The sequence below is a fragment of the Bos grunniens genome, chromosome 4 (genome assembly GCF_055505025.1).
Source record: "Bos grunniens cultivar Pamir isolate PY7600 chromosome 4, Bosgru_T2T1.0, whole genome shotgun sequence".
NCBI classification, from domain to species: domain Eukaryota; kingdom Metazoa; phylum Chordata; class Mammalia; order Artiodactyla; family Bovidae; genus Bos; species Bos grunniens.
The window spans coordinates 96,216,241-97,369,673 of record NC_141168.1 but is presented as its reverse complement, the minus strand read 5'-3'; the positions used below and the strand labels follow the sequence as shown (position 1 = coordinate 97,369,673).

At 37.8% G+C, this 1,153,433-nt stretch overlaps 3 protein-coding genes, 2 long non-coding RNA genes and 1 other non-coding gene across 22 annotated transcripts in view; 2 read left to right on the top strand and 4 right to left on the bottom strand.

The window, feature by feature from the left end:
• The window catches only part of DGKB (diacylglycerol kinase beta), a 1,123,143-nt gene extending 549,179 nt beyond the window's left edge, over positions 1–573,964 (bottom strand). Inside the window, exons 1-16 of one of the 9 annotated variants that reach the window (XM_086397581.1) lie at positions 573,263–573,964; positions 570,318–570,412; positions 408,626–408,784; positions 242,368–242,626; positions 128,528–128,604; positions 124,952–124,972; positions 108,144–108,297; positions 88,289–88,429; positions 69,767–69,816; positions 65,239–65,313; positions 60,449–60,568; positions 48,970–49,087; positions 45,802–45,890; positions 45,603–45,719; positions 31,852–31,950; positions 2,123–2,158 (exon numbers count right to left, since the gene is read on the bottom strand). In XM_086397581.1, coding sequence (XP_086253707.1) covers positions 2,123–2,158; positions 31,852–31,950; positions 45,603–45,719; positions 45,802–45,890; positions 48,970–49,087; positions 60,449–60,568; positions 65,239–65,313; positions 69,767–69,816; positions 88,289–88,429; positions 108,144–108,297; positions 124,952–124,972; positions 128,528–128,604; positions 242,368–242,437 — 1,167 coding nt within the window. In that variant the 5' untranslated portion in view covers positions 242,438–242,626; positions 408,626–408,784; positions 570,318–570,412; positions 573,263–573,964. Of the gene's footprint in view, positions 1–2,122; positions 2,159–31,851; positions 31,951–45,602; positions 45,720–45,801; positions 45,891–48,969; positions 49,088–60,448; positions 60,569–65,238; positions 65,314–69,766; positions 69,817–88,288; positions 88,430–108,143; positions 108,298–124,951; positions 124,973–128,527; positions 128,605–242,367; positions 242,627–318,944; positions 319,333–319,480; positions 319,683–408,625; positions 408,785–570,317; positions 570,413–573,262 lie in introns of those variants that run through there. The other 8 variants (XM_086397582.1, XM_086397583.1, XM_086397580.1 and 5 more) reach the window with 8 other exon arrangements.
• Positions 363,221–363,327, bottom strand: LOC147374568 (U6 spliceosomal RNA). The gene has a single exon (XR_015163341.1). It is a non-coding gene; the product is annotated as a U6 spliceosomal RNA (small nuclear RNA).
• A 41,982-nt stretch (positions 573,965–615,946) lies between the features above and the next one.
• AGMO (alkylglycerol monooxygenase) lies at positions 615,947–1,054,192 on the bottom strand. 5 transcript variants are annotated; one of them, XM_086397592.1, is made up of 13 exons: positions 1,053,454–1,054,192; positions 1,005,199–1,005,329; positions 990,818–990,969; positions 875,904–876,007; positions 846,891–846,986; positions 825,426–825,492; positions 824,972–825,037; positions 824,802–824,881; positions 820,370–820,504; positions 818,778–818,894; positions 804,713–804,795; positions 799,004–799,109; positions 615,947–616,692 (listed from the first exon to the last, which is right to left on the bottom strand). In XM_086397592.1, the coding sequence occupies exons 2-13, from the start codon at positions 1,005,303–1,005,305 to the stop codon at positions 616,618–616,620; spliced, it is 1,188 nt and encodes a 395-aa protein (XP_086253718.1). In that variant the 5' UTR covers positions 1,005,306–1,005,329; positions 1,053,454–1,054,192; the 3' UTR covers positions 615,947–616,617. The 5 variants fall into 5 exon arrangements, with proteins under 5 accessions (XP_086253718.1, XP_086253716.1, XP_086253719.1 ...); XM_086397590.1 differs by lacking the exon at positions 1,053,454–1,054,192 and adding an exon at positions 1,007,623–1,007,876; XM_086397593.1 differs by lacking the exons at positions 1,005,199–1,005,329; positions 1,053,454–1,054,192 and adding an exon at positions 991,068–991,134.
• Positions 1,053,501–1,059,248, top strand: LOC147374565 (uncharacterized). Of its 3 annotated transcripts, none has more exons than XR_015162913.1 (4): positions 1,053,501–1,053,653; positions 1,055,729–1,055,867; positions 1,056,682–1,056,762; positions 1,057,272–1,057,527. It is a non-coding gene; the product is annotated as an uncharacterized LOC147374565 (long non-coding RNA). The 3 variants fall into 3 exon arrangements; XR_015162915.1 differs by lacking the exon at positions 1,057,272–1,057,527 and adding an exon at positions 1,058,854–1,059,248 and having other exon boundaries at positions 1,053,516–1,053,653; XR_015162914.1 differs by lacking the exon at positions 1,053,501–1,053,653 and adding an exon at positions 1,053,719–1,053,847.
• Positions 1,059,249–1,060,952: 1,704 nt separating this feature from the next.
• On the bottom strand, positions 1,060,953–1,136,538 carry MEOX2 (mesenchyme homeobox 2). The gene is made up of 3 exons (XM_086397595.1): positions 1,135,797–1,136,538; positions 1,081,907–1,082,079; positions 1,060,953–1,062,356 (listed from the first exon to the last, which is right to left on the bottom strand). The coding sequence occupies exons 1-3, from the start codon at positions 1,136,308–1,136,310 to the stop codon at positions 1,062,132–1,062,134; spliced, it is 912 nt and encodes a 303-aa protein (XP_086253721.1). The 5' UTR covers positions 1,136,311–1,136,538; the 3' UTR covers positions 1,060,953–1,062,131.
• Positions 1,136,539–1,136,689: 151 nt separating this feature from the next.
• On the top strand, positions 1,136,690–1,150,058 carry LOC147374563 (uncharacterized). 3 transcript variants are annotated; one of them, XR_015162912.1, is made up of 3 exons: positions 1,136,690–1,138,386; positions 1,145,140–1,145,496; positions 1,146,157–1,150,058. It is a non-coding gene; the product is annotated as an uncharacterized LOC147374563 (long non-coding RNA). The 3 variants fall into 3 exon arrangements; XR_015162910.1 differs by having other exon boundaries at positions 1,146,152–1,150,058; XR_015162911.1 differs by having other exon boundaries at positions 1,138,319–1,138,386; positions 1,145,255–1,145,496; positions 1,146,152–1,150,058.
• Positions 1,150,059–1,153,433: the final 3,375 nt, after the last annotated feature.

Here is a 1,153,433-nt window from a genome sequence, read left to right as displayed (position 1 = left end):
GGTGGGTGGGTATGTGTGGGTGGGTGTAGGAAGGTCAGTCAAGTTGGCCTGGATGCAATGTCTATAAAAGATTTGAGAATTAGTAATAAAAAGTGAGAGGTTTTTACACTGAAATTGATTTGTAGATGTCTGTGAGTTTTTCTTATACTTTTAAACAATTGAAAGTATTTTCTTAATAAACAGATATCTTTTCACAAAATAAGGTATGCTTTTGTTATACTTTGAAACAATTGATAATTGAAACTTATTGTGGGCAATAAGGCTATGATGTATGCAAGAAAGGGTCTATGCCACTTCTAAATAATAGATGTATCCACAAAGAAAAGCTCTTGCTCCCAAGTGAAAAGTTTAGCCAATAAATATACATTTACATATATGCACACACAAAACCAATATAGCTTCATATATATATATATATATATATATATACATATTCAGTATAGGAAGACTTTTTAAAACTTCATAGCAGAAAACAATGACAAATAAAAAAAATCATGTTTTGGAAACAGCAATTTTGGTCTATTAATTTTATTTATAGTGTACAAATCACATGACTAAATATGGGAGAGCTTTTGAGATTAACAAGTCTAAAGAAAAAAATTTTTAATTTGCAGTTAATTATCTAATAAGCTATGATGGGGCAAAAATAAACTCAATTATCTTAACCATAAAGTTAATTCTCTGACATTAAAAAAATTAGCCTAAATAATAAACTTTTCTAATACCTATGTTACCTGAGTGTAATTTAACATGTCTACTTTAGAATAATTATAATAATAATGGTATCAGCTGACTTAAAGAATACCAAAATAGTTTAATATCTCTCAGAGTAGAAACATTATATATGAATCATAGCTACTAGTATATTTTAGGTATGTCTGTAGTTATAAAAGGAAATTTTTAAAAATGTAATGAGGCAGTCTACACTGATTAGAAAATACTTTAGAGCAGAAGAGAGAGAGATTATTACTATTTGTGCAATTATCTATCTTGTAAGTGGTGTTGGAGAAGACTATTGAAAGTCCCTTGGACTGCAAGGAGATCCAACCAGTCCATCCTAAAGGAGATCAGTCCTGAATATTCATTGGAAGGACTGATGTTGAAGCTGAAACTCTAATACTTTGGCCACCTGATGCAAAGAGCTGACTCATTTGAAAAGACCCTGATGCTGGGAAAGATTGAGGGCAGGAGGAGAAGGGGATGAGAGAGGATGAGATGGCTAGATGGCATCACCAACTCAATAGACATGAGTTTGGGTGGACTCTGGGAGTTGGTGATGGACAGGGAGGCCTTGTTTGCTGTGGTCTGTGGGGTTGCAAAGAGTCGGACACGACTAAGCGACTGAACTGAACTGAACTGAAAATAAATCAGACTCATATAGTATTTAGATATCATGAGTAATATATTCTAAGCAAGCAGATTCAAATTATAATTTTAAGTGAAAAAATACCATCTGAGCATATGCTTTAGAGATAATAGCAACTGAATGGGGTATCATCAGAGAAAAATGTAGAGGCTTTACTTCATTAATTTGAAGGTAAAGTTAACACTTTACTGAAAATAAATGCTGTGGCAATGCTTACATTTATTTTCAAAATCAAAGTCATTTATTTAATGACTTATGGTATTCCTATGACTTCCTATGCAATGTTTTATGCTAAGTGATTAATGTAGATGTACTCTTTTAAAAGTGATAGGCACTTCAATGTGAACAAGAGTTTCTCGATTTACCATCACTGCAAGCTACATTTTAAGGGCTTACACTAGTGAACTGTTTGGGTTTTCTGCAAAGTTTAAATGTGACAAATAGGAATAACGCTATTCTTACACACGGGTCAAAACTCTGCAAAGTCACTGTTATTTTATCCTGCTTATTCTGTGCCACATAACTTCTTGTTTCCCTAATGCCTGTCACGAAGGTAGATGGTACAGGCTTCAAGTCTATCCCAACATGAAAATATTAATACAAAGATCCCAATTCCAAATATAAGAATATGAGACAAAATAAAACATACAAATTAACATTAGTATGTCACTCTCACAGCCCAAAATGGTCTTTATAACAATACGGATGGATAATGACCTATAATTGTAAGTGTGAAAACCTTTTTTGCTTACGCACCTCAGGGGCTGAAACTCCTGAAGTGGGCAGAGTCTGCTGAAAAAGAGAAGTTCATATTAAAACTGAAAAAAAGTCATACTGAAAGCAAATACCAATGAAAATTATATCACTACACACCTATGAAATAATTGAGTACATTACAAGTGCATTTCTTTGTCATAATTTTTCTTCTTACTTTCTTTAATAAGCAAAGATCTCTTCATGAAATAAAGATCGTTCTAAAGCAGAAGAGATCATGTTATAGAGTTACTCATTCAAAATACAATTTCATATGTTTAAAGTAGACTAACATTTGGTCAATTTCACAGACCTCTCTATAATAACAGTGATATATTACACTCATATTTTGGAATGAGACCTCATCTCCAAGTTCCATTATCATTCATAAACCATTCTTACTAACTTTTTCACTTGCCCATTTACCAGCCCACTATTTCACTTTCCAGTCCAACTCTCAATCCTATCTCAAAAACACTCATCTTCTTTTTGATGTAGATAAAGCTTATGGAGTTGAATTAACGTGATATTCTGGAAATAAAAAGTACATATTCCATTAATAGCAGTAAGAATTCAAAATATAATGAAATAAGTAGAAAAATTTTCCTTGAGAATAATTATTAAAAGATTAAGTTAAATACACTGAAACCAGTCTTTGTGACAGTATATCTTCAATTACCCACTACCTGTTCTTTTCTGAGTCACATGGGGAATGTTTTTTTGTTTGTTTGTTTGTTTTGTTTTATTTTTTCTGGCAAGAAACAGAGATTCATTTACCAAATTCCAAAAAGCTGTGGCCTATGGGACTTTATACCATAAAACAAAAATCTGGATGAACAGGTGATAAATTACACTCATCATACTAGATAAATATTTTCTTTGGTTCAAGCAGGAGTAGGAAAGGTTGATAGGAAGCTAGTTCTTAGACACTGTATCTCTAGAAAGAAGAGAACACTCAAAATATTTGAGTTTCCTCTCCTGTACCAAGCCATGTGAGGAGAACTCCCAAAATGAGAACAAAAGAGCTGAGAGTTCAGATACTAGTTTATTCCCTTACCCAGCTGAACACCAGAAAGGAAGTAAAACCCAGAAGAATAAATAGCTACATGAGAGGTTTGTGGCTACTGGATCCTTCTAGAAGGATCCAACACATCCAAGAGCAGAACAAAACAAGTGTAAGACAGCCCTAGAGGAAATTAGTGTTCAGGAATAAAACTTTTTGCCATTTTATACTGTGAAGGAGGAGAGTGAAAAAGCTGGCATAAATTCAACATTTTAAAAAAATAAGATCATGGGGCATCATTTCATGGCAAATAGAAGGGGAAAAGTTGGAAGCAGTGACAGATTTTCTCTTCTTGGGCTCCAAAATCACTGTGGACACTGACGGCATCCATGAAATTAGAAGATGCTTGCTTCTTGGAAGGAAGGCCATGACAAACCTACACAGTGTATTAAAAAGCAAAGACCACTTTGCCAACAAATGTCCATACGGTCAAAGCTATGGTCTTTCCAGTAGTCATGTATGGAGGGAAGAGTTGGACCATAAAGAAGGTTGAGCACCAAAGAATGGATGCTTTCAAATTGTGGTGCTGGAGAAGACTTTTGAGAGTCCCTTGGAAAGCAAGGCAGTCAAATCAGTCAATCCCAAAAGAAATCAACCCTGAATATTTACTGGAAAGACTGATGCTGAAGCTGAAGCTCCAATGATTTGGACACCTAATCTGGAGAGCCGACTCACTGGAAAAGACCCTGATTCTGGGAAAGATTGAAGGCAAAAGGAGACGAGGACTTTTTTGGATAGCATCACCAATTCAATGGACATGAACTTGGGAGAACTCCAGGAGGGACAGGGAGGCCTGTTGTGCTGCAGTCCATGGGTTGCAAACAGTTGGACATGACTTAGCGACTGAACAACAATAACAACAACAATACAACACTGGAATATATTTCCAGACTGTAAGTATAAATTACTATAGCAACAGATTTTCATCAAAAAAAGTTATGGAGTCTGGGAAGATGAACTTGGGACAACTATCCCATTAACAGGAGAAGCCTCTGGGGGCCACTGATGCTGTTTCTCAGATTGACAACAGGTTTGATAGAACTTTCATTGAAAGCTTCTGGTGTTGGTAATACGCTTGACTTCTGAGTCCAAGTCACTCAATATAACAACCCAGGGCAATTGGAGGTAGGGAAATTGTGTGTGTTAGCTTCTGTTTGGGCCAGTTCAGAGCATTTTGTCAGCCCTCTACCTTTCTTACTTCTTGGTTGAAGTTTAGATCTAAATAAACATTTAAAGACACAGATGTAGCTCTTCTATCTTTATTACAATATACAAATGTGTGATCTCCTTAAATCCAGATTAAGTGGCTTATCTTATGGCATTGACCTGAGAGAGTCTCCAGAGACTCTCAAGAAATCAAATAAAGATGCTCAACCAGCAGTCACTACACATGGACATCATCAGATGGTCAATACCAAAATCAGACTGATGATATTCTTTGCAGCCAAGATGGACAAGCAAAAACTGGACTGGGAGCTGACTGTGGCTCAGATCATGAACTCCTTATTGCAAAATTCAGACTTAAATTGAAGAAGTTAGGGAAGACCACTAGGCCATTCAGTTATGACCTAAATCAAATCCTTACTATTAAATAGTGGAAGTGACAAATAGATTCACGGGATTAGATGTGATAGACAGAGTGCCTGAAGAAGTATGGATGGAGGTTTGTAACACTGCAAAGGAAGTAGTAATCAAAACCATCCTCAAGAAAAGTAAATGCAAAAGGCAAAATGTTGTCTGAGGAGGCCTTGCAAATAGCTGAGTAAAGAAGAGAAGTGAAAGGCAAATGAGAAAAGGAAAGATACACCCATATGAATGCGGAGTTCCAAAGAATAGCAAGGAGAGGTAAGAAAGTGTTCCTAAGTGAACAATGCAAAGAAATGGAGAAAAAAATAGAATGGGAAAGACTAGAGATCTCTCCTCCAAGTCAGGCTTCAGCAATATGTGAACCATGAACTTCCTGATGTTCAAGCTGGTTTTAGAAAAGGCCGAGGAACCAGAGATCAAATTGCCAACATCTGCTGGATCATCGAAAAAGCAAGAGAGTTCCAGAAAAAGCATCTATTTCTGCTTTATTGACTATGCCAAAGCCTTTGACTGTGTGGATCACAATAAACTGTGGAAAATTCTGAAAGAGATGGGAATACCAGACCACCTGATCTGCCTCTTGAGAAATTTGTATGCAGGTCAGGAAGCAACAGTTAGAACTGGACATGGAACAACAGACCGGTTTCAAATAGGAAAAGGAGTACGTCAAGGCTGTATATTGTCACCCTGTTTATTTAACTTATATGCAGAGTACATCATGAGAAATGCTGGACTGGAAGAAACACAAGCTGGAATCAAGATTGCTGGGAGAAATATCAATAACCTCAGATATGCAGATGACACCACCCTTATGGCAGAAAGTGAAGAGGAACTCAAAAGCCTTTTGATGAAAGTGAAAGTGGAGAGTGAAAAAGTTGGCTTATAGCTCAACATTCAGAAAACGAAGATCATGGCATCTGGTCCCCATCAGTTCATGGGAAATAGATGGGGAAACAGTGGAAACAGTGTTAGACTTTATTTTTTGGGCTCCAAAATCACTGCAGATGGTGACTGCAGCCATGAAATTAAAAGACGCTTACTCCTTGGAAGGAAAGTTATGACCAACCTAGATAGCATATTCAAAAGCAGAGACATTACTTTGCCAACAAAGGTTTGTCTAGTCAAGGCTATGGTTTTTCCTGTGCTCTTGTATGGATGTGAGAGTTGGACTGTGAAGAAGGCTGAGCGCCGAAGAATTGATGCTTTTGAACTGTGGTGTTGGAGAAGACTCTTGAGAATCCCTTGGTCTGCAAGGAGATCCAGCCAGTCCATTCTGAAGGAGATCAACCCTGGGATTTCTTTGGAAGGACTGATGCTAAAGCTGAAACTCCAGTACTTTGGCCACCTCATGCGAAGAGTTGACTCATTGGAAAAGACTCTGATGCTGGGAGGGATTGGGGGCAGGAGGAGAAGGGGACAACAGAGGATGAGATGGCTGGATGGCATCACTGACTCGATGGACGTGAGTCTGGTTGAACTCTGGGAGTTGGTGATGGACAGGGAGGCCTGGCGTGCTGTGATTCATGGGGTCGCAAAAAGTCAGACACGACTGAGCGACTGAACTGAACTGAGAGATCTCTTCAAGAAAATTAGGGATACCAAGAGAACACTTCATGCAAAGATGGTCACAATAATGGACAGAAACAGTATGGGCCTAACAGAAGCGATTAAGAAGAGGTGGCAAGTTACACAGAAGAAATGTACAAAAAAGATCTTAATGACCCAGATAACAACAATTGTGTGATCACTCACCTAGAGCCAGAAATCCTACAGTGTGATGTCAATTGGGCCTTAGGGAGCATCACTATGAACAAAGCTAGTGGAGGTGATGGAATTCCAGCTGAACTATTTCAAATCCTAAAAGATGATGCTGTTAAAGTGTAGCACTCAATATGCCAGCAAGTATGGAAAACTCAGCAGTGGCCACAGGATTAGAAAAGTTGTTTTCATCCCAATCCCAAAGGACAATACCAAAGAATATTCAAACTACTGCATAACTGTACGCATTTCACATGCTAGCAAAGTAATGCTCAAAATCCTTAAGCTAGGCTTCAACAGTATGTGAACTGAGAACTTCCAGATGTACAATGTAGATTTAGAAAAGGCAGAAGAACCAGAGATCCAATTGCCAACATCCATTGGATCATAAAAACGGCTAGAGAATTCCAGAAAAAATGTCTACTTCTGCTTCATTGACCATGTTAAAATCTCTGACTGTGTAGACTACAAGAAACTGTGGAAAATTCTTCAAGAGATGGTAATACCAGACCATCATACCTGCCTCCTCAGAAACCTCTATGCAGGTCAAAATCAAAAGTTAGAACCAGACATGGAACAACAGACTGGTTCCAAATTGGGAAAGGAGTACATCAAGGCTGTATACTGTCATCCTGCTTATTTAACGTATGTGCAGAGTACATCATGTGAAATGCCAGGCAGCATGAAGCACAAGCTGGAAATAAGAGCAGGGAGAATATCAATAAATTCAGATATGCAGATGACACCACCCTTACAGCAGAAAGCAAAGAGGAATTAAAGAGGCTCTTCATGAAGGTGAGATAGGTGAGTGAAAAAAAGCTGGCCTAAAACTCAACATTCATAAAACAAAGATCATGGCATCTGGTCCCATCACTTCATGGCAAATAGATGGGGAGACAATGGAAACTGTGACAGACTTTTATTTTCTTGGGATCCAGAATCACCGTGGATGGTGACTGCAGCCATGAAATTAAAAAATTCGTGCTCCTTGGAAGAAAAGCAATGACAAACCTAGGCAGGGTATTACAAAGCTCAGATATTACTTTGCCTGCAAAGATCCATATAGTCAAAGCTATGGCTTTTCCAGTAATCATGTATTGATGTGAGAGCTGGACAGGAAAAAAGACTGAGCACTGAAGAACTGATGCCTTCAAACTGTGGTGCTGGAGAAGACTCTTGAGAGTCCCTTGGAAAGCAAGGCAATCAAACCAGTCAATCCCAAAAGAAATCAACCCTGAATATTCATTGGAAGGACTGATGCTGAAGCTGAAGCTCCAATACTTTGGCCACCTGACGAGAAGAACTGACTCATTGGAAAAGATCCTGATGCTTGAAAAGCCTGAATGCAGGAGGATGAGATGGTTGGATGGCATCACCAACTCAAAGGACATGAGTTTCAGCAAACTCTGGGAGATGGTGAAGGACAGGGAAGCCTGGCATGCTGCAGTCCATGGGATCACAAAGAGTCAGACATGACTGAGAGATTGAACAACACTAAGGGCATGAATCTCATATGCCTTCTATTCCAAGTGAAAAAACTATAGTTATCAAGTGGTTCAGAATAATAGCCAAGTGTGCAGTGCAAGAACTTCAAATAGCTCCTGTCCACCCCAGCACTACCAACAAAGAGATAAAACAATCTACAAAAGTCATTTTTAGATAATTATTGGCATAGAAATATAGAAAGAATTATTACTGATTTTATGGAATAGCTAATATTTTCATAATAATATTATAAATGTTGTTCTTATCTTAGAACTTACCTGCTGAAATATTTAGATATGATGTCATACTAGTTGCAATTTACTTTCAAAAGGTCCAACTTAATAAATTATATATTAGTGTGTGTATTTTTATAAAATATATACACATGCATACATATAGCCATATATACATATATAAGAATGATTGAAAATTCAATTATTATTTTATGTATTACATATATATATCATAAGAATTACTGATAATTCATACAAGCTTGGGGATATATACTGGATTCATATGTATTGTGTTTGAGAATACTTGTAATAAAATTTGTGGGAAAAATTGATCTCTCTTTTTACCTTCTAACCACATCCTCTAATTCCTAAAACAGTGCAAAAATCTATAGTGAAATAAAATACATGTATGTGTGTGTGTATATATATATATATGTATATACACATTCTCCATGAAAACATGGCAATACTAAAAGTTTAGGTGGAGACAGCATGATGTGCATGGGAGGCAGTAATGAACACTATTTTCATGGAGACTCAAGAGTCCTCTTTTCAAAATTAAAAAAAATAGGTATTCATCTAGGAGAAAGAAGCTGGGAGAAAGAAGCAAAGAGACACACAGAGAGACCATTTGAAAATAAAAAATAAAAGGAGGTACTTCAAAAACTTTTTTCAGATGAGGCAGAAGCTTATACAAAAGCTATTAGTCTTCCAAATCTATTCATTTTGAAAGTGAAAAGAAAGAAAGTGAAAGTCTCTCAGTTGTGTCCAACTCTTTGCGACCTCAAGGACTATACAGTCAATGGAATTCTCCAGGCCAGAATAATGGAGTGGGTAGCTGTTGTCTTCTCCAGGGGATCTTCCCCATCCATGGATCCAACCCAGGGCCCCCACACTGCATGCAGATTCTTTACCAACTGAGCCATCAGGAAAGCCTAAGAATACTGGAGTGGGTAGCCTATCCCTTCTCCAGAGGATCTTCTAGACCCAGGAACTGAACTGAGGTCTCCTGCATTGCAGGCAGATTCTTTACCAGATCGCTTTTGGAGGGGGTGTTGCGAGGGGAGGAGGGGCACAGCACAGGCTTCTCTGGTGGCTCAGCCGGTAAAGAATCTGCCTGCCATGCGGGAGACCTGGGTTGGATCCCTGGGTTGGGAAAATCCCCTGGAGAAGGGAACGGCTACCCACTGCAGTGTTCTGGCCTGGAGAATTCTCTAAGCCACTATTCATTTTGAGGGAGTGTCAAATGGTGAAAAAAAGAGCTCTGAGATTGTACTCACAGGGATTTGGAATACAAAAGTCTATAGGGACCAAGAAGATAATATAAATGGGCCCAGTGCCACAAAAGGCAAAGACTGTGCCAAGTTGAATAATAAAAATCCCATTTTAAGGTATCCCCCATGAAAACACTATGGGATGAAATGGAAGCCTGGCTGCCATTTTGCTACCACTTTCGTAGAGAATCTGTTAGTTACAGATACTCATGTTTGTAAGCTTCATCTTTCTCAAGAGTAGGGGGGATGTGAGTTATCTACAGAGGGCGAGTAAAGTTGGCAGAGAGGTGGTAGAGAGGAAGAAATTAAGGAAATAGTACAGATTTTGTCACTATTTCGCAGAAAATGGGAAAGCAGCTGATGAATAACAGGATCAAGAGAAATTAAGAGCTCAGTGGGAACTAGAAGTAATAAATACATAAGAGAGAAAGCAACCAGCTCTGAGAATTTCACCATCAATGCTCAGCCATCTGACAGCAACACTAGAAATTCACTCCAAGAATAAAAGTGATGGAAACAACATATACATGAGCTCATTTTCAATCAAGATATGCAGGCAAAGAGTATACATTAAATTAACTTGCTTATCAGTAGCCTAATCTTGAGTTACAATAAGAAAACATGGCATCTGGGAAAAATAAAAAGAAGCAACTTGACAGAAAACAAAGTCAGAAGTTGCATACTTCTTTTTTTTTTCATTTCTGTATACAATTTTTAAATATCAAGGGTGAGCAGAGTAAATGTTTCAGTTTTTTTGAAATTATCATGAATGTGTAACTCTATAAGTAATGTATTTTTAATCAGAATTAATACAAGAGCTGTGTATTGTTTTATTTAAGCAAATGTGAGGTGTGACTACAGAGGAATGTGATTGATTTTTTTTAATCAGTACCATTTTAATATTAAACAGAATACAAAGAACAGATAATTAGTTTAAAAGATACATTTGCCTTCAGGGCACTTATTAAGTTTAACTTAATATTAAGAGTTTTTAAAAATCCTATTATTCTTAAGTATTGAGATATCTCGTCTTCATATTTTCTAACATGTAATCATTTTAAATTGACAATTTAATTCAAATTGTCATAAGACAAAGAAAAAAACCTTTGGTGGAGAGATTAGAAGTTTAACAATGTTTAAAACACAATCATAGTATAGTGCTAACATTAAAAGGGTCATAGTTATTTCAAGAGAATGCCAAATTAACAGAATTATATCATTAAATGTATTTACTGATTAACAATGTCTAATTAGTTATAAATCATTATTAATTATATTAACACCTTATACCGATATAAGAATATTCATACATTTTTGAAAATGCTTATGGTATCATTTAATCCTCCCAGTAAAACAAGATATCCCATTTTCCAGATTGGAAAATAGAATCAAAAAGTTTAGATGACTAGCCAAGAAATAAGGTTAGTGACAGAATTCAAACCTATTGCTTCTCTCTGCAGGCGTCATTTATTAAAACAAAAGCAGACTTAACAAAAACTTTTTTTCAAAGCTTTTGTTCTTTAGCCATGTCTCTATTTTTTAAGTGATTTTGAAACAAAATTAGTTTAAATGTTGACAAACACAGCCAAACAGAAACCACAATGTTTCCCTGTTCTGACTGAGAGAACAGGCTTGGATAGCAGCATGGATTAGTTTAACACAAAAACTTTCAGTGCCATGATAAACCTAAAGTGGCCAAATAAAACTAGCTTAAAAAGCTCGTTTCCCTTATATATAATGGATATTTCTGGCATTAAAAAAGGAAAGCAGTTTTGGGTAAAGAAAAATGGTGTTTGTAAAATGATGCACTGCTTATCCCTAAGAGGGTAAATGATTCCTTCCTCACATGTGATATATATATATATATATATCCATCCCGAGGACATCTCTAGGTATAGAAACCAAATATGTTTCTAGGAATTTTATGTTTTACATTGAAGTGTCATAATTTTTTTAACCTTTATGATTTTGCACATTCTTAAGTACGTACACTCACAAATCTGAACACAACACAAATTTTTAAAAAGGAAATGGATCAAAAATGATTTGTATACTTCTGTTGTTTATTAACATCTTTAACCAAAGGTTATTTCAATGTATGGCAAGTGTATCAGAAGAAACATGAATTGTTTCTCTTTTCCCCTGGCCCTTGACATATCTGATTAATATGTGAGAAGGAGGGATGGATTAGCAGGTGCAAACTATTATATATATAGAACAGATAAACAATAAGATCCTGTTGTATCCTATAATAAATGATAATGGAAAAGTATATGAAAAAGAATATGTATATTCATCATATATAATGAACATATATATGACTGAATATATATGCTGCTGCTGCTAAGTCACTTCAGTTGTGTCCAACTATTCGTGACCCCATGGACTGCAGCCCACCAGCCTCCTCCGTCCATGGGATTTTCCAGGCAAGAGTACTGGCGTGGGGTGCCATTGCCTTTTCCACTGAATATATATATTCATTACAAATAATGAATATGTATATACATGATTGAATATATATATATATATATATATATCTGAATCACCTTGTTATATACCACAAACTGAAATACCATTGTAAACTGACTATACTTCAATATTTTTTTTTTAAGAAAATACACATACTGTAATCTTATCCAGTGTTCTTAGTCTAACCACTTCTCACTGGAGCAAAATTTTGAAGCTTGCACAAACATAACTTTAAAGATTAACATATTTTTCACTGAGATGATTTCACTCTTCTTACAATCACTCACAAAGATGTTCTATTCTTACTTTGGTTGATGTGATTGTTTCTGTGTATTTGCAGACTATGTTCAGGAGATACTGAAGATAAGGGCTCCCTCCTAAACAGCTCACTCAATATTCGTATCTGTGTCCAGAAAGAAAGCACACACATCTGGGAATGCATACACCTGGTAAAATGGACAACTGGAAACAAAAGTGGTGCCAAATGTTTTCAATATAAATATTAAAAATATGTTTAATGGTGATATCAAAATCATTTCAAACATCACTATCTATATATAAAGACAATCAACAAGAAAAATGTTATTGTCTTGCCTCCCTGATTACCTAATGAAATAAAGCCACTAGAAATATTATCCTATTTGGTTAGGCCTCATAAAATTATCAGAAGCCAGTATAGTGAAGGGGGTGTTTTTGATTTCTTTCTGGCTGTGATTCACAATAAATATAACTTCACAAAGACGGCTTACACTGCTCGCCTACTCTCCGATCTATTATTCTCTTTTCATTTCTACTCCCCTCTACTTTACTTCAGTACTTTTCTTCAGCATTTTTCTTCTCATTCCTTTTTTGAAGGTCTAGATGCCCCAAATTTACTTCATACCTCACCAGTTTTGGAGGATGGTAGCAAAAACATAAAAGATAAGTTTACAACATGGGATTCAGGGTAAGGCAGGTATTGCTTCTAACACTTGCATGTTGTGTGAGCTTAGTATATTCCTTCTCCTCTCTAAGCTTCACTTTCCTCAGATGTAGAGGGGATATCATCATTATATCACCTTCAGAATTAAAAGGATGTCTGGCAAATAAGTTCCCAATTAATGTTAACTGCTTTATGAACCGTAGAACCCAAACGTTTCCACTGCCTGCTCAGGGCTCAGCAAGAAAGGACTGACTGTATTTTCCTCAGCAGAAAACACTTTTGTTGCTAATAAGGAGATGGGACCAGGCAGATTTATCTTTTAATGAAAATGTCTATGTGAGGATTATTAGAAGAGAGAAAGAAAGAAAGGGGGTGGGGGTGAGGAGAAGTGATCAAAGCAGAAAGCAATGAACAAAAAGGAGATGATAAGCGAAGAGTTTTAGAAGACAAGAGGGTTGGGAGAAGCTAGCCTCCTTAATCTTGGAGACTGTCTCTTCCAAAATCTGAGCAAAGGAAACAATGAAATTGAGTAAAGAAAGGATGAGAACCAATATTTAGACCATGTCCTTAGACTTTTGCTTGAAATATTACAAAATTCTAAGTATCAGATTTAAACCGCCAAAATGCATTCCAAAATGAAATATATATGACTTATTAGTTATTTTTTCAGAGTATTCTTTACAACTCTTACTTTATAAATAGATAATTAAAAGTTACCTATTTATGGGCATGTATATATAATTATCCTTTGAAAGTGGGGGGCAAGAGTCTGAATGAAATATGTTGGTTTGAAATAATAAAGCACCCTAATACAGTAGACTAATATCTACTGAATTTACATCCATAAAATGAGTAATTCTTCGGGCTATGCCTATTTTTTCTCTCAACAAATATATGAACCTGTTCTAGAAATGTACCATTCATTGCATCTTTAGTGACTTGCTTTCTAAAATACAGAAAAATCTCTCAAGGTAATGAAATAATATTGATAATAATATTTAGAATTAAAGCATTAGGCTGCTAAGTTTTCCTTTTCATCAATCTTGGAAAAGACCTTGAATTAAGAAATGAATAAGTTATAATGAAATTTCCTTTCATCCTTTGCTCCTCTAAATATCCACTGATCTCACACCAAAGCATCTTCTAACCAGGTTAAAGTCCAATTCTGTATTCACATTTGGCTTAGATTCAGTTGAGCTAGAATTTTACACTGCCTGCCAGTCAACCTTATCATGAACTTTCATTATGTGCATGTAATTAATTGGGTCCAATGAACAATATCAGTACTGAGTTATAGACTCTTTTCCCCCGACCATATAATTAGAATATAATTACCCACAGGATATCAGAATGATGCAAAACCTTTCCTCTAAATGCGCCCTCATTAGGAAACAAGTCTCAATGTACATTTATTCAATCAGTGTGAATTAATTAAAATGTTACTGAAATAAAAGAGGGCAGCGATAAAAAGTATCTGATATCTATTAAGAGACTATTAGTTGAGCTCTGCATGCACTTTATATTTAATCCCATTTAGCTCATGTAGGAACTTTGCTGTGATGTTACATACATCCAGCATGTTAGGAAATCTGAGTAAATGAGTCATGTGTGCCATTATTTCTGAAAAGAGCATAATACAAAATGCATATACACATCTTAAAGAATCTGGATAAAACGCCAGAGGCCCATTATTCCCTGATGAATCCATAAATTTGTTATCATCACATGGAACATATTGGGCGGAAAAAAAATTATTTTTAACTTGAGTATTCAGGCAATTAGGTGTTCATCTCATACCTTTTTATTTAAGTCTCATCTATTTATTCTAATCTGGCTTAGGAGATAATGGTTGGAAAAGCACTATTTTCTTTTAATAGAGAAGATATCCTCAATTACTCATGCTAGATCAAGTTCCTTCAAATGTATATTTCCTTTAAGCAGAAGATTCCTGTGTACCTAAGGATATATTCCTTGTAAGAGTACATATAATATCACATCACATATTCTGATTATACAAAATATGGAAAAAATAGCAAATGCATAAAGAAGCCATAGGACATAAGATGCATATCCCACAAGAAGCTGCGGATTCACATAAAGTCATTCTTTCTAAAAGCTATTTATCTTAGTTAAATACCTGGCATAATGTCATATACAATAAAATTTTACTGAATAAATTAAAAGATAAATAACCATCACACAAAGGAATACTCAGGATTGTTCGAGAGCAATATCATAAACAGCAGCAAAAAATTTTAAAGCTATGTCGCATCTCTGTATATTTAAGATAAACAGAAAATGTTAAACCTTCTATGCTACATAATTCCTCAGACATTTTTAGCTTTAGAAGTAGGTTTAATAAAAGTTTATCCTGGTAATCAAAATTCAGTATTCATACTTACAAATAAAATTTGTAAGGAAATTTGTAATGGAAATTCTGAATGAGCTCTAAGATAAACTAACCCATCTACAAATTGCTCTTTTTCATACATGCTTTAGAATTAAACTCCAACCAATCTGTCAATATTGATAATTACAGCTTACTTTTTACAAGATATTTTAACTTCATAAATTATATATTGGTAAATGTTCTGAATGCATGTTATATTTTCAAAATGATATAATGCTTCATTCAGATATTAGATTGGCCTCAGGAAAATCCAAAACTGAAAGAAATAATGGACTCATTCTTGCTAAGCAAGGAGATTATCGCATACTAGTTTGCTTTATTTTGAATATAAAAGTTTCTTTAGAACTTCAGTTAACAGATATGCAACAATGGTTGCTTACTGAAAATGCTGCGATTTGAGTAGCATTAACTGAAATAGCACAGGTACTAATAGTAATCACCACAAAAAGAACAAAAAAAAAATCTAATATAATATGAATAATTTAAAAATTGCATCTTGTAGTATACATGAATTTTGAGAATTAAGAAAATATTTATAATATTTCACATGAACTACTGTGCTACTTAAGCTATATTCTTAAAATCCAATTTTAAATATATTAATATCCAGGGGAAAACATCCTAATTCTCCCAGAATTTTTAACTGTTTGCTTAAACTCTCTACCTGCAATACCGCTTTAAACATTAGGCATTTTACAGTACCATCTATTGGATACTTTATATAACTACAACAACATAACAATCACAAGTTTTTCAAAGTATAGTAATAATTATAAAATACCTCAAATGCCACTCCAGAAATACCATGCTAATTTGACATTCACTAATATTATCATGACACACTTCAAACTCAGTTTTATTAGCTTATAACAATACAATTCAATTATCATTGGTTAACTACAATTTTTTAAAATATAAGCTTCATTATTGCATATTGATTTGTATTTAATATTTCTATCGTTGTGTGATATATTTTATTCCTGACTCAGGAAAGAGAGTGACGACTGTTTGGAATAAAAGAGCTGACTGTTATTCGTTAACTCAGTAAATATTCGTTGAGCACCTACTATATGTCAAATTGAATTAGGTGCTAGACATAAAGAGATACACCATTCCTGGTATATTGGCTTTGAGGCCTCTCAAAGGAAATTTAAAATGTGACATTGAGTATTCAGATCTAAAGGGTATAAGGGAGAACAGATATATTCAAATGCGGTAGTTGTGCTCATGAAATTGGATGAGGTAATTTATAGACAGCATAATGACATGAGAATATAACTTAAAATGGGCATCTACACATATTTAAGAATAGAAAGAGGACTAGGAATTTAGCGATGTGGATGTGTGGCTAGAGAAGCAGAAGCTAGTAGAAATGCCATACTTGAGTTTGACAGAATATGACAACAGAGCATTTCAAATACTGTCAAATACTGTCGAGGATTCAAAACACACCCTCCTTGAAAAGGGTGTCTCGTAGATGCTGCTAGCAGCCCAAAGCAGATCCACCTGAACAGGGCATCGATCCCCAACTGCTCTGAGTATTGACTGCTGAGAACTCCCAGCTATCCCATTTTCTGCAGAATTATCCTTTGCTCATTGGAGCAGGCTCTCCAGGGAGCACCTCCTATTCTGCAGGAGGCCACAGCTAATAAATGACTGATACAGGTTACAAAGGGGCTTCTCAGGTGGCACTGGTGGTAAAGAACCTGCCTGCCAGTGCAGGTAGACATAAGAGATATGAACTCAATTCCTGGGTTGGGAAGATCCCCTAGAGGAGGAAACGGCAACCCACTCCAGTATTCTTGCCTGGAAAATCCCATGGGCAGAGGAGCCTGGTGGGCTACAGTCCACAGGGTCACAAAGAATCAGACACGACTAAAGCCACTTAGCACGCACACGTGGGTTACAGAGTGCCACCCCCTTGTTTTAAGAAAAATCCTATGATATGATTTTGTCCGAGAACCTTCAAGATTTAGGCCAAGGTTTAAACTCTCTCTGTGACCACCTCCTTGCTCAAAGCCTGCCTCTTTCTTCTTCTGCTTTCTCCTCCCTTAAAGATTATTTTTGCTGAGTCATTCAGTCATTTCCAACTCTTTGTGACCTCATGGACTGTCGCCTCCCTGGCTCCTCTGTCCATGGGATTTTTCAGGCAAGGATAATAGGGTGGGTTGCCAGTTCCTTCTACAAAAGATTATTTTTAATAAAGAAATATTCCTCTCTATCACACACAACTAAACCGAGTTCATGTCCTACTCCTTGGGAATCCAACTAAAAAGAGTGCCATTGGATTTAGGAAGGCCAGGGTAGTTTTAGACCCATTTTACAGTCAGAAATTAGAATAATGTAGGTTGAGGAGGAAGGAGGAAATTTGATACACTGAATGTATCTTTACACCTGCAGATATCTATACACTGAATGTACACCTGCATATACCTGTGGCTACATTAAGAGGCAGGAAAAGACAACAACCATACATAAATATGGAAAACAGTATTGCACATGAGAAAAAACAGCCCCTTCAGCTGGTATGGGCTCTTTGACAAATACACAACTAAGTGTATAAACAGCGAAGTTCAAGTGCTGGGCTCGAATTATAGTGCTGTCAAATGCTACCTATCATAAGCATGTCAAACTGCACCTTGTTTGAGATTTTTTCAATTGGAGGCTTGCAAATCAGTATAGTATTCGATTGTGACTAATACCATAAGGGGAAAAAATTGGGGAGTTCTAGGAAAGAGAGAGCAGACAATGCTTGAATGAAAGTAACTGGAGGACTATAGGCCTTGGATAACTCAAAGATGTTGGAGAACTGGTAACCACATGACATAATTTGAGAATATTAGCGGTAGGGATGAAATAAGAGTAATGTCACAGGAATAAAACAAGAGGTGATGAGCTGTATTCCTCTAGAACTTGGGTTTCCTTGGGTAAATGAGAAGGAATTGGTGAAAGTTGCTGTTAGTGTTAGGAACAGAATTTAGAATGATAGATTTTATCATCTAGACTGAAAAGCAAAGAGTAGGCATGGAGGTCTCCGGCAGAACTAAACTATCCTTATTCCATATTTAGAGAAAACATAGGTTGAACTAAGACTGAGTTAAAAAAAAATCACTGCAGTATGCATTAAATTGATGTATGGACCAAAAGTTATATATAAATCAATTCTGGCTCAGGTTTCAAGTGAAAGTTGAGAATAGACAAGTTATATTTAACAGTAAAACAGAAGAAAGCATGTGTATAAATACTTCATGAGTGCCACCATTTCACCTAGAATCATTAAAACCACAAAAACTTAACCAACAAAGGTTACCTTTGCAAGGTGGATTTATTCTTAAATGTCTAGTGGTGAAGGGAATCATTTTTACTGAACTCAAAATTTAAAATGTAGAAGAAAGGAATGATATAAAGCATGTATTTCTACTGTAATGAAATCAGATCTGTATATTTGTCCTGTAAAGAGTCAGACACGACTGAGAGAATGATCTGATCTGATCTGAACCTCAATCTTTCTTTGGGGTAGGGGTGGGATTGGGGCAACAAGCAGAAATATCAACACTAAGATGTTTTGGGGAGCTTTTAGGACAGTTGGGGGCAATTTGATCTTACCAATGTTTAAAGAGAATAGACAATTTTCTAATCCTTTTCAGCAATGAGCAATATCATTTCAAAAAAGCTTATTTCATTTTTCAGTGTGATAGTCCTATTTATAAGCTTTAAGTCTTAAAACTATTTTTTAGTTATTTGCATTATTTTTACAAAACAGGGCTTTTTGTTATAATGCTTATGTTTATCTTGATTTGTAAGTTTTAGCCTTTACCATTTTCTAAAGAAAATTTTGACTGGCCAAGGCTGTCAACTTTTATTTTTCACTTTAGGAAAAGAAATCAAAAGGCTTTCAAAAGGCAACAATTAAATCCTCAATCCATGTTTGATTCTGGAAAAGGTGGAAAGTGGAATTTATCTTAATTTAGCTTACTATATGGCTATAGAGTAATCTCAACATGCATAAATTCCAGTAGCCCCTACCAGATTGGATATGCAACATTCATCATATTCCACACGATTACATATAGTTCAGTATGTTTTATACCTTCTTCCAGTTCTTTGTAACTCCTAGAGCTACTATTCCATCATTTTGATCACTGTAGCTTAAGTAAATATAATCTTAAGATTTGTTAATACAGGTCTTTCCTTACTTTCCTTCCTCAGAATTTATAATATGTTTGTGCACATTTATTCTTTTTGGCAAACTTTGGAATCATTTTGTCAAGCAAAAACTATTACATGGAAATTGCATTAGGTAGATGAGTAAATTTGAAGAAATGTAGGTTTTTTCAAGATGGCACAGCGGTAAAGAATCCACCTGCCAGTGCAAGAAATGTGAGAGACACGGGTTCATTCCTTGGGTTGGGAAGATCCTTTGGAGAAAGAAATGGCAATCCACTCCAGTGTTCTTGCCTGGGAAATCCCATGGACAGAAGAGCCTGGTGGGCTACAGTACATAAGGCCTCAAAGAGTTGGACCAGACTGAGCACTCACTTTTTATTCAACTTGATTTTCTTCAATATATTTAGACATAATAGTTTTAATTTTTTGTTTAGGGGGTAGTTCAAACACACACACAAGGTCTCTTCCTGTCTTCTCATTCTCTTTTCATTGTAGGAGTTTCTTAACCTTTTCCTCCAAATTACTGATTCAGTTGTTCTCAGTGCTGATTTTCCCTGTGTAGATACTGATACATTTTAGTTTCTGCTAAGGCATTACTTTTTTTCTCCACATATTTTCTTGACCTTCTAGATATCCCTTTCAAATCAGTATGCTGTGAAAGAGATGTTTTATTTAGTATTCTTGGTCATGTAACTTTATCAGCATTTTCATCTGTCTGATTGCTCCAATCTTTATTTATTACATCCATCTACCTTTTAACTGCTATGCTTGTTTATTTACTTATTGCAGAATTATTACTATTTTATTTTGGCAATAGGTAGACTCATTTACACTAAAGTACACTTTGGCCGCAAGCCATCAGTCTGCATTGACAGTTGTTATAAAAAGTGAAACCAAAGGAAACAAACACTATCAGACTGATTACAGTAATATTACTACAGCGTAGTCCCATACCAATACGATCGCATATGGAAGAAACTAATTTGGAGTCCCAGTAATAACACTAACAAAAAGAAGAGTTTCCTCTAAGAGAATCATTAGTGTTTAAGGTGTGAATGCTGTCAAATCGATATTTTCCCCCTTTTCTGAAGGCTACTAAGTAACTCAGGTACAAATTTTTGAATTATCTTTGTCAACTTTTTAGGATACTTTGACATAAATTTCTAAATCTAACAATTTGGCACAAACATTACGTTTTATATTACTGCTCACTGTATATTCATATAAGTTGCCTATAATATTGTTGGTAATAAGTTGTCAAATAATAATTCACTACTAGATAATCTCACATCCTCACATTAGAGTCAGGCATACACATGATATTCTTTATTTTGAGTCTATTTCATAGATTTTAGGTTTTGAATATTTTTAATGCTTCATTTTTGTCTACAGGTTTTAGATTTCAATCAGATGTTCAAGTAACTGAACTTCCAGTATATCCCATATTAGTCATTTGTTTTTTTGTGGGGTCGCTTGTTTGTTTTTAATTTTGGCTGTGCTGGGTTTTTGTTGCTTTGCACGAGCTTTCTCTAGTTGCAGCAAGTGGGGGCAAGTCTCTGGCTGCAGTGCATGTGTTTCTCATGTGATGGCTTCTCTTGTTGCAGGGCATAGGCTCTCGGCATGCACACTTCAGCAGTCGCAGCACATGGGCTCAGTAGTTGCAGTATGTGGGCTCTAAGGTGCACGAGCTTTAGTAGCTGCAACACACAGGCTCAGCAGTTGTGGTCTGTGGCCTCTAGAGCCTGGGCTCAGTGGCTGTGGTGCACAGCTTAGCCACTCCGAGGCATGTGGAATCTTCCCAGAGCAAGGACTGAACCCATCTCCCCTGCACTGGCAGGCAGATTCTTATCCATTGTGCCACCAGAGAAGTACCAGTGTTTTATTTTTGACAAAACCAAAAAGGTATACATTTGTCTCTTTAAAAAAAATGTTATAACTTGCTCTGGATACTGCAATATTTTAGACATAAAATATCATGGAAACTTGTAGGACTATTTCTGCAGTCCTATTAAAAATAAACTAAAAACATTTAGTCTCAGAAATAGAATTCTACCATAATCACTAGGTAAGAATATAATTAACTATGATATATTAACTTTTCTTCTGTATTAGACCTTGCCTATGGGTATACATATTCTGTATAATATAGCCTAAGTTAGCATAAAGATGGGTTCTTCAGGAACCAATAGAACTAACTAAGACAAAGTAATATATAAATGGTTAACCTTACAAGTACAGATGATGGAATCATTACTAAAAGATGCTGGGTCCTTTTCAGCCTTCTTGTACTATATGGCCCTTTAAATGAAGACTATGCACAAACAAAATGGATCTACAGATATCTTATAAACATTATAGCTCTCTCCAATAATATATCCTTCATTGGATTTTGAAGCAAAAAACCACAGGCAAAAAATATAGAACATTCAGAATTTAATTTTATGTATGTAAAAAATAAATTTAAAAAAGCTGCTCTCCTTTATGAATAATATCCTGAAATTGAATCTGAGTTAGATTTTCAAAATATGGGGAAAAATGAGATTCCTTCTTGCCTATCATTACTCTGATGACAATTATGAATTGATCTATAATGAATATTAATTAAATGAATATTAAGTAATGACATTGATGAAACATTTATTGAGCACTGACAGTGTGCTTTGTTCCACTCTTTAGACAAAAAGTGAAAATTACATAGGCACAAACCTATGGTACCTTACATAAAGAATTTTCAAGGAAATGGATGACTTTAGTAACTGTGGTTAAGGTTAAAGAGGTAAATGGAAAATGAAGCAGCTGAAATGATGTTAAATAAAACGTGCAGCAAGTCACATCCTTAGCCAACTGTTCACACCTCTCTCCCAGACTCTCTACACTTCTGTGCACTCTCTGACTAGTTCAGGAAATAAGGTTAATGAGAATTCAATAGCTAACATTCGGAATCACAGAGAATTCAAATATCTCCCTCCTTGTTTTAATGAGCTGATGTTTGGTATTGAGGTTGTTGCTATTAACAGTCATTGGTTAGGGTTAAGTGAAAGACGGGACAGGAAGAACTCAGAATCCTGGGACTGTGACAAAGAAAGCGTATGTGATACTTCCACTCCCTAACAGGCCTCTGACATCACTGGGGAGTAAACACATGCTCGAAGGAAAGATTTAACATACTCTCTGCTATTTAAGACTTCCCATATCTACAATGCATAATTTAGTAGAATCCTTATAATAGTGTCAGAGTAAGGAAGATCGGAATAAGAAGAAAAGTTAATAGAGACGTATGGTTCTCTGAGGCTGTTATACCCAGAGATACACAGATTGCCGCCTCAGCAATACCATGACTTGGCCACACTGCAAAGTCACAATAAAGAAGAGAAAGCTAGAATTAGAATCATATGACTCAAGGCTAAAGACTATGTTTAAAACCTATATTCTCTCAGTAGTTTTGCTTTCCTTTCTCTGAGCTAACAAGTTTTATTATTTATTTTGTTGGCATTCATAAAGGTGAATTTAAATAGGATATTTAAAGGTGATATTAAACAGGATTCATAAAGGTGAATTTAAATCGGATATTACAATAAGAGAAAATGTTCCAGGAAGAACACACCCCAATTGGTCCAAAGAAGCATGTTGCTGAACCTATTCTTTGTTTTATATCACTTCCCGTCAATGAATACTATCTTTACAGTATATTCTGATGATATTATGTTTGTTGAAAAGTAAGATAAAATAGTCCCACCAAATTAATCTTTTAAATGTTTAAATAAGGAATCAGTTCAGTTCAGTTCAGTCACTCAGTCGTGTCCGACTCTTTGTGACTGTAAAACTAGTGTTTGACTTTAGGATGCATCTCTGTTCTGTATTCCTGATTTGGAGGTGTGTTCATAGTACAGAAAAAAACAAAACAACTGTGAAATCTGATTCATTTGCAGAAAAAAATAAATTTGTTTGGGGAAAAAGTAATACTTTGTAGTTCTGATTAAAGAGCAACTTGGAAAAGACACTCTTCATAAAGATGTTCACTAAAGTGTTATTTATAAGATCAAAGTAAGAATTGCAAATATGCTAAATATAAAGATTGTTTCAACTGAACCATATCTTCAATTAATGACATATTATACAACCATTAATAGTGATGTTACACAGTATGTAGAAATACATAGACACTTAATGATGTCAGTTTATATGTTAAAATAGGATGGTACATGATATGTCAAGGCTAATTATAAAAATGCCAAAATAAACATTTAAACATCAACAGGTAAACTTAAGTAGTGGTCCTGCTGCTGCTGCTAAGTTGCTTCAGTCGTGTCCAACTCTGTGCAACCCCATAGACAGCAGCCCACCAGGCTCCCCTGTCCCTGGGATTCTCCAGGCAAGAACACTGGAGTGGGTTGCCATTTCCTTCTCCAATGCATGAAAGTGAAAAGTGAAAGTAAAGTCGCTCAGTTGTGTCTGACTCTTAGCGACCCCATGGACCACACACAGCCTACCAGGCTCCTCCATCCATGGGACTTTCCAGGCAAGAGTACTGGAGTGGGGTGCCATCGCCTTCTCCGAAGTAGTGGTTCTATTGATATGTTAATAATTGTTCTTATATAACTGTTTTAGAGACTTTTAAATGTTTTTCTAGTCATTTCATATTATTTTAATAAGTTATGTACAATAAATGCATACTTCTCATATAATAAAGGGTTAACACTCATTTTCTGGTTCAACATAATGGACTTTACCATCCTCTGAAATTAATTTATCTTGAAATAAAATCAAGCCCTAATATTCTGTTCTCTGCTACGATCTTCTATCCTCTTTCCCTCATTTTCTTCCTCTGTTGGTGTTTTGTGATTTTTTTTCCCCTCACAACCTAGTCATTGTACTCTCATACCTCCTCTGCTCTCTGCTTTAAATTTACTGTAATTGAATTATCTTTCTAAAACACAAATCTGATCATGTAGTGCTTTATTTATATTGGATAAAACCCACTTCTTTGACAAGAAAGGTCAAGCTTTTCAGCTTCTCAGACTTTGTCTTGTCTGTCTCTCCACACCTTGCATTTATTCATAAAACTTAATAAACATTTTGCTGTTTCAAGATCTCACCCTGTGCTCTCTTATTTCTGAGACTATCCATATAAAGCTCACTTTGCATTTGCTGGCCAAATCCTTGTTTTTTTCAAGATTCAGCTCAAGCATCTTACATTCAAGAAAATTTTCATTTACTCTTTGAATTACCCTCAGAATAGATGAAGATTCTGTTCACTGAAAAGCCCAATAAGCCAAGATTTACACACTGGAAATGTAATCTCCTTGCCCGTCTTACCCAACAGAGTCAAAATTACAGTAAATAAGAGAACAGTTCTTATCTGAATTTTTAACTTTGGTGACTTCCATAAAAGTCAGTGGAATAAAGGAAGAAAGAAAGAAGCAAAGAGAAGGAAAAACAAGAGGAATCTGGTGCTACAGCTATTATAAATAAAAATAATATACATTGTTCATCAACAATGATCTGAAAAACAATTTAAAGGCATAGTCTTAACAGTTACATGAAGAATGGATACTTATATGTAATATAAATCCAGATTTAAAGTAATCAACATTACATAGTCCCCATATTTTATCAACTTTACTAATATATGTTGATATAGAAAATTACTAATTAGCCCCTTGTTAGAGAATAGAAGCTTGCTTTTATTTTTTTTTTAATTTTATTTTATTTTTAAACTTTACATAATTGTATTAGTTTTGCCAAATATCAAAATGCTTGCTTTTAAATTCTAATGTAAAGTAATTATTTTATAAAGAGAAAATTAAATCACAGAGCTAAATATAATAGAAATGATTTTTATGGTGATCTGCTTTTGCTGTTCAAATAAAAAGTTAAAAAAGCTACTTCCTCAGGAGACATCGCAAGTATGCATTTGTTGACAGGAGCAGAATTAATTGAATAAAACCCTAACACAAACTGAAAATTATTATAAAAACACATGTAATCATAGACACTCAGCCTATCATTAGAAAAAAATACATAAAATTTATAATTAATGTAAGACTAGCAGTACTCTTGCCTGGAAAATCCCATGGACGGAAGAGCCTGGTGGGCTGCAGTCCATGGGGTCGCTGAGTTGGACACGACTGAGCGACTTCACTTTCACTTTTCACTTGTATACGTTGGAGAGGGAAATGGCAACCCACTCCAGTGTTCTTGCCTGGAGAATCCCAGGGACGGGGGAGGCTGGTGGGCTGCCATCTATGGGGTCGCACAGAGTTGGACACGACTGAAGCGACTTAGCAGCAGCAGACCATAGTTCTAGGGAAGTATCAAATTTAAAGCTTCCACTGTAAAATTATTCTGAAAATCAGATGGACTCTATTTGGCCTATTCCATTGATTTCTGGGACCTAAAAAAATTTTGTACTATCAAAAATAATTTGAGAAGTACTGAATGAGACCATTATAGTGAACAAAATTTGTGAAATGGATAACAACAGACACAGATCAGCACACTGAAATAAATAACATACAACTGAGCATCACAGTCAAACGTCAGTATAAATTTAACTCTATTCTTCTTAAGGATAGAAGATGAAACATGATAATAATACTAACCTTCAGAGGTTATTAAACGATGATAAACAGAGCGGAAAGGGACTTCTGTTAGGAAATGAAGGACTCTCTAAAAACATACCTTTTTCATTACAGTGGAGCAGCTTCATAGTATTTTTTTAAAGCCTTTCAGTGTAGGTTGATGACATAGGGGTACAAAATAATTAAAGCAAATAATTTAGTCCCTCTGAGGGACTAAAACATGGGCCAAATCTGCCTGGGTTAGGAGTAAAACTCATGAAAGAGTGGGCAATTTTCATGCTCCTCAGGTCATGATTTATATGAAATCAATTGACATTTGAGTGGGATTGGGAATCTGAGATTTCTGAGAATCACCTGAAATAAGAATCAGGAATGCATTTTCTATGGAGTCCATTAAAGGAAGAACATCTGTTTTGACTATCATTTGGTAAGGGTTAATGGCTTTTTCTAGAAATTAAGCTGCTGATCAAGAGCCCTGACTAACTGGATTGGATTGGATTCACTTTCCAGTTGTTTGGAAGTGAGATGAGGATAGACCTTCAAGAAATCTACTTTGTAAACAGTTCTGAATTATCTTCAGTATGGAAGTAGAGACAGAATAGTTCTAATCATTTTAATTTTTTTTTTTTTTTTGCTGGGAAATCCTCAGAGAAAGCATTATAGGTTCATAAACACAGTCACAAAGAACGTAGATAACTTTTACACGATGAAGCTTCTTTTGATCGTATACTTAAAATATGCTAGAAATCAATTGCAATTCCAGAAATCCATGATTATATTTGATATATGGAATCATTGATTACATTTCTATTTCAATTTCAGAATAGTTGGCTTTATTTTATGGAAAGAGACACTATCAAGACAAATTAACTGTGGAAGTAATTTTTAGTGTATGCTTATAAAAGCATGTCATCAGTGCAAAGAACATGCTGACTTGGCTAATCTTCATAACAGGTGAGCACGTATCTATTGAATCATTAAAGCTAATAAGTATCTGGGAGAGTTTGGGGCCTGAGAAGAGAGGTATAGAAATTTTAAAGAATAAATGAATAAAATTAATACCTGAAGGGATGCTCTAAAATATAAAACTGTTGTTACTGACCTTGACCTAGAAGTATGCCATTAAAATGCTTCAACCAGAGATAAGATATCTAATCTGTAGTAAGTTTACATTGCTCATTCAATAACCGATTCCTGACAACAGAGTCAAAGGGATTAAAAACTTCAATAAAATGTTAGGTTTTAATTCTTCATTCCATATTTTCTAGAATGAGCTATAAATAATGTTATTGACCACATTGCTACTGAGTTTGAAACTCACATGATCATGAGAAACTGAGAACTTATATTTTTTAAGAAGAAAGTTGTCATTAGAGAATAAAAAATATTGTATTATGTGTGAGGACTAAGGATTTTCTTTCAATGAAAGTTTAAAAATTCCAGTAGCAGATACAGTGTGAAATCATTCCTGGGAAGTTATTGAAAGTTCACAAATTAAAAAGCCTCAGAGTCTATCACTTGAAGCATATTAAGCAATTTTGTGTGCAGAACAACTTTATTAATTTGTTTAAAGTTTTAGTATTTAAATAGGCAATGGGTTTAAGAATCAGGTACTAATTTCATGATCAGAAAGCAAACTTTAATTTCTACTTAGCAAGGCAACAAGGCAAAGTGATTCAGGCCAATTTATTGACTTGTACAAAACCACAAAGGCTTTGGAGAGCAGGTATACTTAGAGAATTTCAAGTTTGATTTCTAGCATGTAAGATGGTGTGTAAGCGATTACGTAGAGTGATTCAGTTAAAGAACCTTGTTTTCCTTGCTAGTTTGTAATTCAAAAAGGAATCATTAAAAATATTTTAAGTATTTTAAAATATTTGAGTAGGAAAATATTTTATTGTGTTTTTGAAAGTGGATCCCGGAAGCAGTGTGGAGAATGCAAAGAAGAGGCAATTCTATAATAATTCTACTAATATTAGGAAAATTCTGGAAAACAATCTGCGAGTAACATATGAGACAGTTACAGTTGGGTTGAAGGCAAAAGAGAGAAGTAAGAACATCAATATAGGCTGCCTAGTGATAAATTTGATATTCAAGATGAAGCACCAATGATAATTCTTAGGCTTCTGGCTTGGGAAGGTTGGAAAATGAAGGTTCTAGAAAAGGCCAATAGGAGAAGATCTATCTTGGGACTTGGAGAAAGGCTAGAAATGATGAGCTCACTGTACAAGCTCTGGAATGATTGTTCTTGGGTTCTAATCTTGGATTGCTACTTCATAGCCATCTGACACCGAAAATTTACTTAATCTCTCTGTTTCTCACTTTTCTCATAGGTAAAATCGAGAAAGTTACAATATTTACTTTTTGGCATCACTGTGATATTTAAATTAATTCATACCTATCATCATCAATAACTGCAACCCCTCCATAACCTCAATTGTTATCTCACTCATTCTGGTAACTTGACATTAATAAGGTTGATTTCAACAATCTTTGATCCCACTGTAATCCACAAATGTATTTTTTTAACATCCCTTAGTGTACTGTACTCTCCATGTCTTTAACTTCCCTTGTTTCCCAGCTTAAAATCCATAGCCAATCCCTACAATTACTTGCTTGCACACACTCTCAACTCCTTTGATTCCCTCTCCTTTGATCATATTGGGTAAAACACATTCTCATTAAAGCTGACCCATGGCTATTCTACTCCTGGAATTAGAATATAACTGGAGAAATAAGACTGAATATCACCAGAGAAATGTACCTATTCAAGTTTACTTATCTTGTTCTAAATTCACTATTATTAATCCGAGACTGTTCCTTATTCCCTGGCAATCATCTGTTATTTCCTTGATCCACATAGCTCCCATTTTCCAAGTGACTGTTGTGTAATTTCTTCCTGATCCGCAAAACTCTCAAACTATCCTTTTTCTCAGCAATAAGCCAGCTTCCTACTTTTCTAAAGAAAATCTAAGTGCCATTTCGGGTGTTAGCCCGTAAGCACACGTTAGACTGATGTTCTTTTAAATATATAAGTCAGATCATTCTCTCATCTGGTCTGACTTCCAATGTCTTTCACAGTAAACGCTAACGACCTTAGAATAGCCTAAATTGTCCCTACGTATGCATATGAAAATCTTAAGACATATTTGAAATTCTCTGCTATTATTCGCCCTGCAAAACAGACTCAGGCACTAATGTCTTCAGATAATGTCAGGCTTCTCCTGCCTGAGTCTGTGCTTCTCCTCCTGGGTGACTCCTCTGTCTACAGAGTTCTGTTCCCAGAGAGCCACAATAGCAACTCTCTCACATTCCTCAACTCTTCACTCTACTATTTCCTTGAACTCTATTTTCCTTGAACTCTTAACTTGCTTTCTTACAATTGCAGTTCCAACATTCCTTCTTTTCTTTTCCCACTTTAATTTTGTCCTTTAAACTTTAAATGCCACCAGTAAGTTAATATAAAATTGAAAGTGTGTGTTGCTCAGTCGTGCCCAACTCTTTGTGACCCCATGGACTGTAGCTCTCCAGGCTCCTCTGTCCACGGAATTTTCCAGGCAAGAATACTGGAGTGGGTTGCCATTCCCTTCTTCAGGGGATCTTTCCCACCCAGGGATTGAACTTGGGTCTCCCACATGGCAGGCAGATTCTTTACCATCTGAGGCATAAACAGCTACTAAATAACTTACTTATTGCTTTGCTTATTGCCTATTTCCCACCACTGGAATGAAAACTTTATGAAGACAAAGATTTTATTTGGGCTTCTTTCCACTGTTAATACTAAAAAAAAAAAAAACACTTTTTGAATGGACTAAGATATTTAGCATAGTAGCTGGTATAATATATGTGCTTAATAAGTAGAAGTTACTGTTACTACTTATAATAATATATCATGCACGTGAACAACATGGAACCTCCAGGTTGAGCGCTTGAGACTCATAAGCAGAGGCTGAACTTAGTACAAATTAACACAATAATGAAATAAATGACTAAGCAAGATCTCACTGGGAAGAATGTTAAGAGCAGAAAACCATGACATGCGAGTGAGGGTAGGGCATATGGATGGCAGCCAACATGGGGCAGGCTGAACTCTTGAAAACCAGGAAAGATATGAAAAGCAAATATCCAGAGAAACACAAGAAGAATCAGGAGAGGGTGGGATAATGGGAGTCAAGGAAGGTAGACATTCATGAAGGATGAGGTGATTAACAGTGCCTAATACTTCAGTTAGTACCAAGAAAATGATAATACAGCAAATGCTGAGATACAAATCATGATAAAAAGCCTTAGGAAGATTTAATGAGAAAATAAATCTTCAGAATCAAAAGTGTCTACAAAAGCAACGAAAGAGTCTGCAAGATTGTTCAAGACAAAACCATTTATTCAACACATGTTCTTTACCTTTGATTCTTTCAAAGAAAGGAAGGATGGGATAATAAAAGATTCTATCTCATTTTTGAGCTTATAAGACTAGAGGCTGACATAAGTAGGTCAAAGAAATAGTCCCCTGGCTCACTGAATTTAGTAGGGTTTTACACAGATAGTTGGATAATAGAATGACATAATAGATTTTTTCCTTAGAGTTAAAATCTGAGATTAAGAATGCGTCTAAACCAGTAAAAATTACTATGTATTTTTTCAAATGCAAATAGATAAAAATTCTACAAGTTCTTTCTCTTTAAGAAAATACTACAAAAGAATAAAAAAATTAATATGGCTCTCATTAATTTTAATTAATCTTATTTACTACAGGATGTCTTATAATTCTTACATGATAAAGGGAAATTTAGAATTGGTTATTGCTATCCTCAGCAATATGGAGGTATTTTCTTCTTCTTTTTCTTTGCAGTTTGAGAAAATAAAGAGTTTTTAATTTTTTTAAATAAAGGCATTTAAATACATCCAGTATTTTACAGATAATTACAAAATGAATCATAAGTGGGTGCAAATTGAGTAATTTGATTAATTTCTAAGTTGACCTTTACAAAAGTATTTGTCTAACATTTCTTAGTTGTTGTTATTTTTTTACATCAAACTGAAGTTCCAGCTAGTTAATTTCCATGTTGTTAAAAAAAAAAAATGAGAACTGCATTATGGATATAAAATGGTTTGTTTTGTAAAATAACTGTTTCACTTTAGAAACAATTTGGATTTTGAAAGGTAATGTGAATATTATCTTTGAATAGCTGCTTCTCTTTCTATCAGGATTTGCTCTTATCAAGGTAACTTTACTTATGCATTTTTTTCGCTTGTATATTTATTGAATCAAGTAACTGTTTTGCAGGTAGTTAAATTTATTGTTCACTAATAAAACATAAAATACACCTCGTGGCAGTGCACAGCTCTCTTCCAGGTGGGTGTCCTCATTCTAAGTAGCCTCTGGCTTAGGTGAGAGACTTCCCAATTGAAGATACATAATGTGCATCTCCAGCAAAACTGTCCATAAGAATAACTTCATTATTCTGGGAAGCTCGATCTATAAAACACGTAAAATGTGGAAGTGTTCTGCCTATACAATTTCTGGTAAGTACAACATGACTGAGTGATAAAACCTGAGTCAGCTTCAGTTAGAGCATACCTTACTGATAAGTTAATTGTGCCATGAAGGCAAAAGGAAATATAGTGGGCAAAGAGGTCTTCTCTGAAGTAAGGAGGTATTTTAGGTCTACTGAGCTCTGCCTTGATCAATGGAAAATGACCTCTGAAAGCATCAAGTGGTATGGTGCACCAGTTAGTTACAGAAATCCCAAGTCATAGCAGAATAATGAGAAGGAAAAACTCACCAGTACCACTGGACAGATTGTGGTGGGTGGTAAAATATGGTCCTTCAAAGGTCCGCAGTCACATTCAGGTTTCAGATGAGAAGCACATTTATTATGCAGCTAGGGAAGGAGAAAGAGGAAACTATCATTTTGCATAACAACAGCAAACATGAAGCAGATTCTACTTCACCTGAGATGCAGCAAATACATTCAAAGAATTACAAGAACAAACAAATGGGATCATAAAGGGACTCCTACGACATCTGTTCTTATACAGTCTGCCTTAAATAAACTGAGCAGCAACCTCCGTGACCCAGCCTATATATTTTCTAATTCTCAGAAATGTTTATATTAGAAATGTCCTTTAGATTTTTCCCCTGAAAAGCCTGATTCCTTTGACAAACACACATTATCATCCATTACAATCCTTCCTATGCTTATCTGTTAGCATAATCTTGAAACCACTGTGCACTGTGGCTGCTTTTTTTTTTTTGACCCTCCTGTTTTCTCAAAGTCATTCCAAAGTGCACAGCTCAGTATGGGGCATAATTGATCCCATCATTAGTTTTAACTTTCTAATTCAATATGTAAATGTAACCAGAGATTCATCTCAGTGGGAGCAGGATATAAATATAAGAAGATGATTATGATTATAAAAATTTATCTTTATATTGTATTTATCAGCTCTACATTAAGTAAGTGTATAATCATAAGTGTAATTTACTTCTCAACATGTATGAATTTAAACTGATATTTTTATCAAACCTGGCCACAAGTTGAAATTAAGGTATTATATTATGGTATATTAAATAAGTGATTTTTTTTTAATTGAGGTGATAATTCTTATTGGAGCCATATAGAATTGTTAAGGTAATAGTTGTTTAAAGGACCTATGGATGCCTTTATCCCCTACTCCCTATCAATGGAATATGAAATAGTCATGCTTTTAAAAAAATTACAGATGTTAATAAAATAACATGTTTTGTTCAGAACCAAAAAGGAGTGGACTTATTTTTCAGTTCTGAACCAAAAGCTACCCATTTAAATCTTGGTTATATTAATTTCCCACACAAGCCTACCTTTGTAACAGTTCATTAACAACCAAGCACAGGATCTAATGAGAGTAGATGTGCTGCTGGCGATAAGAGCTCACCTGAGTAGTTCACTACCGAAGGGGTATTTCTGTTGTCCTTGGATCTAAAACATCTATCATGGTAACGTCCTTCCTTGGAATTAAGGCTACTTGTACTATAATTAACTCACACTAGGCCACAGTACATGAAATAAAAATACCTTTACACATTCAACCATAATTAGCAGTTTTGCTTCTCAGTGACATGTAAACTCCTTATTAAAAAAGTGGTTTCATCTTACCAGGCATTGCTTTGTCAAGAGGCAAGGGGAATTCAAGATAAAGAAGCACTTGGAGCCATATGCAAAATAGAACTAAATTAACAGGCAATCATCTGGCAAATGGAAATGCATAGTTTCCACAAAATAAAATTAGTGACTGGTTTAAATATATTATTAATATATTAGACTTCATCAATTTTCTCAGAATAAATCATGACCCTGAAATTTGGGATTCAGACCAAACAGATTATCAAGTGTTGCAGGTTAAATTGAGTCTTTCCCCAATTAATGTCCTGAATTCTAGTATCTGTACAACATGAACTCATTGAGAACTAAAATCTTTGTAGGCATATTCAAGTTCAATTGAAGTTATACTGAAATAGCTTGGAGTTTAATCCAATGACCGGCTTTCTTATGAGAAGAGAGACATCTGGATATAAAGAGACAGACGTGGAGGCAAGAGGTCATTGACAACAGAAGCAGGGATTTGGTGATGAAGCCAAAGGCCAGGGACCACCGATGATTGGGGCCCACTCTCAGAATCAGCAAAAGCTGAGGGTGGATTCTTCACTACAGCCTTCAGAGGGAGCATGGCCCGCTAACATCTTGATCTTGGGTTTCTAGCCTCTAGAACTATGAAAAGATAACTTTCTGCTCTCATTTTGTAGTGTTTCATTATGGTGGCCCTTGAAAAGGAATGTACCAATCGCTACGAAAACTGAACCAAAAATCAAAGTCAGGCTGTGTGTCTTGAAGGCTCTTTTGTACTGTGGTGTCACAGAGAAAAAGCTTCTGCTTTTCCATCCTGCACTACCTATTTAAAACTGACAATGCAAGACTCTAAGATAAAATTTCTGTATGCACAGAGTGAGAAAAAACTGAATTTTCATGCTTGCAGTGACTGAAGTTTTACATGCAACTCTGAAGGACAGAGAGACAGGATACTGAGATCTTGCCAGCACTGACCACCTACACAAGCTCAGCAGCTCAGCCTCCACCCTGCCTCCATCCCTTGCATTTCTAACAATCTGCAACTGATATGGGAAGGGATGACTAACCTCTCTATACAGTTATTTGAGGGTTACCAGATGTAATAAAAGACAACAAAAATAAAATGAATTTAATGACAGCTTTTTGGTATTTAAACTAGTTTTCCAGGAAAACAAACAAGGAACTGAGCACTCAGAAAGAATTACAAAGTTGTTAAGCCAAACAGAATATATGGAGTACCTCTTCATATTGAGGTTTGAGGGTTTCAGAGCATAGGTACTGGAACGGGTCCTATGAAACACTGCTCCCGGCATGTGTGCTGCGTGCTAAGTCACTTCAGTCATGTCTGACTCTTGCAACCCATGGACTGTAGCCCACCAGGCTCTTCTGTCCATGGGGATTCTGTCCAGGCAAGAATACTGCAGTGGGTTGCCATGCCCTCCTCCATGGGATCTTCCCAATCCAGAGATCAAACCCACATCTCTTATGTCTCCTGCACTGCCAAGTGGGTTCTTTACCACTACCATCACCTGGGAAGCCCTGGCTTCCCTGCAGAGCTACATGAAATCAGCACGGCACTACCCGTTTGATTGCCATGTGGTCCCAGGTGGCTATGAGACAGAGTCTTGCAGGAACAGAAGCATGTAGCAGGATCCACAAGGACGTCAGTAACCATATCATCGTCAGTGAAACAGGAAGACACACTGCAAGAAAATTCTCCTCCTTAAGAAGTCTGTATTAACTAATAACGTATAAGGTACCTTACACTTCGCTTAAGACTGGAATCTGGCAGCTGCTAAATATGTGTGGGTGTCCATCAACATCATGACATTATTTGTAGCTGGAAGTATCAAAGCTGAGGACACCACATTGGAAAATCCTGATTTTTCCACAGTGTGTATAGCAGGGCTACCGCACTGAACATATTGTTCATAAACATACTTGAAGACGAACTATAAAATATGAAGGACAATGAGAAAATGCTTATGGTTCCCAAGACTATCAGGATTAAAAGTGTATTTCATTTTTGCTGTGAAGTTAAAACTTTGCAACAAATGAAGTCTATTTTAAAAAATAGGAAATACCAACAAAATAGAAACCATATAATAGAATTTAAAAGCCACTAGCCCAAAAGTATTTCAGGTTATTGGTAATGTTTTGTTTCTCCATCAGGTGTTAGCTACACATGGTGCTCATTTGTGCAAAATTCACTGAGCTCTCTCCCTGGGATATTTATAATTTTCTATATGTATGATATGTTTTAAATAAAAATGTAAAAAGGAATAAAGTGAGTATAATCAGTAATAATAACAAGTAGCTTAAACTCATCACCATGCCATTTTACAGAAAAAAAAAAAAAAGTCAAAGCTGAGTCCTTGTCAGTGACAGTAAGATACTGAAGTCTGACAATTCTCTTAAAGATAACCCAGATTGTAAATCAACAAAACAGAGAAAAAGACTCATCAAGAAGAGCAATAAACTAGACCATTAATGAGTGCTGCCTCTTAAATGGAATGGCCAATGGAGCCCCAGAGTAAAGAAACTGTTACCTTTTAAACAGTGTTTTTATTTTTGTTCACAGTTACCTTTGCATTTTTAGACTAAGGCATAGAAATCATCAGGTCATATTTTTTATTATATGTACAGAAACTTCCATTTCTGTGTAAGGGTATCGGTATCATAGCTAGAAAATTCATAAAATATAAACCAGCTATTTCTGGAAGTGAATTAAACACTTGGAAATAATTTCAGAGTTTACAACATTTCTAATAGCACTTAATTTAGAGCCAGATCTGTGTTTATTGAAAAAAGCTGTCTCAATTTAGGAAGAAAAAGAAAATGTGTGAATAAGCTTGTGTGTATGTGTGTATATGTATATGTGTTTATGGGATGGAGTTGAGAAAAGAGTGATGTGTTGTACTGAGAAGAAAACAGAATCTAAAAAGTTGAAAGGAAGAAAAATAGGAAATAAATTTCTATAAGAATTTGGAAGAAAAAGAAATAGTTTTTCTGCAGAAAAATGAAGTGACCAGATTAGAGAAATATTTGTTGATTTATATGTATTTTTGTCTCTAACATTTTTCCATTTCAGGTGCTGCGTTAACGCTGGCATTTGCTAAAGCATGAATCTTTATATTGTTAAGTCATTAGAAACCTTTAAATATTATTGCTAGGAGTTGACTATTTTAAAAGAAGTAGTAGTCCTACATGATACCAAAAGTCAATAATCTATAGCCACAATATAGGCTTGCTTTTGCCAAGCTCAAATGAAAAGTATCCACCGATACTGTGAGTCCTGCCTGACCATGAACATTTTACCACAACCAGGAGCAAATGACAACCTATTTTAATAGAATGTCCAGAAAATGCTTTCAGGGTAGAAATCAACAGGTATAAAGAGTGAGATCTTTTTTGTAAAAAAAATTATTTTTAATTGAAGAATGATTACAATATTGTGATGGTTTTTGCCATATATCAACAAAAGTCAGTCATATAGCTATACATATGCCCCCTCCCTCTTAACCTCCCTTCTATCTCCCTCCCCATCCCACCCATCTAGGCTGTCATAGAGCACGAGCTTTGGGTTTCCTGTGTCATACAGAAAATTCCCACTGGCTATCTATTTTACACACGGTAATATATACATTTCAATGCTACTCTCTCAAATCATCCCACCTTCTCCCGCACCTACTGTGTTCTCTATGTCCTCCTCTCCACTGTTGCCCTGTAGATAGGTTCATCAGCACCATCTTTCTAGATTCCATGCTGCTAAGCTGCTGCTAAGTCACTTCAGTCGTGTCCGACTCTGTGCGACCCCATAGACAGCAGCCCACCAGGCTCTGCCGTCCCTGGGATTCTCCAGGCGAGAACACTGGAGTGGGTTGCCATTTCCCTCTCCAACGTATAAAAGTGAAAAGTGAAAGTGAAGTCCCTCAGTCGGGACCGACTCGTAGCGACCCCATGGACTGTAGCCTACCAGGTTCCTCCACCCATGGGATTTTCTAGGCAAGAGTACGGAAGTGGGGCGCCATTGCCTTCTCTGTCCTAGATTCCATATATATGCATTAATAAATGATATTTCTCTTTCTCTTTCTGATTTACTTCACCCTGTTTAATAGGCTCTAGGTCTGTCCATCTCATTACAACCAACTCAAAAGAATTCCTTTTTATTCAGATCAGTTCAGTCACTCAGTCATGTCTGACTCTTTGCGACCCCATAAATTGCAGCACGCCAGGCCTCCCTGTCCATCACCATCTCCCAGGGTTCACTCAAACTCATGTCCATCGAGTAGGTGATGCCATCCAGCCATCTAGTCCTCTGTCGTCCCCTTCTCCTCCTGCCCCCAATCCCTCCCAGCATCAGAGTCTTCTCCAATGAGTCAACTCTACGCATGAGGTGGCCAAAGTACTGGAGTTTCAGCTTTAGCATCATTCCTTCCAAAGAACACCCAGGGCTGATCTCCTTTAGGATGGACAGGTTAGATCTCCTCGCAGTCCAAGGGACTCTCAAGAATCTTCTCTAACACCACAGTTCAAAAGCATCAATTCTTCGGCGCTTGGCTTTCTTCAGAGTCCAACTCTCACATCCATACATGACCACTGGAAAAACCAAAGCCTTGACTAATGGACCTTTGTTGGCAAAGTAATGTCTCTGCTTTTCAATATGCTATCTAGGTTGGTCATAACTTTTCTTTCAAGGAGTAAGCGTCTTTTAATTTCATGGCTGCAGTCACCATCTGCAGTGATTTTGGAGCCCAAAAAAATAAAGTCTGACACTGTTTCCACTGTTTCCCCATCTATTTCCCATGAAGTGATGGGACCAGATGCCATGATCTTCATTTTCTGAATGTTGAGCTTTTAGCCAAATTTTCATTGTGTATATGTACCATAACTTCTTTATCCATTCATCTATCGGTTCACATCGAGATGGCTTCCATGTGTTAGCTATTCTGGTTTCCTCAGGGTATATGCCTAGTAGTAGAATTTCTGGGTCATATGGTAGTTTTATTCATAGATTTTGAAGGAATTTCCATACTGTTCTCCATAGTGGCTGTATCAATTTGCATTCCCATCAACAGGACAAGAAGGTTCCCTTTTCTCCATACCCTTTCCAAGATTTATTGTTTGTAGATTTTTGATCATGGCCATTCTGACCCATGTGAGGGGATGCCTCACTATAGTTTGGATTTGCATCTCTCTAATAATAGTGATTAAACAGTGATATCTTAAGGATCAGAGAATGTCAGCAAGAGGAGGAAAAAAGAAGCAATGAGGACATTCAGCCCAGCTGATTGAATTGCAAGCACAGGGAAGTGGCTGCCTAAATGTTAGAAGGCAGTTTATATTGTTCTTTCTTAGGATTTTCCTGTTTTCATTTTTAAGTGGTGAGACTTACAAAAGGAGATAAAACTCAGTTCTAAGCGCCTAACTTTCTTATCTAAATGATGGCAAAATTCTGTAACATCAAGAATCCACAGGTTCTGAATAAAAAGGTGGCTGGTGGCTCAGACTGTAAAAATCTGCCTGCAGTGTGGAAGACCTGGATTTGATCCTTGGGTTGGGAAGATCCCCTGAAGAAGAAAATGGCCACATACTCCAATTCATCCCTGGAGAATTCCATGGACAGAAGGGCCTCACAGAGTACAGTCCCTGGGGTTGCAAAGTGTCGGATGCTACTGAGCGACTAATACTTTTTTATATCTTTAAGTATTTGTATACACACACTTGTATACCTGATGTATATTTGAGGATTACAGGATTTAAAAAAAAAAAAACAATTTAAGTAATACATTTAAAATTCACTATTTAGCAGTAAGAAGAAAAGGATATCTGTCATGAAAGTGAAATTGTTGAGGATATCCTCTATATTCGGCACTGAATCAAGATTTAGGGTAATTAGGGTGATCCAAGGTATATATTGGATCTGGAGCTGGATAAGACTGTGATCGAGCAGTGTAGACAATGATAGCATGCAGACATGACAGTTCTAGACAGCATTTCAGTCTTCCTTTGGTATGGAATAAAAGTTTGGAAAGTATTCAGAAAAAATAAACATACAGTGTCAAGGAAAATCTCAAGGGATATACGGAACTTAATTTGGTTCTTGAAGTGTAGTTAGAATTTGAGTTGGGTGCATTCGGGACAATCGGAGTGAGCAAGGGACTGCCCTGGTGGTCCAGTGGTTAAAATCCACCGATGTAGGGGACACGGGTTCAGTCACTGGTTCGGGAGGACCCCACATGCCATGGGGCAACTAAGCTCATGTGCCGTAACTACTGAAGCCCACTCATCCTAGGGCCTGTGCTCTGCAACAAGAAAAGCCACGGCAGTGGGAAGCCCGAACATGGCAACTAGAGAGTGGCCTTTGCTTGTCGCAACTAGCGAAAGCCCACATGTGGCAATCAAGACCCAAAACACAGAAAAATAAACAAATACAATTTTTAACAATTCTAAAAGATAAAATAAAGCAAGGTGAGCTAAATAACAAGGGTGAAGCATGGCTTTCCCTGGGAACTGTCCACAGACAAACTCAACTTATAGCAGGGTCTGGGCATGGAGGGGAATATTACATACGTCATGTGCTTAGGCTTGGCTCTCATATTTAGGGAAATGAAAACCAGGTTGAGGTGGGAAGAGGTGAGGGCTGCATTTATTTTCACAGAACTATTATGGGTTGCCAAAGGTGGCATATGATAACAAAACAGTATTTTCAGAAGTTGATTCTGGAGGTGGTTTGCAGCCTGTGTTATAGGAAAAGTACCTTCTGTTAGGGAGGTAAGCCAAGATTTCTGACTCTAATCTAGTTAAGAGGTGCTAAGAGCTTGCACTTGGGCTGTGAATGGTGAAGACAAAAACCAAATCTGAGAGAGATATTTTAAGGAGGAAACTTAGAGGCTCAGTGATAGGTTGAATATATGAGACAGAGGTGAAAGACAAGGATAAGAGATTGACTTCCAGCTCTATTTCCAATCATTGCAAGCATGATGTTACTATGTTTCATAGAAGAGAGTTTGTGAATATAAATAAATCAGCTTAGTCTAGGCTTTAGTGATATTCAGGACCACATGTTTCTGAATGCTTTTAGAACATGCAGGTGTTATTCTTAGACTGGGAAATTAGAGTTCCTTCCAGAAGGGAGAGAGAAGGTTTGAGTAACATTCATGGAGTACCCTCTGTGAGCCAGAGGTTGGGCTTTGTGCCTCCACATGACAATTTACCTGGGCTTCCCAGGTGGTACTAGTGGTAAAGAATCTGCCTCCCAATGCAAGAGACGCAAGGCATGTGGGTTCAATCCCTGGATTGAGAAGATTCCCCTGGAAGAGGACATGGCAACCCACTCTAGTATTCTTGCCTGAAGAATTCCATCAACAGAGGAGTGTGGTAGGCTACAGTCCATGGGGTCTCAAAGAGTCAGACACAACTGAGCATGCACACACACACACACACACATGGCATTTTACCTAGCCTTCACTGTGAAAGTAATTGTCAATCACTAAGCACTAGGCACTTCCCTGGTGGCTCAGGCGGTAAAGTGTCTGCCTACAACACTGGAGACGCGGGTTCAATCCCTGGGTAGGGAAGATCTCCTGGAGAAGGAAATGGTAACCCACTCCAGTATTCTTGCCTGGAGAATCCCATGGACCAAGAAGCCTGGTAGGCTACAGGCCATGGGTTCGCTAAGAGTCAGACACGACTGAGTGACTTCACTTTGAAGCACTAGTATGGGCTTCCCAAGTGGAGTTAGAAGTAAAGAACATGCCTGCCAATGCAGGAGACTTAAGAGACTCGGGTTTGATCCCTGGGTCAGGAATATCCTCTGGGGAAGGAAATGGCAACCCACTGTGGTACTGTTGCCTGAAGAATCCCATGGACAGAGGATTCTGATGGGCTACCATCCATGGGATCGCAAAGAGTCAGACACAACTGAATCGACTTAGCACACATGCAAGCATTATTATGTATGAGATTCTGCACTAAACATATTTATACAGATTTTTTAAAATTCATTTAATTTTTATAAAAAACGTCTTACAAGATAGGTATCATTATATCCATTTTGACAATTCAGAAACTGGCCAAAGCTTGTATATACTTTGTCCAAGATTATACAACTACTGCCTTAGTTGTTGAACAGAAACACTTACAGAATATGGTTGGTCTAACTTATGACTAAATTAAGACACAAGCAATTGCCAAAGCCCTAGGTTTAAAGGAAGTGATAGCATTTGTAAAACCACTGAAATGAAAGCAGGTTTCATTCTCTTTGTTTCTCTCTACAATCTATTCCATGCAGACTCCATTCAGACAGGCCTCCCTAACACTCAGCTCTGATGGTGCATATCCCATCACTTTCACAGCTTCTGCTAGCTCTTTACTATATTTATAGCACTTTCTGGGAAGCATAAAGACGTAAGAAAGTACATTCAGTTTGTTTAAAGGCAAGCAGGGGACTTCCCTGGTGGTCCAGTGGCTAAGACTCTATGTTCCCAAGGCAGGAGGCCCCCGGTTCAACCCCTGGTCAGAGAAGTAGAGCACACGTGCTGCAACTAAAGGACCCATGTGCCCCAACTAAGAGTCGGCGCAGCCAAATACATAAATAAATATTTTTTAAAAATAAAGGTTATCAGGAGTGTGTCAGTCAAGACCAGATCAACTTTAAACTGAAATCTTCATACAATAGTTCAAGAACGAAGTATAGATCATACTAAATATAGAAATGGTCAGAGGTAGATATCTTCTATTTAACCTAGGCAGATAATCAATAAATTAATAAATATATTCATATAATTGCTTAACGTTAAAATGCCAAAAGAGTACAGAAGCTGAAGCTACGTATAAGAAGCTTATATATATGTGTGTGTGTGTGTGTGTGTGTGTGTGTATATGTATTCTTCTGGAAACATGAGAACTTTTTTTTTTTTAATTTTGAGTTTTGTTTCATGAACCAAACACTCACAGAACCCTGGAGATCATGGTTTATAGCAAATAAAGCTGAAGTTAGCCAGAAGCCTCAGGTCTTGGGAAAGTTTAGTAAGCTAAGAAGCACCCTGAGAAGCTCCATTTCTCTCTGACTCTGCATTAAACCCTTCCGTGCTCGTGCTCTGAGTAGAAGGTGGGGTTTGAAGACATTTATAGCTTATAAAGTGCTTTGTTGTAGTGACAAAAGAGTCATCTTCAGGTTCACATTGACCTTAAGAGGAAGATGCTAGGGTCATGTTGTCTGAACTGAACTGCACCTGAAATCCTCAGATTATACAAGCAGAATTTATTCAGACACAGTGTCTTCTTTCCTATAAAAAGAAAGGCCTAATTTCTTATAAGACTAGGATCAGGATCAAGACCAAAAATAAGTGTATAACTGGAGATTTATGGGGCTAGAAATGTAAATTTTCAGTGTCAGACCCAAGAAACAAAAGAAAACAAGAAAAGCAAAATGGAATATAAAACAAGAAAAACATTTCAAGATGCTTTGATTATCACTAAGACACTATTAGCAATGGTAACTCTGAGGAGAGTCATTCCCATAGAATGAAAAAGGCAGAAGATATTAAATAGGGGAAAGAGAAGAGGAGTCAAATAAAGAAACTTAAAATCTCTAAAAGCTTTTATATCAGGAAAGGAGGCAGTGCATAATTTTATAGTGTTCACATTTTAAATACACAATTTAAAAAATCCTGCAATGTTCACTGCAGCACTGTTTGCAACAGCCAGGACATGGAAGCAACCTAAGTGTCTATCAACATGGGAATGTGTAAAGAAGATGTGGGCCATGTAGACAATGGAATACTACTCAGCCATAAAAAGGAGCGAAATTGTGCCATTTGCCAAGACGTGGATGGACCTAGAGACTGTCATACAGACTAAAATGAGTCAGAAAGAGAAAACCAAACGTTGTATATTAACACAAATACATGGTGGGGCAGATGGACTTATGAGCAAAGAAGGAATAGAGACACAGACGTAGAGAACAAATGTACGGATACCAAGAAGGGAGGGATGGGGAACACGTGTATACCTGTGGCAGATTCATGTTGATATATGGCAAAACCAATACAATATTGTAAAGCTAAAAAATAAAATAAAAAAAGAAGGGAAGGGTAGGTGGAATGGATTGGGAGATAGGAACTGACATATATACACTGCTGCTGCTGCTAAGTTGCTTCAGTCGTGTCCGACTCTGTGCGACCCCATAGATGGCAGACCACCAGGCTCCCCCGCCCCTGGGATTCTCCAGGCAAGAACACTGGAGTGGGTTGCCATTTCCTTCTCCAATGCATGAAAGTGAAAAGTGAAAGATATATTGCTGCTGCTGCTGCTGCTAAGTTGCTTCAGTCGTGTCCGACTCTGTGCAACCCCATAGATGGCAGCCCACCAGGCTCCCCCGTCCCTGGGATTCTCCAGGCAAGAACACTGGAGTGGGTTGCCATTTCCTTCTCCAATGCATGAAATGGAAAAGTGAAAGTGAAGTTGCTCAGTCGTGTCCGACTCTTAGCGACCCCATGGACTGCAGCCCACCAGGCTCCTCCATCCATGGGATTTTCCAGGCAAGAGTACTGGAGTGGGGTGCCATTGCCTTCTCCGATATATGCACTACCATGTATAAAATAGACAACTAATGATAACCAACTACACAGAACAGGGAACTCTACTCAGTGCTCTGTGGTAACCTAAATGAAAAAGAAATCCAAAAAAGAGGGACCATATATATACATAGAGCTGATTCACTTTGCTGTACAGCAGAGACTACTAACACAGCATTTTAATGCAACTATACTCCAATAAAAAAAAAAGAAACTGAAAATGGGAAAAAAAAAAACACATTTGAAATGTATTAATGATGGGAAATAACTTGAAATACAAGGAAGAAACAAATTCTGACATTCTCCAAATTCAGTTTGCAGTAAAATAAAGATATAACTAACAAAAATGTACTCCGTGGGGAAAATAAGAGGAATAGAGTTATATAAGATCTGAAACAAAAATTAAATTTTGTATAGACGCTTAGAAAAGAAAACTAATATTTTAATGAGCACAAGGTTTTTAATAAATAAAATAGGTATGGTCTTCTTAAAACTGAGAAATCAATGTGTTTAAGTAATTCACATGTATAGTTTAAATCATTGTTAGACGTTTTATTATAATACCCAATCACTTCGAAAAAATAAAACTGTCTTTCAAAATTGAGGAAATTTCAAATGTAAATATAATTTAACTGAGTAATAGCTGAAAATGATTGAAGAAAATGTGTTCATTAAAAAAAAAGTACTTAATTGTACTTTTGAAATACAAGTCACAGTTTGTTTTTCTCATTATCCCGTGTGTATGTGTGTGTGTATGTGTACTTACGAAAAATTTTAAATGGTGTGTGTGTTGGGGAAGACTGCTCAGGGGCACTACACAGAAACTTATTTGCTTAAGTGATACACTGCTCTCTACTGTTTAATTCCCACAATGCAAGAACAATTTGTCCTATAAATAAGATGACCCATACACTAGGTGTAAAGAGAAAACGAAGTCAATGGGGGGAAACTTCAGCCCCATAAATGTTTTTGTACTAAACGGTAAAAAAATGGTTATTCTTAAAAATGTGCATTCTAATTAGTTTCCAGAAATACAACATGAAATACTAGAGGTACCACCTAATAAATATGTTTATCCCAGAAGTTATTTGAAGCAGCTTTTTCAATTATGCAAGCCAGGGAGAGTGCAAAGATTTCCCAGGAAAGACCAAGTGACCTTTCTTCATTGTCAATGCCATTCATGGTTAGCATTTACATCCACACCTGTATCCCTCAATCTATGACTTAATGAAAGAGCAAGACAACAACACATTGTAAATAAGGGTTAAGTGAGTTCTTAGAATCATCAAGAACTAAAATATGGACACGCCTGCATCTCTACTTAGCTGTGTGGTCATTAATGATTTGCTTAAATTTTCTTGGTCTTAGTATCTTCACTATAAAATTAAGTCTTTGAATCACATTATTCATGGTTCTATCCTTTTTAAGCCTAATAGATTCTACACTCAAAATAAATACAGAATATGTCGAATAATAAATTCTACCAAAATAGAGTTTCAGGGCAGAGAGCTAGCTGAGCTCTACCCAGTCAATCTTCCAAGCTCACTGCCCATTCACAGCCACGGTGCCTTGTTACCTTTCTAGAACTCCACAGAGCACAGTTTGAAAGCCTCATGACAGTACTATCTCTAAGGTTAGCTCTAAAATTCTGGACCCTCTGAGGTCAAATTCGACTCTGACCTTTATCCCTTTGGGAGCCACACATGAGATGAGTGGCTCCCATGATGCTATGCTAACTTGGACTTAGTCTAAAAGTCAAGATGGCCTTCTAAGACTCATCAGAGAGCATGGGACACGGCGTGTTCATCAAGAGTGAGTGGAAGAGATACATTCTCTGATGTTACTCACTGTGATCTGACACCAAACACAATGCAGTCCCGTCAAGCCCTGGTAACATTTGACCGTTTTGTGGCACTTATCACACTTGGTTGGGCAGTTGCCTTCAACCCAGTAATGATGCATCACCTAGAACAGAACGAGAGCACTGCAGTGAGAAGAAGCATCCATTAACAACACACTCCCAAAGCCAGCATGGCCATGCACTCACATCAGTGTTCTTCTTGGACTTCACGTAAGTCTTGATACATGAAGGAGGCGCTCTAGCCACGCAGCGCTCATGGACTGTGTACTTGCAAACTGTAAGAAAACACATACACAAATTCAGAGCTCATCCTGGCCCAGACTGCAATTTTACAGAGAAAGAGTGACATTAACAGAACCTTGTTTCATAGCCGCTGCTCCCTAATCAATCCAATCAGCGGCATCAAGAAAAAGTCCAAGTCTACTGTTTTGACCATGGAATACAAAAGGCCAATTAGTACAGGAAATATTACGCATGTGAAAAACCAAGACTCTTCTATCATGGCATAGCAGGAAATGCTTAATTAAATCAGGCCTCACTCAAATTTTTCACAATAATTCCCAGATGACAAAAATATTAAAGACAAATTGATGACTGCCAAATGGCTTGGTGTCATTTGTTAGAAGGAAAAGATCTATATTTTACAGAGTATAGGCATGAGAGCAGCTGGCAGGCATGGGAGTAAAAGCCCATGAGTTTCTGCTGTTTTGTCTATTGATTTATCTAAATCTTAAATAGCTGGTTAGTCTATTTCCAGAGAATAGATTTCCTCATACATGCCAGGCCTTCAGTTAAACTTCATCCTTCATAGCCATCATGGCAATCTGTCTCCAAAAGGAAAAACCTTTGCTAGACAGCATATGGTGTGTGTGTGTGTGTGTGTGTGTGTGTGCGAGCATGCATGTGTGCATGTGTATGTATGTATTTTATGATATATAGATGCAAAAATTAATATATATGTACAAATGTGTATATATACACATATACAAAGATATACATGTGTATATATATTTATATTTTGTGTATATATATACACAAAATTAATATGTATATGCGAATATGTATGGGTTTCCTTGGTGGCTCAGATGGTAAAGAATCCATCTGCAATGCTGGAGACCTGGGTTCAATCCCTGGGTTGGGAAGATTCCCTGGAGGAGGGCAGGGCAACGCATTCCAATACTCTTGGCTGAAGAATCCCCATGGACAGAGGAGCCTGGCAGGCTATAGTCCATGGATTTCCAAAGAGTCAGACACGACTGAGCGACTAAACACAAATATGCATATATTCACAAATACAAATATATATATGGGTGTGTGTGTGTAAAATGTGACATAAAGCCAACATATACAGTTTATTGGCATCTGTAAATCACTACATGGCTTGATTTTGAGTATAACTCAGGGTCTTATAAAGATATTCTTTAATAAAATACTGGTTTCTAATTAAGAGTAACAAATGCATAAATACAGGGAATAAAAATTAAGTAAAAAAGCAACCAGGTAGCTCTCTCAACAAAACAAAAAGAAATTAACCACTGCATGGAATTAGAATGAAAAAAATACTAAGTTCACATAATACTTATATAGTAAAACTCTTCCCCAATAGCCACATCTGTGACTCCCTTTGGCAACAGTGAGGAAGAAAATATAGTTTCTCTTCCCTTCCCTAATGGTAATAATGTTGTATATTACATTTGCTACACTTACCAGTTAGAATTTGTGAGTAAGATTCTCACTCTTACATGACACTGCCCACATTATTTGAGAATTACCATTTTGTTTCATAAGCTCCCATCAATAGAAAATACTCTGAAAAATTATTTTCCTTAAAAATAATAAATCCTTGAAAATAAATTACTTCCTTTGTACATGGAGAATGTTATGGGGTAACCAGCCTCTTAAGTGTGGCCACCAGAAACAGCCCTCTGAAGTGGTATGACATAATTTTATGTTACTTTATCAAAATCTGTAAACATTTAAAAGCATCCTAAAATATGGTTTTTAATGTCAAATAAAACATCTGAAAGTCTTCTCCCAATTATGCTACCAAAGAAGCCATTAGCTAGAATTAATATCTGAAAAGTACGTATTATATGGAAACCAGGTAAGAAATTAGATTTATTATAAATGCACAAAAATGGGATGTGTCCAATAAACCTGACAGGTTTTGTGAACATACACTGCAGACAAGGGTTTGGTTGGACAACGTGCTGGACTGAGACAAAGTCACCCTTAGTGAGGAGGACTCAGTATTCCCCCTGTTTTAGCAGAAGTATCACAGAATGCAAAAGTTCCTCAGGAGTACATGCTGTTGGTTTAAAAATTCTTAAGTGCCTTTTATAAATTGATGCAAGCATTATCTGAAAATTCTAGTGGGCAGTATTTCGTAGAAGAAAATAAATATTGCAAAGTTAAGTGTGCTGAAATAAAAATAATGGCTGCAATTCATGAACGGGCAAAACTTTGCATTCTAATACCTGTTGACCATATATGAAGAACTTCTCCATGATAGAATTAAAACTCATGTGTCTGAGGTACAAGGTTAGTTTTTATTCCTTGTGATTTCTTAATCTGAGTGCAAACTGATCATGTAATTATTTTTATTTATTTATTTTTTTAATTTTACTTTATTTAACTTTACAATATTGTATTGGTTTTGCCATATATCAAAATGAATCTGCCACAGGTATACATGTGTTCCCCATCCCAAACCCTCCTCCCTCCTCCCTCCCCATACCATCCCTCTGGGTCGTCCCAGTGCACCAGCCCCAAGCATCCAGTATCGTGCATCAAACCTGGACTGGCGACTCGTTTCATATATGATATTATACATATTTTAATGCCATTCTCCCAAATCATCCCACCCTCTCCCTCTCCCACAGAGTCCAAAAGACTGTTCTATACATCAGACACACACGATCATGTAATTATTTTTAAAAGACTGAAAGGAATAAGCTCATTATAGGAAAACAATGTGAATAAAGCAACTAACTTGGGGAAAAAAGGACAAATATGCGTAAATGTAAGATATAAGTATGAGAGGCCAGTGGAAATTTTCCTAATACTCGCAGAAGCAATGAGAATCATGAATAAACTAAATTACAGTGGAAAGAAAATGGCTTGTGAGTTGGAAAATGTCCTTATTCCTTTCCCAAGGAGAGGGCTTTCCAAAACTGAAGGAAGTTAAAACTAGAATGACCTAAGCCTTCAGAAACATATTACAGGGAGATATAAATCATAGGTACAGGAAGGGTCAGGTTAATTTCTTGACTCTGTCTGCAAACAGGACTGTGCCATGAAATCAACCTTTCCTCACCGGAGGTGATGATGTCCAGGCAAAGGAAACATACTCACAGGAGCAGCAGAGGCCCTGCTTCCCTACTCCGATCAGCATGTTCAGGCAAAGATTGCAGTACGCAGGTTTGTTAAAGTGCTTGAGTCGCCACACATGCTGTCCGTCATCCTTCACATTCTGCACAGGACATAAGAGAAACAGATTTCACTTAATGAAATAAACAGTGGAATAAGAAAATGCCAATAAAATTCAGAGCTGGACGGCAGCATTTGAAGACAATCTGTTATTTCATCCCTGACTTTCTGCAGGATCGCCACAGAGTCTAGAAAAACACATGTGCTCTAGTGGAATGAGATCCTGCTAACAAATCTCAGATGCTACAGCAACCCACAGATTCTCACCTAATGTCAACAGTTCAACAGGAGGTCCCGAACCAGCATCACGGTCAGCCCAACTGAGCACTGCTGAGAACAGAGGCGTGTCTGCCTCACCTGGATATCTTATTTTTAGGACAATTCCATAAACAAATACGTGAATAAAAAAAGACAAAATATTCTTGAGTGGAAGATTCTGAGAGGTGAAAGCCTAGACAGAATATATTAACATTTGATCTTCCAGACCAAAGGATCAAACCTGGGTCTCCTGCACTGCAGGCAGATGCTTTTTTTTTTTTTTTTAACTTTACATAATTGTATTAGTTTTGCCAAATATCAAAATGAATCCGCCACAGGCATACATGTGTTCCCCGTCCTGAACCCTCCTCCCTCCTCCCTCCCCATACCATCTGTCTGGGTCGTCCCAGTGCACTAGCCCCAAGCATCCAGTATCATGCATCGAACCTGGACTGGCATCTACTGAATTGAGCTACCAGGGTAGCTCCAAAGCCTTGCTTAATAGTAGGAATATACAAATTTCATGATGGTGATTAGGTCTTTCTTATAAGGAAGTAGAGGGGTAGGATGGGATGAAAACATAAGACTTAAAAGTAAGTTACTGATGGTATTCTAAGGCTTAAGTTGGGGGATTCCTTACATGTTATAATTTACATTTATATATTTTTGTATGCCTCCAATAGTTAAATTTTAAAAAATAAGTATTTGTAAGGCTCTAATTAATTTTTCTTTACTTCTCTTTTGCAAAACATGAATGATTATAAGAAAATAAAAAAATGTGAATGAATTTAATTTCATGGAAAAAATGGCAAAATATTAACACTGTTATTGTCTTTATTCATAACAATCTCTATCATTTTTTACCACAATAAAATCCTGAGTTTAATTAATCCAAAATCTTGGCAAAACTGTAATTATCATTTATTCTTCTAAAATTCTATATAATATTACAATAGCTATCCTCTATCAGATACCTAATTACATCTGCATCATCCAAAACTGAAGTGAAACAAAATAATAGGATGCTTACAAATCTCTTGAATTCCTTACAAGGAGGTCAAGATACTAAATGAAGTTACTATACATTTATCACTTTTTTCACCATCATTTTCTGTATTAACATGTACTCCTTGTACATCATTCACCAAATTGTATCCAACTCAGATTAATTTTAGACATCATTTATTGGGATTCTATAGAAACCACTGCAGGTCTCGATTCTTCAGGTCAGTCAAGTTGCCATATTTCTTGGAACACACAGACCTAATAATTTTTTGAGCACCTATTATGCACTGAGTCACTAATACAAATTCTGTGGGAGTGAAATAATATAAACATGTCCTGATCATCTTGTTTCTCTAAATAATACAATATTAATAGTAATGCTTCCTGACCACTTTTTCCTATTCCTAGTCAAGACATAAACCACCAGATTTGAAGCACTCAATTAAATTCATAGTAACTAATTCTTACATTAGAACCAGAAATGTCAAATTTGCATCATAATATGAAGCATTAATGGAAATGCTTCCTGGGAGATAGTTCTCCATGGGTCTCTTGATCATCTGCACATTTTGTAAGCAGAAGAACTGTCCTCTTTCAACAATGTACAGCCTTGCATTGTAGAGACATATCTCCCTCCAGAGCAGAGGGCAGGTTTACTTACAGTCTGATATAATGAAAATAATTTCTCTTTTATAGACAAAGGTTAAGCAAGCTTGTTTACTGCATATGATAATAGCTTCCCCGGTGGCTCAGACCGAAAAGAATCTGCCTGCAACATGGGAGACCTGGGTTTGATGCATGGGTGAAGAAGATCCCTTGGAGAAATTAAATGGCTACTCACTCCAGTATTCTTGCCTGGAGAATCCCATGGTCAGAGGAATCTGGTGGGCTACAGTCCATGGGGTTGCCGAGTCAAACATGACTGAGTGACTAACACTTTTCATTTCACTTTAGTTACCCCAAGCCAGAGAGTTCTCGGCTTTGATGTTGTTACTTGGGCCTCTGCATCACCCCAAGAGACTTTGCAGGCCTGGAGAGCTAGATCAGCTCTGAGACTCTTACTGCTTCTTTGCGGTGAGGCAGCAATCTTGGTTTCTGACCCAGACACTCACGTCCTCTGCCAGCACCCACAGAACTGTGGCAAGTTCATTTGTTCACATACAAGTAGGTAACTCTTAGAACCTTCACAGTTCTTGATAATACTCAGCTTCATTTTCCCAACAAAAGACTCACAAGCTCTCCACAAAAACACTTCTGCAGAAGGTGTCATGGAGAGGACATCTCAAGACAATGGGGTTTCATTGTTTTCCCCAAAACTTAATAAGTAGCTTTTATAGTAATTTCTGAATCCAATTCTGGTTTGCTTGAGTCATAAGATTTCTAGTATCTTCGTTATATGAATGGAATGCTTTACGCAAGCATGTACTTAGTCGTGTCGGATTCCTTGTGACCCCCATGTAGCCTGCCAGGCTCCTCTCCTTGGCATTTCCCCAGTAAAAATACTGGAGTGGGTTGCCATTTCCTTCTCCAGGGGATCTTCCCAACCTGGGGATCAAACCTGTTACTCTTGCATCTTCTTCATTGACAGGAGGATTCTTTACAGAGTCACCTGGGAAGGCCAGGTGGGAAAGCTTTATATATTTGCTTAATTCTGCTATAGTTTATAATAAACTGTCTATATTTAAAATTTTTCTATTCTTTCAAATAAGAATAAGGTAGCCTGATACTAAAAGATTAAGAGATAAATTTTTTAAAATATATATTGATAAATTTAGCATTAAATGTTCATAGGATCAATGCTTAAAAAACATTTTTAAGTGAAAAAGAGAAAGGAAAATTTAGTTCTCATATGTATGACTGTTCTCATAATCCCTGTCATTTTATTTTTAAATGAGTGTCCATTCCATGTGAATAAGCCTCCTCCCGTGGAAGAACACATATGGACTAAGTTAGCTGGCATTTTCCTTATCAAAAAATAAACAAGTCTGAACGTGGGTGTTCTGTCAATCAGAACACTTAGCCATGTTACAGGCTGTCACTGATGTACAAATCCATTATCCAGACATAAAACGCTTTACCAAAAACAAATTAAATAGCTTTATAGCTCTTAGCCGGATACATTGCCAAACTATGCAAAGGATGAAATATGTATGTGACTTCAAGAGAAGAAATTGAAACCAGGAGCCAACTACTTCTCAGCAGTGCAAATTACACTCCAACGCTCTGTATTTTCATGTCTTGTCTTGTTTGTCTTATTTAGATGGTAAACTTGGTGGGGGCGGGGGAGGATGGGCCCCTTACTATATTCCATCAGCGGGGACAGCATATGCCTATTAGTACTTCTATTGCAAATAAATATTTATTGTCATAGAAAGGAATTCATTTTTCTAAAAAAGCAATGAAGAGCCAATCTGGAAGGCTTCATTCCTGGCCTCTGATGAAAATGTGGATAAGCCATTTCACCTTTATTTTCCTCTCTAATAAAATGACAGTAACCACTTTCCTCACCCAGACCGTGCTGTGAGGTTTCATTATACAATACCTGTGAAGTCAATTTAGCTCCTCAGAAGATTGGTGTTACATAAACAGCAAATATTATTACCATCATTGGGTTGAGTTGTGTAACATCCCAGCATTTCAGCTAAAAGATTTGAGAAGGATGTTTGTAGATTTAAAATGGCTTATTTCATAAAAATTGTGTTCTATTTTTTTCCATCATTAGACATTACTCTTAACAAAAATGTATTCCTGATATTTAGTAAACACTGTATTTTATAATGAAGTAGTTCAGTTCTGTGCTGACGTCAGAGAAATGTTTAATGAAATCCAGGAAAATTCAGAGCGGCATCAGGGTCTTCCTCACCTTTTAATTCCTTTTGACCTTTTAAGTCAAAAGGAAGTTTCAAAGAGAAGAATGCTCTTTGGAAAATATTGAAAACTATTTCTTTATCTAGTGATTTGTAAAGTTTTAGCTTTTTCCCCTTAAATACCTCCAGGATTGTACATAGTGCTCAAGTGAACTAGGAATGTTATAAATATCATTATGTTCTAAAGATGGAGAAGGAAACGGCAACCCACTCCAGTGTTCTTGCCTGGAGAATCCCATGGGTGGAGGGGCCTGGTGGGCTACAGTCTATGGGGTTGCAAAGAGTCGGACACAACTAAGCAACCTACACACACACACACACACACACACACACACACACACACACCTTTTCTAAAAATGTCATGGAGAAATTTCACTGATGTCAAAGCCAGAATGCTCCCATTCCCCTGCTAAGCTCATTTCAACTGCCTTCAATTACAACACATAGAGAGCTAAGGTTGCAAATGGATTCCAACTCAATCAACAATAAGCACCATTAAATTATCTTACTTTTCTGTTCAAGGTCTCAAAAAAATATAACAATACAAAAGAAACTTCCCTTTAGACAAAAAGAAAATGTAGAGAGAAGTTTTAAAATTCTGAGCAGAGCTACAACCAACTATCCTTCTCCAGATCGCACATTCTGAAATCAGGCTCAGACCCTGATAATCTTATGGTTCAAATGCCAATTCAACAGACTGTAACATCACATGGTTATTTTCCTTGAATGACCTGATGTGGAATCTCAAGAATGGTTGCATTTATCCAGCTTCATAACTCCTTTCCTGATTGAGCAATGTATAAACAGCAGAGCAACACTGCAACCAAATTAAAAAAATAGAGTGTGAAACATTACTTTTCCAAATACAGCTTAGAATACATCATCTTCTGCTCTCCATTCATATTCACCAGGGGACAATCTTCATCAGAAATCAAACCAAACAATACTTTTACTTTATTGAATCAGGCACAAAAATACATATACCAAAACATTAAAAACAATGGCAAAGTTTACACTGTAAACTGCCTATAGGGTTTAAAAACCAGGACTCTGAACAAAAATAAAGAAGTCAAAATAAATAACCATTCAAAAATCACACAGGCCAGATTTGGCACCAACAATCCAAGACTAAGAATTTAAGGTATCCTTATTTTAAGCCAGGCTTCTATTTAAATCTGTATTCCAGTTTTTATGATAGTGTGAATTTAGAAACTTTCTTTGAAAAATCTAACAATGATCCCAGATCAAAGATTTCAGGAATTGGAGCATCATTAATTGGGGCTTCCCAGGTGGCACGAGTGGTAAAGAACCTGCCTGCCAATGCAGGAGACATAAGAGACGTGGAATCAATCCCTGGGTTGGGAAGATCCTCTAGAGGAGGAAACAGCAACCCACTCCAGTATTCTTGCCTGGAGAATCCCATGGACAGAGGAGCCTGGCAGGCTACAGAACAAAGGTTCGCAGAGAGTCAGACACGACTGAGCAACTTAGGACACGCTCACAGCATCATTAATTATCTTGTTCATCTAGTACAACAAACCTTTGAACTGAAAGAACATTAGAAAAGGAAAGGGATATTCCTGACTAACTTCTTTGAACACGTCCAGAGAAGATGACTGTCTAGCAACAAAATCACCTGGTCAGTTCATAACCAAGCTGGTTATTGTTGTTGTTTAATCGCCAAGTCATGTCCAACTCTTTGTGACCCCATGAACTGTAGCCCACCAGGCTCCTCTGTCCACAGGATCTCCCAGGCAAGAATACTGGAGGTGGGTTGCTATTTTCTTCTCCAAACCAAGTCAGGGTGAAGGCCAATTTGATAATGTTAACTGCCATTCTATCATCTCTTCATTGGTCCTTACTGGAATGATCTAATTGATCTATTTTTTTTTAATCAGACTTTTCTTTCCAAAATGATTTAAAACCAGTTAAAACTCATTGTATTTTATGACAGAATATATAATATGTAATTTGTGATATGGCATAATAACAATAGAATAAATCAGGGGTCAGCAAACTATGGCCCTTGGGTCAAACATAGCCAACAAGCTATTTTTGTAAATAAAGTTTTATTAGAACACAGCCCTGCTCTCTCAGTTAGGTGCTGTCTGTAGTTGCTTTTGCACCTCAGGGGCACAGTCTGGCAGTTGCAACAGAGACTTTATGACCCACAAACTTTAAACTATTTGCTATCTGTCCTTTAATAGGCGAAGTTTGTCATCATTCTGAGTTTATTGTTAGACACAGTTATTTTAATAAATTTTATCCATTCAAAGTAAGATTAAAAAAAAACATATTCTTAATTGAGATGAATGCTGAAGGAAGAATGACTCAGTGTCATACATAATTTTTTTATTGTAATCAAATGCCCCCCCCCCAAATGACAGACTATATCATTTTATACTGGGTCTCATGAAGTTTGAAGGACTCCTTCTAAGGGAAGGAAAATGACTCTTACCCTCTAGCATTTGATAAAGAACAAGGTTTTGATAAACTACGATTCTGCTTTTGGCACCAAAATAGGTATAATGTAAAACAGTGTAGTTTTAAAGATCCTGTTGGTGGAGAAAACTGAACTCCAGTAAAATCACAGCTGCTCTGCGTAACATTACAAATGAGGACTGTTCTCCCAGGACAATTTTCTATCTGTGTAATTGGGGACATACACCATGGTCATTTTCAAATACACTGTGGTATTTAACAGGCACTATCAATTAGCATCTACTCCCTGAGCTCATAATAGACAATAGACAAGAGTATATAGGACAACAATAAGACAGGCCTCATATTAAGTGGCTGAATTCAACTTAAAACTTCTAGATTTCTAATCTGAAAAGTAAAAGTAGGGGGTAGGATACCGGGGAAATGGCTCCATGAATTAAATTCTCTACAGGTAATAATATAACATATTAATTGCCTACAGAAAAGGAAATAAATCTCAATTACTAAAAAGAAAAGGCCCTCATCACTCAGTTGTCATTCCTGGTTTGTAAAACACTTACCATGTCTGGGAATTAAAAAGCTCTTTTTAACAAATAGATGCTCTGATTTGTGAATATAATTAATGGCTTATCTATTTTACAAAAGACAATATTAAAAACATTATCAGCTTTTTTTTTTTTTTTTTAAGAAGTGAAGAAAACACTCTCAGAATTGTTCTTCAAAGGGAAAACATCCAATCTCATAGGCCATCTACAAATGTTAAACAATGTAGCCCTGCCATCTAGTGGCCATCACTGGGAACGCAGCTCAGGTTTCTTTGAACCCTGAATTTCTCCCATTAAGCACTTGCTTGGAAAATCCCATGGACGAAGGAGCCTGTTAGGCTGCAATCCATGGGGTCGCGAAGAGTCGGACACGACTGAGCGACTTCACTTTCACTTTTCACTTTCATGCATTGGAGAAGGAAATGGCAGCCCACTCCAGTGTTCTTGCCTGGAGAATCCCAGGGACGGGGGAGCCTGGTGGGCTGCAGTCTATGGGGTCGCACAGAGTCGGAAACGACTGAAGTGACTTAGCATAGCATAGAATTGGAAAAGACGGAGAAAGCAATGGCACCCCACTCCAGTACTCTTGCTTGGAAAATCCCATGGACGGAGGAGCCTGGTAGGCTGCAGTCCATGGGGTCGCTAAGAGTCAGACACGACTGAGCGACTTCACTTTCACTTTTCACTTTCATGTATTGGAGAAGGAAATGGCAACCCACTCCAGTGTTCTTGCCTGGAGAATCCCAGGGACGGGGGAGCCTGGTGAGCTGCCGTCTATGGGGTCGCACAGAGTCGGACACGACTGAAGCAGCAGCAGCATTGGAAAAGACTCTGATGCTGGGAGGGATTGGGGGCAGGAGGAGAAGGGGACGACAGAGGATGAGATGGCTGGATGGCATCACTGACTCGATGGACGTGAGTCTGAGCGAACTCCGGGAGTTGGTGATGGACAGGGAGGTCTGGCGTGCTGCAGTTCATGGGGTCACAGAGTTGGACACGACTAAGTTACTGAACTGAACTGAAGCATCCCCCCCAAAAAATCTTTTAAAGAAACACATACACTATAAATCTAAGAATATCAATATAAAGTAAATTATGTAACATTAGCATGATGGAAATTAATGGCAAAGAACTTTCATTCCGCTGAATTAAAGAAGTTGCTGCTAGAAACTGGAAGGAAAGGAAAGAGAAGTCGCTCAGTCATGTCCGACTCTGCGACCCCATGGACTGTAGCCTACCAGGCTCCTCCGTCCATGTGATTTTCCGGGCAAGAGTACTGGAGTGGGTTGCCATTGCCTTCTCCAGGGGATCTTCCCGACCCAGGTATGGAACCGGGGTCTCCCTCATTGCAGCAGACTCTTTACCCTCTAAGCCACCAGGGAAGCCCTCTAGTATCTGGGGTATACCATATTGGTTTAAAATATTTTTAATTAACATGCATACAGATTTGTGGACTATATTTACCCAGGCAATGTTCATAATTTCACAAATATCTGTACTTATTAGTAAAGCTGTAAAAAATTTGTAAGCAATGTCTTCCAAAGAAAAATATTATTTCAAATTTTTTCTGGGATATTAGAAATATAGATGTTTCCAATTCCCCAGGTTCCTGTCAAACCAGCTATTATCAAATAATTTACTTGCTGATTCCTAAATCTTCTCTCATACTAGAATTTCCATAAATGTTTTAAAAATATTTAGTTTTAAAAACATAAAATTCCATTCTCAGGAACCACTATCATTGGAACATCTTGAATAGTCATACCAACTATTTTTCAGTACAGGACATATACCAAACCTTCTGAAGTTAAGATTTTGTCAGTTTATTTTCTGTTTTCACCCAATATTCTGATTTACATATGCCTTTGTCAAAGGTATATTAAAAAATGAAACAAACATTTTTGATGCAGAGATACATAGTAAGTTATTACAAGAAGATACTAGGTTATGTATAGTATAAGAACATCAGACACAAGAAGTATTGCTTCATTAATTCTCAAAATGTGGAACTATGTATCTATTAATAAGGCTGATATTATCTTTGTTTTAATAAATTATTTACCTTAAGATTAATTTCCTATTTATCATTTATTAGTAATTCTACTTTTCCCTACTCTGACCATTGCTAAAATCCAATGGGCCCCATAAGATTAACCTGAATGTAAAAGAATTTGAAGATCCAGATGAAACAGATGAATTCCACCATCCCAAAGCCCATTTATATATTCCCAAAATAATATGTAAAAATGTGCAACATATTTTTACACACTATCACATATTTCACACAGACTGCAAGAGCTCTTGGGAACTGACTTAAAAATCGGGGATCTTGAGTTAACTATAGCATAGTCTTGAATTTGAAAAACTGTTATTGCTGGTAACAAGAAGTGTAACAGGGGCTTCCCTGGTGGTTCAGTGGATAACAATCTGTCTTGCAGTGCAGGGGGTACCAGTTCAATTCCTGGTCCAGGAAGTCCCCCGTGCTGCAGGGCAACTAAGCTCAGCTGCCACAACTACAGAAGCTGTGCTCTACAGCATGCGAGCTGCAACAAGGAAACCACTGCAGTGAGAAGCCCATGCACCGCAACTAGAGAGCAGCCCTCTCTGCAGCTAAAGAACGTCCACACACAGCAACACAGACCCAGGGCAGCCAGTAAATAAATACTTGAAAAAGCAGAGAAGCAATGAACACTACGATCTTGCATCTCAAAACTCCAACTATTCTATGTGCCATGCTGCTTTCCATAAGTAACAGTCTTTGAATCTAATTATACATTATACTATCTGAATGTGGTAGTTAATTCCTGTTTATTAAAGCTAAGTGTAAAAATCCAGTGTTGAATTTTTAAATTAACTATTACCGAAATTCAACCAAACTGGGGTAGTAAGCTCTAGATTCAAAGTCACTATCATATCACATTCTGATCTGAGGTTGGTATGTTATTCCCCAAACCACCAGTTTTAATTACCACTGGAGGCAGTGATATGAGAAAACATTGACAGGATTAGAAGGAAAAACTGTGACAAACTACTGCTACGTAAGGAAAACAAAAAGATGCTTGCTCCTTGGAAGAAAAGCTATGACAAACCTAGACAGCGTATTAAAATGCAGACACATCACTTTGCCAACAAAGGTCCATATAGTCAAAGCTACTGTTTTTCCAGGAGTCATGTACAGATGTGAGAATTGGACCATAAAGAAGGCTGAGCATTGAAGAATTGATGCTTTCTAATTGTGCTGCTGGAGAAGACTCCAAGAGTCCCTTGGATAGCAAGGAGATCAAACCAGTCAATCCTAAAGGAAACCAACCCTGAATATTCACTGGAAGGACTGATGCTGAAGTTGAAGCTCCAATACTTTGGCCACCTGAGGCAAAAAGCCGACTCATTGGAAAACACCCTGATGCTAGGAAAAATTGAGGACAGGAGGAGAAGAAGGTGACAGAGAATCAGACGGCTAGGTGGCGTCACTGCATCAATGGACTTGAATTTGAGCAAACTCTGGGAGATAGTGAAGGGCAGGGGAGCCTGGTGTGCTGCATGCAGTCCATGGGGTCGCAGAGTCGGACACGACTGAGCGACTGAACGACAACATATATGGAGTGCTGTGGAGTGTTAGTCGCTCAGTTGCGTCCGACTCTTTGTGACCCACAGACTATAGCCTACCAGGCTCCTCTGTCCATGGGATTCTCCAGACAAGAATAATGGAGTGGACTGCCATTTCCTTCAACAGAGAATCTTCCCGATAGGGGGATCAAACCCGGGTCTACTGAATTGCAGGCAGATTCTTTAACGTCTGAGCCAACAGGGAAGCCCATGTCCAAAATATGCTTACACTTACGTGTATATAGAGTCAACCACCTTGATTATAATTGGCTCCTCCACTTACGGGTTTGTTTACCAATAAACTAGATCATCTTCATGAGGAGAAGTATAGAAATGGATGGAGTATGATAAGAACCACAACATGCAATCATGCTGGGGTGTTTCTTCCATTAGATAAAAAGAGATCAATAATTTTTAAACTAGATTACACTTTAAATGGTGGGGAAAAGAGAGCAATTATATATTAAATAATAAGGTAATACCTAAAATGAACTAGTATATTCATGGCAAGTATTATTATACAAGGAGCTACTGTTAAATTGCACAGAGTCATACATATTAGAAGGATCAGGCACTCAATAAATACTTAATTGTAGAAAATAGATGAATTTATAATCAAAATGTATAAAAGAGACCTCCACTGACTTACCACCATGTTACCCCATCTATGTAAATACTTACATTTTCTAAGCCCAGGAGCACAAGGAGTGGAATTGTTGTCATGCCTCCTTGAATCCATTCCTCCAGAGAGACTGTTCCATCATGATCATAGTCAATTTCTTCCATCATTTCATGGAGGATCTAGAATAGAGAAGATGAGGAAAAATTTGAAAATGAATCAATAAAATAAGTTTCATATGATACAACCAAGTATTACAATGAATTGATTATAATAAACTCTGTGTGTGTGTGCATGTGTGTAAGTTGCTTCAGGAGTGTGTGTGTAAGTTGCTTTGCGACCCTATGGACTATATAGCTCTGCAGGCTCCCGTGTCCACGGGATTCTCCAGGAAACAATACTGGAGTGGGTAGTGATGAAACCCGGGTCTCCTGCCTTGCAGGCAGATTCTTTACCATCTGAGCCAGCAGGGAAGCCCAATAAACCGTGACTAGCAGCGAACTGCTTCCCAGGTGGTGCTACTCGTAAAGAACCCACCCGCCAATGCAGGAGACACGGGTTCAATCCTGGGTTGGGAAGATCCTGAAGAAAATGGCAACCCACTCCAGTATTCTTGCCTGGAAAATTCCAAGTACAGAGAAGCCTGGCAGGTTAAAAGTCCAGGGGGTTGCAAAGAGTTGGACATGACTCAGTATGCACACCCACATGTGCACGGGTACACGCGCACACACACACACACACACACACACACACAACAGCAGCTAACTGGGAAGTTGAGGTAACTATCTAGATAATTTGTTACAATGTTAATCCTGTCATTGAGAATAATAGTAGTTTTGCTATGATTTCTAGAACATGACTACTTATACTGACTAGCTTTTAGACATAATTGCTTAACTTTTTAATATTTTCTCACTGAATGGCAGAGCTTAAACAAAAAGGTACCTTTAATTTATGGATGAAAGTGATCTTTAATTGCTGTCTCTAGATTATTTTTTTATTCAAATATATGCCAGATAATGACTGAACAAATTAACTTCATGGCAAAGAGCTGAAATAATTCTTTGCTAAGTGGTATGGGGCAGGGGAATTAAGTCGCTTTTAATTGCCTATCAGAACTTAATAGAGCCAAGAAGTTAAACAATCAGACCATTTGGATTAGATTTCTTTTCTAAAGATGACTTGCATACAGTATCCCGAGGTGTTCTCCACAGTATGCAGAATACATTTACCTCTTGGCTGCATAGTGCTAATATGTGTTGTTAACTCCAAGGGTTGGTGTGAGAGTTAGATGTGCTAATATAGTCTAAGTATCCTTGAAGAGTATCTAGCATACATAGTAAGTTTAATATAGCTGTTGTTAGGGTTATATTATATGTTCAGTGGGTCAGTCATGTCCAACTTTGTGGCCTCATAGACTGTAGCCTACCAGGCTCTTCTGCCCATGAGACTCTCCAGGTAAGAATACTAGAGCATGTTTCCCTGTGTTTCTCCAGGGAATCTTCCCGATCCAGGGATCAAACCTACGTCTCTTGTGTCTCCTGCACTGGCAGGCAGAGCCTTTACCCTAGTGCCATCTGGGAAGCCCCAAGTTACATGAGCAGAAATTATATTACTGCTGCTGGAAAGGCGTAGTACCTCCTACCTAATGGCACCAAAGAGGAAAATGTGGAAGACTCCAGGGAAGGAAGTAACTCACCACCTTTATCTAATATGGAAGTTTTAATCCATTAAAAAAAAAAAAAAGAAAGAAACACAGAGCGCATTAGAAGAAAAATTTGAAAAGGTGCAATGAATGGAATACTTGATATGTTTGTTGATAGAAGGATCATTTGCCTCAACATCGCTGAACCTGGTTGATTGGTGTTTTTCCTCAAGAAGTATTTTAAAATCAGATAATTTTCCTTCTTAGAAACAAATGTATCTATAGGTACTGGAGAGTCTTCTTGGGAAAAAATGATGCTGTAATAGTTTCATTACTCTCAAAATGAAGGACAAGGGAATTCATTTAAAATTGGGCATAAGGTCTGATTAAAAGGCCCTGCCTCTTGAAGGCACTCTCATGAACCAACAGAAATGAACAAACGGGACGAGAACTAAAACACAGAGCATTTGTTTCAGAGAACTGATCCATTCATTTCGTACTTAGTAAATCTAATGGGAGAGCCTGGATTAGTTTTTAAGAACTCTGTTCAAGGACATCTCATCTCCCCTACTAACTGCCATCAACATCAAATGTATCCTTCTTGTTATTTATCATGCCAACTTAAGAGTCAAACAATGTATATAAAAGCACACACACACTTGAAACGGGGAGAGCTGCTGAATCATCAGGCAGGATGAGGCAGTTATTATGACAGCAGCTACAGACATAGGCAAGGCTTTTATCTTGACACTCCATACTGCCCACAGAAAGGACAGACTTATTAGTATATGCCACAAATGACTAATACTGCTATTTAGCTTATTAATCACATTTTCCAGTATGTATTTGTTCTAATTAGACCACACAGCCACCACTATCCCTTCCACAGAGCATCCAGATCCCCATTTTCTCAAACCCCACCACCACCAAATACTTTTCTTGTGATGTAGTGGTGCTTCCGTCTGCTTAGAAAGCTGACTAAAAAAATGGTTCTCTTCCCTTTATTACTCCAGTGAGCACAAGAGCCTTGATTAATAGATAAATTATATTCACAGGTATTAAGTATGATAGAGAAAGCTGTTTTACATAAACACAACCAACAAAGGCGGCAGAACTTACAAGAAGTCCTTTGATTTCAGTGCAAACAGTATCACAGTGAATCAAGAAATATTCTTCTAATTAAATATGTTACCATCCACTTTATTATTCCATATGCAAACTGAAATTTTGTTAATGATATCTGCCACTCATTATGTGTACAACATATGCATTTCCACTTTCAAAAAGGAAAAAGAAAAACCAGCTGAGTTAAAACTTGGAAAACCCTGATCCCAGTAAGAATGGTGCTGGCCCTGTACACAGCATTGCACTGATTTGGTTGCACTTTAACTGCACTAGTTTGCAATGCAAGGAAAATGTGATTTGAGCTCTCCTATCACATTATCATGCCATTACCATGGAGCTGACTGCATAAATGGGAATTTATGTGGTTAAATGGGCTCTTTGAATTCATATAAAATGTAAAACATTTAAATTAAATTGATTTGTATTTACTTAACTAATGTACAATTTGCTAAATTGAGTTGGTTTCAAGAGAAACTAAAATCAATAACATTCATTAACTCTCCCCCAAATATTACCTGTGACTGAAGTAAAAATTTCAAACCACTTTTGTTTTAATACACATTTGAGTAATATTGGTAACTTGGATATAAATCTATGGAAACAAGAGGTTTTTATGCTCTTATAGGCACTGTTCGATACTGTTTCTTTAAACAACATGATTAATGTTTCCTAGCTCCATCTTTCACTAGCTAGAGAGTGTGGGAGCAAGTCACTAATACCATCCCTGGTGGCTCAGATGATAAAGCATCTGCCTACAATGCCGGAGACCTGGGTTCAATCCCTGGGTCAGGAAGATCTCCTGGAGAAGGAAACGGTAACCCACTCCAGTATTCTTGCCTGGAAAATCCCATGAACCGAGAAGCCTGGTAGGCTACACGCCATGTGGTCTCCAAAGAGTTGGACACGACTGAGCAACTTCACTTTCACTAACATTTTGGAGTCTCCCTGCAATCCTGAGCATGTATCTGGAAGAAACTATGATTCAAAAAGATACATACACCCCAATATTTATTGCAGCACTTTTTACAACAGCCAAGACATGGAAGCAACCTAAATGTCCATTGAAGGAAAAGTGGATAAAATAAGACCTGTTACATAGACACAATGGATTGTTACTTAGCCACAAAAAATGATGTAATAATGTCATTTGCAGCAACAAGGATGGACCTAGATATTATCATGTAAAGCAAGTCAACCAGACAAAGACAAACACCATATGATGCCACTTACATGTGGAATCCAGAATATGATGCAAATGCACTTACCAACAAAACAGAAACAGACTCAGCCACAGGGAACAGACTTGTGCTTATAGGAAGGGGGTGGATGGGAAGGATGGACTGGGAGTTTGGGATTACCAAATAAAAACTATTATACACAGGATAGATAAACTACAAGGTCTTACTGGATAGCACAGGGAACTCTACTCAATCCTGTGATAAACCATAATGGAAAAGAATGTGTATATACTGAATCATTTTGCGGTACAGTAGAATGTAACACAACATTGTAAATCAACTACACTGCAATAAAATAAATTAAAACAGAAACCTTTGGGGTCTCAATTTCCTCATGTGTAAAATGAGTCAAACAGTAGTATCTACCTCTTAGGGTTGCGAGCCTTAAATAACACAGATGGAAAGATAACAGTGCCCCGTGCACAGACAACCATCATTATCATCTTCATAATCACCTTCTTCTTCTTTCAGATTGACTACTCCAGCTATTCCCAAATAAGGGAAAACATGCAGATCCTAAAATACGTATCTATTTGACTTTTTCATGGCATGGTATGACCTTGGTAGTGTCATCAACAGCTTGTTTACTTACACTTATTTAAGACCATCAATTCAGATTAATTTCCATGAGAAAGAAAAGCAAGATATCACTGCTAAGAACCTCAGAAAACCACATACATTACTTTATACTCAGAATCCACTTTGACTACTGATTATAAATAGTAACTTAAGAGTTATGAAAATATAAAATTAAATGCCAGTTACATACTAGGATGGCAAAAAAGATGAAAGAAGCAAGTGCCTTCTAGAAAGTAGCCAAGAGTTAAATCATCCCTATACCTACTGGATTCAGTTCAGTGACGTCCCATTCGAGGTACTCGGCCACGTGCATCATCTGACTGATGATATTTTCTAGTTCCTGGAGGAGGAGAGGAGAGGGAGAGAGACAGGATGAATACAAGGTCTTAGCAAGTTCTTCAACTTTGACTTACAGGAATTGATTTGTTCAGCGTGTAGCTCAAACACTAAAAGAGTGCAATGATTACTTTTATATAAAAAGTAAACATATGCATGCATGCTCAGTCATGTCCAACTCTTTGAGACCCCATGAACTACAGTCCTCCAGGCTCCTCTGTCCATGGGATTTCCCAGGCAAGAATACTAGAATGGGCTGCCATTCCTCCTCGAGGGTATCTTCCCGACCCAGGAAGCTAACCAGCATCTCCTGTGTCTCCTGCATGGGCAGCAGGATTCTTTACCACTGTGCCAACTGTGAAGTCAACTATACTAAATATCTGCTCCTTCTGGACTTTGTCTAGAAAGCTTCACCAGGAGAGGGCACAATTATACAAAGAAAGATTTCCTTCCAGCAGAAGATTTTTAGGAAAAGTTTTGTTTGGAAAGCAGTATCTGATGAAAGTAGGAGCATGCATAATTTCACAAGCTTATCATTTTTTTTATTTGTTCTTTAACTGAAGGTTAATTGCTTTACAGAATTTTGTTGTTTTCTGTCAAACTTCGATAAGAATCAGCCACAGGTACACACACCCTTGTTCCCTCTGTTCCAAACTTCCCTCCAAGTATCCTTACTCCACAGCTTGAAAACAGGTGTGGAAGGGTGGGAGGAAGCGTTTGAGGGTAACTCTGAGGTTTATTTTTATTCTGATATAATGAGAATGTATATTGACTATTTTAGCCATTTATTGGTATAATTTGCTCTGCTAGAGGTGTGTTCAGGTCAAGGTTTGGAGGCTAAGGCATGTAGAATTTATTTTATGAGGAGACAGAATTTTAGGTTGAATTTTCACATTCTTTTGCTCAATAACAACTTTGTGAAGAACTGATGGTTAATATAGATGCCTTGGCTAAATAACTTAAAATATATTTTCATACCGATTTATTTAATGTTTTAATTCTTCTGTATCTTTAGAACAGACTAAATGTAGTTTGTGAATGTTAATAACTTAAAGTCAGTAAGTGATATAATTAGAAGTAGTGTTTTATAGTATGATAATTTAAAGTATAAGAAGTATAAAAGAAGAAAGCTGAAAAGCATATTAATAAAATATACTCAAATCTCTAATCTAATATATATGGTTAATAAAAATGAAGAAGAAAATATGGTTAAAGAGGTTCTCTTGATAGAAGGATTTGTGCATCCCTCTGAGAAACTGAAAAATATAACTCTAATCATAAAAGTATTATTTTTATAACATAGGCTGTTTCAGAAACAACGCAAATACAAATGTGTTTATTTACTACAGATAAGAAAAAATTTCAAACACATTTGACCAGGATCAAGTGTAGTATCAGGACTTTGCTGTAGCTCAGATGGTAAAGAATCTGCCTGCAACACAGGGGACCCAGGTTCGATCCCTGGGTTGGGAAGATCCTCTGGAGAAGGGAATGGTAACCCACTCCAGTATTCTTGCCTGGAGAAACCATGGACAGCGGAGCCTGGCAGGCTACAGTCGGTGGGGTGGCAAAGAATGAGACATGACTGAGCAATTAACATTACTATTTTGGAATTAGAGGCTAGAATTTATGTATGTGTGTGAATCCATGGGGTCGTAGAGTCGGACACGACTGAGCAACTTCTGTGTGTGTGTGTGTGTGTGTGTGTGTGTGTGTAACTAATCTTCCAGGTACTTTATCTTGGCATATATACACCTTCCTACTTCTGACAATCCCCTCATTGGGCTTCCCTGGTGGCTCAGTGGTTAAGAATCCGCCTGCCAATGAAAGAGATGCAGGAGACGCAGGTTCCATTCCTGGGTCAGGAAGATCCCCTGGAAAAGGGAATGACAACCCACTCCAGTATTCTTGCTTGGGAAATCCCATGCTCAGAGGAGCCTGGTGGGCTACACTCTTTGAGGTTGCAAAAGAAGTGTGCACGATTTAGTGACTAAACAACAATGATTTGGGACCACTGAAGTCTCTGGATATGTTTTGAGAAATTGAAACTATTTTGGGTGTGCTATTGTATGGGCATGTGATATCAGATAAGTCATTTAACCCCTCAAAGATTCAGTAAAAATGGATATGCTAATAGTACCTAGTTAATAGAGTTGCTACAAAGATTAAATACATTATATAAAATACATTGATCTTATCTGAGACAAGTAATCAATAACATTAACTAGTATTATTAGACATACTGGTCATTTCTCAAAGTATTAATTTTATTCTGCTGTATTTCCAATATATGAACAGCTAAGCCTTTAAATTTCTAAGAAAATGACATTGGAATTGCAGTTCCAACCTGGTGGTGAAGAAAATCTCCTGGGGCAGAAAATTGTGTGGCCAAAAACCATAGAGCTTTATTTACAAAAAAAGACTAATTCAGTCATAAGCAAACATTTATCCTCAGCTTGTTGTATAATATTCAGAATATAATTATAAATATTGTTAGTAATTTACTATATGTTAACCAAAAAATGTCCAGAGACCAAAAGAAGCATTTGACTGGATTTTCAAATTAGTTGCCAACCCATGGCTAAAAGTCTAGTAAAGACACATTCTTTAATTAAAAAGAAAATTATTTAAATAAATTAATTTTTTAAAATAAAGTAATAGAACTATTAAAAAAGAAAAAAGAAAACAAATCTGATTTTAAAATAAATTTACATTGGTATAATCAGAAGTGTTACAATAAGCATATTGACATATATAGAAGAAATCTAAATGACTAGCCATGAAATGCCCCCAGAAAATGAGCGAATGTATCATGCAGCTTAATATTCCTAAGTGGAAAACTGAACACTACTAGGCACTAAAGATAACAGTATTTGAAAAATTAGAAATACCCTAGCATAAGAAATCCCACAATCACAGCATCAACTCAGATTTCTAAATGAGCAATTGTATATTTTTATCTCTCTGTGGAGAAGCTAATGTACCATTATCCTACTCAGTGTTACATTAATGTATGTCCAACTTCATTGCTCTGCTTGTAAAAATCTGTTTGAGTTCTGCCATTGGGAAGTACATCAGATGATGAGAAAAACTCGTTGTCAGAAGTGTTTATGTTAATCAGTATTCAGTATATTGAAACATTTGTTTTTATAGGTACCTATGTACTTCAAAATTTCCATAATCTGACACTTATTCTTTCAGTAATATTCTTATATTTTCTTCATACAATAGGACATGATATAATATACAAAATGTTAGGCAGAAAATATATCTGAAATACATATATACATTCATCTGTTAAACAGATATATTTATAAGGTTCTGATTTGAGAACTAAGAAGCTAACTACTCCTTGAAAGCTGTGAATGATATGCCTATATTATGAATAAAATAAATATTTATTGCTTTCTATGAGATTATATTTTCTTCTATTTCTTTTTATAACTAAAACTATAGATAGAGTGTAAAATGGGATAAGGTGTTTTTCAAAGGGAAGTTTACCAAAGCAATTTTAAAGATAATGGCCTATTTTATCAACATATGAGACTAAGCACCCCACTCCAGTACTCTTGCCTGGAAAATCCCATGGATGGAGGGGCCTGGTGGGCTGCAGTCCATGGGGTCACTAGGAGTCAGACACGACTGAGCGACTTCATTTTCACTTTTCACTTTCATGCATTGGAGAAGGAAATGGCAACCCACTCCAGTGTTCTTGCCTGGAGAATCCCAGGGACGGGGGAGCCTGGTGGGCTGCCGTCTATGGGGTCCCAAAGAGTCGGACACGACTGAAGTGACTTAGCAGCAGCATGAGACTAAGAGTACTTTTAAAATGTGTGTGGGTGCTATGCATTGTCATGTCTAACTCTCTGCGACCCCGTGGACTGTAGCCCGCCAGGCTCCTATGTTCATGGGGTTCTCCAGGCAAGAATACTGGAGTGGGTTGTCATGCTTTCCTCCGGGGATCTTCCCCACCCAGGGATCAAACCTGTGTCTCCTTCTTTGGCAGAAAGATTCATTACCACTGCACCACCTGAGAAGCCTCTTTAAAAAGTGGGAAAATAATAAAATGACTGAATTGACTTTATAACTCTTTTAAATTCTACCTGTGTTCTTGACATTTTCCTAAGTGTCAAATCTCATTGATATATATAGAGATATCTTTTTAAAGCATTGCCCTCATCTTTCTCTTACACTTTATTCAGACAGGGCTGGGGTCTTTTTTATCTTTCTTTGTATAAAAAGTCACTTTTCTGTAGTAAACTTATTTAATAGAACAACTATAATCCTAATAGTTTCCTCTGATCACTTGCTTTCAAAAAGTCAGATGATAAAAATGTTGTATCAGTGCATGGAAATTATATTGTGTCTTCTGTGGTAATAGCTATAAATTTATTCATTGCACTTTTCAGAACAAACTACTCTTAAATTTTCACAGAAAATTTGAAGAAAAAAATTACCGAGCTGTCCAGGAAGCCATTTCCATCTGTGTCATAGAGGCGAAACATAACTAGAAATAAAAGAGGTGTTGAAAAGAAGATTAGAGGTGAGTAAGATCAATGCTGGAATAAGGCATACTCTTGAAAATTTATTTTCTGTCAGAAATAAATACTACTAAATCCCTCCCCACCTTCAAGTAACTAATTTATGGGATCATTTAAGCTTTCAACGTGAATTAATTATTAATCATTAATAAAAGTACTGGATATCAGATATAAGTTCTACTGATTTTTGTTATTTAGCTAGAAATCATGACAAACTGCTATTGTTTGCTCAATTTTTTTTACAAGATCATTAAATGGAAATTCAAAAATAACAGAAGAGAAGGAGTTTAGACATTCAGAGTCTGGATATTAAAGAACAGTGTGGATAAGAAGAAATAACTGATTTAGAGGTTTGGAGATCAATTATAATCTGAAAACTGCCATCCACCGTTATGTGAGCTCAAACACTGCTTTCTTATCTATACTATGAGAATCCTCACCATGTCCTAAGACACATATTTGTTGTAAAAGTTAAGCAAGATGACACACACAAACATGTATCAAAAGCTATAGGTCATGGCACACAGATAAGCCATTGATCTGACTGATCATTAGACAGCATGTGAAAGGAAAACTTAGTGTAAAATAAGGGAATTTTTCTGATAGAAGATGCAGAAACAAAACTATGTTATTGTCATGGGTATAATGATATATTTGTTTAAATCTGAGGGTTAGTTTCATGGGGTAACCAATTTTTGAACTAATCAAACATGAAAATGATGCTGTTAGCTCCACCGCAGAGAGCTCAGGAAAGCAGCATGGCAGAGGTCCATGGCTGGCCTAAGGACCCCTTGAAGAGCTCACACACCATGAGGAGACTACAGAAAAGGCTGCAGGTGCTGGGCTGAGATAAACAGAGAAGAATGCCACAGCTGTAAAAATAGAGGAATGGAAATGAGGGTTGTGTTGGGTTTGTATAATTTCCTGAAGAGTCTTGATGTCTGAGGCTTATAACATGAACTAAAGACAGTGACAACTAGGAGACATAGTTATGAAATGACTTTAATCTGTAACTCATTATTTTTCATGTTTAAAAATGAGTATTATATTTAAAAAATTCTAAGATATTTATAAGATGCAAAACTAGCCTGCTGTTGTTCAGTTGTTAAATCATGTCCGACTCTTTGTGACAGCAGGAACTACAAGACTTTAGACTTACCTGTCCTTCACTATCTGCTGGAGTTTACTCAAACTCATGTCCATTGAGTCAGTGATGAAAACTAGCCTGCATATCATTAAAAGGAAAAAAAAAATGCTACCAACCTAGCTATGATGTCCTATTTATTATAAAATGGAAACAGACTTTAAAGATGTTGAAAAGTAAGGGGAAAATGTATACCTATTGAATTAAAGGATACAATGTTAGGGCTTGCTTAATGACATAAATATCTTGCAAACCATGATAATTGTTCTTATGTACTAAATAATAAAATTCAGGAAGAAAAAAAGAACTTATCACAACAAAGATACCATGCATTTCAAGATTTTCTAGTATACTACAAAGCTACAGTCATCCAGATAGTATGGTACTGACACAAAGACAGAAATAGAGATCAATGGAACAAAACAGAAAGCCCAGAGATAAATCCATGCACCTATGGACACCTTATCTTTGACAAAGGAGGCAAGAATATACAATGGAGAAAAGACAATCTCTTTAACAAGTGCTGCTGGGAAAACTGGTCAACCACTTGTAAAGAATGAAACTAGAACATTTTCTAACACCATACACAAAAATAAACTCAAAATGGATTAAAGATCTAAATGTAAGACCAGAAACTGTCATATTCCTAGAGGAAAACATAGGCGAAACACACTCTGATGTAAATCATAGCAGGATCCTTTATTGACCCACCTCCCAGAGTAATGGAAATAAAAACAAAAATAAACAAATGGGACCTAATTAAGCTTTTGCACAATGAAGGAAACTATAAGCAAAGTGAAAAGACAGCCTTCAGAATGGGAGAAAATAATAGTAAATGAAGCAACTGACAAAGAATTAATCTCAAAAATATACAAGCAACTCCTGTAGCTCAATTCCAGAAAAATAAATGACCCAATCAAAAAATGGGCCAAAGAACTAAACAGACATTTCTCCAAAGAAGACATACAGGTGGTTAACAAACATATGAAAAGATGCTCAACATCACTGTCAGAGAAATACAAATCAAAACCACAATGCCATTAAAAAGAATACATTTGAATCAGTTCTAATGAGGTGGATGAAACTGGAGCCTATTATACAGAGTGAAGTAAGCCAGAAGGAAAAACACCAATACAGTATACTAACGCATATATATGGAATTTAGAAAGATGGTAACGATAACCCTGTATACGAGACAGCAAAAGAGACACTGACGTATAGAACAGTCTTATGGACTTTGTGGGAGAGGGAGAGGGTGGGAAGATTTGGGAGAATGGCATTGAAACATGTAAAATATCATGTATGAAACGAGATGCCAGTCCAGGTTCAATGCACGATACTGGATGCTTGGGGCTAGTGCACTGGGACGACCCAGAGGGATGGTATGGGGAGGGAGGAGGGAGGAGGGTTCAGGATGGGGAACACATGTATACCTGTGGTGGATTCATTTTGATATTTGGCAAAACTAATACAATTATGTAAAGTTTAAAAATAAAATAAAATTAATTAAAAAAAATAGAAAAAAGAAAAACCACAATGAGGTACTATCTCACCCCAGTCAGAATGGCTGCGATCCAAAAGTCTACAAGCAATAAATGCTGGAGAGGGTGTGGAGAAAAGGGAATCCTCTTACACTGTTGGTGGGATTGCAAACTAGTACAGCCCCTATGGAGAACAGTGTGGAGATTCCTTAAAAAACTGGAAATAGAACTGCCTTATGACCCAGCAATCCCACTGCTGGGTATACACACCGAGGAAACCAGAATTGAAAGAGATACCCATACCCCAATGTTCATCGCAGCACTGTTTATAATAGCCAGGACATGGAAGCAATCTGGATGTCCATCGGCAGACAAATGGATAAGAAAGCTGTGGTACATATACACAATGGAATATTACTCAGCTATTAAAAGAGTGTATTTGAATCAGTTCTAATGAGTTGGATGAAACTGGAGCCTATTATACAGAGTGAAGTAAGTCAGAAAGAAAAACACCAGTACAGTATGAACGTGAAAGTGAAGTCGCTCAGTCGTGTCCAACGCTTTTTGACCCCGTGGGCTATAGCCTACCAGGCTCCTCTGTCCATGGGATTTTCCAGGCAATAGTACTGGAGTGGGGTGCCATTTCCTTCTCCAGGTGATCTTCCCAACCCAGGGATTGAACCTGGGTCTCCCGCATTGTAGACAGATGCTTTACCATCTGAGCCACCAGGAAGTCCCTAGTACAGTATATTAATGCATATATATGGAATCTAGAAAGATGGTAACAATGACCCTATATGCAAGACAGCAATAGAGACACAGATGTAAAGAACAAACTTTTGGACTCTGTGGGAGAAGGCGAGGGTGGGATGATTTGAGAGAATAGCATTGAAACATGTATATTATATGTGAAATATATATATTATATGTGAGCCAGTCCAGGTTTGATGCATGAGACAGGGTGCTCAGGGCTGGTGCACTGGGATGACCCTGAGGGATGGGATGGGGAAGGAGGTGGGAGGGGGGTTCAGAATGGGGAACACATGTACACCCATGGCTGATTCATGTGAATGTATGGCAAAACCCACCACAATATTGTAAAGTAATTAGCCTCCAATTAAAATAAATTTTATAAAAAACAAACAAAACAAAAAAGATTTTCTAGTATAGCATAAAATGATAAAAATATCTTTTTAAGTGGCAAGAATTCTTGCACCACTCAAAGAAGGGGTTAAATGCCAGGAACAAGGCAAGGACTTCCCAAAAGCCTAACTATATTTTAGAATGAGGGACAGTTGTGACTCTGTTAATCTTTATTGGCATAAGGATTAATTAATGCCAAACAATTTCATACTGCTCTGCTAGGTGGAAAACCTATGCCTACTGGTAAGTTTTCATGGAAATATGAACTCAAAGACACACACACACGTGGTGTGAATTTGTGGGTATCTGCCATTCATTTTGGGCAGCATCTGAAAGTTCTTCCTAGATTCTAAAAGCCAGACTTATAAAGCACCATAACAGATGAAAAGTTAGATACCTTTTCTTCACTAGCCTGACTTGAAAATAGAGTTTGCACAAGAGGTAGCCTCTACCTATCCGAAGTACAAGCCTAGAAGATTAATCAGATGGTAGTGACCCAAGAAAAAAAGGACCTTTTCATAATCCATGGTGATGACAGGCAGCAGCAGTAATCATTGAAGAGAAGGGTGTGTGGCAGGGGGGCTAACACTGAAAGGTGCTGTCACAGAGAAGCAGCAAGCAGTTGGCGTACATATAAGAAAATAATTATTAAAACTATCTTTAATTACAAATAATGCATTTGTATGTTTATAAAATGCTATTGAATCATCAAAAAGAATTGGAACTTATATATAAAAATACATATTTCATATATATAAGAACTTACATATGTATTAGAACTTACATAACAAATATGTTATATACATATATATGAAAGTGAAAGTGTTAGTTGCTCAGTCATGTCTGACTCTGCAAACCCATGGATTGTAGCCCACCAGGCTCCTCTGTCCATGGAATTCTCCAGGCAAGAATACTGGATTGGGTTGCCATTCCCTTCTCCAGAGGATCTTCCCAGGGATCTAACCTGGGTCTCCTGCTCTTACCATCTGAGCTACTAGGGAAACTCCATCATATATATATATATAGAGAGAGAGCGATGTCTTACATTAAAACATATATATCATATTTATTACACCTATATTAGAACTTATATAACTAATATAACTATGTTAAGTATTACATCTTATATAACATAGGTTATATATTATATTAGAAATTATAATGTATAAATACTGATATATACGTTTACATATAAATATATATATGTATACATATTCAGTGATGTGGTAAGATAAAAAGGCAATTGCAGTTTTATTACTTACAAAGAACAATTAGAAATTGAAACATAAAATATACCTTTTACAATAATATCCAAAAACCTAAATACATAAGAAAAATTTATCGCATTGGACAAGACCTTTGTGCAAAACGTATAAAACCACCAAGAAAAACTATATAAAACCTATAAAGATATACTATGTTAATGAATTGAAACATTTAATATTAAAATGTAAATTCTTCACAGATTGTTCCATATAAGGGAGACAATCTCAACAAAAATAACAGCAGCTTTGTTTTAAATAATCACATGACTGATGACTCAGCAGATAAGTATCTTCTGGCAATGCAGAAGACACAGGAGACTTGGGTTCAATCCCTGGGCCTGGAAGATCCCATCAAGGAGGAAATGGCAATGCCTGGGAAAGCCCATGGATAGAGGAGCCTGGTGAGCTACAGTCCAAAGGGTTTCAAAAAGTTGGACATGACTGAGCGACTAAGCACACAAATATAAAAATTAAAAAAATAAACTTGGAATATCCAAACTTTGAAAAGAAAAAAACAAATCTGAAGGATTTACATTACCTAACTTCAAGAGTTGATAAAAATCCAAGGAATCAACATAAGCTAATATGAACCATCAAAGACTGTATTTTTCAGTAGATAAATTAAAATTCATCAAAATTAGAACTTCCGTTCATCAAAAAAAAAGACTATTAATAAAATAAGTCAGCTGCAGATTTGAAAAAATATTTTCAGAACACACATCTATATAGCAAAGGACTTGTTTCTAGAATATTATGAACAGATCATATAACTCAGTAATAAAAAAACAATGCTTTTAAGAAAGAGGCAAAAAAGTCAAGCAGATACTTCAGAAAAGGAAGATGTATGAGTAGTTGATCATAACAAAGTACTCAAAGTTATCCATTATAAAGAAACTGGAAATTTACACCACACTTAGAAGCATAATACACTTGCTAGAAAGAGTCCAGAATTCAAGTTTTTCCCCCAAGATCTGCCCACCAAAGCTCCTTACCTTTTCAGCCTCTCAGCCACCTAAGAAACTATAGTTTAAAAATATTGGCAAAAACCTGGCTCCCCACTCCCACGAAATTTACCCACAAGTTGGGCAATGTTGTCTTGATGAGTTTCCTAAAATTTACAAACAATTTTTTTTATATATATAGAGTTTAAATGTTCTAGTTGTTTTGAGCAGGAAAGTTGATCTGAAAACACTTTGTTGCAGAAAAGAAGCCAATTCTGACTCCATGTTGGCACTGTTTCTTTGACTTGCTTTTAGTTGCTTTTGTTATTATTATCATACGGAATGGGCTGCCTCAGAGAATCCTGTCCCTCTACCTGACTGTTGAACCACCTTTGTTCAGAACTAGATCCACCTGTAATTGGCAGGAAGGAAGAAATTAACACATCCCCTGCCAGAGGCTTGCCATTCTAGAAGATGTTTGCAAGATTAATAGCCGTTTTACTCTGCTTCCTCACCTCCTCTCCATTTCTGATCTATAAAAGAACCTGGCCTCCAGACCCTGATAAGATAGTTTATTTTGAGGCAGTAGCCTGCCATCTTCTCAGTCACCTGGCTTTCCAAATAAAGTCGTTTTCCTTGCCTCAACACCTCCTCTCTCAGATCCACAGAAACAATTTTACTACTGAATGAAATAGAAGCCCTAGTATATTTTTAGTGTTGATTTCTAAACACATTAACAGCAGTTAACGGCTGTCTACAAATTCAAATTCATCAGGGAAGAAAGCTGGATAATTTCAAGTTTTAATTATTATAGCAATAATAAAAGTAACATACATGTATTGAGCACTAAGTATCCAATAGTCCAAATCTCATCAAGTATAAATCAAAGACAAACATTTTCTTTGATCCTGGATTAGACATAGGAATTCTAAAACTTCTATTTTCAAAAGTAAGTCTACTTTCCTAATTTAAAATTGTAGTGGTGTTGCACAAAATACGAAATATTAAACATGTGTATTTATGCTATCTTTCTATTGAAAGTCCACCAGCAACAGTTAGGGATGAAACGGGCATAAACCCACAAGTACAAAGGAAATGTGAGGGGAAATAAGAATCATAAAATTTTAGAAGCTGGAAAACACATGGGGACTGACTGAGAAACCTAAGGAATATAAACTTAAGCTGGCGGTGAAGAGGAGGCACAGATTCACACAGAAAGGGAAACTAACTTTTTCATGAAGATAAATTAGTCCTTTAAGTTCAACCCATAACACCTTGGACCTGAGGGTATGCCAACCCCCTAATTTATAGGATACTGGATCTCTGACCTTTACAGCAGTCAAACCACAGGGGCTCTGAGCTCCGGGTAGTCAGGTATTCTGATGGTAGGTGTATCATACCAAACAGACTGTAATCACATGAAGGTGTATACACTGAACACTGAGAAAAGTGAACTCCCTCTTCCTCACCTCTCATGAGTCAGGCTTAAACCTCACCCACCCACTCACCTACCCACAAGCACCAAGCAGTTGTTTCAAATCAAGGCAAAGTATTTTGGAAGAAACCAGAAAGCAGGAAAGGAGGAAGGGGAATCTTATAACTAAGAGGAAAGTTTCAAGCTATGAAATAATAATAAAGGTAAATAAGGATGGTGTTGAGAACAAAATGGAGTCTCTGTGAAGTGCAAACTATGCTAGAAAGAGTAAAAAAAAAAAGTCATCATAGATGTAGAAGATGTGCTCAGTCATGTCCAACTCTTTGGGACCCAGTGGACTGTAGATGGCCAGGCTCCTCTGTCCAAGGGATTTCCCAGTAAGAATATAGAGTGGGTTGTTGTTTCCTCCTGCAGGGGGTCTTTCCAACCCAGGGATCAAACCCCTGTCTCTTGTGTCTCATCTCCTGCACTGGTAGGCTGATTCTTTACCACTGTGCCACCTTGGAAGCCTGTAGTAGATGTCTCAGATGTCAAATAAAAGACAAAAGAGAACAAGTTGTAAAATTTAACAATATTATAATTCAAAGTTCTGTCTTGGAACTCTAATGTCTAAAAATAGTGATTTCAAAGACTGAGCAATTAAGATAAAAGGGGAAGGTAACTAACAATGAAAAGATGAGGGAATGGATGAAGAGCACAAGTTTCTAAACCAGAATTTAGGGTGGAAGATTTGAAAATTAATTAGTTATATAGGAATAGAGAAACTAATCAAATAAAGAAAATAGGACAGTTATTAACATCATGGAAGATAAAAATTATTTGGCGTGGTAAGCCTATAGAAACTTTCTGTTCTAAAATATGTCTGAATAATATTGATAAAATTAATATCTATCCTCAAACATTATAATAAGCCTATTTTTGTTAGAATTTAAAAATATAATTAGACTCCAAGGTCAAGTGAATTATTGAACCAATAGATTTTATTTTTAAAGCCAATAGGACATAGATTTTTAGGTGCAAAATTAATTTAAGCTCAATATTAAAATTATTCTGTCAACATGATAGCTTCCAAAGATGGGTACCTGTTACAAAATCACAAACTCATTTAAACCACTTTTTTTCTATTTTTATCCTCATGCAGTTACACTTTATATAGAAACAATTATGTGCCCACACATGAATTTGGTTAAAAGATCAAAGGAAAGGCACATTATGTAATATGAGAATAATTTTATCTAGAATTAATCTGTTTTCCAAAAGATTTGCAGGTTTTAAATTTATCTTTGCATTGAATATGTCTTTGTTTTTTGCATAATGTTATTGATATGAAAATATTATTATGGAAATTGTTTTTAAAGATTACAGTCTATATTTTAAAAGATGTTTAAGCCGGAATTTCTTTAACTCATAATTTTTTATTGTTTTATATATTTCAAGACCTACTTAATAAACCATAAGGGCAGTGGCAAAAATAATACTTAGAGCTTTGGTATCTAAGGTAATGGTATTATACTTTTTCCTATTTTCTACAATAGAAACAATAATCTAAAAAAGGAAAGGCAGCTTTGCAAAATAAAAAGAGCATCAAGTCAGAGGGGCTTCCTTGATGGCTCACAGTAAAAAATCTGCCTGCAATGCAGGACACTTGGGTTGTTCCCCTGGAGAAGGAAATGGCAACCCAATCCAGTATTCTTGACGGGGAAATCCCATGGACTGAGGAGATGGGTGGACTACAGTCCATGGCGTTTCAGAGTTGGACATGAAAATGACTAACAGACACACAGCAGGTCAGAAATCATGCATTTTAGTCACAGCCAGCTAAACTCGTGGCATAAATAATAATCAACCTCTCTGGGTTTTAGATTTTTCATCAACAATACAAGGAAGGTTAACTAGATGATATCTAAAGTCTTTTCAATGTTAATTTTCAGTAGTCCTTAAATTGATACTAGACATAGCAATAACTTTAACGTACAGGGTAGTTCTCATTATCTGTTTGTCAATTACTTATTTTCTGGATATTTTTGTATTGATTTCTTTTCAGTAACTGTAAGTTAACTTAGAACTTATTCTAGCTAAGTCATCAATAACTTGAAAAACACTAATTCAAAAGTGAATGGCAAGTATTTAAAATAAAAAGTGTAAAATTAATATTATTTGATAACTTCAAACAGTTCAGTTCTGTTGCACAGTCGAGTCCGGCTCTTTGCAACCCCAGGGACTGCAGCACACCAGGCTTCCCTGTCCATCACCAACTCCCGGAGCTTGCTAAAACTCATGGCCATTAAGTTGGTGATGCCATTCAACCATCTCATCCTCTGTCGTCCCCTTCTCCCCCACCTTTGATCTTTCCCAGCATCAGGGTCTTTTCCAGTGAGTCAGTTCTTTGCATCAGGTGGTAAAATATGGGAGTTTCAACTTCATCAGCAGTCCTTCCAATGAATATTCAGGCTGATTTTCTTTAGGATGGACTGGTTTGATCTCCTTGCAGTCCAAGTGACTCTCAAGAGTCTTCTCCAACACCACAGTTCAAAACCACCAATTCTTCGGTACTCAGCTTTCTTTATGGTCCAACACTCACATCAATACATGAGTACTGGAAAAACCGTAGCTTTGACTAGACAGACTTTTGTTGGCAAAGCAATGTCTCTGCTTTTTAATATGCTGTCTAGGTCGGTCATAGCTTTTCTAAGAAGGAGCAAGCATCTTTTAATTTTATGGCTGCAGTCACCATCTACAGTGATTTTGGAGCCCCCAAAAATAAAGTGTCACTGTTTCCATTGTTTCCCCATTAATTTGACATGAAGTGATGGGACCAGATACCATGATCTTAGTTTTCTGAATGTTGAGTTTTAAGCCAACTTTTTCACTCTCCTCTTTCACATTCATCAAGAGGCTCTTCAGTTCTTCTTCGCTTTCTGCCATAAGGGTGGTGTCATCTGCATATCTGAGGTTATTGATATTTCTCCCGGCAATCTTGATTCCAGCTTGTGCTTCCTCCAGCCCAGCGTTTCTCATGATGTACTTTGCATATAAGTTAAATAAGCAGGGTGACAATATACAGACTTGATGTACTCCTTTCCTGATTTGGAACCAGTCTGTTGTTCCATGTACAGTTCTAACTATTGCTTCTTGACCTGCATACAGATTTCTCAAGAGGCAGATCAGGTGGTCTGGCATTCCCATCTCTTTAAGAATTTTTCACAGCTTGTTGTTATCCAAAAAGTCAGAGGCTTTGGAGTAGTCAGTAAAGCAGAAGTAGATGTTTTTCTGGAACTCTCTTTCTTTTTCAATGATACAACGGATGTTGGCAATTTGATCTCTGGTTCCTCTGCCTTTTCTAAATCCAGCATGAACATCTGGAAGTTCATGGTTCATATACTGTTGAAGCCTGGCTTGGAGAATTCTGAGCATTACTTCACTACCGTGTGAGATGAGTGCAATTGTGTGGTAGTTTGAACATTCTTTGACATTGCCTTTCTTTGTGATTGGAATGAAAACTGACTTTTTCCAGTCCTGTGGCCACTGCTGAGTTTTCCAAATTTGCTGGCATATTGAGTGTAGCACTTTCACAGCATCATCTTTTAGGAATTGAAATAGATCAACTGGAATTCCATCACCTCCACTAGCTTTGTTCATAGTGATGCTTCCTAAGGCCCACAAGACTTCTGACTCCAGGATGTCTGGCTCAAGGTGAGTGATCACACTATCTTGGTTATCTGGGTCATGAAGATCTTTTTTGTACAGTTCTTCTGTGTATTCTTGCTACCTCTTCTTAATATCTTCTGCTTCTGTTAGGTCCATACAATTTCTGTCCTTTATTGTGCCCATCTGTGAATGAAATATTCCCTTGGTATCTCTAATTTTCTTGAAGAGATCTCTAGTCTTTCTCATTTTATTGTTTTCCTGTATTTATTTGCCTTGATCGCTGAGGAAGGCTTTCTTATCTCTCCTTGCTATTCTTTGGAACTGTGCATTCAAATGGGTATATCTTTCCTTTTCTCCTTGACTTTAGATTCTCTTCCTTTCCCAGCTATTTATAAGGCCTCCTCGGACAGCCATTTTGCCTTTTTGCATTTCTTTTTCTTGGGGATGGTCTTGATCACTGCCTCTTATACAATGTCACAAACCTCCATCCATCCATCCATCCAAACACCCTCTGTCCACAAACCTCCAAGCACTCTATCAGATCTAATCCCTTGAATCTATCTGTCACTTCCACTGTATAATTGTAAGGTATTTGATTTAGTCATACTTGAATGGTCTAGTGGTTTTCCCTACTTTCTTCAATTTAAGTCTAAATTTGGCAATAAGCAGTTCATGATCTGAGTCACAGTCAACTCCCAGTCTTGTATTTGCTGACTGTATAGAGCTTCTCCATCTTCAGCTGAAAAGAATATAATCAATCTGATTTTGGTATTGACCATCTGGTGATGTCCATGTGTAGAGTCTTCTCTTGTGTTGTTGGTAGAGGGTGTTTGCTATGACCAGTGCATTCTCTTGGCGAAACTCTATTAGTCTTTGACCTACTTTGTTTTGTACACCAAGGCCAAATCTGCCTGTTACTCCAGGTATTTCTTGATTTCCTACTTTTGCATCCTGTTCCCTATAATGAAAAGGACATCTTTTTTGGATATTAGTTCTAGAAGGTCTTGTAGGTCTTCATAGAACCATTCAACTTCAGCTTCTTCAGCATTACTGGTCGGGGCATAGACTTGAATTACTGTGATATTGAATGGTTTGCCTTGGAAACAAACAGAGATCATTCTGTCATTTTTGAGATTGCATCCAAGTACCGCATTTAGGACTCTTCTGTTTACTATGATGGCTACTCCATTGCTTCTAAGGATTTTTGCCCACAGCAGTAGATATAATGGTCATCTGAGATACCTTCAATAATTTCCATTATTTTTCTCTTGTCAAGCACCCATAGTCTGCAGTTCCATATAACTATCCTTAATCGAGCACCTATCTTTTGAAAAGTACACAGACACAAGTGGTAGGTACTACAGTGGGAAGTTATACCCAGCATAAGGGTACAAGGAAGGAGAGTGAAATACTTCAATTAGAGATGGCAACACGATTCATGATGTGAGCAGGGCTTTAAGTGCAGACTATACCAGATGGAGATAGTGGTAAAGAACCCATCTGCCAATGCAGGTGACATTAGAGACGCAATCAATCCCTGGGTTGGGAAGATTCCCTGGTGGGAGAATCCCATGGACAGAGGAGCCTGGCGGGCTACAGTCCATGGAGTTGCAAAGAGTCGGACACAACTGAAGCAACTTATCATGTACGCACAGACTGGATCTAATATACCATGGGAAACATATACATATCTAGCAAAAGCACATTTTAAGCAAAGGCATGAAGCTGGAAAAGCTCTGGGTTTGTCCAGTGATTAAAAAGTAGATTCATGAGCCTGGGACTTTTTATGCAAAACAAAGCCAAATGCAAGATGGGCCAAGTAGGTTGGGGTCAAATTGTGGAGCTAGATTTGTATACGGATGCTAAGTTAAGGGCTCACTTTTGTGTGTTACTCAGTAGGGAATGATCAAAGACACACATTCATCCTGAGTCAGAAGAGAAAGAGGAAAGTACAGGTGTAGAAGCTGACAAGTTTTAGGAAGTTACAAGAATTCACAGCTCAGGGAAATGATGATTACATAGTAGGTGTTTGAAGTTACAAAACACCTAAATGAACTTCTAACTAGAGTAAAATAAATGATTAGAGAAACACTAAAGGCACTGAAGGCCAGCTGAGGTTTGTGAGTAGAGTTATAATCCATTGAATTGTATTTTTATTTCACAATATCTCTGGCAGCTTAGTATATTAGCAAATAAACTGTATTGTCCAAACCTAAGTGAGAAGGAATGGTTGACCTCACAGATTATGAATCAGTCTTTACATCATGGGGTGGGAGATGCAAAAAATGCAGGCAAGCTCAAGAGGAAGTGGTCAGGGGGTGAGAATTCTCATTTTTATTTCACTTAACATTCACATAAATGTAAAGGAATTTAAGTAAGCAAATAATGGTTCATTTAATTCCTGTAGGAAACATACAAGATAGACATTACTATTATATCAGTTTTACAACTGAGGAAACTAAGGCCTGAGAGGTTTTACACATGTGCCCAGATTACTTAGATAGTAAGGGTCAAAGCTAAGATTCATTCAATTAGTGAAATGAAGGGTTCAAGTTCTTGAGAATTGTGCTATAAATATTTAAATCAAAAGTTGGAAAGTAAGTTAAGTGAACACAGGCTGTGGTACGAGTAAAATCCCAGAATTTAAATTTTTCGAATAAGAGTAGTCTTTGGAAATTACAAGGCTTGCACATGTGTGCTAATTCGTCTCCGTCATGTCTGACCCTTTTCGACCCTATGACTGTAGACCACTAGGCTTCCTCTGTCCATGGGATCTCCAGGCAAGAATACTGGAATGGGTTGCCATGCCCTCCTCCAGGGGAATCTTCCCCGACCCAGGGATTGAACCTGCGTCTCTTCTGTCCCCTGTATTGGCAGGCGGGTTCCTTACCACTAGCACCCCCTGGGAAGCCTTACAGGTTTTAGGGTATAGCAACAAAAGTGAGCAGCTGAAATAAAATGGAGGTGAGGTCATAGAACTGGAGGAATGTAAGGAGACCCTAAAAGGGATGTACTGAATGACTCTCCATAAAGCACTGTTGTGGGCTTAAGGGGAAGAGGGCAAGTCGGCCCTGGCACAATGTTCTCATCTATGTGTCTGGATGGTTGGTAACTTGTGCCAACGAGGAGACATAAAAATAGAATTCCTCCACAACTTCAGGACACGCACACACATGTGTGCACACATACTTTCCAAGGGTGCATGGGAGCAGGTGAATAAATATCTTGTATTGATCAGGGGTGAGGGTGGTCTCAGTACCTGCAAAGTCCACATTTGGGCACTAGGACTGAGTTAAAGATCAGTGATGGAAAGCAAGTTGAAGATGATGTAATCAGGGGAAAGTTCAAGAGCTTTGGTTTGTTAGTTTCCTTTCAATGGAAAAAAAAAAAAATGCTTTCTTCTAAACGTTTTGTAAATGCCTGGCAGAGAAGAGAGATGGAGAGATTAGAAGTGGCAGCAATCACTGAATAGATTTATAAAACATTGTTTTGTGGGGGGAAGAAATTTAAAACAGTGCCATTCATTTATGTAATAACCCAGGCAAGTGAAGTGAAAGTCACCCAGTCGTGTCCGACTCCCCGTGGACTGTAGCCTGCCAAGCTCCTTTGTCCATGCGATTCTCCAGGCAAGAATACTGGAGTGGGTTGCCATTTCCTTCTCTAATAATCCAGGGAAAAGTATATCGAATGCTGTCACCGACAACTCCAAGAAACAATTGTAGTTTCAGGTGAATTGTGTGTCTGTGTATGTGTGTGTGTGTGTTATGTATTTTCATTAGACAAAAAGAATTGCATAAACCAATGCTTCTCAAAGTGTGGTCCCTGCCACATAAGCATGACCTGAAAATTCTAAAATCCCATTCCAAGCCTGATGAATGACATATACTGGAGTTGGGGCCCAGTAAGTGTGTTCATAAGTCCTACAGATGATTCTACATGTGATAAAGTTCAAGAATCTCTGACCTAAGGCAATGTGTCTCTACTCCTTTATTACTTACCTACTTGAAAACAGATTCCAAAATAACACTCAGCTGCAAAAGTTAATTATATCAGGTGCTTCATCATATCCACTTTGTGGTAATTTTAATTTTCTTAGTTTCTTCTCTCTAGTATATATTGTGTTTAATGAGTCATAACCATTTTGGAAATAAGTATGTATTAAATTAACTACCAGGGGTTTCCTTGATGGCTCAATGATAAAGAATCCTCCTGCAATGCAGGAGCTGCAGGAGATGCTGTTTCGATTCCTGGGTTGGGAAGATTCCTTGGAGAAGGAAATGGCAATTCACTTCAGTGTTATTGCCTGAGAAATCCCATGGACAGAGGAGCCTGAGGGGGTACAGTCCGTGGGGTCACAAAGAGTCAGACACAACTAAGTGACTAAGTACACAGGCACACCAATTAACAACCATTAAATTTTTTTTAAAAACTTATTGAAAACCTTTTCAAAATCTGTAACTGTAATACAACATATGAATGTTCAGTTCAGTTCAGTTCAGTCGCTCAGTCGTGTCTAACTCTTTGCGACCCCATGAATCGCAGCACGCCAGGCCTCCCTGTCTATCACCAACTCCTGGAGTTTACTCAAACTCATGTCCATCGAGTCATCCAGCCATCTCATCCTCTGTCGTCCCCTTCTCCTCCTGCTTCCAATCCTTCCCAGCATCAGAGTCTTTTCCAATGAGTCAACTCTTCGCATGAGGTGGCCAAAGTATTGGAGTTTCAGCTTTAGCATCAGTCCTTCCCATGAACACCCAGGACTGATCTCCTTTAGGATGGACTGGATGGACCTCCTTGCAGTCCAAGGGACGCTCAAGAGTCTTCTCCAACACCACAGTTCAAAAGCATCAACTCTCCAGCACTCAGCTTTCTTCACAGTCCAACTCTCACATCCATACATGGCCACTGGAAAAACCATAGCCTTGACTAGATGGACCTTTGTTGGCAAAGTAATGCTTCTGTTTTTGAATATGCTGTCTAGGTTGGTCATAACCTTCCTTCCAAGGAGTAAGCATCTTTTAATTTCATGGCTGCAATCACCATCTGCAGTGATTTTGGAGCCTAGAAAAATAAAGTCTGCCACTGTTTCCCCATCTATTTCCCAAGAAATGATGGGACCAGATGCCATGATCTTAGTTTTCTGAATGTTTAGCTTTAAGCCAACTTTTTCACTCTCCTCTTTCACTTTCATCAAGAGGCTTTTTAGTTCCTCTTCACTTTCTGCCATAAGGGTGGTGTCATCTGCATATCTGAGGTTATTGATATTTCCCCCAGCAATCTTGATTCCAGCCTGTGTTTCTTCCAGCCCAGTGTTTCTCATGATGTACTCTGCATAGAAGTTAAATAAGCAGGGTGACAATATCCAGTCTTGACGAACTCCTTTTCCTATTTGGAACCATTTTGTTGTTCCATGTGCAGTTCTAACTTTTGTTTCCTGACCTGCATATAGGAATTTGTAAATGTGCAATTGTAAAAGGGAAAATGTATAAGTACATGGCTAGGGAAGTACATGAAAGAAATGTTTCTGATTTAATTGGTAGAGCAAGGAGCCAAGCACTGGCATTTAAAAAACAGACACAAACACAAGCTCCAGATGAGTAAGAACCAGGTTAAAGTCCTCCAAACTTAAGGATGGTAGAGAAGAAAACCACAACATAGCTGGTACCTTCATGTGCTTCTGAAATTGAAATGCATTTACTTTGCAGACCTGGTAAAAACCACAGCAGTAATGTCAGGAGCTAACAGGTCTGTCTATGAGGAAAATCTAAAGATATGGTTAAGGCAAAAAGAAAATGCAACTGAATGTTATAAGTTCAAAAAATTGCTGGAAAACTCAAAGAACAGACAGAAGGGGATTGATAACACTGAAGAAAGGTGAGCAACAGGTCAGGTTTGACTTGATTTTTCCAATGTTTTTGAATCATTCCTGGGTTAACATTCTGCCTTTCAATAGTGGACAAAGACTATGGATTCAAAGATTTAAACAGAGAACTTAAAACATACCAAAACATACCTCTTAGGAATTCTACCTTAAAAACAAAATACTTCCAGTTGGCCTAAAAATAATTAAACTGGAACACAAAGACCGTGTTAGGAGAAGTGATGTTGTCTTTATTCATTCTCAGACCTGGAATAGAATATTTGTCTTTGGATTTTTAAAATCATCCCAAACCTGGCCCTGATAACACCTGAGAAAACTTTCTTGCTGGCCTTTACTTCAATAGAAATTCACTAAACATTAATATTTATTTTGGAATGAGAGAGATTTCTACAGGTTCTTAGGAATACAAATAAATCTTGAAATGCAAATATTCAACATTTAGAACTAATAAATATGTATTTAAAGAATGATGTTAATATGGTTTATTCATAACCTAAGCAGGTGTGACTTAAATAATCATATATTAAATTTTTTATTAGTAACAGAAATATTTTTAAAAAGTTATCATTAAATTTAACCAAGCATGCTACCTAACCATAATTCTGAGCTCTCGTAATATTCTACATTTGATTTAGAAATATCAAATTTAGGATTCATTGTCTTTACTATCATCCCAGTAGCAAGAATATTTAATTCATTTTAATGCTATCTATTATAACCAGGCTAATCAGATTACCGAGCAAACCACCAGCTCTCTATTTAGCAAGGACTTTAGAGACAGAATAGATTATTAAATGATTGGGCTTACAGTAAAGGTTTAAAAAAAGTATTTTCCTGCCTTGTAATGAGTACAGTCCGCCACCAGAGAGAGCTCAGTAACTGTATTTTCTTAAAGAGATCACATTTCCTTTCAACTAGATTGAAATTCTCTATCAGAAGTGCCTGCTACATGCTAGAAGGAAAATAGCTATTCTTTAATTATAATATTCAGAGTCAGTTTCTAGAAATGAAACTCTCATATTTGGCATTTAAGAAATTATTTGTTCCTAGCAGAGAAACTTAGTGCAGAAGGTTTCAAGGAAGATTTCCAAAAAGAAAGGCTCAGGTTAACTGTGTATAATGAACTGAACCCTCTTTCTGACTAATGAGAAGATCTTTTATATATTAGAAGTAAGTATTTTTTCAAAAGAACACAAAAGATACTTTTCAACATAACCTGGTTAACAAACTGAGTAAATTAAAAAAATAGGTCAATTGATAAACATACTCAAATACTCAGTAATAAATGGATTTGATCAATAATAACCTAAAATTGCTAGATTCTTAATATCTTTTAACTGTCTGATTTTCAGTTGGAGGATTTTTTATTATTAATAACCAAGGTCACTTCATTGAATAAGAATGTAGGCAACCATAGTAGAAACAATTTTAAGTTTGTCAATATCCAGCCCCTTCCACCACCCCAATCATGATAAGTAAATTAAATGAAGAAGTACATACACTCCAGTTTATCCTCAGGTCTTCCTCTTTCAAGGAGAGACAGGTAACAGACTATATCCTTCAGATGGATTACTTCTGGGGAACACGTGTTTGCTGGAGAAGTACGAGGAGGGGTGATGGCACCTTTGTTCATTTTCAGACCTGGAAAAAAAAATATTTGTCTTTACATACTTAAAGAAATTCACAGTGCTCTCAAACAAACAAACAAAAAAGGGAAATGGAGAGATAACGATTGCATAGACCATATAAAGAACTGTATGTTTCTAAGGCATCAAACAACCCAAACCTCTGGTACTAGTATAACAGAGACAGACATTCCATGACTCTTTTAAGTAATATAGAGTTCTTTGGCATTCAGGGACACGGGGGCTGCTCTGCAGACTCACTGGAGGGTATGTGGGTCAGAATTCTGTGGCCCAGGGTTGGTTGGTGGACAGAATCCAAAGCACGAAGCACTACTTCCCTATTCCACCTTTCTCCACTTTAGGCAGTGACAGCTGTAAATCATTTGGAAGACTGAAAAATGGTCTTTCATAAAAAAAAAAAAGCTGAGGAAATGTGAATCCGTCACAATATGATTTATATACTGACAACCAGGTATCATTCATACATAAAAACATGCATTTATGTCCAATCATGCAAAACACATCCTTTTCGCCATCAAGGAATCTTCCCATGGGCAAGAGAAAAAGAACATACAAAAAAACCTGGATAAACATGACAGATTTAATTAGCGAGGTAAGACTACACAACTGCAGTTTAAATACGGTCCATACTTTATTTCCGACACCTATTCTTTGTGCCTATTCCAAGACAAGGGTGAAGAAGTGGGTGAAATGAAGTCGCTCAGTCGTGTCCGACTCTTTGTGACCCCGTGGACAGTAGCCTACCAGGCTCCGCCGTCCATGGGATTTTCCAGGCAAGAATACTGGATTGGGCTGCCATTTCCTTCTCCAGGGAATCTTCCCAACCCAGGGATCGAACCTGTATCTCCTGCATTGCAGACAGACACTTTACCGTCTGAGCCACCAGGGAAACCCCCAATACAAGGGTAGTGAACGTGAATGCCTAGTCATAAGAGCTGATGACTGCAGGTTATCTGGATGATGATAAATAAGCTGAGACCTTTTCACAATAAATAGTTCCATCTTATGAGAGAAGCCTCTGAAACAAGACCATATGCATCTGACAAGGTACAACCCGATCATCCTTTGAGGTCTGTTTGGTCATATGAAAAGTATGAGGGTGAAATGGCTAATGGGGCGAATGGCTACATGGTTCCTAATCAACCAGGAGTTACTGGAACAGAAGGAATAACCTTAACCAAATACAGTCTAAACGCCAGTCATTCATCTGTCATTCACCAGCACACCTCAACCTAACGACATCTGTTGCTCTAGTTTATTTCCTTCCATGTGTAACTTTGATAAAATACCTGTCATTTCCTTCAGCCATTTCAAGATATCCAGGAATACAGTTTCATGTATTACGAAAAGTCAGAAGTTAGTTTAGTAGTCACAAGGTTACTACTAAGAAAATGTGTCATTTACTGAGTGTATGATATGTGGCAGGAACCATGCTGGGCACTTGAACACAAAACATCATCTTACTTAACTCTCCCATTACCCCTGTGAAGGAGACTGCATTATTACCACTTTACAGATGAGAAACAACCTTAGTGAAATTAATTGCTAGAGTTTCATAAGTAGCAAATTTGTCCTCTTTAGTCTACATTAATAGCTTACAGACTATTTTTGTTCAAGGCCAATAGGAAGAAAAAGTAAGAAAAACAATTTACATCTTCAGTTCAATTCAGTCGCTCAGTTGTGTCCAACTCTTTGCGACCCCATGAATCACAGCACACCAGGCCTCCCTGTCCATCACCAACTCCCAGAGTTCACTCAGACTCACATCCATCGAGTCAGTGATGCCATCCAGCCATCTCATCCTCTGTCGTCCCCTTCTCCTCCTGCCCCCAATCCTTCCCAGAATCAGAGTCTTTTCCAATGAGTCAACTCTTTGCATAAGGTGGCCAAAGTACTGGAGTTTCAGCTTTAGCATCATTCCTTCCAAAGAAATCCCAGGGCTGATCTCCTTCAGAATGGACTGGTTGGATCTCCTTGCAGTCCAAGGGACTCTCAAGAGTCTTCTCCAACACCACAGTTCAAAAGCATCAAATCTTAATCCAGCACAAATACAAACACACACATATACTAGTAGGTTTCCTACATGTGCCATTATTTTCTTTCCTTTGTTAACCTATTCTCTTCTATTTCATTCTTAAAATTCTTTTGTCAAAGATCCCTTAAGTTGAATTCATTATGAGCCACAGTTTTCAAATCCACAGTTTGAAAAACAGTGCTTTATATCTTTCATTTTTACCAAAGCCTTATTTCAAATATACCTTTATGCTTCACATTAATGCTACTTCTGTTCACCGTTATTGAAAAAGATACACACACACACATATATATACATACATATGTTATAAGTTGATTTCTCCCCTTGACAAAAGTGTCACTGTATATCTAATGCAAAGTAATACGGTCACTTTTATAAACCAAGGGCAGAGAATAGAAGACAATTCTGAGCTTTAAAAAGAAAATACCTGACTACTTCTAACTAACCATCTAAAGCCTCACCAGCTGTAGGAATAAGCAGTCTCAGTCTATGATAAAAGACATTTTGGCACTGATCCTTCACATGGCCATAACTTTCAGACTTGGAGAACACAGCACTTGAATTATGGTTGGATAAACTATGACCTAACTCATCCTGTATGATGAGCTAATCCTCTCTTCCATGCCCCCCCTTTATGGCAGTGAAATGCTTTAATAAGTTACATTTAATTATTTTACACTACAACTCAGCACAAAATAAGAAAGAATAAAAAGCATGTGTCATCACATTCATCTGGAAGAAAGACAAAAAGTATCCATTTTTACTTACATCTTTTCATTTATGATTATCTGTATTTATAAAATTAAGGTTATGGTATCTCAGTATCAGTTTTCATAATACTGAACAAAAAAATTTGGAGAACATGAGTATCACAGTTTTCTGCTTGCCTTTCTTGTATGTCATGTACATACTGAACATGAACATAAATGTATAATTTAAATTTAATACTACTTTTGGTCAAGAAACATGCTACTCTACTAAGATTGCTTCTGCTTGACAAAATGACCATCTGCCATTTGCAATTCATGATATGTTGTAAACTAAAAGTTTTATGATGCCTTGAATTGCATCATAATTTCACATATAAAAGAACTGAAAAGTTATTAAAAAAGAAATTATGGGCATATATGACAACACACAATGAAGAACTAATTCTAATTTTCCTTAAGCCCTATTTCAGCTAAACTTGAGAGGTAAAATGTATACTTTTTGCAAAGATTTATAGGGTGCATCAGAGAAAACAAATAAAATGTCAAAGGCCTTTTTCACAATTACTTTACAACAACAACAAAAAAATATAGAGAGCTGGAGTACTAAACCTTAAGGTATTGCATTAAAAAGCTTGGGATGGTTCCTGCCCCAACCTTCTCCCTTAGATCAGCCCACTTTTTCTTATGTGATGAAAATGTTTATTTTTTTATTTAATATTTTGAAAACAGGTCATAGGGCCTCAATCTGTCTTCACAGAGGTTATTTTTACATCCGTACTCCACCCTGTAAAAAATTTTTTCCTGTCCCTAAATTTGGCTGTAGGTCTTACCCAGTACTTACTCATCTCTCAGAAAGTACACTTCCCTGAAGAAAAGTCTTTTTCCTTTTAAGCCGTCTGTGCTACGGGTTCTACAGAAAACACAGGAGACTGTGCAAATGGCAAATGAACATGGCAAGCCTGGTTTCCTGCCTACAGCATCTCATGAAGTGAGATGGTAAATGGAAACCTACACTTCTCTTTAGCAGTAATAGCCTCTGAAGAAGAGGCTCAAAAGCCTACTTTCCTTTAACAAAGCCCATTTGAACCCATCCAGTCACTGGTGAAACTTTCTGTTCACAACTGGAACTGTATGTGAAGCTAGGTATAAAAGCAAGGTGTGTTTGTTTTGCCTTAAGTGGTCAATATTTAGTCCTGAAGATCATGTGATTGCCATCCAAATGCACACATTCTCTGACTTGCCCAAGATTATGCTTCTTTAAATATTTCCCCACAAAATTGAAGTATATACACCTGCACACGTGCCATTTATGTCTGCAGACCCATATATAGCTATACACATATAACATATATTACAAGGTACAACCAAGTACAAAATAAGTAGAAAATAAGCATGGCAATTAGAGTCTATTAGTTTTATTGGGAATAATTAAATTGTACTCTGATGGCATTTTTCTGCTTTTATGATGATTTTATATATATGTATATATACATATATATATATATAAACATTCTTCTCTGCAAAGTTTTAAGTACAAAAACAATTAGCATTAGTCAAATTGAATATTGTTAATAACCAACAAATTCTTCAAACACCTTATTTTCATTGTATTCTGATATGGATACTCTATTTCTTGAAAAAATGACTTTAATGGTTCTGTTCTAATAGATACATTTAATTCCAGTCTCAAGGTTCAATTATTAGCAAATCTGTCTTGGTACATGTTCAATTACCGTCTCTGCTCCAGTTTAATTTATCTTCAAACACTAGCATTACAGAAAATGAAAACAGTAGTGTTATCTCCATTATTTCCCTTCCTCTATTAAAATGAAATATTCAAAACTAATAACACAAATTAAAATTCTAAAGTTATCACGCAAGAAAACACTCTGGTAACTTGGTTTTTCCAGTTTTTATACTGGTTCAATTTGCAGAAATTTATCGGGCTTCTCAAGCAATTTATCACATAGTATAATCACATATCGAGGCTTCTCATGTGGCTCAGTGGTAAAGAATCTTCCGGCCAATGCAGAAGACACAGGAGATGTGAGTTCAGTCCCTGAGTCAGGAAGACCACCTGGAGAAGGAAACGGCCATCCACTCCGGTATTTCTGCCTACAAAAATCCCATGGACAGAGGGGCCTGGTGGGCTACAATCCCAGGGGTCACAAAGAGTCGGACACGACTCAGTGACTGAGCATACAAGCACATCTTATTTCAAACTTCAGGCTCTTTTCAAAAAGCAGTAAAAACAATACTTTTCTATCAGTCCTGACCAGTATAATATTCTGCAATGATAGAAATGTTCTATACATTGCACTGTTTAATACAGTGCTATTAACCACACACAGCTGTTTAGGGCATGAGACGTGGCTGGTATTTGAGTAAAGAACTGAATTGTTTTAATTGATTGCTAAATTTTGAGCTTGAGCTCGTGGCAACCACAGTGCAGGCGACACATTGTCCACGGGCAGCGTATTGAGAGTTGGTTGAATTAATCTCAGTTCCCTAAATATACTCTAAGTGTGGGAATTAAACCATCACATGTGAAAAGTCATGTTACCAAAATTCCTGTATTTGTCACATCAAAATGAAATCTCCATAATACTTTTTATTTTTAATTAAATCATTAACTAATTTGGCTGTGCTGGCTCTTCATTGCTGCATGCAGGCTTCTCTCTAGCTGAAGAGAGTGGGGGCTACTCTCTGGCTGCAGTGTACAGGCTTCTCATGTGGCACTTCTTTTTTGGCGAAGCATGGGCTCTAGGGCCCACAAGGCTTCAGCAGTTGTGGCTCTCAGGCTCCAGAGCTCTGGCTCAGTATTTGGGGCCCATGGGTTTAGTCACTCCACGGCATAAGGGACCCTCCTGGACCAGGAATCGAACCCATGTCTCCTGCACTGCCAGGCAGATTCTTATCCACTGTAACACCAGGGAAGTCCCTAATAATACTCTTTAAATTTTAATATATTCTTTCTGGGTGTATGATATTGTAAGGGGGAAAAAACTGCACTGAATTTGATCTTTATTCTGTATTTGCAAACTGAAATATAGAAAAATGACCTGTTTGTGAATAACAGTAATAGCTGGCACTGTTAATGTAAATTACATTTTTGAGTCTCACACGACCCAGTAAGTCAGACATTATTTCCATTTTGCATTCAAGAAAACAAAGACTAGTTGTGCACCGACAATTTAAAAGGCAACCTGATGCAGGATTATTTTAAGCTTTAAGTATACTTTTGCGGCGCTAGAGAGCAAAAACCAAATCAGTGAAATCTGTCTCCTGCCTCTCAATAAATGACCTTTTAAGACTCTGGTTTTCAAGACTCTTGAGAGTAACTACATTGATTATTTCATAAACTTCTGGAAGGAAATTAGAGATCCTAGCCATAGCTGAGAGCTCTTAAATGTTCACCTTCCATTCAGATCAGTCCTTGGGCCATCCACTTAATACAGGTTTGTGAGAAGACTTTGTATACACTGGCTTGCATGTATAAGCATGCACACATAAAAATACATATTTACCAAATCTTTACCTGCATTCTCATAGGGAAATGGATTATGAATGATTTTTCTTTTCGTTTAATAGATATGCAACTAGCATATTCTTTATAAGCATGTTGTTGTTAGCTAGCCACTTAGTCATGTTTGACTCTTTTACAACCCCATGGACTGTAGCCCAGCAAGGTCTCTGGATTTCCCAGGCAAGAATACGGGAGTGGGTTGCCATTTCCTTCTTCAGGGGATCTTCCCAACAGAGGGATCAAAAAAAAAAAAAAAAACTGTCTCTTGCATTGGTAAGTGGATTCATTACTGCTGAGCCACCAGGGAGTCCCAAAACTAAATAAATATTAAAGACCTTTAGTGTTATTCATGTAAAATTAGGTTCTAGGCACTGAAGATCAAATATTGAACGACACAGATGAAAATCCCATTTTCATAGGGCTTCTGGTCTAGCGCATAAAAACAAATACCTAATATCATGGCATATTTTCTAGCTTGCTACTAAATATTTTTAGAACACATCACAAAGTAAACCATACCTATGATTGATTTGAGGCTCTGTAAATTAATCAAGCTGGTTTTAGAAAAGGCAGAGGAACTAGAGATCAAATTGTCAACATCCGATGGATCGTGGAAAAAGCAACAGAGTTCCAGAAAAACATCTACTTCTGCTTTATCGACTATGCCAAAGCCTTTGCCTGTGTGGATGACAATAAACTGTGGAAAATTCTGAAAGAGATGGGAATACCGGATCACCTGACCTGCCTCTTGAGAAACCTATATGCAGGTCAGGAAGCAACAGTTAGAACTGGACATGGAAAAACAGACTGGTTCCAAATAGGGAAAGGAGTACGTCAAGGCTGTCTATTGTCACCCTGCTTATTTAACTTATATGCAGAGTCCATCATGAGAAACACGGGACTGGAAGAAACACAAGCTGGAATCAAGATTGCCAGGAGAAATATCAATAACCTCAGATAGGCAGACGACACCACCTTTATGGCAGAAAGAGGAACTAAAAAGCCTCTCGATGAAAGTAAAAGAGGAGAGTGAAAAAGCTGGCTTAAAGCTCAACATTCAGAAAACGAAGATCATGGCATCTGGTCCCATCACTTCATGGGAAATAGATGGGGAAACAGTGGAAATAGTGTCAGACTTTATTTTGGGGGGCTCCAAAATCACTGCAGATGATGATTGCAACCATGAAATTAAAAGATGCTTACTCTGTGGAAGGAAAGTCATGACCAACCTAGATAGCATATTAAAAAGCAGAGACATTACTTTGCCAACAAAGGTCCGTCTAGTCAAGGCTATGGTTTTTCCAGTGACCATGTATGGATGTGAGAGTTGGACTGTGAAGAAAGCTGAGCGCTGAAGAATTGATGCTTTTGAACTGTGGTGTTGGAGAAGACTCTTGAAAGTCCCTTGGACTGCAAGGAGATCCAATCAGTCCATTCCAAAGGAGATCAGTCCTGGGTGTTCATTGGAAGGACTGATGTTGAAGCTGAAACTCCAATACTTTGGCCACCTGATGCAAAGAGCTGACTCATTTGAAAAACCCCTGATGTTGGGAACGCTTGAGGGTAGGAGGAGAAGGGGACGACAGAGGATGAGATAGTTGGATGGTATCACCAACTTAATGGGCATGAGTTTGAGTAAACTCCAGGAGTTGGTGATGGACAGGGAGGCCTGGCGTGCTGCAGTCCATAGGTTCACAAAGAGTCGGACACAACTGAGCAACTAAACTGAACTGATGGCTAATAAAGAACCTTTACTGTTATAAGGGAGATTCCCTGGTGGCTCAGATGGTAAAGCATCTGCTTGCAATGTGGGAGACCCAGGTTCAATCTCTGGGTCAGGAAGATCCCCTGGAGAAGGAAATGGCAATCCACTTCAGTACTCATTCCTGGAAAATTCCATGGATGGAGAAGCCTGGTGAGCTATAGTCCATGGCATCGCAAAGAGTCAGAGACGACTAAGCGACTTCACTTCACTTCACTTTACTGTTATAAAGTTAATATTTTGGGCCCTGGGAACCCAACAGGAATATACAGAATGAGTGTTTGAAGCATCTAATGAACCATACAACCTCCTCTTCTAATTAGCCTACTCTTAGAGAAAGAAATGTTACAAATGTCACAAATGTCACAAATATTACAGTGAATTGCTATCTCAATTTAGCTGAAATGGGTTATTCCTAGGAATGCATGTGCTACAACAGTCACAGGTGGGAGCCGGAGATAGGCAGGGATATGCCAGCTATCCTGCAGGTGGCAGATGGTGGGACTTTTACAAGGGTGCCCACGGTGCTTCCCAGCTGCATTCTCTAGGGACCCCATCTCTCCCATCACTGCATCCCTAATACGGAACACAGCATACCCTTTTGAATTAGAATGAAGCCCTCTCTGAGACATGAAGGAACTGTGTTTGCTGTGAAATAAGGGCAGAGGAAACAGCATGCAGAAAAGTTCAGAGTCCTGAGTAAGCAAAGCACATGTTAAGTCACAGCTAACAGTTGGATATGAAAAGGATCTGGGTGCATAGGGCAAGGAGACAGAGAATGAGGGCTGGAGGCAGCCTATGCAAGCTGCATGTGCCTGCATGCGTGTGTGCTCAGTCATGCCCAACTCTTTGCAACTCCATGGACTTTCGCCCACCAGGCTCCTCTGTCCATGCAATTCTCCAGGCAAAAATACCGAGTGCCTTGCCACGCCCTCCTCCAGGGGATCTTCCTAGCCCAGGGATAGCACATGTATCTCTTAGGTCTCCTGCATTGGCAGATGGTTCTTTACCACTAGTGCCATCTGGGAAACCTCCTGCAAGCTGCATGGCATGGGCTTGAAGTGAAGTGGAGTGAAAGTCATTCAATTGTGTTCACTTTGCGAACCCATGGACTATACAATCCACGGAATCCTCCAGGCCAGAATATTGGAGTGGGTAGCCTTTCCCTTCTCCAGGGGATCTTCCGAACCCAGGGATTGAACCCAGGTCTCCTGCATTGCAGGTAGATTCTTTATCAGCTGAGCCCTTGGGAAGCCCATGGCATGGACTTAATGCTATGAAACTCAGACTTTGTCACCTTCTTAACTGTCCTGCCCAGGCCCTGGAGGCTCAGCTAGGGCACTTCAGGATGGGGTGTATCCAGCCTGGGGAAGCGGGGGGTGATGAGGGGGTAGGAGGGAGGCAGAAAGATTAGGACTTCCCTGTACTTAGACCTCTCCTGTACCATCCCCAAACAAAAGAACTCAGCTTTGCTGCTAAGTCACTACAGTCGTGTCCGACTCTGTGCGACCCCATAGACAGAAGCCCACCAGGCTCCCCCGTCCCTGGGATTCTCCAGTCGAGAACACGGGAGTGGGTTGCCATTTCCTTATCCAATGCGTGAAAGTGAAAAGTGAAAGGGAAGTCGCTCAGTCGTGTCCGACTCTCAGCGACCCCATGGACTGCAGCCTACCAGGCTCCTCCATCCATGGGATTTTCCAGGCAAGAGTACTGGAGTGGGGTGCCATTGCCTTCTCCAGGAACTCAGCTTTAATTGACTTTAAATAACTAGGATTTACGTTTACTTGGAAAATAAAGGTTTAAAAAACATTCCACCAGGTGACAGTGAAAGCCAGAACCCCAAAATAATATTATCAGGCTGCTGTGTTAGAAAAACCATTTTGCACACAGAAGGGTAGGGCCTGGCTGGGAGTCATGCTAACTAAAAGTCTATGACACAATGATGAGTCAAATGACACTGGCAGAACGTTTGAGAAGAAGTTACGACGAGTAACAGAGAGCACTTTTCGATTAATTAAACGTGAGGAGAAAAGCAATGAAGGGTAGGGAGAGTCCAAGATTTTCAGGTAGGGAAATTGATAAATATGCAGGTTCCATTCACCAAGAAAGATGATAGGCATAGAAGCAGATTTCAGATACAATTAGTTTGATTCCTTATGGAACACTCAGACAAAGGGCTCCAACTGGAATATAGTAATATATATTCTCCAAAAGGGTAATAAAGAGTTTTGGATCGTGTGAGAAATAACTGAGGCATTTTATGTTAGACAATGCCTGTTGTGTATGTGTGTGTGTGTGTGTGTGTGTGTGTGATGTTAATAAAAAATGTCATCTGTTGAGAGAGAGGGGAAAGATACGAATAAACTAAAAGAGGTTTCAAAAGTTTAACTGATCTAGGAGACGGGAACAAGAATAAATACTTTTCAGGGGATTTTTTTTTTTTTTTTAAGCTGAAGAGGTGTTAAGACCATGTTAATACTGGGTGTTAGCCTGTTGTTCTTTAGTTGCTAAGCTGTATCCATTATCTTTGAGACGCAATGGATTGTAGCCCATCAGGCTCCCCTGTCCAGGGCATTTCCCAGGCAAGAATACTGGAGTGAGTTGCCATTTCCTTCTCCAGGGATCTTCCCCAACCAGGGATCGAACAACCATCTCACACTGGCAGGCAGATTCTTTATCACTGAGCAACCAGGGAAGCCCGTGGGTGTTCAGTCACCATGAGTAAATTAGATAGCTAGCAGGAAGCTGTGGAGAACCGCAATGGCAACCCACTCCAGTACTCTTGCCTGGAAAATCCCAGGGACGGGGGAGCCTGGTGGTCTGCCGTCTATGCGGTTGCACAGAGTAGGACACGACTGAAGCGACTTAGCAGCAGCAGCAGGAAGCTGTGGTACAGCACAGGGAGCTCAGCTCTGTGCTCTGTGATGACCTGGAGGGAGGGAGGGATGCAGACTGGGAGGGAGGCTCAGAAGAGAAGGGATACATGTATACTAATGACTGATACATGTCGTTGTACAGCAGAAACCAACACAACCTTGTAAAGCAATTATATGCCAATCAAAAAATAAAAGAAAAAAAATATCTGGTGTTAGGAATTTATAGTGGCAAAAATTTGTGTATTTATGAGATTTCTCTCTGGTTATGCTGTGCTCAAATCATAGGGACTGAAATATGGGATCATAATAGTGATCCATGACTGAGAGTTTGTGAGCCTCTTGAAAGGAAGAAAAAAAAAAGGGATTCCAAATGAGAAAACCATTTTGTAAAGGCAATAGTTCAAGTGATAGATTCTAGAGAGGGTAAAATGAGAAATGTGTCACTGGAATAGTAAAGAGATTTGGAATTAAGGACTTGGCATTTACAATTAAGCAGAGAGGTTATGGGAAAGGTGGAAAGATGGTACATAGATACATTCAAAAACTAAGAGCACAACATGGGAATAATAGAATTAATAATCATCATATATTTAAATAGGTGATAAGAGGCACTTAAGGGCAACAAAATGTTCCAAAGCAATATATCATCTGCTACATGAAACGCCAGGTGGATCATTCAGTTCAGTTCAGTTCAGTCACTCAGTCATGTCCAACTCTTTGCAACCCCATGAATCGCAGCATGCCAGGCCTCCCAGTCCATCACCAACTCCCGGAGTTCATTCAAACTCATGTCCATCGAGTCGGTGATGCCATCCAGCCATCTCATCCTCTGTCATCCCCTTTTCCTCCTGTCCCCAATCCCTCCCAGCATCACAGTCTTTTCCAATGAGTCAACTCTTCTCATGAGGTGGCCAAAGTATTTGAGTTTCAGCCTCATCTTCATTCCTTCCAAAGAACACACAGGGCTGATCTCCTTTAGGATGGACTGGTTGCATCTCTTTGCAGTCCAAGGGACTCTCAAGAGTCTTCTCCAATACCACAGTTCAAAAGCATCAATTCTTCGGCGCTCAGCTTTCTTTACAGTCCAACTCTCACATCCATACATGACCACAGGAAAAACCATAGCCTTGACTAGATGGACCTTTGTTGGCAAAGTAATGCCTCTGCTTTTGAATATGCTGTCTAGGTTGCTCATAACTTTCCTTCCACGGAGTAAGCATCTTTTAATATCATGGCTGCAGTCATCATCTGCAGTGATTTTGGAGCCAAAAAAAAATAAAGTCTGACACTGTTTCCACTGTTTCCCCATCTATTTCCCATGAAGTGATGGGACCAGATGCCATGATCTTAGTTTTCTGAATGTTGAGCTTTAAGGTGGATCATTAGGCTTTACAAGTTCAACAAACACAACTACCTACACACTCATAACACTTAAACCTATTTATGTTTATCTTAAAATATTTTATTCTATAAAAACTAAGTATTTTACTTTTACCAAATACATGATCATTGTTCATTAACAAGAATAATAGTTTTTCCTTTTAAAATGTATGTCTTCTAGTTAAGAAGCCCTTATTATCCAGTCTATATATAATCAAGAACGGCTATCATAGTCCTGCTGGTAATCTGGTGATGAAATAGATGAACTCTCAGAGCGATCAACAAAGCAGATTATAGCACCTCATTATTCAATAATAATTTGTGATTTTTTTCAAACATGAATACATCTTATGTAGATAACTTAGATTATTTTAAGTCTCAAGGAATTTTATATATATATATATATATATATATATATATGTTTCTGAGTCAAGGTTACACCAGATCTTGAAAATTTTATTATTATCCAGTGTTCTTTATTTCCCAGAAAAAAAAGACTATTGAAGGTAATCCTGAAAAGTACATAGGATGAGAAAGAGTACTACCAAGGACACTATGCACCTATGTTTTAAAATTGGAGGCCATGCTTTGAAAAGGCATCATGGTTTAATTCATTCTTGTGCTATGAAAGTTACATAGCCTACCTTATAATTCCTTTCAAGTAGGTCTTTGCAGAATGTGTGATTATCTCAAATGAAGTACAAGCTGTTAGTCCTTATTTTTTCCCTATTTTGAAACCCCATTTGATCTCTACTCCTTGTAAATTTGGCATCTTACATGTAGCACTTACTATATCTATCTAAAGAAAAGAGGGTTTGAGACTTGAATTTCTTATGAAATTACCAAAATAATTCAACTTGTCTCTTTCTTCCAAGTCTGACACAATTAGTCTGAATCTGTTGACTCAGAGAGAGAACATATCAAAAAATGTTCCCGCTTCTTTTTCAAAACCCAAGGACAGTATTGCTTGCTCATGTAAATTTAAATAAGGGACAACTTTGCTATGTCTGAATGTGCAAACCATTTATAGAAGGAAACAGAGAATACAGAAGTTTTAATCTCTAGATCCAAGTAAGAATCTGTACCATTTAAAAATATGCAGCACAGAACACTGGTAAGCTGAAACCATACATCAGAATAAACTAAATGAATTTCACTCAGAGAATCAGCAAGTGTGGGGAGTCCTCTCAATTCATGAGATATGGGGAATATTTGAGGAACTAAAATATTTGATGGGTAAAGGCTATAAGCATATTAATTGTTTAATATTTTGAAGGGATCAAAATATCACATATGAAAGGTATACATCTATTTTAAAAAGCAGGGAACAACAAAATTACCCAAGGAAAAATATATGACTTCTTTAACAGAAAGGGAAGGAGTACAGCATAAGACTTAACAGTGTGGACTCTTCATCAGATTGCTCAATTTTGGTTTATGACTCAATCACCTATTTCTTAATTACATGCTTTAAACTTTTTATTTATTAGAGTGCTAGCTAGTAAAATTCCCCTCACTTCTTTACTCACACTTTGATATTCTACATTGTAATGTCAGGGCAGGAAGTCTCTAGACCTGTGGCTCCCATGGGATAGATGAGTCTCTCTCAGGGGATTTGTAAGGTCAAAATGGTATAAGTGTGGTTTCTGAGCTATCATTTGTTTTTTTCACTCTCATTTTCTCATGAGGGTACAGTGGATTTTTCAAGGGGTTACATGACATATATGTCGACACAGAAGCAAATGTGGTTACTCAGCTGTCTTCTATGTAGCTGGACATTAGTCATTTGTAACAATGTAATATAATGTACACCTTTTCATTTTTAGTTTGAAAATAATCATTTTTCATAAAGATAATATTGTTGTCAACATCTAAGGGGTTTATCCAAGGGAATATTTCATTCAAAAATGGACACAATAAACACAGAAATGATATGGACTTAACAGAAGCAGAAGCTATACAAAAGAGATCTTAATGACCCTGATACCCAAGATGGCGTGATCACTCACCTAAAACCAGACAGCCTGGAGTGCAAAGTGAAGTATGCCTTAGGAAGCATCACTACAAACAAAGCAAGTAGAGGGGATGGAATTCGAGCCGAGCTGTTTCAAAGTCTAGAAGATGATGCTGTGAAAGTGCTGCACTCAATATGCCAACAAATTAGGAAAACTCAGCAGTGGCCACAGGTCTGGAAAAGGTTGGTTTTCATTCCAATTCCAAAGAAAGGCAATGCCAAAAAATGTCAAACTACTACACAATTGCACTCATCTCATACACCAGCAAAGTAATACTCAAAATTCTTCAAGCTAGGCTTCAACAGTACATTAACTGAGAACTCCAAGATGTTCAAGCTGGATTTAGAAAAGGCAGAAGAACCAGAGATCAAGTTGCCAACATCCGTGGACCCTAGAAAAAGCAAGAGAATTCCAGAAAAAAAGCCTATTTCTGCATCGTTGACTATGCTAAAGCCTTTGACTGTGTGGATCACAACAAACTGTAGAAAATTCTTGAAGAGATAGAAATACTAGATGACCTTACTGGCCTTCTGAGAAACCTGTATGCAGGTAAAGAAGCAACAATTAGAACCAAACATGGAACTACAGACAGGTTCCAAATTGGGGACATCAAGGCTGTGTATTGTCATCGTGCTTATTTAACTTATATGCAGAGTACATCATGAAAAATGCTTGGATGGATGAAGCACAAGCTGGAATCAAGATTGCTGGGAGAAATATCAATAACCTAAGATACACAGATGACACCACCCTTACGGCAGAAAGCAAAGAGGAATAAAGACTCTCTTGGTGAAGATCAAAGAGGAGAGTGAAAAATCTGGCTTAAAACTCAACATTCAAAAAACTAAGATCATGACCTCTGGTCCCATCACTACATGGCAAGTCTATGGGGAAACAGTGCAAACAGTGAAAGACTCTATTTTGGGGCTATAAAATCACTTAGAAAATGACTGTAGCCATGAAATTAAAACACACTTGCTCCTTGGAAGAAAAGCTATGACAAACCTAGACAGCATGTTAAAAGCAGCGACATTACTTCGCCAACAAAGGTCCATCTCGTCAAAACTATAGTTTTTCCAGTAGTCATGTATGGATGTGAGAGGTGGACCATAAAGGAGGCTGAGCACTGAAGAACTGATGCTTTTGAACTGTGGTATTGGAGAAGACTCTTGAGAGTCCCTTGGACTGCAAGGAGATCAAACTAGTCAATCCTAAAGGAAATCAGTCCTGAATGTTCATTGGAAGGACTGATGCTGAAACTGAAACTCCAGTAGTTTAGCCATCTGATGCGAAGAACTGACTCACTGGAAAAAAACCTGATGCTGGGAAACATTGAAGGCAGGAAGAGAAGGGTACAATAGATGATCAAATGGTTGGATGGCCTCACCACTGCAATGGATATGAGTTTGAGCAATCTCCAGGAGATGGTGAAGGTCAGGGAAGCCTGGCGTGCTGCAATCCATGGGGTCACAAAGAGTCGAACACGACTCAGTGACTGAACAACAGGGGGTTGATCATTATCATTTATAGAATGTGTCATCTTTAATATGACAAACAGAAATAAATATCACACGTATAAACAAAACTGTTTCGGGGTCTGTAAGGATTTATGGTGTGATCACTGACCTACAGCCAAACATTCTGGAATGTGAAGTCAAGTGGGCCTTAGAAAGCATCACTACGAACAGAGCTAGTGGAGGTTATGGAATTCCCGTTGAGCTATTTCAAATCCTGAAAGATGATGCTGTGAAAGTGCTGCACTCAATAGGCCAGCAAATTTGGAAAACTCAGCAGTGGCCACAGGACTGGAAAAGGTCAATTTTCATTCCAATCCCAAAGAAAGGCAATGCCAAAGAATGCTCAGACTACCACACAATTGCACTCATCTCACACTCTAGTAAAGTAATGCTCAAAATTCTCCAAGCCAGGCTTCAGCAATATGTGAACCATGAACTTCCTGATGTTCAAGCTGGTTTTAGAAAAGGCAGAGGAACCAGAGATCAAATTGCCAACATCCGCTGGATCATAGAAAAAGCAAGAGAGTTCCAGAAAAACATCTATTTCTGCTTTATTGACTATGCCAAAGCCTTTGACTGTGTGGATGACAATAAACTGTGGAAAATTCTGAAAGAGATGGGCACACCAGACCACCTGACCTGCCTCTTGAGAAACCTATATGCAGGTCAGGAAGCAACAGTTAGAACTGGACATGGAACAACAGACTGGTTCCAAATAGGAAAAGGAGTACGTCAAGGCTGGATATTGTTACCCTGCTCATTTAACTTATATGCAGAGTACATCATGAGAAATGCTGGGCTGGAAGAAACACAAGCTGGAATCAAGATTGCCAGGAGAAATATCAATAACCTCAGATATGCAGATGACACCACCCTTATGGCAGAAAGTGAAGAGGAACTAGAAAGCCTCTTGATGAAAGTGAAAGAGGAGAGTGAAAAAGTTGGCTTAAAGCTCAACATTCAGAAAACTAAGATCATAGCATCTGGTCCCATCACTTCATGGGAAATAGATAGGGAAACAGTGTCAGAATTTATTTTTGGGGGGCTCCAAAATCACTGCAGATGGTGACTGCAGCCATGAAATTAAAAGACACTCCTTGGAAGGAAAGTTATGATCAACCTAGATAGCATATTCAAAAGCAGAGACTTTACTTTGCCAACAAAGGTCCGTCTAATCAAGGCTATGGTTTTTCCAGTGGTCATGTATGGATATGAGAGTTGGACTGTGAAGAAAGCTGAGCGCCAAAGAATTGATGCTTTTGAACTGTGGTGTTGGAGAAGACTCTTGAGAGTCCCTTGGACTGCAAGGAGATCCAATCCATCCACCCTCAAGGAGACCAGTCCTGTGTGCTCATTGGAAGGACTGATGCTGAAGCTGAAACTCTAATACTTTGGCCACCTCATGCAAAGAGTTGACTAATTGGAAAAGACTGTGATGCTGGGAGAGATTGTGGGGAGGAGGAAAAGGGAACGACAGAGGATGAGATGGCTGGATGGCATCACTGACTCGATGCACATAAGTTTGGGTAAACTCCGGGAGTTGGTGATTGATAGGGAGGCCTGGCCAGAGAAGGCAATGGCACCCCACTTCAGTACTCTTGCCTGGAAAATCCCATGGGTGGAGGAGCCTGGTAGGCTGCAGTCTATGTGGTCGCTAAGAGTCGGAGGTGACTGAGCGACTTCACTTTCACTTTTCACTTTCATGCATTGGAGAAGGAAATGGCAACCCACTCCAGTGTTCTTGCCTGGAGAATCCCAGGGATGGGGGACCCTGGTTGGCTGCCATCTATGGGATCGCACAGAGTCAGACACGACTATAGTGACTTAGCAGCAGTAGCAGCAGCAGGGAGGCCTGGTGTGCTGTGATTCACGGGGTTACAAAGAGTCGGACACGACTGAGTGATTGAACTGAACTGAAGGATTTTTCAGAAGCCTTAAAGAGTCCTAGATAAGAGTTTGAGACATACTGCTGAAGATTACATTTCTCCATTGACTGATGGAAACTGGCTGGGTTCAGAGAGGGCATGAAAGAGACCTGAGAAGGGAGGAGAGAGAAGGGCTTGGTTCCTGCCATTCTACCTCCACTTCCTCTTAGATCTCTCCAACATGTCACTCTCACAGAACCTGGTTCCAGCAGCAACTGGCCTCTAGTCTACAGCTTACAGCCTGCCATTCAGTCCTGCAGAGACCATGGTGATGTTGAAAGAGGTCTGACTTCCAGGGCTGTGGGCTCCTCCCTGAGTTCCTGAGCTACCAGAGCCTGTCAGATAGGATCCTCTGCACAGGAGTCTGATGGTTCACATCTGCCAGGCAAAATCCCCCACCTTCAAACTCTGCCTTCCAGCTCCAAGAGGTTCTCCTTCCTAGCTTCTAGGTTTTGATGACTCCAACCTGGGGGAGGAATATGCTTCCTGTGGTTGTACTGCCGCATGCCTCAGTGTTCATCTTTGCTTTTCAAACTCTCCAGTGCTGTTTTACCTGTTTCCTATTTCATATTCCCTAAAGTAACATAGTGAGATTTCTGTTTTCCTGACTTTGTGGAGAGTGACACATTTATTGACAAGTAGTAATGGATTAAAACCTACACCTAATAAGAAAACTAAAATCTCTGTGGTGACAAAATTGAATTAAGTATCTAAGAGGAAAAGTAATACTCTGAGGTTACAAATCTAAAAATGTGAAAGAATACCGGTAATTTGAACAAGTAATATTAAATACTATGTTTTCAGACATAACTGCCTTGTGACTACTGATACATGATACATGGTGTATGATATATATTATATATTTTCCAGTCATTTAAAAGAGCACTTTCACGCCAGTCAGAATGGCTGCGATCCAAAAATCTACAAACAATAAATGCTGGAAAGGCTGTGGAGAAAAGGGAACCCTCTTACACTGTTGGTGGGAATGCGAACTACTACAGCCACTATGGAGAACAGTGTGGAGATTTCTTAAAAAACTGCCTTATGCCTTATGATCCAGCAATCCCACTGCTGGGCATACACACTGAGGAAACCAGAATTGAAAGAGACACGTGTTCATCGCAGCACTGTTTATAATAGCCAGGACACAGAAGCAACCTAGATGTCCATCAGCAGATGAATGGATAAGAAAGCTGTGGTACATATACACAATGGAGTATTACTCAGCCATTAAAAGGAATACATTTGAATCAGTTCTAATGAGGTGGATGAAACTGGAGCCTATTATACAGAGTGAGTTAAGCCAGAAAGAAAAACACCAATACAGTATACTAACGCATATATATGGAATTTAGAAAGATGGTAACAATAACCCTGTTTACGAGATAGCAAAAGAGACACTGATGTATAGAACAGTCTTTTGGACTCTGTGGGAGAGGGAGAGGGTGGGATGATTTGGGAGAATGGCATTAAAATATGTATAATATCATATATGAAACGAGTCACCAGTCCAGGTTCGATGCATGATACTGGATGCTTGGGGCTGGTGCACTGGGATGACCCAGAGGGATGGTATGGGGAGGGAGGAGGGAGGAGGATTCAGGATGGGGAACACATGTATACCTGTGGCAGATTCATTTTGATATATGGCAAAACCAATACAATATTGTAAAGTTAAATTAAATAAAATTTAAAAAAAAGAGCACTTTGTTAAATTTTATGGAAGTATCTCTTAAAATTATTACCTAAAACATAGACTTCTAAGACACTGTAATGACAAGTGATGTATAGTGATAAAGTATATTTTCTCTAATGTTTAGTTACACAATCTTAGTTTGAAAAGATAAATCCTGCAACAAAGGTAATTTCTAAGCAAATCATCTCATCTTATAGAGAACTTATACTGACATTTCCCTTTGAGGTTTTTGCATTATATAGATTTTTAGTAAATACTTAGACTTACCACTTGAGAGGAGAGCAGGCTTACTTTTTACCATTGGACTAGAATGAGGAAACTTGTTGCTAAATGACATGAAAAGGTGTGTTGTGAAATCATCAGGAAGCTCGGCTTCCAGGAATGTCTTCATAAATAGCTTGAAACCTTCAAAATCTATTGTCTGAAAAGAAAAAAATTTAAGTATATATTTTAAGACTCAGCCAATGTTAAGATTGTTTGCAATGTTCAAGAGCATTAGCAGGAGAAATGATCTCAAACATTCTTACATCCAAGTCTACAAAAGGAAGGTAACTCTTTGAGAAACAAACCAGGCAGCCCTACGCTGACACAGGTGATTAGATTTCGATATCTTACCTGCAGCAACGGAGCAAGAAAAACAGGAGCTTTCCAGTCGGGCATCCCTATTTCCACAGTGTCTGTATGGCCTTAAAAACTTTACTCTTAGAAAGTTAATTTCCTCCTCTGTAAACTGGGGAGAATATTCACAATTCCATGGAGTTATGATGATTAAATCAGACAACTACCTGAAGGTGCTGATGCAGAATCAAGAACACAGCATGAATACACAAAGTTATCCCTCTTGCCTCCTTTCTTTGTCTCTAATAATAAACACTGTTTTGAACCACTGGAGAAAGTGGTTAACGTGAAAGTTTTACCTTAACACCAAGACCAATGGATATAAAATCTTAAAGTGAAATTCTAAATCTTCCTAGGCAATTGTCAAAGAAATCTACTTCAAGATCTCCGCCCACTCTTAGTGCAGAGCTATAAAAGAGCTGACATTTGCACACAAAGATCCATTGCTACACTGAGAATCTCCATGTCCACTTGGGGAAATGGTGATGGGAGCTACCTTCTATTCTCAAGTTCACAGGAGAATTTCACAGGACTGACTGAGAGAGCTTGCTTTCTCCAAGCAGATGTGAACAGTGGGCCAAGATCTGACTCCTGCCTGGGAAACTGAGAACAAGGCTGTAGGTACTTTAGGGCCAAGACAGGACAATGGTATTCCCTGGGCTTGCCACTGCCCGGACACTAGTGCATAAATGTTGCCTGGGAAACAGATGTAGACTTCATGGAAGAGAAGACTCCTGGAGTTGTGTAGGGTACTACCTACTAGGCCACTTGAAGGGACTAGGAGACCCACAGATAAGAAACTGAGATGAAGCCACATCTGTCCAGATCAAAGGACTGCAAGTGCTATAGGCCTCATAGGAAGCCCTGGAAAGGTACTTTTTTTTTTTTTCCCCCTTACCAATTAGTTCAATATAATGGAAATGAAACTAAAAATAAGGCAAAAACAAAACTTGGCAGATTAATGCTCCCAATTTTTTTCAAACTCCTGGCAGATGAGAATAAACTTAATTCAATAAACTGCAAATTTTGGATACAAAAAGCTTATTTTTTCTTACATAAAAATATTGGGGTATGGTGGTAGAGAATGACCAATTTTATCAGTGTACTATTTTGAATAAACCAAAAATGGAATAAGACATATAAGGATATCAATATGAGAAAGTAAATTTTTGCAGATTAGATCGTATAACATTTAACTACATATACTGTGTATGCTTTTGTACCTAATATTATCTCAAGCCAATATAAAAAAAATGTATTTTATTAATGATTCTAAGATCCTGTCTGCAACTTAATCTGACATTTTTAATTAAGTCTTGTTTTGCTTATCCATTCTCAGTAGGGCACTTCAAATATTTATACATATATATGTGTCTAAGTATATATATATATATGGCAGTGGTGGTTTAGTTGCTAAGTCGTGTCTGACTTGTGCAATCCCATGGACTGTAGCCTGCCAGCCTCCTCTGCTCATGCAATTCTCCAGGCAACAACACTGGAGTGGGTTGCCATTTCCTTCTTTTATATATATATATAGTTGGTTCTATATTGGTGGTGGTAAAAAGACTTCATTTCTTTCCATGTTCAATGAATCATCACCACCACAGAATATTACAAATTCAACTAGTAGTTCAGTTCAGTCTCTCAGTTGTGTCCGACTCTTGGTGACCCATGGACTGCAGACTACAAGCAGACTGAACCACAAAACTAAAATCTATGAATAACATGAATATATAAAGAATAGCATCAATCAGCTGAAGTACTTTCAGAAAGCATTTGCTACAATGAGTGAAGAAGGGAACCAGGAGTTAATTCAAAAAGTTATAGGAAATTTGTGTGATAAACATATTCACAAGTATCATGATTAAAATCAAAGTTACTTATAGTATTTCTTCACTCTGTACCCCTTGGTAAGTCAGCATTATGTTTGAAAACAGATGATAGAAGTATGGTCTTGAAGTCAGACTCCTTGGATCAACTCTTGACCCAACACTATCCAGCTGTGTGACAGTGGGCAATTTATTCATCTCTCTCTGTGACTCAAGCTCTTCATCTATATTAACAATCTCTTAGTTTGTTAGGAAAAATTCCCAACAATACTGGAAGAATGAACCTTAAACCACATCAACATAAATGTTTCCATTTGCATTTAATAGATCATTACATGGTCCACTTTTCTTTGTTGTTGGGCATTTTTGTTTGTTTGTTATTGGCTTTTCCCTTGTTTTTGCTTTTGAGAAATCTGGTAATTAAATCTGAACAAAGGACTATAATTACTGAATTTTTTCCTCTGGGTCTTCCTTTACAGTAAGATTCTATTTTAAAACAGAAGTCTTTCAAGTCAAGGGTTTAACACAGGAAAACAACAACAGCCAACCAACAAAAACAACAACCAGGACTTCAGAACAAAACAGTTTTGTTTCATATTCCAATACCTCCACTCACCACCTGAGTGATTTGGGGCAAGACATGCATCTGCTCTTTTAAGGAAAACTCTGCCTCATCCCAAGTGTGTTTATGCCCTTTATAGAGCCCTATATCACCCACATAGAACAACCTTGAAATCGGTGCTTGTGATTTAATGATGAAAACCAGGAAAATAGCCAGTCCAAAAGAAAAAAAAAAAAAGTGAACTTAATGTATGACATCTCTCTTAATAAGGAATACATTTCTCCTTGATGCTTTTTTTTTCAGGTCTCAGGAAAACTTTTTTGAACTTGCTCCAGGGTTGTAGCTCTCCCATGCTCAGCAAGCAAAAAAATAGCTTGTTTTTATTATCTGACACCTCGAAACCTTGATTTCCTCCATATAAGATGAACCATTCAGCAGTGCTGCCTCAACATAATAATAAATTGATGTAAAGCACTTAATGTACCTTTGAGCATAAAGGATGTAAAAGAAATAAAATAGTTTAAAAAAGGAAAGGGAATAAATAAAAAGAAGCACTGATTTGAAGTTAGACTTTTATAACCTTAATTTGCCCTAGTCTATTGATTCAGAAAATTAGAAAATTCATTGCATTTTTCCAAATTTAACCCAGAGTTTTTGTGTCTTAGATACTGTGCTGTAATTGTTCTGGGTCAGGCAACATTGGCAAATGACTGCCTTCAGAAAGCAAGCCTTTAAAAAGAGATTAACTTACTTTAAAATAACTAAAAGCCTTTCATAGACATAAGAATAGAATAAAAATTTCCTTAGCTCTTAAATGATTTCCACAAGATGATGTCATCCTATTTATGACTGAAGTTTTAGTGATGATGTCAGCTTCTTCCTCTAGCTTCTTTACAGTGTTGGTAGGAGCAAACTTCCTTTCTCTTACATTTCCTGTCATTACACACAGCTTGCTCCTGCTGCTGCTGCTGCTGCTACTGCTAAGTCGCTTCAGTCGTATCCTACTCTGCGCGACCCCATAGACGGCAGCCCACCAGGCTCCCCCGTTCCTGGGATTCTCCAGTCAAGAACACTGGAGTGGGCTGCCATTTCCTTCTCCAATGCATGAAAGTGAAAAGTGAAAGTGAAGTCGCTCAGTCGTGTCCGACGCTTCGAGACCCCACGGACTGCAGCCCACCAGGCTCCTCCATCCGTGGGATTCTCCAGGCAAGAGTACTGGAGTGGGATGCCATCGCCTTCTCCATACACACAGCTTACAATGTTGTAAAACCCAAACTTCTTCAAAGCCAAAAGGCAGCTGCTTCAGTGTTTCATGTTCATTAAGGAATTAATCTTCAATGCCTTTCCTGGTTAAGTCATTTACTTCTCATTAGCAAAAGATCTTCCAATCTTCTCTAAAATTTTGTGTTTTCCAGAATATTAACACTTCCATACATTGATACTATCCTCAATCTGTACATTTTTATCTCACGATTTAGCAGAATATTTCCAAATTTACATCTCTTATTTTCTACTGCTGTCATGTAGCAGCATTAGCATTGGTTTCTGAAGATCGTGACCTTTAAATAGAATGAAATCATTTATATGCATAGCAATAGAAATGAAACACTCACGCAAAAAGTAGGATCAAACAACTAAATGAGTTCTCAAAAATCAAATTGGCTGGAAGTTCAGAGACACACAATCCAAATTATATTTAAGATTTTGAAAACTGTTTTTTTTTTTTTTCATTATTTTTTTTTTAACTTGACGGAGCGGCCACAGACTATTTAGGGAGGTAGAATCTCTAAAGAACACAAACTCGGGAAGCTGCTCAGAGCTTGCTGCCAAGTTGGCACAAATTCAAAACACATTTCTATGTGCCTTTCATTATTCTATCTGACCATCTGGATTCTTGATGTTTAAATTCCTGCTAATACTAAAGAAATAACTCTAGTATTCATCCAAGTAGATTCAAAGTGAATGAAAATAAATGTCGTCACTCTATCATTAATTTATTTTGGCAGATTCAGGATGAAGATTTTCTCATATTCAGCAAATGTACATTATGCATATATCCACTTTGTACTGGGCTCTGTTCTAGGTCATGGGGTAAAAATGTTACTGATAAATGCAAAATCCTTCCATCAGGGGGCTTATCTTCTAATAAAAGGAATAAGAAAAAAAATAATAGCTTAAATGTATAGTGTTTGAAGGTATTAAGTAGTGTGTACATATGTGCTAAGTCATATCTAACTCTTTGTGATCCTATGGATTGTAGCTCACCGTGCTTCTCTGTCTGTGGGATTCTCTAGGTAAGAATATTGGAGTGGGTTGCCACTGCCCTCTCTCCTGGGGATCTTCCCATCCATGGATCAAACCCACATCTCCCGCTTTTCCTGCATTGCAGGTGGATTCTTCACCACTAGTGCTACCACCAGGTAGCCCAATTAAATGTTGTATAAGAAATAAAGAAGGAAGATATTTGTATATTGGGGGTGGTGCTTGTAGTTTTAAACCTGATGATTAGGAAATGAGAATCTGTTCTTTGAATAAAGACTGAAATGAGATGAGGGAGCAAGCTTCACACATATTTGGAGAAAGAACATTCCAGAGAGATAAAAACCGGTGGTGCAAATGTCCTGAGGCATTAAGATGTTCTTGTTTTAGAGGATTTTCTATAAGAGGTACTGAAGAAAAGCAAGAGACTAGAGCAGGATTGAGGACGGACTAGAATTACAGACAGGAGGTAAAGGACAGGATCTTTGGTGGTGTGTATATGGGGGCAGACTCTGTAAAAAACATTTTAGACCATCAATACAGTGCTATGGTGAGACTTTCCTGGTGTCCAGTGGTTAGGACTCTACACTCCCAATGAGAGGGCCCATGTTCAAACCCTGGTCAGGGAACTAAGATTACACAAGCCACAACTAAGCTTGGCACAGCCAAATAAATAAGTAAATAAAAATAAATAAATTTTAAAAATAAACCATTATGGCTTTAAAGTCGAGTGAGAGCAACAGTTATTGGAGGGTTGCAGCAGGAAATCATGTGATCTAACATATTTTAACAGGATCATATCATCATAATAGGGCTTCCCTGGTGGCTCAGATGGTAAAGAATCTGCCTGCAATGCAGGAGACCCAGGTTCCATCCCTGGGTCCAGAAAAGCCTCTGGAGAAGGTAATGGCTACCTATTCCAGTATTCTTGCCTGGAGAATTCTATGGACAGAGGAGCTTGGTGGGTTACAGTCCATGGGGTCACAGAGAGTTGGACATGACTGAGTAACTAACACTTTCATGATCACAATAGGATAGTAAGACTAATAATAATAGGATCATTTTATATAACAGGATCTTATAACATTTATATCAGACAAAAAGTCCAATTTTCACAATTGCTAATGAGCTTGCATACACAGCTGATTAATAGGTGATCTTTAAAAGACAAAAATGAATCACTGAAGTATCAAAGATTAAGTAGCTAAAACTATTAAGAAAGAAATTACTTCAATTCATTTATCATTAAGTGTTCACTGAATGCCTACTATGTATACAATACTGCTGGCTATCGAGCGAAAGAACTCAATGAGGTAGGCAGTAATTTAAGTTAGTCAGTAACTTAAGTTAGTCAGTAACTTAAATTAAATGGTGAAAGTAATTCTTTGACCATTTCCATGTCAATTTTCCTAGTTTGTATTATTATATGTAAATTTATAACATTTATATCATTAACTAATTATGTTAAATCAAACACTGATGTAAAGGTTACTGAACCAAAACATATACATTAATATGTAGTATGGCTAACTTTCTGAGATTCTAAATACATAATTTTGATATTAAAATATTTTCAGAAAAGAAAATCTACATTTTAAATGTCTCATTGCTTATGCTTGTCAGAAGGCAATGGCACCCCACTCCATTGCCTGGAAAATCCCATGGACAGAGGAGCCTGGTGGGCTGCAGTCCATGGGGTCATGAAGAGTCAAACACAACTGAGCGACTTCCCTTTCACTTTTCACTTTCATGCATTGGAGAAGGAAATGGCAAACCACTCCAGTGTTCTTGCCTGGAGAATCCCAGGGACGGGGGAGCCTGGTGGGCTGCCGTCTATAGGGTCACACAGATTCGGACACGACTGAAGCGACTTAGCAGCAGCAGCAGCAGTACTGAAGTTGATTCTGCAATAGACTGTACATTACTTCAGATTTCAGAGCACTCCTTGATAGTCTCCTACACTGCCATGGAGGAACTTCCATTAAAGAGAAACTTTAATGGAAAAGTGTGAATTTCACATTGGATATTTAAAACTTAGTTTTGGCAAATGGAATTATCTTCACTACCTCAGAAGTGCATAATTTATTAACTGCACCAGTCTTTACTTAAAACTAACATCTATTAAGTCTCACAGAGAAAAATAGACATGGGGTTTTCAGTAAGAGATGGCAAATGGCAAGAACAACCAACAATGATACTCCAAATTATTTTAGTAATTATGAAATGCACATAATAGATTAGAAAAATTTTAAGCGGGTTACTTTTACTGTGATTTTCAGTATATCTTGTGATCAAGAGTCTGTATCCAACTAAAGTTTGTACTTCGGCTGACATCTACTCTTTTATAAAATTTTTACTGGAGTATAGTTGATTTACAAAGTTGTGTTAGTTTCAGGTGTATAGCAAGGTGAATCAGTTATGCATATACATATAAACACTCTTTTTAGATTCTTTTCCCATATAGACCATTGCAGAGTATTGAGCAGAGTTCCCTGTGCTATACAGTAGCTTCTCATTAGTTATCGCTTTTATACATAGCATATATATATAAATACATGTCAATCCCAACGTTCCAACTTATCCCTCCTCCTCTAACCCCCTTAACCATGAATTTCTTTTCTACATCTGTGACTCTATTTCTGCTTTGTGGACAAGTTCATTTGTAGCATTTTTTAAAAATCGACTCCACCTTCATCTCGTAGGACGCTGTCCTGTCTATGCTTCAGTGTTGTCACTAGAACTGGTGTGAGTTATTACTGAACCACACGCCAAATGCTCTAAAAGGTATTTCTCCTCGAAAAATAAAACAGAATAAAGATTTTGCGAATAACCATGCATCTAAAGTTTTTAAGGATTGCATACTTGCATCTTCATGGAGGGAGATGGGAAGGAGGTTCAAGAGGGAACAGATATATGTACACCTATAGCTGATTCATGTTGATGTCTGAGATAAAATAACAAAATTTTGTAAAGCAATTATCCTTCAATGAAAAAAATAAATTAATTTTTAAAAATTCCCAAATGAGTCTCTTAACACAGGTATGTATACAGGCAGAATTACAAGTATCTCTTGTTCCCTGCTAGACTATAAGATCCAACACAGCTCTGCACCACAGAGTGCTTAACATAATTCTTTTACGTTGCAGGGTATCGTGATATATTTGAAGTATGGACACTGGAATAGCAAAAACAAAGAAGCACAATTTCACTTAATACCTCTTTGTATGACATCTAGTAAGAAAGAAAACTGATTCAGGTAGGATGGTAAGAATTTATGAAATAGAATAAATGCAAAAAGTTTTTGACCAGGAATATATTGTTTTAATAAATCTCAAATGAGATTAAAGTATGATAGCATATGGATATATATGTAATATTGTAGCAAATTAAAATAAAACTAAATCAACAAAACTATTGATAATATAACAAAAAATTTGAATAAATGATTTCAAATACACATTATCCTAAAAATTCTCTTTTTTCTAATCCATCAAGGCCCAAATATGTCTGGGTTATTATTGGGAGAAACATCAAGATGACAAGGTGTAGAAGACAGATCAGGAAACGCTCAGCTTGCATGTGAGAGTGAGGGATTGAGAGTCTACAGGGGGGTCAGGGAATTCATTGATTATTTTCAGGACTTAAGAATTCCTTAGTAGTTTAGCGTTAGTCTCTCAGTCATGTCCAACTCTGTGACCCTATGGACTGTGGCCCGCCAAGCTCCTCTGTTCATGGCATGCTCCAGGCAAGATTTCTGGAGTGGATTGCCATTCCCTTCTCCAGAAGATCTTCCCGACTCAGGGATCGAACCTGGGTCTCCTGCATTGCAGGCAGATTCTTTACCATCTGAGCCACAGGGAAGATTCTCTAGTTGAAGTAGTTTGCCAGCAATTTGTAAAATATATTTAATTACTTGATACTTCTTGGTAGCAAAGGTCATCTTGACCATTTCTATTTCTTCCACATGTCCAGATACAGTGAAGGTAAAAATGAAAGTGTTAGTCGCTCAGTAGTGTTCGACTCTGTGCAGCCCTATAGACCTCAGCCCACTAAGCTCCTCTGTCCGTGGGATTCTCCAGGCAAGAATACTGGAAAGGGTTGCCACTTCCTACTCCAGGGGGTTTTCCCAACCCAGGGATTGAACTAGTGTCTTCTGCACTGCAGGCCAATTCTTTATTGTCTGAGCCACCTTGGAGCAATATCTGATACATAACATACATGCATTATTTGGGATGCAACCCAATAATTTTTGTTCGAAGTGCTTTTCTCACTTTTTATATGTTTATCCTCACTTTTTTTGTGTGTGTGAACTACTTCTTAAAGACTTCAACCTCTCCTTTCAATCTTTATAGTCAGTAATATGCTCTATTATCCATAAATGGAAAAATAAAATTAGGATTTCCCTAAAGTGTTTGCTGTATATATGGAAACTTACCTAATGTTATTGTGTTCTAGGAACTGCACTAAGAATGTCCTGTATACGCTATACTTCGATAATCACAATAACTCCATGAGCAAATGTGACTATCACTCCTATTTTATAGACAGCAAAGCTGTAAACGAATTTTCTGAGCCTCAGAAAAATCAAGTAAAATGCCCAAAGTCAAAGGTTCCTATTTATTGCCAAGGAGCTGAATATTTCTGATTTCAAAAGCTTCTATATTATAGTTAAGTATAATTCTATAGGCAGATCTTGATTTTCCAATATCCGTATCTAGTACAACTGGTTTGTCACCATCAACTCTGTTGACTAGTCTATCAATAAGCTAATCATTAGACAAAAAAGGGAAACAAGTATAAAAATAAACAGTGATGGTATAATTATCTCAGTTTCACAATCTTGAAAACTCTGAGTTGACTATAATTCTTTTTGATATTCTAAGTGTAACCAATTCCTTTTGACCACATATCTGAAATATATTCTAAATCTGCCCTCAGGCTCTATTATAGTCCTCCTTGCCATTCCAGTTTTCATCATTTGATTGGATTTCTTCAATAACGTATACCTGGTCTTCTCTTGAATGCAAGCCTGTTATTCCCATTGGCTTTAGAAATAATTTAATAAATAGAAAATTTAACTTATTGATCCTCTGTTCAGTTCAGTTGCTCAGTCACGTCTGACTCTTTGAGACCCCGTGAACTGCAGCATACCAGGCCACCCTGTCCATCACCAACTCCCAGAGTTTACTCAAACTCAAACTCATGTCCGTTGAGTCAGTGATGCCATCCAACCATCTTGTTCTCTGTCGTCCCTTTCTCCTCCTGCCCTCAAGCTTTTCCAGCATCAGGGTCTTTTCAAATGAATGAACTCTTTGCACCAGGTGGCCAAAGTACCGGAGTTTCAGCTTCAACGTCAGTCCTTCCAATGAACACCCAGGACTGATCTCCTTTAGGATGGACTGGTTGGATCTCCTTGCAGTCCAAGGGACTCGCAAGAGTCTTCTCCAACACCACAGTTCAAAAGCATCAATTCTTCAGCACACAGCTTTCTTTATACTCCAACTCTCAAATCCATACATGACTACTGGAAAAACCATAGCCTTGATTAGATGGACCTTTTTGGCAAAGTAATGTCTCTGCTTTTGAATATGCTATCTAGGTTGGTCATAACTTTCCTTCCAAGGAGTAAGCGTCTTTTAATTACATGGCCGCAATCACTATCTCCAGTGATTTTGGAACCCAAAAAATTCAAGTCAGCCACTGTTTCACTGTTTCTCCTTCTATTTGCCATGAAGTGATGGGACCATATGCCATGATCTTCGTTTTCTGAATGTTGAGTTTTAAGCCAACATTTTCACTCTTCTCTTTCACTTTCATCAACAGGCTGTTTAGTTCTTCTTTGCTTTCTGCCATAAGGGTAGTGTCATCTGCATATCTGAGGTTATTGATATTTCCCCTGGCAATCTTGATTCCAGCTGGTACTTCTTCCAGTCCAGCGTTTCTCATGATGTACTCTGCATATAAGTTAAATAAGCAGGGTGACAATATACAGCCTTGATGTACTCCTTTTTCCTATTTGGAACCAGTCTGTTGTTCCATGTCCAGTTCTAACTGTTGCTTCCTGACCTGCATACAGGTTTCTCAAGAGGCAGGTCAGGTGGTTTGGTATTTGCATCTTTTCCAGAATTTTCCACAGTTTATTGTGATCCACACAAAGGCTTTGGCATAGTCAATAAAGCAGAAATAGATGTTTTTCTGGAACTCTCTTGCTTTTTCAATGATTGAACAGATGTTGGCAATTTGATCTCTGGTTCCTCTGCCTTTTCTAAATCCAGATTGAACATCTGGAAGTTCACAGTTCACATATTGCTGAAGCCTGTCTTGGAGAATTTTGAGCATTATTTTACTAGTGGGTGAGATGAGTGCAATTCTGAGGTAGTTTGAGCATTCTTTGGCATTGCCTTTCTTTGGGATTGGAATGAAAACTGACCTTTTCCAGTCCTGTTGCCACTGCTGAGTTTTCCAAATTTGACATATTGAGTGCAGCACTTTCACAGCATCATCTTTTAGCATTTGAAATAGCTCAAATGGAATTCCTTCACCTCCACTAGCTTTGTTCGTAGTAATGCTTTCTAAGGCCCACTTGACTTCACATTCCAGGATGTCTGGCTCTAGGTGAGTGATCACACCATCATATCTGGGTCAAGAAGATCTTTTTTGTACAGTTCTTTTATGTATTCTTGCCACCTCCCAGTCTTGTTTTTGCTGACTGCATAGAGCTTCTCCATGTTTGGATACAAAGAATATAATCAGTCTGATTTCGGTGTTGGCCATCTGGTGATGTCCATGTGTAAAGTCTTCTCTTGTGTTGTTGAAAGAGGGTGTTTGCTATGACCAATGCATTCTCTTGGCAAAACTCTATTAGCCTTTGCCCTGCTTCATTGTGTACTCCAAGGCCAAATTTGCCTGTTGCTCCAGGTGTTTCTTGACTTCCTACTTTTGCATTCCAGTCCCCTATGACAAAAAGGACATCTTTTGGGGGTGTTAGTTCTAGAAGGTCTTGTAGGTCTTCATAGAACCATTCAACTTCAGCTTCTTCAGCATTACTGGTTATTGATCTTAAGAATATCATTTATCATTTCCTTTAGCTATTAAAAAAAAAAAACTTAAAATCCTTAAACACTCTAAGTCCTTATACACAAATGTCCAGATTTTCCACTAATATCCTTAAATATATTCCTGCTGAAAAAATCTATTCCTATTGATGCAAGCATACAAACAAACACAACAGACAAACCTTCAGATAATCTTCAGATAGGTGTAGCAAGCATCTAAAGAATTTTCCCTATTTGTCTTTGTGCTTTGTCACTCAGTCATGCCTGATTCTTTGCAAACCCATGACTGTAGCCTACCAGGCTCCTCTGTCCACAGGGATTCTCCAGGCAAGAATACTGGTGTGGGTTGCCATGCCCTCCTCCAGGGGATCTTCCCAACCCAGGGTTCAAACCCAGTCTCCCACATTGCAGGTAGGTTCTTTACTGTCTGAGCCACCAGGGAAGCCCAAGAATACTAGAATGGGTAGCCTATCCCTCTCTAGTGGATCTTCCCAACCCAGGAATCAAATGGGGGTCTCTTACATTGCAGGTGGATTCTTTACCAGCTCAGCTACCAGGGAAGCCCCTATTTTTCCTTAAACAAGTAAAAAAGATCACCTGAAGTTCCCAACATCGCTTTTTCTCTGATTTTTAACTCTTATATGAATTATTTAATAAATGTTATTAAAAAAAATGAAAGACCATCTGCAAGTCTTCTTTGGAGAAATGTCTGCTTAGGTCTTCTGCTCACATTTTGATTGGGTTGTTTGTTTTCTGGTATTGTGTTGCATGAGCTGCTTGTATATTTTGGAGATTAATCCTTTCTCAGTTGTTCCATTTACTATTAATTTCTCTCATTCTGTCTTTTCAACCTGTTTGTAGTTTCCTTTGCTATGCAAAAGCTTTTCAGTTTAATTAGGTTTCACTTGTCTATTTTTGGTTTTATTTCCATTACCTTAGGAGGTGGGTCATAGAGGATCTTGCTGTGATTTATGTCATTGAGTATTCTGCCTATATTTTCCTCTAAGAGTTTTATAGTCTCTGGTTTTACATTTAGGTCTTTCATCCATTTTGAGTTTATCCTTATGTATGGTGTTAGGGGAAAAAAAAGAAATTAAAGAGTAACCTATACAGAATGTTTACTACATGTCAAAGTTAGCGCTTATCATCAAATTAAAGAGAGTTACCAGCCTATTTTTCAAATTATTTAAGCTTGTTTTAGCAGCTCATCTGTAGAAAAAGCAATTGGAAGCAATTAGTATAATTACATCTTATATATTCTAAATATTTACCTATTTTCAAATTTCTGTATATTTATTATAGAACATTAAGGGAGAAATGGATCATTTGTGACATGTTGACTGTGACAGATATCACCTAGTCACTTAAGCAGTTAAATCATTAAGCTTGCAATTTAGGATAAGATGTGGCAGATGGTCCATTCTCAAACTCTAAATATTTTCACAGATATAAAACAGTGTGTTTTTTTGGAAATGATGAGATTTGCTCCTCAGTGCAATTACTAGAAACCTGCAAGGAGTTATTCAAATTGATTTGTTTAATTATGACATAACTAATTAATCTCACAGGGAGCAATGCAAATATTTTCTCAAATTTTTGGACATGGTCCATTCCATGTGAGAGCAATTCTTGGAGTATCAAGGGCATAAAAACAGGCCACGTGTTGAAATAAAAGTTACAAAGTATTTCAACAATAAATAATGCATAATCAAAATTAGGTTAATGACAGGATGATAGTAGGCATTTTATTCTTCCATTTCATGGTATGTTTTTAAAACTGTGTTCTGGCTATAAGTTTGATAAGAGGAGGAAGATGACTGAAAGTGTGTTGATAGCAATAGGGTAGAGGTGAAGCAGAAATATTGGTAAACAGGTTACATCCATTCCTTGCTAACTAATTGTCCTGGCATTTATGCAGTTGTCGGGGGTGGGGGACAACAGACACCCTAATTCTACCACCAGGACAGCATTCTAGACCACAACGAGGCTTGGTGGAGGAAGCAAATCACATGACTTGTCCTCCACTCATACCTTAGAAGGAAATCAATTGAGCGATGGAGAAAGACATCAGAGTCACCATGTTACACCTCCTGACTTTTTGGATGAGAAACACTGAGGCTGTGAGAAAACTGAGGTTCTAGGATTGGTTGGGATATCTCAGATATTCTTGGTTTTATCGTTTATATGTTCTCCAGAACTTTCATTGAAAGCCTGTTGCTCCCTACAGTGTGACCAACAACCACTGCCTCGAAACATCGGTGGAACACCCGTCAGACACAAGGGTTAAATATTTTACATCTACTTTAGAATGTTACCCTTTCAACAATTAAGCAGAGGCAATACTCTCTTCATTTGATAGGTGAACAAACTGAGGCCAAGAGAGATGAAGTAACTAGTCTAAGACCTGCTTGTATGTGGCAGACGTGGAATTTGAACTCAGTTCAGTTGGATTCCTAAGATTGTATTTTCTCTATTACACTTTCAAGGTGGTTTCTTTAATGGCAAAGGTTGAATTTTATTCTGGAAGGACAATTATAGCTTAAAATAGAAGGTTGTTTATCTTTGCTACTAATTATAATAGCATCAATATCCTTTTTAAAGACATTTAAAATATACATTAGGTTCTGAATTCCCAGGTTTCTTCCTAAGGGATTGAGGCAACTCACTTCTCTGAATATAAAGGGTATGCACATTAGCATAAACCCAGTACAGAGTACTGAGTACAAAGATAAGGTATACCCAGGGAGCTATAAAAAGTTAACTCAGCCTTGGGCCAAGAATCATCTACTGACAGGAAATATAAAAAGACAATCTTACACTCACAGGACACGATAGACAAAAAACACACGGAGAACAATAAGTATGCATGGCTCATACTACTTTTTCCCTTGGGCTACCCTCAGCTTTCCACGTTGTTTATAGTCTGCAACTGAAATGGCTTCCCTGCTAAACTGCATCAAGAGCAAAGGCTGAACAAGGAATAGGAAGGAGGCAGCTCACTAGGCTGACGCCATACAGAGACAGGCTCATCTGCCACCAGTTTCAGACAGCCTGGAGGGGGAAGGCGGGTTGTGTGGGACGGTGTGTTTGTGAACCAAAGTACACAACAAATGCCCTTCAGAAGCTAGAACCTGCTTCATGAAAACGACTGCTTATTCTCAAGTGGTTGTTGTTTAGTCGCTAAATCATGTCAGACCCTTTTGCAACCCCGTGAAATGTTGCCCACCAGGCTCCTCTGTCCATGGGAGTTGCCGCCTAATAACATAGACCTCATGGAAACTGCCTTTGGGGGAGCTAGTAGGTTTCCTGAGAGGTCAGGTCTGAAAGGGGCTGGTAACAATTATCACCACCAATGAATTTCCATTTCAGCTGTGTTGCAACCTAGGAGAGTGTAATACATAGGATCAGCATCTAAGTCAGTCAAGTTCATTCTGATGTAATCAATCATACTGGGACATGTCAGGGACGAAACTACAGTGCATCCTGTCATTGAAACAACATGGAAACTAGAGAATAAGAAGCAGCTCGTACATTTTTCTCCAAAACTCTAGATAGCATTTCTAAGGAGTAGCCATATTTAAAAGCAACTGGACTACATGATGACCTTTTATCCAGCTTGTGTCACTTTTTCTATTTCATACTCAATGCTTCCATTTCATTTAGTTTATGTTTTCCAATGTCTCTATCTCTTCTTTTTTTGATGTTCTTTCTAAGCCTTTATCAAGCATAGAAAAAAGCCTTTTCTTTTGTGTATTATGTATAATATATATGTTTTAGAAAACTTGAATTTTTTCCTAGCTAAAATTTTTATTACATTTTGATCCCATTTGTTTGACTTAATATAAATAGAATGCTAGATTTCTAATTTAAAACAATAGATACACAACAAGCAAAAAAGGTTAAATGTATAGCATGGGGAACTATAGTCAAGATCTTGTAATAATCTATAATGGAAATCATCTGAAATGGAATATATGTGTATATGTATAACTGCATTGTGTACCTGACACATTATAAGTCAACTATACTTCAATAAAATATATATTTTAATTAAAAAATAAGCAGCTAATACATACCTAGTATGGCCCAAGGGACACAATATGGTTTTAGACAGCTCGTGCATTTTATTAATAGTAAAATTGCATGCACACACTCCTACTGGGATATAAACATCCATTCAGAGAACTCAACAATGTGTTGTAATTCTGTGCATCCAACTGAACTATGGACCTGAAACCTCCTTTACAAAATGGACATGACTAGGAGAGAGTTGTTGAAACCACAGAAGTGTTTACTCTTTTTCCCAGGAGGGTGAAAATCAAGAGCTTTTCACTCATATTTTCCTCACATATGCTAATAGCATTGTAGACCAGTCAAAAGTTCTTATCAATTCCATTTAAATCCTTTTGTTAAATCTCTCATCATAAATTAATAATTTAGGGCTTTTATTAAATAAATCTTTTTACCAAATCCTGATGCCATTTTGGTGAAATTAGAAAAACTAAGCTCAAGAGTATACAAAACTGAAGCCTGCACTCTGGACCCTTTTGGATTCTATTGAGGTATAGTTTCTCTGTCTGAAAAACTTGAACAAATATCAGTCACTTTTATCTTTATAAGCATTACAGTTAATCTTATATATGTATCTCACTGGTTCAGAAGTATAGCTCAGTGATATGGATGAGAAATTCATAGCTCACATCAGAATAAAGAAAGAAAAGACAGATTATAATACAAAAGAAAATGTCTTACTTGATTAAGAATGTCTTGTTTCTGTGCATGCAAGGAAAGAAAGAATACATGTGTTAATGTAAGATAATTTAAACTCATCATCTCATATTGCTGATAATGTAACTACAAAGCCAAGTTTACAGACTGATTTGAAAACACACTTTAGATGCATGGGTCTCAAAATGTGGTTCCGAAATAGCTTCAGCATCAACTGGGAAACTGATAAAGAGAAATTTTTGAACTCCATTCCAGAAACTAAAGTGGGGAGTCAGGGGACTATTTTAAGAAGACCCCAGGTGATTCTGATGCCAGCTAAAACTTGAGACTCATCGAACAGATCAATCTTAGAATGTAATAAGCAAACAGTTCTAATTGACATAGGCAAATATAATGAATAACACATACATTATAATGGAAACCTTCCAGAGAAGAATATGAAAATAGAATATATAAAGGTATATTCGATTATACTTATTCCCCACTTCTAATGATTCCTCCTGTTAGAATAACATGCCTAGCTTCTCTCCATCTCTTTAAAGGTAAATATTTAATTTCTCTCTATATATGCCACTACTTAATTTCTTCCCATTGTTTTAGATGCCAACAAAACAGTTTGATACGGAATTTGAAATCCAGGTGAAAATATTTATATTTTCAATAACAAACTGATGTTCATATTACAAAATTCTACTACTCTCATGAATCTATTATATCTGCGATGTTCTGACTGGTTTACTATGAACCTTCTCACCAAGAATGGATGGCCATTACGATCTACCTATAATGACAGGCTTTACATTGCTCACATACGATTAGGTGAAACTAGCAGGTATCTCTTACCTTGCTGGGTATGATTTAGTAATAATTGGGTGCAATGGAACATGCCATGCTCATACATAAGTAATGCCATTCAATGCATATGAAATGCGTTTTCCTTCCCCTCATCCTTCTCATATCCCCTGGTTTTCCCTTATTCTAATGGCCTCATTAATTAAGTAAACAGGAAATATCTTAAACTGGGATTACACACATCTAGGTTTTAATTATAGTTATTGTCACAAACCTAGATGGTACATCTTGGGAAAGGCATTTTACTTTTCCTAAAATGAGTTTCTTTATTTACCATCATATTTGGTTATCTCAAGACCTTCCTCAAGCTTTTATGCTTAAAACATCTTTAAAGCCATTGTTTAAATGTATATTTTATGATTCTGTCATTTATTTCCTCATAGGAACTAAAAATAAATGATTCATCCATATATTACACTTAATATTCTCTGTTCACACAGACTAAAACAGGCCACATTTTCATTGGATCAAGTCTGTGTACACAGCTTTTATAAGTCAGTAATTCAAGCAAGTGATAACAAAAATAATGCATCTACCCTTGAAGGAGCTTTACTTAGTAAAGGAGAAAATGATTTGAGAGATATTTAGGTTGCAGTCTCTTTGAAAATACATTTTCCATGGATGATACAGACTATGTCTATTTTAGAAAACAAAGTATTAGTCATTTACTATAAAGCATGACTAGATTAATTACTTTCCTAGTTTTTCTTGTATAGCTGAACATTAATTAGGTACCCAACTATATCTACTCTGAGCTCAACTTGACCAGTCAATAGAGAGTGATATTTTCACACATGTGAGCTGACAGTATGAATTATTTCCTACTATTAGAGTAAACTTTTATAAACCTGATGAAGGTATGTACCAAACAGAATCTTTAGACCTTGAAGTTTTAATTCTAAACATTGAATATTTCTAAATATTTCCTATTGATTTTTATAAAATACATACTAGTGTTTTTTAAGACTCATAAAAACATTAAATTTTCTTCTGAAGGGAAAATACCTATCAACTTTAAAATTTGAGAGAGGTTTTACTCAAATTAGAGATACTTTTGAGTCTTAAAAAGATCAAACTTTTTGTTTTTCGACTGTTCATTATTTTAATAATGCATTACAAGAGCAAGTCTGTGCATTTATGGAGAGGTATTACATTATTGAGAAGGCTGACATCATATGCGTCTAATAACGAATCTAGTAACTACCTCAATGAATCCAGTTATCAGTCAGATTAAGTCCTGAGAGTCCTTTAAATAAGAAATAATTGAAGCAAAAAGTCTATTTGCAAACAAGATCACATTCCAAATGAATTTCTAGATGACAACTATCTTTAGGGAGAAAAAAACTGGTTTTCTCTCTGTACATAAATAGGTACATGCAGGTTTTCAACTATGTTTGAGTATGTAAATAATTACTGAATTTTAGAGGTCTTATAACAATTCAGTAAAGCTGTCATTTTTACCTCTTCAACCCTGCTTTCTTGGTCTTCGAGATTTTCAGTTTTACAAATTTACCTGCCAAGATTTTTCTCTCTTTCTAAAGCATCTAGGAAAATAAAATCTGAGCAGAATGAGGGCAAATATGTGATTTTCCCCCATGATGTCGGCAAATGGAAGTGGCTTTAAGTTGTCTATTTTCTGCATCATTTGTAGGCACTAAACATTAACTTTATTTTTTAAAAAAAAAAAAACAAAATGAATCTCAGATTAAAAAGTTTTAAAAAGTATAGTAATGTACTGGAATGCAGACAGAATAAAAATATAACAGGAAAGAGAGTAATTATTATAATAAAAATAGTAAGTTTTGAAAATACTAAAAGGAGGTCAGAATTTAAAGACTGAGTTTTGACTAAAACATTAGTTCTATAAATCCCAGAGAAGCAAAATATTAAGGATAGCCAAAAACTGTCATTTTGTAAACATTCAAAACCACAATAACAATGATAACAAAAACCAAATCACATTTTAATCAGCAAACAAATCTGTCTAAATACCTAGATAATATATCCAGCTAAAAGAGTTCTGGGCAGTTTGTTTTAAGTCCCATACAACCCAACAATTTGGGCAGTTTAACTCCCATAAAACCCAACTATCACTTGGTAAAGTTGCAAAAGAACTTAGAGCAATGATGATCAAACATTTAATATGTAGCATTTCTCAGCTAACATAAAAGACAGGGTTATTAACAAATAATTAGGAAGGGAAAGGCATTCATTCAAGAAAGGGGTTTCAAAGAAATTGGACAGTACATCGTTTTTATAGGGAAAGAATTTCAGGGACTCAAAAGCTTACTGGTACCAGACAAAAACAAGATAAGAAGAATAAATTCCTCTCTTTGTATCAAAGCTTGCTCTTTAAAGTAATAGATCACTTATATCCATCATTTCTTCAGTCAAGGTACCACTTCCTGCCCCGATGCTTAGTTAACATTAAGTAACGTCTTAGAGAGAGTCAGAAACACTTTCTCTCTTTTTCTATCTAAAAGTATTTCCTGACTTTTAGGAAAAGAACCTAGCATATATTATAGATAAGCTATACACTTCCAAGTATACAATATAGAAATGCTATTTTCATTAGCAAAACATTTTTGGATGAAAATAAGCAGTACACCATTTAATGTGTCTTCCAGAATAGCATCTCATTATGAATTTCATTTTGGATATGAATATATATTTCCAAGAACTCTTCATTAAGAAATCCCTCCTCCAAACATCTATATGAAACTTAAATAAAGAAAAAAAAGGCTTTACCCCTTCAGGATTATACTTTGCAAGCACACCATTACCATGGAATTCTTCAAGAACATCTTTTAATTTCTTTGTAGAATCTATAAGAAATAGAAAACACATTGTTTATATCTGCTAGTACGCTGGCATAACCCAGTTCAGAAACAAAGACTTTTTAAAATATAAATAAATACCACCAGATACTAAATTTTAAGATAAATATGCAAAACATTCTTTATCATTTTTGAATGGATATATAATTGGAAAAGGCCATCACACACACACACACACACACACACACACACACAAGAAAGAAATGGGAATTTTCTGGTGGTCCAGAGGTTTGGGCTCAGCACCTTCACTGTTGGGCCCAGGTTCAATCCCCAGTCAGGGAACTAAGATTCAGTAAGTTGTGTGTGTGGCGAAAAAGAAAAAGAAAGAAAGAAATAGAAAAGAAACAGAAGAAAACATGTCCTGTCCAAGAATGGGGCCACTGTCTATTACTATACGAATTAGTATGCAAATAATGAATCAGTAGCATGTTTTTCCCCTTTCTTTTCTTTATAACATTTAAGTGAATGACACAGTTCTAAAAAAACAGAAAACCTAGCTATTCTTTGTTGAACTTTACCATACACAGTGCACCTTCCATATACCACTCCATTAACTAAAAATAGCCCTGCTGGATAAATAAAAAAAATAGTATCCGTTCAGAGGCAAACTATACATCTTAGTATTTTGCAGGAGAGAATTTTCTAAATATCTGTAAGGCTCAATTTACCTATGTCAATTAAGAAAAAAGTTTAGATATGTTACCAAAAGTATTTTAAATCATGATTTTCCAAAATTTTTATATTTTTAAGGAATTTCATCATATTAAGATGGTAAAAAAAGAATTGAATTAACACAGGAAATCATGTCATGAAAGATCACAATTATGAGCTTAAAAATTATATATAAATGTAATAAAAATGTATGTAGTCAATCTGGTAACATAATGTTATCATATCAAAATACAATTTTGACCAAGAAATCTAAGAATTACAATATATTTAAAGAAGAAAATTACACAAGTATCATTGTGTTTTAAATATTCAATCAAGTTTAAATAACAATGATAAAATGAGCTTGAAACTAAAATGTGGGAAATAAGCAGATTTTTAGTTTTCTATTAGGGGATAGGGAGTGGATACTATTTTCCAGCACTTGAATATAATCCTTCCTGCCTACCCTCAAAATTCAGTTATATCTGAATCACCATAAAACATTTTCCAGTTCCCAAAACAACTAATTTACAAATGAGCTTTTGAAAAACTCTTAGAAAATTCACTCTTAGATGCCCATTAAGTGCATGATGCCTATATTTTACAAATTATACTTTTATTTGGAATTTATAATTTTCTTTATATTGCAAATTGTGTTTAATTTTAAGTGTTTGTGACTGTACTTTTTTACCGTGATAAAATTCACAGAACATAAACCTCCCACTTTAACCATTTTAAAGTATACAAGTCACTGGTTTATTAGCATATTCACAACACTGTGTAGCCATCACCACCATCTACTTCCAGAATATTTTCTTCACATCAAAAAAGAAACCCATATCCTAGACATTTCATACAAAAGGGATTATATAAGGCATTGTCTTTGTGTTTGACTTCTTTCATTTAGCATAAAGTCTTCAAGGTTAATGTATGTTGTAGCACATGTCAGTACTTCATTCCTCTTTACAGCTAAAAACATGACATTTTACGAGTATACCACATTTTATTTTTTATTCATCAGCTCATACATAATTGAGTTTTTTCCATGAATAAAAATGCTACAAACATTCATGTATACATGTTTTTATTCAAATATATGCTTCAGTTCTTTGGGTATATGCCTAAAAGGAGAATTGCTGGGTCATATGGTAATTCTATGTTTAAAGTTTTGAGGAATTGCCAAACAGATTTTCACAGGGCTGTACTATTTTACACACCTACCAGAAACGTATTACGGTTCCAATTTTTCTGTATCTTTGTCAATACTTGCTATTTTTTTAGTTTTTGTCCCTTGGACTGCAAGGCGATCCAACCAGTCCATCCTAAAGGAGATCAGTCCTGGGTGTTCATTGGAAGGACTGATGCTAAAGCCACCTCATGCGAAGACTTGATTCATTGGAAAAGACTCTGATGCTGGGAGGGATTGAGGGCAGGAGGAGAAGGGGACGACAGAGGATGAGATGGCTGGATGGCACCACCGACTCGATGGACATGAGTTTGAGTAAACTCCGGGAGTTGGTGATGGACAGGGAGGCCTGGCGTGCTGCGATTCATGGGGTCGCAAAGAGTCGGACACAACTGAGCGACTGAACTGAACTGAACTGATGGATAAAATGATTACGATTTGTACTGGAGTAGTCATTTACTAAAGACTAATGATCTTCAACATCTTTTCAAGTGCTTATTGGCGATCTGAATATCTTCTTTGAAGAAATGTCTCTTCAAGACTTTTGACCATTTTTAAATGGACTGTTTTGTCTTTTGGCTGAGATTCTCTGGTGTGAGTGTTTGTGTGTGCATGCACCATAACATGCTTAAAGCCTGTGCAGCTTTCTATAAATAATTTTTTTCATTATATATTTTGCTAGCAATTTCCATACTGTGCTCCAGGTTAAATTGCTTTATTGTGTCCCTTGCTAGATTGTAGGTGACCCTAGAGAAGAAAATTAACATTTTTTTTTAATTTTTGAACAACATTCAATTTATTACAAAGCTGAAATAATAGAATTGCAATAAATATTTGGATTGAAATGATCAGAGCTATTCCTAAAATACAACAAATTACAGTAATTGCTTTGACATGCACCTTGGCAGAAACTTATACTATTTCAGAGACCAGGTGCTATGTTAAAAAGAATAAAAAGCTGATTCTTTATTCTCAAATCCTTCTCTGTAGATAATAAAGGCACTAGTCTAAGTTAGGACAAAACCTTTTACTTCCTCTTGCTTATAGATTTAGGTGTATAACCTTCTGTACGTACCTATAGAGACATACACATATATAGACATACATATATCCATATGTGTAAAAACTAGAATAATCCTAGTAGAATATATCCCAGTGGACAATTTTAACCACAGCTTGGCTCCATAATAAAACTGAAGGGAAAAAAGAAAAAGTTGGTTTCTGATACACAGGCCTTACAGAGAACTTTAGAGATACCACCTGAAGATGGGCTTTTCATTTTAAGCATGCACGGGAATGAAAAACACATTCAGTAATCATTTATAAATACCCCAAGAGAAGACAACAGCCTTCAAATTTATTCTTGTCACTTTTTAACAGTTTTCTGGTCATAGTTCACACTGGAATAGTTTTAGAGGGAGCACTAAGAATAAACTAATGAATTAAAAGCCAAAATCTCTATTTCGATGATTGCATTTTCCATGATCTGAGGCTCAGTGATGATCAGGGTCTGGGACAATTTAAGAAGCTCTGATTCATATTCAGATGAATCACCATCAACTCAACTTGTACTCCTCTTCCAATTCTCAAGTTCCATTTTTAACGTCTTGACATCTGAAGTTTACCTACAATCCAATCCCCACTCCATAATCTAGTTTAGAACCCAGAACCTTATCTTGCTCTTTTATTCATGTCCCAGGAACTCCTCTTGGGTCCAGTCTTTCAAAGACTGAGGTCTTGACTTTTCTAGCCAATCTTCTATAGATAGAGATTTTGGTACGGAACATCAAAGCATTCCAGATATCTTGTCTTAGCCTCATGCTTTTTAAACAGAATCCCCTTATGTAAATTGTTTACACATCTGCTTGGATTCCCAAATTGTGCTAGACTGTAAAATGTCTACTGCTGTGTGCTATGTGCCTTTATAGGAGAATTACATACTAACTTATTTTGTATATCAGTTGCTTTTCTGGATTTCACCCTATTACCTATAATCATAAATATTGCTAACTTTTTGCTTATGTCAACTCTGAATCATGTCTGTCTAAAACAATACTGGGCAGGAATTCCCTGGTGGTCTAGTGGTTTGAACACTAGCTTAAACCGCAGGGGGCATGAGTTCTCTAGCTGGCCAGAGAACTAAGATCCCACAAGCCACATGGCACCTCCAGAAAACAAAAACAAACAAACAAAAAATGGAGCAGCAAAAGAAGAAAGGATGGATAACTATATTCATCCTACCCTCTAGCAGAAGACATACCAAGGAAGTGACGCCTAGATGAACAGATAGTAGCTGAGTGAAAGACATAATTTCAGTCATAGTTCAGCTAATATTAGAGCTTCAAGTACAAGAGCACAGTGACAGATTCTGGGCTGAGAAATCCAGGCAGGAAGCCAAACAGGCAGGCAGCTGTGAACTGGGATATCAATTCACAGTTAATACGTATTTGTAATGGGACAAAGGTCCAGCTTCCAAAAAGATTGACAACTGAAATACTGGGCAGCCAGATTCAAACAGCTGGTTTAACCCTGGGAATAAGGAATCAGCATAGATGCTCAGCACAAAATACCGAGTCTCCTACAAAGCCAAGGAGGCTCGTGACTTGAGGCAACTCTGAAATAAAGGGCTAATTCCAGAGTCCTCAAAGCTGGCCCTGGCTACTAGGAAAGGAAACTTGGAGAAGAACACTGGATACCAATTGCTGCCTTTTGACTAGCATATCCATCCTAGGAGGAAGTAGTTTAACGTTAATAACCACAACAAAGAGAATGGATTCACTTTAGCTGGTCTTTTCCATCACTCTTGCCGCTAAGTCGCTTCAGTCGTGTCCAACTCTATGTGACCCCATAGACGGCAGCAAACAAGGCTCCCCCATCCCTGGGATTCTCCAGGCAAGAACACTGGAGTGGGTTGCCATTTCCTTCTCCAATGCGTGAAAGTGAGAAGGGAAAGTGAAGTCGCTCAGTCGTGTCTGACTCTTAGTGACCCCATGGACTGCAGCCCACCAGGCTCCTCTGTCCATGGGATTTTCCAGGCAAGAGTACTGGAGTGGGGTGCCATTGCCATCACTCTTAGCCTGATCTAAAAAGCAAGGTGGTACCGAGTGTAAAAGCAGGGGTAATTTTGTTCAGCAAATACCTTTGATGTATGCTTGAATGGAGGAAATCTACCTGGGAATTGATAGAGGAGATTTTGGCTTGTCTTTCTAACACCTGCTCTACTGCATGAGTTGTTCCAGAAGTCTTTTAAAGGGCTCAGTCTCTGAATCCTTTCAAGTTTGGCTGAGTCACAGAATATCTAATGCCATGAGAGCTAAACTAGTTACATTTTAGAAATGTACAGCTAGTAACATTCTGAATGTGTACATGATTTTCAAGGAAAGTTTAAATCCTTTTACATAATTCTGACATAAAAATAAAGTGATCAGTGTATTTGGCAATGTTAAGAAAATAAAAGAATCAAACTAAAAGGTCCTATAAAACACAGCTGAAAAATAGAATGTTTCATATCTCTTTAGGTATTTGTTGTATCTCAGGAGAGCTTCCTTTGTGATTTCACTGCCTCTTTGCTTCCTTATTCCAAAAAAACTCAACATGCATTTGTCAGATTAATTGCAAAGGTCCCATGGAGTCTTGGAAAGATTTAAAGGCAGATAAATTTGGATTTGAGTCTTGGCTCCAGAACTCTTGTCTGAATGTCCCTGGGTATATATTTAACCTCTGTGGCTCAGTTTTCTAATACTTAAAATTGTAATAATGACACAGACCTGGAAACACTGTGTATAGCAAAGGGTCAAGTATCCAATAAATGCCTCTTCCTTTCATGTTCCATCCTAAACAGACTTCAAACATATCACCATATTTCAATGCTTCCTGTTGCCTTTGAACTGAAATACAAGCTCCTCCTGTTGGCATCACAGATGTGTCCAAATATGATCTACAGCTACCTACAAATAATCATTTTCTGTGCCTTCCCTGTCAACAATATACAGACATCTAATTCCCAAGGTAACTCATGATTTCAGAGCCCCTCCTCTCTTCATGACGTTCTTTTTACCCAGAATCCCCTTCAATATCAAGTTCCAGGATAGTGTATCCCATATTTATCTGACACCTTGTCTGTAAAACTCTCAGGGTCACCTTGAACTGTAGCAGACAACAATTTGCCCTGTGTGGAGCTCATCATAATTCTCTTAAAATCTATACCTGCTTTATGCTCTGAATACTATGGACACTATGAATTAAAGTTTGTACGTGTAGAGTGCTTTGGAGACTGCAAAGTTCTTTATCTTAAATTATTTAAAACTCAAAATTACCTTATTACTTAATCAAACTTTCTCCCCACTTAACACATACAAAATCAAGGTTAAAGAAGCCATTATTATTCAAAGTCTCACAGATAAAAGAGAGTAACATAGTGATCCAAACTCTTTTATATAACATAAATCTGGTCTCTTTATGACAGAAAAAGAAGTAATAGAATTTTCCATTACAGCCAGGTCTTCTCCTTTGGAGTCCATGACTTTTGTGAGTTCAGAAAATTATATTACTTGTTTTTCTAGTACAAGAAAATAGTCTATATTTTTTTTACTGACTTAAATTAACAGATGAAGAATATGTCATCTATGTATACAACAAACAAAATAGGAGGGGCCAAGATAGTGGAGTAGAAGTTTATCTCCTCCCATGGCACACCAAAATTACAACTCTTTACAGAGCAAACAGCAATGTGAACAATCTAAAGACTAGCAGAAAAGATCTTATAAAACCAAGGATACAAAGAAGCCACAAGACTATAGATGGGATAGAAATGTGGTATGGTCAAGACCCACAAACTGGAAGGCACATCCTGGAAGCCTTGCACTAGAAAGACAAGTCCCCAGAACATCTGGTGTTGAAGAAGAGTGGGACTGGTATTCAAGAGAATGGAAAGATGGTGGGAAACAGACACTCTCCCCTTCAAGGGTACACACAAAGTCCTCACATGATCTGAGACCCAGAGCGAAGGAGTAATTTCAAAGGAGCCTGGGTTGGATCTATCTACTGATCTTGGCTCTACGACCCAAAGGCAACCTCTACTTGCCTTTTGGAAAGGCAAGTCCCCAGTGTCTCGCCTGGGGACACAGGACAGCCAATAGTTTTACCGTCCAAATAACAGTCATAGCTAATAAGAGAAGACAATCATATTCCACAGGTTAACAACATGACTTTTCAACTTGTCAAATTCATTTGCCATTTTTTAAAAATAACAAGTTTTAAAGAACTCATAATAAATTAATAATCTTGTCCTTTATTTGCCAAACTAAATAATGCCATGGGTCCCTACTTCAGTGAGGACATGGGGTTTTCAGGGAAAAATAACCTGAAGGAGGCTACCAATGCTTTTAATCTTCATGTTACATGGGACTATAGAAAAACCATCTTTTAGTTCTCTCAACTCAGTGTTTTCAAAAGTTTCCTTCAAAATCTAGACTTATCAGCAGAGGTTTTCCCTTTTATCACAAAGAAGATTTGTGGCTTAAAAATCTTTCCTGTGCCCAGTCAGAAGAATCTTGGCAGCGGCTGTTTTAACCCTGTAATAGTAGGGTTGCATAGCTGCAACTGTGTAAAGAGAGACACACTTTAGACATACTTTTCTAATACAGGTACTGAGTTAGCATTCATGTGTATAACATACTAGCACAGATATTTGCAATTTTGATGGGGTAATGTTCTAAGCCCAACATAAGCTACAAATACCATAACTTGAAAACACATTTAAGACACCTAATATCTCAGCAAATATCACAGCATAGCCTAGCCTAATGGAAATGTGTTCAGAACATGTACATTAATGTTTTTATGATTCAGCAAAATCATCCAACACAAAGCCAATTCTACAATAAAGTGTGGAATGTGCATTCAGATGCTAGTCATGTCCGACTCTTTGAGGCCCCATGAACTGCAGCCCACCAGGCTCCTCTGTCCACAGGATTTCCCAGACAAGAATACTGGAGTGGGTTGCCATTTCCTTCTCCAAGGAATCTTCATGACCCAGGGATGAAACCTGTGTCTCATGTGTCTCCTGCATAGGCAGGCAGATTTTTACCAATACCAACAGTGCCACCTGGGAAGCTAGGTGGATGTCATGTGGAATATCTCAAGCAATGTTCATTACTGTTGTTGTGGTTCAGTTGCTCAGTCATGTCTGGCTCTGCAACCCCATGGACTACAACACACCAGGCTTCCCTGTCCTTCACTGTCTCCCAGAGTTTGCTCAAACTCATAAACATTGAGTCCATGATGCCATCCAATCATCTCATCCTCTGTCGCCCCTTCTCCTCCTGCCCTCCATCTTTCCCAGTAACAGGGTCTTTTCCAATGAATCAGCTCTTCACATCAAGTGGCCAAAGCATTGGAGTTTTACCTTCAGCATCAGTCCTTCCAATGAACACTGTACTGAAAGTGAAAAACCGAATGATTGTATGGGTAGACACTGGTGGTAAGTATGTGGGTTGGTAACCCTCGCAATCCTGCGGCTGACTGGGAGTTGCAGCTCACTGTTACTGCCCAGCATCATGAGTGAGTAAGGCACTGCATGTGACTAGCCTGGGAATCCACTCCAGTGTTCTTGCCTGGAGAATCCCAGGGACGGGGGAGCCTAGTGGGCTGCCGTCTATGGGGTCGCACAGAGTCGGACACGACTGAAGCAACTTAGCAGCAGCAGCAGCCTGGGAAAAGATCAAAATCCAAAATTCAAAATAGAATTTCTATTAAATATATATTTCTTTTGAACCACCAAAAAATCAAAAAAGCAATAAGTTAATCCACCATAAATTGGGGACTATCTGTAAACGGCACAAAATTATATATGATAATTAACATTTCCCTTAGCAACATATGGTATTTAAAATTAGCAAAAGAGTCAGACATCCTGGAGTGTGAAGTCAAGTGGCCCTATGAAACATTACTATGAACAAACCTAGTGGAGATGATGGAATTCCAGCTGAACTATTTCAAATTGTCAAAGATGATGCTGTTAAAGTGCTGCATTCAATATGCCAACAAGTTTAGAAAATTCAGCCATGGTCACAGGACTGGAAAAGGTCAGTTTTCATTCCACTCACAAAGAAATGCAATGCCAAAGAATACTCAAACTACAATACACTTGTGTTCTTTTCATATGCTAGCAAAGTAATGCTCAAAATTCTTCAAACCAGGCTTCAACAGTACATGAACCAAGAACTTCCAGATGTACAAGCTGGATTTAGAAAAGGCAGAGGAACCAGAAATCAAATTGCCAATATCTGTTGGATCAGAGTAAAAGCAGGAGAATTTCAGAAACATCTACTTCAACTTCATTAACTATGCTAACCCTTTGATTGTGTGGATCATGACAAACTGGAAAATTCTTAAAGAGATGAGAATACCAGACTACTTTATCTGCCTCCTAAGAAAAATATATGCAGGTCAAGAAGTAAAAGTTACAACCCAACATAGAACAGACTGGTTCAAAACTGAGAAAGGAGTACATCAGTGCTGTATATTGTCCCTCTGCTTATTTAACTTATATGCAGAGTACATCATGCAAAATGCCAGGCTAGATGAAGCACAAGCTGGAATCAAGATAGCCGGGAGAAATATCAATAACCTCAGGTGTGCAGATGACACCACCCTTATGGCAGAAAGTCAAGTGGAACTAAAAAGCCTCTTGTTGAAGGTGAAAAAGGAGAGAGAAAAATCTGGCTTAAAATTCAACATTCAAAAAACTAAGATCATGGCATTCAGTCCCATCACTTCATGCTAAATAAATGGAGAAAAAAATGGAAAGAGTGGCAGATTTTATTTTTGGGGTCTCTGAAATCACTGCAGACAGTGACTACAGCCATGAAATTAAAAGACATTTGCTCCTTGAAAGAAAAGTTTTGACAAACCTAGATAGATCATTAAAAAGCAGAGACATCACTTTGCTGACAAAGGTCCATATAGTCAGAGTGATGGTTTTTCCAGTAGTCATGTACAGATTTGAGAGTTGGACCATAAAGAAGGTTCAGCAAGTAAGAATTGATGCTTTTGAGCTGTGGTGCTGGAAAAGCAAGATCAAACCAGTCAATCCTGAAGGAAATCAACCCTGAATATTCATTGAAAGGACTGATGCTGAAGCTGAAGCTCCAATCATTTGGCCACTTGATGTAAAGAGCCAGATCACTGGAGAAGATTCTGATGCTGGGAAAGATTGAGGGCAGGAGGGAAAGGGGGCAACAGAGGATAAGATTGTTGGATGGCACCACCAACTCAATGGATATGAGTTTGAGCCAACTTTGGGAGACAGAGAATCCTGGTGTGCTGCAGTCCCTGGGGTCTCAAAAAGTAGGACACAACTTAGCAACTGAACACCAACAAAAAGCTTTATCTTTGTCCAACAAAAACAGTTTTTTGTCTAATCCAGTGGTACTAAAACCTAGATCCATCTTACAATCACCTGTGTAACTTTTAAGTATACTGATGCCTGGGCCCAAAACATTGGTCTGGGATGGATCTCAAAGACCAGGAGTTTTTAAAAAGATTCTCACATGATTCTCATATTCAGATAAGGTTGAATTAACTATAGCTCTGATTCTCTAAAAGATATACAAATAAATTGAGAATTAATCAGCAATTAGTCCCTGCTGCATTTTCCTATGCGTGTGTGTGGTGTGTTTGTGTGTTTGTGTATAGTCTGGTTATTGCTCAGTTAGCTTCAATCCATGAAATAAAATCATACTAGAACATTTTATTTAAACATTTTTGAACTTTCACTCCAGTCACAATGGCCAAAAAATGGTATTTTGAAAATCCAGAAATTGATATTGCTATTAAAGCAATTCCTCAGGTGATATAGAAGATGCTCTACTTACACTCTATTCAGTAGCGGAAAAGGAACACCTACGGCAATATAAAATAAGATATTTGGAGAACTAGTCATCAGGAGACAGAAGTTCACATCTCCTTGTATGAAAATTACAGTAAAAGCACCAAGAGACTGAAAAAAAAAAAGTGTAACTTGTTAAAAGTGAAGAGTCACGGTGTAGCACCACTAGAAACCTGTACACTTGTATTTTAAAAGAACATCCTGAGAAGAATATTCTAATGATACAACTACATAGAGAAGAGATATAAAATAAACTCTTCACCTGTTCTCAGTGTATGTTTCCTCTCCACATATTCTTGCAAATTTCTCAGGATTACTATTAACTTATAAGGCGAAGGCCATAATATCATAGAGAAAAGGGTTACAGGCACGGTAGTAGCTATGGCCATTTTTCCAGAAAGACAAATATTTGATTTCAGAATTAACTGTTGGTTTGAGACTATGAAGAAAATTTCCTTTCTCCTTTTAATATTCATTATTTGCTGATAATGCTCTTAAACAACTAATCCTGAAAACACTTTTATGCATTTGCTCTTACTTCTTCCCTTCTTCATCTACCTGTACCCAACTTCTTGATGTGTGATTCTGCCACAATGTCTTGGACAGGATATTTGTAGGAGAGAATCTTGGGTAAATAAAATATCTGAGAATTTTGTTGACAAACTGAACGCATCTGGATACTGTCCTAAAAGCCTGTGAAATAATGTATATTGTATATACACTGTATTGAAAGGAAATGGAAAATATATACTTTTATTTGAGCCACTCATCTATACAATATCACAAAATTGATAAGGAAAACAATTCTAATTAAGAATTTTAATTGGTGGCTGAATTGACTGGCCAGATTCAGTGTTGTGCTTGCAAATATTTAACAATTACTGAGGATACAGGGTGCTGACTTGATGTGTTTGCTGATTTAGCTCTTATAAATATTCCCATCATGGCCACTTCAAGCCTTCGACGAGACACCATGAATGTGGAGTCGGGAAGAAATAATAACACTGGACTCATATGGGCAGTATTTAATTAACATAAAGACAAAATGTTTATATAAAATATACTTCAGGGAGAAAGAACAGGTCTTTCATAACAAACAGAGATAAAGACAAAAACAAAAGCCCCAGTTTTAAGTGTGCAATTATTCTTCCAAATATTTTTGTCTAGAACAGGTATGATTCTAAGTCCCTGGAATATATCATTGCACAAAACCAAAAATATTCCAGCTCATCAGGTTTATAGTCTAGTACAAGAAGATAGAAGATAAACATTATACACAAATATAGTATGTTAAGAGATTTCAACTACTATGGAGAAATATTATAAGGTAAGAAGGATTATCAGCTTGCAGAAAGTTTATGGTTTAAAATAACAAGATTAGAGCAGACTATTGTGAAAAAGCAAGATATGGGCAAAACCCTGTCTAATTTATATTTTAAAAGAAGCACTCTGTTCATGTAAAACTGATGAATAAGTTTTGTGGATAATACCAACATTTATTTTCTGGTTTTGAGAGAATTTTATAAACTGTAGTTACATAAGAAGTAACCATCTGCAACTGGTACATGGAGACTCCTGTATATATATTTTGGTAAGTTTCTGGGAGTCTATCACTATTTCAAAATATTTTTTAAAGAGCACTATATTGTATTAAAAACAGACTGTGGAAAGAAGGATAAAAGCAGGGAAAAAATTATGGAAGTATTATATCAATTCATTCAAGAGATATGATGACTTTGCATGAAAGTATTAGTGTTGGAGTAGTTGTTTTGAAAGCAGAGTCAAAAGGATTTTCTGATGGATTGGATATGGACTGTGAAGGTAAAGAGTCAACAAGGATCTCCAAATTTTGTTGATATGTTTAAAGAATTAGAAGGATAACGTTGCCATAAAGGGGAATGGGGAACACCACAGAAGGAGCACTGAGATGGAGAGTTCTCAAGTTTTGTTTAAGGCAGTTTATATTTGAGAAATCCACTAGACATCCAAATGTAGCCATCAAGGAAGCAATAGCTACTAAGCGTGGACTTCAGAAGATCTGAGCTAAAGAACTAACTTTGAGTGTGATTTGTATAAATGACATTTAAATGCAGAACTGGATGATACCACGTGGAGAGTGAATGTAGAAAAGATACCAAGGACTGAGACCAGAAACAGTCCCAGGTTCAGATGTCAGGAAAAAAGGGGGAACATGCAAGGAGATTAAGAATGAGTACTGAGTGAAATACCTCAGATATGCAGATGACACCATCCTTATGAAAGAGAGTGAGAAGGACCATCCTTATGACAGAAAGCGAGAAGGAACTGAAGAGCCTCTTGATGCAAGTGAAAGAGGAGAATGAAAAAGTTGGCTTAAAACTCAACATTCAGAAAACTAAGATCATGGCATCTGGTTCCCTCTCTTCATTGCAAATCGATGGGGAAAGAGTGGAAACAGTGAGAGACTTTATTTTGGGGGGTTCCAAAATCACTGCAGATGGTGACTGCAGCCATGAAATTAAAAGATACTTGCTCATTTGAAGAAAAGCTACGACCAACCTAGACAGCATATTAAAAAGCAGAGACATTACTTTGCTGACAAAGGTCCATGTAGTCAAAGCTATGTTTTTTCCAGGAGTCATGTATGGATGTGAGAACTGGACCATAAAGAATGCTGAGTGCTGAATAATTGATGCTTTTGAACTGTGGTGTTGGAGAAGACTCTTGAGAATCCCTTGGACTGCAAGGAGATCCAACCAGTCCATTCTGAAGGAAATCAGTCCTGAATATACATTGGAAGGACTGATACTGAAGCTGAAACTCCAATACTTTGGCCACCTGATGCAAAGAACTGACTCATTGGAAAAGACCCTGATGCTGGGAAGGATTGAGGGCAGGAGGAGAAGGGGACAACAGAGGATGAGATGGTTGGATGGCATCATCGATTCAATGGACATGAGTTTGAGCAAGCTCCGGGAGTTGGTAATGGACAGGGAAGCCTGGTGTGTTGTAGTCCATGTGGTCGCAAAGAGTCAGACATGACTGAGCTACTGAACTGAACTTAACTGAGTGAAATAACAAGAACACCAGGAGAAGCAAAGAGGCATGAAAGCAAAGTGTTATATAATGTAAAGTAAGATGAAGAGCAGACTGGATTTAGCAAGAAGAACGTCATTCGTGTTTTGTCAATAATCATTTCAGTTTAGAGAAAAAAGCCCAATCAGAGTGAATTAAGAGAAAGTAAGATGAGGAAGGGTGCAGCAAACAGAGGCAACTCATTAACAAGATTGCTCCAACTGGAAGCAAAGAATTTGGGCAGTAGCTAGACTGCAGGAAGTGGACTCAAGATGATTTTTTAAAAGGAGAAAAAAGAAAACAGCATGCTAATAGAAATGATCTAGTAGATGGGGAATTGTTGAAAATGAAGAGGAAACAAAAAAAAAAAACCACTAAAATAGTGGAAAAGAAATGATGCAACCTCATTCACAGCAGGAAGTCAGAAGGTCTGGGTTAGGTAGGGGTTTGGACAGTTTACCTAAAGAAGATGGGAGAATATACGAGTCCATGTGCTGGGGGAACTAGGTGTCCAGCTGGTATATGTAAAGCTCTCTTCCGATTAGAGTTAAGTCCTCTACACACAAACCTTCGAGTTGTGAACTTTCAAAAATGTGAATGTGCCCCTGTATGCCAGTTGTACTGTAGCACTGTACAAGGCACTGAATTGTGAAATTTAAAATATTTTCTTTGCTTTTTTATATATCATTTGTGTGAAAGGAATTATAAACCTATTACAGTACAATACTATACAGCCAATTGTGTTAGTTAGGTACCTAGGCTAACTCTGTTGCTTGATGTCCAATTGCTCAATCGTGTCCAACTCTTTGTGACTCCATGGACTGCAGCACACCAGACTTCCCTGTCCTTCACTATCTCCTTGGAGTTTGCTCAAACTCATGTCCATTGAATCACTGATGCCAACCACCCGTCTTATCCTCTGTTGCCCCTTCTCCTCCTGCCCTCAATCTTTCAGAGCATCAGGGTCTTTTCCAATAAGTCTGTCAAAACGTGGTCCACTGGAGAAGGGAATGGCAAACCACTTCAGCATTCTTGCCTTGGGAATCCCATGAACTTTGATGGACTTATGAACAAACTGGACTTACAAATGAGCTCTTGGGATGGAACTTGTTTGTATGTAGATGACTTACTGTACTTTACTCAGTGAAGAAGAAAGAAAGGGCATCAGCTGAGAAAAGAGAAGAGAGGAATTCATGGAGATTTGAAGAAAGATCTGGGGTTTTGAGGGTTTCCCAGGTGGCACTAGTGGTAAAGAACCCATCTACCAATGAGGAGACGTAAGAGATGTGGGTTCAATCTTTGGGTGTAAAGATCCCTTGGAGGAGGGCATGGCAACCCACTCCAGTATTCCTGCTTGGAAAATCCCATGGACAGAAGAGCCTGGAGGCTACAGTCCATAGAGTTGCAAAGAGCTGGACACGACCGAAGAGACTTAGCACATACACGCTGGGGTGTTGAAAAGTCATGCAGAAGACAGCAAAAGTGAACAGATAAGAGAAATGGGGCATGACTATCTCACTGGACCAGTGAGATATATTGCGGGGGAAGAGTTCAAGTTACCTAGGGTTATGGTTTGTCCATCCAAGTGCTACGGAGTGAGATAGGGGAAGAGAGCTGCAGGAGGAAACAAGCTGCTAAGTTGCTTCAGTCGTGTCCAACTCTGTGTGACCCCATAGACGGAAGCCCACCGGGCTCCCCAGTCCCTGGGATTCTCCAGGCAAGAACACTGGAGTGGGTTGCCATTTCCTTCTCCAATGCATGAAAGTGAAAAGTGAAAGGGAAGTCGCTTAGTCGTGTCCGACTCTTAGCGACCCCATGGACTATAGCCTACCAGGCTCCTCCATCCATGGGATTTTCCAGGCAAGAGTACTGGAGTGGGGTGGAGGAAACAAGGGTTCAATTTCAATTACTTCTCATGGGGGATGCCCTTGGGTTTTAGATCATTACTTCAACTTGGGAAGACTCCATTGTGATGTTGTAGATCATCCTCTTGAGTTTGAAAGAACAATTTTGAGCAGTCGCTATGCTTTTCAGAGCTTTATGCCCTCTACTTAGACACGAACCTCCTTTGTACCAAATATAATGGGATGTGGAAGACAGAAATTGGCACCTCGGGTTGCTTTCTATATGTGCTTCCCCAGAGCCAACAGTACCTCAGTGGTCCTCATCTTTCTTTGTGATCCTGTTCTTTCAATTTTCTCTCCATTCTGTTAAGCATCCAATTACACTTAGACACATAATGTTCTGTTCAATAATGGTCCTTTTCAGCCTTCTTCCTTGTTCAGAGGATGACAAAATAGAAAGCTCATGCAGTTCAGCTCTATGTCGAGTCATCACTATTCATAATGAAAAGGATTATTTCTCTAGAGAGGCAGGATAAGACTCTTGTCCCCTTTTCTACCACCCCTGCTCTGCCCTGCCTGTCTGATAATGCTCCACCCACGCCAGTACAGACTCACTCAATTCACTTTGGAGAGGGTGAAAAATAACAGTGAAATGATTCTTGATACTCTCCATTCCTTGATGACACTTTCTAACTTGTGTGTGGTTGAAGTTACTTACTTCTCTTCCCAGTCTTTGAACTTAAAGTCAAGCTCATTTATTCTCTATAATTTTTTCTTTCTTTTAAAACATCATTTTAAGTCATTTATCAGCTTCAGTGAAGGTAGGTTTTACATACTGAATACGTTGCATTAATATTTTTTTTTCCAGAAAGAGACTATACAGACAGATAGATAGGTAGATAGACACAGATGTATAGTGGCAAGAAACAATCATTCCATGCAGTATTGTTCAAGCAGCTCCTTCACACATATGATGTGACATCTTCAAATTAATGAGCTCCTTTTCAACTAAATATTGATTTTTAGATTGGCTAGTGCCAATTAAGGGGGTTCCCTGGTAGCTCAGCTGGTAAAGAATCTGCCTGCAATGCTGGAGACCCCAGATCAATTCCTGGGTTGGAAAAACCCTGGAGAAGGGATAGGTCACCTACTCCAGTATTCTTGGGCTTTCCTTGTGACTCAGATGGTAAAGAATCCACCTGCAAGGCAGAAGGTCTGGGTTGGATCCCTGGATTGGGAAAATTCCCTGGAGGAGGACATGGCAACCCACTCCAGTATTCTTCCCTCGAGAATCTCTATGGCCAGATGAGCCTGACGGGCTACAGTCCAAAGGGTCACAAAGAGTTGGACACGACTGAGCGACTAAGCACAGTGTTAAATAACTATCATTCACTATTTGTGATGACAAAACTGCTATTTGTAAATGGGATAATGATAATACCTTCCTTGTGCTTCTGCTGAGATTACTACCTGGTACACTTTAACTATGATTATATTATTAACTGTGAGCCATTATCATCTGTGCTGTCAGATTTACACTGAGCTCTGGGAGTGTTTTCCAAAATTGCTGGCATATTGAGTGCAGCACTTCCACAGCATCATCTTTCAGGATTTGAAATAGCTCAACTGGAATTTCATCACCTCCACTAGCTTTGTTCGTAGTGATGCTTTCTAAGGCCCACTTGACTTCACATTTCAGGATATCTGGCTCTAGGTGAGTGATCACATCATCGTGATTATCTGGGTCGTGAAGATCTTTTTTGTACAGTTCTTCTGTGTATTCTTGCCACCTCTTCCTAATATCTTCTGCTTCTGTTAGGTCCATACAATTTCTGTCCTTTATTGAGCCCATCTTTGCATGAAATGTTTCCTTGGTATCTCTAATTTTCTTGAAGAGATCTCTAATCTTTCCCATTCTGTTGTTTTCCTCTATTTCTTTGCATTGATCGCTGAGGAAGGCTTTCTTATCTTTTCATGCTATTCTTTGGAATTCTGTATTCAGATGCTTCTATCTTTCCTTTTCTCCTTTGCTTTTCACTTCTCTTCTTTTCACAGCTATTTGTAAGCCCTCCCCAGATAGCCATTTTGCTTTTTTGCATTTCTTTTCCATGGGGATGGTCTTGATCCCTGTCTCCTGTACAATGTCATGAACCTCCATCCATAGTTCATCAGGGACTCTATCTATCAGATCTAGTCCCTTAAATCTATTTCCACTTCCACTGTATAACCATAAGGGATTTGATTTAGGTCATACTTGAATGGTCTAGTGCTTTTCCCTACTTTCTTCAATTTAAGTCTGAATTTGGCAATAAGGAACTCATGATCTGAGCCACAGTCAACTCCCGGTCTTGTTTTTGCTGACTGTATATAGCTTCTCCATCTTTAGCTGCAAAAAATATAACTCAATATGCCAGGAAATTTGGAAAACTCAGCAGTGGCCACAGGACTAGAAAAGTCCAGTTTTCATTCCAATCCCAAAGAAAGGCAATGCCAAAGAATGCTCAAACTACTGCACAATTGCACTCATCTCACACACTAGTAAAGTAATGCTCAAAATTCTCCAAGCCAGGCTTCAGCAATTTGTGAACCGTGAACTTCCAGATGTTCAAGTTGGTTTTAGAAAAGGCAGAGGAACCAGAGATCAAATTGCCAACATCCACTGGATCATAGAAAAAGCAAGAGAGTTCCAGAAAAACATCTATTTCTGCTTTATTGACTATGACAAAGCCTTTGACTGTGTGGATCACAATAAACTGTGGAAAATTCTGAAAGAGATGGGAATACCAGACCACCTGATCTGCCTCTTGAGAAATTTGTATGCAGGTCAGGAAGCAACAGTTAGAACTGGACATGGAACAACAGATTGGTTCCAAATAGGAAAAGGAGTACATCAAAGCTGTATATTGTCACCCTACTTATTTAACTTATGTGCAGAGTACATCATGAGAAACGCTGGGCTGGAAGAGCACAAGCTGTAATCAAGATTGCTGGGAGAAATATCAATAACCTCAGATATGCAGATGACACCAACCTATGGCAGAAAGTGAAGAGGAACTCAAAAGCCTTTTGATGAAAGTGAAAGAGGAGAGTGAAAAAGTTGGCTTTAAGCTCATGATTCAGAAAACGAAGATCATGGCATCTGGTCCCATCACTTCATGGGAAATAGATGGGGAAACAGTAGAAACAGTGGCAGACTTTATTTTGGGGGGCTCCAAAATCACTGCAGATGGTGACTGCAGCCATGAAATTAAAAGACGCTTACTCCTTGGAAGAAAAGTTATGACCAACCTAGATAGCATATTGAAAAGCAGAGACATTACTTTGCCAACAAAGGTCCATCTAGTCAAGGCTATGGTTTTTCCAGTGGTCATGTAGAGTTGGACTGTGAAGAAAGCTGAGCACCGACGAATTGATGGTTTTGAACTGTGGTGTTGGAGAAGACTCTTGAGCGTCCCTTGGACTGCAAGGAGATCCAACCCGTCCATTCTAAAGGAGATCAGCCCTGGGTGTTCTTTGGAAGGACTGATGCTAAAGTTGAAACTCCAGTACTTTGGCCACCTCATGTGAAGAGTTGACTCATTGGAAAAGACTCTGATGCTGGGAGGGATTGGGGGCAAGAGGAGAAGGGGACGACAGAGGATGAGATGGCTGGATGGCATCACTGACTCGATGGACGTGAGTCTGAGTGAACTCCGGGAGTTGGTGATGGACAGGGAGGCCTGGCGTGCTGCGATTCATGGGGTCACAAAGTGTCAGACACGGCTGAGCGAGTGTATTGAACTGAATTGGGAGGGTTGTTTTTTGTCATAACCTTAATTTCAGATTATTAGTGATTTTCATTCTCTTTTGCATTTTTACTACATATTTTAAACTTCTTATTTACAACAATAACCAGGACATAATATAAAATGTTTTAAAGTTATATTTAAATTACTAATTTTAATCTTATGGGAAATTTACTCTTGTAGGCAACAGAATTAAATGGCCATGTATATGTGCTCCAGTCAAAATATTTAATGACATGCAACTATGAGTTATAATTTAAATCTATACATCATTAAAAATTCTGAAACCCATATAAGCTCATATATGTAAGTTTTATTTTACTCTTTAAGTTCTTTTGTGGGCTGCAAAACATGTACTGAGGAACCAGACATTCTGGAAACAATACTGTATTCTGTAGTTGCAATGCTAACACTACCCTGTTTTAAGACAATACAAAAATCATCAAAATTTCTAAATAGTTTCTGATCATAAAAATTTCCAGCACTCTGTACATTTACTAACAAACACAGTATTATGCAATCTGGAAAAATGGAAACTTATTTATTTTGCTGGTATACAGATTTCAAAGAACATAATTTGCTCACATACATATTTTAAAGAACATAAAACTCTAAAATACTGTCCCCATGTTTTAAATTCAAAACAGAACTCAGGGAAATGGGCCATATTTATCTTGCGGTTTTCTGCACCCACTCATCCTTACCATGCCTCCGGAGAAAGTGAAAGCTTTAATGTGAAAAGGAGAGCTGTCACCATACATGGAATTATTCTAGACCCCGGATCTCAGATGATCTACAGCAGCGGTCCTCAGCCTTCTTGGCACCAGGGACTGATTTCATAGAAGACAATTTCTCCACGGATGGAGGTGGGGGGGATGGTTTTCAGGATGACTCATGTACATTACATTATTGTGCACTTAATTTCTAATCTAATGCTGCTGCTGATCTGACAGCCCAGAGACTGGTCTGCAGCCCAGAGACTGGGGACCCCTGATTATAGTATAGCCCTCTCAAAAAACAGACCTTCATTTTCTTCCTCTAACACTGAGGAAATTAGAAGAAACAATATTTAAGGACTCTTCCAGCCACAACAGTCAATGACTCACAATTGAAAACATTACCAGATATGCTAGAAGGAACGCAGCTCCACATGCCATAAACATTCCCTTCCTAAGATGCTCATCTCTCTTAAATACAGCTCAAACTCCTCTTAAATATTATCCAATTTTTAAATAGAAATTTCAGATTGAGGCACTTGGAGATTTCTGATCCCACTACCAGATAAAGTGAGAAAAGGAGAGAGGAGCAAGAAATCCAATTTAAAAAGGAATATGCTTCTCTGGCATGTTAAATTCCTCAGGACATCAGAACCTCTAGTAACATTAGCACAGGTATCAGTATTTGAGAAATGTGTTTAGAATTATACCGACTACTCTGAAAAGTGATTGGCTTTGATTACATTCCCTTAAATTGACAATGTTAAACTGAAAATTTTACCTACCATGTGACAATCAATCTTTACATTTTTACAAGTTATTCATCAGAAAATAGACTGGAGATAAAACAGTGGGTTTGGATATTGTCACTTAGTGTTCTGAATATTACTATCGGTATTCAGAAGAGAAATTTATGGTGTTTTTTTTCATGGTTTCTCTCACATTCTACAACTTACATTGGAATATTTGCTATAACAACTTAAAACTGACTTTACCATAATCTGCAATCAAATAAAAAAAAAATCTTGCTAAAATGCTAATAAATGTGGTGGCTATTCTGAGTGAAAGGATTTATTTCTGATGCAGTTTAACTGTGTTTCAGCCATTCACCTATTACAGTAAAAGCTTGCCCCACACTATTTAAATATTTTTGAAGATCTATAGAAAAGAAGGGAATGATTAAGGGTGATGATTTTGTAAAGGAGTTTAGTTATAAAGCAGCCAGAAGTGTTTTAAGGACTGTGCACCACTGCACCAGTTAAGAATCAGAAATGAGAGAATGAATGGGGCTGTAGCAGCCTCCCCAGTGAATTACAGGAATCCATTGATCAATGTGTTCTACTACAGAGAACATTCTCAGTCATGTCTGAGAAGGGAAAAAAAAAAAAAACCTGCCACCAATAGCTGCCAAAGGTAAGCTAACTCAGTTTAGGTGTTTCTTGCTACTGCTAAGTCGCTTCAGTTGTGTCCGACTCTGTGCGACCCCATAGACGGTAGCCCACCAGGCTCCCCAGTCCCTGGGATTCTCCAGGCAAGAACACTGGAGTGGGTTGCCATTTCCTTCTCTAATGTGTGAAAGTGAGAAGTGAAAGTGAAGTCACTCAGTCGTGTCCGACTCTTAGCGACCCCATGGACTGCAGCCTTCCAGGCTCCTCCGTCCATGGGATTTTCCAGGCAAGAGTGCTGGAGTGGGGTGCCATTGCCTTCTCCGTTGGTGTTTCTTAAGCTGCTTTAAAAAAAAAATACCACAGACCAGGAGGTTTAAAATAACAGAAATTTATTTTCTCATGGTTCTGGAGGCCAGTAGTTTGATATTAAGGTATCATCAAGGACAGTTCCTTCTGCAGGCTCTGAAGGAGAATCCATCTTATGCCTGCTCCTTAGCTTCTGGTGCTGGAAATCCTTGGCAATCTTGGCCTTGTTGACCCATCACAATGATCTCTGTCCTTATTGGAACACGGCCTTCTCTGTTTCGCTGTATCTGCTCCTCTCCTGCCTTTTATAGAGGACACTGGCCTCTAGACTTAGAGCTTTCTATAAATCCAGGATGGGATCATATGGAGATTTTTAATGACATTGGCAAAGACCATTTTCCTCCAACAGTTTCCAGGGGGCACTGTTCTACCTACTGCACACTAGATTCAGCCAAAACTTTTATGGCAGCATTGCTTTGAAAAACCCAGGGATCTTAATGGAATCTTGTGAGGTTAATTTTTAAACAGTATGTTACCTCAGCTTCTCTGAGATGTTCATGCAAAAAAATGGAGAACACGTGTGAAAGATAAAAGGGAGAGGGAGCAGGCAGGGAGAAGCTTCATAGTCTAATGCTGGTCTAGCACTTGGGGAGGAGATGAGAAAGAAGAGAAAAGAGAAGCCAGGCCTATTAAGTGCAGCAGCTCTGAGAAAATCTCCACCAGGGCAGCGAGGAGCTCCTGAGCAAACACCATCCACTGGAAGCCTGTCCTATTGAAAACTGGATCTATTGCCAACACTATCATGCTTGGTCACTGACTAGGAGCAATCCAGGAAGAAGACTATGGTGAGTCCAAAGTGTAACACTTACAAGATGAAGAGGCAGTCACAGTTCAGTGAAAAGCTTTCCGTCACCATTCACCAGAAGTTTCAATGTTCATTGCAGTACTATTTACAATAGTTAGGACATGGAAGCAACCTAGATGTCATTAACAAACGAATAGATAAAGAAGATGTGATACATATATACAATGGAATACTGTGTGTGTGTGTGTGTGTGTGTGTGTGTGTGCTCAGCTCTGTCCGACTCTTTGGGACCCCATGGGCTGTAGCCTGCCAGGCTCCTCTGTCCATGAGATTCTCCAGGAAAGAATACTGGAATAGGTTGCCATGCCCTCCTCCAGGGGATCTTCCCAACCCAGGGACTGAATCCACATTTCTTGTACCTCCTGCATTGGCAGGTGGATTCTTTACTATTGAGCCACCTGGGAAGACCCGCATGCAATACTACTCAGCCATAAAAAGGAATGATATTGGACCATTTGTAGAGACAAGGATGGGCCTAGAGACTGTCATACACAGAGAAAGTATATCAGAAAAACAAATATTGTATATTAACCCATATATGTGGAATCTAGAAAAAAATGGGACAGATCATCTTGTTTATACAGCAGAAACAAAGACAAAGATTTAAAGAACAAATATATGGACAGCAAGGGGGAAATGGGGTGGGGGGAGTTTGGTGAATTGGGAGATTAGGACTGATACATATATACTATTGATACTATGCATAAAACAGATAACTAATGAGAACCTACTGTATAATTCAGGTAACTCTACTCATTACTCTGTGGTGACCTAAATGAAAAGGAAATCCAAAAAAGAGGGGATGTATGTATACATAGAGCTGATTCCCTTTGCTGTACACTAGAAACTAACAAAACATTGCAAAGCAATTAAACTGCAATAAAAATTAATTTAAAATAAGTTTCAAGAAGAAAGAAACCTCTACAAACAGCTCTTCTGCTATATCTAGGGCATGTCCTGCTCAAGGACATCCTTCTAGGATTGTTGATTATGAGACAATATACAAGCAACCTTTCTATCTCCCATTCAGTTCAGTTCAGTTCAGTTGCTCAGTCGTGTCCGACTCTTTGCAACCCCGTTGCAGCACGCCAGGCTTCCCTGTCCATCATCAACTCCTAGAGTTCACTCAAACTCACGTCCACCGAGTCATTGATGCCATCCAGCCATCTCATCCTCTGTTGTCGCCTTTCCCTCCTGCCCCCAATCCCTCCCAGCATCAGAGTCTTTTCCAATGAGTCAACTCTTCGCATGTGGTGGCCAAAGTACTGGAGTTTCAGCTTTAGCATCAGTCCTTCCAAAGAACACCCAGGGCTGATCTCCTTTAGAATGGACTGGTTGGTTCACCTCGCAGTCCAAGGGACTTTCAAGAGTCTTCTCCAACACCACAGTTCAAAAGCATCAAGTCTTTGGCGCTCAGCTTTCTTCACAGTCCAACTCTCACATCCATACATGACTACTGGAAAAACCCATTACCATTGTTATTATTACAGCCAGGGGTACTGACAATATTGGAGATATATGATATGATGTGAGTGATGCAGTATCTGTGGTGGGATGCTGATGCAGATGACTTTGCTCTGATGGAAGATTAATTATAATGGTCCTGATATCAAAAAGATACTCAAATAGATCAACTGGAATACAAAACAGATCTCATGCCTAACAATAAATAAAATATGAAAAAAGACCTTGTTTTATACTTTGCTGCTAAACTTTCAAAATTTTTATGAAGAGAAATAACCAAACACCCATCTTGGGTCTAATATAGAGGTCACATTTACTACTATGAACAGTGAAAATATTGCAGAATAAGATTGTATGCAACAGCAAGGAATTGCAGCAAGAAATTCCTTAAAGTAAAGTATTATTATAAATTGAGAGAAAATGTAAATATTTGATGCAAATCTTTAAATAAATATTAGGCCATACAGATAAAAACAATTTGGCAAAACGTGTTAAGAAACATAGTCTGTCAATTATTCTTTCAACTAAAACTGGTATCCTATGAGAAAAGAGAATAATTCACCTAGCACCTCTAATAATTATGCAAATGCTTTTCCTTGGGAAAACATATTTCTCTGTCCATCAGAATTAATAATGCCATGTTGGTATTGTTGTTTTAGTCACTAAGTCTTGAGACTCCATGGACTGTAGCCCTCCAGGCTTCTCTATCCATGGAATTCTCCAGGCAAGAATATTGGAGTTGGGTGCCATTTCCTTCTCCAGGGGATCTTCCCAACCCACCCAGGGATTGAACATACTTCTCCTGCATTGGCAGGTAGATTCTTTGCCACCGAGCCACCTGGGAACCCCCTTACTAATGCATATTTCTTATTCATCTTTTATTACATAGAATATTAAAAAGATACACTCAACTGCAAAAATTGAATTAAACTGATTATTTGTAATGCTTATTCAAAGACACTCTTAATTAACTAAATAAATTTTAAAATAAATACATGTTATCATGACAGGAATATGAATAGCTCAGATTGTCATATTATCACGTTTTATTGACACAAACAAAGGGAATGGAAATGGATATGGAGTTAAGAGTTTTAGCCTCCTGTTGTTATATATAGCATCAGTTGATAGTTTTACAATCATCCATTTCTAGAGTCAAAAGGGCCAAAAGGACAAAGCTGTCTACTAGTTGCATGTACTTGGACATGGCCTTGTACTGAGACATGGTCAAACCACAGGCATTTATTCCTGCCTCTCTCACACTTTCACCAGCCCCCTCCTGCTCCTCTTTCCACTTTAGCAAGCAGCAGCAGCTTTGACTATATCTTCCACTTCTTTTCTCACCACTAAACTTCAATCAAAAAATCTAAGTTTAATTTAAAATCTATCTTGTCACTTCATTGTTTCTATTTTCTAAAGGTTATTTTTATTTACTGCATCTTTAACACATTAATCATTCTTCAAGTTTGTGCTTAGGAGGAAAGGTAATTTGTATTTCTAATACTTTACATGTCAGTGTCATTATATACTGCACACATATACACTAATACACTCCAAAGTGCTAAATAATTAGGTGTTAAATGATTAAGTAACTGTTGCTTTAGTGCTTTACATTATGCAAAAGTCTGTGGAATTTTATCAATATATAGGTGCTTCAGTATTCATTACAACTTGGGAAAATTTGGGTGTTTTTATAGGCTGGGAATGCATTTTAACTTTCCTATTAAAAATAATGGCATAAGACTTCTATTTAAAAAATCAATAGTCAACACATTTTCAATAATAGATTTGATACAGATAATGAGGGATGCATACATTTCAATTACTATGTAGAAATAGAATGTATACACCCAGCGAATTCAAAGTAACTGAAGAATAACCAAGGTAATGAGGAAGAGACCACAAGAGTGAGAAAAGCCAAGAAAGGCACTGGAATTTAATGCAGTCTATCAGAGGATCCAGGCAAACCTGAACAGTATGATCCCCAATATCAGTTGTCCTAAATAAGGAGTAATATTCTCAGGTGTATTTTAAAAAAGCGTGAAGTCATCAATAGCGAAGAGCAGAGAATACATAATTAAACTATCTATACTGTAGAAAATGTCAGGAAATGAGTATCAGAGGACAAAATATGAGATCATCAGGAGACATAAATGAACCATAAGTAAAAATGACTATATTGGGCAATACCTTTGGGAAATTCTTTTGTGTTGTAACCTGTCAAACATCATGATAAAAGCACCTTTGTATCAGACAGTGATGTCTTCATAAACCCGTGAAAGTGAAAGCCGCTCAGTCGTGTCCGACTCTTTGTGACCCCATGGACCTATAGTCCATGGAATTCTCCAGGCCAGAATACTAGAGTGGGTAGCTGTTCCCTTCTCCAGGGGATCTTCCCAACCGAGGGACTGAACCCAGGTCTCCCGTATTGCAAGCGTATTCTTTACCAACTGAGTCACCACAGAGATCCTCGATAAACCCATACTGCCTCAAATTTTTGCAGTGTCTGCAGCAAACGGGAAAAAAATGACAATAAGCTCATTTTCCTGACAGTGTGACTTTTGTAAATTGGCTTGAGTTACTAGAATGTGTAACAGCCAGCTGCCTTGTTGGATTTTTGGCCCTTACTTGCATCAGAATCATTTGCTCTCACTTACAGAATTGAGAAGAGTATAAGGACAAGTTGGGCTTCCCTGGAGGCTCAGACTGTAAACGGTCTGTCTGCAATGTGGGAAACCCGGGTTTGATCCTTCAGTTGTGAAGATCCCCTGGAGGAGAGCATGGCAACCCACTCCAGTATTCTTGCCTGGAGAATCACATAGACAGAGCAGCCTGGCGGACTACAGTCCATGGGGTCTCACAGAATCAGACACGACCGAGAGACTAATACACACACATATAGACAAGTTACAAGCCTGAATGATTGGGCATGAGAGATTTACAGGCTATGCTGAAATCATCTTGATGTTGTTTTTGTGATAGGAGAGACCTGAGAAAACTGAGAAAGTATCGCCTCCATAGTTTAAGAGAATTCCAAGAAATTAAAATAAACTCAATTATTATCTAGCAAGGGCTTTATGTAACTCAGGCACATAATTCAAGTACATACACAACTATAAAGAAATTCTAAATAGTTTCGAAAGTTGTTTCAGTTGAAATCTGAAATTATGGAAAAGTTGAGAATAGTGTGAAATGGAAAGTGGTGAAAAGGTTTAGGTTTTCTCTTACTCATTTGTTATTATCATTGTCATTTTGCTGTGGCATACGGACTGGTTTTGCTTGAATGTTACTCTGAAGTTATCAGATTAAGTCTGTAACAACTGTCCCTTTGCCAATGCTGTTTAGAGCTTAATCAGATTACAATGGAATATCAATCATTCTTTTTTTAAGTTTAAGAAACTGTGTATCATATGCAACAATCTTTTCCAAATTATTAGATTTTCTAAGAAAGTCTGAGTTAACCAAGACAGATGGCCAATTGTATGAAACTGGCAGCCAATTTATCCAAACTTATGACATTATAAACAATAATTTGTTATTGTCTTAGTATTCTCCAATTCCTTTCCTCCCTTCTGTCACACATTACTTTACATGTCTCAGCTCTCAATGCCCAGAATGACATCATGTTAAGTGGCGTGTGCTCCTTTGCCATTAAAATTTTCATATATAAAGGCAAGATCATTGTATTTTTATGAATATATAGCTAATAATGCTCATTAAAAAAAACAGAATGCACTTAAATATAAAAAGATATAACCATTTATAATCTTTCTACCTGCAAATGACTACTACTATCATTGTGATACCCTTAGGGAATGCTTTCAATATGCATGTATAAATATATATTTAGAAAACTGTCATCAGAACTTATGAAAAATGTGATTACAGATTACATGAAATTTTCAAGTTGCTTTTTTTTTTCATTTTTTTTTAAGTTGCTTTTATATTTAATGTATTTTAAATCTTTTTTTAAGTTGATAGACATATATCAACACCATTAGTATCATTAGAACTGGCTGAAAATTATGTCCTTGTGTGGCTGTGTTTCATTTATGAATCTCTTATATTTGAGATCTATTTTTTAAAAATATTAAAAGCATCATAGACATGCATGCGTGCATGCTCAGTCATTCAGTCATAGCCAACTCTTTTGTGACCCCATGGACTGTAGCCCACCAGGCTCCTATGTCCATGGGATTTTCCAGGCAAGAATACTGGAGTTGGTTGCTATTTCCTCCTCCAGGGGATCATCCTGACCCAGGAACTGAACCCCCGTCTCTTGTGTCTCCTGCATTGGCAGGCAGTTTCTTTACCCCTGCCCCACCTGGGAAGCCCATAATGAGCATGACATATATATACATGTATCTTTACATCGTATTTGCTTCTGTCTTTGGATAAATTCCTGAAGGAAACATAGACGGGTCAAAGGTTTAACATATTTTAAGACTTTTTTTTACATCATGTTGATTTGCTCTTCACGAAGTTTGAACCAATTTAACTTGTCATTGCAGTGTATATGTGGTACTGTGTATAGAGTCTGGACATGATTCAAATGTGGTGCAAATCTACTTGCACTCTAACTACGGGGATCATGTGCTCAAGTAAAAATGCCACATTAATTTCAGATTCTATACTGCTATGAATATTAATAATTAAGTTGTGTCAGTTATATCCGACTCTTCGCAGCCCCATGGACTGTAGTCCACCAGGCTCCTCTATTCATGGGATTTCCCAGGCAAGAATATTCGAGTGGGTTGCCATGTTCTCCTCTAAGGGGTCTTCCCAACCCAGGAATGGAACCCACATCTCTTTCATCTCCTGCATTGGCAGGCAGGTTCTTTACCACTAGCACCACCCGGAAAGCCTTAAGTAGACATAGGTATTACTAGGAAATTATTTTTTCTTGCATTGTAGCACCGTGATTACTGAACATCATGCTCTTAAAGAATATCAAGATAAACGGATTGAAGAATAAAAGTCCTCTCAAGTGGATTGAGCACAAGATTCAGAGTTAGGAGAGCAGTACCACTAGGGCAAATATACTCCTTGAACCTAATTTTTGTTATCTGTAAATAGAGATGATAGATTGGGCAACTTCTAAGCCTTTTCCAGTTGTAAAACACTCTGTATATAATATATTGCAAACCTTATTAAGTAAATGACTATGACTTACTCCCAGTTTTTTTCCACAGCACCTGATATATAAACTACTTCCATAAAAGTCTTTTCTTTATGGTACACTGATTGCATTAAAATCTTTTCATAAATGAGTACACTAGCTGCTTATTAACCAAATCTCATTTCATAGGATTGTATCAAAATAAACTAAGAATTGATTTTCTAGTATTAATTACTCTATAACCCTTTGGAGATGGAATCATTTTTCCTAATTGCTTGATTTTTTCTAGAAAGTAAAGAGAAAAAGGTTGATGTCCTATGTAACATTTCTGATACAAAATATCCAGTCAACTAAGAAAGCATTATTTTCTTATTTCTTGCCTTCAGTTAAAAGAACTGAGGAATTGACCTTTACCTTTTATTCTTGTAATGGCACCCCACTCCAGTACTCTTGCCTGGAAAATCCCATGGATGGAGGAGCCTGGAAGGCTGCAGGGGTTGCTGAGGGTCGGACACGACCGAGCGACTTCACTTTCACTTTTCACTTTCATGCATTGGAGAAGGAAATGGCAACCCACTCCAGTGTTCTTGCCTGGAGAATCTCAGGGATGGGGGAGCCTGGTGGGCTGCTGTCTATGGGGTCGCACAGAGTCGGACACGACTGAAGTGACTTAGCAGCAGCAGAGATAGCACTGCAGTTTCAATATATGTATTACTTCATTTTTGTAACTTTTAAATACAATATGAATTACTTAGTAGAAAGAAGAAAACATCTGTTCTTATCTTTATGTCAAAGGCCTAAATTAACAAAGGGAACTTGAAAGGTTTAATTAAGAGACATAGCTATCATGTTTTAACATTATTCTATTTTTGATTACAGAAATACTATTATTGTAACCACCATTTAAGAGTAATATGGTTAAAGTATTTATTTTATACCGGATTAAAATATTCAATCGGTACCAAAGGGTATGAAAGCAAAAAGCTCACCCAAACCCCAGAATTAACCATTTGTATCTCTGTTCTGCTGTTCTGCTCGGCAATCTGTTTTTTGTCACAATATCTTTTATTATAAAGAAAAGAACTGTGTTGCACATAAACCTTTCCCAAAACACACAGATCTACACAAAATTTTACTGGTTCTATCACTAGTTTTATTTCTCTTGATTAGCATTTTATAACTGCAAACAATTCACTAAAACTCTATCTCTTGATCCTCCAATCTCAATATATCTGTTGTCTGTTCTCTGTGCAGTCTGGGAAAATTGTTTGGTCTACACTGAAACTCCAGTACTTTGGCCACCTCACGCGAAGAGTCGATTCATTGGAAAAGACCCTGATGCTGGGAGGGATTGGGGGCAGGAGGAGAAGGGGACGACAGAGGATGAGATGGCTGGATGGCATCACTGACTCGATGGACATGAGTCTCAGTGAACTCCGGGAGTTGGTGATAGACAGGGAGGCCTGGCGTGCTGCGATTCATGGGGGTTGCAAAGAGTCGGACACGACTGAGCGACTGATCTGATCTGATCTGATCTGATTTCACTACTACTTTTCCCAATTTTTCTTGACCATGTCTTTATGTTTACATTTTTATTCTGTGATGGAGATTCCTCTAATGTAGTAGCTGGGCATATGGCCAGCTTAGATGTAAAAATAGGGCATGGAATACCAGGAAGTTATCTGTGCTAATTCCAAACTGGGACACTTTGATAGTGATGCACCTTCTTCAGGCTTTCTCTTTCCTAGTTTTGCCAGCTGGAAAATGAACAGGACCTACTCGCAGCCTAGAGTGTGCTCTGGCAAGGCCACAGGATAAAAGGAAATGACTCTGTGATGTAGAACCACCCACAGCTCTGGAACATTCACTACCCGTTTTGTGCAGGAAGGGTATAAATTTGTTCCTTCTATAAATCGAAGAAAGTTTAGTTCTCTCTGTTTGAGCTTCTGAGTTCAATGTAACAAACACACTTCAGTATTTTCCCTGTTCTTTGATTCTAAAGTTTCAAAACCACTCAGCATTTATAAAAATAAGCACTTAATAGTAACATTTACTTCTTAACCAAATAATGTGATTTCTCCCTGAGGAAAGGAGCTGAAAAGCTAATCTTATGTTATTAGAAATGCATCAAGTAGATGCCCTTTTCTTACAGTCAACAGCTCAAACCATTCCACACATTTTAGTCTGCATAGCATTTTGAACATGATATTTTTATGTAGGCTTTTTTCCAAATTCCCTAACATCTTTACTATTTCTAAGATTTTTACTAAATGAACATTAGACTTTACAGCTCTCTGTTATTTGGCCCTTTGTACAAAATGGATACATTATTTACACTCACAGCATTAAAGTCTTCTTCACCTATATATTATTTTGTATTACTCAACATATTTTTAATAATGGCATCATGATTTTAATATTGGAGATGTCTTGCTAATTTTTGTTCCTCCTTCATCATAAAATTGCTGTTTTATTATATAGCAAAATTTCTTAAATCTCCCTAACAATTTAGTGAGAATTTCTTAAATAACAGTAACAATAATATTTACAAATGCATTTTTAAAATATTAATTAAATCTATGACTTAGTTAGTGGAAAACAGGTGATTTTTTATACAGCTTCCTAGACATGAATATGAAATATGACACCTTATATTTATATCAGCTTCAATAAATTTTCATAAAACTTTATGACTTTCTCCATTAGGCTGTTGTACATATTTTGTCAGAATTATTTTTAAGTACAGTATATATTTACTGCTATTTTGAATAACATCTTTTTTCTTTTTCTTAATTACATTTTCTTGCTGTTGTTTTTGGAATGTAGACATGTTTTCTGTATTTGTCTTACATCCTCAGTTCAGTTCAGTTCATTTCAGTCGCTCAGTTGTGTCTGACTCTCTGGGACCCCATGAATTGCAGCATGCCAGGCCTCCCTGTCCATCACCAACTCCCGGAGTTCACTCAAACTCACGTCCATCGAGTCAATGATGCCATCCAGCCATCTCATCCTCTGTTGTCCCCTTCTCCTCCTGCCCCCAATCCCTCCCAGCATCAGAATCTTTTCCAATGAGTCAACTCTTCACATGAGGTGGCCAAAGTACTGGACTTTCAGCTTCAGCATCATTCCTTCCAAAGAAATCCCAGGGCTGATCTCCTTCAGAATGGACTGGTTGGATCTCCTTGCAGTCCAAGGGACTCTCAAGAGTCTTCTCCAACACCACAGTTTAAAAGCATCAATTCTTCGGCACTCAGCTTTCTTCACAGTCCAACTCTCACATCCATACAAGACCACAGGAAAAACCATAGCCTTGACTAGACAGACCTTTGTTGGCAAAGTAACGTCTCTGCTTTTGATATGCTATCTAGGTTGGTCACAACTTTCCTTCCAAGGAGTAAGCGTCTTTTAATTTCATGGCTGCAATCACTATCTGCAGTGATTTTGGAGCCCAGAAAAATAAAGTCTGACACTGTTTCCACTGTTTCCCCATATATTTCCCATAAAGTGATGGGACCAGATGCCATGATCTTCGTTTTCTGAATGTTGAGCTTGAAGCTAACTTTTTCACTCTCTTCTTTCACTTTCATCAAGAGGCTTTTTAGTTCCTCTTCACTTTCTTACATCTTGCACCTATTCAATTATTAACCCTCAAAATGTGTTTATAAAGCATTGTTTTTTTTTTTTTTTTTTGCTTAATCACTAATTTTCAGTTAAGTTCAGTCACTCAATGTGTTCGACTCTTTGCTACCCCAAGGACTGCAGCCCACCATGTTTCCATGTCCATCACCAACTCCCGGCACTTACTCAAACTCATGTCCATCGAGTCGGTGATGCCATCCAAAAATCTCATCCTCTGTCATCCCCTTCTCCTCCCACCTTCAATCATTCCTAGCATTAGGGTCTTTTCAAATGAGTCAGTTCTTCGCATCAGCTGGCCAAAGTATTGGAGTTTCAGCTTCAGCATCAGTCCTTCCAATGAATATTCAGAATTTATTTCCTTTATGATGGATGGGTTGGATTTCCTTGCAGTCCAAGGGACTCTCAAGAGTGTTCTCCAACACCATAGTTCAAAAGCATCAATTCTCTGGTACTCAGCTTTATTTATAGTCCAACTCTCACATCCATACATGACTACTGGAAAAACCATAGCTTTCACTGGAGGGACTTTTGTTGGCAAAGTAAAGTCTCTGCTTTTTGATATGCTGTCTAGGTTTGTCATAGCTTTTCTTCCAAGGAGCAAACGTCTTTTAATTTCATGTCTGCTGTCAGTATCTGCAGTGATTTTGGAGCCCAATAAAATAAAGTCAGCCACTGTTTCCATTGTTTCCCCATCCATTTGACATGAAGTGATGGGACCAGATGCCATGATCTTAGTTTTCTAAATGTTGAGTTTTAAACCAACTTTTTCACTCTCCTCTTTCAGTTTCATCAAGACACTCTTTAGTTCTTCTTCACATTCTGCCAAAAGGGTGATGTCATCTATGTATCTGAGGTTATTGATATTTCTCTCACTAATCTTATTTTCAGTTTGTGCTTCATCCAGCCCAGCATTTTGCATGATGTACTCTCCATATACATTCTCTGGAGAAGGGAATGGCAATCCACTCCAGTATTCTTGCCTAGAGAATTCCATGATCAGAGAAGCCTGGTGGGCTACAGTCCATGGGATCGCAAAGAGTCGGACACGACTGAGTGACTAACACACACTCTCCATATAAGTTAAATAAGCAAGGTGACAATATACAGCCTTGACATAGTCTTTTCCTGATTTGGAACCAGTCTGTTGTTCCATGTCCAGTTCTAACTGTTTCTTCTTGATCTGCATATAGATTTCTCAGGAGGCAGGTCAGGTGGTTTGGTATTCCCATCTCTTAAAAATTTTCAAAGGTTTGTGGTGATCCACACAGTCAAAGGCTTTGGTATCATCAATAAAGCAGATGTAGGTGTTTTTCTGGAACTCTGTTGCTTTTTCTATGATCCAATCAATGTTGGTAATTTGATCTCTGGTTCCTCTGCCTTTTCTAAATCCAGCTTGAACATCTGGAAGTTCATGCTTCCCATACTGTTGAAGTCTGGCTTGGAGAATTTTGAGCATCACTTTGCTAGCATGTGAGATGAGTGCAATTGTATGGTTGTTTTAGCATTCTTTGGCATTGCTGTTCTTTGGGATTGGAATGAAAACTGACCTTTTCAAGTCCCGTGGCCACTGCTGAGTTTTCCAAATTTGCTGGCACATTGAGTGTTGTCTGGTGCTGGAGCAACTTTAAGGAGATATCCCATGTCCAAGGGCAAAGGAGAAGCCATAGTAAGATGGTAGGAGGGGTGAAATTTTGTTTAGAATCAAACCCCATATCCACCAGAGACTCTCAGAGGGCTCAAAAATACCTTGTGTGCACCAGAACCCAGAGACCCCACAGAGACTGAGACAGAACTGTGTTTGAGGGTTTCCTGAGGAGGTATGGATCAGCAGTGGACTGCTGCAGGGGCAGGGGCTTTAGGTTCAGTAGACCTGGGTATAGCATAATCCCACTTGGAGGAGGTCACCATTAACCCCACCATAGAGCCACCAGAACTTACACAGCACTGGGGAAACAGACTCTTGGAGGGCACAAACAGAACCTTGTGTGCACCAGGACACAGGAGAAAGGAGCAGTGACCCCACAAGAGACTGACCCAGACTTGCCCATGAGCATCCAGGAGTCTCTGGTGAGGCGTGGGTTGGTGGTGGCCTACTGCAGGGTTGGGGGCACTGAGTGCAGCAGTGCATGCATGGGACCTTCTGAAGGAGGTCTCCATTATCCTCATTACCTACACCATAGTTTGGCCTCAGGTCAAATAACAGGGAGGGAACATAACCCTGCCCTTCAACAGAAAATTGGATGAAAGATTTACTGAGCATGGCCCCGCCCATCAGAACAAGACCAAGTTTCCCCCTCAGTCAGTCTCTCCCATCAGGAAGCTTCTATAAACCTCTTATCCTTCTCCATCAGAGGGCAGACAGACTGAAAACTACAATCACAGAAAACTAACCAATCTGATCACATGGACCACAGCCTTGTCTAACTCAATAAAACTATAAGCCATGCCCTCTAGGGCCACCCAAGATGGACAGGTCATGGGGGAGAGTTCTGACAAAACATGGTCCACTGGAGAAGGGAATGGCAAACCACTACAGTATTCTTGCCTTGAGAATCCCATGAACAGTATGAAAAGGACAGTGAAAGATGTCTTCCCCAGGTCAGTCAGTAGATGCCCAATATATGCTACTGGAGATCAGTGGAGAAATAACTCCAGAAAAAATGAAGAGATGGAGCCAAAGCAAAAACAACACCCAGATGTGGATGTGACTGGTGATGGAAGTAAAATCCAATCCTGTAAAGAGCAATATTGCATAGTAACCTGGAATGTTAGGTCCATGAATCAAGGCAAATTGGAAGTGGTCAAACAGGAAATGGCAAGACGGAACATTGACATTTTAGGAATCAGCGATCTAAAATGGACTGGAATGGGTGAATTTAATTCAGATAACCATTATATTTACTACCGTGGGCAGGAATCCCTTAGAAGAAATGGAGTAGCCATCATGGTCAACAAAAGAGTCCAAAATGCAGTACTTGGATGCAATCTCAAAAATGACAGAATGATCTCTGTTCATTTCCAAGGCAAACCATTCAATATCACGGTAATCGAAGTCTCTGCCCCGACCAGTAATGCTGAAGAAGCTGAAGTTGAACAGTTCTATGAAGACCTACAAGACCTTCTAAATCTAACACCCTAAAAAGATGTCCTTTTCATTATAGGGGACTGGAATGCAAAAGGAGGAAGTCAAGAAACACCTCGAGTAACAGGCAAATTTGGCCTTGGAGTACAGAATGAAGCAGGGCAAAGGTTAATAGAGTTTTGCCAACAGAATGCACTGGTCATAGCAAACACCCTCTTCCAACAACACAAAAGAAGACTCTGCACATGGACATCACCAGATGGTCAATACTGAAATCAGACTGATTATATTATTTGCAGTCAAAGATGGAGAAACTCTATGCCATCAGCAAAAACAAGACCAGGAGCTGGCTATGGCTCAGATCATGAACTCCTTATTGTCAAATTCACTTAAATTGAAGAAATTAGGGAAAACCACTAGACCATTCAGGTATGACCTAAAACAAATCCCTTATGATTATATAGTGGAAGTGACAAACAGCTTTAAGGGATCAGATCTGATAGACAGTGCCTGAAGAACTATGGATAGAGGTTTGTGACATTGTACAGGAGACATTACCCACAGACTATACTAATTTGCTCCTCTTATTCCAACCCTGTATCTTTTGTTTCTTTTCTTATTTTACTGATAAGAACCTCCATTATAATGTTCAACAGAATTAGTGACAATGGGCATCCTTGTTCTAGATTTTAGAGGAAACACCTATACTGTCTTGCCATTACAAATAATACTTACTATACTTTTCTGCTAAATGCTTTTAATCAAGTTGAAGACTTTTTTTTTGTTTTTCTAGTTTATAAATAATTTTAATCAAAAATATCTATTGATTTTTATTAAATGTTTTTTAAGCTCCTTTTTCAAGAGTAATGTGATATTGTAAATTGCATTAATTGCACTTTGAGTGTCAAAAACTCTTTCATTCCTGGAGTAAATATAGTGAGATTAGGATATACTGTATTAATAATTTTTTCAACTATCACTACCTACTGACTTGCTGCCCTCAGCCCATGTTCTTTTTTGTACTCTTTTGCTTTGCATGTCCTATCCTGTAACATATTATTTGAATGGTTACACTTGAGAAAAGATTATACATACTTATATTAATAAAGTATAATTTTAATAAAAATCTGACCAACAAAAGAGCCATTGAAGACTTTAAACATATTCACCTACCTTCCAAATTATATGCAGGTTGATTAGAGTTCTAACTATGCATTTTTTAGTCTTCATAAGAAGTTATTATGATTATTTATATATTTAAGATATATATATATATATATATATATATAATTATATATATTAAGGGTAACCAGGTTTCTTTGTTCTCTTACCCATTCTGTTTGTTTTTTCCTTTGGAAATTTTTCATGTTTTTATTTTTTTGTGAGTTCAGCAACAATATATTTTAATGCATGCTTACTTTTACAAAACTTCTCAACATGGCTAGACTGCCACACTGCTGAAAGACTCTCTCCTTCCTTTACCAGAGCACAGCTGTCATAAACTAAGATGCTGGCTGTGTCACAGTAACATGTCCTACATCACTATGTACCATGAGATGAAGGTACCAATGTGCTTTCTATGATAAAGAGCAAGTAAGAGTCATCTAAATATTTTGAATGACTTTCATCTCTGTTTCCATTTTCCCTTGACAGTTTACATTTATTTTCTCATATGATTATTTCTCATATCAAAGTCTCAGAAAAATGCATGGTAAAAGTAATACGATATAAAAATATGATACTTCAAAGATTTAGAATCAGTAATCAGCTTTTTAAAATCATTTTCAGATATCTTATTCTCAGTATCTCAAGAAAACTATAGGAAATGACTGGCAAATTTACTAACTCTTAAGAAATGCCTTTGGCCACCTCATGCGAAAAGCTGACTCACTGGAAAAGATCCTAATGCTAGGAGGGATTGGGGGCAGGAGGAGAAGGGGACGACAGAGGATGAGATGGGTGGATGGCATCACCAACTCAATGGACGTGAGTCTGAGTGAACCCCGGGAGTTGGTGATGGACAGGGAGGCCTGGCTTGCTGCAATTCATGGGGTTGCAAAGAGTTGGACACGACTGAGCGACTGAACTGAACTGAACTGAATAAATGCCTTTGGTCATGCTTTTCTAACCTTGCCTTGTCATTTGATTTATTTTTAAGTAAAATATTTTGGCTCTAATATTGTTAGGTCATTAAAATCATACATGTATGTATGATTATACATATGTGTAAGCATATACCATACATATATGTAATAGAGAGCTAAATCATACATATATATAATAGAGAACTGAACTAGAAATCTAAGGGCTCCTGCATTAAAAAAAAAAAAAAAACCTATGAGAAAGAGCATGTAACAGGATGAGTGTGACACAAAGAAAGTCAAGTCTGATTTTCCAAGCTGAAAACACAAAATAGAAAATCAAATATTGAAACACAATCGCAAACTGTACAGACACTGTACATTCAAAAAGATCATAAATAATATCATTTCTGAAATACCAGATTAAGATAAATATTTATTTCATATACCAAAATTTGGGGTAACTCAAATTTATCTCAATAGTATTGAAAAGTGCAATATTCAGATATGAAAGGAAGAATTTTTCTTTTCTCACCACAGTTTTTATCTGTGGATAAAAGAAAGCTATATTATAATTTTCTGTCCCATAAGTTCAAATAATTATTTACAAATAGTTTTTGAACTCTTTAGCAGAAAGTCATTAGGAAGCATCACCTATCTCTCTCTCTTTTTTTTTTTTTTGCTTTTCATGTTCCTAAGCAATAACAGATATCTCCTGTTACAAACTTCATAGGAAGCAAAGGTTCGAAAAATTTTCAGGAATACACAAACATATACATTTACAGCATTACAGATTCTGCAAAAATTCATGGCTAAGACTAGGCTGGAACAGAAGACCAAAAACATGCCACGGGACCCCAGGGGACTGGACTGAGTAACAAGCAACACTAGGCCACCGCTGGGGAAGAGACAGACAGCCCTCTGAACTGATACCAAGCAAAAGCTTGCTGCTATTGAGAGAGGAGCAAGAAAATCCTAATGCCTTTTAGCACATGGCCCTGATACAGAGCAGTGGTATGTTGCCTCTGAGGGAAGGCCAGGAAAATTCGGAACCTCAGGAGCCCTGAGGAGAGTGTACAGAATCTTTCTGAGAACACAACAGATGATATGAAATTCTCCACTGTTGTTCCTGTTCCACCAAAAGCATATATATTGACCATGCCTTTTGGTTTCTGTACCATCATGCTTTGATGTCCTCGGGCCTTGCTGAACCTGAAGGGATGGTTCCTTGCAGGGTGAGCTAACTCTCAATCTTGCCTGTGGGCTTCCCTGATAGCTCAGTTGGTAAAGAGCCCACCTGCAATGCAGGAGATCCCAGTTCGATTCCTGGATCAGGAAGATCCCCTGGAGAAGGGATAGGCTACCCACTCCAATATTCTCGGGCTTCCCTTGTGGCTCAGCTGTTAAAAGAATCTGCCTGTAGTGCAGGAGACCTGGGTTCGATCTCTGAGTTAGGAAGATCCCCCGGAGAAGAGAACGGCTACCCACTCCAGTATTTTGGCCTGGAGAATTCCATGGACTGTGTAGTCCACGGGGTCACAAAGAGTCGGACATGACTGAGTGACTTTCACTTCAATCTTGCCTGTGGGGCTTCCCTGGTGGCTCAGTGATAAAGAATGTCCCTGCAATGCTGGAGACCCGGGTTTGATCCCTGGGTTGCGAAAATCCCTTGGAGAAGGGAATGGCAACCCACTCCAGTACTCTTGCCTGGAGAATTGCATGGACAGAGGAGCCTCAGGCAATAGTCCATGGAGTCACAGAGTCGAACATGACCGAGTGACTAACACTTTCACTTCTTGCCTGTGAGCAGATCTTTCCATCTCAATCCAGAACTTACAGTCCAACCTCTCCTTTATGAGGTTTTTACTGTGGACCACTATCTATTTGCTCTGTTTACCCCAGAGTCAAGCACCATGCAACCAGAGCCAGGTCCAACACCCCACAGCTTGCAGAAATTAATTATTCAAATTAACCAATTCTAAACTGACTTACCCTGCCTCACTCATTCTTTCCCTGCCTCAACTATTCTGTCTCACAGAAATCATAATAAAGGCTCTCCCTCAAGTTTTCTCCTCGCTTCCTTTGCCTCCTGATTGTCCCTGGTGCTTCCACATTTAGCCCCTCATCACAGAATGTTCCCCTTCTCTTAAGATCTGTGAATGCAACAAGCTATGTTCTCAATTGCAAGCATTCCCTGATCTGTTAGGCTTGCTACACCTAATAATAATACAACCTATTTTTTAAATTTTATTTCCTATTGGAGTGTAGCTGATTAACGATGTTGTGATAGTTTCAGGCGGACAGCAAAGGGACTTGTGTATACATGTATCCATTTTCCCCAAACTCCCCTCCCATCCAGGCGGCCACATCACACTGAGCAGAGTTCTCTATAGGACACCGTAGGTCCTTGTTGGTTATCCATTTTAAATATAGCAGTGTGTACCTATCCATCCAAAACTCTCTAATATAATGTATTTTTAAAACACATTACACCGAGCAACACGGGACTGCAGTCTACTACTGTAGCACGAGAGGCAACAACAAAGTTTCACCGTGCCATAGGCACTGGGGGTCTGCTGAAAGACCGCAATGGATGCAGCAAGGTCACAGAGGAAAACCCATCAGTACTCCCACCCTGAACCTCAGCAATATGCAGCTGCAGTTTACCACTGGGGGGTGGGGGTGGGGGTTAAGTCATTCATTTATATCTGAGATAACTGTAGATTTATATGTAGTTCTAAGAAATAAAAGAGAGATCTCATGTGTTCTTTTCCTAGCTTTCCTCAACAGTAATATCTTGCCATTTCCTAGTTTCCTCTAGCTGCCACCTCCTTCTTAGTCTGACAAACACACATCTCTTCTTTGTTTTTATAATTTTGTATTTCCGAAACATGATATATATGAAATCATACAGTACACAACATTTTTGGATGACTTCTTTCTATCAGCATAATCTCCCTTAATTTATCCAGGCTGTTGCATGTGTCAATAGTCAGTTCATTTGTATTTCTCGGTACCATCCATCTGTATGGAGCTCCCAATATTGGTTCAACCATTAATGAGGTGAAGAACAATTAGGTTGTTTCTAGTCTTTGGTATTCATCAGTTCAGTTCAGTTCTCAGTCGTGTCTGACTCTCTGCGACCCCATGAATCGCAGCAATCAAACCTCCCTGTCCATCACCAACTCCCAGAGTTCACTCAGACTCACGTCCATCAAGTCAGTGATGCCATCCAGCCATCTCATCCTCTGTCGTCCCCTTCTTCCCCTGCTCCCAATCCCTCCCAGCATCAGAGTCTTTTCCAAAGAGTCAAATCTTCGCATGAGGTGGCCAAAGTACTGGAGTTTCAGCTTCAGCATCATTCCCTCCAAAGAAATCCCAGGGCTGATCTCCTTCAGAATGCACTGGTTGGATTTCCTTGCAGTCCAAGGGACTCTCAAGAGTCTTCTCCAACACCACAGTTCAAAAGCATCAATTTTTCGGTACTCAGCCTTCTTCACAGTCCAACTCTCACATCCATACATGACCACAGGAAAAACCATAGCCTTGACTAGATAGACCTTTGTTGGCAAAGTAATGTCTCTGCTTTTGAATATGCTATCTAGGTTGGTCATAACTTTCCTTCCAAGGAGTAAGCGTCTTTTAATTTCATGGCTGCTGTCACCATCCACAGTGATTTTGGAGCCTAAAAAAATAAAGTCTGCCACTGTTTCCACTGTTTCCCCATATATTTCCCATGAAGTGATGGGACCAGATGACATGATCTTTGTTTTCTGAATGTTGAGCTTTAAGCCAACTTTTTCACTCTCCTCTTTCACTTTCATCAAGAGGCTTTTTAGTTCTTCTTCACTTTCTGCCATAATGGTGGTGTCATCTGCATATCTGAGGTTATTGATATTTCTCCCAGCAGTCTTGATTTCAGCTTGTGTTTCTTCCAGCCCAGCGTTTCTCATGATGTACTCTGCATTTATAAGTTAAATAAGCAGGGTGACAATTACAGCCTTGACGTACTCCTTTTCCTATTTGGAACCAGTCTGTTTTCCATGTCCAGTTCTAACTGTTGCTTCCTGACCTGCATATAGGTTTCTCAAGAGGCAGGTCAGGTGGTCTGGTATTCCCATCTCTTTCAGAATTTTCCAAAGTTTATTGTGACCACACAGTCAAAGGCTTTGGCATAGTCAATAAGGCAGAAATAGATGTTTTTCTGGAACTCTCTTGTTTTTTCCATGATCCAGCGGATGTTGGCAATTTGATCTCTGGTTCCTCTGCCTTTTCTAAAACCAGCTTGAACATCAGGAAGTTCACGGTTCACGTATTGCTGAAGCCTGGCTTGGAGAATTTTGAGCATTACTTTACTAGCGTGTGAGATGAGTGCAACTGTGTGGTAGTTTGAGCATTCTTTGGCATTGCCTTTCTTTGGGATTAGAATGAAAACTGACCTTTTCCAGTCCTGTGGCCACTGCTGAGTTTTCCAAAGTTGCTGGCACATTGAGTGCAGAACTTTCACAGCATCATCTTTCAGGATTTGAAAGAGCTCAACTGGAATTCCATCACCTCCACTACCTTTGTTCGTAGTGATGGTTTCTAAAGCCCACTTGACTTCACGTTCCAGGATGTCTGGCTCTAGGTGAGTGATCACAACATCGTGATTATCTGGGTCATGAAGATCTTTTTCGTACATTACTTCTGTGTATTCTTGCCACCTTTTCTTAATATCTTCTGCTTCTGTTAGCTCCATACCACTTCTGTCCTTTTTCGAGCCCATCTTTGAATGAAATGTTCCCTTGGTCTCTAATTTTCTTGAAGAGATCTCTAGTCTTTCCCATTCTGTTGTTTTCCTCTATTTCTTTGCATTGGTCACTGAGGAAGGCTTTCTTATCTCTCCTTGCTATTCTTTGGAACTCTGCATTCAGATGCTTATATCTTTCCTTTTCTCCTTTGCTTTTCACTTCTCTTCTTTTCAAAGCTATGTGTAAGGCCTCTGCAGACAGCCATTTTGGTTTTTTGCATTTCTTTTCCATGGGGATGGTCTTGATCTCTGTCTCCTGTACAATGTCACGAACCTCATTCCATAGTTCATCAGGCACTCTATCTATCAGATCTAGACCCTTAAATCTATTTCTCACTTCCACTGTATAATCATAGGGATTGGGTTTAGGTCATACCTGAATGGTCTAGTGGTTTTCCCTACCTTCTTCAATTTCAGTCTGAATTTGGCAATAAGGAGTTCATGATCAGAGCCACAGTCAGCTCCTGGTCTTGTTTTTGTTGTATGTATGGAGCTTCTCCATCTTTGGCTGCCAAGAATATAATCAATCTGATTTCGGTGTTGACCATCTGGTGATGTCCATGTGTAGAGTCTTCTCTTGTGTTGTTGGAAGAGGGTGTTTGCTATGACCAGTGCATTTTCTTGGCAAAACTCTATTAGTCTTTGCCCTGCTTCATTCTGTATTCCAAGGCCAAATTTGCCTGTTACTCTAGGTGTTTCTTGACTTCCTCCTTTTGCATTCCAGTCCCCTATAATGAAAAGGACATCTTTTTTGGGTGTTAGTTCTAAAAGGTCTTGTAGGTCTTCATAGAACTGTTCAACTTCAGCTTCTTCAGCATTACTGGTCGGGGCAGAGACTTGGATTACTGTGATATTGAATGGTTTGCCTTGGAAACGAATAGAGATCATTCTGTCACTTTTCAGACTGCATCCAAGTACTGCATTTTGGACTCTTTTGTTGACCATGATGGCTACTCCATTTCTTCTGAGGGATTCCTGCCCACAGTAGCAGATATAATGGTCATCTGAGTTAAATTCACCCATTCCAGTCCATTTGAGTTCGCTGATTCCTAGAATGTCTACATTCACTCTTGCCATCTCTTATTTGACCACTTCCAATTCGCCTTGATTCATGGACCTGACATTCCAGGTTCCTATGCAATATTGCACTTTACAGCATTGGACCTTGCTGCTATCACCAGTCACATCCACATCCACAGCTGGGTATTGTTTTTGCTTTGGCTCCATCCCTTCATTCTTTCTGGAGTTATTTCTCCACTGATCTCCAGTAGCATATTGGGGTCAGCATACTGCTGACCTGGGGAGTTCCTCTTTCAGTATCCTATCATTTTGCCTTTTCATACTGTTCATGGGGCTCTCAAGGCAAGAATACTGAAGTGGTTTGCCATTCCCTTCTCCAGTGGACCACATTCTGTAAGATCTCTCCACCATGACCTGCCCGTCTTGGGTTGCCCCATGGACATGGCTTAGTTTCATTGAGTTAGACAAGGCTGTGGTCCTAGTGTGATTAGACTGACTAGTTTTCTGCCCCCAATCCCTCCCAGCATCAGAGTCTTTTCCAATGAGTCAACTCTTTGCATGAGGTGGCCAAAGTATTGGAGTTTCAGCTTTGGCATCATTCCTTTCAAAAAAATCCCAGGGAGGGATCTCATTTAGGATGGACTGGTTGGATCTCCTTGCAGCCCAAGGGATTGTCAAGAGTCTTCTTCAGCACCACAGTTCAAAGGCATCAATTCTTCGGCGCTCAGCTTTCTTCACAGTCCAACTCTCACATCCATACATGACCACAAGAAAAACCATAGCCTTGACTGGACGGACCTTTGTTGGCAAAGTAATGTCTCTGCTTTTGAATATGCTATCTAGGTTGGTCATAACTTTCCTTCCAAGGAGTAAGCGTCTTTTAATTTCATGGCTTCAGTCACCATCTGCAGCCTAAAAAAATTTTGGAGCCTAAAAAAATAAAGTCTGACACTGTTTACACTGTTTCCCCATCTATTTCCCATGAAGTGATGGGACCAGATGACATGATCTTCGTTTTCTGAATGTTGAGTTTTAAGCCAGCTTTTTCACTCTCCACTTTCACCTTCATCAAGAGGCTTTTTAGTGCCTCTTCACTTTCTGCCATAAGGGTGGTGTCATCTGCATATCTGAGGTTATTGATATTTCTCCCTTCAATCTTGATTCCAGCTTGTGCTTCTTCCAGCCCAGCATTTCTCATGATGTACTCTGCACATAAGTTAAATAAGCAGGGTGACAATTACAGCCTTGATGTACTCCTTTTCCAATTTGGAACCAGTCTGTTGTTCCATGTCCAGTTCTAACTGTTGCTTCCTGACCTGCATACAGGTTTCTCAAGAGGCAGGTCAGGTGGTCTGGTATTCCCATCCCTTGAAGAATTTTCCACAGTTTATTGTGATCCACACAGTCAAAGGCTTTGGCATAGTCAATAAAGCAGAAATAGATGCTTTTCTGGAACTCTCTTGCTTCTTCCATGATCCAGCGGATGTTGGCAATTTGATCTCTGGTTCCTCTGCCTTTTCTAAAACCAGCTTGAACATCTGGAAGTTCACGGTTCACGTATTGCTGAAGCCTGGCTTGGAGAATTTTGAGCATTACTTTACTAGCGTGTGAGATGAGTGCAATTGTGTGGTAGTTTGAGCATTCTTTGGCATTGCCTTTCTTTAGTTTACTAAGAAACTGCCAAACTATTTGCTAGAGTAGCTGTAACATTCTAAATTCCTGCCAGCAAAGAATGAGCAGTTTCTCCACATTCTCTCCAGCATGTGGTGTTGCCACTATTTCTTTATTTAGCTCTTCTAATAGGTGAGTAGTGGTGTTTCATCAATGATATTGACAGCTTTCCACATGCTTATTTACCATCTGCATATCCTTTTCAGGGATGTAACTGTTCAGGTCTTCTGTCTATGCTCTAATTGGAATGTTTGTTCTTTTTTTTACTGTTGAGTTTTGAGAGTTCTTGGAATATTTTAGATAGTGATGCTTTTTCACACGCCTTTTGTAAATACTTTCTCCCAGTGAGTAGCCTGCTCTTTTTCCTTGTAACAGAGTCAACTGCACAATGTTTTGTTTTGATGAGGTCCATTTTATCAGGTTTCCCTTTTATGGACTGTGTTTATAGTATCAAGTCTAGCATTAAATCCCTAAGATTTTCTTCTATTTGGTTTTTCCTTAAATGTATTATATCTTTAAAACTAAGGTTGTGATTCATTTTGAGTTAATCTTTTAATAAATTTTAAGATTCAGGCTCATTTATTTGAAGCTTTGTTTAGGTAAAGCATGCCTAATCGCTTAAGCACTTCTTGTTTTAAAAGTTCTTTTCTCCATTAAGTTGTGCACTTTTGTCAAAAATTAGCTAGGCATATTGTTTGTGGGTTTATTTCAGTGTCCTCTGTCCACATTAATCATGTCTCTAACCTGAAAAAAAACCACACAGTCTTGGTGACTGTGGTTATACAATAAAGTTTTGAAAGTGAGTAATTAATTCCTCTCACTTTATTCTTTTTCTAAATTGTTCTGGCTATTCTAGTTCCTTCAGCTTTTTCACATACATTTTAGAAAAATACTGTCTGTATCTACTAAAAAAATCTCGCTGAGGTTTTGATAGTAATTGCATCAAATCTGTGTATTATATTAGGGATAATTTCCATCTTTGCTATGTTGAGGCTTCCAAACCATGAACATATCTGTCCATTTATTAAGATTTTATTAGATTTCCTTCATCTCAATTTTTAATTTTGAGCACACCAGTCTTATGCATATTTTGTTAGAATTACATCTAAGTATATTTTGAGTAATTATAAATAATAATGTTTTGAACTTCAGTGTCCATATGTTCTTTTCCAATTCACAGAAAAACAACACATACTGGAATCTTTATCTTTTATCTTGAAAACAGAAACTCTCTTAATAATTCTAAGTTTTAAAAAATTGATTTCTGAGGATTTCCAACAAAGACAACTATTTTATTGGCAGATAGTGATAGATTTATTTCTTATTTTTTGATTTTTATTTCCCTTTCCAATACTTTGGCCACCTGATGCAAAGAGCCCACTCAGTGGAAAAGCCCCTGAAGCTGGGAAAAATTGAAGGCAAAAGGGAAACGGGGTAGCAGAGAATTAGATGGTTAGTTAGCATCTCTGACTCAATAGACATAAATTTGAGCAAACTCCAGGAGATAGTAGAGGACAGAGGAGCCTGGTGTGCTGCAGTGTATAAGGTCACAAAGAGTCATACATGACTTAGTGACTAAACAACATTTCCTGTCCTTTCCTTATTGGGTTGGCTAGAAATTCAAACACTCTTTGAATTAGAAGAGGAAAATAAACATCTTTCCCTCGTTCCAGTCTTTAGGAGAGACATTTTGTCTTTCACCATTAAGCAGAATGTTGGCTGTGTCTTTTTTATAGATGCTCTTTATCAAGTTGAGTATATCCCTCTCTCTTTTTTTGACAGTTTTTCTTTATGACATATATTTAATTTTATCAAATGATTTTTCTGCATTGATTGAAAGAATTGTGTGATTTTCATTCTTTGGCCTGTTAACAAGGTATATTGAATTGTTTGATTTTCTGATATTGAATCACTCTGATATCCCTGGAATATAGCCAAACTCACTTATGCTGCATTGCTTTACACATTGTATTTGCCGAAATTTTACTAAGAATTTTTGTGCCATTTTTATGAGAGATGTCAGGCTATCATTTGTTGATATTCTACTGTCTTCATCTGGTTGTGGTATCAGGGTAATGCTAGCTTCATAAACGAACTGCTCAGTATTTCCTTCCTTTCTATTTAATAGACCAGTATGTGTAGAACCGGTGTTCCTTCTTTAAATGCTTGATAGAATTCTTCAGTGAAGTCATCTAGGCCTAGAGATTTTTTTCAGGGAATTTTATCAAACCACAAATTCAATTTATTTGATCATCATAGGGCTATTCAGATTATCCACTTCATAGTATGTGAGCTAAGACTGGCTCTGCTCCCTGCTTCATTTCTGATATTGGTAATTTGTGTCTTCTCTCTCTTTACTCTGTCACTGTTTCCAGAGATTTGTCAATTTCTATTGATTTTTTTTGAAAGAACCAGCTCTTTGTTTCATGTAATTTCTCTGTTGGTTTGTTGTTGTTTGTTCTCAATTTTATCGACTCCTGCTGTCTTTGTAATTTTCATCCTCCATTCTTGGTAGGATTTAGTTTGTTCTTACTCTTCTAGGTTCTTGAAGTGAGAGACTGGAATATTGATTTGAATTGTTCCTCTTTCTAATATATGCATTTAGTGCTGTCGATTTCCCTCTCAGTCTTCATTCACGTCCCACAAGTACTGATATGTTAAATTTGCATTTTCATTAAGTTCAGTCTTGTAAGGTGATGATCCATCTCATGGTCATGAGAGCAAGAGGTAAAGAATTACATTGAAGTACCTAGGAAAATGCAAACCAGTCCTTGAAGAGAGCTAACAGAAGCACAGGAAAGGTGGAAGAATCAGCTTTGTTTTGCTAATATCCATAAAAATATTAGAAACAAACAGGAAAATTATTTGGGGCATCTTAAAAACTGTCTTTAATCTGCTTTTCTGAATCAGTTCATAGAGGTTATTTTCAGCTATAACATAAAGCATCTTACAATCCCCATCAGGAATTAAATATGAACACATGTGTCTTCTTATTGGCTAGTCCTCTGTCAAATGTTCAAAAGCAATAAAAAGTGGACAATGAGATGAATCACAGATCAGGGGGCATCCTGCCAGTTCAAACGGTCTGAAGAATTTTCTGACATTTTCAGTACTGTATTACTTAAAATAGCCATCTAGCTGGGTGTGGTGGTTATTACTGTTCCAGGAATAGATTTGCTTACAAGTGGCAGGAAGCCTTGACAGAATTCAGACTGAGTTGTACGGTCATTCGCGTTGTTTCAGAGCTATAATCCGCTTTGCCTTCCCAGAGCAAAATGTTCCAACATCACCAAATATGAGAATGAAGAAGTGCAGAGCTTATTCATGCCACTCTAATCCCCAAATCCAATTAGCATTCAACCTTGTCATGTAGCTACCCTTCTCATGCTTTTTTAGCTCCATGAAGTTCTGCAGCTCTGATTAAAAACAGTGGGTGGCCTTGATCATTTAAGATGCTTCTTATAAAATCATCAGAAGCCTAGCATAGAAAGAGGCTAAATAGAAAGATAGAGACTATATAACAGTTCAAAAGAAAAACACATTGCTGTATACCAAGAAAGACATTTTCATCTTAAACCATTCATTGACAAGATTAGATGAGGAAGATGGAAAAGCAGACTCATATTTTTTACAATATTAACTTGAACAATAACATACAAAAAAGAAGATATAATTTTCTACTATATGCCTACTATATGGCTACAATATGCTGCATACTCTCTATATTCATATTAATTACCTCATTTATCCTCATCATGATCTTCTGAGGTATCTATTATTTTTCTCATTTTACAAAGGAGGTAAATGAAGATCAGAGATTCTAAAGAACTAATTTGTGTTCATGGATTCAGTAAGTAGCAAATAAGACTCCAAATCCAGGTCTCTCTGATCCTAATGACTATATTTTAGTGGGGGGGGAGGGAGCAGTTTGGTCTCCAAAATCTCTCATTATATAATTTCACTTTTTAATTTATCAGTTAACTTCCTGGCATCTCAATAACTACACTGTCTTTTATTCACACTACCATATCTCTGATATACCAATTTGAAATGACCTTATCTCTGTAATTACATATGAAATGAATTTGGTAACTGCGAGGGGTGAAAAAAAGATCCTTCCCAATTTCTAAAACAAATACATATATATATATATATATATATATATATATATATATGCTATGGGGATCACTGAAAAAGGACTGCTACAGCGAAAATTTCCTTAGATAATAAAGAATACAACGTAGCTATTAAGAAATAATGAGAAAGATCTTTATATACAGCTAGGGAAACAGTACCAGTTAAGTAAAAAAGCAAAGTGCAAGAAAAAATATATATCTCAGAAAAATTTTGCTTAAAAAGTAAGAAAGATAATGATGTATATTAGATGTTGCTTATATTTGCAAAAAGAGACACTGGGAAGATAAATAAGAAACCAATAAAATGAGTTACCAACAGGGAACCAGAGATGAGGAAAGGAATGAATAGGGACAGCCCTTCACTGTTACGGGAATGAGACTTCTTAGATTATTCTCTTTTTTACTGTCTACCTTTTAAACCACATACATATTCAACCTATTCAAAAATAATTTAAGAAGAAAACTAAGGACCCATTTCAGACAGTGAGAAGAGTGAGGACAGTAGTTGATAAGGACGACCTTAAGGGATGTTTAGCACAGGATCTCGGAGAAGGCAATGGCACCCACTTCAGTACTCTTGCCTGGGAAATCCCATGGATGGAGGAGCCTGGTGGGCTGCAGTCCATGAGGTCGCTAAGAGTCGGACACGACTGAGCGACTTCACTTTCACTTTTCACTTTCATGCATTGGAGAAGGAAATGGCAACCCACTCCCGTGTTCTTGCCTGGAGAGTCCCAGGGATGGGGAGCCTGGTGGGCTGCCGTCTATGGGGTCGCACAGAGTCGGACACGACTGAAGTGACTTAGCAGCAGCAGCACTGGATCATAATCATTTAGTGTTCCATTCAAGTAAAAGATCAAGAAACTTAGTTGTAATGTCAGTTGGGACAAGACTGGACATTGGGACGAACAGTCATGAGTTTAAATTCTAGCTTTCTTGTTTCCTAGCTATGTGATACTTGCCCGTTACTTAGTATCTCTGAGTTTCAGTTGTATTCGTAGTAATAATGGTATCGACATCAATAGGATATAATGAAAATTAAATGAAATAATGATTGTAAGGTACTTACACACCTTAAAGAACTGCCATCATTATAATCATCATTCTCATCATAGAAGTGGAAAGGAAATAGACAGCACTTCTTGGAAGCCATTCAAAGAAGGAGTAGAACAGTCTCAAGTAGCTGCGCAATGATAGACTTAACTGTTCTGTCTACTTTGAAACTTACTTTATGAATATATTAGAGCATTTTGGGTTTGTTTAATATAATGACCCCTCATCTTTTTGCAAAATGTCTTTAAGGAAAATGCATCAGATCTCCAAAATTATCATTAAGCCCTTCATACTTTTTCCATTCAAATACCTTTAAGTCAATCCACTAGAAAATTTTCCCACATGGAAACATAATATTAGTTTCATAAAAAGAAATTCTATAGGAAATTATCTCCATGTTAATTTCTCCATGTTAATTATCTCCATGTTAATAAATTTCTTGAATCTGACAATTAAATAAAAACAAAATACTTTCTTTCAGCAGAACACTAACATCCTCATTAAGGAGAAAAGGAAAGCACATGTCTATGAAAATATATACACGATATAAAAAAATCAGATGAGGCAAAATTACCAGTTGAGATGCTTAAAAAGGACTGCATTGCATTAACCATACTTGTGTATAGTATACATTATAATATACATCTTAGAGGAAGAGGAAATGAAAACATCAGAGACAACAGCTAGAGAAGCTTCTTAGAATTCCTAAAGGAAAAGATGCATTTGCTATTCTGCATTAATATTGGGGTGAATTTTAAGAAAAATAATGGCAGTCATTCTGGCAAAGGACTCACGGACTATAAGAAATAGTCCATCGAGCTTCTCAGATTCAGAAAAGACAAAACTCTTTGAATGGGATTCCTCTCTTCATCTTGACTTATCAAGATGTGTCAATCCACCACTAATGTCCCAAGAAAGCATTCCTGCCTCTTCTCCATCCATCCTTCACTTGTGATATTCCAATACTGTATTTCCTCTTTCAGCTTCCAGAACGCATTGACCCTGCATCTGCCTTCTCTGTCTGGGTATCTGAATCTTACAATACTCAGTTTTTAGAAATCAGGGAAGACTGTATGATTTTAAAGTATCACTCAAATATTTTGTATACTTTGTACTCAGAATTTTAAAGAAGACAATTAATAATGCTTGTATACTTTGGCCTCCTGATGCAAAGAGGTGATTCATTAGAAAAGAACCTGATGGTAGGAAAGATTGAAGGCAGGAGGAGAAGGGGATGACAGAGGATGAGATGGCATCACTGACTCAATGGACATGAGTCAGAGCAAGTTCTGGGAGATAGAATGACAGGGAAACCTGATGTGCTATAGTCCATGGGGTTGCAAAGAGTTGGACAGGACTGAATGACTGAACAACAACAATATTGCTTTCCAGAAGCAGAGAGATGTACACACATCTCAGGTTTTACAAAAACAAATGTATGTACAAGTTGACTTTAAAAGCAAACTTGTGATAAGATTAGCAATCTCCCTGAGAAATTTCTATCTAAAGTTACAACTATTGTCAACGTCAAGGATTTTGTCCCTAATTTATGGTCCTTTTAAACCAAGAGTTCACTATTATATTATAAATTAAAGCCTATTAAGTTGATTTTAGTCATTTTGTACTTGATTTAATTTCCAATTTACAAAATTGCCGCCACTACTGTAACTGCAATCTAATTTTAAAGGAGTACTCCTTTCTACAATTCTTTTTTGCCTCTCTTATTTCTCTGCTGTCATTAATTTTACAAATGCAATTATTTTTCTGCAAATGTTCATTACAACCAGTAGGAATGTGGGGGTTATAGCACTTAAGTTGGTAGATCCATTAAAATCTAGCCAGCCTGATATTAATAAGGCCAATAGTATGTATTTGGCCTCTCTCAGGCTATTTTGTGAAGATCACACAAAATATTATTTTTAATTTCTATGATCATCTCTGAATATTTTTTAAAATCCTTATTTGTTAACATTTATAATGTAATTAATTTATGAAACAAGGTTGAAGTGTTATCAAATTCTAATTGATGAAATTATTATTCTATTAGTAATATTTCAAAACTGCAGAGAAGCTTAGAGAATAAAATTATACTCATCAGTGTACCCACCACACATATTTAACAAATGCTGTGTTATATTTTTCTTCAGTTCACTTATAACAATTCAAAATAAAATCCATTCAAAATAAAAAGGTTCATTAAGCCTGTATACATATTCCTATAAATACTACCTACAAATAACCACATCATAAAACTGAAGAAGATCTTCACCATCCTGATTTCTTTTTACATTTGCTGCATAGTTATGAATTCATAAACAGAGAGAGTGTATATATTTAATATTTGCAGAAAATTTTTCATAAAATTTTTAGCAATTTATCTTTATTCATAAACTAAAAAACAAACTATAAACATAATGAAAAATCTCAGAAATGACAGTGCTGAAAAATAAAGCAAGAAAGGAGGGTTTGAAGTGTTTGAGTTGAGGGTAGTTTCAATATAAATAGAGGAATGAATTTTAAGTTTCTTGGAGAAGGTGTCATTTGAGCAAACATTTTAAGAGGAGAGAGCGGTTTATTTTCCTCCCCTATTATTACATTGGTTTGGATCTCTCAATACCAGGAGACAGCCTACTTATTTTTATTAATGCTTTTGCTTTTAATTCTTTTATCTAGCATTGTTATACCAGCTAATTGTGTGAGTGTGTTTGTGTGCAAGGAGTGATTACAACTTACCTAAATATCTCCTGCCATTATTTTAATTTCACCCTGTCTTGTTTGTTTCTCATGTCTTCATTTTTGGTTGATTTAAAAATATCAAATGGCTTTCTTTTTCTTCAAACCTGTTAGGCACCATCGCTTCATGATTGAGTTAATGTTGACGTAACGATGATTGCTTTTTAATTGAATTTATTTCTATCACATGGTATATGTGAGTGTCTATGTCTTTGTGTAGGTGGGTATGTGTGCTTTTTGTATCGTTTTATCTTTGTTTTATCTTTAGAAAACTAGACACAATGTTTTAAGTTGATTATGCTTATATGTATTATACGAATAGCCAATATTTCTAATATCTAAAATAGTTCTGTTTCTCTATTACAGTTTCAAAAGGATGTTAGCATATTTCAATAACAAGTGAACACTGCCCTCTTATCCTTGTAACTATTATTGGAATTTTAACACTTTCTTTTGAAACTTAAAAAATTCCTTATTATTAATTATTCTACTCAACAGTGCATTACACTTACCACATTGGTTTCTGTATTGTTTCTTTACATTGAGTTCACTCTCTGTTTTTGGTGTTTTTGTCAGTAGTTTTTAAATTCAGGTAGTTTGGGGGCTAAGCTTTGAGGTTGAGTATTTACTTGCCTCTACTCTTAAATCAGTTGGCATCACTTTGAAAAAGTATATTTTTTCCAGTTAATTTCCTTGAGCATTTTGAATTCTTTTTTCATTGTGTGGTGATTTCACTTATTGAAGAAGATGTCAGCCCCTAAGCATTTAAAAAATAAATCAGGTATTGTCTTCTTCATTGAATTTCTTTTAATATTTACTTCTTATATATTCTGCAGCTTCAACATTATAGTCTCAATACATTTTTTGTGTTTCTGTGCTTATCTACATATGCATGTATGTATCTCTTTATTTCTACTCAACCATCCATCCATCTATCCATCCCTCAACCTTTCTATCTTTCCTGGTCAACACTGGGCATTCACTTTCAAACAGAAGATTTGTGTCTTCCTTCAATTCTAGATAATTTATGGGAATCATTTTTCAAACATCAACTAACAACTTCCATTCTCTTTTTCTAGCACTCCCAACAGTCACATGTCACATATTTTCAATCTAATTTTTCGTGTCTCTGTAATGTTCCTTTCTTATTTTAACTTCACCTGTCCTACATTTGGGGAATCATCCTCTACTACCTTCCAATTTACTCATCTACTTATTTCCAACTTAGGCATTTTTCTACCTATTCAGTTTATTGCATCTCAGTAACTTCATGGGAAATAGATGGGGAAACAGTGGAAACAGTGGCAGACTTTATTTTTCTGGGCTCCCAAATCACTGCAGATGGTGACTGCAGCCATGAAATTAAAAGAAGCTTACTCCTTTGAAGAAAAGTTATGACCAACCTAGATAGCATATTCAAAAGCAGAGACATTACTTTGCCAACAAAGGTCCGTCTAGTCAAGGCTATGGTTTTTCCTGTGGTCATGTATGGATGTGAGATTTGGACTGTGAAGAAAGCTGAGCACCAAAGAATTGATGCTTTGAACTGTGGTATTGGAGAAGACTCTTGAGAGTCCCTTGGACTGCAAGGAGATCCAACCAGTCCATTCTGAAGGAGATCAGCCCTGGGATTTCTTTGGAAGGAATGATGCTAAAGCTGAAACTCCAGTATTTTGGCCACCTCATACGAAGAGTTGACTCATTGGAAAAGACTCTGATGCTGGGAGGGATTGGGGGCAGGGGGAGAAGGGGACGACAGAGGATGAGATGGCTGGATGGCATCACTGACTCGATGGACGTGAGTCTGAGTGAACTCCGGGAGTTGGTGATGGACAGGGAGGCCTGGCGTGCTGCGATTCATGGGGTCGCAAAGAGTTGGACATGACTGAGTGACTGAATTGAACTGACTGACTGAGTAATGATATTTTCTTTCCCAGAGATTTCTTTGCCTCTTTTCAAATGCACCTATTATTATTTCACTTCTATTTATTGTAATTCATTATGTCTTGTTCCTGCAGTTGTTTATAAATTCTAGTTCTTTGTGAAATTTTTCAGTCAAAAAATTATTAAAATTCTGTTAGAACTGATTTTTATTGGCTGCGTTTTGTTTGCTTGTTTTCTTTTTCTTATTGGTTATCATATTTACATTTTTAGGTCTATTGTGAGTAGATTTATTCCTTGTTTTATTCTTATCTCTTTCTTTATAGAAGTTATTTAATTGTCTTCATTCAGTCTTAAAGCCCACTGCCTAACCTTAAGATTTAGGTTGGTGAACTGTTATCCTAAGACCACACAACTCTAGTGGATCCATTTATTTGGGCTACAGTGCAAACCATAACCTTGAGAACTGCGCAGTATACCATCTAAACACTGCAAGCTGCTGCCCTGTGGAGTACTGCTCACGTGAAAATGGGACTGTCACAGAAGAAGTTATAAGCCAGTGGGTAGTCATTCTAAGATTCTAGCTGCTTTGTTCCCCTTTCTTGTTTCTGATGTTCTAAGCAACAAGGACATCATTTCCAAGCTTCTTCTCACTGGTTAGACTCACCAAAGAACCTGTTTCCTAACTTTGACCATATTTCTGGTATCTCCTCTTTCTTGGGGTTCTTTTACCTCTCAATGATACACAAGCACTGAAATCTCAGCCTCTTATATATGAGTCTACAAGCAAATTCCAGCATGCCTACATATTTAGTTACACATCTTATTTCACGTTTCTCTCCAGTTTCTAGTCCATGGAAGTGTATAGTGTTTTTTTAAGATAAACTATGATTTTGTTTTCAACTACTGAAATACCTAATTTATCAACACTAGTAAGATTTTTCAGAGAAGGCAATGGCACCCCACTCCAGTACTCTTGCCTGGAAAATCCCCATGGATGGAGGAGCCTTGTAGGCTACAGTCCATGGGGTCACTAAGAGTCGGACATGACTCAGCAACTTCACTTTCACTTTTCACTTTCATGCATTGGAGAAGAAAACGGCAACCCACTCCAGTGTTCTTGCCTGGAGAATCCCAGGGACGGGGTAGCCTAGTGGGCTGCTGTCTATGGGGTCGCACAGAGTCAGACACGACTGAAGCGACTTAGCAGCAGCAGCAGCAGTTAAGATTTTTAAACAAAAGGTGTGACCTTATAATTCCATCTTGTAAGTATTCCACAGAAATGATCTCTATGCTTCTTTCTGGTTCTCAAAAATATTAAGCCTATAACTTCTTTCCAAAGTAATTTTATTAAGAATTCATAGAATTTGAATCTCAAGTGTATTTATATATTTTTAATTAAAATATATCCTATATTTGTAATCATGTTTTAAAAAGATCTTTATACCAATTCAAATCATTTCTGCTTACTTGAATTTTCAGTTTTAAAATGTTCTGGTAATAACCACTATTATTTTACATATACACTAGGATGTTAATAGTTCTTCATATTTTATTCCAAAAATATTTGAATATTTTGTGCAAATTTATATGTCATGTTATTCTCTGATTTTTCCATCATAATTTTACACAGTAGTGTTTAGCTTCCATTTTTTTTATAACTCTATCTTAATTTACAATCTTCCTGAATAGCTAACTTTAATTCAAGGTGAAGTTCAGAAAGATTAAAAAAATGTTCTGTAACTAGTTTATATTTGAATGATTCTAATATTCTTTCACATATGTATATGGGATTACTGCCAAGCATTGTACTGTATTTACTGCTCATATGGCTATAGGTCTTATATAAAGTTCCTAATGAGCATCTGGATCTTACACATATATAAATTAAAATACAGTGAAAATCATGACACAATACCTAGTTCTTCATAACCAGTTCTGTAAATACATGATCCCAAATAAAGGAAAAAGTAAACACAAATAGGCAACTTATTCTCTGCTTTATAAAAGCCATGTGAATGCATGTATAGCTAGTATGAGGAAAAATTTTGAATATGAAATCATACTCTTGTCCTTAATTCACACGGAATCACCTTGGTTGATGTACAGTATCCCTTCTAAGCTTCCGCAAGTACCATGTAACATCTTATTTGTCACATCTCATTTTCTGTAATGAATAGCTGTCCTATTTGACTACTTACCAATCTCCTTTAAAATCAATCTCCTTTAAAATCCAGAGGCCCTCCCTGGATAGCACTATAATCGAGACTCAGATAGTCAAAGCCACAGCTCTTGTGACAATGAGCAAGTGAGTTGAGACGCTATTTAGCATCATCAGCTCTAGGATTTCCCTGAACAATCAGAAACAATGACAGCTCTTTCTGCCAGGTTTGTACACCAGTAAGGTATTCATGGATCACTGCTCAAGTCACCCTGCTGCCAGAAGGAAAGACAAGGAAGCTTGGGGGAGAGAAAAATCAGAGTTGAGAGATGGAGACAAATTCCTGAAAGCAGGAAGCTATGCCTAAAGCTAGAACAGTCTTGGAATTTTTCAGGTAATTAGGTAAATTCTCTCTCTCATTCTCTCATTTTTTCATAGACAATTAAAGCTTAGCTTCTCTGTAATTGCAGGAGCTTTACCTCCCAGATCATATAATTTCCCATTCTCTCCTTTGTATCACCCACTATATTATGTCTCTTGAGAACAGAGATGATGTCTTATTAATCCTTTTATGTTAAGTTTCTATCATAGTATCCAACTCAAATACTTAATAAAAAAAAAAGAACAAATGAATAAGCATCAATTTTCATAGCTATAAGACTAGATCTTAATAATTTAAAATAATTGATACTTTTGTCTATAAGTCTGAGTTAAGTATTTTGAACTGGCACCAAATAAATATTATTTTCCTTCTACACTGCCCCATGGGGGATTACCATGAAAAACTGGAACATTAGTTTAGAAAAACATGGCATCAAATCACACTGAACTTCATCTTGAATTAAAGTTGGCTATTCAGGAAGATTGTAAATTAAGATAGAGTTATAAGAAAAAGAGAAGCTAAACACTATGAAAAAGATTAATATTGATGTGTATCAGAAATTATATAAGTGGCATTGAAAGGGATAGTGTTACAAGTCCTAGAAATGCCTCCTAATACACATCTTCTCATCTCTGTCATAGAGTTCCTACATTCCAAAATTATATTATCCAACAAATAGGAGAGAAACATTTGGGTATTACTGCTTTAGAGCATCTACTTAGTATAATAGTCCTTTGTTTGGTTTCAGTTTTGTTTATAAAATTTTCACAGTATGAAAAATGTGCCCTCAAACCAGCTTCAGTAATTGTAGTATTTTGTCATATTTGTTTATCTGTCATTTATCTATGCAAATACATGTTTTGATGTTACTTTATGGTAAGTTATAGACATAATGACACCTCACCTATACTTTCTTCATCATGTAACTCCTAAGAATAAGAATCATGACAAAGTTAAAACACCATTATGACACCTATAATAACTGACAAAAATTCATATCTAGTCTTTAAACCTTATTCAAATATCCCCAGTTGTCACAAGAGAGTACATTAGTCTCCTTTTTTAAATTAGATTCATGCATTGCAAGTGGTCATTCAGTCTTTTTATTCTAAACTAACAGGATTTCTGTGAGTACTGTTTCTATGAACAAATAAATCAGATTTTCCTTACCTGAACATTCCCCGAAATACTACTGCTAAAAATGTTCATGTTTATCGTACATAAAATATTATTATGAAGCAAATAAGTTCTTCAGAAGGAAGAGTCCTATACAAAAGTAATAAATAATTCACAATATGAAGAGGACACATTTGTTAAAAAGTGGAGTAGCTGCACAAAAGATTTTGAAATATTCAAGTCAGGCATAAACACTAAGAGTTCATCACCCTCCATTAAAACTCTGAAGAGTTCAAAAGAAATGTAGTAAGGCTGAATTTGAAAAGAGAGAGAGAGAGAGAGAGATTGCAAATTAAAAAGATTTCAAAGACAGTTTAAGGGCACTGAGCTGGAATCAGTAGTCAGTGAAGGAGTATTGTGCAGGATAAAGACTTGATGAAGATAATAATTGGGGGAAGACATAAATGTAGCAAAATTTAAAATTTTTCATTTTTAATTTCAAAAATGAAATTCTTGATAGCCAGAGCAATTCAGTAATAAAAAATACAACCCTAGAGTTGCTTCTGCTCAATGCTCTGTGATGATCTAATTGGGAAGGAAATCTAAAAATGAGGGGATATATATACATGGGCTTCCCTGGTAGCTCAGCTGGTAAAGAATCTGCCTGCAATGAAGGAGACCCTGGTTCAATTCCTGGGTCTGGAAGATCCCATGGAGAAGGGATAGGCTACCCACTCCAGTATTCTTGGGCTTCCCTGGTGGCTCAGACAGTAAAGAATCTGCCTGCAATGTGGGAGACCTGGGTTTGACCCCTCAGTAGGGAAGAATTCTCCAGTATTCTGGCCTGGAGAATCCCCAAGGACAAAGAAGCCTGGCAGGCTATTTTGGGGTCGCAAAGGGTCGGACATGACTGAGCAACTAAGCACAGCACAGCCTGAATGTAGCACAAGAGATCACAAAAAGGAAATAAAGCATGGACTCGGGCTGTTATAGCAACCCAAGTGAAAACAGACAAGAGAAGAATGTTGCCTTTAATTCACAGGATTCATTTTGCCAGGAAAGGCCAAGAGCTTCTTCAGAAATAGTGGAAACAACTATACCAAGATACAGATATTCCAGGTCTTTACCCAGACGTGTCACTACTCAGCTATGTGAGCCTGTATAACTCACATACCTAGGCCTCCTGAAATCTGAGGGGCAAAACAGATGACAACTAAGGTAACAGTTCCAAGTGTCTCTTACTTCAGGAGTAGCTCAACCATATCAGACACCCTTCATACACACTTAAACTTTAAAGTTTTCAAATGATGTGGATATAGAAGCTCTTATTTTTTAACAGGAGAACTCTAGAAACAAAACTTGAGAAAGTGATAACTTAAATGTAGGCCAAGTTTTTGCATAGCATCCTCTTTCTAGCTCTTGTGGGAAAGTGTAACTAATTAAGAGGAAGACATAAATCAAAGTATCTCATTGTTGTTCAGTCCCTCAGCCATATCTGACTCTTTGCAACCTCGTGAACTGCAGCACACCAGGCTTCCCTGTTTTCCACTATTTCTCTGAGTTTGCTCAAACTCATAAGTAAGAAAGTCTGTTTATAAATTTAAGGATTCTCACTAAATTATTTCTAAGTAAGATAAGTGTTTATATTTAAATATTTATTTGCATGTGAAATTTGTGACTTAATTTACAACAGTATTAATTATTCACCCATAAGCACCAGGTTTCTAGCTGTAGGCCAAGGGTTAATATCTGATATTTCAGGTCAACTACTAATAGAGGTCACATTTTCAAGGTCATATCAAAAGGAGTGAGTGAAACATGAGGTTTAAGATTTCAAGTTCAACTGCAGCTAGGGTCAAGGAGTGTGTGAATTATACGAGAGGCGCCATCATTCCCAGAAACATGGAGGTCTTATTTTACCTTCCATTCAAGTAAGAAAAGCAGGATTTTTTTTTTTACAACAAATATTCTAACATATTTGGGATTCTCTAATAAATGTTCATTTTCATTAGTAAACAATGTGTAACAGTAGGCAATTTTTTTCCATGAAGATTTTTAGGTTTTAGGAAATGTTTTACAAAATCAGTTTGAATGCATGTCTGAACACAGGTATACCTGTGGCGGATTCATTTCGATATTTGGCAAAACTAATACAATATTGTAAAGTTTAAAAATAAAATAAAATTAAAAAAAATAAAACAAACAAACAAAAAAAAATTTAATAATTTAGAGCCAAAAATGCAGCAGAGTTTTAGGCAGTAAAAGGATATAGAGTGAAAATCATCATTCAAAACAGTAAATGCAGTTCTTTCCTCAAGAAAATTTTAACCTTGTTGCTTTAGATTACGTATTTGAAAGTGAACAACAGATCTTTTACTCAGGAGGCACATTTTAGTGATATCAGTATGCTGTATTAACAGGAAAAATATATCTATGTAGATTTCCAATATGAAACTTCTAGGATTGTGCTTACCTGCCTCTTTTCCACTAACTCTGGTGCACAAGCAAATTCCTGTTAAGCCTATTAGGATCTTCTGTTAACTCTTTCAGCTCACTGAATTCCACATTTTTAGTCTCCTATTTAAGTTTTTCCCAAAGACTTGAAAGAATGTACCATAGTGCAAACTTGAATGACTTATTAACTTAGAAATTGTCCTGAAACTAGGAAAAATAACTCTCAAAGGCTCTACTCAGAGATCAGTGGCAGAAGCATCCATGTTGCAACTTTCAAGAAAGACAGAGATTTGGGAACAAGGAAACTATGGTTTGGGGCTTCCCTGGGGGCTCAGATGTAAAGAATACTCCTGCAATGCAGGAGACGAGGGTTCGATGCCTGGGTTGGGAAGATCCCCTGCAGAAGGGAATGGCAACCCACTCCAGTATTCTTGGAGAACTCCATGGACAGAGGAGGCTGGCAGGCTTCAGTCTATGGGGTCACAAAGAGTCGGACACGGCTGAACAACTAACACTTTCACTTTCAAGCTATGGTCTTGTTTCTGGTAATCTAGCTGAAACCTAGTCACTCCTGACAATTAATCTCTATTCTAAGTGAAAGTATCTCATCCTGAAGTGGTTTTCTCATTATGAGGTTCAGCTATGTTTAGGTTATAACATTCTAGGACAGCACTTGCTGTCATTTAAATAGAATGCAAGCCACAAAAGTAGTTTGCCACAAAAGTGCCACAAAAGTTGGTTAAAATTTTGTAGTTGCCACATTAAACAAAGATAAAAAGAAATAGGCAAAATTCATTTAAATAATTTAATTCACAATACCTAAAATATTAACATCTCAACATGTATTGATATTTTAAAATATGAATGAATATATGTACTGATATTTTAAATTATGAATTAATACATTTATCTTACTAAGTCTTTGAAATGTAGTGTTCATTTCATGTTTGTCAAAAATTGGAGTAATACCAAGTCACACAGTCAGTAGCCACTCATGGCAGGAGCTTAGACCCTAGTAGTATTAGACCCTGCAGTTCTGCAATGTTCAGTTTTCAAAAGCTTTAAACAGTGCCAAGTAGAGTGCCATGAGCTGCTAGATTATTCAAATGCTCTTTGATTATCATGGTATAACTAAAAGCTGGGGCTTTGGAGGACTGGAAGAGACCTATTTGAAATATTCCATACTTCTCAATCTCTATTAATATAATACTTGTAAAGTTGTGTTGCTTTAAAACCAAATAGGGATAAATCAGGTGTTTGAGAATAACATATACACACTACTAAATATATATATAACCAACAAGAATCTACCATATAGCACAGGGAACTCTACTCAATATTTTGTCTCAACCTATAAGGGAAAAAAATCTGAAAAAAAAAAAGAGATATATATGTATGTATAACTGAATCACTTTGCTATACTTCTGAAACTAATACAATATTGCAAATCAGCTATACTTCAATAAAAAAAATAGCAAGGGCAATGTTAAATTGTTCTCAGTGTTTAATTATAAAGAATTATGGACTTCCCTGGTGTTAATAATTAACTGGAGATTAATAATTAATTGGAGATTAATAACAGTCTCCAATTATTATTGGAGAAGGAAATGGCAACCCACTGCAGTATTCTTGCCTGGGGAATCCCATGCACAGATGAGCTTGGCAGGCTACAGTCCAAAGGGTCACAAGAGTCAGACATGACTTAGCGACTAAACCACCACCACAGGTACTGCAGTAAGAATTCACTTGCCCGTGCAGGGGACACAGGTTCAATCTCTAGTCTGAGAATATTTCTCATGCTGCAGAGCAACTAAGCCCATGCATCACAACTACTGAGCCCACGTGCTGCAACTTCTGAAGCCCGCATGCCTAGAGCCTGTGCTCCAAGGCAACAAGGGAAGCCACGGCAGTGAGAAGCCCACCCCTGTCGCTGCAACTGGTGAAAGCCCATGCACAGCAATGAAGACCCAGCACTGACCAAAGTTAAAAAAAAAAGAATTATATCTAGGAGTTACACAAGAAGAGTACATACTTTTAAACACTGGCTCTTCTAAAACAAAATTCATAGTTTTCATTAAGTTTTTATTATTCAGAAATGAAGTCCTTTCAATATTTTTTCTTATTCATTCTATATTTATAAAAGTGGAAATGAGTACATTATCTACTTTGAATGAAAGAATATTCAAATTATGTAGGTAATTTGTTAAAACAGCCTAAGATCACAATTTCCTAAGTTGATTGTTTTCATCTCATCACTTAAAGTTTCTAAAACTGGAGAGGGGGAGGCATCACTATTTTTTTTTATTGTGGTAAAATACACATAACATAAAATTTACCGTTGTAACCATTTTCAAGTGTATAGTTCTGTGGCATTAAGTACATTTAGGTTGTTCTACAACCATCACCAGCATCCATCTCCAGAACTTTTTTATTCCTCCCCCAAGGACATGACATGTTCTACCCATATCAAACTTGAACTCTCCCTTTACCTCTTCCCCTAATGCCTGGAAATTAACATTCTGCTGTTTGCTCTGAGGACTTTGATTACTCTAAGTACTTCATACAAGTGGAATCATACAATAGTTATTTTTTGAGACTGAAATATCTCAGCATAATGTCCTCAAGGTTCATCTAATAAAGAGAATGTATCAGAACTTCCTTCTTTTTAAGGGTAATATTTCTTTCCACTGCATTTTGCTCATATATGCATCATTTGATGGACATGGGTTGCTTCCACCTTTTAGCTTTGTGAAAAATGCCACTATGAACTTGGAGTGTACAAATAACTGAGTTCTGGGCTTTTGCTTTTATTACCTACCTAAGTTTGTGAAGCACTTATCTTTCCTATTCTTCTTTCATTAAAATGGTGGCAGCATTTTTTCACTCTAAAATTTTTCCTCTTAGTGCTGGCAATACAATATATTTTCCTAATAGAATAGACAAATTTATTTTCTTGAAACTTCTCAGTTTTTTCCTGCCCCTTGCTCCCTAGTTCTTATTTCACTATATTCTTCTAAGATTATCATTCTTTTAGTCATTGTCCATGTAGAAATATTTGCATAATGAATTCAGAAAATTAAAAATATCTGTAGAATATTCCAACCTACAGCTCCCTGGGTCCCAGATAAATTATCCCAGTTTCACATTTGGGTTGGAAGCTATCTTGTCACAGACTTTTCAGGCTTCAATCTTTCAACCCTCTTCACTCTATTAGTTCTCTCAGCTCCCACATGTGAACTATTCTTGGTATTAAAAACTCATTTTTAAAGCAATACGATTTCAACAACTAAAATACCATGTGTTCTTGGTTAGGTTAAATTTAGCCTTGTGAAATTGCACCTTAGCAATTTTGCAGCATCAGTAAGTGTTTCTCCTATCTCCAGTTCCCTTTTATCCTCAATCCACAACTTGGATTCAATTGTAATTTCTTCCTCTCTAGTAAATATGGCTTTGAGGGCGCAAGATCCAAACCAAGGAGAAAAATAAACGAAATGATGTACTAAGTATGATCTAAAAATATGAAAACAAAGCTCATGAAATCTTGAGAACTGATGTGCAAAGCAAAAGCAGCCTGTTCTCTTACTTTTGCAATGCCATATTTAAAGTGTTCAAAGACTTGTGAGAAGCATAAGATCATTTTATTAATAACCAGCACTATGCCAAGGACCTTGACTGTCTGAATTTCTAACACATTCAGTGCTCCTAACTTGCATCTATTTTCTTTAGCAAACCTTAGTAGGAGAGGAAGAGAGATATAGATGAGCAGATGTAAATAATGCAGAATTCAATTTTTGCTTCAATTGCAACAGAAAAACTACTCTCATATTTAGTATACCTATCAGGCATATTTCCCCAGCTTTCCCAGCCAAGATTTCTCTTGGGAACATCAAGCTATCACAGAAATGAAAAGCAGTGAGAGAGAAAGAGAGATGACATGGAAAAAATATAGGCATACACATAAATGCTGGAGCACTGTGAGCCAGGATTTCCACTGCTGTGGCCCAAAATACTGTTGACAGTAAGAATTTCTTCAAGTAATACTATTTTGCTTAATAAAGAACCAACTGATTTCAAGATCACAAAATATCATATAAATATCTGGGTATTTGCCTCTATTGTGTTCATTTATGAATGGGTTAGGTTTCAAATTTTAAACCTGTTCTCCACTCAACTTTAACTAGAATAACTTCATTTTCTTCTGCAAACTGGCTCTGAAGAGGGAAACCTAAAATCTGATCAAATGTTCTTATTTAGAAATCACCTGCTTAAGTACATATAAATGTTTTCCTTATCCTTCAAAGTTAAAAGTATTATGAGCGTATTCTAGGTAAGCGTTTCTTTTTATTAGCTCTGTTCACCCTTGTGAACAGTAGACTTGTGTCCTTCAGCTCAGAAAGGCATATTCTAATATATAATTAACTACTGTTTATGATCAATTTCTTCCACTCTTTTGTTCTGGCATTTCAATTACAGTATTTTATAATTTCTCTAGTCTTCATATTTTCTGTTTTCCTGGTGATTCACATTATTTTAAATGAAACATTATGAATTATACATGAAATACAATGAATTATGAATAAATACAAAGGGTTATAACCAGGAAATGAAGGGATTAGGAAGGAGGGGCTACTTTTATGTTTTGTTTGTTTGTCTCTTTGGTGCTTCCTTGTTTTCAACTTGCCATTTTATCAAAAGTTTTTCTGAGCTCTTATCCATGTTAATGGTTGGAAATTATCATTGATCATTGTTTTTGGCCTCTACTTGTTGTAGGACAGAAGGAATTGTGACCATTCAACAGAATAGAAAATGAAAAAAGAACATAGACTATGTAATCAGACATACACATATTCCATTTCTGACTACATAGTAAAGCTGTGCCACCTCTTAAAACCTTAACCTGAGGCTTCTGGTTCAGGTTGGAGTAAGAGAAGGACATGTGCCCATCACCTCCTGTGAGAGCATCACAATTACAACTAGTTGTTGAACAACCATCAAAAGGAGGATGCTGGAACCCACCAAAAAAAGATACCCCACATCCAAAGACAAAGAAGCCATAGCAGGATGGTAGGAGGGAATCAATCATGATAAAATTAAATCCCATACCTGCCAGGTGAGTGACCCACAGACTAGAGAACAATAATACCAAAGAAGTTCTTGCACTATTGTGAAGATTTGGAATGCCATGTCAGACTTCCTAGCCTGGGAACCGGACAAAGGGACAGGGAATCCCCAGGGAATCTGGCCTTGATGCCCAGCAGGATTTGATTATAAGTCTTCCAGAGGACTAGGGTAAACAGAGACTCCAGTCCTGTAGGGCACAAACAAAATTTTGCATGCACCAAGACCCAGAGGAGAGGAGCAATGACTTCAGAGGAGACTGAACCAAAATTGCCTGCTAGTGTTGGAGGGTCTCCTGTGGAGGCCTAAGTTGGCAAGGGCTCGCCACAGGCTTGGGAGCACTGCAAGGTCCTCTTTGCCATTAACCCTACCAAAGAGCTCCTAGACCCCAGGGCCAAACAACTATGGGAGAGGGAGCACAACCCCACCCATCAGCAGATAATTGGATTAAAGCTTTCCAGATGTTCAAGCTGGATTTAGAAAAGGCAGAGGAACAAGAGATCAAATTGCCAACATCTATTGGATCATCAAAAAAGCAAGAGAGTTCCAGAAAAACATCTACTTCTGCTTTATTGACTCTGCCAAAGCCTTTGACTGTGTGGATCACAACAAACTGTGGAAAATTCTTAAAGAGACAGGAATACCAGACCACCTGACCTGCCTCTTGAGAAATCTGTATGCAGGTCAAGAAGCAATAGTTAGAACTGTACGTGGAACAACAGACTGGTTCCAAATCGGGAAGGCAGTACGGCAAGGCTGTATATTGTCACCCTGCTTATTTAACTTATATGCAGAGTACATCATGGGAAATGCTGGGCTGGATGAAGCACAAGCTAGAATCAAGATTGCCAGGAGAAATATCAATAACCTCAGATATGCAGATGACACTACCCTTATGGTAGAATGTGAAGAACTAAAGGGTCTCTTGATGATGAAAGTGAAAGAGGAGAGTGAAAAAGTTGGCTTAAAACTCATTAAAGGCAGGAGGGGAAGGGTATAATAGAGGATGAGATGCTTGGATGGCATCACCAACTTGATGGACCTGAGTTTGAATGAGCTCTGGGAGTTGGTGGTGGACAGGGAACCTGGTATGGTGCAGTCCATGGGGTCGCAAAGAGTCAAACATGACTGAGTGCCTGAACTGAATTGAACTGAGCAAGGCACTGCCCACCAGAGCAAGATCTAGTTTTTCCCATTGCCAGTCCCTCCCATCAAGAAGTTTACACAAGCCTCTTGGCCTCATCCATCAGAGGGCAGATAGTAGAAGCAAGAAGAATCAAAATCTCACATTTTGTTTTGTGGCTAAAACAAAAACCATATTACAGAAAGTTGATCACAATGAAAAATCAGAAAGTTATATCCCAGATAAAAGGACAAGATAAAACCCCAGAAAGATAAGTAAATGAAGTGGAGATAGGCAACATTCCAGAAAAAGAAATCAGAATAATGATAGTGAAGATGATTCAGGATCTCGGAAAAAGAATGGAGGCAAAGCTTGGGAAGATGCAAGAAATGTTTACCAAAGAACTAAAGAACAAACAAACAGAGATGAATAATACACTAGAAGGAATCCAAAGCAGAATAACAGGGGCAGAAGAATGAATAAATGACCTGGAAGACAGAATGGTGGAAATCACTGCCATATAATAGAACATAGAAAAAAGAATGAAAAAAAAATGAAGATAGTCTAAGAGACCTCTGGGACAACATTAAACACACAACATTCGCATTATAGGGATCCCAAAAGAAGAGAGAGAGAGAAAGGACCTGAGAAAATATTTGAAGAGATAATAGCTGAAAACTTCCCTAACATGGGAAAGGAACTAGTCAACCAAATACAGGAAGCACAGAGAGTCCCAGGCAGGATAAACCCAAGGAGAAATACACTGAGACACATAGTAATCAAACTGACAAAAAATAAAGACAGAGATAAAATAGTAAAACAACAAGGGAAAAACAACAAACAACATACAAGGGAATCCCATCAGGCTATCTCAACAGAAACTCCATTAGCCAGAAGGGAAGAACCTACAACCAAGATTACTCTACCCAGCAAAACTCTAGTTCAGATTTGATGGAGAAATCAAAAGCTTTCCAAACAAGCAAAAGTTAAGAGAATTCAGCACCACCAAACAGCCTAGGGAATTCTCTAGGCATGAAACACAAGATAAAGAGAAGACCTACAGAAAATAAATCAAACAATTAAGAAAACGGTAATAGGATCATACATATCAATAATGACCTTAAATATAAATGGACTAACTGAAGCGACTTAGCAGCAGCAGCAGCAAATGTACCAACCAAAGGACACAGACTGACTGGGTGGATGTATGTACTTCCACTTACCACATCACTCTGCTTGATGACCCCATCCCCACCCAAATTGTGTATAATCATTTTGGCTTGTAATTATCTTCATTTATTTATTTTTTTGCCTGGCTATTAATTGCAAAAACTAATAAATACCTTTTACTATTGCGATTATGTAACTATAACTCATTTAATACCATTGTTATCATGATTGGTAAACAGAAAAATAATAGAACTCTGTATCACCAAAACTAAGATCTAATAGAAAAACCTATAATCACTTTTTAAAATCCAGATGCATATCAGAATTATCTTGAAATTTTTTGAAAAATATTAATGCTCAGGTATTCCTTTTTTTTCTCCAGAGCTCCAGATACATCTCTAATGAGCAGTCATGTTTAAAAACAAATGGAAGATATGATGATCTTTACTTTTATCAAGTTTGTTTCACTTTTTGTATTTCATATCCAGTGCTCCCATTTCATTTAGTTTATGTTCTCCAATTTCTCCATCTCTTTTTTTTATGTTCTTTCTCAAGTCTTTATCAAGTGTAGTAGAAAAGCTTTTGTGTATATATATATATATTTTGAAAACATGAATTTTAGCTTTACTAAAAAATGTATGACATTTTGATTCCACTTGTTTGACTTCGTATGAATAGAATGCTAGATTTCTAATTAAAATATAGATATGCAACAAGCAACAAAGCTTTACTGTATAGCATAGGGAACTAGAGTCAATATTTTGTGATATGATGGAAAATAATTTCAAAAATAATATGTGTATCTGCATGATTGAATCACCTTGCTGTGTACCTGAAACACTGTAAGTCAACCATACTTCGATGATTTTATATATATATATATATATATATATATATATATATATATATACACATATATATATTAAGGGGCTTCCCTCATAGCTCAGTTGGTAAAGAACCTGCCTGCAATGTAGGAGACACGGGTTCGATTCCTGGGTTGGGAAGATCCCCTGGAGAAGGAAATGGCAACCCACTCCAGTATTCTTGCTTGGAGAATCCCATGGACAGAGGAGCCTGGCAGGCTATAGTCCACGGGGTTGCAAAGAGTCAGACATGACTTAACGATTAAACAATATGTATTAAAAAAACTACAGAGAACATATAAAGGAACAGTGATCTAAATACACATTGGAGGCAATGGAGTAATGACTGCAAAAGTCTGGAATAGAATTATTTCTAACACAGAATTCTATATTCAGCCAAGTGTTCCATCAGCTGCCAAGGTAAAACAAGGATATTTTTAGATATTCAAGATGCAAAACAAAGAAAAAACAAAACCAGGACACAAAAAACCGTGTACCCACCTTAATAAGAATGGAAAATGTCTGTTACCAAAATATGGAAATAAACCAAGAAATTAAAAAACAGAGAGAGAAAAAACCCAAAACTAGACAAAAAGGAAAGGTAGGTGTAGTGAAGAGAGAAGACCCGCAAAGCACTTATTCAGATTGAAGCAGTAGATTGAAGCAGTGCAATTCAGGAGACAGGATTTGGGCAGCAGTCACCATGTCTTTCGTCCTTTTCAACCTGACTAAATTACTGAATGATGCAGCCTTTTCAACAAGAGAGTAAAAGAAAGAAAGAAGGCATAAAATCCATGAAATGGGTAAACAAACTCAAAAGAAAGGTAAAGGGAATTCCAAGAATGAAAGAAAAAAGAAAACAAGGGAAGCTCAGATGAAAGAATTTCTCAAAGGATTTCTCTAAGAAAAAATATGTAACTACTCATGCTCTAATGTTATGAAAATGACGTTGATAGGTTAATAAAAAGTACGAGAAGAATAAGTGTGTATACATGAATCAGATACAATAATATATAATCAATGCATTAAAAAAATGGGGAAAAAAGACTAACTTCAATAACAATAAAAATAAGAAACAAAAAAACCCTTAAACTTTTTAGTCTAAAAATAGTATAAATAATACTGTGTCTTAAGTTCAAAGCAAAGAGTAGCAAAGGCCATAGCACACTGTTTTACATATGGACGCATGCTATTATAGGATGATACCTGTATTCCCTGTGAATGCTTTTACTGCAACAGCAAACACTCAAATTTCTGAACCAACATTGCTTATAATAATAATGTTCACAAAAAGAAACAAACCTGAATGAAAAATGCCCTGTAGTAAAGCCGACATATTTATGCACGTTATCATTCAGGGATGAACTCCTGATGCAAAGTATGACTTTATGTTCTACACCGCTGCTAGGACACACTTACCAAAGAGAAGCTCACAGACTACTGACAGCTTTCTGTCTGTAATATGCTCCATTTCATATTATGCATCAATACTCGTCTTTTGATTTTCCTCATTTCAAATCCCTTCTAAAGTTCAGAACTTTTTCCAGTTTTTGAGATTTCATGAAATACCTAAGGGCTAAGAGTATCGTGAAGTTCATCTCCAAGTTACTTTAATTTGACCATAATCTCACTCAGGGATTGTGACATTCTGTTTTGAGGATATTGGTTTACAACTGCAACTACCACACAAACACATATGTAAAACTAAATGTCATTGAGATACTTTAAGTCATTTGTACCACTAAGAATCCATCTCATAGTCTAGTAAATGCAAGTTTTAATTTGTTAACCATAATATTAATGTCTAGTTACACTTGAATAAGAATTTAACTATAAAAAAAGAAAAAAAAAAACAGGTATAATATTTTTTAGTTAAAAAAAAAAAAAAAGATGAAATAGAGCCAGACATCCTGGAATGCAAAGTCAAGTGGGCCTTAGAAAGCATCACTATGAACAAAGCTAGTGGAGGTGATGGAATTCCAGTTGAGCTATTTCAAACCCTGAAAGATGATGCTGTGAAAGTGCTGTACTCAATATGCCAGCAAATTTGGAAAACTCAACAGTGGCCAAAGGACTGGAAAACATCAGTTTTTATTCCAATCCCAAAGAAAGGCAATGCCAAAGAATGCTCAAACTACCGCACAATTGTAGTCATCTCACATGCTAGTAAAGTAATGTTCAAAATTCTCCAAGCCAGGCTTCAGCAATATGTGAACTGTGAACTTCCAGATGTTCAAGCTGGTTTAGAAAAGGCAGAGGAACCAGAGATCAAATTGCCAACATCCATTGGATCATGGAAAAAGCAAGAGAGTTCCAGAAAAACATCTATTTCTGCTTTATTGACTATGCCAAAGCCTTTGACTGTGTGGATCACAATCAACTGTGGAAAATTCTTCAAGGGATGGGAATACCAGACCACCTGACCTGCCTCTTGAGAAACCTATATGCAGGTCAGGAAGCAACAGTTAGAACTGGACATGGAACAACAGACTGGTTCCGAAAAGGAAAAGGAGTACGTCAAGGCTGTATATTGTCACCCTGCTTATTTAACTTATATGCAGAGTACATCATGAGAAACGCTGGACTGGAAGAAGCAGAAGCTAGAATCAAGATTGCCGGGAGAAATATCAATAACCTCAGATATGCAGATGACACCACCATTATGGCAGAAAGTGAAGAGGAACTAAAAAGCCTCTTGATGAAACTGAAAGAGGAGAGTGAAAAAGTTGGCTTACAGCTCAACATTCAGAAAACGAAAATCATGGCATCTGGTCCCATCACTTCATGGGAAATAGATGGGGAAACAGTGGAAACGGTGTCAGACTTTATTTTTGGGAGCTCGAAAATCACTGCAGATGGTGACTGCAGCCATGAAATTAAAAGGCGCTTACTCCTTGGAAGGAAAGTTATGACCAACCTAGATAGCATATTCAAAAGCAGAGACGTTACTTTGCCAACAAAGGTCCGTCTAATCAAGGCTATGCTTTTTCCCGTGGTCATGTATGGATGTGAGAGTTGGACTGTGAAGAAAGCTGAGCACCGAAGAATTGATGCTTTTGAACTGTGGTGTTGGAGAAGACTCTTGAGAGTCCCTTGGACTGCAAGGAGATCCAACCAGTCCATTCTGAAGGAGATCAGCCCTGGGATTTCTTTGGAAGGAATGATGCTAAAGCTGAAACTCCAGTACTTTGGCCACCTCATGCAAAGAGTTGACTCTTTGGAAAAGACTCTGATGCTGGGAGGGATTGGGGGCAGGAGGAAAAGGGGACGACAGAGGATGAGATGGTTGGATGGCATCACTGACTCGATGGACATGAGTCTGAGTGAACTCCTGAAGTTGGTGATGGACAGGGAAGCCTGGCGTGCTGAGATTCATGGGGTCGCAAAGAGTCAGACACGACTGAGAGACTGAACTGAACTGAACTGAGTCAAACATTATTACTATAATTTTAAAATCTCAAATAACCAACTATATAAGTAAAAACATAAAAGCTTCTAGGGATTAACTACAACAAAAATGATCAAGTAGAGATTAGTAATAAAACCAAGTAAATATTAGATAAGAGTTTGAAGAGTTTTAAAAAATATTCTTTTTTAAGGTATCTAACATGTATGCTTCTTTAGTAATATACTGATTTTAAAATTTGAATCAGAAGACGATATGTTAATAACATACATTTTTGCTTCTTACTAGGGAAATACATGTTTTCATCTAAAATAAGCACAACTGACACAATGTCTAGATTATACTGCCAAAACCAATTGTCTCAGTTCAGTTCAGTTCAGTTGCTCAGTCGTGTCCGACTCTTTGCAACCCCATGAATCGCAGCACGCCAGGCCTCCCTGTCCATCACCAACTCCCAGAGTTCACTCAAACTCATGTCCATCGTGTCGGTGATGCCATCCAGCCATCTCATCCTCTGTCGTCCCCTTCTCCTCCTGCCCCCAATCCCTCCCAGAATCAGAGTCTTCTCCAATGATTCAACTCTTCTCATGAGGTGGCCAAAGCACTGGAGCTTCAGCTTTAGCATCATTCCCTCCAATTGTCTACTTAGTGTCTATTCCCATATCCCTGTCACAGATGTTGACAATAATGATACAGTACAAAGTAAAGTCTATTTTTAATCACTTCCCCGTGAAATATAATAATACAAATGTCCATGTGCTTGCCGAAGCACAGAGATCATGGCCTGATGCTGAGAGCAAGAATCAATTCTTGAAACAACAACATTAAGTACCAGTAGGCGTCACATGTATCTGCCAAGCCTAATTCTGAATTGCTCTACTATGTGCTAATAGAAGAGAAAGCAACCCAGATACTAACTGGGAAAAACTCCAGGTTTTCCCTTGGGTATACAAATCGTGACTTCTGCTAGGAAACTTTGATAATATCAACGTTCCAGAAGATTAGAACATGAATTCTTAAGAGCCTGAAACTGCTATAGGCTCACTGAAGGGCAATCCTGAACAACTAAGCACATTCGTTTCAAAAATATCAGGAGAATTTGAGACATTGTCACAATCCTCCTACAAGGGGCTATTGAAAGTGGTTGAAAGGTATTTTCCAGAAATAAAAATAAAGTGACTGAAATCAGGGGTGGTCCAAATTCTGTTCCTTCTTAATTCAATCATTTAACTCTGCCCCCTCTAACACATGCAGTTCTAGAATCTTGAACCAGCAGGCTAAGATGAGAATGCCAACCCACCTACATCAAAGGAGAGCAGTAAAGAGCCAGGTGGGGTGGCCCCCTCTGCTCCCCAGCAGTGAGGAGAAACAGTCCATTAAACCCCTGCAGACACCCCTTTCCCTTCTCCCTCCTGCCACAGCACCGGAAAACTGAGTACAGCTGTCAGTAGAGGATCTGAACAAAGGAACAATAAAACAGCTGCAACATAAGGGAAACAGAAGCAGAGGCAATGGCTGTTTGGTAAAGAAAAAGACCTAAAAAACACAATTGCCTCCAGTCCAATTATTATATTAGTTAGGATTCTAAATCCAACTTCCAGCTGTTACATGAAGTTCCCACCTTGCAAGCAAGAAGAAGGGAGTGATGATAAAGACGATGGCGTGTTTATGTTGTTGAAACTATATTTGGATCACTGTATGCTCAGATTCCATGTATTAGGGATGGTACTATCTGAATGAGGGACAGAGAGAACAACTAGAGATGATGGGACTGTAAGAATGTGCAGAAACACAAAGTCAGGCATGAGTGCCTGCTGCGAAAACAGGTTTAGTTCTTATGCAGTTTAAAAATAAATATAAAGCAGCAAATATTTAATTATTCATTAAAAGAACTGATTGCACTTAATCATTAGGGCATTTGCTCTTGCCTTTATGCTACCCACTTTTCATTTTTGCTTCCATTATTCCATTCTCCATCATTTCCAGATGCAAAGGATACATTCACTTTCCAAACTTGCTTTCTTTTGACCAATATCTATCATTTTTCTAATACATACAGAGTGTATACGATACAAAGGGGGAATAAATGGGCATGGAGACATTGATGTCCAGTTATATGTATTCTATTTGGATAAACTAATTGGTTTATTGACCAATAATGACAAGAAGTAAAAATTATACTTACTGGCAGTATGTCCCCATGACATATATACTGTAATCACCTACATTTTACAGATGAGGAAGCTGAAGAACAGACATGAAGCAGTTTTTCCATAGTTGCTTAGCTTGTAAAGCAAAATTCAAACCTAAGCAGCTTAATTCTAAGACTACATTCTTAACCACTATATCATATGACTTAGTTTTTTTAAAAGTACCTAAACATTAGGTTAAGTCATTAAATGAAAAGTGAAATGAATGGTATATCCAATAAATGTAATAACTTCTGAAAAGACAGAGATTAGGATAGGTTGAAATATTCAGAAAGAAAACCCTCCTCCCTCACCCACTATGTGTGGGGTTCCTGTGGGTAAGAGAAAAAGCCAGAAAAAGAAGAAAGAGAAGGTGGGAAGAAGAGAGGGAGAAGTTACCCATGTTTTTCACCCTTTAAATACACTGCCGCATGCCAGTTCATTGGACACAGATCTAGTAGGCTTCAATCGTCATTCATCTAAAGATGCCCTGTGCCTTAAACCATGCTTGGTCACCTTCTACATAAGCAACAGAGATTCTAGACCAATTAAAAAAATTTTTTTTAAACTCAGTTTCAATAACCTCTTTTTTTAAACATCATCCAGAAAATCTTACCCTTTTAGGATAAATATGCAGGCAATCTTGTATTATATAGCATTGGCATATAGTAGGGTCTCATTGTTTTCCAAATTGCTCAGACCACACTCTATTTCAAGATAGCGTTGACTATCTCTATAATCTAGTTCTGTTAACTGCTAAAATCTTAAAACAAACAAACCCCAAAACCAAAAAAACTTGACACTGGCATTTTGCAGTGCCTGATGAGGTAACACATGGAGAAATGCCCTTGTGTTGAGCATTTCAAAACATTTTTTAAAAATTTTAACTGCACATATAAGCAGGAAATAGTGTTTATTTCCTGTATATGGTTTCCCATTAGCTAAAGTCATGTATTAAATTAGCTTGCTCAAAAAAATAATCTTGTTGAAAAATTCAAAGTATTTCAAGTCAAAGATAAATACAAAAAAGAAGTAAAATACTCTCAATGAACTTAGAGTTGATCATTGGGTAGACAGTTAGAAAATGTTTAATGTGAGTGGACTGTGTATGAAATGCTTTGGGGGAGATAGACCATGATATGTCTTTTTTTTTTATCGGGTTTAAGCCCAGAAACTCTAACAACGTTAATCTAAAACTATCAGAGAGATTTATCTCAGAACTAGAACTCTGAAAAGTACAGAACAAAGTGTGGCTCTGTTGTTAAAACAAACCCGGAAAACCTTAGTGAGCCCACTGAATACTTTTGGACCCAAATTTCATAGTTATAATCTCAGACTAAGCTTTTTAGAAAGACTTCATGTATCTGCAGTAAATATGCTAAGTTCTCTGTATACTCTGTGAACATCTTCAACCAGATTCCAAAGGGGTGTCCTACAGACACGTTATTACTTGGAGATTAAAATAGAAGAAGACAAATAAAGGTCCATTTACATTCTTCACATCTAAGTCAATAACATAACCCATGACTAGAAGAAGGGGCATCTTGAAATCAGAAAAGCTTATCTTTGTATCAAAAGTTTATTTTTGTTTATTTTTGAGTATCCTATCGTGTCCCGTTCTATATATACAGACTAGAGCAATTTTCTCTCTCTTAAGTTTCATTAATTCAGTAGTTTCATATTTACTCAATGCCCATTGTGTGTTAAATGCTATGCTTAAAGTTGGATATACACTTGTGAATTCCAAAGTTATGGAATAATAACAGCACAAATCCAAAATGCAGCAACCTAATAGAGTAACAGAATTGTATTTTAATTTTTGTTTTATTTTGATGGATCAGAAGGGAATTAAGAATTTAATTTTAGACCTGTTAAATGTGAAATGTCAAGGAGACTTCCCACTGAAGATGTCAACTAGACAGCTGCCTATTTAGAGCTGAAGTTGGGGGGAGAGGATTGGGTTAGAAATATACATCTGGAAGTCATTGTCCTATACACTTCATTTAAAGGAAATGAAAGCTGAGTTTTAGAAGGTAAGTGAATAGGAATAAAATACATGCTTCTTTGGCGTAGTGATTATTTAAGCTAGCTGTTTTTAAGAAATGGTCAACACAAAGTAAAGCTCTGAAAACTAAGTACAAGTTACATTTTTGTAACAACAACAAAAATCCATTCAGTTATTGCAGGTCCCAGATTCTAGAGCACAGGCTTAGTAGCTCTAAGGCAAGTGGGATCTTCCCAGACAAGGAATCAAATCCATGTCCCCTGCACTGGCAGGCTAATTCTTAACCACCAAACCACAAGGGAAGTCCAAGGTAAGAATTCTTATGATGTCAGTTTCATAAATCTCTGCCAATAGGGTCTGAGGAAGTGGGAATCCTTTCATTTTTCTAAATTTAGCTTAGCAGGAGAAAATACTTGTGAAAATAATTATGTGAATATAGCTAAAACCGGAGGGAAAGCAGCAGGACACAACTTTCGAAAGAATGACATAGCCAGAGAACACAGCAGAAATTGATTAGAATAAAATGGGTCCAAGATGGCAGAGAGTCAACTTCCACTGGCCCTTGATCCTCAATCAGCGAGCTAAATGGCACACCCAGAGGCACCTTGACAGTTCCAAAGCACTGTCAATTGACAAAAAGTAGGCAGTGGCCCAATTCTTCCACCCCTTCCCCAAAATAGTTAGAATAATTCTCCCATTCATTAGCCTATGAATACCCAGCCCATAAAAACTAATGACACCACATTTTGGAGCAACCGCACTCACCTTCTGCAATGGCCCACACTCTGTCTATGGGTTGTGTTTCCCTCTGAATAAATCTACTTCTTTTGTATCACTTTGTCTCTCACTGATTTCTTTCTGCAATGAGACATCAAGAACCTGAGCTTCATTAGGTCCTGAAACCACGTCTGTGATCTCAGTTGGAAGACTGTGCATTTTGGCTGGGTTCGAGTCTTGGCTGCATGGGTTCAAGTCCCAAACTAGGCTTTGGCTGTGTTTGAGTTCTGCCCTCATAGATTCAAGTCCCTACCTGAGGTAAAGGGTTTCAAAGCGACTTCGGTCATAATTTCTTTTAAGTACTCTCGCTTTATGATTCAGAGATAGTTATTGTTTTGTTCTGTGTGTCATTGGTATAAGGAGGAAAATCATAGTTTAATGAGGTTTTCCTTTCATCTTGTTCTATGTCCTGATAGACTGACTCTGTCACCAGTGAGAATATTCCCTCTGGTCTCCACTAATCGGAGGATATATGTACTGGGATGCATTTGGTGGACAGCTGATCCAATAAGCAGCATTCTCTTTGTTCAACCATGATAGCTCTCAGAAGAGTTTGTCAAAAATGGGTTGCTATTCATACAGGGTCTTCGTCATCACAACCTTCATTGTTTTGTTAGTTCTAGGAAAGTCCCATTCAGGTAGTACCTGTACAATAACAGAGATTAGTGGGTCTATTGCTGGGAGCATCTCACATTCTTGGAACCTGGAATGTTCTGTGACAAGGAAAGTTCTTGCTTTCTTAGGCTAACTTTGGGAGTGAACTTTCTGAATCTTCTTGTGTTTTGCCTCTGACACCCCAAGTCAAGCCACAAAATGGCATATTAGTTTAAATTACTACTGAGACTAATAGACCCTACTCATCAACAGACAGATAATGGATCTTTTGCTCTCATCCTGAACAACTGTATTATTGATACCTAAGGAAAGAGGACACAAAGAAGTATAACACCTGGCCATAGGAGTTCCGTAATAGAATGAAAGAACAGAAATTGACTTAAAATAAAAATTAAGGACCACATCCAGTATAAATTCTCTTCACAAAATCTCTCCCCATCTGCCTGTTTTAACTTCCCTTATCTTATAAGATTTAAGATCACTCTAGCCTGATCTCCAGGACCTTGGTATACAGGTTAGTCATGTAAATACTGAAAGCCAGGAGGTGAATTTAGCAAAAGAACCTAGAACAGGCAGTGGGGCTCTCTCTCAACGGATAGTGTTGCTGTCTCTCAACACTCCTCCTGAAATGGAGCAGGACTCTGTGGGACTGTCCCAGGCACAAATTATTTCCATGTCCCCTGTCTCTTCTTTGTAGGAAATAAGCTTGACTTTCCCTGAGTTCCAAAAGGCAGATTCAAACAGCTGCAAATCAGGGAAGGCTCACAGTTTCATTGAGTTAGACAAGGCTGTGATCCATGTGATCAGATTGGTTAGTTTTCTGTGATTGTGGTTGTCTGTCTGTCTGCCCTCTGATGGAGAAGGATAAGAGGCTTATGGAAGCTTCCTGATGGAGAGACTGAGGGGGAAACTGGGTCTTGTTCTGATGGCTGGGGCCATGCTCAGTAAATCTTTCATCCAATTTTCTGTTGATGGGTGGAGTTGTGTTCCCTCCCTGTTATTTACCTGGGACCAAACTATGATGGAGGTAGTGAAGATAATGGTGACCTCCTTCAAAAGGCCCCATGCATGCACAGCTACACTCAGTGCCCCCAACCCTGCCGCAGGCCACCGCCGACCCACGCCTCCGTGGGAGACTCCTGGACACTCACGGGCAAGTCTGGGTCAGTCTCTTGTGGGGTCACTGCTCCTTTCTCCTGGGTCATGGTGAACACAAGGTTCTGTTTGTGCCCTCCAAGAGTCTATTTCCCAGTCCTCTGTAAGTTCTGGTGGGGTTAATGGTGACATCCTCCAGGAGGGCTTATGCCATACCCAAGCCTGCTGCACCCAGAGCCCCTGCCCCTGCAGCAGGCCACTGCTGACCCGTGCTCCATAGGGGACACTCAAACACAGCTCTATCTCAGTTTCAGTGGGGTCTCTGGGTTCTGGTGCACACACGGTTTGTTTCAGCCCTCTGAGCGTCTCTGGTGGGTGTGGAGTTTGATTTTAAATGCCATTTTGCCCCTCATGCCATTTTGTTGGGGCTTTTTCTCTGCCCTTGGATGTGTGCTATCTCCTCAAAGTCGCTCCAGCACCACGCAGCCACCACTCCAGTGGCTTTTCATTGGATCATCAAAAAAGCAAGAGAGGTCCAGAAAAACATCTACTTCTGCTTTATTGACTATGCCAAAGCCTTTGACTGTGTGGATCACAACAAACTGTGGAAAATTCTGAAAGAGATGGGAATACCAGACCACCTGACCTGCTGCTTGAGAAATCTGTATACAAGTCAGGAAGCAACAGTTAGAACTGGATGTGGAACAACAGACTCATTCCAAATAGGAAAAGGAGTACGTCAAGGCTGTATATTGTCACCCTGCTTATTTAACTTATATGCAGAGTACATCATGAGAAATGCTGGGTTGGATGAAGCACAAGCTGGAATTAAGATTGCCAGGTGAAATGATCAGGTATGCAGATCATACCACCCTTATGACAGAAAGTGAAGAAGAACTAAAGAGCCTCTTGATGAAAGTGAAAGAGGAGAGTGAAAAAGTTGGCTTAAAACGTAACATTCAGAAAACTAAGATTATGGCATCTGGTCCCATCACTTCATGGCAAATAGATGGGGAAACAGTGACAAACTTTATTTTGGGGGGCTCCAAAATCACTGCAGATAGTGACTGCAGTCATGAAATTAAAAGACGCTTGCTCCTTGGAAGAAAAGTTATGACCAACCTAGACAGCATATTCAAAAGCAGAGACATTACTATGCCAACAAAGGTCTGTCTAGTCAAAGCTATGATTTTTCCAGTAGTCATGTATGGATGTGAGATTTGGACTATCAAGAAAGCTGAGAGACAAAGAATTGATGCTTTTGAACTGTGGTGTTGGAGAAGATTCTTGAGAGTCCCTTGGACTGCAAGGAGATCCAACCAGTCCATCGTAAAGGAAATCAGTCCTGCATATTCATTGGAAGGACTGATGCTGGAGCTGAAACTCCAATACCTTGGCCACCTGATGCGAAGAACTGACTCATTTGAAAAGACCCCGATACTGGGAAAGAACAAAGGCAGGAGGAGAAGGGGATGTCAGAGGATGAGAATGGTTGGATGGCATCACTGACTCAATGGAAATGAGTTTGAGTAAACTCCAGGAGCTGGTGATGGACAGGGAGGCCTGACGTGCTGCAGTCCATGGGGTCGCAAAGAGTCACACACAACTGAGCAACTGGGCTGGCTGAATGAGGGAAGGAAGGGGAAGGAGAAAAATGGAGGACCAGTCAAGAAACACTAGTGCAGCCTTGGGGCAGGGTCCTGGTTCTTCCTCAAGGAATGTACATAATATACAGAACAATACCTTTGATTTCTTCAGTAGGAACTAAGGCCCCCTTTCAGGTGGAGGATGGTAACTTTAAGCTGAACACAAGATTCCTGGAGCAACACCCTGTTACCTCAAAACCAACCATTCTGATGAAAGTGGTAGATAACATGCATTCTGACCCCTTCCCCAAATGATTCTCCCTTTAAATGTTTTCATTAGTTTTGGACATGAATATGCCTTCTCCGCAGGCTGCTGGCCTCTTAAATAAAGCCATTTTTCCTTTCAACCAACACTTGCCTCTAATGTATTGCCTTACAAGCTACAAGCAGCCAAAACTGAGTTCAGTAACACTGCTACTTCCCAGGCCTCTGTAGATGTATCCTGGATCCCCAACACAAAGAATTTAGTTCCCCTGGACAGCAGCAGATTTCAAAAAACTACTGAAATCAGAGGGTATAAGAAGTTGTTTCATTTTGTAGATCAATGTCACCAGCTTCCTAAGGAAACTACTGAAATGTGGTTGATCCTTGAACAGTGCAGGATTTAGGGACGCCAACCCCTCACACAGTTGAAAATCCATGTATAGTTTTCCTGTTATCTCTCAGTATTTGTCATTCTACATACATGATTTAAGTCTACTACAAATCTTGTAGTACTACAGTATATATTTATTGAAAAAATCCTGCAGTAAGTGGAACCATTAAGTTCAAACTTGCTGAACAAGGGTGAGTAGTTTGAAAGCCATGTCTTCAGTTTTGAAGACATGGCTCCCAGAGGACAAAAGCATGTTTCGGTTGATATAGAACCAAGAGCTCACTACCCAGGTCACATAGTAAATGCTATAATTAAGGGGTCCTTTGCATAGGAGCACCTCATATAATCTTATTGTTGCAAAACCTAAAAGCAGTTTGGGAAAGCCTATTAAATTTGTTGTCTGAGCTTCCCCTTAAGGGTCTTACAGATGCTAATAAAAACATTAAGTTAATTGAGAAGAGTAAGGAGATAAAGGCAGTGCCAAAGAACACTCAAACTACCACACAATTGCACTCATCTCACATGCTAGTAAAGTAATGCTTAAAATTCTCCAAGCCAGGCTTCAGCAATATTTGAACCGTGAACTTTCTGATGTTCAAGCTGCTTTTAGAAAAGGCAGAGGACCAAAGATCAAATTGCCAACATCCGCTGGATCATGGAAGAAGCAAGAGAGTTCCAGAAAAACATCTATTTCTGCTTTATTGACTATGCCAAAGCCTTTGACTGTGTGGATCACAATAAACTGTGGAAAATTCTTCAAGAGATGGGAATACCAGACCACCTGACCTGCCTCTTGAGAAACCTATATGCAGGTCAGGAAGCAACAGTTAGAACTGGACATGGAACAACAGACTGGTTCCAAATAGGAAAAGGAGTACATCAAGGCTGTATATTGTCACCCTGCTTATTTAACTTATATGCAGAGTTCATCATGAGAAATGCTGGGCTGGAGGAAGCACAAGCTGGAATCAAGATTGCTGGGAGAAATATCAATAACCTCAGATATGCAGATGACACCACCCTTATGGCAGAAAGTGAAGAGGAACTCAAAAGCCTCTTGATGAAAGTGAAAGTGGAGAGTGAAAAAGTTGGCTTAAAGCTCAACATTCAGAAAACGAAGATCATGGCATCCGGTCCCATCACTTCATGGGAAGTAGATGGAAAAACAGTGGAAACAGTGTCAGACTTTATTTTTGGGAGCTCGAAAATCACTGCAAATGGTAACTGCAGCCATGAAATTAAAAGACGCTTACTCCTTGGAAGAAAAGTTATGACCAACCTAAATAGCATATTCAAAAGCAGAGATATTACTTTGCCAACAAAGGTCCGTCTAGTCAAGGCTATGGTTTTTCCTGTGGTCATGTATGGATGTGAGAGTTGGACTGTGAAGAAGGCTGAGCGCCGAAGAATTGATGCTTTTGAACTGTGGTGTTGGAGAAGACTCTTGAGAGTCCCTTGGACTGCAAAGAGATCCAACCAGTCCATTCTGAAGGAGATCAGCCCTAGAATTTCTTTGGAAGGAATGATGCCAAAGCTGAAACTCCAGTCCTTTGGCCACCTCATGCGAAGAGTTGACTCATTGGAAAAGACTCTGGTGCTGGGAGAGATTGGGGGCAGGAGGAGAAGGGGACGACAGAGGATGAGATGGCTGGATGGCATCACTGACTCGATGGACATGAGTCTGGGTGAACTCTGGGAGTTGGTGATGGACAGGGAGGCCTGGCGTGCTGCGATTCATGGGGTCGCAAAGAGTTGGACACTACTGAGCAACTGAACTGAACTGAACTGAAGGAGATAAAGATTCAAAGTTATAGTTACTCTAGAAGTCATGTATGATGTGACAGATAGACCATAAAGAAGGCTGAGTGCTGAAGAATTGATGCTTTTGAACTGTGGTGTTGGAGAAGACTCTTGAGAGTCCCTTGGACTACAAGGAGACCACACCAGTTAATCCTAAAGGAAATCAATCCTGAATATTCAGTGGAAGGGCTGATGCTGAAGCTCCAACACTTGAGTCACCTGCGACAAAGACCAACTCATTAGAAAAGACCCTGATGCTGGGAAAGACTGAAGGTTAAAAGAGGAGGGAGAAGCAAAGAATAAGATGGTTAGGTAGCATTACCGACTCAGTGGACATGGATTTGAGCAAACTGTGGGAGATAGTGAAGGACAGAGAAGCCTGGTGTATTGCAGTTCATGGAGTTGCAAAGAGCTGGACAGGAGTTAGGGACTGAACAACAATAACAAAATAGATGGACTTAAAGCAAAGGTTTTGATACAACACAATCAAAGGTTTGTGTGACAAAAGGAACCTACTCTTGGTCCCCCAAAATTAAAGGTCCCAAACTAGTCCACTGTAGTTACCCTAGCTTGAAGAAATTTTAAAACTGGAAGGTAGAAATTACAATGAAATATCTGACCAGCCAACGTCCCTTGGCTCAGTTCCTCACTGAGCACCCACAGTGTTTTACACAAGAGTCGGCAAAACCATCATGAGGTGAAGGAAAGAAAGTTCCCAGGAGTATGCAGGAGACTCATACACTGTGGCCCAGAAGCCACTGATGAAGCTCTGGTGTGGGCAATGGTTCATCTGAAAGACTACAGGAATGTAAGGGATCATAGGATTCTAAGGACTATAACATTTAAACAGGCTTTATGTAAAGAACTTGTGTCAGTCTTACCTGAATACTTTATGGGAAAAGTTATTATGTCTGGCCAGGAGCACTTTTCCTATTTACTACGTAAAAGCAAAACTTGTTGATGAAGTTTTAACTATATTCTTATAGTTAGGCTATAAGAGTTGATGGAATTAAGTACAAAGTTTATAGTGTGAAGTAACAATCATGCATATGGCAAGACATTAAAAATTTAACTTAAAAAAAATGTTCTCTGCCTCTCCTCTCTCCCCATTACTGCATTATACATGGACCAAACCTCCCTGTGTACAACCGGCTCAACCACGAAGAGCAATGTTTTCCTAGCACCAACCAGACAACTCCTTAAAAGATAACATTTCCTCTTGATCTTATAAGGGGCTATGATGACCTACCACTTTGTACCTGCAGATCTGTATTGTGTAAACTGTCAATTATACATCATTTAATGCAGAGCTTTCTGTTTCAAAAACATATAACTGTTCTTTGAATTTTAACTGGTGGATTCTAACTATGCTGGGTTATAATCCACAATTTGGCTCTAAGAAAATTTCCCACTTTTTTCTTATACCAACTGATTAATTCTTCATGGACAGTAGGAAAAATGGTATACTTTAACAAGCTTTATGTAGAGTGATTGTGTCTCTTCTATTTGTATTTTGAGGATGAACACTGTAGCTCAATGGTGAATGTATACTTTATCCAATACTGTAAAAACAGAAGGCATATAGGGCTAAGCAGTATTATTTGTACATGTTAAAGGGACCAAGAAAACTGCCAGAAACCACACAGTGTGGCACAGACGCTGGAGGCTGATATTTAAGGCTTGATAGAAGCCACATTAGAGGTTTTTCCCCTTGGAGTGAATTGGTGTAAGATTGAATGATGCACTTAGAAAAAGAATATCCAAATGCCTTTGTTAGAAAGCTTTATCCAGCATTTACAAAGGTGTAAATCTTTTGGTTTCCATCTTAGCTGGAAATCTTCTACATGATATAATAAAGGAAATAGAAGATAATTTAGTTGATGAGTGAGTCAGTGCTTGATATTCAATACGCAATCCAATTCTCTGAGAATTTGGAAGTCACCATTCCCTCGAAGACTCTCGAGAGTCACTTGGACAGCAAGGAGATCAAAACAGTCAATACTAAAGGAAATCAATTCTGAATATTCACTGGAAGGACTGATGCAGAAGCTGAAGCTACAATATTTTGGCCACCTGATGCAAAGAGCTGACTAACTGGAAAAGACCCTGATGTTGGGAAAGACTGAGGCAGAAGGAGAAGGGGCCGGCAGCGGATAAGATGGTAGGATGGCATAAACCACTCAATGGACATGAGTCTGAACAAACTCCAGGAGATGGTGAAGGACAGGGAAGCCTGGCATGCTGCAGGCCATGAGGTCGCAAAGAGTAGGACATGATTTAGTGACTGAACCACATCCCATCAGAAAATCTCCACAAGGCCAGTGGTGTGGTTCCACAGCCAAGTCTAAGCCCTACCAAGACCCAAACCCCTATTCATCCCCAAAGGCCTGTAGGTACTGGGAGATTACAAACAGAATTGTTCTCCACCTAAGAAGAGAAATACATTAAATACTAAGTACTCTAGACCTGTGATAATAAGCAAATGTGCCCTAAAATTCCATCATGGAAAAAAAAAAAAAAAGCAAAAAACCAAAAATGTGGATACTTTCTCTGTGCTTTTGTGATTTGGATTCTCTACCACTCCTGTTTTCTAGGACCTAAGAGCCATTCTTTGAAATGCAAATTTTAGAGAGATGTTTCTAATCAACAAAAAGAAAAAAAATAAGAAGAAGGAGGGTATTTCGAAATTAGGCAAGAGAAAAATCCTCTCCACAAATATTAAAACGATACAAATTCTCTGTATCTGTTTTTACGCTTATTTGTATCTACACAGGTGCACTGTAGATACAGTAGTTCTCTACCACTGGATGATATTGCCAACATTAATTAGTAGAAGAGGGCTAATTAGTCAGGTGGAAGGCAAGGACATAAGAATTGCAAGTATGTAAGGCAAGCAACAGTTAGAACTGGACATGGAACAACAGACTGGTTCCAAATAGGAAAAGGAGTACGTCAAGGCTGTATATTGTCACCCTGCTTATTTAACTTATATGCAGAGTACATCATGAGAAACGCTGGGCTGGAAGAAGCACAAGCAGGAATCAAGATTGCCGGGAGAAATATCAATAACCTCAGATATGCAGATGACACCACCCTTATGGCAGAAAGTGAAGAGGAACTCAAAAGCCTCTTGATGAAAGTGAAAGAGGAGAGTGAACAAGTTGGCTTAAAGCTCAACATTCAGAAAACAAAGATCATGGCATCTGGTCCCATCACTTCGTGGGAAATAGATGGGGAAACAGTGGAAACAGTGTCAGACTTTATTTTTGGGGGCTCCAAAATCACTGCAGATGGTGACTGCAGCCATGAAATGAAAAGACACTTACTCCTTGGAAGAAAAGTTATGACCAACCTTCATAGCATATTGAAAAGCAGAGACATTACTTTGCCAACAAAGGTCCGTCTAATCAAGGCTATGGTTTTTCCCATGGTCATGTATGGATGTGAGATTTGGACTGTGAAGAAAGCTGAGCACCGAAGAATTGATGCTTTTGAACTGTGGTGTTGGAGAAGACTCTTGAGAGTCCCTTGGACTGCAAGGAGATCCAACCAGTCCATTCTGAAGGAGATCAGCCCTGGGATTTCTTTGGAAGGAATGATGCTAAAGCTGAAACTCCAATACTTTGGCCACCTCATGCGAAGAGTTGACTCATTGGAAAAGACTCTGATGCTGGGAGAGATTGGGGGCAGGAGGAGAAGGGGACGACAGAGGATGAGATGGCTGGAAGGCATCACTGACTCGATGGACGTGAGTCTGAGTGAACTCCGGGAGTTAGTGATGGACAGGGAGGCCTGGCGTGCTGCGATTCATGGGGTCACAAAGAGTCAGACACAACTGAGCGACTGAACTGAACTGAAGGCAAGCAATTCTCATATAAGGATTCAGTTCAGTCACTCCGTCATATCTGACTCCTTGCGACCCCATAGACTGCAGCACGCCAGGCTTCCCTGTCCATCACCAAGTCCTGGAATTGCTCAAATTCATGTCCTTCAAGTCAGTGATGCCATCCAACCATCTCATCCTCTGTCTTCCTCTTCTCCTCATGCCTTCAACCTTTCCCAGCACCAGGATCTTTTCAAATGTGTCAGTTCTTTGTATCAGGTAGCCAAAGTACTGGAGTTTCAGCTTCAGCATCAGTCCTTCCAATGAATATTCAGGACTGATTTCCTTTACGATGGACTGGTTGGATCTCCTTGCAGTCCAAGGGACTCTCAAGAGTCTTCTCCAACACCACAGTTCAAAAACATCAATTCTTCAGTGCTCAACTTTCTTTATAGTCCAACTCTCACATCCATACATGACTACTGGCAAAACCATAGCTTTGACTAGACAGACCTTTGTTGGCAAAAGTAATGTCTCTACTTTTTAACATGCTGTCTAAGTTGGTCAGAGTGAAAGGTTGTTGTTGAACGAAAAGACACCTGATTCTTGGCCCCTGCAGGAGAAGAATTCAATCTGGGGCCAGAGACAAGCCTTGATCTCTCAGAGCCTTTGTGTAATAAAGTTTTTTATTAAAGGATAAAGGAGATAGAGAAAGCTTCTGACATCGGCATCAGAAGGGGGCAGAAAGAGTACCCCACCCCACTGCTAGTCCTCAGCTGGATGTTATATAGTCACTAGCAGTCTGTTAATGAAAGAAAGGAATGTCTTAAAACTCAGAATGGCACCAGGCCCCTCACCCATACGATGCATTTTGGGGTAATCTTGGCACAAAATGGTTCATCTTGGGCCATAAAATGATTAACTTGAATCTTGTAGAAGGACAGATTATCATACAAATAGTTTCGTTTACATAGATTAGGGGAAAATATCTGAGTATAACATGCCGGTTTGTCAAGTGGGTTCTGAGCCATTAGGCAGAACCAACTTGAAGACAGAGTTTGGGGTAAATGCATATTACATTAGCATAGCTTAAGACAAACATTTCCATAAGAAAAATGCATTGGTTATCTCAAGGTTTGAGAATAGTTAACTTCAGGTGAAACCAGGTGTCATTATGGCAACACATTATTTTAAGAGAAAGAGAAGTGAAGTGAAGTCGCTCAGTCGTGCCCAACTCTTTGCGACCCCATGGACACCAGGCTCCTCTGTCCATGGGATTTTCTAGGCAACAGTACTGGAGTGGATTGCCATTTCCTTCTCCAGGGAATCTTCCCAATCCAGGGATCGAACCCAGGTCTCCCACATTGTAGACAGACGCTTTACCGTCTGAGCCACCAGGGAAGATTTTAAGAGAAACCTCCTTTTAAATTTGTATATAGAAGGGAAGAAAAACATATCACTAGTTTGTTTCCTCCTGCCACTTAAGAGAGATAAAAATGTCTGACACTTGCAGCCTATTTCCTCCTTTGGAGACCCCTGGCCTTCCTGCCTGATACCCTCTCAATAGCTTTCCTTCCAAGGAACAAGTGTCTTTTCATTTCATGGCTGAAATCACCATCTACAGTGATTCGGGAGCCCCCCAAAATAAAGTGTCTCACTGTTTCCATTGTTTCCCCATCTATTTGCATGAAGTGGTGGGACCAGATGCCCTGATGCTAGTTTTCTGAATGTTGAGTTTTAGGCCAACTTTTTCACTCTCCTCTTTCACTTTCATCAATAGGCTCTTTAGTTCTTCTTCACTTTCTGCATAAGGGTGGTGTTGGGGTATACTAAAATTCTCAGAAATATAGAAACTAACTCAATTTTTTTTCAAGTTCATATGATCTGGGGTAATCTTCCGTAAATAAAAGCTAGTTGAAGTTTGTTGGGTTAATTAAAATAGCATATCTTCAGAGCTACAAGGACTTCCCAGGTGGTTCAGTGGTAAAGAATCTGCCTGCTAGTGTATAAGTCATGGGTTCCATCCTTGACTCAGAAGATCCCCTGAGGGAGGAAATGGCAACCCACTCCAGTATTCTTGTCAGGATAATCCTACAGACAGAGAAGCCTGGTTGGCTACAGTACACAGGGTTGCAAAGAGTGAGACATGACTGAGCACAGTACAATTCAGAGTTATAAGTATTTTATACAATGCGGACATACAACTTTAATTCTGCCTGGGTTTACTAGTCAAATAAATTCATATTATATCTTTTACAAAATTTGTCAGCAAGAAAATTAGCTTGAGATAATGGCTGAGTTTGTCCAATGTCTCATGGGTTTTCATGAATAATCCAAACAAAATTGTTAGAAGCAAGTGACTTATTGTAGATAGATATAAGTAGGATAAGAGTTTTTAGGTAAACCTTTTGCAATAATTATGTTTTAGGGTGTGTGTGGGTGGGTGTGGGTGCATATGTGTGTGTGCTCAGTCACTCAGTCATGTCTGACTCTTTGCAACCCCATGGACTGTAACTTTCCAGGCTCCTCTCTCCATAAAATTTTCCAGGCAAGAATACTGGAATAGGTTGCCATTTCCTCTTCCAGTGACTCTTCCAGACTCAGGAACTGAACTCACGTCACTTGCATCTCCTGCATTGGCAGGCAGATTTTTTATCACTGAACCCCCTGGGAAGCCCCACGTTTTAGGGTGAAAGTGCAAAAGTATTAGTCTCTCAGTCATGTCCGACTCTTTGTGACCGCATGGACTGTAGCCCGCCACGCCTCTCTGTTCGTGGAATTCTCTGGGCAAGAATACTGGAGTGGGTAGCCATTCCCTTCTCCAGGGAATCTTCTCAGCTGAGGGACAGAACCCAGGTCTCTTGCATTGTAGGCAGATTCTTTTCTGAGCCACCATGGAAGCCCCCATGTTTTACAGTATATATACTTAAAAATAGCTTCATAATATTTTTGATAAGTTTGAAGTTCAGTCTTGCTAACTTAAATAAGTGTTGGAAATTTACTGAATTCCCAACAAAGAAATCAAAATTTTAATAATATGTATACATCCTACATAGGCTTCCCGTGTGGCACAAAGGTAAAAATTTGCCCTCCAATTCAGAAGATGCAAGAGACACAGGTTTGATACGTGGGTCCAAAAGATCTCCTGGAGAGGAAATGGCAACCCACTTCAGTATTCTTACCTGGAAAATTCCAGGGACAGAGGAGACTGGTGGGCTACAGTCCACGGCGTTGCAAAGAGCTGGACATGACTGAGTGACTGAGCATAGCATATATCCTATATACGTGAGAGAAACCCAGGAAAACTCAAAATACCCATTTTGAGTGTCCAAAATGGCCACAGCCACCAACTTAAATACCATTTCAAGCAAAAGACAAAAGAAAGATGTTGACCTAGGAAAGATCATTTAGGGGAGGTGATAGAGAAATTAAGTGGAAACAGTCTTGTTTAGGCTTTAGAGACAAGAAAGCAGAGCAGGCCTCTGACCTTGCTTCTGACCTGCCTGGACACTGTGCTGACTATGTATCTGCCAGTAGGTGCACAGACTGTTACCAGTAAGATGAGCAGGAATATAGATAAAATATGGAGCAAGTCTTGGAATTCTTGAGTCCCTGGAGGAGGTCTAGCCAACCGTATGAGGGCTTAACAAAAGCCTATAACTCGTAAGATAAATAACATTATAAAAAAGATTAACGTGACATTAGACCTGCAATCTGCTCACAAGCTGATGACTATATCAGTTTTTGGTCTGGGACTATAAGTGGGAACCCTCAAAACTGCAATTCTGAAGTCTCACCTGTCGGGTGTACGCACCACCTCGGTGAAAGTGTTAGTCACTCAGTCGTGTCCAACTCTTTGTGACCCCATGGACTGCAGCCCACCAGGCTCCTCTGTCCATGAAATACTTATGCCAAAGAGGTATATTGGGGGATGGCATATTCTGTTCCCCTTCATAGTGAAAGAATAATGAGGGACTACATAAAGGGACAAGGGAGCTTATGAAAGGATCAGCATAAACTACTAAACGACAGATGGAACTACTAGAGCGTTCTACAACTCTTCTTGCAAGCACAAAATCAAAATTTAAGACTTTGAAGTTCTGATTTTGATGGCTTATTTGTAGATTTTTATTTCATCTCAGAAATCATGTATATCTAAAACTATAATATTTTTCAATTCAATATTTTAAGTATAGTTGAATGATGTAATCTATTCTCAGCTAAATTCACTGAAGATTTAAACTAATTTATATATTTTTATTGTGTGAAATGAAATTCATATTTTATGGTGAAACATGAAACATTTAAACATAAAAAAAACTTTTCTCTGCCCTTTATCCTCCATTCTCCCTCCTACTGTGCATTGTATATCTACATTATGCATTGAACAAACCTCCCCATCGGCAGAAATACCTGCTCCACCCTAAAGTACAATATTCTCCTAACATCAACAAGACAACTCCTTAAAAGATACATTCCTTCTTGATCTTGTAAGGGGTCAGGATGACCCAACACTTTGTACTTGCAGGTCTACCTTGTGTAAACTCAATAATACATCATTGAATGGGCAGCCCTCTGTTTCAAAAAACTGATATAACTGTGCTTTGACTTCTAAAGGGTAGAACAGTTCTCAGAGCTTTCTGAGTTGCTGCTCCCAGGTTGTACGCTCAGTTTAGCCCAGACAAAATTTTCCATTTCTTTCTTAGATCAACTGATTCTTTTTTTTTCATGGACAATTGTGAATAATTCATTTGATAATTAAATTTATATCTACTTATGTCATTTCAACTCCAGTACTTTGGCCATCTCATGTGAAGAGTTGACTCATTGGAAAAGACTCTGATACTGGGAGGGATTGGGGGCAGGAGGAGAAGGGGACGACAGAGGCTGAGATGACTGGATGGCATCACTGACTCAATGGACGTGAGTCTGAGTGAACTCTGGGAGTTGGTGATGGACAGGGAGGCCTGGCGTGCTGTGATTCATGGGGTTGCAAAGAGTCGGACACGACTGAGTAACTGAACTGATGTCATTTCAGACAAGTTATGAGCCTAATATTTCTTTGTACATTAAAAGAAAACTAAGAAGGAAAAAATCTTTTCAAAAACTATAATTGAGGAAGCAGTGTGATCTCAGTGCAAACTAAAGTTAAATTAGGAAGGACAAAGAAATGACTAAATTAATGGATAGAATATTGAAATACGTAGATAAGAAGTAACATTTAATTTTTAATTGATTAACATTTCTTATATCCTCAATAACAACTTTTGATTCCTAAACCAGCAGATTTTTAAAGCAGTTTCTTAAAAACATTATGTTTGTATATACTGAATATAGGATATTTTTGTCAAATTAGAAATTAGTTTTTGGATGTAACACAAATGATACTCCAATAAAAATTACCTTAAAAAAGAAATCAGTCTTTAAAGGAAAACACATAACTATTATACCATCTTACTAAAGGTAAAAATATCACAAGGACATAGAAAGCTTTATAGTTTAGTTAATTTCAACTGAGAGAATGCAAAGAGTTTATAGTACTTTACAATATCAGAGATAAATTTTTAAATTTATGATTATTTTCTTACCTGAGAGAAAAATAAGCAATATTTAAAATCAATTACCTTCGAACAAACAACTCTTAGAAAAATAAATTAACAGTGAAGAAAGAAGTGAAACTAAAGGTATTACATTTTTTCCTCTTTCTCTATATTTTACAGATTACCTGAAAAGAAATACATGGCTTTTAAAGATAATTTTAATTCATTTCATTGTTCTCACTCCCCAGTCTATATTAGCATAACCTGTAACCCTATTAACTTTTCTTTTAGATGTGTTATGTTTTTCACGTCATTTATTTTCTCCCTAAATAAACAGCAAGTAATAAATGAGGCAAAATTCCATGTCAGAGAATAAAATAATTTTGTTTTTTCCAATGAGGATATTAATTTTTCCTAGGATGATAACTTTCTCTCTCAGAATTATGATTAAAAAATGGTATTTGAGGGAAGAAAAAAGGAATGAAATAGAATGAAGATAGAATACAGCCTGAGATGAAAAGAGGGTGAGAGATGGATCAAATTCAATTACTTAGGAGAGGAAAATTAGTAGCAAAATATTTTCATTACTGATTAGAATTCAGAATGCTACATTATATAGCTAAAAAAAATATATTAACATATTTGAAAGTTTCTTCATTATCCTAGATTTGGAGAAGTTTGTGTATATGGTTTGATGTACCACAACCAAGTTGGGTTATTCTGGAGATCAGAGGCACATTAAGTTTATTTACACCTACCATTTATTTAAATCACTGAATTGATGGTTTGATTAGTCTTTGTTACTTGAGATCACATTACAAAGTTATATAAAGCAACACTTAAGGGTCTATTTTTATCGATTGTAAAATAATAATTTTAGATGTTTCAATTCTCATGATAAAGGAGCCATTTCATATGGATTAGTCCAAACAGAAACAGCTTGCTTGATGGACATATAAATTGGAGCCAAACTAAGAAAATTATGTACCAGGTGAGCAGAACTATTACAAAGCATTCATTCAGCTATTGTTCTGCAAGTTTTCTAGGTGGGGGGAAATACATGGCACCCTACAGGCTTGAACTGAAGATCTCCTTTCTAGAGCCAGGTATCTTTTAGATGTACTAGGCTGGAAATGGCAACCCACTCCAGTATTCTTGCCTGGAGAATCCTAGGGACTGGGGAGCCTGGTGGGCTGCTGTCTATGGGGTCACACAGAGTCGGACACGACTGAAGCGACTTAGCAGTGTCCGACTCTGTGCGACCCCACAGAAGGCAGCCCACCAGGCTCCCCCATCCCTCAGATTCTCCAAGCAAGAACACTGGAGTGGGTTGCCATTTCCTTCTCCAATTCATGAAAGTGAAAAGTGAAAGTGAAGTCGTGTCTGACTCTTAGCAACCCCATGGATTGCAGCCCACCAGGCTCCTCTATCCATGGAATTTTACAGGCAAGAGTACTGGAGTGGGGTGCCATGGCCTTCTCCGTATATAGTCACTGCTGCTGCTGCTGCTAAGTCGCTTCAATCGTGTCCGACTCTGTGCGACCCCAGAGACGGCAGCCCACCAGGCTCTGATATCCCTGGGATTCTCCAGGCAAGAACACTGGAGTGGGTTGCCATTTCAGGCTGTTCATTGGCTACCGCCTTACAAGGCATTGCCCCAACTCTACAAAAATACTTTCCAAAACATTCACAATTTAAACAAGCTATCCAGGCTACTTCTCCTTTCCCTAAAATCAACTCTCTATTCAAAAGAAAAGGATAACTGAATTTCTACCCATTTAAAACAAAAACATAACTGAATTCTTACCTCTACATCCTAGCAACAAAGGATAGACTATGAGGTGGAGTGCAGAAGGAACACAAACACAGAGCTATCCTGGGCTTCCTGGCCGATTCATTTCGTTTTTGTCAATTGCATTAACCCTCCAATTGCAAACTTCCTTTGCCCACTTACTAGATTATACCTTCAGCACTTCTTGTTACTGCTGCTGCCTGAGGCAGCCTGTTTGATTTTGCCCACACTGCTCAGGGGCTTGCACAGAGCAGTAGGGTTAAACTTGCAATAAAAAGGAGCCAAGCCTTTAAATGCTTCCTCAAATAACTTGGCAGACCCCATCATGCTTCTTCCTACTAAAGTCCAGAAATAGATTCTGCCTGGGGGAAATATAGCTTCTTCATCGAAACTTCTGTCCATAATCGCTCATTTTTTTCATGAAACTCTTACTGTTTTCAAAGTGACTCCAACTCCCTGCCCATTGGAACTATCTTCAGGCTGCCTTAAAAGGTGTATTTTTAAACCTTTTCCAACAGTTGGAAAATGATTCATTTCACAGCCCAGCAGCCTTCAAGAAATATCATACTTTATATTTTGTCTTCTTGGTCATAGCAAATATGTGTGTCCTTTATGAATAATTTGAACTCCTTAGGACCTTCATTCATTTTTCTCCTTCCTATTCTCATTTGTGCTGGAGAGCAATTTTGTTTGTTTATACTTTGTTTTAAACTAATGATCAAACAAAGGATAACAGTATAGCATGGTGATTAAATGCATGGATCCAAGGCACAGCCCACCTGATTTGAACCATGTCTCTCTATACTTTAATACCTCTACGACCATAGGCAAATTATTTAATTTCTCCAGACTTTAATTTCCTCATCTGTAAAATGGAGATAATCCTAATAATTGCTGGCCTCATAGAGTTGCTAAGGGGATTAAATATGTCAGCATAGTTAAAGCACAGGTACTTAGGAGAATGTGACCAAAATGAACTCATGGTAAACTGTTTGTAAGTATTAGACAGTATATTATATTATTCATCCAAGATGTGTTCTGAGTAATAATAAATATCAGCATGCAAACATTTGGCTTTCTTTAAAAGCACACCACTCAGAATACTCTAAAATAGACCCAAGGTCTGCAATGAGCTATCTTTTGCCCTCATGGGATGAAGCTATGAATAATAGCTGATCATAACTACCCAGGACACCAAAATAGTGGTCTTGCCAGCTTTGATCCAGTGGGACTCAGGCAGGAGGGATCCAAGACATTGCAAAGAGCTATGGAAAAAAAAAAAAGAGAGAGAGAGAGAGACAGAAGGAAAACAGGAGAAGAAAGGGCAGAAGAGATGAACAAATGTTTCGTCTCATTTTTTGTATTCTAGGTTATGTTTTTGATCAGATATTCACGCTGTTACATTCTTTGTGAAACATGGACAGTTCCTGAACACCCCTTGAACTTCGTATGGAGTAATAGCACGGGACTAGTTGGAGAAGGCATTGCCCAGGATTTTTGACCTTCGGAATGGTTACACTTACATCCAAGCATACAATGCTGCTGCTGCTGCTGCTAAGTCGCTTCAGTCGTGTCCGACTCTTTGCGACCCCACAGACGGCGGCCCACCAGGCTCCACCGCCCCTGGGATTCTCCAGGCAAGAACACTGGAGTGGGTTGCCATTTCCTTCTCCAATGCACGGAAGTGAAAAGTGAAAGTGAAGTCGCTCATTCGTGTCTGACTCTTTGCTACCCCATGGACTGCAGCCCACCAGGCTCCTCCATCCATGGGATTTTCCAGGCAAGAGTACTGGAGTGGGGTGCTACTGCATACAATAGACAGTTTCAGAAACTTCCATTGTGGTATTTTACTTGACAGTAGGGTCATAGAGCATTTTAAGAGAAAAGGCACTGGCAACATGGAGATATCTTGGACTCTGAAGTGAACCTGAAGGAGAAATATAAGCTTTGAGAATAATGTCTCCACTCAAAAGTTACGAAAAAGCTGTATTGTGTGTGTGTGCATGTGTGTGTGTGGAGGAAAAACTAGAGAAAGTGGCAGTGTCTCTATACTGAGTTCTGTACTATTAGTGGTTTCAAAAGCAAATTTTTATTAGAGAAGGAAATGTCCAGATACCTATGCTAAGTTCTTGATCACCTGGGCAATGGAAGATAAACTAAATGCAATTCTGTGATACACTAGAAAGTTTTTACAAAATAATCTGGAGAGGAGGGCTAAGAAAAAGAAAGCCAGTTACGATTCAAACAAGACCTGGTAGGAGCAACTATATGGCCCAGTGTCATGCTCTGCCAGCCAGCCATCTCTCATAGATGTCTGGGTATCTCTGTGGTTGTTATTAATTCAAAGGAATCAAGAAAAGTCAGAGGTTATGGTAAATCAGAAAAAAAAAATAGTTGATAAAGCAAGGGCCATATCAACTTATAAGATACAGACAATCGAAAGCTGAGATGTTAGTAGACACTTTAGGTGGCTGAAATGAGAACTTCCCATCTTCACCTTATGAAGTGAGGTGACACAGTGGGCAAGCTACAGGATTCACTTCAAAAAAATCATCCCACCTACTACTGAGGAAGACATTCTGGAGAAATGCATAGTACAGGCTGGTAAATATGTTTCAAGTGGACTCTTCCCTAGAGCTGGACAAAAATGCCATACTATTGCATCTGACTGCACTTCCTGTAATAGTGCCTGCTGGAGCTCCTGACTTGCAAGACCCTGAGAAAAGTGTAACGATTCCAAGGTGTCTGCACTAACAGAGGAAGAATTCTGGACAGAATCTCAGGGGACTATTATTATTTAGTTCACCTCTGGGCATTACTGTTCACATTTCCCTAGAAAGAATATGGGCATATCTCTACGGTCTAAATGTAAAAAAATCTGTGCATCTGGGTTGACTACACTGAGAAGGCTCTGAAGTTGCCAGAGGAGAACAAGGCTTCAGAAAAATCGTTCGTGTGGACTCAGCACCTGTAAGTAGACTAAGGCTGCTACCGAAGGTCAATTTCAACTTCTTTTAGGTACTGACCTATTCTTTACCTCTCACAGGAAAGACTGAGTGCTAATCTTCACATGTTCTCCTTACGTGCCTTTGTGCCAACTTGTATGGTCGGTTAGAGGTCAAAATATCATCAGAACAAATCCACATGTCTCAGCCTATAGACTGCAGTGGAAAGGAGCCAACACAAAGTAGAAACTTTTTTGATATCGAAAGTTTTCAGATACCAAAGGACCTGCAAGAAGTAGATGAAAGGGAAACTACACAGCAGGAGAAAGAGCGCTTTCATTTTATATGGAATACGGACTCAGGAATACTGAAGCAACGTATAATTATAGGACACATGGAATTTTACCCGTGATCCATTTACAAATGTCTGCTTCTCCAAGATGGAGCCTTTGAAGGATTACATTAAGTAACTCTTAAGTTAACGGTGTTGTTTTTCATTTTTCAACTCTATGTTTTTTAGATGAGACTTGGAGATAATGTAATATAAGGAAAATGAGCAGAGAATTCAACATAATGCTGAAGGCAGCCAATAGTGGAAGAAGGAGGAAGAGGTCTGCAAGGCCCTTTTGCCAGAAAGCAGCTTGGGAGATGGCAGAAATCATCATTAAATGGACGTGTGCCACGTAACAGTGCCTCCTGAAAGGCCCGTGAAAGTAGTTACTGCTGCTTCAGAAATACTTCCCAGACACACTGAGAGAAACGCCTGATGTATTTGACACCCAAGAAGAGAAAAGAGGCTGGATATCGTGACAGCGCAAGTTTTCTGGTCCCAAAGACTCCAAAATGTTTAAGATGTCTAATTTTCTTTAAAACTCTGCCATTCGTGAAGTGAATATATAAGGGGAGTGGAAAGGAAAATATGCCCTCCCAGAAACGTTTATTATTTTTAAATAATTCTGGTTCATAAGCTTAAAAATGTTTACAATATTTTCCTATCATAAAGTTTATTTGATTTGGTAACAGGATATATCAGTAATCATATCAAATTATATCCCACCAATAATCAGAATATAACCTCTGTTCCGTGCTTTCCTTGGGATTCCTTTCATTACAGGCTACCTCCTTGAATATGTAACTAAAGCATATTTTTCATGAGTAAATTTCTAGATAAAGATCCTCATTTGAAAGAATTAAAAAATTACCACTACCAACCTCTGATATCCGTAGGGAAACTGTAAATGAGAAAGATTTGGCAGAATTTTGTAAACATCTGGGGGATGCTCATGTCCAAGTCGAAGTTATGGCTACCAGCATTTTACTCTTTTCCTGATTTTTTTTTTTTAATGTGAGAGTTCTGATTTTCCACTGTCTTCAGTTTGGGGGCATGTTTCAAGGGACAGTGGATTATCCTAATTTATCCTAAGTCTTAAAAAGATCTAGAAGTCATTTATCATTTGGCAGCTGTAGAAGCTCAAATGAGCTTCCCTGGTGGCTCAGCTGGTAAAGAACCTGCAATGGGGGAGACATGGGTTCCATCCCTGGGTTGGCAAGATCCCCTGGAGAAGGGAACGGGTACCCACTCCAGTATTCTGGCCTGGAGAATTCCGTGGACTATATAGTCCATGGAGTTGCAAAGAATCGGACATAACTGAGCAACTTTCACTTTCACTTTGAGAACTCCTTGCAATTGCATGAATGTTGAGGGGTCCTGCCTCATGTCATCAGTACTTCTGGAGCAGAACGTGTTACTAATTGAGCTTCTGAAAGTCAAAGTCCCTCAGTTCGACTCTTTGAGACCCCATGGACCATTCAGTCCATGGAATACTCAGGGCCAGAATACTGGAGTGGGTAGCTGTTGCCTTTTCCAGGGGATCTTCCCAATCCAGGGATCAAACCCAGGTCTCTCCCATTGCAGGTGGATTCTTTACCAGCTGAGCCACCAGGGAAGGGGCAACATATTCAACAACAGGGGAGAATTTGCCTGGAGTGGAGCTTTTGGTCTCCCTCTCCCAGATCCTTCCTTTCTGTGTTCATTCTATAAAGAAGCAATGAAAAATAAATTAATGATTGCTACTTTCCAGAAAAAGGTGTGTGTGTCTGTGTAACTGTATTTTAAAAGACTGACTTTTAAAAAATAAAATGTAAGATTTATGCCTATTTTTCACAGTAGGCTCTAAAATAGCTTTAACTAACTGTATTTCCCTCATCCTCTCTGGATGAATATAGAAAAGTAGGTGACTCTCCTATCTTGAAAAGTAGGGTGTAAAATGGATTTACCTGAAAATCTAGTGTTAGGGTGCAGGGAAAGAAGAGGAATCAGAGACCAAGACAAGGAGACATCTGGGCACAAATCTGAAGTTGTCTTTAAATGAACTGAAAGGCAATCTGATGGGAAAGTTTTCAACAATTTGTGGGAAAAGGAGTACGTCAAGGCTGTATATTGTTACCCTGATTATTTAACTTATATGCAGAGTACATCATGAAAAACACTAGACTGGAAGAAACACAAGCTGGAATCAAGATTGCTGGGAGAAATTATCAATAACCTCAGATATGCAGATGACACCACCCTTATGGCAGAAAGTGAAGAGGAACTAAAAAGCCTCTTGATGAAAGTGAAAGTGGAGAGTGAAAAAGTTGGCTTAAAGCTCAACATTCAGAAAATGAAGATCTTGGCATCCGGTCCTATCACTTCATGGCAAATAGATGGGGAAACAGTGGAAACAGTGTCAGACTTTATTTTTTGGGGCTCCAAAATCACTGCAGATGGTGACTGCAGCCATGAAATTGAAAGAAGCTTACTCCTCAGAAAGAAAGTTATGACCAACCTAGATAGCATATTCAAAAGCAGAGACATTACTTTGCCAACAAAGGTTCGTCTAGTCAAGGCTATGGTTTTTCCTGTGGTCATGTATGGATGTGAGAGTTGGACTGTGAAGAAGGCTGATCTCCGAAGAATTGATGCTTTTGAACTGTGGTGTTGGCGAAGACTCTTGAGAGTCCCTTGGACTGCAAGGAGATCCAACTAGTCCATTCTGAAGGAGATCAGCCCTGGGATTTCTTTGGAAGGAATGATGCTAAAGCTGAAACTCCAGTACTTTGGCCACCTCATGTGAAGAGTTGACTCATTGGAAAAGACTCTGATGCTGGGGAGGGATTGGGGGCAGGAGGAGAAGGGGACGACAGAGGATGAGATGTCTGGATGGTATCACTGACTAGATGGACGTGAGTCTGAGTGAACTCCGGGAGTTGGTGATGGACAGGGAGGCCTGGCGTGCTGCGATTCATGGGGTCACAAAGAGTCGGACACAACTGAGCAACTGAACTGAACTGAACTGATTATGGTGGTAAAGACCATCACAAGTTTATATTCATTGGGAAACAATTCTCAATGTTTCTTTCATGTTTCTGCCGGTTTTGCAAGCATAGGCACAGACTAATTTTTTCCCAAAACTATCATTTCAAGGATGCTTTTGGAGAGGAAAACCATGACCCCATTTTGGACAAAAAGACATATTTGTTTACTGTCTGTTATAAAATATTCAGGTTCCCCAAACTTGGGAGTTCCCCTTACTCAACTCACTGCTTGTAAAAAGGTCACCTGGCCCTTTTCCTGTTTCCCTGTGGAAACTAAAGTAGGGGAGCCAATAAAAACACAAGAAACATCATGTTTTCTGTGACATGATTAATAAACTCCTCTTTCTCTGACCCAGGAGTCTTGCATCTTCTAGCATCATGAAGCCACAGCAAGCTAACTTCTAAGGCTATAAGTAGGGTAAGATCTCAGACCCACTATAGTCTTGCCAATGTTCTTCCTTATAAAATACATTTTGGGAGTATGCAAAAATAATCCTTGTACTTGATGATGCCTAGGCAAGGCTTTGAAAGAGGCAACAGGATTTGAAGATAAATTGTGGAAAATTAGGCCACAAGAAACAGGATGGTATTTCTCACATAATCTCACAGAAACAAACTGTACAATTCAATAAATAATAAAATTATAAATGTGTATTTGGGAGAAACAGAGATACTAAACTACAAAAAGGAAAAGAAATAGCAGAATGATAACTCAGAACATTCTAATGATAGTAACAATAAAAACAATAATTAATTTACATATGGTAGTTTGCCATTTACAAAGCATTTCCACACGTATTATTTTATTTGAGACTTACAACATTCTTGTGAGTGGGTTTTTTATTTTCTTAATTACACAGTAGAGAAAATTAAACTTTAGAAAGGTTATGTAACTTGATAATGACCAAAACTAATACATTAAGAAAATAAACAGTAGAGAAGGACTTAAGAAAACTGAGTAAAACCAAAACATAATTCTAGATTTGGCCATAAGCTCAAAATCTTTCATCATCAAGTGTTTCTCTTTATATGCTTCCCAACTTGTTTCCTATAAACATGTCTTTCTTTCCTACATGAAAGAACAAAATCCCTCTTTTTATTTGATTAACTTTGAGTCTTTCTTTTTTCTCATGGCTAAGATTCTATAAAGAGCTTGTATATATTCTGCCTCTCTTCCACTCAATATCTTTAATTTCTCCCAATGATTATATGTTGATAGGCAATGTTTTATTAATGCCACTTACAGATTTGTATTATACGACTGGTGGTGAATTCTTTAGTATTGTCTTCATACACATGTCCGTGTACACACATACCTGCTGAGACACAAATATATACATACACCAACACACATTTCCAACTCTTCCCTACTTTCCCAACTTTCTTTCATGCCTCAACACGTGCTCTGATATCTATTTGGAGTTTCTCTGTTTTTTGAAAAACTCTATTCAATACTTTCAATTAAAATTCCTCTCCCTTTTCAACACCTATCCATGTGAAGAAGAGTTAAAAGCTCTCAGAGTCTTGCTAGATTTTGGTTCAAGATGGTGACACAGGAAGCTCCTGAACTCACTTCCTCTACAGCTACATGGAATAATTCCCTAAGTAAGAACTCTGTAAACAAGGAGGATGTGAATAACCCCTATGTACAGGGCAAACAAGAAAAAATCCACATCAAAATAGGTAGTAAAGGCTGAGGTACAATTCTGCCATGAGCCCCAGCCCCACTGTGGTGATCCACAACCAGGAGGGAACTCATAACTACCAGCTTTTCCCTGATGAGCCAGGGGTCTGAACACCACATATGGTGCCCCAGCTTTGAATCCTTTCACTTGAGAAAGGAGCCTCCAAAACATATATCTGTGAAAGCCAATGGGGCTTGTGTCTAGAAGGCCCACAAGGCTTTTGGGAACTGAGAAAATGTTTATTACAGCCCAAGCAGACTTACTGTAGCTAAGCCCCCAGGTCCAGTGCAGAAGCAGCAAATTAAATATGTAATGCTCAGATGTCCAGTCTTTTCATTAAAAAGGACTATTTTCTTAGCTTAAAAGCTGTGGCCTGAGGAGCAAGCATCTAATTTAATACCCATCTAGGGGCTGACTGTAATACTCTCCAGAGACAGGAGGCTGGCAGGCACCATCTTTGCTCTCTCTCTCTTTACCTGCCTTGCTCCAGGTGGCCTGATATTCCAGAAAGGATTTTGCACACAGGTCTGGTACCCCAGCTTTTGCAGCTGTGCCCAGAGGATATACCCCCGAATTATCTGGCTCTCCTGGCTAGCAGGGTTTATGTTCCAAAGTCTCACAAGTCTATAACAGAATATCAGATATCTATAACAGAATATCAGTCTGACCCACAGGGCACAGTGCAGAAGCTATGGACTGAAACACCCATTTGCTCAGAGAAAGACACTTATTTCAGATACCAACAGGGGTGCTCTACATCACTTATCATTAAGAAAATGCCAAATGAAATCACAATGAGATAACACTTCACACCTCTTAAAATGGCCATCATCAAAAAGAGGTAACAAGTATCAGCAAGGATGTGCACGAGAACCTTGTACACTGTTGATGGAAATAAAAATTGGTGAAGCCACTATGGAAAACAGTATGGAGATTCTTCAAAAATTTTAAAATAGAACTACCATATTTTCCAGCAATTCCACATCTGAGTATTTATCTGAAAGAAATAAAATCGATATCCTGAAGAGATCTCTGTACCTTCATTTTCATTGCAGCATTATTTGCAATAGCCAAGATATATAAACAATCTAACTGTCCAGAGACAAATAAATGGCAAATAAAATTATGTGTGTATGTATATATATATATATATCTAATTTATAATATAGCTATACATATGTTATCTATCCATTAGAAAGAAAGACATTTGTGACAACATGTGCGGTCGTTAAGGACATTATACTAAGTGACGTAAGTCAGAAGAGAGACAAATATTGTATAATCTCACTTACATGTGGAACTCAGAATCTTACAGGAACAAAATCGTGCTTCTCCAAAGGCAAGGGGCAGGGTGTGAGTGTAATGGGTAAGTGTGTTTAAAAGGTACAAACTCCCCCTATTAAGAACAGCATAGTGACAACAGTTAACAATGCTGTATTATGTATTTGTAAGTTGCTAAGAGAGTGCATCTTAAAAGTTCTCATCATAAGGAAAAAATCGTAATTGTGGTGATAGATGCTAATGAAATTTATTGTGGGCATCATTTTGCAATACATATCAAATCATTGTGTTGTACACCTAATACAATGTTATATCTCAACTGTATCTCATTTTAAAAGAATCTTGCATATATAATAGCAGGAGTTAAGTATTTTATTGCTTTATCATCATTTGCCATGGTATTTAGTCTCTCTGAATAGACTAAGCTCTTTGATTAAAAGAACCATGATATTCATTTCTGTATTATCTGAAACCAAGCATACTGCCTAAGAGTAAAAGGTACTAAATACTTCTGACTAAATGACAAGCAATGAGTAAAATTAAGTTCCTCTAAATAGATGGGGAAACAGTGGAAACAGTGTCAGACTTTAATTTTTTGGGCTACAAAATCACTGCAGATGGTGACTTCAGCCATGAAATTAAAAGATACTTACTCCTTGGAAGGAAAGTTATGACCAACCTAGATAGCATATTAAAAAGCAGAGACATTACTTTGCCAACAAAGGTCCATCTAGTCAGGGCCATGGTTTTTCCAGTGGTCATGTATGGATGTGAGAGTTGGACTGTGAAGAAAGCTTAGCACCGAAGAATTGATGTTTTTGAACTGTGGTGTTGGGGAAGACTCTTGAGAGTCCCTTGGACTGCAAGGAGATCCAACCAGTCCATCCTAAAGGAGATCAGTCCTGGGTGTTCATTGGAAGGACTGATGTTGAAGCTGAAACTCCAGTACTTTGGCCACCTCATGCGAAGAGTTGACTCATTGGAAATGACCCTGATGCTGGGAAAGACTGGGGGCAGGAGAAAGGGACAACAGGATGAGATGGCTGGATGGTATCAACGACTCAACGGACATGAGTTTGGGTGGACTCCAGGAGTTGGTGATAGACAGGGAGGCCTGGCATGCTGCGGTTCCCGGGGTCGCTAAGAGTTGGACAAGACTGAGTGACTGAACTGAATTATACATACTCATATTAGTGTGTGTGCGTGTGTGTGTGTGTGCGTGCGTGCATATGTGTGTGGGGGGCACTTCCTGCTAAAATGTAGATGGCAGCATCTATGGAAATTTCTAGAAAATAACAACCTTTAATTTACAACTCAGTTAAGGATGAAGTGCATTATTTAACCTGCATGAATTTTTGTGATAACGTTTGTTACAATTCATCATACTAATATTAGTAAAAACAACAAGACTAATTATTTATAAGTGGGGAGTACTAGCCTCATTTTATAAGGTGAAGAAACAGAACATTAAAGAGATTGCAATGACTTTCTTAATGTTCCATAGGAAATACTTGTGAGTTACTGTTCACATTTGTAGTTTTCACCAAATATTTCTATCTTTCCTGATGCTATACAGACAGAAGGAATGCACTTCTGTACTCCCTTCAAGTTAGATGTGATCATGTGGATTGCTTGGGCCAAAGAAACGTAAGCAATGACGTTATCAGGATGAAGTCTTAAGAGTCAGCCCCCAATGTACAAAGTCTAATTCTCTCTGTCACAGCATGTGCCAAGTTTTAAAGCTGAGGACTATTCCATCTGACTGGGACTTGATTAAGGACAATGTGAAATTAAACCATTTGCTGATTCAGATTTGGAAATGTAAATAGGAGCAAGAAATAAGCTTCTGTTTTGTTAAGCCACTGAGATTTTGTTAATTTTTCCAGTCATAGCCCAATTGGTCCACTCTGATCAAAATACTTCTCAGAAATACTAACTTCAATATTAAAGTTTGTTTGACCATAAATCTTAATTTACGGCTTTGGGGCAATTTTGAAAAGTTGAAAAAAATAGATGTTAAAAGTCATTGAAAACGATGTTTTTTCAGGATACTGAAATAATGGAAACTCAGACATTCATAGTTATTACTTTCTTTTACTACTACAAGATTCAGGTATTGAAAAACTTAAGCTACATGGACCCAGAGAAGCCACCAACAGGAAATTCGGCCTGAAGCAGTACAACAAATAGGAACCAAACCCAGAGATGAGGCAAAAGAGATTATGCAGCCAACATACATTCCAGAAATAAAATCTGGGTCAGAGCCAGGAACTGCTGAGTTAATCAATGTGAATAAGAAGAAACAGGGTCAGAAATGAAAGACATGGATTATCTAAAATAGAGTCACAGATTCCAACTTCAGACAAGTGTCAGGGCAAAGTCAAGACAGTCTGCGTGAGTACTAGAAGTGATTTTCATAGGAAATCACCTCCATCACCACCATTAGGATTCTCAACAAAAGAGTAATTTATTGAGTACTGAGCACGTCACAGCCCTCTTCACACTGAATCCTTATTGCAATCCTAGGGCATGGTAAGGAAAACAAGGTGTGCATCACAGCACTTGAACTCAAACCCTGTTTAACCTAACAAGGAGTTATATGCTTTCAGCCACTATGCTAATTGACTCTGAGCCATTTGTTCTTCTATCTGGGAAAAGAGAGTAATTAACATTAAGTGGCTTGGCCTCCCAAAATAGAGCCAATGTAACAAAGAGTCTAGGACAAACTGTAAGAGAGCTAATCCCACTGAGATGAATTAGAGGGCTAATATGTGATCTAAATTTGTTTACCAATAAGCTGAATATGCACAGGGGAGATCTAGTCTCTCCCTCCACCTCCTTAAACCTTCAGGTAGGGATCAAGCCCAAAAGATATCTCAAAGATACAGATCATCATGCTGGAGGGTGGGGTTTCTTGGGAGAGGAAAGCTACTTAAGACAGAAAAGGACTCTGACAATTGTTTTATTATTATTACAATTGTGTGCTGATTTTATTCTCCTCTCTTTTCCCTCCCATGTTTTTCATAAGGAAGAGTAAGGGAGGTTCCAGAAATAGGAGAAAGATGTGTGGGAGGGATGAAGAAAAATGACTCCACTTAAGACAGGGCATCATGGAAGTCCACACAGGATCCAGTGCAATGAAGCAGAGTAAGAGAGCAGAAAGGCACATTTGGGGGCAAAAGCCACAGGCACAGTTAGAAGCTCTGTCCTGTATACAAAAGCCCTTTGAGAGATGGTTGTGGCTGTTGGAGATAAGAGGACCTGATGAATCCTGGATTCCAGCTTCTCCTATTTGTGAAACATGATTAACAGCCTTTTTAATAACACAGTGATATTTGTAAGAAATATTAAATGAATTATTACTGTTTTGATCTTTGCCATCACTTATTGTGCCACAGCAATGGGCCAAGTAATCTTCCTAAGAGATCATCTGCCTAAAGAAAGGCTTACTGTATTAAATGAATCAATACTTGTATTTAGAACAGGGTACTAAAAACCTATTATTGATAATGATGGCTACTGTCTCATTAAATCCCACAACACTGTGAGGTGGAATTCCACTTTTCCAGGTGAGTAAGCTGAGCCCCAGATAGTATATATAACCTCCCTAAGGCCCTAGGGCTAATAAGTTGAAGATAGAGCAGGGGTTCAACGCTGTCAAATATTAGTTTGCCTGCAAAGCCTGTGTTCTTTCCACAAAGTCATACTGCACGCCTCTCTCCAATGGAAGAAATTGTACACTAGGTCCAAATATTAGGCACACTGGTCCTTATTGAAAAGAACAAGTTCATCATATAATTTTGCAACTCTCTACAATGCCAGCTGCTATAAACAATATGAAATTTATGAAAGTTCAGAAGTGTTCCCACTGTAATAACACAGTATTTCTCAAAAATAATTTACATGCTCTATAACACTCTATAAATAGCAAATAAAAAGCTAATCCTAAGTGACAATATGTGGGCAGATAATGAATCACTTGGAAATACTGTGTAGATTTTACATAGAAAATATTTTCGTCCATGAAAAGATTTGGAATTTCTTAACCCTTTGCTGTGTCTTGAAACCACAGCAGGAAGCACTGACAAACTAATAATCTGATAAGCTCAATTCTCTACACGGCAGGAGTGAGAGCTCTTCATCTTACAACAACAGTTTGGATGACTTTTTATAAAGAGTGGGGAAGAAAATTATACTCCTCTCCCACATATCAATGGAAATGCTTCCCATGGAGTGACTCAGTCTGAAAACCTAAACAGGAGCATGCGCTCAGCATGCTGTAGGCGGCCACAGCGGGCTTCGCATTAGCTGCCTTGAGCATTTGTGGGGACAACACACATCTGAGGCTGCCAACAGCACCAGAAGCTTCTACCTTGTGAGAAAAATTTGGTCCTGTAGCAGAAAAAAGACATTGGTTCTTCATGCTCCAAAATGTGGCACTTTTTAACTCGATCATCAACAATATGTTCAAACAGCCAACAAAACAGTCCCTCCTTCTCTAATAAAATAATGATTGTAAACAGTTACATTACTTGCAACTCACAAGGCACTGTTCTCATTCCTTGACATATATTAACTCATTCAATTGAATACTCACAACATTTGACATATTTATTATTTTTCCCATTTTAGAAGTATGAAAATTGGGACACAGAGATGTTATATAACTTTTGAAAGTCAGACAAAGTACTATGTACTTTGCTATACTATGATGGGACCAGGACTTGAACACAAACTGTTTGATGTGCTAGCTGCCTAACCAGGAATGCTATGCCAATATCATTTAATTTTTCCCCAATTAATTATGAGGAAAGCCTAGAAGTTGAAACATGTATAGTTGCAGGGTATAATGGACTAAAATTTGTGTCTCCCCAAATGCATAACATGTGTTGGAATCCTATTTTGCAATATGAGTTGGGGGGTGGGGGTGATTAGGAGGTAAATGGGCTTCCCTAATGGCTCAGCCATAAAGAATCTGCCTGCTCTGCCAGAGACGAAGGAAACCCCGGTACAATCCCTTAGTCAGGAAGTTCCCCTGGAGGAGGAAATGACAATTTCTCCTGAGGTCCTGAAGCTAGAACTCTGACTAGAGCCTTTATAAGAATCCCAGGAGAACTTTCTGCCCCTCTTGCTCTTTCAACCATGTGAGAATACAAGAAGCTGACAGTTTGCAGCTCAAAAGAAGACCTTTATCAGAATCCATGCAGGCACCCTGATCTCAGAATTCCAACCTCCAGAACAATGAGAAATAACTCTCTACTCTTTATAAGTTACCCAGTCTGTTGTATTTCATTTTAACAGACTAAACAAAGTAAGACACGATATATTATGGCAATTGTGGAGAGAACTCAAGATCAGATAACTTGAGGAAAAGATCTATATGGTATTATAGGACTAACACTGAGTGATTTAGTTTTGTGGGGGTAAGAGTTCCATGAATTCAATTCATCTCAACCAAGAAACTGACAACCACACCTTCATTCCCCAAAAGCATATAAAACACTTATTTGAAATATATCACATATAACCTTCAGTTCAGATCAGTTCAGTCGCTCAGTCGTGTCCAACTCTTTGTGACTCCATGAATCGCAGCTCACCAGGCTTCCATGTCCATCACCAACTCCTGAAGTTCACTCAGACTCATGTCCATCGAGTCAGTGATGCCATCCAGCCATCTCATCCTCTGTCGTCCCCTTCTCCTCCTGCTCCCAATCCCTCCCAGCATCAGGGTCTTTTCCAATGAGTCAACTCTTCACATGAGGTGGCCAAAGCATTGGAATTTCAGCTTCAGCATCAGTCCTTCCAATGAACACCCAGGACTGATTTCCCTTAGAATGGACTGGTTGGATCTCCTTGCAGTCCAAGGGACTTTCAAGAGTCTTTGCCAACACCACAGTTCAAAAGCATCAATTCTTCTGTTCTCAGCTTTCTTCACAGTCCAACTCTCACATCCATACATGACCATTGGAAAAACCAATACCCTGACTAGATGGACCTTTGTTGGCAAAGTAATGTCTTTGCTTTTCAATATGCTGTCTAGGTTGGTCATAACTTTCCTTCCAAGGAGTAAGTGTCTTTTAATTTCATGGCTCCAGTCACCATCTGCAGTGATTTTGGAGCCCAAAAAAAATAAAGTCTGACACTGTTTCCACTGTTTCCCCATCTATTTCCCATGAAGTGATGACCTTGGCATGCTACAAATATAGACTTAAGTTACTAACTTTTAAAAACTGAGTCATTAAGTATATACAAACAATTTCTTATTGAAAGTCACAAAACAATTACAATCAAGAAAGTAATTAAAATCTAATATAGCATTTTTCTAATAGACTATGGAAGAATGTCACCTTGGCAACATTGCATTGCAACATGAAAAATCTGATCCTTAAACGCTGCAAATAAACTGATGACATGTACTGAATAGCATGGAAAATATATCCCTTTTATAATCTTCAGGCTAATAAGTTTGTTTCCAGTTATGTTTTGACAATGGCAATTTATTACACAAAGATACATCCTAATTGTAATGGTCTTTGCATTTTAATTATACAGGAAACTTCAAGGATTAAATCTAGCACTTTTTATTGCTGTCGAGGTTATTTAAAAAAGAGAAGTTTAATGATCATGGAATCAGCACTATTTATTTCCTTTACAGTTAACTTGTCTTCTTAAAAAATCTGTTTTAATAATGTTCTTATACTCACTGTGTCATTGCTCACTATTTTATTGAATGCCCATTAGTCTTTGTCTCAATAGGTTACAACTTTTATATTTGACAATTTTTATTATACCTATCATAGGTATTTCTGTAAATTTATTACAAAATGAAGTATTTTAATGATGTAATTAAGTGTACTCCCATATTCCTTAGCCAATAAAATAAAAGTAGTAGTCAATAATATATTTAATACTTTAGCATTAAATTCTATTTATCTGTTCAAATGCAATTTTAATGTTTGAGCAAATGTTAATCTAAATAATAATTTAGCTGCTGTGGCAATAATTTATCTATTTTATATTAGTGCCTCCATAGGTATGTTTCCTATAGGTACCTGAGCACTGGAAAATATATTTTAAAAGTCCAGGTAAGTTCAATATAACCTAAACAAAACCATTATGTTTATTTTACTTGGGGAATTATGTCACCAAACTCCCCTGTCTTTCCAATCAAATTTTTAGAGCTGAAATCTGCTTCTCTCTCTCTCAATTCTCATATTTTATTGTTGCCTAAATTCTCTTCCATTAGTTTTAATGATATAATACTAAATCTATGTTTTTATTATCATCTTTCTCCATTCAAATTTTTAGTTTATTGCAGTAGCTCACTGCCATCATTTCAGTCTGTTTCAAATACTATTCTCATATTTGCAAATTCAGATTCTTGGGCTATAGTGCTGTTCATAACAACCAACCCTTAGCATCCTACAAATACTTTTCACTGTCTAACTCAAGTTGGGTATTGTGTTTTTTAATTCCATCTCAGTTTTACAGCCTTAATTCACTCACTTCTTTAATTTGTGGTGTAGCTAAATGTGGCTCATCTCACTTTCTCAAATATATGCTAAATTTTTCTTTTAAAATATATCATTTTTCTGCATGTACCTTGTCTTTTTTTTAATTCATTTCAAATTCCTCTTTCATGAAGATTTCACTTTCTCCCTATCTCAAGTGGCACACTGTAACCCTACAGATACTTAAACTTTGCTTGTAGCCCTTAGATTATATTTTATCTACATCTAGAGTCATTTATCCATCAGTTCCTAGCCTTCATTAAACTGTAAATTCCAAAAATGCACATCTGCATTTCCCACCATGCCAAGCAGAATACTCTCCATAAAGATGTTCAGAAATATTTACAGCAAAGAGCATATAAAAATTAGAAAACATAGGTAAACCAATTTTTCAGTTTCAGTTCAGTCACTCAGTCGTGTCCGACTCTTTGCGACCCCATGAATTGCAGCACACCAGGCCTCCCTGTCCATCACCAGCTCCCGGAGTTCACTCAGACTCATGTCCATCAAGTCGGTGATGCCATCCAGTCAACTTCAGAACTACTGAGTATAAACACGCTGACAAGAATTCAGCCATTCTGGACTAAACTGTCCTCATGAGATAAGTAGATGAACCATGCTTTCAGGGGCTCCAAACAGTTTTTGAAGCTGGGACCATATTTTGATATCAATTATTTGCCCTCCTCCCCCCGATTTGGTAGTTGCTGTTGGTTTGGTTTTGTTTATTTTTAATCATTATTGATGGAGAAAACTCATAGGTTCTTATAGGAATTTGCATCTTCCTTGCAAATACCCACCGGCACTCTCAAAACCTTACCCAGAACACTTCAGCCCTCCAGTTAGAAAGACTGGAATACCTATTTATTGGCCTTTTCATATAAACAGACATTCTAAGACAGTTCCTGTCTTATAATATGTACCCCATAAATGTGAGTCTTATTATCACTCACCTGTCTACTTATTATTATTCAAGATCCCTCATTTGAGTTTAATCATTTTTTCCACCTCTCCTTCAAAACATCATTCAATCCATTCTTGTCACTTCTCTCCTACACACCCCAACTCTTGGCATAAGCATCTCCAGCCAGCTGCTCCACCTTCTGCTTCCTTCACTACTGTGTGCTATTGGTTCTTTCTCACTGTCCATTTCTTGCATTTTCGTCACTCATAATCACATTCTTATGGCATTCTCTGCTTATTTTTTCTCTACTCATCATGCTCCCAGCAACCTTTTGCTGCTTTCTATTTCTTAGTTGCTTCATTTTCTCTAATACGTTGACACAGCTGCCCCCCATATTTACAGGTGAAACTCAATTTGTGAAATATATATATTTTCGAAAATCCATGGTAGAAACATAAATACGATCCTGCTGTTCATGTGTAAAGATAACCATATTTAAAAAGTGCACACTATAAAGCAAATCACCATGGCTTATCTTTGTATTAATACACACACCCAAATACCTTCTCTTTCTTTTACAATCTCTTATTTTATTCTTTATTTTTATTTTACAACCTCTTATTATACACGTGGGATTGGCCACAATGTACCTAAGACTCCTTATTCCCAGTCTTATAGAAATGTTATGCTAACAAACAAGGTAAAAAAAAATAATAATTCACTTTTGCTCTTCCTTCTGCTAATCCTTCTTCTTGGTTACAGACTCACCAATCTCTATTCTCCCAAACTGCTTTATCCTTTGCATCACACCTATTACAGCTGGAGGGTTTCCCAGTTCAGTTCTGCATCTAACATCCAGTTCTTTTTCTTCTAGATTTAGTGATTTTCCTTTTCCTCATGCCAAACAAGTAGTTTCAAGTCCGCTTACTTGCAAACACAAAAGACCTTTATCCTGATGCTGAACAGGACCCATAATCTGTTTTTGTAGGTATATAATATGTCACTTAAAATAAATACCAAGTAAAATCATATCAATATGAATACTTACACTCAGCATATTTCTGAAGCTGGGAAAATTCTGAAGGGCTGAGGTGGGCCCACTTTTCCTGGTTTGTCATGGTGGTGGTCAGGAGATCTCTTACATACCAGGTGAGGAATTCTTTATTCAGATTTTGGCAGAATTTAGGCTTCAAAGTTTCCACATGGCATGTTTCATTATAAAATATGTCATGCTTTCAAACTATGCAATCTGTCAACATGAGACCACTGTGGGTATGAGTTTGTAGTTTCAATAAGATATTAAATCACTGTAGAAAGAAAAACATAAAGATTGAAAGATTAGCATTATTAAATGAAGAAAAAAACTGACAAGTCTTAGAATGCTAAAGATTTTTAATTCCTAAATAATATATTTCAAAGGTATTCTATTTTGCATGATAATATTTCATTGCTCACTCTTTAATGGCATTTTATATACATTTTCTAATGCCAAATCATAGAAGAAATATGATTAAAAATACAAAGTGTGAAGAAAATTTTATAAGGTCTAGTTTCATACAAGTAGTTTTTTTATGTTGTTCAGCTTTATAAACTCCATATTCCAAGAGCAAAGAAAGGTGCCACTTTTACCACTCTGAACTTATCAGATTTTTAAATATCTAAATGAATGTTATGTTTAAAACAATTTTTAAAAATACTTTATTTATTTATCTGGTTGCATCGGGTTGTAGTTGCAGCATGCAGGATCTTTTTTTTCTTTGTTTTAGTTGCAGCACGTGGGATCTTACTTCCCCAACCAGGAATCGAACCCAGGCCCCTGAATGCAGGCCCCCTGCATTGGGAACACAGCATTTTAGCCACTGGACCAACAGGAGAGTCCCATAAAACAAAATTTTTAAAAGAAGCTAAGTAAGATCTAAGTTACCTAAACAAACAATCTGCTGGTCTGTCAAATTTCTAACAATGGTTTGGAATGGTCATCAGTGGTAGCACAGATGTCTGTGCTTGTGTGTATGTGTGTGTGTGTGTGTGTGTGTGTGTTCAGTCACTCTGCTATGTCTGATCCTTTGTGACCCCATAGACTGTACCCTGCCAGGCTCCTCTGTCCATGGGATTTTCCTGGCAAGAGTACCAGGGTGGGTTGTCATTTCCTCTTCCAGAGGATCATCCCAACTCAGGGACAGAACCTGCATCTCCTGCCCAACAAGCAGATTCTTTACCACTGAGCCACTGAGGAAGCCCCCAGCATATATATTTACAATTATGCATATCAGTATGGGAGGTGCATAAACTGAATGTTTTCCTAGCAGTAAAAGAAAAATTTAATTTTACCACGTGTAGAGCTCCCAATAAAATTTACCAAACTAAAGCAATTTCAAATGTCTGACAGACTTTCATAATGATAGTAGATAGAACTACTATGAATCATGCTTAAAAATAAACCCCTAGGTTGTCATGGCCCTGCATTCACTGCAACATCTATAAAAGCAAACAAAATGAAAAACCATCTGGCTTTAACTTTTTATCAGAGACAGTAATCAATCGCTCAGTGACCCACCGGACTGGCACTCTAATCATTATCGAAACTAAAATATTTAGAAACAATCACTTAGATATTTATGCAATTAAATCAATGGAAGGCTTAAGTACATAGACGTCATTACCTAAAGGCATGGAACCTGTATTTGGCATTAGTGCCTAATCTGTTTTCAGTATCTCTTTACTCTTCTCCACTATCAACCCTACAACCTTACTATCATATTCTGTCATCTTACCCTGAAAAAACAACAGCAAATCTCTTTGTGTTGGTCTCATATGTTTACGGTTCCAGCAATTCGTTTTACAAGGTGATAGTTTGCTTTTAAATGGAAAAAAAAAAAAAAAATGAAGATACCGATGCATTAACAGAGAACAAATTGCTAGATTTTTTTTTTCCTCCCAGGGTACGCTCTTATATCACAACCATAACATTGTGGAAGCAACACAAACTAAAAGGAATGAGACTATGTGATAGAAAATTTTGCGCTTTCCACCCAGTTTCTTTCTGCTGATTTCATCCTTCACATTGATTTCATCCTGACCCTTTGCTTCTCTCCAGTTAAATGCCATTTTGGTGGGACTGTAAAACAAGGTGCCCTGTCGTATCCAGAGGGAGACAGATGATTCAGTAACATTTTGATGATCAGACTCCATCTCATGGGGCTTTAACTGTTGAACAGAGTTGCGCAAGAACAGCATGAAAATAGCTCTGGTCTTAATGCTTATAGCAATAATGAGGATACCTGTCCCTGTTTGACCCTGATGTTCTAGGTATCCTGTCACTTCTAAAGGTATCATTATTTTAATAACAAATAAGCAGGCCAGAATCAGTTTCTGTTACCTACAACTTAAAAACCTAAACTGATGACAATGGCAGTTCATTAATTTATTCCAAAAGATGTTTACCAATCTCTTGTGTGCTTGAAAGCATTCCAGACACCAGAAATGTAACAGAGAAATACATAAAAGATGAAAATACAGCAATTTCAGCAATGTGTTAGTTTTACTAAGAGCTTACAGTATGCAGGACGTTCCCCTGATAGCATTTATGTGTTGGATTATTCATTCAGTTCAGTGACTCAGTCATGTCCAACTCTTTGCAACCCCATGAACAGCAGCACGCCAGGTCTCCCTGTCCATCACCAACTCCCGGAGTCCACCCAAACCCATGTCCATTGAGTCGGTGATGCCATCCAACCATCTCATCCTCTGTTGTCCCCTTTTCCTCCTGCCCTCAATCTTTCCCAGCATCAGGGTCTTTTCAAATGACTCAGCTCTTCTCATCAGGTGGCCATAGTATTGGAGTTTCAGCTTCAACATCAGTCCTTCCACTGAACACCCAGGACTGATCTCCTTTAGGATGGACTGGTTGGATCTCCTTGCAGTCCAAGGGACTCTCAAGAGTCTTCTCCAACACCACAGTTCAAAAGCATCAATTCTTCAGCACTCAGCTTTCCTTATATTCTAACTCTCACATCCATACGTGACCACTGGAAAAACCATAGCCTTGACTAGACAGACCTTTGTTGACAAAGTAATGACTCTGCTTTTTAATATACTGTCTAGGTTGGTTATAACTTTTCTTCCAAGGAGCAAGTGTCTTTTAATTTCATGGCTGCAATCACCATCTGCAGTGATTTTAGAGCTCAGAAAAATAAACTCAGCCACTGTTTCCACTGTTTGCCCATCTATTTGCCATGAAGTGATGGGACCAGATGCCATGATCTTAGTTTTCTGAATGTTGAGCTTTAAGCCAACTTTTTCACTCTCCTCTTTCACTTTCATGCTCAAACTACTCCACAACTGCACTCATCTCACACGCTAGTAAAGTAATGCTCAAAATTCTTCAAGCAAGGCTTCAGCAATACGTGAACCGTGAACTTCCTGATGTTCAAGCTGGTTTTAGAAAAGGCAGAGGAACCAGAGATCAAATTGCCAACATCTGCTGGATCATGGAAAAAGCAAGAGAGTTCCAGAAAAACATCTATTTCTGTTTTATTGACTATGCCAAAGCCTTTGCCTGTGTGGATCACAATAAACTGTGGAAAATTGTGAAAGAGATGGGAATACCAGACCACCTGACCTGCCTCTTGAGAAACCTGTATGCAGGTCAGGAAGCAACAGTTAGAACTGGACATGGAACAACAGACTGGTTCCAAAAAGGAAAAGGAGTGTGTCAAGGCTGTATATTTTAACTTCTATGCAGAGTACATCATGAGAAACGCTGGGCTGGAAGAAGCACAAGCTGGAATCAAGATTGCCAGGGGAAATATCAATAACCTCAGATATGCAGATGACACCACCCTTATGGCAGAAAGTTGGATTATTCAATCTTTACCAAACAACTCTGTGAGGCACTAAGTCTCCCATTTTGACAAATGAAGAAACTGACCCGCCTGTTATGAATCTGACAGGAAATCTGCTAGAAACCCACACAATACCCATTCTTTCTTATTTTCTTCGTAACAAGAAACCTAATTTTATTAAATGAAAATATATCCACCTAAACAGATTCCTTGGGTTCTTTGCATGAAGAAGTGGTCAGTGAGATGTGGCAGATGTTGGGCGAGATATACAGGAAGGTTCTATTTGAGGGAAGAGCTGGAACGTGCTCTTTTAATCTCTTCTCTCTGCCTCCAAACTTCCTACCTGGAATGTTGACACATTGGCTATAAATTCAGCAGTTTCTCATACTAGTGAGATAACTTCTAGAATGGAAGCCATAAACTAAGAATGGAAGTCTCATAAAGTAGACCAAGCTTGCCAAACCACTGATTACAGAAAATATTGGCTCACCAGCTACTTATGTAAATAAAGTTTCACTGGAATGCAGACAAGCCTATTAGAGAAACCAATAAGAGGCCAATTTTTTACAGAATTTCAATGCTAAATAAAGAGGTTGGGGCACTATTCGGAAGGAAACAAGGAACAAAAAGAAATACAGGAAAGGTGAGAATCCTGATCACATTGGGAAAATGTCATTTTGGAAAAATGTCGATGTCTTCATTTAGTTTCTCATTCACTTGGATTGTGATAGCTTCTTAACCTGCTCCCCGGGTCTCTCTCCTTTCCTTAACATGGCCTGTCCATGGGTATTCATGAGCTGACATGATTCCAGAGGTCTGTCTGATAAATTACCAACAAGCTAATTAAAATTACAATAGTAATTTATTAACTACAGGTTTCCACCTGGATACCTGCTCTGAAATTTACTAAAATCCCTCAGTTAATTTGGTATAAGAAACTCAAATTTAAAATGATGCATTAACATATATATGGAATTTAGAAAGATGGTAACAATAACCCTGTATACGAGACAGAAAAAGAGACACTGATGTATAGAACAGTATTTTGGACTCTGTGGGAGAGGGAGAGGGTGGGATGATTTGGAGAATGGCATTGAAACATGTATAATATCATGTATGAAACTAGTCGCCAGTCCAGGTTCGATGCACGATACTGGATGCTTGGGGCTGGTGCACTGGGACAACCCAGAGGGATGGTATGGGGAGGGAGGAGGGAGGAGGGTTCAGGATGGGGAACACATGTATACCTGTGGTGGATTCATTTTGATATATGGCCAAACCAATACAATATTGTAAAGTTAAAAAATAAAATTAAATTAAATTTAAAAATAAATAAAGTCTGTGGATTGGACTTGAAAAAAAAAATAAAATAAAATGATGCATTAAGACTGTCATACAGAATGAAATAAGTCAGAAAGAGAAATACAAATATCGTATATTAACACATGTATGTGGAATCTAGAAAAATGCTACAGATGATCTATGTGCAAAGCAGAAATAGATACACAGGTGTAGAAGATAAATGTATGGACACCAAGGGGGGAAGTGGGGTCGTGGGATGAATTGGGAGATTGGGATTGACATATATATATACACATTATTGATACTATGCATAAAATAAATCACCTACATATAAAATAGATCACTAATGAGAACCTACTGTACAGCTCAGGGAACTCTGTTTAATGCATGTGGTGACCTAAATAGGAAGGGACTCCAAAAATGGGGAACATATGTATACACATAGCTGATTCACTTTGCTATAACAGCAGAAAGTACTAACACAAATTGTAGAGCAACTATACTCCAATAAATATTTATTTTTAAAAAAGACTGATTAACGAACATTCTTCAAATCTTTACACAAATTATGTTTTTTCAGTAAAGTCTTACCTGGTCATTCAATTTACACTTGAACATTCATACGCACCATCCCTCCATTACACTTTTGTTAGGAATATAATATCTTATTATCAAATGTTCATATCAAATTTATTATCAAAAAGAGACATGTCCGACTCTTTGCAAACCCATGGACTGCACAGTCCATGGAATTCTCCAGGCCAGAATACTGGAGTGGGTAGCTGTTCCCTTCTCGAGGGGGATCTTCCCTACACAGAGATCAAACCCAGGTCTCCCACATTGCAGGCGATTCTTTACCAGCTTAGCCACCAGGGAAGCCAAAGAATAGTGGAGTGAGTAGCGTATTCTCCAGGGGATCTTCCAAACCCAGAAATCAAACCAGGGTCTCCTGTATTGCAGGTGGATTCTTTACCAGCTAAGCTACGAATTAAATAACTAAAAATACTTATTCAACTAGCCTTTCATCTGAACCATATTTATTCGATTTTGAGTCACCATCTTCTCCTGTGCTCTAAGATAGAAGTTCCATGAAGACATGGATTTTTATCTGTTCACTGCTGGTTCACAGGGCTTAGAAGGGTGCTTGGGATATGTAAATATTTATAGAATGAATTCACTTAAATGCTTTTTCCATAATGAAAAACAAGGATAGGGCAGTTAAAAGGAGACCCTGAAGTTGATAAAGACAAAATGGCTCATAAAGAAGGAGTCAGGAACAGAAGTCACCAAAGGTTTCACTTTCCCTAAAGCCACTTCCCCTCCCTTCAACTGACTGGATGTAAACAAAATAAGTTGTGCTTAGAGATACAAAGCTTTTACAATTAAAAAAAAAAAAAAAAAGCTTTACTTCACATAGCTTCTATGTTTGGTTTTTAAATATAACTGACTTTGTATAAATCAGCATTTTCAAGGGATGCCATAATCCAGCTGTCAGTTAAGCAATATATAATAACAACACTTACACATGAGCACCAGGACAATATATAAATTACATCTACATATTTAACAAAAATACTACATAGCTTTTCTTTAGCATTATCTTGTCACCTTAGGTCTGTACTTTATATATCAAGGACAGGATTTCTAAATTGATCTAATCCATTTGGATATCAGCAAGAGGTATTTAGAGGGTTATGACATCCCTGAAGGACTCAAAGTAAGTTCTCTGGTTCTTTGATCTGGTTAATTCCAACACCAATATGCTCTGAATAGAATTTCTCCTTCTGACTCTTCTCCTAATGGAAGCCTTTTGATTTTCACAATTATGGTTATTTCCAACTCTCACCATATGACATGCAGCCAAATAAGAAAAAAAGTAAGGGTGGGATAAAAATGAAGATGGTTTTCCTAATCAAATGTTTTAAACTAGATGAACTAACATATCATATTTCCTAAGCAAATATTTTAAACTAGCTGGAATAATGTATCCTAAGTCTGTAAAGAAAAATGTTGCATGTGTAATATTAAATCAAGAGGCATAGCTATGCCTCAGAAGGAGATGGGAATGATGGCAACATCTCCTTATAGTCTCTGCCTCTTTATAAATGTATACAAAGAAAATAACAGTATTCAGCTGAGATTTCTTATGATGCTTTCAACAGACTTCCTGTTTTCCTGCATGGGGTTTTCTCTGGGCACATAAAATGAAAGTCAGGAAGAATCCACTCTGCTGGCTGTTGGAGTGCATTCTCAACTAGTCAATGGACAGGCCACTTTGCTTAGTTGGTGGCAGGAAATGCTTACAGTGGAGGAGCTGGAGAAGGCTCTTTGGCCTGTTGTACCTGAATTAAAACATTTCTCCAGAACTAGGAAAAGAAATCAATCTCTTCAAGAAAATGTCTAGATAAGGGGCTTCCCTGGTGGCTCAGGGGTAAAGAATCCACTGAGCCATGAGGATTCAATTCCTGTGTCAGGAAGATCTCCTGGAGAAGGAAATGGCAACCCACCCCAGTATTCTTGCCTGGAAAATCCTATGGACAGAGGAACATAGCTGGCTACAGTCCATGGAATCACAAAAAGAATCAGACACAACTTAGTGACTAAACAACAATAACAACGTCTAGATAAATGGATCTGATTGGCTGGATGTATGTTACTCACATTAAATGTACATTTCTAAATAATTATTCAAAGTCAGTGTGTAATGAGTCCAATCACTGAATAATGTTAATACATGCTAAAGCACACTGAAGACTCCATGTACATGAATTCTGATGACTGAAAATATTTACTGGGATTCAAGTGTCATAAATCCCCAAAAATAAGGTAACCAATGGAAAAATCATAGGAGTGAAAAAGGAGAGCCAAAATATCAATCACAGAATTTCTGAAATAAAAATAGGATGAAATTAAATGGAACACTAAAGTTATCACTTGGTTTATAATTACTTGTTCATTTTTCTATGAAAAGAAGTGTAAATTGAGACCCAGTAACATGATAGACACTGAGCCAAATGCTGGTGATGCAGTTATAAGACAGTTCCTTTGATTTTGTTTGGTTGAAAGATCCACATTCAACAAAACCAACTACTCAAATAAATAATTATAAGCTGCAGTGTGTATGCTCAGCCACGGAGTATGTCTGACTCTTCACCAACCCATTGACTGTAGTCTGCCAGGCTCCTCTGTCCATGGGATTTCCCAGGCAAGAATACTGGAGTGGATTGCCATTTCCTCCTCTAGGGGATCTTCCCAACCCAGACATCAAACCCACATCTCCTGCGTCTCCTGCACTGGCAGGAGGATTCTTTACCACTACCCTAAACTGTGAGTAAGTTATATGAAATACAGGTCATGGAACTCTATGAAAGAGCCCTGATTTAGATTAAGAGTTCCAAAGTGGAATACATGTAGAAGTTTTATTTACATTATGATTTACATTAAATCATAAAAGTTGAGTAATAGTTATAAACTTGAGTGAGAAGAAAAACATTTTGAGCTGAACCTGGAAGTGAAGACACAAACATAAAACAAAAGAATATAAATATTAGAAGACCTCCAGAGAAGGTAAGTGTGACTGGAGCCTGGTGAGGAAGAGGGGAAGGGACACGTGATTAGATCACAGAAACAGGTAAAAGCCACACATGAACTTTCTTAGAGGCCGTGTTGAGGATTTAGCTCAAGTAAAATATGAAGCCACTGACATCTTTTGAGAAGGAGACAAACATATTCCCCATATATCTTACAAAGTTTTTTTTTCTTCAGTGGATTGGAAGATAACACGAATGGAAGTGGGAAGGCCAAAACAGAAGGCTATTCCAGTAACTGGATGAGAGCTGATAGTCGCTTTAAGTAGGAAAGTCATAGTAGAGATGACAGTAAAAAGCCAAATTCAAGATACATTTCTGGAGTCATATCTGATAATGAACAGGATACATTGTGTGCGTGATGAGGGGGTCAGGAATGATGCCTGTAGTTCTGGCTTGAGCACAGTGTACAGAGGGCTTCCCTGGTGACTCAGTGGTAAAGAACTGACCAAGCACTGCAGGAGACAAGGGTTCAACCCCTGGATCAGGAAGATGACATGGAGAAGGAAATAGCAACCCATTCCAGGTATTCTTGCCTGAGAAATCCCTTGGACAGAGGAGCCTGGCAGGCTACAGTCTATAGGGTCACAAGAGTCACACATGAGTTAGCACTAAACAACAGCAACAGAGGGTACATAAGGGTGGAGTTGAAAGTTTCTAAACACTAGAGCAGTATCAAGTATAAGAAGAAGAGAAAAATCAGTATATTTGTTTCGTGATGTGGTAAATTTGTGAAGAGAACTGGAGGTTTAAAGGATTAGTAGGTAGTGAGATAAGCCTAGAATTAATAAAAGAAATACAGAGGCATGATATTGTGAATTTTCTGATACAGACAATATGTGAAGATACAGAAGAACAGTTCCCCTGATATGGCAACCACACAGCTGTGCTACTAAGCTCTGCCTTCAAGAAAAAACTTGCATTCAGCTGCAAAGGGTTCAGTTAGCTGACAGTTTTGAGTTCTTTTTCCTTCAGAATACATGTAGCTTTTGAAGCAAGGTCACATTCTTCAGAGGTAGAGGTTGATGATGAAAGATGATGGATGTATGAAGGTCATGCCACCTTTGTCCAATGGGGGAATCCTTTAAAGACCCATATTTGCTCCAAAACTCCCCAGTGGACTCGCTGAGACTGGCCTGTCTGTATTATAATCTGATGCTATTCATAACCAAGGCTGCATCTTCCACCTTCCTTGTTTTCTCAGGTATTTGAGCTGCATTGTTGTCTGAAGGCTCTTTCTGCCTTATCTTCCTTTTCTTCTTTTTTATCTTTCACAGGAATAACTTGCAGATAAGCCTTTGTTTCTGTAGCTCCACCTCAGTCTTTGTTTCCTGGTGAAGGATCCTATGTGTAAGGATCCCAATAGGAAACAGAAAATAATACTATTAAAATGAATAAGTAGGGGTTTAATAAAAGGATTATTTAGGAAGTGTGGACAGAGATTAGAAAAGCCATTAGAGGTTGGTGCTGTATCCTGCTGTAGCAAAAGCTGGGAACTTACTGACCCTAAGCCCAAAGGGACTAGAGATGTTGCAGCCAAGAAACCTCAGAGTATAGAAGATCATCTGATAGGAACCACAGACTTGCATAGTAGGATACTAGAATGTGTCTCCCTTTCAGTGATTTAGCTGGGGAGGAGATGGGCAATAACTTCCCCTACCATGTTATCTTCCAACTCTCCAGTGTCCTCCCTTGCCTCACACTGACCAAACCTAATCATAAGCCATAGCACAAAGACAGCCATTGGTGCAGTCTATATGAAATCGCCCCATGAGTCACCAACCCAAGTGGGAGGAGGATAAGTAGGGAATCTGAAGGGACAAATATGAAATATCAAGCACATCAGCACAAAGTGTGTGGCATGAGGAAGTGGGCCCAGACAAACCTTTAGGGCATTTCCAAATTAGCGATTAAAAGTGGAAAAACACTGGGGGGAAAAAGACTATGGTGTTAAACCGACTACAGAAGGGAAAGAAAAGAATCTTTAAGGACAAGGAAGAAAGGCGCTTTTCAAAAGTTGCTAAGCAGTTAAATAAGAAGAGAACTGAAATATCCAATGGCAATATGCTGGTCTCTGATGACTTCAACAAAGCACTTTCTCTGAAGCTGAGTATGCCAGACTGAAATGGGTTGCACAGTAGAACTGAATTTGGGAAGACCGTGAATATCATCAACTCCTTGAGAACTGTGATTGTAGGGGTGAATGGAGAGTCAAAAGGAGTTATGGAGAGGAGAGAAGAATGTGCAGTGGATTTCATTTGTTTGTAGGACTCCCTGGGAAAAAACTTGTAAATTGAAGAGAATAATTTATAGTAAGAGTGATTCAAACTTCAGGAAAGAAAGCAACTGACTGGAGTTTCAAAGTCCTTTTATAAAGGATTTTAAAAGTCATTAATAGCAGGAGAAGATAAGTTCCATGCATTACATAAGGACCAAAATTAATCTTACCAATGTGAATAGATACAAGTGGTTTTATAGATTTGGTGCTGATAAAATGAAAGACTTCTGATTGACAATTTTGGTTTTCTCAACTTTTATATCTCTATATACCTATTATTACCTGAGAGATTAGTTAGGCAATGATAAGGGAAGAGGAAAGTAACAGTGTATAATTGAAAACAATTATACACCAGTGTGGTAAACTGAGCTCATTAAAGGCATGTAGTATAAACAACAGGCAGAGTTAAAAGCTAATGGGATATTGCTTTTCATTAATTTAAAATTATAACAGCCTGATTTTAATTGGTTAATTCTTAATATATTCTTAACCTACCACTTCTGAATCTGATAGCTCTGTATCCCCATTCAAGTTTGGAGTTGTCTTCCTGAGGTAAAGCAATTCAGTTAATCTATCTGAGCTTTAGTTCCTTTTTCATGAAAAGTAGATAATACCACGTACCTCCCACAGGTATTATTAATGAAATAACATGTGCTTGGTGCATAACAAATAAAAGATTCTCAATAGCGGTTCCTTTTTCCTTGCTTTTGTAAGTAAGGATCTAAGATATATCTATAGTATTTAATTTATACATATATACAGTATGCATATGCGGGAAACAGATTAGAAGTCTAGAAACCTTTTAGAAGATTGTGTGGGTGGCTTAATATAAGACTCATAATTGTATTATTTTTGAACTCTGCCAACACTTTCAAGGGAAATCTTTGATGATGTAAAACGGAAATAAATCAAGCCTTGAATTAATAGTCTGCATTTTGTAGTCCTGGTTTTTAACTTGACTATTTTATTCTTCTTAAGAAAATTACTTTATGTGAATTTTCTTTTTCTTTTCACATATAGTTTCAAGGAGGATACCTCTTAAGATAGAGAATAGACAGTAAGGGGAAATGATGATCACGCAGTGGGTACAAGCTTTCTCAATGTAAAATATTGAGTATAAATGCCCTTGTAGAACTCTGTATATATAGTACCTTTCCAACAGGTGCTGTCTGTTTCCTCCTTGTGTAATGGTGAGTACATTTGCAACTCTTTTTCAGCCAGCAGATTACAGTGGAAGTGATGCTCTATGATGCTCTAGAAGAAAGCCTGAGGTAGTCATGTGAAGGGACCACCTGGAGATACCATGTGTAGGCGTACCAGTCAACAGTCTAGGGAAGTCTCGGGCAATATCCAGGATCACTCTCAAGTATGTGAGTGAAGACGCCTTCGGATGATCCCACCCCAAGTTATCAAGCAGTCCCCTTCTCCAAGCTGGCAGTTTCCCCAGAAAAGGCACGACAGACAGTAGAAAAAAAAAAAAGTGAACCCATGAAGCCCATTCTAAAAGCATGACCCACTGAGTTCATGAGTGCAATAAATGGTTGTTTTAAAGCATAGAATATTGTGTGGTTTGTTATGGGACAGTGAAAAGACCAAGTGACTTGGAGCAATATTTGACACATACAAAAAATACAAAAAATATCATTTTACTATGGTGATGGTGATTACATTTTCATAGATGTTCAAATATGCAAAATGTATGTGAGTATATGAGTGTTTAACTGTTAATTTACTATTCTTACATTATACAGTCAAGTTCATATGGCCAAGTATTTTCTATCTCCCTCTGAAGGGAGGAATAGAGCCTTTGGGAGTGGAGTATAAATATTTAATGTGGGTTTTCTTCTAACTTTGGACTTTACAGTGATGGATTGCTCAAAGACTGAGCATCTTGGAACAAAAAATCAAAACCTAGCAGGATATATTACTCAAAGGCAAAGATCATGAACTCAGAAAAAGAAAAGATACATTTCATATGCCAGTTTTTTGTTTGTGTTATATTTTGACAGGAAACGAGGCTTGTTTGTCTTCTATAAAGATTTTCCAAGTATAAATTTAAGCCCAAATAAAGAGGAGAAAATGAAAAGGAAAAAGGATAACCCTTTCCTTCCACCTCCAGGATGGAACACGGATTAAGGAAGAATGCCATTAAATGGCTTTTTCAATCTATTTGACCTGGGACTTCTTCAACAGAAACAGTAGCTAGAGTGCTGACTATGGTAAACTGATAAAATGTTTCTTTACTGTTTTCCACATCTAGCTTAAGAAAGCAGAAATTCACTAAAAATAATTCTTCAAATATTAACTCCTTTCTTGAAGAGCCTCCAATATAATACATTCAGATTTTGTATTGAATTAAGAATGCAGGTGCTTATAATCTTCATCTATTAATTAAAAAAATAATAAATTCAGTCTCAGGCACTTCCTGTAAATTGATGATTGCTGGAAGAAATAGTATCTTTCAAACCTTTAATCCCTTGAAAATAATCAACTCTAAAGATGTTATTCAACTTCAAGTTACAATACACAACTGCCTAAGGAAAATCATTATTGAAGTACACCAGGGACCTTTTTACCAAATGAAATTTGATGGTTGCTCTGAGGAACAAGTAATGCTTGCAGTAAATCCACAGTATAAAAACACAGAGCTGTATTCAATTTACAGACACACAGGTAGATATCAGTAATAGAATATTAAACATCTTTTACCAACCAGTCCATTCTAAAGGAGGTCAGTCCTGGGTGTTCTTTGCAAGGATTGATGCTAAAACTGAAACTCCAATACTTTGGCCACCTCATGCGAAGAGTTGACTCATTGGAAAAGACCCTGATGCTGGGAAAGACTGAAGGCAGGAGGAGAAGGGGACGACAGAGGATGACATGATTGGATGGTCATGAGTTTGATGGACATGAGTTTGAGTGAACTCCGGGAGTTGGTGATGGACAGGGAGGCCTGGCGTGCTGCGATTCATGGGGTTGCAAAGAGTCGGACACGACTGAGCGACTGAACTGAACTGAACTGAACTGAAAATTACCAAGGGTTCAAGATTAGTGATTTTTTTTTTTTTTTACCATAAACTACAGAAACTTTTAGAAGTGAGCTTGGACATTTTTTGAATGTAACTATTTTCCCTAAAATTTATGTAAAAAAATGGTGGTTAGTTTAAATTTCACATGACATTCTATAAGCAAAACATACATTGTCTCCATCCCTCTCGTCACTGCATTACAAAATATCTATATGACATCTTCCCTCATTCATTTGACCTCAGCCCTCTTTATTCCATTATCAGCACCGCAATCAAGGTACCCTTTCTAAGAACCCATCAGCATTTGTAGCTCTGACTTCTGATCTGACCTCTGACATCCTTTAATGGTTCTTTATTACCTACAGAATAATGTCCAATTTGTATCATTAAGCATATAGAAGTCAACCGTAAACTCTAAAACTGACTAAGAGAACACAATTTTAGCATAGTAACCTCAAAGCCATATTTTTCCCTAAAACTGTTACTTGGAAAAATATTTAACTTCTTTATAACCTATCTTGGGCAAAATTATAATATAAATAATCTCAGGGGGTATTAAATATGTTGTGGAAGGCACCATATTTACTACACTGAATAACTGAATGGAAAGAAGGACTTTTTTCTTCTTTTTTTTACAAGTTAAGGTTTTACTCTTAGCCTGCAGAAGTTTGTCCTCAGAATTACCAAAGAACAAATCAACTAATGAAATCAGGCATATGTTAATTGTTCTGAAGGGGGGAAAAAAAAAGTGAACATTTCTATAACCAAAGAAACATACACAAAAAAATTGTTCTAATTCTGGAATTATTCTAAAATTCTGGAGTAATTCTTCAGGAGAAGCATGCTGTAGGGTAATGCATTCCAGACAGCCTGAAGGATGTCCTTCAGAAACCAGAAACACTGACAAACTGAACCATATGACAAAGGTTGTAATGTACAATAGGTTTCTTTAAAAAGGTACTGAAATTCAATTACTCTTTCTGAGAAGAATTCAAGGTGTGAAATGAGGTTGTAATATTTTAAATCAGGTCTATCTCAAAAAAGATTGAGGAACAGCAGCAGCTCTTTGGAGATCAGCAGAGAAATAGCACACCTCAGCCTCTCCTGGTTAGAATGGCCTAAATTTAGCAGCACTTGTAAATTCAAGGAGAGCCTAAATCACCCATGAGAACTCTTTCCAACTAACAGATTCTATCTTCAAAGTTCTTTTAGAGACAAGATGTATATCCCTTCCACTTAAGGCATATACTTTTAATCTTGAGATGTTTGTTACAATTGTTTCTACGACATACTGGACAAGGATGAAGGACTGAACATTTGATTCTATAAATGTGTATCTCCATTAATCAACAGACATAGCTGACTCTCATATACTCACACAAGCACACACACAAAACACATGTACCCATTTTGTCAGAGACAGACCGTGTTGCTTTCCTGAGTTAAAAGTGATTAAACTCTTTTAGTCTCAGATATTTAGCAAAAGCATTTTTGAATACATGTTTGTGGAAAGATCAGATTCTTTCTATACTCAATTCATTGTTCTCATTTTAATTTCTAAATATTAACACTCTATTCTGATTGCAAATGACTTTTGATAAAAGTCTATTCTTTTGAAGAATAGCTCATGTGTACTTTAAAAGATATTTGTTTACCCTGAGAATAGGGCAAAAGTAATAAAAACATAAAATATAATGTAAAACATGCAAAAGACAATATATAAAAATATCATTTTATATTTATACTATGGCATTTAGTGTCAATTTAGATGATGCAATAAATACTAGTAATTAAATTTTTCCTAAACCTATAGTACAACTGAATTTCTGGATTTCCATCCATTTTAATGATAGAAATAATACCATAGTCAAATATGAAATCTTATAATATTCAAGATACTTTTTATAAGGGAACTTATAACTGAACAACTTTCAAGGAATAAACTTTGCCTTATTAGCCTCCTGAGGCTTATTTCTAAGAACAGAAAAATTTCAGATTAAATTGTAAAAACTGTCTGCTTGGAATATAGCACATAGATCCCCAGGTGTCCTTTGAAAAAAGTTTCTCATTGAAATACAAATATAAAAGTTCTTAGTTACAACTGATATTTTTCCAACTGGTAAGCATACATTTTTTTCATGCATACAAACTCACTTACATCTTCTAAAGTTCAGATGTTAACACCACTATTTATCATTTCTGCTGCTGCTGCTGCTAAGTCGCTTCAGTCGTGCCCGATTCTGTGCGACCCCATAGACGGCAGCCTACCAGGCTCCCCTGTCCCTGGGATTCTCCAGGCAAGAACACTGGAGTGGGCTGCCATTTCTTTCTCCAGTGCATGAAAGTGAAAAGTGAAAGTGAAGTCGCTCAGTCGTGTCTGACTCCTAGCGACCCCATGGACTGCAGCCCACCAGGCTCTTCCATCCATGGGATTTTCCAGGCAAGAGTACTGGAGTGGGGTGCCATCGCCTTCTCCAATTTATCATTTCTAGCTTCTTTTTTTCTTTTACTGTGTCTTTAACATATAGATAGATAGATAGCTAGATGTGTGTAGGTATAAAGTAAACACTATATAGTATCATTTTATATGTTTTGTCACTTTATATACTTTGTATAATACTTTCTATAACTTGTATTTTTCACTCAATTCTTCTATAAATAAATATCTACATACATTCATTCATACATATATTTTATACATATATATATGTGAATGTATAGCTCTGATTCATTCATTTTTACTGCTCTGTGGAGCAAAAGTATTCATTGTATTAATACATTGTATCAAAAAAGAATAAAATAACTTGGAATAAATCTACCTAAGGAGGGAAAAGACCAGTACTCTGAAAACTATGAAAGAAATTGAAGCAAACTCAAACAGATAGAAAGATATACAATGTTCTTGGATTAAAGAATTAATACTTAAAATGACCAAATTACCCAAGACAATCTATAGATTCAATGCAATCCCAAATTACCAATGGTATTTTTCATAGAACTAGAAAAAAAATGTTTAAATGTATGTGGAAACACAAAAGACACTAACTAGCTAAAGCATTCTTGAGAAAGAATTACAGACCTAAGGGAATTAGGGTTTCTGACTTCAGCCTATACTACAAACCCAGTCACCAAAAGAGTATGGTAGTAGCACAAAAACAGACATATAGATCAACATAACAGGATAGAAAGCCCTGAAAAAAGTCCCACGCACTTATGGTAAATTAACCTATGACAAAGGAAGCAAGAAAACACAGCCGAGAAAAGAAAGTCTTTCAACAAGTGGTCCTGGGAAAACTGGACAGCTACACATAAAAGAGGGCTTCACTAGTGGCTCAGCAGTAAAGAATCTGCTTGCCAATGCAGGAGATGTGAGTTTAACCCCTGGGTCAGGAAGATCCCCTGGAGAAGAAAATGGCATCCCCTCCAGTATTCTTGCCTGGGAAATCCCATGGACAGAGAAGCCTGATGGGTTACAGTCCATAGGGTCACAAAAGAGTTAGACACGACTTAGTCACTAAACAACACCATGCAAAAGAATGAAATGAGAACACTCTCTAACACCATACACAAAAAATAAAGGCAAAATTAAATACCAAACTATATGGCTGGATACTCAGAGGAAAATATAGGCAGAACACTCTTTGACATAAATTGCAACAATATCTTTTTGAATGTGAATCCTAGAATAATGGAAATAAAAATAAACAAATGGGACCTAATCAAACTTACAAACTTTTGCACAGCAAAGGAAATGATAAAACAAAAAGACAACATACAGATTGCAAACTACACAATTAACAAGAGTATTGTTCAGTTATATGTAGATACATATTACACAAACAGTTCATATAGCTCAATATCAAAACAACAACCCAGTAAAAAAATAGGCAGAAGGTCTAAGTAAGACTTTTCTCCAAAGAAGACATACAGATGGCTAACAGGTACATGAAAAGATGCTCAATATCTCTAATTAGTAGAGAAACATAAGTCAAAACTACAACAAGGTATTTGTCTCACTCTGGTCAATACCAATCATCAAAAAATCTACAAATAATAAGTGCTGGACAGAGTGTGCAGAAAAAGGAACTGTCCTTTACTGTTGAGGGACTGTAAATTGGTACAGCCACTGTGGAGAACAGTATGGAGACTCCTTGCACAACTAAAATGGAGTTATCTGCAATTCCACTCCTGGGCATATATCTAGATAACATTATAATTCAAAACCATATATTAACCCCAATGTTAATACAGCAATATTAACAATAGCCAAGACATGTAAGCAACCTAAGTGTCCAGTGACAGATGAATGGATAAAGAAGATGTAGTATATACACACAATGGAATGTTATTCTGTCATAAAAACGAACAAAATATGCCATTTGCAGCAACATGGATGGATCTACAGATTATAATACTAAGTGAAGTAAGTCAGACAAAGAAATACCATATAATACTGCTTTTATGTGGAATCTAAAAAAAAAATACAATGAACTTATTTACAAGACAGAAATAGACTCATAAACATTAAAAAACAAATGTATGGTTACCAAAGGAGAAAGGGGGATAGGGAGAGATAAAGTACGAGGGATGAGCATATACCCACTACTACATACACAATAGATAACCAACAAGGACACACTGTATGGCACAGTGAAAAAGTGGAAAAAAATCTAAAAAAGAATACATGTGCAGAACAGTCTCTCCACATATAACTGACTCCCTGTGGTACAACTGAAACTAACACATCATAAATCAGTCATATTTCAATGAAATTATTATGAATATGTCAAATTTATCCATCTACTCTTCTATTTACAGAATTTATATTTTATGTCTTATTTTTCATTATTAAAAACAATAATGCAATTGGACATTTTTTCATACATCTATCAGGCACGTAAGCGTGCATGTGATTGCTGGCTTTTTACAGCACATTTTACTATATGCGGCCAAATTTCTCTTCACGATGAACTTATTTTAGCAAGCTTAAGTTTTTGCCCATAAGATGAGTGTGAGAGACACATTTGAGGGTGAATCCAGTGAGTTACCCCTTAAATAATCCCTTCCCCTTAACTGTGGATGACAACTGTGATTTATTTTTAACCAACTGAATATGGCAGTGGTCACTCCTTTGATGAAGTTTCATTATATGCCAATGAATTTGTAGGTAGTAAAAGTCCTATAAGACCTCTAAGAGCATTCTTTCAACAGAATCCAAATAAATATTCAAGATTGTGTTAAGAATTTGGAATGTGAGCTGAAGCTGTTTTCGAATATTGGCCTGTTGTTATTGTTTAGACACTAGGTTCTGTCCGACTCTTTTGCGACCCCATGAACTACAGCCCATCAGACTCTGTCCATGTGATTTCCCAAACAAGAATACTGAAGTGGGTTGCTATTTCCTTTTCCAGGGGATCTTCCCAACCCAAGGACTGAACCTGAGTCTCCCACACTAACAGGTGGATTCTTTACCACTGAGTCACCTGGAGAGCCAATACTGGCCTATCAGATCAGATCAGTTGCTCAGTTGTGTCCGACTCTTTGCAACCCCATGAATTGCAACACACCAGGCCTCCCCGTCCATTACCAACTCCCAGAGTTCACTCAAACTCATGTCCATCGAGTCGGTGATGCCATCCAGCCATCTCATCCTCTGTCATCCCCTTCTCCTCCTGCCCCCAATCCCTCCCAGCATCAGAGTCTTTTCCAATGAGTCAACTCTTCACATGGGTGGCCAAAGTACTGGAGTTTCAGCTTTAGCATCAGTGCTTCCAAAGAACACCCAGGACTGATCTCCTTTAGAATGGACTGGCTGGATCTCCTTGCAGTCCAAGGGACTCTCAAGAGTCTTCTCCAACACCAAAGTTCAAAGGCATCAATTCTTCGGCACTCAGCTTTCTTTACAGTCCAACTCTCACATCCATACATGACCACTGGAAAAACCATAGCCTTAACTAGACATACCTTTATTGGCATGAAAGTGAAAGTGAAAGTGAAGTCACTCAGTCATGTCCGACTCTTTGCGACCCCATGGACTATAGCCTACCAGGCTCCTCTGTCCATGGGATTTTCCAGGCAATAGTACTGGAGTGGATTGCCATTTCCTTCTCCAGGGGATCTTCCCAACCCAGGGACTGAACCCGGGTCTCCCGCATTATAGACAGATGCTTTACCATCTGAGCCACCAGGGAAGTCCCAAGAACCACACTTTAGGTTATTTGTTTACAATTGCCCCCATAAGATGATATTTCAGAGATTGTCCACTGCAGATCTTTAGGTTAAAAAATAACAATTAAAAGGATGTTGAAGACCAACAGTAATATACATCAAAGAACTAGCATGATTACATTCTTTTCATGTTTTTGTAGGGTATGAATGTATATATCCTGAGGAAAGTAAAAACAGAAAGTATGTGTATACAGAGATAGAAGTGCATGCAAAAGCAATGGAAGGCATATGTAAAAGGGCACAGTCAACTCTACATGAGATTAAGATCCTGCCCCATGGAACACAAACAAAATTTGTTTCGTGAAGTGGCACTCACTTTGAAGGCAGCACAATTTCTTGGCCTGCAAAATGTGTGTTAAAATTAGGTGGCAGAGCACCACGAGGGATATTAAGTTGTCACGGTGTCACATGGCAACAGATCAAGGAAGGAGAGGAAAGAGAAAGAACCACTGGACTAGCAGGAAGCCAAAGGATATGAATAGGAGCCTCCATTAATGACCAACAAAGCCACCAGGCAGATCATCAAGGGAGCTGATAAAAACTAGCCAGAGTAGACAAGGCACTGATATTCAGATCACACACTCATCAAGTGACAAGTCATGGGTTCTGGAGAAAATAAACATAATTAAGCAGTTCTGGAGAAAATAAACATAATTAAGCAGTGTTTTTGGATCTCGGTGAACTCATAGTCTATCTGGAAAGACAAACATTAAACACATTCACCTTCACATGAAGCAGCTTGGTGAACAAGTGCACTTTTGGAAGCACAGAGGTGAGAAAGTGATTCTGGCTGGAAAGATCAGGGTGAGCTACAAAGAGGAAGTGTACAATCCAAGTCTGACCTTGAATAACATGTTCACCAGGAGACAAGAGAACAGGACAGAGGGCTTTCCAGGCAGCGAAAACATTGTGGTCAGCAGTCAAGAGATAACCCAGGCAGAGAGTATGGATTGTAGGGTATGTCAGGAATGAAAACCAAAATCTGAGCAAAAGGGGATTGGCACCTGGACAAGAGATCTGAATATAACGAAAAGTTGGTGTTAGTTGCTCAAAAGTGTCTGACTCTTTGTGACCCCAAGGACTGTAGCCCACTCCTCTGTCCATGAATTCTCCAGGCAAGAATACTGGAGTGGGGTGCCATTCCCTTCTCAAGGGGATCTTCCCAAACCAGATTCAAACCTGCATCTCCTGTGTCTCCTACACTGCTGGCAGATTCTTTATCATCTGAGCCACCAGGGAAGCCTGAATATCAAGAAAAGAAGGTAGTAAAGGGATGTGGTATCAGAGTTGGGTCTCCTTATTAGTCTTGGTAATGACATTTGATTCTTCAGTCATATGTGACAATATTGGGTAAGGAGGAAATAAGTTCTGGAACCAATCCCCAGTGCATACCCACGGACAAGTGTGTACTGTCATTATCAAATATGCATTTTTTCAGAGTCAGAAACAGACTATATAAGTAAGCCCCACAAAAGATAGGAAAGCTTGACTCCAAAAACATGAACCGAGAGAACTGAAGTACAAAGATCACTGGGTTTTATATTCAGACAAACAAGAGTAGAGAAGGAGGTAACTAGTAGTCTAGTAGTATAGGATGTTGGAAAGACATTTTTTTTTCTCATTATTGTTCCAAGAGTTCACATATTTCCTTCTCCAGTCTCCTCCTACCAAACCACTGAAGATTACTGCTGCTTTAATTATGGAAAGTCCACGTTGTTTAATAAATACCTTTTTTTCTCACCTCCTTTCATGGCTAAATGCAAATATTAATACCTAAACTAGATTAAATGCATATCTCACAATAGTTATGTTAGATCCAAGAACTCTTTTATGTAATAATGTCACTTTCAATACACATTAAAGGCACCCAAAGAGATGCAACATATAGCCAAAGTTGTAACAGAAGGCCTAGAGGCAAAAATTAAGGTGATTTCAATAAACAGCCATATGGTCAGAAAATAGTAGCAAGAAATAAGAAACAATTTGATGGCATGTATTTATTTTCACTATAACAAAATGACAAGAAAAAATTTCATTAACTATACATATATGGGGAAAAGTGGCTTTATATTTTCATACTTTAATGATACAGTCTAACAACAATGTGCCAGGTATTTCCTTTGTTAAATAACTTCTTTGACTATAAATGACAGCATAATAAATACTTTAAATATAATCTATCATTTCTGTCATTTTAGAAACTGAAACATTCTAACTTCAAGCACCTGTTTTAAAATGCTTTATATTTTAGATCTATAAGGGGCTAAGTATTTTCTTACAAAACACAATTCATTTTGAATGACAAAAGTCATCCACTCTTGAAAATTCTTGGCCTCTTTCATAACATAAGTGCTTCTTGAACAAACTTTGAGCTCTGACAACAATCATTTACATCTATATTTATCTCCCATTATATATTTCTTTTATATGTGTACATAATGCCTAATAAACTGGAACTCAGGAAATAATTTTGTGAAGGGCAGACAGAAACTGAGATAAGACAGGAAGCAAAAGAAAATTATTTTAAAATGGCATTTTGGCATCATTTTCTAAAGACAGATACTTTATTCTCTTTTTATTACACTGTAAAATTGGATGATATGTAAATACTAAGAGATATTTCATTTCTCTAGTGATGCTAAAGCTGAAACTTAAATACTTTGGCCACCTCATGCAAAGAGTTGACCCATTGGAAAAGACCCTGATGCTGGGAGGGATTGGGGGCAAGGGGAGAAGGGGACGACAGAGGATGAGATGGCTGGATGGCATCACTGACTCGATGGACATGAGTCTGAGTGAACTCCGTGAGTTGGTGACGGACAGGGAGGCCTGGCGTGCTGCGATTCATGGGGTCACAAAGAGTCAAACACAACTGAGTGATTGAACTCAGTGTTAATCTGGGTTTCCCTGGTAGCTCATTGGTAAAGAATTGACCTGCAATGCAAGAGACATGGGTTTGATTCCTAGGTGGGGAAGATCCCCTGGAGAAAGAAATGGTAACCCACTCCAGTGTTCTTGCTTAGAAAATCTCATGGACAGATGAGCTTCATGGGCTACAGTCCATGGGGTCACAAAAGAGCCAGGCACGACTTAGCAACTAAACAGTGATAACAATCTATATTTATTTACTAATTTTATAGTTTCAAATGGCATAGTTAAATATTATTCACATTTAGAGGATCATGTATAACAATCTCCTTCCTTGAGTTTCTCCCCTCAGGATATTTAGTCATTCACGGACCGTGTCAGGGAATCTTTGAACACCCTATTAATATGTGCAAAATTGTGTGACTATGTGTATAAACAAGAGAGAAAATTCATAGATTTTGTGACATTCTAGAAAAGCTCTAAGATGCTAAATATTGACTTCCCCTGGGAATTTTGAATGATGCCAAATACTTCCTTCATAAACAGTGAATGATACATTATATCCCTGTATTACTATACTGGGGTAAGAAAACGACTCTTAGTAGTGATACAAGATATCACTGTAGGGAAAATTCAAACTCAGAATTCAAATTCAGGATGATTTTCCTACAATCTCATTTTATTTCAAGATAGCTGGCATATATATATAATACTAGGCCCCTGAAAATCTTTGGCCACTATATTTAGCTTATGAATCATATAAATCTATGGGTTTTTTTCACTATTTGTATTTTTATTTGTTATCTTTCTCATTCTAGTGTGTGCTCAGTTGTTCAGACATATCAGACTCTTTGTGATCCTATAGACTGTAGCCCACCAGGCTCCTCTGTTCATGAGATTTCCCAGGCAAGAATATTGGAGTAGGTTGCCATTTTCCCCTCTAGGGGATGTTCCCAACTCAGCGATCAAACTTGAGTCTTCTGCGTCTCTGCATTACAGATGGATTCTTTACTGCTGAGCCACTGGGGAAGCCCCTTCTCAGACTCTAAAACATCCAGTAAAATATACAAAAATATTTCTGCTCAGTTATACTGTCAAATATAAGTATATTAAATAGATTTTACAACAGAAGAAAATGTGTTTAAATGTTTAACTTTCAGCATAATCTAAGTAAACTGTGAAATGGTTAAAAATAGTAAATGATCAATAAATAGAAAAAATAAAAAGATAGGTAACATTTATTACGTGTTCTCTATAACCTAGATACATGTTTAACTCTTTATATTTATTTAATGGTTATAACAACTTTGCAGTGAGGTAATATTATTTACATATTTCATATAAGAAAACTCAGATGAACATTTATTTGCCTCAAGTTACACAGTTAAATAATGATGGAGTCAGAATTCAAACTCATGGGATCTATTGGAGGAACCTCCTCTCAGTGGATTGGAACCACTAAATTCTACTGTTACCTTATTTATAAACTAAATATTTTAAAGGGCCCTCATTACTTCTCTTTTCTTTTTTTCTTTTTAACATATAGTGTTCAGTTCAGTTCAGTTCAGTCGCTCAGTCATGTCCGACTCTTTGTGACCCCATGAATCGCAGCACGCCAGGCCTCCCTGTCCATCACCAACTCCCGGAGTTCACTCAGACTCACGTCCATCGAGTCAGTGATGCCATCCAGCCATCTCATCCTCTGTCATCCCCTTCTCCTCCTGCCCCCAATCCCTCCCAGCATCAGAGTCTTTTCCAATGAGTCAACTCTTCACATGAGGTGGCCAAAGTACTGGAGTTTCAGTTTCAGCATCATTCCTTCCAAAGAAATCCTAGGGCTGATCTCCTTCAGAATGGACTGGTTGGACTCCTTGCAGTCCAAGGGACTCTCAACAGTCTTCTCCAACACCACAGTTCAAAAGCATCAACTCTTCGGCCCTCAGCCTCCTTCACAGTCCAACTCTCACATCCATACATGACCACAGGAAAAACCACAGCCTTGACTAGACGGACCTTTGTTGGCAAAGTAATGTCTCTGCTTTTCAATATGCTATCTAGGTTGGATATAACTTTCCTTCCAAGGAGTAAGAGTCTTTTAATTTCATGGCTGCAGTCACCATCTGCAGTGATTTTGGAGCCCAAAAAAATAAAGTCTGAGCAACTTTGGATATTTATTGCTGCTGTTACTGCATTAGTTGCTTCAGTAGTGTCTGGCTCTGTGCGACCCCATAGATGGCAGCCCACCAGGCTCCCCCGTCCCTGGGATTCTCCAGGCAAGAACACTGGAGTGGGTTGCCATTTCCTTCTCCAATGCATGAAAGTGAAAAGTCAAAGTGAAGTCACTTGGTCGTGTCCGACTCTTTGCGTCCCCATGGACTGCAGCCTACCAGGCTCCTCCATCCATGGGATTTTCCGGGCAAGAGTACTGGAATGGGGTGCCATTGCCTTCTCCGTTTGATATTTATTAGACATTTGTAATTTTCTGTCTCTTTTTTTTCACTTTGTCCATTTTCCACTAGGACTCTGTTTTCTTGTACATGTAATTAATATTTTATATTAGGTATTAATCATTTGGTTCTCATATGTCATTAATATTTCTCATTTAAATTTAAAAAAATATTGGGTATAATCTGCAATTATAGCAAAAGAAAAAAATAAAAAACAAAACAAAACAGATCATTCTGTGGTAGGGTTCCAGGTGTGGGAACCTAAAGACCTAAGGGAGATACCTGACAGGTTTTCGGAGGCTTTGTTGGTTTTGGGGGCAGATAGCTGAGCAATGGGTGCTGAAAGGACAGCTCCTACCTGCCCCACTGCACTGGAACAGCACCTCTGTGTGTAGTCTTCCCCTCCAATGCCCACCCTGAGTGGACCACCTTCCAGGCCGAAGGGGATGCTAAAGGAGTCAAGGTGAAGGATGAATCACAGAGAAGATTTTTAAGGTTATCTGCTAAACCCACTCCTTCAAAGTCAGAGCCCAAACCTAAAAGGCAAAACGAAAACTAAAAAGATCTTGATTAAAGTTACATATTTTAGAATGAAATAAAAAAGTAAACTTCACAATATACCATTTAATATGAGAAAAATGGGAAAACCACTTCAAACCTAAAAGGAATGGATATTTACTACATATTTCTAGTTGTGTAAAGATTTAAGAATATTGTAAGATACCTTAAAATATAATTTTACAATTTTAGGTAGCATGTGTTAAAATTTAAAAGATACCAAATTAAAAGTAGGATACTGACTCTGCAAAATTATGAACTTTTAATTTAATTTCCCTATAGAAACTACTTTATAATCATCTTTATTTTACATAATAGATATACTTCTGTAGGTATCTCTACTTGTTCTTAAGTCAAATGACAGAGTGTATGTATTAAATTATTAAATACAAGGAGATAAATATGGCCTTTCACAGTGGTAAAGAATCTGCCTGCCAATGCAGGAGATGCAAGAGATGTGGGTTTGATCCCTGGGTCAGGAAGATCTGCTGAATAAGGAAATGGCAACCCACTCCAGTATTCTTGCTTGGGAAATCCAATGAAAAGAGGAGCCTGGTGGGCTACAGTCCATGGGGCCGCAGAAAGTCATACACAACTGAGCATAGTACAGCAAAAGAGAAGGCGATAAATACAAATAGAGTTACATATGACTGGGCATTAGAGAAAAGGTTTTGCGAAAAATGAGGCATTTGAGAAGAATCCTATAGAAGCACTAGGAGCTAGCTAGGCTGAAGGAAGAATACATATAAAGAAAGAAAAATAAATAGGTAACAGCTAAGGGTATTATAAATCATTTAAAAGCACTGAAGAGAGGCTATGGAGAAAGGGATGATAGATGATAACTGGAGAAAAAAAAAATGGAATCAGAGACCAGGCGAGGCCTCCAGACTATTCTTTGGACAATCGGTAATTATGGCAAAAATATAAGCAGGAGAATCTCATGGTTGTAATCATGTTTCAGCAAGAACTGTGCTGGCAGTGAAATCTAGAGGCAGGGCTCCTGTGAGGCAGCTCTCAATTCAGTTCATGCACTCAGTCATGTCTGACTCTTTGCCACCCTTGGGACTGCCCACACCAGGGTTCACGACTGTCCATCAACAACTCCTGGAGCCTGTTCAAACTCATGTCCATCGAATCAGTGATGCCACACAACCATCTCATCCTCTGTCATCCCCTTCCTCCTTGCCTTTAATCTTTCCCAGCATTAGGGTCTTTTCAAATGAGTCAGTTCTTCACATCAGGTGGCCAAAATATTGGAGCTTCAGCTTTAGCATCAGTCCTTCCAGTGAATATTCAGGGTTGGTTTCTCTCAGGATTGACTGGTTTGATCTCCTTGCTGTCCAAGAGACTCTCAAGATTCTTCTCCAGCACCACAGTTCAAAAGCATCAGTTCTTCAGTGATCAGCTTTCTTTATGGTCCAACTCATATCCATACATGACTACTGGAAAAGCCATAGCTTTCACTAAATGGACCTTTATTGGTAAAGTAATGTTTTTAGGTTTGTCTAGGCTTGTGATAGCTTTTCTTCCAAGGAGCAAGTGTCTTTTAATTTTATGGCTGCAGTCATCATCTGCAGTGATTCTGGAGGCAGCTCTGTAAGGGTGCAAATAGAGCCTTAATGGGCTTCCCTGGTGGCTCAGACGGTAAAAGAATCTGCCTGCAACGCAGGAAACATAAGAGGCTTGCATTTGATCCGTAGGTCAGGAAGATCCCCTGGAGAAGGAAATGGCAATCCAATCCATTCTTCTTGCCTGGGAAATCCAATGAACAGAAGAGCCTGGCAGGCTACAGTCCATGTAGTTGCAAAGAGTCAGACATAACTGAACGACTAACACTTTCACTTTCACGGTTACACACAAAAGTCACAGGGGTGGGGATGGAGAGGAAATGGCAAATTCTAGAGATATTCCAGAGCTAATTTTGTAAAGAATTGACCTATTGATGAACTAAAAGATGACCACAAACAACCCAGATCAGATCAGATCAGATCAGTCGCTCAGTCGTGTCCGACTCTTTGCAACTCCATGAATTGCAGCACACCAGGCCTCCCTGTCCATCACCAACTGCCGGAGTTCACTGAGACTCACATCCATCGAGTCAGTGATGCCATCCAGCCATCTCATCCTCTGTCGTCCCCTTCTCCTCCTGCCCCTGATACCTCCCAGCATCAGAGTCTTTTCCAATGAGTCAACTCTTCGCATGAGGTGGCCAAAGTACTGGAGTTTCAGCTTCAGCATCATTCCTTCCAAAGAAATCCCAAGGCTGATCTCCTTCAGAATGGACTGGTTGGATCTCCTTGCAGTCCAAGGGACTCTCAAGAGTCTTCTCCAACACCACAGTTCAAAAGCATCAGTTCTTCAGCACTCAGCCTTCTCCACAGTCCAACTCTCACAAACAACCCAGGTAAATGTTAATTCCATTAATAGGACTCTAGAATGGGATTCCCTGGTGGCTCAGATGGTAAAGAGTCTGCCTGGAATGCAGGAAACCCGGGTTCGATCCCTGGGTCAAGAAGATCCCTTGGAGAAGGAAATGGTAACCCACTCTAGTAATCTTGCCTGGGAAATTCCATGGACAGAGGAGCCTGGTGGGCTATCGTCCATTGGGTTGCACAGAGTTGGACACGACTGAGCAACTTCACTTTCACTTTCAGAAAAGGAATGGATTTGTTATCATCAAGGAAAAGGACTTCAATGAAATGATCTTTTGAGATATATGAGTTCCAGTCTGCTTATTTACAGTTCCTATTATTCCTACTATAACCTCAGCTCCTTTGCTATCTGAGGTTAGCAAACTGTGCCATAACCCCCATACAGAAACCAGCTCACAGGAGCGTCAGAAAAATTAATCTGGTTTTTAAAAGTTCCAACTAAGTTTAGAATTACAGATGGCACTTATTTTTTTTTAGTTGTATTTGAATTTATTGGGCTCTTCCTTAGGTATAAGAAGTCCATTTCTAAAAAGCAAAATGAGAGTAGTTGTCAAAGAAATTGACATTCATCAAAGAATGTCTAGTCACAGGCAGAATGTTCCACAGATATCATTTTATCTCTTTTGAAGAGCATCTTCAAATAAAATGACTTTAATTAATTCATTCATTAGTAACAAATAATCTTGGTTGGCCAAAATGGAGAGTGTCATAATACTAATTTTTTGAGCTACAGTATTATACAAAGCTTGTGAAAGTCAGCACAAATAGGAAATCTAAATTATTTTATGTTAATTATGAATAAAATGAAAGTGTGAAAGTGTTAATCACTAAGTCACGTTTGACTCTTGTGACCCCAGAGGAGCCCGCCAAGCTCCTCTGCCCATAGGATTCTCCAGGCAAGAATACTGGACTGGGCTGCCATTCCCTTCTCTAAGGATCTTCCTGACACAGGGATTGAACCAATGTCTCCTACATTACAGGCAGATTCTTAATCACCTGAGCCACCATGAATAATATAAGCAAGTACTAAGCCTTAGGATAATGTATGAAGGTAGCTCAGATGGAGTTAAAGATGACTTTGATGGAACACAAGCTCTCACGCTGTAACAATTTTTCCCCAGGAGACAGTTGGCAATGTCTGGAGAGACTTTTGATTGTTAGGACTGTGGGGTGGGTTTGAGGACACTATCAGCATCCAGAGGGTAAAGGTCAGGGATGTGGCTACATACCCAGTGATGCCCATGACAAGCCCCAAAGAATTCTCTGGCCCCAAATGTTAATAGTGGCAAAGTTGAGAAATTCTCTTATAAAGCACTGTAAACTGGTATCTTTAAGATATTGACATGCATAGTCTTAGGTATGGCAACCCACTCCAGTGTTCTTGCCTGGAGAATCCCATGGACGGAGAAGCCTGGTAGGCTGCAGTCCATGGGGTCGCACAGAGTCAGACATGACTGAAGCTACTTAGCAGCAGCAGGTAAATTACTATATTTATAATATAGTATATAGTAATATATTATATAATATTATAATATAGTAATATAGTATATAATATAATATAGTAATATAGTAATGGTGACTATTTTAGAGGCCACTTAATTATTTGAAGAGAGTGGTACTGTGTTCTAATCCAATCACATAAATTTATGAAATACTTTCAGAAAATACTCATTTTCTACTTACACTGTTCTTCTAAAATGTCATTTCTCTTGAGTTTCAAGCACTTCAAGAACTCATTTCCAGCAGCAGGCAAAATATATTAAAGCCAATATTTTTCTGCTTACATTTAAAAAAAATATACATTCTTGAACTGTGTTTCATCTTATGAGATGGTACTGCTAAATTACTCTTTAAAGCCTGACTTTGTGTTTTTTGAAACTGGAACACTGATTTTTCAAATTCACTTGCTTAGCAGTGTTTATGAAAAACAGTAATAAAGCTCTGCATATTTTTAAATTATTAAAAAGAAAAGGTAGTTAACCTATATAAATATCTGAAATGAATCATATTTTTTCCTTTACTTTTAATGGCATGTGAAACTAACTTAGGCTTCCATTTACTCCTTTGAGAATCATCCTTAATAATAGCAGCAGAGCTGAGAAGTACATTTTCTTAGGACATATTACTATATGCAAGAACCACTAGCACTGATTCTCTGACTGATGTCTAATTCTCAGATATCTGTCAAAACAATCAAATCAGCTATCCAGACATCGTTAACAGAATGATAACTAAGGTATCATCAACAAAGGATACAGCAGTGTCTCTGAGGTGTTTTCTCTTGGCTTTATAGCTGATCTCAAATGGCATGCTAATGGAGTAGCAACATATGAGATTTGGCATCAGATAGACCTGGACCGCACTGTCTTTAACATCTCTGCATCTCCATTTAATCATCAACCTGCAGTCTTCATCTAAGTGAACTTTGTTCTGGCTCTAATCTGACCAAGAAGCCTCCTGAGGTCAGTTTTTCTGTGACAACAATGTGGACTATATGTAAGGTTTTACAATACAATACATAAGAAGGAGCTATTACATACATTTTCCTTTAACCTCCCCTGGTCACTGCTCCTCTATAGCTCCCGTGCTCACCTGTCCTATTCCACGGATTCTCACTTAGAGAAGTTCTATGCACGGTGACTCTGGTTCTACCCCCAATCTCATGCCTTCCTCCCACCTTCACTTTAACTCTGCACTTACCTTCAGGAACAGTTTCTCTTCCATTCAACTTTTCTAATATTCCATTTGCCAGTTTCCCTCTTTAGAAGTGGAGAAGAGGGTAAATCCTCCCTAATATATGAAATGGGAAGACAGTACCTACCTCAAGGGGTTCTGATGGAATTAAAGCATAACCCTAAGAATCTACCAGAGTCTCTGTTGCATATTTCAGCACTCAGTCAATGTTAATAAGCTGTGTACTCCTTGCTTCCTGGCACAAAGGCAAATTTCAGATACCTCAAAAGGAAGATAAAGACATAAAGTAGTTCCAAGAAAATAGTGAAAAAAGAAATCTCTGTCACTGCATCTTCAACAAAGAATGTTTTTATCAAGCTGCAAGGACATGCCCTCTATATTTTATAATCTAAACACTGTAAGAATTCTTTATAACTAAATGTTATAAATCCTTGTGATGGCAATCACTAAAATTTAAACCTACAGAGATGAGCAATGACATCTTGCCAAAGGGAAGATGTCATGGCTCTTACATACAAAGAAAAAGAATTACATTGCTCATCAAAATGACTAATGAAAAGCCAAAAATATCCTATGTAATTCTTGGAAAATGCAATTAAGAATTCAGTCTATGTTTTTATTTTACATCATGGTCCACTCTAGAGACTTTGAAACTTAATCATGTTTTAAAAATTAAATACGTAGAGCTTACCTCAGTCCATAATTTCCTGTACATTTTATTTTTTTACTAATGCAGTTTATCATAGTTTTGTAATTGAGCATACGTTCCTCCAAAAATTAAATATTCATTCCACTTATAGGAAAATGTTTATGCTGCTATGTTGTATCATATGATTATCAATACCTATTCTTAATAAATCAATCAATCCATAGCAGTTGTGTTTTACTTTGAAAAATATATAATTAATCACCCCAATAAAAGTTTCTGGAAGTTTCTTCTCATTAAATTTTATAAAGGTAGTTCACTAATAGGAAAGTAAACATACATTTACTATACATGGGCATTTCTCTGTTCTATAACCAATTTTTCTTTGAAACTATAATATACACAAAATGTATTCAGATTTTTAAATTAATTATGCTGTGCATTTATAATAATGGCTGTCTGGGGGGGAGGGCTTACAAATAGCTGTGAAAAGAAGAGAAGCAAAAATTAAAGGAGAAAAGGAAAGATAGAAGCATCTGAATGCAGAGTTCCAAAGAATAGCAAGAAGAGATAAGAAAGCCTTCTTCAGCAATCAATGCAAAGAAATAGAGGAAAACAACAGAATGGGAAAGGCTAGAGATCTCTTCAAGAAAATTAGTGATACCAAGGGAACATTTCACGCAAAGATGGGCTTGATAAAGGACAGAAATGGTATGGACCTAACAGAAGCAGAAGATATTGAGAAGAGATGGCAAGAATACACAGAAGAACTGTACAAAAAAGATCTTCATGACCCAGATAAATACGATGGTGTGATCACTGACCTAGAGCCAGACATCCTGGAATGTGAAGTCAAGTGGGCCTTAGAAAGCATCACTATGAACAAAGCTAGTGGAGGTGATGGAATTCCAGTTGAGTTACTTCAAATCCTGAAAGATGATGCTGTGAAAGTGCTGCACTCAATATGCCAGCAAATTTGGAAAACTCAGCAGTGGCCACAGGACTGGAAAAGGTCAGTTTTCATTCCAATCCCAAAGAAAAGCAATGCCAAAGAATGCTCAAACTATTGCACAATTCCACTCATCTCATACGCTAGTAAAGTAATGCTCAAAATTCTCCAAGCCAGGCTTTAGCAATATGTGAACCGTGAACTTCCTGATGTTCAAGCTGGTTTTAGAAAAGGCAGAGGAACCAGAGATCAAATTGCCAACATCTGCTGGGTCATGGAAAAAGCAAGAGAGTTCCAGAAAAACATCTATTTCTGCTTTATTGACTATGCCAAAGCCTTTGACTGTGTGGATCACAATAAACTGTGGAAAATTCTGAAAGAGATGGGAATACCAGACCACCTGACCTGCCTCTTGAGAAATTTGTATGCAGGTCAGGAAGCCACAGTTAGAACTGGACATGGAACAACAGACTGGTTCCAAATAGGAAAAGGAGTACGTCAAGGCTGTATATTGTCACCCTGCTTATTTAACTTATATGCGGAGTACATCATGAGAAACGCTGGACTGGAAGAAACACAAGATTTCAAGATTGCCGGGAGAAATATCAATAACCTCGGATATGCAGATGACACCACCCTTATGGCAGAAAGTGAAGAGGAACTCAAAAGCCTCTTGATGAAAGTGAAAGTGGAGAGTGAAAAAGTTGGCTTAAAGCTCAACATTCAGAAAACGAAGATCATGGCATCCGGTCTCATCACTTCATGGGAAATAGATGGGGAAACAGTGGAAACAGTGTCAGACTTTATTTTTGGGGGCTCCAAAATCACTGCAGATGGTGACTGCAGCCATGAAATTAAAAGATGCTTACTCCTTGGAAGGAAAGTTATGACCAACCTAGATAGCATATTGAAAAGCAGAGACATTACTTTGCCAACAAAGGTCTATCTAGTCAAGGCTATGGTTTTCCCAGTGGTCATGTATGGATGTGAGAGTTGGACTGTGAAGAAAGCTGAGCACCGAAGAATTGATGCTTTTGAACTGCGGTGTTGGAGAAGACTCTTGAGCGTCCCTTGGACTGCAAGGAGATCCAACCAGTCCATTCTGAAGAAGATCAGCCCTGGGATTTCTTTGGAAGGAATGATGCTGAAGCTGAAACTCCAATACTTTGGCCACCTCATGCAAAGAGTTGACTCATTGGAAAAGACTCTGATGCTGCGAGGGATTGAGGGCAAGAGGCGAAGGGGACGACAGAGGATGAGATGGCTGGATGGCATCACTGACTCGATAGATGTGAGTCTGGGTGAACTTCGGGAGTTGGTGATGGACAGGGAGGCCTGGCGTGCTGTGATTAATGGGATCGCAAAGAGTCGGACATGACTGAGTGACTGAACTGAACTGAACTGAGTCACTATCAAGAAGGAAATGGCAACTCACTCCAGTATTCTTGCCTAGAGGATACATGGACGGGGGAGCCTGGTGGGCTGCCATCTTGGGGTCGCACAGAGTCGGACACTACTGAAGTGACATAGCAGCAGCAGCAGTCACTTCAATGACACAGCAGTAGACAAATAAGAGATAACTCATTAATGTTCATGCTATGTCAGATCTAGTTTATAATCTGGAAGACAATATTAAATTATGTTTTATAATCTGGCACTTACTTTTTATATTATGCTCTCTTTGACGATACTTCCACCTCTCTATTTTCTAATTTCTGTTATCAACTTTTCTTAATTTCTGCAACACATTGGCCCAGAGTTGTATCTTGTGGGTCTTGACTTTACGTACTTTTGCCTGAGTGACCTCACCATATCTATGGATACACTGACACAAATAAAAAGCCTTCTAAACTTATCTGAGTCCCTAATTCTCATGACATCCAAGCCCACAGAGTCATATATTAAATCAAGCTTTTTATCTAGGTATTCCATAAATACCCTAAATAAGTTATTGCTTCAATCCCCTGTTTATTCCATTTTGCAGCTTCCTATAATCTGCACTATAGGTGCACAAGCAATTTTTTGGTTTTTGAATAAATGAGTGAAATGAAATAAATACACACATGGAATAATGAGTTAATTCTTTAGAAAATACTTTGGCCTTCTACCAAGGCTATTTTCTCTAATGCCTTGGAAAAAAATCTTTTCTCATTTTCTCTAATTATGGAAATCCTGACAAAGACTAACTTAAGCCTGACCTTCTTGAGAAAATTTGTCTCTAGGTTTCAAGATTAACTTTATTCTGATTTACTATCCTTAAGGTCAGTCCTATACAGTTTATTATTTATTTATAACATGCTTACTGTTTATGCCTTTGATAATGTTAATACACCTAAACATTTGGTATGCTAATATTATCTAGAATTCAGACTCAGAAAGACTAGGTTTTTCGTTTCTTATAAAACATGCATAATATAGTGCTGAAAAAAAGTCTTAGGACACATAGACCTGCCATCTATCAAATAATAAGCATTCAGTGAGCCTTTACTAAGTACCCAGCACTGTTTAGATCTTGTAAAAACATAAACAAGTTTACTGTTAATTGCTACATATGGGGAGATATAAAGACAGATGGCACAGTGCAGACAATAGCCCATCATTATCAAAATGAACTGTAATGTTTACCCATTTAGTTTTTGTACTTTTATCCTAAATGATCTTTAGAAGCTTGAAATGTTAACATTCTCTAATGTTTTTTGCTAAAACTTCTATCATGGTTATGGCACTTGGCCAAAAACAAGCTATCATTGAGACAGGACTAAAATTCTCAACAACATTCACCTCTCTAAGTTCATTGTGAAGCAAAGGGCAAATGGTGATTCATTAGATCTAAAAATAAATATGAGTTTGTAAAGGATGAATACTTGAGCGTCGTAAGTCATTTCTGCAGTTTAATATAAGAACTATTATTTATTAACCTGCTCATATTATTCTTTACATAAATATGCTACCTATAAAGCACAACTACTCTTTTTCAGTGAAATGCCAATTCTGAAAAAGAAAATTGTAGAACAGGGATAGCAAATACATCACATACCTGCTACCACTAGACACTCAAACAGCCACAATAATAAATAAACAATTTAAATAGTTTACTGCTGAGCCAAGAGGCAGACTCAGACATTTCCTCTGTACAAAGCACTGGAGGCAAATACTACCAGTTGATTAATGCTGGCATATGTAATGAAACCTATTTCTATATCCAGGAAGTATCTAGACAAAGTATCTGTCATACATCTTATTATATTCCAAATGCCCAGCACAGTTACTGATTTACGGTAGGTACTAGATAAATGCTTGTTGAACGAGTAAGATAATTATTAGTGAATATTTCTATAGCAGTGACATCATCAGCATTGTTTCAAGAACCCAAGTGGCTCCAAAACTTCTGAAAATGAACTCTGCTTGTATTGCTGCCTTTAGTTATTTTCAGAATTGTGCCCTTTATAAGTGCCTTTTCTCTAACAGTCTTCCAGCCTCACGCTTAGCTCCCAGCAAAGAAAGTTGCTTATTAAAATATTTGCATGCTGTAAATAATACATATTTCTCTGAGAAGCTTCTTCAACTCTGAAATAGCCAATGTGAAAGGCATAAGGAATTTAACATTTTATTTGATAAACAACAGAGTAGGAATACAACTATTTAGTGATAATCACAACATACTCAAATGTAATCCATAATGTAAGTTCAAAAAAGTCATCAAAGAGTGGAGTCATCTACAAAAATTGACAGTGGAATGGAAAATTCTAATCACCGTCAAAAGTAAGAAAAGTATCCTGGCTCAAAAACAGAACTTTCCAAAAGCTCTGTTAAACTTCTTAGGAATAATATATATATAATATATATTATATATAATAATAATATATTATCTTTCAGTTCAGTTGCTCAGTTGTGTCCAACTCTTTGCGACCCCATGGACTGCAACACATCAGGGACAGGCTTCCCTGTCCATCACCAGCTCCCAGAGCCTACTCTAACTCATGTCCATCGAATCACTGATGCCACCCAACCATCTCATCCTCTGTTGTCCCCCTCTCCTCCTGCCTTCAATCTTTCCCAGCATCAGGGTCTTTTCAAATGAGTCAGTTCTTCACATCAGGTGGCCAAAGTATTGGAGTTTCAGCTTCAGTATCAGTCCTTCCAATGAATATTCAGGACTGATTTCCTTACAATGGACTGGTCGGATCTCCTTGCAGTCCAAGGGACTCTCAAGAGTCTTCTCCAACACCACAGTTCAAGAGCATCAATTCTTTGGTGCTCAGCTTTCTTTATAGTCCACTCTCACATCCATACATGACCACTGGAAAAACCATAGCCTTGACTAGATGGACCTTTACTGGCAAAGTAATGTCTCTGCTTTTTAATATGCTGTCTCGGTTGGTCATAACTTTCCTTCCAAGGAGTAAGCGTCTTTTAATTCATGGCTGCAGTTAATTTCTTGTTTAGAAAGTACAAGTTCAACACAGCCAGCATTCCTTTCTACTACCCCTCTGCAGTCTTCCATTCAAATATAAACTCACTTAACTTCATCTTTACTTGTGTTGGTATAAAGTACAAATAAACATTTTCACATTTTGTTCTTAATCATGAAAGTAGCCTGTTTAGTGGGCTTCCTAGGGGGTTCAGTGGTAGAAAAACCTCCTGCCTAAGCAGGAGATGCAGGTTTAATCCCTGGGGTCACAATGACCCCCAGGAGAAGAAAATGGCAACCCATTCCAGTATTCTCGCCTGGGAAATCCTATGGACAGAGGCACTTGGAGGGATACAGTCCATGGGGTCGCAAACAGCTGGTCACAACTTACTGACTAAACAACAACAGCCTGCTTAGGAGTACCATAATTAACACCTGAAAACATTTATTAATACCCTATACTCTGATCACAATGACAAAATAAAAACATAAGGAAAGAATATAATAAAACGGATATAAATTTAGAAAGTTACTCAAGTAAAAGTAACTCAAGAATAGCAAATAGTAAAAGTTCAAACCCATTACATTTTTTTGAAGACTATACCTATGATTTTGGTGTGAAACATTCCAAATGTAACAAAACAAAAATATCACCAAACTAGTATCAACTATCCCAATAACCTTTTTTTAATTAATTTACTTTTTAATTGAAGGATAACTGCTTTACAGAATTCTGTTGTTTTCTGTCAATTAACTTTTTATATGTTTTTATATATACACATGCACATGCTTATATATACATATATGCAAATATATGCAAACACACATTTATATATACATACATTTGCACATGTGCATGGTTTTTTATGACACATAGGTATACAATGATGTAGTTACTTCTGAGCTCCACTATTCCTGGGGAAAGTTACCAAAGTGCAAACTTACAAATTCATTATTACTGAAGATCTCTGAACTGAATGAAAATTACTTAAAATTGTTTCAGTTTCTCAAAGAAATAAAAGTGGCAGATTCGGTAATGGCAGCATTTATGTATTCTATTCGTAAATTAATTATAAAATATTACATAGGTGGTGAGTACACAGATATGGAAAAATAAGTTTTATTAGTCAAAATGTGAAAAACTAGAATGCTGAGTTACTAACAATGAATAAAAAATATACAGTTGTGATTTTTAAATATTTTTAGTAATAGCTTTTTGTCCTCTGAATAAAATTCTACTAGTCCGGTCAATGTATCAGAGGATGAATTTCTCTAGCTGAAGAGATGTATCCTCTTATCCTGCAGTACTACCTATGTAAGTGTGCATGTGCATACATGTGTGCACGTGCAAATTCATACACGCACACACACACAGATATACGCACACACACACACTTGTCCTTGAGAAATCTGTTTTGAAAAGGATGATAAAATAAGGACCTGAGTTCCTCTGCTCTGTAGCTTTAGTTGCCCCATTTACTTCCCTTTAATCAGGATTTATTTTATCATAATTGAACTCATGGATCATTTCAGTAGACATGCATTCACTATAATGCAATTTTTGTGGAGAAAAGTTAGTTGATACAGCTTAGCATTGGAAATAGAATATACTTTCCATATTTCAGATTCAATCCATTAAGGTTAATAATACAAACAAACTGTTTACATCCATTTGTCCTAATATATCAGATGGATTAATGAATGAGAATTTCAATTTTCTTATCTACAAAATCTCACCGTGAGTTTATAATTAGGAAAAATATTATATTACTTTAAAATACAGTAAATGATATGATATTACTAATAGATAATACTAAACATTTACATACAGTTAAATACTGTATATACATATATGATAAAAAAGGAGATTATCACTACAAAAGATTTAAGTCATCTGAAATAGGGCTTTTTTTCAGTAACAACTGGAAAAAAGTAACAATTTCAACAAAATTCATTATATCCTGAGCTTTGAGGCATTATTTGAAATCAATCCCCCTACATGGATTTATTATTAGATACAACAAAAAACTTAGATCACACCGTCCCCTGAATGTAAATTTTCAAGTTGTTCCTCTAAAATAAGAAGGAGGAAAAAATAGCTTTGCAATATCTTCCCTTCCCAAACTCTTTTTTCATCTTGCTAGCTTATGGGAAGAAAATTAAATGACTAGATATTTTGCATAAGTCCATGAGCATCTTTGCATGGTAAGGGATTTTTCTTCTGTGTGAGAAAATAATGCTCATTATCTACAGAGGAGTTCGATGTGTCATTAACAATTTCAGCGTGATGAATTTCCCTGAGTTAAAATGAATTTCCCTGAAATCCAGGACAGCATTCAAAGAATAAGAATTTAACCACAGTTTGATCAACAACACATTAACAGAAGTGACGATGAAGAAATGAAGCTGTCTCTACGAGCTGCAGACAAAATAAGTTCTGTTCCTCTAAAGTTATTTGCCATCTAGGACTTTCTATTCTTTTTCAGGCATCCTCACTAAATGCCAAAACCACTTCTTTTATTTTGGAAGGGAAATTCTGCCTCCTATATCTGCTTATAGCTTAAAAATCTAAGAATATTTTAATAGTCACCTTTTAGAAGTCATCATGCTTTTTCTCATTAAGCCACAGAGGTAAGTGAATGTTCTATATTTGCACTATACCAATTTGTCCCCTTCTGTAAAATAAAAATGCTTCTGGTAACTACTGATATAATGTCTTATGAATACCATTTAGAAATTAATGTGAATTAATATGTACATACATGCTAAATGTTAGATTTAGTACACACATACTATATCCTTCACTCACAATCATTCATATTGAGATAGAAAGAAATGATCTTTCCTAATACACTATTAAGCATCATTCAAGTAAATAATGTAACTGTTGTGACTACATTTTTGCCTTGAAAACTAAGAAGAGTCAAGCTAGAACCCAAATAATCTTCCTCAGCTGTTTTTCTTATATTTGTTAGGTTTTCATGCTTATCTCAGAGAAGGCAATGGCACCCCACTCCAGGAATCTTGCCTGGAAAATCCCACGGATGGAGGAGCCTGGTAGGCTGAAGTCCATGGGGTCGCTAAGAGTCGGACACAACCGAGAGACTTCCCTTTCACTTTTCACTTTCATGCTTTGGAGAAGGAAATGGCAACCCACTGCAGTGTTCTTGCCTGCAGAATCCCAGGGACAGGGGCGCCTGGTGGGCTTCCATCTATGGGGTCGCACAGAGTCGGACACGACTGAAGCAACTTAGCAGCAGCAGCAGTGGCATGCTTATTTATATCAGTGCTACTGTATCAGCTTTATACTGTTGTTTTTTTACATTGTAAGTTGCAACAAATTCAACTCAACATAACTCACCTGCATTTCTGGATTTGTCTTTCCTGTACTGCTGGTGCTCAAATTGAACTGCATGATGCTCTACAGTGTCATCTGATGACATGGGCAGGTCTCCTTAACAAACAGGCTACATCCATGTCTGTACTTCAAATCCACTGTGCCTAGCACTATCTATAGTACATTCAATGTAAATAATTGTCATCAATAGAATCAAATCATAAAAAAACTTTTAACTTTTATTTCAAACTGCTGTCCTCATATCCTGTGTATCCTTTAATGAAGATTAGTAACAGCCACCAAATTCTGTGTGTTTTTTTTTAATTTTTAACTTTATTTTATTTTTAAACTTTACATAATTGTATTAGTTTTGCCAAATATCAAAATGAATCTGCCACAGGTATACATGTGTTCCCCATCCTGAACCCTCCTCCCTCCCCATACCATCCCTCTGGGTCGTCCCAGTGCACTACCCCCAAGCATCCAGTATCGTGCATTGAACCTGGACTGGCATCTCGTTTCATACATGATATTTTACATGTTTCAATGCCATTCTCCCAAATCTTCCCACCCTCTCCCTCTCCCACAGAGTCCATAAGACTGTTCTATACATCAGTGTCTCTTTTGCTGTCTTGTACACAGGGTTATTGTTACCATCTTTCTAAATTCCATATATATGCGTTAGTATACTGTATTGGTGTTTTTCCTTCTGGCTTACTTCACTCTGTATAATAGGCTCCAGTTTCATCCACCTCATTAGAACTGTGTTTTAGAAATTAAAAATTTCTCAATGTTTGCTGTTTCAAGATCTCGAACTGTGCTTAGTGCTGAGAAGATAATAAAAGGACATTAATAGTTTTAGACATGCATGTGAAAAAATTAAGAAGACTTACACGACCACAGTTTTTTAAATTCATTCATTTATTGATTTTTGTCTGTGCTGGTATTTGTGCTGTGCAGGCTTTTCTCTAGTTGTGGCAAGCAGGGGCTACTCAATGGTGTGGCTTCTCTCATTGCAGAGCACAGGCTCTAGGCACACGGGCTTTAGTAGCTGCGGCACATGGGCTCTGTAGCTGTGGCTCGTGGGCTCTAGAGCACGGGCTCAGTAGCTGTGGCACACGGGCTTAGTTGCTCCATAGCATATGGAATCTTTCTGGACCAGGGATGGAGTACCTGTCCCCTGCATTGGCAGGCGGATTCCTATCCACTGTACCACCAGAGAAGTCTCGACTACAGTTTTAATTAAAGAGTTTTTCTCCTTGTGAAACAATGCTGGGGATGCTAAGGGGAGTTTCGTAACTACTGTCTATCATTACTGTTGTCTCTGAGAATTCACATATGTAGTTTAACCTCTACAGTATTACTGCTGACAATCAGCCAAAATTTTTGGTCTCATTCCTACTTATATATTCTTTTGAAAAATTCTGTTTTGGGTAATCACTTGGGCAATACATTTCCATCACCCTTGTGCACAGCTGGTGCTGGTTTGCATGTGTCAGTGGCTTATAACTTATACATACACCTTCTTTAGCTTTGGAATGTTCTCCAGAATATCAAGCTTGTGATCGACGCTCACTGTTTATTTACTAAGGAAACTTTTCCTAGGGGATAATGAAGTAACTCTCCACAGAGCAGAGTTCTACAAAAAAATAGTCCCTTGAAGCTTTTGAAAATATGCTGATTTGTCATGAGGAAAAATTATATATAGGATAATTAAACCAAAGCCCTAGCTGTGAGGGACTGATTGTCATTTTATGATTTTTTGTAACTCTAGTGCCTAATTTATATGTGTTCAAAAAAAGAATTCATATTTGTGCCAATTTTTACAGAAGGGGCAGAAATAGACTTTTCATTTTAACTTACAGTGACTTTGAAATTATCCAATTAATGGGGAAGCTGATAATATTTTATCAGTGAACTGCGTACATATACCAATAAAGTCTGTCAACAATTTTTTTTATGTCTGACTGTTATACATATGCATTTATAAATCAAGTGAACTAGAAAACTTTATGCCAATAATAATCCAGAATTTAACACTTCCACCTTTCCCTTTATTTCATCTGCATCCATAAATAATAATGGAGAGTAAAACTTGGACTAATGTTCCTGCATTGAAGCTTTAAGTGATGTCAGCAACTACAGTAATTATACAACTACCTATTTTACTACATAATTTGTAAGCTGGTGAAAAGTTGTAGTTTATATTTTTATTGAGTATAAAAAACTCAGATGTAAATATTTTTATATTATGTGATCTATTTAAATATCTTACATATTAATCTTGCTTCCCTCGTATTGAATTAATTTTATATCTTGCATATATTTTAGCTTAGGAGCATAGGTCATAAGATCTCCCCAGGCCATTCAACTTGTATCAAAAACCCAACAACTATTTAAACACCACCACCAAAATAAAACCTATAGTTCTATAAATCATTCTATTTTAGGACACAAAAATTCATGCCTTTCTCTGATAATGAATTGCATACTCACAGCCTCATGTAACCAGACAGAATAATCTATCATACAGATTTCTGATACATCTGTTTTATTAAGGATGTATTGTGTATCAAGGCTCACAGCTCAGGGTAATGTAACTCCTTCCAAACATAACAATAAAAAGATCTATACTGATGTGTTTCAAAACATTCATCACCTGGGCTTCCCTGGTGGCTCAGTGGTGAGAATCCACTGCCAATGCAGGAAACATGGGTTTGATCTCTGATGCGGGAAGATGCCACATGCCGCGGAGCAACTGCTACTGAGCCTGTGCTCTGGAGCCTGAGAGCCGGAACTACTGAGCCTGCGTGCTGCGGCTACTGAAGCCCACAGACCCTAGAGCCCACGCTCCGGCAGCAAGAGAAGCCACCACAATGAGAAGCCTGCACGCCACTAACAGGGGGTAGCCCCTGCTTGCCACAAATAAGAAAACCCTGTGCAGCAACAGAGACCCAGCACAGTCAGAAAGTAAATAAAAATAAAATTATTTTAAAAATATTCATGACCTGAGGTAAAGGATATCCTCTTAAGATATGATTTGTCTATGGTTAGCTGCTGCTGCTGCTAAGTCACTTCAGTCATGTCCGACTCTGTGCGACCGCATAGACGGCAGCCCACCAGGCTCCCCCATCCCCGGATTCTCCAGGCAAGAACACCGGAGTGGGTTGCCCTTTCCTTCTCCAATGCCTGAAAGTGAAAAGTGAAAGTGAAGTCGCTAGCCAGGCCTATCTAATGAGACAATTTAATATGATAAGCTTCCACTCTTTGATTCAGTACATGACTCTGGTCAGATAAATCATTTGAAAGAGACTGTTTCTATTACTTCAGTGGGAGTTTGCCCCCTAAATATAAAACACTTAACTCTTCTTCCAAGTTAGTTGGATAGTTTATACTTCATCTTGTCAGAACATCCAAAATAATGCTTCATTCTATCTAAATATTTGTCTTTAGAAGGTTCTAAACCAAATAGTCAAAACTCTTTTTTAAAATCTGAAACAACCTAAGTCTACAAAGTCCAAAAAATAGACCTATGATCTCAAATATTTAGGCTAGTAAACAAACTTATAAAACTCCCTTCTTTTACCCAATGAAAATGTTTCCAATAACCACCTTATAGTTGGGAATAAAGATCAAGCAAGGACAGTCATTCTTATCCAAGTCAAATAAATGCTATGTCGAAATAATCTTGCCACACGAGACTTTTGCATGATAAGTCGAAATTCTTTCTAAATGAAACAGTCCAGAATTGTACACCTGACCCTTGTTTTCTGTCATAGTAGGGTTCTACTTTTTAAAAATTACATTTAATGAATATTTATCTAGTTCATCTTGCAGAGCATGCTGAAAATCTTCATATTAGCAATTCTGAGCTTCATATGAGGTCGATTTGGTTTCTATTAAAAAACTACATTCTCCAGAATCCTTATGAGAATTCATGACTGAGGGACCTAATTTCTACTAGGGGATCAAAGTGACAATTACAGGCAAGTGACAAACTGAATCAGCCAAAAAAATTTCGGGAAATATGGTTCCAGCGAGACTGTATGGTAGTGAATAGAAAGTGTTTAAGTTAAGAAAGAATTACTCTTTTTCAAAATAAATTAAAAATTAGATATTATTCCTCAAGGCTGTTTTGGAGTACTAGAGTTGCTCAAGGTCAAGTTGGAGCAGAACTGAATCACAGAAGACTCACAGATGGGGAAAGAAGTTTAGATTGCATTCTTAATGCCATTAGAAGTCCCTTGAAAGATAAATTTACATGTAAACTCAAAAAATTAATGTTCTTTTAAACAAAATGCTAAATTATCAAATTTAAAAATGTATTTCGGAGCCTCATATCAGTCTCATAACTGCAATCTGACCACTGGTAAAACTTTGTGTAACTTTTCTCTGCTGATACAGCCTCATCATAAATAGGAAATACTTAACTCTCTTCTATTAGATGTTTTTTAGTTTTTAAGGATATGATCTTCATGTAAGTCAAATCACTATGCTGTACACCTCAAGCTTATACAATGCCATATGTCCATTATAATCTCAGAAAACTGGAAGAAAAAATATTTAATCATAAGCTACACATTCCATAGTTTACCATTATTGCTTTAAAACAGAAAAGACATACATGTGATGCTAACATTCTCTGTATCCACAGAATATTACATGTATGGAAGTATAATTTACTCAATAATATCTATTGATGCTTATTTGCTCTTATTTCCAGGTATATGCTATAATAGGTAATGCGACAATTAAAAAAAATCACTGCCATATTTTATGCTCAGATATCTTTACTGAATAAAAATTAGTGGAGCTGTTGGGCCAAAAAATGATGGGAAATTTGAATTTTAATAAGTTATGGCCAGATGCTTTTCAAATTTTCCACAGCATTTACAGATTTGCTGACAGTTCCTAAGAGCAATTTCTTTATATCCTTGTCAATACTGGATGCATTTAAGTGTTTTTAAATTTCTCCAATCTAATGGGTGAATTCTCAATTATATTATTGTTGGTGGTGCTGGTGGTATGGTCATCATTTTGTTTCTATGACAACAATTGAGACTGGCATCATTTCATAGGCTTAGCTATCAGAATAGCTTTTATAATTTGTTCTTTCTGTAGCTCCATCAACTTTTCTAAAATTGTTTTTTTACACATCATTGAACATGAGAGAATTTAGCACTTTGAGTATTATTTGAATAAAATGTAGTTCCTCCCAACAAATCATTTTTAAAATTTTAATTGATACCTTTTTCATAAAGGTGATTTAAATTTCCATCTAATAAAACTGTCAAAATATTTATACATTTTACAATTTCCTAGGGAAAATATTAGTTAAGAGTATACACAGAAAAATCAAGTCATGCACTTCTGTCTCTATTTGGAAACAGCCAAGGATTACCTGGTGTTATTTCAGTATAGTGGTTGGGTACTATATACCAGACACATCCAAAGGGGAAATTTTATGACTTTACAGGGCTGGGTACTTTTGTTCAACTGCCTATTTACTATTGATCAAAATATGCTCAGTTCAGTTCAATCAGTCGCTAAGTCGTGTCCGACTCTTTGCGACCCCATGAATCACAGCATGCCAGGCCTCCCTGTCCATCACCAACTCCCGGAGTTCACCCAGACTCACGTCCATCGAGTCAGTGATGCCATCCAGCCATCTCATCCTCTGTCGTCCCCTTCTCCTCCTGCCCCCAATCCCTCCCAGCATCAGAGTCTTTTCCAATGAGTCAACTCTTCACAAGAGGTGGCCAAAGTACTGGAGTTTCAGCTTTAGCATCATTCCTTCCAAAGAACACCCAGGGCTGATCTCCTTTAAAATGGACTGGTTGGATCTCCTTGCAGTCTAAGGGACTCTCAAGAGTCTTCTCCAACACCACAGTTCAAAAGCATCAATTCTTCGGTGCTCAGCATTCTTCACAGTCCAACTCTCACATCCATACATGACCACTGGAGAAACCATAGCCTTGACTAGACAGACCTTTGTTGGCAGAGTAATGTCTCTGCTTTTCAATATGCTATCTAGGTTGGTCATAACTTTCCTTCCAAGGAGTAAGCGTCTTTTAATTTCATGGCTGAAGTCACCATCTGCAGTGATTCTGGAGCCCCCCAGAATAAAGTCTGACACTGTTTCCATGGTTTCCCCACCTATTTCCCATGAAGTGATGGGACCAGATGCCATGATCTTCATTTTCTGAATGTTGAGCTTTAACCCAACTTGTTCACTCTCTTCTTTCACTTTCATCAAGAGGCTTTTGAGTTCCTCTTCACTTTGTGCCATAAGGGTGGTGTCATCTGCATATCCGAGGTTATTGATATTTGTCCCAGAAATCTTGATTCCAGCTTGTGCTTCTTCCAGCCCAGCATTTCTCATGATGGACTCTGCATATAAGTTAAATAAGCAGGGTGACAAGATACAGCCTTGACATATTCCTTTTCCTATTTGGAACCAGTCTGTTGTTCCATGTCCAGTTCTAACTGTTGCTTCCTGACCTGCACATAGGTTTCTCAAGAGGTAGGTCAGGTGATCTGGTATTCCCATCTCTTTCAGAATTTTCCAGTTTATTGTGATCCACACAGTCAAAGGCTTTGGCATAATCAGTAAAGCAGAAGCAGATGTTTTTCTGGAATTCTCTTGCTTTTTCCATGATCCAGCAGATGTTGGCCTTTTGATCTCTGGTTCCTCTGCCTTTTCTAAAACCAGCTCGAATATCTGGAAGTTCACGGCTAGCATATTGCTGAAGCCTGGCTTGGAGAATTTTGAGCATTACTTTACTAGCGTGTGAGATGAGCGCAATTGTGCAGTAGTTTGAGCATTCTTTGGCATTGCCTTTCTTTGGGATTGGAATGAAAACTAATTATATTCTTCGCAGCCAAAGATGGAGAAGCTCTATACAGTCAGCAAAAACAAGACCAGGAGCTGACTGTGGCTCAGATCATGAGCTCCTTATTGCCAAATTCAGACTGAAATTGAAGAAAGTAGGGGAAAGCACTAGACCATTCAGGTATGACCTAAATCAAATCCCTTATGATTATACAGTGGAAGTGAGAAATAGATTTAAGGGACTAGATTTGATAGATAGAGTGCCTGATGAACTATGGACTGAGGTTCGTGACATTGTACAGGAGACAGGGATCAAGACCATCCCCATGGAAAAGAAATGCAAAAAAGCAAAATGGCTGTTTGGGGAGGCCTTACAAATAGCTGTGAAAAGAAGAGAAGCGAAAAGCAAAGGAGAAAAGGAAAGATATAAGCATCTGAATGCAGAGTTCCAAAGAATAACAAGAAGAGATAAGAAAACCTTCCTCAGTGACCTTCCTCAGCGATCAATGCAAAGAAATAAGAGGAAAACAACAGAATGGGGAAGACTAGAGATCTCTTCAAGAAAATTAGAGATACCAAGGGAACATTTCATGCAAAGATGGGCTCGATAAAGGACAGAAAAGTATGGACCTAACAGAAGCAGGATATGCTGCAACCACCTAAAAGTAAAGGTTAACTGGTAGAACTGATTGAAATGCTGATGACCCTTCTTTGAGAAAATTTTAAATGATTTTTGTCTAAGAGAAATACAAAGGACTTCTATGACAAAACTCAACTGCTATTATTTATTGCCTTGTATGACTATAATACCCACTTTTGTATCTTTCATTTAGTTAATTTTTCATTGCTCCTACGTGACCAAGTCTGTAAATCTCAACACTGTCTAATTCTCTTTTGAATCATTCTGGGCATTTTACTAGGTCCTTCAGTAACTGATGAAGTGAATAAAATCTTTGGAATGAGCTCATATTGAGTCACTTCCATGAAACTCATATTTTTTGCTATTAATATTCTGCATTTATTATATACACATATACATGTATACACGCTTTTTGTTTTTATATATTTAATTGTACATATGGATATATACTGGAGAAGGCAATGGCACCCCACTCAAGTACTCTTGCCTGGAAAATCCCATGGACAGAGGAGCCTGGAAGGCTGCAGTCCATGGGGTCGCTGAGGGTCGGACACGACTTAGTGACTTCACTTTGACTTTTCACTCTCATGCATTGGAGAAGGAAATGGCAACCCACTCCAGTGTTCTTGCCTGGAGAATCCCAGGGACGGGGGAGCCTGGTGGGCTGCTGTCTATGGGGTCGCACAGAGTCGGACACGACTGAAGTGACTTAGCAGCACCAGCAGCAGCAGCATATATATACACATGCACAGACACATTTTTAAATTAGTACATACACATGGTTTAAATTTCAAGAAGTTAACTTTAGATACTAATGTTGTACAGCAGATCTCTAGAACTTATTTATCTTATATAATAGAAACTTTATTGTGCACTTTAAAATATTAAGAGGTTAGATCGCACGTCAAGCATTCTTCCCAAAAATACAAAGAAACCATACACACACACACACACATACCACAGAAGAACACAGGGAAATTTGGGGGAATTTGGAAGTAATAGATATTTCAGCTTTAACAGAAGTTTCCTAAGAAAGAGAATTTGGTGGTTTCAAATAGAATGATGAAAATAAACAGTAGGGGAGTTTGGAAGTAAGAAGACAGAAACTGTAAATATATTTGAGAGAATGAGGAAGAAAGAGGAGTAAAGGATAAGACAGAGAAAGAAAGAAGGAGAATTATTAAGGGAAACAAGGCAGTCCACAAAAGGGGAGAGAGTCTGGCAGAGTATATACTGAGACCCTGATGCTGGGAAAGATAGAGGGCAGGAGGAGAAGGGGGCGACAGAGGATGAGATGGTTGGATGCCATCCCTGAATCCATGGACATGAGTTTGAGCAAACTCTGGGAGACAGTGAAGGACAGGGAAGCCTTGCATGCTACAGCCCATGGGGTCCCAGAGTTGGACATGACAGTGACCAAACAACCACAAATACTGAAACTATTAGACTCTACGGGAGGACCAAATCTTCCTCTCATACTAGCAGAAAGAAGGAGGGGTGGGGATGGAATCATTCTGTAATTTGGTAGGCAGTGCTGTATTTCCTGTTTCAAATGTTTGCATTTCTGTTACATGTTTCTACATGAAATATGAGCCACAGTGATCTGAGAATTGCATGAAAAGTAACAGCTGAAAATTTAAGAAGGGAAAAGTTAAGTGTCATTTTAAGCATATAAAAGCCCTTGTGGCTCAGACGGTAAAGAGTCTGCCTGCAACACAGGAGACCCAGGTTCGATCCCTGGGTTGGGACTATCCCCTGGAGAAGGAAATGGCAACCCACTCCAGTAATCTTGCCTGGAAAATCCCATGGATGGAGGAGCCTGTCAGGTACAGTCCATTTGGTCACCAAGAGTCGAACAGAAAAAATTAATGGGATTAGTAAAGTGGAAAAAAAAAAAAAAGTGAAGTAAAAGTGTTAGTTGCTCAGTCATGCCCAACTCTTTGGGACCCCATGGCCAATAGCCCACCAGGCTCCTCTATCCATGGATTCTCCAGGCAAGACTAGTGGAGTGGGTTGTCATTCCCTTCTCCAGGAGATCTTCCTAACCAAGGGACTGAACCGGGGTCTCTTGCAATGTAGGCAGATTTTTCACTGTCAGGGAAGTCCCACATTGAAGTACTTAGTATAATTATGAATGTATAAAGCGACTTCTCTGGAATATACTTTCTCCTCTCATCTTGTTTTTTCCTTACTTCTCACTTTTTGCCTTAGCTAAATAATTACTCTATTAGAAAAAGGTTCTGTAACTCTTCTGTCCAAATGATGATGCCCTGTAACAAATTCTGTTTTTACCTTCTGTATATGGCACATGATAAATTTGTCATTTTACATATAATTTTTTTTTCCATTTTGATGTACTTATTTATCTCTAACATTACCTTGTTACACAAAAGACTCAAGGTGGTCAAATGTACCAAGACTTTGAAACTGCCATCAAAAGATGCAAAAAGACAAGTGTTGCAATCAGCAGGCCAGGCAGGTGGCCAAATAAGGTGGGTCAATCTGCTCCTGTTGCCTGGAGAAGGGAGTACACACACCCAGGACAGCTAAGATCTGTTTCTCAAAGGATGGCAGACATGCACATATCCTGATTTGTATGTATCAGAAACTCAGTGTTTCAAGAATTTCAGCTCTGAATCTCTGAGGTTAGAAGTCAGGCAGTGCTTTTCCCTGAAGGATAGGGATGACCAGGATGGGACATCTGGGGGAACACTGGGAATTTTCTGTTTCTTGATCTGGCTTGGCTACATGGGTGTGCACAGCTTGTATTTCAAGGAGTCATACACTTAAGATTTGCGCCTTTCCTCTCAGATAAAAGGTAAATGGGAGAAAAAAATATACATGCATGTGAAGGTATGAATTTGTTTGTGATGTATTGTCAGGGAATGTTTAACAGTAGGATTCCTATGTTTTCTCTCTCTCTTGAGCCCTCTGTTCCTTATCAGTTCTTGATAGGAGCTAGCAGAGTGGCAAGCCACTCCCAGGACTGAGATCAAAGAGATGGGATTCTTGCATAGAATTTCCTTCATTCAGTTCAGTTCAGTTCAGTTCAGTCCCTCAGTCCTGTCCAACTCTTAGCGACCCCATGAATCACAGCACGCCAGACCTCCCTGTCCATCACCAATTCCCACAGTTCACTCAAACTCACGTCCATCGAGTCAGTGATGCCATCCAACCATCTCATACTCTGTTGTCCCCTTCTCCTCCTGCCCCCAATCCTTCCCAGCATCAGGGTCTTTTCCAATGAGTCAGCTCTTCACATGAGGTGGACAAAGTATTGGAGTTTCAGCTTCAGCATCAGTCCCTCCAAAGAACACCCAGGACTGATCTTTAGAATGGACTGTTTGGATCTCCTTGCAGTCCAAGGGACTCTCAAGAGTCTTCTCCAACACCACAGTTCAAAAGCATCAATTCTTTGGTGCTCAGCTTTCTTCACAGTCCAACTCTCACATCCATACATGACCACAGGAAAAACCATAGCCTTGACTAGACGAACCTTTGTTGGCAAAGTAATGTCTCTGCTTTTGAATATGCTATCTAGGTTGGTCATAACTTTCCTTCCAAGGAGTAAGCGCCTTTTAATTTCATGGCTGCAGTCACCATCTGCAGTGATTTTGGAGCCCCAAAAAATAAAGTCTGACACTGTTTCCACTGTTTCCCCATCTATTTCCCATGAAGTGATAGGACCAGATGCCATGACTTAGTTTTCTGAATGTTGAGCTTTAAGCCAACTGTTTTTCCTCTTTCACTTTCATCACGAGGGTCTTTATTTCCTCTTCACTTTCTGCCATAAGGGTGGTGTCATCTGCATATCTGAGGTTATTGATATTTCTCCTGGAAACCTTGATTCCAGCTTGTGCTTCCTCCAGCCCAGCATTTCTCATGATGGACTCTGCATATAAGTTAAATAAGCAGGGTGACAAGATACAGCCTTGACATATTCCTTTTCCTATTTGGAACCAGTCTGTTGTCCCATGTCCAGTTCTAACTGTGGCTTCCTAACCTGCATATAGGTTTCTCAAGAGGCAGGTCAAGGGGTCTGGTATTCCCATCTCTTTCAGAATTTTCCACAGTTTATTGTGATCCACACAGTCAAAGGCTTTGGCATAGTCAATAAAGCAGAAATAGATGTTTTTCTGGAACTCTCTTGCTTTTTCCATGATCCAGCAGATGTTGGCAATTTGGTCTCTGGTTCCTGCGCCTTTTCTAAAACCAGCTTGAACATCTGGAAGTCCACGGTTCACATATTGCTAAAGCCTGGCTTGGAGAATTTTGAGCATTACTTTACTAGCGTATGAGATGAGTGCAATTGTGCGGTAGTTTGAGCATTGTTTGGCATTGCTTTTCTTTGGGATTGGAATGAAAACTGACCTTTTCCAGTCCTACGGCCACTGCTGAGTTTTCCAAATTTGCTGGCATATTGAGTGCAGCACTTTCACAGCATCATCTTTCAGGATTTGAAGTAACTCAACTGGAATTCCATCACCTCCACTAGCTTTGTTCATAGTGATGCTTTCTAAGGCCCACTTGACTTCACATTCCAGGATGTCTGGCTCTAGGTGAGTGATGATACCATCATGATTATCTTGGTCTTTTTTGTACAGTACTTCTGTGTATTCTTGCCACCTCTTCTTAATATCTTCTGCTTCTGTTAGGTTCATACCATTTCTGTCCTTTATGGAGCCCATCTTTGCATGAAATGTTCCTTTGGTATCTCTAATTTTCTTGAGGAGATCTCCTTCATTAGCTTTTCCTTATGGTGAAAAGGATTATCTAAGACCCTCTTTTGACATGGATTGTCTTTTGGCTTTATGGACTCTATTAGTCCTTGTTTCCTTGGTAACTTGTAAAGTCTGGTCTTTTGATCTTTATCTGAAGAAGCTACCTTGTAATATGGTGTATATATCCACACAGAATTCAATAAAGCATCCTTGTTCCACCAGAGACTTGGGTCCCCATGTCCTTCTTTCTCTCTCTCTCTCTATCTCTCTTTCTGGCTGATTCCATGGAGTGCAGAGTCCTGCCAAGCTCATTTTCCTGCCCGGGTTTTCAAGACCCCTCAAGACTTCTTGAGAGGGTACTCTACACCTACGTGAGTGGTACAAGCTCTGTCCAAGGGGTTTACTGGTTTTCTGCATAACCCAGGGAATATTAGACTCTTTCTTTCTTTCACTTTCTTATCATCGACTCCAGATCACCAAGTTCCGGCCCATTAAAGGACCCCAACAAAGTATTAAATATTTATCCTCTCCAATTATGAAGATTTGACAAATTTGGGAGTTGTGCCTTTTTGTTCCCTTTTAGTACCTATCACAGTGCTAATATTTGGTTAGACGATCATCAATGAGTGCTTGTAAACATTTAGTACATAACTAGAACACAAAATATGTAGATATATATAAAATATTAATACATTCAAATTTTCTAGTTTCTTGGAGTGACTATGTAAGATGGAAGAATACACACACAGAGATTGAGATGTTAGAGATGGAGAGACGGAGACAGAGGTAGAGTGTGAGACAGTCTATAGGGTGTTTGCTAGGAGTCTACACTTAAAGCTTTGTGGTTTTACATTAACCACTGTGACCATTTGTACTTTTGAACAAACTGGAGAATCTTGAACCTACAGGTTTAATTGGCAATTTGCTCACACCAGTAGACTGTCTAGCTCTACAACTAATGCCTAACTCTGTGATGTCTAATTAAGCCCCTCATCAATGCTTTAGTTGGATGAGGTTGATATAAATGTATTATCTTTTCACTGTTAGCCCTATTTTAAACCCAATTATATCTGACAAATGAATCAATCAGTAAAGTAGTATGCCAATAATTAATAGATGAGCTTCCCAGGTGGTCCAGTGGGTAAAGAATGTGCCTGCCAATGCAGGAGGCACCCTGAGTCAGGAAATCCCCTGGAGGAGGAAATGGCAATCCACTCCAGTAATCTTGCCTTGGAAATTCCATGGACAGAGGAGCTTGGCTGGCTAGTTCATGGGGTCACAAAGAGTCAGACACAGCTGAGTGACTGAACACACACACACACAATAAACAGAGCTACCATCACAATTCTGTCATTTATCACAACTAGAGCAAGCTTCTTATTCATGTCATTCTAGAAAACAGAATAGAAAAAAATGTCCTTCTTGGCCAGAAGTTAATGATCTTTTTCTTAAAGGATCACCAAGCAAGTACTTTAGGCTTTGCAGGACGAAAGGTCTCTGCTGTGACCACACAACTCTACTGTTTTGGTGCAAAAGCTGCCACAAACAATATCAACAAATGACTTCAGCCACATTCCCATATGTTCTGTTTACAAAAACAGGCCAATCTCTGCTTTAAGCAAACCCGGCACAGTACTTTATAATATAGTTATTTATTTCTCATGTCAGGATATCTATTCCTGAAACAGAACTTAACTTGCCAGTCTTTCTCAGTTCTGCATTACTGCAGGAGAAAGAAATATTCATCTTTGAATAGTCACAGATTTCAGATTATTCTTTATGCCTGGGCAGCCCATAAATTCTAAACAAAATGGACGGAAAGCCGTGTCAGACTGACCTTCTCCCTTACCTTAAAAAGTTCTCACACAGGTTTTTAAAAGGTCTGTGCTTATCCTGCCCCTGCTTCCCAAACGTGGAGATAAATATGTTCCCTGACAGCCTGACTTTCTCTAAGGCAGCACTCAATTTATCACTGCTCCTGGAGCACATTTTCCAAAACCTGACAAAAACATCCCTGAAACCTTCAGAGGGGAAAAATAAACCCTCATCTCAGGCTGTGTAAATTACCACCAAGTATAGCCATGAATAAAATAAGAATCAATCCTGATTCATGCCTTTGGAACACGCTAAAAACCGGCAGCTCATGCTCCAAAGGCCAGGACTCGGCAAAACTTCGACCACAGGAAATTAGGCAGGAAACAGAAAAGATATTAAATATTCTTCTTTTATGACACTTTTTTTTTAAAGAACCCAATTATTGGAGATCTCTGAGTGGAACAGCATTAAGCCAGCTATTTGGCTACCTCTGCTAAGACTGCTTCCTCCAAATTATGTATAACTGGGAGAAAAAGACACCAAAAAATCCCCCAACTAATGACTTGGAACACAAAGACAGGCCCATTGTTGCCAGAAGGGCTTAGTTAAATGTACTCAGAGTTCCTGAGAGCACAGGAAAACACATTAGCAATGATTGGTTTAGAAGCCTGCTGACTTAAAAGCTCCTATCCTTAAGGAAAAAGATCTGGGACAGGTAATTTGATGTTTCTGGACATGGAGTAGAGCCAAAATCAGTGTGTGAGAAGGAAAAGAGAGAATACGTACAGGTGATTGAAGGAATTGCCCACTTACACCATAGTCATTTCTTTACAAATACTGGAAACACTATGGATGCTACACAAATAAATTTCCAAAATGCAAGGAAGCAACAGACAAGGCTATAGACAAAGAGCTGATAAGATACTGGGTTGGGCAAGATGTTCACTTGAGTTTTTCTGTAAGATGTTACATGTTGATGTATATAAAAATGTGGGGGAACAGAACCTGAGACTGGGGAGGGGAAGGGCTGAATAAGGAACGTTTACAAGAGGGAGAGAGAAGTAAGGAGAGAGGAGAAGGGAGAGGAGAGAGAGAGTGAGAGAGAGAAAATGGACCTGTTCCTTCAAGATATGAAATAATCCAAACAGGAAGAAATTGTGCTGGGGAGAGAATCTGCCAAGAGGAGGAGAAAGCATTCTAGGCAGAAGTATGTGTGATATGCCATGTGCTCAATCACGTCCGACTCTTTGGTAGTCTACCTGGTAGTCCACCAGGCTCATCTGTCCATGGGATTCTCTGGGCAAGAATACGGGAGTGGGTTGCCATTTCCTCCTCCAGGGGATCTTCCTGATACGGGGATCAAAACTGTTGATTTTCTTTAACTTGCTACCCTGTCTAAGGCAATGCTTAGGTTCAAATCTTGACTTTAGCACTTACCAGTTGTGTGATTTGGGTTGCGTTGTTTAGTTACAATTTACATCTCCTCTGTCTCCTGTATTAGCAGGTGGATTTGTTACCCACTGAGCCATCAGGGAAGGAGTCTAATATGGCACCAAAGGGAACTGAAAGGTGTGCTCATGATGTGGTTAAATCTGTGTCTGCATACAGAGCAGGCACATAGTGCAAGACTCACAGAATTATCCCAGAATTTGTATTAAATGAGTGTCAGCTTTGTGCCAGGGGCTGTGCAAAGAGAATTTCATGTATTTTGACATTAAAACAACCATGTAAATGAGTTGCTTTTATTAACCCCATTTAAAAAACAGAAAATTGTAACTAACCAATGCAACCCAAATCACACAACTGGTAATTGCTGAAGTCAAGATTTAAACCTAAGCATTGCCTTAGACAGTGTAGCAAGTTAAAGAAAATCAACAATTTTATTTATTTTTTTTAGCTGAATGCAAACCCAAGGGGAACTTACAGCTTATTTCAAAGGAAATGGGGAGACACTGAATTATTTTGAGCACAGACATGAGAAAGTCAGAATCTTATACTGAAAATTTGATACAGAGGATTAAAAAAGAAGGACAAAGCAAGGAATGGCTTGAAAATGAAGACACTACATAGCAGGTTAAGAGTACAGATGAGTAAAATTCAAGAGTCTGAAATTGCCTGGTTGGGTGAAAAATGGAAAAGAAGGAAGAAAATGTGAGAGAGAACAGACAGGAAAGATCAAGAGGCTTGACCTTGAGTCAGCTAATATGGATGCTGAGAGGGTACCAGGAAGAGGGGACATTTCAGGTGACTGAGCCTGGGATCACAGAAAGGAGAAAGTTGGGAGGATAAAAATAAACTCAGTTTTAATAATACTCTTGAGAAGTCAATGTGATGATAGAAAATTCTAGTAGGCAGGTGAAGAGGGCTCAAAAGTCCCTCAAATGCAAATGAATTCATTAAGGCCCACAAAATTAACAGCAAACCCTTAGAATCCTGCTCCAATTTTCTCTCCATTTGGTACCAAGGTACTGCCTCTCTACACCAAATGTTAGAAGTTTAGAGGTCATTTAAACTTCTCTACTTCATTTCCTCATCATCTCATAACCAGATTGCTATAAGCACTATTCACAGTTCATAAATATCACTCAGATTTATCTTTATCTCCCTTGAACAGCAAAGGAGATCAAATCAGTCAATCCTAAAGAAAATCAACCCTGAATATGCACTGGAAGGACTGATGCTGAAGCTCCTTTGGCCACCTGATGCAAAGAACTGACTCACTGGGAAAGACCCTGATGCTGGGCAAATATAGAGGGTGGGAGGAGAAGGGGATAACAGAAGATGCAATGGTTAGATGGTATCACCAACTCAAAGGATGGAAGTATGAGCAAACTCTGGGATAGAGCAAAGGACAGGGAAGCCTGGCATGCTGCAGTTCACGAGGTCGCAAAGAGTCGGACACGAATTAGCAGCTGAATAACAACAACAACTTTCACTATTACAGCTATAAAGTAGACTGAAAAATCACTAACCTTTATCACCACAATGCCTTGCTAATGGGTTACTCAACTGCCATCAACCTGCTATTCATTTTATACACACTACAGATAGAGTAATCTAATCAAAATAGATAATATTGTTCCCTTAACAGCAGCTCCCTTAAATCATCAGACCTTAAAGCAGCTTTATACCATCTGACCCCTCTTTAAGCTCATACATACTTACTCCAAAATGAAAAGACTTCTCTTTCAGCCATCAAGTATGCCATGCAATTAAGTCTTCTTATATCATTTTCTATTTCTGCTTTATCATCTAGCTAATACTTTCAGACCTCGGTTTATTATCACTTCATAAAACACTTCAAGCCCTCTTGACTAGGTCAAGTAATACTGTTATATTTGGACAATTCATTTTGTGTGTGATTTCCCAACTTACTTGCACTGGTATTTAATTTGTTTTCTTTCTACATTAATACCAACCACTCACATTTCAGTCTGCTTCAGTCTGACTTTTGCCCCACCAGTCTCCTGAAACTGCCCTTTGCAAGGTCAACCAAGATCTCTGTCTTCCAATCCTGTGATCGACCTGTAGCTATCTTGCTGGTCTTCTCAGTGGCAATTGCACATTTCAGCAGACCTTACTGAAACCCTTTCTTATTTGGCATCCTGGGAAGTAGTGATACACTCTCCTGGCTAGCTCCTGCTGCTCCTTCTCAGTTGCTTTTGTAGATTCTTCTACCTCTTCTCTATCCCATGAAATGCTGGTTTACCCCAAGGCTCAGCACTGGACTTTCTTTATCTACATTCAGTCTCTACGTGACCTCCCTTGGTTCCAGGTCTGTACACATGTTCACTTTTTTAAATTGAGGTAACCCTGATTTATAACATTATATGAATTTCATGTACACAACACTGTATTTCTATTTCTGTATACCCTGCATAATGACCATGACCAAAAGTGTAGTTTCCACCCATCACCATATAATTGATCCCCTTTACCCACTTCTTCTTTCTTTCCAACCCTCCTCCTCTGGTAACCACTATTCCGTTCCTTGTATCTCTGTTTTTGTTTGGCTTGGTTTGTTCATTTGACTTGTTGATGCTCACATTTTTTGTCTCCAACAACTTCCCTTAATTTCAACTTTGTTGATCCAACTGTCTACTTAATACCACCTCTTGAATACATTAAAAACATCTTAAACTATTATATACAAAGTAGAAAAACAACAAGGTTCTACTGTCGAGTGCAGGGAACTTTATTCAATATCCTGTAATATATCATAATGGAAGAGACTATGAAAAAGACATACACACACCTATATATACATATGATGCTAAAGCTGAAACTCCAGTACTTTGGCCACCTCATGCGAAGAGTTGACTCACTGGAAAAGACCCTGATGCTGGGAGGGATTGGAGGCAGAAGGAGAAAGGGACAACAGAGGATGAGATGGCTGGATGGCACCATTGACTCAATGGACATGAGTCTCAGTGAACTCCAGGAGTTGGTGATGGACAGGGAGGCCTGGCGTGCTGCGATTCATCGGGTTGCAAAGAGTCGGACACGACTGAGCGACTGATCTGATCTGATCTGATAACTGAATCACTTTGCTATATACCTAAAACTCACCCAGCATTGTAAATCACCTTTACTTGAATAAAAAATTTCAAATGTAATATGTATACAGAGAATGAGACAAATTTTTAAATAAATATAAAATAGTACAGTATTTAAATTAAAACCTGTTCTCTATCACTTTCTTCTTGTCCTGACTTAGTTTTCTTCATGGCACTCATATATAAAATTATATATTTAATTGTTGAGCTTCCTAGGTGAGACAGTGAAAATCACATGGACAGAGGAGCCTGGCAGCCCACAGGGTCACAAAGAGTCCGACATAACTGACAACTCCTCTAAGAAGATTTAAGTTTTTCAATGTCCTGTTTTTTACACTCCATTTCTAATGCCTAGAATAGAACTTCACACCACATAGGTGGTCTGAAGTGAAGTGAAGTGAAGTTACTCAGTCATGTCTGACTCTTTGCGATCCCATGGACTACAGCTTACCAGGCTCCTCCCTCCATGGAATTTTCCAGGCAACAGTTCTGGAGTGGGTTACCATTTCCTTCTCCAGGGGATCTTCCTGACCCAGGGATTGATCCCACATCTCCCACAATGGTGGCCAGATATATTTATTAAATTAAATAATAAATGATTAATATCAATCCAGCTCCCTAAACTATAAGGTCAGTAGGGACAGAAACTATTTATGTGTTTGAATGGCATTGTTATCTGAGTGCCTGGCAAATAATGGTCATTAAATGCTTTTGACTGCTTGCATAAACAGAAATGATGCTATAGTAGTGCATTCTTAACACATGACAGAAGATCGAGATGTAACAGTGAGTGAAGCTATCAAAAATGGCTAATGCTGAAGAGGCTGAAGATGACAAGAAATGATAAAAGGTAAATGCACCTGATAATTCAGAAATTATTAATAAATGATAAGGTCAATTATAATCTAGGTGCATATTGACGGCAACTGTAATTGTTTAAAGAATTAGTGGGTGGCAAAATGGTAAAGAATCTGCCAGCCAATGCAGGAGAGCCAGGTTCAATCCCTGGGTTGGGAAGATCCATTTGGAATAGGAAATGGCAACCACTCCAGTATTCTTGCTTGGAAAATTTCATGGACAGAGGAGCCTGGTGGGATACAGTCCCTGGAGTCGCAAAGTGGCAGACACAACTGATCAATTGAAAACACACACACAGAGGCCACCAGAGTAAGAATTCTATAGTAGACATTATTCTTAACACCCAGGTCTCCTTCATTGTGCATGCCAGTGTTGGTATTTCTTGAATCATTTAATCAACTAAGACTCTAATACCTCTCTTCCCTGTGTTTAATGAGTCCTCTTTCCAATTGCTATCTTAAATCTGAAAGGAACAACCCTCTTCATTTTCATATTTTGTATGAAAAGAGAGCCATATATCTGAAAATTAGAAGGCAAGGCCATTGCTTAGAATGTTCAGTTCAGTTCAGTCACTCAGTCGTGTCCAACTCTTTGAAACCCCACGGACTGCAGCATGTCAGGCTTCCCTGTCCATCACCAACTCCTGGAGTTTACTCAAACTCATATCCATTGAGTCGGTGAGGCCATCCAACCTTCTCATCTTCTGTCGTCCCCTTCTCCTCCCACCTTCAATCTTTCCCAGCATCAGGGTCTTTTCAAATGAGTCAGTTCTTCACATCAGGTAGCCAAAGTATTGGAGTTTCAGCTTCAGCATCAGTCCTTCCAATGAATATTCAGGACTGATTTCCTTCAGAATGGACTGGTTGGATCTCCTTGCAGTCCAAGGGACTCTCAAGAGTCTTCTCCAACACCACAGTTCAAAAGCATCAATTCTTCAGCGCTCAGCTTTCTTTATAGTCCAACTCTCAAATCCATACATGACTACTGGAAAAACCATAGCTTTGACTAGATGGACCTTTGTTGGCAAAGTAATGTCTCTGCTTTTTAATATGCTGTCTAGGTTGGTCATACCTTTTCTTCCAAGGAGCAAGCGTCTTTTAATTTCATGGCTGCAGTTACCATCTGCAGTGATTTTGGAGCCCAAGAAAATAAAGTCTCACTGTTTCCATTGTTTCCTCATCTATGTGCCATGAAGTGATGGGACCGGATGCCATGATCTTAGTTTGTAGAGCAGAGAATGTAGAGCATTGCTATGAAGTTTCAAAGTTCGTAACATGTATGTACTGTTTGAGCTCTCTTATTTAAATACTGAAATTAGGAAGTGTAAGTAAACAAGCATTAGTAAGCGTAATATCTACTGGCCTGTCAGAATTTTTTTTTAACTTAATGATTTCTGTAATATTTATTAAAACTATACATCTTGCACTCCAGGGGGTATGATGGGGATAAAAAGGAACACCATGGAACCAGGTAGAGGCCGTGGCAAGGAATCTATGTCTAGCCCAGTAAAGATCTTTTCTACCACTGACTCTAATATGGTGAGAAGAAAAAAATCTGGTTCAGATTCTAGCATTGGCAAGAATTAGGACCATGACTCAGCTGTTTGGCTTTCACTTTGATTCACAATTACACTAGCAAATAATCCTTGCAGAGAATAAACATAGGATTAAGAATGTAAGTGAGTAGATGCTCCCTGAGGCTTTGTTTTATTCCACACAAGGGCATAGTCAAAGTTCAAAGTACCAGAATACCATGCAGAGGGCGGAATCCTCCCCGCCAACACAGTGTAGGACCTGGGATTTGGTTCTTTTAATCCCCATCTGGGTAGGAGGACCATATAAGTACTAAAGGGCCAGCCCTCTTCATGTCACTGGCATTCTTGCTGCACTAAAGAGCTACTTCTTTCTTCTCTTTCCTGCCCTTTATCAGGCCAACCAAACAAACTGCAGAGGGCCTAGCTCTAGCCTACCATAAAGCCCACTGGGAAAATCGTCCCGCTCCAAAACAGATGGGAGAGGAAGGTCATCTCCTAAATCAGTGCTCAGTTTAAGAAACAGAACTGCACATTACCTAACAGACAATGAACACTCCCGGGTTTGTAACAGGCCACCGACACGCTGCTCATTGTATGCTACTGCTGCTGTTTACTGGCTAAGTCTCGTCCCTCTCCTTGTACCCCATGGACTGTAGCCTGCCAGGCTCCTCTGTCCATGGGATTTCTCAGGCAAGAATACTGGAGTGGGTGGCCACATCCTTCTCCAGGGGATCTTCCCAACCCAGGGATCAAACCCTTGTTTCCTGCTTGGTAGGTGGATTCACTACCACAGAACCACCTGGGAAGCCCAGGTGCTCATCATCGTATAGGGAAGAACAAGTCTTCAGGTGAATCAACGAATAGTTTTTAATTAATCCCTTGGCAATATAAAGTGGAAAATGGAAAGGAAAGATGTCAAATAAGAAAATAAAATTCCACCCCCAACGGACAGAAACAAAAACGTGGAATAAACAGACTCGGGACAAGTAAGACAGGGGGAACCTTGGCTTCCACCACCTCCAATTCAGACCACTCAAGGAAGTCATTTTTCAAAACCGAAAGCTAGTTTTTCATTTTTTTTTTCCTGTTTAAAAAAGTGAAAGTCACTCAGTCGTGTCTGACTCTTGGCAATCCCATGGACTATACAGAATTCCATGGAATTCTCTAGGCCAGAATACTGAAGAGGGTAACCTTTCCCTTCTCCAGGGGATCTCCCCAACCCAGGAATCAAACTAGGGTCTCCTGTATTGCAGGCAGATTCTTTATCAACTGAGCTATTCCTGTTTTGCCTACAACAAATGTTATACAGAAATCCATTAACCTCTTTCAGTGATGTAGAAAACCAATAAAAGGAAAAAATCTAGCATATGCAGTTACATGTGTCAGCTTACCAGAATTTACCAAATGTAAAATCTAATAGCTTCCCAGTTTGAAAGCCTTCTCAAAAAAAAAAAAAAAAAAAAAAAGGGCTGCTTTTCCCACACAGTTTTAATTTCCTTGTGAAGTTATACTTTTTTCAAATCCCAGAAATAAAATTAATGAGGGCACATACTATACTGAGTTCTAGGCAAAATGACACTCTGGTATTCTTGCCTGGAGAATCCCATAGACAGAGGAGCCTGGTGGGCTACGGTCCATGGGGTCTCAAAAGTCAGACATGACTTAGCAACTCAACAACAAGTTTTTTATAGGTCTCAGTTAACCTTACTTATTTATATTGCTTAGGTAAAAGTACATAGGAAAAAAAAAAAACACTAGAAATTCAAAAGCTTTTTCAGGGACACCCTCAGTCTATGATTTCTGAGACTACATGTAAGTGAAAAGTCCAAATTGCAAAGTCCAATTGCAAAGTGTACAGCTATGAATAAATTCACTTGAAGTTAAAGTTGACAGGAATAATATTTCCTCCAGAAAATGCCCTCAGTTATCTCCTTAGTTGAGATCTGCTTCTATGGGAAGACTGGAGGGAGGATGGGGTTATGGGAAAGCAAGAATCTGAACAAGTGACCACCCACACACCAATTGTGCCTGGAAATCACAATGAAAGCTTTCTATAAGAATTTTTCCACATTTTTTCTAATATGTCTGAGAAAACTATTTTTTTTTCTGTCATTGGCACATCATCATTTAAATAAAGCTCTGAGAAAGTGTCCTAGCACCGGGGAAAATAGACTAGGTTATTTTCTATTCTCTCCACATCGGTGACCTCTTAGCTTTCTGTTTACTTCCTATAAGCCCTCAAAGTCTCCCTCCTTGTTCTTGTCAAATATTGAAAATAACCCTGATCCTTTTCCCTCCTTATATTCAGGTTCACAACTGAATGCCAATCATCAATCCGCAGATAAGTGTCACAAATAATACAAATGCCTAAATCTAATGTAAGCTGCCAATCTTGGAGAAATAAAGCTCTAATTCCTACCCTCATATAAAAAAAATAATCTCTTCCTGTATGGCAGAAACCAACACAACATTGTAAAGCAATTATCTTCCAATTAAAAATTTAAAATTTTTAAAAATTAAAAAAAGATTAATCTCATTCTCTCAAAACAGAATCACATGACTTATATCCAGTTGAGCAAATATATTTATTACTATTATGTTCCAAGGGGAAAACATATGCTAAAGCATAGACAGTTGTTCAGAATCAGTAAAAAATCATGCTGAAAAATGCACAGGGAGGACGTAAGAAATAATGTATTTCAGAGAATGAGGATAAAAACATTGCTGACCCAGGGAGATGCTCTACAAGATAACTCATCGTCCCTAGTCTAGAAAGAGACATTTTCAAAGTTCACTTACATATTCAGTGATTTTTTTTAGGTACCTGTTTTATACCAGCTACTGTTCTAAGCTCTGAGAAATAAAGAGCCTGAGACACAATGGAGAACAAGTACGATGAGAAAGGAGCTCTGACAGAAAGGGTATTTTAAGCAGCTTAATGTCAAAAGAATACTGGGCTGGAAGAGAACAGAGTGGCAACAGACATTCTTGAAGAGATAAAGAGGGGCAGTGTCATGGAGTTTTATCTCCATGTATGCTTAGCCACTCAGTCATATCTAACTCTCTGCAACCTCTAGGACCATAGCCCACCAGGTTCCTCTGTCCATGGGATTCTCCAGGCAAGAATACTGGAGTGGGTTGCCATTTCCTTCTCCATTGAGCAAGGTGGGTGGCAATGGGGAACAAAGTTGAAGTAACTGTGGATATTCATATTTTTTAAAATTAAAACCAAAGTTAATTAAAATATTTAAATGCCAGTACAAAAGAGTAAATGACACAGAGGAAAGGTTACAGATATTCAAGTGTTTCTTAAGGAAATATACATGTGTGGCAGGGTTATGAGAAGGCTGCTGTGGAGAATGGTAAGGAAAATAAAATAGGGAGACTTGAAGAATTAGCAAGATGAGACTAAGATGGGAGATCACAAATTTATTATGGTACTAGTTTTCATTTTTTTTTTAATTTTCACTAGCATTCAGTACCCCAAGTGAAAAAGCAAAGCCAGGGTGCTCAATAGAGAAATGGTAGATTTTGTCAGATATAAAAGAAAAGAAAAGAATACAAAGGAATAAAGATCTGGTTGAGCAAAGAGTTATTTATTTAAGTTGTATACTAGGCCTTGCCTGAATAGTATAGAAAAGGTGAATGAGAAAAAAATCATTGGAAGAAAAGAAGGTATGTCAAGGTACCAGAGACTGGTGGGAGGTAGAGAGAATTAGGTGATGACTGCTTCATGATTCATTATCTCAAACATGATAAATTTCAGGTAATATCAAGATCCAGACTGGAGTCATTGTCCAGTGGTTAACTTGCAATAGACTGGTATGTTAATGAAGGTAAGGTGGCCAAGGAATTTCTGTAGGGTACTGATTGACTTATCTACCTATATACTTTTATTAATCATTATCAGAATAGGAGATATAAAAAACTGTCATCCAGATTTCTAAATTTGAAAGAGTAATAAAGAAGATGACAGATGATAGCAAAGGCAGTAGGGGATGATAAAAAGCAAAGCAAAATGAAACAATGTATCTCAGATGAACTGTTTTTTATGCCATACCCTGAACTGCTGAAAGGAGTCACACATTGAGTGATAAACAGCAATTTACTACTATCATTATAAATTGATTACTTAAATGCCCCCCAATATAATCCAGATTCTAGATTTCTCTTATCATAAAGTCTCCAGCACTGTCAAAAAACTTTAAACGTTCTCCACTTTGTACAAATTCTACAAAATAAATTTAAATTCCAGAAATATCCTCAATTTAGCACTACAAAACATGCACACCTACTCAGATTGCTCTTCTCCTCCTTCCTTTCCTCTTTCTTTATAGAGAATGTTACTCGTGGTCCAAGTCACCAATTCAATGCCACATTCTGTGGTATCCATCAAACATCCCTTTAGCTTCTACATTTTAATTATTTCAACATCTCATAGTTATGTAAACATGCTCAAGAATCTCCCACATTAGAAAAGAAAAAGCTTCCTCAAATTTATATGATTCTTCAGAACCAGCCTATCTTTTCTCAAAAGCTTTGTAGACAGACATGTAGAATGAGTCACTCTATCTCCATTTCCTGAGCTCCTACTCAATCCTTAACACATTTTTTATGTGGGCTTCACCCCAATCACACGACTAGCTAAGTAAGATCAGCATTGAGCCCCCTGTGTTCAAATCCAAGGATTTTTTTCTCTTTCCACTCCTCATCTTAACCTATCAGCAACATCTGGCAGCTATGAATACTTCGTCTTTCTTGTGGGAGGTTTTTCTCTGGTCGTTGGAATACCACAAATCTCTCACTGTTTTCCTCCTCTGTGATGATTCATTTTCCTCTTCACAATCCCATCTACTCCAATACACTCAAAAATATTAGAATTCATCAAGATTTGTTCCCTAAATTATCTTCTTTCTCATTCTACATTATTTTCTCATGAATTGCTATCTATTTCAAAGGAATGAATTACCATCTGTACCACAAAATTTATATATCTCTTTCCCTGTTTGCTGCTCTCATCTCTTTATTCATGTAACCAACTGTTCACTCAAGAGTTGTGCTGGATGAAAGGAATACAGGTTTCCACATGAGGGTAAAAGAATAATGATCTCTTGTGAGTATATCCTTGTGAATACTTTCATTGCCCTTTTATTTGATAAATTCCAAATTTTCCTCAAGACCCAACTCAAACTCTAAATGACCTGTGATTAATTTCTTAGTGTCTTATTTCTTCATCTCCTATAGCAATCAGGTAATCCTCTGCATCTACTTTTATTGCTGCATGCAGACCACGATATTATAACTTCTACATCTATGTGTCTTCCTGCAACACCCAATTTAGAAGCTACTTAATGTTAGGGCCAGATTCTATTTATAATTTTCTTCCCAGAACTTACTAATCTGATGTATGGTAGACGCTTGAAAATTAGAACAACACATTGTGTTCTGGGGTTTTCAAGTATATATTAATAGATACTTCCATAAAGAGGGATTCCGTGATTAAATAAGGTCAGAGAAGTTTGTACTAAATCTCACTCCAAGAGAATCTAACACACACTTGCATCTGAAGAATTGTAAGACATCCTTAATATAGAAAACTATTTAACTTTGCTTAATGTGTAGATGGGCTTCTCAGGTGGCACAGTGGTTAAGAATCTGCCTGCCAATGCAGGAGATGCAGGTTCAATCCCTGGGTCAGGAAGATCCCCAGGAAAAGGAATGGCAATGCACTCCAGTGTTTTTGCCTGGAAAATCCCATGGACAGAGAAGCCTGGCAGGCTACTGTCCATGAGATTGCAAAAAGTCAGGCACAACTGAGCAACTAAACAACGTTTAGATAAGGAAAGCTTTCTTTCCCTTTTCTTCTCTTAAAACACATTGGTATTTCTCAAACAATTTTTCCTTATTTCTTGAGATAGGATTTTAACTTATTAGGATCAGCAAAACAGATGTCAAAGACCCAAGGGTGTGGCACGTCCTCTTCACCCACGATACTCATCAACGTATAACTCCTTCAAAAGAGCTCTGACACTCCTTAGCAGAAAAGAAATTTTGATCAACAAAGTACTACCTTTCTCCAATGGCACCCCACTCCAGTACTCTTGCCTGGAAAATCCCATGGACAGAGGAGCCTGGTAGGCTACAGTCCCTGGGGTCGCGAAGAGTCGGACACGACTAAGCGACTTCACTTTCACTTTTCACTTTTCACTTTCACGCATTGGAGAAGGAAATGGCAACCCACTCCAGTGTTCTTGCCTGGAGAATCCCAGGGACGGTGGAGGCTGGTGGGCTGCCGTCTGTGGGGTTGCACAGAGTCAGACACGGCTGAAGCAACTTAGTAGTAGTAGTATACATCAAGTCTAACAGATTCTTAGTGTTTCCTTTTTTTGCAAAGTTATTAATTTCAAGAATTCAACCAATAGAATAGGAAAATTATTACAGCCACATTGAAACCATTCTTTGGGGTTTTTTTTTGAAAGTGTGCTTATAAAGCTAATACGGGCTTCCCAGGTGGCGCTAAGTGGTAAGGAACCCAGCTGCCAATGGAGGAGATATAAGAGATACAGGTTCAATTCCTGGGTCAGGAAAATCCCCTGGAGGAGGGCATGGCAACCTACTCCAGTATTCTTGCCTGGAGAATCCCATGGACAGAGGAGCCTGGCAGGCTACAGTCCATAGGGTTGCAGAGAGTCTGACATGCCTGAAGTGACTTAGCACACAAAGATAATATAGTTACCTCAACACCAGCTGTGCCACCACGCAGTTATGCAGGTAGTTTGAATGATAGAAGCATTGGTAGCTCCAAAACAGAATCCCCATTTGAAGCTCAAAAATCTTACCACTTTACTCCCACAAAATGCTGTCTAGTACACTTTGGATAGAGCACATTTAAAACCAAGGACCCAAAACAAAACAGCAGCCCTCCGTGAAAAGCTTCTATGCTTTGCTTTCTTCCATGTGTTATAGGGAAGGAACCTCTACTTGCCAAACAGAAAGTTCTGACATATGGCGTGGCAAATAACATTATATAACAATAAAGGACCCATCCTGGTAATCAGAACTCTTATTAGAAACAACAGGATCACAAAGTGACTCATCAGCTCGTGTGCTCTCTCCCGATTCTAGTAATTTGGGACAAGTGTGGGGAAGTTACAAGTTGTTTATGTGCAGCCCAAAATGACAGGCAAGAGAAGTTACTAAGCAACATTAAGTACTTGCATTTTTCTCATCTTTAAAAGCTGCCACGAGCTGAATAATCCTGTAATATAAAGGTAAAGGGAAAAGCAATGTGGGAGTCATGTTTTTGCCTGAATGAAAATGTTTTGCTCAATAATTCTGAAATTCTGATTCACCATGAGTTCATCTGTCTTGGTTTTAAGGATTATCTCAGGTGTATAATCCCCTTCTATTCACTGTGAACACCAGAAATTTGTTCTATAATGAAAAAGAAAAAAAAGAAAAAAAAGGGAGTGTGAAGGGGAGTAGTTCTTATGGGTCTTGAAACCAGTTTGTCCTCCAGTAAATGGGATCTTTGTTCTCTAGCTTTTTTTTTTTTTCATAGCATGTATTACAACAATAACAACCACAACAATAAATCATGCCCTGGTGTCTTTGTTTAATGTATCTGCTTCCTGTTTCTCTCTCAATGAAATGAGTTCAGTACTGTAGGAACTTGTCTATTATTTTCCACTGCCTTCCCTGAGTCTGGCCCAGTGCCTGACAAGGACAGTAGCCCCTCCATGACTGAGAGATGAAACAGAATCCAGTGTCATGGTATTGGGAGTTGTGTTTCTTAAGAAGATGGTTTTAATAATTATGTCTACTGAACCTTACATTTCCCAGAAATAGCTGAGTGTTGCTGACAATCTCTACCACATATACTACAAAGAGCAGGCAAGTGAGAATTCCCCAGCTCTTATGTCTTTTGACAGCAGCAAAGGGATTCCTTGGTCAAAAGCCCAGGAAGAACTTTTCCTTATATTCTCTGTCTCAGCAAAACAACTTGCTGAATAAACTACAAACTCATCTTTTGTGCTTGAAGTCTGTTTTCAGGTCAAGGATCCTATAATGCTTTTGCACAGCACCTCTCTTTCTTCCTCTTTCCAGTTCATCTAATTCAAAAGGAGCTGATCTAGGGAGTAATCAGTCTCCTCACAGAAGAGGTCACATTTCCCAGCAGGCTTGGGTATAAACAGCAGAGTAGTCAATATCAATGAAAACAAAATATCATTCTGTGCCTTAAATGAATGATGTATGTGTGTTAGTCGCTCAGTTGTGTCCAACTCTTTGCAACCCCATGGACTGTAGCCTGTCAGGCCTCTCTGCCTGTGGAATCCTCCATGCATGATACTGGAGTGGGATAGCTGTGACTATATTTTTAAGAAGAATGAAATTGAAAGACCTCTTATTATGATTCTAGTTAAGAGGAGGTGAATTAAAATTTTGCCAGCCACTCTATGGGTGGTGTTTACATGTGTTATTTAAATGATCTGGGTTAACTGTTACCATTTTTAATAATTCAATAAAAGCCTTTTGGGAAAAATAAAAAGAAGACTCTCTATAGAGAATGTTGATTATAACGTTTAATAGATTTTATGAGTCATATTTTTAAGAATATAAAACTAAGATAAAAACTACTTTTAGATTTAGATTTTATTTCAAATATTTTCTCTGTTATTGATACTTCATTCTTTACCTGAGACAACATCCCCAAAATTAATAGGAAATAATAAATAACTAATACTTTAAATATTTATTATGCGCCTTCTGTTCTCAGACCCTTACATGATTAAATCATTTAATTCTATGAAGTGGGTATCATTTTCATTTATCCCTGCTTTTCAAAGAGAAATCTAAAGCATAGAATTTAACTAACTTGCTCAAGGTCATCCAAGTAGTAAAGGTTTGCAGCTAGGCAATTTGAATATAAAATGTAAGTTTTAACCCCTATATCGTAGTGGCTAAGAAGGGAATAATGAAATTCAAATGAGCATTGTTGCATGTTCAGAAATTATACATGGAGTCAACTTCTCCACATCTTCAAGATGAATCATCAAACTATGATATGAGCTAAGATTCTTTCAACTTAATTGTAATTATATTACAAAAGAAGGCCTAGCCACCTCAGTGGGGTAAGCTTATCCAGAGATTAGTCTGTTGACAGAATTTCAAAGAGATTTTAAATAGCTACTGCACTTCTCATTCAGTCTGTCCTTTTCCTGGTTATTATTTAATATTTCATAACTAATTCATGTGGATTAGAAAGAGACTGAAATAGAATCATTTGACCTAAGATGATATTTTTAATAAAAATATTGTATTTTGGAAAGCCTTATGTGATGTCCATCTAGTTCACATTGTTATAATATTTACATACTTACTGAAAGAAATTTTAAAAATCATTTAACAAGTAAAACCCAAATTATCCCATAAACAAAAAATGCTTCTTTTGGAGGAGGAGAAATGGGGATTGATTTTCCCCCCATTATCCAGCTTCCCTTGGGGCTCTGATAAAGAATCCACCCACAATGCAGGAGAACTGGGTTCTATCCCTGGGTTGGAAACATTTCCTGGAGAAGGGAAAGGCTATCCACTCCAGTATTCTTGCTTGGAGAATTCCATGAACTGTACAGTCCATGGGGTCACAAAGAGTTAGACACAACAGAGCAACTTTCACTTTCACTTTCATCCATTTCTTCATTTTTCTCTAGTGGTAGGCAAGTTTCTATCGTCTGGTCACAGATATGACTCAATATTTTTGAGCAATGACTGAATCAAAGCCTCAAGACTTTTCCTCAAAAGAAAAAAAGAGTTCAACAATTTATAAAAAGCACCATTTTGCAACTTTATTGTCCCACAGAGCAAAACATTTTTAATGGATAATTTATTCTAATATTTGTTTTCCCCCTTAAAAATACATTAGTACCATAAACTAGATATCATTAAAAATTTCAATATTATGATTTGGAAATAAGTATGACATCTATCATATCGGAAAACATTATCTCCTATGTTCTAGATATGCAGTTCCAGACAGGGTGAGAAATATCTTGTGAGTAATTTTATAATAATTATGAATTCAGTGTATTAAAATATACTACATGGCTCAGACCTTGCAACTTACAACTGAAAGACTATTCTCTAGCCTTTTTTTGCAAAGGGTAAAGCCTGTGAAGGGCCTCCCTTGTGGCTCACCGATGAAGAATCTGCCTGCCAATAAGATCCCCTGGAGAAGGAAATGGCAACCCACTCCAGTATTCCTGCCTGGAGAATACAGAGGAGCCTGGCAGGCTATAGTCCATAGGGTCGCAAAGAGGCAGACACGACTTAGTGACTGAACAACGACAAAGCCTGTGAAAGGGACTATCTATTTTTTTCATAGAACTGAATTAGAGCTTTGAATTCAGTGTACCAAAAGTGTAACTTATTATTGAACTCCAATAATGTATTAGACACTATCTGCAGCACTGAAGTCCCAGAGATGAAAAAGGCTTGGCTTCCTTAGATAAGATTATTTCAACCTTCTCTGGCATATTCAATTTTAAAGTCAAGCACACATTTCAGTGGAACCATTGAGAAGGACAGTGGGGCCAGTGGTAAAATACAAACAGAATTCAAGAAGGTCATGATACTAGAGCAGAAGATTAAGAGATACAGACGCATCATCACGTAAAACCTAACAGACTGACTGTATCCAGAAAGAAGTTATAGACAGAGATAGCCTTCTCCAGGGGATCTTCCCGACCCAGGGATCAACCCTGGGTCTCCTACACTGCATACAGATTCCTTACCATCTGAGCAACCAGGGAAGCCCAAAAATAGCCATAAGCAGAAACGAAAAAGATGAACAAGTAGCTTGTAACATGCAGGGTCATAACAAACCAGTGATAAGCTTTTGGTTAAAAGCATGGGCTCCAGAGCCAGACTGTCGGGTTCCCATCCCAGCTGGATCCTAATCTCTAACTGTGGCTGGTAAGTCAATTAACCCTCTTGTGCCTCAGTGTTCCCTTTATAAAATGGAAATGATGATGATAATAGGATTATCCCATATGAGTGTTTTCAAGATTTTATGCTCAAGATGCTTAAACAAGCAACTAGCATGTAGGAGGCACACAATAAAAGTTACTGCCACCATTTTTAAAATATGAGGGCAAGAAAGCCAAGGCACCACATTCAAAAATCAAGCCTTGAAACTAACTCTATTCCTAACCTCCACCAGCAGTATCACAAATGACAAAGAAAACAGAAAGAATCGGGGCTGACATCATGAATGTGTTTGCAAAGCCCCATCACCATACAGATCTATGACAACAGCTCAGTAACATCACCTTTCCTTACGGAGCATGTATATTTATACACTGATTTTGAAGATGACAGCTTTTGTGCTCCTTAATCTGTAGTGACTGGCATATTGCCAATAAGAAATAACTGAGTCAAGGACATTGTGTTTCAAATTTAAAATGCAATCCCTGTTACAAGGCAAATTCTTCATTTCCAATTGTTGACTCAGATAATACTTAAAAAAAAAGAATTTCAGCTGTTTAAATTTAGCATGCTGAGAAAGACCAATCTTAAAATATTGTTTGGCATTATGCCCATAACATTTTCATTTTATTCCTTGTTAGTATTTGTCTTCTGTGATGAGACGACAAATGACAGTAATCATGTTATTCTCCTTAACACTTCAAATTTTACCTAAATGAACCATTTTGCTTTTATCCTCACCAGTTAAAGATGGTCTTTCATTTCCTGGCAAATTTTCAGAAGGTGATTATGCAAGAGCCAGTGATATTTCCAAGTACTGTTTTACCTCTTCGGTCATCATCTGGTCTTTCTCCCTACTTTTCTTTGAATCATCATCTTTACTCTTAAACACACATACACGCACACACACGCAAAGGAGATTATCTGAACACAAGGCTACTCTAATTTTTATAATCAGACCTATTTAAGGAGACATTTTGATTCTCTGCTTTATCTGGGTCTTTAAACATCTCCACCCCACACACAGCCCGAAGAGGTTGTTTTTAAAAGTTCCTCAGAGCACAGAATCTAGACAAGGTCTCAGCCCAGCCTCCAACCATGTGATCTCCTTATTTTACTCCCACATTAACTCCATCATCTTTCTTCCCAGCAAAGATGCCCTCGGCTTCATTTTCATGATTCATGAAGCCAGAGCAGAACACTGAAATTGGAATTGTAAAGTACGCCAAATTTGGTTTGGGGGTCAATTTAGGTTCCAATTTAAGCAGATTCAATCTTGGGTATCAGTAAAGCTGAGAGTTCTCTCTTGACTGATATAATTTTTCAAGCACTCTGAGCCCATACCATCTGCAAAACAATAAGTTCATTCCACTTGATCCATGGTAGAGTACTGTTGTAATAAAACAAAGTGACAAAGTGATGAAGAGTTGGAGCTAGTCACACTTGAGGGCTAATCCAAGCCCACCATTTACTAAATATGTTCCTTTGGTAATTTACTTATTCCCTCTGGGGCTGAATTTCTTATAAATGGGAGAGAATGCCATCTCTTACCTGTAGCTCTTATCCCATAAGTGAGAAAACATATTCAAAGTGCTTAACCTTGGGAAGGGCATGACAGGAGAAGGTACAAACGACTTGGTTTAAAATAAATAAAATACAAAGATGTAATACACAGCTCGGGTTATACAGCCAACATTTTATAATTTTTCAACGGAATGCAATCATAACAATACTGAACCACTATGTTATACACTTGAAACGCATACTGTAAATTGACTACAATTATAAAGCAAACAAACAAAGTGCTTAACCTGAGTCCTGCCATTACCGCACTCACCGTAACCAGGAACTTCTGATGGGTTACACCGTGAGAAAACCACCATACATGCAAATAACTTAAGGAGCTATCAAGGAGTTGAACCTACTTCACAGTTAATACCTTAAGGATGAACAGGTGGGTGGGATGCTTACTGGAGGTCATATTTTGTGTTGGTGTTTTGCAAGAGAAAGAAAATGCCATGGATGCAAGAGGAACATTAGGAAGAGGCTTCTCCAACATCTTGTCTAGAGCTTTCTCCAGGCAGGTGCTTCTAAACTAAAGGCATTACTCTTGTAAAGAGAATAATGCTAGAGTACCAAGCACCCATAAGTACAGTTCTATTCCTGAGGCCAGCCAGGAAGAGAAGCACCCAGGAAAGGATATTCTTAAAATATCATTTCAAGCCTAGATATCAACATCACAGTCATGATTGGTAGGCAGAATTAGATTGAGGGACCAGATGATCTTCGTCTGGCTTGTCTGGCCACAACGCTTCCTTCTTTCACGTGTGCAAGGAAAAGCATGAGTCACAGGATACTTGTCTAGTTCAGACTCTGTTCCAAGAAACCTTACCAATGGTTTAAACTTTAAAATAATTATTTTATTCCAAAAATGGCTTTGAAAATCTTCTCGTCGGATATAACACGAGGTTTGTTTACCAATAGGACAACCAAAATACCAAGCAAAGGTATTCCCCAAACTCAATACCACCTGTCTAAGTTTTTTCTTTAAAGAAATCCTGAAGGCCTCCTATTCAATCTAAATTCTTATCAATTTCAACCAGGCTCTCAGGCTGATTTTTATTCTCTTTAGCTAAATTATTGAGGTTCGGGTAATGATTTATTCTAGAGTTATCTGGGAACTACTTATAAACTCACAACAAACATTATTTTAGTCTTTGTATAGATTGTTTTTTCTTTTTTGCTAAAAACTTTAAACACCATCATGCATGCACTATCATAACAAATATATCCCCTGGATTATATTTGACTTTGTGATGTAAGTTTTTTTGCACTGAGAAATTATGTATGTCTGGAATGGATTACCTCCAAAAAGCTGGATATAGCAATAAGAACACAAATATACCTGGAGATCCCTAAGATGCATAAAGTTATTAAATTATATTCAAAATATGTTTATAATAAAACATGATTAGGTGGTTAGAGAAATATTGATAAAACCGAAAACTAAAATATTTGGAGATATTAAAAGAGATATTTCTCTTTTAAAACTATAGTAACATAGTATTGTCTTCAAGGATCCTGTAGCTAAATCTAGTTTTTTTGTGACATATTCTTTCTGCTTGAGAGAGTCCCCTTTTTTTCTCCATTATAAAAATCTAGTCAGTGTAAAAGAGGACCTGGTTAGAAATACCCCAGTGTTCTTAGATTATTCCTGGTTTCCTTTTTGAAAAAGACCTTTCATGTTCTGCTTGTATTCGCATTCATTTGGTCATTTGCTTTACAATGAGCTGACCTGTTTCTACATCCTTTTAAAAGTTGGTTATCTGCAATTTGAGCAACCAGTAGAAGTCATTTTTTTTAAAAAAGTTTTTTAAGCCTCAATTTTTTTGGGTTTTTTTTGCCGTGAACACAATGTTGCTTGGATCTAAGTATAAATCCATGTACGTAATAAATCAACACTTAGAAATTTCAAAGAAGGCACCGTTTAGCAAGTGGAAGAGATTATTGCAGTAGTAAGAAAGTGGGGGAATCCTGTACCCACTAAAGAGTACTTGAATGTTTCTCACATCATCAGTGTTGCCTCAGGTTGTTGCCTAGCAATTATTTAAAGATCTACTTCACGTCTTAATAAAGTAAATCAAAGACTCTTGTTTTGTTTGATGGCTTTTGTACAGGTTAGGAATAAGTCTGGAATGAAACTTAATTAACTGGGCATTTGAAAATCTAAGCCAGCCTCCTCACAAATTTTCTGTAGAAAATGCAAGCTGTTATGCATTAGTAACTTTCAGAAGCCCACTCTTGTAAATAAATCTAGAAAACGCATTTACCAGTGTTGTTGCCGAAAATCACCATAAACAGGGTGCTTCCTGCAGACCTACCCGACAAGCAGTGTCCGTAGGTACCTAACTGAGAGTAACTCGGTTACAGCCTAACTAGGACAGAAGTCAAAGAGACAAACCGATTCAATATCTCGTGGAGAATCCAAAGCTCTGCTTTTCTAACTTTCCTCGCCATTTCTGGTCAGCTTCCCTTCCCCCCGCACCACATACCCAGAAGCCACTCAAATTACCAACCGTGTTGAGCTGAACTTACTGCAGTGTGATGCAGGCGAAGGCTGGGCACAGCTCTGAAGCCAGAGCGACTGCTTTTCCGGAGAGGAACCGGGACTCGCCAGCTAACAGGATCCCTTCCAATTCACACGCTCCGCTCAGTCAGAAGGCTCCCTCACAGCTCGGCTTCCCCAGAGGAGTGGAGCTTCAAGAACTCTGCTCACAGCATCTCCTCCTCTCGACTTCCACCCCCCTTCCAGAACACCCAGCCCAGTCTAACTAGTGTCTGAGAGATGGAAATCCACTTCCAGTCAACAACACGGGCTGCCGGCAGCCTCCCGGTTCCTGACAATTTGCAACTCAAAAACCGCGGAGGCTGAAAGCTGGAGGTTTCCGGATCCTCAAAGTCATCTTTGGCAGCCCCCCTCCCCACCCCTCACTCCTCCCACTTCCCTCCTCCTCTACCGCGGCCGCCTCCAGGCTCCCACTAGGTATCACGAATGATTATTTTATTATCCATACCAATAAGCATCAGGAGGAATTTGTCAGAGATGAAATACCTGTTGTCCATGACTAATGCTCTTCTCTCATGTCTTTGAGTCCTTGATTTATAGCGAGATGCGTTGATATTGAAGTGTGTGTGTGTGTGTGTGTGTGTGTGTGTGTGTAGCGAGGAGGAGGCGATCCACTCAGCGGCTGCAAGCAACAGCCTTGCCTATCTCTGGCTGCCGCTTCTACAGCTGCTGTTGTTACTACTGCTGTTGGACCTCAGGGAAAATGAGACAGGAGACGGTGCTCTACAGCTATTTAACTGCTGGACCAGTTATAAGACAAGGGAGGAGACTGGACAGGTATGAGTGGCTGTCGTTGAAGCACTGAGCTTGATTCACGGCAATTACTACCATTCAGAATACAATTCCCCTCCAACAGGAAAGCTGATACCTGTCTGTCTCTCCCTTCAGCCAACTAAAGTCCTTGATGGGTCATTGTTCATCAATGACCTGCCTAACCCACTTCTAGAAACTGTAGCAGCTGCACACTCTTTCTATATTCAGACTTGGTAACCTGGGAACAGGTGATTGGGGGATGGATGAGGATGAAGAAGGAAAGGATGGGAGAGAGTAGGCGAATATTAAAAGAGTTGTACATAATTGTAGGTAATTGTCTAACCAATTAGGGCACAGGTAAAAATGAAAGTTTTGTGTTATGTATATAAAATAATGAATTGGTGGGTAATAAAAATATAAGTCAGTCAAAAAAAAAAAAGCCTGTTTAACAAAATGTGTGCAAAGCCAGACAGCTATTAAAGAGTGTGTTTACAGCTTAAATGCAGAGAATGTTGATATACATGCCCCTGGATGTCTCTCAGCTCCGCTGTGATACATCTACTGTGATTTCAATGTGTTAATAACACTGTCGGCTACAAATTCTGGTGAAACCTACTGGTTACCGCTGTCTATGAATGTTCCCTTTCTCCTTATTGGCTGCTCGTTCCCTGCCCTGTTATATCTCGAGATTATTCTCACACAAGGTGATACGCAGCAGAATTTATAAATTAAAGAGGGTCTCCAAACCCCCCAAGACTAGAATACTTCTTAATGACTAAATTTATCTGCTATAGTCTGTCTTCATGTTCTTATTCTGTAATAGGATGGGAGACTATGAACACACACATGCACGAGTGTGCACGCATACATCTTAATTGAATATTACTTTTAATCCTCTTTCAGCATTCAATTTTCTGAACTAAAAATAAACTTAATTATTTTTTATTTTATTGGTAATGAACACCTTTAATTATCTCTACCTTGCTCTGAGCAATTTTCATATTTGCCATACATTTTCCCAGTTGTTAGGGATTGTAGAGTCAGGATTAAATTGAACAGATGTTAATGCAAAGAAAAGAAAAAGCCCCTGGAAATACAACAGGGAACCCAGAAGGAGGGAAGAAACCCAAAAGGATTAGACAGTATATCTTTTCCTGATCTGTTTACATTAGAAAAATCACTGCCTTTAGCAAAACAAAGGCCAGTTAATGTTCAAAGCATTTCTCAATTATCCAATAAATATCAATTTTACTAAACCAACACAACTACAATTGTAACAGAAAAAAAAAAAGTTTTCTTTTAAAAATCATGCAATACAGTAAATTCAGAGTATCTACAACTTTTCAAATGTCAAATTCTAATGAAAACTGATGCCAAACAGCCACATATTTTTGCCTCAATTTCTTCCGTGGTGTCTCAGATGGTAAAGTGTCCGCCCGCAGTGCAGGAGACCCGGGGTTTCATCCCTGGCTTTGGCAACCCACTCCAGTACTCTTGCCTGGAAAATCCCATGGACAGAAAAGCCTGGTAGGCTACAGTCCACAGGGTCACAAAGAGTTAGACACAACTGAGCAACTTCACTTTCACTTTCATTAAATAAGTATCAAACAACATGCAACTGATATTACATAGATAGATAGCCAATGAGAATTTGCTATATGACGCAGGGAACTCGAAGGACCCTGTGACAACCTAAGGGGTGAAATGGGGTGAGAGATGGGGTGGAGGTACAGGAGGGAGGGGAGATATGTATACCAGTGACTGATTCATGTTGATGAATGACAAAAACCAACACAATATTATAAACCAATTATCCTTCAATTAAAAATGAACAAATTAAAAACATAATAAAAAATGTGAAGAGTAACTCCTCATTTCATATACAGTGGAACCTAAGGAACTAGGCAAAAGTAGTGTACATCACTTAAAGACACATTTGATACAGAGGCTAACTTTATTCCAAAGTGATGTGATGTGAAAGTTATCCTGCCTTTCAAATCCCATAGTTTAGCAATACGACGGGGGTGGCAGGGGTTCAGCTTACTTCTACTCTCATTTTAAAAGTCAAATATATTTAGGAAGAGTAGTTACATTGTAAACATTCTAGAGAGAGAGAGAATTTCTTAGATATCTTTATTACAGACAAACAGGAAACTAAAGATCCAGCCTAGATAGAAAAGTAAGAACCAGGAAGAATTGAAATAATTGATCATGAGCACTTAGTTTGGCTGGCTTTTAAAAACTTGCTTACAACATTAGTGAGATTTAAAGAAGAAACCACTTTCTTAACAAGACTACCACACAATCCCCAAGGTTTGACAATGGAAGAAGAAAAGTTTAGGTTGGGGATTGATGGCTGATCCTTATCTCTGAGCCTTGCAACTCAGTATTTTCCATTTTGGAGGAAAACTTAAAAATAACTGCTTTATAAACTCATGCTCATTTCTCTAAGATGCCTCTTGGCCCCCAGTTCTAAATTTTCAGAAACTTCATAAGGATCATTGTATACTTAATCTAAAAAGATAGTGATAGAAAAATGAACTTGTCCTATAAATTTCCATTAGTCAAAAAAATCTACAATTTATGGGACTACCGAAAGAAATAATTTCTTAACTTTCAACTAAATCTCTTTTGCCATAGAAACATGTACTCTCAAACTAAATTCAGTGATTTAATAATACTCATTCACTGCAAAGAAAAGCCAAAGGTCAGTAAACCTACAATGGCAGAAGTCCTGTTTGTTTAGCTCGCTCATGTATCTCTGGAATCCATCAAAGTGCTTAAAATATGTGTATGCATAGTAAATAATTGTTTTTTTTTTTAATAAATGAGAAAATGAGTCAATGAATCAGCCTATGAATGCAAGGCATTGGAAAGATAAGTGGACAGGGAATAAAGATGTTTAAATTCACCCAGCCCTTACTCTGCTGGTAAATAACTGTGGCACTTTAGGGAAGTGACTCACTTCTTGTGGTTTCAAGCATCCTTTCAGGCGTATCACTCAGACCCCACAGAACTGTAATAAATGCCTGTCCCCAGTACTTCTCCAAAATGGTTTTTCTACTACACAAATTCAATCAATAAAATTCCCTAAAATCTCATTTCCTGAACGTTGTACAAACCAGTAACAACAGGACCCATATAATCTCTAAGAAACACATGGTTTTCTCCCACTTTTGACTCTTAAATCTGCAAATGGTCTGGTGAATACTGGGCCAGATGCTTAAAGAAAATAGGATGTTACACACTTAAATGTGTCTTTCTAAAATAATAGTCCTGAATCAGTGATTACAAGCAAGACCTTTGTTGACCTTCTACAAATAGAAATAAGATAAATCTTATACAAACAAAAAATTATGAGAAGCAGAGCTTGAATAATGTAATACCATAGATTACATACAGTAAATATAAGTCCATGTTCAATCACAGACTTTTATGTAAACTGGTATTTAAAAACACCTTGTCATGTTAATTTTATTCAACAAACATTTACTGAATATCCATTTACTGCAAAGCATTGGAAAGACAAACACAGTCCAATTGCATTTAAAGGACATATGGCCCCATAAAAAATGTATTCCTACTTTGTAATTAAACTTTTTTGACTTAAGTATATTATGATTTATAAAAATAAAATAGTTCAAACTTATATCAAACATGATCTAAAACCTAGCCAAATTTGACTTAGATGATGAAAGGAGAGCTACCTCTTAAATTGAGCAGACTGTCACATGGGGAATATTCCACTGGTTTCCAATCCGTGAATCAGTAGATGTAGGCTGGGAGGTTGGGGAAGATCCAGAAAAGATACAATCTTATGGAACTGACTTTAAAAAGTAATAATCACAACATGCTGGCTATGGGCAGGCCCTTTGACCTTATCTAGTTCAATTTTCATATTTTATAGGCTAGAAACTAACATCTTATTTCATCATGGTTTATTGCTTGGAAGGTTATTTATCGGTTTCTCCACTGTGAAGGAATAGCACAGTGTTAGAGACTGGAGTACCAGACCATCTTACCTGCCTCCTGAGAAACCCATATGCAGGACAAGAAGCAGTAGTTAGAACTGGACATGGAACAACAGACTGGTTCAAAATTGGGAAAAGAATATGTCAAGGCTGTATACTGTCATCCTGTTTATTTAACTTTTATGCAGAGTACATCATGCAAAGTACCAGGCTGGATGAAGCACAAGCTGAAATCAAGATTACAGGGAGAAATATCAGTAACCACAGATATGCAGATGACACCACCCTAATGGCAAGAAAGTGAAGAGGAACTCAAGAGCCTCTTGACGAAGGTAAAAGAGGAGAGTGCAAAAGCTGACTTAAAACACAACATTAAAAAAAATGAAGATCATGGCATATGGTCCCATCACTTCATGGCAAATAGATGGGGAAATAATGGAACCAGTAATAGACTTTATTTGCTTGGGGTCCAAAATCATTGTGGGTGGTGACTGCAATGATGAAATTAAAAGAAGCCTGCTCCTTGGAAGAAAAGCTATGACAAACCTAGCAGCATATTAAAAAACAAAGACATCACTTTGCTGGCAAAGATCCGTATAGTCAAAGCTATGGTTTTTCCAGTAGTCATGTAAAGATGTGAGATTTGGACCATAAAGAAGGCTGAGTGCCGAAGAATTGATGCTTTTGAACTGCGATGTTGGAGAAGACTCTTGAGAGTCCCTTGGACAGCAAGGAGATGAAACCTGTCAATCCTAAAGGAAATCAGTCCCGAATATTCATTGGAAAGGCTGATACTGAAGCTGAAGCTCCAATACTGTGCCACCTGATGCAAAGAACAAACTCACTGGAAAGACCCAGGTGCTGAGAAAGACTGAGGGCAAGAGGAAAAAGGGGCGACAGAGGATAAGATGGCTGCATGGCATCACTGTCTCGATGGACATGAGTTTAAGTAAACTCAGGGAGAAAGTGAAGCACAGGGAGGCCTGACATGTTGCAGTTTATGGGGTCACAAAGAGTCAGACACAACTTAGCTACTGAACAACAACAACAACATGTACATTATCAGGATCTCAGGAGAAGAAAGAAATGGGCAGAAAATGCAATTGATGTAATAATGGATGAAAATATCCCTTCACTGAGATGTAATCCACAAAATTAGAATATATTTAAAGTGTACAGTGTGGTAATTTGAGGTACATATACATTATGAAAGAATTCCCATTACCAACTTAATTAACATACCCATCACTTCATGTATCTGATTATTTTATTTTTGGAAAACACTTAACGCTTCTACTCTCATAGCAAATTTCTATTATAAAATATAGTTTTACTTACTATGTCACCATGTTATGTATCAGGTCCTCACAATATATCCATCTTAAAAATGAAAGTGTGTATCCTTTTACCAGCCTCTACCTAATTCTCCCACTACTGTTGATAGTTCAACTATTTTTTTAATTCCATATATAAATAAAACCATGCAGTATTTTTTTTCTCTTACTTATTTTACATAGTTTAATCCCCTCCAGGATCACCTATATTATTAAAAACCACAGAATTTCCTTCTTTTCAAGGCTGAGTTAAATATATATATATATATATATATATATATATATGTATGTATGTATGTGTGTGTGTGTGTCCCGGGTAATTGCAGAGTGGTGGAGGCCACAAAAAGGAGAACGCTCCTTTTGGATCAACACTGTTGGCAGGTGATGGGTGGGACTCACAGTGACCTCACAGCTGTCTCTTGCAGCTAATGCTCCTGCCTAGAGTGAGAGCTACTCCCTGGTTCCCAAAGGGTACCCACCAGAGGACACAGAACAGGATGTCTAGAATGAAAAATGCAACTTAGGCTGAAGGGCAAGGAGAAGCAGATGCTCTGCAGTGGCCAGAGAATGTTTGCATGCTGAGGTGGAGGTGCATCCTGTTATGTGGGTGTGGGCGTGGGAATAATGGCTTCCCTGGTGGCCCAGACAGTAGAGGATCTAACTACAATTCACGAGACCCCAAGTTTGATCCCTGGGTTGGGAAGATCCCCTGGAGAAGGGAGTGGCTACCCACTTCAGTGTTCTTCCCTGGAGAAGTTCAAGGACAGAGGAGATGCATTTTCTTTATTCATTCATTGGTTCACAGGCACTTAGCTTGTTTCTATAACTTGGCTATTGTGAACAATGCTGTCATGAACATGGGAGTAGAAACACTCAGGATCATGACTTCCTTTCCTTTGGATATATATGTATACACACACAGAAGCGAGAATCTGGGATCATACAGTATTCTGAATTTTCTGAGGAATCTGCATACTGCTTCATACAGAAGTCACATTGATTTATTTTCCCACCTACAATTCACGAGTTCCCATTTTTCACATCCTTGCCCCCATTTAGCTCTTGTCTTTTTTATAACAGACATCCTAACAGGTGTAAGGTACCATATCACTGTGGTTTTGATCTGCTCTGATCTATGTTATTTTCTTCCTTCTACTAATGAGCTTAGTTTGTTCTTTTTTTTTTCTAGTTCCTTGAGGTCTAAAGCTAGGTCATTTATTTGAGATCCTTCCTTTTTCTAAATGTAGGCATTTATCACTACCAACTTCTGTCTTCCAACTGATTCTGCTGCACCTCATAAGTTTGGTATGTTGTGTCTCCACCTTCATTTATCTCAAGTTTTTTTTTTTTTTTTTCATCCAGTTGTTGTTAAGGAGCATGCTGCTTAATCTCTACATATTTGTGAATTTTCACTTTTTCCTCTTGCAGTTGGCTTCCAGATGTGCTTGAAAAAGATGCCTGATATGATTTCAATCTTTTTAAATTATTAAGACTTGTTTTATGTTCAAGCTGGTTTTAGAAAAGGCAGAGGAACCAGAGATCAAATTGCCAACATCTGCTGTATCATCGAAAAAGCGAGAGAGTTCCAGAAAAACATCTATTTCTGTTTTATTGACTATGTCAAAGCCTTTGACTGTGTGGATCACAATAAACTGTGGAAAATTCTTCAAGAGATGGGAATACCAGACCACCTGATCTGCCTCTTGAGAAACCCGTATGCAGGTCAGGAAGCAACAGTAGAACTGGACATGGAACAACAGCCTGGTTCCAAATAGGAAAAGGAGTACGTCAAGGTTGTATATTGTCACCCTGCTTATTTAACTTATATGCAGAGTACATCATGAGAAATGCTGGGCTGGAAGAAGCACAAACTGGAATCAAGATTGCCAGGAAAAATATCAGTAACCTCAGATATGCAGATGACACCACCCTTATGGCAGAAAGTGAAGAGGAACTGAAAAGCCTCTTGATGAAAGTGAAAGTGGAGAGTGCAAAAGTTGGCTTAAAGCTCAACATTGAGAAAACTAAGATCATGGCATCTGGTCCCATCACTTCATGGGAAATAGATGGGGAAACAGTGAAAACAGTGAATTACTTTATTTTGGGGCTCCAAAATCACTTCAGATGGTTATTGCAGCCATGAAATTAAAAGACGCTTACTCCTTGGAAGGAAAGTTATGACAACCTAGATAGCATATTCAAAAACAGATACATTACTTTGCCAACAAAGTAATGGTCCATCTAGTCAAGGCTGTGGTTTTTCCAGTGGTCATGTATGGATGTGAGAGTTGGACTGTGAAGAAAGCTGAGTGCCAAAGATTTGATGCTTTTGAACTGTGGTGTTGGAGAAGACTCTTGAGAGTCCCTTGGACTGCAAGGAGATCCAACCAGTCCATTCTGAAGGAGATCAGCCCTGGGATTTCTTTGGAAGGAGTCATGCTAAAGCTGAAACTCCAGTACTTTGGCCACCTCATGCGAAGAGTTGACTCATTGGAAAAGACTCTGATGCTGGGAGGGATTGGAGGCAGGAGGAGAAGGGGACAACAGAGGATGAGATGGCTGGATGGCATCACTGACTCGATGGACGTGAGTCTGAGTGAACTCCGGGAGATGGTGATGGACAGGGAGGCCTGGCGTGCTGCAATTCATGGGGTCGCAAAGATTTGGACACGACTGAGTGACTGAACTGAACTAAAGACTTGTTTTGTGGCCTAACATTTAATCTGTCCCAGAAAATGTTCAATGGGCATTGTGAAGAATGTGTATCCTGTTATTGTTAGAATGAATGTTCTGTGTATGCTTGTTACATCTATCATGTAGCCTAAGTCCACTCTTTCCTTATTGATTTTCTCTCTGGATAATCAACCATGATTGAAAGTTGGGTATTGAAGTCCCCGAATACTGTACTCCTGTCTGTATTTCTCTTCAGATCTGTTAATATTTTCTTTATACAATTATGTACTCTGACATTGGGTGTATAAATATTTATAATTGTTATATAATCATGATGAATTGACCTCTTTATTATCATACAATGGCCTTCTTTCTCTCTTGTTGCCATCTTGGCTTAAAGTTTATTTTCTTTGATATAAACATAGCTACCTCTGCTTTCTTTGGCTTGTCTGCATGAACCCTCTTTTCAGTAAATCACCTATCCCCTTTTCACTAAGATCATTTTCTAAAGATTTATCTTAAAAAAAAAAGATTTATCTTGTTCTTTTGTTTAGAACATATTCCTATATTTCTTCCTTTCCCTTGCCTTTCCAAGTTGGTTTCTGAAAATTAGATAAGACAGCCACCTCTCCTAATCTTGACACACTGCTCTCTTGTAGGAGACGAAGTCTATCAGTCAGTGCAGTTCAAGCTCTGGGTTTTGTCTCAGTCCTTTGTGATTGTCCAAGCTGCAGTCTTTGTTCTCAGTGGCCCCCAGTATTTGAGGGTGTGCCAAGACCTGTCAGTACACCAAACGGAATGCTTGCAGCCGGCACCTAGCAGGGTATCTAGCAGGGTAATTAGAAGCCAGATCCTCAAGTATCAGCTGGAAAAGTATGCAGTTAAGCCTCCACCCAGGAAAAACTAGGACATGGGCAATTTTGCCTGTTTCTTCTGTGTTGAGTATGGGTGTATAATCACGGTGCGGGGGTGAGGTACTCCTGTTCCCATTTAAAAACTTCTTGTTTTTAAATTAAATTTATTTATTTTTAATTGAAGGATGATTGTTTTACAGTATTGTGTTCGTTTCTGCCAAACATCAACATGCTAACACCTGGTTCTTTAGAAGACACAGACACATGAAAAGATATCCTGTACTCATGGATTCTAAGAATTAATGTTTGAAAGTGACCATTCTACCCAAAGCAATCTATTGATTAAATGTAATCTCTATCAAAAATCCAATGACACTTTTTACAGAAATAGAAAAAGTCCTAAAATTGGTGTAAAATCACAAAACACTTCAAACAGCCTAAGCAATCTTGAGAAAGAACAAAGCTGGTAGCACACTTCCTCATTTCATACTGTGCTTTGCTAAGCCGCTTCAGTCGGGTCCAACTCTATGCGACACTATGGACTGTAGCCCTCCAGGCTCCTCTGTCCATGGGATTCTCCCAGCAAGAACACTGGAGTGGGTTGCCCTGACCTCTTTCAGGGGACCTTTCCGACGCAGAGATCAAACTTTTGTCTCTTATATCTCCTGTGGGCTCTTTACTACTTGTGTCACCTGAGAAGTCCAAGTTCCTTGACTTTGTTTCTGGCAAAGATTTTTTTAGAAATAATATCAAAACACAGGAAACCAAAATAAAAAGTGGACTTCAAGAATCTAAAAGCTTCTGCACAGCAAAGGAAACCAACAAAACAAAAGGGCAACCTATGCAATGAGAGAGGATATTTGCAAACCGCATATCCAAAAGGGTTAATATCAAAAATATAAATGACATTTACATTACTCAACAACCAAAAAAATAATAACTCAATTACAAAATGGGACAAAGATGTGATAGATATTTTTTCAAGGTAGACATACAAATGGTAACAGATATATGAAAGAGTACTCCACATCACCAGTCACTAGGAATATGCTAATTAAAACTACAATGATGTATTGTCTCTCACCTGATAGAGTGTCTCTCATCAAAAAGACAAGAGATTGCAAGTATTGGTGAGGATATAGACAAAAGGGTACCCTGTGCATTGCGGGTAGGAATATAATTGGTACAGTCAGTGCAGAGACTGTATGGAAGTTTCTAAAAAATTAAGAATAGAATTATCATATGACCCAGAACTTCCACTACTTCATATATATCCAAAAACTGAGAAGAGGATCTCAAAGAGACATCTGCATCCCCATGTTCATGGCATCATTATTCACAATAGGCAAAATATGGAAACCTGAGTGCCCACCAAAGAATGAATGGCTAAAGGTGAAATGTGTATGCACCTATATTACATACATATGGTGGAATTTTATTCAGTGATGAGAAAGGTAATATTGCCATGTTCAACAACATAGAAATCCTTTGATTTGTATACATGCATTAAATCATCACAATATACACCTTAAATATCATAATTTTACATGTTGATTACACCTCAATAAGGCTGAAACTTTAAAAAATTTAAATAAAAGCTATGAATTTATATACAAAACAGAAAGAGACTCACAGACACAAAATTAAGCTAATGATTACCAAAGGGGTAATCATCGAGAGGAGTGATAATTTAGGAGTTTGAAATTAACATATACACACTAATTATATATATATATATATATATATATAAACATTTCAGAATCTTTTGTTGACTATGATGGCTACTCCATTTCTTCTAAGGGATTCTTGCCCACAGTAGTAGATATAATGGTCATCTGAGTTAAACTCCCCCATTCCAGTCCATTTTAGTTCACTGATTCCTAAAATGTTGATGTTCACTCTTGCCATCTCCTGTTTGACCAATTCCAATTTGCCTTGATTCATGGACCTAACATTCCAGGTTCCTATGCAATATTGCTCTTTACAGCATCAGACCTTGCTTCTATTACCAGTCACATCCACCACTGGGTGTTGTTTTTGCTTTAGCTCCATCTCTTCATTATTTCTGGAGTTATTTCTCCACTGATCTCCAGTAGCAAATTGGGCACTACCAACCTGGGGAGTTCATCTTTCAGTGTCCTATATTTTTGCCTTTTCATACTGTTCATGGGGTTCTCAAGGCAAGAATAATGAAGTGGCCAAAGAAATGCAATGCCAAAGAATGCTCAAACTACTGCACAATTGCTCTCATCTCACATGCTATTAAAGTAATGCTCAAAATTCTCTAAGCCAGGCTTCAGCAATACGTGAACCGTGAACTTCCAAATGTTTAAGCTCATTTTAGAAAAGGCAGAGGAACCAGAGATCAAATTGCCAACATCTTCTGGATCATGGAAAAAGCAAGAGGGTTCCAGAAAAACATTTATTTCTGCTTTACTGACTATGTCAAAGCCTTTGACTGTGTGGATCACAATAAACTGTGGAAAACTCTGAAAGAGATGGGAATACCAGACCACCTGACCTGCCTCTTGAGAAACCCGTATGCAGGTCAGGAAGCAACAGTTAGAACTGGACATGGAACAACAGACTGGTTCCAAGTAGGGAAAGGAGTACATCAAGGCTATGTATTGTGACTTATTTAACTTATATGCAGAGTACATCATGAGAAACGCTGGACTGGAAGAAGCACAAGCTGGAATCAAGATTGCCGGGAGAAATATCAATAACCTCAGATATGCAGATGACACCAGCCTTATGGCAGAAAGTGAAGAAGAACTAAAAAGCCTCTTGATGAAAGTGAAAGAGGAGAGTGAAAAAGTTGGCTCGAAGCTCAACTAAGATCATGGCATCTGGTCCCATCATTTCATGGGAAATAGATGGGGAAACAGTGGAAACAGTGAATGACTTTATTTTGGGGCTCCCAAATCACTGCAGATGGTAACTGCAGCCAGGAAATTAAAAGACACTTATTCCTTGGAAGGAAAGTTATGACCAACCTAGACAGCATATTAAAAAACAGAGACATTACTTTGCCAACAAAGGTTCATCTAGTGAAGACTACGGTTTTTCCAGTAATCATATATAGATGTGAGAATTGGACTATAAAGGAAGTTGAGCAATGAAGAATTGATGCTTTTGAACTGTGTTGTTGGAGAAGACTCTTGAGAGTCCCTTGGACTGCACGGAGATCCAACCAGTCAATCCTAAAGGAGATCAGTCCTGGGTGTTCATTGGAGGGACTGATGTTGATGCTGAAGCTTTAATACTTTGGCCACCTGATGGGAAGAACGGACTCATTTGAAAAGACCCTAATGCTGGGAAAGACTGAAGGCAGGAGGAGAAGGGGATGACAGAGGATGAGATGGTTGGATGGCATCACCGACTCAATGGAGATGAGTTTGAGTAAACTCCAGGAGTTGGTGATGGACAGGGAGGCCTGGAGTGCTGTGGCCCATGGGGTCGCGAAGAGGCAGACATGACTGAGCGAACTGATATATAAACAAAAAGCAATGAAGGGCTTAATGTGTAACACAAAGAACTATACTCAATTCTATAATAACTTTAAATGGGAAAGCATCTGAAAAAGAATACACATACACACACACACACAAATCACTTTGCTGTATACCTGAAACTGACACAATATTATAACTATACTTCAACTTAAAAAACAAAAGCAAAAGAACAAAACAACTCTGCTGTAGTTCTGTTGGAGTTGTGAATGCAAGCTCTATTGGCTGTCAGAGCCAGGCGATCTGATGGTCACACCCCTCAGGTGGTTGTCATAAAAACTGGGACCCAGGGTCTTTAAATGAGCTATTTTCAGAAAGATGTTGGTGATCTAGTTTTATTGTTAGAGTGCAATGGAGGAAGGAAGCAGTGGAAGTGCCCACTGGCTCCTCTTGACATCATGGAGAATCACAGCTTGCTCCTAGACACAGGCAAATTAGACCTCAGAAAGGAAGCATCATGTGAAGCATGTAATAAAATCCCTTCCAAGTAAAGACTGAGAGCATGGGCATTTTTGCCTGCTCCTCCTGTGTTGAGCCCCGGGGTGATAATTTGGTTAGTTCTTGAGCGCCTGTTAAGAACTGCTTCTTTGTTTTCTATAGCCCAGATGGTTTTGTGGACATAAGCCCCTTTGACTTTCAGAACCGTCCCTCACATGGAAGCCTCAAAAGTTGGTCCATTGAGGTGCGCTTCAAACCATTCACTCCTCAGAAAGAAGCTAGGAGTTAGGGGTTCCCTCCTAAGTATACGGCTCCGTGCCAGGAGTGGGGTTTCTGGGGAGAGGATGTCTCAGCTTTTTCTACCCACTTTGATGTTGGTATTTTCTCATTCACCTGAAGTGGAGGAGTCGCTCAGCTAGTTTCCGGGTTTCTCTCAGCTCTGTATTTGTAGCTATGCAAGTGGTGCCGCCGTGAGCTGCTCCTACAAGACATTCGGGAGCCTATGTTGCCATCTTGGTCCCTCTCAAAAAGAGGATAATAACAGCACCATAGAGGGATTTAGAGACTCAAAGCATTCTGCACATGGAAAGCACAGAGCTCACTGCCTGGCAGGGTTCCACATGCACTTATGCACCTGTATGCCTGTGCATGTATGCACCTACACATCCACACAGGCATTCACACATACATGCACATACACACACTCACACACACACACATGCACACACATTCACGCACACACACAAGAACTATCAGTCTTATGATTATTATCTCTCCTCCTCACTGGAGGTTAAGGTTTAAGTAAACGGCTTTCCTGTTATTTAATTTACTTTGAATGAATAACAATGTAGAATCTGCATGATTCACTTATGGGCAGCAAGCACACCACTAGTATGACAAAAGACACTTTTTAAAATCACACAGAACTCCCCCTCTACTTCAAGGATGGTAAATGGTGCTGTAAAGAGGTCTGACAGAACAAGTGATAATACGAATTACTGAAGAAACAGCTCAACGAAATTTTTTAAAGCATCCACACTGTGTGAAGTCCTGAGCTATACACATGGTTAAGCATTACAGAAAATACAGCAAAACATGATTTAAAGCACAAAATAGAAAGCCTATGACAGAGAAATTGGAGTATTGAAATTGAAGTTTTACATGGGAAATTAGCAGTCTAGCCATTCATTTGACTGTCTCCATGATAGATGTGGATTACCCTGTAATTGATTTAGCAGTGGTCATCCACTGAGTGAATCCCAAGACAATTCCTGAAAATGGTCATATTTTATATTGTATGGTCCCACTTTATTAATTGGACCAATGACTTAAAAGAAGACAAAGCATACCTATTCTGCAATGACTGGTTTTTTGTTACTAAGAAACCAGATAGGTGGATTTAAATAATTCTCTAATCCTACAACAACATCCTTGTCATTCTCCCTAACACTCTAGAGCTATTTGTTTGTCTTTTCCAAGATTTACAGGTCAAATTGTATGTCTATTGTATTTGTACATGGCTTACAAACATAAAACACTCATGTATACTTATGGCTGATTCATGTTAATGTATGGCAGTAAACAACACAATATTGTAAAACAATTATCCTTCAGTTAAAAATTTTAAAAAGAGAAAACACTCAAAGATTTTTCAATTGCACTGATATGGACTTATAATAAATAATCCTTTTAAATGCAATTTTTGAACGGGAATACCTAAGTCTTCATTTAATAGCTGAATATTTAAAAGCAAATATGGGATTCTCTTATAGCTCTGTTAGCAAAGAATCTGCCTGCAATGTAGAAGATCCAGTTTTGATTCCTGGGTTGGGAAGATCCCCTCTGGAGAAGAAAATAGCAACCCACTTCAGTATTCTTGCCTGGGAAATCCCATGGATAATTTCAATCTTATTAGCTTGATAATTTATAGATACTTTAGCTTTAAGCTATTTAACTGGTTAAATGTGGTTTACATTACTTAAGTTTAGGAAAGACGGCCATAAGATGAAATGGCAGGGATTTCTGACTAGGGGTAGAGGTTGAAAGGCTTTCTATTGTATCCTTTATGTGATTTAAACTTAAATTTCTATTAAACTGAAACTTAAATTTCTATAACTTCTAGAGTGGCAGGTAACCTGGGAAGAAGAGCCTGTATTGAAACCTGTAACAGTAATCATGCCCACCTGCACTATGCATTGACAATGTATATAATACAGGTTGTTTCAGGTGAATTTAACAAAGCACTTTGTTGAAAAGACAAATGCTATACAATCACGAAAATTTTAACAAGATTCATTACCTTTATCTTCACTACTATGAAATCAGCCATCTGTATGATATTTGAAGTTAGTTTGAGAAACTTAGGATGTATCTTTTCAATGAAACTTCTCAGTCCCAGTGAGATAAATATTTACCAAGAGATAAATATAAATACGAAAATATTGAGCACATGCACAAAATAGAGAAGCTCATTCTAAGTCTTAAGTAAATTTCTTTTCTTAAACTGAACTCATTTCTTTGTGATGGCTTTCTATGATTTTTTTGCATCCCGTTTGAAGGAGGGGAAAATCACACCCCAAGCAGCTATGCCTATTAAGGCAAATTCATTTCTCCCTACAGTAATTTCTTCTCTTCAGATTGTAACTATTTTTAAATGTCAGATTCTCAAAACACTCAGCGTATAGAAAGATCTCCTGAAAGAGGGGGTGTTCTGGTGTCCTGTTATCTTTTTCTAATCATTCTTAACAATTTTTATAATCTTGCCATTCTTATGTATATCAATATCAGGTATACACTGCATTATTGGGATTCAGCCTTGTAGTTCTTCTTAGAGTAATATGAGGAGAAACACAACAGTATTTTTCATTGCGGATTTACTAAATAATTATAAATATACCCAACCCACTGTTTAAAACTAAAATTTCTTCACCAATATGAAAAATTAAATTTGCAAATGGGCTTCACTACATGTCAGCCTACAAATAAATTGCATAATTAAAACAGACAATGACTAAATATATTTTTAAAAATCAGTCACTTTTCCTCAGTTGGTATGACCTGAATTCCAGGCACTGTATTTGTCCTGGATGATTTATCTAAAAATGGTTTTTGAGGTTGAATAGTTCCATGAAGTACTGGCTCATAAGCACTTCTATATCAATGGGAATTGACGTCAAATGCTTACGGGAATGTTTACACCTATTATGATAATCCTGGGAAGCTGTGATGTTATGATAATTTATACAAAAAAAATTATGACATTATTTTAAAAGCTACAGAAACAAACACCTATAGTAAGCAAATTTTTTATTGGAAAGATTTATTCAAAAATACATTTTTAAAAAGCTTTATAGCTTTTTAAAAAAGCTTTATGTTAACTTTTTGTTTCCTTTTCATCCACCAAAATATATTCATGTTCAATAAGAAATCATTTTCTTCTAGGCACTAATCTAAAAGTTATGTAATACACAATGGTACCTCATTTAACAATCAAAACTATCTCAAAAGGCAGATAATGTTGTGATTTCCAGTTTTCAGATGAAGAAACAAAGCACTGAGTATCTAATTAATTCATCCAAGGACCAAATTCAGTGATGAATGGTGAAGGGCCTAGAACTTTATAATGTGGCTCCAGATGTTATATTCTTAACAGCTCTGCATTATCATTTCTCTACTTATAACAGGGAAGTATCATTTAAGATATGAAATTAAAATGCTGAAGGCAATACAACAGACAACTGATTAATCTATGTTTAATCAGTACAGGATGTAACTAATATTTGGCAACATCAATAATTTATATTAACACTAAATTACTTAGAAGTAGATTTCTTGACAATTAAAAATCTTAATTAAGCTACATTTCTCAATTTATTTCAAGCACATGCATATTTATTGTAACTGATAATTTGTATATATATACATCATACCAAATTAAAGATTAACAGAACCATTAATTTATGTGTTTTAATAATCTTGTTAACTTTAAATGCATGCATGCAGTGGAACAGGCTAAAATAGTACAGTTACTCTGTGGGCTCACCCTCATTACACAATAAACTCAGTGAGGAAAAGACGCTCATTTGCCTTTGTAGTTTTAGTTCTTTGAAAAAAAACTGAAACTAGAAACATGCCATAATTATCACAGTATCAATAAATGTGTCTGTGTGAGGATCTGTCCAAATGCTGAAAATACTTTAAGCAGTTGATTTTACATTCTGCTAAGTCACTTCAGTCATGTCCAACTCTGTGCGACCCCATAGACGGCAGCCCACCAGGCTCCGTCCCTGGGATTCTCCAGGCAAGAACACTGGAGTGGGTTGCCATTTCCTTCTCCAATGCATGAAAGTGAAAAGTGAAAGTGAAAAGTGAAAGTGAAGTCGCTCAGTCGTGTCCGACTCTTAGCGACCCCATGGACTGCAGCCTACCAGGCTCCTCTGCCCATGAGATTTTCCAAGCAAGAGTACTGGAGTGGGGTACCATTGCCTTCTCTGTGATTTTACATTATGTAAATGTTATAGCCACGTGTTGAAAAAGAAGTATGTGTTCCTTTTGAGGGCTTAGGATAATTATTAATTAAATAGTGCATTTGTTGTTTATTTGCTTAATATTTGCCAATGTCACTTGTAAGCTCTATGAGAGGGAGAATTCTAATTTTTCTTTTCTTTTTTTACTATTACAGCTTCAACATGTAGCTCAATGTCAGATAGTCACTAAAGTTTAATGATTTATTAATTACTCACATCTAAATAAAATTAATAAATTCAAGAAGAGGTAGTAAGTCTTTTTGTTTGTTTGTTTTCCTTCAAAAACCACACTGTCTTTTCCAAGTCTCAATCATCTGATAAAGATGTATATGATTATCTGAGACTTTCATGAGTGCTTTAAAGTACATTGTAAGCACCTGTGTACTAAAAGCCAGAGAACTTAAACTGCAGCAATAATTGTATTTCATTTAATCTAAGACGGGAGACCAAGGGTGTCGAAGTAAAAGTGAGAGTACTGGTGGAGGTTTAAGTCGTGTCCGACTCAGTAAGTGATTCAATTGGTGGGCCATTTTTCTGTTATTTATTTTCTGACTTTATTTATATAACAATATGTTGGAATGTTGTTGCTCAGTTGCTCAGTCATGTCCTACTCTTTGTGACCCCATGGACTGCAGCATGCCAGGCTTCCCTGTCCATCACCATCTCCCAGAGCTTGCTCGAACTCATGTCCATTGAGTCGGTGATGTTATTTATATAACAATATGTTGGAATGTTGTATGACACTAAAATAGTATATGGAAGCCATAAAAAAAGAAGAGGTTGGCTATCAGGCTAAGATCTTCGGGCTATATTCAAAATATATCTGAGTTTTGATTTTTGGACTTGTTTTAGTTTCTGTTTACTCCTACTTAGCTCTACTTTCCTGTCTTCTGGTAACAAACTCTGATTTTCCTTTGGATACAATTTTGTTGGATGGTAAATAAAGATACCTTGTTCCTAATGTCAAGGGAACGAACTTAATCCAGTAGCAGTCTCTCACTAGAAATTTAAGTTTCCCAAACTATATGAAGATATTACAGTTGATAAACTTCCATAGAAACATCCTCACATGTTTTTGTCTAGATCATCAAGTCAGCCTGTTTTCTAAACTTTCTTAAGCCTGGGCCTATTGTGGTTTATTTAATTTATGAACCATTTTCTATTGGTGGAATGATACTATCTTGGGTCAAGTAGCCAGGATCTGTTTCACTTGTCTGCAACAGGAACATTAGCAGTTGATCAAGCAATGTTGAAACACTCAGAATGTGCTTCAGAAGAATGAGTTCATTGGGAGAATGGTTAGGATGATTCATTTGGTGATAATAAGTAGAATGGACTAGAATAAAAAGAGACAAGCACCAGGAGAATAATACAGGAAACTATTGAAAACTTCACATGAGAAGCCAGAACTGTTTTAATGAAGCTAAAATGAAAAATATTTAGTGTTATATAGATTCAGGGAAGCCTGGTATGCTGCAGTCCACAGGGTTGCACAGAGTCAGACATGATTGAGCAACTGAACAACAAGTTTCAGCCACAAAATTCATCATTTTTCCCCCTAGATACAAAAGTGAAAGTAACGTCGCTCAGTCGTGTCTGACTCTTTGTGTCCCTGTAGACTGTAGCCTACGACGCTCCTCCGTCCATGTGATTTTCCAGGCAAGAGTACTGGAATGGGGTGCCATTGCCTTCTCCAGAGGATCATCCAGATTCAGGGATTGAACCCAGGTCTCCCACATTGTAGGCAGATGCTTTACCTAGATACGAAAGTAGAAATAAATAGATGCCAATGCCAAAGCTAAGTATTTTAGTGGAAACCGATTATCTGGGGCTTCCCCCAGTGGTTCAGCAGTAAAGAATCCACCTGACAATCCAAGGAGCAGTAGGAGACACGGGTTTGATCCCTGGGTCAAGAAGATCCTCTGGAAGAAGAAATTGCAACCCACTCCAGTATTCTTGCCTGGAGAATCCCCTGGAGAGAGAAGCCCGGTGGGTTACATTCATGGGGTTGCACAGAGTTGAACATGACTGAACATTGCCTTGTCCGCTTCCTCACCATTATCACTCTCATGATTCCAATGGTGGCTTCAGGCTTATTTCTTTTGTAGAGTGCTAAGTGTCCTGCACACGTGATGGCCCCACACTTCTCTATGTCTTTCCTATCTTCAAACCCTCTCTCACATTGCCTTGTTCCAGAATCTCTTCTCTGTTCCCTTTAAGTTGCTCCTTCTTGTTTTGAACCACTTTCAATGGTCACTACTCTCATTTCCCTAATAATACACTATTTCAGGCGTTAGGGTTTTCCTTGAGACTCCCACCTGACACAGTCCTCTTACTCAGAACAAATGACCTTGTCTTCCACTTCACCAAGAAAGCTGATGCTGTCATGCATTCTGCTCAGCTTCAGCCAATCTTACACATAATGTTCCAACATATGGATCAGTGAGTCTTCACCCCACCATGTGGTCAGTCACATTCACACTCTTACTCGAAATGTCATCTCTGTTCTTTCAAGATTGGTCCCCCTGGGACCTTTTTTGTTTTGTTTGATTCAAGCAACTCTTTCACATCGAGTTCAGGTTTCTACTTCTCTAGAATACATGAAACTTATCCTCTCATACATAGCACCTGGGCACTCAGCAATGTTTGTACTTTTTACCTTGTATATAGAATGCCTATTAGTTTCCCTGTTACTCCAACTAAAACATGTAACTTAAGGTTGCTGCTGCTGCTGCTAAGTCACTTCAGTCATGTCCGACTCTGTACAACTGCATAGACGGCAGCCCAACAGGCTCCCCCGTCCCTGGGATTCTCCAGGCAAGAACACTGAAGTGGGTTGCCATTTCCTTCTCCAATGCATGAAAGTGAAAATTGAAAGTGAAGTCGCTCAGTTGTGTCTGACCCTTAGCGACCCCATGGACTGCAGCCCACCAGGCTCCTCTGTCCATGGGATTTTCCAGGCAAGAGTACTGGAGTGGGGTGCCATTGCCTTCTCCGAACTTAAGGTTAGGCATCATATTGATCATAATATTCATTATTTTTGCATATGAAAATTAAGCCCTACATGTTAGAAATGGTGTTACTCATTATAAACACTGAGATGAATGATACACACTTTCCTAACATAGAGAGCTCACCAAGCAATTCAAAGATTACAGATGAAGGCGATAGCATTAGTAAAAGTAGGAGAAGGAGAGTAAAGAAAGGTATGAGGTAGATCAACCAAATCAAATAAAAATGGGAAGAAAGTGACATGAAAATTTTCATTAGGTGCTTGATATTTGAGGAGAATTTTTAAGGATGAAGTGATAAATGGAAAGAAAAAAAGACAGTCTCTTGACTCAAAATGTTACCTTTGACATATAAAGAGATTAGAACTTGTCATTCCCATCCTCACGTCAAGACATATCGGAAAAAATGGAAATCAATGACTTTTCTTATAACTATTAGAGATCTGAGGTCACAAGGCAAAATATCATTCAAAACTAGAGAGAACAGCAAATATAGAGAATCACAGTGGTAACCAGCTTAGCAGTGGCAGAAGCCGTATATTTTGGGGCTTTGTTGAGCATACAATCATCACTGTGTATTCTTGGCAGATAGAACCTTTTTTCATTATGTAATGGCTCTCTTAGTATCTAGTAATTCTCTGTGTTCTGAAGTCTACTTTATTTGATATTAATATAAGTATTCCTGTAATTTTCTACCAATATCTATAAAGTATATTATTTCTTTCTTTTTTTTTTTTTTTACTTTCAACCTGTGTATGTTATGTTTAAAATAAAATTGCTATAGTTGGATTGGGTTTATTTTAATCTGTCTTTTAACTTGTATTTTGACTACTTGTATTTTAGTAATTATTCATATCTTAGATCTTAAGTATGTGATGATAATTTGTTTTGCATTTTGTTGGTTTCCTCTTTTTCTCTTTTCTTACATTCCTATCGGTGACTTTAAAAGTTTGTTTTTTAAGACTTCATCTTGACTTACTCATAGTGCTTTTGAATATTGATACATTGCATTGTATGTTTTTCAGTGGGTGTTCTAGGTATTACTACATAGTGCTTCAAGGAAACTTTAAAATCTCACTTCCCCTTAGAATGCTTTACTTTTAAAAGTGGAATTTTAAGTTAATGTTCACTAACAATTCTTTTTTAGTTTTCTTTTGTCTGAGAATGTCTTTATTTTTTCTCATTCTTGATGTTTATGTTCATCAAGAATTTGCAGTTGGCATTTTTCTTTCACAACTTGAAAAAGGTCATGTCCTTCCTTCTGGCTTCCATAAATTTCAGATAAAAGGTCTACTATCATTCAAATTGGTGTGTGTGAGTCGCTTCAGTCGTGTCCAACTCTGTGCGACCCCATAGATGGCAGCCCACCAGGCTTGCCCGTCCCTGGGATTCTCCAGGCAAGAATACTGGAGTGGGTTGCCATTTCCTTCTCCAATGCATGAAAGTGAAAAGTGAAAGTGAAGTCGCTCAGTCGTGTCTGACTCCTAGCGACCCCATGGACTGCAGCCTACCAGGCTCCTTTGTCCATGGGATTTTCCAGGCAAGAGTACTAGAGTGGGGTGCCACTGCCTTTTCCTCAAATTGGTGGGTGGGTCCTCTACAATTAATTGCTTGCTTCTCTGTGGTCACTTTTGAGAATTTTTTCTTTGTTTTTAGTTTTCATAAGTCTAGTGATAATGTGTCTTGGATCCCTTTTAAAAATTTAATTCTTCTTTAGCTTTTAGGTTTATAGCTTTAACCAAATTTGTGAAGTTTTCTGCCATCATTTCTTTACAGACTGTTCTAGTCCCATTTCTGCCTTCTCTGCTTCTGAGACTGGATGAGAGGAATGTTAACTTGTACTGCAAATTTAACTTTATTTTCCGGCTGCTTCAATAGCCCCACAAAGAGGCTGTGATAAGCACCAGTGTGATAAGGCTTGCTATTGCTACAAATTACCCCGTTCACTTTCCTATGACTGAGACCTAGTGACATTCAAAGGAACCTATGTAATCCCCTTGCAGCTTCTGTTTGTGTACTCCACCCGACCCCACAAAAGGCATTTGTCCACAGGTCCTTGCTTTCTCAGCTTGCCACTGCTTGGTTGAACCCATTCTCTTAGTACTGCTCCCATCTGGTCATCTGTGGCATGTTGTGACTCTGTCTCTCTAGAACGTGTGAATATGATATCATTAAATTTTTGTGAGTGTGTGTGTGTGTGTGTGTGTGATTCTTTTCTCTTTATCAAGCATCAAGTTTTCAATACAGGCAACTCCTTCCTGTTGTTGGAGTTGTTGGGAGATGGATATATCTACTTAACTCTTTCAAGATGATTTTGATTTTGTGCATCCTGATTTTTTGCAGATGGGGAGGATGGTGGTCTCGTCCACAATGAGTGGAACCTAGGCTCTTTTCTTCTCTCTCCTGTATTGCTATAACAAACACATCACTCGTAGTACTATATCTAGATGAGATGAGCACAAGTAATGGAGTTGCTTGGAATTTTGTGATATCTAATTAAATAAAATTTTATTGCAGAAGTCCTTTCAACTTGGCAGCAAAAATCTATTTAAAATTAGATTTATAAATAAAAGTTAATGAAAATAGATATGCTAAAATATAGAATAAGTCTTTCAAATATTCACTGAGCAAATATTATTTGTCAAGCACTAGTAATTCATAAATGAACATAATTATGGCAACATAAAGATTTATCATATACATAAGAAATGCTAACTATTATATAAATACCTAGTTATCCTAGCAATATGCTAATTATAATCAAGCTTTCCTTAGAATTTTATTGAAACTGTTAGCATCTCAAAATAATATGTTCTTTTCTCTGCCAGATTATAAAAATCTCTTTGATCACACATATTTCTTTGTCTGTTACTGAATTTCTCTGTTCTTTCAAAGCAAACCTTTGTTTCAGTAGAAATATACACAGCCTGGATTAATGCCTTCATTGTTTCAACACACTCTTCTCTATATTCTGTGCTCTATGTGTCATTTAAACTACTCTTAACAATGTCAGCAGGGCCTCCCTGCTCCACTGACTGTGGATCATTGGTAAAGAATCCACCTGCCAATGTAGAAGACATGGGTTTGATCCCTGGGTGGGGAAGATCCCCTGGAGAAGGAAATAACAACTCACTCCAGAATTCTTGCCTGGGAAATCCCATGGGCAGAGTCTGGCAGGCTATAGTCCATGGGGTTGAAAAAGAGTAGGATACAACTTAGTGACTCAACAACAATGATGTCAGCAAGGACTTCCCTTCTATCAAAATCAGCTCACATTTTTGGCTTTATCTGAATTACTAGCAGTTTCCCAAATGCATACCATACTTCCAGATTATCGTGCATTTTATTAATCATACAGGCAAACTTTGTAACACATATGACTTGTTATACCATATCCACGGCAAAATCTCCCAATGCTTTTTTAATTGAAGTATAGTTGCTTGGCATCACCAACGTGATGGACATGAGTTTGAGTAGGTTCCAGGAGTTGGTGATGGACAGAGAAGCCTGGCGTGCTGCAGTCCATGGGGTCGCAAAGAGCTGGACGTGACTGAGCGACTGAACTGAACTGATAGTTGCTACACAATACTAATGGAAATTACAGGTGTACGATATTGTGATTAACAATTTTTAAAGGTTTTACTCAATTTATAGTTATTATAAAATATTGGCTACCTTCCCTGTGTTACACAACATACCCTTACAGCTTATTGTACCTCTTAATCCCATATCCCTGTATTTCCCCTAACCTTTCCTCCCCACACTGGAAACAACTGATTTGTTCTCTGTATTTCTGAGTCAGTTTCTCTTTGTTACATTCACTAATTTGTCAAATTTACCAATGCTGTTCATATCCATTAAGGGACATTCAAGAATTAGGAAACAAGCTAGGCTTTTCAAACATGATTTCTTACTATAAATGGTTACTCATATATCAAAAGGCTAAAGGAAAAATGGGATATAAAAGAAGTAGTTGCAGTCCCTAAGGCAAGAAAAAAATAAAAATATTCAAAAGTATCATCAGAACTGGGAGCTGAACAAAACTACTTAATGATGGGTGAATTTAATTCAGATAACCATTATACTGTGGACAAGAATTCCTTAGAACAGCCCTATACCATTCTTTTTTTTTTTTTTAAACTTTACATAATTGTATTCGTTTTGCCAAATATCAAAATGAATCTGCCACAGGTATACATGTGTTCCCCATCCTGAACCCTCCTCCCTCCTCCCTCCCCATACCATCCCTCTGGGTCTAAGAATTAAATAATGTGTTCCTCTTCAAGATGATGAAGAGCCAAATGCTTTTTGTTAATCCCTCTGAAAACCTTGTTCAAATAACATTTAAAATGAATCTCTAACCCAAGGGAAAAAATAAAACTCAAAAAAGCTTTTTGTAAAAAAATAAATAAATAACATTGAAAGTTAAAAAAAAAAAAAAAAAGAATTCCTTAGAAGAAATGGAGTAGCCCTCATAGCCAATGAAATAGTCCGAAATGCAGTACTTGGGTACAATCTTAAAAACAACAGAATGATCTCTGTTTGTTTCTAAGACAAACCATTCAATATCACAGTAATCCAAGTCTATGCCCTTACCAGTAATGCTGAAAAAGCTGAAGTTGAACAGTTTTATGATGACCTACAAGACCTTCTGGAACTAACACCAAAAAAAGTGATATCTTTTTCATCAAAGGGGACTGGAATGCAAAAGTAGGAAGTCAAGAAACAGCTGGACTAACAGGCAAGTTTGGCGTTGGAGTACAAAGTGAAGTACAGCAAAAGCTAACAGAGTTTTGCCAAGAGAACATACTTATCAGAGCCAACACCTTCTTCCAACAACACAAGAGATAAGGCTACACATGGACATCACCAGATGGGCGATACTGAGATCAGATTGATTATATTCTTTGCAACCAAAGAGGGAGAAGCTCTGTACAGTCAGCAAAAACAAGACCAGGAGCTGACTGTGGCTAAGATCATCAACTCCTTATTGTTAAATTCAAACCTAAATTGACGAAAGTAGGGAAAACCACTAGGCCATTCAGGTATGACCTAAATCAAATCCCTTACTATTATACAGTAAAAATGAGAAATAGAGTCAAGGGATTAGATCTGATAGACAGAGTGCCTAAAGAACTATGGACAGAGTTTCATAACATTGTACAGGAGGTGGTGAGCAAAACCATCCCCAAGAAAAAAGAAATGCAAAAAGGCAAAATGGCTGTCTGAGGAGGCTTACAAGTAGCTGAGAAAAGAAGAGAAACAAAGGCAAAGGAGAAAAGGAAAGATATACCCATCTGCATGCAGAGTTCTAAAGAAAAGCAAAGAGAGATAAGAAAATCTTCCTAAGTGATCAATACAAAGAAATAGAGGAAAACAATAGAATGGGAAAGGCTAGAGATATTTTCACAAAAATTAGAGACACCAAGGGAACACTTTATGCAAAGATGGGCACAAAAAAGGGCAGAAAAGGTATGGATCTAACAGAAGCAGAAAATATTAAGAAGTGGTGGCAATAATTCATGGATGAACTATACAAAAAAGGTCTTAATGACCCAGATAACCATGATGGTGTGATCACTCACCTAGAGTCAGATCCTGGAATGTGAAGTCAAGTGGCCCTTAGGAAGCATCACTATGAACAAAGATAGTGGAGGTGATGGAATTCCAGTTAAGCTATTTCAAATCATAAGAGATGTATGCTCGTATAGTGTTGTACTCAATATGCCAGCAAATTTAGAAAACTCAGAAGTGGCCACAGGACTGAAAAAGGTCACTTTTCATTCCCATCTCAAAGAAAGGCAATGCCAAAGAATGTTCAAACAACCACACAATTGGACTCATTTCACAAGCTAGTAAAGTAATGCTCAAAATTCTCTAAGCTAGGCTTCAACAGTATGTGAACCCAGAACTTCCAGATGTTCAAGCTAAATTTAGGAAAGGCAGAGGAGCCAGAGATCAAGCAAGATAATTCCAGAAAAAAACATCCATTTATGTTTCATTGACTATGCTAAAGCCTTTGACTGTGTGGATCACTACAACTGGAAAATTTTTCAAGAGATGGGAATACCAGACCACCTTAACTGGCTCCTAGAAGCCTGTATGCAGGTCAAGAATCAATGGTTAGAACAGGACATAGAACAATGGACTGGTTCCAAATTGGGAAAGGAGTACTTCAAGGCTGTATATTGTCATCCTGCTTATTTAACTTATATGTAGAGCACATCATGTGAAATGCCAGGCTGCATTAAGCACACGCTGGAATCAAGATTCCCGGGAGAAATAGCAATAACCTTAGATATGCAGATGACATCACCCTTATGGCAGAAAGTGAAGAGGAACTAAAGAGCCACTTGATGAAACAGAAAGAAGAGAGTGAAAAAGCTGGCTTAAAACTCAACATTCAAAATACTAAGATCACGGCATCCAGTCCCATCACTTCATGGCAAATAGATAGGGAAATAATGGAGACAGTGATAGAATTTATTTTTTGCCGCTCCAAAATCACAGCAGATGGTGAATGCCACAATGAAATTAAAAGGTGCTTGCTCTTTGGAAGAAAAGCTATGAGAAACATAGATGGCATATTAAAAAGCAGAGACATTACTGTGTCAACAAAAGTCATAGTCAAATCTATGGTTTTTAGTAGTCATATACAGATATGAGAGTTGGGCCATAACTCTCAGAAGGCTGAGAATGAAAGAACTGATGCTTTTGAACTGTGGTATTAGAGAAGACTCTTGAGAGCCCCTTGGACTGCAAGGACATCAAAGCAGTCAATCCTAAAGGAAATAAACTCTGAATATTCATTGGAAGGACTGATGCTGAAGCTGAAGCTCCAATACTTTGGCCACCTAATATGAAGAGTTGATTCATCTAAAAAAAAGACCCTGATGCTGGGAAAGATTGAAGGCAGGAGGAGAAGGGAGTGACAGAAGACGAGATGGCTGGATGGCATCACTGACCCAGTGGACATGAGTTTGAGCAAACTCCAGGAGATGTGAAGGACAAGGAAGCCTGGAGTGCTGCAGTTCATGGGGTCACAAAGAGTCATACGGGGTGAATGACTGAACCAGGACAACTGTAATGATGACCAAAGGGCTTCTAGGTGGCATGTAGGAACCTGGCTGGGGATTACAGTGTAAGAAGAAGAGGTGAGGGAATACGGTGGGAACTTTATGGGTAATTCTTGGGCCACCTTGGAAAGTGCTAAGTGGTTGTCTCTAGAAGTACCCAATACTAGAGCTGCTACAGTTTGCTGATGCTAAAAAGATGCAGATAGAAGCTGTAGGGAGAAAGACAATCCTTGCTTTTCTCTATCCTTAACCAATAACACACCATCGCTTCCCAGATAGTAAAGAAATTGCAGAAATGGAGTTTGTTGACTCCCATTCCCAATATCACACAGAATACAATAAAATGGGTGAACCTGGCACTGAGAAACAATAACCTCCAGAGGATATTTCACTTAGGATATACTTTAACATCCAGATTAATCAGCTACTTAAGCATCTCCAGGCTTCACTGGTGGCTCAGTGGTAAAGAATCTGTCTGCCAATGCAGGAGACTCGGGTTAGGTCCCTAGGTTGGGAAGATCCCCTGGAGAAGGATCTGACTTAGCAACTAAACAACAACAACACCTTCACCACTTACTCTCTATTAGATTATTCTCTGCCACCTGAATACACTTAAACTTGCCATTATGCATATTACATCATGACAACTCTGTATCCCTGGAATTGTTCTGTCCTCTCTTTATCACTGCAAATTGTATCTATCAATCCCTTAAGTCACTCAGTCGTGTCCAACTCTTTGTGACCCCATGGACTGTAACCTACCAGGCTCCTCCATCCATGGGATTCTCCAGGCAAGAGTACTGGAGTGGGTTGCCATTTCCTTCCCCAACCCAGGGACTGTACCAGGGTGTCCCGCCTTGCAGGGAGACGCTTTAACCTCTGAGCCACCAGGGAAGTCCATCCATCCCTTAGTTCCTATCTTAAATTGATTTGTTTATAAAGATTTTCCTTATCCCCAGAGTTAAATTTTTATTCTTCGCACAGTGCTGGCATATAATCTACGGGAACTGTGTATGCATGAATCAGTTCCAGCTATGTTTGTACCTCTCTCAAGGTTACTACATTCCACCTTTTTTATTTAAGTAATTATTGTGCTAATTTTATGACTTCACAAGTTCCTTCAGGGTAGAAATGATGTCTTACTCATAACTGCAGTCCCCATATGTTAAGTGCCCATCAATTGATGGAATTTCCAAAAGTGATGAATAAAAAGAGAAGAAAAACATTCACATACACACAAACCTTAATTTTAGGAAGGTAAAATTTCAACTAGCTTCAGAACTCAATTTTTTTTTTTCAGTTTTTCTACTTTCTGCTTTTCTGCTCATTAATTATAGTTAATATTTAAAAGAACAAACATACCTCACTTTCAATGGTTCCAGAAGCTTCTCTATTCAATTGAGGTTTGAAAATTACAAGGCACTGCTTTGTTATTTTCTCTTTTATCAATTATGGCACAGAAGTGAAGAACTGGGAAAGGCTGTCTCCTTAACAATATTACATCTCAATGCTTCCTCTCCAGAATCTGCCCCCTGACTCTGTAGAAAAAGGATGCCCTGTCAGTAGTGATTTTTCTTCGTGGCATCACAGAAAATGACGCCCTATCTGATTGCCCTTTCATTATCTTGTATCTGCAGATGATCAATGTCCTCAGGAAAAAGCGAGCATTTAAAGTACCTGTCAGCTCCAGATTCAGTAAGTATGCTTTCAGTGTTTCAACCTCATGAATAATTTCAACTTCCGTTTGATCAGCAGAAAAATAATTTCAATTATTTTTCCCTTTTGACATCTCTAACACTCAAAATTACTAATTTAATAAATCACTCACAGGAGAGGAACAGTACTTCAAAAAGTTTTAATGGCAAATCTTATTTATCTGTATGCAAATATGCTACAAGTATATTTTAATATGATAAATAAGCATTTGTAATAACAATTAAAAGTATGCTATTTATAAATGCAATTATCTGATAATCTGAAAATTATCAATTCTTTGAGTGCAGGAGTGCTTGGCATTCTATAAATTATCAATATGATCTCATTGAATTAAAATTTCATTTTCATTTATTTATTTTCAGTCATTGTTGAGAGATTAAGCTATTGCTTTTTGAATGTGTTGATTGAAGACCACAAAGTAGAGAATTTATAAACAATAGGAAATCATTAAATGCTAATTTTAAGAATAATCAAGAGTGAATTTTTATATATATTCTACCACAATTTGTTCCTATTTACATCTATACAATATAATCTGTCTAATATAATAAATTTTATCATGTAAAAATAATATGCAGAAATGGGTATATTTTTGAATGAATACTCACTTAAACAAATGAAAAATAAAGCCAAACAATTACGATAAGAAATGTCTGTTTCAATCAGCCCCCTTAACTTGATTTAAAATGCCATGTGGTTTATTGATCTGTGCTTGACATCTGCCCAATTTTTTTAATTCAATGACTTTTATCAGCGACTGAAGCAAACAAAAGAAAACCCATACAACTGTATTTCTTTTCCATCATCATTTTCTCTACAGCCTGATGTTACATTTGGAGTCTTGTGGTTCTAAAAGCACTTTACTAATGCTGAGACAAGCCTTAAGCTGCTTTGAGTTTTATTGGATGAGAAAGCATTCACGTGTCATCTTTACTTTGGACATATCAACTGACAGATCAGTGGTGACTAGGTCCTATCTCATTGCAGGCTTTAATGAGCTTGCAAATAGGATGCCAATTGAAAGTGGCTTTGGCAGCCTTATCTGTCTGTGAATTCATGATGTTTTTATAGGAAATCTCCAGAAAGGAAGACAGCCTTTATTGTGAAAATGTGTAAGACAGGTGAGTGTGTCACACTGAGGGTATTTTTTTTAACCAAGGAGAAAAATAAAATTTATATTACATCAACAGCAGGATGAACTCTGTAGGTTTTAAATGAACCACAAAAGAGTCTCAAAGACTCAGTAATACCTCAAATAAGATAATGTCTATCAAGAAATTTTTTTCTAAAAATATCCTACCATATAATTCCAGTCCAAAAAAAATCTTTGTGTAGAAATAATATAATAAAGCTATTACATGCATTTTTTGACTAAAAGTGTTCACATAAAACAGTCACATAAATGTTTATAGTTAGGTTTGATAATCATGAATAAGAGAACTAAAGCCATATGAAACAGAAAATGAGGGAGTCAGTGAATTAGATCAGTGTCCAATATGCTCTTTACAAGACCTCTAAAGTATATTATGTGCAAAATATTCTTTCTTTATGTAAAGCTTTAAGCAGCTAATCACACCGTGAATATTTAAGAGGAAAAACAATTGGTACTCTCTCTGTCTTCTGCTTCCTTTCCTTCCCCTCCCCTTTCCTACTCATCTCTTCTTTCCTTCCTCCTCCTTCCCTCTTTACTTTCCTCCTTCCCTCCCTCCTTCACAGTTCCTGAGTGCCTGTCTCCAAAAAATTTCATGGAACTCATATTTGACAGAAAATGAAGTATTAGTCATTCAGTCATGGGGTTGACTCTTTGCAACCCCATGGACTGTAGCCCACCAGGCTTCTCTGTCCATGGGATTCCCAAGTAAGAATACTGGAGTGGGCTGCCATTCCTTTCTCCCAGGGATCTTCCTGACCCAGGGATTGAACCTGGGTCTCCTGCATTGCAGGAGGATTCTTTACCATCTGAGCTACCAAAAAAAGGATCTTATTAAAAATGTAGGTTCTAATTCAGTAGGGTCTGAGGACTCATCATTCTAGAGTAGCATTGAAACATATACATTATTATGTGTAAAACAGATAATTGTGGGATGTTACTGCATAACACAGGGAACTCCACCTGGTGCTCAGTGACAAACTAGAGGATGGGATGGAGGTGGGGGGAGGGAGCCTCAAGAGGGAGGGGCACATGTATACTTACAGCTGATTCACGTTGCGGTATGGCAGAGACCAACACAACACTGTAAAGCAATTATCCTCCAATTAAAAATAAATTTGAAAAACAAACAAGCAAAAAATTACCTGATGAGACCTATATAGCTGGTCTCTCAACCATACTTTGAGTAGCAAGGCTATAGGATTCATCCTGAGAAATGCTAATCAGGCAAAAGATAAATGTGCAGCCAGTCAGGAACTATTGACTATAAAACTGAGAAGAGGCATTTTTCAGAGCCAGAGGTTGAGTGATGAGGAGCATCTCCATGAATTAGTAATAAGAGGATTGATAAGAAAACAAAGGTGATATTCTTAGCAAGAATAGAGGTGTCACTATTTTCCATGGATTGGACTTGCTGGGAAGCAAGTTCCATTTTGGTATGGTTGAGGCCACAGCAGGATAGTAAGTGAAGGACCTAAGCAAAAGTTAGAAATAAAGTTTTGAGTGGAGAAGTCACACTTACACCTATACATTTAGCTGAGGTCTAAACATTAAATGTTTAGCAGAATGAAAAAAAATGGTTGAAAAACAGCTTAGAAAACACACATATTTTGGAGGTGGGGAAGGTAAGAAATATCATACCAGAGACAGAGAAGTAGCTATCAGAGGTAGGAGGGTAACCACAAACGGAGTGCTTGAAAAACAGAAGAGAAGAAAGTTTCCATCTGGTGCTTTCTGAAAATACAGGGAATATGAGAGTAAAAAGAGTAAGGACATACATGAAACAATTTTATTTGCTAGTTATCTTTTTAAAAACAACCTGGGGAGTATTCAGTATCAGACACCAAAGTGTAGGTGAAAAATAGGGACAAGAAAATGAACCTAGCAGGTATAGAGTAAAAAAAGAGAGAGAGAAAGCAATGAGGAGAAAAAGAGAGACGGATTGAGAGGGTATTAAGATTGAAGGGAAGATTTGTTTTGCTTTCTCTGCAAAGGGCAAGCCTGAGTACACCAGCTGGGAATTGTACAAATGAAAATGAAGGAAACTGATGTAGAACAGTTCCTGTAAAAACTGGTTAAATTGGATCCAAATCACAAGTAAAGTACTCCACCTGAATGAATATGGACATATCTTAGGAGCAGAATGGAGAGGAGGATGAAGAAAAAGAAAATCTTGGGAAGCTTCTCTGTGTTGTAACAGCGGGGACTTGGGGAACAGCAGACAAGTATCTCTAGCGGGCACTTTCTGTTCCTTTTCTCAATCCTTAAATGTCCTGCTTAACTTTGACTTGTCTATACCGAACATTCTTCTGCCCCCTAAAGAAAACACGAAAGGAAGGAGAAGAGGAACCGAGAAGGAAAAGATCACAATTTAGGGTTGCATGTAAACAAAGGGCAGGCTCATCTGCCTGCTCAGCATCCTTTCCACCCTCTTTTGCAAGCGGATGTAGATTTCCCTTTGGGAAACTCTCCTTCTATCATTCTGTATCATCCTGTGCAAATCATTACTCAGGTGTCCAAGTTTCCAGGTCAATATAACTTGCCTTTATAGGAATATTCTAGTAGTATTACACCAGGATAGAGAATGATTAAAGTAAAACCATTCTATTTGTGGGATTTGTAGAAGCATGCTCAGTTGCTCAGTTGGGTCCAACTCTTTTCGACTCCATGGACCGAAGCCCACCAGGATCCACTGTCCATGGAATTCTCCAAGCAAGAATACTAGAGTGGGTTGTCATGCTCTGCTTCAGGGGATCTTCTTAACCCAGGGATCAAACCCTGGTCTCCTGCACTGCAGGCAGATTCTTTACCGTCTGAGCCACCAGGGAAGCCCCAGATGACTTCAAACCTTCAAATGTTCTTCTTGTATGCTTTTCTAGCATTCTGTGTGCATACTTTATATCATATGTAATGATATAAAGTCATCTTACTCATCAAATTTTAAGTCTTCAAAGCTAGACTACATCTTCATTAATATTTCTGTTACATGCATTTTATTCTGTGCCAATCAAGTAGGTGATGAATATATATTTTCCACAGTATGAAAGAAATAGTAGTAAATCAGATCTTTTTCCTGCATGTTACAAAGAGTTAGCCTCAATGTTAAAATAATCACTTGCACTTATTTTGGAAACATAAAGTTAGTGATTTGTGAAATGTCCAAAACTCCCGTAAGTGTTTTATTCTTAACCTTGGTGGTAAAATTGTTTTTCTCCACTTAAAATCTTCTTTATGCAATACTCAAATTCTGAGAAAAATTTAACAGAGCAGAGAGCCTGGCAAGAGTGGCAGTGTTCTTTCTTCCATGACATTAAAAAATATATATAATATGTATGTTCTCTAAAACATCTGATACATGTAACATGTTATCTCATTTGTAAACTAGGATGATGATTAATACCAGCTTCATAGCATTGTTGCAAAAATTAAATGAAATAATACATATGATACGCCTAGACAGAACCCAAACAAACAAGCCATGAACGAAACATCTGTGCCTTGTCTTTTCTCTCCTCTACTGGTTTTATGGCCTCTGTGCCCAGCTATGGAGAAGGCAATGGCACCCCACTCCAGTACTCCTGCCTGGAAAATCCTATGGATGGAGGAGCCTGGAAGGCTGCAGTCCATGGGGTCGCTGAGGGTCGGACACGACTTCACTTTCACTTTCACTTTTCACTTCCATACATTGGAGAAAGAAATGGCAACCCACTCCAGTGTTCTTGCCTTGAGAATCCCAGGGAAGGGGGAGCCTGGTGGGCTGCCGTCTATGGGGTCGCACAGAGTTGGACACGACGGAAGTGACTTAGCAGTAGCAGTGCCCAGCTACAGCATATATAAACCTGCACACAACACACAAGGACCCGAGTAGGCAAACGTGTTAATGCTCACGGATGTGATTAGCAACACAGAAACCATGCAGGTTCTGCATGTTATCTGTACCTCCTCAACACACACAATTTCAAATTGGTTAAAAATATGAATATGTTGTCCATGCCCAAAAGTCCATGAAAGGATTTTTAAATGCAGTTTTAGAAATGACATCCAAGAGAGGAAAACAGCAAGAAGAGCCCTAAAGTAAAGACTATTAGGCATTGGAGTTGGGCTGACTGAAATAGATAAGCAGATAATAAGGATTGAGTCTCCCTCATAGATGGGCTTCCTTGGTGGTTCAAATGGTTTAAAAAAAAAAAAAAATCTGCCTGCAATGCAGGAGACCCCGGTTTGATCCCTGGGGTGGAAAAATCCTTTAGGGTAGGAAATGGCAACCCATTCCAGTATTCTTGCCTGGAGAATTCCATGGACAGAGGAACCCATCGGGTTACAGTCCATAGGGTTGCAAAGAGTCAGACACGACTGAGCAACAATACTTTTCAGAAGAAATACATAAAACTTTCAATTGCGTTTTTTTTTTTTCTTGTCCAATAAAGCAGATCATATCAACAAATGTATAAAGTTAAATATTTTCTTCTGGAACTACAACAATATTTTTCTGTAAGGCATATTTGTCTGGGACCATATTTTGCCAAAAGCATCAAAAATCACTATTCAAAATTTAATATTTCCTATGTTACCATTTTTTTTTAACAACTAAGGACACTGATAAATCCTATTTAAACTCAAATATATATATTTTATCATAGTAAGATGTGATTCTAGGTATTTTATTTCATGGGAACATGAAATTAAAAGGTTTTTAATAATTCCTTAGACTGTTCCTTTCAAGTAATGTATGTCCAAAATAAAACTTTGATTGAATATAAATTTATTACTTGAAGTCTCAAAGTGTACAGATCATACCTTTATCTTCAGCATTTTTCCACTGAAGTATAGTTGATTTACAGATCATACTTCTTGTAATGAATGGTAAGGATCATGATTTAAATATTAGATGTGAGGAAAGCAGAGTTATATTTTTTTCATGAAAATTTATGAGATGAATTACTTAGTCTTGCTCAGAGCAAAGGTCAACTAACTTCAATAGACCATAGACAGTAGGAATGATTACCAAAAGAGCTGATATTATCATAAGAACTGCATCTGTTCAAGCACATATAAAAAATTATTAAATCAGTAGTGTCTTATATAATGAATAGGAATCTTAATTGGAGATTGTATGGAAGAGGATTTATGAAGAGACTGTCTTATCCATAAAAGAATTCAATGTGTGATTTTAATGGATGATTTTTTTTTTATAAAAGATGATTTTTAAAATAGTAATTTAAATCAGAATTCCTATCTTGTGTGTGTGTGTGTGTTCAGTCGCTCAGTCATGTCCAATTCTTTGCAATCCCATGGGCTGTAGACCGTCAGGCTCCTCTGTCCATGCAAATTTCCAGGTAAGAATACTAGAGTGGGTTGCCACTTCCTCCTCCGGAGGATGTTCCTGACTCAGGGATCGAGCACAGGTCTCCTGCAGATTCCTTACCACTGCACCACCTGGGAAATCCCTGAGGCTTGTAGAATTAAGGAGTGCTTAAATGGATTTTATAGAGAGTGTTCACTGCGGAAAACATGTACATAATTCATACATGTATACATTGTTCATGGAGATAGCTGATAGTTTACAAAAATCCTTGAGGTGGTTCTCAGGTAATTAATAATAATGATTGAAATATTGGTGAATAATGTCCAGTACTAATTTAAGTTTCTTGTCACTCATTCTGAAAAATCCTCTGGAAGTGACTAACTAGCTAGAAAGGTCAATTCCTAATCACTTAAAATAATGATTACATAAGATTTGAAAAATAATACTAGATTTTAGAAATTGGTTATAATGTAAAGATACAAAAATTATACTAAACAGTTTGGATAAAAATTAACAGAGTGGATGCTTAGAAGCAGTATAGATTTAACAAGATATAATTTCACAATTTACTAAATTACTACTTCCAACTCAACTTAAGTAACAGTCAATTTTAGAATCCAATTAGTAATAGTTTCTTTGGAGCTGTACTCATTTACGTTAATCTAGTTCACAGATTTATCTTTGCTATTGCATGAAAGATTTATCAGTTCAAATAAACTGAGGAACATAAAGTGACGGATACTGTTTGCCCACTCAATAGCAATTTTCCCCAATCTTACCTTCCTTCTTAACAGAATCATAGATTTATTTTTTAAAAATTACATTAGACAAATAATTTGTTTAGGTAAAATGAGCCTTTGTCCCCACATGTATACCTGTGGCAGATTCATTTTGATATATGGCAAAACCAATACAATATTGTAAAGTTAAATAAAATAAAATTAATTAAAAAAAAAAAAAGATTCTGAATCAAGGATGTCCAAAATGAGGAACTCTGTCCTCCTGTGCCAGTGACTAATTTCTGCTGAGACCTGATGGAGGTTTTCGTATCAATTCAAAAGAGAAAGAGGCATGAGGAGGTGAAACATGCATTGAGAGTTGCTTCTCTCTTAGATTGGGCAAAGACAGGATACATAGAGGAACAAAAACAATCCTTAGGCCATCAGAGAAAAAGAGTAAAAGACTTGTTGAGCCTTTAAATTGCCTAGAATTGCCTAACTCTCGCTTCTAGTTCGGGATAAAAATAAATTAATGAATATTCCTACTGTTTAAGACACTTTGAGGAGAGATTTCTATTACTTGCAGCTCAAAGCATCCCAAATGAGTGCATGGCGTACTATCTTCAGGTTGTTTTACATGGAAATATTCCTACAGCTGAACTTCGAGTTTTATTCATAATAATGTTCTAAACTACAGATAAGCAATATTTAAATAAGTCTATTATAATTTCAACCACATATGTTGAAGTATCTACTATAATCATGCAAGTTCTAAAGTTTTAGACATAGTATTTTAAAAGAATTGCATATAAAATAATGAATCAAAAGTGTGTTAGAGACCTAGAATAGTGAGTGAATATAAAAATGTCTTTATAATATTTTCAAGTATAAAATTGAATATAGAGTGTAAAAAACATTGAGAAAAGGAAATTTTTCATTACACTTCTTATTTCTTACTCTTAAAAAAGAGCCTGACACTAAAATAATGCATATTAATACTCAGTAAATAAATGAATTAATGAAGCAAATTTCTCCAAATAAAGGTTATTATAACAAAAATGTACACAGAAGATGGAAATGCAGGTTAACTTAACAGGAATAACACTATGTTCATTCCTGTTCACTTGTATTATTATATTATTAATAATAACAACTTTATTTGAAAGTTATTTCTCATATATATTTTTTATAAAGGGACAATTAGGGGTCATAATTTCCCTGTTTTTGTTTTCAGTTCAGTTCAGTTCAGTTGCTCAGTCGTGTCCGACTCTTTGCGACCCCATGAATCGCAGCACGCCAGGCCTCCCTGTCCTGTTTTTGTTTTCATATTGTGATATATCCTAACAGGGCTTAGCAATTATTGATTCAGTCTGTGATTCTGTTATCTCTTTCATTTACTGTTCTCCTCAATATACTCTGCTCCAGCTTGCTTTCCAGGTGGCGCTAGTGGTAAAGAGCCTGTCTGCCAATGAAGGAGATGCATGAGACTCTGGTTCGATCCCTGGGTCATGAAGATCTCCTGGAGGAGGGCATGATAACCCAATCCAGTATTTTTGGCTAGAGAATCTCATGGTCAGAGAAGCCTGGTGAGTTGTAGTCCATGGGGTTGCAAAGAGTCAGACATGACTGAAGCGACTTGGGCACACATGCAGATTTCTTCACTTCCCTCTGTCCTTTGAATTCTCCAAACAAGCTTCTGCCTCAGGGCTTTGGCACTTTCCACTCTCTCTGCCTGGAATTCTCTTCCAGAGTCTCGCTCCTAGATATGTGCATGACAGAGGTTCTTATTTTACTTCAGCAACAACTCAAACGTTATCTTTCCTAAGGTCCTTCCTTCATCACTTTAAAATACCTTCTCCATTTCACTTACAATCCTCTTCTTACCAAAGAACAAACGTAAATGAATCAACATGAAATGAAGGACAAGCCCTGAAATTAATACAAAGATGTGCTCTATTTTATTCATACCTGGAATAATTTAACAAGCACACTGTAACTGCTCATTAAATATTTACTGGATAACCAACTGACTTATTGAAAAAAGTGTAAGTTTATTTTCTTTATTTTTGTATATAATATAGAGAAGTTTAAAAAAAATATGTACAGATTCCTTCACTTGAGATATAATGAAAGGTCATTTTCTGTTGTATTGTAACATTGTTTTTAGAAGGATGAAAATAGATGTTATCAAAGTTAATGAGGTCTTAGTTTTAGAATGGAAAAAAATCATGTTTATACACATCAATGAATTTATTTTCTGAATCTAATGCTATACATAATGTCATAGGAAAATAAAACCCCACACACAAAAAATTCGGATTATCATAATAAATCAAGTGTAGCCTACAATAGATAACAATGATTACAACTAGATGGTTATCTTATAGACACATTTTCTGTTCAGGGAATGTATGAACGCATAATCCAGAGAAATTATCCACATTATTTTTATTGTTAGGGAATGATGAAGATGAGTCTTAGACTCTGGTTTCTAGATAGTGTGATTATATACAGATATTTTTGGCCAGATATTTGGTGAATAGACCTTTGATTGTAATGCCTGTTTTGAGATAACAAAGCACATGTGTAAGTATCACTCATGCATTTTCACAATCAGTGTCCCTCAGTGGTTTGCAAAAGGCAATTGTACCAACTCATGAGAGTCAACTATACTACTGAATTTTCAAAACTCTGCTGATTCAATTGTTAAACACAGCTATTGCTAAAATTAACTTACAGTTAAACAGGTACATTAAAATAAAGTGAATAAATATGCAAATCAATGTCTACTAATTACTACAGTTTACTATTATCAAGTGCATTTCACTCCTCTCTTGGTCTCCACAATTCTTTCCTTCACAGTGTTATTTGATTTCTCTTTAACTGTGAATTACTCTTAAGCTATTACCCTACAAAGACTGTCCCTCCTTCTGTCAAGAAATGTGCCCATCAAAGGTCACTTTATCACTGTAGTAGGGTTTTTCTGGGGGTCATTGTTAAATAAATTCAGGCTCATTGTCAATGGCATCTAGACAATTAGATTTCATTGAATGACCTAATAAATTCATTAGTGTTGTGCTTTATTATCCCAATGTTTCACATACTTTACATGAGGAATTGCATTCAAACCTCAGAATAACTCTACATACTAATGCCAATATTCTGTACAAGGGAGGATTGGGAAAAATAGAGACTCACTAGCTTATCTATTACAAGATTTGTAAATGGTAGATTCAGGAACCCAGCATTATTTGGACCCACTTAACCACAACAGTTTGCATTAGAACTTTTTGGATGTTGCAATTAGCTAATTAAAGAAGAAATCTGTGATACTTGTGAAGAGATGCACTAAGCAATAACTGCTGATGATAAAATTTGGGGGGGAATTTATAATGAGTTTAAAGTTATTCTTCTGGATTTTGTTTTTAATGGGATATTCATGCCACAATTTGATGTGGAATAAAATTTTAAAATTATTTGTTATGGGGAGACTTCCCTGGTGATATAGTGGTTAAGAATCTGCCTTCCAATATAGGGGAAACCAGTTTAATCCCTGGTATGGGAACTAGGATCCCACATGCTTTGGGGAAACTACTGAGCTAGCGGAGGTGATGGAATTCCAGCTCAGCTATTTCAAATCCTAAAAGATGATGCTGTTAAAGTGCTGTACTCAATATATCAGCAAATTTAGACAATTCAGCAGTGGCCACAGGACTGGAAAAGGTCAGTTTTCATTCCGATCTCAAAGAAAGCCAGTGCCAAAGAATGTTCAAACTACCACACAACTGCACCCATTTCACATGCTAGCAAAGTAATGCTCAAAACTCTCCAAGGGCTTCAACAGAACATGAACTCAGAACTTCCAGATGTTCAAGCTGGACTTAGAAAAGGCAAAGGAATCAGAGGTCACATTGCCAATATCCACTGGGTCATATAAAAAACAAGAGAATTCCAAGAAAACATCTACTTCTGCTTCATTGACTATGCTAAGGCCTTTGACTGTGTGGGTCACAACAAACTGGAAAATTCTTCAAGCGATAGGAATACCAGACCACCTAACCTGCCTCCTGAGAAATCTGTATGCGGGTCAGGAAGCAACAGTTAGAACCAGACATGGAACAACAGATTGATTTCAAATTGGGAAAGGAGTAAATCAAGGCTGTATATTGTCACCCTGCTTATTTAACTTATATGCAGAGTACATTATGTGAAATGCCAGGCTGCATGAAGCACAAGCTGGAATCAAGACTCCCGGGAGAAACATCAATAATCTCAGATATGCAGATGACACCACCCTTATGGCAGAAAGCAAAGAGGAACTAAACAGCCTCTTGATGAAGGAGAAAGAGGAGAGTGAAAAAGCTGGTTTAAAACTCAACATTCAAAAAACTAAGATCATGGCATCCAGTCCCATCACTCCATGGCAAATAGAAGGGGAAACAATGGAAACAGTGACAGACATTATTTTGAGGGGCTCCAAAATCCCTGCAGATGGTGACTTCAGCCATGAAATTAAAAGACACTTACTGCTTGGAAGAAAAGCTATGACAAAACTAAACCGCATATTAAAAAGCAGAGACATTACACTGCCGACAAATGTCCATTTAGTCCAAGTTGTGGTTTCTCAGTAGTCATGTACGCATGTAAGAGTTGGACCATAAAGAAGGCTGAGTGTCTAAGAATTGATGCTTTTGAACTGTGGTTCTGTAGAAGACTCTTGAGAGGCCCTTGGACTGCAAGGAGATCAAACCAGTCAATCCTAAAGGAAATCAACCCTGAATTTTCACTGGAAGGACTGATGCTGAAGCTCTAATACTTCGGCCACCTGATGCGAAGAGCCAACTCATTGGAAAAGACCCTGATGCTTGGAAAGATTGAAGGCAGGAGGAAAAGGGGATGACAGAGGATGAGATCATTGGATGGCATCACTGATTCAAAGGACATGAGTTTGAGCAAGCTCTAAGAGATGGTGATGGACAGGGAAGCCTGGCATGCTGCAGTCCATGGGGTCGCAAAGAGCAGGCGAGGACTGAGCCACTAAACAACAACTGAGCCCACACTCCACAGCTGGAGAGCACATGGGCTCTGGAGCCTGTACACCATAACCAGAGAAGCCTACGCAGAAGAGCCTGCGAGCTGCAACAAAAGATCCCACACGCTGCAGCTTAGACCTGATGCAGCCAAAAGAATAAACATATATATTTTTTTTAAGTATTTGTTTATTAAGTTCTTTTTGTGTGTGCTTTTGGATTTTCATGATCTGCTCATCACCTCCAGTAGAATTTAAGCTTGACTTTTGACAGAAAGTTTTCAGGAAAAAAAAAAAATCATGCACCAATTCTTGCAGAGAAAAATCAATACACCGTCTGTTTTCTATCACATTTTTCTTTAGGCCAGACTCCACTTGCTTTTACACTCTTTTCTTAATATATTTCTATTTTAATCATGGTAATCTTTGGTTTAAACTGATTTCACTCCCCTTAAAACACACAGACATGCTGCATAAAAACAAAAATTCGGGCTTCCCTCATGGCTCAGTGGTAAGGAACCTACCTGCCAATGCTTCAATCACTGGTCTGGGAAGATCCCACATGCCATGGAAAAATAGCCCCGTGTGCCACAACCATTGAGCCTGTGCTCTAGAGCCCAGAAGCCACGACTGAAGCCCACACACCCTAGAGCCCCATGTTCTGCTACAAAAGAAGCCACTGAATTCACTGAAGTGAATTCAAAAGTACACTGAAGCCTGTGTACTGCAACTAGAGAGCAGCCGCCCGCTCACCACCAATAGAGAAAAGCCCTGGCAGCAGCAGATACTCAGCACAGCCAAAATAAACAAATAAAATTCAAAAATATATAAATTAAAAGAAATTTAAATCTACACTTCATAGGTTGTAGTTGATTCTGTATCTTTTTAATGTGATAGAGCTCAATGACAGCATCCTCAACGCCCACTTCAAAACTATATGCATAATAAATTTAAATTAAAACAAAACAAAACTATATGCATACACATAAACACAAATATCAGGACCTCAAAGTTTCTGACTGTCTTGCACCCAAGGAATCTATGTCATCATGAAAGTGGGGCAAGTTGAAAAATTTCAGAAGGAGACATGACCTGCCCACAATCACATAGCCAATGAGTAATAAAAAAAAAAAAGAAAAAGAAAAAGAAAATTACTCTGTCTTTTGAAATTCCTTTCTCAATACTGTATCTATACCACTTGGCAAGATTCTTCTAACATTTGAATCAAGTTTCTTAATCTATCGTTGTTATACTGGATTGATTCATCAAAACTAGCCACTTTATATTTTTCATCAGACAGAAATAGTGGAAAAATGTTTCCAAATAAAATAGTTTGTTTCTAACATGCAAGAAATAACAAGTTACAACCTAAGAGAATATTTAAATAATATTGTATTTTTTAAAAATAAAAAAAAATTCACATAGTGAGACTGTTGTTAAGACAAGTGATTAACAAAAAAAGGCAGAAAATCTGAAGAAAGAATTATCTGTTGTATACAGTTTCAAGAACTAGTAGAAAAGCAAAATTCTAATTTTTGTAGTGAGTCATCTTTTTATTTTTACTAAGCATCTTTATAATGTTTCAGTTTGTTATACTTAAACCTAAAAAGTATAAGGTCTGTTTAGGTATCTAAGAGCCTAGCAACAAGAATATTGTTTTAAGCCATTTGTCACTTTGCTTGTAAAACAAATTCCTTTACAAAAACAAAACTGTTCTCTTATGAGTCTTTTAATTTATGTTTCTGTCATTCCACTTGTTTCTAGGTGAATTACTGCTCAAATGTAAATTTCTACCTAATAATTTATTTTTGCATCCTTAACTTTTTAAACACAGGAAATATGTGTACATATATTTAACTGCTATTCTTGTATTAATGAGATTTATTCTGAACACACTGGAGTCAGGTTAATGTAATTATATGATCATATAATAGTATGTACTGAATAATATCCACATAAGAAAACACTCTTCTTGGTTTATATACATGAAGCACTTTAAAATCAAACAAATACGAAAATATATGTGATTATCTTAATTTGTATCATAAATAGTTTATCGTGTATCTTCAAAGAGAAGTTCATGAAAAGCAAATGCTTAAAGAGATATATTAGACATAGCTGAATGTACTCAGTTCCAATATTTTTGTCCAATCATTTTTTTTAATATGGAACACTTCACGAATTTGCTTGTCATTCTTGAACAAGGGCCATGCTGGTCTTCACTGCATCATTCCAATTTTACTATATGTGCTGCTGAAGCAAGCCCTATCCATGCATCTCTCATTTTTCCTTTATTTTAGTGGCTTCAATAACTCCAATCAGTCCATTACCATTCATCTACTCCTTTCATTGACAACTTTCTACATTAATTCTTAACCGTTCCCAGTCACTAGCTTCCACATAAAACCTGCATATTATGAAGACCCAAAGCAAAATATACTCCTCCCAAGGTCAAAATAATAAAGGGTAAAAAGTCATTTGTTCAACCAACACACCTGGAGCAATCCCCTCTATTAATAGGTAGTTTACAAATCTAAGTATAACATATTGACAATTGTATTTTCCTATCTGAAGAGAAACTTGTCAACAGAAGAAAAATAATTCTTGAGGTCTAGAAAATGCGGTTCAATATGAAGACTGTATCAGAGTATCCAAAATAGAATAATTCTGAGGTTACAAACATCCTAATGTTACCCTTTTCTATCTCCACTGGTTTTTTTCTTAATCTGGATTGAAAGATTATTTACTTTAAATCCACTCATTATGAAAATTCATAACAACTCTTCCCTCTTATGTTTCTACTGAAATTTTATTTTTTAACTTCAAACTTCTCAGCATGGCATTTAAAACAGTGACGTTGCAGACCAATCCTCTAGAAACCCACCCTCCATCCCACTGAAATATGCTAAGTCTCTATATTAACTACAACATACAAAAATTTAACATTTTACTGGATCAATTAGAATGTGAAGGACATTTCCAAATTGTAAATTTACAACAACAAACAGGGAGTTTAACTTTCAGCAGAAATAACAGACAAGAAAAACTTAAAGTGTTTTATCTTAAGATATTAGTAATCAGAGATCAGGGTGTTATTACAGGTCCCCCAAGTATCTGAAGAAGCTATCGCTTGCCACCTAAAGTTCAGGACCCATAGCAAGGTTCCAGAAATGCTTATCTAACTAACTTAGGATGTGGTACAAGAATCAGTGTTTTTATTTTTATTTTATTTTTTTTTATTTTTTTATTTTATTTTATTTTTAAACTTTACATAATTGTATTAGTTTTGCCAAATATAGAAATGAATCTGCCACAGGTATACATGTGTTCCCCATCCTGAACCCTCCTCCCTCCTCCCTCCTCCCTCCCCATCCACCAGGTATTCCTACCATGCAGCTAAGACTGCGAACTTCTCAGCAGAGCAAGGCTTCTTAAAGTGTGGCCCCTGGACCTGCAGCATGACAGCACCTGGGGACTTGCTGGAAACATGGATTTCAGCCTTTCATACCAGCCTTACTGAGTAAAAGACTCTAGGGGTGGGATCCAGGCATTTGTGATTTACTAAGCCCTCCAGATGATTCTGATGCTGCTGTAATGTGAGAAGCACTCTATCAGGGGATCAAAGGAGGCTTTTCTAAAGAAGTTTCATCTATGTGGGAAATCTCAGATTTAAGTACACGTGAAGAGAGAAAATGATGTAGATCTGCTTGTTCAAGTAAAAAATCTAGACGTCATCTCTGACTCTTCGACCTCCACATTAAATTGCTCTCTATGTGCCGAGATGCTGCACTTCTAATAAAGCGACAACTGATGTCCATGGTGATGGCCATGACAAACAGTCTTTTAGTCATGGGTAGAGAGCACTTCAGTGAGATGAGCACTGAGGATGAGTTTGGAGAAATACATTAAATATCAGGTAGGGAGTTATGAGATGAGGCTGAAAAATAAAAAGTTATGCAAAGCCTTGCAAGGAACACCAAGGTTTTGAATTTTATCATATTACAGTAAGCTGTTAATTGATTTAAGTAGTATAAAGATGAGATTTGCATTTAAAATAATCACTCCAGCCACAGAATTGAGAATAAACTGCAAGAACAGAGAGAGTGAAACTTAGAAGGTTAACAGAAGGCTCTTAGAGTCATTCTGGTAAGCATGGTGATTCTTTTGGATTATAGAGCTGGTGTCAAGATAAGGAAATATGGACCTAGTTGAGACATTCTGGAGGAAGAACCAAATCCAATAATTATTTATATATTAGATATTCAATTCAGTTCAGTTGATCAGTCATGTCCCACTCTTTGCGACCCCATCACTAACTCCCAGAGTTTACTCAAACTCATGTCCATTGATTTGGTGATGCCATCCAACTATCTCATCCTCTGTTGTCCCCTTCTCTTCCCACCTTCAATCTTTCTCAGCATCAGGGTCTTTCAAATGAGTCAGTTCTTCACATCAAGTGTACAAAGTATTGGAGTTTCAGCTTCAGCATCAGTCCTTCCAATGAATATTCAGGACTGATTTCCTTTAGGATGAACTGGATGGACCTCCTTGCAGTCCAAGGGACTCTCAAGAGTCTTCTCCAACACCACAGTTCAAAAGCATCAATTATGTAAAGACAAAGGAGATAAGAAGAATATATAATAAAGTATATTAAATATAGAATATATAAAATATGTAACATAGATGCCTACTAGATATCTAAGTGGGGATTATGAGTAAATAGTTGTCTACATATGTCCAGAGATCTGAAGAGAAGTTTAGGTTCAGGATCAAATTTAGATGTCACTGGTATGTAAATATTTTTCCAAATACATAGAAGCTGCAGGGAGAACACACAAACAGGAGGTGGTATACAGTTGAGTCTGAAGAAAGTCTAAAATTAAAAGGTTCACTAGAGGAGGAGTCGGAGAAGGTGATGGCATCCCACTCCAGTACTCTTGCCTGGAAAATCCCATGGACAGAGGAGCCTGGTAGGCTGCAGTCCATGGGGTTGCAAAGAGTCAGACACGACTGAGTGACTTCACTTTGACTTTTCACTTTCATGCGTTGGAGAAGGAAATGGCAACCCACTCCAGTGTTCTTGCCTGGAGAACCCCAGGGATGGCAGAGTCTGGTGGGCTGCTATCTGTGGGGTTGAGTTCTGATAACTTATGAAAAATGTGTAGAATGAAAGTCAAAGAGCAGAATCCCAAGATTTAAGAAATTAAAAGAGAATTGAGCTTGCAAAAGAGATTGTGAAGCACTATTTAAAAAAAAAAATTTTTTTTTTTTGATCTAGGGTATAGCCAACTAGTAAACAGTATTGTGCGAGGCACTAACTTTGACAAGAATTGTTCACAGGGGTTCTCTCTACTTCTCTTATTCACTCTGCAGTTGAAAAATCTCTGGCTTCTGCCATAAAGTTTCCGTTGGACTGGCACCTGCAAATTATCTTCATTGTTGAATCAAATGTGTGCTTCCAAGTCCTAATTTTATTTGACGTGTCAACAACTTATCACAGTTGATCTCACATTATTCCAGACACTTTGTTTTCTTTATACCTGTCAGTCCACAAAAGAGACTTAAGCGAAAGAGTTAGGAAGAATTCTCAATAGGGCTTCCCACATGGCTCAGTTGGTAAAGAATCTGCCTGTAATGCAGGAGACCCAGGTATCAAACCCAGGAAGATCCCCTGGAGAAGGGATAGGCTACCCACTCCAGTGTTCTGGCCTAGAGAATTCCATGGACTGTATAGTCCATGGGGTCGCAAAGAGTTGGACACGACTGAGCAACTTACACTTTCACTTTCTCAGAAGACTGTCAGGTATAAAGAAAACAAAGTGTCTGGAATAATGTGAGATCAACTGTGATAAGTTGTTGACACGTCAAATAAAATTAGGACTTGGAAGCACACATTTGATTCAACAATGAAGATAATTTGCAGGTGCCAGTCCAATGGAAACTTTAGGGCAGAAACCAGAGATTTTTCAACTGCAGAGTGAATAAGAGAAGTAGAGAGAACCCCTGTGAACAATTCTTGTCAAAGTTAGTGCCTCACACAATACTGTTTGCTAGTTGGCTATACCCTAGATCAAAAAAAAAAAATTTTTTTTTTAAATAGTGCTTCACAATTTCTTTTGCAAGCTCAATTCTCTAAATTTCTTAAATCTTGGGATTCCGCTCTTTGACTTTCATTCTACACACTTTTCATAAGTTATCAGAACTATACCTTTTCCATTAAGCAAAACTTTGACCTCAGAGCTATTTCTTTATATTTGCCTAAGTTCTTTCTAGAAATAGATTTCTATCTTGAAATTTTCAGTGGTGCTTCAACCCCAACTCTTCACCCCAAATAAACACATGCATTCCTGATCATCCTCCTGTTTTCCTTTCTTCTGTGATTGGCATGAACTTCAACAAAGTTGTTCAAGTCAGAAACTTGGGAGTTATCTTTGACTTTCTAGTCTTGACCATGACTAAGTACAGTCATTCATACATCCTGTTGATTTCTGACTCCCTTACCACTCTATCAAGTACTCTATTCATATGTCAGCCTTTGTTTCGATCCTTTTTTAAAATATTTTTTCAACTTACCTGCATTTTGTTTTTCCAATCTACGGTGCCCTTTCTCTCACAATTTATTCTCAAATTAAATATATTCCATGAATCAAATTTGATCATCTTATTTCCCTTCCTTGAAATGTTTTAGGGTTCCTCCTTGTAACCAGAAGTCTATAGTTTTTTTAGCAAAATGTGCAATTTGTAAAATATCCCTATTTGACAATCTAGTGAAATCACATCCTACCACATTCACTGTCACACCCAATTCTTAAACCATAAAGCATCTAGTTTCCCAAAGCACTGTATTATTTCTGTTTGCTCTCACATGAACCCTTTCTTTTATCTTTAAAACTCTATCTTTTGGGCACACCATCAGAAATGACTTCCTACTCATCTTTCAAAACTCAATTTAGGTATCCGGCTCTTGACTCTTTGTCACTCAGGCATGTCTGACTCTTGGCAACCCCATGGATTGTTGTCCACCAGGTTCCAATGTCCTCGGAATTCTCCAGGCAAGAATACTGGAGCAGATTGCCATTTCCTTCTCCAGGGGCTCTTCCTGACTCAGTGATTGAACCTGGGTGTTCTGTATTGCAGGGAGATTCTTTACAGTCTGAGCCACCAGGGAAGCAGGTATATTTTCCCACATTAACTGAGTTTTTAGCCCATTCCCCTTCCCAACCTCTGCTGTTGGGTCTCTTTCCCAGGCTTTCCCATTGTTTCTATTATAGCACCTTTAGCAAACTGTAATTGTGTGTTAACTTGTCCCCTTGACCAGACTGTGAGCTCCTTTTTTCTGTGGCACTAGTACTTGCCATACAGGAATAATTCTGTTAATACTTGGAAAGGAAATGGGTAAATACTACATGTATTAAAAATGGTTGCTTTGCTATTGTATTGAGTCAAAAAGAATGTTGTTGGAAAATTATTTGTTTTCAAAGTGGGGTGAAATTATTAAGCCATATACAATGGTTTAAAATAAAAAATGATAGTTGGAGACAGATGGTTTTGATTCAAAATCCAACTGTAATGTAACAGTCAATGTCCTAGGAGAACCATTTAACCTAAGTTTGTCACTTAAGAGATTTAATGACCCTATAGAATGGTGTTATAGACTAAATGTGTCCTCCTCAAATGCCTATCATGAAGCCGTAAGCCCCCACCTCCAGTGTGGTGATATTTGGAGGTGGGACCTTTGAGAGGTAATTAGACATAAAAGAGGTCATGTGGGTTTTGTCCCATGATGGGATCAGTGTACTTATAAGAAGAGGAAGAGACCAGAGCTTGCTGTCTGTTTCTCCCTGTTAGAGGATATAAGAAGAAGGTGGCTGACTTCAAGGCAGGAAGAGAGTCCTCACCAGGAAACCTAGATGTTTGCACTGAGATCATGTACCTTTCAGCCTCTAGAATAGTCAGAAATATTTATTGTTTAAGCTACCCAGGTTCTGAGATTCTGATATAGAAGCCTGAATGAATTAAGACAATGACCAACATCATAAGATAGCCAGGTTTTAAATAAGATACTGCATAAGAAAATGATTTATGTTCTGTGTTGCTTTTAGCAAATATTGGCTACAATTTTGAAGACCCAGTTCATGAAGCTATTGAAGAGGCCGAACAAGGACCAAAAATCTAGGTTTATTTACTTTTAGTTCAATAGGTTTGGTTTGACCATAGCACTGCTTGGATCTCCTAACCTTCCAGAGGGGCCATGTAAGCCTAGAGTGGCCACAATTCATCCCTCTGACTGTAACTGGTCCTTTCCATTTTCTCAATGTACTACACAAATTGTAGTGTTTTGTAATTGTGCAGTGACTGCATCAAATGTAGATATCACTAGCGTACAAAACCAGTCCACCTCCCCCATACTTACTGATGGTCTGTCCTGGTTGTCAGGCTCTGAGTGGTTTTAAAGTAGAATACAAACAGGATTTTGGACAGGGAGCTGTAACCCTGATGCTACTGGCTAGAGGCAGTTTCAGTGTCCTTTGGAACCAAAGAGGGCCTGTTTGTAGCTATAAAAATGTCTTTCCAACTACTCCTGCATCAGCTGCATGGTACTTCAATGATACTGTCTGAATTATGGACACAAGGGTCAAATCTCTGAGTTTCCTTTGAAAATTTTATTTTACCTTGCTTTGATTACTTGCACATTAAAAAGTTGACATACTTTGAGGGGCAATGACCTAGCCAAAGGATTTGCTTCCTGAAGGGTAGAGTATCTTAAAGTCAATAGGAGGAAAAAATTCATTACATAAACCTTTAATGCCCTTGAGCCATCTGCAGTGGAGGCCAGTCCTCTGATGCCACAAACCCTCTATTTGGCAAAATTTAATGCTAATATTGAACAGGTCCAACTTTTCACTGGGGGATAGAGTAAACCTTCTTGGCTGAGAACAGAAAAGCCAATCCTATAAAAAGCCAGTCCTATAAAATTTTACTTCATGGACTAACGGTGACTTATCTTGAAGGACAGTCAAGTTTGGTCAAAGAACCAGCAAAATTGCTCCAGTTCAAACTGACTGACTTCAAAAAAACACCTGAAAGTCATCTCTAAAGACTGCAAAGCATCAGAAGGAGGAGGGAGACATTTAATGATATTCATGTGAACACGTAGCTTCAGGAAAACCTAGAACTGCTTGTCCAGGAAGACGCCAGCTGGAAACAAAGAGTTCAGGAGCTGGGACAGAAAGACATGCTTTAAAACTTCAACACCCAGTGAAAATGGACGGCAGTGATAAAGAGAACACGATAAAATGACTGAAACTGTACTAAGAGGATAGTCACAGATGATACACAGGATCATGAATATACAGGTAATGACTGAAACTGTACTAAGATGACAGTCACAGATGATACACAGGATCATGAATATACAGGTAATAACCATGTATTTGCTATACAAGCACTATAAGCAGAAGGCATATCTGAAGGTGGGCATCTCTTCATTTGACTTCAGGCCTTTAGAATGTAATTCTTTAGAAAGAATGATCAGAAGTTCCATTGACAAAGCCAGTATGAGATATATATCTTCTGGGAGACAGTAATACCTGTAACATGGAAAAAGTGATCGTTTTAAGAGAGATATTAAAACCAACATTGGCAAAGCTCACGTGAGGCTACTTGACACTTTTCTAAGAATTTTGAGTACAGTGATTTACGTAGACAAATCTTCCCCAAATCAAAACTAGTTTTGCCTCCTCATAATGACTCCGATGCCCACATAGTAAAGGACTCTAAATTTGTTAAAAGGCTGAGTACTGTTACTGTAAAGTTGATTATCACGTATGTGCTGTTATTTCATTAGTTTCATTCAATATCTGGTAAAGATTTTATGAAGCCTTTCTTGAAATTCAAAATCTGCTGCCAAGTAGTAACATATCCATTGTTGTTCAGTCACACCGTTATGTCTGACTCTTTTGCAACCCCATGAACTGTAGCCCACCAGGCATTTCCCAGGCAAGAATACTGGAGTGGGTAGCCATTTCCTTCTCCAGGGGATCTTCCCAACCCATGGATCGAACCCCGGTCTCCTGCATTGGCAGGCAGATTCTTCACCATTGAGCCATCAGGGAAACCCAGTAACATACCGCAGAAGCCCACATTTTTATGGGATGTGAAAGTGTGTTGCTAATTAATTCTATTTATCCAAAAATTGATATGCATTCTATCTGTACCAGAGAGGCTATGTGAATGAGTATGACAGCTTCTCAGCTTTTAATTAGAACCGCTTGGCTTCTAACAACATTCCAGTGTCTGTACAAGAAATATTGTCATAACATCACCAACCAACTTAATTGCATAAAAAATATGGGCTCTTAGAGAAGAAAAAGATAAATATACCCATGTGTGTAGCACAGCAGATGTTAAGATGACGTTTTCGTTGTATATGAAGCATGAGACTTTGCTTTGGTTAAAAAAAAGAGAGAGAGAAAAGGCATTTCATTAAAAAAAAAATACAAAAGGCAAATGAGCAGAGAACAATGTTAAAACATTCATGTAGCCTTCCTTCTTGTTTCTCTCTCCTTGGCTTCTCTAAATCACCCTTCACAATTCCATTGCAAAAGGACCAGTCTCTCTAACCTGTAGCAGGCCAATCATATGCTAACACCAAATCTGAATTTGTGAGTCTCTTAGTTTTTTAAGTTTCATGGTTCAAATTTCGTATTTTTAAATGTATTATCTTCTTAAATATTTTGCTTCATTTTTAAAAACAAAGATGGCATAAAAACCATTAAAAAACTCTAAGCATGTTTCAAGGCCTCCAAAAATTAGTTCTCAGGCAATCTTTGAAAATTGCTGATTCTCTTCCTTTTTTTTTCTTACTATATTATTTCTGAAGCTTTCTGGAAATGTCCCAAGAAGAACTGTGTGAAAGATGCTTTGACCCACTTAAAGAGTTATTTACCCTGTGATACTTTTGGGATGGATAAAATAAATAATATAGCCTAGTACTGGAGATATTTTCTTATATTACAAATTGAAATATAAAATAGAATATGTTAAAAGTAGGGATTGGGAAGCAAAAGAACATGAGAAGGAAATAGAGAGGTTAATTCCAACCAAGGAAGACTGAGAAAGATTACAGATGTGTCTACAAGGATGGGAAGGGTTATGAATGTATTTTCTGCTACTAGCTATTATTCACCTAACAATAACCCTGAGACCCTTTCCTCACATTACATCTTGACATGTGTTTTGTAAGCTCTTCCTTTTTACATGAGTCTGTGATGATTTTTACCATGTCTATTTCTATATACTACAGATTTTATACCTGTCCTAAAATATTGTACATAAAGGCCTAAATAATATAATTTGACAATAAAGCAAATAGACTCATTTATAGAGTTTTGCATAAATGAGTGAATATAACATACAGTGAAATTTCAAAATTAAGTTCTCAGTTGTATAGTTGCACAGAATCTGTTATACTGCAGACTCTATTATATCGTACATGTACAATTTAACTGCACTGTTTTAAAACCCTTATACAACTTCTAAATAATTATATTACTCAAACAATTTTTACAAGAATTAAATCAACATCCAGTCAACCTGGCACCCATATCATTGTATCTTTCAGCATCCCCAACTGCTGTGATAGGCATTTGTTTCCCTTCCATCTGCAAAGTTTTCAAAGATGTAGCTAAGAAGTCCTCCAGGTGGTTCTGGCGACCTCATGAGGATGGGATCTTCAGCAGAGGAACCCTTACATGACAGAAGATATTTTAGTAGATGGCAGATGGTAAACATGCAAAAAGGAATTGGGTAGTTTCCTAACTTGTTAAGCAACCCTGTTAAAAGATAAGCTGCTGCTGCTGCTGCGACTGCTGCTAAGTCGCTTCAGTCGTGTCTGACTCTGGAGGCACATTTAAATTTTTAAGAGTTGATTTGAGCATACATCAATTTGAATTGGGTCGGATGAAACCCAATGTAGTGAGGAGGGCTATACTGACAGGAATTAGGGGAGACCTTTTTATAGAGAAGATGAGGGAGCAAAGCAAGGACATTGATTGGCTACAGTTTAGACAGTTGCCTTAAACAGGAAAGCCTAGTTGGCTATGCGATGGGTTGTTCTTGGGTTTCATCTCCTCAGACTTAGTGGCTGCATTGACTCTGACTTAGATTTTGGTTTGCTTCCATGCGCTACTGAAGCCTGAGAGCCATCTCGGTCTAGTGGCCTTCTTGTTTAATTATATTAACACCACTCTCCACCAATCCCTCTACATATATTAGATATAATACCAGAAGATATTACCAAAATAGCAAAGAGAGAGAGAGGAAGAAAGGGAGAGAAGAAGAAAGGGAGTGAGCAAGAAAGTCAAAGTTTCAGGAAACATGTTCAATACTTTTAAGCCCAAACCACCTGATTTTCTTCCTTTAATGATTGATTTTATGACCAAAGTTCCCAAAGATACCATTTCTATTTCTTAAAGTAACTGATATTTTCTTTACTTCAGGGTTTTCAACTCCACCCTCTTTGCTGATCATCTCCACACAGGTACCATGCAGATCCTTAGCCAATTTTTTAATCATCTCCTCATGTCCTTACATCTCGTCTTTTCACAGTGATTCCTATGAAAGAGACCACACCATGGTCTCTTGGTTGTCAATGGGAACTTCTCTTGAGAAGGAACTTTTAGGTGTTCTAAAATTCTAGGCATAAGGAAATGTCCCAGTTCATAGCTGAATAAATAGTTTTATTCTTACATCAAAAGCCAAGAAAGAACCTAGCTATGTAATTCCAAAGTTTCATGGTGGTCATTGTTTTTGAAATTAACTTCTTTTTGTAGAGAAATCACTGATGCTGATTATTTTACTTGGTATTTTGTTTGGGATTGGACTGAGTTATGAATCAATAGGAAGGGAGGTTAGAAGAAACCCGACATCTTCACAAATATGTATTCACATTTAGGAATAGTGAACTTGCTTCCACTTGCTCAGATCTCTCACACTTTTTTAGTAAAATGCTATACATTTCTTGATACAATAACTGCACCTTTAATGATAGGTCTATTTCTGGGTATTTATAGTTTTTTTCAGTTACACTGTGTAATTGCCTATAGTTGGGTTATGTGAGAACTGCCGATTCTGACAGAATGATTTTTATACCTGGCTCATGACTCTCTTGTTTGCCAGCACAGGAGGGAGATCTTTTTTAAAAACTCATTTTTCATCCTTTTAGGGTATTTCAGGTAAACAAGAGTTATATGCCTTTATTCACTCAATCTGCCATCATGATCCAGTTTCTTGAATTTAATATTTTTAAATTTGAGGGAGGAAACTAAATCGGGTATTCACAGTCCTACAGTCCACTAAGGCCGGCATAACTCATTTGTAACCTAGTAAGCATTTTTGTTACTAAATTACATATTGTGGTGCTAGCTCACTAAGTAACTGCTCCAATGTGCCAACCTGAAAGAGGTCACTGGAAATCTCAGTAATTTAAACATTTTAGTTCTATTCTTCCAGTCCTTGCTGTCAAGAAATGAAAAGCTCTAAACACTAGATTTTATTACTGAAAGTAAAAAAGAAAAAAATGCAAATACAAACTTGTTTATATTATAATTTGAGAAAATTTAATTTATAAATATCACTTTATTTGATAGAGCGGATCTAGCCAAGGAGTGAAAATGACAGTGACAATTGTGATTTTTCCTCCAAAACCTATATTGATACTGACTAGTGTGATACTGCTCTCAATGTCCCATAGCAGATCCTCTTTTTCTTCATTCTAAAGTTGATGTGAATACTGTATGCTCAGTACTGAGAATCCACTTATCTTCTCTCTCCAGATTTTGAAAGTTTTAATAACAAATACTTCTTTTTCTGTCAAATAAAATAAAAGCCATTGGTAAATTTTTCATTAGTCAGGATCTCAGGCAGAAGGGCTCAGACACCAGAGAACATCACATCCGAACTTACAGATTTATTACATGTTTTAATTCCACATACTCACTCGTACATCTGGCAAACTCATTCTTGGAGGCGATAGTTATTTTAGGGGTTGTATGGTTTATTTAATAAATGTTCCAGTTTAGAAAAGGCTTTTTTAGGTCCTTCCTTTATTCCATTTTCTTTGGCATGACTCTACTTATGCTCATCGTCTATTTCCTTTTATCCTTGAATTTTTATTCTATTTTGAAAATGGTTTTGTGTTTCATTTGTTTCGAAGATTTGTATGCATGCATGTAAACTGTTTATTTTTAAGTTTTATTGAACAGAATATTGATTTTATTTCCATATCTCTCCTTCCATTTGCCACTCGAGCACTTTCTGCTGGTAACCACTAGATACTTCAGTAAGCAAAACCTTTCTAATTTAAAAACACACTATTTAGAATTTTGGCCAACAGTCCTGTTTCTCAAAGAACTGTGCTTACTAACTTGATTAACATACACCTTTCTTATTAGTCTATGTATCTCCAATGTGCCCAGATGGCTCAATTGTAAAGGATCCTCCTGCAATGCAGGAGACACAGGAGACTCAGGTTTGATCCCTGGGTTGGGAAGATCCCCTGGAGGAGGAAATGGCACTCCATTTCCTTCAGTATTCTTGTCTGGAAAATCCCCATGGACAGAGAAGCCTAGTGGGCTACAGTCTGTAGAGTCGCTCAGAGTCAGGCGTGACTGAATGTGCCATGGTGATGCAAGGACAGCATCCTTGACCAGCTCTGCAGAGCGTGGTTCAGATGATGGCTTCCATTTACGAGGTCTTTCTCATTCATCACAAATTTTGAGCCAAGGCCATTCTTTGGATGCAACAGATAGTTGAGTAAACTGTGGTATACAAGTTGGGTCATTTCTGCTTAACAAAGGACTCTTCTATTGAGTAACCTTTCTTTCAGATTTCTCTGTTGGATTGCCAGAATTTAATAAGTTCAAACCTTGGACTGAACGTTTCTCCTGCAGAATCCTGCCGATTCCTCCTCGCCTACTTTTCTTTCTTTTTTTTTTTTTTAACAAGTTTCTTTTTTTTATTTTATTTTACTTCACAATAAACCTTCACATCCCTTCTGAGTAGATAGATCATCAGCAACTACTTCTCAGAGGATCCACATTGCATATAATAGAAAAAATAGAATAACATGAAGACACGTAGTACAGGCTGCTTCATTATGACATCTATCCACACTTCTCCTCTTAGCCTTGATAGCACATGGGATGATATATTTATGAATCCTTTATAAGTATAGTCCCACCAACCACACAACCATTTGTCAAGAATTGTGAAAAAAATACTTGTCAGTATGAACACTGTATGCGAAAGTTTATAATCATCAATAATCATCCGTTTGACTTACTACTGATCATGTAGTGGTTTATGTGTTTTTATGAGGTACTTCAGACTCTCCAACTTGAGAAATAAATTACACATCCATATTATAAGCTCCCCTATTTCTCCAATTTCAGAAATGAATAAGGTACTTTCCATTTGAAAATAGTTGTTTTACATGACATTCTTCACTTCAGCTGCAGAAGTATAGAGAACATCACATTTTTACTTGAAAATAACAGTAGCAACAACAGCAAAAGCATGGCATCGCCTTTTTCAAAGATCTGAATCAGTTTAGCATTTTATGTTTTGAATAAAATGATTTATTCTGGGGTAGAAAGTACATGTTCACATTAGAAAAAATGAGCTTTTCATCACAATCCTGGCAAATCAAGATTTTTGATGCAATTCATTCAAAGTATAATGAAACATCTCCCTTTGCCTCTTTAGAACACATTAATGTTTACGGAATTCTTTGTAAATGGATATAGATGTAGTGTGTATGTGTGTGTGTGTACATACAAAACAAGATAGTACTAGTAGCAAAGCTAATAAATGCTTCTATGATTATTTCAAGTGGTAGTTTTCATTTTCCATCTTACTTTCAACAAATATACAAAACCCTGAAGCTGTTAATATAAATACACATATATATGTATATATACTCAATTTTATTTTTTAGGATTCCATTGGTTTCAAGTGACAGAAATGCAGGTAAAATGAGCTTAGGCCAGATATGGACCACAGGTCCTAAGGAAGGCCACCAGAAGTGAGAGCTTGTGAACCATTTGTGTTCTCTGCCCCTCGTCTGACTGTCTGTCTCTCTCTCTGCTGCTCAACTTTGTCTCTCTTGGCCTACCTGTTTGCTTGTTTGTTTGTTTTAAATAAATTCACATTGGATTAGGGGTGAGTGGGATATCTGCCCTTGAGAATCAATTACCTTACTAAAATCCGAAAACAATTGTTTGATGTGCTAGGGAGTGATGGAGCAAGGTTTGATTGGCAAATAACCTTGTTCTAGAATTCCTGGTGTTAAACATGAGCTATATACCCACTCCACAGCTAACATATATCAAAAATCCTTTACTCTTCCTTTCAGTAGGTGGAAGATTTATTCTAATTCAACCAATATTAATAACAATCTACCATACTGCAGGCACTGCATTAAGCAATGGGAATATGTAGATAAATATAGGATAGACCTTTCCCTGAGGTAGTATATAATGCAATAAAAAAGAAAAAATGTATAAATAAAATTTAAAATGTAAATATATGATATTACCCTAAGGAGTTTAACATATAAAACTTTACATTAGTAAATTTGATTATCTTTAGGGAAAAGGGTTGAAATTTAGGAGTAAGGGAAGACTTTACATTGGAGGTGATGCCTGATAAAAATTTGGAAGAACTGATGTGTTTAATAGTTGAATTTTATAAATAAGAATATAAAGTGCTACATCATAGAGTCACTTTAATTTACATTCCTTACTTGCCATTTATCTGAAATATTACAATTATTCAGAGTGCACTCTGAATAATTGTAAATATTAATATATATTATAATATATATAATATTAATATATAATATATATTAATATCAATATAATATTCAGAGTGCACTCTGAATAATTGTAAATATTTCAGATAAATGGCAAGTAAAGAATGTAAATTAGTTTAGTAGACAAAGAATTAGATGGATAGTCAAATCCAGAAGAAAAAAAAAAGATTTATAGATTATCAAAAGAACACTGGAATTTATTCTAACATAATTAAAAATTTTTAAACAGGAGTTGGGTAATCTGGGGGCAGTGAAAAATTATTTTTAACTTTTCATTTTAAAGAGATCTTGCTGACAATAGTGAGGAGAAAAGACAGATGAATAACTGACTGTTGGCCATTAAATGAGATAGGGGGCAAGAAGTATAATTTCTTTTTTTAATATAAATTTATTTAATTGGAGGTTAATTACTTTACAATATTGTATTGGTTTTGCCATGAATCCGCCATAGGTATACACGTGTTCCCCATCCTTAAATTTTCATTTTAAAGAGATCTTGCTGACAATAGTGAGGAGAAAAGATGGATGAATAACTGACTGTTGGCCATTAAATGAGATAGGGGGCAAGAAGTATCATTTCTTTAACCAAATCAGTGATGCTCAAGATGGCAGAATGATGATAGAAACTGGAGCACCATTTATAGCAAGATTTGTAAGAAAACAATCTCAATCTACATTTTAGAAGAGACATTAAATTAAATAAAACCAAACCAAAACACTTGTCTCTTAATTGTGGTTTAGTGATGATTTGTATTCATTACATACACAGACCACTTAGTTATCTTTAGGAAATACAGATTTAATTCAAAACATAGAAAAAGAAAACAGAACAGAGTAATAATAGCATATTAACACCACCATCCATACCCTATTAAATCTGGATAGGCCTACCATCAAAAGAACATAAAATATAATGAAACAAATTTCTGATCAGTTCTACAATCATATATTTGACTTTTCAATGCTCTCCATTATTTGGCAGCACTGCCATATATTTAAGATCATTTTCAGGAAGGGGAGGGTGAGATGAATTGGGAGAGTAAGATTGACATATACATTACCTTGACTAAAATAGATAGCTAGCGGGAAGCTGCTCTATAATACAGGGAACCCAGCTCAGTGATGATCCAGAGAGGTGGAAATGGGGCAGGGCCGGGGGGAAGTACATGAGGGAAGGGATGTATGTGTACATATAGCTGATTCACTTGGTTGTACAGCAGAAAGTAACACAACATTGTAAAGAAATTACACTCCAATTAAAACAAATCTCAAGTCATTCATAGCAAGCACACTCCAAAATGGCCACTCCCTTCTCCCTCTTAAATTTGCTATTTTCTTTCTGATTCATATATTTAATTATATTTTTTCCCATCATAGCCTATCTTTCATTCTTTCTGTCAACAAAACTATAACCTTCCAAGTTCTCAAGGCCTGACTCTAGTCTTTTTCTTCTGTGGTGATTTTATAATAATGGCCCATGCTAATCATTTCCTTCTCTCATTTCCTAGGAGTGAAGGAATAAGATACAATTTAGCTTTTCAATGTGTCTCCCTAGTTAAGACACAGTGTCTTGATGGAAGGACGGCTTTTTTATATCTCACATAGTACAGCATTAAAAGTGTAGTAAAATTTTGCTAAATAACTTTTTAGTGATTCATGCTGGTGATATCAGAATGGATTGGTACCATTTTCCTTGTTCAAGGGAAAAATCCTAATTAGACAGCAATGGGAGAAGTTTGTAAAAGGATGTTCAGTGTTGCATACTCCCAGAGTCTGTGCTGCCTCTATTAAACTGACTGGCCAGATGAGGGATCGAGTTGGATTTTTCCCTTGGCCCCAGTCCATGATAACCTCAGGAGGTCTAATTAATTTTTTAATTTTCTTTTGTGGTTAACTCAAGCACAGGGATATTGTAAAGACAAACAACTGAGAACTGGAGAAGGAAATACTCCATTGGATTGCTAACACGATTTTGTTAAAGTATACCATATAAAATTCATATTATAGATCATTATATAAAAATAAGACGATGGAAAATTCTTCACAGCTAAAGCCCTTTAAATTCCATCTAAAGGACATAATATGAATAAACTGTACATTTTTACAACAGATTCTGACATGTTTTATTCATTCTACATGTAATGGAAATTTTGTAAGAGCCAGTTATTTGAGGTTTCTCTTTTTTAATATTTATTTTATTTATTTGGCTTCACTGGGTCTTCATTGCACATGTAGGATCTTTAGTTCAAGCATGTGAACTCTTACTTGTGGCATGTGGGATCTAGTTACCTGACCAGGGATCAAACCTGGACACCTTACATTGGGAGCTTGTCGTTTTAGCTACTGGTCAACCAAGGAAGTCCTCTGCTGCTGCTGCTGCTAAGTCGCTTCAGTCGTGTCTGACTCTGTGTGACCCCATAGACGGCAGCCCACCAGGCTCCCCCGTCCATGGGATTCTCCAGGCAAGAACACTGGAGTGGGTTGCCATTTCCTTCTCCAAGGAAGTCCTCTAGGAGCCAGTTATTTGAAATGAACAAATTTAATGATATGCCTCAAAATAGTTATTGGTTCAGTTAAACTACTGAATTAATACTAAGTTTCAGACTGAAGCATAGCTGGTTATCTACAGAATATTTTTTTACATGAAAGATGAAAGCAATTTTAAATGAAAACTTTAATCCAAATGTGCTAAGGAAAATTTAAGAGGATTCTTAAACTCCCAAATAAATAGAAACACACTATTTTATATACTGCTGCTGCTAAGTTGCTTTAGTCATGTCCAACTCTGTGTGACCCCATAGACGGCAGCCCACTAGGCTCCTCTTTCCCTGGGATTCTCCAGGCAAGAATAAATGGAGTGGGTTGCCATTTCTTTCTCCAATGCATGAAAGTGAAAAGTGAAAGTGAAGTCGCTCAGTCGTGCCCGAATCTTAGCGACCCTGTGGACTGCAGCCTACCAGGCTCCTCCATCCATGGGATTTTCCAGGCAAGAGTACTGGAGTGGGTTGCCATTGCCTTCTCCGATTTTATATACAGCATACCCTAAATAAGAAGAGCTTGCTAACTTTAAACAATGTGATTGACACTTTAGGTGAATGGCTTTTATAATTAAAGAAACTATGAAAAACTACTTTGATGTGACATACTTTCAGACTTGATTTTGGGGCAACATGTAATTGTAGAGTTGAAAAGACTTGAATTATCTTTGCTGATGAACAATATTGTTTAAAATATAAAAATTACCAAAGTATGTACAACTAATAAATTCTACTGGAGAATGTTAGCCAGAAAAATAATTAGAACTCAAAGTGTTTGAGAAACTGAGAGACTTGCAGAAAGACAGACAGGCAGACAGGTTTAAGTTTAAAAGAAAGAATCTACTCTAATAGTTGCTGGGGATCTTTCTGGCAAAGAAATAGAAACATGTGGTAGCCCATGAAGCCATATTCTATGTATCAGAGAAATTTGGAACAGAAATATCTGTGTCTACCTTCTGCTTAATGGTGATGGTAACAGAAAATTCAAGAACATTTCTATTATCCTCATACCTTTAAATCTCAGATAAATTTGATCTTTTTGCTTCCTTCTTCCCCACCAAATACTAAAATGCATATGACAATAACAAAAAAAAGCTTCTGTTGACTTTCTCTCAGATTAGTCAAGAAACACTAAACAGAACAAGGCTGCTCCTAGTTGATAAGCAGCTAAGGTGATAAGAAACTAGAATGTGAATAAGCAAAAAAAAATTTTTTTAAATGAGCTTCTAACTTGAGGCTTTAGAAAATTTTATTTAAAAGATCTTTGATTTGTTGAGTCTGCATGTATGGCTAACTGAATCAAAATATATGCAACAGTGCTGTTTTCACAGTGAAACTTAGAATATTTATGATAATAAATTACCCATTTATACCTCTTTTTAATACAGAAGGTGAAACCAAAATCATACATTCTCAAGAGAGCTCTCTTGAAAAAGAAATTAATATATCCACTACTTTTGATGACTGGAAACAACAGATTCTGTCTTTTCCCATTTCTTTCTGGGGTTTTTGTTGTTGTTACTGTTTGGGTTTTTTGTTTGTTTGCTTTTTAGTCTTGAATTACTTAGCCAATAGTCAAATTTCAGTCTTGTAAGAGACTTGAATATCATACACTCCTTTCTACTATCCATTACAGGAATTTTCCCTGTAACATGACTGAGAGATAATTATTCATTCTTTCCCCAAAGATCTCCTTGGGGTGAGGGTCAGGTTTCTTGCTCCAGAAGAGCATGAACTAAATTAAATCATCCCTGTTGAAACAGAAGTAAAATTTTAATATCCACCTTATAAATGCAATGCATGATATCCCTTATTTGAGCATATATTTTTATCAAAGAACATGAAATTCCTGCTTTTAGCATATTCACTATACATTTGCATCATTCAAAGAATATGGTATGTTTTGTTCTCACACTAATATTCTGGGCATTTTCTTATTATGCATTGTTGACTATTTTTTTTTAACTTAAATACAAGAATTTCCATTAATTTTTGTAAAACACTAGCTCTTTATTTTGATATGTTTTCTGTGTGTCAAAATTATTTTGATTGTTCATGGCACCCCTAAACTTTCATTGTCCTGTCCTACATTATGTCATTTGTAAGGGACCTGTAGTCCAGTGGTTAAGAATCTGTCTGCCAATGCAGAAGACACAGATTCTATCCATCCCTGTTCTGGAAGGCTCCCACATGCCTTGGAGCAACCAAGCCCGTGCATCACACCTACTGAGCCAACCTGCTGCTGAGCCCACAAGAGAAGCCACTACAGTGAGAAGCCCACGCACTTCTCAAAGAGCAGACCCTGCTCGTTGCAACTAGAGAAAGCCTGGGTGCAGCAATGAAGACATAGCACAGTCAAAATAAATACATATTAAAATAATAATAAAAGTTAACAAAAACTCTGATAGCAACAACTGTGCCAGAGGCAGAGGATGTTGGAATTAGCGCAAGGATACACTCTTGCTGTTACCATCCATCTTCTTTCAGGATTTTTGAATCATAAACAATGTAAAGACAATTAGGGGCTTGGCCTCAAGCGATGGTTCCTTTAATACCTTGTTAATCTCTCACACACAAAAAGTAATTCTAATGCCTGTCGAATACCAATGGGCTGCAAAGATGATGAAAAGGAGAGATTGCAGAAACCCTCTGACTATAGGAAATTCTGGGTTATCTGAAAGTGAAAATGTATGGAATCACTTGGTCATTAAGTACATTAACATGATTTGGGCCTTATCAATGCCAGTGATTCCTCTTGTAAGCCTTCATTCATGCTTTCATTTTTGAACAAACATTTAAAAATTTTAACAAAAGGTAGCTGCTTAATTATTATTATTGTTACTTAGTATCAACACTACTTTCGCTAGATGCCAGGCCACCCACTAGATCTGGGAGAGTCAGCATTGAACAACATGGAGACGTTCTTTTTCTCACAAGGTGCAAATTGTGAGAGAGAAACACACAATGAAGCAAACATTTGTTTGGATGGTATCAAGTAGTGAAGAAATCCTAGACGGTAATAGGAAAATGCAAACTCTCGTATTAGGAGCAAATTCGGCAAATAAAGTGGCTCACAATGCGAAAATGCTTAGTACATACTAGTTGAATGAATAAGTTAAAAAATGAATGACAAGGGAGAAAGGAAATAAATGAATGAATGACTCGGAGGAGAAAAAGACAAAGAGGATAGAAATCAACCTCAAAATGCGTCCCTCATCAATCTCAAAGAGAATGCAAATAATATTGCCCCTCAGAACTTCCTGCCCATTCCCCAAAGCTGCCTTTCTGGTGATTTTTCTTCTGGGAAAGCTATCCTTGTTTTAACAGGTAAACAAATCTTAATGAGAACATACTGTGCAATAGTCCTTAGACTCTCTTCCAAAAGATGGCCCTGAACTCCTGCTGTGGAAACCATTTATAGATCTCTCTGTTGAGTGCAGATCAGCTGTAAAGACTAGGTTGGCACAGAACACAGGGCTAGAGGGTGGAGGTGTCACAGGGCTCTTGAACCATTTTTGTGCTAAGTCCTAAAGTGAAATTTCAAATGTAAATCTGAATGAAAAATAATTAGCCTTTTCTTTCCATCCCAAGGAGTCAGATCAAGTAAACTATTGTATCACAATGAAAAAAAAGAAAAATTCCTCTGCTCCCTAAACGACAATTTCAATTGTTGGAATAATTGATTTCTCAGTTGAACAACATCTGCGCGTCGGATCATTCTTTTCCTGCCTCTGTTCAACTCAAAACATTTTCTGACAGATGGTGATATAGCAAGTAAATAGGGCCTATGTATTTCAGAGCCTGAAACATGTCTGGGCTCACAAAATAAATATCATAAATAAATATATTTTATGGTATCCCTATGCACACTGAGCTCTGAGATGGTAGAGAAAAAAAAATCTCATTTATATTGCAGAAAATAAAGCTTCCTACCTCCTTTTGCATAATACTAACAAAAGACTCACGGTATATTCATAGCAGAAAAGTCTGGTCCCAGGATATCTCATTTGTGGACACTAAATACAGTCTTTTAAAAACAGTTATTTGATTTAAAATTTGTAGGTGAGTAAAAATATCTATCCGATTTTCCATTTCCTAACTACAAGACAAAATCAACTCAATTTAAAACAAACTTTGTGAAACCAATTAGGTTTATACAAGAAAAAAAGAAAGGAAAAAGAATTAGGTATATTAACATTAAGCTTGTGAAATACAATACTGTATGTGGAAAGATTCCTTGATTCATGAAAGCCTTTTATTTTTTTTAGTATCTGATCATACCTAAACCTGCTTATAAAAGAACACTGAATGTAACTTTAAGCTAAATCAAGATGATACTGTTTCAGGAAAGTAATGACAAACTACTTTGCATCAGGAACTGGATAAAGTAAAAAATCAGTGTCTGAGATCTTTGTCACAAATGCCATTTTAACCACACATTGCACAGAAACTAAGGCTCGATATATGCTCTAACATACATACTAGAAAAAAGTTTCCATTTTAAATTGAGTACTTTTTCAAATGTTAAGATTCCCTGTGTGTGGTAAAAGCTATTTGATGTAACTTAAATAGGCGATCTGCAATAAATCAGTCTGTGTATAACACAGAGATTATGCTGTCCTTTCTAAATTTATAAGCAGTAAATCTTATTTATTTCCAGAGCAATTAAATAAAACACTTGCTTTTTAAATCCTAAAGAAAGAAAAAGAAGAGTACTTCACCGTCTTCTATTTCTGACGCGCTATAAAATCACAGAACTTAAATCTAAAACACTAGGTGAGGGAGCAGTCATCATGTTAAAGTGATTAATTTAGTAGGATTAATATCCTATTAGACCTAAACTATATTCCTTAAGATTTGAACTCCTTTATGATTCTGATGCCCTAGCTCTCTCAGAGATTACCATAATATCTGTGGCTGCTTAAATCTTCAAATAAAAAATTGTTCTCAGGGAACTGAGTTTTAAGTTTGTTTACTTTTGTAAGAATTTTAAAGGACAGACATAAAAATAAAATTATTGTAAACCATATCAGATGGGTTACAGAGAAGAAGAAACATAAAAGCATGTAAATGTATGTTTGTGTCTGTGTGCATGGGAAAAGGCTGTAGAAATTAGGTTAACTTTATAGAGGATACAGGAAATCTAATGCTTGTGTTATTATATGATAAAAATAGGTTAGATGAGTGATACTGAGCAGACTTTTTTAGTTATATACAATATGCTCTGCTAAAGGCTTACTTTAAAATAGAAACTATAATTTGCAGGGGAATTATGCCTCCTGGACACAAATTTTTTAAAGCAATCAATTTGAAGTTGTTATTGTTTTCCCACTAAAAATACAAGTCTGAAATTCGTTCTTCTCTTGTTTCTGCATATCCAACAGACTTTTAATTATTTTTCTTCTCTTCATATCTATGCTTATCTGTGTTTAATTTTTGCTTCAGATGCCATTGAAATATTTTCAAAACATCTTCTATTGAAATATTTATTTTCTTCTTTGTCTATGGTGTTTAATACAGCTATCATAAGTAGAATTTGGAAAACAAAAGTTGTTTAATTTAAAAAACAGCATAATCAGGGAGGGAGAAAAAACAGTATAATCAGAATATGTACATTTGTGTTCTAAGACAGAGACTTATACAAAAATATATACATATTGAATGTCGAGTTAATCATATCACTTCTCAGAGAAACTCCAGGATGTTTACAGATAAATATTATCCATGTTCAATTTTTTGCAATTATTTTCCCCAACTGTTTCAGATGGATACTTGAGTAACACAAAAACATACTTGAGTTTTTGCATCAAATAATATAGTTGGAATAGCACGCCTTTTGTCAAAAATGTTTATTTTTCCTTCAGTGTGTCTAGCACGAAATGATGCAACATACATTTACAATTAAGAAAAGTCTTTCAATCATGTTCATTAAGGATTTTGTAATTAAGGGAACACATTGACTAACTCTATGACTGCAACTCCTGTTTCTATATGATATCTGTCATATTATCTTAACTCTCGAAATGAAAGGTAGAATTTCAAAATCCAGATAGGTCATACCTTTGCTTTCCTTTTTATAGGTCAACCAAGTTTTATAAAGAAGGAATTCCTCTAAAGAGTTTCTATTTGGCTCAGATCAAATAAAAAGGCAAACATTCCTGGGAAGATTGACATTTGTCAAATGTTTCATGTCATGTTGTGTGGTGATAAAGTTCTCTAAGCAACAAATGTCAGAATGCTGACACTCTACTGTACAAACCAAAACAAGTACAAAATTGAGCATAAATAATCTAAAAATATAGGCAGCAGAGTGTGTTTAGGGGGACTAATATTTTCTCTCTACGGGTACAGCATACCTTTGTTTATTTTCTATAGGATATCCCTATTGGGAGGGGAACACAGAACGCATGAGAGTCAACTTATTTTTAAAGCTAACAATGAAAACATGGTTTTGAATCCTTGCTTAATTAAAAACGGAACAGTACAAGACAAGACGGTGACTCACTTCTATCACAAGAAGCTAAAAGTTAAAAATTATGCAAAATCCTAAAAGCATACAGACTGATTCAAATACTGCTTCACAAAGAAAACTTCAAATAGATCCCAAAGCTCACTTATTTATTCAGACCGTTTGTTGATACCACAGCTCTGTGCTTCCTTAAATGCAAAACAAACAAAACAAAAAAGCAGATGAAGAGTACTTATTGCCTCCAATAGTTCCTTATAACGATAAAACAATTGATTCCTTTCTAACCTCCTGAAAAATTAAAGTATAGAGTCCTCAAATAGTCAAATCTTACCTTTAGGGAAACATAAACGGGAATGGGTTCTTCGTCCAATTGTGATTCGGCACTCCCTAGCCATTAAGGTAATAATTTATGCAGGAAAATAGAAATTCTAATGTGTGTTACATTTTATTCGCAAATACAGATGACAATTCCTTTTACTAGGTAGCTGAGAGTGACTAGTTCTTGTCATAATGTTGTCATAGTGATAGTGACATCAATGTACTTCATGGTAATCAGTGCAGAGATTTATCTGAGAAAATATTAGTGCTGATTCCTGATGCGCTTTATATTTTAAAATGTTGAAAAATAGGCCATCTAATATATTACAGGTAAATGTGTTTTCCTTAAGCAAAGCAGATGGAAACTCTAGACTAACTGATGGATATATAAATATATCCATACATATGAAATACACGCACACAAAAACAAGCATCTGAATGGATGATGGGGATATGGGTGAACAAGCCATGAGATCATGATTAAGTGGTTGCTAAGGAAGAGCCTGCTCTCAAGTGCCTTTGCCAAATGCAAAAGCTCCTCTAGTCATGAGCCTGGTTTAATTATTTTGTTAAATCCTTTTTAATATTTTTGGACTCCAAGAGTGATATGGTGCTGATAGTCCTGAATTCTGGATTCCGTCCCTCGCATCTTGGCAAAACACTTTCGGTCCTCACCTTTCATGCCAAAGGGTTGTCATTGAAACTTCAGATGTTGCACTTAGTGGTTTAATTACCTCTTACTCCAACACTTTGCAGATGGATGTCACGATAAGCAAGGAGAACACTTGCAGAATCTCTCAAAGATGGAGAGAAATCCCATTTTTAGGTCACCAGCATATTAAAAATGAAAACTATATATATATAGTTTTCATATATATATACACTTTATATAAATATATTTAAATATATGCATATATTTAAATATATATATTTATATATACACAAAAAGGATTATAATTCTCTATATTTAAAATGCCTTTTTAGAAACTAACATCAAACTATGATACAATAATTAAGCTTTCACACAAAATTATAGGATTTATTTTTTAAAATAGTAATTGAAACGTGGATGAATGAAACGTGGATAAATGAAACGTGGATATTAACCAGTAAAGGATTCCAGGCTTAAATTTGGAAGAACGTTGCCTTCTTTTTCAATCCAGGCAACATGTATCTGTGACTGATTGTGCAGCCTCATTTTGAGATCTTAATGCCCTTCATGCATGTGTGAATATGGCCAGTCATAATTCCTTATCTATGGGTAATCAATCCTAATTAAAATAAAGGGATATACGAGGCTCTCAGGGCAAAGGAGACCTCACCATACTCAAATTCCAAACTCAAAAGCTTTTGCTGTTGTTGTTTTTTAATTTTACATTTTCTGATTTGTGTGGTGGTTTAGTCGCTAAGTCATGTCCAACTCTTGCAAGGCACCTCTGTCCATAGAATTCTCCAGGCAAGAATGCTGGAGTGGGTTGCCCACTTCCTTCTCCAGGGGATCTTCTTGACCTAAGGATCGAACCCAGGTCTACTGTATTGCAGGCAGACTCGTCACTGACTGTGCCAGCAGGGTAAGATCTACCATTTTGTGGAGGATAAACTATAAACTATAATCATTCTCATTGGCTGGACTCTGAGAAGTAGCACTGCATCTTCATCAGCCTTGTAATTTCACTTCAAAAACAGTGACTTAGACATGGCCAAACGTAATAATTTCTCTGCACTAAAAGGACTATCTTTTAGTTGAGTAAAAAAATGATGTGTTTACTCAGGGCTCTATTAATAAAGATAGATTACATAGAGGTGATTTTGATTTGGTATTATTAACCAAGGGTTTTATTTCCACGTATGCAATTTGCACAAGTCACAGATTTGATATTTGCAGATTTGAGTATTTACCTTATACCATAGCATCTCAGACTGGTTTAGTGCAGAGGGATTGGAGGCCAAAAGCAATATTGAATATTTGCTGTCAGTAGCAAGTTCATGTGCTATATTTACATTTATAGAAACATACTTATGAACATATTCATAATTCTGAGAAATGATCATAGAACAGAGCTTCCCAAATACAGGCTATTTTGCCACCCAGGGGACATATGCCAACATTTGGAAACATTTTTGTTTGTCACCATTGAGGGGGTGACACAAATGAGCGGGTGCTACCAGCATCTATTAGGTAGAGGACATGGATGCTGCTAAACGTTCTGCAATGCATAGAGCAGGCCCTCCTTCACAACAGAGACTGACACAGTTGCAGATGACTCAAATGTCAACAGTGCCAAGGGTTACAAACACTGCCACGCACACACACACACAGCACACGTGAACACACACACACATACACACAGGATATATAAAATGAGCTGATAATCATGGCCACATACTGCTGCTCAAAAAGGCAGATCAAATAATATGCATTTTATAAAATGTGAATTTATCAAGGTTTAATCTTAAGCATGATATGTGGGGAACCATCCCCAGTTTTCAGACACACGCTCAGGCTACTTCAAAACCAGTACCAGTGCTGGACAATGTTTCGTGTATGTTCTAAGTGAGTGTGTGGTTTGCTGAACTGAGATGAATGTACGTTGCTGCAATGCATATCTAATTGGGAAAGTCACCATGCTTCCACTCAGCAAGACTTAATAGGCAGTACAACCCAAAAGGATTCATGATGACCTATTCACATTATGCCCACACTCTGTCTGGATAGCCAACCATATTATCAGGAGCATATTTTCAGATCCATTGAGGAAAGTCTTCTGGACATTGCATAAAAGCAAATGCTTGCTGTTTTTGTTTTGTATTACTACATGTGTGCCCAGGAAAACATTTACCACCCAGAAGTGTAGAGATCAAATCCAAGATAATATACTATCTCTGGTAGGAAAAAAAAAAAAAGACTAATCCAAAAGGATTAGGGATACCAAGATTGCACAGAATCTTTTATCATAATTGGTATATCTGTCTTCTTTAGGTTAAAAATGATTTTTTTCCTCTAAGTGCATGCTTTCGTTCTTACTTTTCATCACTTTTTCTCCTAGGTTGTTTTATCTTATCCTTCAGTTAGCAAACATTCACCTAAAATACTGATATATTCCATAATACAATGTCTACAAATAATACTGGAAGTAGTTGAAGAAATTAATAGGCACTGGTATTCCAGAAGACAGCTGTTCAATAGGACTTTCTGCAATGCAAGAAATGCCTTTTTGCACCCACCAGTATAGTCACAACTGGTAGCATGTGCCTACTGAGACCTGGAAATGTGGTGAGTGTAACTTAGGAATAAAAGATTCTATTGTATTTCATTTAACTTTGACTAAGAGCTAGTGCGTTGAAGAGTGCCATTCTAGAATACCAATGACTCAAAAAAACTGAGATCAGAGGAAACAGATAAAACTGATTTGAACAGAACGACAGGAGAAATACGAAGACAAAAAAGGACAATGATTAAGATGAATCAATGCCTGTAAGAGTTTAATCTTCTTCTGACATTTAGGTTCTTTTGACATTTAGGTCACAAGGCTTTATTGGAGGTGGAAATGCATTTAAATTTGCGGTAACTTAAGGTGACTTATTTTTGCTTTGGGGCAATCCTAAGAATTTAGAAACTTCAGATTTGAGTGAAACATTCCTGTTCTTGCTTTATAGTCACAGAAAATAAACTACATGTTTCAAGAGATTTAAAGATTTTTTGATAGAGGAACAAAACACACTGACATTTAGATAGATGAGAAGGAGAACTCCCTGTCATGTAGAGTTCCAAAGAAGAGATGGCTACCAGACAGGGACATGCAAGAATTCCCCTCCCTACCACCCCATCAGGCACCAGCAAGCTATAGCTATAGAGGGTAGAGGAGAGAGGATCAGCTAGGTCCAGAGGGATCCCTGTGGGCTGGCTACTTTGGTTGCTTTTTCCGGCTCAGGTCATAGGGGCTGTCCTCAGTCGCCTGCTTCCTGACCTTGAGGCAGTTAGCATGGAGGCACAATGGTTCTGAAGGTGGGAGCCTGATAGGGGACATGGTTGGAGTGTGGACTTAATCAGTTGCTCAAGAAGGGGACTGACCACCTATTATTTAGGTCCTCAAAACTGAGTCTAGACAGCACAAAACCAAAACTATATTACAGTTGACCTTTTGTTGTCTGGGCATCAGTTCTCAGCTCAATTATCTAAGGAATTCTAGTAGCCTAGGTAGTAGAGGAAATATCAGAGAGTAGCATATATGTTCCTCTAAATTGCCTAGGAAAATATTTTATTATGAGAGTCAGAAGGAGGAAAACAAGTAGAAGTATAAGTAGGTCAACCTGTAACCAAGTTTCCTATTTGTAAGGCAAAAAACTGACCTGAAATTCGGAAGTCTCTAACAATATCATGGTGGGCTTGTAAGGTGTGTAAATGTCCAAATAATATATTTTTGACAATATTATCTTGTATTCCCTGAGTCAAGGTGGTAGGCGCAGCAGTTTTGTAGATGGAGAGTATGAACTGCTTAGGGCTTCCCGGTTGGAACAGTGGGAAAGAATCACTTGCCAATGCAAGAGACTCAGGAGATGCAGGCTCCATCCCTGGGTTGGGAAGATCCCCCAAAGAAAGAAATGGCAACCCACTCCAGTATTCTTGCCTGAAAAATCCCATGGACAGTGGAACCTGATGGGCTACAGTCCATGGGGTCGTAAAAGAATCACACATGACTAAGCACACACATACACACACACACATGTATTGCTAGTTCGGTAAGGTATATGTAAAGGTTAGTGGTATCTGTTTATAGCCAAGGGGAAGGGGTGGTTATGGTGGCCATACCTATAGGGTGGGTGATTGTGGTGGCAAGCTGGAGGGAGAGAGGAAGCGGGAGAAGGCTCTACAGAGTGGGAGGTCCAAGTAAAAGGTGGACCAATGTGAGGCAGTTACCTATTTGGGGAAGAAATAATTTCTATTAATTTTTAGAATGGCACGGACAGCAGTAACCTTTCTAAGATGTCCCTTTAGGTCTGTAAGTGTAGATATAGAGCAAGGAGCATACCATAGGCTAAGTAAATAGCATAAGTAGAGAAACACACAGAATCCCAAATCTCAAAAAATAAATAAATTAAATAAAGAGTCTGTGTCCAGTTGGTTGGCATCTTAGGAGAGTCAATTGGAGAGTGTTGCTGGGATGGTGGTCTCAATGTTCAGGGGTAGCTGTCTCTGTCACAGTGTGCAATTTCCAAGTATTAGGCCCAGGTAGTATTATCTAACATGGTATCTTTTCCAAGAACAAACTCCTAGTCTAGGGCAAAGCAATTTGGGATATGGGACTGAAGTATCTTTATAATTGGATACCCACTCAAGTTAATAAGGGTCTTGTTTTTGTGGCTCTATAGTATTATAACAAGACTGAGCCTCTTGTAAAATATGAAGATGATTTTGATCCTGGGAGCTTGACTTAAAAACATTTTTTAAATCAAGGCTTTGTGGATGTACAGCTAACAAAGATGACGTTTGCCTCAATGAAATTGCCATAAGTGATCCAAAGCACCAGAACCCAACTGACATAATTAAATTCCTAATGAAGGGTGGCCAAATCTAAAAGCTTCTACTGTCCAAGAGATTGTCTAGATGGATGACGAATGGGATTCTATTGCAGACAGGTTTTAAATCACATGACCTATTCGGGGTACATCTTGTTAATGGGATGTCATGTTTGTAAATTAAAATATCTGCGGCTGAGTGTGGAGCTCCAGCACTGCCCCATAGGCAAATCCTCCAATGTAGCCAATTACCATGGGCCCTTTTCCTCAGTTGCTGGTTTGGTGGGTAATAGGCAAGCCAGTGAAGACATCAGGTTGTAGGGATGTGGGTTCCAGAAACTGCCAAATTTGGTTCAAACAGTAACTTAGCTGGAGGACTGGAGCCTCTGAATTGCAAATCAATGAAAGCATCCGGACCAATAGCAACAAGATCAAGTTCTTCAGTCGCTCAGTCATGTCTAACTCATTTGCACCCCATGGACTGTAGCTTGCCAGGATTCTCCGTCCTTGGGATTTTTACAAGTGAGAATACTGGACTGGGTTGTCATTTCCTTCTCCAGGTCAACAGAATAGTATGTGACTGCACTTGAAAGACTTATTTTTTGATGTAGATTTTCCTCTGGCATGTATAATTACCAATAAGGGGTTGTCTGACTTCATCATTATTTGGGATATGATGTTGGTTTTATTATTATCTCCTCATGTTATCTTCATTTTATTTACTAAGTCCAGTTTTCTCCCTTTTGTTAGCCCACACTGTCAAAGGGAATGTTCCCAGGGAAATAATTTTAATTTTGTGGAAGAAATCAGCTGGAGAGCCAAGATTAATTATCCTGGATATTGATGAAGATTCTTGGAGTGGTGGAAGTTTGGGCTCAAATGAGTCCCATGTCAGATGGGCAGGTTCCTGGCTCATGAGACAATCTATGGTGAATGGGTCTATGGGAGGGGAACAGAACTGAAATCTATAATAGCAGGAAAAGACATGATTAAAGGACCTCATATAACGCATAACGCATCTTTATATACAAGTAGCCAGACATCTTTCCCTTTAAATAAAGCAAATGTCTAAAGGAAGGATTTTCTGAAGGCTAGTGTGTGGTATGAATTGGCTAAGAAGCTTTGACTTAAGAGGGATTAGTGCCTGGGGGCAAGATAGACAGTGTCCAGTGGTTTGTCATCTCTTGACTGAACAGAGAGATTCTGAGGGGCTCATTAGGCCTCTCAATTATACCAGCTGTCTGGGACCTACTGGAGAATTGAGTTTTATTGGCTGCCAGTCCAGCAGCCCAGCACCGTGTATTCTGAGAAGTGAAATATGTGCCTTGATCACTGTCAGCAGTGTCTGGAATGCCCAAAGGGATAAGGAGTGACCTGCTGGAGCCTTATATTGTGACCTTAATACATGCAGAGATATGTGTGACCTTGATTTCTATTCTGGGCTGTGAACAAAGAGGTTCACAGAGTTCTTTATCCTGAACAGAGGGAACAACTTTTAGGCAATAACTCAAGAATATGTATATGTAAAAAGAAAAGAAAAATGCATACAGAGTAATTCACTGATGAGGGCGTCCAGTGCTAAAATGCTTGTCTGAAGTATGGCAAATTTTCTGACTCTTGGGCCCTGTCCTTTACAACAGACTTATAAAGTTCTTACCACTTGGGAGATGGGAAGCACTGCTATACCACTGAAGTGAAGCAAAGTTAAGTGAACGTAGCTCAGTCGTGTCCGACTCTGCGACCCCATGGACTATACAGTCCATGGAATTCTCTAGGCCAGAATACTGGAGTGGGTAGCCTTTCTCTTCTCCAGGGGATCTTCCCAACCCAGGAATTGAATCCAAGTCTCCTGCATTGCAGGCAGATTCTTTACCAGCTGAGCCATAAGGGAACCCCAAAATGTTAGTTGCTCAGTTGTGTCTGACTCTTTGTGACTCTGTGGGTTGCAGGCCTGTCCATGGAATTCTCCAAGCAAGAATACTGGAGTGAGTAGCCAATCCCTTCTCCAGGGGATCTTCCTGACCTGAGGATTGAACCCAGATCTTCTGCATTGCAGGCAGATTCTTTACCATCTGAGCACCTTCCCTGATAGCTATACCATTGAGCTTCATCATTTATGATGGTGGCAATGCTGCCCAATAGTCTACAAAACTGAAATTCCGTTCCATCAGTTGATCCCAAGGGACTCTGTTGGTAGCTAAGGTAACTAGGGGAAAGACAGCCTTATCGAGCAGCCTGTCATCTGGCAAGAGACTGAGGATAGGAAAGACCAAGTGCTCCTCAGGTGGAATATCCCAGAAAACTCAGGTCTGGTTTCATCCCTAAAGAAGAAGGACTAAGTAGAGGTGCTAAGTTTGAGGGGTGCTGCATTTATAAACCAGGGAATAATTGCCAACTGGGTACAGAAGGTCACATGCTTAGGGATCTGTGAGAGCCACCATTTCTAGGAAAGGCCAGTATGTGGCAAGTGATTTTTGGTCTAGTGGTGTATAGCCCTGAGCCAAGCTCAGTTCAGTTCAGTTCAGTTCAGTCGCTCAGTCGTGTCCGACTCTTTGCAACCCCATGAATCGTAGCACACCAGGCCTCCCTGTCCATCACCAACTCCCGGAGTTCACTCAGACTCACGTCCATCGAGTCAGTGATGCCATCCAGCCATCTCATCCTCTGTTGTCCCCTTCTCCTCCTGCCCCCAATCCCTACCTCTTTTCCAATGAGTCAACTCTTCACACGAGGTGGCCAAAGTACTGGAGTTTCAGCTTTAGCATCATTCCTTCCAAAGAACACCCAGGACTGATCTCCTTTAGAATGGACTGGTTGGATCTCCTTGCAGTCCAAGGGACTCTCAAGAGTCTTCTCCAACACCACAGTTCAAAAGCATCAATTCCTCAGTGCTCAGCTTTCTTCACATCCATACATGACCACTGGAAAAACCATAGCCTTGACAATATGGACCTTTGCTGGCAAAGTAATGTCTCTGCTTTTCAATATGCTATCTAGGTTGGTCATAACTTTCTTTCTAAGGAGTAAGCTCAGTTGCTAACATCCAAAAACCCAAGGGCAACCTATGGGCCCCATAAGCATCCTAAAATTCCTGCAGACGTGAGAAGAGGTTGATAAAACCTTTGTAGTGAAGGAGCCACTAATAGGAATGCCTGTCATTTTTTATTTTTCCAACTCAGTGTTTTTACTAAAGAGAAATATGTTTCTTAGAGAAAATAACTAAACTTATTGGTTTGCAGTCCTTCCAATGATACAATCTGATATTTAGCTGAGAATAATTACTACAACTGTTGAGATCAATACTACTTAGTGACTCTGTATTAAGGCAGAGATAAGCCTCACTGGTGCTTCCTTTTAGAAGGGATATATCCACTGAGATGAACGGCCCAACTCAATTTTTCATGAGATGCTATTACTTCAAATTTCATTTTCTGCCCGTCAGTATCATGCACAACGGTGTTCCCTGTGAGGCTATGTTTTACTGCAAATCTTTAGCACCAGCTAGCGTGTTTGCACATAAAAGGGTGATTTTCCTCAAGCAGGGAGAAAATATGACTCTCGAGACCAAGCACAGTTGTGTGGCTTCTACCACAGTTTTGTCCCCTGACACACACTGGGATGTGAGCTTTCACATGTTGCTTTCTGTCACCGCTGCATTTGAATGTTTCCTGGCACACTTCATTGTGTTGTTTCATTTTTTGTGGTTTCTCTCCCATGTTTTTGCCACAGTGGCCATCCCTTCTGACATAAGTAGCCTTAATGTAGTGATCCACTGTGAGGCATTGTCCTTTTTTTCCTTCAATTATAAGAGGTTTAAGTATAGGTAAAATGTGACTATTAGATAGAGAGGTGATGGACATAATCACCTAATTAATATAGCACCTATAGTAATTAGGTCTTACATAAAGCTTGAATTTTTTTAAGGCCCTGTTTTAACTCATTGGGCCATCTTAACTATTTTCGTTGGGAGGCACATGGAGTCCTTTTATATCAAGTCATTACCTAGCTTCAACTTATTACTCATTGTTTCAGTGTCCATATCCAATATAGAATATTTTAGGGCTACAGATATTACGACTATGGGAAATGTAGGCAGGGCTATAACTTAAAATGAAGAATATCTATTTTTTTCTCTTTCATAGTTAGTTACTCTCCTAAGGTTAGAGGGGGTTGCATATTTAAATTTAGTAGGATCTTCTGACAAAACTGTAATATGAGATCCAGTACAATTAAGTGCATGAAGCTTTGTCAACTGGTACACTTTAGAACTTGTTAAAGTAAATTTAGAACCTAATCATTGGCCTTTGAATCCTTTTGTTGAAGAAATTATTCTAGTAAATTTTGGATTTTCAATTGTTTTAAGTTGTGGACCTTTGTTTAAAATATATATACAGTATATTATATATATGTACGGGCTTCCCAGGTGGCATCAGTGGTAAATAACCCACCCGGCAATGCAGGAGACATAAGAAACACTGATTCGATTCCTGGGTCAGGAAGATCTCTTGGAGAAGGAAATGGCAAACCACTCCAGTATTCTTGCCCAGAGAATCCCATGAACAGAGGAGCCTGGCAGGCTACCATCCATGAGGTTGCAAAGAGTCGGACGCAGCTGAGCAACTAACACACACACAGCAGGTCCCTGAAGGTGCAGTCTATGATATTCCTGAGAATCTACAGAGCATAACGTTCCAATGAGATACACAGCAGCAAAGACAAGTAGTTTCTACCCCTACTCGAGCAATACCAAAATGAGACCCAGCTGCCATTTCTCTCTTATGGGGTGGTCTCTCCTATGGGGGAGCCCAATCAACATCTCCCTGAACAGGAGCCCCATGAAACACACAGATCAACCAGAATTCTGCCCAAAACAATAACAAAGAAACTACCACCACCACCAAGAAGAATCCCCTGGAACGGGTCTCTGGCAAACACAGACTGTGACTAAAAGCAGACCTGCAGAATCTTCTGGCCTGGAAAGCATAGCTCAAGGGGCCTCAGGCTTCAAGACTAAAGCTCAAGCTCAAATTCCATTCCCAAACTGCTCTCTCCATGGTCTGGAGCCAATTAGTGGGCCAGGAGTGGTCTCCCAAGAAGTTATCCAAAAGTCAGTGGTTTTGACCGCAGCGCCAATTGTTTTATAAGAGTTGAAGAATTCTTTTGATGGTGGCATACAACACACTGATTCATGCAGATGAAAGGCTGAACACTTTGTTACTTAATGCAATTTCGGAGAGCTGGCCGCTGGGCAGGGCCACTCAGGGAGCTGCAATCAGCGAGGGGGTGACACCATACAGGTAGCTTTGGCAGGCAAGGTAGAGTCGGGTTTATAAGGCTTGTGAGGATGGGCTGATTTGAATCATGAGCAGAAGGGTTATCCGTTGTTGTCTGGTTGTTGTTGTTTAGTTGCTAAGTTGTGCTTGACTCTTTTGCAACCCCATACACTGTGGCCCACCAAGCTCCTCTGTCCATGGGATTTCCTAGGCAAGAATACTGGAGTGGGTTGTCATTTCCTTCTCCAGGGGATCTTCCTGACCCAGGAATAGAACTCACATTTCCTGCATTTACAGGCAGATTTTTTACCACCTGACCATGAGGGAAGCCCAGATGTCTGGTTGTTGTTGTTGTTCACTCAGTCATGTCCAGCTCTTTGCGACCCCATGTCCTTTACCATCTCCCAGAGCCTGCTCAAACTCATGTCCATTGAGGCAGTAAGGCCATCCAACCAGCTCATCCTCCATCATCACCCTCTCCTCCTGTCTTCAATCTTTCCCAGCATTAGGGTCTTTTCAAAAGAGTTGGCTCTTTGTATCAGGTGGCCAAAGAATTGGAGCTTCAGCTTTAACATCAGTTCTTCTAGTGAATATTCAGGGTTGACTTTCTTTAGGATGGACTGGTTGGATCTCCTTGCAGTCCAAGGGACTCTCAAGAGTCTTCACCTACACCACAGTTCAAAAGCATCAATTCTGTGGTACTCAGCTTTCTTTATGGTCCAACTCTCACATCCACACATGACTAATGGAAAAACTATAGCTTTGACTATATGGACTTTTGTTGGCAAAGTAATGCCTCTGCTTTTTAACATACTGTTTAGGTTTGTCATAGCTTTTCTTCCATGGAGCAAGTTTGTACTTGCCATTATTAGGGTGATGCAATGTGGCCCAGACTGTAAGAGCCTGGAAAGGGAAGTTAACTTTCCAGGGCAACATGGTACTAAGTTGCTTCAGTCGTGCCCGACTCTGTGCGACCCCATGGACTGTAGCCCATCTGGCTCCGCTGTCCATGGGATTCTCCAGGCGAGAATACTAGAGTGGGTTGCCATGCCCTTCTCCAGCGCAACATGGTGGGCTCCAGCAAAATGAATCCTACACCCAGAAGCTGACAGCAGCCAGATTACAAGGCTGAAACAACCTGACCTGGGATAAATATCCAAGTGCCTTCACAATTTATAGGCAGATTCCATTTTTAAAAAATGTCTAATGATTGACAAAGGCCTTTTTTTTTTTTTTCCAACTTCTTGGCACATAAATGGGATGTTTAAATGAGGCACTCAATTTTCTTAGTTACTTTTTAATAAACATGAAATACTGGTTCATTTGACAAGATTCTTTTCAGAATTTTCTAAAATTCCAATAAAATACAGATAAATGATGTCAACTCTTAAAAACCTTCCATCTGAGTGCTCATTTTGAAGTCTTGAGAGAGTTACTGAATTTCACTAAGTGTTATATTTGTAAGAAGCCCGCTGACTAAGGAATTCTTACCACAGATTAATTAAGCAGAGTTAGGCAAAAAAGAAAAAAATAATAATTTTCCTACTCTTGGTCAGTTTTTTAATGTTTGTAAAAAATTAACAGACACTTCAATACATGTAAGTTTTAGGGTTGATAGCATCCAAATTAATATGGCAAAGCAATATAATATTAACAGCCTATCACAATGATTTTATGTAGATTTGTGCAAAGTAGCTTCAATCAGGTCTTTTATACGGCTCAGCAGTCCATCTGCATTACTCTAGAAACTTCCTTTCTCAGTTTTCCCAATGATTGATTCAAACTTTCTTCTCTTCCCCGGTATGTCTCCATCTTTCCTATTACATTAGAGGGAGTTTTTCTTTTCCTAAGGCAACTCCTCCCATCTGTGTGTTTATTTTTTTTTTATTTTATGAGAGGCTATAAACATATTTTTATTTGGAATGCTTTTCTTCTATCTAATTTAAATGATATATATAAAGAAACATTATTCAACCTTTAAAAAGAAGGAAATTCTGCATTCGTGACAACATGTATTCAGTTGCTAAGTCATGTCCAACTCTTTGTGACCCCATGGACTGCAGCAAGCCAGGTTTTCTTGTCATTCACAATCTCTCAGAGCTTGCTCAAACTCATGTCCATGAGTTGGTGATGCTATACAACCATCTTGTCCTCTGTCATCCCCTTCTCTTCCTGCCTTTAATATTTCCCAGCATCAGGGTCTTTTTCAACAAGTTGGCTGTTTGCATCAGGTGGCCAAAGTATTGGAGCTTCAGCCTCAGCATCAATCCTTCCAATGAATATTCAGGACTGATTTCTTTTAGGATTGATTGGTTTGATCTCGTTGCAGTTCAAGGGACTCTCAAGAGTCTTCTCAAACATCACAGCTCAAAATCATCAATTCTTCAGTGCTCAGCTTTCTTAATGGTCCAACTCTCACATCCATACATGAATGACTACAGGAAAAACCATACCTTTGACTACATGAATCTTTGTCAGCAAAGTAATGTCTCTGCTTTTTAATATGTTGTTTAGGTTTGTCGTAACTTCTTTTCCAAAGAGCAAGTATCTTTTAATTTCACAGTTGCAGCCACCATCTGCAGTGATTTTTGGACCCCAAGAAAATAGTCTGTCATGGTTTCCATTGTTTTCCCATCTATTTGCTATGAAGTGATGGGACTGGATGCCATGATCTTCGCTTTTTGAATGTTTTTAGTTTTTTTTTTTTAAACTTTACAAATTGTATTTGTTTTGCCAAATATCAAAATGAATCCACCACAGGTATACATGTGTTCCCCATCCTGAACCTTCTTCCCTCCTCCCTCCCCATACCATCCTTCTGGGTCATCCCAGTGCACTAGCCCCAAGCATCCAGTATCGTGCATGGAACCTGGACTGGCAACTCGTTTCATACATGATATTATACATGTTTCAATGCCATTCTCCCAAATCTTCCCACCCTCTCCCTCTGCAACAGAGTCCATAAGACTGTTCTATACATCAGTGTCTCTTTTGCTGTCTCGTACACAGGGTTATTGTTAGCATCTTTCTAAATTCCATATTAAGGAAACAATTCCATTCACCATTGCAATGGAAAGAATAAAATACTTAGGAATATATCTACCTAAAGAAACTAAAGACCTATACATAGAAAACTATAAAACACTGGTGAAAGAAATCAAAGAGGACACTAATAGATGGAGAAATATACCATGTTCATGGATTGGAAGAATCAATATAGTGAAAATGAGTATACTACCCAAAGCAATTTATAGATTCAATGCAATCCCTATCAAGCTACCAACGGTATTCTTCACAGAGCTAGAACAAATAATTTCACAATTTGTATGGAAATACAAAAAACCTCGAATAGCCAAAGCGATCTTGAGAAAGAAGAATGGAACTGGAGGAATCAACCTACCTCACTTCAGGCTCTACTACAAAGCCACAGTCATCAAGACAGTATGGTACTGGCACAAAGACAGAAATATAGATCAATGGAACAAAATAGAAAGCCCAGAGATAAATCCACGCACATATGGACACCTTATCTTTGACAAAGGAGGCAAGAATATACAATGGATTAAAGACAATCTCTTTAACAAGTGGTGCTGGGAAATCTGGTCAACCACGTGTAAAAGAATGAAACTAGAACACTTTCTAACACCATACACAAAAATAAACTCAAAATGGATTAAAGATCTAAATGTAAGACCAGAAACTATAAAACTCCTAGAGGAGAACATAGGCAAAACACTCTCTGACATACATCACAGCAGGATCCTCTATGACCCACCTCCCAGAATATTGGAAATAAAAGCAAAAATAAACAAATGGGACCTAATTAACCTTAAAAGCTTCTGCACATCAAAGGAAACTATTAGCAAGGTGAAAAGGCAGCCTTCAGAATGGGAGAAAATAATAGCAAATGAAGCAACTGACAAACAACTAATCTCAAAAATATATAAGCAACTCCTACAGCTCAACTCCAGAAAAATAAATGACCCAATCAAAAAATGGGCCAAAGAACTAAATAGACATTTCTCCAAAGAAGACATACAGATGGCTAACAAACACATGAAAAGATGCTCAACATCACTCATTATCAGAGAAATGCAAATCAAAACCACTATGAGGTACCATTTCACGCCAGTCAGAATGGCTGCGATCCAAAAGTCTACAAGCAATAAATGCTGGAGAGGGTGTGGAGAAAAGGGAACCCTCTTACACTGTTGGTGGGAATGCAAACTAGTACAGCCACTGTGGAGAACAGTGTGAAGATTCCTTAAAAAACTGGAAACAGAACTGCCTTATGATCCAGCAATCCCACTGCTGGGCATACACACTGAGAAAACCAGAAGGGAAAGAGACATCTGTACCCCAATGTTCATCGCAGCACTGTTTATAATAGCCAGGACATGGAAGCAACCTAGATGCCCATCAGCAGATGAATGGATAAGAAAGCAGTGGTACATATACACAATGGAGTATTACTCAGCCATTAAAAAGAATACATTTGAATCAGTTCTAATGAGGTGGATGAAACTGGAGTCTATTATACAGAGTGAAGTAAGCCAGAAAGAAAAACACCAATACAGTATACTAATGCATCTGTGTGTTTAGACCCCCTTATAATTTCTCAGGAATATTATCTAACTTCCCTTTCCTTAATATTTAACCATACCTTCTCAACTAGACCTTTTCCATGAATATGGAGTCATCCTAGGCTTCTATCATATATCATCCTTACTTACATTCCTATCTCTCTGCCACTCCACAGTTGGTCTTTAAAAGAAACTACTTGTCTTGCTGTCTTCATTTTCTCATCTCCTATGCATCTACTAGCATACTTTATGCCAACATAGCTATGTACCATTTATTTATGGAACAATCCGTCTTAAGGTCATCAAGGACTTGCATTTTGCCAAATCTAGGGGATATTTTTAGTGCTCATTTCATCGATTTCTCAGCAGCATCTGGCACTGTTAACTGCTTACTCTTTCTTTAATTACCCTCTTACTTGTGCTCCCATGATGCAATCCCACTCCTGTGGGATGCCAGAATTAAAGTACCTAAGTGAAAGAAACATCAATAGGAATGTAAGATTAAAGAAAAAAGAAAGATGAAACCCATCACCAGTAAACCCAAAAATAATTACGTGATTGTTGCCAAGACCATCCACCAAAATCCCTTCTCCCTTCTTGAATAGCAACTGGATATAAGATACCTAGTTACATTACATTTTTCAGCCTCCCTTAAAATTGGCTGTGGCCACTTGCTGAAATTCCTCGAAAGGTAAGTAAGAAGCACTACAGTGGTCCTATGAATGACACATCACCTCACTCTGGTCAGAATGGCCATCATCACAAAATTTACAATCAATAAATGCTGGAGCAGGTATGGAGAAAATGGAACCCTCTTGCAGTGGTGGGAATATAGATTGATAAAGCCACTATGGAGAAGTATGCATGCATGGGTGCTAAGCTGCTTCAGTTGTGTCTGACTCTTTGGCACCCTATGGACTGTAGCCTGCCAGGCTCCTCTCTCCATGGGATTATCCAGTCAAGAATACTAGTGGGTTTCCAGGACCTCCTCCAGGGGATCTTGCTGACCCAGGAATCGAACCTGTGTCTCCTGCATCTCCTGCATTGCAGGCAGATTCTTTACCACCAAGCCACCAAGGAAGCCCAGAGAATAGTGCAGAGGTTCTTTAAAAAACTAAAAATAGAGCTACCATGAGACACAGTAATCTCACTACTGGGCATATACTCAGAGAAAACCATAATTCAAAAAGACACATGCTCTCCAATGTTCATTTCAGCACTATTTACAATAGCCAGGATATGGAAACAACCCAAAGTGTATCAACAGCGGAACGGATAAAGAAGATGTGGTACATATACACAATGGAATACTACTCAGCCATAAAAAGGAATGAAATTGGGTCATTTGTAGAGATGTGGATGCATCTAGAGCCTCTCATGCAGAGTGCAGTAAGTCAGAAAGACAAAAACAAATACCATATATCAGCACATATATGTGGAATCTGAAAAAAATTAGTATAGACTTGTTTACAATGCAGAAACAGAGAAGAAACATGGATATCAAGTGGGGAAGGAGGAGGTGGGATGAATTGAGAGATTGGGATTGACATATATATGTTATTGATACAATATATAAAATAAATACCTAAGGATAGTATACTGTATAGCACAGGAATCTCTACTCAGTGCTCTGTAGTGATCTAGGGGAGAAAGAAATTCAAAAAAGAGGGGGTATGTGTATACACATAGCTGATTCACTTTTCTTTACAGTAGAAACTAGCATAACACTGTAAAGTAACCATGTGTGTGGGTGTGTTCAGCTGCTCAGTCATGTCCAACACTTTTGTGACCCCATGGATTGTAGCCTGCCAGGCTCCTCTGCCTATCAGAGGGATCCACCCGTCTCTTGTGTCTCCTGCACTGGCAGGAAGATTTACCACTGAGCCACCTGGGAAGGCAAAGCAACTATACTCCAATAAAAATTTTAAAAAGTGACACCTAAAAAAAAGAGAGATAAAGAAACTTCCCACATACCCTGCACTGTACTCTTACCTGTTTCATCAGGGCAAGTTGAAGATGGCAGAGATATAATCAACTTGGGTCTCTGAATGACTTAGTAAGGCAGAGATATCCCCTTTCACTATCATAAACATATATCTCCCTGGGTTGGAAAATTGTCCCACAGATTTTAATGTACATCAGAAATATCTGGAAAATTTACATACATTTTTGGCCCTCTAGACGAGAGTTTCTGATTCAGTACATCTAGAGTGGGGCTTCCCAGTGGTAAGGAACCCACCTGCTATTGCAGGATACATAAGAGACACAGGTTTGATCCCTGGGTTGGGAAGATTCCCTGGAGGAGGGCATGGCAACCCAACTCCAGCATTCTTGTATGAAGAATTCCACGGACAGAGGAGCCTAGTGGGCTACAGTCCATGGGGTCCAAAGAGTCAGACACAATTGAAGCAACAGCATGCAGAGAGGGGCTCAAGAATCTACTTCCTTTACAGTTCTCGTACTTTGAGAAGTGCTGTCCTAGACTATTGTGCAGAAAAAAACTAATTTTTTTTATGTCTCTTTTTTCAGCCATTACATTCAGAGTCTATTGTTAAAGCACTGTAGCCTCCCCTATCTAACTCAGAAGTGATTATGGAAACATGGTCAAAATCATCATATTTTCATGCTGCTACAAATAGCTAATCCGACACAAACTACAACACAACCTTGTCAAGCACACTGCATGATTGGGAAAAGGGTCAAACTAAGTTATCTAGTTTGCCATCTTTCTACAGATTGTCCTGTTTCTCCTACAACTGACCCCAGCTTCTAGGCCACGGTATCGTCCATTGATGCCCAATGTGTGAACAATTGAGGAGTTAAGGCTTAGAACAGAAGAAATACAGAGACAAAAAAATGGAACGGGAAAGGTACTTCACAAAGCAACACAACTGTGAACTTTGAAAAACAGATTAAATTATTCCAAAATTTATTTTGTAGTTTGGGGTGAGGGGTCTGGAGTAGGGGGAAGAATGTGTATGCTATTTCAAGCCAAATTAAAAAGGACAAACGCTCTTCAGAAAGAATGGGTGTACTGGATAAGAGTCAGCAGAAATGGTCACTGATTCAAATTCTGTAACTTATCAGATGAGAAATCTTGGATGATAGAATTCAGCCATGAAGGGAGTGATCTAGATGAGCCCTAAGATCCCAACCAGATGTGACAACCTGACTCTTGCTGAAAGGCTTATTTTATAACAGGGAAAAGAATAGACCTTTATCATTCTGTAATGACACATATATAGTATGCTCAAAACATTTTGATGGAAAATATGCTTTTCACGACATTTAACGAGAATAGAGAGAAAATTCCATCCTTAAATCTGACATATTTCGATTTAAATGCCTTGGATATTTTTTTTCCTATTTTGGTGGGGGAATAAGATTTAAAGCAAGAAATGAAAAATTGAGACATGCTGGCTCTTAAAATTTCCAAGTAATACAGGATAAGGAAGAAAGCTTTCCTTCTTAAAAGCCAGTTTGTATAATAGCTTTACTAATATTTAGTGTTTAAATTTGTCTCAGATTTAGGGGATGCTTTTATTTACCTTCTAAATGTCCTTAGGCCACTCAATGACTAAATATAGGCTTTACCTTTCCCAATATTATTTTCTATCTATTTCATATAACCATGATTACTTTAAATTGACAGTCTCTTTACTGGTTGACATTCAAGACACCTTAAAATTTTCAAGAAACCATTTAGAAAATAATGTTTCCTTTACTCCTTCTCTCCTTCGATTAGAAGCATAAACCCTAAAGAAACACAAATATTGTCTTTGTGTTTTCAAAGATACTCCAAATTTTGCTCCTGGAAATACATTTTATAATTTCTCATCATCCCATGTCTCTCTCCTACTTTACTATTACATAAAACAATGGAACTGTTTCCAAGCAAGAACAAAGTGTGGCAACTTACACAAACCAGAAACTAAAACAATAAGATGAAAAAAAAACCTACCAAGGAAATCTAAAGTTAATCTGATTCTGTAAGGCAGGAATAGAATTGAATGACGATCACTAATATCACTGTGTGTTAAGCCTCTTCAGCCATGTCCAACTCTTTGTGGCCCTATGGACTGCAGTCCACCCGGCCCCTCTGTCCATGGACTGAACTGTGGCTCAGCTGGTAAAGAATCCACCTGCAATGCGGGAGACTTGGGTTCGATCCCTGGGTTGGGAAAATACCTTGGTGAAGGGAATGGCAACCCACTCCAGTATTCTTGCCTGGAGAATCCCCATGGACAGAGAAGCCTGGCAGGCTACAGTCCATGGGGTCACAGAGAGTCGGACATGACTGAGAAACTAACACATACCACCTGGGAAGCCCCAAATCACTGCATTTTATAATATATTATAGAGGCGCATTCAGTGGAAAGACATGAGAGACTAAATTCTCATGTTAGGGTGATTTCTAAGGATATTAGACACCAGGTTATGTATGGTATGACGTAGAAGCCCTGAAAGTAAGACGGGAGGTCTGCTCTCAAGGCCTAACTATCCCACCTACATCATTTGAGGTTAACTGGCTTATTGAGTGAACTAAATTTGACGGAAATGTGTTCTGGAAGTCTATTTTTAACCAAGTATTCCACTTATCATTCCTTTTTGATCAACCTTCCCTGCTCCCTGAGAGCACATTATGCAAATCTCGTAACTTCCAAGTGACTTCTATTTCCTCTTCAGTTATTATGACTCACTCTCAGTCAACTTTCTTCAAAAGTTCAATTTAGTCTAAATCACAGCTCCAATCTCAAATTCCACTCAGAGCTTCTTTCTTCTCCACAATTCAAGACTGGCCCACGGGTCAAAGTCTTCCTATGAGAAAGGGCCTTTTTCACTTATCTTTCACTTTCCCTCATCCTTCTCCTTCCTTTCCTGCTTCCTCTTGGACTGAGGTGAGAAAAGAGGAATTGAATGAAGAAGGGCAAAAGTCTTTTCTCCTATTTCTGTAGTCTGGCCTTTGTTTTCTTTCATGACAGCATTCCTGAATGTTTGCCGTCTTCAGGCACATTGTGTGGATTTTTTCAGAGGGTTTGGAGCGGGGTATGAATCTCCACAAGCATAGGATTGTATTGTGGGTGCTGGGCTCTGGGGATCTCTTCTTGGCATTTTCTCTTTCATCTGCTTGTGTTGTGCTTAGTCTCTCAGACATGTCTGACTCTTTGCAACCCCATGGACTGCAGCCCACCAGGTTCCTCCACCAGGCAAGAATACTGGAGTGGGTTGCCATTTCCTTTTCCAGGAGGTCTTTCCAACCCAGGGATCAAACCTGGGTCTCTTGCTTCACAGGCAGATTCTCTACCACTGAGCCACCAGGGAAGCCCAAACCTTTCATTATTTTCATGCATCTACCCTGCAGGGATTCAATTAAGCAGTGTCTTGTGTTCTACTCCAAGGAAGCCCACAAGATACGCCTGTGAGTTTCTGTGACTCCTAAGCATTCAACCATGGGGTAGCATGGTCTGCCTTTCTTTAAGGCACTGTCAGCCTCTATTTGCTTTGCATGGGTCATCTTATCTTGGAGGGAAAGAGCCTCCATGGCCCAGTATTCTCTTCTGAGCTCACAGCTCAACAACCCAGATGAAGTATTTGTTTCTAGATCTTATTTAGACTGAACAAGGTGTGAGTGTGAGGGTCAAGAGAACTGCATTAAGTGAATATGAAGAAGCAGATGGTACACCTCCTCCTGTTATATTTTATCAAAGCAATAATGATGGCTCAGAAAAGGCGAGTCCATTGAAGACAAGGAATCTGACTGGAGGATGACACCCCAAATATAAGCCACATGGACCATGGTCCTCACTTACCTCCAGAATAGAAGAGTGGTTGCTGTACCTCAGTTTGATGGCCTTCTTCTTAAGAATTATTGTCACAGACTTTTCAGGTATCTCACCCCACTGATACTGACAATCATTCTAAGCTGAAAGCACTATGGAATGATCGTACACTCCAATAAACATTGCTACTGCTGCACAATCATGGTAGAATTACCTTGTCGAAAGTGCTAGGTTCATTTTGCAGAGATGGAAGCAGGGCACTTTAGCGTTGAAGAATGTGGTTGAATGTCTAATTCATAAAGGACTGCTGTTCTGTTGGAGCAGGTGGCCTCTGGTATGGAAGCCCTGTATTTGATGCTGAGCTTGTGAAAACCTAAAATGAATAAATATTTTCCCATCAAAAAACCCCAGCAAAACAAAACCAGACACTAGCCATGCCATCATTTTGTAAGTGCTTTGTGAATTACTTGTAACTACTTGACAGTCTGAAACATGGGAGTGATTTCTGCCTATGATGATAAACTTTGGAGCACTGTCTAAGAACACAGACACAGAACACTTAACTATCTTTTACCGAGGTGTTGTGATACTGAACGAGGTACCTAACCTTTACCTGAGTTCCCCAGCTGGGCTGCTGTATTAATGTCCTGTGAGCGTTATAACAACCTACCACAAACCTGATGGCTTAAAACAATGCAAATTTATTATCTTAAAAAAGTTTTGGAGACTAGAAGTTTCAAATCAATTTAATTGGGCTAAAGTCTTGGTGTTGACATGACTCATTCTTTCTAGAGGCTCCAAGGAATTATCCATTTGTTTACCTTTTCTAGCTTCTAAAGGCTACCTGAATTCATTGGCTCATATCTCTTCCTTATATCACCTCAACCTCGTTTCCAAATTAGACATCTGCTTTCTCTTGGATCTCCTGCCTTCTTCTTACCAGACCCCTGTGATTAAAGCCCATCTGGATGATCCAACATAGTCTCTTCTTCCCAAGGTCCTTAGGTAAACCACATCTATAGGGTCTCTTTTTGTTATCAGGCATCCTTTACAAGTCCTGGGGATTAGGATGTGGATCTTTTGGAGGGTAACGTTCAGCCTATCACAGTTGCTTTACGGATTATATTAGATCATAAAGTGAAAAGTAAAGTTGCTCAGTCGTGTCTGACTCTTTGCGACCCCATGGACAGTAGCCTGCACCAAGCTCCTCCTGCACCAGGTTCCTCCATCCATAGGATTTTCTAGGCAATAGTACTGGAGTGGGTTGCCATTTCCTTCTCCAGGGAATCTTCCCGACCCAGGGATCAAACTCAGGTCTTCCACACTGTAGACAGACGCTTTACCATCTGAGCCACCAGGGAAGTCCATATTAGATCATAGACTTAGATAAGTACCTATTATAATATCTGGCACATATTAACACTCAGCACATGTTCATTTCCTTCCTTCTACCTCCTCATTCTATTTACTAGGTTGTAGGATTTGGGTTAAGACACCTGATAACTTAAGAGCCCTTGCTACCTCATCTGGAGAACTGAATATATTTATAGATAGATATATTTATAATATATCCTTTAGAAATGTAATGATGGATAAGACTGACTTAGCATCTGCTATCCTTAAGTTTTGAGATTCACATTCTATTCAAGAGAGCAGACAATAAAATCATCTTATATATGTATTATAACATCTATAGTTATATGATATTAATTAGTGCCATACAAGACTTTAATCAGGGGAGAAAAGATAATGGGGGAAGGGCAGGATCACACAGAATCTACTCTTAGTATTTATTTAGCCCTGTTAAATGTCACCTCCTTAGAAAGGACATGATTGACCGTGTGATCTATAAGAGTGTCCCTGCCCCCTCTACCTATCTTTCTCCTTTTCCTTGAATTAAATTTTAGGGCACTAATTACTATTCCAAATTGTATGTTCTTATTTTATTTACTAATTTAATGTCTCTCCTTCTAATACCATGTGAGCTTCTGAACAATGGGGGGTTCATTCATCTCGTTCATCATTACACTCATAGAAGAGTCTGACAAGAGTGGGAGCTCAGTTAATGTTTATCAAGTGAATTGAGAGGCTGTTTAAATCTCATTAAATACTACAGTCTAGGGTGTTGCAGAGTCAGACACAACTGAGCAACTAACACATTCCCATGTGGCTGTATATCATCAAAACAAACTATCCAATCAAAATATGGGCAGAAGATTTAAATAGACATTTCTCCAAAGAAGACATAGAGATGGCCAAGAAACACATGAAAAGGTGTTTAAGATCACTAATTACTGTTGTTCAGTCGCTCAGTCGTGTCCAACTCTTTGCGACCGCATGAACTGCAGCGTGACAGGCTTCCTTGTACTTGACTATCTCCCGGAGCTTGCTCAAACTCTTGTCCATTGAGTCGGTGATGTCACCCAACCATCTCGTCCTCTGTTATTCAGCTTCTCCCCCTGCCTTCATTTCCCACCATCAGGGCCTTATCTAACAAGTCTGCTTTTCTAATCAGGTGGCCAAAGTATTGGAGCTTCAGCATCTGTCCTTCTAATGAATATTCAGCTTTGATTTCCTTTAGGATTGACTAGTTTTACCTTTCAGTCCAAGGGACCCTCAAGAGTCTTTTTCAGCACCACAGTTCAAAAGCATCAACTCTTCTGTGCTCAGCCTTCTTTATGCTCCAACATTCACATCCATACAAGACTATGGGAAAAACCATAGCTTTGACTATACAGACATTTGTCGGCAAAGTAATGTCTCTGCTTTGTAATATGCTGTCTAGGTTTCTCATAGCTTTTCTTTCAAGGAGCAAGCATCTTTTAATTTCATCGCTTTTGTAGTCACTGTCCTCAGTGATTTTGGAGCCCAAGAAAATAAAGTCTGTCACTGTTTCCATGGTTTCCCCATCTATTTGCCACGAAGTGATGGGACTTGATGCCATGATCATCGGTTTTTGAATGTTGAGTTTTAAGCCAGCTTTTTCTCTCTCCTCTTTCACCTTCATCAAGACTCCTCTTTGCTTTCTGCCAAAAGGGTGGTGTCATCTGTGTAGCTGAGGTTATTGATATTTCTCCCGGCAATCTTGATTCCAGCTTGTGATTCATCCAGCTCAGCATTTCATATGATGTACTCTACAGAGAAGTTAAACAACAGGGTGACAATATACAGCCTTGACACACTCCTTTCCCAATTTGGAACCAGTCTGTTGTTCCATGCTAGGTTCTAACTATTACTTCTTGACTTTCACATAAGTTTCTCAGGAGGCAAATAAGGTGGCCTGGTATTTCCATCTCTGTAAATAATTTTCAGTTTGTTGTGATCCACACAAAGGCTTTGGCATAGTCAATGAAGCAGAAGTAGATGTTTTTCTGGAATTCTCCTGCTTTTTCTATGATCCAACGGTTGTTACAATTTGATCTCTTGTTCCTCTGCCTTTTCTAAATCTAGCTTGAACATCTGGAAGTTCTCGCTTGGTGTACTGTTGAAGCCTAGCTTGGAGGATTTTGAGCATGACCTTGCTAGCATATGAAATGAGTGCAACTGTCTGGCAGTTTGATCATTCTTTGGCATCGCCCTTCTTTTGTATTGGAATGAAACTGACCTTTTCTAGTCCTGTGGTCACTGCTGAGTTTTCCACGTTTGCTGGCATATTGAGTGCAGCACTTTCCCAGCATAATCTTTTAGGATTTGATATAGCTCAGCTGGAATTCCATCACCTCCACTATTGTTGTTCATAGTGATGCTTCCTAAGGTCCATTTGACTTCACACTCCAGGATGTCTGACTGCAAGTAAGCAATCACACCATCATGGTTACCCAGGTCATTAAGATCTTTTTTGTACAGTTCTTCTGTATATTCTTGCCACCTCTTCTCTATATCTTCTGTTTTTGTTAAGTCCATATCATTTCTGTCATTTATTATGCCTATCTTTGCATGAAATGTTCCCTTTGTATCTCTAATTTTCTTGAAGAGATCTCTAGTCTTTCTCATTCTATTCCTCTATTATTATTAGAGAAACGTAAATAAAACTACAGTGAGGTATCACCTTATACCAGTCAGAATTGCCATCATCAAAAAATCCACAAACAATAAATGCTGGAGAGAGTCTGGAGAAAGGGAACTCTCCTACACTATTGGGTATGTAAATTCATATAGCCACTATTGAAAACAGTATGGAGGTTTCTTATAAAAATAAAAATAGAGTTACTTTATGATCATGCAATCTTACTCAGGCATATATCTGGAGAAAAACATGGTCCAAGAGGATAAATGAATCCCAATATTCATTGCAACAGTGTTTATAATAACCAAGACATGGAAGCAACCTAAATGTCTATCAACAGAGGAATAGATAAAGAAATTGTGGTATATATATACAAGGGAATGTTATTCAGTCATTACAAAGAATAAAATAATGCCATTCACACCAACATGGATGGACCTAGAGACTGTCATACTGAATGAAATGTTAGAGAAAGAGAAACGTAGTATGATATTGCTTATATGTGAAATCTAAAAAAATTGATACAAATGAACTTATTTACAAAACAGAAACAGACTCACAGATTTAAAGAACTCACCCAAGGGGGGATAGTTAAGGGTGTGCGATGGACAGATACACATTGCTTTATTTAAAAGTGCTTGCTTGCAAAGTCATTTCAGTCATGTCCAACTCTGTGTGACCCCATAGACGGCAGCCCACCAGGCTCCCCCATCCCTGGGATTCTCCAGGCAAGAACACTGGAGTGGGCTGCCATTTCCTTCTCCAATGCATGAAAGTGAAAAGTGAAAGTGAAGTCACTCAGTCGTGTCCGACTCTACGCGACCCCATGGACTGCAGCCCACCAGGCTCCTCCATCCATGGGATTTTCCAGGCAAGAGTACTGGAGTGGGGTGCCATAAATAACCAATAAAACCTACCGCATTAAAAAAATGGAGAGGGAAAAGAGACACATAGATGAGATGAGATTGTTCATGTGTTGATAATTCTTGAAGCTAATTAATGGATTCATGGGGATTTATTACACTACTCCTTTCACTTTTGTGTATGTCTGAAATTTTCCACAATAAAAAAGGTTTTGAAAAAGATGTTCATCATTTACACTGATGTCCTCATTAATGAATTATTGATTAAAAATAAGAATACATGGTATTTACTGCTTATTTCAAATAATCATTATATATGTATCATAAATATAATTTTGTGTAAATAAGTACATTGGTCAATAATAAGACTCTAGGTTTAGACACATCTTTAAGTAAAATATATATATATATTCAAAAGGAAACATGTTGCTTGTCTAAAAAATCTCATTTGAGAATCCAATTTCTTTTCAGAATTGAAATTGGTAAAGTTTATCTTCATAAAATTAAAATATATGTTATCTGATCTACAAAATTTAAAAGCAGAGTTCACATACCATTTAAATATTGCTATCCTAGACATTGAAACATACTAGTTTCAACCATCTACAGTATAGTCAGTTTAGTTGTTTTGAGAGTTGGCAAATATGAGCACTCTAAAATTGCTTACAAGCTACATTTCTTGATGAGCTCAAACAACACATTTTCAGCAAAAAATACTAGCGGCTTCTTGATGGGTACCACTCAGTGTGCACAGTCTTTCTAGCATCCTTGGTTCCCTCAGGGTTGATGTGTCAGAAGGTAGTAAACAAATAGATTCTACTTGTGTGGGGAGAGGTCCTGCCAGGTGTGAGACAGCAGTGAGTGGAGGCTTCACCCAACTTCTCACTCTCCCATCACAAACTAAATATGACCACAAATGCTTTGGTACTCTTCCCATTAAGAATCAGGGTCTCATGGCCCTGCCCCTTAATTTGGGCTGGCAGATGACAACTGACAAGTAGAATTTGGCACAAGTGAAACTATGCTAGTTCTGGGCTCAGCTTTTAAGACTGTGGGCAGTTTCCACTGTGGTCTTTGGGAGCCGCATACATCCACATAAGTAGTCTAACTACCTGGTAGAGATACAGAGATATCGTACGGTGAGGCCCTAAAACTACACAGCAAAAGAAAGGAAGAGAAACCCAGCTAAACCCAGCACTCCAGCAATCCCCACCAAGAAATAAGGCATGTAACAGTCTCAGACCCTCCAGTTGGGCTCAGCTCCAACTGGATACCAACCAGTGATCCAAACCACTTCCATGGGGAGCGGGACTGTCCAGATGAGCCCTACCTGAATTTTTAACCCTCAAAGCAGGAGATATATTAAAGTGATTGCTATTTTAATTCACTAAGCTGTAGGGGAGTTTATCAGGGCAGCAGGTAACCACAACAGCTACTAAGCCAGTCATCTTGACTTTAGCAAAATTAACCTTATATGTTTGAAAACAGTCTTGGTCGAGCTGTTATGAAATTAAGCTCCAGAACAGGACACACTGTCTTTACATCACCCATGCTATCCTTCTGCAGTGCCCACAGTGCTGAATAGAGGAGAGGACTGTCTCTCACTTGCACAGTAAATCAAAACTATGCAATGTTATAACAAGCATGCAAAATCACTCATGTTCTGCTTGACAACGTCTAGGAGAAAGTGAGAAGGGCAGAAATGTCATCCTTTAAGATCACTGGCTCTAAAGCAGATCAGTTCGACTTTCCTCTTTGCAAAAGAGCAAACACTGATTGTTCAGTCAGATTCAAGACATCAGAACCATTTTCCACTACCGTATTGCTCAAATAAAATTAGTATCAGAGCTCTGTAACATCTAACATTTAAAAAATGTATTGTATTATATAGGCCTTAGCCCCATTTATGGGTTTGAGGTCTTTTCCTTTTCATAGTTTCCCAAATTCATTCCACTAGTATTTTTATGATTTCATTTTCTACCTTAAAAACTGTCAATAATTCCTATTTTGCTATTTTTCAGTTGCTCAGTCATGTCCAACTCTTTGCGACCCTATAGACTTCAGCATGCCAGGCTTCCTATCCTTCACCACCTCACGTGGCTTGCTTAAAATCATGTCCATTGAGTCAGTGATGACATCCAACCATCTCATCCCCTGTCGTCGCCTTCTCTTCCTGTCTTCAGTCTTTCCTAGCATCAGGGTTTCTTTCTAATGAGTCAGCTCTTGGCATCAAGTGGCCAAAGTACTGGAGCTTCAGCTTCAGCATCAGTCCTTCCAATGAATGAAAATGAAATGAAAGTGAAAGTCGTTCAGTCACGTCTGACTCTTTGTGACCCCATGAACTAGACAGTCCATGGAACTCTCTAGGCCAGAATACTGGAGTGGGTAGCCTTTCCCTTCTCCAGGGGATATTCCCAACCCAGGAATCGAACCAGAGTCTTCTGCATTGCAGGCAGATTCTTTACCAACTGAGCTATTAGGGAAGCAATATTCAGGATTTACTTCCTTTAGGATGGACTGGTTTGATCTCCTTGCAGTCCAAGGGACTCTCAAGAGTCTTCTCCAACAATACAGTTTGAAAGCATCAATTTTTCAGCGCTCAGCATTCTTTAAGGTCCAACTCTCACATCCATACATGTGTACTGGAAAAAATCATAGCTTTGACTACATGGAGCTTTGTTGGCAAAGTATTTCCTAACTATATGTGATATTAAAAATCAACTTCTCATTCTTGTTTTCCTGTCCTTCCTCAGTTCTAGAGTATTTTCTTCTATCTAATCTTAAAATTACTTAAAAAAAACTCTGCTGATCAGTATATCTAACTGTAGAAAATAATATTCAATTTTGAGAAGGAAAAAGTTACATTCTTATTTCGCTAAAGATAAAGCTGAGGTGAGGCTCACATCAATAGACATTATACACTATTTTAAATTCAGTTTTAAATGTTGAAGAAAATGTTTTACTTCACCTATGTTCTAGAATTTTTGCCCAGATTGAAGCCAGCATGATAGAGCTGAATAGATAAAGTGGGCTCATGTCCACTGGCGGCTTTCAGATGGTGGCTACGGGGTTTAGGTCAACTTAGAAACTGCCTGATGAGCCTTTCTTTAAAGAGTATTAACTCATATGTCACAATAATAGATTTAGATCAAAGAAAACTAGAGGTAACATTTCCCTGTGGTTAATGGTGGCTCAAATGGTAAAGAATCCACCTGCAGTGTGGGAGACCTTGGTTCAATCCCTGGGTTGGGAAGATCCCTTGGAGGAGGACAAGGCAACCCACTCCAGTATTCTTGCCTGGATAATCCCCATGGACAGAGGAGCCTGGCAGGCTACAGTCCATGGGGTCACAAAGAGTCAGACATGACTGCATGACTAAACACATACACATTGGTTAAGAGCCCATAAAGTGAAAGTGAAATCACTCAGTCGTGTCCGACTCTTTGCGACCCGTGGACTATAGCCCACAAAGCTCCTCCGTCCATGGGATTCTCCAGGCAAGAATACTGGAGTGGGAGCCCATAACCAATCAGTAAATACCCCTGCTTCTCTCACTCTACCAATCTTAACTGATAATCTGTTTTGTACAATTCATTTTAAAACCACTCAAACCAATCTCCAGTACCCTGTAAAAGCTTCTATTTCCTCAGATTGATAAAGTCCCAAGGCTGGCCTGTGGAGTGTTCTCCCTTGCTACACCAAGCTAAATAAACTTGACATTGTATGACTATAGATGTGTCCTTGGTAGCATTTGGCCAGTGGGCTTCAGAATTACCACTAACAAAACATGTAATTATGGCGTAATTACACAAAAGTCATGAAACTCACGTCTTTTTCTTTGTATAATACTGATAATACTTAACTTGTAATTTGCAGTGAGGTTTGGGCTTCCCAGGTGGCGCTAGTGGTAAGGAACTCACCTGCCAATGCAGAAGATGTAAGAAAAACGGGTTTGATCTCCAGGTTGGGAAGATCCCTGGGAGGAGGGCATGTCAACCCACTTCAGTATGGAGTCTCCACACTGGAGATTCCCATGGACAGGGGAGCCTCCGGGCTACAGTCCATGGAGTCTCAAGAGTCGGATATGACTAAAGCAACTTAGACCATGTGCTCACGTGGTGAGGTGTAGGGACAATATGGGAAAAGTATTTAGTGTTATACATACTAGATAGTAAGCACTAGTAGATAGTGGGTAATTACTGGTATATTTAAGTTGTTTTTAAAAATACAAATTGCATCTAATAGAATTGGCAGTGCTCTTGATAGAACTCCTGGTTCATTTCTTTTAAACTTAATTTTCATAGTAGCCTATGCCTGGGAATATAAATCTGCATGAACTGTCAGACAGGGACATTTTGAACAGGGATGACTAATGCTAATTTGGAAGACTGAATAGAATGTTCATAGTCTATTGGCTTTTGAAAACTAGAACTGCAACTGGATTCAATGACCTTTCAAAATTTTCTGTCCTTATTAAATCATGCATCTAGAAAAGAAAAAGTTGGTGTCCTGTACTCTTGATGTGATCAAAATTTGATCAAGATTGCTAAAAAGGAGAAAGAGGGAAGTGGTATAAGATTTTTGAGACAATGAGCAAAGTAATTTAATAAAATGATGGTAAAGTAATGAGAAGATGCAGAGACTTCCCAATTTCCTGTTAGAGTGTATGCATTTTCAAACTATAATTAATTAGAGAGGAGGCCAATGCCAAGGTCAGTGCCCTAGGTGGTAGACTCCGAGACTGACATTTGTTTGCATGTGGTATATTGAATAGTACCCTTCAGAAAAACACCAGAAAGAGAGGTAAGGAGGCAGGATTGGGCAGAAGGAAAAGTCTGACTCTGAAAGGGTGACCACAGAGGACTGATCTGATTCCCTGGGGAGTTCTGGGGTTGGCATTCTACCTAAGAAACTTCCCAAATTGAGGCAAAGGGGCTCAGGTTTTGTTCCCTTTTACTCTTCCACCTGTTCTGGAGAGAAGGTTCCCTTTGGCTGAAGACAATTTTGGGGGAGGGTTGTGAGCCAGGAATTCCCCCATCTGCAGAAGAAACTTGTGCATTACTTCTAAACAGGTGGTCTATCTGGTATACCTCAACATCCACTACAGTAGAGGCAGGAAGAAGCTGCAAATTTATCAACTTTTGTGTTTTAGGACATATTATCTGATTATCTTCTATTTGTCTTTCGAAGAAATAAATATTAATTTAAGATTCATTAAGGAAACAAGTTTGATTAAGTCTATATTATCAAATCCAATAATGAGACATTCTTAAAGTAACCACCCCCTCACCCTTTTAGCACATAGATTGTTGTACTGCTGTTTGACAATTATTTTCACCTCATTCTCTTTTTTTTAAGATTTTTTTTGACATGGACCATTTTTAAAGTCTTTATTGAATTAGTTTCAATATTGCTTCTGTTTTATTTTTTGCTTTTTGGGCCACAAAGCATATGGAATCTTAACTCCCCGAAAAGGGATTGAACCCACATCCCCTACATTGGAAGGCAAAGTCTTAACCATGGGACCACCAGGGAAACCCCCCACTTTTATTCTTTGAAATATTAAACTAGGCTTATGTGTGGTGGAGATGACTGTCTTCAGAATTGGGTTGCTCACACCTTTGTTCCTTAATCACATTTTTGGTGGGTCTCTACTTATTATTTTGTCAATGGCATAATATTGAATTCTAATTTTGCTTTTCCTCTTACACAAAATTGATGGAGGGCTGCATGAGACAAAATGATTTGCCAAGTGCAGCCACTGAGCATTTAATCATTAGTGCCTGGGAGAAAGAAGTGGCTTCAGAGTGTTGGTGTGAGACATACATCATGTATCAATTTATGAGCTGAAACTTGCCCCAAACACATTTACTTAGTTTCTATATGAGACTGTTTCCATTTGATTAGTTTATTTACACAGTGATGTAAAGTAATACAATCATTTGTGATATTTGTATCTGGTTTTGTTTTTCCTTCATTGTTTCTGAATGTCACCTCAATGCTGACCTGTGCTAATCTATTTCCCGTGGCAGTTCCCAGATCCATAATATGTCTAGTACTTCACCGAGCAAACAGAACAGTTAATAAATTATTTTCAAGTGTGAATCACATGACCAAGAATCAACTTATTTTAAAATAAGAAACATGAGTTAATAATGTGGTCCATCACGTTTAGATTTTTTTTTTTCCTTCTTTCAGGCACTAGCGTCTGTATACTGAAGACCTGATGAGAAGAGTTGACTCACTGGAAAAGACCCTGATGCTGGGAAAGATTGAGCACAAAAGGAGAAAGGGGCAGCAGAGGATGAGATAATTAGATAGCATCACCAACTCCAATCGGACATGAATTTGAGCAAACTCTGGGAGAAAGTGAAGGACAGGGAAGCTTGGTGTGCTGCAATTCACGAGATCACAAAGAGTCGGACATGGTGACTGAACAACAACAAATATTTATGAGGAACGCTAAATAGGTAAAGAAAAATGCTTCCCTGCAAATATTTAAAGTAGATTTTCTAAGATAAAACACTCCCTAGTAAGACAGTAGAACAGGGACATACTTGAAGACAGAGAGAATAAAATATGAGGCTAACATTCAGCTAAGAATGATGGCTTGTTCTGCTTGAGATGACTGATATGCTCTTAGCATGTAACCTATGCTTCATTCTGCCCTGGGCACTGCCATTATTTTATTCTGTCCCTTAGAGTCTTTAAATTTACTGTGGAAATTTCAAAGACCACTATAACTTATTGGTAGGGATACTGTTGTTCATTTCCCATTCTCTACTGAGACTCTCAAAATCTCTCAATGAGCACTTTATTGTATGATCTCACTGAGCCTAATACATCCTGATGAGTAATCAGCAGTACCTGTGGAACACCTTTGTCATCTTTTGTAAATCTCTGAAGGGTGAAATCACACTAGAAATGAGAAGAATGTCCCCATAAGTGGTGTGTGCTATATTGGAATGCATAAGACTCTGATTGTAAAATGAATTACCTTTGCTCATCCTCTTTCAGATAAACAGAGGTAAATAGATTTTCTTTTCTGTCACGCTCTGTTTTGAGTGTGCTGTTCGGATCTGTCAGTCAGAAGTTAAAGATAATAGAAGTAAATTGATATGTCTTGGGAACTTCTCTGATTCGATATGTTTGATGAATAAAAAGATGTGATGATTAAAATTTTCAAGTTAAGTAAAAGCTATTTATCTTCTCATTCTCTATAATGTGCATGTAGTATGTTGAAAATGTACAACAAATTTGGTTGCTATTATTAAAACTGAGAATTAGTGTTTTAAACGTTAGGATCTCAGCATGCTCTTTTAGAGGTGAGAATAACAGGATACATCATGTCACTAGAATCTTTAGAAAACCTCAAGAGGCATCCAATTTACTCAGGAGGCCTCAGCTCAGACAAGGTAAGTAAGCTGCTTGAGTCCATAATACATCACAGGGCCGGAGCTTAAACTTTTGATTCCCAATGCAGTTTCTTTACTCTTAACCACAGTACCTCAATTTATTGAAATGTACACGGTTCACTGGCCCACATGAAAGATCCTTGTTGATGAAAAATTAATTAAAAATTTCAGCTTATATAGCAATGCTGAGAGCTAAAGAAGGAAAAATGGTAGGTAGTAGTCAATAATTGGATTTAAACACACGGAGCAGCAAGATCTGTTTAAGAATTACATTTCTAAACAACTGCTGACAGTCTCACACTCTAGCTTCTTCAAAGATAGTTTACTTGACATGGAGAAAGTGAACATGAAATAGACTATTGCAATGTTTCACAGGCCTAAGGACTTTGTTTGCGGTTCTATCGCTCATACATAAAATAGTGTTTGCACATAGTATACTGATAGAATGAAAGATTTAATAGTTTGTAAGCAGCCAACCTATGGAATGATTTATAAAAAATAGTTCCTTAGCAAATATGTGATTAGATCCTTGAGCAGGAGGATAAAACAACTCTACTATTTTGAGATTACTCATTGAAGGCTGATTGTGATCATAAAATACATCCTTTTGTTCAGAAAGTTTAACTCTTTGATTGATGTTTCATAAATAAATATTATAAAACTAAGTTAATAAACTGTGCAAACTGGAGAATCTATCAATGAATATGGAATGATTTCTTTTCATCTCTTACTCAGAAACAGTACAAAACTAATGCCTCTGATTTTAACTCAACATTTCTTCTTTATGGTTTATAATTAGGCTAAAGAGGCCACCAGGAAAGTCCTTCTTGGACTTGCAATTTATTCAAACCAAAACATATTATTGATGTTACCTTATTTGTAAATAGTTATTTCTGAGGCTTAAAATTCTGACCTTTAGAAATGTCTACAATTTATGGACTGGTAATGCTTTAAAATAATTTACTTTCATTTCTGAAATATTTCCCAAACTCATTTTGACAGGAAGCCATTTGATCATCTTCTGTGTGACATTTTTACCATTAGCTTCAATTACATTTGAAGAGCGAGTTGTCTGCCTCATCAGTTAACAGGCACAAAGAATTACAGAATGTGGAGCTGAGGTGGACCTCAGATAACCTGGTACAGTCATTTTGCTTTTGCAAATGAAACAGAAGGAGATCCAGAAGGAAGATGTGATCTGCCTGAGGTAACAAAGTGAGATGTTATCAGCAACGATAGACAGGCAGAAGCCCAGCCCATTTTGCTGCAGGAGACTCCATTGCTACAGAAACATGGTCCTTAGAAAGCCATGGAATGTTTTTCCTCTAGATTTAACCCATTTTTGACAATTTACAGGTAGCACTGTGCCACTAAGTGTCATCTAACCATAATCAAGAAAGCATGAAACCCTATTTTCTCTAATCAAAGTATATACTCTGTAGTTTTCTCTGGCTCCTCTTTCTTTCAGGTACTACATTCATCCTGTCACCGCCTCCTTTGGGGCTACTTTTTTTGTCTACCCTGAATTCATTTTCTTTCAAGATTCACCCACCTTGATCCAAATAGCAGTTGGCATCCAATCTGTCTATTGCATTAGTCCTCCTCTAGCTGGCCTCCCCACTTCTAATCCTACCTCCCTATGTCTAGTATCTAAAACAAGGGAAGTCTCGAGGGTTGTACAAGAAACACGAGGGTTTCTCTGATTCTCCATCTTTCTCTGAATCTAAACCAAAGTCCCTACTGTAACCTCCAGGCTCCATGTTAATATTCCCTGAAAATTTAAGTTAAAGAGAGATCCATATTTCTCTCTCTTTCTCTGTGTGTGTGTGTTTATACACATGCACAGATCAACAGTTGCCAAGATCTACAAGTCTCAATAGAACAGCTGGGGCATATAACCAAATTCACTGCCTACAAGAGAAGTACCATGGAGTACTTTTTCCTGGTGTTTAAGAGTCATAGCCTGAATACAGATAAAGGAAAGTTTTAGATCCTAGGTGGCCAGGAATAGGTATTCAAGCCAGTGAACTGATATGGGTCTATTCTGAACTAACTGTTATTTACTTCTCAATCCTGTGTCTCCAACGAGGGCAGCAGGTTTTTCCAGGAGATTAAATCATTTAATATCCCATTTAAGAATGCTATCTAAAATTAAGGGTGAAAACAACCTACAAAATGGTAGAAAACATTTGCAAATCAAATATCTGATAGGGGTTAATACCCAAAATATATATAAAGAATTCACACAGTTCAATAGAAAAAAAAAAGAAAACAAACAAAAATGATTCACAACTGGGCAGAGGAACTGAATAGACATTTTCCAAAGAAGACACACAAATAGCCAACAGTATATGTAAAGGTACTCAACATCACTAATCATCAGGAAAATGCAAATTAAAACCACACTGAGATATCACTTCACTACTGTTAGGATAACTGTCATCTAAAAGATAAGAAATAACAAGTGCTAGCAAGGATGTGGAAAAAACGGAACACTTGTGCACTGTAGGTGGAAATGTAAGTTCGTTCAGTCATTATGGGAAACATTACGGAGGCATCTCAAAAATTAAAAATAAAATTATCATATGATCCAGCAATCCCACTTCCGGGCATATAGCCTAAGGCAGTGTAATCAGACTCTTGAAGAGCTACCTGTATTCCTATGCTCACTGCAGCAGTATTTACAGTAGCCAAGATATGAAAACAATCTAAGTGTAAGTGTCTGTCAATGGATGAATTAAGATGATGTCACACACACACACACACACACACATATATAATGAAATATTATCCAGCCATGAAAAGGACATCCTTACATTTGTGACAAATGACTAGAACTTTAGGGCAGTAAGTGAAATAAGTCACATAGGAAGACAAATATTATATGATAGCATTTATATATGAAATATGAAACAGCTGAACTCACAGCGGCTGGGCATGGGAAAGAAGAGATGTTGGTCAAAGAGTATAAACATCCAGTTATGAGGAGGCTCTAGGGATCTAAAGTACAATATGGTGATTATAGTTAATAATACTGAATTAAGTACTTCAAAGTTGCTAAGAGAGTAGATCTTAAATATTTTCATCATGCATGTGTGCATGCTAAGTCACTTCAATCATGTCTGACTCTTTGTGACCCTATGGACTGTCACCCTCCAGGCTCTGTCCATAGGATTCTCCAGGCAAGAATATTAGATGACATAATGCAGGTATTAGCTAACGTGATGGTGATGATCATTACGCAATACATCAGTGTATTATTTTTATCTCAATTATATCTCAATAAATCTGGAGAAGTTAAATGGGCAGTCTTTTTTTCCCATAAAACAGCCTCTGGAGGGAAAAACCAGTTGAAAAATGTGAGGCCAGATTTGGGTTGTATCACTCATGTTAGCTAAGACTTAGCACACTTATGGGGAGGCTGGGCAGGGATACAAAGCATTCTATAAAGTCTCTCACTTCTTTCCTGTCATTTCTACATATCTGTATGTGCTATATATGTGACTAACACAGAGAAAACTACAGTGAAGCCTTAAAGTAGAAGATGCAAATGATAAATAGAGGTGCAAATCAGGGCAAAGTTGCTGTGGGGAACTCATTCCCACAATATTTAACAATTATGCGTGTCTTCGGTTTAAGTGTTTCTATTTCTAGTTGAATTCTATTTTAGTGTCAATACTCCCTCAGAAAAGCACTGCACAACTAAAATGTTATCTGAATGTCTTTATCCAGACCTTTCTTCTTCATCAAGAAAGAAGAAAGTATCCAAAACATGGGGGTAGGGAGGTACTGGATGAGTGGGATGAGAACCGCAAGGAGAGTGGGTAGTTTGGAAAGGAGGTAGCTATTATTTGACCTACAGTACACGTCTGTATACTGAGGTTGAGAAGCTATCCTGCCAGTTGGCTACGTGGAAGTCTAGACATGCACTTATCTATTTGTTGCTGTTAGTCGCTAAGACCTGACCCCGTGACTGTAGTCTGCCAGGATCCATTGTGCATGAGATTTCCCAGGCAAGAATACTGGAGTGGGTTGCCATGCCCTCCCTCCAGGGGATCTTCCTGACCCAAGGATAGAACCTGTGTCTCCTGCAGTAGCAGGCGGATTCTTTATCACTGTGCCACCTGACTCCAGAACTACATGATGATTCGCTAGACCAAAGTTGACCTGAGGTTATGTTTAATGTTATCAAGCTGCCTACCTTTCCTTTGCTCTTTCTCGTCTATAGGAATAATGTTCAAATACAATGTTATAAACAAATCACAGCAGATAACTGTGAAAGTGAAAGGCAGTATGGCCTGGTAGCTTATAGCACTAAGTAATCTTGGGCAAGTTGTCTCTGTTCCTCAGTTCCCCCATCGACAAAAATGAGACAAAAATACTTACATTCCAGGGTGGTTGTGAGAATCAAATGAGGGCTTAGAATACTGCCTGGCATGCAGAAAACATTCAGGGAAGGTTTTGCTATTATTGGAGTTATTGGCTTCATTTCGAATCTACATCTTGCTTTTTTTTCCAACTGATCAGAATGTCTTCAGTTTTAAAGGAATTTTACTTTGGGAGTAATTTTGTATTTAAAAATATTACATATTTGCTTAATAAAAGGCAAAACTGTTTAAATCAGAAAATTAAAGTGCCTTCGTTCTTCCTCAATACCACTTCTCACTCAGATATTACTGCTTATATGCATATATAATGGCTTCACTGGTGGCTCAGAGGTTAAAGCCTCTGCCTGCAATTGGGAGACCCAGGTTCGATCCTGAGTCGGGAAGAACCCCTGGAGAAAGAAATGGCAACCCACTCCAGTATTCTCGCCTGGAGAACCCATGGACGGAGAAGGCTGATAGGCTACAGTCCACGGGGTCGCAGAGTCGGACACGACTGAGCGACTTCACTTTCACTTTCATAATATATACAACTTTTTAAGTCATTCCCATTTCTTTTCCTGAGTTGTGACTTTGCTCTTCACAATTTCCAGCTATCAGTGCCCATGAAAATGAACTCCAAACGTTGCTCCTTTTATAACAAACTAGCTAGTGGCAGATTTAAATGTGTAAAGATGCACTTGGAGCAGATAGTGAAGTGCCTGGCGCACTGCTCTGCAGCTGCAAACTCCCTTGTCGTGAAGAAAAGAAAGGTGTTTTTCATGCCAGCCGAGGATCACAAAAAGGGGTAAAATAACGCCAGATTGTGAACCCACCACTGAAAATCTCATCTGCAAACCCTAGGTCCTCACTCTCCGCATCCATTTTGCCCTTCCTCCACCCTCAAACACGTGCTAACCCAGGTGCAACCTGATTAAACTCAATTCCAAGGGCAGAGGCAGTAAGTGAGAAGTGGGGGGTAGGGGGAGTGGGTGGCAACCGGGGTTGTTGGGATGGAGAGGGGGTGGGAAAGGAGGAGGCTGTCTGGGTTGCCTTGGCAATACACAGAAGAAAGTCAAGAGGGAGGGATTTATCTGCCGATGCTAATTGCTTTTGCTAATTGCATCTATTGTGCTGACCTGCCCACTTCCCCAGTGCTTCTTTCTGAGTCATGAAGCCTCTTTCCCAGAGCTTCCCTAAGCAAAGTGTCTTCTTCCCGTCTATGTCGTCCCTTTTCCCGGCCCCAAGCTGGGTAATCAGAGTGCTACCTTTGGCAACGCGCTGGGGAAGGTTCTGTTGACTCTGCAAGGTTTTAGAAAGCTTGCAGGAAAACACTTCCCTGCTGGAGTGTGCTGGGAACTCCAGCAAAGCAGTTGCTTTGCTGCTCAACCGAAGCATGGATTTACAACTAAAAAAAGCAGCTGGGAAAAAAAAAAAAAAAAAAAAAAAACACAGAGAGAAAATAAATCTGAAAGAAACTTCCCACAGTAAAATGCAGGCTGCAAATGATTCTCCGGGGTGGGGGGCTGGGGGGAATACTGAGCAGTTCCCTCTGGAATCGAGTGTACCTTCAGTTGGAAAGTTGCCTAGACAGGGCTTTGAGACGTGTTCGCTTGCTCCCCCTTGTGGGAGTTCCATTTAATTACAACAAGAATCTGAGCAGTTAAGCACATCTGAATACATCAATAGCTACTTGTGAATAATGCTTTCTTATGCCTCCTCATCACTGAATGGAAGTATTAGCTTCCATCACTTCGTGCAGGTGGTAAAAATCACCAGAACATGACAAAGCATGAAGTTTCAATGGATATGTGAACACAGTCAAAGTCAGTCAATATATTTAAATATTTCAAAAGTAATACATATATGATCATGGCTACCCAGATTGTGCTAGTGATAAAGAACTGCCTGCCAGGGCAGAAACATGAGATGTGGTTTCAGTTCCCTGGGTTGGGAAGATCCCCTAGAGGAAGGCATGGCAACCCACTCCAGTATTCTTGCCTGGAAGATCCCATGGACAGAGGAACCTGGCAGGCTACATACAGTCCATAGGGTTACACAAAGTCGGATGCTACCTATGCATTTTAGCATGCATACACATATAAGATCTAGGTTAAAATAAGTTGTTTTTCGTTTCTAGACATATTCACTTTTCCCTTTGATCTTTATTTACAAGCAGAGCCTAAGAATTGGCAAGGTCTTTCCTCAGTCTATTTTTGTTTCCCTTAATTATTTTTATCTCCCTTGATTTAAACATTTGCCCTCCCAGGTCGTTCCATCTCTATTAATTTTCTAAGAGTACGATTTTGCTATTTTGTTCCAACTCCTGCATTTTAACAGCAGACCTCCTCTGAATTCTCACCTGGTGTTTCTGTATTTCTCAGGCACTGAGGCTCTTCACTGCTCAGAGCTCAATCGGCTCTTGCAAGGATATAAAAGGCAGGTCAGGCCTTCTCTAGGCTGTTCGGTGTCTATCATCCTGTTTTGCATTTGGTCATAAAGTATGGCAGATTTATCTGAGTGGAAAATTTCTTCTATGGAAAAGTTTAGTCACTGTACACGTTGAAAAAACACTGCCTGCTGAAGAGCAGACACCATTCCATTCTGAGTCCTTGGTCTCACACCAGTGTTTTTCCCTTTTATAAACCTATGACATTTCTTGCAATCATCAGCAATGATATGGGGAAAAGGAGAAAGAAGGAGGCTTTGGCTGGGATCCCTGATCATTTTGATGGATTTGCTATACTTATATCTGAAACAACCCAATCCAGTGTTCTTGCCTGGAGAATCCCAGGGACGGGGGAGCCTGGTGGGCTGCCATCTCTGGGGTCGCACAGAGTCAGACACGACTGAAGCGACTTAGCAGCAGCAGCAGGCACATTGCTGGCTGTGCGATCCTGAGACCGCGTTCATTAGTTTGCCTTTGTATGGTGTCACAATGGATAACAATAGCAGGTGGTTTGTCATGCTGAAATTGTTAAGGGGAGCAGAATTATCACCCCAAACTATGCCTTCTTGAAATAAAGGTTATTCTAGCCTGATTCTTTTTAAGAAACAGCAGACATAGGAAAAGCTCTGAAAAATGTGTGGAAATTACCCTTTCGTAAGAGAACTTTACATTTATAAGAGAAATCTCTAAATCTGCAGCAATTCTTATCAATGAAAAAGGCAGTGACCTAAACCTACTTAACTACCATTCCCTTCATAGCCTTGTTTGCTGTGCTTTTCCCGGTTACCTCCCATAACTGGCCTCCCCACTCCCAATATCTTTCCTTTGTCTTTAGCTGGAGAAAGTATTTAACATGCTGGTTCTGGCCGTTCTGAACACTCACTTTTCCCAGTTATTTCCCATGTGTAGAGGAGATGAAGATGTTATAAATTTTTGTTTTTCTCCTGTTGAACTTTTATTATGGAGGAGGTGTTCCAACCATGAACTTAGAAGCATAGATGGAAAATTATTCTTCCTACACTCCAATTGCCATTTTGCATGAGATTTTAACACAGGGTCTGAATCTGCCTGGATGCGATGTTTGTTTTCTTACTGACACAAAATTTGGTGGGTGGGGAATACCTCAATGGTATTCCAAGCTTGGGAAATGGATGAGACATGTTCTCCCAACCACATCAAAGCCTCAGTTAAAAGAAAAGTAACGTGATTTTGAGAAAAGTGTGAAACAGTCACTAAATCTGTATCTCACTCAGGGTTTCATGAATTTGTGCTTGACTCCTAAGAGGGATGAGTATAAATTTTAAAAGTATCAGGAAATAAATAATTTCGTCTCTAAAAAAATCTGCAGAGGACTGGAATACAAGATGCTATTGTTGTTACAAGGTGTAATTCAGGAAAGAGTGAGGAGTCTTGTCTCTTTCTCTGTATATTATTCAATGGAGGGAGTCCACACAGAATGTTTTAAGCACTCAGCACTTTGAGAGCAGCAGCAGCACATATGGTGGCAGAGACCAGCAATGGTACCTGGTAAGTTGCTTCAGTCATATCTTGACTCTTTGTGACCCCATGGACTGTAGCCCACCAGGCTACTCTGTGCATGGGATTTCCCAGGCAAGAATACTGGAGTGGGTTGCTAATCCCTTCTGCAGGAGATCCTCCTGACACAGAGATCGAACCTGTATCTCTTACATCTCCTGCGCTGGTAGGCACGTTCTTTCTCAGGTACTTTTTACCACCTGGGAAGCAATGGTGCCTGAAAGGAAAAAACGGAATTTGACTTGCTGAGAGCTTGGAGCACAGTGGCAGAATCCCTTCACACAGGTCCTTTAGTGGCAAATTATCCATAGAGGAGAGGGAACAGCAGACTTATGGTAACTGACAGGAGTGGTTCAGGAGCACATGTGCAAATCCCTTAAGATCTCCCAAAAATAATGGAGGAAGACTGTTTTAGGGATATTTATAAAAATATAAATATAAATTTACTTATATTAAACTAATATAAATATATATACTGATTTATATTAGTAATATAAATTACTAATATAGGATGGCATGTTAACTAACTTCTGTTAATGGTAATTAATTTGTACACCCCAGGGAACTGGAATAGCAGAAAAGTGAGTTCCCTATTTTCAAATATAAAGTAACAAATGGTTGTTAATGAACATTTATGTCGTTTCGCCTCTGTTCCAGGAAGCTTGTAATGTTGCAGTAAACAAGACAGACTTGGTCCTTACAGATGGTAAACAAATTTTAACAGAAAATAGGTTAATTATAAGTGGGGTAAGGGATATAAATAAAAAGGAATAAAAAAATATATTGGGGGGAAACCAATGCAGGTCTCAAGGGCCTCCCTCGTGGCTCAGATGGTAAAGTATCTGCCTGCAATGCCAGAGTCCTGGGTTCAATCCTGAGTTAGGAAGATCCCCTGGAGAAGGAAGTGGCTACCCACTCCAGTACTCTTGCCTGGAGAATTCCATGGGGAGAGGAGCCTGGCGGACTACAGTTCAAGGGGTCACAAAGAGTCAAACATGACTGAGTGACTAATACCCACAATACAGGTCTCAGGTGGTGGGATGTGAGGTGGGTAGGAGAAACTTCATTGGGAATCAATATTCAGTTGTGATTTGAAGGAAGAACAGAAAAAAAGTCCAGATAACTGAAAGGAGTCTGAGCTGAAGGATCACTCTGGGCAGAAGATTGACACCTGTGATGATGCCAAAGGAAGGAATTATGCAGTTCATAGAGAATGGGAAATGTTGGTGCTGACTGCAGTCATTAACGTAGGCAGGTCCAGAGAACATCAGCCATGTTAAAAATTAGAGGCTTTTTGTAAAATAGTGATGTCTTCATACTAAATATGTATAAGTATTCAAACCATTTATTCCCTCAAATATTTATTATGAAATACCATTTGCCAGGCTAGATCCAGGCTAGACCCTACATGGAAAAAATGACTCACTGTTTACCATGTAATCCTGTTATTTTTAAAATAGAGAATAAAGCGTTGTAAAAATATACGAACTAACACACTGTGAATCAATTATACTTCAAAATAAAATTTTAAAAATTAAAAAAACTTTTAAAAACTAAATAACATAAACTAATTAATTAAAACTAATACAATGGTACATGCCAATTTATAGCTCATTAGAAAAAAAGACAAATATAGGATAATTTATGATTTGAGAATTTTCAGGAATTTTCTGGGCGAACAAGAAGATGAGATTTCTCCTTTAACCAGAGTTTACATTTGAGGAGGGAAGTTATAACTAGTAAAAACTATGCAATCAAATTAATAGTTTATTAATGGAGACAATAAATCAGGTGATGTGATAGAAACTGAGTAGAAAGGGCTTCATTAGATAAGATGGTCTTGAAATGCCTCTTTGAGAAGACACTTGGGCCAAGACCTGAAACTGAGAAGAAGTCAACTATTCAAAGCTCCAGGAGAAAAGCAACCACCACAATCTTGAGACGGACAAGAGCCTGTCCTCTTCAATGACACTGGGAAGATTAATGTAGCTTAAAAACAGTGAGCGAGGGAGTGGGATTATAAAAAGGCAGGCCATGGAAAAGATTATGGCTTTTATTCCAGTTGGAGTGGGAAGTCACCGAAAGGTTCTAGTGAAAGAATAATGTTGCTGCTGTTCTTGTTGAGGTCATCTAGTACTTCTCCAGCGCTAATAGAGTAAGGATGAAAAGGGAAAAGAACAGAAGCAGAGAGACAACATAAAGCCTATCACATTGGTCTAGGAAAGTGAAATCGAGCAAAAAGTAAGACCGATGGTGAAGATGGAGAGAAGCACATGTGTTCTAGCTAAATTCTGGAGATTAGGAATGGCATTACTTATTGATGTATTGGGTTACAGGAAGGAATAGAAAGAAGATGATGAAGATAGATGGCTAAACTGATAATGATGCCATTTCCAGAGATAGGAAAATTTAGGGGGACATAGTAAGAGCTCTGATTGGACATGTTAAGCAGGATGACTCTTAGGCATTTGAAGAAGGTGTCTTAGGAGTAGCTGGATATAAATCTAAAGCTCAGGAAGATGATAGTCAAGAGTCAATAAATTTATGGACCAGTGGTCCATGGGCAAAATTTGATCCAAAGATATGTTTTATTGATCTATATATAATTTTATTTTGTTTGAAAATGGTCATCAACATTTAAAAATCAAGGGAATTCGCATAAAATTGGATCTGGTAATAATAGCTCTGCATTCTCACAAGACTCCAGTGACCTGGAGCCGAGTAATGCCTGTGTCTCTCCTATAAGGCTTTTGTCCTTCCATTTGCCGCACTCCCCACCACTCCCCATTGTCTCTTACACAATGAGTCTGAGTGTCAGTTTTCACTAATAAAATTTTTATAGTAGAAAAGTATTTATATTATACAAAAGCATTTACATTTACTCATGTCTGAACCACCCAGGGAGAAAACAGATAATCCCGAAGACCCTGTTTTATTTGCATCGAGCCTGCACTTACTGAAGTGCCTCACAGGAAACAGTTCCTGTGTTCACAGTACTGAAGGCTGTGATCCCCTCACACAGATCAGATCCCACAGCATGCAAGAGAATGGGAATGGAGGCACATGGAAGAAGAGGGCCCCATCACAGAGTTCAAGGTCCTGCCACTTGCAAATGATGTGACTCTTCCTTTCAGTCCTATCAGGAAGGGAACCAGCGGAAGATGAGAAGAGAATGCCAGAGAAAGCAGACATCAAGAAGGCAAGGGGAAAAAATAGCAGAGGAGGAGCAGTATTGGGATTTCCCCAGAATGAATGGAAAAGGACGAAGTCTCTCTCTTTCTCTCTCTCTCTCACACACACACCACACACAGTAAATGGTCCCTCAGTGTCTACCTGAGATTACTGAAGGAGAGTCACAGTATGACTTTGTCATGGTTACTAAGATCATTGTAGAGCTCGTGTTATTATAGCGGTGAGTACTAATAAAATTTACGACAGTTTTAGAAAAATAAATCTTCTCCTTTCTGACATAATGAAGGAATGTGGTGTTCTGGTTAGTCAACTATCCTAAGGAATAAAAAGGGCATTTCACCCACATTGATACATCATATATATACCACAGATGTATTTCCACACTGCAAAGTTATAAAAATGATGACTAGTCTTATGCAGAGGAGGTGGCTGCCTCCATCGTATTCATGTCTTAAAATATTTTCATCAGCAGGCTGTCTTAGGCATCAAAAGTCTATTATTCCTTAAAGTAGCCTAGCCAAAATAAAGTGTAAATATTCTACACTGACCTTTCACACACTTTCAAAATCATACAATACAACTATCAATTGTCATAGTAACAAAAGTATGTGCAAATGTTCAGTGATTGGATATTTCCAGATGGTAAGATAGCAGGCAATAGACGCCTTTGCATATACTGTTTTGTGAGCATGCATGCTTTGTGTATTATGTAGGAAGCTAGAAGTGTTCATTTATTAAATGCCTATCAGAAAAAAATAAACTCAAGCAGTAGAAGATAATGGGTCAGATCTGATTCAAAGCCAGGCTGACCTGGCCACCACCCTATCAAGAGATAGAATCTGCTTCCCCTTCCCCTTGCACCTGTGCAGTCCTTAAGATGGCTTTGACCAGGAGCACACACTGGGGAGGATTCTGTGTCCCTTCTGGGCTCAACCCTGAGCTCGGGTTGACAGCTCCTCTTTCATGGAAGTCAGCCACCACATAAGAAAAGTGAGTACCCTGAGATCACCATGGTGCAAGATGTCAAAGTCTCACTGTGATGCCAGATGGAGACAGGGGAGCCAAAGGGCGTCCAGAGAGCAGACCTGTGAATGAAGAAGTCATGCTGGAAGTGGGTCATCTGGTCCCAGCTGCTCCATCTGATACCAAGAGGGTCAGAGACACACCTCTCAGCTGAGACTTTCCAAATTCCTGATGCATACAATTAAGTGAAGTGTTATAAATATGATATCTCATATGCCCTTAATAGGGCTTCCCTGGTGGCTCAGATGGTAAAGAATCTGCCTGCAATGCAGGAGACCCAGGTTCAATTCTTGGGTCAGGAAGATCCCCTGGAGAATGAAATGGCAACCCACTCCAGTATTCTTGCCTGGGAAGTCCCATGGACAGAGGAGCCTGTAGGACTACAGTCCATGGGGTCACAGACAGTTGGACGTGACTGAAGCGACTTAGCATGCACAGAGGTGGCACTAGTGGTAAATAACCTTACCTGCCAATGCAGGAGATACAAGAGATGTGGGTTTGATCCCTGGGTCAGGAAGATCCCCTGGAAAGAAAATGTCAACCTATTCCAGTATTCCTGCCTGGAGAATCCCATGGACAGAGGAGCCTGGGGGCTACGGTCCATAGGGTCGCAAAGAGTCGGACATGACTGAAGTGACTTTGCATGCATGCATGCTCTTAATAAATTGTAATAACCATAGAAGAAAACAATTATTTGCATATTTCATTACAGTTTATTAAGGATTTAAATTTAATCCTTAAAATTTCTGAGGAAAAACTGCCACTTTTATTTTGTCAATGAGAGTTTAGAGTCAGAGAAAATAAATCATGGTCCCAAGATATCACAGAGCTGTGCCAGAAATAACACCTGGTCTTCTAATTCCAAGCCAGATGCCTAGCCACAGCTGTCTTCTACAAAAAACTTATTTTCTCTTCAAGGCATTGATTAGACTATGGGACCATCTACACTAGGAGGAAAGAAGTTAATCATGTCTCTTTCCTTTTGCGTGGTATCTGATTTTACACTGTAGGGAAAGCATTTCTGAGAATCGTCCGTATGATTAATCCATGAAGCCCTGAACTAGCATTGATTTCCATAATAAATAGAAAGTGAATCGAGGACAATTTCTTCTGTGCAGTAAAGCACTTTGTGGTATGATTTAAACCAAGTCAAGTTCCTAATTAGGACCAATCATGACTAAATTATAGTAAGATAAAGTGGATTTATAAATATATATATTCACATACATATTTATATTCATTTAAAGTTTTCAAGAACAAACTATGCTTTTTCTCATTATGCGTTTATTTAGTTTCAGCTTGATTCTAAAACCTCTTGAAAATTTTGCTTAGTCATCATTTGAGATTCAAAGACCATGCATGCGCAGTAAGTCGCTTCAGTCTTGTCCAACTCTTTGCAACCCTATTGACTGTGGTCTGCCAGGCTCCTCCATCCACAGGGATTCTCCAGGAAAGAATACTGGAGTGGGTTGCCATGCCCTCCTCCAGGAGGATCTTCCCAACCCAGGGATCGAACCCACATCTCTTACGTCTCCTGCATTGGCAGGCAGATTCCTTACCACTGAACCACCTGGGAAGCATATATATGTATACACATACACACACACACACACACACACACATTTATGAAACACATAGGGAGCTTTATAGTTCATGCATAAAAACTGAATGCCTACTAGCCAAATTTCCCCCTTAATTGTATTTCAACATAGGACAGGTATTATAAATGATCATGAGTGTTTGTTTTTTTTTAAAGCATCTTTATGTGACTAAAGCAGTAGGTATTACTCCTCTCAAGTATCAAAAGGAAACTTCACATCTCCCTGGCATGAAGTATGATGCAATTAGGGAAAAGAGACAGAGGAAGGAGTGATTAAGCATTAGTGAGCTCTCTAAAAATAATCTCAGTTTGAAAAGATTGTATGAGTTATAGTTATTTGATCATTGTATTTAACCAAACAAAATTATGTATTTTACAACCTCACTGTATTAAATAGGGCTAATACAACTCATATGCCACCCTCTAAATAATTACATTTGACCCAATACTTTTAAAAAATATATTACCTTTTAAAAAAAATATTTTCCTTTTCTGGGAGAGCTTTTTTTTTTTTAAAATCCACCTCCCTCCTCCCCACTTTCCAGCCCACACACATGCATATCCCAAATGGGAACTGAGATATTTTACCACCCCTTGCCTTTGCAATTGCTTTCCTATCCTTTCTTTGGTGTTTTTTTCCCCCAGTCTTCTAGTTTCTAATATTCTTTAAATCTCAAAACCTCAGATTTGTTTGCTCAGTTGTGAGGTCATTCTCTATAATTCCTACACAGGTATCAGTTCAGTTCAGTTGCTCAGTCGTGTCTGACTCTTTGTGACCCCATGGACTGCAGCACGCCAGGCCTCTCTGTCCATCACCAACTCCCGGAGTTTACTCAAACTCATGTCCATTGAGTCAGTGATGCCATCCAACCATCTCATCCTCTGTCATCCCTTTCTCCTGCCTTCAATCTTTCCCAGCATCAGGATCTTTTCAAATGAGTCAGTTCTTCACATCAGGTGGCCAATGTATAGAAGTTTCAGCTTCAACATCAGTCCTTCCAATGAATATTCAGGACTGATTTCCTTTAGGATGGACTGGTAGGATCTTCTTGCTGTCCGAGGGACTCTCAAGAGTTTTCCCCAACACCACAGTTCAAAAGCATCAATTCTTCAGTGCTCAGCTTTCTTTATAGTCCAACTGTCACATCCATACATGACTACCGGGAAAACCATAACTTTGACTAGATGGACCTTTGTTGGAAAAGTAATGTCTCTGCTTTTTAATATGCTGTCTATGTTGGTCATAACTTTTCTTCCAAGGAGCAAGCATCTTTTAAACATTTCCTGGCTGAAGTCACCATCTGCAGTGATTTTGGAGCCCCCCAAAATAAAGTCTGTCACTGTGTCCACTGTTACCCCATCTATTTCCCATGAAGTGATGGGACCAGATGCCATGATCTTAGTTTTCTGAATGTTGAGTTTTAAGCCAGCTTTTTCATTCTCCTCTTTCACTTTAATCAAGAAGCTCTTTAGTAGCCCCTTCAAAAAATAATCTATGTGGAAAAAAAGGCATCCTTTTGTTCTTATCCTATATACATACATGTATATAGGAGATATATATATATATATATATATATATATATATATATATATATGTAGGTTATACATATATGGGGCTTCCCAGGTGGCTCAGCGGAGAAGGCAATGGCACCCCACTCCAGTACTCTTGCCTGGAAAATCCCATGGATGGAGGAGCCTGGTGGGCTGCAGTCCATGGGGTCGCTGAGGGTCGGATACGACTGAGTGACTTCACTTTCACTTTTCACTTTCATTCATTGGAGAAGGAAATGGCAACCCACTCCAGTGTTCTTGCCTGGAGAATCCCAGGGACGGGGGAGCCTGGTGGGCTGCCATCTATGGGGTCGCACAGAGTCAGACACGACTGAAACAACTTAGCAGCAGCAGGTGGCTCAGAGGTTAAAGCATCTGCCCGCAATGTGGGAGACCTGGGTTCGATCCCTGGGTCAGGAAGATCCCCTGGAGAAGGAAATGGCAACCCACTCCAGTACTCTTGCCTGGAGAATCCCATGGATGGAGGAGCATGGTGGGCTACAGTCCATGGGGTCGCAAAGAGTCGGACACGACTGAGAGACTTTACTTTACTTATACATATATATGACCCAAACTAAGGTTCTTATGCCCAAAGTACTCATGCTCCTAATAGCTGGTAGCAACACTACACTTAAAACAAAAGTGGACAAAGATAGTTTAAATCATTATTTTTGTATTCCTATTCCTGTTTTTGTCACAGTGGAATGAATACTAGAGACCAAAGCCATTAAACCCAAATTACTACTTACCTACAGAAAAGCAAGCCAAATCCCAGTTATATAAATAAAGTGAATGTATATTGTATTTTGAAGTTAAACATAACAAAAAGGACGTAATTCCAAGTCAAAAAATGAATGTCAGTTATTTTTCTTATATGTGCATGGCTATGAGACTGACTTTCTCATGTGTGTACTTTTCTGGGAGCTCGTCTGAAAGAGAAAACAAGTGAGTTCTAGCATGGACCGTTAGTTGGCGTCTTATCTCCTCCTCAGCTGATAAAGACCTATGATCACTGAGGCTGTAGCAGAGGGCTTTAACCTTGGCTGGAAATGAGTCACCTGAGGATCCTTTAACATTTACTGGTGACTGAGGCCCTCCCTAGATAAGTTAAATCAAATTATGTAAAGTTTAAAAATAAAATTTAAAAAAAAATTCACAAGACAAAAAAAAAAAAAAAGAAACTGGTGGCAAGATCTGACCTTAAGTATAATGAAAAAACTTCCCAGGGCTAGATCTGCTGTAGCATTCTCATTCTATTATTGGGGGGGGGGGGGGGCAAAAATGATTATTGCCAAGGCCACACACTTTGACATTCTAGGCCTCTGGATTCAATATATAAAACCTGGTGATTTGCTGCTATAATGAATGCTCTATAGTCTGGTAGGGATTATAAACTTGAAAGAAAACCATGGTGCAAAGATAATCCTTTTGGGACTCTTAAGCAATGAAACCCATGTCCAGATTTCAGCTGTCAGTCTGTTTCAAGCTGGTATGAAGATGCCAAAGGTTAAGCAGCCCTGAGGAACAGCTCTCACCTCATATATAGGTTCAGCAGAGTAAGCACAATGAACAGAACTCAAGTGGAAAATGAAGTCTCTCAATCAATAGATCGTACTTTCGGATAAATCATCATCATAGTTGAGTATCATGATGTGGCCTGAATGGATTTTGAAGGACAGCCAGACTGCAAATATACAGGTCCTGGAATATGTAAAGAGCTGGGCAAGGGAACCCAGAAGAGAGAGACTGGGGTTCCATTACAATGATTTCCCTACATTAACAGTTTTTTCTAAGCCTATTTTTATATTCTGGAAAGAAAAATCATTAATCATTCTGAAGTAGGACAAAGGATCTCTGATTTGTCAGATTATGGATACTTAAAATGTTCAGCTTTTGACCTAATTATAATTGTCTAAAATTAGTGTCTTAGTTCAGAAAGAAAAATATAACCTTATATAAAAATGTAGTCAATCAAATTTAAAACACTTAATTTGCCTATTCCAAAATTCTTTTTCTAGCAGGCATAATAATATTTGGTTCCATTAAGAATCAATTGTGAAAAAAAAAATTTTGCCACAGTTACAAATGTTCTAAATGGCATGGAACAACTGATGCTTCTATTTTTGGTTCAGTAAATGAACCTTCTCAAAGGAAATGATGGCAGTGAATGAAAAGAAATCAAGTAAAATGTCTTTCTTGAATAAAATTAAGCATAATTCTTTGGAGTTTTAATAAATTTGTGATAGCATGAATAGTTCATATATACTAAAATGCAATAAGCAGTTTTCTTTCTGTACTTTGCTACAAATTCCTTACTACTTGTATCCTCACTAGGAACAGTGAGCCAAGGATGTGTCTTGATGTACTGGAGAATGTCCTGCTTTAGAAACCAGGACATTTGGATCCTGGTTCTGCTTGTGCTCTAATATATTCTATGACTTCCAGTAAATCACAAAACAACTACTCTTTAAATTTCTCCATCTCTTAAAAGGGAGCAATATACCTTATTTCTTCTGAAGACTTTCTCTGAAACTAGTAGACTTCAACAAGATAAAGAACACAAAGCATCTTAAATATGTGTAAAACTACGTTATGTTGAGCAACTTTTGGTATAGTGTGGATATACAGTTTGTTAAAGCAACTTATATGGGTACAAAGATGCATTAATTCCTTCATCTGCGAATTATTCACCTCTGAATAGATAGACATGCTTAACCAAAATGTATGGCTGTGAAGGGAGGAGGAAGAGAGGATATAAAAGCTTGTCAAGTGGTAGTGTCTGGTTTCACAAAGACAAATACAGATGGAGGGATGATGAAGCTCCCCGTTGTCCGAGGGTAAACACCGAGGTGGACAGAATCAGAAAGACCCACCCACAACGTCAGACTCACGGCAAAAGCGATTCTGTAGAAAGCATGAAGGTAGCTATTGAAATGGGTCAGCGCTTAGGGTTTTCCCCAAGGACAAGGTTTTCCTTCCTCCCAGTTATTGAGCAAATGTTTAATTAGTGTTACTGGAAGGCTTGTAAACAATATTTGATGCAGTCACATAGGCAATTATAACAGATTGTCCTCACTCAGTTGGGAAACTAACCACATTTTTAGACTACACTAGGCTTAGTTTGTGGAGAAGGCAATGGCACCCCACTCCAGTACTCTTGCCTGGAAAATCCCATGGGCAGAGGAGCCTGGTAGGCTACAGTCCATGGGATCGCTAAGAGTCAGACATGACTGAAGTGACTTAGCAGCAGCAGCAGCAGGCTTAGTTTGAAAAACACTAAGAAATTAAACTTCTTTAAGAGGAAAAATAGATTGTTTACTTAAAAACTATTCATACTTTGTATGAAGTGGCATGTTTAATCCAATTTTTATTAAAGTTTTTCCATCTATGTATTTCTAGCTATCTATTCGTGTGTTCTTCTCTTAAAATATATGAGAGGGATGCATGGAACTGTGTTAATCTAACTTTTTATAGTGTTTGCTTGCACATATGAGGTGATCTTTTACATTTTACTTCTGGATTTAATGCATTTTTAAAAACAGCAAGCATGCACTGTTTTTAGAAAATAAGAAATTCATTTCTTAAAACATTATTCAAATATTTAAATACAGGCATAACAGTTACAGGGGAAATTCTCAAGAATCTACTAATGTGTGGTAGATTTGTTTGTTTCAATCACAGTGAGAAAAATGTAAAAAGTCAGATTTTATCACTGACAATGATTTATGGTCTTTGTCATGCTCCTCTCCACATTTCTATGCAAATTTATTATCTGTGACAGTGCTGGAAACTTTGAATGAAATATACTCACAAATAAGAACGTGACTGGGTAACAAATTCAAGATAGTAGAACAAATTATTTAACTGCTGCTTTGAAGCTATACCTATTCTTTCATTACTTTAGTTGGCATTTAAAAAAATTCGATATCGTTATCACACTATCCAATTACTAAAACAATGTTTTGTTTTGTTTTGTTTTCCAATTTCTGCAATTCTCTCTGCCTAAAGAGGTTGCCTGGTAGGCTACAGTCCATGGGGTCACGAAGAGTTGAACACGACTGAGTGACTTCACTTTCACTTTTCACTTTCATGCATTGGAGAAGGAAATGGCAACCCACTCCAGTGTTCTTGCCTGGAGAATCGCAGGGATGAGGGAGCCTGGTGGGCTGCTGTCTATGGGGTCCCACAGAGTTGGACACGACTGAAGCAACTTAGCAGCAGCAGCAAAGAGGTTGGAGAAAGACTCTTGAGAGTCCCTTGGACAACAAGAAGATCCAACTAGTCCATCCTAAAGGAAATCAGTCTTAAATATTCATTGGAAGGACTGATGCTGAAGCTGAAACTCCAATACTTTGGCCACCTGATGTGAAGAACTGACTCATTTGAAAAGACCCTGATGCTGGGAAAGATTGAAGGCGGGAGGAGAAGGGGACGACAGAGGATGAGATGGTTGGATGGCATCACTGACTCAATGGACATGAGTTTGAGTAAACTCCGGGAGTTGGTGATGGACAGAGAGGCCTGGCGTGCTGCAGTCCACGGGGTCCCAAAGAGTCAGACACGACTGAGCTCAGAGTCGTATCCGACTCTTTGTGACTGAACTGAACTGAACTGAAGAGGTTTAAGTTGCAGAAAGATTAAACTACAAGGTACTTAAGAGTGGGTATCATGTCTCATTCAACTTTATATTTTCTCCTAACAGAGAGCTAAGACCCTGTAAAGCATGGGGGGAGATCAGTGAATCTCTGAAGAATGAATGGGAGAAGCATGGCTCCTGCTTTCTTGCATTTCTACTAGGATAAGAACAGCAAAATGGACTCTACTGACCTCCTGTGTGATAGAGAGAGCATGATTTCTGAATCAGACAAACCTGGACTTCAATCTTGATTTTCTCATTTAATAATACTACTGAGTTTCTCTAAGCTCATGTTTCTCAGCCTACCAAGCAGCCAGTAACCTTCTTTTTGTGTAGGATTGTATGAAGATAAAATGAAATTGAGATGCAAATCCCAAATAGCTCTTGGCACAAAAATTGCCAGATGGAATAATTTTTTTTTCTCTTTGTTAAGCCATTGAAACAAAGAATGACTGATCTGAATGATCTGGTTTGCAAAGCTAGATGAATGTGGACAATATAACTAAACCGAAAGTAAACAGGAGGATTCAGGTTTGAAGGTGGGGAGGGGGCGGAATGGTAGATAAGGAGTCCAGACTGGGATGACTTGAATTTATCATGTCCGTGAGACTTCTGGATGGTCTAGTTCATGAAATAAGTCTTTATTACAGATACAGATTCAAAGATTACTAGACTCCAGATGACTAGTGAAGTCTTGGAAGTGATGTGCTCATCCATGGAAAGACTTAACTTTCTTCACCTTTTCTGTTATTCACTTCTTTGAGAGACTGGTAAATCTATGAAAGCCTTAAAAACCTTTTTAAATGTGTAGAATTAAATACACAGGGTCTCAAAGAAGACCATTTATTAAAACACAACTCCTAAAATGTTGACGAAACATATTTGAATGATCATACGTTCACCTCTTCACTAAAAAAATCAATAACAGGATCCTGTGGAAGACTAAGAGCTATTATAATTTCAAAGTACTGGTGAGTATAAGTGATGTATTGGGTATCTATAATAAGTGGCATGTGATATAAAACGATTCAATGTCTATTGCAGTCACAAAGATACAGGTATTGTTACTACTACTGTGGGTTTCAACTACATTCAAATTTTAAATGAAAGGTTAATGAACATAATTGTAATTCTTTTTCTTATCCAAGTTCATAGATTCCCGCCCTGAATTATAACAATAACTTTGAGGTCTGTGAACTTCAAGTTAAGAATACCTACCTGACTTGCACTGATAGAACCCTGGGGAGAACTGATCCTTAAAGGGAACACAAGGAGAAGCAACTGCCAGCTAAAGAATAGAAGGAAAAGGAATTAAGAGGGGGAAAAAAATCAAGAAAGAGTGATCATCTTGAAGTCAAGGTAGAATACAGTAACTGCCAATATGTGGTGGTCAATGCAATGTAATGCCTGAAGGAGATCAAAACAAGTCTGAAACACAAACAAGGTTAGTAAATAAGATGTCATTGGCATTCCAATGTTCCAGCCTCTATTAGCTATGCTGACACTGAAGAACTCAGTGCCTATACTGAACACAAAATAGAACTTGAGATACTTAATAAAAAAACAATAACTCAGATAATTTTGACCACTACCTTAGATATTGCAGATATTTCAGAATAAACTAAAATTAAAATAATTCAGAAGTTAACAGATGGATATTTACAGATTATTGTATTCTATATTAGGTCATACCACCTCTACATTACAGTTGCTTTGTATTTTTAACTAAATTAATTAAATGTATAATACATGAACATGAAAAAAATAAATCCACCACTGAAAAAGAGGTCAAACATAAGGATCTCTTCTGAGGTAATAAATTCTCCTCACAAAGGCTATGTCAGTTAACCATCTGTGTACTCTTCAAGAAATTTTCTATGCATATAGATGCATACATATTATATATCAATACATATATAAACCTTTTTAATACTAAAAGGCTACATTATAAAATTTTTTCCACCTTTCACTTTTTACTTATGAATGTACCTTAGAGATAAATTGTATACTTTTAAAAAGCTATTGCATAGTAATGTATTAAATGGATAACAAAGAATAACGATTTATTCAACCAATGACCTATAGGAAGTTGTCAGTTTCAATGTTTTGTTATTGTTAAAAAAAAAAGCAATGATATATATGCATGAAACATACCTGAAAAATCTATCTCTGGGTTAAATTTTGAACAGTAAAATTTCTAGTTAAAAGTTAGATGTGAATTTCGAATTTTTATGCATAGAAAATATCACCCCTTTCTTGTGGTCCTACCAAGCTACGCTCCCCCAAATTTCTACAGTGTATGAAAAATTCTGCCTTCCTGAGCCCTTATCTCTGTGTCTACTATCAAAATGCGATTTTGCAAAAATAAAAAAAAAAGAAAGAAAATGTTATTTTGCCAAAGTAATAGGATAAAAATATGTCATTGTTGTAACTGCCTTTATTTAACTGTGATTGGGATTGAGCATCTTTTCAATAGTTCGGAATACTATCTAGATGTCTAGATTTCCCATATCTAGATGGCTGAAATAATCCCAATGAATGCAGTTGATCTAATTATTTAGGCTATTTCCACAACAGGTTCAGACACACAATCCTATTAAGGCTGCTCCAACAGAGTGTTCAAGACACATAAAATGACAAGATGAAGTCAATCTTGAGTTCCTTCTTTCTCTCACACCCTGCATTTTTTCCATCAACAGATCCAGCATCTGAACCCTTCTCATTACCTTCATAGCTATACTTTAGTCCCATAATCAACTCCTCCCTGGGTTATTATAATCCTATTAATAGATCCCATCTACTCCATCTTTTCAAATCTGCATTCTGTTCTCAACACTCATGAGAGGGATTCTGCTAAAATGTAAACCACATAAAATCAACTCAAGTAAAAGCAACAGTTCTGATCATGCCCTAAAACCCCTCCATGAACAGGGCCTCTGAAGGCCATGGGCCTTCGTCTGTTGCTATGTCTGCTGCTTTTCTGCTAAGGTTAGGCCCAGCCACACTGACCTGGCTGTGCAGTAAACATGTGCATTAGGCTCAGAAATTTAACACTTCTCAAGTTTCTTTTCTCAGACAACTAGAAAAATAAAAATAAATAGAAAAGACTGAGAGAGGAGAACATTATCATTAGTGGTGGGGGTTTCATTTAGAAGTCTGATTTTGCAATCAGAAGTTTAGGATACCTATTCATTCATAGTAGCACCATATTGGTATATGATAGATGTGGAAATCTCATCCTGGTTTTATAAAATATGGTTCTAAGAATAAGTAAATTATAGTTATGTCATTTCTAAAGATGGTATAGCTTTCATTAACAAGTATAGCCATGTCGTGTGATCCTCAGATCCAGTTTGTGAAATTCTGGTGAGAGAAGCATGTATAGTTTTGAGAAGGAGGTATTAAGAAAGGATACTCTGACAGATATTATATAGAGACAGCCTGTTAGATGTGTCCCAAAGATTGTCAAGAGAACTGTAAACAATTAAAATGGTTTTCTTTCATGACCCACTGAGCTGGCCAAGGGCAGAACACTCTGAACATCCTCTCTATTGGCTGCCAGCCAATCTAAAAGGAAAAAATTACTTTTACCAAAATCATCTGTATTTGTTTTCTTCTCACTTTCATCTTTGATATAAATCATTTTGCTCTTTCTCCTTTGATGGATAAGAACAATCTATTGATTGTTATACTTTATATGCAGGTGAAAGCATTTCCAAAAATTAACTATATGACTGAATTATTCTTCAGAAGTGTTTATAATAACAAAAACTTTAATCTCCAGAGGGAAAACTTGGATTTACTTTTCAAAAGACTTCTTTATATGTACTTGTCCATTTAATTTTTTGTCTCAACAATATCCAAAACCATTTTGAAAGGCTAACAGGGGCACAGAGCTCTGCGGGTCATTGTGATATATCATGTTTCCCAGTTTGGTCTGTTACAGGAGTTTGTAGTCCAGTGGGAAACAGAGTAAACGAAAATCTTTATCTAGTTTTATTGAAGTTCAATTTCTGCCCCCATTAAGGAGAAAGCCTCATTGTCCCTTTTCCACTATGGTCCGGTTTTGAACTGTTTGTGGGGTAGGAGAGTAGACAAACAGAGATGATATGGTATATGTTCTTAAACTCTGTTTCTGCAAGATGGAAGACCTGAAATTAATAGAACTATTTCTTCATGAGAGACTTAGCAAGGTTCTCAACGATGGACCAAAGGATTGCAGGCACACGTGAGGCAACGGCAGGAAGATGTGCAGCTCCAGCTGGAGGGTAATGTGAGCCCCACTCACTTTTGTGATGGCAAATGTGAACAACCAGTCCTGCAGTAGGCATTTCTGATGTGGAGCTCCTGTATTATATGCCTAGGATTGTGAGGGTTTAAACTTTCAGTGTGCTTGAGGTCCTAGGTTGAAGAGTTCAAAGGCTGAACTTCCAGGAGAACTTTTACCTTTCATGGATAATAGAAGACTTGAAGTAAAAAACGGACAAAAAAACACTGGGATAATTAGCCAACACAATGTGATTGCCAATGTAAAAATTCTGGATAATTTTTAAATGAGTGGGGAATCTAAGTACCAGTAGAAGCTGGGGAAAATAGTGAAAAAGAAGGGAGAGGGAAAAGAGGGACAGAGGAGGAGAACAAGGAGGAGACAGATACCTCAGTAACTGTTAGCAAAGGTGGCTGGCTGAGTGAAATGAAGCAGAAAAGCAGAGAAGAGAGAAAATATACTCATCATATTATTATTAAATTTGTTTTTAGTACCAACATATCTGGAAGCACTAAATCATGATATAACAACTAAGTAGGCTAATGTTCATATTGTCCATTAAAATACATAAAAGTTTGTAAAAATGTAATTGTATTATAATAATTCTAAAAACTATATGGTCAGGAAATTGAGTAAGTCTCTTGGGACAACTAAACTCAAATTTTCTTTGGTGTGCTTTAAACCTGAATGAAGTAAGTTGTACAACTATCTACTTAAAATTAAGAAATTAATCATAGATGGAAAGGAGGTTGAAGAGGGAGGGGACAGATGTATATCTATGGCTGAGTCATGGTAATGTATGGCAGAAACTAACACAATATTGTAAAGCAATTATCCTCCAATTAAAAACTAAAAAATTATAAAAAAGAAATTATTCATAAATGATATGTAAATAATGTCAATTTCCTTAACATTCCTTAACATTCAATGGATAAACATTTCCTCACTTTCATTTTCAATGCTCACTAGGAGATAAATATTACTCTTTTTATTTTTTTTCCCACGAGTAGGCCTCAGAATTTTTATAAAAAGTTTTGAAATCTATATTAAATCTCCCATTGCCGACGGTTCTAGGGAAAAAAAAGAAAAAAGAGATGGAATTTCAAGATACTTTCAAATGTCTCTTTAACTCTGTTTTTAAAAATGTATTCTTTTTTTGTTTCTATCACAAGTTTTTCTAATCAATGGCATATTCCCAAAGCAATTAATTTTGAAATGAATTATTCAGTGATGAGTTTGGAAATGTCCTGTTTACTGTCCATTCATATTTCAGTCATTATACAGTCCTAAATGATGCTGGAATGTAAGTATCACTAAGAGACTTGAATTAGGATATGTATGTGCCATCCTCATAATTAAAAATCCTAGTGAATACCAGAGAGCTATTTTCTATATATCATGGAAAGAATCTATCCCCTGATTATTTTGACTTATGAATGATTTAGCCAAGGAAACATAAAAATAAACAAATGCATAATGACAAAAGAATTTAGGTCTTACAGCATATTATATGATTTCAACAATACAAGCTAAGAAAATATAGGATATCCACAGCTGAAAGTTAAGAAAGATTTACATAACCATGTATTTCAGTAATTCTTTGTGATGTAGTGGACTGCTTTGCAAGTGTTAATGAGGAAACTAAACTAAGTCTTGGAGGAAAATCCACAGTGACTAGAATAAATGAAGATGAGGGTGTAAAATTCATGGCCAAAAGACAAAACAGGAAAGGATTATTAGGAAGAACAAAAGGAAATTAAAAGAGGAATTGAGTTTGATATAAGGATGCAGGGACAGTTTTGTGATATAAAATGAGCTTACAGTGGCCTATTTTATAATAAAACTGATAGGTAAAACTGATAAATATATGTAAAAATTACAATAGACCTCCCTTTCCCTTCCCAATTTTTATTTTAAGAGAATCAAGACCAAATAATATAATATTTTAACTTCCCTTCCTTCTTTCCTTTATAGCATCTTTTTCAATCTTCTCATACATTTTATATGTTCAGAATTTAATCATCAGTTTCTGAAATTCTCCCTATTAGTCACTGTAGTTGTAACCAACAAATGATAAAACTGCCATTTACCCAGCTAGCACTTAAAAGACTGCTTTATCATTTTTTCTATATATGATTGAATGTTAAATTTAAGTATTAAATTATAAACTATACACTAAAAACAAACTATCAGAAAGATAAATAAAGAAAACAATTCTATTTACCATCACATCAAAAAGAATAAAATTCTTAGGAATAAACACCCAAGGAAGCAAAAGACCCATACTTTGAAAACTGTAAGACATTGATGAAAGAAACTGAAGATGACACAAACATATGGAAGAATACAGCATGCTCTTGGATTGGAAGAATCAATATTGTTAGAATGACCACACTACCTACGGCAATCTACAGATTCAATCCCTACCAAATATTAATGGCATTTGTCACAGAACTAGAACAAAAAATCTATAAATTTTTATGGAAACACAAAAGACCCCAAATAGCCAAAATAATCTTGAGAAAGAAGAATAGAACTGGTGGAATCATGCTCCCTGGCTTCAGACTGTACTACAAAACTACAATAATTAAAACAGTATGGTTCTGGCACAAAAACAGACACACAGATGAACAGAACAGAATAGAGAGCCCAGAAATAAAACCATGCACTATGATCAATTAATTTATGACAAAAGAAGCAAGAATATATCATAGAAAAAAGAAAATCACTTCAATTAGTAGTGCTGAGAAAACTGGATAGCTACATGTAAAACAATAAAATTAGAACATTCTCTAATACCATATACAAAAATAAACTCAAAATGGATCAAAGTCTTAAACGTAAGACCAAATACTATAAAAGTGCTTGGAGGAAACATAAACAAAACACTCTTTGACATAAATTGTAGCAATATTTTTTTGGATCCATCTCCTAAAGAAAAGAAAGCAAAAATAAACAAATGTGACTCAGTAAAAAGGCTACCTTTAAAAGTTTTGTACTGCAAAGGAAACCATTAACAAAATGAAAGGGTAACTTACCAGATGGGAGAAAATGTTTGCAAATTATATGACTCATAAGGGATTAACATCTAATGTATACAAACAATTTGCACACTTCAACATTCAAAAAAAATTTTTTTAATGGTTAGAAGAACTGAATAGACATTTTACAAAGAGAAATTTTCATATGGAAGCATGTGAAAAGATGCTCAATATAGCTAATCATTAAGGGAATGCAAATCAAAACTGTAATGAGATATCACCTCATACCTGTGAGATTGGCTAATATGTATAAAAAATTAATAGTTGTCAAGGATGTAGAGAAAATGGAATCCTTGTACACTGTTGATTGGAATGTAAATTGGTACAGTCACTGTGGAAAACAATATGGAGTTTCCTTAAAAAACAAACAAAAAAGTCTAAAAATAGAACCATCATATGATCCATCAATTCTACTTCTGGGTATGTATCCAGGAAAAAAAAAAAAGCCACTAATTAAAAAAGATACATACCCCACAATTATGTAGAATTATTTACAGTTGCCAAGATATCAAGGTATGCAAGTCATCTAAGTGCCCATCAACAGATGAATGGATAAAGAAAATGTACACATACATACACACATATACATGGGCTTCCAAGGTGGCTCAGTGGTAAAGAACCCACCTGCCAAGCAGGAGGTGTGAGTTCAATCCCTGGATCAGGAAGCTCCTCTGAAGGAGGAGATGGCAACCCCTCCAGTATTCTTGCCTGGGAAATCCCATGCACAGAGGAGCCTGGCAGACTACAGTCCATGGGGTTGTAGAGTTGGACATGACTTAATGACTCAACAACAACATACAAACAATGAAATACTACTCAGCCATTAAAGAGATGAAACGTTGTTATCTGCAGCAACATGGATCGACTTGGAGGGCATTAATGCTAAGTGAAGTAAGTCAGATAGGGATGGAAAAATACTCTATAATATTACTTATATGGAATCTAAAAGATACAAGAAACTAGCAAATGTAACAAAAAAGAAGCAGAGTCACAGATACAAAGAATAAACTAGTGGTTACCAGTGGTATGGGGGCAGTATAGGAGTTGGGGACTGAAAGTACAGACTGTTGGATGTAAGATAGGCTCAAGGGTGGGTTGTACAACATGGGGAATACAGCCAATGTTTTTTAATAACTGTAAATGTAAAGTAATCTTTCAAAATTGCATAAAAATAAAGAGATATACTACAAAAGACTGCTCAATCATTTTTCTTTCTATGTCTGATTGGATGTCAAATTTAAGCATTAAATTCTAAACTTTATCTTAGCAAATTAGAGACAATTCAATTAGCTAAGTAAAATCTGGTTAAAAAATAAGTGCAAAACAGCAAGAACATTATAAGATATTTGAGAAATGAGAAATTTAAAAACTCACTATCTGCCTATAGTTAATAACTCAATAAAATTATTCTGACTGCCTTTTAAAATAATCATTGACTATTTTTAGATTAATTTAAAAGTTTTTTTTAATGTAAAATACATCAGTCTGTACTGACCAGTCGTTGTTCAAAGGATAAAATATTAAGTCTCATGTTACTGCAAGCAGTTTTAGAAATACAGCAATAGGTGCTATCTAAAATTGATTGCAAAAACAAACCAACTAAAGAACAGTCCACAAGAGGGAGCAGACAGCAAAGCATGAAGTTAAGGAAACCATGAAGCAACCCTATCGTGAGGACAGAAGTAGAGGGTGGGTCAGCCAATAGGAGAAAGTGTGTGCCTTCGACCCAACAGATGGTAAAGCAGGTCATCTAACAACATGAAAATGACTCCCAATATATGTGTTCTTGAAAAATTTGTGCATGTTATATATTCCTATTTTCCAGGATAATATTCTGGAGGTTTTTAAAGATCTCTCCAAGAGTAGAAAATAGTATGAATAAATCATCAAGCTTCAAAATACCAATTTTTGTCTATATAAATGAACTATATATGTGAAAAGATCTTTTGAGTTTGTCTATGAAGTCCTTTAAGTTACTGAAAAATAATCACAAATTTTAAAGAAACTCGTCAGCTTGATCTCAGCTCAAAAGTGGAGGCTGGCCTGAAGGACTTAGCAATGAGACTATCGACTGACCACAGTCTTTAGAACTGGTCAATGAGTCCTTTCTTGAAGAAGATCTGCGTGGCACATCTTCAAACCTGCCACCATCCTCCCTATGTGTCACACACGTGTCCACTTACCCATATACCTTTAGGGAGCCCTCATCCAGAATTTGAGTGCCCCTGCTTTAACGAGGGGACATTTAGAAGGAGGATGTTAATTTGGATAAAATATAGTCCTTTTCACAGCTGCATCTCTCAGGTCTTCCCAGAAATGTAATCTTCTGCTAGAATATCAGGCTTTACCCAGAATATCCACTCTTTCACTTCCCTGAGCCTTTTAATTTATTTCTCAACTGTCTGCCAAAGGATTTCTGGCATTTCACATTTGTGTCCAGCAAAGTCATCACTTTCTACAGGTTTCCAGTACCATCTCCACAGTAAATTTTAGGGTTCTTTATGTGGTATTAAATCCTGTATATCAAAAGAAGTTACAAGTCAATAAAGGTTTTTTTGTCTAGTCTTATGGGTTGGGAAGATCCCCTGGAGAAGGAAATAGCAACCCACTCCAGTATTCTTGCCTGGGAAATCCCACTGGCAGAGGAGCCTGGCAGGCTATAGTCCACGGGGTCACAAAGAGGCAAACATGACTTAGTGAATAAGCAACAACAAATTCAGTCTTATATGACCCTCTTGATCAAGCACCCTTAAAATCGAGTCCTACCTGTACTACCCCAATTCCTGCCAATATCCAGCAGATAATTGCTATAGCTCTTGTGACATAAAGTCTTTCTCTCTTAAGATATGTGACCTGACTAAGATAAGCTGTTACTTCTGCCTTGCTAATGACTTGAAGACAGGAGAGAAAGATCCTCATGATGGCCCCCTGTTGCCCTGGTTGGGAGAGGTTTTGCAGTGTCTTCTCTCACAGGGAGATCATAAGCTCTTAACAGAGAGAACTGGCCACCTATGTGCACTCTGAGGCTTCAGAGAAATCTGAGGAGTGGAATGTTCAGGTTTGCTCACCAAGATCCCATGTGTCAGGGTTCCAGGTTCTCTGACCTGCTCAGCTGAATTTTAAAAATATCATGGAAAATTTAAAACTCTATTAAATCCTTTAGTTTATTATTTTCTTCTCTCCCCCTGCAGGAGATAAAACCCTCTGGCTTTCACACTTAGTTTTCAATTATTTGTTAAAAGCTTTTAGGCTTTCAACATCTTTTAGTTAGGATATGAATGGAATTTAATTTCAGTCAACAGATTCTGTTGACCTTGTATGCATAGTTTTCTCTGCATTTGCTATCAGTGACAAGTTGAAATTTTAGTAACTGGACTGCCATCTTGAGCTAAGCAATATCCAGGCCCCACAGTCTTCTTGATATGTGGTTATCATTTCCGGCTAGGCAGGTAGTGATCCCATTCTAAAACTTCAGTTCTGGCCTCATCGAGTCCTCTGAGAATCAGATACCCATATGGAGTTAGGAGTACAAAAGTTACATTTGGGAGACATATCTGGGAAAGGAAATTGGAAAAAGCAGGATTGGAAAGGGATAGTCATCAAACCACGGTGTAGGTCAGTCTGCAAAATGTGTAATGAATTTGAGAAGTCCCACTCTGAGCAGACATGCCTGTGTCCTGATGCCACAGCCTGACTCAGTCATCAGCCGGGGCCTTTCTGTGCAAAGCATGTCCTCAGTTGCAAAGCTGAGGTAGACTTGATGGAATTTAAGCTGTAAAGCTTCCCAGAGTCCTTGCTTAAAGGGGGATCTCGAGGCACTTCTATGTCCACCATAGGGTGTTAGTTGCTCAGTTGTGTCCAACTCTTTGCTACCCCATGGAACATAGCCCACCAAACTGCCCATGGAATTCTCCAGGCAAGAATTCCGGGTCCAGACCCAGGGATCAAACTTCGGTCTCCTGCACTGCAAGCAGATTCTTTACCATCTGAGCCACCAGGTAGCTCAATAAGCAACTAATTGAATGAATGATGGAACAAATAAAATAAGTATTCTGGCAGCAATGATTTCACTAGTAAAGCAGGATGTCCTGGCTAAGACCATGACATACAATAACCAAAGGTCAATTCAGGTTTATCTTCCAGGTTATGATATGAAGACTTTGAACAATGATCTGTAGCAGATCTCCCAATGTTAATTTGTGGAACCTGGGTTGCACTGTGAATCAGAAACCAGTTTTAGAGTGATCCATTAAGGACAGACACATCACTGAATTTGTTGGACATGAATAACCCATTTGTAATTCAATATCACAAATGCTTTTTCCAGCTGCACTTTATTCAAAATACCAGCCTTTGCACAAATGCCATTGTCTTCTGTGGGGAGCATTTATTATGTTATATGTATATAAACCAAATTCACTTCAATTCTTCACAAACTCATAGGACACTATAATAGGGGATATAAATAAACATATTAAATTCATCCAGAGAGGATGAACCAGAAACATGTAAGAAAAACAGTTTTAAAGTAGAGCTGACAGTGAGAAGACTAGTGAGGGTTTGGTAAGATACTAAAACTGGATCGGTGGAGAAAAAGTGATAACTATCACGCAGAGTGTACAAAATCCATTTTCAGATACTAAACCCAGAAACAGAGTGTCACAGATTGGGGGAAAAATATTTAGAAAAACACATCAATTAGGTATTAGAGGATATTAATTGGGTATTAATTGGAGATTTAGAGAAACAAGAAGGAGTTTCTGATTGAAATCTTATATCGAATTTACTAAAGCAGGTCTACTGCAAAGTAATGAAGATCATGCAATTATATAAAGCAGAGACAAGCCCATTTTCTGAATGCTTTTTCTTTTCTTTTCCCAGGGGTATGGATCTGAGGGAAGGGCAATGGAAAGACTGAGAAATCATGTTCTTAACTAGATAACTGGAAAGCTCTTTATAGAATCAGCCACAAGAAGTAAGCATGTTTGTGTTTATCTATGCATATACTTTAGGGAAGGCAAAATAATTTGCACAAAAATTTGGAGCTACACACTTCATAGAAAGCTACTATTAGCAGATTTTGAAAAATCTGATATTGCAAATATCTGAAACCTCTCTTCAGTTCCCATGCTGTAATTTCATGCTCTCCAAGAAATCTTCTGATTATAGCTTTTGTCCACAGAGAAAGAATGCATACATGTATACCTGTGGCGGATTCATTATGATATTTGGCAAAACTAATACAATTATGTAAAGTTTAAAAATAAAATTAAAAAAAAAAAGAAAGAATGCATAGAGGAGCTTAGTCCCCATACAGCAAGCAGCCTTTACAATTTTTAATGTAAACCAGTGATTTTATCATAGACACTGGTGTCAGTGAGTTTAACTGAATTCCACCTGTGAGAGATTTATGAAGCACCATTTGGTATACAAAACATTGGGTTTCTGTAGCTATGTGGTTGAAGGCTGGCCTATAAAATGAACTGATTTCACTAACAGACAAGTTACAAGGACCTGTCTAATAGGCTTCCATGGTAGCTTAGACAGTAAAGAATCCACCTGCAATGCAAGAGACCAGGTTCGATCCCTGGCTTAGGAAGATCCCCTGGATAAAGGAATGGCTACCCAGTCCAGTATTCTTCCCTGGGAAATCCCATGGATAGAGGAGTCTGGCAGACTACAGTCCATGGGGTGGCAGAATCGGACATGACTGAGCGACTAACACTTTTCAATAGGCACATGATCCCAGATCCCTCATTTACTGTGAGATATCTCTGAAGTTTTCAACTAACTATGAGTATAAATAATTATTAGAATCTTTTAGAACTTAAGCTCTATGAGTGCAAGCAACTTTGCTTTATTCACTGATGTATCCCAAGTAACTAGAACAATGCCAAGCATAGAGTAAGCACTCAATTAATACCTGTTGTTAACAACTTACTCTCATTAAATAACATTGTTTCTATGTATACTTTTAGTGTAAGTCTTAGATAAATTTAGATTTCTATAAGTAATTGGGGATTATGGATTTATTAATATTTCATGAAGTACAGAGCAAAACACCACTCCCTATTCTAGAATTTATTACAATAAGCAACATATTGGGTTGGCCAAAAAACTTATTCAGGTTTTTCCACAACCTTTTGGCCAACCCAATATACTGTCAGCTCTTAAAATAATAGTTAACATATTAACTTATCTAAAATTATCTAGTTTACTCTAAACTATTTATTTTTATCATTTGTGTTTTTGTCCATATTAAAATTTGTTAAGGGTGATGAATTATTTCCATATTTGATAGACTGTTTTCTCCAGAGAGGAATGTACCAGGTGTTGAGAGACTGCATGGGTGAAATTGTAAATTTCAATATAAACTAAAAAGTTAGTACAAACCAATTCTTGTCCTAAGAGTGAGTGCAGACAAGCGTTTGGCGCTTATAAAAGCTGGAAAAGTTGGCTTCCAATTTTCTGTTTTTCTTGCAGCGACAAACTACTTCTGAATTATGATTTCAGGTATTCCACTGTTACATACTTGAAATCAAGTAAAAGAATGTTTACACTCGCCACATTGTAAATGGATTCTTAGAGTTTCTTTAAGTATGTTGTTTTTCTAAATATTTAAAGATGATGGAACCATCTTTCAAAGTGAGGTACTCTTAAAGAAATGACTAAAGTACAGAGTCAAAAAGTGGTGGAGGGCATAAACCTGAGCACAGTGGGGGGCTGTTATGGTAGTTGCTTTTGATCGCCTGGCATGGTTCTCGCCCGATCTTTCTTCTAGTCATGACTCTGACCTTGGTGAGCCCAGCATACTTCACAGTAATGTCTAGGTACACGACCCAGCAGGACCAATCAGTATCCTTCTCTGGAATTTTATATGAATGTGTGTGTATGTCAGTTGCTCAGTCGTGTCTGATTTTTTGTGATCCCAAGGACTGTAGCCCGCTGGCCTCCTCTGTCCATGGAATTCTCCAGACAAGAATACTGGAGTGGGTAACCACTCCCTTCTCCAGAGGATCTTCCTGACCCAGGGACTGAACGTGGGTCTCTCACATTGCAGGCAGATTCTTTACTGCCTGAGCCAACAGGGAAGCCTCTTCTATAGGAACTGCTGCTGCTGCTAAGTCACTTCAGTCGTGTCCGACTCTGTGTGACCCCATAGACGGCAGCCCACCAGGCTCCCCCGTCCCTGGGATTCTCCAGGCAAGAACACTGGAGTGGGTTGCCATTTCCTTCTCCAATGCATGAAAGTAAAAAGTGAAAGTGAAGTCGCTCAGTCGTGTCTGACCCTCAGCGACCCCATGGACTGCAGGCTACCAGGCTCCTCCATCCATGGGATTTTCGAGGCAGGAGTACTGGAGTGGGGTGCCATTGCTTATAGGAACAGTGGGGAGTTATTCCTGCTCTAGAAGTTGATCTACATAAAGTAAACTTGGAATTTGGGGCAGCATTTTCCCAAACCATGAAACAAAAGTTTGTCAACAGAAGGAAGAAACACACCAAGGAAAGCTGAACTGAGATCAAGAGAAGGGCAGTTGCAATGGAACTGGTTTGATGTTGTTGTTTAGTTGCTCAGTCATGTCCGACTCTTTGTGACCCCATAGACTATAGCCCATCAGGCTCCTCTGGAGCCTGGATCCTCCAGGCAATACTGGAATGGGCTTCCATGTCCTCTTGCAGATCTTCCCAACCCAGGGATTGAACCAAGGTTTCCTGGATCACAGGCAGATTCTTTACCATCTGAGCCACCAGGGCAGCCCTGAGTTTGCTTGGGCTATCATAATGATATATCATTAGTAATATTTATAGGTATTTATTTCTCACAGTTGCAGAAGTTTGGAAGCCCAAGGTCAAGTGCTGGCAGATCCAGTTTCTGGTGAGTGTTCTCTTCCTGGCTTGTAGACAGCCACCTTCTTGCTATGTCTTCTCCTGGCCTTTCTCTTCCTCTTCTTCTAAGTACCCCAGTCGATCTGATTAGAACCTCACCCTTATGATCTCATTTAACCATAATTACCTCTGGAAAGACCCATCTCCAAATATCACCACACTGGGCTGTACAGCTTCAACATTTGCATTCTCTAAGGACACAAGTCAGTCCATTGCAATCATGGAGTGAAATGCCATTTCTTCACTTTTGCTTGATCTCTCCGATAGCAGTGCCTTTATGCTGTGTCTCATCCCTTTAATGGTTACTCATCCACAGCTCAGCTAATCATCATTTCTTCATGGGAACTTTCTCTGACCTCCATGATTAGGTGAAACATCTTTATCACACTCTTATTTTATGTTCTCATACTGCTCCATGCTTTTCTTTTGTAGCACTTTCATAACTGTCAGGTTATTTGTGCAAGAATTTGCTCTCGGTCTGTTTTCCTAGTTGGACTTTTATTTCCTTGGGGCCAAAGACTGTGTCTTACGGGCTCACCCATGTATCTGCAATGTTATCATAGCACCTGGTATGTTGTAACTAATAAGAGCAGTTTCTTGACCAAAAAGATAAAATATAAATATGAGTCATTTGGTTATAAAATAAAAGACCAAGTATTTTCCAAGCAGAGGTAACAGCTTATGCAAAGACTCTGAAATAATTAGGATCATCTCTTACTGAAAAGTGGAAGTGTTAGTCTTTCGATCATGTTTGACCCTTTGTGACCCCATGAACTGTAGCTTGTCAGGATCCTGTGTCCATGGAATTCTCCAGGCAAGAATACTGGAGTGAATTGCCATTCCCTTCTCCAGGGGATCTTCCCAACTCAGGGTTTGAACCTGGGCCTCCCACATTGCAGGCAGATTCTTTACCATCTGAGACACCATGGAAGCCCTTATCTCAGTGAAGGAGCTATGAAAAACAAAACTACACAGAAGGTGAAGATGGTAGACAGCATAGAAGGAATATGATTCTGCACGTTCTTATTTTTCCTGTGAGGGAATTTTGTCTTTTTTCCTAAGAGAAATGAGCAAATATTGAAGAATTTTAAGCAAGAAAACGGCATGCTCTGTTTTGCATATTATTAGAATCTCTCTGACTCCTAAGCGGGAAATAATTGGACAAAATCAAGATAGATATAGGTCAACAGAGGGAAAAATCTAGAAAGGAGATAAACTGAACTGAGGTGGTGATATGGAGATGGGAAACCAAGAATATTAAAAGGTGCTTGAATGAGGACATCCAATAGTTTGTATTTGACCTATAGTAAAGCAGTCCGATGGACGTGAGTCTGCGTGAACTCTGGGAGTTGGTGATGGACAGGGAGGCCTAGCGTGCTGCGATTCATGGGGTCACAAGAGTTGGACACGACTGAGCGACTGGACTGAACTGAACTGAAAGCAGTCCAATACTTCCATTATAACCAGCTAATTCTCCACTTTGCAAATAATATGTCAATTTTCCACTTATGTCAAGACTACTCAATATATGCTGTTATGGTTAAGGTTATTTAGTGCCAAGAAAATAGAAATGAGGAGTAGCAGCAATAAATGAATGGAAAGTCAATGATCTGCTATTAAAATCCTTCAGGCATTCAATTTTATGGAGGCCCTGCAACCAGCTAAGAAAGAAACCAACTCATAAAAATGCATAAATGTGCTCCATAATGTTCAGGGTATGCTCACTTATATTTAGCTGTATTCATAATAAATTTCAGAGCTTAAATCAATAGGTATATGAATTAGAGGTATTTCACTGAGAACTTTGTTTTATAGTCTTTTGGTAAAGTATGAGATGCTTAATTTCATTAAACAAAGAAAAAAAATTAGAGTGAAGCTTATAAAAATTCTCAATAATCAGAAAACATCAGTAAAGTTTTTGAAGGCTATAAGCTGCTTTGTTCTTTCTTTTGTTTTTCCATTGACTTTCAGTCAATAGTTAGGAGTCAGGAATTGGCTTATTATTTTAAAACTAATTTAGTAACTAGTTAAATCATAGTTAAAGATGAAGAAAATATCTGCATAATGATATATTTAGGTCAAGATGGGTGACTGAACACTCAGGTTTTTTTCTATTCCTTTTGGAAAACATATTGAAATGCCAAAAATAAATACTAATCAAATAATACCTATGCCAGTGACCTCAGAAGACTGCAAGGACTTAGCAAAAAGAAAACTGAAGGGTTAACAGAATTGCCTGACATCTAAAAGCGGTCACTGTGATTGTGAAACAGGATAACTGAAGAGTTGGTAAGCTCCCACCAAAGACAGACACCAGCTTTAAAGGTGAGTTTTCATAACAGAATTTTGGAATCATCACGAGAAGGGGACTGAGGACTGCTTTATGTAGTCTGCCAAAGGGTGGCAAAACAACTATTTTTATTTTCTTTCTCTAAATGCTGCTGCCTCCAGTGTTAGACACGGCTTCACCAGTGGAGTCAAGTTCATCAACTGCAGATGTGGATGTTTTGATGTAGGAAACTCTAAAAAAGAGCACTGGGGTTGAGGAAGTAGAGTACTGCCATAAGTAATTTTATCAAGAGTTTGTTCTGCATCAATTAATACAACTTTATAAATCTCTTTTTATCCTATTAATATATAAAGTACATTAATTTTTTACTTTAAAACTGTCTTGTATATCTAAAATAAATTCAACTCAGTTTTGATGTGTTATATCTTTTATATTTTATATTTGTTTGTTACTGTTGATTTATTTATATTTTAACATCTATGTTCACTAGAAAGATTAGCCTGCAGATTTCCTTTAGGTCTTTGTCAGATTTTGATATAATTATGCTGGCCATATAAAATAAACTGGTAAGTATTCCTTTATTTTCTGCCTTGTGTAAATTTTATAGAAATTAGTTCTTAAAGTCACCAACGAAGTTCTCTAGTCTGCTGTTTCTTTGCATCATGCCTTTACAAAAAAAAATAAAGTAGCTTCATCAAAGCATAACTCCACCCATATAAAGTTTACAATTCAACATTTTTCTTTTTTTATTTTTAATTGCTTTACACTCTTGTGTTGGTTTCTGTCATACAACAATGTGAATCAGCCAAAGTATATATATGTCCTCCTGACCCCTGAACCTCCTTCCCAATTCCCAAACCATCCCACCCCTCTAGGTTGTCACAGAGCACCAAGCTGAGCACCCTGTGCTATGCAGCAACTTCCCATTAGCTATCTATTTTACATATGGCAGTGCTTATGTTTCAGTGATACTCTCTCAATTTGTCCCACATTTTACTTCCCCTGCTTTGTCCACAAGTCTGGTGTCTATGTCTGCATCTCTAAACAGTTTTCTTGTATTCAAAGGATGGTACAATAATCACTACAATCAATTTTGGAAGATACAGTTTATTCTAAAAAGAAATCCCATATTCTTTTGCAGCCACTTTCCATTTATTCTCAACCCCTACAAACCTAAGCAACCACTAATCTACTTTCCAACTACACAGACTTGCCTAATATAGACTTTTCATATAAATGAAATCATAAAAAATGTGATCTTCTGTGACTCGCGTCTTACACTTTGTATACTATTTTCAACATTACGCAAAAATGTTGTAGCATGCGTCAATATTTCATTACACTGTTAAAGAGATTGGTAAACAATGTCTATAGGCCATGCAGCTCTAAAATTATCCAACCTCATCATCACTCTTTTCATCTTTCAACAGTGGTGTCTATCACATGTACCATTCTCCCATTTATTTGATGATCAGTAACGAACAACTGGCTTTCTCTGGTCACTCAGTTGGTAAGAAACCCACCTGTAATGCAGGAAACCTGGGTTCGATCTCTGGGTCAGGAAGATCCCCTGGAGAAGGAAATGGCAATCCACTCCAGTATTTTTGCCTGGGAAATCCCATGGACAGAGGAGCCTGGCAGGCTGCAGTCCATGGGGTCACAAGAGTTAGACAAGACTTAGTGACTAAACTACGATTACCAATGGAACAACTCCTATGCGGCAAGTTCTAGTGTTACAAAATAGTCTGGTCAAGGAGACAAGCAAGTTAAAAGACGGCTGCAATATACTATGAAAAGTAAAATTAGAGAAGCTAAACTCCAGTACTTTGGCCACCTCATGCGAAGAGTTGACTCATTGGAAAAGACTCTGATGCTGGGAGGGATTGGGGGCAGGAGGAGAAGGGGACAACAGAGGATGAGATGGCTGGATGGCATCACTGACTCGATGGACGTGAGTCTCAGTGAACTCTGGGAGTTGGTGATGGACAGGGAGGCCTGGCGTGCTGCAATTCATGGGGTTGCAAAGAGTCGGACACGACTGAGCGACTGAACTGAACTGAATTGAGTACAAGCCTAGTGGGATGCACTGAAAGCTCAGTACCAACAAGAATTACAATAAAGTGAATTTTGAAAGAAAAGTGGAAATTAGTTAACTTTAGTGTTGAGACCAGAGAATAGATTTTTCAAAGTAGAATAGAATTTTCAAAGTAAAGGGGACAGTACATTAAAGAGAGTAAACAAAATTAATCTGTGACTTTCAAAACCACAGATGGCTTTATAGTTGAAGCACTGGGCCTGACAACTGTAGTGACAGGTATCATCCGAGCACACCATCACAGGGAAGTTACCATAAAGTTCTGGGGAGGACTTTAAATTTTCCATTCTATATGTAAGGCCCTTATAAATCATCACTCCAGTCCACACACACACACACACAAAAGGTGATCAAACTGAAAAAGTATGTTTGAAATACACCGAGCACTCCCTGTGCTTTTGAACAAGACAACTGCCTCAAGAGAATCTATTTCATCAGAGCCTAACTGCCTGGGGTTTTACCAAAGCCCAAACTCACCAGGAGAAAGGGAGATATGAAAACATAGCCTTCTCCAGTCTGTGATGTGGGAAAAGAGAAATACCCAACTCAGGCTTACTAAAAGACAGACCTAATCATATAGAATGCTTCTCCTTTTCCACACCTCACTAGGGCTGTTGTACAACAGTAAGGGATTACAACTAAAAGACATACAAGGCTTAGATCCTATTGAAGGACTCTCTAGACCCAAAGACAACATTGGAGATAAAAACAAGGATATTTCAGAAAATTTAGCCTCTGATACCATAGCTACAGCTGTGGAGTAAAGTCTGACTCCTAGTCAGCTAAACTTAAAGCTACACACTAACAGCCTCTCTACCCCAGTTCCTTTAACTTCATACAGTATGTCTGACTTTTACAAAAATTAACAAGATGTGCTGAAGGTCAAAAAACACAGTCTAAAGAGACAGAACAGGTATCAAAACCAGATTCAGTTATGGCAGAGATGTTGGAACTATAAGACTGGAAATAAAAAAGCACCTATGACTAATATGCTAAGGGATATAATTTAAAAAGTGGACAATATGCAAGACCAGATAGATAATAAAAGCATCTCAAATGTTAATAATTAAAAACAAATGTTAAGAAAATACAAATTACGGATAAAAAATGAAAAGATTAGTTATCATTACCAATACCATATTTTTAAGTGGATAATAAGGGATTATTATTAAAAAAACATTATGTTCACAAATTTGATAACTTAGAAGAAAACAGACCTATTTCTTGAAAGATGCAATCCATCAAAAGTCACACAAGGAGAAACAATCTCAATAGGCCTAAATGCATTAGAGGAATTGAAGATGAATTAATACCTCTCCAAAGATAAAGTACCATGCATAGATGGGTTCACTGGTAAATCTACAGAACATTTAAGAAGAAATGATATCATTTTTCTACCATCTGTTTCAGAAAATAGCAAAAGGAACATATTTCTTAATTCATTCTATGAAGCCAAACCAGGCAAAGACATTTTAAGAACGGAAACTGCAAATCAATATTTCTTATAATCATAGATACCAAAATTCTTAACAAAACATTAGCAAATCAAAACTAACAATATATACAAAGAATTACACAGCATGACCAAGTGTGATTTAATTCTAAGCACTCAAGTTTTATTCAACATTTGAAAATATTCATGTACTCTGAGGCTATTTTTCTATGTGCATCACATCTAAAATTGTCATGAATTTCACTTTATCATTATAAAGTGTTCCCCTTACAGCCTACAAATGGCTTGAGTGGAAAATATGGTGTGGCTTTAAGTAGGGAGAATTTTTTTTCCACATGTGCAGCTTGAAATACAGTTTAGCCATCTGCAATGAATTCTTCACTTTTGCCTGTTATTATATGAGAAGTCTTGATTGTGCATATTTATTGATATAGCTAAAATTTTCAAGTCATTCTATAATTAACAGTTTATCTTTCAATTTTAGAAAGAGAAATGTGCATTCTAAGTGGGGGAGTTTACTAATATCAAACCAATTTTCTTGTCAAGAACAATTAACAAAGCAGATAAAAGAGAAATAAATCTTATTTTTAAAGGCATCAGAGAGGTACCAGGTTTCCAAGGCAAACCATTCAGAATCACAGTAATCCAAGTCTATGCCCCAACCAGTAAGGCTGAAGAAGCTTTGAATGGTTCCATGAAGACCTACAAGATCTTCTAGAACTAACACCCAAAAGAGATGTCCTTTTCATTATAGGGGACTGGAGTGCAAAAGTAGGAAGTCAAGATATACCTGGGGTAACAGGCAAATTTGGCCTTGGAGTACAAAATGAAGCAGGGCAAAGGCTAATAGAGTTTTGCCAAGAGAAAGCACCAGTCATAGCAAATACCCTCTACCAACAACACAAGAGAAGACTCTACACATGGACATCACCAGATGATCAACACCGAAATCAGATTGATTATATTCTTTGTAGCCAAAGATGGAGAAGCTCTATACTGTCTGCAAAAACAAGACCAGGAGCTGACTGGGGCTCAGATCACGAACCCCTTATTGCAAAATTCAGACTTAAATTGAAGAAAGTAGGGAAAACCACTAGGCCATTCAGGTATGACCTAAATCAAATCCCTTACATTATACAGTGGAAGTGACAAATAGATTCAAGGGATTAGAACTGATATATAGAATGCCTGAAGATCAATGGATGGAACTTCATAACATTGTACAGGAGGCCATGATCAAAACCATCACCAAGAAGAAGTGCAAGAAGGCAAAATGGTTGTCTGAGGAAGCCTTACAAATAGCTATGAAAAGAAGAGAAGCAAAAGGCAAAGGAGAAAAGAAAAGATATACCCATTTGAATGCAGAGTTCCGAAGAATAGCAAGGAGAGATAAGAAAGTATTTCTCAGTGATCAATGCAAAGAAATAGAGGAAAACAATACAATGGGAAAGACTAGAGATCTCTTCAAGAAAATTGGAGATACCAAGGGAATCATTCATGCAAAGATGGGCTCAGTAAAGGACAGAAATAGTATGGACCTAACAGAAGCAGAAGATATTAAGAAGAGGCAGCAAGAATACACAGAAGAACTGTACAAAAAAAGATCTTCATGACCCAGATAATCATGATGGTGTGATCACTCACCTATAGCCAGACATCCTGGAATGTGAAGTCAGGTGGGCCTGAGGAAACATCACTAAGAACAAAGCTAGTGAAGGTGATAGAATTCCAGTTGAGTTATTTCGAATCCTAAAAGATGATGCTGTGAAAGTGCTGTACTCAATACGCCAGCAAATTTGGAAAACTCAGCAGTGGCCACAGGACTGGAAAAGGTCAGTTTCATTCCAGTTTCAAAGAAAGGCAATGCCAAAGTATGCTCAATGTACCTCACAATTGCACGCATCTCACACACTAGCAAAGTAATGCTCAAAATTCTCTAAGGCAGGCTTCAGCAGTACGTGAACCGTGAACTTCCAGATGTTCAAGCTGGATTTAGAAAAGGCACAGGCACCAGAGATCAAATTGCCAACATTTGCTGGATCATTGAAAAAGCAAGAGAGTTCCAGAAAAATATCTACTTCTGCTTTATTGACTATGCCAAAGCCTTTGACAGTGTGGATCACAATAAACTGTAGAAAACTCTGAAGGAGATAGAAATACCAGACCCCCTGACCTACATCTTGAGAAATCTGTATGCAATTCAAGAAGCCACAGTTAGAACTGGACATGTTGTAGGGTACGGAGTTTAAGAAAGTGAGGTTCAGATAAAGAACAAGACTGGCACTTTACAGGAACAGATCACCTTTAATGAGGCGAAAAGGGGCAGCAGTCAGATTAGTGAGCTGCTCAACTAACCCAAGAAAAGAGTAAATATATATAGGCATATATGTGGAAATCTACTGTCTTAAGGGGGCCTGTTCTTCTCCAAGGTTGTTCAGAGTAGTTATCTCTTAAGTGGCTGAGGCAAGGAATTCTGGAGATAAGCCAGAGGCTGGCCAGCTGGGAGCTGGGCAAATCAACCTTAATGTCCATTCTTTTTTTCGGGTGGGAGAGTTCTATGTTTTGCATAGAATGGTGGGGAGGACCCGCAGAGAGGGGAGTTTAACTCCAGGCTGTTTTGCCATGTAACTTTCCTTCACATGGAACAATAGATTGGTTCAAATCAGGAAGGAGTATGTCAAGGCTGTATATCGTCACCCTGCTTATTTAACTTATATGCAGTGTACATCATGAAAAACGCTGGGCTGGATGAAGCACAAGCTGGAATCAAGATTGCTGGAAGAAATATCAATAACCTCAGATATGAAGATGACACCACCCTTATGGCAGAAAGTGAAGAAGAACTAAAGAGACTCTTGGTGACAGTGAAAGAGGAGAGTAAAAAAGTTGGCTTAAAACTCAACATTCAGAAAACGAAGATTATGGCATCAAGTCCCATCACTTCATGGGAAATAGATGGGGAAACAGTGGAAACAGTGACAGACTTTATTTTTTTGGGCTCCAAAATCACTGCAGATGTTGACTGCAGCCATGAAATTAAAAGACACTTGCTTCTTGGAAGAAAAGTTATGAACAACCTAGATAGCATATTAAAAAGCAGAGACATCACTTTGTCAACAAAGGTCCGTCTAGTCAAGGCTATGGTTTTTCCAGTAGTCATGTATAGATGTGAGAGGTAGACTATAAAGAAAGTTGAGCACCGAAGAATTGATTCTTTTGAACTGTGGTGTTGGAGAAGACTCTTGAGAGTCCCTTGGACTGCAAAGAGATCCAACCAGTCCATCCTAAAGGAAATCAGTCCTGAATATTCATTGGAAGGACTGATGCTGAAGCTGAAACTCCAATACTTTGGCCACCTGATGCGAAGATCTGACTCATTTGAAAAGACCCTGATGCTGGAAAAGATTGAAGGCAGGAGGAGAAGGGGATGACAGAGGATGAGATGGTCGGATGGCATCATAAACTCAATGGATGTAGTTTGAGCAAGCTCCGGGAGTTGGTGATGGACAGGGAAGCCTGGTGTGCTGCAGCCCATGGGGTTGCAAAGGGTTGGACACGACTGAGTGACTGAACTGAACTGAACTGAGAGTTACCAAGACTAGTAAGGACTTGAGGAAATACTTAAGTGGTAAAACCCTTTCTACTTTCCCTCAGATAGTATAATTTTTGGAATTTTTAAACAACATAACAAACCTACTTAAATATTTGCTTTATTCTGTAACATATTCTCAAGAGTTCAAAACTACTTCAATATTTCTTTATATTTCTTGAAATAATTTTCAAAATTTCTACACTTGTGTCCTTAAATGAATAGTCTCTAAGAAACCTGAAGTCTGGCAATGCACACTGCAAATGTACATTCAAACAATAGGAATTTTTAACTGATACATATACAGGGGGTATATAATTTTTGCTACATACTGGCCTCACTTAAAACAAAAATCTAATCAGAGACAAAGCTTCTTAGTTAGACAGATGAGAAATTAAGGCAAATAAATTGTCATCATGTCTAAATCTCCTGTGATTGCAAGCTTATATATTTCCTCATTGGCTTCAGATGGAACTGCTCTGCACTGAAAAGGCAGACAGGATTAACTTGCTGTCAAGCAAGGAATGAAAACTAATCCTTGTTGACAAGGTGTATCTGTTGTGAAGAAGTGATGACACTTTCTTCTAAACACTCCATTTTCCAAATGTTCCCTACCAAAATCTTGTATTTTTCAAAGTTTCGTGCAGGCAATTCTCAGTAAGGAATGTTTTAAAAAGCCTGATAAAGACATGCTAATATAATGCCTATATTTACATTTGATTTACTTGTATACTTAGGGCACATTGATTATTTTCTACCAAAAAAATGCAAGTGAGGAAATTTTAGACATGCACATCTGTATCTTTTTTAAGACATGCTTTCTTCTAAGTTTTGGAAGACTACTATACTAGAACCTCTCTACCTGATAGAAATACATTCCAGGACCCACAGTGGATGCTGAAAGTGAGAACAGCACAAAATCCTATATATATTATGTTTTCTCCTATATGTACATACCCATGGTAAAGTTTAGTGTATAAATTAGGCACAGTAAGAGGTTGACAACAAAAATTACCAATAAAATAGCACAATTATAATAATACACTGTAATAAAAGTTATGTGAATGTGGTCTCCCCCTCTCTCAAAATATCTGATTGTGTAAGTGTAATGCCTTTTCCATCTTAACTGAGCATTTATGTACTGTGGCTATTACTTTGCAGTTTGAGGTGCACGGATTTCTTTTTCCTTCATCACAATTTCACAGATGGAAGATCTGTTCTTACTGAACATCTTAGCAATCTCAGCATGTGACTTTTTTTTTAATCTCATTAAGTCAAGAATTTTCACTTAAAGGAAACACTTGATGGCTTCTCTTTGGCATAAATTGCCAGCATCACTACTTTTGTGCACCGTGACCATTAAGTAAAATAAGGGTGACTTGAACACAAGCACTGTGATACCAATAGATCTGATAATGAAGATACTCCTAAGTGACTAGTGAGCAGGATATGTTAGACAAAAGGATGATTCACATCTGGTGGGCCAGCATGAGATTTCATCATGATATTCACTGCTCAGTCAGTCAGTCATGTCTGACTTTTTGCAGCCCCATGGACTGTAGCCTGCCAGATTCCCCTACCCATTGAATTTTCCAGGCTAGAATATTGGAGTGAAGTGCCATTTTCTCTCCCAAAGGATCTCCCCAAGTCTCCTGCATTGGCAGGCAGATTCTTTTCCACTAGTACCACCTGGGAAGCCCCATGCTACTAAGAATGATGTGCAATTTAAAATATATGAATTGTTATTTCTGGAATTTTTCATTTCATATTTTTGGGACTCAGCTGACCGTGGGTTAACTGAAATCATGGATGAAACCTCGGATAAGGGGAGTCTGCTGTACTTCAAAATAATGTATCTTTCTCAGTATGTTTTATTACTTGATATAACTCAATTTTATATGTCATAGTAATAATATATCAGGCTGAGGACATTTTGAAAAGAAACATTCTTGTTCAAAAGACTAGCAATTCAAGATGCTGAAAATACTTTGCAAGATCTAGGGAATTTTTAATCTCAAATTTACAAAAGTCAGTAACTCTTCCATATTCACTTCAGTTCAGTTTAGTCGCTCAGTCGTGTCCGACTCTTTGTGACCCCATGAATCACAGCACGCCAGGCCTGCCTGTCCATCACCAACTCCCAGAGTTCACTCAGACTCACGTCCATTGAGTCAGTGATGCCATCCAGCCATCTCATCCTCTGTCGTCCCTTTCTCCTCCTGCCCCCAATCCCTCCCAGCAGCTTTTCCTAAATAAATGATTTATCCTATTTAATGTTGAGAAGTAGTGCTTGTAGAGAAGGTCAGCATTGATTTTTATAATAATTACATGTGTTTAAAGATGTCCTCCAGTATATACAAGTGCTGTGATTATATAAATGGTTTTTCTCCCTTTGAGGCCTCCTCTCTAAACTGAAGGTTTATCATTTTATCACATACACTTTAGATATTTATTTCATAATGGAACATACAGAAATAAAGAGTTAGGCATGACTGGGAAGCTCTTTGTTGACAAATAAGATCCATCATTTTGTTGCTACGTTCAATTCTGTAATAGAGAATAGAAACAACCAGTTCCTAGAACAGAGTAATCTGGCTGGAGTGGATTTCAACAAACATTTAGTTGCACAGTTCTTCATTTCAACGTGTGGGAAACAGGACCAGAGAAATCGACTCTTGTCCACATTCTCCATATCAGTGTGAGAAAACATCAAATCTGAAATTTGAACTCCTATGTGTCTATACACAGCCCAGCAAGTATGTCGATGTCCTCTCTGCTGGGGGAAACAGATGCCAGAGAGAGTGAAGAAAAGTGGCCCCAAGCAACCACCAACAGTTTCATTTCCAGTATAATCAATGTATTTCTGAAAAAAAAAATTAAGTTATCATGAAAAAAGATCTGAGCTTGGAGTTAAAGTCAAAAGGAAATTCACAGACACTTTTACTGTTTTGGCCCCAAACAAGTCACTTTACAACACTGAATCTGTTTCTGTTTCCGCCTACTTTCTTTCATAAGGGTGTATGAGATAAATGAGTCATTGAATTTGAAAGCTCCCTGAAATCTGTAGAGTGCTAAAAAGTAAAGGCATTAAAAAATTGTATGAAGCATTCTTAAAGCTGTTTGTGGCTAATTTGGCAAGTGTGGAGCCAAGAAGCAGGCCTAGCAGTTTATCTCCATTTCCAATATGTAAGATATGCAGAAATTAAAAATTTTATTAATGATATTTTATTCATACATGATATATATATTAAAGATGACTTTATTTTCTCTCCTTAAAACCTCTTACAGGGACTTGCACATAGCAGGCTCACTAAAATATTTTGTTTATATTATGTAAAATATTAATTATATGTTCATACACAAATAGAGTTGAATACTCTTAGTTTTATTTTATACAATCACTCTTAAACAGAAAAATGGAACAATTAATGCATGAAGAAGGAAATAAAAATATAAAGAGCACATTTAGACTCCTAAAGGACATAACTGTAGGCACCATAAAGATATTAAAGTATATTTGTATTCATCTGTACATACCATAATAGCATCCCAAACCCAAAATATCTATACTTTAAGAGTTGTGCTTTGTCTTTTAAAAATAAAGTATTTGTGAACCTAAAACACATAAAAATACAATAATAATAAATATATTTAGATCATAACAGACAACATGGAAAGCAATATTAATAAAATATTGAAAGAAAACATGAAGCTTCAGTTCAACAAAATACACTGCTCAAATAAAAAATATTTTATTTTATTTTAACATATTTGTCAGTGAGAAACTGTTCAGATAATTTGTTTAGGGGTAAATGAGCATACTGATACTCATCAAATATTTAGTAGTAAGTTCTAGGCTCCCAGATACAAAAGATGAGGGTCCTTTTTTGTGAAATGTGTCAAGTTATAAATTTGTTTTACTCTATGCAATGCATTGTGAGACAGTTGGTTTTTAATTTCAAGGGAAAATATAGAAACTTTCATATGTTTGATTTTTACTAATAAAATATTAAGCCATAATATCCTAAAATATGTCATGTAAAGTTAATAATACTAAAGATCAAAAAAGCTTGAGTTAGGCATTATATTTAGATGTAGCAATGTACCTATTTTGGGTGACAGCTGAGAGGGAATACATCTGACAGGTAAACTTAAAAACACTGAATAGTGCATATTAGCTTATATGGAAAACTTTGGAGACTCCCTTGAAGGAAATGACTTCTAATCAAGTCCATAACTAACATTAGGATATATACAGATATATTTGGTAGATTTGGAAGAACAAATAGAAATGAAACTGTAGGGAACCAATGAGATGCATAACAGATTTCCTCATAATGGAAAATGTCTGGTTTAGAAAGACCAATTTAGCATCAGGATATACCTTTTAGATTGGGATTGGCAGTACTAAGAATGAGAATCAAACTAACTCAGTAATTTAGTGAGTATAAAGATGTCTGAGAAAAATTATTCATTTGAATTGAAAGAATCAACCTAATAAATTCTATAACATGAAAAAATGTGTGCATATTTTAGGAGAGTTTACAAAATTTCAGTCACTTGGCAGCCTACAAATTTTAAGAATATAAGGAGATAAGCTCTATAAATATAAATAAATTGTGGAAATTTAAAACTATTTAAGAAATATTTTTCTTTTATAGATTAAAAGGGCAGAAAAATGTATTATTTTCAATATATGGTTTTCCTACAGATTAAAATTATTTCTACAGATTACAAAAGAAGAAAACTGCAATAAACCTATAATGAATTTCTTAGAGATGATGGTATATATTTAGTTCTGAGGTTTTACAATATGAAGTAATTTTGTTTCCTTTTCCCTTTCTATTCTCCTCCTACTCCTCTATTGCAGACCCTTTTCTGCCACTCACAACTTGCTTATTCATCTCAAGAATTTCTAGCTAAATCATGACATTACTGCTAGCCTTCAGGCTTTTCCCTGGGGAAAAACTAAATAAAATGCACAGAACCTTGGTAGAGAATAACACAGTCTCTCTAGACATGTCTTCTCTTTGTTGAGAAACCAAACTAAAGAAAAAGCTAGTGAATATACACGATGACTGAGAAACCACCTGCGCAGAAGTATTTGTCATTTTCATACAAAATGGTAAACACAATGAACATGGTTCAAAGACTCATATTCACAAATCATTTACTCACTGACCACTGAGACATACACCTCAACTAAAAAATAACACGAAGTGGAGAAACATATCACTATACTATTAACTTAAAATTTAGAAATCCTTATGTCCTAAAATTATTTCTCTAAGATTAAAAGTATTGAGGGTCTAAATTTTTACTGTTTATATGATGTAATAATATAATGAAGAGAGGCATATTAGGATAAAATGGAAAATATGTACATTCATTTGGCCATATTTTTTAATTAGTTAACTTATTTGGCTGTGCCTGGTCTTAGTTGCAACACACAAGCTCCTCCATCTTCCTTGCAGCATGCAGAATCTTTTACTTGCTGCACGTGGGATCTAGTTCCCAACCAGGGATTGAATCCAGGCTCCCTGCACTAGAAGCGCAGAGTCTTAGCAACTGAATCACTAGAAAAGTCCCAAGGTGGCCATATTAATGAATTAAGAATGAAATAGGCAGTTATATCCTTACCATGAAAAGTTTGAAGCTTTTAAACTATATAAGATCCCATACAAAGTTCCCAAGTATAATTTTATATATATATATATATATATATATATATATATATATATATATGGAAAAAAAATCTATGGACCAAATAGTAATCTCTGGCACTTGAAAGGATAAAGTACCAAAGAAATAATATACAAATTTGAAAACAGGAAAAGAAAACCACAACAAAATGGATTATAGCATGCCCTTTTAATGTCATCATGTACCTTTTCTAATAACAAATCTTTCATTTTTTGGACCCAAGTGAGTGTATCTGTTTGTTTGTTTTTTTTTACTTTATATTTATTATTTAATTTTAGTTCACAAAATGTGATGTTGCTATTAACTTGTAACTTTCTGTCTGGTGGACAAAGCTAGCCCAAAGGTATGGATTTATTGCCTTGTAAGACAATAAATAGAATTGTATGTAATTAACAATCTTATCCTTACAATACTCTTCTCTTCTCTTCCTCCTACTGCCAAGTTGCTAAGTCACTTCAGTCGTGTCCGACTCTGTGTGACCCCATTACGGCAGCCCTCCAGGCTCCCTGGTCCCCGGGATTCTCCAGGCAAGAACACTGGAGTGGGTTGCCATTTCCTTTTCCAATGCATGAAAGTGAAAAGTGAAAGTGAAGTCGCTCAGTCGTATCTGACTTGTAGTGACCCCATGGACTACAGCCTACCAGGCTCCTCCGTCCATGGGATTTTCCAGGCAGGAGTACTGGAGTGGGGTGCCATTGCCTTCTCCCGTCTCTTCCTCCTCCTACTCCTTTAACTTCATATACTTCAATAAATTCTCAACTTCTTGAATGTTCTTGAAATAAGCTTTACTGTTTTTATTTGAGTGATTTCCTCATTAATGGGTATTAAATCTTTGACATTTTATTGAGGTGTAGAATGGATCTTTAGAGTTATTTCCAAGTGCCAATATGCTGACAGTACTTTTTGTTTCAGGTTATTGTTCAACTATGGTTCTGATTCTACTTTATGTATGACCAATAACTTATTTCTTACTGGGCTGCAGCAACGATTAGGATTCTAGTTCTGTAATCTGAACTTTTGATAATCTTTTCTGAGGTGATGGAGATCTTTTTCAGTCAGGTGAGAGATGACATAAATCTGTCTATTTAGTTTTTTATTCTGTTCATTTGCATTCTTTGTGAACTTCAATTCAGTTCAGTTCAGTGAACTTAATGAAGAACATAATTCTTGCCCACTAGAAAGAAGAATCAGAGAAGGCAATGGCACCCCACTCCAGTACTCTTGCCTGGAAAATCCCATGGATGGAGGAGCCTGGTAGCCTGCAGTCCATGGGGTCTCGAAGAGTCGGACACGACTGAGTGACTTCACTTTCACTTTTCACTTTCCTGCACTGGAGAAGGAAATGGCAACCCACTCCAGTGTTCTCGCCTGGAGAATCCCAGGGATGGGGGAGCCTGGTGGGCTGCCGTCTATGGGGTCACACAGAGTCGGACACGATTGAAGTGACTTAGCAGCAGCAGCAGAAAGAAGAATAGCTCTTTGAGACCTGCAGCATTGATTTTTTGTTGTTATTGTTTTGTGCTTATTTTTGTGACTGATTTGTAAAAACAAACCTGCAAACTCTACATATCTGTGTATTTAGGAAACATCTGTACCTCTTGATGTGAGTTTTGAAATTGTTCCTTCTTTCATGTTACACCAATATATTGAACTATAAAATCTCTTAAGGGGCACTGTTTAATTAGCTTATAGAGACTAATAAATGTCACATAAACCAAATATTAGGGAACCCATGGCAACCTACTCCAGTATTCTTGCCTGGGAAATCCCATGGACAGAGGAGCCTGGCAGGCTAGAGTCCAGGGGGTCACTAAGAGTTGGACATGACTGAGCAACTAAACAAAGTTTCAGGAAACCTGCGGGGGGAGGGGGTGGGAAACTTCTAAAACTTTATGCTAATATAAGTATTAGTTAAGAATTAATAAGTATTCAGTTTCATTTTTGTCTGTAAGCTTAACAAAATGTTCAATATCCTTACTTATTTAAGGACAAGCCTAGCCCAAATGTATGAATTTATTTCAAATATTATTGTTGTTGTTGTTGTTGTTTAGTCGCCTAGAGTGTCCAACACTTTGCCACCCCCATGGACTTCAGCACGCCAGGCTTCCTTGACCCTCACCTTCTCCCAGAGTTTGCCGAAGTTCAGGTCCACTGCATTGGTGATGCCATCCAACCATCTCATCCTCTGATTACCTCTTCTCCTTCTGCCTTCACTCTTTCCCAGCATCAAGATCTTTTCCAATGAGTTTTCTGTTTGCATCAGGTGACCAAAATATTGGAGCTTCAGCTACTGCATCAGTCCTTCCAATGAGTATTCAGGGTTGGTTTCCTTTAAGATTTATGGGCTGGATCTCTGCTGTCCCTGGGACTCTCAAGAGTCTTTACCAGCACCACAGTTTGAAAGCATCAGTTTTTCAGTGCTCTTCCTTCTTTATGGTCCAGCTTTTAAAACCATATGTAAGTACTAGAAAGACTATCAGATCAGATCAGATCAGATCAGTCACTCAGTCGTGTCCGACTCTTTGTGACCCCATGAATCACAGCACGCCAGGCCTCCCTGTCCATCACCAACTCCTAGAGTTCACTCAGACTCACGTCCATCGAGTCAGTGATGCCATCCAGCCATCTTATCCTCTGTCGTCCCCTTCTCTTCCTGCCCCCAATCCCTCCCAGCCTTGATCATACTGAATATTCAGTGGAAGGACTGATGCTGAAGCTGAAACTCCAATATTTTGGCCAATGATGCGAAGAACTGAATCCTTGGAAAAGACCTTAATTCTGCGAAAGATTGAAGGCAGGAGGAGAAGGGGACAACAGAGGATGAGATGGTTGGATGGCATCACCGACTCAGTGGACATGAGCTTGAGCCAGCTCCAGGAGTTGGTGATAGACAGGAAAGCTTGGTGTGCTGCAGTCCATGGGGTTCCACAGAGTCGGACATGACTGAGCAACTGAACTAAATGGATACAGACTGCCTAAGTTTGTCATAGCTTTCCTGCCAAGAAGCAATCATCTTCTAATTTCATGGCTGCAGTCACCATCCATGGATATTTTAGAGCCCAAGAAGACAAAATCTGTCACTACTTCCACCTTTTCCCCTTCTATTTGCCATGAAGTGAAATAAAATCATTAATAAACAATATTTTGTTGTTGTTTAGGGATCCCCTGGTGGTTCAAATGAAATCTGCCTGCAATGCAGGATACATGGGTTCAGTCCCCGGGTTGGGAAGATCCTCTAGAGAAGGAAACGGCTACCCATTCCAGCATTCTTGCCTGGAGAATTCCATGGACACAGGAGTCTGGAAGGCTACAATCCATGGAGTTGCAAAGTCAGACATGATATCACTAAGTTGGTTCCAACCCTTTGAGACCCCATGGACTATAATCTGTGAGGCTCCTCTGTCCATGGGATTCTCCAGACAAGAATATTGGAGTGGGTTGTCCTCCTTCAGTAGATCTTCCCAACCCAGAGACTGAACCCGTGTCTTCTGCATTAATAGGCAGATACTTATGAGCCTGCAGGGAAGCCTACAAATAATATTTAGATACTTTGTAAAATATTACAAAGTGTGAATTTTATATATATATCAGAGGCCTGGCGTGCTGCAATTCATGGGGTCGCAAAAAGTCGGACATGACTGAGTGACTGCTTTGATCTGATCAGTTCAGTCACTCAGTCATGTCCGATTCTTTGCGACCCCATGAACCGCAGCGCACCAGGCCTCCCTGTCCATTACCAACTCCCAGAGTCCACCCAAACCCATGTCCATTGAGTTGGTGATTCCATCCAACCATCTCATCCTCTGTCATCCCCTTCTCCTCCTGCCCTCAATCTTTCCCAGCATCAGGGTCTTTTCAAATGAATCAGCTCTTCATATCAGGTGGCTAAAGTATTGGAGTTTCAACTTCAACATCAGTCCTTCCAATGAACACCCAGGATTGATCTCCTTTAGGATGGACTGGTTTGATCTCCTTGCAGTCCAGGGGACTCTCAAGAGTGTTCTCCAACACCACAGTTCAAAAGCATCAATTCTTTGGCACTCAGCTTTCTTTATAGTCCAACTCTCACATCCATACATGACTATTGGAAAAACCATAGCCTTGACTAGACGGACCTTTGTTGACAAAGTCATGTATCTGCTTTTTAATACGCTGTCTAGGTTGGTCATAATTTTCCTTTCAAGGAGTAAGATACACACACACACACATATATATATGCACACCTTTTTTGTTACTTTAGCAAGCTACAGAGTGGCTATACTTGGGGGTCGAGTTAATGAACATGTCCATTTAGTCAATTAAGAATGGGTAAAAGTAGTGTGGGTATCAGTAGGTAGCCCATTATTTTGCTCTAGATCCTTTGTTGTCTAGAAACATGGTTGACACTGACTACCTTCAGTTGCAATAGAACTTACCTGACTGAAAGTTATAATCAATTTTGATGTTTGAGATTAGACTAAGAATTATAATGGCATGGAAAAAATGACTGCATGTATGCAATAAGTTCTTGGTTTTAAGAGAAAGAAAGAGCGTAGTCTTGTCCTCAAGCAAGTTTTTAAAAGTGAACTGATGCATTTTTTACTGCCACATATTAGTGCAAGACAGAATTTAGGTATCAATTAATATCATAATTGAAGTATGTTGTCATTTCTTAACACCAGTCAGTTCAGTTGCTCAGTTATGTCTAACTCTTTGGGACCCCATGGACTGCAGCATGCATGGAGTATTGAAATGGTATGCCCAAACAGCTACATTTTCATGCCTCATCAGAGTATCCAAATAAATGTATGATTTTGTTTTGTCCTCATCATGTCCTTGATATTTAAACAATGAAAAATATATTGCTCATCAGAAGGAGCTGAGATTTCTTCTCTCATGTTTACTTAAAGTATTATATTGTCATACTGATTAATTGTTCTTAGACACCTAGGAGCCTATTTTAATCAGATGACCAAATTTTCCATGCTAATCTTTTTTGTTTTCCTTTAGATCAAACCCTAAATTTAGTCCAAAAAATGCATGTCTTTTCTATCTAAAACTAAGTTTAGAGTTCTTAGAGACATTTGGAGAATAATAAAGGCTTGTTTTTCCTCATTTAATCAAAAGGGAAATAGAAAAAAATTAGATTTATTTGAAATGCTCCATATGTCTTGGCCTAGCTTAACACTATTATAAGAGATGCATGGAAAGAGATTTCAAAGTAAACGATGATTTTATACAAGTAAATTGTGAATTACATAAATATTTCAGAGATTCTACAATTTTCAAAATGGATTTCAAAGCCCTAAAGATTTGTCAATGCCCTCGCTGTCCTTAACATGTCCTCAGAGGCAACGCTGATACAATTCTTATGAAAGAATTATTCCTGATACCCCGATAAAGAACTTTACTCCTCTCCTCACTGATACTGGTCTGTAATAAATTAAACACAGCTATTCAGTCTCATCTACATATGTTCTCTGCATTTATCTCAAGCATCTACAGATATTCTCTGCATTTATCTCATGCTTGGTTCTGTATAAGATATAGGCAAATGTTCATCTTCAACAAAGAAAGGTATGCTTACTTTCCTGGAAACCAATAAACAAGGCTTTTTTTTGTTTTTGTTTTTAAACTACTGATACCTGTAGGAATAGACTCACAGTGTTAGGCTTTGGAGCTTAAACCTACCATCATTTAGACAATGGTCAGGCTGTACCAGGAGATTCAATCAGGTATCAAGGTTTTTGTTGTTGTTGTTTTAATCTAGAAGTGGAAAACTATACATGGTCATTTGCAGATTTCTTCCTGGAAGAAAAGACACACTCAATGGGATTTTATTGCCTCAAGTTTTATATCTGAACTAGAAATCTTCTAACAGTCCCTTTTTTAAAGTGTGTAAAAATACTCAGTTGCTCTGGTAACTACTAGGCTTCCCTAGTGGCTCAGACGGTGAAGAATCTGCCTGCAATGCAGGAGACCCAGGTTTGTGCTCTGGGTCAGGAAGATCCCCTGGAGAAGGAAATGGCAACCCACTCTAGTATTCAGGCCTAGGAGATCCCATGGACAGAGGAGCCTGGTGGGCTACAGTCCATGAGATCGCAAAGTGTGGACATGACTGAGGGACTAACTCTTTCTTCCTTCTCCCTTTTCACTAGGGTGTGATTCTGAATTACCTGTCCTCTGCCCAAATCCAACCCAGGCTTCAAGCCCAGAGAGCCCCTTCCCTTCCATAAGTCTTCCCCCAAGCCCTCAAGTCCTACAGCATCTCGCATCTACACCACTGGTAACTACATTTTAACGCCCACTGGTTCCTTCATTAATGAGTTCAAAATTCTTTGACATGTTCATTCTATATATTTATGAGTCAAGTTCTGAAAAATATGCTTTGAGAAGGTAAATTTGCTATGCTAATTTCTGTATTTTTTAATGCTTACATTGATTTTATATTACTTTGCTATCAGAAAAAAAGTCAAAAAGAAATAAAACAGGTTATTTTGTATCTGATATAGCAAAGCTGTTCTAGGGGGGATACATTATCTTTTGTAATATTTTAATACATGGAAAGTCAAACTTTTTGTTCTTTCATAACTAAAAATACCACAGTTATTTGGTGTTGAGCACCCAGTTCACCTTCAATATATCTGAAATATAAAAGAGATTCAAAATACAGTGGTAGTATGTGATCTCTCAGATATGCTCAAGGGCACTCCTGTTCTGCATTGATTAAAAGTATTCTTACCTTCCCTGACACTACTGGTTATGCCTTCTTACTTATTTATGTGAACTGGGTCTGTCAGACAGTGGCAGTCTGCAAGTGAATGATGGAGAAGAATAGACAGGTCAATGTTACATCCCAAACTCACTGAAAATAGAAACTCAGCACCACTTTTCCGCTTTTTCCTACACACACCCTGAACAAATACTCCCTTGAAGGAAAGGGCTACATACCATTGTCCTACAAAATATCCTATTACAAATGGAGCCCAGTTGCAAAAAGGCAATAAAAACTGTCCTAAAAAATATTTTGGCAGTTTATTTTTATGTTACTTTGGTTGAAGCAGGAAAGAAAATAAAACTCGGAATAAAAATAGATTTATCAGAATTTTATTTCAAGTAAAAATTGTACTAAATGGAAAAAGAAATGTCATCTTTTGCTACATTCCTGTTGGGTTTGTCAGTATAAGACTGAAGAAAAAATTTTTAATGAATTCTCTGTGGCAACAAAATTTGTCACTTAGGGTTCAATTTTTAGATGAAGAGACTGTATCTTAGGTTGCTCCTTGTTTTTGAAGAGTTTGTAATTCTTTCTAGTGATACTTTTTTTCCCTGCTGACATTTTCAGTTTGCACAAATTGTATCAACCATTTGAAAAATTTAAAGGCTTTCCAAAAAAGTAGTTTTAGGTCTTTCATGGAAGGATATTTATGGATCATTTAAAAGTTTGAAGAAAAATTCAAGGTGAATTATCTACCCTACCTTCAAAGGCTTGACTAGAAAAGAAAAGCATGCCGTATTGAATAGTGAGATGGTAACATGTTGAAGCTATTTTTGGAACTGTAAATTTGTTCTGATGTTTCAAAGATATTGGTGTTATCTAGATGCTTTGGCTATTTCTACAGGGCTAAAAGTTTCTGAAATAAATTCTCAGATGAAGAAATTCTTGTTTGGAACTTTAGTTAAGGAAGCTACTAAACTTGGAGAAGGCAATGGCACCCCACTGTAGTACTCTTGCCTGGAAAATCCCATGGACGGAGGAGCCTGGTAGGCTGCAGTCCATGGGGTCGCTAAGAGTCGGACACGACTGAGCACCTTCACTTTCACTTTTCACTTTCATGCATCGGAGAAGGAAATGGCAACCCACTCCAGTGTTCTTGCCTGGAGAATCCCAGGGACGGGGGAGCCTGGTGGGCTGGCGTCTATGGGGTCGCACAGAGTCGGACACAACTCAAGTGACTTAGCAGCAGCAGCTACTAAACTATAATATTAACTTCAATGTGCTGACTCATTAAGTAAATAAATTTAAAAAAATCTATATTCAGCCCAACAAAATGACCAGAATGAAACATCCAAAAAATATGTAAGATGTGAAAACATGAAGATTAGTACAGTTATTTGGATATATTTTATATTTGCTCTTAGCAGAACACCATCACAGATATTTTTACAGCACAGAGATCAGGAGTCATTCCACCCCCTAAAAGATCAAACAGAAATGAAGTGACTGGACGCCCAGTGGCTTTCGCCTATGAAACAGAGGTACAAGTGCCCACTCCAGAGAGAGCCCCGCACCTCAATAAAAACTCTCACTTGTCTTCCATTATGGCTTTTGTTGGTTAAATAACACACTGTGGATATTTCTATTACTCAACTTCCCCTTCCTCTTGATGACTGCAGGCTCCACTGAGTCATTTAACTTGAATGAATTTGACAATAAATAAGTTGTGTATTCTCTGCAACCCATTTCCTTTCGGCTGGATTTTACATTTCCTGAAATAAAAGTCCAAGAAAAAATATGTCTCCTGTGACTTATTTAGCTTATTTTTATGCATGAATATGCATATGTGTGTATATAAAGAGGAGTTTACTTGGAAGGAGTACTTCTTTAATTTAGAGAAGTGGTTGTACATTAGACAATTCTAAAAACAGCTTATGCCCCCATCCTTTTATGACTTATCCATCTAGGCAAAGTCAAGAGCATAGGGGGAAAATATGTTTCTAATGCATCAGAGAACATTTTGGGCTTAGATTTAAAATTTTCAATAGAGAAAGAAAAAACAATGGCCCCTAAGGAACGGATTGAAAATGAAAAATAATTCAAAGGAACATTTGTTTTTGTTCTTAAATCACTTAGTCACACAAAAAAAGTCACTGTAGAAGAAAAGAATGCTGTACAATTATTTTAATGTAATCTGGAGGAAGTATTAGGCTATTTTCAAAAACTAGAAATTTTAAAGTTACAAACTCTAAATGATACTGATATTACTACTTCCCTATTCTGTTTTATTCTTTCTCCTATTTATACTGAGGGAGGAAAGGAACAGGCCGAAGGAAAAGAAGGAAACTCCATCTTGCACTTTCAAGTGAGCTTTGGACTATGCACCTGGTAGCCATGGGGATAACATACCATGGCCGAACTGGCCTCCCAGAATGATAAACACCAGATTCTATACCAAGATTTCCCATTGTCAAAAAGAATGTAATAATCCCCTTGTAGTCAATCACCTCTGTAATCTTTATGGTACCCATTGGTATAGGCTACAATGTATAACCAGCTGACCCTTCTGATTATGAATCATGGCTGTAACCTGATTGTATCTCCCTTTAACACTTTCCAGGCTAGGTTTAAGGAATTTGGGGATGTGGGCTTGAGCAGTACATTTAAGGTATACAAGGTTTTCACAAAGGTCGGTGTGGGTCCTTGGCTAAGAGGAGACTTTGCCTTGGGCCTGCCAGTGTAATAAACTGCTCTCCACTATCTGCATTGTCCTTCTGAGTGAGTTTGTTTCCCAGAAAATGTGGCTACAACAATACTATTTAATGATTTCTTTTATTAATGATTATGCTTAAGGTATCAGTTCAGTTCAGTCGCTCAGTCGTGTGCGACTTTTTGCAACTCCATGGATTGCAGCATGCCAGGTCTCCCTGTCCATCACCAACTCCCACATACTCAAACTCATGTCCATTGAGTCAGTGAGGCCATCCATCCATCTCATCCTCTGTCATCCCTTCTCCTTCTGACCTCAATCTTTCCCAGCATCAGGGTCTTTTCAAATGAGTCAGATCTTCGCATCAGGTGGCCAAAGTATTGGAGTTTCAGCTTCAACAGCAGTCCTTCCAATGAATATTCAGGACTGATTTCCTTTAGGAAATCTTAAGGAATACTTTGAAAAAAATGCAGTGCTTTAAAGTATTTAAGAACAAATAGCTCTATTTGGCCTTTCCCACACTTTTCCGATATATTTTGTCAATGGGAAGAAGTTAAACGTCTTCAGATCAATGCTTTTGCTTAGAGGAAACTTAACATCTTTATATTTGAATCTTGTAGACTTGTTGCAAATCACAGTAATAAATGATGTCAAACTTATACTTGTAATTAAATGTTCTTCAGGCCTGAAATATTATTTGCAGTTTATCCTCTGGTAAGTCACTATTTTCAACTCTATGTATGTGTGTGTGTTATTTCATCACACACACACATATGTATATATGCATTCATCCATAAAAAGACAGAATTGTCAATTAATCTACTAAAAACGAGGTGAGAGGAGATAATTATAATAATTTGCTTATTCCTTGAGTAAACGGAATTTGACATAAGAAATGATTTGCTTGAAATGTTGACACTTAGGCATTAGTTGGTAGCATTACTGATCCCACTGTCAACAATATGCTGGTTTACTAAAAATGAATATATATGAACCTTAAACTATTTGGTAAAAAACTACTTAGTATACTAATGGTCCCCTTTAGGCAAAGAGTCTGATAATTCATTCAGATAATGGAGAGTCAATGTTGAAAAAGCTATTTATTCAGATATCGGTAAAAAGAGTATGTTTGTTCTTAAATATATCAAGAGATAAAATCAGCTTTTTAGATAAAATAAATAGGGAAGGATAGAATACATTCAAATAAATTTTTTAGAACTCTTCTTTTAATTGAACTTTTATTACCATCTTAATATTTGGCAAAAGATACCACAATCCACAGAGCGGAAAAAATATTTGCAATATATATACTCTAACAAAAAACATATTTAAAATAAACTTATTATAGGAGAAAGACAAAAATCTAACAGAAGAATGTACAAAAGACTTGAACAGATATTTGCAAAAGATACTAGATATTTAAAAGCCAATAAATATCTGAAAAGGTATTCCTTACTGTTATCTATAAATTTTTAGGTTGACTAAAATGGAATATCCTTACAAAAAGATACTACACAGTAACAGGAATGAATGATTTGCAACTAAAGGCAAAAGCATGGATAAATTTCACAAGTAAAATGTTGAAACAAAGAAGTCAGAAACAGACGGGCACATAATGTATGATTCCATTAATAGCAAAAAGAAGCAGAACTAATCTAAGCTCTTAAGTCAGGACAGCAGTCACCTTTATCGTTAGGGTTATTAAGTGAAATGGGGTACTCAAGAAAGATTTTTGGTATCTTAATAATGCCCTACCTCTCAATCTGGGGGGCAGTTCCATTACTGTGTTCAGCCTGGTGAAGACTCATTGACTTTGACCCTTGAGATATGGTCTTTGCTTGACAAAATTTCAAAAATGAAAGTTTATCTCCTGAACACTTCCACGAGAAGAAAGAAAGATATGATATTGTGGAGGAAATTATATTTATGAAAAATAATATATATAATAAAATATGAAACTATTCACCTATAACTCTTACTGTTTTAAAGATATATGTATGACAAGCTTCTTTGAACCATAAGTTTCTTTCCAAATAATTACCATTCATAATTAAAATAAAAAATGAGTTTTATTATACCTGTATTTGATTTTAGTTTAAAAATATATCAATATATAACATAGCAATGTATCTACATAAAAAAAGTGAAGGATTCACTATGATTGGCCCCCATTATATCCCCTTCTGAGCTTCCCTGGAGGCTTAGATGTTAAAGAATCTGCCTACAATACAGGAGACCTGGGTCCAATCCCTGCGTCAGGAAGATCCCCTGGAGGAGGAAATAGCAACCCACTCCAGTATTCCTGCCTGGAAAATTCCATAAACAGAGGAGCCTGGTGGGCTACAGCTCATGGGGTTGCAAAGAGTGGATAGGACTGAGCAACTAACACAGACAGACACAGACATATCCCCTTATATGTTCACTTATATGGCCTCTGGTTAAAACCATATGGATTACAGTAGATGATGATGTAAAGGGCTATAGTGTTATTAATATGGCAGTCTTAAATAAAACTGCCATGTCTCATATGGAATGATTCATTTTCACACATTCTTTGGCACTTATTCTGTAGAAATTGATTTGACAAAAATTTTCCTCTTCAAAGCTTCCACAAGCCTCTTATCCTTATCCATCAGAGGGCAGACAGAACGAAAACCACAATTACAGAAAACTAACCAAACTAATTACTTGGATCACAGCCTTGTCTAACTCAATCAAACTATGAGCCATGCTGTGTAGGGCCATCCAAGACACATGAGACATGGTGGAGAGTTCTGACAAAACGTGGTCCACTGGAGAAAGGAATGGCAAACCACTTCAGTATTCTTGCCTTAAGAACCCCATGAACAGTATGAAAAGGTAAAAAGATATGACATTGAAAGATTAACTACCCAGGTTAGTAGGTGCCCAATATGCTACTGGTGAAGAGTGGAGAAACAGCTCCAGAAAGAATGAAGAGGCTGAGCCAAAGCAAAAATGAAGCCCAGTGGTGATGGAAGTAAAGTCCAATGCCATAAGGAACAATATTGCATAGGAACCTGGAATGTTGCGTCCACGAATCAAGGTAAGTTGGAAGTGGTCAAATAGGAGATGGTAAGAGTGAACAGTGACATTTTAGGAATAAGTGAACTGAAATGGACCAGAATGGGCAAATTTAATTCAGATGACTATTATATCTACTACTTTGGGCAAGAATCCCTTATAAGAAATGGAGACGCCATCATAGTCAACAGAAGAGTCCAAAATGCAATCTCAAAAATGACAGAATGATCTCTGTTCATTTCCAAGGCAAACCATTTAATATCATAGTAATCCAAGTCTATGACCCAACCACTAATGCTGAAAAACGTGAAGTTGAACACTTCTATGAAGACCTACCCAAGACCTTCTAGACCTAACACCAATAAAAGACGTCCTTTTCGTCATAGGGGACTGGAATGCAAAAGTAGGAAGTCAAGAGATACCTGGAGTAGAAGGAAAGTTTGGCCTTACAAGGCCAAAATGAAGGTACAAAATGAAGCAGGGCAAAGGCTAATAGAGTTTTGCCAAGAGAACACAATGGTCATAGCAAACAGCTTTGTCTAACAACATAAGAGATGACTCTACATATGGACAACAACAAATGGTCAATACCGAAATCAGATTGATTATATTCATTGCAGTCAAAGATGGAGAAGCTCTATACAGTTAGCAAAAAGAAGACCAGGAGCTGACTGTGGTTCATATTATGAACTCCTTGTTGCAAAATTCAGACTTAAATTGAAGAAAGTAGGGAAACCACTAGGCCTTTCAGGTATGACCTAAATCAAATCCCTTACATTATACGGTGGAAGTGACAAATAGATTCAAGGGATTAGAACTGATAGATAAAATGCCTGAAGATCTATGGACAGAACTTCATAACATTGGACAGGAGGCCGTGATCAAAACCGTCGCCAAGAAGAAGAAGTGCAAAAAGGCAAAATGGTTGTCTGAGGAAGCCTTACAAATAGCTATGAAAAGAAGAGAAGCAAAAGACAAAGGAGAAAAGAAAAGATAAATCCATTTTAATGCAGAATTCTAAAGAACAGTGAGCAGAGATAAGAAAATCTTCCTAAGTGATCAAAGCAAAGAAATAGAGGAAAACAATACAGTGGGAAAGACTAGAGATCTCTTCAAGAAAATTAGAGATACCAAGGGAACATTTCATGTAAAGATGGATATAATGAAGGACAGAAACTGTATGGACCTAAGAGAAGCAGAAGATATTAAGAAGAGGTGGCAAATACACAGAAGAACTATACAAAAAAGATCTTAATGACCCAGATAACCACAATGGTGTGATCACTCACCTAGAGCCAGAGATGGAGCACAAAGTCAAGTGGGCCTTACGAAGCATCCCCATGAACAAAGTTAGTGGAGGTGACAGAATTCCAGCTGAGCTATGTCTATTCCTAAAAGATGATGCTGTGAAAGTGAGGTACTCAATATGCCAGCAAATTTGGAAAACTCAGCAGTGGCCACAGAACTGGAAAAGGTCTGTTTTCAGTCCAATCCCAAAGAAAGGCAATGACAAAGAATGTTCAAACTACAGCACAATTGTACTCTTTTCACACACTAGCAAAGTAATGTTCAAGATTCTCCAAGCTAGACTTCAATAGTACATGAACAGAGAACTTCCAAATGTTCAACCTGGATTTAGAAAAGGCAGAGGAACTGGAGATCAAATTGCCAAGGTCTGTTGGATCATATAAAAAGCAAAAGAACTCCAGAAAAACATTTGCTTCTGCTTCATTGACTATGGTAAAGCCTTTGACTGTGTGGATCACAACAAACTGTGGAAAATTCTTAAAGAGATGGGAATACCAGCCCACCTTATCTGCCTCCTGAGAAATCTGTATGCAGGTCGAGAAGCAAGTGTTAGAACCAGATATGGAACAATGGACTAGTTCCAAATTGGGAAAAGAGTATACAAGGCTATATATTGTCACCTTGCTTATTTAACTTATATGTAGAGTATATCATGCAAAATCCTGAACTGGATGAAGCACAAGCCAGAATCAAGATTGCTAGGAGAAATATCAATAACCTCAGATATACAGATGACACCACCCTTATGGTAGAAAGCGAAGTGGAACTAAAGAGCCTCTTGATGAAAGTGAAAGAGGAGACTGAAAAAGCTGGCTTAAAACTCAACATTCAAAAAACTAAGATCATGGCATCCGGCCCCACCACTTTATGGCAAATAGATGGGGAAACAATGGAAATAGTGACACACTTTACTTTCTTGGGCTCCAAAATTACTGCAGATGGTGACTACAGTCATGAAATTAAAAGACGCTTGCTCCTTGGAAGAAACACTGTGACAAATCTAGACAGCATATTAAAAAACAGAGACATTACTTTGCCGACAAATGTCCATCTAGTCAAAGCTATGGTTTTTCCTGTAGTCATTTATGGGAGTCAGACTTGCACCAAAGTGAAAGCTGAGCACCAAGCCTTGATGTTTTTGAACTGTGGTGTTGGAGGAGACTCTTGAAAGTCCCTTGGACTGCAAGGAGATCGATCCAGTCAATCCTAAAGGAAATCAGTCCTGAATACTCATCGGAAGGACTGATGCTAAAGCTGAAGCTCCAATACTTTGGCCACTTGATGCTAAGAACTGACTCACTGGAAAAGACCCTAAAGCTGGGGAAAGACTGAAGGCAGGAGGAGAACGGGATGACAGAGATGAGATGGTTGGATGGATGACTCAGTGTGCATGAGTTTGAACCATTTCTGGGTGTTGGTGATGGACAGGGAAGCCTGGCGTGCTGCAGTCTATGTGGTCGCAAAGAGTCGAACATGACTGAGTGACTGAACTGAACTTTCTTCTTGAGCTCCATGATAGGGAGCCCAAAAGCAACTTACTTTTATATGTTAAAGCCAACAGTGCAACTTCAATGTAGAACTCAGATGAATTCTCTTCTTCTATCATAATATACACACATAGGCTTTGATTTTCTTTGATACGCCATACAAAATTACACATGATGTTCTTATATGTGGTCTACAGAACATCATAGACAATCTACTGTATTGGAGCAGGACCCTATGGGGCCATCCTGGGACAGGCCTTCTCCCATAATCTGCTTTAGCTCCTCTCTGAAGTACTTAGACAACCGTATTTGATGCAAATCTCCTGAACTGTTTTGCAGATGTGAAAACCCCCTACCAAAAGGAATATGTTAACTACCTGATGGGTGAGCACAAAGCCCCAGGCTTCCTAGAGCCTAAGGACTGATAATCTTAACCCCTGTGACACCACCCTGTTCCCTCATCATCAGTCAACCAGAGAAATGTGCACAATCTGATCATGCACCCGTGACCTCTTTCTCCCTCACCTGGCTATTAAAAAATGCTTTACCAAAACCCATGGGAGAATTCAAGGCTTTTTAGTGCAGGAGCCACCTCAGCTCCTTGTATGGCCTTGAAATAAACTTTTCTCCACTCCACACTCCGATGTTTTGAGCTTGGTTGGCCTCACTGTGTTGTCTGGCACACGACTTGTGTTAACAAAACTGTTGACCTCAGACTGAGACTTGAACCCATGTGCTGGGTCTCAAACCCAGCCAATACGCGGGTTGAGACTCAAACCCACATGACCAGGACTTGAACCCAGCCAAGACCCACAGTGCCTGGTTTTAGGACCTAATGGACCTCAGGTTCTTGATGTCTCATCACAGAAGGTACTCAGTGACAGATAAAGTGGATTTATTCAGATTCAAAGAAAAGCACACCCCACAGGCAGAGTGTGGACCATTGCAGAGGGCCAGTCTGGCAACCTCAAAATGTGGCATGGTTAGCTTTTATGGGCTGGGTAATTTCGGGCTAACGAGTGGGAGGATTATTCCTATTACTTTGTCTAAGGGGTGGAGATTTTCAAGAGTTGGGCCACTGCCAATTTTTGGTCTTTTGATGGTGTCTTGGAACTATCATGGGCTTCCCTTGTGGCTCAGCTGGTAAAGAATCTGCCTGTAATGTGGGAGACCTGGGTTCAATCCCTGGGTTGGGAAGATCCCCTGGAGAAGGGAAAGGCCACCCATTCCAGTATTCTGGCCTAGAGAATTCCATGGATTGTATAGTCCATGGGATCACAAAGAGTCAGACACAACTGACTGACTTTCACTCACTGAAACTGTCATGGTGCTTCTGGGTGTGTAATATACCTTGCTGATGGAGGATCAAGACAAGTTGACTTGTCTTCCATCTTGGACTCACTTGATTCTAATCAGTTTATGTTGTGTTACTGGGCTATACTATTCTTTCAAAAGTTGAGCCCTGCTCAATGTTTTGTTGTTGTTGTTGTTGTTGTCTGACTCCTTGTGACCCCATGGACTGCAGCATGCCTGGCTTCCCTGTCCATCTCCATCTCCCAGAGCTTGCTCAAACTCATGTTCATTGAGTCAGTGATGCCATCCATCCATCTCATCCTCTGTTGTCCCCTTCTCCTGCCTTCAATCTTTCCCAGCATCAGGATCTTTTCCAAAGAGTCAGCTCTTCACATCAAGTGGCCAAAGTACTGGAGCTTCAGTTTGGGCACCAGTCTTTCTAATGAATATTCAGGGTTGATTTCCTTTAGGATTGACTGGTTTGATCTTCTTGCAGTCCAAGGGATTCTCAAGAGTCTTCTCCAACACCATAGTTCGAAAGCATCAATTCTTCAGTGCTCAGCCTTCTTTATGACTACTGGAAAAAAAACATAGCTTAATACTACTAGAAGTAACACCATTTTGATCCTGGTGAGCAAAATGCTACATGTATCCTAGATCAACTAGTAATTCATTATCAGAATATAAAAGAGATTTCATGCAGCTGTCCTGCAACAGCTTTTGAGATCCAAATGTGTGTATCTCTTCCCAAGTATGGATTCTGAAATGCACTTTGATAATTTGAAATAAGCCATGGTGATGATGCTGAGTAGGGCCCTGTGGGACTCCTGGACATAGAGGCCTTTTTGTTCCCCATCCTTGCAGGCAACACTCTAGCCTCCAAGACCTTCTCTGAGTTCCAAAGGGCAGAACAGTCACTAATCAAAGGAGAAGCAGCAAAGAAACCATCTAAGGCAAGGTAAAGTGACCAGAGAAACACATCAAGATTAGGAGACAACCTAAGACCCTGAACACACCATAAGCTTGTCAGCAACCCCACCCTTTCAAAATTTTGCAGAAAAGAAATGAAGATTATGACTGCCTTGATCCTTATCACATATCTCAGGTAGGGGAAGCACACTGACCGAAACCGCCCATCCTGGTCAGGCACCATAGTAACCATGTGCATGAGTTATTTTAGGACAGGAGGTCCTAGTGGCAGAGCAATTCTCCCAGGTTCCCTTATGCTACTGCTCCAGGGTGCTCCTTACCAATAAAACCTCTTCCTTTGTCAGCATGTAGGGCTGACATGCTTGGAAAAGAATTGTCCAAGTGTTAGACAAGAGCCCACTCTCAGGCCCTGAAGGGGTCCCTCTTCCTGCAACACTCCTGCCTGACTCTATAACCTCTCCCTATTCCCCAGGAAGGAGGGCACAGTTTTTGAGGTGCTAGCACCCTTAGCCTGGCAAATTAATGAAGCCAATCTTTCCTTCTCCTCCATAACTCTCTGTATTTCAGTTTGGCATTGGTGTACAGAGAGCCAAATTTTGGCAATAGTGGAAGTAGTTCTATGAAAGAATTTACATATCTAAAAAAGAGTACTTTTTTTTTTCTTTGCTAGAGAGCTAATTGTTAAACATTTCAGTTCAGTTCAGTTCAGTTCAGCCGCTCAGTCGTGTCTGACTTTGTGACCCCAAGGTCTGCCACATGCCAGGCCTGCCTGCTCATCACCAACTCCAAGAATTTACTCGTTGAGTTGGTGATGTCATCCAGCCATCTCATCCTGTTGTCCCTTTCTCCTCCCATCCTCAATCTTTCCCAGCATCAGGGTCTTTTCCAATGAGTCAGTTCTTCACATCAGGTGGCCAAAGTATTGGAGATTCAACTTCAGCATCAGTCCTCCCAATGAATATGCAGGACTGATCTCCTTCAGAATGGACTGGTTGGATCTGCTTGCAGTCCAAGGGACTCTCAAGAGCCTTCTCCAACACCACAGTTCAAAAGCATCAATTCTTCGGTGCTCAACTTTCTTTATAGTCCAACTCTCTCATCCATTCATGACTACTGGAAAAACCATAGCTTTGACTAGACAGACCTTTGTTGGCAAGGTAATGTCTCTGTTTTTAAACATGCTGTCTAGGTTGGTCGTAACTTTTCTTCCAAGGAGTAAGCGTCTTTTAATTTCATGGCTGAAGTCAATGACTGCAGTGATTTTGGAGCCCCCAAAATAGTCTGTCACTGTTTCCACTGTTTCCCCGTCTATTTGCCATGAAGTGGTGGGACCAGATTCCATGAGCTTAGTTTTCTGAGAGTTGAGTTTTAAGCCAATTTTTTCACTCTCCTCTTTCACTTTCATCAAGAGACTCTTTAGTTCTTCTTTGCTTTCTGCAATAAGGGTGGTGTCATCTGCATATCTGAGGTTATTGATATTTCTCCCGACAATCTTGATTCCAGCTTGTGCTTCATCCAGTCCAGCATTTCTCATGATGTAATCTGCATAGAAGTTAAATAAGCAGGGTGACAATATGCAGCCTTGACCTACTCCTTTTCCTATTTGGAACCAGTCTGTTGTTCCATGTCCAGTTCTAACTGTTAAACATTTACCAACACACTACCGGAGAAACTCTATAGATATTGAGGGGTCTGGATGACAACTGTCTGTGATGTTCTTGGATATTTAAGATAAAAAGAAAGATTTTACATTGTATTATACTTCCTGACACTAACTAAGACAACAGCTTTAGGTCTTTTGAGATTTCAGAAGTAGCATGCAATATACTTGATAATAATATCCCAACTCATTTATTATTATCAGTTGTGAATAGTTGCTAGCTGTGAGTGGATCCCAGTGGAAAGGGATCTGAAGCAAGTTCAAAACTGCATCCATAATCTACATGTTACTGTGTTACTAAGTCATGAAAACATGGGTTATTTCAGAAAATCATCATGCAGTGGAGATCATCTAATCAGGACAGAACTAACAACATTCTAAAAAATATAAGAAAATTACATGAATAGGCAGTTTCACAAACAGACACATCCATTACCTCAGCCAAACAGGATACAAATACTATCTTTCAGAAAAGTATGGAAAGGGTAATTTAACTTATTTGCATATCTGTTATTCTGAAGAAGGGAATGGCAACCTGCTCCAGTATTCTTGCCTGGAGAATGCCCATGGGCAGAGGAGCCTGGTTGGCTACAGTCCATGGGGTCGCAAAGAGTCAGACACAACTGAAAGACTAACACTACTGTATCGATCATATCACTCCCCCACACCTTCCCCCACCTCCAATGCTGGTCAAAGTCGAATTTCATGACAAGAGGAGCTAATATCCCTGATTTCAGGTGTATTACCTGGTCGTTCTCCAGCAATTGCAGAAGTCAATTTCTGGAGGAGGGAATGGCAAACCACTCCAGTATTCTTGCCTTGAGAACCCCATGAACAGTATGGAAAGGCAAAAAGATAAGACACTGGAAGATGAGTCTCCTAGTTCAGAAGGTGTCCAATATGCTACTGAGGAAGAGTGGAGAAATAGCTCCAGAAAGAGTGAAGAGGCTGGCTGAGCCAACGTGGAAACAACACCCTGTTGTGGATGTGTCTGGTGGTGAAACTAAAGTCCAATGCTGTAAACAACAATATTGCACAAGAACTTGGAATGTTAGGTCCCTGAATCAAGGTAAATTGGACATGGTCAAGCAGGAGATGGCAGGATTAAACATCAACATCTTAGAAAATCAGTGAACTAAAATGAATGGAAATGGGCGAATTTAATTCAGATGACCATTATATCTACTACTGTGGGCAAGAATCCCTTAGATGAAGTGCAGCAGCCCTTGTAGTCAACAGAAGAGTCTGAAATGAAATGCAGTACTTGAGTACAATCTCAAAAATGACAGAATGATCTTGGTTCATTTCCAAGGTAAACCATTCAATATCACAGCAATCCAAGTTTATGCCCCCAACCACTGACGCTGTGGAAGCTGAAGTTGACCTGTTCTATGAAGACCTTCAAGACCTTCTAGAAGTAACACCAAAAAATATGTCCATTTCATCATATGGGATTGGAATGCAAAAGTAGGAAGTCGAGAGATACCTGGAGTAACAGGCAAGTTTGACTTTGGAGTACATCTGTAAGTAGTGGGAGGATAATGAGACTTTGGGCTTCAGTCTCAAATGGGTGGAAGACCAAGGGCACATGGGTTAGTTGTCCTGGTAGCATCTGCTGGAGCAAGGGAACAGACCAGGAGGCAGGTAAGGATAAAGGGATCTGACATCCACCATGACTGAGATATGCCCAGCGTACATACATTTACAAAAACTGATAGTCTCACACAAAATTTAAATATATAGCTAAATTTTGCTTACTTGAAACAAAATACTACTGTCAAATACTTATATCAAGTACTTTTCTAAGTGATTTACATATATTAAGTAATTTACTCTGCATCAAACCTGTGTCATGGACACTGTTGACTTAGAAGCTTAAAAGAAAAGAATCTACATAAGAAAATCATGAAAAATAAAGAGGTGAATTATAATTTTTAAGCAAAGTAGCATGCACGGCAGAAAACAATAAATGTGGAAAGAAGTCACACTATAATATAAGCAAGTACATATATTGCAAAGGCATAAGGATTAAAAATATATGCCAGCAATGGAGCAATAATATTATATACCTAGTGAAAATGAGCCCAAATTCAGGCTATATATGTCTAAACAAATCAAGTAGCAACAAATCAAAATGAAATATTATATTCAATACAAATAACACCCTCATATAGTCTGATGACAGAGAATGCTAAGGCTTTAATACAGAAGGAGAAAAGTAATTCACCACAGAGCACCATATAATCTTTCAGACTATCATGTCATTTCCTTCTCGTGGACAGGCTTATGGGAATGAAAGCAGATGATGAAAAGCTGTACCGAAGACAGAAGAAGGAGCCTAAGCTATGTGTGTTATAATTGCTTTCTAAAAGGAATTTTTAAGTCTTTCTTTACTACTAGTGCTTTCAAATGATTTATAGAGCAATGAGATTATCTAGTTTGAAGGACTGGTAGAATTCCTTTGTGAAACCATTTGAGCCTGGCACTTACATGATAGTTCCTTAATCATTTTCTTGATTAGGGAATTGCCCTGTTGAAGCTGTCTAACTCGACTAGGGTTACTTTTGTTAATGTGTATTTCCCTAAGAAATTATCCATTTCATTGAGGTCTTCAAATTTATTTTAATTGAAAATATACAAACTTATTTAAATTTAAATTTCTTATGTTTCAGTAGTCATGTCTACTTATTATTTCTTATTTTGAATGTTTATGCCTTCTTCTGTTTTTTCCTCATCAATTGAACAGCTAATGGTAGGTTTGTTTTAATACCATATATTCATCATGAATGAAAAATTTACTGTATTTGCCCTATGACAATTTTTTGCTGCTTTAATCTAAAAATTTATGAATACCTATCAGGAAATCTATGAATATGCTTCACTGCTTAATGGTTCAAAGGAGGAAAAAAAAATGAATTAAAGAAATCTCAAATTTTATAAAATAAATCACCATCCATTTGTGATTTTAAAACAAATAAAATTCTTAGTAAAATATCAATAGAAGAGATATTTCTATTAACTGAAAAATACTGCAATATATTAATATTAGGCAATATAACTATTTTCATTTACCTGAAAATGTTAGCTAATATTCTGCTGGCTCAGATGATAAAGAATCTGCCTGCCAATGCAGGAGATGTGGGTTCAATCCCCAGGTTGAGGAGATCCCCTGAAATAGGAAGTGGCAACCCACTCCAGTATTTATGCCTGGAGAATCCCATGGACATGGGAGCCTAGTGGGCTACAGTCCATGGGATTGCAAGGAGGTGGACACGACTGAGCAACTAACACTTTCACTTTCAGGACTGCTTTTATTTACCTGAAAATGTTAGCTAATATTAAAAGTGAGTGAAAGTTGGTCAATCCTGTCCACCTCTTTGCTGTAGAGTCCATGAAATTCTCCAGACCAGAATACTGGAGTGGGTAGCCTTTCCCTTCTCCAGCAGATCTTCCAGACCCAGGAATTGAACCGGGGTCTCCTGAATTGCAGGCGGATTCTTTACCAACTGAGCTACGAGGGAAGCCCTTAGCTAATATAGATTAGAGAAAAATAAGAGCTAAAATATTTAATCAATGGCAAAATTATTAAAGTCTCACAAAGCAAATCAGTGATTCTAAAAATTTGGTGCAACAGTCTCCCTTCCTGGGGGAAAACTGTCATATAATTGTCAAAGTTAAAAAAATTTTGCATGAAAATATTTTATACCTTTAAAACTCAGTTATTATCTATATATAATGTACAGACAATATTACAAAGACATATTTCTCCTTTTTTTTAATAAAAAAAAGGAGATTATCACGTCAGGAAAAAAAAGGAAATTAATACAAGCTATCAGTCAGTTCAGTTGCTCAGTCGTGTCCGACTCTTTGTGACTCCATGAACTGCAGCACGCCAGGCCTCCCTGTCCATCACTAACTCCCGGAGTTCACTCAAACTCACATCCATCGAGTCGGTGATGCCATCCAGCCATCTCATCCTCTGTCGTCCCCTTCTCCTCCTGCCCTCAATCCCTCCTAGCATCAGAGTCTTTTCCAATGAGTCAACTCTTTGCATGAGGTGGCCAAAGTACTGGAGTTTCAGCTTTAGCATCATTCCCTCCAAAGAAATCCCAGGGCTGATCTCCTTCAGAATGGACTGGTTGGATCTCCTTGCAGTCCAAGGGACTCACAAGAGTTGTCTCCAACACCACAATTCAAAAGCATCAATTCTTCGGCGCTCAGCTTTCTTCACAGTCCAATTCTCACATCCATACATGACTACTGGAAAAACCATAGCCTTGACTAGACGGACCTTTGTAGGCAAAGTAATGTCTCTGCTTTTCAATATGCTCTCTAGGTTGGTCATAACTTTCCTTCCAAGGAGTAAGCGTCTTTTAATTTCATGGCTGCAATCACCATCTGCAGTGATTTTGGAGTCCAAAAAAATAAAGTCTGACACTGTTTCCACTGTTTCCCCATCTATTTCCCATGAAATGATGGGACCAGATGCCATGACCTTCATTTTCTGAATGTTGAGCTTTAAGCCAACTTTTTCACTCTCTTCTTTCACTTTCATCAAGAGGCTTTTGAGTTCCTTTTCACTTTCTGCCATAAGGGTGGTGTCATCTGCATATCTGACGTTATTGATATTTCTCCTGGCAATCTTGATTCCAGCTTGTGCTTCTTCAGCCCAGCATTTCTCATGATGGACTCTTCATATAAGTTAAATAAGCAGGGTGACAATATACAGCCTTGACGTACTCCTTTTCCTATTTGGAACCAGTCTGTTGTTCCATGTCCAGTTCTAATTGTTGCTTCCTAACCTGCATATAGGTTTCTCAAGAGGCAGGTCAGGGGGTCTGGTATTCCCATCTCTTTCAGAATTTTCCACAGTTTATTGTGATCCACACAGTCAAAGGCTTTGGCATAGTCAATAAAGCAGAAATAGATGTTTTTCTGGAACTCTCTTGTTTTTTCCATGATCCAGCAGATGTTGGCAATTTGATCTCTGGTTCCTCTGCCTTTTCTAAAACCAGCTTGAACATTGGGAAGTTCACAGTTCACGTATTGCTGAAGCCTGGCTTGGAGAATTTTGAGCATTACTTTACTAGCGTGTGAGATGAGTGCAATTGTGCAGTAGTTTGAGCATTCTTTGGCATTGCCTTTCTTTGGGATTGGAATGAAAATGGACCTTTTCCAGTCCTGTGGCCAGTGCTGAGTTTTCCAAATGTGCTAGCATATTGAGTGCAGCACTTTCACAGCATCATCTTTTAGGAATGAAATAGTTCAAATGAAATAGCTCAACTGTAATCCCATCACGTCCACTAGCTTTGTTCGTAGTGATGCTTTCTAAGGTCCACTTGACTTCACATTCCAGAATGTCTGGCTCTAGGTGAGTGATCACACCATCGTGATTATCTTGGTCATGAAGATCTTTTTTGTACAGTTCTTCTGTGTATTCTTGCCTCCTCTTCTTAATATCTTCTGCTTCTGTTAGGTCCATACCATTTCTGTCCTTTATCGAGCCCATCTTTGCATGAAATGTTCCCTTGCTATCTCTAATTTTCTTGAAGAGATCTCTAGTTTTTCCCATTCTGTTGTTTTTCTCTGTTTCTTTGCATTGATCACTGAGGAAGGCTTTCTTATCTCTCCTTGCTATTCTTTGGAACTCTGCATTCAAATGGGTATATCTTTCCTTTTCTCCTTTGCTTTTTGCTTCCCTTCTTTTCACAGCTATTTGTAAGGCCTCCCCAGTCATTGTGCTTTTTTGCATTTCTTTGCCATGGGGATGGTCTTGATCCCTGTCTCCTGTACAATGTCACAAACCTCCCTCTATAGTTCCTCAGGCACTCTGTGTATCAGATCTAGTCCCTTAAATCTATTTCTCACTTCCACTGTATAATCATAAGGGATTTGACTGAGGTCATACCTGAATGGTCTAGTGGTTTTCCCTACTTTCTTCAATTTAAGTCTGAATTTGGCAATAAGGAGTTCATGATCTGAGCCACAGTCAGCTCCCGGTCTTCTTTTTGCTGACTGTATAGAGCTTCTCCATCTCTGGCTGCAAAGAATATAATCAACCTGATTTCGGTGTTTACCATCTGGTGATGTCCATGTGTAGAGTCTTCTCTTGTGTTGTTGGAAGAGGGTGTTTGCTATGACTAGTGTGTTCTCTTGGCAAAACTCTATTAGCCTTTGCCTTGCTTCATTCCATATTCCAAGGCTAAATTTGCCTGTTACCCCAGGTATTTCTTAATTTCCTCCTACTTTTGCATTCCAGTCCCCTATAATGAAAAGGATATCTTTTGGGGGTGTTAGTTCTAAAAGGTCTTGTAGGTCTTCATAGAACCGTTCAACTTTAGCTTCTTCAGCATTACTGGTTGGGGCATAGGCAATTCAATCAATTTAATTCAATTAAATTGTACTTAAAGTTAAAAAAAAATAACTTGGAAAATTAAGGAATCCTCTATAACTAAGAGCTAGTATGATACTAGAATCTTTCACATTAACATTAGAATATTGCTGTCAATAGTATTAACTCCTTCATTTGAAACATCTGGTCAAAAAAATTTTTTTTCAAAGAATAATGTAGCAATGAAAAGAAAGAATCTATGTTTTTGTGCTGTTTTGTTTATGCAAATCTATACCTGAATGATTTCATCTAGAAAATCCAAGCAATGATTTGGAAAATTATAAAAATTAAATTGATGATTTCAGTAAAGTGGATCAAGATCAGGGTTGGTAAACAATTCTCTGCAGGCCAAATCAGCTTACTGACCGTATTTGTAAATAAAGTTTTCTTAGAACATAACCATGCCCATTCCTTTAGGTGTCATCTATGACTGCTTTTACAGGCAGAGTTGGAGTACTTGTGCCAGAGACTCTATGGCCTTCCAAAGTCTAAGATATTAATATTTAGCCCTTTATAGAAACATTTGATAACGCTGATGAAGATAAATATTTGATAATCAAAAATTTTAACCACCAATTAATAGTTCCAGAAAGAGATAACAAAGAAAGATACAGGGAGGGTGATTTCTTGGACCTGAATCCTATGGGTTTTCAGATTATATATAAGGACTGTCTGATTACTCCATAGAAAGAAAAACAGTAAGCCAGGCAAGATCATAATGATACTTCAGACCTATATTCAGATCTTTTTTCCAGAGAAGGAAAAAGGTTACATATAAAATTTGCAGGGTATTTAAACCTACAGGTATTCAGGGTATTTCTAGAAGATCAACCTAGAAAATTAAAAGTCAATGAAATAATTCCAGCCTACAATTTAAAGTCAAGTCATGATTACACATATGAGGTCTTTAAATGCTTTACTCCTGATCTCTTAGAAAATACTCCACCTAAATTAGGAAGTAAATACCCAAATGGAACACATGAGATCCAATAGAGAAGTCAGAGGAAGAAAATTCTCAGGATGATGAAAACATGGTAATATTCAAAGCCATATGTGCAGTGGGTTTTGTGAATAAACAGGTCAGATGGGAGCAAGGGAAACAGAGAGATCCAGGAAGGACATATCAAGGGAAAAATAGTAAAACTTATAGATGTATGTTAAGTATTAGATCATATTGAAAATAATTTTACAGTTCTTTGAAAGCATTTGGGTGCTGAGTTAGTGTTAAGTATATAGCAAAAAAAAATGAAGTGAGTGAGGTAACTCCAAGATAAAGAAAAACTCATACAAGAAATGAAGTGTTAGTGTCTTTAGTATAGAAATGAAGTGTGAAAGTTCTGACAATGACTCAACTGAGAGCAATATTTGCAAAACCATAAAAATGTAAACACTGAAATCTGATTTAACCAGGAAGTTGGATATTAGTATTTTAGGAGAATGGCTATAGAAGTGGAGTCCCAAAGGGAAGAACTCTACAAGGTAAATCCTCTTCTATAATGTAAGTCCATAAGTAAAGTTTAACAATGAAAAATAGACATGGTTCTGTAAACTACATTAGTTAGAAATGTGGAGACAATTTTTGAAAAGGATGATGGAGGGCAAAGGGAAGTGATAATGGGTGATGGAAAAAAGGGGGGCATTGTTATCACTAGCTGGGTACTACTATTAGAGATTTAGAAACAGAACAGAATTTGTCAATCATGATTCAGTAAAGCTGGAGAAAAGTAATATAAAATGAAATAAATAAAACCCAAACAAAGTATTGCTTAAGAACGCATGTTCTATATTTAAAAGGCCTATGTATAAACTGAACTTGACCAAATATTAACTGCAACTTTGAGTGACTAAATCTGTCTCAATTTTTTTCCTTTTTAATATAGGTATAATAAAAGTAACTACACAAGAGACATAATAGACAGTATATGAGCTAATACAGGTAAGACTTTTATTTTAAAAACAGATTTTATTTTGCTAAAATAGCAATTATGATTTTAAAGTAATAGGTATAAATGAGAAAACAGTATCTTTACAGTAGATCTACAAAAGAATAATCTGTATTAGTAATATCTAAGACCTATACAGTGTTAACAAACTGAAAGAGAGAAAAATTTTGAAAAATCCTGAATATGAAATCAGTCTATATAAAATTGCTATTAATTCTAATAATAAAGCTATGTTTTCTGGTTGTTGAATCAGACTATTTTATTTGAAGACAACTGTATACAACATTTATGAAAAAGGTGAATAGAATAATTTTCATAAAATTTTATAGACATTTAGAAGACTACTGGCCCTTAGAAATTTTTTCCTAGGAAGAAAATCTTAAACATAAAAGAAAAAGGTTCTATGAACATCAACAATTTAGGTAATTTTAGAAATGTTTCTAAGAACCTAGTTTTTCTCAATTTGGTCTCTTACAGATTTCATAATTTATTATGTTATAATATTTACCATTGCATATTCACAACTCTTTTATAGATGTCAGATATCATTCCCATTATACCAATAAAATTTGTAAATTAACCAATAACTATAATTCCTGGTTATTAACAAATATTACTATCCTTTTGATGAGATGGGGAGAACTGCTTTAAAAATGTATATACATAATCTAAAAGCTTGGTCCAGAGATAAACACTTAAAACTGTGTGAAATAGTCCTGAACTCAAAGGAAAGTAAAATAGTTCAAAGATTTTTTCCTTTCTCTAAATAGAATAATTATTTTGAATACAGACTGACCTCATGGCAACCATTAACTTTCACTAAAAACTGAAGAATTTAACCACCCAGTGTGTGACATCAACAGGATTTCTAGTCTCAAAGTAGTTTGCCTAACTATACCCAGAAATACCACACCTGCACTTAAGAAAATGTCCTAGCATCATGGGAAAAAAGTCAAAGATCATGCGATCGCTGCTGGTTCAATCCTGCACTCATTACTATTATATGCACATCCAGTTAGTAATGATCCCCTCCCTGGCTTAACTGCAAAAGCATCCCCTTTTTCCAAGACACATTTTAGGATTTTCTAGAAAAAATGATGTAAAATTCCACACTTTCTCCTGACTAGCTAATCTTTTAAAAGGGACAGTATCAACCCACTTATATGACATTGTAAAAGCATTTTCAAAACTTTTTCTTTCAAAACAGTTTCAGAGAACAAAAACAGTTGCATACTAGGGATAACTGAATAGCTCCCTACCAGAGACAAGAGAGTCGGAGAAGGCAATGGCAAACCACTCCAGTGTTCTTGCCTGGAGAATCCCAGGGACGGGGGAGCCTGGTGGGCTGCCATCTGGGGTCGCACAGAGTCGGACACGACTAAAGTGACTTAGCAGCAGCAGCAGCAGCAGAGACAAGAGAGTAACTGGACATAAAACAAGCTTCTTAGATAAAACTTAGCAGAAATGTATATACAGTTAATTGCTGGGGTGGACAAAATACGGTGGGACAATCTTGACTGGCCAGACACAAAATGGGGCAGCAGACATCTCACAGGTGGTGGAGATAGCATATCAGAATGATTACCAGCCAATGGCTCAGTGGGTAAATATTCGCCTGCAATGTAAGAGACACAGGAGACGTGGGTTTGATCCCTATGTCCAGAAGATCCCCTGGGGAAGGAAATAGCAATTCACTCCAGTGTTCTTGTCTGGAGATTCTCATGGACAGAGAAGCCAGGCTATAGTCCAAAGGGTCGCAAAGAGTCAGACACGACTGAGCAATTAAGCACACACCAGACCAGCCTGGAGCCCTGCTGAATGGATTTGAATTCCAGCTCTGCCACTTACTAGCCAGGTACTGAACAACTGATCTATCCATTGTGTGCCTTAGTTTAATCATCTGTATAATAGACACAACCCTAACACCAACTTCTTAGGACTGCAGGAAAGAATAAATTTACTCCTGCCTCTCTTTAGATCATAGCAAACATCGTCTTCCAACAAAACAAGAGAAGGATCTACACATTGATATCACCAGATGGTCAACACTGAAATCAGATTCTTTGCAGCCAAAGGTGGAGAAGCTCTATACAGTCAGCAAAAATAAGACCAGGAGCTGGCTGTGGCTCAGATCATGAACTCCTTAATGCCAAATTCAGACTTAAATTGAAGAAAGTAGGGAAAACCACTAGACCATTCAGGTATGATCTAAATCAAATCCCTTATGATTATACAGTAGAAGTGAGAAATAGATTTAAGGGACTAGATCTGATAGAGTGCCTGAGGAACTATGGACGGAGGTTCGTGACATTGTACAGGAGACAGGGATCAAGACCATCCCCATGGAAAAGAAATGCAAAAAAGCACAATGGCTGTCTGAGCAGGCCTTATAAATAGCTGTGAAAAGAAAGAAAGCAAAAAGCAAAGGAGAAAAGGAAAGATATACCCATTTGAATGCAGAGTTCCAAAGAATAGCAAGGAGAGATAAGAAAGCCTTCCTCAGCAATCAATGCAAAGAAATAGAGGAAAACAACAGAATGGGAAAGAATAGAGATCTCTTCAAGAAAATTAGAGATATTAAGGGAACATTTCATGCAAAGATGGGTTCAATAAAAGACAGAAATGGTACAGACCTAACAGAAGCAGAAGATATTAAGAAGAGGTGGCAAGAATACACAGAAAAACTATACAAAAAAGATCTTCACGACCCAAATAATCACGATGGTGTGATCACTCACCTAGAGCCAGACATCCTGGAATGTGAAATCAAGTGGCCTGAGGGAGCATCACTAAGAACAAAGCTAGTGGAGGTGATGGAATTCTAGTTGAGCTATTTCAAATCCTAAAAGAGGATGCTGTGAAAGTGCTTCACTCAATATGCCAGCAAATTTGGAAAACTCAGCAGTGGCCACAGGACTGGAAAAGGTCACTTTTCATTCCAATCCCAAAGAAAAGCAATGCCAAAGAATGCTCAAAATACCACACAATTGCACTCATCTCACACACTAGTAAAGTAATGCTCAAAATTCTCCAAGCCAGGTTTCAGCAATATCTGAACTATGAACTTCCAGATGTTCAAGCTGGTTTTAGAAAAGGCAGAGGAACCAGAGATCAAATTACCAACATCCACTGGATCATGGAAAAAGCAAGAGAGTTCCAGAAAAACATCTATTTCTGCTTTATTGACTATGCCAAAGCCTTTGACTGTGTGGATCACAATAAACTGTGGAAAATTCTGAAAGAGATGGGAATACCAGACCACCTGACCTGCCTCTTGAGAAACCTGTATGCAGGTCAGGAAGCAATAGTTAGACCTGGACATGGAACAACAGACTGGTCAAGGCTGTATATTGTCACCCTACTTATTTAACTTATATGCAGACTACATCATGAGAAACGCTGGGCTGGATGAAGCACAAGTTGGAATTAAGACTGCCGGGAGAAATATCAATAACCTCAGATACGCAGATGACACCACTGTCAACTACAAATTGGCACTTACCAAGAGCACTGCCAGTGACTGAACAACAAATGCATTTGACATTTGTCTCTATGGAGACTGAATTCCATGCTGCTATGGCTGTTGTCCTTCAACAGTCCCTGAGGGAGTTCACGGTGGAGTGAGGCACACTGTGCTCCCCGGGAATCTGGTGGGACAGGATTAATATAGTTGGGTGTTTTTAGGAACAGATTTTATGATCTCAATCCTTGCATCTCCTCATATCTAGAGAAGCACTAAATCCCTTCATGGTGACATCAGACCCTCATGACTAACAAAAAACCTTTTGTAAATTGAGTGCTTCATGGTATCGAACTCCCCCCTTCACCAAAATGTTAGATATTGACTTTCCCCTACTGCCGCTTTGGAGCAGTCTCTCAGAGCTATCTGAGACACTGCCTCCCGGGCTGCAGTTCTCATTTTGCCCCAAATAAAACTTAACTTGCAACTCTCAAGTTGTACATCTTTTTTAGTTGACACCACCCTTATGGCAGAAAGGGAAGAAGAACTAAAGAGCCTCTTGATGAAAAGTGAAAGAGGAGAGTGAAAAAGTTGGCTTAAAGCTCAACATTCAGAAAACTAAGATCCTGGCATCTGATCCCATCACTTCATTGGAAATAGATGAGGAAACAGTGGAAACAGTGTCAGACTTTATTTTGGGGGGCTCAAAAATCACTGCAGATGGTGACTGCATCTGGTGACTGCATCTTGTGACTGCATCTGGCTGATGACTGCAGCCATGAAATTAAAAGATGCTTACTCCTTGGAAGAAAAGTTATGATCAACCTAGACAGCATATTAAAAAGTAGAGACTTTAAAGTAGTGCCAACAAAGGTCTGTCTAGTCAAGGCTATGGTTTTTCCAGTGGTCATGTACGGATGTGAGAGTTGGACTACAAAGAAAGCTGAGTGCCAAAGAATTGATGCTTTTGAACTATGGTGTTGGAGAAGACTCTTGAGAGTCCCTTGGACTGCAAGGAGATCCAACCAGTCCATCCTAAAGGAGATCAGTCCTGAATATTCATTGGAAGCACTGATGCTGAAGCTGAAACTCCAGTACTTTGGCCACCTGATGTAAGGAACTGATTCATCCGAAAAGACCCTGATGCTGGGAAAGACTGAAGGCAGGAGGAAAAGGGGATGACAGAGGATGAGATGGCTGGATGGCATCACCGACTCAATGGACATGAGTTTGAGTAAACTCTGGGAGTTGGTGATGGGCAGGGAGGCCTGGAGTGCTGCAGTCCACAGGGTCACAAAGAGTCAGACACAACTAGTGACTGAATTGACTTGCTGACTGTGTTTAGAGTAAGAGTAGCTGGTAGAAAGAACATCCACATGGTCGACCAAAGGTATAATTTTCTTGTTCCTCAATTCGCTCCCGGTCTGTATCTGATTATTTCTTTTACCCTAGATTTGCTGCCCTGTGGCCTTTTTAGAGATTATTTCACATCTGTGTGAAATACTTCATATAAAAATTCAGGCAGAAAATTCATGTGAAAATTGACCTCCCTCAAACAAAGATTAACTGGTAAATGATTGCCAAGCACTTGGAACCCCTTAAGTGTTCCAAAAACGTTGCTTGTTAACTCTCCTCATCCTGAGAAGGGCCAGCTGATGACAATCCTAGGCTGAAGTATCTCATGTCATATAAATAGTGAATACAAAGTTTTTGTCAAATTTCCAATTTGCAAGCGGCCAGAGGGCATACTAAGAAGACAGTCACAGAAGAGCATTGCATTCTGCACCTGGCATGAGATTAGTGGCTGCTTCAGGGAGATGTTATTTCCAGCATTTGGTTTTCAATTTGACTTATTTTTTCACATTTTTCACATCTGACTATTTAAGGGAGCCTCACATAGCAATCTTCTTGTCATATAAGAAGATCATATGGTGAAAGACAATATTATCTGAGAAAAATCTGGACTGAGACTATGGAAAAAAATTAATATTTTTTGTGTGTTTAGTAAGTCTTGCAGATGACATCACATTGACAATTTTTATTGTCTTATAATCCTTTAGGAGAGATACTTAATGGTCCCAATGGTATCTTCAGCAGAAGTACACAGTGAAATCTGAAAGCAAGCTGTTTCATGGTATTGTGAATTGCACAGGAGAACCATCGAGAGATAAATATTCATAAGTCATTAACAAATTCCAGATAAGTTCATGATTATTCATCATAAGAGCACATGTACTCAATTTTATATGAATTATTCATTGGCTTTGTTTATGAACATCTTTAACTGATTAATGGTAAATCTTGATGAATATTCCTGAATTGTTCAAACCAAAGCACAGATCATAATGAATGAAGTCATGCATTGCTTTTCAGGAGTGTGAGATGAATAGCTGATACTGGGAAAAAAATAAGAAATTTCAATGGTTTTGCAAATATGTCTGGTTTGGAAATCTTAGGGCTTAGCTTTTGATTAGTAACACATTGACAATCAACATCCTACTCTTTAAGCTATGAGTTTTGGCTTCAGACTCAGAAAAGGTGATGCAATATGGTGCCAGGAAACATGCCTCAAGCACTTTAGACTTTCTTTGGTCCAGTTTTCTGAAACCAGGCCTCAGCTTTTCAATAGGTAGATCATCTGTTTAAGTAGCTTCTTCAACTATGACATTTAATTCTAATTTATCCAATAATATTAATTTTATTTGTGTTTTACTGTGGCATGAATGCTAAGTTGCTTCAGTCACGTCTGACTTTGTGCAACCCTGTAGACTGCAGCCCTCTAGGCTCCTCTGTCCCTGGGATTCTCCAGGCAAGAATATTGGTCTGGGTTGCCATACCCTCTTCCAGGGGATCTTCCCCACTCAGGAATAGAACCCAGTCTCCTGCATTGCAGGCAAGTTCTTTACCATCTGAGCCACCAGGGAAGTCCTTTACTCGTGTAGTAACTATAGAAATTACTATGAGTTATACCCTCCTAACAGATCTTTAAGTGTATACTGCAGAACTGTTAATTCTAGGCATGATAACATACAGCAGATCTCTAGAATGTATTCAGCATGCATTACTGAAACTTCACACCCATTGCTTAGAAGCTCCCCATTTCCCCTTCTCTCCTAGCCCTGGCAACCACTATTCTGCTCCTTACTTGTATTAGTTTAACTATTCTGGATATCTCATATAAGTGAATTCATGCCATATATATCCTCCTGTGGCTGGCTTATTTCACTTAGTATAATGTTTTTACAATTCATCCATGTTTTCGCATATTGCACAATTTTCTTATTTTTTAAGGCTGAGTAATAGTCCATTGTATTTTTATATCACATATCCACTGACGGATATTCAGGTTGGTTTCCATATCTGGCTACTGTGACTAGTATTGCAATATGGAAATGCTACTATCTCTTCGAGACCCTAATTTCAATTATTTAAATAAATACCCAGAAGTGGGATTGCTAAATCATGAGGCAGTTTTGTTTTTCATCTATTGAGGATCCCCATACTATTTCCCAAAGTGGCATCACCATTTTTGCATTTCATCCAAAAGTTTACAAGGGTTGCAATTTCTCCACATCCTGGACAATACTCATCTTTTCCTTTTAATATCCATCCTAACAGGTATGAAGTGATACCTCATTGTAGCTATAATTTGTATTTCTCTTATGGTTAATGATGTTTAATGCCTTTTCAAAAACCTGTTGACCATCTGTATGGCTTCTTTGGAGAAATGTTTATTCATGTCCTCAGTTCATTTTTAATGCTATTGGTAGTTGTTTCAATCTACTCATTGTTTCTTTTTCTCTGAAGAGTTTTAGTTTGACTGAAAGACATAATATTGTTCAGTTCAGTTCAGTCGCTCAGTTGTGTCCGACTCTGCGACCCCATGAATTGCAGCACACCTGGCCTCCCTGTCCATCACCAACTCCCGGAGTTCACTCAGACTCACGTCCATCGAATCAGTGATGCCATCCAGCCATCTCATCCTCTGTCGTCCCCTTCTCCTCCGGCCCCCAATCCCTCCCAGCATCAGAGTCTTTTCCAGTGAGTCAACTCTTCACATAAGGTGGCTAAAGTACTGGAGTTTCAGCTTCAGCATCATTCCCTCCAAAGAAATCCCAGGGCTGATCTCCTTCAGAATGGACTGGTTGGATCTCCTTGCAGTCCAAAGGACTCTCAAGAGTCTTCTCCAACACCACAGTTCAAAAGCATCAATTTTTCGGCGCTCAGCTTTCTTCACAGTCCAACTCTCACATCCATACATGACCACAGGAAAAACCATAGCCTTGATTAGACGGACCTTTGTAGGCAAAGTAATGTCTCTGCTTTTGAATATGCTATCTAGGTTGGTCATAACTTTCCTTCCAAGGAGTAAGCATCTTTTAATTTCATGGCTGCAATCACCATCTGCAGTGATTTTGGAGCCCAGAAAAATAAAGTCTGACACTGTTTCCCCATCTATTTTCCATGAAGTGATGGGACCAGATGCCATGATCTTCATTTTCTGAATGTTGAGTTTTAAGCAAACTTTTTCACTCTCCTCTTTCACTTTCGTCAAGAGGCTTTTTAGTTCCTCTTCACTTTCTGCCATAAGGCTGGTGTCATCTGCATATCTGAGGTTATTGATATTTCTCCCAGCAATCTTGATTCCAGCTTGTGCTTCTTCCAGCCCAGCATTTCTCATGATGGACTCTTCATATAAGTTAAATAAGCAGGGTGACAATATACAGCCTTGATGTACTCCTTTTCCTATTTGGAACCAGTCTGTTGTTCCATGTCCAGTTCTAACTGTTGCTTCCTGACTGCATATAGGTTTCTCAAGAGGCAGGGCAGGTGGTCTGGTATTTCCATCTCTTTCAGAATTTCCCACAGTTTATTGTGATCCACACAGTCAAAGGCTTTGGCATAGTCAATAAAGCAGAAATAGATGTTTTTCTGGAACTCTCTTGCTTTTTCCATGATCCAGCAGACGTTGGCAATTTGAAAGTCCATACTATCCAAAGTGATCTATAGATTCAAAGCAATCCCTATCAAAATCTCAATGGTATTTTTTATAGTAGAAAAAACAGTCTAAACTACATTTGGAAACACAAAATATCCAAATAACCAAAAAATTTGGAGAAGGAAGAACAAAGTTGAAGGCATCACATTTATTTATTACAAGATGTACTGCAAAGATACAGTAATTAAAGAAGTATGGTATTAACATAAGGAAAGGCATTCACATCAATGGAACAACATATAGAAAACCCAGAAATAAATCCATGTATCATATGGTCAATCGATCTTTGACAAGGGTCCTAAAAACGCACAATGAGGAAAGATTAGCTTTTTAGAAAAATTGATATCCACATACTTAAAAGTGGATTGGGCCTTAATCTTACATCATAAACAAAAATCAACTTAAAATTGATTAAAGACTTAATTCCCCAGACTCCAAAGCTTCTATATGAGTACACAGACATAAAAGCTCATGACACTGGTCTGGCAATGTTTCACAGATAAAACACCAAGGCAAGAGCAACAAAATGAAAATAGACAAAAAGAGGGGTATACCAACAAAATTCTTGAACATCAAAAATAACCTTATTTTTTCATAAGAATTGAAGTTTCTAGATGAGAGATTATTTTAAAGCCAGTCAATGAAGCAGATTAAAAAATGGAAAAATTTAAAGAGAAAATAGTCTGTTTTTTTCCTATGTTAAAATCTTATAGAGTTCTTGTACATATTTATGTGTATTCATGAGTCAATTTTCATATATATTTTCTTATTTCAGTATTTTTAACCTGACCTTTGATATTTTACTACAATAACATTTTATGATGGAACTGGAAAATAACATTCTGGTATTAGTAATTCAAATGGCACTAAAATACTAAAGGCAGAGTTATTTTGTGGCATAGACTTTAGTCAGAGTTTACTACTAAGCTATTATTAGAAAAGTCCACTGAATCAGAGCAAGTCTGAGAATGAAGGCAGATCCTTTGGGAAGTCTGGATAAAGGAAAAAACTGGATTATAAAATGAAATAAGTAGAAAAACCAAGTGAAAACATGAAACAGGGAATCTAGCAGGAATATTTTACTGAAGTTAGATATTTATTATTCTTGATTTTTATATTTTAAGAAGTAAGCACAAGGGATAAATCACAAGCCCTAGAATGAAATTTTCCTTTGAATAAATGGCTTACTTCTAAAGTTTCTGTGGATGCTCTGAACCAGATAAACTGCTTGACTGTTCCAAAAATATAAGTACATTCTTCTTAGACCAACCAAATTGCCACACCATATCTCTTGGTATTAATTTTGTTAAGCTAGTGATCCCCAATCAGGTGTATATATTCCAATCATCTGTATGGCTTTTTGAACACATATACACTTTGAGTGAGAATTCTGAGGGAGAGGTGTATGTCTAGGTTAACATGTTCCACAGATGATTATAATCCCTACAGCAGTTTCCAATGTGTTCATATCACATGTGGTAGACTATTTCCATTACTGACCTTATTCTGCTCCCCACCTAGTGTTCATGTTTTTTTACCTAAAACCAAACAGAACTCTCCCACTATTACTACGGATTTAGGCATAAGACTTGCTTTGGTCGATGGAATATTGGCAAGTATTTTAAAAAGCAGGGCCTTGCAAAGTATTTGGAAGCTTTCCATTGTGCCCTTGCATCTCTGTCCTCACTGAGAGAATATGCTCAGCCTAGACATTTAAGGGCGAATGGTGAAAGCCAGCTGCACCAGCTTACCACAGCTAACCTACATCAGTTTATAGCTGGTTGATTACTAGATCTGAGAATAAGTCCAGCCGGAATGAACAGAACTGACCAGCTAAGTCCAGGTTAAATCAATGAACTACATGTTCACGGGCGAATAACTGCTTATTGTTTTAAGCCATTCAGTGTTCACATATTGCATAATTCAGCATTAGACTCTCAAAAGAAAGTCAGTATACCATTTTAAGCAATAAATTATTTTAGCTAGATTCCAATTTATATTTCCAATTTCAATTCTTTGGAAAAGTCCAAGGTAGAACGGGAGAATTATGGAAAATAGAATTAGATACTGAGCATATTTCACAAGAAATATTTTAACTTAGTGATTTTGGTCATATGACCCACCAAATACGATGACCACATGATATACGCAAATACTTTAATCCCTTGTTATCCCATTATAAATGCCACATAATATCCATTGAGTCTATTAAAATCTGTATCTAAAAATAAGCTACATAAACATTAATGGAGTAATATGTAAAATTTAAGAATTATTTTATTCATTGATCTATTACGTTTTAAGAATAATGTTTTTGTTACTCTACTATACACAAATATATGTTAATTATGATACACATATACTATATATGTGCAAATATATAAGCACATGAAAGAAACAGCATAAGACAACAATAAAGATAAGAAAATTACTTATCTTACCTCTCAAAAGATAAACAATCTTAATATTAGAAAGCATATTCTCCATTGTATATCATGCTATTTGATCACAGTTGTTTTCCAAGTTTTTAGAAAATAACGTCATGAATCTGTTTGGCTATAATTATTAATATTCCATTTTTTTCAATAGCACTTTAATGACTCATACATTTGTATGTATGTAAAGAAGATATACTGTGTATTAAGAGATGCATTATAAAGAGATGGCACATTGCATATGGGGAGAAAATATATTATCATGTACAGATAATTATGTATATATCACAGAAAAAAGAAAGATTCAAATGTAGCCTAATATATTCCAGTTCAAGAGTACAATGAGGAACAGAAATCAGCCTAAAAAAAGGAAAAAATCTGAGAAGGGAAAGTCAGAGGAGTAAGAAGAAAATCAGAAAAGTGTGATGTCCTGTAAATTGCAGAAGCCAGTGTTCCAAAAAGAGGGTGCAGTCAACTGGATTGTCTGTTGCTATTCATGAAAGTCATTAACCTTCATGGAGCCACCATGAAAGAGGTACTCACTTCTCCACTCTGGAAAACATAACACAGAAGACATAAGAGAGAATAAGGAGACTGAAACACTAAATATAGTGGAACATACAGAAATCTATCAAAGATAACTTCCTCTGTCTCCAATAGATTATCCAATTAGCTCCAGTGTCTTGGCCTACATAAACTGGGGATGGCGAAGAATGGTAGTACTAAATGGTCAGCAGTCACATGTGGATTTAAAATGTGAGAATCCAGAAATCTGGGATAAATGGAGACAGCAGAAGGTGCAGACAATACCAAAAGAGAAAGAAAGAAAGAAAAAAAAAAGGAATGAAGGAAGGAAAGGGGGAATCTTAAATGTAAATATCAAAAATGTTACTGTGTCTTTCAGTTTATAGACTTAAAGTGTGCATTATATAATGTGTTATGTTATAGTGATGGAAAGCAGGGGTGATCTTGGAGGTGATCTTGAAAATTTTCTTAGAAATTTTGGTTTTTGACCTGAATTAGAAATGGTACTTAAACTACCTCTATAGCTTTCTTGCACAGAAAAAGCTGACACAGAACTTTATTTGGTGAGCTAGTCATATATATATATTTTTTTTACTTTATAGCTCCTATAAAAAGCAGAGTTCGAATTTTAGTAATCCAGAGTGTGCAGAGCATTTTGTGGAAACTATATGTGGCATCAGAAAAAAAGATGATGGAAGTGATAAAAACCTGTATCACAAAGAGTAGAGAATTTGAGTACAGCTACTTAGAATGCACTCTCCTACAAGAATTATGAACCCATGCCTCAAACTTGGATTCCTGAATTTTGGGTTTCAAATCATTCCAACTTGTCATTCAGTTCTGTAACTTTTTTTTTTTTAATCAGTAATGATATTTGAAATTATAGACTTTAGAGATCTCAGGTTTCCTCATAACAATGCAAAAGAGAAGGAAAAGAGATGAAGGGTAAGAAAAAGGTATTTTTACAGCTAGCTAGGGCTGAGTGATATTTAAGATTTTACTTAAATGGCAGCTCCTATTTTATATATATATACAGTGCTCACCTGCACTGTTGCAGTAATGTTGGTAGACTCTGGGAACACCATTAAGTACTGGTAGATGAAAAATTATTGAAGCATCAAGTTGAGATACATAATCTTTTAAGTCAAAGAGAAGGTCACTTCATCATCAGTGACAAGGGACAGAGAGACCATGTCCTGGGCAACATTTTCTGTCCAGTATCATCATATAAGAATAATCAAGCCATTTTCCTTTTTAATCTAATTTAACGCAGGTTTTAAAACAGGTTTTTGTTTATTTTTAAATTTTGTTTTAGGACAGACTGCTGTCTCCATTACATTTAGACTGATGTAACCGAAGTATTATGAGTCTGATCTACCGGTGGTATCAAGCTCTGACTGCCCAATTTCATTTTGGGATTGTCTCCTCAGGGCTATACATTTTAGACATCAACCACTATTGCAAATTGAAGCAGAAAGGTTAAGAGGCAGCAGAAAAAGTAAAGTGTAGGATGACATATATAAACAAATGGTGGAAGTGCAGTTACACTCAAGCCAACAAAGTCATGGTCAGAAAACCATTTATCTGGCATGTAGTTGCTTATTCAATAGACAATTTTTCAAAGCAGGTAGATCTGTGGAAGAACTACTGTTAACTGTGTCTGAGAGCAAATAATGATGGAATTTAGGGAAACAACACTGTTTTCATCTCCATATATGCTCCTCAATAATTCTTTCCTATAAAATCCCCAGCTATGGTTTTTCCAGTAGTCATGCATAGATGTGAGAGTTGGACTATAAAGAAAGCTGAACACAGAAGAATTGATGTTTTGAATTGTGGTGTTGGAGAAGACTCTTGAGAGTCCCTTGGGCTGCAAGGAGATCCAACCAGTCTGTCCTAAAGGAAAGCAGTCCTGGGTGTTCATTGGAAGGACTGATGCTGAAGCTGAGACTCCAATATTTTGGCCACCTGACGCAAAGAGCTGACTCATTTGCAAAGACCCTGATGTTGGGAAAGACTGAAGGCAGGAGGAGAAGTGGATGACAAAGAATGAGATGGTTGGATGGTACCACTGACTCAATGGACATGAGTTTGAGAAAACTCTGGGAGTTGGTGACGGACAGGGAGGCCTGGCATGCTGCAGTTCATGAGGTCACAAAGAGTCAGATTTGACTGAGCAACTGAACTGAACTGAACTCCTTTTATTTCACTGATTGTCCCAGTATGAAAATTTTCAAGTTTTTGTTTCAAACTTTCTTTCAAGCTCTCTCTTTAATTTTGATTTTTAAAAATGTTTATTTCAGGATTAGTAAATAACAATGCTTCAAAGAACTATATATTTGTGGGCAAACAGAATACACGGGCATATCCTTTTAGTGGAAAAGATGAATTATCACAGTATAAGCTTGCCATGTTCTAATGAACTCAGTTGATTCAATCCATTGTTTCTAAATTATCTGGGCTATTATCACTTTGCTCATGTGATAGACACCCAAAAGTTCCCAAGTTACCATGACTCTTTTCTTGGATCCACTGGATTATCCATACTTAGATATGATCATACTTAGGTTATTCATACTTAGATATGATCTTCATGGCTTACTTAATGCTTCTTTCAAGGTTATTAGAGATTCTTGCAGCCTGTGGTGGTTTAGTCGCTAAGTTGTGTCTGATTCTTGCAACCCCATGGACTGTAGACGCCCAGGTTTCACTGTCCATGGGATTCTCCAGGAAAGAATACTGGAGTGGGTTGCCATTTCCTTCTCCAGGGGATCTTCCCAACCCAGGGATCAAACCCAAGGCTTTTACATTGCAGGCAGATTCTTTACCAACTGAGCTAGCAGCCTATTCTCTTTTAAATCATTGTCTTGCTCATATCCTTTACAAAACAGAGCCACATCTGAAACTGAGCTGGAGTCCAGGATCAAGGTAAGAACTGAAATGTTTATGGAATCTAACAATGGTGGCTTAAATTCTGCAGAGTTTTATAGATTGGAATGATATACAGTTCTACATTTTTATGGAAAATTAAGTTTATTGAATTTTGCGCATGACTGGATAAAGATTCTTCTATCCTGAAAATAGTTTAAGAAAAAAGCAAAAAACATTTTGAAGCAAAATAACATAAGCTATATTTGAGAAACACTAAAATGCTCTTCCCAAAAAAGCATAAAGTTGCTAAAGTTCAATTATCACTTTTATAAGGTTTATAATAAATATTATGCTTTTTAGATATTTAAGGATCTCTATTATTAAAAAACAAAATAAAAAACTTCTACTACTTAAAAACATGTACCCTCCCAGTTGTATTATTTACAAGTCAGATGGCCTTGGGAAAGTTATCTGACTTTTTCTTTATCTCTACATGTGTAAAAGATATATACATGTATATATATATATACTTGTATACATATATACAAGGATATATACATGTCCTTATATCAGATGAAATAAAGCTAAATGTGAAATTCTTCATAGTTGAGCTGAATAAATACTACAAAGAAAGCTGTTTTGTGCCAATAGGGTCAAAGAAGCACTGATGATAATACCTCTATTAACAGTGACATGAAAACCATTTAGATGGTTTATGAAAATGGTTCACTGGGCCTTTTATCATTTGACTTGTTACTATGTTGTCAACATTTTAAATCAATTTTATGCTGTTTTTTGTCATTTATTTACAGAAAGTGACATTTTAAATAACACCAGAAGGAAGGAGATAAGTGAGTTCATATGAACCTGAAGAAAAAAGCTGTCTAGAAGGGGGAACAATAAAGAGTTAAAAGTGTAAACTGGAGCATGCTGGTATATTTCAGAAACAGCACAAATGCAATTGTTGCTGGCACAAGTAAAAGAAGAGGAGCTTGGTAGGACATGAAAGAGATTAGGGAGGCTATATCATATAGAGTCTCATTGGCCTTGATAAGGAAATTATAGTACTTTGAGGAAAGTATGTAACTTTCCTTATATTTAACATGAATAATTGATTTATGGCAGTCTGAGATGCTGATATATACGTAAAAAAAAATAAACATATTAAACTACCACTTCTAAACCAGTGCTCAAAACTTCTAACTAAAACTCAAATCATGCAATTACTTTATTATTCTGTTATAATTTTAAACTGTTCCATTATAGACCACATAGAATCTAAAAAGATATTCATCTAAACTCTTAGCAGTATAATATACAAATAAGTGTTAATTGCTCAATCATTATCTGACTCATTGTTACCCCTTGGACTATAGCCTCCAAGGCTCCTATGTCCATGGGATTCTCCAGGCAAGAATACTGGAGCAGGCTGCCATACCCTCCTCCAGGGGATATTCCTGGCCCAGGGATCAAACCCAGGTCTCCAGCATTATGGACAGATTCTTTACCATCTGAGCCACCAAGGATGCCCCAAAGAAATAAACACAATTTTAAAATCTTAATTTCAAGACAAATACAGTGAATATATTTTTTTTAAGTGGGCAATAACTTTAAAAGTTATCCTTAAATAAATTTTTATTTTAAATAAAATTTAAATGATACCACAGGTATATGACTGCCTAATATCAAAAAGAACTGAGTCAACATTAGAAAGCTTTTTTCCTCTTTCCACTATGATAGCACCATGGACAGTGACTAGCCAATACCAAGAGTTAAACCAAGTCTGTTGGTTAATATCGAAAATTCACAAATAACACCAAGTTATTAAAAGAAGACTTAACTACCTAACAAGGCTCTAAGGTAATAATTAAAATCAGATATATGATTTAGTTCCTAAGCTTCATGAAAGAGCATAGTATAACACAAAGAGAATTGAATCAAGAATAAGGACAAGTATTTAAATATAGCTCTAAATATAGAAAACCAGACTGTCTTTGGTAGGCCAGTGAATGTTTCAGGAGTTCACTGTATTTGTTATAAAATGGTGAGGTGGAAAGGAAATTTACAAAATGTTATCTTAGGTCCTCTCTGTTCTAAATTTTAACAATATTACTTAAAAGTTGTCCTACAAATTTGGATGAATGCAACCCTAATTGATACATCCATCCCATTGATACAAACTTTCAATGCTTTCAAATCCAATCAGAAAGAATGTCTATCACAAATAAGTGCTTCAATATATTGAATACCAAGCAGAGACCAGGGTTCATTTCCCTGGGTCAGGAAGATTCCCTGGAGAAGGGAATGGCAACCTACTCCAGTAATCTTGCCTGGGAAATCCCATGGACAAAGGAGCATGGTGGGCTACAGTACATGAGGTCGCAAATAGTCAGACATGACTGAGCGGCTAACACTTCAAGCATCAACTATATGCAAGTTAGAGAAGAACCAAAACAAGCTAACTTGGCAGTATAGAAATTTCATATTGCAGCTAAAAAGATCAGAGTCAGAATGACTGGCTAATTTAGTGGATACATTACATCATAATGAGTCATTCTTTCTATGATTTTTCTCTGCCTACATGTATGTTGACTAAGTCTTTTATGTTGGCTCAAGTCATGCTCCCAAACAAGTGCCAAAGTTTCAGGTGTCACAAAGGAATCCATCAGAGAGAAGACTTATTTTGCCTCTACTTTTTCTTGCTATCAGTGAGAATAAGTCTTTTCCAGAGCCCTCCTTGCAGATTTTCCCTCATGTCTATTGAGCCAGAAGTCAACCACATGTTTCAGCCATCAGCATGAAAACTGAATTATAATCATAGGCTTAGCTGAACAAAATTAGCCCCAGGTACGTACACTCTGAAATATATGACCTTTAGTATTTGGCTCTCCAGTGCCTGAACAAAAGTGGCGTTCTGTTAAAAAGAAAAAATGAGAAATGGCTATAAAGTCTACATTGTTTAATTTAAAAAGAAACACACATTCTACCCTATCCTGTATTCTTCTCTATATGCAAGCTGACATTGACAGACATGTACAACTGCTTTGCAATGAGGTATCATTTAGGAAATGGACCATTTCTTAATAGAAAGACTCTTCACCCATGACTTTTCAAACTCTTGACTTTTATCAATTATAGCATCACTATTATATGATTTTTAGATTGACAAATAGTAATGTCTTATTAGTACAGCACTTATAACTCTAGTTCAACTGATAGGTTTTTGACGAGTATTACAACTACCTTGTTTCATACAATTATCCCATAAAATTTATCCCAAAAGCTTATTAATAAAGCATGACCATTTCCAGTCATTCTCATTTCCAATTCGACGCTAAACTATACTGAAAAATTTTACTAAATTACCTTTTACCAGATATAATGTAACATTATCTTACCTAAAACCAAATCATTTTCTTAAAACTGCATTTTATCATTTCCTTCAATCTAAATACCCTTAATATCTACATTTTAATTTTTACTGAATGCTAATAACCCTAAATATTATGATATAAATATGATGTGCAATTGACTTAAAATATTAATGTAATTATTCACTTAAAATCTTCTTCAAATCAGGACTTCCCTAGTGGCGGTGGATAAGAATCTGCCTGCCAACGCAGGGCTCATAGGTTCGATCCCTGGTTTGGGAAGATTCCACATGCCGTGGAGCAACTGAGTTTGTGGACCCAAACTACTGAGCCCAGACTCTAGGGCCGATCAGCCACAACAAATGAGCCCCAGTGCCACAACTATGACGCCTACACGTCTCAGAGCAGGCAAGTCACAACTACTGAAGCCGCGTGTTACAGCTATGGAAGCTTGTGCACCTAGAGCCTGTGCTCCACAACTAGAGAAGCCATCAACATGAGAGTCCCTGCACTGCGACTAGAGAGCAGCCCCTGGTCTCCGCAACTAGCGGAATCCCACGAACAACAGTGAAGACCCAGAGCAGCCAAAAATAAAAACAAATAATAAAGCGGTATAGACATGTCAAAACAAAATCTTAAGAAAAAAAAAAAATCTTTAAATCATCCTAAGAGGGTATGCTTTAGTTTTCTTTGCCAGACAAAGCCATTAGCACCTAACAGTATAAAAGTTTTCAAGTTAACATGCAAAATGTGAAATTTTACTTTCCAAAGCCCTAAGCCAATGAGGAGGTATTAAGCATGATTAGCCTTACTTTATCAATGACACAATGCACAGACAGGTTAACAGATTTCAAACACCAAAATGAGAGACTGAGAACAAGGTCAACCTGAGTATATTAACCAACTCTATTCTTAATTCTCTCCGTCACAAAAATATGATTAATACAGCAAATGCAGGCTTGTTACCTGATTATTATCCCTTCTGGGTATGACATAATCCTGCCTGTCTCTTTACAAATATATTCCATGTGTGATGTTGATCCAGTGCTCTGCAAAACACACCAGGAAGGCATTAAAGACTCTTTGCTCAAGAGAAAAAAATCATTAGATTTATGCGAGCACTGAAAATGGAGATTTATATTGTTAAATGCCATATGCCATTTTAGCAGGGCTCTGGTTTTTCCAAATACGACATCATAATTGTCCTATGAGGGAGACAAAGAATGGGAAAAATAGTGATTAGTTGATCCTTCAAAGAGCAATGGCTTTTGGATCTAAAAAAATAGATTATTATGTATCAATCTTCTGATGATGTACTTTAGGCTTCTTTTCTTGAACATATGCAATATGAAAGGTCATATTTCGTCCCATAAAGCATTGGGCTGGGCTCTACTCTTTGTGTCAAAGCCTAAAGTCAATGGATAATTGCCATGAGAATGCTGCTTCTAATCTCTCCTTCACAGAATGCATTTAATATGTCATAGTTTCTGAAAATGAGGGAAATGACAAAGGCAGAGGTAATGAAGAAGTCTGAAGACCCACTAGCTCAGAAGGTATGCACTATCTCTTTATTTATACTGCTTAATATTTGGTGATCACACTTTTTGAGTAGCTCAACCGCCCTGTGAAATGTCAACTTGCCACAGACAGCAGCATCCTTATGAGAACCTAGTGTTTAAAGACAAGTGGTACACATTGGTGGAATAATACTGAAGGGTGGACTATTATCACTTGGAAGCATTTCTCAGAATATTAAGGTCAGGTGGTCTTGCTTTGTGAAATCTCTGCTTATGCATTTAAGTTGTGCACCTTATAAAATCTGCACTTATGGATTAAGAATTGCCTGTAAAACTTTTCTGTATGTAAACTAGGATTTATTAGAATCTTGAAAATAAATTCCTCAATAAAACAGTGAGTAACACTTTATAATGAACAAAGCCTTATGATTGCATAATTAGGCAGAAATACATTATTTTCAGGAAAAATATTTGTAGAAAATTGTAAACATGGAGGTAAAGTAATATTTCTGTTTTCCGTAAGAGATTAAAGGTCACAGGTTCAGAGGTCCACAGCCATACTAAAAAGGCAATTAAAGTTCAACAAAATCTATGAAGATTTCATAGCGGTTGTCCTTCTGACTTTAACAGGTCACTAGAAGGCAATGGCACCCCACTCCAGTACTCTTGCCTGGAAAATCCCTTGGATGGAGGAGCCTGGTAGGCTGCAGTCCATAACGTCTCTAAGAGTCAGACACAACTGAGCGACTTCACTTTCACTTTTCACTTTCATGCATTGGAGAAGGAAATGGCAACCCACTCCAGTGTTCTTGCCTGGAGAATCCCAGGGACAGGGGAGCCTGGTGGGCTGCTGTCTATGGGGTCGCACAGAGCTGGACATGGCTGAAGCGACTTAGCAGCAGCAGCAGCAGGTAGATATTGTAAGAAAATCAAATGGATTTGTTAATGTACATAAGTGTGAAGTCAAGATCTTTTAAAAAAGTTGCTTTATTTTGAAATAAAGCAACAAATGAATAAATGGACAAACATAATTCTTATAAACACTGAAATAATGCAATTAGGTGGAGTTTGCTTTATTGAACACTTATTCTCTGTCAAATCAAATGTTTCTATAAATCAAATTTTCTGATATTACATGTACTTTTCCTACAGAAAGTTTTAAATTAATTTTGCTTTAGATTTTTTTATTGCTTTCTATTGATTTTTTATAAAATGCAGACATAATAAATAGATATGAGGGAGAAAAGATGAACCACCCACAACAGGTATATAAAAAACTGCCTTTTCTCTGATTATCCTGGAGGAAACTTAAAAAGTACACTCAGAAAAATGTAACATTAACATAACATTAATCATTACCCTTTTGTTTTAGCACAAGACTGCCCTATCCAAACATGTGGGTTTTTTAATTATTTTCTTTGGTAGATGTTGAGGGTTTTGAAGAGTTCAACAGTTAATAAACTCAGTTAATTTAATTTACATTTATCAAGTCATATACTACATTTCAGCATCAATAAGTTGCAATTGGAAGTTTATCTCATTTAATAAGATATGAGAGAATTGATTACCAAAGAAGAAAAGCTGGAAAGTATGTGACTCATGAAGACATTTGTTAAATTTTCAGTTTTCTAAATAATTTAGATGGTATAAATTTGCTATGAAATTTTTAACTGAAATTACTATTCCAAATGGGAAAGAAACACAATAAATGAAAATCAACAGTTATTTAAAAATAACTAAAAATTAAAGAATTAAAGTATTGTTTACTCCCTAGAGTAAATGAGATTTACTTGAACAATTTCAGATCTATTATACTAAGACAGTATGTGGAACAATTTTTACACACTTGTTTTCAGGTCTTCAAAATTGTCAACAATTATTTTTCATATCTTGTTGTGGCAAAACGTAGCTACAACATTTACATCAATCTATGTGTTTTTACATTTATGGCAAAACCATAGGATAGTTATCACCTGATGCTTTTATTAAATTGAATAAAACACTCAATTATTAACTAACATTAATAACAACTATTCGCCTAGGATATTCTATGACAGAATAAACTAGATACTTCACCCACAGTTGAAGTCACAATAAACCAAAGATATGGATAGTATAAGAGGAAACTAGAGTTCAGAGAGGTGAAGTGGCTCACCCAAAGTCACTCAGTTGGTCAGAAACAACCAAGATTGAACCTATGCCTATTTGATTCCATTTTGAACTCAGCATATTCAAAAGCAGAGACATTACTTTGCCAACAAAGGTCCATCTAGTCAAGGCTATGGTTTTTCCTGTGGTCATGTATGGATGTGAGAGTTGGACTGTGAATAAAGCTGAGTGCCGAAGAATTGATGCTTTTGAACTGTGGTGTTGGAGAAGACTCTTGCGAGTATCTTGGACTGCAAGGAGATCCAACCAGTTCATTCTAAAGGAGATCAGTCCTAGGTGTTCTTTGGAAGGAATGATGCTAAAGCTGAAACTCCAATACCTTGGCCACCTCATGCGAAGAGTTGACTCATTGGAAAAGACTCTGATGCTGGGAGGGATTGGGGGCAGGAGGAGAAGGGGACGACAGAGGATGAGATGGCTGGATGGCCTCACCGACTTGATGGACGTGAGTTTGAGTGAACTCTGGGAGTTGGTGATGGACAGGGAGGCCTGGCATGTTGCAATTCATGGGGTTGCAAACAGTTGGACACGACTGAACTGAACTGAACTTTTAATAGCAATTATGTGTCACCTTGACAGCTAATATTCTTGTCACTTGCATATCAAGCAGTGCAATGGATTATAAAGAAAAAAATTAGGCTAGAAACCTGTTTAATGGAGTTGGTTTAAATTTAATTCAAAATACTTTGTTGGCATAACCTGAAGCCATACTCTCAAATTGTTGATAAAAGGTTCTTATACAGAAGAACCAGCTATGTAGGGCTAACATTTCTATCATTTATTATTTATTCATTGCTTTCCTCCAAAAATGATCTGGGGCATTTCTAAAATTGACAATACATTTATAATAGCTTTTAACACCCTAAATAATGTGGCAGAGTAAAGACTGGCTGATCCTGGAATTTCCTAACTCAAAAACTAACAAAAGTAATTGATGAGGATATCTGGGTTGTGTGTTTTCCAAAAGCAAAAGGATCCAAATGCACTGGGGAAAAATTCAAAGCTCAAAAATATCTCTAAAAAGGACAGAACATATTCCAACCAGGTGGTGTAAGCCCTGTGACAGAACTCCTGACTAACTGCCAGTTCCCAAACTGAATACATAGTTCTAACTCAGCACTTTTGACCCTAACCCACTCCCACCTTCCCTTACACAAATACTGGCATATGTTCAGGCTCCTGGAAGACCAGAGAGAACATACAATTTATCCCTCTCAGATAAAATGTTAGATGTGGAGACAAACAAGTCTTAGATAAAACAGTAAAAAGAGCTAAGGAAAATTTAACTAAATCACATGAGAAAAACAAAATATAAATACAATTGTTCAAATTAAAAATGAGTGAAACTAACTAAAATAGATAACTAATGAGAACCTATTGTATAGCACAGGGGACTCTACTCAGTGCTCTGTGGTGACCTAGTGGGGGTGTCAGTCGCTCAGTTGTGTCTGACTCTTTGTGACCCCATGGACTGTAGCTCACCAGGCTCTTCTGTCCATGGAATTCTCCAGGCCAGAATATTGAAGTGGGTTGCCAAACCCTTCTCCAGGGGATCTTCTTGACCCAGGGATCAACCTGGGGTCTCCTGCACTGTGGGCAGATTCCTTACCATCTGAGATACCTGGGAAAACATTGGTGATATAGATACGAAGAAAATGTTTGGCCACATAGGAGGCTGGTCATCTTGAGACAGAGAGCAAGATACTTATTTCGCAATCAGTGCTACTGATGTATGGATCATTTATTTTAAATGCCTATAAAGATCAACATTTTGTATGAAAAATGCGTGTATAAAAATTATGTGTTCTCCTTAATTCTGGTGCTTTGGGACTTGTAAATGGATTATTATTATTATACTTTTCACAATAAAAATATTTGTAGATAAATAAAAAAAGAGGAGATGGTATGATCATTCACCTAGAGCCCAACATCCTGGAATGTGAAGTCAACTGGGCCTTAGGAAGCATCACTAAAAACAAAGCTAGTGGAGGTGATGGAATTCCAGCTGAGCTATTTCAAATCCTAAAAGATGATGCTGTGAAAGTGCTGCACTTAACATGCCAGCAAATTTGGACAACTCAGCACTGGACACAGGACTGGAAAAGGTCAGTTTTCATTCTAGTCCCAAAGAAAGGCAATGTCAAAGAATGTTAAAACTACCACACAATTGCACTCATCTCAAAGTAATTACTTTGAGCAAAGTAATGCTCAAAATTCTCCAAGCCAGAATTCTACAGTACATGACCCTCTGTGAACTTCCAAATGTTCAAGCTAGTTTTAGAAAAGGCAGAGGAATCAGAGATCAAATTGCAAACATCTGTTGGGTCACTGAAAAAGCAAGAGAGTTCCAGAAAAACATCTACTTCTGGGTTATTGATTACTCCAAAGCCCTTGACTCTGTAGATCACAACAAACTGTGCAAAATTCTTAAAGAGATGGGAATACCAGATCACCTTACCTGCCTCCTGAGAAACCTCTATGCAGGTCAAGAAGCAACAGTTAGAACTGGACATGGAGCAACAGACTGGTTCCAAATCAGGAAAGGAATAAGTCAAGGCTGTATGTTGTCACTCTGCTTATTCAACTTATATGCAGAGTACATCATGTGAAATTCCAGGCTGGTTGAAGCACAAGCTGGAATCAAGATTGCCATGAGAAATATCAATAACCTCAGATATGCAGATGTGCTGTGCTAAGTCACTTTAGCCGTGCCCGACTCTTTGTGACCCCACGGACTGTAGCCCACCAGGCTTCTCTGTCCATGGGATTTTCTAGGCAACAGTACTGGAGTGGGTTGCCATTTCTTCCTCCAGGGGATCTTTCCAACCCAGGGATCAAGCCAGCGTCTCTTATGTCTCCTGAAAAGTTCTCCTAAAAGCATCCAACTATCTAAAGACCTGTCCCACCAGATTCCCTGGAGCACCTCACTCCACCCTGAACTCCCTCAGGGGTTGTTGAAGGTCAACAGCTATAGCAGCTTGGGGCTCAATCTCCTGTAGAGGCAGATGGCAAATGCCTTTGTTGTTCAGTTGTTGGCAATGCTCTTGGTAAGTGTCAATTTCAGCCCCCTGGTGGTCATAAATCCGAGCATACTCTGGGGGGCCTTTCATGACCATTTTGTCCCATATTGCTGGGAAGGCTTGTCCCCAGTTCTGAAGAAGGTTTTTGTTGATAGGCCACTCAATGTGTTATTTATTACTGGACTAGGCCTTAAAAGTCAAAGTTCTCTGGACACCTGTATTCTAGTTATGGTGCAGGAAAGTATTCCCTTTTGTTGCATCTTCCTATATCTAGAGTTACACTATTACAATCATTGATCATATATCGAGCTATACATTTGATCAACTGCTATAAGTCTAGTCATATTATTTTTGTTCGAGGCTCAGTCATACATTTGGTAATACAAGAAACAATAATCTTGTGAAACGGGCAAAACACAAATAATATAGTTAATATTATTAGCAGAATTAAAAGTAAATACTTTAGCCATGAACCTCCCACATCAAACCAGTTTTTTAAAAGATCATCAAGACTAGGGAATGGGTTACTTAAAGCAGAAATCTGATTTTTCATATGGTTCATCATATGTGTTACATACATTAAAGGATTTTCAGGAATGAAAATATAGTATTCATTTTGAATGGTAGCACAGATATCTCCCTGAGATGCTGTAAGGTGTCAAGGGCCTTGCAGTTGTGTAGCACTGCCTTTCTCAACAGAGAGATCTCAGAATTCAATAGGCTAATAGCCCAGTTACTATCATTTAAAGCTTATGAAATTTAAGGCTTCGATATGGCCAATTACATCCTCTAACCCCAATGAAGTCACACACACATACATAAAGCTGCTAGATGGTCATACCAGTAGAATACAGATCTTTGACCCAATGGGATCATACCATTGGTAGATTGGTTGGGATTACCTCTAATTTGTTAACATGTATGACCTTAAGTTCATGGGACTCCCATCCTACACCTTCATATTCATCCCTGTAGATGTCAGGGCCATAAATTAGGCCAGAAATCCACTGAGTTCCATACCAATCACTCTCTCTAAGGGGAATAATAGGCATATATCATAAAGCACCCAGCCTTGTCTCGTAATTATCAGGTTGATCATATTTTTAGTATGATTTAACCATTCCCAGCATAGAGGGGGAGAAGGCAATGGCAACCCACTCCAGTACTCTTGCCTGGAAAATCCCATGGATGGAGGAGCCTGGTAGGCTGCAGTCCATGGGGTCGCTAAGAGTCGGACACGACTTAGAACTTCACTTTCACTTTTCACTTTCATGCATTGGAGAAGGAAATGGCAACCCACTTCAGTGTTCTTGCCTGGAGAATCCCAGGGACGGGGGAGCCTGGTGGGCTGCTGCCTATAGAGTTGCACAGAATTCAACATGACTGAAGCGACTTAGCAGTAGCAGCAGCAACACAGAGGAGCTTTTAAACTTAAATGACCATAGCCTGGTGTTAACCATGTAGATTCACCCCGTAATTGTGGGAGTTTTCCCACAATTAACAGATAAGAGGTTAATTTTTTATTCAGACTTAGCTCATCATTCCGATTGAGTTTGAATGACCCTGAGAGAAAACTTAAATCTATGGCCAGCATCAGAGCAGGTATGTTAATTGGCCAGGTGAGGAATCCCATCTAGTAATATCATGAATAGATAGAACAGGACTGAACATTCATCTGAAATAAACCTTAAAAGCTTCTGCACATCAAAGGAAACTATTAGCAAGGTGAAAAGACAGCCTTCAGAATGGGAGAAAATAATAGCAAATGAAGCAACTGACAAACAACTAATCTCAAAAATATACAAGCAACTCCTACAGCTCAACTCCAGAAAAATAAATGACCCAATCAAAAAATGGGCCAAAGAACTAAATAGACATTTCTCCAAAGAAGACATACAGATGGCTAACAAACATATGAAAAGATGCTCAACATCACTCATTATCAGAGAAATGCAAATCAAGACCACTATGAGGTACCATTTCACACCAGTCAGAATGGCTGCGATCCAAAAGTCTACAAATAATAAATGTTGGAGAGGGTGTAGAGAAAAGGGAACCCTCTTACACTGTTGGTGGGAATGCAAACTAGTACAGCCACTATGGAGAACAGTGTGGAGATTCCTTAAAAAACTGGAAATAGAACTGCCTTATGATCCAGCAATCCCACTGCTGGGCATACACACTGAGGAAACCAGAAGGGAAATAGACACGTGTACCCCAATGTTCATCGCAGCACTGTTTATAATAGCCAGGACATGGAAGCAACCTAGATGTCCATCAGCAGATGAATGGATAAGAAAGCTGAGGTACATATACACAATGGAGTATTACTCAGCCATTAAAAAGAATTCATTTGAATCAGTTCTAATGAGGTGGATGAAACTGGAGCCTATTATACAGAGTGAAGTAAGCCAGAAGGAAAAACACCAATACAGTATACTAACGCATATATATGGAATTTAGAAAGATGATAACAATAACCCTGTGTACAAGACAGCAAAAGAGACACTGATGTATGGAACAGTCTTATGGACTCTGTGGGAGAGGGAGAGGGTGGGAAGATTTGGGAGAATGGCATTGAAACATGTAAAATATCATGTATGAAACGAGATGCCAGTCCAGGTTCAATGCACAATACTGGATGCTTGGGGCTAGTGCACTGGGACAACCCAGAGGGATGGTATGGGGAGGGAGGAGGGTTCAGGATGGGGAGCACATGTATACCTGTGATGGATTCATTTTGATATTTGGCAAGACTAATACAATTATGTAAAGTTTAAAAATAAAATAAAATTAAAAAAAAAAAAGAAATATATTTCCTAGGGTGTATCCAACAAAGCCCTAGAGAACAGAAATCCCCCAAGGTAACCCAGAAGTACTAGACACAGGTATTTGGCCACAACCAAACAATCGGATTGAGTTTTAAACTAGCATAGAATCATGTCCATGAAAGAAAATATTTGATTGATAGGCATAGGTCCAAGGAATCACAAAAACATTATAAATGATCATAAAGGTCAGATCAGCATCTTGGGCAAGCTGTCTGCTTCTGATGTCATCTTCTTCTCGTCCTGGTGTAGTGCAGTTTCCTCTGTTTGAGCATTGTTTTAAGCTGAGTTTGAAGTCAGCAGCATTCTCTATAGACCAGTCCAGCTTAGGGGCCTTTGGAAGTGGGAATTAACCCAGGAGTCAATTTCCCTTCAGTTTCACTGGGTATGAGCTAGTTAAGAGTACCTGATAGAAAGGTCCTTCCACCCAGGTTGGAGACAGTTCCTTAAATTATGTCTTCTTCCAGTCTTGGTTGCAGGTCATGTGTGAGGCACCTGATCTTCATCCAAAGAAAGATTACTGAGATAAATGTCAGAAACAACCCTAGAGTGTCCCAAATTCACCTGCACCCACCCCTGACCCCCCGCCAGAGGAGGCAGATGGGCACAAGGGGCCACTGCTGGTACCAAAGCTCCAGTTCCTCGTGGAGTCAGGTGGAAGGAAGTAAGTCCTCTCTGGGTCACTTTGTCGCTTGCCATAATTATCAACTAAAAAATGATGTACAACTTGAGAGTTGTGAGTTAACTTTTATTTGGGGCAAAACGAGGACTGCAGCCGGGAAGGCAGCACTGCAGACACTTTACCATCTGAGCCACCAGGGAAGCCCATATGCAGATGACACCACCTTCATGGCAGAAAGCGAAGAAGAACTAACAAGCCTCTTGATGACACTGAAAGAGGAGAGTGAAAAAGCTGGCTTAAAACTCAACATTCAGAAAACTAAGATCATGGCACCTGGTCCCATCACTTCATGGCAAATAGATGGGGAAACAATGGAAACAGTGAGATACTTTATTTTGGGGGGCTCCAAATCCACTGCAGATGGTGACTGCAGCCATGAAATTAAAAGACGCTTGCTCCTTGGAAGAAAAGCTATGACCAACCTGCTGCTGCTGCTGCTAAGTCGCTTCAGTCCTGTCCAACTCTGTCTAGACGGCAGCCCACCAGGCTCCCCCATCCCTGGGATTCTCTAGGTAAGAACACTGGCATGGGTTGTCATTTCCTTCTCCAATGCATGAAAGTGAAAAGTGAAAGTGAAGTTGCTCAGTCGTGTCCGACTCTTAGCGACCCCATGGACTGCAGCCTACCAGGCTCCTCTGTCCACGGAATTTTCCAGGCAAGAGTACTGGAGTGGGGTGCCATTGCCTTCTCCCATAACCAACCTAGAGAGCATATTAAAAAGCAGAGACATTACTTTGCCAACAAAGGTCCGTCTAGTCAAAGCTATGGTTTTTCTAGTAGTCATGTATGGATGTGAGAGTTGGACAATAAAGAAAGCTGAGAGCTGAAGAATTGATGCTTTTGAACTGTGGTGTTGGAGAAGACTCTTGAAAGTCCCTTGGACTGCAAGGAGATCCAACCAGTCCATCCTAAAGGAAATCAGTCCTGAATATTCATTGGAAGGACTGATGCTAAAACTGAAACTCCAATACTTTGGTTACCTGATGCAAAGAACTGACTCCTTGGAAAAGACCCTGATTTTGGGAAAGATTGAAGGCAGGAGGAGAAGGGTATGACAGAGGATGAGATGGTTGGATGGCAACACTGACTCAATGGACATGAGTTTGAGCCAGCTCCAGGAGTTGGTGATGGACAGGGAAGTCTGGCATGCAGTCCATGGGGTCACAGAGTCCGACAGGACTGACTGAACTGAACTGATGCACACTTATAGCTGATTCACTTTGCTCTACAGGAGAAACTAATACAGCAATGTGAAGCAACTCTACTACAATAAATTCTTTTTTAAAAAAAAAGACATGAATGAAAGGAGAAATGAGGCAAAATGACTTCTATCCATGACACTATAAGAAGATACACTAAAGACATTAAAATCAGAGTGATGAAGTGTTCAATTCTGATGTTAAACAAAACCCAGACACACAACATAACTTCACTAGTATTATAGGTGTTTCCATAAAAGAATTTCAACACAGCATACTTTGAACAAAATGAGATATTAAACATGAGATAATTAACGTGAAAAACTAAACAAATAGGAGGATTTTTGACTCAGAGGAACAAAATCATGAACCAAGCAACAATACTACAAAAGTAATTAGTTTGAGAAAGTGAATAAAAATATCCAAAATAAAATGACATAAAGGACTTAAAAATCACAGTTAATACCAAATACTAGAAAAAGAGCCAATACAACAGAATAATATTTTCTTCCACTGAAAGAAGAATTAAATAAGTACACTGAAAATGCATGTTGTATTACTTAATTTAAAAAAAAAAACTGTTTGGATTATTCAGGGAAAATGACACACTGAGACACACCCTGTTTAAAGTGCTGTATTTTCAAGAAAAAAAATTTTTTCAGGCAATCAATACAAAAGTAAGGGGGAGAGAGTTTATGGGAGTGGAGGAGAAAAAACTGGACTGCTCTCAGACTTCTCATCAATATCCAGTGTCATGAGATAATTAAAGACTGAAATATTCCAGGAAAAAATAATGTGATTTAATTTTTTTTTTATCCTCAGTTTATCTGTCCTTACAGTATAAAATTTATGGGCAGATATTGCTAAACTGAAATAAGTCAAGGTAAATAGAACACATGGTCCCTTGCTTAAAAGATAAAATGTGATAAAATTCAATTGAGGAATTAAACTTTAAGAGCCAGAGAATGGCTCACCAGACCCGATTTCTTTCCATTTTCCCCATTCAGCAACAGAAATGTACCAGATTGGGGTCAATAAACTTTTCAAAAAGGGTCACATAGCAAGTATTTTAGGCTTGGCAGGCTTTAGGGTTGCTGATGCAGGTGTTTTCCTGTGCTGTCTTAGTTAAAAGTAGAAAAAATGAGTATGTAAATAGACAGGTATGGCTGAATCTCAGTAAAAATGTATTTACAAAAACAGGGAGCATGCTGTTATTTGGCCTGTGGGCTGTAATTTGTCAAAATGTGGCTTAGATGGTCACTTTCCTATTAGCCTCAGGCCTGCAGTGAGGTGAGCTAGAGGAAAACCTACAGTAACCCACCAAAGAAATGTCATGAAGAGAAACAAACATGCTTTTTTTCTTTTTAATTGTAGGATAATTGCATTACAACATTTGTTTCTGCTGTACAGCAATGTGACTCAGATATAAGTATACTCCACCTGGTTTTAAACTGAGATTTTGGTATTTTTGGTTAAGTAAGCATAACCCACTATGTTCTGCATGACAAAAATGACAGAATTTTAGTAGACTGAATTGAAACATTTAGTAGACTAAATCGAATCTCAAATATAACTAAGCTAGTTCATATTTGTGAGATAATAAATCCAATGATATGCTAAAAAAGTGAAAGTGAAGTCGCTCAGTCGTGTCCAAGTCTTTGGGACCCCATGGACTGTAGCCTACCAGGCTTCTCTGTCCATGTGATTTTCCAGGCAAGAATACTGGAGTAGGTTGCCATTTCCTTCTCCAGGGAATCTTCCCGGCCCAGGTATTGAACCCGGGTCTCCCTCATTGCAGGCAGACGCTTTATCATCTGAGCCACCAGGGAAGTATGCTAAAAAAGGATTAAAATGCTCATCAACAGACAATCTGTAAATAACTTCTTATGCCTCCATACAGGTGACCTACAACATGAGAATTCTTTACTAGGAGCATGAAAGACTAGCTATCTTTGAAATATCCCGGCGTTAGTCATGGTTCTCTCTTACTCTCTCTCTAATACCTATGTATATATTATGTGTGTGTGTGAGTGCACACTTGTGGTCCGTTGCTTCAGGTGTACCCAACTTTTTACAACCCATGGACTGTAGCTCACCATGTTCCTTTATATATATATATCTTTCCTCTATAATTGCATAATTCATATATATGTGTGATTTATTGTAAAGAATTGGCTAATGCAATTATTAAGGCTGAGAAATACCATGACCTGCCATCTGCAAGCGGAAAACCCAGGAAAGCTAATTGTATAGTTCTAGTTCTAATATAGCTCCAAGTACAAAGGCCTGAAAACCAAAATAATCAGAACTGATGGTATAAAATCTAGTCCAAATGCACCAGAATCGCTTATGGTATAAGTCCTAGTTGAAGGACAGAAGACTAATGTACCAGCTCTACAGCCAGGCAGACAGAATACATTCTCCTCTCCAACTTTTTGTTCTATTATTCAGGCCCTCATAATTGGATGATGCCCACCCATACTGAGGAGAGCAATATCTTTACTCAGTCTACTGATTTGAAAGCTAATTTCCTTCTGAAACACCCTCACAGACACACCGAGAAATAATATTCAATCTGGGCACCCCATGGCACAGTTAAGCTGACACAGAAAATTAATCATCACAATTCTTCTGCTCAAATAGTAAAGATAAAGGATAAAATCTGGAGCCTTTGTGGCTCAGACAGTAAAGAAGCTGCCTGCAATGCAGACCTGGGTTTGATCCCTGGGTCAAAAAGATCCACTGGAGAAGAGAATGGCAACCTATTCCTGTATTCCTGCCTGGAGAATTCCGTGGACAGAGGACCATGGCGGGCTACAGTTCATGGGTTTTCAAAGAGTCAGACATGACTGAGTGATTAACACTTCACTTCAAAGGATAAAATATTTTTAAAAGCCTCTTTTACAAATAGTTTAATTCATCCAACAGTAAAGAGAACAGAAATCCAAGAGGTGAAATAAGATAGAATGACAGGTGTATACACACTGCGTACTTTTAGTAATTACAAGCGGTCCATTTTCATCATCAACGTATGTTACTGAAATCTGCAGTAGAAATTATAATTTTAAAAATAATTCTAAATTTTTATGTTATGATTTTCTGTAATTTCCAGCTATAAACTGCACATCATTACAATTTTTAGCCACCTGGCCAAAGGTGTATCATTGTGATGGTTAAATTATAAGGTGATATATTGAAGAAAATCTGAATCACTGAAATTTTCATCTGTTGTGTCATTAATAATTTCCTACTACATTGAAATACATATGATGTGCTAAATATAGTAAGTATTCTCTTTTACTGCAAGGAGATCCAACCAGTCCATTCTGAAGGAGATCAGCCCTGGGATTTCTTTGGAAGGAAGGATGCTAAAGCTGAAACTCCAGTACTTTGGCCACCTCATGCGAAGTGTTGACTCATTGGAAAAGACTCTGATGCTGGGAGGGATTGGGGGCAGGAGGAGAAGGGGCCGACAGAGGATGAGATGGCTGGATGGCATCACTGACTCGATGGACGTGAGTCTGAGTGAACTCCGGGAGTTGGTGATGGACAGGGAGGCCTGGCGTGCTGCAATTCATGGGGTCGCAAAGAGTTGGACACGACTGAGTGACTGATGTGATCTGATCTGATCTGATTCTCTTTTACTAACTAGTCAAGGATATGACTATTGTAATATATTTAAATGTATTTGCAGCTTTCCTACTGACTTAAATTTTTTTCATTTTAGACTCGCTTTTATGGGCTTTATAATTAACTTGATTTTTGTGTGTTTCTGTGGGATTCTGGTAAATAGGCATCCAAATACTTAAATGTGAAAAATCCTATTGAAAATATCAGTTTTCTCCCAGTTGCTCATTTAAAAGAGATGTTTTTATATTGAGCTGTTCTTATTCTCCTCTAGGAGTGTTGATATGATTGCCTTGTTGTTATTTAGTTGCTAAATTGTGTCTGACTCTTTGCAACACCATGAACTGTAGCCCAACAGGCTCCTCTTGTCCATGGGATTTCCCAGGCAAGAATACTGGAGTGGGTTACCACTTCCTTCTCCAGGGGATCTTCCCAACCCAGGGATCAAACTCATGTCTCCTGCATTGGCAGGCAGGTTCTTTCCCAGTGAGCCACCATTTTCATTAGCATTCTGCTCAAACTCATGATTACAAATTGTATAAATATGTGCTTCAGTTTTAATTTGTTTTCACCTATATTCACAGGAAACAGAAGTGGAGAGTCCATGTCACTACTAAGAAAACTAATAAAATGGTGATCTAGTGTGGCTGGTGGAAATAAATTCCCTCTTTAATTGCTTAATTCTTCATTTACTTTCCTTGTTTAGACACAGCTAAATTACACATAAATGAGATGGACAGTCATGACAATGTTAAGGACATGTGGTTTTGCTTGCTTCTTCAGGGTAAATTACTAACATTCAGAATTAGCTGCAATATAAACAACATTGGAGAAGCAATTACTAAACAATTAATTTTTTTTTTTTAATCAAGCAGGGTACCCTCCAATGTTATTGATGGAGGTTGCTCATTCTCATGCTCCCTCTGGGAACTCTCACCAAATAAGATGTGTTCAATATGTCTTCAATCCATTCTTGGCAACAGCAATAAAGGATATATCAACCTATGACATCTCCATAAACAGATCAATGAACCAGAGGCCTCAAACAAATTTGTATAGACCTTGTTCCCATAACACATTTCACTGGCTGTGCCTTCAAGTATCTCATTAGCCGTCCATTTAGTTTAAGACATTCTCTTTCCCCCCAGGGGCTTCACTCTGTGTGCTCTATGGTGACAGAATGTCATTATCAAGCTTACCTGGATGCACAGTCTTCATCTACAGTGTCAAAAAGGTGTTCCTGATAATGCAAGGGGCCATTCAAGTAAAACCTTAGAATTATTGGTTTTCCTGTGCAAGTTCTGAATCATTATCAGTCTAACCTTTTAGCATAATGGAAAGATTACCTGACAAAGCATTGGCTTTCTTCTTTTATAGACTGATCATCATAAATTTCAATACTAAAAATCACCCTAATGTATAAATTTGTTACAAGTAAAAAATTACATGTATTCAAGGTAATTTTCACGGGATGTTCTCAGTTTTTTTTTTTTTCTCTTTTAACATGAGAATTGATGCCCATGAAAGCAGCAATAGAATTATAATTATCAGTCTAGCTCCTCACACATAAAAGCCAGTAAAGATGTAAATATTAGAGATGGCGCCATTACTACAGTGTGTCATATAAGAGCATGGGTGGGTATGCAAATTAGATGACAAGGGGCAGGAATCTTTTATTTCATATTTTATTGCAGGATGAACAGGCATTATTGTCATTAAACTGAGAAAATCATTATTCAAATATGTGTTCTAATCTCTCCTTTTATTTCAAATGAAGATAAGAACAGGTCCAGGGATGCCAGAGGATTATGTGATAGAATTTATATAATAAACTTTCCACAGAACATGTCAAATAGTAAGTTCTCAGAAATGTTACCTGTAATCAGTAGCAGCAGCAAGAACAACAGAAACAATCATCAGTACCATCCTCATCATCATTTGAATCTATTCCTACCTCTCTACTCATACTTCCTCTGGCTTAATCTGATCTCCAGCTCCTAACCTAGGTTGATATGATACATTCCTTATTACTCTACCTCTTTTCAAATTTATCAGTCTTTGACAGTAGTGTTTTTTTTTTTTTAATTTGAATGAAAATTGATCATGTCTCTCCACTACTTAAAACATATCTACAGCAAAATCCAACTCCTGAATATATAAGTTTTGATGATTTGATCATCATGTGTCCCATCTGACTCATCTCATACAATCAATCCATCTATTAAGGAAACTATACTCCAGGTGTTTCAGAAGTGCAAGCACTTCTTAACAGAAAATTCCATCCAGTCACAATCCCACATTCACCTGGAAAAAACATGCCATCTTTTCCTCTAGAAAGCTCTCCATGTCCCCCCAGTACAGATGTGTGCTTCTGTGCTTCCAAAGCACCTCATTCATACCTCTCTCATATACGTTACTGTCTTAGGGTTAATATCTCTCCACATAGATGTTATGCTTCATAGTGTAGAGGCTACACATTCCGTATGTTTAGTCCTTGCACAGTGCCTCATGCATAGCTGAAATATACACGAATGGGAAATGAATGCTATTTTTTTTTCAGCCTTCCTTTTTGTAAAGACTTCTTGTTGTACATGATCTTATTGTCTCCAACAAACTACATCAAATTATTACAACCTCCAGAAGTACATTTCTCAGTAATTTACACAGCCAATCCCAATTCCTTCTGATGCCACAAACTAATATTCATCAGCTTCCAATTATTTGTTCTCTATTTTTTCCTTTGTCTAGTGCACCTCTACATTGTTTTCGAATTGATCTTCCAAAGGGAGAGGGGGAAATGAATTTACTCTCAAACTCAGACTCACCTATCAGACCACTCATATTTTCTCTAAACATATTTCTGTTTGAATTTCCACTGCATGCACTCATACACACACACACACACAAACTTCCTCTTCTCTGATTTGACTCCCTCTTAAATCTTTGGCATTCTTCACGGTTGCTTTAAGTTGCAATGGTCTTACTCCACCACCTCAACTGGTCAAACTATTACCAATAAGAGGCACAACCTTTAAACTTACATGCTCCCTCCTGAAATCAACAACAACAAAAGTTTTTCTATTTCTATTCCAGTTATGTAATTGCAGTTATATAAGTTATATAAGTTCCTTAGGATCCTCAGAGAACTTTGTTATTCTCCTAAGATACCATATGTTCTACTTCTCACATGAACTTTTCAGCCTAAATTATATCTATTTAAACTAACTCCACCTTAAAAAGAAGGCCAACAGTGTTATTGCCCTTTAGATCATATAAATTAAACCCTGTATGTTTTTTAAATTTGTATTTTAATGAAAGCCATGGATAAGCAACTTAGCTTATTATTGGAAAGCTGATGTAAATACTTCAGGTATTACCAGGCTTCTATTCAGAGTAACAGAATATTTTCATGGCTTTTCTCTTGGTATTTTGGAGGTCAACTTTTTTTTCTAATAATACTATAATCTTGCTTTTCTGTTGTTAGTGGTAATTTTTCATTGTGTCAGTATCAGGATGTAATTGCTTTGTGGTCAAGGTGTCATTTTACTACTCATAAATCATGACAAACTTATCTCTCTCTTCCATGTTAGAATTTTTATTTCATTTAAAAGTGTACATTGTACAAATGAACTTATTTACAAAAAAGAAACGGAGTCAACAGATGTAGAAAACAAACTTACGGTTAACAAGAGGGAAAGGGTGAGAAGGATAAATTGGGAGACTGGAATTGACATAGAGACACTACTATATAAATACTGATAACGAATAAGGACCTACTATCAGAAAACTAAGATCATGGCATCTAGTCCCATCACTTCATGGGAAATAGATGGGGAAACAGTGGAAACAGTGTCAGACTTTATTTTTTGGGGCTCCAAAATCACTGCAGATGGTGACTGCAGCCATGAAATTAAAAGACGCTTACTCCTCGGAAGGAAAGTTATGACCAACCTAGATAGCATATTGAAAAGCAGAGACATTACTTTGCCAACAAAGGTCCATCTAGTCAAGGCTATGGCTTTTCTAGTGGTCATGTATGGATGTGAGAGTTGGACTGTGAAGAAAGCTGAGTGCCGAAGAATTGATGCTTTTGAACTGTGGTGTTGGAGAAGACTCTTGTGAGTCCCTTGGACTGCAAGGAGATCCAACCAGTCCATCCTAAAGGATATCAGTCCTGGGTGTTCACTGGAGGGACTGATGCTGAGGTTGAAACTCCAATACTTTGGAGTTTCAAAGTATTGGAGTTTCAGCCTCATGCGAAGAGTTGACTCAATGGAAAAGACCCCGATTCTGGAAAGGATTGGGGGCAGGAGGAGAAGGGGACGGCAGAGGATGAGGTGGCTGGATGGCATCACCGACTCGATGCATATGAGTTTGGGTGAACTCCAGGAGTTGGTGATGGACAGGGAGGCCTGGCATGCTACAATTCATGGGGTCGAAGAGTTGGACCGACTAAGTGACTGAACTGAACTGAACTGATATAGCACGGGGAACTCTACTCAATACTCTGTAAAGACCTATATGGGAAAAGAATCTAAAAAAGAGTGGAGATTTGTATATATATAACTGATTCACTTTGCTATATAGCAGAAACTAACACAAAACTGTAAGTCAACTGTATGTTAATAAACATTAATTTAAAAATTAACAAACACCTGCTTTTCACAGCAAAAACAAACAAAAATGTATACATTTAAATAGTTGATGAATATCTAGTTAAGCAAGGGATCATGTTTCACTTGAACGAACACAGGCTGAAAACCTGAGGCCATTTATAAATATTGGCTCATGAAGGTGCAAATTTTCTTGATTTAGATTGCTGTAAAGAGGAGTCTCAGTTCAGTGCAGTTGCTCAGTCCTGTCCGACTCTTTGCAACCTGATGAATCGCAGCATGCCAGGCCTCCCTGTCAATCACCAACTCCCAGAGTTTATTCAGACTCACATCCATCAAGTCAGCGATGCCATCCACCCATCTGATCCTCTGTCGTCCCCTTCTCCTCCTGCCACCAATCCCTCCCAGCATCAGAGTCTTTTCCAATGAGTCAACTCTTCGCATGAGGTGGCCAAAGTACTGGAGTTTCAGCTTTAGCATCATTCCTTCCAAAGAAACCCCAGGGCTGATCTCCTTCAGAATGGACTGGTTGGATCTCCTTGCAGTCCAAGGACTCTCAAGAGTCTTCTTCAACACCACAGTTCAAAAGCATCGATTCTTCTGCACTCAGCTTTCTTCACAGTCCAACTCTCACATCCATACATGACCACAGGAAAAACCATAGCCTTGACTAGACGGACCTTTGTTGGCAAAGTAATGTCTCTGCTTTTGAATATGCTATCTAGGTTGGTCATAGCTTTCCTTCCAAGGAGTAAGAGTCTTTTAATTTCATGGCTGCAGTCACCATCTGCAGTGATTTTGGAGCCCCCGAAAACAAAATCTGACACTGTTTCCACTGTTTCCCCATCTATTTTCCATGAAGTGATGGGACCAGATGCCATGATCTTCGTTTTCTGAATGTTTCTGAGCTTTAAGCCAACTTTTTCACTCTCCTCTTTTACTTTCATCAAGAGGCTTCTTAGTTCCTCTTCACTTTCTGCCATAAGGGTGGTGTCATCTGCATATCTGAGGTCATTGATATTTCTCCCAGCAATCTTGATTCCAGCTTGTGCTTCTTCCAGCCCAGCATTTCTCATGATGGACTCTGCATATAAGTTAAATAAGGAGGCTGACAATATACAGCCTTGACGTACTCCTTTTCCTATTTGGAACCAGTCTGTTGTTCCATGTCCAGTTCTAACTGTTGCTTCCTGACCTGCATATAGGTTTTGCAAGAGGCAGGTCAGGTGGTCTGGTATTCCCATCTCTTGGAGAATTTTCCACAGTTTATTGTGATCCACACAGTCAAAGGCTTTGGCATAGCCAATAAAGCAGAAATAGGTGTTTTTCTGGAACTCTCTTGCTTTTTCCATGATCCAGTGGATGTTGGCAATTTGACCTCTGGTTCCTCTGCCTTTTCTAAAACCAGCTTAAACATCTGGAAGTTCACGGTTCACGTACTACTGAAGCCTGCCTTGGAGAATTTTGAGCATTACTTTACTAGCGTGTGAGATGAGTGCAATTGTGTGGTAGCTTGAGCATTTTTTGGCATTGCCTTTCTTTGGGATTGGAAAGAAAACTAACCTTTTCCCGTCCTATGGCCATTGCTGAGTTTTCCAAATTTGCTGGCATATTGAAAGCAGCACTTTCACAGCATCATCTTTCAGGATTTGAAATAGCTCAACTGGAATTCCATCACCTCCACCAGCTTTGTTTGTAGTGATGCTTCCTAAGGCCCACATGACTTCACATTCCAGGATGTCTGGCTCCAGGTGAGTGATCACACCATCGTGATTATCTTGGTCATGAAGATCTTTTTGTACAGTTCTTCTGTGTATTCTTGCCACCTCTTCTTAATATCTTCTGCTTCTGTTAGGTCCATACTATTTCTGTCCTTTATCGAGCCCATCTTTGCATGAAATGTCCCCTTGGTATCCCTAATTTTCTTGAAGAGATCTCTAGTCTTTTCCATTCTGTTGTTTTCCTCTATTTCTTTGCATTGATCCCTGAGGAAGGCTTTCTTATCTTTTCTTGCTATTCTTTGGAACTCTGCATTCAGATGCTTATATCTTTCCTTTTCTCCTTTTCTTTTCACTTCTCTTTTTTTCTCAGCTATTTGTAAGGCCTCCCCAGATAACCATTTTGCTTTTTTTGCATTTCTTTTCTATAGGGATGGTCTTGATCCCTGTCTCCTATACAATGTCACGAACCTCATTCCATAGTTCATTAGGCACTCTATCTATCAGATCTAGTCCCTTGAATCTATTTCTCACTTCCACTGTATAATCATAAGGGATTTGATTTAGGTCATACCTGAATGGTATACTGGTTTTCCCTACTTTCTTCAATTTCAGTCTGAATTTGGCAATAAGGAGTTCATGATCTGAGCCACAGTCAGCTCCAGGTCTTGTTTTTGCTGACTGTATAGAGCTTCTCCATCTTTGGCTGCAAAGAATATATCAGTCTGCAGCTGTGACCGGCGCACATAGCGTGGGCGGTTGCGACCAGTGCACATAGCGCAGCTGAGAGGAGCTACCCCACGTCCGAGGTCAGGAGCAGTGGCTGAGAATGCCAGGCTGCGATGGTACAGGAACGTCCGAGAGTACCTACCCCACGTCTGAGGCCAGGGGCGGTGGCCGGGGGGAGCAACCCCACGTCCAAGGAGTGGTGGCTGCACGGGTGCAGGAGAGCCTAGAGGAGCTAGGTCAAGGTCAGGAGGGGCGGCGGTGAGGAGATACCCCTCGTCCAAGGTAAGAGAAATCCAAGTAAGACAGCAGGTGTTTCAAGAGGGCATCAGAGGGCAGATACACTGAAACCATAATCACAGAAAACTAGTCAATCTAATCACACTAGGACCACAGCCTTGTTTAACTCAATGAAACTAAGCCATGCCCTGTGGGGCCACCCAATAAGGGCAGGACATGATGGAGAGGCCTGACAGAATGTGGTCCACTGGAGAAGGGAATGGCAAACCACTTCAGTATTCTTGCCTTGAGAACCCCATGAACAGTATGAAAAGGCAAAAATGACAGGATACTGAAAGAGGAACTCCCCAGGTCAGTAGGTGTCATATACGCTACTGGAGATCAGTGGAGAAATAACTCCAGAAAGAACGAAGGGATGGAGCCAAAGCAAAAACAATACCCAGTTGTGGATATGACTGGTGATAGAAGCAAGGTCCAATGCTGTAAAGAGCAATATTGCATAGGAACCTGGAATGTCAGGTCCATGAATCAAGGCAAATTGGAAGTGGTCAAACAGGAGACGGCAAGAGTGAACATCAACATTCTAGGAATCAGCAAACTAAAATGGACTAGAATGGGTGAATTTAACTCAGATGACCATTATATCTACTACTGTGGGCAGGAATCCCTTAGAAGAAATGGAGTAGCCATCATGGTCAACAATAGAGTCTGAAATGTAGTACTTGGATGCAGTCTCAAAAACGACAGAATGATCTCTGTTTGTGTCCAAGGCAAACCATTCAATATCACAGTAATCCAAGTCCATGCCCCAACCAGTAACGCTGAAGAAGCTGAAGTTGAACGGTTCTATGAAGACCTACAAGACCTTTTAGGACTAACACCCAAAAAAGATGTCCTTTTCATTATAGGGGACTGGAATGCAAAAGTAGGAAGTCAAGAAACACCTGGAGTAACAGGCAAATTTGGACTTGGAATATGGGATGAAGCAGGGCAAAGAGTAATAGAGTTTTGCCAAGAAAATGCACTAGTCATAGCAAACACCCTCTTCCAACAACACAAGAGAAGACTCTACACATGGACATCATCAGATGGTTAGCACGGAAATCAGAGGAGTCTACAACCACTTTAATCAATTTAAACATATTGGACACAGAAGCAGAAAAGCATATTACTTTTGGTATTTATTTCACTTTGTCAAGGATTTCTACTCATTTGATAGCTGTGGAATTCCTTTTTACTTTAAAAATCTACCTCTATTATTTTGAGTCCTATATGTCATGGATGAGCTTTCCTGGTGGATCATCAGTGAAGAATCTGCCTGCAATGCAGGGGACTCAGGTTTGATCCCTAGTTTGGAAAGATCTCCTGAAGGAGGAAATGGCTACCACTCCAGTATTCTTGCCTAGGAAATTCCACGGACAGGGGTGCCTTGCAGGCTATAGTCCAGGGGATCACAAAAGACTTGAACACAAATTAGCGACTAAACAATAACAGCAGTGTCAAGGATATCTCTTGAATATTCACATGAATTTAAATAATTTGTTTTCAGAATTTTAGTGGGAGAAAAAGAATAAAATTTTCTCTTAAAGGATGAACATCAGTATTTTCTAGGTATAAAAAATACATTTTCTGAGATATAATCTCACTAAAAATGATTATTCTGCTTTTTAAAAATTATAGATAACCTATTTCTTTTCAAAAAGGATTCTGAGGTTACTTGATCACATTGAAGCCATACCTGCAAACATGACTCTGCTTTAAGTATGTTTTTAGTAAAACTCCTTTTACTCTCTTCTTTAGGGTAAAAGAATCTGCCTGCAATGCAAGAGACCCAGGTTCAATCCCTGTGTTGGGAATGGCAACACCCCCCAATATTCTTGCCTGCAGAATTCCATGGACAGAGGAGTTTGGCGGGCTGCAGTCCATGGGGTCACAAAGAGTCGGACATGACTAAGTGACTAACACTTTCACACTTTGGGGTAAATGCAATTTTTTTTTACTCACTATAAGATAGCATGCATTCATTTATTCAAATAATTTTAACTGTATGCCTTCCATGTACTAGGTATATGTTAAATGCTATTTCAATAAATGACTGAGACTATAAAGTAAGACACTGGTTAAAGGGTACACTCTTCTATTGTACTTTTTATCTAAAGGGACTCTTTTTTGTGGATCTTTCCTAAAGTGAATTTTCCAATAGAAAACTTAGGAAACACCAACCTCAAATCTCAGCCAAACCATATGTGTAACAATCCTTTATTTGTATAATAAAACTTCAGGGAATATTGGTACAGCTTTTCTAAAACTCAAAACTACAAAGTACACAAATAGAACCACCCAGTTCTGTTGGGTAATGTTTGAATTTTCAATAATGAAGAATCTTTCATTTTGCTTAATGAAGATTAAGATAATGTTTAAAAACATATTTCTTAAGAGATGCCCTAAGATATAAAGTCATGCTGGTTCTGTTACTTTTTACTCATGTGCTTATTACTAGCCATATTTTATACATGATTCTTTCTCCACATAAGACAAAACATGTCCCAGAAATTTCCTCAGGGCAAATTTTGATAGATGAACACAGTTTCTGCTCTGGTGAGGAATTATCACCAGAGTAGGGAAGTGAGGAACTGAGAACATTTTTTACACATCATAATTTTATCTAGATCTGTTCTTGGCATAACAACTTATTTATATAGACATCTCAGAAATGTTCTTACAGCTGCATTATCTAAATTAATCCAATTAACTTTCCTGAGCAGGGCATTATAAAAGAGCTTTGTTTCCTAAAGGCTAAGGATAATATACAAATGTGTACCTTCATTCAAACACATTCATCAAATCAAAGGCAAATACAGTTAACAAAAATACCAAATATTTAAATAGGAACTGTCATCCACATACTTGGACTTCTCTTTAAGCCAGAAGCGAAACAGTCTGTTTCATATCCATGAAAATTGCTATGGGGATAAATGCAAAGCAATTCAGGAGTCAACTTTTAATTAGATTCCCTCACTTTTTATTCCTTTCATACAAGACAGTTCATTATTTTTCCCATGTGTTTATACATTCGCTATGCAATTCCTTTATATTCTATTTTCTTTCCTTTTTGTTCTACTTTCAATATCTTTAGTAGGCTTTCCATCATTTTTTGCTTTGTTTATGGATCTGTCAGGGGAGTGTAATCTCCTCGGTTCTGTCTCGCCACAACAAAGATTTGAAGTGATGGACATTAAAGCCCTCCGCGTGTCACAGCTCTCAGAGAGACCATGTTATAGCTCTTAGACAGATCAGTGTTACAGCTCCGTGTTACAGCTCAGTTTTATTTAGAAAATAGCAGGAAAATGCATCCTCGAGGCCTGAGGGCATGCTGACCCAAAGACACAAAGAGGAGAGAGAGCCTGGCCCTTTGGCTCCCCTTTTTATGTTTTCTCCTCCCCCCTGGACCTGCCCTATGTAAACTGGGCTAGCCAGGAGTGCTCTTTGTTCTACCTGAAGTCTTCACTCTGGTCCTCAGACCTTCCTTTGACTTTCCTTTGTTCTATTTTCAAAGGGTTTTCCCTTCCTTGTCTTTTAGCCACCACCATTCTGGACTCCTGTTTCCTATTCTAACTACCTAACAGATCCAGTTTTTGTAGTTTGTCTTTAAGTGTAAAGATGGCAATCGATTTGGGGAGTACTGAATCTTAAATTTTGCTACATTAGAGTAATATAAAATTATGGATTTAGTAATTCAGTTTTATTAAAGGAAAAAATATTTTAAAGCATAATATTTGAGTGTTTAAAAATTCTAGCTATAAAATTCAAGATACATTTAGATATAACTTCAAAATTTATTCAATTTTATAATGTTTTGAAAACAGACCTGGGAAACATGGTATTCTGGATCATCATTTTATAATTTTCAAGTTGTTTGGAATTTATCTATTCCTCATCCTACGTGATGCACAAAAATTTACTTCAGGCTTTGATTAGTTGCTAATTAAATACCTGGAGTCCCGGTAATTGTCTTATTATGCTTAGAAACTGTGATAAAATATTTTGATGCATATCTTAAAATTCTTATTCTAGTCCCCACCCCAACTCCACCACGAGTAACTGAGGATACCTAGTAATACTTCAGTAGACTTCTACAGATTATAAAGCACTTCATTTGCAGACTATTTATCTGGTCCTCAATAACCTTGTCAATTTTATAAAATTTCAATTACATCTGCAAAATTTCCCCACAGCAGTAGCCAGTGTTGGAGAGGAAAAACAAATTTCCCTTTACTCTTTTGAATTCTTGGTTAAGACACCACTGTAATTAAAGACAGATTAACAGAAGAAAAATAAACAGAAGTTTCATAACATGTATAGCTCTTGTATACACAGGAGAGACTTAGGAAAACTGAATAACTCTCAGAAATGGCCTAAGCCCACCACCTGAAATACCATCTTTAACTAAAAACAAAAGAAGATGTTTGAGAGGGCAGTTATGGGAGGTTTTCAAGCAAGGCACAGAAAACAAGGGTATGTTTGTCATGCAAATCTAAGTCCATGTATTTTCCATGATACATTTCTAAACAGTCACTCATCCTTCTCTTCCTGGAACAGAGGAGAAACCTTTGCAAATGGAGATTTCCCTTATAAATATTTTTTATGAAAGAGTAAACTACTAGTTTTCAGAACTTCCCTCATGTCTCTTGTTGTTTTTTTTTTAATAATAGGCTCAGGATAACGCTTATGCCAAAGCAGCATATTTGGGGTTGCACATTCTGCTGTCCTTCACTAGATTCATGTTTTGTTGAATGAGCAGAAAGGCAAGTCTTGGGGGATGAAATTTTGTTCCCCTTTTATTTGGATTACCCAAGCATCTCTACTGCTTTCTGGTAAGAAATTTTATACCTTCAATGTGTATATTTTATATCCATCTTCTCTTCCTAACAGTGTGTCTCTGTATAAGGCCAAATATCTGTAACACATTTCTTATTCTAAAAAACTGTAGATCTACAATAGCTTATCTATATCTATATTCAGTCTACTTTTCTAATTGAATGGACCAAGTATGATTCCAAATGCACAGAATTTTAAAGATGGCTTCAGTGAATTGGTTTGGGGTTATGCCTTTGGTTCTCTGATACGATGAAAGTCAATAATAACTCTGCTTCCTAGGATAGTAGCAATCCATGGCTGCAGTTGCAAAACAATTAAACAAATTGCGTCTATGGAAACCTTAATCAAATATCTAAAGACATAACTGCAGGTGACCAAGTATTTGCTGCTGTAGAGATGTTAGTGAAAATGAAAATAATGGGGTTGTTTGCTTCCTTCTACCTGTACTGAAGAACATGGATAAAAGAAAATAAGGAGCTGAAGGATTTAAGTTTTTAGCATAAGGACCACATATAATAGACCTCAAATTTTCTGTGACTCCTTTTATTTCCTATAACCATCAATATTTCCAAAAACCAGACCCAAAGTCTCACTTTATAGATGGATGAATTACAACACAAATTCAATTCTCAACCTCTCAAAGCTTCTTTTGTTAAAGTTATCATCATGGCTTAGGAAATAAGACCCTGAAAACTGGGACAGTGGCTTATGTACAAATTTCACTGAAGCTGCTACTGCTTCACGCTTCAGTCGTGTCCGACTCTGTGCGACCCCATAGATGGCAGCGCACCAGGCTCCCCGTCCCTGGGATTCTCCAGGCAAGAACACTGGAGTGGGTTGCCATTTCCTTCTCCAATGCATGAAAGTGAAAAGTGAAAGTGAAGTCACTGACTCTTAGTGACCCCATGGCCTGTAGCCCACCAGGCTCCTCCATCCATGGGATTTTCCAGAAAAGAGTACTGGAGTGGTGTGCCATTGCCTTCTCCTCCACTGAAGCTAAGGACCCTGAAACCATAAATTCTATGGTGACCACTTGGCCAGCAGAAATGGCTCTTCGAACCCTGCAGAAGAGATTAGTTTTCCTGACCTAAAAAATACGTAAGGTCTATCCCAGAAGTAGTTGTCTTGCCAGAGGTGCTTATGTTCCTTACAGCTACCACTAACTCTTACTTCTTACTTCTAGACATTATAATCAAACTCCAAATTCACTGATGCTTTTCAGTCATGGTGCTGGAAAAGACTCTTGAGAGTCCACTGGACACCAAGATTAAACCAGTCAATCCTAAAGGAAATCATCCCTGAATATTCACTGGAACGGCTGATGCTAAAACTGAAGTTCCGATACTCTGGCCACCTGAGGTGAAGAGCTGACTGATTGGAAAAGACCCTGATGCTGGGAAAAATTGAAGGCAGGAGGAGAAGGGGACAACAGAGGATGAGATGGTTAGATGGCATCACTGACTCAATGGACATGAGTTTGAGCAAGCTCTGGGAGATGATAAAGGGCAGGGAAGCCTGGCGTGCTGCAGTCCATGGGGCTGCAAAGAGTTAAACACAACTTATCGACTGAACAATGACAACAAATCTTATTAGGCACCAAAAGATGAGATACAAAATTTGATGAGACAGTGCAAAGAAGAGTTGCATGATTCTACCATGCATATTTAATAGAAACATAGGAATATGTGTAAGATTAGGGTAGAATATAATATAATGTTTGATTAGGGTGAATTTATTGACATGCTTATTCCAGATCAAATGTATCCATTTCAATGGTTCAGAATGGTCTGTTTGGTTGGTTGACTAAAATATGAACAAAAGACAGTCTATATCAAATAAAACTAAACTTCTGCATTTTCCTTATTAAACTGTAAAGGCAGTTAACCAAAGACTTAGTGTGACTGGAATGGTAAAGTGAACTTAATATGTAAGACATTCTTACTCACCCCAAACCTTAACTATGCTCCCCAGAGTCTAAAAAACAATGTCTTAACCAAGCTTGTGAGAAAAACATGAAGGGAGCCCCTTGCCACCATTTTAAAGTAGCTCTATTGTGCCTCTTCTTTGTAAACTGTTTATAGAGGAAAGTGCTATGATCAATTTCTAGTTCAGTTCAGTTCAGTTGCTCAGTCGTGTCTGACTCTTTGCGACCCTATGAATCGCAACGCTCCAGGCCTCCCTGTCCATCACCATCTCCCGGAGTTCACTCAAACTCACGTCCATCGAGTCAGTGATGCCATCCAGCCATCTCATCCTCTGTCATCCCCTTTTCCTCCTGCCCACAATCTCTCCCAGCATCAGAGTCTTTTCCAATGAGTCAACTCTTCACATGAGGTGGCCATTAAAATCCTGGAGGGTTTCAGAAGCCAGGTGGTAGCACTTAATTATCAAGGACATGGTGAACAAAGTTAATTGGCTGACATGGAGTTAAGAAATTAATCAGAATAGTCTGATCCACAGAGATCTTTTTATTGACTAGGGGATCATGGTATCCCTACAAGTTAAACAGATGGGCAGCCTATTAACATTGGATTTGATTCATATAAGTGGAAAACTCTAGCCCAGATCTTTACCCCTACCCCCATCACTGCAAATATTTTGATTTGGTCTGAGACAGAGCCCAGGTGTCAGTCATTTTTAAAGCTTACCAAGAGATTCTGTCATATATCTAACAATGGAAAACACCAAGTTAAGCTATTGATTTTTTTCCTTTGACCTTTATAAGAACTGAATAAGAGGAAAAAATTGGCTGATATGAATGTCACTAGAGTGATTCCTTCCACTTGCTCTAAGATAAATGAATAAGAAATGAAAGAAATCTTGGGCATCTAAGATATAAGGATGAAATGTAGATATATAGATAGATGGATAAAAACATTGATTTACATTTAGGTATAATTACACCTTAGAATTTGAATACAGCCCCATGGATGAGGCAGTTGGTATCCCTGACTTGTATGGCTATATCCAACTACAGAGATGTTTTGATTATATACAAATAATGGGTACTATATGTATATAATTTTAAAATTTTACCTCATATATTATAGTATATATACATATATAATAATATAAATGTGGCCATGTTTAAAACCTTAGAAATGGTGACAAATGAAATTTAAAAATAGAAAACATGATGGCAAATGATTAAAATGTAAGAATATAGTTGGAAAATTGGTTTGTGATGGTTACTAAACTTAAGACAAATTAGGAATACTGCTACCTAACAATATATAAATAAATATACATATATTTTAAATTGATTTATAATAATGCCTGGCATGAGATGTTCTCACCCTGTCTTATAGAATATAATCACATCAACTGAGGTATAATTTTAATGATTATATCAAGAATGAATATTCTGATTCATATAAACAATTTTCTCTAACTTGATAGTTCTAATTTCTACAATGTTAAAACTTACCCCACCATCATTTCACTACCCTGCTTTTTTCAATTTCTATCAGCCTTCCTTACCTACCTTAATTTCTAAGGTCAGTCAATATAAACACTCCCTTACATATGCCCTGAGTTTCTTTGCACCTCTCTGACATGGTCAAATTTACCTGGATTATTACACCCAATTTATGAACCCCTGAACAGATGTAATTGAACATGGCTGGAGGGAGGCACATGACCTATTCATGATTCCACCTATAAAAGAAGACTATTAACCTCAAATACACTGGCCCTTCACGCTTTCATACAATTATACTATACTTCCAAAGACAAATATCTCACGATTTCTTAATTCCCAATACTTCCCCACCAGCCTCAATCTAAGATATTAATTATTTTGTATTCTACAGAGAAAATTAGTGGCAGCTGCGCAGTGCTAGAGCAATGCTGGAGCATTGCCTTTCTTTGGGGAATGCTCAAACTACCACATAATTGCACTCATCTCACACCCTAGTAAAGTAATGTTCAAAATTCTCCAAGCCAGGCCTCAACAATACATGAACCGTGAACTTCCAGATGTTCAAGCTGGTTTTAGAAAAGGCAGAGGAACCAGAGATCAAATTGCCAACATCCACTGGATCATGGAAAAAGCAAGAGAGTTCCAGAAAAACATCTATTTCTGCTTTATTGACTATGCCAAAGCCTTTGACTGTGTGGATCACCACAAAATGTGGAAAATTCTGAAAGAGATGGAATTACCAGACCACGTGACCTGTCTCTTGAGAAATCTGTATGCAGGTCAGGAAGCAACAGTTACAGTTGGACATGGAACCAAATAGGAAAAGGAGTACGTCAAGGCTGTATATTGTCACTGTGCTTATTTAACTTGTAAGCAGAGTGCATCATGAGAAACGCTGGGCTGGAAGAAGCACAAACTGGAATCAAGACTGCCGGGAGAAATATCAATAACCTCAGATATGCAGATGACACCACCCTTATGGCAGAAAGTGAAAAGGAATTAAAAAGCCTCTTGATGAAAGTGAAACAGGAGAATGAAAAACCTGGCTTAAAGCTCAACATTCAGAAAACTAAGATCATGGCATCCGGTCCCATCACTTCATAGCAAATAGATGGGGAAACAGTGGCAGACTTTATTTTTCGGGGCTCCGAAATCACTGCAGATGGTGACTGCAGCCATGAAATTAAAAGACCCATATTCCTTGGAAGAAAAGCTATGGTCAACCTAGACAGCATACTAAAAAGCAGAGATATTACTTTGCAAACAAAGGTCCATCTAGTTAAACGGTTTTTCCAGTAGTCAGGTACGGATGTGAGAGTTAGCCTATAAAGAAAGCTGAGCACCAAAGAATTGATGCTTTTGAACTGTGCTGTTGGAGAAGACTCTTGAGAGTCCCTTGGACTAGAAGGAGATCCAACCAGTCCATTCTAAAGGAAATTAGTCCTGAATATTCATTGGAAGGACTGATGTTGAAGCTAAAACTCCAATACTTTGGCTACCTGATGCTAAGGGCTTACTCATTTGAAAAGACCTGATGCTGGGAAAGATTGAAGGCAGGAGGAGAAGGGGATGACAGAGGATGAGATGGTTGTATAGAATCACCGACTCAATGGACATGAGTTTGAATAAATTCTGGGAGTTGGTGATGGACAGGGAGGCCTGGCGTGCTGCAGTCCATGGGGCTGCAAAGTTTTGGACACGACTGAGCGACTGAACTGAACTGAACAAGGAATATGGAAACAATCAGAAAAATTACTTCCACACATTACCAACACCACATCCCAGCATCTGCTCCCACATTCTCTGCTTTAATATCTTCTTCCATAGATGAATAATAATGGAACAGGTTAAACAAGGCCATTCTGCTTTAAAAAAATGGGTATTACTTCAGTACTGTTCAACTGGAAAAATAAGCTAACCAACTTAGGTTTTAAAAACCTTCAATGAGTTCATTTAAAAACTGTGATGTAAGAAGTAGTAAAATCAAACAATTTATCATAATAAAGTAGATGTATCCTTTGCTAGGGGCTTCCTTGGTGGTACAGTGGTAAAGAATCTGCCTGCCAATGTAGGAGACATGGGTTCAATCCCTGGATCGGAAAGATCCCCTGGAGAAGAAAATGGCAACCCACTCCAGTATTCTTACCTGGAAAATGCCATGGACAGAAGAACCTGGTGGGCTATAGTCCACGGGGCTGGAAAGAGCCAGACATGACTTAATGGACTGAGCATGCATACACACTCTTTGATAAGATACTTTTCTTACTCAACTAACTTTCTGTAGCTTTTCTATTAAATCTGCATCTGATCCAACCTCAAATCTTCTTGTGAAATGTCTCAAATCAGTAACTCATAGCACAGTCTGAACTAAAAAGCTCAGAGTTTCACTATATTTGTGATGAAGAGCTTCAGTGGAGATAGTATAACTGATTAGAACACTAACTGCACAGCCATTGTTTCACACATATAGTTATGGGTGATAAGTGGCAGGCAAAGCAAGATCAAAACCAACGAATCAAAAGTCCATTAACAGTATTGTCCTCTGCTTGCTGGTGGCTGATCAGCTTTCTCCCTACCTTTTTACCTGAGCCACTTATCTCTGTGGTAGCTATGGAGTCTCCTTGGTAATGCTCTTCTTGTGCGACCCAAAAGGCACAGCCCAGATCTTTTTCCATAGCCTTTTGGGTTGTCAGTTTATCATGACAATAGAATTTTTCATCAGTCCATATTATGCTGTTTTTGGCCTAAATAATCCAGGATATAATCCTAGACAAAAGCTGGAGGAATTTAGTTTTGAGTTCAGTCACTTAACTTGAACCAGATAAAGCCTTTTCCTGTTTGTAAAATGTTTAATTCACTGATATATTCATTTGCTCTTAGGAAGGAAGAAAAAGATGGTATTGTACTCCTCTTCATCTCTTTTTCATATAATTTCTTACACAGAACTAAAGAGAGACATTTTTCAATAATGTTGTGCTGCAAGGAAGAATCAGTTCTGAGTCCATGTTGGATCCATTTCCTCGACTTGCTTTTTGTTGCTTTCGTTATTATAATCACACATACTGACCTGCCTCAGGGAACCCTGCCCCTCTACCTGAATATTAAACCAAAGTGCCTTTGTTCAGGATCCTGTCCACCTATGGATGGCTACAGGAAGGAAGAAATTAGCACACTCCTTCCCTAGGCTTGTCATTCTAGGAAACACTTGCAAGATTAATGCGCTTTTTACTTTGTTTCCCCACCTCCCTCCATCTTTGTTCTGTAAAGAAACTGGCATCCAGACCCCTATAAGATGGTTATTTCAAGACATTAATCTGCCATCTTCTCAGTAGTCCTTGTCTCAACATCTCTCAGATTTATTGGCCTGCTGTGCAACGAGCAGAGCAAGCTTGGACTCGGTAACAGTTGGAGTACAGCAGACTCAGGGGTAATAGCAGTTAACCATCTGCCAAGATGTTAAAATGCTAGAATTGTTTGTAACTGGATTCAGATATTAAATGAATGTCCCTAAGGTCCGTCTAGTCAAGGCTATGGTTTTTCCAGTGGTCATGTATGGATGTGAGAGTTGGACTGTGAAGAAAGCTGAGCACTGAAGAATTGATGCTTTTGAACTGTGGTGTTGGAGAAGACTCTTGAGAGTCCCTTGGACTGCAAGGAGATCCAACCAGTCCATTCTGAAGGAGATCAGCCCTGGGATTTCTTTGGAAGGAATGATGCTAAAGCTGAAACTCCAGTACTTTGGCCACCTCATGTGAAGAGTTGACTCATTGGAAAAGACTCTGATGCTGGGAGGGATTGGGGGCAGGAGGAGAAGGGGACGACAGAGGATGAGATGGCTGGATGGCATCACTGACTCGATGGACATGAGTCTGAGTGAACTCCGGGAGTTGGCGATGGACAGGGAGGCCTGGCATGCTGTGATTCATGAAGAGTCGGACACGACTGAGTGACTGAACTGAACTGAAGAGTGGTGCATCCTACACAGCCTGAAGTCACCATCCCACTTAAACCATACAGGGTACCAGGGAGCTCCTGCCAAAGAGAACTTTAATGTAATGGCTGAGAATGAACAGAGAAGGACACAGAAATCAATCATGAGACTAGGGCTTGATATATTTTATAATAAAGTTATGAAGTACTATAGAAATTTAGAAAGTAGAAAGAAAACTATTTTTGGCAAATGATGGCCTCAGGAAACAAATGACCACTGAACTATGAACCACATAGTGGGAATATTTTTATTATGATGAAGACCAATATACTTCCACGTCCAAGCTCAAATTTGCTTTCTAGTTCATAAGAACAGCATTCTACACTGTGTATAACTTTGTTGCTGTTTGTTGTTTAGACACTGAGTCATGCCCAACTCTTTGGCGACCTCATGGACTGTAGCCCACCAGGCTCCTCTGTCCATGGGATTTCCCAAGCAAGAATCTTCCCTAGTAGGGAGGTTGGGGATACAGTGAAAATGCATTTGTGTTCAGAACACAGGGGCTAGAACTGGACATAGGACATAGAACTGCTGCTTCTATGTCCTATTTACAAAGTGTTCAGTGAGGGACGGGGGGCTCTGAGGGGCCTCAGGTTAGGGTCAAAAACATGCTAGAGGTAGGTTTCTATTATCAGACTATTGTCAAGAGAGCCAGATGTTACTGCAAAGAAGTAATTTATTTTGATAATAAGAACTATACATAAAGGTGGGCCCTTAGATAAAAGGTTAATAGATCTTTCCCAACCATGTTTTATCTTTTGCCTCAGCCTCAACTCTAGAATACTTTAGCTATTATTAATCTCTTCTTTGCACAATGCTGCTTAAAAAAAAAAAAAGGAAAAAAACCTCCTATAATAATGTTTATGTTTGCTAGAGGTTTTACGTTTGTCTTCTAGACAGGGGGCATCTATATACATACAAACAACAGATTAGTCAGATCAGTTCAGTTCAGTCCATTCAGTCGTGTCCGACTCTTTGAGACCCCATGGACTGCTGCAGCACGCCCAGCTTCTCAATCACCAACTCCCAGAGCTTACCCAAACTCATGTCCATCAAGTCAGTGATGCTATCCAACCATCTCATCCTCTGCCTTCCCCTTTTCCTCCCACCTTCAGTCTTCCCCGGCATCTGGGTCTTTTCTAAGGAATCAGTCCTTCGCATCAGGTAGCCAGTATTGGAGTTCCAGTTCCAGCATCAGTCCTTTCAATGAATATCGAGGACTGATTTCCTTTAGAATTGACTGATTGGGTCTCCTTGAAGTCCAAGGGACTCTCAAGACTCTCAAGAGTCTTCTTCAACACCACAGTTCAAAAGCATCAATTCTTCAGCACTCAGCTTTCTTTAAAGTCAGACTCTCACACCCATATATGACTACTGGAAAAACCAGAGCTCTGACTAGACGGACATTTGTTGGCAAAGTAATGTCTCTGCTTTTTAATATGCTGTCTAGGTTGGTCATAGCTTTTCTTTCGAGGAGCAAGCATCTTTTAATTTCATGGCTGCAGTCACCATTATCAGTGATTTTGGAACCCAAGAAAATAAAGTCTGTCACTGTTTCCCCATCTATTTGCCATGAAGGGATGGGACTGGATGCCATGATTTTTGTTTGTTGAATGTTGGGTTTTAAGCCAGCTTTTTCACTCTCCTCTTTCACTTTTATCAAGAGGCTCTCTTGTTCTTCTTCACTTTCTGCCATAAGGGTGGTGTCATCTGCATGTCTGTAGTTATTGATATTTCTCCCGGCAATCTTGATTCCAGCTGGTGCTTCATCCAGCCTTGCATTTCACATGATGTACTCTGCATATAAGCTAAATAAGCAGGTGACAATATACAACCATGACTTATTCCTTTCCCAATTTGGAACCAGTCTGTTGTTCCATGTCCAGTTCTAACTGTTGCTTCTTGACCTTGCATATAGATTTCTCAGGATGTAAGTCAGGTGGTCTGGTATTCCCATCTTTTGAAGAATTTTCCACAGTTTGTTGTGACCCACACAGTCAAAGGCTAGGCAAGTTAAACAAGTAAACCAATTGGTAGGTCCTTGGGGGAAGTACTGCAAATAAAAATACTTTACAAAAGAGTCACATAAAAAAAAAAAAAAAAAAGAGGTGTTCTGTCTCTTAAATATGCAGGAGATTCTGGAAGAAGCATAAAACTAAACAGACATGGGTATGAATTCTGTCAACCTGTGACCCTCAGACATGTTAGTTACTCACTGTGACTCTCAATTTTCTTATCTAAAAGTAGAGATAATATCAACTATTTTTAAAAATTATTGTAAGCATTAAAGACAATATCTATAAGTCATCAAAAACAGTACCTGGTATTGCAAAGATATTCTATATATATTTTAATTTGCTATGTAAATGCTAGGATGCTAGGATTTCTTGTACTGATAACCAGGCTCAGGCATTCAGTGCAGTTGTATACTCTACTAAGAGCAAGCTGGGAACCAGCCACAAATTAAACCCCCTTCTGGTGAGACACACAGCCTAACAGAAATTACACTGTTGAAAATTAGAGGACTTGGGCTTGGAATTAGAAATTACCACCTACTGATTATATATTTCCATAAAAACATGTAATTTCTTTGAATCTAAGTGTTTTCATATAAAACCAGTAGCATTCCACCTTGAACTGAAAGTGAAAATGTTAGTCAGTTTATCGTGTCTGACTCTTTGCAACCCCATGGACTATGTAGCCTGCCAGGATCCTCTGCTCATGGAATCCTCCGGCATGAATACTGGAGTGGGTTGCCATTCTCTTCTCCAGGGGATCTTTTTGACCCAGGGATCAAACCCATGTCTCCCGCATTGCAGGCGAAATCTCTACCATCTGAGCCACCAAGGAAGCCACAGTATACCTTAGTAACACTGTAAAAAAAAAAGAGACGTTTGTAAAACAGAATGTACACTGTATAGTGTAAGAAATGTAATAATACCTAAATTTAACCAATCACAGAGCATGTATTTTGGCTAAATGGAAGTATAAAGGGCTTCCCAGGTGACTCAGCAGTATAGAAAGAGATGCAGAAGATGCAGGTTTGATCTCTGGGTGGGGAAGATCCCCTGGAGGAGGAAATGGCAACCTACTCCAGTATTCCTGTCTGAAAAAATCCCATAGACAGTAGTGCCCGGTGGGCTATAGTTCATTATATTAAATTAATGAAAATTTTATAACAGCCCCTTATTGTAATCTGTTGCTGCTTGTAATCATGGGAAATAAAAGGATGTGTACTTTTGCTAGGTACCATGTAAAAATAAAACTCAAGTGACCAGATCTAAAAATGAAAGACCATCATGTAAATATATGATTCAAAGACTTTCCTTTCCCCAGACACCCTATCATAATGTAGCACTCTCATGGTCCCTTGTACTGAAATGACCAACATTTTCTCAACTTTGGAACTTACTATGAGTTAATATGTAAAAAAATTCCCAACAAATCTATTCTCTAGTAAAAGCATAAGGGTCTCCAGAATCTTTTCACATTGAGAAAAAGTTTAATTCTGCTTAATGGAAGATACTGAGAGAATTATGTTGCAAACTGATGAATGGAAACAAAATCCTCTCCTTTCAAAGACTGAGTGATGATAATCCAGTTTTGTTGATCTAGAGACAATAATCCAAATGCTTCACAAAACCCTAAAGTAAAATTGAAGGCTTTAATCTAGAATTATTCCTAAGAATAGTGTACTTTAATATTCATAACTTGCTTTAATATTTATATTTTAAAGTCAATATTTTAATGAAATCACCCTTCTTTTATTCCGTACAGAATCTTTTAAACCTGATATTCTGTGGCTGTCAATCTACTGTTACTTAATTTTTCATTCTTGGAAATTAAGTTAAAGTGGTTGATCATAATTCATCTAATTTCTCTTCCTTCTTATGGTTTCTTCAGAAATTTAGAGCATTTTATTCTTCACTCCCTCTTTCCCCGCTGACACTCCTGTGCTCGGCCTTCAGTTTTTGCCATTCATATTCTTACCTAAGTCCTCTTGTTCTAAATCACTGCTTGCAGTTTTGAGACACAACCATAAGGTTGAAAATGAATTTCTTGATTATTTTCTTCTCTCTGTTTTATAGCACAACTCCTGTCTTGCTTGCCTTGAATCGCAACAGGGCTAGCAAGTAATTTGCCTCTGGTTGGTAGGGCTTTTTTCCCTATGCACATCTTTTCAAAGGAGAAGATGGCTGGCAGCTACTCAAGCATGTGTGATAGTAGATATGCCTGGTTCCCTGGGCAGACAGAAGAAAAGCAGCTGTGGACATATTTCCATGTATCTATCAGGGTGGAGGGGGAGTTTTCTAAGGGAAAGGAAAAAAAAAAAAGTAGCTTAGGTTGATTGAAGCTGAAGAAATTATTCAGTTTTCAAAGAGAATATTCTTTGAATATTCTTTGAGATAACCCCTCCCCCCCCTTTTTTACAGTTTTTATTTTATAATGTTATAAGTAGCTTGTGTTAAACTATGTGCCTACTATGAACTTTGTGATGCTTCTTTTGAACATATGATTTGTCTTACTTTTTAAAATAAAATTTAGTTCTCTAATTAAAAAAAAAACTTATTTCTGATGATTTACAGTAATTTTAGACAAAGCTATGGTCCATGGGATCAGTTTGATTAGTTTTCTGTGATTGTGATTTTCATTCTGTCTGCCCTCTGACAGATAAGGATAAGAGGCTTATGGAAGCTTCCTCATGGGAGAGACAGACTGTGGGGGAAACTGGGTCTTGTTCTGATGGGAGGGGCCATGCTCAGTAAATCTTTAATCCAATTTTCTGCCATTGCCTTCTCTAGTGGGCCACATTTTGTCAGAACTCTCCACCATGACCCTTCCATTTTGGGTGGCCCCACACAGCATAGTTCACAGTTTCACTGAGTTAGACAAAGCTGTGGTCCATGTGATCAGTTTGATTAGTTTTCTGTGATTGTGGATATCATTTTGTCTGCCCTCTGAGGGATAAGGATAAGAGGCTTACGGAAACTTCCTGATGGGAGAGACTGACTGGGGGAAACTGGGTCTTGTTTTGATGGCTAGGGCCATGCTCCATAAATCTTTAATCCAATATTCTATGGATGGGCAGGGCTGTGTTCCCTCCCTGTTGTTTGACCTGAGACCAAACTATGGTAGAGGTAATAAAGAAAATGGCAACCACCTTCAAAAGGTCCTATGCACACAATGCCACACTCAGTGCCCCTGACACTGCAGCAGGCCATTGCTAACCCATGCCTCTGACAGAGACTCCTGGACACTCATGGGCAAGTCTGGGTCAGTTTCTTGTGGGATCACTGCTTCTTTCTCCTGGATCCTGGTGCATACAAGGTTTTGTTTGTGCCCTCCAAGAGTCTGTTTCCCCAGTCCTGTGTAAGTTCTGGCAGTTTTGGAAGAGAGTTCCAGAAAAACATTTATTTCTGTTTTGACTATGCCAAAGCCTTTGACTGTGTGGATCACAACAAACTCTGGAAAACTCTTCAAAAGATGGGAATACCAGACCTCCTGACCTGCCTCCTGAGAAATCAGTATGCAGGTCAAGAAGCAACAGTTAGAACTGGACATGGAACAACAGACTGGTTCCAAATTGGGAAAGAAGTAAGTCATGGCTGTATATTGTTACCCTGCTTATTTAACTTATATGCAGAGTATTGAAAGTGAAAGTGAAGTCGCTCAGTCATGTCCGACTCTTAGCAACCCCATGGACCGCAGCCCACCAGGCTCCTCCGTCCATGGGATTTTCCAGGCAAGAGTACTGGAGCAGGGTGCCACTGCCTTCTCCAAGATGAATATGCAGAGTACATCATGCGAAATGCAAGGCTGGATGAAGCACCAGCTGGAATCAAGATTGCTGGGAGAAATATCAATAACTATGGACATGCAGATGACACCACCCTTATGGCAGAAAGTGAAGAAGAACTAAAGAGCCTCTTGATGAAAGTGAAAGAGGAGAGTGAAAAAGCTGGCTTAAAACTCAACTATCAACAAACAAAAATCATGGCATCCAGTCCCATCCCTTTATGGCAAATAGATGGGGAAACAGTGACAGACTTTATTTTCTTGGGTTCCAAAATCACTGATAATGGTGACTGCAGCCATGAAATTAAAAGACGCTTGCTCCTCAGAAGAAAAGATATGACCAATCCAGACAGCATATTAAAAAGCAGAGACATTAGTTTGCTGACAAATGTCCATTTAGTCAGAGCTCTGGTTTTTCCAGTAGTCATGTATGGATGTGAGAGTCGGACTTTAAAGAAAGGTGAGAGCCAAAGAATTGATGCTTTTGAACTGTGGTGTTGGAGAAGACTCTTGAAAGTCCCTTGGACTGCAAGGAGATCCAACCAGTCACTTCTAAAGGAAACCAGTCCTGAATATTTACTGGAAGGACTGACGTTGAAGCTGAAACTCCAATACTTTAGCTACCTGATGTGACTCATTTGAAAAGACCCTGGTTTTGGGAAAGACAGAAGGTGGGAGGAGAAGGGGATGGCAGAGCATGAGATGGTTGGACAGCATCACCAACTGGATGGACATGGGTTTGAACAATCTTGAGGAGTTGGTGATGGACAGGGAAGCCCGACGTGTTGCAGTCCATGGGGTTGCAAATAGTCAGACACAACTGAGCAACTGAACTGAAAGTAATTTTGGAATCAAAAAAGCCCTGTAAGAACGTTACCTTTGAAGAGACCAGTCCTCATCAGATCAGATCAGATCAGTCGCTCAGTCGTGTCCAACTCTTTGCGACCCCATGAATCGCAGCACACCAGGCCTCCTTGTCCATCACCGACTCCCGGAGTTCACTGAGACTCACATCCATCGAGTCAGTGATGCCATCCAGCCATCTCATCCTCTGTCGTCCCCTTCTCCTCCTGCTCCCAATTCCTCCCAGCATCAGAGTCTTTTTCAATGAGTCAACTCTTCGCATGAGGTGGCCAAAGTACTGCAGTTTCAGCTTTAGCATCATTCCTTCCAAAGAAATCCCAGGGCTCATCTCCTTCAGAATGGACTGGTTGGATCTCCTTGCAGTCCAAGGGACTCTCAAGAGTCTTCTCCAACACCACAGTTCAAAAGCATCAATTCTTCAGTGCTCAGCCTTCTTCACAGTCCAACTCTCACATCCATACATGACCACAGGAAAAACCATAGTCTTGATTAGACGAACCTTTGTTGGCAAAGTAATGTCTCTGCTTTTGAACATGCTATAGGAATGTGAATAGTGTAAGTAGCTTACCACCTGGGGCCAGCATGAAAAGTTTTTCCCTCAGGGGTATAGAATTACATATCCATCAATTGCATTATGGGTGGTTTTGCCTTTCTTTGTAACCATCTGGTAAAGGCTGCTTTACAGACAGGATATTGAGTAAGAGTTCTGTTCTGGTATGATAATAACCACAGGGGGGACCTGCAAATATTCATTTAGTGATAGTGTCTGCACTTAACTCAATATGGCCTTGTTGTCACTTGTCAAGGAAATCAAAGGCACATAGTGTGTATTGAATACCAGATAATATCTAAGTGTATCAGTCATGCTTCAGTAATCCCAAAGGTTTAATTTAAAGAGAGAAATGGAAAACTTGTATTGTCTAAAAGTTAAGGGTCTAGGACATATGTTCTAGAAATAGGAAATTGTAAAATGCTACATATAATCCCCCCCCTTTTTGCAATTTTCTATGTTATTTCATTGGTGTATGAATTAAACTAGAAATACACTTTTGTTTTAACCAGCATAAAATATATTTACCTTGATATCTGACTATTTGGGTTTGTTTAGGGCAATAGTTCCCAAAATAATTATAATTATACTGTAGAAATTGTTTTTCTTTTTCTTTTCTCATGTTTAACATGAGATCTTACTCTTTTTCTTCCTGCATTTTTTCCTACTTTTCTACTTTTCTATACTTTTATATTTTCCTACTTTTATATACAGTCTTTTCCTATTTTTTTTTCTACTTTTATATACAGTCTTTTATCCTTTTGTTTTTTTCTCTTACAATTGAAAATAATATTCTAGAACAATGGAACATTTTCATGAATGTTGGTATCATATTTTTAACATCGTTCCTCTACTCCTTCTCACCCTGCAAAAAATGATTGAGCCTGAAAGTCATTTTAAAAAATGCTCAAATATGAAAAAAAAAAATCTCTAGTTGCTGTGACTTGTGATCAAAGAAACTATAGTGCAAGGATTGAACAAGGAAAGGAATACTTGAAAACAAAGGAACAGGTTAGGATGCTAATATTTTAGTCATGCAACCCATGTAATTGTTGGCTGTTGGTTTTATATTGAAGAAAATTCTGTGTATGCTTGAAGTATTGATTAAAAGGTCAGAGAAATGAAAAAAAAATAGTGTTAAAAATGACTTATCACTTAAATTTCAATGATATAACACCTGGCATATGTGTGTGCTATGAATATATACAATACATAGATTTATCAGGAGTGAGTAATGAGTGACAATGCTTTCCAGTCACATCTTGAGTATCACATCTGTCATGTTGTTAAAAATAATTGACTTCCTGGAACACAGAGCATTGGTTTATGAAAAATAATTCTAAAACATCAAAATAATTTAATGAGCTTAAAAACTCAAAATTCTCAATGACAATAGTCTCATCATTCTGTTTCAAATCTTTCTGCCTACAATTTTTTAACCACTTTGTTAAAGAGGAGGTAAGCGAAGAAAGAGACCAGGAGGAGAAGGTTCTTTCCATAGCTTCCTGAGAGGCTTGGCGTAAACACTGGTTCCATCAACCAATGGAAAACTGGTTATCCATAGAACAATTTCTATCACTGGTGAACAAAACAGTGCTCCAGGAAGGGCAGAATGTGGCTTAATTGCTTGCATAATGAAGTTAAGAGTTCCGCAATTTTTTGGATAAAAGGATATATGGTATTAGTCAACCCCTGGGCTCTAGAACTAGGTTAAGCTATATAAATTTATCACTGAGAATTTTTTATTACTTTCCCTAATTGGTTGATACTTTTCCTACATTGAAAATTATTTTCTCTTTGAATATGAAGGGCTTCTTCCACAGCCTTCAAATATGCAGAATTTAACACTTTTTGTCCATTTGTCAATGACTTGTATCTCTGGAAAGTTTTAGAATAAACTTTTCATCCACACTCTTTAGGAATTCCAAAATGCATGAAAAGTGAAAGTGTTAGTCGCCCAGTCATGTCTGACTCTTTGGGACCCCATGTACTGTAGCTTTACAGTCTCCACAGACCATGGGATTCTCCAGGCAAGAATACTGGAGTGGGTTGCCATTCCCTTCTCCAGCGGATATTCCTGATCCAGGGATTGAGCCCTGATCTCCTACAGTGTAGGCAGATTCTTTACTGTCTGAGCCATCAGGGAATATACTGGAGCAATTATTTTTGATTCATTTTACTTGGAAAGCAGTTAGTACTTTTGATATGACAACCTACGTTTTTCAATTATGATTTTTTTCCCCCTGCCCATATTCTGTCTTTTATTAGTTAAATTGCTAAGTGTTTAGTGTATTCTAATTTTGAAGAGGAAATAATTCCCCAGGAATTTGGAGAATGTTTTGTAGGACACAGGACTAGGTATATGTCCTGAAACGGATGGTAAAAGGCGTGAGGTCTTACTAGGGGTAGAATCCTGTAGACATGTAGTGGGGACAGACAGGTAAAATCAAATGCAGGTCAGCATACAAATCAAAGATTGAAGACAGTGGACCAATTTGCTTTTCATGAAACAGTTTTACAGCAGGAGATTGATAGGAATGATAGTCCAAAAGAACTATTATGCTCACATTGAGGAGGTCATTCAGCTCAAGCTCCAGAAAATATTTTACCACCGGCAAGGGAAGGTCAGTGAATATTTTTGCTGGGGAGTAACATGACTTAAAGTATTTTTAAAAAAGTGATCTGATTGTGTTGAGGGGGAAAGATAGCAGAGAGATGAGGTAAGAGGCAGTAAAATGATACAGAAGACTTTTGCTGGAAAACTGTTGCTCTGCTTCACTGTTTTCTGAAAAGAACAGTCTCCTCGTTTCTGAGTCCCCAAAACTCTTCTACCCTTTGTTCAATGTGTAGCCTGGCCCTGTCAGGGTCTTACCCTCTGTATTCACCAAGTGTAATTTGACATCCATTCCGAATCTGTTAGTGGCTCAGTGGTGCCCAACTCTTTGTGACCCCATGGACTGCAGCCCACCAGGCTCCTCTGTCCATGAGATTTTCCAGGCAAGGATACTGGAGTGGTTGCCATTTCCTTCTCTAATTCTAGCTCAATTCTAAATTTGCCCACTTGCTCCTCAGAGCCCCATCTCCTCCCTTCTCCCACTCCTTCCCCTTTGATCACATTTCTTTTTAAAAATACATCTATTATTGCTACTTATCTTGAATTGTTGTTGCCGTTGTTTAGTTGCTCAGTTATGTCTGACTCTTCTTGACCCCCATGGACTGTAGCCCGCCAGGCTTCTCTGTCTGTGGGATTCCTCAGGCAAGAATAGTGGAGTGGGCTGCCATTTCCTTCTCCAGGGAGTCTTCCTAACCCAGGGATTGAACCATATCTCCTGCATTGGCAAGTGGATTATTTTCCATTGAGCCTGTTACTTAGTTCTGAACCTGTTCATCTAGACTGTCTTGAAGACAGGAAACTGTTTTAGTCACTTACAAACTCAGAAAAATTGCTTGTGAAATTTGAGTTAAATAGTAACAGCAAGGTACACGTTGTATGTCTGATGATTTTCCTTACTCTTGGATGATTTAAGCAAAGAGTAACAGACACAGCATGTAATTAGATTCCACTGTACCACCTGCACAAGATAAATCATAATCATGACATCCTAAATACTGAAAATACTTTGAGGCAATGAGCTGCTGAATCAGTATTCATCAAGTTTAGGCGTATAAAACAAAATTCCAATTATCTATCTGAGAAGTATATTCTATACAAAACTGCAGAGACATAAATTAATGTGAAAACATTTAAAACAACATGGTTGTCTGGATGATACATTACAGCACATACAACCAAGACTTAGTTAAGCAGAGAGGACAGCCTGTTACGCAAATATTGACTTTTCAATACTTATCTATTCAGAAATAATGTACAGCTCGAGATAGTAAATTCTCAATTAACTTTAATAAAGCTGATCAACAGAAAATGAAACCCTTTCTAGTAAAGATAAAATATCCATGAAGGCAGAATTAATAAATCAAATGCACTACACATGCTGATTTCATAAATAAAACTCTTAAAAATTATAAAACAGCTTTTAAAATCAAGTTCTTTAACATGTTACTAGGTAATATTTGCAGAGAAGGCAATGGCACACCACTCCAGTACTCTTGCCTGGAAAATCCCATAGATGGAGGAGCCTGGTAGGCTGCGGTCCATGGGGTCGCGAAGGGTGGGACATGACTGAGCGACTTCATTTTTGCTTTTCACTTTCACGCACTGGAGAAGGAAATGGCAACCTACTCTAGTATTCTTGCCTGGAGAATCCCAGGGACGGGAGCCTAGTGGGCTGCTGTCTATGGGGTCGCAGAGTTGGACACGACTGACATGACTTAGCAGCAGCAGCAGCAGGTAATATTTGACATATACAAATATTATACATGTATAATCTATGAAGCTTAATAACAAAACAAACTTCCCTCTCAGAACTAACCACTCAAATCAAGATCTATAGCATTTCTAGCATCTCTTGCTTCGAATATGTACTTTTGACTTTATTTTTGAAGTCTCTGAAATATTATGGTATATGTCACTATTGTTGACTTGCTTTTCACACTTGTTTCTAAATTTCACACAAATTGGTAACTGTTACTGTTGCTGCTCGTTCATTTTTCACTGCTTACAATATTCATTCTCCTATAAGTGGGCTTTTTAAATGCTTCTAGCTTTTTATTCTTGATAGCATTGCTATAAATATTTTCTGGACTGGTTGAGATACAGAATCTTCTGAGGGCAGGCAATGGGTGGAGGTTAGAAATAGAATTACTGGATCATTTGGTGTATGAATAGCTGCCCTTACAAGACTGTGCCAAATTGATTTCCAGTGTATACCAACAATATGTAGAAGTTGCATTGACTCACATCTTTGCTATTAGTTCACATTTTGCCAAAATATATTCAAATATGGGCTATGTATTAAATATATTAGATCCTGGTCATGATAGGGAGCAGGAGGGAATAGATTAAAACTAGAGGTTCAGGCTAAAAATCAGCAAAAATACACTAACAAAAAGAGAGGTTGCAGTTGACAATAATAAAAATGTAATATAACTTATATATTATGTTTAAGTAGATATACAAGTAGAAAAATGTAGTACAGAAATAATAAAAATATGCCATGAAATGTAGAAAATTCATTAAATACTTGAAACTGACCTAGAATAATGAATAAAAATTAATTTGGTTAGCTATAAGAAATTAGGTTTACACTTATTTTCTCTGCATTTTGAAGATACTATTCTAAGATCTGTCACATCCATATTGCTGTTGGCAAACACTGTCCATCAAATTGTTGAAATTTGTCCTCTAATATCTTTAAAGATCTGCTTTTATTTTTTTTCCATTTTGTGTTTCCCTCTAATAGTTTTAAACATTAGTTACTTCTACTCTATTTTCAGCAGTAATAGAAATGTCCAGTGGTCATTTTCTGAGATATTTCCTTTCTTTCATTTATTCTGTCCTCCTGGGATTTAAATTACATATATACTAGGACTTCTGTAATAGCTAGAGCTCACTTTTGTTTTTTCAATCCCCTTGCTTCTTTGTGTCATACTGTAATTTCTTCAGATCTGTTTTTCAGTTCACCAGTCTCTCATTAGTTTTGTCTACTCTATTGACATTGAGTAGTATTGACTATACATTGATTTTTAAAGTTATTTCAATAATTATATTTTTCTTTCTTAAAGCTTATTTTGGTTCTTCTAGATATCCCAATCATTTCAAAAAGTTTGTTGGCTTTTCCTTTCTATTGCATGCATGCTCAGTTGTGTCCAACTCTTTGTGACCCCATGGACTGTAGCCTGCCAGTCTCCTCTGTCCATGGAATTTTCCAGGCAAGAATACTGGAATGGGTTGCCAATTCCTTCTCTAGGGGATCTTCCCAACACAGGGATTGAACCCGCGACTCTTGCATCTCCTGCACTGGCAGGAGGGTTCTTTACCACTGAGCCACCTGGAAAGCCCTTCCTTCCTATTATGTTATGGTTTATGTTTTTATCTAAATATTTCACGTATAATTATTTTATATTTTATATATGATGATTCTGAAGGATGCATAACAAAATATGCCACTTTGGCACAAGGATTATTCTCAGTGAAAGGTACTTGAAAAACAGCACATGTAAGAAGAGCATTCTAATTTTCTCTCTTCTTGGTGGCGTGTGCATGTATGTGTTCAGTCATGTCCAACCCTTGATGACCCTGTGGACTGTAGCCCATCAGGCTCCTCTGTCCATGGGATTTACCAGGTAAGTGGGTTGCCATGCCCTTTTCCAGGGGATCGTCCCAACCCTGGGACTGAACCTGAGTCTCCTGTGTCTCCTGCATTGACAGGCGGATTCTTTATGAAGGAACCACCGAGGAAGCCCTTTCTTCCCAGAATAGGAGATAAAACCCTCATATAAAAATGGCTTCCCCGTATCAGGAGAAAAGAAACATTCTTTGATGGGTGCTAAAACCTAGAGAATTCTGTACAAACAGATCTTGCTAAAATAATTCTTACCTTCAATTAGCCTCCCTATATATCTTACTTTTTCATAATTGCCTCTTTTTGTTCAAACTAATATAAAAAATATTTAGGTTTTATTACTTCTTTGGATCTTCCTTTCATTCTGTCACATAAAACTGATATTTTCGTGTTTATCTCTTGGTAATACACTTTATGTCAATTAAATTCTCCGGCCCATCTTAAAACCTGAACAAAGTAAAGGTTAAGTTTTACCTCTCATACAATTCTAATAGCTGAGGCAATGGGGGCTCCTGAAATAACGCTGATTTTTAACTCTCACTCCTGGTCCTCCATTTTCGTGTATGTTTGGTGTTCCCTGATTATAGGCTTGTATTTAGTTGAATTAGTGATCTTTCAGAGTCGATATTTATTTCTTCCTCTCAGCAGCAGGGAGCTACCAACTGGAATTGATTTATTCACCTTTTAGTGTCCTGACCTTCATTTAAAGAGCCTAAGGACTCCTATCTTTGCAACAGCTTGCTGTCCAGTGACCTGACTCCAGCACTGATGGTGTTTATGTTGAGAGGCACCACACCTTTTGGGTATTAAACAGGCTCCAATTTCAATTTTGATCTTTTCACTATCTTTGTTGCTTTTGTTTGGTCTCCTTGGAGATATCCTCAACTTTTGATTAATCCAATAATATAATAAAACCATGGGCTAGGCAAGATTTAGTTTATATTCCTAAAGGCCATTCAAAGCAATTACTGGGAATGAAATTTTACAAGTTTGACATTTTCAGAGGTTAGTACATCTAGTACATACTTCCAAGTAAACATGCTGGCTACATTATTTGGGTTAATTTTCATATTGGTAACTATAGCACAAAATCATCTTTGTAAATTAAACTGATATTAGTGTCAAATAATACTGAATATTTTGGTAAATTTTTAGAACTAAACTAGCACTTTTACTCCATCAAGTAACAGAGTTCCCTTAAAGCATGTGTTAAAAGACCTTGGGCTTCCCTGGTGGTACAGTGGATAAGAATCTGTCTGCCAATACAGGGAACATGGATTCGGTTCCTGGTCCAGGAAGATCGCGCCTGCTATGGAACAACAAAGAGTATGTGCCGCCACGACTGAGCCCTCACTCTAAGGCCTTCAAGCTGCAACTCCTGGGCCTGCGTGCTGCGACTCCTGAAGCCCACACACCCAGAGCCTGTGCTCCACAGCAAGACAAGCCACTACAGTGAGAAGTCCACGCAGGGCACTAGAAGGTGCCCCCGCTCTCCACGGCTTGACAAAGCCAGCCCACAGCACCTAACACCCAGTGCAACAAAAAACAAATAATTTTTTAAAAAGATCTTAGGAAGTCGGCATTTCTTTAGTCGGCATTTCTCCTCCTCTCAAAACATTGATTAGTGTGCTTTTGCCTGTGGGCTTAGCCTTACGCTAATTTCCAAAGTCAAAAATTATCTGGGCTACAGGGTATTCATTGAGTCCCAGCTGCATACAATGTGAAAATGGAAAGGAAAGTGATAGTCGCTCAGTTGTGTCTGACTGTTTGCAACCCCATGGACTGTAGCCTTCCAGGCTCCTCTGTCCATGGAATTCTCCAGGCAAGAATACTGGAGTGGGTAGCCATTCCTTTCTCCAGGGGATCTTGCCAAGCTAGGATTTGAACCCAATCTCCTGCACTGCAGGCAGATTATTTACCATCCGAGCCACCAGGAGGTTCAATATGAAGTTTCAGAACTCTCATAACATTCCTAATCCTTTGGTCCTTACTCACGTATGCATGCTAATGACAATAATGTAGAACATATGAATCACAATCCACAAACCCAAGTACTCAGCAAATAGCCATCTTAAATATGTATTAAAATAATCAAATCAGAATGGATTCTAAGCCTTGGTACATGGCAGGTGGGAAATTCTAATTAAGCCATTATTAAGGCCCTGTTCTTTTTTAAAGTCCTGGTGAAATATGACCCGGAAAAGGAAGTCTAACACACTAACATTTGAACTGTAGTCATCACAACTAAAACTGGATAAGTGTGAAGAGGAAACTGTTTTAATGGTTTACTTGTAGTGCTCATGCTGTCCAGAGAAACTGGGAATTCTCATGTTCATTGTTCAGTATCCATAGTCTTTCTTTACAACCTTGGTTTTGATGTCTTCTCACCTACTGTCCGGAGAAGGCAATGGCACCCCACCCCAGTACTCTTGCTTGGAAAATCCCATGGACAGAGGAGCCTGGTAGGCTGCAGTCCATGGGGTCACTGAGGGTCAGACACGACTGAGCGACTTCACTTTCACTTTCATGCGTTGGAGAAGGAAATGGCAACCCACTCCAGTGTTCTTGCCTGGAGAACCCCAGGGATGGGGGAGGCTGGTGGGCTGCCATCTATGGGGTCGCACAGAGTTGGACACGATTGAAGGGACTTAGCAGCAGCAGCACCTACTGTCAGATAAGAGGAAATATTTCTCTCTTTTCTCGTGATGTTTCAAATTTTCCTTTTCTCCTCTACTTACATTCATAAACAACTCTCCAATTCCTTCATCCCAAGGCTTTTAGGCATCAAATGGCAAGAAAAGATGTATCTTTTAAATGACTTTTACTTTTGGCCCAGCAAGGCAATTTGTCCTGAGGCTTTGGTGCAACACCAAAGATCCCGCCTACGTCAAGGAAGGAGAGGGAGAGGGAGAAGGGCAGAGAGACAAGACCAAAGTATTATCTTGTCACAATAATTACTGCTAACATTTCTTGAATGCCTGATACATGTAAGAGATGGAGCCAAGAAACTTACTGCCATCTCATTTCAAAATAATCTTATGAAATAGGTATTATTATTATCTTGGTTTCACAAAAGGCTAAAAAGAGTTTAAATCACAGGCCCTGATCTCACAGTTACTAAACTGAATAACCAGGGTTTAAACCTCAACAATCTGACTATAAATTATACTGCCTTTGGTCATTGATTAGGCTCCTGCAATCTTGCTTGTTCCCTAGTTCTTCTTTTGTTGTTTTTTGGTCATTAAGTCATGTCTGACTCTTTGCAAACCCATGGACTGTAGCCTGCCAGGCTTTTCTGACCATGGGGTTTCCCAGGCAAGAATACTGGAGCAGGTTGTCATTTCCTTCTCCAAGGGATCTTCCCAACCCAGTGATTGAACTGCATTGGCAGGCAGACTCCTTACCACTGAGCCACATGGGAAGCCCCAGTTCTTCTTTCAGTAACTACCTAAGTTATCCATCAGACAGGACCTAGCAACCAAACAACAAAGTTACCCATCTAGGAGTTATCCATCAATTAGCCTTAGATGTCTGTCTGCCTTCTGACAGTTTTCTCCTAGGATTTGGAGTCCTTTTATTATTGAATCTCAGGCTGATGAATGGAAATCTCCTTGTCTGTTGACAGACTTCTCTAATGCCAATTTCTGTTCATGGCCAGCCATTCCATAGAGTCCCCAAAAGTCATGCTTTGCAAATTTTTTGAAACAACTTGCTGCTACTGCCCTAAGCCCTTCTGTGACACACTGAGGAGGTAGCACAGGCTGCTCACCTCGTCTGTCCCATCAGTAGGGCTATGTTTTGTGCCTCTCTCTTTTCTCATTTTTCCCTTTACTAGACATCTGGTAGGACGCACTGGATGCCAATGTACAACGAATGAAGCATGTAGATTCCAGTCAACTGAGAGGTCCTTTAACAGTCAAAGTCATTTTGATCAATGAGTAAAATATTAACACTCTATATACATTGGGTCTTTGGTGTCATATTTATAATCAGAAGGAACTTAAAAATACACTTGTACTCAGTCAAGAAAGTCTTACAGGGGAAAATAGCATGGAAACCTTCTAGTTAAAATATGTAAAACACACACCGTAAAACTTTCCACCACTATAAAATAGCTTGCCCACTGACATGTCATGTTTTCTTAGAATGGAAGGAGTGATGGGCAGATTTTGAGAATGACTTTAACTGTCCTGGCAAACACTATCCCAGTACTGCTCATTTTGCAAATGTTCAAATGTGGTGATTAGGCAGAAATTAGAAAGCAAGAACATTTAAAAACAGATAAATAGCACATGGTAAATTATATAATAGAAAATTTCATAGTATAATCAAACTATGATAAAATGTGTATATACCACTGATCAACTGAAAAATCTCACATTTTTATTACTTGGCTAGTATAAAAAGACAAGTATCTGTGTCAAACTTGAATATCATATTTATAAATATTTCTCTTTCACATGCATAAACTGTTATCAGACCCAGAAAGAACACTGATTTTTTAAGATCTGGAATCTTGGGCTAAAATTCGTGTCACTAGGCAGATGAGTATGCCACAAAAGTGCAGTCAAACTTTCTATAGGACAATCCAAAGAAACTAGCATCTGATTGACTTTCTCAGTACGTTCTATACCGTATCTTTGATTTATAAGCAATAATTATGTTGTAGTTACTTAAATAACACTGGAGTACAGTACTTTATTCAAATGTTTCACAGAATAGAAATTAAAGGTTGAAAATTTAATTAAATAAGTTCAAAAGGTTATTTACCTTTCATCCACAAAAGCATTAAAAAATGCAAGTAAGAAAAATAAACAAGTACGTGACTCTTACAAATACCCTAACATTCTCAAGTGGTGTGTAAGTGTGCGGGGAGTGGTTCACACATATTTTTAGTAAGCAATAATAGATGTTTCCAAAATATATTATATTTACCTATAGCAGCACTTCCTCAATTATGATTATGTATTTACATACCTATCTATGCCTGCCTCTTTATGACAGGCTACAAAGTTTTAGGAATCATTAGAATTTAAGTGCCAAGATGTTCTGAAGAGTCATTAGTGTTTGGAGAAATTTTAATGTCTTATTTGCAAGGGAACAGGACAGGTGGCATAATAACTTCATTTACATCAATAGGGTCAAAATATCACATGATTCCTGCACTAAAAATTTTAAAGATGAAATAAGATATTGAATAAATAATATCTCAAATGCCATCTTCAACTTGCTTCCTATTAATAACATCTGAAAAATAATTGCTTTCTGAATGCAAATGACTACAAAAACCTTATTAAATAAAGTTATTAAAAAGCCTACTCAAAAGAGAAAGGGGATATATATGTGTGTGTGTGTGTGTATATACATATATATATATATATATATATATATATATAGCTGAATCACTTCATTATCGTATGGCAGAAACTAACGCAATATTGTAAAGCAACTATACCACAATAAAAAAATTATGTAAAAGTAATAAGTCTAGGAAAGCATGAATACAATGAAATTTATTATTATAATAGTTTTAAGTTTGTTGTAGCTATATAAACATATATTCAGAACAAACAACAGAATAGAAATACATCAAGATATTAATGATGGTTATCTCTAGACAGTGGTATTATGGGTAACTGTCTTTTCTGTATTTTCCATGTTTTTAAAACAAATAAATTCTAGTGTTTAAAAGAAAAATGAAATGCTATCTTTTTTACTATATCTTAGATGAAACTATTCTCACCTTTCACGTTTATCCATGTACTTCACAATGTCAATTTCCATTATTCTCACAGTAGAAGATGCTAGGATTATTATTTGATGTCTCTTTAGGATATTCTGTAACAGAGAAATTTAATGATTATTACACGATAACACCACAGAGCAAATGCTATTATCTATATCTACTTTCTTCCAAACCAGAGGAAACTGGAAAGCTTTGATTTCACCTTCAAATTTTAGGGATAGTATGATCTAAACTGTTGTTCATAAATAATGATTTAAAGGAAAATCTACATTAGAAAAGAAGGAAAGGTACTTTTCTTATTAAAATGTCTACAATTACATATTTCTTATGAAACTAAAGTAAAGCATAGATCTAATCCTGTGCTCAAAACATAATGAAATCCTGATATACAATCATTTAGTTAATTCTGACACACTTTATAATCTTTGAAATATAAACATTAAGTTGTGTCAAGTTAATGCTATAAAAATTTTAGATTTTTGGTAACTGACTCTTTTAAGTCTGCAAGATCAGTATTTTCTTATTGTAAATCTAACTTAAGTCACTAGTTTCTTAAAAGAAGCTGGAATCTAAATAATTTATATATGAAATGAAGCTTAACATGTGGCTCAAACACTGTAATCCCAAATGAATTACTAAAAGAAAGAAAGATAGAATTATTTAATATTGCATGAAAGGTAGGGTTACATACCATGCCTTTTAATAATCTCTTAATTTTTTAAAAAAAGGTTAGCTTTACGTTTTACAAAGTGATTTTGTCTAGACAAAGGAAATAATCAGCAATTTTTGTCAAAGTTCTTTTCATTAAAATGAAGTGATTAGATATATAAGTTGTCTTGGTTGTGAGAATGCATTACAATTTTATTAAAATTAAACCAAAAAAGACCATATCACATTACCTTTATTGCTACTTAAAATGACCTATTTGAACAAGGCATAAAAATTCAGTGTTAAAGGCACGGTTTTTCTGGAGGGTGCATGCTTTACGGATAAAAGTATTACCACAGAACATCCCCTACAGTTTACTCTAGTGCTCTCATCATTTCAAAATTACTGAAGTATTTACAGCATATACTTGTTAATGTCTTCATAAAATATAAAGACAAAAGCTAGGTTTGCAGTAAAATTTCAGTGTGCTGGTAACTTTACATGTGCTTTTTAATAGTCACTCTATTATTGAGTTCATATTCTATAGTATATGATATAGTATCACAGATATAAAATAGCAATGACTTAAACTTTAAAAGCATGGAAGTCCAGACTAATGAGCACTCTGCAGGCTCATTCCCTCTTGTTCCTCTGCTATCTCTAGGGTTGGCTTCCTCTCCTCAGGATCCAAAACTGCTCACTGCCACATTCACAATTTAGTCATTAAAAAACTGTGTGAGAGGCAGTCGACAGCACAGTCCTTCCTCTTATAAGTTTACACTTGGAACTTGCATCCATTACCTTTTAAGGTAGCTCATTGCTCATCATTTAATCTCAAAGCTGCAGCTGGCTACCAGGGAGACTGGAAATTGTAATCTCTACTCTGGATGGCTTTGTAATCAATTAACAATAAAGAGCTCTGTCTCTATCAAAGGGAAGAATATATACCAGGAGAAAAGAAACAGTACTTGCTGTAGTCAGATTTGCATAAACTTTGAAAGTCTAGTCCCTCAAAACCACAATGAGATATGACCTTACACCTGGTTATTATTGAAAAGATAAGAAATAGTAAGTTTTGGTGAGGATGTGGAAGAAAAGGTAATCCCTGTGCACTACTGGTGGAAATAAAAATAAAACAATAAAACAGTATGGAGGGTCCTCAAAAAATTAAAACTATCATATGACCCAGCAATTCCACTTTATGAGTATTTAGCTGAAGACAACGAAAACACTAACTCAAAAACATATATGCACCGCCATGTTCACTGCATTACAATTCACAATAGCCAGGATATGGGAGTAACCTGAGTGTCCATTGCTGTATGAATGAATAATGAATACATAAAAACAGAATATTACCCAGTCATTAAAAAAGAATGAAAAAGAAGAAAGGAAAAACAATAGGCTTATAGAAGATTCACCGATCAGCTTGGAGGCTGCCAGAGCAGTGTGGGGATCTAGTGGACATGAGTCTAGTCCCTGAAAAATTATAATGGTTAAAAGAATACTGAAACATAGAGTCCTTCCTTGATTTAGATATTATACTTGTACTAGATCGATGATCATTATTTTGACTTTTATTCAATAATATGCCTGTCATAGGATCAAATTCAGGTGTCAATTTTGGAATCCTTCCCAACTCTGTAAGACTGATGCCCTAACAAAACCAAGACAGCTAAATTTGGGGGGGTGGTTCCTACAGCAAAGATTCAAAACAAGTCACAGAAACCCAGGTGAGTCTTGTAAAGGCTACCAGAAGGAATCAGTTACTAAAGCTATTATAGTAATACTGTTTTTAGCAGTGTTTCTAATTTAACTTCAGTTACATTTTACATCTGTGCTTACCATTCATCTTACATTTCAGTTTTTCTTTCCAGAATTGTTTTCCTTTCATTTAAAGTACATATTTTGGAATTTCCATTATGAAAAGGTTCTCTAATGCCTCATTAAAAATAGTTTTAAAATTCAAAAAAAAGTTTCTTTACTAGCAAATTTCTTGTGTGAAATTTTGCTATATTCATGATAGTATTATGTTGACAGTTACTTTCTCTCAGCACATTACGACAATATTCCCTTGATTTCTATTGGCTTTCAAGGTTGCTGTTATAAACTCAGCCATATAATGACTTCTTCTTTTAGTCATAAGCCTCTCTCTGAGATTTAATTAAGACAAGAAGTAACACTATTACTTGACGTAGATTTAGAACTGTTTTCACAATTATATTAGAGTCACACACTTGAATTGTGGCCTACTTTATGAAGACAGATAATAGTTACGTTTATTTAGCACTTACTATGTGCCTAACCGCTGCAGTGGAAACTTCTCATCTTATTTGTCTAGTTCAGTTCTCACAATAAACCTGAAACGTTTTGCTGAACGCGCTCTTCTTGTCTCTGTTCCATGTTCGAAATGTGAGGCTCACGAAGTTTGGACAATCTCTGCCATATCCCTCAGTGAGTGAGTGAGGCAGGAGCAGGGAAAAGACTGGATTCACCTGGACAACATAGCCCCGCTCCGGTGAAATTAATTCAACACGTGAAACTGATTCATCTTCTTAAGGTCAGGAGGTGCAGCGATTCGCAGCCCGTGGGGCTAAGCCAGAACTACATTTCCCAGAATCCTTTTCTCAGAGGCCTCAGGTGAGTGGCCACAGGCGCGTTTTGCCTAAGGTTTGGAAGGCGTGAGGGAAGCAGTCGTTACCCATCATAGGGCGTCCAGTTAGCTGTGGTCAGTGTCCCAAGTCCAGTGCCTACCGATGAATTCAAGATTGCCTCGCTGTTTCTTGCTCCATGTCCTACTCTTCCGCCAAGCAGCCAGCTGTGGTGGCAAAAGCAACCCCGTCCCCAGCCTCCTGCCCCATAAGATGCAGAGGTCACAGCCCCGCAGAGGCCTCTCTGGGCTCGCGTGTCCTGCTTCCTCGGCTGCAAAAGGCTGCCTCCCGTAACCCCCGGTCAGTGTCCACCTTGCCATCCATGCCCGTCCTGAGGGGAGCTGGCCTCCAAACCCACTTTCCCGACCTTCTTTCTCCAGGCCTCCCACGACAGTGTGTGGTCCTATGCCTCCAATATATCCGTTATTCTATTATGCAGTAAGTAATCGCATATCCCTAACTGAACCCTGACTGAACCCAGAGGGAATATAGTATTGAATTACTGCTCAAGTACTGTTTCCAAAACCTTCTTGTGTGCTCTCCTTTAAGTACAGATATTCTGGTTGCTAAGTAAGGCCACGTTGTGACTTTTATGGGCCCTAGACACTTTTGTCTTTGGGGTTCCTTTTCATCCATAAAAAAATATATTAAACATTATATTTTACAACTGTTGATATAAAGACAAATAGAATCCAAGTTGTTTTTTTCTTTTAACTGCCAATTTTGAAAGATATTAGAATACTCTTAAGATTCTAAAAGTACCCTACCTCCCCCAGTGGCTCAGCAGATAAAGAATTCTCCTGCAATGCAGGAGACACAGGAGATGGGAGTTTGATTCCTGGGTGGGGAAAATCCCCTGGAGGAGGGAATGGCAACCCACTCCAGTACTCTTGCCTGGGAAATCCCATGGACAGAGGAGCCTGGCTGGATACAGTCCAACGGGTCGCAGGCAGTCATGCACAACTGAGCACACACACACACCAACACACCATGGAGCCTAGGAATTGTGTCTACATGGCTAAAGGAGAAGCTAGTCCTGTTACTAGGTTTGACTAGGGACCAGCAATACGAGTTTTAGTAACTCTCCCTTGGTGATTCTGCTCATTAGACAAGTTTCAGAAGTGCTACTAGAGGACTTTGAGTGTCTCAGGACCTGAAGGAAACTGTGATCCTGTTGAAGGATAAACAACAAAACCAACCTTCGTATGAAACCTTCATATTTGTGGGGAAGCACTTTTTAAAAAGTATTTGTTATCTCGTCACTTAGTCGTGTTCAACTCTTTTGTGACCCCATGACTATAGCTTACCAGGCTCCTCTGTCCATGGGATTTTCCAGGCAAGAATTCTGGAGTGGTTTGCCATTTCCTTCTCTATTTAAAAAGTATATTGACAGCAAAATTTAGCTCTGAAAAATAGCAGACACCCCACCCTATGTCTTACGCTTACAACACATCTGATTTTCAAGTGTTGTTTCTTTCCCGTGGATTGACCTTGCAATAGAATCACAATAGTGTTACTGCTGTAAGGAAATAGTTCTAGACCAATGAATTCATCTTACAAGCCCCCTCTGAGAATTAAAGTCCAAAAGCAAAAGAAAGTTATGATAAACTAGGTCTATTCATAAAGAAGAATTTCCCAGACTGCTGTGCTTATAAAGCTCCAGCATAAAATTGATTTGTTTTTATTCGTTTCCTGTCTCTGAATTAAATTTTAATCTCCTTCCTGCAGGGAAATAAACTGTATAATATATTCCAGGATTTAGGACAGTTCTTTAATCGATGGGGACTCCTTAAGAAATGCTAATGATGAAAACCAAGAAAACAAGTAAATTTAATATTTTATTCAACCATGAAAATAAATACAAAAGTGCTGAGCACAACCAAATATAGTACTCAGTACTACAAGTTGTTTTTGTGAAGCTATTCAGTATATTCTCTTAAGCCACTTATATGTGTATATATCTAATCTCTATTATTAGATGCTTTCTTGATTATATATATTTTTTGTATTTGATTCCCAATAGCACCTCTACATTACCATAAAAGTTGAGATCCCTCAAAGATAACTTTTTGTACTTAATGAAAGAAGAAATAATTTGAGACAGGTTACAAAAACATATTTCTAGTCATTCATTGTGAGGGCTTGGAAATGGGATAAACTAGGATAAGGAACGTGCCTGCTAATTCAGGAGACGTAAGAGATGCGGGTTCAATCTCTATGTCTGGAAGATCCCCTGGAGGAGGGCATGGCAACCCACTCTAGTACACATGCCTGGAGAATCCCATGGACAGGAGCCTGGTGGGCTACGGTCCATAGCGTGGCAAAGAGTCAGACACGACTGAAGTGACTTTGCATGCATGCAAAGTTTGCAGATATGAGGGAGCAAAATTTGCTGCCCCCACATGTGTCTTTTTGACATAAAGTTTATCTTCAGTTCAGTCGTCCAGTCGTGTCCTACTCTTTGTGACCCCATGAACCACAGCACGTTTCTTTATAAGGGTGGTAGAAATACTAAAAATACTATTATGTATATTCAGATATCATTTTTCATAGAAACCTGAAAAGAGACAGAGGTTACTGGACATTTTTCTGATTCCTCAGGGAAATGGCAGTTGAGTTTTCCAAATATTTGAACTAGGCATACTTTGGGCTTCCCTGGTGGCACAGTGGTGTAGAATCCGCTTGCCAGTGCTGTAGACACAGGAGATACATGTTTGATCCCTGGGTCAGGAAGATCCCCTGGAGGAGGAAATGGCAATCCACTCCAGTATTCTTGCCTGGGACATCCAATAGACAGAGGAGCCTGGTGGGCTGTTGTCCATAGCATGACAAAGAGATCAACACCACTGAGTGACTGAATGCACGCACACGTGCACACACACACACACACACACACATAATTTACTTCTTCCTTACATCTGCTTCCCAAGATGCTCTTGTAATGAAACATCAGAATACAAACAAGTTCATTAAAATAATATACAGGGTAGAGCACAAGTTGACAACTTTATGTGTAACTTAAACATTTATTTCGTAAATATTATGAATTACAAGAGTTATTTTGACTTTGAAATTATTTTAAATCTCAAAGTGATAAAACAAAATGGAATGACTTTTAACTTTTCTTTAGGAGGCTGCTTTTATTAAAATCGGTAGAAGGCAAGTTTTGATGTAGTTCCAACCTCACAAATAATGGTTTCCTGAGATCTCCATCTCCCATACCAAAGACCTCACTAGGAAGGACCCTTACGAGCCTTCTTTATACATGAGACTTACCATCTGTGTTGCACTGGTTATGCCAGGGGTAAACATTTTATTCAATTTTAACCAAATTCCCTCCAATAAAATGGAAATTGAGGTCAGCAGGTATTTTGCACCAGGTTAGGTTCCTGAAAGTGGTCAGGTCAGTATTGAAGTGAAGAACCTGTCTATTGAGAAACAAAAATGTTGAACTAGAGAAAGAACAACGTTGGAGATGTAAAAAAGCAGCCAGAATGAGATATATGGACTCAAAGACAGAAAAGAAAAGAAATCAGAGAATGACTACCTGGATTCTCTAGTTCTGTCACTTCCATTATGAATTCCCAGTGTACATTTTTACTCTAAGTTTTCATAAGATAGTTCCTTCCTCGCAAAATAAATTCCTCCTTTTTGCACAAGCTTGTTCTAAGCATGTTTCCATAATATGAAGCCTAACTATCTCTAAGGCATCATCCTGTAATTATCACTTGCAAATATTGGCCAGAAAAGTATTTTATTTTCTTCCAACATTTTAATGCCCAATCAATTGCACATGTTTTTGTTTTCTCTATGCAATTTATCCAAGACACCAAATTGACCTGCATTCACAGGTATGAATAACAAACCATATGTTCAGAGCTACCATGATGGTTTTCTGATTCTGCTGCCTGTCCACATTTCCAAAACAAACAATAAACTAATAACCAAACATTAATTGAATATAATTATTTTAAAATATTGGAGCTGTGGAGAATGCAAAGAAAAAATAATGCAATTCACGTGAGAAAACATAGTTTTTCAATAACAGACTGTCTTGACTATATGAAAAGGAGTGATCTATTCAGTATATGTGTAGAAAATGTTCCAAGTAAACACACAAAAATCGTTCCCTCTAATTTTCTGAAGGAGTCGCATCATACAATAATTTAATCATCCTTTGGAGAGTTCATTATACAGTATTTGGATTTGAAAGTAATTTACAGTCAGTGGTTTGATTGAACTTTTCAAAATTATTTCTCTTCATATAAGGCAGAAATAATTGCTTGGTGTGGCACTGAGTAGTTTCACTTATACGTAAAATAAATTAGCTCTGACTGAACTAAGCAGAAAATGAATTTATCCAATACTGAGTAATATTCAGCCTAATGAGAAGGGCTGAAGAACTAAGATCGTAGGTGATGTACAGTGAATAATGCTTAAAGCTCTCCTGGAAAACTGATCTAGCCAGGACACTGTCTGCCCCCAGGCACTGTTAAAAGGAGCTCCCACAACCCAAAACTGGCTGCCGTGGATATTTTATAGGGCTCTCCACAGAGTCAGCACTTCACCTCAGGAATTTGGTTTCCCCGTACCTGACACTCTGGAGAGAATTCTGTAGGTCCTGCTTCTTTGCATCATTAGGACACATTTCAGAGTCTAGCAGAGCAGAGGATGCAAAGGATTCTGGGAAATAATGAGCATGCCATTTTCAACTTCAAAGGGACAGGTAGGCGCTACTCACTCAAAGGTCCAAGGAGTAGAGGATTCCCTGAACATAGAAAGGTGGTCACTATCCTGATTAATCAGGAAGTATGAGAACTGTCTGCTGTGCCAACGGCTAGTACAATTGACGGCAATATTGTTCCCTTTTCAGTGTTGTTCTTAATGACTTTTCTCATCTGAAGTTGCTTTCTATGACAGTGATTTAGGGCAAGTGTAGCCAGAGGAATTCTCATCCCAAATAAAATGTCACAAGTCGAAAGTATTTTTGTTTCATGGGTTTTACTGGTTTTCAGCACAACAAAAATATGAGTTGATAAAATAAAATGTATATAGAGGCAATACTGAGGTGTAGCTGAAGTCATTTTTTCAAAGTGATCACATGTGTAATTCACAGTGACTGTGAGGATTTTCAGAATCTCTTTGGCCAATGTTTGAGCTTTGGATAGGCCACTTCCACTTTCTAAGAGATGAAAAATGTGTGCACTTATTTTCTGGTTTCCTTAATGTCTAAGGAAACAAAAAAACCAGAAAAGTGGGGGAAAAAAATTCCTCAATAGGGGTTTCCCAGGTGGCATTAGTGGTAAAGAACCCACAGGCCAATTCAGGAGAGATAAGAGGCAGGTTCAATTCCTGAGTTGGGAAGATCCCCTGGAGGAGGAAATGGCACCCCACTCCAGTTCCTGCCTGGAAAAATCCTGTGGACAGAGAAGCCTGGTGGGCCACAGTCTGTAGGGTCTTAAAGAGTTGGACAGGACTGAGCATCTTAAGCACATACAAATATACACATTTGAAGACTTTATGGGAAACAACTATCACGTCTGACATTCACCTGAAATGTGAAATGGTGACTGTAATTTGTCATTAAGAAGGAAAGATAAAAATTACTCCCAGGAACCTGGGGACATCGGTATAATGGCACAGAAGTGGATATAATCATACGAGAGGATTAAACAATAGGTCCTTTGGAGAAGTGAGGGAATATATGGCCCCATAAGCTACCCTAGAGAGCCTTGCTACTCAGACAAAAGGATTCCCTCATTCCTTACTCATGATTATGGCAAATTTGATTATTTTCATTAGTACTCTTCCTAAATCCCATACCATCTCTGGGCCAATGGAGTTGACTCTTTTCTAGGAGTTGCACTTTCTCTAGTGATAGAAGGAGTTTCAAGCCAAGTGAAGTGTGGTCATGAAATTACCATTTGCTACTTTCCATTCACCTGTCTCCTCCAGCCCTTCCCAGAGATGTTCACACCAAGTGGCCAGAGCCCTTTAAACCAAAAGAAGAGCCATGAAGGTACAGATGCCATGAGTATGAATTAATTATGATTTATTTACTGGTTTATGAAATGGTTTTCTCCTAATTCTTACTGACATTTTTTTCTTATACAAAAATAAAAACAGAAATCTCAGGAAATATATTGCAAGACAGTGTAACTTAATACACTAGGTGATTAAAAAATCCAGAAACCAAAGATTTAATCTTGATTACGTCTCAGCTCATGATGAACTACGTGAAACAAGCACCTGAAATATCTCAGCTTTTCTGCTTCATTCTAGAAAAAGAATGATGTTTTCCTGCAAAGGTGGGGGGCAAATTTGCCACCGTAAAATATATCTCTCTGGTAAAAGGATTATGTTTAAGAAATGGCAGACACAGGATAAACTCTGAAAACAGAGGTTTCCCTCTTATGAGTCATTTATTTTATTTTTTGACATCAAGGACACCATTCTGCTTTATTGACTAAGCTAAGCCTTTGAGTATGTGGATCACAAAAACTGGAAAGTTTTTAAAGAGGTGGGAATACCAGACCATCTTACCTGTCTCCTGAGAAACCTGTGTGCAGGTCAAGAAGCAACAGTTAGAACCAGACATGGAACAATTGACTGGTTCAAAATGGAAAAGAGTATGTCAAGGATGTATACTGTTAGCCTGTTTATTTAACTTCTATGAAGACTGCTGTTGCTGCTGCTGCTGCTAAGTTGCTTCAGTCATGCCCGACTCTGTGTGACCCCATAGACGGCAGCCCACTGGGCTCCTCTGTCTCTGGGATTCTCCAGGCAAGAATACTGGAGTGGGTTGCCATTTCCTTCTCCAATGCATGCATGCAGGCTAAGTTGCTTCAGTCGTGTCTGACTCTGTGTGACCCCATGGGCAGCAGCCCACCAGGCTCCTCTGTCCATGGGATTCTCTAGGCAATAATACTGGAGTGGGTTGCCATTTCCTTCCCCATCTATAAAGACTACATCATGTAAAATCCTGGGCTGGATGAATCACAAGCTGGATTCAAGATTGCCAGGAGAAATATTAACAACCTTAGATATGCAAATGATACCACTCAAATGGCAGAAAGTGAAGAGGAACTAAGCCTCTTGATGAAAGTGAAAGAGGAGAGTGAAAAAGTTGACTTGAAACTCAGTATTCAAAAAACAAAGATCATGACATCTGGCCCCATCACTTCATGAGAAATATATAAGGAAAAAGTGAAAAGAGTGACAGATTTTGTTTCCTTGGGCTCTATAATCACTGTACACAGTGACTGCAGCTGTGAGATTGAAAGATACTTGCTCCTTAGAAGGAAAGCTGTGACAAATCTAGACGGCATTATTAAAAAGCAGAAACATCACTTTGCCAACAAAGGTCTGAATAGTTAAAGTTATGGTTTTTCCAGTAGTCATGTATGGATGTGAGAGTTGTACCATAAAGAAGGCTAAGTACCCAAGAATGGATGCTTTTGAATTGTGGTGCTGGAGAAGACTCTTGAGAATCCCTTGGACTGCGAGGAGATCCAACCAGTCCATCTAAAGGAAATCAGTCCTGAATATTCATTGGAAGGACTGATGCTGAAGCTAAAACTCCAATATTTTGGCTACCTGATGCAAAGAACTGACTCCTTGGAAAAGACCCTGATTTTGGGAAAGGTTGAAGGCAGGAGGAGAAGGGGACAACAGAGGATGAGATGGTTGAATGGCACTACCAATTCAATGGACGTGAGTTTGAGCAAAGTCTGGGATAGTGAAGGACAGGGAAGCCTGGTTTGCTGCAGTTCGTGGGATCACAGAGTCAGGCATGAACTGAGCTCCTGAAAAATAGAAACATCAACAATCTGTCTTATACTACTTTACACACAGTCCCCATTCTTGAATTCTACTGCTTCTGTTTAGTTACTAATTCATGTCTAACTCTTGTGACCCCAGAGACTGTAGCCTGCCAGGCTTCTCTGTCAAGGGATTTCCTCAGGCAAGAATACTGGAGTCGGTTGTCATTTCTTTCCCCAGGGGATCTTCCCGTCTCAGAGACTAAACCCACATCTCCTGCTTGGCAGGCAGATTCTTTACCACTGAGCCACCTGGGAAACCCCCATTCTTAAATAGCACAATTAAAAGCATACTATGCGTTTTATAATTGTTGTATTTAGAAAGCCATTAGAATCTCAAAGCATTAAAAAGGAAACAAAAAACCGAAGAACATTTTAAAAGCAAAGCAAGTTTAACACATTTGAACCGCTCACTGGGTTCTCAGATCTGACTGAAAACTGAAGTTCACATCTACCTGAAGTTACTTGACCAAGATCACTGTTCTGAGAGCTTGACAATCACTTCAGAAGCTTCTTCAAGGCCAATTCAACAAGAAATTTCCATCTACCATCAATATCTGTGTTATGGCGTCATGAACCTGTGTACCTTGTAATTGTGTAACAACAGGGATGTAAAATTCCCAGTCCTAGAGTTTTGCAAAATGTTTTAGCAATGGAAGTGTAACTGACTATTAAATGCTGTGTCCTAGGGGAACAGTTCTAAACCTTAATAAATATAAGATGTAGACATCATGATTTATTGCTGCATAAAGTGACCTTGGGGCTTCCCAGGTGGCTCAGTGGGTAAAGAATCCTCCTGCCACACAGGAGACATGGCTTCAATCCCTGGGTTGGGAAGATCCCCTGGGAGAGGAAATGACAACCCATTCCAGCGGGATTACTTGGAGAATCCCATGAACAGAGGAGCCTGACAGGCTACAGTCCACAGGGTCATGAAGAGTCAGACACGACTCAAGTGACTTAGCATGCATGCATGCAAAGTGACCTTGTCTACAGGTAACTGGTTATCTCTACGAAATTCAGTGAGCATACTGGGTCAAAGCAGGTCTCAGAAATGGTCCAGGGGCCAAACATATCTCAGCAAATACACACCTGTTAGGCATGCAGATATCCAAGGCAGATTCTGGTTGCACAGGGTCTAGCAAGCACTGACCTCAGTAAAGTCACAGGTCATTGGTGAGCATCAGTAGCCTCAGGGTACATATGCTCCATTTGATGATAGCTCTCACTTTGCCTCCTATGGCTACTGCAGGGAGAGGAGATAGCATACCCTGGCAAGTCTCAGGGGCTTTACTAAGCAGGTGCAACAGAAGGATTCAAAGAAAAAAAAAAGCAAAGAGAAAACAAAGGGAGTTTTATAGTCCTTTTATATATTGATTGTTAGAGCAACGTGTCCTTTTTTAAACTGTAAAGCATTAAAAGATCCTAGGTGTAAGAAACTGTGGTACATATATACAATGGAATGTTACTCAGCTTTACAAAAAGAATGCATTTGAGTCAGCCCTAATGAGGTGGATGAACCTAGAGCCTACTGTGCAGAGTGAAGTAAGTCAGAAAGACAAATGTTGTATATTAACATGTATGGAATCTGGAAAAATGGTACCGATGAACCTACTTGCAAGGCAGCAGTGGAAACGCAGACATAGAGAAGAGACTTGTGGACACAGTGTGGGAAGGACAGGGTGGGGCGAAAGAAGAGAGTGGTATGGAAGCATATACATTAAGATACATGAAATAGATAGCCAGTGGGAATTTGCTGTATGACACAGGGAGCTCAACCAAGTGCTCTGGCAACCTAGAGCGGTGGCAGATGGGAGGGAGGAGGCATTTATATACCTATGACTGATTCATGTTGATGTATGACAGAAAGGCACACAATATTGTAAAGCAAATATCTTGCAATAAGAAATTGAAGAAAAAAAAAAAAAACCTGGTAGGACATTACCTGGTTAGCCAGCATCTGCAGTCAGAGATGTTAATATTCACACAGAGCTAAGAAGGGGTAGTGGAGGATAAGCTTTGGATTCAGGGGCTTGTCCATAGCATTGACTATCGCCCCCACCACATGGTCTCCATCTGGTTCTTCAGTGGTTCATTATATGAGAGGAAGACTCTTTCTGGGCGCTTCTCAGGCAGGTCACAAGGAGTCAGACAGAACTGAGCACACACAGACAAGACTCTTTTCAAGGAAGTTGGCTATTTTTAAGCCTATGCATTTGCATAGAAAGAAGCAGTAGAAACAGTTCCTAAAAGACAGAATTGAAAATACTCACAGGAGAGTATCCATGCTCAGTCACTAGATGGAGCCCACACTCAATTCAGTTTTGGGGTGTTAGAAACAAGATTCAAACCAACAGGAGAATTAGAATCCTTTAAAATCCTCCTGCCAATGAAGGAGACTCAGGAGACACAGGTTCAATCCTTTGGTTGGGAAGATCCCCTGGAGGAGGAAATGGCAACCCACTCCAGCATTCTTGCCTGGAGAATCCAATGGACAGAGGAGACTGGTGGGATACAGTCCATGGGATTGCAAAGAGCAGACATGACTGAAGTGACTTAGCAAACATAGCAATCATTAAAACACTGAAGCCCATTCTTTTTTTTTTAAATTTTATTTTATTTTTAAACTTTACAATATTGTATTAGTTTTGCCAAATATCGAAATGAATCCACCACAGGTATACCCGCGTTCCCCATCCTGAACCCTCCTCCCTCCTCCCTCCCCTACCCTCCCTCTGGGTCATCCCAGTGCACCAGCCCCAAGCATCCAGTACCATGCATCGAACCTGGACTGGCAACTCGTTTCATACATGATATTGTACATGTTTCAATGCTATTCTCCCAAATCTCCCCCCCCACTACCTCTCGCATAGAGTCCATAAGACTGATCTATACATTGGTGTCTCTTTTGCTGTCTCATACACAGGGTTATTGTTACCATCTTTCTAAATTCCATATATATGCGTTAGTATACTGTATTGGTGTTTTTCTTTCTGGCTTACTTCACTCTGTATAATAGGCTCCAGTTTCATCCATCTCATTAGAACTGATTCAAATGTATTCTTTTTAATGGCTGAGTAATACTCCATTGTGTATATGTACCACTGCTTTCTTATCCATTCATCTGCTGATGGGCATCTAGGTTGCTTCCATGTCCTGGCTATTATAAACAGTGCTGTGATGAACATTGGGGTACACGTGTCTCTTTCCCTTCTGGTTTCCTCAGTGTGTATGCCCAGCAGTGGGATTGCTGGATCATAAGGCAGTTCTATTTCCAGTTTTTTAAAGAATCTCCACACTGTTCTCCATAGTGGCTGTACTAGTTTGCATTCCCACCAACAGTGTAAGAGGGTTCCCTTTTCTCCACACCCTCTCCAGCATTTATTATTTGTAGACTTTTGGATCGCAGCCATTCTGACTGGCGTGAAATGGTACCTCATAGTGGTTTTGATTTTTCTTAGATTTTTTTTATTTATTTATTTTTGGCTGTGCTGAGTCTTTACTGCTGTGCTCGGGCTTTCTCTAGTTAGCTGCAGTGAGCAGAGACTACACTTTGTTGAGGTCCGCAGGCTTCTCATTGTGGTGACTTCTCTCATTGCAGAGCACAGGCTTTAGGGTGAGGGCTTCAGTAGTTGCAACATATGGGCTCAGTAGTTGTGGCTCCTGGGCTCTAGAGCATAGGCTCAACAGTGGATGAGCTGAGTTGCTCTGGAGCATGTGGGGTCCTCTCAGACCAGGGATCAAACTTGTGTTCCCTGCATTTGCAGGCGGATTCTTAACCACAAGACCTCTAGGGAAGTCCTTGAAGCCTGTTCATATCTCCTAGGCTATACAAAGACCGGCAGTAGGCTGGAATGGCCCATAGGCTGCTAGTGGCTGCTGATCCTTTTACTAAGTTGACAGGTAACTTTAATTACTGCGTTAAAGTGGAGCTCTTTTTACCCACCATGATGTCTCCTTTTTTGATTTGAGCCATCTGTCAAAGCTATACTTCTGGTCTCTTGTTCTACTCTTTACTCCTTCTTGAGGATGTAGATTTACCAGATTGATGGATCATAGCATTAGTTCATATTTCTCAATTGTACAGGAGTAAACTATTGAAGGTCCTAAATGCAGGTAGACAGTGAATCACTGGTGTGTATTCTCACTACTTCTCTGAGAGTCAGTGCAGAGGAAAGTGTGTCCCATTTGCAGGCTTTGTCCCAAGGACTTGTATAACACACTTTGTTTCAGGCCTCTCCAGCCAGCCCATGTACCAGGGGAAATTGACTGGATCCTGATTAGACCTAAGCCTTCATTTCCAACTCCTCCAGCGGTAGCTGGTTCAAGAAACTTGGCTGAAGGCCACTGAGTATTTGTAACAAGTGATGGTAGATGTTACTACTTAGGGATGGGAACAGCGACCTGAGTTGACTCAAATCTTTTTTCAAAGTTGGAGGAGCTGTTTTTCTTCTCTGTCACTGGATATGAACAAGGAAAGTGTGTTGCCATGTAATTAATGCTGGCATTTATCTTGAGACCATAAAGGAAGCAAACTCAAGGACAAAGCTGGCAGGCTGAGGACACAGAGCTGAGAGATACAGAGAAAGCTTCTATAGCTGTGACTCATTCATGAGGAGAGCCCATCTTACCGCTGGATGTCTTGTTTTGTAAGCAAATGCATTTATGTATTGTGTAAGACTTCTGTAGCTTATATATATATAATGAGCTAAGACGAACGAAAGAGCCTCTTGATGAAAGTGAAAGAGGAGAGTGAAAAAGCTGGCTTAAAACTCAACATTCAGAAAACTAAGATCATGGCATTCTGTCCCATCACTTCATGGCAAATAGATGGGGAAACAATGGAAACAATGACAGACTTTATTTTGCGGGGCAGGGGGGCGGTTCTAAAATCACAGCAGATGGTGACTGCAACCATGAAATTAAAAGACACTGGCTTCTTTGACGAAAAGCTGTGACCAACCCAGACAGCATATTAAAAAGCAGAGACATTACTTTTCCAACAAAGGTCCAGCTAGCCAAAGCTATGGTTTTCCAGTAGTCCTGTATGGATGTGAGAGTTGGACTATAAAGAAAGCTGAGCACCGAAGAATTGATGCTTTTGAACTGTGGTGTTGAAAGAGACTCTTGAAAGTCCCTTGGACTGCAAGGACTGATTTCCTTTAGGATTGACTGCAAGGAGATTCAACCAGTCAATCCTAAAGGAAATCAGTCCTGAATATTCATTGGAAGGACTGATGCTGAAGCTGAAACTCCAATACTTTGGCCACCTGATGTGAAGAATTGACTCATTTGAAAAGACCTTGATGCTGGGAAAGATTAAAGGTGGGAGGAGAAGGGGATGACAGAGGATGAGATGGTTGGATGAGTTTGAGTAAATTCTAGGAGTTGGTGATGGACAGGGAGGCCTGAAGTGCTGCAGTTCATGGTGTCGCAAAGAGTCTGAAGTGAATTAAAAGAGGACACAGTGATTTTACATTTGCTTTTCTTTTACACTGAATAAATAATAAATTATTAGTGAATAAAAAATGATGAAAATAGTCCACTTTCAAAAGACAACCAAAGTTAATATATTATCACGTCACTCCAGATGTTGCCCTAGGTATATATACATGGTTGGATGGCATCACTGACTCAATGGACATGAGTTTGAGTAAATTCTAGGAGTTGGTGATGGACAGGGAGGCCTGGCGTGCTGCTGTCCATGGTGTCACAAAGAGTCAGACACGTATGTATTTTATGTTAACAAGGATATAAAATAAAATACATGCATAATGTTTACTTTTGTTTTTCAGCAACTTAAAAATTTTAAATCAGATCAGATCAGTCTCTTAGTCGTGTCTGACTCTTTGCAACCCCATGAATCACAGCACACCAGGCCTCCTTGTCCATCACCAACTCCTGGAGTTCACTCAGACTCACGTCCATCGAGTCACTGATGCCATCCAGCCATCTCATCCTCTGTTGTCCCCTTCTCCTCCTGCCCCCAATCCCTCCCAGCATCAGAGTCTTTTCCAATGAGTCAGTTCTTCGCATGAGGTGGCCAAAGTACTGCAGTTTCAGCTTTAGCATCATTCCTTCCAAAGAAATCCCAGGGCTTATCTCCTTCAGAATGGACTGGTTGGATCTCCTTGCAGTCCAAGGGACTCTCAAGAGTCTTCTCCAACACCACAGTTCAAAATAAACAGAAAAGTACAGTCTTCCAGAGGCCTTCCTAAGTGGCTCAATGGTAAAGAATCTGCCTGACAATGCAGGAGACATGGCTTTGATCCCTGGGTTGAGAAGATCCCTTGGAGAAGTAAATGGCAACCCACTCCAATATTCTTGTCTGGAAAATCCCATAGAGAGAGGAGCCTGGCCGGCTGCCATCCATGGGATTGCAAAAGAATTGGACAGGATTTAGTGACTAAACAACAACAGACTTTCCTTGTAACTTGTACCCAGTTTATTACATTAGTGTGGAATATCTATCACAACTAATAAACCAATATTGATGTATTGTTGTTACCTAAAGTCCGTACTAAATTCATATTCCATTAGTTCTTACCTAATGTCCTTTTTCTGTTCCAGATTTCTTTCAAGGATACCACACTCTCAGACTCAGGAATGAGGAGGAAAGAGGTATAAATGGCTACCCTCTGAGCACAGAATAGCCAAGATCTCAGATAGAGATAAGGAGCTGTCTATAGTGGATATCCCTAAACACTAATAAGTGACTCTGATAAGGGAGTATCAATGGGTAGGGTTGAATCGGTTATACTATGTTATGCTAAGTCACTTCAGTCGTGTCTGACTCTGTGTGACCCCATAGACGGCAGCCCACCAGGCTCCCACGTCCCTGGGATTCTCCAGGCAAGAACACTGGAGTGGGTTGCCATTTCCTTCTCCAGTGCATGAAAGTGAAAAGTGAAAGTGAAGTCGCTCAGTCGCGTCCGACTCTTAGCAACCCCATGGACTGCAGCCTACTAGGCTCCTCCATCCATGGGATTTTCCAGGCAAGAATACTGGAGTGGGGTGCCATTGCCTTCTCCGTTGAATCGGTTAAGTCATTCCAATTCATCTTTCTCCCACAGCTATCTCAGGACTCAGGTTGAAGACGGTACTTATTTAGTTACTTCTAGTCCACAAAGCAGAGAAGGCAATGGCACCCCACTCCAGTACTCTTGTCAGGAAAATCCCATGGATGGAGGAGCCTGGAAGGCTGCAGTCCATGGGGTCGCTGAGGGTCGGACAGGACTGAGCGACTTCACTTTCACTTTTCACTTTCATGCCTTGGAGAAGGAAATGGCAACCCACTCCAGTGTTCTTGCCTGGAGAATCCCAGGGACGTGGGAGCCTGGTGGGCTGCCGTCTATGGGGTCGCACAGAGTCGGACACGACTGAAGTGACTTAGCAGCAGCAGTCCACAGAGATGGCCACAAGTGGGATTGCAGTAGTCATTCTGTAAGCCTCAGCTAAGTTGGAGGAGATTCATTGATATGTCTGGGTTGATGAAAGCATCGTGACCTAAAGACCTGATCTTTGACTTGGTTGTGGTAAAGAGCAGCATTTGTTGACAGACTGCAACCCTAAGACTTTCACTGGTGGTTGAACACATTCTCTTTTCAAAGTTAGAGTGGGAGAGACCCAAGAGAGTTCCTTGAACTCCAGTCCTAGTATTGTAGTAGGACTTGAAGGCTCAGCAAGCCAAGCTTGTTAGTGCCTCCACAGGCTGCAGACAAGAATGATACTCCTCCAGAATCCAAAACAGGTGGAAAATAATAAACAGGCGAGCTGCTGGAAAAGTGGGGAGTGCTCTTTTGCCTTTCTCTCCTCTGCATACAAATACAAACTCCACCCAGTAAAGGCTTTATGTCTGAAACCTCTGACCAGCACGATTGATAGACACAAAAGCATAAGTGAGAAAATCTTAAAGATAACTATTTCTGAAATATCAAAATTATATCCCGTTACATCTACTTAAGAGGTAAAACATGTCTTTATATCTTCTCTTATCATATGTATTTTTTAAACTGAATTTGATTTTGCATTGAGTTCTGTTAAATAAAATTCCTTTTATCACAGCAGAAAGGCCAAATGCATGCAAAGGAACTCATTCAAATGATACCCCTGTATAGATTTTTAAAAAACAAAAGTTAAAAACCAAGAAACATCATGGCACATTTTATTGAAAGAGAGAAAATATCTATTTTTATGAAATAAATTTTCTACCTCTTGGACTTTTATGTCGTATTGATCCAAACATTTTAAAATCCACATTGATTTCTTTACCAACATGCATAATACCAGTCCTCTGAAAACCAGGTTGAAATTAAGCTATATATCTAGCCCACTGATGATCTACCCAAGATTCAACATGAAACTATGACTGGAATGGGTAAAGGAATGAGTTTAATATAATTAAATTTTATAAATGAAATATAAAACAGAGAAATATAAAATTACTAAATTGTACTACTTACAGTTATAGAACTGTGATCATGTGAAATCAATATGGCTATAAGAAAAAGGAATGAGGAATGAAAAAAGAAGCTGAGAGCTTAAGTTTGTGAAGTTTCTTATTTCATTTAACAAAGAGTCAATAAATAATGTAGGAATCTGGATATGTAGCTTACAGAAAAAATATGTTTTTATTTATATTTCTTTAATATTACCTTCATATTTTCCCTTATGTTTAGAAGGATTTATCTTTAGGAATTAATATCTTTCAGTGTAAAGAAACATTGATTTAAAGCTCAGTGATTCCTTTGGCTTTATTTAAATTTCTTCTAGTTTTGTAAATGTCATGTTAACTAAAATAACATGAAGAATATGATCACATTTTATCTTTCTTATTTATATCTTTGTTATTGATGCAAGAGTTCTGAACTGCTGTTTGTAAAAACCGAGGGCCAATATTTCTTGACAGTAGCATTTGGGGGATTATTACTTCTTTTTTAGAATATTTACAATACTTCTATGTATTTTTGAATCGCTAGACTTGATGAAAAAAAAGTGAAAGTGGAAGTCACTCAGTCATGTCCAACTCTTTGTGACCACACGCACTATACTGTCCATGAATTCTCCAGCCAGAATACTGGAGTGGGTAGCCTTTCCCTTCTCCAGTGGATCTTCCCAACCCAGGGATCAAATCCAGGTCTCCTGCATTGCATGTGGATTCTTTACCAGCTGAGCTGTGAGGGAAGCCCAAGAATACTGAAGTGGGTAGCCTATTGTTCTCCAGTGGATCTTCCCAATCCAGGAATTGAGCTAGACTTGATATTTGCCCCCAAGTACATAGATGCATATGTGTATAAAATAAATAGATACTTATGCCATCCTTTTGTATATACACATTCATATATATGTAAATTTATGTAGTCTAGAAAAATAAAGGACAGTTTTTCTGGGCAGGAGAGGAGTGGTATTAAGGAAGAGAAAAAAGAAATGATCACTTTTTACTCCCTATATACTATATGCATTCAATCCTATATTACTTTTATAATTCTAAATGTCAAATTTTTATTCAAGAAAAGAAAGAAGTTAAATTTTAAGAAGAGCACTTTTCTCTATCACATGCATGATTTTCTTATATTGATTAAAGCTCAAAGAAAAATGATGAGTTATTTGGTAAGGTCTGCAACCCAGTTCAGTGTGGAGAAGATGTGTATCTTATAGGTTGTTTTACAAAACAAAACTCTGAGGTCCAACCTCAGAGTTTTGTGTTCTGTATTTCCATGGAAATGTCTGAGAATTAGTTCCTTTAGACACCAAATGCCCTTTGTAGAACTGGTATACCCAGACCTACTTAATTGAAGAGAAGTTGAGTAGCAGTTATAGAATAACATGCATACTTTATTGAAAGTATTAGTTGCTCAGTCGTGTCTAATTGTTTGCAACCCCATGAACTGTAGCCTGCCAGTCACCTCTGTCCACAGAATTCTCAAGGCAAGAATACTGAAGTGAATTGCCATGCCTTCCTCCAGGGGATCTTCCTGACCCAGGGATCAAACCTGAGTCTCTTGCATTGCAGAAGGATCCTTTACTGTCTGAGCCACCAGAAAGCCCATGCTTTATTGGGCAAACATATTTTTGCTCAAGTGATGAATAGATTGGAAAAACCTAGCTAAACTATTTCCCAAATATTTTTAAAAGGATATTCACATGTTGAGTCAATGAAATTATTTCAAACACTTCCTTGTTTTATGTTATAGATTCATGATAGAAAAAAAAAAAATATTTTCTTTAGAGCCTGATAGAGTACATTCTATTTTAAGTCAAACTTTCCTCTTTTCTTTCTCTGGGTAATGTTCAATTGTTAGTTTGAATCATGAACATATTACCTAGAGTACAGGAATTTAAAGAGTATGTAATTATATTTGCAGTAACAACTATTGGCTTTTAAAAAAGGTCTATAATATTGAAAACTCATGTAAATGTGTTTTAGGACAACTAGAAAATACTGTCATTAAAATAATTAATCTATTTTACATTCTTAAATTTTTAACTTAATTGGGATTTTAAATTTAATGAATCCGTTTTTATTTGCCTTCAAGAAACAAACATACACATATTCTCCTGTTTTCCAATAGATGTCAGTATCAAAAAAGAAAAGAGCTAGTCTAGTCATTTAATGTAACTGTCTTGCAGTACAAAGGAGAATATTCTTTTCCCTTCTTTATGGTTTCATGTACTCAGAATTGCCACTGCTGCTGCTGCTAAGTCACTTCAGTCATGTCCAACTCTGTGTGACCCCATAGGCGGCAGCCCACCAGGCTCCCCTGTCTCTGGGATTCTCCAGGCAGGAACACTGGAGTGGGTTGCCATTTTAATTGCTAGAGTTGGTCTATTCAACAAGGGACAGTAGTTTTAAAACACACAATGGTTATTATTTTTGGGGGGGGTAGTAATTCATATAGTTAGTGTAGGTAGCAATTATGGTACTTCCAAAATGAAAGAAAATATGAAGGAAACATCTAAGTGTTTTCTAAATAATCCCTAGTTCTTTCCTTGTGCCTCTTCTCTGTAGAAAGATTTAACTCCTCCTGGTTACTTTCCATTTCCAAATGTTAATTCACAAATGGTTTTCAGTTCAAAAAAGGAGTTGACATATTTTTACATGGCCTTTGAAATGCACAGTGTTTTTTTAAAAACAACAACACTAGTCCTTATCTCTGTTCTGTTTTTACTATCATAGAATTTTAATTTACCTTAAATGAGACATTATATAAAGAATAAATATTAGTTGCCAGAGTTTTCAAATTAATTCATCAACAACATATAGAATTCAAGGCTGAAGAAAATCAAGGATTTAGAATTTTGTCAAAAATGGGAGGAATTTACTCTGAAATTTGTATTTAATCATATGTTATCAGTATAAATTAGGTCCCAATAGACTTTTTAAATTTATTTTTTTAATTGAAGGATAATTGCTTTACAAATTGTGGAATCAAGATTGCCAGAAGTATCAATAAACTCAGATATGCAGATGACACCACCCTTATGGCAGAAAGTGAAGAACTAAAGGGCCTCTTGATAAAAGTGAAAGAGGAGAGTGATAAAGTTGGCTTAAAGCTCAACATTCAGAAAACTAAAATCATGGCATCCAGTCCCATCACTTCATGGGAAACAGTGGCAGACTTTATTTTTTGGGCTGCAAAGTTACTGCAGATGGTGACTGCAGTCATGAAATTAAAAGATGCTTACTCCTTGGAAGGAAAGTTATGACCAACCTAGATAGCATATTAAAAAGCAGAAACATTACTTTGCCAACAAAGTTCTGTCTAGTCAAAGCTATGGTTTTTCCTGTAGTCATGTATGGATGAGAGAGTCGACTATAAAGAAAGCTGAGCGTTTTGAAGAATTGATGCTTTTGAACTGTGGTGTTCGGAAGACTCTTGAGAGTCCCTTGGACTGCAAGGAGATCCAACCAGTCCATCCTCAGGGAAATCAGTCCTGAATATTCACTGGAAGGACTGATGCTGAAGCTGAAACTCCAATACTTTGACCACCTGATGTGAAGAACTGACTCATTGGAAAAGACCCTGATGCTGGGAAAGATTGAAGGCAGGAGGAGAAGGGGATGACAGAGGATGAGATGGTTGAATGGCATCACCAACTCAATGGACATGAGTTTCAGTAAACTCCAGGACTTGGTGATGGACAGGGAGGCTTGGCGTGCTGCACTCCATGCAGTCGCAAAGAGTCGGATATGACTCAGCGACTGAACTGAACTGAATAAGGACCTACTATATAGCACAGGGAACTCTATTCAGTACTGTGTAAAGACCTATATCGGAGAAGGCAATGGCACGCCAATCCAGTACTCTTGCCTGGAAAATCCCATGGATGGAGGAGCCTGGAAGGCTGCAGTCCATGGGGCTGCTGAGGGTCGGACACGACTGAGCAACTTCCCTTTCACTTTTCACTTTCATGCATTGGAGAAGGAAATGGCAACCCACTCCAGTGTTCTTGCCTGGAGAATCCCAGGGACGGTGGAGCCTGATGGGCTGCCATCTATGGGGTCGCACAGAGTCGGACACGACTGAAGTGACTTAGCAAAGACCTATATGGGAAAAGAATCCAAAAGAGTGGACATATATATATGTATAACTAATTCACTTTGCTATACACCTAGAATACAGGAATTTTAAAGAGTATTTAATTATATTTGTAATAATAACACACCTGAAATTAACACAATGCTGTAAAACAAAACAAATTAACCCAAACAGCATAAAAAGGATTATAATGAAAAGAATAATACAAGATAATGAAAATGAATAGCGTCCTCCCAGTCAACTACAAGTTCTATCTCTTCAGAAGCAAATCCCCCTACTATTTTTTGGTTTCAGTTCCACTAGTATTTATTTTGATCATTTAATTTTTTTAACAAATTTTTTTGAAATCACTAAAGATGTACAATGTCTGGGTTTCCCAGGTGGTGCTAGTGGTAAAGAACCCACCTGCCAATGCAGGAAACTCAAGAGATGCAGGTTCGATCCCTGGGTTGGGAAGATCCCCTGGACGAGGGCATGGCAATCCACTCCAGTATTCTTCTCTGGAGAATCAAAGGAGCCTGGTGGGCTACAGTCCATAGGGTTGCATTGATTCAGACATGACGCAAGTGATTTAGCATGTATACATACAATGTATATTAATAGAAATTAATTAGCTCACATATGTCATCTGCTACATCTCTCTCCCTTCTCTACATCAGAAAACTGTCTTAAACCTCCATTTTTCATCCATTTTCCATCATCAACAGCATCTTTTGATCCCTTTCTCTGTAAAATGGAAGACATTAGAGCTTCCACCAATACCTCCACTTTTCTCTATCTCTTCCCCACTCTTTACTTTCTGTGTGATTCTCTTATAATTTTGATTTTAAAGATGTATAGATTCTCAATAGCCAGTTATATTGTATACTATTTCCAAGAAGCATTCTAAGAATAAATATTGTTTATTTCTTTCTCCTGTTTGTGCCCATATCCTTTCCTGTGTCTCTCCATAGCAAAAATTCAAGGTAAAATTTATTTTATATTTATATCCCAAGAAATCCCCAGTTATGCCCAAGATCATATTATCTACATGTCCCACTCCTTCCAGCCCTCCTGACTCTGCACACTTCCTTTCTGTTCCAATCTCTTGGTCCTCAGCTTCATCCTAAGAAATCCTCTTACTACCTTCTTGGCAATGTTGAATCTATTGTTTCCTGTATCATGTTTTTCTCTTTCTTGGTTTATTCCTTGTTTTGCCAGAGCACGTTGTTGAAAAACTTACAAAGAAAGGAGTTTTCCAGGGAAAATTTCTCCGAATGACTTAAAAGTCTTTATTCTATCTACTTACTTCACTGATATATTGCCTGATTTGGAATTCCAAGTTAAACCTCATTTTCCCTCAGCCCTTTGAAGGCATTGTTACCTCATCTTTCCCCAGACTATTGCTATTGAGAAGGAAATTTGAAAAACATTTGGCCCATAACCTGGTCTTTCGCTCTGGAAACACTTAAGATTGATCCTTAACTCACAGAAATTTCATGGTGATACGTCTGATTATTAATCTTTTTCTGTTGTTTTGTTGTTCCTGCACGTATATGTTGGTTGGTTTTTTGTTTGTTTTATGTGTTTTTTTGGGGGGGAGGGCTGGCTTTCCCCTCCTATCTAGTGTTTGTTAATGAGAATGAGGCTCTAATTAAAATGACTGTATGTACTTCATCCACAAGTAGAGATTTTTGTCTCTCCTACTTAGGTTGTAGGTGAATGGTCAAGGAGCCTTGTGTTAAGTTTTGAAACCATTAACAAAGGTCCGTCTAGTCAGGGCTATGGTTTTTCCAGTGGTCATGTATGGATGTGAGAGCCGGACTATAAAGAAAGCTGAGCACAGAAGAACTGATGCTTTGAACTGTGGTGTTGGAGAAGATTCTTGAGAGTCCCTTGGACTGCCAAGAGATCCAACCAGTCCATCCTAAAGGAGATCAGTCCTGGGTGTTCACTGGAGGGACTGATGTTGAAGCTGAAATTCTGATACTTTGGCCACCTGATGCAAAGAGCTGACTCATTGGAAAAGACCCTGATGCTGGGAAAGATTGAGGGCAGGAGGAGAAGGGGATGACAGAGGATGAGATGGTTGGATGGCATTACCAACTCGATGGACATGGGTTTGGGTGGTCTCTGGGATTTGGTGATGGACAGGGAGGCCTGGTGTGCTGCAATTCATGGGGTCGCAAAGAGTCAGATACGACTGAACGACTGAAGTGAACTGAACTGAAGGCTTAAATGAAGCAGACTTTGTTCTGGAGTACCAGTGCCTAACTTACTCTAAGTCCATTAGAGAAAAATGCTTATTTTCTTTTTTTCGGGTAGAATCACCTGGCGCTTGGCATTTTGTGCTAAATGCAGAGATGTCTTCCACATAAAATTTTAATGGATTCTTATTTTAATTCTCACATTTCTTCCCTATCCATTTCTATCTATTGAAATTCCTCAGGGACAAATCTTTTTTTCTGAGCGAGAGCCCCATATTCTTCACTGGATCCTATGGCTGACTACTTTGCCAGTCACTGCTCATCCATGAATAAGCTTTTGCCTCCCCAAAGCTTCTAGCTTTCTGATTCTTCGCTTACTATTCTCTTCTTTATTTGTAGATACATACTTTTTATTCCATTACACCTAAAGGAATAGATTTTTAGAGGGAAGAAGATAGACTTGTTGGTTCAACATATCATCTGAAATTGGAATCCTTCCTTTTTTAATTTTAATATTCATTATAATGTAAAATTACTGGCGTTTTGGATAGCTATGTTCTGATTCTGTTGATTTTGTTTTATTTAAGAGGAAATTTTGTTACTCTGTTAATAGTGAATTAGTAGAACTCAGTGACTTCAAAGCTTCTGAGGGTGTTGTAGATCGATCTTTTAGTTATAGATGGACTTCCCAGGTGGCTCAGTGGTAAAGAATCTGCCTGCAATGCAGGAGATGCATTGGGTCGGACAGATCCCCAGGAGAAGGAAATAGCAACCACTGCAGTAGTCTTGCCTGGGAAATCCCATAGACTGAGAAGCTTGGCGGGTTACAGTTCATGGGGCAAAAGAGTCAGATATGACTAAGCGACTGAGCAGGCACACACACATAATTATAGATAAAAACATACATCATACAACCATGTTCATATCATCATTGTCACAATAGCCCCAAAGTGGAAGCAACCCAAGTGCCCATCAATGAAGGATGAACAAAATGTGGTATATACATATAATGGAATATTCACCCTTCAAAAGGAAGGAGATTCTGACACACAATGCAACATGGATGAATCTTGAAAACATTATGCTAAGCGAAATAAACTTGTCACATAAGGACAAATATGGTATCAGTCCATTTTTATGAGGTGCCTAGAATACTCAAAATCATAGAAACAGAATGTAGCATGGTGGTTTCCACGGATGGAGGAAGGAGGACAGTTAGTGTTTAATGGCCACAGACTTTCAGTTTTGGAAGATGAAAAGTTCTGGAGATGGATGGTGGGAAGAGTTACACAACAACATGACTATACTTAATGCCAGTGAACTGTACACTTAAAAATGGTTAAAATGGTCAGTTTTATGCTATGTGTATTTTACCACAATAAACACTAGTAAAACATATTAAAGAATGTATTTCTTTGGTTCACATATGCTTTTCATTATTGATCATGATGGCAGGTATTAGCAGTTGAGAAGAATTCTGTATTTATATGTCTACTTTATCCTTTTTATATATTTTCCTTTCTCCTTCCTGACTTCAGAGAAAATAAAATTGCTCATATCCGAAACCCACACATTTGGAAGAAGATCCAAGTAAAGGGATCTCAGGGTCCCCATCCATCCTACAGGGTGAAAGAGAACAATAGACCAGGTGTTTGAAGTTTGCAAGTGTTAATTTTTTTTACCTCTCATGATATTCTGATGTTTCAATTTTCCGCATATAAAATGTTAATTTCATGTTTTATATTATTCATTTTCCTGGGGAAAAAACCAGGCTTAAACACCTTTATTTGTCTAGGTTTTGTTCTTGACTTTCAGTTCAGTGAGAGATGATGTAATATACCAGAGTATAGATTCAAATACTCCTGGTTCTCTTTCAGATCCTTCCATTTAACCACCACCATGGGCTTCCCTGTAGTAGGAAATGACAACCCACTCCAGTACGGTCTATGGGGTCACAAAGAGTCAGACACCACTGAAGTGATTTAGTACGCACGTACATATGACTTTTAGCAAGTTGCTAACTCTCTCTCAAAGGCTCAGTGTTCTCAGCTACCAAATAGATAAAAATAACTACTTAATACGGTCAGTATGAAGATTCAAGGAGTTAGCACAAAAGTCAAGAAATTGAGAACCTGTCAGCATCTGTGAATATTTGGGGGTCAAACTGAAGTTTGAGTGAATTAGGCCTTTTAGCACCAAGGAATTATATTCAAGTAAAAACATGTATAAAACCAATCCTCTTTGATGCCACAGAGGCACAACAAAGACAACACAGGGATTTTTTAGTTTATTAAACTCATAAAATTAGATACATGTTTCCTTTGAAAGTAGAGTTTTCTAAAATGTGATTGTCTTAGTCAAGTCCATATTAATTAGACAAAAAACAGATGTTCTAATCATTCCTTTAAAAACACTCTTAAAAGTAATATGTCCTGGAGAAACAACTTTTAATTTAATCTCTATCTCCACCAATCTGAATATTTTGACAATTTTCCTATATTTAATCTACATCTCAAATACCAGAATGCTCACCTGAATTTGAATTTCTGAAGATTTAAAAGAAATAAAATGGCATTTCTCTTTGGAGAAAGGTGAAAGAAGGAAGGAAGGAAAGGAGGGAGTGAAGCAGAAACAGAGGGAGGGAGGGAGGAAGGAGAGAAGGAATGAAGGAAAGAAGGAAGGAAGGATGGAGAGAATGAAGGCTATTTTTATAAGAAGAATCATGAGAGCTACTCATAAATTATTTTATTATCTGACACTGGCATTAACAATAACATTTGAAGAATCTATTCTTCTAAACGTTCCCCAGAATACAAAGTAAAAAAAAATTCTATAAGATTAAAATTCATGACAGCATTTCTTTCATATCCATATTATAATTTACTGTAACATCTTTAAAAATACCTTCAAAGTGGTCATTATCTCACTTACTGTTAGTCATTAATGCATGTTTTGGTTGAATATTGATTTTGCCCTTTTTTTTTTTTCCAGAAAAATAAAATAAAAGACATGATACATATAAGTCAGAAAATCTAAGGTCTTTTAGTTTGCTTGCCTGTTTTTTGGCAGTAAACACGTTGGGTCTCAACTTCATTCTAACTTTATGGTATTTTGTTGAAAAGGCTTGTTATGAATACATTTCTGTTTTTGGTAGCTGAGTGAATGAGGCCTAGGATTTCTGAGTATGTTTGACATCTCCTAAACCACACATTTTGGCCATGTATGATATATGGCTCTAGGATAAGTAGTTCTTTCATGAAAGACAACAGGGCTTCTGCCTTCTGACGTCCAGTCCGCATCCCAGGAAGGCTCCCCTTCTCGTGGATGCCAGGTGTGAACGGTGAGGGGTGAAGGCAGATGGTTTTCTGAAACGTAATCATCGGCAGGGCTAGAACTTTCTTCTTGAAGACTGGAATCCAGGAGCCTTGCTCACTAAGGCTCTGAACCAAACGTGAACAGTAAAAACCCATGCCATGATCTCTAAAGAATGTGTATCTTGTTTTCTATGAGAAAAGTGTTAACAGAATTTCAATACCACTGCAACAGAGGCTTATTAAATTGGCCTAGAATCAAATTAATTAAATAGGTTCCAAAAGTTCTTGGTATGTATTTTTCCTGTCCAATTTTCTAAATATAGCTCTGTCCCACATAACTTTCAAAATTTTATATACTGAGTTTTAATTGTCCTCATGCATAAGCCATTCAGTGGGCAAGCTATCAAGCCCCACATGCTGTAAACATAACCAAACCAACCTCTAAAACTCATCTGTGGGCATTTACAGGTATGTCTATCAATATTCTTTTCGCTCTCAATACCTTGGTCATTACAGCTGAAGATTCTCCCCTTTATTCGAAAAGTTCAGTCTAAGGCTTGTTGTCTCTTCACTTATATTCTGTTGGTAATTTGCCACTTGGTGAAACTGGCTTCATGAGTTCCAGAAAACACTTGGCTCCCAACAAAACAAAGGACCATTGCAAGCATTTTTGGTCAGTGGTGATTGAATGCAGATTGCAGGGTTGTTTTCCTAGACCACATTATGCTTTCAAATGTTTCTGCAGTAGTCGCATATTACTTTCATTATAATGATCATTATAATCATTTGCATTTTCAAGGCCCTTTTTGTCCCTGGTATTTTATGAGGAATCTACTCAGAGTTTAGCTTCCTTTTCACCGTGCCTGCCTCTGCTAAAAGCTTCTGGGCTTCTGCCTAGCCATCTTCATTTGTGAGTGTGCTAAGTTACTTCAGTTGTGTCCAGCTCTTTGTGACCCCATGGAGTGTAGCCCACCAGGTTCTTCTGTCCTTGGGATTCTCCAGGCAAGAATACTAGAGTGGGTTTCCAACCCACTTTCGATCCAACCCAGGGATCGAAATTGTGTCTCTTACCTCTGTTGCATTGGCAGGCGGGTTCTTTACCACTAGCGCCACCTGCCATCTTCATAAATGGCTGCCAAGGATGAGCAGGAAGAAACCCATGAAAACCACCCAGTGTAGGTTCTACAGAGTGCATGTGTGTTCAGTCACTCAGTCGTGTCCAACTCTTTGTGACCCTATAGACCATAGCCTGCCAGAATCCTCTATCCATGGGATTTCCCAGGCAAGAAGACTGGAGTGGGTTGCTATTTCCTTCTGCTGGTGGGGGTGGGGTGGGGTGGGGGGGTGGGGTGGGGTGGGGGGGTGGGGTGGAGGTGGGGTCGGGGGTGGGATTTTTCCCAACCCAGGGATTGAGCCCATGTCTCTTGCATAGGCAGGCAGATTCTTTACCGCTGAGCCATCACGGAAGCCCTGTATCCTTTCCCATACTCATAGGGGGAAAAACAAGAAATTGAAGGGCATGCTTTGATCTCTTTTTCACCAGCATTACTTAAAAGCTGTTTTTTACATGAATGTGACTGCTCTTAGATGTCTTATGTAACAGAAAAGGTAAACTGAAGGTTAAGCCAGTCAGGGGGATGTAGGGCCAAAGCAGCTCCCAGTTTTTCTCTTCAGTGTCTGCTGCCTCTACACCCACATGCTTCTTTCTCTCCACTTCTGGTGGTCCAAGGCCTAGTCTGCAGATGTTACTCCCACACAGTGGAAACATTCCCTCTTGTGTCTGCACACTTCCAGGCTTTGCTCATATGGGAAAAGGAAAAATTGGAGAGAAATAATGAATTTTCTGGATTGGTCTTATTTCCTTTTGTGCCTTTCAAAAGTGCTGAAACAGAAAAAAAAATTACTTTAGACCTATTCACCTTTCCCACGCTGCTAGCAACAGAAATCACTTTATAAAGTCATTTTTTTTTACTTTTAAAAAGTAGATAAATAATCTGATCACACCATCTTTCAGAAGTCTCAAGAGAGCTAGTCTACATTAAAAAAAAACTTTAATAATTTTGTTTAAATTATATTGTTTCTAAAATCAGAGTTATAAATGCTGCAGATTTGGAAAATGAGAGTGTCTGGGGTTTACTCTACCTAAAGCATATAGATTGCATCCTGCCTGTAATTTTCAAATAATTTTCATAAAGAGATGCTCTTCCTTGTTTGTGCCGCAGAGTATGAGACCAGTATGCTGAAAATGTAGCATACTCACAGGAAACAAAAGAAAACAGTTGCTTTAATTTTCTCCATTTCCCCTCCTTTCTCTCTGTAAAGCCAGCCATTTCTTTGCCCTTGAATGAATCTTGAGCAGCATCCATAAATGACCCAAGTCTTCTTTGAATCTTTCTTTAGTCATTTTAGTCATACAAATATTCTCAGTTCAAAAATTAATATGTCAGTGTCCAGTATCAGAGGTTCTTCCTCTCGTGTGACCTCTTCCATTCCAATTTGGCTTGCTGCAGGTGAGAAGTGTGTGATGAGTGTGTGAGTGAGTGAGTGTGTGTGTTGTGTAGGGGCGATACTAGGGGTTAGATCTTGGCTTCTTTTTAGTCTGTCACGTCTTTTCTCCTAAAGCCCAGAATTTAGTCATTGTTGAAGCAGAAGAGTAAGGAAAAGCATTTCTGGCCACCATTGATTTCCTGCCGTTTTACCCACACCTGGGGTGTTAAAGCTAACTGTGTCTGCTAGGATCTCTCAGGTCAATTCCTGACAATAGTGATGCCTCCCCAACTGCTGGTCCTGGCTCCATCCTCACGCCAGCATCTGGCTGTACATTCCCAGCATCTCTCAGCCGGCATCCTGCCCCCCAGCTATCCTATGCCAGCTCTCACACTCACTGTGGTTCCTAGTCCATGGGAAAACTTGCGAATGAGATTCAGTGCCATGAATGTGGTTACTTCCCAAATGCAGTCACTGGCTGCTTGGCCAGACAGGGATGGGTCAGACAGGAGTCCACTGAAACATGCCACAAACTTCAGGGGATGAACAGGATGCACTTAACTGGACTTTCTGAAGCTTCACGTGCCAAAGTTGAGGGAAGGGGAAGGAAGCACCACCACCTTTCCCAACATGAAAGGAGGGACAGGCGGAATCTCCACCCCATCAAGCTCTCTCCAGAAATTCTCGTATCCTCAATTCCTAAACTCATAAATCTTCTTTTGTGTGAGGAATCAAGAAACTTAGCACTAATTTTAGATGATGGAGATCTTTTCTAGTTTTCAACAATCTTATTTTGGAATTTAGTATTAGCTGGTGACAATATTATCTTGTGTGCGTGTGTGCTCAGTCGCTTAGTCATGTCCTACGCTTTGTGACCTCATGAACTGCAGCCTGTTAGGCTCATCTATCCATTGTATTCTCCAGGCAAGAATACTGGAGTGGGTTGCCATTTTCTCCTCCAGGGGATCTTCCTGACCTAGGGATGAAACCCATATATCCGGCATCTCTTGCATTGGCAGGCAGATTCTTTACCATTGTGTCAACCTGTGAAGCCAACTATTATCTTGGGATTCAGCCAAAATGGAGGTTGAAGGAATATCAGTTTTACTTTGGGTTAATACATGGTCTTCAATAACTAGGGAGTTCACTAATTCATTCAGGACACATATTTCTCATGTGCCTCCTGTGTGCCAGTCATTATTTCAGTAGTTAGGGAAGCAGCACTATGAAATAACCAGAAATCCCTGCTCTTGAGGACACAGTGGAAAGTACTAAGTATTCTCTGTTGATTTAAAGAAAATAAACAAGAAAAATTAGGGAAACTAAAGCTTGCAAGTAATATGGATAAAAATAAAGAAAAACCCTTTTGGGATGTGTATGAGATATTAGTGTGAGAAAACCTCAATCAGAAGGCATTTGATTAAAGACCTATTAAATTGAGAGGTCAAATTATACAAATAATATCACTTTGCTAGGGTTTCCATAACAATGTGCCTCAAACTGAGTGGCTGAAACAACAGAAAATTTTTGATCTCACAGTTCCGGAGGCTAGAAGTCCAAAATTAAAGTGTCACTAGGTTGGTTCCTTGCTAGGGCTGTGAAGGAATATATGCTGCACGCCTCTTTCCTAGCTTCTGGTAGCTTGCTGGCAACCTTTGTATTCTTGACCAGTAGGTATATCACTCTGATCTCTGCCTTCATGTTTACTTGGCATTCTCCCTGTGTGTATGCTTGTCAAAATTTCCACATTATAAGGACACCAGTCATACTGGGTTAGGGTCCATGCTACTGCAGTATAACCTCATCTCAACCTAATTACTTCTGTTAACTATGATATTTCCAAATAAGGGCACATTCTCAGGTTTGTAGTAGGGGTGAAGACTCAAATATGTGAATTTTGAGTGGACGCACTTCAACCAGTAATGCCTACAAGCGGAGGAACACATTTCAGGCAGATGAAAGCAAGAGTAAAAATTCCGAATGCAAGTTCAGGGAAACCTGAAAGATGAGGAGACCAGTATCGCTAGACAGAAGTGAAGCAGGGGTGGGTGCCAGAGAAGATGGTTCAGAGAAGTAGTACCAACTGGCAGGATTATGTCGGATCTTATAAGTCATAGTTTGCCAGTGCTTTTTACTCTGAGTAGATAAGTAGCTGTTGGAGGGTTTAAAGAAGAATGACATTGTCTGACATATTTTAACAGAATCATTCTGGTTGCCTAGTGAGACTAAAGAGAAGAAAGTTAGAAACATGCAGACACATTAGAACAATACTGTAACACTAAGAAGAAAGGGTAATGGCTTGAAGCAAAGTCGTGGCAGGTGGAAAGAACGTGAGAAGAGTGGTGTTCTGAATATATTTTGAGGTTTGTTGAACACATTTTGTGAGAGGTTTGTGGGTGGGTATGAGAAAAAAGAAGGTGGCTCAGACGGTACAAGATCCACCTGCAATACAGGAGACACAGGTTCAAGGTTGGGAAGATCCCCTGGAGAAGGGGACAGCCATTCCAGTATCCTTGCCTGGAGAATTCCATGGTTGAGGAGTCTGGTGGGCTACAGTCCATGGGGTTGCAAAGAGTTGGACATGACTGAGCAGCTAGCATTTTCATTTTTACGACAATTCTAGGATTTCTGGTCTGAGCAGTGAGAAGTGCTTACAATCAAGATTCAAAGAACTGGAAAAGAGGCATAACAGGAACACAGTTTTCAATACCTGAAGGACACCTTTTAACTATTTAATTTAAGAGGTTCAGTGGCATAGTTACAGGGGATAACAGTGTAGATTCTATGGGTAAAAAATAAGGTCCTACTGTATAGCACAGACAACTTTATTCAATGTCTTGTGATAAATTATAGTGAAAAAATATGAAAAAGAATGTATATGTGTATAACTTAGTCACTGCTATACAGTAGAAATTAGCACACCATTATAAATCAACTATAATTCAGTCACACACACACACACACACACACACACACACACACACACACACACTCTAGAATCAGACAGAATGCCTAGGGTCAAATCCCAGCAGTGCTATTACTGGTTGTTTGAACTTGTGTAAAGTGCTTAATCTCATTCAGTTTTCTTAGGTGAAAGTGAGGATGATACCATCAACCTCAAAAGGCTGCTGTGAGAATCAAAGGAGTTAAAACATGTAAAAAACTAACAATACTGTCTGGCACATATGAAGTGCTATACAAGATTTCTTTTTTCTTACTATGTTTGAAGAGGCAAAGACAATGGATAAGAGCCTATAGCAATAAGGGTAATTATGGGCTAAAGAGACACGTTTAGGGGTTTCAGTCTACAGATGATGTTAGTACTATGATTGGGTGATGACACCTAGACAGTGAGTGCAGACATCAAGAAAACTCAAAGACTGAGTTCTAAGCCCTCAGCACTGAAAGGATTAGGGAAAAGAGAGATGAGAAAACCCAGCAAGAGGGGTCCATGAGTTCAGAGAAAAACAAGTGAGTGAGTTATTCTGTTAACTGAGGGAAGAAAGTATTTGAAGGTGGACAGTATGGTAACTCTCAGTGCTTGCTGAGAAGTCCAGCAATGGAGTGGCCTTGAACTGGTGATTGGACTTAACAATTGAGCATTGTGCTATTTCGGAAACAGCAAATTCAGAGAAGCATTAAGGGTAGAAATTCCCAACTAGGGTGTGTCCATGGGAGAATGGGAAGAGAGAAATGAGAAACAAGGATTACAGATAACTCCTTGAAGGCAATTTGAGTAAGGTCATGGAGATAAATGGGCTTCCCTGGTGGCTCAGAGGTTAAAGCATCTGCCTCCAATGCGGGATACCAGGGTTCGATCCCTGGGTTGGAAGATCCCCTGGAGAAGGAAATGGTAACCCACTCCAGTATTCTTGCCTGCAGAATTCCATGGACGGAGAAGCCTGTTAGGCTACAGTCCACGGGGTTGCAAAGACTCGGACACGACTGAGCAACTTCACCTTCACCTTCACCTTCACCATGGAGATAAATAGGGTTAGCTAAAAGCAAAGGAGGAATGAACTAATACCTCTTTTAAATTTGGGACAAATAACAGCATTTTTATACACTGACAAAAATAATACAGATAGAAGAAAAACTGAGAATTGCTAAAGCAGATGGAAACTGTGACCCAAGCACAGAGGTTAGCTTTATTTAAGAGCAGGAGTAGCTCATTAATAGACACAGGTTTGGGTGGTAGGTTAGATAGGTGAAGTTCTCTTTGTTTTGTTTTCAGTGAAAAAAGGAACAAGGTCATTAACCAATACTGAGGACATTTTCAAAGTTTGAGGTGCAGGAACCAGTCATCAAGGATTATGGAGGAGTGAACAGAGCTGGGGAAGGACAGCATGATAGCTCAACAGAATTAAAAGCTCACTTGAGGTGTGCAGCCATGAATAGGTAAGGCCGTTTTCATGGCTGTGTATTTATCCATTTTCAGCTACAAGGGGACAGACATGCAGAAGACCTATAGTTGGATTTAACCATTTTGGTGATATATCAATACTAAGACCAAAAGAGCAGTTATAATGATCGACCATGAAATTCAACTATCTAGAAAATAAATGCTGGCAACTCACTCCAGTATGCTTGCCTAGAGAATTCCATGGACAGAAGAGCCTGGTGGGCTACAGTCCATAGGGTCACAAAGAGTCGACACAACTGAAGCGACTTAGCACACACACACTTTATCTGTTTTAGATGTGTTCTTCTTATTATCCTATGTAATCCTGTGACCCACAGAGTCACAAAAAGTTGGACATGACTGAAGGGACTTCATGGACACACACAAGAAAGTAAGTAAATACATGAGAAAGGGAGAGGAGGTGGAACGGCAGTAGAGATGCCTTGGTGGGGCAGAGGTTGCCATGGGGTACCCAGGCAGTGAGCTGATAAGAGAGAGCAGCGGTCAGAGCTATGTCTGAACAAACTATGTGTGAATAACAGTTATTGTAATGACAACAGGCTTGATAGAAAGTGGACAACAAAATCACTGGGGCAAGGAGACCAAGGAATCGAGATGCTAGTATAATAGAGAGATCATTTATGTGATTGAATTACTGAGAATCACAACAGGAGGGGAACTTGAGAAACAGTCAGTGAGCCACCAGCAAGTCTTTGTGCTGCAATCACTGTTGCTGAATTTGTCAAACAACAGAATTTTAAGGAGCATACTTTTCTTTGTATCAACAACATGTATATCACTTGTATATGTATGTATATATACATATATACAACTTGTATATATACAACATGTATATCACTTTCCTCCCATACTCTCTGGGGTCTCATGAGATTGTGACAGCAATTTTCAATTATCAAGATGTTCAAATAAAGCCAAATTTTATATGGCCTTTGCCTCATATATTTCAGTACAGAGAGGTAAGTAGAGAAACAATTTCCTGTTGCATTTTTAAGCTGATAGGTTACATTTCTGAAAAAGTATAACGATTCCTTAAATGAATATTATTTACCATTTACATTTAATAATAACTTTAAAAGGTGCATGTTTTCCTGGTAGTCAGGAAGGAATTTCCTCCCGTGTTCTGGGACTTTCCCTACTGTTCCATGAGTCTGACTAGACTCATCAGTATCATATGACCTAAATTTCCCGAGTTGTTTGTTTAGTGCCTGTACTCAAGGTTTCCCAGTGCTATTATGTAGTGGGCAATTATTTTTAATTTCAGAGGAAGTATTCAGTGAGGGACTACCTGAGATTTTTCTCTCCATAAGAATGAAAAGAAGGGCAAAGAAGTAATTTATCAACTAGTAAGTCAACATGTGACCATAAGTCTACAGAAGGTAAAGTAGACCAGACTTCATATAAAACTGCTTTAACTTAACTAGCAGGAAATATGAGAATAGGAGAAGAAATGGAAGGAACAGAAAAGAAAACACAAAGCAAAGAACAGACAATAGGAATTAGAAAGGGAAGCATGTCTGAAAAATAAGAATGACAATTTGTAAATTGTTCTAGGATTCTTTAATCGACGAAGGAGGCTTTATTTTTCATGTTATAACTTTATAAAAAGACAAATACCATATGATATACTTAATATGTATAATCTAAAATACGGCTCAAATGAACCTATATACGAAACAAAAACAGACTAATGGACATAGAGAATAGATTTTTGGCCAAGTGGGAGAGGAGAGGGTGGGAGATTGACTGGGATTTTGGGGTTAGTAGATGCAAACACCTACATTTAGAATGGATACATAACAAGGTCCTACTGTATAGCACAGGGAACCTTATCAAATCCCCTGGGATAAACCATAATGGAAAAGAATATAAAAAAGAATGTATGTATGTATGTGTATATAAATGTGTGTGTGTGTGTGTGTGTGTGTGTGTGTGTGCCGTGTGCTCAGTTGTGTCTAACTCTTTGCAACCTCAAGGACCAACTGTAACCTGCCAGGTGCCTCTGTTCATGGACTTTTCCAGGCAAGAATACTGGAGGGGGTTGCCCTTTTCTCCTCCAGGGGATCTTCCTGACTCAGGGATCAAACTCACATCTCCCGTGTCTCTTGCATTGCAGGAAGCTTCTTTATCCACTGAGCCATCAGGGAAGCCCATAATTACATTAAATATATATACTTAGTCACTTTGCTATATGCAGAAATTAGCAGACTATTGTAAATCAATATTATAATAAATTTAAAAATTATAAAATTAAGGTATTTCTTTGGGGGAAAATTTATTTTTAAACTTAAAAGTTCTCCTGGATATTTTGTTGAAAATATTACATAGCATTCATATTTTAAAGGGACAGAAAAGGAACAATTTCTTTATGGACAGTGGGAAAGACAATTTCAAATTACTCAGGAACCAGTAATCATAAGCTCAAAAGGAAGCTTTTGAAACATAAGAAATACTGCTGGGGCACAAAATCTCTTGCTAAATATCAGAGGATGTATTAACTTTATTTTTCCCATAGAAAAGAAATGTTTACTTTTTAGGGTGCAAAGAACCACCCCCTATCTCTGAGGAGCTATTTATTTTTGTAGATGCTAGAATTCATCTCCTGAGGTCTGAATTCCTTAAGTCTGATAGGGAGCCCTGGGAGTAGCAGGTGTTTTGATGCAGATAAACCTCAGCCCACAAATTAAAAAATACTACCCTATCAGACATCACAGATGAGACTGAACAACAAACCACTCAACATGAATCCCTGAAAGAGAACTCTTCATGAATGAATAATTAAATTTAAGAGTTGCTTAATAAGTCTTCATAAGATTGAATGGACTCTTGAAACTGGTCAATGATAAAACAAAAAAAAAAACAAAAAAAAAAACTGCCCTTCAAGGATTTCAATACATGAGACCAAATTTGTATTACTTAGTAAGGGTTTGTAAGGCACAACTGCTTTAATTCTTGTTATTTACTAAGTTAATATATTTAGAATTTAACTTCATTTGCAGCACTTCATCACAGGACGCATCATGTTAGTGTTTAAGAACATGGAAGAATTTCCTGTCTTCAAAATATTATGAACAGATTACATAATGCTTATAGGTAGAGTAACTGTCTAAACTGTGCCAAACAAGATTTATATCTCTCTTTCATTCATTTCAGTTCAGTTCAGTCGCTCAGTCGTGTCCGACTCTTTGTGACCCCATGAATCGCAGCACGCCAGGCCTCCCTGTCCATCACCAACTCCCGGAGTTCACTCAGACTCATGTCCATCGAGTCAGTGATGCCATCCAGCCATCTCATCCTCTGTTGTCCTCTTCTCCTCCTGCACCCAATCCCTCCCAGCATCAGAGTCTTTCCCAATGAGTCAACTCTTTGCACTCATTTACACACACACAAATGTATGCATGTACACACACACACACACACACATACACACACACTTATTAATTTAAAAAAAATCCATTCTATTACATTGCAGACTTATAGAAGAGTATATTTAAAACTATTTTCCCAAATAAATTTCTTTCAAAAAATAAAAATAACTAACCATATGATCAAAACAAATTAAAAAAAAAACCCTCCATACTATTTATCTAGATTCTAGATAGAGTTTTCTTAAAATGAGGACTGCTCTTTGAAATAAATGCTACTGCTTCATCAGCAAATTGATTTCTTCTAGCTTTCATACAGTCAGTGGTCTCACTAAGCCTCTCTCCACCCTGTGAATAGTATAGACTGATAAACATTTTATACAAGCTATATACTTATGATGAATTTTATGGAAAAATTCAACACATCATTAAACACGCATTCATTTATTAAGTATTCTTTGACTTACTGATGCAAATTAGCAGCCTGATGATTTTGTTCCTGTAGGATACTGTAGAGGATAAGGCACAGCTTCTTAGGATGTCATGTGGCTGCCGGACGCCATTGTTACACAGATTCCCCATATATCCTGTCCAGAAGGAATAGCCATCTTTGACACTGATTGACTTGGCACACATCATTTTACTGGTGAAGCTGCATTTTGTCTGAACGGGGCAGAGCGGGAGGTACAGAAACCATGATATGTGAACATCTTTCATATGTAACTTTGTGTTGAAGTGAGAATTCTCTTCACAGCACATCTATCTTTCACATCATTGCAAGAAGCCCTGGCTAAAGCCAAAAGTACAAAATTGGTGTCTACCACACCTAATCGAGCACATTTTAATTCTGCTATTAATAATATCTTATTAAATGAAATATCAGGAGCAAACATAGAGCGATGGCATCCATATTTGTTTGATCACATCTCTTTGCCTACTAGACTTCCCTCTTTTCCCCAATCTCAGGGATGCTTACCTAGGTTTTAAACTTTCAGTTTGTTTTTTTTTTTCCCCCACAGGCTTGTAAGTATATCCAAAATAACCTTATACTAAAGTGATAGTTTTCTCAGGGTGAAATATACATGCTTACTTAATTAGTCATTATCATCCCAGTCTTTTAATTTATATAAACAATATTCCCTTACATTATGCATCTCTCCTGCATATTTCTGAAACTCAAGGCTAGAATCTAGAGAAGTTTTCTTTCACTCTAGATTGCTTATAGCCTCTGCTGTTGTTGTTGTTTAGTCTCAGTTGTGTCTGACTCTTTGCGACCCCATGGATTGCAGCAAGGCAGGTTTCCCTATCTTTACTATCTCCCTGAGTTTGCTCAAACTCATGTCCATTGAGTCAGTGATGCCATCCAACGATATCATTCTCTGTTGCCCTCTTCTTCTCCTCTGTAACTTTTTAATTAAAATAATTTTGAAGAATACAGACTCTCTGGCACCACTTGAATCTTACTAAACCAGAATTCCAATGCTCTTACCAGGAGTTTTAATTTTTAAAAAGATCCATGGATAATCCTGATACATAAAGACCAAGGATGCTTCTTCCTATTTTCTGTAATGTAAATCTATGCAAGTTAGAATTTTGGATATATTGCTGCTAAAACAAAAGGAGAACACACCCAAGGAATGAACTTATGATTGACGGATGCTGGCGAGACTGGAATGATTGGAAAATCTGACTAAAGAGATATTACACTTGCAGAATTCCAAAAAGAAAACACAACCCACAAGAGAAAACCATCAATGCTTGCTTATTTGCTTTCTTTCTGGCCAATAACTTTTCTAATTGAGCCTTTAGTGAAGGAGGAGTTATCTGTTATGCTGTTGAGAAGAAAAGCCAGCAGTCTGGAGCAAGATCTGAAAAAATATTCCAGTAACAGATAGAACATTGTTAACCTACTTTCCTTGAGGTATATTTAAGATGGGGCCTGACTCCTTCCACAGTGCTGCTGAAAATCATGACATGAAAAGTATTTTAAGATTCTGAAAGCCAAACTAGCAACTAGCTCTGTGTTTTCTATCATTCCTTGGGATTCTGGATGGTCCAAACAAAAAATATAAAAAGGAACATAAAAAGACACCGCATTTTCTAGCTACTGTTGCTCTCCCTAATAAATCACATTACTATTCATCATAACATACACCATACTTTAAGAAATCCCACTCAATGCTTCTGCTGAAGAGCGTACACTGAATTACTAAATTATGTGTGTGTGTGTGTCAGTCACTCAGTTGTGTTCAACTCTTTGTGACCCCATTGGAGTATAGTCCGCCAGGCTCCTCTGTTCTTGGGATTCTCCAGGCAAGAGTACTCAGAGTGCGTTGCCATTCTCCTCTCCAGGGGATCTTCCCAACCCAAGGATCGAACCCAGGTCTCCCTCATTGCAGGCAGATTCCTTACCATGTGAGCCACCAGGGAAGATTGAATTATACATAACCAGTAAAGTGAAGTGTGAGAACCTCCAATAAACCTTCATACAAGCTGATCATGTTAAATGTAACAAAGTTCGCATATTTTGTGATTAACTGAACTTTGGATACTCAATGACAGATCCACCTATAGCTGAATCTCATGGTCATGAGGTGATTAGCTTAAGTTTAACCAAAATAGTTAGAAAGCACAAGATGAAGGGAAAGTAAGTGACACAACAAATAGAGTTAGAGTAATGGGCAGTTTTATCAAATCAAGAATAGGAATGAATTTCTTTTAGACATATGGCAATCCTATTACAAAAAACCCTGGGGTCTTATTGCTCTCAGATTATATGTTCTGTTCTCATTCATCTAGTCAACTAATTTGTCCTGTAACTAAACGGCTTATTTTCTGAACTTTGTTCTTGGAGCATCAAATTGAATGAGAAATTTTCTGAACTTAAACTCCTGATACTGTATTCCAAAGGTTTACCTTGGGGATATGACATCATATAATGGTGAAACATGGCCTTCTATGTCAGAATTCAGAGGTTTTAAATTTTCTTCTTACTATTGATTAAGCATGATAGGCCTGAGCCTATCCTCAGCCTTAGAATTCTCTTCTTTAAAATAGTTTCAACGGCACTTAATTACCAGGACAATAGAGAGTAAAAAAAAAAAAAATTGAGTATTACTCAATAAACCAGTGTATCTTTCTTCTCTCTACCTCTTCCTTTCAGTAGATTAGCAAACCTGAGAATACTCATAATTATTTCACAGTCAGTTGGCATTTCTCCAGTACAAGTGCTGAGTAATTGGTGAGTCCTATTTTTAGTGCTTTTCTCTTGAAAGAAAGAAGAGAGAGAGGTAAAGTGCTTCTAGTCAAGCTGCTGCTGCTGCTGCTAAGTCGCTTCAGTCGTGTCCGACCCTGTGCGACCCCATAGACGGCAGTCCACCAGGCTCCGCCGCCCCTGGGATTCTCCAGGCAAGAACACTGGAGTGGGTTGCCATTTCCTTCTCCAGTGCATGGAAGTGAAAAGTGAAAGTGAAGTCGCTCAGTCATGTCTGACTCTTAGCGACCCCATGGACTGTAGCCTACCAGACTCCTCCGTCCATGGGATTTTCCAGGCAAGAGTACTGGAGTGGGTTGCCATTGCCTTCTCCTCTTCTAGTCAAGAGTAAGCTTAAATTACATGGCATCACTCAAGATTAATTTATTTTATTAATAATAATTATATGATCTGTCATATACTAGTGCTCAACAAGAGAAAACTAGACTGGAAAATTAACAAGGTGGAAATTAACAGGCCTTGGGCCTTGGGAACACTACCTGTCTGGGAATGGCTTCCACTTTCAAAGGCTGAAAACTCCTAGCTTGAAAATGTTTGCATCTTTAAGAAAAGTCATTTTTAATCATAGTGAGAATAACTAAGAAAAGAAAATGGATAAATTTGAGTTCACTCAAAGAAAACTAAACTTCACCATAAAAATAACTTTTATCAGTTTTGAATTCTTTATTTCTATTAACTACTCTTTATATATATATATTCTAGACCACTCCTATAAACTCATATATATTCAGGTATATATACATATTTATACATGATTCATGGGGAAACCAGTAAACTGTCCTACCACATTAAAAACCTACTTAATGATTTGTGAAAGCTCTCTTTTCTTTGCTGTTCTTGAAGGCTGTAACCTATAGACTGAAGGATATTTAGGGTGTAGAATATGGGTATTCAGAGTTTTTGTGCTATGAAATTAGCAGTTTTGAGCCAGCAGATGACTCCTTGATTTAATTGGATTCTAAATACACAAATTTCAGTAAGAATTGTTGGTAAGGGAAAAGGATAGAGCCTAATATTTGTTATGGGTTCAAGTATTTGCTCTAACTCTGTGTTAAATTAAGAAGTAAAAAAACAATGAATGAAACAAAGCCAAATCCCTACTTCTGACGCTTGAGATATAATTTGTTAATTTTTCCATCATGCAAAATTTAACCTTCTTCTGTTTGTCCAGTTTTAAAAAAAATGTGCTTTATGAATACGCACAGACACCTGCAGTTCGATCCTTTTTACTACTTCCACAACTTTTCTCTATTCAAAACTTAAAAACCATATATTAAAAATAAGTCAGCCAACTGATCAGTCTCTTTAAACCAGCAAAGAGCAGAGGCAAAGCTCAGTGAAGAATAGTATTAACTGTTTTCGTGCTGATAGGTTTGGTAACTTAAACTGTGACTTTAAGAAATAAATGGGCAGAAGACCTGAATAGACATTTCTCCAAAGAAGACATTGTTGTTATTTGGTCTCTAAGTCATGTCCAACTCTTTTCTGACCTCATGGACTGTAGCTGCCAGGCTACTCTGCACATGGGATTTCCCAGGCAAGAATACTGGAGTGGGTTGCCATTTTCTTCTCCAGGGGATCTTCATGACCAAGGGATTGAACCCCCATCTCCTGCATTGGCAGGCAGATTCTTTACCACTGAGCCACCAGGGAAGCCCAGAGAAGACATACAGATGGCCAACGAACACAAGAAAAGATTCTCAATACTGCTTATTATCAGAGAAATGCAAGCCAAGACTATAATGAGGTATCACCTCACATCAGTCAAAATGATCATCATCAAAAAAATCTATAAAAATAAATGCTGGAGAGGATGCAGAGAAAAGGGAACTCTCTTACATTGTCGGTGGGAATTTACAGCATTACAGCCAATATGGAGAGTGGTATGAAATTCCTTTAAATACTAGGAATAAAATTACTGTATGACCCAGCAATCCCACTACTGTGCATGAACCCTGAAAAAAACCATAATTCAAAAAGACACATGTACTCCAATATTCATAGAAGCACTATTCACAATAGTCAGGACATGGAAGCAAAGTAGATGTCTACTGACAGATGAATGGATAAAGAAGTTGTGGTATATTTATACAATGGAATATTACTCAGCCATACAAAGGAATGAATGTGAGTCAGTTGAGCTGAGTTGGATGAACTAGAGCCTGTTATACAGAGTGAAATAAGTCATAAAGAGAAAAACAAACATCATATATTAATGCATATATATGGAATCAGAAAAACGGTACTGATGAATATGTTTTGCAGGGCAGGAATAGAGAGTCAGACGTAGAGAATGGACTTGTGGACACAGTAGGAGAAGGAGAGGGTGGGATGAATAGAACGAGCCTCATCGACATATATACACCACCATGTGTAAAACAGACAGCTGGTGGGAGGCTGCTGTTTAACACAAGGGGCCCAGCCTGGTGATCTGTAAGGACCTAAAGGGGTGAGATGAGGAATGTGGGAGGGAGTTTCAAGAGAGAGGTGGTACACACATACTTACAGCTGTTTTGCATTGCTGTACAGGGCTTCCCTGGTGGCTCAGAGGTTAAAGCATCTGACTCCAATGCGGGAGACCCAGGTCGATCCCCAGGTCAGGAAGATCCTCTGGAGAAGGAAATGGTAACCCAACTCCAGTACTCTTGCCTGGAGAATCCCATGGACGGAGAAGCCTGGTAGGCTACAGTCCATGGGGTCTCAAAGAGTGAGACACGACAGAGCAACTTCACCTTCACAGCAGAACCAATACAACTTTGTAAAGAAATTATCCTTCAATATAAAAAAAGATTAAACAATAACAGCAAAAAAATCTAAGAAATACTAGAAGAGGGAAAGTTTGAACTATTTCCTGTTTGTCAGCTCCAACCTAAAGAAATACATGGCAGATTTTTACAATTCCCATGAAAAATGTACACAGAATACCTGGGGTAATTTTATTTAGAGAGTATTATTAACATGATTGTGAGACAATTAAAAATAATGCAGAAATACTCCACACTCTGTCTCAATTTGACAGAATAAATTGACCAAACATATTAGACATAGGCATCACAAATAATCTGTTGAATAAATGAATTCTGACAAATCCTGCTCATTTTCATTTTAGTGATGTCATTTTGTGTAACGTTACTCCTTACGTTATATGGCTTTCAAAGGTAAACCTAGCCTTAGGCAGACAACTCATGTAATACATTTTTATGACAACAAATACGTTTCCAAGCACAATTTTAGCAGACAGCAAGTGAAAAATTGTCAAACCAATGAAAATAAAATCTTCATTCTTTCAGCTGTTTTGAAGTTTTATTACTTCTCATACTCATCGGCTTAGATGTTACCAGTGTACATAATATCATTCTATTTGACATCATTTTCTTTCCACCCTAGGAATAAAGTAACTGCAGCTGACTTTAATTTTAATAGAGAATGATAAATGTGAAAAGGAAGCAAGAGTACATAGATGTTATCTACCTTTCATTAGAAAAACTGTTCACACAATCATTATATAAGATAATTATATTTCCATAGAGAGTTGTAACATATTACAATTGTGGACAAATGATTAAAACAAGAGAATTGTGTACAAACGTAAGTTATCTCCAAGGGTCTGAGACAAGTTGCTTCACACTCCTTACTCCCCAGAAAGCAATGCAGATGGAAAAAAATATCTGAAGAAATAAAACACAGAGAGGAAGAACAATTAAAATGGATTCAACACTTCAGTTCAACTGAGTTAGAAATACTTTTCTAGGGGAAAGTGAATAAATGTATTTTAAGCAATCAAAATATTCAAATTTAACCTAGCAGTTTTTCAGTAATAGAATTTAGCCAATCCAGCTTAAAACACATTATATGAAGAGTAGGATTAAAGAGCTCTGTTTCTGCGGCTTAAAAAAAATACCGTCACAGAACTGGGTCATTTCTAGGGATGAGGCTATAAAATTAGTGAATGAAACAGAACTGCCTTCTGGCACTTGGAAGATGTCTTCTGGCATTTGCAACATGCAACATACTGCATGTTGTTTGTATTCTACTAAACAACCTCATTATTTATATAGTTTAAGAAGCCTTTGGAAAAGGAGAAATAAAAATGTTATTAAGGAATCATTCCTCTCTGAGGCAATGTGACCTAGCATATCATGAACTTCACCCAATATGAATTAGATTTTAAAGACTGCTGACTTAACTTCTTAGTCTCTTGATCTTGTTTTTTTTTTTTTTTTTTACTCCTATAGATAATTTTATTTCAATACTTTTCTCTTTCATCAAGTAGCAACAGGGTTAACCTTTCAGTTCAGTTCAGTTCAGTTCAGTCACTCAGTCGGGTCTGACTCTTTGCGACCCCATGGACTCCAGCATGCCAGGCCTCCCTGTCCATCACCAACTCCCAGAGTTTACTCAAACTCTTGCCCATTGAATCAGTGATGCCGTCCAACCATCTCATCCTCTGTTGTCCCCTTCTCCTGCCTTCAATCTTTCCCAGCATCAAGGTCTTTTCATATGAGTCAGCTCTTCACATCAGGTGGCCAAAGTATTGGAGTTTCAGCTTCAACATCAGTCCTTCCAATGAATGTTCAGGACTGATTCCCTTTAGGATGGACTGATTGGATATCCTTGTAGTCCTAGGGACTCTCAAGAGTCTTCTCCAACATCACAGTTCAAAAGCATCAATTCTTAGGCACTCGGCTTGCTTTATAGTCCAACTCTCTTATCCATATATGACTACTGGAAAAAACCATAGCTTTGACTAAATGGACCTTTGCTGACACAGTAATGTCTCTGCTTTTTATTATGCTGTCTAGGTTGGTCATAACTTTCCTGCCAAGGAGTAAGTGTTTTTTTTTTTTTTTCCTAATTTTATTTTATTTTTAAACTTTACATAATTGTATTAGTTTTGCCAAATATCAAAATGAATCCGCCTTACCAGATATAAAACTGTAACTGCAAAATTCTCTTTAAAATTTAAGAAACTGCTGAATCATGATAAGCAGCCATAAGAGTTCACTGAGTTTATTCCTTTTGCTTTCAAGTGACACCACATATTCCCAATAAATCATCAAAATTTAGCCAAATAAAACTGTTGAGTTCTTATAGTCCTAACACGAATAATTCAGCCATCCTCAGTAAGAGTTCACAGGTTGCAGAATTCCTCACTGTGTGTTATCTAAATGCCATAGTGACCCAAACACACACCTCTTTGACTCTTGTTGAGGTAACATCTAGGCACTAGTCATAGTCGTACACCTAGGAGGTTTCCAAAGTCAACCTTTCCCTTTATCTATGCATTAAATTAAGCTATATGATTTTACTTTCATGATCCCCATTTTAGGTGTTATTAGAGTGACGATGAAAAATGCTCAAACAGCTGGGGACATGTGGATAGCTGTGAAAGTTTCTCAATATTTTCTTTTATTGTGCAAACTTCTTCAAAAGATTAAAATAGGACCATGTGCCTCTTCCCCGAAAGATCACTATTACTGAAAGATCCAGTAAAATGCATACAAAGAAACATGTTTAAGTAAAAAGATGAAGGCATGGGGAATGTTTTGCGGTGACAGACTAAAATGAAGCCAAAGCTGTTGGCTGAGGCCAGTCATGCAGTCACAGAAAATACCTTGAACTCCTGTGATTTTGCTATTAAAGCCTGGATATGAAAATAACAACAAGACCTTCTTAAACCTGGATATTTAGATTAGATGGATAATTAGATTATAGGTTGTTCAGTTTCACATGAACCTTCTTTTTCTACAGAACCATTATCCTTCATTAACTAATGTGATAGTTTTATTCAAATCCATGTATTACTTCCAGCCTATAACATCAACAGTATAAAAAAAAGTAGCAAGAATAAAATAAAAAGTTATATTGAGGCAGGAGTTAAGAATAACATTAACATTCTGGAGTTGCCTCAGAAATCAAATGCAGTTTATTTAAAGGCTGGTTTTGATTTTGTTTCTTTTGACTGTGATTCAAGTAAAATGACCTCATGGGATTTCTCATGGTGGTACCAAGCAAAGTAATATCAAGAAAAGGAAGTATTTGTGAAAGGTAGTAGACTGCACAGTGAATTACATTTATATATGAATATGGGTTAGTGGTGACAGAGGGATAGCTGAGAAGACAGTTTTCAAGTGGAACAGAGGTGATAAATCTATGATATCAGTGTAAATAGTTTAATTTAGGTCCATAATATTAATTGAGCAACTTGTGCTGTGCAAAGCACTGGGATCTGAAATATATTTGGCAGTAAAAGTTTTTATTGGTTTTGAAACTAATGCGTAGGGTCACATGGATTATTTCATTGGTTGAAGTCTAGGGAGTATGATTTCAGTGAAATCTGTAAAACCGTATGTACAATTTTGTGAGTCTGTCATAATTCTTCTGGTCCTTACTCTCTACCTACTAGATGATCTGTACTTTCATCTTGGGTCTCTGAAATATTAAGAACTTCTGATCTAACAAGAGAATGAAAAAGATTATAATTTAGTACATGCTTTTGCTGTTAATTCACTACTTCTCAACTGTATCTTTCTACTATAATTCCAGTACTACTTTCTTAAGGAGCTGTTCCTAACTGAAACACAGGGATCTTGTCTTTTCCAATTAACCAAACTGCTTTTAGGGCTTTCCTGGCGACTCAGATGGTAAAGAATCTGCTTGTAATGAGGGAGACCTGGGTTCGATCCCTGGGTTGGGAAGATCTCCTGGAGAAGAGAATGCCAACCCACTCCAGTATTTTTGTCTGGAGAATTCCATGGACAGAGGAGCTTAGCAGGCTACAGTCCAAGTGGTCACAAAGAGTCGGACACAATTGAGCTTCTTACCAAAAAATGCAATGTTGCACAGTTTGTGGTTTTGTTTTCTGTTTTTGGTTTCCTATTTTTTTTCAGGCCCCTATGTGTTACCCCTCCAAGTAGATGGAGAAGAAAAGCTAATGAAGAAAAGGGATCAGATTCACATTCACGATTAATGTGCAATGAGACCCTTGCTTAGGCTTGGCCTTTAGTAGATTATAATGTTTTATTTTCATGGCAAACTTGGGAGAATTAGCAAACAGTTTGTTGGTGAGCAATGGGAACTCATCGTTTATGTGTTTTACCAAGGAGTAAATATTAAATATCAGAATATTAATCATGAAATATTAAATATCAGAACTGTTGTGATGTTTTTGTTTACTTAATGACCTCCAGAAAATCAAACTACACATCCTGGAAAATTAGTTCAGTGAATGTGTACATCAATAATGAATTCATTTTCTCTTTTAGTAATCACCTATATTTTTTGCCAGTAACTACTAGATTGCTAAGACCTTTTCACAATCAATATTTTAAGCACAAAGTGGATTTTTTAAAATATATAATGAAATCCAAATTGGCACACGATCATAGAAAGTAAACACAATGAATAGGTCCTTCTCAAAATATTCATGACTGAACTAGACACCCTGTTTTATTAGAAAATAGTTAAGGAAGAAAACACTGATTTGCTTTTATATTTTTCAGTGTGTTTATATATATAATAGATATAAACATGTATTTCATATATAATTTTAACATGGAAAATTACTTAACATGGACTCAGTATGATCACTTGATTACTACAGTCATTTCATTTAAAATTTTCCCTCATCCAACCTTTCTCTCAATTTTTGTATTAGGCTGTTCCTTTTAGTTCTCCATATTTGATCAGGTTAAATGTGTCATTCAAGATTAAATATTCATTAAAATATTTCTCAATCAACTATTTGTACAATGAAGGCAAGAGAACCACTACTTAGGCTAGTGTAAGAGTAAATGGCAACCATAGCACTTTTTTTTTTTTACAATATTCTTCCTTAATCTCTAGATATGATGTTTCCGGATACATAAACAAACTCAATGAACACTTATTTTACTCTAGGTCTGGGCAAGTCCCATGATTTTAACAGCTGGATTCAAAATATGAAACAGAGGAAGTTCACTCTTGGTGTCAAGCCCTCCCCATGTAACACATCATTAGTGGCCCTTGTCTTCAGGCTATTTCCTTGACTTCCCAGAGCCCTGGACTCTGATGCTTGAACTTTGGCCTGTACAGATGCTCTCCACGTTTTCTCCACCCCTTTCCCCAAAGTTCATCATCTGGCAGGTGGCTAATCTGAGCCATTAATCTATAATAAAATGTCAGTGGGAACTGACATGTCATTGTGCTGCTCCTCCCTGTTAGATAGAGACCTTATTAAAAATGGAGCAAATCTGGCATCTAATGTTTTTAAACTTTTAAAAATTGAAATACAGTTAATTTACAATGTTGTGCTAATTTCAGGTATACAGCAAAGTGATTCAGTTATACATACATACATATATATATATATATATCTTCTTTTTCAGATTCTTTTCCATTATAGGTTATTACAAGATACTGAGTATAGTTCCCTGTGCTATACAGTTGGTCATTGTTGGTTATCGATTTTATATTCAGTAGTGTGTATATGTTAATCTTAAACTCCTAATTTATCTCTCATCCCTCCCCCTCTATCCTCTTTGGTAACCATACATTTGTTTTCTATGTCTGTGAGTCGATTTCTGTTTCATAAATAAGTTCATTTGTGTTTTATTTTTAGATTCCACATATAAGTGATATCATAAAATATTTGTCTTACTTCCTTTAATAAGGTAATCTTTAGGTTCATCTATGTTGCAGCAAATAGTATGATTTCACTTTTTTATGGCAGAGTAATATTCTATTGCCTTCAAACTGTGGTACTGGAGAAGACTTCCAAGCCCCTTGGACAGCAAGGAGATCAAACTAGTCAATCTTAAGGGAAATCAACCCTGAATATTCATTGGAAGGACTGATGATGAAGCTGAAGCTCCAGTACTTTGGTCATCTGATACGAACAGCTGACTCACTGGAAAGGTCCCTGATGCTGGGAAAGATTGAACACAGGAGAAGAGGTGTCAGCAGATGGGATGGCTGGATGCCATCACCGATGCAATGGACATGAACTTGAGCAAATTTTTGCAGATGGTGAGGGCCAGGGAGGCCTGGCTTGCCGCAGTCCATGGAGTCACAAAGAGTTGGACACAACTGGGCGACTGAACAACAACAATATTCTATTGTATATATGTACCTCATCTTCCTTATCCATCAAGCTGTCAATGGAAATTTAGGTTGCTTCTGTATCTTGGCTACTGTAAACAGTGCTCCTGAAAATTGGCATGTAAGTATCTTTTTGAATTATGGTTTTCTGTATGCTATGCTATGCTAAGTCACTTCAGCCGTGTCTGACTCTGTGTGACCCCATAGACGGCAGCCCACCAGGCTCCCCCGTCCCTGGGATTCTCCAGGCAAGAACACTGGAGTGGGTTGCCATTTTCTTCTCCAATGCATGAAAGTGAAAAGTGGAAGTGAAGTCCCTCAGTCGTGTCCGATTCTTAGCAACCCCATGGACTGCAGCCTAACAGGCTCCTCCGTCCATGGGATTTTCAAAGCAAGAGTACTGGAGTGGGGTGCCATTTCCTTCTCAGATGGTTTTCTCTAGATATATACAAAGAGTGGGACTGCAGGATCATATGGTAATACTATTTTTAGTTTTATAAAGGTACCTCCATACTGTTCTTCATAGTGGCTGCACCAATTTACCTTCTCACCAACTGTGTATAAAAGGAAATTGTTAGTTGCTCAGTCATTTCCAATGCTTTGCAATCCCATGACTGTAGCTTACCAGTCTCCTCTGCCCATGGAATTCTCTAGGCAAGAATACTGCAGTGGGTTGCATTCCCTTCTCCAGGAAATCTTCCCAATCCAGGAATCAAACCCAGGCAGATTCTTTACTGTCTGAGCCACCAGGGAAACCCAGCAGTGAAGAAGGGTTTCTTTTTATCCACACCCTCTCCAACATCTATTATTTGTAGATATTTTAATGATAGCCATTCTCACTGGTGTAAAGTGATACCTCATTTTCATTTTGATTTGTATTTTTCTAATAATTAGATATGTTGAGCATCTTTTCATTTTGCATTCTATCAGTTTGCATTCTTTGGAAAAATGTCTGTTTAGGCCTTCTGTCCATTTTTGTTTGGGTTTTTTTTTTTGTTTTTTGGTATTAAGCTATATGAGCTGTTTGTGTATTTTTTGAAATTAATCCCTTATCAGTAGCATTGTTTGTAAATATTTTCCTCCCACTCCATATGCCATCTTTTCATTTTGTTTATAGACTAAATTTGCTGTGCAAAAGCTTTAAGTTTAATTAGGTCCCATTTGTTTACTTTTGTTTTTGTTTCTATTACTCTAGGGGATGGATCCTCCCAAAAATACTCCTGCAATTTATGTCAAAGAGTGTACTGCCTATGTTTTCTCTAGGAGTTTTACAGTATCCAGTCTTACATGTATGTCTTTAATCCATTTTTAGTTTATTTTTATAGAGGGTGTAAAAGTATGTTCTAATTTTGTTATCTTACAAGTAGCTGCCCAGTTTTCCCAGCACCACTTTTTGAAGAGACAGTCTTTTCTCCATTGTATATTCTTGCTTCCTTTGTCATAGATTAATTGACCAGAAGTGCCTGGGTTTATTTATGGGTTTTCTATCTTGTTCCATTAATCTACATGTCTGCTTGGGTCATATATGTTTGGCCATATATAATTAATGGATCTAGACTAACTCATTAATCTATATGTCTGTTTTTGTGCGAGTACCATACTGCTTTGATGACTGTAGCCTTGTAGTATGGTCTGAAATCTATATGGTATAATCTGTGTCATATCTGCATGGAGCAAGTTTATAGGTGTTATTTTTTTCCAACAACAATTGTTCACTTCCTATCTCTGTATCACATTTTGGTAATTCTCACAAATTTCACACTCATTATTATTGTATTTGTTACAGTGATCTGTGGTCTTTGATGGTACTCCTATAACTCACTAAAGGTTTAGGTTATGGTTAGCATTTTTAGCAATAAAGCATTTTTAATTAAGGTATGTAAAAGCCTTTGACTGTGTGGATCACAATAAACTGTGGACAATTCTGAAAGAGATGGGAATACCAGACCACCTGATCTGCCTCTTGAGAAATTTGTATGCAGGTCAGGAAGCAACAGTTAGAACTGGACATGGAACAACAGACTGGTTCCAAATAGGAAAAGGCGTTCGTCAAGGCTGTATATTGTCACCCTGTTTATTTAACTTATATGCAGAGTACATCATGAGAAATGCTGGACTGGAAGAAACACAAGCTGGAATCAAGATTGCAGGGAGAAATATCAATAACCTCAGATATGCAGATGACACCACCCTTATGGCAGAAAGTGAAGAAGAACTCAAAAGCCTCCTGATGAAAGTGAAAGTGGAGAGTGAAAAAGTTGGCTTAAAGCTCAACATTCAGAAAACGAAGATCATGGCATCCGGTCCCACCACTTCATGGGAAATAGATGGGGAAACAGTGGAAACAGTGTCAGACTTTCTTTTTCTGGGCTCCAAAATCACTGCAGATGGTGACTGCAGCCATGAAATTAAAAGACGCTTACTCCTTGGAAGAAAAGTTATGACCAACCTAGATAGCCTATTGAAAAGCAGAGACATTACTTTGCCAACAAAGGTCTGTCTAGTCAAGGCTATGGTTTTTCCAGTGGTCATGTATGGATGTGAGAGTTGGACTGTGAAGAAGGCTGAGCGCTGAAGAATTGATGCTTTTGAACTGTGGTGTTGGAGAATACTCTTGAGAGTCCCTTGGACTGCAAGGAGATCCAACCAGTCCATTCTGAAGGAGATCAGCCCTGGGATTTCTTCGGAGGGAATGATGCTGAGGCTGAAACTCCAGTACTTTGGCCACCTCATGTGAAGAGTTGACTCATTGGAAAAGACTCTGATGCTGGGAGGGATTGTGGGCAGGAGGAGAAGGGGACAACAGAGGGTGAGATGGCTGGATGGCATCACTGACTTGATGGACGTGAGTTTGAGTGAACTCCGGGAGTTGGTGATGGACAGGGAGGCCTGGTGTGCTGCGATTCATGGGCCCGCAATGAGTTGGACAGGACTGAGCGACTGATCTGATCTGATCTGATATAAAGTCGTTAAAGACATGATTGGATTATACACTTAAGAGACTATAGGGTAAACATAATTTATCTGCAGTGGGAAACCAAAAAAATTGTGTAACTCATTTAGTGCAGTATTCCTTTACTATGGTGTTCTGGAACCAAATCTGTAATATCTCCAAAGTATGACTGTACTTCACTGTGTACATTTTCAGCCAAATTTAGACTTCTGTGTTGCTTTCCTAAAATTCTTCTGGAATGAATGTGCCTATTTAGTATCACTAACAAATCACACCCTACCTATAGAGTGAAGAGTATATTTTTATTTAAAAATTCTTTCTCTGATATTGGTGAAGTCCATAAGATACAAGTTAACTGGCTATTTAACACAAGGGTAACAACCACAACAGCAGCAATTTTTTTTTAAGGGAAACACATTAAATATACAGAAGTTTTACTGAATTATTTGAAGAAAAATAAAACCAATTCTTTGTTAAGTATACTTTTGAACAATATATATTTTTTAAAGATGACTACTATCTACTATATAGATAGGAATTTAAAATCAGACCTGAATGGATAAAAAATATCTCTATTTCCTATTAATGCAAGAGAATAAATAAACAGAAACAGAACTAGAATATAAAGTGAAGCCACATGTATTGAAGGTCCTTCTGAAATGAAAACATTTGAATATTGTTGTTGTTGGTTAGTCACTAAGTTGTATATGACTCTTTGCCACCCCATGGATGTAGCCTGCCAGGCTCCTCTGTCCATGGGATTTCCCAGGCAAGAATACTGGAGTAGGTTGCCATTTCCTTCTCCAGGGGATCTTCCTGACCCAGGGATCAAACCCTAGTCTCCTGTTTAGCAGGCATATTCTTTACTACTGAGCTGCCTGCAAAGCCCTAAAATATATTAGATAACAATATTTTTTTTTTCCCTAGAATTTTGCAAGAACACAATTTGACAAATTCCAACTCAAAATAAGTTGAGAACTATTGATTTTACTTCCAGTATATCCTATGTATGAACAAACTACTGAGTCATATGTAGACAAACAAAAGTCTCAAGAGAAATATTTCTAGACACTGCACCTTTTACTTGGAAGTCTTGTGTTCTCTGTTTTTATTTCTGTACTCTATGTAAGGGAAAGTATAATCACAGCTATGTTTAATAGAAAGTCTTATAAAGATTCATTACTATTTAGACACTAAATCAAACAGTATGATTTTACATTTGCTTAAAAGTATATATTAATGTTATTAATTAAGGAAGAACAATATGAAAAGAAAGTTCTTGTGAATGCCCATGTACTAACAGTGGCTTATTTGAAAAGAATATATGTTTTCCTCAATCATTACTATTTTCTGAAATTAATGTTTAAACAAGAGAATACAATAAACATACCACAATCGTGTTTTTAAAAAGAAAACACAAAATAAACAAAGTTTTAAAATAATTCAGCTGAACTCCAAAACCAGAAAAATCAGGTATTTTATTATTTTTCTACTCAGTGCGGGGCAAAGATCCAGGACAAAAAAAGTACTAAGTTAATTTAGACAGCAAAGGCAGAATCTTTATTACAACCATTTTTTCAGTTCCCCAGAGATAACTAACTCCTATTGCGTACAATAATTTATTCACATCTTAAATCTAAATTGCTCAAGAACATGTTTTTACTTTTCAGCAGTACTCCTATAGAATATCCTATTGTTTACTCAGACCACCTTGGAGATATCACAGTGACATTTGAAAGCCATAATATTAGTAAAAAGATTAGAGATCACTTTAGTTCAGTACTTCAGTTCAGTTTAGTCACTCAGTGGTGTCCGACTCTTTGCAACCCCATGAATCGCTGCACACCAGGCCTCCCTGTCCATCAGCAACTCCCAGAGTTCACTCAAACTCATGTGCATTGAGTCGGTGATGCCATCCAGCCATCTCATCCTCTGTCGTCCCCTTCTCCGCCTACCCCCAATCCCTCCCAGCATCAGGGTCTTTTCCAATGAGTCAACTCTTCGCATGAGGTGGCCAAAGTACTGGAGTTTCAGCCTCAGCATCAGTCCTTCCAATGAACATGCAGGACTGGTCTCCTTTAGGATGGACTGGTTGGATCTCCTTGCAGTCCAAGGGACTCTCAAGAGTCTTCTCCAACACCACAGTTCAAAAGCATTAATTCTTCAGCGCTCAGCCTTCTTCACAGTCCAACTCTCACATCCATACATGACCACAGGAAAAACCATAGCCTTGACTAGACGGACCTTTGTTGGCAAAGTAATATCTCTGCTTTTGAATATGCTATCTAGGTTGGTCATAACTTTCCTTCCAAGGAGTAAACGTCTTTTAATTTCATGGCTGCAATCACCATCTGCAGTGATTTTGGAGCCCAGAAGAAGAAAGTCTGACACTGTTTCCACTGTTTCCCCATCTATTTCCCATGAAGTGATGGGATCAGATGCCATGATCTTCGTTTTCTGAATGTTGAGCTTTAAGCCAACTTTTTCACTCTCCTCTTTCACTTTCATCAAGTGTTCTCCAAAACCTACCTACAATTCAGAGAATATACTGGAAGACAGTTGGCATGAACTAGCTACCGTGTATACAAAACCATCTGGTGGAAGCTGAATAAACCACAATTAGCATAAAGTGAAAATAGATGCTACATTTCTCAAAAACATCTGTGGACTCTTTCCTTTCTGAATTCAAAGTTATGAATAAAGTATCTTTATAGATATATTATTTTAAATATTTCCAGTATTACCAACCATTCTCTATGAGTCCAGCCATCTGGTAACATGGACGTTTAAGTCCCTGGTGGCTCATATGGTAAAGAATCGGCCTACAATGCAGGAGATCCAGGTTTGATCCCTGGGTCAGGAAGATCCCCTGGAGAAGTGAATAGCTACCCACTCCAGTATTCTGGCTTTGAGAATTCCATGGACAGAGGAGCCTGGCCAGCTGCCTGTCCATGGGGTCACAAAGAGTTGGATATGACTGAATGACTAACACTTTCACTTTCCTTGATTATTTACTACATTCTTATCTTTCCTTATATGCAATGATGCATCTTCAATTTACACTGATTTCCTAAATATTTTCTCTAAATTTTCTAAATATTTTAATACATATACTCTCAATATCCAGGCTTCCTTCTTCTCAGTTTTTTCCAGATTAGTTTTGTTGTTGAAGTTTTTCAAAAGGACAGGTACAAAGAAATACCCAACCTACCAGAAGTAACACACAGAGGAAAATTAGACAACCAAAGTTGATAAGACATGACTTATACTCAAAGTATGATCAGAATGCTTGCCTTGTCAAAACAGAGCCTCACTTTATATTTTTCTAATTGTCCAATTTCTTAATGATAATGATGAAATTTTAGAAAGTTTTCTTGAACTACAGTAAACAATATGGAGACATGAAGACAGAATTGTAATAAGGTCAAATTAATAACAGAACAGATATCACATGTGAGAATGATTATTCAGATGAACGATGACCATTCTTTTGGGAAAACATCTTAGGAAAGATACATTTTGTGGATACAGTCTTTTTACACTCATAGCCTTCCTCTTACACTTATTATGGAGCTACACATTTAAAAAATTTCTTTATGAATGTGAGAAGGGAAAAAATCAGGACAATAAAAAATGTTAAGGATAGTCTGCTTTGGTTTCTATAAAGTTGAGAATAAAACAAGAGTAGGAAATATAAAGGAACTCAATGAACATTCAGATCAGATCAGATCAGATCAGTCGCTCAGTCGTGTTCGACTCTTTGCGACCCCATGAATCGCAGCACGCCAGGCCTCCCTGTCCATCACCAACTCCCGGAGTTCACTCAGACTCACGTCCATTGAGTCAGTGATGCCATCCAGCCATCTCATCCTCTGTTGTCCCCTTCTCCTCCTGCCCCCAATCGCTCCCAACATTACCTAGTTTAACTCTGTGCTGAGACATTTTTATGTATTAAAATTAGCAATGGGTAAACTATTAAAAATAACCTGACTCCTTGTAATGTGCACTGACTTCACTTTTTTAAAAAGTATAATCCAATGAATTTAAAAATTACTTACTATTATAACTTTTACTTTTATATTTCTGCAAATAAGTCTAGTTATAACTAGAAATAAAATTTTATTTAGTTTTCCCAAATATCCCTCACATTGGCATAAACTTGTTTGCCTCATACCCAGTAGGTTTTGAAACTGAAGATTCTTGAATAAAATGTTGCTGGATTAATCATGGTCCTTAAGTGTCCTAACAGGACTCTCCATAATGCTAAAAAAACATGATATTTAATCTAAAATTCAAAGTACCACATCTTTCTAGTGCCTTTTCTGACTACTAAAATGAAAAGCACTTACATGTCAAAATCAGAGCTTTGCTTCAACAAAAATTATCAAGAAAATCATACAGTCCTAATCCATCAAAATGCCATTTTCCTGGTAAATGAGAATTCCCTGACATATAACCCTACCACAATAGCACACTGATTCTCAGTGTATCCTACATAGCAGTGCTCCTGGCATATGTCTGACATAAATCAACACAGAAATAACTTTTAAAACTTGATGTACAAAAATTTGTATCTGGAAGAGAATATATTTATGCCTGCAGAATATCATTCAACACTGCTCATCCAGGACTTTGACCCTACTGTTAAAAAAAAAAAAAAGTTCTTTGTACTTGCCTTCTATCTAGGAAACCAAACAAGTCTCTTAAAGAAATGAGTTCATTTGTAGGGGGGTGGGGGGTTGGTGGGAAATGCCATGTTTACAGAAATAATAGTGATGTCTGGTTTTAAAAACAGGACAGTATATCTTGGAAGGATATGTTTTGCAAAGATCCTTTTGTATTGTTTTTGCTTGTGTCAAAGGAACGATTAGAGCCCCAGTAAATGGGAACTTCCCAGAGTAGGCTAAATAGAAGGCCAACAGCTCACATATGGCTTGCAGCTTGGGGGAGTTTCTCTCAATGTTCTGCCAGAGATGGGACTGCCCAAATGCTTTCTCGCGTAAGTCCTAAGTCGTAAACCGCATCCTCCTAGTCCAGCCATGCCGAAACTGGACCCAAGGGGATACAGAGTCTTGGCTGATGGGAAACAATGACTGCTTCCTAAGGAAGCCACAGCTGCTTTCCTGAGAGACACCCAGATGCCTGAATTTTTCCTTACTTTCCATTTCTGACTACCTGTTCTGGCAACAGTTCCAACAAAGGGTGAGGCAGGCAGCAGGCACCCAGCTGTTTTCAATAAGCCTTGGCAATGTAGGGACTGATTACATAAACACTACAAGCATTCAAAGAGCATATTTTCTAGCTTTTAAGCTATAATAAAAATGGTGTGCGCCTGTACAAAAACCCTACATCTTCTCTGCTCCAAATAGTGATAATGACAACAGCAATGCTGATGATAAGGATAATACTAATAATGGCTTTAATTATGAAAGCAAGGATTATTAGAGGAAACATGATAACATGAGCTGCTGGGAAACAGTTCAAATTATACAGAGAGAATTGGAAGGATGTGAAATTTCCACATTACGGGGTTGGTCAACGTTTCTTTATGAAACAGCAAGGTCAAAATGTGCACTCAATTCACTTGATTTCTTAGTTTTTCCCACAATCCTGGGCAAAAAACAATCAGATGTTGCATTATCACATAGGGTTCTCTTTATTTTACTATCAGGTCCAAAGACCAAGAGAAGATGTTGATTTACATTTTAATTAAGATGAATTTTTCTGGCTTAAAAAGTATAAATATAAATCTACTTCTTGGATTTGACAGTTGAAAACTGAAAGGTTTAAATAACTCACTCATGCCTATAGTTCACATATACAGGCTTATTATTTTTTAATTGTTTTCTATATTTGAAATATTAGATCAAGAATCTATATGAACAATGTAAGAAGTGAATTGGAGTTTCAGTAATCTATATTTCTACATGACTGCTCAATTTCCTGTACAAAAAAGTGATATCCCTGTTCCAAAGAACAGAATTGCATTAAACTTTTTTACCTTATACATTACTCATTTATTCTTACCTCATTAAGTCACAAAAATGAATGTTTGGCTAGGCCCATTCTCTTCAATATATCTATTGTTCTAGCCATAATTTTCTTACCTCCAAGATGTACTACATATTCTTTGATATGTATTTTAAATTGGACTCTTTCATAGAACAAATGATACAGAATAAAAACAACAGAGGGAATGTTTTTCAAATTGTTCTAGAAAAAAGTTTTGGACAGAGTGATCAATTGCAAACCCCAAAACAAAGCTACTGACAGGAAATCTGAATATCAGGTATGAATGAGTGGAGGCTAAGAGTGATAAACCACATACACATTGGAATTAACTTGGGACAAAAGTGACCTTAGTCAAACCGGAACTCTGGAAAAAGAATAAGAAGATTGGGTTGTCTCAACACAAATTATTTTACCCCAGAGATTACTTAGAATTTCAGTTTCTGCCTCTATAAAATGGGAAGAATAGTGTCCCTACTTTTCATAAGATTATGGTGAATACTGACTCATTTTCTCTAAAATTTAAAGCTATATAAAGATACAAGATGACTAAAGTATGTTAACTTTTGTGCTAAAAAGATTCAATAAATTAAAAGTGAAAACTGAGGGAAAGATAAGGAGATATAAATAATAGGCAGAATTTGGAACATTACAGATTTTATAAATGCCAGCTCTGTGTCATTGATGGTCATAGTTAAAATGATGCTTTTAAAACTTGCATATAATAACTGCAAGTAGAGTAGGATTTCAGTGGGTAAGTACAATATAGATTGATCATTGTCTGGAGTATTTCCATTATGTTTCTCATCCTGTAAGAGCATGGAAGTTCTATGTTCCTGATGAATTTTCATAACGCCAACCTTCTGAACTACATCTTTTAATGTCTTAAAGTGTCCTTAATTCTTTATTTAAAAGTATGGAAAAGATAATAACTTTTAACAATCCTCCATTCCACACCTACTGCCAAACTACTGTTTTGATCTCTCATGTTACATTAAATTTCCTTTGCATAGCTAAAACTGTGTTAAAATAGTTGGCTTTTTATAGAGATGCTACCCAGAGGGATTATGGGTAATATAATGGAAAATGTTTTTCTAAAAATTCCACAATAAATAACTAATTCCATAATGGTGGTATTTCTTAAAATACTTATTTTTGAGAAATGTTCAAAGATTATTTATTTAGTGCTAGGTGTGGCATCCATAAAAAATAATAGCATGAGTCCTAGTTCAAAAGTGAATGTCCATATAAAAAAATTACATTGAATCTGTCCCGATTGGGTACCATACAGTTCATGAATATTTATCACACTCTTGTTTTATGCCAGGCATATCACTGCTGACAGAACTCACTGGTGAGCAGTATAGTCCCTGAATTCATTCAACTTAGAACTTCATAGTTTTTCATGAACATACTTATAAAAGACTGGTGTATATATGTGTATATATATATGTCCATATCCCTGGAGGAGAAAATGTTAACCCACTCCAGTGTTCTTGCATGGATAATCCCATGGACAGAGGAGCCTGGTACTACAGTCTGTAGGGTCACAAAGAGTTGGACACAATTGACTGGCTGAGCATATATATATATATATATATATATGATGTGTTTGTGTGTGTGTGTATATATGCATATCAGAGATCAAATTGCTAACATCCGCTGGATCATAGAAAAAGCAAGAGAGTTCCAGAAAAACATCTATTTCTGCTTTATTGACTATGCCAAAGCCTTTGACTGTGTGGATCACAATAAACTGTGGAAAATTCTTCAAGAGATGGGAATACCAGACCACCTGATCTGCCTCTTGAGAAATTTGTATGCAGGTCAGGAAGCAACAGTTAGAACTGGACATGGAACAACAGACTGGTTCCAAATAGGAAAAGGAGTTCGTCAAGGCTGTATATTGTCACCCTGTTTATTTAACTTCTATGCAGAGTACATCATGAGAAACGCTGGACTGGAAGAAACACAAGCTGGAATCAAGATTGCCAGGAGAAATATCAATAACCTCAGATATGCAGATGACACCACCCTTATGGCAGAAAGTGAAGAGGAACTCAAAAGCCTCTCGATGAAAGTGAAAGTGGAGAGTGAAAAAGTTGGCTTAAAGCTCAACATTCAGAAAACGAAGATCACGGCATCTGGTCCCATCACTGCATGGGAAATAGATGGGGAAACAGTGGAAACAGTGTCAGACTTTATTTTTCAGGGCTCCAAAATCACTACAGATGGTGACTGCAGCCATGAAATTAAAAGACGCTTCCTCCTTGGAAGGAAAGTTATGACCAACCTAGATAGCATATTCAAAAGCAGAGACATTACTTTGCCAACAAAGGTTCGTCTAGTCAAGGCTATGATTTTTCCTGTGGTCATGTATGGATATGAGAGTTGGACTGTGAAGAAGGCTGAGCGCCGAAGAATTGATGCTTTTGAAGGGTGGTGTTGGAGAAGACTCTTGCGAGTCCCTTGGACTGCAAGGAGATCCAACCAGTCCATTCTGAAGGAGATCAGCCCTGGGATTTCTTTGGAGGGAATGATGCTAAAGCAGAAACTGCAGTACTTTGGCCACCTCATGTGAAGAGTTGACTCATTGGAAAAGACTCTGATGCTGGGAGGGATTGGGGGCAGGAGGAGAAGGGGACGACAGAGGATGAGATGGCTGGATGGCATCACCGACTCGATGGATGTGAGTCTGAGTGAACTCTGGGAGTTGGTGATGGACAGGGAGTCCTGGCATGCTGCGATTCATGGGGTCACAAAGAGTTGGACATGACTGAGCGACTGATCTGATCTGATGTTGTTTATAAATCTTCAGGTCAAATTTTCTTCACAATAATGAAGTTAAATATAAAATAAAAATGATTTACTAAAGCAAGGTCAATCACAGAGTTATGTTAACTCACTCACTGTACAAGTTTTTAATGCTGGTATGCCTAAGTAGCTTCACCTGAAGAGTGTGGATAATCTTTCAGTTACTGGAGTAATTAAATTAATGTTCAGTTCAGTTCAGTCCAGTCGCTCAGTCGTGTCCGACTCTGCGACCCCATGAATCGCAGCACGCCAGGCCTCCCTGTCCATCACAAACTCCCGGAGTTCACTCAAACTCACATCCATCGAGTCGGTGATGCCATCCAGCCATTTCATCCTCTGTTGTCCCCTTCTCCTCCTGCCCCCAATCCCTCCCAGCATCAGAGTCTTTTCCAATGAGTGAACTCTTTGCATGAGGTGGCCAAAGTACTAGAGTTTCAGTTTTAGCATCATTCCTTCCAAAGAAGACCCAGGGCTGATCTCCTTTAGAATGGACTGGTTGGATCTCCTTGCAGTCCAAGGGACTCTCAAGAGTCTTCTTCAACACCACAGTTCAAAAGCATCAATTCTTCGGTGCTCAGCTTTCTTCACAGTCCAACTCTCACATCCATATATGACCACTGGAAAAACCATAGTCTTGAGTAGACAGACCTTTCTTGGCAAAGTAATGTCTCTACTTTTGAATATGCTATCTAGGTTGGTCATAACTTTCCTTCCAAGGAGTAAGTGTCTTTTAATTTCATGGCTGCAGTCACCATCTGCAGTGATTCTGGAGCTCAAAAAATAAAGTCTGACACTGTTTCCACTGTTTCCCCATCTATTTCCCATGAAGTGATGGGACCAGATACCATGATCTTCTTTTTCTGAATGTTGAACTTTAAGCCAACCTTTTCACTCTCCTCTTTCTCTTTCATCAAAAGGCTCTTTAGTTCTTCACTTTCTGCTATAAGGGTGGTGTCATCTTGATATCTGAGGTTATTGATATTTCTCCTGGCAATCTTGATTCCAGCTTGTGCTTCTTCCTGCCCAGCGTTTCTCATGATGTACTCTGCATATAAGTTGACGTACTCCTTTTCCTATTTGGAACCAGTCTGTTGTTCCATGACCAGTTCTAACTGTTGCTTCCTGACCTGCATATAGGTTTCTCAAGAGGCAGGTCAGGTGGTCTGGTATTCCCATCTTTTTCAGAATTTTCCACAGTTAATATAACATTATTACAATGTTTCATATGTGCAAATGCTTCAACAAATGTCAATAGTTTAGTTGATGTTATTGATTTGTTATTGTCACTATTGATGTTTCTGCTGCTGCTCAGCCATGTCTGACTCTTTGCGACACCCTGGCAAGGCTCTTCTGTCCATGGAATATTCCAGGCAAGAGGTGGTTACTGTTTCCTCCTCCAGGGGGTCTTCCTGACCCAGGGACTGACCTGTATCTCCTGCAGTGCAGGCGGATTAATGTTTTCGAAAGTTTGTTTGAAAATACAGCATAACGGTTATTCCCCCTCATTATATTTATCTTTATAATTTTTTACTTAAATCATTATCTGTGTATTCTAAGACATATAAAAACAAAATTTCTTTTCAAAGAAAAGATAAAACTATAAATTATAATTTTTACTTCTTTCATTCCAGTGGATCTTCTTATCCATTCACCTTAGAAAACTCTATCATAAGGATAAAGAGTCTTCAAAGTAGCAAAGTTTGATGCCCTGGGAAAAACAAAGGTTTTTGAGAGCACTGAAACTTGGGTTCTTGTCCTTTCTGTCATAAAATGGTTGAGTCATTTTATTTTCTCAGGATATCTGTTTCTTTAGTTTCTTTTTCTGTTCAAGACAGAGTAAAAATAGAAAATCTCTAAAGTCTATTCTTAGTTCTATTACCTGAAAAATAATAGAATTAACCAAGACAATATTATAATGGTAGAAAGTTTCCAGAATAGTTCCCCCAAATATTTAAATTTATAATAAAAAGAACACAATATTTCTTCATCTTGCCCTAATTTACTGCCACAGTAAGGTAATTGAAATAACAGCAGAAATGACAGGGGGGGAAAAAAAAAACTTAAAAAAAATCATTCTTTACACATGTGGAATATGTGAATAGACTGGCAAAGAATGGGAAACATGATTCCCAAATCGTGCATTTCTAAATATCAAGATCCCTAAGCTTCTTCCTGGATATAAGCTGACTTTCTGGCACTCTGTTGCCTGAAATTTAGAAAGTTAAGACCTGCTATATTCATCTTTGAAAAAATAACTTAGCGGATATCATCAAAAAGGTACAGAGAAGTGGCCGCAGCAGTGATTCTTAGAAAAATTTGCAGAGGCATATACTGAAATAAAAACAAGTAACGGACAACTTTGAAAGCTATTGGTAAATGATGAGTTTTAAGGACAACAGTAATTTCAGAGGTAAAATACTTTGCCTGTTTGTGTGTATAGTCCAAGAAATAACAATCATATTTCAGGAAAGCTGAGGTGGGGGAAGAAATAAAGTTTCACCATTAATGGTGAAGTTACTAAATGAAGCTTTCAAAACTTTTAGTTTTAACCTAGTCCATAATTCAGGGTCAATTGTTTCTCCAGTGAGAAAGAAAGATGAGAAGGGATAGGGGAAGAGAGATTATTACTTGAATTCGTTAAAACTGATGAATGGATACAGAAATTGTGGTACACATATACAATGGAATCTCAGAAAGAACACATTTAAGTCAGTCCTAATGAGGTGGATGAACCTAGAGTTTATTATAAAGAGTGAAGTAAGTCAGAAAGACAAATATTGTATATTAACACATGCATATGGAATCGAGAAGGATGGTACTGTTGAACATATCTGCAGGGCAGCAATGGAGAAACAGACATAGAGAACAGATTTGTGGAAGGAGAAGGAGAGAGTGGGACAAATTGAGAGAGTAGCATGGAACCATATACATTATTATATGTGAAATAGATAGCAAGTGGAAATTTGCTGTGTGACCCAGGGAACTGAACCCAGTGCTCTGACAACCTAGAGGGGTAGGATGGGGTGGGAAGGTTCAGGAGGGAGGAGACATATGTGTACCTGTGCCTAATTCATGTTGATGTATGGCAGAGATCAACACAATATTGTAAAGCAATTATCCTCCAATAAAAAAGAAAAGAAAAAAAATCACCAATATTATAAAAATTCTGGGGGAAATTTATAACCAATATAAGATATTGAATAAAGGAATAAATATACTCTAGTACAGGATGAGTTTTCAGAAAGAATCTTTGTAGCTATAAATGTGTTTATAATTATGCCAAAAGGTATATTTTCTGGATTCTGGGGAAATGTGTTAATAATTTTCATAAATAAGTAAAGGCAAGTAGAACCTCTTTGGTTAGCTTCTGAAGTTAGCACGTGCAACAAAAGTTGTACAGAGTTTAAAATTACCCTAGAAATTCCCTTAAATTACCCATAGAGTATAATATACATGGTTTTATGTAAACAAACCCTTTATGGTAATTCCTTCACACACTCAAGTTTGAGAACCCTTGTGCTACTGAAGAGAGTAATCAAAGGAAAATATGTAAATGTCTGATCATTTAAACCAATCTTGCCTTTTGATTAAGTGGAAAACTTAGTCAGAAAAAAGAAAAGAAAAGAAAGGACAAGAGGGATGGAAGGAAAAAGGAAATGGATAATAAGCTCTAAACTGTTTCTGGTTATGTGTAAAGTTTATTCCTTTTTAACACTGAATCTCTACTACTCTAGTAATACATGTTACATGAATGTGTTTACTTTTGTGAGGGTCAAACAAATATATTGGAGTTCATCTAGGATTCAGCACTGAATTCCAAATTCTGAGAGCAGCACACACGCACATATGATGTTACTCATCTTTACCTTGATATGCAGGGGAATATTTAGCTTGACTTCTTTGCCATAAAAAATTTTGTTTTAAAATGATATTTTAACTGCTGGCTCAGATAGTAAAGAATCTGCCTGCAGTGCAAGAGACCTGGGTGTGATCCCTGGGTCAGGAAGCTCGCCTGGAGAAGGGAATGGAAACCCACCCCGGTATTCTTGCCTGGAGTATCCCATGGACAGAGGAGGCTGGTGGGCTACAGTCACAGGGATTTGTACATGACTGAGCAATGAACACTTTAACTGCCCGCAGCTTTTAGCGTTCATTGCTGTTTCTACCTGCAGCTTTGACAGCAGTGATCATTTAAGGCCTATGCAGGCAGAAGCTTTATTTCAAATGTTCACATGAATAAATCCAATTCAAATTCTGTCACAGTGTGACATGTATCCACTCTCTGTTATGAGTTAACTAATTTTAGGATGGAATATTATCTTTTTCTTTACCTAGTTATGATCTTCTACATTAAACCAGTCTATCACAGAGTACTTAGCATAGGGATTTCCCTTGTTATAAAGCTGGAATTATACAGATAAACTTTACAGAAGCTCATGATGAGATGACTTCTCATGACCCTTGAAAACTGCACCAGGATGAATATGGACAGAAGTGCATTATAATTGACTGAATTGTTCTATGTTGTTATCAGTAGAAAACACATATATTCAGAAATGTTACTTTGCTTTCTTTTTCCCTTTTGCTCTTTCTTTTTTTCTTTGCTGTGGTGACGTTGAGCTACAAGCTCCCACAGGACCTGAAGTCTCAACACAGCTTGGGTTGCGGACTGGATTTCTCCCACATGAGTTTGGTGGCCGGGTCAGTCAGAATGATATTAGTACATTTAATTTTCAAAACACACAGTGGAACAGATGTGTTTTATAGGGACTGCAAAATGAAGTTCAGAAATAAGGGGGCCTGGGTAATGTTCCGGTACAATATGGTAAGAGATCACGGTATGAAACTAATTCCTGCCGATAATCATAACTCGTCTCTGTGAAAACTAGCTTATAATATTTGTGTATAGAACTGTGGAGACTATCAAGGCTACCAAGATTTAAAACAGTGCAGCAGGAGCTCCAGAACTTTATGTAAATTAACCCCACAACATGGAACACATTAACTTGAGGGTTTCAGGAATTTGGAACTCAGAATGCTTGGGATGTGGGTTTAATTGAAACACAGTCTTATGACAATCAGTTTTTCTCTGGAGACGGGATTTTTTTCAAGGTGCATGCAAATGTATAATTGGGCATTGACATATTACATCATAGTGATACATTTTAAACAACCCATATCTGCTTCACAGTATTTATTCCACTAAAATACCACTGGATATTTAAAGATTCCTCCTTTCGAGTCCAACCATCTGAATAAATGAACAGTACACGGAGGTGAGCCAGTCAACTCTCAGACGGGGCCAGGCCTCAAAGACTCACACATACACAAAGCAGTTCTTCTGGAAAAAATGTTTCTGGGTTTTCAACATAAATCAGGGTCAACACATAATACAATCATGCTCTAGTACATTTAGAAGCTGGAAAACAGTCTAACTAGGCCAGTGATGCTTCCAGCAAACCTTCAGGCCAAATAGCAATCAGAGAATTCATGGCTTTGTGCTCAAACCTCATCTCTGTTCAAGTCCATGAAGGGGTTGCCTGTTCTCATAGGGAAATTTTAAAGGGGAGTTAAAAAACTAAACTTTCTCCATGGCTATGATTTTAACGGATTTCTTTTTCTCTTATTCTTTTCCTTTCCTTTTCATTTCTTTTTTTCAAGTGTAGCCACAAATGTACAGATCTACTTGTGAGTAATACTAAATTCCAGCAGTCTTGATTTTCATACCATAACAATTATATTTTTTATGGTAAAGGAATAAGCCAAACCTTCTGACTGAAATTCTATATGTATTACATATAAATAGGAATAAGATGAAATAAAATATAAAATTTTATAATTGTAAAAAGTTAGTCTAACAATATAAATTTGGTCAAATTGTACATTGGATTAAAAATACGTCAGATGAAATCAAGTATACTATTGTTTGCTGCTGCTCCGTCACTCAGTTGTGTCTGACTCTTTGTGATCCTGTAGACTGTAGCCCACCAGGCTCCCCTGTCCATGGGATTCTCCAGGCAAGAATACAGGAGTGGGTTGCCATTTCCTTCTCCAGGAGATCTTTCTGACCCAGGAATCGAACCCATGTCTCCTGCAGCTCCTATACTGCAGGCAGATACTTTACCACTGAGCCACCAGAGAAGCCCATAATATTGTTTATGTTCTTTTTATATAAAACATAAAACTAAGAGTTACTTATTGCATGGCAGAGTTGGAAGTTCCAGGATCAACACACTAATACACATCTATAGAGCATGCATTACATCCCTAGTACCTACCTAGGAATGCAACGCATGCTCTATAGGTACTAGAACTAAAGTGAGAGTGAAATAAGATAAAACAACATAATCCAACAATCCCGCTTCCAGCTATAGATCATATCAAAGGAAATGAAATAATTATCTCAGAAAGATACCTGCACGCCCCTGTTCACTGTAGCCTCCCAGTAGCCAAGATATGGAAATAATCTAAATGCTCATTGACAGAAGAATGGATAAAGAAAATATGATAAATTATTCACCCAAAACTTTGAGAAACTCCTACTACTTGTGACAACATGTATGGATACATCCTGAAGGTATTACGCTAATTGAAATGTCAGACACAGAAAGACCAATATTGCATGATATCACTTACATGTGGAACCTGAGAAAAAAGAAAGGAAGTTGAACTGAAAGAAAAATAGAATAAAAATGTGGTTGCCAGTAGTAGGTGGGTTAGAATGAACAAGGAGATGTTAGTGAAAGGGTACAAACTCACAGGTACAAGATGAATAAGATCTGAGGATCTAATGTGTAACTTAGTGACTATAGTTGATAACTATGTAACCATATATACCAAATAACACTGTACTGTATAAACGAAACTGGTTAATAGAGTAGAACTCAACTATCCATGGGGATGGTTATGGTAATGAATTTGATAGGGGACTTCTCTCACATTGCATACATACAGCAACTCTGTGTGTACACTTTAAATATCTTACAATGTTGTCAATATACCTCAAAATAACTGAAAAAATAAACTAAAATTTTTTGTTTTAAGTTTGGTTAGTGTTAAATCATGGATTTTTTTCATATTTCTGAAAAATTATAGCTTACAAGTATTTTTTAACTAAAAAGAGGGAGCTAATGAGACCCATGAATGTTCAGGATAAGTTCAAAGTAGAAATGATGTTCCCCTGGGCGAGCAGTGGACTGGACTTGGGGTGGAGAGAAAGAGAAGTAACACAATTGAAACGAGGGGTCCACGGTCACCCTTGCTGTAGAGGGAGCTAGCCTCACTCTCTTTGAATTTATTTGAGAGTGAAAGAAAACTTGGAAAAGAAGTCCTTCTATAGGGGCTTTTCAAAACCAGACTGAAGAATAGATAATTCATTGGTTGACTTTGTAGGAGAATACCATTACAGAAGTATGAGGTACACAAGATAAACTGAGTAGGAGATCATTCAAATCAGGAAAATCTGGTAGAATCGTGTGTAGTACGAGAAAGACTGATATAGGTTTATTAACTTTTGCTCAAGTTTGATTACATTCATGTATGGGTTATCAATGCAATATTAATCAACTTTCATCAGGCTATTTCTACTCATATGAGATTTGTATTGGACTAGTTAACACAGATCTCTGCACAGAAAATGACAATAGAGGATGCTGTGTGTATTGGGGCCACAAAACACAGTCTGGGAGATCAAGGCGTGTCTTGAAAGAAGGAAATGCCTGGAACATAGTACTTCCTCAACTAACTGTTTATGAAGGAGTGATGGCACGATTGAACAAAATACTCTTTAAACATCAGAGATAAAGAAGAGTTTGCCAGTGGAAAAAGGAAGGGAAAACTGGGGGTCCAGAGACATGAATCCAGGGAGGAAAAAAGACCACTCCCTGAAAGAATTGAGACATTCAGGGAGGTCTAACCCCCAAAGCACAGGAAAAGTGTAGAGAGAGGTAAGGTTTTCCTAAGACAGGGAAGGCAACTGAGGGATTTTCATCATGAAGTGATATGATTATCTTTGTTTTGCAGCATCCGGCTGTGGTGTGGAGGGTAGCGCCTGGCACACTGTGGGAAAGACCTGTTAGGATGCTGTCGCCATAAGCCGATGATGACAGTGGCCAGAACTAGGATAGTTTTGGCTGTGGGGATAGAGAGATAAAATATGGATTTAAAGGATTATATGGGATTTAACTTTGAGAGTGAATGAGTTCCCCAAGGAATCTATACATAAGAAAATATTTTTATACTCTCCTGATAATCCCTTGGCATGCTTTTAGAAACACCAGGCAGTTTATTACTTGTTTCCTAAACACACCCCAGATCTTTCCTGTTGTACTGCTCTCCTCATGCTAACTTCTAATTCTTTTCTCCTCCAAGCCCATTTCTCTAAATCTCACCCATTCTTCAAGATGTGCTTCAGTGTTACTTCCTTCACGGAATCTTCCATAATCTCAGTTTTCAAAAATACAAAATCTGTAACTCCTCTAAACCTCTAGATTTTCCACTTTTGTTTCTTTTATTGCTTTTACTACATATTGCCTGCAGAGCTGGCTATGGAATATCTTATGCAGCTACCCAGAAAAAATATCCAACTCAATCTGTTTCCTTCTAAAGCTTCCTCCTTGGAAGAAAAGTTGTGACCAACCTAGATAGCATATTCAAAAGTAGAGACATTACTTTGCCAACAAAGGTCCGTCTAGTCAAGGCTATGGTTTTTCCTGTGGTCATGTATGGATGTGAGAGTCGGACTGTGAAGAAAGCTGAACGCCGAAGAATTGATGCTTTTGAACTGTGGTATTGGAGAAGACTCTTGCGAGTCCCTTGGACTGCAAGGAGATCCAACCAGTCCATTCTGAAGGAGATCAGCTCTGGGATTTCTTTGGAGGGAATGATGCTGAAGCTGAAACTCCAGTACTTTGGCCACCTCATGTGAAGAATTGACTCATTGGAAAAGACTCTGATGCTGGGAGGGATTGGGGGCAGGAGAAGAGGATGACAGAGGATGAGGTGGCTGGATGGCATCACTGACTCAATGGACATGAATTTGGGTAAACTCCGGGAGTTGTTGATGGACAGGGAGGCCTGGCGTGCTGCGATTCATGGGGTCGCAAAGAGTCGAACACGACTGAGTGACTGAACTGAACTGAACTGAAAGCACTTGATGTACTGTCTTAAGCATACCAAAGTTAGTCTTTACATGTAATACAATACAATTTATGTAATAAATAATATATTGTATCCATCTGGAAGGGCTTCCCTGGTGGCTCAGTCAGTAAACAATCTGCCTGCAATGCGGGAGACCTGGGATTCCATCCCTGGGTTGGGAAGATCCCGTGGAGGAGGGCATGACAACCCACTCTAGTATTCTTGCCTGGAGAATCCCCATGAACAGAGGAGCCTGGCAGCTACAGTCTATTGGGTTGCAAAGATTTGGACATGACTGAGCGAATAAGCACATCGGTCTAGAAATGTTATATTAAGTGTGGATTTGCAACTTATTTCTGTAGAAAATTAACCTCATTTTAAAACTATTAAAGTTTTAGAAGTGATTGCAAAATCCAAGTCTAGAACTCATTATTAATTGATTTCAATGCATGCTCATTATTATTATTATTAACTTCATTATATATGGTTCTTAGTACATGTCCCTTAAAATAAATACAATTAATCTAATTTTCAGTAAAGTAGGTTTCCAAAGTGATCAGTAGGCTTATAATGATGCTATATTTGTTAATGATAGTCATAAATTTTATAAAACAATGAAAACCATAAAAGTATTCAATAAATTTGGTAGAAGAGGAAAAATAAAATCAAGATATGAGAATTTTTCACAATTTGGTTTCCTTTTACATCGCCCAAAGATTAGAAAGAGAGAGAGGCAAATTGGATAAATGTATTTTAAATTTTTCTGAATCAGTGTGCCTCCTTGGTACTGGGCCAATAGAAAATGTAGAAGAATCATTTGGCCCCTATCTGGCTTCTGGATATTGAGGACATGTGTGTCGGATCAGAGTTACAGGGTGATTTCCATGAATCTATTCCAACCCTTTTGGAATTAAAGTCCATCTGTCAGTTCCTTGAGCCAGAGCTCAGCTTTTTAAAGTCATCTATCAAAACTCTGGAAACTGGCTGATAATGCTGACTTCTGCAGAGGTGACTTTCATGAACTAACTCTACCTACATCATAATCACAGAAAGAGAGGGGAAAAAATGACATGGTTTTTTAAAAAATTGCTCCTGGCTTTTTTCTTTGAATTCTTTATTTCCCTCGCTGAGACAAAGGGCAAATGGTGGCAACCATATGCATAATTCTCTTTCCCCCTGAAAAATCAAATACAGAGTCTTGATTTCTCAGCAGTCAAGTCTGATATTTTTTCATCTTTCTGATGAGCTGGATATACTACTTTGCTTTTGTTTGCAGACATAATGGAAATAAACTGTAGAATTCCTTTTAAAGAGAATAAACACATGGGAGTGCTTTTGAAAAAAACTATTGTGTGGTTGAATGCTAAACATGCCACTCATAAAATTAAATTTAAAATTTGCTTCCTTCAAGGAACACCCACTTACTCTCCTGGAGAAAAACTCAACATAAGGAACACAGTATTATCTCTCTTCCAATATCCATCAATTACCCTGTTATTGCTAGACGCATGTTATGCAGTTTATCAATTTCATAACAGTTTCTATCAATTTAAAAGTCAAAAATTCTTAATGTTAATATAGCATGACATTCTTTACCTTCAAATTATCTCAAAATTTACAAAGAAGATACAGAAAACTTAAATAATGATTTTCTGATTAGATATTCCATTTGGAGAATAAAATCTTTAATCTTCCCCATCATGGTTCTTTGAAATATTTTGGTCTGAAATGCTATCTTTGGAGGAGAAGGCTAGATGTAAGCTTCAAATTGGTCTACTTTGCTATGGTTCATTCACTCTATTAAAGCATTTTGGAATGAACAGTGTTTCTGTTATGAACACAATTATTCTGGGCAGTATCTGATAACAGTAGTTTGGTGTGGTTACTCACAATTTGGTGATCAATTTAACCAACTAGTTTACAGATCTCTGAAATGCAGCCTCAATTTTGATTCTGGAAATCAGACAGCAAACTTAGACAAAGGCTAAAAATATTTTAAAAATAAAACAGAGGAAAAGAAAGAAAATGTGTGTGTGTATGAGAGAGAAACAGAGAGATAGTGTACGAATGAATGGAGATTTGGTGATTTTTAACATTCACCCAAATATTCCCTTAAAGCCAGAGCCTTTTTCTGTGTAAGCCCCCTTCTGCAACTTATTTGACTAATGATTAGAAATGTTCAGCAGTTACTAACAACCCTACTGGGATATTTGGTTACAGAGCAAATTGCTACATCTACCAACTTATCCTTTAATTTGTTTAAATAAATAATAAACTTTCCACATCTTCTTAATAATGAAAATTTAAACCTACAAAAATGGAAACAATATACCACAGGCATCTCTATATCTTACACTTGGCCGTATATATTTTCTTTCCTGTCTATCCTCCTCCCTCTTTCTAAACACTTTTTACCATTTGAAATTGCAATAGCAATAAATCTTACACCTATATACTTTAGTATGTGTTTCCTAGAAACAAGGACTTTGTTCTACATAATTACAAAACTATCGCCACATGCAAAGAATTTAAACTGATAAAATAATTATAATATGCATTCATAGTTCTTCAAATATCTCCAAATATGCGTGTGTATGTATGCATGTACATGGATTCATGTAAATCCAAGACATACTCAGAAAATCAAGCATTGTATTTAAATTTTATCAGATCAGATCAGTCGCTCAGTCCTGTCCGACTCTTTGCGACCCCATGAATCGCAGCACGCCAGACCTCCCCGTCCATCACCAACTCCCAGAGTTCACTGAGACTCACGTCCATCGAGTCAGTGATGCCATCCAGCCATCTCATCCTCTGTCGTCCCCTTCTCCTCCTGCCCCTGATCCCTCCCAGCATCAGAGTCTTTTCCAATGAGTCAACTCTTTGCATGAGGTGGCCAAAGTACTGGAGTTTCAGCTTTAGCATCATTCCCTCCAAAGAAATCCCAGGGCTGATCTCCTTCAGAATGGACTGGTTGGATCTCCTTGCAGTCCAAGGGACTCGCAAGAGTCTTCTCCAACACCACAGTTCAAAAGCATTAATTCTTCAGCGCTCAGCCTTCTTCACAGTCCAACTCTCATATCCATACATGACCACAGGAAAAACCATAGCCTTGACTAGACGGACCTTTGTTGGCAAAGTAATGTCTCTGCTTTTGAATATGCTATCTAGGTTGGTCATAACTTTCCTTCCAAGGAGTAAGCGTCTTTTAATTTCATGGCTGCAGTCACCATCTGTAGTGATTTTGGAGCCCAGAAAAAGAAAGTCTGACACTGTTTCCACTGTTTCCCCATCTATTTCCCATGAAGTGGTGGGACCAGATGCCATGATCTTCGTTTTCTGAATGTTGAGCTTTAAGCCAACTTTTTCAGTCTCCACTTTCACTTTCATCAAGAAGCTTTTGAGTTCCTCTTCACTTTCTGCCATAAGGGTGGTGTCATCTGCATATCTGAGGTTATTGATATTTCTCCTGGCAATCTTGATTCCAGCTTGTGTTTCTTCCAGTCCAGCGTTTCTCATGATGTACTCTGCATAGAAGTTAAATAAACAGGGTGACAATATACAGCCTTGAGGAACTCCTTTTCCTACTTGGAACCAGTCTGTTGTTCTATGTCCAGTTCTAACTGTTGCTTCCTCACCTGCATACAAATTTCTCAAGAGGCAGATCAGGTGGTCTGGTATTCCCATCTCTTTCAGAATTTTCCACAGTTTATTGTGATCCACACAGTCAGAGGCTTTGACATAGTCAATAAAGCAGAAATAGATGTTTTTCTGGAACTCTCTTGCTTTTTCTATGATCCAGGGGATGTTGGCAATTTGATCTGTGGTTCCTCTGCCTTTTCTAACACCAGTTCGAACATCAGGAAGTTCACGGTTCACATATTGCTGAAGCCTGGCTTGGAGAATTTTGAGCATTACTTTACTAGCGTGTGAGATGAGTGCAATTGTGTGGTAGTTTGAGCATTCTTTGGCATTGCCTTTCTTTGGGATTGGAATGAAAACTGACCTTTTCCAGTCCTGTGGCCATTGCTGAGTTTTCCAAATTTACTGGCATATTGAGTGCAGCACTTTCACAGCATCATCTTTCACGATTTGGAATAGCTCAACTGGAATTCCATCACCTCCACTAGCTTTGTTCGTAGTGATGCTTTCTAAGGCCCACTTGACTTCACATTCCAGGATGTCTGGCTCTAGGTGAGTGATCACACCATCGTGATTATCTGGGTCATGAAGATCTTTTTTGCACAGTTCTTCTGTGTATTCTTGCCATCTCTTCTTAATATCTTCTGCTTCTGTTAGGTCCATACCATTTCTGTCCTTTATCGAGCCCATCTTTGCATGAAATGTTCCTTTGGTATCTCTGATTTTCTTGAAGAGATCCCTAGTCTTTCCCATTCCGTTGCTTTCCTCTATTTCTTTGCATTGTTCGCTGAGGAAGGCTTTCTTATCTCTTCTTGCTATTCTTTGGAACTCTGCATTCAGATGTTTATATCTTTCCTTTTCTCCTTTGCTTTTCACTTCTCTTCTTTTCACAGCCATCTGTAAGGTCTCCCCAGATAGACATTTCACTTTTTGCATTTCTTTTCCATGGGGATGGTCTCGATCCCTGTCTCCTGTACAATGTCACGAACCTCATTCCATAGTTCATCAGGCATTCCATCTATCAGATCTAGGCCCTTAAATCTATTTCTCACTTCCACTGTATAATCATAAGGGATTTGATTTAGGTCATACCTGAATGGTCTAGTGGTTTTCCCTACTTTCTTCAATTTAAGTCAGAATTTGGCAATAAGGAGTTCATGGTCTGAGCCACAGTCAGCTCCTGGTCTTGTTTTTGCTGACTGTATAGATCTTCTCCATCTTTGGCTGCAAAGAATATAATCAATCTGATATTGGTGTTGACCATCTGGTTATGTCCATGTATAGAGTCTTCTCTTGTGTTGTTGGAAGAGGGTGTTTGTTATGACCAATGCATTTTCTTGGCAAAACTCTATTAGTCTTTGCCCTGCTTCATTCCGTATTCCAAGGCCAAATTTGCCTGTTACTCCAGGTGTTTCTTGACTTCCTACTTTTGCATTCCAGTCCCCTATAATGAAAAGGACATCTTTTTGGGTTTTATACTTCATTTTAACCACCAACACCACTTTAAGATCTTATGGGCATAGGAGAAGCATAGCAGTTGGCATCTAATAACTTTGCAAACTTTAAATGAATGACCAAATTTTAAAGAAATCATTGAAATTCAATTTCTGCTAAAGCCTAACATATATGAAGAAAATTCAAAATGGCACAGCAATTGGTGTTTCTAATTTGATCACTGTTGTTGTTTGGTTGCCGACTTTGAATGCCACAGACTGTAACCCACCAGGCTCCTCTGTCCATGGGATTTTCCAGGCAAGAATACTAGAGTGGGAATCTTATCATTATCCCTTTCAATTTAGTACCTATATTAAATGTTACTAGAAATGCTGTTGTCTGATATCTAAGACAAAATTCGCAGATAAAAATTTTGATGAACTTATTGCAGTGATATCATTATATGGAAATTCCCCATCATATTTTCAAATAGAATTGACTGTTTTCTTTTAAAAAGATAATTTTCAGGAAAAAAAAAAGTGGATGTCATCTAGATATATGAATGAGCACTTGTTAAGGGTTGAACTCTGAGGAAACCAGGCAGATCTTATAACTGGATCAAAAGATAAAATTAAAAACAGGCACATTTATAAAATATCAAAATGAATGTGCAATAGTATCTAAAATTGATTTTTGTCATGTGAAAGAGGGAGCTAGACAGGACAGAATTTACAAGTCTACAAAAAGAGCTATTTTACCTTGCTGTGAGTTATCTATAATTTATAGAGCTGTAAAATAGCTTCCCTAGAATAACAATCTCATACCTAAAAAAACGTCTTTTCCAAGAGTCTAGACAATGTGTAGTTTTTATTTATTTTTTCTCTATATCTTTTCAAATACCTGCCCTTCCCTATTTAAAACTTATTATAATGATGACTACAATTACCTGCAAAGGAACAGCAATGTTATGGCAACTGAATTATTGAGGTCTGTACTATTAACTGAATCCTGACAAATAAATTATGAATATGCAATTAAACTTTTTATCAGCAGCTTTATAGGGAAATGTGCTAAAAATACGTGCTCTAAGTTACCAGTCCCCAACCTTTTTGGCTCCAAGATCTAGTTTCATGGAAGACAATTTTTCCACGGTTCAAGTCCATGGCTCAGTGTTTGGGGACCCCTACTATAAGCAACCCTGGCGGAAGAAATCATACCTTCATTGAAAAATAACTACTATTTGAAGTATTCTTTTGATGAACCTTTGAAATATAACATTTATTTTCAGACACGTGTCAGGATTATTACATATGGTTAATAAGAATGAAAGGGATCTAAGTCAGAGAGCCACTGTTTTTAAGGAGGTATGATGTTCCTTCTGATCTCCAGGCTTCCAAGGAGTTCTAGAATAGGGGTATAGTAAAAGAGAAAAGGATTTCACAGAGCCACACTGTTCTTTTGAACTATATACCAGATCTTTGCCCTCTATCTTACATCCCTTCCTCATCACCCAATTCCCCTAAAAATCTATACTTGAAGTTTCTCTTCTACTGTTTGAGCACTGCTTTCCTGGTATAACTTTAAGTGATTAGATAGGACTGTTCCTAGGCAATATGACACAGTGGTTGGGTCATGAATAGGCTCAAAGCAGTCAGCAAATTTGGCGGTATTAGAAGCAGGGTTCAATTATATCTTCAAAAGTCCTAAAAATTATTTTGCTTCATATTACATATCTAGTAATATTGGGGTTTACAAACATTAAATTTTGTTTAATAAAAATATACACATGTAGAAATATTAAAAATAGGAATATTATAAAAAATATATATGCTAATCTGAATGATGGAAAAGGCAACCTAATGGTTTTTGTTGAACCTTATTTTTAAGGACAGTTGCTGAGGTTCAGTTCAGTTCAGTTCAATTCAGTTCAGTCGCTCAGTCGTGTCTGACTCTTTGCGACCCCATGAATTGTGGCATGCCAGGTCTCCCTGGCACCCCACTCCAGCACTCTTGCCTGGAAAATCCCATGGACGGAGGAGCCTGGTGGGCTGTAGTCCATGGTGTCGCTAAGAGTCAGACACGACTGAGCGACTTCACTTTCACTTTTCACTTTCACGCATTGGAGAAGGAAATGGCAACCCACTCCAGTGTTCTTGCCTGGAGAATCCCAGGGACGGGGGACCCTGGTGGACTGCCATCTATGGGGTCGCACAGAGTTGGACATGACTGAAGCGACTTAGCAGCAGCAGCAGCAGGTCTCCCTGTCCATCACCAACTCCCAGAGTTCACTCAAACACATGCATCAAGTTGGTGATGCTATCCAGCCATCTCATCCTCTGTTGTCCCCTTCTCCTCCTGCCCCCAATCCCTCCAGCTTCTATTAGAATTGTTAGTCATACTTGCTGCCCCCCAAAAACCAACATATTCATTCCTAAGGTCATTTATTATTCATATGAGTAAATAAATATATCTTGGTTTATGAAATGTTAAGGAAAGACTAGCACAGACATAGTAAATATTTTAATGCATCTTCTCAAATATTTGAGTTCTGATTAAACTGATTGATACTGATTATAATATTCTTTCTGAGCAATTTGCCTTTTTCTTGACAGTTTTTTTCCTACAGTTCTCCTCCTACATGGGTATCTAGGCACCTAGCCTACTGTCTGAACTCATAGTACTTTCTCAATAAATATTTGATGAATGAATGAAAAGTCAGTTCCTAGTGTGATATACCTTTTCCCGTTGCATATTTCACATGTGTAAATGTGACCCAAGTTTGTCCTGGCTTTATTTGCCCCTGTCTTGTTCATCCTCTGCCCTAATAAAAACCAGCCCTTCTCACATCAGGTTTTATGGGCTAAAATCTTATCAAATCTGGGACTGGACAATATCCAAAAAGCAGAACTTTGAGCTCAATGTTACCGGTTCATAACATCTGATAATGCACTCTTTACTTCAAGTATCACTGGCCTAGATCCAGATTTAAAGTCAGACTGGCAGTCAAGGAGGTGACCTGTCTAAAAATACCCAAAACAGTCTACTCTTTGTTTATAGGGATTCTATAATATATTGTTTGTCCATTGTCAGATATGACCTAAGAAAAGTCAATTATGCTGTGAGATGTCAATTATCTCCTGACACCAGTTCTGAAAAGGATATTCTGAGTTGATTTCTAATGAGAAAACAGTAGATAAACAGTTAATCACAACAATCTTCTATAAGTCTTATACAAGTTTGTTAACAAATCATCCTTGATGTTCCAGTCCATTTTACATAGCTCATTGAGCCATACTACAACTTTTTTTCCCTTTTGCACACACACACACACACACACACACACACACACACACGTATATATTCTTTTATGGGACTCCCCAAGTGGCTCAGGGGTAAACAATTCACCTGCCAATGCAGGAGACACAGGAGACCCAGATTCGATCCCTGGGTCAGGAAGATCCCCTGGAGAAGGAAATAGCAACACACCCCAGTATTCTTGCCTGAGAAATCCCATGGATAGAAGAACCTGGCAGGCTATAGTCCGTGGGATTGCAAAGAACCAGACACAGTTGAGCCACTTAGCAGCAGCAGCAGCATCTTATTTGACATTAGAGTGTAGTTGATTAACAATGTTGTATTAGTTTCTGGTGAGGAGCAAAGTGATTCAGTTATACAAACACATCTATCCTGTTTCAAATTCTTTTCAAAGTATTTTTGTTATTAGAAAGTGAAAGTCGCTAGTCATGTCTGACTCTTTGTGACCCCATGGACTGTACAGTCCATGGAATTCTTCAGGCCAGAATACTGGAGCAGGTCGCCTTTCCCTTCTCCAGGGGATCTTTTGCAACCCAGAGATTGAACCCAGGTCTCCTGCATTGCAGATGGATCCTTTACCAATTGAGCCACCAGGGAAGCCCAAGAATACTGGAGTGGATAGCCTATCCCTTCTCCAGTGGATCTTCCCAACCCAGGAATCAAACAGGGGTCTCCTACATTGCAGGTGGTTTCTTCACCAACTGAGCTATCAGGGAAGCCCTATTTTACTACAAGGTATGAGTAGAATTTTATGTGCTGTAACAGTAGGTCCTTGTTGGTTCTTTATTTTAAATATAGCAGTATGTACATGATATACTTTTAAAGAACAGAAATATAGGGCCAAAATTTCTGTTTAGGTAGAGATGGCTTTTGAGAAATGAAAAATTCTCTCTGCATAGGCCATTCACTTTATTATTAGCCCTGGAGAAAACAGCCCAGTATAATGTCAGCTTGCTCACTGACCCACAGCAAATCATTTTGGCACCTAACTGCACACTAAATTACTCTCAAACTATTTTTAGGGCAAAAACATTGGATCCTCATCTCACAGATATAACTCATTATCAGAGTCACCTTCTGAAGAGTTTCATATCCATGAAAAATAATGCAGCAGAAGACACCATTATAAAATAAAAAAAAAGAATAAAACAAGAAATGCCTTTTTCATAATGTCTCCAACAAATTATCTAGCAGAAGAAAGGTAAGGATATTTAATTACAAAGCTTTACAGGTGGTGCTAGGGGTAAAGAACCTACCTGCCAACGCAGAAGATGTTAAAAGCCGGTTCGATCTCTGGGTTGGGAAGATCCCCTGGAGGAGATCATAGCAACCCGCTCCAGTATTCTTGCCTGAAGAATCTCATGACAGAGGAGCCTGGCAGGGTACAGTCCATAGGGTAGCAGAAAGTTGGACATGACTTAAGCGACTTAGCATGCACGCATGCTGAATTAGTACCCGAGTAAAAATCCAAAGAAATGTGAAAACACTGCCTTATTTTCATCTATTTCCTTAGAACCATCTTACTTCTATTTTTACCCATTTTTCCTATTGTTTAAAATAAAACTTGTGTTTCTTCCCACAGGAAATTAAAGTCTATACTTTTCCAATAGGCGATACTACAAGTCTCTACTTTGGTGGGCAAGTGATAAAATATATCTTAAATTAGCAGGTAGCTTGAGGCACATGTGGCCAAAACATGACTTGAAGGTGCTCCAAATGTTGACAAAAAACACTTCACGACAGGCAGGGAATATCTCAAAAGCTCCACAGAGCTCAAGGAATGGTATTTAAAACCAACTCTGCAGGTTATTGGAGAAGGCAATGGCACCCCACTCCAGTACTCTTGCCTGGAAAATTCCATGGGTGGAGGAGCCCGGTAGGCTGCAGTCCATGGGGTCATGAAGAGTCGGACATGACTGAGCGACTTCCCTTTCACTTTTCACTTTCATGCATTGGAGAAGGAAATGGCACCCACTCCAGTGTTCTTGCCTAGAGAATTCCAGGGACGGGGGAGCCTGGTGGGCTGCCGTCTATGGGGTCGCACAGAGTCGGACATGACTGAAGTGACTTAGCAGCTGCAGGTTGTAAAACTGGAAAGGGGTTTAAAGGGAGGTTGAGGAAAGAGAGGCACGTTGTAGAAGAGGGGAGAAAGACAGGAAAAAAGGCTGGAAGGGGCTTGTGAAAGGGTCAACTAAAGGAGCCAAGAGACCCAACTCAAAATATGAAGAGTTAGGCAGAATGACATATTAGAAATGCATATAGGACAGCGAAGTGAAAGAGAACATCATTAAGAGACAAAGAAGAAGGAAAGACAATAACTAAAGGAAAATAAGTAAAAGATACCAAGAGATACAAATGATCATTAAAAAAAAAAAAAAACTATCTGGTATTCCTTTATGTTTTGCCATAGCAATTATCTGCCAAAGTTAAAATTACAGTATTCCTCTGTGATTCGCCTTAATAGACTCAGCCAGGTGCATTATCTGCAAGCATTTTCATTCAGGAGAAAAATTAGCCAATCATGAATCTGGATGTGAATTTTAGGGACAAAACTAAGTGAAAGCTCTCCAAATGATATTTATGCAGCGGGCCAATCAAAATTGCATAAATTACTGAATTCAATTGCCAGGAAAGGGGGTTAAATTTAATACAGCTAGACAGCTGAGCAGCTGCTTTCATGATTTAAATAAAAACAAGCTGAAACCTTTGCTGTCAACTCAGTGATATATGACTTGTAATGGGATGTTTCCAACCTTCACTTCCATATGGCTGCCTCCACTTTAGGTAATGCTCCTTGCCTTCAGTGCGACCAACTTCTCAGAAAACATCTGGGTCCCATTCCTGCTCTGTTAGCTGCAACGCTGCCTCCTACAAACACATATGATTCACTGGATAACATCTCTTCACTTGAGGATCAAATTAGGGCGTTGCATTGATAATTTTATCATGTTTACAACCAGAGATACTGCACGCAAACACAGCACACATTCAATCCAGAAAATTCCTTCACATGGTGGGTGTTCATACTAGCATAGATAGTATATATAAAATGAGAGGTGAACTTTAGTAGTTGGAATTAGAAAAACAAAGAAAGGCTAGCCCCAACAGAGTAGTCTAGTAGTCTTGCTACTGACCTACTCCTTTGTACTAGAAACTTCTCTTCATCTACACATTCCCCCTCTCCTTCCAAAAAATAAAGGGAAGGGAAGAAAAAAAGACAAACATTCTTTTGAAAGGTGAGTGTAGCACAAAAGAAAGATGAAATTTTCCAATTTCACAAAAGTTTCACTCAGGTCAAGGTCAAATCAGAAGGAATTTATCCTAAAATAAGAACAAAAATGCCAGAAATGACAATGGCTATGGACAAATGAAAAATTGAATATATGTAATATTCATGATTTGAACCAGGACATTTTGTGTCTTGCGAAGTGAAAGTGTGAGTCGCTCAGTTGTGTCCAACTCTTTGCGACCCCATGGACTGTAGCCGGCCAGCCTCCTCCATCTATGGGGATTCTCCAGGTAAGAATATTGGAGAGGGTTGCCAGGCTCTCCTCCAGGGGGTCTTCCCAACCCAGGGATCAAACCGAGGTCTCCCACATTGTGGGCAGATTCTTTACTGTCTGAGCCACCAGGGAAGCCTCTTGCAAAGCAAACCCCAAAGCCCACATTTCTGTGAAGATATTCACTACTGTAACATCCAAAACAAGGTAGATGTTATCCTGAAAAGGGGATTTGAAATAGTCACTCGATACATTAAGATCATGCCCCCAATAATTGGTTTGCAAGCTGTAACAATCACTAAAAACAAACCCTATGTCCCATTTTTAGTTCATGAAACAAATTCATATAACATACCATTTGCATGAATTTCTTGTTTTAATACAGCAAGTGTCTACAAGTAGGCACATACAAAAATTTAAATCAAATTTTCTAAGACGATTACTTTCCCCATTAAAAGTCAACAGAACGGAGGTAGAGAAGCAAGGGGAGGAGGAGGAAGAGAGGGGAAGAAAAAGAACAGAAGTAGAACCAGTGGCTGACTGGGGCTGACTGCAGAAACTGAGAATTCTGTTTCAGGAAAGGAGGAAAAAAAAAAAAAGCAGTAGCAGTTAAAGAAGAGGGTTTTTGTTTTGTTTTGTTTTTCTTGCAAAATTATACCAAGTTTCTTATACTTCCCCCCAAGAGTTAGTTAATTACAAGTTTTTCCTACTCTGAAAATTTTAAAGGTCAAAAAAGTTCACCAATGAAGACAACTGGGGAGTTCAGCTTCTACCTAAGAACCAGCATGTAATTTTCTCTGCCTTACTGCAGGCCTTTCCAAAGACTTTTCCTGGCACCCCTCCAGTGGGAAAGCTGCCCTCTGCCACCAGCCTTGGTGCAGGTGTTGGGGGAGTTGCAGTCCAGGACTCAGCCTTTCCCCTCCCCTCCTACTCACCTCCCCAACTCCAGCCCAGGTGGGACAAGCTCTTTCACATACTGAGGTTCAGAGCCCAGGCAACTTCATTCCCAGCTTTCTTGACCCCAGGTCTTGGGCAAAGGTCTTCTTTAGATGCCTCTGCTGAGACCTCCTGGTGGGGAAATGTCAGGGCAGCTTACAAGATTCCCTACTGTCTTAGAACCCTGGTTTTTTTTTTTCCACTCTGAGCCCTTTCCCCTTGCTCTCTCTCCAACCCAGGGTGTCATAAAACTGCCAGAGCATTTTGCTGGGGGCTCCGTCAGCACTGAGCCATGATCTACCCCCCAACTTCCATGTCTGTGCTGATCCACTTCACCCTCCACCTGTCAAGGAGACTTCAGCACAGGAGTCTGCGCCTCCTCTGGTTGTGGATGACTGCTCCTACCACTGTGGTTTGAGAGGCTTAATCAGCAATTCTGACACCTGGCAGCTCAGCACTCTCTCTTGCAGGTCAGCTGAGCCGCAGACAATAAGAATACACAAAATTCACTCATTTATAATTTAAAGCGTCATCGGAAGAGGCTTTTCAGAGCATCACAAAATGCAAATTAATTTCTCATTAGTTCCTGAATATCTTAGTTTGATGGTTACAGTAGGGCAAACAGAGGTTACAGGAGAACAGGAATAGATCATTGCTACCTTCTGTTTGGGCTTCCCACATGGTGCTAGTGGTAAAGAATCCCCCTGCCAATGCAGAAGATGTAAGAGACACTGGATTGATCCCTGGGTAGGGAAGATGCCCTAGGGGAGGGCATGGCAACCCACTCCAGTATTCTTGCCTGGAGAATCCCATGGATAGACGGAGCCTGGCAGGCTACAGTCCACTGGGTTGCAAAGAGTCGGACATGACTGAAGCAACTTAGCAGGCATGCACCTTCTGTCACACTGAAAAACTTGCTCAGCTTCTAAGACACTTTTATGATTTCTGTTTTACAATCAAAACCTATCAATAAAACACAGTGATGGATGCTTCTGCAATCATCTCTCACTTTCCCAGCAATGTGAGCCAATCTGTACCTGCTTGGTCTTCCACTTTCTCCACCTCATCATAAAGCATAGATCACATTGTCATCTCTCACCCTTCATGAGCTTTCCTTGAAGTTCTAATTTATATTTAACATAATGCAAAATGTGCCTTGTATTTTATGGTGTGATTATGTTTTAAGAGACAACTCACATGTTCAATATCATGCCCTTTAAGAAATTACATATTTGTATTTATTCAATAGCTCTACATATTGTGACCTTAATCAACTGCTATACATATTTCATTTTGCAAAGCAAAACCTAGTGGAGCCAGTCAGACCCGGGTTAGGCGCCTAGCTCTTCTAGGCATTAGTGAATTGTCTATGGGGATAATATTACCATCTTGCTGGGTTGTGTGAGGGTAAAATGAAGTAATGTGATATTCAACACCTATTTCTTCTCTTTCTTCTGCACCTCTTTTCATATGTAACTGGTTAAAAAGCTGCTCAACTTTGTGGCCCAGACATAGCATGGTGTCACAGCCAATGTAACACCAATCTGACAATCAAAAGTAACAGAGAGGTAGTTTATAATTCATTGCAAACTCTTCAAAAAATATCAAAGGGGGATTATGCACAGAAAATAAAAAGCTCAAAATCATTTTCACCATCTTTTCTTCCAAAGGCATATTTGTCATATAAGTGTATCTGTTCTCTATCTCTGTCACAAAAATCTCCAAAGTGATTTAAAATTTTTTTTCATCCTCACATCTGCTGAATGTTTCCTTCTCTTTTCCTAAACTATCAAGCTGACCTCTTCAATGCAAAGCATTCGCCTCTCACCATTACTCCTTTGCTGACTTTGTCCGATGTCAGTCCAAGAATCTGGCTGCTAACATCTGCTCCTTACCAGGCATGGGACTTGGAGATGTGGAGTATCCATGTGCACAGGAGGAAATAGGATTAGTGAAGCTAAGTGACTTGCCCAAGGTCACAAATTTGGTAAATGCAAGATTTAACATTCACTCTTAAAATTTTTATTTTTGAAGGAGAATAATTGCTTTCCAATGTTGTGTTGATTTCTGCTGTACAACATGAATCAGACATAAGTATCTATATGTCCTCTCCCTCTTGAGATCCCTCCCACCCATCCCCACCGAGCCCTCTAGGTCATCAGAGAGCACCACTGAGCTCCCTGTGCCATACAGTGGCTTCCCACTACCCAACTATTTTATACGTGGTAGTGTACAGAGGTCAGGGCTACTCTCTCATTTTATCCCACCCTCTGTTTCCCCCACTGTCTCCTCGTCCTTCCCTCCTTCTCCCCTTGGCTGTTCTACTTCCAGTCCTTTCTTTTCATAACCCAAACAGCCTTAATCATGCATCAGCATGTCAGAATATGTGAGGCATAAAAATGTGAGTCTCGCACTCTTGCTAACTTGACTGACAACAGGATTCGGGAAGAGCTCAAAGTATTCAGTTAATTAACATCAACACAGTTTATGGAGAAAGGATTTCTGCCTTAAGAACTTAAAATGTCTGTGATGCACAATTTGAAGAATCTGTACTACGCAGCAGAGATTTCAAACAAAAGAAAAAATCGGCCAATTGGTAGAACCTGAATCAAAGGAAGTTTAGGCTAACAAAATTGCCCTAATTAAAGTCCAACACTTCGGTACTCTTATAAAAAACACAATAATTACATCAAGATTTAACTTTAAATGTGCAAACCACACACACACACAAAAAGAAACAAAAAAATCCCATCTGGTTCAACCTATCATTTTAAGTAGGTAGTACTAGCGATAAGTGACTGCTGCTGCTGCTGGTGCTGTTAAGTCGCTTCAGTCGTGTCCGACTCTGTGCAACCTCATAGACGGCAGCCCACCTGGCTCCCCCGTCCCTGGGATTCTCCAGGCAAGAACACTGGAGTGGGTTGCCATTTCCTTCTCCAATGCATGAAAGTGAAAAGTGAAAGTGAAGTCACTCAGTTGTGTCCGACTCTTAGCAACCCCATGGGCTGTGGCCCACCAGGCTCCTCCGTCCATGGGATTTTCCAGGCAAGAGTACTGGAGTGGGGTGCCATTGCCTTCTCCGGATAAGTGACTAGGAGGAAAAAACTTAGGATGCATTCAAAAGGAGACAAGAGGCTCAAAATGGCATCACTTACACTAAGTCCTCATCACCAAAAAACCCTGAGACTTAATAAGTAACCAAATAACAGTTTCAACACCCCCCCACCCCCCACAACATAATGTTAATAAGTCAGTCTGGACTTTCCTGCCCAGCACCAGTGAGGGAATTTGCCTGATAGATCCCTTCCAACACCCAAGAAAGAAGTCCACCCCTTCCTTGTTCCTGCCACTTTCTGCCTACAAAAACCTTCCATTTCGTACAGCTCCACAGAGGGAACTCCTATTTGTTAGATGGCTGCTGCGTCTGCGTCACTTCAGTCGTGTCTGACTCTGTGCGACCCCATAGATGGCAGCCCACCAGGCTCCTCTGTACCTGGGATTCTCCAGGCAAGAATACTGGAGTGGGTTGCCATTTCCTTCTCCATTTGTTAGATGGGATACTACCCAGTTCATGAATAACTCAATTAAACCAATAAGATCTTCCAATTTACTCAGTTGAATTCTGTCTTAAGAAGGAGAAGGAGGGCCTTCCCTGGCAGTCCAGTGATTAAGACTTTCCTTCCAACACAGGAGGTGCAGGTTCCATCCCTGGTTGGGGAACTAAGATCCCACATGCCTCACAGCCAAAAAATCAAAACATTAAAAATAAACTATAAATATCAAAACATAAAACAGGAAGCAAAAAAAATCAAAGCATAAAATTGTTACATTTTAATGTAACATTTGCTACATAAGATTGTAACAAATGCAATAAAGGCTTTAAAAAATAGTGCACATCAAAAAATATATCTTCATATAAAAATAAGAGAAAAGGAAAAGGACAGAAGAACTCCAAGAGAAATGAACAAACCATTTCAAAGAGGAAGCAGAGATTATAAAATATCAAATTGTGGCATGCTGCTGCTAAGTCGCTTCAGTCGTGTCCGACTCTGTGCGATCCCATAGATGGAAGCCCACCAGGCTCCCCCGTCCCTGGGATTCATGCTTTCTCTCCTAAAGTCACACTGTTCTAAATATCACTTACTGTTTTTTGATTCATTATCAACTCTTAAAAAAAAATCCCAAGAATACAAAAAATTGAAGACATCAGAAAAGGAGAAAGGGGCTTCAAAAACTCCAAATCTATAGATTTTTACATGAGCAAATTATTATTATTTTTGTTTTAAAACTCCATGAAAAAGTTTTATGACAAGTGTATTAAAAGGTGTGGGGAAAAACAAGCCCATCAAAAATGCTAGCCACTCCTGTGCACTTGTCTATCTGGGTGTAGGGAAACCCTAGGACTCACAATGTGTAGCAGGCAAAGTCCAGACAAGAAAACAGCTCACTCCAGGGAGCATGATGGTGGTGGTGATTTAGTCGCTCAGTCATGTCTGACTCTTGTGACGCCATGGACTGTAGCCTGCCAGGCTCCTCTGTCCATGAGATTCTCCAGGCAAGAATACTGGAGTGTGTTGCCATTTCCTTCTCCAGGGGATCTTCCTGACCCAGGGATTGAACCTGGGTCTCCTGTATTTCAGGTAGAGAAATCAAATATGGAAAACCAGTGACGAAAGTGATGGCAGAGAACAGAGCACAGGGGTTGAGGAAAGGGGATTAGGCAATCATTGCTTCAGAGTTACAGCATTTTTGTTTTGGATGATGGAAAAGTTTGGAAATAGTGGGAATAGATATGTAACATTGTGAGTATACCCAATGCCACTGAACCATACAACTGAAACGTTGACTTAAAACATGCCAAATTGTAGAATTAGAAATGGTCAACTTAATCAACTTTCTGTTGTGAAAATTTTACCACAGTTGAAAATAAAAGAATGAAAGAGCAGACAATAAGTGACAACAGAGAACAGAAGCCAAAGGAAATTGTGTGGCAAATTAACCACAGCAAGAAGACTTAGCTACCTAGGATGGAGGGCACCAAGGGAGTTACCAGAGTCTGGGAGACAAGGTCATAAGACTGCAACAATTGGAAAAGCTGTAACCGCCAAAGAGACACAACCACTGCTGAAGACGGTGTCCAGAGCAGTCAGAATTCTGAATTCTGCAATCTTCCCAACTATCCGTTTCCATTGCTGCCCTACAGTGGCCATGAAACTGTGTACAAGCCACTGTGCCCTTGTCTTTTGAAGTAAAATGCTGACTCTAGAGTTAATGACTGGGAAACATGAAGATGCAGAAACAAAGAACAGCTGTTGGGCTACAGAACTGGTAACAATTTAGACCATCATTCTGCAATACAGCAGAATCACTGAACTTTATCTGTACAGATAAAGGCCTGATACACATTCCTAAGTTGTTTTTACAGGAAGCAGCACTCTGCACCCCCTGCCAGATGAAAACTGCTGACCACAAGAATATAACCCATAAGGCTGGTTGGTGATGCTTGAAACTTCACCTTGAGGCAAACCAATCCAAGAGTTGTCCATGAGCTGATCACACCCTGCTCCTTGGACGCTATAAAACTCCTCACTAGCCCCTCCAGTGTGGATTACATGGTCTTCAGGGCATTAGCCCACTGTGGCCCCCTTTGCCTGGCAAAGCAATAAAAGCTACTCCTTTTCACTTCACCCAAAACTCTCTCTCTGTTTCTAGTTGGCATAGGTGAATAGAGGCCGAGTTTTGGCAACAGCCAAAACTCGGTGGAAGAGAGAGGCTAAGGAGCCCGGCAATGGACTCAGTGGGGTTCAGCCCCCTCAATCTAGAGCAGAGCAAGGAAAAGGCAAGGAATGGATCTGGGAGAAACCAGCAAATAAGCTTCACACCAACCTTCAAAGCTAGTGGGGTAAGTTTGGCATGTCCTAAAAACATCTCATCAAAAATAAGGATTTTGACCAAATTATAAAATGCATTAAAGAAAGGAACATCAAAATAAATCTTCTCCTGAAACTCAATGAGTAATAACAACTTTGGAAAGGGTTTAAAAATAGTTCTTTTCATCCATTTACTTTTGGGACCACAAATGAATTTATGTTTACCAAATAGATTATAATGTGACTCTTCCAATGTGAGGCTCATAATTTTCTATCTCAAAGGAGACTTAGTTGTTCTCTTGCCATCTCTGCATGATGATGCTTTATTCTCTGTGAACGTCTCTCTCTCCCAAGGTTAGTGTCATATACTAATATCTGTTTCACCTGCCCATCACAACAGGACCAAATATGTCTTGATTCACTTATCTGCTCATGATGCCTTCATTCACTTGGACACTGATCTTGCTTGCACTCAAACTATTTTCAAAATATGCCACCCAAGAAAGAGTTTACAAAACATCTCTTGGTGAGACACTTTCTTCCTTAAAAACCCACCCATGGCTTTTTTTTTTTTTTTTTACAGCATAAACTCTTAAAGTCTTTATTCTACAGTAAGGGTCAGCAAAATTTTTCTGGAAGGGAACACACAGTAAATATTTTAGGTTTTGCAGGCCATAGGGTCTCTGTCACAACCATTCACTTCTACCATCCTAATGTGAAAGCTGACTCAGACAATTTGTAAACAGAAGGGAGAGGCTACATTCCAATAAAACTTTATCTATGTACACTGACACCTGAATTCCACATTATTTACGTGTCATGAAATAGTCTTCTTTTGACTTTTATTCTACTATTTAAACATATAGGAACCATTCATAGCTTGTTCAGTTCAGTTCACTCAGTTGTGTCCGACTCTTTGCGACCCCATGAATTGCAGCAGGCCAGGCCTCCCTGTCCATCACCAACTCCCGGAGTTCACTCAAACTCACATCCATCTAGTCGGTGATGCCATCCAGCCATCTCATCCTCTGTCATCCCCTTCTCCTCCTGCCCCCAATCCCTCCCAGCATCAGTCTTTTCCAATGAGTCAACTCTTTGCATGAGGTGGCCAAAGTATTGGAGTTTCAGCTTTAGCATCAGTCCTTCCAAAGAACACCCAGGACTGATCTCCTTTAGAATGGACTGGTTGGATCTCCTTGCAGTCCAAGGGACTCTCAAGAGTCTTCTCCAACACCACAGTTCAAAAGCATCAATTCTTCGGCACTCAGCTTTCTTCACAGTCCAACTCTCACATCCATACATGACCACTGGAAAAACCAGAGCTTTGACTAGACGGACCTTTGTTGGCAAAGTAATGTCTCTGCTTTTGAATATGCTGTCTAGGTTGGTCATAACTTTCCTTCCAAGGAGTAAGCATCTTTTAATTTCATGGCTGCAATCACCATCTGCAGTGATTTTGGAGTCCAAAAAAATAAAGTCTGACACTGTTTCCACTGTTTCCCCATCTATTTCCCATGAAGTGGTGGGACTGGAAGCCATGATCTTCGTTTTCTGAATGTTGAGCTTTAAGCTAACTTTTTCACTTTCCTCTTTCACTTTCATCAAAAGGCTCTTTAGTTCCTCTTTACTTTCTGCCATAAGGGTGGTATCATCTGCATATCTGAAGTTATTGATATTTCTCCTGGCAATCTTGATTCCAGCTTGTGCTTCTTCCAGCCCAGGGTTTCTCATGATGTACTCTGCATATAAGTTAAATAAGCAGGGTGACAATATACAGCCTTGATGTACTCCTTTTCCTATTTGGAACCAGTCTGTTGTTCCATGTCCAGTTCTAACTGTTGCTTCCTGACCTGCATACAAATTTCTCAAGAGGCAGATCAGGTGGTCTGGTATTCTCATCTCTTTCAGAATTTTCCAGTTTATTGTGATCCACACAGTCAAAGGCCATAGCTTGTGGGCACCACTAAAATAAAAGGCAGACTACAGACCCCTGTTTACAATGTAACATTTCCTAAGGTCTGGTCCCTGCCCTCTTTTTAGTCATATGTCTTCCCATCCCCTATTCTTACCCTGTAGTTTAGTTTTATGCTGAGCTACATACCACTCTTTGAGCATATTATATATCGTCTTATTTGCTACAAGTTTCCTCTGCCTGGAATGACTCTTCTTTTTTCCACACATTCTGCAAATTGCTGCTCAAACAGATCCTCCTCTGAGACTTCCTCAGGCCATTTAGTCCTTTATCCAATATTTCTCATAACATCTCACTGCCTATAATAGTGTGTGTGCCCCAAACAAAGTTCTTAATATACTGAAGCCATCTGTGCATTTTCATTCCTATTGCCCTTTAGCTTCATATGGACAAAGAGTTTCCTTTTTTTGTTTGCCTTTTCATCCCTAGAATTTTGTAAAATACTCTAATGATTAATTGTGCTCTGAATGGAGTGCCAATTAAATAAAATTTCACTCTTCATCATAACAAGTAAAGTAACCACCGTGAAGGTTGAGCTTAGCAGTATTTCCTCATCTAAGCATTGGGGATTAAATTATCACTAGAAAAGATTCTGATGCTGGGAAAGACTGAGGGCAGGAAAAGAAGAGGGTGACAGAGGAGATGACTGGATGGCACCAACTCAACAGACATGTGTTTGAGCAAACTCTGGGGGACAGTGAAGGACAGGGAAGCCTGGAGTGCTAGTTCATGGGGTCATAATTTAGTGGCTGAAGAACAACAACAATCATAAGTAAAGAGTTCTTCAAACCTGACTCGGCTCACAGACAACTACTACAATCCTCCAGCATGCTGGTTCCTGTTAGTGTAGAAATAAGTTGTCATGTTTTGGCTTTATTTTGTCTTTGCTTTTCCCAGACATTAATTTATTATTGTTTTGGAAAACAGATTGTAAAGAAGAAAAATAGAGATTGAGGTCACTATTGCCTCCAAGAGCCACAGAATCTTGGGAACATGCAGATTAAATGCCCAGAAACCATACTGGTGATGTTTAGTCAATTTTATTTTCTTTGGATAGAAGAAGGAAATAATTCATTTGGGGAAGTAATTAATTTAAAACATTGCTTTTTAAAAACAAGCTGGTAAACAAGGCAATACTATGTTCCAGACCGCAAAATTGACATGGTTTTTAAAGGAAAAATTGGGAGACTGGAGACGAAATTACACACCAAAAGTAATTTTTTCTTCTCTGCACTTTGATATCTTGTAGGAGAGGATTCCTAGAAACATTAGTGGGTGGGCAATCTGAGGAACAACTTTAAAACAGTGTTTCAAATATCTAAAGAAATATTAAATAAGGGAAATGATATATTCTTTTCTATGTCTTGAGTAAGAGGAGCAAGTAAAAGGAAAGTAAGTTATAAGGAAAATAAGTTACACAGTTTTAAAACATTACCAGTGTATAACCAGTAGAGATTCAGAAAGGATTCCTTATTTGAAGACAATTTTTTCTGAAGGATTTTAAGGAAAACTCTATCTATGTGAGGTAGGTTGTTATTGTACAAGATGTTATTGTATTTTTCATAAATTTAGAGGGAAGTCATATTTATTAACAAAATATAGAACATCAAGAGACAACTTTTGATATGTAACTATGGCAAAAGAAGATAAGGATCTCTGTCTTAAAATATTTATATTAGATATTAGATGTGAAAATACTGTGTTAAGATCACTGCTTTGACTTAGACATAAGAGGTTATGTATAGAAACAATAACTGGCTCCAGAACTAAAGTGTGTAACTCAGAAGGTTAAAGTCACAGATGATATTATTGGCTAGTGTAATAACGTGAAAGACAATCAACTAAGATGTGAATTATAAATACATAATTTTAATACCAAGAGATTTGGGCATGCTGCCCTCTTTTTACCTATTAGAAGTTGTCCTAATTTAAAAGTTAGAGTCTAATTACTGGTTAGTGGCAAAAAGTTGGTCTGGGTCTTTTTAATACACCCTAGATTTTCATAATACTTTTTATTCCAAAATCAAAATTCTCTTAAAAACTTTCCAAACACTGTAATTACATGAAAACAGACTGAAGGTCATGACAAGTGCAACCATTATCTAAAACCTGAACAACTAAGAAACAAGAAACAGCTATCTAAGAAATAGAAAATATTCAAACCCCAGTATAAAAAGAGAAGAGCTCTTCATGACGAAGGCAAAGAAAGAGCCACTGAATGCTTTTCTTCTATAACCATTGTTTAACCAACCTCTAATTTGCCTTATAATTCTTGGAACTTCCTGAAAGATTTTTTTGCTATGAAGCTCTGACTCTGCACATATTCACACCAGACAATGGAGAGAAAACAAGGGGAAGTAGCTTCCAGAAGCAGCAGCTGAGCTCCAGAACATGTGGGTGGAGAAACTCTACCAATGTTGTCTGTTCTTTTCTTCTTGGGAGGGTCATGCTTATGTCAGAGTTTTCAGACATTTTCACCAGAAAAGATGAAAGAAACATTAAGGAAAAAAAGAAGCTCATGCAGACAGCCGTATCCTTTGTGTCCCTTATATTCTTTTCATCTGTGAGAAGTAATATGTATACTTGGTATTTAAGATCTTGTCTACAGTTCTGTGACAATGTCTACAAGCATACTTGAGTTAGATACAGAGATTTTTTTTCCCTTGCCTATAGAACAATTTACATTTAAAATCTGACCACACAAAACTATGGAATTTCAAGTCTGTTTCAGGATGTGGGATATAAAATGTCAAGGAAACTAAAAGATATCCTTCTGTAAGAGTTCAGTGAAGATATGAGTTCCTCTTGCAGGTGTAAAATATCCAACACTATCCTTTAAATAATAATTATATACATACAGATTGACCAAGAGAACCTAAAGTGAAGGTCACTCAGTTGCGTTCGACTCTGTGACCCCATGGACTATGCAATCCATGGAATTCTCCAGGCCAGAATACTGGAGTTGGTAGCCGTTCCCTTCTGCAGGGAATCCACCTGCATTGCAGATGGATTCTTTACCAGCTGAGCCACTAAAGATTCCCTCAGGCCCATCAGACTTTTGACAGTATTCATCCAGACTCCAGGCCCCTGCTCTCCTTTTCAAAGTATTAGTTTAGAAAACCTGGAGTTGTAAAGTATTTCTCGGTGCCTTTGAGACGATAGTCTCATAGCCTCTCACCAGTCTTACTATGCAGACATGTCTTTCTCAGGGACCTGGAAGCCATTGTTCCGAAATGTAATCAACGAGACGAGAGCCTATCTCCAGTGTCTATGGGAAGGTAACAGCCTAACTTCAGTAAGCGACAATTACCAAACACAGATGGTCTTATTACACTGCCCAACCTCCCCACAAACATCCTCAGGTACTTTTCCTTAAACTCACCCCAGCATTTACAAACCCTCTCATGTTTGGTTTTAGGGGAAGTGAGTTCAGTTTTGCTCCAGTATCTCAGTAGTCTCGAGCTCTATTGCAATATTTTAAAATAAAGACTTCCTTGCCATTTTTAACAAGTATTAAGTTATTCCCCCTCTATAATACACACACCCATATACACACATGTATGCAGGCACACACGTATATTTTTAAAGCAAATTATATTTTAAATTATTCATAATTTTTAATGTTAATAAAATTATTCTAAAGTTTAAAACATAATGTAAAAAGATTATACATTAATGTCTGAAAAATAAAGGAAATTCAAATGTATGCATTTCACAGAATTTGAGAAAATGAAAATTAGACAATTTGTTTTTAAAAATTTCCAATTTTTCATTCTATTATCATAAATAAAATATACCATAAAATACAATTAGTGGTCATGGAAAATTATAGGTGTAATTATTTTGAAAATAAAAATATTTTAAATGTCCTAAGGTATTTAATAATATTAATATTTTAATTATATTAATTTAAGTAGAACAAAATCTTAATATTAATAATTTAATGACACATACCTCTATTACTACATGTCAGGTACTATTTAAAGTTGTTTTCATATGTATCAATCAATACAATGACTTTATGAAATAGGTCTTATTATATCCCGTTTTACAGACAAAGAATTTTGGGCACAGAGAGGTTAACTAACTTGCCCAAGGTCACACAGATAGTGAGTAGCAGAAGTGAGATTTGAGTTTGGGAAATCTGGTTCTACATCTGTGCCCTTAGCCTGTGGAAGACCAACTCCCCAAATATCCCCAATACCACCTGTCGATAAGACAAGGTAGAGCGGGCTGCTTATTGCCCTGCAGGGTAAAACACTTCTGGAGCTGTAGACAGAATCAAAGGTCAGAACATCAAATGAAAGTTAGGGCTAAGACTAGGGTTTTAGCTATGTTCGGAGAAGGCAATGGCACCCCACTCCAGTACTTTTGTCTGGAAAATCCCACGGACGGAGGAGCCTGGTAGGCTGCAGTCCATGGGGTTGCGAACAGTCAGACACGACTGAGCGACTTCCCTTTCACTTTTTTTTTTTAATTTTATTTCATTTAACTTTACAATATTGTATTGGTTTTGCCATATATCAAAATGAATCTGCCACAGGTATACATGTGTTCCCCATCCTGAACCCTCCTCCCTCCTCCCTCCCCATACCATCCCTCTGGGTCGTCCCAGTGCACCAGCCCCAAGCATCCAGTATTGTGCATCGAACCTGGACTGGCGACTCATTTCATATATGAGATTATACATATTTCAATGCCATTCTCCCAAATCATCCCACCCTCTCCCTCTCCCACAGAGTCCAAAAGACTGTTCTATACATCTGTGTCTCTTTTGCTGTCTCGTATACAGGGTTATTGTTACCATCTTTCTAAATTCCATATATATGCATTAGTATACTGTATTGGTGTTTTTCTCTCTGGCTTACTTCACTCTGTATAATAGGCTCCAGTTTCATCCACCTCATTAGAACTGACTCAAATGTATTCTTTTTAATGGCTGAGTAATACTCCATTGTGTATATGTACCACAGCTTTCTTATCCATTCATCTGCTGATGGACATCTAGGTTGCTTCCATGTCCTGGCTATTATAAACAGTGCTGCAATGAACATTGGGGTACACGTGTCTCTTTCCCTTCTGGTTTCCTCAGTGTGTATGCCCAGCAGTGGGATTGCTGGATCATAAGGCACTAGTACAGCCACTATGGAGAACAGTGTGGAGATTCCTTAAAAAACTGGAAATAGAACTGCCTTTCACTTTCCTGCATTGGAGAAGGAAACGGCAGTCCACTCCAGTGTTCTTGCCTGGAGAGTCCCGGGGACTGGGGAGCCTGGTGGGCTGCCGTCTATGGGGTCGCAGAGTCGGACACGACTGAAGTGACTTAGCAGCAGCAGCAGCAACGAGTGACTTGATTAGGATTGGCCGAAGATCCAGATATAATAGTCTAGGTTTGCTGGAAACAACAAACCAAAAATTTGAGGCAATTTGAGGCAAAAGATTTAAAGAATTGAGGGCACAAACTGTCTGTTGATGTTTTCCGTTAAAGACATCAGTCTGGACCTCTATGAAATATCAAGCAATTTTCATGGGCTGAAGTCATGCTAAAGAAGACAGTGGAATAGTAGAGTCACCCGAATGTACATGCTAGGCTGTATGGAGGCCTGGCAATTTGATCTTGCTGTCTAAGCTGGGTGTGGGAGTACACACTTTGGGTTCTTAATATCTCTTAAAAGACTACTACAGCAATTTGTGTTTTTGTTGAAAGCAGTATGCCTGTTGAATAAATTAACTTTTTTAGGTTGATGCTTTAATATGTTTTTTAAAGCATGATTTATGTTAATAAACCAATCAGGATAAATGATAACTTAATGTGTTTTATAAATAACTTAAGTTGCTGTGATTTGATTCTATGTAGATGTGTCTGCAAATTAACATATTTTGAATAACTTCCTGAATTTAATACAACTGTTTATGGACCTCAATGGCTTTTAGCCTTAAAAGCAAACCTTAGAGCTTAGTTTAGGACATGTTAGTACAGGCTGTTTTTCAAATGTGTATTTTCTTATCTGTGCATTTTGCAACTAACATTTTCCCTCGTAATAATCTTTTTTTCTTTTAGGGAGGGGTAGCACCACATAAGAGAAACAAAAGAATCTTAGGAGTGTCACCTTAGGAGGTTATTAATAGGTTTGATGTTGTTTGGCCTGGGTGAGGTGATTTTAAAGTAAGTCTGTAAAGGCAGACAACTATTTGGAATTGGACAAAGGTCATGTGAAATGACAGTTTTGGGTTGGAAAACTCAGCTTTGGATTAGAAGTGAGACTTTGTGAATAAGTTAATAAATACATTATCTTAGTTGATTCACAATCTCATCACCAGGTGGGATTTTGGATTTCCTTTTTCTTTAGGTAGAGACAACTAGATTCAAATTCTCTTTCTGTTGATAGACCAATAGTTTACATGATAGGAAATTCATAGGAATGAAATCAGATATCAAGTCAAATACATTTTGAAATCACAGTGTTTGGAATAAATTATCATTTAGTAAGAAATAATATCAACAGTCTTAAGACTGAATGCTGGATAAAAGAAGTCAAAGACCATGAAGCTGGGCTGCTGACTTGTCATTATGAAAATCCAGTCCCTCATATGGACACATGTTAGTTCCAGAGACCAGGACAGAGAATTAAATTGTTCAATGAACAACTGATTTAAAAATTGCATCATATAAAAGGGGTAAAGAATTTATATGATTAATCAATAAAACTGAAATTATATTAGAGAAGGACCTAAGGATTTACATAATTACCACCATCCCCAGTATATGGTTAAAAAAAAAACAAAACACTCTAGGAAAAGAAACATGATAAGCTAAATTATGTACAATATAAAATAAATATGTGAAATAAATGAATAGAAGCTATATTACCTGACAATTATAATATCTTGATTACATTTAAAAAATAAAATGCTTTAATTTATTGAATTATAGAAATAAGGTAAGTAACACTGAACGTAGATAATAGATACTACTACAATATTTTATAAGATTCACTAATCTAAGATGGAGAAAAATTTTAAGTCAGAAAACCAGCATTGTTGTTTGGACAGAGAGTTTGGGACAGAATATGGGAATAGCTCAAAGGAATTTGTTATACTACTTTTAAGGCCCACTCTGTCATGATATTTATAATTTTATAATACTTTAACAATTTAAATGAAAAAGGAACTCCTTAGTGTTAATACACACAGAATGGTCAGATCTCAAGGGACTGCTTTTACATCCTACTCACTAAATTCAAACCATCAGGAAAGTAATCTTCAAATTAAATGTAAGCAAAGTATCTTTTTTAGAGTTGGGAGGTAAACATTCTTTGTTCTCCCAAGAAGCTACAGCATCATTATTTTCTAGACTACCCTATTATTGTGATATCATCTGGAGACCCAAAAGTGCATCTGGTTAAAATTGATGGACCCTTATTACACAGAAATCCTATGAACTAGAGTTTTACCCAGAAGATAGAGCAAAAAGTTAAATCAATCCAGATCCATTTTATTCTCTGTTGGGACTTGGAAGAATCTCTGTGTTTTTACTGTTGGCCCATGACCCATAGTTATGGATAGTGTCAACATCAGTTGACACTAAGCTGAGAAGAGTTTGTGGTGATCATGCTAGAGAGTTTCAAAGAAAGAAGCTACAAGGTGATCAAAACATATGCCAATTAAGCCTTCAATTGGATTTTTAAATATTTTAAGTAGTAATATAAAAACCATTGAGTTGTTTGGTCAAAGGCAATTTTAATAGTCATCTAAATCCACCAATTCCAGGAATGCAAAATCAGTATATTTTTCTCAAAGGATGGAAAATTTTGAGGCTACAATAGACAAAAATGCCCATAATTCCCCCAAACCATTTATCCAATTTCTCCCATTATTCTATTTATAGCTCAATTTCATATTTTCTAATCATTTCCTGAACTTCTACTTCCTGCCTCTGGTCTTTTGGTATTCTTCCTTATAGAATATGCTTTCCCTGAATTACCATGTTTAAGGATGTAAATCAAACAAAAAAACTCATCCTTGAAGTGAAGCGTTAGTCGCTCAGTCATGTCCAACTCTTTGTGACCCCATGGACTATAGCCTGCCAGGCTCCTATGTCCATGGAATTCTCCAGGCAAGAATATTGGAATGGGTTGCCATTCCCTTCTCCGGGGGATCTTCCCAACCCAGGGATCAAACCCAGATCTCCTGCATTGCAGGCAGATTCTTTATTGTCTGAGCCACTGGGGAGGCAGTCTTGAAACATCCCTCAATTCTTCTTAGCTATAAGTTACTTTCATCTTTTGTCCTTTCCTTATGTGTCTTGCTCACTTAACCTTGCACAAGGGGTAAAATGATGTGTATATAGTAAATTACGTGTATAAGAAAGAAACATATGCATAGAAACACGTTTGCATAAAGAAATATAGATATACAAGCAATATCTATACTGAGAGGGAATAAATATTCTCAACATGGGCCTCTATCTAACAACTTGATTTTTTGGATTATTTCTTCAAAGATGTATTCAAATATAAGAAAGAACATCTTGCATCACTATTTATGAACATTCGCTCCCTTATGTTTTTGTTAAGTTCTCCTAGAACAGGGGCCATACATTGTTCATCTTTTATATCCCTTACCTGATTGTGTAGTGTATGGATTGCATATATTACGGGTAATGCATGCCCCTCAATTTGCCCCCTGAGGGTATATTCCGAAATAAAACTAATGAAAATCAACACAAAGAGAGCAAATCTTCCCAATCTATAAAAGTGCTAGTTTACATCATTAATGTCTTGATGATGAGACCGGGACTTCTTTCCCATCTTAATCAAAGACAATAAAGTATTGACAAATTCTTTAAGAGATAAAAATACAATGACTTTTGACTATCCTGAAAATAGTTGAGCTCTGAAGAATTGATGCTTTTGAACTGTGGAGTTGGAGAGAACTCTTGAGAGTCCCTTGAACTGCAAGGAGATCCAACCAGTCCATCCTAAAGGAAATCAGTCCTGAATATTCATTAGAAGGACTGATGCTGAAGCTGAAGGTCCAGTATTTTGGCCACCTGATGTGAAGAACTGACTCATTGGAAAAGACCCTGATGCTGGGAAAGATTGAAGGCAGGAGGAGAAGGGGCTGACAGAGAATAAGATGGTTGAATTCCATCACCAACTCGATGCACATGAGTTTGAGCAAGTGCTGGGAGTTTGGTGATGGACAGAGAGAGAAGCCTGGCATGCTGCAGTCCGTGGGGTCGAAAACAGTTGGACACAACTGAGTGACTGAACTGAGCTGATCTTGAAAATAATAATACACACCACTGTTAGACTATAAAAAAGAAATCTGAGAATCTAGATAATGTAAAATAAAGGTTAGTCTGTGGATTATAAGGGTAACAATGTCAATAGCAGATAATCAGAATATCCTAACGTTCAGATCAGAATATCCTAATGCTTTAATTGATCAGGTTATCATATATAATATGACATATTCCATTACAAATTCATTTCCTTTTACTTTACTTCAATAAAAGATGTCTTCTCTCTCTATTGGTCTCCCACTTTACCAGATTCCCAATGTCATCACTGCCTAACTTATTTTTTTCCTTTTTCTCTTTAATACCTAGGATTTAAGAATGTATTTCTCTTTCCCCTTTGACCTGAGGAAAAACTAAATACAGTCTAAATTAGAGACTGAGCTAGACTAATTGACTGACAGTGACTCTGAGGTTTGCAGGTTTCTACATAAGCCCTAGACTCCTAATTAGCTCAACAGGGAACAAAATAGCATTCAGCCTTTCTTTTCTCTTCTGATCCTCCCCCAACTTGGCAAGACAGTTTGCAGCCCATGAGGCTCAGTAAAAATAAATCACCATCACAGAGGTATGGCGCACCATAAATATTCAAAACCTAGAATCACAAACTTACAAATTGGAAGGGTTTCATAGATATGTCCAGAGTGCCCAGAGTTATGGACCATTTTCTCTACTGAAAAGGAGGAAAATGCCACAATGATTACTCATGACAATTTAACCACCTCTATTTTTAGTTAATTAAGAATATCTTTTAACTGTTAAGTACAAGTCTAATTTTCCAATCCAGAAATAACATAAATTCTTGTGTTTTCTCCCTAGGATTAGTACAGAAACCAGAGCTCAAAGGAATGATAGAGGAAGAGAAGGGAATCCCCAAAGCATTAAATAATAGGTCTGCATCTTATAGCTCATCATCCCTAGACAATCAGACACTACATAAATGTTTCCATTGTTCATTTCCTTTATTGCAGATACAATGAAACTGTCTAGTATGATTAAGAGATGTCTTACCATAAAAAATAGAGGCCTTTTCCTAGAATACATCATTGAAAGCATTTTTTTAAAAGCTGACTAAATGTCTCATCTGTTTCATCACAAACCCTCACTTACTAAAGATAAAGAAATCATGCAGTAATTCAAACTGTATTTTTAGAGATTAAGTTTTATGCCAAAATGATTACATATTCCAGCAATAGCTCTCTAAGGATGCTGGTTTTACAAAATAGCTTCCAGTGGTTAAAATAGATAAGCATTTCCAAACCAAATATGCTGCATTTGGTACTCAGTAGAAATTTGTTGAACAAATGAATAAATTTGCTCCTGTGGTAGTAAATGCCACCTGCTGTTAATTAAAACGGCCTAAAATACGTTTTACATGGTGACTTTTTGGGGGAAAGCTCACTAATAGAAACTTATTTCTTTTTTTCTGTTTTTTTTTTTTTAATTTAATTTATTTTTTAACTTTACAATATTGTATTGGTTTTGCCAAATATCAAAATGAATCTGCCACAGGTATACATGTGTTCCCCATCCTGAATCCTGAACCCTCCTCCCTCCTCCCTTCTCCCTCCCCATACCATCCCTCTGGGTCGTCCCAGTGCACCAGCTCCAAGCATCCAGTACCGTGCATCGAACCTGGACTGGTGACTTGTTTCATATATGATATTATACATGTTTCAATGCCATTCTCCCAAATCATCCCACCCTCTCCCTCTCCCACAGAGTCCAAAAGACTGTTCTATACATCAGTTCTAATGAGGTGGATGAAACTGGAGCCCATTATACAGAGAGAAGTAAGCCAGAAAGAAAAACATCAATACAGTATACTAACACATATATATGGAATTTAGAAAGATGGTAACAATAACCCTGTATATGAGACAGCAAAAGAGACACTGATGTATAGAAACTTAAAGTTTCTTATATTTCTTAGCAGATTAAAAAAAGATATCAGTTAACAGATACTGACTTTGAAGTTTATGCACTCTCTGCAAATTAATGCTGCATTCTTTTCCAACAAGCTATCAAGCGAAGATTTCTCAAATTGTTGTAATCATCCTCCTCCACCAATAACATATTTTTACATATTATATATTTTTATTATCTTATCTCTTTTTACTTTCCATGATAAAGAGATCTCCAACTGGTGGGTTGTTCTCAATGCTCTGAACTCAATATCCAAACTCCTTCATTGTATACCTACTTGCATATCAAATACCTCATTGTTTTTCTTTTTAGTCTAGAGTTTTTCATCTTCTATTCCCCCTTTAAACAGGTTTAAGACTCCAAGTTTCCGTTTTTGCTGTCTTTCCCCTTGGTCCTTTCCCCCACTTTTGCCCTCCTTCTAAACCTAAGCTTCTGAAACGTGTATTCCATAGTCACTGTTGTCCTTTCTGGCTTCTCATTCCCTGCCTTAACCCCAAAATAGGAATCTTTTTCCTACCCCTCCTCTCACCCTCTCCTGGACATGCCACCAATGCCACCTGGGCCTCTTGCAGTCCTTATCTTATGCAATTTCTATCAACACCTTTCTTGAAACTCTATCCCTTCGATTTCTGTGATACAATTCTCAGTTTTGCTCCAGATTCTTTGGTCCTGACTCAACCTCATTCTTCATCATGAGAAAATATACATTTAAAAAAAAAAAATGGAAAGCTCACTGGTAATTAAAGAGATACAAATTAAAATATGATTTATAATGTGTTTCTGATGAAATTTACAAGGAAAAGAATTCATTTGCTAGCTGCAAATACAGATGGAAATAACCATTTCAGAAGGCATTTAGCTAAATGTTTTAAGAGCCTAAAAAAGGCATATATACCTTGACCTAAAATCATTCTATTGTTATGAATATGGCTTAAGGAAATAATTGTGACTATATGAAGAATTTTGTTTGTCAGGACATCGATCTCACAGCACTGGTTATACTAAGGAAATTGACAAATGACTAAAATGCTCAATAGTGGAGAAACAGATAAGTTATAGCTTATCAATACAAATAAATGCTAGGTACCTTTTTAAAATAATGCAAATAATTATATGTACCTATGTTCTCACTACATTTTCAAGTTGAAAAGACAGGTTATAAAAATGTATTTATTTATGAAAAGAGTATGTTTACAAATGTGTACATGCAAATACATAAAATAGTGAAAGGTTTTGGATACAACTGTCTGCTGCTGTTTCACGTGATTGGTGGAAATACAGGTGATTTTTTTTTTTTTTTGAACTTTTCAATTAAAAAAAAAGTCTTAGAATAAACAAGTATTATTTTTGCCAGAGTGGAAAAAAAATGAAAATATTTTCAAAGTGTTTGTGTTTGAATAAACTAAAAACAGTACTGAATTTTTAGTATGGAATTTTGAGCTTATAACTTGGATGAGTTTGTTTTTCTTTCTCTAAAGAAAGATATTCAGAGTTAGTAAAATAAGTGAAGGTTTTTTCAAAATGTTCCCTTATTCTTATTTTGCATATTGAATAGAATTGAAAAATAAAAGATTTGGCATGAAAAACTTGGAAAATTTTACACTGCAAAACAGTAGTGTCTAAGAGATGTTAGGAGAAAGAAATCAATGCATTATGATTTCTGAGCTATCAGAGAAGGTAGTAAGTATATGCGGGCTTCCCTGGAGGCTCAGACGGTAAAGAATCTGCCTTCAATGTGGGAGATAACTTTGAATTACATTTTTATTCCACCAACAACCAGCCACTAATGTTTATTGAGTAATATGTCCAAGCACCATGCTGAAGTCTTAATATAAATCATCTAGTAGGTCACTACATCATGTCAAATGCCGGGCTGGATGAAGCATAAACTGGAATCAAGATTGCCGGGAGAAATATCAATAACCTCAGATATGCAGATGACACCACCCTTATGGCAGAAAGTGAAGAGGAACTCAAAAGCTTCTTGATGAAAGTGAAAGACGAGAGTGAAAAAGTTGGCTTAAAACTCAACATTCAGAAAACTAAGATCATGGCATCCATTCCCATCACTTCAAGGCAAATAGATGGTTAAACAGTAGAAACAGTGACAGACTTTATTTTGGGGGGCTCCAAAATCACTGCAGATGGTGACTGCAGCCATGAAATTAAAAGACGCTTGCTCCTTGGAAGAAAAGCTATGACCAACTTAGACAGCATATTAAAAAGAGAGACATTACTTTGCCAACAAAAGTCTGTCTAGACAAAGCTATGGTTTTTCCAGTAGTCATGTATGGATGTGAGAGTGGGACTATAAAGAAAGCTAAGCGCCAAGAATTGATGCTTTTGAACTGTGGTGTTGGAGAAGACTCTTGAGAGTCCCTTGGACTGCAAGGAGATCCAACTAGTCCATCCTAAAGGAAATCAGTCCTGAATATTCATTGGAAGGACTGATGCTAAAGCTGAAACTCCAGTACTTTGGCCACTTGATGCGAAGAACTGACACATTTGAAAAGACCCTGATGCTTGGAAAGAATGAAGGCAGGAATGGAAGGGGACAACAGAGGATGAGATGGTTGGATGGCATGAGCCACTTGATAGACATGAGTTTGAGTAAGCTCTGGGAGTCGGTGATGGACAGGGAGGCCTGGTGTGCTGCAGTCCATGGGGTCACAAAGAATTGCACACAAATGAATGACTGAACGACTGAACTGAACTGAGTTGGTCACTACAGCAAAATGATGAGGCAGGAACCGTTATGATTTCTACTTTAAAGATGATAAAAAGGAGATAATTAAATTTATTTTTGGTCATGAGGGTGAGTGATGGGGTTTGAACTTAATCTAACTCCAGTTTGAGTGTCCCAACACTTTGTGATATGCCCTCATATTTATCATATCAAAAGAGAAATTACCATTACCAGAATTTCTCATATATATATGATCCAGTTTTATAAATAGCATTATAAAGTTTAGATAGAATATTTTCCTATCCATATCCTTTAATTAATTAAAGGATAATAACTTGGAGAAACACACATACATATATGTACATACATACTTGAGTACATATATATAGATATATAAAACTTTTTATATATATGAATAGCTACTCTACTATTACCATTCACCATCAAAGCCATTTTCTAATTACCCTCAACATACACAGACACCTCATATTTTCAGAGTTCTAATGATAATGGAATATACTGTATACATAAGTAAAAGAAAATTGTGTGTAATGAAAAATAAAATATTTACCCCAAGATAACCAAATGTTTTTACTTTATTACATTGTATACTATCAGTTAAGTATTTAATTATTCATTATTTCATTTTATAAAAATCAGGCATGCCAAACCATGCTCAGTTCAGTTCAGTTCAGTCGCTCGGTTGTGTCCGACTCTTTGCGACCCCATGAATCACAGCACGCCAGGTGTCCCTGTCCATCACCAACTCCCGGAGTTTATCCAAACTCATGTGCATCAAGTTGGTGATGTCATCCAGCCATCTCATCCTCTGTCGTCTCCTTCTCCTCCTGCCCCCAATCCCTCCCAGCATCAGGGTCTTTTCCAATGAGTCAACTCTTCACATGAGGTGGCCAAAGTATTGGAGTTTCAGCTTTAGCATCAGTCCTTCCAATGAACACCCAGGTCTGATCTCCTTTAGAATGGACTGGTTGGACCTCCTTGCAGTCCAAGGGACTCTCAAGAGTCTTCTCCAACACCACAGTTCAAAAGCATCAATTCTTTGGCACTCAGCTTTCTTCACGGTCCAACTCTCACATCCATACATGACCACTGGAAAAACCATAGCCTTGACTAGACGGACCTTTGTTGGCAAAGTAATGTCTTTGCTTTTGAATATGCTGTCTAGGTTGGTCATAACTTTCCTTCCAAGGAGTAAGCATCTTTTAATTTCATGGCTGCAATCACCATCTGCAGTGATTTTGGAGCCCAAAAAAAATAAAGTCTGACACTGTTTCCACTGTTTCCCCATCTATTTCCCATGAAGTAATGGGACCAGATGCCATGGTCTTAGTTTTCTGAATGTTGAGCTTTAGGCCAACTTTTTCACTCTCCTCTTTTACTTTCAATAAGAGGGTCTTTAGTTCCTCTAGACACAAACAATAAGAAATACAAATTGAGGTCAGTGGTAGAAGTCAAAGTATAAATGACAATTCAAAAAGTGTTTTGATAGAAGACTACATGAAGTAGTCAGAGGATGAATTCCCATCTTCACCAGAAAATGGATTGAGGGAACAGGGAGCTCAAGAAAGCTTCCTAGTGAAAAGTAAGTCCAAACTCTTAACAAGAAGGAAGGGATTAGCAAAGGCAGGGAGTAAAAAGAATGTTCCAAACAGAAGAAATCCTGTGTATAAATGTAGCCCATGCAAAAGTAGACAGGAAAATCATTAGCTGCTACGGGGAGCTTAAACGTGTCAAAATTTGAGTCATAAAGTTCACAGTCTAGCACAACATGTAGTTTTTCACCACCCCCCCGCCCCCGCCATTCTCAGTTCAGGTTCTAGTCAAGAAAGGAATCTTTTCTTCCAAGGATTATATGGATTAAACTTCTCTTGCCTTCAAAAGCTGGGATAGAATGAGAATCACACAGAACACAGAAAAGGCATTTAGGAAATGACAGTCCCAAGGAGAGTGGAAAAACACAACAAAGGAGCATTTTAGAATAAGCTAGCTAGAATGGGGTGGAGAAGGCAGTAGCACCCCACTCCAGTACTATTGCCTGGAAAATCCCATGGATGGAGGAGCCTGGTAGGCTGTAGTCCATAGGGTCGCGAAGAGTCGGACATGACTGAGAGACTTCAATTTCACTTTTCACTTTCATGTGTTGGAGAAAGAAATGGCAACCCACTCCAGTGTTCTTGCCTGGAGAATCCCAGGGGTGGGGGAGCCTGGTGGGCTGCCGTCTATGGGGTCGCTCAGAGTCAGACACAACTGAAGCGACTTAGCAGCAGCAGCAGCTAGAATGGGGAGGGCAGAGAGTTTCATCTTGGAAGTGAACTTTTACTAATTGGAAATAGCTGTGCTAAGAAAAATTTCCATTCCCACTAGACTGTTGGAGCAGACAAGGGATGCCTTGTGAGTCCTTAGTTCCTCCCTCTAAATGCAGAGATTTTGTAGCTTCTCCTGATTCAGGTTCAGTGGTGATAAGTGCTGTAAGCAACTAACAACACTCACTGTGGACACTGAATTCGAGAGTGGTGACACATAAGACACATATTATCTTGTGGCTATTGCTGGTCCACAAAACAGACCATTTGGGGCAGTAGCAAGGAGTGATGCTGAACTAAGTGACTACTGTGGGACTGTTGTTCTACTATCTCAGGAGTCTTGAGTGTAGTACAGAGGCTTAACCAAGGAGACAACTTGATAATCCCATTCCTATAATGACAATCACCAGGTTGTGTTACAATGTCTTGTTTTATCATCTGATTTCCTCACTAGACGCTAAGCCCTTTGATAACAAGGGAATACAAATTTCTGTACTTGCAGTGAAAAACTCTAAGCAAGTGAGTATTGATGAGGCATTTTTTTTTCTTCTAGCATTTAAGTAACATTCAGTACACTGAGAAACTTTCAAGACTATGAAGGATTGTCCAGAGAATTAAGAGCATTATGTGTCACAGAAACCAAGAGAAAAGCGTTTTTTTTTTTTTTTTTCCAAAAAAAGTTATTATTTCATTGTGAGAAAAAGTCAGAATAGTCATGTAGAGAGCTGCATTAATCGCAACAGAATTCATCAATTGATTATCTTAATTGGTATCAGTAAAGAAGTATAAGTACAAATTCAAAGTACAGTGGGTTTAGGAGTAAAGAAGTAAGAACAGAGAGCATGTTATATTCTAGGGGGAGGGTAGAGAAGAGGAAAAACAGTAACTAAAGCATGTATAAAGTTGGGATGTGAATAAAGATCTCCTTAAGATTAGACTGCCTAGAGAAAGATGCAAAAATATTTAGTTATTTCAAGTGTGCAATATTCTAATTTGTCATGGTTTTCCTACCAGCCCCATGTCTGTTGTGTTGAAGAAATGATAGTTTTAATCAGAATAAAAGTTAATTTTTTTTAAAAAAGCAATTTTGAAGCATGACACAGTTTTCCATTAAAAGCCATTGTCAGATAAAGGTGGACCCCCAAAAATGTGATAAAGTCAGGGTTGGGTTACTAGGAAGGCCATAGACATTTAGAAGAGTTATTTATAGAGATACGAAAAGGAAAACAGAAAGCAGGTAATAAGATGCAAAAACTAAGGTATGACTACCTTGCAAAATTTCCGAGAGCCACACTCACACCTGGGTAATGGGTTAGAAATGTCCTCATTCAAAACTCTTTCCCTAGATGTGAAATTAGGAAAGAATCATGACCTACTATCATGTTTAATGATTTCTTAAATTTAGCTTGAAAATTTTAGACTTATATAACATTTTCTCTTAGGGAAATGTCCAAAAAGTGTTTTAAATTCTGCATTATAATGTTTTTTGATTAACAACCTTTTCACAAGTTTGCATCTTTAGGTATTTATTGCAGGCTAAGAGACAGATGACTGCATTCTACTCACAGATTTATGCTCAGTCTTTTAGTAACTGTGGTTCAAGTCTTCAAAAATCTAACATAATCATGCTGAGTTATCACATTTAAAAATGATTATTAACTAAAATCCAATATTCATATTCTATGGCTGAAATAGGCTTTTCTAGATGATCTGGGAAACAAAGCCTGTGAAGATCTATTTTAAACCATCAAAATCCACTAATTTTTATTAATGACCATGTTAGTTGTCAAAAAGTATTTAGTAGGATATTCCCAGTATTATAGAAATAATCCTCAGACACTCAAGGAATGGCTAGATTTTCTTCTTAAGGCATCACTTGAAAAATTAAGGCTCACAATTTTAAAGAAAAGTTATTCTGCATGTGTGAAGCATTTACTAGATATAAAAATGATCTGTTTATTCTGTAAGAGGTAGCACCATAATCTGGTAGTGTTCAAGCATCATTCAGACTGTCTGATGCTTTGATAATATATTCCAGTAAGGGGAAGTCTCAGACGGAAATGAATCTAATATGAAATTGAATCCCACACCTACGGTCTTATGTGCCTGAACTGATTTGAGTATATAAATCTGATGTTGAAGAAACTCCTGAGGTATAACTTGAAAACGTTTGAAAAGCTTCACCTCTGAATTTTATTGAAATTTGACAATTTTATTGTCAAACAGACAAAGTACAGTCCAATGAGGAAATGGAGAATGTATGTGTGAATGTCTAAGCCAGCAAGAATTGTTTCTGAACCAAAGTTTGCTCATAAATACATCTATGTGCTTCTGATCCAAGCATGTTTTGTTTGAATATGCTGCTTGACAGCTCAATAAGAAGATTATGCATCGTAGTGCAGCTCAATATGCCTGTCTCTTTCTTTGAGACAGTCCTTTCATGTTCCCATCAGTCAGTCCCATACTACATGGCCTTGTTTCTTTGTCCATAGATGACAAATTCAATGGTGGGCACCTGACCAAATATAAGCCAATTAGATCTTCTCTCAAAGAATGTTGGAATTTTGAGTTTAATCGGAGACTTTGGGTTTGTGCCAATCAGGTACCATCAAGGAAAATAAAAACTATTCTAGGTAATTAAATGCATTTGAAACGTGCCGGGCGTGAGCTCACCTGGGCCCTCAGCGGCGTTTCCCAGCCGACGAGTGTGGTCCCTGTGGCGGGTCCCTGAGGCCTGCCATTCTCATCAACCCCCGACCAAGTCCGGCATCGCCCGCCGCGTGCTGTCTGAGCACTTCAGAGCTTACTACCATGAAGCCAGTGAGGACTAAGGCACCCAGGAAACCACCAGTAACAAAGGATCCCAAAGGAGTGTTAAAGACCTAGTTGCGGTGTACTGTAGGGTAGCCCACTGAGCCTTCCTGAGCAAGAGTGTTGCATCAGATCAGAATAGATCAGTCGCTCAGTCGTGTCCGACTCTTTGCGACCCCATGAATTGCAGCAGGCCAGGCCTGCCGGTCCATCACCAACTCCCGGAGTTCACTCAGACTCACGTCCATCGAGTCAGTGATGCCATCCAGCCATCTCATCCTCTGTCGTCCCCTTCTCCTCCTGCCCCCAACCCCTCCCAGCATCAGGGTCTTTTCCAATGAGTCAACTCTTCGCATGAGGTGGCCAAAGTACTGGAGTTTCAGCTTTAGCATCATTCCTTCCAAAGAACACCCAGGACTGGTCTCCTTCAGAATGGACTGGTTGGATCTCCTTGCAGTCCAAGACACTCGCAAGAGTCTTCTCCAACACCACAGTTCAAAAGCATCAATTCTTCAGTGCTCAGCCTTCTTCACAGTCCAACTCTTACATCCATACATGACCACAGGAAAAACCATAGCCTTGACTACACGGACCTTTGTTGGCAAAGTAATGTCTCTGCTTTGGAATATGCTATCTAGGTTGGTCATAATTTCCTTCCAAGGAGTAAGTGTCTTTTAATTTCATGGCTGCAGTCACCATCTGTACTGATTTTGGAGCCCAGAAAAATAAAGTCTGACACTGTTTCCACTGTTTCCCCATCTATTTCCCATGAAGTGGTGGGACTGGAAGCCATGATATTCGTTTTCTGAATGTTGAGCTTTAAGCCAACTTTTTCACTCTCCACTTTCACTTTCATCAAGAAGCTTTTGAGTTCCTCTTCACTTTCTGCCATAAGGGTGGTGTCATCTGCATATCTGAGGTTATTGATATTTCTCCTGGCAATCTTGATTCCAGCTTGTGTTTCTTCCAGTCCAGCATTTCTCATGATGTACTCTGCATAGAAGTTAAATAAACAGGGTGACCATATACAGCCTTGACATACTCCTTTTCCTCTTCAGAACCAGTCTGTTGTTCCATGTCTAGTTCTAACTGTTGCTTCCTGACCTGCATACAAATTTCTCAAGAGGCAGATCAGGTGGTCTGGTATTCCCATCTCTTTCAGAATTTTCCACAGTTTATTGTGATCCACAGTCAAAGGCTTTGGCATAGTCAATAAAGCAGAAATAGATGTTTTTCTGGAACTCTCTTGCTTTTTCCATGATCCAGCAGATGTTGGCAATTTGATCTCTGGTTCCTTTGCCTTTTCTAAAACCAGCTTGAACATCAGGAAGTTCACAGTTCACGTATTGCTGAAGCCTGGCTTGGAGAATTTTGAGCATTACTTTACTAGCGTGTGAGATGAGTGCAATTGTGTGGTAGTTTGAGCATTCTTTGGCATTGCCTTTCTTTGGGATTGGAATGAAAACTGACCTTTCCCAGTCCTGTGGCCACTGCTGAGTTTTCCAAATTTGCTGACATATTGAGTGTAGCACTTTCACAGCATCATCTTTCAGGATTTGAAATAGCTCAACTGGAATTCCATCACCTCCACTAGCTTTGTTTGTAGTGATGCTTTAAGTAATCAATAATACAACAGTTCAGCTTCATATGCCTGAGGGTTACAGACTCAACAGAAATGGAAACTATAAGGAGATTCAGGATTCATTTAAACAAGTATTTGGCACTCATACCACCCAAAAGGAGCTCTTTGATGTTGTGGCAAATCCCTTGGTAGATGACCTCATTCATGGCAAAAATGGGTTTTCTATATATGGGGTGGTGGCCGAGACAAGCTACCCCACGCCCGAGGTCAGGGGAGGAGGCTAAGAGGAGCTATCCCATGTCCGAGGTTAGGGGTGCCAGCCGAGAGGAACAACCCCACGTCCAAGGAGCAGCAGCTATGCTGGCCCAAGAGGGCAAAGAGGAGCTGCTACACATTCAAGGTCAGGAGGGGCAGCCATGAGGAGATACCCTTGTCCAAGGTAAAGAGCAGCAGCTGCGCTTGGCTGGAGCAGCTGTGAAGAGATACCCCAAGTCCAAGGTAAGAGAAACCCAAGTAAGACAGTAGGTGTTGCAAGAGGGCATCAAAAGGCAGATACACTGAAACCATAATCACAGAAAACTAGCCAATCTGATCACACAGACCACAGCCTTGTCTAACTCAATGAAACTAAGCCATGCCGTGTGGGGCCACCCAAGATGGATGGGTCATGGTGGAGAGGTCTGACAGAATGTGGTCCATGGGAGAAGGGAAAGGCAAACCACCTCAGTATTCTTGCCTTGAGAACCCCATGAACAGTATGAAAGGCAAAATGACAGGATACTGAAAGAGGAACTCCCCAGGTCAGTAGGTGCCCAATATGCTACTGGAGATCAATGGAGAAATAACTCCAGAAAGAAAGAAGGGATGGAGCCAAAGCAAAAACAATACCCAATTGTGGATGTGACTGATGATAGAAGCAAGGTCTGATGCTGTAAAGAGCAATATTGCATAGGAACCTGGAATGTTAGGTCCATGAATCGAGGCAATTTGGAAGTGGTCAAACAGGAGATGGCAAGAGTGAATGTTGACATTCTAGGAATCAGCGAACTAAAATGGACTGGAATGGGTGAATTTAACTCAGATGACCATTATATCTACTACTGTGGGCAGGAATCCCTTAGAAGAAATGGAGTAGCCATCATAGTCAACAAAAGAGTCCAAAACGCAGTACTTGGATGCAATCTCAAAAACGACAGAATGATCTCTGTTCATTTCCAAGGCAAACCATTCAATATCACAGTAATCCAAGTCTATGCCCCAACCAGTAACGCTGAAGAACCTCAAGTTGAACAGTTCTATGAAGACCTACAAGATCTTTTAGAACTAACACCCAAAAAAGATGTCCTTTTCATTATAGGGGACTGGAATGCAAAAGTAGGAAGTCAAGAAACACCTGGAGTAACAGGCAAATTTGGCCTTGGAGTACGGAATCAAGCAGGACAAAGACTAATAGAGTTTTGCCAAGAGAACGCACTGGTCATAGCAAACACCCTCTTCCAGCAACACAAGAGAAGACTCTACACATGGACATCACCAGATGGTCAACACCGAAATCAGACTGATTATATTCTTTGCAGCCAAAGATGGAGAAGCTCTATACAGTCAGCAAAAACAAGACTGGAAGCTGACTGTGGCTCAGATCATGAACTCCTTATTGCCAAATTCTGACTTAAATTGAAGAAAGTAGGGAAAACCACTAGACCATTCAGGTATGACCTAAATCAAATCCCTTATGATTATACAGTGGAAGTGAGAAATAGATTTAAGGGCCTAGATCTGATAGATAGAGTGCCTGATGAACTATGGACTGAGGTTTGTGACATTGTACAGGAGACAGGGATCAAGACCATTCCAATGGAAAAGAAATTCAAAAAATCAAAATGGCTGTCTGAAGAGGCCTTACAAGTAGCTGTGAAAAGAAGAGAAGTGAAAAAGCAAAGGAGAAAAGGAAAGATATAAGCATCTGAATGCAGAGTTCCAAAGAATAGCAAGGAGAGATAAGAAAGCCTTCCTCAGCAATCAGTGCAAAGAAATAGAGGAAAACAACAGAATGGGAAAGAATAGAGATCTCTTCTGGAGAAGACAATGGCACCCCACTCCAATACTCTTGCCTGGAAAATCCCATGGATGGAGGAGCCTGGTAGGCTGCAGTCCATGAGGTCGCTAGGAGTCGGACACGACTGAGCGACTTCACTTTCACTTTTCATTCTCCTGCACTGGAGAAGGAAATGGCAACCCACTCCAGTATTCTTGCCTGGAGAATCCCAGGGACAGAGGAGCCTAGTGGGTTGCCATCTATGGGGTCACACAGAGTCAGACACGATTGAAGAGACGCAGCAGCAGAGATCTCTTCAAGAAAATTAGAGATTAACAAGGGAACATTTCTTGCAAAGATGGGCTCAATAAAGGACAGAAATGGTATGGACCTAACAGAAGCAGAAGATATTAAGAAGAGGTGGCAAGAATACACAGTAGAACTGTACAAAAAAGATCTTCACGACCCACATAATCACAATGGTGTGATCACTCACCTAGAGCCAGACATACTGGAATGTGAAGTCAAGTGGGCCTTAGAAAGCATCACTACAAACAAAGCTAGTGGAGGTGATGGAATTCCAGTTGAGCTATTCCAAATCCTGAAAGATGATGCTGTGAAAGTGCTGCTTTCAATATGCCAGCAAATTTGGAAAACTCAGCAGTGGCCACAGGACTGGAAAAGGTCAGTTTTCATTCCAATCCCAAAGAAAGGCAATGCCAAAGAATGCTCAAACTACCACACAATTGCACTCATCTCACACGCTAGTAAAGTAATGCTCAAAATTCTCCAAGCCAGGCTTCAGCAATATGTGAACCATGAACTTCCTGATGTTCAAGCTGGTTTTAGAAAAGGCAGAGGAACCAGAGATCAAATTGCCAACATCTGCTGGATCATGGAAAAAGCAAGAGAGTTCCAGAAAAACATCTATTTCTGCTTTATTGACTATGCCAAAGCCTTTAGCTGTGTGGATTACAATAAACTGTGGAAAATTCTGAAAGAGATGGGAATACCAGACCACCTGACCTGCCTCTTGAGAAACCTATATGCAGGTCAGGAAGCAACAGTTAGAACTGGACATGGAACAACAGACTGGTTCCGAAGAGGAAAAGGAGTACGTCAAGGCTGTATACTGTCACCCTGCTGATTTAACTTATATGCAGAGTACATCATGAGAAACGTTGGGCTGGAGGAATCACAAGCTGGATCAAGATTGCTGGGAGAAATATCAATAACCTCAGGTATGCAGATGACACCACCCTTATGGCAGAAAGTGAAGAGGAACGAAAAAGCCTCTTGATGAAAGTGAAAGTGGAGAGTGAAAAAGTTAGCTTAAAGCTCAACATTCAGAAAACAAAGATCATAGCATCTGGTCCCATCACTTCATGGGAAATAGATGGGGAAACGGTGGAAACAGTGTCAGACTTTATTTTTCTGGGCTTCAAAATCACTGCAGATGGTGGTTGCAGCCATGAAATTAAAAGACGCTTACTCCTTGGAAGGAAAGTTATGACCAACCTAGATAGCATGTTCAAAAGCAGAGACATTACTTTGCCAAGAAAGGTCCGTCTAGTCAAGGCTGTGGTCATGTATGGATGTGACAGTTGGACTGTGAAGAAGGCTGAGCACGGAAGAATTGATGCTTTTGAACTGTGGTGTTGGAGAAGACTCTTGAGAGTCCTTTGGACTGCAAGGAGATCCAACCAGTCCATTTTAAAGGAAATCTGTCCTGGTTTTCATTGGAAGGACTGATGCTAAAGCTGAAACTCCATTTCTTTGGCCACCTCATGCTAAGAGTTGACTCATTGGAAAAGATCATGTGGCTGGGAGGGATTGGGGGCAGGAGGAGAAGGGGACGACAGAAGATGAGATGGCTGGATGGCATCACTGACTTGATGCACGTGAGTTTGGGTGAACTCCGGGAGTTGGTGACGGACAGGGAGGCCTAGCATGCTGTGATTCATGGGGTCACAAAGAGTCGGACACGACCGAGCGATTGAACTGAACTGAACTTAGGTAATTAAAACAGAGGATATTTCATGCAAGAAATTTCTTATATCTGTGATGAAAGAGCTGTGAAACCATATGGCTGGGGGGAGAATAAGTAAATGTACAAAGGAAGTCACAGCAATCTGTGGTAGGGGACCTAAGAGAGGGAGTGGTATCACTAGAGTTCCTGGAAAACAGTCAAAGGTCCTTGCCCTTATGCAGATAATACACTAGAAAGGGAGGGAGAGAATCATTATGAAGCCTATCAGGGGAACTTTTTAGTGTCTACTAAATATTCAGAATTAAAGTCCTATTCAGTCTATTCAGCACAACATAGGGCAAGAAATACTGCTTGCTGAAGGCCAGTGTCAGGCATTCCTCCCAGTGGGGTCCTTGCAGCAGCCACACAGGACACAGCTGAGGTATAAGGACATGAGGTCTCCATGGGGCATTGCGGGTTTCCCTGGTGGCTCAGTTGGTAAAGAATCTGCCTGCAATGCAGGAGACAGCTTGCAGGAGACGTGGGTTTCATTGCCGGGTCAGGAAGATCCCCTGGAAAAAGAAATGGCAACCCACTCCAGTATTCTTGCTTGAGAAGTCTGGAGGAGTCTGGAGGAGTCCAGAAGAGCCTGGCAGGCAACAGTCTATAGGGTTGTAAGAGTCAGACATGACTTGGTGACTAAACCACCATGGGGCAGGTGCAGGAACATCCCACCAACACCACACTGCCTCAGATCTCCATGCCTAACTCCTGTTAATATGTCTTTAACAATTCCATGAGTGTAAACTTCAGTGTCCCTTGAAGGGACACCCTACTTACAAGCCTCAAGATATTCAGAAAAGCTTAAAATATAATGTCCTTATTACGGATCTATAGTTCATTCTTATTTTCTCCCAGTCCAATGGAATTTACCAATCAGGGGTAATAATTAGCAATAATGCTTCATAATATATGGACATCATATTTAAGTCTTTTCAGGAAAACAGAGTCAGGAGTTTGATGGAAGCTATGTGGATAAAAGAGTTTTGTTAACTCAATAATAATCACAATGAAAACCTAAATTATATAGTATGTTAGAAGATGTTAAGTACTATTGAGCAAAAAAAAAAAAAAAAAAACGAAGAGGATAAGAAGTTCTTTAGAAGTTACAAGTTCAAGATGATTACAATCTTGAATATGGTGGTAAAGTATGATGGACAGTCAAAAAAAAGCAGTAATTCCCATCACTGTGAGAGTTACTAATTTTACAAATATTACCTCAAATACACATACACTGACATCACAGTTTCTCTGAGATGTTTTTATATTCTAAAAGCTAAATATTAAATACCATTTTTCCATTCAAATATTCACTTAAGTGTCTTTTTAGGAGAGGATGATTGTAATATTAGTGTGATTTAGGTTTTACAGTGTAGACTTGAAAACCATCTTCCTTGTCCCTTAAAGACCTATATATAAGAGAAAATGGAAAAATTTTAAAAAGTATGATGGACATACTTTAAAGCGGGACCACAGGATCTCCACCTTCTGGTAGTCTTACAATCGTGACATCTTGTCTCCTTGACTGTGGATGGAGCCTGTGACTTATTTATAACAACTGGAGTATGCTAAAAGTGGCAGAATATCAATTCGAGGATCACATTACAAATGATTATAATACCATTCCACTGTTAGCTCTGAGCAAGAAAGTGGCTGTGTTGGGAAGACCCATCCACAAAGGAGCTGAGGGCGGACTACAGGCCAAGAATCTGGATCTCTCACTCAACAGCCCGTGAATAACTGAATTTTGCCAACAACCATGTGAGCAGGGACATAAATAGAAAATCAAGATACATAATGAAGCCTTAGATGTGACTTTAGTGTTGGGAGTTTGATTGTAGCTGTGCAGAGGACACAGCTAAGCCGTGACTAGACTGTGAGAAACTGTGAGAAAATAAATGACTGCTATTTGAAGCTGCTCAATTTGGGGTACTATGTTATCATTCAATAACTAATACCACAATGGACTTCATATCAACAAGGTGCTCCTTGTTGATAAAATAAGAAGTCATGTACTTCTCAAGGGAGGAGCATTGGGTGCTGCTAAGTGCCTCAGCTGTGTCTGATGCTATGGACTGTTGCCCACCAGGCTCCTCTGTCCATGGAATTCTCCAGGCAAGGACACTGGAGTGTGCTGCCATGCCCTCTTCCAGGGGATCTTCCTGACTCAGGAGTCAAACCACGTCTCTTGAGTCTCCTGTGTCTCCTGCATTGGCAGGCGAATTCTTTACCCATGAGCCACCTGGGAAGCAGAGGGAATAGAAAGCAAAAAATCCTCAAGTGGCAGAATGTTTTAAAAGTGAGTACATCTGAAATTTAATGAGCAAAGGAGAAATTTATGTCAGAATTTATAAGCCATAGCAAGGCCTCTGAGATTGAGATTTTGAGTGAAATAAAGACACATTAATTAGAGGGTCTGAACAAAGTAGCATGTTATGAGTTAACATTTTAATAGCTTCATACTGACTGGTGTGCTGAGAATAGGCTGTAGGAGATCAAAATAGCAATAAAAGAGACCAGTTAGGAGGGTATTACAATAATATAGGTGAGAGATGATGGCGACTTGGATCAGAGTGAGTGATAGTATAAGTGGTGAGAAGTGGTTGATTCTGGTTATGTTCTGAAGCTACAGTCAACAGGAATTCCAGATGAACTGGATGTGGAGTGTAAGAAAAAGAAGACTCAAGGATGACTACAAAGGTTTGGGCGGAAATATATAAGACAGAGAAAATTAAGAGTGAGTAGGTATTTTGTATTTTTGTTTTTACTTTGTTTTCTTTTTCAGTAAGAGCACGGTGAATATTAGAAGCTCAGGACATGCAAGCTTAAGGAACATGACATGTTAAGGTGTATTGAACATTCGTCTGGAAGTGTTGTAGCAGTATTGCTGTATCATTAATTCAAAGGGGATCCACAGCCTTGTGGATAGATTTAGATATGTAAAATTGTGAGGCTGAATCAGCTTACTAGGGGGCTGAAGGTAGAGAGAGGAGAGAATCACAGATTGAGTGCTGGAGCACTCCAAGTGCGTTCAGGAAAAGATGGAACCAGCCACAGAGACTGAGAAAAGGGGGACCAGTAAGTCAGAAGGCAAACCAAGGGACAGTAGCATTTGGAGAGCCAAGTAGAGAGAATGTTTCCAGGAAGAAGACATAATTGACTATGTCACATGATGCTGAGAGATCAAACAAATTGAGAACCATTGGATTCAGTAGAAGTTATTTATAAACTTCACATACACAGGCTCAGAAGAGCAGCGAGATTACATTTGATAAATAGGTAGTAGCTAATGGTATAAAGAACAAAGATGAGTTTGTTACTACAGTTGTTTTGAGATGAGAGAAATAGCACAGGGTAATGGACAATGGGTAACAGAAAGAAGAACTGCTGGAAAGATCATTTATGTAGATGAGAAAGGATGAGGTTGGCTGAAAAGCAAAGCCCTGGGTAGGAATGAAGAAAGTACATGTGTTGGAATAGGAGAGGTGGTATAAGATGGAGATATCGATGCTGGTAGGTAGAAGTTTACCAACATTCTTTCATTACTGCTTCAATTTTGTCAGGTAAACAGGAAGTAAGACGATCAGCTAGGAATGATGACAGAGAATAGCTACTAACAGTTCACGTAGAAACTCGATGATACATAATAATCATCTGGAAAAACAGGAAAGAGAATGGATGGAAAAGAATGTCGCTTGAACCCACCAGCCCACTTTCCAAGGCATAAAACAGCAATATTTTCATACAGTAACTATGATTGTGGGAAACTTTTCTTTAACCTAATGGCTTTAGATTCCTCTGGATAAAGCCCAAACCCTACAGTATAAACAGCCCAGCATAATCTGACACTTGCTTATACCTCAACCCTGGGTTCCTGCGCCCCTTCTACACTGGGCACATGGAGCTAAGTTCTCTGAAAACCCTAGCCATGTTTATTTTGCCTTAGAATCTTCACAAATACCAGGTTCTTTCTTTCTCCCAAAATATTCTCTGAACCTCTCTGCTTCCATAGTCCTTATCATCCATATCATTAGCTAAGACCCCCTTCATTTCTTAGTTTATAATACAATTTCCTCTAGCAAGTTTTCCCATAATCAATCCAGTCTACGCTCGTGTCCCTCCTAGGCCCTTCCAGAGCAATATTTACATTTTCATTCACATTACCACTCATAGCAAACTCTCAATTTCATGGGCAGGGGCCATGTCTACCAAGTTTATTCTTCTAAATTCAGTCTTGAGTACCATGCCTGTAAGTGACAGATGCTTAATAACTGATGGTTGAATGCATGAAAGAGTGGTGAAGTACACGTGAGTATTAATTTAAAAAGAGAAGGAATTCCCTAAAATTAAAGACATTTCAAAAAAAATAATAAAAAGAGAAATATCAGAAAAAGAAAAGCCATTCTTCAAATTTCCAACTTATTTACAAACACATAAGTAGTATGGAGAAATATAGAGGAGTACGGGTCTCAATTTGTTACAAAAGTATGCCTATATTCACAGAAAAGGTCAGTCAAGTAATTCAATACATTCTTAGATCATATTGGAAAAGTAAAAACTGATTAACTACCCAAGAAATTATCATCAAGATACAAGAGAAACAGCAGAGAGATGCTCCATATGTTCTTCTAATAAGTCTTTAAATAAAGAGGGACAATTCTCCATGAGGATCTTACATTTGTATTTCTACAAGATTCTATACATTTTAGATAAGAATGATAAAAGCAAGTACCTCAACTTTTAATGCAGTTTTTTGGTTTGGTTTTAGTATGAATCGTACTTAAAAAAAAATTCTTTGAAGCACAACATGCATGATAATCCATGAACTCAAAAGAAGTGAAAATGTTTCTAATACGCTATTTACAGAAACCAGATGAACAGATATGGAATGTGTGTCATACAATGCACAGGACTCCTATCTCAGGCAGATTTCTACATAATTCAAGTATTAAAGTATGAGCTGGGTATTTGTTATGGAAATATTACCATTGTTTAATGCTATCATTATAAAACAAAATTTGGGATTATTTTATTGAAATATCTATTCCTTTATCCTCATCTTATAACAAAGCAACATTTATTATTGTGATTGCATGTACATTTAAGCCACAGAAAAGAAGTTTAACTGAATTTCAATTCTCTTGATTGTAAAATATAAAGAACATCTCTTTCTACTTAAGTCACAAAATGCTTTTTAACAATTTTCCCTCTGGAAAAAAAAAAAAAACATAAATACAATCTTCTTATGGCACAGAACTTCTTAGAAAATGTAAAGTAACAAGAAGAGTTGATCCAAAGGATGTGACATTTTACTTATAAACATAATTCACTTGAAGTACTGTGCATTTGAGACATTATAGAAATATGAATGGCAATTTGGCAATTAAAAGCCTGCCTGGCTGGAGCAGGGGTGGAAAGAGAGAAACACAGTGGAGAAAAGTTCAGTGGCTGCTCCACCTAAAGTGAAATCATACGCTTTCACCCTACTTTTTAAAATTTCTGTGTAAAACCAGTATGCACAGTGGAGATTACCAGCCATTTAACAATTTATGCTAAAACATAAAGTTGCTGTTCAGCACCACACCCAATCACATATCCTAAAACAACTTATTTTATAGAGCTTTTCTTTGTAGTTAACCAAAGCTGTATTTTAAGTAATCTGTTTAGCATAATATGAAAACTCAGAATAATAAACTAAAAGCACATACGTCTCCATTCCTCATTAAACATATAACATTCCTAATCCCAGTGCCATCCTATAACAGTGTGATGTACACTATCCATGTCGATGTCTAGTAGCAAGGTGTTATTTTAGGTTACAATTTTACAAAAGTTAACATATTATCTTCAGTTAATAATTGCTGTGTTTCTACTTTTTTATGGCTTCTAATTTTGAGGCACACAATCTGAAATGAATTTTTGAAGAAGGAATAGATTATGTGAGACCAAAGGTAATTTTTCCCATTGGAGGGTGTGAATACTATTGGGTTGGCCAAAAAGTTCGTTTGGGTTTTTTCATAAGATGTTACAAAACATTTTTTTTGACCAACCCAATACTTTTCTTTAAACTTTTTTTGTCTCTCTCTTTTTAAAGGATCAAATGACCTAACTAGCACTGTCTACTGATTCATCATCTGCAGTTAAAAATATTGATTTTTACTGATGTTTTAGGTATGTTGCAAAATTCCTATGTACAGCTGGTATATCTTCTGCAATCTTTACTTTTTTTTTTTTTTTTTAACAAAAGTGAGATCATGATGGATTTAACAGGAATACTTTCTGAAAATTCCTGTAGTCTTCACTGATAAGCACCAAGAAAATGCAGAGGTTGTTTGTGAATGAAATAATGAAATGATATATTGCCATGCAGGTTATTTCTATGCAGAAAAGAATGAACATGAAACAGAATATCAATGGCTAAAAAATAAACTAAATGCAGGTATGAAATATCAGAAAAGAGAAGAAAGCAACATATATTTTAGAGTTGTATTGGTTAACTATATGATGCATCTTTAAATAATAATAGCTAAACACAACCTTTTTAAAAGATAGATAATTATCCATTTTCTTTTTCTTAATATATTTTCAAATGATAATTTTAGAAAAGCTCAAAAGATATTTAACTCCTTTCATCACACATCACAACTCAGTCTGAAGTGGCAAAAAAAAAAAAAAAAGAATTTCTTCAAAGTAAAATAATTGGCATACACTCTATCTTAAATATTCTGTAATAAAACCAAACCAAAACAAAACCGGATAGCCCCAGCCAAAAATTACCTTAAATTTTATTTGGGAGAAAAAGGTGTCTTAGTTTAATTCATCATCTAGGCTTTTCTGTAGTATTAATTAGTATCTAATGCAATAAAGCAGATCTTCAAATAGATACTTTAATAAAATGATAATTTTTTTCAATCTTCACTTAAAAAGTAATTTTAATTAACTTCAAAGGGACTATTATTGTGGAAGCCTCTTTCTTTGTACTCTCTCATATAGAATTGTTATTGTAAAGTCTTTTCCTTTTGGACTGTGATTCATTTCTCTACCCATGTGGCTTATTGCTAATTCTATTTGTCCTCTGCTCACTGTTGCTTTCAGATTCTTTCCCAGTAGCTCACAGCTTCATAAAAAATGTTTTAGAGACATCTAAGAGAGAGATCCATTTTAAATATGGGGAGCCTTATTTCATGAGCTTTTATGAAATTCTTCTTCTCACTAAAATAAATACTACAAATAAAATGCTTTCTATATTCTTCTTTCATATGTTTTCTCACCTGTTTTAAACAGTCTTTAAAATTAGGAAAATATATGTACTTTAATAGTATAACAAATATATACAAATGGCATTAAAATATCTAGAGAAACAAAAAAAAAGGGCTCATTACAATCGATAATCTCAAACCAGATAAGATTTGAGATGGGTCGAAATTGTAACCATTTTCAAAAGTTCAAGTAAGGCACAATCTGATGTCTAAAACATTGACATAACTAGACAATAAATATTTTCACTTTTTCTAAAACTATTATTTATGGAAGAGAAAATTTAGAGAAAATGGAAAATGTTCTTTCTTTGACCTCTTGGATAAAATCATTCCATTAGAGGTGCTTACTTTGTTTCGGAGAATTTTAGTAGGTGGGAGTTTGTTTCTCATTAAAGAGAAATCTCTTGAGATTTAGTTAAAAACATTTGCAAAAAATTGGCAAGTGTTTCTTGTGTAGCCAGTCCTCATTATTTTACTTAGAAAAAACCATTATTATAAAACTAATTTCTCTTTTGTTTCATGGAAAAATACACTACAGATAATTATAGTGAGATACATTGACTGCACCAAAATGTGTTTTATACATTAAGCTAAAGATAGTTGGACTTGTTCACTGAAAAAGACTTAGAAAATAAACTCAAAGTATTTTTAAACATCTCATGAAAGAAAGTGAATTTCTTAAATCATAATACTTTTTAAAGCTAAAAAGACATCCAAATTATTATTTTGGGATGTCCCAACAGTGATTTCATTTAAACCAATCCATATTTGTTTTCATTCAATATTTTACTTATGGTCAAGACAGTTATTCAGGGACGAATTGGGTTATACAGTTTAGTACAACAGTTCACATTTTTCCACATCCACCCTTTGTTAGTGACTCATTATTGTACTATAGGCTCACCAAGGAGACCATTCAGCTTTCTATTTATCTGTCTCAATTGGTAGAAGTTGGAGGATAAAAATGGGTGCACACATGCTGAGAAACGTAAATTGACAATATCCAAGAGCAGTGATTAACAAACCGAAGGCAAAAATGTATCACAATGGAGGTCATAATTTCATCATATCTCAGACAGAAAATGGTAACACTGTATTCCAAGATACTATAAATATAATGAAAGAAATATAACGAACAACTCTGAGATAATGCTGAGGCAATAATATGTACTAGAGATAGTCAATATGTTAAAATCCACCCTAAATTAAATGTCTATATTATTCATCACAAAACCATAATCAAACACTTGTTGCACATTTATTATGGGTACCATACACAGGTACATGAGAATAAAGGATTCTTTTTCTTAATAGAAGCACTGATATGGTCATACCTAGAGAAATACTTATCTCTGGATCACTGTTTGACAACAGAAGCCCCATTAGTTTCCTTTTTTGTCTATTTTTATTAGACATTATTAATATAATGTTGAGAAAACAAAATCATTATAATCACAGGAAGTCTCAGTTGCCTTATACATATAGTGCTTATACATATATTTGCTTCCAGATTATCTTTTAAATTCTTTAAAGAAAACTAATGTTCTATTTTTTATCTTTTTCTCACTATTTCTCGAGATCAGTTGTTTCAAAATCAAACTTAATCTCTCACTGTCATTTTTGCCCTTCCCTCTATACATGTGATTGCTAACATGAAGTCAAAATTCCTTTTTAGGGTCTTTGAGGATTTGAATGAGTATCCACTGGCAATTATCAATGTTTCCAAAAGCTTAATGGAAATTTTATATGTCTTTTCCATAAAATGATACAGATATCCGGTCATTTTTGTTTATTCATTTGTTTGGTTTTAAAGGGGCCTGGAATTATACTAACTCAGGGTGTAATTATCAAATGATTAAAAAATATAAACAGATTACTTGATAAATATAGTCGTTTAAGCTTTTCAAAATATAGAACCATGGGCAATAATTGATAATAAAGTATCAAAACATTGGGAACAATGTAACTCCGTCAACTATATCTCAGGACTTCTATTACTATTTGTCCCAATTTTATATTTCTACTATATTCTCTGCCACCCATATTTCATCAGACAGAGTTGTATTTTCATCAAGTCATTTGCCCTGTTCAGGTATATACGATCTTAATTCTGAAGTCTTCTACTTGGCTCTCAAGACAACTCATGATTTGGTCCTATACCTGACACAAGATAGATTATTTTCCCTATCCTGTGTCATGGCAGATTGTAGTCAATTTTTGAATAGGTGAGAACATTTATAAGTACAATGCTGAGGTCATATAGACTATTTTAAAAGTGAATTATATCAATTTGATCTAAAATACTCTGAGAACTTATCAATATGCACATATCTAAAAATATTTTCTTTAAAAATTTTTATTTATTTAATTGGAGGCTAATTACTTTACAATATTGTAGGGGTTTTGCCATACATTTTCATGAATCTGTCATGGGTGTACATGTGTTCCCCATCCTGAACCCCCCTCCCACCTCCCTCCCCATCCTATCCCTCTGGGTCATCCCAGTGCACCAGCCCTGAGTACCCTGTCTCATGCATCGAACCTGGACTGGCGATCTGTTTCACATATGATAATACGTGAATAACATGTTTCAATGCTATTCTCACAAATCATCCCACCCTCGCCTTCTCCCACAGAGTCCAAAAGACTGTTCTATACACCTGTGTCTCATTTGCTGTCTCACATATAGGGTTATCATTACCATCTTTCTAAATTCCATATATATGCATCATTCCAATCCTAAAGAAAGGCAATGCCAAAGAATGCTCAACTGCTACTGCTAAGTCACTTCAGTCGTGTCCGACTCTGTGTGACCCAATAGACGGCAGCCCACCAGGCTCTCCCGTCCCTGGGATTCTCCAGGCAAGAACACTGGAGTGGGTTGCCATTTCCTTCTCCAATGCATGAAAGTGAAAAGTGAAAGCTAAGTTGCTCAGTCGTGTCGACCCTCAGTGACCCCATGGACTGCAGCCTACCAGGCTCCTCTGTCCATGGGATTTTCCAGGCAGGAGTACTGGAGTGGGGTGCCATTGCCTTCTCCAAAGAATGCTCAAACTACCGCACAATTGCTCTCATCGCACATGCTAGTAAAGTAATGCTCAAAATTCTCCAAGCCAGGCTTCAGCAATACATGAACCGTGAACTTCCAGATGTTCAAGCTGGTTTTAGAAAAGGCAGAAGAACCAGAGATCAAATTGCCAACATCCGCTGGATCATGGAAAAAGCAAGAGAGTTCCATAAAAACATCTAGTTCTGCTTTATTGACTATGCCAAAGCCTTTGACTGTGTGGATCACAATAAACTGTGGAAAATTCTGAAAGAGATGGGAATACCAGACCACCTGATCTGCCTCTTGAGAAACCTATATGCAGGTCAGGAAGCAACAGTTAGAACGGGAAATGGAATAACAGACTAGTTTCAAATAGGAAAAGGAGTACGTCAAGGCTGTATATTGTCACCCTGTTTATTTAACTTATATGCAGAGTACATCATGAGAAACACTGGGCTGGAAGAAGCACAAGCTGGAATCAAGATTGCCAGGAGAAATAACAGTAACCTCAGGTATGCAGATGACACTACCCTTGTGGCAGAAAGTGAAGAGGAACTAAAAAGCCTCTTAATGAAAGTGAAAGAGGAGAGTGAAACAGTTGGCTTAAAGCTCTACATTCAGAAAACAAAGATCATGGCATCTGGTCCCATCACTTCCTGGGAAATAGATGGGGAAACAGTGGAAACAGTGTCAGACTTTATTTTTGGGGGCTCCAAAATCACCACAGATGATGACTGCAGCCATGAAATTAAAAGACGCTTACTCCTTGGAAGGAAAGTTATGACCAACCTAGATAGCATATTCAAAAGCAGAGACATTACCTTGCCAACAAAGGTCCATCTAGTCAAGGCTATGGTTTTTCCAGTGGTCATGTATGGATGTGAGAGTTGGACTGTGAAGAAGGCTGAGCGCCGAAGAATTGATGCTTTTGAACTGTGGTGTTGGAGAAGACTCTTGAGAGTCCTTTGGACTGCAAGGAGATCCAACCAGTCCATCCTAAAGGAGATCAGTCCTGGGTGTTCACTGGAAGGACTGATGCTAAAGCTGAAACTCCAATACTTTGGCCACCTCATGTGAAGAGTTGACTCATTGGAAAAGACCCTGATGCTGGGAGGGATTGGGGCAGGAGCAGAAGGGGACGACAGAGGATGAGATAGCTGGATGGCATCACTGACTCGATGGACATGAGTTTGAGTGAACTCCGGGAGTTGGTGATGGACAGGGAGGCCTGGTGTGCTGCAATTCATGGGTCGCAAAGAGTTGGACAGGACTGAGTGGCTGAACTGAACTGAATACTGTATTGGTGTTTTTCTTTCTGGCTTACTTCACCAATGTTCACTGAAGCACTGTTTATAATAGCCAGGACATTGAAGCAACCTAGATGTCCATCAGCAGATGAATGGATAAGAAAGCAGTGGTACATATACACAATGGAATATTACTCAGCCATTAAAAAGAATTCATTTGAATCAGTTCTAATGAGGTAGATGAAACTGGAGCCTATTATACAGAGTCAAATAAAAACACTTATATGTAGGCATCAGAACTTTTCAAACTGTTTCACAAAACATATTGGCATCAATGAATATTTTAGGTGCATTTGAACAGAGGTTAAATAATTTTATGTTAAATCTGATTCTTTGGAATGCATTACCAGATGAGTTTTCATTTAAAAAAGGTATTTGTCATAATTTCTATGCTTTTAATTATTTCACATTTTCAATCAACAGTTTTATACACAATATTTTCTAGTGATAGGAGACACTTCAGTGACACTTAATTCAACTAGAATGCTTATTGCCATTTCAAATAACAATTTCGAAAAAAATCAATTTTGATTAAATTATTATGATTTGAGGTCCAGAAATATTGTACTAGTATTTAAATATAATCCTTTCTAAACTTTGAACTATGTTTCCCTAATTTAAACATGTAAAATATACAAATTTAAGCTAGAATTCTGCTCAGTCAAGCTTATATAGTAAATTGGAGTTGTGTTTATAGACTCATCATGAGACCTTTTTTCCCAACAGTAGCTTTTAATATAATAAATATGAATGAAAACTATAAATTATATCTTATTTTCTTAAAATTTCCCTTAAGAAGGGATGAAGAACAATGATATACATTAGAAAAGGAAGAGGTTTTGCACCCAAATCTGTATATGCATTTACTTACTAGAAATTTAGACATACATGCATGCATGCATGCTAAGTTGCTTCAGTCGTGTCCAGCTCTGTGTGACCCTATGGACTATAGCCAGCCAGGCTCCTCTGTCCATAGGATTCTCCAGGCAAGGATACTGGAGTAGACATACGTGGGGGAATAGAAATTCTACTTTCAACTTTATCTGAAATTTTCTTATGCTTTCATAAAGATTCTGGTCCACAGTTTTGTTTTTTAGTTTATCGCTGTGTTTACAATACTGCAAAATAAATTATTAAATGTGCTATAGTAACAGATTTTAGGAATTAAGTGACCCTGGAGAAAAAGGAGAACTATGTATGGAGAAGAAGGAACATTTCCATCTTTATAAACAAAAGGCTTTTTTTTAGAACATTCTTGGAGCTTCCATCAATTTTGGCAAATATCATACCAGCTGCATCCAGCTTCTAAAGCTGGGAGCTTATCCAAAACTCTGGTAGTTAGAGGTCTGCTAAGTGTGTTGATGCTCTGTTACCTGACACTTTTGGCTAAATTTGAAACATTTTTTATTCATTCTTTATATTTTCTTTTCCTATTGTTGAATGTTAAGAGTAACAGAAGAGCTGCTTCTGCCTTCTTATTTACCAAAAAAAAAAAAAAAAACTGTCTTCTAAACTTCTATGTCCATACACAAACTAATTTACTGTACTTGAATTCAGAATTCAAATCATTAAAAACTTTCTGGTTCCTTGCTTTCCATTATATCAAAAAAGAAATTGCAGGTTTTTTTTAAAACTTCCAACCAGTTGCATATAGCAGATTTTTTAAGAATGTTGGCTGCATTCTTTTATAGGAACAAATGATGAATTATCATTTATCCAGTTTAAAAACTTACAGTTGTCTCTACCATTAAGATTCTTATTTTTTTAAAAAACATAGTAGTCACATTTTAAGAATAATATTTAATCATATATAGTTATAGACAAAAATCCAAAATATATCTAATAAGTATAGAGTTTTACTATAATAACTTTGGTTTAGTCATTATTTGGGTAATAAATGCTTCGTGGTTCACCAAGAGTACATAGTCTCTGAAAAAGAAATTTGCAAAACCATTTGATATATAGACTCCACTGAGACCCTATAACATTTCTTCAAGAATATATATTGGTTCATGAGTATATCTATGAAAAATTTGTTACTAGCTTCTACTGACTTCCTTGGGAAATACGTGTGCTTAAAAAGTAATTCAAAGAAAGGAAAGTAAGTATTATGCCTCAATTTACTGATATGCTAAAATAGATAAAATGATCTATGCTAAACTTTACTAAAGTAAAAGGTGAATAAATGGGTACTCCTTCATTAGAAATCTATACAACTACTTTTTTTGACATTTTTACATTTAAGTGTCTGTTATGCCATCACACGCAACAGTATAATTTTTTCAAGCATTTTCCAAAATTTGTTTTCTAAAGCACTGTTTGCATAGAACATTAATAGCTGTTGAGGGTGAAGGAGCTCAGAAAAAGTTTCTGAAATGTATTAACATAGGGAACTCTTGGGTTAAATAAAATCCATGAAGTTTTCTTTCTGTTGGACTGCTCAAAACCTAAGAGACAATAATAAAATGCATTCATTATTATCTTCTGACAAGACTAAATTCAATGTCCCTCATGTGTTTTCATTGTTCTAGGTGTTGCCTAACCTGAATATATGGAGAAGGCAATGGCAACCCACTCTAGTACTCTTGCCTGGAGAATCCCAGAGAAGGCAGAGCCTGGTGGGCTGCCGTCTACGGGGTCACACAGAGTCGGACACGACTGAAGCGACTTAGCAGCAGCAGCAACAGCAACCTGAATATAAGGGGAAGAAGCTGGGCTTATATGTGGTTATATGGAAGAATCAAGCCACTAGAAAACTGGTTCATATCATGAATTTGCATGTAAATAAGGTGAATTCTCTCTCTCTACTAGGTTATTATGTTCAGTGTTTTCAGAATAAGCATCTTGGCTGCAAGCACTTTTGCTGCAAATATTTTGAACCCATAACTACTTGGCCATAATGCAATTTTGCTCATGAAAGATAAAATAACTGGTTGACAGTTTTTGGTTTGACTATTTGGTTTTAACTGGTTGAAATATATGAGCACTTCCTACAGTTAGTGACAGTACTGATGGCTTTATCAAGCTGACAGATGACAATGACTTGCTCCAAGAGTTGGTTCCTTATTTTCAAGCACACTACACTGGAGGAGAAAGAGATCAAGAGCGAAAAAATAACCTATTGGCCATAAGGCAATTTTGTCAAGAAAGGTAAAAGAACTGGTTGACAGTAGGGTATCAACTAGCTGAAATGAGTGAGCATTGCTTTCAGTTAGTGACATTATTGATGGCTTTTTTGAGTGGACAGATGATAATGATTTGCCCAATGAATTTTGTTTTTTAATTTTTTTTGAAATGCTATATTTTAGGAGAAAAAGGTCAAAGATGCTGAACGCACAGAGTTGAACCCACATTTTCCATAGATCTATGAAACATTAATCACAGGATATGAGACAGTATGCCAGGAGTAAACAATTGTACAGAGGTCTTTACAATGCAACATGAAGCTCAGTTACAAATATGCCTCCTGATGTGAAAGAGATGGGAATACCAGACCACCTGACCTACCTCTTGAGAAACCTATATGCAGGTCAGGAAGCAACAGTTAGAACTGGACATGAAACAACAGACTGGTTCCAAATAGGAAAAGGAGTACGTCAAGGCTGTATATTGTCACCCTGCTTATTTAACTTATATGCAGAGTACATCATGAGAAATGCTGGGCTGGAAGAAGCACAAGCTGGAATCAAGATTGCTGGGAGAAATATCAATAACCTCAGATATGCAGATGACACTACCCTTATGGCAGAAAGTGAAGAGGAACTAAAAAGCCTCTTGATGAAGGTGAAAGAGGAGAGTGAAAAAGTTGGCTTAAAGCTCAACATTCAGAAAATGAAGATCATGGTCTGGTCCCATCACTTTATGGGAAATAGATGAGGAAACAGTGGAAACAGTGTCAGACTTTATTTTTCTGGGCTCCAAAATCACTGCAGATGATGACTGCAGCCATGAAATTAAAAGACGCTTACTCCTTGGAAGGAAAGTTATGACCAACCTAGATAGCATATTCAAAAACAGAGATATTACCTTGCCAACAAAGGTCCGTCTAGTCAAGGCTATGGTTTTTCCTGTGGTCATGTATGGATGTGAGAGTTGGACTGTGAAGAAAGCTGAGTGCTGAAGAATGGATGCTTTTGACCTGTGGTGTTGGAGAAGACTCTTGAGAGTCCTTTGGACTGCAAGGAGATCCAACCATTCCATCCTAAAGGAGATCAGTCCTGGGTGTTCACTGGAAGGACTGATGCTAAAGCTGAAACTCCAATATTTTGGCCACCTCCTGTGAAGAGTTGACTCATTGGAAAATACCCTGATGCTGGGAGGGACTGGGAGCAGGAGGAGAAGGGGAGGACAGAGGATGAGATGGCTGGATGGCATCACCGACTCGATGGACATGAGTTTGAGTGAACTCCAGGAGTTGGTGATGGACAGGGAGGTCTGGCGTGCTGCGATTCATGGGGTCACAAAGAGTCGGACACAACTGAGCAACTGAACTGAATTGAACTGAACTGAATGTTTGGAAACTGATACATCTTGTAATTAAGAAAGAAATTTTAGTGAAAGTGTGGTGCTAAAAGAAAAGTTGAAACAAGAAGCCAGAAAAACAAAATGCCAAAAAGAATGTATGAAATACTATGAACAAAAGACTTGGAAGACAAAGGCTTAGCACAGCCTCTAAATAAAATCTTTTGTTTGTATAATATTGTCATGAGTCTATACATATTTTAAATGTATTCAAATATTTCATGTTTCACAATAAAGTCTTATTAATTTTGTTATTTATTTCTCATGTCTCTTTATGTCGTCTTTAATGTCTCATCTTACATTTTCACTGTTTTATCTTTATTGCAAAACTGCCTGATGGCCAATTCGTTACAAGTAAATGTTTGGGACAAAAATGCTGAGGCAAAGATCTCTACAGCAAAGATGCTGACTGTGAAATTACCTAGAACCAAGGAAAGTCAGCATACTCACATTCTGTTACCAGATCTTTTAAAGAAAACCAAACAAAAACCATTCAAATTTTACTTATGCAAGTATTTCCAAAACTTCGGTGATGATTTAAATAATTGGTTAAATGATGGTTAAGACAGAGATTTTTGATGCTCCATACTAGATATCTCAATTCATAATTTCTGGATGACTGGTCTAGGAATCTATAATTTTAATTTCCCCTCAATTTTTTATTTAGAAGGAAGAGCTTGGAAATCACCTATTAGGACAGACAATGCAGGATGTTTAACCTAATTTAGCTCTTTTTACTGAGATAAATTTCACTCATTTTCACCCACAAAAAAATCAAACTTTATGAATTTTCTGGATCCCAGAAATTCCTCTAGTACTTAGAATACCACAAGTATTCTTGTGCAAGTGAGATGATATTTACAAATCTGCCAGGTCCTTCGATGGTGCATGTTATATTTCTTAAGGTATTTGAATTTTTAGTTTATCTTGTTTAAAATAAAAATATTTGGAGTTTAATATAACTTCAAATAAGCTTATATACAAGTATAGAAGCTTATTTATAAGCATAGAAGAAGCTTATATATAAGTATAGAAAAATGTAGACTAAACAAAAACTTTCTTTGACAATTATTATTTATTACACCCAAAAGGAAATATTTAATACTTTCATCACCAATTATATATTCCAGAAACATGGAAATCTTTACAATACAGATGCTTTTGTCCGATCTATTACTTTTCAAATTTTGTGCATTTAGAGACCTCTTAAGTATGACTCAATCTCTGTAACATGGAATTTTTTCAAAAATATATAATATATTCTCATTGCTTGACTATATATTAATGAAAAAGAAGCTCTTTATAAACCATGAAAAATACTATAACCTTTAAAGTTCACCTTTTGACTTAAAAAAAAAATCCATTGAACAGCTCTTAATAAGAACCATAGTAGGGCTACACAGTGAAGTACATATAAATAATTTTAATACAAAGTCCCTCCCTTCAAAGGACAGAGTCTAGCAGAAGACAGCCATATAAACACATAATAAAGACATTATGTGAAAGTATCAGAGAAGGGGCAGGTCTATGAGCACCTAAGAAAACTTAAGAATGGATGCTACCCTAAGGGGAGCAATAGATGGAAGGCAGGAGTTCACTGAATGAAGAAGATAAAAGTTATACAGAGGCAGTGGAGGAAGCATGGGGATTGTAAATAGGGAAGAAGGACTTGGGATGTAGATTGCGGCAACAGTGTGAGAAGCATGAACATGGCCACATGTTGAGATTTTAAGGTAGATGTAAATACATTTATTTATGTAAATAAATAAAGGTAGTTGTAAATAATTGACTAAATGCCTTTCAGATGTATTTGGATCATCTCCCATAGACAATGAAGAGTCAAGGAATTTTTTTTTTTTTTTTGCTTTTTAAAAAATTTATTTTTTATAATTGCTTTATAGAATTTTGTTATTTTCTGTCAAACATGAATATGAATCAGCCGTAGGTATACATATGTCCCCTCCCTCTTGAACCTCCCTCCCATCCCTCCCCATCCCACCCCTCTAGGTTGATACAGAGCCCCATTTGAGTTTCCTGAGTCATACAGCAAATTCCCATTGGCCATCTATTTTACATATGATAATATAAGTTTCCATGTTACTCTTTCCATACATCTCCCCCTCTTCTCTCCTCTCCCCATGTCCACAAGTCTGTTCTCTATGTCTGTTTCTCCATTGCTGCCCTGTAAATAAATTCTTCAGAACCATCTTTCTAGATTCCATATATATTCGTTAGTATACAATATTTATCTTTCTCTTTTTGACTTATTTCATGCTGTATAATAGGCTCTAGGTTCATCCACCTCATTAGAACTGACTCAAATGCATTCCCTTTTGTAAGGCTAAGTAATATTCCATTGTGTATATGTACCACAACTCCTTTATCCATTCATCTGTTGATTGACATCTAAGTTGCTTCCATGTTCTAACTATTGTAAACAGTGCTGCAATGAACAATGGGGTTCATGTGACTTTTTCACTTTTGGTTTCCTCAGGGCATATGCCTAGGACTGGGATTGCTAGGTCATATGATGGTTTATTCCTAGATTTTTAAGGAATCTCCATACCATCTTCCATAGTGGCTGTATCAATTTATATTCCCACCGACGGTGCAAGAGCATTCTCTTTTCTCCACACCCTCTCCAGCATTTATTGTTTGTAGACTTTTGGATGATGGCCATTCTGCCAGTGTGAGGTGATATCTCATTGTAGTTTTGATTTGTATTTCTCTAATAATGAGCAATGTTGAGCATCTTTTCATGTGTCTGTTAGCCATCTGTATGTCTTCTTTGAAGAAATGTTTGTTTAGGTCTTTTTCCCACTTTTTGACTGGGTTGTTTGTTTTTCTGGTATTGAGTTGTATGAGCTCAATTTGGAAATTAATCCTTTGTCAGATGTTTCATTTACTATGACTTTCTCCTATTCTGAGGATTATCTTTTCACCTTGTTTACAGTTTCATTTGCTGTGCAAAAGCTTTTAAGTTTAATCAGGCCCCACTTGTTTACTTTTGTTTTTATATCCATTACTCTAGGAGGCAGGTCATAGAGGATCTTGCTTTGATTTATGTCATCAAGTGTTCTACTTATATTTTCCTCTAAGAGTTTTATAGTTTCTGGTCTCACATTTAGATCTTTAATCCATTTTGAGTTTATCTTTATGTATGGTGTTAGGAAGTGTTCTAATTTAATTCTTTTACATGTAGCTGTCCAGTTTTCCAGCACCGCTTATTGAAGAGGCTGTCTTTGCCCCATTGTATATTCTTGCCTCCTTTGTCAAGAATAAGGTACCCATAGGTGGGTGGGTTTATTTTGGGGCTTTCTATCTTGTTCCATTGGTCTATATTTCTGTTTTTGTGCCAGTACCATACTGTCTTGATGACTGTGGCTTTGTAGTATAATCTGAAGTCAGGAAAGTTGATTCTTCCAGCTCCATTCTTCTTTCTCAAGACTACCATGGCTATTTGGGGTCTTTTGTGTTTCCACATGAATTGTGAAGTTTTTTGTTTTAGTTATGTGAAAAATGCCATTGGTAATTTGATAGGGATCACATTAAATCTGTAGATTGCATTTGGTAGTACAGTCATTTTCACAATATTGATTCTTCCTATCCAGGAATATGGAATATCTCTCATGTGACCCAGTAATCCCACTACTAGGCATATGCCCAGAGAAAACCATAATTCAAAAAGACACTTGCACCCCAGTGTTCACTGTAGCACTATTTACAATAGCCAAGACAGAGAAGCAACCTAAATGTCCATCAACAGGGGATTGGATAAAGAAGTTGTAATACAAATATATATAAAAATATATAATTTCAGCCATTATAAGGCTGAAATTGGGTCATTTGTAGAGACATGGATGGGCCTACATACTGTCATATAGACTGAAGTAAGTCAGAAAGAGAAAAACAAATACCATTTATTAATGTATATATGTTGAATCTGAAAAAAAATGGTACAAATGGTCATATTTACAAAGCAGAATTAGAGACACAGATGGAAAGAACAAAAGTATCAATACCAAAGAGAAATTGGGAGAGAGGGATTAATAAATATATACTGCTGATACTATGTATAAAATAAATAACTAATGAGAACCTACCATATAGCACAGGGAACTCTGCTCAGTGCTCCATGGTGACCTAGTGTTTTAGCTGCTCAGTTGTGTCTGACTCGTTGTGACCCCATGGACTGTAGCCTACAAGGCTCCTCTGTTTATGGAATTCTCCAGGAAATAATACTGGTGTGGGTTGCCATTCCCTTCTCCAGGGAATCTTCCCAACCCGGGGATTGAACCTTGGTCTCCTTCATTGCAAGCAGATTCTTTACTGTCTGAGCCACTAGGGAAGCCTGTTTACTTCCTACTTAACAAATAATGACATTTATTTTATGACTAGGTTTACAGTAAAGGTCCCTCAAAGAGAAGTGAGACATATTGTCACCTTCATTTAAGACCCATCTTCCTTTCAGTCTCTGACAACTGGTATACTTGGCCTTGACTTAGTTAATGCCACTTAGGCTGGGCAAGTTTTACCCACTCCAAAGCTTGATGATTGTTTACAGTGAAAAGCTAAGTAAGAAAAAGGAGAGGCCTATAACCATAGGTCATTTTTCTGACAACACTGAAAGATTTCAGAGTATACCTAGCTAACCAGCTTAGGTAAAGTTTAAAAAGTTGGTAGAGGAATTAGAGTAAGAGAAAGAGGCAGTGGTCCCTGAACAATTTCTATATAATCCTAATAAAGTGTGGATTATCCCATGATTTCTCCAAGCTATATAAAATTTAAAAAAACAAAACCACAAACCCAAGGTACTCGTTACAAAGGAGTGGTACATCACAGCTTGCAGTCTGGCTCCTCAAGCCAATGATTAAATCCCATGCTTAGCTGTTCACAGAAAGACCGGTATTAACTGGTGAAAATCACATAAACTATGCCTGATTTTCTGCATTGTGTGCGTGTTTAAGCCATGCTCAGCCTTTTAAACCAGTGAGCATTAAACTAATACTCTAGTCATTTTCTTTGTTTAAAAATAATGTCTCCCTCATTACCTTCAATTTCAAATATTTCCAGACTCTTAGAACTTTTACGTGGTAAACTGTTGTGTAATGACTAAAACATTCAGAATGCATGAAAATGCAATATCTCTTAAGGAATAGTGGTATTAACTAAAATCACATAATAAACTTTCAGGTACTGCAAAGATAAGCAGTTATTAGTACACAGGAGAAATGGTGCAGCTGAGGTATACGTCAGGCAAAAAAAATAGCATAAATCTAAATAGAAATGTTTTAAAAAGGAGAGTTAGTTGCTTAATATTGGTTAAAATATATTAGTGAAAAGGTATCTTAGTTTTAAGCATTTATATTTAATAACAAGCAAATAGTTCAAGTCTAAAATCTTGAACAGATTCAAGAAAATAAAGCATATTTTTCAAACTATGTAGCAAATCACCAGCAAACTCTACTGAGATTAATGGTGTAACCAAGCTGGCATTTAATCATAGAGGAACAGACATAACATTTAAGAGTTATTTTTTCTTATATTATTAGAGCATATAGTATAAACTCACAACAGCTTGGTCATAACATGCTAGCACGATATTACATCGTGCTGTAATACCTATAATATTTTAATTACAATGAAACAAAAATAAAAACAGAAAAGCAAAAAAGTAAATTATCAAGTCTCATAATCCTAAAGTAATACAGTAAATAATTAGAATTAGTAATATTGCAAAATAAATATTCAGTTGCAATAAAAATGTGAAGTAATATTTTAATACATCAATAATATCAAAATATAACAAAATTTCATTTTCAAAACAAAAGTATAAACTGCATGGGGATAATCCTAATAAAAAAGTGCTATATACCTAAAGATAATCTGCTATATACATAAAGCAAATATTAAAAATATTCCCTTAAAAATGTGTATAATTTAAAAATATATAATGGGGGGATAGAAAAGCTGATTATTTTAAAGGTGTTGAATAGTTTCATATTTGTTTAGAGGCTTAAAATACCACTAAACATCACTGGAAGTTGTTTGAACTTTTACCAAGTGTATCTAAAGTTTCATTATGATCAACAAAACATGACAAATGGAAAATAATTTACAGTCTGCATTTAATAATTCAATATATGATAAAAAACATAAAAATAGAAAGTCAAGCTATTCATTCAAAAACTAGTACAACAATGATTATGAAACCATAATTTTAAGCCCATATCATAAATTTAATATCTAAATAAAATAATAAATAATAGAAGAAACCATCATAAATTAAAATCTAATATAACTGAATTACTTTTTACAATCTCAAAAATAATAGAAAAACATCTGATCTTGAAAGCTATGGACATAATTATAATTGCAAGAGAAAAGATGAACAGAAGCTCACAGTTTAAAATATCTATTCTCCCATCTTTATTAAAATGTAACTGACGTACAGCACTGTGTCTTCCCAGCTGGCCCTAGTGGTAAAGAGCCTGCCCACCAATGTAGGAGGCATAAGAGATGTGGGTTCAATCCCTGAATCGGGAAGATCCCCCGGAGAAGGAAATGGAAATCCACTCCAGTTTTCTTGCCTGGAGAATCCCATAGACAGAGGAGTCTGGTGGGCTATATATAGTCCATATGGTAGCAAAGAGTCGGACATGACTGAAGTCACTTAGCATGCATGCACACTGTCAGTTTAAGGTATACAAGTTGTTGATTTGACACATTTATAGATTGCAAAATGATCACATCTACAGTGTTAGCTAACACCGCCATCACATCACATATCTACTGGCTTTGTGTGTGTGTGTGTGTGTGTGTGTGTGTGGTGAGAACATCTAAGATCTGTTTTCTTAGTAACCTTCAGGGGCTTCCCAGGTGGGGCTAGGGGTAAAGTACGTGCCTGACAAGGAGGAGACTTGAGAAGCGGATTCGATCGTGGGGTCAGGAAGATCCCCTGGAGAAGGAACTGACAACCCACTTCAGTATTCTTGTCTGAAAAATCCCATGGACAGAGAGTCCAGGAGGGCTACAGTTCATGGGGTTGCAAAGAGTGGGACACGAGTGAATGACTAAGCATACAGCAACCTTCAAGTATAGAGTACACTATTATTAACCTAAAATCATCATGCTGTACATTAGATCCCCAGAACTTACTCATCTTAAAACTGTAAGTGTGAAAACTTTGACCAATATTTCTCCATTTCCTCTACTCTCCAATCTCTGGTAACTACTATTCCAGTCTTTATTTCTTTTATATTCCTGAAACATATATACTGATAGAAATATTGATAATATTTATGTCTATACTGTCATAAATAAATGAATGTATTTATTAATTAGATAATATATTTTTCCAGTATATATGTCAAACTACAAACTAGGAAAATATTTTCAGAGCATAATATGTTAATAAAAGACTTGTATACAATCTTGTATACAAAATATTTTCAGAGCATAATATGTTAATAAAAGACTTGTATACAATCTTGTATACAAAAGATAAAAGACTTGTATACAATTCTCATTAATATTTAGAAAACATACATCACTTAAAAGATAAATGGACTAAAAAACTGACCAAAACAAAAGTACTATAAATGTCCACTTATTCACTTAAATATTTACTAAGCACTTGCTATAGGGCCTCCCTGGTGGCTCAGGGGTAAACAATGTGCCTGCAATATAGGAGAGGTGGATTCCATTCCTTAGTTGGGAAGATCCCATGGAGAAGAACATGGTGACCTACTCTAGTATTCTAGAATAGTCCAAGAGGGTCACAGAGTCGGACACAACTGAGTGACTGAACAACAACAAAGTACACGCTATATGACAAGCACTGTTTAAATCTGAAGAAACAGCACCAAACAAATAGGCAAAAAGTGTTGCCCTTATTCAGGAAGGAGAGACACTAAAAAGATGAGTAAGTGTGACACTATTGGCAGTAATTGCCACGGAGAACAATTTAGGGAGGAATGACAGGAGATGTGGGAATGGGAAGGAGACTATAGCCTCCAACTCACAAAAATATGGTTAGAGAATGACAAGATGGTGTAAAATTTAATCCTCACTTTTAACACAATAACTTTGAATTAAAATAATACATAACTAAACCAGTATTTCTACCATCGAGTAATGTATGATAAAGGAGGCAAAAACATACAATGAGGAAAAGAATCTCTTCAATAAAAGATGCTTGAAAATAGGACAACTACATGCAAAAGGATAAAACTGGACTAAATATATCAATATACAAGACCCTCAAGATGGATTAAAGATTTAAATGTCAGACCTGAAACTGTAAAGTTCCAGAAGAAAACACAGGCAGTATGCTCTGCTCTTTGACACCAGTCCTAGAAATATTTTGGGGGAATCTATCTCTTCAAACAAAGGCAACAAAAGCAAAAATAAACAAACGGGACTAAGTCAGCTAAAATGGTTTTGCATGGCAAAGGAAATCATCGACAAAACAAAAGGCAACTTACTGAATGGGAGAAGATATTTGTAGAGATTTATCTGAAAATGGTTGATATCCAAAATATATAAAGTTACTCATATGACTCAATATAAAATAAAACAAACAAACAAGCAACCCAATTAAAAAATGGGCAGAGGACCTGAATAGACATTTTTTGAAAGATGTACAGATGGCAAAGAGGCACATGCAAGATGCTTAACAACATTAACCATCAGGAAAATGTGAATCAAAATTACAATAAGATGTACCACCTCACATTTGTCAGAATGGCTATTATCAAAAAGACAAGAAATGGCATGTGTGGGTGAGAATATGGAGAGAGGGGGAACTTGCACTGTTGGTGGGAATGGTGCTGTCAGTTTGGAAAATAGTCAGAGGTTCCTCCAAAAATTAAAAATAGAACTCCATATGATCTAGCAATTCTACGCCTGGGATTCTTCCAAAAGAACCAAAAACACTACTTAGAAAATATATATGCACCCCATGTTCATTGAAGTATTACTTAGAATAACTAAGGTACAGAAGCAATGTGTTTCCTTTGACAGATAGATGAATAAAAATGATGTGGTATATATATATATGTATATTCTCAACTCTAAAACACAAAAATGAATCAAATGTTGCCATTTATGACAACATGAATGAACCTTTATTTTACCAAGTAAAGTAAGTCAGAGAAAGACAAATGCCATATAATTTAACTTCTAAGTGGGATCCACAAAACAAAACAAATGGACAGACAAAACAAAACAGAAAACAGACTCGTAGATTCAGAAAACAAACTGGTGGTTGTTAGAGGGGAGGAGTGGGGAGGAAACATGAAAAATAGGTGAAGAAGATTAAGAAGTACAAACTTTCAAGTATAAAATAAATAAATCAAGGGGATATAATGTACAACATAGAGTATGTTGTCAATAACATTGTAATAACTGTATGGTGACAGATGGTAACTAGACTTACTATGGTTATCATTTTCAATGCATAAAAAGTATTGCATCTTTATTTTATACACCTATAACTAATATTGTATGTCAATAATAATACAATAAAATAATAATGCACAGATGTGAAAACACAGAGGTGAGTGTCCATCTCTTATAGAAATGTATAATCTTATAATGCTTTCATAAAGTACAGTGTTATATTTATTACAATTCTTAAAAATGTTCATAAGATTTCATACAGAAATTCCAATTCTGGCAAGTTATTTGGAAGAAATAGTAAAGCCTATAAAAACAGCTCTTAGGAACTGCATACTCAGCACAGTTTAATGTATAACAATCAAAATTTGGAAGAAATTTTGCAAGTCCACATTCCATAAATAGGGGCTATTTACTCATAACTTTACGGCATCATTATATGCATATTTTTGTGATCATTAAATAGTATGGTGTTGAGTTCTGAAAATATACTGAAAATATAAACAATACAATGTTAATTGAATATCAGAGTATTATACTGTATATAAAATTTTCTTAATTTGTCTTTCTTATATACAAACATTTATGAATGGAATAAAAATATTTCATGGAAAAATACACAGAAATAAACTGATTTAAGAGGATAATATTTTTACCCAGAATTAAAAAATTTTGTAGTGAATGAGACCATACAATGATCAAATTTAATCTCTCAACTAATAAAGTATTCTATATTGTGCCCAGATAATTTAGTTAATATCAGAGGATCACTCTCTACTAATATACACTTTTGTATAGTTTACACTGTCGCAGCCTCTTGACCCTGCTCACAGTACCCATCATATCCGAGTGAAACAGCTGTATTTTCACCTTCTTTTTAAACTGTTCCTCATGTCTCAAGTCATGTCTTAAATTCCCCTTATTCAATAGTAAAATTAACTATTAACTATTGGCAATTAGTAATAATAAGCATAGTAACAACAGCAGTGAAAACACATCATAAAAGGACTGTAATTGAGAGATTTACTAGTAAAAGTATTTTAACAATATTAATTCGGTATTAGTCCTTCTCTACCCCAAACCACAGAGTAGTTTTATTTCTCTTTTCCAAATTAGGAAACCAGAGTCAGGAAGGCCAAATAACTTGCCACAGCAACATGACTACAAAATTAGCTGAACTGAGATTTGTCCTTGGGCCTAAAAGAAGCCAAAACTAGAGTTTTGTGGTTTTTTCTCCATTTTTCCACATTACCATAGACTTCCTAAGATCTCTTAGATGGAAAAAAACCTCTCCCTTCACTGTTTCTCAACTATATTTTGATCTTGCATACAGCATTGAGTTTACAGGCAATCTTATACTTTAGATACCTATGTCTTATGGTCTCATACTGCCAAGACATGTCTCTCTACCTCTGTCTCTCAGACTCACATACACAATGTATCACAGAGGAAAGGACTTCCTCAGTAAATACTAAACTAACATAAAGCAAAACTCATTCTAACCTAACACTAGTCAGCTTTTGCTGTTGTTGCTGTTGTTCAGTTGCTAAGTCATGTCTAACTGTTTGCAACCCCAAGAACAGCAGCACACCAGGCTTCCCTGTCCTTCAGTATCTCCTGGAGCTTGTTCAAACTCATGCCCATTGAGTTGGTGATGCTACCTAACCTTCTCATCCTCTGTTGCCCACTTCTCCTCCTGCCCTTAATCTTTCCAGCATCAGGGGCTTTTTAAATGAGTCAGCTCTTTGCATTAGGTGACCAAAGTATTGGAGCTTCAGCATCAGTTCTTCGAGTGAATATTCAGTATTGATTTTCTTTAGGATTGACTGGTTTGATCTCCTTGCAGTCCAAGAGACTCTCAAGAATCTTCTCCAGCCCCACAGTTCAAAAGCATCAATTCTTCTGCATTCAGCCTTCTTTATGGCCCAACTCTCACATCCATACATGACTACTGGAAAAACCATAGCTTTGACTATACAGACTTTTATGGCAAAATGATGTCTCTGCTTTTTAATATACTGTCCAGGGTGTGTGACAGGTTTTCTTGTTAGCATTTCTAATTCCAGTGTTCAAGGTAACATGGGCATGAAATCCCTGGAATATACCATCAAAACCAACCACACTGACGCAGGGCTGTGAAGAATGTGGAGCAGTGAAAACGGAAAATACTTTTAATACTTCTAAAGGAATAGAGTATATAAATCCTAGGCAGTGCTACATTTTACTATTGTAGTTATTGGCAATATGGAATACAGTTTTAAATGGACTTTTTTCAAGTCAAATATCTTAATAGACATGGAGCTATAATTGTACAGTGTGGTAAATTTTCAGCTTCTAATGACTCATGAAAGCTTGCCAAAACATGCAGATTTTGAAAGAAAAGGTTCACCTCTTTCCTGATTTACTACAGAGTGAATCACAGGCAAGCTAGTGTTGCTTTTGGCCAAGGACTTGAGGCTAAGACATATAAATGTGCAAAAGAGAAATATCTAACCAGCATATTCTCCTCCCTGGGCAACATTGATCTTATCATGTGAGAATGTACAAGATTTTCAGACAATTATGAAAGTATTTACTGCAGGAATATTTCCATGAAATCTTTTCACGTATGAAGAGAGAATTACATGCATTTAATGAGTTGACAGGAAAGTAGGAAAATATGAGTGTGTGAGCTTTGTGTAAAGAATAAATGATTGTTGTTCAGTTGCTCAATCATGTCCAACTCTCTGTGACCCCATGGACTGCAGCAAGCCAGGTCTCCCTGTCCTTCACCACCTCCCAGAGCTTGCTCAGACTCATGTCCATTGAGTCTATGATGCCATCCAACCATCTCGTCCTCTGTTGTTCCCTTCTTCTCCTGCCTTCAATCTTTCCCAGCTTCAGGGTCTTTCCCAATGAGTCAGTTCTTCACATCAGGTGGCCAAAGTACTGGAGTTTCAGTCTCAGCATCAGTCCTTCCAATGAATATTCAGAACTGATTTCCCTTAGGATTGACTCGTTTGATCTTCTTGCAGTCCAAGGGACTCTCAAGAGTCTTCTCCAACACCACAGTTCAAAAGCATCAATTCTTCTACACTCAGCCTTCTTTATAGTCCAACTCTCACATCCATAGACAACTACTAGGAAAACATCCCTTTGACTCTATGGACATTTGTTGCTTCTTGACCTGCAAATAGATTCTTCAGGAGGCAGGTAGTATGGCCTGATATTCCTATTTCTTTAAGAATTTTCCACAGAGAATAAATTTTCCACCAAGAATAAATGCTAGACATTGAATTAACATGAAATTCAAATGAACAGGAAGGCTTTTCCCATTGGTTAAATATTTATTCTTAGGGGAGGTGCTAAATTAAATGTTGAAAGTAAATATTTTAGTCCATTTTTAAATATGACTCTTTTCCAAAGGACCTAGCTTAACTCAAGACAAGTCAAGAAAACAGCCAAGTACATTTGATATGAAATATTTGGGTAAATCCATAAAAAGAGCATAAAGATTCATATCCTGTGAGCTTCTGAAGAATACCTGTTTAAAGCTAAGAAACAGACCTGCTACATATAAGAATTATTTTGGCAAACAATAAGCTAATTAATATTCCATATATGATGCGATTAATATAATATACATTGTTGTTTGTTTGTTTAGTTGCTAAGTTTTGTCTGACTCTGCAACCCTATGGACCCTAGCCTGCCAGGCTCCTCTGTCCATGGGATTTCATAGGTAAGAATAATGAAGTGAGTTGCTATTTCCTTTTTCAATAAAATACATTAAGGATATTTAGTAAGTTCAACAAACACTTTTTAACAAGCTAGCCCAGTTCAGTTCAGTTCAGTCGCTCAGTCGTGTCCGACTCTTTGTGACCCCATGGACTGCAGCATGCCAGGCCTCCCTGTCCATCAGCAACTCCCAGAGTTTACTCAAACTCATGTCCATTGAGTTGGTGAGGCCATCCAACCATCTCATCCTCTGTTGCCCCCTTCTCCCACCTTCAATGTTTCCCAGCATCAGGGTCTTTTCTAATGAGTCAGTTCTTTGCATCATGTAGTCAAAATATTGGAGTTTCACCTTCAGCATCAGTCCTTCCAATGAATATTCAGTACTGATTTCCTTTAGGAGGGACTGGATAGATCTCCTTGCAGTCCAAGGGACCCTCAAGAGTCTTCTCCAACACCACAGTTCAAAAGCATCAATTCTTCGGCGCTCAGCTTTTTTTATAGTCTGACTCTCACATCTATACATGGCTACTGGAAAAACCATAGCTTTGGCTAGATGGATCTTTGTTGGCAAAGTAATGTCTCTGGCTTTTTAAACAAGCTAGCCCACTGGCTTTAATTGTCCCCTGTAATGATTTTCCTTCACACTACTCTAGCTATTTAACATCTGATAAATTCTATCTTATAGTTATTTCCTGTCTCTTTCACATTTTTCTGTTATCATTGCCACTTATTTCAAGCTATAGCCTCTTTTTGCTAATGAGAATTAAAGTATGTTACTACTTTTTTAATTGAAGTAGTGTTATATTAATTTCAGATATATAACATAGTGATTCAATATTTTATAAAGTATACTTCATTTAAAGTTATTACAAAACAATGTTTATATTTCTCTGTGCTGTAAAATATATCCTTTTTCTGCTTATTTCATTCATAGTAGTTTTTTTGGTCTCAATTCCCTACCCTTGTCCTGCCCCTCCCCAATCCCACTCCCCACTGGTAACCACTAGTTTATCCTCTATAGCCTGTTAAACGTTATACTTGCCAGCCATCTAGTAGAGCAACACTAACATTTTAATTTTGGGCTTGAAACTCATCATGACTATTGAGCTGAAATGCAAATGTGAACTTAGAGTTCACATCCACTATGACTTTATTCTTGTGCACTTATATACTTCATCACTTTTGTCTCACTCAGATTGAACTATTTTCATTTCCCTTGACTTCCCATGATATTTCACACCTCATGTCTGCTTTTGTCATTGTCCTCCAGGCCTCCCTACACTGCTATGTCTATTCATCTGCCAAGGCTCAAGTCAAGTGTTACCTCCTCCTCTTGTAATTGATCTCTAGCTATTTTCTCATCATCTCCCCAAATTGTTAGCTTCTTCTTCCCGTGTTTCTTTTTAAGATTAACCAGACCTGAAATTCAAAACCTGTTCCTTTTACTTATGAGTTATTTATGTTGAGCAAGTTAATCTCACTTAGCTTTAGTTATCAGATTTATATAAAATCATACCATATGATATGTGTAGAATTGTTTTGATGAAAGAAAAGTACATGGTTTGGAGAATATCACTTCTTTTTCTCTTTGTTCTATGCTCCCTGTTCATGATATTACTTTAAAAAGTACTTGTCCATTATTTTTCTTGGTGTCTTCAAATAGATGGAACTTTTTGAGAGAAGAAATGTGTATTTCTCATATATGTATCTCAATATATAATCTAGGACTAATAATAGCTGACACCTATTTCTAATGTAAGCATCTACTAAGGGCTAATATTACACTAAGATTTTATGGATTAGAAGTATAAATTCAAGATATCCTTTGCTCTTGCTTACAGATAAGAACATGTCTAGAAAATATGGATAAACCATGCCATGAGGAAGAAAGCCATGAATATTATTAAATAAACACTGATAAACACTGGCAAATACTCCATCCTCATAGAAAGGAATGGGGGAAAACAGAGGTGGAGGTAACTGAGTAGGAAATGAGGAAGATTTTAAGAGATTTGTAGCATTTGAATTTCTGGTTGGAGAGGTAGGATTTGAACATAGAGAAATCCAAGAGGTAATGGCAGAAACAATGTCAAATAGAAAGGAAAAACTAAAAGCACAGTGAGGAAATTCTGGGCACTTTTAGTTGCTAGCAAATAGGTACACTTGTTTAGAGTTCATGATAGTAAAACTGGTGAGTGTCTCTCATGGACACTAGATTGGCACCTAGATTGACAGTTCAACAGCTTAACCAGATTTGGATACGCTGAATGTATAGTCCCAGGCATAGCAGCTGCATGACAGGATTAATTTATCACAGTGGTATTGACATTTCCAATGACATAAAACAGTGGCTGATACAGCCATTGTTCATTATTAATGGAGGTGAAGAAAATTTTTTACTTGTCAAGAAAATAGTTTTATACAGTTATCCTAAAATCCTTAGGGAGTAAAAGCACAGAAATCATCTTCAGAAGAAACAACTTATTTTTTCTTGCTGGTATCATTTAAATATAACACTCATAGTGCCTTCAAGATTGAAGAGGAACAGAACATGACCTCATCTGATGAATGGCAGAAGCTATTTTTCTACCACTAACTGGCATGAGAAAGAGCAAAACTCCTGGAGGAAATTAGCAAATCTTAAAGGTGTGGATGACATTCTGTAGTAGTGTTTGTCCAAAAAAAATGACACAAATTATGGCATTGAACTGTAAAGCCAAACAGCGGCAGACACTCTACTCTCTCCGTGGCAAAATGCACATTTTTTCCCAGAGATTAATTTCTAAACATGCCAACGTTTAAGTGTAAGTTTGTAGTATATTCCAAATTACACTAAGGAGTCAGTTGAATCTCTCCTCTGATTTAAACACACACAAAGAGAAATTTTCCACTGGAGAACACAGGAAAACAAATTCTTATGTTCCCAGAAGTTATTGTATATTTAATAAGTCTTTCCCATATTTACATTATTTTAGTGATTGTATGTATTTGTGGGTGACATTAAAAGTGTCATTGATGGTAATTTGAATGCAGACAGTGAATGTAACCACAAAATAAAGGCAGATCATTTTTTTTTAAAATGCCAGAGTAGGACAACCAAAATCAAGTAATTCTCATAACATGATCTAAAAACAATCTAATAACTGGCAATTGAAGAATTTATCTTTCTCTCAACATCACTAATTATTAGAGAAATGCAAATCAAAACTACAATGAGGTACCACTTCACACCAGTCAGAATGGCCATCATCAAAAATTCTACAAACAATAATTGCTGGAAAGGGTGTGGGGGAAAGGAAAAACTTTTACACTGTTGGTACGAAGGTAAGTTAATAGAACCATTGTGGAGAAAAGTATGGAGGTTCCTTAGAAACCTAAAATACAACTACTGTATTCTGTACAGTAATCCCACTATTGGGCATACACCCTGAGAAAACCATAATTCAAAAAGACACATGTACCGCAATGTTCATAGCAGCACTATTTACAATAGCCAGGACATGGAAGCAACCTAAATGTCCATCAACAAAGAAATGTATAAAGAGGATATAGCGGATATAATAATGGAATATTATGACTCAGTCATAAAAAGGAACAAAACTGTGTCATTTGCAGAGACGTGAATAGATTTAGACTCTGCCATACAGAGTGACTTCCCTCATCACTCTGTGGGTAAAGAATCTGTCTGCAGTGCAGGAGACCCAGGTTCGATATCTGGGTCAGGAAGATCCCCCGGAGAAGGAAATAGCAACCCACTCCAGTATTCTTGCCTGGAGAATCCCATGGACAGAGGAGCCTGGCAGGCTACAGTCCATGGGGTCACAAGAGTTGGATGTAACTTATCAACTAGCCCACATACAGAGTGAAGTAAGTCAGAAAGAGGAAAACAAATATCATATATTAATGCATATGTGTGGAATCTAGAAAAATTGTACAAATGAGCCTATTTGCAAAGCAGAAATAGAGACACAAATGTAGAGAACAAGTGTATGGACACCAAGGCGGGAAAAGAGGAGGTGGGGTGAACTGGGAGGTTGGGATTGACATATATACACTGCTGCTGCTGCTGCTGCTGCTGCTAAGTCGCTTCAGTCATGTCTTACTCTGTGTGACCCCATAGACGGCAGCCCACCAAGCTCCCCTGTCCCCGGAATTCTCCAGGCGAGAACACTGGAGTGGGTTGCCATTTCCTTCTCCAATGTATGGAAGTGAAAAGTGAAAGTGAAGTCGCTCAGTCGTGTCTGACTCTTAGCGACCCCATGGACTGCAGCCCACCAGGCTCCTCTGTCCATGGGATTTTCCAGGCAAGAGTGCTGGAGTGGGGTGCCATTGCCTTCTCCGCATATACACACTACTATGTATAAAATAGATAACTGATGAGAACCTCTTATATAGCACAGGGGACTCTACTCCAGGCTCTGTGGTGACAAACAGGGAGAATATGTATGCATATAACTGATTCGCTTTGCTGTACAGCAAAAAACTAACGTAAGATTGTAGATCAACTAAACTTCAATTTTTGGAAAAGGAATTAATCTTTACAGATGAATATTTAAGCAAAACACAGAAATGAAATCAGGACTGACTTATCCACTAGGTATAACAGCCACAATGCCAAAGGCCCAGGCTACTTTTAGGGGGTCAAACAAATGTTTTAATTTTAATGTTTTTAAGTCAGTAAAAATGAATATAATAACATTTAATATATAACAATGAATCCATCCTAGATTATATTCATTTTACTATGAGCACAATTGTAAAATATAAATTTTTAAGAATTTTCTTATGGAAAAAGTGGTGCAAGAAGACAAAAGAACCCATGAAAGTCAGAATGTAGTACTCCATGAATTCTAGTACTGAAAGGAGGAAAATGATATTAAAGAAGAAGATACAGAGAGAGCTTCTCAACATTTCATGTAATATTTTATTTACCTAAAAATATTAAGCAGATGGGGCAGAATGAGATTTGATAAAACTCTTTGTTTACTTAAACACTTACTCTGTTTTCTCCATCATTTTTTAAAATAATTCACAATTAAAATGTTAATAAATGATCCTCTTGATTGAATGAATTATTTGCTACTTATCATTAGATTGTTTTAAGGGTAAAGTTTTAGAATGTCCCTTTAAGACAAGCTGTTAGTTTTGTCTCCATAAATATTTTTCATCTCTCAAACGAAAAAAATTTCTTTGGAAAGAAATATTTCATCTCAAGAGAAATATGATTTTAAATTATAGAATTGTTCTTCTAAACCCCCAAAAAATGAAACAATGAATTTTTTGAAAATCATGTTGGTTATGGATTTTTTATAGAGTATTACTATTCCCTAATAAAATCAGTATGGTGACAAAACGTATGGGGTATTTTTGCAAGATTTCCTCATTTTAAAATGTATTATTTTGTTCCAACTTCAGAACTTAATAAAAACAAACTTACATTTTCCATCTCTTTTACATTCCTAAAAGTTATTTTAAAATTAAAATCACTGGAAATAAGAATAAAAAACACATAAATCAAGTTGACTGGTACAGGGCTTTCAGTTCAGCAGTAGTAACAGAACAGATATTTATTTTCCAATATATTGGCTTATTTGAATTAGAGTCTATTTTTCATAGACTGTAAGCTCCATGAAAAGAAGCCTTTTTGTTTTGTTTTGATCACTGCTGTACCTTCAGAATCTGAAGCAGTATCTGCCACGTAAATACTATGTTTTCAATTAATATATGTCAAATGAATCAATCAACTAGGATTGAGCTTCATAAAGAAGACAGGGTTCAAGCCATGAAATTGTTATTGACAGGAATAATTTTTTCTGCCCATATACATTCTTTCTTGACTATTCTTATGAAAGATTAAAACAGGAGAATTATCTATATGTTTCTAATCAGTGCAAAACATCTGGCATCCTTGATTGTATTAGAAGTGAACATTTGAAGGACCTTAAAAGACAGACATCGGGGATATTCAGTGAAGAAACTGGAAGAACGAACCTCACGGGGAAGAACAGAAGTAAGTACATTCTTAGAGCTACTTCTCAGAAGACAGCTCACAATGCAGATGGTTATGCGAAAAGTGCAGTCCACAGATGGTATTAAGGCCACAACACCAATGCAGAGAAACTGCTGGATAATATAGGCGCTTTCAGAATTGGACATTCCAGTTTAAAAAAAAAAAAGAAAAATGAGTATCTGTGACCTACAGCATATTCTAAATATCAGTTGAGGTTTTTGTTTGTTTTGTATTTTCTTTTTATATTTAAAATACATTAGATAGAAATAAAGATCAGTCTTTTCTCAACATTGCGCTAGATTAGTAGCAAGATGAATGATGCCTAAGTGTGTGTTTGGCAGCAAACGAGGAAGAGGCTGGAAAAAAAATAAAAAAGGAAGGGGTGGTGAACATCTGGGGTGGTTTCTTTTCTGTGAAAAGGAACAAGGTCATATCCCACCCAGTGAGAAGAAGTGACCCCCTCAAAAATGTAAGTGATCTTGCCTGACCTGTGACGCGAGCAAGAGGATGACCTCGGCTGCCTCACTTCAATGTGTGTTTCTTGTTAGGAAAAAAAAAAGCACGAGAGTTGTGCTCTGCCGTAAAAGAATGTGAGGGGTAGGAAGGTGCTGAAAAGCAGAAGAAAGAAGTGGAGCGTGGGGAACTTGATGCAAGCTATGGAAAAAATGGAATACTAAGTCAGATCCATCTTTTAAAAATACGAGGTAAAAAAGATAAAAGAAATATGTGTATATGGCACTTCCCAATACTCAAAGCAATATGCACACAGGCACACACAGAGCTTCTTTTTGTTCTTTGTTTAATTGTGGGAATCTATTCTTTTTCTGATAATGTCTTCTGCTTAACATGAAAATAATGATCTTTTACCTGGAAGGGAACAAGGTCATGGGCATGTCCCTAATAGCTCAAAATATTTAACACTATTTTCTATGAACTCCCAGAGTCCCGAGTCTAAAACATAAATACAGGTTCGTTCAACTTTCAGTCCTTTCACAAATAACAATACCAAGCCAACACCCATATCCAAGGCTTAACAATACTATCCTCAGGATTTTTTTATTCTGTAAAACAAGTGGGCTCTTTGCTCAAAGTAGCTAAAAAATCCCCACAATATATACTAAAGGAAATTTAAATGGCTTGACTTACATAAACTCCTAACATTTGTTTCATCTTTTAAAGCTTCTTTCATCCCTTTCTCCTCTCCGGCCCTCTCTACTCCCTCAATCCCCTTGAGGACTTTTCCACTGAGTCCCATTTATTTAAGTAAGAATGCACCCAGCGAACAGCTGTGGAAGCGAAGTGCTGGACTGAGGCATATGGCCAAACCAGGACAGAAACACTGGGTACAATATTAAATCTACTGGTATAAGGACAGCCAAACAATTTTGACTTCTCAATTAAACAGTGGTGATTCAGTGTTTGTAAATACAGGGGAGATTTTACAATAGAAGGATTGGGTTTTTTTTCCAATTATTTTATAATAAAGATCTTACTTATTCAGATACTACTTATGAGTCAAAGATTCTGTTTATCTATTTCAAAAGCCCATGACTGAAACTTTACTGGGCCATGATGTTTAATAGTCCAGTGAATCCAAAGAAACAGAAATCTTCATTTTTTTAGGATGCTGCCTGCAGGAACTGAGATGAAACTCTTAATCAAGTTATTCAAACAGAGCTGAGAAGTGAGATGTCTTCCCCCATCCCCCCAAATATTCTTATGGAAATACGAGGCACTGTTCCTCTTTCACTTACACAAAGCACCACCATTTAATAAGAAAGTCAACTCTGGCCAATGATTTAGCTAAACCCTGGGAAGCACACTGGATAACAATTTCCTCTCTCTTTCCCTTTTCCTCTGGGATTCCCTCCTGAAATCTCGAGGCAGAGTGAGCCAGCTGACATTCAGTAGTGTAAAAGAAATGCAATATTAAAAGTAGGGAATTGTTTGGAAACATACACATTTTTACTAAGATGTTACTGTCCAGTGACACGTGGTTACACCTATCTTAAGTAATTATTCATCATCTCATCATGGATGTCCTGCCACATTCTTTCTTCCCCTTTCCTTTTTCGCCTTATGCTCTTGCTGTTCTCCACGAGAGGGCAGCCAGGGGCAAGGAGAAGACAACTCGGTTAGCAACTCTGGTTTAGAAAAAGCAACTTGATAGGACAGGAAGTAAAAAATATTGTCTACATCCAGATTTGAGGATTATCTGCAGATTTTTTTTTTCTATTCTTCCATAGCCCTTACTCTCTTTGATATCTCCCCCAATGGGGACTGACATTTATTGAAGTAAATTGAAGTATTTTCTGTGTGTTTGGGTTCACTAGTGAAACATGAATGATCAAAGTTCAACATGCTGCATCAATTTCTTTTCACCTGGCAAGATGGGTGATTATGCCACTTTTTAAATCTTGTGATTTTATAGTTATTTCCTTTGACTCAGACTGTTACAGTAAATAATTCTTAATAATAATTCCCAATTTTATTCTCAGGAAAATTGCTTCAAAACTACATTCCTGTATACATGATCTGGATTTTATATATATATATATGTATATATATATGTGTGTGTGTGTGTGTGTGACTTAGAATTTGAAATGGTGATCTGGATTTTACTTTAGATATGTTAATTTACTGGCATACCTTAGTTATACATAATACCTTAATTTTTCCACTGTGCTATTGTAAAACAGTGACTGTAGTTCTACAGAAATCATATAGAAGATTCTATGAATTACACTTGATTTCCTCTATAAAAAATACTAAAAATGCCTAATACGTGTATAATATCCCATCATGGTACTATGGGTATATGGATGGGCTGTAAGAAAAAGTCATTTTTTTTTAAAGATTTTTTTTCACCTTAAAATTCTGAGTGACAACATTTTAAAGCAGCAACAATCAAAAACCTGCAAGTATCTTATTTTTTTAGAAATTCATAATAAAATAATCTTTGTGAAAATTAGAAGAACTGTAACTTTTGATAAAACCAAGTTGTTAAAAATAATCAGAAAGCTACTTGAATTCATCCCTTTAATTGCTTTAATTAACTTACTTCCATTACTCATTCTACATTTTCTTTTACATCATATTATACTCATCTTAAATGGAACAAAAATCTTTTGATATGCACTGACATTGACTTCATTAAAATACAAAGTTTTGACAGAGAAGGATTTTCTTATTCCATACTAATAAATGGAGGGTTTTGAATTTCAATGGCTGAAAGGAAGTCAAATTTTAGTTATATGAATCCAGCGTAACTTCATTCATGGATCAAAAAAGACCTCTTGGGGCTTACAAAATCTTTATTATTTTCGAGCTACAAGAAATAGTTTGGTAGAGAGCTGGATAATGGAAAACATATTCTGTTCCGATCAGTCCACTTTGGGGTGCTTTCCAGCTGTGAGACAGTCTCTCAAACTTACAAGTTCTCCAAAATTCTCCTTGGCCAAGAGCCCAAATTTACTTATAACAGAATATGACTGTGTAAAAAAAGCATTACAAAATATAGCAATTTTTGTTACCTTGCTAAAAAGTTAAAATGATTTATGACACTGTTAAGGACTGTTAATGCTTCAAATGGTTAGATCTTAATGTTTAGAATTAGCACAATTTAAATTTTCACCTACTATTTTAGATCGTATTAATTCTTGTAGGCAGAAAAGTATGTTCCCAAACTACCACAGCACCACATTAGAAAAGGGCTAATGGAAATACATGTCATACATTTGATGTGTAAAATATTATTAAGGTAAGTTATAATCACCATAACAAAGATAATGAATATTCTTTATATAAAATAGTTCACCATTTCTAAATGTATAAGTTATAATTATGAGAAATAAAAGGCACTAAAAAGCCCATCAAATTTGGGGGAGTTTTGACATTAAAAGCTACATAAATGTCTACATTTAAACTTATTCAAACATGAAACAACGATAAAATAACTTCAAAGGAAAAATATAATAATTTTCAGTTTGTAATTACACACTTCTTTCATTCATTGCTAATAAGACAAACCAACCAGTAATGATGACGAGATACATATATTATACTATCTAAATGCTTGTCCCCTAACTCTAGTAATCTTGTGAAGAATAAAAACACAATTTATATTCCATCACAATGGATTGCTTTGGGATCCTAAAATTTAGAAATTCTTCTCTGACATGACTTGTCTTCAAACTGAACCCATTTATTTGGAGAAAACTGAATCACCCATTTTATCATATGGTAAAAAACTAAAACAGGTATATACTTTTGCTTATAGATATAATCGAAAATCTAAAAGTGATAGTGACAGTTTCTGATATAAGACTGTTTTCTCAGTTGGACAAAACAATTTAAAATCTAACACGATATAACTTTAATTTACTTGTTTTGAAAACTAATGTGGATGTCTTAAAATCACTAATTTATATTAGACTTCTTTTTTCTTATGACGCCTAGAAGAAGGAGACATTGTAATTATCTAATCATGTAATTGCATCAAACTGAGGGACAATAAAACATTTCCCAAGGTGATTGCTTCTATGCAGCTGGTTGCAATTACCACCTTCAAACTGACACCTAAATCTATACCTCCAGGCCTGACCTATTTTCTTGAGTTTCAGACTTGAAACTGTGATTCAGGTATGTCATAGGTATCTCTGCATAAACATGCCAACAAGTAAACTCAGTATTTTTCCCTTCAAATCTTTGCTTTTTCCCAGGTCCCTATCTCAGTGACAGTAAGAACTTACCACTTCTAAAATTTAAGAGGCTATGCAAGACTCCTCATATATCCCCCACTTCTGACTAGTTAGTAAACACGCCTGAGAGACTCTCTTTTAAATCTATTTCTAGTCAATACTATTTATTCCCAATGCTTAATGCTTCAGCCTACTTTAATTCCTACCTTCTAAATATCTAGAATTTCCTCACAAGACCCCATGCCTCCAGCCTTGCTTGCTGCTTTTCTCACTGCTTCCCTCCTGCTCTCCATCCATCACCCACAAGATACCAGAAGAATCTTCCAAAAGAGCAAATCCACTCATGTCAACTTCTCCAGTTAAATCTCATTTCTTCTTGTTAACTACAGAGTAGGATAAATTCTGCTTCTCGTGTTATGTATGTCCTCAACTCATCATATCCCATTCACTCCTCACACACGTACCCACCACTTCAACAGCTAGGACATGGAAGCAACCTAGATATCCATCAGCCGATGAATGGAGAAGGAAGCTGTGGTACATATACACAATGGAGTATTACTCAGCTACAAAAAGGAACACACTTGAGTCAGTTCTAATGAGCTGCATGAACCGAGGGCCTATTATACAGAGGGAAGTAAGTCAGAAAGAGAAAGATAAATATTAACACAGATATATGGAATCTAGAAAGGTGCTACCACGGAAACTACCTGCAAGGCAGCAAGTAGGCACAGACATAAAGAGCAGACTTTGGGGCTCAGTGGGAGAAGCAGAGGGTGGGTGATTCAAGAGAGTCGCATTGAAGCACATGCATTACCATATGTAAAATAGATAACCAGTGTGAGTGTGACCTATGACACAGGACACCCAAAGTCGCTGCTCTGTGACAACTTGGAGGGATGGAGTGGGGAGAGAGGTAGGAGAAGGATTAAGGATGGAGGGGAGACACATGTATGCCGATGGCAGATTCATACTCATGTATGACAAAAACCATCACAATATTATAATTATTCCCCAATTAAAATTAATTAATTAATTTAAAAAATGCATTACTCCCTAAATATACAAAAATTGCATAACTTTGCACATGCTTTCTTCCTATTTAAAAATGTGTTCTCTTTCACTTCTTCTGCTCAATTGATTCTCATTTTTCTTCTATAAGCCTTCTATAATCCTACCTCATTTGATCAAGTTTACCTCATTTGATCAAGTTTATCTCATTATCTGAACTACCAGTCAAGATTGGAAGGAAGGAAGGAAGTGAAGTAGCTCAGTCATGTCCAACTCTTTGCGACCCCATGGACTGTGGCCTTCCAGGCTCCTCTGTCCACGGGATTTTCCAGGCAAGAATACTGGAGTGGGTTGCCATTTCTTTCTCCAGTCAAGACTGGACATACCTTCTATTCCAATCCTGAAGCATCCTCTTAATATCTCCCTAAATCCTAGAGTTCATCACCCTGCATAATAATTGTTTTTTCATTTACATGTATCAATGTACCATAAGCTTCTTAAGGATAAAGTTGATGTCTTTAAATGCATTTTCACCAGAGCTTTTTATAACTTAATATATTATAAATCATAACTCAAAATGCTAAACAAAATCACAAAAGTACTTCTTGGCTAAGCAAAGCTCTTTGATATTCCTGTATCTGTTGATAATCATATTATTACATCACATATAATGAGAATATAATAAACATGATATGCTTTATCGTTTATAGAGAATTTCACATAACTCTTGGAAGCAGGAGATTCTTTTTATACAGATTTTGCAGATAAAGAAACAAAGTTTCACATTATTTAAGTAATTTACCCAAAGTCCTTCAGTCAGTGTATTGTAAAATCTGTATTTAACCCAATTTTCATTCAATTTCAAAAATCACTGTCTTGCAGTTGGTCACAGAGAGTGACTGGCTTAAATACACAACTTAAAAGCTTACCATTTCTTAATATTAAGCAGCTTTACTATGCATTCCATTATCCCAGATACTAGACTGGAGTCACGGGCTGAAACAGCCACATCCAGCAAAATAGTCCATCAGCAGCATTCCCTCCAAGCAGTTATTTGTCAAATACTCAGGATAGAAGAGACACAGTCTATTCTAGAAAGGCAAGCCTTGCTAAAAATCCTTAGGGGGAACACGTTAATTGCAACTGCAGGCACACGTTATAAAGAATTATCATTACCCTCCCTGAGCTGTTTTACAGCTCAGCAAGATGAGAAGAGCCAACATTTTTTCCATAGGAGAACATCTCCAAATTTTGGAGTAGGTACTAGCAAAAGATGATCAGCAGAGGGGAAATACTTGATATTCTCTTAACATCTCTGTAATAGTGATGATCTTCAACAATACCAAAGAGCTATAAAATAAACTTTGTGGATTACAGGGAACAAAGACAACTTTAAGGGGCATTGTCCCAGCCACAATGAGAGGTACCTTTTTTTACAGCTCCTCCTCCTCAGCATAAGATCTCATCTAGCCAGTTTAAATCAGGTACTGTTTCTACTGAATTAAAAATTTCATATTCAAAATGTTAGAGGAGGGTCTTTTCATTACTATAAGTTATGATAATATTCTGTGAGCACATGCATGGGTATATAGGTTTGTGTGTATGTAGCCTCTCTAAAATAGAATGTTAAAGAGAGAAGGACCTTAGTTATTATATTTATTCTTTACCGTTTTAGAGATAATATGAAGAAGACCAAGAAGGACTCACTGACTTGCCTGAGGCCCCTCAGCAAATGATCATCATTCTATTTAATAAACAGCCTTCCCTATATTTAATAGCCATTGTCACACATTGGAAAGTATACTTGACTCCAGGATCAGTAATGAGGTTTAATTCTCCCAATCCCACTTTTGCAGGTTTCCAAATTAATGCTAAATAAATCTACATTCCTTCAACTTCATATAAATTTTATGATGAAACATATATATCATATGCTTTCTGGAAGGAAATCTTTGCTCATCATGACTTGTCATAGGATCCTGCCCTCAAGGTCCTCACATGGTCGGTGCCAGTCCTTTTAGGATTAGCAGCTGCTGTGAGCAGACACATAGCAGGAACACTGAGTAACTTGGCACACTTTAAATAGATCGAGTTTGGTTTGAATTTAAAGAATAATTTGATATAGCAATGTTATTTAAACAAATGTAAAACCTCTCACAAAAAATATATAGGAAGTAAGTGGTCAAAGCTGTGGTTATTTAGGTTTTTATTTGCTAAAATATCAAGATAATATTTTTAGCAAAAATTTCCATTCCTTTCTTAGGTATAATTTTGGAGGAAGGGACCAGTTAAAATTTCAGTTTCTATCACTTTGCCAGAAATAAGCATATTTGGTAACCATTTGAAATATTTTTGTCTTTGAGCCTCAAACCAATAGAGGTTTAAGGTAGGGAGCATCAATCACTAATATTATAACAAATTGGTGTAGACAAAATGTCCTTACTTTCCTTAGTATCATGCTATTTCACTATAATATTGCTTTAATTAATTCATGTGTAAAGTAATCAGGAATATGGAGACAGTATCCTTGTTATTTGTAATATTTACACCGTTTATAAACAAAATTGAAAGCTTCTATTTCTGCGAAGATACAGGATATTATTTTTCTATTACTGTTGTTATAAATTAGCACAAATCTAGTTGTTTAAAATAACACAGATTAATGATCTTACAGTTATGGAGGTCAGAGGTCTGAACTGGGTCTTGCTGTTCTAAAATCAAATATCTTGGCTGGGCTGCTTTCCTCTCTGGAGGCTCTAAGGGAGAATCCGTTTCCTTGCTTTTTCCAGCTTCTAGAGGCTGCCCACATTCTTTGGCTCAAAGCCTTCTTCCATCTTCAAAGCCAATAACAACCAGTTGAGTGCTTCTCACATCACCTCACTCAGACTCCCCTGCCTCCTTTCACTTTATAAAGCCCCTGTGATTACACTGGGCCCACCCAGAGAACTCAGACTAATGTCCCCATTGCAATGTCAAATAATTAACAACATTAATTCCATGTGCAATCTCAATTTCTCCTTGCCATAGCATATAGCTTAGTGTTTTCATAGGTTCGTGAAATTGAAGGACTTGCTATCTTGGAAGGAAGGCTATGATATACCTACACAGTATAGTAAAAAGCAGAGACATCGCTTTTTGAACTAAGGTCTGTATAGTCAAAGCTATGGTTTTCCCGGTAGTTAAGTATGGATGTGAGAGTTGGACCATAAAGAAGGCTGAGTGCCAAAGAATTGACGCTTTCAAATTGTGGTGCTGGAGAAAACTCTTGAGAGTCCCTTGGACAGCTTGGAGATCAAATTGGTCAATCTTAAAGGAAATCAACCCTGAATTTCATTGGAAGGACTAATGCTGAAGCTGGAGCACCAGTACTGTAGTCACCCAAGGCAAAGAGCCAACTCATTGGAAAAGACCCTGACGCTGGGAAAGATTGAAGGCAATAGGAGAAGAGGGTAGCAGAGGATGAGATGATTAGATAGCATCACTGACTCAATGGACATGAATGTGAGCAAACTCCAGGAGATAGTGGAGGACAGAGGAGCGTGGCATGCTGCGGTCCATGGGGTAGCAAAGAGTCAGACACAACTTAGTGACCAAACAACAACAACAATAATTCATAGGGTCTGGAAATTAGGACATGGTCATATTTAGGGAGCTATTATCCTGCCTACAACACAATGTTGAACAACCCTGCCACTAAAAGCAATTATGTGCTCTCTCTCTCTTTCTCTCTATTATATATATACATATATACACATATATGTGTATATATATACACACACACACACACATATGTAATTTTTTTTTTATTCCTTGGTGGTTCAGATGGTAAACAATCTGCCCACAATATAGGAGACCTGGGTTCAATCCCTGTGTTAGGAAGATCCCCTGGAGAAATGAATGGCTACCTACTCCAGTTTTCTTGCACAATAATTTTTTTAAGTATTGAAGAGTAAATGAAAGAAGTAGAGAACCTCAAACTCAAGAATTTGGGGCTGAAACATCTGTCATGTATGAAACATGACTGTTTTTTGACATCCTCATTTGGGTGAAAGGGAAATAAATGAAAATCCAAGAACCATGCAAGCTGAGGAATCTAACAAAAAACCAAGTGATCTCATCTACATTTCCACACCAAGACACCAGAAAGAAAATTGCTTAGGCCCTGAGCAGAGGTGAGAGGAAAAGTTTTTTTCTCCTTCTCTTTCAAGAAGGTGCAATCACAAGCCAACCTGTGCTCAGATAGGCAGCAAAGTACGTATATAATATGGGACCAAAAAACTTGTCTCATTGAAACTACAGACCTAGACAGACTAACCACTGTATAGTCAAAGCAGACACAAATTCTCTCTGGAGGAAATCACTCATTTTAGGCCTTAATGTATCACTATATATATATATATATATATATACACACACACACACACACACACACACACACACACATATTTATATTTAAAGGTGGTGACCAACATATATGAAAAGCAATCAAGTTTGGAAGAAAACAAAGCATCATAAATAGAAGACTTCCCTGGTGGCTCAGATGGTAAAGCATCTGCCTGCAATGAGGGAGACCCAGGTTTGATTCCTGGGTCGGGAAGATCCCCTGGAGAAGGAAATGGCAATCCACTCCAGCACTCTTGCCTGGAAAATCCCATGGATGGAGGAGCCTGATAGGCTGATAGAGTTGGACACAACTGAGCATAAGTAGAAATAAACACAAATAATAGAAAGTTGAAACAGACCTGTTGAAATTACCAGACAGATATTCTAAAAGAATATCTCCTTTTGCCATATTGAAAAAAAATAAAAGACACATTTGGAAATATTTGCAGGAAATAAACTATACCGTAATACATTTTAAGAAAACAGAATTCCTGATAATAAAAAAAATTACAATAACTAGAATTTTTAAACTCAGCAGATGGGTTTAACATCAGATTATAAAATCAAATTAGATATACATGGAGAAAGGGTTTGTAAACTGTTAAGAACATTTTATCTAAATGTAGTACTGGGAGAAAAAATAGATTTTTTTTTTTTTTTTGAGAGAAAGAGAACTTAAAAGATGTGGAAAACTGTGAGGTCTGCTGCTGCTGCTGCTAAGTCGCTTCAGTCGTGTCCGACTCTGTGCGACCCCACCAGGCTCCCCCGTCCCTGGGATTCTCCAGGCAAGAACACTGGAGTGGGTTGCCATTTCCTTCTCCAATGCATGAAAGTGAAAAGTGAAAGGGAAGTCTCTTAGTCATGTCCAACTCTCAGCGACCCCATGGACTGCAGCCTACCAGGCTCCTCCATCCATGGGATTTTCCAGGCAAGAATACTGGAGTGGGGTGCCATTGCCTTCTCCGATGAGAAGGTCTAACATATGTTTAATCAGAATTCCAAAAAGAAAGGAAGGGAGAGTTGAGTAGAGGCAGTATTTGAGTTGAAGGGATGAAGGCTGGAGATTTCCTATGTGCTCAGTTGCTCAGTTGTATTCAACTCTTTGACACCCCATGGATCTAGCCTGCGAGGCCTTCTGTCCATGGGAATTTTTAGGTAAGAATACTGACCCAGGGGATCTTCCTGACCCAGGGATTGAACCCTCATCTCTTGTGTCTCTTGCATTGACAGGAGGATTCTTTATTGCTAGCACCACCTTTTCTAGCACTGATATAAAACACAATTTCTTAGTTTTATGAAGTCGATGAATGCAAAGCACAATAAATAAAGAAAGCCAAGCTTAGACATATCACGCACACATACTCAGTCGTGTCTGACTCTTTGCTTCCCCATAGACTGTAACCACCAAGCTACTCTGTCCATGGGGTTTTCCTAGCAAGATTACTGGAGTGGGTTGCCATTTCCTCCTCCAGGGGATCTTCCTGACACAGGTGTCGAACCCGAGTCTCCTAAATCTTTGCCTTGGCAGGCAGATTCTTTACCACTGCGCTACCTGGGAAGCCCAGATAGATGTATTTTAATATTTTTATGATATATCATATTAAAACTGTAAAATGCAAACTGTTTAAAGTTTCTAGGGCAGATAAGAATAAAGGCACGTTGCCTTCAAATAATTGACAGTTTAAATGAGAACTGATCTCTCAAGAATAGTCACGGAAGTCCTAAGACATCCAAATATACCTTGAGTATATTGGAAGTAAATAGCTGCCAACCTAGAATTCTGTACTTGGGGGGAAGGGTAGGAAAGATCTTTCAAGAATGGAGCTGTGAATTAAAATATTTTCAGACAAATAAAAACTTGGAGAGTCCACTGCAGCCAACAGTCCCTGTAGGAAATTCTTTTGAAATTTATCACAAGAAAAGCGATAGAGGTAGGTCAGAGATGCAGAAAAAACACAGAGAAGGAGATAGCTAATGTGTGGGAATGTCGACATGAACATTCACTATGTAACAAAATTAGGATCGATGTCTTATGGGTTAAAAAAGAAAACAAGTTTTAGGTGAACAGAGAAAGCCCTTTTATCAATTTGTCTTTTTTCATGACAATAAAGGCATGTTTCTCACTGATCCCATGTAATAATAGTTTTAATAAAAATAAATCCTCCCTCACTGACTTTCTGTTCATTGTATTGTACACATACTGCTAAACATTTCACAGTTACCACCTCAATCCTATTAAACAAATTTATAAATAAGGAAACAAAATAGGGAGTTTACATAGTACTTAATATCCAAAACTACTAAGCAACTGTATCCAGATTTATCTTAGTTTTGTCAGTAAAACTTTCAAAAAACCCATAACCTAACAGCTAGTTTTCCTGAAAAGAATGGGAAATTTTTACTAACAGATATGCCTATATTTTGGAGAGTGAAAGGATTTAAGGTTGTGATAAACACAAAATTTAGTTCAATAAAGCAACTCTTTCCTGAACTCAAACATAAAAAATAAAAATAAGAAAAAACAGTAATTTCATAGTAATATAGTGATATAATTCACAGAAAAAATAATTTATTTTGTTCAGCAACTTAGGAAAATAGGCAAAAAAAAACTACCCTTGTAAAATATGCATGCTTAAAGTTTGTAAATGTTGATTTTATATACCTAAATCTAAAATTAAAATAGCTACATTGTACTATAAATCAAAATTTATCCTTCAAATATTTCATGAAATTTCTTTCATATTTAGATTAATCTGAGGGCTTTTCACCCAGTTCATTGGAATACAATTTAATTATTTTATTGGTTTATTCTTTTTTTTAATCTTTTAATTTTATATTGAAGTATAGCTGATTAAAAATGTGATACTTTCAGGTGGACAGCAAAGGCACTCTGCTCTACATATACATGTATCTATCTTGTCTTGGTTTATTCTTAAGATGTTGTTTATGATATCAAAAAACAGCATACAAATATTCAAAAAATATACTGCAGTATGTTGGGTAATGATCTGTACCTCACTAAAAAAAAAAAAAAAAAAGATGTCCATGCCCTAATCTCTGGGACTGTGAGTACATTGCCTGCCAGAGAAAAAGGGACTCTGCAGGTATTATTTAATTATAAACCTTAAGATAGGAAAATCATCCTGAATTATCCAGAAAGACCCAATCTAATCACCCGAGTCCTTAAGCAGTGAAATTTCTCTGCTGCTGCTGCTAAGTCGCTTCAGTCGTGTCTGACTCTGTGCGACCCCATAGACGGCAGCCCACCAGGCTCCCCCATCCCTGGGATTCTCCAGGCAAGAACACTGGAGCGGGTTGCCATTTCCTTCTCCAATGCATGAAAGTGAAAAGTGAAAGTGAAGTTGCTCAGTTGTGTCCGACCCTCAGCGACCCCATGGACTGCAGCCCACCAGGCTCCTCCGTCCATGGGATTTTCCAGGCAAGAGTTCTGGAGTGGGGTGCCATTGCCTTCTCCGGAAATTTCTCTGGTTAGAGAGAGGCAAAAGAGGAGAAAAATATAGCAGAAAAAATAGCAGAAGAGGAAATCAGAGATTTCAAGCTAGAGAAGGATTTAGTATGTCACTGCCATCTCTGCAAGGCAGAGGTCTTAAAGTAGAGGTTGGAGGGAAGTCTCTAGGCAATAATGACAGTGGATAGACAGCAAATAACCTAGTGGATAGAGAGCAAAAAGATGGGATGTCAGTCCTACAACCGCCAGACTCTGGGTTCCACCAACAACCTAAATGAACTTTGAGTAAATTTTTCCTCGAGCTTCCCGACATGAACCCAGCAGAATGACACCTTGATTTTGCTGCTTGAAACCTGGAGTTGCAAGAGGAAAGAGTTGAGCCAGCCCAAGCTTCTGACACACAGAGCTGTGAAATAATAAATCTTAGTTGCATTACGCCATTAAATTGTGGTCATTTGTTATTGCAACAAAAGATAACATACAAGAAGCAAAACACTTAAACTATAAATGAAGAACAACTGAAGAGAAAAGCAAAACTTATGTAGATATTTGCTCCATATTTGACTCTGAGCTATTCAGCAATCAACACAAGTAGAAAAATAAAACCTAGTTACAAAATTCATAGACATCAATACATAAGATAGATATAAATGAGTTTGTCAAGATTATATTACTATACCAGTAAACTTGGGTGCAATCTCAAAAACGACAGAATGAATTCTGTTCTCTTCCAAGGCAACCCATTCAATATCACAGTAATCCAAGTCTTTGCCCTGAACAGTAATGCTGAAGAAGCTGAAGAGTTCTATGAAGATCTATAAGACCTTCTAGAACTAACACCCACAAAAGATGTCCTTTTCATTATAAGGGACTAGAATGCAAAAGTGGAAAGTCAAGACATTCCTGGAGTAACAGGCAAATTTGGCCTTGGAGTACAAAAAGAAGCGGGTCAAAGGGCAAACAGAGTTTTGCCAAGAGAGCGCACCGGTCATAGCAAACACCATCTTCCAACAACACAAAAGAAGACTCCACACATGGACGTCACCAGATGGTCAATACTAAAATCAGATTGATTACATTCTGTGCAGCCACAGATGGAGAAGCTGTATTCAGTCAACAAAAACAAGACTAGGAGCTAACTGTGGCTCAGATCATGAACTCCTTATTGCCAAATTCAGACTTACATTGAAGAAAGTAGGTAAAACCACGAGACCATTCAGGTATGACCTAAATCAAATCCCTTATGATTATACAGTGGGAGTGACAAATAGATTTAAGCGATTATATCTGATAGATACAGTCCATGAAGAACTTTGGACAGAGGTTCGTGACATTGTACAGGAGACAGGGATCAAGACCATTCCCAAGAAAAAGAAAGGCAAAAGGGCAAAATAGTTGTCTGAGGAGGCCTTAAATATAGCTGAGAAAAGAAGAGAGGCAAAAGGCAGAGGAGAAAGGGAAAGATATTCCCATTTGAATGCAGAGTTCCAAAGAATAGCAAGGAGAGATAATAAAGCCTTCTTAAGTGATCAATGCAAAGAAATAGAGGAAAACAATAGAATGGGAAAGACTAGAGATCTCTTCAACAAAATTAGAGATACCAAGGGAGTATTTCATGCAAAGGTGGGCACAATAAAGGACAGAAATGGTATGGACCTAACAGAAGCATAAGATATTAAGAAGAGGTGGCAAGAATACACAGAAGAACCAAAAAAACAAGATCTTTATGACCCAGATAACCACGATGGTGTGATCACCCATGTAGAGCCAGACATTCCAGAATGCAAAGTCAAGTGGGCCTTGGAAAGCATCACTACGAACAAAGCTAGTGGAGGTGATGGAATTCCAGTTGAGCTATTCCAAATCCTAAAAGATGATGCTGTGAAAGTGCTGCTCTCAATACACCAGCAAATTTGGAAAACTCAGCAGTGGCCACAGGACTGGAAAAGGTCAGTTTTCATTCCAATCCCAAAGAAAGGCAATGCCAAAAATGTTCAAATTACTGCACAACTGCACTTATCTCACATGCTAGCAAAGTAATGCTCAAAATTCTCCAAGCCAGGCTTCAACAGTACGTGAACTGTGAACTTTCAGTTGTTCAAGCTGGATTTAGAAAAGGCAGAGGAACCAAAGATCAAATTGCCAACATCCATTGGATCATCAAAAAAGCAAGAGAATTCCATGAAAACATCTATTTCTGCTTTATTGACTATGCCAAAGCCTTTGACTATGTTAACCACAACAAACTGGAAAATTCTGAAAGAGATGGTAATATCAGACCACCTTACCTGCCTCCTGAGAAATCTGTATGGAGGTCAAGAAGCAACAGTTAGAACTGGACATGGAACAACAGACTGGTTCCAAATCAGGAAAGGAGTACATCAAGGCTGTATATTGTCACCCTGCTTATTTAACTTCTATGCAGAGTACATCATGTGAAATGCTGGGCTGGATAAATCCCAAGTTGGAATCAAGACTGCCAGGAGAAATATCAATAACCTTAGATATGCAGATAATGCCACCCTTATGGCAGAAAGCAAAGAACTAAAGAGCCTCTTGATGAAAGTGATGAAAGTTCAAGAGGAGAGTGAAAAAGTTGTCTTAAAACTCATTATTCACAAAACTAAGATCATGGCACCTGGTCCCATCACTTCATGGTAAATAGATGGGGAAATGATGGAAACAGTGAGAGACTTTATTTTGGAGGGCTCCAAAATCACTGATGATGGTGACTGCAGCCATAAAATTAAAAGACACTTCCTCCTTAAAAGAAAAGCTATGACCAACCTAGACAGCATATTAAAAAGCAGAGACATTATTTTGCCAACAAAGGTCCGTCTAGTCAAAGCTATGGTTTTTCCAGTAATCATGTATGGATGTGAGAGTTGGACTATAAAGAAAGCTGAGCACTGAAGAATTGACGCTTTTGAACTGTGGTGTTGGAGAAGACTCTTGAGAGTCCCTTGGACTGCAAGGAAATCCAACCAGTCCATCCTAAAGGAAATCAGTCTTGAATATTCATTGAAGGAGTGATGCTAAAGCTAAAACTCCAATACATGGCCACCTGATGTGAAGAACTGACTCACTGGAAAAGACCGTGATGCTGGGCAAGATTGAAGGCAGGAGGAGTCAGGGACAACAGAGGATGATATGGTTGGATGGCATCAGCAACTCGATAGACATGAGTTTGAGCATGCTTCAGGAGTTGGTAATGGACAAGGAAGTCTGGTGTGCTGCAGTTTATGGGGTCACAAAGAGTCAGACATGACTGAGCTACTGAAATGAACCAAACCAGTTAACTTTCTAAAGAGGACCATAAGAAACAATGTCCTTTCTATATTCATAAAGAGAGTATAAAAGACCATCATAGCATTTTTCATAATTTTCTTAATTGTAGGGCAACTTCACAATACCTTAGCAGTTTGTAGTGGGTGATGCTGGTTTAGTTGCTAAGTTGTTTCCAATTCTTGTGACCCCATGGACTGTACCCTGATAGGCTTCTCTATCCATGAGATTTCCCAAGCAAGAACACTGGACTATAAAGAAAGCTGAGCACCAAAGAATTGATGCTTTTGAACTGTGGTGTTGGAGATGACTCTGGAGAGTCTGTTGGACTGCAAGGAGGTCAAACCAGTCAATCCTAAAGGAAATCATCCCTGAATATTCATTGAAGGACTGATGCTAAAGCTGAAATTCCAATACTTTGGCCACCTGATGCAAAGAACTGACTCACTGGAAACGACCCTGATGCTGGGCAAGATTGAAGGCAGGAAAAGAAGTTGGTTGTCATTTTCTTCTCCAGGGGATCTTCTGGACCGAGGATCAAACCTGTGTCTCCTGCATTGCAGGCAGATTCTTTATGGCTGTGCTACAATGTCAATAAACACAAGACTTTTCTAATATCTGAAATTTCACTTATCTTTGAAAAATAATTTCTAAATCATGTTCCAAGAAGCACTAATTTTGAGAGATATTATTAAAAGGAGTACCATTGATTAGAACACCATGTACCAGTTACAGATGCCAGGGAAGACTCCAACACGATAGAGGATAGCAAAGATATCACAATGCCAGCTACCAGAAAAGAGGTCCAAACACTTCTGCCCTTTGCATGTTGCCAAGGAGAGCAGAACACAGTCAAATAACGCTTTAACAAGGAAGAGTCAGAGCAAGATCTGCACCAATAGAGGCATCAATTCCTACATGGCTGGTAGGTCCTCTTCGAAGTGGAAACAGAGTAATTAACCTAGCACCCCTCTTTTGATGCGATAGAAGGACCTCTTCTCCTCCTCTATGGAGTCTAAACTACTGAAGCCTGTCTAACATTGACACATATGCTTAGGCATAACAAAGGAGTGCTAGTTGAGCCTGAAATAGGGCAAGACATTACTATTTCAGGTGAGAAAGTCTGCACAGGCTGTGTGGGCACTTTATCTCTAGGTACAGAAATGTTTCAGGCCCAAGATCTATTCTTTTTGTGGCTGCAGAATGGGGAGGGCAGGGATAAAGACTGCCCATGCAAATGCTACCTTTCCCAAAAAATATCCAAAAACCTTTTTCATTAGTCAGATCCCTAGGCAAAGGGTATCTCAATTTAGTAAACATATTTTTTTGCTGTAAGACAAATTAAAGTCCTTAATAGGCTAAATATTTACTCTTTAACTTTGTTAGCAATATAATTTTCAGCAACAACAAAAAAAAATACAAGAAAAAATTTTCAAAGTAAATTTCTGTGTAACTTAATAAATCAGTCTATTTTAATGGTTTATTAACTGTCACTTAAATTATTTTTTTTAAATGTGGGCAGTATGTAGATAGCATAATTCACTGTCTGCCAATGCCATTCCAATTTCACGGCAGTAAAACCAAATTGCCTTCACATAAAGGCAACGTTTAGCTTTTTACTCTCTATAACTGGCAGGATGGACATAGGAAAAAAGAAATACATCAAGTAAATTCACATGTGGTATTGTTATTAAGCTATAAGTACTTGAAAAAGACTTTCAATTTACAGCTCTGTTTTTCCCCCAGTCAGTCAAGTGAATCTTCCTTGTTACTGACCCTCAAAAGAGTAACTTTGACTTTCATTTAGTAAATTCTGTCATTATTTAACATAAATCAGAGAAATATTCCATTATATTGAGGATCAATTTTAACTTAATCTTTGTCCTTTAATATTATTTTTGACTGGAACTGTAGATATACACTATACCTAACATATGTAAGATATAAATTTATGACCCTGAAAAGCAGTCAATTCCATAATCCTATGACATTGTAAAAGCTTATTTAACCAACTGCAACCCAACCACTGGCAGATGTCTAGATGAAACTAGAAGCTTGTATTTAGGGTTGGGACATAAAATAAATGCAGACTAGAATAAATCAATATGCACAAGCCAGTTTTCCTTATTAAATCAGCAGTGGGAATAGGCAGAAGGTTCAAATTCCACTCAAATTATTAGGTTCAATATCATCTTCTAATAAAAGAAATTTTCCAACCTACTGGTTGGTCAAACTTCCTCACCATTTAAAAAATCTGGTAAATCCTCTTAAAGATGAACTTGATTGGAGTGAACATAAACACATTATTACTAAAGCCACTAAAAGTAAATCAAGGGCTTCCCTGGTGGCTCAGTGGTAAAGAACTTGTCTGCCAACGCAGGAGACATGGGTTCCATCCCAGAGTTGGTAAGAACCCCTGGGGGAGGGCACGGTAACCCACTCCAGTATTCTTGCCTGGGAGATCCCATGAATAGAGGAGCCTGGGGGGCTGCCGTCCACGGGGTTGCAAAAGTGTCAGACACAACTGAGCAACTAAATCACAAATAGCAAAGCAAAATATCTCAGAAGACTTTCATTCATTTATGAATTTCCAAATACAAAGTCAGAAGGATTTGATACAAGCATCTGGTATAGCAAGCAGGAGAAGAGAATATGCTACCCAAGAAGACAAAGATATTATTCAGTGGATAGCACCATTTAATAATTTCCATGGGAAGGGATTCAGCAAGGTTTCCCTTTTGTTATATACAAATAAAAAAAAGATTTAAAAGTCTCAGAATTGTCCACAATGTGAGTTTTATTCTAACACATGGCAATCAAGTTCAGGTTTTTGCTGTTAACAACAGAGCTTTGGATATACTGAATCTCTCAAAATGTTATTATTTAAAAATGGATCCATTTAAAGATAAAAAATACCTGCTGCTTTTGAGTTTCTAATCCATATTTTCAGACAGGTAGAGATGTTTGCCTTAGACGAGTTCACAGAAATGGAATATTATGAAATTAATAAAAATATGGAAAATCCAAAACTATCATTTTTCCAGCCTTAACAGAAATTTCTCTTATATGCCTTGTCAGGTTAATTTTAGGATCGGTTTGATAAGCATCATCCATAGAATCTGTTCACAAAGAACTTTAATTCCAATTTAATCATGATATTGATTGAATTTAACACAAAGTGTTTTAAAATAGACTAGAATTATGTTCTACATTGCCTCAAAACACTTTTTTTTCTTTTCTTGCCTTTACCCAGGTTCTTAAAGAAACTGATAAATATGCTTTTTACCTAACTAGTAATTCAGAAAACTATGAAATTAGTCTTCCTGAAGGTCTTCACATTAAATTCTCTAATGCTTTCCTAATTACAGAATTCAATTACCCTTTTCTCAGTACTTGTCCTAAGTGGTTATCTTACAGTGTTAATCATTGTCTCTTCTTGACACTCTTTATCCCTCTGATATCCATGATCTTTTATTCCTACTTCCACCACTTGTTATCAAAATCTTTCAGTGGCTTTTTTTCTTAATCCCCCTTTTCCTCTACTAGCCTTGCCCTGATCTAAACTCCTACTAATCATTTCTATTCTATTCAAAATTGATTGTTGAAGTCTTTTCATGGAATTTCCTCTTTGAAGAATGGCAATCCTGGTAATCACTTTTCTACTGAAGAAATTTAAAAAGTGAGACAAAATTGTTTTAAAAAATATTTTGGGGGAAATTAAAGAATGCTTTTGTAGCATTATAAGAGCAATAAATGGGAGTAAATGGAAATCCAGGGAAGTGAGTCCAACATTCAGGATTCTCTTGCTCCTACAGAAGTTACCAACTGGAAGAGGATGGAGGAAGAAAATCAAAGTCTAAAGTCTCCCAAGGAGTGACCCTGATAAATCAACTCTGAAACTGGACTGAGGATGAAAAGGATACATCCTAAGACTGACAGTGTAAACCAAGTAAGCCATGCTTTGCATACTCTGAAGCTTGGTTTTGAGATAGGTATACAGAAAATACCATGCCTCAAGGTTGAATTAAGGCTATCGGGATTTTTAGAGAGTGATAATGGTAATTTAAGATCTGCTTTGGTGGATTTTCCTAGGACTCAAATTAATCTCTATAGGTTAAACTCTAAAATGTAATATCTATCACACACCTAAAAATCACCAGAAATACGAGAGAAGACTCCATGAGTGAGAAGCAAGATAAATGAAAGGCAACAGAATAGAATCTTAGGTGCTCAAAGATATTGCTATTATTTGACATAGATTATAGATACATATCTTTAAGGTTTTTAAGGAGATATATGCCAACAATAAACTGTGGAAAATTCTGAAAGAGATGGGAATACCAGACCACCTGATCTGCCTCTTGAGAAATTTGTATGCAGGTCAGGAAGCAACAGTTAGAACTGGACATGGAACAACAGACTGGTTCCAAATAGGAAAAGGAGTTCATCAAGGCTGTATATTGTCACCCTGTTTATTTAACTTATATGCAGAATACATCATGAGAAACGCTGGACTGGAAGAAACACAAACTGGAATCAAGATTGCTGGTAGAAATATCAATAACCTCAGATACGCAGATGACACCACCCTTATGGCAGAAAGTGAAGAGGACCTAAAAACCCTTTTGATGAAAGTGAAAGTGGAGAGTGAAAAAGTTGGCTTAAAGCTCAACATTCAGAAAACGAAGATCATGGCATCCGGTCCCACCACTTCATGGGAAATAGATGGGGAAACAGTGGAAACAGTGTCAGACTTTATTTTTCGGGGCTCCAAAATCACTACAGATGGTGACTGCAGCCATGAAATTAAAAGACGCTTACTCCTTGGAAGGAAAGTTATGACCAATCTAGATGGCATATTCAAAAGCAGAGACATTACTTTGCCAACAAAGTTTCGTCTAGTCAAGGCTATGGTTTTTCCTGTGGTCATGCATGGATGTGAGAGTTGGACTCTGAAGAAGGCTGAGCGCCGAAGAACTGATGCTTTTGAACTGTGGTGTTGGAGAAGACTCTTGAGAGTCCCTTGGACTGCAAGGAGATCCAACCAGTCCATTCTGATGGAGATCAGCCCTGGGATTTCTTTGGAAGGAATGGTGCTAAAGCTGAACTCCAGTACTTTGGCCACCTCATGCGAAGAGTTGACTCATTGGAAAAGACTCTGATGCTGGGAGGGATTGGGGGCAGGAGGAGAAGGGGACGACAGAGGATGAGATGGCTGGATGGCATTGCTGACTCGATGGACGTAAGTCTCAGTGAACTCTGGGAGCTGGTGATGGACAGGGAGGCCTGGCGTGCTGCGATTCATGGGGTCACAAAGAGTCGGACACGACTGAGCGACTGATCTGATCTGATGCCAACCTTGGGCTTACCACGTGGCTCAGTGGTAAAGAACCTGCCTGTTAATGCAGGAGACACAGGAAATGTGGGTTTGATCCTGGGTAGGGAAAAATCCCCTGGAGGAGGAAATGGCACCCTACTCCAGTATTCTTGCCCAGGAAATTCCATGGACAGAGGAGCCTGGAAGGTTACAGTCCATGTGGTCGCAAAGAATTGGACACAACTCAGCAACTGAGCACGCATGAAAAGATACATGCCAAACTTCAGTTTTGTGCTCGAAAATGGTTAAGTTACATTAAAAAAATTGAAAAAGAACTAGCTAAATATAGAACTGAAAAATATAGTAATTCAGTGGTTTTTGTTTTGGAGCAAGTTAGACACGTGCGAAGCAAAATCAAATGAAGTAGAGTATAAACCTAAAAAAGTCAATCCAGACTAAAATTAAGGAGGTAGAGGACAGGAGTGGGGTGAGATGATGAGACAGTAGGGAGTGTAAAAGGATACAATAATGAAGTTAAAATATGTTTAACTAAAGTTTCAAGATAAGGAGGCAGACAGAATGTATCAGAAGCAGAATTTAAAGGGATTAAAGGTAAACATTTCCTAATTGATGAAAGACGTCAATACATAACTTTAAGAAACCCCAAGAATCCTAAGCAAATAAATAAAAAGAAATCTAAAAACAGATGTACCTTAATGAAACTGCAGAAAACCAAAGACAAAACCTTCAAAGTTGCCATAGAAGCTATAACACTGTTACCTCTCTAGGAGAAAATACTAACATCTTGATTATTTCCCAAGCCTTTTCAAACTAGAGAATTTGACTACAATTGACTAGAGATTTTGCTTTTAAATATTTTAAGTGAATTATATCTAAGTTTATAAAAAGGATTTTAAATCACTCAACCCTCTATTTATATATTAAAATGTTCACATTGCATTTTCATAAGTTGAAAATAATAAAGAGGAACATTAACTATAAACTTAGAGAGAATTTATTTCCTAAATGATTAGATTTTCTAGGTAGTTCAACATTCTTGTTTTCCTTGTCTTTACTGGGAAATGAACTAACAACCATTATTAAATGAGATGATAGATGTCATGCAGTGTTATATGTGTCCTATTAAGTGAACTGATATAAATGAACTTGAAAAAACAATCTCCAAACTAGAACAGCAAGAAAAGCACAAGCTTTCCCTTTCTGACCAAAGAAATCAAATTAAGAAAAATGACTGTGTTTAACATCATTGTCAAATATATGTTACATTTGGGTTGTAGAGTAAATTTTGTTAGTCTTTAAAAACACAAAGTTTAAATGTTGTATGACTTACATTTTTTAACATGAAGCTAAATGTTATGGCAAATTGTCCAAAATAGCTCTGCTAGGACATTCTCACTCCAGATCCACTCATTCCATTTCATTCAAGCCCCTATTCTGGCAGAATGATGGAGATTCCTCCAGGGAAGATTCTTTGTACAATATACAGTTCTTTTTTCTGAAATTCAAAAGCTCTGAAATCCAACTGTTGTATCTGGTGTATGTGTGTATTTCTTATTTATCTGTTTACTTTTGCCATAGAATTTAACTAGAATAGACAGAAGACTGTTTATATTTTTCATTTAGACAAAAATTTGCTACAAAAAATATTGCTTGCTATAAAAAATCTTGATTGCTGGACTAAAGGGTGCTGCCATAGACCCCCTTGGGGTGTTCCGTAATAAATGGTGTACGTACCTTTTAAAAGCTCTAAAATATACCGATTCCAAAGACATAAGGCATTACGTTTCCAAGAGGGTATGTAGCAATGGGGAGGATTCGTTGTTGATAAATGTTTATGCAAACATCATCATCTCCAAGCAAGAGCAGGTATGTTCAAAATTAACTAAGAATAGAGCTCTGGAGAGTGCAGGGGCAGAAGACAATGGCATGATATACAGAAAGGACTTTTGTCTCTACAGTTTGCATTTGCCGATAAGACAACTTGCTTAAAGTTTTGTATTTAACAGTGTAAGATAAATATATTTCTAAAAGACATACATCACTGCTATATTTAGAAGATATCTACTCAATAAAAACCATCTTTGGTAGAAAAAAAGACAAATAAGACCTGAGATTTTGTTTCAGTACTTTTTTTTTCTTTAACTTGAACTCAGGGAGATTCCAAAAATATGGGTAGATTGGTTATTATTCTCCATAGGGTGCTAAGCTGGCTATTTTTCTCTACTTTAAACTTTCATACCAGACCCTCTCTTCAGAATTGAGAATCTTGGGCTATGACAATGGAAAATTACAATGTCTCTTTTTCCTACAGTGTTTTCTAAAGTAAAAAAGTTATTGAAAATGGAAATAAACTAAACAAAATAACTTAGACCTTTTTAAAAAAACAATCTAATTACTACAGGAAGCTTTATTTCCTTGTTAATAGAAATATAGGATTAGGAAGAAACATGAGATACCAAATCACGCATTATCAAATATCAATTGAAATATCAAACACACTTTATGAATCTTAGTGGAAAATTGGCAGATATTTGTCATATCAATGAAGATGGACCAATAAAGTAAGAATAGAATAAAAGCACAAGTTATCAAGACTGGTAAGTTTTGAATTAAATATATTGACTTTTTTCTGTATAAAGAAAATAGTAGGCTATATATACACAACTTTGAAAATAAACTTGTGTTACTAAAACAACAACAACAACAGATAGCAATTGAGAATATCTAATGCTTAAATATGGAGAAGACAATAGAACCCCACTCCAGTACTCTTGCCTGGAAAATCTCATGGACGGAGGAGCCTGGTGGGCTGCAGTCCATGGGGTCGCTGAGGGTCGGACACAACTGAGCAACTTCACTTTCACTTTTCACTTTCATGCACTGGAGAAGGAAATGGCAACCCACTCCAGTGTTCTTGCCTGGAGAATCCCAGGGATGGGGGAGCCTGGTGGGCTGCCATCTCCGGGGTCACACAGAGTCGGACACAACTGAAGTGACTTAGCAGCAGCAATGCTTAAATAAATAATTCATACTTCAAGAACACTGCAATCTTTGGAATAATAATTCTTTTAAATTTCCAATATAAAAAGACAATAAGCAAATGTATTAGTAAAGAATAATCTTGCTTTTCACAGTATAGTTAAGAGCAGGACAAAGTTATTAAATTATCTTCACAAAGAGATACAGGCAATTTACCTTGAGAAAAATGTTTGTTCCAAGTCAGAAATAAATTACTTCTGAATGGATCTTGGGAGCATTAAGGTAAGTGAAATAAGTCAGACAGAGAAAGACAAATACTGTATGATTGCACTTATATGTGGAATCTAAAAGAATGAACTCATAAAAACAGGGCAGATTGGTGGTTGCTGCATGAGTTGGGGTAGAGGAGAAGAAGTGAAGATTAAAGATATACACTTTAAGACAAAAGATAAATAAATTCTGGGGATCTAATGTCCAGTAATGATGACTACAGTTAACAGTGCTGTATTGTACACTTGAACATTATTCAGAGAGTAGATCTTAAAATTTCTTACTATAAAAAAAGATAACTCTGTGAAGTAATGGATGTGCTGTAATGATTATGGTAGTCATTTCATATATATGCTGTACATCTTAAAATTGCCCAATTTTATATGTAAACTATTTCACAATAAAGCTGGAAAAAAATCTTGGCTCAAAAAAAGAAGCACGTTAATTCTGACTGAGTTTTTGTTTATATATTTGCACTGTCTTTTTAAAAATTATTTGATATGAAAGAACTGGGGCTTCCCTGGTGGCTCAGTGGTAAAGAATCCGCCTGCAATGCAGGAGACCTGGGTCAGGAAGATCCCCTGGAGGAGGAAATGGCTACCTACTCCAGTATTCTTGCCTGGGAAATCCGATGGACAGAGGAGCCTGGAGAGCTACAGTCCACGGGGTCACAAGAGTCAGACATGAATGAGTGACTAAACAAACAGCATAAAAGAATTAGAGGAAAGCAGACTGGGAAAAAATAACCATCATAAGAAAAATCCCATTATCTTCCTTTTAAGGGGTTAAGAGAAAAATTGAAAGGAAATATACAGTGTATATAATATAAATATTTAATATGGAGATTGTAGGAGGGATGTTGTCAAATTATACTGATCTTTCCAGTTTTATTTTAAAATATTTATTTTTCTTCATGGTTTCTTTCTTTAAACAATCAATATATCTCTGATTTCATGTTACAAAAACATACTGAAATATTTGGTAGGATATTGAAACACTTCCAATCTTTTATAATATTTAGATAAAAAATAACTTAGATATTCACAGATCATTCAGGATAGGCCTATGCTACTGAACTGTTATGATGTTCTGTTATGATGTATTATTATGATGCTATTTGTTGTTGGTGTTTTTGTTTAGTCATCCAGTCACGTATGATTTTTTTGTAACCCTATGGATTGGGATTTTCCAGGCAAGAATACTGGAGTGGGTTGCCATTTCTTTTCTCCAGGGGATCTTCCTGACCCAGGGATTGAACCTGTGTCTCCTGCACTGCAGGTAGATTCTTTACTGCTGAGTGAGCCACTAGGGAAGCTTCATGATGTTATATTTATTTTAAAATGGTAATTACTTTCAAAACAGATATGAGATGTTTTCAAAAACTTTTTTACTATCTTTAAGTTCATTTAACCACAGACAACAGCCTGAAAGTGAATGTTTATTGATAAAGGCATAAAGAAAGAATGAACATGGATTGTTTTTAGACTTTGAGAAGACTTGATTAAAATGGAGTTGATCTTTGAAAAAAAAATGGGAAAAGTGGTTATTTACATAAGAGAAAATATCACCAAGACATTGAGTGCTAAGCACAAGCATTTAGAGCAGTTTGATGGGAAAACTTCAAATTATATTTACTTTCATCTTTCTCCCCATGTCCCAAGTTCATAGAGAAATTCATAGGATTTTATTTTTTTTGGGGGGAAAGACTAATTTAGGCCAATGCTTCTATCAAATAATTATGCTTATCACCTTGCAGCAGTAACTTGGCACTAAGCTACCACCATCAGCCTTCTGCTCTGGGAAAGTCAGTATCAAGGGAATAAGAATAGAAGTAAAGCCACAGCCTGAGCAATAATATTTCCAAAAGAAACATCTAGAAAAGGAAAAATAATGGAGACAGTAAAAAGTATAGTGGTTGCCAGGGATTAGGGAGGAAGAGATGGATAAATCTGGCACAGAGAATATTTCGAGCAGTGAAGATACTCTGGATGGTACTATAAAGATGGATACACGACATGTGTCCAAACTTATAGAATGTACAGCATCAAGTGAAAAGTGAAAGAGGTGTTAGTTGCTCAGTTGTGTCTGACTCTTTGTGATCCCATGGACTGTAGACTGCCAGGCTTCTCTGTCCACGGGATTCTCCAGGCAAGAATACTGGAGTGGGTTGCCATTTCTTCCTCCAGGAGATTTTCCTGACCCAAGAATCGAACCTGGGTCTCTTGCATTGCAGGCAGATTTTTACCATCTGAGCCACTAGGGAAGCCAACATGAAGACTGGGCCCTAATGTAAACTATGAACTTGAGGTGATTGTGATGTGTCAACATGGGTTCATCAACTGTAACAAATGGACCACTCTGCTGGGAATGTTGATAATGGGGAGGCTTATGCATGTGTGAAGGCATATGGGAAATCTCTATACTTCTTAATTTTGCTGTGAACACAAAACTGCTCTTAAAAGATGAAGTTCCTTAATTTTTAAAAAAATCACTCGAGAAATACGGATATAGTTGATATAGTTGGTCTTGTGCAGAGATGTTTGAATTTTACATCCAAACCAAAATGCATTTTTAATTAGAAATGACACTTTTATTGTAAAGGTTTTAGAAGTAAATAAATTATATCAATTTTATCTAATATATCAGTATACTTTCAGATATACATAATTATAAATATTAACAAGTATACAGTTGATATTTATATATAAAATTTAGTAAGTAATTTTATCTGTAATAGCTTAATAAGTGAGGTATTAAGGCATCTCAGATTAAAATTTGCTATAAAAAGCTTATAAAATACTTTAACTTCCTCCACAAAGTTCATAGCTGAACTGATACAATAGAGAGTAAACCATCCCACAAACACACACACACAATCATATGTATGGACACACAAGGAAATGATAGCACTTTAATTCATCAGGACTTTAAAATATATTTAGGAAAAAATTGTTAAAATAGAAAAACATGTAAAATATCATGTAAGAAACGAGTTGCCAGTCCAGGTTCGATGCACGATACTGGATGCTTGGGGCTAGTGCACTGGGACGACCCAGAGGGATGGTATGGGGAGGGAGGAGGGAGGAGGGTTCAGGATGGGGAACACATGTATACCTGTGGCGGATTCATTTTGATATTTGGCAAAACTAATACAATTATGTAAAGTTTAAAAATAAAATAAAATTAGAAAAAAAAAAAGAAAAAATAACAGCTCAAGATACTAAAACAATTATCATGTAAGAAGTAAAATGCTTAAATTGAAAATAGAGTTCAATTCAGTTTACTTCAGTTCCCATCTCAGTTTCAATGAGTCAACTGAGATTTTCATCCAATTCTTTCTTTGATTCTCTCACTGTTTCACTAGTTTGTTATTATTTTTTGTTCATAAGCTTTATCATTTCTGAACCATAAGATAATTTAATGACAATTTGTGTCTGTCCTCTTTAAAGGCAAAAAATAAACCAAAGAATAAAAACTTAAAAGAATGAATATTCACTGTAGGTTAAATTTTATAAAGCAGAAGAAATAAAATAGTCTCATGAGAAGTTGCACAAATTAAAATGTTGAAAACAAGTATTTAACTTGGATATTACTATTTCTTAGGAAAAAATGTAAAACTTAATTCATAGTGTTCTCAAAATGCAAATTCTATTAAATAATTTTTTGAAGGCTCTTTGGGAAAATGGTAAAAACTTAGTTACCTTCTGCCACTAGATGGAGCCCGGGCATCTATATGGCAAAATTCTCACCAAGTTTGCATTTGGCTGTATTTGATCACTTAGAACCTGACAAAGAGCAGTTTAATATGAATGGGGGAAGAGGAAATGGGTGTTTTTAGACTGTAGTATCTAGGAAAAATGTGATTTAAGTCCAATTTGACGTTACTTTGTCTCTTTAGAGTCCCTTTTCCTGAATATAGATTCTCCAACACAAAATCCACAGACCTCTTGTGTGCCTGCCTCTCAACATTCTATTTATTCTGCAAAGGCATCTCTAGAGCTATCAACAATAGTTTAAATGTTATTCTAACTCCATTTTTCTCCTTTTTTCTCTGAACCTGTTGATCACATGAAACATTTGTTCTTGATCATGGTCATATAATATCTCTTACATGTGGTTACAATGATTTCACTTAAAGAAGTGGCTTTCTCTCTTGTGAGGAGATGACAAAATTCTAGGATCACCTCTTTAGAATGGATATCAACTTCAAAAATGCAAATAGCCTACTTGAGACAAAGGGACATAGTCCATTTGTTGTGGATTGTGTTTTAGGCCTCTGGGAAGTAAGATAATCACAGAAGGGTTTCAATGTGCAAAAGGTATGGTGAAGAAGAAAATAAAAAAACAAAACAGAGTTTGGGTGCATCCTGCCTTCAATAATTAAGCTTGTCAGAATGCCAGGTATTACTCTGGAATAGATTCAAAAACTGTAGTCCCAGGACTAACATAGGAAAGATTTTGTGAACTGCCAGAAAGTTGCAACTTTCCAGAGAATAAAATTGGTTTTTGTTGTCTCCATGCAAATTATTTCTATTCTTTTTGATCAATCCAGAAAGTTCACAATGTTTATATCTAGTATTTGTAATTTTACTGAGGCAATGTATTGAACCTCCTGTGGCATTATGAAACCCTTGTACAGGAATGAATCTCTTAGTTTAAGAGTAGGTCTAGTTAACAGCCTAGAACACACATAGCAACTCAGCTCTGTTCTCAACTTACTATGTATGGAAAAATGTTTTTTGACTTTCCTGACAAAGATCACCTAAATGATGTTTTCTGTTTTATATCTGCAATTATAAGAAAGGACACTAAAAATGAAAAATGCCTGAGGCAAGGGTTCAGAGAAGAAGGGGAAACCAGTGTTGGAGGAGATAGCACCATGGGAAATGGAGACTATATCAGCCACTAAGAAGAAGACCCAAACCTGGATTCCAGACAGAAAAGGAGCAAGTGTGGGGATGAGTAGACTGATCCCCGGGCTTCTTCCTGGAGCCTCACTTGCTCACAAGGAAAGATAATTTGTTCAGTACTTACAACGTGTCAGCCACTGAGTTAAGGAGGCTGCATATCAATTAATGCACCTCAATTATGGAACTTAGGAGTTCAATGGGGAAAAAAAAGATTAGAAAAGAAACAACTATAGTACAGTGATAGAGGAAATATAAATTATAGTGGGAGACTACAGGAAGGATATCTACCTTTGGGGTATGTATAGTGAATAGCTTGGAAGTAAAAGTGAGAGACGAGAGGCTTCCACAAGACCATGATGAGTATTTCTTAAGCTATTAAAAATTTAGAAGAGCAAGGGAAGGGGACATTTCCTATTTCCCTCTTGAGTAGCCTATACTCAGGCTAGAGTAAACTATGAAAACTGCTTTCCTTCCAAGAGGAAGACACCAGGATAGTAACTGAAAGAAAAATCTGGTGTAGGAGAACCTAATCAAAAAGGATCTTACTATACTACACCTGATATCTACAGTCTCTGAGGACTTTAGAGAGGCAAAGGAAATTTACTATGTTTTTATTTCAAAATAGACAATCAATATTCCTTTTAACGCTAAGTTTTAGAGTGATTTGTTTCCCAGGAGGCGCTAGAGATATGAGTTTGATCCCTGGGTTGGGAAGATCCCCTGAAGAAAAAAATGGCAACCCACTCCAGTATTCTTGCCTGGAGAATCCCATGGACAGAGGAGCCTGGTGGGCTACAGCCCACAGGGTCACAAAGAGTTGGACATAACTGAGCACACACAGATCCCCCCTTTGAAAGGTTAAGTCATATATCACACTGCTCTTCTGCTCAAAAGTGTCCAACAGTTTGCCACATATCCTTATCCTAGCCAACAAGTCCTGATGAACTCTCTTCCCGTGTCACTTCTTTGATGCACTTTCTACTCCTCTCTTCTTTCACCAGTCCTTTCCATCACAGTGCTCTTCTAGCTCTTCTTTGATTACACCACTCATTCTCCTATAACAGGGCTTAGAATCATCCTATTCTCTCTGCCTGGATTCCTGGTTCCTAAAATAACTATATGGTTTGTCCCTGTACCTCCTGAGAGTTTTCTGGAACACTTCATCTCTTGCTATCCTTTTTCCCCCAGTTCCCTCTTCACTTTTCTTGTTTTGCTATTCCTTATACCGCTATGTAACATACTATATATTTTATTATCCTATTTCTATATTCTTTCTTTATCGACTAAAATGGAAGCTCCTTGAGGGCACTGATTTTTTGTTTCTATTGTTTTTTACATATCTTTAGAACCTAAGGAAATTCCTGGCACATAGTATTCCCACTAAGATTTTTTTCAATGAATTAAATTATACCTAATAAGAACAAGTTATTAAAAATCTCAGAAATATAAGAAGAGCAGTGATGAGGACTTCCAGTTAAAGTTTGATAGTGCCCAGGTAGAAAATTTCCACAGCTAACCAGAAGTTCCTAAAAGGTATGATGAGACACTGACTATAATCAACCAGCCTGGGGGCAGGTAAACAATGAATACTTGCTTCATGGAAAAATATTTGTTTCTGAAATGAGTATGACAAAACAAATATATGTTTACTTTCAGAGAAGAATAATCTAGCAGCTAGCTGATATCATTTTTATATAGTTACCATTTATTGACACTACGCTGCTGCTGCTGCTGCTGCTGCTAAGTCAGGTCTGCACTTCAGTTGTGTCCGACTCTGTGCGACCCCATAGAGGGCAGCCCACCAGGCTCCCCCGTCCCTGGGATTCTCCAGGCAAGAACACTGGAGTGGGTTGCCATTTCCTTCTCCAATGCATGAAAGTCATCACTATTATCTGTTTTGGGGTCTTCCCAGGTGACTCAGTGGTAAAGATCTGCCTACAATGCAGGAGTTGCAAGAGATGCAGGATCGACCTCTGGGTAGGGAAGATCCCTGGAGGAGGGCATGGCAACCCAACTCCAGTATTCTTGCCTGGAGAGTCCCATGGACAGAGGAGCCTGGCGGGCTAGTCCGTAAGGTCACAAAAAGTTGTACACGACTGAAGCGACTTAGCATGTATGCACACACTTTATCTGTTCTAGATATGTTCTCTTCACTATCCTATTAATCCTCTCAAACCCAGTGTCCCCACATCCCCATTTTACAGAAAAGGGAAGAGTAATTATGGATAGGAAGTGGCAGCTTTGGATTCGAATCCACCTCTGGTAGTTAGGATGTTATCTGTTGCAGAAGTATAAGGGGGATTCATTTCCATGAATGTATTCTCCTAGCTGAGTTTGGTAGAGAGTGAAGATGCAGTTTACTAAAGTTAATGGAGTATGAACCTTGTAGTTAATGTCAGACTGAAAATAAAACAGGATGTGTATCTTGTGCTTAAGTGGTTTACAAACTGGTGGAGAGGGAATATCACTAATATATGGAATTACATAGCACCATTTATTTTTGCTACATTAAATATAATGAAAAATTATAGAACTTCTTAACTGTTTTTGAATCTATTAATTTTTAAACATCACATTCTTTTTACTGTAATCACAATGATAAACTGTATTATTTCACAGTATTATAAAAGTAAAACATCCATCTGCCAACCTACTTACAAATAGTCTAAGAAAACAGAACCTTAGGCTCACAGTTTAATTGTGCTTCACTTAGAACCACTGATAAAAGTTAACTTCCTTTTGAAGAAAGAGAAAAAAATAGGAGCAATGGTCCTGGCTTCAGAAAGGGACTTTTGGTACCCGTTGAATTTCAACCCTAACAATAAGCCTCACCGAACCTCTCCTCTTTTGTTAATTTCAATACTCAAAAGAAACTGGTGACTCTGTAATAGAATCTGTATGTAAGAAATAATTTTGACAGTCATTTATGTTGCAATTTCTATATTATGTAACTTCTAAATTAGGTCATAAAATGTATTACAGCTTCTTTAACCTCTTAGACTGTTCACTCTGGGCAACACAGGAGTCACATTTTAAAAACCTTTAGACAAACAAGATGAATTTGACAAGGAGAAACTGAATTACAAAGTCCATGACCAGTTTCATCTATTGAGCCTTGGAAGTGAGATCTCTGGTCCTAATCAAGCCTTTAGATAACTTCAACTTCACTCAACATATGACTGCTACTGCAGGAGAGAGAGAGTCCAAGTGAGCATTGCCCACCTATTCCTTTCCTGAATTCCTGACCAACAGGAGTGGTGAGAATACATATGCTTATTATCGTTAAGTCAATAAGGTTTAGGATAACTTGTTATGTGACCAAAATAACTATCACATGAGTGATGTATCATATGGAATTTATGAGGATAAAATGAAGAAACATAAACCAGGAGGCTAATATAGTGACCAGCACACAGTAGGCACTATGAAAGATTGTGATAGGTGCTATTATAATTTTGTATTTCGAGGGGATGGTGCTTAAAAACAGAAAAAGAAAAAAAGATAGAGAGGTCATGTCTCAGGACACGCTGTGCTACCACAAGGATTTCTGAAACTTACAGTTAAGACTAAGCGCTTACTAAAATATATCGTCTCTTGTTGGGCAAGCTTGTGTTTTCAGCCCCCTGTTAAGGATGGTCATGTGATTAAGTCCTACCAATGAATGGGAGCACAGGGCATATGCGCTGCCTCCACCACCACCCAAAGCCCTCTTGTGGACAATCTTCTCCTTTCCTTCCATTCTTCCTTCAGAATAGAGAGAAGTGAAACCATAAGATGTAAGGAGCGTAGAGTCCTGAAAGACCACATAAAAGACTATGCACCAAACAAAAAACTGACATCAGTCTTTTCATGAGCAAAAACGGCCTTCTGTTGTAATCTGCTGATTCTCAGAGCTTATCTGTTGCAGTAGGTAATGTGATATTAATACATGCCTTCACTGGACACTGGTGTCTTCCTCCCTATAAGGACTCCCCTGTCTATCACGAACAGTCTACTCTGTGCCTGGCTGTGGTTTAATCATAGAAAGTCAACAATATATGAGGAAGTGGATGGATTTAGACTGTCAAAAACACTGCCGAGGTCACGATCTAGTTCACCAGGAACTCTCAATAAGTCACATCTTTAGGGACTGGATTTGGTGTACTTAATTTATATTTTTCTCTAATGGATTCTCTCATTATATCCTCTTTCTGAAATTTCAACTTATTTTTTCTTGCCTGCTTTAGGTCCAGCTTCTGACTCATTTTAACCTGGTATCTTGATTTTTCCACTCACTAGTTGTATGACTCTGGGCAAGTAAAAATATGAAACAAAGCCATTCAGTATATCTCTAAGAATAATTAATACAATATTAGATGAAGAAAATGAAGCCAATGTCCCAAGAGAGTGCCTAGTTCTTAGGAGAGGCTTAATAATTATTACTATTCAAAATAAAATAACTTATCAAAATGACTTACATTTATATTCATTACCAAAATGAAAACATTTTAGTTTTTTGATACATAATGATAGAACTATATTTTCACATCTTGATTCTCTGGCAGATATTACAGAATAATATCAATGTCTCACATTATGGTCTAAATTACACGATGCTTTCTGGGCATATGAAAGATTAGTTCTGTATTCTTTTTCCCTTGGAATCTCTTTGGCAATTTCTCTGGAATCAATAGAAATTCTTGATGCATACTAGAAGGAAAAACTTATAGCCCAAACATACAACCAGAAAATTGAATTTATATTTTACCATAATATCTTATACTAATGTGATGACACAGCTGACAAAATTTAACAAGCTTGCTGATATTTATTTCAGAGCACCACTTTGTGGCCTGAAATAGATACTTATCCCAGCAGGTGTCGAGACTCAACAACAATCCACTTTCAAAGTTAAATGCAAATTACACACTGAAATTCTATAGAGAAAACAACTCTACTCCTTCCTCTCAAAAAACACCTTTTCTGCAATATTCTCTAATGAGAGAGCATTTAGCTGATACAGTGAATGAATTAGGGAAAAGATCCCTCTGGCTTAAAGGAACATCAAAGTCCATTTCATAAATGAGAAATAAAATGTAACTTCCTTTCAACAAAACACCTTGATGATGATTCCTTTACCACATTAACAAGGGGTTTAGAGCACATATTCTCTCTTTGAACTTGGTAGTAAGTTTCCATGTGTTTAGCATGTTGATGTGGCCCTGACAAGTGCTAATGTATACCCTTTGCGTTACTTGATACTCTCTGTTGAGATGCACTACAAATTGAAAAAAAGAGAAGAAAAAACAAAGTTACTGCCATGGTTCAAACATTCACTTGTAAAGATAATAACTACAGAAAACCATCCATATTTAAAGCATACTGATTGGGCAAATTATTTTACACTAATCTAGACATCACAATCAATAGTTAAAAAATATAGCAGTTAAGTATCAGGAAAAGTGGTTAAAGTCATTCTAGTATGTCATTTAATAGTTATTTTGGGGGCAGAAATTCCAAATTGCAACTCTATTTATTCCTTAAATATCTCTTCCTCCAGTGATCTCAATCAGCATATACTATGGACTTAGTATTTTAAATGTCCCATAAAAGTTTTTTGCTGTCAATGATAAGTAAGCCCAAGTGAGTGCAACGGAAGTAAGCAAGTGAACAACACAGAGAATTAATTTCCCACAGCACAAAGAAGATTCCTGGGAACAGTAATGCTCCAAGAAATATAAAGGGAAGTTTCATAAGCACCTTTATTTTCTCTTTTTTTTTTTTTCATGTAAAGAGCTATGAATAAATAAACTATTTTAAAAGTGGCCAAGGAAAAGGAGGAGAAAGAAAATCTCACAAAGCAAATCTGAAACTTGGAACATCACCTTGAAGCAATATATGGGAATGTAAAATTTCCCATTAAGTTTCTGACAACAAAAACAGACACAGTAAGATGTGTTTACACCCTTATTGACTAGTTTAAGGAATGTGTATGTGCTAGCTTGTATATTGACAAATGCAGTTGTTTTCTTTCAAACAGTAGTCTCTTTGGGTTTTTCAGGAAAAAAAAAAATCACTGCGTTCTATCCTCCTTTGGTGATATGAGACTGATTGAAAAGTAGGTGATTAGAAAATAGCAATCTGTTGTAACTTCAACTTTGCTCTCCCCTGGGGCAGTGGATTATTCCTACATCATAATATCTGTTAGCTAATACCAAAGGCTTCACCCAACTTCAAAGCAGAGATATTAAAGGCTCACTTTCCACTACGAGCAGGTGTATTTTTATTAGCTTTCTCTTTCAAAATTGCTATGACTTCACTTGCAGATATCCCGCCAGCAGCCATTATTGAAAGCCTTACTATAATTGCTAAGTTACATGCAACGTCTGAAGCACAAAACCAACGTCACTTGCAGCCCTCTAACAATTGACTGAAACCAAGTGTTACATCATTAAAGCTGAATTACAACACACCCATGGCGTGTTTTCCATGTGTGCTATTTTAAACAATAGTAGAGAAAAACCTGGCTATAAATTCACAGATCCCCAATTTGTTCAGATTCATGAACAATAAGAGCTGTCCTAGCCTTTTCTGGCTCTATTTTAGTCAGAAATGTCATGCACCAAAATTAAATGTCTGTTTGGATTTTATTGGAGATGGAAATGCTAGCTTTATGTTGTAAATTTAAACAACCTGCCACAAAGGGACCCTCACATTTGTATCGCTTGGACTTGGGAAGGCATATTCATCTCTAATTGCTTAGGGTAACACAAATAAACTAATGTAAAGTGTTCACTTTCTCAACGGGTGCTGTGTAGAATAAATCAGATGAAGTGATGATGGCATGGGTTTTTGGTGGGTTCAGATTCGATTTCTTTTGTTTGATAGAGTTGGACGTGGAATCAATGTATTCAGTTGTTGCTAATGAGTAGGGGGGTTTTGGAAATTCATAAAAATTCAGTAAGATATTCATTAGTGTTGGTAAAAAGAAATAATTAGCCACATACTTGTATAACCTTTTTTTTTCTTATTAGGTTCAATTCCTACCATCATTTAGTGATCTAAGTGGAAATATTTCTTCTGTCATAGTGGTACGCAAAGCTATTATAATTACTTTTTAGAAAGGTCGACAATTTTTTTATTTGGCTTCAGCGATTTTATGGTGCCTAGATTCCACCGGAAAATATTTAGTCACTCACTTACTTGGATAGAAATCCATCACCTGGAATAGAAATCATGGTTAACGTGCCAGCATCTTTGTGCAGACAGGCCTGAAAATATATACTAGGCAAGGCCACTGCCAAATGACTTGTGTCTGGCCAGGACTACCTTTCAAATGTTCTCTGCATACCAGTTACTGTTAAGATTTATTGTAGCATGTGTAGATAAATATACTTTAACTTTCATATCCATAACTTAGATAATACAGTAGCAATCTACACTCTGCACATTACCTGTCTTCAGTTTTAGTGCAGTAGCCACTAGAATATTCAGATTTCTCACCAAAACTTAACAGTAGTCTTCATGTTACTTTAAATAGGTCGCATTAAACCCAGTGTAGGAATTTCATATATACTTATATGACTAATTCTTAAAGACTTTAGCATCTTAAATCACTATCATGAGAAAATATTTATATATTATCATCAGCAGATCTGCTCTAGAATACACGAGAGAACTGGGGCCCTGGAAAAATATATACTAATCCCAAAGCTAAGTGCTTTATCAGGCAAAATGAACTACTCCTGTACTCCTTACTGTTTAAATCCTTGCATTCACGTGAAAAGTAAATAACCTCTATTCACACATAAACACAAATACATACACATCAAAAACTTGTATGGGCCATCATTTCTACCACATTCAATTCACATCACAAATTATGACAGCAAAAGAAATCCATCACACCTACCAAAAGAACAACAAAAAACCCCCAAAACTATGCTCTCACCGCAAATATATGTCCACCCAGTTCTTTCCTTTATTTAGAAAACTTCAGTGCCAATTGAATCAAAGCAAGCGTACTATTTTGGGGTTTTTTTTGTTTTCTTTAAATTTGGCGGACACTGTTCTTTACTATAAAATTGGTTGACTCAATATGGAAAAAAATAATCACCATTAAGTTTCAGCATCCCCTCTTGTTATTCTTCATCTTGAATCCCAGAATTAATCTTACTGATTCATGTTTAAGGATTGCTGTTGAATAAAATATATTTTATGAAGCTATCTGCTCTGAGTTAATGATTTGGGGGAAATTCGTCATTTCAGTGTGTGCCATATTAATCACATTCTTTAGATTCTAGGATCTGGGCTGTTATATTCATCTTCAAGTATTGGGAATCTGACTACTTTGCATGTTTTGATACACATTGAGAAAGTCACAGAGAAACTAAATTATGACTTACTTCCAATTTAGACATATCTACCAAGTTCTAGGTTGTAGTATTTACATGATTAGAAAGGCATTTATTAAGTAATTTCTTAGTAAGCCCTAAACATACTTCAGCAAATCAGGATGGCCTAGACTGTATTTGCATTTAGACTGTAATTTTCTGAAACCACATAAACAAAACCATTTTGACACCTGGTCCTTTGGAGTTCATGAACTTCAACATCTGAAAACATGTGCAGGATTGTCAAACATTCCAGTGCCCTCCCTGGGGGCAACCAACCATATGCATCCGTGTATATCACAATGTCATATGCCATCAAGTTTCCTTCAGAGAAAGTAACTGGGCCCTTTTATCGTGGGAGCAAAATGTCCCAGCTCTGAGTCTTGAGATAAGCAGCAAACCCTCTTCAGGAGACAAGAGCAAAGGGCAAGCATGGGCTTTCTAAAGTTGGAGTCGAGTATACCCACTGTCTCTGTTTTCTTTCATTCGAAACCCATACACAGTACTGAATATTAAAGGCAGAAGTATACAAGAGGGAAGACCTTAAGCCAAAAGTCACATTCCAGTAACTGAACATATTTTCTAATTATATAGAATTGACATTCTCAATCATTCTGGCAGGAGGATATGACAAATTAAAAAGGGGAGACAGTGGAGAAGGAAATGGCAACCCATTCCAGTATTCTTGCCTGGGAAATCCCATGGACTTCCTGGTAGGCTATGGTCCACGGGGTCACAGAGAGTCAGACATGACTGAGCGACCAAACAATAACAATGACAATTCTAACCAATATGTGAGAGCAGAAGTTGTGAGGAATTGGGAGTTGGGGCTAAAACAAAAATCTTGCTGTTTACAGATGCGATTGTCTATTTAGAAAAACCAAAATAAACTATAGGCGAGTATTTAAAGAAAAATAAATATAAGGTGGGGGAGACAGGCAATGAGAGGAGCCATTACCCATAAAACAAGAGTGTGTCCCCTCACTTACCAAGCTAAAGGGGACACAATAACATCCTCCCCACTGCTTACCTCTACATGTCAGAGATCTTCCAAACTGAGCAAAGGATTTTGGAAAAGGGGACAGATGGAGAGACCGATTAAATCCACCCTTACCTGCAAGACAGGCAGCCTCTCCCCAGAGAAGAGCTCTCTGTAATTCTGCCAGGGGATATGGAGGGTCAGGTGCAACCCACCTGCTCACCCTGCACATCTTAAAGCTCGCTAGCAACATGTTCACAAAATGCAGTCACTGCAGCCGCCGGCCGCCGTAGCACTCAGGGGTGAAATCTCTTTAGCAGTCTTTCGTCCACCTGTCTCTGAGTGCAGTGACTGGCTGTGTTGTGTCAGCTGTTTTTGACATTTACCAGATTGCTGGCCCTTTTGACCACGGGCAGATAAATTAAGGCACCTGGGCTCTACCTTCCCAACTTTGAACAGCACAAGGAAGCCGCTCTCCAGTGAATTCCTAGCTCCAGCAATTAACTGAAGAAAGCGATTAAAGGCTCCCAGGCAGACATAATAGAGGATCTGGGGTTTTAATTAAGAAGATTCCCTGGAAAAGGGAACGGCTCCTCACTTCAGTATTCTTGCCTGGAAAAATCCATGGACAGAAGATCTTGGTGGGCTATAGGCCATGGGGTCACAAAGAGTTGTACGTGACTGAAGCAATGAATACTTTTAGCCTTCAGCCTTAAAATGCTAGAGGGAGTATGTTCTGAAAATTTTATCTCTGGTGAACAGGACCATTTCACAAGTACAGAAACACTTTTCTGTACATAATCGGGGGATTTTGTTTTTGCTTTTTCTACAATCTAGAAACATTTTGAAACACTGATTTCATCTTTTTTCCTCTTCATGACACTATTTTTCTTTTCTTTTTTTTTCTTGTCGTTGCGGACAAATTCACATAACATAAAATGAATCACTTTGACGGTGTACAATTCAGAGAACTTTAGTTGGGTAACCACCACCCCTGTCAAGTTTCAAAATATTTTCATCACCCCCCAAAAAAGGTAAAATTTCACATATTTACTTGATAGGCAATATTTAAAAGTTAATTTATTGGTAAATGTACATAAAAATAATATAATTTCACCTTAATCATTCCAATTATCATTACCCAAATATTTTGCTGCTGTATCTCTGCTTTCATATTTGCTGGCTGTACAACTCTGTGAAGTTCTGACCTCTGATTATTTTATCTACTTTGAAGGTCAGCATCTGACAGGTAACTCGGTTGGTAAAGAATCCACCTGCAGTGCAGGAGACCTGGGTTCGATCCCTGGATTGGGAAGATCCCCTGGAGAAGGGAAAGGCTACCCACTCCAGTATTCTGGCCTGGAGAGTTCCATGGACTGTATAGTCCAGGAGTCACAAAGAGCTGAACACAACTGAGAGACTTTCACTTTCATGAGACCGATATACTGCCTACTGCACTGAAGAGGCAGATGAAGACGCACCTTTACACTTCCATGGGTGTACCTCCACAGGCCTCCTCCCTCCCTCCCTCCTTGCAGTGTCTACTCAGAAACCATACTTTGGATGCACCCAAAAAAGTAAACTAACATAAGTGTATTTCGTGGATTATAAATGAGTGAACATATAAAGGGATGAATGAAAGTATATTTCAAAAAAGGGTAGATTTCATGAGCACCTACTCTGAATCTTTCATTAAAAAATGTAGTGTAGGGACTTCCCTGGTGGTCCAGTGGCTAAGACTCTGAGTTCCCAATACAGAGGACCCAGGTTCAATTCCCGGTCTGGGGACTAGCTCCCACATGCCACAACTTAAGAATTCCAATCCTGCAACTAAAAAAAAGAGACTGCATGCTACAACTAAAGATCCCACATGCTGCACTGAAGATCACAGATCTTGCATGCTGCAACTAAAACCTGGTGCACTCAAATAAATAGTTTAAAAGACTGAAAAATACATGAATAAAATAAAAATGGAGTCATAAATAAAATAAAAATGGAGCATAGAAAACAAATCACCTTCACCAATTCACATTGCCTGCAAGTATTTGCATTTGTTAGATCTTAACACAGATCAGTGTTTGGCATAAGAGGTTGAATTTCAGCTTCATACAGAAATGCTGTTGCTGCTGCTGCCAAGTCACTTCAGTCATGTCTGACCCTGTGAGACCCTATGGACTGCATGCAGCTTACCAGGCTCCTCCATCCATGGGATTCTCCAGGTAAGAACACTGGAGTGGGTTGCCATTTCCTTCTCCAATGCATGAAAGTAAAAACTGAAAGTGAAGTCGCTCAGTCATGTCTGACTCTTAGCAACCCCATGGACTGCAGCCTACCAGGCTTCTCCGTCCATGGGATTTTCTAGGCAAGAGTACTGGAGTGGGTTGCCATTGCCTTCTCTCATACAGAAATGAAGAACTGGCACTTCTTGTAATTTTATCTCTTCCCTCATGTACAAGTTGGTTAGAATGCTAACTGGTGGTTCTAAAACAAACCAAACATTTGTTTCGGTTGGGAATAATCATTACATAGCTTAATTAGATTTACATGTATTCAAATAAAGTAATATGAAATTGTTTTATGTCTGCATTTTTGTAGTTAGAATAATATAAGAAACCTAATTTGCCTCTCCAACTCAGCAGTTCCCATGGATCTTTAAATAGCTATCTCCTAAATTTGCATCTCCAGCTTAGACAACTCCTATTATTTCCAAATTTATGCTTCTCCAGTTAGATACAGAGTAGGCAATTACATATATATCTGAAATTCAATGGAGAAACCAGGAAGCAGTACATAAAATTTAACATCAATAGCTTTTAGAAGGCATTGAGATCCATGAAACTAGGGTAAATTGCCTTGGGTTGGAAATAGATAACACACCGTAAAAGTTAGCAAACTGAGCCTGAGACCCTATGAAAAAAGATGGTCAGAAAAAAGTCAGTTCTTGCAGGTAAAAATGAAGGGCCAGTAGGGCAGGAATAAAACTTACAGGGGGGCATTGCTGTGGAAATCTGAGCAAAAGGAAAGAGGGAAAGGTCAAAGTTGTTTCTCCAAAATTAAACTGAAGTAAATTCATGAATGTCTTCCAAAGCCTTTCCCACCTAAGGAGAGTTAACTTGTTTTTAAAATTCAGTGTTAATGACTTTACTGATAACCTCCCACTACCAACCTCCCACTTCCATCATTCCCCACCACTTCTGCCATTAGTTAGACCAGAGTTCATATCATGACATCCCAAGGTTTCAGAGAGATTCATCTATAAAAGTTCTCAGAATAGGAATATTTTTAGGAGGTCAAGGGATTTGAGCTTACTGTCCTCATAAGACTTTTTAAAAATATCTTATTTCATTAATGTATATATTTATAAAGGAATTATCATATATGTGTAAATAGTCTCATCAACACAGTCATTATTATTCTTTGAGAGAGAGAATAATATAATATTATTATGTGGGAGTATACTATAATAGCAAACACACAGATAGCAAAAATGTTTGAATTATACCATTATAACTTATAATCATATGGCCTTGGACAAAATTAACTAACTTTCTGGGTCTCAAATTCCTCATCTGAAAAGTGTGGATAATAATATACACTAAATGATACTGTTCAAGTGTTGAAACTGTTAGTCACTCAGTCATGTCAGATTCTTTGAGACCCCAAGGACTGTAACGCGCCAGTCTCCTCTGTCCTTGGAGTTCTCCAGGCAAAAATACTAGGGTGGGTACCCATTCCCTTCTCTAGGGGATCTTCCCAAATCAGGGATCAAACTCCAGTCTCCTGCATTGCAGGTGGATTCTTTACCATCTGAGTCACCAAGGAAGCCCAAATGATGCTATGAGTAAATGAAAATGCATACTTAGAATAGAATAGACACTTGGTAAACATTAGTGACTTTCATGCCTGTTTTTGCATGTTTTGAATGCATGTTTTGCCTTTCTGGAATCTGAGATGGTACCTAATAATAATTATACATGTAAAAATCTTTCAGAAATTTTATATTTTCTATAGCAATTTATTAAAACCTACATTATAGTTGATATTGTGACATTCTGAGGAACCCCTTGTAGTAGTGTACTAACATAATAGTATATGGTGTATTTCACAACTCTCCACTGTAAAATGATCAATTCTATTTATTACTATGTATCTTTTATACCTTTTTCTCTTAATATATTCAATGTAAAATTGCCTGTCAATTAGCACTTGAAGATTCTACTGGTTAACTCACCTTTATTTCATATATAAACTTTAAATATCAAATTACAATAACTATAGGCAATGTTGTATCAAATATTTAACTCATTTCCTAAGTTACATGCCTCTAAGTCACCAGCATACCTCTAAGTCAGTGGTCCCCAATCTTCTCAGCACCAGGCATGGGTTTCTTAGAAAACAGTTTTTCCATGAACTGGGGTGAAAGTGAAAGCGAAAGTTGCTCAGTCGTGTCCGACTCTTTAAGACCCCATGGATATACAATCCCTGAAATTCTCCAGGCCAGAATACTGGAGTGGGTAGCCATTCCCTTCTCCAGGGGATCTTCCCAACCCAGGGATCAAACCCAGGTCTCCCGCACTGAAGGCGGATTCTTTACCAGGTGAAGGGAAGCCCTATGGATTGGGTTGGGGAATGAATTTGGGATGATTCAAACCCATTACCTTATTGTGCACTTTATTTCTATCGTTATTACATTAGCTCCACCTGAGATTATTAGGCATTAGATCCTGGAGGTTGGGGAACTGTGCTCTCAGTGATATGAAAAGTAAGGCAAAGAGCCCTGAATATTTGGTTTATAAGGTTTTTGAATAAATGGAGTTAGGGAAAGCACTAACAGAATTTTTAGCAGGTCCAGGTTCACTTTTTGGCATTTAAGATATCTTATAATCTTTCAGGACTGGTTACTATCAAGGAAAAAAAATATAACTCAAAAGGATCAAATTATGAAAGTAACACACACCAAAAACTATCATGTACACAACACCTTACCAGTCCCCTTACATCACCTCACTACTGTTGTTTTTTTATCTGTAGATATTTGAAAATGACATGAGCTTTATAGTTTCCACTTACATTTTGCTGTAATATTGACCACAAAAATCTCTGCAAACCTGTCTATGATATTAGTGTGGGCCTTTCAAAAATGATTCTGAATCATGGAAAGGTGAGGAGAGAGATCCATTTATCACTTAGTACTGAAATAGTGGACAAAATTTTCCCTCTGGTAGTACGTCTTTAAACATGGCTTAAAACATGAAATTTGTACTCACTCCTGCACACATGTGAACCAGGATTTATAAAATAACATTTCTCCTTTAACTATCCATAAAATCACTGGAAGATGCTGGCTATCATTCTCCTCTTATAGATTAGGGAATTAAAAAAAATAGAAAAAATTTGGTAATCACCCACTGCAGATGGTGACTGCAGCCATGAAATTAAAAGATGCTTACTCCTTGGAAGGAAAGTTATGACCAACCTAGATGGCATATTCAAAAGCAGAGACATTATTTTGCCAACAAAGGCCTATCTAGTCAAGGCTATGGTTTTTCCTGTGGTCATGTATGGATGTCAGAGTTGGACTGTGAAGAAGGCTGAGGGCCAAAGAATTGATGCTTTTCAACTGTGGTGTTGGAGAAGACTCTTGAGAGTCCCTTGGACTGCAAGGAGATCCACCCAGTCCATTCTGAAGGAGATCAGCCCTGGGATTTCTTTGGAAGGAATGATGCTAAAGCTGAAACTCCAGTACTTTGGCCACCTCATGCCAAGAGTTGACTCATTGGAAAGTCTCTGATGCTGGAAAGGATTGGGGGCAGGAGGAGAAGGGGACAACAGAGGATGAGATGGCTGGATGGCATCACTGACTCGATGAACGTGAGTCTGAGTGAACTCCAGGAGTTTGTGATGGACAGGGAGGCCTGGCATGCTGCAATTCATGGACTTGCAAAGAGTACCTGAGCGACTGAACTGAACTGAACTGAATTGAGGGCAGATAAGAATAAAAAGATACAATTCTAAGCTTAAGAGTTAATCATGAATTTCTTGGTTACTCATTTTAAAAATGGCACATATTTTTCATTACTGAGTTATCTGAACTGTGAAAGTTTAGTTGCTCAGTTGTGTCCAACTGTTTTTGACCCCATGGACTATAGCCTGCAGGCACCTCTGCCACGGAATTCTCCAGGTAACAATACTGGAGTGGGTAGTCATTTCCTTCTCCAGGGGATCCTCCCAACCCAAGGATCGAACCCAGGTCTCCCGCATTGCAGGTGGATTCTTTGCCAGCTGAGCCACAGGGAAGCCCAAGAATACTGGAGTGGGTGGCCTATCCCTTCTCCAAGGGATCTTTCTCACCCAGGAATCAAACAGGGGTCTCCTGCATCGTAGGAGGATTCTTTACCAACTGAGCTATCAGGAAATCCCAATGCTAGTTCAAGTCGCTGTCACATCTCACCAGAATTACTGCAATTAGTCCCAGATATACTTTTTGCCCCTTACTTGTTCCCTACCAGTTCTTTCTTTACAGAATCTTTCAGTGATCATATTAAAATATGAATCTAAGCAAATTCTTCAGTGGTATAGGTACTAGTGCCCTGAGGACAAAAGCCCTAGCTCCTATTGTGGGCTCTATAATTCTTTTTCTACGATTGTCCTTTTTGTTTTTCTAATACTATTCCTTGGGTTCTTCCACTCTCACTCCACTGTAGCCATAAAGAACTACTGTCAATTCTCCAAAATGACATGGATTTTCTCACCTACTGGCCTTGGCCCCAGCTTTTTGGTCTGCTTGACATGTCCCCCCTCATAACTCTTCAGTTGGTAAGTTTCTACTCATGCCCAAGATACATATCATCACCTCGGGAAATCTTATCACACACCACCACTGGATTATTTGGTTTTCTTCTTTATTTCTCTCAGAGCACACTGTGTATAACTTTAACAGAGCATTTATCAAACCCTACTCGAAGTACTAGTTTATTCGATCATCTCCTCCACATTCTTAAAGGTTGGGATAAGGTCTCATTTGCCATTTCTCTTAGTATCAGTCTCAGTACCTGATTCTGGTGATGTCGTTGTTGTTTTCATCATCAATAACAAGACAAGTTATGACTTGTTAAATATGTACCACACAGTGAAACTACTTTAAGGGCTTCACATGCAATATTGCATTTAATTCTTGCAAAAATTCTATCATTATCCCTAGGAACCTTGAAAACTTCCTAACGTTCATATAGTTTGTAAATATTAATATCAAAGCTAGAACCCAAATCAAACTTTGTGCATTCCTACTCTCTGCTCCTAAACTCTATGATAAATATCCCAGTGCAAAGTTGCTACTTCATATTTCATGAGTATGTGATTCTTGGATATATTAAAATCCAAGTAAGTTGAATGAAACCATCAATGTTTTAATAATAAAATACTAATTCTTTAATAAAAGTGCTAACATTATTATTCAATATAACTTACCGTTTTCCTTATAAATCAAAGAGAGGATCATTTAAATAGATTTTATTGTTAATAGTAAGAAAAATACTATCCTTTCTTGGTAGGTATAATAAAAAAAAGATGTGTTATATTCAGGTAAATTTCAAAGCCCATTGATAGTATTCTTTGTCCTGTAAAAACTATACCCTTTAAACTGGAAACAGGCATCTCAAACTGCATATATTGTATATTAGCTTTCAATCAGCAATGTAAACAATGTAATATAAGCATTACATGGACTTTACATTAAGATAAACCAATCCACTTTTGCCAAGACAGATGTAATCACTCAAATCCCACTGGGAAAGAAGTAACAGCATTATTTGGTTTAGGTCTCAAGTACTTTATTTAGTAAATAACTTGGGCTTTGTATATTCATTTCTTCATAACACCTATTTCCCACATTTAAACATTACAAAGTGTTTCAAGAGTTCTGGGCTTAGGATCCAATGGTAAAGCATGACATTTGTTAATATTACCTCATCAAGCAATTTTTATTTGACAGTTATGGGGATAATTTACTTTAACTGCGCTTTCTTGCATAACACCTAAATAATAAGAGGAATATTGTTTTGTTATACCTTCCTTATATTTCAAGCTCCCTCATTTTTCTAAATCACAGATATAGAAGTAAAACATAAAGCAATTTTCAATGTTATACTCAAAAAAGTTCAACAATTTGATTTTAGTCAAGATGTTAAACTTTAAAAATTATTCAAGGGTTAAAATCAGACAATGAGTATATTCAACACATGACAGAAAAAATGTGATTTCAGTATTGATTACAGGAAAAAAGCAAAGCTGTCTAAATTGAAGTACACCTTGTTATTTTTTAAATTAGATCTATTTGTTTGAATTTATAAGTAACCATTTTATATATCTAAATTTATATGCTTTAGTGTATTATATTTATTTCCTATACATTCATGGAAAAAATTACTCTTTGGTGTATCAATAAGGTCATAAAAATTGGTAGTACATTCACATGAATCAAACTTTAAAGATTCTGTGAAAAGGTCCCTTCCACATCTATTCTTTTGTGACGCAATTCCTCTCCCCAGAGCATTCTAATGTTGTTATGTGTGTGTGTACCTCCTGACAAATTTTATGCACATACAAACCATAAATAATACAAATACCAAAAGACTTAGATCTTTGTCTGGGCTCCACACTAACCATGTAACTCTGGACAAGACACTGAATCTCTTAGACGTAGGGCACATCTCTAAAGTGCCAAAAAGGATGATTTGGTTTCTTCCAATTCTAAAATACGTCAAATGATGAAAGCTGACAATAGTGGTTTATCTCTTCATTTATTTTTGCCTCAAAGTCGAAATATTGTCCTTTAATCTATAAAAGGTAATCTACTCATTTTCTCCCATGGCACAAATTACAAGTACTCACATGCTGTCTGTAACTTCTATTTGCCTGTCCTTTCTGACATCTATGACCTGAAAGAATCAAAACCTCGCCTAGAGGAGCATTCATGGACTCAAAACCATTCTTTGGCTGTAACTCATTGATGTTCAAATGTTATGCCAGTTCAGTGTTGCCAGATTGTCAAAATTTTTAAGAGATATTATTAATCTGGGTTCTTAAGAGTGTCCTGATTTTAAATGTTGGTAAAATATCAAAAACTTTTACAGTTTTATTGAAAAATAAGTGACATATATCACTGAGTAGGTTTAAGGCATACAGCACAATAATTTAATTTACATGTATTATGAAGTAATTACCCATGGTCTTCGCCAGATGATCAATACCAAAATCTGATTGATTATACTCTTTGCAGCTGAAAATGGAAAAGCTCTATACAGTCAGCAAAAACAAGACTGGGAGCTGACTGTGGCTCAGATCATGCACTCCTTATTGCCCAATTCAGACTTAAATTGAAGAAAGCAGGGAAAACCACTAGGCCATTTAGTATGACCTAAAGCAAACCTCTTATGATTATACAGTGGAAATGACAAATAGATTTAAGGGTTAGATCTGATATAGTGCCAGAAGAACTATGAATGGAGGTTTATAACATTGTACAGGAGGCAGTGACCAAAACCTTCCCAAGAAAAAGAAATGCAAGAAGGCAAAGTGGTTGGCTGAGGAGGCCTTACAAATAGCTAAGAAAAGAACAGTAGCAAAAGGCAAAGAGAAAGGGAAAGACATACACAACTGAATGCAGAGCTCCAGAGAAGAGCAAGAAGAGACAAGAAAACCTTCTTAAGCGAACAAAGCAAAGAAAAAGAGGAAAACAACACAATGGGAAAGACTAGAGATCTCTTCAAGAAAACTGAAGATATCAAGGGGACATTTCATTGAAAGATGGGCCCAATGAGGGAAAGAAATGGCAAAGATCTAAGAAAAGCAGAAGAGATTAAGAAGAGGTGGCAAGAATACATAGAAAAACTATACAAAAAAACCTTAATGATACAGATAACCATGATGGTTTTGTTACTCGACTAGAACCAGACATCCTAGAGTATGAAGTCAAGTGGGCCTTAGGAAGCATTACCAAGAACAAAGCTAATGGAAATGGTAGAATTCTGGCTGAGCTATTAAAAATCCTAAAAGATGAGGCTGTTAAAGTGCTGTACTCAATATGCCAGCAAATTTGGAAAACTCAGCAGTGGCCATAGGATGGGGGAAGATCAGTTTGTTTGTTTTTTTTCCAATCCCAAATATGGGCAATGCCAAAAATGTTCAAACTACTATACAAACACATGCTAGCAAGGTAATGCTCAAAATCCTTCAAGCTAGGCTTCAGCAGTATATGAACCAAGAAGGTCCAGATATACAAGCTGGATTTAGGAAAGGTAGACGAACCAGAGATCAAGTTGCCAACATCTATTGGATGCTGAAAAAGAATGAGAATTCCATATAAAAAAAAAAGAGAAAAGTCAAAAGAATTCCAGAAAAACCTCTTCTGCTTCACTGAATTCACCAAAGCCTTTGACCACGTGGACAACATGAAACTGTGGAAAATTCTTAAAGAGATGGGAATACCAGACCACCTTACCTGTCTCCTGAGAAACCTATATGCAGGTCAAGAAGCAACAGTTAGAACCAGACATGAAGCAATGGACTGGTTTAAAATTGAGAAGGGAGTACATCAAGACTGTATATTGTCACCCTGGTCATTTAACTTTTATGCAGAGAACATCATGTAAAATACTGGACTGGATGAATCACAAGCTGGAATCAATAATGCTGGGAGAAATATCAATAACCTCAGATATGCAGATGATACCACTCTAATGGCAGAAAGCAAAGAGGAACTAAACAGCCTCTTGATGAGGGTGAAAGAAGACAGTGAAAAAGCAGGCTTAAAATCAACATTCAGAAAACAAAGATCATGGCATCCATTCCCATCAACTCATGGCAAATAGCAGAGGGAAAAGTGGAAACACTGACTGACCAATTTTATTTTCTTGGTCTCCCAAGTAACTGCTTATGTTGACTGCAGTCATGAAATTAAAAGACACGTGTTCCTTTGAAGCAAATCCAAGACAAATCCAGATAGCATACTAAAAAGCAGAGACATCACTTTGCCCACAAAGGTCCATATAATCAAAGCTATGGTTTTTCCAGTAGTCATGTATGGATGTGAGAGTTATATTATAAAGAAAGCTGAGTGTCAGAGGATTATGCTCTTGAGTTGTGGTGCTGGAGAAGACTCTTGAGCGTCCCTTGGACAGCAAGGGTATCAAACCAGACAATCCTAAAGGAAATAAACTGTGAACTTTCATTGGAAGGACTGATGCTGAAGCTGAAGCTCCAATACTTTCTCCACCTGAAGTGAAGAGCTGACTCCTTGGAAAAGATCCAATGCTGGGAAAGATTAAGGGAAGGAGGAGAAGGAGACAATAGAAGATGAGATGGTTGGATGGCATCATCAACTCAATGGACACAAGTTTGAGCAAACTCCGTGAGAGAGTGAAGGACAGGGAAGCCTGGCATGCTGCAGTCCAAGGGGTCACAAACAGTCAGACATGACTTAGCAACTGAACAACAATTACCACATTAGATTTAGCTAACATCCATCTTTTCATATCGTTTTTTTTGTTTAGCCACTAAGTTGCATTAGACTCTTTTGCCTCCCCATGGTCTGTAGCCCACTAGGCTCCTCTGTCCATGGGATATCCCCGGCAATAATACTGGAGTGGGTTGACATTTTCTTCTTCATGGGATTATCTTGATCCAGGGATCAAACTCATGTTTCTTGCATTGGCAAGAAATCTGACCACTGAGTCACCTGGGAAGCCCATATCTTTCATATAGATACAATAAAAAGAAAAGAAAGAAAAAAGGAAAATAACTTCTTATAACAAGAACTCTTAGGATTTATTTTCTTAAGTTTTCTATAGGTCATACAGAAGTGTTGGCTATAGTCATCATCCTATACATTATATCCCTAGTAGTTATTTAACTTATAACTATTCACATCTTTTGTGTATTAATAGGGATATTTGAAAGGGTTTCTATTGAGTTGTATGAGTTCATGTATTTTAGCTATTGGTCCCTTATCAGTTGTACAGTTTGGAAATACCTTCCCCATTCCATAGGTTGTCTTTTTACTTTTTTGATGATTTCCTTTGCTGTGTAGAAACTTTAGTTTGATGTAGTCCCACTTATCTAATTTTGATTTTGTTGCTTCTATCATATCCAAAAAAAATCATTACGAAAACCCATATCAAGGAGCTTTATTCCTGTTTTCTTCTAGGAGTTTTATGGTGTCATACATTTACATTTTTAACTTATTTCAAATTAATTTTGGTAAGCAGCATAAGGCATGAAGCTGGTTTCATTCTTTTATATGTGAATATCCAATTATTTCAGCACCATTAATTGAAGAGATTGTTCTCTCTCCATTGAGTATTCTTATCTCCCTTATCAAATATTAACTGTATATATCGGAGTTTATTTCTGGGCTCTTGATACTGTTCATCCAGTCTATTTGCCATATCATACCATACCATATAGTTTTGATGACTATACCTTTATAGCGTCTCAGGAAGTATGATATCACCTGCTTTGTTCTTTCCTGGAATTTCTTTGGCTATTTGGGTTTTTGTTTTGTGGTTAGATATAAATTTTAGGTCTATTTTTTCTACTTCTTCAAAATATACCATGGAAATCTTGATAGGGATTGCATTATATCTGCAGAAGACTTATGGTAGTATTGCCAAGTTAATAATATTAATAATTTCAATCCATGAACATGTAGGCTGCTGCTGCTAAGTCACTTCAGTCGTGTCCAACTCTGTGTGACCCACAGACGGCAGCCCACTAGGCTCCCCCGTCCCTGGGAGTCTCCAGGCAAGAACACTGGAGTGGGTTGCCATTTCCTTCTCCAATGCATGAAAGTGAAAAGTGAAAGTGAAGTCGCTCAAGTCGTGTCCGACCCTCAGCGACCCCATGGACTGCAGCCTACCAGGCTCCTCCATCCATGGGATTTTCCAGGCAGGAATACTGGAGTGGGGTGCCATTGCCTTCTCTGATGAACATGTATACCTTTCCATTTATTTATGTCTTCATTTTAATATTCTTTGGTTTTCAGCATAAAAATTTCACCTCTTAGTTAAATTTATTTCGAAGCATTTTGTTTTTGAACGCTTTATAAATGAGATCAATTTTTAAAAATTTTTCTTCAGAAATTTTGTTCTTAGTGTATAGAAATACTACTGATTTTTGTATGTTAATTTTGTACACAGGAATTTTCCTGAATTCTTTACTGTCTGTTTTGTGTATGTTTTCTTAGGTTCTTTTAATCTATAGTGTTGTTCAGATCACTGTTTCCTTGTTGATACTCTGTCTATATAATCTATTCATTGTTTAGAGTGGGGACAAAAGTTCACAACTATTACTGTGTTACTGCTTACTTCTCCCTTTAATTATGTTAGATTTTGCTTTACATATTTAGGTACTCTACCATTGGGTACATATATATTTATCAATGCTATATCTTCTTGAAGGATTGGCATCCTTCTCATTACATAGTGACATTCTTTGTTTCTTTTTATCATTTTTAAAGTATATTTTGTCTGATATAAGTATGGCTAATCTGCTTTTATTTTGGTAACCATTGATTGAAATGTGTTTAAGGCTACAGTAATTATCTTGTAGGCATGTCATTATTGAATTTGTTCTTTTATCCATTGAGCTATATAACTTTTGGTCAGGGAATTTAATCCACTTACATATATATATGTAATTATTGATAGATAAGGATTCACAGGCTAGTAAAGTAATGCTGAAAATTTTGCAAGCCAGGATGCAGCAATACGTGAACCATGAACTTCCAGATGTTCAAGCTGGTTTTAGAAAAGGCAGAGGCACCAGAGATCAAATTGCCAACATCTGCTGGATCATGGAAAAACCAAGAGAGTTCCAGAAAAACATCTATTTCTGCTTTATTGACTATGCCAAAGCCTTTGACTGTGTGGATCACAATAAACTGTGGGAAATTCTGAAAGAGATGGGAATACCAGACCACCTGACCTGCCTCTTGAGAAACTCAAGAAAGTTCCAGAAGAATATCTATTTCTGCTTTATTGACTATGCCAAAGCCTTTGACTGTGCAGATCACAATAAACTGGAAAATTCTGAAAGAGATGGGAATACCAGACCACCTGACCTGCCTCTTGAGAAACCTATATGTTAGGAAGCAATAGTTAGAACTGGACATGGAACAACAGACTGGTTCCAAAGAGGAAAAGGAGTACATCAAGGCTGTATATCATTACCCTGCTTATTTAACTTGTATGCAGAGTACATCATGAGAAACGCTGGGCTGGAAGAAGCACAAGCTGGAATCAAGATTGCTGGGAGAAATGCCAATAACCTCAGGTATGCAGATGACACCACCCTTATGGCAGAAAGTGAAGAGGAACTAAAAAGCCTCTTGATGAAAGTGAAAGAGGAGAGTGAAAAAGTTGGCTTAAAACTCAACATTCAAAAAACTAAGATCATGGCATCTGGTCCCATCACTTCATGGCAAATAGATGGGGAAACAATGGATACAGTGTCAGACTTTATATTTTGGGGCTCCAAAATCACTGCAGATGGTCACTGCAGCCATGAAATTAAAAGATGCTTACTCCTTGAAAGGAAAGTTATGACCAATCTAGATAGCATATTCAAAAGCAGAGACATTACTTTGCCAACAAAGGTTCGTCTAGTCAAGGCTATGGTTTTTCCAGTGGTCATGTATGGATGTGAGAGTTGGACTGTGATGAAAGCTGAGCGCCAAAGAATTGATGCTTTGAACTGTGGTGTTGGAGAAGACTCTTGAGAGTCCCTTGGACTGCAAGGAGATCCAACCAGTCCATCCTAAAGGAGATCAGTCCTGGGTGTTCACTGGAAGGACTGATGCTAAAGCTGAAACTCCAATACTTTGGCCACCTCATGTGAAGAGTTGACTCATTGGAAAAGACTCTGATGCTGGGAGGGATTGGGGTCAGGAGGAGAAGGGGACGACAGAGGATGAGATGGCTGGATGGCATCACAGACTCGATGAACATGAGTTTGTGTGAACTCTGGGAGTTGGTGATGGACAGGGAGGCCTGGCGTGCTGCGATTCATGGGGTTGCAAAGAGTTGGACACGACTGAGGGACTGAACTAAACCCTCCTATGCTGCCCGCTAGACCAAATTCCTTACAAATACCTAATTAAGTACTTGATTTTGGAAGAAATAATGTAAAATACAGTGTAAACTATTGAAAATTCATATTAGTTTTTAATTTGTATCAGGTAATTTCTGGATCCTTTATGTAAGCATAAAGAGAAGATAATTCCACTGAGAAAGCAAACAGGAATCACAAGCAAGGGTGTCAGGTGATAATCCTCCATCAGCTAGAGTGCTTTTCTCTGAGATTGAATGTCCAAATGGTTATTACCAGGTTTGTAGTCTTATCTGATCTCTTCAAGGAAGTCTTCTATTTGAAAGTTTTCTTCCTCCCTGAAGAGACTGTTTCTACTGTCAATGTGTTTACTACCAAATAGCTGGATTTTGCTCTTAGATTTGAACATATTGAGAAAAAGGTTGGAGAAGGCAATGGCACCCCACTCCAGTACTCTCGCCTGGAAAATCCCAGGGTTGGAGGAGCCTGGTAGGCTGCAGTCCATGGGGTCGCTAAGAGTCAGACATGACTGAGGGACTTCACTTTCACTTTTCACTTTCATGCATTGGAGAAGGAAATGGCAACCCACTCCAGTGTTCTTGCCTGGAGAATCCCAGGGACAGGGGAGCCTGGTGGGCTGCTGTCTATGGGGTTGCACAGAGTTGGACACGACTGAAGGGACTTAGCAGTAGCAGCAGTAGCAGAAAAAGGTGGGGAGAAGGCAATGGCACCCCACTCCAGAACCCTTGCCTGGAAAATCCCATGGATGGAGGAGCCTGGTGGGCTGCCGTCAATGTGGTCGCACAGAGTAGGACACGACTGAAGCGACTTAGCAGCAGCAGCAGAGAAAGGTGGCACATGGGACATTTCATCTCAGATAAAAGGAACTAACTAATGTCACCTTTTCCTTTCTGTAACAATTTGATCACAGGGAAGTAACTTTTAGAACACTGTTAAAGGCTACATATAGGATTTTTATTTTATTTTGCTCAATACAAGGAAGTTTGGCTTACCAATTACATGAAGAACACATGGAGGATATTGAGAAGGAACGAGGCATTGTTTTTGAAAGATGGTAATTAAGTTGTTCAGCCTTGTTTCGCTTTGATCTTGTTGTTGTTGATATGCTAATTTACCCAGGAAACTATTAGGCAAAATATAGGTATCTTTTTTACCTTCCTTACATTGTGTCATACACGTGACATTAGGTATTCTATGTAACTGTTTTTCAGCCTACTGAAGAACTAAAGTTATTCTATGAATATAATAAAATTGTATCATATTTTAGGTACACTTGATAATTTAGTCATTTAGTTCTACTAACTAATATATTTCAACCTAGAAACCACACTGTTGGTAGGCAGATGTCTGCACATGTGGAGAGAATTCTCATAAAATTCAAATTTAAACTTATCTTTATGGCCTTTAAATATGATGATACTATCAGAGAAATAGACATAAAATTCCTTCCACATACCCACCATCATTATATAAATAGAAACCACATTACTTTAAGAGGAAGTAACAGGTGCTTACAGTTCCATTTAACTACAGACTAGGTTGTTCTGCAGAGAAGGCAATGGCACCCCACTCCAGTACTCTTGCCTGGAAAATCCCATGGATGGAGGAGCCTGGTAGGCTGCAGTCCATGGGGTCTCTAAGAGTCGGACACGACTGAGTGACTTCACTTTCACTTTTCACTTTCGTGCATTGGAGAAGGAAATGGCAGCCCACTCCAGTGTTCTTGCCTGGAGAATCCCATGGACGGGGGAGCTTGGTGGGCTGCCATCAGTGGGGTTGCACAGAGTCGGACACGACTGAAGTGACTTAGCAGCAGCAGCAGCAAGTTTTTCTGGGAATTAAAATTCTGTATTTAATGGTGATTCTCTGAGAAAAATGAAATGGCAACCCATAGCACTATTGTTGCCTGGGAAATCCCATGAATGGAGGAACCTGGAGGGCTATATCCATAGGGTCGCAAAGAGTCGGACTTAACCTAGTAACTAAACTACCACCACCACCACCACCACCACCATCAGTTCAGTTCAGTTCAGTTGCTCAGTCTTGTCCGACTCTTTTCGACCCCATGAATCGCAGCACGCCAGGCCTCCCTGTCCATCACCAACTCTCAGAGTTCACCCAGACTCACGTCCACCGAGTCAGTGATGCCATCCAGCCATCTCATCCTCTGTCGTCCCCTTCTCCTCCTGCCCCCGATCCCTCCCAGCATCAGAGTCTTTTCCAATGAGTCAACTCTTCACATGAGGGGGCCAAAGTACCGGAGTTTCAGCTTTAGTATCATCCCTTCCAAAGAAATCCCAGGGCTGATCTCCTTCAGAATGGACTGGTTGGATCTCCTTGCAGTCCAAGGGTCTCTCAAGAGTCTTCTCCAATACCACAGTTCAAAAGCATTAATTCTTTGGCGCTTAGCCTTCTTCACAGTCCAACTCTCACATCCATACATGACCATAGGGAAAACCATAGTCTTGACTAGACAGACCTTTGTTGGCAAAGTAATGTCTCTGCTTTTGAATATGCTCTCTAGGTTGGTCATGACTTTCCTTCCAAGGAGTAAGCGTCTTTTAATTTCATGGCTGCACTCATCATCTGCAGTGATTTTGGAGCCCAAAAAAATAAAGTCTGACACGATTTCCACTGTTTCCCTATCTATTTCCCATGAAGTGATGGGGCCACCACCATAGAGGAAAACAAAAGTCTGACAGCATTTCTTAAAGGCATGATTGAAAATTTTAGTGCCTGAAATTTTTCTGCTTTTTAGACAGTGGGAGAAACAAAAGCAGGCTTCCAGGAAGCCTATCAAGGAAGGAAAAGGACTTGTGCCAGGTGATAATTTGGATACCCGTGTTACTATGCCTTTTAGTTTGGCTTTAGAAAAATCACTTCATTTTCATGCTCAAATAGCTGATGTGATTTAGTTAAACACATAAATAAAAAAAAGAAGCTGATCGTATCTTATCAAATAAGAACTAACAAAGACTTACCAAATGACTATATTTATAAAGGAAAAAGTTCTTATTGCAGTTTTGTTTATAAAATAATTTATATACACATATAGCTAGAGAGAAAAAGTATAGGCAAATGTATTACACTAACTCACCTTATATTCATAAGGTGGGTTCTGATTTCCGTTAACCTCGGCTATCTTTACTTTTCAAACAATTAATTTGTCAGAAGAAATAACAGATGTTCTTTTGCTATTACCTTCAGAAAGGAGATCCCCATCGCCAGAATTTATAATCATTTGGCACAATCTATTAAAGGAATGAAAAGATACCCCCTATAGGAGCTCCAGCTTGCTCATTGTGGATAAAACAAATATAAGATCCAAATTTAACTTCACTTTCAAAGGCATAGGAGTCGGTCTCCTAACGTGTCTTGCCTATTTTTAAAATTTTTATGATGGTAAATAAACCCTGGAAAATTCCTTCTTAGATTTTACCACCTGAAACTGCAGCTGTTGGCTGCCGCTATCAAAGCCTCACAACTCCAAACTCACGTGCAAACCTCATCAAGGGCAGACATTTCTAATTGATTCCAGAAGTATTTCTTTTGCTGAGATCAGGGGGCAAAGGAAGAATAATGAGCAGCTTTTTAGAGGGAATTGGGGGTTAGGGTGTTGAGGGGAGGGGGAGGGGAGTTTTTAAAATCTCAGGTTTGGCCAGAAATGCATAGCAATTTTACGGTCAGTTGGCAAGAGCATCTGGAACTAGGCATTCTGGCCTCATAGTTGATGGTAGTGAAACCAGCTCACAGGCAACAGCAAGCCCATAATGAGTCTCTGTCATGTTCTAGTGGAAACCATGTTGACATTCTGCCAAATATCCCTGCACCTTTTTCTTGGGGTCAGGATTCCCCTTAGAGCCCTCATCTAGTATATGAAATCCTGTTCACCCATGGATCTTATTTTAGCCATTTTTAAAGGCAATGCCAAAAGAAGACTAAAAATTAGAACTCATGTGTGTTTAATTCCTTGAATGCAGACAAGGCTTTATAACACAAGGCTGTGTTTGCTTTCATTGGCGGGGGGGTACATTTCAAAAGCAGCGGGCAATCTTGTTAGTGCATGGAGGGTGTTGGATGCTCAGGTCATAAATCATAGCACAGCGCATGGCACACTCAGGCTAGAGAAGGCAGAATTCGAGGCTCTTTGTTATTTCAAATGTATGACAGGTGATTATAAAAAGGGACGGGATTTCTTTTTTTTTCTATTTTTTCTTAATGCCAAGTCAAAAACCAAGGTGATGTGGAAATAATTTCTTATGAGTAAATGATGTTTACCTTAAGCTGCTGCTCGTAATTCACTATGCTGACATTGGTAGATTATGCCCACAAATAAGGCAGGTAAAAGGATAGCCATGAAAAATGTAGAATTATGTGACTCACCAGGACGGAAACTGGTTCCATGGAACCAGGGAGGGGCGATGCAAAATGCTAGACTTCTAACATTCCTATACTTCTGTTTTTATCTAAGCAATATGATTAAGAGAGATGGTATCAATTTTAGAAGTCACTCGGAATTCCAAAGTTTGTGATACGGAAAAAAATTCAACATATTTGCTCTTGTGGTTAATCTATTCTGGGCACTCCTATTTTCAAACAAGAAAAGTTAAGCAGGCAGAAAATCAAGACCAAGTAAAGACACAAAAACTATACAGAGAGAAATGCATTGTAAAATATAGTTTATAAAAAACAATATATTCTTAGATAAAATTCTCCTTGAAACACCTATGCTCTGATAATTTGAGTATAAGTTAACAGAAATATATAAAATTATTAATAACATTCTTCATAATATACATAATATTAAAAGATGGGTAAAAAGTGCTTGATGGTGAAAATGACCTTGAAGTTATAGTATTTGCAAAAGCAACCATACTTGTTAGATGTCCATGCTTATACTTTTTAAATAAAAGCCTAAGGGAAAAGGGACGGGCGGGTAAAATATAAGATATCTATACCTCTTAATTTTGGGGCTTCCCTGGTGGCTCAGATGGTAAAGTGTCTGCTTGCAATGTGGGACACCCAGTTTCAATTCCTGGGTCAGGAAGATCCCCTGGAGAAGGAAATGGCAACCCACTGCAGTATTCTTGCCTGGAGAATCCCATGGACAGAGGAGCCTGGTGAGCTACAGTCCACGGGCCGTGAAGAGTTGGATACGACTGAGCAACTTCACTTCAAAGGGGCCTCATATAAATCATCTTAATTAGTTTATTTTCACTTGCTACTTAGCCTGCTCTGCATTCAATGCATTAAATGTTTTTTAAATACTCTTATAAAACTGTAAATGAATGGACATGAGAGATACATATGCACTGTGAATGAGTTTACACACATAAAGCTCTCTGCACAGGACCTGCAGCAAAGTATTTGCTATTTGTGTGTCATAATATACCTTCAAATATGCATATCTTTAGATACTAAATATACAAGGAATATAAGGGAAAGTTAAAGAATAAAAACGTCAAAAGAAAGTGGCAGTAATACTTAATCTGAATTAGAGGTGAAGACAGAAAAATGGAAAAGTTTATTATCAGTTCAGTTCAGTCGGTCAGTTGTGTCTGACTCTTTGCAACCTCATGGACTGCAGCACGCCAGGCCTCCCTACCCATCACCAACTCCAGGAGCTTACTCAAACTCACGTCCATTGAGTCGGTGATGCCATCTAACCATCTCATCCTCTGTTGTCCCTTTTTCCTCCCACCTTCAATCTTTCCCAGCATCAGGGTCTTTTCAAGTGAGTCAGTTCTTCGCATCAGGTGGCCAAGGTATTGGAGTTTCAGCTTCAGCATCAGTCTTTCCAATGAATATTGAGGACTAATTTCCTTTAGGATGGACTGGTTGGATCTTCTTGCAATCCAAGGGACTCTCAAGAGTCTTCTCCAACATCACAGTTCAAAATCAACTCTTCAGCACTCAGCTTTCTTTATGGTCCAACTGTCACATCCATACGTGACTACTGGAAAAACCATAGCTTTGACTAGGTAGACCTTTGTTGGCAAATAATGTCTCTGCTGTCTAGGTTAGTCATAGCTTTTTTCCCAAGGAGCAAGCATCTTTTAATTTCATGGCAGCAGTCATCATCGGTAGTGATTTTGGAGCCCCCCAAAATAAAGTCTGTCACTGTTTCCATTGCTTCTCCATTTATTTGCCATGAAGTGATGGGACTGGATGCCATGATCTTAGTTTTTTGAATGTTGAGTTTTAAGCAACTTTTTGACTTTCTTCTTTCACTTTCATCAAGAGGCTCTTTAGTTCTTCGCTTTCTGCCGTAAGGGCGGTGTCATCTAACTGCATGCCTGAGGTTACTGCTATTTCTCCCGGCAATCTTGATTCCAGCTTGTGCTTCATCCAGCCCAGTGTTTCTCATGATGTACTCTGCATAGAAGTTAAATATGCAGGGTGACAATATACAGCCTTGGCGTATTCCTTTCCTGATTTGGAACCAGTCTGTTGTTCCATGTCCAGTTCTAACTGTTGCTTCCTGGCCTACATAGAGATTTCTCAGGAGGCAGGTCAGATGGTCTGGTATTCCCATCTCTTTAATAATTTTCCACAGTTTGTTGTGAACCACACAATCCAAGTTTATTATATGAACACACAAAAAAATCTAAAGGAAATTTGCTAATAATATCAATGTGTGTTTACTCTATTCTATTCTGTGGCTGTCACATATTTTCCTCAACATAAAACTCTCTAATGTCCTATAAAACATATTCTCTTATATGTCACATGTAAATAGTTTTCAAATTTCTTATTTCACAGAATACACAAGGTTTTACTTTCTGGAACTGTGATCTGGTTGGTGAAGCAGCTTACATTCACCTTCTGGATAAATAGCTAGTGGTGGTTTAATCACTAAGTTGTGTCCAACTCTTGGAACCCTCCAGGCTACTCTGTCCATAGGATTTTCCAGGCAACTATACTTGAGTGCATTGTCATTTCCTTCTCTAGGGGATCTTCCTGACCGAGGGATAGAACTCGGGTCTCCTGCACTGCAGGCAGATTCTTTACTGACTGAGCTACCAGGGAAGCTCAGAGATAAATAGCTACTGAACAGAAAGTAATGGCTAATACTTGCATTGTTTAATAGAAGCCGCATATTCTCTGTAACATAGCGTCATAGATACAGAAGCTTTCCAGTACATTTTAGCAGTTTTGCTATGATGTAAAGATTTTGAATTAATTTTAAGTTTGAGTACTGTCTCCTAAAATAGGATACAAGAAATTCTGATAGATGTATTTAAAACTTAGATAGGCAATAAACGTTGATAAATAAGTCATGCTTGTGGAATTAAAGTTCACATCATATGTTAGTTTTATATCTTTTCATAATTATAGATAAGATTCATATAGACTTATGCTAGTGGTCACAAGAAGAACTGTAGCTGGATATATTTAGCACTATGTGTGGGGAAAAAAGTATATGTTCATCTGAATTAGTAATAATGAATGATTTAGTAGTACCATCTTTATGTGTGGAGGTAGTATACAATTATATGGGCAACCAACTTCCGTATTGTTGCCTGGGGAATCCCATGGAGGGAGGAGCCTGGCAGACTACAGTCCGTGGGGTTGCAATGAGTTGGACACACCTTGAGTGACTTCACTTTCACTCTATGGAAATAAAATCCATCTGAGTTCAATACAGGGGCAGTGAGACAAACTACAAGCTAGGGAAAGCTTTTTAACAAATGTGATGAAGGAATGGTATCTTACATAGAATTTCTTAAAAGAAGAACTAAATAACAACTGAATAGGGAAATGGGTAATGACATACACGTGCATATCACTGGAAAAGAAAACATAAATAACCAATAAAGATGGAATAATGGCCATCCTCAGTAATAAGCAAGAGAATAGTAATTAGGAATATAATGAGAAATCATTTAATGTCCAAAATGAACAAAAGTTAAGATATCTGACAATTTCAGTTTTGGAGAGGGAATGTATACTCTTTCAGTGGTAAATTTTAAAATCACTTTGGAAAACAAATTTGCATTCCTTTAAGAATGTAATCAGGCTACATTTCCTATAATCCAGCAATTCCATATCCAGCTGTATAACCCTAGAGAAACTCTATATATTTCACATTCACTAGATGTGTGCATGGATTTTCCCTGTAGCATTGTAAAAGCTGGAAGCAAACACTGGAGAACAGATACTGGATATAGTTATATAACATGTATATAATCTACAACCACTGCAACTAAAAGGATACGTTTTACAAAGATGTTCAGTAAATTAAAGGAAATTGCAGGAAACTATGTATAATATGGTATCATTGTATTATACTCAAAAAGTTTTTAAATAAATTAAATATTCTTTAGTTAATAAATTCAAGAATATATGAAAAAATTGGGGTTGGTATAGAAACAACCATGGCAACGTAAACACACCGTACAGAACGATGGCAGCATGTGTGGGAGTGTGAACTAGAGCAGGATCACCCAGGTAGCAGGTCATGGTGTTAATAAGACCTCACTGGTATTGTAACGTTTAGTTTTAAGGTGGGTGGCTTTAATTTTATTGTCTTTTAAAAGCTACTTTATATGATTTAGTGTATAATAAATACTATATAATGGGGAAAGTTATGAGTTGATATGAATAAAATATTATTTAAAACAGAGCTATAATTCACAATTGCAAACTCTGTATAGTTGATAAAATATTTGAGGCTTGAATAATATTAAAATAGATTAGTCAAGACTGTATACTATGAATGTTCATAAGTCAGTGTGTGTGTGTATGCATGCGTGTTATTTTCCCCCTTAAATCAATAAGTTAAGTTTATGGTAGACTAGCATGTATTTCCAGAGAAGGCCATGGCACCCCCACTCCAGTACTCTTGCCTGGAAAATCCCATGGATGGAGGAGCCTGGTGGGCTGCAGTCCATAGGGTTGTTCAGAGTAGGACACGACTGAAGTGACTTAGCAGCAGCAGCAGCAGCATGTATTTCATAATTAAAAGTTGGGTGCAGTCTATTCTTTATATTCATTATAAGGCCAGGTGTATAGCTGAAAAAAAATCAACTAAGATGTCTTCAGACAAACATGTCTATGTCCTGTGATATACCAATCATCATTGTGAGATAAAGTTAAATAACATAAAACCCATGTGTGGTAGACTGGACAATGGCCATAAATCCACGCATACTCTTTTTTTTTTTTTTCATGAAGTTATTTCAATTTGATCTTTTTATTTTTTTAATTAATTTTATTTTATTTTTAAACTTTACATAATTGTATTAGTTTTGCCAAATATCAAAATGAATCCACCACAGGTATACATGTGTTCCCCATCCTGAACCCTCCTCCCTCCTCCCTCCCCATACCATCCCTCTGGGTCGTCCCAGTGCACCAGCCCCAAGCATCCAGTATCGTGCATTGAACCTGGACTGGCGTCTCATTTCATACATGATATTTTACATGTTTGACTATTCTTCTAATCAAGAGATGGAGTCTATTTTTCCAGTCCTTGAACAGTGACTGGCCTGGTGATGGTCTTTGACCAATGGAATATGGAAGGAATGACACTTTTTGAGTTTCAGAGCCTGGGCTCCAAGAAGTGTGGCAGATTCCATTGTCATGAACCTGAAACTGCCACGTTAAAAACCTGGTCTGGTTTACTGCAGAGTGAGAGGTCTCATGGAGTGAAAATAAAGGTGTTTCCACTAACAGCCAGAATGGTGCCCCCTCATGTAACACTTGTGTATGTCCAGCACAGCTGACCCCTAAGCTGCATATAATCTGATGAATGAGTTTACATTAAAGCAGCAGTGGAAATACCACAGAACTGTGAGAAATAATGAATCTTCATCATTTTAAGCCATTAAGTTTTGGGTTATTTTTTACATAGAAATAGATAACTTAAACACCAAAGAAGGTTGAATGTTACTTTAAAAAAAGAGAAGAAAGGGAGACCTATGGAATGTGATACCAAGAACTGCTAAGCCTCTCTTCACTTTCTGATGCATGTATTTTAATCAACCATTTGGATAACAAGGGACTTCTGACTACCTATGACTGGTCATTTGAAGTCACTCAAAATTCAGAATTCTATGTCAGGTGAAAATTCCAGCAACTTGCTCTCCTCCATTTTGGTGAGTAACAGCTATCAAGTAGGGAATGTCAGTGTCCACTGAATAGTTACTGAATCAATAAATAGGTATTAAAGAGTCTTGACTATATTGTCTTGACCATATTCTATTGGCCAGAAGCATCCATAAGTCTCACCCACGTTCTGGGGAGGGGAGTACACAGGCTGACAGCTCATAAACAGCAGTGGCAGGAATCATGGGGCCACTCAAGGTTCTGAGTGTCACAGTTAGAGAAGGTACACAGACAATAACAATACAGCATATATATATATATGCTGCTGCTAAGTCGCTTCAGTTGTGTCCGACTCTGTGTGACCCCATAGACGGCAGCCCACCAGGCTTCCCCGTCTCTGGGATTCTCCAGGCAAGAACACTGTGCGTGTTAATATTATACACATTTTTATATATATATATATTTCCACTACTTTCCTTGTTTTCTGAATTTTATAAATATATATATTTATAAAACATATATATATTTATAAAACATATATATATTTATAAAACATATATATATATATATGATAATAATAAATACTAAAGTGAAAAACAAGTCAGGAGCAGAGGAGGCAAAATTAGAAATTAATAACAAAAATGGTGCCCAAGGAATGCTGGTGGCATTTCAGTTCAGACCTGATATGAGGGGAAGGACAGGTGGACTCCTGGGAAAGAACAGGTAAAGGCAAAATCAAGAGCAAAGTTTCAAGACAGGGTAGAGTGAGCACATTCCTAGAGCACTGCACATGCCTGGAATTCAGCAAGCAAGAAGGCAAGTAGTGGAAATATTTTTGGAGGCTCCAAAATCACTGATGATGGTGACTGCAGCCATAAAATTAAAAGACACTTCCTCCTTAAAAGAAAAGCTATGACCAACCTAGACAGCATATTAAAAAGCAGAGACATTACTTTACCAACAAAGGTCCATCTAGTCAAAGCTATGGTTTTTCCAGCAGTCACGTATGGATGTGAGAGTTGGACTATAAATAAAGCTGAGTGACTAAGAAATTGATGCTTTTGAACTGTGGTGTTGGAGAAGACTCATGAGAGTCCCTTGGACTGCAGGGAGGTCCAAAATAGTCCATCCTAAAGGAAATCAGTCCTAAATATTCATTGGAAGGACTGATGCTGAAGCTGAAACTCCAATCCTTTGGCCACCTGATGCGAAGAACCGACTCATTGGAAAAGCCCTGATGCTGGGAACTATTGAAGTAAGGAGGAGAAGGGTACAAGAGAGGATGAGATGGTTGGATGGCATCACCAACACAATGGACATGAGTTTGAGTATGCTCCGGGAGTTGCTGATGGACAGGGAAGGCTGGCGTGCTGCAGTCCATGGGGTCGCAAAGAGTCGGACATGACTGAGCGACTGAACTGAACTGATCCTGGATGAGCCCAGCTGTAACAGGTGAAAGCCTTTAAAAAAGGGTCTGAGCCTTCCCTGAAGTGAGAGTTTCTCTGTGCAGCCTGATGAAGTAGACTGTCATGTGGAGGAAGCCCACATGGCCAAGACCCACAGGCGGCCTCGGGGACCTCAAGGGCAGCCTCCAGTGAAAAGCACCAGAAAGTGAGGTCCTAAGTCATACGAGTGCAAAGCAATGAATTCTGTCAACAAACTGAGAGAGCTGGAAGTGGATTTTTCCATAGTTAAATCGCAAGATGATAACATAATCTAGCCGACACCTGCAATGCAGCCTTTTGAGACCCAGAGCAGAGAGATGAGTATGAAGTTTAAACAGTGCCTGACCTCCCAATCTCTGGAAACTGTTAGACAGTGAATGTGTTTAGTATTAAGTGATTACATTTGTGGTAAGTTTTTCCAGAAATCAAAAATTAACACTACACTTATTAAAATCAAGCTCCACATAAACAAGGCTTTTGTTGTGCTTTGCCCAGCCCAGGCAATCAGTGAATACTGAATAAACGTTTCTTTTTGTCACTTAGAGCATTAGGCAAGCTGGTTCTGTCTTCTGCAAGGATTTATTTATCTAGGCTTTTGTTACTAGGCTCATCTCACCACTCAGATCGTTCATGGTCACCCCTGCTTCCAGATGTTTCCCTGTAATCTCCCTTCAGTCAGTCAAGTGCTCTTCACCTTCCCCTCTGCTTGTTCAAATCCTACCCACCTCTTGTGTGCATCTTCAGCAGATACAAATTTGTTTACAATTTAAAAATGATGGGGCTTCCCTGGTGGCTCAGATGGTAAAGGATCTGCTCCAGGTTCTGTCCCTGTGTCATAAATATCCTCTGGAGAAGACAATGGCTACCCAGTCCAATATTCTTGGAGAATTCCACGAACAAGGCTACAGTCCATGGGCTTGCAAAGAGTCGGACATGACTGAGCCAGTAACATTTTTACAGTGATATGCTTCCATCTTAATGATTTCAACAAAAAGTGTAAATCAGATTAAAAAAATTTTTGAGGTCTAAATTTATAGACATGGCATGTTCTTTTGGAATCAAAATACTGAAGAAGCTGAAGTTGAACAGTTCTATGAAGACCTACAAGATCTTTTAGAACTAACACCCAAAAAAGATGTCCTTTTCATTTTGGGGACTGGAATGCAAAACTAGGAAGTCAAAAAACACCTGGAGTAACAGGCAAATTTGGCCTTGGAATACGGAATGAAGCAGGGCAAAGACTAATAGAGTTCTGCCAAGAAAATGCACTGGTCATAACAAACACCCTCTTCCAACAACACAAGAGAAGACTCTATACATGGACATCACTGGATGGTCAACACCGAAATCAGATTGATTATATTCTTTGCAGCCAAAGATGGAGAAGATCTATACAGTCAGCAAAAACAAGACCAGGAGCTGACTGTGGCTCAGACCATGAACTCCTTATTGCCAAATTCAGACTTAAATTGAAGAAAGTAGGGAAAACCACTAGACCATTCAGGTATGACCTAAATCAAATCCCTTATTATTATACAGTGGAAGTGAGAAATACATTTAAGGGCCTAGATCTGAAGGATAGATTGCCTGATGAATTATGGAATGAGAGTCATGACATTGTACAGGAGACAGGGATCGAGACCATCCCCATGGAAAAGAAATGCAAAAAAGCAAAATGGTTGTCTGGGGAGGCCTTACAAAGAGCTGTGAAAAGAAGAGAAGTGAAAAGCAAAGGAGAAAAGGAAAGATATAATCATCTGAATGCAGAGTTCCAAAGAATAGCAAGAAGAGATAAGAAAGCCTTCTTCAGTGATCAATGCAAAGAAATAGAGGAAAACAACAGAATGGGAAAGACTAGAGATCTCTTCAAGAAAATCAGAGATACCAAAGGAAAATTTCATGCAAAGATGGGCTCGATAAAGGACAGAAATGGAGTGGACCTAACAGAAGCAGAAGATATTAAGAAGAGATGGCAAGAATACACAGAAGAACTGTACAAAACAGATCTTCATGACCAAGATAATCACGATGGTGTGATCACTCACCTAGAGCCAGACATCCTGGAATGTGAAGTCAAGTGGGCCTTAGAAAGCATCACTACGAACAAAGCTAGTGGAGGTGATGGAATTCCAGTTGAGCTATTCCAAATCCTGAAAGATGATGCTGTGAAAGTGCTGCACTCAATATGCCAGCAAATTTGGAAAACTCAGCAGTGGCCACAGGACTGGAAAAGGTCAGTTTTCATTCCAATCCCAAAGAAAGGCAATGCCAAAGAATGCTCAAACTACCGCACAATTGCACTCATCTCACACGCTAGTAAAGTAATGCTCAAAATTCTCCAAGCCAGGCTTCAGCAGTATGTGAACCGTGAACTTCCTAATGTTCAACCTGGTTTTAGAAAAGGCAGAGGAACCAGAGATCAAATTGCCAACATCTGCTGGATCATGGAAAAAGCAAGAGAGTTCCAGAAAAACATCTATTTCTGCTTTATTGACTATGCCAAAGCCTTTGACTGTGTGGATCACAATAAACTGTGGGAAATTCTGAAAGAGATGGGAATACCAGACCACCTGACCTGCCTCTTGAGAAATTTGTATGCAGGTCAGGAAGCAACAGTTAGAACTGGACATGGAACAACAGACTGGTTCCAAATAGGAAAAGGAGTACGTCAAGGCTGTATATTGTCACCGTGTTTATTTAACTTACATGCAGAGTACGTCATGAGAAATGCTGGACTGGAAGAAACACAAGCTGGAATCAAGATTGCCGGGAGAAATATCAATAACCTCAGAGATGCAGATGACACTACCCTTATGGCAGAAAGTGAAGAGGAACTCAAAAGCCTCCTGATGAAAGTGAAAGTGGAGAGTGAAAAAGTTGGCTTAAAGCTCAACATTCAGAAAACGAAGATCATGGCATCTGGTCCCATCACTTCATGGGAAATAGATGGGGAAACAGTGGAAACAGTGTCAGACTTTATTTTTCTGGGCTCCAAAATCACTGCAGATGGTGACTGCAGCCATGAAATTAAAAGATGCTTACTCCTTGGAAGGAAAGTTATGACCACCTAGATAGCATATTCAAAAGCAGAGACGTTACTTTGCCAACAAAGGTTCCTCTAGTCAAGGCTATGGTTTTTCCTGTGGTCATGTATGGATGTGAGAGTTGGACTGTGAAGAAGGCTGAGCACCGAAGAATTGATGCTTTTGAACTGTGGTGTTGGAGAAGACTCTTGAGAGTCCCTTGGACTGCAAGGAGATCCAACCAGTCCATTTCGAAGGAGATCAGCCCTGGGATTTCTTTGGAAGGAATGATGCTAAAGCTGAAACTCCAGTACTTTGACCACCTCATGCGAAGAGCTGACTCATTGGAAAAGACTCTGATGCTGGGAGGGATTGGGGGCAAGAGGAGAAGGGGACGACAGAGGATGAGATGGCTGGATGGCATCACTGACTCAGTGGACGTGAGTCTCAGGGAGTTGGGCTGGACAGGAAGGCCTGGCGTGCTGCGATTCATGGGGTCGCAAAGAGTCGGACACGACTGAGCGACTGATCTGATCTGAATAAGCAGATATTATCAGGTTCATGTTTTCATTGCTTTAAATAATCTAGTCCTCAAAATATTATTTTAAATGTATGTATGTGGTTTATATGTATATATAGATAAGTTATACAATTATTACTTACATGCCAGATATTATGGTAGTTTTACAGACTATCTTCTTACTCCTTTGAATATAAAAATCAACTTTCATATGTTTTTTATTCTCTTTTTTCATGGAGGGAACTAAGGTGTGGTTATTTTAGATAATCACTCAAGGTCATAAAACCAATTGGCAGAGCTGGAGCTTCGATTTGTGTGACTTCAATGTTTTTTTTTCCCAGTATTGTAAACTATCTCCTTAATAAAAAGTTACATGAAACAAAATATACATAGTATCAAAATATATGCAAACAAGTATTTCTCATTATCTTATATACCTATATACTTATCAAAATATCTACTCATCTTTCACTTTGCTATCTTCTCTTTAAGTGTCTGTAAGGTTAGACACCTTTAAACCTACTGATAAAATTTATCACAAGTCCACAGGTGATCTTAGACCTGAGTCAACAGAAAAAAAAAATGTGTGTGCTTATCTGAGTGGGGAATGAGGGATGAAAAGAATGAAGGGATTGCTTTCATGTCAAATATCGTATCCATAAAGCAGCAAGTTTTGAAGAAAATATTATGTGAGTCAGTCAAGATACTGACTGATCTATCCAAAGAGAAATGTACAAGGGCACAGACTCATCACTGCACAAACTAGACAGACAACTGTGTACTGGTATAGCAGTAAATTTTATTTATAAATACCAAGAGAACCACACCCTTACTTAATGTTCTGTGGATCCAAGCTAAAGAGGACAAAAACTTCCATAGGAAGTCACAGGATCAGATTCAAATTTTCCTTTGTATTTCTGACTTGTAATTACCTAAGAGCTCTTTTACAATCTAAGTGAAAAATAATTTAAGGTCAGTTCTCCAGTCTGTGCATGCTTGTGTACATGAGTTTTTAGCTGTAAGTGTGACCGGCAGTATGCCTGTTTAGTACAGAACTGTTGTCATGCACACCTATGAAATTTGGCTTACATAATAAAGCAATATAACAACCTGCCACCAGTCGTTGAGACAAATATAGAAGTCATAGAGCTACTAGCTGATGTTGCCAACATATACAACACTGATTTATAAAACAAAGAGAGGATTAATTACTTCAATGTCAGTTATTCTAGTGATAGATTCAAGGAAAATTGATGAGAACACTGTGTCCTTGTAGGATAATCATTCCTGTCACTCATTCCTAATTTATACTGAATGGAGTCACTGAAGCCATGCATTAGGTTTCTGTACAGTTTGTGTGTGCAAAGAACTGGTTTAGTAAAACTCTGATAAATTGCAAAGATGTACATAAATTTCTAAGATATAAAAGTGTGAGGAAAACACAAATTTCAAATTCACAGTTAAGAAATAAGAATTGCTAACTGTTTCTAATTTTTTGAACTTTAAAACAGATCGCCAGGTACAAAATGTTGATAACAAAATACTTGTGTAGTCTTTACCATCTAGTTATTGACCTCTAGTCACAGAAGACTTATTCAGGTTTAATCTTGGAAATTCAGTGGTTAAATATATATTTTAATGATGATACCAGTAGTGCAAATACTTTTTATAACAATAATAATAGCAATATGAATAATGATAACTAAAATGTATCAAGTGCTTCCTAATTCTCTGTGTCATTAAATTTGTCCACTGAGCCACATGGTGTAGATATCATTATTACACCACTTTAAGGACATGTTTTAGTGGCAAATCGCAGGCAATACCTGCTCTTGAAGAAGTGGCCAGGTGTGTGCCTTTCTGGAAATATTTTGCCATGGTTCTCCCTTCCTTGAATCATAAACCAAAGATAATTCAGGGGCAACTTTTTCACACTATGAGTCTTTTCAAAACACTTTGCAGTTAAATCTATAAGACCTTTTAGCTCTCCACATTTTTCAAGGTACTTTTGCTACATTGCATCTGAAATTTCATCTAAACCCCTTCAGATAGCTGAGTACTGCTGTCCATACACAGAAGAAAGCATTGCTCAGTGGTCAAGAGCTGTGGTGTCAGACTGCCTGCGTTGTATCCTGACTTCTTTGCGTACTACCTATGTGAATTCAGACAGTGAGTTAAGCTGTTACTCCATTTGCCATTATAAAAATAAATAATAGTTACTACATCATGAGTTTGATATGAGGACTAAATGGAATAATGCAAATATGCCGTTTAGAACATAGTATAAGTTCCATGCACATTAGTTCTCATTAAACCTATCTTACAGGTAAATGATCTGGGGCACAAAATCCAATGTCCAACAAAGTGAGTATCAAGCTAAGAACTCACAACCATAATTTTATGGTCAACATTGTTGCTTCTTCCAAACCCCATGTCAGTTGTTCCCAAACTTGATTTTGGATCTTGTGACAAGCAAAAGAATTATTTCAAGGGATCCTTAGGTTCATATAAAATAATAATAATAGCACCTAACATTAGCACGTTAAAAAGCAGAGACATTACTTTGCCAGCAAAGGTCCATCTAGTCAAAGCTACAGTTTTTCCAGTAGTCATGTACGCATGTGAGAGCTGGACTATAAAGAAAGCTGAGTGCTGAAGAACCGATGCTTTTGAACTCTGGTGTTGGAGAAGACTCTTGAGAGTCCCTTGGACTTCAAGGAGATCCTACCAGGAGATCCATCCTAAACGAAATCAGTCCTGAATATTCACTGGAAGGAATGATGCTGAAGCTAAAACTCCAGTACTTTGGCCACCTGATGTGAAAAACTGGCTCACTGGAAAAGACCCTGATGCTGCGAAAGATTGAGGGCAGGAGGAGAAGGGGATGACCAACGATGAGATGGTTGGATGGCATCACCAACACGATGGACATAAATTTGAGTAAACTCTAGGAGTTGGTGATGGACAAGGAGGCCTGGTGTGCTGCAGTCCATGGCATCGCAGAGTCAGACACGACTGAGTGACTGAACTGAACTGAGCTGAACGTTTATTAAGCATGTACTATGTGTTAAGCACTGTACTAAATTTCTTACATAGATTGTCACATTTAATTCTCAAAACCCTATTTGATAGACATTTAGTTTCTCCCTTTACAGATGAGGAAGTTAAGGCTAAGTATCTTTAAGTGATCAAGTAACTGTGCAGGGACACACACAGCCAGTAAGTTCCTGAGCCAGGAATCAAATTTAGACAATGTGGCTCAAGTCTTAACATTCACTTTCACCTACTGACTAACTTAAGTGAAGAGATAGCATTTCAACCCTAGATTTCATCCCAGTCAAAAGTTGGATCCTTCACCATCCCACCATCAAAAACCCCAGTGTTTTTGTAATCATATATTTTCACATTTACAACATGGATGACTTAAGAACCTACATTCTCTCATTGTTTTGGAGCATTTAAGATAAACTATCACAATATACCCAAGAGTAGGTTTATTAAGTGGAATTACTCTGCTTCATCCCTACAATTAGAATATCTTCCCTTCTACAGAATGTGAAAATGCTATGATTTTAGATTTTAAGGTTTTTTGGCATTTATATTTCTAAACTTCATTAAACATGTACAGTTTATGCTTTTTCATTTCAATTTTGGGTTGTAACCTCAAGAAACAAAATATATGTAGATGTATAAAGTTTATTTAACACCTATTTAAATACATAGATTAGATGATATCCAATATACCGATTCTAAGATTTAATGCTTAATCATTTTAATTCAGATACTTTTAGAAATAGAAATATATTTACATGGTTCAGAAAGTTTAAGGTACCAAAAATATTAACTTAATGAATAATCTTTCCTCTAGTCCTTTCTTCAAGCCACACAGTTCACTTTCCCACAGGCAACCATTTATTAGAATCTTGACTATATTTCTGGAAATATTTGCAAACATACACAAATATTTATATGCATTTACTCCCCTTCCTCATTTTTATACAATGAGCTTTGTATGGCAGCACGCTTCACATACTTCACAGACTCTCCTGTATCCTGTTTTATTCTTTCTTTTTTCTCTCTCCATTATATATATATGTATGTATATATATTTACACACACACACACACACACACACCTGTTGTTATTGTTGTTTAGTCGCTAAGTCATGTCCGACTCTGTGACCCCATGGACTGTAGCCCTCCAGGCTCCTCTGTCCATGGGATTTCCCAGGCAAGAATCCTGGAGTGGGTTGCCATTTTCTTCTCTATGGGATCTTCCTGACTCAGGGATCAAACCTGAATCTCTTGCACTGGAGACAGATTCTTTACTGCTGAGCCAGTAGGGAAGGCCATACATATGATGGAGCAAGCTCAAATATATATGTATTTTTAATAAATGCTCCATACTGTTATTAAAGACTTCCCTGTTTCCACTGCCAAATGTATATTCTTCATTATGTTAACCATAATTTTTAAGCAGTTTCCTATTAATGGCTTAAGAGGACATTAATGATTGTTAATGACTGTTTTCAGCATTCCATTACAAATGACTAATATTCCATATACATTAATTCACACACGTATATCATTTGTGTAGCATAAATTCCTAGGAGTGAAGTGTTGGATCAAAGGGTAAGAGTATTTGCAATTTGACACATATCACTGAATTCTCTTCCAAACAGTTGGTCCAAACTTTTAACTGTTACTCAGTTATGAAAGTGTCTACTTCAATTTTTCCATTAACATTGGAGAAAATGTTAGCATTTATGTTTCATGCTTAAATTAGGTTACACAACACACATTCCAGGGATGTTGGCAGGTTTCTTAGCACCAAAGTTAAATGATATAACCTTAAATTTAAAAGACTAAAACTTTGTCCATTAAAGCATTAGTGATAAAAGTAACATTTTAAACAGACACCTAAGATCTGAAGTCATAAATATGGATTCAAAGTTTCTATATAGTTCTTAGAAGACAAGTTTTATTCCTAAAAACACAAGGTCAAATTAAACATATTTTCAGTTGTAGAAAGATCTCAATGACATTAATGATATTATTTCTAAAGAATTTTTAATTTGCAGGTACTTGACAAAATGTCTCTCTTTTTTTTTTGGACAAAATATCTTAATCACAATTTTCACTTAAGAGCCTAAAAAAGAAAAGTTTCAAATGGCACAGTCTCTGCCAAGAACTTTTTTGTAAAAATCACTTTTACTACTTGTTGAGAAAAAACTATATGGCCTAATTTCTTTATAAACATCATGTGACGCAATTTGTCCAACCGCTTTATGAAGGTTAATGATATCAAGCCAAATTTAGAGAACAAAAAACTGAGACTCAACAATATTAACTAGCTTGAGGAACACAACAAGTAAGTACTGTAAGTCAATGGGTAAAAATCCCCCACATGTAACAGTCACAGAATAAACAGACAACATTGTTGAATGGATGAGTGAAATACGCAACCAATTTTTAATCCTGCCACAGCTATCTAAAGCAAACATCTTACCTCAAAAGCAAATGACGAAGAAGAGAGGCAAGGCTTCAGATGACCTGATCTACAGAGCATGAGGAACACCAAGCAACGGAAAGTTTCCAGAACAGCTGCCTTACGTCTGAAATAAAATGTCATTTACATGCATTACCTTTGAATGTTCTTTATTTTCCTGTTATATAATAAAATGTATTGGTTTATTAATATATTTATGTTCATAATTATAAATTGTTAATAATTCACTGATTATTTTAATAATTGATAAATTGTTATCATTTTCAAAAAACACCTAGTATTTTAATATATTTGAGGAGTATATACCTATGAAGCTGTTCGTAAACAGGCATTAAACTAAGACACAAAATGCGTCTTTTTAAAGAACATCTATTATTGATCAATGTATTACTTAGTTTGAGCATTGATGAATTGGGGTGAAACATTTTCAACTAATAAATAAAATATTCGACAACTAAATTTCTAGGGTTTAGAGAGTAGACTCCCCTCACTCATCCAGTATCTTAATACTTCATTCATTTAATAATTGACTTCTTAGGAGGGCTGATATAGTTAACTACTTTAAAATAATAGAATAAAATAAATGAATAATAGAATAAAATAAATAATAAATAATAATAAATAAAATAAATAATAGAATAAAATAAAATAATGAATACTTGAATAGTGAAATATCGGGAACATGATAATATGTTGTTAATTCTGATATTATAGGTAGCATGAATATAGATCTTTGTCAATAATTTTGTGATGACTGTTTTCTTTATAATACAGAATTCTTGAAACTCAAATTCTGACATACATAAAATAGGTATGTGTATTTAAAACAAAGTTGAGGGTCATATATAGGCATTTAAAAATTGCCTTATAATAGCAGTAGTGAACAGCTGCTTTATCAGATTCAAATAAGCTTCACAATGAATTCAACCAACATTTATTGTATAATTAAATATTTTCATAAAAGGCAAATGGTATTTTTATGATGGGTACATTTTCTAATAAAATATTATTGAACTAATATAATTATAATATAGCTATATTTTATTTAGTAATTTAGAATACAGTAGTATGATTTTTTCGGAGAAGGCACTGGCAACCCACTCCAGTACTCTCGCCTGGAGAATCCCATGGCTGGAGGAGCCTGGTAGGCTGCAGTCCATGGGGTTGTTAAGAGTTGGACACGACTGAACAACTTCACTCTCACTTTTCCCTTTCATGCATTGGAGAAGGAAATGGCAACCCACTCCAGTGTTCTTGCCTGGAGAATCCCAGGGACGGGGGAGCCTGAGGCTGCTGTCTATGGGGTCGCACAGAGTCGGGCACGACTGAAGCGACTTAGCAGCAGCAGTATGATTTTATGTATATGCAAAAAGTTAAGACATTTTTCCCTTTGTAAAATAATTTTGTATTATCACTGTAAACTATTTTCTAATTGATATTTGGGTAATTTTCAATGATAAAACAGAAAATAAAATTTCTATTTTAAAACAATTTATTTTTTACTAATTGTGTTCTATGGCCTTTTTTGAACTGTGGTGTTGGAGAAGATTCTTGAGAGTCCCTTGGACAGCAAGGAGATCCAACCAGTCCATTCTGAAGGAGATCAGCCCTGGGATTTCTTTGGAGGGAATGATGCTGAAGCTGAAACTCCAGTACTTTGGCCACCTCATGTGAAGAGTTGACTCATTGGAAAAGACTCTGATGCTGGGAGAGATTGGGGGCAGGAGGAGAAGGGGACGACAGAGGATGAGATGGCTGGATGGCATCACTGATTCGATGGACATGAGTCTGAGTGAACTCCGGGAGTTGGTGATGGACAGGGAGGCCTGGCGTGCTGCGATTCATGGGGTCACAAAGAGTCGGACACGACTGAGCGACTGAATTGAACTGAACTGAACTAATGGTCTTTTTTAAAATTTTAAATTTATTTATTTTAATTGGAGGCTAATTACTTTATAATATTGTATTCGTTTTGCCATATATCAACATGAATCCGCCACGGGTGTACATGTGTTCCCCACCCTGAACCCCCCTCCCACCTCCCTCCTCGTACCATCCCTCTGGGTCATCCCAGTGCACCAGCCCCAAGCATCCTGTATCCTGCATGGAACCTGGACTGGCAATATTGTGAATTAAAACATACATAGGAAGAAGCACACAAAACAGAAACATACAGCTCAATGACTCTCAACAAATAAACAACCATATAAACAGCACTCAGTATCAGCACCCTAGGCACATCTCACCTCCTCAGTGTTCCACCCTCCCTCTGTTGCAGAAAGAATCACTAGCTGTTGTTTACCGTTTATGGTACTCATACCATCTCCTACCTTTTCATTTACATTTTTATTGATTTAGCATAAATTCCTAAAAACTATGTTTTACTTTTATCTTTTTTTCTATTTTTTGTAAATAGAATCACGTGCACTTTTTTTGTATTAGTATCTTTTAATCAGTATTGTTAGTGAGATACATTTACATTTCTGCATATAGCAGCAGCTCATTCTTCACTTGTGCATAGTATTCTGTTGTGTGAACAGACCAATATTCACACATCCATTCACCTCGGGAAGGACATTTAGATTGTTGGCCACATTTTTTATTAAGAACAATGCTTTCTGAACATTCTTTTATATGCCTTTGGGTGTATTGGTTAGTATACACCTGGGATTGAACAGCCAAATTTAATGAAATACTCAAACATTCTTCAAGTTAAGTATCCCAATATAAACCACCTTCTGCAGAGTATAAGCATTTCACAGCTTGTATTGTCAATATTTTTAATTTTAGACATTTTTGACATAAGATCTTTGAAGTTTATAAAAAATTGCAAACAGCTTTTCCTACCTCAAAAATTGATTTTTTTTAATGCCTTGCTGCTGCTGCTGCTGCTAAGTTGCTTCAGTCGTGTCTGACTCTGTGCGACCTCATAGACAGCAGCCCACCAGGCTCCCCGGCCCCTGGGATTCTCCAGGCAAGAACACTGGAGTGGGTTGCCATTTCCTTCTCCATTTTACTGCCTTATTAAGGGTTAATTTTTGAAGAACTGACATTCATAATATTATTATAACCTAATTCACCAATTTTATCTATATTATGGATTGTTGTGGACCATTCAATATTTTTACCTACTCCAAGGTAATAGACATATACTACTATGCTATCTGCTGGAATATGTACTGACTTTCCTCTCACTTTAAAGTCTACAATCCCCTGAAACCAGAATTAATTTTTATGGAGTGAATTATTTGTCAAGTTTATTTTTCTTATTCCTATGTGGAAATCCAATTTTTCTAAGACCATGTGCTGAAAAGACAGCGTTTTCCTTTTCCCATAGCTCTTCAGGGATGACTTTGTCAGAAATCAAGTCTTTATATACGCATAGATCTGTTTCTAGATTCTCTGTTCTAACCTTTATGCCAATAAAACATGTTTAATTACTATAGATTTATAATATATCTTGATAGCCAGTAGCTCAGCTCCTGCCATTAAAAAAAAATCTCAAGACTGTGTTGGCTATTATTAGGCCTTTGCATTTCCATATACATGTATTTTAGAAAGAGTCTGTCAAATTCTACAGGAAAGAAACCTTTTATAATTTTAATTCAAACTGCACTGAGTATGTAAACCAACTGCTGTGAGTACTCCAGTCTATGAATATAGTACCTCTCCATTTTTTAATTCTTTATTTTTCATAATATTCAGTAGTTTTATAGTATGGTTTAGAAATATACTACTCATTTTTTAGGACTGTTTTTTTCTTGTATTTGATATATTTGATCTTTTGCATAAACTTTTTATATTTTCTAGTATGTAAAAATATAGTTGATAATTTATTTAAAACTTTCCCTAAATTCATCCATTAATTTGAATACATTCCCGATAGATTCCTTTGATTTTCTAATTAATTCACTATTCAGATTTCTAGATTAATTAATATAAATTAATTTTCTAATTAGTTTATTAATTCCTTTCAAATCTCTATGCCTTTTCTTTCTTTCTCTTTCATTTCTCCACTGACAGTTTCCAGCCCAGCATTAAATAACAGACATATCTAACTGGTTCTTAGTTTCGAAGGAAAATTTTCAACATTTCACTTCCTTTCCACTATGACATACCTATATCCAGTATAAGTTCCTAAATAAGGCCAAAGGCAGTGGAGGCATTTATATAAACATATACCATAACTTACTATACCCTAGGATACATTGCAATAAAATCTATAGCCTGCTATTCAGCTTATTTATTTGTATCCATGGAAATAAAAAAGTCTATATTAAAAAGCAGTATACTGTTGATATTGCTGATTGATCATTTTAGTAAGTATATACAAACAATAGAATTGTGATCCTTAAAATGTGATCCTGATGCTTTGGATCTGGTTATTATTTCAGATTGTCTTCTGACTCAGTTTTTCTATTTTTCTTTTCTGTGGCTCAGTATGTATTTTATTTCTAGTATAACAAAGTAGGGATGAAAAGCCAAACAAAATAAATGATAAAAATAAATACATATTTCATACTGTACTGTATGAGGGTAAGAACATCAACTTTAAATACACTGGTGGCCCTCCATAATCATGGGTTTTGGATCTCAGATTCAACCAATCTAAGGGCTGGTGCACTGGGACGACCCAGAGGGAGGGTATGGGGAGGGAGGAGGGAGGAGGGTTCAGGATGGGGAACACAGGTATACCTGTGGCGGATTCACTTCGATATTTGGCAAAACTAATACAACATTGTGAAGTTTAAAAATAAAATTAAATTAAAAATAAATAAATAAATAAATCTAAAAAAAAAAATTTTAGAAAGTTTTAAAACACAAAACTTGGATTTGCCACTGCCAGCAACTATTTATATAGCATTTATACTGCATTTATAATGCAGTATACATTGTATTAGGTATTATAAGTGATCTAGAGATGATTTCGGAGAAGGCAATGGCACTCCACTCCAGTACTTTTGCCTGGAAAATCCCATGGATGGAGGAGCCTGGAAGGCTACAGTCCATAGGGTCACTGAGAGTCGGACACGACTGAGCGACTTCACTTTCACTTTTCACTTTCATGCACTGGAGAAGGAAATGGCAACCCACTCCAGTGTTCTTGCCTGGTGAATGCCAGGGACGGGGAAGCCTGGTGGGCTGCTGTCTCTGGGGTCACACAGAGTCGGACACGACTGAAGTGACTTAGCAGTAGCAGTAGAGATGATTTAAATTTATGGCAGCCTGTGCATAGGTTCTGTGCATAAATACATCATTTTATATGAAGGACTTGAGCATCTGCAAATTTTGGTATGAGGGGCTAGGTTCTGGAACCAATCTCTAATGGATACCGAGAAACAACTATACATACATTTAGGCATATATTGTGAACTATTCAATAGCAAAGGAAAATAATCAAATCTTCTTTATATTTTATTAAGTACTCAGAGTTATACTCTATGCTTTGCCAAATTAATCATTTTATTTTGTGGGTTTTCTTAATATATTTGAAAAACCTAAATTTCATCTAAAAGGCTTAGATTTATAATTAACCCTTGATATAAAATCAGACAAACCACTAGTCTGTTGCATTTAAAATGAAAGTGTGAATTTGCAGTTTCAGCTATATTCTTTTGATAACAAATGTTTGCTGGATTTCAAAATTTCACAAATATTTTAAAAATCACATTACAAAGTTACATAAGATGAAAGAATTTCACTTTTTACCTTTGATCCAAAAGAAATCCAATGGAGGTCAAGGTCAGGATAATGAAGCAAACCCTCAGAAGGAGAGTGACCTGAGATAGCACCTGTCAAACAAACACAGAGACCAATGGATTCTTTAGGTGGGTCAGCCAAGTGAGCATTAGAATTTAAAGCTGACAGGAATGACAGCCCCCATTTTATTTTATGTTGCATCATTTGTTACTGACATTTTTCAAGAAGGTTGAATATACAAGGAATATTTTGGTTTTCCTAATATCATTTAGTTATCTTGTTGGGCACTTGAAGAATGAATTAGACAATTCTAATGATGGCAGCCATGAAATTAAAAGACACTTACTACTTGGAAGGAAAGTTATGACCAACTTAGATAGCATATTAAAAAGCAGAGACATTACTTTGCCAACAAAGATCCGTCTAGTCAAGGCCATGGTTTTTCCAGTGGTCATGTATGGATGTGAGAGTTGGACTGTGAAGAAAGCTGAGAGCCAAAGAATTGGTGCTTTTGAACTGTGGTGTTGGAGAAGATTCTCGAGAGTCCCTTGGACTGCAAAGAGATCCAACCAGTCCTGGGTGTTCTTTGGAAGCACTGATGCTAAAGCTGAAACTCTAGTATTTTGGCCACCTCATGCGAAGAGTTGACTCATTGGAAAAGACCCTGATGCTGGGAGGGATTGGGGGCAGGAGGAGAAGGGGACGACAGAGGATGACATGGCTGGATGGCATCACTGACTCAATGGACATGAGTTTTGGTGGACTCAGGGAGTTGGTGATGGACAGGGAGGCCTGGTGTGCTGCGATTCATGGGGTCGCTAAGAGTCGGACATGACTGAGCGACTGAACTGAACTGAACTGAATGATACTTTGCTTAAAGTGTTCTTGCTAATAATCCTTTAAAGTTTTGACTTTCATAATTCTTTGAAACACCTGTATCCCCACGTATGGAGAAATCACTTACCTTTTATGAATAAATACCACCTTTCAATGGTTATTTTAAATATAAGCCCACTCTTTGTTGTTTCAAACCCAAAGCTGCCTTTAATAAAGAAAATATTTAAAGAAGAATGTGTTTATGTGTGTGAACACATACATGAAAGAGATTACACATATCCACTCACACTTTGATGAAACCTATATATTCCTACCTGTAAGTCAAAAGTCCTTTTTTGAGTCAGTAACAAAACCCACATATCTCTCTGTCATAATTACAAATTAATTATATGTTTTGTTTACATGTAAAAATTTAATAATTATGTTTATTGAGTATCTACTGTTTTACAGCTTCCATGCTATGTGTTTTATACACATTAATTCTTTTTATATGCCCAGCAAACTTGCAGAGTAGGTATTATATAAGCTTTGAATATGAAAAAGCAAATGAAATGAGACTTAAAAGATTAAGTAACTTTTCCATCACGCAGAAATAAATGCTACCTCTGAAATTCAAAATAGACCTAACTGACCCCAAAGTGTGACAGTGGTAGAATCCATATGAGCAACACACTTAAAGGGATTGGAAGCAGAGGTCTATACTGAAGTTACTCGTGAAAGGGCCAGGAGGTTACTGCTTCAGATTGAGAGTAGATGAATAGAATCAAGGAGTTGGTTTACACAGCCAGCCACTGGACGGCTTCCCTACTCACCGATGGTATTGATGTTTCATAAGAACACCAAAGGTTGTATTTCATTGGCTAATAGAGTGATCAAACACTCTCCTTTTTCTTTTTCCTAACTAGAGGTAACGTCAAGTCATTATTAACTAATATATACTTTACAACTAAGCAGCATCTGTCCAAAGTTATAAACAAAAGGTACCAATTGCCACTGCTGCTCACACCCAGTATCTCTGTTCCATATCATCTTCTGAATCAGCCCCATCTCTCATGGACAATTTCTAATACTTCCCAAGTCACTTTCCATATGCCTAGGATGGCATCCAGAATTGCCAAGGGAATTTAACCCTCCAGAGCCATAATTCAGTACAAGACTATTAATGAGTTGTCAAAGATCTGAATAAAAAGTGTCGGGATGCTTAGGAAAGTGGAGACAGTGCTGGATATCAGATATAGGAAGGCGAATTTGGTGAATTCCACGTTTGAGTGGAGAGTTGGAGAGCAGGAAAATGCTATTTAGGTGTGTGACATTCAGCCGTGGCTTCTCTGGGACAGTAAAGCAAAACAAAATATTTTCCCCATGGTAGAAGTAATGAGGTGTGCTTGAGCAGAGAACAGATTGTGTGTGTGCTCAGTCATGTCTGATTCTTTGCGACCCCATGGACTGTAGCCCACCAGGCTCCTCTGTCCATGGGATTTTCCAGACAAGAGTACTGGAGTGGATTGCCATTTCCTCCTCTAGGGGTTCTTCCTGACCCAGGAATTAAACCCATGTCTCCTGAGTCTCCTGCATTGCAGGAGACTCAGATTCTTTACCACTGAGCAACCAGGGAATGTTGGCTTAAGGGGAATATTTTGTTTCTAAAAACATGCTTCTTATTACCATTATTGAAGAAGTATTCTTCTGTATTCTTGCTGGGAAACCCCATGAGTAGAAGAGCCTGGCAGGCTACAGTCCATGGGGTCTTAAGAGTTGGATACAACTTAGTAATAAACAATAATACACACACACACACACACGTATATGGACATAATATATATATTCTTCTCCTATATATATATATATATATATATATAGGAGAAGAAAATGGCAACCCACTCCAGTATTCTTGCTTGGAAAATCCCATGGACAGAGGAGCCTGGCAGGCTACCGTCCATAGGGTCGCAAAGAGTGGGACACGACTGAAGCGATTTAGCGTATCATTACTGCTTCTTTTTGATCTTTTAGGAAAAAATTCATATGGAAGGGAGAAATGATTTATGCCTCACACCTGTAGCATGATTTTAAATGCTCTAAAAGAATGCAGGGTTTGAAATTATTTGAACCTATTAGCCATGTAAACATGGTCAGATTTTTCAGCATTTCTAAGCTGTGTTAAGTGATCAGTACATTTCAAACAAAATATGAGTTTGGAAGAGTGCTTGGCATAAAGTAAGAAGTCAACTAATGGTCATGATAAGTATCAATGCTATTATAGTTAGGCTTTACTAATTTTCCAAATAGCACTCAAGCTAATCTTAATTAATTACAGTATGATAAGGAAGCACAAATAAAAGGTTAATCAGCTCTTCCAAATACCACAGGAAATTAAGAGACAGAACAAAATATATTTTTTGTTTTGGTAAGGGAATAAAAAATGATAAAGAACTCCTCTTTTTGTAAATTGCATCCTGGCTAATGGTGTTGGTGTGAAAACCAACTTAATATGACTATCTGCCTGCCTTGTCAAGCCTCTACTGGCTTCTAAGTACCTGAAATTTAGCCTGATTACAACCCTGTATTTGAGTTCCTCTTCCATTCCCCACTCTTCTTGCTTCTCTTCGTTTGAGGGCGGCACCTCCAGTTTTTCATTTGCTCATACACACAATTAAAACACCCTCCTGACTGGCCTCTCTAATTCTAAGTGTGTGTCCACCTATCCTGGCTTCCCACCCTGAGTATGTAGCCAGAGTTATCTCTTCAAAAACGTAAGTCATGTTATATCATTCTTATATTCTAAATCCCCCACGAGCTTCAAATCTCACTCTGAATAAAGCTCAGTCTTTACTCTCGCCTCTATACAACATACCCACTATTATCATATCACCCCTGAATAATTCTGTCTTTCACTCTTAAGCTATATCAGAAATTCTGCTCTTCCTTGAATATGATAGATTTCCCACTCAAATCTATTTCCTCTACAGTTTCTTAGGCTTAAAATGACTTCCTCCAGTGATCCTTAAGGTTTATTCCTTTATTTCATTCAGGTAACTATCACATATCCTTGTTCATCCTATGTAAAATAGTAATTCTCCATATTAATCTATAACTTTATTCTGTTGTATTTTCCATATAACATCAATAATATGTTTGTTGAGTGACTGACCAAATGATTGAATATTTTACATATGTGTTTATTATTCATAACTTTAATATAATTCTAACTGACCTAATAAGTAGTTTAATATTAAAACATTAAATATTTAACTTAATATAAATATATTAGTTCCTTAAAATTAAAAAATTCAGTTTTTTGATTAACAATTTAATATTAATATACTAAATACTTGTGTTAAATATTTAAAACATTGACTGCTTTAATATTTCTATATTTAATTTCATAAAGAAAAAAACCATCCTGAATCTCAGTTTAAAGGAAACAGATTACTCAAAAAAGGAATTCAAGGTAGAGCACATGTTTCCTTAAAGAGTCCATTTTTCTATGGAACTTTTACATTTTTCCATATAATATCCTTTGTTGGGGCTTCCCAGGTAGCACTAGTGGAGAGAACCCACCTGCCAATGCAGGAGACATTCTCTGATTTCTACAGATTCATTGTATGAATATGTATTGAGCCTTTGCTAGACACTGTGGTAAACAGGTGTTGACGAGAGTGAGCAGGAAAGTCAGAATCCCAGCCCCAGAAACCATACTAATGCCTGCTGGCTGGACAACAGTCCAGCTACACTAAAGCAAAAAAACAGAATAGACTTTATAGACTTTGATCACTGTAAATACTTAGCCTCCTGTGTTTTAAACAAGAGGTGAAACGACATGAAGCTTGTTAATTTTTTTAGAACAGTACAATTTCATTTTTCATTGGGCTTACCACCATCTCACACAATTTACTGCTAGTATATCTTTCATGTAGAAGATCACTCTCATCGAATGCTAAAATGGAATTAAAATTAAGCATTGAATATAAGTCTTTATCACAAAAATGAGGAAGTCCATAACTATAAAAAGCTTATGAAGCAAGGAATTAATTTTTCTCCTTTAAAATTATCTTTCAAATCCCAAGCAGTTTGGTAGCTCTTATTTCCTTAGGTTTCCTGGTATAGGAATCACCATCCATGCATTTGTGCCTGAAGAACATTACTTCCCTTCTACTTTAAGTAGATGAGAAAAAAAAATACTCATAAGGCAACATTAACTACATAGGAATGCAAAAATTACATGCTTGTTGCTTTAACAATTAATGAAAGTGTGAGAATCCTTCCTTGCCCATAGGGATATAAGGAAGAAAGACGTTTTCTTCTTGAATGGAGATATTACTGTCTTACTCGTTCATGGAAAAATTCTACTGATCAACACAATGACCTTTTATATTTTCCCACACAACAAACCTCACAAAGGGAGATATCAGACCCACACACTACGTCCTCAAATAATAGTAATCTTCTATATAAATTCTTTTTTTAGAAGTTTATTGTCAAAGATAATTTGATAATATTTTCCATAATCCTATGGATTTAGAGATGAAAATGTCTTCATTTTATTATATCACGGTGGTATATTTTTAGGAGTTTCACTGTAAGGTGTCTGAAAAAGTCTACTAAAATCATTATTTTGATCCAGAGTGCTCATCTTCCCAAACATCTGTAAAAATAAGGTAAAAAATTCCCTAATATTTAAATGTTCGTTACCTCTGATGTGAAGGAAGAAAATTTGGTTGGAGGCATACCTGTTCCGCCACCTCATCATCCCCATAACTCTATTGGCTTCTTTTAGACTGAAGTTATTGTTCCGTCACTAAGTCATGTCTGACTCTTTGTAACCCCATGGGCTGCAACATGCCTGGCTTCCCTCCCCATCCTTTACTATCTCCGGTAGTTTGCTCAGACCATTGAGTTGGTGATGCCATTCAACCATCTCACCCTCATCCTTTTAGATACCCTGAGCTGAAACCTGAAGGCTTGAAGATGCTTCCCAGAATTATAGCATAGACACAGGAGCAGAACTCAAGGTGATGCCATAAAGCAATTTGTAATTCTACATGAATCTAAATAATCTATATCAAAATAAAATCCTGTTTTATTTTTAAAAAATCAATACATGTGTATACCCGTGGCAGATTCATTTTGATATATGGCAAAACCAATACAATATTATAAAGTTAAAAAATAATATAAAAAATATACATATAAAAAAAATCAATACTGACCATATTGTTTTCTTCTACATTTTCAGAACTTTTGGTTACTATTGAAGTATACATAAAGATAATTGATTAGAATGAACATTTTCTATAATTTCAAACTAGAAGCAAGCAAAATAAATATATATCAAAGGTGAAAATATATTGCCTAAAATGTATAACAAATGCACACTTAAGAAGCAATTAATTTATATGGAATTAGTGACTTTCTACAAAAACATGTAAGAAGTAAAAGCAAAAATTTTATTTAAAAAATTTTACATAACTTGAATAATTATTTTCAATTATATATTAAGCTATGATTCTACTCTGTTAAGAAAAAATGAATGTGCACTGAAATAAATAGATAAACAAGGATGGATTTTCCCTTCCACTTGAAAACAAAATAAACAATATATCAACAAAGCAATCATTTTCAAGACCCTGGATATTAGGCAACAAAGATCAGCGATTCCAGGGAAATGGGATACAAAAGGCATGAACCCCTACTATTGCCCCAGTTTACTACCGTGAGAGAGCTTCTAGGCTGCAGCCCAGAGGGAACTCAGAGGGACCTGGTAGACCTCCTGATTTGAGGAGAGAGAGCTGGGGTTTTGGAGAAGCCCAAGGAGGCTATTGTTTGGAAGAAAAAGTTAGTCACTCAGTCGTGTCTGATTCTTTGCGACCCCATGGACTGCAGCCCTCCAGGCTCCTCTATCTATAGGACTTTACAGGCAAGAGAACTTGAATGGGTAGCCATTCTCTTCCCCAGGGAATCTTCCCGATCCTACTGAAACTGTGTCACCTGCACTGCAGGCAGACTCTTTACCGTCTGAGCCATGAGGGACTGTTTGGTAGATAGGACCAAAGAGGAGACAGCTGCATAGTCAGAACTCTCTTCATCTGCAGAGGGTGCACATCAGGTCTGGTATATCAGCTCATGCATATATGAGGAGACTATCAAAGGCTAAAAGAGAACTAGAATCCACAACACCCAGGGCTCACAGCAGGGCCAGCTGTAGTGCAAGTTGCCACCAGCAGAATGAACCACGTCATGATTCACGGGGAAGTGGGTAGAGAACATGGAAGGGTCTTGCCTCAGTAACGAATAGCAATTAGTCCAAGGCTGAGCAAACTAAGCAATGGAAGTGACATTCACATTGATATTATCACTATCATTTTTGGATGTTCACTAGAACTATGCCAGGGGTCACTGGAATCTTTCTAAGTTATCAGTATTTGTTTTAAGATTGCACTAAACTCAATATGCCAACTTTTTCTATACTCTTGATAGGATACTTTTATCTTTTCACTAAGAAATAAATAGAAATATCAGTTATACACCTTTTAGTTCTTTCCCAAAATACAAAAGATAACAAAGACTTTAAAAGACAGTCTCAGAGAGGCAAACTTCCTTTCAGGATGCTCAGTCACTCAGTTGTGTCCAGCTGTTTGCAACCCCATAGACTGTAGTCTGCCAGGCCTCAGAGTCCATGGGATTTCCCAGGCAAGGACACTGGAGTGGATTTCTTTATCATCCTCCAGGGGATCTCCCCGACCAAGGGATCAACCCATGTCTCTTGCATCCCAGGCAAATTCTTTACCATTGCACCACCTGGGAAGCCCGCCTTTTCAGGAGGATGACTTTTAACTAAGACCCTCAAAATCTGTGCACCGAGATTTTGAGTTTCCAATGCTGGATAGGTTTAATAAATCAAAATGAGATACTAATTCAAATTATAAGCAGTTTATGGTTGGTTGTGTTTATTATATGAAAGCTTTTAAAGGAGCTGCCTGATACTGACCAAAGTTTAAGACAGTACTAATAGTATGAAGATGTATTTAATCTCAGTTAATATTCCATTATTTGATGCAAAAGGCATTTTAAACTCTCAATTTTCCACTTTATCATATTTCAATACAATGGACAAAACTATATTTTTCATTGGCATTCACAGGAATCACTTTTCTAAGTTCCTGAAATCTATGCTTATTGGACAAGTAGCTTTGGTAATATCCTCCCTTTACTAATACACATTTATTACATTCACTTCATGGCTTTAAATTATAATTGATACTCAATTTATCTCACATTTCTTTTTTCATGTTACTTCAGTTACCACCTAAAAACTTTAGGAAATTAAATTAAATCCCAGTAGGCTGCCCTGGAGGAAAACAGTATGTGTGGAATATTGACTGGAGAGGTTTCACATAGGTCCTAAATTAGATCTAATCTCAGCAAGTGACACTCTCTGTTATGACAGTACAACTAGATATATTGATTTTTTTTCTAAGGATCTGTTAAAACTTGTCAATATGAAAGTACTGGTTGCAAAATTTTAGTGCCCATAATGTTTTACAGAGTATAGCATTCAGGGGAATTGAGGACTATAAAAACCTGTTTCCAAATTTATATGTATAATCTCAAATGCCTCATTAACTTGAAATGTATCACTAAATAATTCGTGTTAGACATATCTGCACTAACTTTACTATACATTCTATTATGTGAAAGTGTTAGTTGCTCAGTCCTGTCCAACTCTTTGTAACTCATGAACTGTCGCCCACTAGACTCCTCTGTCCATGGGATTCTCCAGGCAAGAATAGTGGAGTAAGTAGCCATTTCCTTCTCCAAGGGATCTTCCCAATCCAGGGGATGAACCTGGGTCTCCTGCACTACAGGCAGATTCTTTACCATCTGAGCCACCAGGGAAGCCCATATTCTGTTATAAAACCTTATTAAATAGTCAAACTGTTTTGAGTCTATTATTTGAAAAGGATAGCATTGCCTTTAAAGTTTTACTTTGGAAACATGCTAGTGCATCCATATTTCCATTTCAAACCCATATTCATGACATCACCCCATGCAGTGAACCCTGGCAGCTTAGGAATTGATTTCCCAAGCATTACTAAAGTAAAATCAACATGAAAGATCGTGGGTCATATCACTAAACTAAACAATATATATTTAAATGTATGCACTGCAAATTTCAGTGAGAAAGGAATGTGCCTTTTTACATCTTTCTGGCGGCCATCAAATTGCTTTTTTGACTCTCAGAGTTATTTATGCAGAACTTGCGTACATTAAACAAGTAAGTATTTATCTACTCTGGTATATGTGTAAACAGAAAGGGCTGTCAGACTACAGCAGGGTCCGCAATTACAAGTCAGCCACAACTTTTTCTGTGTGATTATTGGCTACAGTCAATCTGGAAAAAAAAAATATTTCTGTTGGATTTTAACGTCTTCAGATGCTTTTAAACATCCCTGAGACTACAAAGGCACTATAGAATTTTGCAAATAAGCAAACTTTTCCCCCCCTAGTTGCACAGCATGTTTTTAGCAAAGGAAAACATGTGTGGGAAATAAGCAAATGCACTTTTCAAAATTACTTTGTGTCAAGGATGAAGCTGTCTCCAACTCTAATTTCAATCTGAAAAGGATTTCATCACTTGATATTTCTATTTGTCGACATATCTACATCAGTTTCTCATACAGTTTTTTACGACAGTGGAAAAATCTTGCGAATACCATGCTATGAGTTACATATTGTAATATACACCCTGTCTGGCTACATTTTAACCTAAGTAGCACTCATGCACGCCTAGACATTCAAATTCTCTTGGTGAACTTAATATTAAGGCCTCTCTTGCAAAGTCAAAATGGATAAATCTTCATTTTTATTTCTGTGAATTAGGTTAATTTATTTTGAGACTATATTTAGTCTAAAAATTCAATAATGCCAACTGTACTAAGTATTGATCAGTATATCAAAAGTTAGATAGATATTTAGATATAGATGATGCAGCTTTTTTCCTGGTGTTACTCAATTATCTAACCTCCATTAATGCACATATATTTTAATCATAATGTAGGTGAACAAGTTAAAATTACAAAGTAATCAGTGATGGGATAATTATGTAATACTTGAAGACATGATTATGAGGCCCTAGGTGAAGCAATTAATAAGTCTAACCAGCGTGGTAGTTTGACATCAACACACGCATTGCTCAGAGTAATGTAATTCATGCTGCTTTTAAGAAACCTTTGCTCCTGAAATAAATTGTCGGCTTCAAATCTTGTTTTTTTGAAGCTAAAGACAAATGAACTTGCTACAATGTGGAACTGGTTTCATTAGTGTAGCACATATATGAACCAGCAAAGAGTAAACCAGTATATTTCCTATCATGATATTTCCAAAGCATTTCTGGTCACACTGTATCCTATTTCTTATTTTAAGTTCATAGAATGGAAACTAGACATGAAATCATTGTTTTCTGCTAAAATCAGGAAAGTCCTTTCTGTAGTTTTTTTTTTTTTTTTTAAGTTATACATGGAGTGAGAGCACAAGTGAACTTGTCTGTTGTCCAAAATTGGAGTCACTGTGTGTAGGAATATCGGGTTATTAATTTTAAATGCAAAAAACACACAAACATACATGGATCATTAAAGTCTTTAAATAATGTTTAAAATTAAAATGGCTTTCTTCAAGGTTATCCAGTAGTCTCTGTAATAACTTTCTGTAAATCTATTTTATTTAGCCAGATACACTGTGACATACAGTTATTTGTCCAATCAGAAAATATCCCCCATTTCTTCTGTATTAATACTATGCTGATTTTATCCAGGTATAAGGAAGGGATATGCTCAGCAAGAAAGTGAACCCTTTATCCCCAGGGCTTGAATTACGATATGATTTAATATGATTTATTCATATGATATATTCATGGTTAATTCATGACCTGGTGTTAGTTATTGTTTCAGTGTGGGCATATGAATTCGTCCTGAACAAAGAGACATGAAAGGACATTTGCTGAGAAATACTCTGGAATTTTCCCCCTCTTTCTTAAAAGAAATTTCTAAGAAACTACTTGCTGCCTTTGGTGTCACTGTCAGGACAGGATGCCCAGAATTGCTGTAATTGTGATGATGAAAGTCCAGAGAACTGTAGAGAAGCCTTTTGGAAACTCTGCATGTTTGAACTGCTAAACTAATCAATCCTCGAAATACTCGACTCTGAATTTTCAGTTTTATTTAAGCTGCATTTAATTGGATATTCTGTTTCTTAGAACAGACTCTTTGTGACCCGGTGGACTGTAGCTTGCCAGACTCCTCTGTCTATAGAATTCTCCAGACAAGAATACTAGAGTGGGTTTCCATACCATCCTCCAGGAGATCTTTCCAAGTCAGGGATCGAACCCAGGTCTCCTGCATTGCAGGCAGATTCTTTACCATCTGAGCCACCAGGGAAGCCTTTATATATTAAAGTTATTTTAACATAACCTTATACTAGACTAATTTTTCTGCATATCTTATTTATCAACTTCTACTATGGAGCTTTCATGAATAGACTGATATCTGTCAATAATCTTTGAAAAAAGTGATTAATCTTGCCTTAATTCACTGCCCACTAATCCCATTTGTATTCATATGCAAATTTGAATTAATATTTCTTGATTTTTACATTTTCTTAGACTTTTTCACACTATTTTTTATGTCTAAAGGTAATTTCTATTAGTTATTTTTATATCATTGTCTGTTAGCTCTGTATTATATATATATATATTTTTTTTTTCTCTTTTAATGCACTAATTCTCTCTTTAGTAGTCTTCAGGTGACGTTATGGTAAAGTGGGGTTTCCCTAGTAGCTCAGCTGGTAAAGAATCCACCTGCAATGCAGGAGACCCTGGTTTGACTCCTGGGCCAGGAAGATCCCCTGGAGAAGGCTACTCACTTCAGTATTTGTGGACTTCCCTGGTGGCTCAGAAGGTAAAAAATCCACCTACAGTGCGGGAGACCTGGGTTTGATCCCTGGGTTGGGAAGATTCCCTGGAGGAGGGCATGGCAATCCAGTATTCTTGCCTGGAGGATCCCATGAACAGAGGAGCCTTGGTGGGCTATCGTCCACAGGTCGCAGAGTCAGACACAACTGAAGCAATTTAGGAGCAGCAGCAAACTGTCAATGAAGTCGTTGACCTCCTCACGTCCACTGTATTTTTGTGTTCTAGAAGTTTAATTTGATTATTTCTGAATGTGCTTTATCATTGTATCTTGATTTTCCATAATTTCTAATTTCTTTTTAATTTCAACTTTGCATCTTCAAACATGTTAAATTTACTTAATTCATGTTTTAATTGATTTTATTTTCAAAATCTATTAACCCCTTTGTTATTTCTGCTAAGTGCTTTGCCATGATGGCTTTCTCCTAGTGTGTTTCTGTGCTTTTTATCTCTACGTTAGGGGACTACGCTGAGACTTGTGTTTGAGAGGACTGCTCTCAGCATGATTTGAACATGAATCTTTTAAACATGAGTCCTCATCTGACACCAAACTATGTATTTAGTTTAGTTTATAAACTAATGATTAGTGCAAATCCTGAATGCATATTTGAGTGAGATGGTTTGTAGCTAAACAATCACAGGGAAGACTTTTTTTTGCCTCCTCAGAGCCAAGTCCAGTAAGGGCAAGTTTCTGTCTTATGTTTCTTTTCCTCATCCTCCTCTCCATCCCTTCACTAAGAGTGTTTTTTTTTTGCTTTCAGTTGTTTTACTTGAAATTCTATAACTGATTTTCTACCCATGTAGACTCTCAGCTTTGTTTCGGGTCCCTTAAGGAACTGACCAACAGTGACTATTCAGTGCCTGGAACAGCAGTCAGGTCAGAAATAGCACCTCACGGAATTTGCATTTTCTCAACATTTTCAGCCTCTAAGGAGTACCTCAAATTTTTTGCCAACTCATCTATGTAGTGTACAGAGTTTTCTTAAAAATTACATTTTGTCAGCAATTTTAGGTGTTCGATACAGCTTAAAAAGATGTCGGTGTATCTAACCCACTTTGCTGAAAATGGAAATCCCCTTTTTCTTGTTTCTTTAGAGCCTAACTAACTGTTATTCATACAGAGCTATGAATGAGTCCTCACCGAGTCCTCAACATTGAGCAGAGTCCTCAGCATTCTTAACTCAGTGAGGTTCTGTTCTGAGGTATGTATTTACTTGGCAACAAAGTCAAAGACACCGATTTTCCATTCTTTCATCATTCTACTTTCAATTTCACCCACTTCCAACCTAGCTGTGCGTGCGTGCTCAGTCGCTTCAGGTGTACCCGACTCTTGGTGACCCCATGGACTGTGGCCCACCAGGCTCCTCTGTCCATGGGTCTCTCCAAGCAAGAATATTGGAGTGGGTTGCCATGCCATCCTCCAGGGGATCTTCCCCACCCAGGGATCGAACTTGTGTCTCCTGTGTCTTCTACAGTAAAGGCAGATTCTTTACCTCTGAGTCATGGGGGAAGTCTCCAACCTAGTTACTTTACTATAATTTATGTACTTGAAATATTTTAACTATTTTTTGAAAAAAAAAAAAGCATACTGTGAATACATCTATGATACAAAACAAATATTTAAAAATACTTTTGTTTTTATCTGTTTATAGTTTATAGGGCATTGTTATATACAGTATGCTATTTTTGTTTTCTTCAAGATGTAGGCAGTGAGGGTGTTCTTATTTGGCCAAAAAATGATTCCCCAGGTGGTAATGCCTAAATCAGAATCCAGATTCTAAATCCTGGTCCAGGGCTCTTATGCTTGAGTAAGACAAACTGAATATTTTGAATATTTAGAAAGAACACAATAAATAAACTTCATCATACATTGCAAATCCCCTAAATTCAAGTTATCAGGGTATTCTCTAACTGAAGATAAGCATGTTGAAATTGATGTAAAGTCCACTTTCCCCAAAACATTTAATTCTAACTTCTGAAATACTTTCCTTATAATTGTTGAAGAATTTATTTCTGGCAAATCATTTCCTACTTTCCATTTAGATTAATAATTTACTATTTGATGGACACTTTATACAGAAATATTTTGTATATAATTGGCTCAATTAATTAAACTGATTGTAGATGAATTCATTTACCTGTTTAAATGTGAGATATTGCAAAAATTAAAAAAAAACTACAGAAAAGAACACAGCACAGGGAGAAAAGAGAGCTTATTTTCATTTTCAGAGTGACAGATAATTTTTCCACACTCTATTTAAAATTAGCACTACTTACAGCTTTATCTGCAAAGGTCTCTTCATAAAATGCCAGCATCAGAGCAAACTGTACCAGTACATATATCTTCAATAGCTGAGAGGCCGATGATGAGAAAGGAATTTCTTTCCCCTCGACCTAGGAAGATAGAAAAAAACCTTTCCATGATATTGCTCTATTGTCTCGCTCACTGAAATTCACACTAAGTGAAGAGGAGATATGAAAAAAAAATGAAAGATTTTGCTTTTTTTTTTAGACCCTTGAAACAACTCATGTTTATTACTTCAGATAGGAAAAAATGTAAAAATTAGGAGACTTGTTTCTCATTTAAGAAACATTATGAGTCTAATCTTGTCTGCTTTATATAGAGAAGTGTAAGAATTGATACTGATGATTAACATAAAAAATGAACATGTTATATGAAATATTAAAATATGTCCATGATTATACATCGAAGTATAGCAAAAGATGAAAATGGAAGGTGATTTGGAGTAGTGGAAATAATCTTGCTTCAAAGAGAAAAACTGTCGTATTGAAAACAACTTTCCCAGACTACAGTTTCCCAGAAACACTATATTCCTATCCTTATAATGCAGATTTAGGCATCAATATGGCTTTAAAATATTCACTTAGAATTATCTATTGAAAAAAAGGAAAATAATAAATGAGCCATAGCTGACTAGACTCCCTGGAGCTGAAATAAGCAAACTATTTTCACCTATATCAATTCAGAATGTTGTTCTGTAACTAGCTGTGAACATAACCAGGTGTCTGGGAAATTCCAACACAGCAGCTTTTGTAACTGCAAGAGAAAACATCTTTATTTAAATCGAGATTTTTGAAAAATAACATATTCAAATAAAACACATGATTTTCATTTCCTTGAAATACTGGCTAACTCTTATAATTATCTCTGAAATCAAGAGTAGCTTATTGTTTTTGCATTACTATTAATGACAGTTATCTTGATAAGCAATCAAAATATATACACTAAATGATGGAAAGAAATTCCTTTTTCATCAGAGGAATTCCATATTGAAACTGAATTTTTCATTTGGATTTCTATGTTTTACATCTCCACTTTGCTTAATGTTTTAGTTTTAACGGATTTCTGCATTTAATGCTACTACTCCACGATGGAATGAATAAAGTTGTGGTCTAATCCAATAACCGCATCATTTTGGTCTGGCTTTAGACCTTCAATTCTGGAGATCTCAATCTTTCATGGACAAATGAAGACTGGACAGAATCATCCAAAAGGCTCCCTCCATCTCTCTCATTCTAGGTTCTGTGATGGACCCACAAGTGTCTGTGTGGTTTCTGCAGTACACAAAGGCTCTCGGCTGTGGGTTTGAGCCAAGAAAACCAGTCTCTGGTGCTCTGCCCCAAACCATGCTCCCTAGGAAGAGGCAGCATCAGTCTGGGAGACGGCACCCCTCTTATTGGCCCCTAGGTGGTGTCCACTCATTAAGTTACACATTGCGTGACTGCATCTGCCTCAGGAAACATCTTTTTTCAGATTTGCATGAAGTCAGCATGAATTACAGGCTGGCTGAAGACCTGACAATAGGAAATTAATCTTTGCCATCGTTAAATTCATGAACACTATTTACCTCTGGGATTTCTTCAATCAGTCCAAGTCTGGGTTTACCTGGACTCCATCCTGGTCCTTTAAATATGACAGAAAACTTATTGAAGAACCCAGGCGTGGCCCAGAATGTAGTCCATATGTTAACTAAATGATGGAACTAGAAGAATAAAAATATAATTCATTTGAAATAAGGAAAACCTATAACAAAAAGGTTACATATGTTAAGTCATATGTTTTATTTTATTGTATAATGCAATTTATAAATTATTCTTTAATATATAGTTATATATAATTTGCTAATGATGATTAATATGCAATTGTGTTATAAATTGAAATTTATTCTATGCATTCTATATACCTTTATGCTTATATGTATTCTTATCAATATTTCTGAAACTCCACAAAATCTGAAATTTTAAAATATGGCAAAGGTTTAGAAAATCAACAAAGAATACAAAAATGAGTTCAGAGACTTTACTTCCAATGGTATTAACTAGCAGCATGTGCACTCAACAAGCCATGTTGAATGACATCTTTTCTAGACTTGCTAAACAGTTCTGAAAGTTGAACTAGAATCATATAAATATGCATATCCACTATATATTTTTAAAAGAATTTTATTTACTATATTGAATTATAGGTGAACATATCACATTAAGAAAAAAATTTCAGTGCCATTTCTGAGGGTAGATTTGTAAGTATTTTTCATATTCTGTAATAAGAAAAAAGTTTACTGAGTCAAAAGTTTACCTTGAGCCTTATAGCAGCAATTCACATTCTTTAAATAAAATACACTTGATAGGTATAAAGTATGCAAATGCATGACAAGTACTCATGATAATTAGCTATATATACCACACATGTTATAATAATACATCATAGAATTAAAAATAGTCCTAGATATCGGGCATCAGCTATAAACTCTAAAAATGAGTTCTGTTATAAGTGTAGTAATAAATTAATGCAGAAAGAAGTTTTGGTTCTATCAGACTTTGTGATCTCATGTGTATTTTCATGATCTCTTACAGAATTTAAACTGCTAACATTATAAAAATGGCTTTTAAAATTACTTGAAATATTACAATAAGGAATCTAAAGCAATTAAGGAACAATGCAGGATTTAGTTGAGGCTTTGTAATAAAATAATAATAATACAGAAAATTAATGGCATGACACACATTAATACACTTACCTGTTTTGCTATTTTAAAAATTGACTGCAATTGTATTATTATCATTCTAGACACAAGCCGTGAGAAATACATGGTAATGTTTTTAAATAAGGAGCACTTTCTCACTTATTTCTTTGCCAACGGCCTGAAATTCCTGGACCCCAAAGGAAAGCAAAATGAATGATCTACACTTAAAAATAAAGGAGGAAAAAAGAAGCCCTCTCTATCTAACAGGGGCCATTCTAAGTTGCTTTTGAATCCTCTGATGGGAAGGTGAGAAAATTAGCTAAATATAGAGCAATACAAGTGAAAGTAGATATGCAATTTTGTAAGTTGAGGAACACCTAATTATTACAATTTCCTGATTTGATTTCTGACAATTTCTGACAATATAAGGGAGTATGAGAAGACTAAGCCTTAGAGACAGTTCTGACAATTATTATGCTAAAGGAAATTTTATTTGAGGGCAGAAGCCTGGATTATTGAACACAGATTCAGCAGCAGCCCATAAAGACCTGTGATTGTCTGAATATTGTGTCCTCAAAACCTAATCATCCAATTCCTTGTGCAGCTCATGCCATGCAGTTTTCAACCTCTTATTGTATCTCGAATAAGAGCCCCTTTTCCTCCATATGTACACTCCCCAAGTCTTGCTAGTTAAAGGATCACCATCAACCAGTAGTGTCTGCATCTCCTGGGAGCTTGTTAGAAACACAGGGTCTTGGATGGAATTCAGATCTACTGAACCCATCCTTTAATCAGATCCTCCCATGATTCATATGCACATTAGGTTTGAAAGGCTCTCTCGTAGAGGACAGAGACTAAGTTGTATTTCCTTTTTAATTTCTACATTATGAAGAGAAGACCACACCCAAAGAAGAAGTGGATCTAAGTCTATTATCTCAAAACTTGAATTCAGTTCTATAAAGAAAGTACCTAGAAATATTTCTTAAAAGTTACCTGGAAATATTTGCTAATATCTTCCTGAAAAAAAAAAAAATCTATCACATTCTTAGTAGCATCTAAGAGTGAGAAAGTGAGAGAGACAAAAAATACAATTAGTTGAGAAGAAAGAAGAGAAATAATCAACTTTTCTCTTCTGAATGGTGACATAAAAATGCCTTTCATTTGAAAGGTGAAGTCAATTTATGACAGCCTTTTCCATAAAATTGAGTTAATCAAGTTTGGAACTGGGCCTTCAACCCACCCACTCTACTTCTAGGTTTGAATCTGACAAACTGTGAATAGTAGGAGGAATTATTTAAATCCTGGAAATCTGTTTTATCCACCAAAAAACAAAACAAAACAACAACAACAAAAAACTGAGGCTAACAGAAGATATGAGGGATAACAGAAGATATGAAAGAGATGGGAATACCAGGCCACCTGATCTGCCTCTTGAGAAACCTGTATACAGGTCAGGAAGCAACAGTTAGAACTGGACATGGAACAACAGACTAGTTCCAAAGAGGAAAAGGAGTACATCAAGGCTGTATATTGTCACCCTGCTTATTTAACTTATATGCAGAGTACATCATGAGAAACCCTGGGCTGGAAGAAGCACAAGCTGGAATCAAGATTGCCGGGAAAAATATCAATAACCTCAGGTATGCAGATGACACCACCCTTATGGCAGAAAGTGAAGAAGAACTAAAGAGCCTCTTGATGAAAGTGAAAGTGGAGAGTGAAAAAGTTGGCTTAAAGCTCAACATTCAGAAAACTAAGATCATGGCATCTGGTCCCATCACTTCATGGGAAATAGATGGGAAACAATGGAAACAATGACAGACTTTATTTTGGGAGGGCTCCAAAATCATTGCAGATGGTGATTGCGGCCATGAAATTAAAAGACACTTACTCCTTGGAAGGAAGGTTCTGACCAACCTACACAGCATATTAAAAAGCAGAGACATCACTGCGCAAACAAAGATCCGTCTAGTCAAGGCTATGGTTTTTCCAGTGGTCATGTATGGATGTGAGAGTTCGACTATAAAGAAAGCTGAGCGCTAAAGAATTGATGATTTTGAACTGTGGTGTTGGAGAAGACTCTTGAGAGTCCCTTGGACTGCAAGGAGATCCAACCATTCCATCCTAAAAGAAATCAGTCCTGAATATTCATTGGAAAGACTGATGCTGAAGCTCAAACTCCAATACTTTGGCCTCCTCATGTGAAGAACTGACTCATTTGAAAAGACCCTGATGCTGGGAAAGATTGAAGGCAGGAGGAGAAGGTGACGACGGAGGATGAGATGGTTGGATGGCATCACCGACTCAATGGACATGAGTCTGTGTAAACTCTGGTAGTTGGTGATGGACAGGGAGACCTGGCGTGCTGCAGTCCATGGGGTCGCAAAGAGTCAGACACAACTGAATGACTGAACTGATCTAAACAGAAGATAAACCTTAATAAGCTTTAACAATGGTTAAATATTTGTGCTGTTAGTAATGCCCTGCATATAGTCAAAGCCCAATAAATGTCAATTTTCTTACTTTAACTTTAAAAACTTTGAGGAAGTAGGTTTGTAAAGCAGACCTAACATGAACCTGCACTTTCTCCCTTTCTAAATGCTGTATATCCAGTCCCCTGGACAGAGCTGTCATTGACTGACCTCTTCAGGTTTTCAAGTATTCTTATCTTTTTCTCATTTATTAGTCCTGACCCCAGGGAGTGTTTGCGGTGGTCTGCTGCTGACGGATCAGAGCTTCACAGACATTCCTCATCTCTCTAGTGCCAGCCATTGAGACCAGCGAACAACCAATACCACATGTCTGACAGAAAACTGGTCCAGGGCAAAGAGTCTTAGCAGGTGAGGTAATGTGCAGACCTAACCCACCCATAATAGCTCTTGACACCTCAGTCCAAGAAGAGGAGGGCAAAGGCCTCACCTTGAATTTCTAACCAGAGTCATGTAGCCTTGAAGCAAATATTCTTCTTACTCTGGGATCAGCCTTAATTATACATTTTACTACCACTCCTTCTGAATACACGAATATATTTCAGGTCTATTCTGAGAGGTATGTTTCTAAAGAACTATTTCTTTTAATTCTAGGTAACAGACATCTTTAAAAATTGTGGCAATGAATTGTTTTCAAATTTATTCGGCCTAATTTGATTCAAGTCTTGGAGTGCCAGAGTTATTTTCAAATTCTTCTACAGCTAAAGTAATTTGTCTTTCAGGTCGATGTAATGTACTTTTACCTTTAAGTAACTAAATTTTCTTTCAAATATAAAATTTATAAGAAGATGTAATCAATTCAGAAAGAATAAAATTAATAACATTACCTGCACCTTGAAAGGTTCAAATGTATTAATGGGATGTGTTAGACCATATACAACTTTTTCATTTTCTGCCTCAAATGTCCCTGGAAGACAAATAATAATGATATGATCTTTGACTTTCTGTGAATTAAGGAGTTAATTTAATTTTTTAAATGCTTGTACTTTTTACTTACCAAAAATTCTATCCCATATAATAAGAGTTCCAGCAAAATTTTTGTCTATACAATAACGGTTTCTGCCTGTGAGACAAAATATTAAGGTTTTTTCTAAAAAAAGGAAGTTATACTTTTGAAACAATGATATTCCTAAAATATCTTTTCACTGACAACCCTAGATTCTATGAAGTGTGTACTCCAGCGTCTGGTTAACTCTTTTTCCCACTACATCTGAGGAGATCTAAGCAAAGACGAAAACCTAAAAGCCAGACATATAAAGGTTTTTTGGTTGTTTTGTTTGCTTTTTTTCCTCCAATCCTTGCTTTGAAGATGAGGTTTGTCCAGCTACAAAAGAAGAAGCAAATGCCTATTTATAAAATAAGTGGTGACTAGGTTGGGTAATTGTGATGAAATGATACAAAGTAATATCATTTTTTTAAGAAATGAAGAAGAAAAGATCAAATTTCCTCACCGTGATGAACTCTATGATGGCTAGGAGTATTAAGAATCAGTTCCAAAGGACCAAGGTTATCGATGACCTTTTTAAAATAAAAGGAACATAGTTATTATTAAATTATATGTAATATTTAAGTACTCACATTAAAATTCCACATGGGTTATAAAATGTTGCAATTTTCAGAGTCAGAAGAAATTTCTCTATCTTCTATTGTTTACATAAAGATAGCAATAAGCTCATCATATATTCAAAGAGACAATACAGCATAGTAGTGAGGTTAAGAGCTTGATTGCCTCAGTTCAGTTCCTGAATCCTCTATTTATTATTATGTGGTACCGGGGAAATTACTTAAAGTTTTTCTAACTCAGTTTCCTTACCTTTAAAATGGGAATAATAATAGTACCTGGCTTCCCTGGTGGCTCAGACAGTAAAGAATCTGTCTGCAATGCAGGAGAGCCAGCTTTGATCCCTGGGTTGGGAAGATCTTCAGGGGGAGCGAAATGGCAACCCACCCCAATATTCTTGCCTGAATTCCACGGGCAGAGGAGCCTAGCAGGCTACAGTCCGTGGGGTCACAAAGAGTGGGACACAGAACTAACACTTCCACTTTAGTAACCACATAATAGTGTTCTGAGGATTACAAATGCTACTATTGCCAAGGCACGCTTTCAGGTTTTATGTCTTTTATGCTATTCATATCAACTATTCTTTGTTGACTAATAATAACAAAGCATAACCAGGGGAAAGAAAACCAAGTATTACATTCATTTTCTGGAGTTTTCACCAAATAATCAGTCATGTAGCAACTTACTATTGCAGTCGCAAGGGTGGTCCTTGCTTATTCAAGTAGATGCCTAAATGTTCTCTGACTGTAGACGCCCCATTTTGCAGTCCATTTTTGAGGCATATTTCAAAGTCAAATATGTAAAGGGGCCTTTTTTTTAAATTAAAGACTCTGAAATTTGGTCTAGAATTCTCTAATGTTCTCTCCCAACATTTCTCAGTAAGAATCCCTTGTGCCAGAGTCTTCAAGAAATGTAGAAACCAGATAAGTAGCATTAAAAAGAGCAGGCCATATATAAAACATTTGTTATGGTATATGATTAATATTAAACAATGTGGCAACTCTTTTAATCTCGATCACATTATTCTTTCTTCCATCAATGATGGGAGATAACAGTCTTTTACTTTTCTTTAATCATAATCTAAATGATCTGTTAGAATCTACATATTACAAAATCAGTACACTGTAATGATATTTTAAGAGGTTGCTCACCTCCAAAGTTAATGTCCCTTTAAAGGATACCTTAATATAAGGAATAAAGTAACATGTTAAATACTTCTTAAGGGGAAAAAACATCACTGACAATAATGACACTGACATAGATTTGGCAACAAGTCAATGGTAGAAGGAAAAAATAGGGAAATGGGACTGCTCCAAACACAAAGATATTTAAGATACATAACACCCAAATGTATTGTGGGGAATCCTGTTTAGATAACAAACCAAATATAAAGTATATTTTATAGGCAAGGAGAGAAAATTGATTATAAACATGGTATGACATAATAAAAATACTTTTATTAAGAGTTACGATGTCAATGTCACTACATAAGAAAATGTAGTTGCTTTCTGAGTTGTATAACTAAAGTATACATGACATGAAATCTAGGTTTTGCTGCATTGTATTTGGCAATTAGAAGGAAAAAAATAACTAATGAAAATGCATCAAAATCATTGTTTTTATTGAAATATAGTTGATTCACAATGTTGTGTTAGTTTCAGGCGTACAGCAAAGTGATTCAGGTAGACATATCCTTTTTCATATTCTTTTCCACTATAGGTTAATATACGATATCATAATGATTTTTAAATTGAAGTGATAGAGCTATGAAGATTCCATGTATTATTCTCTCTCATTTTCTGAATGCTTGAAAATTTTTAATAAGAGAAATTACTACTCTGGTATTATACAGTCATGCTCATTTAACCAGTTGAAAATATTAATAGATCCCTACAGTTCCAAACAAAACTTCTAGATTATAACTCTTTGTGTAGCAGAGTTTAATCACATTTTGGCAACCTCTGATACTGAAACATCCAATTTACAATTTAAAATTGCAAATGTGGACAGTCGCAGCAGCCACACAACCCTCAGCTTGTGGGGTTCTGAAGGTTCCTAATGTAGAAGAAACAGCAGCACTGCCTCAACGATGCCGCAACTCTCCATGTGGCAGGTGCAACCAACATCTCCTTATGAGACTCACTGTTTACACACCTGAAAGACACAATCCTTGCCCCGTACCCTGCTGACCAGCTTCTAAGGGCTTCTTGGTTTCCATTACGGAACAGACATGCAAAGAATACAAATGTTTGCAATGCAAAGGATGTATAATATTATGTAGTGTATGTTGATTTAGGCTCCTCTCTCTCTTCTTGTCTCTCTCTTCTAATCTATAGTTCTAGTGTCATTTTCCAAGTTATTTCCATAAGAAATGTATTATGAGGTCCAAACAACAGACTTTTTGGTTGATTCATAGACCAGAACTCATTTATATATGAAAAACTCTGTAATTTTTAGTTTCAGGAGTTCAAAATATTGTGGATATATAGCCCTTATATCAGACCACAGTTCTATGAAATAAGGTGCAAAAATATTATCCTACAAATGCATTATTAATGACCAGGAATTGGAAGGGGAGTTAGTGGAAACAACCCTGGATTTTATTGGACTCCATTGCTTTGTACTTGATGGAAAAATATTTGTTGAGAAGAAGAATGGTGATGGATAGAGAACAAAAAAGTGGGATTTCTCAGCAGTCGGGACATTGAAATCTGATGCTTTGCACAGGCCCTGTATCTCTGGCAGAGAACCAGATGGGAAAGGAGAAAAGCATTTCTCCTTGTTTGTCTCTTTGGTGGCTAACATATGTTACAGAAACAGACAACAAAAGGGGGTGGAGGAGGCCACACTACCCGGCTTCTGCTACCCAGATGCATTTCTGATCCCTGGTCCTGGTGCGTGCGCAGCCACGTTTAAATCCACACAAATGGCGAGTGAGCTCACATGATGAGAGCCTTGGCTGAGGGCACTGTTTTTTTTTAATGTCAAGCACTTTTCCTCAAAGAAAATCTTTTGCTTCTGCAGGCTAAAGCATGGTGATATCAATACTGAAAGCGAGTTTTTTTGTTGTTTTTTTTTTTAAGTAAAATGCCAAGTACAACACAGGCAACCACAGTCAAATTTCCTGGTAGTTCCTATGAGTACCTTGGAGCCGGGGAAGACCACCTCGGTGTGGGAGATGATTCATCATTCAGACAGCCCAGTCACATCCTCTCCTGAAAAAAACCCTTCTGATTCAAAGTCATGGAGAAGTCATTAATAATTAATTAGGACTGAGTGTTAACAACTTAATTATCGCCCACTTCTGCAAATTCAGTCGTTTAGCAATTCAACTATGTCCAGCTTTGAATCACTTCCTGATAATATGTTATTGTGAAAATAATTGGAGCTCTTCTCATTTTTTAGAAGTTATTTATCTTGTCTTTTTAGATGTAGATGAGTTAATTTAAATTATGAAATTTTAGACCATATAGAGGACTTAAAAATAAGATAGTACAAGACTGTATTATCACAAAGCATAAAACTGAAGCTCAGGGAAGCTAAATTACTAGTCCAAGTTTAAATGTCTTGGAAGGAGCCCTAAAGTCTTCTCAGTTTCAACTCTAATCCTTCTATTGCTCTCTCATGTTGCTTTTAAAAGATACAGCACTTTTCCCATCAAATAAAAGTAATCTACATTTTTAGAACTTTACTGGGAAATGCTAACTAAATGCTTTCTGACTACATTTCAAAATGAAATCCAGGTATTTATAAAGAGCCCAGGAATTTCAGCTTCTAAATTGTGCTTATGGTTGTTTTGCTGCTGCTAAGTCGCTTCAGTCGTGTCCGACTCTGTGCAACCCCAGAGACAACAGCCCACCAGGCTCCCCCATCCCTGGGATTCTCCAGTTGTTTTAGGCACTTCTAAAGTTTCTTAGATCTCTGAAACAATGGTCTACGTTTTGTAGCTGCAGTTTGCTGTCAGGGTTTTTTATAAGCCGAGGGCCATGGATGCCTAGAAAGGCCATGTATGGGCTTCAGAAGGCCAAGAACACCCTCAAGTGTCTTACCAGATTTTATGAGTATGTGACTATTGGTATTTTTCTTGGGGAAACTATCACTTTCATAGTATACTCAAAGGGATCCTTTAGTCCCCAGAGGTTAAGAATCAATGTCTTAAACAGACAGCTTTAGATTATATCCTTTGCCTTCCTTATTTATATTGTGCTTTTAGTTTCAATATTATAAAACTTGGATGCTAATTTCCCATCCAATCTTCAAAGATAGTAACTTTAATATTTTTCTGCCTATTTCTTGAAATCATTGTTTTCCAACAAGATTATTTTTTAAGCTGTTTTACTTGTTTCATAATAAACTATTAAAAATGAATAAATAATAAAAGTAACGATTTTATAAGTTCCATCCATTCTATCAATCGGAGAAGGCAATGGCACCCCACTCCAGTACTCTTGCCTGGAAAATCCCATGGATGGAGGAGCCTGGTAGGCTGCAGTCCATGGGGTCGCTGAGGGTCGGACACGACTGAGTGACTTCACTTTCACTTTTCACTTTCATACATTGGAGAAGGAAATGGCAACCCACTCCAGTGTTCTTGCCTGGAGAATCCCAGGGACGGGGGAGCCTGCTAGGCTGCCATATATGGGGTCGCACAGAGTCGAATACGACTGAAGCGACTTAGCAGCAGCAGCAGCATTCTATCAATTAACATTTACCCAGCAGAAGTACTCTGGACTGGATTTGTTGAACTGGTCACAAACTCCTTATTTTTCTACCTGCAATTTATGGTGGGTGTAGAAACGAGTTAAATGTAAAAGTAAGAGAACAGGGGCCATGAGTTTCATCATATCATTTCCCTTCATCAAAAATAAAACAAACTTAAATGAAAGTATCTTCATAATGAACAAAAGTCCAAACATCTGGAATTCAAAGCTGTTCACAGTTCTTCCTCAACACCTTCATGTTCCATTCTGATCCACAGCAATCATGTTCCACCTCCAGTGTGTTAGTCGCTCAGTCATGTCTGACTCTGTGAGACCCCATGGACCCAGGGATCTCTGTGAGACCCAGGGATCGAATCCGGGTCTCTTGCATTGAAGGTAGGTTCTTTACTGTCTGAGCCTCCAGGAAAACCTTTACCTCCAAGACCTACCTACATTTTCCAAGCACTCTTTTTTATTTTTCCAAAGGGAATTTCATTTTCCTCTTTCTGAATACACATCAAGAGATTACTACTTTTATGTCCGGTTGTCCTATGTTCTAGTTATTTGTATTCATTTCCTATATATTCCAGAAGTTCTGTGAAGACAGAAACTGGACCTCTCCCTTTTCGAATTTTTTCACAGTACATAACAGTAGTGCCTTACACATCGTGGTTGCTCAGCAGGGTTGTACTGGGGAGATAAATCTGCCTCCACACTGTTTCATTTAGGTGGGGGTGACTCTTCTTAAAAGGGGGTGATTATGCTCCCAAGGGATGTGTGGCAATGTCTGGAGATACACTTGACTGTCTCAACTGGGGAAATAGTATTGTATCTAGTGATTAGTGCACTTCATGGGCTTTGCAGGTGGTGCAGTGGTAAAGAACCCATCTGCCAATGCACGAGACAGACTCAGGAAGAAATGGCAACACACTCCAGGATTCTTGCCTGGAGAATCCCATAGACAGAGGAACCTGGTAGGCTACAGTCCATGGGGTCCCAAAGAGTCAGATATGACTGAGCACACACACACACATACACACGCGATGGGTTTTAGTGCTGCTAAACATCCCAGAGGGCACAGTCCCCCAAAATAAAAGGTATCTGGTCCAAAATGTCAATAGTTTAAGGCTGAGAACCTCTACACCATGGGTGTCTTTCTGAGCTCCAGTCTTGTGTAGTTCAGAAGGGAAGCTCTATATAATTTCCACCTTCTAATTGGGAGATCAGAAGGGAAGAGGTACATTAAGGAATGAGTCTGGTAGTCACTCCCAAGGGTGGAGGCAAAAAATAAGTCTAAAGTGTCCTCAGAGAGTAAAGCCAGGGAAGTGAGTCCAAACATAATGTTCATTCTGGTGAGGTCAAAAATTAAGATACATAACTAAAATAAAGGGGCTAAAAACAACAACAAAAAGAAATACAAAATCACAGGGTAGATGATGGGATGGTTGAATTATGGTAACCATTGGCAGGTGACTTTCTTGAATTATCTTTATGCTCTCTTAGAACAGGTTTGTCTGGACTTCAGTTTTAATGAAAAGAATTAGAAACAGAAAATACAGTTTCCTTGTCATCAAGTGCTTTGAAATTTTTTGAGAATTCTCATAATACCTCCCACGCTGTCTCATCCACCCTCCAGTTGCACTCCGAGTAAGCTGAATAGATTAGAGGCCTAAAAAATGATGAAATTTCCATAGTATGTGGGTTACCAAACAAATAATTTTGCTTTGTAAACTGATAAGCTAAGCAAACTAAGTACATGTGGTAAATTAAATATTTAACTGTTTACTATGAACTGGCTGCAATTAATTCTTTCCATGATATACTTCTCAGAAGTTTCTCTCATTACTATACATTACATGAAAAACGTATCTCCTTTTGAAATAGAAAAATCACTTAGACTTGAACTCTAAAAGCACTAAAATAAATGTTCGAAATTAGTGTCTTGTCTAAAATTATTTCTTATAAAAATAACAGTCCATTTAATACATTTCTTAATTAATTTCACTGACTCTTCTGATTCTTAAATCTTGGTTAGATTTTTATAATTAAGCGTACAGAAATAATTAATGGTTGCTCAAGTTGGATGACAAGACTTCCTTTCAACAAAAGTAATTAATTCAAAAAAAAAAAAAAAAGTAATTAATTCAAGAGAAAAGTATTTCATTTGTCCATATTGCTTAGAAAATTGACCCCTCTCAGCTCACTCTGACTTTTGAGGTTAGGGAAGATAACTTTCTAAATCTAATTTTTAAAACTCTTAATTCTATTTTTTTTCCAATTTTAGAATATGAGAATATCATATTGCATTTCTACCATGCAGTTTTTCTGTCTGCAAACTGGCACTAAAATGCTGAAACATATTATTAAAAGGTAATAGATATACTTTTAACAACTTACTTTTTAGGAAGAAGGCATGAGTTTATAGTTATTTGTAAAGTTCTTTGCAAATAAGAGATGCACAAATATCCATGCTTCCTGTCTGAGAGGAAAAAATTATAATAGGGAAAATGTGTCCTAAAAAGCATGTGTTTTACAGAATTCTCATTATAAAAATGAATGTGTTAACAATATGATAAATGCTGAGGAGCGACTGGGTTGAGGGTGAAGTGAAATAAAATCTCCACAGTAGAAAAATACCTGCATTCAGATGAGCGTAGGTTACAGTGACGACATTGAGTCTAACTCGCCAAGACTTCTCCTTACAGCATCGTACATGATTGATGTTCCAGAGGGACCCATACCACTGAGGGGCTCTGAGTTTTACTGCATCAGTATTTAAGGGAAAAACTAAGCCAGCTTCTAATACATTTATCATCTGATATAAGAATTATTGTCATATTATATTTAACTGAGAAATAAATGTGTGAAGTGCAGTCTAAAAATGGCAAAACTTTTCAGGTTAATTAGTGGCAAGATTCAGTGCAAATCTGAATTAAATAAGAGACTAATAGTTTACTATGATTATTTGCCTTTTTTCTATCCAATTTTCTTTCATTCTTTCTTCCTTTCTTCCCCTCTCTATTTTTCACTTTATCCTTTTTTCTTTCAGCTATCTATCCACGGGTGTTTTTGTATAAAAGAATGTGATGAATCTCTTATTTGGAAAGATCTTTACAATTATCTATAGGCTTACCCATATCTTTCTGAAAAGCAATTGGTTATAAATATTTCTATGACATTTCAATAATATATTCCAGTATATTAGTCCCACTTACAGATTACACATGTGAAGGGCAAAATTATTAATGCATATACATAGATATATTCCTATTAAGGATATTTATTATATGCACTAAACATTAAATCCAAAGTCAAATGTCAATCAACAATTTTAGTTACCAAACTACTGATAAGGGTTTTATATTAGTGTTGGAAATAATCTGTTTCAGCAGATTAAAACCTGCATTTATAGGTCATTATCGAAGACATTTATAGGTCATTATCGAAGTCATTTATAGGTCATTATCGAAGTCTACTATTAAAAGCTACTTACAAATAATCAGAGCAAGAAGTCTCTTGTCAGCAATTCCATTCATTCTGTAAACTTTTATAGCATTTCTATGAAGTATGCTAGGTTTTAGAAGTAAAAAGAAATAAAGTACTTCCCACAGGAAGCATATTACAGGTACTTCCCATAGGAAGCTTATTTACAGTCCATTTCTTCAATGGAAATGTACAGTTATTTCAGAAATAAAATTTTTCCAAAAAGTTATCTATCTCATAAAATTTTGAGTTTTGGGGGAAAGGATGAGAAAAATCAGTCTTTTTGTTTGTCATCAATTGCAATGCCCGATACAGATATTATATTTGAGCTTATCATCAATTTGAATGTATAACTGGCACAAAAAGTATTTAATAAGAAGCAGATTGAGTTCCTTTTCCAGGTCTCAAGCTGAAAATCACCTTTAGTAAAGATTTATGCTTTTATTTAGTTTCCCTTAGTTCAACTTTGCAAATAGTCCCATTGCTTATTGCTGGAAAACACTGTAGAGAATTCTCCCTTGTTCATGAACTTCATCTGATTAGATGGAAATTAAAATAACCTATGTGGGTTTCATTTATTAAATAGACATTTACTGAGGGTGTATTTTATGGAAAGCACCATGTTAAGATCTTTTAAAAGGTCACACAAAAAACAACAGAAATTAATACAATTTAGTAGCAGGTAAATTAACTATTGATGTAGAGGAAGTGTAAATGACAATGTTAGATTTTATTATTGCATAAATATATATATATAGTCATATGTTTTCACTCTCAAGAAAATCTGTAGCAACTCCCCATAGAACAAAGGATAAAATACATAAACACTACAAGTCAACATATTAAAATAACTTTAATTCTTGATCTGAATTAGTTGATCTTTAAAGACTCATTGTTTTCCTTAGGAAAATTTAATCAATTTGCATATTAATGGATAAATTTATATTGTAGAGCACCTGGTGGTGAAATGTAAAAATAAAATCTTAATTACACCCTCCACTAGATCTGTTGTGTTAATTCAAGACAACACATTCAAGTATTTAGACAGATGGCAGTGGAGGTCATACTAGCCTCTGATTTCTCTACAGGGAAGCAAGAGAGAGCAGAGCTCTTAGGATCTATGCTTGTCTGCCTAACTTCACACTTTGAAATCCTCGACAAATGCTGATTTATTCACAGCCAAATGTTTTCCTATCTGATTAGGCAGTTTTCTACTTCAGTAAGCATGTAATATGGAGGTAGCCGAATTTCCACACTAAAGAGTGAAAAAAAAATATTTATAGTTTGGAAATAAAACAATCTGGAGGAATCAGGACTGTTGGGATCATAAAGAGCTTCATAGGGAGTAAATTTTTTGACGAATCCATACTGTAGGGTTAAAGAGTTAAAAGCTTAGTTTTAAGAAGAATGAGACTAGGCTATGTTTATACAATAAACAATGGTTTTAAAGGACCACATTTATAATAAATTAGCTTGAAGGCTGATTCCTATCGCTTACGATTGTATTATTTCTCAAACAATAGGACAAGAGATGGATAAGTTAGCATTGTATTTTAATTCATCTCAGTTTACATTTTGATTATGACTTTTAACTTTTCCTTAAAAAAAATGAATGTAAGTAGCTGCTGAAAGTGTTCCGTCAAAGGGACGTGGGTTTCAAGTGACCTTTTTTTAACAACACCAATTAATTTGACATGGGGAAAATGAAAAATATTCATAAGCACAACTATATAAAACTTCATTCTCATGTAACATCATTTTATATTTACAATTTGGGCACTCAGTGAGAAAAGAAACCATGTAATTAGTACTAGTAGTAGTAGTAACCCAATGTTAAAAGAAAATAACTGATAAACTGAGAGGTTAGGTAAATGTTTCACTCATTCTAAGACTCAGTACATTGTGACTGCCATGATCATATTCCCAATGTCAGTGTCACTTTGACATTCATTAATCAACAAATATCAGTGATTACCAACCTTGTACCTGGCCCTAAGCGTTAGATGCTTTCATAATACAATGGAAAAACAAAGAGGAATAAAATATTGTCCTTGTCTTCAAGAAGTTTACTGTCAGTTCCTACAGTCTTTGTGCTCAAAAGTCATCACATCAATGTTCAATCTAATCTCTAAAGGTCTTGTTCAAAATGAAGTTTTCCTACACTAACTCTCCAAAGACTTAGACTCTGGAGTTCTTAGAAGGGGACCATGATTCCACATCTTAAATAAGCACAAATAATTCTCATGCATGTGGGTGATGCACGACAGTTACACTAGATTCTATTTGCTCTGTCTCACCAATTCCAATAGGTAGTTTAGTATTTTTTTGCTCTATAATTGCCATTCATTGAAAACATATTATTTTCCAGACTACGTACTTAACACATGCTATTTCATTAATCCTAATAACATTCCTATAGGATAGATAAGTCTATTTTCACTTAACAGATTTGGAAACAAGGTCAGAGATTTTAAATAACTTTACTAAATATCTATACCCAACCCTTCAACAAAGGGTATAGAACTACTATTAAGTAGGTACTTTTAGATTCTGGGATCACACTAGTGAAGAAGTTGTTTAAACCTCTAATAGAGGATAGACTTCTCTTTGACTATAAAATCTATATTCTTAGCCATTAAGTTTATTACTCTCTTTCACCTGAAATGTCTTCCTCTTCAGTTCTGGTAATAGGGTCCTATCTCATGTCTTGTGTCTGAAGGCCTCCATTTAATTCCAGCCCTAAACAGATACTTTTTCAATGATGATACATGAATTTTTAAATAGTCTATTGACAATCTTCAGGAAATTCAATAAAAGTCTTAAAACTTCACCAAGTTTTTCCTTTGGGAAAGATTCACCAGAATCCAACAGTTTCTGGAAGGAGGCTGTGATTCTCAAAATGTTAATAATAAGGGGTACCAAATCAGGTCAGAAAATTGGAATCACTCTTTGGCCCTAGAATAGGTAATTAAGAAATGTTTTTAAATATATGAACTTCAAAGAGATTTATATATTCAATACATGTGGAAAACACTATTAATACATACATGAATAAGCAGGATGAGAGTGAATTATCTTAAAAGGTAACTAGAACAGAACAAAAGATTCTTTCTAAAGAGAACATGCATAGAACTTAAAGATTGGCTACAAGAGAGATCAAGGAGTAAAAGGTGACACCAAGATTTCATCTTGACACTGTCTTCAAGGGACAATGGAAGCAAAAAGCACAGATGATCTGAGGTGGGAGGAGCTGTAATGAACCATGTTTCAGACCTGTTGACTCAGAGTGGTATTAAACATCCCTATCAATAAGTTATATCAAACATTAGAAACATTGATTTGAAACCCACAATAAAATTTGTACTAGAGCTACAAAGTATGCAATTACTTACAGAGAACATAAAAATGGTGAAGTAAATTAAATTCTAAGAAGAAAGAATACTGAGAGAAGAAAAGAGATTTGGAACCAGAAGTTCAGCAAGAAGTTAAACAGAGTAAGGGAGTAAGGAGAGCACAAGTGCTGAGAAATATCTCAACTTATTCAAGAACAAAAGGTTTATTATATTAGGTACTATTGGAATAAGCATTAGGTAGAAAAATAGCGTGATTTTTGTTAAAGTAAGCATTTTTCAAAAGCATACATTTTGAAATACAACTTACTTCTCCAAAATTCCTTAAAATTCCAAAAGATAAGGAATCACTACTCTCAAAAATTCACATTCTATTAGGGGAGATATGGAATAAGTATATTCTCCTTATAAATATAAATATGTACACACCATATATCTACTAATATCTAAACTAATAATTATTATCAATGTTACAACTAGCTATTTAAGTACCGTTACTTATTTTTATTCAGTTTTATATGTATATATTTATATAATATATGAACATATACATGTAAACAGATGTTCTCGCAAGAGATTAGGGACATTTGGTGCCATCAAAGAACTCAGACAATAATTGGAGAAACAGAGCTAAGCAATAAATGTACCACAGTGGTATAAGAATTAAACCACCATTATTAATTGAATGCTTCCTATGTGCAGGACCTGATAAGTCATCTCATTTATGCCACCCAACAGAGCCCATGCTCTTAATCATTAGCTGTCAATATGGAAACGGATTAAAAAAAACATACACAGGGGTACTGTCAAGAAAAGTGCACTTAACATTAAGAGGTGAAAAAGAGATATTTCAGAGTAACTGGTAATTGAGCTGCATCGTGGAGAACGTTTGGAAAAAGGCAAAGAGAGAGCCTGTGCAAGTACAGAGGGAAAAAATGTGTTCAATGTGGTTAGGGAGCAAAAACCCATGTATTCAGCTGATTCGGCTAACTAATGGGATGGGATTGGAGAGGTAAGTAGGGTCATATTATATGGTTGCTGAAACTTGTAGATGTATTTAAGGTGTTTGATTTTATTTTGGAGGCAGTCGAGAATCATTTATTATGAAAATGTCTGTTGTTAATGTTGGCTGTGTCCTGATATTATTTGGGTTCTAAAAAGATCATCACAGTTGTATACAAGTATATAGGAGAGAAAGGAATCTGTATGAATAAAGGAAAAAAAAAAAACAGAATTTTGTTGTAACTAATTTGTATGCAGGTCAGGAAGCAACAGTTAGAACTGGACATGGAACAACACAGTGGTTCCAAATAGGAAAAGGAGTACGTCAAGGCTGTATATTGTCACCCTGCTTATTTAACTTATATGCAGAGTACATCATGAGAAACGCTGGACTGGAAGAAACACAAGCTGGAATCAAGATTGCTGGGAGAAATATCAATAACCTCAGATATGCAGATGACACCACCCTTATGGCAGAAAGTGAAGAGGAACTAAAAAGCCTCTTGATGAAAGTGAAAGTGGAGGGTGAAAAAGTTGGCTTAAAGCTCAGCATTCAGATGGACGTGAGTCTGAGTGAACTCCGGGAGTTGGTGATGGACAGGGAGGCCTGGCGTGCTGCGATTCATGGGGTCACAAAGAGTCGGACACGACTGAGTGACTTCACTTTCACTTTTCACTTGCATGCATTGGAAAAGGAAATGGCAACCCACTCCAGTGTTCTTGCCTGGAGAATCCCAGGGAAGGGGGAGCCTGGTGGGCTGCTGTCTATGGGGTCGCACAGAGTCGGACACGACTGAAGTGACTTAACAGCAGCAACATAAACTATCTTTCATAATTGTCACAACAATGCTATGTATTTTTATTATTTTTCTTTTACATATGAAGAAACTGAAGCACAGAAAGGTAAACGGTTCAAATTTGCAGTGATGATTCACAATAAACAAAATATGGAAACAACCCAAATGTACATGGACATTTGAATGGATAAAGAAGATGTAATACATATATATAATGGAATGCTACTTATCCATAAAAAATTTCATTTGCAGAAACAGAATTTAAATGCAATTAGGATAACTAAGACTTAGACAAAGATAGTCCTAATAGGTGACAATTTCAGCAAAGAAACAATTCTAAAGCTTAAAGCATAGTATCTGATGTGAGAAATCCACTGAGCAGGCTTAAAAAAAATGGATTGGTGAGAGCAAATAAAAGGGTAAGTGAACTTGAAGACAAATTAATCAAAATTATACAATCTAGATTTTGAAAAGTGAAATGTTAAAAATTATGGAGTACTACTAATTTGACTGTGTGGATCACAATAAACTGTGGAAAATTCTGAAAGAGATGGGAATACCAGACCACCTGGTATTCTTGAATACCAGACCACCTGGTATATTTTCTGCCTCTTGAGAAACCTATATGCAGGTCAGGAAGCAACAGTTAGAATTGAACATGAAACAAAAGACTGGTTCCAATTAGGAAAAGGAGTACGTCAAGGCTGTATATTGTCACCCTGCTTATTTAACTTATATGCAGAGTACATCATGAGAAACGCTGGACTGGAAGAAACACAAGCTGGAATCAAGATTGCTGGGAGAAATATCAATAACCTCAGATATGCAGATGACACCACCCTTATGGCAGAAAGTGAAGAGGAACTAAAAAGCCTCTTGATGAAAGTGAAAGTGGAGGGTGAAAAAGTTGGCTTAAAGCTCAACATTCAGAAAACTTAGATCATGGCATCTGGTCCCATGATGGGGAAATAGATGGGGAAACAGTGGAAACAGTGTCAGACTTTATTTTTCTGGGCTCCAAAATCACTGCAGATGGTGACTGCAGCCATGAAATTAAAAGACGCTTACTCCTTGGAAGGAAAGTTATGACGAACCTAGACAGCATATTCAAAAGCAGAGACACTACTTTGCCAACAAAAGTCCGTCTAGTCAAGGCTATGGTTTTTCCTGTGGTCATGTATGGATGTGAGAGTTGGACTGTGAAGAAGGCTGAGCACCGAAGAATTGATGCTTTTGAACTGTGGTGTTGGAGAAGACTCTTGAGAGTCCCTTGGACTGCAAGGAGATCCAACCAGTCCATTCTGAACGAGATCAGCCCTGGGATTTCTTTGGAAGGAATGATGCTGAAGCTGAAACTCCAGTACTTTGGCCACCTCATGTGAAGAGTTGACTCATTGGAAAAGACTCTGATGCTGGGAGGGATTGGGGGCAGGAAGAGAAGGGGACGACAGAGGATGAGATGCTGGATGGCATCACTGACTCGATGGACGTGAGTCTGAGTGAACTCCGGGAGTTGGTGATGGACAGGGAGGCCTGGCGTGCTGCGATTCATGGGGTCACAAAGAGTCGGACACGACTGAGTGACTTCACTTTCACTTTTCACTTGCATGCATTGGAAAAGGAAATGGCAACCCACTCCAGTGTTCTTGCCTGGAGAATCCCAGGGAAGGGGGAGCCTGGTGGGCTGCTGTCTATGGGGTCGCACAGAGTCGGACACGACTGAAGTGACTTAACAGCAGCAACATAAACTATCTTTCATAATTGTCACAACAATGCTATGTATTTTTATTATTTTTCTTTTACATATGAAGAAACTGAAGCACAGAAAGGTAAACGGTTCAAATTTGCAGTGATGATTCACAATAAACAAAATATGGAAACAACCCAAATGTACATGGACATTTGAATGGATAAAGAAGATGTAATACATATATATAATGGAATGCTACTTATCCATAAAAAATTTCATTTGCAGAAACAGAATTTAAATGCAATTAGGATAACTAAGACTTAGACAAAGATAGTCCTAATAGGTGACAATTTCAGCAAAGAAACAATTCTAAAGCTTAAAGCATAGTATCTGATGTGAGAAATCCACTGAGCAGGCTTAAAAAAAATGGATTGGTGAGAGCAAATAAAAGGGTAAGTGAACTTGAAGACAAATTAATCAAAATTATACAATCTAGATTTTGAAAAGTGAAATGTTAAAAATTATGGAGTACTACTAATTTGACTGTGTGGATCACAATAAACTGTGGAAAATTCTGAAAGAGATGGGAATACCATACCACCTGATCTGCCTCTTGAGAAACCTATATGCAGGTCAGGAAGCAACAGTTAGAATTGAACATGAAACAAAAGACTGGTTCCAATTAGGAAAAGGAGTACGTCAAGGCTGTATATTGTCACCCTGCTTATTTAACTTATATGCAGAGTACATCATAAGAAATGCTGGGCTGGAAAAAGCACAAGCTGCAATCAAGATTGCTGGGAGAAATATCAATAATCTCAGATATGCAGATGACACCACACTTACGGCAGAAAGTGAAGAGGAACTAAAAAGCCTCTTGATGAAAGTGAAAAAGGAGAGTGAAAAAGTTGGCTTAAAGCTCAACATTCAGAAAACTTAGATCATGGCATCTGGTCCCATCACTTCATGGGAAATAGATGGGGAAACAGTGGAAACAGTGTCAGACTTTATTTTTCTGGGCTCCAAAATCACTGCGGATGGTGACTGCAGCCATGAAATTAAAAGACGCTTACCCCTTGGAAGGAACGTTATGACCAACCTAGATAGCATATTCAAAAGCAGAGACATTACTTTGCCAACACAGGTCCGTCTAGTCAAGGCTATGGTTTTTCCAGTGATCATGTATGGATGTGAGAGTTGGACTGTGAAAAAAGCTTTGCTCCGAAGAATTGATGCTTTTGAACTGTGTGTTGGAGTAGACTCCTGACAGTCCCTTGGATTGCAAGGAGATAAAATAAGTCCATTCTAAAGGAGATCAGTCCTGGGTGTTCTTGGGAAGGACTGATGCTAAAGCTGAAACTCCAATACTTTGGCCACCTCATGCGAAGAGTTGACTCATTGGAAAAGACCCTGATGCTGGGAGGGATTAAGGGCAGGAGGAGAAGGGGACGACAGAGGATGAGATGGCTGGATGGCATCACCGACTCGATGGATATGAGTTTGAGTAAACTCTGGGAGTTGGTGATGGACAGGGAGGCCTGGTATGCTGTGATTCATGGGGTCACAAAGAGTCAGAGGCGACTGAGCGACTGAACTGGAACTGGAACTGATTTATGAGTCAATATCAAATAGTCTAATAAACATGTATTTGGAGTCCCAAGAGAGGACAGTGAGAATGGTATAATATTTAAGGAAATAACATGCAGATTCTCCCCTCCCAAAGTTGATTTAAAATATACTGTCTGTGAACTCTAACCAATAAGGCAAGGAAAATAAATAACATAAACACAGGAAAGAAAGAAATAAAAGGCCATAAGTCATACATAGTAAATATTTCTTGTTGTTGTTGTTTATTTTCTAAGTCATGTCTAACTCTGGCAGCCCCATGGACTGTAGCCTGCCAGGATCCATTGTGCATGAGATTTCCCAGGCAAGAATACTGGAGTGGGTTGCCATTTCCTGCTCCAGGGGATCTTCCCAACCCAGGAATTGAACCCATGTCTCCTGCATTGGCAGACAGATTCTCTCTCACTGGGCCACCTGGGAAGCCCCCAAAACATCCCAGAGAATCTTAAAACAAATTAGTTTAAACTCATACAAACAATTCTTCCTATGAAGATATAGTAATCAATAAAGTAAGGGATTTGTATAAGAGGAGACAAATCAATGAAAAAGAAATTTAAAATTGGATCTAACCACATATGGTCAATTTCTTTTCAAAAAAGGACTCCGATAATCCAATGGATAAAATAAAGTATCCACAATAAATAATGCTGGAGTAAGTGGATGTGTGCATAGAAATAATAAATTTTGACCCTTACCAAATACCATTCACAAAAATTTATTCTAGTGTTACATACCCAAAGGTAAAATTCAAACTCAGAAATTTCTGAAAGTAATCCTAGTATAATTTCTCTAAGAGTTTATGAAAGCAAATATTTCTTAGAGAAAATATGACTAAACTAAATAACTAAAGTTTTAATGACAAATTAATCTTCAAAATTTAATATTTATTTTCATGAAAAGTCATCAAGAAGAAAATTGAAAGGTATGCTGAGGGAATAAAAAGGAATGTATTTAAAATACAAATATAGAATACATATACTTAAAAATGATTTGTATCTAGAATCTATAACAAATTTCAACAAATCAATTAGGCAAACAAAAAGAGTCTGAACAGTCATACATGTATTTAGTGGACATTGCGTTAATGTAACAATGCCCGATAAATACATATAATACTGCTAAAGATCATTTAGTTACTAGGGGAGTATTATCACAAAATGATAACTTTTAATCCACATTAGAATGGGTAGAACTAATGTTAACATTTCATTTTTATCCTATCTCCCAGCCATTCCAAATACCCCTCTCCTGGGAAAATAGTCAGTACCCAAGTATATTTCTAGAGGCATTTTAGGCACGTGTGAACATGTAAAACAGAGTTGTTTTTTAGCATACAAATATTAGTATATACTAGACTCTGTTGTGTTGGAGAAGGCAATGGCACCCCACTCCAGTACTCTTGCCTGGAAAATCCCATGGATGGAGGAGCCTGGAAGGCTGCAGTCCATGGGGTCGCTGAGGGTCAGACACGACTGAGTGACCTCACTTTCACTTTTCACTTTCACGCATTGGAGAAGGAAATGGCAACCCACTCCAGTGTTCTTGCCTGGAGAATCCCAGGGACAGGGGAGCCTGGTGGGCTGCCGTCTATGGGGTCGCACAGAGTCGGACACGACTGAAGCATCTTAGCAGCAGCAGCAGCAGCAGACTGTTGTGTAACTTGGTGTATTTGGAGATCTATCCATAATAGTACATAAAGAGATCACTCATATTTATAACTGAAAATAATGCTCCATATAGAAGCTCCAGTTCAGCACTATTAAAATCATGAAATCATACAGTTCAAATCTTCAATATCAAATAATTATTTTCTCTATTTCTTTGCTCAACCATCCCTGATATGTATATAAACAATATGCTAACCCAAATTTAAGTGAAATCAAAAGCATGATAAAGTTACTACTATTACTGTATTGTCTAAATCAGTTAACACTTATCATATGAGAGTTAGATGCTCAGTGTCTGACTTTTTGTGACTCCATGGACTTTAGCCCACCAGGCTCCTCTGTCCTTGGAATTTTCCAAGCAAGAATACCGGAGTAGGTTGCTATTTCCTTCTCCAGGGGATATTTCCAACCTAGGGATCAAACCCAGGTCTCCTGTATTACAAGCAGATTCTTTACTGTTTGAGCCAATAGGGAGTCTAATATCAAAAAAATAATTCCAATATTCCAGAGTTACTAAGTTTAAAACAAGTATTAAATATTGTTTTTTCCTATTAGATGTAGAAAACTCACAAGAAAAAGTATAAAACTATATACTGCAGACACTAGATGAATGAACAATAAACAAAAATGTAGTCATAAAAATTAAGCAGCAGTGTATACTTTGAATCAGAATGTTTTGTAACTTTTCCCCCAAAAAGGAAGGAGAGAGATGCTATTGTTTTCACTGAAGTAACTCGAAACTAAGCAAAAAATTTCATTATAAACTCTTTAAACTCATTATAAACTCTATATGACCTACTTTATCTCTCATTTACAGTTTTTCAAAAACATGTTAGTTTGCTTTTTTTCCTTCCTCTTATCCTATCTGATTAAAAGGAATAAACTTCTCTTCACTTTTAGAAAATCAGTCCTTCCTTAAGGCCAGATTTCCCTCCGTTTAAGAAGTGATTTTATGGTTGTCAGCAGAAGTGAAATAACTGTAAGATATCAACCCTCCATCCAGGTATGGACAATGCTCTTTGGTCAACACGGCCGTATGTATGGCTCATATACTGCTTCTGCGAATGGAGCCCTAAGGATTATGTCTGAAGTTAAACAGTGCCAAAGTGGCCTAAAGGGGCTAATATATTTTAAAGTCATGAAGTGGCTATATTTCTCTAGGCTAAAGCCCATTGTTTTCAGCTTTTGTTTCTTAATCTAATACATATTCATCTTTAAAAAGTAGGGTTTTCTCCTTCCAGTTCTCTGTATCACTTGGTACAGTTTCTGCATCAATTCTCTATATCACTCTCTAGAAGCAGCCACTGCTATGAATCTCTTGGCTCTACTTCCTGAGTGGTCCTGTTATTAGTAAAAATTATAGTATGATGTCTATAATAATCAATGTAATTAAGTACACAGGTGCAAAAAATCTTAGAAATGTACTCACAGCTAATGTATACTTTAAAATTCCAGGAACTTTAAATTCAGAAGGTACGCTCGTACTTCTGTGCAGCTCAACTGTAGTGACTGTACATGATACAGTACTTGCAAAAGTACAAAGTACAACCCAAGTGAGAGGCTCTAATGCACTGCTCTCAAGTTAGAAGTGAAGCGACATGGAGCTTCTGAGCCTAAATGTCTGACTACTGACTTTCCTCCACTCTCCACTTTCTTCCTAGGATGGAACTCAAGCCCTGGCTCGTGGACTTTTCGGATGGCTATAGGAAAAGGCGGAAGTTGCTTAGGCACCATTGTTCTGTATCCAGACTAATACTAGACCCAACACATGGCATGACCTGGAGCAGAGCTGCTATAAAAATGTAATTCTCCTTTAACCCCTCTGTGTAAATCATCGGAAAGTTTCCCTCCACTGATTTAAACAAATTTGGTCTTTGACCTCTGGAGTCAGAATTGGTCTCAACCACTCTTTCAGATGGTTGTAGTACTGACTGTTTGATGTATGTCAACTACCATAAAATGCAATACTATTTCATGACAGATCTTCACATAATGCCACATATGTCCAAAGTTATGGTAACAGTCTCTTTATTCCAAGTAAATCAGTAGCATGAAATACTGCAGATTAATGAAATAATGCACTTTGTTGTATCAAGCTTTGGCATCTACTGCAGCTGTGATTTGTGGTATTGTTCAACCAGTTGCAACACCTGTCAACATGCTTCCTCTACGACTTCAAAAGGCTTCCGATAAATACCAAATGCTTGAAAGGGTTCTCATGTGTATAAGTAAGAATTTTTCTGGGTCTGTGATTTTGGGTATTTAACAACCAGATCAGTATGATAGTTCATAAAACAATCGGTTTTTTAATGATCTATCTGCAAACATTCAAGTCTGACAATTTGAAATACCACAGAGGACCCAAGAAATTATACTTGTCCACTTTTTCTGAAGGAAAAAAAAAACTTAATATACTGAATACTCTTTAAGTAAAACCTAAACTCTAAAATTAGAGCAAGATTTCCAATCAAAACATATTTTGATAAATTCCTTTAACATTGACCTTCACAAGGAGTTTTCAAGCAGTGTCTCCCAACTGATAAATACATATATATATAAATGTATAACTATCACATATCTTATATAATTAAATATTGCTTATTATATAACAATAAGTTATATTACAAATATAAATTATTATACTAACATATTAAACATATAAACAAAGTATTCACAAATATATACTATATATATATATTTAGAGATAAGTTTATATCTCTAAATTGAAATGAATTTCAACATCTTTGGTGAACAATGTTTAATAAAGTGTAACACAGGAAGATATTGTATTGAATACAGTATTAAAATGTTTTGGTACTTAATAGTTCAAAAAATTGTTTTATTTAATTGAGACCAACTGGCCTCATTGGTTCTTATAAACTTTGCAATATATATTCAGTAAAAAGGAATAAAAATGAACAGATGTTTCTCCTTAAAGAAGGCAGACAAAGATTTTTCTTACACAATAAATCAGTTGCTAGTGGATTTCCAGGACATTGCTTTAGGCTATTTAGGTAGAAAACTTGAAGAAAAAAATTACCTCTGTATGGATCCAAAACTGGTAGAGGAGATTGAACTGAAGATGAACAGCATATACTGAAGGTGGTATGAAGAGGGCCAGGGGAGAGTAGAATATCTGCAGGATTAAAACATTGTACATTTGTACATAGGATTTCTCAACGTAACACATACTATTACTAATGGTTCAACATTCCGAGTCTATACTTCAGGGAATATGCCTTATTCTTTAACAAATACAGCTTATTCCGTATATTTATTGTCACGCTTGACTTTGCAACATTAATTTTCCACATGATGATAAAGTTATAGACATGTTGAAGCTAAGTCCACTGGACTTCTGCTTCACATTTAATAATGTCTGGCTAAAACAGTATACACAGTAGATTATTTCCTTAATTTTGAAAAGGTTGGAAGTATGTCCTAGAAGTAAAGAGGTTTTTTAATGTACACAAAAATATTTTTTTAAAGTAAAAAAAAATGTAGGACCATGTTCCTTTATATCTTGACAGCTCCTAAACACTGTATTATTATGACATTCTGAGTAATAAAATGGAATTATAATAAAAGAAAGTAACTTCATATGAGAAGAGGATAGAATATGTTTTCCCTTTAATTTTTTTTTCTTTTTTTGTGGTTTACAATATCTCTTGATGTTTTCAAAGTTATTAAGGAAAGGGCTACGATATTGTGCCATCGTGGAAAAAGTTTTGAAGGTCCCTATTTCCTAACAGACGGAAATGTCTCTGCCTTGGAAAAACAACTTGTGCTTAAACCACAGAACTGGTTAGAATCAACTAACAAGCACAATCTGCTGTGTTCTCCCAATGAATTTGATCCCCAAGAGTGGATTCATGTTGTGAGAAAACATTTTGTTAAATGAAAAACTAAACAGCCAAATAGGAAGAAAAAGAAGCTGAATTCTACTTACATTTTGGGATTCATAAAGTTAATATTTCCAAAATATGAGATATTTTTTTAAAAAATATGTTTTTGGAATATTACAATTTTATTTCTGAATCATTTTAAAGCTTTTGTTCTCAATTAGACCAAATATTATTTCAACAATGTTTAGTAATTATGATATATTTGAAATCAGACATTTATGTAAACTCTTCTAGTTTTTGTTTCAAATTTTAAGTCATGAAAAATCTTAACTGTCATCACAACAGGATCAGTTTCATTATTTATAAATTCATTATTAAGCATTGAATTAGATTAGTGAGCAACAAAAGAACACTGGGCTCTTATTCAAGACATTCCCTTTTAAGCCTTCATTCCACTACAGAATAACTCTGTAATATTTACAAATTTCTTAAACTTCTCTAGGCTCCAGTTTCCAGTTCAAATGAATGGTGAAGGAGATCATTTGAAATCTAGCCATCTTTTTAGTTCCAAAAGATCTCTAGTATTTTGATTTGATTTGATTATAGTAATATATTAAAATAGTTCTCTTACAATAGGTTAATAAAATATTTGAAAAACATGCATGACCTATAATTTAACTATTTTGTTTAATAAATTAAGGAATATTTTAGAAAGTTTGAGATGTAAATGAAAATGTAGAACATGCTTACTAAATAGTTCTATTTGGAAAGACAGTGCATTTAAGATGTACATTTAAAGTTCATTATAATTCCTTAAAGTGTGAAAAAATAGTCCTTTGAGATAACAACAGTTATTATGGGAAAGGGTGTTCTGTCATCAGAAAAATTGTGAAGAGATGAGTTAGGCAAGTGAAGTTCTTTACCAAAGAACTTCTCAAGAGTCTTTATTGTGCTAGTACAAACCACAAGTCTGTAAACCCAAAGAACACAGGAATTTTCCATAAGATTAGATTTCCTAAACTTGTATTTGTTGAACCATGTTCTTGAATTGGAAGAATCAATATTCTAAAATGAACATATTACTCAAGGCAATATGCAGATTCATTACAATCTCTATCAAATTACCAATGGCATTTTTCTCAGGACTGGAACCAAGAGAAAAAAACAAAATTAAATTTGCATGGAAACACAAAAGACCTAAAATAGCCAAAGCAAGCTTGAGAAAGAAGAATGAAAATGGAGGGATAACTTTCTTTGACTTCAGACTATACTACAAAACTACAATACTCAAAACAGTATGATACTGACACAAAGCCAGACACATAGATCAATGTAAAAGGATAGAAAGACCAGAAATAAACCCACGCATTCATGGTCAATTAATCTATGACAAAGGAAGACAGAATATATACCGGAGGAAAAAAATTGTCTCTTCAATAAGTGATTCTGGGAAAATTGGACAGCTATATGTAAAGGAATAAAATCAGAACATTTTCCAATACCATATGCAAAAATAATCTCAAAATGGATTAACAACCTAAATGTAGGATGGGATATGATAAAATACCTAGAGTAAAACACAGATAGAACACTCTTTGACACAAATTGTAGCAATCAGTTTTTGGAATCCATTTCCTACAGCAATGGAAACAAAAGTAAAAATAAACAAATGGGGCCTAATTGAATATAAAAAGCTTTCACAGAGCAAAGGAAACCATAAGCAAAAACACAACACATGGAATAGGAGAAAATATTTGCAAAGAATGCAACTGACAAGGGCTGAATTTCAAAAATATACAAACAACTAACACATCCTAATTTAAAAAGCAAATAATCCAATAAAAAAAAATGAGCAGAAACAGAGATTTCTCCAAAGAAGATGCACAGATGGTAAATAGGCACATGAAAAGATGCTCAACATTGCTAATCATTACAGAAACACAAATGAAAAATACACTGAGATACTGCCTTACACCAGTCAGAATGGCCATCATAAATAACAACAAAAAAAACTAAAAATAATAAATGCTAGAAAGGATGTGGAGAATTACTCTTGGTGGGTATTAAATTGGTGCAGTCACTATGAAGAACAGTATGGAGGTTCCTTAAAAAACTAAAAATAGAGTTACCATGCAATCCTGCAATCCCACTCCTGGCAATATATATGAGGAAAAGTCTAATTTGAAAAAATACATGCACCTCAATGTTCATAGCAGCACTCTTTACAATAGTAAGGATACAGAAGCAACCTAAATGTCCAATGACAGATGAATGGATAAAGAAGATGTGGTACATACATACAATGGAATATTACTCAGCCATTCAAAAATAAGGAAATAATGCCAGTGGCTTCAACATGCATGGATCTAGACATTATAATGCTAAGGGAAGTAAGTCAGAGGAAGACAAATATCATGATATCACTTATATGTGAAATTAAACTATGATAAAAATAAACTTATTTATAAAACAGAAACAGATTCCCAGGCATAGAAAGCAAATTTATGGATATCCATGGGAAAAGAGGGTTTCCCAGGTGGTGCTAGAGGTGAAGAATCTGCCTGTCAATGCAGGAGATCTAAGAGAGGTGGGTTTGATCCCTGGACAGGAAGATCACCTGGAGGAGGGCATGTCAATCCACTCCAATACTCTTGCCTAGAGAATCCCACGGACAGAGGAGCCTGGTAGGCTACAGTCCATAGGGTCCATATGCATAGAGTCAGACACGACTGAAGGGACTTAGCACAAGCACACAAGGGGAAAGAAAGGAGGGGGTTGGGATAAATTAGAAATTTGGGATTAACAGATACATATTACTATACATAAACTAGATAAACAACAAGGATCTACTAAAGCACAGGGAGGTAAAAACCAGATAAACAAGGATCTACTATAGCATAGGAACTTATAGTTTAGTTCCCTATAAGATAGGTTATATCTTATAATAACCTATAATGGGGAAGAAAATGAATAAACTTTTCATATATTTATAAATGTACTTTATAAACATTAATATATTTTATAAACATATTCATATATTTATACATATATATATATGTAACAATCATTTTATCCAAATTAAAATATGCTTGCTCCTTGGAAGAAAAGTTATGACAAACCTAGACAGCATATTAAAAAGCAGTGATATTACTTTGCCAACAGAAGTCCATATAGTCAAAGCTATGGTTTTTCAAGTAGTCATGTAGGGATGTGAGAGTTGGACCATAAAGAAGGCTGAGTGCAGAAGAAGTCATGCATTTGAACTGTGATGTTGGAGAAGACTCTCGAGAGTCCCTTGGACTGCAAGATCAAACCAATCCATCCTAAAGGAAATCAATCCTGAATATTCATTGTAAGCACTGATTTTGAAGTGGTAGCTCCAATACTTTGGTCACCTGATACTAACAGCTGACTCATTAGAAAAGTCCCTGATGCTGTGAAAGACTGAAGGCAGAAGAAGGGGATGACAAGGGACAAGATGGTTGGATGGCTGGACCCTATGGACACGAGTTTGAGCAAGCTCCAGGAGATGGTGAAGGACAGGGAAGCCTGGCATGCTGCAGTCTATTGGGTCACAAAGAATCAGACATGACTGAGCAACTGAAAAACAATATATGTAACTGAATCACTATGCTGTATATCAGACACATTATAAATCAACTATACTTCAGTTAAAAAACTGATGCAACAATGTCTCAAATCTTACAAATCAGTAAATATAATGATGAACTGACAATTAGAGAAATGAACTCACACTGAATTCCAAAAAATTAAATTTCTAATAAGAAATAAAAATATATGTCAGGGAATAAATCACATGAATCATAGTAAAATTAATTTCTTGTGATTAATATGATACTGTAAAAAGACATTAATGATTCATCTAAGTTCCAATTTCTAAAACTGAAAACAATTTAGTAAATGACATCCCATTCTGAGAATTCTTCTTATCTATTCTATTTCCAAATCCTACACAGTTTTTAAAATCAATTTAAATGTCACTTTCATCATAATGCTTCCAATGGTACTAATTTGTCAGAAGAAATTTATTCTTCCTCAAACTTAAACTCTCAGTACCTAGGCCAGATGATATGATGTTGTTTTCCAAATATATCCATTTCAGCCATGTGTTCAAAACCATGTTATTCAGACTCCAAGACTCTTTAGCTTTAAATTACACTATTGAAAGTGAAAATGAAAGTTGCTCAGTTATGTCCAACTCTTTGCAACCCCTATGGGCTGTAGCCCGCCAGGCTCCTCCATGGAATTCTCCAGGCAACAATACTGAAGTGAGTAGCCATTTCCTTCTCCAGGGCATCTTCCCATCCAGGGATCGAACACAGATCTCCTGCACTGCAGGCAGATTCTGTTCCATCTGAACCACCAGGGAAGCCTAGCCTAGGTTATTTCTCTTATCCTTTTATAAATGCCACATATAATGGGGTTATAAAGGAAAGAAATGACACAAATCTGTAAATGTGAGGAGAATGAGAATAAGTCTTGGGGTGACCTTACGGCAGTGGTGAGATGAGTGGGTTTTATGCTGTTCATCAAGTAAATGAGGCAGGCAGGGGTGATGTGAGGAACATCATGAGGAAGAAACAATATGGCCCTGAGGGGGACCATAAGTATTCTGGCATTGCCAAAATTGTTGGGAGAATGTGGCAAGAGATTGGATGGAACCATGGAGTCTCAAGGATTCTGTGAACTCCCGTGATAGGAGTACAATAAAGTGTGAGCTTGTGTGCATGGGGAAATGTGTGATTTCTAAAGAAACAATCAATAGGAGATGAGATGGTTGGATGGCATCACTTAGTCGATGGACATGAGTTTGAGCAAGCGCCGGGAGTTGGTGATGGACAGGGAAGACTGGTGTGCAGCAGTCCATAGGGTTGCAAAAACTGGACATGACTGAGCAACTGAACTGAACTGAACTGAAAGGCTAACAAGAGTTTTGAGAAGAGAACACACTGATCACAGCAAACATCCTTTTCCAGCAACACAGGAGATGACTCTACACATGGACATCACCGGATAGTCATTACCAAAATCAGACTGCTTATATTCTTTGCAGTTGAAGAGGAAAACTCTATACAGTCAGGAAAAAAATGACCTGGAGCTGACTGTGACTCAGACCATCAGCTCCTTATTGCAAAATTGAAGCTTAAGTTAAAGAAACTATGGAAAACCACTAGACCATTCAGGTATGACCTAAATCAAATCCCTTATGACTATTCAATGGAGGTGATGAATAGATTCAAGGGCTTAGGTCTCATACACAGAGTGCCTGAAGAACTATGGATGAAGTTTCATAATACAGGAGGCAGTGACCAAAACCATCCCAAAGAAAAGGAAATGCAAGAGGGCAGTGAGATTGTCTGAGGAGGATTTTCAAATAGCTGAGGAAAGAAGAGAAACAAAAGAAAAGGGAGAAAGGGAAAGATACACCCAATTGCATGCAGAGAGAGTTCCACAGAAGAGCAAGGAGAGATAAGAAGGCCTTCTTAAATGAACAATGCAAAGAAATAGAGGAAAACAATAGAATGAAAATGACTAGAGATCTTTCCAAGAAAATTGCCCAGTTCAAGGGAGTATTTCAAGCAAGGATGGACATGATAAAGGATAAAAAAAGAAAGGACTAAAAAGAATTAGAAGAGGTTAATAAGAGGTGGCAAGAATAGATAGAGATACTATACAAGGAAGGTCTTAATAATTGGGATAACCACAGTGGTGTGGTTACTCAACTAGAACCAGACATCTTGAAGTGTGAGGTCAAGTGGGTCTTACAAAGAATTATTACCAACAAAGCTAGTGGAGATAATGGAAATCCAGCTGTGCTATTTCAAATCCTAAAAGATGATGCTGTTAAAGTATTGCACTCAGCATACCAGTAAATTTGGAAAACTCAGCATGGGCACAGGGCTGTAAAAGGTCAGTTTTCATTCCAATCCAAAGAAAGGCAATGTCAAAGAATGTTCAAACTACCATACGTTGCACTCATTTCATATGCTAGTAAGGTTATGCTCAAAATTCTTCAAGCTAGGCTTCAGGAGAAATTCTAGATGTACAAGGTGGGTTTAGAAAAGGCAGAGGAACCATAGATCAAATTACCAACATTAGCTGGATCATAGAAAAGGCAAGAAGATTCCAGAAAAACATCTATTTTGCTTCACTGACTACGCTAAAGCCTTTGACTCTGTGCATCACAACAAACTGTGGAAAATTCTTAAAGAAATAGGAATACCAGGCCAACTGATGTGTTTTCTGAGAAACCTGTATGCAGGTCTAGAAGCAACAGTTAGAATCAGACATGGAACCACACACTGGTTCAAAATTGGGAAAGCAGTAGTATAAGGCTGTATATTGTCACCCTGTTTATGAACTTCTATGAAGAGTACATCGTGTAGAATGCCAGGCTGGATGAATCACAAGGATATCAACGCTGAATATGCACTGGAAGGACTGATGCTGAAGCTGAAGCTCCAATATTCTGGCCACCAGATGTGAAGAGCCTACTCATTGGAAAAGAACCTGATGCTGAGATAGATTGAGGTCCAGAGGAGAAAGGGGAAGCAGACCGGGAGATGGTTAGAAAGCATCACTGACCGAATGGACATGAAGCTGACCAAACTCTGGGAGACAGTGAAGGACAGGGGAGTGTGGAGTGCTGTAGTCCATGGGGTCCAAACAATCACACTCAACTTAGTGAATGAACAACCAGCAACAGCAACAGACACTGGTTAAACCAGAGAGGGAGTCTTTTAATGTGATTACAAGGAGACTGAATTTATCCTAGACCAGGAGAGAGTAGTTAATGTACGTGGTTTTTTATGCTTGTAAGAAATTTTAAAATGGCATGAAATCCTATTTCTATAACCCAGTGAAAAATCATATACATTTAACCACAGCAGTATATGTAGGGATGGAGAAGCAGAATACATGCAAGAGATCTATGGGTTTGCTAACTATTTAAACATAGGAGATGAGAGAAACAGAGGAGAATCAGAAGATACCCAGATTTCTGGCTTGTGTGAAGAATGATATTTCATCAAGATGGTATACAGGAGGAAGACTAGATTTATAAATTTCAACCTAGGAGATATTGTGTTGAAGAGCTTGAGGAATATTCAAAGAAAGCTGCTAAGTAAGCAAATATGTCCTACAAATATAAATTAAACTTAAAAATTACCTAGGATTTGCAGCCATGGATCAGTGGAGCAGTAGACCTACAATCAAAACCTCAGTAGTTTAAGAATCGTTCAAAGGGAGTGATGAAATAGAGGTAGGTTTGATTTACTTCTCTTTTTCTCTGAGAACAAGGAAGAAAAGAGCTAGAAGTATTTCTTCAATATAAGATATGGATGAGGGAGGAGATTGTGTAGATGTATGTATGGTGTGTGCATACAGGGGTGTGTGTGTGTGTGTGTGTATAGGTGTGTGTATGTATAGAGGTGTGTGTGTGTATAGCTGTGTGTGTGTATAGCTGTGTGTGTGTGTGTATAGGTGTGTGTGCGTATAGGTGTGTGTATATGTATGGTGCGTGTGTATGTATAGGTGTGTGTGTGTGGGTATGTATGTATGCATAGGTGTGTATGTGTGTATGCAGAAGTGTGTGTGTATGAGTGTGTGTATGTTTTAATGTGGGAAACTTGAGTATATTTATAGTGTGTTCAGAGAGTCAGTTGAGACGAAGAAGAATAAATGCCAAGAGTTGTTGATAAGACAAAGTTCAAGAGAGGAACAAAGTGGAAGCAATATCACCAACCTAAGGATTGTTCTCATTGTTCTTTTAGTTGCTAAGTGGTGTCTGACTTTTTTTGTGACCCCATGGACTATAGCCCACCAGGCCCCTCTGTCTATGGGATTTCCCAGGCAAGAATACTGAAGTGGGTTGCCGTTTCCTTCACCAGGGGATTTTTCTGCCCCAGAGACAGAACCCACATCTCCTGTATTGGCAGGTGAATTCTTTACCACTGAACCACCAGAGAAGCTCTAATCTAAGGGTTAGATCTCTTGAAGAGGGGTGAACATTTTCTACAAAACTGGAGGTTAAAATGTATATGTACTTGTGAATTCACAAATCTCAATGAAAATATCTGAGCAGAGGAAAAAAGAGGGAAAACCAGAAAAACTCTCAATTCTCTGTGAAGTTTTAAATTCATATATTGGCTGATAAAAAAAAAAAGAAAAAAGAGGCAACAGTAGAGATGAGATCTTGAGAAGGGTGCAGAATTCTAGAAAGGCTTCTCCCAGGTAGGGGAAGGCTCATGTTTATATCTTGGCAAACATCACTGACAGCTCATCTGCATCTGGAAGCCATTCATGGAGGGACACCAAGCTCCCAACTGGGACTGGAGGACTTCATGGTGCTTGATAAGCTGAGAATAGGGGTAATGTAGGGTGACCACATTCAAGCAAGTCTAGGGGACCTACAGGCAGATGTAACAGAAGAAGGTAGCCTGTACTTGCCAGAGTGTAGGTGTTAGTCACTCAATCATGTCCAGCTCTTTGTGACTCCATGGACTATAGACCACCAGGTTCCTCAGTCCATGGTATTCTCTAGGTAAGAATACTGGACTGGGTTGCCATTCCCTTCTCCAGGGGATCTTCCTGACACAGGGATTGAACCTAAGTCTCCTGCGTTGCAAGCAGGTTCTTTACCATCTGATCCACCAGGGAAGCCTTTGAAGTCCTTGCCAGAGTCCTTGGAATTAAGCATCTTAGACTAGACGTAAGAGGACGCATATGCTGAGAGTATGTGCTTATGTTTGTACTTCAGTTCAGTTCATTTGCTCAGTCACGTCCAACTCTTTGCTACCCCATGGACTGCAGAATGTCGGGCCTCCCTGTCCATCACCACTCCCAGAGTTTACTCAAACTCATGTCCATTGAGTCGGTGATGCCATCCAACCATCGCATCCTCTGTCATCTCCTTCTCCTCCAGCCTTCAATCTTTCCCAGCATCAGGGTCTTTTCAAATGAGTCAGTTCTTTGAATCAGGGGGCCAAAGTACTGGAGTTTCAGCTTCAGCATCAGTCCTTCCAATAAATATTTAGGATTTATTTCCTTTAGGATGGACTGGTTGGATACCCTTGCAGTCTAAGGGACTCACAAGAGTCATCTCCAACATCACAGTTCAAAAGCATCAATTCTTTGGCGCTCATCTTTCTTTGTAGTCCAACTCTCATATACATACATATTTACTGGAAAAATCATAGCTTTGACTAAACGGACCTTTGTTGATAAAGCAATGTCTCTGCTTCTCAATATTCTGTCTAGATTGGTCATAACTTTCCTTGCACGGAGTAAACATCTTTTAATTTCATGGCCGCAGTCACCATCTGCAGTGATTTTCGAGCCCCCAAAATAAATTCTGTCACTGTTTCTACTGTTTTTCCATTTATTTGCCATGAAGTGATGGGACAAGATCCAGTGGTCATATATGGATGTGAGAGTTGGACTGTGAAGAAAGGTGAGTGCCAAAGAATTGATGCTTTTGAACTGTGGTGTTGGAGAATACTCTTGAAAGTCCCTTGGACTGCAAGGAGATGCAAACAGTCCATCCTAAGAAGGACTGATGCTGAAGCTGAAACTCCAATACTTTGGCCACCTCATGCGAAATGTTGACTCATTGGAAAAGAAGACCCTGATGCTGGGAGGGATTGGGGGCAGGAGGAGAAAGGGACAACAGAGGATAAGATGGCTGTATAGTATCACTTACTCGATGGACATGAGTTTGGGTAAACTCCGAGAGTTGGTGATGGACAGGGAGGCCTGGCATGCTGCGATTTATGGGGTCGCAAAGAGTCAGACACCACTGAGTGACTGAACGGAACTGATGGGACCAAATGACATGATCTTAGTTTTCTGAATGTTGAGCTTGAAGCCAAGTTTTTCACTGTCCTCCTTCACTTTCATCAAGAGGCTCTTTAATTCCTCTTCACTTTCTGTCATAAGGGTGGTGTCATCTGCATATCTGAGGTTATTGATATTTCTCCCCAAAATCCTGATTCCAGCTTGTGCTTCTTCCAGCCCAGCGTTTCTCATGATGTACTCTGCATATAAGTTAAATAAGCAGGGTGACAATATACAGCCTTGACGTACTCCTTTCCCTATTTGGAACCAGTCTGTTGTTCCCTGTCCAGTTTTAACTGTTGCTTCCTGATCTGCCTACAGATTTCTCAAGAGGCAGGTCAGGTGGTCTGGTATTCCCATCTCTTTAAGATTTTTCCACAGTCTCTTTAACAATTTTCCAAGTGTTTCTACTTAGAAAGTCTATCTTTCTGACTTACTTCATTCTGTATAATAGGCTCTAGATTCATCTTCCTCATTACAACTGAGTCAAGTGAAGTAAGTCAGAAAGAGAAAGATAAATACTGTATATTAACATGTATATATAGAATCTAGAAATATGGTACTGATGATCCCATATGCAGGGCAGCAAAGGAGACACAGATGTAAAGAACAGAATTTTGGACTCAGCGAGAGAAACAGAAGGCGGGATGCTTTGATAGAATAGCATTGAAACATATACATTACCATATGTAAAATAGATAACTAGTGCAAGTTTGATGTCTGAAGCAGGGCACACAAAGCTGGAGCTCTGTGACAACCTGGAGGGATGGGGAAGGGAGGGCAGTAGGGGGCAAGTTCAGGATGGCGGTGACATATGTATTCCTATGGCCAATTCATATTGATGTATGGCAAAACCCATTACAATAGTGTAAAGTAATTATCCTCCAATTAAAATTAATTAATAAAAAATAAAACAGGAAAAAATTCTTTATCTTTAAGAAATCTAGGCCCACCTTTCTTTTCTCATTTCTGTGCTCTTAGCCATTTCCCCCTTTCCTCATTCCACCTTTTTATATATCCTATATTCTCACCATAATCATGCTGTGAACGGTTGAGTTATGTCTCTTACAAAGGGAGATTTGGACATGGACATAAACAGAGGAAGAATTCCATGTGAAGAGGAAGGCAGAGATCAGAGTGATAACATCTACCATCCAAAGAATACCAAAAGCTGCCAGCAAACCACCAGAAGGAAACAACCTTGCTGATATTTTGATTTTCAATTTCTACCCTCCAGAACTATGAAACAATGCATTTCAGTTGTTCCAAGTCACAGAGCTTTGGCTTCGTTAGGGCAGTTCTAAGAAAATAATAAGCGTACCATATATTGTATGCATATCCCCTAAATTTGCCATCCCCTAAATTTATCATTTATGTGCTACATCACTTCAGTTGTGTTTGACTCTCTGCAATCCCATAGACTGCAGCCCACCAGGCTCCTCTGTCCATGGGGATTCTCTAGGCAAGACTACTGGAGTGGGTTGCCATGCCCTCCTCCAGGGGATTTTCCCAACCCAGGGATTGAACCCAGTCTCTCATGTCTCCTGCATTGGCAGGCAAGTTTTTTACCATCAGTTCCACCTGGGAGGCCCCAACAACTTTGTACTTTCATGGACATTCTCCTTCCACATAATGTTCTACTTATAACCATATTTATGGCAAAATTGTTATTCTTCTTACAGATTGGGCTCAAGCCTCAATTGTTTTGCCATGCTTCCCTTGACCCTCCATGGTTCTCAGAGCAGATATAACTGTCTACAGTCTCAACAACTTGTATTACCATGGTTGTAGGGTTGCTTCAATCCTTCAAAGGAAAAAAAAATCACCTTAAGAATAGAAGCATCTTACTTGTCTTCATATCCCTAACCTCTGCCACCATGAAGAATTCTACCAGTCAAAAGTGTATATGCAAAAAAAACCACGAGTGGATGCACTTCTCAAAACAACAACGTGTAAAGGGAATTGAGTATTTTAGCCACTTGTACCTGTTTTTCTAAAGTGCCAGTAAGTTGATGCTGTTTTACATAGAGTACCTCACTATGACAGAGGCTTCCCTGGCAGCTCAGACTATAAAGAATCTACCTGCAATGCAGGAGACCTGGCCAGGAAGTTCCCCTGGAGAAGAACTGACACCCGACTCCAGTATTCTTCCCTGGGAAAGCCCATGGACAGAGGAGCCTGGCAGGCTACCCTCCATGGCATTAAAAAGAGTCAGACATAACTGAGTGACTGAGCACACATGTATGCTTTACTTTGACCCCCTTATTTATCCTTCATTATAAGGACTACAAATGACTATTGTAAAGAAAAGTGTCAAACGTCAAGGGAAATTTTTATTCTTACCCAATTTCAAAGCAAGTCAGTAAACAGCAAAATAGTTCCATTTTGCTGGTGTATGCTATACCCAAGGATCTGAAACAGGTCATGACACAAACTGGCAGAGGGCTTCATTTATTTAATATCTGGACACAAACTTTGCTTTAGTAGCTGTCTCTGAGTGGAGGTTGAAGGTAGTGAAGGAAGACCATGGAGTTCTGAGGCAAGGTCTTGAGAGAGGTTTTGTTTTTTCACTTCATGGGGGGCTCAAGGCATGCTTTCCTTCCATGACATAAGAGTTATGAGAATTTTATCCCCAGTGAATTTGACTGCATTACATCAAAGTTGTTAGTTTCTTGGGTCTATTTGTTCACATTTATCTTTATAGAACTCCAACTCCCCTCATATTGAAAAATAGTCTTTGCTTATGTAGTTTGGCAGGGAGTACATTGTAATAAAAAGATCTGAGATTTTGTCGAAAGTTTCTCTGCAGTTTTATGTGTAATATAAAAACAATATTATACATGTGAATCATACTTGATATAGTTCAAAGAATTTACACATTCATTATTTAAGGTGATCCTCAAATAACAATATGAGAAGGCAGAGCAAATATTAATTGCCTAATTTTATGTACAAAATCACTGAGATTCAAACATTACTTAATTGGTTCAGGGTGGCAAATCTAGCTAGTAATGTATCTAAGGCTGGGACCCAAACCTCTTTCTTCCTAGTGAAGTGTTCTCTTCTGTTTTCTAAATGAAATTAACATTTATTTTGAAATTACTGTGCTCAAAAATAATATCATCAGTTCAGTTCAGTTCAGTCGCTCAGTCATGTCTGACTCTTTGCGACCCCATGAATCACAGCATGCCAGGCCTCCTTGTCCATCACCAACTCCCGGAGTTCACCCAGACCCACGTCCATCAAGTCAGTGATGCCATCCAGCCATCTTATCCTCTGTCGTCCCCTTCTCCTCCTGCCCCCAATCCCTCCCAGCATCAGAGTCTTTTCCAATGAGTCAACTCTTTGCATGAGGTGTCCAAAGTACTGGAGTTTCAGCTTTAGCATCAGTCCTTCCAAAGAAATCCCAGGGCTTATCTCCTTCAGAATGGACTGGTTGGATCTCCTTGCAGTCCAAGGGACTCTCAAGAGTCTTCTCCAACACTACAGTTCAAAAGCATCAATTCTTCAGTGCTCAGCCTTCTTCACAGTCCAAGTCTCACATCCATACATGACCACAGGAAAAACCATAGCTTTGACTAGATGAACCTTTGTTGGTATTAGCATATTCTCTAACTTACAACGGTTTTCACAAATTGATGTTATAACTATATGTCTTTCCTTTGATGCTAGTTAAAATTTACTTCTTTTTAGAGTTTTTAATGTGCTCTAAACATATTTAACTAATTCTTATAATATTGGTAATATTAATCCAAAAACAAGTACCTCTGAGAAATACTACAGAACCTAAAAAGAAATTACATAACCCAGTCATTCAAATTAAGTGTTTATCACTTTTACTAAGCTTTTAAAAGAAATACTCAGCTTATTGAAATGTGGATAGCTTACTGCTTCCCATTTAATAGCTTCATATGTTATGTAAATATGTTAAAATATCTTTTATTCCAAAAAATAATAACTTACTTACCCTGTACTAAGTTTTTGAGAATCTATCTATTAGAACACAAACATTTAAATGAATGACAGGCTTAAATTATTTCACACAATGGCCTTTTCATTTCGACAACTTAAAACTTTCACTTCCTTCATTCATGTTATATGCATTTATTAAGCACTGACTGCATTGGGCACTTTATATATGCTAGTATAACAGAAGTGAAAAAATAGAAGTAGATTCATTTCCTTTAAAGTATATATCCTGGTGTGAAAGTCAACAATGCAAATGATAAGTATTTACAATAGAGATATACAAGGCTGGTAGCTCAGTTGGTAAAGAATCTGCCTGCAATGCAATAGACCTCAGAGTTGGTAAAGAATCTGCCTGCAATGCAGGATATCTTGGTTAGATTCCTGGGAATCTAACAGGAAGCTTCCCTGGAGAAGAGATAGGCTACTCATTCTAGTAGTAAAGAGACGGTAAAGTATCTGCCTGCAATGCAGGAGAACTGGGTTTGATCCCTGGGTTGGGAAGATCCCCTGGAGGTGAGCATGGCAACCCACTCCAACATTCTTGCCTGGAGAATCCCATGGGTAGAGGAGCCTGGCGAGCTAAAGTCCATGGGATCGTAAAGAGTCGGACACAATTGAATGACTAACCATAAGCATACAGGACAAAAAGAAAAGCGACCTGGGGAAAGCTATGTAGAAAGGAATTGAATCTTGAAGGAGATAATAATCAAAGGTAAATAAGAAATAACTTTCTAGGCAGAGATACATGCATGTCAATAAAATACCAGGGGATTATGTCACAACAGATTTAGAGAATTGAAAACTAATTGTTCAGCTGGACATAGAGTGACAATGGGAGAGGGATGAAGATGAGCTCAGAAAGACAGGTTGGATCAGGTTTAGACCAGCTCTGCCTTTGATAAGGACTCTATAATGTTCCTTTCTAACAACTATAAAGGAGTTTAGTTTGTTCTGAGCAGGCATATTGGAAAGGTAACAGTGAGTAATGGATTGAGGGATTAAGAATGGAAACATGGTTACTTTAGCGCTAGTGCACACGAAGTCACATCATTGGTATCTGACTCTTAGCGACCCTGTGGACTGTAGCCTGCCAGGTTCTTCTGTCCATGGGATTCTCTAGGCAAGAATACTGAAGTGTGGATTGCCATGCCTTCTTCCAGGGGATCTTCCTGACCCAGGAATCAAACCCATTTCTCTTAGGTCTCCTGCATTGGCTTGCAGGTTCTTTATCACTGAGCCACCTGGGAAGCCTGGTTACTATAGAATAACATCTGATTTAAAATAGTATGGAGGACAACCTCAGAGACCTCTGGGACAATGTTAAACGCCCCAACGTTGGAATCATAGGAGTCCCAGAAAAGAAGACAAAAAGAAAGGCCATGAGAAAATACTTGAGGAGGTAATGATTGAAAACTTCCCTAGAATGCCATCCAAGTCCAAGAAACCCAGAGAGTCCCAAACAGGATAAATCCAAGGCAAAAAACCCCAAGAAACATATTAATCAAATTAACAAGATCAAACACAAAGAACAAATATTAAAAGCAGCAAGGGAAAAACAACAAATAACACACAAAGGGATCTCCATAAGGATAACAACTGATCTTTCAATAGAAATTCTTCAAGCCAGAAGGGAATGGCAGGACATACTTAAAGTAATGAAAGAGAAAACCCTACAACACAGATTACTGTACCCAGCAAGAATCTCATTCAAATATTAAAAAGAAATCAAAAGTTTTACAGACAAGCAAAAGCTCAGAGAATTCAGCACCACCAAACCAGCTCTTCAACAAATGCCAAAGGATCATCTCTAGACAGGAAACACAGAAAAGGTTTATAAACTCGAACCCAAAACAACAAAGTAAATACCAATGGGATCATATTTATCAATAATTACCTTAAATGTAAATGGGTTGAATGACTCAACCAAAGGACAAAGACTGGCTGAATGGATACAAAAACAAGACCCCTATATATGCTCTCTACAAGAGACACACCTCAAACCTAGGGACACATACAGACTGAAAGTGAAGGGCTGGAGAAAGATACTTCACACAAATGGAGACCAAAAGAAAGCAGGAGCAGCAATACTCATATCAGATAAAATAGACTTTGAAATAAAGGCCGTGAAAAGAGACAAAGACGGACACTACATAATGATCAAAGGATCAATCCAAGAAGAAGACATCACAATTATAAACATATACGCACCCAACGTAGGAGCACTGCAATACGTAGGGCAAATGCTAACAAATATGAAAGGGGAAATTAAAAGTAACACAATAATAGAGGGAGATGTTAATACCCCACTCACACCTATGGATGGATCAACTAAACAGAAAATTAGCAAGGAAACACAAACTTTAAATGATACAATGGACCAGTCAGACATAATTTATATTTATAGGATATTTCACCCTAAAACAATGAATTTCACCTCTTTTTCAAGTGCACATGGAACCTTCCCCAGGATAGATCACATCCTGGGCCATAAATCTATCCTTGGTAAATTCAAAAAAACTGAAACCATCTCAAGCATCTTTTCTGATCACATGTGGTAAGATTAGATGTCAACTACAGGAAAAAAAAAAAAACTATTAAAAATACAAACATATGGAAGCTAAACAACACGCTTCTGAATAACCAGCAAATCACAAAAGAAATAAAAAAAGAAATCAAAATATGTATAGAAACATATGAAAATGCAACAACCCAAAACCTATGGGATTCAGTAAAAGCAGCACTAAGGGGAAGGTTCATAGCAATACAAGCCGATCTCAAGAAACAGGAGAGAAATCAAATAAATAACCTAACTCTACACCTAAAGCAACTAGAAAAGGAAGAAACGAAGAACCCCAGGGTTAGTAGAAGGAAAGAAATCATAAAAATTAGGGCAGAAATAAGTGCAAAGGAAACAAAAGAGACCATAGCAAAAATCAACAAAACGAAAAGCTGGTGGCTCTTTGAGAAGATAAATAAAATAGACAAACCATTAGCTATATTCATCAAGAAAAAATGGGAGAAGAATCAAATCAACAAAATTAGAAATGAAAATGCAGAAATCACAACAGACAACACAGAAATACAAAGGATCATAAGGGACTACTATCAGCAACTATATGCCAATAAAATGGACAACTTGGAAGAAATGGAAAAATTCTTAGAAGAGTATAACTTTCCAAAACTGAACCAAGAAGAAATAGAAAATCTTAACAGACCCATCACAAGCATAGAAATTGAAACCGTAATTAGAAATCTTCCAACAAACAAAATCCCAGGACCAGATGGCTTCACAGGTGAATTCTACCAAAAATTTAGAGAAGAGCTAACACCTATCCTACTCAAACTCTTCCAGAAAATTGCAGAGGAAGGTAAACTTCCAAACTCATTCTCTGAGGCCACCATCATCCTAATACCAAAACCAGACAAAGATGTCACAAAAAAAGAAAACTACAGGCCAATATCACTGATGAACATAGATGCAAAAATCCTCAACAAACTTCTAGCAAACAGAATCCAACAATATATTAAAAAGATCATACATCATGACCAAGTGGGCTTTATCCCAGGGATACAAGGATTCGTCAATATCCACAAAATCAATCAACGTAATATACCACATTAGAAAATTGAAAGATAAAGACCATATGATTATCTCAATATATGCAGAGAAAGCCTTTGACAAAATTCAACATCCATTAATGATAAAAAAAAAAACCCTCCAGAAAGCAGGCATAGAAGGAACATACCTCAACATAATAAAAGCCATATATGATAAACCCACAGCAAACATTATCCTCAATGGTGAAAAATTGAAAGCATTTCCCCTAAAGTCAGGAACAAGACAATGGTGCCCACTTTCACCACTACTATTTAACATAGTTTTGAAAGTTTTGGCCACAGCAATCAGAGCAGAAAAAGAAATAAAAGGAATACAAATTGGAAAAGAAGAAGTAAAAATCTCACTGTTGCAAATGACATGATCCTCTACATAGAAAACCCAAAAGACTTCACCAGAAAATTACTAAAGCTAATCAATGAATACAGTAAAGTTGCAGGATATAAAATTAACACAGAAATCCTTTGCATTCCTGTACACTAACAATGAGAAAACAGAAAAAGAAATTAAGGGAACAATTCCATTCACATTGCAACGAAAAGAATAAAATACTTAGGAATAAATCTACCTAAATAAACAAACGACCTATATATAGAAAACTATAAAACACTGCTGAAAGAAATCAAAGACGACACAAATAGATGGAGAAATATAGCATGTTCATGGATCAGAAGAATCAATATAGTGAAAATGAGTATACTACCCAAAGCAATCAATAGATTTAATGCAATCCCTATCAAGCTGCCAATGGTATTTTTCAGAGAATTAGAACAAATAATTTCACAATTTTATGGAATTACAAAAAAACCTCAAATAGCTAAAGCAATCTGAAGGAAGAAGAATGGAACTGGAGGGATCAACCTGCCTGAGTTCAGGCTATACAACATCAAGCAACAGTCATCAAGACAGTATGGTACTGGCACAAAGACAGAAATGTAAATCACTGGAACAAAATAGAAAGCCCAGAGATAAATCCACACACCTATGTACACCTTATCTTTGACAAAGGAGGCAAAAATATACAATTCTTGGAGAAAAGACAATCTCTTTAACAAGTGGTGCTGGGAAAACTGGTCAACCACATGTAAAAGAATGAAAGTAGAATGCTTTCTAACAGCATACACAAAAATAAACTCAAAATGGATTAAAGGTTTAAATGTAAGACCAGAAACTATAAAACTAGAGGAAAACATAGGCAAAACACTCTCTGACATAAATCATAGCAGGATTCTCTATGATCCACCTCCAGGAGTAATGAAAAAGAAGCAAAAATAAACAAGTGGGACCTAATTAAACTTAAAAGCTTTTTCACAACAAAGGAAACTATAAGCAAGCTGAAAAGACAGCCTTCAGAATGGGAGAAAATAATAGCAAATGAAGCAACTGACAAGCAACTAATATCAAAAATATACAAGCAACTCCTGCAGCTCAATTCCAGAAAAATATGCGACCCAATCAAAAAATGGGCCAAAGAACTAGACAGACATTTCTCCAAAGAAGACATACAGATGGCTAACAAACACATGAAAAGATGTTCAACATCACTCATTATCAGAGAAATGCAAATCAAAACCACAGTGAGGTACCATCTCATGCTGGTCAGAATGGCTGCTGTCAAAAAATCTACAAACAATAAATGCTGGAGAGGGTGCAGAGGAAAAGGAAACCTCTTACACTGTTGGTGGGAATGCAAACTAGTACAGCCACTATAGAGAACACTGGAGATTCCTTAAAAAACTGGAAATAGAACTGCCATACGACCCAGCAGTCCCACTGCTGGGCATACACACCGAGGAAACCAAAATTGAAAGAGACATGTGTAACCCCAATGTTTATCACAGCACTGTTTAAAATAGCCAGGACATGGAAGCAACCTAGATGTCCATTTGCAGATGAACGGATAAGAAAGCCATGGTACATATACACAATGGAATATTACTCAGCTATTAAAAAGAATGCATTTGAAGAAGTTCTAATGAGGTGGATGAAGCTGGAGCCTATTATACTGAAGTAAGCCAGAAAGAAAAACACCAATACAGTATATTAACATATATATATATATATGGAATTTTGAAAGATGGTAACGATGACCCTATATGCAGGACAGCAAAAGAGACACAGATGTAAAGAACAGATTGTTGGACTCTGTGGAAGAAGGCGAGGGTGGGATGATTTGAGAGAATAGCATTGAAACATGAATATTATCATATTTGAAATAGATCACCAGTCCAGGTTCGATGCATGAGGCAGGGTGCTCAGGGCTAGTGTACTGAGATGACCTTGAGGGATGGGATTGGGAGGGAGCTGAGAGGGAGGGTCAGGATGGGGAATGCATGTACACCCATGGCTGATTCATGTTAATGTATGGCAAAAACCACCACAATATTGTAAAGTAATTAACTTCCAATTAAAATAAAATAGCATGGCTGAATCAGTGCTCTTCATCATATTCTAGGGGGTCCTAGGAATCAATGACTATTGGTAATGACTAGGTCTAAGTTGCTTTTTTCTTGAGTCAGTATATGATCTATCATGGCCCTGAGTTTGAAAATGTAGGTATAGAAATGTGGTTCTATCTTTTTATAAACTATTTGTTTTATAATAGTTTTATGCTTGCCAAAGGGTTGCAAAGATAGGAAGTTGCCACATATTCTCACACCAATCTTTCTATTGTTAATATATTACTAAACTGCATCAAAACAATTAAGGAACTGACAGCCATTCATTACTTCTAACTAAACTCCACACCTTATTTAAGCTTCACTAGTTCTGTTTCTCCCCACTAATGTGCTTTTTCTACTTTAGGATCCATCTAAGATAAAACATTACATTTAGTTTTTATCTTATAGCCTCCTCTGATCTGTGATTGTTTCTCAGACATTCTTTGTGCTTCATAACCTTTACACTTTCAAATATTGGCTAGGTATTTTTGTAGAATGTCACTCAATTTGAGATTGACACATGTCTTTTCTTATGGTTAGACTGGGATTATGGGCTTTGGTGACAGAGACCATGGGGGTAAATACTCATTCCCCTGTATCTTGTCATAGGGTACATGCTGTCACCAGAATATATTTCTTATCACATCTTATCAAATGGTACCTGCTACTAAGATGTCACTGCTGTTAACTTTGATCTTTGATTGATTGATTGCTAAGTTTCTCCACTGTAAAATTAAATTCCCACCCCAAATTTTGTCCCCTTTCCATACTCTACTCTTTGTAAAGGTGTTTATAAAGTAGAGCCCAGGGACTTCCTGGGTAATCCAGTGATTAGGACTCTGTACTCCCACTGCAGCAGGGACAGTTTCCATCCCTGGTTGTGGAACTAAGATCCCACATGCTGTGCACCACAGCATAAAAATAAATATATAAATAGAGTGAAGTCCAAGCATAAAAGGGTAAATTGGGCATTAATCGCAGTTTCCTGGAAGGGGGCATTATCTACAGATATCATTTCAAATTCTTTAGGGTATTTCATTTTCTGTTTGTTTGTTCCTATTTATTTATGTATTCAATCATTGATCTATGTCATTGTGGACTGATTTCAAATGTATTTGAAATATAGGGGCTTCCCTGGTGGCTCAGATGGTAAAGAATCTGTCTACAATGCAGGAGACACAGGTTTGATCCCGAGTTGGGAAGATCCCCTGGAGGAGAACATGGCAACCCACTCCAGTATTCTTGCCTGGAAAATCCCATGAACAGAGGAGTCTGGTGGGCTACAGTCCATGGGGTCACAAAAAGTCAGATATAACTGAGCAACAGATACCTTCACTTTCACATGTCAGTACAGACTGATTTCAAATGTATTTATTTTTTACTTTGGATTATGACTTCACACTATGCTATGTATTAAACTGTTTCGCATTATGGCCATTGGGCGCTCCTTCAAGTTGGCTCCTGTATCCCCCTGACTGATCCCATTCTTTTACTTTTTGAGCACTTCTAAAACTAAGTTTTCAATATAAAGCTGTAGCTTTCAGATTATTTTATTTGTAAACTGGGAATTAAATGAGATGTTAATCCTGACCCTAGTACATATTACACAATATTCATGAGTCTAGACACATTTTACTATTTGCAAAGTGAAGAGACTATCATATTTAAGGCATTATATTAAGATATATAATAAAAGACTGAATAGCAAGTAAAACCATGTATTTAATTACATAACAAATAAGCCTCACTTAAACTGCAGAAGGGGTAACATAGGGATAGGGAATTAATAGGTATAAACTATAATGTACAAAATAAACTACACAGATATATTCTACAATACAGGAAATATAGCCAATATTTTATAGCAACTATAAATTGATTATAACTTTTAAAATTGTGAATCATTATTTTGTATACTTGTAACATATTATATTGTTTTATACTTAATAAAAAATGAATCAATAATTTGAGGGAGGGAAAGGTACTCCACTAATTGTAGCTCTTTGGGGATGAGTAATGTTAAATTAGCCAAAACTGGGTTTTAAAAATGCAAAAAGTATGTTATAGATTCTTGAATTTTCAATTCTCATCTTAAACTACTTTAAATGACAGGCCTACCACCCTAATTTTCATAGTAATATGAAAGAAAATACTCTGAGCTTAATCTTGCCTTTCACTTCACACATCAGTTTCTTATGTGCTCTAAAAGACCTTGTTACCTTAGTATCTACCAAATTATATGCCTTATGTAGCTGTGTCAATAGAGACAATCCTACAAAAGACTCAAAGAAAATGAAGAGAGCTGACAGCTCTTTTTGATTTTAATGTGTAGAAAGACCTATCGTAGAGTGACAACCATCACAGACCATCTAAGTTATCTTCAAACACACCTACAAATATTAACCAAGAATCCAGGCTGATTTACAATCCCTTCCTTTCATGTTTCATACTGCACATCCTTTCTTCCTCCCCATCTCCACCCCAGATTAGCAGCTTGTGATGCATTCCCAATGCTAGTTTATTTATTCAGCATATTTTCTGTGTCTGTAGCAAAGTAATATGAGGTTATAAAGGGAATACAGTCTGGCAATAAATAAATGTGAACCTGCATTTCACTTAGATTTTCAATAATCTGTATTTTTGGATGTTTTAGCTTAATAGGAGAAAGGACACAAGCTAAGCCAGGATAAAGATGGGAGTCAGATGCCTGAATTCAAATTCCAAATGACAGTGTTCAATATTGTATGATACAGTGGGCTCCCCTGAGATTCATTCTGAGGCTATAAAAAATGGATTATTTAAATATATGTATTACGTTTAAATATAATATATTTAAATAGATGATTTAAATATAAATCTCCCAGGTTTCTTCTACTTCTGAAATCTATGATGCTCAGATAAAAATTTTCCTCTGACAATCGCTCAGGTAATTAACTCACTAACAACATGTTTCCCTGGGGCAACTGCCAACACAGCTACATCATTTCTTGGAGCCTTTCTCCTCCAAAATGCAAATACTGGAGATTTGAGCTATCATTATGTAAAGAGTAATATATACATCAAGAGAGAATAAATATCTCTGAAGTTAGTATTTTAATCAGTCATATATTCAGCCTATTTTGTACAGGTTAATAGAAGTTTGCATTAATGCAGCTATTCCCTAAGAAGGGAGGGTGGACACTATTTCCCTCCCTAGTCAAAGGCCTGTCCTTCCCTCCATTCACTGAAGCCCTGAACAACTCTTGAGCTATATACAGCTGGGTAAGAGAGAGTATTTTCTTCTACATTTAACCATCTAGAGTTCCAGAACAAGTTATAGAAGATACGAGAGGGGAATTACCTATTTATCTTTTTCATCTATATTGCTTAGAGCTGTGTTATAGATGGAATTATTTCTCTATAAAGTCCATGTGTTGAAATTCTATTCCCTAAATACCTCAGAATGTGACCTTATTTGGAAATAGGATCACTGCAGATGTGATTAGTTAAGAGGTCCTCATAATGGAGTAGGGTGAGCTCCTAATCGAGTATGACTAGTATCCTTATTAAAAAAAGAGAAATTTGAACCCAGATGCAGGGAGACCCCCCATGTGAAATCAGACCGCCATGATTTCCCCAAGATTGGGGAACCTAGGAGAAAGGAGTGGAACGGCCTCTCCCCTAGGAGCTGACCCTGCCAACACTGGTTTTAAACTTCTGGCCTCCAGAATGGTGGGACAGTAGAATTCTGCTGTTCTAAATCACCCAGTTTGTGGTACTTGGTTACAACAGGCTTAAGAAATTATAGGCTATAACATAGGTGCACTGCTGTGGGGAGGAGGGGGTTGATTTCTTTCAATATCCATTTCAGGACACGTATTAGTACCATCACTGGTTTATCCATTTGTATGGCTTATGCATCTGTCTGGGTCAGAACACATGCCAGTATATCTTTCTACGGATTATGTGAGGCATCTGATTACAAATATGGGGCTTTGTCACTTACTAGCTGTGTAATTAACCTCATTGATCTAAAGGTCTTGATAATAGTAATACTTGATCTAGTATAGCATGGGGCTTATTTGTGAGGATCAAAGGAGATGACAAAAGTGAAAGGCGATACACAGGCACACAGAGAGGATTCAGCGTAGAGGTCAAGATCGTTGCAGCCAGGGTGAATGAGTTCAAATTCTACTCTACCCTTTACTAGTTTTGAGACTGAACTGTGGAGTCAGATATAATTTTGAAATGAGAGCTATAATAGTACCCGTGCCAGAAAGATCAAACAAATGAATATATAATGAGGTCTTAGAAGATTGCCTGGCACATAAAAAATATTCAATAAACGCTGTCTATCATGCAAGCTATCAAGAACCATACAAATATTAGATCATTATAATTTATAGTTAGTAAAAGCTATTGATGAATACCCTTGTACATTGATAATTTTGACATTCCAGCTCAAGGTGCATTTGTAGCAGTATTTTAGACAGCTATTAATGCAAGAGTTAAAGACTGAATCACAGATGTCTGATAGCAGGTAGAACAGGTTTGTCCAGTGACTCAAAAGAACCTTAGAACTAGAGGCAATTTCTGATATTCATTAGTCTTGTCATTTCCTTGTTTCAAAATATTTTGGAGCCAAATTTTCTGTTGAGCATTATACTAACTGCTTTAATATGTAAATAAAAAGCAAAAGATTTACTTGGATTTTACTTCAGCATGCACAATTGGGAATTGATTTTTTAACAACTGTTTTTTAAAGTTTCTAATGAAATCTTTGCGTATATTTGAATTGAGATGCACTGTCAGTATATCATGCTCCTTGTCCTTGTTGTTCAGTTGCTAGATCATGTAAGACTCCCTGTGCCCCTGTGGACTGCAGCACACCAGGCTTCCCTATCCATCACCAACTCCTGGAGCTTGCTCAAACTCATGTCCATTGACTTGGTGATTCCATCCAACCATCTCATCCTCTGTTGCCCTCTTCTTCTCCTGCTCTCAATCTTTCCCAGCATCAGGGTCTTTTCCAATGAGCTGGCTATTTACATCAGGTGGCCAAAATATTGGAGTTTCAGCTTCAGCATCAGTCCTTCCAATATTGATTTCCTTTAGGATTAACTAGACTTCCCTGGTGACTCAGATGGTAAAGCGTCTTCCTACAACGCGGAAGACCGGGGTTCAATCCCTGGGTTGGGAAGATCTCCTGGAGAAGGAAATGGCAATCCACTCCAGTATTCTTGCTTGGAAAATCCCATGGATGGAGGAGCCTGGTAGGCTACAGTGCATGGGGTCGCAAAGAGTCAGACACGACTGAGTGACTTCATTTTTAGGATTAACTGGTTTGATCTTCTTGCAATCTAAGGGACTCTCAAGAGTCTTCTCCAGCATCACAATTCAAAAGAGTCAGTTCTATGGTGCTCAGTCTTCTTTATGATCCAACTCTCACATCCATACATGCTGGAAAAACCATAGCTTTGACTATATGGACCTTTGTTGGTAAAGTGATGTCTCTCTTTTTAATAGGCTGGCTAGGTTTGTCATAGCTTCCCTTACAAGGAGCAAGCATCTTTCAATTTCATGGCTTCAGTCATTGTCCACAGTGATTTTGGAGCCCAAGAAAAGAAAATCTCTCATTACTTCCACTTTTGTCCCATCTATTTCTCATGAAGTGATGGGACAGGATGCTATGATCTTAGTTTTTTGAATGTTGAGTTTTAGGCCAGCTTTTTCACTCTTGTCTTTTACTCTCATCAAGAGGCTCTTTAGTTCCTCTTCATTTTCTGCTATTAGAGTGGTATCATCTGTGTATATGAGGTTGTTGATATTTTTCCCAGCAATCTTGATTCCAGCTTGTAATTCATCCAGCCCTGCCTTTTGCCAGATGTACTCTGCATACAGTTAAATAAACAGGAAGACAATATACAACCTTGTCATATTCCTTTCCAAAGTTTAAACCAGTCAGGTGTTCATGCAAGAGTCTAACTGTTCCTTCTTGACCTGCATGCAGGTTTCTCAGGAGACAGGGAGAGTGGTCTGGTATTTCCTTCTCCTTAAGAATTTCCCACTAATTGTTGTGATCCACTAAGTCAAAGGCTTTCACGTAATCAGTGAAGGAAAAGCAGATGTTTTTCTGGAATTCCCTTGCTTTCTCTATGATTCAGTGAATGTTGGCAATTTGATCTCTGGCTCCTCTGCCTTTTCTAAATTGAGCTTGAACATCTGGATGTTTTTGGTTCACATACAGCTGAAAGCCTAGCTTGAAGGATTTTGAGCATAACTTTACTAGCATGTGAAATGAGCACAACTGCAGCATAGTTTGAACATTCTTTGGCATTGCCCTTCTTTGGGATGGGAATGAAAACTGACCTATTCCAATCCTGTGGTCACTGCTGAGTTTTCCAAATTTGCTGGCATATTGGCATATTGAGTGCAGCACTCTAACAACATCATCCTTGAGGATTTGAAATAGCTCTGCTGGAATTCCATCACCTCCACTAATTTGTTCATAATGATGCTTTCTAAAGTCCACTTGACTTCACACTCCAGGGTATCTGGCTCTAGATAAGTGACCACACCATCATTGTTATCCTGGTCATTAAGACCTTTTTGGTATAGTTCTTCTGTGTATTCTTGCCACCTGTTCTTAATCTCTTCTGCTTCTGTTAGTTCCTTACCATTTCTGTCCCTTATTGTGCCCATCCTTGCATGAAATGTACCCTTGATATCTCCATTTTTCTTGTAGAAATCTCTAGTCTTTCCCATTCTACTGTTTTCCTCTATTTCTTTGCATTGTTCATTTAAAAAAGCCTTCTTATCTCCCCTTGCTGTTCTCTGTAACTGCATTCTGTTGGATATATTTCTCCTTTTCCCCCTTACGTTTTGCTTCTCTTCTTTTCTCAGCTATATGTAAAGCCTCCTCAAACAACCACTTTGTTTTCTTGCATTTCTTTTTCTCTGGAATGGTTTTGGTCACTGACTCATGTACAACATTATGAACCTCTTCCATAGTTTTTCAGGCACTCTGTCTACCAGATCTAAACCCTTGAATCTACTCATCACCTCCACTGTATAATCAAGAGGGATTTGATTTAGGTCATACCTGAATGGTCTAGTGGTTTTCCCCACTTTCTTCAATTTAATTCTGAATTTTGCAATAAGGAGCTCATGATCTGAGCCATAGACAGCTCCAAGTCTTGTTTTTGCTGACTGTATAGAGCTTCTCCAGCTTCAGCTGCAAAGAATATAATCAGTTTGATTTCAGTATTGCCCATCTGATCATGTCCATATATAGAGTTGTCTCTTTTGTTGTTGGACAAGGGCGTTTGCTATGACCAGTGGGTTCTCTTGGCAAAACTCTGTTAGCATTTTCCCTGCTTCATTTTGTACTCCAAGGCCAAACTTGCCTGTTACTCCAAGTATCCTGATTTCCTACTTTTGCATTCCAATCCCCTATGATGAAAAGGACATCTTTTTTGGTGTTAGATCTAGAAGGTCTTATAGGTCTTCATAGAACTAGTCAACTTCAGCTTTTTCACCATCAGTGGTTGGGGAATAGATAGATTATTGTGTTGTTGAATGGTTTGCATTGGAAGTGAACCAAGATCATTCTGTTGTTTTCAAGACTGCACCGAAGTACTGCATTTCGGACTCTTCTGTCTACTATTAGGGCTACTCCATTTCTTCTAAGGGATTCTTGCCCACCTTAGTAGATATAACAGTCATTTGAATTAAATTTGCCCATTCCCATTCATTTTAGTTCAGTGATTCCTAAGATGTCAATGTTCACTCTTTTCATCTCCTTCTTGACCACTTCCAATTTACCTTGATTCATGGACCTAACTCCAGGTTCCTATGCAATATTGTTCTTTACAGCATCATTATACTTTCACCACCAGACACATCCACAACTGAGTATCGTTTCCACTTTGGCCCAGTTGCTTCATTCCTTCTGGAGCTACTAGTACTCTATTACTAATTGTTACTAATTAGTACTATCGTGTCGGACACGACTGAAGTGACTTAGCAGCAGCAGCAGCAGCAGTACTATTGCTATTAGCTTCTTTGCTGTCAGTAAATAAGGATTAGCCAGACACTTTCTCACCTTTCCAAACACCTCAGAGTGAGTTTTGGGCTGTCAAAAAAAAGAGTACCTTTGGACAATACCACTTGCTTCTTATGTGTCTGGCTTCACAGAGGAGAAAGAAACACTTCAGTCTCTGGCCTTATAGAGGAGAAAGAAGTGTTTTAGCAAAACACCTTCCATTCATTTACTCAGCATAAGAAATAGGAACAGCTGTGACTGAATGAAATTATATTATCACATGAATTCAGTTTTGTAAACTTACCCAGGAAGTGTAAATTTGGAGGACGGATTGTCTCAGTGCTGTGGATAAGTTATAGCCTTCAGAACTGTGATGTGTTTGGTGACCAGCCCACATAATGTTAACCTCTGCAAAACACATAATTTGAAATGAGCCATGAGAATAAGAACAAAGCAATTTCCATTTTCAGTTGTGTGTGCTGCTCTATTGAACGAGAAATAAAAGTCTGGAATATCTCTGGAAAAGCAGGCCAATATAATTAAAATGAGCTGCCTTGAATCATTTTTGGAAGCAGAGAGGAAATGAATTATAAACAAAACTGAAACATAGCCAATAAATATATATAGTGTATATGATATAATTAAATGCCTCCAGCAAACTGAAATGACTTCCAAAATTTACACTTTGCTAACATATTACAATATAACAGATCATAAAATCTAACTTGTAATGTTCGAACAAAACAGTTAATGCACTGCGATAATTTTTCAGCATGTGTTAACATATTTCTAATTAAAGAAGAATACTCTGATGGGAGAAATGGTGTATAAATTTAAAAATGAAATATTATACCATTTTCTTCTCTAATGGCTTTTTAATAAATGTCAAAATCTGTCTATTGGAGTAAGAGACAATGGAGAATAATATTTGGCCATAAGATTTAATGTTTCAGTTTCATTTATAGATATATATATTAGTAACTAATAGTTACATATATTTCTTCCCATATCTCACCAACACTAACATTTCTAAAACTGTCCCACATAACTGTTTATCCTCAAAAAAAAAAAGGAAACTGTTAATTTTCATTAAGCATTATTCAAATTGCCCTCATACTGTCTTGAAATTCATATTAACCCAAAAGTTGTCTGTTTTTTCTGCAGCAACATGCCTCTCTAATGACCATCTGAATGTATAGAATTTAAAAAACAAGCCCATATTTTTCATTCTGCCCTCATTATTTCATTTTCTACCAGAATTACATATATTCTATATTATTAGAAGAAAGTATGTTCTTAGCTAAATTATTTAAATTTTGTCCTTTGCTACAAATATAGAAGATAGAATTAACCATATGATATGACAGTTATCCCTGCTGGTATATATTGAAAATTTAAAAAAAAAAAATAGGTTTGGATGCATGGGAATTTAACAGTGAACCTAAGAGTGGCAACTTATGACCAACCTAGATGGCATATTCAAAAGCAGAGACATTACTTTGCCAACAAAGGTCTGTCTAGTCAAGGCTATGGTTTTTCCTGTGGTCATGTATGGATGTGAGAGTTGGACTGTGAAGAAAGCTGAGTGCTGACGAATTGATGCTTTTGAACTGTGGTGTTGGAGAAGACTCTTGAGAGGCCTTTGGACTGCAAGGAGATCCAACCAGTCCATCCTGAAGAAAATCAGTCCTGAATATTCACTGGAAGGACTGATGCTGAAGCTGAAACTCCAGTACTTTGGCCACCTGATGCGAAGAACTGACTCATTTGAAAAGACCCTGATTCTGGGAAAGATTGAGGGCAGGAGGAGAAGGGGACGACAGAAGATGAGATGGTTGGATGGCATCACCAACTCAATGGACATGGGTTTGGGTGGACTCCAGGAGTTGGTGATGGACAGGGAGGCCTGGCGTGCTTCAATTCATGGGGTCGCAAAGAGTCGGACACAACTGAGCTACTGAACTGAAGTGAAGAGTGGAAATACTGAGTTATTAGTCTTTGCAACTGCCACATAATCAGTTATAAAGAACCCATCGGCTAATGCAGGAGACATGAAGATGCATAATAATATGTATGGGACTACCTTCTTATAACCTCTACAGACCTAGGGTTAGATCCTTAGGTCGGGAATATCCCCTGGGGTAGGGCATGGCAACCCACTCGAGTATTCTTGCCTGGAGATCCCATGGACAGAGGAGCCTGGTGGGCTATGGTCCATAGGTTCACAAAGAGTTGGATAAGACTGAAACAACTTAGCATGGACACGCACACACGTTAAAATACACGACACATGACAGGATAATTTGTTAGAGTTTTAATGAAAAACATGGATATATGGAGAGATAGACGTAAATATAGTCAATCCTGGTGGACTTTTCTTAGACAAGAAAAAGCTTTCATTTAGCCAATGAAAGCTCTGTGAGCAATCTATATAAAGTGAAAGTGGCTCAGTTGTCTCTTTGTGACCCCATGGACTATACAGTCCATGGAATTCTCCAGGCCAGAATACTGGAGTGGGTAGCCTTTCCCTTCTCAGGGATCTTCACAATCCAGGGATAGAACTGGGGTCTCCTGCATTGCAGGTGGATTTTTTTTTACCAACTGAGCTATCAGGGAAGCCACAATCTATATAGTTCAGTTCAGTTCAGTCGCTCAGTCGTGTCCGACTCTTTGCGACCCCATGAACTGCCGCATGCCAGGCCTCCCTGTATATCACCAGCTCTCAGAGTGTACTCAACACTCATGTCCATTGAGTTGGTGATGTCATCCAACTATCTCATCTTCTGTCATCCCCTTCTCCTCCTGCCCTCAATCTTTCCCAGCATCAGGGTCTTTTCAAATGAGTCAGTTCTTCACATCAGGTGGCCAAAGTATTGGTGTTTCAGCTTCACAATCAGTCCTTTCAATGAATAATCAGGACTTATTTCATTTAGGATGGACTGCTTGGATCTCCTTGCAGTCCAAGGGACTCTCAAGAGTCTTCTCCAACACCACAGTTCAAAAGCATCAATTCTTTGGCGCTCAGTTTTCTTTATAGTCCAACTCTCACATCCATACATGACCACTGGAAAAACCATAGCCTTGACTAGACGGTACTTTGTTGACAAAGTAATGTCTCTGCTTTTTAATATGCTGTGTAGGTTGGTCATAGCTTTCCTTCCAAGGAGTAAAGTGAAAGTGAAGTCACTCAGTCGTGTCCGACTCTTTGTGACCTCATGGACTGTAGTCTACCCATAGCTGCAGTCACCATCTGCAGTGATTTTGGAGCCCCCCAAAAATAAAGTCAGCCACTGTTTCCACTGTTTCCCCATCTATTTGCCATAAAGTGATGGGACCAGATGCCATGATCTTTGTTTTCTGAATCTTGAGCGTTAAGCCAACTTTTTCACTGTCCTCTTTCACTTTCATCAAGAGACTCTTTAGTTCTTCTTCATTTTCTGCCATAAGGGTGGTGTCATCTGCATATCTGAGGTTATTGATATTTCTCCCGGCAATATTGATTCCAGCTTGTGCTTCTTCCAGCCCGGCATTTCTCATGATGTACTCTGCATAGAAGTTAAATAAGCAGGGTGACAATATACAGCCTTGACAGACTCCTTTTCCTATTGGGAACCAGTCTGTTGTTCCATGTCCAGTTCTAACTGTTGCTTCCTGACCTGCATATGAATTTCTCAAGAGGCAGGTCAGGTGGTCTGGTATTCCCATCTCTTTCAGAATTTTCCACAGTTTATTGTAATCCACACAATCTATATAGGGAGTTACCAAACAAAATGTGCAAAAAGAGTTTTGGAAAACAAATGAAATATAAGAAAGATTCAATTCTGTGAGAATGAAATTATGAACAGGATTATGAATAGATAGGCTTATCAGAAGTCATTTCTATTCAAGTCATATATTTTCAAGTGAGGCAAGTATTTTCACAAGACATCAGTTTATATCTAATGTAGATTCTAATCGGTCCACACTTTTTTAATCATTCCTAGTAATGACCCTGGAGAAGGCAATGGCAACCCACTCCAGTACTCTTGCCTGGAAAATCCCATGGACGGAGGAGCCTGGTAGGCTGCAGTCCATGGGGTCGCTAAGAGTCGGACACGACTGAGTGACTTCACTCTCACTTTTCACTTTCATGCATTAGAGAAGGAAATGGCAACCCACTCCAGTGTTCTTGCCTGGAGAATCCCAGGGGCGGTAGAGCCTGGTGGGCTGCCGTCTATGGGGTCGCACAGAGTCGGACACGACTGAAGTGACTTAGCAGCAGCAGCAGCAGCAGTAATGACCCTACATTTCTACTCAAGTAATGAAGGAAACTATTCCTACACAAATAAGAAGTACTTCACCATAATGACCTCAAACTTCCCAGGCATAATCCCTGAAATAACCTAGAACCTAAATCTGTGGTTTATTGATTAACCTGTATAACTATGAATAAAAGAGTTACAAAGAATCCCATGACACTCAAAATCTTCATATGTTGTATGGGATACTATTAAGAAATAATAAATCTAATGAACATACTAAATCTTTTAAAGCTTCTTATAGATTCAACAATTGAAGACATCTAAATACCATTTTCTCTTTAGAACATACTCATTATTGAACATTTCAGAATGTATCACAAAGAAACTTCACTATGAATCAAAATTATTTCATTGGACCTTTCAGAATTTGTATAAAAAATTCATCATAATATATCTATGCTTCAAGTTCATAAGTGGATGAGCTAAGTAGATGATTTGATTAGATGGCAATAATACGTATTGGAACTACCTTCTTATAACCTCCACAGAAGCTAAATGGTGGAACAAAGAATCCACCAGGGTGGAGGTTAAAGACCTGTCTCTATAGTTGTTTTAAAAGCACTGACTTCCTATCAAAAACTGTGTGTAATACAAGCCTTCATTCAATGAAGTACAGCTGTATAAACAGGTTACAGTAATTGGATCCCACTGTCTTACCTCTGTAACTTTCCAGAATTGGGGGAAACAAGAAATACAGGAAGTAAATTATTTTCAAGGGTGGCTTTAAAAATACATTTTTAGAAAATTGTTCCAACAGTACTTTGGTAAATAAGATACATTTAACAGTACATTTACAAATATGTTCATCTTCCTTAATATTTGAATTGATGAGTTGTCTGTTCTAAGGAAGAAAAACAAATGTTAAAGAGAAAAACTGATATGATCACAATAAACTTCTTCCAGTGAAAAATTCATATAAGTTGCCATCAATAATAATTTTCTTTTTCTATAAGAAAATTATTGATTATAAAACTCATGGTATATTACTATGGCTTTTCAATGATATTAGAAATAATAATGTTATTAATACTTTCCACTGCCAAAATATAGATTTCTTTACATATATTTTATTATACATTAACTATTCATTCAATTTGGCCAAAATTTAATGTAATATATGTGTGTATGTATGTTATATTCTTGAGTTTGCTATCTTGTTTCTTTTTTATTAAAGTCCAACTTACTTACAATGAAATATATCCCTTTTGATATTTAGTTCTATGAGTTTTTATCAAACAAATACAACTGTGCAATCACTGTCAATATCAAGATATGGAATAGTTTTTATTATCCCAATAGACACGGAATAGTTATGATCACCCCAAAGTTCTCTCTTCCATTTTGTGTATGGCAGGTTAACTCTAACAGGGCTCCCAGATTCAGATGGTGAGATTCCCAGGGAACTTAGGAGAGTTTACTGTGTTTTGGGTGTGAAATAAGAATCCATGGGATCCAGAGGGCTTCCTATGGGATACAGTCTCTAGGCAGTCCCCAGTGATTCTAGTCTACTGGTACTGAACCCCCTGTATAAACTCTTCCCTTGAATGTGGTTAGATTTGACTTCCTTCCAGTAAATGTAGGGCTTTCCTGGTGGCTCAGTGGTAAAGAATCTGCCTGCAATGCAGAAGACCCAGATTCAATCCCTAGGTCAGGAAGATCCCCTGGAGAATGGAATGGCTACCCACTCCAGTATTCTTGCCTGGAAAATTCCATGGACAGAGGACCCTGGTGGGTTCATGGGGTCACAAAGAGTTGGACACAACTGAGAGATCCAAAAGTGTCAGACACAACTGAGTGACTAATGCTCTTCTGCTAAATATAATTCTCGCAAAGGTGACGGGATGTCATTTCTGATATCAGGTGATAAAAAGACTGAGGCTGACATCTCGGGTGCTTTCTCTTACATCGTCACATGCTCTATCCAAGGAAAGTCGGCTGCCATGTTGCAAGCTGCCTTTTGGAGAAGCACATACGACAGGGAACTAGGGAAGGCCTCAGGTTAACCAGCTAGCAAGAAACTAAGCTCCTTAACCCAAATTCCACGAGAAACTGAATCTTGCCAAAAACCATGTATGTGAGTTTGGAAGCAGATCTTCTCCAAATTGAGTCTTCAGATAACACTGCAGCCAGGAACTAGCTTACTGCTTAATTGCAACCTCATGAAAGACTGGGGACCAGAAGCACTCATCTAAGCTGCCTGCTGATTTCTGACCGACAGAAGTTGCAAGAGAAGCCATGGATATATTACAAAGCAAAGGACCATTAATACAGTGGTCAGTCCTCCCTGATCTTATACTCTGTCCCTAGCATCCTCTCATATGTTTTTTTTCACTTATGTTGGTGTTTAGCTAAGTCGTGTTGAACTCTTTTGCAACCCTGTTGGCTGTAGCCTGCCAGGCCCCTCTGTCCATGGGATTCTCCAGGCAAGAATACTGGAGTGGGTTGCCATTACCTCCTCCAGGGGATCTTCCCAACCCAGGGATCAAACTTGTGACACCTGTATTGGCAGGAGGATACTTTACCACTGAGCCACCAGGAAAGCTCTTCTTTCCCCTAGTTTTGCTTTTCTAAGGATGTCATATCAGTGAATTATTGCGTATTAGGCCTTTGAGTTTGCTTTCTTGCACTTAGCATAATGTATCACAGATTCCTCCATTTTGCTGTGTTTATCAGTAGTTTGTTCCCTTTTTTTGCTGAGTAGTACTCCATTTGTACCATCAGTTTTTGTTTTGTTTTGATCCACTTAGTAGTTGAACATTTCAAGTGTTTCTAGTATTTGGCAATTACAAATGAAGCATCTATAAATTTTCTAGAATTTTTTTTCAGATGGACATAGTTTCATTTTTCTTTGGTACATACTCAAGAGTGAGATTACTGAACTGTATGGGATGTTTACATTAGGTTGCAAAAAAATTCAAATCATTTTCCAAAGTGACCGTGCCTTTTTGTATTATCACTAGCCGTAAATGAGAGTTAAAGGTCCTCCACATTTTTGATGGTACTTGACACTATTAATTTTATTTATATTTAATAACATTCTAATAAGTGTATATTGTTATCACATTGAAATTTTAATCTACACTGCTGCGGTGGCAAATGACAATAGTTACTTCTCCATGTGCATTTTTGCCATTGATATGTCTTTTGGGTCTATTCAATACTAGTGGCTTCAGTTTAATTGGCTTGCTTTTATATTATTGAGTTTTGAGATTTCTTTATATATACTGTACACAAACATGTTCTCCTTATGAAGTGTCTTATGAAGAACACTGTGTTTTAATTTTGATGAAACCCGATTTATATACTTGAGAGTTTTATTAAAAGATACTTTTAGTATATGTAAGAACAGAGATTACTTTGAAGAAACATAAGAATGATGAGAAATTTCCAGAGTAAACTTGTAATCTAGAGGCTAACAGATTCTATATGTATTACACATCTAAAGTATATCTAAATAAGTCTCCTATCTCATATCTTGTCACCTATAAAGTGGACAGAAATAGTTCTCTAGGTTAATCTGAGCCATAAACATAGGTCTACAAGGAATGTTCACAGCTATATGATAACAATTTAATCTTCAGGAGTGACAGGCCAGAAGTCTTGGGGCACACTGGGAGTGATGATGTTGCCTTCAACTCATAATGTGAGAAACCTTCAAGTTATAAAGGAAAAAATGTTAGGCCTATTTGTAATATGTTAGTGATGTTTAGCACCAAGAAAGTCATGTTAGTAATACTTTATGGGACATTTAGCATATTGTGTAGCAGAACATGGAACATGAGAACTGAACTACAAGGAGCCTTATGAAGTTACTTAGTTCAATTCCTTATTTTATAACTAATAAAAATGAAATTGAAATGAAGAAGGGAAAAACTTACATTAGAGGAAAAGAAAGCTTTTTAAAATTTTCTCTCTCTCAACAGTGATTTATTTGGAGCATTCACCCCCATCTTGGATTTTTCTTTCTCCTTCAGAAATGGAGGTGAATGGGACCAAGAGTTCTGTGGGCCCCGGCACATATTTGGTGATGTTCAGGAAGTAAAGGACAATAGGAGCTCAAAACACATTATTGAATAATGGTGCTAAGCTTCTTGAATTAGCACAACTGCCTATAGCTTTTTACACAAAATCTAACACTATAAAACACTGAACTTATCAATTTTTGAATGATAACAATTGTCACTTTGAATTTGAAATACTGAATATAAGTTAACCCTTCAAAATTTGTTCTATCTCTTTCCAACAGATAAACATGATAAGTGATTTCAAAAAATTAAGTTAACTAAGTAATCAAAATAATAGTAACAGACTCAAACTATCAAACTGAAGTCTAAATGGGAAATATAAGCAGATGCATAATAATAAATAGATCCTCATTTATTTTTCTATTCTTTACTCAATGAACTGATGGTGATGTCATCAATTTTACCATCACACTTTCATTCACTTCCTATAGCAGAAAACCAAATTGATGAGAAAATTGATGATTCAATGAATGGAGATTGATATTCAGTTCAGTTGCTCAGTAGTGTCCGACTCTTTGCAATCCCATGGACTGCAGCATGCAAGCTTCCCTGTTCACAAGCAACTCTTAGAGCATGCTCAAATTCATGTCCATCGAGTCGGTGATGCCATCCAACCATCTCATCCTCTGTCGTCCCCTTCTCCTCCTGCCCTCAATCTTGCCCAGCATCAGGGTCTTTTCCAATGAGTCAGTTCTTTGCATTAGGTGGCCAAAGTATTGGAGTTTTAGCTTCAGCATCAGTCCTTCCAATGAATATTTAGGACTGATTTCCTTTAGGATGGACTGGTTGGATCTCCCTGCACTCCAAGAGACTCTCAAGAATCTTCTCCAACAGCATAGTTCAAAAGCATCAATTTTTGGTCCTCAAGCTTTCTTTATAGTCCAACTCTCACATCCATACATGACTACCAGAAAAATCACAGCTTTAACTAGATGGACCTTTGTCAGCAAAGTAATGTCTCTGCTTTTTAATATGCTATCTAGGTTGGTCATAACTTTCCTTCCAAGAAGCAAGAATCTTTTAATTTCATGGCTGCAGTCACCATCTGCAGTGATTTTGGAGCCCAAGAAAATAAAGTCTGTCGTTGTTTCCATTGTTTCCCCATCTATTTCCCATGAAGTGATGGGACCAGATGCCATGATCTTCGTTTTCTGAATGTTGAGTTTTAAGCTGACTTTTCCTCTTTCACTTTCATCAAGAAGCTCTTTAATTCTTCTTCACTTTCTGCCATAAGTATGGTGTCATCTGTGTATCTGAGGTTATTGGTATTTCTCCCAGAAACCTTGATTCCAGTTTATGCTTCATCCAGCCTGGCATTTCACTGATATATTCTACATAGAAGTTAAATAAGCAGGGTGACAATATACAGCCTTGTCATATTCCTTTTCCGATTTGGAACCAGTCTGTTGTTTCACATGCAGTTCTAACTTTTGTTTCCTGACCTGCATAGAGATTTCTCAGGAGGCAGGTAACGTGGTCTGGTATTCCTATCTCTTTAAGAATTTTCCACAGTTTTTCTTTGTGATCCACATAGACAAAGGCTTTGGCATAGCCAATAAAGAAGAAGTAGATGTTTTTCTGGAAACTCTCTTGCTTTTTTGATGATCCAACAGATATTGGCAATTTGATCTCTGGTTCCTCTGCCGTTTCTAAAACCAGCTGGAACATCTGGAAGTTCATGCTTCACATATTCCTGAAGCCTGGCTAGGAGAATTTTGAGCATTGCTTTGCTAGCATATGAGATGAGTTCAAATGTGTGGTAGTTTGAACATTCTTTGGCATTGCCTTTCTTAGGGATTAGAATGAAAACTGACCTTTTCCAGTCCTGTAGCCACTGCTGTGTTTTCCAAATTTGCTGACATATTGAGTGAAGCACTTTCACATCATCATCTTTTAGGATTTGAAGTAGCTCAACTGGAATTCCATCACCTCCACTAGCTTTGTTCGTAGTGATGCTTCCTAGGGCCCACTTGACTTCACATTCCAGGATGTCTGGCTCTAGGTGAGTGATCACATTCTTGTGTTTATTTGGGTCATGAAGATCTTTTTTGTATAGTGCTTATGAGGAAATGGCAACCCACTCCAGTATTCTTGCCTGGGGAATCCCATGGAAAGAGGAAGCTGGTGGGCTACAGTCCCTGGGGTCACAAAGAGTCGGACATGACTGAGCGACTTCACTTTCACTTCATTTTCACTTTATATGTATTCTTGCCGCCTCTTCTTAATATTGTCTTCTTCTGTTAGGTCCATAACTTTTCTGTTCTTTATCGTGCCCATCTTGCATGAAATGTTCCCTTGGTATCACTAATTTTCTTGAAGAGATCTCTTGTCTTTCCCATTCTATTGTTTTCCTCTATTTCTTTGCATTGATCACTGAGGAAGGCTTTGTTATCTCTCCTCGCTATGCTTTGGAACTCTGCATTCAAATGGGTATATCTTCCCTTTTCTCTTTTGCCTTTCACTTCTCTTCTTTTCTCAATGATTTGTAAAGCCTCCTCAGACAACCATTTTGCCTTTTTTCATTTCTTTTTCTTGGGGATGGTCTTGATCACAGACTACTGTACAATGTCACAAACCTCCATCCATAGTTCTTCAGGCACTCTCTCTATAAGATCTGATCCCTTGAGTCTATTTGTCACTTCCACTGTATAATTGTAAAGGATTTGATTTAGGTTATACCTGAATGGTCTAGTGGTTTTCCCCACTTTCTTCAATTTAAGTCTGAATTTGGCAAGAAGGAGCTCATGATCTGAGCCACAGTCAGCTCCCGGTCTTCTTTTTGCTGACTGTATAGAGCTTCTCCATCTTTGGCTGCAAAGAATATAATCAATCTGATTCTGGTATTGACCATCTGGTGATGTCCATGTGTAGAGTCTTCTCATGTGTTGTTGGAAGAGGGTGTTTGGTATGACCGGTGTGTTCCCTTGGCAAAACTCTGTTTGCCTTTGGCCTGCTTCATTTTGTACTCCAAGGTCAAATTTGCCTATTATCCAGGTATCTCTTAACTTTCTACTTTTGCATTCCAGTCCCCTATAATGAAAACGACATCTTTTTTAGGTATTAGTTCTAGAAGGTCTTGTAGGTCTTTAGAGAATTGTTCAACTTCAGCTTCTTCAGCATTACTGGTTGGGGCTTAGACTTGGATTACTCTGTTGTTGAATGGTTTGCCTTAGAAACAGAGATTATTCTGTCCTTTTTGAGACTATACCTAAGAACTGTATTTCAGACTCTTTCACTGATTATTAGGGCTACTCCATTTCTTCTAAGGAATTCTTGCCTGCAGTAGTAGATATAATGGTCATCTGAGTTAAATTCACCCATTCCAGTCCATCTTAGTTCACTGATTCCTAAAACGTCAATCTTCATTCTTGCCATCTCCTGTCATGCACACACTTCCTCAACATAAAAACTGAGAGCACTTTGAAAACAACACAGCTTTCCTGTAAACTGGGAGAGAAGTCTGAAGAGACCACAGCTGATGGCAGAAAGACTCAGACTGTCTGCAGCTTTACAGATGGCACATTGGTTCAACATCAGGAATGAGATGGAAAGGAAAGCACAATAACAAGAAAACTCAAAGATGGGAAATTAGTGGTGGCATGCATCATGAACAATGTTACCTGTACTCGGGGTCTATGAAAAAGTAGAGTAAAAATTCCATCATCATTTTTCACAGAAATTAGTTGTAAGGATGAACAAGCTCAGTTCAATGAGAAAATCTCCATACTGCGTTTTTTTTTTCATTATTGCATCAATTATCTTTATCAAAAACAATTAAACTATTTCAAAGTGTTGGTGTAATTAGGGTCATCTCTTTGGTTAGCAAATAAATCTGTTTGTGCTTTAAAAAAAAAAGGCTTCTGTAAGTTTCATCATTCTCCATGTACATCCCTCTGCTCCTAGTCATTTTGTGTGCTGAGATTTGCCAAGTCTAAATATTAACCTAGATTTCTCTTCTTTCTGTTGATATTACCTCAGCTCTAGGCCATGGGCCAAGTGATCTGCTAGAAGATCCTGATTCCATCTCTGGTGATACATGGAAGGAGCTCTTTCCCACTCATAGGAAAAAGTATTATTGTACTAAAGTACTAAGTGGCCTGAAAACTGGTATCTCTAGGAATATAATAGATGAGCAAAGAGAGATTTTTTGGTTAAGGGAGATTCCCATACCTTTCAACTGTTGAAAATTAGCTGTGTTTATAGAAAAGCAAGAGCTCCCCTTGTGGCTCAGCTGCTTAAGAAACTGCCTGCCATGTGGGAGACAAGGGTTTGAGCATGACAACTCACTCCAGTACTCTTGCCTGGAGAAGCCCATGGACAGAGGAGCCTGGTGGGCTACAGTTCATGGGGTTGCAAGAGTTGGACACAACTGAGCAACTAACACACACACATACAGAAAACCTATCCCCTCTCTCCAAAAGTTGGCAGAATTAGATAAAAATCCTTTGAAATCAAAGTTATCAGTATTACATTTTAAAAGAATTATGAAGCTGACAGTTATTATATCTCACAAAGGCCACTTATCTATTGAATGAAATCAAATTCTAGTGCATGCAGGTGCTGATTAGCAGCAGCAACAGTAGCATCATGGCTTTAGGTTTGGGGACTGTTAGTCATTTCATCATGGGACTTACCATATATCCAGATCAAAAAGGAATCCACATGGTCTGCATAGAATAAAAATCAAGAAATCGTCCAGAGGATTTAATGACATCCATTTGGCACTCATAATGACCTAAACTAGCACAATCCAAAGACAGAAACCATGGGAGAAGAACTGTCTTTATGTCAATAGATTTAGCTACGATTGGCAAGCACTCCTACAACACTCCTTCTGTGCAATGTGCTCGCCTGTGGTGAGACACAATGAACTTCTGCTGTATTATGTTTGGAATAATGACTGCTATAATTTATCTCCACAAGCCACAGACTCCAAGAACACATTAACCTCCAAAGTTTGAAAGGAGAGCAATATTAAGGAAGTGAACGGGAAAGCAAAACAAGCAGGGATTGTCAGGACAAGACAGGAAAGCAGGAAAAAAAAAAAGGCACTAAAACCACAGTTAGAAAGTGGCTGCAATGTGTCTTTATTCTCCCTCTCTTAGCCTTATGAGTGGATGGAGATTATCCTTGTCAATGGCAACAAAAACCTACTGGGATCTCTGCCAATCATAAGGGCGTTCTATTGGTCTTACCGTTTGCCTTTGTGTTCTGAAACTAATTTTTACTGCTTCATTGCAAATGAGTAAGAAGCCTGTAAGATTACTAAATTTTCAAGAAATGTGATGGTGTCCACGGAAGGTGCCAGAGTGAATCAGGATTGCATGTCCCAGTTGGAACAGGTCAGTGTATCCTTTGGTTTCATCTTGACATAGATTAGCATGGTCACTGGTCTTTGAGAAACCAATCTGCATCTGATAGATTTTTGTTCTACATGTTTGGGAACTGTTGTTCCTCACTATGTTACTATTGTTTGTTGACACCTCATAGAACTGAATGTTCTTTGTTACTCTGTTGAGTTACTTTGCCCTTTCATCTGTTACCTGCAAAGTAAATGTATGTCTGAAATCTGAATACATATCTGATTTTAAAAGGAGGCTATCAATGACTATAAGTCTCACCACTACCGGAGGAAGAGGTCTCATGGCACATTCTTTGACCACTGAAAGACGGAAGTGGTTATGCAGGAACATAGCTTCCGTTACTCTAATAGAAGTAACCTCATATTCTACGCTCTAAATCTTTAAGCATGACTCCATTGCTATATGACCTTCAAACCCAAATGTTTTGTTAAATGAATTCATCATTTTCTGCCCATGCTTCCTTTTTCTGTTTCTGATCTTGTAATATGACAATTATGCCTTTGATCACTTCCTTTTAAGATTTCACAACTGGCTTCAATCAATCCATCGAGTTACCTGATGCTTTCCTTTCCTATCGCATACCTGTTGTGCTAGGTGAAGGCCTCATTGCCTCGGTAAAGTCAGTCAGTATCCACTGTGCACTATCTATGCGTAAGAGACTGCCCTTGTATCACTCACAGTCTAGTGAAGGTTAGCAAACTGACATCGCACACCAAAGTCCAGCCCACCAACTGTTCCATACAGCCAACAAGCTAGGATAGCGTTCACATTTCTAAATGACTGAAGTAGAATCACAAGAGTAACAGTTTGTGACACATGAATAGTATATTAAAAAAAAAAAAGAAATATGTATCTTCATATTTTTTTCTCACGTACCCTCCATTGTCTGGGCATCTTGAACACCCTGAACACTTTTCTGGTCACCTGTATCTGTGTGACCTGTCAAAATATTCTCCATCTTTCAAAGAATGTCATTTTCTCTAAGCAGTCATACTTGGTAGCTGGGAAAACCAGCTACAATTATTACACAATCCTTATTACTCCTAGGCCTCTAATACCACAAATACTAGGTTATTTTCCTCCCCTATTTTATGAATTTCTTTAAAAATATTTATTTATTTGGCCATGCTGGGTCTAGTTGTGGCGTGTGGGATCTTTAGTGAGGCATGTGAACTCTTAGTTGTGGCAATGTGGGATCTAGTTCCCTGACCAGGGATCAAACCTGGGTCCCCTGAATTAGAAGCTCAAGTCTTAGCCACTGGACTACGAGGGAAGTCCCATAAGCTTCTTAAGTAGAGAAAATTTATCTATTTTGTACTTTTTACAACACCTACTATTAACTTCGCATAGTAGATCACTAATATATTGTCTTTTTTTTTTTTAACTTTACATAATTGTATTAGTTTTGCCAAATATCAAAATGAATCCACCACAGGTATACATTGTCTTGCTTGATTAAACTTATGCTTACCAAATACAACTGTTTCATTTGAATAATCAATGTCCAAATAAATAACTATTGATTTTATCTGTGAAATACATGTATTGCCACTAGTGAAATTAATGCTTTTATAATTTTTCTTTTTCCTTCATACTGATTTCATCTCCCTAATTTCAGTCATATCTAAACATTCCATTTTGTAAAACATAAACCATTAACCTTCCTTTCCTTAATTTGTTTTTATCTCAAACGTCTTAAAAGAGTAATTTATTCACTTATTTACCTCAAATTCATTCTTAAACTTGTTGTCAATATCACTTAGTGAAAGTGAAGTCGCTCAGTCGTGCCCTACTCTTTGTGACCCCATGGATAGTAGCCTGCACCAACCTCCTCTGTCCATGGGATTTTCAAGGCAAGAGTACTAGAGTGGGTTGCCATTTCCTTCTCCACAATATCACTTAGTTCTCTCCAAAATCATAATTGGTCCTTTTTTTTCTTGTCCAAACTGAAGATCTCATTCTAGATGTCATCTTATTTGAACTTTCTGAGACACTGCTTCTGTCTTGAAAATCTTTTCCTTTGGCTTCAGTAACCCCCTTGCTCCCAGTATTCTCTTTATTCATTCAGGTGTAATTCCCTGACTTCTTCCCTGATTTGCTTGGGACCAACTCTTGTTTTCTTTGCTCCTCATTCTCACTGTTTTTCATGGTGTGAAATGAGTTCAATAATCACTTAAACAAAAGTTGACAGCTCCCAAATACTTCAGTCTACAGGTTTCCATTGACTCTGGCTCTAAATTCCTTTTAGGAAATTCTACACATGGATGTGAGAGTTGGACTATAAAGAAAGCTCAGAGAAGAAGAATTGATGCTTTTGAATTGTGGTGTTGGAGAAGACTCTTGAGAGTCCCTTGGACTGCAAGGAGATCCAACCAGTCCATCCTAAGGGAGATCAGTCCTGGGTGTTCATTGGAGGGACTGATGTTGAAGCTGAAACTCCAATACTTTGGCCACCTGATGTGAAGAGTTGACTCATTTGAAAAGACCCTGATGCTGGGAAAGATTGAGGGCAGGAGGAGAAGGGGACAACAGAAGATGAGATGATTGGATGGCATCACTGACTCAATGGACATGGGTTTAGGTGGACTCTAGGAGTTGGTGATGGACAAGGGGGCCTGGCGTGCTGCGGTTAATGGGGTCACAAAGAGTCGGACATGACTGAGCGGCTGAACTGAACTGAGCACATGTTGTGCCCTGAGCTTGTGTTATGGTCTTATTTTCTGTCCCCTGTCATCCTTCTTTCTCAATGGGATTACTAACATCTTAGCCACCCAGGCAAAGGAGATGACAGCCAGGGAAGGTCTCAAGGCAGAACTAGATCTCGGTGCTTTTTTTCCCCTTCTGACCCCTCTTTTGATATTTATGCACTGCTTAGTATATAATCAGGAAAAAAACCCAGAATTGCTAAATGAATTTTTTTTAATAAATGACTTTATATTAGCTTGTGATGTTCTCTCCTAATACACTGTAGCAAACAGGCCCAAAAGTTGGTTTTATTACTAATAGGAACAACATTATATAAGAGAAAATATAAAGAGAAAAGTAGAGTGGCAAAGGCAACATGGAAAATCATCATTTGTGAAAGTCAGTAATAAATTATGAAATTTTTTTCCTCAAAGAATTGACATTTTAGGAAATATCAATAAGGAAGGGTATGTGAAGAAACTCAAAAATTATTTGACACAAACTAAAATAATGAGCTTCCCAGGTGGCACTAGTGGTAAAGAATCCCCCCTGCCAAGGTAGTAGACACGAGATGCAGGTTTGATCCCTGGGTCAGGAAAATCCCCTGGAGGACACGACAACAACCACTCCAGTATTCTTGCCTGGAGAATCCCATGGACAGAGGAGCCTGGTGGGCTACAGTTCATAGTGCTGCAAAGAGTCAGACTGAGCACACCCACGTGTACACTGAAATAATGAGACGGCTTTTACACTAAAGAAAAATTTCCTCTAATTCCTCAAGATATGTTAAATATTATTAAATTGTGTGTTACTTTCCCTCTAGTCCTCAAGTTAGAACATCCAACTTGGAGCCTGTGCCCCTGATGCTGTTTATAAATTTCTTAACAATTTGCAAGGAGTCATGACTACAGTTATCTCACCTGCTAACAATTAAGCTTACCTTACCTTTACCTGAACATATATATTTTGATAGGCTTAGGTTGGAAGAATATGAATGTGATATAGAACTTCAGTATTATTATTATACTGTATAATAGTATTATTATTATATACTATATTATACTATAATATAGTATTATACTATATAATAGTATATTAGTACTATTATAATAGTATATAGTACTATTAGTATTATTTTTTACAAGCCTCAAACATTAAAAAAAAATAAAAAAATAAGGCTACCCAAAGTTCCCTAAAAATTCTTAAGTTCCCAAATGGAAAACAAAGAAACTGTCAACACACAAAAATCTATCCCCATAGTTCTGTTGCTATGTAACCCCCACTTACTCATGACATCCAAAAAAAGTTGGGGATTTGCTGCACCCCCTTATCCCTCTCTTCTGCCATTCCAAATATGGGTGGCTATTCTGTGAACTAAACTTAAAGTTACCCCATCAAAGACAGAGTGCCAGATTTTTTACTGAAAAAATACTCTTCCCTAGGAGGACCATTGTATTGATATTTCAATATAATTTTGAAAATGAGTTGTTGGAAATGTTTTATAATGTCATCAGTATCCAGAATTGTTATTTTTAAAGTTATTTTGCAAGCAATGAAGATCAATTAAATAGGCTGCCAGTGGTGGCTCAGCAGTAAAGAATCTGCCTGCCAATGCAGGAGAGGCAGGTTCTATCCCTGGGTCCAGAAGATCACCTGGAGAAGGAAATGGCAACTCACTCCAGTGTTCTTGCCTGAGAAATCCCTTGGGCAGAGGAGCCTCGTGGGCTACATTCCAGGAGGTCACAAGGAGTCAGACACAACTTAGAGACTAAATAACAACAAAAAAGTCACAAAGCAAAATATTATCCAGGTTTAAGGCATACACTGAACATTCCTCTGCCTAGTCTAACACCCAGGAGTCCACAATAACTTGCCTTTTGATCCTTGAGCTTTGCAGTACAGCAGCCACAAATCTATTAACAGTAATGCAACAAATTTGTATAAGTCAAAACAATGATTTGAACACATTTCACCTAGTAATTCCCTCTTTCCTTGTGATCAACCTGTGTGAAACCTTGTCCAATGACCAAAAAACCCTGGTGTTGCATAATGTGATTTCCTATAATTATGTCACGTTTGATGCCACAGACCATGCAAAAGATTAACTGTGACCGAATTAGCTTTCTAAGGCCAGCTGATATGCACATGTAAAACATGAAACATACTCATACATCGAGAGGCAATTAAATGACTCTCAAACACTATGCCATAAATAATTTAAACCTCATAAATATCTACCTTATAAAGTAGTGATTGTTTTTTATTTGTTTCTTTAAATATCCATCATGATGACCTAAGTCATTTCAGTGCATTTTCATCTTGGGGAAACTTATAAACTTATTAGGAAAATGCTTTGGTGGATTTTTTTTTTTTTGGTTGGATAATGCCTCGTTTGTTCTTTTAAAGAGTTCTTATTTTCATAGGTTCTGGTTGTCTTTTGGAAAGATTGATGTCTGGTGTCACTGCTAGGAAGTGCAAACTGTTCAGCCTCACTGCAACCTATGTCCTCACCCTCTTGCTCCACAGGACACCACATACTTTTGCAGCCAATGTTCAGAAGGGAAGTGTTTTAATGGTAATAAGTGATGCCAGTGAAACCTTTACCCCAGTGCTCAAAACTCAGTGACGAGCCTAAGGAACCAAATAGCGGAACTGAAGGGAATAAATGACCATGTTAGCTGAAAGGGACCAATGCTGTTTATCTAGCCAATGCTAAAAGAGATTCAAAATTTCCTCTGTCATTAAATTTTTCACCAAAATATCATCCTCAGGGTAACCTGGGAGAATCTGGATCTATTTAAGGATGCCTTGACCCTTTTCTTCCAGACATAAGGGTGTAGTGATCAATTGTGTTAATAATAGCAATTGTCAGAGTGCTTTTTAGAATTTCCAAAATATAACATGTTCCAGTTATACCTCCACCCCTATGGAGAGTCAAGCAATAGGAGGGAACCCCTTGCACTCTAAGTAAAATGAAAAGAATTTATATAAGATGACATGAAGCAGGTGTTTGAGACACATTGAGCTCCTTAGTGTGGGGAAAAACGTGCTATTCTGGAAGCAGTATGTTGAGAAGCTGTGTGATGGTGGCAAAGTCATTTAATTTAAAGTCTGCAATGTTCTCATCTCAATGAGTGAGTGAGGTATTGTTTATTGTTTTTCATGAAGAACAATATGCTACCTTTACAATATCAAGCAGAAATAGAATAGGAACTTTTCTTTCGAATAGATGAGTTGGATTTTGATTGATAGAAATGAGTTATTCACTTGATTGCCTCAGTCAAAATTACCAAATCCAGTGAAAACAGCTAACTACATACGGACCTCATCTACCATATTGGTCTATTTCCATGCTTTAATCAAATTACCTAGTTCTTTGAACCAGCCAATGAAATTGACATCCAGTTGTTCGCAAGCAAAACTATTAAGGAGGAAAACTCAACTTAATTGTAACAGCCATGAGTAATTTCTTTAATGGTTTAGATTGTTTTTTGTTTGTTTCTATTAGTTTTTGCCTAGGTCACTGCCAAAACTATATCAAATATAAGTATTAATAAAATTTTAATATTGCTTTTGAATTAGAGACACCAAAAAGCAATCATAAAAGGGGTGGGGGTAGTAAAGACTTAAAAAATGATTCTTACAAGCAATTGTGAGGCAAGGTGAAGGTAGTTTGAAAGAGAAATGAAACATACTGAAGAGTGAAAATGTAGAGTTCTAGGCAGATACTTAACAGTGAGTTAACTCTTATTTTCTTGCTGATTTAAAGAAGAGGAAATTGAGGAAACAACTTTTCAAGGTCACAGCTAGAAAGATGCAGAGCCAGAGTCTGAATCCAAGCCTATCTGGCCCCAGGGACCACACTTTTTCCTGAGTTCTAATGTAGGTACCTGCCCACAGCTCTGCAGGAGACAAAACATACAGTGAGTGATGCATGGTGTCTACTTTTAAACGTTTTTTGTTTAGACAGAAAGAGAAGATAAAGACTTTCATATGAAAAAGTAAATGTTATAAAAGTGTAAACCGAAACCGCTGGTGCCAGATTAGTTGTGTAAGCACTACACATAATGGAGATCAGGGAAAGACGATATAGCTGAGACTTGATTACTTAGAGGTTATATCCTCAGAAAAGGTTAGAGTCAAAGCTCAGCCTGAATGTTAATCCTTTCTAGAAGACTGAAGTTTAGCATATTAAGAGAGTAACTTTCATTTAAAATATACAGAATGCAAAATAATTGTTATAGTATGCACTTAGTCACTCAGTCTTGTCCAACTCTTTGTGACCCTGTGGACCATAGCCCATCAGGCTCTTCTATCCATGGGATTTTTCAGGCAAGAAATAGTGGAGTGGTTTGCCATTTCGTTCTCCAGGGGTTCTTCTGAACCCAGGGATCGAACCCACATCTCCTCTATCTCCTGCATTGCAGGCAGATTCTTTACCCCCTGATCCATCTGTGAAGTTCTTTTGTTATAGTATGCCTTCCTTTAAAACAAACTCAAAACACTGACATTGAGATTAACTCTATTTATGTTTTTTTTTTAAATTTTATAAAGTATTACTTGGTTTAACAAAGGCAAAGTACTACTTGGTTTAGTACTTTAAAAAATCACTTTATGTGTATTTTTAGGAACTATTACTAATGTTCAAAGTGAAGAATACAAAACATAAACAATTTAATAATGTTCCATTTAGGGAAAGGAAAAATGGAATTCAAACATCTCTTGTTTTAAATAAAGAAGGACCACTTAACACTTCATCACATCTTAAAAGCCCCTTTTCTCAAATTTTACAATAAAAGTTTTAAGACACAGACACTTAAATGAATTTCTGCTCAACTTTTTTCCCAATTCAATTTACATAATCATGAAGCTTAAATTTTCTTTAAAAGCTTCAGTCAAGTTTTAGTAAAACATCACAAGTGATTTCTATTGGAGCACCTAAATATTTTAAATTTCTATTTCAGTTCACTAAATTTACTGAAAATATCTTTTTTCCTCAGAATTTTTGGGCTAATATTTTCAAACATCAACAAAAATATCTACTTAAGTGTATTTACTTTTCAAAAGAAAGAACGGAACAAGTCCTCCGACAGATTTCAGAATGAATATTTGCATAAATAGGGCTTGCTCAGTGGCTCAGTGGTAAAGAATCTGCCTGCAGTGCAGGAGACCTGCAGGATACATGGTTTGATCCCTGGATGAGAAGATCCTCAGGAGAAGGAAATGGCAACCTATTCCAGTATTCTTGCATGGAAATCTCCAAGGACAGAAGAGCCTGGTGGGCCACAGTCCATGTGGTCACCAAGAGCCAGACACGACTAAGTGACAAAACAATGACACACTTACATAAATGAGATTATTCATCTGCGGTAGTATATTCACAGTTACATACATGCACACAGACACAAATGCAAAGAGCCTGATATTACCAATACATAAAGCTATTGGATTCTATACCTTTTAGCAATAAAATGTGATCCTAGCAATTAAATGCACATGAGCATATGCTACTCTCTTTGGTTTTACTAAAAGGCCTGCTGCTAGCCAATTCACAATGTACGCATCTGAAATATTTTTAACTTACCTTGGAGAAATAGATTGAGGAATCAAAACGTGAAATACTGACAAGAAAATTAAATTGTTTTATGCAATACTTTGGAAGGGGCAAAAATAAAATTTGAACTAAAATACAAAAGTTTTCAAAAGATAATATTTATTATTATGTAAACAAAAGACCTGGAGCTGACTGTGACTAAAATCATCAGTTCCTTATTGCAAAATACAAGTTCAATTTGAAAAAAGTAGGGAAAACCACTGGGCCATTCAGAGATGACCTAAATCAAATCCCTTATGATTATACAGTTGAGGTGATGAATAGATTCAATGGACTAGATCTGGTAGACACAGAGACTGAAGATCTATGGACAGAAGTTCATAGCATTGTATAGGAGGTGGTGACCAAAACCATCCCCAAGAAAAGAAATGCAAGAAGACAAAGTGGTTGTCTGAGCAGGCCTTACAAATAGTTGAGAAAAGAAGAGAAATGAAAGGCAAAGTAGAAAGGGCAAGATATTCCCAACTGAATGAAGAGTTCCAGAGAATAGCAAGGAGAGATTAGAAAGCCATCCTAAGTGATCAATGCAAAGAAATAGAGGAAAACAGCAGAACAGGAAAGATCAGAGATCTCTTTAAGAAAACTGAAAATACCAATGGAACATTTCATGCAAAGATAGGCACAATAAAGGACAAACACAGCAAGAAACTAACAGAAAAAGAAGAGATTAAGAAAAGGAGGCAAGAATAAATAGAACTAAACAAAAAAGCTCTTAATGATCCACATAACCATGATGGTGAGGTCACTCATCTAGAGACAGATATCCTGGAGTGTGAAGTCAAGTGGGCCTTAGAAAGCTTTACTATGAACAAAGCTAGTGAAAGTGATGGAATTTCAGATGAGCTACTTCAAATCCTAAAAGATGATGCTGTTAAAGTACTGCATTCATTATGCCAGCAAATTTAGAAAACTCAGCAGTGGCCACACACTGGAATGTTAAATTTTCATTTCAATCCCAAAGAAGGGCAATGCCAAACAATGTTCAAGTTCAGTTCAGTCGCACAGTGGTGTCTGACACTTTGTGACCCCATGGACTGAAGCACGCCAGACTCCCCTGTCCATCACCAGCTCCTGAAGATCACAAACTCACGTCCATCGAGTCAGTGATGACATCCACCTGTTGTCCCCTTCTCCTCTTGCCTTCAATCTTTCCCAGCATCAGGGTCTTTTCAAATGAGTCAGTTCTTCCCATCAGGTGGCCAAAGTATTGGAGTTTCAGATTCAACATCAGTCTTTCCAATGACTATTCAGAACTGATTTCCCTTAGGATGGACTGTTTGGATCTCCTTGCTGTCCAAAGGACTCTCAAGAATCTTCTCCAACACCACAGTTCAAAAGCATCAATTCTTCAGCATTCAGCTTCCTTTATGGTCCAACTCTCACATCCATACATGACAACTAGAAAATCACAGCTTTGACTAGATGGACCTTTGTTGGTAAAGTAATGTCTCTGCTTTTTAATATGCTCTCTAGGTTGGTCATAGCTTTTCTTCCAAGGAGCAAGCATCTTTTAATTTCATGGCTGCAGTCACTATCTGCAGTGATTTTGGAGCCCAATAAAATAAAGTCTGTCACTTTTCCACTGTTTCCCCATCTATTTGCCATGAAGTTTTGGGACTGGAAGCCGTGATCTTAGTTTTTTGAATGTTGAGTTTTAAGCCAGTTTTTTTTTTTTCACTCTCTTCTTCCACTTTCATCAAGATGTTCTTTAGTTCCTCTTCGCTTTCTGCAGTAAGGGTGGTGTCATCTGCATATCGGAGGTTACTGATATTTTTCCCATCAATCTTGATTCCAGTTTGTTGTTTATCCAATCCAGCATTTCTCATGATGTACTCTGCATTTACATTAAATAAGCAAAGTAACAATACACAGCCTTGATGTACTAGTTTCCCAATTTGGAACCAGTCCACTGTTCATGTCTGGTTCTAACGGGTGCTTCTTGACCTGCATTGAGGTTTCTCTGGAGCCAGGTAAAGTGATCTGGTATTCCCATCTCTTGAAGAATTTTCCATAGTTTGCTGTGATCCGCACAAAGCCTGCAGAGTAGTCAATGAAACAGAAGCTGATGTTTTTCTGGAATTCACTTGCTTTTTCTACGATTCAGAGTATGTTGGCAATTTGATCTCTGGATCCTCTGCCTTTTCTAAATCCAGCTTGAACATCTGGTAGTTCATGGTTCACGTACTGTTGTAGCTTACTTGGGTAATTTGAGTGTTACTTTGTTAGCCTGTGAGATGAGTACAACTGTGTGGTAGTTTGAACATTCTTTGGCATTGCCTTTTTGGACTGGAATGAAAACTGACCTTTACCCGTCTTGTAGCTTCTACTGAGTTTTCCAAATTTGCTGGCATATTGAGTGCAGCACTTTCACAGCATCATCGTTTAGGATTTGCAGTAACTCAGCTGGAATTCCATCACCTCCACTAACTTTGTTCATAGTGAAGTTTCTGGCCCACTTGACTTTGAAGGTGAGTGATCACACCTTCATGGTTTTCTGTGTCATTAAGATCTTTTTTGTAAGTTCTTCTGTGTATTCTTGCCACCTCTTCTTAATATCTTCTGCTTCTGTTAGTTCCATACTATTTTAGTTCTTTACTGTGCCCATCTTTACATGAAATGTTCCCTTGGTATCTCTAATTGTCTTGAAGAGATCTCTACTCTTTCCCATTCTGTTGTTTTCCTCTATTTCTTTGCATTATCAGAGTAATCCAAGTCTATGTCCTAACCACTAATGTCAAAGAAGCTGAGGTTGCATGTTTTTATTAACACCTACAAGACCTTCTAGAACTAACACCACTAAACGATGAACTTTTCATCACAGTGGACTGGAATGCAAAAGTAGGAAGTCAAGAGATACCTGGAGTAACAGGCAAGTCTGGCTTGGAGAACAAAATGAAGCAGGGTAAAAGCTAACTGAGTTTTTCCAAGAGAACACATTGATCATAGCAAAAACCCTCATCCAACAACACAAGAGACAAATCTACACATGGACATCACCAGATGGTCAATATCAAAATGAGATTGATTATATTCTTTCAGCCAAAGATGGAGAAGCTCTACTCAGTCAGGAAAAATAAGACCTGGAGCTGACTGTGGCTCAGATCATGAACTCCTTATTGCAAAATTCAGATGTAAGTTGAAGAAAGTAGGGAAAACCACTAGATCATTCAGTTCAGTTTAGTTCAGTCGCTCAGTAGCGTCAGACTCTTGCAACCCAACGAACCACAGCATGCCAGGGCTAACTGTCCATCACCAACTCCCAAGTACACCCAAACTCATGTCCATTGAGTCAGTGATGCCATCCAACCATTTCATCCTCTGTCATGCCCTTCTCCTCCTGCCCTCAATCTTTCCCAGCATCAGGGTCTTTTCAAATGAGTCAGCTCTTCACATTACGTGGCCAAAGTACTGGAGTTTCAGCTTCAGTATTAGTCCTTCCAATGAATACCCAGAACTGATCTCATCTAGGATGGACTGGTTGGATCTCTTTGCAGTCCAAAGGACAGTTAAGAGTCTTCTCCAACACCACAGTTCAAAAGCATCAATTCTTAGTGCTCAGTTTTCTTTATAGTCCAACTCTCACATCCATACATGACCACTGGAAAAACCATAGCCTTGACTGGACGGACCTTTGTGGACAAACTAATGTCTCTGCTTTTTAATATGCTGTCTAGGTTGGTCATAACTTTTCTTCCAAGGAGTGTCTTTTAATCTCATGGCTGCAATCACCATCTGCAGTGATTTTGGAGCCCCCCAAAAAATAAAGTCTGACACTGTTTCCACTGTTTCCCCATCTATTTCCCATGAAGTGATAGGACTGGATGCCATCATCATAGTTTTCTGAATGTTGCGCTTTAAGCCAACTTTTTCACTCTCCTCTCACTTTCATCAAGAGGCTCTTTAGTTCTTCATTTTCTGCCATAAGGCTGGTGTCATCTGCATATCTGAGGTTATTGATATTTCTCTCAGCAATCTTGATTCCAGCTTGTGCTTCTTCCAGCCCAGGGTTTCTCATGATGTACTCTGCATATAAGTTAAATAAACAGGGTGACAATATACAGCCTTGACGTACTCCTTTTCCTATTTGGAACCAGTCTGTTGTTCCATGTCCAGTTCCAACTGTTGCTTCCTGACCTGCATGCAGGTTTCTCAAGAGGCAGATCAGGTGGTCTGGTATTCCCATCTCTTTCAGAATTTTCCACAGTTTATTGTGATCCACACAGTCAAAAGCTTTGGCATGGTCAATAAAGCAGAAATAGATGTTTTTCTGGAACTCTCTTGCTTTTTCCACGATCCAGCGGATGTTGGCAATTTGATCTCTGGTTCCTCTGCCTTTTCTAAAACCAGCTTGAACATCTAGAATTTCATGGTTCATTATTGCTGAAACCTGGCTAGGAGAATTTTGAGTATTATTTACTAGCATGTGAGATGAGTGCAATTGTGTGGTAGTTTGAGCATTCTTTGGCATTGTCTTTCTTTGGGATTGGAATGAAAACTGACCTTTTCCAGTCCTGTGGCCACTGCTGAGTTTTCCAAATTTGCTGGCATATTGAGTGCAGCACTTTCAAAGCATCATATTTTGGATTTGAAGTAGCTCAACTGGAATTCCATCACCTCTACTAGTTTTGTTTGTAAGTGATGCTTCCTAAGGTCCACTTGACTTCACATTCCAGGATGTCTGACTCTAGGTGAGTGATAACACCATCATGATTATCTGGGTCATGAAGATCTTTTTTTGTACAGTTCTTCTGTGTATTCTTCCCACCTCTTCTTAATATCTTCTGCTTCTGTTAGGGCCATACCTTTTCTGTCCTTTGCTGAGCCCATCTTTGAATGAAATGTTCCCTTGGTATCTCTAATTTTCTTGAAGAGAGCTCTAGTCTTTCCCATTCTATTGTTTTCCTCTATTTCTTTGCACTGATCACCGAGGAAGGCTTTCTTATCTCTCCTTGCTATGCTTTGGAACTCTTCATTCAAATGGGTATATCTTTCCTTTTCTCCTTTGTTTTTCGCTTCTCTTCTTTTCTCAGCTTTTTGTAAGGCCTCCTCAGACAGCCATTTTGCTTTTTTGCATTTCTTTTTCTTGGGGATGGTCTTGATCCCTGTCTCATGTACAATGTCATGAACCTCCATCTATAGTTCATCCGGCACTCTATCAGATGTAATTCCTTAAATCTATCTCTCACTTCCACTGTATAATTGTAAGGGATTTGATTTAGGGCATACCTGAATGGTCTAGTGTTTTTCCCCACTTTCTTCAATTTAAGTCTGAATTTGGCAATAAGGAGTTCTTGATATGAGTCACAGTCAGCTCCCAGTCTTGTTTTTGCCGACCTTATAGAGCTCTTCATCTTTGGCTGCAAAGAATATAATCAATCTGATTTCGGTTTTGGCCATTTGGTGATGTCCATGTGTAGAGTCTTCTCTTGTGTCATTGGAAGAGGGTGTTTGCTATGACCAATGCATTCTCTTGGCAAAATGCTATTAGCCTTTGTCCTGTTTCATACGTTCAAATTTGCGTGTTACTCCAGGTGTTTCTTGACTTCCTACTTTTCCATTCCAGTCCCCTATAACGAAAAGGACATCTTTTTTGGGTGTTAGTTCTAAAAGGTCTTGTAAGTCTTCATAAAACCATTCAACTTCAGCTTTTTCAGCATTACTAGTCAGGGCATAAACTTGGATTACCGTGATATTGAATGATTTGCCTTGGAAACGAACAGAGATCATTCTGTCATTTCCAAGACTGCATCCAAGTACTGCATTTTGAATTCTTTTGTTGACCGTGATGGCTACTCCATTTCTTCTAAGGGATTCCTGCCCACAGTAGTAGACATAATGGTCATCTGAGTTAAATTCACCCATTCCAGTCCATCTTAGTTCACTCATTCCTAGAATGTCGACGTTCACTCTTGCCATCTTGTTTGACCATTTCCAATTTGCCTTGATTCATGGACCTAACATTCTAGGTTCCTATGTAATATTGCTCTTTACAGCATCGGATCTTGCTTCTATCACCAGTCACATCCACAACTGGGTGGTTTTTTTTTTTTTTTTGGCTCCATCCCTTCATTCTTTCTGGAGTTATTTCTCCACTGATTTCCAGTAGCATATTGGGCACCTGCCAACCTGGGGAGTTCATCTTTCAGTGTCCTATCTTTTCACCTTTTCATACTGTTCATGGGGTTCTCAAGGCAAGAATACTGAAGTGGTTTGCCATCCCCTTCTCCAGTGGACCACATTCTGTCAGACCTCTCCACCATGACCTGTCCATCTTCGGTGGCCCCACATGGCATGGCTTAGTTTCATTGAGTTAGACAAGGCTGTGGTCCATGTGATCAGATTGGCTAGTTTCCTGTGATTGTGGTTTCAGTCTGTCTGCCCTCTGATGCCCTCTCTTAGCACCTACCTTCTTACTTGGGTTTCTCTTACCTTGGACGTGGGGTATCTTTTCACAGCTGCTCTAACAAAGCGCAGCCACCGCTCCTTACCTTGGACGTGGGGTATCTCCTCATAGCCGCTGCTCCTGACCTTGGACGTGTGATATCTCCTGTTGGCCACTCCTGCGCCTCGCAGCCGCTATCCAGCTTTTACATTTGGATGTTCTCAGTTCATGTACTACTGAAGCCTTGCTTGAAGGATTATGAGCATAATGTTACTAGCACATGAAATGAGTGCAACTGTGTGGTAGTTTGAACATTCTTTCCCATTCTATTGTTTTCCTCTATGTCTTTGCATTGATCATTTAGGAAGGCTTTCTTATCTCTCCTTGCTAGTCTTTGGATCTCTGCATTCAGATGCGTATATCTCTTCTTTGCTCCTTTGCCTTTCGCTTCTCTTCTTTTCTCAGCTATTTGTAAGGCCTCCTCGGACATCCATTTTCCCTTTTTGCATTTCTTCCTCTTGGGTATGGTTTTGATCACTGCCTCCTGTACAGTGTTACGAAACCCACCCGTGGTTCTTCAGGCACTCTATCTATCAGATCTAATCCCTTGGATCTATTTGTCACTCTCACTGTATAATCATACAGGTTTGATCTAGACCATTCAGGTATGACCTAAATCAAACCCGTACAATTATACAGTGGAAGTGACAAATAGATTCAAGGGATTAGATCTGATAATATATTCAAATAGCAATGTATCTGGTGGATTATGAAAGTTCCCTGTTCTTTTTCTTTTTGTATATAGTTTGTGGAGACTTTGTGTAATCAACTTCTCAATCTAGATTGACTATTCTTAGGTTGGCTTCAGAGTTTTTGTCCGAAGACAATAAATTAGGAGTTTTCTTTAATGTCTCTTTCATTTGATTTCCTATTTCCTAAATGCCACTTCTTTTTCCTCTTTAATTATTCTCTTCTCTTGATAAATACCTCTTCTAATCCACAGGAGGTAAGATTTTTTGATATCAGGCATATCTGAATATACTTTTATTCTAGTCACATACATGACTGACTGTTTGCTTAGGTATATGATTTCAGGTTGGGAATGATTTTCCTTCATAATTCTGAACACTTTGATATACTGGCCCCTAGCATCTAGATGCTGGTGAGAAATAGACTGCTTTTATCCCATCAGCATTAGATATTTGACTGGATTTGTTCACCTTTCTGGAAGATGTTAGTGTATATTTTTGTCCCTAATTTTTTGAAATTTCATGATGAAGTATTTAAGCGTGACTGTTATTTTCATTTGCTTAATTGGAACATGCTAAATTTCATAACTGTCATCGTTAAGCCTCAAAAAATTTTTTATTTCTTTGATAATAAGTTTCTTTCCATTTTCTCTATTCTTTCTTTTTGGAGGAAAAAAAAGTTGGTTAACCAAAACCATACAAAGTCAATATAGGAAAAGAAAACTATAGACTGATGTCTGTCATTAACAAAGGTGCAAAATCCTCAAAATATTAGCAAATTGAATCCAACAACATATAAAAAATAATATATTACAATCAAGTGGGATTTATCCTAGGTATGCAACTGTGGTTAAATGTTGGGGTCCTTTAATGGACCGGGACCTGGCGGTCCAGAGGCGATGATAAGAAAGTAAAAGAGAGAAAGAGGCTGATACTCCCTGGTTTACGCAGAGAACCAATAAAGTCCTTGACACAGGACTTGCGTCTCTCACGAAGGCACCAGGAGCCCTCTTGAGAGGGTGGGTGAAGGCACAGGGCACCTTCTCCAGAGTCTTAGAAGCCCAGGAAGGAGAGTGAGCGAGCCGGGTTTCTGCGCTCCACAGAATCAGCTGAGGAGAGAGAGAGCGAGAGCAAGCAAGCAAGAAAGAAAGACATGGGGACCCAAGCTATGATGGAGTAAAGGTGCTTTATTAGCAGGAATGCAGGCTTATCTATCTTTAGTGACATGATTACTCAGCTATTACACAGGATAAAGTTTTATCCATAGCCACAATATGGATAGTCTAATACATACAAGGTCTCTGATGCTGAAAAGAGTTACTGCATGTCTCATCCCATGACCTCAGTCCTGAGAACTGCATGCAGCTTTACTCATTCTTGGAATAGGAACTGATAAGGAACAGAGAATCCTTGAGAAATAGAAAACAGCATGCAGGAATCCTCCTGTTAAATGTTCCCTGACAATTCCCCCTTATTTATTATATTTGTAAAAAGGGGTCTTGATTAATTGAGTTTGTCGTAAAGAAAATGTTTACTAAAGGAGATTCAAGCCTGTCTCACACAATGACCTCAGTTCCTGGGAGCAGCCTGCTGTTCCGCTTAAAAAGAAACAAAGGACTTGTGAGAAACAGCATGTAGGAATCCTCCTGTTAAACACTCCCCTACAGTTAAATATTCAAAAAATAATGTAACCTATCATATCAATAGGCTAAAAGAGAAAAAGTCACATAATCATATCAATAGATGAAGAAAAAGCATTTGTTAGAATCCAACACCCACTGATGGTTATAAATGGAAATAAATGGTACACAGATTGGGAAGAAAGATATTAAAACATTTGTTCAGACAAGATGTGATTGTATGGGTGAAAAATCCCAAATAATTGATTTAAAGTTCCTGGAAATAATAAAAGATCACAGCAAGTTACAAGAAACAAGGTTAACATACAAAAGTCAATTGCTTTTAAATATATCAACAATAAACAAGTGGAAGTTAAAAATAAAGATACACACAGATGTAGAAAACAAACCTATGACTTTCAGATGGGGGGCAGTAGGGGAGAGGGATAAATTGGGAGACTGGGATTGACGTATACACACTACTATATTTAAAGTAAATAACTAAAAAGGATGTACTGAATAGCACAGGTTACTCTTCTTAATACCTGTAATGACCAATATAGGAAAATAATTTCTAGAAGTGTGGATATATGTATATGTATAACTGATTTACTTCATAGCAGAAATTACCAAGACATTTTAAATCAACTATATTCCAATAAAAATTAAAATCAAATAAACTTGGTGGCTTAAAACAAAAACAAAACAAAAAATAAAGACATGATACCATTTCCATTAGCACCCTCAGAAATTAAATACTTATGTATAAATCTCACAAAGTATGTGTAAGACATATATAAGGAACACTAAATAACTCTACTGAATAAAATTCAAGAACTAAATAAATGAAGTGACATTCCATATTCATGAATAGAAAGACTCAACATGGTCAAGATGTCAGTCCTTTTAAAATTGATTTATAGATTCAAATACAATCCCCATAAATCTATTAGCAAGTTATACTATGGATATTGACACATTGATTCTAAAGTTTTGCAGAGAAGCAAAGGACCCAGAATAGCCAACACACTATTAAAGTATTAAATAACTGACACTACCTGATTTCAAGACTTACTATAAACTACAGTATTAAAGACAGCATGCCATTGGTTAAAGAACAGACAGGTCAATGAATCCAGCAGAATACAGAACCCAGAAAAACTTCACATAAATATAGCCAATTAATCTCTGACAAAGGAGCAGAGGAAATACAATGAAAGAAAGATGGTGTTTTCAACAAATAGTGCTAGAATACTGGACATCTATATACCAAAAACAGTGGAAACAGTGACAGACTTTACTTCTGGGGGCTCCAAAATCACTGCAGATGGTGACTGCAGCCATGAAATGAAAAGACGCTTACTCCTTGGAAGGAAAGTTATAACCAACCTAGACAGCATATTAAAAAGCTTTTACTTTGCCAACAAAGGTCCGTCTAGTCAAGGCTATGGTTTTTCCAGTGGTCATGTATGGATGTGAGAGCTGGACTGTGAAGAAAGCTGAGCGCTGAAGAATTGATGCTTGAACTGTGGTGTTGGAGAAGACTCTTGAGAGTCCCTTGGACTGCAAGGAGATCCAACCAGTCCATCCTAAAGGAGATCAGTCCTGAGTGTTCATTGGAAGGACTGATGTTGAAGCTGAAACTCCAACACTTTGGCCACCTGATGCAAAGAGCTGACTCATTGGAAAAGACCCTGATGCTGGGAAAGATTGAAGGCAGGAGGAGAAGGGGACAACAGAGGATGAGATGGCTGGATGGCATCACCAACTCAATGGACATGGGATGGGTGGACTCTGGGAGCTGGTGATGGACAGGGAGGCCTTGCATGCTGCAGTCCATGGGGTTGCAAAGAGTCGGACATGACTGAGTGACTGAACTGAACTGAACATACCAAAAAAAAAAAAAAAAAACTAGAATGTACAGTCCTTCACAAACATTAACTCAAAACACATCACAGACCTACATGTAAAACACAAAACTCTAAAACTCCTAGAAGATAACATAGTAGAAAATCTAGATGCCCTTTGGTATTACAATAACTTTTAAGAACTGATGAGATAGGCTTCATTAAAATTAAAAAATTATCTGTGAAAGATGTTGAGAGGATGAGAAGACAAGCCAGAATGAGAGAAAATACTTCCAAAAGACACAACTGATGAGGCACTCTTATCCAAAATTTAGAAAGAACTTTTAAAACTCCGTAATAAGAAAACAAACACTCTGATTAAAAAATTGACCAAAGGCCTGAACAGACTCCTCACCAAAGAATAAATATAGATGACAACTAGCATATGAAAAGATTCTTCATTTTATATATCCTTTAGTTCAGCTCAGTCGCTCAGTCGTGCCCGACTCTTTGCGACACCATGAATCGCAGCACACCTGGCCTCCCTGCCCGTCACCAACTCCCGGAGTTCGCTCAGACTCATGTCCATCAAGTAAGTGATGCCATCCAGCCATCTCATCCTCTGTCGTCCCCTTCTCCTCCTGCCCCCAATCCCTCGCAGCATCAGGGTCTTTTCCAATGAGTCAACTCTTTGCATGAGGGGGCCAAAGTACTGGAGTTTCAGCTTTAGCATCATTCCTTCCAAAGAAATCCCAGGGCTGATCTCCTTCAGAATGGACTGGTTGGATCTCCTTGCAGTCCAAGGGACTCTCAAGAGTCTTCTCCAACACCACAGTTCAAAAGCATCAATTCTTCGGTGCTCAGTTTTCTTCACAGTCCAACTCTCACATCCATACATGACCACTGGAAAAACCATAGCCTTGACTAGACAGACCTTTGTTGGCAAAGTAATGTCTCTGCTTTTCACTATGATATTTCCTTAGGGAAATGCAAATTCAAACGATGAGATATCACTATACACCTATGAGAACAGTCATAATTTGGAACACTGCCAACATCTAACTCTTGATAAGGATGTGGAACAATAGGAACCTCCATTATTGCTAGTGGGAATGCAAAATGGTATCACCACTTTAGAAGACAGTTGGGTGGTTTCTTACAAAACATACACTTACCATATAATCCAGCAACTGCACAACTTGGTATTTACTCAGAGGAGTTGAAAACTTATATACACAAAAACCTATACACAGATGTTCATTCATACTTGGCAGCTTCATTCATACTTGTGAAAATTTGGTACAACCAAAATGTCTTTCAGTAGGTGAATGGATAAACAGTAGTGCATCCAAACAAAGAGAACATTATGCAATTCTAAAAAGAAATGATCTAGAAAGGCAGAAACACATTTGTAGGAACTTTAAATATGCATATTAGTAAGTGAAATAAGCCAATCCAAAAAGCCACATAATGTATGATTCCATTTATATGACTTTCTGGAAAAGGGAAAACCATGGAGAAAGTAAAAAAGTTAAAAAGATCAATGGTGCCAATGGTTGGGATGGTGAGAGGGATGAACAGTTAGAGCTCAGAAGATTATTAAGACAATGAAAATACACTACATTACCATAATGATAACTACATGTTGTTATAGATCTGTCCAAATCCATAGAATACACTAAACACTAAAGTAAATACACTAAAGTAAACTAGAATGTTAACTATGGACTTTGCGTCATCATGATGCATCAGTGTGGGTTCATCAATTATAACAAACGTACCGTGTTGTGGGCCATATTGATAATGGAGCAGCTTCCGTGTGTGGAGCGAGTATATTGAAAATTTCTGTATGAATCTTTTTTCAATTTTTTTATGAACTTAAAACTGCTCTATAAAGTCTTAGATTTAAAAAGCGGATCTGTTACACAAACTTATACCTCCTGTACTAATCCTCTAATTTAAAAAAAAATTAATTCCAGTTTTTTTTTTCTTTTTCGTTTTTTTTTCCTCTCCAGAAGACTTTCTCAAATTTATGTCTCAGTCCTTCTTTTGAGTATTTTATCTCTGTTCTTATATAGCTAATTTGCAAGAATTCACTTTTGTTCTTGCATATCCTTTTATTTTTTTTATTTATTTTTTTTTTTACTTTCTTTTTTTTTTTATTTAATTTTATTTTATTTTTAAACTTTACATAATTGTATTAGTTTTGCCAAATATCAAAATGAATCCGCCACAGGTATACATGTGTTCCCCATCCTGAACCCTCCTCCCTCCTCCCTCCTCTCCACACCATCCCTCTGGGTCGTCCCAGTGCACTAGCCCCAAGCATCCAGTATTGTGTATCGAACCTGGACTGGCAACTCGTTTCTTACATGATATTTTACATGTTTCAATGTCATTCTCCCAAATCTTCCCACCCTCTCCCTCTCCCACAGAGTCCATAAGACTGTTCTATACATCAGTGTCTCTTTTGCTGTCTCGTACACCGGGTTATTGTTACCATCTTCCTAAATTCCATATATATACGTTAGTATACTGTATTTATGTTTTTCCTTCTGGCTTACTTCACTCTGTATAATAGGCTCCAGTTTCATCCACTTCATTAGAACTGATTCAAATGTATTCTTTTTAAAGGCTGAGTAATACCCCATTGTGTATATGTACCAAAGCTTTCTTATCCATTCATCTGCTGATGGACATCTAGGTTGCTTCCATGTCCTGGCTATTATAAACAGTGCTGCGATGAACATTGGCGTACACGTGTCTCTTTCCCTTCTGGTTTCCTCAGTGTGTATCCCAGCAGTGGGATTGCTGGATCATAAGGCAGTTCTATTTCCAGTTTTTTAAGGAATCTCCACACTGTTCTCCATAGTGGCTGTACTAGTTTGCATTCCCACCAACAGTGTAAGAGGGTTCCCTTTCCTCCACACCCTCTCCAGCATTTATTATTTGTAGACTTTTGGATCGCAGCCATTCTGACTGGTGTGAAATGGTACCTCATAGTGGTTTTGATTTGCATTTCTCTGATAATGAGTGATGTTGAGCATCTTTTCATGTGTTTGTTAGCCATCTGTATGTCTTCTTTGGAGAAATGTCCCCTGGGGACCTGGGGACCACTAATGTTGATAAGGAAAATCAACTTATCCTCTAGTTTTCAACTCCAACTATATATCCTCTTCAGATACACCTACTGATCCACTTGAGACTTTCTGGGATTGTCTCATGCAGATTGTCTTTATTCTTAGCCTTATAATCAGGAAGTTTGGGTTTCAGCCTTCTTGATTCCATTAATTAGTTTAACCTTGTCCATCAACTCAGCTTTCAAGATTTTGTTGCAGCGCACTCCACTTGTTGCTTGACGTTCTTAAGGTTTACACCTTTATTTGTCTGTCTCTTATTGTAATTTTCATGAAGCTTTTCAAAGGAGTCGAGATGAATGCAAGTAGTCAATCAACCACATTTAAGTGGAAGCATTATCCATGATTTTGTACTTTAAACTACTATCTTTGGGCATGCATGGTAAGTCACTTCAGTGATGTCCAACTCTTTACAACCCTATGGACCCGCCAGACTCCTCTGCTCATGGGATTTCCCAGGGAAGAATACCGGAGTGGGTTGCCATTCCTTCTCCAGGGGATCTTCCTGACCCACAGATCAAACCTGACCCTCTGAGTCTCCAGTGTCTCCTGCATTGACAGATTTTTTACCACTGAGCCACCTTGGAAGCCCATCATGAAGTAAACTGATGTAAAATTAAAATATTAAGAACAAGAAAGTAAAAAAAAAAATAGAAAGGTCATATAACTCATAGGACTATTTCTATTTATTCTCTCACTTGCCTACAAAAAGCATCACTTGAATTACCCAAGTAGCTATTTTTTTGCTGTTAGCTCTTAACCAAATATTGGCACCTAAGAACACCGTCTCTCCTTCTGTGGATCAAGCCAAGCACAACTACAGCCCAGAAAAGACATCCTGTCCCTCCTTCAACAGCCAGCAGTCTCCTCGCACAGTTCCAAAGAAAAACAAGAAAAAATATTTGCAAAGATTTTTGTCTTGTACCGAAAATGAGCATTAATTAAATCATGCTTGGAAGGAAGTGCTGAGAGACTATATAAAAACGATATTGTAATGTCAAAGTGGAAAGCATTAATTCATACTGTGCAGGAGTATTTTTAGATGGTACTGACAGTTTGCGTGAAGCTTGGGAGTGGTGTGACTTGCTTTCATAGGAAAGGAATGGCCTAGCCTGGGAATTTTACTGGCAGATATCATAGCTCAAAAATGCACACGGGATGTCTGTCTTATAAAGCAACAAGTATAATATTTTACAGTTTTTTCATTTTATGATCGCAATCAGTTATTATACAAGAAAAGAGTTTTCTTGCTTTTCTCATTATTCACTGTATTTTTGCTAGACAGTATTAAACAGAAGACTGCATCTTATCTTGGATTTTATCACTGTCTATGGTTTGTAAAGTACTTTCACATTCATTGCACCCTTTCAATCCTTGCAACAACTGTTGAGGGTGTTATTAATATATCTTCATCAAAGAAAAAATGGAAGATCAAAAGGGTTTAGTGAGTTGCCTAAGACTACACAACCACTAAATAATAGAATCAAGTGTGGGACCTTGAACTTCTGCTCCCAAATCCAAAGAGGACAATCCCCTCTCCCACCCCTGTGACACGGTCTTCCTTGTCTTAATTAGCTTACCATGACTCAGGACTTTACAAAATGCCGGGCTACATTAGGGAGTTATTTTCCATTATATGTCAGATTGAAGCACACATAATTACCATTTTTTCCAGGTCAAGAAGCAGGTGAATATCAGCATTTTTCACTGTACAGTCTAATAGATACAGAACCATTGTGAAGGTATTTGATCATTTGCAACACTGCTCATACATAAATGTCCTATTTTAAACCTATATCATAAAGTTTAATGATTCAAAAAAAAAAAAAATCAGCTCTAGCACTTTAAGCTGTGCGCATAGACACACACTTGTTTAATCAGTTTGACTGACTTCATTAAGCCAAGGCAAATAAAATCATCCAAGGGGTTGTTTGGACTTAAAATTTTTCGTTTCTGTTTTGTAATGAATTGATCAATAAAGTTAGTTTAACAGGGGTCATGTGTGTAGAAACAACGTAAGTGGTGCAGTGAGAAAGGTGCTTGTGGGCAGGGGTTCGAGGGAGTTCTCGGATGACAGAGGCCCTTGTGCAAGGCCTCAGGATGCTGAGAGGGAGGGAAGAGTGGTCGTGTTCAGAATGCTCTCATTTCCTGCCCTCTCCCCAGGGAGGCATAGATATCATGAAAGGTCCTGGAATGAACTCTTCTGAATCTTAAAATAATTCATTTTCAACTTTTAAAGGATGGATAAAATTTAAGTTTGATCTTTCTTTGAAAAAGACATGATTTTCAGTCATTAAAAAAAAAGAAATACTGCCCAAACCATGAATAACTTGTGTTGATAGAATTTTATGATGGTTTTAAACAAAGTGTATATTTTAAGCAGCTTAAATTTTCACTCAGTTTAAACTGAGAGAGAAAAATAAGAACAAGAAGAGCAAGATATCCATACATCAAAACATTTGACCAGGCAAACTGTAACAATTATTGCTTTAGATGTAGGTATTCTCCTTCATGTTAATAGATTCTATCAGAAGGGTAGTATGTTTTATAGGGCATAATCAATATTGAATTTTAAGTTATACTATGATTAATATTTATTAGAATTGTCATTCACTGTTTCATTCATTCCTTGATTAAATTTTATTTGTTCAAATACCTAATGAGTGCTTAACATGAATATAGCAAGATTACTTGGGTACTCTGCAGTCCTGGGGGTGCAACAGTAAACATGATACAATAGATACATGAGGTCTCAAAGTGGCTATTTATCCAATTTCACATTTTTTTCTAATGAAATCTGTTTGTCAAACCTTAGATACAAGTCCCCATTTTTCAATTTTTCATAGACACAATATCAATAACCACACAGGTTTCAGTAATGCATTCTTTATTATGAGCCTCAGGAAAGTCCATTCATTATCATTTTGGAAAATATTTTATCTCATTTAAATATAAAGAAAGTGAAAGTGATAGTCGCTCAGTCCAGCTGTTTGCAACTCATGGAATGTAGTCGACTCACCAGGCTCCCTCCATCCATAAAACTCTCCAGGCAAGAATACTGGGGTGGGTTTCCATCTGCTTCCTCAGGGATCTTTACAACCCAGGGATCAAATCTAAATAGGGTTGTGTTCAATTATACTTACTATATTACCAATGCATATGACTATTAAATGATAGCTGGAAAGAAAGAATATTAATAAGCTCTTCAGCACAAACTGAGAAATTAAATATGGATCAAATTAAATATCTGCCATTTAGAAATAAGATTTTCAACTCACACTGACATGATTTCAAAATATGACAGTAGTGAAAAAGTAGCAAACATACGTAATTAGGAACTTTTATAAGCAGCTGATCAGAAAAAAGCTGGGACAAAAATAACTTCTATTTAAAGCAGCATTTAAGGTAAAATATGAAATGAAAGGAAATAATTTATAACCTCTGAATTGGAAATTAAACTGAGTTTTTTCATTATTAACAACATAAAGGCTGTGATATATTAGTGGGTGATTCCTTCACTGAATTATAATCTTAGTGTTCTAATAATCGGAGAAGTCAATGGCACCCTACTCCAGTACTCTTGCCTGGAAAATCCATGGACAGACGAGCCTGGTAGGCTGCAGTCCATGGGGCCGCTAAGAGTCGGACACGACTGAGCGACTTCACTTTCACTTTTCACTTTCATGCATTGGGGAAGGAAATGGCAACCCACTCCAGTGTTCTTGCCTGGAGAGTCCCAGGGACGGGGGTGCCTGGTGGGCTGCCGTCTATGGGGTCGCACAGAGTCGGACACGACTGAAGCGACTTAGCAGCAGCAGCAGCAGCAGTTCTAATAATTCATGCAACAGACATTTATTGTGGGTGTAGTGTGTATAACACAGCCAATGTTGAAGGAGAAAGAGTTAGTCTCTGCTTCAGTGGGGCCTGTTATTGAACAAAGGAAATGAAAGTTGTATAAGGTCCAGAGATGAGGCGACATGTCTAGCTAAAGCATGGGTCATCCAACAAGAAGTCATTGCTTCAAAGTAGTTAAAATTTCTACCCGCCTGTTAACTGTCTCATTATTACAAAGCGGTATGCTTTTGAGACTGGCATAGCATTTCTTTAAAATAATTATAAATATCCCATGTAATCATAAATAAATGAGTAAATAAATATAAATCATATAATTATAAATATCCCATATTAAACCCCATGTATAAAAATAATTTGATCACCCTATTTTCAAAAAACACATGTTAAATACCGGCTGTGGAAAAACAGAATAATTCATATTTCCCCTCAGTGTTATAACTTGATCTTCACCACTTCTAAGTAATAGCAACCATAATGGGTCATACTTAAGGTCATGAATGGAGAGCTTCAGTAAGAAACCTATAGGACATGGTGATCTACTCAGATATCAGCATAACCACCAAGGACCTATTTTACCAGAGTTTCAACTTGTCTATTTCTGAGCAGTAGGGGTTTTCATTAACATTCATCAAATCCTCCTGCAGAGAGACCTGGGCTGCTGGTCTCTCTAGAATGAGCATGTCTTTTGGCACTTTGTTGATCAGACCCCTGGGAGATCAGAAGGCAAGCATACTCAGTAAATGATTCAGGATTGTAGAATTCATTTCCCTTGCCAAGAGAGGAAAACCAGGGTCTTTGGGGGGCTGAGAAGCATACATATTTACACATGTATTTACTCGAAGAAGTGTGTGCAAATTCCCAGGACTCCTAGTGAAATAAGAATACTATTTTGTGGTTATATTTGGCAAAAGGGACCAGGGATTCAATGTCATGATAGGCAAATATTACAAACACTGAAGTAAATGAAAGAAGACCTTTTCTCTATTTATGCAGCACAAATGTTTCAAATAATTCATGTTAGTTCTGCAAATGACCACAGGTCCACAAGCTTAAGGTTGAATGATATTAAGTTGGACCCAGAAAAATCTTACATTGAAAAGGTAAAAAATTTTTTCAAACACAAGACACAAAATATGTGGGATAGCATAGGCCCATTTTATCACCTATATCAACCTAGAATTTTAAATTAAGATATGTTTTAGAGAATATCAGAAAGCTAATTTCATTGTGCATATTCCCAGTACTCCAAATAATGCCTAACATACTATATGGTCTCGATAAATATCAGTTGAAATTGATGTATTCTAAAATTTTTCTAAAGTAAAATTATTCTATCCTAATTTATTGGATATTCTAAAAAACATGCAAGGTTTCAAGCCTGTAAAAATTAAATGTCCTTATGTAATTGTTCCATTAAATGTAAGTCACTGAGATTACTTATTAATCTGCTGGAAATCAATTCTACTAATGTCATAGAAGTTTTTCTTTCTGTACTGTGCAATCACTGGCAGAATCCTACTATTTCAAATACCCAATTATGAGCTAAAATATACTAAGAAAAAATGTAAAAAAATAAAAGAACATTTCCTGTAGCAAAATGATGCACCTTGACTGCTGCTGCTGCTGCTAAGTTGCATCAGTCATGTCCAACTCTGTGCGACCCCATAGACAGCAGCCCACTAGGTTCCCCATACCCTAGGCTTCTCCAGGCAAGAATACTGGAGTGAGTTGCCATTTCCTTCTCCAATGCATGAAAGTGAAAAGTGAAAGTGAAGTTGCTCAGTTGTGTCTGACTCTTTGCAACTACGGAGCACTGAAAACTTAACAGGCATAACTAAATCACAGTCACTCAGATTGCAAGACATGTCGGAACCCTAGGTCCATATTAACTCTCTCAAAACCTGTCTACGTTTCTGATTCACTAACTGCAAAAGGTATAAATTCTTTACAGAACTCTATCACAGGAACCAAGGACATGCTAAGCTCTATCATGTGACTGGCCAAAGTGTCCTATATAAACACGGGATATATCTGATCCACAATGGTAGGATAATAGTGATTTATAAATGAATCTACGCAAAACAGGGAGAGAAAAAATGAATTATTGTACAAAGCACAGTCAGTCCTGTCTCCTAAGATTCATAGAGCCACATTTCCTAGAGGGTTGGGGACGTTGGCAGGATAAACTGTGTTACAGGATGACAGGATGTCAGATTCCCTGTAGAGATCTCCTTTCACAGAGTTTTACTGTAAAGTGTGAATAAATTAACTGGATGGAAATACATGGGTTGTAAGATTATTATGAATTAGATAACTGGGATAAATTACAAATAAATGTATTCTACTCTCTTTTACACCTCAATCACCAGATAAAAGATTGATATGCATATTGGGTATACAACAATTAATCAGTACAGAGTGGATAAAACTAAAAAAAAGAGTATAAAAAATTATTAGTAAAGGCATTTTGTTGTTGTTGCTGTTAGTAAGCAGAGGCAATGGACAGAGACCTTAATAAGGAAGCATACTGGAAGCAGTGAGAACATCCCGGAAATCTGTTCACTGTTGGCAAAGTACATAATCTGACTTTACATTCCTTCTCTCCCTTTCCTACTGTAGTCCAGTAAGTTGAACTGTATTTATGTTAAAATAGTTGCTTGAAGAGAAAGACCAGTGTTTCCTCTACCAACAAGCTTGTATACCCACTTCTACTTGAAACACACACACACAAATAATAATAATAAATTGGGTTGTCCTTAAGATTCTGTAATAGTACTTTATTTCTGTTTACTTTCAAGAGAAAAACAAGCATTTGTTAAACACGTGATAGATTCAATACTAGAGATCCAAGGAAAAAATTAGATAGGATCCTTTCTCATTCTTAAAAAGTTTACATGGGTATATTTTCAATGGGCTGCCTAAGCCAATGTCTCTATCTGTGAAAACTAGATAATGCAATAACCTTCTACTAGAGTTTTTATCAGGTAGAAAAGGAAGGTGGGAATTCCAATTGGGGAGTAAAATAAACAGGTTAAGGAAAATTTTAAGACAAACAAGAATAATTAGGTTCGTTTCAAGTGTAAAGTGGAGAAGGCAATGGCACCCCACTCCAGTACTCTTGCCTGGAAAATCCCATGGACGGAGGAGCCTGGTAGGCTGCAGTCCATGGGGTCGCTAAGAGTCGGACACGACTGAGCAACTTCTCTTTCACTTTTCACTTTCACGCATTGGAGAAGGAAATGGCAACCCACTCCAGTGTTCTTGCCTGGAGAATCCCAGGGAGGGGGGAGCCTGGTGGGCTTCCATCTATGGGGTCACACAGAGTCGGACACAACTGAAGCGACTTAGCAGCAGCAGCAGCAGCAAGTGTAAAGAAATGTTACAGTAATGGAGAAATTGTAATTTGAGCAGTCAGATACAGGACTACAATAATCATTTCAAATATTTGTGACTATAAAAATAACAGCCTTTAAGTTATATTTGATTATTTTCATCTAGACTTGATGAAGCTCTATAAAACAAAATTGGAAAAACGTCCTCAGAGTATTTCATCAGGCTGACTGAAATTTAGAATATAATTTGGTATACTGAGCCGTGAGAAATATTTTAACCAATGTCTTGTAATAATATGCTCCATTAATAGTCAAGGGGATTCCTTACTTGTTGACTTGAAGAAGATAAGATAGAACTATGGTCATTTAATGAAGGTTTTCTTCATAAATTACCCAAGCAAAACTGATATAAATGCACACTCTCTAGAGTTCTTTTCTGTGTGCTATTCTGGTGGAATTAGAGTTTCCCTGGTGGCTCAGATGATAAAGAATCTGCCTGCAATGCAGGAGACCCTGGGTTTCACTCCTGGGTTGGGAAGATCTCCTGGAGAAGGGAATGGCAACCCACTCCAGTATTCTTGCCTGGAGAATTCCATGGACAGAGGAGCCAGGTGGGCTACAGCCCATGGGGTCGCAAAGAGTCAGACACAACTGAGCGACTAACACTGATGGAATTGGATGGGATCAGAAATTTACCAGATTTTTTAGCTCCTCCCTCCATAAAAACATGTAATTTTAGTCAGAGCTACTTGGTCATTTGACATAAACCAACAAAGCCCTTGTCTGTTGACTGTCTTTTAGACGTTAAAAAAAATTCTACAGCTTAAAACATAGACTTTAGCTAATCATTTTAGGCAAAATTAATTTCCAGTGCTACATGGTACCTCTGACAATAAAGAATTTCTCATAAGATTTTTTTAAACAGACAAGTCATACCCATGTTGATGAATTACTTAATTCCTCTGGTAGTTTATTATTATACTTTCTTCACAACTCTTGAAAGACACTGGCCAATAAAGTCTCAAAGTAGTCAGTTCATTAGCCTAAGAAGAAGGTCTTCTAATATAGAAGCATTCAGCCAAATAAGCCTAGACAAATCTAGGGTGAGGTTTGTGGTTGTTTCAGAATATGACATGATGGTGTTACTTATACACAGGACAGCAGTTATAAGCATCACACATTATATTGTAATAATAAGCAAGGCTTTTGTTTTCTTATAAAGGAAGAGCCAAGTATAATTACAAAAGAAGCAATAATAGAACTTGCTGACCTCAGGACAATAACTCTTGAACAGAAAATAACGACTTGATATTTTGTAATTAATAACACAAACTGAGACAACTTTGATAAGAAGCACAATTGGCAAGCACAGACCAAAAGTCAATATCAACTTGACACATCACTGGCTCCACAATGCCACAGCATGACAGAAAAATAGAATCTGTTTTTTAAATGTAAACCTCTGATCATGATTTAAACGCTTGCGGAAAAGTCATACTCAAAAAAGGGCACAATGGTTAATCTCAAAAATTTACTGTGTGGCTTAGAGGTAAATGAGACAGCAGTAAATGGACATAATAATGGCATATATATATATATATATATATATAATTGCATATATTGGAAAATACATGCTTCAATTTATATGAACCTCTATTCAAAAAGAATAGAAGTTATTTTCATTTTATTAATCCAAAGGAGGAAGCTCCATAACCCTAAACTTTATAATTTACTCTAAAGCATCAATTTTAGTACAGGAAATAGCCTCATATATTTAGGAGTTAATCTATGCTACTACTATTATCTACCTTTCTTTACTTAAAGCTGTGGCCTCAAGGTCACCCAAGACAAGTACAACAAATAGTTTATTACTGTAAAAACTACTCTGTACTTTAAATGCAAGTGAAGTCACTCAGTGGTGTCCGACTCTTTGGGGCCCCATGGACTGTAAACTGCCATGCCCCTCTGTCCGTGGGATTTTCCAGGCAAAAGTACTGGAGTGGATTGCCATTTCCTTCTCCACTGTTGTAAAGCCTCCTCTAAATCAGTGTAAAAAGCTGAGCGCCGAAGAATTGATGCTTTTGAACTGTGGTGTTGGAGAAGACAAAGAGTCCCTTGGACTGCAAGGAGATCCAACCAGTCCATTCTAAAGGAAATCAGTCCTGGGTGTTCTTTGGAAGGAATGATGCTGAAGCTGAAACTCCAGTACTTTGGCCACCTCTTGAGAAGACTTGACTCATTGGAAAAGACTCTGATGCTGGGAGGGATTGGGGGCAGGAGGAGAAGGGGACGACAGAGGATGAGATGGCTGGATGGCATCACTGACTCGATGGATGTGAGTTTGGGTGAACTCCGGGAGTTGGTGATGGACAGGGAGGCCTGGCGTCCTGCGATTCATGGGGTCACAAAGAGTCGGACACGATTGAGTGACTGAACTGAACTGAACTGAAATCAGTGTATGGTTCACTTTCCAGACCACAAATCAAACAAACATATTGGGGTTAATTGACTCATTTACCTAATCATTCTGAACATTCTTCTTAAAATACCTAGTACATTTTTAATTCTCTCTTATTTTATAAGTTGGAGCTCCAAAAAGGAACAGAGAAGACCAAAACCTCAGTCCTCACAGATTCCATGCTTTATTACTCCAGAGCCTGTTCTGCAGGCAGCAAAGTGCTAACTGCTACAGGAACAAGGATAATGATGGTGGTGATGACAATGACAATAGCTAATATTAACTGTGTGCCTCTCCTTTAATGGGCTTCCCTGGTGGCTCAGATGGTAAAGAATCCACCTGCAAGCAGGAGACCTGGGTTTGATCCCTGGGTTGGGAAGATCCCCTGGAGAAGGAAATAGCAATCCACTCTAGTATTCTTGCCTGGGAAATCCATGGACAGAGAAGCCTGACGGGCTACAGTTCATGGGGTCACAAAAAGTTGAACATGACTGAGTGACTAACACACGCTTTCTCCTTTAATATTCATAGTGGTTCTATCTTTACCCTGATTAGTGCAGAAATGGAGCACAGAGAAATGAGGTAATTTTCCCAAAGACACAGAGTTAGCAATTAGTGGAGCCAGGATTCAATCTAGGTAATCTGAACTTTATGCTGCCTTCCTATCTTTAAGGATTCTTTCAGTCTAGAAAGAAAATAAGAATTAAAGTAAATGAACTTACAAATAAATGTTATTGCAAACTATGAAAAATGCTATAAAAGAAAAGAGACCTGGGTTTATAAATGTGTATAACAGAGCATACCAGTCTGAATTCTGCATGTCTTCTACTCATTTTGTGTACTTGACCTGCTTTATAACCTGAAATATCCTACCCGTGCTCTTTCTGAAATCATGAGGCCAACTGCTGATGCTGCAGTCACCTACAGTCCCCGCTACACCCCCAGACGACCTGCAGTCGTGGCCTCTTCAGTCTTCATGTGATGGTGCACGTGGACTTGTGTCTTAAATCTAGGCTTTGCAAAGAACCTTTAACCTTTCACCTTGTGTATCTGACGTTGCCTTTGAAGCAAGAACCATGGTCGATCTGCTTGGCACCCAGGTATGCATGGAAATACATAAAGGCCTTAAAACCTCATGGACCACCTTTGAGTAACGGAAACAAGAACCGGAAGAAATAATTATTGTCCCTTCCTAACCCTGATGGACCACTTAGGGGGCTAATCAGGACTCTTAGAAGATGTGATAGGTGAAGGAGCAATCGGCTTGTCAAGAAGCTGGGCCATCTGAGAAATGTTCTCCATTGCGTTGACTATCTCTCCCTTTTAATGCCTGGCTTTCATTTTCCTCACTCCTGCTTCCCTGGGATTGTACTTCCCAAGAAAGTGTCCAGCCAAATGGAAAAAACATACGCCTTTGCCTCGGGCTCTTTTTCCCAGGAAGCCAAAGCTAAGGGGAGGGGAGTGCTCACCCCATATAAGGGTTAGGAAAGGCTTCCCTGAGGAAGGCGCATTTGTGCAGGTCTTCTCAGTGTACAGGCTCATTGGAGATGAAGGTCAGGAGGGTCAGAGGTAGACACGGAGAACTGCAGCTTGCCGGTGCAAAGCTCTGATGGGGGTAGGAGCTCAGTGCTTCGAAAGAAATTAAAGGAGGTCAGTAGGGAAAACAATATCCAAAATAACAAAACTTAACACTACATACTATGTGCTGCTCTAAGCATTTCATGGCCTTTATCACATCTAATTTTCACAAGTCTCTGAATCAAGTATAATTAGCAGTCCTATTTTATAGATGAAGAAAGGTTGAGAAAGTTTAAGGAAATTGCCCAAGGTTGTATACACAGAGAGGCAGCATAGAACAATTTAAGAGTCCAGACTTTAGAACTAAACTACCTGCGTTTGAATAACTGCTCTACTATTTGTGAACTGTATGACTCTGAGTTCTCTGTGATACAATTTATTCATCTATTTAAGGATCTCATCATATCTTTCTCATATTATTGCTATAGAATTAAACAAGTTAATATTTGTAAAGCATTTCAAGCAGTTTTAAGTACTCTCAGTTTAAAGACTGCTTGATAAGTAGTCAAGTTGATTTCAAGTAAATGCCGGGTCTAAATCCCATACTTCATAGGCACTATACTGTTTTTCACTATATTAACAGTAATAGATAAGGTTAACCAGAAAAACGGAAAGGATAAAAACGCTTAGTAATGACTTAGCATGGTAAGTACAAAGTAGAGGTATAAAACCGTATTTGCTAGTGTGGACCTGCTGATTCTCAAATACTTTTGCAATAACGTTCTCAAATATGGATCATACAGTTTCACAGTCCTGTTAAATTTAAAAATATAGAACAAAGAGTGGAAGAATGCAAATCTTTTTCAGTGTAATAGTCTCTGGGCATTTTACAGGGGAAGCACGTTCCAGACAACAATGAAATGTTGTATCCTTACTTGCCTAATAGATGTGTTGAATTTACTATGGCTCCCCCGATTTCGTGTAGACACATGAAATATATTGAGCAGGAAAAGGGGACAATGAGGGAATGTAAAGGCCTATGAAGAGCAAGGGGATTCTGTTGTTGGAGGAAAACTTGGCCAGACACATCAGGCTTAATTCATGGGAAAGGAATGGCAGCTACAATATTTGTCCTGACAATGTAAATGGTTACACTATTTTCACTTATTTGGACATAAGTGTTTCTTAAAGAAGCTTGTTTTAATTGAAGATGTTGTGGTGTTCTCCCTTTACCAAAAAACAAACAATAAAAAAAACAGAATCAAAAGCATTTAAATATTTACAAAAGGAGTAAAACTTCACAACAGCGCATGGAAATTTAATAATAGTAGGATTCCTGAAAATATTTACACCCCAACACTGAGTCTATAATGGCTCTTGCAGGCAAATAGAAAATCCAGAATTTTACACAGGGTATTTGCACCATATTAAATAACAGGTATCTGTAGTTTTAGATATTATTTCTGAGGCCGTTATGGGATTTGTTAAATAAATCTACATTTGAATTCACTGTCATATTCATAATTCTATAATTTTAAGGAAATATAATTAGAGATGAATATCTTTAATTTAGAGGAGCGGTTTTATATGTTCATGCTTTATGAAGATGCTCATTGTTCGCTATAGTACAGTCCTGAGATGCCGGTAAGGCATCTGTCCTATTCCTGACCCCTATGAGGCCCCTGCCACCTCCCACACAAACTCAACTTCTCCTTTGACCTCAACAAGCCTAATAATCTGTTTCTCATTTGTAACTCTTCCTCTACCTCATTTAACAAGCTATTCTAACAGATCTGCTCACAAACAGCTCTCCTACCCGCTCCTGACTGAATAGGTAAGCAATTTATTCAATTCTCATATGTTTGTGAGATAACTCATCAAGAAGATAATGAATTTAAATGCTGGCTCTAAATTGCTAATTCAAAATGGTGATGGCATCAATATCACTGCAACTGTTACATCCACTGTCCTTATTCTTACAAGTGTGGCAACACAGCCAATGCAAAGTTTGCCTTTACTTCTGTTTTTATCTTTGCCCTGAATTATTACACTAACAGACATTGGTACCAAGATGTCTCTGCCAAGGGTATACTTTCTACAAGTACAAGAATTATTTTTTCTGAATATTCAAAGGCAAGATCATTATGTTTGAAATTTCCTATGCTGCTTAATGATTTCACTGCAGGAAAAAACGTGTAGTCCTATGAATTGTATAATAATATGTACATGTATAATATATATATATATGTGTGGGTACTAAACATATGTAATAAGTATACATATGCATTAAATATTTATGCATACATACAAGTGTGTATGTGCTTATATACAGAAATTATATATACATATACATAATTTACATACAAGTATATATATATGTGTATGTATGTGTGTGATTTTTTTTCTATACTTGGTAAGATCATGTCTCAGAGGTATAGACTCAGATTATCCCCAAAGATATATATTTATATGTATTTTGGGTTCCTGGGCTCAATTGCATCCTGTGTGAGGGGAGGGGGCTTTTCACACACACTGGGAAATTCTTGGTCACCAGCAGGGTGTCTGAAGAGCCAACTCAATTCTAACACCATCTATCCAGGGATGGCACCAGAGTCCACAGGTTAAGGCAGGGTTCAGCCCCACAAGACTGCTCCGTCCCACTTCAGACTACAGAGGCAAACTGAGGTAGGTGCCTGTGCTTCTGACCCACCAGCTACAGATTGGAAGTTCTCACGATCCTCTCCTTGGACTTCAGACTCCAGCCTCAAGTTCAAGGTGTTAGCTATACTCATGACAAACTGGCTGTACATCAGAGTTTCCCACACCTCTCTCCTCAGGTTCAATTAATTTGCTAAAGTAGCTCAAAAGAACTTGGAAAAACATTTTACTGACTGAATCAGTAAAAGGATGTTATAAAAGGATGTAACTCAGAAACAGCCAAATGGAAGAGATGCCCTGGGCAAGGCATAGGGAAAGAACACAGAACTTCCTTGCCCTCCCGGAGCTCACTATTTCTCCCCAAACCTCCACAGTATCAGCAACACAGAAGCACTCTGAACTCTCTCCTTTTAGTTTCTTTTTCCATATACAAGTTATTTTTAATTATGATGTATTTATACAGCATTTAAATACACACACTCCTCTCATGCAATTTAATCAGATTCATGTATTCACAATATTTATCAAGATTTTAACTTCAGCAAAACGCCAACAATATCATATATGCTAAACATGTAGTCTATAAAGTTTATACAAACCTATAAAATATTACATCCAAATTCATGTTTGAATTAAAATGCTATGAATTGATTTGCATGCATTAAAATATACTAGATGTGTATTATCAAGCAAGCATTCTGCAAATTTCACAGTATTTTGCAAATATTCATAATATTTTGCAAATATTATAATTTTGGATTCCTTAATATTATGAGGAAAGAAATCTCATCTCACCAAATAAAACACTGTGATTTATCTGCATTTTCAGAATTATATACTGGTTGATTTGACAGTATCATCAATGTTATCTTATTAACAGAGGCTTCATTACAAGGGTATTTAATGAATGTTGTAGGTATGCAATAGCAACTGAATTCAATCTCCAGTCCCTTCCCTTCTAGAAGTTCTGGGGGTGGACTGGAAATCCCCTAAACAGGAGCAAAGACCAAATATATATATTTATTATGAAACACAACATCGCAGCATATATTTATATATTATATATATAGACACTATAAATTTATATATATTTTATTAATATATATGCATACGTGAGTGTACTTATTTATGTATTTGCTAATATTAATTCTTATCAGCAAGAGTTTATATTTGACTTGCTTTTCAAATAATGCCTGAAGCTTACACAAGTTTGTGGACTGGAGTAAAGAAGGTAGAGACGAGTGACCTTAATATTCAGTTTTTCTTCTAAAACTCAATACTATTACTGCAAATTGAGAAAATTTGCTAAAATAATGACTTTCTTGCTATATTCAATATTTTTATATCAATAAAATATCACAACAATAACTGAGTAGACTAAAATTCTATTTGCCTTGAAGGCTAACTTCTGTTTCTCTTCACTTCTCAATTTGTGTAAATGTATACTCAGAACATGGTCAGGGATTCAAAGTTTCAAATGGGAATTTATGAGTTGTTTTCTCTTTATGTTACAAAGTAAGGACATAATAACTTGGTTGGCTTGATAAATTACCACAGTATAAAATCATGAGGGAAGTTTTGAACACTCTCCACAGCTTCTCTTTACTCTTGGAAAGTAGCCCGGGTAGTAATAGGACTCTCATTGTTATGCAAAATAATGCTTTCTTTCATCTTTTATCTACTTCTCATTTTGGAAATGAGAACTTTTAGAACTCCTTATTTTTAAACTATTTTAATATCTTACAACTTTTGTCTATTTGACGGCTATTTTAAAAACTTCATTATGAATGTATAGTTGATTCCTCTGGTCAAAAGCTACGGAGATGAAACTTTTGATGAAATAAATCATTTGATATCACATTTGAACTGTGGTGTTGGAGAAGACTCTTGAGAGTCCCTTGGACTGCAAGGAGATCCAACCAGTCTATCCTAAAGGAGATCAGTCCTGGGTGTTCATTGGAAGGACTGATGCTAAAGCTGAAACTCCAATACTTTGGCCACCTCACGTGAAGAGCTGACTCATTGGAACAGACCCTGATGCTGGGAGGGATTGGGGGCAGGAGGAGAAGGGGATGACAGAAGATGAGATGGCTGGATGGCATCACCGACTCGATGCACATGAGTATGAGTGATCTCCGGGAGTTGGTGATGGACAGGGAGGCCTGGCATGCTGTGATTCATGGGGTCACAAAGAGTCGGACATGACTGAGTGACTGAACTGAACTGAACTATCTTTATGTATATAACTGAGGAAAGCCAGTTAATATTTTATCCATACCCATCCAACACAGATTTTTAATCAAGTAAAAGGTCATGTAAAAGCAATAATAACTACAGCATCTATAAAACCAGTTTTAACAAAATGAATGGATTGTACCATTCATGATCTGACTAAAGAACAAGGAGTCAGAGAACTCACTGACGTTCAGCCACTGGCTGAGGCAGTTACTGACTGTGTAACCTTGGATGGTCAACTGAGCTCCTCATGAATTATGGGATAGAGCCTGAACTAGGACCATAACAATGAAAAGAGATGGGCAGACTTAAGAAGTTCTTGTAGTTAATTGACAGGATTTTGTGACTGGCTGAATATGAAAGAGAATTAAAGAGGCAACAGCTTAACCTGTGAGATGGCTTTCACATGGCAAGATAGTTTATAGAGATATAAAATACCCATGGAGAGTCTGGGTGGAATAAGGTTTCATCTTGTCATGCTTAATTTTGAAGTGGCTAGAGGATATCAAAGAAATAATGTCTTGGATATACAGTTGATAATAGAAATCTAGACCTCAGGAGAGAGGGCTCACATGAGGATTTGGATAACTGTATGTTTAGCACACTTGGAAAGGCATCTAGAGAAAATCGATACAATGGAAGATCTCCTTCAGGAATAGATGACTTAATGGTAAATGGACAAAGTAACAAAAACTCAATGGAAACAATGTTTAAGGATTCTATTAACAACAACAACAACAAAGGAATGGTGAATGACTAGAAAGGGTAGTGAAGATGCAGGAGACTCAGAAGTGTCATGAAACAGAAGGCAGACACACCAGAAAGACAGAGTAGTATGGAAAGGGATCAAATAAAATAAGGTCTGGATATATGGCGTGCAATTTAATCTTTTAACTTTTATAGGAAGACTCTGGTAGAGTGTTGGAAAGAGAAACTAGATGGGACAGCTTTGAGGAGCATATTGCAAGAAATTTGAAAGTGAAGAGAACATTAATAGTCAAAACAGTCATATTAGCACGACTTCAGTTTTTTTAACACGTTAAAAAGTTTTACCTATTACAGGGGCTTATAAAGCTTCCAACAGTAAGAAATAATAGACTCTATCTGTTTCTCTAATCTTACAGCTTCAAGTATCCATAATCAGGATGCTAGCAGATTGACTTTCACAAATTAAAATATCAATTTGAAGTCTTATTAAAGATGGGAATAGTTCCAAATACTATAATGTGACCTAAGTGAAACTGCTCCTCTCAAACCTATGTAACACCAAAACTAAACTTTGAGTAACCTTAGATCACTTAAAAATCTTTGCTATTTTTTCACTGTTATTATTTTTTAATTTTTAATTCCCTAGGACAGAAACTAAAAGAACATAAATATTTAATCTTATATACATACAGAACTTTTTAGAATACTCATACACACAAATATTTATTTCAAATGTACCCTTTTTTTTGAGGGAGTGAATGAATAGGTAACATTTCTTTTTATTATATATGGCATGCATATATTTTTATGAATAACTAAATACATTCATAATCTTCGACCCAAACTGTATATATTTTAAAAGAATAACCAGATCCTTCGGGGACAAACAGCTGCCTCTGAATAAAAATTAAGTGCTTGTGGGGATATATCTGCCCTCTGGATTTCGTGATATATTGCAACTCCAACACATTCAGATGAACACATTTCCCTAAGTGGCTTATTTATACCTCTAGACTAGTGTGCACATAAATCAGAATCATACCCAATTGTCATCATTATCATTTCCCCATTTCCTCTATAATTCTTTGTATTGATATTGCACACTGGTATGATCTCACAACTTTGCAAGCTGGAGATGAGATATTAAATACCATGACCATTAGTGGACAGAGGTAATACACTGAAGTACAGGACTTTAAACTTAATATTCTCTGACTTCATCATATTTCTAGTCATAAACTATGATACTAATAGTACCCCCCTCAAAAAATAAGATAATAATTATGGGTCTACATGGAACCTCTTATGAGCCTATTCCATTCTGTATAAAAATGAGATCATGGCCCAGGATACTTCTTTCTGCTTTAATTATCAATGAATAATGTCATGATTGTCATGTCTCAGCCATACTTGGCAGGGCATGAAGGGGAATCTTCACTCTTGAATGTTGTTTAGTAGCTTAACTATAAATGAGGATTACCTCTACACTATAGCAGCATTGTTTAAGAGACAATGTTAACTTTGTGATTAATGAGGTGATGGATGAGGCACATATGACTGTTTCCAGGTTCATTCCAGCATTTTTCTCAACTGCAATCCCAGCCAACACTGTCAGCACTAATGACAAGATGACCAGATAATGTTTCACCTGCAAGTGGGGATCTTGACTACAATTTTAAATTTCCAAAACTTCCACAAGGCACAGCTCTTATGCAAAGCCAAAAATTTTTTCTTTTCTTTCAGAAAGCTTAAAAACAAATGGGACAGCAAATCTCTGAGGAGGAAAAGCAGCAGTTCAGTTTGCATTTTTGGAAATCATATAAGTATAGACTGATTAGTGGGGTGATTCAGCTGCACAGAGGCTGGAACATCCAAACAAGGAATTTTGTATTAAAAAAAAATGAAAGAAACGAACTTATACACAAAACAGAAATAGACTCACTTACGGCTATAAAAGGGGAAAGGTGCAGAGAGACGGACTGTAGCCCACCAGGCTCCACTGTCCATGGGATTTTCCAAGCAAGAATCCTGGAGTGGATAGCCATTCCCTTCTCCATAACATATACACACTGTTAAGTTCAGTTCAGTCGCTCAGTCGTGTCCGACTCTTTGTGACCCCACGAATCGCAGCACGCCAGGCCTCCCTGTCCATCACCAACTCTCGGAGTTCACTCAGACTCACGTCCATTGAGTCAGTGATGCCATCCAGCCATCTCATCCTCTGTTGTCCCCTTCTCCTCCTGCCCCCAATCCCTCCCAGCATCAGGGTCTTTTCCAATGAGTCAACTCTTCGCATGAGGTGGCCAAAGTACTGGAGTTTCAGCTTTATCATCATTCCTTCCAAAGAAATCCCAGGGCTGATCTCGGAATGGACTGGTTGGATCTCCTTGCAGTCCAAGACACTCGCAAGAGTCTTCTCCAACACCACAGTTCAAAAGCATCAATTCTTCGGTGATCAGCCTTCTTCAGAGTCCAACTCTCACATCCATACATGACCACAGAAAAAACCATAGCCTTGACTAGACACTACCATATATAAAAGAGATAACCAACATGATCTATAAGCACAAGAACATATACTCAATATATGTAAAAACATATAATGGAAAATAATCTGAAAAACAATCTGTATAACTGAATCACTTTGCTGTACACCTGAAACTAACACAGTATTGTGTATCAATACTTCAATAAAAAAATAAAGTACCCAAAAAAAAAAGAATTCTAACAATAAAGATGACCCTGAATCTGAATGACGTATCTATTCAAAATGCTTGAGCCCACAGATGTTGATGAAAAGTTTTTGAAAGACATATTGAATTTTAGCATCTTGCAAAATGCTTTCAAGTCTTTGAAGTTAAGGACTGTGATGATTCAAACCTCTACCTTCACAGCACCTGTATACAGTGGTCTGGACCACTCAGACGTATGCAAGTAGAAAATTATTTTAACCTATTCCCCTTCTATAAAATGACAATACAGAACTAAATCTGGAATATCTTCAGCATCCTGAAACACGATAGAATCATAATGTTTCAGAATTGAGACTAGACTTTAGATGTCACCCAGACCTTCAATTTTACACATTAAGAAAGTGAAGTGAAGTACTGATTTGAAAATTGTCACACAGTCCTGTAGTAAAATCACAGGAAGAACCTGATGTCACAATTATAAAATATTTTATTGTGAAAATGTATTTGTTTTATGTTTTACTAACATTAATATGATCATATATCTTGACAATATTTAAAGGAATTTTGTCATGGTGATATTGACGAGTAGGTTGTGCCAATCGCTATTGGCGTACATTGTCAATATACATTATGAAACCAAAATATTCCATCTTTCTATGTGAATGAATTCTTTTATAAGATAACTGAGCGTGTGTAATGTGATTAAGAGTAGACCTGAAAGTAATGTACGAATGCCCATTTAGAACAAACCTGAGTAGGGAACCAGGCAATAGGAGATCTGGCGTCCTACTTTTACAGTTCCAAATTATTGACTGAACTCGCTACGTTTATCACATATTTCACTAGCAGAGGCAAACCTAACTTTCCTCAGTGCAATATATTAAGATCTGTAAATCTACAAATAAACTTGCAAAGAAGGAATTTAGGTGTGAAAGTGAAGTCGCTCAGTCATGTCCAACTCTTTGGAACCCCATGAACTGTAGCCTACCACGCTCCTCTGTCCATGGGATTTTCCAGACAAGACTACTGGAGTGGGTTGCCGTTTCCTTCTCCAGAAGCTTCTCCACCCAAAGATCGAGCCCAGGTCTCCTGCATTGTAGGCAGACACTTTACTGTCTGAGCCTCCAGGGAAGTCCTTTTAAGTGTATTAAATGTAAATCAAATAATGCTTCTCCATCTCATTTAGAATCTCTAATGTTGTAACTCAGCTAGACATGACTGTAGGCTAAAGAAGAAAGAAGGAAAATAATTTGAGAGGCAGGACTTAAAGAGGATTTAACTGAGCTGTAAATATAAATAGTTATATTTTCCATATGAGATCTAAAATAAAACAAACAAAAATTCATTTCTGTGAGCCCTGATTTTCAAACCCTGGGATAGAAATACTCACAAATCATCACTCAGTACAGCATCAGCAATGAACTGGAGTTTAATAATCAAAGCAAGTGAGATGTTGGGTCTGGTTCAAATTGGACTGAGGCAAAATTTCTAGGCAAGCCATAGAAGTGTCACTTTAAGCGGAAGCTTATTGATATAAATATGTACAAAGTGGGAATGCATTTCAAAGTAGAAATCTAATTTCACTTCTGGTTTGTTTTTAATCCTAAAGGACTAGAAGATGACCTCAATTACCAAGAATCACTGCTGTTTGAATAAGCAGAGGACATTAAGAAGGAATTGTAGAAACCAAGGTAACAGTTTTCCAAAACAGGGTCTCACATTACAAAGATTTCTATGAGAGTACATTAATCCACACATGAATTGTATCACTCTTGACTTTTTACTGACAGTTGTAAATTATAACACTCATGAAAAATTCAGTCTCTGAAGACAGTCTTTCCATGGAATGCTTCTTCAGAAGATCCATGGAGGGCAGGACATGAAGAAAGGATACTGTTGTTTCATCTTCATCTTTCTATGGGTATAAAGTGTATTATTTATGGGCTTTCCTGGTGGCTCAGTAGTAAAGAATCCACCTATCAATGCAGGAGACATGGATTCTATCCCTGATCCTGGAAGATTCCCACATGCTGTGGAGCAATTAAAACCTGTGTGCCACAACTAGAGAGCCAGTTCTCTAGAGCCTGGACGCTGCAACTTCTGAGCCCGTGTACCACAATTACTGAACTCTGTGCACTGAAAGCCCCTGCCCACAGCAAGAGAAATCACCACACAGAGATGCCCGCACATCACAACTAGAGAAAAACCCATGCAGCCACGAAGACCCAACACAGCCAATAAATAAATCCAAAAAAAAATTGTTTTAAGTATATTATTTTCTCTACAACTTTCTCCTTCCAACTTTATTCTTTTCAAAAACTCGGAGAAAAATTATGAATCTGGGTTTGTGGTGGTAGTGGTTTTAATCTTTTTTGTTTTTCTTTTCTTGTAGAGTTCTTTCTGACTAGGTCCTGGGTTTGTGTTCTCTGAGAGGAGAATGAAATGCTGAAGAACCAAAGAGCCTTTGAAAACTGTTGAGAAGGCTATGTCTGCTGGACTTTAAAATATTTGACACCCGTTTCCAAATATTGTATTGCAGGCAGATGAAAATAACATAGGTTTGTGTCAAATAATGTGCTACATACACATTCACTCCATCTTCTTGTATAATCCTACCATCATATACCATGATATAACTAAATTCAGCAAAGCAGTACATCAGTGAATGTAAATGAGTAAGAAGTTAGGGCACGGAAATGAGAAAACATTGTCTATTTGCCAGTAGAATATAAAGTTTCATAATTTATAGACTTTGAAAGGAAAAAACAGGCAATTCTTGGAGGCCACCTAATATTTTAGGTGGCTGGTATCTAAAATGCCAATGAAGTATGACCAGTTCCCAGTGAGTCAGTAAAATAACTTTTTTTCCTTATTGGATTCCAAATTTCTTACCATTAACTATCACAAGAAATAGTATTACCTGGATACTAGACCCTCAAAAGTGATATTTCCTTTCTTTTTAAATTTTATGTCTCTTCCTCAGAATCACTGCTATGAAATTTGTTTTCTCATACATGAAAGCAGTAGAAAGATTGAGTCAATTTCAGATTTTTGAGTCAAAAGTCTAACAGAATAAAAAGGCCAGTATACTTAGCAAGCAATTTTAAGTTATTTACCTAAATGTCAACATTCTCCCACAGTCATTCCATTTTTAAAATAATGCACACGTCAGCTCACTCCTTCCCTGCCTCTGCTTTGAAAGCTGTAATTTTAACTTGGAGTTCATGCTTGAAACTTTGACGAAATGTAGGAATCATCATGAATAATCCATAGGGACAACTTTTATAGATGATAACCTAAAGCTTTGTTGCCCCAGAATTTCTGTGTGGTATTATTCAACGTTTAAAATCATCTTCTACACATCCATTTAAAAATGTTACAACTGTTCCAAGTGATGTCACTGCCTCTCAGGTTAGGGCAAGGAGACCAGTAGAGAAAAAGAGATATTCTATACTTCTCAGGCATAATTCTGTCCAAAATTACACACGTCCATTCCTGACGGCTATTTAGCTGCATATTATGGAGAAAATAATATCTTATGAAAAGACCAGGAAGGCATTATTGTCTAAAGGTATGGACTTGTCAATGTGGAGCAAACTTTCCAAACTTTATTCAAAGGTGTTACACGACCTAAACATTTCCAGTTGTAGCGCATAGCTGCACGGCATTACAGCAGCTTATGCTACAGCTGAAAACCAAAAACAGCTGAGTCCTCTTTCCACAAAGGCTGTGAATCCAAAAACTGCCTGCAAGTCAGAATCACCTCAGAACATTAAACCAGTACAGATTCCTTGATCTTGTACAGATGCAAGATTCCCTAACAATAGAGGTTATCATTCTGCTGTTCCTTCATGACTCTTGAGAATCTATATGAAAATATAAGTAAATAAAAACATGGCAGATGAATAAATACATAATCACAGATTCTGATTCCTAGCCAAATTTGAGAAAGACTTCTGTGCTGGACATCTGTTAAATGTGAGTCACCTTGCAACCACTTTTTTATATTTTGAAGGAAATCCCCAAATATAAGATGGTGAACCCTTGAACCCTTCCCCCATATGTATTAAAGAGACATATAACCTCCAGAGAAATGTTCCATCTTTTACCAGCTACCATCCACTCATGGGAAAAATAAAGCCTGTTTGTAGGGATAGTTTAATCGTATGTATGAATTAAATACAGCTCTAACCTTAATTGGAAAATAAGCATAGACAAGTGGAAAACCCTGAACTTTTAAGTTAGGAGAAATTGAATTCATATACCTAATGCATTCCCTAATTTGATATATCACCTTAAGCACATCACTTAATCCCTCTAGCCCTTTAATTCCTTCCCTATGAAATGTGAAGGTATGGTTTGGTCGTCTCCAAGGGTCCTTCTGTAAGAGGAGGGACCACTTCTCTCAAGTATCCTTGAGGACACACTGAAGCACAAGGAAACAGTTTCACTGTTTTTGTTTTGTTTTTTTTTCCTTTCCAGACTCAGCTTGGAGCAGACTGTAAAGTGATCACTGAAGCAAACCAGCCAATACACTCTACAAAAACCAGAAGAGTGAATCCAACACATGCTCACAACAGGCTGTGACTTTCCTGTCTGCTGACAGACATCAGATCTTGTCACTAGCACAGTCAATGGGGTGCAAAATCCTCCGGAATTTGCTGAACTGAACGGGACGCCACACAGAACGATGGGAACCTCAGACACTGGCCATGGCAGATGTTGTCAACGCTGATCCTGTTCCTGTTCTCACTCCAGGGCCAGCCAGAGAGTCTGTTACTTACATTAAAGACAAGGCTCTTCAGATCAGATCAAATCTCAAGTCATTCTTTTGACTTAATCAAGACCTCCTCTTTCATTTGTGAGTTAATGATTCGATTTTTGAAAAATATATACCCCAGATAACCAACTTTATCTGAAATTTAGGGCCCAAGAACTTTAATCCATCAGGCGGTTCAACATCTGGGCTAAGTACTGGAAATGTAACTTTGTGCAATAACTTTACATCCTGTGATGTCAGACAAATGAGCTAATAACTTTGAGCCTGTGAGCAATGCAGCTCTGAGACTGGGGAAGTTAGACACCAATTGCTCATGCACACTTTTCATTAGAATCAATATGCATATCTATAGAGACAAAGCAAAGATGCATTGTTTTACACAACCATTTGTTCTGCAGAAATGACAGCCATTAAAAAACCTTTAATTTTTATGGAAACAAGGGGACAATCCAAAATAAGAGGCCCTTTTATGTTAGTGCTACCAGAGTTTAAAATGACAAAAGTGAAATGAGGCAAGATCAGGAAAGGGAAGAAGCCAATCAGAGCCCAGAAAAACAGAAGGACCCTAATACAAACATGGGTGATGTGAGGCTCAGCCTGAATTCATAGAATTCTAAAGCTGGAAAGGCCCAAGAAAGACCTAGGAGAAAATGAGTCCCTGGGACTTTAGGTGATTTTCTTAAATTCATAGGACTAAAACCAGGAGCCCTGGACTCCTGAGTCCATGTTCTTTCCCCTCCAGTCCATAGCTACAGTTTTAGGTTATTAAGTAGCTCCACAGAACATGCACGGCTCAAAACAGAAAGAGGTTACCGTTTTTGTTTTTTTTTTTCATGGACTACCACAGGATGAAAACAAAGAAGCGATGGATGGTGGTTTAGGTTGGAACACTGGCAGACAGAATTTTGTGGGAGACATTCAAATGAAAATTGACCTTTCCTCTCAGGCATCTTGCATTCCTGCATTCCATCTGCACTGAGGGCTTACCTTGTGCCTGGGCATTTCCTCCCTATAAAGAGGACAGGAATATAAATAGATGGCTGCAAAAAGTAGATCTAGGAGTGGTGATAAGAAGTTAGTAAAAGGGCTGGATTTGTAAGAAGGACCAGATTACGAAGAAGTTGTCCTTGATAGAAATTTTCAACAGCCAAGAGTCAGTGAATGACTTTAAGCAAAAAGTGATTTGAACAGATTTATTTAAGAAAATTACTCTGGCTCCTTGACAAGGTAAGTGGAAAAAAGAAGGGAAGAGAGCAAGGTGACCAAATCAGAAGCAGTTACCATAGCCTGAGAAGATAGTGAGCGCGAAAGAAAACAGATACAGAAATGTTTTCATCAGTAGTTATTTCTGAGATGGAAACATTAGTCTCTCGTAATACTTAGAAAGTGATTATAAATGGCTCATGCATGTAATAAAGCAAAGTTCTTTTTTCCAGATTAAAGAATGAGTAATTCAGTCATGTGGAAGAAAGTACAGGTTTATGAGCACAGAGAAGCTCTGGTCAAGGCATCTTTAAAGTTCTGAGAGAAAAATAGCTAAGTCAGTTGAAGATAACTTCCTAAAGTTTGTAGTGGGGGATGAAGTAGGAATGGGAATTGGGTAGCCTTGAGCAGGTAGCTAATGTCATGGATGGGCAAAGGACAGTTACAGATATGGAGAAAACCATATCATTGCATAGAATAAAGAATCGTACCATTTTCTGTCACTAAGTCACAAATTGATAACCAGATATTACAAGCAGGGTAAGATCAGATTAAAAATTTTAGTTGCCCTTATTTGACTGGAACTCTCCTGCTAAGTCACTTCAGTCGCGTCCGACTCTGTGTGACCCGAGACGGCAGCCCACCAGGCTCCTCCCGTCCCTGGGATTCTCCAGGCAAGAACACTGGAGTGGGTTGCCATTTCCTTCTCCAATGCATGAAAGTGAAAAGTGAAAAGTGAAAGTGAAGTCGCTCAGTCGTGTCCGACTCTTATCGACCCCACGGACTGCAGCCCACCAGGGTCCTCCGTCCATGGGATTTTCCAGGCAAGAGTACTGGAGTGGGGTGCCATTGCCTTCTCCGGGAACTCTCCTGGGTCCATACTAATTCAAACACTCCTCCAAATTAGTTGATTCATTAGGATCATACTATAAAACACTTTTAGATGGAAATTTTTTATTTTCCATTTCATAAGAGAAGTTTATAGTGTGATTCTTATAATTTATATTTTTGAGTCTTTACTACTACATATATATATATATATATATTAGAAAAGTCACCTGCTATTGCCACAAGAAGGTGCTAGTAATTGTTTGAAGCCTCAATCAAGTCCCACCTAAGATTAAAGTGAGAACTAAGTGTGTTGGTCATGATAACAGAATTATTGAATTATTCATTAATAAGAAATCCTCCCAGCCAAAGGCTCTCAGGTGTCAGAGAGAAATGGAAGCAGAGATAGCATTAATATATATTGTGACATCATCACAAGACTGTGGACTTGAAGGAAAATTACTTCTAGACTTTAATAGTTTCTCTTCACTGCTTTAAAAGGAAATATTGGCGTATAAAAGGGAAAGGAAATAAGGGAGAAAATATGATGGTTCTGAGTATAAAATATTTTATTGCAGAGATCCTATCCATAGTTTGTAATAATGGGAAGGTCTGGAAAAGTGCTGTGGAAAAGTCAGTAGGAAAAGACCTTGAGAACACTTTGAGAGTGACATAAGTGTTGGGAGTTACCACCAAGTCCTTGAACTGCTGCCAAAGAGATGAAAGCCTAACGTGAAGAAGAACTAGATAGTTTCCTTGATTCTAGAAAGTCGTAAAGCATCTCTAACAATAAAGAGGAACATTTCATAATGAAAAGAAGATCAATCCATAAAGAAACTATAACTGTCTTAATTGTATATACCTAATAGTATAGCTTTCACTGACAGAGTGGCAGTGACATATAAATTACCATGTGTAAAATAGATAGCTAATGGGAAGCTGCTATACAGCTTAGGGAGTTCAGGTCAGTTCTCCGTGGTGACCTGAGGGGTGGGACTCCGGTGGGGTGGGAGGGAGGCTCCAGAGGGAGGGGATATATACACACATATAGTTGATTCACTTTGTTGTACAGAAAAAACTGACACAGCATTGTAAAGCAACTATGCTCCAATTTAGAAAAAAACACTTTACCAGACCAATCAAAAAAAAAAAAAAGGAAAGAAAGAAAATGACAGAAAGAAAAGATAAAATCTGTATTCAGACTTGGATATTTAACATACCTTTCAATAACTGATAAGACAAGTAGACAAAAAAAAATCTTACTAAGGATACAGAAATTAGATCAATTTTGTGCATTTTATTGTTTAGGATCCACTACTACAGAATTCAATTCTTTTTGATAACTCTTGTAATTTGGGGGCTAAATGCTGGACCATAACCAAGTTAAATAATTTTCAAAAGACTGACATAGTACAGAGCATGTTCTCCGAACACAGTGATTAATCTAGAAATCAGTAAGAAAAATCCAACTAGAAAAAAAAAAAAAAAAAGAAAAATCCAACTAGAAAACTACCAACTGGAAATTAAGCAATACACTTATAAGTAACACAATGATGCAAGAAGTCACAACAAACTGAATGACAATAAAAACATATATCATACATTGTGAGATAAATATAAAGCTGTCTTTTGAGCATAATTTATAGTTTTAGTGCACAAAAAAGGTTAAAAATCAATGCTATAAATATTTATATTAAAAGTTAAAAAATAAAATTAAGCTGAGAGGAAAAAGAAGAAAATAATAAAAGAGCAGAAATAAAGGAAACATAAAATAAACATACAGAAGAGATTAAAGTAACATATTCCTATGAAAAAAATTGAGGAAGTGGTACATTAGCAGTAAGACTGATCAAGAAAATTATAAGGAAGGCACACATTACCTACATAGGAAATAAAAAGAAGATATTCTAAAGTCTACAGTTTTCAAAACAATGTCAATAGGATGAAATTATAAATAGTTTCACTGCAACATATTTTGAAAGTTTAGATAAACTGAACAAATACCTAGAAGCAAAAATCTATAAGGAAGAAAACAATAATTAGAACACCTTCAGTTCAGTTCAGTTGCTCAGTCGTGTCCAACTCTTTGTGACCCCATGAATCGCAGGCCTCCCTGTCCATCACCATCTCACGGAGTTCACTCAAACTCACATCCATCAAGTCAGTGATGCCATCCAGCCATCTCATCCTCTGTTGCCCCCTTCTCCTTCTGCCCCCAATGCCTCCCAGCATCAGAGTCTTTTCCAATGAGTCAACTCTTCGCATGAGGTAGCCAAAGTACTGGAGTTTCAGCTTTAGCATCATTCCTTCCAAAGAACACCCAGGACTGATCTCCTTTAGAATGGACTGGTTGGATCTCCTTGCAGTCCAAGGGACTCTCAAGAGTCTTCTCCAACACCACAGTTCAAAAGCATCAATTCTTCGGCGCTCAGCTTTCTTCACTGTCCAACTCTCACATCCATACATGACCACTGGAAAAACCATAGCCTTGACTAGATGGACCTTTGTTGGCAAAGTAATGTCTCTGCTTTTCAATATGCTATCTAGGTTGGTCAAAACTTTCTTCCAAGGAATAAGCGTCTTTTAATTTCATGGCTGCAATCACCATCTGCAGTGATTTTGGAGCCCCCCAAAATAAAGTCTGACACTGTTTTCACTGTTTCCCCATCTATTTCCCATGAAGTGGTGGGACCGGATGCCATGATCTTCGTTTTCTGAATGTTGAGCTTTAAGCCAACTTTTTCACCCTCCACTTTCACTCTCATCAAGAGGCTTTTTAGTTCCTCTTCACTTTCTGTCATAAGAGTGGTGTCATCTACATATCTGAGATTATTGATATTTCTCCCGGCAATCTTGATTCCAGCTTGTGCTTCTTCCAGCCCAGCGTTTCTCATGATGTATTCTGCATAGAAGTTAAATAAGCAGGGTGACAATATACAGCCTTGACGTACTCCTTTTCCTATTTGGAAGCAGTCTGTTGTTCCATGTCCAGTTCTAACTGTTGCTTCCTGACCTGCATATAGTTGTATATTTCCTAAGGAAATTAAATCTATAGTTAGAAACTGCCTCAAACTAAACATCCAGCCCCAGATGTTTTCATGAATGAATTCTATCAATCAGTAAGGATGAAACAGTGCCCAATTTAAACACTAGAACTCTATATACTACAAAAAGCAGGAATACTTCCCATTTTTATTTTGTGGTAGCATTTCTTCTGTACAAATTCTAAAAGTAAAATTGTAAAAAAGGAAAATAATAGGGCAAAATCTACAAAAATAGATGAAAAAACATTAAAATATGAGATGTATCAGAGCTGGAGAAAAAAGGTAATATCACATACCTAAAAACATTACTGAGGACCAACTTGTTTAATAGGTCTTATGATTTTTATTCAGCTAGATTTACACATGAATGAAATGTGTATGAGGTGGATGAGAAGCACTAGACGCCAGAAGCTATTAGAAGTAAATGAGAGAATTTATAGGACAAAGCGATATGAGTAGAGAGAGAGAAGAGAATGCTGGTGATCAGAAGACGGTGCTTTGTTTTTAAGTATGGGAACACATGAGAAGATTTAAAAGAGAGAGAAAGAGAGAGATACAAGACTCATGGCCAACAATGTCAGCTCAGAGAATGAAAACAAACCCGAGAAACTCATACATTTTTGTTTACTAAGCTTTTGACTGTGTTTAAGTGAAAACTGATCAGACCCACAGAAGGTGGCACAAAAAAGAGTAGGCGGAGGCTTGGGGATGCTGGGGATCAGGTCTCTGGCACATCTGCGTAGTATTCCTGTTCTCACCCCAAGTCTTTCTCTTGCTCCTCAGTGCTCGTAGGGACAGCCAGATCAGATCTCCCCAGAGCAGTGAGTTATTACAGCGACCAAAGGGTGAAGAGGGTAAGAGATAGGTCTGTATACAATGACCTGTATCTGTGGCCAGGCGCTTTTAGCACGCTTCATCAATTTTCTCATGTTCCGCTGGGGTTTCTGGGGTGGTTTGTGCTGTGGTGACCAGGGAACGCTGCACAGTGTTAACAAATGCACATTGTAGCTCACTTCTTAAAGAACAACACAGATATTTCTCCAACTTTGATGGGAGGTATGGGAAAAATTGGAGTCTGATGGAGATTGATGACAGCCTTGGAAGAAAACTGAGATGATAAATTACTGGCTTCATACTCCTCACAAGGTACCCTCTGGATCACTACCAGGATTGTGTTACTCCTTTTTTTTTTTTTTTAATTGAGGTATAAATGATTGTAACATTGTTTTAGTTTCTGGTGTACAGTAAATTCATATATATGCATATTCTTTTTCATATTATTTACCATTATGGTTTATTACAGGACAGAGAATATAATTTCCTGGATTATTCAGTAGGACCTCTATTTTATATATAGTAGTTTATATCTGCTAATCCCAAACTCTTATTTCATCCCTTCTCTCTCCCCTTTCTTCTTTGGTAACCACAAGTTTGTTTCTGTGAGTCTGTTTCTGTTTCATAAATAAGCTTATCTGTATCACATTTTAGATTCCATGTATAAGTGTTACCATGATATTTGTCTTTCTCTATATGACTTACTTCACTCAGCATGATAATCTCCAGGTCCGTCCATGTTGCATCATTTCATTCTTTCTTTTATTTTTATGGCTGAGTAGTAATCCATATATGTACACACATACAGGCTTCCCTGGTGGCTCAGACAGTAAAGAATATGCCTGCAATGCAAGAGACCAGGGTTCCATCCCTGGGTAAGGAAGATCCCCTGAAGAAGTGAATAGCAACCCACTCCAGTATATTTGCCTGGAGAATCCCATAGACAGAGGAGCCAAGCAGGCTGTAATCCACAGGATTCCAAAGAGTTGGACATGACTTAGCAACTAACACTTTCACTTTCATCCACACACAGGTACCACAACTTCTCCATTCATTTGTCAATGGACATTTAGGTTGCTTCCATGCTTTGCCTATTTTAAATAGTGCTCCTATGAACTTAGGGGACTTCCCTGGTGGCTCAGATGGTAAAGCGTCTGTCTACAATGTGGGAGACCCAGATTTGAGCCCTGGGTTGGGAAGATCCCCTGGAGAATGAAATGGCAATCCACTCCAGTACTATTGCCTGGAAAATCCCATGGACAGAGGAGCCTGGTAGGCTACAGTCTATGGGGTCGCAAAGAGTCGGACATGACTGAGAGGAGTGCATGTATCTTTTCAAATTAGAGTTTTTCCCTGGATATATGCCCAGGAATGAGATTGCTGGATCATATATCAACTCTATTTTGAGTTTTTTAAGGCACCTCCATACTGTTTTCCATAGTGGCTACATCAATTTATATTCCTACCAACAGTGTAAGTCCTTTTTACAGTTCTTAGAAGGCAATAGCACCCCACTCCAGTACTCTTGCCTGGAAAATCCCATGGACGGAGGAGCCTGGTGGGCTACAGTCCATGGGGTCGCTAAAAGTCGGACACGACTGAGCGACTTCACTTTCACTTTTCACTTTCATGCATTGGAGAAGGAAATGGCAACCCACTCCAGTGTTCTTGCCTGGAGAATCCCAGGGACAGGGGAGCCTTGTGGGCTGCCGTCTATGGGATCACACAGAGTCGGACACGACTGAAGTGACTTAGCATAGCATAGCATAATCAAGGAAGAGTAATTTTTTTTTTTAATTTACAAACAAGGCTACATTCTCAGTGAAGCATGTTTCATTTCCTTGTATCAACTTTTCTGTGTGTGGGTGTATGTGTGTGTGTGTGTGTGTGTGTGTAGGACTTATTTGTGGCCCTAAGCAATGAAATATTCCAATGTTATTGGTTTGGTACAGAGACATTTTTTTGGGGTAGTCTTCTTAAGAGGAATTCAATTTTACTTAATTACATTTTTGCAATTTCTCTGTTTTGTAGGGTTAAAAAATGCTTATTGAAAGGAGTTATAAATTTAATATTCAGAATAGTATTACTGCAACACAACTGTTTTTCCTGCTATACCATGCAATCCATGCATTTGATTCTTGCTGTATCATTTGCAGAGAAATAAGTCACCTTTCATAGGTACAGAAGTGTTGCTACTCAATGTTTGCAAGCTTGGACTGTAAAATTGCTGGTTCAGTATCTAGACTCTGCCGCCCCACCTCAGTGGTCTCTAGGAACACCTCAACACATGGTCTTCAGACACTCAGGAATGTAATTTGGATTTAGGAGGCAGAATGTTGTTTCTAGAAAGTGATGTGGCCTATGTACAGTTTCATCCTGTGATACTGGATTTATGAAAAACACTTTCTCAGGAATTGAATTTAAAAAGTTTGAAAATGTGACAACATCTACTAAATATGAACACATGCAGATTTTGCTTGACAGAGCAAAACATGCATATGATTCTTGAATTTTTGTAAACCATTCTAAAGCAACACATAAGAGGAAAAAAATCAAGTTGAGTTTGTGAAAAGGAAAATAGAGACTGACAATATGTGGCAGTTAAAAAGAAATTGTGCTGTAACTAATTTAAGAAAAATGTAGCTACATTATAAGAACCCAAGTATAAATACACCCTGCATGTTAATAGTGATTTTATTGTCATGGCAAATAAAATGAACAATGCTCACTTTAGATTTTGGGGGGGAAAATATAGTCTTTTAAAATGTATATCTTATATTAAAAAATCAAGATGATTTTGATTAAAACATGTCCTTCATGGGGAAAATGTCTTACTCACTAGGGAAAAAAATGAACAAAATCGTTTTTCATGAAGTACCTGCTTGCTCTACATTCTTCTTTACAAAAATATATGCAAGGAAGACAAAAACAAAGAACCACTGATGAGAGTGTCTTTCTTTGCTGTCCTGTTTTCTTGACAACCACCAGGTACTTCCTCCATCCCTCCCATCCTCTGTGGAAGATCTGTCAAATCTCATTCAGCATAAATACATTAAGAAAAGTGTATTAATTCATTAAGAATTAATGAAAAGAACATGGAATTACTTTATTAGTAATTGCTCTAAAATTTATTCTACTCTATTATATTTAAAATAATAGATTAAAGTTTTTTTAATAAAGAATTTAAATAAAGTGTATTTTATGCTCCAATTTAGTTAAGACTGAAAATGATTGTAAAAAATAACAAAAATGGAAAAATATAAATAAGAAACAAAACAGAATCATTGACAACGAAATTATAAAAGGAGTTAAGAGACTAGCCATGGAATGGAACACAGATAAGTCAAAAGCCATATATGATGATACAAGCTTTTGACAAGAGCATTTTATGACCCCCTGTGCTGGCAAATTTAATTCAAGGGTTAAGTGAATATATTAAATTGAATAATGTACTTAAATTTGTAGAACTGAAAAGTATATATTTACTTTCATAATAAATTTGGTATTTGATCAATTGGACAATGGTTCTGTTTATATGGCATCTTCTTTGGGCAGTTTACTTAGATATACAATTACTTTTAAAAATATATTTTAAAAATACAAATTTTCCAAACACATAAGAATCAGTTCTCTCCTAAAATGCTATGAAAAATAATGAGAAAATTTACTATTCTATTTAAACATGTTTCTTAATCACAGCTTTTATCTTATATTTAAACTGTTTTTGCCAAATAATGTCAGATATTTGAAGGGAAAAAGTATATAAAATGGGCATAGCTTTCCAAAGTAATTAAAACTATATTCAGAGCTTTAAAAAATATTTGAAAACATTTAATAAATTCTTGGGAAGTCAATTTCAGTTAAAATGTATTTTTCACCTACAATGTGATTAGAACAGACACAGAATAGTACATTAGCTTCTGAGGATAATGGCCTAATAAATTAAAACTCTTTTAAAAAAAGAAGTAAAGAGCAAGAATTAAAATGCTAAGTCATCAGTGGTTTCTTCCCTTGATGATATACTTATAATTTCCCCTAAGATCTGCTTAGAATGAATCTCTGTTTCTAACAAGGGAAGGAAGCGGCATTTATTGCTGGCCCATACACAGGGAACAAGGCATAAAGCCACTAAGTTTATTGAAATGTGGAACACATTTATCCCAACTTCCAAAGGCTATTCAACTTCAGCTTCAGCTAAACAAAAGGTAGAAAATAGTTTTTGAATATCATACTCCTAGTGAATCCATTTAGCCTAGATTACTAAAGATGCTCTTTGGAACTGCAGTTTCCCAGGCAATTATTTTTTTAGTAGTTTGACTCATTGATCATTCCGAACAGGTACATACAGCCAGATATCTATTACAAAAGAGGAGGGCTTTTGTTTTGTTTTCATTTTGTTTTGCGGGGAAACATACTAAAAGGGAACCTGACATTTGTCATGCTCTCCATCTTCACGATAACATAGTTTGGTAATATCTGAAAATGACTATAAGCAACCAGACTCAACAAATTTTAAACAAGCCCATTCTTGACATTATTATATAACATAAACCTTGCTTTATCATCTGTTTGGCAAAGCATGGGAAATTACTGGGCTTGGATCTAACCTTAGAAAATCAAGAATCATATCACATACTTCATCTAAACTGCAAAGCACCTTAGTCGGTACATAATAAATATTTTAAAATTATTGAATTTGGATTCTCACTAGCTATTTCCGGGATAGTTGAAACTGCCAGCAGGAAGTATTACATCTTGACTTTCTTATGCCCAACTATAGGTATATAAAAACACCTTCTGTTGTGACCATTACACTATCAGTAAACAATAACAGAAATATAATTTGTGCTAATAATAATATTTAAAAATGGATATAAACAAATGACAATATTTGATAAACTGTGTGGTAAATTAGTTTATTAAAACTAAAGATTTCTAATCAAATTGAAGGGTTTGGGAAATAGTTACAATGTAACATTATCAGTTTATCCTCGCTTTCATTTGTAATAATTGATAAAATATACAGATTTCAACAAATTGTATACTGCGTCTTCAAACTGTGACCACTACTATAAAAAAGGTGAAGTGTGTAGTTTGTCATGATTATCTTTGAATTTAGGAAAAGCTCTGGAACATGTTCAACATAAATAAGTGAGAAACATTATTTTCATAATGGCCATAAAATAACCAAAAATAACCAATATTTATTATAAGATTGTGTAGAATTTTAGGAAGCCTTTCATTAGGGAAAGAAAACTCCAAATGACAATAAAAAAATGGTATAACTTTAAGAATTTTCCTTACTGCAGAAGAAAAAGAAGAACCTAACATTAAAACTGTTATTAGAAGCAGTTGAAAGCAGGCAGGAACTGAAGCTGTGCCTTGCAGTCTTGGCTATTGTTGTATTATTGCAGAGTCCCATAGGCAATCCTCACGTGTACAGTACATCCTGGATCTTTCGGTTCTTTTGTCCGCCCTCCAACCTGCACGGCCAGGAACCTTCAGCCAGGAAAGATTTATGGAGCTCCCACTAACAGGGTCAACCCTGTTTTATCACCAGAGGCCTTCTTCGTAAAAATAATAACATCCATCTATAGCTCTGTTGGGCCGGTTCTCTTGGCACCCACATTTTGTGTTTATCTTAACAACCAGTGTACACTCAAAGCCCCTGGTTGCAATGAGCTCGGTCATCAATTCTGCTGGGCACAGTAGCCCTGGCTCCTGTGGTTTGTCAACCCAATGTCATCTAAGGTAATGAATAGTTCAGAGTGTGTGTCCACTTCAAAAGGTTGATAGGGTTTGCAGTTTGAAGTGAAGATCATGAGTTTTAGGAAGAAGAATTTGCAACAAAGAAAGCAAACCTACTTCAGTATAATCATGAGTAAATGACCTCAGTTACAATGGTGACAATTTAAAATATTACAGAAAACTAACTGGAAGAAATCTAAAATATTAACAAAAAAATCATTTTTAGAACTGCTGCTACTCCATGCACGTGGCACTCAGAATTGAAAGATATCTAATTTGAGGGTATTTATCAACAAGTTATTTCAATGTAATCTTTGTTCTACCTTTAGAAGGCTTCCCTAAGCTATTTTAAAATATTAGATTTATATAAAAATAGTCTCCTGAGTTGTAAACATTACATACTTGTAGAGGAGCAAAACTCACTTTTAGCAATTTAGTACTTGGGATATTTTATGGATCAACTAAATTATTGTTTCTGAAATGTTGATAATTTATTTAAATCATTCCTTTTACTTGCTGGTAGTATAAATTTGTGAGATTTTACAAAATGTTTTGGGATTTCCTCTTGGAAAGGAATGTGCATAAAATCCAAAGAAATGTTCAATATTTTATTATAATTGCATAAAGTAGTTCTCTCAGAAAGATCGTTCTTAACAATCTTAATCCCCTGTGCTATGATGAGAGAGGCTTTTCATGGGTATTTGGCCAAAGGTTTTTTTCTAGAGTTAATACTCCCACTCTTCTTCCCTAAGTGTCTTGGGATTTTTAACATCCGCAACACAGACAGGAACTTGGTTTTATGCCTCAAGAAAAGAATGGATCTTTTTTCATATAATAATCTGCAGTGCAATTACTAATGAAAAAGTAATATTGTGCACCATAAACTGAACAATCTGCAAGGAACATTTTAGTAATAGACAATTCTAAATGCAGGGAGCATACGGAATTTAAATCAAGTAAAGGAGGAAACCAATACAAGAAAATAAAAAAGAATCCCACCATTTCTTATACGAAATGAATTAGGGAGAGGGGAATGGAATACGGTTGTCTGCCCCAGACTTTGAGCTCATCAGAAACTCAAGACTTAAAAAAAAAAAAAAAAAAAAAGTCTTATAATTTAAAAATCAGAATTTATAAGATGCTTGAAGACAGTTAAGTAAACACCTATATTGATGAAAGGAGTTATTAATGCTAGCTTAGTTCAGGAATCAATACTTTGGTAAGAATGTAAAATCCTGTACGAACAGGATTTTATGCCAGGAGGAGGGATAAAGGAGAATCCTGATGGTTCAGTGTCCCATCTGAAAACTCTAATTTGCTCAGTCTTATGGTTAGGTAGGATTACATGTATTTACTATTTCTTTTATTTCTCAGTCTGTTAATCAACAAAGATGAATCAAACAACGACTCTATGTCCAGGCCCTGGAATACACAGAAATAATGGAGAAAAAGTCCCTACCAACCAGAATCTCTTGATATAGCCAGGGGACAAACATATGAGCAAGTAATAATTTTTCAATGTCATGTGTGTGAAATAGAAAAATAAACTAAAGTGGGTATTATGAGATAAACAGTGCTAGGAACAGTCTCAATCCCACAGTGATCTTAACATCACTTGCTGAAGTGGTCTCACTGGTATTTATTCTATTTGCTTCCCATTAGTTATGAGACTGAAAATAAGTAAATTCACCCATGTCTGCTATTAAACACTTAAATATAATCCTTATTATGTGTCATATCACAAAGTAAGCACTATATATAATGTTCTAAAGAGCTGAACAATATTAACTTATTTTACTTCATCACACTAGTAACAAAAAATGAAGTACCATGTCTCAAGGCTACATTTAAACAGCACAGCCTAGGATGACATCTCAGAGGCAGATGGATTGCCTTATGACATGTTTTAAAGACAAGGCATTCATTCACTGATGCAAAAGTCACACTTCTGTATTTGTAAGAACCAAAGAGCACACCACAGGAAATCTAGAAGATGGAAACAAAAGAAGACTTCTCTCTTGGTGCTTTTTTTATATTTGGAGTAAATAAAAAATGTAAATCTTAAGAGAGGAATTAAATGGTCATTTTCTGGATCTTAGAATCAGAAAGACTAAATAAAACATATCATCTTTTTTGGGGGGGGCGGGGGAGGGGGCTATGCCATGTAGCTTGTGGGATTGTTGTTCTTCAACCAAATATTGAACCCAGACCCTTAGCAGTGAAAGCACAGTCCTAACCACTGGACCACCAGGGATGTTTCCAGTCTATTATCTTTCAGCTGGTTGGGGGAAGCAGAGATATTGTCCTGGCTTAATGCCAATTACTCTAGTTAGCCAAAGCTATGAATATTCGCACTACAGCTCTAGAACACATGATCTAGTCACTAAGACCTTTCATGGTGGCAACACTAACAGTGATGGTCTTCAAACATCATACTTCACTTTGCTGTACAATAAAAACTAACACAACATCGTAAAGCAACTCAACTCCAATACAAATTAATAAAAATAAATAAAAAATGAAACATCATATTCTGAAGCATTTCCTGCATTCCAAAGTGCTTTCAAAGAAAACATTTTATTTGATATTCATTCCAGGGTTGTAAATAGAGCTAGATGTGTTTATCACTTGGGGAAACTGAATCTCTGTGAAGTAAAATGACTGAATCTCTGTGAAGTGAGTGACTGTGACGTGAAATATTCAGCAAGAACTCGACTGTCAAAGACTAGTCCTTTTTCACATGCTGCTCCACACCAGGATAGTCTAGCTCCTCTCTAGAGATAAAACGGTTCTTCTACTGAGCTAACAAGATAGATAAATGCTACTTATGGATACCTGTAGAAGGTCCTTTTGAGGCCTGATCCAAGTAATAATTATTATGAATATGATGATCATTATTCACTCACTAGCAATGGAAATGTTCTGATTTTCTACAGATCTACAAAAGTTCTGTGGAGGCCAGAAATGGAATCATCCAGAATTGCAGTTTCCAAATTATTCCTTAGGTAACCCAGGCCCCTCACAGCTATACTTAATGTCTGTCTGATATCATACAAATTACTAACTCTGAAGGAGGAAACAGACAGAACAGGCTCCATCTTGAAAGCAGGACTCCATCTTGGGCCAGACTATGGACTTTGAGCTATATGCCCAGTATCTATGGAAATGACATACCAACCGGAAAACCAGACTCCCGGCAGGAAGAGCCCCAGGGCTCATACCGAGACTCTCCGTTGCCTAAAAGGATACCCTAATCATCTGTGTAACTGAATAGAATCGCACATTCTATTATGCTTATTGGCGTATGACCACAGGCCTATTGATAATTGTCCACTCACGGGTTAACTTTGATTCTATCTTTCTTTTCCTTTGTTCAGACTAGTTTCAGGGAATTTGGGGTGGTGGGTTTCGTACACTTAGGGTATATAAGGTTTTCACAAAAACTGGTCGGGGTCCTTGGCTAAGAGGAGACTCTGCCTTGGGCCCGCCGGTGTAATAAACTGCTCTCCACTCTCTGCATTGTCCTTCTGAGTGAGTTTGTTTCCTGGAACGCGTGGCTACAACAACTCAAACCACTCTCAGTTTCAAAGTTACATTGCACTACATTTCTTTCTAAGACATCCTGTCTTCGTGAAGTGGGATTTTCATAAAACACAAGTACCATGCCTAATGCAATATAGGAAAGGAAATGAGAGTGTTGGTGTACAATCTGATTCCCAGATCTGAGAAACTGTGCAGTGCCCAATAGACACACATATCCCATTAGGAAGTAATTGTGGTTGTTTAAGAATGAAATAAATGTCTTCCATTCATATATCTTACTTTTTCAAACAGCTACTAAGTTGTTAGGACATAAATACGTTTCAGCTGATTTGACCTAACTGCCTAATAAACAGAATGGCTGGCTATTTCTCCTAGCCTAGGGATGGTGTGAGAAAGTAACTGAGACACTAACATCATCTTAAGCCAAGACCTTTGGGAACTTCTGTTTAGAAGTTCAGAATGGCTCTAAATTTCTTAGTAAATGGCTTCTTCAGGTTCCTCTATTAAGGAAAAGGAATAACTTTGTAAAATGGAGAAAGTAAGTGTATTATATTCAACTGTCTCACAAAGTAGTGGAGGCTGATCTTATGATAACCTAAGCTATTTTTCTTTTAACAAAAACGGAAGACGTTCACATAGTAAAAATTCAAATAATCCAAATGTACTTACATTAAAGAATATCCATTTTACTCCCAATGCTCCCTGAATGGGTTTGAACACAAGTATTTCTGATGTTCTTTATGTTTTTTCTTACTTAAATTTTTTATAACATTAAACACTTAATTGTCTTCTCCTTTTGTTATTTTACTAGATAATTGGTTCAATAAAGGGAAGGAACTTCTTTACCTAGTTCATTGTTTTCCCAATATCAGTGAAGTGCTTGGGACCTCGTAGGCATGAAATACATACATATTGAATTAATAGAAGAAGGAGCAAGGAAGGGAGGAAGACTGCTTCCAAAATCCTCCCTTGATTCTGCTCCTTTTAAACCTTTATCGTCCAATCCAGCCTTGGGGTTGGTTTTGTGTTTTGTTTTTCTGCCCGACCTTTGGCCTTCTACAAATGAAACTTGCCATTTCTGACTTCATCACTTTCTTCTCTTATTATGAGATAATTAGGATGTTTCTCAAGTGTTAGGTACTATAACCAATGCTGCATAACAAAATTCCAATTATTTCCTTAGTATAGATGTCTGAGTAGAAATTTTCTTTTAAACCTCATATATAAACATGTTAGACATGCTGACTTGCTCTAGCAAAGGTTTATATCAGAGCTTTATTTATTCTTGTTTCTATAAAATCTTAACCTTAGTGAAAAATTGCAAACAAGGTACAAGGAAGTCCCATATAATTATTACCCATACTCATCAACTTTTTTTGCACTTGCCTCATTTATTATACTCTCCTTTTCTCTCTCTCTTCTGTGCACGTGCGCACACACACACACACACTATAGACTGTTTTCTGACCATTTGTTAGTAAGTTGGAGGCCTCATGTTTCTTTACTCCTAAATCTTTCCATGTGTATTTCCTAAACCAGTATATTTACTTCCATAATCCCTGTACAAAGACCAAAATCGGGGCATGATTTTACAGATATTTATTTGTAATGCATGTTTCTTATTTCCTCCTTAACACTAAATTAAGGCTCTTAAGTTCAATGACTGAATCCCACAGCACACATACCTTCAGAATCTGGCAGAGTCTATTACTCATAGCTGGGACCAAATAAATGCGTCCTGATTACTTTCTTAAAGCAAAGAGAAAAGGGCTTTCCTGAGGCAGTGCTTGTTCAGGGTTTTTGAAAGCAAAGGCTCATCAAAATTAAAACGTAAGGAGTTCTGGGTATTTGAGCACAGCTATTCACAGGCTGAAGCACATGAGAAAACTGAACTTCATATCAGATCGAGAGCATTACGGTTGATTATATTCATGCTACAATTAAGACAATTACTTCATTTAAAAATTAATGCTCTCTAAATATGTTTAATGACTGAAATGAAAATGGGCAATTATAGAATAAATACATGAAATGATGTGGGAGTATGTTTATACTAATTATCACGAATCAGCTGAAACAGCTGTAGTGAACACTTTAAGTCAGGCTCCAGTGAAGCTGTTCACAGCCCATCTAGCAAAGGTGCTTCTGGACCAAGCTCCAGGGGACAAAGCACGCTCATTGTGACTGGAGGTCTGAGCAGAGAAAATGTTGCTTTCTTCCTCAACAGTCTTGACAACTATGCAGAAAGTAGCTAGTTTACAGAAAATACCAAAGGCATAGTAGTATCGCAGCGGCAGTACAGGAGGCCACCACACAAACATCAGTGAATGTTTGCTCAGTTGTGTCTGACTCTTTGTGACTCCATGGACTGGAGCCCAGTAGGTGCCTCTGCCCATGTGATTTTCCAGGCAAGAACATTGGAACAGGTTGCCTTTTCCTACTCCAGGGGATCTTCCTGACTCAGGGATAGAACCAGGGTCTCTTGCGTCTCCTGCATTGGCAGGCAGAGACTTTACCAGTAGCGTCACCGCCAAACGCATGAATATCCTCAAATAAGATGTAAAAGATCTTGAATCAAGAGTTCCATTTTACAGGAGCTTAGAAATACAGTCACAACCTACCAGACTAAATACAATGTCTTAAAAATATTATAATACTGATGCACAGCCACTTCCCTCTTGTGACTCTATTAACCAATTTTTATAAATTGGATATAAAGGCAGCTGTCACTAATTATAAATAAATTCTAAATAATGTTGCCTTCCATTCAATGCTTCTAGAACTTCAGAAATTTTAGCATGGCAGTAGAATCTGAAGTATGACTTTTTCTTTTGTTTACATTAGTAAATGAAACTTTGGCAAATACACTCTCATAATCAAAAATAAAATTCCCCATTATTGATGCATCAATGCCCTTTGCTAGCACACACTTTATTTTTATAGCATTTTGCCCCATGATTCAAATTTTTAGGTTTCTGGCACCTTAAATTCCAGGGCACAGAAGGCTCTGGTTGCCCCTCTAAGCTGTAAAACACCCCCTCTGCTTCTCAAGCTAACTTGAGCGCCCCATAGGATTTGGTATTCTTCCAAACACTGCCCCTTCCCCATCAAGTTTATGCTCAAAAGTATTTCAAAGATCATTTCGTCCATATGTTTCTGATTCATTTACCCTTATGTCATCAAAATACTGTTTGCTTAGAATTACTTGATGCCCAAGTAGTCTTACCAAATTAGCTCATACACCATTTTTTTTTCTTTAACAGAGGAGGGATTTTGTAAGTTTTACACAGTAACTAAAGGGGGAAAGCGGTTTTGATTTTAAATTCCTATAGCCCAGAGCTTCCTATACCTCTATTTTTTTTTTTTAGCACATCTATTGTCTAGGGCTGCTCAGGCTGCTATAACAAAATACAATAGACTGGACCTCTTAATAAATGAGATATTTCTCAGAGTTCTAGAGTCTGGGAAAGTTCCAGGTCAAGTGCTGGCAGATTTGGTTCTTGGTGAGAGCCCTCCTCCTGGCAGGTAGACAGCTGCCTTACTACTGTGTGCTCAGACCACCTTTCCTAGGTGCAAGCATGGGTCTCTTCCTCTTTATATGGCTCCAGTCCCATAATAAAGTTCCTATGCTCATGACCTAAAATAAACTTAATTTTCTCCTAGAGGCTCCACCTCCAAATACTAGCATATTAGGGGTTAGAGCTTCAACATGTGAATTTTGGGAGAATACCAACATTGAGTTCTTAACATCTACAAAACACATCTAAACCCATTAAAGAAGCAATATCGTTGAATACTGTCTCACACAGCCTGGGCTACATGCAAATATCATCACACTTATCCTTAAGGTAAGTGGTAAGACTCCAACTCCCACGGGAGCAGACTCCCATCTTTAGAGGGTAATGACTCAGGCAATGAATAACAAATTACTACATTTCAGGTAGAGATCTCTCTAGCACAAGGGAAGAGTATGTTTACTGTCTCTTATAAAAGACTTGGGTTCCCTAAGATCAAAGGCCCTCTCTTGCAGTGTAACTCACTCTGTATTCTGATGTCACCTGACACTCTCTTCCTGGCTTGTAGGAATCAGGGCTGGAGGATCCAGTGGAAATGCTAATACCCAACCTACTGCAATTACTGTGAGATGGTTGGACAAACAGGAAGATGTGCGATAAAGCAAATATAACAAAAGGGAATTGTAGGATCTGGGTCAGTTCAGACAGTCAGTTCAGCCACTCAGTCATGTCTGACTCTTTGCAACCCCATGGCCTGCAGCATGCCAGGCCTCCCTGTCCATCACCAACTCCTGGAGTTTGCTCAAACTCATGTCCATCGAGTCAACGAAGCCATCCAACCATCTCATCCTCTGTCATCCCCTTCTCCTCCTGCCCTCAATCTTTCGCAGCATCGGGGTCTTTTCCAATGAGTCAGTTCTTCACATCAGGTGGCCAGAATATTGGACTTTCAGCTTCAGCATCAGTCCTTCCAATGAATATTCAGGATTAATTTCCTTTAGGATTGACTGATTGGATCTCCTAGGTGTCAAAGGGACTCTCAAGAGTCTTCTCCAACACCACAGTTCAAAAGCATCAACTCTTCAGAATTCAACTTTCTTTATAGTACAACTCTCACATCCATACATGACTACTGGAAAAACCATAGCTTTGACTAGACAGACCCTTGTTGGCAAAGTAATGCCTCTGCTTTTTAATAAGCTTTCTAGGTTGGTCGTAACTTTTCTTCCAAGGAGCAAACGTCTTTTAATTTCATGGCTGCAGTCGCCATCTGCCGTGATTTTGGAGCACCCCCAAAATAAAATCTGTCTCTGTTTCCACTGTTTCCCCATCTATTTGCCATGAAGTGATGGGACCAGATGCCATGATCTTAGTTTTCTGAATGTTGAGCTTTAAGCCAACTTTTTCACTCTCCTCTTTCACTTTCATCAAGTGGCTCTTTAGTTCCTCTTCACTTTCTGCCATAAGGGTTGTATCATCTGCATATCTGAGGTTATTGATATTTCTCCCAGCAATCTTGATTCCAGCTTGTGATTCATCCAGTCCAGCATTTCTCATGATGTACTCTGCATATAAGTTAAATAAGCAGGATGACAGTATACAACCTTGATGTACTCCTTTCCCGAGTATAGTGGATGGTTATATGGGTGTTCACTGGCAATTCTTTCAACCTTTCTACATGATTGAAATATGAATAATAAAATATTAAATAAATGTTTCAAAGTCCTACTTCAAAACTGGTAGTTTAGGATCTTAATGAAGTTACAAGTCCCATTTGAGTTACCTCAGCCCTTGTGCAGTATTCATTTATTTACAGTCACTAACTAATTTTTTAATTATAGATTATGTTCCCATTTATCCCAAAATTTAGTGGTATTTCATTTAGGCCTGCTGTTCCTCACAGTGCCTCTAGCCTTGAACCTATTTCTCTATTCTCAAAACTACTCTACGTTATACTGTATTCTTGCACAATTCTCTGCTAGCTGTAACATCTGAAACAGATCTGACAACAAGCAACTAAGATGTGAGGAAAGAACAATGAACTCTAAGTCAGAGAACTGGAATATTCACCCTCGTTGCCCCATTTATTTGTGCAAATAGCTTTTGATTATTGAGCTCTGAGGTATTCATTAAAATCATTTTAACACATTTAATCAACACAACAACACTATTTTTACTATTTTGCAGATGAGAAGAGGTGAGTCATAGTAGTAAAATATTTTGCTCAAAGATCCATGATGTAGCCAAAATCTGGACATGGCCCGTCAGGCTCCAGAAAGCCTCAGACCATAATCACTTGTTTGTATTGTCTCCAGGCAACATTACCTCTTTGAGTCTTCATTTCTGCAATAAAAGCATCTTATTTAACATGGGTTTGTTTTTTAATATCAAATAAAAAACAATCAAGAAAGTGTTTCAAATTGTAAAGGGCTCTATAATTGCAGGTATAAATTTTAGCAAGGAGTAAGAATCTCTGAGCTGGTTTTGACAAGTGAAATAATTATCATATCTCATGAAAGGAAAGCTGTAAAAAGTATCTCCTTATTTAATCATTAGACCTCCACTTCTTTGGTAATTCCAAACAGTGGTGGTGCACACACATTCAGAGAAATCAACTCTAAAACACAACTCTGAATATGACCATTAGATTCTTTTTTAAAACCATGTCTTGATAGGGGGAAAAAACACATAAAGAGACAGGACACCTATAGAAATATAGAGAAGCCAGGAGAATTGCAATAAAAGGGTCTTTGCCACACTGATATTAACACTGCCAAGACTTGCCTGACTTGTGAATCCCAGTATAGTCTGTTTCCACTCACAGGGCAAATACAATTTGACAGAGGAAGATAAAGATTACAGTTCCTTAACTCAGTGGTTCCCCAAACTGAAAGCCTATAAACATCAACATAAAAAAAAAAAAAGCATTAAGTTTTGTGTCAATCTCTAAGAGATTCTTAATAGTTTAGTGGGACTTGAGAAATGGAATTTTTAGAAACCTTACTAAGAGATTTTGATAAGCAGCTTGTTTAGAGAGCAATGCCTTAAGCAAAAGAAATACACTTGGAACTATACACTTTGAGGGAATCACATCATGCTTAACAGGAAAAAGACTCAATAGCAAGAAGTCAAATTATACTGTGTAGGCTGTCTCTCCACATACTTAGTATATATGGAAAGTTAGGTCATTTCCCCCCAGTGAATTAGAAGACACTGATTAAACATAATTTGTCCCCCAATTTATAGAGACTATTAATTTGGCTGTCTAAATGTTAAGTATATCTACTATTACAGAACAACAACAACAAAAACAATACAAGCTGTCCAGAAAAATGGTGTTAAAAATTTTTTTTAAATATTTAAGATTTTTTAGCACTCAAAAAGTAAGTGGATATACCTTGTAAAAGTTTTTCCTGGGGAAAAATGTGATAGTAATCATTGACTTTGTATATTAACACAAAAGGGTAACTTATAATGGTTCTGAGGGTAATTCCAATTTATGCATCAGAAAACTGAAAAATGCCTTTTGGGGAGATATTGTTCTTATTTATAATTTTTAGTCACTTATACACATAGAGGAAGCAAAGAATGACTTTTCCATGCTTATGTTTCCACAGTTTGTTACAGATGAAAAATAGTTTAATTTTGTGTGCTCAGAATAAAAGAGGTTAGAAGGTTACAAATCATGTTTGTATAAGGTATTACAGCATCTCTCTAGTCAATTGGAAAATTAAACTTACTGATGCATTGACCAAATCAAAACAATGTGCTTATTTTTTTTTTCTCTAGAAAGTCTCCAGCCCAAATAGCAATTTGGCTTCCTATTCCTTCACTTACAAAATACGGTCTGATTTACCACAAGTGTCTAATTTAATCAGAGGTACAAACATATAAAGGGTGTCTGGTTCTTGTTTCACTGTGATTCTAGAATATAAATGAGAAACAGTGAGAAATGTACTTTCTGAAGACATTTATTGTATATTCTCCCAGCAGTGTTTATAAACTTCAAACTCTTTTGCAGAAGTTTCTAAACTGTATGAACATTTTATTTGATACCTATATATGAAAAGAAAATCTATGTCTGATATACAAGTCATGTCATCCTCAAAGAACATTTGAACTTGCATGAGTCATGAGTGTTTAGAGAAGAAAATACAAAGATTCACAGACTTGTAAGTGTTCACCTATTTTTGTTCTTAGTATAACGTTTAAAGTTTTAAATCATGGTTCTCAGATCTTTTCAGAGAAGATCACTATTAAGTGACGGTCAGGAAGTAATAAATAAATACTTCAGTGAGGTACACGTGGACCCTGCATCCTCTCTGGTGGCAAGTTTGAGAACAATGCTGATGATGTTTTCATTCCGCTGCAGCCATCTATCTATAACATTGTTCACCCCACCCTCTCCCCTCATGTGTGGCCTCTGCCTTGCACAGAACTGAACAGAGTTTTGAAGCAAATTCTTACGTCCAAAAGGGTTTATTGGGAGGTATACGTACATGAAAACTCATAATATTCATGATCACTTATTCTATTAATCATTTGTGCTCCAAATGCATTTCAATGCCATTAAAATTACTCTGAGATGCTATTTACACCTATCAGATCGACCCATATTTAGAAGTTAGACAATATATTCATTTTGGAGAGGCTATGAGGAAACTGGCAAGACTGATGTGTGTACAAAATGGATCAATGCCACTGGCAGGGAATTCTGCAATAACTTGATAGTTACTGCATATTCATTTTCACTTTGTGGTCTCCTTTAAAAAAACCTATGTTAGATATACACTGCCAAGAAATAATAAAGAATATATAGACAAAGCTATTTATTGCTGCCAAAGACTGAGATAATCCAAATAACCAACAACAGTGAGCAGCCTGAATAAACTATGATACATCCTGCAATGTATTATGCAACGGTAATTGAACAAGGCAGATTTTTTTGAGCTTTTTCAGTATGATCTCAACATATATTACTAAGTGAAAAAGCAATGTAAGCAATGTACAGAGTTATACTTAACCATAATCAAGCAATTTTTTGTGAAGCAAGAGTAGAGAATACAATTATGTGTATATATATGCACATATATATACACATATATATGGAGAAGGAAATGACAACCCACTCCAGTACTCTTGTCTGGAAAATTCCATGGACGGAGGAGCCTGGTAGGCTACAGTCCATAGCGTTGCAGAGAAGTGGACATGAGAGTGACTTCACTATCACTATATACATACAGACTTCCCCAGTGGCTCAGCAGAAAGAAACAGCCTGCAATACAGGAGACCTGGGTTTGATCCGTGTGCTGGGAAGATCCCCTGGAGAAGGAAATGGCAACCCACTCCAGTATTCTTTCCTGGGAAACCCCATGGATAGAGAAGACTGGTGAGCTATAGTCCAGGGGGTCATAAGAGTTGGACATGACTTAGTGACTAAACTACCACCATCATATATTTTGTGTGTGTGTGTATTCATATATACACACATATATACATACATATACAAATTCCTCTCTCTAAAAAGAAGCATTTGAATTTTGAAATAATAATTAGTAAAAAAAAATATGTAAGCAAATAGGAAAGGACAGAACTAAGTGTTTTTACACGTCTTATATTAAAGTAAATTCTTTCTAAATATATGCTATAGTTTTGACTTTGGATACAAATGTTTTATCTAGTTAAGAAACAAGATTAAAATTTTTAAAAAACAAAGTTTAGAAATTGAAAATGATTAATAAGTGGGCTTAACTGAATACCCTGTCAATGGAATACCAAACAAACACTATATCAAGTGATTTTAAACAGAATATTTTAAGCATTTATCCCTAATGAGTTATATCCAAAGGATAATAAGAGCTATAAAGTAATCAAACACTTCATTAAGTCACCCGGTTTTTAAAGAGACTAGGATACAGTACATAAGTAATTAGATTACTTATACTAGGAAGCAAAAATTTTAAGTGAAAAAGATTTTTTTAATTCAAGAAGCAAAACCTTACAATATTGATTTTTATTTGCAAATATTAGTATAAATTCACATGTTTCTGTGTTACTTTTTATTTTGATATTATACTAACCTTACAGGAAAGTTTCAAGTGTAGTGTAAAGAAACTCTGCAAACTCTTTCTAATTTATCATATTTCTTTTTTTAAAGAAAGAAAAGTATTTCATAGCTCTGTTTATTAAAATGGCTTCTAAGTAGTGACAGTCTCCTTGAAACAAACATCACAGCACCTGGACTGCAAACTCTATCTATCTACCTTTTAAATGAAATGAAAATTCTTTGGAAAAATAACCACCTCCAGATGTGGGTCATAAAATCTACACAATGAACCTAGGTCAGCTTATCGTGCCTGAAAGCAAAAGGTTATCAAAAACTATTGAGGTCATATTAAAAGGTCATAGAGGTACTCCAGTATGAACACAAGCGCTGTCTAAGATTTAAAACAGCAGATACATTTTTATAAGCTCATAAAGGCAGAATTTTGTTATCATATTCCAAAAGATAGCTACGCTTATGGATCATCTTTGCTAGTCTGTGAATTCATGAATATGAAATTTAACAGGAAAAAAAAAAACATTTACCCACCCTTTCCTGAACTAAGTAACCAGTTGGTTAACTAACTAAATATATAGTAAGGGGAAACTTTTCTTTGGAATTATCTAATGCAGGAGAAATAATATACTTGGAAAATTGCCATTTAACAAGTCTTGATGAGATCGTGAATTAAGAAAGTCCTAAAAAAGAAAAAAAAAAAGTCCTGTCAGAGTGTTATAATCCCTAGATTGATAGCTGATGGGGACCTTCATAACGGTGAAACTAGAGGTGATGTGTTAACCTAAGTGTATATATCACCATCTTGGAAATATCTTTGTCCTTTTCACCTTCAGCTTAAACCTAATCAATTCTCTAGATCTAATTAGGGCTTACATGAAATATTAGAGTGAAGGAAAATAAAGGTTCAATGGTATCAAGAGAATTAAATGTGGGGAAATCTTAGAAAATAAGATGACTCACACTTTTTATTTTTAAAAGATGGCAAGAAAAAGGGTAGACGGCTATAACGATTTTGGCTTCCCTTGGTGGCTCAGTTGGTAAACATTTGATGTCAATGCACTGTTTGAGCTTCTCTATGTCTTCTGTGTCTCTGGGTCTCCTGCACTGGCAGGCAGATTCTTTACTAGCTGAGCCACCTTATTTAGATTCTAATTTAAATAATCAATTTTTAAAAACAAACACAAACTGTTCACTAGATGCTGTTTACAGAATTATGAAAAATTATGCCATATGATAACGGCATTGTTATTATTTAAAACAAAAGTGTTGTTATAGAGTAAACTGAAATATTCATAGGTTAAATACATTGTTTTGGATTATTTTTATATTTCAGGCAAAAATGTATGTATTTGTGATGGATGAAATAAGAAGGCTGCATGTTAATAGCTTTGTAACTGGGTAAGGAATACCTTAGTGTTTATTGTACTATTCTTTCCACTTTTGCATACATTTGAAATTTCCATAAAAATTTAAAGAATAATAATAAAGTACATGACTAAAGGCTTCCCGGGTATCACAGTGGTAAAGAATCTGTCTGCCAGTGCAGGAGATGCAAGAGACTCTAACTTGATCCATGGGTGGGGAAGATGCTGTAAAGTAGGAAATGGCAACCCAGTCCAGTATTCTCACCTGGGAAATCCCATGGACAGAGGAGACTGCAGGGATTCAGTTCATGGGGTCCCAAAGAGTCTCACACCACTGAGAGATTGACACACACACATGTGGCTAACTGACTCAATCACTGTAATGACTGGTTTTAGGTCAAATCACATCAGTAAGCAAGAACTTTACTACTGCATTCAACAGAGGAAGGAGATGAAATAAAGGGGAACACAATGACAAGAGCATTCCCTCACACACCTGTGACGACAGTAGGGAAAGAGTATCAGTGGTATATGAGTTTTTAAAATGAATAGACTCAAGACAGTAATTTGAAGTTTGATAGGAAGGTGAGTGTAATTGAACAAAAAAGTGGAAAACATAAATGAAGAAGGACAGGAAATCTCTGTGAAAAGCAGAGTCCATTAAAATGCCATAATCCAAGAGTAAATAATCCCAAGGGAAAACAGGAAAATGAACTGCAGAGGAATCTAACTGATTTCCAGGAGCTTTCCTGTTAGGGTTGTTAAATTAACTCTATAGTTAGTTAATATTGCAACTTCACTGGGCATTTAAAATAAATTTTTACCAAAACTACTCAGCAAGTATGAATAAAAAGAACAGGAGGCAGCAAGGCTTTTCCAGTCTCTCAATACACAAACCTAAGCACAAATCTTAGATTTTGGACAATAGATTAATCCATTTATCCTCTCTGGTCATGTATTTTCTCACCTTCTAAATGAGGCTTTTTTGTCAAATGATACCTTGAGTGCTCTAGAACTGACATTCTGTAATTATTCATAGATGACTCAAATTTCTTTTTTTTTTTCCCAAACCTTCCAAAATTCCCTGATCCATCACCCCTTTTCAGATCAGAGGAGAGCAACTGTATCCAGCCCTGCCTGCCCCCCTCCTCTCTCATTTCTCAACATTCTTTCACTACCCAGCCCTGCCCAGCCCCCTACCCACACACCTCCTGGCAGCCTGCGTGAGTGTCAGAGACTGGATGCCAGGAAGTAATTTATAATCATATATACCACTGCTGTCACCTCAGACAGGGAGACGATTTATAATAAACAATGGACCTCTTACAATTATCAAAGCAGTGGTCCTCAGCTCACAGGGTCAGTTCTCCAGAGAGACACTGATGGTTTCAAGGGCCTGGCTAATGTTTGCATCCTGTGCTGCCTCCGCATGTAGCTCCCTCTCATCTCTTCTCCTGGATTCTGTAAGGGCCACCCGAGGAAATGCCAGGACAGACCATTCTAAGGAATAAATGATGAACTGCAGAAAGGAAGACTTCAGTTTGGCTACTAAGATGAAAAATAATGCCTGAGGTAAGTATATGGTAGGTAGAAACAAAAAAGTAGAGAGTAAATAAGACTTATTTCACTTAGTCTCCAGTGGGCAAGACAGTGCAAGTGTGATAGAAACAAGAATACGGAATTTGATGACTGAAGGTCAGTGTGACAATTCCGTCACGGTACTGGATTTCTGCTAGGAAGAGAGGGTTAAATTTAGGCACACAGAATAACACACACACCTTCCCTCACACACCTTCCTTTACTTGTCCATGCCACTGCCCTAAGCCAACATCATTGGTGGCATTTTTGGAATTGAGGCAGTGATTCAGAAAACAAAGACAAATCAGAGTTAAATTGGCCCATAACTTCTACGTCATCCAATTAGTCTCTGAATTTATTTATTCATTCTGTTCTTTGAGGCATGTTTGCTAATCTGGGATAGAGATTATCATCAAACAAATTGCCGGTGTTAAACATTTACTGCTCCCAATCACCTAGATAAGGAGGTTTTTTATTATCACAATTTTACAGATAAATATATTAGGATAAAAAAAAACGTTAAATAAATCATCCTTTTGCATCCAATTGCTAAATGACAGAGTAGTGAGTTGGCACCAATTTTGCCTCTTCTATCTAGTATTTATTGATTGAACAATTAATGTATTTTTCCAGAATGGTATCAATCAAATATTGTATTTGAGTATCACTGAAATAGACAAAATTATAATAAAAGCTTTTTTGACTTGTACAACATGAACCATGGTGTGGAAGAAATATATACATTGATTAGTATTTTCTGACAATATTACAAAACATTTCTCTAAAAGCAATGATAGGAAGTAAATCCTATTTCTTGTCCCCCATTTCAAAAAATTAATAACAAATATTACATTTATGTAATAAGTAAAATAAGCTTCTATTTTTCAAAAGATGTCTCTGTGTAGTTTTAGAACTCATTCTTTCCTCTTCAGTTATCCCCAAAGCAATCATAAATTGGGCAATCCCACTCAATTTATGTAAAAGCCCTCCAGTTCTTCCACAAGAAATGTAGACATCTATCTGAATACCAGTAGAGGGAGTGGAGAGCTCTAAGGAGACATTTTTTGAAGGAATATAAGGAAATATTTTAAAAGGCAACAATGTTTTTCTGACCCAGCACATCAATTGCAAAACACATGCTTTTAATGCATGGATTCTATTGTAAACATCCTATCTTCTCCTTCGATCTTCAGTTGAATGAATAAAAATTTACAGCTGCAAAGTTTATAATGATAAATGTGAGGGGGGAAAAATTAGTACCACTACTTTCCAAAAAACATTTGATATGTTCCAATCCTGGGCTTCTCTGATGGTTTCTACAGCACCATGTGTTAAGAAGGAAGGCTTTAATCTGTAAAGATGAATTTCAACCTCAAAACCCCCACTGGTTTTAATGGGAGTGACACAGCTAACATGTCACAACAGACTTTGGAAAGGTACCCCTGAGTGTCCAATTATTTTAAGTGCTTTTCCTATTCACTGTCGCTCAATTGATCACAGTGGATTTATTTGGCAATAACATTCTTCTGACATGAACTTCCGGAGGAACTGCTCCATAATTCAGCCTGAGTTAATGCTGCCTTAGAAATTAAGTGTTTCCGTAAGTTTTAAATAGATAACAGTACTTTCTAACAACTACATTCTTGGATACAAGCTTATTACTCATACAGGGTTAAAAAAAATCTGGCAAGAAAGATTTTTCCTTTATAGCTAAAATGGAAAAAAAAAAATTAAAAAAAGGTTAAGAGAAAACATCCTGTCATAGGTTCCAGAAAAAATACCCCCAACCAGAAACTGGAGATTCAACTATTTTCTAATATTCCTCAACAAATGTAAAACATTCAGTTCAATATTCATCTCTTTTTTAAAAAATTATTGTTTTTAGTATTATTAGTACACACTTCTCCATTTCTGATGTGTTTTTCGAGGATTATTATGTGCCCTAGGTCTTCAATTTTATAATGTCAATACTAATATCATGTTTCTTATAAAGAGGCATTAATCCAGTTAGCCAAGTATGATCTCCAGTAAGTACAGACCTATAGCTCTGGGTTTATCCACACTTCAGTCAAATTCCCTATTGCTAAATTTCTACCTTTACTACATAACAATGAAAATACAAATGAATGGGATATTTTCATTCTACTTAAAATAAGAGAGACAGTGTCTATTTAAAATAACAGGAGAAAAGGGTGTTTGCTTTTCCTTCAAAGCAGGATAGATGATGGACCATACAATCAAGCTAGAGTGAGGCACAGACCTAGTATTCATAGATGATAATATAAAGCTAACAAGTGTCTGTCTGGTTGAAAGACTGTCAGTAGTTTAACAGGATTTATAGGTATCTGTGCTAACTCAAGTCCACAGCTAAAACTACTCTCTGCCACTTCAACCAAGGAGGTAGATATTTCCATATAATCCAAATGACAGCAAGGACTATGACATTCTTCTCTCTAATTAGTTTCTTGTGTTAATAAAGTAAAACAAGCATAGGGTACCTATGTGTTACACAGTTGTAAGAAGTCTTGAATTTTTATTTTTCAAGACAAAGAGAAGTTGACATGAACCTAATAAAAATTAATACTTCTTTAAAAATTAATTGATATTAAATCTCCGTGCAGTTGAAACTTTAAAACATTTTGTTTAGTTCCTCTCTCTGTAGAATTTTGGAAATATTTTCCTTCTTTAAATTATTAATAACAGAGTAAGTCTAAAAAGTTCAAATAGGCTTTCTGTTTTTAAAGAAGAAAAGTAAAACAAAAAATGACTATCAGATGAGTAGTCTGATCATTTTTAAAGCTTAATAGCTTCAGCATGAGTTAAAATTCAGTATTTTAAAATGAAGTGCCCACCAAGTTGCCAACATCTCAACCACCACTATGGCAAATTTAGAAAAGGTCAGGAAAACACAATTTTAATCTTCTAAAGATCAAAGCTACCTAGAAGGAACACGCATTTTTCACTTGAATGATGATTTGTCTGATTTAAATTAAATTCAAGTGAAGTCAAATTACCAAATTTGCATGGAAACACACGTTGAGCTCAGTAACTTTGAATTTTTCTCCAAGCCTCTGAAGATGAACCAGTGAAGTTCTAGTAACCAAGTATTTACTATATGCCAGGAACTACATGTAAAAGACATAAGGGTCGTTAATCACTATTACTTTCTTTTTATAAATGAGGAAACTAAGACAAAAAGAAGGTAATAAACTGGCCCAAGTTGCAGAAATTTGAAATGACAGAGCTGAGATTCAAATGCCAGGAGTCGGATTCCGGAGTCTGTGCTCGGAACCAGCGCCACACTTGCCCTCTAGGACAGCACTTTTATGACCTGCTGTGCTCCGTGGCCATCTGTCTGCATTCTAACCATCTGCATTACTCCCTGGGCATTGATAGATAACTCCAGCGTACTGTGCCTCTGCCTGCTTTTGTTCTGAACCTTAGTTCACTATTTCCTCCTGTAATGTTGCCTGTGGAACAAAAACAAAAAATAAAGACAAGTTTCTCCAATAATATTTGGCATGAATATTGTATGTGAAAGATGTTAATATGTCTGCATATTAACTTTAATACTACCGAAGGTACAGAAACTGTTCCAGAGTATCAGAAATGGGAAATTCATATAAGAAAGGGAAGTAAATAGAGACAGATCTCAGAAAGCATGAGGTGCTACTGTCTATAGATGTGTAGTACATATATAACAAAAACATATGTAATATGTATGAAATATATATATTGAAATTTCAGAAAAATAACAAGAGAGTGCTAGTGCTGTGAGGTTTCAAGACCTATAGTAGCACACCCTTTCTCCTAAAGTTAAGGAAAACTAAACTCCCATAAGATGAGTAAAAGGATCTTGGTCTCACATACCAGAGATTAGATTTGGTCACTAAAGAAGGAAAGGAAATCAAATTTCTGTCAAGTTTATTAAAAATAATTTTTTATTTTTAAAAAAGGAAATGAGAAAGGAATAACATATTTAAGATACTTAAGGAAAGAAAATGGGAGCCAAGGATTTTATATGCAGCTCAACTGGCTTCCAAGTAGGAAAGCCAAGGACAAGCTGTTATCAACATAGAAAAAGTCAAGAAATATGGTTCCCAGAGGAATCTACTGAAGAACAAACTTCAGAAAACCATAATGAATGCAGAGACATTGATAAAAGGGTCACTTGCAAGAATCTCAGTACTGATCTTATGAAAAGAGAGAAAACAAAACAGTATGCTCCTCTTGAAAAAAGAAAATACCATTTATAAGGTGATCTTTTCCTCACAAATCAAACTGGAATCTTACCCAGATCCTACCAATAATTCACAGGACTCACAGAAGACAGTATGTTAAGCTACACTGCTGCTGCTGCTGCTGCTAAGACGCTTCAGTCGTGTCCGACTCCGTGAGACCCCATAGACGCTACAATCTGCAAAACCCAAACAGGTGTACACATGGGGAAAAAAAGGTACAATTCCTTCAACAAATAAATTACAAGGGAAAAAGAAAAAGAAAATGGAAGTGAAATTTATAATTAAAAGAGATTTAACAAATTAAGCAATCATTGCAATAAATGAGTTTATTGCCGTCCTTATGAAAAAACCAAGCTGCAAAATGTTGACATTCATGAGACAACGAGAAATTTGAACACTGAATGGATAACACATGACATGAAGCAATTCTTTTTTAACCATTTGTATACATGATGTTCATCGGGTAAACATATAAAAGAAGGGAAAATGGCTTATTCTCCAGATAGTAAACTAAATCAACAGGTCAAATAAATGCACAAATGCAGTGTTCGAGTCTTGCTCCATCCTCATTTGGACGGATGTGGACGTGAAAGCAGAAGGATCAGTCATGGGGTGACGGCTGTTGAGTGGATGATGGATCCTAGGTGACTATTTTTGTCTGCGTTAAAAATTCACCATAGTAAAAATTAAAATGGAAATGAAATAAAGACTCTTTCCAACAAACAGAAGTTAGGAGCAGTCATTACCTAGAGATCTGTGTTATGTAAAAGTGAGCAAGTGAAAGTTACTCAGGCGTGTCCAACTCTTTGCAACCCCATGGACTATATAACCTGCCAGGCTCCTCTGTCCACGGAATTCCCCAGGCAAGAATACTGGAGTGGGTTGCCATTCCCTTCTCCAGGGGATGTTCCCAACCCAAGGATGGAACCCAGGTTTCCACACTGCACGCAGATTATTTACTGTCTGAGCCACTGTGAAGCCCCGGTGTTATATAAAACTAGCACTATAAAAGGGGTTTGCAGGAAGAAAAATTATTCAGATGAGTACACACACTAATACAGGAAGGAAATAAAGTCCTTGGAAAAGCCAAATAAGTGAGTAAATCTAAATGAATACTCACTGTGTGAGACAATAGATGTTCTGTGGAGTTGAAATACATAAAAATTAATATACCTGACAAAAATTGAACCAAAGATAGGAGAAGGATTAATGGAAGGATTCTGTGATCCCTGCATTGTCCAGGAAGTAGTAAAAGCACTAATTTACAATCAGCTGTAATGAATCAAAGATGCAGGTTGCCATCTGTAGAGCAACCTCCTCTTTGCTTGGGAAGATTAAAGACTATAGTGGTTTATTTATTTGTTTATTTTTATAAACAGTGGAACTATTGAAATGCATTTGTTTGGGGCAGCTGCTCCATGCAATAAAAATCCTCTTTTGTCCTGCTTATATACCCACTAGGAAATGAGTGATAAACATATGTTGGGAACTAAATATGGATGAAGAGATAAAGAACATGACAACAAGACTGAACTCAACAGGCTCCACAAGTGAAGAGACACGAACGCCAGGGAAAGCCCACCAACAAGATCGCCAACACGAGACACAGCTGTGCACACCAAACTCAACAACAGATTATTTTCCTCTTCACTCCTCACCCATGCTAACCTTGACCGAGTGTGGAAAAGCATGTTTTTATAATAAGAGAACAAATGAAATGTAGCCATATTTTTGGCACATTTCTGTTTTTCATGTCACGTAAATAATAATGTATGAAAATTTAAAACAGTGATATATCTTAATACATTCCATTCAGGTAAATGCAATTAGATGTAGGATACACCTTCTAGATAACTCAGCTTCTCTTAAGGAATAGGGATGAATAACATAAAGAAACAATCAATCATGCTAAAAATTGACCGAGCAATCTTGTTCCTATGGGAGCTACAGAAGTTCTGCTTGTGACCACTACTTAGAATTGGGGAGCCCTTAGCAATCTAACACACATCACCTCAAATAAGTCTCATAGCAATCTAATCAAACGGTGAGAGCTTTATTATTTCTAATTTTTTGTTAAGGGGAGGGAGGTTTTGAAACAGTAAGTAGTTTACTTAAGGACAAAGAGTTAATTACTGATTGAGAAAATGAACAAAATAATTTAAATAAGCTACATAGAACTCATTTGGTGCAGTATCCATCATTTCATCTAAATGTTGTACACTCAGAATCACATAACATTTGATTTTTGAAATTATTAATCTCTTGTATTTGAGCAGACTCTGGGAGATGGTGAAGGACAGAAAAACCTGGCATGATGGAGTCCATGGGGTCACAAAAAGTCAGACATAATTTAGTGACTAAACAACAACAATCTCTTGTACTGGTTTTAAAAATAACTTCAGCAGATAACATTGATTTATCTCAATATAATTCACCCACGATCGGGACTTCCCTGGTGACCCAGAGGTTAAGAATCTGCCTTCCAATGCAGTGAACACAGGTCAATCCCTGGTGGGGGTACTGAGCTCCACAACTAAGCCCCCACAGCACAACTAGAGAAGCCTGTTGCGCCACAACTGAGACCCAACATAGCCCAGAATAAATAAATATATGTTTTTTAAAAAATACTAATTCACATACAATGAAGTTTGGTATTTCTTTTTCAACTGAGGAATATGTAAATGAGAGTCCTGTCTACACCTTTAATAAGATCGATTATTTGAGGTCACTCTTTTATAAGACACTGTCCTCAGACAATATTTTCTAAGGCTTTCTCCATTTCAATAACATTGTCATTTATTCTCAATTTTTAGAGTAATGCTAGGATTAGCTCCACGATCTATGAAGTTCTAGAGAAACAGTCCACTTCAGCATATGAGACGTCATTCTGTTCTCTTTTTTATACACTTTCTTCCAGTTTTTGCCTCCCCTCCTTTTTTTTCTCTAGGCTACATGCGTTGTAGTTTCTTTTGATTTACTATAGAAAAATATTCTCTTCTGCTTTATACATCTATTATTAAACCTGAGTTGCTGCTGCTGCTAAGTCGCTTCAGTTGTGTCCGACTCTGTGCGGCCCCATAGACGGCAGCCCACAGGCTCCCCCGTCCCTGGGATTCTCCAGGGAAGAACACTGGAGTGGGTTGCCATTTCCTTCTCCAATGCAGGAAAGTGAAAAGTGAAAGGGAAGTCGCTCAGTAGTGTCTGACTCTTCGTGACCCCATGGACTGCAGCCCACCAGGCTCCTCCATCCATGGGATTTTCCAGGCAAGAGTGCTGGAGTGGGGTGCCATTGCCTTCTCCATTAACCCTGAATACACAGTATTTAATTTCAAATTTTACTCTTCATTTTTACAAATTCTATTTATTTTTTCAAGTTTGCAATCCCATTTAAAATTGTTTTCCTAATATATCTATTTGCAAGATTTTTAAAAATCTCTTTAAACACAAATGTATTTGCTAGAAACAGCATCTGATACAATTGGTGTCTCAAATCTCTGCAAATGAGTTTCATTTGTCTGTTTTTGCTGGTTGTCAAATACAATTGCTTGTTTCCTTGTGTGCCTGAGTTTCTGTGATATGTGCCAGTCATTGCTGTTGAAAGGCTGAAAAAATAATTGAGGCCTAAGTAAGCATCACTATTTTTTCCGAGGAGTTTGCTTTTTGCTTTTGTTGTCAGGTACCTGGAGGACCACTTTAAGTTAAGGGCCTGAAATGTCTTGCATAAGTCTGGCAGTGTACATTTTTACTATAATTACATTTGGACTGGTGTTTGATTTACAAACTCTCAGGAACCAGTTTTGTTTTTATCTTTCTTTATTTCGTCTTTTCCCAGCAACAAGACAATTTCCTCCACCTTCTAGTGGGAGTGTAAGTGAAGGAGTGGGTTTATGTCTGTTCACTTCTTAGCTTTTGAGGTCTCAGCTTAACTGATTGAGTCCCCACCTCTGGAGCCTCTCTCCCCTTGCCCCCAAAGACAACAAACATCATCACTCATTTTAACAGTTGTTTTCTGGGAAAGAAAACTACCAGAAGCCCACACAATAAAAGTAGATTGGAGAGCTTTTTAAGTATTTATTTATGTATTTGGCTGCACCAGGGTCTTGACTGCAGCAGGCAGGATCTTCCTTATAGCATGCTGGATCTTTCATTGTGGAGCACGGGCTCTGGAGATCATGGGCCCAGTGGTTGAGGTGTATGGGCTTTGTTGTCCGGTGGCATGTGGGATCTTAGTTCCCTGGTCAGGGATCAAACTTGTGTTCCCTAGGCTGGAAGGCAGATTCTTAACCACTGAACTGCCAGGAGTCCCTGGAGTGCTACCTTAATTTCGGTGTCCTCGCTATCTTCAATATGTGACCTGGTGATTCCTTACTACTTGGACATGTCTCTGAATCTGTTAAGACAGTTTTTATACTTCATCCAGCAGTTTCAGTTGTCCTCAGAGAGGAAGTCAGTCCCAGCAAACTGCCCTACTTTTCCTAAATCAGAAATCTCTCAGCAGTACTTGATACAGTTCATCATGACCTGTGTGTGTGTGTGTGTGTGTGTGTGTGTGTACACATAAATACATATAATACACACAGGTATAATTGAAGAACATATATATATATATATATTTCCAGCCTAGACATGTTCCCTGAACATTAGTCTTATATAAAACATCCTCCTTGGCATTTCCATTTGAAAGTCAACATGTCCAATACCTGAACTTCAACATGTCCAAAATGGAACTCACGAATTTCTGGCTCACTAAATCTACTAAATCTGTTTCTCGTGACTAGAGGATCAGAAGTAAAAATATATTCATTTTTTTCATTATCATGAAGATCACATTCCTTTAAATTATTTTTAAAATGTGTGTATTATTTGGTGTAAATAATCTCCTAAGCCAAACAATTCAAGACTCAAAGACATAAGGGAAGGTATTATTTTAACTTTTTAAAAAAAGATAAAGTGTAAATGCACAGTAAGAATGGTACTCATCTAGAATATTAATTCAGAAAGCGTTTGTATGTATTTGATGTTGAAATTTTTAAAATGAGTAAGACAAGATCCCTGCTCTGACCATCTCATATTCCTTTACCATAAAGCGATGGAACGTAAGTTTCATCCTTAGAACTAGTTGTTTAGAGCGCTCTGCTAAGAAAGATTCTGAGACTGTATGCTATGAGTGAGACAAAGCAAAACAATCAATTAGCACACTCTCTTACAGCCTGGAATTCTGGAATTCCTGGAATAATGATCACATACTTAGTGTGTATATACACATATATATACACACACACCGTGGTGCACACACATGTACTGTGTGTGCCAGTCATCAGACACAGAAGTATTTCATTTAGCCTCAAAGCACTTTGAGAGGTACATAATATTAATGCCTATTTTACAAACAATAGACTCAGAAAAATTGAGTAATGTGTACCAGCTCATAGTAATTAACAGATGATGGAGTTAGGATTTGAAATCATGTCAATCTGATTTAAAAAGTCTCTTCACGTGAAAAAATAGAAATCTAAAAAATGACACAAATGAACTTATTTACAAAACAGACTCACAGATGTAGAAAACAAATTATGATTACCAAAGGGGAAAGGAAGGTGAAGGGATAAATTAGGAGCTTGGGATTCAGTTCAGGTCAGTCGCTCAGTCATGTCCGACTCTTTGCGACCCCATGAATCGCAGCACGCCAGGCCTCCCTGTCCATCACCAACTCCCGGAGTTCACCCAGACTCACGTCCATCGAGTCAGTGATGCCATCCAGCCATCTCATCCTCTGTCGGCCCCTTCTCCTCCTGCCCCCAATCCCTCCCAGCATCAGAGTCTTTTCCAATGAGTCAGCTCTTCGCATGAGGTGGCCAAAGTACTGGAGTTTCAGCTTTAGCATCATTCCTTCCAAAGAAATCCCAGGGCTGATCTCCTTGAGAATGGACTGGTTGGATCTCCCTGCAGTCCAAGGGACTCTCAAGAGTCTTCTCCAACACCACAGTTCAAAAGCATCAATTCCTCGGCGCTCAGCTTTCTTCACAGTCCAACTCTCACATCCATACATGACCACTGGGATTAGCAGATATAAACTACCACATATAAGAAAGATAAACAAGGTCCTACGGTATACCACAGGGAACTATATTCAATATCTTATACAAAACTATAATAGGAAAGAATCTGAAAACGAATATAGCTATAAACACATACATGTGTATAACTGAATTACTTTACTGTATACCAGAATCTAACACAACATTGTAAATCAATTATACTCCAATTAAAAAATAAATACATAAATAACCTCTCCTCTTATCCTCTGCATGAAACTGTATAAAAATGAAGGGCACTTGAAAACTAAGAAAGCACATTAATTAAAGTCTTAAAAGAGACATTCGTTTAAGGATGAAAAACATATGACATGTAAATGCATATGAAACGTACAAGCATATGAAAATGCTTTTACATCTTGATAAAAGAACTGTCATTGCATTGTTACTTAATGTCATTGAGGAAAAGAAAAGAAACAGTTTCATTGGTGTATTTCATGAGAATAACTAAATTAACCCTTCCATCCAACATCGCTCCCTTATAGTGTTTAGAGGTATTGATTAAGGTCTGGATGCTTTCCCAGAGACAGGTCCACATTTGGGCAGCTTGCTCACTCCCTGCTCTCACCTTTGCACTCAAACACAACTAAGGGAAGTGGGGAGGTGAAATCTCCCTTGGTTTGGGAGGCTGTTTTGGGAGAGGGAAGGCACTCTGTGATGCTGGAACACCTTCTCCAGAGTTTGATTCCTCTTTCTGTAGTTTCCCCCTCTCTTCTTCCTCCCTCCAGCTGTCCATAACAGGAGGAGGTTAAACCTCAGAGAAAGTAGCTCCTCCCTTGGATGCATTTACAAAGGATGAAAAGGAAGTCCTACGACTTTTTAAACTTCTTTTCTGATGTGAAGAGTCACTATCTGTCTGCTTATGGTCTGAGACGACTACAAGGTTTCACCTTAGTCCAAGTCTCTAGTGAATTTTCACTGACACATTTCACTTTATTGAAAGTTGTCTATTTCATTTCCAATCACCTTCCTACTATCTAAATCAAGTTATCAAAGTTTTACTGTGGACGTCGTTGTTCTCTCCAAAACTACACACAATTTCGGGACATGCGGAACCCAAATTGCTTCTTTCTTCTCCCTAGGTGTGGGTTGGAGCTCAGCCAAAGATGTGTCAGCTTCAAATCCCAGAGCCCTTTAAAATTTCGAATTCAGATGTGTTTTGTTGTCATTCCCATGGATGTCTGTTTGGCTTCTAAGAAGCACGTGATGCACAGTAACCATATAGAGCAAAAATAATATTTTGTTGTGTATAAATGAATATTTGAATGAGGGCAGTACCTACCCTAATGTGTGCATGCTCAGTCGTGTCTGCTTCTTTGCAACTCCATGGAATGTAGCCTGCCAGGCTCCTCTGTCCATGGATTTCTCCAGGCAAGAATACTGGAATGGGTTGCCATTTCCTCCTTCCAGCAGATCTCTTTCCAACCCAGAGACTGAACCCGCATCTCTTATGTCTGCTGCATTGGCAGGCCGATTCTTTACCGCTGAGCCACCTGGGAAGCCCCTATCGAACATGTGAACAATAGCTTTCTCATGTAGAAAATACTCCATTTTTTATACCATATATTTTAAGATATTATTCATACAAGTTCATAGGAGAATTAAGAAATATACCACTAAAGAATGACATTATCTGTAGGATTTAGACGCAATAGAGTAATTTTGTTGTCTTTAACAGTTTGCCCTAGCCTGAAGTAACTCAGAACATTTTGGCAGGTGTTTGTGAAGATACTTAAGTATTGTCTAAGAACTGGACATGGAACAACAGACTGGTTCCAAATAGGAAAAGGAGTATGTCAAGGCTGTATATTGTCATCCTGCTTATTTAACTTCTATGCAGAGTACATCATGAGAAACGCTGGACTGGAAGAAACACAAGCTGGAATCAAGATTGCCGGGAGAAATATCAATAACCTCAGATATGCAGATGACCCCACCCTTATGGCAGAAAGTGAAGAGGAACTAAAAAGCCTCTTGAAGAAAGTGAAAGAGGAGAGTAAAAAAGTTGGCTTAAAGCTCAACATTCAGAAAACAAATATCATAGCATCCGGTCCCATCACTTCATGGGAAATAGATGGGGAAACAGTGGAAACAGTGTCAGACTTTATTTTTCTGGGCTCCAAAATCACTGCAGATGGTGACTGCAGCCATGAAATTAAAAGACGCTTACTCCTTGGAAGGAAAGTTGTGTCCAACCTAGATAGCATATTCAAAAGCAGAGACATTACTTTGCCAATAAAGGTTCGTCTAGTCAAGGCTATAGTTTTTCCTGTGGTCATGCATGGATGTGAGAGTTGGACTCTGAAGAAGGCTGAGTGCCGAAGAATCGATGCTTTTGAACTGTGGTGTTGGAGAAGACTCTTGAGAGTCCCTTGGACTGCAAGGAGATCCAACCAGTCCATTCTGAAGGAGATCAGCCCTGGGATTTCTTTGGAAGGAATAATGCTAAAGCTGAAACTCCAGTACTTTGGCTACCTCATGCGAAGAGTTGACTCCTTGGAAAAGACTCTGATTCTGGGAGGGATTGGGGGCAGGAGGAGAAGGGGACGACAGAGGATGAGATGGCTGGATGGCATCACCGACTCGATGGATGTGAGTCTGAGTGAACTCCGGGAGTTGGTGATGGACAGGGAGGCCTGGTGTGCTGCAATTCATGGGGTCGCAAAGAGTCGGACACGACTGAGCGACTGAACTGAACTGAACTGAAGAAAGAAGCATAAGAAATCTGTAGGTATAGATGAGGAAAGAATAAAAAAGGAGTCTACTTTAATTTTGGTTGTTGTTTAGTCACTAAGTTGTGTCCAACTCTTTTGTGACACCGTGGACTGCAGGGTCCTCTATCCATGGGATTTCCCAGGCAAGAATACTGGAATGGGTTGCCATTCCTTCTCCAGCAGATCTTCTAGCCCCAGGGATCAAACCCACATCAATAGCATTGGCAGGCGGGTTCTTTACAACTGACCAAGAAGGAATCCCCCTACTTTTATTTTACAGTAAAAACAAATTCATCAAAAATGTACAACCACATATTAAAGATAATAAAACAAGAATGATCATATTTTAATTCCTCATTTAATTCAATCCAGCAATGGCAACCCACTCCAGTACTCTTGCCTGGAAAATCCCATGGACTGAGGAACCTGGTGCGCTGCAGTACATGGGGTCGCGAAGAGTCGGACACGACTGAAGTGACTTAGCAGCAGCAGCAGCAGTATGATCTTTTTTGATCTGGTTTTACTTACATAAGGACTTTTTAAAGCACTGCTAAATACTGTAGAGATGAAAAAAAGTATTTGTTACTTTAAGGTCTTTAAGGGTTGGACTACAGTTAACAGAAGCTATGTATTTACTATTTATAACTTCCTCTCTAAAAATACAGGTATTGCATTTCTTGTCTTTTAAGACGTAACCTTATACGTCTGTTGAACACACATCTGGACATTTAGCCTAACTCATCATTTCCTTCTGTATGTCCAAAAACTGTCAGTTATTTCAGCCGAGATTCAGCCCTTGGGACAACTGAAAGAGTTATATCCTTTTTCTGTCCAGGTTTTATAAACTCTCCTTTACCTTTTTCCCCGGGATATCAGTAAGTATAAAAACAAGTAATCTGAATTCTTATCTGGCTCTGGAGAAAGGAATATAAGAGGATGAAGGCATATGCTCCATTTGCTTCCGTACAGTAAAAGAACAAAGCCTTTATCTGAAAGAACAGACACTGACTGTCTACATGGGTGACAGAACATCACAGCATGCATGTGTACATATATATATGTGTGTGTGTGTGTGTGTGTGTGTGTGTATGTGTATATATATATATATATGTTCTACATCTGTCCACTAATAGAGACAGACAACTGTAGACTAAATTGTAGGAGAAGTAATAGATTTTTTTTTTAAAGTCATCATAAAACCCTCATAATGATAACTGACCCAAACAATTTTTAAAAGTGGAAGCTGAAATCATTATATGACAGGTTTATTGGGAACAGGACAGATCCATTGTGTCAAAGCTATAGTTTTTCCAGTAGTCATATAGATGTCAGAGTTGGACCATAAAGAAAGCTCAGCGCCAAAGAATTGATGCTTTTGAACTATGGTGTTAGAGAAGATTCTTGAGAGTCCCTTGGACTATAAAGAGATCAAACAAGTCAACCCTAAAGGAAATCAGTCCTGAAGATTCATCAGAAGGACTGATGCTGAAGCTGAAGATTCAATAATTTGGCCACCTGATGTGAAGAACTGACTCATTGGAAAAGACTCTGATGCTGGGAAAGATTGAAGTCAGGAATAAAAGGGGGTGACAGAGGTTGGATGGCATCACTGACTTGATGGACATGAGTTTGAGCAAGCTCCTGAAGTTGGTGATGGACAGGGAAACCTGGCCTGTTGCAGTCCATGGGGTCACAAAGAGTCAGACAGGACTGAGTGACTGAAGTGAACTGATGTGCCAAAGTATAGACTAACTGCTAATTGCTTTTAAAACAATGCTAATTTTTGAAAACTGATTAAATTCTCAAAGGTCAATAGGAAAATCTGTTTTTCCTCAGCTGACTGAATCAAAGTGGCTATGCAACAATTTTTCTAGAAATTTGTCATAAGTTTATTTCACACACAGCTATATGAAAAAATTACAGATATGCATTTATGTATTGATTTCTTACTAACTACAAAGGAAAATGTGTAACTTTACGTGTTTTGACTAAAGCAATCATAATCTTTCACAATCTTACCTAATGATCTGTGGCAACTTGTTTTACAGGCATCTGATCTGAAGTACCTAATGTCATTTATGAACTATTCTTGCCACAAATATTGACCCTGGCTCTAATCAATCTAGAGTCCAGAGCTAACATCCATCAGATTACTCAGGACAGATGGTAAAGAAAGAACTGAAAGAAACACTGAAAGAAAATAGATATATCTAGAATGTGGACCATTTTACAAGACAACAAACACAACTAAGCCCAAGGCGCTCCCGCAGAGATTCTAATTTAAGTGGTTTCGTTTCTAGGCTAGGTATCAATATGTTTTTTAAAGCCTTTAAGGCGATTCTAACATGAACCCACAAAAAGCATTCCAGCACAATCAGTCAGCTAACAATGTGCTCAAGGCCTGACGGGACAACACAATGAATGTAATACTAATTGCATAAGGACAGAAAGATAGTGAGCCCTGCGGTATTCTGTTGGAGGTTAAGTCTCATTTTCTATAAATTTTTTGACACGTCAATAACCAAGTTACTACATTTTCTTTCCTACCAATGTAACTGAGGATTTTAAACACACCAACAACAAAGTAGATTGGACAAATGATGATATTAGTACATGTCTTATTAATTAAAATTAATTTTAAAAAGATAGCCAGTGGGAAGCTGCTGAATAGGCACAGGGAGCTCAAGCTGGAGCTCTGTGACAACCTCAAAGGGTGGGACGAGGTTGGGGGGGTGGAGGTTCAAGAGGGAGGGGACATATGCATATTTTGACCAATTCACATTGCTGTATGGCAGAAACCAACACAACACTGAAAAGCAGTTATCCTCCAATTAAAAATAAATTTAAAAAATAATTGTATTAAGATCTTAGGGTAATGACAAACCTAAGAGACTCTAATCAATGACTTCAGTCAAAATATCCATGCTGTGGCATGTCAACACTGAGAGTAGGGCAAGTTACTTAAATAATATTGGTTTTAGTTTCCTCTTTCATAAAGTACGATGATAGAACTCATCACCTAGTTGTTCTAATTAAATATGAAAACATATATGAAGCAATGGAAACAATGAAAAAGAACTCAGTAAATTTCACACGGTATTAGTATTATATTATAAGGTGACAGGTTTTCAATACCTAACAGGATGAGATGTTCTGATACTTACTTGGCTTTCATATATTCAATATATTCACTGATATTTTTGTTTACTATACCTAATTCAAGTGCAGAAGATTCAGACTCTGGAGTCCCACAGCATTTGAAAATGACAAGACTTCTTGTCACCTGCAGAACATCCTAATTGTATTTAAATTTTAGTGAAGTTCAGTGCTTACCCTTTACTCACAAACTTTTGGTAAAACAACACAGAGTGATACCTTTTAGTTCTCCCTGTTGAAGTTATTGATCTGTGTATATGCCAAACTATCCATATAGAGTCACTAAAAGATGGTGAGTAGTTAAGATCTAAAGAAGTATGCATTCTCATTCCAAGTAACTCACGTTATGCTGTGGTTACATATTTCTTTACAATGCAATAGTCATATCCATCTCCATTTTCATAAAATATTAATCAACTTCTTTTCTTGACATTATTAATTATGTCTATCCCTGTTCATATTCCAGTTTCCCACTGATCTTTATGTAGTCAAAAAAAATAAGCTATGATGATAACTTGGGCTTCCATGGTGGCTCAATGGTAAAGAATCCACCTGCCAATTCAGGAGAAGCAGGAGATGCAGGTTCGATCCCCAGATCAGGAAGATCCCCTGGAGGAGAGCATGGCAACCCACTCCAGTACCCTTGCCTCAAAAATCCCATGGACAGAGGAGCCTGGCAGGCTACAGTCCATGGGGTTGCAAAGAGTCAGACACAACTTAGTCACTGAGCACATGATGATAGCTTCAGGTGCCTATACAACATTATCCAGTTTTATTCTTATATTATTGCTTTCATTGCTTCTTTTTAGTAAATTTTTAAACTATAAATTATTGTTATAAACATGATTTATACATACTGCCTGCATTAAATATCTTCTACTCAAACTCATTTTATTTTCTACGTTTTATGCTTTATTTGTAGTTTACTCTGTTCTTTAACTCTGAGTTAGTTTATTTCCTAAGCAATATTATTATTATGGTGGAGGCTTTAAAATTCTGCATAATGACTTATTTTCTCACTATATTTCAAAATTTCTAAAGAAAAAGAGAGCACTGCTAAATAAATCTGATACAATGAAATGAGATACATTTTTTGTTGATTTGACTACCACCTGTACATCTGGTGCATTTTTCTGGGGCTTGCCTGTACTATTTACTTAACTCATGGTATAAGCACTTCATGTGAGAGGACGGGTACCCTTCAATGCTTCAAATAGCTCCAAGGCACAGAGCCGCAATAAACATTTGTTTTAAAAAGTGATGCATCATAAGCTACATAAGTGTGTGAATTTGGAGAGGAAAAAAATTTATACACATACTTTTGAAATGCCTATAATACAAAGTTACATTTAAGAAGGCATCCTAAGAAATACAAGCCATTAAACTGTAAGAAAAAGGACAAAGTCAAATTACCTATTTGTGTAACAGAAGAAAGAACATGTCTGTTTTAGAGATTTTTTTTTCAAGTCATTTTCTAGGTCCTGGAAAAAGAGATTTCAGTCTCTAAGCTGGAAAAATCTTTTAATAAATTAAAATTTAATTAAGCTGAGAAGGCAACAGAAGCAACTTTAAAATCTAAGTAATAAATACAAATTCTAGTAGATTTTGTTTCTTCCAAAAGAGCAAGGTAAAAACAGTGATGTTTAAAGTAAACGGGAATATGGATAAATTTGATCTATCAAAAAAATTTCAAATTACCTAATATTAACTTCAGGAAAAAAACAATTTTAAAATAAAAGGACACTAATTTTATTATTATAGTTGACACCAATCATTTAGGGAAAGATTGTTAATATCATATCTTTATCACTGGAAACCTACAACACTGTCTTGCAGTGTTCTCTACTGTCTATATATCTGACCTAGGGGTGAGGCCTGAAATGTTCGTTTTCTAATATATACATATTATTAAATACAGAGGCAATTTTTTTAACATTGATAAATCAAAATCCACATGACCTGATACAACTAGAATTCTCTAGTTGTTAGTGTTATGGGCTTCCAGGTGGCGCTATTGGTAAAGAACCTGCCTGCCAGTGCAGGAGACCTAAGAGACTGGGGTTTGATCCCTAGTTTGGGAAGATCCCCTGGAGGAGGACATGGTGACCCCCTCCAGTATTCTTGCCTGAAGAATCCCACAGACAGAGGAGCCTGGCAGGGCACAGCCCACAGGGTGGCAAAGAGTTAGACACCACTGAAGCGACTTAGCATGCATACATGCAGTGTATGTTATATAATACATTTTGTACATATACCCTACAAATATATAGTGCATCTTTACAAGAGCCTTCATGAAGTATTATTATTAACTCCATATAACAATAAGAAAAAATGACTCTGTATACAATAAGTAAGCTTCACTACGTGTTGTGAAAAAAGATAAATATTTTAACAATGACTATGTATTAATTGTCATTTAAGGGAAACATGACAGTTTACTTGTGGCAGATTCATTTTGATATTTGGCAAAACTAATACAATTATGTAAAGTTTAAAAATAAAATAAAATTGAAAAAAAAAGAATGAAACTAGAACACTTTCTAACACCATACATAAAAATAAACTCAAAATGGATTAAAGATCTAAATGTAAGGACAGAAACTATAAAACTCCTAGAGGAAAACATAGGCAAAACACTCTCTGACATACATCACAGCAGGATCCTCTATGACCCACCTCCCAGAATATTGGAAATAAAAGCAAAAATAAACAAATGGGACCTAATTAAACTTAAAAGCTTCTGGTTTTCATCTTTTAGTGTGATTATGTTGCTTTTACAATGACAAAGATACATTTATAAATAAAGATATAATAGAATTGAAAAAAAATATATTATATATAACGTATTACATAAAAAGAGAGACCAGACAACATGAGTTTATATTTAGTTGTTTACTTATTATGTATCAGTCTCTGCCCTTAGCGTTTCTCAACTATAATTCATTTATACCACACAACGATCTTATGTGGGTTACACTATTGTTATTTGTATCTTACAAATAAGGATAAATAAGAGGAGGCATAACTTGCTCAATATTACACCGTAAGTTGTAGAGCCAAAGTCTGAACCCAGGCAGTCCAGCTCCACAGAGTCTGTAATAGTTTTTTGTACATTTTGGATAACAGTTTATTATCAGATGTGTCTTTTGCCAATACTTTCTCCCATCTGGCTTGTCTTCTCATCCTCTTGACATTGTCTCTCATAGAGTAAAAGTTTTGAATTTTAATGAAGTCCAGTTTATCAATTTTTTAATGGATCATGCCTTTGATGTTGTACCTAAAAGGTTATCTCAACACCCAAAATCTTACTTACACATTTACTCCCATGTTATCTTCAAAGAGTTTTATAGTTTTGTTTTACGTTTAAGATTCTGCTTAACTTTTGTGAAGGGTTGTAAAGTCTGTGTCTAGATTTACTTCTCACATGTAAATGTCCTGTTGTTTCAGCACTATTTGTTGAAAAGACTCTTCTTGGTTTAAGTGAATTGCCTTTGCTCGTTTTTGCCAACCACAATTACGCCGATCTATTTGAGGGTCTCTAATCTGTTCCATTGATCTATATTTGTCTGTCTTTTGGCAATACCATATAGTCTTGACCTCTGTACCTTCATAGGCTCATAAGTCTTGAAGATGGGTGGCATCAATCTTCCAAGTTTCTTCTTTTCCTCCAATGTTTTGTTGGCTATTGTTTTCTTCTTCAACATTCTGTGTTAAGTCTTTTTGCCTCTCCAGGTAAACTTTATAATTAATTTGTCAATATCCACAAAATAACTTGCAAGATTTTTATTAGGGATTAACAGAATCTATGGGACAAGTTGGAAAGAATTCATATCTGGAGAATACTGAATCTTCCAATATTTTGGCTCTAGAATCTATGTGTTTCTACCACTACATTTGATGCTCTTCCAATGGCTTTCAATAATACTTGAATTTTAGTTATTAATCCTGATACTAGCATCATCATTTCAGGAATATGAATTTTTAACAGGATTCCATTTGGTTTTTATGTAAGTACTTTGAGAAAGGTTAATCAGCACATTCAGAGATTTGGAAATTTAAGAATCGGTGCCAAAGAAATAGGTGAGGGAGACTACGAGCTACAAACTTACAGTTTCAAATCAATAAGTCATGGGTATGAAGTGTACAGTCTGGGGAATATAGGAAGGAAATAAAATCTATATCAGAGAGGTTAATCTCAAGGTCATGTGGATAGTACATAGGTGCACATACAGAGTTACACACCTAAACTTCACTCAAAATCCATTGCTCTGCTAGGTAACACGCAAGAGTACTAGGCTCAGCAGGAAAAGAAAATTAGCATATTCTCTGTCTTAAATCTCCTGGAAGATCCCCAGGAGAAGGGAATGGCAGCCCAGTCCAGTACTCTTGCCTGGAAAATCCCATGGACGGAGGAGCCTGGTGGGCTGCAGTCCATGGGGTCCTAAGAGTCGGACACGACTGAGCGACTTCACTTTCACTTTTCACTTTCATGCATCGGAGAAGGAAATGGCAACCCGCTCCAGTGTTCTTGCCTGGAGAATCCCAGGGATGGTGGAGCTTGATGGGCTGCCGTCTATGGGGTCGCACAGAATCGGACACAACTGCATCAACTTAGTAGCAGCAGCAGCTGTCTTAAATAGAGTCAGTCATGTCAGATAATGCTGATAAATTAATCTTTATCTCTGTCTTTCAGTTTCATTTTGAATACTCATTTCAGAGCTTTATTAATTCTGTAAAATATTACTAAAGTCATCCTCAAGTACTTCCAACTATTCCCAGACATATATCTATAGTTATCAGTGTTCAGAAATAGGCTAATTAAGATTTCTGAAAGTTCTATCCTTTATTAGCAAGTGTATGAATTCTCTATTTGAAAGGATCTTAACTTTCAACCCTCTGATCATGGCTAGATTCTTTGTATCAAGTGTGCTTTTCATACATTATCTATGTACAGAATATAAAGACAACAAAGGAAATTTAGACTGTGGCTTTAAGGGTGACTGCAGCTGTCAGTGATAAAATAAGTTATTTCCAGGGGAAATTTCCTTCAAATGGTGCTCTCTTGGGGAAATAACGATAATATTTCAGTGCATACACATTGGAAGTGCTCCTGCGGATAAATGTTTAATATTAGTCATAAGATAGCCCTTGTCATGGAAATGAAAATGTCAAAGTGTTAGTTGTCCAGTCGTGTCAGACTCTTTGCGATCCCTTGGAACTCACCAGGCTCCTCTGTCCATGAAATTCTCCAGGCAAGAATACTGGACTGGGCTGCCATTCCCTTCTCCTGGGGATCTTCCCCACCCAGGGACTGAACCTGGGTCTTCCACATTGCAGGCAGATTATTTATTGCCTGAGACACCAGGGAAGCTCAGAGGAAATGGTTAGCATAGGTGCCAGGCTCCTTATCAGAAAGTAATGATGAGAAATTGGAGGTCATAGGCACGGTGATGGGAATTCCAAGGCTTCCTTTATACATACTCTGAAGGATGACTCCTCCAAGGGCTGAGAGAAGGTGAGAAATCACGGGGAAAAAGCAAGAGGACTAGCAATAAACAAGGCAAATAAAGAGAGGACTTCACCTCAGTGATTCAATAAAAATACAGTCACATATTTTTGTAAGTGAGGCATAATATGTGGCAAAGACTTACAAAAATACTGGTTGCTAAAAAAAAGAAAGACAAGAATGCTTAAGTAACCGGTTTTTCAATATAGACTACATTTCTGCCACTATCTCCCAACCAAAAAAAAAAAAAATTCTGTTCAATATATCTGCTTATGCTTTGTTTAAACAATAATGAAAATTAGAATTATCTAAATTTAACCCCCTTAAAATTCAATTAGGAATGAAAAGCTTAATTAATCATATATAAATGCTGAGTGACACTAAACTTGTGGGAATAAAAGTTTAATTACACAAAAATTGTGAACACTCACCTTGTTTAGATAAAGGAATAAATAAATAGAAAATGAATTAAGGAGTTTACTTGTTGAGTAAAAGTAAAGGCAGCTTACTTGTTGAGTAAAAGAACTAGAATTTGAGGAAATTGTATAGGTTTCTCTTTATAACAATTTTATATTTCAATGTCTTGTCTTTCAGAACTGGGCTCAAGTGCTACAGTCTAAATGTATGATCAATGCCTCAGAAGGAAATAGTAAAGGTTATAGCCAGCTGAACTCTAATTTATAACCCTATATAATATGTGGGAAGGCTCACTGCATCAGTCAGGGTCCAATCAGGAAACAAAAAGCATACGATCATTGTAATAAAGTTAATGCACTGAATTATTAACTAGTAAAAAGGTAGTTAACTAAAAGAGTTAAACAAGGTATAGGTCAGTAGCACAGAAGTAGAATCTGTAGAACACAAATATTACCCATAGATCTTAAGGAGACTGAATGAGGCAAATACTTAAAAGTTTCAAAGAGCCCTTTACTATGACCAACACCAAGTCTAAGAGTCTGCATCTCTGTACAGGTTGTGCTCCCATAGGGACTCTACTGGGAACAAAGAGATTGTGAGAGGGTGTAGACCCCAGAGAGTGTGGGATACATCCAGTCCACTGGCCACCTAGAGGACAGGGGTCCATCAGACACTAAAGGCTACATCTTAACCACGAGATGAACACCACGAGGTTCCCCACATATTCATCTGTTAAGGGTTGATAGAAAACGGCACTTCAGAAAACAGAAACAAAGCCCCTCCCTCTTGTCCTGCCTTTGCTGTGTCCTACCAGACCTTTGAATTGCAGAACCTAACAACAAGTCACTCGCAAAAGAGGAGCATCTCTGAGGTCTACCTCTGGTAAGACAAGAAATAGCAAAGAAGAATGTGGGGAAGAGAGGCAATACAATGAATGACTGGCAAGCTGATACTTGCACCATCTTTAGTTACAGAAACTAATGCAGTAAAATCTGTGTAAGGTCATATGTTTATGCTTACTGTCACAAAACATAACTTCTTGATTCCTATTTTTAAATTTATTTACTCATTGTATCATTCTGACTATTCAGCAGAAAGTACATTGGTGGCGTTATTTACTAGCTTAACATTTTATTGAGGTGTAGATAAAGTACATCTTTAAATGTACAAATTAATACATTTTTACAAGTATATCAGTTCAGTCACTCAGTCGTGTCCGACTCTTTGCGACCCCATGAATCACAGCACGCCAGGCCTCCCTGTCCATCACCAACACCCAGAGCTCACTCAGACTGACGTCCATTGAGTCAGTGATGCCATCCAGCCATCTCATCCTCTGTCGTCCCCTTCTCCTCCTGCCCCCAATCCCTCCCAGCATCAGAGTCTTTTCCAATGAGTCAGCTCTTCGCATCAGGTGGCCAAAGTACTGGAGTTTCAGCTTTAGCATCATTCCTTCCAAAGAAATCCCAGGGCTGATCTCCTTCAGAATGGACTGGTTGGATCTCCTTGCAGTCCAAAGGACTCTCAAGAGTCTTCTCCAACACCACAGTTCAAAAGCATCAATTCTTCGGTGCTCAGCCTTCTTCACAGTCCAACTCTCACATCCATACACGACCACAGGAAAAACCATAGCCTTGACTATACGAACCTTTCTTAGCAAAATAATGTCTCTGCTTTTGAATATGCTATCTAGGTTGGTCATAACTTTCCTTCCAAGGAGTAAGCGTCTTTTAATTTCATGGCTGCACTCACCATCTGCAGTGATTTTGGAGCCCAAATAAAACTACAAGTCTATTGTCTATACAGTCCATGGAATTCTCCAGGCCAGAATACTGAAGTACGTAGCTTTCCCTTCTCCAGGGGACCTTCCCAACCCACGAATCAAACAAGGGTCTCCTGCATTGCAGGCAGATGCTTTACCAACTGAGCTATCAGGGAAGTCCAGTGATAAAGTACATAAACTTTAAATGTACAAACTGATAAATTTTTACAAGAATATACACTCATATAACTACAAGTCTATTATCACACTCAAGTCTATTACCAGCACCCTGGAAGGCTCATTCTGGCTGCCCCTCAAGAAATAATCATTTATATTTTAAAAGTTCCCTTAAAAATCTTTACTCTTTTTCTTATTACATGTTTAGTACAACTAATAGGAAGTACAAAGAAAAATAATGTAGCTTTCTGTAAAGGAGACTAAGCATGTAAGAAGTTACTTTAAGACCTACTTAATGTTATCATTCCATCTTTCTAAAGTAGTCAAAGCACTGTAGGATAATTATTGCACAACTCTTGTTTCTGTGTAAATTGATAAGTTATCAATTTCTTTCTCATTTTTTCCAGGGGAAAAGGGAATGACATATAAAGAATACATATAGCCTCAAATAATCCTCTGCCATTTTTCATAGAGACAGAGATGGAATTCAAGGTTTTTTAAACTTTCCTACAAATACAAAAAGTGAAAGTCACTCACTCATTGCCCAATTCTTTGCAACCACATGGAATGTAGCCTGTCAGGCTCCCTGGTCCATGGAATTCTATAGGCAAGAATACTGCAGTGGGTAGCCTGGTCCCTTCTCCAGGGGATTTTCCCAGCCCAGGGATCAAACCCAAGTCTGTTCCACTACAGGCAGATTCTTTATCATCTGAGCCACCTGGGAAGCCCAATAATACTGGAGTGGGTAGCCTATCCCTTCTCCAGAGGATCTTCCCAACTCAGGAACTGAACTGGGGTCTCCAGTATTTCAGGTGGATTCATTACTATCTTTACAATCTGAGCCCAATAATACTGTAGTGGGTAGCCTATCCCTTCTCCAGAGGATCTTCCCAACCCAGGAATCAAATCAGGGTCTCCTGTGTTGTAGGTGGATTCTTTACCAGCTGAGCTACCAGGGAAGGAAACTCTCTCTTTAATGTAAGAAAATTCTGCTGCTGCTGCTGCTGCTAAGTCGCTTCAGTCATGTTCGACTCTGTGGGACCCCATAGACGGCAGCCCACCAGGCTCCCCTGTCCCTGGGATTCTCCAGGCAAGAACACTGGAGTGGGTTGCCATTCCCTTCTCCAATGCATGAAAGTGAAAAGTGAAAGTGAAGTCGCTCAGTCGTGCCCGAATCTTAGCGACCCCGTGGACTGCAGCCCACCAGGCTCCTCCGTCCATGGGAATTTCCAGGCAAGAGTACTGGAGTGGGGTGCCATTGAAGAAAATTCTACATGTATGCAAAACAAACTAGTAAACCAGCAATAACAACAAACACTTAGCAATAATGTAGCTTATAAAGAAGTGATTTAAATGCATGTAAAAACAAAATTTTCAATATATAGTAAACTGTTTCTTCAAAAGTCATAGCATTTAACATTCAGCAAATGTGGAGTATACTTTTATTATGTCATTTTATTGCAAACAGTGAAAGGAAAGTAACACATTAAGTAGAAAAAGCAGGGTCTTAAAAAATATTTTAAGACAACATTAAGACTTTAGAACTGTTCAACTTTTCAGTTGAAATAAATTTAACCAATTAATTGCTCAGTAATCCAATAGACTAAAAAAATTTGATATTACTGGCTTTATCTTCTCAGTCTGTATGTCTACAGATTTAGATTTCTAAAACCCTATTTTAATATTTTGCATTATCATATAAAATTTAAAAATTGATTGTTTCATTGAAATTTGACACATTTAACTACATAGTTGTTTTTTTTTTTTTTCCAACTAGCTTTCCATCAGAAGTCAAAAGTCTTTGAACTTATGATTAAGCTTCATGGCCTGAAAGTGGTGAGTGTTTTTCCAGAAGGTTTCAGATTTTTTTAATGGCTGCCTTTACTGGATTTGATTCAAAATTTTCTAATGGGAAGCATACTTTAAACAACTTTGATTCCATGTTTTTAACATATTATTTTATTTTATTGCTCTTCCCTGAGAGCACTTACAATCAACATATTTCTAAACATTTTATATTTGGTTATATTTTGTTGGTTCTTTGTTTTCTGTTATAATGGACTTTCAAAGATTAAGCGAATTTGCAGATTTTCCAAACAAACACATCTGTACAGGACAGTGTGATATTAGAAAGTTCCTGAAATTAACTAATACAGTGTAAATGCTTTCTGCATTACCCATTTGCTACAACAGAAAGTGAGGGAAATTGCCAATGGGTTTGCTTCAGGGAGAAAACTACTGTTTTGAAATGAAATACAAAGTTTACTGCGTAGACCCTATTTTATTCTTAATCATGTTCAATTTGGGAGTATCCTCTTTCATTTATATACAAGGAAATGATGTCAGGAGATGATCTACTATTTTCAAAGGCAAAGGTTATCACACACAAAACAAACAACTTTTTCTAGTTTATCTGTTCCCTCCAAATTGTTTTACTGAATTAACACTCTTTACAGTGTCATTAAATGTCACATTTAAAGTGCTTAACAAAATAACACCGTGTGTAAAGTTTAGCTGCCTTTAGCCTGATGCTGCCTGTGCTACTCCTATTTCCTTCATCCTTGCTTGGCAAGGACATTTAGTCACACATACTCCCACACACATAGCTCAGTTATTCACTCTGATCTCCGGGGCTCTCCTTTCCATCCCCCGTCTATTTTGTATTATTATTCCAGGTTTCTTCCTCTTCCTTCCTTCCTCCCCACCCACTCAACCCAACTACCCACTGAAATCCTGAGTTCAATTCCTCAGTAGATTGCCCACATTAGCACTTTGCTCCATTTCCTTGTAGAAATACTTTTGCATGCCTCCTTCCTCCTTACAGACCACTAGCTCACCTTACCTCTACAATCATTCTTCAACCCCAGCTTATTCCAGTAAGAGATTTAGACAGCTCCGTGCTCCTCCATTTTCCTTTCCATAACAAAACCTTTCTTTGGAAAGTGCAGCCAAGAATCCACACAAGCAAACTCAGTGAACCAGTACAATATGAAGGTTTTATACCAGATGAGAAATTGTGCAAAGCTGTGGTCACACTCAAGTGCATTATGACTAGCGCCTTAGCTGATTGCATTTTCATTTGTAATATGGCAACACAGCCAAGAACTTGAATCAGGCTTACATGACAGCACGTTAGCTAGGATTCCGTGCTGTTACAAAGCTCTTCTGAATGACCCTAGATAATTGGGATGTGAAGTGATCCAATAGCCAGGACTTTCTAAAGGGTTTAACAAAAATACATTATATATAAGAAGTGTGAAATATGTACCTCTAGTAATTTCACATTTTTCAACAATGACTTCAGATTGTTTCCATTTAAAATGCAAAGTAAATTTTCATTGTTAATCTTTAGATACTGTAAATAAGTTATTCATTTAGTCATTCATTCAATAAATATTTACTGAATACCAACTAAGTGGCAAACACAGTTCAACGTAAGTTCAGTAGCAATAAAGCCTTGGTTTGGAACTTACCATGAGCCATACGATGGAACCAGTAGTAACCAAAGTCAACTCCCAAGAAAGTTAAATACCAAGTCCATGGAGAATCCCAAGGCAAACTAATGAGTCTGTAGTTCTCCCAGATATAAACATAACTAGTCAGCTCAATGCTCCTGGAAAACAACCTGGAAAGATAAAATCTATCAGTAATGATTATACTATATTTTAGAGGTTAACTTATGCTAAAACATTTTAGATTATATACAAAAGTGAATCTGTTCACATGTAAAAATAAGATCCTTTCCCTCTTTTTCTTGGTTTCTTGCTGTTCTATCTTGCTTTTGAAGAGGCTCAGTTCCCTTGGTATCCAAGTGATTCATACCATGTTTCCTTTTGTTTCACAGGCATCACGGATGCCAACTATTTCTCTGTTTCGTGGAACTTAGCAGGATGTTCTTTTTATGTGTCTCTTAAAAATACTTTTCACAGAACCCATATAACAAAATATGACAAAACTATGACTGTTTGCTGTGACTGTCATTTCTAAATCTTAATAAAGAACACGAGAAGGGTGCTTTTTAAAGGAAATGTAAAAAGTAGAAAATTATAAACAGCATGTTTTTAAAGAGGACTGAAAAATGCCTACTAAGTTAACATGTGTTAATCCAATAAAGTTTAAGTTGCTGCTGCCTAACTCCATCCTCTCTTCTCTACTCTGTCCTTCCTTTCACACACACACACACACATACACACACACATGCTTCAAGCTTTTTAGATATTTTTCTTAGCATCTCAAACTGGATCCTCATAGCACTCTGTATTCCTTGTAAAGAAATAGAGGAAAACAACAGAATGGGAAAAACTAGGGATCTCTTCAAGAAAATCAGAGATACCAAAGGAACATTTCATTCAAAGATGAGCTCAATAAAAGACAGAAATGGTATGGACCTAACAGAAGCAGAAGATATTAAGAAGAGATGGCAAGAATACACAGAAGAACTGTACAAAAAAGATCTTCATGACCCAGATAATCACGATGGTGTGATCACTCACCTAGAGCCAGACATCCTGGAATGTGAAGTCAAGTGGGCCTTAGAAAGTATCACTAGGAACAAAGCTAGTGGAGGTGATGGAATTCCAGTTGAGCTATTCCAAATCCTGAAAGATGATGCTGTGAAAGCGCTGCACTCAATATGCCAGCAAATTTGGAAAACTCAGCAGTGGCCACAGGACTGGAAAAGGTCAGTTTTCATTCCAATCCCAAAGAAAGGCAATGCCAAAGAATGCTCAAACTACCGCACAATTGCACTCATCTCACATGCTAGTAAAGTAATGCTCAAAATTCTCCAAGCCAGGCTTCAGCAATACGTGAACCGTGAACTTCCTGATGTTCAAGCTGCTTTTAGAAAAGGCAGAGGAACCAGAGATCAAATTGCCAACATCTGCTGGATCATTGAAAAAGCAAGAGAGTTCCAGAAAAACATCTATTTCTGCTTTATTGACTATGCCAAAGCCTTTGACTGTGTGGATCACAATAAACTGTAGAAAATTCTGAAAGAGATGGGAATACCAGATCACCTGATCTGCCTCTTGAGAAATTTGTATACAGGTCAGGAAGCAACAGTTAGAACTGGACATGAAACAACAGACTGGTTCCAAATAGGAAAAGGAGTTCGTCAAGGCTGTATATTGTCACCCTGTTTATTTAACTTATATGCAGACTACATCATGAGAAACACTGGACTGGAAGAAACACAAACTGGAATCAAGATTGCCGGGAGAAATATCAATAACCTCAGATATGCAGATGACACCACCCTGATGGCAGAAAGTGAAGAGGAACTCAAAAGCCTCTTGATGAAATTGAAAGAGGAGAGTGAAAAAGTTGGCTTAAAGCTCAACATTCAGAAAACGAAGATCATGGCATCCGGTCCCACCACTTCATGGGAAATAGATGGGGAAACAGTGGCAACAGTGGCAGACTTTATTTTTGGGGGGCTCCAAAATCACTGCAGATGGTGACTGCAGCCATGAAATTAAAAGACACTTACTACTTGGAAGGAAAGTTATGACCAACCTAGATAGCATATTCAAAAGCAGAGACATTACTTTGCCAACAAAGGTTCGTATAGTCAAGGCTATGGTTTTTCCTGTGGTCATGTATGGATGTGAGAGTTGGACTGTGAAGAAGGCTGAGCGCCAAAGAATTGATGCTTTTGAACTTTGGTGTTGGAGAAGACTCTTGAGAGCCCCTTGGACTGCAAGGAGATCCAACCAGTCCATTCTGAAGGAGATCAACCCTGGAATTTCTTTGGAAGGAATGATGCTAAAGCTGAAACTCCAGTGCTTTGGCCACCTCATGCGAAGAGCTGACTCATTGGAAAAAACTCTGATGCTGGGAGGGATTGGGGGCAGGAGGAGAAGGGAACAACAGAGGATGAGATGGCTGGATAGCATCACTGACTCGATGGACGTGAGTCTGGGTGAACTCCAGGAGTTGGTGATGGACAGGGAGTCCTGGAGTTATGGGATTCATGGGGTCGCAAAGAGTCGGACACGACTGAGCGACTGATCTGATCTGATCTGATTCCTTGTAGTAACAAACTGTTGATCTCAAAATATAAAAGAATATTTTTCCTAGAAGTAAACAATTGTTTTTAAAACTCATATAAAGTATCTCTTACCACTTGTTCAATCAAGCTTCTGCAAATTCTATTTCAAGAACTTTCAAAAATATACATAATATACTTCAATTTTATAAACAGGAGTATTTTTCCTTTTAAGTTTTCTGTGAGCAAATTTAAGATCAGACTCAAGCTAATCATTGCTTTTATCACTTTTATAGATAAGATTGAACTAACTTTTTCACTTATATTTATCATTCATATGTAAAATGAATGATACTACTGAATAAAAATTTATTTATAAACCATGAACTGAGGAAGTTCTTAAATATACTAATTTTAAATAAAAGTCAAAGAAGCAGATCTTTAGTTTTCTCTTTATATTCATTCTTTTACTAATATTTCCCTTTACACAGTCAGCCTCTATGAATGAACATGTTACTGGGTTTGCTGGAGACCCAGGTATTTACTTTTAATCTACTTTTGACTTTAATTATGATATGATTTTAACTGTGATTTATCGATAAGAACTTTAAAATAGCCCCATATTTTGAATTCTTCAAGTTATTATTTAATCAGTAACACAAAACACTAGTCCTCTTCCCAATGGCACTAATAAAATAATCAATAGAAATGACAAATGCCTATACTTTCAAAAAGGATTATGCATCATCAGATCTTAAAACTCAAATTTCAATTTAAGATTATTCTCAGTTTATAAATTGGTGGTCATACAGGTAGAGTAAGAAGAGACTAAAGAATAAGATGCAACACTCTAGATTGGGAGGTGGCAGTTTTTATAAACAAAGGAACTTACAGAGCTGGTTTGTTGGTGGCTATGGGAAACAAATCTCCATACTGTCCCTCCAGAATCTTGAGAGTTTCCAGAAAGGTCCTCACTGGGTTAATTCATTTATTCAGGCAAGATGGCCTCAACAACACCGTACTCTCTCAAGGATTCATCCTTGAAACAGCTGCCAATAGCATGGGATTGTGGGTGGAACTTACATTCCACAGACAGGGCAGAGTGCAGAAGAGAGGGGAAGGGTAAGAAAGGTTCAGCTTATACGTCAACCAGCGTCACCTCCTCTCCATGGCCTCCTCCAACAATTATATGATTGGAAAGAGCCATTTTGTCCTTAAAGACGAGTCCCTGACCCAATTGGACTGCCTACCCAGCACTCCTGTCACAACTCAGTCCAAGCCCTGGACACTCCAGAACTCCCCCTGTCAGGCGGCCTTCAACCTGCTTTCAGGACCTGCATGAGTCCCTTTCCTGGTCCAGACCTCCAGAGGGCCCACCTGTGGGTGTGGAAAAGTTTCACCATGACAAGGTAGATAAAAGTGGCTTTTTTGGACATGTAGACAGAGATGGGATGAGCAATCTGGGTGTCCACACATAGGTATGTGAGGTCCCTCATGGGACAGGATAGACAATGGGCCAGGGGCTCTCACCCTGCTCTGGAACTCCGAGGAATTCAAGAACTTGAGATTTGAAATGTGTCTTCCAGTTTGTCATCCAGGTTATTGATCAGGGTGAAAGTGTTAGTAGCTCACTGTGTCCAACTCTTTGTGACCCCATGGACTGTAGCCCCCCAGGCTCCTCTATCCATGAAACTCTGCAGGCAAGAATACTGGAGTGGGCCACCGTTCCATTCTCCAAGGGATCTTCCCAATCCAGGGATTGAACCCACAGTCTCCTCCATTGCAGGCAGACTCTTTACTGTCTGAACATGATGGGGGGTGGGTAGAACAAATTTTATTGTAAAGTAAGTTAGCTTGGTTGGTAACTCATATCTAGACTATGACTTCTGAACAATGTCATTCATTACTGACATCCGGACAAGATAATTCTCAGTTGTAGGGGTCTGTCTTGTGAAAACAATTACTCAAATTAGGAAACTTAACATTGTTCCCTAGGACTCAGTGGTAGAGGACTGACCAAATAAAATTCAAATTCTAGGTAAAAAATAGTGAATAATATGAATTTTAAAGGGTCTAACTTAAGTTTTCTCAGAGATTCTAAAGTTTGACACTGTTGCCTTTGGGGCCAGATAATTCTTTGTTGTGGGGGTTGGTCCTGTGCATTGTAGGCGGGTGAGCAGCATCCCCAGTCTCTACTGACTGGATACCAGCAACACAGCCCTCCACTTCTGGTGTGATAACAAACTGTCCAAATGTCTCCTAGGAGCAAAACTGTCCCAGTTGATAACCCTAAATACAAAAGACTGATCCAGAAAGAAAAATATTAAGACAGAAAATGCAACGGATTAAAATAAAAAAAAAAAAAGAAAATGCAACAGAAAGTTGAAATAATCTGCAGTCTTTTGACATTTGTTTTAGTACACAGTGTCAAAGTAGGTCAACTCATGAATTCATTCAATCTTTCAATGAATTTCCATTAAGAATCTACTGGGTGTCAGGCAGAGCACAAAAAAGGGAAGACACAGCAGTGAAGAGGGCAAATACAGCCACCTGCCTCATCCGTGTCCCACCAGCTCAGTATCTCTTTTCAAAGTTGCTGTCTTTCTTGTCAAGTTTTCCAATGACAGTTAAAAGAGGCTTTCAGATACCAAGATTTCAGTAAAAGAAACAGGGGATCCCTGGAAAACTTCCATTTGTAAAACAAAAAGAACCTGCCTGCAATTGAAATGTTTCTTTATTTCCTGTACAGGTGCCAGGTCTTGAGCAGGCACTCAATTTATTATTCTGTCAACTTACTTATTAGGGTTGACACAAATCGAGCTGAAATATGCCTGACATACTACAGTCAAGACTTTTTCTTTTTTTTTTTTTTCACACCTTAGCACAAAGCTAAACTTTTTCAAGGTGAAGAGGAAGAGAGGAGAAGCTGTGGGAATTAAATCCCCAGCTCTCTATCAGCAAGATGGATATGATCCTCTTCCATCATAAATGGGAAAAAACGGCCATGGAGTACCCACAACTAGAAACAATTCAGCAAGGGATACAGCTGGGAAATGATTATCAAGCTCTGCAAAGCTCTTGATTGCAGGAAATAGCACCTACATTTTCAAAAATATTCCCACCAGACCCAGAATTGTAAAGCTAAACCTTTTATTCTTTCTCTTCCCAATTCCACCATTCTCCCCTGCTTATGACTTTGCACGCTGGAATTCAAACAATTCTAACCTCTATTCTGAGGGAAGAGACATATGCAATTTGCATATGTAGCGAGCTTACTTTATCATACAGAGATGGAAATGAGGTAACACAGGGGCTTGGAATAACCAAATGCTAGAAGCACAAGCTGGAATCAAGATTGCTGGGAGAAATATCAATAACCTCAGATATGCAGATGACACCACCCTTATGGCAGAAAGTGAAGAGGAACTCAAAAGCCTCTTGATGAAAGTGAAAGTGGAGAGTGAAAAAGTTGGCTTAAAGCTCAACATTCAGAAAACAAAGATCATGGCATCTGGTCCTATCATTTCATGGGAAATAGAGGGGGTAACAGTGGAAACAGTGGCAGACTTTATTTTGGGGGGGCTCCAAAATCACTGCAGATGGTGATTGCAGCCATGAAATTAAAAGACGCTTACTCCTTGGAAGGAAAGTTATGACCAACCTAGATAGCATATTCAAAAACAGAGACATTACTTTGCCAACAAAGATTCGTATAGTCAAGGCTATGGTTTTTCCTGTGGTCATGTATGGATGTGAGAGTTGGACTGTGAAGAAAGCTGAGCACCGAAGAATTGATGCATTTGAAGTGTGGTGTTGGAGAAGACTCTTGAGAGCCCCTTGGACTGCAAGGAGATCCAACCAGTCCATTCTAAAGGAGATCAGTCCTGGATGTTCTTTGGAAGGAATGATGCTAAAGCAGAAACTCCAGTACTCTGACCAGCTCATGTGAAGAGCTGACTCATTGGAAAAGACTCTGATGCTGGGAGGGATTGGGGGCAGGAGGAGAAGGGGACGACAGAGGATGAGATGGCTGGATAGCATGACTGACTTGATGGACGTGAGTTTGAGTGAACTCCAGGAGTTGGTGATGGACAGGGATGCCTGGTGTGCTGCAACTCATGGGGTTGCAAAGAGTCGGACATGACTGAGCGACTGAACTGAACTGAGTGAGATCCTTTTCTCATGAAGTTTGAGTGCAAGAGCGAGAACATGATCTAAATAGGAGGCATTAGACAGCTCATCAACAGCCTGTATACCTAGAGGCTTTGCTCCCATTGTCCTATATTTTTTATAAATTCTTCCCAAATAGCTATTTCTCTTAGGCCTGCGGCCTATCTGTTGGCAAATGAAAGACAGCTAATTTTTAATGTGTTTTATTTAACATTTTCTGTTCACACTAGAAATTTGTCCAGTCAAACTGGTGGTTGCCAATGGGTCAGGGGTTGGGGGAGAGATGGAGCAGAAGGTTGAGGTTAGCAGAGAGAACTTTTTTTTTTTCTAATTTTATTTTATTTTTAATCTTTACATAATTGTATTAGTTTTGCCAAATATCAAAATGAATCCGCCACAGGTATACATGTGTTCCCCATCCCGAACCCTCCTCCCTCCTCCCTCCCCATACCAACCCTCTGGGCCGTCCAGTGCACCAGCCCCAAGCATCCAGCATCGTGCATCGAACCTGGACTGGCAACTCGTTTCCTACATGATATTTTACATGTTTCAATGCCATTCTCCCAAATCTTCCCACCATCTCCCTCTCCCACAGAGTCCATAAGACTGTTCTATACATCAGTGTCTCTTTTGCTGTCTCGTATACAGAGTTATTGTTACCATCTTTCTAAATTCCATATATATGTGTTAGTATACTGTATTTATGTTTTTCCTTCTGGCTTACTTCACTCTGTATAATAGGCTCCAGTTTCATCCACCTCATTAGAACTGATTCAAATGTATTCTTTTTAATGGCTGAGTAATACTCCATTGTGTATATGTACCACTGCTTTCTTATCCATTCATCTGCTGATGGACATCTAGGTTGCTTCCATGTCCTGGCTATTATAAACAGTGCTGCGATGAACATTGGGGTACACGTGTCTCTTTCCCTTCTGGTTTCCTCAGTGTGTATGCCCAGCAGTGGGATTGCTGGATCATAAGGCAGTTCTATTTCCAGTTTTTTAAGGAATCTCCACACTGTTCTCCATAGTGGCTGTACTAGGTTGCATGAACTTTTATATTGTTGTTTAGTCACTAAGTCGTGTCCCACTCTTTGCGACCACATGGACTATGGCTCACTAGGTTCCTCTGTCCATGAGATTTCCCAGGCAAAAATACTGGAGTGGGTTGACAATTCCTTCTCCAGGGAATCTTCCTGGACCAGGGATCAAACCTACGTCTCCTGCATTCGCAGGCAGATTCTTTACCACTGAGCCAACAGGGAAGCCCAAGCTTTTATATACAGAATGGATGATAATAAGGCCCTACTGTATAGCACAGAGAACTATATTCAATATCCTATGATAAACTATAATGGAAGAGAATATTTTAAAAAGAATTATATATGTATAGATATATTACTGAATCATCTTGCTGTGCAGCAATAATTAACATATTATAAATCAACTGTACCTCAATAAAAATATCTATCTTGTCAAAGTTTAGTGACTATAAAATCTGGTAAGATATCAAAATACTGTTCCAGTACTGATGCTGGATTTTTAAAAATATAATTTATTATGTTGAGATTTTCCAATAATCAGTAAGTGAGAATAAATATCATTTGGGGACTGAGAATTACAAAGCTAATTTTTTATCAAAATCATCTCAGTTTGAACATTCCCATCATCAAAGGTAGGGAAAGGTAACACTGGAGAGATTGTTTACCTTCTCATTATCTAATTTCAGATATGAGAATATTAGGCTGAACGGATCCTCAAATTATCTAGCTCTCAAATATTCGCACACTCTCATCATTAATCAAGCGACTGAAAACTGATGTAATGCTCTCACTGCAAACTGTAAACATTTCAAACCAACTTTCAGAGTCAGTAGAATTCTGTACCCAGTGTTCACAGACATCTGCCAACTTGTACTATTTCGTAACTATCATTAGGGCAATGTGTACTGTTTAATTTGGCCAGATGATACAAAACTGAAAAAAATAAATCAGGCATCTTTATTTCTAAAAATCTTGTCAGAGACTAAAAAATAAACCAATATTTAAATGAGATCACTCAAAATGCCCTTACAAGTTTCAGGAAGTTATAAATAAATAAATACGTATTTGAAATATATATGTATTTATATTGATTTTTTCCAAGAAATTAAATTATTTACTTCAAAATCTCTTATACCTGGCCCAGGAACTTGCGCTGTCTGCAAAGTTACTGCCCCTTTTGCTCCATCTAGTGGAATACTGATTTTTGCTTAGTAATAACAAAGTGTATAACAACAAGCTCTACCTTCTGCAGGCAGACAACATTTGTACTGCTGTTTCCTACCGTGAGATGACATTTACAAATCAATCGTTTAACTTAATTTCTTTTTTAAACAACCACAAAACCAGAGACTTCTGTGAAAGAACTAAATGTGCTACATTTTTTACTTTGCAACAAGTAAATTACTTCAAGTAATTCAGTAACTCTATTGAATAAGCACACAAACACAGACTTAATAAGCACAAGGAAGCTTCCTTCATTCAGGAAGGACAGTGTAAGAGCAATCTCTGAAGTTACATCATTAAGAAAAACAAAGTCTACTGATGAGGTTTCTAAGGTAAAAGTTAAGAGGACATGAGGCATTCTCTCTAGCAAAAATAACTAACATAGCCGCAGGTTTTTAAAATGTATTTTGTTTGCCTGGGATGGTCTTTTCATAATTTTCTCAGTTAATATGACTATATTAATATTCACAATAAAATGCCATTATTAATATTACATAAATGAATGTATCTCTTATTTAGGACAATGAATAAATATTTACTAAGTTTCATCACCCCAAATGGCAGACACTCATTTGTTAGAAGTCTGATGTTGCCAAAAACAGTATCAACTCTGCTACTAAAGTCTAGTATAAAAATGCAGTACACAATTTTCCTTTATTCTCTAGTCCTACCTCAAGGAGTCAAAAGAATCTCAAGGAAGTTTAACTTCCTTTTAAGTTTTGCTTTTTATTTATTAATTTTTTTGATGAAACTTTCTTGTCAGGAGTGGAAAATGCCATGGCAGCCATGGCCAATGAAACTGTAGATACATTTGGCACAACATCGCAGACATAGTTCCATAGTAAAATTGGCAATGACTCATAATGTATTAAAAGTAGAGTGTCCCCAACTCATTTGAAAATTTACCTACTTAAATTATACCTCCAAATATTGCAATTTGATTTATAATCTGCTGTTTCAACAGAATAAATGAACCCATTAAAAACAAACATACTGTAGATATTTATATCAGGAATAAAATTTCTCTGGGGAGGACGCAATTTATGGAAGCAGAAACACTGGAAGGAAGTAACAAATTGAAGTCCCAGTTTTTTAATGAAGGATTGGAAATTGAGTTCTGCTTCAACAAGCAAGGAAAAAAAAAAAAGATGTGATTATTTTTCACTCGTTAGCATTTCAGTAGCAGGATGTTTCACAAGTTTTAGCGAGATTTTAAAAAATTGATTTAGTCAATATTTCATTTTATTCTGTATAGTCATTTATGCAATTAACCAATAGAAAGGCATATTATCTGCAGATCATACACTGCATTTAACTACGATAAATACACATGCTTGTCTATAACTTCAGGACTAGATTCTTACTAAGAAGTCTGCCTACTGGATTCTAGAAGAGGAAAACAGATGCAAGCCTGCTCAGAATCTGGTTCTTAGGACAGATGGACATTTATTACACATTGCGGTCTGTCTGACAGGCTTGTAAACAAGATACAATCTTGTCTCTGTTGAATAATTTTCCTTACATAAAGATTTAAAAGATACACATAGATCTTTTCCATCAATATGGTAAGTATGCTACTGATCTTCAAGCTACTTTGACTTTTATGTTATAATGAAACTTAGATCCTCAAATAAACATTGTTTTTCCTCAAAGTTTGCACACAGCATTTCCATTACATGAATGGAAAAGTGGAAAAACATGTTCAGGGTTTCACTTTGATTTCCCCAACTATTTTTGTCAGAGGCCACATGCCTATTTGGAATTACTATCCAAACTATAATTCCTCACAAAGGGATTAACAAATAGTATACTACCATTTTTCTTGCAATTACGAATTTTAAGGACATGGCAAGCCCCTGTTGGTGGTGTAGAAAATGAAATTAGTCCCTCGGAGAGGGTATGATCAATGTCGTGATAATCTACCCTTCAGCTGTTAACGATTTGCACAAGGATTCCCCTTGATGCTGTGGTTTCAACTGAAATATTGTTCTAAGAGCTTCGGTCAAATCCCCCATCTCATCTTGTGCTGAAAGAGGATTGCGAAGAGTGGATCCTAAGGACCAGCTTTTCTTCTCTGCTTATGTCTGGCAATTTTTGTGATAGCAACAAAATAAATGAAAACATTGGGAAATTTCATTTCCAGATAATTCGCTTTGCTGAGATCTTTCAGACAAAAGCCTGTGAAAGATAAATTTGTAAAATGTACAAAGTTATCCGCATTTCGTAATTTAAAACTGTGAACAAAAAAAAGAAGTAAGGTGCTGTTCTCATTCAAAATACAACTATAAAAAATAGGCTCCAAATTCAAGTTCACAACCTTTTCCCTTTCTTTCAAAGGGCACCAGAGTTCACAGCTTGTGCTAGATTAAGGAGTGTTATGAGTAGTGGGATGTGAAGAAAAAGAACTCCAGGCTTATCCCTGAAGGGCTGGTTTGTTTTATTTTCTCTTTCTCTCTCCCCATTTCCCTTATATTTGGGGTTTTTTTTGTTTTTGTTTTTGTATTAGCAGAAATATTATTCCCTGGGTATCTTGTTAGAATTCTGTACCTTTTATTTTAATCACAGTGTTGAAGAGAAATAAGAGTACTGAGGATACAGTTTACATTTCTAGTTGTTACAATATAATAAGAGAACAATCTAATCTCACTTGTGACCAAAGTAAAACTTAAAACAGTGAAAGAAATACTGACGCATTCATCCGACTTGATGTCTCCCTGAGTTCTTTATAAATTCATTCCAGCTCAACAAAATATGTGATGCGTAATTGTTCCTGCAGGACACTTCTCAGTTATCAGGTTATTTTGACAATTCATCAATTGTTCCATTTCCATAAAACTATACACTTAAGTTTCTCAGAATAAACTATTATAACCGAGTATTTTTCAACAGTCAAATATACTTGTCCCTTGAGTATGCTGAATATATTTTTTGTTCACTTCTGTTTAAAGGGAGGCACGAAATAAAGGAAATTATGTATAATTGTAAATTCCCAATTAGAGTATTCTGGAAATTGAAAATAATTTGAGATATTATTCTCTGATTCTGACAGCAGCATGATACCATATGAGTAGTTTTTCAGAGAATCACTATTCTGATTATCATTACTATTATTTTATAACTATTAACCTATCTTTTTCATAGTAACATGTATGAAATAAATTTTACCTTTAGGTTTACTTTCTATCTAAATAATTTTATGCAATCATAGGAAATGATTTTACATTTTCTCAGCTATCTTTAAGTTCTTATTTTATTTTTAAAAAATCCACCTTGGTTTCCCACTGGGCGGTTCATGCAAACATTCCAAAGCAGTGAGCACTGGTCAGAAGTGAAACTCTTAAAACAGTAAAAGCAGCAATGGGTGGGAAGCAGGAATGAGAACATTCACCAGTAATACAAGGCACAGACTTCTGAGGGACTCTTCCCTCACCCTCTCCTCTTGGGAAAACTCTCATACACCGAAGAGCCCGCCATTCACTGGTACCTCCTCTAAACACATTATAATGTATTCTTTCTAAAAAGTAGCACAGCATTCATTATTTTGGGGTCCCCAGGTGGTACAGTGGTAAAGAATCTGCCTGCCAATGCAGGAGACGCAGGAGACAAGGGTTCAATCCCTGGGCCAGGAAGATCCTCTGGAAAAGGAAATGGGAACCCCGGTATTCTTGCTGGGAGAATGCCATGAACAGAGAAGACGGGTGGGTTATAGTCCATGAGGTCTCAAAGAGTCAGACACAACTGAGTGAGCACACTAATGCAGGAGACGCAAGAGACTTGGGTTCAATCCCTGGGTTGGGAAGACCTCCTGGAGGATGAGGAAATGCCAACCCACTCCAGTATGCATTGTTTAATCCCTTCATCCTCAGACTTCACCATCAACATAACACTATAGGAATGTGAGATTTAAAATAAATTCTGCCATATCTCTACAAATGACCCAATTTCATTCCTATACCTAGAGTCTATCATACAGAGCGAAGTAAGTCAGAAGGAGAAAAACAAATACCGTATATTAACAGATGAACGGAATCTAGAAAAATGGAACAGATAAACCTGGTCCCAGGGCACAGTCATAGAGACACAGACACAGAGAATGGACATGTATACATGGAAGGGAAGGGGAGGGTGGGAGGAACTGGGAGATTAGGACTGACATATATGCAGTAACATCTATAAAATAGATAGCCAATGGGAGCCTACTGTATTGCACAGGGAGCTCAGCTTTGTGCTCTGTGATGACCTAGAGCAGTGGGATGAGGGCGAGGGAGGCTCAAGAGCGAGGAGATATCTGTATACATATAGCTGATTCACTTCATTGTACAGCAGAAATTAGCATTGTAAACCATACTCCATTAAAACACACATAAACAATTATTTTGTACATCATTATAGGCATAGGAGTTAAAACTATGAAGAAAGAATACTTCTTTTTCTCAAGTTACAGGCAACCTAGCAGGAAGGGCCGGTGGTGGGGGCGGGGGGTGGGGGGCAAACAGGTGAGCTTAATAAATTCTACTATGGTGTAGGCACAATACTCCACAGTGATTTCAGCCCGTAGTGAAGCGATGCCTAAAGTAGGGCTGGAAAACAGACAAGACTTGCTGAAGAGTATGACTCTTCATGAGAAGTCTATATTGAGACTGAAGAAATTAATGGGAGCTGGCCACTTGGATGACCACATGAGACATCTGGGTGATGGCAAATATGGAGCAAATGGCTATTGCAATGGGGGAAGAAGAATCAAAGGACCAGAAGGCAGGCTGGATAGACAGAGGCCTCCATAGATTAGGGAAGAAATTATCCTCAGGCCATAAGGAACCTATGAGGGAGTTTCCACCAGATTCACGTTATGGAAATATTTGGCTGCAAGTGAAATAGGACTGCTGCTGCTGCTGCTAAGTCGCTTCAGTCGTGTCCGACTCTGTGCGGCCCCATAGACGGCAGCCCACCAGGGTCCTCCGTCCCTGGGATTCTCCAGGCGAGAACACTGCAGTGGGAAATAGGACTAGAGACAGAGATACCATTTAGGAGACCACGGTAGACATCTAGAGCTTTGTGTGACATTGATTAGGGAGATTGCTACTGCAGGTGAATTTGCCTGAGGCAAAATTAATTTCCCAGTAGATAACTAGGACAAAACGCAGGCCTGGGACTAGGCTAAAACATGCAATTGCCTTGGGCACAAAATTTAAGGAGGCACCAATAAATTCAGTAATCACAATAAATAATACTTAGAGCAGTATTTTCAGTAACAGATGTAAAACATCCATGATGAACAAAACATCGAACATTTAAACAATGACCGTAACTGAGTTCTTTGGGGATGTGTGTAAAAACAGACCAATTCCCCACACAATGGGTTTCTTCTTCATCTTACCTGGAGAATTTAAGTTTATTCACTCACCGCAGCTAACCAGCTAACTCACCTCGGAAGCCGAGACATAATGCCGGCTGACAAAGAGGCTAAGGCATCATCCAAGCCGCCTGATGGCTTCCCTTTGCGAATCCAGCTGACAACCAGCTCAAGCAGCATCAAGGAAATGAAAAATGGAGTTGCCTGGAAAGGAAATCGCAGAAGAGAGATGCTATTGTGCTTGGTATGAAATTCTTCCAAGTTTCCTGATTAGTCATTCCCGATGTGGGAGGCCCAGAGTGACAGTTCATAGCAGAAAAGGTACGAACCTATCCTCGGGGGTTACTTCCTCCCAACAGGCAAAGAAATCTGTTTATTTCAGACACACACTAACAAGGTACTCCAAGTCTATCATCTGATTTGGATACAAAATATAACCATAGAGGCTTCCCTGGCAGCTCAGTGGTGGAGAATCCGTCTGCCAATGCGGGAGACATGGGTTCGATCCCTGGTCCAGGAAGTGTCCACATGCTGCAAGGCAACTAGGCCTATGTGCCACAACTATTGAGCCTGTGTTCAAGAGCCCAGGAGCCGCAACTACTGAGCCCAGTTGCCACAACTACTGAAGCCCATGCGCCCTGTAACCCCCCAGCAAAAGAAGTCACTGCAATGAGAAGCCTTCACACCACAGCTAGAGAGTAGCCCCTACTTGCAACAATGAGAGAAAAGCCTGTGCAACAAGGAAAACCCAGCACAGCCAAAATAAATAAATATATTTTTAAAAGAAAGAAATATAACCATAGATATAACCACAATAATTCTGCCAAGAAAATACAAAAGATTAGGCAGGACATGTTTCAAGGTCTAAAAAATACTTTTTAAAATAAGGGCAATAATCAGAAATCTATCAATACACTACAAAGATAAGGTCCACTTTAAATCACTTTCCTTAAAGATGTGCATGATATTTTTCATATTAGAATGACAGGAATCACAAAATTGAAATTGTAGGAATACACACTACTATATCGGAGAAGGCAATGGCACCCCACTCCAGTACTCTTGCCTGGAAAATCCCATGGGCAGAGAAGCCCGGTAGGCTGCAGTCCATGGGGTCGCCAAGAGTCAGACACAACTGAGCGACTTCACTTTCACTTTTCACTTTCATGCATTGGAGAAGGAAATGGCAGCCACTCCAGTGTTCTTGCCTGGAGAATCCCAGGGACAGGGGAGCCTGGTGGGCTGCCGTCTATGGGGTCGCACTGAGTCGGACACGACTGAAGTGACTTAGGAGCAGCAGCAGCAGCACACTACTATATATAAAATATACAGCTAATAAGGACCTACTGTATAGCATATGGAGAATTCTTCTCAGTACTGTGTAAGATCTATATGGGAAAAGAATCTTTAAAAGAATGGATATGTATATGTATAACGGATACACTTTGTGGTACAGCAGAAACTAATCAACACTGTAAATCAATTATACTCTAATAAAATGTTGAAAAAAATTGAAACTGTAGGAACAAAAAATTTTGCTTCTGAGTATTTCAGAGAATGAGATCATTTTAAACATTTTAGACATCATTCAAGTTTTATTCATTCAGTTTTTTCTTATAGAAAAAAATCATCTATAATTGATGACAAATATCAGGCTAGGTTTGATGTCATAATATAAAATAATAATGATTTATAAAGATGTGAGTACCACATTCTTTCCTTAAAAAATCAGAAAGGGGTAATATAAAATCCTGAAAAAATTAAGGCATTCTCTCATTTGAAAGTTGATCATGAGTACTGAAATTTTCTAAACCCAAAGCCTAAGAACATATTTTCTGATGTCATTTTCTTTTCTATTTCTGGTCTGAACTAGTAAGTGTTTTAGGAACAACTCTGACAGGGTGGGGAACTTCAGTATTCAAGTTCTAATTCTGGATATTTCCACTTCCAATCGTGGCCAGTAACCAGAAGTGAAAAGTGCCTCTGAACACTTAAGAGTTTCAAAGAAAACTTGGTTTAAGTTCAAACTTAGGAAATCAGGGTTGAATTCTCAGCTGTGTATCCATTCTGCAGAACCACCCTGCTTAAAGCAACAACAACAACAACAAAACAGGAAATCATTTCCTGGGAGGAGGTAGACAAGTTTTCCTTTAGAAACAAAATTGTTAACAAAGTTTACTGATACCACATAACCATTGGATACTGAGCTTCTAACAGCTAAATTTGTAATGCCACTGTGTCCCAGAAAACTTTTTAAAGTTTTATCAGATTCTGGAGTGACATTTCAGGGAAGAGAAAATTTAACAGGAAGAGATGGTTATGGATATTGTACAGAAATTCAATTCAAGTGGAAATTCTACTTTTCCCTCATGCTTTGTTTTGAAACTGTTTTTATTAGAATTATTTGAAGAATGGACATGAATGAAACCCCACACTGTGTTTAAGTTACTTCTTATTAAGAGAAAAGCAAGAGCAGCCTCTTCCCAGAGAGCCTCACCTTCCGTACATAATCAGGCACCTCTTCCAGGGTTTGGAATGACGTTTCACTGGGCTTCATCACATAAAACATCATGCGAATCCCCTGGGAAACCGAAACATCCTGTTGGGCTTCTGGGTTCTTCATCTCTGCCCTTGTCTGACTCCCAGCTGGAGAGTATTTGTGCTTCAGTGGTTGAAGCCAGAGGCTGAACACAGAGAACGAGCTGTGCTGCACGGATCAAGCCCTCTGTCAGAGAGAGACCCGTGAGGAACAAAGCCCCACGGAGCAGAGCCAACAGCAGAGTCTGTGTGCAGACGGGGTGTGACGAGACAGGAAAGAACAAGGATCAATCAGGAACGAGTTCAGAGTTCAGAGGGCGCTGACCCAGAAGCCGCCCACGGTCAGGAGGGGAAGAGGAGGAAGGGCTTCTGCCCAGATCACAGATAAACAATAGAGTTTAGCTGCAGGTGGAGTAATTTATCACTAAAAAAAGAGAAATAAACAAAAAACCCACATGATACCTCCTTGAAGAGAAGGAACAAAGTGATGGCAAGTGAAAGTTCGTTCTGAAAAAGTAGGTGGAAATTCAAGATGCAAATCACATGAGGAAAATATTATACCTGTTTTTCTCTCCCTTTGGACATTCACATTGGCCTCAGGTTTGTAGTCTCCCAAGAGTGTCACATTTTCTGAGAAACAAGGTGTTCTGATCTCAGGTAATAAGACTAACCTCAAAAGCCAATAAGCACCAAATATATCTTACTGGTGTCTGCCTATGTATTCCTGCATCTGTATCATGTTCACATCTGAATGTTTGCAAACCAATTTAAGGGCATGCCGACTATTCACATCTGTATTCTTCTTAGTGCTAATGGGGATTTGGATTGAAGCAGCAGTTAAGGTGTTGCTGAGAGACCTTATCTCTGTTTTCCAGGAGGAGCATGGGTTGTTTGTGCCACTTAGGTAGGCTAAAAGGCACTTAACTGACTGCATCACCAATGAGTAAGTGAAGCTTTCCAAATCAGTCAAAGGCTATGGACATCCTTTGATTCCCACCTCATCTTTCAAAAATGTTTATGTAGATGTAATTAGGTTATTGACACATGACTGTCCTCAGAGAAATAAACAGACACTATAGATAAGCAACAAATAAATTGCTACCCAGAGACACTATTAACATTTTGATGTATGTATAATTAGTTCCACTATCATATGACATGCTTATTACTAAAAATCACTACACTATGCAAGTCTGTACAATAAAAAACCATGGGGCTAATGAGAAAAATGGGATTACAATGCAATACTCAAAACTTCTTAATGGTCAACAAGGAGAAAAAAATCAGAACCTAATAAAAATGGTAGCACACTTTTTATACATGTATGTATTGACTTAAAATATATAACATGAAAGCTGCAAGTTAAATTTTATTTGGGGCAAAATGAGGACAATAGCCCAGGACACAGCATTTCAGATAGCTCTAAGAAGCTTCTCCAAAGAGGTAGGGGGAAAGGTCAGTATATATGTGATTTTGATGAGGGCGACTACATGCAATCAAGCATATATTTTTTGCAGAAAGTTTCTGCTACTTTTGAGAAGCTCGCTGCTAGTCACAAGGAACAGATGTAATCAAGGAGTTTAGTGTTTTTCTAGTTTGAGAATATACAAGAATTGGGCTTCTAAAAATATCTCACTATCTGAAGACCTGTTCTGCCAGTTTTCCCAGAGCACAGAGTGCCTCATTTCTGCTCTCCACCTTGAACTCCTTTCAGGGGGTGATGAAAATCATCCGCTGCAGCAGCACATTATTTAATCCTTACAGAGGTACATGCCAAGTGCCAGTTTGTAGCTGGGCACATGTTATATGATGAAGAAATGCATAAAAACTACAATATGGTATTTCATCTTGAAAAAGATCTGACCTGACCTTTGTTTGTGGAAGCTAGTCTTGGAAGACTTGTCCATTGTACTACAGAGTATGAAGGAGGCTTATCTGAAACCATATAGCAAGCTGTAAAACCAGGGATCTGGATACAATGGCTCACAACACTGAGTCAGACTTGTGGACAGTGGCAGATGTTTAAGGCACATGCATTAAACATGTGTGCATTTTGTGTCTCCCTAAGCTTTTCTGTTCTTCCATATATTCTTGCCACCTGTTTTTAATCTCTTCTGCCTCTGTTAGGTCCTTACCATTTCTGTCCTTTATCACGCCCATCCTTGCTTGAAATGTTCCCTTGATATCTGTGGTAAGAATACACATTGGAACTATACCAAAAAGATCTTACTGACCTGGATAACCGTGATGGTGTAGTCACCCACCTAGAACCAGACATCCTGGAGTGGAGTGTGAAGTCAAGTAACGTTTCTTATGATTCTTATGAAGCATTACTACAAACAAAGCTAGTGGAGGTGACAGAATTCCAGCTGAGCTATTTAAAATCCTCAAAGATGATGCTGTGAAATTGCTGCACTCAATATGTCAGCAGATTTGGAAAACTCAGCAGTAGCCACAGGACTGGAAAAGATCAATTTTCATTCCAATCCCAAAGAAGGGCAATGCCAAACAATGTTCAGCCTATCAGATAATTGTGCTCATTTCACATGCTTGCAAGGTAATGCTCAAAATTCTCCAAGCCAGGCTTCAAAAAGTCATGAACCAAGAACTTCCAGATGTTCAAGCTGGATTTATAAAAGGCAGAGGAACCAGAGATCAAATTGCCAGCATCCACTGGAATATATAAAAAGCAAGGGAATTCCAGAAAAACATCTACTTCTACTTCATTGACTACACTAAAGCCTTTGATTGTGTGGATCACAACAAACTGTGGAATATTCTTAAAGAGATGGGAATACCAAACCACCTTACCTGTCTCTTGAGAAACCTGTAGGCGGGTCAAGAAGCAATAATTATAACCTTACATGGAACAACAGACTGGTTCAAAATTGGGAAAGAAGTATGTCAAGGCCGTATTTTGTCATTCTGTTTCTTAACTTATATGCAGATGATATCATGTAAAATGTCATGTTGGATCAATCAGAAGCTTGAATCAAGCTGGGAAAAACATCAATAACCTCATATATGCAGATAATACCATTCTAATGGCAGACAGTGAAGAGGAACTAAAGAGCCTCTTGATTAGGGTGAAAGAGGAGAGTGAAAAACTGTCTTAAAACTCAACATTCAAAAACCTAAGATCATGGCATCCAGTCCCATCACTTCGTGGCAAATAGGTAGGGAAAAAGTTGGAAAGAGTGACAGATTTTATTTTCTTAGGCCCCAAAATCACTGTAGGCCATGACTATGGTCATGAAATGAAAGGACACTTGCTCTTTGGAAGGAAAGCTATGACAAATGTAGACAGCATATTAAAAACCAAAGACATCACTTTGATGACAAAGGTCCATATAGTCAAAGCTATGATTTTTTTTCAGTATTCATGTATGGATGTGATATTTAGACTGTAAAGAGGACCAGTGCTGATGAACTGATGCTTTTGAATGATGGTGCTGGAGAAAACTCTTGCGAGTCCCTTGGACAGCAAGGAGATCAATCCAGTAGATGCTAAAGGAACCAGCCCTAAATATGCATCAGAAGGCACTGGAAGGACTGATGCTGAAGCGGAAACTCCAGTACTTTGGCACATGATGCAAAGAGCCAACTCATTGGAAAAGGCCCTGATGTTGGGAAGTATTGAGGCCAGGAGGAGAAGGAGATGACAGAAGATGAAATCTTTGGATGGCATCACCAATTCAAAGGATATGAGTTTGAGCCAGCTCCAGAAGATAGTGAAGGGCAGGGAAGTCTGTTCCAGTCCATGGGGTCACAAAGAGTCGGACACAACTTAGCAATTCAACAACAATAATAACAAGCCTTTTGGTTCAGTTAGGTACTACCTTTAGCATTCACCTGGAACTCTCCCGGACAAAATCACAGACACACACATAGAAGGCATGTTCAAAGTATTCCATAATATATTAATCCTTTTGGAGCAAATTTGCACTTTCAAAATATTGCAGAACTGCCTGTACTTTCAGGGGGATTCCCATTACAAATGAACACATACAGAAATATATGTTTAATAAAAGTGATCATATTAGACACAATGCTTTATTACCTGCTTTAAGAATGTTTTGAAATTACAAATGTTATGCATCATGGGAAAAATCCAAGCACTTAGGTATATAAAGTGAAAAGACTTTTAAAAATAAATGAATAAAGTCAAAAGTAGGTGCAGCCCTTCCCCTCAAAAGATTCACATACATGCCTCCCTTCTACTTCACACTAATAACCTATCCTGATAGGCATTTTGTCATACCTGTTTTTCCCTACAAAGGTTAAATATTATCACATTATCATTTAATATTTAAACATACACATTGTTTTGTTTAAAAAAAACTGTTCATACTAAACAAAGGTGTAGGTAAAGTATTTTTAAATTAAAAAAAATGATACAGTAACTTTCCTTCTTGGAGTCAGCAACTTATCAGTAACATTCTTCCACTCAGTATATGTTAATATAGCTTTTTTTTTTTTTAACTAGCTGCACAGTTGTATGCACATTCCAAGCAGGCAATCAAAATAATTTAATGCATTTAAAGTAGAGAATTTTAATGCAAATAATTAATTACAGAGATAATGAAAGAAGTAAAAAAAGCCAAATGGGAATAAAGAGAATCTAAAGATTAATATCAATAGGAAACCACTCCTCCAAGCCCTTCTCCAGGGGATCTTCCCAACCCAGGGATTGAATCCAGGTTTCCCACATTGCAGGTAGATTCTTTACTGACTGAACCACCAGGGAAGCTCAAGAAACCACTAGCACTCAAACTATAGGCACAAAAAGAGGAGGTCAGGTGAATAGAGCTTGAGGACTGTGGTCACCCAGGGGAAAAGCACCATGATGGGCCTGTCAGGTAAGAGCAGAGAGGGAACAAAAATAGGTTCTGTGGCTTCTCAGTTCTTCCTGCAAACCAACATTTCAGCAGTACTTCCCGTTAACCTAAAGGAGCCCAAAGCCAGGTGAGGAAGGATCCTAGGAAAACAAGTCTGCAGGAGTGGCCCTGGAGAGCACAGAAGAGAAGGAGAAGGGGAGGACTGGATCTAAGGAAAAAGTCAACCAAGGATTAGCATACCATTGCAACTTAACTGTTTCTCCATCGTCGTGAAGTTATGTGTAGTCTTGCGGTTAGGCCAATAAATTTAATGCAGCAACGAACATCACAGTATAAATACCTTGAACATTTGTGCACATTTTTGAATTAAGTAGATTTCTAGCAGTGGAATTATGTTGTTGAAGGCTTTATAAAATTTATATCTTGCTAGCCACTGCCAAATTCACTGCCAAAACTGCATTTCCCTCTTGCTTAACACTGGCTACTATCAATCTTTTACAGTTTTCAGCCAATTGATTGGTGAAAAATGACATCTTGTTTTAATTTGCATTTCCCCAGGAACGTGGAAAATCTTTTCAATACATTAGCCATTTGTTTTCCTTTGTGTGTGCTTTATTTTTTAATATATGTTGCACATGATTTTATTATATTGTCTTTCTGTATTGATTTATAGGCTATGTCTATTCTATATATGTGTATATGTCTCTCATATATGTGGCAAATGTTCTTTCAGTTTTTATGTTTATTTTAACTTTGCTATAACTATGCTGTCAAATAGCAATTGCAACTTTCTCTGTGCTATTATCTTATCTTTTATTACCTCTGCTTTTGGGTCCTGCTCATATTTTTTTTTTAACTAGAATTCTATAAAAATGATCATTTACATTTCAGGTGCTATTTTTTTAGTTAACTGGAATTTGGTTTTGTATATGTCATGAAGTTTTTGTTATTTCATGTTATATCCTCCCTAACTGCCTTTGGTGGATCCCAGTTCTTCCCATACCAAGAATTAGAGTCAATATTTTTCATATATTTGTCTGCTTAGCAGGACTCTTTTCAGGCTCTCTACTCAGTTCCACTGATCTATCTATTCTCACACCGGTACCCAGCTCTCTTAATTATTGCATTATCATAATAAATTCTGGTAACCGGTAGAACAATTGCTCATTTTTGAATTTTGTTTTTCAGAAACTTAAAATGACTTTTTTCACATTTGCTCTTGTGACCCTATTAAGACAAAACTTGACAGAATTCTATCAGTATTTTAACTGGAACCTCATTGCACCCGATTGATTTAGAAGGACTTACATCACAGGAACTCGGTCAGCTTGCCTGGAACAAGTGAACCTATCTACTACAATCATTTGAACTTAGCTCACTATTTAAATGATGCCAATGCTCACTGCCAATCTTTGTATTCCTTATTTCTCCATTCTTATTTTTTTGTACTGGCTTAGATTCAAAAGTTATCTTTCTTTTTTTTCCGAAGTTTACACATATGATTGTATGTTTTACTAAATATATTTTCTTACCTATATATGTGAGGAATAATACAGCTAAATATAAATCTCTAATTCAAAATTTTGGTCCCCTCTGAAAATTCAACAGAGGTAGGAACTTTCACTGCAAATCTGTTAGGTAGAGCAAAGGCATGAAGAACAAACGATGTTAACACTTTACCTGAACCAAAAAGAGGAAGTGCAAGATATCTCCAGGTGCCTTTCTGTCCAAATATCTTGGTCAGAACTTCCTAGTCAATGGGGCCCTGCTGACAGTCCCTTCTTTAATCCAATTAAAGTGAAAATGGTTGGAGAGTGCCTGATATGAGTAACAAATGTCTCATGAGAACGCAAGGCATGAAAACATGCTGCTCTTTTGTGCCCACATTTGCCACTTGCAAATAACTCAGTACAAAAAGACATCAGAAACTTTCTGTCAAGAAAAAAAAAAAAGTCATTTAAAGGACTTCTCTCGTGATCCAGTGGCTAAGACTCTGTAATCTCACTGCAGAGGTGGCCAGGTTCAATCACTCATCAGAAAACTAGATCACACATGCTGTAACTGAGAGTTCTCATGCCACAACTAAAGATTCTGCACGCCGCAACTAAGACTTTGTACAGCCAAAATAAATAAATGAATCAAAAGTCATTTTTAAAACTGATTAGGAACCTCTCATGATATTGTCCATTGATAATGCCCATTCAGTTCAGTTCAGTTCAGTCTCTCAGTCGTGTCCAACTCTTTGCAATCCCATGAACCGCAGCACGCCATGCCTCCCTGTCCATCACCAACTCCCAGAGTCCACCTAAACCCATGTCCATCAAGTCGGTGATGCCATCCAACCATCTCATCCTCTGTTGTCTCCTTCTCTTGCTTTAATTCTTTCCCAGCATCAGGGTCTTTTCCAGTGAGTCAGTTCTTCGCATCAGGTGGCCAAAGTATTGGAGTTTCAGCTTCAGCATCAGTCCTTCCAATGAACACCCAGGACTGATCTCCTTTAGGATGGACTGGTTGGATCTCCTTGCAATCCAAGGTACTCTCAAGAGTCTTCTCCAACACCATACTTCAAATGTATCAATTCTTTGGCACTCAGCTTTCTTCTCAGTCCAACTATCACATCCGTACATGACCACTGGAAAAACCATAGGTTTGACTAGATGGACCTTTGTTGGCAAAGTAATATCTCTGCTTTTGAATATGCTATCTAGGTTGGTCATAACCTTCCTTCCAAGGAATAAGCGTCTTTTAATTTCATGGCTGCAATCACCATCTGCAGTGATTTTGGAGCCCAGAAAAATAAAGTCTGACACTGTTTCCCCATCTATTTCCCATGAAGTGATGGGACCAGATGCCATGATCTTCGTTTTCTGAATGTTGAGCTTTAAGCCAACTTTTTCACTCTCCACTTTCACTTTCATCAAGAGGCTTTTGAGTTCCTCTTCACTTTCTCCCATAAGGGTGGTGTCATCTGCATATCTGAGGTTATTAATATTTCTCCTGGCAATCTTGATTCCAGCTTGTGCTTCCTCCAGCCCAGCATTTCTCCTGATGTACTCTGCATATAAGTTAAATAAGCAGGATGACAATATGCAGCCTTGACGTACTCCTTTTCCTATTTGGAACCAGTTTGTTGTTCCATGTCCAGTTCTAACTGTTGCTTCCTGACCATGCATACAGAAATTACAGTAACTTGTGCAGGGAAAGTATAATATAAATAATTGTCAGCTATGATGGGGAACTGGAGTAATGATGGAGTGACCAATAAAATTGGAAGGAACTCTAAAGATTATAGGAAGAGCAGATGAAAGGAGCAGCCACTACCTCTAGGACTGGACTAAGGGACTTGCTGGAAATTGTGTACAAAGATGGGACTGCAGCGTGATTCACTAGCTTGGACCCAGTTGGAGGCAATAAGAATCTCCTCACCCCCTTCCCTGTCCTTGGGATATATATAACTTCTGCACACCCTTCCCAAAGCCAGAGTCATTTTCAAGGACACAGTCTTGAGAGAGCAATGTGTTGTTGGTACATCTGGACTGACTAATGACTGAACCAATTAAAGACCTCATAAAAACTTTAAAAGACTCTGGCGTATGGGTGCAGAGATCTACTTGCTCTGTGGCTGCTGAAAACAAGCCTTGTATGAAAGTTTTCTTGCCTGTTGAACCTGCCACCTCCCAATCTGGAATGGTCTCTCTCTTTGGTCTCCTCTTGCCCTTCATGTATAGGGAACAGTTTCAGATTTCATCCAGGAAGCTTCCAAGGTTTCAAACCACACATCTGCCCTCTTGGATGATGAAGAAAGCTCTTTACCAGGAGTACTTCACCAAGGCACTTCCCTACAAAACCTCCTGAGTGAGTAAAGCTGCTGTTTGCCAAGCATTGCAGGAATTGGGCACTGGAGAATCCTCCTCTCCCCACCCAGTGCTGTGGGGCACTGCCAACTGAGTACAGGGCACTTTCCTTCAAAATAATGGTCCAGGGCCTACCCCCCAGCAAAGCCTAACATCATGTTGGATAGTACAGGGCTCAGATTCATTTTCACAGATCAGACAGTGTGGTATCAATTTTGAAAGACAAGAAGCAATACATTTATAACTAACATAATAAATTTATAACCTAACACTTTTTAGTAATTATAAAATGTTTTCTTCATCATAACCTCTTATGCATGTTGTACTTAGTCTCAATGTTCTTGAAATTATAAATCATGTAAAAATAATTTCCTAGGTGCTCACTGAATGAGAAGATTGGAGAGTTTCTATGTGTAGTTCTGTATTTTCTTTTAGTATGGAACATGTCAGATTAATGTGAAGTTTGAGTACAACTTTTTTCCCCCTAGTAATTTCTGGTTCTTGGATGCTCATAGAATATTTATATGCCCTCGAAATCAAATCATTTTGGTGTGTTGTTTCTTTGGTTGGAATATTTTAAAGTGGCAAGCCTCCCTAAACCTTAGATTCTAATCTTCCTTTCCTTTAAGGAAACTTTGTTACTATATTGTTGTCTATTATTTATGCTCCACTTCTCTTTTTACACTTCTTCACAAATGTGATTCACCTGCTTTGCAGATCCCATTTGTCTTTCACATTCACATATTGTACCTGACCATTTTCATCTGTTTTCTGATGCTCTCTGATTTGCTCAAGCTTATGCTTTAGGTTTATTTTTCTTCAGTGTTTCTTTTTTCCTTCTGGTTCTACTTTAAATTCTACAATAACATTATTTGTTTTCTTAAATCCTTTCCTGAACTCTCTTAGTACTACTATTTCTTATCATGCTAAGTGGCTTCTGACTCTGTGCGACCCCATAGACAGCAGCCCACCAGGCTCCCCCGTCCCTGGGATTCTCCAGGCAAGAACACTGGAGTGGGTTGCCATTTCCTTCTCCAAGGCATGAAAGTGAAAAGTGAAAGTGAAGTCACTCAGTCGTGTCCAACTCTTAGTGATCCCATGGACCGCAGCCTACCAGGCTCCTCTGTCCATGGGATTTTCCAAGCGAGAGTACTGGAGTGGGGTGCCATCGCCTTCTCCAATTTCTTATCATATAATCTCTTTTTTCTTCAAACTGATTTCCTATTTAATTTCTTCAATTGCATAAAACAGTCCTGTCTAAAATTCTTCTTATTTCCTGGGGCTGGTAATACTCAGGATGCTTAAACAGATGCCCTCCATCTACTTTTGTCAATCTCATTCCCTGGCCTCAACCTCAATTTATTTATCCTTGAATCCATATAGGTCTTTGGGGGCTTCCCCCTTCTCCCACCCCCCGCAAAACACACACACATACACGTGAAGGACTATATCTTCAGGTCTACTGTCACTTTGGAGTTTAGTTTTATCTTATCAATTCAACCTGACTGGGTGGAGGAGGAGCTCTGAACATGACTAGTCTGTACCAGTCTCTTCCTGGTTTTTCAGCCAGTTGGAACTGTTGTAGTGTTAGCCAGCTTTCTTGAATCTTCTCTTTGACCTATTTTACTCATACAAAAAGACCATTTAAGATATCCTTCTTATAATTTCTCTTTCTTGAGACTGGAGTGTCCATGGCCCATCACGGAGGGCTTCGTTTCCAGTCAACTAACCTTGTCCTTTGGTTTTAGGACAACTAGGGAAAATGAGAATTTGTTTATGGAACAGGTTCTCAGCCTTTGGGCTTTCTCTTCGGAGAGAAATTCTGTACTCCCCTCCAACCTGGGTGATAGCGTCCTCCTCTGCTGTCTTTGGCAACAAAAGCCAAAATGACTCCAACTCAACCAAGTCAGTCTTAGCCATAGTTCTCACCACCAGTCCTAACCACATGTAGATTACATGTGGTAATCCCCCCCACTGCTGTGGAGGGATCAAACTCTGCTTTTGCAAACCTGGCTTGGAGAAGTAGCTCATTGTGTAGTCTTCTTTCTATTAAGCATTAAGAATCACACATACAGTTGAGCTTCAAGGTGGCTGCAAGAAAGGTGACCCTCATTTTTTTTCTTTTTTCTTGGTGCTACCACAATTTTATCCCTCTGAATAAGGGGATATTTAGCTTGCCATTTACTCTAGAACTCATGAAGTCCTTTCTCTCTTATATTAACTTGCTAAAACTGTCTTAACAAAATGTCATAGACATGCTGACTTAAAACTCTATTTTCTCACAGTTCTGGAGGCTGGAAGTCCAAGATCCAAGTGCTGGCAGGTGTGGTATCTTCCCATGCCTCTCTCTTTGGCCTTTGACTGCTGTCTTTTCACCCTGTCCTCATATGACCTTTCCTTTGTGTACATATATACTTGTTGCCTCTCCTATTTTTGTAAAGCCACCAGGCCTATCAGATTAGGGCTCCACCCATAGGATATCATTTAATCATAGTTACTGATGTAAAGACCCTATCTCTAAATACAGTCATACTGGGGAGGAGGGAAGATTTCAACATATGAATTTGGTGGAGTCATCACTCATAACACCTCTTCATACATCCTTTTTACTCATTTGAGTGAAATTTCTGGGGATTAGACTGGAAACCTGCTCTAATATCACCATCTTTAAAAGTTCATTTTTCTAAGATGATAAAAACAATGTATGTTTGCTGTGAAAATATAGAAAATGGCAGAACATGAGAAAAAAAAGTAAACCAGTATAATCCCACCAATCAGTTTAGAGCCTTGTCAATATTTTAACATACATTTTACGTTTAAGGTATTTTTCAGGGACATTATTTTACATAGATGAGTTCACACGATGTATAAATTTAGGTCCATCTTTAGAAGTTACATGATGAATTACAAAGTCTCTAAATGGAAGATGTCTTGCTCTTCGAATCACTACTGAGAGGAGAACTATTCATCAATCAGAGCATTATGTAAGGAAAATTTATACTTACAATGTGCTTAAAAAAGCTTTGTTATTATTTGAGGCTGCTGCTAAGTCGCTTCAGTCGTGTCCGACTCTGTGCGACCCCATAGACGGTGGCCCACCAGGCTCCCCTTCCCTGGGACTCTCCAGGCAAGAACACTGGAGTGGGTTGCCATTTCCCTCTCCAATGCATGAAAGGGAAAAGTGAAAGTGAAGTCGCTCAGTTGTGTCCGACTCTCCGCGACCCCATGGTCTGTAGCCTACCAGGCTCCTCCGTGCATGGGATTCTCCAGGCAAGAGTACTGGAGTGGGGTGCCATTGCCTTCTCCATATTTGAGGCTGCTGCTGCTGCTAAGTCACTTCAGTCGTGTCCGACTCTGTGTGACCCCAAAGACGGCAGCCCACTAGGCTCCACCATCCCTGGGATTCTTCAGGCAAGAACACTGGAGTGGGTTGCCATTTCCTTCTCCAGTGCCCGAAAGGGAAAAGTGAAAGTGAAGTCGCTCAGTTGTGTCCGACTCTTAGCGACCCCATGGATTGCAGCCTACCAAGCTCCTCCCCATCCATGGGGTTTTCCAGGCAAGAGTACTGGAATGGAGTGCCATTGCCTTCTCCAATATTTGAGGCTAATGGTGGCCTAATATAGCAAAGGCATTGGAGGGTTTTGATCAGAAGAATCACATAATCTATAATAGGTATTTTAAAACCATCAATCTGGTTTCTATGTGAAGGATGGACTTTAGAAGAGGAGAATGAAAGCAAGGGAGTGTTCAGAAGTCACTGATCCTGTAGAGGCACTACACGTGGGTGACTTCCACTAGGAAGGCTTCAGTGGAAGTAGTGAGGACTGGAAAGATTCTGGATACATTTTGATGATAAAGCTAACAAGGTTTACTAACAGAAAGGATAAAGGAAGAGGCATAGTTTCAAAAATTTGGTTTAAGCAGATGAAAGAAGGCTGAGTGCCGAAGAACTGAGGCTTTCAAATTGCGATGCTGAAGAAGGCTCTTGAGCGTTCCTTGGACGCAAGATCAAACCAGTCAATCCCAAAGGAAATCAACCCTGAATATTCACTGGAAGGACTGATGCTGAAGCTGAAACTCCAATACTTTAGCTATCTGATATAAAGAACAGACTCATTGGAAAAGACCCTGATGCTGAGAAAGATTGAGGGCAAGAGGAGAAGGGGACAACAGACGATGAGATGATTGGATGGCATCATTGACTCAATGGACATGAGTCTGAGCAAACTCCAGGAGATAATGAAAGACAGTGAAGCCTGGTGTGCTTCTGTCTGTAGAGTGTCAAAAAGTCCAACATGACAGTGACTGAACAACAGCAAGAATGGAGTGGCTACTGACTATGATAGACAAACTGGGGGATTTGGCTTTACATATGATATGATCGCTATAGATATCTCAGTGGAGAAAGTTGTAGCAGCTGGATATATATATCTGCAGTTCAAAGCTCAAAATAGGGGAATTAGTTATGAATAGAAAGAAAAAACACCAGCAAGAGCAGAATAGTTACAAACCAAACGTAAGAATGATTTCCATATACAGATTCTACAATCATGTTCATATGCATGAACAATGTTCATTTTTATTTGAAAATCATGCCTAGCAGATTTCTTTTGTATAATACATTTATTTTATTTCTAATACAGAAAACTTAAAATATTATAATTGGCATATTATTATGAATAATCTCATTATGGAAGTAATCAAAAAGCTATAACTTATTCCTATATTATTAGTAATCATATACTTTTAATAGTAAGAAACTGCCAAACTGTTTTCCCAAGTGTTTAGCATTCTCACCAGTATGAGAGTTCCAGTCGCTCTGCATGCTTTATAGTGCTTGGTATATCCAGGATTATTTTTATTTTTCATTCTCTTTCTTGGATCTGTATGGCTGCATAATTTGTATAGACTATGTAAGTTGTCCTAATACAAAGTTTATTATCTTCATTCATATTTTATTCCTATATATTTGGAAAATATTTTTTTAGACTATAGCTATATGTTGCCCAATTTTCAATATTGTTTCTAAGAGTCTTTGAGGGCATCTCTGGTGGCTTAGATGGTAAAGAACCTGCCTGACAATGCAGGTAGACATAAGAGACGTGGGTCAATCCCTGGGTCAGGAATATCCCCTGGAGCAGGGAATGGCAACCCACCCCAGTATTCCTGCTTGGAGAATTTCATGGACAGAGAAGTCTGGCAGGCTATGGTCCATGGGGTCGCAAAGATTGGAACACAACTGAAGCGACTTAGCATGCATGCACAAGAGTCTTTGAATCCTTTTGTATTAAAATGGCACCGTATGAAACTTAGATCAACCTCTTTATTTTCTTAGATCAGATTTTATTACTTTTGGCCAAAGTCCTTTCCACGACTTAGAAGGCAAAGATCAGGTAGAACATGATCTTTAAAGAAATTTATGGCATGCACTTGAGTTCAGAGCATAAAAAACAAATAGTATTTCAGGAGTTATTTCTTTAAAATCCCATCAAGCTAATACATCTCATTGTTATTTTAACAGTAGTCAGTGCCAAAAGAGCAACTCAAATTCTGCACTCATATCAGTGTCTGAATGCATGTAACTCGTTCTTTATAGGATTGATTTTCAGTCAATGTTGGAATTAATCCAAATGCACAATACAGAATAAAAGAATGCGGAAGATCTCAAGAGTATTTCTTGAAATAGCTCAGGAGAGTCTCTACAAAGAGAAGGCTTTTTTTTGGGGGGGTGTGGATTAAGTTTGGGAAACAAAGTATTATATATATGTACTACTTAAAGGTTAATTTTGTATGTAGTAAATATTTTAAAACTTCCAACAAAACCAGCAACAAAGAAATTTATTTTAATTTGTTCAACTTGCAGTTTCTCAATTGTAATTCCCTAGAGAATGACTGTTAATCTAACACTTTCAAACACATCTGGGAATGTGTATGACAGTGCATGGTTTGGGAACTGCTGTCTTCCTTAGGGTGTCTTTGGGGCTGTTACTCTTGCAGGGTAAGAATGGCCACCCATCTTTGGTAATAGTAATTAATGCTCCCTGATTTGAGGCAAAAATCATGATAAAAGATGTATATTTCTGAAAATAAGTAAAAAGGCGACTTTAGTGTTCTACACTACCTACAAAAGTGTGTTTCTCATAACAGAGATCAGACAGAGTCCTTTACCTAAATATCCATCACAGGAATTGCTGCATGCTGATGAGAGGAGCTATGAACCTTCTCTTATGAAACAGAGTTGAAGCAATTCATCAAAACATAAATCCAGTTCTTATCATTCTCTATGACATACGGTTAAGAATTTCTCTCTAGTTTCAGCACCACGAAATAATGTATTTCTCCTGAACAGCATTTGCATTATTTAACTTTATGGATGTTATCCATCACCTACCTAACCATGTTTCCCACTTCAGATGGTTTAATATGTAGCTTAGTGCCAAATTCACAATAGAAATCCAGCAAGTGTGTAGAATCCAAGTGGGGGCATACAAAACCCACCCCTGGATCCACACTGATTCTGCCTACATTTTTCTTGCTTCGTTTTTATGACCTGTTTCACTTGTGTTTTATTAAGCTTTATTGAGTGTACTGGTGTAAGACGTTTTCATTCATTCTTGTCATGAAGTAAATAATTGTTTAATGATAATAGATTATTTAATGAGTGAAACAGATATTCTCTCATTAGATGGTGCCGCCATTTTGACAGGCATTCTCGGGAGGCAACTGTAAATTATTATTGTCCACACAAACGCACAGATTACAATTAAGAAGACCCAGAATCGAATGGGATGCAGATAATGCCAATGGAAAAAACTGACATCTTAGGACACCAATTTACGATCCAAGCAAACGGATATATTTTTCATTTACTTTTAATTTTTACTTCAAGCAGCATCTCCCAAAATAAAGAGATCACTACTTTTTGAATCATAGTTGACTTTGACTTCAGACTTTTTCTTGGGAGAAAGGGATTAAACCTAGTCAATATTTTGTATAAAGAACTGTGCTTCTCTAAACTTCAAATATCTAACTGTGATGTCTGTAACTTCATTTGAGAGTAGAGCAAATAAAGATTTACACGAGCATCAGAAAACACAATTCTCAGTCACACCTGCCTCTGCGCTACTTCCCCATGCCCTCCTTCTCCAGGAAGTTCAGAAATCTTACTTGGGGTCAGGGTTCCTAGTTGGAAAAGGACAGGTCCCTGTTGCTCATGTACCCTGCATGTAAAACTCTGCCCTTAAGGCTGCATGACACCCCAATACTACCGGAACTTGTTTGCTTCATAATTAATCACTGTGCTGTGTTGTTGCCATCAGCTGGTCAAGAATTCTTCTGTGCCAGCTGAAATCAGAGATTTCTCAAAGATAATTTCTCTTCATTTTTGCTGCCCCCTCTGGAACACTCCTGCACATCACTGTTACCTGCCCTGCTCAAAGGAATACATTTTATGCCTCATGATCTGCTTGCTCCTTTCTTTATTCACTCGTGAAAGAAACTCTGGAGTTATAGGGCCTATTTAAGTAAAAGAAGATACCTCACACAAATGTATCTGAAGCCACATACCTTCTCCACCTTTCCCACTCCCTCAGAACTACATCAAAACTTAAAACTCTCCCTCTTCAAAAGACTCCGTTAAGAAAAATAACAGCATAACCCCAGTCTGGGAAAAATGTTTAAAAATCCTATATTTAATGTGAGGCCTGGATCCAGAATAAACAAATAACCAAGTAACTCGAAAAGTCAAAACTCAAAAGCAAGCTAACTAAAAAAAAAAAAAAAAAAAATGGGCGAGAGATTTGAAGAGTCACTTCCCCAGACATCTTTCAAATGGCAAATCAGTACTTAAATAATGGTCAATATCATCAGTCATCAGAGAAATGAAAATTAAAACCATTAACACCAATTAATATCAGTGAAATCTGTAAGACTGGTGACAGCAAGCGTTTGTGAGCATATAGAAGAATTGATGCTTTCATATACTACTGGTGTGTATAGAACATGGAACAAATAACTATGGAAGGCTGCTTGGTAGATTCTTTAAAAATTCAACATAGATTTACCTTATGATCTACCCAATTAACTCTTAAAAATGTAATGGGAAAAAAAGGAAACCATATATCCATGCATATTTGTACATGCAGTCATAGCTTATGAATGTTGGTATTTATAACACAAAAAACACATTAATCCATAGGCTCATTATATAGCCCACAGGATGTTCCCATTTCCACAGTGGCTTTCTGGGGATTATTCAGTTATTTCGTCAAATTTCACTACACAGCATATATCTGGGGATTTACCTTGATGCTCCCATTTTTCTTGCTTCCCATGCCTAGTTTACTTGCTATCAAGTTTGACCAGCAAATCAGTGTAGGATCACAACCAACCAGTGGGCTGTGAAATCAATATGGTGGGATGTGAGTAGAATTAAAAAAAATAATAAAACTGAACCAAAAAATGATAATAAAACTATTTCAAAATGTCAGCATTCCTGACCAGTGATAAAATCAAGCATCATTTCATAACATTTTGTTTCAGTCACATACACACCACTCACAGACACACACATCTCACAAGTTGAACATTGATTTCTATTTAAGTAGCCTATCCTGGGTCTTCCCAACCCAGGAATCGAACTGGGGTCTCCTGCATTGCAGGCAGATTCCTTACCAGCTGAGCTACCGTGGAAGCCCTCTATTTAAGTATAAATTGCAATAAAAAATTGAAGACCACTGCTCCAGTTCTGACTCTTTCCATTTCTCCCCAGCAAGCTTTGCATCCACTGCTCGCACAGCAAGTAGAAGAATCTTCCTAGCATGCTAATCGTAGCAGTTCTTTTTCCACCTTAAAATTTTATATCCCATTTCCTTGCTTTTCGATCATAATGAGCACACATCCCCATGCCCACCTTACCTAGATTTGAGTGGAGAACGTGAACAGATCCCAGCAATAACCTCCCTGTGTCTCATCCCTTTCGCTTTACTCCTTGAGGTCCTTATGTCAGTATTTCAAACACACCTCAGCCTTCCTGAGCTTATTTTTGCCTCAATCTGGAATACTTTGCCCAGCCTCCTAAAATCACTGGATCCTTCTCATCCTTCACAAATAGTGTAAATATGCCCTTCTTCAACTAGTCTTCTTTGAGTATACACTGACTCCTGGATATCCCTACTTCGATATATAGACATATTTAGAACTTGAGATGTTAATATTGAGCTCATGATTGTTTTGCCCCACTCTCCCCGTATATCACTATTGTCAAGGCTGCTTATCTTTCCTGTATGCTATGTCTGTGAATGTTGCCACATTTTAAGTGTAGATGTTTCTCTACAGATCCATTCTGAGTCCTCCCAATCTCACAACCATCTTACCTCCAGGTTGTGTCAATTCTGCTTCTCCTGGCATTGGCCAGGTAGATGTCTGTTCTCAACCACAGAGCTCAATATGTCAGCTTTTCATGCATAACCAAAACAGGGACAGCAATAGAGAGACTGGGAGGCAGGCACAGAGAGACAGAAAGAGGGAGATACAGAGAGAGACAGAAAGACAATGTTTGAGGCACACAACTTCCCAGGATTTTCCAACTTGATAGGTATTATTATTATACTATGACCTGGTTTGCAAAAAGCCATGCCTATCTCTAGGACTGTACAATGCCCTATGCTGTGTACCCATGGCTTGGGTAGTAGGTTAAGAACCTAGATAATGCCTGCTTTAGGTAGAGGCCTCTAAGCCCAACAGCAAACGGGGCACACCTGGCAAGTTCCAGCTCCATGCTAGCTCCAACCTGCAGCAGAGTCTCCTCCAACTAGGCAGCAATAAGGGCTTTTCCTTTTTAAAAGTCCTTTAATACATTATTTGGGCTAGTCTTTTTTTCTTGTGTTATCATTATCTCTTTCAATATTCTTTCAAGATAAACGTTCGACAGTTTTGTCTAAACCCTCTGCCAGGTTAAATATATTTTTTGTTAAATTTACTTGTAATATTCCTAGAAAAAAATTATCAACTTTTTTTAGAAGTTTCATAAGAAAGTATATTTGCTAGTTTACATACTTAACATTTCACCTATGATACACTGAATATTCCTCAAAGAATCTTCAGATGTGTAGTGTCTCTTTGATAATTCAACATATCTTGAGATAAACTGACAAACATCTGCACCTCTTCTGTACAGACAGTAAGGTTGCTCACCTCTATTAAAATTTTAAATGACAACCCAAGTAGTGATACAATATTTATTCCTGTTGCACACATATCATTTGGTATTCCTATGCTGCTGCTGCTGCTGCTGCTGCTAAGTTGCTTCAGTCGTGTCTGACTCTGTGCGACCCCCATAGACGGCAGCCCACCAGGCTCCCCTGTCCCTGGGATTCTCCAGGCAAGAACACTGGAGTGGGTTGCCATTTCCTTCTCCAATGCATGAAAGTGAAAAGTGAAAGTGAAGTCGCTCAGTTGTGTCCGACTCTTAGCAACCTCATGGACTGCAGCCTAACAGGCTCCTCCATCCATGGGGTTTTCCAAGCAAGAGTACTGGAGTGGGTTGCCATCGCCTTCTCCAATTCCTATGCTAACTGATATCAAAAGAACGAACACTGAAATGTCTTAAAAGATAAAGAATCTCATCTTCATCTTAAACAGCATTATGGAGTTCAATGCTGAGTTCATCACCAAATATTTTTTAAGAGTTCTCTTTATTCATTCAAGAACTTTCTTCAGTTATAAAGCATTTTATAAATTAAAATTTTATTATTTATATTCATTTGTATATGTTAAATATTTAATGATGTTTAATTTTGTTGTTTTTCTAAGACTGCCATCTATAGAGAAATGCAAATCAAAACCACTATGAGATACCATTTCACACCAGTCAGAATGGCCGCGATCCAAAAGTCTACAAATAATAAGTGCTGGAGAGGGTGTGGAGAAAAGGGAACCCTCTTACACTGTTGGTGGGAATGCAAACTAGTACAGCCACTATGGAGAACAGTGTGGAGATTCCTTAAAAAACTGGAAATAGAACTGCCTTATGATCCAGCAATCCCACTGCTGGGCATACACACTGAGGAAACCAGAAGGGAAAGAGACACGTGTACCCCAATGTTCATCGCAGCACTGTTTATAATAGCCAGGACATGGAAGCAACCTAGATGTCCATCAGCAGATGAATGGATAAGAAAGCTGTGGTACATATACACAATGGAGTATTACTCAGCCATTAAAAAGAATACATTTGAATCAGTTCTAATGAGGTGGATGAAACTGGAGCCTATTATACAGAGTGAAGTAAGCCAGAAGGAAAAACAGAAATACAGTATACTAACGCATATATATGGAATTTAGAAAGATGGTAACAATAACCTGGTGTACGAGACAGCAAAAGAGACACTGATGTATAGAACAGTCTTATGGACTCTGTGGGAGAGGGAGAGGGTGGGAAGATTTGGGAGAGTGACATTGAAACATGTAGAATATCATGTAAGAAACGAGTTGCCAGTCCAGGTTCGACGCGCGATACTGGATGCTTGGGGCTGGTGCACTGGGACGACCCAGAGGGATGGTGTGGGGAGGGAGGAGGGAGGAGGGAGGAGGGTTCAGGATGGGGAACACAGGTATGCCTGTGGCGGATTCATTTTGATATTTGGCAAAACTAATACAATTATGTAAAGTTTAAAAATAAAATAAAATTAAAAAAAAAAAAAAAGAAAGTATTCCTGAGTATGCAGTCATGTTTCTTCTTTAAATAGTTGTATTTTTAAAAATAATTTCATTTTATTTATTTATTTATTTTTGGCTGTGCTCGGTCTTTGTTCCTGCCTGGGCTTTTCTCTAGTTGCAGCAGGTAGGGGCTACTCCTCATTGTGGTGCGTGGGCTTCTCATTGCAGAGGCTTCTACTGTTACAGAGCACAGGGCATGTGAGCTTCAGCAGTTCTGGCATATGGGCTCAGTAATTGCAGCCCGAGCTCTAGAACTCAGGCGCAAGAGTTGTGGGGTACAAGCTTAGTTGCTCTGAAGCATGTGGAATCTTCCCAGACCAGGGATCAAACCCATGTCACCTATATTAGGAGGCAAGTCTTCACCACTGAGCCACCAGGGAAGCCCTAGTTGTATCATTTTTAAGTGCAATTAATTTAAAAACATCTGATATGCTGTACAACACAGGGAGCTCAAACTGGTGCTCTGTGACAACCTAGAGGGGTGGAATGGGGTGGGAGGTGGGAGGGAGGTTCAACAGGAAGGGGACATATGTATACTTATGACTGATTCATAATGATATATGGATAGAAACCAACACAATATTGTAAAGCAATTATCCTCCAATTAAAAATAAAGAAATTTGAAAAATAAGGATCAAAAAAGAAGCATTTAATAAATGACTGGGCTGGGAGAATTTTCACATTTGACACTCACATGACTAAGGTTGAACTAATATTGTATTACACTGTTTAATCCTTAACTTCTGATGTCTATATTTTTATTCCATTTTACAAATGAGAAAACTGGGGTTCCAAAAGAGTACTTAAATTATTCAAGGTCATATTTATAATTTCAAAAGCAACCAAAGTAGAAGAGAACTATGATGAAGGTAAATACAACACTTTTTTGACCATCAGAAAATTAACACCAGTGATATTAATTTTGTTTATTAATAAAAATTAAAAATTAATTTTATGCTTAGCTTTTATGTTTCACATTCCTACAACCTCCAGGAATGAAAGGTGCAAAGATAAAGAGCCTAACTTTGAAGAGCTTGCAGTTTTGTTATTGACAACCACTGGAGCCCACCCTGAGGATACAATGTTCTCAGTGCCTTAGCAGGAAGAACTGGAAAGGGGGCAACAAAAAGGAGGCAGAAAATAGTCACATTGACCCTCCTGGGTGGTGAAAACGGAAATATTGATGCCTGATTCCAACAACAACCATAATTTAAAAAGCAGTATAAATTAAAAAGTTAAAAAAAAAAAAACCTTGGAATTTCTCCACCTACTAACTTCAGAATGCCTCACATTAAAACCATTTAGTTATGGAAATATCTAGAAGATGTAATGAAATCCATCAAACTTGAGTGGGATCAGAAATGTAGCCCACCTGGAAAGCAAGTGGTGTTCTCACTTCTCCAGGTTATTTCTAACCAATGCACACTTCAAAGCAGAGAATTCCCAGATGCTTCCTACTTGAGTTTCTGAATCCTGGACCTCAACTAAACACAACTCGTGAAGTGCAAGTTGGAGAGAAGCTACAGACAGAACAACGTGAAATAAGCAGCCACTTATTAGATTTGCAATCCTATTCAGAACTGAGCCTATGCAATTTACTTTTGTCATGTAACCTTATCATGGAATATTAAGCTAACAAAAAAAGAGAACATCCTTGAAAAGTGACTCATACTGTTTTTCCAACTATTTGCAGACTATCAAAATTGGCAGTGGTCTATTTTTAGAGATTTATAGGACATTTACTATTAGTCTGGCTACTAAGGGTAGTATGGACTCAGTACAGAGAACGCTAAATCAAAAGCTTCATTTTTAGCCAGCATCTATAGGTTAGGGGTACGTGCATTATACTTAAAATTTTATGTATGTGGCACTGACATATTTACCAGAAAATGGAATATGCACGGTTTAGACCTTCATGACTAAGCCAGGTTGCCTGGGGAAGCTTCAAAGGCGATGCTAAATCAAGGCCTGTTTGAATCTTACTCCCTAACAGGCTACATGATAAAATTCAGGCAGCCAGATTCCTGGAGGTTGTAAGAATGTGAAATATAACAGCTACTATCCCTGGTATCAATTTCCTGCAAGCTTTTTTAGGGGAAATTTGGGCCCTGAGATGGGCTTTCCATGTAGCTCAGCTGGTAAAGCATCTGCCTGCAATGCAGGAGACCCTGGTTCCACTCCTGGGTGGGGAAGATCTGCTGGAGAAGGGATAGGCTACCCACTCCGGTATTGGGCTTCCCTGGTAGCTCAGCTGGTAAAGGATCTGCATACAATGTGGGAGACCTGGGTTCAGTCCCTGGATTGGGAAGATACCCTGGAGAAGGGAACGGCTACCCACTTCAGTATTCTGGCTTGGAGAATTCCATGAACTGTATAGTCCATGGGGTCACAAAGAGTCAGACACAACTGAACAACTTTCACTTTTACTTGGGCCCTCGAAGTCCATAGCATGCCTTTTGCAGAGCTGTAGCATCCTTCAGGAAAGAGCTGTGGAGAATCGGCCAGTAGTTAATCAGAGATGAAACAGACATTGCCATTATTATTCTGGAAGACTGTTCAAGGATCAGACATAAAGACCTTTCCTTGAAAGCAAATAGGAGCAGACTAATTTAGAAAACAAAAGTCATAATGCTGAGCTGTCACACAGAGTTGACAGGTACCACACCTGGGCATGACATGAATTCCCAGGCTCTGGGCTTGGCCGGAGCCTTTGGTACATTTCTAACCATTTAGCGATTCTAATGCAACTCTGAAAAAGCTGCTTAGAGTTTCTGATGCTTTGCTTCCTCTATTTCTCAACTAAAATCATTTTATTTCAATGGTATTTATTTCTTCAGTGACTCTTCACCGAGGCTCTTCTACTTGCCTGGCAGTCTATAAGGAGGCACCCCCAAGTGGCTCAGGGACAAAGAATTGCCTGCCAATGCAGGAGACAGGAGATGCAGTTTCCATCCCTGGGTTAGGAAGATCCCCTAGAGGAGGAAATGACAATCCACTCCAGTATTCTTGCTTGGGAAATCCCATGGACAGAGGAGCCTGGCGGGTTACAGTCCATGGGGTCGTGGAGTCAGACATGACTGAGCACACTGCACCTATAAGCAGGACATGCAGGATGAATACAATGGTCTTATTATCATAATTCATACATACGACTAGTATAAAGATTAAATCAATGGTGCATGAGGCAAAGAGTAGGCACTCAACAAGTATTAATTTCCTTCCTTCCCTTTCTTGAAAAAGGGCACTTACCACCAGACTGTAATTTTATTTACACTAGAATAGGTAGAGAAAAGTGAAGTTGTATCAGATAAAATCATTTAAAGGATATCACAGTATTCCTGGACCCACAACAATAGCATGGCAGCCATGCATTTACTTAGGAGTTATTAAGAACCTAGCATATGCCAGATCTTGTACTAAACATTAGACTGTAAAGAATAATCAGCGCATACAAACTCAAGGGGATCAAATTTAAAGACTCATTACCATGAGAGCAGTGCATATGAGTTAAACCACAACTCATGTAAGATAATATTTTTCTATAATTTATAGAATAAACTACATAAAGATTTAAATTAAAATGATTTTATAATTAATATGTATATGCAATATATTCAATACAATATATATTTCAAAACCTAATTTTATTTTTAAAAAACTACAGAAGATGCAATGTTGAAAAGCATCATTCTCCCTCCTTACATCAGTCCTATTCCCTAGCAACAGAATTCTCTTATTTATCCTTTAAATTCTGCCAGAAGCTATTTCCATGACACTCTTACTCTAGTGTTGATTATTCAGTTTCCACAAGGTGGTCAGTGGCCACCTTGTCTTGGAAACTGAAGATTTTGCTAAAATTCATGACATCACACTTCTCTCCATCTTCTTCTTCAAATGTCACTCTTTGTAGGATTATTTATACTTTTGTTACAATTGTAACTTTAAATGTTTTATTTAAATCTGAGTGCCATGTTCAATCCAATGTCCAGCGGTACCTTTTGCTTCCCTTATTTTTTCTTTTTTAGCAGCAAGTTTAGCCTTGCTCTTTCTTCCACCTTTCCTCCCTTCCACATCCACACCCCATCCTTTGAAGGTTGAAAATAACTAAACAAGATTTGAATTATATGACTATGTAAATATTGTTCACTACTGGCCAAAGAATAGACAAGGACTGTATTTCTTTTTCGTATGTTCCAATGTCACGAACCATGAACGACGCAATGAAAATATTAGCAGCAATCATGTTTAAGACACTCTCTGAACTGTCTAAAAATCACGCACATGTTAGTTTGCTTTCTATTTGGAACAGAATTTGTTTGTTTAGTCTTTTTCCCAGGTGTTTTTAATTGCTTTGTTTCCTACGACTTGCCTTTATGATATTTCAGCATTTTTTCTATCTTGCGATTATGTCATCATTTCCAATGGTTCTCAAAGTGTGGTCTGCAACACCCTGTGACTCCTCAAGACTCTTTTAGGGGCTTGCAAGTCACACTGTTTTTATAATGCCACTAAGACAGTATTGGCCTTTTTCACTGCGTGCAAAAGCAACAGGTGGGTGAAACCCCTGACACCGAACTACAGTAGGAATCAGTGTACTCCACTGGCCGGGCAAAACACAGACAAAGAGACAGTGACAGTTACACATGTCCTTGGGCTTCCCTGGTGGCACGGCGGATAAGAATCCACCTGCCGATGCGGGTGACACTGGATTCTGGTCTGGAAAGATTCCACGTGCCCAGGAGCAACTAAGCCAGTGTGCCACAACTACTGAAGCCAGCACACTCTAGGATCCGGAATTACAACTACAGAGCCCGCCTGCTGCAACTACAGGAGCCGAAGCCTAGGGCCTGTGCTCTGCAACCAGAGAAGCCACCTCAGTGAGCAGCCGGTGCACCGCACTGCAGAGTAGCCCCCGCCCACTGCAACTAGAGAAAGCCTGTGCAAAGTAACGAAGATCCAGTACAGCGAAAAATAAATCAATAAATTAAAAAAATAATAATAAACATGTCCTTGCTGATGCAATTAAACTTGTTAATTTCATTAAACCTCAACCCTGAGTGCACATCTTTTTAATATTCTGTGTGACAGGATGGGAGTGCTCTTCAAGCCTCACCTTTGAATTACAAAGAACAAGGGAAATCTTAAGAAAAAGCAGTTTCATGATTGAGTTGTGTCCACTGTCCACTTTTTTCATGGAAGCCATTTTGACATAAAAGAACAACCAACTATGGCTGCTCTGACTTTAGTACTTAGAGATATTTTCAAGAAACTGAAGTAAGTCTGCCAATTCGACAAAACATCTAGCTTTGGAATGAAAAATATCATCTTGGAAAATTTGTATAGGTCATCATTAGCTTAACAGCATAATTCAGTGACAGTTACTTTCCAAATTACCACTGTATATTCTTCCAAAATCATACAAGGATAAAAGATTCATTCCAAGTGCAACCTGGATCAAAGTATTTTCAAACAACTTTTTCAAGGTTATAATTAACATACAACAAACTGTACATATTTAAAGTCCATTATTCACATATGTATGTATACATCCATGGAACCATCACCATAATCAAGATGATGAACATATGTGTCACAATCGAAATTTCCTCACAGCCCTTGTAATAATGCATACAGATGGTCCCCAACTTAACGAGGATTCAACTCATGATTTTTCAACTTTATAATGATTCAAAAAAGATATGCATCAATAGGAATGCTACTTCCAATTTTGAAGTTTGGTCTTTTCCCATGCTTATGATATTGAAAATGCATGCCGCTAAATCTGAGTACCTCTGCTGAGTTTATGATTAACTCTCTATCCAAAACTTCACTTCTTTTCTTTCCCTAAACCCAATCCCCTCAAGATTGAGGAATATCGAAGAAAAGGGGGTATTGAAACCATGTACAAGCCCCTGTGGCCCTATCCTTTAACGTAAGAGGCTTTTGCTTTAGTCTCTCAGGCCTCTCCTTAAACATTCTGACTGGCTGTCTCAAGAGTTAATGAGTTAATGACATAACTCAAGAGTTAATGCTTAAGAAAGGTGAAGATGTAGAATCAAAGAATAGTTGGGCTAGGAAACTGGTAACAATTTAGACTATCAATCCATCACACAGTAGAATCACCCAACTCCTGGTTCCCTGGAAGATATAGATAAAGACCTGGCAAACATTCCTAAGTAGCTCTTACAGGGATCAGATCCCCACCAGATGAAAACTACCGACCACAAGAACACAGACCTTATTGTGTTTATGATCTCGGAGGGAGAGCAGTGAGCAGGCCTGAAGAGATATCTTAGTTCCCTGCCCAGGGATTGAACATGGGTAGCCTGGATGAAAACTCAGGAATCCTAGCCACCAGACCACGAGGGGCTAGAGTCAAGAAGCAAAGTGGCCCTAGTTCTTTCCCTCATTTGAAAGCAAGAATGTTTCAAGGAAGCAAAAACTGTAAAATAGGTACAAAGATTATTATTAGAGATGTATGGGAGAGCACACAGCAAAAGAGGTTGTTTATTTAAGACAGATGCAAGGCAGATAAACACCTCCAGAGAGAGAAAGGGTGTGGGCCTCCTCTCTAATGAGGAGAAGTGCAGTTAAGTCAGAAGCTAGGCAGAGACACACATCTGGAGAGGAATGTGGGTGTCCTAAGTGAGGAGGAGCGCAGCAAAAAAGGAACGTAAATCACTTACATAGGGTAGTCCTTCCGGGTCTTGACCTTTAGCCAGTTGTTTCTTTCCTCACACCTGACTAGTCCATGGACCCTCTCCAAGATGCATGCACAATTTTTTTCTAAGATGGATCCCACTGCAGAGGCCAATGGGTGCACATACACACTTCCCTTTTCAACCCTCAAGAAGCCTTCCTGCACATGTGTAGACAGGGAAGAATTCCTTGACCTCAGGAGTGGGCACCTTATCTCTTTGCTTTAGCAGAGCCCAGTGTTTGCCACTAGATTTGTCCTTGGAGTCTCTGGATGAGAACAGAGCTTGAATTTTACTCCCCTTGACAAACAGCAGTGTCTAGCCCAGAGGCACACTATATCCTATGCCGGCTGTAACTACAAAGTTGATGATGCTTGAAACTTCACCATGATGCCAGTCCAAGAGTTGAGCCCAAGCTGATCACATACCCTGAAGCCTCCTCCCTCATACTGTCTTTAATAAAAACTACTTCCCTAAAGCCATCAAAGAATTTGGGTCTTCTGAGCATGCGCTGAGCATTTTCCTTGCTTGATACTCTATGATTAATTATGTACTTTCCTTCACTCTAATCCAGTGTTCGTAGATTGGCTTTACTGTACATGGGTGAGTAGACTCGAGTTCGGGTTATTTTTCTTCTTTTTCTCCCTAATCATGTATTGGTGGAGAATTCTTAACATAAATACAGCTTCAAAAGGAAGTAAAACTTTTGACATAATTATGGTTCTAGTAATTATTAGCAGAGGTTGCTATTACCATCTTTGTGAAGACATGTAATCATCCCATATAATTAATAAGGGTGCCAGTGAATTCATTCTAAATTCTTTGCAATCCTTATTAAATTGCCAGAGTACAGATACTGATGTGAAAAAAATTTCAAGTGAACTCATTTCTAATTTCCAACAAAAATCTAAAGAGCATGCTTTTAATAACTCTGGCTGCAAACAAGTATTACATAACAGGTTTCTTGTTGATATAAAAATATAAATATCCCAAGAAACTTTGGATGAACTGAGATCCAACAGAGTATGACTTTCTGACTTTTACAGAACTGACCAATTTTTAAGAATCACCACGAAGTGCAAACCTATTTCAAAGCAAGTTAGAGGAAGCTGAAAGAAATACTGACATTATGAACTCTGAAAATGGAGATACTTGGATGATTTCTGTTTTCAAGGCTTATGAGTTCTTAAAATAGGAAGGCCTGCTCCATAGATTTCACTGAGGCAAATTTGGCATAAATCCTGGCCTGCCTGGAAAAACTCCATTGTGCTAATGTATAAAGCAGAGTTAAAGGCCTGTCTCCTTGGCATAATATGGTCACATAGAAAAGGATGCATATGGCTCTAGTTTAAACAGTTCTTTTCCCTCAAAGAGTTTCCTTGCTACTTTGAGTACTAGAATTTTTCTCTGTAACTTTGCAAATACTTATTTAGAATAAGATGGATAATTTTTCTTTAAAAGGAATAGGCCCTAGAAGGTTTCAAAGGCAAATTCAAATGCCTAGAAAAATAATTAATAAAAATGCTGAAGTGTTTTCCTCATTGTTGGTATCCTAGAGCCTAATCCAGGTTCTTTCAAAAAATAAGATTTTCAGTAAGTATTCTTGAATAAATAAAAGTCAAAACATGCCTCCTTGCCTTCAGAAGAGAAAACTCTTCTGTACTATTTTGTCTCCCGGACTTTCTCTGACTGCAAGGTTACTATTCAGTGCAGGACACATCACACCTCAATGCATAAACTATGGCCATTATCTGAGCTGGAGACAGTAAATTCCCTTCATACCGACAAGAAATTGCAATGATGTTGTGGAAACAGGATATAAAAAGATGACTTAGGGGAAAATGTAATAGTAAAGTCAATAAGAGCTACAGGAATTGAAAAGAAGGAGAAGGTGGGAGATGAATCAGTTCAGTTCAGTCGCTCAGTCGTGTCCGACTCTTTGTGACCCCATGGACTACAGCGTGCCAGGTTTCCCTGTTCATCACCAACTCCTGGAACTTGCTCAAACTCATGTCCATAGACTCTGTGATGCCATCCAACCATCTCATCCTCTGCCATCAGCTTCTCCTCTTGCCTTCAATCATTCCCAGCATCAGGGTCTTTTCCAGTGAGTCAGTTCTTTGCATCAGGTGGCCAAATATTGGAGTTTGAGCTTCAGCATCAGTTCTTCCAATGAATATTCAGGACTGACTTCCTTTAGGATGGACTGGTTGGATCTCCTTGCAGTCCAAGGGACTCTCAAGAGTCTTCTCCAACACAACAGTTCAAAAGCACCAATTCTTCGGCGCTCAGCTTTCTTCACAGTCCAACTCTCACATCCATACATAACTACTGGAAAAACCATAGATTTGACTAGATGGACCTTTGTTGGCAAAGTAATGTCTCTGCTATTTAATATGCTGTCTAGGTTGCTCATAGCTTTTCTTCCAAGGAGCAAGCATCTTTCAATTCTATGACTGCAGTCACCAACTGCAGTGACTTTGGAGCCCCTCAAAATAAAGTTTCTCACTGTTCCCCATATATTTGCTACGAAGTGATGGGACCAGATACCATGATCTAAGTTTCCTGAATGTTGAGTTTTAAGCCAACTTTTTCACTCTCCTCTTTTACTTTCATCAAGAGGCTCTTTAGTTCTTCTTCACTTTCTGCCATAAGCCTGGTGTCATCTGCATATCTGAGGTTATTGATATTTCTTCCAGCAATCTTGATTCCAGCTTGTGCTTCATCCAGCCCAGCATTTCTCATGATGTACTCTGCACATAAGTTAAATAAGCAGGGTGACAGTATACAGCCTTGATGTACTCCTTCCCCGATTTGGAACCAGTCTGTTGTTCCATGTCCAGTTCTAACTGTTGCTTCTTGACCTGCATACAGATTTCTCAGGAGGCAGGTCAGGTGGTCTGGTATTCCCATCTCTTTAAGAATTTTCCACAGTTTGCTGTGATCCACACAACAAAGTCAAAGGCTTTGGCATACTCAATAAAGCAGAAGTAGACGTTTTTCTGGTATTCTCTTGGTTTTTCAATGATCAAACAGATATTGGCAATAGAAGATTGATATTTTGGTGAGAATACAAAGGGAATAAAATATGATAATTGGGAATATGTGTCTGGAGACACACTCCTTTTGACAACCACTGATCACTTTACTATTGTTTTGCTTTTTTCAGAATGTCATACATTTGTAATCATACATTACATAGCCTTTCAGATCAACTCACCAATAGGAATTTAAACTTCCTTTATATCTTTTTAGGACTTCACAGTTCATTTATTCTTATAATTGAATAACATTTTATTGTATGTATATACAACAGTTGATTTATCCATTAACCTACCAAAGTAACCTCTTTAACTTCTAAGTTTTGGTACCTGTGAATAAAGCTGCCATAAACATTTATGTGCAGGTTTTTATGTAGACTTAAAATTTCATGTCAGTTGGGTACATACTGAGGAGTTTGTATTTGGATCATATGGTAACATTGTCTTCATAAGAAATTACCAAACTCTCTTTCAAAATGGTTATACTTTTGCATTCTCACCAGCAATAAATAACAACTCCTATTGTCCTGCACTCTTGCCAAAATTTGGTATTCCCTTTTTAAAAATCTAATATGTATATTCTAAGTCTAATGGTAGATAATATTGACACTATCTCATTATTTTGCTTTTAAATTTCCTAATAACTTATGGTGCTGGAGAAGACTCTTGAAAGTCCCTTGGATAGCAAAGAGATCAAACCAGTCAATCCTAAAGGAAATCAACCCTGAATATTCATTAGAAGGACTAATGTTGGAGTTGAAGCTCCAATACTTTGGCCACCTGATGCCAAGAGCTGACTCACTGGAAAAGACCCTGATGCTGGGAAAGACTGAGAGCAGGAGGAGAAGGGACTGACAGAGGAGGAAATGGTTGAATGGCATCACTGATTCAATGGACATGAATTTGAGGAAACTCCAGGAGGCTGTGAAGGACAAGGAAGTCAGGTGTGTTACAGTCCATGGGGTTGCAAAGAATCAGACAGGACTTAGAAATGGAACAACAACAACGATTTATGATGTTGAACATCTTTTTATATTCTTATTTGTCATCTGTATATCTTGTCAAGGGTCTTGCAATATATTTTACCCATTTTTAAAAAATTCAGATGCTTGCTTTCTTACTGTTAAAGTTTATGATTTCTTTGTATGTTTTGGATAACAATCATTAACAGAAAAAAAGTCTGTATCAACTATGTGTTTTGCAAATATTTTCTCCCAGGCTTTGACTTGTATTTTCTGTTTTAAAGGTATCTTTCACAGAGCAAAATTTATAATTTTAAAAATACTGACATATCACATTTCTCTTTAATGGAGTACATTTTTGGTGTTCCATTTAAAAAGTTATTGCCAAACCCAACATTAAACAGATGTTCTCTGAGCTTATCTTCTATAAAATTTACAGTTTTGTATTTTGTATTTAGGCCTATGACTTATTTTGAGTTAATCTTTGTGAAAGGTATAGGTCTATCTATACCTAGATTAATTTTTAAAAATTGTACATGGATATCAAGTTGTCAGATTGAACCCAGGTCTCCTGCATTGCAGGCAGACTCTCTACCTTCTGAGCCACCAGGGAAGGCCACATGAGGGGATTAACGGGAAGTAAGTGCTTAATGGCTATGGGGGTTTTTTTTTTAGGGTGATAAAATGTTTTGGAAGTGGACAGAAATAGTGGCTGCACAACATTGTGAATGTATTAAATGCCGCTGGATTGGTCATCTTTGAAAGGGTTAATTTTATGTTATGTGAACTTCACCTCAAACATTTTTTTTTGAGCATCACTGTTTAAAGACATTAGGGAATGATCCAGGCAGGACTTGAAAAGGCCTTGTCCTGGGGAGAAAGGAGGTGAACTTTAGTGATTCTGACATTTAGCACTGTTTCTGCATTAAACCATTTTGCTGACTCTAAGCATCAGCCCAGCGGCTAAATAGTTTAAAGAAATGACTGACATAGAATCTCAGCAGAATTTACAATAATTTGATGGGACTAAGAATGGCTGTAGCATGTGGGACAAAAGTTATAGTTCAGTTTCCAAAAATGAAGACAGGCTCAAACAACCTAGGATAAGGATGAATTAGGAACAAACCAGCCTCCATTTGCAGAGATGTGGATGGATCTAGAGACGATCAGACAGAGTCAAGTAAGTCAAAAAGAGAAAAACAAATGTCATATATGAATGCATACGTATGGAATCTAGAAAAATGATATAGATGAGCTTATTTTTTGGCAAAACTAATACAATTATGTAAAGTTTAAAAATAAAATAAAATTAAAAAAAAAACAAAGGAGAAATGGAGAAGACATACAGAATAAAATATGGATAACAAGGGTGGAAAGGGGAAGATAGGAAGAAGTAGGAGATTGGGATTGACGGATATACACTAGTCATACTATGTATCAGTTCAGGTCAGTTCAGTCGCTCAGTCGTGCCTGACTCTTTGCGACCCCATGAATCGCAGCATGCCAGGCCTCCCTGTCCATCACCAACTCCCAGAGTATAACTAATGAGAACCTACTGTATAGCACAGAGAGCTCTACTCAATGTTCTGTGGTGACCTAAATGGGAAGGAAATCCAAAATAGAACGGATATATATATATATACACACACACACACATATACACAGGCATGTAACTGATTTCATTTGCTGTACAGCAGAAGATAACACAACATTGTAAAGCAACTATATTCATATAAAAATAATTAATTTCAAAAAAGAGAAACAGACCAGCTCAAACAGACAAATTCAGCTAAAAAATACTTCATTCATAATTGAGTAAAGTTACGTGCTCCTACCCAAAAGAATGCCGGAAGCAAACCTGAATGAATCCCTTTTGGAGGAAGGTAAAATCATCTGGGTCTCTAATGAGTGTCTTGGTCAAGGTGATGAGAGCAAAGATGGAGTGACAGGGCTGGATGTAACATGAAGTTAACTGAACTATCGACCATCACACTGAGTTTGAGGGCAGAGAAGGAATCAGAAGGAAGAGGCAGTTTTGATTCAGAATTACAATTTGACCATCTAGGAGGATGATAGTGGTATCAACTGAGTAGGGCATAAGATAGGAGTAGGTTTAGGAAATTAAAGAGCTAATAAGTTTGGATGGCGATTTACTATGCTTTGAAATATCTGTGGATTTGTTCCAGGTGGAGATGTGTCCTATTATAGGAAAAGTATCTAGGAAAACAATATTTTTTATGCATCTGGACCTAACTCCTTGCATTTCCCGTCAGTGGGCAGCCTGAATATACATGATGTCACCTGTCAAAGTTCAACTGAAATAGCATTGTGGTGAAAATCTAAGAAGTACAGATTGTCATGTTGCTAATGAACTGCTAAGAGCACAAAATAAAAGTCAATTTATGAAAATGAAATGAAAGTATTACTTCACACATTTGAAATAGAATTCATAAACTGAGTCAATTTTTAAAACCTTTTATCTCAATGTGTTTTTTTTTCAATCAGCTGAGAACCTGATGCTACTGAAACATCAGTGCATGCTGGAAATATATTCTCCTCTTTAGTCTGCAACTTTACAAAAGACATTCTTGTCTCAATTCTGGGTTATACGCAAAATTTTAATTATAGTATAAAACTGTATAACTAAAAGATGATTTACATTTTCAGTTGTTTGCAAATTTTCATCTAATTTATATTTATTTGAACACACTAAATTCTGTTAGTTTCTTTCTCTCTTTCCCTGTCAGCATACTTCACATAAAACTTCCTTTCCAAGGACTTTTACTTCTTTCCATTGAGAAAAGTGGTTTGTAAATCAGTTCTGGGCCTTATAAGGAAACAACCAATGAGTCTTGATTAATCCATTTAGAAACATTATTAAAAGTAAAATATGAAATTATTGCATTTAATATAAACATATAAATGTTTTATTTCAGTAAAGAAAGAATAACAGAGATCTAAAAAGAATGTCTATATTGGATACACATGAAGAATGAATAAGAGGGGTTACAAAGCATTTCATGAGAGGAAAATTTTATCCCTTTGTTTTGATAGAGAAAATTGTTGTAAGATAAAATCAGCTAATACAGTGTTTGGCACAGTGCATGATATACACTGGAGAAGGCGATGGCACCCACTCCAGTACTCTCGCCTGGAAAGTCCCATGGACGCAGGAGCCTGGTGGGCTGCAGTCCATGAGGTCTCGAAGAGTGAGACATGACTGAGTGACTTCACTTTCACTTTTCACTTTCATACATTGGAGAAGGAAATGGCAACCCACTCCAGTGTTCTTGCCTGGAGAATCCCAGGGACGGGCGGGCCTGGTGGGCTGCCGTCTATGGGGTCACACAGAGTCGGACACGACTGAAGTGACTTAGCAGCAGCAGCAGCATGATATACAGTAAGCCGAATAAATGCTGAGGGGAGGGTAGGAAGCAAGCAAAATATCTTATTATCATTACTTTTGAGTTGCTATATAACCAATTGGTCTTTGTCCCATTAATATAGTACTCCCCAAACCTTACTTATTTGTGGTTTTCCAAGATTCAATGGCACCCCACTCCAGTACTCTTGCCTGGAAAATCCCATGGATGGAGGAGCCTGGAAGGCTGCAGTCCATGGGGTCGCTAAGAGTCAGACATGACTGAGCGACTTCACTTTCACTTTTCACTTTCATGCATTGGAGAAGGAAATGGCAACCCACTCCAGTGTTCTTGCCTGGGGAATCCCAGGGACGGGGGAGCCTGGTGGGCTGCCATCTATGGGGTCACACAGAGTCGGACACGACTGAAGTGCCTTAGCAATAGCAAGATTCATATACCATCCATGCTATTACTTACTATTTTCTTTATCTCCATTTGCCTTTTTTTGAGGTATAGTTGGTGTGAGATATTATATACGCTTCAGATGGACAACATAGAGAAATCACCTTGACTTTTAAACTTAAATGTAAGTAAACCATTTCTATAAATAGGAAACCAATATTCTCCTAGTAAAAAGAATAACTGTTATAAAAATGTTCATTTGGGATATTCCCTAAAACCATCTCATGTGCCACATTTCAGAAAACATTTCCCTATTGAATTCTCTGAAATAAATGACTTTTGTGATTGATTGCAAAAAAAAAGAAAGAAAAAATCAAATCATTGATTTGGGTAATTTTTAAAATTTGAATTATATCAATTTTCAGAAAAGTGGCAAAAAAAGATAAGAGCCAACCAATAATAATTGATCCAGGGTATCAGTTCATCTGCTTAGATTTCAGCTCACACTCATGCCCTGCTCTCAGAGAGCTCCTTATGGCAGAGCTCATATAAAGGTACTCCAAGACATTAAATGTCTCTGATTACTCAAAGTACTCCCTGAAACTGCTTGCTGTAATGTCATAGGCAGGGATGCTCCTGAGTCATCCACTCAGATGGAAGCCTGGCTTAATCCATTGGCAATGAAAAGGACTGGGGCCAATAAAAGAAGGACGTGGGGTATTCTATCTATCTGATCTAAACCTCTAGAACAAAAATTTTTTTACAAACTTTTGTTTATCAATGAGCAAAGATAGATAATATGAATTAAAAGCAAAATCCAAACAGATAGGAAAACAGTGGAAACAGTGACAGACTTTATTTTCTTGGGCTCCAAAATCACTGCAGAGGGTGACTGCAGCCATGAAATTCAAAGAGGCTTGCTCCTTGGAAGAAAAGCTATGACCAACCTAGACAGCATATTAAAAAGCAGAGACATTATTTTGCCAACAAAGGTCCATCTAGTCAAGGCTATGGTTTTCCCAGTAGTCATGTATGGATGTGAGAGTTGGACTATAAAGAAAGCTGAGTGCAGAAGAATTGATGCTTATGAACTGCAGTATTGGAGAAGACTCTTGAGAGTCCCTTGGACTGCAAGGAGATCCAACCAGTTCATCCTAAAGGAAATCAGTCCCGAATATTCACTGGAAGGACTGATGCTGAAGCTGAAACTCCAATCCTTTGGCCAGTCAGTTTAAGTTCAGTTCAGTTCAGTCGCTCAGTTGTGTCCCACTCTTTGCAACTCCATGGACTGCAGCACTCCAGGCTTCCCTGTTCATCACCAACTCCTCAAGCTTGCTCAAACTCATGTCCACTGAGTCAATGATGCCACCCAACCATCTCATCCTCTGTTGTCCCCTTCTCTTCCTGCCCTCAATCTTTCCCAGCATTCTTCTAATGAATATTCAGGACTGATTTCCTTTAGGATGGACTGGTTGGATCTCCTTGCAGTCCAAGGGACTCTCAAGAGTCTTCTCCAACACCACAGTTCAAAAGCATCAATTCTTCTCCGCTCAGCTTTCTTTATAGTCCAACTCTCACATCCATACATGACTACTGGAAATACCATAGCTTTGACTAGATGGACCTTTGTTGGCAAAATAATGTCTCTGCTTTTTAATATGCTGTCTAGATTGGTCATAGCTTTTCTTCCAAGGAGCAAGCCTCTTTCAATTTCATGGCTGCAGTCACCCTCTGCAGTGATTTTGGAACCCAAGAAAGTAAAGTCTGTCACTGTTTCCACTGTTTCCATATCTATTTGCCACGAAGTGATGGGACCAGATGTCATGATCTTAGTTTTCTGAATGTTGAGTTTTAAGCCAACTTTTTCACTCTACTCTTTTACTTTCATCAAGAGGCTCTTTAGTTCTCCCTCACTTTCTTCCATAAGGATGGTGTCATCCATCTACATATCTGAGGTTATAGATATTTCTTCCAGCAATCTTGATTCCAGCTTGTGCTTCATACAGCCCGGCATTTCACATTATGTACTCTGCATAGTAGTTCAATAAGCAGTGTGACAATATACAGCCTTGATGTACTCCTTTCCCAATTTGAAAACATTCTGCTGTTCCATGTCCAGTTCTAACTGTTGCTTCTTGACCTGTATACAGATTTTTCAGGAGGTAGGTCAGGTGGTCTGGTATTCCCATCTCTTGAAGAATTTTCCAGTTTGTTGTGATCCACACAGTCAAAGGCTTTAGCATAGTCAGTAAAGCAGATGTTTTTCTGGAACTCTCTTGCTTTTTCAATGATCCAGTGGATGTTGGCAATTTGATCTCTGGTTCCTATGCTTTTTCTAAAACCAGCTTGACTATCTGGAAGTTCATAGTTCACGTACTATTGAAGCCTGGCTTGGAGAATTTTGAGCATTACTTTACTAGCGTGTGAGATGAGTGCAATCGTGTGGTAGTTTGAGCATTTTTTGGCATTGCCTTTCTTTGGGATTGGAATGAAAATTGACCTTTTCCAGGCATTCGGCCACTGCTGAGTTTTCCAAATTTGCTGGCATATTGAGTGCAGCACTTTCACAGCATCATCTTTTAGATTTGAAATAGTTCAACTGGAATTCCATCACCTCCACTAGCTTTGTTTGTAGTGATGCTTTCTAAGACCCACTTGACTTCACATTCCAAGATGTCTAGCTCTAGGTGAGTGATCACACCATTGTGATTATCTGGGTCATGAAGATATTTTTTGTACAGTTCTTCTGTGTATTCTTGCCACCTCTTCTTAATATCTTCTGCTTCTGTTAGCTCCATACCAGAAGGAAGTTTAGGGATTGGTTGAAAGGATGGGTGGGCTTTGAATTGTTTATGGAGCTGCATTTCCACTCTTTTCTCATTTGTTTCTAATCCCTCAAAGAATTGGGTTGCAACCTGAATGACATCAAGAGACTGACCCAGCCATCCAACTACATTATCTTCTATTGCTTCTTTGTATCAGGGAGAAGACCTTCAACTAAGATAGAAATAAAAACTTTCTATGTTCTAGATTTAGAACTATGTATCTTTGGAACGTTTAAGTACATCCTTCCACAAAAGTCTCAGAATCTTAGCTTAGGGAAAACCTAAAAAAAAAAATTCCTATTGGGCTCTGAATATCAGCTTTCAATCTCACCAACTTCTGACTATAGAGCTGCTAAAAAAAAAAATCTTTTAGAAAAACTTATCGAGTTTCAGCTGAGAATGGTAAATATTCCTGGCAGCACTGAACAATCCCATGGATGTAAGAAGCACCTTCAAAGAAAGTGAAGAACATACTACTTTCCTAAGATTCAATGAAGGGAAAAGTATTAGTCACTCAGTCATGTCCAACACTTTGCAACCCCATGGACTGTAGCCCACCAGGCTCCTCTGTCCATGCGATTCTCCAGGCAAAAATACTGGAGTGGGTATCCCTTCCCTTTTCCAGGGAATTGTCCCAACCCAGGGATCAAACCCAGGTCTCCTGCACTGTAGGCAGATTCTTTACCATCTGAGCCACTGGGGAGCCCCCTGAGATCCAGAGCTACTCCCCACAAAAAAAAAAAGGAAGACTTAGACAATTTCTTTGGAAGTTGCCAACAGTTGGTAGGACCCTAGCCACAAATGGAGTAAAATCCCAATTTCTGTTCAGCCATTTGGGGGGCATTCAACCTGACAGTTAAGCTGCCCGAAGATGCAAAAACATGCGTGCCCCAGTCAGGCAAAAAGTCAAATTCTTAGGACACAGACCACGAAGCCAAACAGGAGACAATAGCTGTCCCTGGAACAATCAATAACTGAAGAGTACTTGAGAGCAACTGACAAGTCACAATTCAGAGACCCAATTTTACAAATGTTTTTTCTGGCCAACATGAAAGAAAGGGGCAATGTAAAATTTTGCCTTCCTTTCTCAGCCAGGCAAGAGGAGTAGAGATCTGGGAGAGCTTTGATAGTAATTCTCATCCTTTGCCATCTTCTGTCAGTTTTCCCATTATCTTGTCTACAGGCTCTGGAACAAGTAGGGTGTCCCAGAAAGCCTCTTCCTGTTCACTAGAAACTGTTGAAGAGGAAAACATCATGTCCCTCTATCCTTTATGGTGAATGTTTGGCCACAACCCCTTTCTCTCTGGGCTTCCAGATGGCTTAGCTGTAAAGAATCCACCTGCCAATGCAGGAGATGTGGGTGCCATCCTGAGTTGGGAAGATTCTCTGGAGTAAGAAATGGTAACCCATCCCAGTATTCTTGCCTGAAAAGTCCCATGGACAGAGGATCCTGGCAGGCTACAATCCACAGGGTTGCAGAGTCAGGCAGGACCTAGTGACTGAACACATCCATGCACACACACGCCTTTTTCTCTGGAGCACCTGGTAAATAGATAAACAATCTAGGTTAAAAGTTTTCTGCTGTGGCTGCTCTAATTCAAGATGGTCTTTGGTAAAGTTAACCTACTCGTTCAGCTTTAAAGCAAAATTTTACCTAAATGAGACCTCACACTGGCTCTATCAGACGCAGTCCTACCCCAGACTCAGAAATGCTCAGATAAAGTCTGAAAGCTCATGATGTAAAAGCTGCACTGTTACGTTCAGAGAGGGGCTTGTCCCCCACCTCCAGAGGCAGTGAGAAAATAGTAAACCCAAGGGACTTGACAGGTACCGTCACCTGCTCTTCATTGCTCCTGGGGCCATTGGCGGTCTCTTTCAGTTCCCTCTTCTGACACAAGGACTCTTAAAAGATAAACTGAGGCATATTAAACTTAAGCATTTATTTTAGCAAAAAATGAATTCCAATCTGAGTTCTGAGGACTTGTGCCAAATGAAAGACTTCTATAGGCAGAAAGGAGCAGGAACAAAGGAGTTATATTGACAAAGAAGTGGGTCGATTATTGCAAAGTTACTTTCTATAAGGGGATGGCAAAGACATATTATGAATTTAACTGTTTACCTAAGAAATGCAGATCAGGTGCTTCCTGATTGACTGACAATTCCATCTCTGGGACAGCAAAAATTATAGTTAAGTCTTGGTTTGAACATGGCACAACATTCTTTGAAATGAATCACAGCAAGATCCTCTATGACCCACCTCCTAGGGTAAAGGAAATAAAAACAAAAATAAACAAATGGGACCTAATTAAACTTAAAAGCTTTTGCATAGCAAAGGAAACTATAAACAAACTGAAAAGATAACCCTCAGAATGGGAGAAAATAATAGCAAATGAAACAACTGACAAAAAAAGTTAATCTCCAAAATATACAAGCAGTTCATGCAGCTCAATATCAGAAAAACAAACAACCCAATCAAAAAGCGGGCAGAAGACCTAAACATATATTTCTGCAAAGAAGACAGACAGATGACTAATAAACACATGAAGAGAGGCTCAACATCACTCATCATTATAAAACTGCAAATCCAAACTACAGTAAGGTATCACCCCTGATATCTTACTGTATTACACTTATGAGAATGGCCGTCATCAAAAAATCTACAAACAATAAATGCTGGAGAGGGTGTGGAGAAAAGGGAACCTTTTTGCACTGTTGATGGGAATGCAAGTTGATACAGCCACTATGGAAAACAGTATGGAGAGTCCCTAAAAAACTAGGAATAAAACTACCATATGACTCAGCATTCCCACTACTGGACATATATCCTGGTTGGCTTAGTCACTAAGTTGTGTCCAACTCCTGTGACCCCATGGACTGTAGCCTGCCAGGCTCCTCTGTCCATGGCATTCTCCAGGCAAGAATATTGGGGTGGGTTTCCATTTCCTTCTCCAGGGGTCTTTCCCACCCAGGAATTGAACCTGGGTCTCCTGCATTGCAGGCAGATTCTTTACCCACTGAACTACAAAGGAATCTGAATATACCCTGAGGAAACCATAATTGAAAAAGACACATGTGCCCCTGTGTTAATCACAGCACTATTTACAATAGCTAGAACAAGGAAGTAACCTAGATGTCCATCAACAGAATAATGGATAAAGAAGCTGTGGTACATATATACAATGGAATATTACTCAGATATAAAAAGGAACACATCTGAGTCATTTCTAATGAGGCAGATCAATCTAGAGCCTATTATACAGAGTGAAGTAAGTGAGAAAGAAAAAACAAATATCCTATATTAATGCATATATATGGAATCTAGAAAGATCGTGCTGATGAACCTATCTACAGGGCAGGAATAGAGATATAGACAAAGAGAACAGACTTGTGGACACATTCGGGGTGGGAGAAGGTGGGATGATTTGAGAGAGTAGCACTGAAAAATATACATTACCATATTTAAGACAGATAGCCAGAGGGAATTTGCTGTATGAACAGGGAGCTCAGCCCAGTGCTCTTTGACCATCTAGAGGGGCAGGATGGGGTGGGAGGTGGGAGGGAAGTTCAAGAGGGAGGGGACATATGTGTACCTATGGCTGATTCATGTTGATGTATAGGAGAAACCCACACAATACCCTAAAGCAATTATCCTCCAATTAAAAATAAATTTAAAGTCTTGTGTTGACATGGGATTTAGCATATACAAAGCTCAATTTAGGGCCTATTCTCCTGTTTTTGACACATATTAATGAACTTAATCCTGCTATAATACAGAGATTTAGTATGTAAAAGTAATTAGCACTGAGGTGGCTCTAATGCAATGGCAAGTGATGTAGGCACACCAAAATCTAAGCCTATATATGCCTCAAGGGAATGGAATTAAAATAGTAAGGACAACCAATCCCAAACAGCCAATTAGGCTGTAAGCTATAATTTTCAATAATTTTCTTACTTTACTTCCAAACTTTTCCTATGTAAGTCTCTCCCCAAGCTCCTGTCTGGAGAAGGTAATGGCAACCCACTCCAGTACTCTTGCCTGGAAAATCCCATGGACGGAGGAGCCTGGTAGGCTTCAGTCCATAGGGTCTCGAAGAGTCAGACACAACTGAGCGACTTCACTTTCATTTTTCACTTTCATGCATTGGAGAAGGAAATGGCAACCCATTCCAGTGTTCTCACCTGGAGAATCTCAGGGACGGGGGAGCCTGATGGGCTGCCGTCTATGGGGTCGCACAGAGTCGGACATGACTGAAGCGACTTAGAAGCAGCAGCAGCAAGCTCCTGTCAGCAGAGTGTTCCTAATCACTTCTGATTTGACACTGCCCAACTGAATCACATTTTGCTCAAATAAACTCCTTAAAAGTTTTAATGCACCTTGATTTATCTTTAAGCAGCTCCAAATTACTTTTTATTGTTTTTCTGGATTCTCCTATGATATGTAAGCTTCTAACTCTATGCACAGCCAAGCATCTGGCAGTAACAACTTTCAAAGTTTTATTTGATAATTATAATCCACTGTAGGATGCTGAGTTGCTTCAGTGGACCGTAACCTGCCAGGCTCCTCTGTCTTCTCCAGGCAAGAATACTAAAGTGGGCTGCCCTACCCTCCTCCAGGGGATCTTCCCGACCTAGGGTTCAAACACACATCTCTTAAGTCTCTTGCACTGGCAGGCCTCTTTACCACTAGCACCATCTGAGAAACTGTAACAGAGAAAAACAAATACTACTCCATATTGGATCTATTCCTTCAGCTCTAACTCTTGTGCTCTGTGGCCTGTGCTTAGTTATGGTGGCTCTGTGTCTCCAGAAGACTGCTGCCTAAAATATACATGATAGCTTATTCTCAAGGCATTGTCTTTTTGAGAATCCCCAGAACAGAAAATAATACTTGTCTCATTTCAGGTTTATAGGAACATTGTTGTTGTGACCAGACCCTCATGGACAGCCACCATAACAAATGATTCCTACACCAAGAAGCCTGCAAAGACCAGCCACTCCTCTGTCCATTCAGTATAAAAGAAGCCGGAACTGTAACTCAGGTAAAATGGTTCTTTGGGACTAATCTACCACCTTGTCTGCTGACTTTCTGAATAAAGCTTCTATCAGTTCAGTTGTTGCTCAGTCATGTCCAACTCTTTGTGACCTCATGGAGGGTAGCACGCCAAGCTTCCGTGTCCATCACCAACTCCTGGAGTTTACTCAAACTCATGCCCATTGAGTCAGTGATGCCATCCAACCATCTCATCCTCTGTCGCCCCCTTCTCCTCCTGCCTTCAATCTTTCCCAGCATCAGGGTCTTTTCAAATGAGTCAGTTCTTCACATCAAGTGGCCAAAGTATTGGAGTTTCAGCTTCAACATCAGTCCTTCCAATGAATATTCCCAACTGATTTCTCTTAGGATGAACTGGTTGGATCTCCTTGGAGTCCAAGGAACTCTCAAGAGTCTTCTCCAACACCACATGCTAAGTTGCTTCAGTTGTGTCCAATTCTTTGCAGCCTCATGGACTGTAATCCACCAAGCTCCACTATCCATGGGATTTTCCAGGCAAGAACACTGGAGTAGGTTGCCATTTCCTACTCCAGGGTATCTTCCCATCCCAGAGACAGAACCCACATCTCTTACGTCTCCTGCATTGGCAGGTGGGTTCTTTTATCACTGGCACCACCTGGGAAGTCCTCAAGTTGCTATTCTTCATCCAAACAACTTGTCTCTGTATTTAGTGGCCTGTCCTGTGGTGAGCAATTTGAGCTTGATGCATGCACGCCAAGTCACTTCGTCCTGTCGGACTCTTTGGGACCCCATGGACTGTAGCCTGCCAGGCTCTCTCTGTCCATGGGATTCTCTAGGCAAGAATACTGGAGTGAGTGGCCATGCCTCCTCCAGGGGATCTTCCCAACCCAGGGGTCGAATCTGCATCTCCTGCAACTCCTGCATTACAGGCTGATTCTTTATCTCTGAGCCACCAGGAAAGCCCTTGGAGCCTGGACTCGGTAACAAAACAAGATAACTAAGCTAACTGGAATTGGATATAAGAAGAAGCTTCCTGCTTTAAGTCTCTAGACTCTTAAGAGACCCACTAGATTCATGGTAAAGGAAAGGCGTTTTAAACTTCCTGTTTATATGTCTATTTGATTTGGCTATAGTGACTGTGGCTGGAATTCTAGCTGAGATCTATTGGTATATAAATTTCAATATTTTGCTATACAGGTGACATTTCCTCTGCGATTAGTTGAGCTGATTTGGGAAATCCTTCTACTTAATATATCTGTTTTGTTGTTGTTGTTAAGTTGCTATGTCCGTAGGAAGAGGCTATTTTTGGAGTGGTCAAAGCACAAGCTTTGGGGTTCAACAGATTTGACTATAAAACCCACTTAGTGGCATGTGGGTTTAGGCAAGATGCTTTAACTGGCTAAGCTTCAATGATCTCATCTGTAGCCTAAGATAATACTAGACTCTAATAGGGTTGCTATCAGGATTAAATGATATAATGTATTAGTACAGTTCAATATTAACCATATTGCAAAAGGGAAATAGATCACACATCATAAGCAATGACAAAGTTAGATTCTTATAATGATGATGACATTTTTTTTTGTATTAGATACATTTATACCCAAACTTGGAGAAGGCAATGGTACCCCACTCCAGTACTCTTGCCTGGAAAATTCCATGGATGGCAGAGCCTGGTAGGCTGCAGTCCATGGGGTCGCTAAGAGTCAGACACGACTGAGTGACTTCACTTTCACTTTTCCCTTTCACGCATTGGAGAAGGAAATGGCGGCCCACTCCAGTGTTCTTGCCTGGAGAATCCCAGGGACAGGGTAGCCTGGTGGGCTTCCGTCTACAGGGTCGCACAGAGTCGGACACAACTGAAGCGACTTAGCAGCAGCAGCAGCATACCCAAACTTCAAAATTTGAGATGTTTTTCTATCTTGCTTAGCACTCTATCAAATGAGTATGTCATTGTAAATCTGTAGTCTAACTGTGAAAGCCTATAATAATTCTACTTAATTAATATATTTAAGAAAAATAAATTGGTTATTTTGCCCTGCAGGGGCCTAAAACATGCCACTGAGTCTATTTATTCTGATAATATAATGGGTTCCATTTAATTACCATAAAATTTTAATTTCGTCTAATTTTCCAAAATGTGTTTACTTTGGAATTGGTAGTCACACTCTTCAGCTCACTGTTCCTCCTTCATATATTTTTCATAAAAAAAATAATTGGGAGGTATTTCAGTGAGGAAATATGTAACTTTGATGTAGTCTATATCGTTTATTTAAATTAAAGCTTTATGCCATTGTTGATGGTGGAAGTAATTTGAAAGTTTTACAGCTTTGCTCTGCAATCTGACCTTTGCAACACCCCAAAAATGGAACACTTACATGTTATGCTTAAATTCCATTTTACAATATGCTTTGCCATTCTTTTTCAATATAGCATAGTCATTTTAGACAATTGTAAGCTTGACACCTGATTTCACTTTAACAGCACCTGCCTGGAGTATAATTAGCAGTCCATTTTTAAAAAAGGATTTCCATAGAGCACAGATGGCATTCCTCATACCAGACAAGCAATGATGTATGTTTGGAAACCAGCCAAAATGTCTGCAAAAAAATTGTGAGAATTTCAAGACAGGCATCTGAGCAAAAGGAAAATTTTCCCTTTTCTGTCCAAATGAACATCTGCTAAAGCCTATTCTCCTTAACTTTTCTTTCTAGTTTTTTTCTCATCCGACTTCATATATTTTTAGTACAATTTCAAAGACTATAACTACATTTTTGTTTTGAATTATGACACCCACAGACTACCCAGTAAGAAAGTGTTCCTGAGCGACATTTTAAACAAATTTAGATCTACAGGTATATCTTTGAATGGACGTCATGTCATTTCACTCATGAATTAATTCAACCAATATTCTTGCTACAACTGAACCCTGCCCCACAGATTTAACAGAAGCTGATGGCTAACAGGAATTCTTGAGCTTGTCCTGCAGAATAACAGATATAGTAACCGCCCGTAAAAACCCCTGTGCTTTTAAGGAGCCGGTGTTAGCTATTTTTCCTCTTTTCCTCTAATTGCCTACCTGCTCAGCTTCACATAGCCCAGCTGTTCCATAGGAACTCGGAGTCAGCTCTTCTCCACTGCGAGCTGGATAAGACCAGTTGGGACCGCTGATCCTAAAACTGACCTGAGTGGTGTCTCATGAATGGCCTTTGGAAGGCAGAGGACTAGAAAACTCCACCCTCAGATCCTTCTGGGCACCTCCATTTAAAATATGCAGAGGTGAGCAACCCAATGCGCCTGCGCAGATGACCTCACCTCTTTCTGCACGAATCACCTTTCCCCAATACTTTGGCCACCTCATGCGAAGAGTTGACTCATTGGAAAATACCCTGATGCTGGGAGGGACTGGGGGCAGGAGGAGAAGGAGACATCAGAGGATGAGATGGCTGGATGGCATCACGAACTCAGTTGACGTGAGTTTGAGTAGACTCTGGGAGTTGGTGATGGACAGGGAGGCCTGGCATGCTGCGATTCATGGGTTCGCGAAGAGTCGGGCACGACTGAGCGACTGAACTGAACTGAGGACCACCCTCCTCATCCCTGCTCATTCCATAAACATTGCAACCCTCTTGGCTTCAGGGAAGCAGAGCTAAGTCTTGTTTTCCGTTTCCTTGTTTAACGGCCTTGTGCATAAACTCTTTCTCGGTTGTAAACCTTGGTTTCTCAGCATTTGGCTTGTTGCGTGTAGAGCAAAGGAAACTAGTAACAACCTTGTCAGCTCAGGGGCGATGTTTATATAATGGAGCAAATCATGCTCCCAGGTTGCCTGCCACCCGAGGATGTCACTTACTTCACAATTACCAAGCAGTTTTACAAGGAACACTCTGGTCACAGGTGGTGACGTTCTAGTAATTTGAGGCAGGAGTGTCCTTTCTTTCTAATTCACATGGATTCAGGGTATGGGCTGGTAGTGTGGTTTCCAAGGACAGTTCAAGGTGCTAGAGACAGAGTAATGAATCCAAGACACAGTCCTTGCTCTCAGGAAGCCTGTAATCAATAAGGGTAAAAAATCAGTAGATACTTACCTAACAGCTGAAAAACAAACCAACTGAACCAAACCTGGGGACTTCCTGGCGGTCCAATGGCTAAAACTCTGCACTCCCAATGCAGAGGGCCCGGATTCCATCCCTAGTCAGGGAGCTAGCTCCCACATGCTGCAACTAAGAGTTCACATTGCCAGAACTAAAGAACTGGCCTGTTGCAAGGAAGATCCCATGTGATGCAACTGCGATCCATCACAGATAAATAAATAAATATTTTTAAAATAAAGAAAAAATAATACTATTTAAAGGGGTAGAATGTGAGGGGTGGTGCCATTTTATTTAAGATCAGGGATTGCCTATATAAGGAAGTGGAGGTCTAAAGGAAGTGAGGGAGTAAGTCCAAGGCATATGTGGTCAGAGCATTCCAGGCAGAGGGATTAGGGAATGCAGGCCTGAATGGGAGAAGCATGAACTCAGCGTGGTCAAGGGTAGGCAGGTAGCCAAGAGTGCTTGAAGCTGAGACCGTGCAAAAAAGTATTGGCAGACAAGTCACCAGTTTGTAGTCAGATTTGACTGTCTGGAGCCCAGGTAGAGGTTTTGGTATTGTATGCAAAAGGAGGACATGATCTGATTTGCCTTTTAAAAATATCTGCAAAGGTTTCATTATGGACTGCAGCTTTTACTTGAAATTTTATATTTGCAAGAGTCACCATGAGCCACTTATTAATCTTATTTGCATTTTAAAAGGACTGCAGTGTGGAGAATTGAATATAGCAAAAGAATACAAATGAGAAGGACAACTATTTTCATGTGTTTAATTTCCCTAAATAATTTGTAATTGACTTCAGCGTAGGACCACTGCATTCTTCTGTCTTTCTGCGCAGAGAAACACCTGTAACTTCAAATTTCATAGAAATTTATTAATGAAATCATTTTTTTAATTGTGAGTAAACTTTCTTTAACTTTAAATACGTTCATCAAAATTACTTTGAATCTTTAAAAGTCACTTTTAAATTATTTTTTATAATTTGGTTATCATTGGAAAGAATGACAAAGGAAACTGTAGCTACCCTCAAATATCTAAAAAAAGTACAAGGAACAAATTTTTTGTGTGCTCTAATAAAGTTCCATGTAATGGTCTAACAAACTTAAAAAAAAATTATATTTTCTGAGTAAGAAGCAGGAATAAAATAAATGATTAAAGTAAATTTCAATATATGGAGCATTAATGGTCATGTTCATCATTGGTTTTGCTACAGTACTTGAAAAATCTGTTGGCAGAAATCTAATGATAATTGTGCATGTGCTTAGTCATGTCCAGCTCTTCCTGATTCCATGGACTGTAGCCCGCCAGGCTCCTCTGTCCAGGCAAGAATACTGGAGTGGGTTGCCATTTCCTTCTCCAGGGGATTTTCTCGACCCAGGGATCAAACCAGCATCTCTTGCATTGGTAAGTGGATTCTTTACCACTGGGGCACCTAGGAAACCCATAATGATAGTAAAATACGTAGAAATGATGAATAATAGATGTGAGCCAGCCCTCATTAAGTGCTTCCTCTCTTAAAGACACCTTGACTGTCCTTACCCAGCACTCAAGGGATGTAAATGGGTTTCTGCATTAACCAAATGCAGTTAAGTATATAGAAGTGTGGAAGCGAGTAAATATATAGAAGTGTTAAATACACAGTCATTTCAAATGCGCTTTAAGATGAAGGAATATATGAACAGAAATCAATAACACAATATATAAAATGATGATGGCACAGAGCACTACATGTAATTAGTATACACATATTTATTGATTGAGTGAATTGAATTGACTAATAACCAAATATTGACTAAGAAACCTTGGGAAAAAATAAAGAAAATTTAAGGCAAAATAATTTTGAATAAGTTCTTTGATTTACCAATTCTACAGTATCAGAATGGTACATAGGTTTCTCCATAAGGCTATTCTTTAATAATTTAAATTTTGTCATTAGGTTTAATATGCTTTAAAAAAAAACTTAATGAGGAATGAGAAATGATTTCTATTTGGCTGTCATAGCAACTTCTGTAATGCCTTGCAAGCACTAGGAAAATTTTAATAAATAATTTTATTTATTAAAAATTACAATTAATTATCACCAGTAATTTCATAAATAATGTTGGCAATCACACAGGCTCTTTAATATATCTGGAAGTCAGTTTTGATTGCTATTTTAAAAAAATAATTAAAGATCAAGAAAAAGTTTTTCTTAAAATAACTGTTTCTTCTTTTTAAGGGCTCAGTTCACATTCCCCTCTCCTCCCTGTCTGTTTTCATTGCAATCAAGGAAAGTTTACTGCATTCATACTTCTTAAAGGTATTTTTTTTTAATCTTTGCAATTGTATCATCCAGTGTTTTATCAATGGCTATGTGACTTGCTTAGAAGACATGACTGGTAACTTCTAGAAGAACTTTTATTTGTAAAGTATTTCTCATTAGAAATACTTGTCATTATGTAGTTTAAATTTTCCTATTTTTTAAGAGAGAAAAATGGTGTTTATTGTATATTTTCGTAAGCTTACTACTGCCAGTAGAGGGAGAAAATGTTTTAATGGAAATGTTGAGTTTTGTTTTTGTTATTGCTATTTTCCTTAAGCCAGAAGTCCAAAATTTTTGAATAATTATTATATTTGTTAATATCAAGATATCATATGCACAGTCTCTTATTACATGGAACAGTGTAACTATTTTATATTTAAAATGATGCTTTAATAAAGGCAAAAATATTGACTGATTTTTAATTTAAAATTTTAATTAAAATTTTAATGTTTAATTTTTAATTAAAATGTTTAATTTTAATTTAAAATGTTTAATTTTTAATAAAGGTGAAAATTTTGACTTCCCTGGTGGCTCAGACAGTAAAGTGTCTGCCTACAATGCGGGAGACCTGGGTTCAATCCCTGGGTAGGGAAGATCCTCTGCAAAAGAAAATGGCAACCCATTTCAGTACTCTTGCCTGGAAAATCCCATGGACGGAGGAGCCTGGTAGGCTACAGTCCATGGGATTGCAAAGAGTCAGACATGACTGAGTGACTTCACTTTCACTTTCATTGACTGTGAATAAAATAAAATATACATTCATTTGGTCTATGGTTTTTTGTAAGAAATGAGGCTTTTTTTCTTATAGTAATTACTGTTTTTGCAACTGAAATAGTAAAATTGAGAATTTTTCATTTCATAATTTTATAGGCATCTAATATTCGACAGAAAATTAATACATTTAATATGTAAAACCTTATCAATTAATCAGTAAAACAAACAGACCAATTAAAAAGTACTAAGGATCTGAGCAATGATTTTAAAAATATAATTGTCAATAAGCACAATAAGATGTTCAACATTATTAGAAATTAAAAGCAAATTAAAACATGCTTTCCTTCAGCTTAGAAGTAATAAGAACTATGATGGTTATTATTGCCATAAATATAGTGAAATAAGTGTAGGTATGTAAGTGGATATTTTTAGGTGGGAAATCAGCAATCTGTATAAAAATTCATAACAACAAGCACACTTCCTTGTCCCAAATAACCTACTTCTTATAAAATCACTTCATGAGAAAAATCAGATTTTGCAAAGAGGAATGTAAAAAGTAGTTCATTTCAATACTATGTAGGGAATACTTGGGGGAGGCAGTAAATATTCACTATAAGGGATGTATTAAATATTGCATACTGCATCCACTTAAAGAAATACTATTTAGGTATTAAATAAGCTTATATTATTAAAACTAAACCAAACAGTTTACAGAGCAGCGTGTATGCTGTTTCAACTACTACTCAAAATATACATTTTTACTGATAAATACTTTCTAAAATTTGTGTAATAAAAACTTTCTGTTACCTATGTATATTCTGAGAACACATGCACAGCATTTCTCCTCAGGAAACATCTACACATGATTTAAACATTGCTAAGTAAGCCTAAATCCAGTTAAAGAGGCCTGCACAATTTCATGTCACTAATACATTTTAGTAATCAGGGTAACAGTAAGGATTCTGCTAGAGTCTTCATGAGGCTACCAGATAAGAGTGTGGTCACAATTAAGCATCATTTCATTTAATCAATCTGACCTGTGGTGGTCTGTCGTCAAACTGAACATTTCACAAGTCATTTCCACACTTATTTTATGTAATGTCCTTCAGGAATATACTAAAACTGTGGTTGGGGTTATTTTAAGTGAGTTTAGTTTGTTTAAAAAAAAAAATGGCAAGCTTGGTTCTCAAGCCTCTGAAGAGGAACATATAGGCTAACAACCATAGGTGAGTATGGGAAGTAGGAAGTAATTGGGATCATATTAATAATGAGGTAACAATATGTGTATCAGTTTTTGGAAAAGCTTTGTAGTGTTTGTCCCTTTAAATCCTGTGGTGAAAAATCACTCTAACCATGACTCCATACTATTTTCAGAGAAAAGTGCTTTCATGTCATTATAAATTCCTACGGAGTTACAAAGTCTGACACAGAATTGTATGGAAAGGGCATTATGTGAAAAGATACCATGGAAGCCAGGATCCTAGTGGAAAATCAAAACAAGTAAAGTTCTTTAAAATGCTGTCATTTCTGGAATAAATTAAACCTGATACTATGTGAGAATGTCTTAAGTTCCCTTACAGCAAGGATACTGAGTTATTGTCTAGCAAACAGGCGCCTCTTTTAAGATAATACAAAAATATTCTAAAAAGACAGTTTTTCCAATGAAAATTAATCTAGCTTGCTTGGTTACCTATCAGTGTGTCATTATTTTGCTCAAGTGTTCAAGCATCTTATGTGGTGTATCATTTTAATACGCTGTGAATAAAAATGATGCCCCCTTTTGGTCAGCCAGCAGCCTATCGTGTCTGGTGATTCTTAATGTTCTCTGTAGTCAAATTTCATTACATCATTTTAGAACAGCTCACAACTCCCTAATAAAGGCATGTCCACAATACAAATGCTTCACATTTCCTAAATGTCATACCAATTCAGAATTACTTTTTCCTATTTCATTTATCATGCTAAATTATAATTTCTATTTGGCCATGGTCCTTAACTTTCCTTTTAGCTACTCCTAAGGAGGCCTGGTGTGCTGCGATTCATGGGGTCGCAAAGAGTCGGACACGACTGAGCGACTGAACTGAACTGAAGCTGTACTTTCCTCCTATTTCTGGAAATTATTTTCCTGCTAAAATGAATTATTCTCCACTTTGTATCTATAGAACTCAATTTAATTTTTATCTTTCCACTTCTTCAATTTGTCGAGATGCTTTGAATTTAAATTCTACAATAAGAAAGTCAATCCCCCCAAGTAGATGTCATCAGTACAAATGTAATGTGTATTCATTCAAGTAATTGATAGAAGAGTGTCTGTTTTCTGCCTGGAAGATGTTAATCTGAGCCCTGCCCTCTCCAGTTAATTTAGAAATATTGTTAACTGCTATGATAAAATTTATTATGCAAAGGGGAAAATGTGATATAAACAATCAAATCATTTTATTTCTTGAATGCTTTGTATATATCATACTAGACTAAGCAGAGAAGGCAATGCCACCCCACTCCAGTACTCTTGCCTGGAAAATCCCATGGATGGAGGAGCCTGGAAGGCTGCAGTCCATGGGGTCGCTGAGGGTCGGACACGACTGAGCGACTTCGCTTTCACTTTTCACTTTCATGCACTGGAGAAGGAAATGGCAACCCACTCCATTGTTCTTGCCTGGAGAATCCCAGGGACGGGGGAGCCTGGTGAGCTGCCATCTATGGGGTTGCACAGAGTTGGACACGACTGAAGCGACTTAGCAGCAGCAAGCAAATTAAAATCAACCAAATGTATTTTTTTATCAGTCTCACATTTCTAAAGCAAATGAAATCAAATAATAAGGTTTTGGGAAATTTCTACAGATTAGTGTTCTTTATTTTTATTCCTAATTAATCAGAGGGTAGGAGGAACTGCTGGATATTTCCAAATATTTGTGGTTAAAATATTGGACACATGAAGAACAGTGCCATAAAGTTATTAAGTAGGATGTAGGTATCCAATGTATGCACAATCTGCTTGATACCAAGCACATTAAGTCAGTATAGCCCTGGACGTCTTATATTGGTAATTTCCTCTAGGGCTGAGAATTCAGATTAGCTTATGGAGCTTATTTTCACATGAAAAACTCTGGATATTTTTGTGTAAAAACAATTCTTGGATGAATTTATGTCTATTATACATAAGCTTAAAAATATATGACTGGTTTCTCTCATTGTAGTGAATAATATTATTCTCCTTTTATTTCATAAAACACACAATGAAATCTATTTGGCATATTCTTCAGTTCAGGGAAATGGCTTACCATATGCCTATTCTCAGATGCTTTTTTATTACACAAGGATTTTTTCATAATAAAAATTTTCAGAAATAAAAATGTAGATGATTCACTAATTATGATCACCTGCTTTTACACAAGTGCACATGAATTGGGGAGTTTCTGAAGTATTTACAGTAAAGCTTGTAAACATAGGAAATCACAGTAGGAAGACCAAAATTATTTACAAAGGATCATTTATTTAACATTTTTTTTACAAAATACAAAAATTGTTGTTCTGCATGAATACATCATATATGAAAAAAATGTGTTTTCACTTAATTTGAAGACATTCAGAATTTTACCTTCTACCGACTTGAGGAATCAATTTTCTTTTGCAAGTTGTCTATTACCATCGCCAATCGGGGGGAAACCCTTTTTCTTGTTAATTAAATCATATTCACAACAGCTAACATTTTATAGAAATAAAATCAGACAATGTCTGTCATACAAAAGCTCTTTCTGCAAGTAACTGATTTGCCTATGATCCTAAATTTTTTTTTCCAAGCTATAGATAGGAAGAATTGAGGAGCTAGGTAAGTTGTATAATAATGTATTAGCAGCAGTTGATAGAAAATGCAACATAAGATTTGTTTTGTCTGTGGTACAAGAATATTCCCTATCAGACTCTAATGTATTTTTCTCTACTTGAACACAAGTAAGCACATGCTGATTGTTTCTGGGATGACAAAATGTATAAAAATACAAGAAGCTGGTTCTGTTTGTCATCGTGAGTGGCTATTTTCATCAGCTAATATGAATGCGTTGCTAAACGTAGTGAAGACAGGAAAATGACTTAAGGGTAATATATACAGAGTTAAAATACATTTTTTTTAACCCACTTAAGAATGATTTCAGGCACTGTGGCTGTTTGGGATAAAAATGGTTCATGGTTTATTCTTGAATAGTAATGTAATTGTCAGTGCAAGCGAGAGCAAATACCTGCCCACTGTCACACACATGACCTCGGACATCTGCAATGTTCAAAGCCAATTCATCTTCTGTATCTTCACTCTGGAGGCACCTTCAATACAAATGCTTCATAGTTTGCTCTTGATAGCAATTTAATTTTCAGTGCAAGCAAAAGCAAACACAAAGGCTGCTCACTGTCATACACACGACCAACACCTCTGGAATATTCAAAGCAAGTTCACCTCCATCTTCTCTGTGGAAGCATCTTTCGTAAGTGGCACTTAGTGTAAACCCTCTATAAATCATGAAAAACAGACTCGGGATGCCTGAACTTAATAATATTAAAAATCAAGGTCATAGTCCTCTCTCTGTGTAAACGATGTTCGAGTAAGGCTTGCCATCATAACATTTCTTTCCTGAGAATGGAGCTGATCCCCTCTGTCTGTATCATAAGTGTGCATGCTCAGAGCTGTGGTCACTGTCGTGGCTGTCTTCATTTGCTAGCGAGTCCCCTGTTTGCTGGAGGGTGGCTGCACCGATTCCCGAGAGCTCTGAAGGGAGGAGTGTTCCCTTTTTCACATTCACCAGTTCCTTTTCTCGAGCGGCAGCACCTTGCTGTCCTCCTTTTACCCTCTTCCACTTCATTCGCCTGTTCTGGAACCACACTTTCACCTTTAACAAAGAAAGGGAACAAGTGAAAGAAAGAAAGAAAGTGAAATGGACAAATTTTTTTCTTCCATTTTGGTCATCAATGGAAAAAAATGGCTTTTCAAAAGCTTTTACAAATACACTGTGAAGTAATGAATATGAAAATAAGTCACCATTGAATTTAATCAGGGCCCATGTTCATAGTAATTTTAAAACATTCAGAAGGTCCCAAGTCCTGTATTTTGTATTTTATGACATGTGCTAAGTCGCTTCAAAAGACCCTGATGCTTGGAAAGATTGAAGGCAGGAGAAGGGGACAACAGAGGATGAGATGGTTGGACGGCATCACTGATTCAATTGACATGAGTTTGAGCAAGCTCCGGGAGATGGTGAAGGACAAGGAAGCCTGGCGAGCTGCAGTCTATGGGGTCGCAAAGAGTCGGACACGACCGAGTGACTGAACAACAACAAAGCTGCTTCCCTCGTGTCCAACTCTGTGTGACCCAAAGGACCGCAGCCCTGCAAGCTCCTCTGTCCATGGGATCCTCCAGGCAAGAATACTGAAGTGTGTGATCAAAACCCCATCATTTACATCTCCTGTACTAGCAGGCAGGTTCTTTACCACTAGCCCGCCTGGGAAGCCCATTTTATGACACAGCATGTAAAAGAATAGATGGGAACGTACTGTATCATTTTAGGTTGTTCAAAGGTATTTAGTTTATGAAGAGTTTCTGTGCATTAGAACTACCATTCAGTAATTGTTTTGGTCAAACAACACCCACTTTGCCCCCTCCCCCTGCTGTCAATTCCTGGACCGATGTAAAGTATACTCAGGGAGCTACTGATGAAGCTCCGTCTGGAACGTCATTCTGTGCCCCTGCAGTCCACTGCTGCACTCACAGAGCTTGATTTGGCCATTTCACCTCAGAGTGAGTCCATCTTCTTCTGAACTATGCTTTTTCTCCTCCCTTAATACTTTGATTTTACATTACAAATATGTGATTCTGATTTCCTCAAAACAAGATCAGAAATTGTCCCTGGTACTGCTGTTTAATTGCTCAGTGGTGTTTGACTCTGTGACCACTTGGACTGCAGCACACCAGGCTTTCCTGTCCTTCAACATCTCCCAGAGCTTGCTCAAACTCATGTCCATTGAGTCAATGATTCCACCCAACCATCTCATCCTCTGTCGTCCCCTTCTCCTTCTGCCCTCAGTCTTGTCCAGCATCAGGGTTTTTTTCCAGTGAGTCAGTTCTTCGCATCACGTGGCCAAAGTATTGGAGTTTCAGCTTCAGCATCAGTCCTTCCAATGAATATTGATTTCCTTTAGGACTGACAGGTTTGATCTCCTTGCTGTCCAAAATTTTCACTAATACTTGTTAAATGCTAATACTGAGTTTGTATATTATGTTAATCACATCAGCTTTGTAGAGATATATTTTCCTTCTAAAATCTTAATTGAAGTTACCTAATATATGATAGAAGTGATTTAGCATGCATGCACATAATAAAACAAAAATTGTACATATGCATTAAATGACCATCCAGGGCCACAATCATAATAATGGCATCATTTCATTTTCTTCTTTAGGAAGAAATTAGTTCCTTTCCTATTGCACTTTTTTCTTTTTGTTTTTTTTAATTTTATTTTATTTTTAAACTTTACATAATTGTATTATTTTGCCAAATATCAAAATGAATCTGCCACAGGTATACATGTGTTCCCCATCCTGAACCCTCCTCCCTCCTCCCTCCCCATACCATCCCTCTGGGTCGTCCCCGTGCACTAGCCCCAAACATCCAGTATCGTGCATTGAACCTGGACTGGCATCTCGTTTCATACATGATATTTTACATGTTTCAATGCCATTCTCCCAAATCTTCCCACCCTCTCCCTCTCCCATAGAGTCCATAAGATTGTTCCATACATCAATGTCTCTTTTGCTGTCTCGTACACAGGGTTATTGTTATCATCTTTCTAAATTCCATATATATGCGTTAGTATACTGTATTGGTGTTTTTCCTTCTGGCTTACTTCACTCATCTTTGTGTATTATTAAGCTAAGTAAGCTAAGTGTTCCTTTTACATTCTCTGCCTACTCCACTTAAAGTTACCACAAGCCTGAATTTTGTGTTTATCATCCCTAAGCCTTTATTTGGGCTTCCTCGATGGCTCAGTGGGTATAGAATCTGCCTGCAATGCAGGAGACTCAGGAACGTAGGTTTGATCCCTGGGTCAGCAAGATCCCCTGGAGGAGGAAATGGCAACCCACTCCAGTATTCCTGACTGGGAAATCCCATGGACAGAGGAGCCTGGCAGGCTACAGTGAAAAGGGCTGCAAACAGCCTGATGCAACTGAGCACATGGAGCCCAAGCCTTTATTTGAAACAAATAAACAGAGACAACAGCTTTTCTCACCACACATGGACCCTAAAAAGTACTGTTTAATTCTTCTTGTCTTTTAGGTTTATCAAAATGGAATGCTTTTAACTATAAGACATGTTTTTTCTTTTTTTTAATATTGTCCCATTTTATTTGGTTTCTTTCTTTTTATTGAAGTATAGACCCTGATTCTGGGAAAGATTGAGGGCAGGAGGAGAAGGGGACGACAGAGGATGAGACGGTTGGGTGGCACCATCGAGTGGATGGACATGGGTTTGGGTGGACTCCTGGCGTTGGTGATGGACAGGGAGGCCTGGCGTGCTGCGGTTCATGGGGTCGCAAAGAGTCGGACACGACTGAGCGACTGAATGACTGACTGCTAGCTGTTTTACACTGTTGGGTTTTTACTGTGACTCGGTTACACATTCTTTTTCATATTCTTTTCCTTTATAGTTTATCACATGATATTGAATATAGTTCCTTGTGCTATAAAGTAGGACCTTGTTGTTTATCTATACTATACATACCATTAACTCTAGGTTTCTTGCCTAATCCATGTTGATTCAAGGCATGGCATTCTCTTCTTATGATTGTGTGCGATTCCACTCTGTGAATATATCACTGTGCACCCACCCATTCCCTTGTTCATAGACACTTGAACTATTTTTTCTTTTATAATTGATTCTGTTATAAATATTCTTGCAGTTATGCTGTGATAAACGTGTGATAGAACTTCTCTGAGTATACATCCAGGATTTTCCATGAGTGGGCCACAGGGTATATGAACGTTGAATTTAATGTGATAATATAGAAAAATTATTTTCTAAAGTTTCATCAATTTTCACAGTCCAGAGTGTAAGAGTTCTTATCGATCCACATCTTAGTGGCACTCTTTGGATTTGTAAGTAAAGTTTTTTCCAATATAATGACCATAAATGTTATCTCACCATGTTCTAATTTTCCATTTCCTGATTACTAATAAGGTAAAGCATCTTTAAGTGTTTATGATCCATTTGTATCTCTTCTTTTGTGAAATGCCTCCACATCTTTGGGTTGCAGTGAATGTTTTTTGATTTAATTTCATTCCTTATTTTGTTGTTCAGTTGCATTCCTTATGGACTCATAAAATACGTTCCAGACGCTAATTTAATGCTTTGGGGTTATATGGCTGTTATTACAATATATTAGTTTATAGTGTGTCCTTTTCCTTTCCCTGGGTATCTTTTGACCTTTTGGGTATCTTTTGATGATCAGAAACTCTAAAATTTATTATATTCAAATTTATCAAATGTTTCTGTTATGACTATCTTTTTCATGTCTTCATTAAAAATCTTTCTTCTGAGACCATTAAGGTACTCTTCTATGTCTTCTTTTAAAAAGTTTTAAGGTTTGCTTTTCAAATCGAAGTGCTTAACTCTGACTATTGATTTTAGTATATACTGCAAAGAAAATTTCTAAATTTATTTTATTCCAGTTGTATAAGTTGTTCCAAGACCATTTAACAAATAGTCCACTCTTTTCCCAGAAATTATTGTTTTCAACTGTCGTATGTCGAGTTTCCATGCATGCATAGCTTTATTGATGCACTCAGTTATTCTCTCCTTTTGACATAAAAAATCATCTTAATTATTATAATTTCATAGGAAGTCTTCATATTTGACACAGATAGTTCTATTATATTCTACTCCAGGAATATTTTGAATATTCTCCATTTTCATTTTATAAACAATCTCAATTGCTGTAAATTCAAAGTACTAAGAGAAGCTAAAGAGAAAGATACTATATTTCTAAAGATGTATTTATTTCTGCCAAGTCACTTCAGTCGTGTCCGACTCTGTGCGACCCCATGGACTGCAGCCTACCAGGCTTCTCCGTCCATGGGATTCTCCAGGCAAGAACACTGGAGTGGGTTGCCATTTCCTTCTCCAATGCATGGAAGCGGAAAGTGAAAGTGAAGTCACTCAGTCCTGTCTGACTCTTAGCGACCCCATGGACTGCAGCCTACCAGGCTCCTCCATCCATGGGATTTTCCGGGCAACAGTACTGGAGTGGGGTGCCATTGCCTTCTCCTGTATTTATTTCAGTGGTCTTCAAATCACAGTAAATCACCATACTCCATCAAAATGAGTACAGTTTTCTCAGCTGCTGGCACGAAAAAAATCTTTAAACCATGTCATTTCTCAACTCTGCATTTTCATTGTTCTATCAGACTATAATTGAAATCTTGTATTATACATTACCCATATATATATATATATTATCCACTTAAAAAAAATAAGAAAATGTAGAAACTCAGCATTTTTACTAAAATAGATTGATTAAAAATAAGTGGATTGATATTCTTGTGTTATTGTTACTTAATAACCAAATGATAAGATGTGATTTTTAATCACATATCTACTCAGGGCTAAGCAACTATACCGATAGGTGCTACATATGCACTTTCCAAACACGAATATTTATAGATGAGGAAGTTGAGACTTAAAGCTTAAACGACTTGCTGAAGAACACAAAAATAGGTAAATGTGGTGCCAGAATTTAAACCTGGGGTTGGTTTGGCTTCAAATTGATTTTATTTTGTTTTGTTCCTGTTATATTTCAAGCTTATACATTTTAAGCCTTCAGGTTAGAAAAGTAAAGCATATAAAGTATGTGAATGCCATCCATATGACTAGTATCATTCAGGTAATTCTCCTACTCAATATAATTAGGTTTGTAAATATGACACTATCTTCCTGTACTGTAATTTAGGTAATTATACTACTCAATTTAATTACCACTGTAAGCTTGACATTGCATGTTTCATTAGATCTTTTCCACATGAATTGGGCTCTACTTCTGGCTTCACTTCTGCGTGAATTTGAGAAAATTATACTTCTCTCTGCCTCAATTTTCATATTTGTACTGTTGGAATAATGAGCCTTTCAAGATTCTCCATAGAGACATTTTCTCCATGGACAAATCCAGATGGAAGAAACACATCATCATCATTGTCACTGAAGAGTGAAATATCCAGCCAAAATAATCTTGGCAGAAAATGGGAAGAATAGATTTTGTTAAATCTACACTTATTTCCTTTTTTAGGAGAAGGGGTGCAGTAATTCTGTAATACCAGTATAAAACCTGTTATGTGCAATTCGACATGAGGAAAATGTAAGAAGATGGTATGGATTTTAGAAACAGTATAGGCTATTTTGTGTTGTTTCCTGTGTCTACCATGTGAAATTTTGCCATTTCATTTTCTTAAACAGACTAATGAAAGACTTCATTAAAGGGCTTCCCAAGTGGCTCAGCGGTAAAGAATTCTGCCAATGTGAGAGATGCAAGAATCATGGGTTCAGTCTCTGGGTTGGGAAGATCCCCTGGAGGAGGAAATGGCTATCCACTCCAGTATTTTTGCCTTCAGAGTCCGGTGTATATAGGAGCCTGGTGGGCTACAATCCATGGGGTCACAAAAGAGTGGAACAAGCCTAACTGAGCACACACACACACACATCATATATATACGTGGTTTATAGATGTGTGCATGTAGGTGAAAGCATTTGATGATTATATAATAAATCTAATAATTCTAACACCTTTATGTATTTTCTCAAGGGATCAGGCTACATATTTCATATGGGAACTCCATGAATTTAGTAATGGAACAAAACAGCAATACATGCAGTGATGAGTACACCTTATAAATTGTGAAGAAAAAGTACAGAAATTCAGTGTGTCCAGATGTATTTTCAAACATACTATGAAATATTGGGACGAACTAAAATAAGGAGAGGAAGATCTGGGGGTGCATATATTTTTCCACAACCATCACAGTATTAAAAACAAGTCCATAAAAGCAATTTCAAATTATGTCAATATTGCCATTAGAATAATAACACCACGGTTTTATAAATAAAGAAGCTTTATAGTTTAATTTATTATCACTTAATAATCCAGCTTTGTTGGCTAGATTGAAAAAATACTTTTGTAAGACAGCGAAAGAATAATCATTCAAATGCTTGACAATTTTTAAAATAAGGAAATTATTTTGATTAAAGTTTACAAGTTTGTTTCATATAAAAATCTGTATTTATAAACTAAGTATAGTTAAACTAATCTCATGCTTTCTTGATGACTTGGAATCTCTATTTATTCACTCATTCATACACTCAGTATTACTGCATGCTTAGTAATAGGTAAGAGGGGTTAGACCAAGGAACGTATACAAGTAAATAAGAAATAATTCCGGCCCGCAAGGGCAGTTTACGGGCTATATGTGAGGCCTTTGGCATATACTGAGATGCATAAAGATTAGCTTCATCTTTTACAGAATATCCTTAAATTGCTTGCAGTTGTAGTTGGTGTCATTGCTAATCCCCTAATAAGAGATTCCCCGAATGGTCCATAAGATGGCATGAACCCACCCCTACATCAATGTCGCACACTGCTTTGTTGCCACACAATTATTATAGAAAACCATTTCCCTCCTCTGGGAATCTCATGATGTTATTGCTACTGGCATCCTCTGTTCCTCTGCTTTTTTTGTCCTAGTAACCTAGAGTAGTACCTTAGGAGCTGGGACACTGTATCATCAAATATTTTGCGTACAACTAAAACAAATCTGCCCATCTTGGAGTATGATATATAAATTTTGCAAACTTTTATTGCTTTATTTGGGCTTAAAACATCTGGTCCCATCACTTCATGGGAAATAGATGGGGAGACAGTGGAAACAGTGTCAGACTTTATTTTTGGGGGCTCCAAAATCACTGCGGATGGTGATTGCAGCCATGAAATTAAAAGACGTTTACTCCTTGAAAGGAAAGTGATGACCAACCTAGATAGTATATTGAAAAGCAGAGACATTACTTTGCCAACAAAGGTTTGTCTAGTCAAGGCTATGGTTTTTCCTGTGGTCATGTATGGATGTGAGAGTTGGACTGTGAAGAAAGCTGAGTGCCGAAGAATTGATGCTTTTGAACTGTGGTGTTGGAGAAGACTCTTGAGAGTCCCTTGGACTGCAAGGAGATCCAACCAGTCCATTCTGAAGGAGATGAGCCCTGGGATTTCTTTGGAAGGAATGATGCTAAAGCTGAAACTCCAGTGCTTTGGCCACCTCATGCGAAGAGTTGACTCATTGGAAAAGATTCTGATGCTGGGAGGGATTGGGGGCAGGAGGAGAAGGGGATGACAGAGGATGAGATGGCTGGATGGCATCACCGACTCGATGGATGTGAGTCTGAGTGAACTCTGGAAGTTGGTGATGGACAGGGAGGCCTGGCGTGCTGTGATTCATGGGGTCACAAAGAGTCGGACATGACTGAGCAACTGAACTGAACTGAAAATCAATTTATCTCATATCTGCAATTTCTCTGGAAATGCTGGTTAATTAATTTTTTATTATTTCCTTTTTTAAAGTTTGGCTCTAAGGCAAGATTCCATATAAAGTATATTTTGTTTCGTAGTATGATGAACAACTCAGATAAAAATTTCTCCCATAAGAATCTGAGTAAAGAAAAAATGCTATTTTTCATGAAATCAAAGCAATATAAAGTAGACTTGTAGACTATCGATGACTACATGAAGATAATATTTTTGAATAAAATCTTCATAATAAAAAATAACAAATGAAATAATAACCTATATTATTAGTTATAAACATTTAAGGTGCTCAGTTATAAACCTTACTGTTCAGAATATCTGATTATTATGAAATCTCACTTTTGATCCCTTAGTTAAAGTATTTTGTATTCACATTGCCTGCATGATCAAACTAATATATAAATAAATATAAAAATATTTATTCACATATTAGTAAAGAAAACAGCTCAGAGAATCTTATTGTCACTAATTTGCTTAAATGATGTATTTCAGAATCTAGGAATCTAATATTTCTCTGTAATAAAAATATTGTGAGAATCATTCCTGGTATTTGTTAAACATTCATTTTATCTCTTTAATTTATTCAGTCATTCACATATGGCCTTCTATGTATAAGTTCATCTAAGGGTTCACAATACATCAGGAGAACACAAATGAAATATGTATCTGGATTGTCATACAATTTCCTAAAATGGCCTGAGGCGAAATGTTGATAGAAAGTAGAATCTACATGATGCTATTACCCATATTTATAGAATACCATAAATGTCTGTCTTTTGAAGAAACAATCATAACACATAACATCTGGATGAAAATAAATATTTCAGTGACATATCTAGATGTCTCTAAACATCTGGAATTTGTAGATTTAATATTCCAACTGTTTCTATTTGTATATGAACACTTGAAATACTGTAGACACTGTCTAACAAATATTTATTCACATCTTTAACATGTGAAAGCATGCAAAGGAGTAATTGTATAAATACAATTTGGAAATTTAATCACACCTGTGTGATTAAATTGATCATGGCAGCTGATCCAGTAAACCTAATGTAAACAGACTCTAGTAAGATACATCCAAGTAATTCAGTGGCAAAGTCAATAGATGAACTGAAAAATCAGAGCCCAGATTGCTCTCTAAGGTAGGGATGAAAAATGGGGGAAAAGAAAGCTTCCTTACTCGTCCTGCCTGAATAGATTTATATCTGATTAAGAGAAGGAATCCCTTGGCTGTTTCCAACAAGTTCATGGGAGCTGCCAGTTGACTCTGTTGTTTCTACAGCAGTGCAACATGGGGTTGGGAGGTAGTGTGCATGCATGTATGTGTGTGTGTGTGTGTGTGTGTGTTTGGGGGGGGGGGTTGGATTGGAGGGTAAAGGGAGTTAGGACATATTCCATGACTAAAGACTGAATTCCTGCATAGAGGACTGCCTCTCACCTTTCTCCTCTATTTTAAAACAATGTTTATGACCAGGAAATCACTTCCTGGCCTCTATAATTTTCGGTTTCAAAGCCTCTTTTTTTTTGTCCTTAGAATGCCTGAGAACCAGGCTCACTAATGTAGTCATAAAACATTTACTATTTCACATGTTTTTGGACAAACTGAATACACATTAGCCATTGGCAGTCATGAGCAAATAACATGTTGAACAAGAAATAAACTCTTTTTTAGGAAACAAATGAAATTCTCCATGAAACGAAATTAGGGTTAGGGTTAAGGTTAATGCAATCAGTACTATTACAAGCTGATCGTACGTATTACATTCTCCTTTCCCAAAATGCAGCCAGAGTAATAATTCACATGATGAGCAAAATTCTTAGAGACTGATTACTTTTATTTTGACCCTTTAGAAATGTCCTGGAGTACTAAATGCTAACAATTATACCTCCTTCTGTCAAACATGATGGAATTCAACTCAAATGACCTATTTATGAGTAAAAATTTACAGTGAAATTTTACTACTCCTAATTGTATTTCTACACAAGATTAAAAATATGGATATGAGTTTTACTTATTTTAAGTGAAATCCTGTCACCTCAGTAGATCATGAACAAAAGACTTCAGCAAATCTGAGTGGAAATATCAAAACTAAATTAGGCACTTTTCTCCATTACTGTGTTAAAAATTTCCTAAACAGCAGTCTTGAATACATGGAATTTATATATTCTGATCCACTGCTGGTACTTACCTTGTTTAAACTACTAAGATCAGCTAGAATGACGGCCTTTGTTCTCAACATCTTGTCTAATCTCTGGCTTAAGGTTTAACAATAGCAACACATCACAACCAGTGCATACTATTTTAAGAAATGACCTCTTCCCTAGCCACTGTCTAATTTTGTGAAATTTGTGAAATATAAATATTTTATTGAAACACATAAACTCATCATTCTTATAAGAATAGTAGAATACTAGAAATTCTTAAGATTCAATCTAATTAAATATTCTGATTATTTCTTTTTTTTTATTTTATTTGTAAACTTTACATAATTGTATTAGTTTTGCCAAATATCAAAATGAATCCGCCACAGGTATACATGTGTTCCTCATCCTGAAACCTCCTCCCTCCTCCCTCCCCATACCATCCCTCTGGGTCGTCCCAGTGCACTAGCCCCAAGCATCCAGTATCCTGCATCGAACCTGGACTGGCATCTCGTTTCATATATCAGAATATATGTAAGCCCTCACTTCACTTTTATTAGATTTAGGAGCTGTCTCCAAAATTATTCTAAGAACTTGTAATGGCAATTGCTACTGTCATAAGAATATATATTGACACTAAAGTATTCAGTAATTTCAATAACTGGAAAAAATTTTTAAATTGAAAAAAACTGTCTTGCATAAAAATTATAAGTGCTAAAGAGAAATGAAGTTAAAATCAATCCTAAATTGACTATGTTTCTGAGGTTTTCATGACGAGTCGTAGACATAGGGAGATTGACTTGTAGAAAGTGTCCTATACCCAAATTCTCTAGAAACTGTCCTTTATTAGACTTGTGTTTATTCTTTTATAGATGTCATGGAACATATGCAATGCTGTATATACATATTTAGATAACAGAATATCTCTTTAAAGTTGAACATACCAACACAAAAGTTGAATCGGCGCCTCAAAATTTTCAGGAGCTTCTTAGTAATACTTTACATTATATGAAAAAAAAAATTATGTGACTGCAAGGATAATGTGAAAAAGGAGTAATCTTTCACAGCAGAAGATGTTTTTCTTTAACATTACACTGTAAATGATGATCTGTGTTGCAACACATGATATGTTTCAAAATGTTACTGTTGATTTGCTGATTAAATATAAACTAATTGTTTCCTTATTGAGGAAATTCCCAAAATTAAAGCTTATTTTATATTCCACCATCAACTCATTCACCCTATTCTCTACTCCCACTTTTCTGGTCAGACCCCAATCATATTTAATCTCTCAAGATAGCAGTCATACCATCAGATCAGATCAGATCAGCTATTCCAAATCCTGAAAGATGATGCTGTGAAAGTGCTGCACTCAATATGCCAGCAAATTTGGAGAACTCAGCAGTGGCCACAGGACTGGAAAAGGTCAGTTTTCATTCCAATCCCAAAGTCATACCATGTGCAAGCAAAAGAAACATCTAACTGTTACTCTGCTGCTGCTGCTGCTGCTGCTGCTGCTGCTAAGTCACTTCAGTCGTGTCCGACTCTGTGCGACCCCATAGACGGCAGCCCACCAGGCTCCCCTGTCCCTGGGATTCTCCATGCAAGAACACTGGAGTGGGTTGCCATTTCCTTCTCCAATGCATGAAAGTGAAAAGGGAAAGTGAAGTCGCTCAGTCGTGTCTGACTCCCAGCGAGCCCATGGACTGCAGCCCACCAGGCTCCTCCATCCATGGGATTTTCCAGGCAAGAGTACTGGAGTGGGGTGCCATTGCCTTCTCCGATGACTGTTAAAAACTACTCTAAAGATATGAGGAAATATCTAAAACCATGGACTACACAAGGTTACCTTGAATAGACAATATGTCTGATCTTGCAGATATAACTTATTAGCTAAATAACTAAAAGCACTCATATAAATGTATAGAAATTAACCTGCAAAGGAGAAGGGTTGTGTAAAATGCTCAGTAAAAGACAAAACCACTATTTACTTGGCCCAGGAAAAATTCTCCTTCATGGTCATCCAAAAAATTGATGTCTATTTGGAAAACACTTGGCAATGAGCCATTTAATGATTTATGAGTAACAAACAAAACATAATTCCTCTCCTTTCCACTAACGGAATGTGATCCAACTAGGTAGGATTTTTCCATTTATCTTGGCAGCAGAATCATTAATTCAGTCTGTTTATTCTGGTCAGTTAGCTTACAAATCTGCAATATCGCACCTTTGATTAACTTTGTAAAATGATTTTGTGACATGGAAGGAGCTCTCATTCTTTCTATATCTGGCAGTCTTGACTCTATAAATATGTCCATTTTTGACACTCCTATAGTTTTATGCAACTGCCTTCCCTCTTCATCCCACTGTGAGATATTAAAACTTTGGCATGAGTTTTTTCCAAGTGCGTCTGGATGGATGCAAAAGCCAGAATAAGCTTGTCAAACTTAAAAATACCTTGGGACAAGAAGGTCTTTAGACTGACTGGCTCTTCTAAGTATTCCAAGTGACTCTGCCAATTAAGGATTATTAGCTGTTGATTGAGAACAGTATAGAAGAATATGTTGTACACGTGAAGGTGTAAATTAGAAGCTGGATGGTTACTACAGTGTAACTGTTATACAAAACAGCGTTGGGCTTTCCTGGTGGCTCAGACATTAAAAGAATCCACCTGCAATGCAGGAGACCTGGGTTCAGTCCCTGGATTGGGAAGATCCCCTGGAGGAGGGCATGGAAACCCACTCCAGTATTGTTGCCTGGAGAATCCCCATAGACAGTGGAGTCTGGCAGGCTAAATCCATGGGGTCAAAAAGAGTCAGACACGACTAAGTGACTAAGCGCATAATTAAAATATTTAAAGCTTAACTTCGTCCCAGTGTCTCCACTTTTATTGAACATAAAACAATTTTCTTTAATACCTAAGTGCTAATATGGAATTACTGTGCAGGATAAGCCTCTTTTCTCTTTACCCTTCTTCTTCCTCTTTGGCCAGATGGAATTCAAAGGGGATAACAGATGTCCCCTACCTGTACCGGCATTGCCACGTGGGAGACACAAACATAAAAGTCCAATTTCTTTGGAGATTTCAGAGCTGTTCCTCCAGATTTGAAAATTTGAGTCCTGAGTAATAGTTAAGGGTTTCGCATATATTATTTTTTTTCTAAAAGGAAATCTAATCATTATTTCAAATATTTACAATCACATGTATAGCCCATTGTAGAATATGTGGCAGGTATATTGATGGGGACATGAGTTTGAGCAAGCTCCAGGAGTTGGTGATGGACAGGGAAGCCTGGCATGCTGTAGTCCATGGGGTTGCAAAGAGTCAGACACCACTGAATGACTGAACTGATATTGATTGGGTGATATAAACAAAGGAGCAGTATCTACAAATAAAATATCAGTTATACATATACATATTTTATAGGCAACTATGTAAGTTTTCTAAATAAAAGTACATTTAAAACTGCTTCTGTTTATAAATTTTCATTTAGGAGAAAGTTATTTCTGTGAAATAATTTTGCTACTAGTGGAAATGATTCAATATTTGTTGCTTTTTCCCTTTATGTTATATAGAACATATCTATTCTTTCTCTGTATTTGAATCTTGGAAGGCTTTTAAAAAATAGAGAAAAAATATTTTAAGAGATTAAACATCCTATTAAAGTTTAGGAAAACACTAAACAATATGGGAGTAGATATAATATTCTTTGGTGTATACATTTAAGTTACTTTAATAAATCCTATGTTATTTTAAAGTATGGAAAAAATAAATCTTTCAGTAAAATGAAATTGAAAAATTGCAAATCTAGAATTAGAATATTTTACAGGTGGAAACCCTATGAAAGGGATGCTATTTAATATTTTAAATCAAGACATAGATTACATAGATATGTATGAATGGCATTAATGCAAAATCAAAGAAATGGAATAGCTGTATCTCAATTAAAAGAAGATGAATGAAAAGGCTTCGATTGATAACTCTATGTTTATAATTTTAAAAGCCCAACCATGAGAAAATTAACTGAAAATATCTCCCTGATTGAGAGGTATTTTTATTACAAAAGGATTAACCCACTATGCCTTTCATAGCAAAGAAGCTTTCCCCCTCTGAGTAATAGATTTGTTTTATAGCTTATGCTAAAAGTTCTTTCACATACATTGTGACATATAAACCTGAGTAAAAGAAAGAGAAGGTAGTTTTAATTTCCATTTTATGCCTTGGGGAGATTGTTACTTGCCTAAGAATACACAATTCCATCTGGCAAATACAGGGTTTTTGTTCCGATTTTTTCTCATAACAATTGAATTTTTCTTAGTAGCAAAAACTAAAGACATAATTTTGATTTGGAATTTAGATTCCACATATACCCATTATATCTTTTATTAACTTGACAAACTAATTAATGGAGATTTATAGGATAAAAAACTTCTGAACAATACCAAATTTGCAATTATTTGAAAACCTAATTATCTCAGGATTTACTTTTGTTGTTGCAATTTTTCCCTTTATGAGACTATAGTTGGATTGTTTCCCTAATGACCTCCAAAAATTTTTGCCTTCCTTCCATGTATCCACTCCCATAGGTGGTGATCTCTTACCGAGCTTGGTCATATGATTTGCTTTAGACAATGGGACTTTAGGAAACATGATCTGAGCAGAGGCTTTGAACACCCACGCACACTGAATACTTCTACCACTATTTGAAGATTGCCAGGGAGCCTTTTAGAAGATGAAATCACACATGCAACAGAGACAGAGGCAAGCTGTTCCAGGTGAGGCTGCCTAGAACAACCAGTTCTCAGTCACCCACCAGCTGAATAGAGTTGCACAAGGGCTCTAGGTAAGGCCAGAAGTAGAACTGTCCAATTGAGCTCAGATAAAAATTTTTGATCCTCAAAACTTTGAGGAAATTAAGTGCTGATTATTATTTAAAGCCATTAAGACTTTTAAGAGGTTTGTTACACAGCAAAGTCTAAGTGATACAGAATTTTAAAGAGACTCTTAAAAAAGACAAAGATTAAAATTGGGCATATGTGTGTGTATAGTATGAAAAGTGAAGTGAAAGTTTTAGTCACTCAGTCGTGTTTGACTCTTTGACACCCCATGGAATGTAGCCCACCAGGCTCCTCTGTTCATAGAATTCTCCAGGCAAGAATCCTGGAATGGACAGCCATTCCTATATCCAGGGGATATTCCCACCCAGGGATCCAACCTGGGTTTCCTGCATTGCAGGCAGATTCTTTACCATCTGAGTCACCACGGAACTCCTGTGTATATAGTGTGTGTGTACATATACATATGATATAATTTTTCATGTAATTGCTTATAATTTTTTTCCAAGAATGGCAAGTCAGGAAGAAAGAATAAATACTCAAAATGCCTTCAAAATTTCCGAACAAGATTTACAGAATTCCTCCTAAAAAGAAATTATTCTTGGCCAAAAGTGAAACCTCTACTCTATGATCAGATAATGACAGGGAACCACAGGACATCTCCAGCAAAGAAAGCACAGATTTTTACTTTTCTCTTAATTAAGAGTATAGTTATACATCCCACATTTCTGTAGATTACAAGCTAACTCTAGTTTCTTATTTCCTTTATGTATCACTTTAAATACAGTTACATTTCCTAGAATTCACATTCTCTTTACAAAAACATTAATGTGTAATTCCATCCTTCCATCATATTTTTCCTGTTCCCAGTTAAAAAAAAAATAGAGCAAAAAAGCAGATGTCTGATGATGTAGATTTTGGATCCTGCTTTCCATCGTGCCAAATGTTGTACACTTATGGAGAGAACTTTGTATGTGAAGTTCAAGGGAAGGAAAATGTTGTGCTCCATAACTTAGGTACTAGTCATAATATTTAATAAAATATAAACTGCCAATAAATAGAACCACATAAAAGTGTTCCTCTGTATATTTTCACTACCCAGAATGATCCTACTAAAAGCTGAAATATAGAAATTAACAGAAGGAAAGCAAATGATTTAAGAAGTTGGATAAAATAACTCGCTCTCCTAAGATAGTATTCATTTGTCCACACCCTGTTGATATTTCTTTGGTTCCAATGGGATCCCTGGAGGAGGTACACACAGTGAAAGAGGAAATGAGACTCTGCTCCTAAGAGTGCCAATCATAACTGCACTGTCCATAAAGATGTTTGCGTTTGCCTTTCAGGAATGTTTTTCTAAAGATTAGCAACTATTAACCATCAGTAGGCTAGATTCTTCTAGGGAAAATCAGAACTCATATAAAAGAGTGCTCAGGGAAACTATTCGAGCAAATCATTTGCCATTCAGATAAAATCCAAGAAAGGATCTAAAACGTAATTAATTAAAGTATTATTTATGTCTTATTAACTGGTGTTCACAGATTGCTAATCATTTCAAAGTTTCTCTAAATGAGTGGGTACCAGAATTTGTAATTTCTGAGACAAATACAATTTCAAAAATATTTTGGGCAGTGGGGTAGATATTTACCAATGATCTATGTGCCCTTGTGCCTACCATGCCTCAGCTCCCTTAAATTTAAGTGGTACCATTGACTATTTCCAGACATTAGAGTGTAAATGGAAGTGACATGGGTCATTTCCAGGTGAAAACATTTAGAGGTCAATGCATGAACCTCCAGCTCTTTCTTACCTCTTGCAGTTACCAAGGACACCACATGTCAGGATGCCAGAAGGTCAGACTGGGTCCTGAGTGATTATTTGGAATGCTGGACTTGCAAAGTTAGTATGGAGAGTGAACAAACAATAAACTTTATTCTTATGTCATTCAGATTTGAGGGTTAATGTATTACTGCAACATAAACCCTATCCTGAGCAATAAAGGATACTAACATGGGGGTTCCCAAATTTCTGTTATGTAAAATAAGGAGATTTAAAAAATAAACAAGATGAATGGAGAGAGTAACATGGAAGCATATACACTGACATATGTAAATAAACAGCCAATGGGAATTTGCTGTAGGACTCAGGGAACACAAACTGGGACTCTATCACAACCTAGAGAGTGGGATGGGGTGGGAGGTGGAAGGGAGGTTAAAAAGGGAGGGGACATATGTACACCTATGGTTAATATATGTTGATGTATGACAGAAATCAAACCAATTTTGTAAAGCAATCATCAATCAATTAAAAATAAAAGAATATAAAAAATAAAAGTCCTCTCCATATGCCATCATTATATAAAAGAAATAATATTTTAAAAACAAAAAATATAAGAAAGATACATTCACAGAACAAACAATGATTCCATAAACTGAATAAACCCAGAGGGATGGGATGGGGAGGGAGGTGGGAGGGGGGTTCAGGATGGGGAACACATGTACCCCCGTGGCAGATTCATGTCAACATACGGCAAAACCAATACAATATTGTAAAAAATAAATATGACTATTTTATTCTTCAGGGAGTCCTTGGTGGCTCAGACAGTAAAAAGTCTGCCTGCAGTACGGGAGACCCGGGTATGATCCTTGTGTTGGGAAGATCCTCTGGAGAAGGAAGTGGCAACCCACTCCAATGTTCTTGCCTGGAGAATCCCATGGACATGAGATCACAAAGAGTCAGACACGACTGAGCGACTTCACTTCACTTTACTTTATTTTATTCTTCCTTAATTATATCATTATGCTGGGCAAAAGCTTCATCATGAAAGAGAAAATTGGTCTACCCAGTGATATTTGAGAATCACAGATCTAGATATCTAGAATTACAGATCATAATAACCATGCCATGGTGTGATCAGTCACCTAGAGCCAGAGATCCTAGAATGGAAGTGAAGTGGGCCTTAGGAAGCATCACTATGAACAAAGCTAGGCGAGGTGATGGAATTTCAGCTGAGCTATTTCAAATCCTAAAAGATAATGCTCTTAAAGTGCTATACTCAATATGCCAGCAAGTCTGGTAAGTAACTCAGCAGTGACTACAGGACTGGGAAAGGTCAGTTTTCATTCAAATCCCAAAGAAAGGCAATGCCAAAGAATGTTCAAAATACTGCACAATTGCATTCATCTCACACCTTAGCAAACCTATGCTCAAAATTCTCCAAGCTAGGCTTCAACAGTACATGAACCAAGAACTTCCAGATGTTCAAGATGGATTTTAAAAAGGCAGAGGAACCAGAGATCAAATTGCCAACACCCATTAGATCAAATTCCAGAAAAACATCCATTTCTAGTATATTGACTAAAAATACCTGAATATATATATATACATATATATATATATAAAAATACCTGAAAAATACCACCCTGACCAAAGCCTTTGTGTGGATCACAAAAAACTGGAAAATTCTTCAAGAGATAGGACTACCAGACCCTGCTTCCTGAGAAATCTGTATGCAGGTCAAGAAACAACAGTGAGCACCGGGCATGGAACAACAGACTGGTTCCAAATTGGGAAAGGAGTATGTCAAGACTGTATATTATCACCTTGCTTATTTAACTTCTATGCAGAGAGTACATCATAAATTCTGGGCTGTATGAAGCACAAGCTGGAATCAAAATGGTCAGGAGAAATATCAAAACCCCAGATATGCAGATGACACCACCCTTATAGCAGAAAGTGAGAAGTAACTAAAGAACCTCTTGATGAAAGTGAAAGAGGAGAGTGAAAAAGCTGACTTAAAACTCAAACATTCAAAAATCAAAGATCATAGTACCCAGTCCCATCACTTTATGGCAAATGGATGGGGAAACAATGCAAACAGTGAGAGACTTTATCTTCTTGGGCTCCAAAATCACTGCAGATGGTGACTGCAGCTATGGAATTAAAAGACGCTGGCTCCTTGGAAGAAAAGCTATGATCAACCTAGACAGCATATTAAAGAAGCAGAGACATGACTTTGCCAACAAAGGTCCCGCATAGTCAAAGCTATGGTTTTTCCAGTACTCCTGTATGGATGTTAGAGTTGTATCATAAACAAAGCTGAGCAATGAAGAACTGATGCTTTTGAACTGTGGTGTTGGAGAAGACCAGAGAAGGCAATGGCACCCCACTCCAGTACTCTTGCCTGGAAAATCCCATGGATGGAGGAGCCTGGTGGGCTGCAGTCCATGGGGTAGCTAAGAGTCAGACATGACTGAGTGATTTCATTTTCACTTTCATGCATTGGAGAAGGAAATGGCAACCCACTCCAGTGTTCTTGCATGGAGAATCCCAGGGATGGAGGAGCCTGGTGGGCTGCCGTCTATGGGGTCGCACAGAGTCGGACACGACTGAAGCAACTTAGCAGCAGCAGCAGTTGGAGAAGACTCTTGAGAGTCCCTTGGACTGCGAGGAGATCAAACTAGTCAATCCTAAAAGAAATCAGTCCTGAATATTCATTGGAAGGACTGAGGCTGAAGCTGAAATTCCAATACTTTGGCCACCTGATGGAAGAACTGACTCATTTGAAAAGACCCTGAAGTTGGGAAAGACTGAAGGCAGGAGGAAAAAGGGACAAGAGAGGATGGGATGGTTGAATGGCATCACCGACTGGGTGGACATGAGTTTGAGTGAACTCCAGGAGTTGGTGATGGACAGGGAGGCCTGGCATGCTGCAGTCCATGGAGTCACAAAGAGTCTTATACTACTGAGCGACTGAACTGAACTGATCTAGATATTTTTTAAATGGTGAGAGAAGATTGTTGATCCAAAGCAGTTAAAAATATACAATGACAATGTCCAACATTACCTGTCTTTCAGTGAGATCCAGATTCACTGCTATCTCATATCGCCTCAGTCTGGTCAGATAATTATGATGGGCAAATTCTGCTTCAAGTTCTCTGATTTGCTCTTTGGTAAAAGCTGTTCTTTCCTTTCTGGGTTTGCTGTTGACTTCTGACTTGTAATTTCCTTCCTGGGAGTCTGGGGAAAAAAAAGTAAAAGAGTTAGATTTAGTTCATTCACTCAAACACATTCAATCATTTCATTTATAACAGAAACATTTACTGATAACTACTTTTCCAGGTACTCTATTAAACACAGTAAAAATAGAGAGAAACCAAAGACAGTAAGATTTATCTTGACAGGGTGAGATAAATTGCATTTTTTTTCCAATGTGCCCTGAGGTGACTTACAGCCAAATTGGGGCTGTGTCTAGTTTTCTTCTTTTGGAATATCAATATAAACAAAAAAACTTAACTGTTCTTAATATGCTTCCCTGGTGGCACAGATGGTAAAGAATCTGCCTTCAGTGCAGAAAACACTGGTTCAGTCCCTAGGTTGAGAAGATCCACTGGAGAAGGGAATGGCAACCCACTCCAATACTTGCCTAGAGAATTCCAAGGACAGAGGAGCCTGGCAGGCCCCAGTCAATGGAGTTACAAAGAGTCCGACATGACTAAGTAGCTAACACTTTCACTTAATATGCTATTATAATATTAGTAACAAGAAAAAACAAAGCCTCTCTATTAAACAAGTTTTTATCTAAAACTATTCAGATACAAGATTTCTTCTAATAAGTTTTTCAACATAAATTCTTGAGTTCTAAGTTTAATTGAACAGAGGGATCCTAAAAATAGTGGTGACTCAGTATGTGATTATTTGAGAAATTCAAATTTAGTGACTAGACCACAAAAGTCAGTTCAAGCTCAGACTAAGCATACATAAGTGTGTATATTTAAGTGTGTGTGTGTGTACGAGTGTGTCTGTGTGAATTTATTGCCTTTTAAATTTTTATTGAAGTGCAGTCTCCTTAAAGGCAATAACAATACTCTATTCTTGCATAATTCTTATGGCAACGTGGAATCTATAAATAAATTTTGCTCATTTAACTCAAAATATGAACATAATTTTAAATGATTTTTCACTATATATGAGATAAACATAGGATGCATAACATCTAACATAGCTAGCCAAACACAACATCTTATAATGTCCTATAAAAATAACTTACAGTATATCATGGCATTTTTTTCCCTAAGAGTTCAAGACATAATTAATGTAGACTGTTTTCTTTATCAGACTTCCCCTGTGGCTCAGCAGTAAAGAATCTTTCTGTAATGCAGAAGATGGGGGTTCGATCCTTGGGTCAGAAAGATCCCTTGGAGAAGGAGCAACCCACTCCAGTATTCTTGCCTGGGAAACCCCAAGGTCAGAAAAGCCTGGCAGGCTACAATTCATGGGGTTGCAAAAGAGCTGAACATGACCAAGTGACTAAACAACAAAATCAAATCTTACGTGTCCGTATAATATCCCTGAGATGTAAGTTAGAAGACATTCTTAATATTCATGCATATCTATAGTGAAAAAAATTCTACATAACCAAGTAATATTTAATCATACCAGCTCTAATAATTCATGTCAAGTTTATCCTCAGTGAAATATAAACATAATCAAGATAAAGCAGCATGTCTGTATACTCTCGAAAATTCAGTTTTCTAGTTATTTTTGAGCATCTACATATAAATAGTAATAATCACATAGGGATATAATGAACTCTTCTATGAAGCCAAATGAGATAAATGATATAGAAAAAATAATGGCTCAATCATATTAACATCAGATTACCTAAAAAGGGACATTTTTTTTTAAATTGACAATGTAGTAAGGTAAACCTTTACGATTTCCTAAAGGAAATCAGTCCTGAATATTCATTGGAAGGACTGATGCTGAAGCTGAAACTCCAATACTTTGGCCACCTAATGCGAAGAACTGACTCACTGGAAAAAACCCTGATGCTGGGAAAGAATTAAAGCAAGAGAAGGAGACAACAGAGGATGAGATGGTTGGATGGCATCACGGACTCAATGGACATAATTTGACTAAACTTCGGAAGTTGGTGACGGACAGGAAGGCCTCGCATGCTGCAGTCCATGGGGTCGCAAAGAGTCGGACAGGACTGAGTGACTGATCTGAACAGCTTTATGAAGGGTCTTTTGAAACAATATTTGCTTCTTCATCTAATGATACTTAAATATGCTATGTGCAAAGATGTTGGGTTTTTTTAGTGCCCTTTTCCTGTCTGGCTGAGGGAAGTCTAACTGAAGTAAAGAGGGGCCTGCGTAATGGAAATCCACTAGACAAGGTGCCCTAAGTTAAACAGTTTCGATTTGATTCTTACCAGAATCAAAGCTGGCCAAATGCAAAGTTTTCTAGGTCTAAGTAGCAGCCCTGGGTCGAAAAGATCCCCTGGAAAAGGAAATGGCAACCCACTCCAATATTCTTGCCTGGAAAATTCCATGGACAGAGGAGCCTGGCAGGCTACAGTCCACGGGGTCGCAAAGAGTCTGATATGACTGAGCGACTAACACACACACACACAAGTAAGCAGCAGTGGCGACAGGTTCACATCAAAACTTTGGCATGCAGGGCCGTTACTTTTTCTCTGCGGGATCATGGGCGTGTTTCACTGAATGGTACGGTGGCGCTGTCGGAAATTCTTCGGACTCATAGATCGCATTTCCGGGCTTGTCACGTAACCCTGTATTGACTGGCTCCCTACCTTAGCAGGGCAGGCAGGCTTCATCCGGTGTGAAAAGTGGTTTGCGATATGTCAGACACAGGCCGACTGTATTTTACTGTAAGCCACTGGGACTGGATCAGTCAGTTATTACGTGACGTGTGAGCTCTCAGGTCGGATGTGTTTACACAATGCCAATTTACCTGCCTCTAAGTGGAACCTGCTGTCCATTATCCACGCTTTTAGCTACAGATTTGCAAACTTCCACATCTTCCGTGCATTTTGCTAGTCTGGTAACGTGTGAACAAAACTTTCCGATGATTGCTTTCTTTTTTTTCCCCTTAACTTTTCCATGGGCTGTCCTGGCAGAGGCAAACTCAGTCACAGCCCAGAATATTCAGATAGGTCCCTCTCACAAGGATGCATGTTCTCACGTGAATCAAAAGTATTTTCGCCAATTTGGAGCCACATTCAGTTTGAAATCTGTGGTTAATTATTCTTTATGAGGGGACAATGCTTTACTCCCCTCAGTAATGTAAGTCTGGAAACTGACAGCAAAGCCAGAGCATTTTTTCTCATGAGCAATTCAATTTGAATGATTCATGGTTAACACATTCCCTTATATAAGCATGAATGAACAAACTCACATTGAGGAAAGCCTATTAAGTGGTGTTTATTTTTGAAACCAATTTCTTTTACTTCCTCAGTATTCAACAGTTCTTCAAAAATACCACAGACACACACAAACATACAAAACTTGGGCCAGTCCTTGGAAGAAGGGTTACATGCAGTGTATCTATCTATATGCATGCCCCCTGAAACTAGAAATATACAAGAAGATGGTTTATACATCCAATGACTGAATTTGAACAAAAGTCTGGCTATAATTCAACATTTATATCCAAAAGCAACTTAACCAAGTGCCTGAATTCCAAACCTAAGTACCTCACAAAGTGAAATCCAATGACTAAAACCATGTGAATTGTGCAGTTACATTTATAATGATCACCCAGGAATAATTACATTGTAATTTACATGACAAAAGAGTGGGTATGTGCATCTTGACTTCATTACCTAAAAGAGGCTGTCAGTGCAATTTAAGTAGAGTAGCACCAATGTCAATTAATTCTGTGGGCACTTACACCCTTGGATCTATGATTCTGTTGTGGTTTTTACCCATGATGCTCACACTTTTTCCTTCCTATTAAAAACATGCTCCTTGGGACTGCATTTCTGGACTTCTACAATCTTGGATTTCAAACATCTTTTTGGATTTTTCTTGCCTGCACTTTCCAAAGTCCATCATTTACTGACCCTTAAGCTCCTTCTACCTTCACCTGACTAACTCTTCTTTGGTGGAAAATGGGTGGGAGCCTTGGATGAGGCTTTTGGCAAATGGCACATTAGCTTCCATCTGTTTCCCAGCTGTTTCAACCGAGGCAAAACTCCCTCCGTTTTCTTCAGCCTCCCATATCCTACGCCAAATGGTAGGTGTTGAGGGAGGGGAGTCTGGAAACTGCCTTCCTTTCTTCCCTACAACCACAAACAAAATGTCACCATCTGTACAGTACATTGCAATGTAAAATATCACAATTGTTATTTCTCGTCTCAGATACTTTAATGCACATGTGGGTGCACTCTCACACTCCCTCGTCGCTTGGAGGAAATGTTGACTTATGTGTTCAGGTAGAGCTGGCAGTCCCAGTTCTCTAACCTTTTGCTCCCTGGGACTATGCTAATGGAAGGAGTCTGCAATACTTCCGTGGAGGATAAAAATTGCCCTCCAAGGATCATTTCTGTCTAGCATTTAGAACTTCTCCACATGTGACTTTTTATTTCCCCTAGTGCAAGAGGATGCCAAAAGATAATAATGTTTTATGGAAGACAAGTAATGTAAGGGCTTGGTCTGTTCACTAGTGGCACAGAATACCTCTTAGCAAAAGAGAAATAATAAAGTCTGATTGAGTATATTTTTGGCTACCCTGAGTAAACTTATTAACTCGTTTAAATGAAGAACATAATTTACCAGTGTCTGTAAAAATATCAAAATGTAAAGGAATGCTCTTATAGCTCAGACTAAAATGAATACTTCTTTCATATTCTGAAGAAAGAATGAATGCTAAGCCACAGTCTATAGTTCTTTGCAACTTTTTGTATTAATGTTTTGTAGGCTATTCAAAATGAGAGATGCTCTGCTATTAACAAAGCTCCACAAATAGCAGATATTGGAAGCTAATAATTACATTTACAGAGGCATAGGTATTGTGGATAGAGGTAGGGAACTTTATAGAATAATCCTATTGATGCTAGTAATTTTCACATTTAAACGGGAAATCGCCTGTCTTATGAGAAACACTTCCAACTTGCTTCTTAAGATTTTTAATGAGTGGGCATTTCAAACTTTCCAGGGTTTTTTTTTTCAGAGTAAACGATCTTCCCCAGGGGTTTTTTAATCCTCTAGCTGATCCACTCTCCAGATCTGAGAACCACAGCCATACTAAGCTTCTATTACTAATGAATGTGTCTCTTATACATTGAAGTGTGTAAGTGAAAAAAAAAAGAGGGAGAGTTGAAAATTGCTGTGGTAAATCTAGAATAGAAATTAGCATTGAAACTATCCACTATTTCTTACAGCATTGATATGAAAAATCTATAGCCATTATAACATTTTCTCTTTACTTATAAAGAAGTGAAAGTGAAAGTCACGTAGTTGTGTCGAACTCTTTATAACCCCATGAACTGTATAGTCCAAGGAATTCTCCAGGCCCAAATACTGGAGTGGGTAGCCTTTCCCTTCTCCAGGGGATCTTCTCAACCCAGGGATGGAACCCAGGTCTCCTGCATTGTAAGTGGATTCTTTACCAAGGCTAATTATCAAAGATTAAAAAAAAAGAAATTTTTATTTTTAGTAACAGTTTAGTATTGATAATAGTAATAGTTGTATTTAACATGCAAAAGTCATCCTATGGGCTGGACCAGTGATTATCAACTGGTGGATACACTCTTTCATCATCTAGTCTCCCTGCTCATTGCTTCCTTGATTATTCATGCGATTGTCTAGTTATGCTTTCAGGAATGAAATAAGTCAGATAAATCTCACATTATGAAATAGAAGATATATTTATTTTTCTAACATTTGTGTTGCCAATTGTATGTTTTGAACAGATAATTTATAAAGAACATCCTATTTATTTCTGTTAAAGGCATTTAGGCTCTTATTGCTGGGAGATAATTGAAAGATTAACCATGTATAGCTGAAACTTTTATGAAATAGAATAGTTACTATTATATTAGAATACATTTTAGTTTACAGATTTGACTTTTTTACAAAATATTTGGGCATGTTTTTTACAACTAATTCTGAAAGTGAGAAGAATCAAAATTCAGTATATATGACCATGTCAATATTTAGCAATAGCTACCCACATAAGCAAGTATTACAATTAGCAACATTACACAGTCATGCAAAATTACTTGATGTAATTGCATAAAGGGAAAGAATATGAAGACCTGAGATATTTTTTAAAATCTATACACTTTTAGATTACATTTTAGAATGAGAGAAAAAGAGAGACTGATAATACCACAGAATTATTCTTAAATTGTTACCTATTTAATAACTAACTATGAATATGGATATAAATAATATGAAAACAAATATCTCAGAATTTCCTTAAAAATAGGTTATTTGGGTCTCTAAAGTCATCCATACCTTATATGTAGATGGTTTCTCACAGTAGGTAATAATCTTACCTTGGCATTGCATTGCATTCCTAGGATAAACTGGCAGATACTACAACTAAGTCCTTCTCTTTGCTTCCTTCCTCCTCTATAATTTTAAGATAACAGCATTTAAAGGAATTTTAGCCAATTTAAATCAGATATGGGCATTTGAACAGTCTTACTTCTAATCCATAAATACAGAATGCCTTTCCATTTATTTGTGTTTTCTTCAGTTTCTCTCGTCAATATCTTAAGTTTTTCATGTACAGGTCTTTCACCTTTTTGATTAAATTTATTATTAAATATTTTATTCTTTTTGATATGATTGTAAATGAGATTGTTTTCTTGAGTTCTCTTTCTGATAACTTGTTACTAGTGTATATCACTGCTCTGTGGTAGCCTAAATGAGTGCCATGCTGTGCTAAGTCGCTTCAGTCCTGTCCGATTCTTTGCGACCCCATGGACTGTAGCCCATCAGGCCCCTCTGTTCATGTGAATCTCCAGGCAAGAATACTGGAGTGGGTTGTTGTGCCCTTCTCCAGGGAATCTTCCCGACGCAGGGATCGAACCCACGTCTCCTGTGGCTCCCGCATTGTAGGTGGATTCTTTATTGCTGAGCCGCCTGGGAAGCCCAACCTAAATAAGAAGGAAATCCTAAAAAAGAGGGGATATATTTGCCATAGAGCAGAAACTAATACCGGAGAAGGCAATGGCACCCCACTCCAGTACTCTTGCCTGGAAAATCCCACGGACGGAGGAGCCTGCTAGGCTGCAGTCCATGGGGTCGCGAAGAGTCGGACACGACTGAGCGACTTCACCTTCACTTTTCACTTTCATGCATTGGACGAGGAAATGGCAACCCACTCCAGTATTCTTGCCTAGAGAATCCCAGGGACGGGGGGGCCTGGTGGGCTGCGGTCTGTGGGGTCGCACAGAGTCGGACACGAATGAAGCAACGCAGCAGCAGCAGCAGCAGAAACTAATACAACATTGTTAAGTAACTATACTCCAACAAAAATTAACTTAGAAATGCAACATATGTTTTGTATATTAATTTTGTGTCCTGCAACTTCACTGAATTTATTTGTTAGTTCCAACAGTACTTTGGTAGAATTCTTGGGGATTTTCCGTATACAGTATCAGGTCATCTGAAATAGTGACAGTTTTTAGTTCTTTAGGTCCCATGCAATACTTGGGGTATACTTAAAGTAAAATGCTATTCATTGTTTATCTGGATTTTAAATTAAACTGGGAGTCCTGTGCAATATCTGATAACACTAAAGTGGAGCTGGGGTTTGCTAGAGCATCTAGTGAGTAGAAGCCACGATGCTGCTAAACATCTTACAATGCCCAGGACAGCCATCACCACCCATTTATCTTGAATGGGTTCATATTTCTCTGCATATAAATACAGTAAGAATTATCCGGTCCAAAATGTCAGTAGTGCTGAGGGTGGGAATTATGAACTATGTGCAATCTGTTCCTTCACTTGGTATAACATTTAATCTCTTGGGTTTTAAATTTTAAAATCCTAACACTGATCTGGTACTTTTTTATAGAAATAAATTGAAGTTAATATTACTTGTCTTCATCTGCCATCAATTATGTGATAGACGTGTGCTTTGAAAAATTAGTTAATATAAAGCAATATTTAGTGGCACTTTCTCTTTTTTTTTTTTTTTTTAAGCTGAGGGTCATTCAAATTTTTATAACAGATGAAGGCCCCTTAGGGTTATCATGGAAATCACAATTTCCATGATTGTGATTTTAGCATGAAAATCAAAAATCCAGAAGAGATTCAAAATTAGGTGCTTAGCATTGGGAATATAAAGATGAATTAAGGCAAATATCTTACTGTTAAATTACCTAGAGTCTAGAATCCAGAGGCGCAAAGCAGACATGAAGATAAATAAAAAGCTCAATAATTTATAAGAGTTACTGCTATTAAAATATATTAAAGTCACTTGCCAAAAAATATACAATGAATTGCCAAAAAAGGGGCTCAGAACAACAGCGTAAGTGCAAGCCCTTACACTCTTAGAAGATACAGACTTGTCTTCTATAATATAAAATAAACTTTATGGAAGTTCTGTTGTTGTACATCAAAGGGATTTATCAAACTGCTAGCAGAATTGGTGCTGAATTTTCTAGGCCCTCATTGCAAAAACTGTATGGTGCTGTCTGATATAGAAAGGGATCTCAGTGCTTTTTGCCCCATTGACAGATGTAAATTAGAGATGTCACAATTCTTCTGGCCACTGTCAAGTTACCTAGATTCCTGATTTCTGAAAAGCGTTTCTTTCCTTCCTCATCCTCTCAGGGACACAGTAACACCATGTAACTCCAAGTCATTTGCTGATATAAGAGCTGAATAGGAGGTGAATGGGGAGTGGATCTGGAGGTTTGCATCTGCTTCATGCCCTTGACTATTGCTTCCATGTGTATTAAAATATAAATGTGAATGCCATTTTAATTGCTCACCCCTAATTACTAAATAAATGAGAACAATGCTGCTGCTGCTGCTGCTAAGTCACCTCAGTCGTGTCTGACTCTGTGCGACCCCGTGGACTGCAGCCCACCAGGCTCCTCCGTCCATGAGAAAATCAGATCAGATCAGATTAGATCAGTCGCTCAGTCGTGTCCGACTCTTTGCGACCCCATGAGTCGCAGCACGCCAGGCCTCCCTGTCCATCACCAACTCCCGAAGTTCACTCAGACTCACATCCATCGAGTCAGTGATGCCATCCAGCCATCTCATCCTCTGTCGTCCCCTTCTCCTCCTGCCCCCAATCCCTCCCAGCATCAGAGTCTTTTCCAATGAGTCAACTCTTTGCATGAGGTGGCCAAAGTACTGGAGTTTCAGCTTTAGCATCATTCCTTCCAAAGAAACAATAGTTTACATCAAACATTTATATTTTAGTAGGGGAAATAAGGGTTTCCCTGTTAGCTCAGACAGTAAAGAATCTGCCTGCTTGGGTTTGATCCCTGGGTTGGGAAGATCCCCTGGAGAAGGGAACGGCTACCCACTCCAGTATTCTTGCCTGGAGAATTCCATGGACAGAGGAGCCTTGCAGGCTACAAAGGAGTGACTTTCACTTTCCCTTTCAGAAGAAATAAATAGTGGCAGAATGTGGTAAGCATTGTATTTAAGAAATAAGATCATTTCTTGGGATCCCAGAGGAGCAGTGCACTCTTAAACTAATAAGATGGGGGAAAATATAATGGAAAGCTGTACGTTAAAAACTCTTCCCTAAGGCTTCCTGCTCCCATGGAAGGTACAATGTTGATTCTTGTGAAAGCCATTGTTATCAAGTACAATCCAAGTAGGTGCATGAGCCTGATTCTGTTGCATTCCCTTGTTCTAGGATGTAGCTAGAAGCACAAAATTAATTCTGGGCTTCTGTAACTAAGCTTAGAAGTGTATAGCAAAACTGGAGAAAGTTAAATTTACCCTGAAGACATGTGCTGATTTTGTTTTTGTGTTAAGTACCTGGATTTGGTGCATGCTAAGTCACTTCAGTTGTGTCTGACTCTTTGCGACCTCATGGACTGTAGCCCGCCAGGCTCCTCTATCCTTGGAATTCTCCAGGCAAGAATCCTGGAGTGGGTGGCCATGCCCTCCTCCAGGGATGTTCCTGACTCAGGTATTTAACCCCTGTGTCTTGCATTTGCAAGTGGGCTCTTTACCACTAGCACCACCTGGAAAGCTCTTGAATTTGGTGTGAGAACTAAATTTATATTAAATTTGACTCAAGATAAGTTGCATTATATTTCCATTTAGTGTGTCTTTGGATTCTTTTTAAATTTTTAGCAAAAATAGTGTCTTTATTAAATATATTTAGAATTGTATAATATCAATCATATTAGTTTCATCAAAGTTTATTAGTTCTTTGATATTTCACCCTGTATTTATGTCATGAAGGAAGAACCATTTGATTGCACCTTACTATCAGAAAGGGCTACATAGTAAATAAATAATTTAAAAAGGCAAGGTAGTGAATTTAAAATCAAATCAACTGTTTACATCTCATTACTTAAAAACAAAGGGACTCCATTCAGAAGAAGTTGTAAGGTAAAACTGGATTCATATATTGATAGGCACAAAAGTAGGGAACTGAAATGAGTTATTGCTGAGATATCTATTTTATTTTTATTACATATATTTTTACTGAGGAAAATAGACTTATAATATTATAACAGTTTCAAATATACAACATAGTGATTCAGCATTTACATATATATACTGTGGAATGATTCTTACAATGATTCTAGTTATTTTCTGTAATCACACAATTTTAATACAATATTATTGACTTTATTCCCATATTTTACATCCCCAGGACTTGTTTATTTTATCACCAGAAGTTTGTACTTGTTGATCTCCTTCACCCATTCCATGGCCCCCAGGCCTATAACTTCCCTCTGGCAAACACCAATATGTTCTCTGTATCTTTGAGATGACATATTATAAATGCAAGTTAGGCAACTCTCTCTTGGAATGACCAACTTGAATCAGAAGTTACTGTAAATGCGTTATGTATAAACAATACGACCCTTATGTCACAGCCAAGCCTTATCTCCTCCCAGCCAATGACTAGACTGCTCATGAAGTGTTTTTCTTAATCCCATGTTTCAATGATACATTAAAGCCCATAAGAGCTATGATAAATTCATTATTTTAGTAAATACATATCATTAAATTAATGAAGTTGGCTTAATTAATAAACCTTGATTTAAAATGCATGAATTTTAGAACTTGAACAGATGCCCACAAATCTTTTAGTTCCACCTGCTGTAGTTAAGGAGGAGAAATAAAAAGACTCAGAATGACTAAACATGCTCATCAGAGATCACATACTATTAGGTGATGTTTTTACAGCTCAAGTGTCATTCAGCTATAGAAAGAGACATGAAAGCATTCTTTCAGATCCCTAAATACCCTTACCTATTGCATGGCCTCTTCACAAGAACAAAGATTCAAGAAACATCATTATTTAATTGTGATATTAAATATAGCTACCCCTTCCCAGGTGGCACTAGTGGTAAAGACTCTGCCTATCAGTGTAGGAGATGTAACAGACACGGGTTTGATCCCTGAGTTGGGAAGATCCCCTGGAGAAGGACAAGGCACTCCAGTACTCTTGCCTGGAGGATCCCATGGACAGAGAAGCCTGGTGGCCTACAGTCTATACAGTCACAAAGAGTCAAACGCGACTGAACCACTGAATTGACTTAGAACAAATATGACTGTGAAAACTACACAGAATATTTATGATCCAAGATGCCAAATAAGCAGATGTTAAGAGCACAGTTTCTGCCATTTGTCTGCTTATTCAACCATGAACTTGCCTTTTCCTCATATTTAACACAGAATTAAAGTGAACAGGATTAAATTAAGTAAATCATTTAGCACCGTAACTGCATACTCTGGGCACTCAGTAAGTAACTGCAAGCTCTAGCAATTATTAGTGGGGACTGGGCTCTAAGGACCTCAGCAACTGAAAATGATAGATTTGATAGAATTAGGAGTTAGACATTTTTTTCAAGCATATGAAAATTTAGTTCTAGAAACAAAAGTCTACCTAAAACCCAGGAAGTTTAGATTTTACACAGTAACTAGCAGAATTTTACTTTACATTGAAAAACGGACAAATCTTTAAAGGGATCTGTGTATTATTTTTGACTTGTCTACAAATGAAGCTGCAGGTTTAATTGTGATATTTCCAGTGAAACTGTCGAGGTGACACTTCACAAGGCCTAGTTGGATCACTGTATGAATTTTTGTCTCCTCTGAAGGTTAAAAACTGGAGTCAAATTGTGTGTGTGAGTGTGTGTGTGTGTAACTGTGTGTGCTTCTTCTCCTGCAAAGAATCCTAGTAGCCAGGTATATAGTTTTAGGTAAAGACGAATCATTTTCTGCCTTGATATCTGAGTACATAAAATGTTTAACTAACATTCTTAAATGGGTTAAAAAATAAGATTATAAGTGTTTACTGAACAACATTATGAACCCATTATATTGTCTACTCACAACTTTCTTCATATAGAAAGTTTGAGAAGTAAATCACATAGGTATTTTTTAACCACAATAGTAATTGTAGAAATAATTATATGGGAATATTAATAGCAAATGACTTATAAATTGATTTTGCTTTAATTTCCAAGTATAAAAAACATATAAAATATTAAGTAATAGATAACAGTAATAAAATTAAAAAGATTGGAAAATCCCAATCAACTCAGGCTTCTAGCCCAGGTACCAAGCAGCAGTTGGTTTCCTTCTGATTGATGCTGGTAGTGTTCAATGCTTTGTGATCTATTTCTCTACTGCAGCTGTCTTGGCAAGAAGGCAACCCATCTCAGGGTAACCAATCGTATTAAGTCAATTTGTGACTGCTTTCATAAAGGAATTTTCACAATTGGGAGAAGGCTAAGAATTTAGGACTTACATTTAAGGAATATTACTTATATACTCTTAACAGGCAGAATTCTGTTTACACTAGAGTAGTACATGCTTTCTAAAAAAATAAAAAATACAATAAAATCAGTGCTCTATGATTAAATCAACTTGTGATTTAATAATTTTCCAAAATATAATGAAAAATTCTGACGCGAGTATGTTTGAGCATAATAATATTAAAAAGACAAAAGAAGTGCTGCTGATGATTCCTAACGTATACAAGTCATATATCATCATCTTTCTCCCCATAATTATTACCAGTATTCACTACCTAATATGTATTTTGAGCTGGGAAAACCTGAAATGAAATTTACTTTGAAAAAAATCTGAAACATGAGCTCTAACCAAAAAGATGAAATAATTTAAAAGAACTTTTGATGGTAACATGTTAAGAACTACTGGGTTATGCAATAAAGAATATGTACACAAAGCTGGTTGCTGACAGAGACCAGTGAAAGCAGAATAGCTGCAATGAATAAGAAAAAAAAATGAGAGTCCATTTACTATTTAAATGTTATTCTGAGAGATGAAGGAAGAGACTGACATCAGAGACACTGATTTACAGAGTTACACATTTTGGACAAAAGAAGGCAGGAATGATGGTCAGGTCTGGGATCTGCTGGTTTGTAGAGAAAGGAGTATTAGAAATTAACAATCTTGTTGAACTCTGAAGCTCAATAATAAAGTGGCATTTGCATACCAATTTATGCTATAATCCATCTCTGAATCAGGCATCCATAGCCAAATACTATATGCTGAGAGTGTGCTTTGTTAGACACAAACATGGATAGTTCATTATGTAATGTGCTAGGACATAGAACAATATGACATAGTGATTATCCTGAGGTAGATTATAGTCAAGTTGTGGATGAAAGCTGCTTAAGATACATCCGCAGGTAATTAAAAGTAATCATTTTGGGTATACTATCATGGCAGTTTGATGTTTGCTGTCAAAAGTTGATATTTTAGAAGGCATAATCTGTGCTTTTGTTAAGAGAAACTTATGAGAAATATCTGGATAATATTATTATTTGTGCATTTCATAGGGGGGAACAATTTTAGAAAGATACATATGTATACTTGCATATTAACTTGTGATAAACATCTAACCATGAAGCCTTCCTTTATTCCCACATGTGGCATAAAACATTTTGTCAATTAAGAATTGCTAACTATATAAGGAGCTTCTAAAATTTTACTTTGTGTATGTGCGTGTATGCTCAGTCTCATCTGATCCTTTGTGACCCTTTGGACCGTAGCCTGCCAGAATTCTCTGTCCAGGGGATTTTTCCAGCAAGAAATACTGGAGTGGGTTGCTATTTCCCTGTCCAGGGGATCTTCCTGACATAGGGATCAAACTTTGCGTCTCCTGTGTCTCCTACATTGCAGGCAGAATTTTTTTAACCAGCTGAGCCATTGGGGAAGCCCCAAAATACTTTTTAGAAGCCTTAAATGAAATTACATTTATATAGAAACTTAAGAACTTAAATGCAATTATTGTCTATGCATTCAGAATACTTTCAAGACCAACTTGAAGGTAACACAGTTAGGAATTTCACTAGGAAATTCACACTTCACTGAAGTCTGAAAAATAAAAATGATCATAATTACTTTTTATATTAGATTTGCAAACTCTTCTACACTTATTTTGAATGTCTACCAAGACAGCATATAAATGATATTTTGTCTGTGACAAAGCTTTCATCTGGGTCCTGCGGACAATTCATGGCTTGTAATTTTACATTGAGTTAAAGCATTCTGTCAAAACTCAGAATTTAATAATTTTTTCACATGTCACAGAGCAGAGCTCATAATTTTTGAAATGAAAGTTAGCTATTAAATAGCATTCAGTATTTCACTACTATGGGGAGGGAAAGGGTTTGAAGTATAAGCATGTTTGTTGTACTTAATACTTGTGGGTCAACACCTGTGTTGTACAAAAGGAGTATAAAATTTACTCCTAAAATGTAATCTTCCAACACCCACACACATATAAAATGTATCCTCTGCTTTCTTGCAACAATTTTCAATCAGGGGAAAAAACTTTTAATAGTATACATTTTAAAAACTTTTGGATTGATTAAACAGAATTGTGATTATAATTAAAGCTATATACATTTTACAGTTTTACATATTATTTACAAATGTTATATATTTAGAAAGGAAGAATGACGGAGAGAAAGTAGCAGGAGCTTTGAAGCCAGCCAGTCTGAGTTAGAAATCCACTATAGCTACTTACAACCTGTGTGGTCTTAAGTCTTTTGAAATTCAGAGTCCCCATTTACAGAATTCACATATGATTGCTATACAGAGGAAAATGAGCAAATTTACAGTGTGTATATCTGAATGTATTATGGATCCAATAATATACACCTATTATTAATAACATTATTAAACTTAAAATGTATCATGAGTAAGATTTAAGTAATTGAAATTTTTACTAAATCACATTTATTAGTCTTTTAATTTTATTTGAATCACTTAGCTGTCACTTCCCACCTAACTTTTAGTTAAATACATCTTGATTTGTTTTTTAAAAATGATATTGATTTCAAAAGGAGGCAATTATATTTTCTAGCTCTTTCAACCAGCACACATTTTAAATGACTCAGCTGTGCTCATAATTTCTTTGGCCAATCAACAAGGTTTAATTATGTTTCCTTTTTAAAAATAAATGGGTTTTGCAAGTCTGTATGATTTTATTTCTTTCATATTTTGTTTTTACAGTTTTGCTACTAAAAACTGTAGTCAAAATTAAAGCATACATTTTTCCTGAGTGTAATTAAATGCCATTGTCTTTTATTTTCAAAGTGGTGGTGGTTTAGTCACTAAGTCATGTCTGACTCTTGTGATCCTGTGGACCTGTCAAGCTCCTCTGTCCATGGGATTCTCCAGGCAGGAATACTGGAGTGGACTGCCATTTCCTTCTCCAGGGGATCTTCCCCACCCAGGAATCAAACCCAGGTCCCCTGCATTGCAGGCAAATCATTTACCAACTGAGCTATGAGGGAAGACCTCATATTTTCAAAGTAAGCCCCCCAAAAAGTGTATATATGTTTGTATGTGTGCATGCATATATATTTATACTCTAGATATTTAAACTATTTTGTTTTATTTAGTCATCATTGGCCACATATGCAAATTTTGGCAGATATATAAAGCACGTCTAGATTTTCAAATTTTCAATTACTTATGCAATATTTGAATCCTCTTTTTGAATGACTGCAAATGAATTTTATCCAATTTGCACTTTCATGTCGTGAATATTCTCACCATAGGGTGATATCAACTAGCTCTCAAACTTCTTGAAAACTTAACATTGCCTTTCTAGAGCTACTACTAACTGGCTCTCTAGCACACTGTTGTCACACCTTACTATTCCATAAAGCTAGATTCTGGTATTTAGAAGCTATCATAGGAGCATGGATAACCATCTATAGTTAGAACCTTCTAGAAAAGAAAGATTAGGCTTATCTATTCTTAGACTAATCTAACATAATTCTTCTGGCTATGTTGATCTGGCAATTCACCAAGACAGGTAAATCACAAAGGCTATGCTCATGTCACTGTGACAGAGAAAGAGCTAGAAGTTGCTATACATTTTTCATCCTGTGCAATATACAGTGAGCTGCTGCTAATCATAGATTATTGAGGTATGCAGCAATGACCACCACATCTGAGTCTTTTGTTGTTTAAATGAAACAATAGCTGTGCCAAATCTAAAGCAGAGAATGAAAGATGTCAAGAAGAAAAAGACCACCTTCAACACCTGAGTAATGGAAACTAAAAGCACAGACAACCAAAAGTACTGGAAACTAAAAAACCTCCAAATTTCCCGCCATTGCAAGAATAATTTCATTTTAAGATGGATATTGATATTTTCTCTTGAAGATATTTCCACATTGAAATTACTTAAGCAACTTATGACCTCAAACAAAGAAAAATATAAACAATTGTTTGGAAGACAATGGAGTACCTAAAATGTCAGGACTGTCAAGAAAGAAAGAAAAAAACGCATTTCTTAACTGCTTTCTTGGTTATCATGCTATTTTAAGTAGCAGAAAATGTAAGTAAACCATACAGTGTACCTAGTTTCTAGAAAGAGTTGGCTTACAAATAGCAAACAGAAGGAAAGTACACAAGCTTTGCAGCATTCTGAGAAATAGGTATGTGTATTTTTGTGTCCTGTGCATTCTGTTTCACATATATTAAGTGTGTGCTTATGGGTACGTACTTGCAGCAGTACTAAGGGAAAATTTTCCTACTCTTAAGCTTATATTTAATTACAACATCAAATTATACTCATTCCATAATGACTGCTTTTTACAAAAAATACTGTACATTAAAAAGAATGTGCTTATAATTAAGCTCCATGTAAGTAGCCACACAATAAATGTCAATTAATCTACACTGAAACACCAAGTTTTCTGGCAACAGCTTTGGAAATGGAAATGGCAGTACATTTGATGTGAAAATCTCCGTGGTGTCAAAGAAACACTGTTCATTTATTTAATAGCTGTAATCCTTCAACTTACTGCCAGTTTCATAGATTAAATGAACACATGAGATAATATACATGAAGGTGCTTTATAAACATCCCCATAAATAAACAGAATGTTCTACCTGGGAAAAAATTTCTATAGCACTTTGAAAATATATTTTTACAATATAATTGTATTTTTTCCTCCCTAGACACTAAATAAAGTGATACTGGTTTTCTATTATTGTCTCATTCAAATACCTATACATTTCCTTCCGTCAACTCTGGAATACACTATTTCTCAACTGAAGAACAGACTATCTTTGCAACACAGAAAAGTTTTCCACTTGAGTGTGAAGTATGTCAAACTCAGTAAAACCCATGATATGAAAGATCTAGGCTGTTAGAAATACTGTACTGAAGTGATTATAATTTAATTGCTCATTATATTACAAACAGAGCTCCTAGTGTGCTTAATAAGCTATAAAGCAATGACTTATTAAAAGAAAATACTCCATGGAACCTCAGTTCAGTTCAGTTCAGTTCAGTCGTTCAGCCGCGTCTGACTCTTTGCAACCCCATGAATCTCAGCACACCAGGCCTCCCTGTCCATCACCAACTCCCAGAGTTTACTCAGACTTACGCCCATCGAGTCGGTGATGCCATCCCGCCATCTCATCCTGTCGTCCCCTTTTCCTCCTGCCCCCAATCCCTCCCAGCATCAGAGTCTTTTCCAATGAGTCAACTCTTCCCATGAGGTGGCCAAAGTACTGGAGTTTCAGCTTTAGCATCATTCCTTCCAAAGAACACCCAGGGCTGATCTCCTTCAGAATGGACTGCCATGGAACCTAAGTTTTTTCTAATGAAAAGAGAATGCTCCGTAATTCATAATTACATTTAAACACCAATTTGAGAAAAGCATTAGCATTTTTCACTTAAATAAATCACACTGACCTAAAATTAACAACCAGATTGTCTGTCTGTCTGTCTGCTCAGTCATGTTCGAGTCTTTGAGTTCCCCTGGCCTGTAGCTGGCCAGGCTCCTCTGTCCATGGAATTTTTCAGGCAAGAACACTGAGTTGGTTGCCATTTCCTCATCCAGGGGATCTTCCCGACCCAGGCATCGAACCCACATCTCTTGTGTCTCCTGCATTGGCAGATTCTTTACCGCTGTGCCACCTGAGAAGCCCTAATATCCATATTAGTGGCTTAGTAAATGTTTTATTGACTCTGTATTGGTCTTCCTTTCTAGGATACTAATTGATTTTAATAAGTGTTTTCTCTTTATTAATAGCTCATTATCTTCAAGGAACTGTACTGAATATGATGTGTATATCTCCAAATGTATTTGCCACACTAAATACAACTTACATGCAGTAATAACTACACATTCTCTGTATTTATATAGACAGGTATACACAACCAAGAAACAAATGTAACCAATATATTTATTATGTGGAACAAACCCTAGCTAAAGCTAAAATTGTCTAATGTTCATAAATAAGACTAATAGAAAAAGTTCTTATTTTAGGTATTACAATAGTTCTGTAAGAAGAAAGTTTTTATTAGCTTAAGTAAAGTTTCTGTTGAGAAAAATATACCATCATACAATTTCTTCAAACCTATGATAACTTGAATATACATGAAATGAGTTTTAGAAGAATAGTTTCATTGCCCATTTTTACCAATAATTCAGATTTGCCTCATGAACTCGTCATAACAGTGTCTTGCTGAGGCCTCTGTGCCTTCCACATTACAGTGGTAAGACATTTCCAGACATATGGCTCAAAGATATGTTTTAGTAAATGCTATCGCTAAGTTCAACAAGCACCAAGATTCTGCTTATTATGGAAAAGTCTACTTTGATGGTTCAATTTCTTTGTCTTCTCATGTTACACTATTTCCTTTCCTCAGCAATTGTGTGCATTAACATAGCAAAAGCGCAAGGATCATGATCTAGCTTCTAAAATGTAAAGGCAGGAAGCTCAATTTTATGGAACATGAAACTAAAGCTGCTGTGAACAGTCATTATATTCCAGTGGCAACTCTACAAGATTTAAACATTATAATTGCTTTTAATAGCGAAAAAGAACTACAAACCATGGAAAGTTTATTATTGCTATTTTCCTGAAATGGCTAGAAGGTAATTTCTCATTTTAAAAGATGACCATTAACAAAACAAGAGGACTTTTAAATTTTAGTTAACTGAAAAGAACAATCACTTTTGCGAGGATTAGTATGCCTACATTAGCTCATCTTCTTTCAAAGACTTGACTTCAAAACTTTCTTTTAGTTTTAAATTCCTCAATTTACAAATCATGTTTTGGAGGGTTCACAAGACAAACTCAAATAATGGAAACATAATAATCTCGGAAGAATTTCCTTTATCCATTCATTGAAGTGGGAAAATATGGCCTTGGAAATGTTGAATGTTAACATGTTGATCCTATCATGCTAGAGATACTCCCAAAGGATTCAAATCCATCCTTAGGACATGTGTTTTTTAATTAAGTTAATACATATTTGGAAAAAATATCAACTAGGCAAGCTTTGTCTTTCATATCTAAAAAGCCTTCAGGACTTAATGTAATACTTTCTTTTCTGAATTATCATTAGCAGCATAAATAATAAATGTTTACAAAGTACAGCTACTTTAAAAGTTGACTTAAATAGCATTATTTAATTAAATAACAAGACAATTAGGAACCATATAATGTAGTAGGGGATTTCTTTCTTTTCTTTAAAAATGTAACCGACTACACACAAAAAATAATTTGATGCCTCTGTAAATGAGGAAAAAAATAAAAGTAGGAAAGTGAAGATCACAGAAAATAAATGTGATCACACAGAAAATAAATGTGATCACACAGAAAATAAATGATAGATTTCCTTTGGAAGGTTTAAGATGGCGCTCTTTTGGAGGCTGTGTAATCACGGCTGTACTAGAGCGGGAAGGATAGCGGGCCAGAGAAGGAGATCTGTGTCCTTTATTGTTACCATTAAAGTCATACATAAAACTGTCTCCACATTCCATAAAAATGCCATGGTGCTTCAGGAAAAATACAGACCTGAGACAATAGTTTATTTTGGCTGGAACTAAAGTTCCAGAACTGAAGAGTTACTGCCAGAAATAGGAACCAGCTTTGAGAAAAATTTAACTGAACTAGGATGCTAAGAAAGTGCTGCAGCCTTAATACCCTAGTGCTTCAGGATATGAATCAAGGGTCCTTTGTTAAGAAGCTCGCAACATAATTAATCATTCAAAGGAAGTGAAGAGGTTTGAGGTTGCAGTCCAATTACCCAGGGAATTCCCTTTTCCTCTGGCACCCACTTGCTAGTACAACTATAAAATAGGAGCAGAAATGTCTCACTCTGGGAATGATTAATAAGAGCTGATTTACATGAAATCGAGTTGTTCTCTAGCTAAGCCTCAGCTGACCTGGGTTCTAGGGAGGCCCTCCGACAACTCCCTAAATAACCAAAGCAAGTCACCCTGTCTGGGCTTCCTCATCTCTGTTCCCCTTATCCTCTCCTCCCAAAACGAAGAATTCTCCAAAAGACTATGCTTCATCTGCTATCTTCCATTATGAATTTTCATATCTTAACAGTTCTCCATCTTCAAGCTGTCAATCACCATATAAATTCCACTCAATATTTATTGAGGATGTACTAACTGGTAAGTAATATATCATGTAACTTCATTAAGTTACTGAGCACCTAAGCACACACACACACACATAGAGGAAGTATATGTCATATTTCATCTATAAATACCAAAATCAGACACTCAAAATGAATCAGTCACTTATTGTGTATGTGTGTGTGTGTGTGTGTGTGTGTGTGTTGGGTAAAGACATTAAGAAAAGGGATATTTTTAAAAATTCAAAAACGATTCAAAACATCAAAGAACAGAGATACAAACACCCATGGTTAATCAAAGAAGAAAAAAAAATCACATGAAATTGAAGAATCATGAAAGTTTCATGAACAGATCATATTTATGCTAGTATTTTAAAATACAACAGGGCTTCTACAGTGGGAGATGGCAGAAGACACCTTTCCAGGTAACAGGAAAATTAAGAGTAAAAAGTAAGGTTAGAGGCTGACCAGTGAGTACAAACTACAGGAAGTACCCAGAGTATACAGTACATGTGGGCCAGATGACAAAATCACCCTCCAAAATAGGTTGAGGACATGTGGTGCCTTGAATGACAGGCCGAGTAAGTAATGTGTTTTTGAAAGGAAAAACAACAAAGAAAGTTCTATCCCAGTGGGAAAGAAGGGGATACAGCAGAAGTACAGGTGCCCAGCTTATGGGCTCACAGAACAAGGAAAGACAGAGCAGGACACCACGCTGCTGACGAGCCATCTGGAATGCAGGGCAGGCTTTAGTTCAGCAGAGAGCCTGCTACGTCATGGAAAAGTAAAAGAAAAGGCTTTCAAACTGAGACAACACCATAGAGATTATGGGCTTCCCTGACAGCTCAGACAGTAAAGAATCTGCCTGCAGTGCGGGAGACCTGGTTTCGATCCCTGGGTTGGGAAGATCCCCTGGAGGAGGGCATGGCAACCCACTCCAGTAATCTTGCCTAGAGAATCCCATGGACAGAGGAGACTGGCAGGCTACAGTCCATAGAGTTGCAAAGAGTGGGACACAACTGAAGCAACTTAGCAAGCACACAGGAGTCAACAGATTTCCTGTTAAGATCTTCAAAACTAAACTAGCTATCCTTTCTAAACTGTCAGTGACACAACAGTTTTCTCAATTCCAAGTTCAAAATCCTTAAAGGATTGTGATTCCGGTTTTTCTTCATCCCACACAACCCACTAGTCACACGCTTTGTGTAAGTTTCCTCTGAGAAGGCAAATAACACCCTGAGTCCGGTTTGGCATTTCACACTGATTACAACCACCAATTAGCCTAACACACTAGATAAGTATCTGAATTTGCTTTTACTCTGCCTATAAAACTATGTTCCTGTTTTGTCAAGGTAGGGACCATATGTTCAAATGATACTGATCTCAGTACTCTATCCCAAGAACATTTTAAACTAGGTCCATCTCTTGTGAATGCAATTATTCATAAGACATTTGCTGAATGCTTCCTATGTGCCAGTAACTGTGCTGGGCACAGTAGAGAACACGAAAATGAGTAAAAATTCTTCCTGCCCCTGAGGAGCTCACAGCATTGGGGAGGGTTGGGCTGCAGAGGGTGGAGAGAGAGAGGGAGAGAGAGAGAGAAAAAAGAAAAAAAACATGGATGCCAATTATACTCTTCTTTGTACTTTATTGTAGTTATGAACTATGAAATACAAAATCAATCATTCTGAAAAAAATAAAACAATACACTAAAGAGGGTAGGGCATAGGTATTTCCACAGTGATTTGAAAAGAGAAGAGAAGCATTCAGTCTGTTTGATTTTAGTTAAGGGGAAACCCGCAGAAGGCAGAGGTGAGCCAAATTTGGAAATGGGGAAGAGTCTGCCTAAAGAGAAACCAAGAATTACATTAGGATCAGAGTGGACAAAGGACTGAGAAGGAGGACGATGACTGTGCCAGGAACACCAAATACCTCCAAGTGCTGGAAAGGAGTATGTGAGGCAAGAAGGGATTTGAAACCAGGGCCTGTGAGAGACTTCAATTTTCATGCTGAGTGTTTTCCCTTCCTGAAAGCCATTAATGGTTTTAAAGCAATGGGAGTAAAAGATTTGTTCTGAATGTCTAATTCTGGTATTTCTAAATGAAATATGACATACATGTCCTCTATGTATGTGTATGCATGTGTGCTCAGTCATGTCTGATGCTTTGCAACCATGTGAACTGTAGCCCAGCAGGCTCCTCTATCCATAGGATTTTCCAGGCAAGGATACTGGAGTGGATTGCTGCTTCCTCCTCCAGGGGATCTTCCTGACCCAGGGATTGAGCCCACATCTGTGAAAATCTTTATGCTCCTGTTCAGAGCAATTAAAATCAGGGATGATTTAATACACCACCATTAATGGCAGTGTGTGGTAGACATTGAACAAAAACCAATCAATTAATTTGAGCATGAATTTGGTGATCAACGATGGTAAGTTATTGTCTCTGGTAAAATTCCAATACAGTATCATTTCTAATCACTAAAAAAGAGAAATTCTTTAAGAATATAATGTAATTTTACACATTCTTGATGTTGATATAATAGTAATGGCTACCCTTAAGTTGTGCTTATTAAGTGCCAGGCTGTATTCTAAGTACCTACATTTACTGATTTAATTAATCCTTCAAGAACAAAGAAACTGAGGCACAGAGAGCTCCAATAACACATTCAAGGTCACATGGCCAAAAAGGCCAAAGCTAGGGTTTAATCCTGATGCTGCTTCCTCCAGATTCTGTGCATTTAGCCATTGTACAAAACAATCCTGTCCAAATACTCCATTTTGAGCCATATCAAAAGAGGTCCGACTGAAAGAAATGCAAAATAAGGAGGGGAAAAAAAACACCTGAGCAACATTTAATGACTTAAACCTTTCCCATATAAAAACTCCAAAGCCAAATAGTTTCAAAATTCTCAAGGTTTTCAACTACAGATAACCACATTATTAATAAACTGACATGATTACTAGGTAATTTTGCTGCCCCAACATAAGCCCAACATTAACAAGCATATCTTGGGAAGAAGGAATGATCTAGAATCCATCCACTGATAAACTCAGCAGGTTTTCAGTCTTAGATTCTGCCAACAAGGGACCTAAACAGCTTGCAAATTACTATGTTTAATAGTGTGATGTCTCAATCTCTGGGTCAGGAAGATCCTCTGGAAGTAGAAATGGCAACCCACTCCAGTATTCTTGCCTGGGAAATCCCATGGACAGGAGCCTGGTAGGCTATAGTCCAAACGGTTGCAAAGAGTCAGACACGACTAAGTGACTGTGTGCATGCATGGGTGCATTTACTCTTAAGTATGATGATAGGATATTAGGCTTTCACTTTGAACATAGAAACATCTCAGCAACTGACTCATTTTCTTTTGATTTTTTTCTGAAAACTTGTTTTCAAATGCAGTTATGTTTTTTGTTTTTTGTTTTTTTTTCCTCTCTCTCTCTTTTTAACTGCTTAAAAGAAACTGTGGTAGGTGAAATTAGTTGTAACCGGGTATTCTTAGGATGGCTCTTTAGAACCTTGCCATTCATTGTAAAACTCCTATGGAATTACTCATGTTCCCCAAATACTCTTAAGTACTTTACAATATTTTCAACAAAATGTATGTGGCATAAAAACATGGAACTTATGTCGTGACATCCTTTGTAAACACCAGTCATGGAAGCAGAACTTCTATCCTCAGCCAAAAGAACTAGCTCTTATTTGGAAGGCAGCACTGACAACTTCTCTTTGGAAAAGAAAATATATACTGTGAGTATAAACTGTATCATGGCCTCTATAGAAAGTTAAATAAACATATTTTTAATATAATAAGATATCCTAAAGAACTCCCAAGCCATTGTGATGTTTTATTAAATTAACTTAAAAATTCTGAGATTACTGATTAACATTCAGGCATAAATAACACTAGGAAATTCCACGTACTCTTTACCCAGTTTTACCAAATGATAATCTTGCAAAAGTAGAGCACAGAATCACAATCAGGATGTTGGCACTGAAACAATCAAGATTCAGAATGTTTCCATCTCGCATATTACTCTTTTGCAGCCACACCCAATGCTCTCTGGGCTCCACCCCCTCTTTATTTCTAGCAACCACTAATCTGGCCACCTGCTGCGAAGAGCTGACTTATTGAAAAAGACCTTAATGCTGAGAAAGACTGAGGGCAGGAGGAGAAGGGGGAGACAGAGGAGGAGATGGTTAGATGGCATCACTAACTCAATGGATATGAGTTTGAGCAAGCTCCAGGAGATGGTAAAGGACAGGGAAGCCTCACAAGCTGCATTCTAGCAAAGAGTTGGAGAGAGCTGGAGGTTGCAAAGAGTTGGAGACGACGACTTAGTGACTAAACAACAAATCTCCTCTATTTCTATAAATCTGCCTATATTATATACTTGAAATAATACAATATATAACCTTTGGGATAACTGTTTCATTCACCATCATTCTCTGTAGATTTTTCCAACGAGGTGAAATTCATCAATACCTCCTCTTTAAGTGCCAACCCTTTTAATAGGGGCTTTCACAGAGCAAGTTTTTTCGCTTGAGTATAGCAGTTGCTGTATTGAAGTATTTTGCTCTGTGAGGTTACCCCTTTTCTGAACCTTTGCCCAGAGACAACAGACTTTTGTCAGAGCTTTTTTGTTTGTTTTTGTTTGTTGGTGTTTTGAGATTGCTGTCTTCTTCAACTCCATACCTGGGACACAGGAGGCAAATGCCAACTCAGGGACCTGATTACCATGCCATTTTTTGGTGTCAAAGTCTCTTGCCATTCTACCTTCCTTTCTCTACCTTTCAGAATCTTCTAAGGTTTCTTTTTATCTACAGAGTCCAGTATTTTCAGCTGTACTTAATGGAATGAATAGACAAAAGTACATCTAGTGTATCTTTCTGGAAAGAAGCCCCCAAATTTATTTTTAATCTATAAACTTATTTAGAAACTATGTATGCAATGTTATTTTAAAATGTGAGTGATATAGAAACCATAACATTGCGTCTTTTCTGCCAGCAATTTCCATATGTTTATTTTCAAATATAGGGATTAGTAGTAGGAGAAAAGGAAAAGAACTCTTACTCTCCTGCATGGAATGCAGATTTCATACTTATGTTAGCTGTCAAAGGATGAATAATGTCTAGACTCAGAATTTTTAATTCAGAGTAAAGCGAATCAAGATTATTTATTTTTAAAACTTTTATGCAGTTTAGGTCCTTCGTTCTCTTTCTACAGTTGATTCAGGTATTTATTTTATCAAATAAAATAAGTGTTCTTTTATCAAATACTTAAAATAGAAGCTCTGTGTCAGACACTATGCTGTACACTTGAAGCTCATGGCTCAATCTCTGCCATTAAGGTTAGGAGATATGGGTTAATACATAATTTTAATGCAAATAATTCATTCAAAAATAAAGGGTGCACAATAAGGTACGAGACTATTGAGAGGAAGGAAGTAAATACTGTTTCTAGGCTAGTTAAGGATGACTTGAAGGAGGAAGTGACTTCTAGGGTGAGTCCTAAAGAATGAGTGGAATTTCTGTAGATGTAGAAATAAGAGTATTTCAGATAAAGAAAACAGCAAGAACCAAAGTTTACAAACAAAAAAGAGCACAGAATACCCTTCCCTTTGAAAAGCAATGCTCTTCTGGGACTGAAGCCTAGCACATAGAGAATGCTGCAATGCTGGTGAAAAAACATTGGCAAGACAGTGTGGGCTAGAAGTGTATTATATTAATTTGAGGGTTGTAATCAGGGCAGGATTAGGTGGCTGTGCCTTTTGAGCAAGAACCTGACCTTATTCTTTAGATTCTCCTCATCCTTCTGGCCCTACACTTTTGCCCCAAGGATTTCTCAATTTAGGCACTAGTGACCTTTGGACAAGGTAATTCTTTGTTGGGGGCACTGTCCTATGCATTGGGAGATGTTTAGTAGTATCCTCAGCTGCTAAATAGATACCAATAACATTTCACCTTCCTTCAAGTTGTGACAGCTATATTTCTCTCTGTATTGCCAACTGATTCCTTGAGGACAAAAATGAGCCTGGTTTGAAAATAACTAATCCCATTGTACAGGAGACAGGGATCAAGACCATCCCCATGGAAAAGAAATGCAGAAAAATAAAATGACTGTCTGAGGAGGCCTTACAAATAGCTGTGAAAAGAAGAGAAGAGAAAAGCAAAGGAGAAAAGGAAAGATATAAGTATCTGAATGCAGAGTTCCAAAGAATAGCAAGGAGAGATAAGAAAGCCTTCCTCAGAGATCAATGTAAAGAAATAGAGGAAAACAACAGAATGGGAAAGACTAGACATCTCTTCAAGAAAATTAGAGATACCAAGGGGACATTTCATGCAAAGATGGGCTCAATATGGGACAGAAATGGTATGGACCTAACAGAAGCAGAAAATATTAAGAAGAGGTGGCAAGAATACACAGAAGAACTATACAAAAAAGATCTTCATGACCCAGATAATCACGATGGTGTGATCACTCACCTAGAGCCAGACAGCTAGTGGAGGTGATGGAATTCCAGTTGAGCTATTTAAAATCCTGAAAGATGATGCTGTAAAAGTGCTGCACTCAATATGCCAGCAAATTTGGAAAACTCAGCAGTGGCCACAGGACTGGAAAAGGTCAGTTTTCATTCCAATCCCAAAGAAAGGCAATACCAAAGAATGTTCAAACTACCGCACAATTGCATTCATCTCACACACTAGTAAAGTAATGCTCGAAATTCTCCAAGCCAGGCTTCAGCAATACGTGAACCATGAACTTCCAGATGTTCAAGCTGGTTTTAGAAAAAGCAGAGGAACCAGAAATCAAATTGCCAACATCTGCTGGATCATGGAAAAAGCAAGAGAGTTCCAGAAAAACATCTATTTCTGCTTCATTGACTATGCCAAAGCCTTTGACTGTGTGGATCACAATAAACTGTGGAAAATTCTGAAAGAGATGGGAATACCAGACCACCTGACCTGCCTCTTGAGAAATCTGTTTGCAGGTCAGGAAGCAACAGTTAGAACTGGACATGGAACAACAGACTGGTTCCAAAGAGGAAAAGGAGTATGTCAAGGCTGTATATTGTCACCCTGCTTATTTAACTTATATGCAGAGTACATCATGAGAAACGCTCGAAGAAGCACAAGCTGGAATCAAGATTCCCGGGAGAAATATCAATAACCTCAGATATGTAGATGACACGACCCTTATGGCAGAAAGTGAGGAGGAGCTAAAAAGCTTCTTGATGAAAGTGAAAGAGGAGAGTGAAAAAGCTGGCTTAAAGCTCAGCATTCAGAAAACTAAGATCATGGCATCCGGTCCCATCACTTCATGGGAAGTAGATGGGGAAACAGTGGAAACAGTGTCAGACTTTATTTTTTTGGTGATTGCAGCCATGAAATTAAAAGACACTTACTCCTTGGAAGGAAAGTTATGACCAACCTTTAGCATTGAAATGCTAAACATTTAGAAATGTTTAGCATATTAAAAAGCAGAGACATTACTTTGCCAACAAATATCTGTCTAGTCAAGCTATGGTTTTTCCAGTGGTCATGTATGTATGTGAGAGTTGGACTGTGAAGAAGGCTGAGCACCAAAGAATTGATGCTTTTGAACTGTGGTGTTGGAGAAGACTCTTGAGAGTCCCTTGGACTGCAAGGAGATCCAACCAGTCCATCCTAAAGTAGATCAGTCCCGGTTATTCACTGGAAGGACTGATGCTAAAGCTGAAACTCCAATACTTTCGCCACCTCATGTGAGGAGTTGACTCATTGGAAAAGACTCTGATGCTGGGAGGGATTGGGAGCAGGAAGAGAAGGGGACAACAGAGGATGAGATGGCTGGATGGCAACACCGACTCGATGGACGTGAGTTTGAGTGAACTCCGGGAGCTGGTGATGGACAGGGAGGCCTGGTGTGCTGCAGTTCATGGGGTCACAAAGAGTCGGACACGACTGAGTGACTTAACTGAACTGAACTGAACTAAATCCCATTTTAAAGTTCTTGCACCGTGCCTGATACATTGTCAGTACTCACTGAAGAGTACTTAAATCAATGTTCATACTTGCATGTAAAAAATGAGTAAGGAAACATTGTGATAAACTGGAAAGGGATTCTTGTTAGATATAGGTGAAAAAAACAGCATTTTTAATCTAAGAAATTCGGTTAAGGAAAATATAAGCAGTTGCTCAGAATGTAAAATTGATAGCCTTTGTTAACTAATACAGGAATGATTTTCCTATAGTAAGTGGTTTATCTTCTTTCCTTATCAGACTTTCATAATCTGTAGCTGAGATCTGGAGCTATTAGCATGCTTTGAGAGAGAAATATTCAAATTATTTCAATTTTACTCTTAATTGATGAGCACATTAACACATTCATTAAACTGACTCAGTCAAATAGGCACCTACATAATATATATGGGACCTGGGCTTTAGACTTTTCCCTTTAAAATCAACCGTGTGCTCAATTGCTCAGTTGTATCCAACTCTTTGTGACCCCATGGACTATAGCCCAACAAGTTCCTCTGTCCATAGGATTCCCAGGCAAGAATACTGGAGTGGATTGCCATTTCCTTCTCCAGGGGATCTTTGTGACCCAACAATCAAACCACTGTCTCTTGAATCCCCTGCACTGGTAGGCAGATTCTTTACCACTGAGCCACCTTGGAAGCCCCATTTTTTTTTTTTTAAAGTACAGCACTTTGCCAATGGGAGGCACTCAATATGCACATTATAAATGACCAAACGACTAAACAACTCAGGGAGATGAATCAATCATCCTAAAAATATGATCAACCATTTCAAAGTGGCTTCCTTGAACGGGTTTTCCATTTATAGCTGAGCAAACACACACGGTTCCCGGTGTAACACAGAATGCGTTTACTATATGGCTGCCAATGATTAGGGCGGTGCTCTATAGCCACAAAAGTTGTTCTCTAAAAGAACCTAATGTCACAAAACCTGAGCCTGTGGTTTTGGCATCATTAGCACTCTATCCGCTTGAGCTAATTGACAAATTTCACAGTAACAGATAATGACTGGCTGGGGTAGCAGATACAGATGCTACTACCACCATAATTATATTTAATCACATAACACGAGATAGCATTATGCAATGGAAAGAGTCACACTCAATTCTGTAAAATCAAATAATCTTGTAGTTAGAATTTTGCATAGTTAACCATTTCATATTTATTTTAGGCAAAACAGCCCTTACACCCTGGAATAAAAATGGAGAGCATGACTGCTCCTCCACACTAAACTTCAGTAGTCTTTTTTTTGGTGTTGACTAAGGAAATCTGGAATGGAAAATCAACACCACTACTGCTATTTGCCTTCTGGATTATTTTTGAAAAGGAAAAATAAAGTCAACCAAAGACTATTATTTAGAAAATTCTATATTTAGCAACTTTGAGTTCTTCATGAAAGAGTCACATATTAATACATAACACTTGTTCCTTAAGGAAAGGCTTGACTTTTAGTGTTCTTCAGTTTTCCAGTTTCTTAAATTAAAAGCAATTAAGCAGATATGGAAAGAAATCTTGAATCAACTCTATAATCGATAAGGTGGATATATTAGCTCGTTCCTATAGCATGAGGGGAATATCAGCTGTACAATATTCCAATGAGAGTTTAACTGTCAGCAGAACAGAACTGGAGAATGATACTGGATTCTAAATAAAGGAGTAAAGATAGGATTGGAAATTAAACATATTTTGTAGTTGCCAGGCAATATAATTTTTCAAGGTTGAGTAATGCATTAATTCCCTATAGGAATAAGCAGACTTTTAGTTTCCATAGTTTTATAAGCCAAATTTTGATATTTTTGGCTTAAAACAATTGGAGCAAGCCCCCATTCCTTCAACATTTTTCCACATCCTCTTTAATATCCACACAGTGCAGGGACTGAGTATTTTTGGTAATTTATTTATATTTCATGCTGAGATTTATAAAGAATGAAATGACTCCAAGAGATTTATCATTTAATGTCCTGCATATGAAAATATAAAAACACAGTTCCATTAAACCAATCAATGATTCCCATAAATAGAAAGTAATAGCCTAATGGACAATGAATTCTTCACCTTCTGCAGGTCAAGGTATTATCTTCTAAGGTATTATCAATACTGCAGGAGTAGAAGCCCTAGAATTAAAAGGCCTCTATACCTTCTTATCAAATAATTGAGAAATATAAATTGCTCAAGCCTTGGATATACTAAAGCAGTGTTCATTTCCACATTTATAAATAACCAAAGCTAAACCTGTGGATAGAAAATCAACTTTCCTATTGCAATTCCCAATGACTGAGGTTGCACAGAGCATAGTGGTATGGCACTCTTTCATAGCTAGAAACTGTATTTTGTTTAAAAGTATCAGGACTCTCTGAAAACCAATGTAATTTTAAGTTTATTGATAATAAGGTGATAGGCAGAAAGATTCAATTTTAGAAACAATGAAATGAAAGAAGAACTCTCATCTTGGTGCCAAATCTGTTTGATGTCAATCAAGAATAATGTCGACAGTAACCTTAAAAATACCTTATTGGCATAGCACTAAATTTATTTCTAAAAGGTAAAATAAACGCGCAAGTTTTCTGGAGGCAGAGCCATTATAAATAGCTGCACAGTGTGGGCATCCGTAAATTAGTCACAGATTACTGGAAGGCAGGCAGTGAGAAGCCTGAGCAATGGCACAATTTCAGCCACTGGGCTACTGGCACACACAAAGCAACTCACTGTCTTCGTATGCCCAGTTACACGCTGGGCCCTTATCTATCTGAGATCTACGTGTGTATGTATTTATATGTATGTATGCATTTACCTATGTATCTATCACCTGAGTCAAGAGGTTTCTCAACCTTGAGATAAAGTTTTTAGTTCAAACAAAAAAATGTAATCTGGATCAAGTATGTCTTGCTTCTTTTTTTCTCTTGCAGTATTATAATTGCTAAAACAAATATCAACCACAGCAATTTGTGCTCACAGAGCTACATATAAATGACACAAATTAAGAGAAATTTGCTGTTTCTGGGACTTCGTTGGTGGTCCAGTGGTTATGAATTCACTTTGCCATGCAGAGGACAATGGTTTGATCCCCGGCTGGGGATCTAATATCCCACATGCCTCGGGCGACAGTCCAAATCCTAACTACTAAACCCATGTGCCACAGCTAGAGAGCCCCTGCTGCAATGAAAGACCCGGCAGCACTCAGCAAAGATCAGTGTGATACAACGAAGACCCTATGCAGCCAAATACATAAATATTGTTTTTTAAAAGAGAGAAAATTGCTGTTCCTGAGACAAATAAATTTCTTGATTATAAATAATGAACACAAAATCTAAGGAAAATAGCAATGTATAACCCTTTTAAATTTAATCTGTAAATACACTTGGGTTTTCTTATCTCCTTTGTATTTTATTTGCTTTTTGGTCTCTCTAAGGAGCTCTAAAATTTTGCTTCTTTTGTTCTGCCTCTCACTAGACTTCATATTTTCCTAGTGATCTCCTTGTTAGACTACATGTGCATTTACTTTAAAGTAACCCATTTATTTTGACTGAGATAAACAAGAATAAAATACAGGTCTGGATTTCTCTGAAATTAAATAAGCAAGCAAACAAACAGAAAAGCCCTCAGTGATGGATGCTTGATGTTTAATCTTTAACCAAGACCCTGACTTTCTAATATACATTCTTACACAAGGATCAATTGCCATTTGATTTAAAGGAGAAAATGAAATAGTCTAAAGAAAAAATAACAATAGGGCTAATTCAGTTGAGGGTTATGGACCTCCAGATTCTTCAATTTTCCTCTTCTAATGTCCTAGGATTCCACAATTCAGGCTTTCAACTTATGAAGTTTTCAAGGGCCTTCCAGAGTTTATTCTTGGCTTCATCTCTGCACTTCTGCTGAACGTCAGGTCTGAAGTTTGTTTGAATTCCTGCTCTGTGGAGACCTGCTGGACTTTCTAGCAGGTGTGAAGACCCCATGGCTCCTTCTGTTGCATCTCATTCCACTTATTAAATTAAATACTTTATCTTGGAGGATGAAGCAAAAGTGACTTTCGTGTTTCCTGGCAGTCTCCTGCTTCAAAGAACTTAATAGTGATTTGTTTATTTCAGAGGAAATGGAGACCAGTCAGTGATGACAGATTTATTAGTTAAGTGGACATCACATACAAAAAATCCTTTTCTTACAGTTCAGGATTTCTTCTAAGTACACTCTGAATGCTGAAGACAATGTCATACATTTTGGCAAATCAAACCCATGTGATTCAATAATAGTCAAATTTGTGAACTGATATGACTTCTTCCACATACATTTCCAGAGTAACTTAAAGAAAAGAAAATGAGCAAAGAAAGCTATTACCCTAAACTAAGAGCGAAAAAAGCACCCTGATGAATTGGTAACACTGAATATGTTTTGGAAGATAACTAAAGGAATATTAAAGCAAAATGTGATAAAATAAAAGGATTCAAATAAGATGCCTGGAACTGAGAAAGAGCACTTGAAACACTGCTGCTGCTGCTGCTGCTAAGTCACTTCAGTCGTGTCTGACTCTGTGTGACCCCATAGATAGCAGCCCGCTAGGCTCCTCTGTCCCTGGGATTCTCCAGGCAAGAACACTGGAGTAGGTTGCCATTTCCTTCTCCAATGCATGCAAGTGAAAAGTGAAAGTAAAGTCTCTCAGTCGTGCCGGACTCTTAGCGACCCCATGGACTGCAGCCTACCAGGCTCCTCCGTCCATGGGATTTTCCAGGCAAGAGTACTGGAGTGGGGTGCCATTGCTTTCTCTGCTTGAAACACTGGGAAACCCTCAAATTCTAGATCAGGAAGTCAATTCAAGCATAACAACACTATAGATTTAATTCTTACATTAACCACTGATAAAATATATATTAATGTTTAAATTTTCAGGGTAAATATGAAGTATAGGCATCAACTTCAGAATGGCCCAAATTGTTCCTCTTCCATGAATGACCAATTTTACCAGGAAATAAATGTCAAGTAAGGCAGATACTGGGATCCCATTGATGGAAATTCTATCCCTTCTAGATTCAAGTAAAAGAAATCAGCTAACGAACACATAGTATTTAGTCAAAACAAAAATAGACAGTGGTAATTAAATGATAATATTGCCAGTCTGGAGAAGATTATAGCAATAAGAAAAAGTTACTGAGTTGGAAGTTGTTAGCCCCAGCTCTGCATACATTATTTTAGCGATGCCACTTTCTGAGCCTCAATTTTCTCATCTTTGCTCACAAAGGTCTGTAGAGTCAAAGCTCTGGCTTTTCCAGTCGTCATGTATGGATGTAAGAGTCAGCTTTCAAACTTTGTGCTGGAGGAGACCCTGGAGAGTCTCTTGGACAGCAAGGAGATCAAACCAGTCAATCTTAAAGGAAATCAACCCTAAATATTCAATGAAAGGACTGATGCTGAAGCTGAAACAACAATACTTTGGCCACTTGATGCAAAGAGCTGACTCTTTGGAAAGGACCCCAATGCTGGGAAAGGTTAAGGGCAGGAGAAGAAGGTGACAACAGAGGATGAGATGGTTGGATGGCATCATCGACTCAATGAACATGAGTTTGAACAAACTCTGAGTGATGGTGGAGGATAGGGAAGCCTGGCGTGCTGCAGTCCATGGGGTCACAAAGAGTCAGACACAATTAAGCAACCAAACAACAACAAGACTGAAAGGATGATTTTGATAATTTCTATAATCCCTTCCAAGTCTAACATTCTGTGAAGTTACTTGAATATGGTCTACAGGGAGGTCTTAAGAGCTTTCAAGATAAAGATGGAGAGAAATGCCAAGAAAGCCAAAGAAGGAAAACCAAGGAAGGACTAAAAGTCATTTCACATGTTCACAATATTCTACTAAAGTGAGCCTTTGAAATATGGGACAGCTAACCACTCCAGTGTTCTTGCCTGGAGAATCCCAGGGACGGGGGAGCCTGGTGGGCTGCCGTCTATGGGGTCGCACAGAGTTGGACCCGACTGAAGCGACTTAGCAGCAGCAGCAGCAGCAGCAGCAGCAGCAGCAACAGTATCACAGTCCTGCCTAAAAATGTACTCCACAATGTCCTTCATGGACTTAATCCTTTCTTGCCTTATTAAGATAACATTAATATCCTGCCAAATATACTCCCAAATATATAGTTAGCCAGCTAGCAAAATCTTTCACCTTTCACTGTGATTTTATCAAACAATGTCCTGGGAATAAAATTTTTGAATTATAAAATTTAGCTATCTACAATCAATTACTACCTCTTGGTGCATAAAACAAAGGCATCCTTGAATCATAAAAATTAAGGATTTGGTTAAGAATGCCCTAGGGTCAGATTTTGTGCATGATCTCAGGGGCCCAAAACCTGCTTTGCATTTCATAGATCATTATTCATATTTTTCTCCCAGGATGACTTGATCCAGGTCATTGTTTAATAGATTTTCATGGGCTCATAACTTCAGAAAGCAGAAGTAAGAAGGGAGAGGAACAGGGAGGTTCATACATTTTCTGAAATCTTCTTGGACTTCTCCACATATTTTCATCATCTTTGCTACACTAATATTTCTTCTATCATATTGTTGCATCTGGTTGTTTCCATCTTTGCCTTCCATGCTATGTTGTGGACCCTTCCAGAAACCTCAAGGTGTTCTATTCATCTTACTGTACCCACAGCACAGAACTAAGTCCCTAGCACAGAGTACCCATTTAGCGAATTATGTCTGAGTTTGTGAATTATGAGGCTCCTGAAATACCTAAGGTACTGTGTGTGTCCTGTGTATTTCTGGGACCAGGGGGAGGATAGGCTATAATGTGATACTAATTACCATTTATTTTGTGTCTCTGTGGTGCAATCGGTTATCATGTTCAGCTGTTAACTGAAAAATTGGTGGTTCGAGCCCATCCAGGGATGCATCTCACCCTTTTGGGGTCCCTGGTGGCTCTGCAGTAAAGAATCTGCCTGCCAACGCAGGAGAACCAGGTTTTATCCCTGAGTCAGGAAGACCCCCTGGAGGTGAAAATAGCAACTCACTCTAGTATTCTTGCCTGGAGAATCCCATGGACAGAGGAACCTGGCAGGCTACAGTTCATGGGGTGGCAAAAAAATAGGACATGACTTAGTGACTAAACAACAACACCACCATTTATTCAGTCATCCTCTGGGTCATTTTTTTTTAAAGGAATTCAGCTTTATCTAAAATACTAATACAGCTTCCTTAACAGGCAGTCGAAAATGAATTGTATTAGAAAAGGTAAAATGAGAATTTTTTGCATTTTGCTTTTCGTATTATAAGAAGAGTAGAGAAAATATGAGAGTATTTATGTCTCATCACAATAAACTGTGGAAAATTCTGAAAGAGATGGGAATACCAAACCACCTGACCTGCCTCTTGAGAAACCTATATGAAGGTCAGGAAGCAACAGTTAGAACTGGATATGGAACAACAGACTGGTTCCAAATAGGAAAAGGAGTACGTCAAGGCTGTATATTGTCGCCCTGCTTATTTAACTTATATGCAGAGTACATCATGAGAAACGCTGGGCTGGAAGAAACACAAGCTGGAATCAAGATTGCTGGGAGAAATATCAATAACCTCAGATATGCAGATGACACCACCCTTATGACAGAAAGTGAAGGGGAACTAAAAAGGCTCTTGATGAAAGTGAAAGAGGAGAGTGAAAAAGTTGACTTAAAGTTCAACATTCAGAAAATGAGTATCACGGCATGGAAAGGAAAGTTATGACCAACCTAGATAGCATATAAAAAAAAAAAAAAGGAAGAAAAGCAAAGACATTACTTTACCAGCAAAGGTCCGTCTAGTCAAGGCTATGGTTTTCCAGTGGTCATGTATGGATGTGAGAGTTGGACTGTGAAGAAAGCTGAGCGCCGAAGAATTGATGCTTTTGAACTGTGATGTTGGAGAAGACTCTTGAGAGTCCCTTGGACTGCAAGGCGATCCAACCAGTCCATCCTAAAGGAGATCAGTCCTGGGTGTTCATTGAAAGGACTGATGCTGAAGCTGAAACTCCAATAATTTGGCCACCTCATGTAAAGAGTTGACTCATTGGAAAAGACCCTGATACTGGGAGGGATTAGGGGCAGGAGGAGAAGGGGACAACAGAGGATGAGATGGCTGGATGGCATCACCGACTCGATGGACGTGAGTTTGGGTAAACTCTGGGAGTTGGTGATGGACAGGGTGGCCTGGCGTGCTGAGATTCATGGGGTCACAAAGAGTGGGACATGACTGAGCTACTGAACTGAACTGAACTGAGACAGATATGAGACACAGAACTGAGGCACAACTATCTTGTGAATTAAATCCCTTTTTCTGCCTGCGACTCTTGTATAAAGCAGTCTCTCTCTCATTCAGCACCTCTTTAGGAAACAGTTAAATTGTGGAACCTCTTTATTCCACCCACTTTGAATAACATATTTAAATTTTCTATAGGTTTATTTTGACTTTCTCACAACCTGAGTTTTCAAGGTAAAACCATCCAACTTGGATTTCACCTATATATACTGTGTACTAACATCCATTCAACTACCTTATTGCATTCAACTGTCATACTTTAATTAAAGATGTTTTATTAAAAAAAAAAGAGATACTTTGCCTGTGCAGACTATTTATTCTAACTGGTCTTTATAAAAAATATAACCCATCATTACTGTGTCCATGGTAAAAGCACACTGTTTTTTAAACTGGGGAAAAAAGTAAAAAAAAAAAAAAAAAATTGCTATTAGTAATAGAGATTACCACATCCACACATTTACACACCAATGGCCACCAACATCTTATGAGCAAATTTTCAATATAAAAGCAAACTCATAAATTTCACTCACTGAAAATTACTAAAATGTTTTCCTTATTCGTCTTCTACACTGCCAATAAAACTTTATTACAAATTACATTTGGTCTGGCCTGATTCTGTTCCAAAACCTCTCAAAAAACAATGAGAGTTGCCTGGACACTTACATATGCTTGGCCCAGTACTGTAATGTGTTTTTTTTTTGTGTGTGTGTGTGTGTGTTTCTAAGATGGTCTGAACACAATTGTTAATGTTTTTCTATACTTTCCTACATGAGCATACACTCTCAACTCATAAATTCTAACGTGAAAGTATCCCGCGGTATCTTGGCTTAATATGTAGTGTTAATATTGCCTTTTCTCCCACAGATCACTAGCAGTTCAAGTATCAATTAGTTACTAATTAATCTCTGTTAAAAATGAATCCTCTGATGACTAGTCCTGCTTCCCACATATTCAGAACTCTGCGGTTGGCAGCTTCATCGTGTGATGTATGGCTGCGGCCAAGCAGACCCAGATGGTTCACAGGACAGCTGTGAGTCTCCTTATACTTCAGTTTTCCTTGCATTTGCTCTTTTCAAACGCCAAGATGAATACTTGATCCTCATTTTCTTCCCCCCAAAAGTCTTGTCTAATATGCTCTTTCAGTTTGTCAGCTACCTGACTTGAAATTCTGGAATTCATACCAGGGACTGTAAAAGATCAGATCTTGTGAGAGGCTTTGAAAGTCAGTAACTCTTTCTCATTAATTGCCACTGTCTGATTCTATTAAGTTTTCATACTTTCTCCCTGGAAAATCTAGCCTAATTCCTGGCATGTTCCCCACCCTTTCCCAGAAAAATGTTCTCCTCCCTATTCCTCAAGAGGCCTTCTGAAGAATCTCCCTAGTTGACCTTACATTTTTTAATATGCTTTCATTGTTTGTCTTCCCACTTCCAAAATTCTATTATTTTTTACATTTACATTCATCATATGTTGTCATTTGCTTTTTTAATTCATTTACTTCATTTTAATTTACCACTGAACAATTGAATTGATTACTCTTTCAGTAGCTGAACAGAGTAGTAAAGCTGTCTAGATGCACTGTTCAATTAGACTTTTTAACAGATCAAAATGTTCTCTATCTGCACTGTTCAATACGTTAGCCAGTGTCCACATATGGCTAGTGAGTATTTGGAATGTGTTTACTAATACAAAGGAACTGGTTTTTAAATTTAATTAATTTTAACTAATCAAAATTTAAATAGTCTTATATGGCTAGTACTGGTACTACACAGCACAGGAGACTAATATGATTATTGGTGATAAACACAGAAATGGGCATTTCTAGTAATTTTGTAATATTTTATTGAGCGACCATGTCTAACAAAGCTCTCCATGTGAAGGAAAGGATAAGATTTAGAATACAGAGTCTCTGCCTCTCATAAATTTTCAACCTAGAAACAAGAATGTTCTATTGGTAGTTCTCAGTCTTGGCTATATGTTAGAATCAACTTGAAAGCTTTTTAAAAGTATCAGTGTTCAGATGAAATAACAAGCTACCTGAGATTTGTTTCAAAGTAATTGGGACAAGGCAAGGGAGGAGTAGAATGGCATAAATGAGTTAAGATGTGTCACGCGTTGACATATATTGAACATGATGGGCACCTGAGTGTTCGTTATATTATTATCTCTACTCTTTTATATTATGATTTTCTATTATAAATTTTTTTAAATTCCAGATCTACTCTAGAGTCACATAATCATAATCTATGAAGTATTAGAATTTTTTGAGAGTTCCCAGACCATTCCAATATATTAGTGTTGAGAGTTACTGGTCTGAATAAATTAACCTTATGCATGTGTGTGTGCTAAGTTCCTTCAGTCATGTCCAACTCTTTGCGACCCTATGGACTGTAGCCCACCAGGTTTCTCTGTCCATGGGATTCTCCAGGTAAGAATACTGGAGTGGGTTGTCATGCCGTCCTGTAGGGGATCTTCCCAAGCCAAGGATCAAACCCTGTCTCTTACATCTCCTGCATTGGTAGGTTGGTTCTTTACCAATCGTGCCACCTGGGAAACCCTAAATTAACCTTATGATACCAAGTTATCAAAAAGGTCCAGAAGCATGTAAAATCTGAGAGTTATTTTTCTTTATGAGTTGAAGGAATTATTAAAATAGAATCAGTGTCAGAGTCATGGATAATAGATTCTTAAAAAATTATTAAAATGTTTTGCAGTATGGATTAATTTTACTTTTTTATAGAAATAAATGCTAATTTCCTTGGACAAGTAGTCTTGTTGCAAACTTTCTTTTCATGAGACAGTTCATGTGATGCATGACTAAACTCAAAACAAGTGAGATGATTTTTATTTAGCTTTCCCACTCCTCTGTCACTGTTCTTTTCCTTAATAGCCAGGCCACCTCATGTGTGGTCACTTGTCAGTGTCTTGGATCCAAATTCTCTAATCACATACCATTGTGTGATCTGGTTGGCCAGTTAGTTATACTCAAAGCAGAATGATACAGACTGAGGCATCATAGATTGAATCAGTGTCACTATATCAGGGTGCTCAGAAAAGGGACCTTACATTTCTTTTTTAAAATTCAGTCTACTTGAAAAATTAGAAAATAATCTATCTTCTTTTTCAAATCACCAACTATCTGTGCCACTATTCAATACTACAATACAGATTAATACTCCATATTTTCCCCGGCTGCCTGATAATTTCAAGTTCAATATAATTTTTTTGGCTTTGTTAAACGATATTTTAAGTACTATGATTACTTGGCTGTATGTAATGTGCAAAAGCTCAACAATTCATAGCATAGCTGCACAGAATGTTCAGAGAATCTCACATCTTACTCCCAAATAATGGAATGAGACATTCCTATATATTAGTTGACAGGAAATTGGCTTAATAATCACTGAATTATCAAAAATAAATGCATCTTACCTCTTAAAAGGTGGACAATTTTTGATGATTTATAAAGTTTCTTAAAAATGTATGTTTCTATGCCTCATCAGTTGACAAATGGCAAATATATGCCATGTCATCAAAGGTATTTCACTTTAGAAAGCATCCATAAAAGTCATTCAGAAACAAATACAGACAACTACTTAAAGTCAATATTCATTCAACTCCCTTATGGATTGGCCAACAATCTTCTGAATTTGCCAACTACTAGAATCCTGGAACCGAGAATTTCAGAAAACCCCTGATATAGACAATTCATTCAACATTAATGAAGCATTTTCTATGCCCCAAATGGGATTTACCAAGCACTTCTGTGCACCTATCCTAATGCAAAATGCCACATTAAAAGATAAAGAAGGCAGACTTTTTCTTTGTGAATACATGTAATGCAAATCACAGACTAGAGACATGCGGAATAGGAACAGCAAAGAGAACCATGAGGCAAAATTTAACTGTGTTGTTATGCAGTATACAGACATTAATGTGGTAAGAGAAGTGCAATGATTAACTTAGAGTAGTATTGACCTGGGAAGTTGTCACAAGCTGTTTTTTAATGAAAATAATAAATATATATATAGGAAAAAGATGTCATAGGCTACAGGATCAAAATAAAAGTCAATCTGGCAGGCAGCACAGAGCTAATTACACACATGCATAGATATACACAGGAGTACAACAAAACTAGTGAAATTCGAGTAAGATTAGCTAATTTTATCAAGATCAATTTCTGGTTATATTTTTGTATTATAATATTAACCCTGGGGAAAACTAAGTAAAGCACATTGAGATCCTTGTTTATTATTTCTTATAACTATATGTGATTATACAATTTTCTCAAAATAATAAACTATTAAAAAGAGGTAGACATAAACAAGTTTATTGAGGAAATACTGGTTTTAAAGAAACAAAAGCAAAATCAGTATCAGACCAATTGACCCAGCCGGTCAATAAAGCCTTAAATGATTGGGTTGGGAGACTGTTAAATGGAATGCAATTAACATATATCCCTAAATCCTAAGCAAACAAAATAAACATTGGATGGTAAGTAATATTAGCATTTCTTAACAAATAGAAGATGCAGAAAATCTTGTGGGAAAGATTCTTGAATGAAACTATATGTATTTAGGTACTCACATTAGGAATTATCAAAAGATAGTCTTAAACTAACATTTCACACTGTATTTCAAAGATTAAATGAAAGATGACTTTGACAGAAAAAACTGATCTAAGTGTATCTATCCGATTATGTATATATTATGAGATTATGTTAGACGTTTACTTGTTTGTAATATATAATTTATATTAGATATAGATGATATTAAACAAAACGTGACTGCACACAAGAAGCAGCACAAGTAAAATCTAGTGTTGTATCATTGGCAACTATTAGCCACTCCATGCATACTCATCAAAGCCTATAATTAAACATTCGTACTGTAAGTACAGAATACTTTCAGTTTAATGCAGAATTTCAAGAAGACAAATGACAAAGTCCAAGTATTATTATATGTTGAATAAAGGATTTCATTAGGGAAGAATGAACAGAAGTAAATACATTGACAACAGAGAGCTACATCAGAAATCCTTGGGGGAAAACAAAATTAAGTGCAAGAAACATCGAAGTAGGAATACGAAGAAAATATAGAAAATAAGGAATGGTAAGCAATAGAGTGGATTTGGGCTTAGCTGTGCAGGAAAAAGCAACATGACTGAGTTTTGAAGTTAAGTCTGCTGGAAAAGGAGTGGAAAATCATCAAACTAGGTAGAAGAGTAATTATTTATTTTATTTTGGAAACAGAGTTATATGTAGATAAAAGAGGGTAAAAAAAAATTCTTGGAAGAACTAACTGTGTATTTTAATTTTGTTTTTGAGGGTCTAGTAAGAATGGCAACCCACTCCAATGTTCTTGCCTGGAGAATCCCAGGGACGGGGGAGCCTGGTGGGCTGCCGTCTATGGGGTCGCACAGAGTCGGACACGACTGAAGCGACTTAGCAGCAGCAGCAGCAACAAGAATTAAGGATATGGAATTACTATTAGAGTTCAGTGTTAGAGTGTTCCAGAGGTTATGTGGTTCTCTGCATTGGGGATGAGCAGATGGGTCTGGTGTTTACAGATTGTGGGGAAGACGAGTGTCGGCAGAACTGGAGGAGAAACAGGGAAGGTATGCCTGCTTAGCAAAGGCAAAAAATGGCCAATTATTAACATTCGTTAGCATATTCTGGGAAAAAAGATTGCATTCAATTAAAAAATAAGATCAATACTTATTTTTAAATGGAGTTAGATTTAAGACGTGAGACAAGGGAAAGTTGTGTGGTGTCTACCTGTAGTTATTTATGACTTTCAATACAAAATGCAAATATAGGTAAAGTCCAACTAAACAAAATCTATTAGTAGCACATTAAACATTTTAAAACAGGAAACAGAGTCTTCAGTTCACAAATGGCTACCCAAAATATGATTCCATTTACATAAATACCTATTACTTATAAACATCATATAACAAAGTCCATCAGCACACTACCAGATATTAAACTTTAAAATGCTATGGTTCATTGTATGAGGTATCAAAAATATACAGGGATAATGGTAACCCATAGCAAGAACTATGCCATCATAAAACTAAGAAAGAAGCTAAAAAAGAATAACAGTGTTCATATTCATAAAACAGTAAAAAACAACCAAGGTAATCATAAATCCAGATTCAGAGAGAGGTAGCTTACACCCAGGTAAAGCATTTTGTCAAATACACTTTTATTAGCTCAAAAGCAGTAGCCAACATTTTAAATGATGCTGTAACTTACTTTTATTGGGAAAACTAAAAACTTAAGGTTTCAAAATAGGATAGGAGATTTTCCTTTTAAGGGCACTAGGCTGAATGAAGTCAGGATATGGAAGTTCAGCTGGCACTACTTGGCTGAACTGACAGACATTACTTCACTTCACTGGGTGCACTCTCTCATCAAAAAATGCACTCATTGAACTGGGTGGTGGCTCGGGTCCCTTCCAGTGTCTTGATCATTCTAATCACCTGTTGAAACATTATAGATTATAAGTCAGTAAGAAGACTGACAAATCAAGCCTACCCTGAAAGTCAAGAGGAACGAAATAGCTTATGCAGTCAGCCCTTTCTTGTCACCTCTGTGTATGACTGAACATTTAATGTTTTGTTCTTCTCCATGTACCTGCTCTCTGCCCTTCTACGATCTAGAAGAGAAACAATCACTAGTCCTTTGAAACTCTCATTTTAGGAATTAAACTGCTGTTAGTCTAAGAATTTTGAAAGAGTTAGCTCTGGACATTTAGAATTTTAATACAGTATCTGATTTCACTATTTATTCAAAAGCAACTGCCACAGACCATCATATATAACAATATAAAATTTCTCTGAAATATATATCTGAATTTCCCCACATTAAACTGCAGGCCTAGAAGAGGTGAGTAAGCTGCATAGAATGAAACTAGCTAATCCCCCACAACTTACAACTTGGGGGGAGTTTTGCACTCTATTGCCTCAACCTAAGCAGTACTTCTCAACAATTTATTAAATATAAGTAAATTCACAATAAATATTTGCTTTGAAAAAAGAACTTACCACTATTATAAAACTGTCCTTTTGTATTTAATGTGAGATATAATGCAGTTTTATGGGTTTTTTTTAAAGTATTTGCGTATTTGTCATTCATGAGGGTCTCCTAATGGAACCACTCAAAGTAACAATGGGCTTATTAACAATATTAACATATTGTTAATATTACATATTTACAATATTATAATTGCAATATTATAATTACAATATTATTACATATTGTTAATATCTAATATTAACAATATGTAAATTCTCTCAGCAATGAACTTTATAACTCAGCAGAAAAATGTTCTGTCCAACTTCCTAGTTAACAATGGCAACAGACAACTGACATTTCATTGTCATATTTAAAAAACCTTTTGGTTTAAGTTCTGTTCCCTCTTGACTAAATACCTTTTTGTACCTTCCTCTTGAAAACAAGTGTTTGATGGAGAAGTGTAGAAGACATTTGAGAAAGGTTAGGAGATATCCAGTCAAAAAAGGCAATGGAATGGGAATCTTAGGGGTTATTAAGTGAAGGCAACTTGAGTTTCTCATAAAGCTTGATTTAAAACTCACTCTGCATTTCAGGAAAATGGCATGCGATGGATGTACAATTCTAAGGATAGTTGAGGATTATTCAAAATAATCTTTCAGGCAAGTAACACTTCCTACAGCAATATTACTAGTAAAACACAAATAAACAGGCAACATAAGACAGAGATTATTTTTTGATGGTGAATACCCACAACAGAATTGTACCTACATTGATAGAAGACAAAAACAACAATACTTACTGAGCCAGACACTGTTTTAAGTACTTTATGTTTCTTGACTCACTTTAATTTTTAGGAAACTACACTACAGAGAAGTTAAATCATAGTTAGCAAGAGACAAAGGTTAAAAAAAACTCTTGACATTTCTCTTCTGTGGCCTGTGTACCTTTAGGTTGATATCTAAGGATTTTATCCACCAAGACCTGAGTGATCTGCTTCTCTATCTTCTGATTGTGGTGGTGGTTTAGCTGCTCACTTGTGTCCATCTTTTTGTGACCCCATTGACTGTAGCCTGCCAGGCTCCTCTGTCCATGCAATCTCCCAGGCAAGAATACTGGAATTGACTAGAAGGGAATTGCCATTCCCTTCTCCAGGAACTCTTCCTGACCCCGGATCAAACCCATGTCTCCTGCACTGGAGGCAGATTCTTTACCGACTGAGCCAACAGGAAGCCCCATCTTTTGAATACACCTGGCCAAAGGGACGCAACAGAAGGGGATTGGAAAGCATGAAGGCAGGCTATTTCAAGACATTTGAATTGGGCTGCAAACTTCCACCTGAGGTCCCAACTTTGCTGGAAGGCTTCTGTTCTGCTGCTCTCACTGGATTCCAGTGTAAAAGCTCCCTCTCTTCGCCCTATCATGTTTAGAGGTGCTAATATTTTCCCGTTGTGGGCAGACCCTGGGTAGTTCTCCATCCTGTTGCTTCTCAACACACTGCCCACCATCAGATAGTCAGCATCAAGCTCTCTTCAATCATCCCTATATGAGTGTGCCACCAATTTTCCTAAGAGGATGAGAAAGAAATTAGATAAATCCTTTGTGATCTATCAACTACTGTCTAAAACTGCGAAAAAAACAAAAAAAAGGTGCTGCTCCTCCTTATTTTCCCAAACATTTGGGTATCCAAGAAAAAAATGTGGTGCTCTTCTTCTAGGAACAAAGAATAGTTCGGGAAGAAAAGGCATGCAGGATTCCTTGAATTTTGAAGGTAGACGTTCAAAAGATCATAATCTTGGAAATGCATGTGGTAGCAGCCCCTAAATTTAGGTGTCTAACAGCTGGTTTTCATGCCATTTTGGTCTTTCTTAGCAATTTACATCTAGATGCTCTCTAGTTTAATACATCCACACCCGTTTACACAACAAATAAGGAGAAAAAAAAATCCAAAGTAAACATAGCATGTAGTTGGGGAGACTTTCACTGTCAGGCAGAAAAATACCTGAAAATTCATTTTATTTTTGAAAAATATTAAAGAAGAGAGATATCACTTAATGTCAATCTACACAATTAGGAGTAAATCTCTCTTTGTATGGTTCTTAAAAGGTGAAAGCCATTCAATAAATTACTGGCATCCTAAAAAATCAAAGCTACTTTTCATCAATTTAGCTCCCACTAAGTTTTTGATGGCACAATTCTATTTTCCTGACCTGCGTGTTCTCACTACCACAATAAAATCAATCATTTGTAAAATTTACTTGGTATTCATTATTTCTTTGATGAAAGTCACTGCCCATTTTATACTTTTTTTTTTTAACTAATAATATACTTCAGTTTTCTTTGCTACTTTTTCAGGAGGCTAAGAATCCAAAAGTTTTCTATGCAGTCCAGAAAGTTGTAAGAAGCCGCCTCTACAGACACCGAATGTATTTCGCCAGTACACTTGCAAATAACTATCATTTGCAAAAATAAGTTTTTATTTGGGTGTCATTTCTGGCAAAGCATTAAAGCTGTATTTTCAAAGAGCAAAATTCTCGGCCTTTAAAATTCTACTGGCATCCGCCAACCGAAGCTGGACCCTCCGCTAGGTTTCCACACAGTCTGAGAGAGAGATGACTTCATCTTAATCATTTTCTTGCCCACAGTCATGTAAGATAACTGGGATTTTTTTTTTTTCTTGTAGCATTACGGAAATCTCTTGAAATGTAGGCAGAATAAAGAGCCAGAGGAAGAGAAAGACAAAAGAAAAACTGCAGGGTGCTGGCAGATTTGATTTTGTAACTATCATCGATTATCAGGTTCAGTCTTTAGGACTCTCCACATAGCCGTATGTGCTCCACGTTTAATATTTTATTTGTAACTGCAACATTTTATTTGTAACTGCAACATTTAACATCATATTATAGTCTTTAATGTGGATACTTTCGTTCAGATGATCTGTTCTGAAGAAATTAAATTTGAGATTCTATTAGTGTATATACATACATTTATATAAATAGATTATTTTAAAGTGTGCTTTAAGTGTAGCCGCCATGTCCGAGTTCAGCATCTTCCCTGTCTTTTATACGATTAACCTTTCTACTAAAATATAGTAGGGACTAAAACCTATAAATACTAAACACCTTATATTTACAATTTCAACCAATATAGTCTATCCAGCTTCAAGAAACATACCTAAAACATCTTAGAAAGAAGACTGACAAAAAAAAAAACAACAAACCAACCACAACACTAGGATGTTTAAATACATTTGGAATATTCTAATTGAATTGATTCTAAGAAGAGCAATGATTTCTGAATTTAAGTCTTTAAACAAAACCCTAATGTTTTTTACTACCACGAGTTATTACCTACTAAACTTGTATCTGCTGTAAAAGTAAAAACTCCAAGGCCGTAAGAATTAAGTCGCCAAAAAATATAAATATTTTAGAATTAAAAAATTTTAAGGAAATGTTAACTTTGAAAAGTACCATAACTATGGTATTAGATAAGCTGAAGTTCCAATTTGTTAATTTTTAAATCTATGTAAGATAAGACAGCAACGTAATTATTTTTGAAAGAATTTTCTTCATATAAACCCCTTCCAAAAATGTATACACACTAATACATATTTTACCTGATTTTTCTTATTCATAGGTGCATGGAAGAGATCAAAAAACATATCATACAATAATTTCAGAGCCCTACAAAATCAATATTCCAATACACAGTATCAAATTTTCAGACATTCAGAAACATTATATTGCTGTGGAAAATGTGACATTATAAAAAGTTTTTCACGAATAAGTGGATTTTAATTACATAATTCAAATTCCAAATATAGAGGGGTATTAATAATTGACCCATTTAATCCCAAATGAATGTATATTTTTCCCAAGTATTTTTTCGTTAATTTAATAAAAAAATATTTTTAAAGATTTTAAAGAGAAACATTTACTCTGAAGTATGAAAACGTCTGAAACATCTGAACAAAAAGCGACATCTGAATTTTATACAGATTAATAGATACATTATTTATTATTTGTATCCTAAAATACTATCTAACACGATTTCTTAAAGAGAAAACAAATTCCTTATCCTACTATAATGTAAGTAGAAAATCATCAGAGAAAAGGGGCTCCAATTTAAATTAATTCTACCTCTACACAGGTAATGCAAATTGAAGTCTGAGACCCAAAGTGACCTTTACTATTTTAAGTTTTACTTCATCAGAGCAATAAAACATTCTAAAAGGTTTTTTGCAATTGGATTTTGAACTTCACTGATGACTATGATTTAGAAGTAGTGTGGAGAATAAGGCAGTGTTGCAATTCATATTTCTTTATTATTGTGTCACTTCATCTCTACACGAGGGTTTCAGTTTGATACAACTATTCTGAGAAAAAAATCATAAAAGTATCATAACAAAAATAGAAAGTGTTAGTATTTAATTTTCTTTACAACCTTAACAAAAAGCTTATTATTGATAAGTAAATCATATTAATGACTAAAACACATAAAAGAAGTCACAACAATAAAATGTGTTTTGCCATTTGAATAAAAATACAATTTCTACTTTGTGCACTTTGGCCTTGGTTTGTGTTTTATACCATTTTTTCTAATTTAACCATTGGAATCAGTCACCAATGCAATAATCCAGGATATGTAATTTAGCTGGTTACTCAATATTTAATCCTTCTTATTTTATGATTATAATCAAGGGGGCACATTCTACTGCTGATAGTCTTACTTCATATCTTTTCTAATATATTTTCCTCACAAAATTTTTATTATAAGAAACAATATGGCAAAATTACAAGAAAATGAGAAATAAATCATCCACAACTATTAACTCAACAAATATTAGTTAAGGAATTCCTGTGTGTATTTTATTTTGTAATATTTTTCACCCTTATCATTTATCACTCATAAATGTTTGTAATAATCATAGCAATTCTTGGAAAAAAAATGGTCTGAAATTTTAAGAATAAATTACTTAAGTGAACATGGTCTAAAACTACAATATATTATTGTATTACATAGTTTTTTTATTTGAAATGAAAATCTAAGAAGCCATCACATTTTCTGTGTGTTTCTGGCTGCCATTTTTAATCCAGTAAATTAATGAAATTGCCCAGCATATATATATTTAAATTTAGTAAATGAATAAAACTGGCATCATTATCAGGCCAAATATATAAATAGGTTTACATGTGGAGATTTTCTTTTTTAACAGAAGTCAGTTATTAATTCACCCATAGGTTATTTATATTTTAAAAAAGTTAATTCTTTCACTAAATATAGCAATAGTTTGCCATATTTCTCTGAATCTAAGGTAAGGGGTTGTCCCTTTCGTTATTTTATTCTTGTTTAAAATTAATTAGGTCTTACAATAAATAAGTTGTGATAAATTCCAATCCTGTGATGAGGGATCTATGTTTCGAAACACAGACAAACAAGGTAATGCTTAAAATAAATTTTTTCGTTTATTAGTGGCGATCAGCTTACAGTGTACCAACATAATGGTTTCCATTGAAGATTACTGTAAACAAAGATTAAAACTTAAAATGCTTGATAGAGGGTTTTTAACTCAAATGAAAGTTTTAGCAGTGCCATGCATTATGTTTGACGCTGTTCCTTTTCAAATAACTATAAATAAAGGTATTTATAGTGAAATGGAAACTTTTTCAGTATTTATTTGCATTCTTCCTTCTGTCATTGCTGACTTTCTACAATAAAGCACCTTAATTCTGAAGAAATTAATGCTCTTGACTTTTGAGTGTAATCATTTTGCAAACACTCATGTAGGTCAATGGTACTCATAATTTTTTTATGTCAGGTCATCATTTTAAATGTTCACATCTAAAATTAATCTACTAGTCCAAGAAAATGACTGAAAATGGTTACTTTTTAAATGTCATAGATTTGAGGCACTTAATTTGTTCAATACAAATACTGGCCTATAACCACCCACATCCAATAGACTGCATTTTAAATTCTAAAGCAAATGCTGAAAGTCGTGATCCAGTCACACAGAAATGAATAATAATGTAACTTATTTTCTTTCAGAAAACATGATGATAGAAATATCTAGAAAAAAGTACAATATAATACTAGAGGTAGGGCAAGGAAGATATTACTCTGTATTTAATGTCCAGTATATCATCCTAATACTTGCCTATCAATCTACAGAGCCAGACAGACATAATTTGACAACAGATATTTTATGATCTTGTAGCTATAATAAAATAATTACAGTTTTATAAGAATCTAATATGATTGAAAGTCTTGTAAAACTGACACCCCAAATCACTCCTTTTTGACATAATTTTGATTTTTTATAAAATATGCACTTGTATTCATTTAATAAATTTAAACAGAAGATACTCATACATTTATACTTTATATTACCTGCGTTAAAAACTAAAATTAGATTAATTTACTTTGATCTACTAACTGAAAAATAGGCAGTTTATACTTATTACTACGTTGCTTGGTGAACAATCAAAGGTAACTGAAGTGAAGTAATTCACAGTATTTATAGACTTTTTTTCAGAATGACCTGTTTGGTATAGATTGCTTTAAGTACAGTTGTAAAGTTTTGATTTCTAAGAGTTCCTCTGAAGGTGTGGCAGATGTTGGCTTTGATAATAATGCCAGAAAGCATAGCAGGTTCAAAGTTGCAAATATGCTGAACATATATAAAAGACAGTGTAATTTTCTATTAAACGTTGTTGTTTTCAATTGTTGATAAAGTGCAGTGGAAGTCTAAAGTCCGTAAATATTTGCTTCTAGACCCTTAAGCTTCTTGAGTTTGTGTATGCGTGTGTTCATGTGTTTTTGAGAGGCGAAGCGCATACAAATGCACACTGAAAAATGTTAACTATTACAGTTTCAGTATCATTATCATGGATGAAATTGGGGTTGTTTTTTAGTATTTTCCAGTGCTTAAAATTCCATTAGAATTTTGCATAGTCAGTACACACATACACATATACATACAATCTGTGAGCTGCAAGCACACAGAATTTTGGTTCTGATTTTGCCCTGGATTTATGTACTACATTCACTCTCAACTAGAAATACATACTAATTATACATTGTCTGACAAAATAAAAATGGCCTGTGTAATGCATGGTGTGAGTTTTGTCAAATATAATTTTAAAATTTGAAGTGTCAACATTATGTTAATTCAGTTTTTTTGGAAATATTGAAACATTAAAACTGTACTCTAAGCAATTAGAGATATATGTGTTAATAATGTCAGAATTACATTGACTTTCTACTTTGCTTTAATTTCTGCTAGATCAAGGTGCCCTTATAATAATATGAAATGAAATAGCTGTGAGCATAAATTATAAAAGACCAAATACAACATCATTCCAATAAAAAATGATACCTTGAACTTAAGTTTACTTAAAGAATCTAACAAATATTATCTAAAATAGTAAATTTGGCTATTTAAACTTTATTTTCAAAGACTGTACATATATTCAACAAGAAATTTAAAATATATTTCCTTTTAGACAGTGAAGGGTTGTTTCAAAATATCCCATCAAAGAAAAAGTTCATTCTAACTTTCCAATGATTCTACCCTTGGTGATGATTAATTGTATTTCCCATTCAAGATGTAATCTATTAATATTTTATGTATCTGATGAAAACTTTTGTTTTTCCAGAACTTTAATTATCAACTTCAGCATGAAAAAATAAACTTATTTTGTTATATGGTTATTTCCCACCAAAGGACGGTAGCAGTATTAATATAAACAATTTTCTTAAGAAAGTCATTATTAAAATAACTGAAGGGAGTCAGTTGTTAGATCTCACTTTCCTGATTTCTCCTTGATCAAAATAACATAGGCCTATATGAAAATTCAGTTTGTCCTAAGAAACTTAGGTGCGTTTTTTCAGTTGAAGAAGCATATGAAACAATCCATCATATAGGTTTCTCACTGCAGAAAGTACAAGGAACAGTAAGAGCCTCTAGTAAATTGCAAAAGCGTCCTTGGCTAACCTGCACTCAGAACTTATCCCAGAAAAGTTAGAGTGATATCAAATGCTGAGTCTATAAAAGGATGACTGCATTCTAAAAATGACTTGTTTTCTAATGAAGATGGAAGCCTTCTTGCTATAATTAACTTTTTCACTGTCTGAAGAGTGTCTCACTTAGGGTTAGTAAAAACCATTAAAAATGAATAATACTGCTGGCAACCTTTTTGGATAAAAACTATTTTGTGATGGGGCATTAGAAGTTCACCCTGACCTTGGAATGTAAACTTTGAGATAGAAGAACCCATTCCGTAGTCACACTTAAGAATAACTGATACCATTGCTGCAAAAGAACATGAAATATGCGGCTCAATCTCTGTCATTCATGCGAAATCTAAATTATTATAAAGGATAGACATTATCCAGTCTTTCAAAGCAGTATCTGGAATTATCTTCCAGGGCTCTTAAAACCAATGAGGCAAAGAAAAAATACGTAAATATTATATTAAATAAACGACAGCTTACAAAAAGATGGGACGCAGGTTGCGTCGTAGCTCCTGAAGAAAGCTCATACCCTCCTTATAAAGCATCTTTTAACAATGTCTTTAGGACAGAGACAGGTAAGGGCTTTGACAGTTGACTGCAAAGCTTTAGTTTCTCTGGATTGCTAAAGTTTAGTTGGCTGCCAGTGCCTTCAAGCATTCGCGTTTAGTTAAGATTTCCCTTTTGCTACGCGGTTCAAGATATCCTCGCGTACGTAGATCAGCGCCTCCTACGCACACCCACTTGTAGCAGCGCTACTCGGGTTGCTGTTAAGTTTCCCAGTCCTTGTTTCGGATAATACTCAACTGGAGGAGGATTTTACTTTCCACTTTTGAAACTCAGATTTTCTTTTTGGTTAGCATTACATGAATACAACTACAATAAAGAATCGTCTTTCGTCAAGGGTCTGAGCGTATATTTAGTTCCCATTCTCTGATACATTCCTTAAAATCCTCTGAATTCCTAGACAATATCTTCTTCCCCAAGAAAGAGAAATTTTACCATTTGGAATAGGGTGCTATTTAAAGAACTCTGAAATCAGAATTAAAAAAAAAAAAAACTAAAACTTTTCTCATGTGCTCTGCCAAGTTCCACTGCAAGTTCCAAATGTTGTGCAATAATTTGGAAATCCAGTTAACGATGGGAAAAATCGAGCCATTCAGAGTCGGGAAAAGTCAAGGAAAGGCACCCGCACGCACGCCCAGCGGACGCTGCATCCCAGGGCGCATTCCTCTCCCCATCGCTCAGATGGAAGGTCACGCTTCGCAATCGATTTCACATACTTGTCACTTGTCCTTTTTTTCTCAACCCTCTGGTAAACTAGTTTGAATCTTGGAGAGCTTAACGCAGTTGGCTGCAGTGCTGCCCTCGGAGAAACACGTGCCCCCAAATAAAAGGACCAAAGCAGCCTCGCCGAATTTGGCGGCGAGGAGCCAGAGAGGGAAAGACCTGTCCCATAACGCCCGCCGCCTCACTCTAGTGGGAGAATCTTCCCATCTCTCCGCCCCCTTTCGCCGAGGGTGCCCGGCGCGCCCTTACCTGAGCTATCGCTTTTCCTCTTGCTGCCACTTCTCTTCTCCGCCTCCGCGGGTGACAGCGCCTGGCGGCCGTAGTCCCCTGGCGGGCACGCGGCCCCGGTCGGGGTGCTGGAGCCTAAGCTGGAAGAGTTGGAACACAGGACCGGCGGGCTGCTTCCCAGCTCCGGGGGCCCTCCCGAGTCCGGCTGGAGGCAGAGGCTGTGCCGAGCCGCGCTCGGCGGGGAGGACATCTGCGGGAGGTGCCAGTTGGTTTGCAGAGCTTGGTGCTGCTGCTGCTGGTGGTGGTGGTGGTGATGGTGGTGGTGGTGGTGGTGCCCCCTGTGATGCTGGCTGGCAAACATGCCCTCCTCGTTGGGGTATCCCGCGATTATGCAAGACGAGGAAGAAGTGGAGAGCTCGGGGTAGGACATGTGGTCAGATCTTCCATGGAGGGCGAGAGAGGATTGGGAGAACGGGTGCAAGCCTTGCGCGGTGGCGTGAGGGCTGCGCAGGCAGCCAAAGAGCGGGTGTTCCATAGCATGCAAGTCTCGGGTTCCAGGCAGAAGACTTCACGACGGTTCCAAACGCCACCACCCTCGGTCACTTTTCACTGGAAACCGTGTGACTTTTCCCCCTCCCAAAGCAATAGCCGCCCGCGTTTCTGCAGAGCTCGGATAATCCCGGTCCTGAGCCCTAGCGGCCAGTCTCCTTTACATATAAACACTCGGACCTGGAGAAGCTTCCCTCTGAGCTACTCAGATGTCAAGAGTAGGAGAGGTTGAAGCCAAAAGAAGGTGGTCCCAGAGAACTGCTTTCAGGGGGAAACGGCTCTGAGAGGTTATAAATAGAGTGTAATGTGAGCTGGGGGCTGGCTTAGGAGCCCAGTGCTGACCACATGCAAACTCCCTCCAAAACTCCCGCTCAGTCCGCGCAGTGCGCTCCCAGTTCCACTTCCTATCGCCTGCTGGACGCATGCAGCGCGTCCACGCCCGCCCGCCGCTGCCAACAGCCTGGACTGCAAGCGGCGCGCAGGGCGCCTAAACCCGAACCCCGGCGGACAGCGGCTACCTTTCCCGCTCAGCCGGCCATGGCGCCCGCCAGCTCCAACCCCTCGCCCAGAGTCCAACCTGCTCACTTCTCTCATGAAAGGTGTCCTGTCAGTGTCACTTGGGCACTGTCACCTGCAGGAAAGCTTAGGGTGTGCCAAACTGTGGAGAAGCACGAAAGGAGTAGGATTAAGGAAAAGAATCAGAGCTAGTTTGGCGCGCACTCAGATTAAGGTTTTCCAAGTTAGCCTCAACTCCTGTCATGGGCTCAGTGGCGCTTCTAGCTTTTTATACAGCTGGTGTCTGTGGGTGGGTTGCTAGAGCGCTGAGACGCCAGATTCGAGGATACAGGAAAAGTTCCCCACCGGCAAGAAAGGGCCGTTCTCTGTGCCGCAAGGAACGAGACTTGGTAGGATGGAAGAAAGCATGGGGCCGTGACAGTCACAGATGTTCTGCTTCTGGCATCCTCGCCTGCGGTCCCAGGTGGGGTGTCTTCCCCTGCTCTCCTCAAATGTCCTCCCCCACACCGCCCTCGATTTCCGGGTCCCACTCCATTTCCTTGCCACTTGTCCGCCCAGAAAAACTTTTCCTGGATCAGGAGTATTCTAAAGCGATTTCATCCTAGTCACAAGCGATGTGTATATTGCATATACATTTCCAGTCCTCTCCCCCACCTCGTTTCCCTCCAGAAATCCATCTCTCTTCCGCTCAAAAAATCAATCAGTTAATTGCACCCCTTTCACTCCCACGCCGCCATGGTTCCATTTACCAAACAAATATTACACTTTGGTATCCCTTAAAGTTCGGATCTTCCTGGTTACAATTTTGCATCCTAGAAAATGACTTAGAAAACTTGCCACCGGTGAATTAATGCCAGCGACGGCTGGGCTTTGATACTGCCACATGCTCGAAGGGCGACACTGTCTGCTAGGGGCCAAGTCGTTTACATAAGGCACGCACGCTGGCCGCGCATAATGAGCTGCGGGAACAGTTGCACCCTGCCTGGGACTTGTCGCATCAGGAGAATATCGGCGCTCACCTATCCCTCCCGGGACCCCAAATGTGCCACCAGGAGCGTCGCCGTCTTACTTTGATTGTCTCAGGTGTCCAGACGACGGGGGTCATGTCTTGGAAGTTGTTAATGGGATTATTGGGGACAGCAAACTGGGCCAGGCATCTGGTTTGAATTAGGAAAATGTATTGATTAATCTTTGAGAAATGTCACCAAGGTAGAACATTTTTCCCTAGCCCTGTCCCTCAGGCTTCAGCCTGACCATCTCCTTTTTCTTTCAAGTATCCTGGAGAATAGTGGCTTTGCAATAAACCTTTACATCCGTGTGAAAGTTGAATTGTTTTCCAATGCTCAGAGGTGAGATGGGGTGGGAGTGATCAGGAATTCTGAGATTTGTTAGCGCTGCTTTCTTTAACGGAAATTGAGCCCTATTTTGAGGGAAATTAGTTTTGCAGACTTCGTTAAAAAAAAAAAAAAAGGTTAAAACTTTTGTTCACCAGCTGCTCAACTTTTCAGTCTGGGTTTGAGCTGGAACCTGCTGCAAGCGTTTGACGGTAAGGCTTTCTTTGCCGATATGTTTTGGGAATCTAATATTGTTTTAGACTTCGAAAGGGGGTGTTCTTCACGTTGCACGTTTTTAAGGGTTTTAAGCGCTCGCAGGATGGCGTCCAGGGCTTAGAGCTTAAGAATGTTTCTTCCTGCCACTCCCCAAGCCCTTGGCTCTTTAAGGATAAAAAAGGAAGGGATGTATTCTAATACCGTCGGAATATTTTTTGAATTTTCATTGTGTTTATGGTTTCAATATGTGCTCTGATATTAAAAGTTAAAGTACAAAGAGCAACACTAAACTTCCCAAACTTGGGTAGCTCCTCTATGGATTCTGGGTGAAAGCATTAAAGGCTTTATCCAAGAAAAATTTAGGCAAACACCTCCATAGACAGTCACTAGAAATATTTATATAATACTGTCTACTAAACGTATTGTGGAAAATGTCAGCCAGGACTAATTAAAGATACGCTTGAAAAAAAAAAAAAGATACACTTGATCTGCACACATCAATAAAAAATATCCATAAAGGTCCTTTTGGTTTGCATTACAGTGGTTTAGAGGGAGAGACACAATTAAGAAATGAATGGATTTGAATTTAACCAGTGTGTTTCAGGCAACCAGCAAATACACATAAGTTTTCATCTCCAGGAGCTACCACTTCTCCTTGAACCTGCCCTGTGATTGTGCTGGGTTTTTTTCTCACTCACTGTGTCAGATGTTAACAACATGTCCAGAAATTTCTCCACAACCTGCCTCAGTCAGTCAGCTGAGTGTAGGACTAAAAGTCTGGTAAAGGAAAATTAGAAAAGGTTAGAAATGAGACGAATCTCTTTGAAAGGCACACAATTAAAAGAAACCTAGCAGAAAAGGTCTTTTTAAGTGAAGACTCAAAACATCTATCAGTTAACATGAAGTCCTAATGTCTAATAGAAAGTATAAGGAAAATGTTATTTGGAAGAAAAAAGTGTGGTTCAAAGGAAAAAACAAGTGAAAAAGGAGGTCTGGATGCATTCCAGAATCAAATATGACTGGTCTGTTTTATCTGAATTTCTAAATATATGTTAATTATTCCATAAAGCTTTTTTTTTTTTTCAAAATTTTCATTCTTAGAACATTTGGAATAACAAAAAATATTAACTTACTATTTAGGCCATAGAGAATTTTTTTTAATGTAATAACATGAAAAATCCTCAGCATTTCCTATAATAGCTGTATCAGTGTCTACATCTATAAAAACCAACATTGAAAGATACTTTTTACCTCTAATGGCTACTTATAGGGAGAATGGTAAAAATCACCAAACTTAGTAGAGAATTTCAATAGCTTTCATTTAAAACTATGTACAGTATAGTATTTATCCTATATTTACAATACACTTGAATTTCTCTGAAAAACATTTAATATTTTATGCAAGATTTTGATATCAAGCATTCAACAAGAGGTTGAATATTTGAAAAATGTAAGCTGCTCATCTTTTGCAGGAAGCATCAAAATTATTTTAGACACGTCCTATGCTCTTTAAATTTCATAAGTGTGTATATCTATTATTTCTTCTGCTAAATGAAATGGTATTCAATAATAAAGGCAGAGGTATTTTTAAATTAAGAATGAGGAGAGAACTTAAGCAATCTGAAAAATTTATTTTTATACTTTAAGATTCACAAGGATTCTTTTGAGTTGCCATTTTTGTATGTTTGTGACATGAAGTATGATGGGACTAAAAAAACTTAAATTAAAATCCTTAGCTACAGATAGTATAAAACTTTATTTTGAATTTTACCTTCTGGATAAAATCACCTTGGTAACATATAGTCATGATATATGCATTTAAGTCCGGAAAATTACTTTGAAACCAGAATTTGTCTCTGAAAGTTTTGTTGAGAATATAAATATTATTTCTGTTATATTTCTCCAAGAAATAAAGGATTGGTTCTTTTGAAATGAAGAATTTTTAAAATATATTAAAATATGCTAAGTACCCAGTGATAATTTATGTGATTTATGATGCACTCCAGTTTTAGAAAACTTAAGAACTGCCTTTCTCCAGGAATTATGCACTATAAAATTTAAGGAACAGTTTGGCTACTGCATGTTATTTAGTGATTCTATGTATTTTACTGATTTTTAAAATAAGTTACTGTTCTTACACAACAGTAATTAGTGATTTCACAATAAAATCTGTTATATTTCTACATATACTACGAGATATGAGTACCTGTTCATTACTCTGAGAGTATGATAACATTGAACATATTTTGTTTTTCTATTTTCTATCTCTTCCTACATTTAGACTTATGATTTCTTTTAGAATTTGGTGGTTTTCTTCAAGTACCACGTAGTAAAAAATGTGCTGTAAAGTAGCATGGAATATAGATTGACTGATAATAGTAAATTTATAAGATTTGAGTAAAAATTCAAAATATATGCCATCTTCCCTAATGCCAGTTGCTTTCCATATACACTTCATGACATTCTAATTATCTTATTTGCAGGGGGGACAACAACTGCCTCTCAAGTTTCAAAAACTTCTTTTTGCCCACCTTAAATCAAATATTATTCAACAAAGTTAGTTTAAAATGATGCCTATGAGGAATAATTACATTCACTTCCTACATTTTCATTTGCACTCAAGTTGTACGTTATTTTTATTGATAAAGTATGCATCTTAAATTTTTGTAGTTGAAAACTGCCTCCTTTACATATCTAACTACATGATGTAGAGGCACAGGAATGCAAGACAGTTCCATAATGAAATGCTATATATTACATTATATATTCTATACCATCAAGCTCATAAGCATTAAATCTCTATCCATCCACATTTTAAGGAAAATAAACCATTTATTTCTCCCATGTCATAAAAAGCAATGCTATAGTTTTAAGTGGACTGAATTTAGAACAAGTTCATAAATCTTGGGGAACAAAAATTCAAACGAAACTAAACAGGCAAATTTTAGGTAAACCTTTAGTCTTCTGTTTCAGGTTTTCCGACTTGAAGAGTTTAACATGACTAATATAATTTTGGCGCCATGGTGGGTTATTCTTATGTGTTTTCGTCTTTCATGCATCAATTTGTAGCATGTTTTATTCTTAAAGTATTGCTTTCATTGTGAGCCTGGGTTTATAATTTGTATCACTAAAAAACTCTGTGTTTTAGTTGTGTTGGTATAGCTTCCCTAAAATATTTAGCTGCACACTCCAATTTTATATAATTCAGACTTGGCAGAGAAAGACTAGCTGCCTTTGATATCAACAGTTTTGTTTATATGAAAAAAGGGAAAATTCTTTGCTTACCAAACAAAATGGAAAGTGAAGGCCAAATACAAGATGTCTTACAACGAAATATTTTTAAGGGTTTAATATTAGTACTTTGATTCAGTTTAGATTCATAAACGATTTTAAGAAACGACCTGAGTATTTTCATACAATGTACTGAACATATGAAAATGGATCAAGACAAGAATGAAATGACTAAATGACGACTGTCTGCTAATGCCTCAGTTGACCTAAGAAATTAGAAGGATGATTGGAGGACAAAGTCAAGGGAAAATCAGAGATGATATTTAGCAGGGGAAAAGAGGGAGAAATAAGATATGCTTAAATATACAGAAAATAATTCTATGCTTGTAATTCATAAGCCACATACACCTATAATAATGGTAAAAGGATCCCAGGTGCATGTTTTAGTTTAACTGGAATTTTTAAAATGAGTAATCAGAAAGGTTTATGTTTAAACAAATAGATGCCACTTAGATTTTTGACAAAAGTAATAATAATAAAATACCACTTGAGAAAGAGTTTCAAGTAATTGCACAAGCATAATGTGAAATGTTGGTAGCAATGGAGTCAGTGCCTAGAAATGTGCAAGCTACTGAATGTCTGAGGTTCTGAATGATTGGTGCCTTCTCAGCTTAAAAATCTGTAACCCGAAACTCATTGTAATCCATCGTTTGCTAAATTCTATTTATTTTTAAAATGATATTTTTGCTAAGTTGGGGTAATAGTATATTGGAAGGGAATAAGCTGGATTTCAACAGCTTTTAGTGACTGAGCGGGGGGCAAAAAAAAGTATTGGGCTAACTGCATCCTAAAACACTTCAAAGTACAAGAGAACCCAGTAGAATAAAGCACAAACTACAACTCAGAAGGGATATCATCTCTGAGCCCCAGGGCTAGGTTAGGACAATTCCTTCTACCATCAGCTAACAGTTGATTTACCAGCAAGGAGACCAGTGGTCAAAGGAAAGCTTTTTGCATACTGCATGAGTGTCTAAGTACCAGTTGAAAACTCTTCAACACAGAGCAGCTATACAAGATAATACTCCCTGCTTGGAATTCATTTTGCATGAACCTTGGCTTATAACCTCAGAATTGCAGGTATTTCTTTGGTCAAATTTCTAAAGGTTAATTCTTGAAGGCATGAGTAATAATGGACAGGAAAATAGTCATGATTGAAAAAGTCAAAACAATCTTGGAAAACTTTCTGATAAAATACAGTAAATCTTAACTAGGGATCTTGAAAGTGGGCTGTGTGAGCAGTGGGAAACCTGAACAGTTCTTTTCTTTAATCTAGAGCACCTGTAGCAATCTGCAGCAGCATTTCTGCAATAACTTAAGAGGATTCCATGTGCAGGTTAGAGTAAGTGTCCATGAAGATATAGTCAATTTAAATAAATCTGACCCATTATCAATACAGTAACGCATCCACTTGCTGCAAACGACTTTATGAAAATTTCCCTGATATAGTAAATATAGAGAAATATAGCTCAACTCTGACTTTCTAGGATAACTGTTGCTTTTTTTTTTTTCTTTCAAACAGTTACCATCTGTGGGCCAGTAGTCCCTGTCAGTTGCTTATGAGATGCTTGGTTTCCTCCAAGTTTTGTTCTTAGTCACCTCCTGTATCCTGCATTATGCAGTTAATGATGTGATTCAATCAGAGTAAAAAGCTGACTTGCTTTGGATTATTAAGATCAGATTTTCTAAAGTACATGGCCTACCCATCATCCAATAGGCCCTGCCAAGGCAGATGGCTCAGGCCTAAGTGGCATCACTTGGAATTATTCTTCCAGTTTTGAAGATACGCACGTAACTATGAAACTCCACAAAAATCTCCACTGTTGTATGTGTGGTGACAAAGTTGAATGAGTATCTTTTAAAAATATATAAAGAAGCACATAGAGGCTTTTAAACATTACATGCTGTAAATCTGAGGTTGTTGAATTAGCTGTTGGTGTTCCTCTTTCTGTAATAATACTAAAGATTTGTCAATCCATGTAAATAGTTCTGTTATGAAGATATAATTTGTCTTAAATTTTAGCAATCACTATCATGGGGCATTTGTGACCAAATAGAACCAAATCTAACCCTTTGACTGCAAGGAAATCAAACCAGTCAATCCTAAAGGAAATCAACTCGAATATTCATTGGAAGGACTGATGCTGAAGCTGAAGCTCCAATACTTTGACCACCTGATGTGAAGAGCCTACTCATAGGAAAAGACCCTGACGCTGAGAAAGATTGAAAACAAAAGGAAAAGGGGATGGCAGAGGATGGGATAGTTAGATAACATCACCGACTCAGTGGACATGAATCTGAGCAAACTCTGGGAGATAGTGAAGGACAGGGAAGTCTGGCGTACTGCAGTCTGTGGGGTCACAAAGAGCTGGACATGACTTAGCGACTAAACAACAACAATATAACCTAGTCATGACTAAAACAAAAAAATGGGTTAGGTTCTTTTCACTGTAGTAGCAATTGCAGTGATCATAATTGCTAAATTTCAACTTCAGGTTAACAAGTCCCATATCAGTCTGTCTTTGAACAGATCATTGCCAATCCAGTTTCTCAAATCAGAAGCAGGAACCCATGCTTGACAAGCCCTCCATTCTCACCTGTCTATATGTAATCAGTCATCAGAGTCGTCTGACTATACTTCTTTAATATTCATTAACTTCACCCTTCTCTCCATCACCAATGCTGTTACCTTATTGGGGGGCTTCACTGTTCTTACTTGGATGACATGGAGCTCTCCATTGCAATATACTTACTAAGAGCATCACCACATCTCCAAAAGCCAGAAGGAGAATGGGTTTGAATCTTAAGTCTGTCATTTTCTGACTCTGTCAGTGCATTCATTTGTTAACTCAAAAGAATACTACAATGAATGAATTCAACGATATTGTGAGTGTGCCTAATACAATGCCTAGGAGGAGAAGGGGACGACAGAGGATGAGATGGCTGGATGGCATCACCAACTCGATGGACGTGAGTATGAGTGAACTCCGGGAGTTGGTGATGGACAGGGAGGCCTGGTGTGCTGCGATTCATGGGGTCACAGAGTCGGACACAACTGAGCGACTGAACTGAACTGAACATAAGCTTGATACACATGGAATAAATTTAAGCTAAATCTAGAGCTGCACTGTTAAATATAGCTTCCTGTGGTTATTGGGCATTTGAAATGTGTCTAGTCTAAATAAAGATGTGCTTCAAGATTAAAAGGCACATCAGATTTCAAAGACTTCACGTGAAATGAATAAACTTTCATACTGACTACATGTTAAGATGCTATTTGCTAGATATACTGGTCTAAATAAAGTATATTATTATAATCAATGTTCTTTTTCCTTTTTCAATGTAGCTACTAGAATATCTAAAATGACTAATGTGGCTTAAGTAAGATTTCTCTTGGACAGTGCTGATCTAGAGAATGTAATTTAACTTTTTTTTTCTTTTATTCTCTCTCTCACAAATAGGTACCAAATTACATATATATATATATATATATATATATATATATGCATGTATCTGTCAAAATGATGTAAGACCTGAAATCTCTCTGTAAGTTGATCCTCTTGACCCCATGATTAGGAGCTTCACAATGTGGTACCACACCTGGAAATCTCCAGAACAAGATCTCAAGGAAACACAGGAAATTCCTGGAGTGGCAAAACATCCTATTTGAAGATATTCAATTATTCCTCTGTGCATCAGGAGCATCGCCATGACTTAACTATTCATATGCTTGAAAGAGTTTGTTTAGCAAGAGCCTTTGCAGGAAAATAAAAAGAGCCAGCTATATTATTGATGATGGACTAGACAATGCCGTCATGGTGAGTTAACCTCTACATCTTATTCCCTGGGCAAAAGTTTAGTTCTTATTCCTACAAATTTTGATGTAAAATGGTGGGCTCTCCAGGCAGATACTAACCTCATGAATTAGACATCTCAACATGTTCCTCCAAAACAAAACTTCACAGCAGGGGAAGATGGAAGTGGAGGGTCACACACCTGGTCTTATATACTTGGATGCGAGGTGATACATGTCATTTTTACTTACAGCTTGTAGGCCAGAACAAAGCCTAACAGACCTGCAAGGGGCCTGGAAAAAATTCTGGAGCACATGGTGGACTGGTGAACAGTAAATGTGTCTGCCACATCAGGATTTGGTAGACTTCAAATTTGTTCCTTACAGGCCTAGTTCACACCACTAACTGTATATTCCTTGAGTCTTTCTGGAATCTTAGGGTAATGTTTTTCAAGTACAGTGTCTGGCACAAAGTACTCAATAAATATACTCAGCAGAACGCTTAGATCTGTAAGTTTCACTGTATCTTTGGGCTTTAGGACCCCTGTAGTTGCTGTATCAAATCAGGAAAGTGTAACTGTTGCATCTCTAACGGCAAAGAAAATTAACTGATAAAAATGCTCAGCCCAGCTTCAGTTGTATTTGGTTTTTATAGTTTTTGCTCTGTTTCTTTGTCCCAGAGCAGAAGTGCATACCTAACCTTCGTGGGAATTAGAACAAGAGTTGTGTCCACGCACAACGAGAGAGTGGTTCAAATTCTTGGCGGAATTTGTCTTCAAGTGTCTGCACTTGCGCTGGGACACCCATCTCTACATGTGAATTAGAGTCATTCCCTGTCAGATACTATGTTTTATTTTCAATCAGTACTGTCCATTCTGTAATGGTTCATTGCATAGACTTGAAGATGACATTTTGGGCTGTGTCTTGTATTTGTCACTTACTCGCACTTTGACTGTGGTCAGGTTAATTAACTTCTTGTGTCTAGGTTTTCTCATTTTTAAAGAAAGATGTTTATTTCTATAGTTTCATGTTGGCAAACTAGCAAGTCCATGTAAGTCTAGACTTAATACTAAGACTACTATATCAGTGAAAGATACTGTTATCATAGTGATAATTTTTATTATTGTCTATCCTAAAGATCTTATTCTGTCTAAAAAGAATACTTTAATAAAAGTATTCACTTATATATATGTATATATGTGTGTATATATATATTCATTCATCCATTTCCCCCTCAATTAACACTCTAATATCTTGAAACATCTTGACCTAGGACAAGATTCCATGCATGTTTGTTGAATGAGTAAATGATATACTAACAATGTAACTACTATCAACATTTTGTACATAAATGATCATACATTTAGTTTGCATGCATTTCACTTGACTTTTCACTTGCTTCAAAATATGATTTTAAAAAACCTCCTGGCATATAAAACCTAGATATTGGGGTGAGTGACAAAAAACTCTTCAGTATGGCCAAAAGAATTATTAAGTTCTAAGGAAGAAGCTATATAACATTGCTTAACTATAGTACTTTGGAATACACTTAGAGTAGTACTTGGCACATTTTATTTTAGGTTTTACTGCATCCAGACTTTGCTTTAAAGATAATTAATTTCACTTTAATAGCACATTTTTAGTGAAATAATAACAATTGGACAAATCCTACCTTCAAATATGTTGAAATATGCAGCCCCTTGAACTCCAAATAAATAGAGATTTTAACGGTGAAGAAAATCGTCCCCCAAATAACATTACAGAATTTAAAATTTAACATTTATGCATGACTTATGCTTCATTTATATATTAAGTGTATATAAAGTGTACTAAAAATAAGCTAATTATTACACAGGTAATGATCAGGACTCTATATTATCTATTCCTGAATAATGTCAGATAGCTATATTAGATATACATGAACCTAATTTTTTTATATGACTACCATTTCTATTATTTTTAATTGAATCTCTTCGTAGTTCCAGAAAGGTTTACTGGTGATTTACAGTCAAACTTGATATTAACAAAATAAATTAACACAAAGAAAGGAAAACTTCCTAGAGCAGTTGTTGCAGAACCCTAAATATCAGAAGGAACCTCTTTTTTTTAACAAAAGAAATTCATTATAGAACCAACTATCTGAAGTGAACAATGAGAAGCAGAGCAGTCATAATTGACTCAGATAAAGGGACTCTGGTACATGCCTACAGTTCTGCCTTCTCCTCACCTACCTGCCACAGGTTTATGAGTAGCATCTACAAAGAATGAAAGGAGCTAGGTACACAATCTGAAAACCACTAATCTCTCTCATGTATACAACCCACCTGGTAAAATGACCTCTGAAGTGCCATACCTGTGTTTTCCTGATCCACTGATGTATTCGATAGGCATACTCCTGGAGTAAATATTTGAGTCATATTATTTTCTTCTATTTTTGTCTTCAAGTGTCTAGTAACCAGCCCTTAAGATTTTCTATTAAAAATATGTATAGATTGTCAAACTATGCAACTGTAGAAATATTTTAGTGGAGAAGATTTTGATGTAATAACCCTGTACTTATCGAGAGTCAAAATTAAAAGAAAAAAGCTAGATGAGGGATATTTCCATAAGATCTGAACAGCACAATGTTATTAAGCAGAATCCAAAAAGGATCTAATCTGTACAGAACTCAGTGCCAGAAAAACAGATTGCCAGACTGAAAAGGGGGCAAATAACACAAAATTTTAAATTATCAAAGAAAAAATGCATGTGATCAAGAAATAGAAAATAGTGCAAGCTACTTTAATCAAAATGCAGGTTAAAGGATATGTTATTTTCCTCCTACCAAATTGACAAAGTTAAAGTCAAGTGGGCCTTAGAAAGCATCACTACGAACAAAGCTAGGAGGTGATGGAATTCAGGTGAGCTGTTTAAAATCCTGAAAGATGATGCTGTGAAAGTGCTGCACTCAATATGCCACCAAATTTGGAAAACTCAGCAGTGGCCACAGGACTGGAAAAGGTCCGTTTTCATTCCAATCCCAAAAAAGGCAATGCCAAAGAATGCTCAAACTACCGCACAATTGCACTCATCTCACACGCTAGTAAAGTAATGCTCAAAATTCTCCAAGCCAAGCTTCAGCAATACATGAACCGTGAACTTTCAGATGTACAAGCTGGTTTTAGAAAATGTAGAAGAACCAGAGATCAAATTGTCAACATCTGCTGGATCATGGAAAAAGCAAGAGAGTTCCAGAAAACCATCTATTTCTGCTTTATTGACTATGCCAAAGCCTTTAACTGTGTGGATCACGATAAACTGTGGAAAATTCTTCAAGAGATGGGAATACCAGACCACCTGACCTGCTCTTGAGAAACCTATATGCAGGTCAGGAAGCAACAGTTAGAACTGGACATGGAACAACAGACTGGTTCCAAATAGGAAAAGGAGTACGTCAAGGCTGTATATTGTCACCCTGCTTATTTAACTTCTATGTAGAGTACATCATGAGAAACGCTGGGCTGGAAGAAGCACAAGCTGGAATCAAGATTGCCAGGAGAAATAACAATAACTTCAGATATGCAGATGATACCACCCTTATGGCAAAAAGTGAAGAGGAACTAAAAAGCCTCTTGATGAAAGTGAAATAGGAGAGTGAAAAAGTTGGCTTAAAGCTCAACATTCAGAAAATGAAGATCATGGCATCTAGTCCCATCACTTCATGGGAAATAGATGGGGAAACAGTGGAAACAGTGTCAGACTTTATTTTTGGGGGCTCCAAAATCACTGCAGATGGTGACTGCAGCCATGAAATTAAAAGACGCGTACTCCTTGGAAGAAAAGTTATGGCCAACCTAGATAGCATATTGAAATGCAGAGACATTACTTTGCCAACAAAGGTCCGTCTAGTCAAGGCTGTGGTTTTTCCAGTAGTCATGTATGGATGTAAGAGTTGGACTGTGAAGAAAGCTGAGCGCCAAAGAATGATGCTTTTGAACTGTGGTGCTGGAGAAGACTCTTGAGAATCCCTTGGACTGCAAGGAGATCCAACCAGTCCATTCTGATGGAGATCAGCCCTGGGATTTCTTTGGAGGGAATGATGCTAAAGCTGAAACTCCAGTACTTTGGCCACCTCATGTGAAGAGTTGACTCATTGGAAAAGACTGTGATGCTGGGAGGGATTCGTGGCAGGAGGAGAAGGGGACGACAGAGGATGAGATGGCTGGATGGCATCACCAACTCGATGAATGTGAGTCTGAGTGAACTCTAGGAGTTGGTGATGGACAGGGAGGCCTGACGTGCTGCGATTCATGGGGTCGCAAAAAGTCGGACACAACTGAGCGACTGAACTGAACTGAACTGAACTGAAAAATCAAGTTATTGTGACAAAGGATTTAAGAAAATAATGACACATACACTATGGGTAAGAGTATAATTAAAACAGATTACCAAGGCAAAATCAGCATCAAATGTTAACTTTTGATTTGAAAATTTCAGATAATTATACAAAGGAAATAATCACAAATATCAAAAAGTTTGTGTGAAATTATCTGAAGTGATATTCATTATATGAAAAATGTATATCTAATAATAAAATTGATCAAATGCTTTCTGTTAAATCATTATGAAAAATATAGTTTAACTATTAAAAATCATGTTCTAAAGTAACAAGAATACAGAAAATCAGTTATAATTCTAAGAGAAAAAGCAGGCTACAAACATATGACAATCCAAAAACAATCATAACATACATCTTTTGTTTTGTATATTTTATATATTTTTTATGTATATTATTTTCTTTCACTCACTATGTATGTTGTAAATTCACATATACATGATATCATTCAGTCAGTCATCAGTTCAGTCGCTCAGTCATGTCCAACTCTGTGACTCCATGGACTGCAGCATGCAAGGCTTCCCTGTCCAACACCAACTCCTGGAGCTTGCTCAAACTTATGTCCATCGTGTCTGTGATGCTATCCAACCATCTCATCCTCCGTTGTCCCCTTCTCCCGCCTTCAATCATTCCTAGCATCAGGGACTTATCCAAGGAGTCAGTTCTTCACATCAGGTGGCCAGGGTATTGGAGCTTCAGCTTCAGCATCAGTTCTTCCAGTGAATATTCAGGACTGATTTCCTTTAGGATGGGTGGGTTGGATCTCCTTGCAGTCCAAGGGACTCTCAAGCCTTCTCCAACACCACAGTTTAAAAGCATTAGTTCTTCAGTGCTCAGCTTTCATTATAGTTCAACTCTCACATCTATACATGACTACTGGCAAAACCATAGCCTTGACTAGACGGACCTTTTTTGGCTAAGTAATGTCTCTGATTTTTAATATGCAGTCTAGCTTGATCATAGCTTTTCCTCCAAGGAGCAAGCATCTTTTAATTTCATGGCTGCAGTCACCATCTGCAGTGATTTTGGAGCCCCAAAAAAGTCTGTCACTATTTCCATTGTTTTCCCATCTATTTGCCATGAAGTGATGGGACTGGATGCCATGATCTTTGTTTTTTTAATGTTGAGTTTTAAGCCAACTTTTTCACTCTCTTCTTTCACTTTCATCAAGAGGCTCTTTCATTCTTCTTCCCTTTCTGCCATAAGGGTGGTGTCATCTGCGTATCTGAGGTTATTGATATTTCTCCCGGCAATCTTGATTCCAGCTTGTGCCTCATCCAGCCTGGCATTTTGCATGATGTACTCTGCATATGAGTTAAATAAGCAGGGTGACAATGGACAGCCTTGACATACTCCTTTCCCAATTTGGAACCAGTTGTTCCATGTCCAGTTCTAACTGTTGCTTCTTTATCTGCATACAGATTTCTCAGGAGGCAGGTAAGGTGGTCTGGTATTCCCATCTCTTGAAGAATTTTCCACAGCTTGTGATCTATACAGTCAAAAGCTTTGGTGTACTCAGTAAAGCAGAAGTAGATATTTTTCCAGAATTCTCTTGCATTTTCAATGATCCAGTCGATGTTGGCAATTTGATCTCTGGTTTCTCTGCCTTTTCTATATCAAGCTTGAAAACCTGGAAATTCATGGTTCACGTACTGTTAAAGCCTGGCTTGGAGAATTTCAAGCATTACTTTGCTAGTGTGTGAGATGAGTGCAATTGTGCGGTAGTTTGAGCATTCTTTGGCATTGCCTTTTTTTGGGATTGGAATGAAAACTTATCTTTTCCAGTGCTGTGGCCACTGCTGAGTTTTCCAAACTTCCTGGCATATTGAGTGCAACACTTTAATAGCATTATCTCTTAGGATCTGTAATAGCTCAACTAATTCCATCACCTCTACTAGCTTTGTTCTTAGTGATGCTTCCTAAGGGCCACTTGACTTCACATTCCGGGATATCTAGCTCTAGATGAATGAGCACACCATCGTGGTTATCTGGGTCATTAAGATACTTTTGTATAGTTCTTCTGTGTATTCTGTGTATTCACCTCTTCTTAATATCTTCTGCTTCTTTTAGGTTCAAACCATTTCTGTCCTTTATTGTGCCCATCTTTGCATGAAATGTTCCCTTGGTATCTCTAATTTCTTGGAAGAGATCTCTAGTCTTTCCCACTCTGTTGTTTCCCTCTATTTCTTTGCATTCATCACTTAGGAAGTCTTTCCTATCTCTCCTTGTTATTCTTTGAAACTCTACATTAAAATGGGTATATCTTCCCTTTTCTCCTTGCCTTTCACTTCCTTTCTCAGCTATTTGTAAGGCCTCTTCAAACAACCATTTTGCCTTTTGGCATTTCTTTTTCTTGGGGATTGTCTTGATCACTGCTTCCTATACAATGTCAAGAACCTCTGTCCATAGTTTTTCAGGCACTCTGTTAGATCTAATCCCTTTAATCTATTTGTCACTTCCACTGTTTAATTGTAAGGGATTTGATTTAGGTCATACCTGAATGGTCTAGTGGTTTTCCCTGCTTTCTTCAATTTAAGTCTGAATTTGGCAATAAGGAGTTCATGATCTGAGCCACAGTCAGCTCCTGGTCTTGTTTGTGCTGACTGTATAGAGCTTCTCCACCTTTGCGGGAAAGAATATAACAGTCTGATTTCGATATTGACTATCTGGTGATGTCCATGTGTAGAGTCTTCTCTTGTGTTGTTGGAAGAGAATGTTTGCTATGAAACAGTGCGTTTTCTTGGCAAAACTCTGTTAGCCTTTGCCCTGCTTCATTTTATATTCCAAGGCCAAATCTTCCTGTTACTCCAGGTATCTCTTAACTTCCTACTTTGGTATCAATAGGTATACTCAAAATGATAGCAGTTTAATGAATTATTTCTGGTTGGTGAGATTAGTAGGTATTTGTATTATTTCTTCAGATGTTTCCAAGTTTTTTAGTAATTTTGTGTAATGAAGGTATGTCACTTTTATAATCAAGAAAACATTATTATTTCTATACAATTAAAAGATGTCTTATGAAGTAGAAAAAGTCTCTGGTTTGAGAGTGCCGAATCCTAACCACTAGACCACCAGGGACAATGAAAAAGTCTCTGTGGTTTGAATAAACTTTTTTATTCAAGAAATGCATAGAAATAATTATGTAATTATTGACTGGCTAGAAGCTTGTGTCAAATACAATGATTATCTTTGCTATGTCATTCCTTAGAAACTACTGTTCCTCATTCTAAATAGCATCCATCACTCTAAAACTGTTTTATCTCCAATTTAGAGCTACTAATCTGAATCAACTCAAATGTGAAAAGATTCAGTTGTCTGCCTCTACAGTACAGTGAAGCATATGGAACGCATTACACCGGAGACCGAGAGTTCACACCGGCTGCATGGCAGTGTCTGGAGTATAAGCCAAGGTGTTGTCTTGGACAAATATAGTTCTTAATGGTTTGAGTTATAGTAAATTTGAAACCGATTCTTCTCCAATGTGTGAAAACAGAGATTGAGTTAGGGAATTTTTTTTTCTTTTTTTGGCAATGGCAATGTTTAATCTTTAGTGGGGGTCAGAACAGTAGAAGGTGTTCTCATATTAA

Excerpts from the sequence above, each read along its gene's own strand:
- AGMO (XM_086397590.1), bottom strand. The coding sequence starts at position 1,007,748 with ATGAAGAACCCAGAAGCCCAACAGGATGTTTCGGTTTCCCAGGGGATT. Across the intron at positions 876,008-990,817 it reads GTTCCATCGTATGGCTCATG|AGGTTAACATTATGTGGGCT; the intron begins GTAAGTTCCAAA and ends TGTGTTTTGCAG. Across the intron at positions 616,693-799,003 it reads CTTCGTCATTTGCTTTTGAG|ATATTTTTTTCCATCTGCAT; the intron begins GTAAGATGTTTG and ends TTATTTCTTCAG.
- MEOX2 (XM_086397595.1), bottom strand. The coding sequence starts at position 1,136,310 with ATGGAACACCCGCTCTTTGGCTGCCTGCGCAGCCCTCACGCCACCGCG. Across the intron at positions 1,082,080-1,135,796 it reads GAGGAAAAGCGATAGCTCAG|ACTCCCAGGAAGGAAATTAC; the intron begins GTAAGGGCGCGC and ends TTTTTTCCCCAG. Across the intron at positions 1,062,357-1,081,906 it reads TGGATCTCACTGAAAGACAG|GTGAAAGTGTGGTTCCAGAA; the intron begins GTAATGTTGGAC and ends TCTTTGTTAAAG.